The sequence below is a fragment of the Myodes glareolus genome, chromosome 20, assembly GCF_982192425.1.
Source record: "Myodes glareolus chromosome 20, mMyoGla1.1, whole genome shotgun sequence".
NCBI lineage: Eukaryota > Metazoa > Chordata > Mammalia > Rodentia > Cricetidae > Myodes > Myodes glareolus.
The window spans coordinates 18,865,253-20,018,685 of record NC_142045.1 but is presented as its reverse complement, the minus strand read 5'-3'; the positions used below and the strand labels follow the sequence as shown (position 1 = coordinate 20,018,685).

The 1,153,433-nt window shown below is 43.2% G+C and overlaps 6 protein-coding genes, 4 long non-coding RNA genes and 4 pseudogenes across 18 annotated transcripts; 8 read left to right on the top strand and 6 right to left on the bottom strand.

The window, feature by feature from the left end:
• Positions 1-54,367: 54,367 nt before the first annotated feature.
• LOC146890083 (uncharacterized) lies at positions 54,368-57,204 on the bottom strand. Its single transcript, XR_014999359.2, has 2 exons — positions 57,116-57,204; positions 54,368-56,177 (listed from the first exon to the last, which is right to left on the bottom strand). It is a non-coding gene; the product is annotated as an uncharacterized LOC146890083 (long non-coding RNA).
• A 43-nt stretch (positions 57,205-57,247) lies between these two features.
• Mfsd1 (major facilitator superfamily domain containing 1) lies at positions 57,248-80,292 on the top strand. Of its 4 annotated transcripts, XM_048424558.3 has the most exons (16): positions 57,250-57,459; positions 59,140-59,192; positions 60,063-60,175; positions 61,759-61,801; positions 63,543-63,610; positions 65,542-65,650; positions 66,164-66,266; positions 67,820-67,918; positions 68,655-68,766; positions 69,474-69,530; positions 69,853-70,009; positions 71,267-71,364; positions 73,166-73,278; positions 74,304-74,351; positions 74,996-75,053; positions 78,586-80,292. In XM_048424558.3, the coding sequence occupies exons 1-16, from the start codon at positions 57,300-57,302 to the stop codon at positions 78,587-78,589; spliced, it is 1,395 nt and encodes a 464-aa protein (XP_048280515.3). In that variant the 5' UTR covers positions 57,250-57,299; the 3' UTR covers positions 78,590-80,292. The 4 variants fall into 4 exon arrangements, with proteins under 4 accessions (XP_048280518.3, XP_048280515.3, XP_048280516.3 ...); XM_048424559.3 differs by lacking the exon at positions 78,586-80,292 and having other exon boundaries at positions 74,996-75,057; XM_048424561.3 differs by lacking the exons at positions 60,063-60,175; positions 78,586-80,292 and having other exon boundaries at positions 57,248-57,459; positions 59,144-59,192; positions 74,996-75,057.
• Positions 69,397-83,089, bottom strand: LOC125393898 (uncharacterized). The gene is made up of 3 exons (XR_007230001.3): positions 82,861-83,089; positions 71,454-71,558; positions 69,397-70,990 (listed from the first exon to the last, which is right to left on the bottom strand). It is a non-coding gene; the product is annotated as an uncharacterized LOC125393898 (long non-coding RNA).
• A 7,490-nt stretch (positions 83,090-90,579) lies between these two features.
• On the bottom strand, positions 90,580-94,214 carry LOC125394144 (P2Y purinoceptor 3-like). The gene is made up of 3 exons (XM_048424856.3): positions 94,152-94,214; positions 92,978-94,081; positions 90,580-92,538 (listed from the first exon to the last, which is right to left on the bottom strand). The coding sequence occupies exons 1-3, from the start codon at positions 94,212-94,214 to the stop codon at positions 92,443-92,445; spliced, it is 1,263 nt and encodes a 420-aa protein (XP_048280813.2). The 3' UTR covers positions 90,580-92,442.
• A 15,831-nt stretch (positions 94,215-110,045) lies between these two features.
• On the bottom strand, positions 110,046-120,989 carry LOC125394195 (heterogeneous nuclear ribonucleoprotein K pseudogene; annotated as a pseudogene).
• Positions 120,990-312,478: 191,489 nt separating this feature from the next.
• Schip1 (schwannomin interacting protein 1) lies at positions 312,479-1,039,292 on the top strand. Of its 5 annotated transcripts, XM_048424584.3 has the most exons (11): positions 312,479-312,594; positions 459,566-459,630; positions 466,780-466,860; positions 476,374-476,509; positions 901,200-901,883; positions 1,008,864-1,008,982; positions 1,028,997-1,029,114; positions 1,029,988-1,030,185; positions 1,031,002-1,031,125; positions 1,035,414-1,035,507; positions 1,038,651-1,039,292. In XM_048424584.3, exons 1-11 carry the CDS (start codon positions 312,586-312,588, stop codon positions 1,038,700-1,038,702), a joined length of 1,680 nt encoding a protein of 559 aa, XP_048280541.2. In that variant the 5' UTR covers positions 312,479-312,585; the 3' UTR covers positions 1,038,703-1,039,292. The 5 variants fall into 5 exon arrangements, with proteins under 5 accessions (XP_048280541.2, XP_087755588.1, XP_048280542.2 ...); XM_087899462.1 differs by lacking the exons at positions 312,479-312,594; positions 459,566-459,630; positions 466,780-466,860; positions 476,374-476,509 and adding an exon at positions 900,133-900,257; XM_048424585.3 differs by lacking the exons at positions 312,479-312,594; positions 459,566-459,630; positions 466,780-466,860; positions 476,374-476,509 and adding an exon at positions 900,850-900,997.
• Positions 384,378-385,981, top strand: LOC125394179 (glutathione reductase, mitochondrial pseudogene; annotated as a pseudogene).
• Positions 538,225-538,594, top strand: LOC125394178 (large ribosomal subunit protein uL24 pseudogene; annotated as a pseudogene).
• LOC148118783 (large ribosomal subunit protein eL42-like) lies at positions 643,309-643,698 on the top strand. Its single transcript, XM_087899461.1, has one exon. The coding sequence runs from the start codon at positions 643,338-643,340 to the stop codon at positions 643,656-643,658; it is 321 nt and encodes a 106-aa protein (XP_087755587.1). The 5' UTR covers positions 643,309-643,337; the 3' UTR covers positions 643,659-643,698.
• LOC125394177 (thioredoxin-like protein 4A pseudogene) lies at positions 829,076-829,257 on the bottom strand (annotated as a pseudogene).
• Positions 843,070-845,614, top strand: LOC146890084 (uncharacterized). Its single transcript, XR_014999264.2, has 2 exons — positions 843,070-843,287; positions 845,229-845,614. It is a non-coding gene; the product is annotated as an uncharacterized LOC146890084 (long non-coding RNA).
• LOC146890085 (uncharacterized) lies at positions 942,208-944,499 on the top strand. Of its 2 annotated transcripts, none has more exons than XR_014999360.2 (2): positions 942,208-943,190; positions 943,903-944,499. It is a non-coding gene; the product is annotated as an uncharacterized LOC146890085 (long non-coding RNA). The 2 variants fall into 2 exon arrangements; XR_015735722.1 differs by having other exon boundaries at positions 942,248-942,337.
• A 67,196-nt stretch (positions 1,039,293-1,106,488) lies between the features above and the next one.
• Il12a (interleukin 12A) lies at positions 1,106,489-1,111,903 on the top strand. Its single transcript, XM_048424842.3, has 7 exons — positions 1,106,489-1,106,824; positions 1,107,291-1,107,424; positions 1,109,382-1,109,495; positions 1,110,305-1,110,346; positions 1,110,421-1,110,462; positions 1,110,553-1,110,696; positions 1,111,252-1,111,903. Exons 1-7 carry the CDS (start codon positions 1,106,809-1,106,811, stop codon positions 1,111,405-1,111,407), a joined length of 648 nt encoding a protein of 215 aa, XP_048280799.3. The 5' UTR covers positions 1,106,489-1,106,808; the 3' UTR covers positions 1,111,408-1,111,903.
• Positions 1,111,904-1,123,615: 11,712 nt separating this feature from the next.
• Positions 1,123,616-1,123,948, bottom strand: LOC125413787 (large ribosomal subunit protein eL39). The gene has a single exon (XM_048455456.3). The coding sequence runs from the start codon at positions 1,123,908-1,123,910 to the stop codon at positions 1,123,755-1,123,757; it is 156 nt and encodes a 51-aa protein (XP_048311413.3). The 5' UTR covers positions 1,123,911-1,123,948; the 3' UTR covers positions 1,123,616-1,123,754.
• Between the last annotated feature and the right edge of the window lie 29,485 nt (positions 1,123,949-1,153,433).

Here is a 1,153,433-nt window from a genome sequence, read left to right as displayed (position 1 = left end):
TCAGCTGGAGCAGGGCCGGTGACTTCCTGAGGTAAAGGAAAAGTAGAACCCGGAGTTCCGCAATGGAACTGTCTGGCAGACATCTCAAAGGCTTCCATGTGCCCGGGCTGCAAGAGCCGACACAAGGTTAAGTCGATGCTGTGAACATTGAGCTCCAGTTCCAGGGGATCTGATGTCCTCTTCTGGCTTCTAAGGGCCCCTGCACTCATGTGCACCCCGCTTCCCATACTTGAATAAAAAACATTTTAAAAAGAAAGGAAAGGATTGAGAAGCCTGACATACAGAATGAGGCCTGGTTCCAACACAGTTAACCTGACTGGCTTGGCTCTTCTATGCAGAATGATCGATGCAGAGTAGATCACATGATATTTGGAGGGGATGTCAACCTTGAAACCCCTTTATTTAGCCGCAGCTGCTCTTTGAAGAGAGCTTGGTTAAATTGTCTTTTCTTTGGACAAAGTAACATTGCCCATTTTCTGCAAAAAGCTATGTAGCCTCTGGCCACAGGCAGGTACCATCCATTAGTGTCTTATTAGTAAGATATTTTAAGTTTTTAAAACCCCAAACTAAAAACGATCAATAATTTTGATATGTCTATTGTTTAAATTAAATAAAGCTAGAATTTGATAAACTATATGATTTGTTTTTGTTTGTTTGTTTGTTTGTTTTTTTTTGAGACAGGATTTCTCTGTGTATCTCTGGCTGTCCTGAAACTCACTCTGTAGACCAGGCTGGCCTCGAATAGAGATCTGCTGGCCTCTGTCTCTGAGTGCTGGGACCACCACCACCTGACCTTTAAGACTCATTTTAAATTGTGAGAAAACTGATATTGCAGTCCAGATAGGTTAGGTAACTCTGCAATAACACAGTGTCTGTATGTTACGGCCTAATAACAAAGGCCTCATTGTGTATCTTACTATATGTACACGGCAGTTTGGCTGGAGGCATTACTATGTGATTTCTCATTGTCTTAATTTTATGAGGCAGGCTGATGTAGCAGACTTTAGTGGGGCATCGAGCATTGCAAAGAAAGTACGGTAAAGTATAGTTAGACTCTTAATGTTCCTGACCAGTAAAGACTCATATTACTTCTGCTTCCCTTCTATTATTTAGGGTCAGCAATATGGCTCAGTGGGTAAAGGTGTCTGCTGCCAAGCGTGATTATCTGAGTTCACACCACAAGACCCACGATGTTGGCTGCGTGGTGGTGGTGCACGCCTTTAATCCCAGCACTCAGGAGGCAGAGGAAAGTGAATCCCTTTGAGTTCAAGGCCAGCCTGGTCTACAAGAGCTAGTTCCAGGACAGCTAGGACTGTTACACAGGGAAATCCTGTCTTAAAAAACAAAAACAAGAAAAAAAAAACACCTACAAGGTTGAAGCAGAAAAACCTACTCCCTCACATTGTCTTCCGATTGCTACATGTCACATGCATGTGTGCATGTAATAAGTATAAATATAACGTATATAAATTTATACACATAAATATAAAAGTAGTACAAAACCAGGCTTAAGAAAACACTGGGAGATAATACAAAGTAGGCTTAAGATTTCAAAATTTGTCTTTATTTCACACATATTAGTGTTGTGCCTTCACATATGTAAGTTGCGTGACATTCATGTAGTACCTGAGGAGACCAGAAGAAGGTGTCGGGTCCTCTTGAACTGGAGTTGGACTTAGGAAACGGCAGGTGGATACTGGAAACCGAACCCAAGTCCTCTGGAAGAGCAGCAAGTGATCTTAATCACTGAGAGTTTTCTCGAAAGAAAAGCAAAGGAAAGCTTCGAGAACTTGCATGTCATTCATGCAGGAACCATGCATCTCTGTAGCATTCCTATTTTAGCATGCATTGCTGCCAAGGTGGGCACAAAAGTATGATTTTTAAAAGCATGTTTCCTAGTTATGAAGTTGCTAGGTCAGAGCCAGGGCTCAGGCAGTCCGAACAGTCACCTGCCCTCAATCAGCCAGTTAAACAGACAGCAGCGAAAACTGAGAAAGCGGATTAGCAAATGCAAACACATGTGAAGAGGAACAAATAAAGAAATCCAATGACCGCCTAAGTCCATCGTTGAGAGTTCAGATGTGAGACTCAGGTTTAAACGGGTTGAGAGGTATTGATAACTAAGAAGTTCTGATCAAGGTGTGGTCCTGCCCATCATGGTGACCCAACATTATGTCATGTCTGCTCTTGTCTCTCCTGTGAGGGGGTCTCCCAACTTGTCAGAAGTCTCTTCCCAGAGAAGGGTTTCTCCCCTGGCTGACACTAGGCTTTTCAGCCTTTCCTTCTCCCAGCACAGGATCCTCGGGGCTTCCAATTTCTCAGGCACAACGGAGTCGGAGTCGGTACTCTGATTCCAAAGGGCTGGATACAAATGTCTGTCACTGAGACTGCTGACCTCATCCCCAGTCCCCACCGCTGAGCATTTGCGCTACTCAGAATAGTATCAGTTCCCCACCTTCTGGAGGACAATGACATCTGGAGAACTTAGGCACTGTCATAAGCATATTCTAAAGACGACAGAGTAAGAAGGGGGTCAGCAGAGGCCTCCCGGGTACACGGTGATTGTTGAACTAGTGAGCCGGTTAGGCGAGAAACTGCTTTTCACATCCCCTTACGATGCCTTCAGACTTTCCTTTCTCCGGCTCATGTGGTCTTCCTTCTTTCTGAGTGCTCCTTTTCGTTGTAGAGTTTTCAGGAACTCTGAGGAGTGAGCCGAAACATTCTTGCCCTCCTCTCGCAAAGGTTACACACACATGCGGACACGCTGTGGACACACTGCGTCTCCCAGCCTTAGGGGCTCTGCAGTCTCTCCTAGTGCCCCCGCCCGGCTCTGACATGCGCAGTGCTGTATGTGTAGCAGACCGCAGTAAAACCGCATCGTGTCATCTCCCGCTACATCCTCCACGGTGGTTATAAAGAGATGCTATGACTGAGATTAAGAAAGTAATTTAATTGCAGGTGTGAAGATTTCTCTAATTGTCTGACACCCTAAACTCTCTCTAAATAGAACAGATACAACAAAAATTCAGAAATAAATTGGTATACTTGTAAGGGTTTTTCTGGCACAAGGGCATCTTGGCGGTTGGGAGCCGAGGAATATCACAAAGTCATAACAAACCCCACACAAGAGACTTATGAGGGAGAAGAAGAGGATGGTGACTGCCATTGACCGGGAACAGAGACAGGAGAGGGCTGGGTGGAAGGCCAGGTTTGATAGGGTCTTTGGAGCATGCTCAGTGAACTAGTGGAGAAGTAGAGAGTGGTTGGAAGCATTGCTTGGTCATTTGCTCAACATTGTTTGGCTGTTAACTAGTTGGAGAGCAGGCCAAGGGGAGAGGGATTTTATACCCGTTGCCTACCCTACCGTATTTTTGTTTGTTTAATTGATTTTAATATTTCTTTTATGCTCTATGTTTGAAAATCATCGACTGGTTACTTTCATTGAACATTTACAACGTGACACTGATTTCAGCTAGTGCCTCTCGGACTTCGGTGGGCATCAGAATCCTCTGCTGTGCAAAACCCAGACTCCTGAGTCTGTCCCGGAATGGGCATATCAAGTCAGCGGGTCTGGAATGGGCTAACATACTGCATTTTCGGCAAGTCCCCAGGAGATATTAATACTGTTGATCCCAGTGTGGTCACAAGTATTCAAGGAGCTGATGCAGGAAATTGTACGTGAGCTGCTGAGAAACCATCTTCCTAGTTTCCCCAACACTGGGTGTTTGTGGAGTAGGGCATGGGGCAGACGTCACAGCCAACATGGCAAAAGCAAGCATCAAGTCAGAGCTGTGAGCTAGAAGGCGTCCAAGCAGAGGATTATCTTTTCCGCATTTCTTAATTCCTACACATACCATTTAATACCCCTCTCCACAAGGCCTGCTTCCTCTTGGCTCACCTTACAGCTGCTTTGTTCTTGTTTAGAGAACAGAGGGTTTCGGTAGAACATTCTTTTTTAAAATTATGCAAATTAAACTGAAGTCTTGAGGGGGAAAAAAAAATACTTAATCCTTTTTCTGGTTCCAGCATTGCTGAGTCTTGTAAACAAGTCCTGGGGTGAGAGCTAACTGCAGCCACTTCTTTGAAAGTCTTGGAGTTCTTTGCCAAGCACAACACTGTGGCCTCTACCTGACTCCTCTCTTAAAGCTCTTGAGTCCTCTTTGGGGTGGTATAACGGGAGTGATCTCTAGAGTCACAAAGCCCGCACATCTTCAAAAGAATTAGGGGGAGAATTAATAAGGGGAAGCAGATTTACTTACAGTCTTGCCAAACCAGGGGGAAGGACTGCTGGGTTCTTTCTGCCTTTTCTTGTAGTGTGAATTATTGTTGAAATTTTGTAGAAAACGAAATGAACCAAAGATAGGAAATATTCATTTCTGTTTATTATAAACATCCCCCTCTTGTTGGCACCAGGACTTCAGTCTTTCCTTTAGCCCAGCACAGGATTCTAGGGAAATCCTTCCGGGAACATGGGTTTTCTAACCTGCTAGTGAGAGGGAGATACCCAGGCATTTCTCTTCAGACGTCTTTCTTACCATGGCCATGGCATGTTGCTTGCAGACTCTGCCTGGCCACTGTGAAGTCTGTGACAGAAGAGAAGGGGCCGCAGTGTCACGAGAGTGTCCTTACCACCGATGGTGTTGATAAACAGCAGAATCTCATCAGTGTTTACCAGCACTTCATGGGTGACTTCAGGTTGAGCTAGATGCCCAGCCCCTTCACGGGTCAGCCTACAAATGAGGAGCCTAAGGTTTAGAGTTTTGATAGCATGCCTAAGTCTCACAGCTGGAAAGGCGGAGTTAGACTCAAACCTGGGTCTGTCTAACATCTTCCGAGCCCCTGCGTCAGGACTCCTGATTTTCCAGTTTCAGCCCCTGGGCTATCTTCGGTATCCATTATGTCTCAGGAGCGCTGCTGGTGTAGTGGTATCATGCCAGATTCCCATTATGTCTCAGGCTCATGGCCCTGCCTCCACATTGTGTGTGCCCCATCCTGATGCAGAATCCTCTCCGAACTCTTGCATTAGCAGATAAGAATTGTTCTATCAGGGCTGGATTGGGGGACATCCTTTTCTCTACTCTTCAAGAATGTTATGTTGAAACCCAGCTCTCTTCGGTCCACAGTGCCTGTGGCATCAGCCTTTCCCCTTCCACAGATACTGGCAAGCAGCCTCCTGAGACATTGCCAGGGGTCTCAAGCTGATAGATTTCCAGGGGCCAGGGCTTCTTATCTGGGGAAGAGAACCGACAACTCCGTGGGTATGGGTATCTGTACACCATGTTCCCTGATCTCTTCCCTGCTTCTCTCCTGAGTACCAGAGAGCCTCACTGTAGAACAAGCTCCGTCCTCAGAAATGTATAGGGTGAGATTCCCACATCTGCCATGTGGACTCTCTTCAGAGTAGTTAGCATGCTGAACTCCCCTCAGAGCCCCACCATGCTGTTGTCATCTGTTTCTCTATCACGATGCTGATAATTCCTCATATAACTCTATATCCCCAACCATACATCCCAGGGTCCTCCCTGAATCCTTACCCCAAGACCTTTCATACCAGTGCCCCAGTGATCACCTCTCTGGTTACTCCTGGAGGAGGCTGCCTATCGCCTCTTCTTCTTGTTTGCTTCCATACCCTCCTGTCAGGATTGAGGCCAGGCTAAGCTCTGTTCCAGGTTCCCTTGCTGAGAGAATGGCATAGAACCCCGGCAAAACAGGAGAGATATCCTAAATTCTAAAAGGAGCAGCTTGTGCTGTCTACACAAAGAATAGAAGCCTGCTGGGAAGGGAGGCAGAGGAGGCTGGTCTCTGTTTGAGAGGAGAGAATGGGTTCAGTTACCTCACAGCTAAATCTACATGTCTTCTGGCCTTTGTTCATGGTTTTCTATCAGTTGTAAAATAGCCAGATGCACATAGATTTTTTTCCCCTTTGTTTGGATAAACTGTAAATGAATCTACTTTCTTTACCAATTTCTGCTTCCTCGTGACTTTTGGGGTACAGGGAACTAACGTGGTATGGATGGATGGATCTGTGTGCCTGGTAATGTTGTCTCTTAGAATTTGGATTCTTTGGTGTTACAAACATGTTTGACCTCCCCCGCTGCCTTCCCTCTCTGTCTGAAGTCACTTCCCAGAGCTCCAAAGAGTTGTATGCAAAAGGAAGCAGCAAATGGAGCCTATGTGTGGACTAGACAGCTGTCACCTTGCCTTCTATCACCTTGTAAGAACCATTTCGTGTTTATCACTCTAACAGCGATGTGAAGGAAACTCCTGAATGAGACAAGTTAGAAAGACAGGCAAGCTCGGAGTGCCTGGGGAAGGAACTCAGCCGCTCACCCAAGTCTTATCAAAGTCTCTCACCAGCTAAGAAGCAAAATTCCACCATGATTAATATTAGCCATAAACATTGAGCACCCATAGCTAATATTCCTTTCTGTGATGGCTGTTCTTGGTAGTCAACTTGACCACATCTGGAATTAACTAAAACCCGAGTGACTGGGAGCACCTGTGAGGGACCTTTCCTTAATTAAACCACTTGAAGTAGGAAGAGCCATTTTAAATCCCGATCTTTGAGGTGGGAAAATCCACCTTTAATCTGGGCTACTCCTTCAGCAGGCAGCCTGTATAAAGGACAAGGAAGAAGGAAGCTTGCTCTCTCTCTCCCTGGTAGGTCCATCCTTCCACTTTAGAAGGCTTTAGAGCCTACTTCTTCAGGATTCTAAAATATACAGATGGACAGCTGAGCATCCAGCCTCATGGACTGAACAACCACTAGACTCTTGGACCCTCCATTGATGTTGGACTAGCTGGACCACAGCCTAGAAGCCATTCTAACAAATCCCTTTTCTATGTATAAATAGATTCATTCTGTAAGTTGTGCTCCTCTAGAGAACCCTAACAAATACAGATTTTGGTCCCAAGAGTGATTCTAGGGCAACGGAAGTAAAAGGATGAATTCTTAAGTATCTGGAACATGCCTTCCAGTTGCCAACAGCTATAGTGACTGAAGCCTCTCCTGGAAGCTCAGAGTGTGCTAAAGGCCCACGGTATGAACCATTTTACAAACGGAAGGAGCCAAATGCATTTGATTATCCTAATTCACCCATTGTGAAAGATAATGAATTTGGTGACTCTGTATATAAAACTTCTAACAATTTGTGGAAAAATAAGAAAGACGATGATACTGGCTGGTTGCTTTTAGCATCTCTGGATAAACTGACAAAGAAAAAGAAGGAGCTCCATGATAAAATTAACCAACTTCTGGCATCTCAGAAGATGGTGGAGGACACTGAACTCAGCGATAAAATCGACTGGCTCCAGATGCTCACTGTCTGAAGGTTTCTAAGTGTGCCCTGGGAGAGATCACTCTTCAGCACCACAGAGCTCAGGCTGTGGAAAATCAACCCAAAATCCTCATTGTAAGGTGGACGGGATTACGGTGAAAATTGAAATCCCAGTCTCAGAGGGTGTAAGGAAGTTAAAGTAAGAGCCTTAGCTGTTAAAGAATGGGATACTATAACTTGGGATGAGGACCTGTGAGGGGACCCTATTGAGGATGGGAACTTTGGACCCTCAGATTCTCAAGGGTTTATCTCATCCAAGGAAGTAGTCACTCCACCCCCAGCAGAAGATGCCCTCCCACCCCCACCCCCTAAAATACTGCCTTCTCTTTAATCCTTCAGCAATGACTTTCTCAGGGTCCACCAACAGTTGCCTCTAGAACTATAACCAGACTTCAGGCTAAGCAGACTCCTAGAAGGGAGATAGAAAGCGTAGTCCATGAGGAGGGACATTCCAATATTAAAGAGCTTAATGGATTTGCTAATTCATTCAAGCAGAAGTCTGGGGAATATGTGTGGGAATAAATTGTAAAGGTGAGGGGTCATGGGGGAAGGAACAGAAAAAGAATCAGGCTGAATTTGATGTGGGCCCACGGAATGGAGATTCTAGGTTTAATATGGGAGCTCACACAGTTAAAGGGACATTAAATTTTTATTTAAACGACCGGCTGAAGCAGTTTTCAAAAGATGGCCTGCTGAAACGGAGCTGGAGATGCCCCATATATCTGGGCTTGGGGTGGATGAAGAGGTTTTTAGGCTCAAGGAAGCTGAAGTGCTGGAGTGGGTACACTGCAAAACCTAATCCTCCATGCTGGAAAGGCAGAGAAGGCACCCTTCCCTAGTTCTACAGGATGCACAATGGTGAGGGGCACCAGCACATCTAAAGAACTCGGTTGCTGCTTGTCTCTTGAGTCAGACCTTAGAATTAGAGACACTGCTGCTCAGTTGGGTGAATTAAATGCAATGGGTTTAATTGGGTCCCAAAGTAGCAGGTGGCAGCCCTGAGCTGCCAAAGGCAAGGTGATCGTAGTTATCATGATGGGCAGCATGACACACGACAGAGTAATGTTCATAAAGATCTAAATCATGATGGCCAGCACAGGCAGAGCGAACTTCAGGGTGGGACGGCTTTTACGAACCTGTGGTACTGGCTGACCAATCATGGTGTTTCCAGACATGAGACAGAGAAGAAGCCTACTGATTTTTTTTTTTTGAGCGGGGAAAGTGGGAAAATTCTCAAATGAAAGAAAGGCTCCGTTGGATCATGGGCAAAAGGGAATCTTGGCTCATGAACCAATTTCCAGACTTAAGCCAGTCTGTAGACCCAGAATCTCTTGAGTGGAGGGATGGCCAGATTATTCTGAGAAGGGACCTTGATAAAAGACCCAAGAGCTTTATTATAGCTGTCCTCCAGTCCTTCCACAGAAGTACCTTATGGCCTCTTACGAGGGTAACTGGACACTTGGGGAAAGGAAACAATCAGACACTTTCTGGGGTCTACTGGATATCGGTTCTAAATTGACGCTGATTCCGGGAGATCCCAAGAAACATTATGGTCTTCCATTTAAAGTGGGGTCTTATGGAGGTCAGGTGATTAATGGAATTTTGGCTGAAATCCAACTCACAATAGGTCCGGTGGGTCCCTGAACTCAGCCTGTGGTTATTTCCCCAGTCCCAGAATGTATAAATGGGATAGATATACTTAGAAGTTATTAGAATTCTCACATTGGTTCTCTGACCTGTGGTGTGAGGGCTCTTATGGTTGGAAAGGAGGAATGGAGGCCATTAGAAAGGCACTATTTTCTTTCTGCCAAAGAAAATAGTGACCCCCCAAACAGGATCACATCCCTGGAGGAACTGCAGAACTTTGTGCCACCATCAAGGACAGAAAGATGCAGGGTTGGTGGCTCCCACCACACCTCCCTTTAAGTCTCCTCTCTGGCCAGTGCAGAAGACAGGTGGATTGTGGAGAATGACAGTGACTATTGAAAACTCAGTCAGGTAGTCACTCCAACCGCAGCTTCTCTACCAGATGTGGTGTCGTTACTGAAGCAGATCAACAAATGTCCTGGCACATGGTATGTAGCTATTGATCTGAAAAAACACCTTCTTCTCAGTACCTGTTCACAAGGATCACCAGAAGCAATTTACTTTCAATTGGCAAGGCCAGCAGTACACCTTTACAGTTGTCCCTCAAGGATATATTAACTCTCCAGACCTGTGCCATAACTTAGCTAAGGGAACTTGGTTGTCTATCTCTCCCACAAAAAAATTATATTGGTTCACTATATTGGCGACATTATGCTGATTGAAACAAGTGAGGAGGCGGCAACCACTTTGGACTCATTGGTAACACATATAACCCCCACTCTCTACCTCTCTCTGCTCTCCCCCTTCTCCCCTTCCCTTCCATAACCCACTAAATAAATATCCAATCTCACTCTGCATGGTGTGCCTATCCATGTCTCTGTCTCCCACCTACTGTGTGGCTCCCTGCCTGGAATCAGATGCCTTCAGAGACCTGTGGTGTAGTCTCTTGGTGTACCTATCTGTCTCGGTCTCTCACCTACCACGTGATTCCCTGCCTAGGCTCCCTGCCTAGGACCTGCTGGCCCTCATGGCCTGTGGGCCACTCGGGGGCTCCCTGCCTGGGACCCAGCTGTCTTTGTGGCCCTCTGTGGTCTTGTGCCTGCTGCCACCACTTGGGGACGAGACCTGCAGCATTTTATTTAAACCATTACAGATCCCTTAAGAAAACAAGTTAAGAAAGGAATAGCACCATTAGGAGGGGTGATTGGATTCAGATTGCCACGAGGACAATAGCACCATTAGGAGGGGTGATTGGATTCAGATTGCCACGAGGACATTGGACTACTTCTCCACAAGGGAGGTAAGAAAGATTATGTCTGGAGTTCTTCAGATCCTGTAGGGCATCTCTTGGTGCTACCATGCCCTGTGATTAAAGTCAGCAGGGCACTACAACAGCCTCATCCAGGCAGGATGACAAGGGGCACAGACCCTTCAGGAATGAAGGTGTGGGCCACTCCTCCAGAGACAGAGTCAAAACCTGTTGAGGTGCTTGCTGAGGGTGGAGGAAGTACAGAATGGGTAGTAGAGGAAGGAAGGTAGTTATTAACACCAGCTAAGGCCATGTGACCAGTTGTAGAACTGGGAGTTATAATTGCTGTGAGTTTTTCCTCTCATATTTTGTTAAAAATCTGTAAAAATATTTGTATTTTCTTTCCTCTACTTCTTTATTATGTAGTGTAACACCAATTAAAAGAATATCTGTGGTTATTGTATTTGAGGTACTGAAAAAAATGTTCCTCAAGAGACAAGGCCATCAACTCTTAATTTATAATGTGTTTGCAGTTGTACGAGGGGCAGTTATATCATGCTAGGTGGCATTATGACCTGGTTATTGTTTTCATTTGGAAAACAATAGGATTGTTTCCAATCCTATTATGTGTCAAGTTAGTGAGATAGGATTATGTGTCAAGTTAACAAGGAGTGGTCTTGTGATGGCAATTCCTGGTTGTCAACTTGACCACATCTGGAATTAACTGAAACTCTAACGATAGCATACCCGTGAGGGAGTTTCTTTTTTTCCCCCTTATTTCAAACATTTGAAGTGGGAAGGCCCATTTCAAATCTGGATCTTTTGATGTGGGAAGACACAGCCTTAATCCAGATTTTTTGAGGTGGGAAGAGCCACCTTTAATGTGGGCCACATCTTCTGCTGGCAGCCTACATAAAGGACACGGAAGAAGGAAGCTTGCTCTCTTAGCCTGCTTGCTCTGGCTAGCAAGTCCATTCCTTCCTGGCATTGCCGTCTGCATCTTCAGATTCCAGCATACACTGTAGACCAGCTGAGACATCCAGCCTTATGGACTGACCAGCCACTCGATCCTTGGCACTTCTGTTAGTAAACAGCCGTTGTTGGACTGACGATACACTTACATACATAGGTATTTTATGCTAAGGAGCAGTAAACCAGACTTAATACCCGAAAGTGGATGACCTTGAGGAGGGTTTCACCCATTTTCCAGGGCGGTTCAAGACCCTCTAGAAGGCCAGTTGACTTGGTACAGGAAAGGCGTGCTTCCTTCTTGTATCCCTGTGGGTTAGACTTTTACCTTACTGGTTATAATCCTGTCCTCTTCCTTCTGAGAGTCCCTCTTTCTGGGAACATAGAGAATGAGTTCTGCTATTCCTTTTTCTTAAGATCTACCCCCAACACATGTGGAGTGTTTATCTTGAATATTGTGGAAAAATAGTTTTTCCCCAAATAAATTTGTGAGATTTTTCAACATCATTTATTATTCTAAATAGTAAAACCACTTCTGCCATATTGACTTTTCATTTGATAAGAACCCCCTGTAGCTGTGGACCATGGTCTATATGCCTGACTGTTCCATCTATGATGCGATGCCCATTTGACACCATTGGACTTTATAATGGGCCACATTTTCTGGGTGTGATTCCCTTCCTCTCACTCCTCCTGCTTCTCATCAGTGTCTTTTCCTAGCAATTCTTTTCCTTTTTTTTTTTAACTCTTAGTTTGAGGACGAGCTTGGCATGTTCTCTGGAAGAATACCTATATGTTTTGAATGGCATTGTATTGCATTTATTGACTAATTTAAAGAAAATGCATGCCTTTGATATGCTAAGTTCCAGCATTTCTTACCATGTGAATAGATTCACTTGCTACAGTTTTTTCTGTCCTTCATCAGTCTGTCTCATAACGGCCTCTGGATCTTACACCAGTCTTGGTAAAAATCTTTCCTACAAGGTTGGTGATGATTCATATTAACCTTATCTTAGGATGAGAATTTCCTTTCCTGTTGTTATTCAATTTTTGTTGATTCTAGTCTTAATGATTTTTGCCCTTTGTCCATTACCTATTTGGGAGCCTGTTGATTTATCACCTTAGTTATAATAATTTATAATGTATGTCTGTGGATTTTCTATTTTGTGGCAAGCCAGAACAGCACCTAAGATTTCCTTCCTGATATATACATCCTGCATAAACTCTTTTCCTTGAGTGTGTGCGAGACCTGTGTATATTATGGGATAGCCACTCCTTTAATAGCCTAAAGAACTCTGTTCTAACTGTGAAGGAGGAGGTCCCCCTGGTGGTTGTGGGAAGGTAAGCTGGTCAGGGACTGAAGGGTAGCTTCAAGGTCCTGTGGACAACCATGAGGCAACAACAATTTTAAAAGTGGAAACAACTGTCCATCAAAAACAAGCCACCAAACTCTGCCACCACCAAATACACCTGGCCAAAGACAGCTGTTTCTAGTGGAGAAAAGAATCCTAGACCTCCCCCCCCTTTGACTGTGGTCTCTGAGACCTGGGACACAGAACAGGGTTCTGACCTATATTACTGTGAGATAATGAGTGTATGTTATTTTAAGCTATTAAATTCATGATAGCAAGGGACTGGAGAGATGGCTCAGTGGTTGAGAGCACAGACTGCACTTCCAGAGGACCAGGGTTCATTTCCCAGGACTTACCTGGTAACACACAAATTTTCCCTAATGCCAGGCCCAGGGAATCTAGTGCCTTTTTCTGGTTTTCACTGGCACAAAATACACACATGATGCATAGGTATATATGCAGACAGAATAACTACAGACATAGAATGAATAAATTAATTTTAAAAATCCATGTCAGCAAGATGGCTCAGGAAGTAAAGGCCTTTTATACACAAGCCTGAGTTGGATCCCTGGAACCTGCGTAAAAGCAGAACGTGATATCCAACTCCACAAAGTTGCCTTTGGATGTTCACCTTCATGTCGTGGTGTGTGCACCCTTCCTTGTATAACAAACAAACAAACAAACAAAAGCTGTTAAATTGTGACCTTTTAATTCCACAACAGAAAGCTCTACATGTTAAGGCAAATCTCTCCCCTATTAAAAGGAAGATTGGATCTTCTTTTCTAACCTATGGAAAGCCCATCCTGTGTGCTAAGGTTCTAGAAGGAATAAGAAGGAGCAAAGGGGAGAGAGAGTCAAGGGCTAGATTCCTGTTTTTGCTTCTCCTAGTCTACAGAGATGTGAGCAGACAGTTGCCATAGCTCCTGTTATCATAGAGATATAACTAAAGTGCTAGATTAACCAATGGCTTTCATGACATCATGGACTGTATCCCTTAAAACTATGAGACACAAGAAACTTCCTCGTTAGGTTTTCTTGAGTTAGGTGTGGTGGAGCATATGTTTAATCCAAGCACTCACGAGACAGAGGCAGGTGGTCTATGAGGCCTGGTCTACACAGCAAGTTCCAGGCCATCCGGAGCTCCACAGTGAGGCTCCATCACAAAGTAAAACCAGATATGCCTCTCTTCCTTTCAGCTCCTTCACGCCATGTATTTGGTCAAAGAGCAGAGAGCAGTAACTGGCATAGAAAATTGGCACCAATAAGTAGGATGACCGCTGTGATCAACTCTTCATGTAGTTCATAGCTACTTGGACAGGACTGTGGGGACAGTGTGTGAGAATTTGAAGAAATGGGTGAGGGAAACCGTGGAACGCTGTAGGCAGAGCTTGAGGGGCCATTTCAGTGGGAGCTTAGGAGACCAGAATGGCAAGAGACTATGCTTTCTGCTTTCAGAGGGGAGCAAAGGGTTGTTGTTTTCAATGATGAATGGCTCATCCATCTCTTATTCCTACAAGGGATCCGGATGAACCCTGATTGTGCCTTGAAATTTTGAATAGGACTGAATACAATAACGAAAATAAAGGGCTGTTGGGGGGAGGGTGAGGAAATTTCGAGGCAGGATAACTTTTAGGCTGTGGCATGGCTAATGCTTACTGCTACAGGCCAGATTTACAGTCAGACAGAGCAGAAATTTATAAAAACATGCAGCTTGGAAGGAAAGAGTTTGAGTGGGTTTTGGGTTGTGGATGTGCTGGGTACAGAGGAAACATCTAAAAGTGTTAAGGAGATTAGCACCACTGAAGAGAAGCCATTGACTTCTCACTGGGAAATAGGAAAGGTGCTTCAGAAGAGGCAAGACCACATCTGTGAAAAGTTCCAGGTTACAACAGTGAAAATTCATTTGAAAAACTTTCATTTGAAAAGAGAGTGACCAAGGAAAGTCCCCAGCGTGTCCTGCTACAGCAAGGTCACCCATGGAGGTGTTTTCTTGAGGTCCAGTCTGCTTCTCAGGCTTGTAGCTTGACGATGAATGTGCTTTAATTTTGTTAATTAGTTTTTAGTTTCATTGAAGTATATTGTTTTGTCTTTTAGCATGTTTAGCTGGTTACATTTCTGAAGTTGAATGATCATTTTGTTTTTGGAATAAGCCTTATACCGAGTTAATATGGTGTTTCAGTGGGCAAAGCATTTGCCATACAAACCTGACAACCCAGGTAGAAGCTGGACACATGGACTGGACTCATGGACACATGGAGACACAGACAGACACTCAGACACAGATACACACAGACACAGACCAGATACACAGACATACAGACACACACATACACTTAAATACACATACACACACACACACACACACACACAGAGAGAGAGAGAAAGAGACAGAGAGACACAGAGAGAGACACAGAGAGACAGAGAGAGAGCATGACACAGGAGCACATGCCGTTGTAATTGCAGAGTGCTCCCACTGGTGGATAGGAGGAGGCAAAGCTACAGTCGCGGGAAGCTCACAGAGCAGCTAGCTTGCTATGTGCAGCAGTGAACAAGACAGACTCTGTTTTAAACAAGGTGGGAGGTAAGGACTGACACCCATGGTTGTCCTTTGACCTCGACACATCTGCCACACTCTCACACACTCAGGCACACAAGTTAGATGAAACTTTAATACATTGGTGGATTTAGTTGTCTAATTCTTCAGTCAAGATTATTACGACTTCAAAGATTTGGCACTGTTACACGATTACTGTTTTGCCATTGCTTCTCCCACTTTAAACGGAACAGACTCCATTAGGTCAGCTTTAGGGCCCCACTGAGGGGGTACAGCATCTTTGAGTATCCCTTGCACCCTGCATGCACCACTTCCTCTACTACCAACATGCTAAACTGCTGAGGTCTGCTGATTGCCTGAGTCCATACCGGCACATTGTTAACCAAAGTGCACTGACAGCAGTAAATCCACCCTCGGTGCTCGTACGTTTTACAGGTTTGAAGGACATGTGTGGGATTGTAGCTCCACACAGAGCAGCTCTGCCTCCTCAAACGTGAGTTCTGCCACCCCTTTTCCCTTCTCCTCAGCCCTTAGCAACCGCGGAACCTTTTTATGTCCCCACAGCTCCGCCTTCTCCAGACTGTCACGTAGCTGTATCCGGTTTTCAGATGCCCTTCTTTGACTGTGCGGTATGGGTCTGCATTTTCTCCGCATAGTGGCAAGGCATGACTACTCTTTTCTCTTTAGTGGTCAGTAAATTTCCATTATCCGGAAGTGCCGCACTTTATCTGTTTGTTTACCAAAGGTCCTCTTGGGTTCTCAGGGAGTCTGGAAACTGTGAGGAGCAAAGCTACTAAGAACACCCATGCGTGGATTTTTGGGGTGTGAGGTAACTTATGACTCCTTGGAATAATCACCAAGCAGTGTGGGGCTAAACTCTAGGAGGATATTTAGTTTTTATAAGAAATTCCCACTATTGTTTTTGTTCATTGGTGATTTTTCATATTCCTTATTTTTTTGTTTGTTTGTTTGTTTGTTTTTGAGGCAGGGTCTCACCCTGTAACTCTGGCTGGTTGGAACCTGCTCTGTAGACCAGGTTGGCCTTGAACTCACAGAGATCCACCTGCTTCTGTCTACTGAATACTGGATTAAAGGCATCTGCCACCATGCCTGGCTTCCTTATTAACATTTACTCAAGTTATTACTGATTGTTTTTAAATCCTTTTAGGTCTTTAGGTTCTTAAGTCAAGTTGAGTTCTATTCTTTTTCTTTTAGAAAATTGTTTCCATCAGCTTTTATACTTTATAGTGATGCAAGGGGTCTGGGGCCATACCTGGGGCAATGTTGTTGTCTGAGGGCTACCTTGCCATGGGGGCCAGCTGATCTGAGTGGCCTTTACTGTCACCTGGGGCCATGGTGACAATAAGGTCTGGGTTGCTAATGAGAACCAAGTCTGCGCCTGTGTCCCAGAAGCAGCCAGAGTCACAGTTGATGTCCAGGAGAGATGGCCCCACTCCTCACCATGGGCTCGGGAGAGCTGGCCAGGATGATGGTATGCCAGGGACCTTGAAAAAGACCAATGACTCATTGCAATGGACATTTGTGAGTGGGGCTGAATGGACAAAAGGGTTGACACTCTAACACCCAGTGCCACTAGGATGAATGACGAGGGTTGGAAAGATGAAGGAGTGAGGTGTTTTCTAAAATTGATTTTGAGGGGGGTTCCTTTGGGAGAGATGAGGTGGGAGTAGGGGAGGACTTGGAGATGAACAGAATTGGGGTACATGCTGTGAAATTTACAAAGGTTCAATAAAGAATTTTGTTATTTTAAAAATATTTCTGCGCTCCAGTAAAATTGTAAATGTGAACTCTGTCCTCAGAAGTAGGGTAGGCTTGGGGTTGGAGTTCACATTTTAAAAAACCCATCTTCCATCCTCAGCTCTGCAAAACAAACAACAAGCACAGGGTTTATTCTGCTTCATTCAGATCCACAGGCAGATGGCAATCTCCCTGAAACCCATCAGTAGGAGTGAAGCACATTTATGTGCACAGTGCTCTAGCCCCTGTTTATGTGCACAGTGCTCTAGCCCCTGTTTATGTGCACAGCTGTTCTAGCCCCTGTTTATGTGCACAGTTGTTCTAGCCCTGTTTATGTGCACAGTTGTTCTAGCCCCTGTTTATGTGCACAGCTGTTCTAGCCCCTGTTTATGTGCACAGTTGTTCTGGCCCCTGTTTATTTGCACAGCTGTTCTAGCCCCTGTTTATGTGCACAGTTGTTCTAGCCCCTGTTTATATGCACAGTTGTTCTAGCCCCTGTTTATGTGCACAGTTGTTCTAGCCCCTGTTTATGTGCACAGTTGTTCTGGCCCCTGTTTATGTGCACAGTTGTTCTAGCCCCTATTTATGTGCACAGCTGTTATAGCCCCTGTTTATGTGTATAGTTGTTCTAGCCTGTTTATGTGCACAGTTGTTCTAGCCCCTGTTTATGTGCACAGTTGTTCTAGCCCCTGTTTATGTGCACAGTTGTTCTAGCTCCTGTTTATGTGCACAGTTGTTCTAGCTCCTGTTTATGTGCACAGTGCTCTAGCCCCTGTTTATGTGCACAGTTGTTCTAGCCTGTTTATGTGCACAGTTGTTCTAGCCCTGTCTCATGGAGTTCATAGCCTTATGCTACATGTACTAGACAGGCTAATGTCCCATGAATACTTGGTAGGGTCATAGAGACCTGACGGTCACCCTCCCACTCCCACTCCCATACAGGGTTGGATTCTCTCTGTAATTTGAGACTAGTACATTTCAAACATTCTCCTTTTCACTTGACAGAATCATTAATCATATATTTTAAAAATACCACCCAATTGGCTCCACTCATTAACTGGGTTATCCAGAGCTATCTTTGATAATTTATCCTGAACTTGAGAAACTGAAAGGAAATGTTTATCATTAATTTGTATCCACAGAAACAGAGATAGGCTCTAATTAAGATAGATTGGCTGCGAACCAGATAGTCTGAGGATTTGCCTCCTGCTTAGAAAAACAAAGCAAACCAAAACAGACCACATAATCTGTGGAATAGGGACTCGACAGTTTTCTCTACTGTGTCATTACACGTTACACCCCACTGAACAGAATGCAATTTATTTGCCTTCCAGGTATCCTCATAAGTGTTTGGAGACGATAGTAGGTCCTAATTCAGGACTATAATCACTCTGAAACAGGTAACTACAATGTGCTATACTTGGTGGAAGTAGGAATAGGGTGGGGTAATTTTTTTAAAAAAAATATAGTAAGGTACTTCCTTTGACTTCTTGATGGAGGCACACTATTCTGAATGCTTAAGGCTTTGACTTAGTCATCAGTGAGGATTTGTACTTAATTTAGTTTAATCTCCCGTAGCTCTGAACTCCCTTGCCAATGACTCACTTATTTTTCTAAGGATGGGTGGTATCTTTCCCCAGGGTAGGTCAAGGGTGCTCTGTCTCTCTAATCTGCTCCTAGCTCCTCCTTTTCCTGTAACTTGCAACTGCATCTTGCTGCTTTCACCAACATTGTTTCTGTCAATCAAATTAATCCTTAAATGAATGAATGTCAGTTCTCGATCAGCAGGATTTTTCTTTTCTTATCCTGACCTGTGGCTTCAGTCACATACTATCCAGAAGATGAGTACCCCAACAGCTGGTGCGGAGAGTAGTAATACCAGAGAGACCCAACATTTCCCAAGCTTCTCTGGCGGGTGTCAGACTAAGAACAGGAACATAGATAATCCTGGCCATCTCTGTGAGGAGCAAACGCGTCATTTAGCCTGGGTTTGGAGCTTAGCAAGGCCTGGGTTTTACAAGCTTGCTCTGCTACCTCACACCGTGCAAATGGTTTTCCCCCTGTTCAGAATGCTGCTCCTTAACCGTGGCCTGGGAATGGTTAGCAACTCGAGTGCTTTGGGAGGGTCGTGCTCTTTTGCAATGATAGTATTTCTCTTTCCCTTAGTGTACAGAAGAGCTGCTTTCATTGTGGTGTGCGTCTTACGTACCCTGCCACACCCCCCCCCCTTCTCATCCCTTCTTCCCTTCCCAGGTGAGGAAGAACATTCTTTTTTTTTTCTTCTCATGAATCAAATTTATTTCTTTATTTTTCTACTTGTATTAAATTGTTTTTGATAATATGACAAAACATATTTAGTTTTAGTATATTTTTATTATTTCTTTGTGTATATATACATACAATCACACTTCCTACTCTTGTGAATAAAAAACTTCCATGGCCTTCAGAAATTTTTGTTTTTAAGCTATTTATTCAATTTTTATTAAAAAAAAGGTTCAGTACCCCAGATGGCTGACATGATACTTGCTGTGTAGTGGTCTCAAGATTGTTGCTAATTTCAGGCTGGCCTTAAAATTTCAATCCTCCTTTTTGAGAATTTCATACATGAGTACTGTAGTTATATCATTTCTGCTTTTCATCCCCCACCAACTTCTGTCATCCCTCAATTTCATAATTTATTCTTTAATTATTATATAGATACATAGACATACAACATACACGCACGTGTGCATGCACACACATACACACACACACACACACACACACACACTGCCTACTGAGTCCATTTAGTGCCTCTAATGTGTATCTGTCTTTAGGGATGACTATTTGCATTGGATACCCTATCAGGGATGTTCTCATTTCTGGGGAAGATTGACTAGGTCTCTCTCAGAAGCCATTCATTGTTTACACCTAATTTTCTGTGTGTCTAAAGCCAAGTATTTCAAATACGGTTAGAAATTGTGCTGGTTTAGGAAGGTGGCAGTGGTAGGTTCTCCTCTAAAGCCCATTACCTAAGCCATTGGTGGTTGGCTAAAGTTATAGCATCAGGCATGATTTTCGAGGAAGAACGTTCTTGAGGAAGATAAACAGTTTCAAGAAGAATTTTTTCATTTGGATACAACCTCAGAGTGCGCTTTCTCATAGGTTCCGTGCCCAGAAAGGGCAGGCTATGTTTAGATCACTTTCTACCCACATGGCCAAGAAAAAGGAAAGAAAAAGGCAAGCCAGATCTCACGGAAGATGGGGTCATGGAATAAGTGAGCAAACAGCCAGAAGTTCTCTGCCTTGGGCTTCTGAATGTTTGGGGTAGGAAGAGAATTGGAGTTTTAGGGAAATCCCGGTCTGAGATCACATCCATTACTTACTGACCTTGTCGGCCTGTGCGCTGTTTGTGTGTGTGTGTGTGTGTGTGTGTGTGTGTGTGTGTTACATCAGTTTCTGTAACCTTGAGGAGAGGAAGAGCAGAAAAGCAGGAAGTTTTCTTAACTCCACACAGTCTTATCTGATAAGAAGCCCAGGTCAGGACACCACAGGGTAGCACAGCCGAGCCCTACAGAGGGCAGCTCCTTAAAGACACAGACTCCAGTCTTGAGCAGAAAGAAGCTGTGGGTCATTGTGTTCACTCGCTCCCTGCACATAGGCCCTGCCAAGAAGCTGGTCTTCACAAGGAATCAAAACACCTTGATGGGATGAGATTCTCTGTCTCACACAAAGAAAAATCCCAGGATGGAGCTGGAGCAAAACAAGAGTGATTTAAGTGTAGCAAGAATAATAAAAACTCAGAGACATAAATTGGGGTTCACTCTGAAAACCAGAAAAGCAAAGTAGCTGGCTACTAGAGAAGTCTTATCTCTACGGAGGCTTGGTGAATGCAAACCAAACAGACAGCCTCTCTCTCTTCTTATTTTATATTCCCTCTAGTGCTGGAATTAAGAGTGTATGACTCCCTAGTACTGGGATTAAAGATGTAGGCCACCACCACCTGTATTTATTTCTGTATTGATCTTGTGTAGCCCAGGATGGCCTTGAACTCACAGAGAGCCATTCTGCCTCTGTCTCTCAAATCCTGGGATTAAAGGTGTGTGACACCATTGTCTGACCTTTAGTGGCTTTAGCTTTGCCTTGGTCTTCAGGCAAGATTTATTTATCAAAATACAAATAATATAACTGCATTTCAAAACTTGAAGAGCCATGCTGAAAGGGCACAGGAACCGGCTCTGAGAGGCTCCTGATGCATTTGGCTATGAGTATCAAAAAAAAAAAAAAGATGGTTTCAGTTAGACATAGTAAAGCCATCATAGTATTTCAAATAAAGGTTAACATAATGAGCAGATGGAAGCAAGAGCGAGTGCACTGATGTGCATTTAATTTTGCCTTGTTATAAGTATGAAAATGACAGACAGTGGCCTTTATATTTCTTCTTTTGAGCAATATCCACCTACAGACTTTGGATAGAGGTTCTGCTTGTTTCTCCGTGTGTGAGGAGGAAGAGAACAAGGCTGGGTTTGGCACTGAAACTCCTGGGCCCTGTGTCAGTGGGAGGGTGGGGCTCCTGAAGGCAACAGGGTGATGGTGGGCACTCTGGGAGGCTCATGTGTGCCAGGATGCAGCTGTTTGGTAACACCACTGTTATGTTTTAAATATGCTCCAGAAACTTCATGTGCTGGAAATGTGTTGCTTTGATTCCCCAATGCAACAGTGTTGAAAACTGGTTCTAGTGGGTGGTGTTTACATCCTGAGGATTCTCTTCATGAGTAAACTAGGAAGTGAATTTGCTGTATAGGCAAGTATTTGGTCTCCTCTTTTCCACTCTTGCTCTCTCTCACTCATGAGATGCCTTTGTCTATACTATTGTATAACAGCAATAATAATAATACCATATGTGTGTATATGTATGTATGTATGCAAATCTATATATAAATTCATGAATTTATTCAAATGTCTTACTGGTTGTGGTTCAACTAGTCCAACAATGAGTATCTACCAATGGAAACTCAAAGAATCCAGGAGTTGTTCAGTCCATGAGACTGGATGTCTTCAGTATATGTCAGAATCCTGAAGAAGTAGGCTCTAATGCCAGTGAAGGAATGGTCTTGCCAGCAAGAGTGAGGGTGAGCAGCCCACTTGGATTTTAGTTAATACTAGATGTAGTCAAGTTGAGAACCAAGAATAGCCATCACAGGCCCTCATCAGATGTGAGCCTCTACATGCTGGACTTCAGCCCCTACAACTGAGAGACTGATAAACTTCTGCTCATTCTAAATCAGTGTTCCTTTGACATAAAAGCAACCTGTCTTAGTTAGGTTTTCTGTTGCTGAGATGAAACATCATGACCAAAAAGCAAATTGGGGAGGAAAGGGTTTTGGTGTGCGAGGTTCTTCTGTCTATGTGTTGCTTTCATTGGTTAATGAATAAAGAAACTGTTTTGACCTATAGCAAGGCAGAACTTAGGTAGACAGGGAAAACTAAACTGAATGCTTGGAGAAAGAAGGCAGAATTAGTGAGAAGCCATGTAGCCCCACCGGAGACAGATGCCAAAAACTTGCCAGTAAGCAACAGTCATGTGGCTATACACAGATTAACAGAAATAGGTTAAATTAACATGTAAGAGCTAGCTGATAAGAAGCTAGAGCTAATGCACCAAGTAATGATTTAATTAATACAGTTTATGTGTGGTTATTTCAGGGCTGAGCAGCCAGGTACAAACAAGTGGCCTCTTACAACAGGGTTTATTTAGTTTATACTTTCATATTGTTGTTCATCACTGAAGGAAGTCAGGTCAGGACAGGAACCCAAATACAGTAGGATTCTGCAGGTGGGAGCTGATGCAAAGGCCATGGAGAACTGCTCTTTCTCCATGGCTTGCTCAGTCTACTTTCTAATAGAAAGCAGGACCTTTGCTCAGGGGTAGCCCTACCCACAATGGGCTGGGCCCTCCCCCATCAATTCTAATTAAGAAAATACCTACATGCCTGCTCTGACCTGATCTTATGGAGATATTTTTTCATTTGAGACTACCTTCTCTCCATGACTCTAGCCTTTGTCAAGTTGACATAAAACTAGCCATTAAAGAACCCAAACAGTCTTCCTCTTTGCCTTCTACTCTCAGATAGATGGCGGTAGAACCTTCCTTCTGTATTGTTTTCTGCCTAAAAGTAGGGATCAAGGCTCTAGCATGAGAGAAAACTTTAGAAAGCTCAGATATACAAACTGGATCATTCAACATCTGGTCAATGTACAAACTGTGTTGATGTGCAAACCTTTCATACTGTGTCTAAGTCTGTGTTTATTTTTCTTCTATAGAGGACAAATTCATGAATTAAGATATTTAAAATTTATTAATAAATTCTTGTGAGCATGATGCAAGAGAAAAGTGGCTCTGTGTAGGATAGAAATTTGTATTATTATATTCTGTGCTGCAATGAACTCAGATATTTTGTTTTTAAAGGATGGTTTGTCATCGAACCTTTTATTCATGCATCAAGGCTTTACTGAGATGCTATGATGTGCCTGGGCCATTAGGAAATAGCACATCAAGCAAAATAGATAAGAGCCTTGCCCATATAGAAATCAAAGCTTTGTGGGGGAGGATGACATTAGTGAACGATCACATATAATTGCATGTTGTGGTAAGTTCCTGAAGGAAAAGCCATTGGTTCTAGGAAAGGAACTTCTCCAGGACAACAAGGAGTTTACTGATGAGAGCTGAAGCGTGCCCATGAGACTAGGCAAAGGGGCAGGGAAGGAGAGTGTTGCAGATAGAGGAACAGCCTGGCTAGAACTCCCTGCTTGGAAAGTGACCATATAGAGTACTTGAGGAGCTCATAGAAGGCTCATGCGGCAGGAACAGGAAATGGAAGAACAATGGACATGTGGACAAGTGAGAATTACATATGACTAGTCGGAACATTTTGTCAATCACATCCCATTTCCCTCTGATCCTTGTAGTTAGGTGGTTGGGTGGAACTTTCATGAAAGGGATGAGCAGCCTTATAAAAGAGACTGAAGGTAACTTCTTTGCCTGTTAGAGATTAATGAAAATGCGTCTATCCAGAAGGAAGCAGGCCTTCACCAGATGGCCAATCTGCTAACATTCACAGCTGTGTGTAACAAGTTTTTATGTGTAAGTTACCTAAGCCGAGGCAGGTGATTAGAGCTCAATGAATGGACTGACAGACAGAAAGTTCTGTTAGAATGAGTTTCCGTTCTGTTAAGAGTGATGGAGCTGAGATCAGGCTGTGTTTGAAGGCATTGCATGGGCTGTCCTGCAGTGAGCATGTGCCCAGAGGCAGAGGCTGCTGGAGACTCAGTGAGAAGGTGACACTGAGGGCTTTCAGTCAGGTGGGCTCCTTCCTAGCATGGGACAATGGTCTGGTACCCTGTAAAGTTTCGTCAGTTGTATTGGTTTAATAAAACTCTGATTGGCCAGTAGCCAGGCAGGAAGTATAGGCAGGGCGACCAGAACAGGAGAATTCTGGGAAGAGGAAAGGTTCAGTCTACAGTTGTCACCCAGATACAGAGGAGATGAGAATGCCTCACTGATAAAAGGTACCAAGCCACATGGCTAACACAAACAAGGATTATGGGTTAATGTAGGATGTAAGAGTTAATAAGAAGCCTGAGCTAATAGGCCAACCAATTTATAACTGATGAAGACCTCTGTGTGCTTTTTGGGACTGAACAGCTACAGGACCTGGCAGGACAGAAACATCTGTCAACATCTTCCTCCCTATGCTGTTATCAATTTGAGGGCATCAAGTTACATGATATTTGGAGAAGTTATCTTCCTCAGAAACTTGTCCTGGGTTTGTGGAAAGGCTTTTAGGTTCTTCTAAGGCATTCTTCTAATGCCACAAGGGCTAAATATTGTTAGTATTGACTTCTTCAGAAATCACACAGGTGCTAGGTCCTGCAACACCATAAGTGCTCTTCTGGAAGTGTCTTGTTGAAGATTTCTGCACCTCCAACACACTTTGTTTGAGAACAATCCTATAGCCTAAAGGGGGCTCAACTTAAGACCATCTCTCCAAAAATCTTAATACTCTATGAAATCCATTCCCATGTTTCTCTTACTGACCTCCAGATCTTCTAATACCTTTGGAGACTAATTATGAATTTCCTGGAAGCTCCCCCCAAAACTGGTATCTGTCTTTTGTACTTTAATAATGAAAAAATGCAGTTCTTTTATCTAAAGAAATGAAGAGATATTGCTTTTTGTAGTGTTAATTTTTAATCACTATGAGTATGATACCAGCCTTCTAGAAATTAAAGCTTGTTCCAAGGACTTTTTTTTTAAGTCTAAAGAAAATATAAAAATTGTATGTTGTATTCAGCTATCAAGCAGTTGATATAGGGACAAATTATATTAAAAAGCACTTTGCTGTTCAATAATTAAAGAGAGATGCTTGGCCTATCAGAGGACATCACTTTCATTCTTTCCTCCATCTTGGAACTTGTGGACCCCTCCTGGAATAGGACTTGAAGATAAATAGCGAATGTATCTTTAAGCCCAAGGTCTGAGGCCGTTCTTTTCCTGGCTCTAAGTGGGAACTCTGGAAGCAGAGGGGACAGGAGATGGAAGAATAAATGGGCAAATGGCTCTTTTTGAAATGGAAATGAAGCTGAATTTTATCCGGGCAAAACATAAATGTACAGCTACGAAGGAAAACATTGGCTCTCATGGCAGACCAAACAAAACCAGAGTAACTGGAGAAAGGCAAGGGGTGTGGATGGAAAGAGTGATACGGTTCATGCTAAATTCCTAAGCTACTCTCCTGCCAAGGCCATTGGGTGCAAAATCCATGTGTACTGTACTCATCAAAGTCTCCAAGTCACGGAAAAATAAGCAAAATTGTAATTTCCCTGTCTTCTTGGGAAGGTGTCAGATATCTGTGCTAAAAGGAACAAACACAGACCGTAGACCTCTAAGGTCAGGGCATCATACTTAGCTCCTCCTTCTGACCTGTTCTTCAGGTCCTGTGAGGAGCCTGTCCTCAGCATCTGCCCACGCACCACCGGCTCGCTTGCCCAGTGGTTCACGGGTGGCTGCTTTGACCTAAGTGGTCCTTAACTGATATTTCTGGAAGAGGTGAGAGCTATTCTCGGAATGAAAATTGATCAGATGAAAATGCTTAGCAGCTTGGGGTCACGACAGTGAAGTGGGTGCCCAATTTTTTTTTAATAACCATTAAAAGAACTGGGTATCCTTAGGTAACTTGAACCCAACAGGACAGACTGCAGGCATCTTCACGGTCATCTTCACAGCTTTCTCCGAACTTGCTCTTCTGTGAGCTGTTGCTCAGAGAACAGCACCCACATGCTCCTGCTGCTCATTCTAGAAGTGTCTGGGTTGACTGGACACCCTCCTGTCACCTGCCATGTCCTTTCCCATGATCTCATGAAAGCCTCTTGCTTCTGCTGCTGCCAATCTTCTCCACTGCCACACAGCGAAGTCAGCCCTTCTTGGAGGTTTATTGAATGCAATCCATTTTGATTACTTTCTATGTTTAAGTGGCTTCATGATTCTCACGGTAGAAAACCTCCTTAACACAACCCTCTGTGACCTGCCCTCCCTCCCGCGCCTGCCATTTTTCGAAGCTGCTTCCTCCATTTGCCTTCTCTCCTCTAGTTTTACTCTACGTCACTGAGGGTCTGATTCATGCAGCTTTCTACTTGTGTGCTTTGATGATTCTGACTCTCCAGGTTCAGCTTCCATGAGTTGCTCTGTGACAGTCTGGACCACTGGCCTCTCTATGTGTCTCCACAGCACCCTGCAAGACCCAGTTTCTCCACAGGACTGTTTCCTGAAAGCAGAACTGATGTTTGTCAGTTACTTCAATGTGGTCGGAGCAGGGCTTATGGGGACCATTTTGCTGTGATTTATGCCTACACAAAAATGTTCCTGCACATCAGATCATACTATAGAACATGGGTGAATTGTGGAAAATGGCAGCTGGAGTCTCATCCTCTTGCTGAGTACTTCTCAAAGGAAGTCAGAGAGAGCAAACTTCACAACCTCCCGAACCTGAAACTTACACCCCTCTATCAGTACCCAGGACAGGTTCAAGCAAAGTAAGTGGTGTCTACATATGCTAACAAGATGGACAAATTAAATTAGAGCAGAAAAACTCCCCAACACTCTCCTACTGGGTAGGATAAACTTGGGATGGCTAGATGCACGATTTTAAAATGTTCTTCATTCTAAATTACTTCTGATGAGTCTAATGTGTGTCAAGAACCACGTTTAGGATGCATGTACTTAATAAAAAGCATTTCGGCATGCACAATGTGCATGCATGCATGCACACTTATGCACCCCCCTACACACACACACATTTAAGAGTTCAAGAGCCTTGGACAGATTGAGCTGTTCCTGTAGAGTTGTCTTTTCCACCCCAGGGTTCAGATGCCAGCGCCACACCTGCTGAAGGCAGATATTTAAACAATTGAAAAAGCATTGTACCGCCTGACATTTTCGCAAATGTGAAGAAGAGCAAAGTGGCCATAGCCAAAGAAATGAGTTAGGCGAAGGCTCCACAAGAGAAAGTATGAGCAAGGGCCAAGTGAGACCAAGAGTTCTCTTGAAGGACTGAACTGACATGGATTGATGGGCCCAGTATTGAGTCTTGGGGATTCCTGAAGATACAGGGGAGGAGGTGCAACACCCCCAAGCTAGAGCTCACCAAGTAGAGCCAGACAAATGAAAGCTGTCACCGCACGTCCAGGTAATAGTGTAGGCATTATCTTAGTGGGGAGAAATACCCTATCAATATTAGCAAATGCTATGAGAGTAGACAGGATAGTACAGGCAGCCGGCAGGGGACCCTCCCACTGTCCTGCTGGGAAGGAAAGAGAACAGTCACTTCTTGACCTCAGTTAAAGCCCAAAGGTAAATATGAGAAAACTTCCTTCCGGGATGCCAGTCAAATTTGTGCTTTGTTGACTTGTCAACAACAGAGTCCCTTGGTGGAACATCGTGTTCCCACCCTCAGCATGAACATAATCCATGAGAAAGATGCTAGATATTTGAAGCAAGTAGTGGGAAATCTACACCTTCTTTTCCAGTCCCCTCTGAGGAGTTAGGGCAAGGCTCACAGTTAATCCATTCTCTGCACTCATGGCTTGACTGCTTGGTCCTAAGTTTACCTCCTTCACATTTCTCTCAGTGCCATTCGCTTGATATCTTTAAAGATGGAGTGCCCCTTGAGCATTAGGGATGCCCACTTCACATATATCACGATGTACAATAGCTAATTGCATTTCTGAAGGAATCAGAAAGAATGGTTAGTGCCAATGAGTGTGGTTCCTCACCCCAGCGAAGCACTCGCAATGTGGGAAGAATCATAAGGCAGCTGCTTATCCATTCCTGTTTCTTTATTCACACTTGTAGGGAGTTCTCTGTACATGGGGTCAATGGAAAAGCTCACTGTTCATCAGATTGATAGCAAAGTAGATGCAAAGGGCTTGTGGAATTAAGAGAACCAGAACTAATTGGGCTCAGTGGTTTGTTTTTTTTCTCTCAGTCTTTCTGAGTTATGTATGTGTGTGAATCCATCTCTCTACGTAACACAATAATTACAGAAGAAGAGGTTATGAATTTGGAAGGAGTGGGGAGGGACATGGGAAGAGTTAGAGAGAGAAGAGGGAGGGGAAATGATACAAATATGGTGCACTCATGTGCGAAAGCCCAATAAAGTTTAAAAATAGAAGAACAAAGGCTCGTGGAAGAGATCCTTGTATTCATCCCCACTGCAGCATCTCCTTCCTGTCTGTTCTGACACTGTTGAATTAGGGGGGAAAAAAGGGCCATCAGAGTTCGTCTAGAGTTCACTGCCTGGCTGTGAAATCCCTAGGGCCTATGTGTGGCAGTCCTCAAGGGAGGTCTTTGGCTGATCTGGGGGAATCTGAGGGAAAAGAATCATAGACGTGTGGGGTTTGCTGATGGAAAAAACTCCCTGTAGGCTGAAAGATGACCATTGCCCACCCTGCCATTGCCACCAGAGAAGCGAAACTCACTTTCAACAGCTGTGGCTTCTGGCCACGCCATGTGTTCAAATACCCGCCCCCCCCCCCTCTGCCTGGCCCCTGTGGAGATCTTCAGATTTAGTGTGGACTCCTCACCTCCTCCTCTGAACAGTAAGATTCAACACTTTGGTTCCCTCTCTTGGTCCACTATGCAATAATGTCTTTTTGTTGCTGCTGTTGTTGTTAAATGAAACCTTCCAGATGTAAACCTATCATTTACCGGACTGCTGTAAAGATTTTCCCCAGCTAAGGCACAGGGAAAGCTAATGTTTCCTTTGTTAGCGGACACGTTCCTTTTCTCACTGGAGCTAATGAATTAATGCTATGTTTTACTTTATACGCTGATGCCTCACCAGAATCGCTAGAGCCCTTTTCAAGTTCAAGCACACCAGGACACACACTGATTTTAACATATTCCACTAGAGGCCCATGGGCCTGCGACTCCTTCCTTGAATTACCTTTGCTGAGTCCTGTGTTAGCACTCTCCAACTGTGTTCCCACTCATCTTGGGGAGATGTATCTTCTGGTTCCTCCGGTAGAAAGTGTACTTAGGTTCTATAGGGTTTTTTTTTCCTGATATGTCTATCAACACCTATCTGTCTGTCTGTCTGTCTTCTGGTTCTTCTGCTAACAATTATACTTGGGTTCAACAGGTTTTTTTTATATCTCTCTCTATATATAGCTATATCTCTCATCTATCTGTCTGTCCATCTGCCCGTCTATCTACTATCTATCTACTATCTATCTATCTATCTATCTATCTATCTATTTAATGTGAGAAAAGATATTCTGTATTCCAGGCAAGCTACTTACTAGGTAGCCAAGGACGTCTTTGGCTTTCAGATATTCCTGACTCCACCTTCCAAGTGCTGGGATTATAGGCATGTACCAGCAGGCCCCATTTAGGAGATATTGGGGATCCACCCCAGGGCAAGGACTCATCTGTGTTCAGTTTAGGGTTTTAACCAATACACAATGGCCTGGAGGTTTTGTGGTACCTCCATTCCTACACTTGTCAGGGCCCTGTCAGACTAGCCTGAGAGCCCATTTTCTCTGTACCCCACAGTTGTCTCTAAACCACTTACTACTTGCCGCCTGCTGTTCCATTTCCAACATTTTCTTCCTATCTCTTTTTACGCTGGTTGCTTAAGATAAATAAATAAATAAACAACAACCTTTATCTTAGAAGTTGAGTTTTATTTGTTTTAGTTTTGCTTGTCATATAAGTCTCTATGTACTAGTGAGCTTTGGGGGACAGAATGGAGGCAAAAGAAGCTGTCTGTGTTGCTCTATTTTGATGGCGACTCCGTCTTTCTTCAGTGGAAAAAGTACTTGGAATGGGCTGAGGGGAATTTGCCTGCAATTTGAGAATACTACCAGATCCCATGTCCCTGAGTTCATCACCCTCAGTGAGCCTATGCCCATGGCATACATGGTAAGCAATACTGTTCATGGACCACCTGTGGGATATGAGGGGCAGGGAGCGCTGAGAAGCCAGCTGACCCATGTGGAAGGTAGAAGACTCGGAAAACTCTAGACGGTGAGGATGCAGCAGTCTAGGCGACCTTAGAAGCAATGGCTCGTGTTCTGTTTTCAAATTAGTATCACCAGGGAAACTTCCAGGATTACAGATCCCTGGGATTCATGCCCTGTGAACATCTGTAAGAGAGGGTGCACAAAACCATAAAACTGGCTACTCTCGTTGTAGATAGGAGAGAATGGCCAGAGTCATCTGGGGGAGGAGTGGTCCTGTGGATGCCCCAAAATGTGAGCCTATTGCCACCTTATCTGGTAGTCAGAGAATTTGGATGTTGCTCAAAATGGCTGACCAGTATAGCTGCATATCCCGACTCAGGAGGTGATTTTAACGCCCCAGGTCAGATAGAAGCAGTCTAAAGAATATGGGGGTCCTCATCCCCACTTCACCTGTTCCCCCTTTCTAACTCCTCACCTTTTATAAGAAACAAAAGGGAGGAATGCTATTATTTATGCATCTGTACTGACTTGCCCTTAGGGTCCTGAGAGGATACATCCTCAGCTGTAGTCACTAGAGCATCTCCTGTGCACATTTGCTAGGTTCCCTTTTAAAAGGTGGGCAGGCCTGCCCATCTCCTGTCTCTCTCCTCTCTCTCTCTCCTTCTCTCCTCTCTCTCTCTCTCTCTTTCTCTCTTTCCCTCCCTCCCTCTGTCTCCATTCCAATAAACCTCCCATATGAGCCCTGTTGCATGGTGTCACTTCTCTTTGTGAAATTTTAAAAATTACAAAGAAGACCCCAAGGCAGGGGCAGGGCAGCCTTGGACCTCTTAAGAACACCGGCTACCAGTATTCAATTTTGGGTTTCAGGCTTTTGATCTATCCTCTCCAGATTACCCCAGAACCTAGATGGAGAGTCGGCCATATCTGGTGAATTCATAGAGGAAGATTTGGGGATACGTTTAGCACAGGGAAATGATGTGAGGATTGCTAGATTTCTGAGGCATCTCAAAAGAGGGAAAGGCAGAAGAGAGGTGCGTCTGACCTCAGATCTCTTGGTGGACAAACGGCGAGGGGTGTAATCTCTGCCACAAACCTGGTTAAACCTTACTCCCATGTCAGTCTGGGGGTGGGAGCTGGGAGGGATGAGAAGATGCCTATGGAAAAATGTGGCAGCCACCCTTTATAGGAGTGGAAAATGATTGCAGCACATTTCCTCCCATAGTCCCGCCTTTCTGGCCGCAAAAGTCGCTGGGAAATGTAGTCTTTCAACAGGAAGCCAGCAAGGATAAGGAAGGGCATTATGGGAATCTTGGTTGAGCACTACTGTCTGTTCTAGCCTCGGTCTGCTCAGTGACTGTATTGGGAAAGCGCTGCTATCTTCTCTGGGAACATGAGTGGAGCCTGTGTTCTGATATGAGAAGTGCCACCTAGGAGTGGTCTAGGAAACGGAAGGAAGTCAGGTTCTGAGGGAGAGAGAGAGAGAGAGAAGGAAGGGGAGTGAAGAACTGTGTTCAGGACTCAGGCAAGAGGAGCAGCTTTGGGCATTGGAGGAGAGTGGAGCATGCAAGAGACGCATGGTTCCCTGATGTCTGGAGAAGTAACTTAATAAAAGATAAGGCCTTTGACCATAGAGGATATCATGAACGGATGCTGTATTATAGGTTGACGTGGGCTGGACCGGGACTCGGGAGCTTCCAAGGCTGCAGCATGATCTGCAGAAATCACACAGTAGCTAAACCTCTTTAATTTCTGATATTCAAGAGTTGAAGGCTAGGACACGCCTAGGTCCACTGTTCCTCTTGGGTTGCTTGATACCTTAGTGAAGCCCCTGACCGTGAGATTGGCTCGTTTTAATCTTAGGCTCGCTTCTGAAGATACCTGGCTCATCCCTTGCGATGAGGTGCACTTGTGATCCATAGCTGGGGAGGTGAGGATGGGAGACTCACTGGCCTGCCAGACTAGTTTACTTGTTGGATTCCAATTTAGTGAGACCATGTCTCCAAAAAGAGGACAGTCAGAATGGTCAGGATTTAAAAAAAAAAAAAGGCGGGGGGTGGGCGGGGAGAGTTCAGGATGGATATGGGGTAAGGAAAACACTCATCCATTGCTGGTGGGAGTGCAAACTTGGACAGTCATTATAGAAGTCAGTGTAGTGGTTCCCTGGAAAGCTGATAATGGATCTACCTCAAGATCCCGCTATAACACTCTATGGCAGATGCCCAAAGGACTCTACACTCTCCTAACAGAGACACTTGCTTAACCACGCTCATTGCTGCCCTATTCATAATAGCCAGACATTGCAGACAGCCTAGATGTTCATTAGCAGATGAGTGAGTCAGGAAAATGGGGTAAATTACACAATGTGATATTAGTCAGCTGTTGAAAATGAAGTTATGAAATTCACAGGAAAATAGATGGAGCTAGGAAAAAAACATCCCGAGTGAGGCAACCCAGACCCCAAAAGAAAAATATGGTATACCTTCTCTTATATGTGGATGTTAGCTTTTAAGTCTTTAAAAGCATGCTACTATCTGAATATTACAGAGGTTAGGTATAGAGTAAGGAATGAGGAGGGAGGGAAGGGATGCTTAGAAGAGAAGGAATAGAATATAAGACTAGAGAGAGTGTGTGTGGGGGAGACTGCAATGGGGGCATTTAATGGAGATGGGGAGGCAGGAGTTGTAAGGGCATGTGGAGAGGGACGGTTAACACTAGAAACCATTTGAGGGCTCATATGGAAGCCTGCTGCAGTAGAAGCTTCTGTAAATATATACACATATGAAGAGAATATAAAAGCATAGCAGGGCAAAGGTTTCTCTTTCTTGTCTCAGCTGGAACCATCTTTGGTTCAAACTGGAACCATCCCTTTTCCACCCCCACCATGAAAAGTCCCACGGGAAAGCACCCGACCCTGTTCTGGAAACTCAGGGTTGAAATGCCCCCTGCTAACTGTATGTCCTTGGCTCCCTTCATTTGCTTGCTTGCTTCCCACCGCAACTGCCAACCAGGATGTAGTTTTTCTGTGTTTCTTGTCCTTCAAAACTCCCTGTAGTACACATGCTGGTGTTGGTGGAGGCTGCTCATTCGTTCCCCGCTGCTTAGACCTGAAATAGTCACTCAGAAACTATATTATTTGCGATACTGTTTGGCCAATAGCTTAAGCATATTTCTAGCTTCCCCTTACATCCTAAACTAACCCATCTTCATTAATCTGTTCATCGCCCCAAGGTCGTGACCTACCAGCAAAGTTTCGGTGGGCTCCAATGGAGGTGTCTGTCCCCAGCAGTGGCTCCATGGCTTCTCCCTGACTCTGCCTTCTTTCTCCTCCTGTATCTGCTTGGAACTCCGGCCTTGCCCTATTCTGCTAAGTCACTGGCTGATACAGACTCATCCACCAACCAATAAAAGCAACACAGAAACAGAAGAACTTCCCTCACCATTCGTGGCTGCCCTGTGAGAAGTATTTCTTTCCAGGTGGTGCTGGTCAACTCAATACAGACTCCCAATTAGAACTTTGGTTGTGCTGAGTTGTCCCTGGGTCTCCACCTGGAACAAGCGGAGTTGCCGAATAACAGGGGAGATGAAGCCCCAGCTAGACATCCCTTGATGCTAAGTGAAATCTCCGATGCCAAGAATGGGTTTCATCTAATTAAGTTGTTAGCCAGAGGATCCCAATGGGAACCCCTGAAACACTCAAGTGATACCAAGGCCACTGGTTGTTCTCCACAAACTGATGCTAAAGCCCTATTACGGAAGACACTGAAGATGCACTATTACTTTATCTTGCTGAAAACCAAGAAATTGAGCTGGTGCTTAACTAGACCTTTCACCCCTACTTCCTAGTAGTCACGGTACTGGAAAGTACTCTGCATACTACCAGAGGGGAATGGTAGCCCCAGCCCTCCACAGTCCCTGAACTCTGCCACAGTGACGGACCTGCAGGATAACCCAGTGCATCAAAGGCACAAATATGGGAGTAACCAACCAGTAGATGATTGAATTTAGGCCCAGTCCATCTGATGAAACCCATTCCTGCCACTGCTGCAGAAGCCAAGAATCTGAGGCTAGATAGGCCATGGACCCAGGAGAAAACCAAACACTATTGTTCTGTTAAGGGAACGCAGCAATGAAATGACTTAACATGTAGCTACACCCATAGATCAATGTCTTCCTCAACTATTATCAGAGAGGCTTCCTGCTGAAATGGATGGGAATAAATACAACAGGACAGGGTGCAGAGAGTGAGAAACCTTGGAACACTCAGTCCTAAATGTGATGTCTCCACCAAATTTGCCCCCCACCCCCGCCCACCACTTCCAGGGCTCAGGGAAGAAGCTGCAGAAAGATAGTTAAGAGCCAGAGGGAATGGAGGACACCAAAGAAACAAGGCCTAGACACAGCAGGGCTGCCACACACAGGGCCTGCACAGGTCTAACCCAGATGGGTGCCCGCACAAAGACGGAGAACTAGACAGGAGGTCTCATCCCCAACCAAGACGTTATCTCCAATTAACTGTGATCAATCTATATTGCATGAAAATAACTTCATTTTCAATACATAAAATAAAATTGGTCCACCCCTGAGGAACAACATAGGCTCCACATGCGTGTAGACACACAAGCGTGCACGCGAGCATGCTCAAGCATACCCCATCCCATACACACACAAACGAAATGTAGACTCACAAAATGCTGTTTATTGACTCATTAACCCAAGAAAGATGCTTAAAATTTGTATTTTTGGCCTTAGTTCCCAGCATCACCCCTTTCTTACCCACCCAGCTTTGTGTCTTTTATATAGTTTTAAGAAAAAAAGATAAGCAGATACACGTTTCACAATTAGCACGCGCGATCGACTGTACGCTAACACCCTGTTCTTGACAGAGTCCCCCAGCCTCCTGCAGCGTTCTTAGCAACAGTGAGGAAGTTGTAAATGATGTAATCTCACCCCGGGTGTTTTTTTCTTGGGGTACCAATTAGGCTGTGTAGATTGTGGTGCCCGGAGAAGGCCAGAACTGGGTGAGCAGTTTCCTGTCCCCAGAGAAGCGGTCTCTGCTGTGGCGATTCTGCTCAGAGGCTGGTGAGCCGTCCGGAGTGGGCGGAGGCCTGTACCGTGCGTGCATGGACAGCTGAAGGAGCCTCCCGAGACAGTAGCTGTTCAAGCAGAGATTACCCGTGACACCGTGGAGCTGAGTGATGATCTTGCCGGAAGGAACCCGGTGTTATTAAAATACTATCCATATTTATGAGCCTTTGCACACAGTCCTGGAGCCTTCACCGTTCTGTCTGGTGAGGATCCCTGCGTGGCAAGTAGCAAAATGTAGCCATCAAATTGTTTATCCTAAAAAAGAAAGAAAGAAGAAAAAAAAGAAAGAAAGAGAGAGAAAGACAAAGAGAGAAAGAAAGAAGAAATCGACTGCTCTTTATTCTTGAAAATTTCATTTATTTATACAAGCAAATACCATATCCACCCCATTTCCTCCTGCCCCTCCCATCAATCCTTCCTTACATATATCCTCCTCCCAACTTGAGCTTCATGTCCTGCTCCTTTTTCTAACGCCCTAAAGTCAATTAGTGCCTCCCATATGCATATGGGCATAGGGTGTTCCCTGAAGCATGGGAATTTAGAAAAATGGCAGCTGCATGCTCTATCTTAGGGCCTATGACCTCCCAGACTATCTGCCTTTGACTGAGATTACAATACTAGGCTCCAAATTCCCACTCCACTGCTCCCACCCTGCCCGTCATCTCTGGAATGCTACCTCCAGGTATTTTTGGCATTTTTGCGGCTGCCTTTTGGTTTCTCAGAATGATCGTTTTTGTTCTCTATACCCCTCTGAGCTACATTCTGTGTCTTGGTTTGTGTTTGAAAGACCATTTCACTTTCTTCCATTCCTTTAAAAAGAAGAGTCTCTAAAAAGTTTAATTTCGCCAGCTTTATTTTAAGAATCGATGAACATAAGCACAAAATAATTGATTTTTTAATTAAAATCTTTTTTTATTATAAGGCTGGAGAGATAGTTCAGTGGTTAAGAATGCATACTCTTCTTGCAGAGGACCAGAAAAGTTTGGTTCCCAGTAGCCATGTTAGATGGTCTACAACCACCTGCAACTCCAGTCCTAGCGCTTCAATACCCTCTTCTAACTTCTTCAGGCAACCCCTGTGTGTGTGTGCATGTGTATATGCACACGTGTGTGCACACGCTCGCACATGCATGCGTGAACACACGCAGACACACCCATGCACACATGCACATGTGTATACACATACATAGTTAAAAAATAAAATGAATCTTTAAAAATTATTACATCCTCCCCATTTCTTTTTACTTCAGTGCTGGTGATTCATTCCAGGTTCTTGCACATTCTAAGCAAGAATTTTGCCAGTGAGGGACTTCCTCAGCTTCACGCATTTCTTTGTCAACATATTAGCTATGATATTTTCATCTATACATGAGAGGAAATCCAACTTCCAGTGGTTTAAGTAATGCTGCATCCCAAGAGTCCAGACCCAGCATTTTTCTAAGCTATTTAGGATCCAGGTTTTTTCTCTTATTTCGGCTCTGCCATTCTCAATACACTTAATTATCTAAGATCTTCAATTCTCGCGGCTGCAAGATGACTGCGTAACACCAGACATCAACCACGCCACACAATTGTGTTTAAAGGGAGCAAAACAGAATAATTCCTTTTCACAAAAGCCTCTTTGATTGGGAAAGAAAGGCATTTTCAAAACTTCCCTTTTAGGTTTTCTGTGGAGCCATTACCCAGGATTAGGTCATGTGTCTTAGCTGCAAAGGAGCTGGGGAATGAATATGTGTTTTTCAATTCTCCTGCCTGCCAGAGGACAGTATTTTGGAATATGGTTGCCCAGGGGAGGAACACACTGTGTCAACTCCTGTTTGGCTTCTCGTTTTGACTTTGGATTTGTTGTTTGCATTTTGAAATGTTGCACTTGGATGACTGACATACAGGTTTCTCGAATTAGGAAAGTGGTCCTTTCTTGCTGCCCGCTGTCCCTGGCTCTTTTTTGTTCTCTGTCTTAGGGAGATGAACCATCGCTTACATAGATGCTAGGAATGCGGCTGTCATCTGTTCATCTCTTGAGTCCCTGGCCCTCCAACCATCTCTGTCTCCGTTAGACCCTCACACCCCTTCCTCACATCCTAACTGCACCTGTCTTGTCTTGCCCACAAAACCCACAGGGCAGAACCCCAGACAGTCAGTGTACTCGATGAAGGAGACTTAATTTGGCTTGGCGAGACATAGGTATAGAGGAGGGCCATATAAGGCTTACAGTTTTGACCTTGTGGGTCCTGCAGGAGCCTGTCCTCTGTCCTGCGCACTTCTGATGGGAAACTGTGTCTTGGAGGTCACAACTGAAGTCAGTAAAACTCTGGAAGCCAATTGCAATTCCCAAGTGCATTGGCTATCTAGGCTTTCCGGTGGACGTGATGGATCCGAGTAATGCAAAAGAGGGGACCTCCAGCCGCAGGCTTTTATGACAGCCATAAAACACATTTTACAGTTTCTGCTCAATTTTATGCTGTTAGGCTAAACATTTGACATCATATGGCACTTTAAGCACATTGATGTATGGGAAGTCAGCAATTGCATCTGTAATAAAAAGTCCCAAGTATGGGTTTAAAAAGTAATCTACTGTATTTATTATTGACATAAACAGTTACCTGTAGTTCATTTGAACAGCATCTTAGATTTAGCTCATGTATTAAAGATATTATGTTTCCCACTTGCAAGGTCATAGCCAAGGTGAAAACCATATGTGGTTGAAAATGAAAAAGACCTAATATATAATGACAAATATGTAAAAGATGGCATATGTGATTTCATCTCCGTATAGCCTCAATTAATGATATTCTGCTTATTCCCTTTTTTTTTTTTTACCTCCACCCTTGACCCCCAAATCTTCAAGCCGGGGAAACAACCAATCTGTTTTCCATATCTAGAAGTTTGTTCTTTCCAGAGTGACGTATAAATGGAGTCATGGAGTTTGCAGCCTTCGAACTTCGCCTTCTTATTGTTTTAATCTCAGTCTAATTCCCCAGAGCCTTGTTTTGTTCCGCGTAGGTTGTCTCTTAGGCGGTTCAGGATGGTAGTCACAGGCAGGGCAGAATAATTCAACTAACTGAAAATTACTTCGCACCAACCCCAAGAGCTTAAAGTCAAGGTCATCTCACAACCAGGGAATACTATTTACAACCCAGCCCCTGTGGTAAGGAGGGCTTATCTTTAGCCAGCGTTACAGTACGTTTTCACAGGTATGTGTTCAGTTCAGCTGTGAGGTCGCAGGCAGCATGTCTAAATAACACCCATATTCCTAACACTAATTTAAGAGATTCTTTAGTCAAATTTTCTTTAGTTAAACTTTAGAAAAAGGTTTGGAAAAAAGATCGTTCTCAATTTGCACTGCAAAATCTATACATTTACATATATACTGAGGTCATCCAGTTCACCTACAGGAAGTCCAAAATTCCGGAAGGAAGCAAACCTGCATGGACCGGCGCATGCTTTTAAACGGCATTCTGTTGTGTGGGAACACGTTTCTTGCTACAATTCTTGATACATTTGCATGTGGGATTAATTTTCTTCTTAACCATAAAATGAAAGTTGACAAAGAGGATTTTTCTCCCCAAAACCTCAATGGAGGAAGGTCTGAAGTTTGGCATACATTTTCTGGGGTGTCTGTGAGGCAGTGTCCTGGGGACCTAAGGACACCCCAGGGTGTCTCCAGCGGGGGCCATGGAGCCCAGCGTCAGTCACACTTAGGATTGTGAGTTACAGAGATAGGAGCACAGGAATTCCTTGGCTGAGTTATATGGCAGGGATAAGTGAACCAAAAGAGTAGCTAGAGAAGTAAGGAAGACGGGGGGAAGAAAACGCAACCTCAACACCAAACCCCAACAAATAAGAACTTTATTATTTGGAAATATCTTAAAATCTCGCTACCCACGATACTTATTGAGATCTGTGTTGTGGCTTTGAGAGACAGAGGATGACAAGATATTTAAGATACTGCTTAAATTTCGCTTAAGTTTTCATCCTTCTACATTGCTTTCTCTGTGTTTGCGTGTTACTACGGCAGGAACTCGTTACATAGGTCCTGGACTGCATTCGGAAATTAAATAAATCCACACGTGTTAGTTGAATGTAATTGGCCCCATAATCTAATAGGGAGCGGCACTCTCAGGAGGTGAGGTCCTGTTGGAGAAAGTGTGTCACTGTGGGGGCAGGGTTTTTGTTCCAGCTTCGCTCCATGTGACTGTCAGTCGATGTCCCTGTTGCCTGCAAGACGTAGGACTCTCAATCGCTGCTCCAGCACTGTAATGCCTGCCTGTACACCTCCATGCTGCCCGCCGTGGTGATAGTGGACCGAACCTCCGAAGCTGTAAGGGTGCCACCCCAACTAAAGGTTTCGTTTAGAAGATTGCTGTGGACATGGTGTCTCTTCACAGCAGCAGAAATCTTAACTAAGATAGCATGTGTTAGGGATGTGTAACCAAACACTGACAAAACACTTCCATAACTGAGTATAAAACTTGTTCGTTCTCTAATCCCAGTGTTAGCCTAATAGCAAAATCAGACAAAGACGTGGCAAAAAAAGAAGATAGTGGACCAGTATTGTGAACACGGGGGAAGCGAACGTAGCACTGACAACCCACATTCAGCAATGCAGAGAAATCACTGGACACCCGGTACAAGTAGGACTTGGCCCCGCAGTGTAAGATTTGCTTATCGTGTGCATTCAAGTAACACAATACACTGTAATAATAGAATAATTCTTGTTAAATGATTAAATGAAAATCATGTGACCGTTTTTATAGACACACAAGCCCAAACACAGCATTCTTTCAAAATAAAAATATTACCAAGTAGCTAGAAAAAGAAAAGAAAGTTCTTAATACAATAAGGAACCCCAGGGTGAGCGTCATAGGGATGGCAGAACAAGATAAGGCTGCACATTTACTCAGGACTGGGCGGGAGGTGTTAGTCAGAGAAGGCAGGCATGAAGGAAGAACAAGGTATTGGAATGAAAGGAGAAGGCCGGGCTGGTAAAGAGAGCCTGCTGCTCTTGCCGAGGAACAAATGGATTCAGTTCCCAACTCTCCTGCTCACCCCATCTGTAGCTCTGGTTATAGGGCATCTTCCGGCCACCAAGGACCCAGCCATGCACATGGTGCACACACACACACACACACACACACACACATACACACACACACACACACACACGTGGGCGAAACACTCAAAAATAAAATAAAATAAATGCATCTTTAAAAAGTAAAGGAAAAAGAGAAAACAATAATTATTTTAACTTAGTATGATCGTGTGTAGAGAAAATTCTAAGAAAATTTACTAAAACTTGTTTGAACATACAAATGAGTTCTGCAACTGAAGGATACCATATCAGCTTTAATAAAATATTGAGTGTATTTTCACACACTAGTAAGGAACAATCTGAAAATTAAATTACAAAAATAATCTGATCCATAATTTGAATAGAAAACTAGACTATCTGGAAATAAGTTAAAGAAAAGTCTAAATTTTGGAGAATTAATAGCAAAAACATTTTTTTGAGAAATTGAATAAATTGTATTTATAAAATAAAATGAAAATTCTGCTCGTCGAGCAGAAGACTGAAGGGTGTTAAGATGGCTTTACTACCCATGTTGATGTACAGACAGAACAGTCGTTACCCAAAGTTCCAGCTGAATTTTCTTTAAGAAACAGAAATTGGCAAGTTTTTTTTTTAAATCATAAAATTTACAGAAAAAAATGCATGGGACCTGTAATAGCTGAATGTTCTTGGGGAAACAAACAAACAGCAATCAGCACCCTCTGGAGGGATCACAATACTTTACCCTGAAATTCATTACAGAAGCATTGTAGTATTGTTTAAAGAGTAGAAATACCGGGCTGGAGAGATGGCTCAGGGGTTAAGAGCATTGCCTGCTCTTCCAAAGGTCGTGAGTTCAAGTCCCAGCAACCACCATCTTTAATGGGGTCTGGTGCCCTCTTCTGGCCTACAGGCATGCACACAGACAGAATATTGTATACATAATAATAATAAAAAGAATAGAAATACTTATCAGTGAGGTATGATTGACAGACAAGAAACAAACTGTTATGTTTATAGTTTACTGACTTTTGACATGGGTCCCAAGACAACGTCACTGGGGGAAAATAGAGTTCTCCACAAATCGTGCTGGGTAAACTGGATCCGCAGCTCCACAAAATTAAATTGAAATTCTCTTCTTATACGCAGTAACCGACTTAAACTGGGTCACGGCTGGGTCTGGTGGCTCAGTCCTTTAATATCAGCATTAGTTAGGCAGAGGTAGGCATATCGCTGAGTTTGAAGCCAGCTTAATCGGTAAAGTGAATTCCAGGACAGCTGTGAGTGTGTGGGCGGGTGGCAGTGCGGGGCCAGAGAGGGGAGTAGGGCTACAGCTTGGTTTTCTTTTCTTGCTCTGGATCGAACTCAGGCTTGGTGGCAAGTGACCGCTCTTCCTGAGTCATCTTGTGGGCCCCATCTTTACCTTTCTTCTTTATGCATCAATCAACGCTTTTGGAATTGGTCAAAGTCCCGTTTTTTAAAGGTCACCCTAGGAGAAGGGCTGCAACCCCAAGTTGTTTGCCCGTTGTCACTGACTACTGTCCTCTAAGATGGAGGACAGTCCAGTGGAGAGCCGTCTTCGGAGCACAGGTGAAGACGCCCGATGGATTTTCGTGCCTTTATGTATCTTTCATCAAAGGACTAAAATGCCAAGCAGTTCGCAGTACAGATACTGAGTCCGTGGTATCGTTCACACCACCATTTATTTTGCATAATTTAGATAATTTGAGTTACCACCGCAAAGCTACCACACATTTGTGAGAATGTGCTCAAGGGAGCTTCTCTAGCCTTTCAAAGGCTTCCTCCTGTTAAGCTTGGTAGTGTCGGACTTCCCATAACAAACTCGACCCTCAGGAAGTTCTGCCCTTATCCATCCAATGAACACATGAGTTTTATCTAAAAGGATTTTAGATTAAAATATAATTTCCTAATTTTTCCCTTCCCTCCTCCCAGCCCATCCCTGGTAGAAGACGTGGATTTTAAAAAGAGAATGATTATTCTAAAATAAACCAGCCGAGAGGACGTTAAAACAGCCCTAGAGTGACATCCGCTGGCCACGGGGCCTTAGTGACTGAGCGGCAGAGACAGGACTCTGATGAACATCCCAGAGATGCTCCGAAGATCTGAGCGCATCCATCCTGGGCTGAACGGTTTCTGCTTTTAAACAAGTTACGTCTGTAATGATCCTGGTGAAGACAGAGGCTGCTGGCATCCTGGCTTGCCGGCCTTGCCTACGTGGCAAATTTCCAGCCATTAAGGACCCTTATCTATCTATCTATCTATCTATCTATCTATCTATCTATCTATCTATCTATCTATCTATCTATCTATCTATCTATTTTTATAATGTAGATAGAGCCTGAAAAATGTGAAGAAGGTGACACCCAGGTTGTTCTCTGGCCTTCATGTCACATGCATGCCTGTGTATCCATGAATCCAAATGTGCACATAATTTCTTCCCATTATTAGGGACATTCTCTTTATTTCTGGAAATTTATACCATATGTGCACCACAGGCTGGCAAACATTCAAAAGCACCACGTTCTATTGGTTTTAGTTGTGGGAAAACAGAGACTGTCTTTGAACTTTTTGTAAGTGTAGGGTTTTAATTTCGCCCTTTGTGAGTATGTGTAGTAGAGGCTCGAGCAATTTGCATTCCCACCACCAACGTATAAAGGCTTCTTGCCCCACACCCTCCCCAGCATGTGCTGCATTGTTCTCTCCTTTGAAAAAAAATTTATTTTTATTTTCAGTTGTGTGTGTGTGTGTGTGTGTGTGTGTGTGTGTGTGTGTGTGTGCAGGGTGGAGTGGAGTGTTTGCATATGAGTTCAGCATTGTCAGAGGTTGGCACAGGGCATCGGATTCCCTGAAGCTGGAGATACAGGGGTTGTGAGCTGCCAGTCTTGGAACTGGGACACTGAACTTGGGTCCTCTGCAAGAGCAGTACAATGTCTTAGTTTCTGAGCCGTTTCTCCAGCCCCGTTATTGTTTTCTTCATGAAAGTCATTCTGACTGAGCTGTGACAGAGTCTTTAAGTGCCTCCCCACCCACACCGTGTGTATGTGTGTGTGTGTGTGTGTGTGTGTGTGTGTGTGTGTGTAAGTCAGAGGACAGCCTTGGGTGTCCGTCCTCACTTCTCTTGTTTGCCTCAGGCTCTCTCGTTCACCACAATGTGAGCCAGGGCAGCGGCTTGAGAGTTTCTTGGATTCTGTCTCTTGCTCCCTCCCACCTTGCCACAGTTAGTTCTGCAGTTACAGATGTGCACATCACATGGGTGATGTGAGTTCAAACTAAGTTCCCCACGTTGGTGTCACACTCTACCCACTCAGCCGTCTGCATGGAATCTTAATTAATTTTAATTTTACTTTTTCTGATGACTAAAGGTGATGAACTTATTTATTTATTGTTTGTTTGTTTGTTTGTTTTTGAGACAAAGTTTCTCTGTGTAACAGCCCCGACTGTCCCGGAACTCACTCTGTAGACCAGGATGAACTTGAACTCACAGAGATCTGCTTGCCTCTGCCTCCCAAATACTGGGATAAGAGGCCTGTGTCACCACTGCCCTGCTGAACTTTTATTTATTTATTTTTTGGTGTACTTGTTGAACGTTGATATTTGTTTTGAGAAATAACTGCCTGTTCCCTTACTTTCCTCATTTACTGATTTGATGTGTGTGTGTGTGCTTTATTTTTTGAGTTCTTTATATATTCTGGTGTATAATCCTGTGTGGTATAAAAATCTGCAGAGATGGTTTCCTATTCTTAGGCTCTCCGTTATGGTGATTGTTTGCTTTACAGAAGCGTTTTGATGTTCTGCCATCAATCTCATTTGCTATTTTTTAAATTATTTCTTGAGAGAATTGAAGTCCTATTTAAAGTCACTGCTTGTGGGGTTTTCCATCTATGTTCCTCTGGTGGTTCCAAGGTTTGGGGCCTTGAGGTTTCTGGTCTGTTTTGAATGCTTTCCATACAGAGAGGGAGATAGAGATCCGGTTTCAATATTCCGCCTGTGGCTGTCCAGTTTCTCCACCACCTCCTGTTAGCAGAACGGTCTTTTCTCTAACACGTTCTGAGCCCTTTTGTTGAGCTGTAGTTGTGAAGGTGTATTTATGGATTTTCTACTTTATTAGTGTGCCTGCCTGTTTTTGTTCCAGTACCTTGCTAAAATGGTGATTTTTATAATGCAAAATGCTGCAATGCTTCTAATGGGAAATTTGGCAATAATTAACAAAACTCATTTTTACTTTAACCCATGAATCCCATTATAGCCTAAAGTCACCATTCCTTCAGATAATAGAAAAGTAAACGTACCCAAGATTATTGCAAAACACATTTTGTTATAACACAATACTGTAGATATACTTAATGCACTGCAATCCAGGACACATGTCCTTGATGAGGTATTATGGGGTGGAAGAATAATGAAGATCTACGTAAATTGGTAAGAGGGAGGGAAATCTATGTAAAATTCTATAGAATATTTCTCAATATAAGTTAGGTAGACAGTGCTGGCTTTAAACAGCAGACAATGCTGCTTTTTTGAACAGGGATATATATAAAACCCAGCCCTATCTATGTTACCTAAAGCAGGCATCGAGTGTGTTTTAGGTATGAAACTTTGGAGTGAGGAATGGTGGAGGTGGGTACGGACGGTTTTTCTGGCCAAGCGGGTTACCAGGCTGCCTGACACGCTCACCAGAGCAGGTCACTCACTGTGTGGACATGCTGAACCACAGATCAGAGCGATAAGAACAACCTGTGTGGGGTTAGGTGGGGGAGTTGAATCACACACGGCTCTGCTCTGTTGCAGTTCTCCTTCTCCTAGACAAGTCGTGCTGGTGTGTGTGTGTGTGTGTGGGGGGGGGGGCAGCAGGAGATCACGGGGTGGCGAGCCAGGTTTGTCTCGTTAGTTCCTCTTCACTCTGACAAGCTGGGTGATTGGCGCCACTTGGGGACTTTCTCAGCTGTAAACTGCTTCTGAACAGGAGCGCTCCCCGGTGCTGTCATTCCAGGGGCATTTAAAAACCTTCTCATCCCGTACTCTTTTCTCCTTGTGTTCCACAGGTCCCTTTGTGTTAGTCTTTTTTTAATTTTTAATTATGTATATAGACGCGTGCACGCAGGTGTGCGTGTGTGTGTGCGCGTGCGCGCGCGCGCCCACGGGCACATGCAAGCAAAGATCCTGTCGCATTTTCGCTTAGAAGAGCACAGCGTGGTCCTCAAACTCTGCTGGAGCTTCGGAGCCTTTTTGCGGGCGACGGAGGCGGAGCTCCTCCCTCTGGATGTCTTTCCTGCGCCATCTACTGGCGGAGGTGAGCATCGTACCAGTCAGCAAAGGAAAACAATAGTTGACACAGTCAAACAACACCTCACAGAGCCGGGCAGTGGGAGGGGTGATGTTGGCCCCAAAGACCATAAATCCAAAACCCGCGTGGAGTGTGATTAAAGAGACTCTACTTAACTGTTCCTGCTTCAGGCTTGTCTTTCTCTTCAATACGTAATTCACAAATGTATGTGCACCGTTTTCATTGTTTAATTTATGACGATGTGTTTCCTCTACCAATCTAAAGGATTTCTTTAGAAACTTTCCAGGACACTTGCTCAGCTATGTTCATAGCAGCTTTATTTGTCATAGCCAGAACCTGGAAACCACCTAGCTGTCCCTGAACCAAAGAATGAATAAAGGAAATGTGGTACATTTACACAATGGAGTATTAATTGGCTGCTAAAAACAATGACATCAGGAAATTTGAAGGCAAATGAATGGAACTAAGAAAAAAACCCATCCTGGGCGAGGTAACCCAGACCCAGAAAGACAAGCAAGATATGCAATGAGTTCATTTTTGCAATTGACTTTAATACAGACTTCCATGCATCTGGGTAGGGAGACAGCTGATAACCATATCTATGAATATGCCAATGGTCACATGAGAAATAGGAGAGAAAACAAACGCAAGTAGGTGGGAAGGAGACCGTACAGAACATTCATAAAAGTCATTTTTAAACAGATTTATTAAAATTGAATTCTGTAGGACCTAAGTTTAGCCAATGATGCTGGAAACTTAGGGGAATAGTTTATCCTCAGCATGGCGACTATCGGGATTGTGAAAGCCCTCCGCAGGCTGGTCAAACACTTTGTGCATTGTTTGGAGCATCACAGAATGGCTGGGGTGTGTGGCCTAGAAACAGAAGTTAACGACTGGAGAAGACTTTAAAGGTGGTGTCTATTTGGGGTTCCAGATGTTTCTATGGTCCCTTGTTGTTACCGTGAGGAGCTGCTGGTGCCTGTTGAACACGTTCCAGACACCATACCTTCCTCGTCACAGTGGTCTGCATCCCCACACACTGTGAGCCAAAATAAATGTCTCCCCCTTAGCATTCTTCTGTTGGACATTTGGTCACATAGTGAGGGAACTAATTAATACAGTACATGTCTGTGTTCCCAACATGCCAGCCTTTCTGTTCTTCTGGACATAGCAATTGGTTGTCTTCAAGTGGACGTAATTTCTCTCTCTCCCTATTAAAAGTTTTAAAAATTTTATGTATATGAGTGTTGTGCCTACATGTATGTATTGCACCACACACATGCTTGGTGCCTGTGAAGACCAGAAGAGGGCACTGAATCCCTGGACTAGAGTTACGAATGATTGTGAGCCACTGTGTATGTGCTGGGAATGGAACCTAGGTCCTCTGCAAAAGCAGCAAATCTTAAAGGTCTGAGTCACCTCCCCAGCCATCCTTTCCTCCCCAGCTTTTCAAAATAGATCATAGGAAGGCACCACCAGTCTGGAGGTTGCTGCATTAGAAATATGTATTTCACTGTATGAATTACTTCCATGTATGCTCCGCATTTCCGCTGCTTTGAGAAAACCAAATGGTTATAGGAAAAGGTTGTTTTGGTGAATCTTTTAGAAGTTTTCAGTTCGTGGCTGATTTACTTCGTTGCTTTGAGGTCTATGATGAGGGTGAAACATCAGGGTAAGAGGGTGTGGTAGAAGAAAACTACTGATCTTGTGGTGGTCAAGAGTTGGGAGAGTGGGACGGAAGGAGGAGGGAGAGGAGAGCAGAGAAGATAAAGAAAAAAAGACAAGAAGAGGGCAAAGAGTAAAGGGGCCGGGGGCACAAGGGCATGCTCCCAAGTACACACTCCCGCAGGTACAGCCAGTTCCCATTGAATATGTTTCCTGTAAACACCACTATTCCGTTTATCTTTACGACTGAATAGATGGTCATCGTGCGTATGGACCACACTGTATTCACTCACTCACTCTGTTCTAGCCGTCCGGGCTTGTTCCAGGCTGCAGCTACTGTGGACAGCATAACAGTAAACACGACCTTGCAAGCTTCTCTGTGGGGTTAGATTCCGCTAGTACCCAGGAGTGCTATAACTGGACCACGATAATTCTGTTTTTAGCTTACATTTCTTCATATTTATCTCCTCTGTGGCTGTACATATAGTTCCCCTTTCCCCATCACTGGGTTAGCATTTGTTGAGGGTTTTTTTCCCCTTGCTGTTAGTCATCGTGGGAAGTTGAAGCCATTTCCAAACATTTATTGGCCAGTTTCCCTTCTTCTTTTGCAATCTGTCTGTTCATCTCAACGGTCCTTTGATTAACTGGAAGGTTTATGAGAGTATTAAGTTCTTGCAGTTCTTTATATATTTTAGCTATTAAAGCCCTGACTGATGTAGAGTTGACAAACTGTTTTTAAAAATAATTCATAGACTTTCTCTTCACTTGGGATTGTTTCCTGCACTTTTTCACTGAATGTAATCACATCTGTCAGTTCTTGGGGTGTCTTGGGGTGACTTCATAGATCGTTGCAGTCCTTTGCAGGAAGTGCTTGCCTCTGTGAGTACCCTGTATTGTTTCCCTGTTTTCCTTAGTTTTTTGTTTGCTTGTTTGTTTGTTTGTTTGTTTTGGCGTGTGAAAGATATAAATGTAATTCCATTCTTCTGTGTGTGGATATCCACTTTTCCTAGCAACGTCTGTTGAAAAGTCCTCTCCTTTTTGACTTTGCAAGGGGGCTTTGTGTGTCCTAAGGAAACAGTCTACCACTAAACCAAGTCCCCAGCCCTTCCGTGTATGCTTTTGACACCTTCAGAAGAAAAAAAAAAGCAAAGAAGCAGAAGGAGGAGGAGGAGAGGAGAAACAGGTCAGCAAGGACACTTAGGTGCCTATCGCTGTGTGTAGCCATGTGGGTTTCTTTCTGGGTTCTCTGCTCTACCCCACCACTCTGCATGTCAGAGTTTGTGCCAGCACAATGCCTTTTTACTGCCAAGGTTCACTGATTTAGTGAGGCTGGGGTCCAGTGATCTGCCTGTCTTCAGCTCCCAAGCACTGGCGTGATGGATGCAGGCCACACTCAGAGCTGTATGTGGATGCCAAGAACTCTGGTCTCCATGCTTGCATGGCAAGTGTTCTGTCCCCCTCCCCTGCCATGCCAGGCGTCTCTACAGCACCTTCTGTGGTTTTCAAGAGAACTGTCCTTGTCTGTGTGTTCAGAGTCTTTATAAAACAATATAGGGACTTGGTTTTCTGGTCTTGCTTAGCTGGTGTTCTAAAGGCCCCGTTTAGCTGGATGGGCACCTTCTTCCACAGATATAGGGGATTTTCTGCTTTGATTTCTCATTCAGTTTTACTAATTTATCTTTGTTTGTAACTGAGTGTTCCAATTCTGGTATCTTGTCTTCCATTTATGCTATTCTGTTCTTCCTATGGTGAGGCTTCCCACTGAACTCTTACGTGATTTATTGAAAACTTCATTCACAATATTTCAGATTGTCTTCTGGTTCAGCACTTTTATGTCTTTGTTGAATTTCATTTTTGTATCATGCATAAACATCTTTATTTTATTTATTTTCTCTTAGAAGTCATTTAGGAGTTTGAGCCCTCTTTGATTTATTTGAACATGTATAAGACAATTATTTTGATCTTTTGTCTTAAATTTCATCTAATTCACTCTTTTTTCTTTGTTCCTTTTCTTTTCTAATTCACTCTTATTGGGGGCCATTGCTTAGGATGGTTAAATTTCAGAGGATACATCTTATCTTGTTTTTTCATGTCTCATATATGTTTTTTCCATTTGGGACAGAAGAATGTTCTAAAAAGATGGATGCTGTTGTGTCTGGTAACTCTGTCTTGACCTGAGATTTTGAAGGGTAGAACATTATATGAGAACCCTTTATCCTTTGTGCTGTCACCGAGGTTTTTGGGGTTAGATTCAGGTCCCTGGCAGACCTAACAAGATAGGCTCATGCCCCTGGCCTCAATAAGCCAATAAAAGAGACAAGTCAGGGTGAAAAGCAGAGAGAGATTTATTTGGTGTGGCCACATTGAGAAGAGGAACAAAGAGGTCCAGCAAACTCCTCCTCGGCCTACTTTTAGGTTTAAATAGAAGGCTACTGTGCATAACTAAGCAGTCCTGGTCAAGGTGAGATTCAAACCATCATGGACCCATCATTGTCTCTGCTCTCATCTCTTCAGCAAGGTCGTCTGAAATTTAGTCTAAATGATGAAAAATCTCTTTCATGGAGACCAGATCCCCCTCTGGCTGCCACCACACTACACCACCTCTTTCTTTTTCCCAGCATGAGATTCCAGGGGAAATGCCAACTTTTGAGGCACACTGTTGTAACAGTTGTATAGACAAAGAAGTGTCTCTTTAAGGTATCTTCATTCCTGCCATGACTGTTACAGTACTTTCTTGGCCAGAGTTTATTCCTTCTGATTCAGTCAAGCAAACAGCAAGGGCAGTAGTGATGCAGTATGCAAACTGTGTAATGTGTGCAGAGTGTACAGTGTGTGCAGTAGTGATACAGTGTGCAGAGTGTGCAGTAGTGATACAGTGTGCAGTGTGTGCAGTAGTGATACAGTGTGCAGAGTGTGCAGTGTGTGCAGTAGTGATACAGTGTGCAGAGTGTGCAGTGTGTGCAGTAGTGATACAGTGTGCAGAGTGTGCAGTAGTGATACAGTGTGCAGAGTGTGCAGTAGTGATACAGTGTGCAGAGTGTGCAGTGTGTGCAGTAGTGATACAGTGTGCAGTGTGTGCAGTGTGCAGTAGTGACACAGTGTGCAGAGTGTGCAGTAGTGATACAGTGTGCAAAATGTGCAGTGTGTGCAGTAGTGATACAGTGTGCAGTGTGTGCAGTAGTGATACAGTGTGCAGAGTGTGCAGTGTGTGCAGTAGTGATACAGTGTGCAGAGTGTGCAGTAGTTACACAGTATGCAGAGTGTGCAGTGTGTTCAATTTGTGTAAAGTGTGCAGTGTGTGCAGAGTGTGCAGTAGTGACACAGTGTACAGCGTATGCAGTAGTGATACAGTGTGCAGAGTGTGCAGTGTGTGCAGTAGTGATACAGTGTGCAGAGTGTGCAGAGTGTGCAGTAGTGATACAGTGTGCAGTGTGTGCAGTATGATACAGTGTGCAGAGTGTGCAGTGTGTTCAATTTGTGTAAAGTGTGCAGTGTGTGCAGAGTGTGCAGTAGTGACACAGTGTACAGAGTGTGCAGTAGTGATACAGTGTGCAGAGTGTGCAGTGTGTGCAGTAGTGATACAGTGTGCAGAGTGTGCAGTGTGTGCAGTAGTGATACAGTGTGCAGTGTGTGCAGTATGATACAGTGTGCAGAGTGTGCAGTGTGTGCAGTTTGTGTAGAGTGTTCAGTGTGTGCAGAGTGTGCAGTGTGTGCAGCAGAGTATTTTTTAGAAAGAAAAAAAGGAGAAATATTGTGGAATATTGTTTTTAGGTGTGTGACTTTTGCTTATGCTACATTTGTTTAACTCTGTGAAGCTGTGTCGCTGTGCCTGTCTAGAACACCTGATGGTCCTAATAAAGAGATGAATGGCCAATAGCAAGGTAAGAGGAAGGATAGATGGGGGTAGCAGGCAGAGAGTAAAAATAAAAAGAGAAATCTGAAAAAAAGGAGGAGAGGAGGACATCAGGGGCTAGTCACCCAGCCAGCCACAGCGTAAGAAGGAAAGGAAGATAAACAGAATTAGAGAAGATAAAAGCCCAGAGGTAAAAGGATAATATGAGTTAGGAAAAACTGGCAAGAAACAAGCCAAGCAAAGGCTGGGAATTCATTAAGAATTCACTTATAAATTATTTTTATACTTAATTTATATTATTTATAGTTTTAAATAATATACATTTAATAATAAATAATACACATCTATTTTTTTATAAATCCATATGATTTATTTGGGAGCTGGGTGGCAGGCCCCTCAAAAAGCCAAAACCTCACACAATACCTTTTGGGGTCTAATTTTTTGTAAACCTGTTTTCTAGCCTAAATAAATATTAGAATCTCCTCTTTGTATTTGTTTCAGGAGCAATTTGTAATCCCCAACAAGGCAAAATTTTCTTTCCTTCTTTAAACATTCTTTCTAAAGCATCTTTGTTTGAATCAGCTAATATAATGTCGTTCATGTAATGGTAAACTATAGATTGAGATTGTTTATGCATCATTTCCCATGGCTGCTGGACAAAATATTGTTACGGGTGGGAACTATTTATTATTTCTTGTGGGACAATCTTTCATTGATATCTCTTAACAGGCTGACAGTTATTGTATGAAGGCAAATTTTTCTGTCTTTTACTTGTAAAGGTATACTGAGGAAACAATCTGCTAAATCAATACCTGTAAGAGACTATCCTTTATGTAATAGAGAAGGCAAAAGGATGCCAAACTGTAGAAAGCCCATTGTCTGAATCACCTTATTACCAGTACTTAAATCTGATACTGTCCACCATTTTCTAGATTTCTTTTTTATAACAAATATAGAATTCTAGGGATTGGTTGATTTTTCAATATGCTGAGCATTTAGTTGCTCCTGTATCAGCTGTTCTAAAGACGGAAGTTTCTCTGTTGTTAAAGGCCATTGCATGACCCAAACAGGTTTGTCTGTCAACCATTTTAAAGGTAGGGCTGTTGGTGCCTTTGAAAGATCAGCTGCTGTTGTGCCCTGTTCTTGTACAACCTGAATGGTCAGTGATTGTTTTTTATAATACCTTCTAATATTTTTTAAACATATGTTTATTTATGGTTTGTTTCTAAGATTAGGGGAATGTTAATCTGATTATTCCATTGCTATAACAAATTATGTCCCCACAAATTCATTGCTATGTTAGCCACATACAGCTTTAATTTTCTTCTCTGTCTTTCTGGCCCTATACATTTGACCCATCTTGTACTCTGTTTTACCTGAGATAAAGTACCAGTCTCTAAAAGCTGAACAGTTACCTCCTGAAGAGGCCAATTTTGATGTCAATATCCTGGTGAAAATGTCTGCCAGAGCTTCAATGACAGTATCATTTATTTGTACTTTAATTTTGATCTTTGTTCATTTATAGAAGCTAAAATACTCACTTTATGGGCGCTCCTGAATTTCTTGTTCTCTCCTCTGTAGCTGTTCTATTATCCAGAGCAGTATGATTTCTTACAATAGGCATTAGGTTCTTTAATTGTTCTGGAAAGGAGCTTCTGTTACAATGGCAGGAAATGATTGAACCAGATTTGGCATAGGACCTGTGAGCAGCTCCTCATGGAGTTTCCTGATGGCAAAGATTACCTTGAATATCCCTTATTGACCTACATTCATTAGTCCAATGCCCGCCTTTGCTGTACCTTCAACATAATCTGGAAAGGAGGGACATTCTGAATGGATTATCCTTAGAAAAAAAATTGTTTCTTGGAAAATCCTATTTGTAATCCCTTTTAAAGATGAACGTGTTTGCCACAATTATAACACTTGGCATTTTGATTTTCCCCCAGACCTTTAGAAATCACCTCTCCTATCCTAGCATCATTATGTTTATGAGATGCAATATCGATCGTATCTTGGATCCATTTTTCCAAAGGTGCTAACCTTCCCTTAAAAGGTCTAGTTATCCTTTTGCATTGAGAATTAGCATTTTCAAAAGTCAGAGATTCGATTATTATTTGTCCAGCTTCTGAATTTGGTATCATTCTCTTTACTGATAAAATGAATCTTTGTAATAAATTCATGAAGGCTTCCTTTGGGCCCTGAATAACTTTAGTAAATGACTCAATTTTCTTTCCTATTTCTCCAATTCTGTCCCAAGCATTCAAAGCTGCTGCCTGGCATAAATTCAGGGTTTGGTCCTCATATAAAGATTGCCCTTCTATAGTAGCATAATCTCCTTCTCTAAGAAGTTGATCTTGGGAGATTTTCCTACCTCTAGCTTTCCTCCATTGTTCAATAATCTTAACCTCTTCTCTGAACCAGGTACTCCATTGTAATTGTGGACCAGACACTGAAAACATCTTTAACCAAGTATATCCAGTCTTTAGGGATAATTCTATTACAAATTGTTTGTGTCAAAAAAGGGAATGTATGCCATATGAGACTATCACTTCCTGGAAATCTCCTTAAGTCTAACATTGACACAGGAGTCCGATTAGCTCTTACAGAATCTCTATCATTTGGCAATTCCTTTAAAGTTACTGGATATATTAAGTAACATCTCCTATCTAAGCATCAACATGTTCATGAGATTTAATATTGATTGTATCTCAGATCCATTCCTCCAATAGTGTAGGCCTTACTTTTAAAGGCCTAATCATCCTTTTGCATTGGGAATTAGAATTTTAAAAAGTCAGAAATTCAATTATTATTTATCCAGATTCTGAATTTGGTATCATTCTATTTACTGATGAAGTCAATCTTTGTAAGAAATCTGTGAAGGCTTCCTTTGGGCCCTATATAATTGGTCATTTAAAAGAAATTCCACCTCCTTCAACACAATAGAAATAGAAAGTGACTATAGTAGCCATTTCTACTTAGAATTTCAAAGACTTAAACATTTTGTAACAAATTGGATTAGAGATAATAGAACTGGGCTCTTCGCTGTATTGCTGATAGACATGTAAATAGGGATTGCTATGATGAAGAACCATGACCCAAGCAAGTTGGGAAGAAAAGGGTTTATTTGGCTTATACTTCAACAATGTAGTTCATCACGGAAGGAAGCCAGTATAGCAACTCAAGCAGGGCAGGAATCTGGAGGTAGGAGTTGATGCATTGGCCATGGAGGAGTGTTGCTGACTGGCTTGCTCCTCATTGGTCAGCCTGCTTTCTTATAGAACTCAGGACCACAAGTCCAGGGATGGCAACACCCACAATGGGCTGGACCCTCCCACATCAATCACTAATTAGGAAATGCCCTATAGGATTACTCACAATGTAATCTTAAGGAGTTTTTTTTTCTTTTAAAGTATTTTTCTTTCTTAAAAAAACTTTTTATTGGTTCTTTGTGGCTTTCATATTATGTATCCTGATCCCATTCATCTCCTGACTGAAGGGTCCAAGAATAAGAATATAAAAATGTAGATTCCAGAAATAAGATTGTGGAAATAAAGAATTATAAAGTTGTAAGCCTAGGAGAATGAGAACAGACTGTCAGTAGCTTTCTCAGCAGCTTAAGGATTAACATGGGTTACTCCGCTTTACAACTCATAGCTCTATTTAGAAGCTCAAAGCATCTCTCTGCAAACTGAGAGCTAGCCTATGGATAGGAGCTGAGTCAACGTTTAGTAGCTAGATCTATGACCTCTGGGTTACGCAATATCCCTGCTATGTGAAACTGGCAGCATCAAAGGGGAGAGCACAGGGCTTCAGTGAACACCACCTGGAAGAACCAGGGAAATCAACAGATTAGTACATACACTAGTTTAACTGAAAAACTCTGTTAATGAAGATTGTAAAGTAAGGCAATCTATATCTGAGTTTCATCTCAAGATTGTAAAAATTCCTTTGTTCAGACCTAATGCTTGGTGCCCCTACTATAAGAAGGTGGGTTCAGAAACTGGCCTTTGCCACAGCCTTACAAAATCCATCTCTGGCTGTGGTCTCAGCTAGCTGATAAGCTTTTTGTGCCCCCATGGAGAATTTTTATTTTTTTTCTGGAATCAAGTTTGCTTCTGGACCCAACACTGACTCTTTGTATCTGCCCTTGCAACCTCTCCCCAACCCTGCAAAAAAAAAAAAAATGTGTCATGGAAGCTGTAGTGTGGCCCAGTGAGTCACACAGTATACCCTTTAGCCCATAAGCTTTACTTGCAAGTGTTCTTTGCAATGAGTCATTGGTCTGGCTCGATGCCTCTGTCTTCTGTTACACCACCAATACTGGGCCCTCACTGGGACTTCTCCTGGACATCCTGTTGTTGACCTGTGTCATGGAGATCCTGCAGCTTCACGCCCTCCAGCAGATCACAGATGGGGTGGATGCTGGGGTGGTTTCTGGCCTGGGTGGTAGCTGGGTTGGCTGGTCAGCCCGCCAGCTCTCCCTCATCCTCACCCCTAGGGTGGTGAACTCTCCAGCTCTGTCCCAGATCAGACCAATGCAGCAGGCAGCAAGGGGCAGGGCCAGTTCTCCTGCTCTCCTGCCCTGGAGAGCCCGGGCAGGCTCACTCACACCAAGGTCAACTCTCCTGTGTTGCCCACTAGGTGCAGGGCTTACTCTTCTGAGCGCTGCAGCTGGTGCCGGGCAGGGCCAGCCCTCCCATTCCCGTTATTCTGGGGCCAGCTCTTCTGCCTGCGAGAGGTGAGAACTGAAGGCGGTATGGAGGCTTTTTCTTAGTTGAGGTTCCCTCCTCTCAGGTGACTTCAGCTTGTGTTAAGTTGACATAAAAGTAGCCAACATAAGACATTTAGTCAAGTATCTTGTAGGCAGAGTCAGCAGATGTAAATTGATGGTCTAGACCCTCCACTGCAGTACAGCTGTTTAGTGAAAGAATAAGCCCAAGATGGAGTGACCACTGCACTGGAGTTGTTAGCCAGAGGGCCAGGAGGTAGAAAGCAGGTTCTATGTAAATATTCCAAACTGTATCTCTCATCGGACACTCCGCCCCTACTTCCCCGCCCACTCTATTTGGATCTCTTTGGAGGGCCAACCTAGACATCTGGGAGACACTCAAAAGGCCCCCTCTTCTTTCAGATCTCATATGCTATTGTTTAAACACGTCCCTACTTTGTAGGCGGTCTCTGAAACTTTCCTTTGTGCCCATGGACTCTCCAGGGTCAGACTCAAAGTCTCTCACTTTCCGTTCTGCTGCGTGTTTCATAGCTATTTTTAGCACCCAGCCTAACTACATTCCAAATTCTACTGGCAAAGCCACGGGACACCTAGAAAAGTCGGGTAGAAGGCTGCGTTGCCAAATCGAATTTCTCAAAATAAACCTAGTGGTCTTGATTCTCTGCCGGCCATCTTAAAAGGGCTCCTCATTTAGGACGTTACACATTGCTACTCTTGACTTCCTTCTCTTATTCCAGGATCAATATAAACGTGTATAAACTCATAAAACCCAGATGAGACATTTGTGAGGAATGCTCGTTCCTGCTGCAGTCATTCATTCAGCCAGCCACCGCTCCCACCCCCCAATTATTAGCTTCTGTCTGGTTCCCTAAGTAAATTATCTCACCCGTACTCTCGAAGTGAGAGAACTCGTCCCTTTCCCCTACATCAGTGCCAGGCACATCGGAAGGTCTAGGAGCAGCAAGAGTTGGCGAAATGAGGGAGAGAGGGGGCTCAGCTGCAGATGAATTTTGATGTCCCTAGCTGCTCAAATCGAGCCCCCCACTGGGAGTTCTGCACCTGTACACCCTCCAGATCTTAAACCAGACGCTAACGGGAAGCGGGAGGATCCGATCCATCTTACCTCACACCACCCACATCAGTGGACCAGAAAACGCAGTAAACAAATGCCCCGCCACCACGTGAACAGGCATTCACGTGAGCACCGCGGTGCGTGACTCGCGGGAGTCACGTGAGCGCACGCGGTCACGTGAGCGCCGTCTCTCCAGCCTTGCTTTTGCTTCCCACTCGGTTCGGAGCTCAGGCCGATGGAGGAGGAGGATGAGGAGGCGCGGGCGCTGCTTGGGGACCGACCCGAGGGGGACAGCGCGGTCCGGGGCGCCCCGCGCGCTTTGCCCGCGCTCTGCGACCCCAGCCACCTGGCGCACCGGCTCGTGGTGCTCCTGCTGATGTGCTTCCTCGGCTTCGGTGAGCCCGGGAGGGCTAGGGAGGACGATCGAGGGATTCCGGGGTTCGAGTCCCTGGATCCGCTCTGCCGCCCGGGCGTGGGACCCCCCTCTATCCAGTGGTCGCGAGCGAGGGCTGGGGACAGAGCTGGCGACTTCCCAGAGTGCAGCCGTTTCCTCCCTGGGGACGGGGGTGAGCTGGAATCTCAGTTGTTTGCCCCGGAGCACTGTGCCCAGGAGACTTCTGAGCCGTGTTCAAATCCCTCTCCATCCCTTCCCCAGGCGACATCTCCCCACCCCACCGCGCGCGCATATCTTGGTGTTTCTTGAGCTCTCGCACCGGCTTTGGGTTCACTGTACCTTGCTGGCAGCCTAACACTAGGCGTCTTTTCTTACCTTTTCTGTGTGAAGCAGCCCTGCGGGACCCCACTTGTTTAGAGGGTTTTGGTTTCACTTAAGAAATCTGATCCTCGGAAAGCAGTTTCTTAAGATTCTGTTTAAAACATCTTTCCCTCCTGTGTTACAGTTTAAATTTACGCTGCAAGTGTCCGATTCGTAAATAGTCGATTGACTTGAAAGTGTTATTTTAGGGATCAGATTCAGAAATATGGGCTCCTGGTGTATAGCGGATACTTTTGGCTTTGGTTTCTTTGCAGTTTTTACACGCTGTTGACTAGCTTTTGGAACGATGGAACCCATTCCTTTGCTTTAAAACGTGGTGGTACTGAGCCAGGCGTGGTGGTGTACTTCTTTAATCCCGGTCCTGGGAGGCAGAGACAGGTGACTCTCTACTAGTTACAGACGATAGCCAGCGCTAGAGTGAGATCGTGTCTCAACAAACCAACCTTGGTATTGAATCTTACTAAAAACTAAACCAGGAACCAGAAGTTCTAGGTTTAGAATCAGCAACAAAGAAGCAAAGACAAAAACACTTGAAGATTCTGTCCCTACTCAAGCTGACAGCTTATTTTTGGTAGGTAGATTGGGCTAAGGGTTTGAGAAGCCAGAGTCCTTGCCCACCTTGGTACTGGTAACTTTGGGTGTCTGCAGTCAGTGTGGAAACGGGCAGTGTTATCTTGGGGCCTCCTCCACCCTGTCAGTCACAGTTGAGATACTTGTCCCGGTCATGGATAACACCTCTCTCCCTACTCGTGTTTCTAACTCCTCAAGAGACCGTGTTATATTTTCGTTTGATCCATTAGTCTCTCTGTTGTATTTTGTTTCTAGTACCGTATTCACGTCGTCATTGGCTCCTGGGTATTTTGTTTACAGGATCAGAATTTGTTTCGAATACTGGTTTGGTTTGAATAGTGGAAGTTAATTCTGCTTTCAGGAAAAGTGACGGCAGCTAACTTGCAACTGTAAAGAATGTGGAATTTTTAGTGTTTAGGAAAGGAAAATGAAGCTATGTCATGAATATATTAATACAGCAATAAGCATGGGAAGCATGAAGGAAACAGAGTAAAAACAGTGGATGTTAGGTTTCTGTTATTTGCTGGTTATGCACATTGCTCAATTGTGGAAGTTCTTCTGGATGGCAGATGAGGAAGTGTCTAAAAACGTTTCCATGGCGTGAGCAATAGTGTAAGCCTTAAACTCCCCAGCGTAGTTACTAATTAGGACTTGTAATTAGGCCTTGTATCTTGAAACTTCTGTGCAGACTTGATCATTGTGGCTGACACATGCGCTCTTTCTTCCCTAGGTAGCTACTTTTGCTATGACAGCCCTGCTGCCCTCCAGACTCAGGTTAAACGGGTGAGTTGATCTTCCACATTCTGTGCTGCTCTTTGTTTTGGAGCACTGACTTACGGATGCCGAGGTACCACGAGCTCTCGGGGTGCCCCATCGGAAATGGCCGCCTACTTTCCATGCTAGTGTTGTCAGCAAACCCACAAGCTGCAGGCTTTTTGGGATCATATTTGCTTCCCCAAAGAACTTACGGATGACACATATATGGCAGATAGTTTCATTCTTTAAGTGGATAATTGTAAGCTCTGTTCACAGTGTTGCTAAAAATGACAGTTTTTGTTGAGATTTTATACTCCCGCTGCCTACCCCTCTGGGATATGTGATTTCTGGATTGACTTTGTCCTTAGATAAGCTCTGTTATTTACTTTTATAGATGTGGGTACCGTTTGCTGAGTATTGTCCCTATCAGCATCCATAGTCTGGTTTTAAATTGTAAAAGTATATTTGATATTTGTTGTTTCTTGGTTACTTAGACCGTTGTTGTATGCATTTTCCTTTTTTTTAAGCCATTGAGCAGAGGGAAAGGGCACGGGTTGTCCTTCTGTGTTCTAGTAGGTGTTAAAGAGGACAAGGTCCATAAGACTGGGCAAAGATGATTCTTTTCTCTGTGGGAGGAATTCATAATGCAGGCAGAAATGAAGACATAAGGATGTAGGAGATAGAAAGAGACTGAGTTGTGCCCCATACCAGTGACTGGTCTAGGAATCCATGAGGCCCGATCTGTAGTATGTGGAGTTAAGCCGTACCCGCCTGTGACGGTTGTAGCTTCCCTAAAAGTCTCAAGGGACTTACCCTAGACAGCTGTAATCACTGTTTGTTTTGATTTGTTAATTGCTAAACCCGTTTGGAAAAAAGTTTTCTTTTCTTCCCGTATAGGACATGCAAGTGAATACCACGAAATTCATGCTGCTGTATGCCTGGTATTCTTGGCCCAATGTAGTCTTGTGTCTCTTGGGTGGCTTTTTGATAGACCGAATATTTGGAATACGGTAAGCTTGCAGAAAAAGTAATTTGTGGGCAAACTGGTGATTGGGAAAAATGTAGGAATGGGTTGACGTTTTTCTTTGAAGAACTCAATAGACTTGTGAAGTGACCGATGATGGACATGAGGTTTGTGCTCTGTTTTCAAAGATTTGTTTTTTGTCTCTAGACTTCATCCTTGAGGCTTGGTTGGTCAGTTAAGGTCTGGTCGAGTGAGTGCTGCTGATGGAGTAAGGTCATCCGTTTCTGGAAGTTAATTATGCTCTTAATTTGGGTCAGACGAGCCAGGTGTGAGTCATCTCACTGCCATTTGGTCAAAGTCCCTACTGTCCTAAGCTTCGGCTTCCTCATTGATTGCCAAGTAGGGTGACAGTTCCTGCCTGACAAGTGTCTACTGAGATGAAAGGAGAGCTGGAGATGTAAGGTCTTTGCACATAGGTAGAGAGGCATCCCTCAGCTCTGGTAAGACTTACGAATTTCCCGCTCTGTTTCTGCCTTTCGGTGGCCATTGAAGTTTTTATGGCCATGCATGTTAGAGGCTGAAGAGGAATAGTCCTGTCAGCTTTGTCACTTTGTCCCTTTCTCACTGGCTGTGAAGACTTGGTGAACACAGCTGGGAGTTCCCTCGGAAGGCAGAAGTGATGCTGCTCCTGTGGATTCAAATCGTGTCTGAGGGATTGTGTGTTGAAAGCACTCCCGTGTGCTTGGTTTGGGGTTTGCTTTTAAGAATCTTAAATAGTTAAGTACGAAGGAAATATTTTTGCTGGGTCCCAAGGGGTAGAAGTAGCTGAGTTTTCAGGGAAATGAATCCCACTTATTTGGAGGAGGAACTTGCTTTTTCATAGGGGTGATATATAAATCATCTGGGGACATTGAATTTTCCAGTTGTAGAGAACATTCAGCTGGTGGTGTGGTCATTTTACAAGGATTTTGAGTATTTTGATTTTTGTATTTTGAGAAATACAGTTGACTCTGATGACTTTTGAAGATGCTTCTCATTCTGCTATTTTAATTGAGCTGGTGAAATAAATATTGTTACTTAGACTAAAGTTGGACTTGGAACTCCATTACCTTGCCTAAGATTTGTCTTCTGGAAGTAGTATTTAGTTGTCAAGAATTATAGTCACTTAAATTATCTACTGTAGAACTTCCTAGAACCAATTCTAAACTCGTCAAATAGAGATTTATTTTATGCCGCTCGTGTCCAGATCCCCAGGAGCTGGGGGTGCAGGCAGCTGTGAGCTGCCTGACCTTGGGTCCTCTGCCCGAGCGATGTCTGCACTTAGCTGCTAAGCTGTATCACTAGCCCCCAGCTCTAAACCCTGAACAGAAGTTTATTAAAGAATTTCCATTTCTAAATGGCTTGATCCTGGGAGCGTTTTGAAGATTGCAACAATGATGTGTGTGAGCCCGGGCCGTCGCTAACCTCTGCAGTGCCATCAGAATGCTGGGGTTTTGAATTAGTGCCTGGCTTAGGAAAGCTGCAGGCGAGCATTCGTGTAGAGGCAAAGAAACCCGAACAGCTGGCTAGTCTAGGACTCCGTGGTCCCTGACAATAAGATGAAGAAATGACATTTTCTCTCTCACACAGATGGGGCACGGTTATATTCAGCAGCTTTGTTTGCGTCGGACAGGTAAGAAAGGTCAAAATATTTATTCATTCCTTGACAGTGACTTTGAAGTCTAATCTAATTCTCCAAGCAAAATATGTTTAATGAATGACCAGCTTGATTAATCAGGCCCACGAATGGCCACGTGGAATCATTTATTTTAAGCCTTTAATTACATTGTCTTAGTCTCTTACCTCATTGCTGTGACTGGCAGAAGCCACTTAGGAGGGATGAAGGTTTATTCTGGCCCACAGTTTGGGGGAAGGCATGTTGGCGGGAGTATGTAGCAGCTGGCCACACAGCATCTTATTGGGAACCTTAAAGGTTCACCCTCTAAGGATTCCTCAATAAGCTAAAGGAACTAAAATCTGAGGTTAAGATGTCTACTCACAGCACACTCTTTCTATCCATGTCTCTTTATTGTTATTTCTTTCTTGTTCTCCATTGTAATTCTTCTGTCTATAACTTCTCTGTCTCACCTTTAATTCCAACTCCAACTCTCTACTACATTTTCTTCTCTTCTATTTTTCGATCACTACTAATTTCTGGGATGCTTCTGCTCTTTTCTGTTCCAGCTCCTTTCTGTTCCCACTTGTGTTAACTCTCTTTGTTCCTACCCAGTTATAAAGACCCACAAAACCTTGCAGGCGTAGGTAACCAGGCAACCAATATAAACAGACGAGGGAAGTTTATGGCCCTTGGTCCATTAGCGTTTTTGTCAAATGTTAGCAAGCTTCATTGTTAGCAAACTCTTGAGCTTGTGCTTATCAGAGGCGCCAGTGGAGATTTGTCTTCCTCTGCATTGTGTAGATGGTTAATTATTTTTTCTGAGAGTAAGACTCATAGTTAATCTCCTGAACTAAAGTCATCAGTAGGTAGAGGTAAAGGTGAGGAGTTAGGAATCTTTTAATGCAAGGTTAGCTTTAGGTCATCACTTTCCTTGTCTATAAGTGAGGTGAAACCAAGGCATGCTTTTTTTTTTCTGTTTATGTGAGCAGCTGTGAATTATCAGCTTTAGACATGCAGTAATTCTGTGTCCTTGGACATCTGGGAATGCCTTAAATGGAGAGATTTTGCCTGGACCCTAAATGCTGACCAAATGCCTGCCAATAAAAAAAAAAAATACAGGAAGACAGACCTCTATGCTTCCGTAGGAGACAGGAGCAAAGACTTGAAAGTGGGAAGCAGGATTCTAGACTGTGACTGTCTCCAGACGTAGCTCAAATAGTGCTGAACTGTGGGAGACAAACCCCAGATTTGTAACAGAAGGGGGATAGTTACAGTGAGAAATCTTACAGCAAGAAGCAGGCACTTTATTCACAAGGTAATGATTCCAATATGCCCTGCATCTTGGTTTAAACCTCCAGCAAAGCTTTTGGCTCCGATGAGTCGCTTCCTGAACTGCTGGCTGAGTAGTTACTGTATAATGTGGCTTGTAGCCGTGCGTGCCACAGGGAGCAGAAAGTGAGGGAGGGTGCCCGCAGGGTGCCCGCCCAACTTGCTTTCTCCTTTTATGCTGCCCAGCTCATAGAATGGCGCCACCCATGTTTGGGTGGATATTTGCACGTGGGTTAACTTGATCTGGAAGATCCTCCCCGGTTATGCTGGAGGCTTGCCTCCTGGCCAGCATAAGTCCTGCTAAATGCATATTTTAATTTCTCAGATTTTCTAGTCTGGCTAATAAAATTAGTGTGAGAATAAGGGTTTGTTGTGTTACTCATCCCTTTCAAATGTCCTGAATTTATTTTTCTATTACTATTTACAGGTTATTTTTGCTCTGGGTGGAATAGTTAATGCGTTTTGGCTGATGGAGTTTGGGAGGTTTGTGTTTGGGTAAGTTATTCCATAATTTCATGTTATCTCAGCATGTTTATTAAGGATCTTTTTAATGCTAAGGATTAAAGCCAGGGCCTTCCTTATCCCAACCTATCCACTGACCCACACTAACTTGTCCTTTATTGAGGATTTAAAAGAAATACATCATTATCCCTTGTGAGGTATTTACTGCTCTAGAGCCGTGGAACCTGGGAGAATGTAGGCGTAAATGAGGCAGACTAAAGTCTCATGCAATAACTTTTTTCAGAGCATCAGACAGTTTACACTCAGAGGGTTCGGAGGAGTCACCCTCTGAGTAAAGTGTACGATCACAAGAATGAGCTGCAAATGATTGACAAGCCACATGTGGCCAAAACATGTTTTTCCATAGAGGCATCTAAACTAACAATAGCCAGTTGTACTGAAGTAAGCTCTCTCCTATCTGCCATTCCTGGGAGGTGCAGGAAAATAGTTCAAGAACATTTTCGTGTTTTTGAAGAAACTGAGGTCATAGGACTCTTGGTTTTTTGGAGTTTTCTCACAAGCGCTCAGAATTCTCCTCACATGACTCCATTCTTGGACCATGTTCCGACAGCGAGGAATTATTTCACATCCTTGAAATGTAGCTTAAATATGTAAGTGTGTTTCTTGGTTACTTGTTTGAACTGAGGCGCAGTGTTTTGAGTGATCGTGGTTAGCTGTAGAGTTTAGTATTATAAGCTTCTTCAGAAACAATGTTTTTCCTGATTGCATATAAGACAGATTTAATTCTCATTCACAAAAGTATGAACCATCAGTTTCTAGGTCGGTTACTCTGAGCGTCTTACTCTTCCTGAGTGAGTGGCGTATATGTCTTCCTGCTCACTGTTCAGGTGTCTTGAAAGTAGCGCGGTATCTCTAGGCTGACTGCCTCCACGAACACTTCAGTGTCTGCTACACAAACCTGTTCTGAGTCCAGCCTCCAGCTTCCTACCCTGAGGCATACAGTTGACAGAAGGAAGCCTTTTTTCAGAGGCACCAAGGGCACGTGGATAGACACGTGGTTTATCTCTGAAGGAAATAAAATGTATAGAAGGCTTTGAAAGATTCTGGAACAAAAATGTGGCTAAAAATGGCCACATGGGTGAAGTGAGAGTGTGGGAACTTATTGTAGACAAGGAGGAAGATACCTTTGGACTAGGACATAGCCATGGCAAGGCCTGTTTTAGGATGTGGAGGTGACATCTTTGAAATGGGTCTCTAGGGGTAGTGATAAACATGTGGAGCTAAGTGGAAGAACATTATAACTCAAGAAGTAGAAGAATGTTGATTCTGCAAGAGCTTTGCATATTGGTCTGAAAAGTGAGATTTCAGTTTTACAAAATGTGAGCACAGGACACTCTCCCCTCTCAGTGTTTTGTGTAGGACAGATGGTGTAGAGGTCAGGTTCCTTTTGTTGCGTGTCATGATCGGGAACTCAGCTTGTCGCATCATCCCAAAACGCCACAATAGAAGACAGTCATCACATTTTGTTTACAGTTTGTGGCAGGTGGAGTATGTGGGTAGGCTGTCTGTGTCCTAATGTCTGGGATCTCTGCTGCAGAGATTCATTGAAGGCCAGAGGCTGGAATCACCTGGAGCTTGTTGTTTTACATATTGGGTTCCTTTAAAAGCCGTTTGTTTTCAAGTGGTACCTCTTGTGTGGGTTGCTTTCGTGTAGCATGGGAATGGTTACCGTTTGTGCAAAGTAATTTAGGACTCCAGCTGTGAGTGCTGGGCTGAAATGGCCGATGCCATCTTTGGGATGCTTATGACCACACAGTATTCATTCACTGTGTCTTCTTGGCTGGAGCCCCCCAGCCTACCGCCATTCAGGAGGGAGCGGAAGTCCTACTTCCTGGGGGCAGGAGTGTTGAAATTGCTGACTGGGGTTTCTTTCAAAGCTGTGACTTTTCTTCCTCCACATTTAGAATTGGAGGAGAGTCCTTAGCAGTTGCCCAGAATACATACGCCGTGAGTTGGTTTAAAGGCAAAGAATTAAACCTGGTGTTTGGACTCCAACTCAGCATGGCCAGAATTGTAAGTATGGCGCCAGACCTCGTGAGGCCCAATAGGAAGCAGGCTCCAGTCTCCTGTCTCCTCAGAGCTGTGTTATTAGGCATACACGGAAGATAATCTGGATTAGATCGAGGTGGGAAGACACACCTTTAATCCAGATCCTCTGAGGCAGAAGACCCACCTCTAACCTGGGCAACACCTTCTGCTGGAAGTCTATATAAGGACCCGGGAAAAGGAAGCCTTTGCTCTTTGCCCGCTTGCTCACTCCTTGCTTTCAAGCCCATTTCTTCACTGGCATTGGAGCCTACTTCTTTGTAGAGCACTTTTGAGGCAGGGTGCCAAAACCAGTGAAAAATTAGACAAGCTATAATTGGTTACATGGGTGTTGTGATCTGGACTCGATCTAATCCAGGTTATTTTCTGTGTAATGTGGACTCTAGTTACACTTACCTTTACTGAGATACCATAAGTAAATAAGCAAACCTTCCCCCAAGAGTGTAATAATTGAGAATATGTTGTGTTTTCCTTCCTCAGGGAAGCACAGTGAACATGAACCTCATGGGATGGCTGTATACTAAGATTGAGACTTCACTGGGCTCGGCTGGCCACCTGACCCTGGGAGTGACACTCATGATTGGTGAGTGAATCCTTCTGTCCCATGTCTTGTCCTCTGAAGGCCTGCCGTAGGAGATACTGTGCCAAAGGAGAAAGAACTCTAGACTCAGTGCTGACACTGTGGTTATGGGTTGTGATTTTGCCTCCATAGTTTACTAGTTCTTCTGGTTGGAAATAGTCATGTACCTTGTTTCTTCTTTAACTGGCACTTCTGAAGGGGGACCTGATTTTCCCATGTGTACCTCAGTGCTTTTGTTGTATATTGTATGTTCAAAGAGACTGTGTGTGTGAAGTGAGGTCAGCCAGGGAGTATGTCCAGGTGAGCTCACAGTCTTGAACAGCAGGAGGAAGCTGGGATCCTTTCACGCAGGCCCAGCGAGGCCACTAGAGAGAAGTAGCATGGCGTGGTGGGAAGTCCACGTAGTTGAAAGCCGGAAACCTGGGATCATTCTTTGCTGCCATTACTAGTGGTCTTTGTGGGTCTTTGCATACTGGGGGGGTACCTCTTGTCTCTTGGTTCGCTGACCTAGTCCCGCAGTGCCAGTTGCCGAATATGAAGGTCTGTGTGTACCTGTCAGCCTGCTCTGCACAGATCTCAGACTGTGACGAGCCCCGGGTGTCACTGGCTTCCCACAGTGGCTTGTGGAGCAGTGAGGGGCAGCTTGGTTTCGCATGTCTTCTTTTCCTTGTAATTACTTGACGCACACAGCGGTTAAAGAGGTAGTGGGGGCGAGGCTAACGGGAATCTATCTCAAGGCTGCTTTTTCCCACACCCTCCTTCTCAGTTGCTTTGTCTTAGTTAGTTATTTTTACTGTCATTGCTCTTCAGCATTCCATTGAGTTTTCTCCACATGCAGAATTTTAAAGAATTTCAAAGGTAGAAAAGAAATTGGCCGTCATCAAATCAAAGCCTTTCATTTTTTTACCTGAGGAATTGAGCCTTAGAGAGGCCAAGTTTGTGTCCAAAGCCATCACCTTGTCAGTGGGTGGCAGGGGCAGAACCCATGTCTACTGGGTCCCCTTACAACACGTTCTTTGATTTGGAACATACATAGTGTGCTGCTCAGCTGGAAATTCCTCCCCCCTCTTCCTGTGATATATGTATGTGTTCGTGTTGTTCTGTCCACATGTGCATACGGGTGAACATGTTACATGTGTGTGGAGGCCAGAGGTCAGTGGTAGATGTCTTCCACCGTCACTCCCCACCTGAGGTTCTGAGACAAGGTCTCTCACTGAAGTTACTCAGTTAGACTGGCTGCCAGTGAGCTCCGAGGATCTCCTGTCTTCACCTTCCTGTAGCAGCCATCCGCTCTCTCCAGTCTCTGCAAGCCCAGGCTGTTTTGTTCCAGCATTTTCTTTCTAGTTTCCAACCTTCTGTTGAGCCATACTGTGCTAAAAGTGACCCCTGCTTGCCGGCTGTCCTCCGCTCTGTCCCTCTTGTGTGTGTGTTTGGCGTTGGTCTGCTTTTCTTAGCCCTAACTCTATTTCCCCTTCTCAGTGGCCACACTGCTGCTTTGTGTAGGTGTAGCTTTCCCCAGCTTTTGAGCTTTTCTAAAATTTCTCTCCTTTATTTAGGGGGTGTAACGTGCATTCTTTCACTACTCTGTGCCTTGGTCCTTGCCTATTTGGATCGGAGAGCAGAGAAAATCCTTCATAAAGAGCAAGGAAAAACAGGTACGTCAGCCTGGAAGAAGCGTGGGATGGAGGACATGGAAAATAATCCAGATCAGACCAAATCAAACCGAATTAGAAAAAGCCCAGGCTTAATGGATACTAACACTCCCAGGTGACCTTCCAGGCCCTCAGAGAGGAGATGGGAAGGAAGACCTACCGGAAAGGACATGTTTGTTCTGGGGGTGGGGGGAGGCAGTTTAAATACCCTGTGGGAGTGGTCTTGAGCATCTCTGGGGAGGGGTCACTTTTCGGCAGACTTTCTCAGAGGTGGAGTCTGGACTGAGGCAACTCCCAGGGGAGGGGATTTGGGATGGAACCTCCACCTGAACATTGCAGACTCTCTGGATATAGGATGCCGGGGGCTGAGGTGATGCTTCTAACTAACAGGCACCTTTAAAGCATCTTTACAGTGGCATAACCAGAGTACAGTGCTGTGGTGCTGAATGTTTGTATTTTCAGATTCATTTCTGCTTATCTAAATTTTTGTATGTATTCCTCCGTTTAAACGTTTTGACAGACCGTACATTCTTGATTCTGTTTTCATATTAGTAAAATGATTTTTGTTCCCATAGACTGGAACAACTGTACCTTCTGTTTTTTCCTATTACTTGAAAGTTATCTCAGAGATGCTATTTGTGGAATTTTCCAGGAAAATGTTCAATTATGTGAATAAAAATGATGGCCATAGATGAAAGGTCCTGAGGTTTATGAAATAGTATGTCTTCCCTTTCTCAAGGTGAAGTCGTTAAGCTGACTGACATAAAGGACTTCTCCTTGCCCCTGTGGCTGATCTTCCTCATCTGTGTCTGCTACTACGCAGCGGTGTTCCCATTCATCGGCCTGGGCAAGTGAGTACCCTCCAGCCGCCCGCCCGCCCGCCTGTAAGTTATAGCGAGAGCTGAGTCACGTCGACGAATGGGTACTTTCTGTAGTTAGGTTGTCTACTCTGGACACGGTGTATATTTAGACTACTTATGTTCTGGGATACAGTGGGCATTGACGGCTCCCGGCTTAGCTTTGTTTTAATACTTTCATTATTCTCTTGAAGAAATCCTTTAAAATTTTCTTTCGTTCTTGGATCAGGAGGCTGCTTACTATGAATGGAAGTTGTGCCTTGGTGCCTGGCCACTTAGGGTTAATCCTGCCAGACTTAGGATCAGGATTCAAGGCAGGTTCTTGCTTGCTTCGTTTGCTTCTTGCCTCCTTCGTTGGCTGTTGCGGTGTGAGAATGCAAATGTGTTTGCAGGAATTGTGTTTTTATGTCCTTATAACCTTTAAAACCACGTAGTCACAGTGACAAGAACTCTATTGCACAGTAAAGGACTGGGCCGTTCTGCTGTTACTTTGTTGTTCTGAGACGTGTGGGCAGGCATAGCTGAGTCAGGGAAGGAGTCCCATGAGTCCTTGAGCTACCTGACTGATAAAAGATAACAGTGGGAGAATATTATCAGGAAAGGAAAGCCCACTGGACATTAGAGTTATTTTTTAACTTGTCTTTATTTCATGAAGCAAAAGTAGTTCTCCTAATGTGCACACTTTTCTTTTTTAATTTTAGAGTTTTTTTCATAGAGAAATTTGGATTTTCTCCCCAGTCAGCAAGTGCAATTAACAGGTATTTGGTATAATTCCGTACGTTCTTGTTGCATGTGATATTTGGGGTATTCATAAGCAGAGGCTGTGCCTGAGAGGCCAGAAAAGTTGTGTGACCCCAGACCCCCCAACACTGCAGACCCCAGTCCCAGCGACTTGACTTTGCATTAAGGGGCGGGGGGCGGGGGGGGGAACCAAAACAAAAGAATTCTCCTTGGTTTTTCTCTTTCTCTTTTCTGGCGGTCATTTGAGAAGAGTGCTGAATTAACAAGCTGGACTTGCTTAGTCTGCTGGTTGTAGCGATGCTATGTGGCCTTCTGTTAATTCCTGTGCTCTCTGGGCAGTATCGTGTATGTCATATCAGCTCCCATGTCCCCAGTATTCGGACTCCTGGTTGACAAAACTGGGAAGAACATCATCTGGGTCCTGTGTGCAGTAGCTACCACTCTCCTGTCCCACATGATGCTGGCCTTCACCTTCTGGAACCCATGGATCGCTATGGTAATTAGCGGGGGATGGTCAGGGCTTCAGAGCTCAGGGATGCTTGGTGTGCCTGGCAAACCCAACTGGCAGTGCCAAGGGTTGATGATAATTTTGACAAAGTAAATACTTTTATTTTTTATAAAAGGATTATCAATTATTAATGCATATGGGTTTTCATCTGGCTTATTTAGTAGAGAGCCGCCAAAGCTGAAGTAGAATTTGAAACAAAATAGTCAAATGACTAGAAAACTAATTCCATTTATTTTTCTGAGCCACATTAAAATAAGTCATTTCATTAAAAGTGACCAACCTTTTGGCCCAGTAGCCATTCTTCTGCCTCTGATTCTTAGTAGGAATAAAGGTGACAGAAAGTCCATGAAGGTTTTGCCGTCTTCTTGGTGTCCGTTTTCAGAGTACAGGCTGGAGTGCTGTGTGTCTTTCCGTTCTCACTGGAGCACCCTGGGCCTCAGTGGGCAGTTCCACAGAAGTCTCCCACACGGACGTCCAGGTCCTAAGGAGAGGAGCGCTGCCCTGGAGGCTTTGCACAGGGGACGTCTTAGGTTACGATGCTCAGGGACTCCTTCCTCATTTGTAACTGTGCCAGGAATGCACGGATGTGTTCGTTTTCCTTGCTAATGTTGGGTGTCAGCATTATTTTCTTATTTACCAGTTTGATAGGTACATGTAATACTTAATTTAAATTCAAATCATGCTTTTTCTTCTTTTTGAGACATACTCTTGCTCTATATAGCTAAAGTTATCTCCAAATTCACTATGTAGACTCGACCGGCCTTGCACTCAGAGTTCCACATCTGCAGGACTGTTGCCGTCATATTTGACAAATTCCTTTTTTTTTTTTTTAATTGCGGAAAGGGCCTTGTCACATAGCGTCTAACAGATGGTGATGACAGCTGGATCCCTGCTCTGCTTTTCAGTTCAGAATTGGTCTTACATGGGCAGCAGTAGAATAACACCACTCTGCTGCCTTGATTATTTCATCTGTTATTAAGGAAAATCAGGTAAAAATCATGCCAGAAACATGGTTAGGAACTTCTTGGGAATTATCTGTGCTCTTGACTACACAGTGGCCCAGACAGTTTATACATACAATTGAAAATGTTTAAGACAGTGCCGAGCACTGAGAGAGGCCCAAGTGTTTCAAATTTTAGTCTAATTACAGTAAAACATATTTACATTTTCATTTAGCTAGTATGTGACTTTACTCATGTTTATCAAGGAAAATCACACACTGTATCCTTCTGCCCTGCTGTCCAGTGTCTCCTGGGACTCTCCTACTCCTTGCTCGCCTGTGCTCTGTGGCCAATGGTGGCATTCGTAGTTCCGGAACACCAGCTGGGAACTGCGTATGGGTTGTAAGTACTGCATTTTCATTGCCTGTCACACACACTGCCTTCCGCTGTGTCGGTTATCATGATGCTCTGTGTGTCCTAACTATACTTACGCTCAGAGTTCTGGGACAGCGCTGACCTGCGGGTGACTGGAAACGTCAGTTGGTCCGTTGTAAGCAGCTGTTGTGGTGTTTCTGGTCGTTTTCCCTAATCTTGATCTGAGGAAAACAACCCAATAGAGAAGGTTTAGTTTAGTTCCTGGTTTTAGAGGTTTCAATCCATAATTCTTAAACTCCATTGATTCTAGGCTAGTGGTGAGGCAGATCCCTCACGGCAGCCTGTAAGCAGGTGCACACACACACACACACACACACACACACACCCTACACCTATTCTGAGGCCTTTCTTCCTGTATTACTCAGGGCTCTCTAGAGTAACAGAATTCATGGAATACATCTCTCTATGTAGAAAGGGACTTGTGGAGTGGCTTACAGGCAGCAGCCCAGCTAGTTCCAACAATGGCTGACTATGAATGCCAAGTCCAAGAATCCAGTAGCTGTTCAATCCATGAGGCTGGATGTCTCAGCTGGTCTTCAGTGTACTCTGGATTCTGAAGATGTAGGCTTAAATGCCAGTGAAGAAATAGTCTTGCTAGGGAGCCGAGACCAGGCAGGCAAGGAGCGGAAGCTTCCTTCTTCCATGTCCTTCTAGAGGCTTCCAGCAGAAGGCGAGCTCAGATTAGAGGTGGGTCTTTCCACCTCAAAGGTCTGGATTAAAGGTATCTTCCTAACTCAAAGATCCAGGTTAGAGGTGGACCTTACTTCAAATTAGGCAAAATTCCCTCATGGTGTGTCCCTCTGTTTCTGTTTTTTTTTTTTTTTTATTATGTGTACAGCATTCCTTCCATGTATGCTTGCACGCCAGAAGAGGGCACCAGACCTCATTACAGATGGTTGTGAGCCACCATGTGGTTGCTGGGAATTGAACTCAGGACCTGTGGAAGAGCAGTCAGTGCTTTTAACCTCTGAGCCATCTCTCCAGCCCCCCTGTTTCTGGGTTTTATAATTCCAGATGTGGTCAAGCTGACAACCAAGAGTAGCCATCACAGGTCCTTTTATTTTCGTCAGGCCCCCAGCCTATGGGTGGTGCTTACCCATGTCCAGGGTTTCCCACTGAAGTCCTTCCTCCAGACATGACCAACAGACATACCCAGAAGAGTTCTTTTCTGTTGGGTGCTCCTCGGTCCAGGCGGACACAGTTAGTTACACTTGGCCATCCAGCGAGGGAAGCCCCTAGCAAGACAGCTGGCGGAAGCTAAAACCCATAGGAGCCATGGCCACTCCTGTCCATCTGAGCTCTGCTCAGTGGGAGGGTAATCCGTATCCCAGGCCCCCAAAGGCAAAGGGGGGTGCCTGCTCGGTGACTGCTGTGCAGGCAGCTTTCTCCCTTTCCTTCATCAGGTAGGCGTTTCAGACTTCCCTTGCCTTGGAGCCAATGGTTGAATATCAGGAACAGTCCCAGTGAAACCCCAAATCTGCTGGGAGTGGTGGTGCACACCTTTAATCCCAGTGCTCTGGAGTCAGAGCCTGGTGGATCTTTATGAGTTCGGGGCAGGCTTGGTCTGCAGAGTGAGTTCCAGGCCAGCCAGGGCTACTTAGCTGCCTTGTCTCCAAAACCCAAAATCTATCCATGTGCTCCTTGCCTGAGAGTCTTTCGTAACACTTGTAATGTGTGGTCTGTGATACTAATACTAATAATGAAGTTAGTCTGTGTATGAAGACTCTGGAGAATGAAATGATTTTTTTTTTTAATCCCAAAATCCTAGCATGCAATCCATTCAGAACCTCGGGCTGGCCGTCATTTCCATCCTTGCTGGCATGATACTGGATTCTCGGGGATACTTGCTCTTGGAGGTTTTCTTCATTGCCTGTGTTTCTTGTGAGTGTGCCATGTGGCAGCATTTGATTTCTTATGATACAGAGTAAAACGTGCAGATTTTCACAGTTGGGTTTGCCATATCATCTAAAGGAAGGTAAACAGTTTATGTGCCTCAGCAAGTAAGGGCAAGCAGCCAAGCTCCACCGTGGGGGCTCTGAATTGGCTCCGGGTGGGAAGTTAAGGGTGACATTTTCATTTGCTCCTTTGTAAAGGCACATGGTGTCGTCAGATGAGAAATCCCTGCAAGGCCTACTCCTGTGGAGTGACAAACTGGCCAGGAGCTGGCTGGAGTTCTGGGGCGAGAAGTGAGGAAGGAGAGAGAGAGAGAGAAAGAGAGAGAGAGAGAGAGAGAGAGAGAGAGAGAGATAGGGAGAGAGAGGGAGCTCGCACATGTGTGTGCTTGTGTATGTGTGTGTGTGGGTGGGGTGTTGGCTCCCTCCTTCCTGTGAGGTGTCAGCCGTTCACTGGCTGAGTCATCCCTGAGCTAAGAGCAGTGATTCCCTGTAGGGAAAACGCTGCCGCACTTGAGAGCTTTCAGAAACAAAGACCTGTGTTTTTAAAATACCAATTGTCTTAGGGTTTCTGTAGCTGTGAAAAGACACCATGACCATGGCAACCCTTATAAAAGAAAGCATCTAGTTGGGGGTGGCTTACAGTTCAGAGTTTAGTCCATTATCATGGTGGGAAGTATGACCACACGGAGGCAGGGGTGGTGGAGAGGTAGCTGAGAGTTCTACGTCTTGATCCCTGAGCAACAGGAAATGAACTGTCCCACACTGGGCATAACTTGTGCATATATGAGACCTCAAAGCCAACTGCACAATGACACACTTCCACAACAAGGGCACACCCACTCCAACAAGGCCACACCTCCTAATAGTGCCACTCTTTATAGGCCAAGTGTTGAAAAACATGAGTATGTGAAGACCATATAGTCAAACCCCTGCACCCAGGAAGAGAAATTTGGTTTATGCGTTAATTCTGATTACAGACGTGTTGCTTACAAGGTGCCTTGTGTTTTCCAGTGTCACTTTTAGCTGTGGTCGGCCTGTATTTGGTGAACCGTGCCCGAGGTAAGCAGCTCTCGTGATTTCTCCTTCATCTCTGGTGGATCTTCCCAAGGGCTGGGCCTTTACTTAGTGATTTCATGTTTATAATCACACATTCTGAACCTCCCCTCTATCAAAATTGCTGTTATGCCTTTTTGTCTCTAGTAAGATCAGTGTTTCATAATATAAAATCTCAGGTGTATATTAGCAAAAAATCCCTAAACCCCTCATAATCTCATTTCTAAAAATAAAAAGTAAATTAATTTCCACTTTAAGGTTGAGTATTTTTGGTTTAGAATGAGAAATAGCAGATTTTTGACTAGTCCATACTAGTATGCGTTAGTGTATTTTTTATAAGAATTTGATGTCTATTAATCTTTCTAATTGCTTGTCCCTAAAAGGCATGCTATACTTAAGAGAATATAACACAAAAAATTTTAATTTCTTTTAATTTTTCTTAATTTTCAGTGATACTGACATTTAACAGTGTTTCAGTTAAAAAACCTGAAGCAAAATATAACTTCAAGCTTAAATATACAAAGCTAAAATTAAAGTGTGATTATATATTTTTCATTTTGTCTTTCATAACTTTTCATGCAAATATTTATGTGTATGATTACATTTGAATTACTCGTGTTGCTTAAAATGTCTACTCATTTACATTTTAGGTGGGAATCTAAATTATTCTGCAAAACAAAGGGAAGAATTAAAACTTTCTCATACCGAGTGAGTACTGAAAGGGAAACATTGTATCTGGAAAACTTTAGCTGTGAGCATTTCATTTCAAGTTAGGTTTGGACTTTAAAGATATCAGTTGTTTTCTTGATTATTAAGAGCTAACGGGTCTGGAAATAGCAATACAAAATTCTTAGGTATTTCAGAAAATTTAAGATGAATATCAAGGCTTAAATGCGAGAATGAAAAGAAAGTGGGCTTGTGGCCTGCTGTCTGGACTGTGCCCTTACGTTCTCTCAGTCCGCCCCGTTAAAGTAGGTAAGGTAACTTTTGGTCTTGCCCTGTGTCCTACTCCATCCTGTTTCTGGGATAAAATGCTCTGGGCAAGAGCAGCTCGGGGAGGAAACTGTTCATTCCAGGTCACAGTCTCCTCTCATCCATCATCGAGAGAGGTGGGGGCAGGAGCCTGAAGCAGGGTGCTGCCTGCTGGCTCCCTCTCACTGGCTTGTGCTTGCCTGCCTTTCTTGTAACGCCCGTGGCCGCCTGTGTTGGCATGATGCAGTCCCATGGTGCACTGGACTGCGTCAAGTAGCAGTCAAGACAGTGCCCACAGATATGCCCACAGGCCAGTCTTGTCTGGCAGTTCTTCGGTTTAAATAGCATGTGTATTACATTATGTCCCTGGTGACTCTACTATGTCCAGTTGATATCCTAATATCAGTATGCTGTTTGCTTTTTTCAGATTTCTTCTTAACAGATTAAAGACTGTAGTAAGGGGTTATATTATTTTTTATAAATATGTGTTAAAACATGGTAATTCTGTGTCCTGTTATTTTTAAAGATTTTAGCCACTAAACTTATGATTTAAAGATTTATTGCAAATATGCATATCACCTGATGTTCAGTTTTTGTGACTTGAATAGGTTGGAGTCTGGGGTAACAGCCTGTGTCTTTTAGAGCAGGGTGGTGCTCTTGTTTTTCATGTTGAACTGAAGTGAAAGGCTGCAGAGCTGGCTCAGTGACTGAAAGTGTGCACCGTTCTTACAGAGGGCCAGCGGTCAGTTTCCAGGGCCCATGTTTGTAGTGTGTGGGCCAGCTTGTTGGGGTTTCTGTCCCACCCAGTACCCCAACAAGCCAGCAAGTCCCAAGGAAAATCACACGGAGTCTACATCAGGTTATAAACTGATTGGCCCATTAGGTCAGGCTTCTTGTTAACTCTTATAACTTATATTAACCCATTATTCTCATCTATGTTAGCCATAATGGCTCTGTACCTTTCTCAGCTGGGCAAGTTACATGCTGTCTCTTCAGTGATCTGCGCAGGAGTGGCAGAGGAACCTCTCTGCTTCCCAGAATTCTCCTGTTCTCATTGCATCACCTCTACTTCCTGTCTGGTTTTCCCACCTATACTGCCTGCCTGGCCAATCAGCGTTTTATTAAAATATGATTGACAGAATACAGATAATTCTCCTGCACCATTTCCCTCCTTTTCTTTTTTTTTTTTAAACAAAGAAAAATACCCATAGTCCATTTGTTGGGAATGTGGGCGTAGTATTTCAGGCTACTTCCTGCTGGTTGGGGGCGCTGATGATCTTATGGGGACCTAAAGAAAATTTAGAGTCCTGACTGGAGTATCCTGTGAGTCTCGATCATCTCAGGAGACAGTCTTGAATCTGTTTTGGATGTAGAATTTAGACATCTAGGCCATCTGTTCCTGTCAGAGATTTTTCAGGTGGCCTCCCTTGATCAAAACTGATTTTTCTTAATTCAGAATGAATCCATAGCCTCTCATTTTCTGTGGAAACAAAAGCAAAATCTCTTCTCCAAAGTAACATACCTTTTGACTTCAGTTTTGAAGCCAAGGTATTTTCAAAATGTCTATCTTGGGTTAGTTCAGCAGCATTTATAAGCAAATGTCTTTTGGTGACTGTTGCTCCTTCCTCAGCATTCAAACAATTAAAAGAGAGCATAATAACACACAGTATCAAGATTCTCTGTGTATTTTCCATCTTTATGCGGCTTTATTTTACTTCTATTTCTTTTATTTTTACTTTTACTTTTTGAGACAGGCTCTCTGTATATCTTTGTCCTGGAATAACACTGTAGACCAGGCTGTCTTTGAACTCACAGAGATCCTCCTGTCTCTGCCTCCCCAGTGCTGGGATTAAAGGTGTATGCTACCACACCTTGAACTCACAGAGATCTGTCTCTGCCTCCCAGGCATTGGGATTAAAGGCATGTACTACCACACCTTGAGGTCACAGAGGTCAATATGCCTCTGCCTCCCAGGCATTGGGATTAAAGGTGTGTACCACCACACCCAACTACTCTCTTTCTTTCCTTTTAACTTTAAGAACTTTAACTTTTAGCCTGCATATACACACTGTAAACCATTTAGAGGTTTTCTTCCTCTTTGAATCTCTCTTTACTGTATATTTTTCTTTTTCTGACCATATGAGTCTTTAATTTACTAAGCAATATGGAGAGCTGTGGCTTTGACGGCTAGATCCAGCTCATTCCTTAGCTTTTCAGCCTCAAGGCTGAGGTACCAGCCAGAGCTGTGTTCACTGCCACAACTCTATGGCGTTTCAAGGTCCTTGCCAGCAAGCAAGCTGCAGCATTCTGCTCACAGACCACACTCAGTCGGACTGCCTGCCTGAAAGAGTCAGAGTTTGCTCTGGCAGGACAGCCCAGATAGCCGGCATTTTAAAACAGTGCAGCTTTTTTCCTGCTACGGCTGAAAACCGAAAAGCATGCATTCAGCTTTTGATCAACACCGTAAGTGTTTCGTGGCAGGACCTCTTAATGAGCTGCAGGGTTTTGCAGCTAAAGCTGAGTCAGGAAACCTCTCTTAGACGAGAGCATTTGCTTGCCTCTAGCAAGCAGAGTAGACCCGAGAAGTTGCTGCTACCAAGAAAACATGCTTTACTCTATTCTTTCCCAAGCTTTCTCAAGCTTTCTGTGGATTCAGTTATCCACGTGGGCGCCATCTGTAGTGTGTGGGCCAGCTTGTTGGGGTTTCTGTCCCGCCCAGTACCCCAACAAGCCAGCAAGTCCCAAGGAAAATCACACGGAGTCTACATCAGGTTATAAACTGATTGGCCCATTAGGTCAGGCTTCTTGTTAACTCTTATAACTTATATTAACCCATTATTCTCATCTATGTTAGCCATAATGGCTCTGTACCTTTCTCAGCTGGGCAAGTTACATGCTGTCTCTTCAGTGATCTGCGCAGGAGTGGCAGAGGAACCTCTCTGCTTCCCAGAATTCTCCTGTTCTCATTGCATCACCTCTACTTCCTGTCTGGTTTTCCCACCTATACTGCCTGCCTGGCCAATCAGCGTTTTATTAAAATATGATTGACAGAATACAGATAATTCTCCTGCACCACATGTTGGGTATCTCACCAGCTCCAGGGGACCCAGGAGCCTCTTCTGTGGCCATCTGCACACATGTGCACCCCACTCCACCCCAACAGAATGATAATGTTTTACACTCTGTGTCTCACAAAGTTACAATTTTCATTTTGAAAACTGCATGAAGCTTCCTTCTTTTTGGTAATTTCTTGTATTCTGTTTTGCAGATAGCACTCTGAAATGACTGTCTTGAGAACGGGCAGCGTGCATCTCTGATTGGAAACCTTCATGAAGATTTTTTCCTTCTTTTTTTTTTTCTCTTTTTACAAAAGAGTTATTTAGAAAAATAGTAGAGTGGAAAATATATTTATATTTCAAATATACCTACAAAAAGTGTGTTCTTGTAGACCACTTTAGCCTGTGGTTTTTGTAGCATGAGTTACTAAAGAATTCTAATCAAAGGGAACACTTAGAAAATTGGTCTGGAACGTTCAACGAGATTTAAGAAGGACCAGACGTAATGGTCGGTCTGCATATTCTATTGGGGTAGTTTTTAGTACGTGCATTTTCAGGATGAACATTTTCTATGTATTATAAAAGGGAAAAGAAATATGAGGGATGGTAGAGAAGGCTATTACATATAGAATAAATGACATTTTCACAGGTGCTTGCGTCTCATAGAGAATGCTGTGCGATTGCTTCATCTTCTCTACTAGGAAATTGAGTGTCATTAAATGCTGGCTGCTGAGCAGCAAACCTTTGGAGGGTTTTGTTTCTATCAGGGACGTGATTTGTAACACAAACTTTCTGAAGCACCTGCCCCCCCCCCCAAAAAAAAGACAATAAAAGTGTCCTTTTTGTCCTTTGTGATGGCGACCTGCATACATGGGTACATAGAATCAGTGCAAAAATTATTCTTTATGTCTTCCTTATTTTTTTAAAACATTCCAACACTGATTTTACTTTTCCCGGGGAAGATAATCTCCAAAAATCAAAGCTGCAAAAAAAGTGTCCTAGGTACAGTCTCATTGAATGATTACACGTGGTGCGAAGCGTCATATGCTTAACGCTTGGGCACCAAGGGGCTGCGGAGGTGGCGCCTAAGAACGTTCACTGCTCTTCAAGAGGACCCCAGTTCAGTTCCCAGCAGCCACATGGGGCAGCTCACTGTCACCTGTAACTCCAGCTCCAAGGGATCCAGCACATTCTTCTGACCTCCTTGGGCTCTTGCACACGTGAGAGCACACATGTGTGTGAGCACGCACAAATACAATAATAATCTTCTAAAATTGCAGAATCTGAACAGACATTCATTTTCTTTTCGATTTAGCATCTATTATGGCTTTATTCGACTTAGTTTTGAGGCTTTGACTACCTGTGGCTGTTGTAGCACACACCAAGTATGATGTCCCTACTGTGTGTGCTGCCTGGCTCCCACATGCTGGCCTTGCCCTTTCCCCTGTGTCCACACACGAGCTGTAGAAAGCCTTGATGTATTTGTAAACGGGTTGTGCTCCTGCTCCTGCTCCTCTCACAGGCTTCGCCCCTTGCCTAGCGTGTGTTCTCTAGTGCACACTCTAACCTGGTTTCCTCTGATTTAAACAGAAGCCTTAGCTCCTAGCCCAGAACCTTCCTCCGTACAGAAACTCCTCCAGACCACTCAGGCCATATACAATCCGTGATGGCTATGAACTTTGAAAGCCTCCTCCTCTGCCTTTTTAGCTCCCCTCAGTTTGTGAAGAATTGGTGTTGGTGTGGGTTTGGAATGCATGGTTTCCTCCTCAGATTGTCAGCTCCATGAGAGCAGGGACACTGTCTGGTTTGTTAGTGAATGTATCCATCGTGCCTAGCACAGTGTATGTACAAAACTTCCCTTCCTTCCTTCCTTCCTTTTTTTTTTAAATGGTATGTAAAATAAAAAGTAATTGGAATAACCTGTTTGGAGTATAAATGACAGTTCAAATAAAAAGCCCCCCAAAGGGTTGGTGGGCTGCATGCCTTCTGGCTTAGAAATCTTATATTTAATATGTACCCTAAGGAAACCACTGGGCCATCTTTTGGGTTTTATAATGGTCTGACAGGGAGCCATTCACATATGAAAGTTTAAAGGTTGTTTTCATGATATTGAGGAGTGAGCCCAGGCGGGGTCGTGCTTGTGCTAAACTAGTGTGAGGAGTAGTTCCAGGTCCCAAGCTTTGGGAAATACAATCTGTGGAGATTAGAGACAGCTCCGGGGTAGAGTTCATCCCATTATAGTACCGCAAGGACACAGTTCACAAGCTACCCAAGAACTGCTCCAGCCTACCCACCAGCTGGTTGTGACTGCTGGAGGGTGTCATTTAGCCTCTTAACATTGTACCCATCTCACAAGCACAAGTGAGAGTTTTCATGGGAGGTGCGGCACCCATGACTACTCAGCCAGAAGGCGCACCCACTACAGACCAAACCATTGCACCGAAATCCAGCTTGGTCAGCCAATGAGTTGTCCTCCCTCCCTCCCTTCCTCTTGCCTCCCTCCCTCCCTCCCTCCCTCCCTCCCTCCCTCCCTCTTTCCCTACATCACTCCCTCTGTCCTTCTGAGACACAGTTTTGCTACGTAGCCTTGACTAACTTGGAACTTGCTATGTAGACTGTATTGGGCTCTTAGTTCAGATTTCTGCTGGGATTAAAGGTGGGTGCCATCACACCCCAAGAACCAATGGGTATTTTATTGGTACTACAGGTGCAGGAATGACTCAAACGTGGTTGCATCACACATATGAACTCAGGCTGTGGCAACAAATACAGGGCCTGCACAGATTCAAGCCAGAGGAGGGAAAATGTACATCCGCTCCTACCTCGAACCAAGAAGCTGTCTGCAGTTGGTACCTGCTGGCAAAGGAAAAACTAGCTTTCTCTAATGGTGTCTCACTGGGGATATTAGCCACACTTCAGGGTTGGTTAACACAAAATGAACTCATTAGTATTTTTGTAGACTTTTTCTCTGATTTTGTTTTGTTTAGACGTTCTGTAGACTTTTTCTCTGATTTTGTTTTGTTTAGACGTTCTTTGCCTATTATTGGTCTTTTGCTTGTATATTCTTGTTTCTGATTCCCCCCCCCCCCGCCCACCTGTATTCCATTTGTTTGTTTGTTTGTGTGAGGGCCTGTAGTAGGAGGCTGCTAGTTCGTTTTCTGGCTACCGAGACCTGAAATAGTCACAGAAACTATATTAATTACAACACTGCTTGGCCAATGACTTAGACATGTTCCTGACTAACTCTTATATCTTAAATCAAGCCATTTCTATTTATGTATCACTACAAGGCTGTGGCCTACTGGTAAGCATCTCTTTCAGCAGCTACATGATGTCTCTTTGGCTTTGTCTACTTTCCCTCTCTATTTCTGAATTTTCTGCCTGGCTATATTCTGCCCTGCTATAGGCACAAAGTAGTTTCTTTATTAACCAATGGTAATAAAACATATACACAGCATACAGAGGGGAATCCCATATCACCTCTCCCTTTCTGTCTAAATAAAAAGGAAGGTTTTTAACTTTAATATAGTAAACTTACATATAACAAAACAGTTATCAATTACAGTTACAATATTTACATCTACTTTATCTTTTATCAAAACTTAGGAAAACTATAATTATAACTATCTATTCTTCAACTCCATCAAAGACTCCAGAAGGATATATTACCTAAGTAAACAGGAAGTGCATTGTAAGCAACTTTCAAAACTCTAGAATTGACAGAGACATCTCGCTGCCTGGACAGTCACCCAAAGTTCTGTAACATTGGGGCATCCATCTCCAGCCTATAGACCCACAATATCTGGCAGACTTTCCCATGAAGCAGGAAATTTCAAAGACAGTTCAGCCTATATTGGCAGTTTGTCTTCTGTGTCCTGCAGAATGTCTGAAAGACTCACTCTTTCATGTGGCAGGAAGCCTGAAGGACTGCTTCACCTTCTTTAGGCAACTTAAAGGGTACAGTAAAATGACCAAGCTAGAATGCTCTATACATAGGTATCAAGAAAGGTTATTGGACATCAGAGTGCCCAGGCTATCTCTTGGGGACGGGGTGGACAGAAAGAAGCAAAATTTTGGAAAATAAGCGGATTTTAAATGACATCACGGTGAGGATTTTTGAGTGGATACAGGCTGAACTGGGAACTAGGTGCCCTTGCCCAAGGTGGTGGACCCTGGGGCAGGTTAACAGAGGTTCCTGGTGAACAGAAACCTGTCTTAAGAGATTCCTGAGGGGTGCTGAATTTAGGCTTCTATTTACCCAGTCAGAGTCCCTCTGTTCAGGACATTGTCACTGCTGTTTTGGGGTGCCCGATTTGGACCTAACTTTTAAAAAGAGGAAAGGGTCATGGACTTGGTTGGATGGAGTGGTAGGGAAGATATGGGACGAGCTGCGGCAGGGGAAACACGTGGTCAAAATAGATTGCATGAAAAGAGCTTCGAGTGGGCTGCATTATCCAAAGGCCCACCCTACACAGCCAAGGACTTACAAAATTGCTTTCTTGAGATCCTGCACAGCTTCCAGGTAGCTAGCTCCGCAGTCCAGAGAAGTTTGCAGCCCGGAGCTCTGCACAGCCCGCAGAGAGCTCCAAAGTCCAGAGAGGTCTGTACTTGGCGGGTAGTTCTTCTCCTCCAGCAGCTGTTTAACGCTTCAGTAACTTAGGGAGGGGTCTTCTGGTAATTCAGTAAATAAACTCCAGCTCTCTCAGACAGAAGGTCTGCTTTATAAGTCACAGAAATTCCTCTCCTGGAGGGAATGTTTCAAAAGAAACTTATACATAATAACAGCATGCTTAAAGTAGAATTTTAAGTAGCCACTAAGTGCTTTTGTAGGGATCATGCTTGATCGTATTATTTGGATTCTGCCATTACTATAAGTACAAACAAATGCGTGTGGAGGCGTACTACACCAATGTCTCTGGGGGATTGCTTTTCCGGCTCACGTTTTCAAGTTTTATTTATTTATTTTTACAATAAATATGTGAAAAAAAGCTTTAAAACCCACAAAGAACCCAATCACTGTCAAGCTTGAGTCACATTGTTTGAAGAGGGTGACTTTTGCAAAAAAGAACTTTTGGGATTTAGACAGGGCCAAGAGTTAGAATTGCACTGATGGTAAGAAAATTTCATGAGGAAGAATATTCTTGCAGTCTGGATAAGTGTTACCAAGGTAACAGGAAATAATGCATGTATATTGATGGGTAAAGGGGAATGATGCATGCATATAAGATAAAGGGGAATAATGCATGCATATGGGGTAAAGGGAAATAATAATGCATGCATATGGGGTAAAGGGAAATAATGCATGCATATGGGGTAAAGGGAAACAATGCATAGATTTCTTGGTCTTGGTTTGCAGTGGAAGCTACTTGCAAGCTGTTGATGATTCTAGAACGTGTTGCCTGCAGCTGCAGACACCTTAGCATCTTTTAGTGTTCATGATGCTCCACGGGGGGATCTCTAACTTAGGCCCTGAACAGTAATTTTTCTACTGTGCGGCTGAGGAGGAAAGTGCTGGGGTTTTGTAAGTAACACTGGAGTTCTCACCTTGAGCAGACAGCCTAACTTCTCCAGCTTGCTTTTACTCTCTAGAGTACTGGCTGAGCGTCTGGCCAGGCGCTGTGCACACACCTGTGGTTGTTCTTCATCAGTATCATACCTTGGGACCTGCACATCCTTCTCTTTCTGATCCTAGTGTCTACCCTTCTGACCAGTTTTGACAGGAAACAAATTGGTTAATGAGATTCGGTGAAGCAGGACTTTTCATTTGGGACGGCCATGTTGCAGGAGTTTGTCTTTTGAAGTGGGTTTGATGGCTGTCTCCAGGTGGCTCTTTGTGTTTCCGTTTCCTGAAAAATAAAATTGATTTCGTTCCTTGTTGCACCTCCATTTTTGAAGTTTCATTCTGAGTTGAATTTGAGAAGCGGGGCTTTACTGTGTAGCCCCATCTGGCCTGGAACTTCAACAATCTTCTTATCCACCTTACCAAGTGCTGGGGATGTGAACCAGAGCCATCACACCTGACCCATATTTTCTGACACATAAAAAAGTGTCTGTATTTATGTCCATATGATGTTTTGAGGCTTGTATGTTCAAATCAGAACTGTCTTAGGGTTCCCATTGTTGTGGTCAACACCGTGACCCAAAGCAACTCATGGAGGAAAGAGTTTATTCCATGTTACAGCTGGTAGTCACCCATCCAGAGAAGTCAGAAGTCAGAGAAATCAGAGAACTTATGCAGAGGCCATTGAAGAGCTCAGCCTGCTTTCTCTTAGCACCCAGGTCTATCAGCCCAGGGGTGGCACAGACCGAAGTGAATTGGACCCTCCCACATCCATCATTAATCAGGCTTAACCACAGGCCAATCTGTTGGAGCCCCTTTTCTCAACTGAGATTTTTTTTTCTTCCAAAGTGACTAGCTTGTGTCTAATGGACATAAAATTAGCAAATACAAGAGCATAATGTTCTCTTTAATTATAATTTCTTTACAGCTAAAAATACTGAAGATCTTTTTAGCTCACATTTATTCGTTTGTTTATTCATTTATTTAGTTTATTGACGCTGAGTCTCACCTGTAACCCTGGTTGGCCTGGAGCTCACCATTGTAGATCAACCTGACCTCAAACTCACAAAGATTTGCCACCCTCTGCATCCTGAGTGCTGGTATTAAAGGCACACGGCAGCATTGCTGCTTCATTTGAGTTAAAATGCACGACACATTATTGTCACTTATAGTCAGTCACCCTGTCATGCATGGGCTTTTGTGCCTTTGTTCATTCATGGGATCATTGAATAGAAGGCGTGTGGCTACCAAAGTTTCTTCCCTTCTCTCCTGGCGATTAGCAGGGCCATGTGACCTCCGACTTCCCGACTTCCTGGAGACTCTGCACTAGCTCTGGCTTGAGGGGATAACCTAGCTAGAACCTGGTTCTCTTTGTTATGGTGATTCCACTTGTATTCAAGGTCTTAGCAGAGGGCCCACACCTGCCTCCCCTAGCTGACCCTGCCTGAGGGGCCGGGAAGCTTTAATCTTCTCATCCTGCTCCTGGATGGGAGGAGGCTTTGCATTTTCGATTCTTCTAGCCCACTGGTATAAATATCTGACTTGAGTTTAATAAAGTTGCCATTTACTCTTGTAGATGAGCCAGGTCTCTTTTGTCTGTGTCTCTTTTTCAACCCTCAGGACAATCGTCCCTTCTCGTGGGCCCGAATTCAGGAAGCACGCAGCCTGGGTCAGGCGTGGGTATCCATTGGAAGTGCAGACTCTTACAAAGGCGTTTTCCTAGAGCTGGTGATTCAGGGATCTGGAGGACATGGGCTGTCTTGCGGTGAGTGGTGGTCCCAGGCATAGGTCAGCAGTGCAGAGACTGACATTTGATACGTGTTATCACAGAGCATTGTCTTTGGACTAACGGTTTAGAGAGCTTGGAAGCGCTAAGATTTCCAGACCATATGGCCTTTGAGCCCCACTGCATAGGAGGAGTTGGCTGATTCATTTAGGTGGAGAAGGGGCAGAGTTAAGGGTGAGTAGGAGAGGGAGGCTTGGCACTAAGGCTGAGCAATCCTGCTAGGCAGTGAAAATGAGACGCTGTATAGAAAAGTTTGGGTTGAAAGGTTGGTGTAAGACAGAGGGCTGAAGGCCTCTTGTCCATATTCAATAAAGGGTCAGCCGTGAAAAGTTCAATAGAGGCCTCAATACCTGGTCTAAGAAAGACCACAAACTGGGACCACTCAGGCACCACCCAGGAACAAACCGTCTAAGGGGAAAGTGCCTAACGTTCCAAAGGAAAGTCCCAATGTTCCAACCATTGTAGATAGGATCACCTGATCTCACCAGGACACCACTAGACAAATGTCAGCCAATCAGTCCTAAACCTTCAAAATCCCTCATCCAACTTCTGCTATTATAAAATCCCCACCCCAACTGAGCTCAAGGCTCTGTTTGTTTCAATGCATTGAACCCATGGAGAGTCCGAGTTTGAACTTGAATTAGAATAAAGGCTCTTTGCTTTTACATACGGGACTCGGTCTCCTTGTTGGTTTTTCGGGGACTCAGTGAACTTGGCATAACATTCAGCATTGTGGTCTTCAGAGCTCTGGGAAGAATTTTATGCTGGGGATTGCCAAGACTTAATTTTCATTTTAGGACAACTGGAAGCAGTAAGAGGGGAGTGAATCATTGTTAGAGGGAACAAATTTGGAGGCAGGGGCATGGTTAATAGGTTGTGGAGGCAGGGGAATGGTTAATAGGTTGTAGAGGCAGGGGCATGGTTAATAGGTTGTGGAGGCAGGGGAATGGTTAATAGGTTGTAGAGGCAGGGGCATGGTTAATAGGTTGTGGAGACAGAGGCATGGTTAAGAATACTGGACAGATGATAGTTCACGTACTTCAGCAGGGGCAGGATGCAACGGAGAGAGATCCTGGCTATAGCTGGGAGGTCCAGCTGAAGGTCTGGCCATTTGGGGAGGTGAGGTGGGAAAGAAAGGCTCAAATGAAGGTCACCTTCCAGATTTCTAGCTTGAACAGAAGGTGCTGTCCTTTAACCAATGAGACCACAGGATGGAGCTGCAGTTTGGGAGGCAAATGGGTTCAGCACTAGTTTCAGGGAGCTTGCAGTCAGTAGCCAAGTTATCACGTTGAGTGAATATGATGGGCCGGTGTCCAAGGGGGACAAAGTTTATGTTTGGGAACCGACAGGGAGGCAGTGAGCCGATCCAGGCAGAGATCAAGGTAGGTGAAGGGATGGGAAGGTCACAGTCCTAAGGGCAGGAGGTTGGAAAACAGGAAGCAGAACAATTGGTAGAAGCCAAAGAACTAGCTGAAGCGAGTAAGAAGGGAAAAACAGCACAGAAAAGTCAAACATGGGTCGATGGGATTCGTTCATTGTAACTGGCAGGTCATTAGTGTGTAGTTGAAGCAGTTGGGGAATGGGGGGCGGGGACAAGCAGCGGCAGCCAGAGAGAAAGATTTAAATTATGGTATCAGGGTAGAGTTTCGACAGAAAGCGTAGCCTACCCCTGTAAGAAATGAGGCCATAAAAAGGAAGACAGAAGGAGCCTTCAGTGTGGCTGCATTGCTTGGCGGGCTAACGCTTTCTAAAGGTCTTTTGCCTGATGCGTTCTTCTGCTTGCCGAGTGGCGCAGTCTCAGACGCTGCGATCCTTTAATTTCCTGGAAGTGACACTTTTTGCTTCGTGTTTGTGATTTAAGCACCATAAACATGCCCAGCTACAGCTTGCTTTGAGAGCGTAAGTTCTGCTTCTGCGCCTGGGATTCCTCATGAAGCCCTTACCTTTGAAGTAGTTTGGTACTACAAGCCCATAACAACCCCCCATGCTGGGAAATTGAAACCCTTAAGAGATTTGGCTTGTTTATAAGAAAGTAAAAGATGAGAACCCACAAGTTGACAAGCCCAGGCTGTGCTTAATTGCAAGTGATTCTTTTCTCCCAAGAATTTCCTCATTTTGCTGTCTTCGGAATACAGATTACAAAGCAAAACTGAGACTGTGTATCCTAGGTTTTTTAAGAATCGAAACTCTTGGGCATTATTGTTTGAGTCTAAAATACCCCCCCCCCCCAGAAGCTAATGCACTCTTGTGAGTGCTGGCCCCCAGCGGAGGCACTATTTTGAGATGTTTTGGAAACTTTGAGAGGTGGGATCCACCTGCAGAAGTAGGTGTTGGTTGAGGCAGGAGGAGGGGCGTGGCCTTGGGAGACTCTGTTACCCCTTCACTCACTTTTCGTTGCATCCTCTGCTTCCTGGCAGGCTGTGACATGAAGTACCCTGCTCCAGTGTGCCCTCCCCGCCACGAGGGACGGAAACTTCCACAGCCTGAGCCAATAAATGGCACTTCTGAGGAAGGAGTGAAGGAAAGAACAGAAGACCCGGGATAAACTGCAACTCCGGACTGCAAGGCGGGGGTCGGAGTTGCCATTGGATGACACAGCATAGGACTACCACACGCGTGAAGAGTTCGAAGACCGAAGTCGAGGTCGTCATGTGAATCTAGTAAAACAGAACAGGTGTCGGCAAAGAGCTCAGAGCCCTGGTGATGCTGGTTACGTCAGCAGGGCCTCTCCTTTCTTCACCCCTCCCCTCACTTAAGGTGCTCCTCACCCCCTGCCCACTACTAGAGGCATGTGCTATCATTTTAAGGTCACTGGCTGTTCACACAGAGCTGGTTTAAGTCTGAACTCTCCCTCGCAAGCCCAGTCCCGTTCCCTTCTTCCATCTGCCCTCCCTTGGCACTTCAGAGTGTCTGCTTTGTGCTGGCTGTTGCCTGTCTTTTTGTTTCCCCAGAGAGACTCTCAAATCCCAGGTTGGATTTGAACTTATTATACAGCTGAGGATAACCTGGAGGTTCTGATCTTCCTGCCTCTAACTTTTAAGTGCAGGTGCTAGGATTACAAGCACATGCCCAGTTTATGTGGTGCTGGGGAGAGACCCAGGTGGTCACGCAGAGGCGGCAAATAGCCTATCAACTGAGCCACATCTCCGGTAATTCTTGTGATACTTGAAGCTCATAGTCATTTTCCTGTTTCTCTTCCCATGAGGTCAAAGCCACTGTTTTATTTCTTTTTATGCTTTCCAGTGTATTTTAAACATTTTAATTCTGTCCGTGCCACCTTCGTTCTGCCCGTTGTCTGGGCGCTTAGATCCCTGCTATGGCCTCCTGATATTCATCATTTCCATCTTCCTCCTCTGCGTTCTCAGCATCCTCCTTGCTTCCTCTCTGGTCCGGTTGCAATGTTGTGTCCTACGGATTGAAAAGCTGTGTTCTACGGATTGAAAACAGAGTCTTGGGGGGATGGAAAGAGACCCAAGATGAAAAAGATGTGCATCAACTCCAAGGTGGAGTCAGCAGTCAAGAATGCTGTGAGGGCAGCTGGAGGAACTGGAGTCCATCATCTGTGGGAAGGGAAAGCTGTTCTCTCTGGATACAGAGCTAGAGAGCAGGCTCAGGAAAATGGTGGCGGGGGATGGAATTCTCACTTTCAGAGGCACGGTGGAGGTGCGGGTGAAATAGTATATGGGGAAGGCTTGTAGTGGGGCTGGCAGACCAGCCTGGGAGCGCTGGGTATTTCTCTACAGAGCATCTATGGCAGAAATAGGGAAAGGGATGTGTCAAAAGTAATTTCTTTTCTTTGAGGCATTTCTCATGTATTCCTGGCTGGCCTCGAACTTGATGTTAAAGGGGACCTTGAACTCCCAATCCTCCTAGGCCCAATGCCTGGAATTGCAGGCTTGCTCCATGGTGTTCAGTGCGGTGCTGAGGATAAAACTCAGGGTTCCGTACTTATTAGGCAAGCATTATACCAACTGAGCTTTATCTCCAGCTCCCAGATACTTTAAATGTGTGTGTGTGTGTGTGTGTGTGTGTGTGTGTGTGTGTGTGTGTATGCGCGCGCGCGCGGTGCGTGCCTGTGTACGGCACATATGTGTAAATATATCATCATGGTGTGACATGGTGGCATGCAGGCAGACACGGTGCTGGAAAAATATTCATCCCAGTGACTTTCAGGCAACAGGAAATGGTCTGTCTCACTGGGCGTGGCTTGAGTCTCAGTTTTTGGAAATCTGAACTCAGGTCTGCACAACCTGGTCAGAACATGCTTGACCCACTGAGGCGGTTCGGAAGCCCCTTGGAAATACTGTTTTTAAACAAAGCTGCAAGTGCTGGGAGGATGGCTTTGAAGGGAAGAAAAACCAATTTAAGAGACCTGGCAGGACTCTGGCTGTGACTAATTTTCCTCAGATTGCTCTGCTCAGGTGCAGTGGGCAGTTCTGCACACCTTGATATGCCATGCTTCTGTTGACTTTGGAAGTCTCCACTGCCGCACTTCAGCCGGCTCTTCCGGCCACGTCTCTAACTCCCTGTTAGGAGTCAACTGATGATCTTGGACAGACTGGATTTACTCATCAGGATTGCATTTCCTCTTTTCTTTGCTGCTTGGGAGAGTATTTAGACTGAAATCACATTTGACTTTCATCATATGCACAGCCCCTCCTCTCAGCTGGGCTGCTCCCGCCCGCCCCCTGAAAACCTCGGTCACACGGGTCTCTGTTTGGTAATGAACAGCTGACAGGGTTCTCTGTAGTTGCCTCCACGGTTAATTAGAGTTCACACGTTACTTGCATGTTTTTACATTTTATTTCTCCCATGGCTTATCTATCTCCCCCTGAAGGACCGGGGTCATGATCAGCAGTCTTGGTGGCCACGGTCATTTTCATCCATTATAGCTCTAATTATGGTCTTTTCAGCGTGATACTTGCTGACCTTCAATTTTACTTTTAACCTGTTCAAACCACTGGACTGACTGCAGAAGGTGGCAAGGAGCCAAAAGCTAAGGGACTTGAGGGTCCTGGATTTCCCTGCAGAGCCAGGCACACTCAGGAGGGACATTTGACCTTGCTTTCCTTGTGTCAGGGGTTGTCACTAGTCATGAAGGATGTGTAGAACACACCGCTGTGTTAGAGGATTTGCAGCTTCATCACAGTGAGAGCAGACTGATTTGATTCTAGTGTCTGGAGACATGATTCCAGGAAAACCAAGGGTGTGGGGTCAACTAAGACATTTCTCACCGCACAAGTAAGACACATATGGATGTTTGTGCTTTTCTGTTAGGTAGGTAAACAAACTCGGCAGAAACAAAACCAGCTCTACAGATGACAGCAAGCACAAGGGTTAAGCCAGGGCTTCACAGCAGGAAAAACGTTGCCAAGGGGAGTGAACACGCTCTTGAGATGAAGGCAGTGAGTGCTGAGTATCCTAAGGGAGGGTTCTTCCTGCCGATAGGGTTGGAACGACTGTGGGTGTTAGATAGTAGTCTGCTGTGACAGGGGATGGCTCCAGACTTTCATTGGGGCCCTGCTGCTCTAATTCTGCAGGGATGTGGCCATGTGTAAATGTAAGCAGTGAGAACTGGAACTATTAGGTTAGCTGAATCTTCCCTATGTGCTGTGCAAAGAGAGAGAGAACATGTGAAAAGAATAAAGTTTTAAGCTCTCTCCGTTATTATAGAAACATTTGCCCATGGAAAACAGCCTACCCACTAATTAGGAAGCATCCTTGCCTGTTCATTAGACCAATTAACCTGAGAAATTCTTTGAAGCAACACTTAATCTTGAGCTAATTATTGGTGGCCTTGAAAGCAATAAGCTGTACTTTCAGAATGAAACTTCATAATTCAGACATATGCGTGGTCTCCTACAGACATTTCCCGTAATTAGAGTGGCATTGTAAAGGGAGGTTGGTTTTTATGAAAATGATTTTTTCACCCCTTCCTGGAGAGATTGTCATAAATTATTAGTTCAGAAAGGTCTTAGGGGGGTTGTATTGTTTAAAATAAAGTTTCTTTTGTATGTGTGTGTGTCAAAGCTATTTATTTTTACTGTTTAAGACCTTAAATAATTAAAAAAAATTAATTCATAGGCAAGGTTGAGAGAGTAATACATTATATATGTGTGTGAAATTATCAAAGAAGAAAACTAATGTGTTATGTGAACTGTGTAAAAACTAAAAATTAGAAAATGGAGATTGTATGTGAATGTGTGTGTGTATGTGTGTATGTGTTGTCGTGAATGGAAGCCTTATGCTTGAATAAAAATAAGAGACACCTTCTTCAGACAGATCCCGGGCTCCATATCTTCCATCTTATCTGGAGGATCCTTTCCTGAGGGAGCCGCTGTTAAGCAATGTAATGAAAAGCATAGAAGGCAGACTCCATGATCTGTCAATAGCCAACCATGGGAAGGAGCCGGATGACCGTCGGGGACAGACTGTGCTGTTGAACACTTGGACAGTCCTAGGCTTGACATGTAGGCTCACAGGCTTCAAGGGCCCCTGCCTTGCATGCAGCCTTTCTTCAATTATGATCTGGGTGGGTGGTCTCCAGTGGGTGAACTTGCCAAAAACCTAGTGTGTGTGTGTGTGTGTGTGTGTGTGTGTGTGTGTGTGTGTTGGCAAAAAACAGGCCAATAGCATCATTTCTCAGGGCCGCTGAGGCTTAGATGTCCTGCCCGATTACACGGTAAGGGCTTCACTCTCTCCACCCTCCACTCCCTCATTCGCTCAGCCTCTGTCTCCTGAGCAGCCCTCTGTGGGGCTCTGCTGTAGAGACCGGGGCTGGGAGTCAGCAGTAAGACGAGGTCCTTCTTTTGTGGGAACCTGTGAACCAATGGGATAAGACATGTCAGAAATAAGTCAATGAGTGAACAAGTCCAGGTGTTCAGAAATCCTCCCCAGACCATAGGTCAGGGAAGGAAGAGAGTGGTTAGGTTATGGTGAGAGACCAGCGTGAGCTGGGGCGGGGGGATGCAGCAGAGGCTTCTGGGATGCTGACTTTTGAACTGAGACCGCAATGGCAATATATCAATGTCTGGTCTCCTTTGCTTTGGTGGCTTTCTCAATAGTTTTATTTTCAAACCTCTCGCCATTTCTATTAAGCCCTTCCTACCAGCACCCCTGTAGAAAGGTTTCTGCTCCTCTCCCACTAACCAGTTCCATTCTGGGTCCAGCTCTCTCTTTCCAGACTTCATCCTGGCAGTGCCCAGATCTGCCTAGCCCTAGGTGCCCCTTCCACAACACCGGTGGGATGCTCACCCACCTTGTTCTGTCTCAGCTTCTGGAAGAGTTGGGCTCTGTTGTTGCCCCGTGACAGGAAGTACAGGATGGGATTGAGGCAGCTGCTCATGCTGGCCAGGGGTCTGCAGATCTTGTAGGCTAAGCTGGCTGCCGATAGGAGTTCGCAGTCCCGTGAGTTCCGGAACCGGGTGACGAAGTAGAAGAATCGGGCAATGTGATAGGGCACAAAACAGAGGGCGAAGAGGCTGCACACCAGCAGGATGGTCCGAATGGACTTGGCACGGGCCAAGTAGCCTGCCTCTGGGAGATTCTCCACTGGAGAAGTCAGGCTCCTGACCATCAGAGAGTAACACACCAGAATGATCAAGGAGGGGAAGAGGAAGCCAGAGAATGTCAGAACCACGCCGTAGGCGAAGAAGCGATCGAAATTCTCTGGGCTGGTTGTGTCGTAGCAGATCGCCCGGCCATTTACATACTTCGTGCGGGAGTACACCAGTGTGGGGAGGAGTTGGAGGACCACCAGGGTCCAGGTGGCAGCAGCTGTTTGCCAGGCACGCCGGCGAGTCCGGTAAGGCAGCGAGCTCAGCGGGTGGCACACACCTAGGAAGCGGTGCACAGAGATGCAGGTCAGCAGCAGGATGTTGCTGTAGAGGTTGGTGTAAAACAGGAATCGCACTAGCCTGCATAGCATCTCCCCAAATAACCAGGTGTCGCTCATCAAGTAGGTGACGACGAGGAAAGGCAGGCTCAGCAAATAAAGCAGGTCGGCCACCATCAGGTTCATCAGATAGATGGTGGCGCAGCTCCAGGGCTTGGTTTGGCAGCAGGAGAGCCAGACGACAGCCCCATTGAGGACCAGCCCCAGGATGAAGATGAGGCTGTAGGTTATCGGAAGGTAGACTTGCTTGTACCTCTCTGAGACGTAGCAGGCATTCTGCTCCTTTGAGGCGTTCAGGTCTGGCTTCTTAATCTCTAAGGAGGCTTCCTCTGAGTCCGCCTCTAGTTCTCTTTCTTCTGGGAGGAAAGTCCAGTTCAACATCAGGACCTCAGCTGGGTGCTGACCTCCGCTGACCTGGCGTTCAGCTTTGCTCCCAATCGCAGAGCCCTTACTTGAGCAGAACCTGCTCTAGGTGGAAGAAGAATTAAACCCAATCTCAAGCTGAGCTCCAAATGTCTGGGGGCTCAGGGGTCTTTACCTTGCTTCGTCTTGTCTCTGTGTTGGCAGAATTGTACCAGGGGCTGGAAGACAGCACTGTCATTTAAATAGGACCTAGAGAAATGCTAGTTATGTGCCCGCGCCCCCGCCCTCCACTTGCTAGAACCCTTTGCATAGACTCAGTATCTCTCTCGGGGGAGACATTTTCCATCTGAGAGGACGGTGTGCCCAGGGGTGATTTTGTACTGCCCACAATCTGGTGCTAGCCAGGATACCGTGGTGGTGCAGAAAGTGACCCGTGAGGTTTCAGGAGGATTAGGGAAAACAGAGGTTTTGCCTATAGGCTCTATGGGAGGATTTTGATTTGTTTCTCTTTCGGGATTTATTAACTGCCTGTTTGAATACTGAGAATGATTTGCTTACTAGCCATCAACCTCCTGAACATTTGAGAAAACAACTTTGAGCTCTGAAGCCAGGTGCAGTTTCTTCCTTATTGCTATTCAGGCTGACGAAACAGGCCCAAAGGATGGGCCCTGGTGGCAACAGAGACTGTGTGTATGTCTCTCTCTCACTCTATCTCTGTCTCTATCTCTGTCTCTGTCTCTGTCTCTCTCTCTGTGTGTGTGTGTGAGAGAGAGAGAGAGAGAGAGAGGGAGAGAGAGAGAGAGAGAGAGAGAGAGAGAGAGAGAGAGAGCGCCTGTGAGCCTGAAGGTTTCTGTCAGTGTAGGTAAGTCAATGTGTGGTCAGCCAATTAGCATGAAGCCCAGGGGCTTGAAACATGTCTAATCTCAAGCCTTAACAATCAATACTTAATATTAAGAAAGACAGTTGAAATAAGGACTGGGATAGAGCTAGTGTGGCGGTGTATACTTAGGTTCACGCTAGAAGGGAGGCCTAGGCAAGATCAGATGGACCCAAGAGTCTGAGGCCAAACTGGGCAATATGACAAGACAAACAAACCAAACCGCAGTGAAAAGTAAAGCACAGCCCAGCAAGAGAGAAAAGCTTAAGGTGATGGCTCGGTGACTCCATTGACTGCTGACAACTGTACTGTGAAGAGCTTTATTCGCAAAGAAAGCAATAGGATTTAGGCTGAGGAGAGAGCCAAGCGGGTAAGCTCCGGCTATGCAAGCTTGAGGACCTGAATTTGATTCCCACATCCAAACAAAAGTCAGACAAGGTGACACCCACTTACAGTCCCAATGTTGGGGAGGTGGAGACAGGAGGAGGGCCCCTGGGACTGGCAAGCCAGTCTAGCCTACTTGATGTGTTCCTGCCCAGATGGAGATCTCATTTCTGTGAACAAGGTAGAATGTCAAGCCACCTGTGGCACTCAAGTTAACTTCTGGCCTCCGCAAGCATTCGTGCAGGTGTGCATACACACGTGCGCAATCACACACGCACACACGCACGCACGCGCGCGCACACACACACACACACACACACGAAGACACAACCTTTGCTCTCTCCAGGATCTCACACCTTAGTGGGGAAGTTAGAAATAGACACACCTAGAACTGAAAAGTGGTCACCAAGGCTGTGGCAACGTGGTAGGATATAGCTACTGAGGGCACTGAGTGAGGCTTCTTAAAACAGGCAGCATTTGAACTTTCAGAAGAGAAAGAAGCAAGAGCCTGCTCTGCAGAAGGTGAGCAGCATGGGGGCAGGATGAGCTGGCAAGCCCTGTGGGTAGCTTGTGGCCGCAGATGGCAGGGTCTGCCCTGGGGACGATGCGTCTGTGAGGAGGGAGATTTCCAAGCTGCAGCAGTGATGGAGTAAGGCTAGTGATGGCTCATCCTGGGTGTGCACTGACGGGTTAAAGGGCACCCAGAGTGCCCATAGAACACAGTTGGAGTTTTGTCTGAGAAAGCGCTTTCAGATGGAACTGCATTTGAATCGGTGGACCAATTACGGAAGATCCATCACCCAATGTGGCACCATCCAATTGGCTGAGGGACCAGACAGGACAAAAAAGCAGAGACATGGGACATCCACCCTCTTTGCTGGGGTTGGAAGTCTGATCTTCTGCAAACTCTTGGCTCTCTGGCCTCTAGACTCTGGGATGTTTTTCAGGGACCCCCAGTTCTCAGACATTTGTAATTTGCTGCCCCCAGCTTCCAGGCATCACATTTTCGGGTATGAGTCAGCTCCTGTAATACTTCCTAACTGATCTGCATTCTCTCAGTTCTGACTATCTGGAAACCCCTTCTAGTGATGTATTTGAAGAAGATATTAATAACGCCATAGACCTGAGCCTGGAGCAGGCCGGGAGGCCATCCAGGATGGACACAGAGCAGAGAGCTGACAGGAGTCGCACTACTGAGACAGAAGTGCCACACTTGGCACAAGTCTGAGGAGGAGTTGAAACTTTCAAGTTCCTGAGTGTTGGGGATCGGTATGGTGAGGCCTGGGCCTTGGAGGCACAGTGGAGATTGGCTCCCAAGGTGGTGGGAGATGGAGGATCTCTGTGTGTCAGGATGTCAACCTCTTCTCTGTCTGGCTTTAAAATCTTCTGAACAACAAGAAGAAAGCTTTTTGGTTTGGGAGAGGGAAATAAATGTAGTTTTTATTCGTTTCATTCCCTATAATCTCTCATGCTGGGGTGCTGGCAAATGCTTAGTTATTTCCAGCAAAGCTGTCTTCCCAGTTCAGTGTGGGCTCTCAACGGGAAGCTGAGACTCATTGTTGACTCCGGCAGCCTGGGCCTTTCACACACGTGACTAACCTTGTGAATCCAGCATTACCTCTGTCTTGCTGACGAAAATCAGAGAACATTTTAGGGTACATTGTGAGTTTCAATCTGAGGAGCAGCCCTCTGGTTGGGTCAGTGACCTTGGCCCCACACAAGAACTCTTTTTGTTTGTTTGTTTATTTTTGTTTTTGTTTTGTTTTTCAAGACAGAATTTCTCTCCTGGAACTAGCTCTTGTAGACCAGGCTGGCCTCAAACTTACAGAGACCCATCCACCTCTGCCTCCTGAGTGCTGGGATTAAAGACATGCGCCACCACCGCCCAGCCAAGAGACTCTTGAATGCTGTTCATAGTACTCAGAAAGCTGAGGCAAGAAGATTATGAGTTTGAGGCTAACCTAGGCTACATACAGAACAAGAAATAGGCCATTCTCTTTAAAGTACATAACAAGGATCTGTTTCAGATAATAATAATGATGATGATGATGGTGATAATGATAACAATAAGAATAAAAACACCAGAGTCCCACTCACTCTTTTATGTAAAGATACAAATTTAAATCTAAGAACTGATTTCAGAGTTTAGAATTTTACCTGTGTCTGAAAAATATGTTTTCAAGGTGAAAGGGATTGAAGTCAGGCCTCATGCCTGCTAACACCGCTGAGCTACATCTAGTCCCTGGAGACCTCTCTTTAACAAATGAAACTATTTAATGGAGGCTCATGAATATTCCTAGACAGTAATTGTTTATTTCTACAAAGTTTTGTTTTCTAAGAATCGTTGGCAAATACTTACCTGTTTATATATCAATCAATGTTTGTACCTGTTGACACGCTTACATATGTATGTACCATATATACCAATTTAAAATTTATTTACAAGAAGGAACCACTCACATAACAACACAAGTATTTGTTTTATGGTTTCTTTTACATACAGGTATATTTAATTCTATGCTATATTAATGTAGCAAATGTTTTACTTGGAAATAACTTTGTTCGAAAACCACTAGATAATTTGATGCTATTTTGTCAACTGACCACTGGGTGGCAATAAAGACCACAGACAGTTTTCAACCTTCCTCATCGCTTGTAAATGAAAAGCTGAATTGGAGTTGGGCTTCTGTCTGCAGAACAGCAGTTATAGAGAAGGCAATTTACTGAGGACTCCTCCCCACCCCAAGCTCCTGTTAATCAACTTTTCACTTATCACTGCATCCACAGTTACTATGTTGGTTTCATACAAAGAAACAGAGTTAGATTTAGCTGAGAGCAGCCCTTTATCGTGGGTGGCTATTGTGCAGAATACTCTGGGAGGTAAGCAGAGAAGACCTTATTCCCTTCATTGTACAGCCGAGAGTCTAAGGTTCAGAGAGGCTCAGTGGAATCGTGGGGCAATTGATGCAGGGAAAGTTTGGACTTCTTTTTTACAAAGCCAGCTTTCAGGGGAACATTTTCTTATCTCCCTCCCTCCACCACAGGTGCCCATCCCCGGACCCCAAACCAAAAGAGCAAGGCTTGGAAAGGAAGTACATGTCACCCCTCCCCCCAACTGTATGTACTGCCTTCATTATTTAAAACAGAATCTGACTGCACATCAGAAAAATAACTAAAAAGAACATAGTAGTCGTCTTCTATCCTGGACTTTACCTTCTGAGATGACAGTTGTATGAAGTCAGCTACAGTCCAAAAATATTACCTAGAAAACTCCAGCAACACACAGGTTCTAGCTTGTAATTTGTGTGCCACTCAGAGCCCATGGCAGATTCTCTTGATGAATGTTCTGTCCCATGAACCCGCTCTGTCAGGTGTATACACGCTGCATAAGCTACCTGCCTGTTAGTTGCTTGGTAGCCATTTAGGTTGTCAGAGGCATTATCATAGTACTGAAGTTCTCATGCCAAAGTAGCCCTCATTTTACCAAATAATGTCTCCAAAACACACATTTTCATTATATTGTTATAATTGTTTTGTTTTGTTATTCGTTACTGCTGTTATCCCCATCCTGTGCTTCATGTATAAGTTAAACTTCATCCTGATTGTGTGTGAACAGGAAGAAGCATAGTAAATGTAGGTGTCAGTACTAAATGCAGGATTTTCCTCGGGTGTGTGCTTTGGAATGCATGCCCTTCAGACAGAGCGGGGACAACTGTATGCGTGTTTTTCAGAAATGATTAAATAGTAGCAATCCACAACTCGCCTTTAGAGTTTACTTTTAAGACTTAAATACCTATGCTAGCTTTTTAATAATTGTGTATTGTATTTTGCAGTATGGGCTCATGCTTGCTCTGCACCTAGACAATGATTCAACACACGAATTGTTCTGAAATGAGGATATTTATACTTTCTCAACAAAAGCAAATTGCATTCTTAAATACTTTTGAATACTATCCAATGCAGCGACTATTTTATTTCACTAGTCAATTTGGGTAGTAGTTTTAGGGCTTTGTTTCCTGTTGACAAGGATGTGACCTAACTGGCAGTTTCAAGTCAGTGTAGACTTGGGGGTTTATGAGAAATATTGTGTTGTCATAGCAAAGAAGGTTCTGGAACTGCTATTGCTCTGAAAAAAAAAAACAGACATTGTGCTCTTGTTGATGGTGAGTGTTGCCTCTAAACAGAATTCTGAAGTCAGAAATTTTAGTTTCAGTGTAAGATGTAGAGGAAGTGTAAATTTTTGACTGGAAAAATTAATTAATTACTTAAAAAACATAAAAAAACCCAAAAAACCCCAAAATGAAATGGCAATAACAACAACCAACATTGCTACATCACTGTATGGCTGTGGAAGATCCTTCACTGTCTCTAGAATTAGAACCCTAAAAGATGATGTCTAAGAAAGATTTCTCCTTTCCTTTTCCAATATCTTTCTATATACCATGCCTGAGTCTCGTGTGCTAGGTCTGAAGAAATAAAGATTGTTTTGGTGTGGGGCAAGGAGGAAATCGGTTGTAGGGGCTGAGGTAAAGTTACTCAAGGCCTCAGGGCGCCAGAATCCCTTCCTCTATCCATCCTCACTCCAAGGCAGGGAACACCTTCAGTAACTTGCAGTGTAAAAGCTAATAGCATGGATTCACTAAAGCTGTTCAGTTTGAAGACTCACTCAGTGAGGGGGCAAAAGAGCCCTGGCTACAAGTGCTAGCATTTTTCAGAGAAGACAGAGGGAGCCAGTATGAGGATTGAAGATATGTGTTACTGAGGTGGTCCCGACAGAGAACAAGAGAGTGACCAGCTCTATGGCCTGTCCTCTGAGAATCGGAGCCAACATGGGTATCCACGAGCTAGTTCATCTGCTGGTCAGGGACAGGAAGAGAGAAACAGTGGTCTCCACGTTACTGTCCACATCTTACTGGTCAGGCCCATACTTCACAGGGACATCTACCCTGCTTTTTCTTTGGTTTAGAGATGAGAGTTCCTCAGATGGGTCCGTAACAGCCGAGGCAGGGAGTGTCCTACAGATACAGAGGGGCCCTAGGGAGAGGAGACTCTCCAGGAGAAAGAGCTTTTGCTTTTGTCCTGAGCCTTGCTTTACAACCATTTCTTGAGGTGTCGTTCTTCTCTCCTCACACGTTATTTCCACCTGGGAGAGGAAGGGCTTCTTTTTGTACTCCCCGACCTGGATCTTTCAGCATGAAGCTATTGTTCCAGCATATTCTAACTCTTCTTATTCTGTTGCCTGTCTCCTGACTATTGATAAGTCAGTTCTTTATATATTTTAGGTTAAAAATTTCCCAACTATTCGTGTCACATTTCCCCTTATTTCATACCTTATTTTCCTGACTTAATGATTATGAATGTCCATATTTAATTCTTTTGAGAAATAAAAGTTTTTAATTTTGTTTCCTGACAGGATTTTGCTGTATGGCCGTCTGACCTTAGGCTGGCAATCCTCCTGACTCTATGTGAGGTCACAATACTGCCTCATTCTTAGAGTTACTACAGTTCTGTTCATTGTTTCTTCATGCTTTGTGATTTTGGAGGCAGCTTGAGGTTCTGTGTGCGTTGAGTCATTCCTGTGTCAGTGTGTGGAAGCATTTTCCTTTTAGGTGAGTTTGGTTTGGTCCTCCTAATAGGCTGAGTCTCTCTAAACTGGCTGTGCATCTGCCTGTGTGCAGGAGAAGCATGACTCTATGGTAGGACTTGCATTTTGAAAAGTCGCCGCGCTGCTGGTTGAAGGAGAGAGAACGGTTTCATTGAGGTAAGAGGGCCGTTGCACTAGTCTGGGAGAGAGATGAGTGATGGGTGGCTTCCACGAGAAGGTGTAGGTGACAAGTGAGGTTGAATGGGTGATGACCTGAATATGGGATGCGGGAGTTGGAGCAGACTTCTGTCCACACTACAGGTGCCTTACCCTTCTTCCTTTCTCTCCTCCATGTTTCTCTGTTCAGTTTTTGCTTTCTCCTAACCTCCCATCATTCTCCCTACCCCTAGCAGGTGTGCAGCCTATGGCCTCTGGGCTGCAGGCACCCACGAGAGCTATGAATGTGGCCCAACACAAAATTTTAATCTTTCTTTAGAGGGTTTTTTTTTCTTGTAACTCTATTGAGTATTTTTAGAACACAAACTTTTTAGATGTGTTGCAATGTCAAAATGTTGGACAAGCCTGTTAGAGCATCCTTTGACTTCTGTTCTTGTTGGAGGTCTCTCAGTCTCTGCACAGAGCCCAAGAGGTCACCCTAGTACATGGTGACTGGTCCCAGTAGCCAGGCCACGTGCACTATGTGGACTAAGAGTTGTGGACTAACATTCCCATTGTTCGGCTGTGTGGTCCTTCATAGAACCTGGGGCTGGGGTGACGGCACTTAAGGAGTTGGGAGCAGATCACACTTGGTGGAGGAATGTTCAGGCCTTCCTACTGTGGGAACACAGTTCCCTCAGAGGGGGTTTGTAAGCCGCTGGTGTCTGGAGGGTCCTGAGAGGACCGAAAGCCCCTACCAGAGAAGACACATGCAAAAAGCACATTTTCTTTTGCAACCCATTTTTTTCTTTAATCATGTCTAAATGATGGGCTTGGTTTCTGAAACATATGACTGTAAAATAAGATGTGGATGGAAAAATGATCGTTGGAGTCAGTCTCCAGATGCAGGGTTTCATTTATTAAGAGATCTATCAGCCAGAGCTTTGCTCTGAGATGTTTTGTTTAAGCAGACACCATAAATTTGAATTGACATTCCTATTAATGACGGAAGGCAGTTACGGATGTTTATGGTAAAAGACCAAAGTGGAAAACTTTGGGACCGGTTACATAGAAAGCTGATTAAAGACAGTAGTCGTGGAAAATGAAAATGATCCTCGATTCCCAGTTCAGTAAAAACCTGTCAGAGGTGAGGTTTCTGAGAGCCCTAGTGAAATATGAGGGGGAACTGTGGAGTTGCAGGGGGCTCCACTTAAACACACGACTTGTGTATTAATATTCTCACTGATTTATTTTCATACCAATATGTCTTGACATAAATATGGTGATCTATAACGTATCGACCGTAAAAGTCAACATTATTTTTAAAGCTGACTCAGGGAAATAAAAACCTCATTGTTAGTGCTGATATATATGGTACGCTGCCCTGTAGAAAGTTAACCTATCTGTGCCTAGTCCCGACTGAGCCAAAAGAGAGGGGTGCATTTAATGGCGCCCAACCTTTACTGCAAGCTTTGTTTCTCAGGCAGTGTCCAGTGGCCCAGGATAGGAGAAAAAGGAGAGTGTGTGCCCAGGATCTCAGAAAAGACTCAGTAAACTGAGAATGAAGGCAAAAACCTTTATACCTACTGCTCAGAAGGCAGAGGCAGGGGGATTTCTGTATCTTCTAGGCAAGCCTGATCTACATATCAAGTTTCAAGTCAGCCAGGGCTGTACAGTGAGACCCTGACTCAAAGCACAAAACAAAATAAAAAACAAAAGCAAAAACCACAGAAGCAGCAGCAATAACAGCAATAAAGAAAAATCTGCTAAGAAGACAGGTACTTGGCAAACAATCACCTTCTTAGGGTGGAAGGCCCAGGATGCCACGCCCGCTCCCCTGACCAGGATGGACACCACTCTTGTCTTCAGTTGGTAGTGATATGGTGATGAACATGAGCACAGCAGGGCGCTTCAGAATAAAGGACACATGGAAAACCTGTCAGCTGGAGAGACTCAGCCTAGGGGCCGGAGCCAAGGGCTGTACACCACAGCTTTGCCCAAGCTACACACACAGTGATGGAGCCTTCGGTCAAATGATCACTGTGGGATGAAATCGAGCCAAAGAGGATGTGTTTCAGCAGAATGCCAACACACGCTGGGAAGACCTGGGTGGCTGCTCAGTGTCTGAGCAGTGTAAATTGCTGGAAATAGTGAATACTGGGGTGTTTATAGTGGGAGGGTTTCCTGGGCACCAGACAGCTGGAATCACTTGCCAGATACAGACGCTGATAAACCGTCTAAGTTAAGCAAGTGATTTACCCAATGTATACAGCTAGTCAGTGGCTTGGCTGGACCCAGAATGAAGACCTCTGGCTTTCTGTCCAGGGTGCTCCCTTAGTCCAGGTGATGAATTAGAAGCCATAGTGATAACACACGGGCATGGAGAACACGGCGCAGTACCAGAGAATCTTGTTTCCAAGTCACTACTGTGCAGTCATAGAACTTGCCAAATCCTCTGGTGACCTCCAGGGTGTTGAGCTATAATGTGAACTCTGCTGAAACCTTCAATCACCACACACCACAGTTTAGCATGCTGTGATACAGCCCCTTCTCTTGTTTGTCGATTGACAAACGACTTCCTTGCTGGTGAGAAAAACGCATGTCAGAGGTGACCAAGAAACTAATAATTTGTTGACTCTTATAATCCACGTGTCCTGGTGGGGCTGGCTCTAGGTAAGGCCTGCAGCAGGAGCCCATGTCGTGCCAGCAGACCTGCCCTAGCTTTGCTCAGTTCTTGCTCCACTTTCTCCACGTCTTCTCCATGCTAATATGCATTCTGCTTCCCCTTTCTGTGCTATCGACTGAACTCTTCCATCTACTCACGTGAAAATGCAGTGAGAAAGGCCTGGGATTGGTCCCTGTCGGTCCTATTATCTTGTCCCAGGCTTTGTGTCTGTCCTGAAAAAATTCTTGGCCGGTAGGATGGTTTGCATTAGCTGCCAAGGCCTTTGTTGTATGCTCCACCAGTAAGACCCAAGGGAGAAATGACTATGCCCAAATCCTATGTAGAGATAGACAGACAGACAGACAGACAGAGACACAGAAAGAAAGACAGAGAGAGACACAGAGAGACAGAGACACACACACAAGAGAGGCAATTATCTGAAAACATAATAGGGAATATTTTAGCAGAAGATGCGGTATAGCAAACCCAGCCAACACCAGTGACTGCTCTTACAATGTCAGTTCACCCTGTGTCTCTCCTTTCATGCCTTTGTGTTTGTGCTATCACAGCCCCAAATGTGGCCTCTAACAGTGGAGTCCCAGGGCCTAGCTAGCCCCAAGTCTTCCTTCTTTCTAGGTGCGTTCTTACTGTCAAGGTGATCTTGTCCAGGGCATTATGAGGAAGGAAGAGCATCATAGATAGCCTGGGGCACCCCGAGCCAACCTTGGCTAACACTATAGTCAATGTGGGAGGCCAGAAAACTTAATGGGAAATAATAGTATTTGATGAGGAATCTCAAGGGGGAAGAAAGGCTGCTAATATAAGTGTTTTGAGACTGAAAAGCACTTGCTACTCCTCGTCCTTTCCTCCAGCAGCCGGGGGAAGGTTGAAGAATATTTCCAAGTAGTTATCACTGAGGCAGGAAGGATAAAGCGATCTAGCCAGGTGGGCTGTACTCCTGTGAAGAGTTGGAGTCCTCTATACTTGTTCTTCTCATTGTGAAATTGAATTTCTGGCTGATTCGTTTGCTGGAAAAGTAATGAAATCTCCTGAGTGAGATATTTCCGTCTCCTCCACAGAGGTTTACTGTGATCGTGGAATATATACTTTAACCCCAAAGTGCTCTTTACTGCCATGCTTGCTTTGTTTGTTTGTTGTGGAGGACTGCGCTTTTCAGCTTGCATGCTATAAGAAACTGTATGTATTAAGATGTGGAGTAAGAGATTGGAGAGATGCTCCTGAGCTGTCGCGTACCCATCCATCAGCAGCAGTGACATCTTGTGACACCACTCCTCTGCATAAGCCTACACCTCACTGTCTGGAGAGAAACCACCGAGGTCCTGATTAGTTTCCTTATCGTAAGTTTCCTTGAGAGAGTGTGACTCTCAGAGAATCTTTTGTAAACAGGATATGTATTCTTCACACCATCTGTGCCTCGAGAGCCCCTAATTCCTGTCAACAGTTCTCTGTTCTTTCCTTTGGACTCATAACAAACTGGCTGCCCAGAACCACCTGGGGACTTCAGAGATGTCGCCACCCAATGGTCAGCCCTGAGCTCCTAATTTCCTTTCCCACAAAAATCTTCTGTGTGTGCATGTGCTGTGTATGTATATGTGTGTGTATGTGTATCGTGTTTGTGTGTGTGTGTGTGTTTGTGTGTAGTTTGCTGTGCATGCCCCCCTCTGTGTGTATTTTTGTGTGTACCTCTCTCCGTATATGTATGTATATGTGTGTATGAGTATTGTTGTTTGTGTGTATGTTGTGTGTGTATTTTGTGTGTAGTTTGCCTGTGTGTGCCTCTCTTTCTCTCTCTCTCTCTCTCTCTCTCTCTCTCTCTCTCTGTGTGTGTGTGTGCGTGATCGTGTGTATGTGCACACACCTGATGCTAGAGGACACCCTCAGGCTGGCATTCCTCAAGTGTTGTCCATTTTGATAAATTTTTTTTTTCAAATAATATCACATATGTCTTCTCTGCTCACTGACTGCTCTCAACTCCTTGCCACTCCTGTGCATCTTTCCTCCTCTCCACACATCTCTCTCCCACTTGTATCTGTTCACTTTGCTTTGGAACCTACAAGGCTACCCAGGGCCATCAGAGTGACTGTAGATTTTGAAAGTACAGGTTGGCTTAATAGCACACAGCTGAAGACAATGACTGCTTCTCTTCCAGAATCGGTAGCCAGTCATTCACTGTCCAAGGGTATGGCTCTGTGAGTCTCTCTTCCTTCTCTGACCAGTTGTCTTTAGGGCTGGTCTTATGTGGGCCCAATCCAAATAACCACAGTTGCCAACTTTGTTACCGCATCCTCTGGACTCCTAAGTTGTGTGGCTAAGAGCCACGTCAGCTGCCTGCTGAGGGTCACACTACTACAACAGCAACATGGACTTTATTGCTGAATTCAGTACATCAGGTAGACTGTAAGTTAGTGCAGGGTGACACACACATTCAGGCCTATTGGGGAATATTATTTTTTTTCAAAGTTTATTAAATTATAAAAGTTTCCATTTCCGCCCCTCCTCCCAACACCCTCCCACTCCCCCCACTCCCTCTCCTCCTCCCTCTCCATCCCTAAGAGGAGTCAGGGTTTCCTGCCCTGTGGGAAGTTCAAGTTCCTCTCCCCTCCCTCCAGGTCCAGGAAGGTGAGTATCCAAACAGATTGGATCCCCAAAATCCAGTATATGCAGAGGAAACAAGTCCCAGTGTCATTGTCAATGGCTTTTCAGAAAGACTCTGGGCAAGTCGCATTCAGAGAATCCGGCCACATTCAGAGAATCTGGTTGGATCACGTGCTCATTCAGTCCCAGTCCAACTGGCCTTGGTGAACTCTCATTAGATCAGTCCCCTTGTATCAGTGGGTGATCGCACCCCTCGCGGTCCTGATTTCCTTTTTCATGTTCTTCCTCCTTCTGCTCCTCATTTGGACCTTGGGGGGCTCAGTCCGGTGCTCCAATGTGGGTCTCCGTCTGTATCGCCATCCATCGTCGGATGAAGGTTCCCTCTGGTCTTGCCTTCTTTGCTCACATTCTCTTTCCTTCTGCTTCTCGTTTGGACCTAGGGAGTTAAGTCCAGTGTTCCAATGTGGGTCTCTGTCTCTATCTCCATCCATCGCCAGATGAAGGTTCTGGCACTCTTGTCTATTTCCAATCTCCAGGAGGATAAGTACATGATTTTCTTCAGGTTCACCTTCTTATTTAGCTTCTCTAGGATCACGAATAATAGGCTCAAAGACCTTTAATTATGGCTAGAATCCATTTTAAGGTGCGTGTCTTTTGTTTATGTTGCATTTGTTTAACTCTGTGATGCTGTGTGACTGTGCCTGTCTAAAACAACTGATGGCCTAATAAAGAGCCGGATGGCCAATAGTGACGCAGGAGAAAGGATAGGTGGGGCTGGTGGGCAGAGAGGATAAATAGGAGGAGAACCCTGAAAGAAGACAAGGAGGAGCAAGAAGAGGAGAGAGCCTGCTGGGGGTCAACCACACAGCCACACAGTGGTGCAGGAGAATTATCTGTATTCTGTCAATCATATTTTAATAAAACGCTGATTGGCCAGGCAGGCAGTATAGGCGGGAAAGCCAGACAGGAAGTAGAGGTGGAGCAAAGAGACTGGGAGTAATCTGGAAAGCAGGAAGCTCCCTCCCCAGTTCTGCCCAGTCCACCGAAGAGGAAAGATGTAAGCTGCCCAACTGAGAAAGGTACTGAGCCGTGTGGCTAACATAGATAAGGATAATGGGTAGCATAAGTTATAAGAGCTAATAAGTAGCCTGACCTAATGGGCCAATCAGTTTATAACCTTATGGAGTCCTGTGTGTGATTTTCCTTGGATGGGGTACCAGGTGGGACAGAAACCCCAACAAGCCTGCCCTCATGTTACAACACAGCCAGCCACAGAGTAAGAGTGAAAGTCAGATAGACAGAAGTAAGAAAAGGAAGCTCAGAGGCAAAATGTAGATGGGATAATTTAAGTGAAGAAAAGCTGTCTAGAAACAAGCCAAGCTAAGGTCGGGCACTCATAACTAAGATGATCTAGGGGCCTGCCAATGTGCGTGATTTATTTGGGAGCTGCATGGCAGGCCCCCAAAGAGTTCAAAAACTCAAAAGAGTAAAACATCGTATAACACAAGCTTGTGTACATCTTCACGTAGACCTCCTTATGTTATAGCCAAGGTCCAGAAACACATGAGGAAGGCGGGTGGTACAGGAAACAGGAACAGATGCAGTGAATTTTAATAGAGCCTTTCCTTGTCATTAAGTTCCTCATTTGGGTGCCTATCCCAAGCGGGATAGGGCTCTGATGGTTTTAACAGAAGAGGAAGGTTTTTCTTTCTTTTCCCCCTCACATCTTTGGTACATAGGCCTCAATTCGAGATGCAACATTTTTGTATTTTTGTACAGTGTGTATGGTTTTCCTTGCTTAAACTTTGCCCAGTGTCAACAAGGCTGTACTGTCATTGGAGGAAATCAGTTTCTAGGAAAAACATGCCTGTCTCTTACCATCCCATCCCCAGCACATTAGAAACCTTATTTCTCAGCAGTTCTTCTCCTGTGACTTTGATTCAGTCTGAAATATTCTGATACGGAGTTGTTCCTAGGACTCAAGTCACAAGCCCATTTCTTTGAAAGCCAATCTGCTCCGGGAATATGTCATGCTCTTTTGTGCCTCAGAATCTTTGCAACCCCTTCCCCCTGCTTCAAATACACATTCTCAGCTCTCTGTCTTCGTGACTGAATCTGTCTTATCCTTAGGATTTCTACTAAAATGTCATGTACTATGGGGGCTTCTAGCTATCTCAGAGACAATCTGTACTGCAATTTCTGACGTTATCAGCTTATTTACTTTCCACATTTCCCACAGAAATCTGCTTATTTGTATTTTGATTGATTTTCATCTCTTTTCCCAATCAAATTATACATTAAATGAAGTCAGTAACCTAGTCTGTGTTCTTGCAGTATCTTGCACATGTAGACACTCAACAGTTGCCAGCTGCTTTCTCCTTGTCTAATGATAGGGTCTAACCTGTGGCCCATGGGCTGTGTGTACCCCAGGATAGCTACAAAAGTGGACCAACCCAAAATGTAAACTACTTAAAACAATATGAGATTTTATTGCAATGTGTTTTTTTGTAACTTGGTTGTGTGGTTCTTGGCAGGACCATTGTAGATAGCAATGCCATGTTGCGGTGTCAAACACGTAGATATGCCTGCAGGGAACAGAGACTTGTGGCTTGCTCTGTTGAGGGCCACACTGTTTCTCCTATACAGTGGAATGGGCTTTACTGCTGGATTCATTTGTGACAGAGAGAAACCACGTAGCCCCGCTGGAGCCAGATGGAACTCTACCCGGTAAGCCACAGCCACGTGGCGATCCACAGATCACTAGAAATAGGTTAAATTAAGATGTAAGAAAAGCTAGAGCTAATGGGGCAAGCAGTGATTTAATTACTACAGTTTCTGGGTGGTTATTTCTGGGCAGCTGGGAACAGACAAACGGCCTCCTACAACACATTTAGATGATGGCCAGGTGGCCTCTGTGGCTGTGGCTGTTGGTGACTACCATCAGAGTTTAGCATGAAGAGAAGAAGTTGGAACTGAGGATGTAGCTCAGTGGTAGGACATCTGGCTAGTAGGCACCAGGTCCTGGTTTTGATCCCTAACACCTTTTAATAAACAGATAACTAAATAGGCGAATAAGCAGATTTAGAAAAGGAAAAGCAGTTTGAGATTTTACTCCAATTTTGGGTGCTGGAATTCTTTGTTGCTTCAGTTCTTCGCCTTCCTTTCCAAGTAGCAGCTGGAATGGGGCCATCGATGTGGACACAAAATGCCTTCACTTCATACTCACTTTGTATGAAATGTGGGCTCCTGAGAACATTAAGGGGAAGCAGCTGATGCCACAGTGAACTCTCCATCAGCTTCCTGGGAAAGAAGCTCTGTGCAGCGTGGAAGCAAATGCTTCAAAGAAAAAGATTAGTCAGTGAGGTTGATCTCCTTGTTCAGAATTTTAAGAGTAGTTTAATGATGACTGGTTAAAGATCTTTGTTGTTATTGACATTGGCTGTCAAACGTGTCAGTCAGCTTTTACTGGGTCTTGTTAGAATAACAAAGTGTTCCAAACTATTTTTTTAGATTCACTAAATTTATTTTTAAAATCATAAAATGTTTCTTTAAAAAAGAGAATTACATTCTGCACACTGCTCTGAACAAATGCCAGGGACATGTGGACTATTACTTTCCTCCCTGTCCCCCTCCCCACAATGTTACAGTGATCACAAAGCAAGGTGTTCACAATAATTACCCAGGGGAAGTGTTTTAAAACCACCCACAATAAAGAAAAATTAAATTCACCCACTCTGCTGCTGTTTCGAATTTTTAATGTTTATGAATGCCTTCCCCTAACCCTGTAAGTAACTAAAACATTATACATCTTGTCAACACTACACCTTGAATGAAGAACACCTATGAAGCAGAGGAATGTTGGCTTTTTAAACAGAAGCAGATAAGAAAAAAGAAGCAGGACTCCTTCAGTTCTTCACTGGTCTTAGAAGAACTTTCCAGAATACTGCTCCACACTGTTCTGCAGCAAATGCTGTGCATTCTGTATCTGGTCCTGTGTCCTGTGATGGTAATGACCCCATCTTCAGATCCTTCCAAAGGTTCATCAAATTTTATTGATGCTCCTGACGCATGATGGATTTCTTTAATCTGCTGACCACCTTTGCCAATAATAGATTTAGCCAAATCTTTGGGAATAGTTGCTTGTGTGGTAATAATAGGTCTGCCAAGATCACCATAGGAGCCATGACCCCCTGCATAGGAATAATCATATCCAGAACTACCCTGTGGTTCACAAGTCATCTGCCATTCTGATGGACTCCACGTGTCAATTGTAGAGTCCCAAGTTTCATCACACTGAACCCAACCATGCCATCACGGAGGTCTCCAGGCCCTCCTCTTCTGTCAAAAGCCATTAGATCGCCCCCTCTGGGAGGTGGTTGTGGAGAAAGAGGAAGATTCCAAGCTCTGCTCCACCCTGGCCACCGTGACAAGGAGGAGGTGGGGAAGGTCCTTGACGAGGGCTCATATCATCATAATCTCTTCTAGAGGAAAGTATGAAACACCCACCCTGACCAGGAGACATTCTGTCAAAACCACCGCATGGGGAATTTCACAGGATGTCCACAGCAGTCATCAAACATCATTGTAAAACCTCCATAATCATGGGTTTCATTATAAAAGTTGGGATCACAAGGCTGTGCACGTCCTTTGATGGGAGACTCAGATCTAAGGTCAAGGATGATCTTGTGCACTCTACAGACCTATCCGGCTTTCCTCCAATAAGAGCAGCTCTGTCAGTGGAGTGAGGGCAGCATTCCTGGAAAATTCGATTGTTGTCTGAGTGTTTTCTCAAAGCTCTATAATTTTAGCACCTTTGACATCAATAATTCCTTCTGCCAGACTTTGATGAATCAACAGTCTCAACTCGCATTCAAAGTCACCTCCTTTATACTGTTGGTAATTTAAGCATTCCACAGCATCAGATTCAAGCGGGAGCTGGCTGGTTGCAGTGGGTCATGGCAACTGCAGGTCCTCTTCCAAGGTAGGGATGATTTTCTCCAGAATTTCTCCGATTGTTTCAATATCAGCACTGATAGTGTGCTCTCGGAGCCACTGCTGTCTGGGACTAAAACACTGGCATTCCAGTCTGTGTGTGGAGCCTTAATATTCTTACCTCCTTGTCCAATCCTGCCCCAGCATTCTTGCTCTGAAGCAAAATGTGCGGTTCAACCATCTCATCAGTATTTCTAGATATTTTAAAGACTTCCTCCTCTTTCGTATCTTCTTCAGGATGTTTACCAAATTCACTATTGATTTCAGTGTTGGGGAAGGTTTCTTCTGGATGCTCTGTTCAGTCTCCATTTTTTTTTAATACACCAACTTGACAGAAGAAAACTGGGAATTAAGGATTTGATGAGGCTCGAAGTGCGGGTGGATGTAAGAGAGGTTTTGAGACAGTCTATGTAGCCCTGGCTGCCATGGAATTTACTATGCTGAGTTCTAAAATCTTAATGGTTTGCAACACAGTATTATTTCTCACTCACAGCATATCGACTCTGGGTCAGTCTCAGTTCTTTTCTGTTTCTTCTTTGTCTTGAGATCCACGCAGAAGGAACAATCTTTATCTGGGGAATTTAGCTCATAGCAGATGGATGATAAACTTATAGCATAGTCGAGTGTGACTTCAATGGGACAATGTGATGCTCTCAAAGGGATCTACTGAATTCATAATCTATTGAATTTTCTAATGAAGATTGTTGACAGAAGTTTCTGTTCAGCCAGGTCCAGCAGCTGTTCAGTCCCAAAGAAACACACAGAGTTACATTAATCATAAACTGGTTGGCCTGTTAGCTCAGGCTTCTTATTAATGCTTACATCCTGCATTAACCCATAATTGTTGTCTGTGTTAGCCACGTAACTTGGGACCTTTATCAGTGAGGCATTCTCATCCTCTTTCCTCTGTGTCTGGCTTTCTTTGTGGTGACTGCAGACCGACTCTTTCCTCTTCAGAATTCTCCTGTTCTGGTTACTCCACCTCTACTTCTTGCCTGCTCTCCCTGTCTATACTTCCTGCCTGGCTACTGGCCAATCAGCATTTTATTAAAACAATACAATATGAGTGACAGGGTACAAGACCATTTTCCCACAGCAGAAGATAAGGTATTGTTGCTGAAAAGTTGTGTGTAGGCATGTATGTGTGTGTACCTATATATCCATGTGTGTGTATGGCAAGAGTCAATGTCAGATGTCTTTCTCTATTGCTTTTCACATTAGTTTTTTGAATAAGAATTTCTCCCTGACTCTCAGCTCACCAACTCAGTCAGTCTGCTAGCCAGTTTGGCCCTAGAGTTTCCCATCTCTGTCTCTCCAGAACTGGGATTAGAAGTGTATGTGTGCTGTGTCTGGCTTTTTAATGTGGCCATTGAAGATCTGCATTGGCCAAAACATATATCTACATCCAGATATATATTTAATCTATATCTTTATCTATATGAACACATACATATGGTCTCCCTGCGTAGTCAAGAGTGATTTTGAATTTGCAGTGGAGATTATCCTTTCTTAGCATCTGAAATGCTAGGGTTACAGGACTGAGTCACCTTGCCTACTGGCGACTTTTAAAATGAATGACAAGTTTAACAAGAAGTGGTTTTTATGTGGCAGGGATGGAACTCTGGGTTTTGTGTATGGATGGTAGGCAAATGCTCTGTCACTGAGTTATAGACCTAGCCATGGGAAATAAACATTCTAATTTGTCACCGTATGTTTTATTATGTGTAAATGCAGGGCAAAGAACACAAAATAAAGACTTTAGAGACTTTGCACGCTCACAGTTTATTGTGTGAACTTGAATATAATACTTCAATGGGCTTTTTCACCCCCATGCCAAACAAACTTAAGTGGTTTGAAGGAGATACCTACGGTTCCCTGTCAATCAAAGAGAGCCATTTTCTGAACCCACATACATGCTGGGTTGTGAGCCAATGGAGTGACAGCAACTGAGAGCTCAACTCACAGGGTCTTCCAGATGTTACAAAGGATAATTCTTGGATTCCATGGCGGGTGAGATGTAAGGCCTCTGTTCTTCATTGGCTTGGGAAGGATGCATCCTGAATATCATTTCTTCCTGTGGAGCCTTTCTCCCACAGGGGGCTCCTGTCCAGTTTAGGAATCTCCACTCTCACTTCACTTAGCCAAAGGACAGGTTCTGACAAGGTGGCTGCTTGGGTGTCATCACTGAGGAACGGTGAAGGAAGCAGCAGTGCTGGGTGAATGGAAACCAGCCTCAAAGCCTGGCCTGAAATAGTTGGAGACAGAAAAAAATCAGCCTGTGAAGAGCTCCTCCATCTGCAGCTTATGTTGTGTTAGTGATGTTGGAGGCCTTTGGGGTTTTGGAACTTGTTCTATGAAATGTACACCCGAACCTGTCAAGGTGGGTTTTTTTCTTTGCCTCCCTCAGTACATTCATTCTCATTTCCCTTTCTATTTAAGTCTCCTTGACATATATCTTAAATTAGATGCGCTCAACTCTTTCAAGCAGACTTAAAGCTTAGATGAGAGCATGCGGAGTCTCAGCCACTTCAAACTTCAAAACTTCAAGTTCTGGCAACTTCTGTGTACTCTTTATCTCCATCTAGATGATTTTATATCATCTAAATCATAACTTGAAAATGAAACAGCAGTTTCAAACTCTTCTCTGAAACCTGAACACGTCATTGTACTATTTTTATGGTGAGCAAATAGACTGTGGATTCAATTTAATAGGCGGTGTTTCTCCAGTGTCTTAAAAGTTTACATATGTGTCTCTTACACATGTGTATTAGGAGATAAACCTCAGGATGTTCATGGCAGTGTTGTTTCTAATCAGAGAAAAATGGGGGGAAGTTGCTAATATCTACCGGTGTTATCAGCATACAATATTCACAAAGGGCCTAAAATGAATGACCCCACATGTAGAGAATAAGACGCTGTGGAACACTCAGTCCTAAATGGGGCACATGCACCACACCCCTCCACCAAAGGCTCTGGGACCAATACTGATGAGGGCGCAGAGCGACTGTAAGAGTCTGAGGCAGTCGATGACCTCTGTGAACCAGCATTTTCTGGATCCGACAGGGCCATTGCACACCTACAAGACTAAACATTAAGAAAACACACAAACATACAAGACCACACATATGATGCAAACACACAATAAATGTCCATGATATATAAATAGGAATTTGGAGATGTTTGCCTCTTGAGAAAGAGGCAAAAAACAGAGCAGGGTCAATGTCTGTCTATAATGTTTTATTTCCTAAAAGAATTGAGCAAGTAAAAGAGAGAAAGAAATATTGCAGAATATGAATGTTGGCTAAACTTTGGTGGTGGGCATGAGAGTGTTTGCAATGGGTTTCTTCATATGTTTGGTGTGTGGGGAATAGTTAATCCATTCACTGGTCAGCTTTCATCTCTTTGACTCTCCCCTGCTTCACCTGTAACCTCAGAGAGACTCTGTAGCATTGCAGAATCACCTGTAACCCCAGAGAGACTCTGTAGCATTGCAGAATCACCTGTAACCTCAGAGAGACTCTGTAGCATTGCAGAATCACCTGTAACCTCAGAGAGACTCTGTAGCATTGCAGAATCACCTGTAACCTCAGAGAGACTCTGTAGCATTGCAGAATCACCTGTAACCCCAGAGAGACGCTGCAGCATTGCAGAATCACCTTTAACCTCAGAGAGACTCTGTAGCATTGCAGAATCACCTGTAACCTCAGAGAGACTCTGTAGCATTGCAGTAGGCTACTGAGTTCTTTTCATGAGCTTTTGAGAAGGTTACCTTTCCTTTTAATTGCAAAAATCACCTCAAATTCCAATTCAAGATAGATTTTTGAGACGAAGCCAGACTCTCGGGGCTTTTTTTTGTTTATAATGATTTGTTTTGCTATTCCCAAGGCTCCTCTTTTGCTCTGGCCTGTCCCCGTACTTAAAAGCCTCCACTGGCTGCATGCTGTCTTCGGAAGCCCAGGCCTCACTGTGACCAGCAGCTCTGCAGCATCCAGTCCCAGGCTCCTTCCCCAGCAAACTGGCCTTCCTTTCAGGCCACACCATGTTGCCTCTCATGGGGTTCATCTTAGGTCTCTGCCTGCTTCCTACCTGGCTTGCCACAATACCGTTACACGCAGGAGCTCACAGTGGCTGTGGCTCCATGCACAAGACCTGTGTGAGATCAAGCTAGCGGAAGCCCCATTTCCCTTGGGCTCCCAGCTCTAGGTACTTCCCCGAGACAGCCTGCTTTGAGTCACCTGATCTGTGTTGCTGTCCTTACTTCCTGCTGGATCCCTAGTTTTAGGTTGCTTCCAAGGACATACAAACAATGTGTGTTTATGATCTCTCAAGAGCCAGAAATTAGCGTTGTGGAGATTAAAGAGAAGCAGCTCATCACACGGATACTCCTAGGTGTCACCTGTTAGGAGTGGTGACAATGATCCTTCTACTTTCGCTGCATGTAAAATAAAGATAGTTATAAAAAGAATTACCTTACTACAATAATAGAAATCCCTGCCTCGTGTCTTTGGACACGCTGAAATGCAGCATCGCTTTGCATTAACGAGACATAATGTGAAGGACGCGTTGCCTCATGAATTAAGTACTACTGGCTATTTTTAAGTTGGTTACTTATAAAGTAGATTATTTGATCCCCAAGGGTTCCTGCTGAGTACGTTAGTACTGACAGGCATCTCACATAGGAACCACACATTCTAAGAGAGACCCATCTAGAGCAGACTCGTTTCAAGCTAATGAGTTTAAAGTCAGGGGTAATTTTTTGATCGCTTAATTGTGGCAGACTCTTCTGTGGGATGGATTCGTGGGGGTGGTGTTAAAATCAGAATCCTCTAAGCCTAATCATGCAAGTGAAAATTTATGTAGTGTCTCTCTTGCCTTTGTGTAAGAGGCTGGACATCTACAGATCTTGATAGGGTCTATCTAATAACATGTTAATAACACACAAATTGCTGGCTCTGGACTACAGACCTTGAATGAAAGGCCTTCATGAATTATACATGCTGACAAATAGGTGATACATTTTTCAGATCACACAGGCTCTTCAGAAGCAAGAACGCTCTGTGGAGAGAATTAAAGAAAATCGATATGTGTTGATGGATAGGTATTTGACTTGAAAACACATTCTCTATGCTGTCTCAGACAATGGGGCGCCTGAGCTTCAAGACCACTGTTTTCTGAAGACAGGGCAAGGCCGAGGCTTTGTGTGATCTAGGTGTGATGCACAGCTCACTGCAGAAGTTCAGTCCTAGCCTCAGTCCTGCCCTGACCCTCTATCCCCAAATGCTGAGGGCAGCGGATTGGCGTTCTGTCTCTTCCCTTCCCTAGGTTACAGGCTGTGACTCCGGCCCAGTCTCGCAGGACCCTGGGAGGATTAATTCGTCAGTATCCATAGAGCACTGTGAAGATGAGAAGTGTCATGTCCCTTCTAAGCAACATTATTGATTCAGCCTTTTCCTTGTGGTTAATATAAAATTCCCCACATATCAGATAATGGCCCAGAATTGCAGCAATAGCCAAGAATCATTGGCAGGAGAGATGCAGCCTGTGTTTTCTCTCAGGAAAATTGATGTCTATAAAATGCCTCCAGTTTCTTGGGAAAGACATTATTACACAATTTAAATTGATCATTTTGCTATTGTGCTTTTATTTGCTTATTGGAGTATTTTCTTTTAATTGTTTTGGTTTGTTTTTTTTAGTAATTATTGGAAATAAAGTTGAGCCAGTAAACCCTCCATATTCAGAAAGGTCTGGATTGGAATCCATTTTTCTTAGTTACTGTTAGTTGTGTTATCCATAAAATAATAGGAGACTGCATATGTAAACACATATTCATATGTGTACTTATATATGCATAGATGTGTATATGGCACATGTATATGTGAGTTTCATGTAAATATAAAATGTATATTTTCCACAATGCACAATTCTGTTAGCTAAATATCAAGGATGTAAATATATACAATATATACACTGTTATGTTAATATACTTATATGTTATTTATTGTTATATTGAAATTAGTAACTGCTAGTATGACATTCAACCAATTTGGCATTTTTTATTTTTATTTTAAATTTTTTTGGGGGGAGGGCTGGGTTGTTTACAGCCCAGTTGGCCTAAAACTTGCTACAAAGTTTGAGGATATCCTTGAAGTTCTGATCTTCCTGCTCTATGCCCTGAGTGCTGGGAATCCAGGTTTGCACCACCATGCCTGACTTCAGTTCTGGATTGCTGAAAATATTTTAGTAACTGCATTCCTGAAGTTGCTTTCAATAGCAATTTTATGAGTAAGAAAGAAATGTAGAGCAGTCACTTAATCATCATACGTAAAGATTTTATTTTATGTGTATGAATATTTTGCCTGCATGTATGTTTGTGTATCACTTGTGTGCCTGACACCCTTGGAGGCCAGAAGAGGGATTCAGAACCCCTGGAACTGTAGTTCTAGATGGTTGTTGGCTAACATGTGGGTGCTGCAAACTGAATCTAGGACCTTTGGAAGAACAACCAATACTCTTAACTGCTGAGCTATCTTTCCAGCCCCCTCACCATACTTTATCTATCGATATGAGTGTTCTATCTTCATGTACACCTTTATGCAAGAAGAGGGCATCAGATCTCACTATAGATTATTGTGAACCAATACGTGTTTGCTGGGAATTGAACTCGGAACTTCTGGGAGAGCAGACAGTGCTCTTAACCACTGAGCCATCGCTATAGTCCCTCCGTCATCATATTTTTTTTAAAAAAGCCCCAAATTGGTGTAATAGACTTGATTACCTATCTTATTATTCATCAGACTTGGAGCTATAACTTTTTTATATTTCGAAATTCTGGACTGGGGTAGTGTTTACCCAACAAATATAAGGCCCTGGGTTAAACTTCTGTCACTACAACTTAAATATGATAAACACAAACAGACAAAACCCAAATGCCCCAAACTCTCCATTCCATGTTTCTGAATACTAAGCACATCTAGGATTAAACACTGTTGATAATTGTAAAAATGACTGTGCTATGGACTTTTGCATTGAAAGTGAAAATTCTCCTTTGTTCATTTAAAGTATATTTTGTTCAAACAGACACAAACAAACAAAGTTATCAGTATTTGTGCTAACATTGAAAATATTAGTGTTTTCATTATACATACTGGGTCTAATCAATTTTGCAATATCATAGCCACACTTTTTCATAACTCAGCCATGAAAATAGTCTGCATATCCACTAGGTTTTAGTGTATACAAGGTTTTAACAACAGAAACAAAGAATATATGAAAATACCCTAATTAGAGTATGTTGAGGGCTCTGTGTGGTAGAACATTTGACTAACATACACAAAGTCCTAGGTTCAATCCCTGGTAACATCAAAATAAAATTCTCATAACTATCAGTCTGAAGAGGTCACTATGAAATACATTTCTCTGGATACTTACTTTAAAAAATATAACAGAAAATAGGCCAAAAACACCAAAGACTGTACTTGTTTCTTTTGGCGCTCATCAGTTCTTTCCCGCATCATTTGCTGGATGCTTGGCCAGTGCTGGTTGCCATGGAGCACTGCACACAGCAGAATCCAACTCTTGCTCTTGAAAATACTGTAGTCTATTCAAGTCCAAACCCATTGGATACAAAAGCAAGAGACTGATAAGATTATCATGGAAAGAACCTGACATTTGTACCCACCAACTGTCCTCCCTTTCTCTTCAGTAACCGAATTCCCAGTTTCCAGTGGGATGTGTGTCTTCCCTTGCAGCTAGATAGACTTTGCTCAAGTCTGAACAATGCTATAGATGAGCGTTCTGGGAAACTTTTGATAATCACTCTCAAATGTCCGCTAGGCCTCCTGTGACCTTCCATTTTCAAGTCTTCCTTCTGCTCCCTGGATATAGATGTCACCGATGGCGCTGCTCTTGGCACTGTACTGATGCTCGCTTGCGAATGCTAGAGTTGTGGGCAGCAGGAGCTGAGTTCCTTTGTCTGTGGGAATCGCACTACCCTGAGGAGGTTGGCTTCTGGATTTCTATCCATGAAGTAGCAACACACTGCACCCTGTCTCCTGCTGGCAACCAGAGGCGCTTCTGCGGCACATCCAAAAGAGGGCACTTCTGATGTGAAGAGCAGACCTGCAGAGAATGATCAGAATGGGAACCGTTAAGGCCACCTGGAAGAACACACCCACCAACCCCATCCCGGCCTTCTCCCCCTCCTTCCCTCCTCCTCCCCTCCTCCTTCTCTTCCTTCTCCTCTTTCTCCTCCTCCTCCTCCTCTTCTTTCTCTTCTTCCTCTTCCTCTTCTTCTCTTCCTCCTCCTCCTCCTCTCCCCCCTCCTCCCCTTCCTCCTCTTCTTCCTCTTCCTCTTCTTCCCTTCCTCCTTTTCCTCCTCCTCCTCCTCCTTCTTCTTCCACGTGTTTCACCATTTCCTGAACGTGACACTTTGTCTCTTTCTCATCTTTGGTCACACTACTCCTCACCTCTCTCTAGTTATTTTATTTTATGTATAGTTACCTTTATAATTATATTAAATTATGTATTAAATTATGCAAACCACCGATGTACTCAAGACAGCATGCTGCCCTGCTTAGCTTTTGTTGCATGCTCCTGCAATGGCAGTCCAGCACCCAGAGACTAGAATTTATTGTAATTCCCTTCTTTGGGGGATCTTTGGCTTCATACATCCTTTACTTGATGAGGCAAATTCTTGCTTTCTTCTTTGTCCCAAACTTTGTCCCGATGGATGATTATAATACAGACTCATCTGATTCTAAGGAGCAAAGTCCCCCAGCTGAACGGCGACTATTGTTTTAAAAAGTCTTTATAAGCCAGGCGGGGTGGTGCACACCTTTAATCCCAGCACTGGGGAGGCAGAGGCAGGTGGATCTCTGTGAATTCGAGGGCAGCCTGGTCTACAAGAGTTAGTTCCAGAACAGGCTTCAAAGCTACAGAGAAACCCTGTCTCGATAAATAATAATAAAAAAGTCTTCATAAAATGGCTAAGAACTAGCTACTACTTCCTCATCTGATTTTTTCTTGTGTCTCCTAAGGGAGAAGTGTTTGCTAAATAGTAGATCTTGAACAGTTCATAGCCTATGTACCTGTTCCATTTGACTTGCAGAGGACTTGAATTTGGCAATCAATTTCCTAATTAATAAGTAAAAAGTTTTATGTAAACACCAAGACCCCCCAAATGCTGAAGCGTCAATTTCCACCCAGTAGCATTGAACTACGCTTGGAAAAGCATTCTCTCAGCAGCAGAATTTGCTTGCCACCATGGCCCACATTGGTTTCTTTTATTTTATATCTGCTTAGTCCCAGAAAGCATCTGAGTTTGAGACCTTTGATCCAGCTCTCTCCTCCAGCGCCATTCTTCCTCCCTTATGCCATTTCCTGCTGTCCCGGGCTCTCTCCTAGGAAACAGTGAGCCTTTACCTCTGGGGGTTCCTGCTGTAGAACCCTACCCACCAGCTCCCTGCTGTCTCCCGGGAGAAGAGTCACACGTCACTTCCCTGAAGAGGAAGGAGGGCGGTAATGGCATGATGGTGCCCAGGAAAGATGTAGCGATCTCCTGGCAGAACCCAGGCTGCCGGCAGGCAGTGCCGCTTCTGAGCTGCCGCACGTAGGTCTGGCCCTGGAGTCTTCTGCCTGCCCCGTAGGTCCCTGTAGATGAGCTTAATTTCAGTCTCAAAATAGGAGCAATGAGGTAAGAGGGAACCGTTTTTACGTTCACGGAATTATGGGCCTTCTGCATACTAATAGCTACAATTATAGTACAGTTGTTTGATAGTTATTTTTAAATGCCATCACCATAAATCACTCCTTTACTTTCTGCTGAGACTGAACCCAGCATGTGTTATTTGCCCTTGTTTTACAGACAAAGCCCCCAAAGGGACACAGAACACCCACCCAATGCTTCATGGTCTCTTAGCCTATCAGGCTCTCAAATGCCCACAGTGTTCACTTACAAAATTGAATCCGCTGTACTCTATGCCGCGAGGTCACACTTTGAAACCTGACTGTTTCTCTCTGTCTGGAAGATCCCACAGCTGTCGCTTAGCTCTCAAGGACCTCGGGGTGGACAGTTATGTCCACCCTGCCACTGTTATTCAGACACCAAAGAGGCAAAACAGTCAGCCTGTTCAGGCTAAAGAATTTCTCAATTTAAATTTTCCGTAACCTGAAATAATATTAAAAACACCAATTTTTAGTGCCAAAGCGCACTGGCATGTCTAAATAATCAGAATCTCGCAAAACCACGATCATTTTGACTATCGGCATGTGCAGTTATATTCCTAGCATTCTAGAGGATTTATTATGCATTTATTTACGTATATGTGTGTGTCTGAGTGAGTGTATGAGCATGCGTGCTGGTGCCCGTGGAAACCAGAACGGATGTTGGATTCCTTGGAGCTGGAGTTACAGGTGGCTGTAAGCTCTCTAATATGGATGCTAGGAACCAAATTTGGGTCCTCGGTAAGACCAGCAAGTGCTCTTTAGCCCATTCTACTTTATTCTTTATTTAAACATAGTTTTTTTAAATCAAATCTTTGGGAATTTTACAACATGCACCCCAATCCACTCATTTTCTAGTTTCTCTGTATCCCTCAGTCACCCTTGTAACATCCCCCCAAAGGAAAACTCAAACAGATAAACAAGCATAATAGAAAGCAAGCAAGCACACCAAACACTTCGCTCCCCCATCCTTCTTGTCTCTCCAGCTCCTCTTCATTCGTTTTAGGCATTAGGAGCTGCTATGTATCCTGCAGACTACCCTTTGGTCCAAACGGCTTTGCTTGCAAATTTCATTGTGTAATATGGTGTTGATCGGGATCAAGGCCCCTGGCTTCTGGCACACCATCATCGCTGGGCCCTCGCCAGAACTCCTCTTCGATATCCTGCTGTCACCCCGAGTCATGGGGATCCTGTGGCTATAGTTCCACAGGGCCATGGCCTTCACGTGATCCAGCAGGTCTTAGGAGGATAGATACTGAAAAATGCCAACTCGAGACATGAGTGTGTGCCTGGGGGGTAGTTGAGTTGACAGGTCTGGGCTCCTGGGACCATTCTCCTCAGGTGAGGGGCACAGTTAGCTCTCCCATTTCTGTGGTGAGGGGTGGGGCCAGCTTTCCCAAATATACAGGGGTGGGGGGGAGGGGGAGGGAAAGCTCTCCTAGGAGGAGGAAGGCTGGGGGTTGGGGGCATGGTGCAGGCCAGCTCTGCAGTAAGAGGGCTGTCTCTTCTCAGATCAGTGAGGGGCAGGGCAGCCCAGCATGACCCTCATATCATACCTCAACACATGGTTCAACACATGGTTCACATGGGCCCCCATGGTAACACAAGCAGTGGACATACATCAGCACAGACCCCAGCTGCAGCAGGACCATTGGCCCAGATATGGCCAGCAGCAGCAGCTTGGGCCTGGTTTTTACCCTGGACCCAGATGGCAGCACAGTCCACTCAGGTGGGCATGGCCCCAACAGTGGCATGGCACTTAGACACCAACATGGCCGCAGTTGGTGGCCCACAACCCGGGCATTCTTGTCGTTTTTGGTAGCAACACGGGCCTTGGACATCAACAATACAGACCATGGACGTCAACAGAGACCCCAGCTACAGTAGGATTACAGACCCAGATGTGGCCCTAGGCTGTGGCCTATACCATACCATGGCTCAGGATGGTGTGCTCAAATCTATGTGGCCCCAGTAGCAGCATGACTCTCAGGTACCATATGGCCTCCCAGGCATAGGCCCAGACCCTTGGCATCTGCACAGTCTTTGATGGTAACAGGAGCCAAGGACATCAACGCAGATCCTGGCTGCAGTAGGGCTATGGGCCAATCACACGTCTATTCTTAGCACTTTCAATTCAAATATAAATTGACATATGTTTAAAAAATTGATCACATTTAAAATAATAAAATATTGGTTTGATATGCTAGTTGTATATTTGAACACCCATGAAAATAAATATGTAGCTTCTGGTTTTTCTTTTTTTCTCAGTTGTCATTACAAGCACATATGCATTTGTATGTGCATATATGTTCTCATATATAACCTGTTGAGTCCATATACACATGGAAGTTTTCAGGGATGACCATTTGACACCAGACAGAGGACTATTGTGTTCTTCCGTGGGGAAGACCACCCTTCTCTATTCCAGCTTTGCTCAGTTGCCTGTAGTTCTTTGTCCAGGCTGAGGCTTCATGGGCTTTTCATTGCTGTCCTCATTGTTCAGCTCAGACTTGGGCTGTGTTGCTGAGACTTCATGGTTTCTGGGAGACACCACCTTACAGCAAAGACCCTGACTTCCGGTGAAACCAGTGGTTTTGCTTGAAGTTATTATGGAAAGTCATAGGACATGCTCACCCTTTGAGTATCTCTAATCTGATAGGAGAATCATACAATATGCAAGTCTTATTTAGTTTTAAATTAAAATGATTACTTAATCATATTTAAATAAGATACAGATTGATAGTTTGTAGTTATATGTATCTATAAAATACCTATCAATCAAATCAAGAAAGACAGTATTTCATTTGCCGTAAACATGAAAAAAATTCTTGATTAACATGCAATAATTGTACATATTTATGTTTTATAATGTCTGTCCATGAGTACACATACAATGGATCTCTACCAAATTAGAATAATAGTTCCAGCTGCTTGTCAGTTTTTATCCTTGGAGGTTTTGAGAGTTTCCTTTCTCAATATTAGGAACTATGTGTAACAGGCTTTTGTGAACTATATGCCCCTCACCGTACAGTAGAACACTGAATGTGTTCCTTACGCCTCTGTTTTTATGCTCATTATCCAACTTCGAAGTCACTGGGGAGCTTCCCTGACTCTGTTCTGTAATTTATACTACAACACCTCTGGAACAAAACCATTAATGGGGTGATGGGGAGGCGGGACTTGCTAACATCTGCGTTCCTGTCAGTCTGTTGAGCCTTCTTCAGCTTTAAAAAAGCACTTTTTGAGTTTTTATTTACTTATTTTTATGTGAATGAGTGTTTTGCCTGAATGTACACACAACATGCATGCAATGCCCAAAGAGGCCAGAAGAGGGATTTGACTGGATTGGAATTTTACAGACAATTGTGAGCTGCCAAGTGGGTGCTGGGAATTGAACCCTGGGTCTCTGGAAGAGCAGCCAGCATTCCTCACCTCAGGGCTCTCTTTCCAGCCCCTTCCTTGGCTTTTGTGTTCACAGGTAGCGCTGGGGTGTTGGTGAACACAGGGAGACCCAGCACATGTGAAAGCTGGGTGCTTGGCGGGCCAGACTCCTCGGGTGATTCTTCCCTGAGGCTGAGGCATTTCATTCCTCACTTGGATTTGTGACAGATCAAACTTCCCAGCCGGCTAAAGCCTCCATCTCCAGGAACTCACAGTAGGAGCTGCCGGTAACTATAGATTGTCCCCATTTGCGATGCTAGCTTGACTGGTTTCAGAGGTCGTTAGAATACATTTTTCACACCTTGAATATGAATATAAATAAGTTTTAAAGTTATAACTCTAATTCATTTGTTATTATTTTATATGCTTAGATGTTGAGAATTTTGAACTTAAGAAAAATTATGCACATCATAAGATAGCTATTAACTTGAAGAGAAGGTTCTGATTCTTTTTTTTAAAAAAGAAAAATGGATTTCAAGTATTGAAGAACTGAGAAAAAACTAAATATATTCATTTTGAAAAATCTATGTATAAAAGATGTCCCACGCTTCCTCTCGCCTGCAAGAACCACGCGGGACACAGGATTCTTCTGCAGAAAAGCTTTATGTCTCTTGGGAGCTAGAGCATAAGCCACATGGCGGAGACCCAGATAAGATGGAACCCATCCCTTATATAGGAAACAGACCCTGCTTTGGACGTGTCATTCTTGGATTGGTCAACTGCTCCCAGTCCCCGGTGATACCTTGGGAGTAGTGGAAAAATACCAACACGTGTGAGCTTTCTAGCTCACCTGGCAGTGCAGCGCCATCTATGGTGGAGAGTGTGGTTGTGGCCTTCTACATCTCCCCCTAATTTTACTTCTTTGCAGAAAGGCAACTCCCTAGGAAGGTAAAGATAGAGGTCGCACTTCCCAAAATGAAAACATTAAAATGGGCTTACACGGAATCTGCCCCTAGGTTCATGACACCTGGAACTTATCCGGCCTGCCCTCTGCCATTTTTCTGGGAAAGGGAACATACGGCAGGAAACCCTTATGCAGAGCGACTTATCTCTCAGAGAGGGCCATTCTCTGTGCGATGCTTTTCAGCTCCACAACCTTCAGGGCTAGCTAAGCCAAACATTCCACCCTGTGCAATGGACCACAGTCCTAGGGGTGCAGGAGCTGGTTGGCTTAAACCTTACTGCTTTAACATAGATAACCACATATCAGTAGAAGCTCCCTGTTCCAGGGCAGCCAGCGCTGTGCAAAAACCATTTTGTCCCTATGGCTTTGGGATTAGAGTCAGCAGACCATCCAGAGGAGAAACATTATTCCATAGCAGGACCGTTCCAAACATTCCAACCCCCACAAAAAGAAATAACAAAACCAACAGAAGTCCTTGCAGTTAGTGTGTTAGGAACGCATATTACTGGGGCCCTGTTTTTTTTTTTTAGGAACTAAGTCTATTCATGCGGTTCATATTGATAAAGGAAAGTAGGGCCATTTTCTAACATACAGATGTGTGGAATGAAGGGATGGGTGGCGGGAATTCTGTTGGACTTGTTAAAGGGAGACAGAGTCTGGCATATCAACTTGTTCTATGCATCAGCTTGGCCCTTTGATGACCAACACATTGTATAACACTGCTAAGCATGTTTGTTCACAAGCTTTTGAGGTTGTTTGGATATGCCTACCCATTCTAATAACTATAGCAGCATTCAGAAAAATAATTCGTAATTTGAAAGTTATTATATTTTTGAATGTGTGCATTTGGTTCAGAATAGCTCACAGAGGAGATGCTGCATGTATAAATACCAGGCTGCAGACAGGGCTTGGATTAATAGACCACGAAGGACTCTTTTTATGGAGCATTTAAGAGTTTAATATTGTTATTCCTAAATTGTATTAATAATTTCCTACACATGTCCAGCGTGTGTGCAGGGTTTTATTGTTCTGCGGAGTGCCATGACATACATCATCTCATGTGCCCCTCCCAGCATCCCAGCAAGGGAAGCGGGAGGCATTACAGTGTTGACATTGAATTCCTTTGCTTGAGATGAAAATCCCAGGAATGCGAGACAAGAAAGAGATGCCAGGAAAACACAAGCATTCTTTTCAGTGACTGAGTCACAGCCATTCCTAGTGGCTTGGGAAGTGTCAGTCCTTGGGAAGAGACTTCATTTCATCATCTCTTCAAGACAGTGGGAGGAAGAAAGAGGAAAAACTTCAATATTAGAGGAGAACATTACCGTGCTCCACATTTAATCAGAATCTCTTAGAGTCCTCAATGAACATGGTGTTATCTCTATCTTGTTGAAAAAAAGAAAAAAGTATGTCCTTTATACATTGGATATTGCTGACGGAAGTATACTGTTCAGCTATTACAGTTAATCGTGATTAATTTCGTACATATATATGACTCAAGGGACGTTTTGGGCCTTCCTATTTTACCAACACAAGGAAACAGAGACAATGAACTGTGGTAGCCGGCTGATAGCCAGAATGGAGTCATAAACCTAGGACTCCAAAATCCTTTCATCTGTGCTGAAAAATACTTGAATAATTTATTATTACTACTATTTCTACAGGACACAACTCCAGGGTTGGATGGTAATTTTATTTGACTTCCATAAAGGGGAATTATCACTGCAGTTACCTTTAAAGAGCTCCTTGGGTTTTCTGGGAGTATCTGAATTAACAGTAAATTGAGCCCCATTACATATTAATGGGTCAGCTGATTTATGGGTGGTTTATCTGGCAATTAGCCACCCTGCACAGTGTCTTCGGCTGGGGCATTACGTTCTCACTACTGAATGCAAGCTCAGGAATGAACGCCTTGAACCAGGGGGACAGTCTGCCTGTCAACCTAATAGGGCCTTGCATCATCTTAATGGTGAGTTATGGTCTGTCTTGAAGGATATTTGGACACACTTAATATCTTTGCATGACAACCATTGGAAGCATAAATGAAAGTACATGTTGTCATTGAGCCATTAAAATCTTTACTCAGTCACCAGATAGCCATTATGCTGTATGTATTGCTTTGGTTATTTCTTTTATATATATATATATATATATATATATATATATATATATATATATATATATAATAAAATTGTCTTTACTGCTCATGGCACTTACGAAATGAATCTCTATGAGTCAGCTGTAGTACGGGGAGTTATGGCCCACAGTATTTATTTGCAAGAGTCACTTTGGGGCGCCTAATGTGTCCTCAAGAGAGCAAATATATATATTTGCTCAGCCTGCAAAATGTTGTAATACAAATTGGTGACTGATGCTGATTATAAGATGAAGTGGCTAAGCCACAATGGCCAAGCTTATAAATTAATGGAACCCAGAGCTGTGATTGGCCCTGGAAAAAGCTTCAAGTACGAATGTTTTCTAATGATTCAATATATCTCAAGTCTTTATAGTACTGACTTCTGAAGTTCGTTGAAACCTTATTTAAAACATCATTCTACAGTGTGCTTAATACGTTTCTGATACAATTTGGTTTTGCTTATCTAAGCATGCAGTTGAGGAGGAAAATACATTAAAATTTTCTTCTAGGAGGGAAAACTGTTTAAGAGCTGGCGAGGGAATGGGGATTGCTAAAGCCAAGCTAATTGCCTGATCTTTCCATTGGAGAATTAGCTGTTTGGTTGCTCAGGATTAATGTCTCTGTCTTAACAAATTCTTTGAGGACGAGGCTCCTTTCTAAAGGTCTACGGTCTGATATCACTCTTCCTTGTCTTAGAGGACTGAACAGGTGTGGTACCCCTCATTTCCAACCTGGCCAGACTGTGCTTATCCGTCTACTTTTCTGTTTCCCAAGCATGCTTACTTTCCCATTAGGAAGGCTTTACTACACCTTCCAAATGAGCCCCACCCTTCTTAATCAACTCAGAAGTGGTTTCTCTTGCTTGGGGGGAAAACCCACCTCAACCGGGCATCCGTGAACTTATAGGAAATTAGATTTCTTAGTGGGACCGTATTCATTCATCTGTTCAAGTTTTTGTTCATCTGCCACATCTATCATCTACTTGTTGGATATTCGTCTCAACTAGGAAAATCAGCAAATGAGAAAAGAAAAACCAAGTTGGTCTTTTCATGAAGTTAGGATCCTAGGATCCTAATAAAAGGGGATACAGAAAAAAACAAGACAAGTTATATATATATATATTTGTGTGTGTGTGTGTGTGTGTGTGTGTGTGTGTGTATGAAAATATGTGCTATACACACTAGCTAATGTTAAGAACTAGATATGGGGAAAATATGTTCCACATTGGTCCTTTCCTTTTTAGTTCCTTGGGCAGGGAGGATAAGCCTATTTGGTGCTGAACTATAATGAATGTTTGCTGCTGAACAATGGACTACAATGGTTGATGCTGAGACTCTGCTATTCTCTCATACTCTTCAACACATTTCTTTCTTCTTCTTTGATCTCAGAAGTTTATTTTTTTGTTGTTAATTTGCTTTACTTTTAAAAAGAAAACAAACTATCTTTTTTCATTTTACATAACCAATTCCAGTTCCCACTCCCTCTCCTCCTCCCATCCCCTCTACGTACCCCCACCCCCACCCCCTCATCCACTCCTCAGAGAGGGTAAGGCACATTGCTTTGGGGAAGGTCCAAGGCCCTCCCTACTATATTCTTCAACACATTTCTATGTAGCTCTCAAAGGGCTTTCTGCTGGGAGCAGAATTTAGCTTGAGGGACAACCTAGATAAGGCATGATGGGTAGCAACTGGGGGGCGTGCAGAATGGAGGGTTTGAGCTACACGAAAGTGGCAAGGGCTGGGCAGGGACTGTAGTCTTTGAGGGGGTGTCTCACCCTCCCAGGGCCTTGATTAATCTCAGGGAGGTAGCACGGCAACAAGAGGGAGTGAGGAAACTAGGCTAGGACTTGGGTAAATGACTGGAGGGCACAAGCTGATCTCTGGTGAGAAGACAATCCAAGGTAAGAAAGGGAAGAAGCATCATGATGTTGGGGGTAGGTGACCTCTGCTCCAGCCCCATCTGAAGCTTTCCGACAGTTGGTGGGCTTGAGCCTGGGAGGCCACGGAGCTGCAGAGAGTAGGCTGCAAATGGCTATTAATGCAGGAATAGCAAGCACCCACAGGAAAAACCAAACAAAACCAAACCAAATAAAAACACAAAAGAACAAGAACGCAATGATCACACCAAAAATCCATGCTGAGTGAAGCAGCAGGGCATAGCCTGCCGAGCAACCGGGAGCAGACAGAAATGGATGTGCTTCCCCGCAGAGACAGAGACCTGTGAGCCTCATTGTGAACTGCTACCAACATTTGGCTTGCTCAGGTTTCCCCACCAGGTCTGACAGCTTTTCCTTGACTAATCCTTTTTGCCCCCACCTTATTTACATTCCTGCAATCAGCCAGTAGGGGCCCAGCTGGTGCCCTGATACCTCCTTAAAGTCAGGGTGTAAATACAGGGCTGCAGAGCCAGTGTGGCTGCTGGAGCAGTGGAGAGGGAGAAGGGAGGCTTCAGGGTGGCTCCTAGGAGCAAGTCATTAAAATTAAAGAAGACTGCCTTCAAGACCTGCTGGAGAAGGCTTGTTGGAGGCTCCCTGCACCTGATGCTCTGCCTTGGGCAGGGAGATCGCTCAAACCAGCTCCCAGGATCTAGACTGACCCCTGCCTCAGCCTCCAACACTCTGTAATTGGTTGAACTATACATGGAAATTATTTCAGAAGGGGCTTTCAGCTTCAGAGAGCTGGGGCTAAGATCTTCACAGCCTGCTTGGAGTCAGGAGTCCTGCTGATCCTGCTGTTCCCACAGATGACATGAAGAAGCCTTGATCTGCAGGGTACCTGGAAACCCTCTGAGAACTCTGGGGTTGTACTACTTCTCAGAGCTCAATGACTCCTAGTTCTGAGAGTTCAGACCTATTCTGTTCTGATTGTCAAACTCCACACGTCTACAGGTTTAAGGTTTGTTCCTGTTTGAAGGTTGTTAATCCAAACTGACATCCAAGAGCCTCCCATTTGTGTCTCTTGTTGTTTTCTTGCTCTGTTCTTGAAGTGGGTAGGATGGGCAAAGAACCATTCAGGAGGCAGAAGAAAATGCTCTCCCCTGACAGCTTCGATGAGCTTGAGACAGAGCTGGGTAGCAAGTTTCAGAATGATTTAGCCTGGGTACCAGGGATGAGAGTTTGTTTCTTTAACACAGAGAATCTGACAAAATATGAAAATCCAGAGAAGAGATCATATTTCATTGAGAGGAATTAGAATGGAATGGTTGTGATGATTGTAATGTATTCTTCCTGTAATAAGAATCCAATCAAGAATTAATTCTACTCTGATATCTATTCTTCAGGTCAATTGAGAAAGTTTTGTTGAGAGGTCTAGATGGGATTATGCTGAAGGGAGAGAGAGAGAGAGAGAGAGAGAGAGAGAGAGAGAGAGAGAGAGAGAGGAGAGAATGTGTGTGTGTGTGTGTGTGTGTGTGTGTGTGTGGTGTCAGTTCTAGCACATGACAAGTAGAGGATGTGACAGAGGGAAAAGATTGCCCAAGGTAATTTTTACTGTACTGAATGGCCCTTTGGTTGCTGGGTCCTGTGACTGAAGTTAGATGGTGTTTTTCAGAGAGTAGGAACATTAGAATTAATGAAAGGAGAGGAAAGAGGACAATAGAGGACAAGCTGGAGGAACTGTGTGTGATCCTGGTAGCCATGAGGATCTTCGATAGAGCACCAAGCTGGCCTTACTGATACCTATTACAATGTCTACAGGGCTGAGCTTAGATGTAGTTATTCTGCAGTGTGTGTGGATTCCCAGAATTCTGGAGCCATTACTAGGACTGCCCAATTGCTAATGACCTAAATGAGCAAATGGAAGGAGCTAAAGAAAAAAGGAACTCTGATTCTTTCCTTAGGAAAAAAATTATGTATATGGCTATTTCACATTTATGTATGCCCGTGCACCATGTATGTGCCTTGTGCCCACAGATGCAAGAAGGTGGCATCCAATCCTTTAGGCCTGGAGTTACAGATGGTTGTGCTCTGCCATGTGGTTGCTGGGAATTGAACCCAAGGCCTCTGGAGGAGCAACCAGTTCTCTTAGCCACTGAGCTCTCTCTCAGTCCCAAGCTCAGATTCTTATGAAACATACGGCTGGAGAAATGGCTCAGAAACTTAGAGCACTTGCTGTTCTTACAGAGCATCTGGGGTTCAATTCCCAGCTCCAACATGGCATCTCTAACACAGCTGTCTCTACCTCCAACCGTCTCTTCTGACCTCTGAGAGCACCAGGCACACACAGTGTGCGTACATACATGCGGGAATAACACTGACAAACATAGAATAAAAAACGTGTCATGAAAATATTCAAGGAGAGGTATACACAGGGACAGCACTACCAGGGTGGAGTGTGTCTGCAGATTATCATCAAAGCTGAAATGTCAGCCGAATTAGAGCTTAGAGAAATGATGAGGACAAAAATAGATTTCTTCGTAGATCCATTTTCAGAGCAAATAAAAATTAGCATATTATTGATTGTTTAACAAAAATAATCTGATCTCAGTCCACACTCTGATTTTTTTTTTGCATAATGAATATTCTTTCTTTGGATGCCAAAAGATAAGATAGAAAGAGGCAAAAAGTACTGGGAACTGGAGACGGGAGGGGGCATTTCAAGCGGACGTTTGCCTTCTAATTTAGCTACGCATTAGTCACCCGACGAGGAATCACGAAGAAGGAGTCCCAGAGGCCTAGAAGTGGGCACAAGTGTACACACTGTCCAGGACTCAAACAGGGGTCTGTGAAGGGCGAAACCCATAAAACACATGCCTGCTGATCTCAATGCTGACACCGATCGGGAGTGTGGAGTTAGTACAGGTGTGGCAGAGATTAGCGCCTCTCATCTGGAGACCAAAGGAGGAGAAACTCACTTCCTTTTTTTGACTGGATGGATCCTAGACCGACCACCCATGGCAGAAGCACAGTAGTTGTCAACTTGGAATTAGCAAGACATACGACAATGCTCTTTGACAGCTTCTGCACGTGTGTATCTTTGGAAACAGCTATGCGGTCTCACCATGTATGAGGTTGTGGAGGATTCAAAGATGAATGAGATTTCCTGTTGGGGAATTCACAGGATTAGTGAGAGATAATCTATATATAAACGTTCATAACATAAAGCAGGGTTGGCAAACCATGACCCGTGAGCCAAATCTAGCCGGTATCCCATTTTATTAAGTAACTTGTTGTGGGAAATTGTAATTTAAATCTGTTTAACCAGATTATAAAAATATTGAAAAAGTATGCAGTTATGTAGCACCATGTGGTGCTTTGATACATGTAAACATTGTATAATGTTCAAACTAGGGAGCACCCAAATGCGTCATCTGGTATTTGTTACTATTTATGAAAAAAAAACAACAAATCTTTCATTCAATTTTTTTGTATTAATCTGCTACAGTCATTGATCTCTGCGTTGTCCTTGATTTCACACCGACAGGCAAGAGCTCAGTGGTTGCATTAGAGGCTACGGGGTGCCTCCAACTATGGAGAAAGCATTTCAAGACCCCCCTGAGGATGCGTGCAGCTGTAGCTCATACTGAAACATTTGACTTATGTATTGTTCACATTCACTAACTCATCGTGTGCCACCACTGCAACCTTTGCACTGTGAAGCGTGACAGCAAACCTAGCATGCATGACTTTCTCTTTTCTTCTTCACAATTTCACTGGGAGAAAATTCATTCTCACTGCCGACTTTGCCACCTCAGCACTTTTTCCCCATCAGTTCAGAACTTTCACCTTTTCATTTGAGGGAAACATTTTATGGCTCCTCTCTGGCATATGCGAATTGCCAGCATCATGACTCCTGCCCTTTGAAGCCATTATTAAATAAAATAAAATGCTAGATGAACATAAGCACTGCAGTTGTGTGGCATACAGAACAGAGAAGAGATTAAATGATTCTGATGGTGAGAGCGCATCTGTGAAGGCTTCAAAAGGTGGAAATGGTTGATCCAGGCCTCAGAAATACGATAGGTGAGGCTAAGGAGGCGGCTCCGTGCCTAGAGAGCTTGCTGAGTTCAGATTCTTAGCACTCACATACAATCTGGGCATGGTGGCCTGTGTCTTGTAACCCCGGCGCGAAGCATGGAGACAGGCAGAGCTCAGGGACTTGCTGGCTAACCAACCTAGCTGAAAGGACAAATTCCAACCTCAGTGGGAAGCCCTGTCTCAAAAAACAAGGCAGAGAGTGAAGACACCGCCTACGAGTGCGCACACACTGCACACACTGCATGCATCCATCATATATGCATGCATTACTCTCTCTCTCTCTCTCTCTCTCCAGATATAGAAGGACATAACCCTAACTGTTCATGCTCCAGCTTCCTTATTGCTGTTTTCTTTTTTTTTTTTTGCATTTTGTTAAAGTAGCTTTATGTGTGTATGTGTTTGTATGTGTTTGCATGTGTGTAATGCATGCACATGATGATGCATGGAGTGTGTGCAGTGTGTGTGTCTATGTGCATGCCTGGATGCAACATCCCTTGAATTTCAATGAAGCAGCACCAATGGCAATTTCAACCTGGCAAATTTTTATATAGCCTGAGCTCTGACTTTCGCAACACATTTTGTAAGCAGTGGGAAAAGTTCCAATCTTTTACTAAGAGAGAGAGAGCATTTCTTTCCTCCCCAGTCCTTGCCTGATGATACCTGCAGTTTCCAGATAATTTAAACACAACTGTTAGATGTACTCATTAACTACTTCACTGAAGCTCAAACCCATAAACTTGGTTCCGAACACAAACTTTCTATTACAGGGACTGTGTCTTTTGGGAACAAATCCAAACTTAACCAGCAAGTAAATTTCCAAAACAAGTCCAATAGAATTTAAAGCATTCTATAAAGAAAACCACAAAATAGTTTTACTCCTACACGCTCTTTCTTCTCTATTCTATGCACACCTTCTCACCATAAACCGTCAGGGACTGAACCCAAAGAAAGACACAATGATGTGATTTAAGGAAACCTGGGGAAACTAGAGAAGACATTCTAGTTCTCATTTCTGATAAAATACCATTAAAAGGCAACTTGGGGGAGAAGGGGCTTATTTTATCTCACAAATCCAGCTCTAACACAGCAAAACCAAGGCACCAGCAACCCTGCAACTTGAAATGGAAAGTCATATCTCATTCACAATCTGGGAGAGAGAGAAGTGAATGCATGTATGCTTCCCGGTCTAATGGCAACTCATGTCACGCCTACAGTCCAGAGGAGAGGAGAAGTGGACGTGTGTATGCTTCCCAGCTTTAGTTAATTGTCTCCATTCTTATGGATTAGGGTTTACACCCAGGGAATGGTGGCACACACAGTGGGTGGGCTTTTCCTATTAACAATTAACAATTAAGACCGTCTCCCACAGACATGTCTAGTAGCTAGTTAACCTGCTCTGGGTGATCCATCGCTAAGACTGTATTCTCAGGGGACTCTGGATTGTGTCACATTGACAAAATTAACCCTTTCAGTTTCAGTAGGAAAGATTCTGTTGTTCTTCAAAGGCTACTTTTGGAGGTGCCTTAGATTTCAAATGCTCTGATAAAGGCACCATGACGAAAATCAACTTGTGGAGGAAAGTATTTACTTCATCTTATAGATGTTGTCAATACACTTTGAAGGGAAATCAGGGCAGGAACTCAAGGCAGCGACTTAGAGGCAGGAACCGAAGCAGAAACTATGGGGTTGGTTTGCTCACCCTGCTTTCTTCTACACCCAGAACCAACTGCCAGGGGTAACACCACATATGATGGGCTCGACTCTTCCCACAGCAGCCATTAATCAAGAAAAGATGCCACTGGCTTGCCTACAGGCCAGTCTGATGAGGACACTTTTTCAGCTAAGGGTCCCTCTTCTGAATGAACTTAACTTGTATAAAACTGATGAAAATCAAAACCACCAACCTCCCAAAACCTAAACAGCACAGGGGTTTGCTTACTCTATCTGTAACCAGGTCTGTAAGTAAAAGTCTACATGTCTATATCATTTTGGGGGTGGGTTGGTGGAGAGATTCTCTCCCCTTCCTTCCCCTTCCATTCCCTCTCCTCCCCCCTCCCCTCCCTCCCTCCTTTCCTCCTTTTCTCCCTCCCTCCCTCCATACCTCCCTCCCTCCCTTCCTTTCTTTTTATATTTCCCCCTCGTTCTCCCTCCCTTGCCACCGATTTTTTTTTTTTTGAGACAGATCTTACTGTGTAACTCAATGTGGTATGAAAGTTGCCATCCTTTTGATTTGGGTGGCCAACTGCTAGAATTATATGTATTTACCACCATGACTTGAATCATACACAACACACACACACACACACACACACACACACACACACACACACACACCACAAATGTCGTATGATTATGGGAAATATATATGAGTTTAGGACTCAGACCTATAAAAGAAAATAATTTTCTTTTCTCTAAATCACCCAAAGACCGGGCAATAGCACATTTTAATTACAGACACACACCCTTGTCTTTTACTAGCTTACAACAAGAGAGACCAGAGCCACTGGCAAGTTTTTATTTTCTCCTCACCAGAAGAGTTTGTTGCAGAGACAGGTTGGCGTGTCCAGTATTCCTTACAGCTAGGGCTTCCCTAGGCAGAGTGAGGATGTGAAGTGCGGTGGCTGAGATTGTTCATGGTCCTGGTGGACAGACTAGCACACCTCACCTCTGCGTGAAGGACTAGTCAGTGTAATCTGGTAGCTTGGACGGAACAACTGGGACCATTACAGCCTTGGCCTGCGTGATAAACTGAGCGGGTCTTCCTCCGGCCTCATGCATGGTTTCTCCCAATGAGCTAATTGTTCATGGTGATTCATACGTCCTTCTGACAGGATGGCAAATGGAAGATGGGGAATGCAATTAAAATAACTGCGTGCTTTCAATTATGGTAATCTATTGCCCTGAGCTGAGCGCCATGATCAGGGGGGAACCCTTCTGAGAAGGGATGCATTTGGGCATGGAGGATAAATAGTTTCTCGGTTTGTCTTTTACAACAATAATTTAACTCAGGGACATGGACCAAGAAAATGAATATTGAGGTGTGAGTTGACAGTTCTATCTCAGAACTTAAAAATAAGAATTCAGTGCCTCTGGCTATAATCAAATATTGATCAGGAGGGCTATCATTGAATTCATACATGTGTCGTGCATGACAATGCCGGTCTTGACTCTCACTAAAATGAAATAATAAGGCAATTACAGCTATTTCTGTAACCAACCTTCTAAATAAAACTGTGTATCTCTAAGTAACACTTGTTTTTTAACAGAATAAATCTCCAGCACTTAAATATTTGACCCTTTGGAGAGTCTGCAAAGTGTCCTCTGATAAATGTTTGATATTTATTATAAAATACAATAATACGTTTAAGTATTTCATAGACCAGACGCAACTGCAAAGAGAAACCTTTCACATTTTCAGGAGATTGATGTACTCTGACCTTTAAAAATGGGATGTATATTTATATGTCTATTTTTTAAATGCAGTTTTGTGCTCTTTTTGTATCATGAATTTTTAACCATTGCATTTCGTCAACACTCATAGGAAAGCTAGTTTTTATGACTTCATTAAAACTGTTGAAAATGACTAGGCCATATATTCAGCCTTCACCAAGACAATTGGTGTGCTGACTATATTTTTGGTGACTATAAATGTGACTGCCCAATTTCTCCATTTACCTATGAGAGTAGTAATCTCATGTCACGGGCTACTCTCATGACCCTATCTAAACCAAATTTCCTACCCAAGTATACATTTCCAAATATCATTTCAAGGAGTAGGAATTTTTTTCAGAGATGTAGTCACTTTACAGATATAGGATATTTGTATATTTTTTTAACATCTAGATATAGGTCTTATTCCTCAAAATTCTAAGAACTGACACTCAAAAACTATGACATGTGTTCCTATTTGGCTACTTTGGCAAGGTTTGACCCAGAGACCAAAACACAGCACTGTAAACAGGAAACCTTTAATGTAAGAAAGAACTGACTGTATAACCTTTGGTTTGGACTAATGAGAAGAGGCTAATAGGATGGGAATAGAATTCCGAAAAACACAGTCATAGCAGCAATAAGAAGAACCCACGTCTCTAAGTCTAAGATAGAACACCCAAGGAAGCTCCCATCATCTCAGAGATGAGATGCGATCTCCTCAGTGAGGGTGTGGCCATGGTTACTGATTGATGGAGGTGACATGTACCCTGCTTGCAGAATTTGCTGGAAATTGTCCTCTGTGCTGCTGGGGAAAGTATCTACAGGAAGTTGTCACACCTTAGCAGCTGCTCACTGGGAGGCTGGGAGGAGCCATCTACTGGGAGATGCCTTGCCCATGGCATTTCTTATGAAGCCTCTTCATGGGTGCTGGCCAATGGGTGCTGCTGAACCCATGCACTCTAAGAGTGGAATGTGGAAGAAACAAGGGAATGATGCTGGCAAAGCCCCGTGGGCTGAAGGGCTCTCGAGGGAAGAGCAGCCACAGCCCAGAATGGGGTTTTTATTTTTTCTCCATCCGGATACCTTAAGTACCACCAAATCACAAAGATTATCGAGCTGACAAAGTGTTGAGTCCAAGAAAGCAATCAAGAGTAGATCTGATGTTCAAGGGCTATCTGTGGCTAATTGTCATAGTTAAGTCATTAGGCTATTAAGTTTTCATGCACAATCTTCTATACATATTTTAAATTCTGTACCTCAATGAAATAACTCTATGCATATTTGTGTGTGTTGTATGTGTGTGTTTGTGGGTACATGCCTGTGGAGACCAGAGACAGATGTCAAGTGTCTACCTCTATTACCCGCCATCATATGTTTTGAGACAGAGCCTCTCAATGAACTTGGAGGTCACCTATTAGGCTATCTTGTGGGGGTGGTGATCTCTGGGTAACTACCTGCTTCAAATGTCTGCAAGCATGAGTATTATAGACTTGTATTGCTAAGACCAGCTTGTGACCCATTTCTGCAGCCCCACAACTGTATTTATCCCTCACAGGATATAGCCATCCTTCTTACAAGTAAAGAAATCCTTAGCCCATTCCCCAAATGAAACACACAGTTTCCCCATTCATATCTATTAGTAGCTACATTCATTGTTCATCAAATTCTATTAAAAACCGCAAGATAGTTCATTACTGTGTTAATCAGAATCTTCACCACTATGACAAAACCTTAATTTGGACCCATGATTTTAAGGGTTTTAGTCTATGGCCATTTAGCTTCATTGCCTCTGGGTCTGCAGTAGAACATCATGGTGGAAGGGCGGAGTAAAGCTGAGCTGTCCATTTCGTGGTGGCCAGGAAGCAGAGAGCATAGCAGGAAGGGGCCAGGGACGAGACACGTACTTCCATACTTCAGAGACAAGGCTCTCAGGACCTGCTTCCTTTGGCTAGTCTCACCTTCCATGGGCCCATTACTCCCCACTGCATTCAAATTTCAAATTCATCAACATAACAACCTTGGATTAGGTCAAAGTCCTTTGGGTATAACCTCGTCCCCTTTCTCTCTCTCTCTCTCTCTCTCTCTCTCTCACACACACACACACACACACACACACACACACACACACACTCAGAAAGAATTCAGAGATAGAAGAAAATTTCTAGCATGTAAAATTAGGCACATATATGAGAACAAACAAGGAGAAAATATGCAAAGTTCCTAGACCTTATTTTAAATGAATCACAAAGCTGTGATTCATGTGATGACCTCTGTGTTCTAGTATGATTGAACACGTCTTCCTTCTGCTTTCCAGACAGCATTTCGGCTGGTTGGATTCATTACTTGGTATAGAAATTCAATTCTTAGATGTTATACTCCTCGATTGTCCTGCATTTTCCCTTTGGTTGCTATGAGTTTTCATTAATCTTCACCACTTCCAGATGCAGTGATCCATACCTCATTTTTGTAGCCTAATTTCCCCTTAGTGATTAATAACAATTTCTCTAGCCAAAGTTTCAACTGCCATTTCATTTTTATCTGTGGGTTCGCTATCATAGACCTAAAACATCACCACATAACTGTTTCCTTGGGATGAAACCTTTCCTACTGGAGGAAAGGGGAAACTTACAAGATTCAGAGGTTCATGAAACGTACAAGACTCAAAGAGGCCCAGAGGTTACATAATCAGTGGCAAACGAGGGACACATTGCACAGTGGATTGCAATGATACAACTTTTGTGAGTCATCATTCACAACGAAGTGAGGTCTTTGGTTATTCGGGTGCCTGTGTCAGTCATACTCATTGGTTCAGCAAGGGTCCTAGCTAGGGTTTCTGTTGCTGAGAAAAAAAAAACTCCACCATAACCAAAGTAACCTGTGGAGAGTAGGGTTTATCTGGCCTGTGTTTTCGAAACACCACTCATGGGAAAGGAAGTCAAGCAGGACAGGAACCTGGAGCCACGAGCTGATGCAGCAGCCATGGAGAAGTGCTGCTTACTGACTTACTCCCTTGCTTGCTCAGCCAGATTTCTTACAGAAACCACGAACTTACCGGTGGGCTCACCCTCAATGGGCTCACGAATCACTAATTAAGAAAATTCCCTACAGGCTGCCTACAGCTCAATCTTAGGGAGACGTTTTCTCCTCTCAGATGGCTACAGCTTATGTCAATGAAATAAAACTAGCCAGAACAGCAAGCTAGACTTGAGTGGAATAATTTTTTTTTAGTCTATTTCTCCCCCTTTTCCCTGGAGTAAATAGAAACAGGCTCCCAAGGAGAAGTAATGGAACAAACAGTCAAGTTGCAACCTCCTCTTTCAAGTTAGTGTTACCTTTGTTTATTCTGAAAGCATCTCCTAACCAGCAGATCAATATTGCCGCTGCATGGAGCATCGATAATTACATATTATAGGAGGGCCTGTTCTCACCTCTAGTCCTTAACACCTACATCCGTAAAGTTGGATGGAAACAGGAATCTTCACTGTGATACAGCTTGTGATAAGAAGTACACTGAGTTCTGTAAGATAGAGCCCTATTTAGGGTACAAGACTTTAAGTACTATCATAACCAAGGCCTTAGTGAGCAAGTCTGCCTTCCAGTTAGCCACTTGGATGGACTCGAGCCCACTGCTGCACTTCCTCTGTGAAATGAGTTTGTGGATTCTAAGCAGCAGTTTGATAAACGCTGTGATGGTGGACAAAGCAGTTGCTGGTTCTACCAACAATTGTGCTCACAAAAGCATTCCTCTCCCAAACATCATTTGTAGAGAGGCAAATTAATATCCAGAATATGAATCTATTGTAGTGAGGACGACTCTGTGTCCTGCCTGTGTTGCTAACATGCAGAGATTACCTGTAGACATGGCGTTGTGCATGACAGGTGCTGGTCTCAGAGACTGAGAGATTAGGCCCAGTTAGCAAGGGTGCTTTTTATGGAAACTCCATGTTATTTAACCCATGCGCAGTCTTCATCCTCACTTCTGCTCCACCTTTGGGTTTCAGGACATGAGGGTTGACTAATTCCATGAAGCACAAACATTTCATCTTTCTGATTAGTAGAGGTCTTCCCTGCAATGACCTTTCCTTTCCAATATATATTGGAAACTATATGGAAAATGAGCATCTTCCCGGTAGGTACCAGAAAGCCACAGGCATGAACTAAGAGACAGGAGGAATGCAATTAGTTCCAATTGAGAAACAAGAGCAGTCTAGTCTGCCTATGCAATATTGTCCACCTTTCCTACTTCCTCGGTCTTATGTTTTCATGTCTAGTGCTCCAGTACATAACAAGGAACTCAGCTCTCACAGCTACCTGATGGTTCACTGTTCGGGCCAAATTACTGAATTAAGTGGGTGAAAGATAGGCCAGGCTACCCTTGGCCTCTGAAATGGCCCATGTTTCCTCTTCCTGTATTGGTGGCAAAGAAAAGTTCCCGTGGCCTCAACTCTTAGAATTATTCCAGCTTCCAATCATTTCTATTTCATTTCTATTCTCCTTAAGAAACGGGAGTAACTACAGCGTAGGTCCGTGGGCCAACTGGGTCTACTGTAATTAGAACTGACGTTAGATTCCAACCACCGTCGGGCCCTGGTGAACCCCAAGTGCTCACAGTGGCATTTTAGTTCTAGGAATTAGTGTCAATTTAGAGCCTACGTCTCATAATTTCTAAAGCGTTTGGGTTTTAGAGGCGCTCCAGCTGCTGCAGCAGGCTCTTGGGGAGAAGAGCAAGAGGAAGGGTATGAACGTGTGGCTTCCTTTGAAGCAAAACGCTTCACAAATTTAAGCAGCCAAGAAATTCGCAAGGGTTGCAATGGATGCCTATCTGGTGGTAAGTTTTATGGGTTAATTTAGCAAACAGAACAAGGAACATTTCTCCAGAAGACGCAGCACCGGAAAAAAAATCTTGTTTTCACCCGATTTTCCAGCTGGTTAAGGTCTGTGATGTTTTAAGGGCATCGCCACTCAAACCCTATCCCTTTACAGAATAGTCTTTATAATGACCCAGAGCTGATATTGGAAGCAATAAATGTAAGAATGCCAAGAGAATCATTCTCCTTCAGCTCAGAAAGAAGCAGATTATCAGGATGAAGGCCTTTGTAGCCAGTAAAGGTCAGCTTGTCACCCTGGCTCTCGTTGCAAATCCCTTGAAAAAAGTTGCCTTAATAACGTTTTGATTTAGGGCAACTGGCCAAGGGCGCGCTCCCTGACTACCTGAAAATATAAAGCACTGGAGAAGCCTATACATTCTCAGCATGAAACTCGCCCCACTTAGAGCAATCAAGATGCCCTAAAATGTTGCCCAGTTACAAGAAATGTCAGATCTATGGGTTGGTCTTGCCCTGGTTAGCTTTAACTGTTAATTTGTCACGGTCTAGGAGTTATCAGGGGAGGAGAGCCTCAGCTGAGGAATTGCCTGTATTGAATTGGCAGGAGAGCCAATGTAGGTGGTTTGTTTTGATTGCTAATTGATGTAGGAAGGCCCAGCCCAGTGTGGGCAGCACCATCTCTAGGTAGGTGGTCCTGAACTGTGGCAGAAAGCTGGGTACAAATAAGCTGCCCCGTGAGCCAGCTAGCAACCCGTATTCTCTATAGTTCTTGTTGGACTTCTTTGGTTGGGAGGCAAGTTTTAATACGGTGTGGGAGCGTCGTCAGGACTGACTCCATGCTGCTGTTGAGTTCTGCCTTAACTTTCCTAAATGATAGACTATAGCCTGGATTTATAAGTTGAGTAAATCCTTTCTTCCCTTATGCTGCAGGATATTTTATGAAGGCAATAGAAACAAAACGAGGATGGTCCCCAGGTCCAGTTAAAAACTGCAGATTCCTCGTTTACCCCGTTGTGTTTACCAGTTCCACAAATAACGTCTGGACACCTTAGCTTGAGGGCTTCCTTCTCTTTCTGAATGTGTGCTGTTTTTGCTAATGAGCAGAGCGAAGTCAGTGAGAACAAAGTGCGAAATTGAAAACCTGACAAATAATTGATCATCTAAGAGACCATGCAAGCACAGTCCAGAAACCTGGGGCTGCAGGCTGAGACTATTACTTTCCTGGGAGAAAGCATGCCCTCTGAGTTCCATGCTGGAGCCTTCACCATTCAGGTGGACTGACTGTTAAAAGGTTCCACCCATTTAAAATAGCTCATTCTAAGTCTTTGCAGCCAAGACCTTGCCGAGACCTCTCGTAAGATTAATCTCCGTTCTAATATTAGATCATTTTAAAGCCATAAATCCCCCTACTCTAATTTAATTCTAGACATTAATAATTACGAGATATTTTATCTGACGAATGCACAGTTTGGGCTGCTTCCTAAGACTGCTTCCATTTTTTTTTTTTAAATAGTAAACACATTAGTGATGCTGCATTCATGGAATTATTTTCTCCTCTGCTCCACTTTTGACCCCGGTTATTAATTGTAAATTAACAAAACAACAGAAAAAACCAATCTCAGAAAATTAATCCCATGCCATACCATGTATGGATTTTACTCTTCTGCTTGCCAATTCTCCTTTTAAGACAAAAGATCATCTTAGAAATCGTTTGCGGCTTCATCATTACTGTTTTGTTTTGTTCTCAGACAGACTGTCCCTGTGTAGCCCTGCCTGGTTGCAAACTCATAGAGATCTAAGTGTCTCTGCCTCCTTAATGTTGGGTTAAAATGCATGTGCCACCATATCTGGCATATATATTGTGTTTGAAAATGGTAACCATCTAACCATCAAGGAGCTGAGGAGATAGTTTAGCAGTTAAGAATATTTGCTGCTCTTGCAGTAGACTTGAGTTAGGGTCCTAGCACCATGTTGAGCAGCTCACAACTACTGATAATTTAAACTACAGGGGATTCAATGCCTTCTTCTGATATCTGCAGTTACACACACACACACACACACACACACACACACACACAAACACACACTTAAAACCCTTAAAAATGATAACCATCCAAAGAAAATTTCCTATACTTGAAAGATTTTTATTCTCTCAGTTTGCGTTCTGTTTATTGCTTCTATTTCTTCCCATTTTTAGGTCTTGAACTATTTTATTTATTTTCTTCAACTGTTTCCTTGTTTTTACTTGGCTTTCTTTAAGGGATTTATTCGTTTCCTCTAATTTTTTGTTTGTTCTTTCCACTATTTCTTTAAGGGATTTATTCACTCGCTCTTTGAGGAACACTAATATCTTCATGAAGTTGGTTTTAAAGTCTTTTTCTTGTGCTTTAGTTGTGCTGGGATACTCAGGACTTGTAGAAGAGTTGAACTCTGGAATGCCAAAGATCAATAACACAAATGACAACTCGTGCTGGCAAGGATGTGGAGCAAGGAGACCCCTGCTCCATTGCTGGTGGGAGTGCAAACTCTTATAGCCACTGTGGAAATTAATATGGCAGTTCCTCAGAAAATTGGGAATACAGCCATATCACTCTTTAGCATATATCCAAAAGATGCCCCATCCTACCACAATGACAATTGCTCAACTATGTTCATAGCAGCTTTATTCATAGTAGCCAGAAACTGAAAACAGCCTAGATGTCCCTCAACCAAAGAATGGATAAAGAAAATGTGGTGCATTTCCACAATAGAATGTTACTCACTTGTTAGAAAAAAATGATATCATGAAATTTGCGGGCAAATGGATGGAACTAAAAAATAAATAAATCATCCTGAATTGTGCAACCCAGACCCAGAAAGATAAATATGCTATGTACTCCCTTTTAAGTGACTATTGACTGTTAAGTAAAGTAAGGGATAATTATGCTACAATCCATAGGACCAGGGAAGTTGATAAAGAGGAGGGCTATGGGGGTGGGAGGCATGCATGGACCTCCCAGGGAAGGGAAAATAGAATAGATGGGGTGGGTGGACTGGGGGTGAGTGTGGATGGAAGCAAGAGAGATCAAATCGGGGGTACAGGGACAGACGGAGAGAGAATGACTACAACAGGTGGACATTTAGGGGACAATGTGGAAACAGTGTAGTGGAAACTTCCTGGAACCAATGAGGGTGACCTTAGCAAGGGCTCCTAGTAATAGAGGATATGGAACCTGAACCGGCCGTATTATATCACCAGACCAGGCTCCCAATGGTGGGACTGGGGTACCAACCCAGCTACAAAACCTTCTATCCACAACCTGTTCTGCCTGAGAGGTGTGCTGAGGCAATGGTGGCTCAGAGTTTGTGGGACCAGCCAAACAGCAAATAGTCAACCTGAGGTTCAAGTCACAAGACGGAGCCTATGCTTACCACTGCCTAGATGGCTAGGAATGAGAAGTCGAATGGCTTGGAGACTTAGGGTAGAACCAAAGCAGGAAAAAAAAAAAGGAAGTCAATGAATAAGAGAGATTTTTTTCATCAGCTAATGGGAGCAGATACAGAGACCCAGAAGCAAACATTAGGTGGAGCTCTGGGTACTCTCCAGAAGAGGAGAAGGCAGGACTGTAGGAGCCAGAGGGGTTGAGATCACCAGGAGAACGTGATGAACAAAATTAGCTAAGCAGGGCTCATGGGGGCTCTCAGAGGCTGAGGTGGCAATGGTGAAGCCTGCTTGGGTCTGCACTAGGCCCTCTGCATACATACTGTAGTTATTTAGCTTGGGGTTTTATTGAACTCCTACCAGTGGGAGTGGAAGTGTCTCTGACACTTTTGCCTGCTCGTGGGACCCTTTTCTTCCGACTGGGTTGCCTCATCCAGCCTTGCTATAAGGAGTTATGCCTAGTTTTATTGCATCTTGTTATGCTGTGTTTGGTTGGTATCACTGGGAGGCCTGCTCTTTTCTGAAGGGAAGTGGAGAAGCGGTGGATCTCGGAAAGAAGGGAGGTGAGAGTATTGGGAGGAGGGGAAGGAAGAGAGGTTACAGTCAGGATGTATTATATAAGAGAAAGATAAAGGAAAAGAAAGACTTCAATTCTTTGAGCCTTTGTTCGGTGTATTTTGAGTGTATTCACCACCTCTTCCTCCAATCCCTCCCTGATCTATCCCCGGATCTTCTTGTCCCCTCCCAACTTCATGTTCTCTTTTAAACAAAAAAAATAAACAATTCCAATTTGTGCTGACCGTATATTTTGGGGGGATGGTGCCATTTATAGGAGCATGACTAAACTACCAGGAGCCATACTCTTAAAGGAAACCAACTCTCCCTTCCCCAGAAGCCATTAACTGCCCATAGCTCCTCTGCTGATAGTGGACTTGGGAACTTCTCCCCCTCCATCCTAGAATGTTGTCTGTCTTGACCTTGAACATGCAGGTCTTGTGCAGGCAATCACAGATGCTAGGACTTCGTGAGTGCCGTGGTCCTGCTATGTGCAGCAGACAATGTTTGGTTCTGGTCCTCCTTGATCTCTGGTCTTACAATCTTTACACTCCTTCTTCGATGGTCCCTGAACCTTGGGAAAGGAGTGTGATACAGGTTTTCTATGTGTGGCTTAGCAGTTCACTGAAACTTGTGCTCCCCAGTTTTACCAGTTTCTGTGCCAGTCACCATCCACTGTAGAGAGAAATTTCTCCATAATATCTGAAAGATGCCCTAACATATGGTTAAAGGGTATGAATTTAGGAGGCAGTTCGATATTATGTTTTTTAGTAGAATAATAGCAGTAGGTTAATGGCTAGACCATGTAAACTCCATAACCATGCGTTCTTGGCTAGATTTACTGTACCATGCATGTGCTTTCTCCTGTGGAGTGGGTTTTAAATAAAAATAATTGGTTACCCCATAATATCAGTGCCACTATTGCACCAAGGGAACAGTTTGCTATACTAGTCATTATTATAGTTTGTATGATTCACAGCTCTGTAAGACTGCTGATTCCTTCCCTCCCAACATTTTCATGCACCTTCCAGTGCTCTGACAACTAGCCAGCTTCTGGTCTGTAATAGCTTGGTTTTTCCATGTATTGTTAACAGTCTATGTGCTGTCTTCAAGAATAGAGAGGTACCGTCAGGCTCTGGTGGACAACCAAGAACAATCACAAGAGCTTGTGGTGAGTTGGGGGTTTCTTGAACAATGCCAATTAACAACTCAAATGGAGGTGTTCTATACTTGATGCTGAGCGTTCTATTCCTATAGCTAAACGGATGAGTATTATCCCCCAGGGCGGTTTTCATATGATATTTTCCATGGTGTTAGGCGTTCTCCGAATATTTTCCAGGTAAACTCTACACAGTAGAATCCGTGTTTACAGTGCATGACAGTCTTTTCAGATATATATACACATTCATTTTAAATTCAAAAAACGCAACACCTTTACGCCTATTCAGTAATAGTTTTCACCGACTCCTTACAATTCACATTTGTTATTTGAAGGTCACATATAAACCTCCTTTATGCACTTTCTTTCTATTGGGTTATCCATATTATTTGAGATGAAAGAAGACATTTATAATAGTATAAAATATCAGCACACTATTTGCTACTAGAAACACCTTTAGATTCATGCTTATGGAGACACTGAATGACGTCCACCTGGATCTAAGAAAAATGGGGTTTCTTTTAAGAACTCTTGTGTGCACATGAACTAAGAGACCAAAATTCAAGTCATTAGTGGTAAAACACAACACAGTGGAAGGTGAATCCAATACACACAGAGACCTTGAAGAATGTGCTTCTCAACTCTATTGCATGGATCTTGTTCTTTCGGCTCAAGTCTATGGAATCATAAATAAAGAAAGTAGCTACACAGGTGAGCAGTTGGTTAGAAAAAATATGAACAAATACCTTGATTTTTAGAGGCGGACTCTGGGTACAGCATGAAATAACCAGTAGAGATTCTGTAAGCAAAATTCTGTGAATTAAGAAGTGAAATATTCTTAAGAGTTAAGAGTGAGATCAAGACTGAAAGCTCTTTGGGAGAGTTTTTAATGATTCTGATAATGAATGGCTGATTCTGGACCATTTTGGCCTAGGAAAGAGAAAAGCACTTCAAAGATTTCATGAACTAAATAGTGTTTTATCTTCCAGGAAGGATTTAAAAAGCCTTTTGAGTGTGAGATGGTGGGATCTAAGCTACCTTTGCTGTTTCAGCCCCAGAGAATGAGGATGGATACTCACTCAGTGTTACCTTGCCTGAGTGTCTCTCGCTGAGCACCCAAGGGCTCCAGCATTGGCTCCAGCCAGTCCAGTGTTTTCATCAATGCCTTAGGCTGTAAAAGCATACTCATTAAATTCAGAGAAAGTATGAATTAAGGGACATAACTAATGCTGAGTCTAGACTTCAAGTGACATCATTTAACTGAATCTCATGGCTGGAATTCAACAGTGAACTCAGAATGGTGAATCAAGTTTGCTACATCAGATTTGTTTAGCATATCAATCTCTGCTAAGTTCATATCACTTGAAAGGTTATGGGTCCCAGTCCTACAGTAATAATTATGAAGGCTATTGTGCATGCTAATCACAGGATATTATTAGCCCTCCAGTAAGAACAAAATCAGTGAGGGCCCTACCATGGAGTAGGTCGAGGACATATACCAGGACTAAACCACCATCACCCAGAGTAGGAAAGAAAAGGGCCCAAATGTGATTGATTGGTGTGCAAACACTCTAGAGAGGTTTTGGTTGTTAGAACTTTAGAGTCACAGATGCTTTCAGAATGTACAAGGTGTCAGGAACTGTACTAAAATTGTTGATGAAATGTATGTTGTTCAATGAAAAATGATCTATGACATCTTAAGATTGGATACCCAAGCTGAAACCTTAAGCCTTTTGACCCCAGTTCTCAGAACTTTTCAGAGACTTGCAAAGGTGAATTGGGAAGGAGCGAGTGAGAGGGGAATTACATTTTCGAACGTGGGCAAACCAAAGTGTAGACAAGCGGAGCCACAGTGACAAAGGAGGCAGGAATCATTTATTTCTGACGTGTTGATGAAGGAACTGTAGAAAAATCGAACCGGAAGGAGAATATTAACTGTGTGAAAATATTTGAAAGGCTGACAAGAAGACGGGGGAGAGCGCTACTCATTGTTGCTGCATGTAACAGAAGTAACACAAGCCAGTAGAGATTTTGAAAGAGGAAACCTTTAGTTTTGTATAATGATGCATGCCTGTAGAGACTGGTTTTAATTGTCAACTTGACAGAATCAAGAATCACCAGGAGAGAGTTTCAGTGAGGAGTTGTTTCTCTCAGGTTGACCTTGGGCATGTCTATGGAGAGCTGTCTTGGTTATTAAATGAAGTGGGGGGCTGGAGAGATGGCTCAGAGGTTAAGAGCATTGCTTGCTCTTCCAAAGGTCCTGAGTTCAATTCCCAGCAACCACATGGTGGCTCACAACCATCTGTAAAGAGGTCTGGTGCCCTCTTCTGGCCTGCAGGCATGCACACAGACAGAATATTGTATACATAATAAATAAATAAATATTTAAAAAATCAAATGAAGTGGGAAGACTGCTCATTGTGAACAGCACCATTCTTTCGGTTCGGGTCCTGGGTTGTGTAAGTATAGAGACGAATCTGAATACAAGTGAGTATGCATGCATTTCTTTTCTCCCGAATCTTGATTGTGGATGCACCTTGCTTGCCTTGACTTCCCTTTAATGATGGATTATGATCTGGAATTCTAAGATGAATATTTTGTCAGATCTTTTGTCACAATAACAGAAATGAAGCTAGGACCACGTCTCAGATACAGAAGCTCTCCATCAGGGCGATGGAATGATGGAATGGCGCATCCTTGGAGAGAACTGTCAGCTTCTGAGAGTTGAAAAGCAGAGGCTGGCCAATTCTTGACCAGAGACAAGGAGACATTATTCCTACAATGAATTAGAGGTAAGAATTAGTCACTGTTTTATTGCTATGTGGAAACACCATGACCAAGGCAACTTATAGAATTGTGGACTTGCTTACAGTTTCAGAGGGTTGGTCCATATCCACTATGGTGGGGAGCATGGCATCAGACAGGCAGGTGTGATACTGGGGCGGTAGCTGGGAGCTTACATCTGCTCTGTTAATTCCCAGGAGGATCTGATGATCTGCTAGGAAGGGACGGAGGGAGAGGGAGAGGGAGAGAGAGATACACAGAGAGAGTGAGAAACTGGGTCTGGAGTGGGCTTTTGGAGCCTCAAAGTGCACCATAGAGATAGACTTTCTCCAAGAAGGCCGTGCCTCCTTTCCAAACAGTTCCACTAACTGGAGACCAAACATTCAAACAAGGAGCATTTTCATTCAAACCACTGCACCATGGACATGCAGTTCCAATTCCATACTCACAATTCTAGTTTGCAAGTGCTTGGATGGGAAATGATTCATCCAAGCTTCAGCTGGACCAGTCTATGTCAAAGAGGGCAAAACTTCTAGGAAGGATTGAAACTGGGCTCTGGGGCTTTTAGAGCTCATTTAAAGCTGTAACTCCCCCTGGGTTAGGTAGGGTGGACTAAGGAGGGGCAGCTGCACTTCTGATACTGTCAGTCATGGGTGTGAATGAACATGCTGTCTACCAGGACTCTGGGTTGCCACTCCGGGGAACCCCAATTCAAACCTTGTCAAGCTACAAGGAGATTTATTGATTCATGAAACCTGAAAGTCCACAGGTCCATCTAACTTGAGGCAAGGTGAATCCAGATGCCGCAACTGTCTGCTTTGTTTCCCATCCCCCGTTTTGCTTTCCTTTGTGTGGGTCACAGCTCTTATCTAGAGGAATATAAGCGAGGCTGGCTAGGACTGACAGTCACTGATAAACTGTTCGGTTTTCTCTGTCAATCCTCTCTGGCCTCATTGGAGAAGGTTCTCACATTCTCCCACACCCTCTCTAAAGACTGGCATTTGCACCAAGTGCCTAGATTGCAGTCACCAAGTGTTTGCTCTTGTCCTGTCAAGAATGGTTCTTGACCAGCAAAATGAACTGGATTCTAGTTTGTCCTTTTAGAACTGCAACATGCAATATGACTAGATCTGGACTTGCAAATGTTTCATTTAAATATGAGTGTGTGTTGCTTACTTTTCTCACTACCGTGATCGCACTTGGGAGAACTCTTCATGTTGGCTAAGAGAGCCGGAGGTTCACCCTATGCTTGCTTGGCCTCACGTGTGTGGGCAGAAGAGTGGCAGGTACTGCGTGAGTAGTTCTTCATGACATGGTAGACAGACAAGGACAAGACATCCCAGAGGATGCACCCAGTGACCTACTTGCCCTGGTCTCATGTCTGAAAGTTCCTACCACTTTCTGGAATGGTACCACCAGCTTGGGACCAAGCATGCAACACATGAGCATCCAGGGACATTGCATAATTATGCCCTAAGAGTGCTCAGTAGGAACTCTGGACCCATCTATGTTACCAAGGAAAGTTATTTTTTAAACTTTAAAGGTACAACTAAAACAGTAAACTTGAGTATGGGTTTCTCTCATTGTAAATACTTTTCTTGATAAACCTGTCTTTCCACTGAAGGCATTAGTGGTAAATGAAAACACAGCTTTCCCTTCAAACAAGCACAAACTGACTTCCTACTCAATCAGGAAGTGTCTTTCTCCTAACTAACTGGACTTTCACCTTCTGTTTCATTCTCTGTGGCGGCTGTCCTGTGGAGGTCTTGAATAGATTTCCTTAGTTTATGTATCTGATTATTGATTGAAAGTTGAGTATTTTATGCCATTAATTCTCTTAAAAGTTGGACTTTGAATTCTTAGGCATTCTAGCTGTCTTGGTCATTTGGATTTCCATTAAAGGTATGAGGGAGGCTGAGAAAGGGTCCTGCTGCCTTGTCTCACATTGTCTTTCCTTTTGTGTCTGGGCATCAGTGCAACAGAGGATTCTTCCAGTTTCAACTTTCCCCTTGCCCAACAGCATCTGATTATTTGTCCTATGTTTTACTGTGAGTCCTCGTAGGGGGGGACATCTTCGTTAGGAACTTCATTATCCTTATTTTTTACAGGGTAGAGAAGATGTGGTGGTAGCCCTAGTTATTTACCCATAGTCCTGGTTTCGTGTAGTTGTAGAAAATATTTTTGCATTGCACACATGCCCACATGTGATTTCAGAGATGGTGTTACTTGATATTCAACAAGTGTGGAATAGGTGTGATTCATAGGACTTTTGAGAGCAAAGGATATCATGGTTTTAAGTAGTTAACTGAAGAAGGAACAGGGAAAGGAGGAAAGGAGGGGTATGGAATAAGCGAGAAGGAAGGTATGTGGGTTGGAGGTTGGAGAGACAGCGGAAAGACCATTTTGGATGTAGAAATATAGAAGAGAAGAATTTTGTAGTTATGGAAAACTGATTGACAACTACGGAGTTCTGATGGGACAGAATTTAAAATATTGTGGTCTAACAATGTTTGAAATTTCAAGTAGTTATTAAAAGTAACAGATTAGAAACTCAACCAAATGCAACAAAATACAAAGTTAAAAGCATTCAGATTAAAATATTAATTCAAACCATCCATCCATTCAATCAGACTAATCCAAATCAATCAAACCAAATCAAACCAGCCAGCCAACCAACCACGACCAACACAGAAGACAATAACCCTGTTCTGGTCTGCAATCCATACTTGTTTTTCAACAGCCTACAATACTCTCTGAAATTCTAGTAGCTACACACATGATGTTCAGCTGTGGAGACAACGGCTACTGATTCATGGGTGGGGTGGGTGAGGTGATCCTGGCTCTCTTGGATGACAATGGAAGTGGTGGTAGTGTTGAGGTCCTTGTATGTGGGCGGCCTTCCCAGAGTAACAGCCAGTGCTGCGACCTCAGCATGGGCACTGACTTCACAGGTGATGCTCAGGGTTCTGTTTCAGCTTCCTTCATCCAGTTTTGGTCTCCTTATCTTAAAAATCTGAGTCCTCCTGTGAGACTGGACCCTCGTGGTGGGAGGGCTGTGTGTGATGCTGGCAATAGTTCTGAGGAGGGATTTAAGGACATGAAAGGGAACTTTACATGTGGACTCTTTGAAGTCTGGAAGGAGCTGACTTCTCAAATGCTGGAATGTGTCAGTGGTTAAATCTGATAAGGGTAGGAGGGGGAGTCTCCCAATACAAAAGGGGGAAAGACTACCTTTCTAAGTCCGGAGGATGATTCTGCTTCCTCTGAGTTCCCTTTCCTTTGGTTTGCCCTGCCCTCGGAGCGATGTCAGAGAGAACCTCATTCTGCATGACCCCCTCTCCTTTCCAACTCTAATTCCACAAAAAATTGAAATATGCTCATGTTTGATGTAAAATTAATGTTTTTTTTCCAGAGTAATTTATACGGCTTGTTCACTATGTAGTTTTAAACCATGTTCTTCCCACATTGTCATTATAGGATTAGCTCCTGGGGGATGCCATGCATGAGACTTTCAGTGATTAAAAAATATCCTGTAAGACTGACAATTCTGAATAAAAACAGATCTGCCATTATCTTATAGGCAACCAGCTATTAGAGCGCCTGAAAGCCAACAGAGGCTCCGTTGTGTGACTACAACTCCAGCATTTGGAATGAAGAAGGCATTAGACATCGTTCTGCTTAGGTACACATTTATCGTCTGTTCAGTCATGTCTTCCACTGTCAGCATCTCAGGATGGGGACCAGACAGTCCGCTGCTCAAGGCGTGAGAGTGACGTCAGTGCTCTACTGTAGCTGGAACACAAGGCGTTTCTGTGAGACCAGTTCTATTTATATTCTGGTTTTGCATAATGGCCGCAGATGTTACCACCTGTCTTACCTGGTGGAGCAGACGACATACGTGGTGCTAAACGTGTGTATACTTAACTCCCAGAGAGTACTGCATTTTACAGATAGAGAGGGAATTCGCTTCATGGGCCCAAATAATTTTAATTTTCTAAATTATTCATCTAATTGTCTAAAAATATTAGAAGTGCCCGTGCCAAATGAAACGAACCAGGAACATCTGTGGCTGGTGACCCTTGGGGTTTGACAAATCAGCTTCCAGAGTGAGAAATCTGTCCAGGAGCTGAACTGAGGGCATTTTACTTGTTCAAACCTTCCACTTTCCTGCTCGTAGCGTTTTCTAAGTGCTATCAAAAGACACTTTCCACTTGAGGAAATTGTAGCTTAGTACTTTCAGAATCTCTACAAAAACCACTTGGGTATTCAGTTATTTTCTCCAGCTTGGAATTTAAGCTGTAAATGTAATAGGTGGAAAAGGGTAAATGGAACATTTTATAAGCTTGAACATCTTCCTAGAAAACTGGCCTCTTTGAAGGATTTTATTGTAATTCTGAACATTAGGTGTATCACGGAGAATTTTAGTAAACATAAAACAGTCTTTCAAAGCAAGGTTTAATTTAAAAATCAACCATGTATCCATCTTCCTCATCTAGGCTAGGGCCAACATATTACGACCAGAAGCGTCAGCGATATTCCACGAAATTATATGAAACAATGAAATTACAGCCGATATTCTTCAGCATCCCTCTTGCTCAGTAACTTGTATTCACATGTGACTTTCTGATGTCATCCTGAGGGATTTTGCATACTGTGAGTGCCTGTGTATCTTTTGGAAAATAGACTTGCTTTCTGGAAGGTTCTGTCATTGCTGTTATTTTGTACCCAGGGAGATGTTAATGTGTCCCTCTTAGGTTTGCACCCTGTTCAATGTGTGTCCTGGCTACAGAGGGTGATTTATGTTCAAACAGTGGATGGGTCCTGGCAGAGATCACATGACAGCTGTAGGGGACCTTCGTTCAGAGTCATCCCACTGTAGGCTGCCTAGAATTCTAATTTATGGCTTTGATGCTTTGGATTAAAGATTGCTTTTCTTTGGTTAATCTTATTTGAAAACCATAAATCATATCACTAAGTAGGTTTGACGCTGTTGTATGTATTCTACATTGCTAAGAAGACATTTTAATCATGAGACAGTATTCCCAAAAGAACAAAAGGTGAATAGGAGGCAGCTTTGTAGGTCAACTCAGAGCCTTAAATTCAGCTGTGAAACAACAGTCTTGATGGTTAAAAACATCCTTTCAATGGGCATTTTCTGGATTGTTAAAAACATTGAACAATTTAAAAATGTTTCGTAGTTATTTTTATTTCTTTCTTTTGAAAATTCTTTGTTTCAATCCATAGCTCATTTTTTTTTTTAAAAAAAATGGGTCATTTATTGTCTTGATTCTGTTTTTCTTCTTCTTCTTTATATATTCTGGTTATTTATCTTCTGCTGGATGTGTACCTGAAAAATCCCACTCTGCGGGCTCCTTCTTCGTTGGACTAATCATTTTCTTTGCCTTTCAGTTTTATGAGGTTCCATTTGCCAATTTTTGGTCTTAATTCCTGAGAGGATGGGGTCCTGTTCAGAAAGTCCCTCCTTGATCTGTAGCTGGGAGGGCCCGCCCTGTGTTTTTCTGCTAGAGGTTTTCAGCATTTCAGGTTGCACCCTAAGGTATTTGATCATCTGGAGTTGATTTTTGAGCAAGGTGATAGATGCAGGTCTAAGTTCATTCTTCTACTTTTGCAAATCCAATTTTTCCAGTACTGTTTGCTGGAGATGCGGTTTTTCCTCCTGTGAGTGTGTGTGTTTGTGTGTGTGTGTGTGTGTGTGTGTGTGTGTGTGTGTGCATTTTTGTCAAATAGGAGAGGGCAGTAGCTATGCCCTCCATTGGGGACCATTAGTTTTGCTCCACTGGTTTCCATGTCTCTTTTTGTTCCAATGCCGTACTGTTGTTTTTTCCTGCAACTCTGTAATGTAGCTTGAACTATGACGGTAACCCTAACATTGTTTGGTTTCTTCAGATTGTTTTAGCTACCTTGGATTGCTTCTGTGATTTCATGTGAGTTTTAGATTATTTTTCTATATCTGTGAAGAATGTTGTGGTGAGTTTTAATTGGGACCACACTGGAACTGTACGTTTTTTTTCACAGAGTTAGTTTTTCTAACCCATGGGCATGGGAGGTCTTTCCAATTTTCTAGTGTTTTCCTCAATTATTTTCTTCAGAAATTTAAAGTTTTTATTGTAGAGATCTCTCACCTTCCTGGTTGGCTTTATTCCTTTAGATTTTTTCCCACTTTTTTTTTTTTTGAGTTAAGGTTTTATGTAGCCCAGGCTGTTCTCAAACTCTTGATGAAGATTATCATGAACTACTGATCCTCCTGCCTCCACTGCCAGAGTGTTGGGACTGCAGGCATGTGACACCACACTGTTTTATGTGGCACTGGAATTGAACCAAGGGTTTTGTGCAAGCTAGGTAAGCAGTCTACTAATGGAGCTGTAGCCTCGGCCCTGCTTTTATTTTTTGAGACAGCTTCTTACTATGTAGTCTCCTGTTAGGCCTGGTACTCACTATGTAGCTTGAGCTGTCCTCGAACAGATAGAAATCCTTCTGCCTCAACCTCCTAAGTGCTGAGATCATAAAAATAAGCCACCACAACTTGATAGTACTTAAAACTCGGTTTTAAAAGGTTTCTTTTGAGCTCATTATTAATGTTCATCCTGAATTATTACTAAGTTCACTGAATTTATTTTTGAGACAGAGACTTACTCTGTAGTCTAGGCTAGTCTGGAGCTTACTATGTAGTACTGGTTGGCGGCAAATTCCCAGCAATCCTCCTGTCCCAGTTTCCAGATTCTAGATTTACAGGCATGAACCTACATAGCCAGCTAGTCTTTGAATTTGGAAATACAGACAAAAGCATGATTCTCACTTAAACAAGATTCTGCCAGATTTTATACAGACAATTGTATGCATTGATTGTTTTAAATATGTCATTGATAAAGATTTGGTACAGCTTATACGTGCTTTGCTTCTTTCAAAAAATTATTTGTATATCTGAGCTTCTAGTTCCTATTTTTTCTACACAAATATGTGGGATTAAGGTTGCAGTGTTAAACTGCAGGTTTTGGGGGGTATGGTTATGATTTCTATATCTACCACTGGTGGAGAATGCCTGTTTGTCCCGAGTTTGCTGCTATACTCAGGATGGCACAGTTCTGGAAAGTTTGTGCCGATTTGACCTCTGAACCAGAGGCTTACTTTTTCTTTATTTGCTTTTTCTTGAGGCACCCGAGCATCTCTTCCAGGTTTACTGTTTAACTTCGCTCTACAGCTTACCACACAACAGAGCTTTGGACTATTTTTTAAATTGAAATTATCTTTGCACGTTAGTATGTAGAAGCTTTCTATACATTATGAATGATAACATTTTTCTGACCATCCGGATTGCAGTCTTATTCACGGTACATCTTTTGGGTTCACTACACATTATTTAGGTTTATTAATAATACCACTGGCATAACAAAGACCTCTTCTGTATGGCTTAAAGATACCCTGTGTTGCTTGGAAAAGTCTCCAATCCTAGTTTATAAAAACATTTTTCCTATCTTTCTTTGGCTTTTAGATTAAGTCATTACTTCTTTATGTAAACTTGGACTAATTTTGAACTTATTGCTGAAGTGATGAAGGCAAAAATCCACCTGTTTTGCTTGAAGATATATGGACAATTATGCAAGCACTGTTTATAAACAGATAATTTTGCCTATTTGAATTTAATTGGTAGAGGTGATTGAGATATAAGCCTCAGTCGGGTGGTGGTTATGCACGCCTTTAATTCCAGCACTTAGGAGGCAAAGGCAGGTGGATCTATGTCTGCAGAGTGAGTTCCAGGACAGCCAGGAATGTTTCACAGAGAAACCCTGTTTCAAAGAACAAAACAAAATAAGCAAACAAACAAAAAAGAAAAAGAAAAGAAATATAAGTCTAGTAGTATACACTTCATCAATCCTGGTTGCCAGTTCTGTTTAATTGTAAATAAGACCCGTGGTTTTAAACACAACAGACACGTGCAGGTAAAACACAACCTCCAAACACGACAACAGAACCTTCATTTACTGACTGCCTTAAAATGTCCATAATTCCACTGTTCATCCATGTACCTGTTACCAGTTTTCATTCTTGTACCTGCTGAGGTGAGGCTTGACCAGGAGACATATTTGATACTTCAGTTTTTGGGTTTAACGTCCAAGTATTCCTTTAATCATAGATGTTATTGTCACCCGATTACAAGCCTGGGAGCTGGTGTTTATGTCTTCAATTTAGCCTACACCGAATCACCAGATTATTGTACACGCCTGGTTTGCTTTCTATCAACTATTGACTCACGGTATGTATCTGTGGTGGTTCAAGTAGAAGATGCACTGATGGTTTTTCTAGACAGAAATACCTCTAGAAAGTCATGAGATTTTAGGCTAGATAAATGTTCTCTCTTTTAAAATATTTTATTTTTGAGAATGTTATCCATATATACAGTGAAATAATAAAACACAGTCATAGCTACATCCTATTCCATCCCCCAACTCTTGCATCTCCTGCCACACCACACTCTGAACTTCATGTCATTTTTGATAACGCGCTAAGTCCAGTTAGTGCTGCCCATCTGTGTGTGGGTGTGGGCTCATCCACTGGAGGAGGGAATCCTACCAGTGGCCACATCCTGAGCAAAGGATTATTCTCCTTCTCCCAGCATTGGTTAGTAAAACAGCCCCTCAGTACAGAACAGAGCCTGGAGAGCATCTTCCCATCGATAGATAATATAGTAAATAAGATATTTACTTTTCTCTTGTTGTGATAGCCTACTATGACCAAGGCAATTTATAGAAGGAAGAGTTTATTTGGGATGCATTTCCAGGGGGAAAGGAGCCCATCGTTAACATGGCAGGGAGCATGGCGGCAGGCGGGAAAGCACATTGCCTGCAACCGAGAGCTCACATCTCGATTCACAAACAGGAAGCTGAGAGCACACTGGCAATAGCAGCAGGCTTTTGAAAGCTCAAATCCAGCCCCCAGTGACACGCCTTCTCCAACAGAACCACACCCCCTAATCCTTCCCAAACAGTTCCACCAATGGTGGACCAAGTGTTAAAACATAGGAGCCTATCCTATGGGAGTCATTCTCACCAAGTCACCTCACTGTCTACATGGGATTTTGACTGGCTTGATATTTTGTTTAATAGATGGACTTTTATTTGATGGAACACCTTTGACCTCATTTAAGAAGATAAATTGACTTGGTATTAGTATTTATACTGTTACAGTAACTACTTCCTGGATTACTGGAGGTGCTGGATTACAGCACATTTGAACATCACCCATGTGATTAGGCTAGAACCATTGATTAACAGAATAGTTCTAGACATTAAATAGGTAAACATGTTCTGTTTTAATTGCAACTTAAATTATCTAAATTTCTCCACACCCCATATCAATTTGCTAGGTATCTAATATTAGTGAATAAGCTATGCCTGATGACTTAATTAAATACCCAGTTAGTTAGGAGCAGATGAAGTGAATAGAAGGCAGTAGGCTCAGTGTGAACGAGTGAGTGTTGATCCCAGCTCTCCCCGTGACTGGGTGATAATGACGGTTCTGAATATAAAGTAAATCCTGCTTCAGTATCCTAACTATGGTCTTACCTCCACTTGTTGTCAAGTCTAGCTCACCTCCTATTGGACACATTCCTAGGGAACTCCTCATTGACGCCATGGGCTACGTGCTATCACATGTAAGGGTTAGTTTTAATTATTAATTTGTTACAGTTTAGTAATACCTGGGAAGAGTGTCTTAATCTCTCATAAGACTGTCTGACTCAGATTGGCCTATGGCATGTCTGTAGGGAACTGTCTTAATTGAGGTAGAAAAGCCCAGTCTGAAAGTGGATGGCATAATTACTGGTTTGGTGCTATATGACAGCAGAGAAAGCTCGCTATGCACTAAGAATGCATGCATTAGTTCTCTCTCTGCTCTCGACTGGGCATGACATGACCAGAGCTCTCAAGCCCTTGACACTGCGACTTCTCTGTGTGGATGAAATGTAACCTGGGATTGTGAACTAAAACAAGCTGTCTCCCCTACATTGACGCATGCCACGATATTTTATCCTGGTGGAAGAAATGAAATGAGGATGCTGTGTGCCTCGGTTTGGCCAATGACATACAAGAGGAAGTGATATGTTTGCATGTGGGATCAGCATGAGGGAGCTGTGTATGATACCCGTGTCCCTGTTTTCTGTTTGACCAGACTTGCCCCTGATGTTGGAGGTGCTGGCAGTCTGATTCCCAGAGTGAGCGTGACACACAGAAGAACTTCCCCACTAGCTTGTAGTGTCCTATGATATAAATAGAAGTAAGACCTTTGTTGATTGAGAAGTTTTAGGATTTGCATGTGGTTTGCTGTTACACCACAGCCTAGCCTGTCTTTTTGAATGCAGACCTACCGTTAGTAATGGGGAGTGTCGCCAAGGCAATTACTAAAGGTAATGATTGTGTACTTAGGTTCCTTGCGCAGCTGCTGTGCTCTCCATGATTATACAGATACACTCTCGGCCGTCAAACGTCATTTGCCGGCCTTCTGTCTCTTTGGCTGCAGTTTATTGAGTGCCTTACTTAAAGCTAGGGCAGAACAGTCTTTAGCAGGGTTTGGAGTAGGCGTTGAGAGAACTGCAGTCCTAGGTTTGGCTGGATGCAGTGACCATTGACATCTACCTGGGGGCTGATGGACCCTCTCTGCACAGAGAAGCAGGGGGCAGCAGCTGTGCAAGGAGAACCTAGCACACAAACGTGAACAGCAGACCAGGGGCTGCAGACAGAGGAAGGAGAAGATGGTCTAGAGGAGTGGGTTTCTGTAGCACAATGGGAAGCCCCAAGCTAAGGCATCATCCACTCACAATAGGGGCTGCAGCCCAGCTCTGCCAATGTTCCTAGGAGGACTCAGGGCTGCAGTTCCTACTGCCAGAGGTGTGAGTATCTCTTCCATAGGGTCACCTGGTAAGATGCCCTACAAGGCCTGTCACTGATGCACCGAAAGGAAAACAATCTCTCATTTGTTGTAAGGAGCCACTTGTATGTCCCGGCTGCCCAGAACTGAAACTATATTAATTAAATCACTGCTTGGCCCATTAGCTCTAGCTTCTTATTGGCTAACTATTACATATTAATTTAACCCATCTCCATTAATCTGTTTATCGCCACGTGGCTGTGGCTTACTGGGTAAAGTTCCCAGCGTCTGTCTCAGGCAGGCTATATGACTTCTCTCTGACTCCACCCTTCTTTCTCCCAGCATTCTGTTTAGTTTTCCCCACCTACTTCTGTTCTGCTATAGGCTCAAAGCAGTTCTTTATTAATCAGTGGTAATCACAGCATAGAGAGGGGAACCCCACATCAGTCATCCTCTGATTTCCAGGGAGGCAGCAAGTCTCCTGCTGCACAGCAGAGTCTTCAAGAGCTGCCTTGTCTTGTTCCAGCAGCACCTGAGGAAACCAGGGCTCCAGCATCACAAATCAGAGTGTAATTCCAGCACTAATTGTGGAGGACAGCTTCTTATTAGAGGGAAAGCAATGGGCACCACACCCACCACAGAACCCTAGGGAGAGCTCTTTGCTTGTTGGGAATATTTGGGGATCAGGTAGAAAGGCCTTTGGGGCTAATCTCTGTTACGACAGGGAACTGCATGACCATCTAAACTGTGAAGTGAGTAAGAATAGCTACTTATGGGAGAGCCACTAAATCCCAGTTATGTCCTTGATGTCTTCCCAGCACAGGCAAAACCGGGAAGCACTGCCACAGGGTCGCCATGAAACGGCATCCATGCGAAAGTCTCTAGCCACAATGTGTCTTGGGTCCTGTTAATGGCTACTGTTTTAAATTCCAGAGTAAAGCGCCCAATATGGGAAAGGATTGGGTGTGCTGCTGTAGATGAGTGGGGCTTGTTGTTTAGATGTGTTTTTAAGGGGTAGGGGCGGGTGGGCAGTCAGAAGGGTTTTTGGGGGGGGGGTGTATATGATCTAGATAGATTGCTTCCATGAATGAAATGTTCAAACACTAAATAAGAATTATTTTAAATTTTGTGGGACAGAATTCCTGAAATGAGAAACATTTCAACTAGATCTTACATGTGTTCAGTGACTTCCAGATTAAATAATAACTTCTCATTCATGGGACTGGAGAGATGGGTGGTGGTTAAGAGTACAAACTGCTCTTCCAGAGGACTCCGGTTTGAACCCCAGAACCCACATGGTGGTTCACAGCTGTCTGTAACTCTAGTTCCAGGAATCTGACGCCCTCTCCTGGCCTTATCTGGCACTGCACATATGTTGTACATAAATACATGCAGGCAACATACCCATGCACATAAAAATAATAAAAAAGACATGAAAATTTAAAAATTCTCATCCATCCAACCCTTGAACGCATTTTTACTAAGCACATGTTTTTGCGAGATAATGCATATATCCTGGGATTATTTAATGATTCTCTCTCCACAAGTCTTTCTGTCTCAAGTGAATACGTTGGCTATAAAGGTATATAGTATCCTAATAAGAGTTTCGTTCATTGATTCTGTTTCAACGCTGTTCTGAAAGAAATTTAAAGAGGTTCAAATGATTCTAATTAACTTCAGATGTGTTGCCTATGAATTATTTAAGCCCCATTCATCAGAATCGATGCAGATGGCCGTTCTAAGCTCCGGGGCCCATATGCTTGTCCTCTCCTGGCGATGAATAAGGAAAATAGATGAAGAATCTCTACAATTTGCCTTTGCTTTTTCAGATCTGCCTCTCTCCACAGCGCATGGACAGTTCTGCTTCTCTTTCTCTCCTATTTTTCCACCATACCCTTGCTTATCACAATGGCACCCACCTGCCCAGTGCTGCAAGGTGCCGGGCTGTCCCATGGATGCCTTTCACCTGCCTCGAGACACAATTCTTAATGTTTAATCTGTACTAGGTGATAGGAGCGCATGTCACAGAATTCTAAAGAAAGAAAATAGTGTACTATAAATTTCCCCTAGTTACTTGCTCAAAAGCAATCAAGTTATTTTTAAAATTCTTTCCAAGATAATATATGCACCTGATAAACAAGTGTGCATTAATCCTCACATAAATGGCAGCTCGGTTATTTTGCTGCTATTACCTGTTTTAATGTATCTTATAGACTATTCTTTTTCATATATGATGCCAACCCTTTAACAGTTTTTTTTTTAAAGTAATTTTAAACTAAATATACAAAGAAGCAGGTTTCCTTACAGTGTTTTCAAATGTCTGTCATTGTATTTTGTCCTTGGTTAGACACATATTCCCTCTCCATTGCTCACCCCCCTCATGCCTCATTCTGGGTGATCCCCTTCTTTCTCCGGATTAGACCCTCTTCTGCTGTTATGTTGTATGCATCCTATTTCCCTCTTCCATCTTTAAGGTCTGCTCACCCCTGCGCATGACCCCCTTCTAGCTCTCTCTCTCTCTCTCTCTCTCTCTCTCTCTCTCTCTCTCTCTCTCTCACACACACACACACACACACTTTCAAATCCAGGTTTTACATATGAGACAAAATGAAATATTTGTCTCCTCAAGCCTGGCTTATTTTGTTAACATAATGATTTCCAGTTCTCCATATTTTTCTGCAAATGTCATTTCATTTTTTCTTTACACATGAATAAAATTCCAGTGTGTATGTGCACCACGATTTTTAAATCTACGTTGATGGATCTCTAGGCTGGTTTCATTTCTTACGGGTGTGACTAGTGTATCAATGTACAGCTCTCTGGGGTGTGTTGACTCAGTCCTTCAGGTAAAGAGCTAGGATCGGTATAACTGGGCCATATGAGAATTTTATTTGTATATCTAAAGTAACAACTACATACTGATCTCTGTAGGGAATGATACCGTTTTTTAATGCCTTAGAGCATATAACATGCAAATAATCTATGATTTATTTGCCAGTTACCAATGTGTGGCCATTTAGATTGATAGTAATGTTTTCCTTCTGCAAAACAGATGTCAAATATTTTATATACAAACATTTGGAGGTAAATGTACAGAACCAAAGAGTAGGCATAGTTTATCTTTGTGTGTGTGTGCATGCACACGAGCACATGCATACACGTGCCCACATGCACACATGTGCCAACCCATGTCCTCCTCTGCTGTTTTCCCTTTATGTTTGAGACTAGAGTCTTTTCACTGATTGGCTAGACTAGTTGGCCAGTGACTTCTGGGGATCTTCCTGTCTCTGTCTCCACCCCAGCTCTGGAGCTACAGACGTGAGCTTCCATGCTGGCTTTGACGTGTGTGTTGGGGGTCCAAACTCAGGTCTTAGTGCTTGCCCAGCAAACATTTTACTCACTAGTCCCAGAACACATATTTAAAGTTTGATGGTTATTATTATTCACCTTGCCTATACATTGTATCAGTTTGCAGTCTTAGTGGTAAATATGACATTCTCTTTCACATTCTGTGTTGTTAAATATATTGATCTTTAATATCTAGTATATTAAGTGACATTTCAATAGAGTTTTATTTTGTATTAATTTTATTGTAAGTGAAATTGAATATTCTCTTATGTCTAAAAGCAATTCATATTCTTTGCAGTGAGGAACCTACAGTCTGGATTCTTTTCTTTATTGGTTTAATTGGCTTTTCTCCCTATCATATATATGATTTATTTATTTATTAAAGAAATTGTTTTCTGTTTGGAATATGAGTTGTGAATATTTCTTATGTTTTAACTGTTCTGAAATGTTAAAATATCAGTCAGTCTTAATGTTCCTCAATTTCTACTGCTTCTTGATTTTTTTAAAAAAGTAATCTTAGGCCTTTCTGCATCAGATTTTAATCTGGGTTTGGTCTATGGAGTTTTCACCTTTGACTTATCTGCAGCTAATGAGGAGGGGCGAGGTAGTGATGACTCTGTGTCCTTGTTCTGCTCACTGACTGACTGGCTTGCATTTGTACCATGTGACGCTTCTTAAGATGGCTTGGGACGGGGGGGGGGCTTCTCTGGTGCTGTAACAAACAGAAAAACACCTGTAAGGGCCAAGGGAACCCCCACCTGCTTTTGCTTTTATCACTTCTTTCTCTTTCTCTTCCATTTCAATAGTTCCTGATTTTTGATGCTTTAGCTAACTCTTAGGTGTTCCTACCAGGGAGAGTTTACTCCCACCAGAGCAGAGTAAATCAGCCTTCTTGCCTCCTGCTGAAGGAAAGGGGTGGCAGCTACAGAATAGGGACTGGTTTATTCGGGGGAGACTTTGGGGAGTGCCCTGGGGGCAGATAGGGAGGTTGGTGCTACATGCTGTTTGTTGTTGCGACTCCTTTGGGTCTCCGAGTAATGGCTGGCCACCCAAGTTCAGAGCTCCTCTCTGAGATCAAAGACTCCAGCTGGGGTGTGTGACACATGCCTATAATTCTAGTACTTAGGAAAAGTAAGAAGAAAGCAACTTCAAAGCTGATTGTAGCTACAATGGAAAGTCCTGTCTACACACACACACACACACACACACACACAGAGTCACTTCTCTGTTCACTTAAGTTGCTAGTTATTGCAGGGTATTGTTTAGAAGTTTGTGTACTGTAGCCTTAGTAAATATATGTATGTTTATGTGGGTAAATATGTTGTGAATCAATGCAAATACATTTTTTCCCAGTCAGAATTCTGAAAGTTGGAGTTGACCTCTTTCTTCTCCTTCTCTTCCTCCTCCTTTTCCCTCTCTCTCTCTCTCTCTCTCTCTCTCTCTCTCTCTCTCTCTCTCTCTCTGACACGCTAGGTTAGAAGGTGTGTACCGCCATGCCCTGCTGGCCTCACTTCTCTTATGGCAGTGCGAGCTCTCACCTTATAGGGAATAAGATAGTTTATTCTGGAGCCAAATTTGGGTGATCATGATGCAGGAATGAAGATTTAGGTTGCCCCATGTTCCATGTTTCAACATGGAAACAGTTTAAAGATCGAGGCAGTTTCAAAGTACCCTGGTGTATTACAGAGGTATAGGGTAGCTAGGCTGGAGGAATGTCAGCTATTGGCCTCAGATGCTGATAGTATTTTTAGTCCTTGGGCTGGTAAACAATACGGTTTTGCTAAGTGAGTACATTCCAATGTATTCCAGACTTTATTTATCAGAATGTTATGTCTGACCCAGAGAAGGGCAAGGGATGAGTCTTTGCAGGACTCACAATTATCCCAAGAGAAACTGTAGCTGGGCTTGAACCAGCAGTGTTCCAAGATCACACTGAAATATTAATTAGTCTCTGTAGACACAGCTTCCTTTCCGGGATTCTTATTAACAGTGGCAACTTATGAGGAAAACACAGATCATTTTTCTGTGTTATCTAGAGGACAAGGTGACAAAGCATTTTAGGTAGCAAGGGTGACACTGGATCCAGGCTCAGTCCACTGTTATTTGATTTGGCACACTCACTTTTCCCTTCTTGAACCTCATACTTGATCTCTTGTTTGGCTGTCTTTGAAAAATATGATTATTGTATGTGGTGTGTGCATAAGTACACATGTACACGTTTAAGCAAGTGTGTGTGCATGAACGTGGAGGCCGGAGGTTGATGTCAGCTGTTTACCACTTTCTACATTGTTGTTTTTGTTATGAGACATTGAACGCAGAGATTTCAGATTTGGCAAGATCAACTAATGGTCCAGTAGGCATTGGAGCCCCTGCTATACCTGCCTCCACAGTGCTAGGGTTAGAGGTGCCCACTTCCACGCCTGGACTTTTATGTGAGTGTTGAGGGTCCGTTCTCAATCCTCACACTTGTCACAGAAAGTACTTCAATGACAGAACAATGTCCTTAGCCCCTTAGTCACTGTGTTTTTTTCTTATTTGTTTGTTTGTTTGTTTGTTTTGAGACAGGATCTCGTTAGGTATCTCTGGCTGGTCACGACCTTACTACATAGACTGGGTCAGTCTTGAGCACACAGTAATCCCCCTGCCTCTGCCTTCCCAATGCTGGGGTTAAAGATGTGTACCACCATGTCTAAACTCAGCCATCTTTCCGATGCTGTGATGAATACCTGAGAATAATCACGGAGAGGGAAAGGTTTGTTTCTGTCTGTAGTGTCAGAGATTTCTGTCTGTCACTTTTGCCTGAGACAACGCAGACTGTCATGGAGGAGGAGCGTATGGGCAACATAGAACATCACGGAACAGCAGCGTGTGATCCAACATAGGGCATCATGGAACAGGAGCACGTGAGGCAACATAGACCATCATTGTGGAGAAGCACCTGGGAAAGGAGGCTGCTCAACCTGGTACAGCTCTAAACCAGAGAGAGAGAGAGAGAGAGAGAGAGAGAGAGAGAGAGAGAGAGAGAGAGAGGAAGAGAGAGAGAGAGAGAGAGAGAGAGAGAGAGAGAGAGAGAGAGAATGAGAACACGATATGCCCTGGTACTGGGGTTGTTAAGGTCAGAACCTCGTCTGGGTATCTCTCTCAAGATAGGCTGGACCACCCATCTTTATACCTTAATGAAACACATGGTTAACAGTGAGCGGCAGAAAAAAGAGATTTATTTAATGTGGGAACATTGAGAAGAGGCCCAGTGATCTCCCAAGTCCAACATTGGGGTCTTCTCAGGAGATTTAGGTTTAAACGGATGGTAATACATCGGCACAACTAAACAGTCCTGGTCCCTGGTCCAAATGTGTGGCCTACCCATTATGATCTAGGATCTAGGCTCAACTGAAAGATAGCATGACGAATTTCCATACCTGTGAGTCTCTCTACAGGAGGGAAGCTCCCTTTCCGCCAGCTTCCTTCCTGGCCTTTTCCTTCTTTTCACATGAGCTGCCCAGAAAAATTCTCTCTGTAGCAGGGGAGGGAATAGAGGGAGGGAGCAGGGAAGAAGGGGAAAGGCGTTATCTGTTGTTTCAATAGTCTATCCTCAAAGGAAGGGGATAAATGCCTTTCTAGAATGTCTTCATTCCTTATCAATGAGTTTAGTTACGTGGTGATTGGTGATAGCTGACCAACTTCCTCTAACTAGGCCTCACTTAGTAGCCTGCCCAACTATGAATATATTGAAGCTAACACCTTCATTATGCAATCACTTTTTTCTTTAAAGGTAGGTCTCATTTAAGCCAGATAGGCCTCGAGCTTGCTATGTAGCCAACTTTGAACTCCTGATCCTCCTGCACCCACCTTTCAAGAGCTGGGAGCACAAGACTGTACTACCATGCCAATTTATGTGATACTGAGACTGAATCAGGGGCTAAGGGAAGCACACCAATCACCCGTTAATAGCTATCAGACAAGCTCTTCACAGGTGAGCCTTTGAGGTTAACGCTTCATATCCAAATATTAACATTCTGGTTTTGGTCCCCAGTATCTCAAGATCTCAACAAGTTAGAACCTTTCTCAAAGGTTCAAACCTAGAGACTCCCCTGATGCGTTAGCTTACGAGTCTCTCTGCAAAATTAAAAGGAATGCATCCAAAATACAGCGGTGGGGAGGGATATATGTTTCCATTGGGGGAAAAAAAAGTAATAGAAAGATTAGCAAGCAGGAATCGGGTCAGAGGAAGCTTCCCTCCAGGTAAGGCGATGCTGAATCCTGCAGCTCCTTGTCTGGTATCATGGTAGAAGCTGTGTTGGCCTGGGAAGCCCATTCCTATGGCTTTGCCGATTGCATTTCCTGTAGTGTCTTGGGTAGGCTGATGTTTCTTGGATACCATTAAGGTATGGGGGTATCCTCTTGTTGTGATGTTAATAAAAAACAAAGCCTAAGAGTAAAATGAGATGCTGGTAAATACAGGCGTGAGCACCGAAGAAGTTTCTTTAAAAGTCTTCAAAGGCCGTCCAGAGTCAGTTTTCTTTTGAAACAGCAAAAAGGCATAGACTGTTCCCCTTAGAATGGGGTGGTGTTAACTGGGCGACGGGACAGTGAACTTGTGGTGCCTTGCCATGAATTTCTCTGTGAAGCAGGTACACTACACACCAGCCCAGGCCAGCCTTGAGCTACTGTGTTGCTAGCAGTTCCTTAAAGGAGTGCGCTTACTGACTGGCGCTGTAACAGTTTGGTGTGCCTGATCGCAGATATATGGCCTCTGATCGCTTTTCTGGGTCACGGGGCCTTCAGCCACACTCCATCCATCACGGAAGCAGCCAGCTGCGTTGGAAAAAAGGGCAAGCTCTCATTCAGCAGCACGTTTGATAAGTTCAATCTTGTAAGTTCGGAACTAGGTGATGATGTGGTTAGTCTGCGTTCAAAGGAGGGATAATTTATTGTGATTTTTTTTGGCACGCAATTTCACCCCTAGTGATCCAGAAAGTCATTACAAGGTGGAAGTGATTGCTAACGAAGATGTCTGTACTCTGCTTCTTTCCTGATAAGCCTTCCTGTTCCTTCTACTTCTGCCATTTTATCCCGATTTTCAGCTGATATCAGCATGTGGCATGTCTTGTCTGTGAGTAATAAAAAAATCGGGAAAGGTTACATGATATTTTAAAATATTAGGGCCTAGTCGTAAGTCATGTGAAACTATCTTCCTTTATTTTGACTTTCTGATTTCGGTGCTTCTGTAGTGAAAGATGTTTGCATCCGAGGCGCTGGAGAATTAGCCTGACCTGTTACCTGGACCATCATCTTCTTATTGGTCTATAGTAGCTTGGGTGCTATATCACACCTATGCCACAACCATCTACTCCTAAATCCCTGCCCAGGGCAAGTGTCTTAGAACTCGTGGCTTTGGAATCTTGGTAGGAGCCGAGGTGACATTGATGTCCAGAACTGGAGTGTTTCTAGGGCAATGGGAAAATGTGCAGGGGGTGAGATGACTGGGCTGGAGTCTAGAGCAGGCCATATGGGTAAAAGCGGTATCTGTTTTCATTCCTGGTTATCTCGCAAACCATGAGTGTTGAAAACTAAAAATCACCATACGCCATTTGCTTTTGATGTTTGTATTCCGTTCAATGAAGTTAATGGCGGCTAATCCCGATTTCCAGAAAAATAGTATTTATACTTTTATACAGCTTTGAAAATATTACTGCCCTTATTAAGATGTTCTGCGGTTGGTTATTATCCCAGAGTGTGTCTAGTTTTTGCACCTCGCAGGACTTCTTTGGTGTCAATTTGAAGTCTATGTCATAGCAAAGTCTTACAGAACATCAGGATCCCTGAGTGATGAGGGGGTGGATACTTTCTTAATGCATCAGGTTTTAGCCAAAATGTGCTTATGTTTTTAAGAGTTGATTTTCAAGTGCTGACAGAGAAGGTTGCACTTAAAACGTCCTTAAAGGCCTTGTCCTGGTCAGGATGTTTCAATGCAGGCTTCTTTAGAGCAATGAACACAACGACACACGAAATTCCAGCGCATTTAGCATCCAACAGAAACCAAGTTCTGATCGTGGATAGATTTCAAAGTGCCCTGACTTTGTTCGAGTTCCCAATGAGTTTTCATGGCACTATCAAAACGTATCTTAGGATTAAAAGTAGGGGCTGGAGAAATAGCTCGGTGGTTACGAGGGCCTGCTGCTCCTTCAGAGGGACCTGAGTTTGGTTCCCAGCGTTAGCACTGGGCCGCAGCTCACAGCCACTGGCAACGCTGGGTCTAGGGATTAAACACGTCCTCTGGCCTCCATGGGCACTCATGTATGTGTGGCATAGTCTCTTTGTCTCTGTCTCTCTCTGTCTCACACATACAAATGTAAAATAAATATTAAAAACATTGCAAGTAGATGTGAAGCTTCGTCCTCCAGGATAAGAGAATTCTCTGCGGGGCCCACTTGGCCTTTTAGCCCTCCAGGGGGGCAGGAAGTGACTGGGAAGCCCCATTTCACCCATGGGCCGTCTCTCTCTCTACACACAGAAGCCCAGCTTCTGCTTTTGCTGCTTCACATTGAAAGCTGACATCATACCCTGCTCAGGATGTTTCTTTTTTCAAATTAAAATGGTGCTGTCTCCATGATTTGGTTTTGAAGGAAAGAAGTATAGGACATTAAGTCAGATCCATGCCTCTCCGCTTAGGATACCTGGTTCTATGTACCTCTGACTGCCCCTTTCATTGGTTATACACAGTTCCTTCAGATGCTCAAATTTACTTGGACTTTTGGCTCCAATGCCCCTTCCAAAAACAAACAAACAAACAAACAAAACTATTATACTTACTTTCAAAGTTAAAAAGCAAAACCAGACAAAGAAACAACAACCAAAAAAAAAAAAAAAAAGCAAAAGCTCTTGAAATTCTGTGTAATAAAAAAATGGCTGTCACAAAGAGCCAGCTGAAGATTCTTTGAGAGTTTTATTTCGATATCCATAGGAGGACAATTCTACCTCGTTTGACATTTGGCAAAATGTCACTGCATTGATATGGAGGTTGCCAGTGTATGCGGCTATCATGCTAGAAATGAATGGCTAGGGTGACAGATGGCTGGGGCCCTTTACTCAGCTCTGTTATCTCCCCGCTGTGTGTCCGTATTTGAGGATTTCCTTAGAGTTCGGTTGGAAGCTGATTGTTCTGTATGATCCCCAGTTTTACGAATGTGAGAGCTGCAGATCTTTGGACACTTGTCAATCATTGCTGATTTCAGTGTCAATGAGGAAGCTGACCTCCGGTTGACAAGCCACCTTGGTGACCCGTGAAATGGAAGAACACTATCCTATGATTAGACTTCATTTGACCAACACAATATGAGCACAGTGAGACAAGCCGCTTCAGAGCAAAAGCTTCCAAAGCCGCTGCCTGTCCATGACATCACTATTTTATCCCTAACTGATGCGACCCAGACACGGGTGGCGCCCCTGGGGATGAAGAGGCAGGGCTGAAGCTGACCTTGAATTTGTCACATTCGTGAGATGGACACACACTTCTTTAGTCACTGAGGCTTGGGGATGCTTTCCGACTGGCAGCATTACTGAGTTGGAGGTCACTGATCCTTCGATAGGTGGCAGCTTGAAGGGCATTCAGAATCCAACAGGACCCGTCGGAGAGCCTGTGGAATGGGAGTCCCTGGGTCTGACCTATTTGAAAAAGACGTTTTTCCTGTGAAGTTTGTGCGTCCCTCCAATGTTTCCCCAGAAGTAAGACATTGCCTCAAGGCATTGTCTGTGAACACTTGGGGGTAGGGGGACGGGGGCGGGGCGAGGCGGAGGGGGTGCGGGATTATTTCAGCGAGGTCAAGGTCCTCCAAGGCAGAAGGAAAGCAGTTCTGTGTCCGTTCTTTCTGGTGCCCCCAGCTACTTGTGTGGGAGAGAATGAGAGACACAAAGGTTCCTCAGGCCAGAAACAGCTCTTTGAATGGCCGCACAAAGCTCCTAACACCGTAGGTAAGAATGTACTGGAAAATTATGGGATGCAGATTATTTGCGGCGCAAACCCACTACAGATCCATTTTCTAAAATGCTCCCTTAGCCCAGGCCCGACAAGGATGAAGAATAGGTCCGACTACACTGGAGCTCAGAGAAAGGCCACCAAGAAAGGAAACAGATTTCAGAGGTGGCCCATAAACAAAGCACTGCCTTCAGGAAAGTAAAGAAGCCATCCATTACCCACACAAGGTACATAATAATCAGGACAAGCACTCCATCACCCCGTGTGACGGCTAGAGGTCAGATGCTCACAAGGAAAGCACCACACAGCTTCATGCTTCCATCACAAAGGGCCGTGCCTGACTCAGAGGACTGTTCTATCTGGAAGATTCTCAATGACCCCTGGTCTCCTGGTGATTCTTACCTTTAAGCAGTCGTAGTCTTAAATGCTTTTGTTATTGAAACAGGCCTTAACTGCATTCATTATCCTTACTGATTTGAGGTGGAGAACGGGGAGGACTGGGGGACCAAAGATCTACCCTGTAACTTTTTTGCTCAATAGAAAGTTGTCGTAGAAACCTAGTTTATTGCCATGGCCAACTAACACCCTGAGTGGAATAATTCTGCCCTAATCTGAGCACACGTAAGAAAATGTTAGACTTCTTATCGTCATGCTTATAAGATTTTATTTCTTGTTAACTTTATCTGCTTGTTCTGTTACTAAGCAGTCATTTGCGGACTGCCTACTGTGTGCCAGGGGCTATTTCTTGGTGTAGAGGAACCACAAAGATTGCCCTCTCGGTAACTGCATTGTAATAGTGGGTGACAGAAACCAAATATGAACACAGAAGCACCAGGAATATGTAATGTACACGTCCCATGGTGATAAAGACTCAGAAAATGACAGCAGAGTATTTCATTTTGTTTTTATGATTATGTTTGCATGCCTACAGATGCCAGGAGAACATGTAAGAGCCCCTGTGAGCTGCCTAGTTTGGGTACTGGGAACAGAACTCGAGACCTCTAGAAGAGTATGAAGGGGTTTTAACCATCGAGCCATCTCTCTAGCCTGATAGCTTTAATCGCCAGTTTGACATAATCTCTAGAATCTCAATACGATTAAGTTAGCCTGTGGCGGATGTTCTTAATTGAGATGGGAAGGCCCAGACCCACACTGAATGTGGCTGACATCATTTCATGGCTGGACTCTAGACTGAATGAAAAGGAGACATCCATTCACTGGCATGTATGCACTGAGGCATCTTCTATCTGTACTTTACTGTGGATGTGACTAGCTGCTTCAGGTTCTCGCTGCCTTGACTTCTGCAAGATGATGAACTATGACTTGATTTTGCTTTTTTTTCTTTTTGTTCAGAGAGTCTTACTATGCAGCCCTTGGCTGGCTTGCAACTCACTGAGATCCTCCTGTCTGCCTCCGGAGTGCTGGGATTAAAGGTGTGCATCACCACACCTAGCTATAGCCTGGAAGCAGGAGCTAAAATGAACTTTTTCTCCCTTAAATTGCCTTGTCAGGGCATTTCATCACAGCAGAGAAAGGGAGCGAGGACAGAGAAAGGACCGAGAACTATGAGCCAGGATATTACCACTGGGGGTTTCACAGCAGGTAGCGAGCTTGCATTGCCATTGGTAGTTGAGAATGTTGAGATTGCTGCCTTTTGTAGAAAAGCCTTCCTGGTGAAGAAAGAAATATGGTTCCTGGTCCCCTACCCTCTCTCCTGCCTTCCATTTCCTGCTGTCAGAGGTACAGGAGTTGGCAGATCCATTTTCCTAGCATTGCGGCCATTTTCAGGAGGGAGTAGCTTTGCCGTTCGCTCCTGTGAGGGAGCCATGTTTTCTTTTCTGTCCACAGCTTTAGACCACTCATGGGACAGTCTAGATTGGGGCACTGTTCCTGCCGTGTACTGTTCAAGCTTGCTTTTCTTTGCCATGCCTGGAATGGGATTTTGTATGCATTTTCCTTGTTGAGTTAAATGGCAGAGCTGTAACTTTTAGTATGAAAACCACTTGCTTCTTAATGGCAGATTGGTTATTTTTTACAAGCAAAACGCTTCCATCTTTATGTTATAGGTGTACCAGACCAAGCGCTTTACCTTAAAAATGCACACAGTTTATTTATTCGTTTTAAGAAACCTGTATTTTTGTATGTGTATTCTCCAAAAGAATAAATTTGTTTATATTTGGGCCTTGAATTAGGGCTCGATAATATCGTAAGATCAGTAAATTCCCTTTAAATCAAAAGCCAACCAGGTGGTAGAGATTGAAGGATTGGCTTTCCTTCTAATTCTAGGCTGTCTGTCTGTCTATGTGTGTACATGTATGTACATGTATATATGTGTGTGTGTGTGTGTCTATCTGTCTGTCTGTCTATCTTTAGCCGTCCACCTCTCCATCCATTCACTGATCTTTTCACAATGATAGATGTTTGTTTTTTAAAGTGAATTTTCTTCTTGCCCTCCTGACTCTATAATTGTCTATCATAAATCATTAGCAAAAAGCACATGATGAGGGGAGGGGCTGTGTCTGGGAATGTCTAAGGGTAATGGGAAGGAAAGTCAGAGAGTTGGGTGACTACGACCATGATCCATTATAAACACGTATAAAACTGCCAAAGAATAAATAAAAGGTATTTAAAAATAAATGATTACCACCTGAGTGTGTTAAAACAAGCTTTAGTTACTACATAAGCAATGCGTAGATGTAGTTTCTCCTAACTCTAACGCGAAGAATTCTGCAGGTGCAGTGCTGGGAAGACCATATTCTCTCAAAATTTGCTTCCTTCCTTCCTTCCTTCTGCTTCTGGTGTTTTTTGCAATCTTTGATTGTCAGTCTGCCCTTGTCATCATGTGGCATTTGCTGTTTGTCCGTTTTCCACACAGTCTTCTTTAGCCTGTATCTCTGTCCACATTTTCCTCCTCTTATGTGGATGCCAGTATTCACTGGCACAAAGGCCACAGCAATCTAGTACGACTCATCTTAACCTGAATTTCTTTTCCTTTTTTACTAATTTTTGGGTGTGTTACTGTACTTGTGTATGCAGATATGCAGACATGTGTATGTGAGGGCCAGAGGACAGCGTCTGGTGTCTTTCTCAACTGCTCACCATTTAACATGAAAAAAAATTACATATTTAGTGATGTGTGTGAGTGCATTTGCACACATGTGTGTGTTACATGTATGGGTGCATATTCAATGGTGTTTTGGGCTTGACAGCTTAGTAGGGAGTACCTTTACCCAGTGAGTCAGCTCACTGGCCTTCTTTCTAATTTTATAAGCTGGAGTCTTCTAGAACCTGGAACTCAGAGACTGAGCTAGACCAGCTGACCTGCAGGCCTCAGGCTCCACCCATTTCCGCTTCCACAGAGTTAGTATTACAGATGGGCAACGCCCTGTGGGCTTTTATAGAGATGCCAATTACTCAAGCTCAGGTTTCATGTTTTCACAGCACGGGCTTTACTTGTCTGCCCGGTACCTTTTTATGTTCCCCCCCACCCCCCCTCCCCGTAAGTTTTAAACTGCGAACAGATACATTTTGCGGAATGAGCACAACCAAGTAAAACCCCATTTGACTCAAGAACTGAAAAAATTACCAACAATCAAGAGTCTTTCATCTTGTTCCCTTCCCGCCTCTATCACTGTGGGCTAGTTTTGTGTCTTTTTTAATGTGATAGTATAATCTCTGATCTCCAACCCTTTACTAGCTGGCTGAATAATTCCCATGTCTTGGTGTATAGTTAGAAAGCTTTAGTATTTATCTCAGTATTTGTGCTATTGTTTTCTGTGCTATCATTATAGTTGATGAACCTTCACATTTCTTCCAGTTTTTTATAATTATGAACAATACGCTTTATGAATATATGTGTGTATGTGTGTTTGCTGCACACTTAAAATTGTAGGTCATATGGTATATGTCTAATGTTAGTTGATATTCTTAGTTTTCCAAAGTGATTGTATTACTTAACACGCAAATCTGCATTTGCTGATACTCTTATCAACACTTGGATGTTTTTTAAATTTCAGAGTTTTGGGTGAATATGTGATGAGCATTAATCACAGCATTAATTTGCACCTCCTGATGGCTGATAATACTGAATATTACTTACTATATTATTTTGTCACTCAAATGTCTTCTTTTGTGTTGAGTCTTTTAAAATCATTTGCCCTTCATTTTATTATGTTTATTTTTCTTTTATTATTAAGTTATAAAGTATTTTACATCTTCTTGATATGAATTCTTACCTGCTATAAGCAGTTTAGAAATGCATGAAGCTTTGTTTTTACTTTCAAACATTATCATTGGGTGAATATAAGTTCTTATCTAGTCAAGCTAGTTTATCAGTCTTTGTTGGGTCTTTTGTTGCTTGGATATCAGAGTAACAGTGGCCTCATAAAATGAATTGGGCAATGTTCTTTCTGTTTCTATTTTGTGGAATAATTTGATGAGTATTGGCATTAATTCCTCTTTGAAAGTCTGGTGGAATTCTGCACTAAAGCCATCATCTGGCCCTGGGCTTTTATTTGGTTAGGGTACTTTCAATGACTGCTTCTATTTCTCTAGGAGTTATAAGTTCATTTAAATTGTTTATCTGATCTTGATTTAACTGTGATATGTGAAATGCAATGAGAAAATTATCTACTTCTTTTAAGTTTTCCATTTTGGTTGAAAATAGTTTTATGAAGTATGTCCTTATGGTTCTCTGGATTTACTCAATGTCTTCTGCTATGTACCCCTTGTTATTTATAATTCTGTTATTTTGAATCTTCTCTCTCTCTGCCTTTTAGTTAATTTGGGTAAGATTCTGTCAATCTTATTGACTTTGTCAAAGAACCATCTCTTGGTGCTATTGAGTCTTAAAGTTTTTTGTTTGTTTGTTTTCTATCTTACTCACTTCACCCCTGAGTTTGATTATTTCCTTCTGAGTATGATCTCTTCTTTTTGTTCAAGAGATTTCAAGTGTGTAGTTTTTTTCTAGTATGAGATCTTTACAACTTTTTAACGTAGTCATTGAGTACTATGAACTTTCCTTTTAGAATATCTTCTCTCTGTCCCATAAGTTTGGGAATGCTGTGTGTACAGTTTCGTTGGATTTTATAGAATCTTTAGTTGCTTTCTTAATTTCTGTCTTGACTTGATTTTCATTCAGAAAAGAGTGGTTCAGGTACCATGAGTTTGTAAGTTTTCTGATGTTCTTGTTGATTTTAATTTGTGGTGGTCAAATAACTTGTAAGGTATTACTTCAATTTTCTTGTATCTGTTGAGACTTGCTTTGTGTCTGAGTATGAGGTCAATTTGGAGAAAATCCCTTGACATTCATAGAAAGTATATTCTTTCGTCTTTGGGTGAAATATTCTGCAACTCTCTGTTATGTCCATTTGGTTTATAATGTCAGTTATCTCCAGCAGTTCTGTTTTGTTTTGTCTGAATGGCCTGTTTATTAGTGAGAGTGGAGAGTAGCGTTTTGGAGTACCAGTGTGTGCGGATCAGTATGTGACTTAAGCTGTAGTCTTATTTCTATTAAGAACCTGGGTGTTCTTGCATTTGTTGCATAGATGTCAAGAATTGTGGGTTCCTTTTTGTGGATTGTTTTTTTGGATAAGAGTGTAGTACCTTTTCTTATTTCTTCTGATTAGTTTTTGTTTGACATTTGGTCCATTTGCTTGGAATATCTTTTCCCATTCTTTTATCCTGAAGGGATGTTTATCTTTGATGTTGAGGCATTTTTCCTGGATGCAGCAAAATGATGAATTTTGTTCTCACGTCCATTCTGTTAACATGCCTTTTCATTGGGGGAATTGAGTTGATCGATATTGAGAGATATTAATGACCTGTTATTTTGTTGATCCTACAACCACTCCATTACTAAACCAGGATAATCCCTAACAATCTAAACATTTGCCCTTATGCCCACAAATGCTATTATTCTTCATCCCTCATCAAAGTTTTTTTTTTTTTCTTGCAACAGTCAGACACCACTTCAGAAAATCATGGCCAATCACAATGTAGAGTTGTGGAGCCTCATTTCAAAGGATATATCTACACCCCCCCCCACACACACACATATACTTAAAGCTCACCCCCGCCACACACACTTACCTAAAGCTCAGGAAAACGCTGAGAATAGGGGGCAGGAAGGTTGTAAGAGCCAGAGGCTCTGGATGTTTGCTGCTAGATCGCACCTCCTAGTAACACTCCACACTCATGAAGTCTCACCAACATGACTGCCAAAGTGTGAGCTGAGCAGAAATGACACCAGTGGGCATGCCCAAGTGGATAGAGAAGCTCACGAGGCCTCAACCCTACACAAAGAACTAAGGCAACTGAAGAATGGGAGGATTGGTACACACTGGTACTCCCCATTTTCCAATTTGTTAGAATATAGGTTTTCAAAGTGTATCCCGATGATTCCTTAACTTTCATTGATTTTCATTGTTGTTTACTATGATAACCAACCTTTAAAAAGCAACTTTTATTAATGTGACTTAGTGTGAAGGTGTCAGGTCTCCTGGAATTGGAATTTCAGATAGAAAGTTGTGAGCTGCCATGTGGGTGCTGGGAATTGAATCTGGGAACTCTGGAAGAACAGTCAGTGCTCCTAACCATTGAGCCATCTCTCCAGTCCCATCACTTTTAATATTTAATTTATAAAATTTAAATCTTCTCTGTTCTTTCTTCCTTTTTTTCTTTCTCTTAAGACTTAAACTGTCTTGTTTAACTTTTTAAAGAACCAGCTCTTTGCTTATTTGATTTTTCATATTGCTATTTTTGTTCCTATTTCATCGATTTATGTCCTGATCTTTATGTGTCTTTCTACCTGTAATTTTGGGTTTGTCTTGTTTTTGTGTTAGTCTAAGATATTAAGGTATAGAATTGAGTTATTTGTCTCAGATTTCTTTGTTTCATTTTAATAATAAACCTATTTTTGAAAATTTCATACATGTGTACAATGCATTCTGCTTATTCTCTTCCCCAACCACTGTAGTTTCTCTCCCACTCCTGGCATCCCACCTTCTTCCTTACAAATCTGTTTGTCCCACTGGGTTCAGTGAGGTCTGTTTGACTATAGGTTTGGAATTCTGCATTGGAACCTGGTGGCACATTCACCAGTGGGTCCACAGTAGAATGATCCCCCCAAAATATTATTTGCTGATAGGGCAGCAGTAAGTAGTATGGCTCCAGACTCCCAGACCCCCATCCCTATCTCTGCACCATATTGGCTGGGATGGCCTTGTGTGTTGTCTCAGTACCAGTAAGTGCAGCTGCTGTGAGTTGGTGACTGCTATCCCGTGTAGTGCTTAGAAGACAAGAATCTGCAGCCCCTCTTCTGCTCTGTGAATACAGGACTTCATTTATTGCAGTAGGACCGCTTACATTCTCAGACCCACAAACACCTTTTCTGTTTCCAAAGAAAAGGTTCTCAAGAGAGTTACAGTGGGAAAGATAAATACACACTTGAGACAACTTCTGATGTTGCAAAACTGGGCCCCTTAATTAAGCTCAAGCCCGGGGAAGCTGTCGGGCCTTATCGTCCTGCTGCTGTGCTTGGTCCAGCTAACCCAGGCCTCCTGAGGAAGTCCCTCTCACATACCTCTGGCTGTTAGCAAGTCATGGGATAAAAATTTCAGAGAGCTTCCATTTCTGCTCAGGAGGAACATGTCTGTAAAAGAGATAACAGCTCTGCAGATCAATGTGCAGCTGTACATTGCTTTATATGCTCAAAGGAGTATGAAGAAATGTGCCTCCCGGTAAGGTATGTATACATTCCATGTGATTAGGCTTTTTCATATTTATCACTTTTTGAACGGAGTCTAATGTCCATAATTAATAAATAACTAGCATGGCACACACAAATTTAGTAGCTACTCTGAAGTGAAGGAATAACGTATTTCAGCTGGGAATGTATAGCAGATTGGAACCTTGAGATTGCCCGCCTGGGTTGCCAGAATTTACCCTTCATCATTATGGAACATTGTGAATTGAAGAGGAGTCGACACCAGGACTTATTGTACAATACACACCCATAAATTTTTTCAAAGGAACATGTTTGCCGCTCTCCACACGGGGGGAAAAAATCTCAATATCATTAATCATTGAGAAAATAGAAATTAAAAAGCATGTTTAGACAGCTCACATTCACTATCATGGCCATTATCAAATAAATAAAACTACAAATAAACATCTGAGACACCAGTGAGGAAGTGGAGAAATTTGAACACTGGATCAGTTGTAAGCCGAAATGTAAAATACTGCAGCCATCTTGGAGTCCTTAAAATTTAAAAAAAAAGAATAGCCACGCACTTTTTAAAAACTTTCCCTCTGAGCATCAGTTGCACTTGCTTTTCTATAGAGATGGGAGCAAATGGTTTTTCACTCCAGATGGGTCACCAACCATACACCAAAGTAAGGATTCTTTCTGCTTCCTTCCGAGCGGATGAATCAGTGAATGCACTAGCGTGGCTGATGGTTACTTAGGGGAATGTGGGTGGCCTGTGATTAGCTGCACTGCAGCAAAGTCCCACACGTCATGATGCTAGCGTTACAGAAGCTGAATCATCGGGTTCCCCTTTTAGCTAACATTTCACTCCTTATACTCTCTGCCATCTCTTGGGCTTCCTTGTAACTGGGGCAGGGTGGGTAGGTAGGAACAACCCCTAGAACTCCAGAAGGGTTCTGTGACCTCCTACCCTCCTTTACAGGAAGTGTCCCTAGCTTCTTTACGGTCACCATAGACCTATTTATCATTGCACTGCCCTGTTTATTTGGTTGTCATGGCTACCAGGTCGAGGTAGTGTCTACTCCAAGATGGTGATGATTTGATCATGTTATGCCCAGAGGACAACGTGGTATCACTTCACTCCGCATCCATTCCCCAAAGGTTTACTGAGAAACAGTGTGCAACATATTTTGTCACACACATTGGCAGTGGGCAGCACATTTTGCTTTCAATATAACCCTTGATTTCATCAAGTTACCATGCCAAATGATTGTCCCCCACCCTCTGAATTTGTGCAAATATCCTCTTTCATGTTATCCAAGGACCACATCATTTAACAACACATCTTCTAGAATGTGTCCCTGCCATTCATGGACATGTGGCTGAATATACCTATATTACTCTTGGTTAGCTACATAATCATCAAAAATTTTACATTCTTTCTCTGAGACTCCACTGCCTTTTTGTAAAACATTACGGTCGATTTCTTAAGTTAAGCCTGAAGGAAATCTGTTTCTTGAAAGGTGCTGTAGAGAAGTCTACTTTACAAAGTGCTTTGAACTCCTTGTCCTTGCTGCTTCAAGACAGTCATTCTAGCATCGTCTTAATAAAATGCACCCTCTGGAGAATATGACTAGAGTAGAGTAAGGAGTTGAGAAAGAGTGAAGTCCCCAGCTTGGGAATAGTCATCCCTATTAGCTAAATCCTCCCTGTAGACAGAGACCACTCGTTTGTTCCTGGCCACCCAGACTCGAAATAATTGCACAGAAACTGTATTAATTACAACACTGTTTGGCCAATAGCTTATGCCTATTTCTAGCTAACTCTTACATCTTCAATTAACCCCTTCCTATTAATCTGTGTGTCACCACAAGGCTGTCGTCTACTGTGTAAGGTTCTGGAGTTCTATCGTCTGTCTCCTTTGGCAACTACATGGTGTCTCTCTGATTCCTCCTACACTTTCTCTATATCTCGTCCAGCCTGGCTATATTCTACCCTGCTATAGGCCAAAGCCGCTTCTTTATTAACCAATGGTGATAAAGCATATTCATAGCATACAGAGGGGAATCCCACATCACCTCCCATTGGCAAGAGAGACTTTGCTGCTTGTGTTGGCATCTTGCCACCGTCTGGGGACATAGAGATCATTTGGTAAAGGGAAATAACACATCTTCCTGACAAAGTTCCTGCCAGGAGGGAATGCACATAACTCAGCCCCGAGTCTTCTGTGAGCCCTGCCAAGTTATCGGGCAGGTAACAAAACACAGGGAAGGCAGCAATGTCAGCCCAGCCTGGTGACTCTGAACACTGCTTGCTTAATTACTTTGCCTCGTGACAAAAGCCATTTATCAAGCCTGAAATAAAGCGGTTTTAAAGTCAGAAATTTATTTGGCAGCCAGTCAGAGACTGTAATTTTGGTGGCGTTGGTTTAAACAAAAACTAAGACAAAAGCAAATTGCAGAGCCCGCCAGCATTGTGTGTGCACAATGGCACCGTTGGCTCTATTTGTCTTTGTTTTTCTGATTTCCTCAACATACATTTCCACTGTGTCTCTAGTCAGGTCTAACATTTTACCCTAAATAGAAGTCTGCCCTATATCTCAAAGGAAGATGAAGTTTTAATTTTTCTTGCTCATCACGTATTTCTTATACAAATAATTGCAGTGAGAAGGTGTTTGAGGAAGGTCGGAGTGGCTGATTCACACATTCAGCAGATGTTTATTGAGTCCCTACTATGCCAGAGTTTGTCACCTAGGTTGTGAGGAAGTGTGGTGATGAGCTGGCAGAAGGAGCTCTGCTTTCCTGGCATGCACACACATGCGCACGGGAGGAGAGCATAGACATAGTGAGCTGGCATGGGCAGTGGCAAGGGAGAGAGACTGGCCGAGTGTGTTCTGGTTACCTTCTCTGTTCCTTGACAAAACGCTGTCCAAGAGCAGCCTGGAAAGGAAAGGATGTGTTATATCTTACAGTTTGCAGTCCATCATCATCATCATCTGCATCATCATCATCACAGAGGAAGGTACTCTGTGATGTGGACTATGTCCCACACAGAGATCCGTTATATCCATGTTGGATGTTAGTGAAAAGGGTTCCATTGTCAGATGTCTTTTGATGTCACGGGGTTAAGTAACAACTCAATGACCACAGCTAAATGAAAAGCCAGATCCACTTTCCTTTCTTTTAAACCCAAAGTTTCCAAACTTTTTTTTTTTTTTTTTTTTTTTTTTTTGGATAACTGCTTCACAGATAACAATTCTCAGGATGCATTTCAAGCCCTGGCCTTCCAGGTCCTGAGCAGACTCCTCTGAGCACACTCAGTTCTTCAGTCCTGCCTTCTTATTCCCAAGCCCCCATTTGTGATGGAAGGAATGGCTACAGTTGTTTTGAGCTAGATATACCTGCCGAACCTACCTGACTATATTCTCGGAGCTACACACCGGAGTATGTTTCACCCTCTTGACTCTAGAAAATGTTTCCTTCTATGGTTTCACACCAGGCTGATGTTGGAGCAATGTGACTTGGGGAGAGGGGGTGGATATAGGGAACCATGGAGAAAGGGGAATGGTTGAAATTGCTTTAGGTAGGGAGGTTAGAGACTTGAGTCAAGGTACCTTTATTCTCTTGCTTGTCTTCTGTTATGACTTTAACAGGACACTATTGCACTCCGTATTCATGTTAGTTTCTCCGTTAAAGATGCACAACCAGTGTAAGTTACCAACAAGCCTATGCCATAAACCCCAGGCCTGTGTGCCAGACTATCCCCAGCACAGCCCCAACCCCATATCTTACTGTGATCCACACAGTTCACTTCTGAGCACCATGGACTGCCTTCCTTCCGCAGAGGCCAGAGTGGTTCACAAATTACAGCGTAGAACTCAGCAAAGGAACATTATTAACAGATGGCCAAGAACTGAAACATAGACATGGCTGGACCAATGAGTGTTGTTTCACACCAGTACTGCTGGTGGGCAAGGTCCATGTAGTGCAAAAATTCTAGAGTCTACTCTTAGCACACGATGTTATAGACAGGGCAGGAAAACCGCACAAGCACGAGTCTGAGCGTCAGATCGGCCGGTCAACCGGAGCTGACACTTTGCCTTAAGACTGCAATCTGTGACGAATTTCTCCAGCTCTTCTCCAGGGTCAGTTTCCTCCTCGGGGACACCGCCTCTCTGGATTCCTGTGATGGCGAAGACTTCCTAAGAGCAGTTATGGATAGCTATCAAGGGTTTTGCACTTGGCAAGAACTCGGGATTGCAGGAGCGAAAGGTTGTGATGGGTGGGAAGTCCGTAGTCATTCTGTAGGAGGTAGCATGTCTGTCACCGTTAGTGGGAGAGCACAGCTTGCAGGGTCCTCCGTGGAGTGTGTTTCTTTTCAGTCACTCATTAATAAGATTCTTTTATTTTCTTTTTGATTTTTAAATTCTCTCTCTCTTTCTTTTCTGTGGTGTGTGTGTGTGTGTGTGTGTGTGTGTGTATGCAAGTACATATGCTATGGAGCCCTTTGGAGGACACAGAGCCCCTGTGGAGGACTCGGAGCCCCTGTGGAGGACACGAGGACAACCCCAGGTCTCAGTCCTCTTCTTCTACTTTGTTTGAGACAAGGTCTCTTTTTTGCTTTCCTCTGTGTATGCCAGGCTGGGTGCCCCATGATCTGCTCTTCCAGGAGTCCTCCTGTCTCTACTGAGTGTACCCCTATAAGTGCTTTGTTATCACAGACAATTGTGGTACAGCGTCTGGCTTTTGCTTGGGTTCTGGGACTTTGAGCTGGACACTGTGAAACCACCCATGACATTGTGATACACTAAAACTCCGTGCTCCAAAACGAAGGGCACAAGGTCCGAATACGGAATTCTACTAAATTGCACTTAAAATCACCTCTTGGTGGATATTTTTTCATTAGATGCCAATCTCTTCTGTCTGTTAAGTTCTATATCTCTGAGTTACAGCCTCCGCTTTATCTAAATTGCTCCCTTCCCACATTCAAAAGATGCTTAGTAGAGCCCAGGTGTTTTATCCTGAGGATTCTAGACTAGTTGGCTGGTGTAGTTTCACTAGTTCATTATTCTAGAAAGTTCTGTGATTCTGCTTTTGGCAACTGCGCTCTGTGCAATGCGTTTCATCGTTTGCCACCCATCAATCACTTTCTGGGTCTTTTAATGAAAACACAGTGAAGACAACCGTGCTATTTATAATTTTCTTCCTGGAGTCATTTCAATTAAAAGTTAATTAAATGTCTTCACATCATAATTTTCAAGCATTCTTTCTGCAATAGTGAGACAACGTGAGAGCTGTAAATCCCCGAGTCTAGAATAAACCCCGGAAAGTGCCTTTTGAAATGCCACAGTGTGTCCTGACACCTTTGCTTAAACACAATGAATGTTTTCGCAGCTTTATTAATTATATTAATATAGTATTGGAGAGACAAGCTTGGGATTAATGAAGGTTCAGTTATTTTTGATGTATTGAATTTTTGTGGCCTGAACGTCTAGTATTGGATTCTCTAACTTGGGGCAAGTGGCTCACCCATTTGAGGACGGTCACAGTTGCAATGAAAATGAATGTCCCTTAAAGAAGCTACAGGTTGAAAGTTTAGTCCCAGGAGTCCATTCAAAGAGGAGGAGAATGGGTTATATGAACAAGGGCAGGGGGTCAAGATGGCAACAGGGAAGTCTAGAGAAACAGCTGAACATAGTTGTGCAAACTCATGAACTCTAGGCTGACACCCGGGGAGCCTGAACGGGACCAAACTAGGCATGTTGTGTAGCTTGGTCTATTTGAGGGGCCCTTGGCAGTGGGATCAAGATCTAGCCCTGGTGCAGGAGCTGGCATTTTGGAGCCCATCCCCTACGATGGGATGCCTTGATGCAGTAGGGAGGGCCTTGGTCCTGCCTCAGCTTACTGTGCCAGGTTTTGTGAACTCCCTATGGGAGGGTTTACTCTTTCAGAAGAGTGGATGGGGGATGGGCTGGGGAGAGGTGCGGGGGTGCAGGGCGGTGAGGGGAAGTGGGAGGAGGAGTGGGAGAATTGTAGTTGTAGTTGGTCTGTAAATGAGAAAATGATTAAAAAATGATTAAAGAAAGAAAGAAAGAAAAAAGAAACTGCCCATGCGAATGCTTGAGGTCTGGGCCTCCACCTGGGTCCATGTTAGTGACCAAGGGCCACTGCTTATCTGAGTGACCTATGCCGTCTGGAACTGTGCTACTGCTGAGGGCCCTGTCTGGGTCTGTTGGGTTTCTATAGATGGGGTCTGTGTTGATGTCTATAACCAGCGTTACCACCGGGAGCCATAGAAACCATGCAGTGATGCAATCAGAGGGCCATTGTTGAACCCTACCCTTCACTGACCCTGGGGAAGCTGGTCCTTCCCCTCACTGGACACTGCCACAAGAGGGCCAGTCTCAACCCTCATGGGAGAACTGCCTCACTCAGGAGAGATAGCCCCGCCCTTTACCATGGGTTTGGGAGAACCAGCCCTGAATAAAGGAATGTCGGTTCCTATTCTTTAATACCTGTACACATAATGCTGATGGTGTCAGAGCCGGCAGGTGTATCACAGTTACATCTGCTGCGATAGATTCACCAATTAGGGGTACAAATACATCTACAAGGTTGCGTTTCCTTTGTTCTTGAGATTCTGTGAGGCCGTATTTTACATATAGGCAAAAGAACACCTGCAAAAGAGGAATAAAATTTCATCTTATGTGTGAACGATGGCTCAAATACTTCAACTGAAAGCCTCAAGAATTGTTGTCAACTCAAAAGAGAAGGGGAAGTTTACCTCCAGTTTTGTGGGAGCCACTTCAGCACTGAAGAGCGGAGAAAACCACTGTATTTTGTCGTGAGAGGCACTTCTGCGAATGACGCTGATTATGGCTGCATCTCTGTCTGAGCAATCATTCGGGTATAATTGGGCCTTTCTGTAGCTAGAAATTCATACCATATACATACTTAGCCACTGATGGCGCTGCTCCCAATACTAGTTCTGAAAAAGAGACTTGGAAAGGAAGGTAGTGGTCATGAACCACAAACATACCTACTGCAGCTAATTTCAGAGAACGTACTTTCTAGAACGCAATAGATGATGCCAAGGAAATATAAGACTGCACTAAAGCAAACGATGCTACAATGGTTGTAGATTCATGTGCCAGCATCTTCAGACTTTATATGTATTCCAGTAGGAAAATTAGTCATGAATTATGCAAGTTTTGATTTATGCAAAATATTCAGCAATTTATCTCTTACATAAAATGCATTCTTCTATGCTGGGCTTACTCCATACTTGCCCTATGACTGAAGAGTTATGAACAATTAAGATAGGGCTTTGAAGTTTTTTTTAATCTTTCACAATTTATAAACAAGAATTTTAAGTCAGTTGCTTGAAATTCAAGAACATATTTCTCAGTGAAGAGTCCTAGTTAGGAACTCACATTATTGATTTTACACACATACACACACATATACATATGCACACACACATATACACTCACACACATACACACACTCACAATATACACACATGCATACACACTCACACATATATACATACACACACTCACACATATGTATACACACACATAAACACACTCACACACAATATTTTGCATGTTAGTACTATTTTAATTTGGTATTTTCAGCATCTTCAGAGCAATCTCCTTAAATTTGTAAAAGTGATTTCCAGGAAGCACAGAAGTTGAGGTCAAAGACCTTCTTTGAAGGCAACAGTTCAGGATCCAGATATATGACAGACTCGAAGGACCATGTTTTGTTTGAAAGCCCATGGACTCCTGGGAAGTCAATAGATAGGCATTACGATTCAATATTTCTGAAATTTGGTTGGTCCATGTACTCGTTTGGGGGAATGGAAGGCTCATGTTTTCCACCAGACAACCATTCTGTTGACCCTCCCTCCATTCCTTCTGGGGTCATTTGCCCCACAGCCACATCAAGTTTCCCCAGATACAAGTGACTCCTTTCCTCTTACCGTGTATCAACCAGTATGATCAGCACACCTCCCAGCAGAAAACAGCTCTGAAGATGGGTGTTTCTCTCCCCAATGTTTCCTCTTGAGAGTGGGGGTGGAGTAAACTCCATCCAGCCTGGAGGAAATCGTGCTGACCCTCGCGGCACATCTCCTCTAAGTTTCTGAAGCATCACTGCCCTTTTCTTAGCCTAGCACTGAGCATGTGCACAACTGGGTAAGACTTGGGCTCTGTCTCCATCTCCACACCTCCTCTCCTGTCTCTTTCTGTGGTTCTTCTCTTACCCATTGTTGTCTTGAAATGGTTGTGTCCATGCTTAGCTCTCCAAGTTGGAGGCTTGTTGAGAGCTTGGCTTAGGTCCTCCAGAGTGCCAAGCTCATATCCGACAGAAACAAATCCACTTCAGTATCAGAGCCTGAAGCCTTTCTCTGCGGTGTCCCTGATGGCTTGTTATAACAGCTGTTTTCTCCAGATTGTAGCATTCCCTCGTGGAGGGGAAGGAAAGCGTAGTGGCCATGGAAACTGACAAGAAACTTACAGGACTCACCCTCATGTGCCCTTTCTGAGATTACATAAACAGCAACAAAGGGAAGCATCTTTGCTGGAGCTGCTGGGGCTGCATCCAATGATGCAGGGGACTTCAGTAACACTGTCACCAATGGTGCAGGGAACTCCAGGCTCACATGGACTTTTCAGAGACACGGAAGCCTACATAAACTCACTGGTTCACCAAGCTAGGCTGGAGTGGATTTGTTTCTTTGATCTGTTGTTGGTGTCAGATTTGGGGTGAATAGAAGGTTGCTCGCCTCTTTCCAGAAAATGTCTTACAGCATTCATGCTGTGGGCTTCTGTGCCATTGTGGTATGTATGGGTCTGGTTATGCGTGGGAGGTACGGAAGAACAATAGGTCAACTCTGCTCTCATAGGTCAACTCTGCTCCCAGTGTGAAAATCACACAGACAAGGAGCTTGGAGGAAAGAGAATTGTGCTGAGAAAGTAAAGCAGGATCAGTAGAAGGCACAGGGAGAAAACAGGAGCCACCCTGGTGGGGACTCTGTGAGGTGAGACACTAAGGACGTTCCTAAACCATTGTCCCATCCCATACTATCTTGCTCCTGTGCATCCTCTCAAATTCTACTAGTCTTCAAGGCTTCATTCAAAACTATCTGAGCAGTGCTTTCATTTCCTAAGCTTCCAAGGCCATGATCTGGCTTCCTATTGCATGTAAACATGTAGCCAGGCTCTTTCTGATTGACCGCCATGCCCCGTTCAGTTTTTAGTTAATTCATTGCACACGTTCTTTAAGGGAGAAGATAAAATAGAAAAAGAGGACGGTTTAGCAAAGTGATGAGGTTGAGTATTTTATATTAAAAATTAAAACTACAGATCATAGTACTTTCACCAAACAATGACAAAGTACATTAAAAGAAATGTAGAGACTCTCTAGTCTCTAACCCCTAGAGGGAGGGTCATTCTGCACCTCACCCCCACCCAGCAAAGCCCCAGAGACCAGGGAGCAGCCTACCCACACTACGAACCACCCCCTCCTCTGACAGCATCTGTGTGACCACCAGAGCCTTAGCCCTGAATGCATATGTACAGGACTGGGTACTCAGCTGGAGGACCTTACTCTATAGGTCCTAGTCCCTTGAGGCACATGCTGTACCCTACCCTCACACAGGAAAGACCCAGAGATCTGGGAGCAGTCTCCCCACAAACCCAACCATCCCCCATAGCATCTGGACCAGCAGAGCCTTGGCCCCACCTACAGTAGAGAGGCTTCAGTACCTTCTCAGTGTCCACTAGAAGCATGGACCACCTGAACCTAGAAGAAGAAGTGGCTACTGTGGGAAAATGGTCTTGTACCCTGTAAATATTTGTCACTTGAATTGGTTTAATAAAATGCTGATTGGCCAGCTGCCAGGCAGGAAGTATAGGTGGGACAACCAGAATAGGAAAATTCTGCTCAGTCTGCAGTAGTCACCCAGACCCAGAGGAAGCAAGAAGAGAATGCCTTACTGATAAAAGGTACCAAGCCATGTGATTAACACAGACAACAATTATGGGTTAAAGATCTAAGAGTTAGTTGTTAAGAGGTCTGAGCTAATAGGCCAACCAGTTTATAATAAATGTAGGCCTCTGTGTGTTTCTTTGGGACTGAATGGCTGCAGGACAGGGTAGGACAGAAACCACTGTCAACAAGCCACAGGCCCTAGCAGCACCCATTGGAGGAAGAGATGGGCAGGTGGTAGTGTGAGAACACATTCAAGAACATAAAGAGCACTACAGCACCACCAGACTAGTGGTTCTGCATCAGCAAGGCCTGAACATTCCAACACAGATGAAGCAGAAGAAAATGATCTTAAAAATAGCTTTATGAAGATGATAGAGGACCTTGAAGAGGAAATGAAAAATTCCCTTAAAGAAGTGGAGGAAAAGACAAACAAAAAATTGGAAGAAATCGACAAATCCCTTAAAGAAAGGAAAGAAAGTCAAGAAGAAAAAATCAAACAGGTGAAGGCAATGGTTCGAGACTTGAAAACGGAAACAGAGGCAGTAAAGAAAACACAAATCACGGGAATTCTGGAAATGGAAAATCTGGGTAAAATGATGAGGAACTACAGATGGAAGTACAGCCAACAGAATATAAGAGATGGAAGAGAGAATCTCAGGTGGAAGATACAATAGAGGAAATAGATTCATTGGTCAAAGAGAATGTTAAATCCAACAAACTCTTAACACAAAATATCCAGAAAATCTGGGACACCATGAAAAGATCAAACCTAAGAATAGGGATAGAAGGAGAAGTCTAGCTCAAAGGCACAGAAAATATATTTTAAAAAAATCTATTTAAATCATAGAAGAAGACTTTCACAACCTAAAGAAGGACATACTGATGAAAATACAAGAAGCTTACAGAACACCAAATAGATTGGACCACCCCAAAAGAAAGAAATAAAAAGTCTCCTTGCCACATAATAATCAAAACACTAAACACGCAGAATAAAGAAAGAACATTAAGAGCTGCAAAGGAAAAGGTCAAGAAACATATAAAAGCAAATCTATCAGAATTATACCTGACTTCTCAATGGAAAACCCAAAAGTCGGAAGGTCCTGGATAGATGTTCGACAGACACTAATAGATCACAGATGCCAGCCCATATTACTATATCCAGCAAAGCTTTCGGTCAACATAGAGGGAGAAAACAAGATATTCCATGACAAAACCAGATATAAACAATACCTATCCACAAATTCAGCCCTATAGAAAATACTAGAAGGAAAACTTCAACCCCAAAAAACTAGCTCCACCCACAAAAACATAAGTAATAGATAATCCCACACCAGCAAAACCCAAAGAAGGAACACACACACACACACAGTACCACATAGTACTGTCACCACCACCACCACCATCACCACTACCACCAAACCAAAAATAACAGATACTAACAATCACTGGTCATTAACATTTCTTAATATCAACGGTCTCAATTCACCTGGAAAAAAAATCAGACTAACAGAACTGATATAGGTGGGCCTTCTGTCTGTGTTATTTTTCTTGGTTAATAAAGAGACTGCCTTGGCCCTTTGATAGGACAGAAAATTAGGTAGGTGGAGTAAACAGAACAGAATGCTGGGAAGAGGGCAATGAGGCAGATGCCATGGAGCCAGCTACCAGGTCAGACATGCTGAATCTTTCTCGGTAAGCCACCACCTCGTGGTACTACACAGATTATTAGAAATGGGTTAATCACAGATTATTAGAAATGGGTAGATGTGAGAATTAGCCAATAACTAACTCTCTACAGATAATGGGCCAGGCAGTGTTTAAATGAATACAATTTGTGTGTTGTTAACTACGTCCATATTCCCAAATATTGTTTATAAATGTTCTTTTACATTTAAAGGGGGATATGATATAGATATGAATAATTTGCATTGGTATGGATTTTAAGGTCAATTTTGTTATATGTATATATATTTCTGATCTTGATTGAGGTATTTGATTGTGTAGTTCATTTAAAAATGCAATGTATAATTAAGAAATATAAGTTGTTAATGGATAATCATTTATAATCAAGTTTGTAGTCATGTTAGTTAGACTTTCTAGTTGTGCATAGATATATTTCAGATAGGCATTCTTCATATCTTTCAAAGACTACAGAATATGGCATTTAATGTTTTAATAACTTAGGACTTTTCATGACAATGAATGACGTCTGCTCCTGGCAGCACCAATCTACTTCAAGAGGAAGATGGGCATCAAAGAGGCTCCTTATGGAGTTGGTTAGTCATTTTGGGCAAGAAACTGCTTTTGCCTGGACTGTTGCATAGACTGGACACAGAGAACCCACCGAGAGAGGACTGCTGAACTTGCCTAAAGGTGAGATGATCTTTCGGGGTTCCTGATTCATGAAAAAGTCTGTGAGACATTCTGCAGGACACAGAAGATAGTGTCTAAATTGCCTTTGAAATTTCCTGCTTCATGGAAATGTCTCTGAATACTATGGGTCTGTAGGGTGAAGATGGATGCCCCAACAGTACAGAGGAACTTTGGGTAACTGACCAGGCAGCAAGATGTCTCTGTCATTTCTAGAGTTTTGGAAGTTGCTTATTTCTTGTTTACTTAGGCAATATTATATCTTTCTGGAGTGTTTGATGAAGTTGAAGAATGGTTAGTTATGGTTATAGTTTTCCATTATTATAATAAAGATAAAATAGATATAAATATTTTAACTGTAATTCTTACTCAATAACTGTTTTGTTATATGTAATTTTACTATGTTAAAATGAAAGCCTTTCTTTTTGTTTAAATAAAAAAAGGGGAAATGATGTACGTGGGCCTTCTGTCTGTGTTATTTTTCTTGGTTAATAAAGAGACTGCCTTGGCCCTTTGATAGGACAGAAAATTAGGTAGGCGGAGTAAACAGAACAGAATGCTGGGAAGAGGGCAATGAGGCAGACGCCATAGAGTCAGCTACCAGGTCAGACATGCTGAATCTTTCTCGGTAAGCCACCACCTCGTGGTACTACACAGATTATTAGAAATGGGTTAATCAAGATGTGAGAGTTAGTCAATAACTAACTCTCTACAGATAATGGGCCAGGCAGTGTTTAAATGAATACAATTTGTGTGTTGTTATTTCCGGGGCTAAGCTAGCCGTGTGGGAGCCGGGCGGGAAGAAAAGCAGGCCTGCCCGCAGCTCTTCACTACAGAATATAGTTTCTGTGTAATTATTTCGGGTGTAAAGCTAGCCAGGTGGGTGGCAGGAAGTGGCCCGCCACTCCTCCTTCTACAGATGTGCCCACGTGGATAACTGAATCCACAAAAAGCCTGAGAAAGCTTGGGAAAGAATAAAGCATGTTTTCTTGGTGTGGTAGCAGCAATTTCTCAGGTCTGCTCTGCTTGCTAGAGGCAAGCAAGGCTCTCATCTAAGAGAGGTTTCCTGACTCAGCTTTAGCTGCAAAACTTTGTAGCTCATTAAGAGGTCCTGCCACGAAACACTTAAACAGTGTTGGTGAAAAGCTGAACGCATACATTTTGGCTTTCAGCCGTAGCAGGAAAAAAGCTGTGCTGCTGTTTTAAAATGCCAACTTTCTGGGCTGTCCTGATAGGGCAAACTCTGACTCTTTCAGGCAGGCAGTCCGACTGATTGTGGTCTGTGAGCAGAAAGCTGCAGCTTTCTTGCTAGCAGGGACCTTGAAACACTGTAGAGTTGTGACGACAAAAATGGCTCTGATGGTTCCTCTACCATGAGGCTGGAGAGCTAAGGAATGGGCTGGATCTAGCCATTAAAGCCACAGCTCTCCATATTGCTTAGTAAGTTAAAGGCTCATGTGGTCAGAAAAAGAGAGATATACAGTAAAGAGAGAATCAAAGAGGAAGAAAACCTCTAAATGGTTTACAGTATGTTAAAAATATATGCAGGATAAAAGTTAAAGTTCTTAAAGTAAAAAAAAAGAAAGAGAGTAGTTGGGTATGGTGGTATACACCTTTAATCCCAACACTTGGGAGGCAGAGATAAATAAACCTCTGAGACTTCAAGGGGTAGAAGTAGATTGACCTCTATGACTTTAAGGTGTGGTAGTACACACCTTTAATCCCAATGCCTGGGAGGCAGAAACAGACAGATCTCTATGAGTTCAAGGACAGCCTGGTCTACAGAGTTAAAAGATATATAGGACAAAGATATACAGAGAACCTGTCTCAAAAAGTAAAAAAAAAAAAAATAATAAAAATAAAAGAAATAGAGGTTAAAATAAAGCCGCATAAAGATGGAAAATGCACAGAGAATCTTGATACTGTATGCTATTATGCTCTCTTTAAATTGTTTGAATGCTGAGGAAGGAGCAACAGCTGCTAAAGGACTGTTGTTTATAAATGCTGCTGAACTAACCCAATATAGGTATTTTGAAAATACCTTGGCTTCAAAATTGAAGTCAAAAGGTATGTTACTTTGGAAAAGAGATTTTGCTTTTGTTTCCACAGAAAATGAGAGGCTGTGGATTCATTCTGAGTTAAGAAAAATCCAGTTTGATAAAGGAAGACAACCTGAGAAATCTCCAGTAGGAACAGATGGCCAGATGCCTGAGTTCTACATCCAGAACTGATTCAAGACTGCTGCCTGAGATGATCGAGACTCACAGGATACTTCAGTCAGGACTTGATTATAACTCTAAATTTTCTTTAGGTCCCCATGAGATCATCAGAGCCCCCAACCAGCAGGAAGTAGCCTGGAATACTACAACCAAATTCCCAAAAAATGGACTATGGATAGTTTCCTTATGGATATTTGTTGTTTTTTTTTTAAAGAGAGGAAAATGGTGCGGGAGAATTATCTGTATTCTGCCAATCATGTATTTTAATAAAACGCTGATTGGCCAGGCATGAAATATAGGTGGGTCAACCAGACAGGAAGTAGAGGCGGGATGATGAGAACAGGAATATTCTGGGAAGCAGGAAGTTCCCTCCACCATTCCTGCCCAGACCACCAAAGAGGCAACATGTGAGTTGACAGCTAAAAAGGGTACCAAGCCATATGGCTAACATAGATCAAAATAATGGGTTAAGATAAGTCATAAGAACTAATAAGTAGCCTGACCTAATGGGCCAATCAGTTTATAACCTAATGTAGACTCTGTGTGATTTTCTTTGGGATTTGTCGGCTGTGGGGTACCAGGCAGGACGGAAACCCCAACAAGCTGCACGTTACACAGAACGGATACAAAAACAGGATCCATCCTTCTCCTGCATTCAAGAGACACAGCACAGCATCAAAGATAGAAATTACCTCAGAGTAAAGGGTTGGGGAAAGATTTTCCAATCAAATGGACCTAAGAAACAAGCTGGTGTAGTTATCCTAATATTTAACAAAATAGACCTCAAATTAAAAGTAGTCAAAACAGAAGAAGGCATTTCATATTTGTCATAGGAAAAATCTGTCAAGATGAAGTCTCAATTCTACATCTAAGCCCCAAATACAGTGGCACCCACATTTACTAAAGCTTAAATCATACATTAAATCCCACACATTAATAGTGAGAGACTTCAACACCCTGCTCTCACCACTGGACAGTACTGCCAGACAGAAACTTAACAGAGAAACAAGGGAATTAAGAGATGTTATGACTCAAATAGGTTTAAAAGCCATGAATAGAACATTCTACCCAAACACAAAAGAATATATCTTCTTCTCAGCAGCTCATGGAACCTTCTCAAAAAATGACCACATATTCATATTTATTCGGTAATAAAACAAATCTCAACACATACAAAACATTGGAATAGCCTCCTCTTAAAGTTAGAATTCAGCAACAACACTAATTGCAGAAAGCCCACAAACTCATGGAAATTGAACAATGCTCATCTGATCACTCCTGGGTCAGGAAGAAATAAAGAAAGAACTTAAAAACTTCCTAGAATACAATGAAATTGAATACACAACATACCCAAATTTAGGGGATACTTTGAAAGCAGTGCTAAAAGGAAATTTTGCAGCACTAGGTACCTACATAGCGAACCTGGAGAAGCTTACACTAGGGACTTAACAGCACATCTGAAAGCTATAGAGCAAAAAGAAGCAAGCTCACCCGGGAGGAATAGATGCCAGGAAATAATCAAATTGAGGGCTGAAATCAATAAAATAGAAACAAAGAAATCAATACAAAGAATCCATGAGACAAAGAGTTGGTTCTTTGAGAAAATCAACAAGATAGACAAATCTTTATCCAAACTAACGAAAAGGCAGATAGATAGATAGATAGATAGAGAGAGAGAGAGAGAGAGAGAGAGAGAGAATATCCAAATTAACAACATCAAAATGAAAAGGGGAACATAACAACAGACACAGAGGAAATCCAGAGAATCATCAGGTCATACTTCAAAAACCTGTATTCCACAAAATTGGAAATTTAAAGGAAATAGACAATTTTCTGGACAGGTACCACATCCAAAAATTAAATCAAGAACAAGATAAACAATTTAAATAGACATATACTCCCTAAGGAAATCAAAGTACTCATCAAAAATCTCCCAACCAACAAAAGCCCAAGACCAGATAGTTTCAGCAAAGAATTTTACCAGAATTTCAAAGAAGAGCTAATACCAATGCTCCTCAAACCATTCCACACAATAGAAAGACAAAGGACATTACCAAATTCTCTTACAAGGCAAAATTACCCTAGTACCCAAATCACACAATAACTCAACCAAGAGAGTTCCAGACCAATCTCTTTCATGAACATTGATGCAAAAATACTCAACAAAATACTGACAAATCAAATCCAAGACCACATCAAAAAAAAAAATCATCCACCATGATCAAGTAGGCTCCAGTCTAGAGATACAGGGATGTTTCAACATATGAAAATCTGACAATGTAATCCACCATATAAACAATCTGAAAGAAAAACGTCACATGATCATTTCATTAGATGTGGAAAAGTCTTTGACAAAATGCAACACCCTTCCATGATAAAGGTCTTGAAGAGATTAGGGATATAAAGAACATGCCTAAACATAATAAAGGCAATATATAGAGCTAGCCAACAGTCAACATCAAACTAAATGGAGAGAAACTCAAAACAATTCCAGTAAAATGGAACAAGAAAGACTGTTCACTCTTTCCATATCTATTTAATATAGTATTCAAAGTTCTAGCTAGAGCAATAAGACAACAAAAGGAGATCAAGGGGAGACAAATTGGAAAGAAAGAAGTCAAACTTTTTCTATTTGCAAATGATATGATAGTTTACATAAGTAACCCAAAAAATTCTACCGGAGAACTCTTACAGCTGATAAACACCTTCAATAATGTGGCAGGATACAAGATTAACTAAAACAAACAAACAAACAAAAAACCCAGTAGCCCTCCTATATACAGTTGATAAATGGACTGAGAAAGAAATGAGAGAAACATCACCCTTCAAAATAGCCACAAATAGCATAAAATATCTTGGGGTAACTTTAACCAAAGAACTGAAAGATCTGTATAATAAGAACTTTAAGTCTTTAAAGAAAGAAATTGAAGAGGATATCAGAAAATGGAAAGATTTTTTCTTCATTCTCTTGGATAGGTAGAATCAGCATAGTAAAAATGGCAATCTTACCAAAAACAATCTACAGACAGATTCAGTGCAATTCCCATCAAAATCCCTACAAAATTATTCACAGACCTCGAAAGAATACTCAACTTCTTATGGAAAAACAAACAAACAAAAAACCAGGATAGTGAAAACAATTCTATATGATAAAGAAACTTTCAGAGGTATCACCATCCCTGACATCAAGCTCTATTATAGAGCTATAGTAAAGAAATCAGCTTGGTATTGGTATGAAAACAGACAGGTGGAACAATGGAATTGAATCAAAGACCCTGATATTCATCCACATACCTATGAACACATGATTTTTGACAAAGAAACTAAAATTATACAATGGAATAAAGAAAGCATCTTCAACAAATGGTGCTGTCATAACTGGATATCAACATTTAGAAGAATGACAATAGATACATATCTATCGCCATGCACAAAACTAAAGTCCAAATGGATCAAAGGCCTCAACATAAATCCAGCCACACTGAACTCATAGAAGAGAAAGTGGGAAGTAGCCTTGAATGCATTGGCACAAGAGACCACTTCCTGAATATAATACCAGTAGCACAGACACTGAGAGCAACAATTACTAAATGGGCCATCCTGAAACTGAGAAGCTTCTGTAAGGCAAAGGATACGGTTAACAAGATCAAACAGCAGCCTACAGAATAGGAAAAGATCTTCATCAACCCCACATTGGACAGAGGCCTGATCTCCAAAATATACGAAGAACTCTAGAAACTAGATATCAAAATATCAAATAATCCAGTTTAAAAATGGGGTACAGATCTAAACAGAATTCTCAACAGAGGACTCTCAAATGGCCAAAATCAGCTAAGGAAGTGCTCAACATCCTTAGCCATCAGGGAAATGCAAATCAAAACAATTCTGAGATATCATCTTACACCAGTCAGAATGGCTAAGATGGAAAACACTAATGAAAGCTTATGTTGGAAAGGATGTGGAGTAAGGAGAACAATGCTCCATTGCTGGTGGGAGTACAAGCTTATGCAGCCACTTTGGAAGTTTCCCAGAAAATTGGGAATCAGTCTATCTCAAGACCCAGCAATAAACCCAAATGATGTGCACTCGTACTACTGGGACATTTGCTCAATTGTGTTTTATAGCAACATTATTCATAATAGCCAGAACCTGGGAACAACATAGAGGCCCTCAACCAAAAAATGGAAAAAGAAAATGTGGTTCATTTACACAGTGGAGTGTTACTCACCAATAAAAAACAATGGCATCAAGAAATTTACAGGCATAAGGATGGAACTAGAAAACAAAACTACTCTGAGTGAAATAACCCAGACTCAGAAACACAAACATGGTATGTCCTCACTCATAAGTGGATATTAGAAATGAAGCAAAAGGTAACCGCCCTATAGTCCAGAACCCCAGGGAAGATGCAAAGCAAGGAGGACCCTAAGAGAGACATTAAGACATTCCTGGTAAGGGGAAATAGAGAAAATCTTAGTAAATTGTCAGCGGTGGAAGGAGGGAGGGTGGTAGCCGAGAAGGGGAGCAGGGAGAAGAACATGAGAGATCGGGAAGGTTGAGCTTGGTGAAGGACGGAGAGGGAGAACAAGGAAAGAGATACCTTGAAGAGGGATCCATTATGTGGTAAGAGGAAATTTCCCAGGAATCCACAAGGATGACCTCAGCTAAGAATCTAAGCAATAGTGGAGAGGGTACTTTAACTGCCCTTCCCCTGTAATCAGATTGATGACTACCTTAACTGTCATCATAGAACCAACAATTGATGGAAGCAGATGCAGGGAGCCACAGCTAAGCGCTGGGCTGAGCTCCGGGAGTTCAGTCATAGCAAGGGAGAAGGGATATTCTGAGCAAAGGGGACAAGACCGTGTGGGGCCACGAGCAGTGGAGCCAATATTTATCTTTAGGGCATGAATTGGCTTTTTGGAGACCATTCTGTATGGAGAGATACCTTGCTCAGCCTAGATGAAGGGTGGAAGGTATTGGTCCTGCCTCAAGTGATGTGAAAGAGATTGTTGACTCCCTATAGGATGCCTTGTCCTCTCTGAGAAGAGGATGGGGTTAGGGTGGGGAGAAGGTGGGGGGAGCAGGAGGACAGGAGGGAGAGGAAACTGGGATTGACATGAAAAATAATATTGTTTAACAATGAAAAAAAAGAAAAAGAAATGTAGAGGTGTTGGGATATAGGTAGGTATAGTAGCTATAAGGTTGCCTAACATGGGAGGCTCTGGAATCAATCCTTAATGTTACTAAAATTAAACTAAAATTTAAAAATAAAGTAGTTGATTTTCCTTCACTTGATTTTCCCAACTTGCTTTTTCCTTGCTATACCATAGTTAAGCCCTCTAGTCATTAGAATTTTATCATCTTTGCTCAGTAATGTCAGGATCATTCCCTGGATCAAGCCCTACAGAGCTTGGACAAGAGAATATTGCTTGACCACTGTGAGGTCTGACTACGTGGGGGTCACAGAATTTCTTCATTCAGCAGGACCTAAAGAAGTAATTGCTCCTTCAGCCACGCTCCTGAGACTACACAGCTCTCCCTCTCAGGAAGCCATCACTGGCAGCAGATCCGAAGTTCAGATGAGTGAACTCGGAACGGCACAGGAGGAAATCTCTTAAGGCTTCCTTGCCCTCTCCTGACCACACAGAAATTGCCTTTTCCCACGGCTATTCATTTAACCAAGCTCCCGCTGCCCTCATGCCTGCCTTTGCCTTGCCGCTTTTCTGTCTGATAGTCTTCTCTGTCCAAACGCCTGAGCGACGCTTGCCTTTGCTCAGCTCCCACAGCTCTGTCAAATGGAACGCCAGGGGCATCTGAAGTAAAGACAGCATCCTTTATGGCACCATGCAGGTCGTAACTCAGGGCTAGAGAGAGGCTGATGCACCACAGCTGACATCTGTCAAGGGCTGTGTAGCTCTGTATCACTGGCACGTCCCCACAGCCTTTCCAGAAGCGTGTCTAGCATGGATGAACTCTTGTCTTGTTTCCACTCGCTGTGTCTGCCCAGCGCTGGAGGTTGCTGTTCTTGCACCTGCCTTGTCCCTTTGGACCCTTGTGCTTCACTGCTTTTGCCTGACCTCGGCTGACCCACAGTGCCAGCACCCTGGCTAGCCCATCTTTGGCTTCAGTCTTCGGATCTTAGTTGAGACTCTCATTCTTTTTTGACAATCTCCTCGACGGTGCTCAACATCACTGGGTAAAACGCCAAAGACTCGAAGAGGGGAGAGGGAAGGAGCAGGTATCTTATAACTTGGCTCACCTCAGAGCTGATGGAGTATTACTTCTGCGGATGATGTAAATCTCGGGGAAGTCAAACCCCAGGCGACAAGAGACCACTCCATTCCTCTCGTTTTCTGATGATAGTCACACAGGCAAGCGAGTTTGTATCTTCAGGATGCTTTCTGTTTATTAAATGCCTAGCAAATTCTAAGGGTTTTGTGTGTAAATGTCATTCACTCTTCACGACTATACGATAGCTATTTCTATCTGCACTTCACAGGGAGCATCAGCAGCCCATCTGTGGTCGTTTGGGCAAGAATGGCCCCCAAAACTCTGAACACCAGTTGCGGAACTGCTTGGGAAGATTTAGGAGGTTGTGTGACTGGCAGCTTTGAGGTTTTAAAAACCCATCATGCCATTCCCTGCTGGCTCTAGCTACATCATGTTTGCGTCTCAAGATATTAGCTCTCAGTTATTGCCACAGTAGTGTCATGCTGGCTGCCTATGGCCTTTAACTCTTTAAAATTGTCAGTCCCAAATAAACTCTTTCTTCTATAAGCTGCCTTGGATATGGTGTGTTATAATAGCAATAGTGAAGTAACTAACACTATGCAAGCCACCTCCTGTGAAATTTGAACTCAGGGCCTTCTGACTTTCTTCAGTCATGTTTCTCTTTGCCCCAAACTCAGCCTATTTTCAGAGAACATGTAATTAGATAGGCCATGGGAATTTTTGGAAAGACCCTAATATCAGGCATGCTCGAGTATTTGATACTGTGTGTCCCAAAGAGGCCATGGATAAGGAAAATCAACATCTCAAGCTGTATCATTTTGAATATCTGAGATGTGCCTGACTGCAGGAAGGGGAAAGAACTAGGAAACTTGTGTGGGGTGTGTGCAGGTTGGGACAGGAACTTCTTCCACATAAACAAGCTTCATAGATAACATGCTTCATGACGGATGTAGTGCCCAAGCCTACTGTGGTTTGGTGTAAGTATGCAAACGATCTTTAAGCTTGATCTTGAGTCAACTGAGATTCTATGCAAATGCCAAGAGCAGTTCAAAAATAGCTCTGTGTTGTCCATGGACTGCAGTTCTGATTTTCAGGTTCTTTCCTCCACAGTTGGGCTTACAAACTGCCTTTTTGACTCTAGCGGTTTGATGGGAAGACTGTTTGTTTTCTCTCCACGAAAACTGACTTCAGAAAAGTTAATTCAAAACCACCAAAAGGACTGGCTCTTTCCCTTAACAAGTTTATTTCCTGCCTTGTAAATATGATGAGATAATTAATAGGCACGAGCTTAATTTGGTCATTTTTCCTCAACCGGGGCAGGCAGAATTCGCTATAGAGTGTTTCAAGTGAGGACAAGGAGAGCTTCTCCTATTGAGTGCTATGTGGAGTCACCTTCCGTTGTTCCTGGTTCTTTGTAACATTCCTCTTACTTAAAGGCCAGAAGCTCAGATTGGACTCCCTGGAACCTGAGAACTTGGGAACAATACCAAAAATGTAAAAGGAATGCTTAAGCTATTTTCTTGAAGACATCACTTGTTGGAGGAAGACAGCTATAAGATGCACTGACATGTTCTACTGCGAACGACTTCTGAAACCATTAACCATACCTAATTAAGAGACATTTTGACAGAATAAAACCAAAGAGGTTATTTGTGTGTGTGTGTGTGTGTGTGTGTGTGTGTGTGTGTGTGTGTGTGTGCAATGTGAAAGCATTTATGTGTTGATGTAAAAATACAGTTCAAGAGATAACCTGTGTACCCAGCACACCACATCTATGAGGCCAACTCTTCTTTAGAATGGATTTGGCCATTCTGAATCTTTTATGATGCCATTCAGAATGATTCACAACTTTGGCTTAGCATGGGAATTTTTGGAAAGACCCTAATATCAGGCATGCTCGAGATATGTATAATAATAGGAAGTTCTGCTCACTTCAGAGCTGCTCAGGGTGGTGGCATTTGAAAGCTGGAGCTTGGTGTGCGCATATGGAAGCTTCTCAGTCAGGCCTTCCTGGGCAGGCTTTGTTCTGGGATGGTCAAGCACCCGGGTCACAAAGCCAACACTTTGACAACGGTTGTGTAACAGGCAGGGTGTGCAAAAACCCAGGCAAACATGTTTTGTAAAGAGCCTAACCAGACACATGTCTAGATTTACAATCACAAATGCCATGGCTCAGACTTAATCTTGTAGTAGGGTAGAAGCACTCAGAGACAGCACACAAGGAGCAGGCATAGTGGTGATCCAGGAAAACTATACGAGGTGTGGTCTTTGCCTCAACTTAGAAACTAGTGTCTCAATGCAATGGCTTTTAAACTTCTTGCGAATGAGCCCCAGAAAAGAGAATTTCACCTTACAGCCTCTATAACTGAAATAACAGTGTATAAAGCTCCTCTGATTTCCACTCGGCCACTGCACCTTTGACACAATCTTATCCGTTCCCACCTATCTCACTCTGAAACCAAGCTGGCCTGAATTCAAGGCTGTGATCTAATGGCCCAGTAAAAGTCGTGTTTCACAATTTGAAAGACATTGTCTGCACTGTCCAGTCCAGGAGTGGCACATGATAGTCAGCCCATTCTCCACTTGTGTTCCTGGTCTCTCACTACTCTCAGTTAGGATCCTCAGTTCATTTCCTTACGGAGGGAGTGGTCTAAGGAACTGCAAAAAGAGTTAGTTCTTGGCTTTTGACACGCACTGAAATTTAATGTTGATTTTGGAGTCAACAGAGGATCAGAGCCCAGTGCAGATAAGATTGCAAGTTCTCTCTTTAAAATATTAAAAATTCCAAGAAAGCGGGAGTAACACACTGAGCTCGTGCCAGGGCTTTGTAAGTGCCAGGCTCGCTGTGAGTCACGTCCACAAGCCAGCCCTATCTGGAGACAAAGTGATGAGTTAGACACAGCTCTTCACCAAACAGGGAAGAGTTTAAAAAGGACAACGTGGGTGAAAGGAGACAGAAGGGTCTGGGCCTGGACCACATGTGTGCTAGTGTTGCTCCCAATCTCTGACTCTTTCCATGCTCCTTTTGGGCTTCTGTTGAGTAGAGCCTGGGTCACTGTTCTGATGGCTTGTCATCTTCGGGCAAGGCTATGCCGTGATGCTTGTTTTTCACATCGGTGTTATAATATGGCCTGAGATTGGACCTTGGCAGATGGGTATGAACCATAGTGGGTGAGGGACAGAGAATGCCTTGCAGACAGAGCTTGCCTGGGGGGGGGGGTTATTGGGGGAAGGGAAGGGAGAGGGGAGAGAGCAAGGGAGCATAGAGCAGCCTCATGGGGAGAGAGAGAGAGAGAAAGAGAGAGAGAGAAGCAGACCAAAAGAGAGAGGGAGACAGATGCAGAGGGGGAAGAGGAAGAGGCAGAGGAAGAAGAGAGAAGTAGGCAGAGTTCTGCCTTTTAAAGGACAGAGTATGAAGCAGGGGTAACACAGAGGTGGAACCCTCTACCAGGTCCCCAAGGGGAGGGTCCAGGTTGCCTGGATGCTAACCATCAGTGTCAGGTACAGACCCTTCTGCAGTAGCCGTGAAACCTCAGCTGGCTAACCAGAAGAAATGGCCGTGCTGGCTGGACTCTCGTCTCTGTCCTCATTCACCCACTCCGTCCTTGGAACAGTCTGTTCTCTATTCCAGAATTCTTCTACAGCCCCAGATGAAGATGGGGGCCAGTCACCTGGATTGTTGGTGCTCATCTCCTGAAAGGATTAGTTGTCTGATGTGGTATCCATACCAAGATGTCACAGCCTGGTTGGGCTAAGCAACAAAGAATGTATCATCTCAAAGGTCTGGAGCCTAGAAACTCTAGAGCACAGGAAGCTGAGATGAGGAACTTGGTAGAGATGCTTCATTTTTGTCGACCATGGAATGGGGGTGGGAAGGATATAAGGGGACAGATTCCCAGTCCTTGCTCCAGTCCTTGCTCCTAACTTCTGGGGTTTTGTTGGAAATCTCGGGTGCTCTGTGTTTCTTCCCATAGCCTCTGACTCTCCATCTTCTTCTTCTCCTGGTATTCCCCAAGCCTCTGTGTATCTGAGCTCAAATTCCCCCTTTCCATCAGGGCTTCATTCATATTGGGGTCATGGCCCACCTTCTTCTTTATCTTAGCCAATTACACCTGCAATGACCTCATTTCCAAATAAGGGCTCATTCTGAGGGTATACTAATTTTGGCAGAAAGCATCAAACTCACACAGTAGAAAGCAGAGCAGCAACTGTTATCGTTTATAATGACATGGGGGACCGAAGTCAGTCCCACGAGGGGCAGCGGCGGGTCACCCAAGGTCTCTATTAGTCCCGTTCAGGGTTGGGGGGGTTGACCTGGGCAGGTGAGAGACAGACATGCCATGCAGAGAGAATTTGAATATAGAGTGTATTTAGTGGGATGTGGAGGGGAAAGGGAAGGGGCAAGGGGGGAAGGAGAGAGGAAGGGGAGAAGAGAGAGAGGCAAAGAGAGAGAGAGAGAGAGAGAGAGAGAGAGAGAGAGAGAGAGAGGAGAGGGGGAGAGAGAGGCAGTAGTTACCTCCTTTAGAAGAGGAGCGTGGAGAGCAAGCAGGCTAGACAGGAGGTGGGAGATCCCCTTGCCTCCCAGAAGGGGGTGGGTGGGTGGGGCTTGTCTCTTAAAGGGACAGGGTACCCAGGTGACAGACCAGGCCAGAAGATTATAACAAAAACACCACCACCACTGTACGGCTGAAAAACCACAGTCCCAAGGGAGGATAGGATCTTGGCTGCCTAACTTCACAGTGCCGAAATCCCCTTCATTCTTGCCTACATTCCCCTACAGAGTTCTGGGGCATCCAGGGATCCCCCAGTTTCACAGTCGCACTGACCTACTTGGGTAAAGAGAGGCAAACAGCAGTTGTCCCGCGGTGTAAGATTTTTCTCCCAGCTTAAAAGACAGACCAAGGGGAGACACATTGCTGCTCTGGGCATGCTGCTACATGAGATGGTGATGGTCAACTGGTCCAGGTTTTCTGCTCCCATAAGGAAAATGTCGGCAGACCCCAAGAGTCTCATGGCAGGGCTATGGCCTCCTAAGTCCTTTGGTTAATAAGAAAGAACTATCCTATGTGTGGTGTGCCGGTTGTGCGAGGTGCCTAGTTGTCTACGGCGCCTGTGATATTTTGGGTTAGGTATTGCCACTCCCAGCCAAAAGCCTGCCAACAGATAGAGCTGTTCTGTGAAGAAGTGTTACACAGATTAGGAAAATGTTGAAAACGCAGAATATTATAATTTGGCTCTTCAGGAAGTTCTGGTTGTCTTATTGATTCCCGAGTATTTTTAACTATGGAAAGAGTTCTCTCTTACCCTCTTCCTTCCCCCTTTTGAATAATTTTTAGATTTTTATAGAATTCCTTTTAGAAAATGCTAAAAGTCTAGTTTCAGATGTTCTTAAGGTTTTCACTGATGCTTATACCAGCTTTATAAAATGCCTTCTGATGGATCCTTCTTCCAAGAATGGGTGCCTCACGACCCCGCCCTCCCATGGCAGCAGGAGAAGGGATGTGTAGTTTGAGAAGACAGCAGGTCCCCTGAGGTGCTCTTCTCGCCCTAGGTGGCCTCCCTTGACAGAGTAGCGATCTCTGAGCAGCTCCTCTGCCACCTCTGTGTTTCTCTCAGAGACAAGGAGAAAAATGCTGGAGCCAGAGGCCATGCTGGAGCTGTCAACTCAGGAAGAGCCATGGTCTCCCTGGAGCTGGCAGGGACTAAACTCAGAGAGAATGCATGTGCTCCCTCTCTGCACACAGAATGGAGCAGATGGCCTATTAGCCCGAATGGAGTTTCATTAGCATCCGTTCAAATTATGAGGAAGAGACTCTGGGTAAAACCACTTGCAGCTTCTGGGGAAACTGGGCAGGAAAGAAATAATTCTGGGTTATGTTTTAATTCTTCTGGGTGTGAGGCAGAAAGCAAAAACGGGTTTCCATTGCCCTCTATTTGAAGAAATCTCCATGTCTAGAAGGTGATTTTTATCTGCTCTCTGTAGGGACTTCCTTTGCTTTCCCTATATCAGAGAGGATATCTCCCCTTCATCTGCTAAGCCTGGAAGCTTAGGATTTGCATCCAGTGATTTGCTTAGTTCATAGTGGGGGGCACCTCCACAGAATCATGCATTTGAATAACTGCCAGATGGAGCTCAAATCCTTAATAGAGTAAGCCCACACCTAGAGATAGACAGGTATTGCTCCCAGGTCGGGTGTTGAGGCTGTGCTTTACATGTAGCACTCTATTTTAATTTTTAGAAAGTGACTTGCCTTTTCTCAGTCAGGTAATCTTCACCTGTAAAGAGGAAGTGACAGTATCTGTCCCAACCGTTCCATAATGCCACCAGAGAGAGTCTGTCATGAAGCCCGAGTGTCTGGTCAGATCTGCTCCTTTGTCTTCAGCTTTGAGATTGCTCCTTGGTGAATGAGACAAAGTCAGTGACTGGATGCTGAACAAAAGACGAAGAGTGAGGAGTCAGTGCATTCTTTCTTAGGGTACCAGAAAAGCTTACCCTGGCGTACACAAGGTTGGAAAGCATAGGTCCACCTGTATGATTTTGGAAGCTGTTTGATATTTTGATTTGACAACCGCTAGCCTATAAAATAGTATACAATAGTTGCGTTATTTTCTTTGAGCATAATTGCCTAAAATATGGATTGTCAAAACAAATGTAAGAGGTCCTAGCTCTAAGTTTTGGCCAAATGTTGGCCACCCCAGGCCTCCTGTGCCGCCTTTTACGCCTCCTATTTCATACAGATCGAATATGGGGAAGCTGCACTGTGTAGAAGCTACACACCAAGACTCGGCAGATTCTTTCTTTCTTCTTCTTCTTCCTCCTCCTCCTCCTCCTTTTCTTCTTCTTCTTCTTCTTCTTCTTCTTCTTCTTCTTCTTCTTCTTCTTCTTCTTCTTCTTCTTCTTCTTCTCCTTCTCCTTCTCCTTCTCCTTCTCCTTCCCCTTCCCCTTCCCCTTCCTCTTCCTCTTCCTCTTCCTCTTCTTCTTGTAGGAAGAAGGAAAAGACAGTGGGTTTTGTTTGTTTGTTTGTTTTAATTATTTTTAATGGACAAAGGCGGGAGTTCCTACTATTTATGAAGTACGAAGTGAAATTACATGGCGTGAACGAAACAGATCATGAAACACACAACGAACTCACTTTAAGAGTTTATTAAGAGAGAAAAGTCATGTGCACAGGCCTGAGGAAGTTGGTGCAGGGAGAGAGCGTGGAACAGGCGTGTCCAGTACTTCACTCTGTTTTGTAGGAAGCGTTCCCTAGAGTGGCTGAAGAATTGGGCATTTGGGAGTTGGGGAATGAAAGACTCCAGAGATGGACAGGTTACTACTCAAGGGGACGAAGGAAGAGAAACAAAGCTTGTCAGGGACACTAAGAATGACAAACACAGGACATCCTTTCTGAATATCTAGAAACGGATACTCGGAATTGAATACTGTTTTTCTGGTTCAACTTTTCCTATGTTCTAAGCAGCTGTAGGATATATCTATTGGAAAGGGAAATAAAATTTACATTTGTAATCTTCATGTTTTGATTTTTAATGACAAACTTGTCGTTGGCTGCTACCCTGCTCAGTAGCTGCTACACAGAGCTTAAGACAGACAGGAATATATTAACACCAGGCATTCATTCTGCTGCGCTCCGATGAGGGAAGTGTGGGAAATGAGTTGCACATCTAATGAAGAAAATCTACTTGGCATTCCATGACAGAGATGCTGGCTAGATTCCTTAGACTGGGGGACGTAAAGCACAGTGAGAACAGAAATCTATTTATCCTTCCTGAGTATGAAAAGATCATTAAGATTCATTTATATTGGGAATAAATTTTTTTTTCAGTAGAAGGAAAGATTGAAGGCAGAACAAGTATTCAAACTTGCCAGTGGTTTCTTTTTTGATCGCTGTTGAGATGTTTCCAGAATCCACACTTGGAAGCAACAGGCGATTGCTAGTGGGCCCATTCACACGAGGAATGTAGTACTTTTTCCTTGGCCGGGAAAGGAGTTAGTTCTTCAAGTCCTGTGAAGACGTTTGTTGACATGAAAAGGGTGATTTGAGTTCTTTAGGCTTCTAATGGGTAGAGATAAGATACATATTCTTAGGTTCCTCAGGACATCAGAAGAACATAATCATAAATATAAAATCATAAACATAAGTCATCTGATATTCTTCACAGTTGGGGCGAAGTAAATGAGGAATTTAAGGGTTAATAAAAAGGGTCATTTACTTATTGCTTATCTAACTGATAACCCGAATGAAATGACATCAAGCATGTAACTGTTTACACTAGACTGGCAACGAGTTGCCAGTAATTCCAGTGTCAACATATTGTCGATCACACACATAGAAGTATATTATAGCTTGTCTGTTTATAGATTGCATGCCAAAAAAACACATATGTGGAAAAATGTGAGCTTGCAATCTATTCTTCACCTATTATTTATGAAACACAAAAGATAAGCATATCAGAAGGATTTTATTAACTTACTATCTAGCAGAAAAAGTTTTTGAGAATGTCATGCAAATTTAAGGTTTTAAATTATTTAACATATGAAAATCCATCTGTGTTACTGTTCATGTAAGAAAAGACTTTCCAGTGCCTTGGCAGGGGAAATCAGCTTCATTTTCCATGTCAAAACTTAGTAATTATCAAGTATGGTGCATCCATTTAATAAATTCCCTATGAATAACAGAATTGTCTCTGAACAATTTAGTGTTTTTGAAACCTTTCTTTACATAATTGCAACATTTTAGATTTCAAATAGGTCGTTGAAGCAATGGTGAGGTCAGAGAAGGGGGAAAGTCTAGCTATAGGATGTAAGCCAATTCCATGAAGTATGAGTGGCTATCTTTGAAAATAGTAGGTGATATTCATATTTATTTTTATCATTCTAGTATATCACCGGAGCTGTTAGAGCTGGCCATAGAAACAACAGAAACTTCTTCTTTCCCATCTCTTGAGTCTGTAAGTGCTCACCCAAGAGGTTGGAGGTTTGCTTTCTTCCTGAAGACTTCAGGGGAGGATTTCTTCTGGTTTCTTCCAATTTTTGGTGGCTCTGCATATTCCTGGCTTATGACAGCATCATTCCAACCTCTAGCCTCCAGTCCACACACACGAGCACATATGCATATATCCACACACACACATGCACACACACCACATCATACACAATATAATTTTAAAGTAATATTTGAAATTAAGTGACTTAGAGTATCAGTGCAATCAGATTTATAGATGCCGGCTTCCATACGCAGAGTATTAAGATGTTAACCTAAGTCAATTCCCTTTACAAATTAGTACACATCCTCACTCTGAAACAGGCATTGAAAAGAAAAACTCGGGTCGGATCTAATGAGAGTTTACCAAGGCCAGATGGACCGTGACTGAACGAGCATGTGATCCAACCAGATTCTCTGAATGTGGCCGGATTTTCTGAATGTGGCTGGCCTGCAGTCTTTCCGAGAAGCCATTGACAATGACACTGGGACTGGTTTCCTCTGCATATACTGGATTTTTGGGATCCAGTCTGTTTGGATGCTCACCTTCCTGGACCTGGAGTGAGGGGGGAGGAACTTGGACTTCCCACAGGGCAGGAGACCCTGACTTCCCTAGGGGACAAAGAGGGAGGAGGAGAGGGAGGGGGGGAGTGGGAGGGCGTTGGGAGGAGGGGCGTAAATGGAAACTTTTTATAATTTAATAAAATTACAAAAAAAAAAAAAACAAAAAGAAAAGAAAAACTCTTTAATAGCCATCTCCACGTTCACAACCATATCAGTCATATCCTATGAATTATAGAAAGCCCTAATTCTGAGCATCAAAAGCATCTAGGAAAGAAAGCTCAATATGCATGTGAGTAAAATTCCTGACATTTACAACATGTGTTAAAATGCAGAATTAAAGATTAATCAGCCGTAGGAGAAAAATTTGAGGTTCTTTCTTAGTTTTCACCAATGTTATTATCAAACACCTTAAAGCAGCCAGCATGTGAAGCCTCAGCTTGGAGGGAACAAATATGTGAATATTTAAGTAAACTTTAAGCCTGTGGTAGTTTGAATGTAATTGTCCCCCCATAGGCTCATACGGAGAGACACTATTGGGAAGTGTGGTTTGGTTGGAGTAGGTATGGCTTTGTTGGAGGAAGTGTGTCACTGTGGGGGCGGGCTTTGAGGTTTCTTATGCTCAGGATACTGCCCAGTATCTCAGTCCATTTCCTGTGCCTTCCGATCAAGATGTAGCCAGCACCATGTCTGCCTGCCATGATGATAATGGTCTGAACCTCTGGACTGAACTGAAAGCTGCCACCTCAGTTAAGTGTTTTCCACTATAAGAGTTGCTGAGTTTATAGCATTTCTTCACAGCAATAGAAGACTAAAGTTAAGGCCTAAGATTTATGAGTAGGTTGATGGGTAAGTTTATAGGGCTAGAGAGAGAGTTCAGTGGTCACGAGCATGCAATACTTGTTATGATTAAAAAAACACAGTGGGAAGGAGTCATGCATACAACAAGGCTCACATAGGAGGTTATTGGACGAGGAGAGAGAAGGGGCAGAAAAGGGAACAGAGAGGTGGGCAGAAGGGGAGCAGAGTTTGGTCCCTGGGAACAAGAGTGGCAGAAGAAAAAGAGATGGGAGGAGGCCTAGGCTGAACGTAGCAAATGTTCACAGGGGATGCTTTTAGTGCCTGCAGCTGAGGAAGTATCCTGTCAGGACCCTGAGGGCAGGCCGGTACAGATGCCTGAATACTAACACTACTCCTATGGCGGTCCTCAGTTCAGTTCCCAGCAGCCACAAAAGGTGGTTCACAACTATGTGTAACTCCCGGGGACCAAATGTCCTCTTATAGACCCCACTGACACCTGCACTCACGTGTCACCTATCCACAGACATCCACACATACACCTAATTAAAGATAGAAATATTTTAATTGGGGAATGCTGGTCTGTGAGGTAGGGCAGCTGGGGCGGGGCTTGTAGAGAGCAGGAGCTGTGTAAAATATGCTAATATGTTTACCAGCTGGGCTTGACCTTCCCAATAGTTAGAGTCTGATTATTAAGACTCGCAGTAATGCCTGTTCCCGTCCTCTTTCTAAATCAACCTGGATGTTAACAGCATCCTTTAGTCTCACAATAAATCTGGGGTTGTCCTGCCAATAAGGAGCTCCCTTCCTAGACTCTGCGAGCCAGCAAGGGGCTCTTCTTTCAGGAGGGGGTCACAAACTGAGCACGAAGGCTCTGGTTCCCCTGTCTGTCCCGGCTTATCTAGTTAATCAATACCTGTATATCAGCCTGGAGTAGAAAAAATGGAAAGGAAGATAAATTATAGTTGCTGAGTAAGATGGAGCCTTCAGATTCATGGAGGCCTCTGAGGGAGACGCAAGGTCTAATCGGCAATTCTTATCCCCTGGCAGTGGCTCGGGTGATGAATGAGGAAGGACTGATGGACACAGGGTGACAGGCCTGCCACCTCCAGAGTGATGAGCTTGCGGCCAAGCGCACCCCTCGCTTTCCTGGAAAAGGAGAAATCAGCTTCCCTTTCCCTTCTGTTTTCCTGGACCTGCCAAACAATACAAATCCCATTTTACAAAAGGGATTTAAGAGTTGCTATTTATCATTTCAGCGTGGTCAGAAGAGAGATTTAATCCTCCCAAAGTGTTTGGGATTTAAATAAATAATCCATGCAAAAGCCAGCCAGAAGAGGCCCGGTGTGACGGCACACATCTGTGTGTAGAGGTCTGTGGAGACAGGAGGGGCAGAAGTTCAAGGTTATCCTCCACTTTGTAAGGCATTCAAGCCTAACTTGGGCTACATGAGACTCCCCAACTCTGTCTCAGACAAAACAAAACAAAAGTAACAAAACCCAAAAGACAAGTAGAAAAGTTGATCTACCACAAGACAGACATAATCGTTGAAGATCCCCCCTTTCCGCACACACCCTGGGGAGCACTTTACCCTCTCGTGTCTCATCTTATGTACACTTTTTTTCATCCCTAAGTGTCCCAGGTCTTCCCAGAGCTGACCCTGGCTCGTGTGCACCAGGGAGGCTTTTTGTAAATCTCTCCCACTGAGGGGCATCGGCAATGGCTGGAGTGAATTACTATGCCAATGAGATTGGAGATGCATGCTCACTTGGAGGGCATGGACACTGGGAGTTACCCGAGGGCATTTTGAAAATGGTAAGTGGCTGTAACTGTGGTTTTGAACAGGACCTGCAACCTCATTAAAGGCAGCGAGCAGCACATTCCAGTTGCAAACCTAGTACTTGGATTTTTCCTTTAGAGTCCTGCTTAGGAAGGAGAAAACGGACAGCCCTTTCAGACATAGTGTTCTAATGACGAAAGGCCAGTCTTTGAAAACAGGACTAAATTCTTTACCACACACTGTCCCTTGTTGTAGGAAAAGAAGCCATAATCTTCCCACCTGGATCCCCCTGGCACACCTCAGAAGACAAGTCCATCCTTCATCGGTGTGACCTTGCATTCTGGGGCCTGATCCAGTGTCCTCCCTACACACGGGGAGAAGATAGAGTCCTAGAGAAAGGCTTATCTTTTGCACTGTCTCAACTCTCTCTGCTGTGTGGCAAGTGTTGGGCTGACATTTCAACTTCTGCTTAGTGAATACAGTTTCCTCAGAAAGCCCTCGAGATTTTAAACAAAGAAAAGCAAATGATGTGCTTGGTGTCCTGATTGGTTTTAAGTCAACTTGATTTGTGCTAGAATTTGGGCCATTGAGAAAATGCCCCTATAAGAATTGCCGCTAGCCAAAATGTAGGGTATTTTCTTGATTAAGGTTTGATATGGTTAGGCCCAGGTCATTGGGGCTAGTGCCACCCCTGGGCAGGTGTTCACAGGTGGTATAGGTAATAGGCTTAATTTTTCTGTCCTGCCAGCCAGCTCCCAAGTAACCACACATGAACTTACTACTAATTATTAATGCTAAGCCTATAGCTTAAGCTTGTTACTAACTAGATCTTACGACTTAAATTAACCCCTTGTTTCTTAACTACATCCTACCACATGGCTTGGTACCTTCCTTCAACACAGCATGTTCATCTTGCTTCTCCCTGCATCTGCTGGATACTTCTCTGTTTTTCATTTCAGAGATCTCTCCCTGTCCGTAAGCCCTGCCTAACCTCTTCCTGTCTAGCTGTTGGCCATTTAACGCTTTATCAAATCAACGAGAGCAACACATCTTCACAGTGTGCAAAAAGATTATTCCACAACATATAGGAAAGAAGGCAAGCAGCATTTCTTCATGGCTTCTGCATCAGTTCCTGTCTCCAAGTTTTTGACCCGAGTGCCTGCTTTGACTTCCCTCAGTGATGGATTATAATCTGGGAGGGAGAATAAACCTTTCTTTACCCACGATGCTTTTGGTCATGGTATTTTATTACTACAACAGAGCCCTAAATAGTATACTTGGTGTTAGCAAAAGTAATACAAAGTGGTTACATTATAAGGAACAAAGAGACTTGATTTGAGGAATTATTAATTAATAGACAAAATAGAATTTCAGTTCCCTTCCTGAATCTTTGGAGAAGGTATGACACAGATTTCATAAATGGAATTTTAAAAGACTTCAAGTTATTTTGTACTTTTTCTTGCCTGCTAGAGCCCATTTAACCATCTCAGGCAAAAAAAAATCTCTAATTTCTTTAGGAGTGTCTGTGGGTGGGACTGGTTTGGGTCACTTCATCAAAGACAATGGCAAAAAAAAAAATACACATTACCCATAGGCCACTAAGCATATTACCCATAGGCACTAACTGCCTACTGGAGAACTTTCTGGCACCCAGATGTAAAGTGGATCCCAAACACTGACTCTTAGGTAGAGATGGTACTTTGATCCTACCCTAGCCCCTTACCAATGGCCATGCTGTCTTTCATCACACAATATCCAGCCCAGAGCATGGCAGACACAACAGGTTCCCCTGCAGCCTGCCCAAGGAACTGTGAAAACAGCGGCCTCTGTATACACACCTGCTGTCTATAGCTTAGGGTCCATTTGGAAGAATGTCGTTTAAAGGCTCACTTTATCTGTTACTGCAAAATTCAGTACTTCGTAGAGCAAGCCAAGGGGATGGGAAGACAATGATCTAGGGAGACCATCAAGGCATAAAAGGTTGGGGGCCTGTAGTGCTAATGTGTCCTACAGGTACTAAGGAGCATTCCAGAAAGGATGGTGAGTTGAACAGCTGGCATTGTGATTGAGGAAGAAAATAAAACTTTTTATTTTAAAATTAAATGAAAAACAAAGGCCTCTCAAGTGCTAGGAGGTACCACCTTTCCTGATGTTATGATTTCAACCTCCTAAAATAACTTCCTTAATATTTTATGCACAAGCCATATAATTCACACAGTTACAACTTTTGGCTCAGAGGGTTTTGGCATGTATAAAATATGCATATTTTTTAACCATAATCAGTTTTATATTTTTTTATGACTTAAAGAGAAACCCTTTACCCCTTAGGTGTATTTACACATCCCCAGTCACTTTCCCAGTCCTAAGCAACAACTCATTGACATTCTGTCTCTATGGATTTCCCTGTTTTGGATATTTTAGATGAATATAATCATATATAATATTCTTGCCTTAACATAGTGTTTATCTTAACGTTTTTAATGTTTATCTCTGTGGTATCACACATCAAAATGTCATCTCTATTTGTGGTACATAATCTTTCATTGTTCGGAAATGTTCCATTTTCCTTATCCATTCCTCAGTTCATGGACGTTTAGATCCTTTACATTTTTTGACTATCATGACTGTTATTGTCATGAACAATACTATAAAGTTTCTATGTACATATGGTCATTTCTTATGGGCATATACCTGGGACTAGAATGGCTGAGTTGTGCAATAGCTCCTGGTTTGATCTTCTGAGGGGCTGCCAGGTTGCTTTCCCAAATGGCTGCCATGTCTACACCTCTACAAGCAATGCTTGAGAATTGTGACTTCTCCATATGTTCCCCAACATTTGTTATTTTCCACTTAAAATCTATTAGAGCCTTGAGAATGACTTATGTGATTTACCTAATGACTAATACAGTTGGCCATCTTGTGTTTATTCTTAAGGTTCTTTGTAAAATGAGATTGTAATGTGTACTTGTTAATAGGAGTGCAAGAGGTAGAACACACAAGCATCCAGTTCATGTTTAGCTCTGCTTGGTTAGATTCTAATCAATCACTCATCTCAGAGCCTTTTCTTTATTATCTATTATTCTGGGTTTTTTTTTGGTGTGATTTTCCTCTAATTATAATATATAGTAACTACTGTTGTTTAACTCAAATAATGTTCTTTGCTAAATAGTAATGAATAAAATTACTTAATTCCTGGTGTTGACTCGACATCACCTAAGGCATTAATAACAATGGAAGGGAGATCATCCTAGGAATTCTTTTGGGGCCTGTGATGACTATTCTTGGTTGCAAGCTTGACTACATCTAGAGTTAACTAACACCCAATGGGTGAGCTCACCTGTGAAGGACTTTGTTCTTAATAAAGTCATTTTTAGTGCAAAGAACCGTTTCTAATCTGGATGGATCTTTGAGATGGGAAGATCCACCTTTAATCCAGCTCTTTCAAGGTGAAAGATGTACCTTTAATCTATGTTATTCCTTTTGCTGGCAGCCTACGTAAAAGATATGAAAGAAAGAAGTTTCCTTTGTCTACGGCTGCTTGCTCTCCAGCTCACGTAAGGATACCACATTTGGTATAGAAGCTGCACTTGGAGTCACTACTTGCTGGGGAACCTCCTTCAGCCAATGGCCTTTGAGCTGCAGGACCAGGTTGGGTGTGGCCTTGGGTACCAAAAAAACCAAATAAACAACAGCAACAACAACAAAAATGAGAGCGCTCACGCTCCCCCCTCCCCTCCTCTTGCCTGACTACTGGATTTGGTTCTGGTTCTGTGAGTCCCCTCTAAATAAAGAACCCTTCATTATATTTAGTTCTGAGCTAGTGTGGGACTATTATTGGTTTTCTCCTACATCTGTCACCCAACGTGGCCATGAGTCCGCACATACTGGGCTGAACCAAAAGGTTTGCCCCCCACCCCCAATCGTGTTCCCAGGTTTGCCAGTGCCTAGGCCTAGGCCCCCCGACTTTCCCCACCACAGAAGCCGTTTGTTGTCCCCCCGCCCTCCCCACAATGTTCCCAGGAGCATCAAGGCCCTGTTCAAGGCTCAAAGTTGCTGTCAAGTTTTGGGTTCCTAGATATTCTGACCAACTCATTACTATAATTGATTGAGTTTTGAATCAATTGAGTTTTCAACTACTTTATTCCAGTTATCAAGTCCATTTTCTTCACTGGCATTAGGGCCTTCTTCAGAATACTGAAGAGCAGCTGAGACTTCGAGCTTCAGCCACTAAACAATTCCAGGATTCTTGGAACTTCTGGTGGTAGACAGCCTTGCTGGGCTAGCTAGACCATAGCCTATAGCAATTCTAAAACACACACACACACACACACACACACACACACACACACACACTGTCTTAACTGTCTTAGTTAGGGTTTCTATTTCTGTGAGGAGACATATGGTCACAACAATTTTTTAAAAAATATAGTTTAATGTTTTACATTCTTTTTAAAAATATTTTTTCTTTATTATGTATGCAATATTCTGTCTGCATGTATGCCTGCAGGCCAGAAGAGGGCACCAGACCTCATTACAGATGGTTATGAGCCACCATGTGGTTGCTAGAAATTGAACTCAGGACCTTTGGAAGAGCAGGCAATGCTCTTAACCGCTGAGCCATCTCTCTAGCCCCCACAACAGTTCTTAAAAGAAAAAAAAACATTTAATTTGGGTGGCTTACATTTTCAGAGGTTTAGTTCATTATCATCATGGTGGGGTACAGGATGGCTGGGAGTATGGCGGTGTGTAGGCAGACATGGTGGTGAAGAATACTCAGCCTGTGAACCAGTTTCCAGACTTGAGCCAGTTTGGAGACCCAGAGCCCCCTGAATGAAGAGAGGTTCTCCTGAGGAAGCGCCTTGATACATGAATTTTACTGTTAGTCTTTTTCTAGTTTCTGTCAGCCTTTCCCAGAGGGACTGACATCTCTTGACTGTATACTTGGGGAAAGGAAACAATTAGCCTTTCTGAGTTCTATTGGATACTGATTCTTAATTGATGCAGATTCCAGGAGATCCCCAAGAAACATAAAACAGCGTAGCCCTCCAGTTATAGTAGGGGCTCATGGAGCTCAGGTGATTAATGGAGTCTGTTCCCCAACATCCTGTAGCAGCTTGCCTAATATAAAGATGGAATGAATTCAAGACACAATTATAGCACCAATTATATAAAAACAATCTGGAGTGCTGGGGCAGGGTTCTCTAGAAGGAGATATATGCTTTGATCAGTGTCCAATATATGGTATGTTTTCTCCCATAGCCGGGATCCACGGGCCCGGGGATCAACAGGTAGAAATGGGGATCATGACTAGTTATAGAAATAAAGATTGCTATCTCACTGTCACCCCTGTCACACTCACTAGCACCTCTAGTGACCCACTGGGAAAATGTTTGCTTCCTTTTCTCAAGATCTGAAGTTATAGTGGCCTAGATGTTTTGGTTCCAGAGGGAGTAGCACTCCTGCCAGGAATCATAACAAATATTCCACTGACCTGAAATCTCAGACTTCTCCCTGGTCACTGGGTTTCTGACACGCTTAAGCCAACAGGCTAAGCAAACAATAATAGCACTGGGAGTAGTGGTGATTGATCCGGATTACCAAGAGGACATTGGATTGGCTCTCCACAAGGGAGGTAAGAAAGATTGTGTCTGGAGTGCAGGCAATCCTTTAGGGCATCTCTTGCCGCTACCATGCCCTGTGAATAAAGTCAATGGAAAACTCCAACAGCCTCATCCAGGCAGGATGAAAAAGGATAACAGAGGGCGTACCTTCAGGATGAGGGTATGGGTTCCTCTCCAGGTAAAAAGCCATGGCCTGCTGAGGTGTTTGCTGAGAGTAGAAGAAATACTTAATGAATACCAAAGGAAGGTAGTTGTAATTACCAGCCAAAGCCACATGGCTAGTCACGGAAATGAAGACTATAGTTGACATGAGTGTTCATGTTTTCTTAGGAATGTGTTTGTACATTGATTTCTTTATGATGCAATGTAACATCAATTTTAGAGAACAGCAGTGGTTAATATATTTAAGTTTGAGATACTAAAAGAATGTCCCTCAATGGACATTCTACCTACTCTAAATTACAACTCACTTTCAATTGTAGGCAGGATAGTGTTTTAGTTAGGGTACTATTACTGAGAAGAGACGCCATGACCATAGCAACTGTTATTAAGGAAAACATTTAATTGGGTCTGCCTCACAGTCTTAAAGGTTTGGTCCATTATCATCAGGGTGGGAAGCATGGCAGCATGTGGGCAGACATGGTGCTAGAGAAGATGTGAGCTCAACATCTTGATCTGCAGGCAGCAAAAGGAAAACAGTGAACTGGGCATAACTTGAGCATATATGAGACCTCAAAGCCTGCCCGCACAATGACACACTTCCTCCAGCAAGGCCACACCTACCCCAATAAGGCCACACCTACGCCAACAAGGCCAAACCTCCTAATAGTGCCATTCCCCATGGGCCAAGCATTTAAACACATGAGCTTATGAGGCCCTTACCTATTCAGACTGCCACAGATAGTTACATCATATGAGGCATGGTTATGTCTTTGGTATTGTTTTTATTTTGGCACATAAGGAGATATGATTGTGTGCCAAGTTGACAAGGGGTGGACTTGTGATGTCTAGTCTTGATTGTCAACTTGACTATATCTGGAATTAACTAAAACCCAAGCAGCTGGGCACACCTGTGAGGTGTTTTTTTGGTTTTTTTTTTTGTTTGTTTGTTTGTTTTGGCTAAGTCATTTGAAGGGGGAAGAATCACTTCTAATCTGGATAGATCTTTGAGGTGGGCAGATCCACCTTTAATCTGAGCCATCCCTTCTTCTGGTAGCCTTTATTAAGGTCATGGAAGAAGGGCACTTGCTTCCTCTCTTTGTCTGTTTGCTTTTGCTCCTGCTAACAAAAATAGTATTAGGTGGGCACAAGACCTTTACAGCTCACAGAGGATCTTGGTCCTTTATTCTGAGAGCAACAGGAAGTAAATTGGAGGTTGACTGTTGAGGGGGAGATGTAAGTTTGTTCCTTTGACCACAGTGGGGGGTAACAATGTGGAAGGGTTCCGAGAGGACTGGGGTGAGGAAGCAAATCAGAGAGGTTCAAAGTTAATCGTAAGGTTGCTGGCATGAACTGCCTGTGTGAGGTTGGGTATTTGTCTTCTCTGCCATTCTGGGAACTGGTGCCAGGTAACAAGGAAAAGGGGAAATGGATTCCCCAGACACGTGTGCACATGAGAAAAAGACATGACCATGGAAAACGGAGCCCCTCCTGCATGCTGGTCCATTATAAATCATAGGGGCTGAGAGCTGCTACCCTTCATTTCCACTTCCTGCCTGGGCGTCTTGCAGGCCTCAACTCTGCATCTCACTTCTTTCTTGATTCCTTTCCCCACCCGTGGCACGCTCCTCGACCAGCAAGGAAGAACTACCACGAAATCACGGATTCTTCTCTGATCACACTTTATTGGAGTCACTCGGTTGAAGGGAGAGCAGGAGCGAAAGAGAGAAGGAGAAGACAGAGAGAAAAGACAGAGAGAGGGGGAGCAGGCAAGAGAGAGAAAGCGAAAGAGAGAGAAGCCCAAGCAGCAGCTGCTTTTCTAGGGTGGAGAGGCTCGGAAACTGTCCTGATTGGTGAATACCATTCCACTGAAGCCGGGGTCCGGGACAGGCCAGGGAACCAAGGCTCAGTTATGCAAATACAGACCAAGGCCCACTCGGCAACTTCAAAGGATTTGTTTACCTCCAAGCTGCAGGACGCCAGCACCATTTAACAATGGCGATGTTCTGACAGGACCCACCAATCTGCTGCTTTGTCCTCTCCTTTCTGAACTCTTCCTGCATTTTGCTTTGTGGGTTTGCAAGATCAGTGCTTACCACCTTTACTGCAGTTGGGCCTCTCGTTCTTCGCAGGAAGACATAACAGCTGGGCTCTCCACAGGCAAGGCTAACAGCAAGGACGGCTGCAGACAGGTCCATGAAATGTTACCCCAGAGCAGAAGATAGTAGAATCACTCAGAATCATTGAGCAGGCACACTGGCACACATGAATAATGACCGTGTGCAAATAAATAATTCTTATTACTGTTGAGAGAGGGACTATCTTGTTTTGTTCCTTGCTTGCTCTCAATTCTGTTACCGAAACACCTACAAGAGTGCCAGGTGTGATCAATGTTTACTGGATGGATGGATGACTATAGAAGGGTAAGGAGGAAACGAACAAGGAAAGGAAGAACTGGGAATGAGGAGAGGGAGGATGGAAAGAAGTCTTTCCTGCAAGCCAAGTGGCGTTCTAGGTACTTACACTGGATAACTTTATCCCAAACTGAGCTTATTATGATCCCATTAAAGCAGAAATCTGACAGAGAGATATGGGTTGAAGTGTATGGTATTCACATTTCATTCTTCTTTATTCATTTTTTTATTTTATTTTATGTGTACCACATGTGTGCCTGGTGTCTGAGGAGTCCAGATAAGGGTGACGAAACCTCTGAAACTGGAAGGACAGATAGTTGTTAACTACCATATAGCTGCCGGGAACCAAACCCAGGCCCTCTGTGAGAGCAACAAGCGCTGTTAACCACTGAGCCATCTCTTCAGCACTGGGATCTGCATTTTAAAAAAGTAAAAGGAAGGCAAAATTAATCTGTTGGATATTTTACTTAAACTCTCTGAAATGCCACTTTAACAGGTGCATCAATGCGGAACTATTAACAGAATTTAAATACTTACTCTTAGACACCATGGGTGTATTTTATAATTACTGGGCCTCTGCATTCAGAATGGCTGCATCCCCAGTGCGCAACAGCCACATATGGTTATGGCTGCCATGCTCACCGTCTGGGCTGCACCAGGCAATACGCCCGGAGTCTCAAGTTAGCACATGACAGACCTGGATTCAAATTGAAGTCACTTGATTCTCGAATGGTGGGCTAAGGATCAGGCATAGGACCACCTAATGAGCTCCAGATTTAAGAGCACATGGCATGGATAATAAGGTAGCAGACAAGTGTTTGATCATCACCGAGTTCTCGCCACCGTAACTGTGATCCTCTGAGGACCGATGAGGTTTCCTCCAGTTCCTGCAGAACCTTTGCTTGGCATCCCCATCCTCTGGGGCTCGCTGCCTGCTCCAGGACTGCAGGCCAGCTCGCTGTCAAAGTCCTTCCAAGGGGATGCCTCAGGCACGGTTTCTCTCTGTGATAGCTGCAAACGCTACAAACGCCCTGCTCACGTTATTCAAACCGAGAAAAACTGAAGCATGGCCTCTGTGGGGCCGTGCGTGGGGAAACTCCCACAGCGTTCTCCGCTTCTGTGTTGTTTCCAATGCATGCTGATCAAAGAGCTAGAAGGAAAACCCGCAATTCTCCCCTGGGAGTGTCTTCTTCAACAGAGAGACGCCTTCTCCTGTCACTTTGAACCCGGGGTCACGTCATTTCAGCCATCAACAGAATCAATCTTTATCAGCCAGTACATCTTGATCAGTTTTTACAGCCCTGCATGTGCTGGCTATTTTGAACAAAGATTTCTTTTCAAATGGGAGAATTTAATATTTTCCCTGTTACAAATAAAAATGTGTATATCCAGTAATATACAAAGTAATCACCATGTCCATCATTTAACACTCAGGCGTTGTCTGGCTTCTTATTTCTGTGAGACAGACAACCTCAGCATTTGGGGTCTTAAAATGTGCATTTTAATTCATTTGTGATTTGGTAGATCAGGGAAATTTCAAATTGGACTCATCTTTGAAAAATGAGATATAACTGGGGGTTAACTGAGGAAATGCCTGATTCTGGAGTGCAGATGCCTAGTGCCTTGGTATTTCTTCGCTTCTTTTGTTTAATTCTGGCTTCTTCATCCTTCAGGCTTCACCAAGCTCCACTTGGACTTGTGCAGGGTGGGTGTTTTGGGGCCATTATCCTGGCCTCAAACTGACTTCCAAAATGCAAGAAGCAGAAGCTCACAGCCCAGTTAAGGATGGCCCAGGACAGACTGACATTTGAAAAGTTTCGTTGATCAAAGCTGTTAGCTGGCCCGAGTCAATGTCCAGCTCTTAACGACAATGTGTCATACTGCACAACAGCCTGAAGGTTGGGGCAAAGACGGTGATGATCATTTTTGAACAATATAACTCTTTGAGTCTGTGCTATATCAGGTAGTATATTTATTCTCATCTGAGCATATCTTTTTGGTCGATAACATGAACATTTTATGTTTTTTTATCTCTATTTTCTACACTTATTTATTGTGCATGTGTTTGTGTGCACATGGACATATTTGTCAACATGCATGTGTAAGTCAAAGGATAATTTGTGTAAACATGGTTTTCTTTCTTTCATTCATTCATTCATTCATTCATTTATTCTTTCTTTCCTTCTACCACATGGGCTCTGAGAATTGAACTAAGGTTGCCAGACTAGGAGGCAAATTCTTTTACCCATTTAGCCATTTTTTAAAAAAAGATTTATTTATTTATTTATTTATTTATTTATTTTTTATTATTTTTGTTATGTAGTGTTCTGCTTGCACGTATGCCTGCAGGTCAGAAGAGGGCTCCAGATCTCAATAGAGAGGATTGTGAGCCACCATGTTGGTTTCTGGGAATTGAACTCAGGTCCTCTGGAAGAGCAGCCAGTTCTTTATTTGGAACATGGTGTTTCTATGATATTTACTTTTTTGGATTAAAACAATGTATTAATTAATCTATGACATGAAGTCACAAGGTAGAAGTCACTAGAAAAAAACTTTCTTATTACTTTATTGGTAATGATTTCTAACTGGACTTTTGTGCCATTTGGAGATGGTTAAAGGCTACTACAGTGATCTCAATACTCAGATTAAGGCCATTGATAGACATTTGCTTTTTTAATTTTTTTTTTTGAGACAGGGTTTCTCTATGTAACTTTGTGCCTGGATGGACATTTTCTTAAAGATAAGAAAGAAAGCAAAACAAAAACCCTTAGTTTTTATAGCTTTCTTTTGTTTCTGTGATAGCTAATCTTGGTTGTCAACTTGACACCTGAAGAAAGGGAACCTCAGATGAGGAATTTCCTGCATCCTATTGGCCTCTGGTCACATCTGTGAGTCATTCTCTTAATTACCAATCACTGTAGCAGGGCCTAGCACACTGTGGGTGGACCCATCCCTAGGCAGGTGAGTCTGGGTTGTTTGAGAAAGCTGCACAAGCTAGAGGAAGAAAGTCAATGAGTAGCATTTCTCTCCAACTCTGCTTGGGTTCCTGCTTTGGGTGGCTGCCCTGATGTCCCTTGATGGTGGAACCTGAGAGATAAACCCTTTCCTTTCCAGGTTGCCTTTGTCATTTTTTTTTTCTCTCAACAGCAGAAAAGTAAAGAAGGGCCAACATCCACAAACGAAACTCAGTTATCCATTCCTTAAAGCCAGCGATCCAGAGAACTGCATCTGTCTGCCTTCATACACTCGAACTGTGCCGATGAAAGGAGACTCGTGGCCAATTGCTATTACCAAATTTTATCCAGCCAACTACACAGTCGTCCCAATTCCTTTTGGCCTAGATCCATTTTGTTGTGATCATAAATATTTGAGGGCTTCAATAATGTTTGGTCTTTTCTGATATTAGAGAATGATTTGAAATAAATCTAAATTATTAAAAATTCAAGGTATTTGCACATGCGCATGTGGACCGGGAATTAATCATGTGTCCATGGAGAGATAGATCAGGCTGCAAGGCAAAGTCTGTGGACCATTTTAAAGTTAAGAGATGCGTTTATAGCTTTCAAAAGTGTTCGGAAATTAAATGTTTGATTTATTAGGGCTGTGTACACAGAGGTCTCAAATTATTCATGTATCATTTGGGAAATGTAAAATGCTTAATGTTCTGACATTATGTGATAATTGCTATTCTAATATATAGTGTCTACTATATCTTTCTGGGAGCGGGTAAGGGTGGCATTGATATACAGGAGCACACGCTGCATGCGCAAGTAAATCATTCTTCCATTGAATTAAGGCCAAGGAGGGAGCACCGAGTGGGACTTAAAGTGATATTACAGTGTCTGCTGCTGTTCTAATCAAGAAATATATAGCGGCACCAGTGAGAGATGGGCAGAAACACAAAAATCCACTCAGGAGAGAAGGCAATCAGTCTTCCCAGTGGTGACTCTCGCAAAGTTTCCAGGAATCAGGACCATCACTCAGCAGGGCTGCGTTTCACGCCCAATGCCATCTAATTGTCCCCTTTGCAATGGTTTCTCTCTGGTGACATGGAGTAGAAGCATTCGCTGATGGGAGCGCTTACTGTCTCTGGACTAGAAAGAATCCACCCGACTCCATCACTAGCCATCTGGGTGAGTCTGAGCAAGCTGTTGCCTGGCTTGAGCTTCTGTTTGTTTGGAAAGGGGAACAGTAGACACGGTCACCTTCCAGGACTTCTGCGAGTAATAAGATCTCACGTATGGAGCAGCAAAACATGACTTGGCACACAGCACACACCGTGGCTGCAGTTATTATTTACCTTCTGCCAATACCTTCCTACAATTCGAGTGAATCTGGTGCATTATAAAAGGCACTAGAAACATAAGAGGGAGTACAAAATTGGTCCCCAGTTCCCAAAGTACTAATGAACACTAAAAGCATTCTCTACGGAGTCAGAAGGATATAAGAAGCCCAACCAAATCTATGTAAGAACTCTTTGACTAATACCACTTCCTTCTGAGTGGCAAGAAGAGTCTTCAGGTGAGCTTCCAGACTGCTTTGCCTGGCCTGTATCAGAGAATCAATGCTTGACAAAAGCAGGGCCCAGCACTTAGGAGGATGGAGAGAGCTCTTGCCTCTAGTCACATGTCTTCGACAGAAAGCAATGGTCAGATGGGCTATGCATCTCAGTCGGGGAAAGGATATAAAATACATATAGGGCAAGGTGTGAGGGGACAAGTTGGGCTGTCGCTTTGTCAGTCTTAAGATGTTTGATGTGCTGAACACTTTCATACAATTCTATAGTTACCCTCAAGTCCCCAACAGTGGCAAAAATCCCAGTATCCAAGAAGAAAACCAGGCATTTAAAAATATTATTTTTTTATTTTATGTGTATGGGTGTTTTTGCCTCCATGTATGTCTGTGTACCGCATGAATGCCTGGGGCCTGCAGAGATCACAGAAGACAGTTGCTTAGCTAGGACAGATGGTTGTGAGACACTATGTTGGGTGCTAGGAATTGAATCTAGGTTCTTTGGAAGAGCAGCCAGTGTTCTTAACCATTGAGCCATTTCTCCTGTTACCCTTCACTCCACTCGGTAATGTTTCTTGCTTTGGAGAATATTACCATTCTACAAGCTCTTCTGCTGGGTGTTCTAAGGACTTTCTTCAAAGTGAGTCCCTCCTTCTCCCCTCCCTCCAGCCTGTGTGTATGGGAAAATAGCAACTCTAGTTATGGCCTGAATTTTATTTTCATGTTCATTATTCCTTAAATGCTCCTTGGCACTAAGAGTATTGAATTTCGTGTGTCCTATTGGGTCCTAGCTGGTGTTGGAGGGATAGAAGCATCACACAACAACAGAGCTGAAGCTAACAGTAGGTGCCCTAGAGCCGTGACTGCCAACCCTTTTCTTCCTGGGATCCATTTGCACTAAAACATAGAGAAAGGAAGGAAGGAAGGAAGGAAGGAAGGAAGGACGGAAGGAAGGAAGGAAGGAAGGAAGGAAGGGTGTGGATTTGGGTGGGAGGGGAGGAAGGGAAAGTCTAGGAGGATTTGGGGGAGAGGAAACTATAACCAGAAGAAGATGCATAAAAACATTTATTTTCATTTGAAAAAAAAAGGTTCTGGAGAGCTATAGTTTATAGTTTCTGGATCTATTCACTTTTGCCATGTGAGAAATTAAAGCACTTATTTATGACTTGATTTGGGGACCCAAGTTCCATTCCAGTATCGATTATAACTCCAGTTCCAGGGGATTGGATGCCAGTTTCTGGCTTCTGGCCTCCCAGGAATCAGGCACTTACGTGGTGCACAGACGTACATGCAGGATCAGCATCCATGTACATAGAATAATAAAAAAATGAAGCACTTATTACTTAAACATAAAAAGATATTTAAATTTTTTTGTTTATATACATTGGTGCTTTGCCAGCATGTATGTCTGTATGAGGGTGCCAGGTTCCCTAGAACTGGAGTTACAGACAGTTGTGAGCTGCCGTGTGGGTGCTGGGAATTGAACCCTGGTCCTTTGGAAGAGCAGCCAGTGCTCTTAACCACTGAACCATCTCTCCAGCCACAGAAAAGATATTTTTCATGAAAAAGAATTGCTGCTATATTTCAATGTTCATGTTCCCTCTCAAACTCTTGTTGAAACTTAGGTCATCAAGCATAACAATATCAAGAAAAGAATCCTTTAAGAATGGTTCTCAGTTTTACTAATGCTGAGACCCTTTAATACAGTTCTTCATGTTGGGTGACCACCAACCATAAAATTATTTTTGTCATTACTTCATGACTATAATTTTGCTACTACTATAAATCATATCATGAATATCTGTGGGTTTTGATGGTCTTAGGTGACCCCTGTGGAAGGGTTGCTTGACCCCAAGACCCTGTGGAAGATCGTGACCCACAGATTGAAAACCACTGCTTTAGAAGGTGACCAGATAGTGAGCATTCTGGCTCCTGGATTAGATCAGTGCCTGTTGGGAACTGTGAACCCCCCAGATCCTGAATTTTTGGTAAACAACTTGTGATGCTTGCAGCTGCTCTGATCACAAGACCCTCAGGAGTTCCTGATGGCAGGGGAGTGGTTTCTGGTGCGTTTGGCTGGGGCGTGGCTATCAGTTAAGGATCCCTATGTAAGCAGCTCTGGTACACACTAAGGGGGGCATTCTGGCATCAAGGATGACCCATATCTCTGTCTGAGTCTTTGTGTGTTTCAATCTCCACCGCCTTGCCCGGTTCACAAACTGTATGGCAGTGCATAGAGCGCAGATGGGTGTGGTGGGCCACAAGTGCCTTTTTCAAGGGCTGGGGGAAACAGCCAGGTCCATTTCCCTCCCTACACTTTACCTCCTGAGGATGCAGCAATGATGCCCTCTTGGAGGCAGAGAGAGCAACCCTAGCCAGAAACTGAACATGCTGGAGCTCTGACCTTGCACTGCCCAGTCTCTGGGTCTGAGTGAAGTGAATTTCTTTGAACAACAAATCATCTAGTCTTTAGTATTTGTTTGCTTGTTTGTTTTTTCTTTCTTTTCAGCAGTTCTGGCAGACTAAGACAATTATATTTCTAAAACAAGAAAATTAGGAGAGTCACATTGTTTTGTACCTTTTTTTTTTTGCAATTTTCAAAAATATCTTGCTTCATCAAGACAGATGCTCAGACGGACTGGCTTCTGTGTTAAGTGTGCTGTGATCTCTCATGTCAGGAAGACTGCTCCATGCTTATGAAACTGAGTAGAAAAGGCAAACATCATCTTAGTACTGGTGGGAAGTGATTCTTTCAATTTAATTTTTAATTAACTAATTAATTAGTATTGATGTGTGTATGGGGGTGCACATGTGTCACCGCCTTGTGCGGAGGTCAGGGGCGACTTTGAGAAGTCACTTCTATAATGGTCTGTCCTGTCCCTTTAAGAGACAAGCCCCGCCCACTCCCCCTTCCTCCTCTAGTCTGAGAGCTCTTTATTTTTCTCATCTCTCTCTTCAGAAGAGGTGGCTCTTTTCAGAGGAAGGGAGAAGGGGGAGTTCTTGCTGGTTTGGGAACCAGAAAGCTGATAGATTAGAGACAAGGTCATGAGTCTAGAATGAGATCAGGTTCTGCCACTGTGTGACCTGGATGCTGTTTAACAATCATATTATGCTTTGGTCCTTTTGGCTTTATATTGAAGTTTATTCTAGCACCCAGCAGCCACCACCGCTGATGGCAATTATGAATATAAAACGTGGTCAAAGTGACTGGCTTAGATGGGGGCTCAATACCACCCTCTGCTTTCTTGTTTTCTTGTCTGTTGTTGAAGACTTCCATTCATTAGGATCTCCATTTTCCTTGTGTGTCTGATGATACTGTTCTGCGTGGTTCTGGACTCTTGTTCATCTCTAATGTTCTATGGTTTCCTTCCAGGCTCCCCTTTCCCACAGGCCAGATGTGAACGCCTAAAAGATATTTGTGATTCCTGGAGGCACTTGTTTGTTGCTGATGCATTCGGCGATTTCTTGGCGATTAAAAATCAATTTAAAACTTCTGGAGGATTTAAGAATCAAAATGGGTGAAAATACGTTGTTTTCCTCTGTAAAAGTGAAATTTAGCTGTTTCAATTGGAACCAGTATAGAAATCTGAGCAATCAGAACTTAAACATTTATTTCCAGGTCCTGTGTTATTTTTAGGTCAACGCCATAATAGGATTTATTTCATGTCTAAATGTAATTGGAGAGTAAATGAAAATATGGGGAATGATTTTGCTGACTTTTCAGTTTACAGAAATACACAGAGGAGGAAATAGCCTTTTAATGGTGGAGGGAAGTGAGGAGCCTGGACTCACGAACAGGAGTAGAAGAGTCAAGCAATAGCTAAAAGGCAGATTGAGAAGGCAAGTGCTGAACCTACAGCTTGATTGAGGACCCGGATCAAAGGAAATCAATACAAATGCTTCGGTTTATTTTCTCCCTCTCTTTCACTTCAGTGCAAGTCTCTAATGCAATGAAAAGCAGGCACCAAGCTTATTAGGAAGGGAATGAGACAAATGGGTTCCAGGTAATAGGACCCACAGCATGCGTCTCATGTTTCTTAGTCTAAATTTCCCAGGGCCTCCCTCCAGAGGCATGTGCACAGATGGGAGGGGACACGCGGGGAAAATCCTGACCCTGCGACAGCTGAAGCATCCTTCTTTGCCATGGGCTCAAGGACAGTACAAGAATCAGGCTTAATGTTGGCATGGAGACGCTCTGGAGCGCAAATGACTGACACCTGTGTTGACAACAAAGCATAATATGATCAAGGGACATATAATGGAAAAAAAGCTGATGTTTTGCACCTAGAAGTGGCTCCTAAGATGACTGCAATAATGTTTATAGGTAGAATTGTTTACTTGGTATAAGATCGTGTTGGTGATGCTTGCTACTGATGCTCTGAGAGTAATCCTCATGACGCCTTGCCCGTCAGAAGCCATCAGAGAGAACAATGGAAGGCGTGGGATCTGGAGGGCTGAGAGGCAAGTTCAGATTGCGCAGCAAACTCCTAACACAGAGTGAGGGATGCGTCTGTGCTCATTGGAAAGGGACTGTAGCTGTAACCAGACACATTAAGAACTCCAGTACTTGCAGTGATCATTGGAAAAACCTTTTTTTCATCTTTCCCCAAAATCTGTAGATCTGAAGAACTCAAGACCGGGTTGCTACCATTTGAACCCACATTAGCTGTCTCTGGAGCTTCTGCCGAATGAAAATGGAATCCCCCCACTTTCAGCTTGTGTCTTCTGCAAAGCCGGGCTCTACCACCTCTCCCAGAAGTCCTCCCAGGGGACAGTGTCACAAACACACCAGGTCGCCTTCATCTGAGCAGATCTCTTCCTGACCATGTCCTCAAACCTGTCTGCAAGTTGCAGACACCGCAATGCTGGCTGACTCTTTTGAAACACTAGGCAATGTGTCCGTCCGTAGTCCTATGGAGTTATGGCAGACATATGCGCCCTGATGTCTATGGATGTCTATGATCACGTGTCCAGTGAGACACACTAAAATAGCAAGAAGAACACACACTAAGAGGAGCAGGTCAGCGGCTCCCTCAGAGGAGAGTGAGCTCAGCAGAAAGCCTTCTGCTGATGCCTTCAGAAAGTACCCAGCACCCACTGGAGAAACACATTGGGTGCACAAGTGACAGAGGACTGAAAGCCTCAGACAGTACACAGATACCAGCGGCACACAGCTACATAATACGTTCTGCTGATGGTTAGTTAAACTGCAATTGCTTCACGAATAAAAGGATGGCGCTTAGGTTCCGGCACTGCCCGTCTTTGTGATGCCCGGAGCTTCAGCAGAGCTGTCCAAACAGGGAAAGTCTGACCACTGAGGTGCCACATAAGGAACATGCTCCTCTTCTGTGTACTGGCTCCTGAAGCGGGCAGCTCCGCCCTCCCACATGCTCTATGCCGTGACACTGTGCCTCACCATAGGCCCTAAGACAGTGGAGCCAAGCGACCATGGCCTGAAACCTCAGGAACTGTGAACCGAATAGATACTGGTCTTCCTTTTAAGTTGATTATCTCAGAGACTTTGTCACTGTGATGTGAAGCTGGTGGTCACAAATACATGCCGAGCGTACAGCTGCAGCAAAGAGCGAAGCTTTCTCCCTGGCCCATTGTTAGTCTTCACCACACAAAAACTTTTACCTTGGATAATAAGTAGTCTTGGTTCTTGACTTTTCTACTAGTAGAGAATTATCTATTTGTTCTTTGTAAAACAAATTTATTTATGTTATTTTAAATGAATATGTGTTTGCCTGTGTGAGTTTATGAGTACCATGTTTGTGCAAGAGCCCATGGCAGTCAGAAGAGGGTATCAGATCTCAAGAAACTGGGACCATAGGCAATTGTGGGTGCTAGGAACAGAACCCAGGTCCTCTGTAAGAGCAGCAAGTGCTTTTAACCACTGAAAAAAAAAACTCTCTAGCCCCATTTAATCTGTTATTAGACATTTTTTTTCAACACATATACCTCTGGTTCCTTTGCTGAAGTTCATAGCATCACATGATGCCGGGTTGATTAGCAGGTTTCTGGACCTTATTCCTAGACTGCTGGATCTCAGTACGACCTGTGTGAGTTCCCTGATTACAGTGCTAGAGATTGAGCCTGGGTCTTTATGGATACTAGGCAAATGCTTTACCACTCCCAACTCTCTTTAATAGCTTTTTTTTTTTTAAAATTTGTTGCTGTTTTTTGAGACAGGGTTTCTCTGTGTAGCTTTGGTTGTCAAAAACTCACTTTGTAAGATCAGGCTGGCCTCGAACTTACAGATATCCCCCTACCTCGGCATCCCAAGTGCTGGGATTAAAGGCATGTACCACCTTATGCCTGGTGTCTCTTTTTTAATATTTTAAGAGTAATAGTCAGCTTCCTTTTTTGTGACACTGATTCAGAAGGAAAAACAATTTTCCAAAGCTAATGCAAATCCGCAACATGCTATAAAGATTCTAGCAGCTGGAGTGATGTCCGGTGATTGAATATTCTGGCTGCGCAAACATGGCGTCAGAGTTCGGATAGAGGAACTAGGTAAAAGTTGAGCACATGCCCATAACTTTAGCACTCAAATGAGCAGAGACAGGATTGCTGGTTCTTTAAAATTATTTTTTAATTTTTTAATTATGTATATGTATGTGTCTGTGGGGTGCAAGTGCCCGTGGAGGCTAGGAAAGGGCATTGGTTCCCCTGAAGCTAGAGTTACAGGTGACCATGAACTTTCCAATATGGCTCTAGAAAGTGCTCATAACCACTGAGCCATCTTCCCAAGAAGATTTCCGGGCCTTGCTGAAGAACTCGAGTTCTAGATTCAGTGAGAGATTTTGCCTTAAAGCAACAAGGCAGAAAGGATTATATCCAATGCTGTTTTCTGACCTCCATGGGCGCGCATGCGCTCATGCACCCACCCCAGACTCTAGCTATTCTTTCTCAGGCTCTCCTAATTAGACTTGTTTAAACACTTGTAACCAGTTAAAAGCGCCTGGAGTGGCTAATAAGTATAATGGGGACGAAGCTCACTGCTCTATTTTAAGGCTATGTGAAGCAGAGATAAAGTGAGGACCCAACTGGTGATTAATAGACCTGACCGCTTTCTAAATGAGAATCCCAAAGACTGTAAATCATCTGAAAATTGAAATGATGGCCTGGAAAATAAGCCCCAAATTAAGAAATATCCAATAAGAGACAGATTAGAGGAAATAAAAGTAGGATCTTAAAGTAGGGTCCATGGGACAATTTCTTCACAGCTAACCTGGTAGAGTCGGAGGAATAGGAGCTGTCTTGGAGACCAAGTTCACTACCACATGGATAGTTCATCTGGAATCCAGGGTGATTCAACACCTTGCTCGATGCCTACTGTATACAAGGATCACAGTCGTGGTAAGATTTCTAGTGTCCATCACCTTGAAAGAGATGGCTATTTAATCCATTGTCTTCTGTGGATCGGATCAAAAGCAAGTGCTCTTTTGACCCGCTGCCAGATCATTCTACCGAAATCACAAAAAGAATTACTCCTCTATAGTTTGATATAAAGATATTTGGTAAATATAATGGCTTTTATTTTTCCAGATGTCCTTACCTAGCTATTATTTTTTTTCTTCTAGTTACTGTTTTTGAAAGAGCCTCATGTTTGTAGATTTTTGAAATGAGCAGAATTGTACCAATTCCACGAACTCTGCTTTGTATGGGTGGGGTCATTTAGGACTCCTTTCTTTGGCAGGCTATGGCAGTAGATGCCCACGGTAATTGCTGAAAGCAGCTAGGGCAACAGCCAGCAACACAACGTTGCAGACTGTGTGACCCATTAGAATATATGGTGTCTTCATGCTTCAGAAAAGAGGGTCTAGAAAATGGCCAACTGCATATAGCAGGGCGGGGCCGTCCATGGAAACTGGGAGCACAGTCCCACCAGTCTTAAACACTAACTCCAGTGTCGCTAACCACTACTGACATGCTGCTTGCTCTGTCTGTGAGGAATTCCTTTTCCCGGCAAGGCTGTCTTTGTGATCTCTTACACACACATTTTATTTGCCTAAGCCTACAGAGGAGACACAGAGGAAGGGACGATGGCTTTATTTTCTTGGATTTTATGTTGATCATAGACTTCAGCCCTTCACTCTATACCCCACCTTTACTCTTAAGAAGATCAGAGTGTGTGACTATGAAATACACCATTCTCTGGAGGATTATAGAAACCATAGATACGGGATGAGCACTTTGTCCTTCCCTCTACACCTAAAACCAGAAATCCTTCCTGTGAAGCCACCTCACCACAGTCCCCAGCCCAGGAAAGGGACATAAGTGTGGCACTGGAGCCAACACTGAGAAATAGCTCACGTAACCAACTGTGGCTAACTCGCTCTTCCATTGGTTCTTTCCGTATTTGTCTTCCCTCAATTGCTTCAAGGTCAAAGTTCTTTTTACCTCTCTTGCCAGCTCTATTCAAAGTTATTGCTGCTTGCTATGAAGTCATACATGGCCATGTTTAAGCAGTCTTTGAATTACTCGTCATGAAGGTCATTTTCCTCTTTTGAATCGGATTTTCGTCTGTAATTTCAGGAGCCAGTCAAAGAAGACTAGATAGGTAGGGAAAAGGGATGCCCACCCCACTAGCCATATCATATTGCACATGCTTTTATTTTGAGTTTTGACTTATGAAACTTACAAAGAAAACTTGTGTTGCAAAAGATAGCATGAAAAATTGAACTTGCCCATGCAGCAAACATGTGCCCCTGCACACATACATGTGTGTGCAAGCACAAGCACCACATGTTAGAGAGGCAGTGGTACCTGAGTTCAAGAGTGTCTGGAGCTAAGCATGGAAATGATGTTTCTGGCTTATCCACTTATGCCTCGGACCTGTACTCTTGGGCACTGACTCCAATCCCAAGATTCTTTCTGAGAAAAGACTAATACAAAGGCATATGTTCTTTCTTTTAGATTAAACAGGTGAGTAGGGAAATACACACTTTTCTGACGTTGTCTTGGAGCTGCTGCTCTCTGGTACTGTCTGATTGGTCATGGATCATGTCCACCTTTGAACCTGGTTCTGAGAGCATTGAAATGGAAGGCCTTGGCCAGGCCTCGGCTGTAACTCTGGATACAAGGAAAGTCAGGAGATGAGGAACGGAAGTTGTATATCCCCCCAAAGAAAAGAAAACCATTTTCACTGGAAAGGAGGAAATTGAGTTGATGGAAATAAACCTTTTTTTTTTTTTTCAAACGGTGTCCTGTAGCTGCTGTATTGATATCTCAGTTCATGAAAGTGAAGCTTATAGGTTTTATTAGACAGACATGAGAGGTGAAAGCTGCCTTTATTTCATCTTCATTTCTGTCACCAGCCACTTAATGAAGAATGAATAATGTAAAAAGTCACACAATGAAGAAGTCTGGTGCCCAGGAACAATGTCCGTTGTTAAGTCTGTTTTAGAAACCAGGACTGAATCTGCATAGATAGGGTTAATACTGGTATTTTTTTCACTAGTACCACACAGTCTGAAAACCTTCAGAACCTTCATTGTGCCCTCCCATTTCTCCGTAAGAACCAAACTTGTCCATTTTGTCAATGTTAAGTGTATTGCCACACACATGGTTCAGGCATTTATTTATATTTGGTACAAGACGTTTTATTGCTTTTTGTAATGAAAGTGACTAGTTGTCACTCATGTAGATAGGAATCAAAGTTTACCTTGATGTTGTGGCGACTTCACTGGGAATAAAAGTCTGACATTCTGTGCCAGACTCCTTTACATGACCGTGAGTGGCGCAAGTGGGCTCTGGTCCAGTCCCAGCCTCTAACATGATAAGAGGGATTCCTGCTATAATCCTGGCACTGAAGAATCAGGGGCATCTAGATAAGGGGTTTGAGGCTATCCTGGAGTGTATAGTGAGGTCGAAGCTGACCTGGGCTTTATAAAACTTCACCTTGAAAAATATCAAATGAAACAAACTAATAAAAACCACAACCCTATAACTGAGTAAGCAGTACCTCATTTATAAAAACAGAGTAAAAGAACCCTTTTCACAGTGCTTTGGAAGGTTCAGTTAAGACATGTGGCCATCTTTACAACATTGGCTAATGATGTGGTAGTCCCCTCTGTGTGCTGTGCTTAACATTAATGAATAAAGAAATTGCTTTGGGCCTATGGCAGGGAAGAACAGAACTAAGCAGGGAACACTAGGCTGTATGCTGGGAGAAAGAAGGGCAGAGTTAGAGAGAAGCCATAGAGTCACCAGAGGAGAAAGATGCCTGCCAGAGCCTGCCAGAACTCTGCCAATAGGCCACGACCTCATGGTGATGCCCAGATTAATAGAGATAGCTTAATTTAAGATGTAAGAGCTAGAAATATGCATAAGCCATTAGGCCAAGCAGTGTTTTAATTAATACAGTTTCTGTGTGATTATTTTGGGTCTGGGTGGCTAGGAAATGAACAAACAGCCTCCACCGGCAGATACAGGAACACATGAGCAACTGAAGGACACTGATAGACCCTTTCCCGGGTGGGCCCAGTCTCTCCTAATGAATCAAGCTGCTAATTTTACTCTTTTAACCTACAGAGCATTTGTTTCTTCAGGCTTCTGCCACCCACCATATTTGAGTCCAAATTTTAGAGTCTGCCTCTTCAGCTGCTTCTTCCCTCACCTGCTCTTCCCTGGTATTCAGGTAAGTGTAGCCTTGGAGCTATCTGCTCTGTCTCTGGCAGCACCTGGAGCCTTCAGGTAGGAATATTCATAAGAGGAGCCTCTTTGCCAACACAAATAATTCCAATTAAACCAGATTAGACCAAATAAAAGAGGCCTACATTTAATAAATGCCGTGCTCCCCGGCGACTGGGAGAGCATGGCAAGGAGAAGGGAGAAACAGAAGGGGGGACCACGCAAAGCCTGAGACCATATGTTCTTCCCCTCCACTCCTCTGGCAGGAGCTTAAATAGCCTGTGGGAGTGGTCCTGACCCTCCCTGGGAAGGGGTCAGTGCTTGGCGGGTTTCCCAGAGGTGGAGTCCAGACCAAGGCAACTCCCAGGGGTTGGGGCTGGGGTGATGCTTCGAACCAAATATCCCAGGGGAAGGAGCTTAAGATGGATGTCAGGGACTGGGGTGACGCTTCCAATCATCTACTACCACTACAAGAGACACCACCCAATGTGTCAGGCAGCGTCTCTTAACCCATCACATGGGAAGGGATGCCTCTCCTTTCTGATTTGGGATATTTCTTGCTGACAAGTCTCTCTTGGTCCACTTGGGTCTGCTCTGGATGGGATTGAAATTCTTATCAGGATACTAACCTTTCTTTCATCTTTTGCTCTCCCTTCCCACATGCTACCCTTTTCTTGTCTCTTTCATCTCCCTCTTGGTCTGCTCCTACCTCACTCCTCACCTGTCTCTCAGCTGGCTCCTGAAGCTTGCTCACTCCCTCTCCCTTGCCTGCTGGAGATTGAGCTTCATGAGCTTCTAATCTCTTTCCCTCTGCAGACTCAGAGACTTCTTTAAAGTCCCACTGTCTTACTGCAAATGGCTTGGTTTGATGACCAGAGGTGGCTCACGCCCTTTCCAAATCCTCACACATTGTAACAACTTCTGCCACTGCACAAACAAATGATTTCAAGTCTCTTACCTCTAAACTTTCTCTGTTCTCCACATTCAAAATCTCGCAACTATAAAACTTGGCTCTGCTGGGTCTAGTCCCTTCCTCTGATCACTACATTCAATTTTACAGAGATTCCAAAGTCTTTTGTGGATGGGTAATTAAAAATGGTCACGTGGTGTTCTACTTTATTTATTTTTTTAAGCTAACATATGACTCTGACAGGGAGAAGAAGGACAAAGAACAACAGCACAGGAAAATACACCACTTGCTTTGAAACAGCTAAACAGTAAACGGTCCCAGTGGGGATTACTGCTTCTTATCTCACACTCCTTTGCACACTCTTGTTTAACTCTCTACAGACTCCCTTCTCTTATATCTCTAAAACTTTTGCTAATAAACTTTATCTCAAGATTTGTGAGGGCATTGTATAAACTTTCTTTGTCTCAGAATTTGTTAGGTAAAAATCTATAAAATATGCAACAAAAGTTAGCTCAAATCTTGTAACAGAAGCAGCTGGCAGTTAAAAATCTATAGCATACTTGCACATAGCTTGAATTCCACTCTTGTTTAGAAAAATATGTGGGTTTTTATTGTGTGTGTGCATTTCTTTTTCTAAAAGGGCTGTGTGACTTTGGGCTCAATCTGGAGTAAATAGCATGTTGCTAACTTGTCTGATGTTCAGGATGGAAGCAGTCATGCAGCTGACAGCCATCTTTACTAAGGTTAAAGAAAGGACATGCTGCTGGGTATGGTGGTGCACAACTGTAATCCCAGCACTCGGGAGGCAGAGCAGGTGGTTCTCTGAGTGTGTGAGGCCAGTCTGGTCTACAGAGCAAGTTCCAGGAGAGCCAGGGTGGCATAGAGAAACCCTGTCTTGAAGAACAAAACAAAACAGGTGAGAAAAACAAAAACAAGGACTGGAGAGATGGCTCAGAGGTTAAGAGCACTGGCTGTTCTTCCAGAGGTACTGAGTTCAATTCCCAGCAGCCACATGGTGGTTCATAACCATCTATAATAAAATATGGTGCCCTCATCTGACCTGCAGGGATAAATGCAGACAGAACATGTATACATAATAAAATAATAAATTAATTAAAAAAGAAAAACAAAAACAAAAGAAAGAAAAAAAGAAAGAAAGAAAGAGAAAATGCTGCGTGATTTCATTGCCATCTTGGTTAAGTTGACCACATGATACAAAGCACTAACAAAGCACCCATCAAACTTCCTAGTTCTACTGATTTACTTAATATTGTCTCCTTTTTTAGATTAAGGAGGCAACAGTAGACCTCTAAGATATTTTGGATAAGGATGGATTTTTGTATGATGTCTTTTGTCTTGAGAGTTAAGAAAATAACAGATGAAGACAAAACCTTGAACAAGGTTTATGGAAAATAGGACTTAAAAATCACATATGTTTAATGATTAGGGTTTATAAACCCCTAAGGTTATTAAGGTTCACTTGGCTTAATTAAAACCGACTTAGAGATTCATGTTTGAAAAATTGTCTTTTCTGTGTTCAACACTAGGTTCATAAGTTTTTCTCTTTTAGCTAAGAAACAATATATGTTTGTTAAATAAAGTTTATGAATTCCAAGGATGTTTTGGCTAGCAAAGACTGACTTAAAGATAAACTCTAGCCTCTTTGTCTTGGCTCTCTTTGGTAAGCTTTAGCTATTTGAGTTAAACTAAGCCATAACAAAAATAAAATAAAATAAATAGAAAATTATAATAATCTGAAAAGGTACACTATGAAAGGATCAAGAAAAAAAAAGGTTCCAGTCCTTGCCTGAACTTGATTTATGATTTTATGATTTTAAGTTTTGTCTTGATGCTAAAGGATCTTCAGTTAAATCTTTTTCGGTTCAAAATTTTAAGACTCAAATTTAGGGATGAAACAGTAAAATCCTTGCTGCAGGAGTACCTTCTGCTGCTTTAGCCAATAGTCGCTGAAGCACGAGCCCACAGTGCTGCGGGAGCGCCTTCCGCTCTGTCAGCCAATAGCCGCTGAAATACCAGCCCACTGGGGCGTGGTATATTTCTCTTTAAAAGAGGAGTGGCAAGCCTCTGCTCGGCCTCTTGGTTCCGGCACTTGGTTCCGGCTCCTGCTCCCGGCTCCTGCTCCAGCAACTAGGCTCCCTTCCTGACGGTTTATGGTGTATGTAAGTTTTACCCCCCAAAATAAATACCCCTTTAAAACATAACTGGTGTGGGATTGATTCACCATTAAATCCTAATCTTACAAAAGCTACTAACTTGTTGTTGAAAGACTCCCGTGGGCGCCTTCCCTCGGGAGAGACCCCATGCCCAAAGATCAGTCGAAAACACGCAGCCGGATGCAAACTGCAAGAGGTTTATTGGATACGCAGGTACCTGGGGCGACCAAGTCTCTCGGAGGACTTGCGCGCCTGCAGGTTGGGGGTGAGGGGTTTTTATAGGAGAGCAAAAAGCGATGTTTACAGAAGCAAGATGCAGGGTGGTAAATTCTTAACCTAAATAACAATGAGGGGACTACTCAGCGGTTTACTGTTCCTCTTATCCTGCCTCCCCCTTTCCTGGCTGGTGACCAGATGTCTGATTGCACAGCCCCTGACTCGTGACGAGCCCCGCTTTATACGTGACTCAGGCCTCGCAATCCTCTCTTTCTTTGTTTCTATGACCAGTCCATAAATCCCTGTCTTGCAGCCAGATAAGGCTGTCCTTGCTCTAACCTCAGGTATCTTTGCTCAGCATTCCGGAGGCCCTGAATTCCGGAGGCCCTTAATTAAGCCTGTTATTTGCTCAGCATTCCGGAGGTCCTGAGCTAGTTATCTGTGAACCTTTGCAAAACGGTATAACTGTGGTTAAAACGAGGGGTCCTTCATTGTAAGCTGTTAAAAATAAGTAAGACAAACAAGTTCATGATCAGATTATAAATGATCACATTCTTTAATATCTCAGAACTAAGTTTGTAGTCCCGCTAAGTAAAATTGTAACTCATTTACAGGAACAAGCTTCGGTCTTCAGTATTTTTCTTAAAGGATAAACCTGAAACAAGGGACTAAAAATAAGTGAAGCTTGTTTAAAATTAGGTATGCTTAATAGATTAGATGGCCCTTAAGCCCCTCAGAGAGAACTATTGGATACGGCATCTTAAAGTGTTTAATGAAAAAGGGATCCTCTGGTAGACAAAAAAAAAAAAAAATCAGCTTCTGCTAGTAACCGCTGAGGCTATTTCCAAAGAAGATGGTCTACAATGGACTCCATCTGGAGCTTGCTTCAAGTGTGATAGCACTGGGCCGAGAACTGCCCCACGCTCACCCACCACAGGGCCCTGTCCTGACTCTGGACACTGTTAGGTTGACTACTTTGCCCTGGCTCAACAAGGTTGGTCAGTTTTCCCAAGCTTCTCCTCTACAAGAAAATCTTTTAGATCTTCTTCTGGGTCTGGCTACTGAAGGCTGGTGCTGTCCTGTGTGACAGCTGCAGACTGATGTCATCTGCCCCAAGGAAGCCAGAGAGATGTCATCTGCCCCCCCCCCCCCCAGGAAGCCAGAATGATGTCATCTGCCCCTAGGAAGCCAAAGAGACCAGCGTAGGATTCCAGGCTGACTCTCCAGGTAGCGGGGAAGTCTACATCCTTTAATTGATACATAGGTCATTTGGTTGATACTTTCTGCTCAAATTCATCCCTTTCAGATGTCCGAAGGTGTTGGTGGTGAGCCATAGCTCTATCCATTGAGCGGCAGTGAGATGACCTTGGCTAGCTTCTCCAGGCAAAGCTGCAGGTGCCTATCAGTCCATTTCATATGCAAAAATCAGGCCTTATTTTCCTCAGAGCTACAGGTCTCCTACTGAGAAAGGCAAATGCTGACAGGCTGCATACTGAAAAAGATGAATTCACAACACAGGTTTCAATGTAAAAATAAACTCAGGCTACCGTACTGTTGTTACTAACAAAATTTGCTTTTCACGCTTCCTTTATTTGAAAGAACTTACCTGGCAATGACTGCTCTCAGGAATCAAGCACTTTTGGAAAAGATTGGATGTTTCCAGATAAAAGAAAAAAAATTAATGTTTATGAAAGTTATAATGGTCTGAGGAAATGATTTAAGGTGTGTGATGTTAGGTCCAGGGGATGTTGTGCAAAGGCCGGGACAGACCACCAAAGTCTCATAAACCAGAAGCAAACTTTATTCCAGAAACCAGATACCAGGAAAAAATAAAAAAAATAAAATAAAAAATCTCCATGGGGCACAAAAAGCTTATCAACTAGCTGTGACCACAGCCAGAGACAGATTTTGTAAGGCTGTGGCAAAGGCCAGTTTCTGAACCCACCTTTTTATACTAGGGGCACCAAGCATTATGTCTGAACAAAGGAATTTTTACAATCTTGAGGTAAAACTCAGATACAGATTGCCTTACTATACAGTCTTCATTAACAGAGTTTTTCAGTTATTAGGGTTTGTACTTAATCTATTGTCTTCCTTGGTGCTTCTGGGTAGTGATTACTAAAGCCCTGTGCTCCCCTTTGATGCTGACAGTTTCACACAGCAGGGATAATGCATAGCCAAGAGGTCATTGATCTATCTCCTAAAAGCTGACTCAGCTCATATCCACAGGCTAGCTCTCAGCTTGCAGAGATGCTTCGGCCTTGTGAATAGAGCTATGGGTTATAAAGAGGAGTAACCCACTGTTAATAGTTAATTCTTAAGCTGCTGAGAAAGCCGCTGACAGTCCGCTCTCATTCTCCTAGACTTACAACTTCATATTTTTTTATTTCTATATTTTTTATTTTTGGAATCCACATTTTATATTCTTATTCTTGGACACTTCATTTGAAAAATGAGACCTAAAGATCATACATGTGGTTAAGACTTCAAGATTTCTAAAACTTTAACATATCAATCACTGGAGTACTAATAAGCTATTACACTAGCCTTTGCAAATAAACCACTGGCTACTATTTTCACAGTCACAGTCTCAAAAATTTACATTTCCTCTGGTTGTTTGCTAAGTAGAGACTTTAACGTTGCTTCTCCTTATGCTGAAAGCACTTCTCCAGTCTCTATACACACCTGGTCTATAGGAGGATTTCTGGTAGCTAGATAAAAGCCAGCATCCCTTATGAACTTTTGAAGCCAGTTCCCATCTGACAGACAGAGTAATTTCCCTTACCGAGGGCAAAAGGGACATAGAGTTTTCCAATTAGCATATACTTGTGGCACCTATCAGCACACAGGTATATCAAGGTCTGTGCTAACCTCTGCCCATCCCTCAGTTCCTACAAGTACTTGTTACACATTTTAAAGTGCCTGCTAGTCTCCTGGTCCCGTCTCCCTAGCTACTTACCCTCCTAATAGCCCTTGCTATTTTTACAATGCATTCTCTATTCTCTATCTCCTGCCATTCTCCTGCCTCTCTCAAAGATAGCTCTGGGCATGTCCAGCCTACTGGTCATGTTCCTTCTACTTCTTCCTCTCTGTACTCTGGACTCCTCTAGATGCTTCTGGACATTTTCTCTCTCTCTCTCTCTCTCTCTCTCTCTCTCTCTCTCTCTCTCTATTGTGCACATTAAAATTCTTCCCCTTAACTGTACCACAGAACAATCATGTCAGTAGTTTCTTTACTGGGACCCCTCACCAATCTGGCTGAAACCATCACAGACAGATTACAAAATTCTTTTTATTTTTGGCATCTGTAATATAAAAATTATCAGTTGTGAGTGTCTGTGTGTCTGAATACCCATGGACACTTGCCAGAGCTCATCTGTGGGGGTCAGAGGACAGCCTGGGGAAGTCTGCTCTGTCCTTCCATCACGTGGAGTCTGGGTTTCCAACTCAGGTCACCAAGGCTTGGCAGCAAGTGCATCTACCTCCTGAGGTACCTCCATCTCACTAACCCTAAATGTTAAAAAATTGAAGGTACTAAGACTCTACCAGCTGTCATACTGGATAAACAATTACATTGGATAAACATTAGATAAACAATTACATGTGATCATGGGGAGAGAGGGAGGAGAGAACCAGACTGCTCTCTCTGCCTGACTGGATCTATACAGCTGTACTTTCTCCTTTCCAAATTCTGTTCCCAGCTCTCCCAGATTCCTGTGTTTGACTGGATTCCATGGTGCTTCTGCTTTAACTTCATGAAGCAGACCTGCTTTGGAGTCTGATGGGTTCAGCACCTTGGGTATGGGCCCCAAAGTTGGAGTTCCAACCCAACAGGGTTCTAGTAAAGCAAGGCATGTGCATGGTTAGTTCAGTGAGGCAGAAGGAATCTTTCTTAGCACTGAACTAAGCTGAACTTTCTGCTCAGGAGATTGAAAGGTTTTGTTATTTCTACCAAGATACAATTTATGTGACTGACAGACAGGGGAAAGCACTGCTAATTAGGAATTCATCTGGTATCATAATAGAATCCTATCCAATGGGATACTCCTTCAATTGGACTGTGTGTCTAGCCAAATAGGTGCACGTGATGTTTGTGCTTATCTTTTCCTCTATCAAGATTTTGTATTTGAAATTTGTGGAATGGTAACCCTCCCCAGGAGATATTGGTGAAGAAAATTCTATAAGATTAAAAAAAAAAAAACAAAAACAGAAACAAAACACCCACCCCAAAAATTGTTATAAGAAAATGATTACCAATAGATGTAGAGAAGTGCTTCATGATTCAAAACAAAATTTAAAAATTTGTCTAATAGACTAGACTTCAATTATTACCCAGTCTCTCTTGTTTTACTTTAAACTGGCTTTAAAAAAAAAAAGCCTTTAGCCAAGGGAGCGTGACGGCTTACCTACAATCTCAGTGCTTGACAGGTGGAGACAAAATCCCCAGATGAAGCTGGCTAACTAGACCAGCTGGATCCAAGAGATCTGGGTTCCTCTAGAGACCTTGCCTCGGTAAACAGAGTGGAGAACAACATAGGAAGACACACCTGATCTCAGCCTCTGGCCTCTTCACGCATTCATGTGCACGCCCATGCGCCCCTGCACATATGAACAAGAATGAACACAAAACATGTGCACCTGTGTGTACACATACACACTGACATACAACTTCTTTTTAAAAATGCAGAGAAAGCTCTTAAGCTTTCTCATTTTTATTTTTATTTTTTTTAAACTGGTAGAAGTGATCAATGCAAACCATGAGGCTGTTGGACACAGTGGACAAGATCTGCACACAGATGAGAAAGTCTTAACTCTGTAGGAGATCCTGCAGGAAAGGAGGTAAACCAAGAGGAAAGAAACAGAACCACAGTGAATGCTGAGCACCTCCAGCTCCCCAAGAGGGCAAAACAGGCAAGAGAGCTTTTATGAAGATCCAGTGATAAAACTGCAGCTCATGAGACCCATGAAAACACTAAGTGTGATGAAGTTTAACTGTAAAAAGATAAAAATACAGTTAACGTTCTAGTCTGTATTTTTGTCTACGTATCCATTTTATCTTTTTAAAAAGAGGGAAATCCGGAATGCTGTGTCCATGCTTTTCTGAGGACAGAATGATGTGGTCTTACTCCTGGCCACTTGAAATTTGTGAGCCTGCTGAGAACCCCTCAAGCCTCCTTATTCAATTACCTGTTTTCACCCTTTCTAATTTACTAGCACATCCCCCATCTTTCTGCCTGCAGAACATCTGAGTGGAAATGTCCAGGGGGCAGTTGGAGATATGGTCCAGATGCCAGAGGAGGTGCCAAGGTGACGCTAATGATGTGGGAAGTAAGCTTTCAAAGGCTATTCATCCTGCAAACAGTCATTTAGCTCTGAGCTGATTAACCAATCCAATGCACTCCACAGTATTTATTAGGAGCCAACTATGTGCCAAGAACTAAATCAGTAGGAGAAGAGGATTAAAACAATTCTCTAATTGCTCCATTCTTTGTATCCACTGAATGCTTGCCATATGCCTAGCCCTCTAACTTGGAATTTTGCTATTTTTTTTCACTTTTTATTAACTATATATTGAATTGAAATATACTCACATTGGTTTCTCCTTTCCTTTTCCTTCCCTCTATCCTTTGTCTGTACCCCTCACTTACTCTCAAATTCATGGTTTCTTTTTCTCTAATAACTGTAGTGGCATTTTATTTGTATTTTAATAAATAAAGTTTGCCTGAAGATCAGAAAAATAAAATAGCCACACTGACCAGTCTTACAGACCAAGCAACAATGACACACACAATTAATCCCAGTAGCCACAGTGACACACACCTTTAATCCCAGTAGTCTTACTATCTTGCCATAGAAACCAGGAGATAGTTGTGTATGTCCTTAATGCCAGAACTAGAGAGTGATATGGGATGTCTTTCTGTATAAGTATTGCTCTTATTGGTTAATGAATAAAGCTGTTTTGGCCAAAGGCTTAGCAGAGTGAAGCCAGGTAGGAGATAGAGAGAGAGTTGGTAGAGTCAAGGAGATGCCATGCAGCTGCCAAAGCTGAAGAATGCACTGGGACCTTACCTGTACACCACAGTCTCATGGCTAGACACAAATTAATAGAAATGGGTTAATTTAAGATGTAAAAGCTAGCTAGAAATACACCTGAGATATTGGCCAAACAGTGTTGTAATTAATAAAGTTTCTGTGTGACTGACTATTCAGGTATGGGTGGCCAGTACAACTGGCATCTAATGTGGGGACACTAACCCACGACCCTGAGATTAAGAGTCTTATGCATAATGGCATCAACGTGGACCAATTACATCCACAGAAAACCTGAGAAGGCTTGGAAAGAAAATCTAGACACTAAAAACCAAAGTTTAGCTACATTTTTTTTTTTTTTGGATGGGTTCTGCTTGCTGGTGGCATGCTCCAGCTCCTTTAAGAGAGGTCTTCCTGATTCAACAGTAGCAAAAACAAACAAACAAAAAAAAGCAAAAACAAAAAAAAAACAAAAAAACATGCAGTTTCAAAATGGTAGCATCCTGGTTCACCAACACAAATGACTCTGACTCTTTCAGGAGGTGTGGCTACCAAGGATTTAAATGGGGTTTATGAGCAACATGTTACAAACTGCTTAATGGCTCAATAAAGACCTGCTGCATGCTTGGAACTGGGGCGGTGTATGCAGCTTGCTTCCACCATGCTGGACTGGGCAGAGCAAGCAGACAGGGCTCTGTTGTTCCTAGCCATGCCCGCTTAGCACTAAAAAAAGCAGTTCTGATCAGAAAAGAATTACAGATAGCAATAAAGAGGAATCCAGATTGAAAAGACCTCTAAATGGGCCACAGTGTTGGATAAATGTACGTAGGCTTGGGAGAGAGAAGAAAAAGAGTATAAAAAGTTATAAAAATAAGTAAATTTTTTTAAAAAAAAACAAAATGAAATTATCAGAGACACAGAGTGAACTTGTAGAAAAACTAATAGAATAAGAAAAATAAGCCATGTAAAGATGGAATATGCATAGAGAGTCTGAATTATGTATGTTATTGTGTTTTCTTTAAATTAAATTATTGATTAATGAATAAAGCTGTTTTGGCCAATGGTTTAGCAGGGTAAAGCTAAATAGAAACAGAGTGAGTGGAATCAAGGAGATGGCATGTAGTTGCCAAAGCTGAAGGACACGCTGGAACCTTACCAGCATACCACAGCCTCATGGCAATTCACAGATTAATTGAAATGGGTTAATTTGAGATATAAGAGCTAGTTAGAAGTATACCTGAGATATTGGCCAAACAGTGTTGTAATTAATATAGTTTCTGTGTGAGTATTTGGGTCTGGGCGATTGGGAATGAATGAGCAATCTTCATTTACAAGAGATGATTATAACACGGGAGGAGACAGTTCTCAATCTCAGTTTTATTCTGAGATTCCTGGAGACAGATCACCATTTTGTACTGAGGTTCAGGTAAGAGCCTGTGGCTGATTGCTTTGTTTTTCTGGTCTTCAGGTTGAACCCCAATCTCTCTCTCTGAGCTTTTATTAATCATGCTAAAAATTTATATAATTACATATATTGTATAAGTGCAAAAATGTACAAATACAATCTACTGAGTTGATTTAGTGTTATTTATATGTATATAAATTGAAGGGATGATCACTTAGAACTAATTAGGGAGCACAATCTCTGGGGATGACTGATTCTTCCTTTCTCAGTAGTCATGAGTTCCTGAAGTTGTCAGGGGTGGGACTCTGTGAAATTTCACTTTCCTGATAGCATGCTCCTTGATATTGCCATATTAGGTCCTGTTTCGGCCGCCATATTGTTGGGTGTCAAGCAAGTCATCTGAGTTGAAGGGAGGTTTCCCTGGTGGTGAGCTCAAGGACCATCCAGGCTCATAGGTAGGTTGTGTATTTATTTATTTATTTTTTAGCTCAGCATGGACTCTAAACTCTAATGAAACTATTAAGCTTGAAAAACAGTAATTGGTATACAGGTTGTGGGGTGAGATTTGAAATGACTGAGGCCATCTTTAACACATATCGGAAGTCTGCATTTACATGAAAATACCTCCTTCTCCCTATGGGTTCTTAGCAGTCAAGTTAAGGGTTAGTAGAAAGATGAAGAGGCAACTAGAAAATCAAAAGGCTAGGAAAGCCCAGAAAGAGGGGCGCTATACTACTACACTACTTGTAAAATATTTACACCTACTCTTTAAAACATTGCTGGAACTGCTTTCATTGGACATATCAACAAATATTAATAATACTGACATTTCAAGTCTGTTCTAAGGGTAAGGACCCAGCTCCTACTTTTAGACTGAGCAGCTCCCCCCGGAGGATTTGTAGGGATGTTGCTGTAGCATTGTGATGAACTCCTCTATGTAGAAGAAGTGGGCTAGGGGTATAGCTCTGTGGGTAAGTCACATTCTGTACAAGTGTGAGAAATGGAGTGTAGATCCCCAGAAATCATATAAAGCTGGGTGCTGTAGCATTTCTCTGTAACCCTGTGGCCTATGATAAGATGTAGACTAGAGATGGAATTCCTGAAGGCTTTGCACACAGGCCAGCTAGCCTGGGATATGTAACAGGGAACAAGAAGATATCATCTCACAAACAAGACAGCAGTGAGCCCACACTGAAAAGCATGCATGTGCGTGCACACACACACACACACACACACACATATACAAGCACATGCCTGTGAATATAGACACACAGAGTTGGGGTAGGGAGAGAGGAATATACATTTTTTAATTTTTTTAAATTTTATTCATCTATTTATTTGTTTGCTTGTTTTTCAAGACAGGATTTCTCTGTGTAGCCGTGGCTGCCCTGGAACTCACTCTGTAGACCAGACTGGCTTCGCACTCACAGGGATCTGCCTGCCTCGGGATCGAAGGCCTGTGCCTCCTGCACCCGGCTTGATTATATTTTTAATTCGATTTAGTTATCCAGCATGTGTTTACACATCTATCTAATAACTGATTTTGATAGCATTGTTTTTCCAAAGAGACAGAAACGGACATTCAGTTACTTCCATCGTCAGTGGAAGGCTGGGGGCTCCAGCACCTGTTCCGGGTCTGTAGAAATGCTCGCCATAGGGCTGTTTGTTATTCACAGGTGATGATAAAGATTCCCCATCATCATGGTTTTCAGAGCTGGCATGGCCCAGTCCCACACACAATCTCATCTTATCCTCACAGTAGCCCTATGAAGTAAGAATCATCACCACCATCCCTGTCAATGAGGACCCAGAGGGCAGGAACACTTCAGTGATATGCCCAAAGTCACTAGGCAAGCCCTGACGTGGACTAAGCCTCTGGGTACAAGCTAGGTACCCTTTGCATCGTCTTATCTCTCCCAATCCTCCAATTTGCTTTCCTCTGATGTTTTGGTCAGCAGCTACTAACTTGAAAAACCACAGTGACACACCCCTAACACACCTTGCCTGAAGAGGTTGATGGACGCCATCCATGAAGAATTTTAGTTTTTGTTGTAGAAGTAATGAGTCCTCAAAGTGCCCCTTGAGTCGTACATCTGGACCACAGTCCTAAGCCTTTGAAAATCTCAGCAGACCTCCGAATTCAAGTTTCTGCTTGTTTTCTGTCCAGAGAGAAGGTGGGACCTTCTCTCTAACCGTGTGCGTCTCAGAGGTCTTGCCATGGTGGGACCGTGCTGAACAAGGAGAAACTCCAGGTTTGTGCCTTCCATTTGTCCAGGCTGGTGTCTGCAGAGCAGAGCATCATGCCATCTGCTCGACGAGCACCCCACCTCTCTCTGCAGCATCTGCTGAGTGCTCTCCGCTCCCATCTGGCCTCTGGAATCTGATTCCTGTGGCATCTGGTGCCCTTGTCTCCACCCAATGTCACCTAGGTCTGCCGCTGGTCTTTGGTGCCGTTTTTCTTTCCAGAAGAGACAGAGGTCTCGTGGGCCGGAGGTGCTGGTGAGAGGCTGTGAACCTGTGGTGGGGTCGCCATGAGTACCCTTCCAGAATTCCTCTCACTAGCCACACAAGCAGGGGAGTTTCCTGACAAAGGTTTGTGTTCTTCCAGAGCAGAACTGGAAGGGTGTTGTTTTATCTGTTATTTATACACACATACATAACATATACATACACACCATACATAGAGATATACAAACATAACATCCACACATACATACACACACATACTCACCATACTTACATACATACACACACACACATAAATACACAAATACACACATACGATTAATACATATATATATATATATCTGAACCTGAACTTCACTGAGGTAAGCAGTCTGCAGGTTTCCTTCTGGGAATACCTTTGGTTATCTTGTCTTCCCCAAGATCAATTATTGTGTTTTCTTTCTTTCTTTCTTTCTTTCTTTCTTTCTTTCTTTCTTTCTTTCTTTCAGAATTCCATCCAGGGGATCTAATTTAATTGCTACTTAATTAACAATTTTCTTTAAATTTCATACTCCTTTCTTACCCTTCCTTTGTACTTACAGTAAGACGACCATCTTGATTTACGTAAATGTTGCTTGCATATGTTCTTAAATGTAGATTATTTTGGATGTATTTAAGAGAATCAACATTATTCACCTAGCAATGCATGCTAACAAAACACACACACACACACACACACACACACACACACATTTATTTCAATTGCTCGTATGAGAATACTACTCCTCTTCTTTGTTCGTCCTATCCTTGCTGACACAGATGCCAGCCAGGGACTGGTATAAAGTTTTCATTTTCATGGAGACTCTGAAACACCTCCCTTTTTTTCTTACTTGAATAATGTATTCATTTTAAATGACACTGAGTACATCATATTAGGCAGACAGTGGTGCAAAAACAAGCATGATTGCAGCTCAAAGTATCTTCTAGGTTTGACTTCAGTGAGGTCGAGATCCCAATGACCTCTTGTGAGCGAAGTCACATGGTCCATGTCAGCTCTCACTTCAGGGGGTCAGAGGACAGGGCCAAGGAGCCCAGGGTTGAGATGAGATGCCCTCGCTGTAACACTGCCTACAGAATACTACAAATCAGTTCCTGTCAGAGCCTCTGCTGCTGCGGGTAAAGAAGACAGCTAGTTTGGTTTATGTGAAACAAAATATTCCGGGAAACAGCAAGGGAATCAGAAAAGGCAGTGTAGATAAAAAGCCCTCACTACACTCAGTCTGGATACACATGAAGCCTAGACTTGAAAATTGTGCATCTGGGTAAGTATGCTCTTTCTGCAGCTGTGAATGGCACCCGAAACGAAATAGGAACATGAGGTTTGATTTTTCTCTTCTCTTCTTTATTTCCTCTCTCTCTCTCTCTCTCTCTCTCTCTCTCTCTCTCTCTCTCTCTCTCTCTCATATAGGTCCCAGGAACTAAACTCAGGTCATCAGGTGTAGCTGCAATTGGCCTCACCAGCTGAACCATCTTGCTGGCCTGAGTGTGAGAGTTTTGAGCTAATGGATTAAGTTTCCGGCTGCCAATGCCAATGAGTCTCCAGGAGCCTTTCCCTTATCCCTAAGGTGAACTCTCAGCACAGCGGTTACCAGAGAGCTACAGGGCTACAGGGATTGCTGCTGTAACCATCCATGTACAAGAGCTAGAGCGAAACCAAGCTCTGCTCACCAGGTTTGCGTTCCCAGGACACACACGACGGTCCCCACAACCACCTGTAACTCCAGCTCCAGGACCTCAGCTATCCTCTTATGGTCTCTCCCCAGAAGCTAAGGAGTTGATCTTGGCAAGAGGATCTTGATAAAGGGGGATGATGTTGAAAAGAGAGAAAAGAGAGCCTAGAATGCCCGTAGTCTACAGTCAGTCTAGCCTGGACACCTGTCCCTGGAAGGACAGTCACATCTTCCACGTTCCTTCTCTTTGCTCCTGTGGGCACTCCTCCACCACTGACCTTATGTGCTCTCTCCCTAAGGCTTGCAAAGATCAACTGAGTTTTCCTTCCCTCCCAGGAGGTTTTACATTGTTATCCCCGGAAATTAGGATGCAGAGGCCTTCGTCTATGTTAATATGATTTGCATAAAACTCAATCACTTGACATTTCTGAGACATTCTCTGGTAGAAAACCATGCTCTCCTCCTGGAAGTACATAGCGGTTCCTGTAATAAGTTCCCAAATTTCTGGAGAAATTCAATTGTAAGGCCATCTGGTTCAGGGGTTTATGTCCTTGTCAGGAGATAATTGGATTATCTACACATCAGCAGTGTGTCCTATTGAACTGAGTCATTACAATTTCTGAAAATATTTTGATTTGACCCTTTATTTTCGATTAAAGGGCTAGATGTAAATGCCTCTAAGGACATAGAGAAAAGGAGGTTGAATGTAGTATCTCTCAGGTTTAGCTTCTTAAGCAGAGCTGAAGTGGACCTCTTCGGCTTGCTTGTGTCTCCGGCCTCATCCGTAACCCTGAAGAAATTTTTATTATTGATAAAACACAACAGAAAAGCCGGGTAAGACAGTAATTTCTTTATTAATTTATAGATGGGAATACTGATGGGGCAGGCCTGTAAGTGGTGGTGCCTGCCTTTAATCCCAGCACTTGGGAGGCAGAGGCAGGCAGATCTCTGCGAGTTCGAGGCCAGCCTGGTCTACAAGAACTAGTTCCAGGACAGGCTCCATAGCTACAGAAAAACTTTGTCTCAAGCAAGCAAACAAACAAACAAAAAAGTCAAGCGCAGTACGTGATGTCAAAGAATGTCCTCATGTCTCCACTAGCTTTCCATGGTGGACCTGAAATTTTGTAACTGTCCAGACATAGAAAGTTTTAGGCAGTTCTTTTTCTGGGGTTTGCTCTTATTGACAAGCACGCATGCGCAGGCACATAGGCACGCCCCTTCTTTCAGATGCATCTATAAAGGAAAGGAAGCATTCGAATGTCCAATCACCGGAGTGGCACTGACAAGTGACTCTTTCTTAGTCCACAGGGGTCTTTATTTATCTACGTATGCTGCAGATGCGCTGGGAGGAGAATGTAATGGATTCCAGGCATGCAGGGGTATCGCCCAACAAGACAACGGTCTCAAAAGTCAGAGTGTTGGTTCAGGAGAGACCTTTCGGTATCATCCCCTCCCTCCTTCAAAGAGGGATAAAAACTGGAAACTACTCTTCTCTTGCCTTCTTGCCAGTGTCACAGAGCACTGGGCTTCCTTTGCGCCTTCTGTTGTACACGACTCCAGAGACTGGGCTCTGGCGGTAAAGGCGAGTCTGCCCTGAGGTTGCTTCTGTTAGGTGTTTGTCACAGCAACGTGAAGGTGTTAGAGAGGGGAAATGAAATTGATGTTTTCTGTGTTGGGAGGTGGGAGGAAGAAGAGAGAAAAGAGGAGTTATCGGTGGAGCAGAACCGTGTGTTCCAGTTTTCCCAACTGGACAGGCAGTGTTCGGAGGGGAGGACCAGCAGGGAGCAGCGGCTGCGGGTGTGTTCTGTGTTCTAATCTAGAGGCATGTCCTTGGCAGAGGCTGTGAGCCAAGACTCCGCACCTAGCTGAGACCTTGCCACTGCGATAGCAAATGCTCAACTTTATGTGGTTCTGACAAACAGAACAAAAGAAACGGAGGGTTTTGCTATTGTTGTGAGTGGGCAAACGTGTGTGTGTGTGTGTGTGTGTGTGTGTGTGTGTGTGTGCATATTAATAATATGAGTGCAGTTTGGTGTCATTTTATTAGGCACCTTTTATACCTCTACTCCTTCTGTGGAGTCCCCACCACCGCTCAGAAAGAACACAAACATCCTTATCAATTACAGACCACAAGGAAGTTCGCTGTTAGTCAGGGCGAGTGAGGGCAGCTGGATGACAACAGGCACCATGGCACCGTTGGCATTTTTCCTTCCCTTCCTCTACCTCCCCCTCCCCCTTGCATCTAGAGCTTAAGGAATAGGCTTTGTTTGCTGGCTGCAAGTCCCAAGACTCCACTTGCTGTGACTCCCCAGTGGGAGGATTACAGCTGTGTCACTAGGGTATGAAGATCCAAACCAAGTCCTCGTGTTTGCAGGGCAAATGTCCTCTGATGTGAGCTGCCTTCTGGCCCTTCTTTTTTTTTTTTTTTTTTTTTTAAAAAAAAAAAAACAACAAATACCCTTGGTAAAAGGAGGGTGTAATGGCATTGCTCTGACTAAAAGTCTCATGCCCTGTAGTCCATGAAACAGCTTGGACGGCTGACCACTGATGTTGAATGCTAGAATCAGCAAGCCGCCCAATCCTCATTAGTGATCGTTACTGTTATTTACTTACAATGAAAAGTATCATGGAAGAGTTGTTGAGCAGTGAGTCATTTGAGGTATGTAGAGTATAGCCCAGAACCCAGACCTTCTACTCAGTTTGTCTCGAGGAATCCCCAGCCTTGGAAAGGCTCTTCCCCACCCCAGCAGGATGTGTTGACAGCTCGCCATCGGGGGAATGCAGACAAGTGACCACTTAGAACGTCCCAGCTATTTAGAGCATCACCACTCTAAGTAACTAAAAGGCTTACACTTAGAAACCAACAGCAGCTTCTCTTCATTTTTTTTTTTCCTGTTGTGGCTCAACACTCAGGCCAGCAGCTGCTGCTCTCCAAATGCCTGGACCCAGGAGTCTTTCAGAGCTGGGCTCCATGCCCAAAATGTACACGCGAGAGAAATGAAAACACACGCTGAATGAGGCTGGGCAGGAAACAGTCTTGTTTGGAATTAATGAGCCTCAGCAAATAGAGCCTCACCTGATAGAGAAGCATCATGTTTACCAAGTCTGGAGGCTGATTCCATTTGAGAATATAATTCTGATTATATCTTATGGCGAAGGCTTTCAGATATTTTTCATGTTTATGATGGTGCTGAGTCTACTGGGAAAATTCCTTTTTTTCTTATGCTTTTATCAAATTAAAAAAATATTAACCCTCCTCATCTTGAGTTGGATATAAGATTTAATGTGAACAGTCTTTACGTGAAGAATGGTATTGTACTTGTGGGTTTCCGGTGTCTAGATACGTGACCTCAGTGAGCCACTTCACCCCTCTGGGCTTTTGCGGCTCCACCTGGGAAACACAGGAACAGATTTAGCAAGACATCCTCTACAAAGCCACCATCTCAAAAGATAGAGCCATGGTCTATCTTTTGGTGCCTTTGGTGGAACCTCTCAAGTCTTGGGAATACCTTGTTACTTTTCCAGAGACTCGGGTACCCCCTTGATTTCTCTACTAGAATGTAAGCAGCTTCCTTCTCCTCCAGGTGAAATCCATGTTTGGAGCCTGTTTAGACACTGGGCCTCCCATGTGAGTGGGCATTTTTGCTGCCCACTGTCCACTCCCTATGTGACTTCAGTTTTCTGAGGAACCCGGTACATGCCAGAGTGTTGATGACTCACGATGGGGTCAGTACTTTTTATTTCTCTCTCTCTCTCTCTCTCTCTCTCTCTCTCTCTCTCTCTCTCTGTCTGTCTCTGTACATAAGAGTGCCACAACACATGTGTGGAAGCCCAAGGACAGACAACTCAACGGAATTGATTCTCTTCTTCTAGCTCGTGGGTTCCAGGAACTAAAAGCAGGCCATCAGGATTGGTGGCAGGTACCTTTATCCACTGAGCCATATCATCCATCCTGTTTTCTTTCTTTGTTCCTTTAAACATTTATTTTTTATTTATGTTTATGCATTTGTGTGTGTGTGTGTGTGTGTGTGTGTGTGTGCACGTGCGTGCGTGCGTGTGTATGTGTGTGTGTGCCACGTGTGTGCAGGTACCCACAGAAGCCAGGTGAAGGAATCAGATCCTTGGGAGCTAAAGCTACAATCCGCTGTGAGCTACTGGATGTGGTGCTGGGAACTCTAGTCCTTGGAACGAACAGCCCATACTCCTAACCACTGAGCAATCTCTCTTGTCCCCCTTTGGTGCTTTCTTATTTTATCGTATCTAAGTGCAATCTCCATCTTTTACAGTTCCTAAGGACCACCAATGGAGGTTCTCTGGAGGGAGGAGGAAAGCCTCTTCCCTCAGACATGAGCCTCAATGGGCGCTCCCTCACTCTGCATCTCTGGAGCCCCCTCCCCCCCATGTAATTTTCCAGCAAGCATTTATAGGGTCTCAGAGTTACATAAAGGAGAAGCATAGTAACAGCAACACCATTGGGCAGTTCAAATCAACATATGGGGTGGGTCAACATCCGGACAAAAACAAGTCTAGTTTAAGCCAGTTTCAGCCAGTTTCTGCCCCCTTGGTTTCGATACACAAAGGACTGGGTGTTTTTCTCAAGACTGCTCCTGCCGCCCACAGATATCCTGTTTTGCCCCCTTGGCAGGTGCAGCTGGTCTCAAGGTTGCTTCTGTCGCTCACAGATATCCTGTTTTGCCCCCTTGTTGATCATAAAAACATCTTAAATTGGAGACTAGGGTTGGGCTCTTTCACCAAATCCCCAATGACAACTTCAGGCTGGCCTTCTGGAGCAATGCATATGGATTCCTCCAGGCTTCCTAAGACAGCCACCAACTCCCCCTTCCCACTCCTTTAAGTACACCAGGCTGGCCTTAAACTTCCAGATGCCTACTTCCACCTTCTGAATGCCGCCATTAAAGACTTGGCCAGCTAGCTCCCTCTTACTCTTGGCCAGGCATTTTCTCCATTCTTTTCTCTTAGGTTGGGGGCTGGGGACCCAGACCCTGAATTTCCTGTAAATAACTTGTTGTGCTTACAGTTGCTCTGAGCAAAACAACTTGTTTTCCTGTGTTTGCAGCTGCTCTGAGCATGAGACCCTGAGGAGTTCCTGATGGCAGGGGAGTGGTTTCTGGTGGGTTTGGCTGGGGTGTGGCTATCAGTTAAGGATCCCCTATATAAGCTACTCTGATACACAATAAAGTAGGCATTCTTGTTTCAAGGATGACCCGTATCTCTGTCTGTGTGTCTTTGTGTGTTTAAATCTCCAGGCTCTTGCCCAGCTTGCAAATGGTCCTGTAGTGCAGGCTCCACACTATAGGTGTAGTACCATAGTACACGTAGTAGTACGGATGGTACAGTCTTCTTTAATCTTTATGTTCCAATATGCACACTACCTGGTTTGATGTATCCCTAGTTTTCTTCTTTGTCTCTTCTACTAGAATACAAACCTCCTGAGGGCAAGCTCTTTGTCCAGATTCCAGGTTAAATCCTTACACATGGGGACAGTGCCAGTACACTGTGGGCACCCATCAAATGTTCCTCAGTGGAATGAATGAAGCATGACATCTTGCATGTGGCTTGTTCAAATGCCGTGGGCTTATTACCCCGGGCTGTTGCATGTTATCTCAGGCAATAGTTTTCTCCTTGTTCCTAGAAGGGTATTACGTCATATGTTTGTGATTTCCAGGCAGAGCAACAGCTGTGTTCTTGAAGGACGGTTCTCCAATGCAGATAATCTTTACCTTACTTGACTCATTCTCTTTGCCTTTGTGTTTAAATTTTCAGAGTGAGACTGCAGAGAACCAGAGCCTTGAACAGAATATCCCAATTCTTCAGGGCCACCGTGCTTTGTTCATTGGGCAGGAAGGCATGTGTGGTACGCAAGCCTCTCGGGTGGCCAAGAACCATCTGCTCTAATTCAGTCTCATGTTTTGCAAAGCACTTGGGGCTGCTCATAGCCCCAAGCTCAGTACCCTGGTACCTTCTCCACCTGCTGTTGCTGCTGCCTGTGCACTGGCTGCTTTTCCCATTCTTGTGTGCCTTGGGGTGTATGTTTTTGTTGTTCTACAGAACCTCTGAGCTTTCTTATTGTAAATGATGAGGAGAGATTCTGCATTAACACATATTCCTTCCTGTTTTGCCATATAAAGAAGCATCCTATGTTCTTGGGTTAAGAAAGAACACTTCCATACTGCCAAATATTACCCTACTTAATTAAGCCTTACAATTCCTTTAGATTTATTTATTTTATTTTCTGTGTATTTTGCCTGTGCATACGTATGCATACTATGTGAATGTCTGGCACCCTTTAGGTCAGAACTGGAGTTGTAGATGGTTATGAGTCATTTTGTGGATGCTGGGTACTGTACCCGGCTCTTCCACAAGAGCAACAAGTGCTCTTCGCTACTGAGCCATCTCTCCAGCCCCTTGGTATGTCTTCAGGGAAACTATAAGTAGACTTCACGTTTCTCTTATGTACGCTGTTTAGCAGACACAAAGGGAATCGAACTTAACCCAAAGGTGCCATAGTAGTTGGCACACACTGCTCTCCAGATGGTTAAATGTTAGAAATATCAGGGAAAGAAAAGAGAGATTAGACTTTGGAGTGGAAAGTGTGCCTTTCAGCGTTAGTCGATTCTCTGGGTTTTCTTGTGATGTCCTTGATCCCTCTGGCTCCTAGAATCCTTTCTTCCCCTCCTCTGCAGGATTCTTTGAGCTCCACCTAATGTTTGGCTCTGGGTCTGTGCATCTGTTTCCATCAGTTGCCCCTCTGATGATAACTGTGGTAGTCACCAATCTCTGAGGATAGCAGAATATTATTAGGCATCTTTACATTGACATTTTTTTCCCTCCAGTTGTGTTTGGTTCTATCTTAGGTCTCTGGGTAATCCAGCCTGTGGGTCCTGGTGATCCAGGCAGTGTTAGGGCTGCTCTTACTCTCCTGGCAGGGGTTTTGGGCTGGACCAGTCATTGGTAGGCCACACCCCAATAGCTAGGCCCCCACATCCAGTAGTTATCCAGTAGTCTCTTTCAGTACTCTCCTTCGTCCATCCCCAACTTGATTGCCCAAGTTTCCATTCCCACTTGCCCACAGTTCACTCATGAAAGCTCTGCTATTTCCCCTTCCAAGGGAGATATAAGACCCGGTCCTTGAACGAAGGGAAACTTCTTAAGTTGCAGGATGTAACAGTGATGTCAAACAGCTGGGTATTTTAGGTCAGGATGTTTACAAGGAGGTGAAACATTAGGATATTCTATATCACGATAAAACACTCCATCTTGCAGGGAAACTCCTTAAGACAGTAAATAAACAATTCAAAATAGCTCCAGGAAGTCCCTGAAACTGACTAGATTCACTAGGGCCAAGACTATATAAAGAGAAAAGACTGCTGCAAGTCACTCTCAAACAGGTGGAGTTGGAAAGAAGACTTGACAACCCCTGCAGGCTAGAATAGATAAGAGTTCAGCCAAAGTGCCTAGAATAAACAAAGACCGGCTAGAGCAGCTCACAGGAGGTTCAGCCAAAGAGAGTACCAGCAAAGCACACCCTCTAACTGTTGAGCTGTGCAGTGTGCCTCCAGGTTTCCAGATATTGTCACTGTCACCCGTGCTGGTGGGTGGGGGCCTTTTGGTGATGTAGCTGTCTCTGACTCTTTTCTGCTCCTGTCAGTGACCTCTAGCCCATGCTTTAGTAAAACGTGTTTGTTCACCAAACTGGACTTCATCAACGGTATCCATACGTTTGTCCACCATCAGTTCCCTATCGGGAGTGAGCATATATATTTTTTTTATGTCTCGCCAGGAATAGTTTTACACCGCACTGGTTTTCTAGGGTTAAAATTACATTTTGTAGAAAACATTTGTACAGTGCAGTTGATTTTCATTAATGTTTGACGTCGTTAAAATGGGTTATTTTTTAATGATAAGAAGAGCATTAAAATAATGTCTTACTAATACGACATAGATTGGATAAAACTTGGTAACGCCTTTAAAAAACTCCCTCTGAAAAGCTGTTTACTCGCCAGAGCATACGCACAGCTTTCCAGCCATGGATATGCTGTCTTATATGACTCTATTCTAGCCTTCCCCTTCACATTCTGCTACAGCTAATTTAGCAAAATTGCATTTAAATCAGTCCTCAATGAGAGGACCTGGAGCTCCCATGCTTGCTTTTAATAGACACATTAGTCTTCCTACATGGGAAGATTTCATAAATGGCTTCTCATTTTCTTCTGGGAAGATGGCTATTATACATCACTCAGTGCATTTCTGGTCTGTCCTTAGGGAATACGGGGGCTTGCCATTGCTTTGGATCTTGGATTGGTGTTCAAAATTAATTAACCTCTGTGTATATTTTAACAGGGTCCTGCAATGCTTGTATTTGCTGTGCTCATTTGAGTCACCAAGTATTACTTTACTCAGTTACTTGAAGATTGCTTGTGCCTCAGCCCTAGAAGACAGAGGCAGAAGAGAGGAAGCAGAGGCAAGAATGAAGTGACGTCATCCGTAGGAGTGTTCATGTGTTGGCACTGGGTCATGGGGTTGAGTCAGTATTATCTGACCAAGTGCAAAGCTAATATCCTGGCTGTGTTAATTGTTCATCGCTGGGTTGCTGGTTAAAATGTAAGAAAACAAGGTCACGCACAATGCTGCTATTGAGTGGTAACCATTAGCCTTTAGAGTACACACCTTAGACCCTTTTGTCTTTATTTCTCTTAAAAAGCTGAAGGGGAATGAGTCCTCTTAGAGACTGATGGGAGAAAGGCCTAAGCTTTCGTGGCTTCCCTCCTGCTTTAAGCACATCCTTCTCTGAGCATTAGGTGAAGGAAAGGTATTGTTTCTACCCTGTGGCATCTGCTTATGTGGATACTGAAACCAGCCCAGCAGTTGGTCTGAAGGAGCTGGCTCCTAGCTTCCAGCAAACCAAATTCTTCTCTCATACAGCTCAATTCTTTGTACACTACTCTAGTCCCTGCAAGAGGGCAGACACTTCCCTTAGTGGCTTGGCTCTTTTCTGCCAAAGGGGAGTAAACACATTTCCTTTGAAATCTTATCTTGGTATAAATCTTTGCTGCCTGTGACCCTGGCTTCAGTTTCTAACTAACAAAGTGGTGTTCGATTCTAAAAATATATTTGTGATTAATTACTCAGTGGATAATCATTCTTTGTACCTCCTAAAAATGGAGGTTACTGAGAGAGGAAGGTAGGCCTCCAGCTGGATCACACCGGCTCTCGGCTGTCTGGTCAGAGCTGAACGGCTGACTCTGGCTGCCCAAGCCTCAGAGGAGAGTAAAGCCAGGCAAACACTGTTCCTGCAGAGACTTTTGTTCCGTCAAAGCCAACACATAGTGGCAGTCCCAGTCAGAACTGCTAAGATGGGGCGGAGATGCAAAATTTTCATTCATGTATATTAATTATAAACAAGAACAAGCTTCCTTATGACGTTCTCAGAGAAGTGTCTGGTGTAGTTTGAACATCTTACCCTCTATTGCTTTCTTTTCCTCTTACACTCAGATTCCCTTTCTCTTCCCAACAACTTCCCTCTTCCTCTTCCTTCCTTCCCCTCCTCCCTCCAAAGGATTTTGCTAGGATCCTTTACAAGAGTGTGAGAGAAAGGAGGGCGGACATTTCACCAGTAGCTACGCTACTTAAAATGTCTCCTTCCCTAGCAATTCATTCCCAGCGAAAGGTTGGGCCTTCTGGCTCTCTATGATTGAGTATTGACAGGCTCATCTTGTGCAGGTCAGCACTCAGTCTGTGAGTTCAAGGTCACAGCCAAGCTGTGGCAGGAAGAAAGTGGTCCACAGCATTCTGCCCCACCCCGGACTTCACATTCTATCCACCTTCTCTTTTATGCCATTCTCTGGGTTTTGGGGAGGGAAACTGGGATGCTTAACCTAACGATTTAGGCAAACTATTATGTTGGTGAAAATGGTGGGGGTGATAAGATTTATAGTTCCTAACCATCTAGTTGCTATTTGTTCGTAACTGGAAAGGCCTGATGTTTGTAGCCTACAAACAAGCTGGCAATGAACCTGCTATATAAATCCATGGTTATTGGCTAAGGACACAAGACCTCTTGGAGAGAAACAAGCAGCTTTACCTGAAGGCATAGCAAGATGCGTGAGATTTACATTTGAATCATTTTTTTTCCTTGTGTTTCAAGGCCATTTGAGTGGCCTGGGGAAGTCCAGGTGAATGACACCAGCAAAAATGAGACATTTCTTCTGTCTTCCATTTGATGAATCTCTCTTAAATATGAGATGTTGACTTCTTTCTCTGTGTCCTTCACAGACATGTTCCTTCAGCAGAAATTATTTTTGCTCAATGCTGTCGTGTGCTGCCTTTGATAATGACACCCAGAATCCTTGTCATGGATTTTTCCATAAAGATTTGTAGTTTTTCCATTAAAAATATTGCTAAAGTGCAGAATGTGCTTTTTTTTTTTTTTAAAGTAGCCGTCAGAAGGGACAGCTTGCCCCAAAATCTCATGCAAACAATACAGGGGATGCTTGTTCCCATTAAGAAGAGAGAATGTGCTGGTATAAGAGTCTTTGGGGACCTATTTCAGGCCTTAGTTGTGGAGACTCAGTGATTAGGCTTCTATTTAAGAGGATGGTAGATCATTAATTCTCAGAGGAGAGCTTGGTATTTTACATTGCAGGTAAGTGCTCTTCAGATGGTATCTCATTTGGAGAATAAACAATTAGCCTTGAGGCATAACAAGGTGTCCAAACTAACACCTTTGGTATCAGGGTTTCACTTTGCCAGCCTTAGTAAGTTTTAGAAGCCTGAAGGGAAAACCTGTATCTGTTCAGGAAACTCCATTAAGACATCCTATGTTTAGGATTGATTTTCACCCTGTGTATATATATCTTATATACATACATGTACATATATGTATCTATATCTTATACATACACACGCGTGTATATACATCTTATCATACAACATGTACATATATGCACATATATTATACATACGCATGCAAATATATGTACATATTTTATACATACACATGTATGCATATATCATACACATGCATATATACACATCTACACATGTAATATGATTAATATAGTGTGTTACTCCTTGCTTAGAGGGTAGGAGTTTTGATGTTTCTTATTTCACAGCATGCTTTATGACAAAGTTCTGACATACCTGGCAGGTGTGATTTCAGACCCTGGTAAAATCCGTGAGCTTGACTAGATTCCCCTTCCTCCTTGCTGATGGGAGTTTAGACTAACTTGTCCTTCTAGCTCCAGCATGCCCTTCTTTCCCGAATCTGTTAATTACTCCCACCGGAGAATGTGCTCAGCTAGTTTCTGCACTCACCGGGAAGAGTCTGTGCTCTGTTCCCATTTCATGCTGCACCCAGGCCATCTCTTCACGCTCCTGCCTGGGGAGAAACTGAGCCATCCTCCCGTCCAGGCAAGTTCCAATCTCGGACAAACTCTGTCTGATCAGACCATCCTTGAGCGACACCCCCCTTCCCTTTCATATCCAAGGGTACCTGTTATCTTCACCACCTTTTCCACCAGACCACTCATTCCGCAAGTAGGCTGTGTATGTTGTATCCTGGAAACAAGGCAGATGCTAGTCTGATTTTAGGAAGTACAGGCTCTTAAAGGCAGGGCATTTGCCATTTAATTACCATAGCCATACTGTCTAAAGAGAAGAAAAATCTGAACTGTAAGAGGACCTTATTCATTTTGAACTTGTTGAAAAGGTGTTTGTTGAGGGAAGAGCTAGCAAATGGATGAAACCCTGAACTAATCACCAGGAAAATGAGGTCAGCTCACCCTCCTCTTCACTATTCGCATGCAGTAATGCGAATATGCCTTTCAGAGACGGAGGCCGGGACTCAGCAAAGGAAAGGGACCCCCTTTTACTAAGTAATTGATTTTGAACTTAATTATTGATTTTCAGGGCCTGTGGTGCCCATTTGTTTGCTGTTCCTGTAAGTGGATTCTCTAATGCCCCCCAAGAGCAGGCTGTGAAGCTTGGAGACGCGAACTTCGCCTTGTGGCTAGCATGCTGCCTTCCAAATGGGTGACGTAAAGTAAACAATGATGTAACAGTGTGCAGGCACCAGAGGGGTTTGAGGAACATCCCAGGGGACTAATGACCACAAGAAGTATACTATGAAACAATTGTTTTTAAGTTGGATGGTTTTGTTTTCGAGAGGGTAAGTCCCTTAAATCATGAGACCATCAGAGAATGAGTTTATTGTAAGATGCAGCTGTCTAGAGGAGGAGGAAAGCAAGGGCTAAGGGGCAGGAAAAGAGGGACGGAGCAGGTGGCAGAGCAGGGTCTCTGTCGTCAGCGGCCAGGCTGGAGGCACAGCTCCATGGTGTTTGGGGAAGCAACTTGTGCAGCCTCCTTTGGCCATAGGGACCTCGAATCAGACAACCTCAGGATTCTCAGCTTTATCCCAAGAAAGAATTCCAGGGTGAGCCAGTATGGAGCAGAGTTGGGGTTTATTAAAAGAGAGATGTAGATTTTTGAGCATGAGGGTTAAACAGAAAAAGAAAGAAGAAAAAGAAGAGGAAGAAGAGGACGAGGAGAGAAAAGTAAAGATTCTCAGGGGAGAGAAGCCACTCTTGTGCAGGGCATGAGCTTCACAAAGCCCTGCCTTACTGTGCTTGCAATGGCTTTCCACAATCACGTGGAATTTTGAGTTCCATGTCTCAGAGAATGTAATGTAAACAAGGTTTAAAGATTAAAGGATTTCCTTTGTGAACAAAATTGTTGGGTGGATTTATGAGGGGCAATGCCCAGATTTATAAGGGGCAATGTCAAAATTTATGAGGGGGCAATGCTGAGGAATGAAATAGAGTACTAGAAACACGAGACTAAAGATGGTGTTGGCCCGCAGGCAGCACTGTGTTTATTATTCTTGGCATCTCTGTCTGGTTGCCTTCCGGAAAGCAAAGCAAAGCACACCGGCGCTGAAGACCACTTTTCTGTACCAGTGTGTCACGTCAGTACGGCAACTGTAGTTCTTCTGAGTGATGGACGTCAGGATTAACACACAACACAACTTCAGGTTCTGCAGAGAAGCCTTTATTTTACTCTCTCACACAGTATATATAGCCCTCATCAGGCGAGGCCGAGCCAGCAAAAGCAAGAAGCTCATCACCATAGGGGTAAACATCTTTAGAAACATTGCTGAAAACAACAGATTGTTTTGTTCTTGTTTTTGCTCTTGTTTTCGGAACAACCAACCACAAGAGTGCAAAACAGGTCACGTGGGGGTGCGAAGGCCTGTCCTCTAGGGACCCAGTACTAGCGGTGTCTGAGTCCTGGCTTGGCAAGTCTTCCCTAGCTTTTCCTTCCCTATCACCATACTTTCCCATTTGTCTAATCAGCTTTACCTGGATCGACCACTCTAAAGGGCAGCCTCAGTTTCATGACCACAAGGTCCTGTCTTGCCAGGAAGTCACATCTGTTGGATGAAGTTCCTTGGGGTTTGCAAAGCAGGTAGGTCCTATCTAAAAAATTTGCTCTTTGGGGTACTTCAAAAAACTAGACACACGGACGTTTGAGTCTCTAGTTGGCAGGATTTGAGCTAATAATGGGCCCTTATTGAGGTAATATAGAACCCAGAGGCCAATCCACACAGCTATGGTTGGCTCACTGTGGACGGTGACCTTCTCATTCTTCTGAAAGTCAGATGCAGGGTGGCCTGGTGGGCACTTCTGCAGGAAGAGTTCTTCCCTCCGTTGCCTGCTTTACCGGGAGCACTGATGATCGCTGGGTTATAAATCTGAATCGAGGCTTTGGGTAACATGGATTCTGCTGGTTCTGGGCTTTGCTATTCACTAGGGTTCAGAGGAAGGAAGCCACTGCCAATCAGTGCCTGCATGGTCATCACTGTGTAAGATCTTGGAGCATGGTGTGCCGAGGATTAAACAAGATTTGGGTGTAAGATTGATCTTCAGGTTGCTATTTACGTTACTTCTTCGCTTCTGCATAATTTTTGCTTTCAGGAGCCTGGGTCACACAGGCCTGTGAATGTCAAAGTTCAGTCTCCGATCCGGTCAGGTTAATCCTCCCTGGCATTCTTTCTGGAAGGCTGAAGCATTCTGCTTTGACAAATGAGGACTTCAGACATGTTGTTGACAGTACATCCATGTGGTGATTTGAAAGAAAGTGGCTCCCAAAGGGCGTGGCACTCTTGGGAAGTGTGGCTTTGTAAGTGGGCGTGGCCTTGTTGAAGGAAGTGCGTCACTATGGAGGTAGGCTATGAGGTCTCATATATGCTTAAGCCAGGCCCAGTGTGACAGGTTCGCTTCCCATTGCCTGTAAGTCAAGATGTGGGACACGTAGCTGCTTCCCCAGCGCCATGTTTGTCTGCACTTTGGCGCACCATGACGATAATGGACTGAACCTCTGAAAACGTATACCACCCAATTAAATGTTTTTCCTTTATAACAGTTGCTGTGGTCATGGTGTCTTTTCACATCAGTAGGAACCCTAACCAAGGCAATTAAGTCACTGCCCCGATCTTTACCTTGTATTTCTTCTGTGGGACATTAGGACTCAAAGATTTTTTTTTAATAAAATTATTTTATTTAATTAATATTTTTTTCATTTATCTTACATACTGACCACAGTTTCCCCTCCTTCCTTTCCTCCCAGTCTTGCCCCCTCCCCCACCTCCCATCCATTCCTCCTCTGTCTCCATTCACTGCTAGAAACCTTACAAACAGACCAAGATACACAGCTGTCACACACATGCAGGATGGTAATTAACAGCACACAGGGCCCTACCTGTAACATGACGGGGGCCGGCTTGTTGGGGCTTCTGTCCCGCCTGGTACCCCAACAGCTGGCAAATCCCAAAGAGAAATTACACACAGGACTCCATAAGGTTATAAACTGATTGGCCCATTGGGTTAGGCTTCTTATTAGTCCTTGTAACTTATATTAATCCATTATCATTATCTATGTTAGCCATAATGGCTCAGTACCTTTTCCAGCGGGGGCAGCTTACATGTTGCTTCTTCAGTGATCTGCACAGGAGTGGCAGAGGAACCTCCCTGCTTCCCAGAATTCTCCTGTTCTTATTGCATCACCTCTACTTCCTGTCTGGTTTTCCCGCCTATACTGCCTGCCTGGCCAATCAGCGTTTTATTAAAATATGATTGATAGAATACAGACAATTCTCCCACATCACCTACCAGTATAACTCTGTAAACACAGCTACTTGGGAAGCTGGCACAGGAGAACCACAAGCTTAAGGTAGCTTAACAAGACTATTTCAAAATAAAGACCGAGAACAAACGTCCAGGGATATACAGGCAAGGAGCCTGTTTAGCGTGCACAAACCCCAGGTCATATCCCCAGGACAAAGGAATCCATACCTCATTCTTCAGTGTTAAAATTGGAATTGATTCTTCAAGCCAAATATGATTTGAGTGCTGATCATTTTAGTCTTCTCTCTTCATCTAGGGGTTCCCTGGGGTACCTCTAAACCCAAATATCAAAAAAGATAATTTGTGTTCATTTACCAAGCACCTTGTAGACAAACATCATTTCTTCATATTAAGGGCAATGGGTCTAATCCTGTTACTGGGAAAGAAATAAAATGCGCACCCTCTGAAGGTTAATCAATTATTTGTCGTATTGAACTACTAGATCAAGTATTGGTAGCCTTTACTTATATGCCTTTCTTAGGGTGTCAGAGTAATATTTGTTGGGTTTCACCACGTTATTCATTTTGTGCTAGACGAGATTCTTGGGAAAGATCTGTGGTGTGTGATGGGGTTCAGCTGTGGGATTTTGGACAGTCTTTTCCCTCCAATTGATTATCTGTCAGGTCTTTGATCAAATCTAATCTTGTCACACAACCCAACTCTCTCTTTCTGGTCTTTTTTTCCCATTTCTTGTCACTCGTCTTCTATCCACTTATCTGCTGTGTAGAAATTCAAATATCTAATTGTTATGGTTGTAGCTCAACTTCCAAAACAGGGAAATGGTCAATGTTTATCTTATCAATAGATCAAGGTGAAGTGTGTGTGTGTGTGTGTGTGTGTGTATGTGTGTAAAGAGTTACATTTCTTTATTCCTTTATAAATAGGGACTTAGCATTGTAGATAAGAGGAAATCAGAATATCTCACTTTCTCTTTATGACATGATGTATAGATTCTTACAAACCTAGACATTGTGGTGAAGTATGATAACCAAGGACAAGAGGGAAAGAAAAACAAAAGAGAAAATAGTATGTAAGAAGCTCAAGAAACACCAGTAGCTAGGAGAGATAGGGCGGAGGAAATCAACCAAGGAGATGGGAGGAACCATGAGAGTCGTGGTGAGTGAGGACCAATAGCTACTGAGCAGTGAGGCCCGGAGAGCACAGAATGCATGTCTTTGGAGGCTGCTCCCGGTCTCCCTGAACACAGCTCAGAGGTACAACAGGCAGAAGACAGAGTGGGAGGTGCTGCTGATGTAAGTGTGAAACAGGATGCACGGTGTCACCCTTCCTCATGTTTCCATGCCAACCAGTTTTTCCTTCTGAATCAGCACTTAGGTATTTCAGGAGACACCATATGATGTTTCTCCAAACTCCTCCCAACAGACACGTGGAGGATCATGCTGTGACAGATTGCCAGGGCCCATGGCTTTTGTGAGTCCAGCCTAGGCAGAGCCTGTCCCTGTTCCTCCTCAGCTGAGCTCTGCTGTCTGATAGTTGCCCTCTATTCTCTTATGTTTAACATAGGTTCCTCTTTAATTGCGGGTTCAAAGGTCTCCAAGAAGGACAATTCTGTGATGTAGCATTGAAATTGAGCACTAGGTATTTCTTATGAACAGCTTGGAAGTTATGTTAAAGACCATGAAAATGGCCAAATCCCCCATTCTAGATGTCAGGATTCTCAAAGGTACAAGAGACCGGAATGATGATTTAGGAATTTTACATCTATCTTTAAACATATCTGACTGACCTTTAGGGAAACTTCTTAGCATTGCATACAATATATTGTGTAGGATTAACTGAAAACAGAACAATTGTTGGTATTTTGAGACTTATTTTGAACCCAAGTCCTTAGATCTGGAGATTTTGAATGACTTTAGCCATTTTATAACAGTTAACAGTTCGCTATCGAAATATGATAGTATTTGTAAGCTAGCCTCCGATTTTAGCGTCTTTAAAATTTAGGGTGCAATTTTTCGGTCTTACATAAAATGGAAAACTCTGTTGGGTAGCATTTGCTAACTTTTAAAACTTCCAACATTATTTATAAGTGGCACATAGAAGAAGACTCAGTAGGTGTAGAGCTCTAGTTTCTATGCTTATGTCTTGTGTAACCAACACACAGAGCAAGGAGCCATAGGATGGGTGGTCCCTAGCACCTTCTCCCCATATCCACCCATTTGCTCCCCCTCCCTTACAGTACCAGTTGCTCTAGAGTTACCACCACACCTGCAGGGTTCTTGATGAATGGAAAGAACCAAACAGACTGCTGGTCACTATATTTCCACGCCTGTCTTGACCATGTCTACAGCTCAAACTTTTGTTTCCTCTTTATACGGCCTGCTCTAAAGCTTTCCTTCCTCAGCTCTCTTCCCACTCACTCTCCTAAAGGACGCAAGGCTTGGGGAGTTCATACTCTAGAATTTAGGAGGGATGCTGCTTCAGCTGTAGACTTTGCCCTCCGTTTATCTCTTGATGCGTGAAATCCTTCCAGGAAGCTTCCCTGTTTTCAATGGAAGGATTGTTTCTCGTGGCAATGATATTGCTATTAGTGAAAATGTCCTTTGCGTGTTTTCTCTGAAAGATCAGTCAGGCAACAGACATGGAAGGAGAATAGGTCAGAGATAGCTGGGAGCTTGGCAGGGTTGGGAGGCCTGGAAGTAAATTACTTCAGAAAGGGCACAGCAGTTAGAAAGAGAGCTGGACAACAAGAGCTGAGGCTCAGTTGCTCTTCCTCCATGTCAAGTCCCCTTCTTTCATTACTGCTGTTGCTGCCCCCCCCAGAAGTCACCTTCTTTGCCATCTTGGCTCCTTGGCTCTTCTTAGGTACCAAGAAAATATGGGTCCTTCATTCTTGCAATGGCCTCACATGCTCTTATCAGAACTTTCCATATGTAAAGCTGCTGTGCTCTGTTGTTCCTGGCTTGTAATGAACCATTATTCATCCTGAAGACCATGACTGGTGATTCATGATTATGTGGTTTGGGTTTCTATTGCTGTGAAGACACACCATGACCAAGGCAACTCATATAAAGGAGCACATTTAATTGAGATTGACTTACGGTTCAGAGGTTTGCTCTATTATCGTCATGGTGGGTGGTATGCAGGTCAACATGGTGCTAAAGCTGCTGAGAGTTCTACATCTTGGTGTTCAGACAGCAGGAAGTAAACTATCTTCCTTACTGGGCATAGCTTGAGCATAGGGGACTTCAGAGCCTGCCCACACAGTGACACTCTTCTTCCAAGGACACACCTAATCCAACAAGCCATGTCTGTTAATAGTGTCACTCCCCATGGAGTCCATTATCTTTCTAATTACCACACTTTCATTCTCACGACATCTGTCAGAATCACGGGGGTGGGGACATGGTTGCAATGTTTTTGTTCCCAGCAAGGCATGATTTGAGATGAATTCCTTGTTCCTCAGCTGAAGGATTCCATCCTATGTAGAGAGGATGGATTAGTGCTAGTTCTGCCCAGTCTTACCTTCTTGAGCCTGAAGGGAATGCAACCTTTCTGACTTGCATCAGTAGACATTTTGAAGACATTTCACTTGGGGTTATGATTGTCTTTGACAGAATGGAGGACTGAGGAAAATTCAGAACACATTCTTTCTCAATAACATTTCCCTTCTCATGTAGTTACTATGATCAACAATAAGTGGGATCTTATGAAACTGAAAACTTCTGTAGGGCAAAGGACACCATCATTTGGAATAAGCAGCAGCTTACAGAATAGGAAGATTTTTTTTAATCAACTCCACATCCAATAGTGGGCTAATATCCTAAACATATAAGGAACTGAAGAAGGTAGTTATTAAAAATCCAAATAATTCAGTCAAAAATGGGGTACAGAACTAAACAGAATTCTCAGTAGAGGAAACTCAAATGACTGAGAAACACTAAGACATGTTCAATATTTTTAGTCATCAGGGAAATGCAAATCAAAATACAATGTTACAGCTGTCAGAATGGTTAAGATCATTAACACAAGTGACAGCTCATGCTGGTGAGGATGTGGAGCAAGAGGAATACTTATCCTTTGCTGAGTGCAAACTTGATCAGCACTGTGGAAGTCATAAAATATTTCCTCAGAAAGTTGTGAATCAACCTACCTCAAGACCCAGCTATACCACTCTTGGGCATACATTCAAAGGACACTTCATGCTTCATCCTTAAACAGTGGCACTTGCTCAACCATATTCATTGCTGCTCTATAACAGCCAGAAACTGAAAATAACAGCAGAATTGATAAAGAAAATGTGGTGCATTTATACTTAGCTGTTAGGAAAATAAATGACATCATGACATTTACAGGCAAATAGATGAAACTAGAAAAAAAAATCATCTCCTGTGAGGTAACTCAGACTTAGAAAGATAAATACAGTATGTGTTAACTTATATGTGGATATTAGCCATTATCTAATGATAAACAACCTACAAACCCAGAGATGTTAGGTATAGAGGAAGGGACTAATCAGGACATATGGATCTCCCTGGAAGGCTAGAATAGATTTTACAGATGAAGGGGGGGCAGGTGGGGACAGAACAGAAGGATTGGGTAGGGAAGGGGAAGAGAGATAAGGTTGAGGGAGTGAATGTGGAGGGAGGCAAATGGAGCTGATGAACATTTGAGGAATAATATGGAAACCTACTGTGCTGTGGGACAGTTGTCTGTATTCTGTCAATTATATTTCAAAGAAACACTGATTGGTCAGTAGCCAGGCAGGAAGTATAGGTGGGACAACCAGACAGAAAGTAGAGGTGGGTCAAGGAGAACAGGAGAATTCTGGGAAGAGGACACAGTCCTGGCCCAGCCACAGAAGAAGCAAGATGTGTCTGCCTCGCTGAATAAGGTACCAAGCCATGTGGCTAGCGTAGACAAGAATAATGGGTTAATATAAGTTGAAGTCTGAGCTACTAGGTCAATCAGTTTATAACTAATGTAGACTTCTGTATGATTTCTTTGGGACGTAATGATTGCAGGAACTGGGCAGGACAGAAAACTCAGTCAACACCTAGTGCAGTGAAAACTTTCTAAAATATATGAAGGCAATCCTAATGAGATCTCCTCATAATAGGGGACCCAGAGTGCCAACTGGTCATCTCTCGTTATCAAACAAGGCTTTCAGTATCAGGATTATATTGTATCTAACTGGAGTCCCATAAAAATCCTCAAACAACCCAGGCTGTGTTCTTAAGACAATGGGTTGCTCTCTTCAAACCGGCAGAGTGGTCCTACTGCTAACAATATCCACACAGCTCATAGAAGATGGAGAAACAGAACTGGTGCCTAGATATGGCCTTTACCCCTATGCTTTAATGTCTTCTGTGTGGGAAGGTACTCTGTGGGCTACCAAAAGAGAAACATAAACACCAACTCAGCTGCAAACCTTTGACTTACAATCTCTCCTGCCTGCAAGCTAGGCTGGAGCAATACCGGCACAGAATTGTGGGAGTATCCAATCAATGTGTGATTTGTCACTCTACAAGATGGAACCCATACCTAACACTACTTGGGTAACAAAAAACCAGTGACTAGATAGGCCAAGATCCCAGGGTAAAACCAAACACTACTTGTCCTAACCCCCAATAATTAATAAAATGACTCCTGATGATATTCTGCTATACTCATAGATCAGTGTCTTGTTCAGTGATCTTCAGAGAAGCTTCCTCCTGTAGCAGACAGGAACAGATGCAGATACCCATAGCCAGACATTATGTGGCGAGAGAGTTCTAGGAACAGATGCTATAAATTGGATGTATCCATCAAATCCCTCCCCCCAGCTCAGGAAACCTGGTGAAGAGAAGAAAGAGTGTAAGAGCCAGAGGGTATAGAGGACATCAGGAGAACAAAGCCCTCTGAATCAACTAAGCAAGGCTCCTATAAACTCCCAGATGTTGAATCAGGAAGCCCAAGGCCTAGGCAGATCTGCCCCAGGTCCTTTCTCTGTGTGTTTATTCTAGCTATCTTAATGAGCAGGTCTCTGGTTCTTGTGCCTGCTCTTGGGGCTCTTTTCCTTTTACTGTGTTGTCTTGTCCAATCTCAATGTGATCATTTTTGCTTTGTATTATTATATTTTATTTTGTCAAGTTCAGTTACTTTTTCCTTGAAGTTTGTTCTTTTCTAACAAGAGACAGAAAGGGAGTGGATTCCAATGGGAGGAGACGTGGTGGGGATTGGGAGGAGTAGAGCAGGGTGGAAGCTACAACCAAGATATAGTGCATGAGAAAAGAATCCTTTCTTTCGTTTCAATTTTTATTCTTCTCATCTATTACATATTGTAGAGAGCTGCATAGTGCCGTGCCTTAAAGGTGGCGCTGGTTTCTGCCTTCCACCTTCCCGATGGTGAGTGCTTCCAGTTGTGAACAACTCCATATATGGCTAACGCTAAGGATCTGGCTTGCTTCCGTGTTTCTGAACCTATCTGCATTTCCCACGTGCCTTGCTGGGGTTGGCTACCCAGAGGTTATTTAAGCTATGGGCTGGCTTTGCTCGGCATGAGAAGGTGAGAAGATTATTCAAGGGTCCTGAATAAACCACAGTGAGAAGAGTCCTGTGTTGCATCATCCTTGCTGGCGAGGCCGGCGCGACAACATATATTACTGAATTTCCCCTTTGCCCCCTCCCATAGTCTCTCCCTCATAACGCCTTTCTCTAGAACTACCCTGCCTCTGCTTTCCTTCAAAAAAAGCAGACCTCTCAAGAACATCAACCAAACAGGGCATACCACTGTATGCTATAATAAGACAAGGCACATACCATCACATCAAGCCTGGACAATGAGGTAACCCAGTAGGAGGCAAAGGGTACCATGAGCAGGCCAAAGAGTCAGAGACAGCCCTCGCTCTCACTATTAGGAGTACCACAAGGACACCAAACAACTCAGCCATAACACATATGCAGAAGACTTATTGCAGAAAAAAATGAAAGCAAAATAAAACAAAATATCCCCCTTCTATCTATTTTCTCTTAGACTTTTGTCTTTATGAAATCTTGTTAACATTAAAGCTAAATGTAGCCCTGAGGAAAAAGAGAATATACCTCAAAAATGTGTCAAGCAGCCTGGAACTTGCAAGTAAGAGGAAAATGATGAGACCCAGCTGAGTAAATCGAGTGAGTGTAGAAACTTCCTGTCTTGTTCGGTATAGTCAAGTCCTTATTAGTTTTGCCTGGAGCCTGAAAACTCGCCAAAGCTTCATATGACAATGTGAACAGAATTCATATTAGTCTTATTCTAGAGTAGAGAAGAATAAGCGTAGGAGTGGGGAGGTTATTTTGAGACTCACCCTAGTTGTCTGGCACAGGAGAGAAATAAGTCTTGTACTTTATTTGAAAGGAAAATGGAGTCAAAACTCGAAGTGTGGATGTCTTTTGGATGTGGAAGTCCACAGGGATCTCATGGATTGGAGAGTGGGGATGAAGATGGGAAGGAATGAAGTAACGGCAACCCCAGCCTAGGTATTAGGAAACCACCACCACCCCTACTGCTCTGTAGATCCAGTGAAGTACACAAATCCTCATAGACGTCACCTTTCTTTATACAGTGCCGGAATTCGTACATGTTCTCTAATTTCATTATTTGCCTTCACCGTTGAAAATACCGGAAACTGACGTCAGCTCAGGGAGCTTTCAATTAAGCCCAAAGATCCAGTATTTCCAGGACACACGGTGATTTTCTAGTTTTTGGTGCCAGTAATATTAGTTTTGTGAGAATTGTGCTTCCTATATGGAGCATCTGAACTTCCATTTATATATTTTCTACTTATCTTATAGACCAGTAATTAGGCAAAACATTCATGCAGTTGCATAAATTGGCTTACAACTGGTAATAGCCACCATGGAACTGGTTGTAAGTAGGCAGTTCCATCGTGTGTGGATGTAGATGTTTATTACTCTGGCAGAGTATGAAAATATAGAAGCTTGGTGGACAATTATGCATTATCTAATGGCATTCAGAGATAAATATAAAAGATAAGCCCCAACTGTATTTGCTCAGCATTGGGAAGGACCAGTTTCTTCTCACCCACCTCTTTATCCTCTTCCTTCACAGAATGAAGGATCAAGAAAGGCAATTCCCAGTTTCAGCTTCAGGGTTTGAATCTGTAACCACACAGTTCAAAGCATCATCGATTTGAATCAGTTTCCTTTTTTTTTTATCTTGAAAACTGGATATTGGCTAATCAAACACATCACAAATGCCAAGCAACAGACCAGAAAGGCACCAGGCCAGTCCCCAATAGCAGCAGTGTTTGTTCTTGCTCTCACCTACAAGGGAAAAATACCATTGCTCCAGGCTGCTTTCTGCTCCTCTGTTTGAGGGATGGTTTTAAAGCAAATGCCTTGGCTAATGGCTGGGCTTCTCAAGGGTCTGGCCAACTTGTTCTAAAAACAAATCCTTCTTCTTGCGCAAGAGATTACAGAATGTTTTAAAATTCTCCAAGAACTCAACTATCTCAACACTGATTTACCTGCTAATATATATGTGTACATGCTCTGGTATACACACACACACACACACACACACACACACACACACACACACACAGAGAGAGAGAGAGAGAGAGAGAGAGAGAGGTAGACAGAGAGAGATATACACAGGGGCTGCTGCCTCCTGGTGCTTGTCTTCAGAAAGCACAAACTTTATTTTATTTTACAGGTAGCTTGTTTGAAGAAATGGTGCCTTAGCACTCTATATCTATCTATCTATCCATCTATCCATCTGTCTGTCTATCTATCTATCTATCTATCTATCTATCTATCTATCTATCTATCTATCTATCTATCTATCCACCTACCTATCTACCTACTTGAGATAGGGTCTTATGAGTCTGAGGCTGGTCTCAGAGTTGCTATGTAGCCACAGCTGACTCAGAACTTCTGATAGTCCCGTTTAACTCCTGAGTGCTCAGATCACAGGCAGGTGCACCATGTTCTGTTGATGTGGTGTTGGGGATTGGAATCAAGCCTAGGGTTGCAAACAAGCACCCTAGTTACTAGGAGGCCCACCCAACGTCTTGAAAAAGCTCTTGTTTTACATGTTCAAATATGTGTAAGATGTGCATTATAAACCACGATAATAAAGCAAACATTCAAGAATTCACTCCATGCTTATAAAGATTTTTTTAAACACAAAAGCTGTTAAAGCCTCCATCTTCTTTACATTCTTTGTCACCTCTAAGAGAAGAGAGTCACCACTTTCTTGACTGTTGTTGTGCTTTTCATTTCCTTGATTTTTATTTTTAGTATGAAAGTCCTTACGTTCCTAAGTAGTATGTTGTTCAATGTTCAGTCTTCAGCACTACTCTGTACTCAGACTGAATGGAATCTTTGGAACTGCTTTTTCTGCTCAATACTGTGATTCTGAAAAGATTTATTCGTGTTGTTTCATTAGTCAGAACTCATTTATTTCACTGAAAGGTAAGCACCTGTTATAAATATATCATACTTTACCACATATTTTCTTAGCTACAGTTATTTAGACTGCTCCTAGTATTTTGCTTTTGTGAAGCAGATTGTGGAGAACTCTCTACAAAGCCCTAGAAGCACATTTACCGGGATTGCTCTAGACAGTGTTCTAGACAATGCTGTATCTAAGGGTAAGTTTATATGGTCATCTTGATCACTTCATGATTATGTGATTGCATCAATTTGTATTTCTAATGTACAATTTCAACAGCAGGATGCTGAGTCCTAGCAATCACCAGACTGTCAGATTTTTCATTTTTAAGAAATTGATGAGAAACCGATAACCGTGGCTCTCAGTGTTTGCCTCCTTGTTTACGAAAAATAAATCATGTTTAAAATACCTTAGCTTTTCATCCTTCTGGGGTATGTTATTTATCTGGGGTATGTTATGTTATGTTATGTTATGTTATGTTATGTTATGTTGTGTGCTTGTCAAGTTGTTGTTTGTTTAGTATCCCCTTTCTTTGCTTACATTTCCACTGTGCCATGGATGTGTTGCCCAATAACCGAGTTGTAGAATGGACCACCCTTGGGACTCACCTGTTGACTACAGTGTCACTTCCGTTCCTTGTTATTTTTGTAGGTGAGGAAGAATGTGCCCAATGACTAACCTCATCTTCTAAAAGCAAAGCTCTTCCTCAGTGTTGTGGTATTGTCCCCTCCGTGTCACCACAGGACACACGCTGAGAGCTGTCCTTTTCCAAATGATGCCACGATTAATTGGTTGTCACAGCCTGAGTCCTTTCCTTAATCTTACACTAATGATGATTGCAACCTGAATCAACTATTTTGTCTGATATTTAAAAGGGAAATGTGTTTATTTCTATAATTTCTCCACATTTACAACTGCAATATTGGGAAGCTGGAAAATGAAAGGAAAATCATTTTCTCTCTTTGTTACATGTCTGTGTTCATTACAAATTGACAAAAAATCAAGGCTCTTAATTTTTCTTTTCTCCTTTACTTAGAATAAGCCATGCTTAAAATGCCTTAACTTTTCCCCCTGGAAAACATTTATTTCTTTTAGTCTTCTTGTTAAGATTATTGGATATTGACAATAAGATTATTGGATATTGTCAATAAGATTATTTGTTTGCCATCCCCATCTTTCCCTATGTATTTCCCATGTGTTGTTGAGAAACCATGCCATATCTATATACATGTTTCTGTGCAAGAATGCACACATGTGCATGTGTAGGACAGAGGTCAACATCAGTGTCTTTCTCCATTGCACTCCACTTTAGGTTTTGAGACACAGTCTCAAAATGTTTATTCCCGTTACTGAGAATAGTATGCTAACCTAGATATTATGGAAATGATTATGGTAGGAAGAATGAAAAATTCTTTTTTTTTAACTCTTTTTTTTTTAACCTGTTTTCTTTTAAGGAAAACAGTCCTGTGTTCATACTGATGTTGGCAATTAAAACTTAACCTTAGGACAAGTTTTACTTATTTTTTTAATTATGCCTTTCATCTTTTTATTCTGTGTCATTCCTGCATGAGTTTCAACGTGGCAGCTATGATTTGAAGTGTCTACGCCAGCCTTCCTCTCTCTTCTCTCTACTCTGTTCCATTTCTGTACATGTAAGCAGCTGTTGCGGTTTGGGGGCAAATGTCCTCCACAGGCTCATGTATTTGTACAAGAGGTCTTGAACTGGAGACTCTGTTTGGGAATTATGGGTCCTTTGGGGTCTGGAGCCTAGCTAGCAGGCGTAACTCCTGTAGTTACGCCTTGAGTGTTATATTGAACTCTGCTGCCTGATCTACTGAGTTGGGAAGCGGCAGCTGCCGACTTCTGCCATCCCCCCCCCCCCCCCCCCCCCGCCCAGAGCTTCTGTAGTCTTCGGATGCACCGTGTTATGCACTATTTAGGCTCTGCTCACTACGGAGTAGGGGGTACTGGTGAGGTACCATGTGTACTCTTCATTATACATAAGCTTTACATTTCTGCACCTGACTCCTACCCTTCCTAAGCAACTGGTAACCTTTGTCCATCTTCCATCTACTCTTCCCCCGTGTGCTAGTTTTGCCAGCTCTATCAGCTTTATACCGGCAAATTGTACAACATTTTCAAGTTAATTTATGCTATGTTCCCCATTTTAAATATTAATTTTACAGTTAAATACAGTTAGGGCTCAGTTTGTCCTTTATGCCATAGTTTTTCCAACGATGTCTTATTAGTCCCAAGTTCGCTTTCCAGTACAATGCTTCGGAGAGGCTCCCGAATATCCTGGAATTTTCACACAGTTGTATCTGTTTGGTCAAGGCATTTATCACATAAAATTCTCATCCCGTATCCTTTCCTCGACTGTTCCGAGCGTCCCAGTGTTTCCCCCCGTTAAACGCTGCTGTGGAAGTCTGTTCTCAGTTGTTTCCATGTCTGATCTATGACGTGATGTTTCTGTTCAATGCTCAGCTAACAGTTTTCATTTTTCTTCAAGGTTCAATAGTTTCACAAGAGAACATTTTGGATGTAACTCTCACGGGCTGCTTTATCTGGCTGTGCGGTGTGGATTTCTTGCATGAAGATTTGAGTCTTTTGTTTCAGGCATATCTTGAATTATTCAATTTTTATGTTTTATTGATCTCGTTTTCTTTTGGGTACTCAAATTGCATACACGTTGGGCCTCTGTTTTCTTTTTCTCATATCTTTCCGCTGTTTTCTCTACTTTGCTTTACCTTTCTTCACATTTTCTTTTTTATTGGATATTTCACTCCTCAAAACTCCATAGGCATCTTTTACTGTTCCATTTGTTCATCGATTGCTGTTTTATTTCCTGAACTGTAGCAAATTTGCATCTCATTGTCTCGCCATTTTGTTTATGGGCGTATTTACTGCGGCAAAAACGGTTTTCTCTGTTTCTTTCAGATCATGTATATTTTTCTTGTTTAATTGTGTATTGTATTTTGCGGCAAATTTTTATCTCTTTTAGACAATAATTTTGTATAAGGTTATTATGTCATCCTCCAAGTGTGTTTAAATGAGACGGATTTTGTTATCACGGGCTAAATGAGAAGAACATTTCTGAGAAGCTGGTAGATATTTCTCAAAGTAGGTTTCACTGGTTCGCAGCTTGAAGGCTCCCTGCTCTGCAATTATAATGAAGGTCAAAGGTACTGCCTTTCGGGGTAGTTATGATACTTCTACCTCAGAGAAAACTCTAGCTGGTTTTTTCCCTCAAATTCTTTTTCCTAGCACTTTAATGACCTTACCTTAAAAGAAGTACTTTGTTCAGATGTGGTAGTGCACACCTTTAATCCCAGGGCTCAGGAGGCAGAGGCAGTGTGATCATTGAGTTAGAGGCCAACATGGTCTACACAATGTGTTTTAGGACAGCTAGGGATGCAGAGAGCAACCCTTATTCTCCTTTTATTTCCTGAGATTTTTCTTTAGATGGCGTTCTATTTTTTCCTCCCTTACCCCTCTTTCTTTTTTTGTTCAGGACTTGTTTTCACCGTGGAACCCTAGTTGATCTGGAGCTCAGTATGCACACACACCAGGATGACCTCAAACTCAGAGATAGACAACTGCTTCAGTTTCTCAAGTGATGGGACTAAATGTGTGTCTGGGCTTTCTTAAACAAATATCATAATTAAGTGTGAGTGCACATTATGCACACGTGCATGTGTGTGTGTATGTGTGTGTGTGTGTGTGTGTGTGTGTGTGTGTGTGATGAGCACAGGTGGGCATATTTCACAGCACACATGCTGAGGTCAAAGAACAGTTGGGGAGTAAGTCTTCTCGTCCCGCCTTGCTGAGGCTGGGTCTCTCTTGTTCCTTTAAACTGTGTGCTACAAGCCAGTTCTCTTCCAAGCTTCCTGATGATTTCCATATCTCTGTTCCTATCTTTCAGTAGGAATTTTGGGATTACAGGTGTGTGCCTGTAAATCAGCTTTTTCTATGAGTTCCAGGGATCAAGCTAAGGCTGGCAGGCTGGCATGGTAAGTGCTATTACCTGCTGAGCCATACTACCAGCCCCGTTTTTTTTCTCTTTGAAATTGTACCTTAAAATATTTAACAATCCAGTGTTTAAGCTTATTAGTATGTCAATATCTAACAGAAATTAAATACACACATACATACCCTAAGAACACACACATACACCCTAAGAACACACACCCCCTAAGAACACACACATACATATACCCTAAGAGCACACACACATATCCTAAAAACACATACACCCTAAGAACACACACACACAAACATCCTAAGAATACACACACACACACACACACACACACCCTAAGAACACACACGCACACTCCCTAAGAACATACATATACTCTCCCTAAGAAACACACAGACACCCTAAGACATACACACACCCCCTAAGAACACACATCCTAAGAACAAACACACATACCCTAAGAATACACACACCCCAATAACACACATACATACCCTAAGAACATCCCCCTAAGAATATACACACACACCCTCTAATAACATACACACACACCTAAGAATATACATACACACACCCTAAGAACACACCACATATACCCTAAGAGCACACACACACACATAGCCTAAGAACATACACACCGTAAGAACACACACACACACCCTAAGAATATACACACACACACCCTAAGAACATACAAACACATCCTCTAAAAACACATACACACCCTTAAGAATATCCATACACACACACCCTAAGAACACACACATAAACACACACACACACACACACCTTAAGCACCCAGTCTGTATCCTCTCCATCTGAGTGGCTCATAGGCTGACTTTCCCTATCACATGATTCTTTACTCTGATTGTTAAAGTTGAATTTAGTCGTGGGGAGTCTTGCTGCAGTCATATAGGTTTGAGTTACCTTTCTTTATCATTTCTTCTTTTGTTGTAAACCTTCCTTCCTCATTCATTTTTGTATGCAGTAATAGGTGTCTTTTATGATATCGCTATCAGCCCAGGTTGGCAGGAATTCACTGTGTAGTCCAGGGTAGCCTCAAACTCACAGCTGTCTTCTTGTCTCACCATGCCTAGTTTCAAACTGTTTTGAAAATTGGCTCATCATCCTCTTGATTCTCTTCCTCAGAGACTCCAAATTAACTATTAGACTCTATGCTCAACACATTTCTAATAGTTCCAAAGTTCTTGGTGGCTTTAACATAATCCGTTGACTCTTACCCATGAAGGCTTGTTTCATGGCATTTATGTGGTGAGCTTTGATTGTGAGCTCATGAATGACTGGACTTAATTAATTCCGTAGAAACTCTGCGGGCTTGAGTTCTCAAATGAAGGCGTATTGCCAGGTTTTAATGCTTTGCTCCTTTTTAAAGTCCTTGGTTAAGGTGTGAGCATCAGGTTCAGCCATTCTTTTGTCTGTACATGGGCATTTGGTCCAGTACATCTATTGGCTTTGTTTCTCCCTTCATTTGCTTAATTGTACCATGTTCATTATTTATTCCTTCCTCTTGATCTTTTGGTGTCTCTTGAGCCTCAACATGCTGTCTGAACTATGTTCCTTTGTTGATGCCTTCATTTACTTGATAGGGAGCTCCTTCTGTATATCTGATTCTAGGTCACCATGCTGCAGAAGGGGACACCTATCAAGGTCACTCACTGTTGAAGGTAATAATTTATCTTATAAATTGTTCTTGAAATCTATCAAACTCAGAGAGTCACAATAAAGTTCCATTAATAAACAGACCTTAAAATTACACCTTTTCAAAAAAAAAAAACTGAAATAAAGATAAGAAAAGTGTGGCCTTTCCCTCCCCTATCACAGGGTCATGATTGCCATCCTTTTAATAATAGATTAATAAGACAAACATGAAGCAGATTTGTTTAGTCAAAGCTTTAAGGATATCCATAAAGAAAGCCCTGGAGGTATGGGTAATGGCCTAATTTTATATTCAGGTTCAAAAAAGCATGATTCTGACCCGAGGAGAGGTGATTTCGCTAGGCCCATTCAGACTCTTCACAGCAACTCACTGTAAACATCCTTCTTTCTGGGTGGGGGTTGGGATCGCTCTGGAATGAGGGTCCTGTGGTCTATTGTTTAGATAAAGCTATTCAGAGAATTTATTTATGATCAACTTTTACACAAAGGGGTAGGGAAACGTAAGAGTGATTTTTGAGGACTTATGCCTGCCTTTGGGGGAGAACGGGTCTACTTTGAAGGAGAGGGAATTTCAGCTCTTACGGTCTGTCTTGGAGGAAAGAGGGGAGAAAAGCAGAAAGGGCACACGATCTGAAAGCGACCACTTCTGAGGCCCTTTACATGCCCTTCAGTTCAAAGTGCCCAGAAAGCCGAAGCACTTACATAAGAGTAGCTGTTTCCAAAGCCACTCCCAGCTCCTCCTGCACATTCTTTTGTCCCCCGTCTGACATCCCTCCAGAGAGTAAATCTATTAGACTTTTGGGACAGTTCATTCATCAACTAAACATTTTTTTTTTCTTGCAATGAGAGTTAGGGATTTTTCAGAAGAGCAGCTGTCTTAAAAAATATTAAATCTATTCTAAAATTCATCAAAGCAATAAAAGCACAACAAAACCAGGGCAGAGTCTAGCAGATAATTCTGCCTCACTAGCTTTGAAATGGAGCGTCCATAGAACAGGTGTGGCGATGAGATACAAGCTCAGATGCAAGCGTTGCCCCTGCTTCAAGTCAATCAGCTGAGGCAAGAGAGTGGCAACTCGTGAAGCCTGGAGAAAGGAAAATCTAAGGAAGCACAAAGAACCTTCTTCTTGGAACACCGAGACAAAGACTGTCTGGTCGGGAATGTCCATTCCCGAATCCTGTCCAAGGCCTACCAATTTGGGTCTGAGTTTATTTTATCTATTTATTTTTAAAACATTCTTCTCATTTTATATACCAATCCCAGTCCTCACTCCCTACCCTCCTCCTGCTCCCCTCAACGTCCCCCCACCCCACCCTCCATCCACTCCTCAGAGAGGGTAAGGCTTCCCATGGAGAGTCAACACAGTCTGGTACATCACTTTGAGGCAGGGCCAAGGTCCTCCCCTCTGTGTCTAGGCTGAGCATAGGGAATGGGTTCCAAAAAGCCAGTTAAGGTACTAGAGATAAATCCTGGTTCACTGTCAGTGACCCCACAGACTGCCCAAGCCACACAATTGTCACCCACATTCAGAGGGCCTAGTTTGGTCCTATGCAGGTTCTCCAGCTGTCAGTCCAGAGTCAGTGAGCTCCCACTAGCTCAGGTCAGCTGTTTCTGTGGGTATCCCTATCATGGTCTTGACCCATTTGCTCGTATCATCTCTCCTCCCTCTCTCTATGACTGGTCTCCAGGAGTTTGGCCTAGTGCTCAGCTGTCGATCTCCACATCTTCTTCCATCAGCTGCTGGATGTAGGTTCTATGATGACAATTAAGGCAGTCATCAGGGGAAGACCAGTTCAGACCTTCTCTACTATTGCTTACGGTCTTAGCTGGGGTCATCCTTGTGGATCCCTGGGAACTTTGCTAGTGGCATGTTTCTGGCAACCCTATAATGCCTCCCTCAATCAAGATATTTCTTTTTTTGCTCTCCCTCTCTGTCCTTCCCCCATCCTTATCATTCTAGTCACTCATGTTCTCTTTCCTCCTTCTCTTCTCGCTTCCTCCTCCCCTTCTGCCCTCCCTTCTACCCCCATCGTATGTTCCCAATTTACTCAGAGGAAATAGATCTGAATTTTTGAAAAATTCTCTAAGTGAGGAAATGCTCACAGAGCAGTTTAGAACCACAGGGTTAAGAGTTTCCAACAATTTTTTTTTCATGGAGATAATTTAGATGTTGATATCACACTCTTACTAGATGTGCTTTTTTTGTTTTAATTGTGACTCTTTCAAGTTAATATCACTAGATATTACATAGTTCTCATGCTAGATTATAGGTGCCATCATTCTTAAAACATGGATGCAGTCTTAACTTTGTAAGTTCTACAGCAGCCTTATTTAATTTAGTTGAGGTTTATGTTCATTTATTTTTAGTATCCTGTGTGTATGAATGTTTCGTCTGCATGGAAGTATGTGTATCACCTGTGTGCCTGGTGCTCATGGAGGTCAGAAGAAAGCATCAGATCACTAAGGACTGGAGTTCTAGACCCTTGTGAGCCCCCATGTGGGGGCTGGGAATCAAACCCTGATCCTCTACAAGAGCAGCAAGTGCTCTTAACCACTGAGGCATCTCTCCAACCCTTCATTGTCATTTTAATTATGCCAAGATTTTGTTTATTTTTTAATTTTAATTTTTTATTCATTTTACGAACCAACCAGTTTCCCCCTTCTCCTTCTCCCACTCCCCCTACCTCTCCTTCACCCCCATCCACTCCTCATAAAGGATAAGGCTTCCCATGGGAAGTCAAAACCCGGCACAACAAGATGAGACAGGACTAAGGTCCTCTCCCCAGTGCATCAAGGCTAAGCAAGGCATTCTACCATAGGGAATGGGCTTCAAAAAACCAGCTCATGCACCAAGAACAGATGCTGGTTCCACTGCCAGGGGCCCCACAAACAAACCAAACCACACATCTGTCACATGCAGAAGGCCTAGTTCAGTCCCATGCAGACTCCTCAGCTGTTGGTCCTGAGTCCATAAGTTCCCATGAGCTTGAGTTAGCTGTCTCTATGGGTTTCCCAATCATGACCTCGACCTTCCCCACCCCTGCACATAAAATCCCTCCTTTCTCTCTTTGACTAGACTCTCAGAGCTCTGCCCAGTGCTTAACTGTGGATCTCTGCTTCCATCAGTTACTGGATGAAGGTTCTATGATGTCAGGTAGGGTAGTCACCTAAAGTCTGATTACATGAGAAGGCCAGTTCTAGCACCCTCTCCACTATTGCTAGGAGTCTCAGCGGGGGGGGGGGGGTCATCCTTGTGGGTATATATCCAGAAGTGGTAATGCTAGGTCTTGAGGTAGTTTGGTTCCCAATTTTCTGAGATACCGCATACTGATCTCCAAATTGTATGCCGAGATATTAATGCAGGAAATAAATCATGCTTTTATTAGCTATTCCTTCCTTGTAAGTTTATGCCATTTCCAAATTTTGGGATATAATATTGTGATAAAGTTTTGTGTGCATAGACTTTTTCAGTTTTAGTATTACTTCCTTGCACTTACTTAATTTGGAATTACTGTAAAGAAATGTATGAGCATGCTAAGGCCTTCTGATACGGATTGCCAAATTGCTTTTCAAAAAGCTATATCCAAATTGTTGCCAGCAATGTATGAGTGTATTTCAGGGTTCTTCAGCCAGTATCAGGCATTATCATTTGTCTATTAGTCAATTAGTGTTCTTATTGATTTTTAATTCTCTGCTGCTGGAGTCTACTCAATCCCTAATGAGTCATCAAAAAGAGCTGGGCTGAGTGTCAATTGAAAACATGTAGGGTACAGAGCATCTCAATTCTTTGGACATCTGTCATAAAATCTAACCAGCATCTGTTTCCTTTCAGGTTACCAAAGAACAGGTCACTTAGCATCTTTGAACCACGATATCTTTTTTCATAGGTGAAAGGGTTAAGGCTAACCACCTCTGTGGGTGCCATTTGACCTCAGCTTCTCATTCATCCCTTGATGTGATCCTCACATCTCAGGTCTGTGCACATTTTCCCGGTTGTCTTACCAGTGGCAGCAGAAATTTCTGTCTATCATGCATTTTAATTTTCTTCCTTGGAGTCAAGTCTCCATTATAATGCACTTTAAATTTTATTCCTCTTATATGCTCTTCCTTTTGAAAAGTATGATTTAAAAATGCAAATATGGCGCATGAATATTTAATAAGTGATTTGCATTTAACAAATTACACATGATCACATAATTCCCAATGTGCCTTTGGATCAGGAAGAAGTAAGAATATGTATTTTACATTAAAGGCATAACATTTAAATACTTTAATACAAACAAACTGCATTTTAATAGTATTACTCTCTTTCAAAGAGACCTTGCAAGATGCATTGAATATTTAAAACTCTTCCTACAAAGTTTCTTGTATCCTTTCAACATTTTAAGTTTTCTCTCTGCTTTTTCTTTTCTTTCTTTCTTTCTTTTTTTTTAATTTTTGAGACAGTGTTTCTCTGTAGCTTTGGAACCTGTCCTAAAGCTAGCTCTTGTCAACCTGGCTGGCCTCAAACTCACAGAGATCCACCTGCCTCTGCCTCCCTAGTGCTGGGATTAAAGGCGTGCACCTCCACCACCCAGCTTTTCTATTATTTTTAAGTTTGAGGAATCTTACTATTTTTCTGTGCATTTATTGTATGTTTTGAATCTTTGCTTATGAAGCTGTGCCTCGGGGAAGGTGATAAACTGCCAGACAGGCTGAGAATTCTCTTGGGCAGAATTCAGGGTGAGTCCATAGTGCTAAACACAGCAAAGAGGGCCTCCGAGAATGTAAGAAATGGCAGGAAACTGTTCGACACACCATGCTCTGCCTGAAAATGGAAGCGATATAAATGCACACCTTTTTTTTTTTTTGGTAGTAGTGAAGGCTGAAACCAGAGGGTTGTTTTTGTTTGTTTGTTTGGTTTGTTGGTTTTCTTTTGACTTAACCGTTCTACCGCCAGAGCTACATCCTCACCCAGGGCATGGAATCTTTGACTGATCACGACCTTGAAGGTTGCCAGTTAGATTAGCTGCCTAATGCAGGGTCCATCACAGATGCTGAAGACTGCTCAGTCAATTACCTCTTGAATACTTTCTTCATTTGAGTGATACATACTTTATCATACTAGGTCTTTCTAGACTGCAGATGGACAGCCTTAATTTATAAACTTGCAACTTAAGCTCAATGGTCTTATTCTCCCTGAAGCAACTGGTAATTATGTGATTCTCAAAGTGATTTTGTGTAAAATAGTGTTCCGTAGTTTTCTGTTCTTAGTGACCCAAATAAAGTTTTATCAAAAACTAAAGAGTGAATTAAAAAAAAACAAACTGGGAATTATCAGTAGCAACAGCGATATAAACACCGTGATGGCGAGAACAAACCACAGCTATGTGTATCCTCCTGCGTGGGCAGCCAGAGGCTTCCGATGAAAAACATGGATGACCTCATTCCATGCTTGCAATCATCTCAGCCGTGTGCTGTTACATTTTACAGATAAAGAACCTGGAACACAAGCAGGCTGTATCGGTCTGACTGAGCTGGGCATAAGTATATATGATATACCTGTCTAGGAAGCGATTCATCGCAAGGCTCACATGCTTCTAGAGGTTGGCCAGTCCAATAGCCTGCTAACTGCAAGGGAGAACCCCCAAAAGCTGGTGGTGTAGCTCAAATGCCGGGATGCCAGAGATCTTAGGATTTAGAAGACCTGAGGGTTGGGGCCCAGAGAATGGGAGATCCCAGCGTCCACATCCTTTGACTCCACACCTAGATGATGTCTATTTGCACTGGGAGAGACCCCTCCTTCACATGGCCCAGCAGCCCCAGCATTATCATCTTCTGGAAGCATCTTTATATGTAACATGATTAACCAGTTATGTGGATCTGCCAGAGCCAGTTCAATTGACATACAGTATCCATCACTGAGGTTAAATCCCTCCCTCCAGTGATTCCCACGTAACTGGTAAATGATGGTGACTGCCATTAAAGCTGAGACATTGTCCCAGGGTTTGTGTTATAATACATTTTGCTGTCTACAGAGTGACCGTTTGATATCATTCAAACCAAGACACTTTAGAACGTAGAAGTGATACTAGTGATGGTTATTCTTGGTGCCACCCAGCCATCCATTTCTTTAACACTAAAATGTTTATTTTTATTAATTTTTATCTTTATTAATTAAGTTTTTCATTTATTTTACAACTCTATTGGTATTTCCCCTTCCTTCTCACCTCCCTTTCCCTCCCCTCCCCTCCTTTCTGCACCCCCATTTTTTTCTGCGTCTCTTCAGAAAGGGCAGGCCTCCCATGGGTGTCAACAAAGCATGGCGTATCACGTTGAGGTAGGATTAAGCGCCTCTCTTTGTATTAAGGCTGGGCCAGACAACCCAGTATGAAGAATCAGTTCCTGAAAGCCAGCCAAAATGTTAGGGACAGGCTCTGCTCTCACTGCTAGGAGTCCCACAAATAGACCAAGCTACACAACTGTCACACATACATAGAGAGCCTGGGTGGGTCCCATGCAGGCTCCTTAGCTATTGTTCTAGAGTCTGTGAGCTCCTGTGAGCCCAAATTAGTTGTTTCTGTGGGTTCCCTGTGATGACTTTAGCTCCCCTGGCTCGTACAATCCTTCCTCCCTCTATATCACAGGACTCCTGAAGTTGGCCCCAGTACTTAGCTGTGGATCTCTGCATCTGCTTCCATCAGTTACTGGATGAAGGCTCTTTGACGACAATTAGGGTAGTCACCAATACGATTATAGAAGATGGCCAGTTCAGACATCCTCTCCACTATTGCTAGGAGTCTTAGCTGGTCACCTGCCGATGGATGGAGATGGAGGCGGAGAACCACGTTGGAACACGGGACCTAGCTCCCTAGGTCCAAATAAGAGGCAGAAGGAAAGAGAACGTGAGCAAAGAAGGTAAGGGCAGAGGAAACCTTCATCCGACGTTGGATGGCGATACAGATGGAGACCCATATTGGAACACCGAACTGAGCACTCCACGGTCCAAATGAGGAACAGAAAGATGAAGAAAATAAAAAAAGTAACCAGGACTGCGAGGGATGCGAGCACCCACTGATACAAGGGAACTGATATAATGAGAGTTCACCAAGGCCTGTTGGACTGGGACTGAACGAGGTCGTGATCCAGCCAGATTCTCTGAATGTGGCTGGCCTGGAGCCTTTTTGAAAAGCCATTGACAATGGCTCTGGGACTTGCTTCCTCTGCATATACTGGATTTTGGGGATCCAGTCTGTTTGGACTCTCACCTTTCCTGGACCTGGAGGGAGGGGGGAGGAACTTGAACTTCCCACAGGACAGGAAACCCTGACTGCTCTAGGGGATGGAGAGGGAGGAGGAGAGGGAGTGGGGGGAGTGGGAGGGTGTTGGGAGGAGGGGCTGAAATGGAAACTTTTATAATTTAATTAAAAAAAAATAACAAGCTATGAGAAGGACTCAGGGTCACCATGACACGAAGATTGTGGTGTTATGAATACATTAAATCTCATAGTAAATTATTTCTAGGTTGAAAAAAAAATCACAATGAGGTATACAAATATAAGGATCAGAGTCATTCTTTTCTAAGATGTATTTGGGAAAATTTCAGGAAACCATGGGTTTCAACTTGACTTCTTCCCTGCTTGGAATCTTTGACAGCTCGCTGCTTTCTCTGCACATGTGATGCGAATCTAGAGATTTCCCGAGGCTGCATACCAGGTTATCACTGATAAACAGACAGAAGGCAAGTGCTCACTGCAAAACGGCCACTTACTTGTGGTTCTACACGGGTTTCTGAGCTCTCAGAAACGCGAATTAAAAGCTTGTTCGCGTTATCCTGGGCATCATCAAACCCATTCCCGCCTTTCTTTTTGTGCCTGCCCGTCCAGTCCCATCCGTCTTCAATCTCTCTCCCTCCTCTCTGTCTCTCATCTTGATCCTCCCAGGGGCACCAGCGTGGCAACACAGGTTAGAAGAGAAGTAAATCCCATTTCCGGGTTTTGTCGGGGTGCTGGTAAAGAGAGAGCTAATACTGAGAGTTTGACAAAGTGAAGCCGAGAAATAGCTGTAGATTCCCCCCCCCTCCTCCTCCTCCTCCTCCTCCTCTTCCTCCTCCGACACTTTCCTGGGAAGTTTGGAATCCACCGCCCCACTGCCTCTTCTCAGCCCAAGTTGTTCATTACATTCTTGTTTGTCTTTTTTGGATTTTACATCCCCCGGGCAAGAGGCCAGGCGGCTTTATTACAGTTCCCATCGCTCTGTCAACACCGTCTAAATTAAAGCAAACACTCTGCTCATATGGCACCTTGTGATCATGTCTCCCTGGGCCCGACTACTTGGGACTGAGAAACTGGAGTTAGCTATGACACCATTAAAATGGATGGGACCCCAAATGGCGGGGATGTTCTCATTCTGACATGGGCTGTGGAAGACACATGGAAGCTGTAAAGCGCAGCTTGGAAGTGACTAATTTTAGAGCCCGTTTACACAGCTGCTCCACTGAAAAGCCGATTTTCATTGTAATTCTTGGTCTGGGAGGGCTTGCCGCTTATTTAATTAAAAATGATCGGCAGGGCAGGTTTTTGATAGAGCGGGTGCACGGTGAAACGGCAAGGCAACTGTAGTGGCAGCAGCTCCCTGACATTCCGCTTTATTAGATGCCATTTTATAATTAAAAATTTGAGTGGCAGAAGTTTGAGCACCCAGAAAAATGATCCGGAAGACCTTCATTCTTTGCAGCCATCTTCTGGGAACAGACGAGGCTCCCAAACTGAAGGCTGTGTTTGCGTTGCCCATGTGTTTCCGTTGGAAAGATGCAGCAAAGAGAAAACGCTCTAGGGTTTAGGACCAAGGAGAGGAAAATTCTTATTTGAAGTGCCATTGATACCATCCCCTGCTAGATATAACTGCTACGCGTTTGAAACCATAGATATTAGAAGCAAGACGAAAGGAGGCAGACACCCTAGGGGAAGATATCCATCTTGATGATGAAATTAATTAGAAAAAATAAAAGTGCTTGCCCCTTCCAGGCACACTTGTTATTGCTTGCATCGTGATATTCAGTTTATGGGAATAGTGTTTAGAAAGTTCTAGAATTTAATGAAAAATTTGGGACGCTTTTCTGTTTGTCATCACAAATATAACTATTCCCTGGAATTTGAGAATCATTGAACGTTTTATTTTTAATAACGAATTCCCTTTATTGAGTTAGTCACTACCATCAAATTTTTTTCTCATAAAGGCAATTTATATGCCTGAACTTCACACATTTAGAAATTTCTAGAGAACCCCCAGAATGAATTGTTAACCCTATTTGTGAATTATACAATATATTGCTCACACATATTCTACATTAATAGACTCAGGGTGACTTGCAATTTGCTTCGAGGTGGCTACCTTCACAAGTACATTTTAAACATCAGCTATGTTTAATAATAAGAATACCCAAAAGATGCTCAATTGTACCACAAGGACATGTTCTCAACTATGTTTACAGTAGCATTGTTTGTCATAGCCAGAACCTGGAAGCAACCTAAATGCCCCTTGACCAAAGAATGAATAAGGGAAATGTAGTACATTTACACAATGGAGTACTACACAGCAGAGAAACTTAATGACATCTTGAAATCTGCAGACAAATGGATGGAGCTAGAAGACATCATCTTGAGTGAGATAAGACAGACCCAGAAAGACAATTATCATATGTACTCTCTCATAAGTGGTTTTTAAACACAAAGCAAAGAAAATCAGCCCACAAATCACATTGCCAGAGAACTTAGACAACAATGAGGGCCCTAAGAGAGACATACATGGATCTAATGTACATGGGAAGTAGTAAAAGACAAGCTCTTCTGAGTAAATTGGGAGCATGGAGATCATGGGAGAGAGTTGAAGGGGAGGGAGAAGTAGGGAGGGGACCAGAGAAAGGTGTATAGCTCAATAAAATCAATAATTTTTTTTTAAAAAAGAATGCCAACAAAGCGCCCTTGAATTTACTCTACATGGAGGGCATTGGAATGCATCGTAGCACCAGTTAAGGGACTTTATTTTCTTTTGACTCTTCTTTTATTCAGTATTATTCAATATAGTGACCAATGAACTTATATATGAGAAAAAAGTGTAAAGAGAGGTTATACCTTCTCGGTGACAGAAGTCGGGATTGATGGTTTGAAGTCTTTGTGTCTTGTTTTCTAAAAGCCGGTAATTGAAAGCAAGAGAAAATCGCCATTTTCTGTTGTCATCAGAGTAACTGCCTGAACATTTTGAAAACTGATTTGAAAGACAAGTTCAGAAAATACCAAACCATACTAACTTCCAACAACTACAAATTGATATATTTTGAGATTCCTGATGATAAATTCAAATGGGATAGGTGAGCTGATATTTTAAATGAAGCTCACATGGTGGCTCAAGATGGCTTTTATAGCATGCAAGTTCCCTACTAATGAGTTCCCATGAGGAGAGTGAGTTTTTTGGATTTTATTTTATTTTGTTTTAAGTTCAGCTTTAAACATAGTGAGCCACCAGCATTAGCCACCCATCATCAATGAGATAAAGTAGTGTTTAAAGCTTTCGACCTCCTACCACCAAACGTGATAGCATAATACTTAGGAGATCAACTGGCTCGGCCTTATAAAGTGTGCTTCATTAATCTTATGGCTAACGCACCATCTACTTCTTAAGGCTTTCAGAATCCTCATGTAGAAATACACACACACACACACACACACACACATGGTGTGTATCCTATCTATCTATCTATCTATCTATCTATCTATCTATCTATCTATCTATCTATCATCTGTCTGTTTCTAGATCTCAAACTACCACGCACACACATACACAAGGTGTATATCTAATCTATCCATCTATCTATCTATCTATCTATCTATCTATCTATCTATCTATCTATCCATCCATCCATCCATCCATCCATCCATCCATCCATCCATCTATCTATCTATCTATCTATCTATCTATCTATCTATCTATCTATCTATCTATCTATTTGTCTGTCTGTCTCTATATTTCAAACTATCACACACACATACACAAGGTGTATATCTAATCTATCTATCTATCTATCTATCCATACATCCATCCATCCATCTATCTATCTATCTATCTACATATCTATTATCTGTCTCTATATCTCAAACTACCACGCACACACATACACAAGGTGTATATCTAATCTATCTATCTATCTATCTATCTATCTATCTATCTATCTATCTATCTATCTATCATTTGTCTGTCTGTCTCTATATCTCAAACTATCACACACACATACACAAGGTGTATATCTAATCTATCATCTATCTTTCTATTTATCTATCTCTCTCTCTCTCTCTCTCTATTATCTATCTGTCTGTCTGTCTCTATATCTCAAACTAAGTGTAAGTCCAAGTGACAGGGAGCTTTTGAGACTTGAGACCTGGGAGCTAGAGGAGAAAGCTCAGTGAATGCTGTGGAGACTATTCAACACACACACACAAAGCTTTTCAGTCCACTGTTGGAAAACAATGTCCTCATCAAATCCTCCTCCAAATTCCCCACTGAACGAGCCAGTTTGGCTATCTCCCTCTCATCAGGTTAATTAGCAGTGTTGGAAAAATAACGGGCTATGGAAAAAAATTATTTATCGTTTGCAATATGTGTATGAAAGAGTAAACTTGGCTTTAAAACTCTTGTCCTGGAGACCTAATGTCCCATGTTATCCTCCGTTTTCTCTTTGTGCCATTTTTTTTGGAATCATACATGGAGTGTGTTTTTAATCTGTTTTTCAGTTCTATAGCAATTCTCAAACCCCTATTGGGATGGATTATGCCTTTCATCACTTTCTTACAATTTTACTTTCTATTTTTTAAATTTTATGGATACGTATGTGTTGTGGGTTATGTATAGGTGTACCTGTGCAAGCTTAGGCCAGAGGAGGCCACTGGGTCTGTTGCTCCCCACCTCATTTCCTTAAGAAAGTCTCTCACTGAACCCGGAGTTAGGTTGATGAGCACTAAGCCCCAGAGATCCTCCTGCTTCTGTTCCTCAATGCCCTCTGTAGAGGTTGTAGGTGTGCCCCAACCTCCTATGATTAGGTCATAGGTATGGCCTAACCACCCATGCTGAAGTTATAGCTGCACCCCAACTCTCCCTTATTAAGTCAGAGTTGTGCCCTAATTGCCCATGTTGAGGTCATAGGTGCATCCCAACTCTCTCTGATTAGGTCATAGTTGTGCCCTAACTGCCCATGCTGAGGTCATAGGTGCACCCCAACTCCCTATGATTAAGTTATAGGTATGCCCTAACTTCCTGTACTGAAGTCATAGGTTTACCCCAACCCCTCATGCTAAGGTCATAGGTGCACCCCAGCCCCCCATGCTGAGGTCATAGATGCACATGGGGATCATACTTCATACGAGTGCTGAGGCTTTGGACTGAGCTTCCCATGCCTGTGCAGCAAATCCTCTAAGCCGCCGATCCACTTCCCTAGCCCCCAATTCTTTTCATTTCCATGTGTGCATGCTTTAGGGTACCCACTTAAAGGATGCGAGCCGTGGACTGATGGGAGGGAATCATTGCAGCAGCGCTAACTAGCCTATTTGTTCATTCATTCATTCAGTACAAATTTACGAAGTCCTAATGAGTTAAAAATTAGAGGCGGTCAAGTTTCTAGAAACAAGAGTGATTACAGCATAGATCCATTTTAAGGGTACAGTGAGACAGGACAAGACCAACACATAGATAAAGACCTTGCAATGCAGCTCTGTAGCGGTGATAGGTAACGGAGGGCATTTGTCCAGGTGAAGGATTGCTGCAGTCACATGCTTTCACACACCACCCCCAAACTCAGCAACTCATTTGCTTTTTTCTCAACTGACTTGAAGCAAATGTGTTTAAGTAACTCATTCAATGTCATGTAGTCACAAGTAGCTGACTTAGGGGAACAGATCCATGAGTTACCTAGTTTTGCTCTGGGGGACAATGCCTCCGTTTTGAACACTTTGATTTATATAGGTCCTCAAATCTTTCTCTACTTCCTTCCCCAACACATCGAACAAGTTCTTCATTAATCTCACAAGGGAGACATGTACTCTTGTTGTCAGTGTTTGGTGAAACTGTGCCTCACATATCCCAGGTTGGTGGCATATATTCATATATATATATATGCATATATATGCAAATACACACATACAAACACACATACCACACACATACAAACACATATACACACACCATACATACACATACACACACTACACATACAGACACACACCATAATACACAATACACATACACAAACACACACATATATACATACTACACACATACATGCATATACCACACATATATACACAAACATATACACACACAAACCCATACACACACACACACACACACACACACACACACACACACAACTGTGGATGGTCTTGAACATATGATCCTCCTGTCTGCATCTTCTGTGTGCTGAGCCTACAGATGTTAGTCTCCACCCATAACCATAAGTTTATACGATGCCGGGGGTGAAACTCTGGGATTTTTACATGCTAAACAATCTCTCCCAACTGAGCAATGTTTTCAGCCTCAGGTCCTGTGCTCTACAACTATTCTTTCCTGGCCTGGCTTTGGCCAGTTCCGTGTTCCTGACTGTGTAATGCCAACATTGGTCTACAGATGAAAACCTTGTGACGTGGAAGGAAAGTAAGCATGGGATATGTTTTTCCCTCTTAGAAGAAAGAGGGAAGAAAGAAAACATCACTTCAAGTTAAAAGTTTGAAGTTTCAGATGAGCGTTTACAGATATGGGGAGTGTGTGAAAGAGAAAATGACAACAGTCATTTAGTTTTTCAGTTTTCCCAAGGGTTTCAATGCACTTCTAATGTAAATTAGAAAACAGGGAGGCCTTGCTAGCAAGCTAGATTGGACATTAGATTTCATTTTGGACAGAGTATTTCCTGTAGATTAGTTTTATTTATTGAATTATGTTGCCTATTTCCTGAGACCCAAGTCTTCATCTTAATATCTAGGCTCTTTGAAGGCTGACCAGTCTCACTACACAGAGAGGACACTGGATTATCTATTTTCCCATCATCGTGAGCAAATCCTTAACATAAAGTGGCTTAAGGTAGGATAGGTTAATTTTAGTTCACAGTTTGAGAATTTGCTCTCTATGATGCCGCATTATACATGCGGACAGGCCACTCTATGGTTGTGGGAACCTTTGGCAGCAACTTGGTCACACCCCAGCAAAGATGGGATAGAAAGCCGGCCTAAGCTCTAAGCAGGCTCTCAAGGTCTGGCCTCTACGAATTCATTTCCTTCACCTAAGCCCTATGTCTTAAAGGCTCTCCGCCTCCCCAAACAACACCACTAGTTGGGACCGAGTGTTCAAACGCATGAACCTACACAGCTGCAATAACTTCCCTCCATGGCTGAACCAAAGAAGACATTAACTTGGGCAGCTGTTTCCAGCCGGGTAATTTCCAGAGAGTCGCATTTCAAATGAATCTGCATTGCTATATTCCAGAACTCGGGATGAGTGGGGTCTTGCCCTCCTGACACCTGATGTTCCTCACTAACGTTGCTAATGTCTTTAGCAATTGTACTGAATTTGTCTGAACCTACCCTGTCTTCAGATTCAAGGCCGTTTCTTCACCAAACTAAACAGTTCTGTTCACATGTTTAACAGGGTTCATACCCTTTTTCTCAACCAACTGCAATTACACATTTTTCTGCTACACTTTCTGCTGTCTCTCATTGTAAATCTGGGAAAATGTGGACTACAATAGCTATGCCACTGCATGTATATTATACTGTTTTTAGATTTCTCCTGACAAATAATCTAGTCCATTACTTTCGAATTCATCTCCAGTGCAGTCATGTTTTCAGGATAGGGCAGATGTAGCCAGAATCTTTACCAGAATATAAAAGGAATGGACTCTCACTTGGCTCTCAGTAAGGCCTTTCCCTCCGGAACTCCTTGTCCATAGTTTTTCTGTATGCATTTCTGTTGGCATTCTTGCCTTCCACTCTCCTGCCAGAACTGCAGGAATTCCTGATTACAGTATGCTAGGATTTCTCCAGTCCCCCAGCTTCTTAATTATTGGCTCATGATCACATGTATCTGAGCTGTATACATATATACACATATACACATATACACAGAGCTGTATAACTGAATATGGAGGTCATGAAAAAAAACCCGCAATGGTAAAATACTTCTAAATGTGCATCAACGCAAACACAATCAAATGTGTAATCGATCCTAAGGGGTTACATTGTGTGACTGAGCTACAGTCTGGGTCTGAACACACAATAGATACACATCAGACTGCTCATATTGTCATGTCATCTGTTGACTCAGATGTGAGACTCTCACATGCTAGGAATCACAGTGGCTCTGCCAACATTCAAGGCATTCTACTTTTGCGCGACATAAAGGTTGAACTACAGAAAACGCTTTCCATGTTTTCCTGCTTTTGTCTTACTAACTTACTCGCCATGCCATTTGTTTGTTAGATGACCTGATTTTAAAAATTGCGACTTGAATTCTTGATTTGAGCTTCATTAAAAAAAATAGAGTTTTAATATTGAGTTAGAATAGAATTTCCAGTGGTATCTAGAATGGCCCTAAATACACTTGCTTTATTTTTCCCTATGTATTTTTGAAAAGTAGCACTTCAACCTTGAAAACTATAAAACCACAATACCAATTAACTCTAAGAAACACTGAGCCAATTGTGTTGGTGCACACCAGTAGGATTTGCTGAAAGAGGCAGAGGTAGGAGAATCATGAGTTCGAGGCCAGCCTGGGCTATTCATTTTTGCTGGGGGGTGATGGCGCACACCTTTAATTCCAGCACTCGGGAGGCAGAGGCAAGAGGATCTCTGTGAGTTCAAGGCCAGCCTGGTCTATAAGAGCTAGTTCCAGGACAGGCTCCAAAAGCTATCTGTGCAGCAAGCACCTTAGAAGGTGCTGAGACAGCTCTTCAATCCCAAGTCTTTTCACTCTACAGCCATCTTATTTTGTTTGTTTTGCTTTTAAATAAAAACAAGAGCTACCTAATTTAGAGATGCCAAAGTTCTCAGAAACATGTAGCCCTCACCAATTGTCTACAAGTTCATTGTCTGACCTGAGCTGGGCTCATCATTTGATTTATTTTGACTGGAGAAATCAAGAAGAGAGAAACAATGCTGCTATCTTAACTCAAATTGGATTTAAATTTGTATTTGTTTCTGGTCCAGAAACATCCACAGGTAAGAGAAGCAAGAACTCACGTATTCACTCACTGCATTGATGACATGTGCACTTTTTCCTGTTCTTGGGAGATTTACTACTTGTTTTGTGGAAAGAAGAAATGTGTGCATTAGTTCACTAACAGAATTCCAGGAACTGTCTTAATGTTAATAAAATAGATAATGCACCTAAACTGTTGCCCCCGCGATGGAATGTTAAAATGCGAAAGAACACTGCAGGTAATTTAATACATTAGTTCTTTAACTACAAGTCAGCTAGGCCCTGACCTGGAGAAATAGCTCTCATATTTTGCAGCTATTTCCTACTGATATTTATATTTGAATTAGCTTCTTTTTATTTAGGTGAACTATATTATGCCTCAAGTATAAAGAAACTAGCTTTATGTGCTATAAATATAAAACCAAATACAAGAAAGAGAAGGGAATATTTAAATTCTAGCTAGAGACTGTCTTTGGAAGACTCTGGAATTAAACCCTAGCCCTTTCTTTATTGAAAGGAAGATTTGCTGGTATTAGGGAACTGTCAAAGCCAGGCCGGCACCAAGCTTAGACTTTTACCTTGACCTTCACAGAGAAGCTTAAAGGGACGGCTGAAAAGGAAAACGGCTTCCTTGCGGTGAGATTCAACACTGGTTAATACCTATTATCAGCTCGGTTATTACTTCTGCTGATACAGACCCTTAGTTATAGTCTAGAGAACCTATATTTTTCGGAGATCAACATTTGCGCTTGAGAACGCAGAGTCTTGGCTTCTACTCCCTGGCCCTGTCATGGTAACCAGAAGCAGGAAGTTTTTCAGAGCAAACTGTTCATTCAGGGCATGACCAACCCCAGATCTCTCATGAACACTTGTGGGTGAGACCATACACAACTTGCCTCCCTGCTAACTGGGTTTATCACTTATTTGCTTGATTTCCTTATATGTAGTTCAGCACAGTGCATGTGGAATGTAGATCTGGCGGGTTCTTGAAGGTTAAACTTCAGATTAACGATCGCGATGAGTCTGTTCCTCCTCTTCGGCAGCGCCTACCCCACTGCATCAGAAGAAGGGGGAACAGCTGGGGTTTTGCTAGTACCCTGGGAACGGTTCATTTTGTCCTTGTCACAGTCTACCTGCTTGGTATGCTATACGTCTTCTCCTCAGAGAACCGAAGCAAATATTATATCCTGTTCTAAAATGAATGTGACACCAGCGTTCAGGACGATGCCGAAGCAACCCACCAGGGCAGGGCATATCTAAGGTGCACCCTGCTCTCTCGGAGGCAGTTCGTCAGCATATTTTTCTTATGGCATATGGCACTTTACTTCACTGTAAAAGACAAAGGACCACATGGCAACTCAAGAAGGGCAGAGGTAAAATCACACGTGCACCTTTGAGTTGCGGGTCTTCCCTGCCTCTGAAAAGAAGCAGTAGCTTGCGTGGGTCTTCCTGATTTGAGCTTCGTTTCTTTCGATCCCTTGTTTTATTGATGCTGCAAACCAGTCTTCTGTTGTTCGTGTAAAAATGTGAATGGAGATTTGTATTAAATTTTAGTGGTCTGAAGGCTTTGAAAATCTTTCTCTTGGCTTGGATTTTCTATGGTCATTGTGAAAAGTTTCCAGGAGACTGGTTATCTCCCTTTTCTGGAGTTAGAAGTCTGGCACTGTTCTCAGTAGCTCAGCTGATGTGGTCCACCAGGCTATGTTCCTTCTGAAAGCCCTATAGGAGGGGGCTGATTTACTTTGTTCCTTTTGCTTTTGGGTTTCTAGAGGCTCCGGCATTCCTGGGGTCCTGCCCTTCCACCTCCACCTTCAAACCGCCAGTGGCTGGCAGCGTTTCTCATGGGTCATCAGTTTGACCCTAATTCTTTCTTCGTCTCTGTCTTTCAGGGACTGGTGGTGACTGTGGAGCTATCTGAATCATCCGGGTAAATCTACACATTTACCTTAGTCATTAATAAACAGTCTCATCTATGCTCTTAAGTCCCTGGTATCATTTAATATATCATAGTCACAATTTTTGGAGATTAGGAGGTAGCTATCCCTGGGGAGGGTATCAATCTGTCTTATAGAGTCCTTTTTTCAAAGTAATACAGTTTTACAAGTAAAAATACATCTTGAAAAATATAAATTGATCATAAAATGGTTATAGATCCATTAGTTATACAGATATGACATTTTCTAAAAATAGTATATTTGCATTTTAAAAGTATGATTCATTGTAAAATTTTTCCTAGAGAAGACATCATTCAAAGTCTTCTCTTAACAACCACTTGATTTTATCTCTTTTAATTGGTTTTGGTATTTATCTGCACATCAGCTTTCCTGAGATTCTGGCCATTTCGTTGGTAATAGAGCTTGTGAAGTTTGGTTGTGAAATTTTTCTCAGTCCACTGGTCTTTTTTTCTTGTTCTCAAACCCTTCTCTCCAGGCCATCTCTGCAATTTTTTTTTTCTGCTCAAAGCTTTTCAGCAAGGTTATCAAAGCACATCCGCCCCAAGCCTTCCCAGAAAAGTATCTGTGACTCTGTCACAGAGACGAGATTCTGTTTTACCTTGATCTCGAGGAATAGCTGGCATAATAATAATAAAAAAATATCAGATTTGATTTTACTCATCGCACCAACCAGCATTGTAACCTGTCGCCTCCCGTGTGTGAACATGCCTCCAGAGAAGTTAAAACATGCCGTACATGGCTCTCTTCTCAGGAGTAGGGAAATAAAATGCAAAAATTGTGGCAGCCTAAGCATAAAGTTTTAGTACAGATCGGCGCCACAGGCGACACAGGCTCCGTGATTGATTGGCAAATCAGTGGGATAGGAAATTCGAATAATGAGTTCTGAGTAAGGCGACCTCTCTGGGTGTCCATTACTGGCTACAACTTAATTAATTCCGTCAAGCGTGCCTTGAAACCCCTGGCCATTCTTCACACCACCATCAACCTGCCCTTGGATGGCAAAGACCGGGCATTAGTTAAAAGTTAGGTCGGAAAGTTCATGCTGAGATTCGGAAGACTCGAAACTGCTTTGAGATGTCCAGGCTGATGGGTCGTTTCCAAGACATGCACAACAAAGGGCACTGAGAGGGTGTGCCCAACAAATATCTACTGAAATGAGATAAATATGAGTATTAATATTAACTTTAGAGAGTCAATGTTTCTCAAGTTAGCAGTCAATGTCCTAACTTTTCATTGTATGGTGCTCAAATATCTTCACAACTTTATTTTGGCAGAATTCTCTGGTAGTGATCTGTATTACTCATTTTAAATTCAGTAGTAGAATTACTTTACACAGCATTTATTTATTTTTTTATTTGATTTTTTTTTGAGACAGGGTTTCTCTATGTGTAGCTTTTGCTGTCCTGGCACTCACTCTGTAGACCAGGCTGACCTTGAACTCACAGAAATTCAATTATCTCTACCTCCTGAGTGCTAGGATTAAAGGCTTGCCCCACCACCGCCCGGCTTTCTTTATTTTTTATCACTAATGTGTGTTAAGTAAAATTAAGCCTAGCAAGGCTTTAAGTAGTGTTTTCTACCAAAATATATACTTAGATCACTTTTGATTGGTCTCAACTTTATGTTTACCCATGGTATTGAGATCGCTATAGTTTTTTGTATGGGATGAGACCATTTGGCTTTGATGACATAATTTAGCTCCATGATATGAAACTTGAAGCAAAAGTCCCTAGTTTAGGATGTAGGGTCAGGGTTGTCAATCATAGTCATTTTTATTAGTTTACAACTTTGTTCATGGTATTATTTACATTTGATCTACTCTCTACTAATTATGTTTGTCTTTATATATGTATATATATTTAAAGTTTCAATTATATTATTTTTATATCTAAAAGTATTTTCTGTAGAGTTTTCCAGTTCCATTGCCTGAATCGGATTCCTGCCTTCCCCACACTGAGGTTTTGCTGTTGACAAAAAGGGTACAAGGGATAGTTTATTCTGGTACTGAATATGAGTCACCATGGTTCAGCGCAGGTTCAGACTTTAGAAAATACAATGATCCTGCACAGTAATAGCTTAGTGAACATTCTACTGTGATATAGCAGAAATTCATAAATCAAGGCAATTTTCCAATGTAGTAGTGTGGGCAGCGGTGGCACACAACTTTAATCCTAATACTCGGGAAGCAGAGGCAGGTGGACCTGAGTTCCAGGCCAGCCTGGTCTACAGAGCGAGTTCCAGGACAGCAGAGCTACACAGAGAAATCCTGTCTCAAAAAACCAGAAAAGAAGATAAGAAAGAAAAGTTTGAAAGAAAAGAAAAGATAAAAGGAAAAAATGAGCGAGGCTGTATAATCAATAAAAAAACTCACAAATGTGTCAGTGGAAACCCTAGGTAGGCAGATCAGAGCAAAGAAGGACTATTGCTACTCTAGACCTTACAGATTATCTGGTGACGTGCTTAACCTTTGGCTTGATGGAAGATGGGCATTGTGTTTGGAGGTTACAACAAGTGTTTGCCAAGTCATCACAAGGGTGTTAAGGAACACACAGAGCAGGGTAATAGACAGCTATTGAGGGAGACTAGAAATAGGCTAAGATAATTTGGGTCCCTGGTCTGTAACATTTCAGCTTGCCATAGTCAGCCAATCAGTCACGGATGATACTTTATGCAGGTATGCGCCTCACCCCAGGAACTTCATTTCACATTTTCTTTCAGTTTACCCACTGAAGTATAAAATTATTTGTGCATTTTGACTACGAGAAGCTCACCAAGAATTCATTTTCGCCACAGTTAAGAGCGTCAACTATCACTAGGAGGCCAAGCACTTCACAGAGAACACAAAGCAAAGGAAAAAAGCTCAGGGTCAGGAGCAAGGTGGCTTGGCCTGCTGGGGACTGGCTATGTATTTACCAAGTCCTTTTCCCATCTTCCTACTGATCTTGCCAGTCTCTGGGACATGGTGGCCAAGGTACTATGCCAATGAATGTGACCAGGAGTGACATGCCTCTTCTTGTCAGACATAGGAGGTTGGCTCCCAAAGAGACCCTGGAAGGAACATCTTGAAGGTGTGGAAGGATCCAGGGTCTCTGACTCACGACTGAGAGGAGAGGCCCCTGCTGCTCCCGAAAAGCGGTACTGTGCTTTGAGTAGAGTGGCATCCATTTGTTTGAATTTGAGACTTTGTCTTTTTTTGTTGCAGCTAAGGTTTTTCTTCAGGACCCCATTTCCCTTTTTACAAAATGAGGGAATTTACCATGATGGCCTCCTGGCTGTTACCCAGACATGTAAACATGTGAGGCTTCTCCCATGTCATTTGTCTGTCCTAAAAGTTCTTCCTTCAAGACACACAAGCTTCAGTCCTCAGGCCTTAACCTGAAGGGTAGACTTCATTACTGAGACCTCTCCTGGCCACCGGGAGAGAGAATGAAAAGAGTTTCTTCTTTTTCCTCACATCTTCTCTTACATTGCTATAACCATTTTAGTTGCTCTATAAAAAATTAATGCTTATTTGCTTTTTCAAGGAATGCAATCACGGGGTGGGGGTGCAGAACAGATGGCTCAGTTGGTAAACCACTTGCTTTACGAGCATGAGGACCAGGGTTCAAATCCCCAGCACCCACATAGAAAGTCAAGTGCAGTGGCAGAAGCCTATAATCTTAGTGTGGAGAGGTGGAGACAGGAGGATCCTGGGAACTCACTGACCAGCTAGTCTTGTTGGACGGGTGAACTCCAGGACCAGGGAAAAACCTGTCTCAAAAAATGATGTGGAGAGTGACATGGGAATACTTCTAACACTGACCTCCAGACTCCATGAGCACATACATACCTGCATGTGGGCGCACATACATGAACACATGCACACTGATAGCCTCCAATAACCACCAAATAATAGACCTATTTATTTACTTAGCACTCGGGAAAATACCTGTTGAATATTGGACGGACAAAGGGCTCTTTGAAGTTTCAAACAGCTGAAAGATTATGTTCCATAATCCAAAGGTTACAACCTAGGGGGAGAAAAGTTTTTAGAATAAGAAAATGGATCTCAAACTCACAGAGGAGTATGAATTTTCTTAAAATTATGTTGCCAAATATGAAAGGAAGAGAGTTGTTTTCAGTCGTCTTTGGTGACTGGTTAGTATGACACAGCAAAGTTTTCAGAAAGCTTTTTTAGCTGATGCCTGGGTTGTATTTCAGCAGTCTGCAAGTGAGTGACCATCCACACGCTCACAGTCCGAGCACATGCTCAATAGGTTTGTTGAGTAAATCAATGAGCCAATGAATCACTGAACAACATAATCGGTATTGGAATTCTCTGTTTCTGTGCTCAGGACAGACATCACTAATCAATCGTGTCATTCTTGCCCTTTAATCTCAAGTTCAGAAAAAAATTACTATATAACCCTTTATGTTCAAAGTGTGATCCGCTGATAAATAACATCAGCTCAACCTAGGAGTTTATGAGAAATGTAAATTCTCTGACCAACTCAGATCTACTCTAGCAGAATATGGTGTTAACAGGATGCTGGAGATTACATGTATACCAGAGCATGAGGAACAACACTTTAGAAATAGATGCCAATAGGCAGTGAGATTGGCAAATAGGAGCCGCCCTCAGTACCAGTTCCCGTTCTCCATTTCACTGGAGCCTGAGGCCCGGCCTTGGCATCATAACATCCAATAAGTGGGATTTGCTTTTAGTGGAGTCAACACAGAAATGCACCATAGAGGAGACAAGTTTCATGTGTCTCAAAAGGACAAAGAAAATCAGTTTATTGCCAAGGTGGAGCGAAACACTGTGGGCTAGAGAAACTTGAACAAGCATGTCTAAGATCGTGTAAATATCGGAGTAGGTGGCCGTCTGTGTACAAGTCTGGGATGGGGGCTCTGGTTTAGAGCAGAGCTCATCTCCAGAGAACAGATGTAAGTGAAAGGACAGGAAAGTAGTGCTGGTGGAGACAGGGGTAAGAACAAAGTGTTTGTTGGTACAACAAGGCTAATGCAGTCAAAAAAAAGTGCAAAAACAGGCAGACAGATAGATGATGGAGAGGTAGATGATAGATAGATAGATAGATAGATAGATGATAGATAGATAGATAGATAGATAGATAGATTGATTGATGATAGATAGATAGACAATAGGTAGATATAGGAAAATAACGAAAACAAATCCCCCACAATTTTGAAATCTTGCCTTCAATGTGTGTGTGTGTGTGTGTGTGTGTGTGTGTGTGTGAACCTTCAGAGGCCAAAGCAAGATGTTGGCTCTCTCATTTTGTCACACTCTACTTTGGGTCTTTCACTGAACCTCAAACTCACTGTTTTTCTGCTATGGTGGCCAAGGAGCCCCAGTAATCCTTCTGTCTCCAGGGCTGCAGGCACAAGTGACCATTTCTGGCTTTACATATGGGAGTTAGGGAACCAAATTCATGTCTTCATGCTTCTATAGTAAGCTTTTCTACCCACTGAACCATACTTTTGATCTTATTTCTTTATTTTTATTTAATATTTTAAAGCCTGTATTATTTTAGTTTCCGGGTATGTGTGTATGCATTTGTGCAGACCACATGCAGGGGCCTGCAGGGGTCAGAAAGAGAACTGAATTTCTTTGAACTGGAAATATAGGCAGCTGTGAACAATTATGTGGGCGCTGGGAACCATCCTTGGCTCCTCTATAAGAGCATCAAATGCTCTTAGTTGCTGAGCTATCTTGTCAGCCCCAGCCCCTCTTTATCTTTTGACTCAGGGAACCCATTGTGTGCCTCGAACTATCCTTGAACTCACAATGTTCCCAGCTCAGAGTGCTGGGATTAAAGGCACCGTGTTCAGCCTCTGCCCTCTTCTAGAGACTGGTTCCCTAGCCCACTCCACAAGTCCCTTTATGAGTGACCTCAAAGGGGCTTCTGAAGTCTGGGGAGATTTTTGCCCCTCAGCCCACAGCCTTGAGGGTATAACCAAGTGTGAGCATGCACTGCTCCAAGCAGTGGTCACTAGGCTTCTGGTAGTCTGAAGAGAGAAAAGATTTTCTGGGCACGCATGACTTTGAGTCCTCAGACCTCTCTGATCGGAAGCAGAGATGTGAGGAGTGGGGAGCCAGGCTAATGGAGGAGTACAGGTGCACTGGCCTGGCCACTCAAGGACGGCCTTTAATGAGGTTGCTGCCGGTAAGATCCTGTATCGTCCTAAGGGGAGTGACTCCATCACAATTTACAGACTTAATTAATTTTGCTGAAATTTTTAATTGAGGAAGTTGAGTGACGGGCAGCTGAAAGCCATGTATTTACCGCTACTTCAAGCACACACACGGCATCAATATGACATGTCCGATAAATATTTCTATTCCCACCGCAGATGCTGGATTAATCAGAGTGCCCTGTGGAGGGAAGAGATTAGAGTCAGCCCCTGTTTTTAACAAACTTTTGGTTTTAGGAAAGCTTATTTATCTTGAGAGCCGTTCCTAGTATACTAAAATTAGCCCCCATGTGATTATAGGTGATTCTAACATTTACAGCAACACCACACCGTGCCTGACATCGGGGTTTGTCCCTTTGTTGGTTCCTCAACCTTTCCACTCAGTTTTCATGGCCTCAAAGGTTAATCGACATTGAATACTGTTTATATGAGGAATTCCTTCATGAGTCTTAGTGGTGGTCGCTTTGTGAGCCTTCAGTTCAGTTGAGTGAGAACTTTGACCGTCATTCTAGAAGGCTCTCTGGAAGCCTGGCACTTCATTGAAATCAACACTGCCCCTGGCTGGGCCGTTGTCAGGCATGGGGGAAATTTGATGTTTCCCCTCTCTTTTCTTCTTCATATGGCTCAATGTTCCACACGGACTCTCTCTTTGGATTCTCATAAGCAGTTTCCCCTTTTGCTAAGACATTATGCTGATAAAACAAGAGAGACTTATTAGTGATGCCCTGATACCTCGGCTTGAGGTTGGGAAGTGTGGCTGCACCCTGTTTACACACCGTTCTCCTTTCAGTGTTCAAATCGGGTGTGCACAGTGTTTTCCTGCACAGCAGCACTGTGAAATAGCAGGGTGATGCCTTTCACCACGCTGGCCCCTTCACACTGACAAGAGATTGGAGGCTGAATTGCAGCGTTAGGTAATGGGGGGTAACTGAGCCCTTTCTACCTGCGATTCCACCCTACACCAGATGGCTCGTCAGCTTGACTTGGGAAGCTTTGTGCCCTCTGTGCTCTATGCCACTCAAGAATTGGTGACCCTTACAGACTCAGCCTTCATGAGCCAGGTCTTGGAGTCCTGTGGGTGGTGGCTGTACCAGGTTTTCATATCCATTGGTTCATTTCTCAGGACTTGGAAGAGTTTGAACTCGCTGTTGTCACGTAAAGATATATGCGTACGTAATACGAGGAGATTGAACCCATATTGATTGTTACATATTTACTAGGAACAAACAGTAGGCAAGAACTCTATCGCTGAGCTACATCCTGGCTCAAAAATATGCTTGTTCATAGTAAATATGTAACAATAAATATAAAATGATATGCATGAGAGTATATTATACTATCTTGGGATTTTATGGCTGTTGTCACCACCTAGATCTGATACACTAAGCTAAGTTGGGAATAATTTTGCCAAGCTGTTGGCAGCTTGGCAGTGTGCATTTGAGGACTTCAGATCGGTTTTCTCCTAGATAAATAGGACATAGGATGGAGCTTTCTGTCTATTGCTCTCTCCTAAGATTAATTCCTCATCCTTTGTCTCTTGAACCTAAGCAATGACATCCACAGTATCGGGGCATGGAACTCAACAGCACCACCCCAGCCTCCAGTCCACAGATTAGGTTTGGAGGCCAGCCAGTACCTTGGCTGAGGTTTGGGTGGCAGATCCATAACATATAGCAGTCCAACCCTCGGCAGGGAAGAATCTGTGATCGCTGCCTGCACTGCCGTGGTCTCTGGGTATGGGCTGGTAACAGAAGCTGCCGATTTCCGATCCCTTCTGGCTGAGATGGACAGTGCCCAACAGATCATTCATAAACACCCCACGCCCAGCCTCAGAGCATTAAAGCTCTTCCAGAGGGCAAGGGAGGAATAGGAGCGTGCACTGTCTACACTGGCAAAGATGCACACTTTTCGGGCTTGGAAAAAGACCTAGGCAGCCTTGGAGCTCACTTTCTGTAACTACCTTAATGAGTGGGGACTGTCAGGAACTGGCCAAGCAGCTGGAGTTAGCAGAACCACAGGATGCCCAGGCCTGCTAATCTTGCTGTGAGATTGGTGCTTTATGGGAATCTAAATCCACTTGTGATTCAGTACATGTGGCATCCAACTGAAGCATCCCTGGTGGCCACTCTAAGGGTTTAAGTGTGTGGCTGACGTCTGCCAATCGGCACTGGTGGCTGTTCTTCTCCGCTGCTGCTTTCTGTCAGTCTGATAGCCGAGCCTTTTAAATCAGAGAGAGCCATCAGGGAGAACAAAAGGGAATCTCCCCGTTTTGAGAGACGGGCCCTTGTGTTGTTCCATTAAGTGCCTGCCTTAAACATCTGAATGGCTTAAGTAAGTGGAGTGCATTTGTCTCCCTGTCTCTGTCCTCATTAAGCAGGATGAGCCCTGAACACACATAGGAGCATGTGTATGAGTGCACACACACATACACACACCACACACACACACACACACACACACACTGAAGGGCACAGCCTGTGTCACTGTCTGTCATTCAGCACAGTGTATAAGATCTCTGTCATAAGATGTTCTAGGGCTCCAAAACCATATATTGCTTCTTTTTAGGAAATATCCTTGGCTGGGTCCCGGGAACTTTAATTAAAATCTCAGCTGAAAAGAAAAGAAGAAACCTTCCCCATGTTATTGCGTTTTAGAAAGCTCAGATGCAAAACCGCGAGGTCAGGAAGCAGAACATTTTTGTCTGTTGGTGGGCTGCGAGGGACTGTGAGCTCAAAGGTTGCCTGGGCTGCTGTGATGAGGCTCAGGGAATTGTGCTTGGGAGAGATCGCCTGCTTAACGAGGGCCAGCCCATCAGCCTGAGTCTCCAGATTTGAAGATAATTACCCAAAGCACGCACAGATTGTCTTCCTTTTGTGTCCTTGACATTGTCTGGGTCATTAGGAACAAAAACCTAAGAAGATTATCATGAACTAATTAGCACATTCATTTACCTTTTCCAGTTATTCATGGCACTATTTAACTTTCATCCCTGCACTAGGTTGAGAGCCACAGGAGGACATAGACCACCCTTGCTTTCTCTGCTATGTATTCTTGGTGCCCTACCCCAGATTCTGGTACTAGGCAAAAACCAAATTTTGTACAAAGTCTGTAGGGTGCTGTGTTACCTTGGGTATGAGGAATGTGGATGAGACCTTTGTTCCCGCTTTCAAGGAGTCCACCAGCCGATAGGTGTCAGAGGCAAGTGGGAATCTTGTTGGGAATTTCTTTCTTGGGTAACTTAGGATGTATTAGGCTCTTTGAAGCATGAACTTTGTTGCTTATTTGTTTTTGAGACAGGGTCTGCCATATTTTGCTGGGTTGGTCGTAAATTTGCTACTTGAACTTGGATCCACTCATTTCCGTCTCCTGAATGCCAGAACTACAGGCTTACATCACCACTCAGGTTGATGTAGTGCTAGCAAGCAGACCACCAGAGCTTTGCTTGTTCAGGCAAGTGCTCGATCAGCTGAGCTGCATCCCTCGCCTGGGGCTTGCCCCGAGGCACAAGGCAACTACATAGAGAAGCCAGTCTTTTACCACAGCCTGTCTGTCTCTAATATCTGTGCTGAACATTTCTACTTTTTGTTATATCTTTTTGTTTCAAGATTTCCCAGTGTTCTTAAAAGAAAGCAAAAGGAGGCAGAGAACCGTTATTTTTTAATAGTCTTATTACATGAGGAGGTTTGTGTTTCACTCGCTCACACGTCTTTGTCTTCAAGACATCAAGGTTTGTTGGGAGCTGTGAACCCCTCAGATCCTGAATTTCTTGTAAACAACTTGTTTTCCTCTGCTCTGAGACTGCCTGCAGCTGCTCTGAGCACGAGACCCTCAGGAGTTCCTGATGGCAGAGGAGTGGTTTCTGGTGAGTTTGGCTGGGGCATGGCGATCAGTTAAGGATCCCTATATAAGCTGCCCCTGGACACCAAAAAGGGGGCATTCCTGTTTCAAGGATGGCCCGTGTATCTGTCTGTGTGTCTTTGTGTGTTTAAATCTCCAGCCCCTTGCCCGCTTTACAAACTGTATGGTAGCGCATAGAGCACAGACAGGCGTGGTGTGCTGCAAAGGTTGGATTCTTCCCAGGTGAATAAAGTGACGAGGATGAAGGGACTCTCTGCTTTGAATTATCCTCATTCTCACTGCGGAGGTGCTGTGTGTGGGGTGGGGCGGGGTCTGTCTTAAGGGGAGGGGCTGGCAGTCTGGCCGTTGGAGACTGTACGGCAAATTCTCTTCCTTCACCTCGGAGGAACGGCCTGAGTGATCTCTTACCGCCAGCAGTGAGCAGGAGGGTCCAGGGAAGACACACCTGCGAGGATTGAACCCATCTTCCCAGATCCTCGCACTTGCCTGGAGAGGATCTACCGGAGGCGTCATGCGGCAGCTTGACTTCCGGCATTTTGTGTGTCCAGCTGAAGTTCTAAGATCTGCCACTCCTACAATGCTCCCTGTAGTTGGGGCTGAGGGAGCTGCTGAAGCAAAGGACGGTGAGAGTTGACTGATAAATCACTGTTAATAGTGTGGACTCCTCAGTGAGCCCTCAGAGAAGTGAATAGGCCACTCTTCTGAGTGTTGGGACCCTCACTTCTCAGGATCAAGGTTGTCCCCAAACAGAAGGAGTTGTTAGAACCGGGTACAGCTCTGCCACAAATCCCATGTTCTTACTACAGGCTTGCCCTCTCGTGGGCACAAAAGTGGTATATATTGGCTCTGTTGGAGGAATTATTTTGCTAGAATAATTATGGACCTCAAGCCTGTGCTCTTGCTTGACAGGGCAAAGGGGAAGGGGTGAGGGCTGGGTAGAGAGGCTGTGTAAATGAACCATGAGAGTTAAGCTTTATTTTGCCTTCAGTTTTGGCTTCTAAATCTACTCAGAACTTTGAAGATTCAGGCTGTGGGTTTAATTGATTAAGTCTGGGACATCTCCATGGTAGGGTGACCTACAAGGACACAGAAGAATGGTCAGTTCAAGTAATCGCTGATTGAGTCTTGATACTATGGACTTTGCTCCTCTCTCCATGGCTGGTGAGTTTTATCACTGTGATCCTTGGTTGCAGTTACATCTGTGGCAGGTGGGAGAGGCTCTGTTAGAATCATCTGGGGGAACTTTTCAAAGCACACTTGTTGCTCTGTTTATCTCATACCAACACCAAGAGTCACCCCAAGATGGAGGAAGGACTGGCTTCAAGCACCAACACTTCACAAGTAATTCCATGATTTAGGATTCCCCTCTGAATGCTGTGAATATGCTTTATTGCCCTTGGTTAATAAAGAAGCTGCTTTATGCCAGTGGTGGAACAGAGTAAAGCTAGGCAGGAAAACTAAACTGATTGGTGGGAGAAATAAGATGGAGTCAGGAGAAGCCATGTAGCTGCCACAGGAGAATGACGCCTCTGCAGGAACCTGCAGAATCTTTGCCGGTAGGCCATGACCTCATAGTGATGCACAGATTAATGGAGATGGGTTAATTTAAGATATAAGAGCTAGCTAGCAATAAGCTTAAGCTATTGGCCAAACATTATTTTAAGTAATACAGTTTTGTATAATTATTTCGGGTCTGAGCAGTCGGGAATGAACAAGCAACCTCCACCAACAATTCCGATGTCCTCTGCAGAGTTGACGCTGACAGTGGCAAACTCTAAAGGAAGGTCTACCTATCATTCTATTTTGCACAGCACTGGGCATCTAACTCACTAGATATCTGTTGGATGAATGGTTGAAGGAAATGGTAGCAAGAGGAAATTAAAATCTCCTGGACTATAAGGTGCACTGGGCTATGAGGAGGATTAGAAGTGCCCCTAGGCAACGTGTGTTTATTGAACACACTTAAAAGTGAATCTAGCTTTTTTTTTAGCAGTCTGGCCATGGACTCCTCCCTTATTAATAAACATACATGCCAAGCTGCCCTTAATAAATAACTTAATTGGTCACCATTAATTCTACTATAGATTTATTACTGGTAAGTGTGGCCTTGGAGAGAATTAAACCCACATTCAGCTGGGCATTCTATCCCTGAGCCTCTCAAAGATGCTCCTGCAGCAAAACAAATAAGCTCCCACCTGCTCCCTCCCCCTGTGCATCAATAGCATAGTCACTATCGAATCCAGCCAAATGGCCATTTGCAAGGTTGGATGGGTAGTTAAGCCACACAGGCACAATGTAGTATGACAACATTCCTCATGGTAATATCGTCCTCTGCTCATTACATTTGAATATAGATTGCCAGAACATAGTGCCTCCTGACCCTCCTCTCTGTCAGGGGTCGAGTTCTTCAGACAAGGTGAAATCCAGGTGTGTGCCTCAGAAATTATTAGCCTGTCTGGGAGCCTCACAAAATTGTGGCTATTGCCCTGAAGAACTTAATTTGCTGAAGCTCTTTCCTTTCTGCCCTTAATTGTGGCTATATTTATAGGTGCGAGCCACCTGCCTGCCTAGGGCGTGTGCATAGCTGCATCTCTGGTGTGCCCCTCGATGGTGTGGGTCCTGTCTTTATACTCGGTCAGCTACAAACTCTGTGTCTAAATACCACTACTCGGCTGAGCTCCTGAGTGTTAAGAGTTTCTTCTCTACTTCGTGAAAAGCTGTGTATAAGCCTTTTAGCATTTTATCTGTACTAAACAGTCGTGGCTTTTCAGGAGAAATGAGAGCTCTGTAAGTAAACCTCTGCATTTGTATGTGTAGAGTGCATTATAAAAAGAAGCAATGAATCTTTTTCTCTACATAAAAGGAATTAGATTTTCCAGTTTACCTCTGCAGTGGGATTAATAAAATGTGCACCAAATAGCTATGGAACGATCCATTTGAAGTTTGTAAAGGCATCCAGGGAAGCTGACTGGAGTAGCCTTTTAATATTTTTCCCCAACAAGAATTTCTGTTAATGTTTTTATTCAATACTGCTTCCTGAATGACTGTTTCAAATGAGCTCGCTGGTTACCTGCCCATTTCTGCGTGACTGAGCAAATTCGCTGGGAAATCCAAGTTTCTCTTCATTTCCATCAACTATCCATCTCCCAATTACAGAGAATTCATTCCTGCGTTGGAGACGAGCCAGAAGTTTGCCGGCTCGCTGTCTGTGGGCTGCCTTTTCCTTTCTCCTCTTTGAGGCTCTCTGATGCTTACTGTGAGCTCAACTCAAAGGTTTCCAGCTCACACTCGCTCCACATTCCCCCACAGCCACATCGGGCTCTGTGTTTCCAAGGAACACCGCGCGCCAGCCTCTGATTCGGTCTCCTGTTACCTGCAGGTGCTCTAGAAACTTCAAAATGCGACTGGTAACGTATTTGCTTCTCTAACGTGCCACTTTGGAGTGTATTAGATGCAGCTGCTTACCATTTTTTTTTTCTAAAGATCTGTCTTTTGAATAACATGCATGCAAAAGCCTGTGAAAGGGGGCTTATAGAGCAGGGGATTAATTGCAGGTCTTGGTGTGCGTGTGCATGCATGCTTGTTAACGCGGGCATGTGTGTAGAATATGGATAATTTATGTGCACATACGTCTGTCTGAGCAGGCAGATTTCACTAAAGGAGTCTTGTTTAAAGCAGTACTTTTTATGCGCAGCAGCCAGGTCTCCTAATCAGATCTGGAAACATCTTATACATCAGCAGCAAGTACAAGAAAAATGCATTCTTAAACCCATGCAGAGGGCATGTTTTAGATAGCTATTGAAAAGCTTGCTTTCTTTAAAGAAATGAAAGGCGTGTGTGTGTGTGTGTGTGTGTGTGTGTGTGTGTGTGTGTGTGTGTGTAGAGGGAGGAAGCTCTGGGTTTGAAGGAATTGCAGAGAAGAGTTACCTGGGCGGCTGCAGAACATTTCCAGTCCCTGTCACCTGCCTTCTTAAAACTCAGCAGTCGCTAAGGGAAGAGACGTGGCTGTGCTCCGGCATAAGCCCAGGGGGGCATTGAGCTGCAGTGTTCAGCAGGCATTTTAGTTACTCTAACTATTAGTGCTCTGGCGATAAGTAGACAGAGTAGATTGGCTGTAGCTGAATCCGGCCGTGTATTTGGACTTGCAGGAATTGCATGTATGCTGAATACCAGGGTGTGTGCCTGTGGTTGTGAAACTCCCAGGAAGCGGCATGAGTGTGTGGGCTCCATAAATCCCGTTGCTTATTTTCTGGTGTCAGGAGTTAAATTCTAAAATTAAGAAATTACTTGGCAATTAATAATGCACCCGGCAGCCCTTGTCTCATTGGGTGAGATTTACATCCTCGGGACTTGCTCCTCTAGTTAGAGAGAGGAATGATTTAAGGTGCAGGCTTAATTGCTATTTCAAATCCGTGCGCTTGGAAAATGCTCGCACTACTTTATTTTAGGCTTGTTTTCGAGACCATGTGTGTGAGCGTCTAATTGTGTTGGTGAGCTAATTATGACTGTAATGTGCCACTAAAAACTAACTTGTCTTGAGCTTTGCTCACTAAAGTAACAGCAACTTGACTCCCTATCCTTGTTGTTTGGCACGGTCGTCTTGCCCTTGGAGACCAGTATTGACTCATTGTAAAGAGGAGAAAGTAATGCAGCAGGTCAGCACTCACCGAGGAAAGCAGTTTTCTGAGAGATTAAACAATGCATCTTTACGAGGCAATTTCTAAATGCAGAGTGGCTCTGGGTGTTTGGAAGAGGGGGTTTCTTAAATCCTAAATAGGGAGGTGGAAGTCTAGGTTTGTGTTTATGCTGGCTTGTAGTTCTTTGTACACTGTAAGCAAGGTAGTAAATAGCCTCATTATTCTGTATTGACTAATCATTTTTCTTCGTGATCGTGACTATAAAATAAAAATATATTTTATCTGAATTTAAGATGATTGTAAGCTTCAGTAACCCTGCCTATGAACTTGCAACAATAAACACTGATAGTCCTGAAAGTTACTGCGAATAACACTTTTGCTTCTTATTTTTCATGATTTAGTATTTAACAGCTTAGCTGTTGCACTCAATAGAGGACCACATGTGATTTTTAATTATATGACTTTTATTTTTTTTTACCAACCATGTCCAATTAATGATTATTGAAAGTAGTAGTATGATGAATTTCAATATATAGGAGGTTCCTTGAAACAGCACAAATATTAGGAGCCTTTAAAACCAAGTGTGAGATGTTCGATGTTGTGTTCATTTATTGCTCTGTATGGAACTGGTTTTCATTTTAGGTTCTAGTTATTTCCAGCTCTATAAATACACCTGACTGTGTTCTCCATCATGGAAGAATCTTTCCTGTGAATATAAATATCTTAATGATGGCTTCAATCAAATGCCCAGGAAAGTTGAAGAATCCATAGCAAATTTTGCTTGTATTATAAAATATTAATATATATGTATTAAGAATTGTAAAATCAATTTATGCACTCCGTCATATTACCAGACACTTTTGCTCTACTTCTGAAGTGGGCGATTTTGTGTGAAGTCAGTTTTGTGGTAACAAAAGAGGATTCATTTCTCTGAGCTTTGATAGCGTTCTGTGGCAACGGGCTGGCATTCAGCGCTGTCTAGAAGGAAATGTCGTAAGGACTCAATAGTGGAAAGAAAGAAAGCCACATTTGCCATCTGTCCCTGGTTATGATTTCCCACTCACTTCTAGATGCTTGCGAGACCCAGTCTATTTTATAAAACCCATTTCTAGGACTCCCACATGTATGTGGTTAAAAACATATTGTTAACCTATACAATAGTGTCCCCGTCTGGGAATTGGGAGTGTATACCAAATATTTCATTTTTAGATCCCATGTATAATATCTTAAAAAAAATATACCTTGAAGACTGGCCGTGCATCTTCAACTGAAAACTTGAATACATTCAAATCTTAAACCACTTCCTAAGCACCACACCAACAGCCTGTGTCCTGGACTGGGATGAAAGGGTGGACTGCGGAGGGAAGAGCTTTCTTTATATTTTTCTACAGAAATGACAGAGAATTTTTCTCCATAGCAGTGTGTATGGAGGCACAGAAGCCTTCAGCTCAGTCTGAGACTTTTATTAGTTTTCGTTTGTTCTACTTGGTTTCAAAATGATGCAGTCTGTAGGTTTGCCAGTAGAGGAACGGTCGCAGTTGGGATGGGGAGGAACTCCTCGTTAAGTAAAAAAGGAGAAGGGACAGTCACTTGGGGTGGATAAGAAGGGAAGATGGGAGGAGACAAATGTTGGCAGTGGACAAAGAAGGGGGGAATTGTGTGGAAGGGTTGTGTGCAAGTAACAGGGAATGCAATTGAGAAACAAATTGTAAGGATGCTTTCAAATTGTTTTGAATTATCTTCATTTGCCTTAATAGAGTCTATAGAAAATTCGTTGAGGAAGTGAGCAGCTTTCTGAAAAAGATCTAGTGTGTGTACGTGTGTGTGTGTGTGTGTGTGTGCTTGCTCGTGCACACATGGACATACACGTGTGATCTTTCACATTTATTGAGCATGTTCTTCTGTCTGTCAGTCGTGGGACAGGCACTATGCTGACTATCCTATCTTTGATATCTATCTATTTGTTTATTTATTTACTTATTTTATGTATATGTGTACGTACCAGAGTGCATGTATGTGCACTGTGTCCGTGTAATGCAATCAGAGGTCAGAAGAGGGCATCAGAGCCCCCAGAAGTGGAATGACAGGCAGTTGTGAGTCAGCCATGAGGGCGCTAGGAACTGAACCTGGATCTTCTGCAAAAGCAACAAATGCTTTTCACTTTTGAGCCCTCTCTTCAGCCCCTGCGCTAAGTACTTTAGCTGAATTATTCCACATAGCCTCCAGTTCCTGTTATTATTCTCATATTCAGTGTCTATAGATGAGACACTGAGAAGTAAATAGAGTTTGTATCATTTTATAATGGGTAAGTGGAGAAGCCTGGATTTGAACCTGGACTCCAGAGTCAGGTCTTTTGATCACTACATAGCATAAACATTGGAGTGTACCATCTAATCTCTAGCTCCAGTTACCAACTGACATGCATAGTTATTTACTGAATATGTCAGTTTGGTCCTCTGGGAAGAAAGGAGAAGAGTCTTAGTATACTAAGTGGTTCATAAGACAGTAAAGATGAAAGAGAAGAAGCAAAATTGGGCAGAGAATGATTTCCCTCTGTATTATTGGAGTCCCATAATGGGTAGGAATATTCAGGGCTTGTGTGTCTGCTATTCTCTGTCACTGGTTGGCAGTAGTCCCAGGGAAGAGAATGACTTTGGTTTAACAGCTGAGGCATATCTGAATATTCTATATCTAGAGGCTCAGTTAATTGCATTTCTTTATGAACTATATTTTATGTAATTATTAATGTGTGCTAATAGAAAATATTAATGTATTTCAATGTGACATTTTTGTCCATACAAGTTACATGCTTTCCTTGTACTCACTCTCCCACATGTGCACCCACAATTCATGTCCCTCCTTCCTTGTTCCCTTCAATCTCTGTTCCTAGTAATCCCTCTGTCACATGTGTTCTCATGATCCTTGTCCCTCTGTCCTTGTTTCCTTCATTTTCTGTCCCTAGTAATCCCTCTACCACTTTAAAGTTGTTGTTCTAAATCATGCTTATTTCGTCTGAGAGAAAACATGGAGTACCTGCATTTTTTCATCTGATTTATTTTTCTTAACATGACAACCACTAGCTATATCCATTTTCCTGAAAATGATACAGTTTTATTATTTGTTTTGGGTGAATGATGTTCCATTGGGTATGCACATTCTATTTTCTTAATCTATTCATCTAGTGGTGTATGTTAGATGGATTCTATAGCTTGGCTACTGCAAACAGCGTCCCAATAAGCTTGTTCACTATCAGGTATTTCTTATGCATGCATACTTCATTAATTTTAGGTATATTCCCAGAGGTGGTATAGATGGATCTTAAGTTACCTCTACTTTTAGCTCTGTGAGAATTTCCCCAATGGTTTCCATGGTGAATATGATAATGTATACCCACACCATCAATATATCATCTCCACCAGCAGCTGTCTGTTAATGTAATATTCATTCTGGTTGCGATTAGATGGAATTTGGTCTTGAGTTGCATTTCCTGCATCCTAAAGATGCTAAGCACTTTCTACACATTTACTGACTGTTTGTGGTTTTTCTTTTGAGACATGTCTGCTCAAATTATTTTCCCATTTGTTGAATGAATTCTTTGCTCTATGGTTCAGGTTTTTAAAGGTTTTTTTTTGTGTGTTCTTGGATTGAAACCTGGCATAGATCTTCTCCCATTCTGTAGGCTACCTCTTTTTTTTTTGGAAGCAATTGACATAATCTGTGTGATGTGGCCATGGTACAGAGGCAGCAAGGACTGCAGACCAATGGGAAACAGGATCACCTGTTAGAGGATCATTAGTTATGAGAAGGAATGATGTCTTGAAGTAGGTATGGAAAGAATGGGAAAGACAAAAATTACAAAGTATGCCTTTATGTGTGTGTACACATGTGTGTTTGTGTTTGTGTGTGCCTACAACTTTGAGATTAATTGAAGGAAGGAATAGGGAAAAGAAAAATGTGACATTTGTCTTTTGAATAAATATCAAAAGGGACTTAAGCATTTACTTTCCTTTGATAAAACTTTTCAATTTGATGTAGCCCTGTCTTTCAATTCTTGATTCTACTAAATTATCCCTGCTTGCCGATGATATCATTCTGTACATGGAAACCCCCAGAGAATTCAACAAAAGACTCTTAGAATTGAAAAAGTAGTTCTTCAAAGTGACTATTTACAAATTCAATATACAATCTTATTAGATTTGCTATTCAATAATAATTAACTCACCAAGAAAGAAATCAGCAAAACATCCCATGTACGTAGTCTAAAATGTACCTAAAATTCACTCTAGTAAGACAGGCGAAAGACCATGGTGATGAAACTATAAGACACTATGGAACAAGACTGAAGAAGACACTGGAAGATGGGAAGACCTCCATTTTCAGAGATAGAAGAATTAATGTAAACTGTAGATTTGGTGTGAACACCCTTTAATATCAATGATATTCTTCACAGTACTAGGGGAAAATCCTAAATTCATACTGACTAAAAAAAAGATGGAAAAGCAATCCTGGGCGAAAAGAAATCTTAGCGATAATTAGCAATCCTAATACCTAATTTTTAAAAAAGCTATAAAGCCACAGTAACAAAAACATCCCGGGGTTACCATAAACCATACATAGATTGATAGACTAGTATAGAGAACATACACATATGTAACTACACCCAGCTGATTCTTGATAAAGGAGCCATATGAGCACATCAAGCACACCAAAGAAAAGACAGTCTTTTGTTTTGTGGGAGATTTGAGTGATGAAATGTTCTTGGTCGACAAGGTGGCATCTCTATAAAGTCCACCAGACAAATTTAGGGGAAAATGAGCTGAACACTGAAATGGAGGCACCTTGGTGTGTTAGAGATGGTGTCTCCTGAAGCTTGCCATTCTAGGTACCTTGCCTGTCTTACCTAGTTCTTAGACCTTCCAATCCAGTGGTTCTCAAGCTTCCTAATGCTGCCACCCTTTAATTCAGTTCCTTACATTGTGGTGAACTCCAACCATATAATTATTTCATTGCTATTTTGTAACTGTAATTTTGCTACTGTTGTGACTCATGATGTCAATATCTGATATGCAGGATATCATATATGCTGATATATAACCCCCAAAGAGGTCGATACCCACAAATTGAGAACCTCTGCTCCAACTGAACACATCTCAGGCACTGGTATTGATTTCCTCAAACTTTGCTTGGCTTTAAATTTCTGTTATTTAGAGACTTTAAAACATATACTTTCTTATATAAAATATTAAGGCATGGAATCAAGATGATGTTTTTAGACACCAATCATTCTGACAAAGTATACCCTCCCTTTCCAAATTCAACCATAAAAGCACCTTTCTTTGAACCCATACATTCCTAACAGGCAGTGTGAGTAAAATGCTGTCATTAAACTTTATTTTGTACAAAGATGTCTTGGTGTCATACAGACCCAGTTCTAACTAGGAATGTTGGCAAAGGCTAGCCCATCTAACTGAAGGTCTCCATTCACTCTGTGGGATAAGGCTCAACACTGTGGACACAATGTCAGCAACCTTCTCCTAGAGCCACTGCCTAACTAACAAAAAGCCAAAAGTAACTGATCAAATGCAAAGAAGAAAAAGACTGAATGCATTCAAATGGAGATTCACATACCCAACAGAAGAGAGGGGACAGCAAAGATTGGATGCTAAATAAACTGTAAGGACAGAAATGGGGAGTGAGCTTCATAGACTTGCACTGTAATGTGGGGTGCACAGAGCAAATATTTAATTGTCCTTAAAACTGATGGTCAAATTTGCATACTCGCTCAGGCTGTCATGTTTTATTGTATGGCGTAGGACAAATCTTGAAGTAACATTACATCACCATTGGAGTGTACAAGAAGGAAAACTTCTCTGGGTGAGAATGCACCTGAGTGGTAGAGTACTTGTTATTGTTCACGAGACCCTAGGCTCTACCCACAACAGCAGAAAATAATTCAAGTAAAGAAAAGAAAGCATTAAAGTGATAAAACAAATTCACTTTCAAAACCTCCTAAGTAGCCATGCGCACTGACTTGTGCCTAATAAGCTGTGATGATAGACCGTTGGGTGATGTGTCGTTTGCTTGCTAATTGGCTTTGTGAGGATGATAACATAGATCTGATGGCCGTTCATAACCAGGCATGCCTGACACAAAATACAGTACCACCCACCCATAAAATCTTGGAGCTTTCACAAGCCAAGCCTCTTTTTGGGTCTAGATCTAGCTATAGGTTATCATGCTTTTCATTCCTTACCAAAGCAAAAAGGAATAAAACATGAGGCAAGGAGGAACGGCAGATGGGGTGGGGTGACTTTCAGTAGAGAGCTCAAGTGCAGTTATTCTGTGCTTCATCCACAAACTTTAGGGTAGAGGCCTGCGCTAGACTTTAAGAGTCTTCACGAGAGACAGATGACGCTGGTCCTCTAGATTACTACTGGTCTCGTAGATGAGGCTAGAGATGTGAAGTCCACACAGTTGGAGGTGGGGTGGGGGGGTGGCAAAATGAATTGGAACTGTGTTCTGAGCTCTGAGACTGTGAGCCAGCGGAAAATCGGTGGTAAGATGTCTGGTCTGGAAGACTCTCCTCGGAGGCTTTTCTCCCCCCTGCTTCTCTCACGTCTGTTACAGGAGTCACGAGGCTGGAAACTCTAGACTTGGGGATGAGCAGCGCTCTGCTTACTGAGGTTGCTGTTGTACTCCAAAGATACATTCTTCTGTAATGGAGTGAATTTTCCCCCATCAGTGAGCTATGCCTTTCTTTTCAAGGTGGAATTGTTAATATTCAAAATTTGAAGATGTTAATTCTGCCGACACCCGAATACATTGAGTTTCAGTCAACGCTGGACAATTTGAGCTAATATTTGTCTTTTGTCCACAGAGTCCAATTAGTATTGGTCACGGGGTCCCCCTATCAGTGGCTCCCCCTACAAAGGAAAGTGACCCCTCCTCCCCCAGTAGCCTTTGGCTTCCCATAGCCCCTAACAATGGTAGGAGCTCGGTAGCTCTTTCTCTAGTCCTGCTTTTGTTTGTAAACTGGCTTGATCTTGTAAAGACCTTGTATAAGTCACTACAGCTGCTATGAGTTCATGTGTACAACAACCATGTCGCGTCCAGCAGACAGTGGCTCTTAGCACCCCTGCCCCAAGACTAAAGGGACACAGTGACCTTGAACTTCGTGGGAAAATGTAAATTGTCACTATGTGTTATATATGATTGACACATTTGTGATTAAGTAAATGTGATCATGCTGTTGTCTTCGCAGTGTTCTGATGAGGGTGAATACGGGGTTAGAGGGCCACTTTAAATGACTGGGGTGGGAATGGCATTTTGTCCTTTGTGTTCTTGCTGTTATTGGCGCAGACTGGGTTTTTCACAAGCGTGACTAGTGCCTCGTTCGAGAAGAGCGGCGTATTGCACAGTGTGTAATGTACCTGACTCTGAGCCCAGGCTTTCCAGATTGAAACTGAGTTCTGCCTCTCATCAGCTGGGTGACCTTGGCAGACATACCTAAGTCTTTGATGCCTTGTTTTTCTCCTCTGTAACTATAGCGACACCTTCCCTGCAGGGGTGTTGGGAGGAATGGGTGATGACATATGTGGCCAGTGCACTTACTGTCACACGGAAGGCATCCCATGACTGTCAATCTCTTCATGAAATTCAGTTCTCTTCAACACTGTTCCCAACGTGAAACTTGAGGCTTAGGGATCCCCAGTGCACCTGACATCAAGTGTTTACCACTTCTCGTTATCAAAGTCTATTGGTGTTTAATGCAGTGTCCACCGAGTCACTAACATCGTGCACTTCAGTTTAGGACTCCAGCTCTGTGTCCTTTCTAAAGCTACATATAGTGTTCTCACGCTCCTGTGCTTGGGGAAGAACAAATAATGCAACTACTAAAAGAAGGCACTTTGACATATCTGCCAATATTTAAATGCATAGTATCTGGTGCCTTAAGAAAGGACCTCATTTGCTTGCTGACCTGGGACTCACTCTGTAGCATAAGCTGGCCTCAGACCAGCAGATATCTCCCTGCCTCAGTTTCCCATATGCTGCGATCGCAGACGTGAACCACCATGTCTGGCTTGGTGACTTTTCACTACTTCTGAGAAGTTTCCTGCAAAGGGCTGGAGAGATGTTTCAGTGGGTAAGACACTTTCAAGTATGAGACCCTGAAGACCTGATTTGAACCCCCAGAATCCAATAAAAGAGCCAGTCATGGCCACCTATGCTTGTAAGCCCAGCACTGGAGAGAAGATTCAGGCAGTTCCGGAGAGCTGGCCGTCTGTGCAGTCTAACAGAAAAGTCAAGCTTCCGGGTCAGGGAGAAACCCTCTGTCCAGGAGATAAGGTGTTAAGGAAAAGAGTAATAGAGAAAAACATCTGATGTCTTGCTCTGGCCCCCATGTACACTCACAAGGGCCCACGCACCCCTGTACTTACGTGTGTGTAGCAAATGTGCACACATGCACACACGCGCACACACAACACCCCCGACAATTCCTTGATATACTCACATGATCGAATGAAGATGTAGTGAGATTGCCTATAGCACTATTTGTGATACAAAAATCTCTATAAATAGTCCTCTCTCAATGCAGAGAAAAACACGTACATAATTTATGAGATGCTGAGGAGGAAAGTTTAAAATGGTTGCAGCCATGCATATGGACATGAAAATTGTAAGATCAAACTTTCAGGACAAAAAAAATATAAGCATTTCAAAAGTATTCTGCCAGAGTGGTGCTGTGTTAAGATAGATATTTACAGTCACTTGCTTGTGTAATCATAGAGGACATTCAAAGTCCATATGACAAATTGTCAATAAGAAGTGGACGTTATATCGAGAGGTCTCTGCCTTCTGCCCCATATAGACCATTTACATTTTTAAACATGACCATATATCAGTTTTATAACTTAAGCAAATTTTGAAATATAGCCAAGAAAAGTCTCTTGGCTTTCCCCAATCCTAAAATATTAGATTTTTGTGTTGGTTTAAGAGTAGTCTGCTTGCTGTTATAATCCTAAGCCTTGTTATGCTATTCTTGAGTAATTGTGCCAACTCTCACATGAAGTTAAACCAAAGTGCGTAGCAAATCTCCACCAAAGCCCTAATTTGCTCCTAGGGAGCAGAAACCAAAACGAGTAAGGAGATTTTCTCACAGCAACTCACAGGAGAGTCTTAAGTCCCGTGGCAAAGATTCTGTACCTAGCATGGAAACATTAAATCAAAGGCATTAGATGGGAGATGGGAACACTGAGCCAATAGCTTTCCTCAGGACTTAATAAGGATAAACCTAGGGGAAAAGTACCCATGGGACTTCTTCACATTAAAGTTTTTCCCTATTTCTAAGACCCTTCACCCAGTTCTTTTACAAAATGCTGCCTAAAAGTCACATTGCTTGGGTTTGAGGGAAGAAGCAGTTGGCATACCGCTTCTTGACCTTCATATACTGGAACGTGCTTGCATGTACAGTCTCATTTGATTCTCACAGATGAGATATTTAGGACATGTAGTACAATTGTTTTCTATACATGGTTCTGAGGTTGCGGAGACTGAGAGGCAGCCAGCCAGTGTGGAACTGAACACACAGGGCCTTCGGTTATGTCTTAGGCCTCCCTGTCACTCACAGCCAGGATCCTTGACTTGGAGCAAATCATTTCTGTGACTGCGAAGTGGTTTGATATTATTATGATTATTATTATTTTGGAATCATGCGTTCAGAGCTAGGAACACCCAGCAGTGGTCACCTGAACTCTCTCCCCAGAGACAATCATTAAAATAATGGAAATATTATTATTTAGACAACTATATTTAGCAGTGGTTCTCAGCTTTCTTGGTGCTGTGACCCTTTAATACATGTTGTGGTGACCCTCAACCATTAAATTATTTTGCTGCTACTTCATAACCGAATTTTTGCCACTGTTGTGAATTGTAATGTAAATATCTGATATGCAGGCTATGTGACATGTGACCCCCAACAGGGTCTAGACCCACAGGTTGAAAACTGCTGAGTTACAAGATCTCTAAGTTGATCCAAGTAGATCTGGCTTTTCATTTTGACTCTGTCTTACTACCCATATAATCTTGGACAACATTACCCTTCATCTATAAAATGAATAATTGCAGCTTAAATCTTCCAACGTTGTTGTTAAGAGTTTTGGTGAAATATGTTTGGAAGTACTTGACAGAGTAAATAGCAGAGTGTGGGTAAAAACTGGTGACAATAACAATTATGAATATTATAAATACATCTGAATCTAGGTCAGTAGGCAGGGTTCCACTAGAGCCTCCTTGGAAATGCCAGTCAGGAGCTGCTTCCCAGAGTGGATACAAATCAGGTTTTATCCTAGCGAAGGAAGTGACCAAGAAAACACAAAGAACCAACCAAACATAGAGACACAATTTTCCTGAAGCTCTGCCTGTCACCAGTGCAGGATCTAGATAATGACTGACAGACAGACGCTTTGCTGAATATGAACATTAGCATCTGGTTCGTGGTCAGCAGTAGGATGAGCGAGAAGGAAGAGACAGATCACCCAGGTCTTTGAATCTCAGAGGAAGTTTATCCCCCAAGAAAACAGCCGAACACTTTCTTATCCTCAGTTTGTCTGGAGTCCCCTAAGTCAGACCATGGCGGACATCTAAGAAGCTAGAATTGAGATTCAGTGTGCTGGTCAGTTGTTGTCAGCTTAGAGTCATCTGGGAAGAGGGAACCTCCACTGAGAAAACGCCTCCACCAGTTTGACCTATAAACAAGTCTGGGGAGTGTTTTCTGGATTGATGTTGGAGGGTCCAACCCATGGCGGAAGATCCCACCCCTGGGCAGGTCTTCCTGGTTGTATTGAAAGGGGCAAATTGAGCAAGCCCTGACTAGTAAGCCAGTAAGCTGCATTCCTCAGCACCATCTGCCTCTGTTCCTGCCTCCAGGTCCTGCCTCTGTTCCCTCAGTGATAAACCATAATGTGGAAGTGTGAGCCGAACAAAACTTGCCTCCCCAGGTTGCTTTTGCTCAGGATGTTTTTTTCATAATCACAGAAAGCAAACTCAAACAATCTGTGGAATGTACAAAGACAAACTCCTTCTGCTGTTTCAACCTAAAAATATGATTTTTTTATTTTGAGTTTTTAAATATTACTTTTCTTTTCTATACATTTTCTTCTTGCTTACTACAAAAAAATAAACCAAAATGGAAGAAAATAGGATTAGTGTTCATATTTGTTTGGTTTACAATATTGGAAGTTTTATGTATAAATATGTTGATTTAACTAAATTATGATACATGCACATAGAGTATAACCTCTGATCCAGCAACATGTCATGTGAATCTTTGCACGGCAATAAATATCTTCCTTTTGATAATTTAATTTTCAGTAGTTATATTGCATTCCACTGGGTAGACATTCTGAATCTCTTTTTTTTAATCTTTTAAGCTTTAATTACTAGACTGCTTTTTTGTAAAAATATTCTTTAAAAGTCATTGTCAGTGGTGGTGCACGCCCTTAATCCCAGCATTTGGGAGACAGAGGCAGGTGGATCTCTGTGAGTTTGAGGCCAGCCTGGTCTACAGAGTGAGTTCCAGGACAGCCAGGACTGTGACACAGAGAAACCCTGTCTCCAAACAAACAAACAAATCACTATGGAGGCGGGGAGTTAGGAGCACTTGGTGCTCTTGCAGAGGACCCAGGATCAGTTTCCAGCTTCCAGATGGTGATGTTCAGCTATCCTAAGTCCAGTTCCAGAGGACCCAGAACTGAACTGTCACTTGGCCTCTGTGGACTCTAGATACACATGCAGTGTACATGCAAACTCATATATGGAGGCAAAATGCCCATACATATAAAATAAAAAGGAACAATTATTGGATAAACACTCAATTCTTTTGTTAAAATAAATTTCTAGAAGTAAATTCTCTAGGTCAAAGTGTAAATGCATTTTTAAGACTTTTGATATCCAATTATCTTTTTGTTACATTTTAACCAATATTAGCCCCTTTTCGTGTATCATTCAAGCAGATTGGTAACTAAGTAAATATGAATTCTATTCATCATAAAAGTGAGTACCTTCACAATAGCCTATATTTCTTAGATAGTATTAAAAAATGCTTCTTGTAAGCCCTACTTTTCTTCCTATGTCCCAGACACAATATACCCTTAGGCTAGTATGTTAATTAATTATATTCAGGAGGTGGGTGATAATTATCAGGAGATTAGCTTATGGTTCAATGTCACAGAAAGTGTGAAAATAACTCGAAGGGAGAGTTCTTGCATGTTCCCTATAGTCCATTATTTCTACCCACATACCTTTCATCAGGTGTGAAAATACAACAATCAAGGGTGTAGAAATCCTCCGACTGTGGATCCTCACATCAATTTTCTTCAGGGCTGGAAGTAACCCAGCCTGAGCCCTCGGTAGCACATCAGGCTTCAGGGGAGAAGCGTTAAGATTGGGAGATTTTCAGCGGAAATTACTCTTGATGACACAGCCCGGCTGTCAGAGTAATTCCTGCTGGAAAGACAGCATCTGAATTAACGGTCTAATAAACTGAGTTCGTGTTTCATCTTAACAGAGGATTAATTAGGGGAGAAGAAACTAACATTTATTCTGTTTCCTATTTGACAGGCCTTTTATTATTGCATGATTGCGTTTAATACTCTGCACCAACCTAGAGCGTAGGCTTTGCTCTAGGCATTTTACAATAAATGATCTGACATTCTGGCAAACAAAACATCTTGTCCAGGGCTTGGTGAGGTACTGAGGTGAGTTTTGAACCCAGGCCTCCTGTGTCTTATGTCTGTACTTTTTTATTCTTCTTCCTCATGATATGTATAGCAAACCTGGGTGTTTCTCTTCTAGAATATTAAATGAAAGTCTAAAAACACTTTAGGTCAACTAAATTGCAGGTTTCCTGTTTAAAGTCTCTAACAGGCAGAGTCAGTGTGTCAAACTTTATATCATCATGACAAAACTACCTGAGTGGATGACGAGAGAGAGAGAGACAGAGAGACAGAGAGACAGAGAGAGAGAGAGAGAGAGAGAGAGAGAGAGAGAGAGAGAGAGAGAGGAGACACTCAACTCATGGTTTGGAAGGTTTCAGTTCATCATGGTAGGGAGATTGGAGCAGAGCAGTTTACTTCATGGCTGACAAAAGTAGAGAGAAAGACGGGAAAAGTCTAGAGATAAGACAGACATAAGGACCTGTTCCCTGTGATTGCCCCCAATCTCCACAAAGAGCACCCTCATTTGGAGACAAGGCATACAGCACTTGAGTCTGGAGGAGACATTTTATATTCAAACTGTAGCACCAGGAGATCACCCCAAACCAGTGTCCGTCAAGATAGATTTGTAAACTAGAAAAAGAAAATCCATAAAGATGACAGGAGAGGAGGGCCTAGCTGATCTAACAAGATATCTGGAGCTAGAGGTGTTCTCATTTATTTTCAGAGACTGTGACATTTCATTATATACCATTGTCCTTTCAAGTCTTCTGGCCTTCCATCCTGTGTTGGCTTGTGTCATTATGCTTGTGTGATGACTTTAAGAGCTCAGAGCATCCTCATAAAGACCAAGAGTAGAATGACTTCTTTCTCACATGTTTCTTTTAAGAACAAGACAAACTTCTTAGGTGACCCTCTTTCATACCCCATTCATTGCCCAAAACGTGTCATGTGCCTCTCCCTAAACCAGATATTGGCAGTGGGGATGGCTTAGCCAAGATTTACTCCATTGGGCTGGAGATGGTGCATCTTGAAACCAAACCTGGCCTTCTGGCAGCAAGTGGCAAACCCGAATTCTTACATAACAGCTTTTGAGAGATTTTTGGGGTTATTTTTATGTTTTGTTTTCTGTGGCTATATAGTTGTAAAGCTGGGTAGAATAGTGTGGTGTTTTGATACAGATGTGCACTCTATGATAATCGAATCAGACAATTTTCATAACCATCTCTGTAAATATTTATCATTTCTCTGTGGTAAAACACTCTGAATCCTCTCCTGTCTATGTTGAAGTACATGTTCTACTGTGTTAATTATAGACACCCAGCAGAACACCAGAACTTATTCCTCCCACCCAGCTTTAACTTTGTACCCAAACATTTTGAGCTCTCCTTTTGTAGTTAATTACATCTATATTCTGAGACTTCTCAGTGGCATAAAAGATTTGATGCTTTTCTGGAAATTTTTATTTTTATATAACCACTTTCTACAAATGAATTTGCCATCTTTCTTTCAGTGCGGTCTGTCAAACCCTTCCCATTTCCATCAGCCATATCTTCTAGAATTCTAAGTTCTCATTCTTCGCCTCAATATTCAACTAATTCTCTGTCACTCACCCTTCTTACAAACATGTGTGATGGAATGTGAAAATGACCTCAGTAGCATCTGTCTAGTAAGGTTCACATAATATTGGTCTTGTTCTTAATAAAAAGAATATCGTTGTATTGGGGATCTTGAAGAAGCAGAAGAAGATGCAAAGGAAGAAGAAGGAGGAGGAAGAAGATGAGGAGTAAGATGAGGAGAAGGAAGAGGAGAGAAAGCAGCAGCATCCACACTGCTGGTGCCTTACTCTCTTTAAGTAGCATGATTATCCTTCCTTTACATAAGCCTTTTAACTTTCAAAGTTGCAATAACACAAAGCAGTTGAAGAAGAGGGCTATTTATCAATCATCAAAATAATTAGTTCAATTAAACAATCTGTTGACTAGAGGTAGAAATTAATTGCTTGGTTTTTGTTTTGTTTTGTTTGATGGCATAATAATTGAAATTAGACATGCAACTCAGTTCAAACAAATGTTTTTTTCAGAGCCTATGATGCCACACTGCAATGGATAAGTAAGAAAATGTTATGTGATGGGTGAAGAAGGGGAGTAAATAATCAATACAGAACAAACAGCTATAATAAACTATCATCACATGAGATTTGCAAAGACTTTATCACAATTATACATTCAATCGCAATGATTAATACATTGAGAAGTGACAGAAGTCTAGGTTAGCTTTTATTATACTTTACATGTGATTTCATTTAGTTCTTCAAATACTCCAAAAAATAAGTTGTTTTCTATGAGCCCCATTTTGTAGAGGGAAAGTTGGACACAATAGAGAGGACACAAGAATCTCGGGGGCATGCAGAAAGGGGTGCAGATAGCTTTGTCTGAGGAAGAGGAGGAGCAATGTTATGGGGAATGTACAGAGAAACTGACTGTAGATGGAGCCCACTTGTTCATTTCCCAGCTGCCTAGACCCAAAATAATCACACAGAAACTATATTAATTACAACACTGCTTGCACCATTATCTTAGCCTTCTTATTAACTAACTCTTACATATTAAGTTAACCCATTCCTAGTATTTTGCATTTTACCACGAGGCTCGTGGTTTACAGTTAAGGTTCTGGGGTATCTGTCTCCTTCGACAGCTACATGGTGTCTCCCTGACTCCACCTACTCTCTCTCTCTATCCCTTCCAGCCTGGATATATTCTACCCTGCTATAGGCTGAAGCAGCTTCTTTATTAACCCATGTAATAAAACATATTCACAGCATACGGAGGGGAATCCCATATCAGGTGACCTTCTATCTGGGTTGAGAAAAGGGACCAAGAAAATCTAACTTGACAATGGGAATAGCGACACCTGAAAGCCTTAGGTTGTCTTGTGTGGGTAAAGCACTGTGGACGTCAGTGTACGTGAAGTTGAGGAGACCTGTCAGGTTGTCTGGACCCTGTGTGATGAGCTAAAAATCCATGCCCGTCTACTTGCTCACAGGTCTTACAGAAAACCTCTCATTGTGGACTGGAAACTTAAATGTAAACTACAACACTAAGAGTAATTTAGGGAAATGTCTTAGGAGTAAATCTTTGAGACCTAAGGCTGAGTGAAGAGTTCATGCTGAAAAAGCACAATCCACAAAAAGAAGAAAATTAGCAAGCAGGGTTCATCAACACTTACCCTGTGAAAGACTTTGGAAGAAAAGGCAAGCTGCAGGCTGGGATGTAGTGTTTGCAAGTCACATATTTAACAAAGAACTTGTATCTAGAATATATTTAAAATCTTAGAAGCCAACAACGTAAGACTCAAATAATTCAATTGGAAAATAGGGAAAAAAAGACAAGCCTTTCATGTCATTTTTAGGGGAATGTGTGCCTCCAAAATGGAAAGATCCAGAGAACATTGCATTGCTCAACTCAGGGTCATCGAGAGTGGAACAGCCTGATGCTATCTACTCTTTAATGTGTTCCAGGAAGAAGGGAATAGCATCATCTCCATAGTGCACTCGACAAAAATGTCAAACCAGGATGTAGTCATATGTCAATAATCAGATAAACTCAAAATGTCAGACATTTTATGAGACTAGCAACTTACGTCATTCTGGAAATCAAAGCCATGAAACATGATAAGCCAGAGGTAATGATGCTATTTTGGTTGTAGAGGAGCCGGAAAGACAGAAGGGGAGGGGAAAGGGTGGGAAAGACAAAGAGGAGGGCAGCATCAAAATGTACCCCGTGAGTCTTAACTGGACCCCAGATTCTTCCTTTACCTTCACTATGACAAAGACCATAGGAGACAGCCTAGGAGAAATAGGAGATTTAAATCATTCCTTGAATCCGTATGAAATGTTAAGTTAACTGTTTATTTAGCTGGATATCATATTGTGATCATGTAAAGGAATGCCCTTAAACGTAGGAGACACACCCTGAAGTATTTAGAGAACAGGATCATCATCTCTACAATGTACCTCCAAATGATGTTTCGGCAGGTTTACGATGTCACCTAACATCTTTAGTTTATTGTTTGCTTCTTTAGACTTTCCTTATTCCCGAAGATCCAATGACTTATTTTTAAATCCCTCTGTGGCAGTGCAAGTTTCATCTCTTACACTTAACTGCTTCTTGGTTTCTTTTAACAAGCTTCATACCTCCTCCACAATGATGAAGCAAATGCCTGAACTTGAATTAGCCTCTGGCATCCTTCAACATCCTTTATTTACGTCACAATCATAAGTATAGGTTAGAACATAGACCCCCCCCCAAAAAAAAAAACCTTCACGGTCTATTGCCATTGCTCTTGATTACCTTACAGAATTGGGTGATAAGAGCCTATTGCTGAAGATAACATATACTTGAGTCATAAGACACGGAAGAATCAAGCTAGTACTGACCTCGAAGCTTCATGCCTACTAGCTAGTTTTCACAGTACTAGAAGGTGCTCGCACACCACCAGAAGAGAAAAGCAATCTCTATCATATCCAGCTATGAAGCCTGAGAGTTGCAATAATGGCTGTCCTGACAAGATGTGACCACTTGTGCAATAGTGGCACAAATGTTATGGGAATGACTAAACACTTTCTGATTTGGATTTAAAGTTTGCTCCACAACTGGATAAGGATGCAACCCATACCCAGCACAATTATTGGGGCCAAGGATCTGTGGCTAGATAGGTCATATACCCCAGGGAATAACATATTATTGTTTGTTGAGTTGACATAGCATTAAACTAATGACTTGTCGCTATGCCATAGATTCGTGCGTCTTTCAGCCCTCATCAGAGAAGCTCCCCTTCCCCATACCAGTAAGTGGTAATTAACACAGAATCCCACAGCTGGTCAATATGTAGTAAGTAAGAGATTATAAAGTACTTTACCATAAATGGGACATCAGTATCATATTCTTCCCTTCAAGCAAGAGGAATTATTGAGGAATGGAGGGAAAGAAAGATTGTAAGAGGCAAGGTGCCGAATGATTCCAAGGAAACAGTGTTTTTCAGGATACAAAGCGGCAATTGTATTTTAGTCATTGGGACAGTGTGCACAAGACGCTCTAAAACACACGGCCAATAAAATCCCACCACAGATGGAGGTTGCAAGCATGATGTCTCATTTGAAGCTGAGGAGACATTGGTGTATTATAGCTTCTGAGAAAGAGAGAGTCAGTTCTGAGAGGTGGTGTGACCTCTTGTAGGTAGATCATACTATAAGGGAGGGGAATCAGACTATATGAACAATGTAAACTGTATTAGACAGGCTTAAAGAAGAAAAAGAAGACACAAAGTTAGGGAGGTAGAGGTGGGTCTAGGAGGTGTTGGAGTTGGGAGATCAATTTGATCAAAATATATTAAATAAAAACCTCAAAGACTTAATAAAAGTATAATTTTGATGAGGAACAAACAGAGTCTACTTTACATGCTGCTGGTTAATATCCTGGCCGTTACAACCAATGTCTCACAAGAACGATTTAAAGGAGTAAGGGTTTATTTGGGCTCATGGTATACAATTCAATGTGCCTGGAAAGTCACAATGGCAGGAGATTGCGCAAGCTGGTTACTTCACAATCCTCAAGCAGAAGGGATGAACCTGTGCTTAGCTTGCTTTTCCTTTTACACAGGTCAGAGCCTCAGTTCCTGAAATAGTGTTACTCACAGTTAGGGTGAGTCTTTCCATATTATTTATCCTAATGTTGGAATTCCCTTCCAGACATGGCCAGAGACATATAGTCTTGGTAATTCTATATTTTGCTAGGTTAACCATCAGTATTAGTTACATCATGCCTCCCTGGTAATTTTGTTGGTTCTAGAACCAAGTGTAGGCCTCAGGAAAAGCTGAGAGCAGTCATCTGAGCAAAATGTGAGCTTAGTCTTCTTCACGGCTGTTGTGTGTGCACATCTACAAAATGGAGAGAGCCCAATGTGTCATTTCGGGCTGCTATAGTGAGGGACACAGGATGGTAGGAAGCCTCCGCGAGTCCCTTAGAATCCTTGTTAGAACAGAGAGATGAGATTAACACAGTGGAAGACATGGATAACTACTAGATCTGAACTTCATGGAGTTATATTAGGGGAAAACAGAATTTGACTTTGCATGGATCAAATGATACTGTAAAGTGATCTTTGTTATCTATAGTTGGTTGTCATAACTCTATTTTTCCATAATCAAATTAATATGTAACTAGTCTCCACTCATACTAATAATTGTGATATGAAATTATCCCTTGTCACTGGGAATAGCCACTACTTTGAGAGCCCTCAGTTCCACTCTCCCAGTGTCTCCTCTAAAAATAACACTCCCAATATCCATGCCACAAATCTGGATGCTAAGCAGTTGGCACAGTGAGGAAACCATTACATATTTTGAACATCTCCATTTTCCCAAGTATTCTGTCATTCCTAATTTTTTTGCTAATAAATCGCATAATTCTTAAAAAATAATCTTATATCCTAGAACTTGGCACCTTGATATTTAAGGCCACCTTTCAAAACCACAGCATCAAATAAAAGCATGAAATCTTCATATTTTCTACTTAAAATTGTCAAAATGTGTTGTGATAGTTAATATGCTTTATCAGCTTGACTTGATTTAGAATTACCATGGAAACACAATTCTAAAGTGTATCTGTGAGGATATCTACATGAAGTTTAGCTGATGAAGGGCAGTGATCCACCCTCCCGAATATGAGTGGCCCCACTGATAGACTGAGGTTCTGGACTGAATGGAAGATGAAAGTGAGCTGAGTGTAGCAGCGTTCATCTCTCTCTGCTGCCTGACTGCATTGCCACGTAACCAGCTGAGTCCCATTCCCACTGCCATACCTTCCTGCCATGGTGGCTTGCACTCCCTCAAAAATGCCAAAATAAACCATTCTTCTCTTGAGTTATTTTGTCAAATACTTCTGTTATGGCAAGAAAAACAATACATGCATATGAACATAGGTAATTGCTGAGTGCTTGATGCTGCAGGTCCTTGCCTTGGGGGCATAGAGATCATCCGTAAATATGCAAACTTGAAGGGAATCACTTACGGCGAAGTCTGGTGTGCTGGGGTGTTCTGTGCACGTTGTTAGTTGTCCTGCTGAGAGCCATGCTACTCCATTAGGAGGAGGAACTGTTTAAAGAGTGTTGCCTACCAACCTGGATGTTTCTCTGGTTGTTGACTTACTTGGATTTCACCATTGCCAACAGAGCAGCAGCTACGAAGCGAGCACCTGAGACTGACCTTCGCTGACTCCTGTAACACACCCTTGGGCCCCTTGGCCACCACAATACTTGGACCTTCCTTACGGGGTTCCACCAGATGCAGCCCCAAATCTTTTGGGATCCGTATTTTATCAACTCCAAGACTCCTTGTTGCTATTTCATGTTCAGTTGAGCACAGTTTTTCTGAAGCATAGCAAAGGCTCAACCCATTGGACTATTTTGCAGTCGAAGTGAAAATCTCTCTAGTCAAGTCCCCGCGAGAGCTTGCCTCTCTATAGTTTCACTCATTGACAATTTACCCGTTGCCGCTGCGCAGGTTTTAGCTATTGAGGGGTTGATTTGGCTTTAGGGAATGCCTGTCTTAGCAGTAGCCGGCCAGCAGCAAGTTCACCTGGAACGGTTCCTTTCACAAACAAGAAACAAGACTTGGAGTGCTATACATGGGTTTCCAAGCTAATAAGATAATCCGCTTTTCATTTCAAAGCCTGAGCTCTACTCTGGAATCAGAAGTCTCCTCCTCTGCTCCTTGCAGCAGTCCAGGGATAAAGATCCTGTTATCATAACCCTATTAAAAATGTACTCACTTCTGCGGCACGCCTCAACAATAGTATTTATCCTTCTAAGCGTTGGAGGAGAGGAATGATAAAAGCCAAATCTATTCAAAATTTCAAGAAAAAAAACAGTTGTAGGAATTGAGCAGGTATGATAAGGCCTGGGGATGAATAGCAACTAACATGCAAAGCAGGAAAGAATAACCATTAATTCATGAATTAGGCTTCTTTTAGGCTGTGATTGGGGGAGATGATAGATAATTCTTCCACTGAAATACCCTGTCCTGATCACAGGAAAGTGTTGGCTCACCTGAGCGTGGCAGGAAGTACCTCACTCATCTGTGTGATTTCACGCTATGCTTAAGCCGGGCCATAGTCATTGAATTCCCTTTGCTGAAAACACTAGTTTATTTTCAGTTTTTAATTGATATAAATATTATTCTTTCTTCAGTTCATTGTGGAGGAACAAATGAACTTCCTCATGAATTATAAAATCCTTGCCTTCAATGAGGGGCTTCTCCCTCCACCTCTCTCCTTCCCTCCTTCCTCTTCCTCTTCCTTTACACCTCCCTTCCTTAATTTCCCCCCTTCTACTTCCCTCCCTTCCTAACTTCTCCTCTCTCTCCTCCCTCCCTTTGGCAGCAAAGCTGAGTTTCCTATTCCTGACATGACCACCCTGCATTGATCCAACTTCACTTATGGAAAAGCTGCATAGAAATCATTTTTCTATTGCCACAGGATTTTCTCTGCAATTTTGTTCCAAGTCCAAGTCCATTTCCAATCCCTCTAAATCTTAATTCGCTATAGTACCACTCTTTTCATTTATTTTTATACCAGCCATCAGGGTACTATGAATTAATGTCATTTTTGATGTGTTTGTAATTTTCATCATTGAGAAAATCTGTTTTGCTCATGAGTATTCTGGAAGTTACTTACGAGTTAGTCGAAACCTAATGTTTCTTCACGAGTTCAGGAATGAACGAAGGGAAGGGGATGCAGTCAGTGATAGCGCCCTTGACCAGCAGGCACAAGGCTCCAGGTTCAATACCCAGCATTGCAGAAAACACATAAGCAAACAAAATAAAATGTGAACTGGTCTCAGGGGAAAAAAAAAAGCTGTGCAGGACCATTTCCTCTTCTCCTAACATGCCTGGCATATTCTTTCTTCAGGTCCCAGGTTATCAGATCTCAGGCCTTTCTTCCACCTCAACCCATTTAGTTATTCTGTTAATCCTTTTCTGATGTTTAGAACAAAGCAAACCTCCTCCTCAGTTCACTGGACTCTGATCAGCAAACCATGAAGGTCTCTCTCTTATTGTATTAATTTATTTTCCCCTGAGTCCTTGTGAACATGCTCACCCCCTCCTCCCCAAGGCATCTATGTGATTCTTTATGAAACATGTCATTTTGGTGTGTGTTTTAATTGGCAGTTACTATGATTTGACCTTCATTTTCTTGCTCCTTTCACTCAAGGCATTTAAAATATCTACCCAGAGTCCCTCTGGTACAGCTCCATCATGCATTGCAAGGGTAACCTTGCCCCTGAGCTTCTGCCCACCCAGGCCTCTTTCCTCACCATTTCTCTAGGCCGGGGTTCTAGCTCTCTTGCCTTCTTTATTTTACTCCATGGTAGCAGAAAGACTTTGAAATTGCTGTTTGGCCTCCATGCTCACTCACCCAACGACATTTGCTGTGCTCATTCTTTATTGTGTTTCTTTTCTAAATGTTAGAAAATTGGCAATGCTGTGTTGGGTTAGTTACCCTAACTGCCTTTGAGCATGGTTTTTAACACAACAATAGATTCCCTCCATCCACTGTGTGCCCATTGGAATTCTCCTTCTTTTGGTGATGCCAAATCATTATACTGCTATGCCTTTCAACAATCAAGGGTCTAGTTCATGTCTGCTTTCTTCTTTCTTGAGTGGCTGACTTCTCAGCAGTGACTCTAATCTACAATCTAGTAGATTCTTATTTTAAAAATGTGTTGTAGTTGAATGAACATGTGCATGAATGAAATCAAGACTTCAGCACTGAATCCAAGAAAGTTCCCAATGCACCCAAATGGCCCAGCCAGTAAGTAATCACGTGCTCATTTCACTGAGGCTGTAACTGAGACTCAAGAAGATGAAACGACTTGTGAATGTCACACCCAGATGAATTCAAGAAAGGGGTCTTAAAGAAATTTTTGTCACTGTGAGGTAGTATTGTAGAATCAGAAGACTTTGATAATTTAGTCACAGTCATCACTATCATAAGGGTTATTTTTATCTCCCCTCATCTGAAGATGTATGTTGTGGAGGAAGATAACAGATTGAATCATGAAAACATTTTCATTCATGTGCCTACCACATTCTGCATTGTCTTGGAGAATCTGAACACAAACATTGCTGAAGTTTATAGGCAAATCTCTGTTCCGCTGGAGTTAAGATTCTCATGATGAACACAATGAAAATAATAAAGGCATAATTTGTGGTGATGTTAACGGGCTTTGGAATGAGCCTCTGGTGATGGAAGGCAACTCACATTGGTGGACCAGGACATTTGAGCAAAGACGTGAATGAGAAGGAGGAAGCCTTGGGAAAAGCCAAGGAGAACAATCCAGAATCAAAGCTGGGGGTTGGGTAGAGGACAAGCACAGTGACCTGACAAATGACAGGAAGGACCCCCGAGAATGCAGCCTGATGCGGAAATGAGAGTGTTGGAGGAGATGGGGTAGCTGGACAGGTGGTTGACATATTTTGTAGAGCCTTATAGGACATGATGAAGACTTCGGGAATTGCGGATATGACAGGGAGTTATTTGGAAGTTTTAAGCCATAAAGTCATTGACTTGTGTTTTAAAAGATCATTTTGGTTATTATAGTAAAAAAAAAGTGGGAGAAGAGTTACCAGCTAGGAAAGTGTGGAAATACCTCAAGGTAGTAGCCATGGAATGGCGAGAAGTGATTGGGGTAGATATGGTTTAAAAGTAAAGCAAATACAATTTGCATATTGATATATTTGTGTGGTAGAGTGCAGTGGATGAGGTTGGGGAGTGAGAACAAGGAAGATGTGCAGAGCCTAGAAGACCAACACAGCCATTAACTGAGATGAGAAAGACTGAGGGTGGACTCGGTGTCAGGTAGAGAGCCAGAAGGTCTTTCAGGGAGTTAGAATAACAGCCCAAGGCCTAGAGGAAAAGTTAGATATTGGGATATATACTCAAGATAGTCAGCTGTATGTGGATTGTGCTAAAGCCAAGATCCTTGAGGAGCTTGTCCACACATGAAAGGGAAGGGCACAGAATGAAGTTGAGAGAAAAGGGCTTAGACTCAGAGAACTTAATGCTTGTTCCATATAAACCTGACTCTATTCTCACCTTGTAGAGTAAAACATTTTAAAGATGGCAACTACATCAGAAGATATGAATCCTTAAACATGTAATAGTCCTTGTTTATTCGAAGGCCAAGGCAATGTTTTGGCCTCTTAGGTGATGAGTGTCTTCCTCCTGTACAAGCATGCTGAGGGAAGGAAAGGTTGGGATCATTGGGTGCTAACATGGGAAGGTGGAGGCTTGTTTGGAAACTGTTAAACTCTTGATGGCTTAAATAAAGTCTATTTAAAAAAAAAAAAACAAACCAAACTCTCCAGGATTCACATAACTGAACTGCCTAAGAAACTACAGCAATAATTTACTGGGGACTTTCACTCCCTAAGGTGGGGCTCAGCTGTGAAATCCCATCGTCTTTAATAGTTTCATCCACCCACTATTTAGTCACAGGAACATCTAGCTCACGTCTCCAAACATCGAACAATTATGCTGGAAGTATTTCCTCCTTTCTGTTTGTGGGGGCTGCTGTTTGTCTTTAGATAGCCGAAACCACCGCATTAAAAAAACAGCACCGCCTACCACATGTGGTTGAGTTTGGGTGGGACTGAGTAGGGCTCAGTTCATGCTGAGTAGCTTTTGGATCCAGAGCTGTGCAAGACACTGTACAAATGAATGAATTTAATCTTTTCAACAGTTCTGGGATGTTTATTCCAGGCTTTCACATGGGAATCACAGGTCTTGTTAGACTCTGCTTTGAGCTATATAGTAGACCTAGCTTTGGAATTAGGGCCCATTGAGCCTCACACACACAGACCTCATTGATGTTGACAGAAACTATACCCGCCCCCTTGTTTGTGTTAGAATCTGTCCTTTTGTAAACAAGGTGAAAATTTTCAGGAGATACGCATCATCTCCACTTTAGGATTTTAAACAGTAAGCAGACCATTTCTCTACCATCCCTGACTTGAATAAAATAAAGAATCAGCATCACAAGAGTCTCTCACATGTTGGTAGTGTGGCCTGGGAGTGAAGCGGTGTTTCTAACCGAGCCACGTGACTCAGCAGTCACCCATGCAAGAGCTGATGCGATCTTCTAGCAACCAGGTGTGTTTTTCCTCTCTTCCCTTGGCTTCCTGCTTTAGCAATACCTGGCTATTTATAACCTTCTGTGCAGCAGAGCGGAGAGTTGGAAAAGCAGCTGGGAAGCCCTCCCTCCAGCTTTGACCTGAGCCACGCCGCTTGCTTAGCTGTAGGAGCTTGGGCAGATTGATCTCCTTAAGACTCGAGCTTTTTAGCAATCAAACGGGGCAGCTGTGTTGTGAAGCTTACATGGAATAATGCACCAAAGTGACTGTCACCATGCCTAGGACATGTAATTGCTCTCTGACAAATGGCTGTGCTCTTTCTTCTTGTCATCGTTCCATTACACACTTAGGCTTTTGGGCCTTTGCGTGCGTCTCCTCGGCATCTTCTTCCATTCGGTCTTCGTTCTAGGAAACACCCTCCCATATTTTCAAAGAAGGTCACTTTCCTTATATCCAGGCCGGGCACAGCACTCATCCCCCAGAGCCGCCTTCTCCCCTTTCGCTTGATTCCTCTGTGGCATTACCAGACCGTCACCCTGCCTGTTTTCAGGGCAGGCCTTCCGGTGTAGTCTGGCTCGCTCTGCGGAGCTGGCTTGTCTCAGTATTGTGTCTTTCCCCAGCACAGCTCGAGGGAGATAGAGTGTTCTGGAATGGCTTCCTGTTGCATCCGTCTTGCCAGCAAGGATGCCGCCACACCGGACTCTTCTAACTGCGGTTTATTCAGGACCTTTGAACAATCTTCTCACCCTCTCGCCCCGGGGCAAAGTCAGTCTACAGCTTAAATAACCTCTGGGTAGCCAACCCCAGCAAGCCACATGGGAAGCACAGATAGGTTCAGAAACGCAGAAGCAAGCCAGATTGTTAGCCATATATGGAGTTGTACATACCTGAGAGCACTCACCGTTGGGAAGGTGGAAGGAGGAAACCAGCGCCACCTTTAAGGCGTGGCATCCTGCAGCTCTCTACAGCTTCCCACCTGGATTTCTTTCCTTTCTTTCTACTTAAACAGACAGGGTGGTTATTTATTTATTTATTTTATAAAACATACCTGTGTCAGTGATTAAAATCAATATTGGACTTGGTGTGTTAAATTTGCAAAATAATAAAATCTTATTAGTTCAAAACGTCAAGGACTAGAAAAATCTCCGTAGCTTAACTAACTTTAGAACAGCTCATAGTTTTGATCAAGAAAGAGTGGAGCCCGGGCAGCTGAGGAAAAGCAGTTTCATCCGATCAAGCATGATTTTAGATATCCCATGTTGATTTAAGGGGCAGCACCTATTGCACAGGGACCCAGAGGAAGTGGAAGTGTGAATATGGAGGACATCCTTCTCTCCACTATGACATCAACGAACATCTGCCACTGACCAATAGGAAATGCGACGCTGAAATAATTAAAGGAATTTTATGTTGGCACTATACACAATGAAGCTTAAAAGTTACTTTCATTAGAAAGTGACTAGTTCTTTTAGGCATCATAACACACAACTACGCTTACTGATGTGGCTTCCTTGGCTAGTCGCCTCCTAGAGTGCTTTGTGTGGGGTGTGATGCTTTTGAGGTTGCCGTGGAGCTATTGATGTTCTGGACTCCAAGTTGAGGCTCTCATTGGAGGCTTTATGTAACTGCCACCATTGTGACTTACATCTGTCATTCTACTGTTCTCCATTCTAGAGCAAAGCCTGTAAGAATATATATATAATGTGTATCCCCTAATCTCTGACCACCAAATAGAGTCCATTTGTGGTGGAGGTTGGCATATTAAAACCATGCTCTAATTTGTAATGATATAAAATATTCCAAAAGATTTTAGATTATATTGAACATATTTCTATTTGATCTAATTTTCTGTTCTTTGGTTATGGAGTTGCAAATGTCCGGCAATCTAAGCTTTAAGTGATAAATATACTGTTCTCTCAGTCTGGTTTTGGACTATATTCATGGGGCTGTATGTGTATTTTTTGAGGATCTTAAAGGCAAGGGGTTTTGTTTTTGTGATTCTGGTGGTTTGAATGAGAATGGCCCCCGTAGGCTCATATATTTGAATGCGTGGTCCCAGTTGGTGGGTTGCTTATAAGGATTAATGATGTGGCCTTGTTGGAAAAGGTGAGTCACTGGGGGTTAGGCTCTGAGGTTTTAGAATCCCATACCTGGCCAGGTACCTCTCTCTGTCTCCTGCTTGTGGACCAAATGTAAACTCTCAGCTACTGCCCAGGCTCCATGCCTGCCTGTCTACAGCCACACTTCCTTTTATAATGGTTACATACTCATCCTCCAAAGTTATAAACAAGCCCCTAATTAAACGCTTTCTTTTGTAAGAAGTCATAGTGTCTTTGGCCGTGGGTGGTGTCTCTTCACAGCAATAGAATAGACGTCAGTCATCTCCTTCCCGTTCTGAGGAAAAGACCGGATTGGAACAACAGACTGCCCTATTAATTAGTTTTCCTTGTGGCAGTGGAGAGCGGACACTGCAAAGGGATTGGAAGATGGCTTAAGCTGGGGTGCATGATGAGACATTTCCAAAAAATCAATTTAAAAAGTTAAAAAAAAGAAATTGCTTTTGCTATTTAAAAGACAAAAGACAAAGCAAAAATAAACACACAAACAAGCAATCAAAAAAGCCTGCCACATTACACGGCGGGATGGGACTCTTCAGCCCTGTGGAAGTTGGGTCCTAGCACCCAGACCTCATTCATCTCTAGCAGAAGCCTACAGATCTGTCCCATTAAAGTAATGCTATTAATTGGATTGTTTGGGCTTTGTGGTTCTATTTGCATTTAATTTGAAATTTTGATCTGGTTTAATAATCTCTTAAAAGAACAATAGGCATACAGGGTTTAGTTTTACATATATGCATATTTAAATAACTCTAACTTTTAATGTAGCTTTGTATCTTGATTCCCACCCCCACCACCAATTTTCTGGAAGTGAATTATTTAATTAGTACATGTTGTAACAGACTGCAATGAATTATATTTAAAGGGCTAATTTTTCTGGAAAATTCATTCAGTTAGCTTTACATGGTGCCCTGTAAGCAAAAGCCACACAACATGGGCTTGGTGAACTGAGAGAACCCTTGGTTTTGTCTTAATTCTGTGACGGATTTGTGCTAGCTCTCTGACTGAAATAGTGATGGGCTTTAAGCATCCTTCTGCCTCTAACACTGAGTATATAAACTCTAGAGACTTTTGCCATTCATTTAGTTTGGGGCCTCACAGTGTCGCCTAGCCTGACCCGTAAAATTGGATTTTTTTTTTTTTTAAGGTTCTCAGACACTGGCAACTACAATGCCACGTTTGAGTTCATTCAATCAGTTTTCTTGAAACATGGACTCACCTTCCTTGTTGGAAGTTGAAAGCCTTTTCCCTCTTGAAAGAGAAAAAAATAAAATAAAATAAAAGGAAAACACTTAACCTAGACCTTTGGACACATAGGACTAATAAATCCCTTTGGAAAAGGCTTTACTGTCTCCGACAAAGATGGCGGGGGCCTAAGCTGAAGAACAGTGTCAGCCCCTCCCTGCCTCTGATCCCGAGGCATCAGAACTCTTAATTGGTGTGAAATCTCCCCAGAGTGTGACAGACCTGGAAGCTTGCTTTACAGTCTGAAGGCCCTTGCACTGGGAGACACATGCTGTGGCACTTCAATACAACCCCAGGACTGAATGAATGTGTGAGCTTGTTTGAGCAGCCACACTGTGGGCCCAGACTGCGGAGTTTGCTTAGGGCCTGCAGACATGGACAAACATTGAGAAAGAAGAAACACTTCTCTGAACTGGTCAACTAGCCTCAAATAGAGCCCAAATCAACCTAAGAAGCTGCCAAAGATGTGACCCATTTAAGAAAAGTCCCCTGTAATGTATGATTGATTCAGGTTACTTCATGCTAGGCAGCAGATTAGAAAGGGGAATTTACTCTTAAAATAACTTTTTGGTTGACGGTAGGTGAGTTTGACTCGGATCTGAAGCCAAAATTGAAAAAAAAAAATGCCACAAAGAAAAATGTTTATAGTTACCATTTGGTTTAAACAGCCCAAGACACCCAACATCCAACTCTGTTATGAAATACTGTCTTCGAACAAAAATGTTTAATGGTGCTTTTGTAAATTAAAATATAGCTTCTCCTTAAGCTTATGATTTGAAGTCAAATTTCTGACTGAAGTGAGATCATTAACAGGAAGACAGAGGTGAGGGGATGATCGATGTGACCCTCAGCCTTGGCATACAGAAAAGCCCTGGCTGTTTTTCTTCTGCTCGGCGCACTCGGCAGATTTATCATCGGGACAGCAACCATATCCAAGGGGAGGAAAAGAAAGAGAAGTTACATACGATCCCTGTCACAGCATCTGTCACAGAGAAGCAAGCGAATATCCTTACAGGAACATTCTATTGAAAGAATTGCCTTTTATTGTCCTCTGAGTTGCTTTATGTTCATTTAATAAGCAACATTGAGCTTAAAAGATAGCTCTGCCCTTCCAACACTCGCAATAGGAAGTGATATTCTTGGCACCTCGGTACAAAGGGCTGAGACAGTAATTACATCATCGGTACCTGTCAGAAACCAGTTGGGAGAGCAGAGGAGCTGGATGGGGAAGGCACTTAGAGACGGAAGACTCACGGCTCTAATTAGCTGCTGCTTATTCAATGATCTCTGACCATATAAATTGTGCCGACTCTATGGAGCCCGGAGTAGTGAACAAGACAGATGACGCCACGGTAGGGAGAAAGGCACCCAAATATTTCTTTGTATGCCCTGGGAAATGAAGAGGCAGGGGTGGTTTGAGAACAGGGCAAATATTCGATGGCATAAGCTTGCTAGAAACAATAGAAAGTCAAATAATAATTCTAGCTGATTAGCTTTCAGCTCTGTTCTCCCTTGCCAGGGATAATTCTGTTATTTTCTTCTCTCTACCACAAAGAAGAAGATACTTGTCAGGGTGCAGTGCAAAGCAGGTGCTGGTAAAGCTGCTCACCCCATTTTCCAGGGTGAAGGGTGTAGCAGTCAGAACCCACATTTTTTGCGTGTGTGAGGCATGCGGCTAGTCTGTGCGGAAACAGAGCACTGTATTTTGGGGAGTTCTTCAGTGTGTGAGTTTTTCTCTTGTACTTTATACTTATCAGCAACGTGGATTTAATTTCACGCAAGACTTCTTATTTCTAAGAGGTTTAAGTAGTTTCTTTGGCTAACTTCTGAGTTCCTTTAGGCCCTCAACCTTGTGAAAACAGTACAGGGAAGCAAGTGAGGGGGCTCACTGAAGTTTGTTAGCTCTTCCTGTCTGTGTGAGGAGACACCTCACTCCTGAGCTCTTCCTGGTTCTTTCAGAAGCCACACCCTTTTTCTTAACTTTGGCATTTCCATTCTTTCCCTGCCACCAGTCTGAACCCATAACTTAGGTAAAAATGAGGCAAGTCAGCAGCAAAACCAAACAAATTCAAGCGATCGAGTCTCTTGGCCCTCTGCGCCTTGGGGGTTAGTGTGTATATAAAAATAGCCCATACGTGAGCATACTATCAGTCACATATAAGGCCTGCAGATTTTCTATGGCCCTACTGCCTCTGCTGGGAAGCACGTCGTGTGGTTCTGTTCTACTCCTGAATAAAAGAAAAATCTGCTTTCAGCTGCCTTCCGGGGTCAGGATGCTAGCTGACAAGCAACTCCCATAGCGTAGCAGTTTCGAAACAAAAATTATTTCTTGCTGGCTACTGTCTGCTTTGCAGCTGCAACGGGGAGGGGACCTGCTTCCTGTGGGTGTTCTGGAGCGAAGACTCTAGGTCTCATCTTGCCCAGTTAGCAGGAAGACGGCAAAAACAGGGCGAGCACGAAGAACTGCGTGCGTGACTTTGGAGGCAAGGGTTCCGAGCGGATTGTAGAATTTCTGCTCAATTGCCACAGACAACCGTGTCTTGGAGACTCCATCTAACTGCAGGGGAAGATGGGAGATGAGCTGTGAACCCTGGATGAATGTAGACTGTAGTGAACAGGTGACATTTTCCATGCCACAGAGAGTGAAATTTGGCATTTGTCTAGTTCATTCTGATGAGGGGGATTGGGGCAATTGGAAGTCATGGTGGCAAACGCGCACTGTCCTCCTCTGCTCAGTTTAGTGAGGGTTTGCCTTAGGTCTTTTCCAATCCATCCTCCTGTGAGTTACGCTTGTCTAGTGCCATTACTGCATCCATGGATCCTATAAGAAAACATCTTTCAGAGCTTACACTGGGATTCGCTTAGAGAAAGACTGAAGACTCCGCTTTCTCCAACACTGTCTCCCTTTAAAGGTCTACGGGAGAAACAGAACCTGAACACTTCTCCTTAGCGGAGGGCGCACCTTCAGCTCTCTGTTTGAGTGAAGTGTTCCCAGAGAGGATCATTGTTTGCAATTAGCCCTGGGGAAATTGGCCCAGGCAAAGGGTTAGGAGAAACAGGAGGCCCAAATGATTGGAGTTATATGGAAATAAGGGTAGAAGTTGACCACACAAACTCCTTTAGTTAACATTTAACGATTGTTTCTTACTAATCACTTCCAAGTCTGCCCTAGTGTCCATCTATAAAGTTGTTGGAAAGCACAGCCCACGCTTCTGCCTTTCCCTCTTGCTTAGCTTTCATTAAGGATGCACACCTAACCTCAGCCTTCAGTGCGCCCTCAATTGAAGTCCCCACAGGTGTCACTAATGGACCCTAATCACTGAACCCCCTAGGCTTTTTGAAATCTGTAGATGTTTGAACTCCTCTTTTGCTCCATCCATGTTCTACTAAAAGCCATCTCTGCTGCTGAAACTCTTTAAAAGGAAAGCATACAACTGGTCACACGCATACACAGAGAATCTTGGTGTCAGGGAAAGACTGCAAGCATTGACCCAGGACCTGTTCAGTCTTTTATTCCAGGCTCTGTGATTCCCCCACTTATGCCTAATTTTCCCCTCGTGTTCTGCTTAGTTCATTCACTAATTTATTTAACAAACTAAAGATTGAATCTTCTTTCTGTGCAAAGGATACTGTCTACTGAGAACCTGGCAACAGATGGAAGTGGCTAAAGTTTGATGAAGGGAGATTAAAGACTCATGGTACAGAGTAAAGACTCATGGCTCCGCACTAAGGTTTCTCTTTGGGCTGTGAGTTGTACAGCATTAGTAACTTGCTCGGCAGGTCTCCCAACAGACAGTTATTGAGTGTCTGCTATTTGTTATATAACATACTAAGCCCAGAAATACAGAGCCAAGCAAAAGAAATGGCTCTTGTCTTCATAGAAGGCATAGTCTACCAGAGAAGACAGCTGTGAATTATGGGCACTCTAACAACTCATTAATAAACAAAACATGGCAGCTTCATGGTGTCTATAGAATACCCTGGACCATTGCTATCTGCTTGGTATCACTGTAATTATCTGTTCTGTCTCTTTAAGAGACAAGCCACACCCACTCCCCCCATCTACTGAGACAAACTGATCTTCAGCTTCCAGCCTGAGTTCTCTCTTTTTTCCATCTCCTGCTAGGAGAGGCAGCTTCTGTCTCTCCCTTCTCTCCCCCCCTCTCTTTTTATTTCTCTCTCTCTCTCTCTCTCTCTCTCTCTCTCTCTCTCTCTTTCTGCTCTTCTCTCCCTCTCCCCTCCCTTCCATAACCAGTAAATAAATATCTAACCTCACTCTGCATTGTGTGCCTATCCATGTCTCTGTCTCTTACCTGCTGCTGCGTGTCTCCCTGCCCTGGACCAGCCACCGCTCAGGGACCTGCAGCCATCCCTGCCTGTGACTGGCTGCTCTCAGGGCCTGCTGCCTGCTGCCACATACCCCGCTACCACTGCTTGGGGACCTGCAGCATTTCTGCTGCCTGCTGCCACCGGGGATCCTGCACCACTTTTAATTTTTCCATTACAATCACCCACATACATTTTTTTAATTACAATTTTTTTGTTTCTTAAGATTATAACATAATGACATCATTTGCCCTCTCCCTTGCTCTTCCATCCAATCCTCTCATATATCCCCTGCTCTCTTTCAAACTCACGCCCTGTGTTCCTTCAGTTGTTGTTATATGTTTCTCTGTGTGTTCCTAAATAGAAAAATATACTCAGTGCAGTCTGTACACCGTTGCTTGTATGTATGCTTTCGGGGCTGATCACTCGCTATGGGATAACCAGTTGACATCCTCTTCCCTGGGGAAAACTATTCAGCCTACTCTCAGCTTTCCTTAGTTGCTTGTAGATCTTTGTCAAGGCTTGAGACCCCATGAGCGCTCCCTCTTCCACATTACCGTGTCTCTTGGTGTGGTCCTTGCTTGGGTCATGCTTAGCAACCTGTCTTGTGAGACGACATGGATGTAGCTTCCAGGAGACACTAGGATGTCTAGGAGACACAGCCTACAGTTTCTCCGGCTGGGACAAGCTTTCTGTGCCTCTTCCCACAGATCCATGAGCCTTAGGTGCAGGGGTTGTGGTGCAGGTGATCCAATCTGAGCTGGGTTCCATAACTTGCCGTTTTGATCAGTTGTGATTTTCTGTAATGGTCTCTGTCTATTGAAAGGAGAAAATTCCTTGAGGAACACTGAAAACTCTACTAATCTGTAGGCTTAAGGATACATATTTATGCTGAAGTTAGGGAGTTTGCTGGTTTAACACAGTGGTAGTTGGAGGTTCTCCTCCAAGATTCCTGAGTTCACTATCCGCAGGTTGTTGACTAGGCTTCCAGTAATGGGATGGTCTCCCTCTAGCTGAGCAGTTCTTAAATCCAATTAGAGAGCTATTGGTTATTGCCAAGGCAAGCCTGCCACTCTTGCACCCTTAGGGTTATTATGCCATGCTCGTTGCTGCTGTTGTGACTTATAAGTATCATAGTAGGGTAGGATTATAATAGTTTGCTTCCCCTCCTTTGGAAGCTTGCACGGCAACTATTTTCTGACACTAGAAAAGCTAGTCCTGAAGAAGGAGGGTTTCAGGCCGGATTCAGCTCAGGCCCTCTGGGTCCAGTGTCTGAAGTACACGGTATGTTCATTCAGCAACAACAAGGTACCCTTTCGCCTGGAACGGGGGATCACCCAGGAGCAACAGCAATAGTCTATCATGGTTTTGGAGCCTCTTGGTAACCTTTACCAACAAATCAAGAGAGGCTTTCTCATGTCTGGTGTTCGGATATTTTGTTAGGGAGTCTCTAGTTCTTGTGTTGGGGAGCATTGTAGGTCCAGGTGGGCTAATCTCATTTAAACTATGTGTATGTGTATATGAATACTTTCATATATCTTGGGCATTTTTAAGTAGACATTATTATTTTCATATCCATTCTTCTACTCACCATTTATTATTATTCCGGACTGTACCATTTTCTGACAACCTGGCCTTAAGATCCAGACTTAGGTGCGAAGTAGCTTAGTAACAATTCTTTTAAAAGGTAAGGAGCAATGCTATTCACTCGGGATGTATTTATGAACGATGCTTATAAGTGCATCAGTGTCTCCCAAAGCAAAACAAGCTTTCTAAATTGTTAGCGTTATACCAGCAGCATTAAAAAATGAAACTTCGAGGAACTAGAATCAAATGCTGTCAGTGTGGGTTTGAGACAGGGGGATAGAAGCACTGAGAACTGTTAGACGCATTCAAGGCTCCCCGTAGAGGAATAAGACAGATGCATGGTCTCCATGAGAGCAGAAACTGTCCAAGCCCCCAGGAGAACTTGCTCTTCTTTTGGGACTCGATTTCTCATGCTGGGCCGCCTTGCCCAGTCTTAATACATGGGAGATTCTTAGTCTTACAGCAGCTTGCTATGCCATAGTTCATTGATACTCATTACAGACCTGCCCTTTTCTGGATGGAGGAAGAAGAGGAGGGGCTTGGGGGGGAGAGGGGAAGATGGAGAAGAGGGTAGAAATGGGAAGATGGGAGGAGAGGCTGTGACTGAGGTGTAAGATAAGTATATGAATTTTAAAAAAGAAAATATGATGTATATCAGTGGAGTTAACACCAAGAGCCAGGCATTGTGATACTGCACTGTCTGCAAGCCAGTCATTTGTTCAACCCTTTTAATGAAACTGAGATCACACACACATGCGTGCCTGGATTTACAAATTAACTATAGTTTCTTTAAAGTTTAATTTTTGTATGTATATTTTCACTTAATTGACAATGAAAAAAATGCGATGAACAGCCTCTTGACATGAATCTTAACCTTGAAATTCTGGCCTTTGTTGGTTACCACTGTCCTTGAGAAACTGACATGTGACAGAGAAGAGACAAACTGTCTCTCTGTCTTCTGCACTGCACAACATTGAACCCTGAGATTGTTTCGTTCAGAAGAATGTACTTAACACAGCAGTTTCCACAGACTTGCTAGACACGAGGATTATGTCTTTGTCAGAACAGGGCGCTATAACAAATTATCTCAGGCTGGGAGGCTTATAAGCAATAGTTTTATGTTTCTTAGTTTGGGAGGGAGGTCAGAAGTCCAGGGTCTGGGTTCATAACAGGTATGCTTTAATGAGGAATCCCTTTGCATTACAAAGGCGGCTGATTTTGTACGGTGTATTTATACTGTGAAAAGAAAAACAGGTCTCTCCAGATCCCTGTTATGAAGACCTGGATCCTTTCACGAAGGCAAATAACATCACATGGAGGTTAGACTTTCAACACATGAGTTTGCTAAGGATGACTCCCCAAAAAATTCTGAGATATTACAGGTACGGGTAATAATGAAGCAAAAGTTTCCTAATCTCAAACCTCATTTTCTGCAACCGTTGTTTGAGGGGAGATTGGTGACGGGGACACATGGCCCTCTTTTAAGAGCAATGTCTACTTCTTAGTGGGAGTCAAAAAATACATGACCTTCTTCCACCTTTCATTTGTTTTTGTTTCGGATTCTAGGAAACTCGGAGCCAAGTTGCTGCTCCCATGAGTAATGTCTTACTTTGGATTCCTGATAAAATTGTTTTCTATTTTCTCTAAACAGATTTTGATAACTTTTTTCATAGCTTTGCTTTTAACCATCTTGCATAGGCTATGGACTTTTATAGTAAACTGACTTTGGAAATACAGATGAACTAGAACTGACAAATAAATAAGACAAGCATAAAAGAGACAACTCCAGGTTGTTTATTAACGTCTTATTCCACCACAGCCATTTCCTGAGGTGGGAGTAATTTGGGCTGTCAGTTTTGTCTTGAAGTCTTTGGGAGGCCGAGTGGCACTCTCACTTTGGGAGTAAATAAATAAGCTTCACTCTTCAGTCTGTGTGTCTCCTTGCATTTTAACTAGAGCTTAAATCTTGAGAGGGGTTGGCATGAATGGGTGATTACTACCAAGATGAAGGGGCATGATGTTTATTACGGCAACGGTTCTCTATTTGAAATTTCAGAGGAAGGCCATGTTTATCTCAGTCATTCACTGAACTTGGTAAATAAGAACACTAGATTTCCCCCTTCTTCCAAAATCTCACATTTTAAATTTGAAGGGTAGCAAATAAGTCCTGGTCCAGAATGCTAGAGTGTTGTTAGTGGGAGATACAATTAATTAAATAAATATGAAAAGTCCTATTTTTGCGTATTAGTAAATCTTCCTTTTGCCCCATCATACTTCTAGGGACCCTCATCTCACTCAAAGTAGCTGTATGAGCCTCCTGCAGACCTCACTGTAGATGCTTAGGCTCCCGGATGCTTCTTCCTAATCAGCTGTTTAGATCTGTGTTGTGGGGGCAAAGAGGTAGCTGCTTCTTTTGGGTTGAAATAGTGGGTACTTAAGATAGTGGTTGGATGTGCTCAGTTTTCCGTGTCCTTGTACTTAGTCCTTTGGATGGTCCTTAGGAGGAAACAGGATGCCTAAGTAGACCAGGGCTTAGGAGCCTTGAGCTAGGCCTTGCACTTTCTGCTCCTCTGTATTCAAGCACTAAAGCTCTTAAAAGCCCTTGAACTTGACATTTTAACCTTCCAGGGGTAGGCTGTTTAGAGACCTTGAAAGAGCAAAGGAACTAGAGGTTTCCTAAAGAAAGAATTTGCCTGCTGTGGACTAAGAGAGAGCAAGGAACTTAAATACATATGAAATTAGAACACACACCCCCCTGCCCCACAGATTCTTGCTGTGGGCCATGAGAATATTAGGAACAATTTTGCTTAAATCATTCCCCTTCCCAGGTTCTCATGTAGGACGTCCAAGCTCCTTCGCTGCTCTTCCGGGACCTTTACCACCGGGTCCTCAACCACTTTGGCAAGACTCCTGTATTTCACGCCTGTCTTGCGTTGCTGTCCGACTTTTCCTAAATATTGTTGCCTGCAATTTCATGGCCCAGGACAAAAAGCAGCGTGATCTCCCAGGGTTCCAGGTCCCTCGTTTCCTTCACAGCTTGCTCCCAGGTGTTCCAGGCCCCTTTCTGCTCATGTCACCCAGCTGTCTGGAAAAGGCTGCCCTCATCTCCCCAGGGTCACCACAGCAGCTTTGGTCTTTCCATATCTGCTCCTACTCCATCATGATGGCCTGGTAGACAGGGTATTGTCTGTGCTATGGTTCTTCTGGAACCAATTACGGCTTCTTCATTCCATCAGACAGAGAGCATCGGAGGCTTCTGGAAATGGCACGTGTTCTGGCATTCCAGCTCCACGGACCAGTTGTGGAATCTGGACCAGGTTTCTAATCTCTGCCTCCCTTAGGCCTCTGTATATTGTATTGATTGCTATTCACAGTGAACACTCATGGAATGCCCATAAAATCTCCTACCCCAGCTCTGGTACAAAATAAGAGCTCAGGAAACTGAAGTTGTTTTTAATCTTGGCAGTACCTATTCTTTCAGCCGTAAAGCAATCTGTTTGTGTTTCAAGATTGAACTTCCCAGTTGTATGTTATTCTCCGGGCGAACATCAATTTCTCGTGACTTGTGCTTATTAAAGCTCAAGGAAGGGAGAGCTGGATTGTTTCTGAGCACAGGAGGCAAAACACATTTAGCCCCGTGTGTGGAGAAGAGGGTGGGAAGTAGAGAGTTTTATCTCAGCTATTATCAGTAACTGTTAAATGTAGCTTGAGCAATTATCAAAACTTTAAAGGAAAGTCGCATTATTGATAGCATGCTTATTAACTCAGTGGGAAGGACACTTAATTAAAAACCAGTGGGGATGCCTCTGTGTTTCCTGTTAGATGCAGAAGAATTTGCTGCATTGCAGAATTGTAACGAAAGTTACAGATTCCGCTTTAATCCGGGGTTTCTGGAACTTCAGTGTTTATTTAGGTGATAAATGATTGTCATTGATCTTTTGTAAGTTTTTACTGCTGCCAGAGAGAGAGAGGAGAGAGAGAGAGAGAGAGAGAGAGAGAGAGAGAGAGAGAGAGAGACAGACACCCAGGTCACTTTTATTTTATTACTTTTTAATGGTTGTGAAGAAAAAATAAATTCTTGATTCCTGGCTACCGGTTACCATCTCCACAAACCTATACCGCTACTCAGACACTCAGATTTGCTTTCATTTCTTTTTGGTTAAATATACCACAATCTAGAATGATGATTTGGTTTTACTGTCAGACACAGGCTAAAATTCAGGGAACAGTGAGGGAGATTACCAAAGAGCATGTTTATAGAAAAAATTAGAGGGGCAGTTAACTTGAGGGGCGTTTTTAGGACAAAGATCACAATTGTTTGTGAACATGCTTCTATAAGAATCTGCAGAACAGACAGAAATCCAGACATGAAGAACTAATTTCAGACTGGCACTGTATGTGCTTCTCATCTATGTGACAATTCCATACATGAGTGGAATTATGAATACATTGGACTGTTAGTTAGAAATACATTTTCCCTCTCTTGTTATCTGGTCCAGGCCATCAGCCTTCATATATTTCTTTAGAAAGGTCTGTTGGAATTCCCTTCTGAAGTCCCACCTGTGGATTCTAGTCTCTGCAGTGATGTCGCACCGCTCTCCTGCTCTCCGTATCTTGCTCTGCTGTGCGCAGGCCCTGGTGGGAGTGGTTGTCCTCATCTCCCAAATCACACATGTGCCAATCCTTCCTGCCACCAGAGCCAAGCCAGGCTTCCCTGGGGTCTGTGACAAATGCATGGCTTTCCCTTCTTCTACCCAAGCATAGAGAAAATGCCTCTCTCTCTACAGTGCTCATTTGTCTGGTGTGCGTGTATGTGTGCGTGTGTGTGTGTGCGTGTGCACGTGTGTGTGCGTGTGTGTGTGTGTGTGTGTGTGTGTGTGTTCATGGATGTCAGCGTGGGTCCACATGCGTCACAGCACACGTATAGAGGTCAGAGGACAACCTTGGGTGTTTCCTTGCCTTCCATCTTGCTTTGTTTGAAACATTTTGTTGTTATTCTTGCTGTGTTTCCATTGCAAACTCCAGACTAGCTGGCCCCCAGGTTTCTGGGAGTTTTCTGGGAGTCCTGGGATGACAGATGCTTGGCTCCTGGCTTTCCTATGTGTTCTAGGGAATGGAGTGGGTCCTTGGGCTTACGCAGCACCTGTGTTCTATCCATGAACCACATCCCCCACCTTCCCTACAATGCTTAAAAGAAACAAATTTCTCTCCAGTCATGATACAGGCAAACTCAGCATTTTTTCTTGCCTGCCTATGGTACATTTTTTACACACTCCTCGATGTTCTTTCTTAACAAGATAGCTTGTTTCTTAAACATGTCCCTGGCTTTCTGCCTGTGCCTTTGCTCGCCCTGTTGCTATAACCTAGAGCATCCTTTCTGTCCTATCTTCATCTCTAACTATTAAGTTCTACTCATCACTCAAAACAGTCTCATCTAGCAACTCATCATCTGTTTATCAACACGGAAATACGGTTGTTTTATTTTAACTTGAAAAATTGCCATAACAACATTACCAAAGTGGAGGAAACAGGGAAGAAAACTCATGGTCCCTGATGTCATTGTCACCATTCCCAGTTTGTAGCTCCGCGCTTTAGTCATAGGAACAAGGCAAGGCCAGTTTTCTCTGCATAATAGATGGGAAACGGTTCTCAGGAGAAAAACCGAGGGGGAAGGGAGGAGGAGTCAAGAGGGAGAAGGCTCAAAAAAGTGTGGCAGAGAAGCAAATCTCAGAGAGAAAACGTTCAGCACTTAGAGGCACCACTGTTCTTAATTCCAAAACAATTAAAAATGTTGCTTTGTTCTGAGCGAATTTTAGACTTACATAAAATTTGAGCCCCAGGAAACCTTCACTCAGTTTCTCCCAATGACAGCTTCTCGACCAAGCATAATTCACGCTCATGCCAAGTACCGACAGCGACACAACACACTGACTTTGTCCGTATTCTGCCAGGCTTACAGCCACTCTTGTGCATGTGCACACCACGATGTATGTGTCCCTACACATGTGCTTAGCATTACACAAACGCACCTTGTGGATGGGGAGGGCAAGGACTGTCTGTGACGGGAAACAAGGCCTTGGGAGTAGGCAAAAGTATTAGTGAGAGTTTTGACCTTCAAAGGTCACAGAGTGTATCCCCACCAAGCTCCTGACAGACAGGTCTGGTCCACCCACACAGGTGGAGTTCTTACTTGTCTCCTTAACGCTGACATTTTCCCTGGCTGGTAACAGACCTTTACAACTAGTCTCTGAGGTGTCCACTCTCCCTGACTTCCGTCCTTAACCCCCTCTAGATCTCTAGGTTCTACCTAAGGCCTTTTCCTGGAAGCAGCTATCCTGATTATTCCTGCAGAGATCCTCACTGGTGCAGTTGGGAAGGAATTAATTAAATAAAAAGGTTCATTATTTACCCCTGAATCTGGCAAGGAGCAATAAACAGGCTTCTTAGGCTTTCATCTGTCTGCATAGTTTTGTCTTTTGGTGTGTCCAGAGTAAATTCTGTGTGTGTGTGTGTGTGTGTGTGTGTGTGTGTGTGTGTGTGTGTTTTCGCGTGCATGTATGTGTGTATGAGTATGCATGTGTGTGCATGTGCATATATAGTGCATATGTGTGTGCACGTGTGCATGCACTGGCACATGTGTGATTGTGGATGCTGGGCATCCTTCACTCCCCCTCTTCAACTTACTTTTTTGAGACAGTATGTCTCACTGGACCCGGTGTGCACTGACTGACAAGATTGACTGGCCAGGGAACTCTAGGGCTTCACTTGTCTCCATCCTCAGTATTAGAGTTACAGATAGCAGGACTATACTCTGCTTTTTTGTGTGGATGCTGGGGATCTGGACTACAGGCCTCATACTGTGCAACAGGTATTTTAACAACAGAACCATTCCTTCAGCCCCCACGAGAGTAATTTCCTCTTTCTTCTTATATCTTGCTTCAAACCTCTTTCTAGATTTTCCAAGGGCAAATGGGATACGGGTGTGATGGAGGAGGGTCATCTGTCTCTGTGTTACTTTCATTGGTTAATAAAGAAACTGCCTTGGCTTTTTGATAGGGCAGGATTTAGATAGGTGGAGTAGACTGAACAGAATACCATATGACCCTCCTCCATCACGGGTGGCAGTGTATTAGATGGGAGTTGAAGAAGCAGAGTGATCAGGGATGGGAATGCCTCCTGGCCACACCCCTGGTAAGTGGTGTGGGACGTCAGGCTTAGGGGATGAGGATGAGGTGGCACACATGTGCCTCTGGCCTTGAGACACAGCAGCTCCAAGGGTATAGATTTATCTCACCGTTATCTACTGTACGCTGAGAAGAACCAAGGTCAAGTACAGAGGGCCAACAATGGGAGTTCAATCCTCGAAACAACCACTTTCAATTAGTGCAGGATGATTGCAGAGGCAGACAGAAGCTGAAATGGAGTAGTCTAGTCTGATTTACGTCTGCGTGGAAACATATTTTAGTGATCATACTTCTGGTTAATGTTTTTTTTATATAAATGAATTAAAATTATGCCCCTTTTGTTACAAACTGATCGTCTTTTCCATTTTGTGAAATAGCTAAGAAAGCCAGCCCGTGTTCTTGTTGGAACAGAAAAGGAACACCCACCTTTGCCACACAATCTGCTTTACAGGCCATTGTCTTAGAAGCTCGAAACACTTAATTAACCGGATGCTAATTCTTTGTTTATAAGTTCTTAGGGAAAATAAAATTTAGACTAATGATGGAAGATATTTGCAAACTTAATAAGGATTATCATAATAAATACTCGTTAGTGTCTTTCTCATTTAAAAATTTAAATATCATCAAATCCTCGCTTAATCTCTTCTATTCTGCTAACTTAGGTAATAGGCAGACTCCATTCAGCGGATCAGAGTCGTTAATTATCACCTACCTTTTAGAAGAAGAGTGTTAATTACCTTTTTGAGCCTGGGCTGCTTCATCTATAAAACAGAACTAAAATCTAAAGCTCTTACTCCTGCAGGTTATTACCAGGGGAACACTTGGAAGAACTGGTAGACAGCAAAGGGCTGGCAGTCGAGAGGCACAGTGCTGTGGGGCTGGCCTAGAGGATTGAGTATACACTTGGGGTAGAAGCCCTGACTTCAGACCCTTGTGCTGGTTCTGTTACCAAGGAAGGAGCAATTCAATTACGCCTGCTTTCTGTGTCTGTCAAAGTTGCATTCTGGTTGCTCTCCCTTGTTCCTCCATTCCCGCCCTCCCCTCTTTTTGGCTTTCCCTGCAGTCAGATCTTTATGAATGCATCGTTTCACTTTCTGGCCAGCTGGCTACCAGTTGAGATTGGCTATGGGAGGCCCTGAAGCTCAGAAGACAATGGGGAAGAGGAGCTGGGGCCCTTTGCCTTCTTCCTGCCTTGGTGGCTGAATTCTAGCGAGGGTTGTGGCCCGTTCTACACACAGTACGGTGCTCACTTCACTACGTTTCCTGAGGGTTGATAGGAGTAGCCTCTTGCTGGGCTCTGAGCACCTTCGCTGCCCCATACTTCTGCCCAGAAGCCCTCCCTACACCTCTCCATTCTTCCTAGGGTCTTTACTTGGAAGTAGCTGTGTGGTTATTCCTACTCAGATTCCCACTGGTGAAGGTGGGAAGGGATTAATTTAAATATAAACTTACTCCAGGATCTGCCAAACAATAGTAATAAGCAAGAGTCTCCATCTCTCATTTGTCTACATGGCTTTGCTTTCTTTTGGTGGGGAGGGCAACTTCCTTTCATTACCCATGCCTCACATCAAACCCTCTCTCTTTACACTAAGACCATGCACACCCCTAGACAAGCAAACCGTGGTCCCGCTATGCCAGCCATCCAGCCAACACACAGACCTGCCCTTCTGCTTGCAAACTTATATTTTTATATTAAACACCAAAGATCTTGTGCTAATTAACAGTTACTCCAAGAAATTCTAGAGCCTAGTTTTCAGCTGAGTAATCTCTGCAGCCATTTTAAGACTCAGGCCTGTAGCTGGAGGTTGCCTTCAGAACGTGTTCTTTTACTTCACTTTAATACATGATTCAGCCCTTTCAAACCCAAGGCAATTATGGACTATGATTTGGGGACTAGGGACATCGCTCAGCTGGTAAAGTACTTGCCTCCCATGCAAGAAGCTGTAGGAGGTTCAATCCTAGCGCTACGGAAATGGGGCTGTGCTAACGAATGCCTGCAACCTCCGAAGTGGAGGCTGGAGCATCAGAGGGTAAGGGCATCACTGGCACTATGGTGAGGTCTAGGCCATTCTGCGAAACAGGAGATCCTGCCCCCAAGCAAAGCAAAGCCAAGTCGAGCAAAAGGAGAAGTATTTGTAGAGGTGAGATCCATACATGCTCCAGATACCCATACAAGGGTTCAGATGCTGTCATTTCAAGGACCAGGCTAGGCTTTTCTTCTTTTAAATGGTGGAGACAGTAGACCTTTACATCTGCTTTGGGATTCATAAATTATCTTATTGCACAATTTCCATGAGCGAACTCAGGATTATGAAGTTGATGACCAAAGACAAACAACACGATTGAAGGTATTCTGGTCCCTACTTCCTGTGCATGAACACAGGGACTTGAAGGCTTTCAGAGATGAAGGAAGCTTTATTGATCACCCATTCATCACTCCTAATATCAAAGGCTCAAAGTTAGGCACCAATTTGGTTCTTTGGAAGGACACCCACTTTCTCGTTTTTATGGGTGATAATTCAAAAGCGTAAGAATTATTAAAGGTGAGAAAGAGATTTCCACTCACTCTTTTGGAAATAGAAACAAGGCTGAGAAGCCAGCCTGCTACTCGCCTTAGTTTGGAATTAAAAAAATTCAGTGGTCACTATTTTTCCAGGGAAAAGTAGTAAATAATCCTGGTGTGTGTGTGTGTGTGTGTGTGTGTGTGTGTGTGTGTGTGTGTGTGTACACTCATGCGTGCTTGTTTAATTTTAGTTTTTAGTTATATGGCCTTTGGTTTCAGTTTTGTCTGTGCATTCTTTTACCTTTCTTCAAGAGTTTAGCCATCTTTAACCTATGTATGACATTCACTTGTGTAAGGAATTTTTAATTCAGTAAGAAAGGAAAGGAGGCATGTAAAAAAAAAAAAGGCAGGTCTTTTTTATTTATCATATGTCATTGGCGTGGAGCCCAGGACACATGAGGCTCTCAGGAGAAAACAGAGCAGACTGGAGTCTGAATAAGAAATCACTGGTTCCAGAATTCTTAGAGAACTCTTCAGAAGTGAAATTAATAAATATTTAATTACGCATCTCCTAAACTAACATTATGCCAGCTTCATTAGTCGTTCAATTTAGTATTTATGAAAATTTCATGATCTTGGAAAAACATTTGAAGGTTAGAGGCTCGTCTTTCACAGATTCCCAGCTACCATGAAAATTGCCAAGAAATCTTTGACACTCTTGTTAAACCAGGTTTCGAGCCAACTAATTTCCAAGGCAAAACTGTAAATAATGTTTCTCACTTTACTTTCCCTATGGAGAAAATTATACTTAATATGTGATGTGGATACAAATGATGGTCCCTGTGGTATGTGAAATGAGGTCTCTGAAAGCAAACGATATGCAATCTTTGAGGGACATTAAGTTTATCCAGGGTCTAAGGGTACAGCTCATTTGTGGAGTATGCGTACCCTACATGCAAGGATACAGATGCCATGCCAAAAATAAAAAGAAACCGAAAGCAGTCATAAGGATGGCTAGGAAGATGGCATAGTCAGTGGTGGGCTTGGTGCATAAGCAGGAGGACCTGATTCATCCTCAACACTGCCGGAGTACATCTGCACCATAGCGCCAAAACGCTGGAGATAGATAGATCCCAGGGACGTATTATCCAGCCTGTCTAGATGACCCCGTGAGCTGACACGCGGGGTGGGAGGGTCTAGTGTGTAAAGATCCCTGCCACCAAGTCTAGACAATCTTAATCTAATCACCAGGACCCACGTCAGGGAAGAAGGAATCCAGTTCCTGCAGAGTGTCCTCTAACTTCTCCATGCATCTGCAGGTGTGCCCATGCCCCTGCACCCAAATAAATAAATGAATGTACAAAAGAAATAAAAGAAAAGAAGGATAAGAGCAACTAAGAAAGACACCCGATCTCTGCATATATGTCTACACACACGTGTGTGTACTCACTGTCGCACTTAGGGCTTCTGTTAGCGTGTGAGAACACCATGACCACGAACAGCTTAGGGAGTAAAGGGTTGATTTCCCTCGGCAGATTATCTCCTGTATCCATCACCAGGAGAAGTCAGGGCAAAAACTCAGAGCAGGAACCTGGAGACAGGAACTAGAACAGAAACAAGAGAAGTATGCTGCTTACTGGATTTCTCCCTATGGCCTACTCAGCCTGCTTTTTTATAGCATTCAGGACAATCAGCCTAGTGGTGCCACCACCCATAGAGAGTTGAAACACGCATGCACACACACACACACACACACACACACACACACACACACACACCAATGAAGCACCTATCCTTTCTATGGAGTATGCCAGAGAAAGTGCTAGGAATATTTCATAACTCGCCCAAATGTTGTTCAATACCAGCATTACATTCATGGTGCATGAGGGACATAACGAGGTGATATTAGCAGAACAGGAGGCAGTGATGACAGGTGACCCTAGGAGAATCTTCATTGATTATCTATTATGTAACAATCCACCACGTACCTAGAGACTTCAAAGAACAAATTTATTAGCACACACTTTTATGGGTCAAAAACCAAGGCAGCACTTAAATGAGCCCTGTGCTTAGGATCGTCCAGGCTGCAGACTAGGTGTCTACTAGGCTGAATTCTCATCTGGGGCCTTGGCTGGAAGAACACTTGCTTATGAGTACCTTTGATTACAGACAGAATTAACTTTTGTGTGGTTTCACAGTGTGACTAGGGATCTCGCCTCACTCTCTTGCTCTCTTGCCCTTGGCTGTCAGAGGCTGCTGTAGCTCCTTGTCTTGCTGTCCTCCCCATGACGGGTGTTTTTGTCATCAAGTCAGTAGAAAGGGGGGTCTAGAGGACCCTGTTCGCTCAACGGTTGTAGCCACCCAAACGTTATCATCTATACCTGTTGCTGCGTTCTCTAAGGCGAATCCCGTCCACACTCAAGGAGAGACAGCTACATGGCAGCATGAACACTAAGAGGTGTGAGATCACAGAAGAACCACCTCTAAGTAGATCCTGTATTCAGAGCACCCAGGGGCTTGTTCATTTGCTAGATCCATTCCATGTCGACTGCTTTATTGCCTATGGAGCCGTGAAATAAAACCAGGAGTGGACGGAAAACATAGACACAAAAGAGCAGATCACTTCCTTTTAGCGGTCTTTTCTGCCCCTCTAGAACTTTCAGAAGATGATTTGCCAACATCCAGATGGGAACATTTCCCCCAGAACTGACATATCCTGAGCTGCCCTCCTCAGAAACTGTCCGTCAGGAATCCAGGCCTTCCCGTCACCCCAACTTACCCATTCCCTCGCATATAAGTAGGGGGACACTGCTTTTGTAAAGCAGTTCTTGCTCCTCCAGGCTTTCAGGATGGAAAATAACTGCATGTGAGCCCGATATAGAATGCATAGGGCGCCATCCTCCAGTTGGAGGTTGTGAGAAACGTAGGGATTTTAGTCAGCTCGGTCAGACTGCTTAGGAAGGTGTTTGGGCACTTCAAACTAAATGCAAGACCTAGAAAATCACCCATTATAAGAACTCTCTCTCTCTCTCTCTCTCTCTCTCTCTCTCTCTCTCTCTCTCTCTCGGTGTGTGTGTGTGTGTGTGTGTGTGTGTGTGTGTGTGTGTGTGTGTGTGTGTTCACACTGATGGGAAGGGGAATGTGCTGTGGACTATAACTCTAACTATGTAAAAGTGATTGTTTTTGTTAATGCTGTATTTTTCTTAACTGTGTAAAGATGTGTGGCTGTTAGGCACCCGATTGCTCAAATAAAAAACCGAACAGCCAAATAGGTAGGAAGGATACACAGAGCTGGTGGGCAGAGAGAATAAGTAGGAGGAGGGATCTAGGTTGCAGAGAAGAGAATGAGGGGGAAGAAGAGGAAGAGGCCTGGGGCCAGCCAGACAACGGTCAACCAGTCATACACAGGGGAAGCCAGAAAGTATGACACAGAAATGGAATGAAAGAAAGGTAAAAAGCCCCGAAGCAAAATGGAGATGAAGAGGAACAGGTGAAATTAAGTTATAAGAGCTAGTGAGACAAACGTAAGATAAGGTCTGGCGTTCATAATTAATAATAAGTCTCTGTGTCATGATTCGGGGGCTGGTAGTCCAAGAAAGCCTGCTGCAGGAATGCCAGGGAGCACAAGGAAGTTATTGTCAGGAACTTATTCGGAGTCGCCTGGACCAGTATGTGTCCCTGTGCGTTGGGCAGCTGTGCCGACAGCAGCCACCTTACAACTCACGTGTCCCGCGAGAGTCTTGTGTTTATGATTTAAAAGTGACGCTTCACTTCCTGGGAGGCTTTCTTGCACCTGCCTTTGGCTGACCTAGCACTCTGATTTCCTTGCTGTGTGGGCCTTTTCAGAATCACCATGTTCTCCCGGCGTCTAACCTCAGCTCAGCCTAACTGGTGATCACTCTGCCTCCGCTCCAGCACACAGTCCCAGCTGTGAATACTACGGTGTGTGATTAACATGAATTGCTAGCTGCTGTCATGAAGGCGTAGCTTACTGCAGGATTAATTTATTCCTTGATGACACACTAGGCCAGGTCAGGGACTCAGGTCCAGCCTCTATCTCCCGTAGGTACAGCGTACTGGCACTCAAGTTCCTTCCTCTAACCCAGGCTTCCCCTGTCACTCTGTTTATTTGTAGCGAGTGGTTAGGGAAGAAATATGAAAGACTACGAGTAAGATATTGTGCACTCACCTTGGCATGGTACCAACCATTTCTCACCTTTGCCGGACATGCCTGAGCACAAATTAGTTGGGGATACATAGTCTGTGTGGCCAGGAAAGAAGAAAAAACAAAGCTGTCCACTTCTGCCACACAGAAGCTTTGACAGCCATGAAACTGTGTTCATATTCACAGTGAGCCAGCAAACTGGGTGACATCTTTGGGGAGAAAACCAATGTCCAGTGATTTATCCACTAAATATTTGTTAGATCTTTGTGTGTTCCATATGCCACCATGAATCACTGTTGAAATGATAGCTCTGTTAAAGATATATATCCTAAAGAAGTAGGCACTGTTATCTGCATTTATAGATGGGAAACTGAGGCGCACAGTGGTTGAGAAGATTTCTCAAGCTAACAGGACAGCGGGGGCAGGAGGAGGGATTTGAACTCAGACACCCTGATTTCAGAGCCAGTGTCTTCATAACAATTCCAGAACTTCTTAACTCCATGGGACCTGTAACACATCAGAGAAGACATTCTTATCAGTGAGGGAGTTGGGTGTCTTAGCAAGCCTCTACCGAAAAGGGAAGATACCTCCCTTCTCTCTGTGGTGCTGGGGGTTAAACAAAAGTCCCAGGCACACTCACGGAAGCTCTCTCATTGGGCTGCATCCTCAGCCAGGGAAGATGTTGCTATATTTCCTTTGTAGATTACACAGCACCATCTGCAGATATGTGTGCAATGTTCCACCCCACACAACCACAGGTAATTAATCTCTGTGCTCACATAGGGAGATTTACACTTTGAATTAAACTCAGAGCTCTCCACAGCCTTGTGTGGGTTTCATTGGGTGCTTCAAGGGTGTTCCCAGCAGAGCCTATTGTGCTGGTTTATAGGCAAAACTCGGAATGCTTTATCTGAGGCCGAAGACTTGCATATTAGTCAAGCTGAGCCACTGTGACAGCGTGCCACAGACTGGGTGACTTATAAAAAGAATTTCTCAGACTTCTAGAGCGAGTAGAGGTTGAGTGACCACTGGGCATCTGCTGCCTGTGTGACTCTTCTCTGTCTTCATGTGGTACATGTGTGAAAGTTACCTGGGGTCTCTTTTGTAAGGACACCAAACACTCAGAAGAACTCCATCTTCTATTCTCCACAGTCCTACCTCCTCAGACCATCGCTTTACTGGCCAGGAGTTTCATCCACAAACTTTGAAGGAACACAGTAACCATTAAGATGGCATCCCCTTAATCCGAGAATGGCAGGATGAAGCTACCAATGAGATACAGATGTTGTCACCTCAGACCTCCAGCTGTCATGGGCCTCAGGCGTGGCGTGAACTGGCTGCACAGGTTCAAAATGTGTTTCTGTATCAGGTGAAGCCAGCAGCCACCGGAGCCAAGAAATACAGGGCGCTTTAGTAAATCCTTCACACAAGTCAAGCTTACTTATTGTTGGAAAATAATAATACCCAGAGCTATTGATGTGACCTTCACGCTTCTTTATGAAGGGAGTTACAAAGAATATTAAAGATCATTTCCCAGCCAGTGCACTGACCTTTGTGATTCTTGGATCAATGTAGGAAAAATTATATAAGGATCAGTCTTTTTTAATCTTTTGCCTTGGATCTTCAGACCTGCATCAGACTTACCATAGAGCAGGGTCAGGTTTTCTTTAAGAACAAAACAAAAGCAGAACAATATTTCTACAGCTCACTAATTATAGTCATCTAACAGTTCTATAACTTTAGCCCTTCTGCATTTCCAGGTTTATTTAAATTCAACTGTCATTACTCGGTTACTGTGGATTAAATCACAAACTGGCTTGTGCCCATGTAAAAGAGATGTGAGTCTAACATCAGTAACAAATGGCCATGCCTTAAGAAATCTTTTCTCTTTCATCTCTGATGCTCTCAGTAGACAAAGTAAAATAAATCTCTGTAATCAAACAAGGATTTGCTAAACTTGAGATGTTTTAAACAATTCAAAAGCAAAGCACACAAGCATAATATTTTTTAAATATGATTAAAATCATCCCAGCATAACACTTCATCTTGCCATATGATTCCCTTTAGTCTCCCATGTATGATTACAAAAATCATTCGTGATTAGAAAAATCATACATTATAGTGCTGCAGGATTAAGTGATCAATTTCATAAGCATGTCTGAGAGGTGCATGTAGTGAGCATGCTCACTTACCCTCTAAGCACGGTGCTGAATGACATAGGACACACGGAATAGCTGAGACCCAGACTTTTTTTTCAAGAACTGGAGATCTGAGTTTCCCTGCCTCCTCCTGTTGGCCAAAGATTCTTCTGACAATTCTCCTGGAGGTTCCTCAGGGTCAGCAGAAGACTAGAGGACCTTCACGTGTTCCCAGAAATCTGCCGAGTATTTATTCCTTCTCACAGAAAAGCCAAAAGACCTCCATTCCCCTAGCAATTCAGGTTCTTATTTGCTTTATTGGTGCAAAGGCATAAAATTTAGCAAGGTTATAATGTTTCCAAAGGTACATGGGTAGTACCAAGGAGCTGGAATTCAAACCTAGGTTGAAATTGTATGCATTTTCTGTTTATTCAAAGTAAAACTTCTGTTTTAAATGTTTTAAATGTGTGCAGCTCACCTACTGGCTAGCCAAAATACAGGTTTGGGTAAATGAATGAATCTTATACAAACAGACTGTTTTATTTACTTTTTTCCTTTCTGCATCCAAATCCTTGACAGGAGGCAACTTAAGGGAGAAAGGGCTCATTTGGATTGTGGTTTGGGAAGGGTTTTTGCCTTTGTAGGAGGGAAGACAGGGGGTAGGAATTCAAGATGGCTGGTCACATAGCATCCAAGAAGCAGAGAATGGTGGTGCTCAGCTCACCCTCTCCCATTTAGGTCCCTAGCATATGAGATGATGCTGCCCACATTCGAGGTAGTTGAACTTAATTAAACTGTTCTAGGACCTCCCTCATAGACACACCCATATATGCCTTAATGTGATGATTTTACATCCAGACACGGTAACGGTGAGGGTTAAGTACCTCAGTTGGTGTGGGCTATCACAGTCTCTGGTGTGGGTTATCACAGTCTCTGGTGTGGGTTAGGACTGGCCCTATACTTGGGAGAGGCAGACTTGGCCTCACATCTGGTTGTGTATGGTTTGCATGACTGGTGGTGATAGTGTATTTCACTTGAATTCTGTTCTTCCCTGCCTGCATCTGAGCTCACCTGGACGTGCTTAGCACCTTCTTCCCACTTCATTCACTTTGCATAATGATGATTCTCTCAACCTGATGTTTCATGTGTAATTCTGTGCACATATTTACCTACTGAACTTTGATGGGAACCAGTTGTAGGAACCAATTGTAGGCTATGTCTCCAATTGACTTGTAGATGAAAAGCAGTTAATTGCCTCCACTAATGGGCTCCTGGAGATCCTTGTTTTCCCTTGCCCTAGAAGTGAACAATTACATTTTCATCGATGCCTTGGAACAGATGGTTTTATGTTCTTAAGAAGCCAAACCAATATTTAAGTAAGGCTATACATTCCAGTCCATATCTCTATAAAGTGTATTTTCCTGAAGAAGAAAAGGAAGCGACGTAAGACATGTTTTTCTTCCTTGGATTTGCATAATTGGAGTGCTGGGGTTTTGTTTACCTCCATCCACTGACATATTGATGAGAAAATGGCCCAGATCTGTAGTTTTTACTTTATGTTCCCCCCTCACTACAAATGGTCCATAGACACTCCTCTTGTTCTCTGAAGCCTAGAACACTTGTCATTATCCTCAAAGAAGCAGAAACAGAAGCTGAATGACCACTGGACAGTCTTGACAGGCTGGAGAAAGGCCAGGTGGTGAAATGTCACATCAATATTTTTCTCCAAAATCACTAGTCAATAGGTTATTGATTATAAAAACTCTAGCAAGTTCAATTTTAAAAAAAGATTTATTTACTTATTTTGTATACAGTGTTCTGTCTGCATATATACCTGCAGGCAGAAGAGGGCGCCAGATTTCATTATAGATGGTTGTGAGCCACCATGTGGTTGCTGGGAATTGAACTCAGGTCCTTGGGGAAGAACAATCAGTGCTCTTAATCTCTGAGTCCTCTCTCTAGCCCCCAAACCAGTTTTTTACCGGGCTTTTCGGGATTTTACTATATTTGCTTGCTGCAGTTTTGGAAGCAGGGGTTTAAAAGATCAAATTGCGGTAAGGTTGGCTTGGTGTCTGATGAGGTTGACTTTTGCCTTGTATGCTGATCAACTGAAATGTCCCCACCAGGTGAAGGAAACACACAGGCAAAAACTAGCTCCTTGTGCCCGAGCCCTTAGCTGGGCAGTAGTAATCCATTCACAGTGGCTCTGCTACAGGACTTAATCATTTCCCCAAAGCCCTAATTAGTAGATACCAATCTATCGGGAGTTTTCAGTACCATTTTTAGAGGGGACACAAGCATTTGAGCCAAGCAAAGCCCAACAGAAGTCAGAGAGGAAAATGACATCAGAGCAGGTGCCGTTACAAGCTGGGGCACTTGTTCACTGGCAGACCGAGGATGGAATCTAAGCCTCATAATCTCCCCTTTAGCTCATGATCCTTTCCCCGGGTCCTCTAAAGACAGCTCTCCAAGCACACAAGACTTGGTGTTGTCTGAAGGCCCAGGATATGTCGCATACTTCAGCATGCTTTAAGAGTTACCAAGATTTCTGCTATTGATCCTAAGCAGAACAGAGATGATTGACAGAAGTTTTTTTGTTTGTTTGTTTTTTGTTTTGTTTTGTTTTCCTACACAAATCCTCCCAATAATCCTATGAGGCAGGTTCACAGACATGAATAGCCTGTTCTGCTGGCGGAGCGTACAGGATAGGAGATGCAAACATGTGAAGCACCCTTTTCAGATCACATTTTTGTATAAACAATTGAGCTAATTCCTAGACCCCCGATTTCTGGTGTGCTTTTCAATCTTATATCAGAGACACACACACATACAGACACACACACACACACACACACACACACACACAAACACGCACTTGCACAACACATGCACACGCTAGCACACAGAACACATATTTAAAATCACACCGATGAAATGGGTCAGATGTTGTAAGTTCTTGGTACTCTGGGTAGGAAAGACAATCTTAATAACTTCAGAAGAAGACAGACAACTACTTTACAGGGAATTTCCTTAAAGAATCTGCTAAAAAGAGAGAGCTTCATTTCGAATAAAGAAACCTGTGCGCTCTTTTTCTTTGCTTAAATCGTTTCCACATTGCTTCAGGGCTGTCTAGAAGTTTCCTTACAAGAAAATTGTTTGAGTCTCTCTTTCTCTTTCTCACTCTGAGCCAGTAATGATGATGAGATCATCTTCTGCTCCCTTTCATCGATGCTGCCTGGGTTGGCAGGAAATTCGGCTCTCTTCATCTGATAGGAGCTTCAGCTCTTTGCTTTCTTTTGAAATCTGACCCCTGAACAAGGCTGTGCCATCCAGGAAGCAGGAGCCGAATTGATTTATTTCAGATTGTTGCTATGGTGATTTCTCCACCTGTACAGACAGAAAATGGAGATGCGAAAGGAACCTGGTGAGAAGGATGAAGGAGTCAGAACAGGGAAGCGTCTGCGGGATGTGGAAGGCATCCAGGGCCACATGCCTGTGGGTGGAGCTAAGCGTCTTCTGGGCTTTCTAGAAGTTCCTCTGTGGCAATCACAATCAGTCCGTTTTAATTTCAGTAAATAGTATTTTCCTCACAGAAGTAATAAAACATACCACAGATGGCTTTAAAATGTTGAAAGAATTTTTCATTGGGATAGAGAAAATAAATTTTCAAAGATTTTTTATGACCAGAAGCATTTTGATTCTTCAAATACTTTTCTTGATTGTGCTTTACTAAATATATTTTTTGAAAATACTAAGGAAATCACTGCTCTGGAGAAAACCTGTATAATCCACTCATTTTCATGCTGCCTAACATTCTTTATGTTGTCTATCAGTTATTGTTCTTTCTCCTATTTTCCACTCACCCTTTCAACTCAACAAAACCATCAAGCTCTAGATATATAATAATAAATTTAATAAATATTGATAATGTTAGCAAATGCTTATTGAGGCTCACCTGCCTTCAAGGCGGCTTCAGGATCACAGTGGCATGCAGCTCTGAGGACTATGAACAGGAAGAAAGGCTAGACCCACAGCCACCTAGCACAGAGTCGGTGTGACCCATCTTAGTACTCAGAGCCACTGCAAAGCCATTTTTGTATTAGAGAAGGAGACAAAGGAGACGTCGGATACAAATTGGGGTGAGGAGGAATTTGACCCACTCACTAAAATGAGATCAAATAGGACAAGCATGGAGTTGGGAAGAGAAGGAGGTAACATTGGATTACTCGGCTATTGGTGGTGTTTGTAGAAAGGTCGGCTAATTAGTTCCAGCTGAAGTTGTGGCAAGCACTGATGCCATTGGTTCAGGCGGAGGGAAAGGCAGAAAGGAGTTTGTGTGAATCACTTGCTGTGGCTCCGGACCAAAGTGTAAGAGGAAGAGGAAGCAGAGAAATGAGACAAAACATAACGTCATTCGTAGGGGGCAGTCATGGACTCCATTCTTTAGACCTTCTCCTCTGCCTGTGGCCTCTGAAGAAGATACCTTCTACATATTAAGAATTAGAGGAGAGTTGTTCGGCACTTAACCTTCTAATACAGCCTCCCCTTCACCTGCTTCCCCATAGAACTAGTACCTTGGATGGTGAGGGGCAAGAATTAAGGATACTCTTAAACCTCAAGTCTGACCTTCACATTGTTCTGTATTTAATCTCAGCAAAGCATTTAATTTCTAGGGACCTAAGAAGCCTCACCTACTGGGATAATACATATTTAAAGCCAAAGAACTCCATAAAAGCATGAGAGTAGAGTTGAGAAGGACTATAGTGGCTTAAATTTTGTTTTCAAACATGTAAATAAGAACCCCAGGCATGAAGTATGTAATTGCATAGAACGATTTGGACCCTACTGGTTCATGATATGGGGCATTCTTGTGGAGAATGGTGTGCTTCTATCACCTTTTCCAGCTAAGATTAAGTTGTCAATGACTGTCTAGTGGGCTGGGCTTCCTCAGCCTTCATTAATGCTAAAATATACTTTGAGTGATTATCATAAATAATTAAAATCAATGTCAGTTATTAAAAATAATTTTAAAATGTTTTATTCCTGTTTCATATCATGTTTCCCTCATCAGCAAATTCACACTCCGTTCAACTCCAGAATTTAGCCTTGAGAACATTAGAATCATTTTCACATTTGTGCAATTTCTCTTCACTGTGTCTGTGTGAAATTTATACTAATTTTGATGAAGTCAGGCCTTCTTGTCAAAATGAGGTTCGTTTGGAGCTCCTTACAGAAGGAGAGAGAGAGAGAGAAGAGACACTCGTTCAGTGAAAAGGGAAGTGCTGTTTTATATTTTCTCCTGGAGTCTGGACTGAACTTAAAGTCCTGACTTCGTATAAAGGCTTTTGTTCTCGTCAGATTGCAATAACTTGATCAGCCTATGACTTTGCTCCTCTTCTTCCTTAAGCTGTACATCATGGGACAGAATAGTGGTCTATTCTCACATCAAGACAGAAAATATATGGTCCTCAGAGACAAAGTACCAACGTCTCTGCTTTCTCAGAACTTCCTGCTGGGTGCTGACCTTGACCCAGATCCTGAACCATCCCGCAAACTGACCATGGCCTTAGATAAACCTTCAGCTCGTCTTTCTTTTGAGTGCATTGATTGGGGGAGGAAACTGAAGGGGAGGGAGGTAGCATGATGAACTCCATTACAAATAATGACTGCCGTTCAAATCTCAATTATTGCCTCAGCTTATACCAGATGACCAGTCTTTGTTCTTGTCTCGTCTACAGAATTTTTTCAACTGAACCCATCCTGGAAATGGGCAGCTGATGGCACGGTATCATTTCTGAGGATGCTAGCCATAGCAAGAGAACTGTGGAACTGTGTGCTTATTTGTTAGATATTCTGCTGGATCCATTTATGCCGGCAGTTTTCAAAGGCCATCCCTTAGACCAGGAGTATTGATAGTATCTGAGATGCAGCAACTGCAGATTCGGGTCAGAAACATGGGTGAGCAGGTGGAGGCCCTGGCTGCACACACCTGGAAACCTGAGGTTGATTCCGGGAGCCCACAGAAAGGGGGTAGGAGAGAAGTAATTCCACAAAGTTGTCATCCGACTGCCATGGCATGTGCCCATGCATGCACATCATGTGCTTGTGTGCTCATATACACATCGCCATCATCATCATTATCATCAAAATAATAAATACTACTAGTGCTGATGATGATGATAAGTGAAAAGAAGGGGTTGGAGAGCTGGCTCAGCAGTTCAGAGCACTTACTGTTCATCCAGAGGAGCTGAGTTCAGTTCCCAGCACCCATGTGGGTAGCTCATTTGTAACTTCAGCTCCAAGGGATGTAACACCCTCTTCTGGCTGTTTTGGAACCCTGCATACATCTAATACATCTTGGAAACACATATGCACATGCACACATGTGCACACACACACACACACACACACACACACACGCACACACACACCTGCTCGCACATGTGTGCACACTGAATTAAAATTGGAGTAGGAGTAAGATCCCAATGGCCATGTTTTCCCAGTAGGTCTGCCAATGTCTTGAGAAACACCAATTCATGGCATTTATGTACATTAGCTCTTTATCCCCTGAATTAAAATTAGCACCTAGCTTTAGGAAAGTAGATCTCTTGGATACATTATGCATCTTTGTTCACTGTTTATGGTTCCTATGGAGATAGGTTTCCTCTCTTTGTTTTTGACTACTAGGAATCACACAAACAATGAATCTTGGCTCTCCATCTTTCAGCTTTCCTTTCTGGGTCTCTAATTCTTTCTCACCCTTATCTTACTTTTGCTTCCTTCTCTTGCATACAATTATTTTGCCATGGAAAGATGATGCATCAAAAACAACAAATGTGTTCATTGGCTTCAGAAATAAATGAAATCCCTAATACTATTTCCTGGCTCTAGTTCTTCACTTGTTCATTCTGTGTGCAAAGTCAAATTTTCACCTGAGGTGAGATGCTCTCAAGAGAATCTGTAAGACATAAGTTTAAATAACTGAGCTCATTTGGTCTGATAGCAGCCCCATCCTGACATCTTCCTAGCGCAGAGTGATCCGTTAACTTAAATACATTGGAACCAAGAAGTCTTTTTGAGCCTCACACGCAGCCTTTTCCCCTAATTGCACTGAAATTTTCCTCAAGGATTACCTTGCCATCAAAGTCATTCCTTTCGACGTTGCAAAATCATGCTCACCTAGTGGCTTTATCACTACACTGGATGCCAAATGTGATTGCCAGCGATGGATTTTTCTTAAAAGTGCCTTCGCTTAGGGAGGAATGATGCCAAAGGTTACATGCCATTTCAGGGGAAGTCTAGTTCTCAGCATCCACTTAGAAGGTTCTAGTCTCGCTCATCTTGTAGAGATATCTAATGAACAAAGTCAGGATGGAGCCTCCTGCCAGCCCCTTCAGCAGGGCGACTGACAAGGCTCTTTTCATTCCCTTTTAGATGACACCTTTATCACTGCTTAATTGTGCCACATCTGTGCACAGTTATCACATGCATTTAATAAGAGTTGCATGTCCCTGTATGTCTTGCAATGTAGCTTAGGAATCCCCTTAGTAATTAAATAAACAAATGAAGACTAATTTCTTACTCTTAATTTCTGTCCAACCCACAATGGTTAATAAGTTACAAGATACAAATGACTTAAAACTCCAAACGCCTTCTCTGCCTACTCTCATGTGGGTGAGCTAGTGAGCAGACCCCACAGTATTGACTGTTCATTTGTACCAGAAATGACCCCAGAGAAAACAGTGTTCAATGTGAGCTGAGCTTTAATAAAAGGAGCGGCAGACTCTGGAGGGGTTTTTATATTTCCATCTAATCCCAGGATCATTTGTCTGAAGCTGTTTCTGAATTATTCATACCGACCGTAGCGCTCTCGGATATTGGATAGGAGCAGCTCCGATGCTAGGGTCTTTTCTCATGGTGTTTTAAAAATAGAACATTTTTTTTTTCTATCCCAGATAGCTCTTAGGTAGTTCCGGGTGAGTTATATTAGCCAAACATTAAACATTAAGAGGCTGTTGGGGGGCGAATGCTAAGGCTCCTCCAGGTAAGAGAGAAGAGAATGGAGAATGGGGATGGAAATGAACTATTCCTGGGGAAGTGCTTGCGCTTGCTTCTCTTCGGTTTTGGGAAATCTGGGTTGTCTCCCAGTGCATTTAAAAAAGAGGGGAGTCAACACTTATTTTCATTCATTACAATCTTAACGCCAGCAAATTGGATTTAAGGGATTTGCTCTGCAAATCCTATTGTTCTTATGCCCCGTTTGACACCAAGCCTGGCATCTGCCTTTTCAGCTTTCAAGAGAAATGAAAAGCTCTGTAGGGAGGTCTCCAAGGGTAGGAGACAGGTCCCCTTCCTTCCCGCCCTTCCCACAGTCTGCTCTATTCATAGCCCATCCCCTCTAGCCTGAGTCCTTTAGATTCTCTTCTGCACCAGGGAGAGTCTCTCTTGCTTTCCTTGACGCAGATCCCTTTGCCTAACATGCCCAGCAGGGCCAACCTAACAGCACCGGACTCCCTGCTTTTCCTCCATTTCAATGCCTCAAATGAGTTCATGTTCCCACTCCCCAGTGGTTGTGGGTTGGATTGGAGCATCCCTCGCAGCCCAAGAATCATCCTGGAGCTAAGAATGGAGGTAGTTTCTTGAGAGAGACTCCAGGTAGGAAAACAGCATACATGCTAGAGAGGTGCAGCGAACTGATGGGTGTCATGCTATGATTTCTTTACCAGGCAGAACCCTGATGAGAAGTCATGCCCAGTCAGGTCAGCCTGGGAAAAACCAGTCGATTGGAGCGCTGTAGTTCTGTTCATAGCAGAAGGCTGGGCCTACAGGCTGTTTTTGGAGGCACAGAATCAACCTGGGAGCCTGGCCTGAGCTTTGTTTTGAACAGGTGATAGCATAGAACTGCCCATAGGCTCAGCATGGCCCACAGGCATGTGAAACAGCAAGAGCCAAGGAAGATATTTACGGGGCATGAGGAGCACCTGCTGCATTGCACCCCCAACCTCATATATATGTATGTGCAAATACCCTGGATGCTGAGTGTCTCCAAGGCGGGCACTGCTTCTTTGTCCTGATACCCGCTATGCCCTATTGTAGCACCAGGGCACAAGTGCTGCTTTGCCAAAGCAGCAAATGCTTGAATGGCTCTTAGACCCACCTGAACTTGATCTCTGGTCCCTCTCCTAAATGTATCACTAGAGTGACTCCTTCCTTCTTTTTAACCAGCTGTCATGGTTCAGAATCGTGTACATGTTTCTGAATGACGACCCTTGTATTTTTATACTCCTACCCTGAGAGCAATATGGCAGCCTCTCCGATCCGCTTCTCTGCAGGTACCCTTCAGGCAAGCTTTTCAGCTAGAGGAGGTTACAGCATGGGATGTGTGGGCAAGAAGATGCAGAGATGGGAAAGCATTGGTGCATTTTCCTGTTTCCCCTCTATTGTCCTGGGATGATGCATTCAACATCCTCAGAGGTCTGGCTCTCTGGAAGGAGCAGAATATCTCTTCCCCAGGGAATTTACCCAAATCCACAGTGAAGGCAGATGTCTGCTGCCTAGCTTGGTAGTGTGGGAGCCACTGTACTCTCTTAACCAAGCCTCATTTGTGCATATGTCCAGCTTGAATGCCAGCTATCCTGTTATTTGGCGGTCAGGGTACCCTGCCAGGACTCCCTGGATCCAGCCAACTTGGCCAGAGTCTCCTATTTTGACTTGATTGGGTGGATTGTGTCTTGAGAATTGCTGCAGCTTTACTGTCATTTCCTCCCACAACTGTGTTCATCCTGCTTTGTTCCCCATCCTCTCTCTCTCTCTCTCTCTCTCTTTCTCTCTCTCTCTCTCTCTCTCTCTCTGTCATTGATGGCATCATATCTCTCATGATCAGGGTTCTCATAGAGTTCAGCCAAGTCACTTAGCTGCTCTGGTCTCCGTTTCTTTATGAAAACAGAATAAAACAGAAGGAATTTAAACTAAGTGATTGGTAAAACTCCTTCCAACTTTGGTACCAAATTCTGTGACTGTTCCCACCCACTACAGAGAACTCATTTCTAGGTATATCAACTGTCCTGAACATATCAAACTTCACATGGTACGAAATCTTCCCCAGAGCACAGAGGCACACAAGGTGAGCAGCAAGGACACCTACCACCCAGGAGCCACCCTGTGATGTCATGAGTGGTCTGCAAAGACAGTGAGTCAGGTCATGCTGGCCTTAGTGGAGGTTGTGTGGTGCTCAGGAATGAGAGGTAAGCTGCAAATGGTTTCATCTGACAACTGAGGGCGTTCCTTTTTTGGGGGATCCTGGTTTCCACTGTCACACTCTCCAAGGACCACGGAATTACAGGGTGAACATGCTTCTGAAATACCGTTCACTATAGGTAAGTGTGATTCTATACCCAAAGAGAACATTGACCTTAAATCCAGACCAAAGACCTTACTGAGTGTGTGTTGTTATCTTTACTTCTTTTAATCTCACTTCCTTCACTTAAAACAGGATAAAGCCTGCTTTTTAAGAATTACATGGAATTAATCCCATAAATAGTAATTGAGTACTTACCATGGACTAGATTAATGTGTTTGTGGAGAAGGGACACAAAGGAAATCAGATGTAGTCATTGCTTTGCCTTCAACTCAAATTCCAGTAAGGGAGATAGAAATAATCGTGATAATATTCTCTGAAAATGTAACAATAAATAAAATGAATTACTCATTTTCATAGAAAGACTGTGGGCAAATGTCAATAAAATTTATCTTCCATCTCCTTCCTCAGTAGGAAAAAAAAATCTACTGCTGAAAGATGATCTAAGATAGAACATCACAGGCCACTGCCACTGCAGTGCGGTCTGGGCCATTCTGCACGTAAGCTGATGACTCTCATCCTTCACACTTACAGACAGGAATTACTTTGAGTCCCATAATAGTAAGTCATTTCCATAACCTTAGTCATTAAAAAAGGTGAAATGATATTAAAGAAATGAGGAAATAAAGAATATATTTTAGAAAAGTTTTTAATCTCAAAATACTCAGCTAGGACCTTTATATCACATCCTGTCTTTCCAAGGTTCATGGATCATTGCAGACCAGGGCACGGCCATATTGGAAGAGCCAGATGTGGCAGATGACGGCATGCTGACAGTATTTTCAGGACCCAGCAAGGCAGTTGCTCATATGAAGTCATAGCAGTTGTGACAGTATGTTCAACTGCCACACAGACTTAGATGAAATCGCAGTGTGAAATGGGAAGCTGAAATGAGGTTCCGCTGTTAGCTGAGGGGCTGTTAGCAACCGAGAGAGGCTGGGGGAGATGGGGAAGTCAGCTCTCTTTGAGGATGGGCCTCTCTGGTAGGTCAACCAAACTTCAGTGGATAGCCATACACCCAACAGGATAGGAGCATCACAAATTGGATCTGATGGCTTAAAAGGGATGTTGTTTTTGTGGGTAGAAAATGGGAGATCTTGGAGGAATTGACAGAGGGAGTGGAATGACCAAAATGTATTTTATGAAATTCTCCAAGGACTGATAAATTTCTAATATCAAAATATAAATTTCTGAAATAAATTTGTATATATTCTTAAGCATCTTTGATGTAGCTGTGAGAAAGCTGTAGAATCATATCTAAACTTATTTTAAGAAAAATGAGGTAAAGACCCTTACAGATCTGAGTTTGGGTGTAAGTCTGTGGTGGGGTGGTGATAGAACATGTGCAAATGTGTGAAGGCCATGGATAGATTCAATCTTCAGGATAACACACACACACACACACACACATACGAACACACACACACAAATATACACATATAAACACATACACACATGCACTTACACATACAAACACACACACAAACACACACATACACACACACACAAACACACACACAAATATACACATATAAACACATACGCACATGCACTTACACATACAAACACACACAAACACACACATACACACACACAAACACACACACAAATATACACATATAAACACATACACACATGCACTTACACATACAAACACACACATACAAACACACACATACAAGTATACACATATAAGCACATACACACATGTACTCACACACACAAACATACACAGACAAACACACACAGACAAATACACACACACTCACACACAAATATATACATACAAACACACACTCACACACAAATATATACATACAAACACATATACACATGCACTCACACACACACACATACAAACACACACTCACACCCCTTCTATACAAATCGTCTTTTACGTATTACTAACTTTCCCTTTAATAACTATCTCAATTGACCACAAATTCTCCACTATAAAATGATTGACGGATGCCCATGACGTCATGAAAGCCCAAAGTTACTATGTTCCTGAAGACCCACTGCAGCTAATTGAGCTGTGTGCCTACTGAGAATACTGGTTACTGTATCTGTTCTTCACTCTTGTTCAACCAATGTGACTTGACCCTTTAATCCACGGTAGTCGTTGCTTTGGGTACAGAAGATGGGACAGTGACCAACACACATGGCATTTGCTTTTGTAATTATGTAACTTAGATACTTTGTCCAACAACTAAAAAATACAAATGAACACAAAGGGAAAATTGCTGAGCTTTCTGAATATCAAGTGAGAAGGTATGTGGGCTTTTGTGAGGACTCTCTCTCTTTCTGTGTGTGTGTGTGTGTGCCTTAGCATTTGACATGAGAAAACAAATACTGACAGTAAATATCTAGCCATTCACAATAACTTTCAACATTTCAATTTTATTTTGCTTTCCAACAGTTTACTGAGAGAACTCAATACCTGAAGTCTTTGGTATAAATTTTAATTCGAGAAGATAGATACTCTTTCACAAAAATGAAATAATTCTGAAATCTTCGAAAATATGTATTATTCACGCACCCAAACAGCACAGACAGCAGATGGGCACTGGCAAACATTTATTCAGTCATTTGCAGATAATTTTTGGAGTGGTGATAAATTTGGCTCTATCGGCTACTGTTAAAATTGAGGTGTAGTTATAACATACACACCTGGAAAGGATGAAGGAGAGGAACACGCGCCTTCTCATCTCTAAATGCACTCATGTGTCTAGCCCTTTCCACAGCCCCCTGCCTTCCTCTAGTTTCCTCTCTGTTTTTATTTAATATTTCTTAAGTTCTGCTATGTGGCAGATCATAGAAATGAGAGGAATCAGCAAATGAGGTTCTCTTTGGGAGGTATTTCCAATTCTGCTGGGAAGCTGAATGCAGTTTTCGCTTGTTTGTTTAGGAGTAAAATGGGGTGTGGCCTAGGAGGAACTAATTCAGGAGGAAGATCTCCTGAAGGGGGTGGGCCTTGAAGGACGGGACTGTAAAGAGGAGGTGTGGGGGAGTCATGGGCAGGGGAGGGGAGATCTTCAGATGAGCAGAAAGGAGGCATTGTGCAGTGCACTCCAGGAACAATGAACAGACCCCCTTGAAGGCTCATAGATGACCTCGGTAAGTGACCTCTTTCTGGGGAGTCTTGAACACCAGGTAAAGTGGACTAAACTTGATCAATGTTTTTAAAAACAAAATTCTTCTGAGAATGCCAGGGCTCTCGTGAAGTTGGCCCTGGGCCTTTCGTAGCAAGGCAGTGAAGGCAGAAGAAATGAGTTGACAAAATTCTGGGCATTCCACTTTTATTTTACATATTCTTTTTTGTATTTTTGTATTTTTAGAACAATCTTTTCTCATTTTACATACCAATCCCAGTTCCCTCTCCTTTCCCTTCTCCCACTATCCCCACCTTTCCCACACCTCCAACCCCATCAGAGAGGTAAGGTTTCCCATGAGGAGTCAATAAAATTCTGGCACATCACTTTGAGGCAGGACCAAGGCCTTCCTCCCCATATCTTGATTGAGCAAGGTATCCCTACAAAGAGAATAGCCTCCAAAAAGCCAGTTCAAACACTAGGGGTAAATCCTGGTCCCACTGCCAGTGGTCCCACAGATAGCCTAAGCCACACAACTATCACCTGCATTCAGAGGGCCTAGTTTGGTCCTATGTAGGTTTTCCAGCTGTCAGTTTAGGGTCAGTGAGTTTCCACTAGCTCAAGTCAGTTGTTTCTGTGGGTGTCCCCATCATGGTCTTGACCCCTTTGCTCATATTATCGTTCCTCCACCTCTTCGACTGAACTCTGGGACCTTACCCAATGCTTCTCTGTGGATCTATTCATTGCTGGATGAAGGTTCTATGATGACAATTAAGGTAGTCATCAATCTGATTACATGGGAAGACCAGTTCAGGTACCTTCTCCACTATTGCTTAGGGTCTTAGCTGGGGTCATCCTTGTGGATTCTTGGGAATTTCCCTAGTGTCAGGTTTCTGGCTAGCCTCATAATGCCTCCTTCAATCAAGATATCTCTTTCCTTGCTCTTCCTCTCTGTCCTTCCCCTTTCTTGATCATCCTGACACCTCAAGTTCTGCTCCCCCCTCCTCTTATTCCGTCCCCCTCCCTTCTACCCTTCCTCCCACACTTTCAATTTTCTTAGGCCATCTTGTCTATTTCCCCTTCCCAAGGAGATCCATGTCTGTCTCTCTTAGGGTTCTCTTTGTTACTTAACTTCTCTGAGGTCATGGACTATAGGCTGGTTATCTTTTGCTTTATGTTTAACATCCACTTATGAGTGAGAACATACTGTATTTGTCTTTCTGGGTCTGGGTTACCTCACTCAGGATGGTTTTTTTCTAGGTCCACCTATTTGCATGCAAATTTTAAGATGTCATTACTCTTTATCACTGAGTAGTACTCTATTGTGTAAATGTACCACATTTTCTTTATTCATTCTTCAGTTGAGGAGCATCTAGGTTATTTCCAGGTTCTGGCTATTTTAATTAATGCTGTTATGGACACAGTTGAGCAAATGTCTTTGTGGTATGAGTGTGCATTCTTTGCGTATATGCCCAAGAGTGGTATTACTGGGTCTTGAGATAGATTGATTCCCAGTTTTCTGAAAAATCACCATACTGATTTCCAAAGTGGCTGTACAAGTTTGTGCTTCTGCCAGCAATGGAGGAGTGTTCCCCTTACTTAACATCCTCTCCAGCATAAGTTATCATTGGTGTTTTTGATCTTAGCCATTATGATTGGCGTAAGGTAGTATCTTAGAGTTGTTTTGATTTTCATTTCCCTAATGGTTAAGGATGTTGAACAATTCCTTAAGTGTCTTTTGGCCATTTGAGATTCTTTTGTTGGGAATTTTCTGTTTGGATCTGTACCCCATTTTAAAATTGAAATGTTAGGTATTTTGATGTCTAGTTTCTTTTTAAAATTTATTTATAATGAATGCAGTGTTCTACCTGCATGCATGTCTGCACACCAGAAGAGGGCACCAGGTCTCATTACAGGTGGTTGTGAACCATGTGGTTAAAGGGAATTGAACTCAGGACCTCTGGAAGAGCAATCAGTGCTCTTAACCACTGAGCCATCTCTCCAGCCCGATATCTAGTTTCTTGAGTTCTTTATATAGTTTGGAAATCAGTCCTCTGTCAGATGTGGGGTTGGTGAAGATCTTTTCCCATTCTGTAGGTTGTCATCTTGTCTTATTGACTGTATCCTTTGCCTTACAGAAGCTTCTCAATTTAGGAGGTCCCATTTATTAATTGCTGCTCTCAGTATCTGAGCTACTGGTGTCATATTTAGGAAGTGGTCTCCTGTGCTTGTGCATTAAAGGCTATTTCCCACTTCCTCTTCTGTGAGGTCCACTGTGGCTGGTTTATGTTAAGGTCTTTGATCCATTTGGACTTGAGTTTTGTGCATGGGGATAGATATGGATCTGTTTGCATTTTCATATATGTTGACATTCAGTTTGTCAGCACCATTTGCTGAAGACACTTTTTTTAGTCAATTGTATAATTTTAGATTCTACCAGGAAATTCCTACAGTTGATAAACACCTTCAGTAATGTGGCAGAATAAAAGATCAACTCAAAAAAATCAGTAGCTCTCCTATATACAAATGATAAAAGTTTTGAGAAAGAAATCAGAGAAACATCACCCTTTAAAACAGCCACAAACCGCATAAACTATCTTGGGGTAACTCTAATCAAACAAGAACTTTAAGTCTTTGAAGAAAGAAATTGAAGAAGACATCAGAAAATAAAAAGATCTCCCATGTTCTTGGGTAGGTAGGATCAACATAAAAAAATGGCAATCTTACCAAAAGCAATCTACAGATTCAATACAATTCCCATCAAAATCCCAACACAATTCTTCATAGTCCTCAAAAGACCAATTCTCAACTTCATATAGAAAAACAAAAAACCCAGAATAGCCAAAACAATCTTCTACAATAAAGAAACTTCTGGAGGCATCACCATCCCTGACTTCAAACTCTACTCTAGAGCTATAGTAATGAAAACAGTTTGGTATTGATATAAAAACAGACAGGTGAACCTATAGAATTGAATCAAAAGACCCTGATATTAATCCACACACCTATGAACATCTGATTTTTGACAAAGAAGCTAAAATTACACAATGTTTTACAGATTCTTAAGTATGTGCATTGTTTCTTTAAGAAGGCTCCTGGTGCTAAGAATTAAGTGCAGAAACCAGCGCCACAGTCAATAGAAGACCAAGGTTTTCGAGTGCATCCAGGGCATAGTTTCTAAGGATGTGGCTCCCAACTTGGGTACCAGAAGGAAGACAAGCAGGCCTTACTGCTTTTCATGCTCTTAAGTCTTCCTAGCTCACACCTGGATGATTTCACCATGGACTTGGTGCTTCCAACACAGCAGATAACCTCAAAATCATCTATGTTTAACTTTGGGTGGCACTGCCTGGTTCTTCAACTGGTGAATTTACCTTTTGAATTGTGTTTTGCTTAGTCCAACACTGATGTTAATTTGCATCCCCTTAACTGAAGGCTGGTCAGGAGGAGGGGGGAGAAGAGAGTAAGCAGAAGAAATCAAGAGGATGGTCGTTGTCTGGGGAACTGGCTTGGGACACGAAATTAGATGCACATCATTTGCTCTGGGGACAATCCCCTCATAGGTAATTACAATCAGGGTCTAGAAAACTGACTATTCCTTTGACAAACTGCTGTGTTAGGTCTGCTACAAATAAATGTGTTTACAAGTAGCTGCCTTTAAAATCCATGAGTGTAGGATCATATTTCTCACCTCTGTGTTGCAGTTATCCGTTTCTGGACACTGGCTTTTTTTTTGCCTAAAAACAAACAAACAAACAACAACAAAACATATACTGTTTCAGGTCAAAGGAAGCCCTAGGCGATATGGCTTGTTAAGTGGCCGTTCGTCTTTTCATAGTGTAAGTAATGAGCTTATGTTAGCCTATTAGTGTGTGTGAGGTACAGCTATGAAGGCAGTCTAGCAAAGCTATCCTGGCTGAGGCATTATATCATATGGTCTTGGCAGAAATGTGTACCTAAGGTAGAGACAGAGATAGAGCAACATAAAGGGTTTTCTTCCTTTCTTTGTCTAACATCTGCAGGATTCCCAGTGGGCCATCTCCAAGTCTCTAATGCTGTTAGTTTCTCTCTCTCTCTCTCTCTCTCTCTCTCTCTCTCTCTCTCTATCTATCTATCTATCTATATATATATATTTATATATCCCTCACATGAGTGTGCACTGTGCATGTGATGTATGTTCTTCTTCATATAATGTATTGTGAAGACATTTCCACTTCACTCCATAAAGTCTCCTTGTTTTTCTGAAATATCCGAATAGCATGCATGAATGGACTAGTTGTTTTTTTTTTAACCAGCTCCCTGCAAATAGGCCTCTAGACTATCTCTATTTCTTCCCCATTACAGCCAGTGTGAAAGGAATATTTTCGTGACTACTGTAGGCCACCATTTCCCAGGAGAATTGTTAGGACACAGTTGTCTGTTTTAAAACAATGAGTACACACATGTAAGATTTTCTTTCATATCAAATTTTCTTTTTCTTATTATTATATTGACCTTAAATTTGTATGTAGACCAAGATCCATACCAATGCAAACTATTCATCTCTTTATCATACCCCCGTTTAAATGTAAGCAATAATTTATAAACAATATTTGGGAATTTGGGTATTGGTATTTCCAGACTGCTTCCTTCTTTTTGTTGGATGAAGCATTTTCTTTTTGGGGGTTCACAGAGACCTTTCAGGGGGTCTTAGTCCATCAAACCACATTATTCTGGAAGGAATCCACAGGTTCTCATCCTCTGTGGAAATAAAAGCAGAACCTTTTTTCCAAAGCAATATCTCCTTAGACACAATATTGAAATGAAGCTACCTTTAAAGTATATATGTTGGTTTAGCTTAGCAGCCCATTCAATAAAATATCTCTTTGTACTTAGCTCATTCACAATCAAAAAATTCAAAGAAAACACAATATTATGCACAATCCAGATTCTCTGTATATATTTCATCTTTACCTGACTTACATATTTTTTACTCCTTTAATCTATGACTGTCTGTACTGTGTCTGTTTAAAGACTTTACTTTTTCTTTTTAAACCATTTACTTCTTTTTATAACTATTTTTTCTCTGACCCAAGCCCACATACATTTATCTCAACACCATGACCCATTTAGAGATCTTACCCATCTGAACTTGTCTTTATTGCATATCTGTAATTATTTTTTGACCAGGAGCTCTTTAAAAAAATGGTAAGTGGGCATGACTAGGACCAACTCCGTGGCACTGCCTGTTATCTCTGCCCATTCCAACACAACGGAGGCATGTTCATTGCCTCTGAAAGCCATGCACATTGCTCCAGCTATAGGGTCACAGCAGGTCTTGTCACCATTAAGCAATTTGTAACATGCTACTCACAAACCCCGTTTAAGTTCTTGCCCTCCGGAAAGAGGCAAAGCTGTTCTTGCAACTAGCATGAACCAGGAAGCTGCCATTTCAAAACTGCACTCTTTTTTAAATTTTTTTTTTGCTGCTAATGCTGAATCAGGAAGACCCCAATTAAAGGAGCTGCAGCATGCCACCAGTAAACAGAGCCCACCTTCCAAAAAATGCAACTAAGCTTTGTTTTTATTTGTGTGTCTGGAATTCCCTTCCAAGCTCTCTCAGGTTTTGTGTGGATTTAGCTGTCACACAATGACGTGCCAATTTGTAGGCAGAGGCTGTTCGTTCTTTTCCTGGCCACTCAGACCTGAAATAACCACATAGAAACTCTATTAATTAAAACACTGCTTGACCTGTTGTGGCGAACCCCTTGACCAGCAAGGAAGAACGACCACGAATTGAGGATTCTTCTCACATCACACTTTATTGGAGCCTCTTGGTTAAAGGGAGAGCAGGAAGCGAGAAAGAGCAAGAAACGAAAGAGAACAAGAAGAGAGAGAGAAAAAGCAAGAGAGAGCAAGAACCAAGTGGCATCTGTTTAAATAGGGTGAGGGGACTTGGGTACTTCCCTGATTGGTAAATACCAGTCTGCTGATGCCCGGAGCCTCGGGATTGGCCAGTGCAGGCAAAGGACACTCAGCACCCATGCAGCAATACCAAATAAGGACTTGATTACCTCCAAGCTGCAGGAATGCTGGCGCCATCTTGTAATGGTGATGTCTCCAGACGGCTCCTTACAACCTGTTAGCTTATGTATATTTCTAGCTGGCTCTTATATCTTAAATTAATCCATCTATATTAATCTGTGCATCAGCACAAGGTCATGGCCTACTGACAAGGTTCCAGCTAGTGGCTCACATCTTTCTCCTCGGGTGACTACATGGCATCACTCTGACTCCGCCTACTCTCTCCTCCTCTATCTGCCTGGAATTCTGACCTTTCCCCCATTCTGCACTACAATAGGCCCAAAGCAGATTCTTTAAAAACCAATGGTGTTCATAGCATACAGAAAGGAATCCCACATCATGGCTCCATAAGGAAAACTGAGAAAATACAAACAATAGCTCAGTAGTTTAACCCTATCCTAAAAAAAGAGACACAGGAAAGATGAAATCACAACTAGAATTTTAAAATATTTGAATAACCGTACTTCAATCTGACTATCTTCTTTCCTGTTTGATTTTGTTTATTGAAATTGCCTTGTAGTAGAAACTATGGTCTCCACTATGCTGCATTAGTGATTAGCTCTGATGATAGAGACAGAGCCTTTCTTCACTAAATTTGGCTTATGGTCAACAACAGAAAACTTAGGACAGAAGGAAGATGCTGTATATTATACTGGTACCCAGTCCCTCCATCAACATGCCCACATCACCTGTTACCCATGCAGGCTGAAGATACTCACCATAGTTATGATTTATTGAACATTTCCTACATGCCCCAAATACCTATCTGTGCTCTTCATGCATCTTCTCATTAGTTCCTTATGGAAATTTGATGAAGTATGTATAGTTCTCACTCTCATTTCACAGGTAAGCAACAAGGTTTAAAATGTTAACCACCGGGTGCGCGTGCTCACTTGCGCCATGGCGAGTCCTGGCGAGCTGTAGACCCTGGCACCGGCCGCCGCTTCCTTCGACTACCTGGTGATCCGCGGCGGCTCGGGAGGGCTGGCCAGCGCACTGCAGATGGCGGAGCTCGGCGCCAGGGCCACGGTGGTGGAGGGTCACAAGCTGGGTGGCACTTGCGTGAATGTCGGATGTGTCCCCAAAAAGGTATTGTGGAACACAGGTGTCCACTCTGAATTCATTCACGATCATGTGGATTATGGCTTCCAAAGCTGTGAGAATAAATTCAATTGGCATGTTATCAAGGAGAAGCGTGATGCCTATGTGAGCCGCCTGAACACCATCTACAAAAACAATTTAACCAAGTCCCACATAGAAATCATCCACGGCTATGCAACATTTGCAGACGGTCCTCAGCCCACGGTCGAGGTCAACGGGAAGAGGTATACTGCCCCTCACATCCTGATTGCCACAGGTGGTTTGCCCACAGTTCCTCACGAGAGCCAGATCCCAGGTACCAGCTTGGGAATGACCAGTGACGGGTTTTTTTCAGCTGGAGGACTTGCCTAGGCGCAGTGTCATTGTGGGTGCGGGCTACATTGCTGTGGAAATAGCTGGCATCTTCTCTGCCCTGGGCTCCAGGACATCACTTATGATAAGGCATGATAAGGTCCTTAGGAACTTTGACTCGCTCATCAGTTCCAACTGCACCGAGGAGCTGGAGAACGCTGGCGTGGAGGTGTTGAAGTTCTCCCAGGTTAAGGAAGTAAAGAAAACATCATCCGGCTTGGAACTTCATGTGGTTACTGCGGTTCCTGGTAGGAAACCCACTACAACCATGATTTCAGATGTTGACTGCCTGCTCTGGGCCATTGGACAGGACCCAAATTCTCGGGGCCTGAATCTAAATAAAGTGGGGGTTCAGACCAACGACAAAGGCCATATAATCGTAGACGAATTCCAGAATACCAGTGTCAAAGGCATCTGCGCTGTGGGAGATGTGTGTGGGAGAGCTCTTCTCACCCCAGTTGCCATTGCTGCTGGCCGGAAACTGGCTCATAGGCTTTTTGAATGCAAGAAAGATTCCAAATTGGATTATGACAACATCCCTACCGTGGTCTTCAGCCACCCCCCTATCGGGACAGTGGGGCTCACTGAAGATGAAGCCATTCTTAAGTACGAGAAAGAGAATGTGAAAATCTACTCCACCTCCTTCACCCCGATGTACCATGCTGTCACCACGAGGAAGACAAAATGTGTGATGAAAATGGTTTGTGCCACAAAGAGGAAAAGGTGGTTGGGATCCACATGCAGGGGATTGGCTGTGATGAAATGCTTCAGGGCTTCGCTGTGGCAGTGAAAATGGGGGCCACCAAGGCCAACTTTGACAACACGGTTGCCATTCATCCTACCTCTTCAGAAGAGCTGGTCACACTCCGCTGAGAACCCAGGGACTTGTATGGCTGCGGTCAGACCAGTAGACCTCTGAGAAGAACTGACGAACGGATCAAGTTTACTTCCTGCTCCAGCGTTCTACGTTTATTTTAATCAGGATCTTCTGATAGTGTAAATTTTTAGTTTTTTTAAAAAAAGAACTTATTTATCTAATCTGTAATTTGTTTTGTTAATCTGGGGTTGGTTTTCATTTGATAATATTTCACAGTAATTAATATTTTTAATTTTTTATCCCTGCGCTAGTTCTGTTTTTCTTGCTTCAACATCAGTCCAGGTATAAACAAATATGAAGTACAGTGAAGTTAATGCACCTGACGAATGAATATAGCTGGCTTTTTTTTTTTTGAGACAGTGTCTCTATGCAGCCCAGGCAGGGTGGCCTCAGACTTAAGAACCTCTAGTTATGACCTCATGAGTGTTGGAATGTTGGAATTATAGGCGTGCCTGGCCATTCCTGGCGTGCCTTGTTAGTTTATATGATGGTAAGTCTCCATCTATAAATATGCAAGTATACAGAATGTGTGTGGTTTTGAATCTGCTGGTTTTGTTCCTTGTATTGCAAAGTTGCCTCTCGCTAATCTCTTTGTATTTTTTGCTCTGTTTTAAGTGACTTAGAATGGTTTGCATTGTTTTTATGAAATGAAGTTAGGAGGCTGCTAAATCTGTGAGAGAGCCTCGAGCTGATGTGTTTGCAGGAGGGGTAGCCTCAGCCCCTTCAGGAGTCCTTCCTTCTGAGCACTCACGGTTCAGTCAATCATTTCAATATTTCTGTGGGTTTTGTCATTTTAGTTTTTTTATGAGAACTGTTTTAAAAATTTGCCTTATAAAATTTATTATGAACTTTAAAAAAAATGTTAACCACCATAACAAGGCCACACACTGGTGACAGAGCCATGCTGGAGTTGGGGCAGTCTGGTTGCAGAAGCCAGCACTCCTGCGCTGTGCCCGGGGTGTGAGCAGATTAGTCCATCCTTGTGTGGTATAGGGTGAAGGGATTCTTTCATTGCTGTCATATGGTGATTGACAGTCTGTGTGTATAGAACTTTTAAAGCCACATTGAGTACAGATCTAGCAAGCATCTCTCACTGGGTCAAGAAGCTCGAAGCCACATAGCAAAGGGTTCTAGGTGAAGCAGCTGTGGAAATGATGTGATGGTATACTTAAGCTGTGTTCGCTAGTGAGTTATTTGATAAGTTAAACACAGCTGAGTGGCAGCCCCTTTAAACTCACTGTATGTGAACTTGCTCAAGGAGCATAAAACCCAAAAAACAGTGACCGACTGACACCAACGGTTATCTCTCTGATGGAGCAGGAATCACTGGCTAATTTTTACTGCTGACAGAAAGAAGCCTGAGGATTGGGAAAAACAGCTGCTTCTTCACTCAGCTTACACACACACACACACACACACACACACACACACATGCTGTAGGAAGTCTTACAACCAGTGGTTACCCACCCACTGGGGCGTGGCCTCTTACACTATGATGTAGAGTATGTGTCCGCTCTCTTTTTCTGGCTGCAGGATTCAGTTTCTGATCACCATTCAAGCAGAGGATTCTGATTTGTTAGGCTATTTCTCAATTATTTCTCAAAACCATCTATTTCTCAATCCTGAGCTAGTGTGGGATTTCTTTTAAGCATCCTTCTTCACACACATACACTATCAGATGGTTGTTAAGTCAGATGTTTTATATATAGGCTGTGGCTATGTCTCCATTGCTACTGATGTCTACTGATGTTCATATATAATATTCTGTACTATTGTTTGTTGGTTTGTGTTTAAGACATTCTTCCTGTGTAACCTTGACTGGTATAGTACACACTCTGTAGCTTAGGTTGGTCTCAAACTCATGACAATCCTCCTATTTCAGCCCACTGAGTGCTAGAATTACAGGATTTTGTTAAGATTGCCAGGCTGGCCTTGAACTTGAAATCTTCTTGACTTATCGCCTGAGTAGCCGGAATTAGAAACTTATTCCTTGAGGATTGACTTCACTATGATTTTTAAAGTGTTAGGAAAAATATTCTCATTAACTTTCCTGTTGAAATTTTTGTGTGAGCCTGTTACAGTTGAAATAAAGTCTATCTGCATGTTAGTAACCCCCAGTAACATCAAATTTTGTTACATATCACCCACACTTTTTCCTCTGCATGTGCCAGAGCTGTTTTAGAAGGTGCATGATGATAAGGAATCTTCCAGATTGGAGTTCCATTATCCTCACTTTTTGTCCCCAACAGCATGATATAATATGAATATTCAGCACAAACAATCATGATTATTTCAACATGATAGAGGAGGAGAAAGGCACACCCAAAGAGTGCAGTCTGAGTGTTTTTTTGTTGGCACACTACACTTATATTTTTATTTTCATCGGCTCTAGGTCAGTCTGGGTGAGGGATGCTGAATATACCAAACTTAAAATTAGTGGTTGCACTCCTATGCTGTAGGACAAACTGGATGTAAGTATTCATTTACAGTCTTAGCCACAATTACTACTTGGATATCTTAATGATGTCCTTAATGATGGTTGATGACACCACTGGCGTGGCATATCACAAGTTCAGTTGCTTTCAAAGACAAATAAATGCCTTGAACATTATATCCTGGGAATCCAAATATGTAGTGTGACGTTGCCACATACCACAGGGTATTAGAGGGCCAGCCCATCTGGACTGTATATTGTTGCAGTGGCGGCTCGTTTATGCAAAACCTCGACTCAGACAATGCCTGAAAGGGTGATAACACCAGGTTCTCTACATCCTTGTGAGGTATGGGGATGGAGGCTTTGCTTAATCTTTTGAATTCTGTCACTCCGGCAACTGCACATGCTGCTTGAACAGAAGGCTGTTTCCGTATTTTCAATTACAACAGAAACTCTACTGAAACAAGCTTCATTTAGGAATGCCTGGGCCGTTGTCAAAATTTGTTAAGGTGCAGTTTGAAAAATATCAGCGTCTTCTAGGAAAGTAAACACACATATGTCTTTGGAAATCTGGAATCAAGCAAGCAGATCATGCATTCCTTTGAGTTGCTGGCTCATTTTCCTACTTTTTGATTTGCAAAGAAATAATTTTGTTGATGTTTTTCTCGAGCAGGTGGAAGTCATAATAGAACCATGCAAGGCAGGAAAGAGTTGCTAGGCAACTATTCTCAGTGTTTAAAAAAATTCCAAACGTTCCTTTTAAATATCAGAAAGATTGGTGATCTTGAATTTGGCTTTTAGTGAACCTATGCAGTTTATAAAAGTAGCACCACCATTGTCCTGTTTCCTGCTCTGTAATAACCTTCATCAGTGATGGCACATTCTTCAAAGACGGTTTGAGGCCTCGGTCAGGCTAGTTGTGGAATGCAGCAAATAGAGTTAAAATGCTTGATCCTCTTTCAGTTATAGCTGTGTAAGTTTGAGATCTATTGACTTGACGTGACAGGAGGATTCTTAAATGCTATTTATTTTTCTTTCTTTTTTATTTTATTTAACTTTATTTCATGCGCATTGGTATAACGATGTCAGATTCTCTGGAACTGGAGTTACAGACAGCTGCGAGCTGCCTTGTGAGTGCTGGGAATTGAACCCGGGTCCTCTGGAAGAGCAGTCAGCATTCTTAACCACTGAGCCATCTTGCCAGCCCCAATGCTGTTTATTTTCAATGTACTTAGAGTTAAAATTATATCTATGCAAGTCTTGGGTACTTTAGAAGAGTGAAGTTGTTGTTGGCACTGGATTGTAATTTCGCTCCGATAAAAAAAAAAAAACCCTCAACCTCCTACCCCCCACTCTGCAAAAAATAAAGCCAATTGATTTGCCATAAATGAATTCAAAAATTTTGAAACACTGATGGTCATTGCACCAAGGGTAACCATGTGGGACTGGGATCATTTACATGTATTTATCCTCCCTGGTGCTGCCTGAAGCCTGGAGGGTGGTCAGCTTTGGTTACAGTCATATATCATGCAAAGGGAAAGTTGAATGACCTCTTCAAATTGCTCTGTACTTGACCATGATATCCATAGAGGCTCAAAAAAAAAAAAAAAGGCAAAGCAGCTCTTTGGCATGCCTCGTATGTTTCCATCATCGTGACTTTCCACGGGCCATTGGAAATGACATCTGGCAAGCACCTGACACCCGAGGCAGACCTGCTGCTGAAGGGCATGTGCTCCACGCGTGTCCAGATGCTAGAGATGCGGAAGTCATTACCCCCTTCTCACAGCGCCATTGAATTCTGAAAGGGACAACACTGGTGTTTCCAACTCTGACTGGTGATCTTGAACAAAGTGAGGACTGGCAAAGTTTGCCTTTGGACCGGGTTGATTTCTCCTGTGCTGTTCCATTCTGCTGCCATTCTGGCTGTCCCGAAACCCCAGTACAGAATCCCCCTGCCATTTGGATGTGCAGAACAACTGGGCGCATCTCCTGTGAGAATCTCCTGTCTTCCGCCTTCATAGCAGTCTTTCTTTGGGCCACCAATCAACTCCCAAATCATGACATGGAGACTTATTGTTAGTTACAAATGCTCAGCCTTATCTCATGCTTGTCCTACTAGGTCTTACCTCAGATTTAACCTGTTTCTCTTAATTTACATTTTACTTTTCTTTCATTCTCTTTGTCCTACTCTGTGTCTGGTTGACAGGCAGCTGCCTGGCTGACTGGTCCCAGGTGTCCCCTCTCCCATTCTCCTCCTCCTCCTCCTTCTCCTCTTCCTCTTCTCTCTCTCTCTCTTCTTCTCCCTCTCTCTCTTTCTTATTCTCCCACCTACTTATTCTGTCTGCCTGCTAACCCCACCTATTTATTGACTGTTCAGCTTTTTATTAGACCAATCAGATACCTTAGACAGGCAAGGTGAAGGAGCAATACATCTGTACATATTAAACAAATGAAGAATTAACAAATATAACACAGTTTTACATAATAAAAGTAATATTCAACAACTTCCCCTTTTTTTGTCGAAATAAAATTGCCTATCTATAGAACATTCATCTGTTTATTAAGCCAATCAGGTACCTTAGGCAGGCAATACATTGTTACTTTGTTAGACAAATACAGCATAAACAAATGCAAGAGTTAACTTGATATTCCACAGCAACCCCATCAGGGCAGGGCAGAAGGACTTATTCTTGGTCTCTGATAAGGAAGACAGGTCATCTGCAGGTGCAGTTCAGCTATAATCTGAGAACTTCATACCCTCAACAGGGCTGGTTGGACCAAGGTATGATGCACATCTCTCTGCTGTGTCTCTTTGTCAGTGGATTCTGAGAGACTGGCTACTTGGCACTGTACATTGAAATAATCAGAGACAGACATTGCCTTTAACTTTCCTCAGCTACCGAACATCTTTCCCCTGTGATCCTGTAGAGACTGGGTCCTCTGCTCTCGTAACAAGGTAACAAATGGGAGTTGTGGCTTCCTCGCCATTTCCCGCTATCGGAGCAACTCTACCACGGTGACAAACTAGCCAGAAAGCAGAACAAAATGCAAAACCCATAGTATAATTCCATCAGACAGCATCTTCTTTGTGGATAACCATAAAGTTAAAAGTTGTAATTCCAATCAGGATGAGTTAGAGACATAAAAATAAACAGCTAAATTCTTATTGGGTTACCTTGGGTTGTCATTTCTAGGTATTGTTTGGATCTCAGCTATGGAATTCAATGACATATTTAAAAGCAGTCAGGAGATGGATCTCTGGCTGGGATGATGACCCCCGTAAATAAATAATTTGACTAACTTGGATAGTTCTAAAGACTCCAAAAGGCATTTGAATTCAGTTTTTGTCTGCTTTATTATTTTGAAATGAAGATTGTAGCCAATAAGCCCTCCGAGAAGGTCTTGGGTTGTGGAGCACAGGGGCTGTGAGCCTGGACACTTACACTTCCTAAATACAGGTACCTGGTTTCAATGCCTCAGCTCTGGGTTCCTCTCTTGAAGCCCAATTTAAAAAGGGAGAGTGATGTCATCCAGCACTTTAGTCTCATCTAATATTAGCTTTGCAGTCCCGACTGATTAAGGTGCAGTGTTTTCTTTAGTCATTCTCCTGGGTTTGATTAGGTTTAAATAGCTTTTCTGGTGCCTTCTACAATTGTGGAAAGTTTTGTTTCTTGTATTTTCATCTTTATAAGTGACTAATTTCATAACCAGACAGCTGTTTATATTTTTATCAATCATCAAACTTTTACTTTTAAATTCATTATTCTTGAAAATCAGTAGTTGAATAAATATGGACAATGGTTAGTTGAATTAAAAATTAAAAAAGTATAATAAGCCAGTAATAAGGTATGACTAAACATCAATCCCTCAGCTGTCATTTCTCCATATCCAGATCTGTTCATATGTCCAGGTATTTCTCTGTTCATTATATATATGACAAGGTGCATAATACACCTAGATGCCTGCCTCGACCCCTGGTGTCTGTGGATTCCACATCGTTGAATTTAACCAACTGCAGATTGATTGACAATACTTGAGGGGACTGGGAGATGACTTAATCTGCAAAGTGCCTTCTGTGCAAGTGTAAAGAACTGAGTTCATTTCCCCAGGCAAGGAGTCACTCCTACAACCCCAATGCTGGAGGAGTAGATAGGTGCATTCCTGAAACTTGCTGGTCAGCCAAGCAAGGTAGTCTGTGGGCATCAGTTTCTATGAGAGACCCTCTGAAAGTTAAGGTGAAGGGTGTTAGAGAGGACAACCAACTGTTGTCCCTGTTTTGGCTTCCCTATGTTTACCTCCACACATGTGTATGTATATGTGTATATACCACATACACAAGAAAATACCTTTTAAAAGCTGTACATATGTACAGAATATTTATCTTGTCATAATTTCTTAACCAATGCAGCATAATGTCTATTTACATAGCATTTGCATTGTTTGAGTATTATTGATAATTTGAAGATGACTTAAAGTATTCAGTAAAGTAGTTAGCATGCATAAATCCCCGAGTTTGCTAACCAACACAGCATAAATCTATGTTGAGGATGTTTCTATAATCCCAGCAGACAGGAGGATCAAGAAATTCAAGGTCAGCCTTCACTACATAGCAAGTTCAAAACCAGTTTGGGATGCATAAGACCCTGACTCAAAAAAAAAAAAGTTATTTCAGAATTTTAGTATAAGCGATTTGTAAGTGTTGTGCTTTGTTATGTAAAAGGGGAGTATCTGTGACTGTTCGTAACTCACGTGTTTTAGAATCAATCTTCTATGGATGCTGACTGATAATGATAGAAATAAATGATAGATAAATAGATAGATAGATAGACAGATAGAAGATTGAACATTCTAGATGGTTCCCCACAGTGCAATGTTCTGAACTCTTTTCCCCCAGCTGGTGGTGATATTTTGAGAGCCGTGGAACTTCTGGGAGGTAAGAGTAAAGCATTAAAGGAAAGTCTTTGATGTTTTTAGCCTGATCCCAGCCCTGGCTGCTTTCTGATTTATGGTGTGTTCTCTGGTGTGAAGGGTCTTTCCCACATGTTCCTACTACTGTGAACTTCACCGTGCTCTCCTTGCTATGATTGGCTAAAACTTCTGGCATTGAGAGCCCAAATTACTCCTCCCTTAACTGTTCTGCCAGATGTTTTGATCACAGTTGTATGAGGAAAATAGGGCTGGAGGTTACATATATCGCAGCTGTACGGGTATTTATGCTACACAGACACTGTCCTTCTCTAAATAGTCCATCAGACAGATGCACTGTTCTCAAACTTCACTATCTATCAGTTCATTAAACAAAGTTGATTTCTGGATCACTCAGACCCCTAAAAGATTCTGGGAGGGTGCCAGTAGTTTGTACTCTCACAAAGTTCTAGGTGAAACCTCATGCCACAGATGCCAGAATCATGTGCAAACACCAGTCCTGGAGTCTGGTGGGTTCCAGACTGGATATTGGTTCTCATCCTATGAGAAGACACTGATGCCCATATTCTCCAGAGAATTGAATCTGAACTCAGAGAACTGTGCCTAAAACCTCAGGTCATTTGTAGAACTCTAAAGATTTTTGTGTATAGTTGAGGCAGAACCACTGCTGTCAGATCATTATTCTTCAGACTTGGATCAACTTCAAAACCTCCTGGAGGACTTGTCAAATATAGATTTATGCCCCCAGTTAGGGGTCTGATTCAGTACATATGGAGCTGATCACAGAACCTGACAGCCTAGGAATAACACTACAATAATTTGAGAGATTGCCATTATGTTTAGAGCGACTGCCCTAACAGAGGTAGAGCAAGCTGAGTCATAATCCAAGGGCTCTCTCTCTCTCTCTGCCCTTACACACTTTTTTGAAAATATGGTAGCAAATTTATTAAGGTCTATAAACACCTTTGTGATAGTTGATCTAGTAATTCCACTTAGAAAAGTCAACCTAAAGAAATAAACTAGATACAAAAGAATAGCTTTCAGCTTAATGCTTCTGAAACTGGTTTTTATAACGGTCAAAATATGACATAGCTAAAAGTGTCTATAGGTAGATGGTTGGTTTCATAAATCATGATATAGCCCCATAATGGCAAAGTCGTGAAAGTTAGCAACATGGAAATATTGCTTGTTATTTAAATCAAATTTAAAAATATGTAAATGCTGCATTATGACCACAAAACAAGTATACATACTAAAAACACCACAAGGAAATCAACCAGAACAATAAATGCCACCTTACCAAAATAGGACTGTGTATTGTGTCCTTTTCATTTTCAAATCTTCTACAGCTGTTTAAACATATGAAGCATATGCATATATATATATATATATATATATGTGTGTGTGTGTGTGTGTGTGTGTGTGTGTGTGTGTGTTTAGCATCGAGTACTTCTCTCATTTCCTTCAGGTACAGTAGCTTTCTCCTGGATCCGAGTAAAAGCTGTAGAATCTCACCTTTGCTGCAGTTCCTAATTGTCGCTTTTCTTGAATGGCAGCAAGTGTCCTCTGCACCGCAGGGGCTGCTCAGGAATCTTCTGAGTGATGCTAATTACCTCACAGGTGACACAGAAAGAACTTCAAGGTTCCATTTAGACAAGGAACAGTCAAAGGAGAGTAGTGGGACTGTTCATGTTTTCTTTTCATGGGGAGTGATGAGCATACCAATGAAGCTAATCTCCATTCACCATGCCTGCTGTTTCTAAAGAATTTGCAAGGGATGTCAATTATTCCCTCTTTTCTGCCCTGGGTCCCCAAAGGAGTTAGGACTTAGTTCTATATGTTACTGTGTAAGATGTTGTAGTAGATAAATTTCCATGACTGGAAATATTCTATCATAAGACTGCTCATTATAATTGCAGTAAATCTGAGAATCAGATCTCCAGCCTGCTTTGAAGACTTTGTTAAGACTAGACTACCTGCCACAATGCCTCCTTCAACTTTGACCTTCCTATCCTCAGGACTAGACAGAGACTAGCCCTTGAATAGCACACAGAATTTAGACTGAAGAAAATGTATTTGTATTGTCATCTGCACTTGTTCAGTATCTCTGAAGACTAGAGAGTAATAGCAGTTTTCAAAAATTGTACCAACTGGGGCTGGAGAGATGCCTCCTCAGGGGTTAAGAATACTCACCGTTCTTCCAGAGGACCTAGATCAGTATCCAGGACCCATTTGATGGCTCACAACCATCTATAACTTCAGTTTCAGAAATTCCAATGCTATCTTCAGGTCTCTTTAGGTACTGCATACACATGGCACATATATACATGCAGGCAAAACACTCGTGTACGTAAAATAAAAATTAATAAAAAATTATATCAGTCATTTTTATAGTTTATTGTCAAAGCTATTTGTATAAATAGTGTTCTGGTATACTGTCTTTAGAACTCAATATGGGAATTTTTAATATCAGCCAAAGCAGTCATTTCATTCTCTGTATTTTTGGAAGGTATATTTTCTATTGTCATTGTTGTTTATAATAAAAACACATTTATATTTATAAACAAGTCTTACAAATTTCTTTGCTAACTTCTCTTTCTTCTATTCCATTTATTGATACCCCTTCATGGTGATTCCTTGAGCGACCATGAGTAATAATTTTCCCATGCTTCTTTCAACATTTTCACCCTCCTTAGCTAAGATAGAAAACTCGAGATATTCTTCTGAACTCTGAAGGGCTTTCCCATTGTTCTCCACATTTCATTCTGCTGATCAGTTTTCTGCCATCTGCTTGTCATTCTGTGTGGGAAATCCTTCTTGTCCTCACATCATTCTTCCTGAATCTTCCACCATTTGACTTCTGCAAATGAGGACCCATATTAAATTTGTGCATTTGTGGCTTTTTTCACCAAGACTTATGCTTTTTTCTACTTTTAGGAAATTGTAAGTCATCACTCCTGTGAAACATCCCTCCACATGTCTTTGTCTTCTCTCGTAAGTCTCAGGCTTACATTTTATTTATTTATCCATTCTCTAAACACCCCCCACTTAGGTTTTTACTTCATTCTTGTCTTGTTCATTATCACTCAATTTACTGAGGATTTTTTAAAAAATTTCATGATTTTTTTTCCTTTTTTTTGTAACTTTGAGTATTGTTGTTTGGTATCTACTTGATCTAGTTTCACATTTTCTTGTTTTTGTTTTCTATATCATTATGGGAGCTCTTTTCTTGATTTCTTTAAAGGTCTTAACTAAAAGATAAATTTTTCAATGTTCAAATATTTCCCTACCTTGACTATAAAATATCCTCTTGATTGAAATGTATATTTTGTAGTTTATAAAAGCATATTGTAAATCATAAATATTACACTTGTACAACACATTTCACACTATTTTATAGTTATATATATGTATATTATTGGTTTTATTTTATTCTTCACTCTCATAAGAAGTGAGCTGTATCCCTACATTGGCAGTTCCATGCATTATCCATAGTTGTTCATATATGGCATACTGAAATGTACCCCTGAGCTTATTAGTAACAATTTGTTCATTCTCAAAATAAAAAAATATGGAATGCTATGTGTACTGTTTCACAAGTTCTTATCTTGGCGCTTGAGGTTTGTGTGGACACAGGCCACACGTTCCTCTGTCTCTCCCATTCTGTGCATGTCTCCATCTCTCTCAAGAGAATGTGTCCAAGTCGAATTGCCACGTTGCAAAGGTAGAGCAGTGCCAGTTGACTAGATATTGCCAAGCTGCTAGCCAAGAGATCGGTCTGACTCATAGTCCCTTCCCCCAACAGAGCAGCATTCTCATTTTCACATTGAATGGGTACTTACAAGGCTGATTTTGTTCTTTTTTCTCAATGTTTCCATTTGACCATTATTTTTATTAAATTCTTTTAATATAATACATTTTGGTCTTGTTTTTCCCATTCCCCAACTCCTTCCCTCTTCCATACCCACCCAGGTTTGTCCCCCCCTTTCAAAAACAAAAACAAAAATAAGACACACAAAAAAAGCAAGAAACAAGCAAACAAAATCTCATGAAAACCAATAGGCAAAGGACCAATTAAACAAAGAATCCAAACAAAGCAAAACTAAATCAAAGATCTATGAAGTATTGGTGAGTTTGTTATGTGTTGGCCAATTGCTCCTGGCCATGGCACTTGTCCCAGACTGTAGCTTATATACCCATTGACTCTTCTTTGGAGAAAACTGATTTTCCCTTTGTCAGCCGGTATCGATTGCAGATAGTTTCTTGGTTAGGAGTGGGACCTCATCTCCACTTTCCCCTCTTAGTGCTGGGACCCCATCTGTCTTGAACCCGTGCAGATCTTGCCCATGCTGCCACAGGCTCTATAAGCTCATATGTGCCCCATCATCTTGTGTCTAGAAGTTACTGTTTTTTTGGAATTTTCTATCACCTCTGACTCTTGCAGCCTTTTCGCCTCTTCCATCTTGAGGGGAGGGGTTCGATGAAGACATCCCATTTAGGACTTAGTGCTCCAAAGTCTATAACTCTCTGGACATTATACATTATCTAGTTGTGGGTCTATGTGCTAATTAATTCTCATCTACTGCTTGAAGACATTTTTTTTGATGTGGTTTGAAAGGTACTGATCTTTGTCTTAGCCCAGTGTGGTCACTGGAGGTGCCTGGTAGAAAAATGTTTCTTCAGGTAGGAGGCTGACACAAAGGGGTGGGGATGGACTAGAAGAGAATGCTGAGAAGATCCATGGGAAAGAGTCAGGGGGTGACCCTGGTTCTGCAAGAGCTGATTTTCTTCTTAAAAATTCAGTTTTATTGAGACTTAACTTTGTATACAATAAATTTGCCAGGTAAAACTATTTCCCTACCTCATTTACTTTCTTTTTAATGTGGTGTGTGTGTGTTATATGTTTATGTTAATATGTGTATTGTATGTATATATGTGTTTATATGTGCATGTATGCCATGAAACACATGTGGAAGTCTGAGGATGACTTATGACTTTGTAGCAGTCAGTTCTCTCCTACCATGTGGGTGCTTGAATTGAACTTGGGTCATCAGGATTGGTGACAAATGTCTTTAACACCTACACACCTTACTGGTCCCCATATTCGTTAATTTGTATTGTGATTCTATGTGCGCTAACAAACCCAGACCATGATACAGCCCTCATGACAGTCAAGATGGAGAACATTCCAGCTAAGGAGGCAGCGTCACATCAACCAGTGCAATTCTTGAGGGAAGACAAAGATTTCAATTGAATAATCTCCTGCAATGTGCACAACGTGGTGCAAAGCAGTGATAAACCACATGAGAAGCAACTATGCTCCCAGGAAAATAGCAAAAAGCAATTTCAACTTTGAAAAAGAGTTTTCCTGAAGCACAGTTGGATAGTTAATTATAACTTTGTGTTTGTCATACGCTACGGCCTGGATCTTGGGGTCAAAGATCCCCGTGGGGACAGCAACACTTAAATTCTTCTAAAAATTTTTTAACCATTAAACAGAAAGCAGTAGGGGAGATTCTGGGCTAGAAAGTCCACAGCAAGTTTCCTTCCCTGAGCAAAAACCTTTTGTTTAGCCATGTTTTTGCTTAATGATCGGCATCAGTAGGGTTCCGCGAGCATTTTCTTCCTGAGTGTCAATGTCACAAAATGCCCTTGCAAAATAGAAGAATCCAGATACATCCTCGACTTCCTTCGCTCTACTCAATATTCTATGTATTAAAATGTACTGAATGGCCACGTGACTGTTATGAAGGGTGGTGGGAAAATGCAGCTATACAATACCAAGTGCTGACAAGGACGAGGAGTATCTGAGACTCTTAGACATGGCTGGTTGTGAGAGACAATGCTCAGTTGCTCCATGATGCTCAGCGGCTTCTTAAAACAAAGTAAGTTAACAATGTTAATAGGGTTAACCTGTGAGGTATATATTTACCACCCTGCCCAGTACAGGTGAAGTAGACTCATGTTTTTGCTCGCATCTTTTCTAGCCTTGGAGTGGGTCTGAGGCACACAGGAGCTTGTTCCAAGACTAGGCATGTTACTAAGCTATGAGTCTTAATGCAGCCCAACTTTTCATCACCTTTGGTGGTCCAGAGACCTATTCTTCAATGACACAGCAATCCCTGGGCTAGCATCCATATAGATGAGGTTCTTCAGCATCTTACCTAAGCTGTCTTACCTAGTCCTAACTAGGTAAGGACTTGTGCCTCAGTGGAACTGAATCATTTCTTGACCTACATCAACCTAGCTCTAGTGTAGGGTAGGCCTCAGTGCCCACCTGAGAATATACCTCTTTGAGGCTTTAAAACTGGAACCTAACCCATTTGAGGTCATCTTAAGTGGAGAAGGGACTGTCATCATAATACCATTCCAAGACACTCATTATAGTGTGGTGGAAACTCAGTTTGATGGGAGTCAGCACTAAGCATATGGCTTAAATGTTGGAATTTAACTCTGGCCAGATCCTAACACTGTCATGCCCAAGCTGACTTGGGGGTGGAGCCTCTGGAACAGTCCTAACACTGGAGAAGACAAGCCACCACAATCTATGAGACTGCTATGCCAGCAAGTGTCACCTGTGGTCTTAGTTCATAAGTCCACCTCAGCAGTAGGCAATCAATAGCTGTGGGTTAAGTGACGCTGTCACAGGTACTTGGAGTCTGTGTAGGCTCCATTTAGGGCCTGCAAAGGCCCACTGAAGGATTAAATACAAGATAAAATCTTGGTATGTCTGAGTTTATATTGCATCAATCTTTTTAACTTCCTTAAGTTATTAAGGAAAACTAAATTAAGTAAAAATTTGGGGTCTGATTTCTGCTTGTCTTAGTTAGTGTTTCTATTGCTGGGAAGAGACACCATGACCATGGCACCTCTTATAAAGGAAAACATTGAAGTGGCAGCTTATAGTTCAGAGGTACAATCCATTATCATCATGGTGGGGAGCTTGATAGCAGGCAGGCAGACATGGTGCTGGCCACATCTTGAACAGAATGAAACAGGAAGTGGATTGCATCACTGAGCAGAGTCTTGAGTATAGGAAATGTCAAAGCTCACCCCCACAGTGACATACTTCCTCCCACAAAGCCATACCTAGTCCAACAATGCCATGTGTCTCATTAGCAACACACCCTTTGAGTTTATAATGGCCAATTGCATTCAAACTACCACTCTGCTCAAGTACGTGTTAACCGCTTCAGGAACACTCATTTCAAACTGAGAGTTCCTTTAGTCCTTCAAGGTTGACATGGTAAACAACTGATTATAAACTATCAGTTTTATATCTCGTTTTTGATCACCATTATGGCATGTAGAATTTTCCAATCATGATCCAAAACTTGAAAGAGAGCTAAACCCTGCTTTAACTCCGCTGTATCCTTTGGACTCAAAGTCATGATTTTCTGTGGTCACATTAGTTTCCAGAAATATCAATGTAATCAATAAATATCTTGTGAGGAGAGTTGAAACTGTCACAACCCCTGTAGAAGTTAGCTCGATTCAGGAAATAAACAGGTTAGCTAAAAGATAAAGCAATTATATTTTTTATTTATTATAAGGGAAAAACTCATGAAACAGGAGTGAGAAGTCCAAGCTGTGCTGTGAGGGAACCACACACACACACACACACACATACAGAGAGAGAGAGAGAGAGAGAGAGAGCACCTGGGTTGTGCGCCCATTTTTCTCGGGGTCCCAGAAAGCCACACCCTAACTTGGTCCCACCTCTTAAATATAATTTGCTAACAAAGCTTCCCTATCACCTCCCCCTTTTGTCTAAACAAGAGTAATCCAAACCCCATATAAAACTATATACAATGGGAACAGATATCAAGTAAAAAATTACAACCAACATAAACAATATCAAGCAAGGAACACATGATAAATGTTTTAATAAACATTTTATTTCAAAGAGTCTAAGTCTTGCATCAGAAATGGGCTTGGCTAAATCATAAAAGGAAGGTAACTATGACTGTCTAACCTTTAACCCCATCGAAGGCCTGAGAAGGGAGATAATATTACTTGAGTCGAGTGGTATATGATAGAGACAATTGACTACCTGAGCAATCACCCAAAGTCTCATTTGCAATGTTGAAGCAACCAACTTTGGCTAAGGCCTAACATAACTGACAGTCCATTTTCAGAGGCAGAGAATTTTTTAGAACTGCCTTACTCTGTCTTGGCAAGATTTGGCAGTCCTTTCTCTGTGCCCTGCTTATCCAGTCTGGATACCATGTACTTTGCCAGTGGTTGAGGCATGGGCAGTTCCTTGCCCAAAGTCTAATTGTGCCAAGAAGAAAAAAAAAACTCCAAGTGGAGTGTCTTTGGTGCTCAATATTTTCTTGGGAATAGATTGGTGCTATCAGGAGCAATCATGTCTCATGTCAATAGAACCCTAAGTTAAATGTCATGTTCTACAGATCCTTGAAGTGGTTGAAGATTAGCTATCTAGGCAGATATGTATTAAAGAACCCAATTAATCTGACTTTATGTATAACAAACATGAACAACAATTGACCTATAATGTTTAATACCTGTATAATTTAAGGACTAAGACTTCATGTCAGAATACTAAATAATCTGTAAACCAATGTGCAGCAAATGAGGACAATGACCTTAAAATGTAAACAATGTATAAGTATCTTGATCAGAGGTAAGAATAGTATACAATGCAATATGAAAATATATCCTAAAAGTTGTATCAATATCCAAAATGTCCTAAACAGAGGTAGAAACATGCATATATACAATCTGACAGAATAACTTTGCATAGGTGTACAAATATTATAAATAGAAATAACAAATTTAATTTGAGCTTGTATCAATATACAATAAACTATACCAATGTAAATTATCCATAAATAATAGCTCACAAGAATTCACTCTATTATCCACTATTATTATCCCCCCCTTTTTTAATCTTGGAACCTACATAGTTTCCACCCCAACCCTCTACCTAATACAACTAACAATCAACAACCCCTAAATGGTGTCTCCAACCCTGAGGACAAACTTTGTTGGAAGAGGAGCTGTCATCCTCTAGTATTGCTTCCTGCTGTCATGGGGCGATGTTCTCTTTATGTGATCCTACAAAAGTAAAGTGATGGTTACCCATCAAACCCTAACGCAGGCAGCAGCCACTTTCTCCTCTGACTCACAGGATGTTACTTCTGATCCTGAGACAACAGCCAAGCACACCATGACCTGGCTGAGACTGCCGGGTGTGTAAGCCCCAGGCCCTTGTCTTTCTTTCTCCTTTATGCTATAACCTCAGAAGTGTTGCCAGTCATGACACTGCTGGTTTTATCCTCACCTCCTTCTCCCACCCAACTCATTGCTGCCATTTTCTGTCTGATCTTTATGGGTAGATGGCTGGATTTGGTCTGGCAGGATCTCTCAGATGTAATCCTCTGCCCTACAGCTCCGGTAACAGTTCTGTTCTAATGTTGTGCTTTCTTGGCAAGCTGCGGGTTCAGGGTGTGGCCGCACTTGGTTTCATTGGTGGCCATAGATGTAACATAGGATCCTGGCTCTAGCCCATCCACACTTACTCTACCAGAAACTTTAGGCAAAGTTCCATAGTGCCTAACCATGGTGTGTGATTGGTGGTCGCTGTTCCTGGGGGAAGACTTGTAGGGACGGACTACCGGATCTAGGCACATATGGTTTTATCTGAACAACATACACTAGCAGGGCAAACTAGGAACAAACCTACTTTACCATTTTCTATAATTTTTTTCAAAGAAAAGTTGGAAGAGGCTGGGGATGTGTTTTTGTGGTAGAGCACTACCATAGCATACATGTAACCCTGCATTCAATTGCCGGTATTAGAAACACGTCTGGAGAGAACATAGGAATGTATGTGTGTTTGGGGGATGGAGCATAAAATCATCTATAATCTTCCAAAACTGATATAGCCACATTAATACACTATAACATTAGAAGGGTTTCTTTGCAGACTTTTTTGCTAGTTATATATTTTTTGTTTTATTTTGTTTTCGGTCCTGGAGATTGAAGCCAGGGCCTCCCACATGCTACACAAGCACTCTCTCACAGAGATACATCTCCAGCCTTTTAAAATGTTCTGTTTTGAAACAGCAACTCACTGAGCTGGCCAGATTGGCCGTGACCTTTAACTCAGTCCTCGACTTGAGTGCTGAGATTACAGGTCTATATTGTGAGTCCTAGTTATACTTTTAATTCAGATAATTTAGGTCACCAAGCTGTGTATATGTGTCTGCACCTGATGCGTTTTGCTCAGCACACAAATAACAACCTCAATGAAACCAAGGTTCTCCTGGTTCAGTATCCATCTGCTATCCTCTCCTCCTCCCTTCATGGTGACACATCTCCAAAAGTACAGTAGGCAGATCTGTGGCTCTTTCACCCGTTAAAATCTGGCATCATCTTTCCTATTCATGGAATCTGATTGCAATGAAAACCAGCATGGTCCAGCGGTCACGTGATCATCCTCCCTCTGTGCTTTTGCTTCTTTAGATTTTCTTTTTCTGTGACGACCTACTTTCTTTCCTGCTTTTCGTGGTTCCATTTCATAGACTTTACAGACGTCCTATCATTTTTAGCATTTTTTTATTTTTTATTAAAAATTTCCACCTCCTCCCATTTCCCTCTTCCTCCCCTACCTCCCTCCCCCTCCCTCTCCAATCTAAAGAGCAGTCAGAGTTCCCTTTTCTATGGGAAGTCCAAGACCCTCAAGTTTTTGCTCTGAGTTCCCTCTTGGGTAGGAGGTCTTAACCACTGACTTCCATGTATATTCTTGATGATTTCCAAATCTTTCCCTCCAAATCTACTCTGTACTTTGATCTTGCTGGTTCATGGCTGATGAGGATCTCTTCCTGAGATTTCCATAGCCATTTGATATCTAATTCTATTCTATGACTAATTAGACTCTGCATTGTCACATGCTCCTCCACATTCCCATTCTACCCACAACCATTCCTTGAGTTACCCGTCACACAGTTGGCACTATCACCTAACCATGTTTCTGACCTAGAAGCACAGAGTCCTTCAGAACTTTCCATGTCTGACAAAACTAAGTCCTCTGGCCCCCTTAATCCTCTGTATTTGTACTGTCCTGGCTTAGACTTTCATTGACTCTGTCTTGAATTCTTATACAATCTCCACATTGATGTTTCCTCCTCTTGCCTTACACATTATTATGTGGGCCCTGGAGTGAACAACTTAATGGAAATTTGACTCTTTCATTCTTCCCTTTGAACCTCTTAAAAGCCCCCTTATTGTTCCTGTCAAAGTATTGGGTCCTCGTGTGCATTTCAAAGCTTTATGTGACCTCTCCCCTGCCCACTGGACTCAGCTCCCTCCACATGTGATTTCAACTGCCCCTCCAAGATATCTAAGCTTATAGTTTGACAATTATCTTAGCTCACAGCTCCACTGTCAGTATCTATTTTTTTTTAAAGAGGTGTCTTTTCTGGGCTTATGAGATCACCCAGCCTGCCAGATGACCTGTATTCAATTCCCAGGAAACATATGCTAGAAAGAAAGAATCAGCTCTCACAAGCAATACACAGACAGACAGACAGACAGACAAATGCAATCTTAAAATCGTGTGCTGGAGAGATGACTCAGCAGTTGAATGTTTGCTGCCTCTTCAGAGGATCCTAGTTCACTTCCCGGAACACAGGTCTGGCAGTGCACAACTACCTGTTAACTCCAACTCTAGGGACTCTGACACCCTCTTCTGGCCTGCATAGGTATCTGTGTACATGAGTGAACTTATCCACAGAAGCACACACAAATGAGTAATATATATTTTAAAATTAATAATGATCTCTTCTTACTTTTTATTAGGATAATTGTATTTATTTTTTTTCTCAACAGCGCCATTTAAAAAACAACAAGATAACTTCCTTATACTCTCAGTTACAGACATGGCCACAACACTCTGCACCCACAAGGGGAGGCAGAAGTCCTTTGTTTCAAGCCTTGCTCCATCTCCAATAAGAATTCTAAGGAAGCCAGAAAATTTATTTACTTGTGTGTGTGAAGTCTCCACACAGTACTTGGTGAATGCTTACTGAATGAAGTTTTTGGCCAGGGAGAAGTAATGAGGGAACTAAGTGACCGGTACCTAGAGCAAGTCATGAACGTGATGGGACACATAAAGTTCTGAGTCAGGCCAGTGGAAGCACTTGGTCCTTTGGCTTGGCACAGGGTAACTGAGGGGCATAGGTGCTTCAGGGCAAAGATAAAGTCAAGAGAACATGTCAAGGTAGGAGAGATTGAAAAACCCTTTACAAAGAAATGCGATCCTTTTTTCTATTGCATGGGTCAAGCTGTCTTTGTAATTTGCTTTATTTTGAGACTGCCGTAATAATGTGTTTTTGCACGGCTCTTCATACAGATTTTCATATTACATACAGTTGTCTTTTCCTGGCAGGTTCCCCTACATCCTGCTCCAACGTGATGTCATTTATCATCACAGTTCTCCTAGAGTGTCGTGGGACTTATTCTCTAGAGAAGCCCAGGAACCACTCTCTTAAATGTCATGGATTCATTGTTGACTTCTACTTTCATGGCTCCCAACCGGACCTTTCTCCTGCTCCCCAGACTCTGTCAACTGTCAGAGTGGCCAAGTTCCAGTGAAAAATAGGTCCCTCGTTTCCAAGGGACCCTGTAGCGGGTTTTGTTTCTGAATGATGTCCCTCTCCAGTGCTTATTGAGTCTCCTATCATAAGGGATAACTCAGAGATACAAACTTCTTCCGCCTTGTCATTCTGCAGCAGGGTGTGTGAAAGATCGTGTGACCTGTCACGCCGCTGCCATTCAGTTGTTTCATCAGAGTCTAACAGTTATGTTTGATTTGTCCTCACCCATCACATACCCCCAGACTCCTTCCAAAATATGTCTTATGTCTATGAGCTTGTTGTTATCTCTGCTCCTGCTCAAATTGCCATTATTCCTTGGCCATGTTTGTCCAGCATTTTCTTCTTCTTCTTCTTCTTCTTCTTCTTCTTCTTCTTCTTCTTCTTCTTCTTCTTCTTCTTCTTCTTCTTCTTCTTCTTCTTCTTCTTCTTCCTCTTCCTCCTCCTCCTCCTCCTCCTCCTTCTTTTGCTTCTGCTTCTTCTCTCTCTCTCTCTCTCTCTCTCTCTCTCTGTCTCTCTCATCTACTTATTTTACCAGGAAAGCCCTGCCTTCTCTTTAGTACAGTTATCAAGGCCACAGCCTGAGAGCAAAGCCTAAGTCAGGCTGTGACCCACATTTGCTTAAAACAAACTCTTTACTGTGTTCTACAAAAGTTGTCATTAACCTTGGTCTGCTTCTTCAGCTTCACCCAATAGCCTTCTCCCTAGCACTCTTGTCTTCCTTATGCTGTCCAAACAAGGCGGATGAAATCCAAGAGCCCTGCCAGAAAGCCAGCTTATATTAGGAACGATTACTTTTCTATGACAAAGATGTACTTATCAAATTTAGGAGCTCCAACTTCTGCTGGCTTCAGCACCATAGCCCCTTAGAGTGGTATGTGCTTCACCAAATGTGATAAAGGTATAGTCAAGTGTCACTTGATCTACAGTGCTAAAAAGCTGGACTAAGGCTAGAGGAGTCACATACAAAGAGACATTCACATGACCATTTGCCTTTGGTCACTGTTCCTTACCATGGAAGATACTCCACGAAGCTTCTTGATTTTCCTCATGGCATGGTAATCTGATGTTGTCCCTGAGAGCAGGCGTTCCAAGAGAAGCAACCAGGAGACCGTGGGTGTCTTAAGACTTTGATGGAAGTCTTTGCCATTTCTGATGCCTTTCATTTGTGAGACACAAGCAGCTAAACATTCTCTTCTCAAAGGGAGAGAATTATAGACTCCCCCTTTTGGGAGAAGGGTACCAGAGAGTGTATGTGTGAGTGTTTGAAATCACTAGTGAGATTTACCCATCCAGGGTTGACAGGGAAGGGTACTGAAAGGAACTAGCCAGACTGAGATAACGCCGCAGTGAAGAAGGGCAATGCCAGTGAGGACAGAACTTCAGGGTCTGGACCAGCTCTAATGGATCTGCATCAGACGTCTGAGGACCTTGGATGTCCCAGATTCCAGCACATCCTGTGACACATACTCTCAACTCCATTTATCAAGTGAATGATGAGGAAAGGACTGATTGAATAGGAGGAGGAGATTTAAACTATCCCAATTTTAAATATCCTGTACCATAATTAATCCAAGTTTAATGTTGTTTTAAAAATTAATAAAGGGTTGCATGAGGTGGGTCTGCATATTTTACGGTAGGTGGGTCGTTCATTTAACAAGAAGCTAACACACCTGGCAATGGTTTGCAAAACTCAAAACGCCATGGAAAGCAGTTTGAGTTTTTCTGTGTGTCCGTTATTCAGTGTTTGCAAGCAGCAACCATGTGCTCCAGGCAAGAGCAGGTTAAAAGCTCCACCAAGCTCTGATATTATGAGAGAACTGAGCATTGCTCCGGAGCAACAGGAAGGTGCTCAGCTACCTTCAGAGGGAAGGAAAGGTGTCATTATCATTCTATCTTAGCTGCTTTTGTTTTTTTTTTTTTAAACAGGCTGAATCATTGGTTGTTTTGAAAAACTGCTTCCTGTCTAGCAAGATGCAGCTAATGAGAGAAGAGCAATTTCTCACTTGTCAATCTGAGCCAGCAGGTCTGAGCCAGCTCAGCATGGGTTGAACGTGCTGAGGATGAGAGAGAACACGATGTCAGACTGGCCATCTTTGGAAGGCTATCTTCAGTCTCATGGCTCATTTTCTGAAAAAGGCAAGCCTTAGCGTGAGACCACTCAGATGTGCAGACAGGACCCGAGGAATCCTGCATGCTTTGCATCCAGATGCTGATGCGGGGGCGCTTAGTTCTCTGATTTGCCTTGGAGTTTCTGTTCTAAAGACACTGGATCAGACATGCAGTTCTCACTGTTTTTTCTTTTTATTTAGATAATTTATTCTACAGTCGAAGACATTTTGCAGTATTTATTTTATTCAGCACATATTTACAGAGCTCTGATTAAACATTTGTTGGTGTGCTAAGCCCTGGAATAGAAAGGTGAACAGAAGAGCGGCATTTTCTTCCATGGCATTTAAGTCCAGCTGTTTACTCCTGGCTAGAAACTCAATGTGGAATCAAATAAACCTTCCGACCTTTACTGCTGCAAGCCTAGAAATGGAAGACAGGGTGCTTTAGGTAGATGTCCTGCAGTGAAAACTTAGGGCTCTATGGTTTACCTTCTTCATCCTTTTGAGTTACGTCGTGACTCCTTATGCTACAGCCTTGATGTTGTCAAACTAATAAGCAAGCGCCATAAAGACTGTGACAACTGTGTCTCTTTCAGTGACCTTGTCTTTGTCCAAAGGAGACTTCTCTTCCTGCAGGCCCTGGAACGCTTAGTCAGGTGACCACCTGCCTGCCTTGAAGTAGTTACAGAAGTTCAGCTGGAACCTTTTATGACTGTCTCTGATGGCAGTGTCCTCTTTGGCAGGTCCTGCCGGGAATGCACAAAGGGCGACACCAAAGGTTCCTTTCTCCACCTCACCTCCCCTGCGTGTGCTCACAATCATGGTGTCTGAGGCTCTCATTTTCTTTCTTTTTATATAGTCATCTTTTATCTTTGAGATTATAATATAATTAAATCATTTCCCCTTCCCTGTCCTCCCTCCAAACCCTCTCATATGCCCTTCCTTCCTCTCCTTATGGTGACAAGAAGGCTGGAGCCCCAGGCACACCATGTCCTCACATTCCTATCTGGAGGAAGAGGAAAGACTTCAATGGGTGGTAACAAGAACACCTTGGATCCCACTGCTCTGCCTTGTTACAGGCCTTTGGGTCTGTTGTTGGTTTGGTTTGGTTTGGGGGACTAGGGGTTGACCCCGGTGCCTTTGTACATGCCTGGCAAGAGCTCTACCATTACGTCTATCCTATCCTCATTCTTACTCTTGATAGTTTGAGGCAGGGTCTCACTACGCTGCCCAGGCATGTCTTGAACCCACTCTGTAGGCCAGGCCTTCTTTGAGCTTGTGGTCCTCCTGCCTCCATGTCCAGAGAAACTGAGATTACATGCTGGTTGCCACCAGACCTGGCACAAGTTGCCTGGGCAGGGTAGATGGAATGTGCTGTCACCTAAAGCCAGGGAGAGCATTTCACCAAAACTGGGAATGCATCAACCTCCCAAGCTACTGACAGGCTGAGCAAGAAGCCATTTTTTAAAGGAATCTAAGAGGCTCTGAGGAAAAGGAAGGGAGGGACGGTGTGCAGGGTGCTGTGTCCTGCCTTTGGTGCTCCGGGCCGTGTCCTCTTTGCTTTTATAAAATAGGCTTTTTATAGAATATTTTCAGATTGTCAAAAAAATTGATGCAAGATTACGGAGGGAATTCCTATCAACACCTAATTTCCTTATTAATCTCTCATATTACATAAGACTTTTAATACAATTTATGGATCAACATTCGTAAGTAAGGGCCATACCTTATTCTGGTTATCTAAACTTTACTAGCTCTCCCTCTTCTGCTCCTTGGTTCATTCAGAATTCCGCCTCACCCTCGTGTGTTCTTAGATGCCCTTCACTGTGATGAGCTTTTTGTTTTTTCCTTTTATCTTGCTATCCTCTTTTATTTCTTGTGATTTAAATCAAAGGTCACCTCTGCAAAGCCAGTGTGCCCATCAGGTAGTAGAAGTCAAGGAAGTATTTGTTGAATTATTAAAAGCAATTTAAGCATTCTGTTTATTTAACAGGAGGGATTTTTCTCCAGGGTAACGTGCACCTTAAGCTAGAATATGATCCAAGACAGAATAAAAATGACAGGTCCACGGGAATGGGATTGGAAGAAGGAGTATTTCATGCACCTGAGATTTGATGGTGCATCTGATGTTAGATCAGGTCTATGCAAGGTCCCATGCCATGGGGAAGAACTTGAACACAGAGCCAGAGATGGGCTCTTGGGGTGGGGGCACAACTGTTGGAGTGCCTTACTTCATCATATCAAAGGGGAGGTAAGTTTGGAAGTCAAGGCTGAGGCTGAAATACATTACAAGTGGCATTGTTACTTCTGTTGCTTTATTTCTGAGGCTGGGGATTAGGATTGATTGTTCTTGCCAAGGTCAGATGCCTGTAATTAAAAAATCAATGTATAATTTTCAGTTTGCTAGCAGCTAGTTAATGCTGGTCTTGGAACTTTCAAAGTCAGGTTATGCCGGCAAATTTTGACTCTTCCATCCTTTTATACTGTGCAAACCTCAGCCTCCTGTACTAGAGGGGGCTAGTGGCAGGCGACGCTGAAACCAGGGGACTAGTGACTGACAGGTGACGCTGAAGCCGAAAGAAATAGTAAATGAAGCTTTAGAGAGAACTGGATGGATTTTTTTGCCCTAGGCCTGTTCTGGTGACTGGCACACTCCTAACTACAAAGGCTTCTTTATCAAAGCCCATTAGTGTTGAGTTTGGTGGAAGGGTTGAGTTTTCTGAGTCTCTTTCAGGAAGAACCAGGTTTGAGTCATGCAGAAAGGATGACACACTGTCCCTCGTCTGCAGATACACTCCCGGGCCTCTGTGAACATGACCTGGGGCTGAGATTCTCTCTGAGCAGATGGACGAAGTGGGCAAGATCTGGTCCTCTGTAATGGAGTGCTATCCCTCCACGTGCCCTTACCCTGCGTCCTTGTTATTTTGTTCTTATGTATGGGTCTGTGTGGGGTGCTCAGTTACAAGTAGTCATGAGCTGCCTGACATAGGTTCTGGGAACTGAATTCAGTTCCTCTTCAAGAGAAGGGGGTGCTTTGAACCGCTGAGCCATTTCTCCAGCACCTCCAATGCCAGTTTTTAAGGAATGGCCTAGCTAACCTATTTGTATCCAGATAAGAATACATAAAAATTATCAACCTTGGTCAAAGCTTGAACTCTTTTCTTTAATTAATTAATTAATTAATTAAAATTTTATTTTACATTCTAACCACAGTTCTCCTTCCTACCCCTCCTGCCGCACCCCACACACACACTTATCTCCACTCCAGCCCACCTCCCATGCACTCCCCCCAATGGGTAAAGGCTCTCATGGGGAGTCAACAAAGTCTGGCACATTAAGTCGGGGCAGAACCAAGCCCCTCCCCCCTGAATTAAGACTGAGCATGCCACCCCACCACAGGGAATGGGCTCTAACAAGCAAGCTCATGCACCAGGGATAGATCCTGGTCCTACTGCCAGGGACCCCTCAGATAGCCCAAGCTTCACAAGTGTCTCCCGCATGTGGAGGGCCTGGTTCGGTTCCATGGAGGCTCCACAGCTATTGGTCTAGAGTTCATGGAAGCCTGAACTTTTAGTAGAGAAATTTTAAGCATCATAAAAACTGTGGCCATGGTGTGAAGGGTGGTTAGAGTTTTCGTTAGAATCACTCCATCCCGGTGCTTCTGAAGTGCATGGCTCTAAACATTAGGTTCCGGTTTTGCTCTGTGCATGACCAGAGAAGGGATGCTCTACTCAGGTGCATGGAAGAGAAACCTCTTCTGCTTCCATGCAGAACTCTTGGGTCTGTGGCATCATTTGAGCAAGTGGTCCTAATGTTCTCCCAGAAAATTAAGAAAAGAGTTACTTGCTGGGTACTGATGTGCAAGTAAGTCATGGAGTAAATGGTTCCTGGGACCTGCTTCCTCCAAGAGATATGTAAAGATCTGTGGAAGCTCGCGTGGCAGTGCCGGTTTCTGAAGCTTACGTTCACATCAGGGAAGCCAACCCTGAGCAAGCCATTCTGTTGAGAAGCCCGTTAGGAAATGTATTCTTCCCCATAAAGGCCAGGCAAGCAAAGGATAGAAGGAGACTAGGGATAGAGTGACCTGGATCAGCCGCGCTGACAACCACAGTGCCTGGTTGGACTTGACAGGTTTCAGACAGTGTTTTAGTCTGAATGTGAAATCTCTCCCACACACTCAGGTTTTCAATACTTGGTTCCCAGTTGGTGTTGCTATTCTGGGAGGTTGTGACGACCTTTAAGACACGGAGTCTGGCTGGCAGAAGTAGGTAATTAAGGGAAAGCCTTTGAAGATGCTATTTGGCCCTTGGTTTCACATTCCAACCTCTACTTCCTGATCTGTCAGGATGTGAAGGACGGCCATGCACTCCTGCCGCCTTTATCTGAGCTGCTCTTCACACTTTCCTGAACCCCCGGAAACTGTGAGCCAAAGCTAAAATAAACCTTTCCTTCCACAGGGTATACCCTGGCAGATATCGAGGTGACAGAGTCACAGAAGCAGCTACTAGAGGCAGTAAGTTAGCCACAGGTTTGTGACCTGGAGAGGCTGCAGCCTTCGAAGAAAGAGCTAAAACAATGAAACCAGGGAGATGGGTGAACATGGAGTCCTGGGGCTGAGAAATACTTAGCAGTGAGCTCAGAGAGACATGGTCCCAGCTCTGATCTTACTGCCTATTAGTGTGGTAACTTGGGCATTTTGCTGAGTTGTTCTGGGCCTCATCTTCTCATCTATTAGATGAGAATCATTTTAGTAGCTGCCTTGCAGGCTACCATCAGGATTAGGAGTACCCATGGGCTCATTGCTTGGAAAAGCACCTGCTACATCTCGATAGTTCAAATAGCATCCCTGGGTAATTTTGGGTAATGCTACACACTGTTCCCAGTCAATTCCAGTGTTAACACAATTAAAAGTCAGATTTTTTTTTCTCATGTAACATCCTGTACAAATGTTCTTGTTCTCGAAAATTCTTCAAATCACTAGCCCCTGGGATGCCAGAGACTTGATAATTAGTCAGAAGCAGAGAGTAAAGAAAAAAATCAATTTCTCTTAATATTTATCCATACCCAAGAACAATATTTATCTGATGAGAAGAGGTCCCTCAGCCTGACCTTGGCCAGTGAGGAATAAGGAGCCGCGGGCCTGGCTGTGCTCACTGAAGAGTGATATTTGGTGTACTTAGTCATCCTAGCCTCTGCGGAAGAGATGAGGGGGATGAATATTGGATTGTGGAATTCTTGCTTCCCGGGCTGGGTCTCTAAAATGACTTGGCCCCAGAATGTTGAAGGTCAGCAAAGGTTCGTCTTATTGGAGACCCTGTAGCCTTCACTGCCTGGTGTCTCTGCTCCCCAGGGTGATGTTGTGACATTCTCCAGGGTCCTTGGAGAAATCAGTCATCTTGTTTCCCCTGTCACCACTGAGATGAAGTGGACGATGGGATTGATAGCATCTCAGTTGGTTTATTAGAGAGAGTTCACACAGAGGGTTAGCCAAATAGCCCTCCACGTTGAAAAATAATAACACCACAGTTTTATCTCTGCTTTTATCTGAGGAACTACAAAGTACTTCACAAAGCCTGTCAGCAGCCCCTGACGTGACTAATATTACAGCTATTTTTACAGGGAGATTGTATCTCTCTTATGAGCTAGTATAAAGCCATTGTGAAAACACTCAGGCCAAGGTTAAAATTTCTATTCAAAAAACAGAGGGACCCAAATCCCATTTCCCATGGTCCCCATTAGGGACTCTACAGAGACTTATATTTTATCATTATAATGATTTCTTGCCAGCATTACCAGTACCTTTTGGCACATAGGAAACCATCGAGGCCATTGGAGCCCTTTCTCACACTTCAGCAGGAAATGATTTCCCTTAGGAAGCTTGCCTGCTTTCCCAAGGGGGTGACACCATGTCATCTAAGTTAAGGAAGACAAAAAAAAGGGTCTTTTCTTTTAGCTAAATTTACACATTAGTTCATGCCCAGAGATTTAGAGGCGATTGCTATCGAAGGTAGATTCGCACATGGTCTTGTGCTTGGAAGAGCTGGAATCTTGGTCTCCTTAGACTCACTCTGTTGCCTATTTTGAGTTTGGAGCTGGAGATTGAGGCCTGGCCTCCTGCAGGCTAAGTGTGTGTTCTACACTCTCATCATCACTTTGATCGTAGACAGCCTTTTTAGCAGGCAGACACTACGATCAAGGGTGAAACTGAGCTGGGAGAAACGTCTTTTATCCTTTACACTCAAACTTCCTCTTGGGATGCTATGGATATATTCCCTCTGACTTAAAATGGATATTTTCACACCGAGAACTTATGGTGCTGTGATTGTCTAAGACAAATGCCCAAGAAGTAAGAGCAAGAACTGCTCAGAGATACAAGTTGAGCTGTTTAGCTCTCATGCCCAGTCCCACTGAGAACTCTGGAGCTGGGAAGGACCTTCATAGTGGTTTGGACTTGATCAAGAGGGGTATTTAAAAAAAATCCTTTGTCATGATCAGCTATTGGGTGTTGACTGCCCATGTAGGGTGTTATAAACTTGAACAAGGAAGTACTCTTTGGCTAAGAACCATTTCTAGAAGGGGTAATTGTATATGATCAGTGGCTGACCTGCGGCGATGTGGGAATAAGTGTCTTGATACTGACGTGTGATTTTTCAAGGCACATCAAGTGCTCACTGTAGCTCATCCTTTGTGTATGTAGATCTGCTGTCTTCAGATATTAAGTTCGCCCAACCTGGGAACAGGTCCTTAAGAATTATGGTTCCAGAAAAATCTCATCGGCTGAAGGTTTGAAAAAGAATCCCAGTGTCTGTAATGTAGCTGTTCTCGGGGACGAAGCTGCTGCCTGTCTAATTACCTTCAGTCACTTGCCCATCTATGGGCTTCCTGGTAATCTATCCTTAATTTCTTTGTGTTGTATAGACTATACAATACAATGGTTGATGTTGGCAGGTTCAAATGACCCTTAAGCCATGAGGCATCCCAGACTCTCATTCCTGATGGAGTTGAATCCTGGACCACTGACTTTTCTATTTGAGGCACACCTGACCTCCAAATATGGGTAGGAGAGAACTGCAGCCTAAGCCAAAGGGAAATATCCAATCTCTTCAAGTGGAAACATGCAGTCACTTGGAATGACAACAATGCACCCCTCCCACCCATGGTTACAGATCATATCTGTTGTCACACTGTCCTGAAGGGTGCCGTCTCTAAGGTGATGAGAGCTCCCATGAGTCTTAGGATGGCTATCTGAGACCAGAGAATTCTAACCTGCTCCATATATGACAAGTACATGTTTTGGTGTCCCTTGATGCAGAGTGCGTTCTGTGGTTTGGTGTGATGTTACCTATGCAGGAATTCATGCTGCAGGATCAAACGTCATGTGAGCTTTTATACACCAGAAGCAGAAAAGTCAAATCTATATTCAGAACACATGTCAATTTTAATAGTAATGAATCACTAGTCCCTTTCAAATAGAAGGGGTTCAGTGAAATAAACTTGCCACCAAACGAATGTTTAGTCTTCTCAAGAGACCATGCCATATGGAAGATTATTGGTCTTTTCTTTTTAACTGGCATGTGGGACATTTGTCAGTGGCAAGAGCTCAATAAAACTTAGTAGCCGAGACTACCCCTGCTGTCGAACTCGTGTGTACCCTTCATTTCTGCCACCATGGCTACTAGGTTATACAACTGTTCTGCCAAAATCAGTGTAGCCAGTGACAGAGGCCTCCTGAAATAAAGTGGTGAAGTCCTTAAAAGGCTTTGATGTTTGCCTTTCTTCTGTATCTGGAGACTAGATGAATAGTTTTGAGAAAAGACCCTTCTGAGTACGGACTAAGGAAACTACCTTTGCACTTGCTGTGATATATTGGCATTCTTTCTCCTCGCTCACCCTCTCTTTCAGTCAATGTGGTGAAGTTTTAAGAACTTGCTCAAAAATGAAAATTAATGCAAGAAAGTTGCATGTACACACACATGCAAGCACACACACAAACACACATCCCTACTTTGAATCTTCTGGTAATCTATGCTGAATCTCTTTGTGTTGTGTGGACTATGTAGTGCATTGGCTGACTTCTCGTCTGTCTTGTTCCTGGAGATGTATGTTGTGTTAACCATGTCTGTTCTCTATGATAAATGCTTTCTGAAGCCACTCCGATTTGCCACTGTTTCTGATGTTTAAGCATCGTCACTCAATCTCTATCATACAGGGATTTTATCAAATCCATCACTGTAGAGAGTCCAGTTTGTTAGCATCTTCTACATTAGTGCTAAGCTATAATGGTTAGATCTCATCGAGCCTTTTAAAATGTTTATACCCCATCCGCTGCACAGCAACATCCTAGGTGCTGCATATTTTGAGCCGAGTCTATTGGATATAGTAGCTGAATGATGGAAGTTCTAGCCTGAGTCTACCTCTTTCAGCCTACTCTTACCCTCAGATCCTCAATCTTTTCCTTTTGTCTTATGCCATGGCAACAGTTCTATCAGCACATGAACAAATCTTCCAGAATCATCACAAGGACTTTCAATCTTATGACACTCGAGAATAATCCCATATCTAAGTTATCACTTATCGAACCTGAACCAGCACCCGTAGAATACAATTCTACACATTGACAGCTGGGTCCTTTAGCTCTCCCTAGAGATCCCATCCCTTCTTCAGCTACTTATGTTAGAAATGGGCTCTAGTTGTTGGTCTAGTAGCCGAGAGAGGGCATGGGGGTAGCACCATGGAAAACCCAGGTTGCACATTTTTTTTTATGGTCAAGCTATCTGTCACATTATGATCAAGTCTGTGATAGGAAGATAATATGGGTACCTTTGATTACCTAGATGATTCACTGGTGTCTGGAGTTACAAGACTTTTAAGCACTTTAAACCAGATTCCCCTACTCCAAACATCAGGGTCTTATTTCGTCTCACGACCTTAGCTGCAGACAGCAGACTAATAAACTCAAACTTTCTTTGAAATGTCACTTCCAATATTATTCAACTCTGGTCTTCAGATTTCTATCTTTTTTACACTTTACTTCTTTATTCAGGAAAAATACTAATTTTTCTATCTTTCCTGGTATGCCTGGGCCTGGATTCAATTCCTAGTCCCCCGACCCTCCCTAAAAAAATAGGTCTAGCATCAATGAAAAACACTTCTTAAATTAGTAGCCAGTTACCCTTCGTCTTTTTCTAATGCAGTGATCATACATGCCCATTCAACACAGTTGCTCTTACTAATGACACGTTACCAGCATCTGCTAGGTCATTCCCTCTCCCTATTCCCTTTCCCAGCTCACAATTGATGATCATTCACCAACCACATTGAGAGGCTTTACCGGGATTGTTCATTCCTCCTTCTACTAGAGGCAAAATTAGAAAGTCAGACGGCTGAAGATGGACCATCTGAAAAGTTCCACTTAAGAGTCTCTTAGGTTGGGTCACCCATAACTTAGGTTAAATTCCAGAGAACTGAATTTGAGATGAAGAATCTAGTACAGCAATTTATTTGAGTGTGCATTTGAGAATGGTTTCCATCCGAGAGAGTAGAATAGCATTTAAAAAAAAAAAGTCAGCAAAGATGGACCAGTTGATCAATATTGAGAGTTTCGAGTAGTGATGTTCCTCAGAGATGTCTTAACTTTATGTCAGGGAATCAGATTGGTATATCGCTACAGTCACCAGTCATAGGACATTCCCAAGAAAAGGGTGTGATCTTGTGTGGAAAGAGTTCTTTCAACTCAACAGTGTTTCAGAGGAAGAATGACAGCCATGGTCCACGATCACTCAGCAGAAACAAACATCCCTGACGTCAGGGAAATGGGTACCTCGGTGTCTTGAAAGGCCATCCTAGGGATGCACTGCAGCATCCACGATGCTTAGCTGGGCTGGGAACACAAAGGCAAAGCACCCTTCCCCCACTGTGCAGGTGAGTATAGAACTTAACACACAGAGGTCTATCAGACTCTCTCTTGGGTGGAAAAGAGGAAATGAATGTATTTTTACTGGTGGATCTTGGGTAAGAGAAATATAAAATTCCAAGTGGAATTTTAGTTAGTCTTCCTGTTGCTTATAAGTCCATGGTATGGTAGTGTCTGAAAGAGAATACTCAACAATGATGTCAAAGATACAAATGGCGAATCTTTAAGAAGTACTTGCTCAGTACCAATGCTCGTGTCTAAGTCCTTCCCCGTGTTATTCTAAGTCCATTCCATTATGACAGATAGTAATGTAATTCCCATTTTACAGATCAGAAAGATAAAAAATGGACAAGTAACTTCCTCAGGTTTGTGAAGCAAGAGCTAGAGCTGCGATTTTAACCAATTTCAGGGCCCGTGCTCACTGTTGCTGCATTATTTTACTGTAATTGCTAGCAAGTGGTAGCTTCTATGTTTGCTATCTTCCAACAAGCCTTTGACATGCGGCAATTTAACGAGAGAAGGCTCCACAGTATTTACCTTTACATCTACGTTGTGGTGGACAATCTCATTTAAACCCTGGGGGTCCTAGAGCTTGTGTACGTCTTTCAGAAGCGTGGTCTTCCAAATGGGCTGTATGTTGGAATCACCCGAGTAACTTTTAAAACTCCCCAGACTCCGGGCCGCACGCCAGAACAGTTCAATCAGAATCTCCGGGGCCAGGAGACCCAGGCATCAGTAGTTTTGGAATTTCTCCAGGTGATTGCAATATGCAGTCACGTTTGGAAACCGCTGTTCTGGGGCTTATCTGCCGGTTCTGCCTCACTACAGGGCTCTACGCTTGGCATTCTTCCCTCTTCAGTGGGGAGTGTTTTCCCAAGGCCCGCATCTTCATTTTTCTAAACCTGTGGTGGCTCTTCTCTTTCTCAAGTCCCAGTCTATGCCTGCACTGCTTTATGAAGCAGGCAACATTAATAATTGTCATCTCTCAGAGGAAACAAAGACACTGGAAAGTTGGGTGAGCGTGGAAGGATTGGATGCCACACAGCTAAGTAGGAGAGGTAGGCTTCAAACCTAAGCATTCTGAGCCTATAGGCCAAGCAACTGACTATTAAACCACACCACTGATTGCATCCATGACCGTGAGTCTTATTTGCTAAACTGAAATAGACTTTTCTGCGTTCAGCTTTCTTCTACGCCCCAGTCCATTAAGAACACAAAACAACAAAGTGCAGTTTATTTTCCAACATTCTTTTTTGTCTTCTTTTGTTAAAGGTACCTGACTCATCTTCCCACTTGAAATGTAAGGTTTATCTTTAATTCCTGTGCTCCCTTTGCTACATGTATATAAGCAAACCATTTGAGAGAAAAATAGGAGCCATGGAGCTGTTTGAAATGAGAGTGAGAACGTGTGAAATCTGCTCAGTCCTTCCTGGAGGCAGGGACAAGTTAGAAAATGTTAAAATTCACCCAGATATCACTTCTCATTGGTTCTTCCCCCCTCTGAAATGTCTTACCTCTGTCATTTTTCTATGGCGATTGTCTTTGCCCCAGCCCCACCCACCGTTTCTTGGCTTCTAAACCATTGTTCATGTCTTCTGAGTCCTTGCTCCTTCTTTAAAGTGTCTTTGATCCAGATAATGCTGGCATAAAGGCAATCATAGGAGCCTGTCTAGGTCAGTTGAAAAGAGATGCATTATCAAATCTGAACTCAATTTACAAAATATGATTAGAAAACTTAGGAAATGATGTCAATGTGTTCAGCAAGAACCAGAAATATAAAAGTAAAAACTTAAGGTCCGTGGGGTCCATACCCAAAGCCAAAGATCGTTACCTACAAGCAGGGCACGTAGGTATTGTGTGGGTGTACAAGAGTGAAGTGGCTCTCTGACCAAATCCTTGCTTGGTAGCACTGAGGACCCCATGTTAGCTTTTCCTGCCCCCCCCCATTCCAAGCCAGAAATCCCAATGTAGTGTTTTGGTCTTTAAATGGTGGAAACCCATTCCTATTTTTCACTATTGGAATGAAGGTAAACAAACCGTGCGCTGGGTCACTGTGTTCTACGGACTCTGGTTTGTAACCAATAGTCCAAGGAGCTTGTTTTCTCCTCTTTGTCCTCTGACTCTCTGGTTGAGTTGTAAATGCACAAAGACCATGCATCTTAAAAGTAGGTCTTGTAAATTCTGATGAGAAGTGCTCTTCAGCGAGCTCTGATATGAGCATTATCCTATTAAACAATGACTGTGTGGAAGAAGCAGAGATGTTTCCTCAGAGGTTAGAGGCTTACTAGATGGACTGTGAAATTCTAATCAAGCAGCTAAGCATGTGTACAATGTTCTCTCCCGTACTGTCATTGCCTCACATAAGTGAGCTTCTCCGAGTCTCAGCAACTAGAAAGAGGAAAGGAGAGAAAGGCGGCATCTAACACTACTAGGCATCTAATGTATGCAAAGCATGTCCCACGCAAAATGAGCACCCCATTCTCGTTGGCATGGTGGAACTGTTAGTGATGGAGAACTTACTTCCTCTGGGAAAGTTTCCATTTAAGCAATAAACTGACATGACCAGGAGCTGCCAATTTTGCCAGAAAGACATTAGTGATTGTTTCTGAGGTGAATACCTAAAAAAAGAATCCTTTCCTTGAGAAAGTTGTGAGTTCAGGCCGGGGTGTGACTCAGTAGTAGATGGTAGACTTAATGGCCTATCCAGCAGATCTGGGGTTCATTCCCTAGTGGAGAGGTAGGGAGAGGTGATAGAATAGCTCCCCAAAGACTTTGTAGCTAGTTCTAACTAGTAATAAGATTCGAGAACAACCTTGGGGAATGCTAAAATATGTGTCCCTTCCATTGCCAGTATTTCTCTTTCTAGTGAAGGAGGTTGAATGTTGGGCAATGGTAAAATAATTTCAGTGACCCAGAGAAAACATAAATGAAGTTCTGGATTGCAAAGCCTCTAAGTAGAGTTCTAACTCTAGAAGTCTTCTGATTTTCTCACACAGTAGAGCAAGCGGCACCATCAGCTCAGACTTCTGAGTGTTGAGTAGAAAAGCCCATCAGAATCCAGTGTCTCATTTTCTTCAGAAACAAAACTAGGCTGCATTTCTTAGACTGTGTGATGATGTGATTCAATCAGCTGTATGGAAGTGAAACCAGAGGGAGAGATGGAGCTCCTTCCAAGAGAAAGGAAACCCCTCAAGCTGTGGCAGTCTGGACATAAATGGAAATAGTATGCCTACAAGATGGAAAGAGAGCCCAGGCCACTGAATCACTACATAAAAGAAAGGCACTCACTTGATGTAACATGCCCACATTGGCTTGTTACATCAAGAGGACATCAAGAGGACACTTCAGTCTGACCACAGAGAGCAACTCTTCCTCTAAGTGAGTAAAAGTTGATGCCACAGTCAAGCGTGACCATAAATATAAATCCCTCATGTGTTCCTCTGAATTTGCAGCCAGGCAGAAAGGGGATCAGGATTTAAGACTGTCAGGATGGATACTCAGAGGCGGAGCATTAGGCAAAGGCGTTACCTGTAGGATGGAAGGTGCGTGCTTAAAGGTACAGTGTTGAGTACAGTGACTGCAAAGAAACGAAGCCATGCTGTGCATTTGCTGCTCTGCTCTGCCGTACACAAGGCATTCAACCAAAAGTCAATTTGAGATTTAAAACAGGAAGAAATTTAGGGACTTTCAAAAATTTGGGTCTTAAACAGGCTTTAAAAGTCATTTATCTGGGATGATGTAATAAAAAATACAACAAAGAGTGCATTCAACAACAAAGATATAAAGACTCCCAATTGTAATCTTTCCCTTCTTCTGGATGCCTGTCTCTATGTAGCCAGAATGACTAGACTTCAAGAAGCATTACCTTATGGGCCAGGAAGACGGGACACTGGGTAAGCACTGGTTCTGCAAGCATGAGGACCACAGTTGGGATACTCAGCCCCCGCACAGATGCTAAATGAGTATGGCACCCTGAAAAAGACAAGAGGTCCCTGGAGAAAGCCAACTAGCTAGATGAGGTGAATCAGAGAGCTCTGGGTTCAAGTATAAGAGACCTTGCCTCAGTGTATGATGTGGAGAGCCTTTAAAGAATACATTAATGTTTTGTATTCTTGTGAATTGATGTGAGGTCAACCTCTAGACTCCAGATGCATGTGCCCCTGAACACATAGGCACAAAGACTCGGATGCCTATGATCAAAAAAGGAGAGAGAAAGAGAAATATTAACTTCTATTATTCTGAGAGATAAGAAATTTCCCCCCAAAGAATATGGAGATAGATATGTAAAGTGCTTTTCATTATTTTAGGTGATTTAATTATTGTATGTACAGATTGTACAATAGGCATAATAATACTCACCCAAAATGTGTCTATATCTTTATCTCTTGAATGTATGTGTGTCTTAGTTACTTCACTATTGCTACAATGCAGCATATGGCCAAGGCATTAAAAGAAAGCATTTAGTTTTGCTCCCAGTTTCAGATAGAGTCCAGGATGGATGAGGTAAGAGCTCATATCTTGATGTGCAAGTGAGAGACAGAGAAAGTGCTCTCTGGGAATGGTGTGAGTCTTTTGAAGCCCCAAAGTCCACCCTCAGGGATACACATCCTCCAACATGGTCATACCTCCCAATCTTCCCAAACAATTCCACCAACTGGGGACATGGATTCAATCAAATATATGAGTCTGTGGAATACATTCTCATTCAACCTAACACAATATGTAAAAGAAACTTTGTGTGTGATTAAGTTAACAAATTTAAGCTACATATCATATTCCCTTATTTATTTTAGAAATTATCTGTGACCATTGGTCACTTATAACCAACCCTTTTAAAATGGAAACAAACATTTATAAATAATCTTTTTGGGAATTTGGGTAAAGTTTTCTCCAAACTGTCTCCTGCTGTTTGTTGGGCAAAGTATTTTCTTTATATTTATTTATTTATTATGTATACACTATTCTGTCTGTGTGTATGCCTGCAGGCCAGAAGAGGGCACCAGACTCCATTACAGATGATTGTGAGCCACCATGTGGTTGCTGGGAATTGAACTCAGGACCTTTGGAAGAGCAGGCAATGCTCTTAACCTCTGAGCCATCTCTCCAGCCCCTGGGCAAAGTATTTTTAGGGGTTCATGGAGACCTTTTGGGAGGTCTTGTTCCATAAAACCACATTAGCCTGGAAGGAATCCACAGGTTATCATCTTCTGTGGAAACAAAAGCAGAACCTCTTTTCCAAAGTCAAATATCCTTAGACTCAAAATTTGAAAACAAGTTACCTTTAAAATATATATTGGTTTAGCTTAGCAGCCCCCGGAATCAGACATTTCTCTGCAGTCAAAAAAATTAAAGAAAATACAATAATATACATAATCTAGACTCTCTGTGTATATTCCAGCTTTTTTTCCTTTACTCCTTTAATCTATGACTGCCTGTACTTTTTATATTACTTTTGCTGTCTCTTTAAAGACTTTATTTTTAAAACTATTTCTTTTTAGAACTATCTGTACTCTTTTTCTTCTCTCTCCCAAGTCTACATACAATTCTTAGTCACACTGTGACCCTTTCAGAGGTTTATTTTTTCTGAATCTGTCTTTATTGCATATCTGTAATCATTTTTGGACCAGGAGCACTTTAAAAAAAATGTTAAGTGGGCATGGCTAGGACTAACTCAGTGCCCCTGCCCGTTTGCTCCACCCAGTTTGGCATGGCAGAGTTGACTTCTTCTGCAAGCTATGCTCACCCCAGCGTAGCAGTGGGTCTATGTCACCATTAAGCAACTAGTAACATGTTGCTCACAAATATAATTTAAGTGCAGGACCTCCCGAAAGAGCCAGAGGTTGTCCTGCCAGCATGAACCAGGAAGCCAGCTCTTAATGTAGCCATGAAGTTTTTGCTGCTAACGATGAGTCAGGAAGCCTTATCTTAAAGGAATCACACCTCTGCTTGCCTCTAGCAAACAAAGCCCATTCAAGAAAATGCTGCTACCAAGAAAGCATGCTTAACTCTGTTCTTTTGTGTCTAGAATTCACTCCCAAGTTCTATCAGGTTTTACGTGGATGTAATTGACCCACGTTGGCACCACTTTGGAGGTGGAGACTGCTCTTTCATACATAGCTACCCAGACCTGAATAATCACATAGAAACGATATTAATTACAACACTGTATGGTCTATTAACTCAAGCTTATTAACTAACTCTTACATCTTAAATTAGCTCATTCCTATTCATACGTGTATTACCATGAAGCTGTGGCCTACTGGTAAGGTTTCGGTGTGTCCTTCTCCTTCAGCAGCTACGTGGCACCTCTTTGACCCCACCTACTCTCTCTGTATGTCTCTTCCATCCTGGCTATATTCTGCACTGCCATAGGCCAAAGCAGCTTTATTTATTAACTAATAATGGTAACGCATATACAGAAGGACATCACACTGTGTAAGAATAAAGGGAGAAGGAGGAGTGAAAATGGTCTGTGATAATTCTTTTTCCAACCTCTTAGACCACCACCATGCTTCATATAGTTCCCTCTATTTTATGTCATATGTATATGTATATGAGTATATACTCAATTTAGATATACATATGAGAGAAATCATGCGATATTTGTCTTTCTGGATCTGGCTTGTTTTGCTTAATAGCATGATCTCTTGGTTTATCTATTTTCTTATAAATGATAGGATTCCATTCTTCTTTATAGCTCGATAGAGCCCTATATACACATATATGTTCATATGTATACATGTTTATATGAATACATATTAACTTTCCTTTTACTATTCACGCGTGTTGATGGCCATCTACACTTATTCTGCATCTTGAATCTTGTGAACATTGCAGCACCAAGCTTGGAACAGCAAGTATCAATCGCATGCTGACTTAGATTCACTGAGTAAACACAGAGGAGCGATATAGCTGAACCACGTGGTAAATTCAGTTTTTAGTTTTTTTGAGTAACCTCGTATTGATTTCCACCATGTCTGAACCAGTTGACACCCCCACAAACAGTATCAAAAGTCCCTTTCCCCTATATCCTCACCAACTTTTTAGAGAGGGTGGTATAATTGCCCTGTTCAAGATTGAGCAAACGTCATCCCTCAACACCTAAAGCATCCATGAGTTTCTGCATTCCTACTGTCCATTACAAAGAGAAGTCTCTCTGATTAAGGCTGAGAGTAGAATTTGCCTGTGGATATAATCATAAACACTTAGTAGGCAGTTTGGAACCATGTGTTACTCTTCATTGGGGTTCCGTTCTCCTTTCCTGCCCTTCTCAGTGGTCAAGATATACCCTGTGCTCTTCTTCTCTCTGATTGGGATACAGTCTCTGCTTTATTTTCCTGTCTCCTCTTCCTTGCCTTTTGTAATGCTTTGTTCTTTGTTGTGTTTTTAATTTTAATTTTTTCACTTTATTGGATTAAGAAATACCTAGGGCATTAGGAAAGTCCACCTCTGGGTGTGTCTGTGAAGTCTTACCCACAGATTAACAAAAGAAATCCTCCCCTGAGTGCGACTGGACAATCCCTCAGGTTGTGCTGCCAGTCTGAATAGAAAGGACAAAGGAGAAAACCCATCTAAGCAATGGCATCCCTAGTCTCTGCTTCCTGGTCCACAGTGATGCAAACAAGCAGCCTCTCATGTTATGTCCAAGCCAATTCCCTGACCCTGCTGCTGTCACAACTTTCCTGCAATAATAGACTACACCCTTAAGCTATGAACCCAAATAAATCCTTCATCCCAAGTTGCTTCTTGTCAGGTCACAGTAACTAATACATCAGGTCACATAGAGGCAGCTCCTAATCCGCCATCTTACCCAGGCTATAGTGACTTTCCAGCCCTTTGCTTACTTTACAATTCTTCAGCAATGAAGCAAAGAAACAAGTTGCTTGTTCCTTTCTCACACTGATGCTGTGTTCCTTTCTCACACTGATGCTGATTTGATAGCAGGATTTGCCTTTATGGCGTTTATGGGTCAGTTGACTCATGAGAAAAGACCTCCTCACCCAACACATAGAAGGTTGGGTAATGAAATACAATACACTGGGAAACAGAGGATGTGGATGGGTTCTTCCCTGCCCCATTCAAGGTCGTCTGCTGTCCCATAAAGGTCATATTAATTCAGAGGTTATTTGAAATTATATGCAAAGTTCTGTGTGTGTGCCTTTAATTGTAAGATTCCAGTGACTATGTATCTTCTCATCACTTTTAAAATACTACAAGAGAAGAGTAGAATAGTCTGAGAGCTGAAGGCAGGGAGAAATTATTTGGTGGCTTGGTATCATATTCTAAACATGAAAACTAAAGGCCAGGTGTCTTATCAAAGCAGAATCAAATGAAAGAGAGCACGTGATTTTGTAGCAGGTTTCTCTGTTTCTACTCCCTGTGGGGATTTCTTTTCCACACGCCTCCTACAAATGACTTCTCTCTACACCCGAGGGGGCCCTCAGGGTGCAAGTTGGCTCTTTCTAGAAGTGAGGGTAAAATGGTGGCTACTCCTTCCTGGTTTCTTGTGGTCTTCTTGGCGCTCCCTGATCCATACCTTAACTGACACAGCACAGGGAGGCTCCGCAGTGCAAGCTGAGCCAACATTTCAGGCTCAATCACTGCATTTGTTCTGGGGCTAAGTGGCAGCTGAGCTCAGCTGAGCAGATTGCCATGTGGGGCTTCGAGCAGGGAGGGAGCTGCCTCAGTCAGCTTTCTTTTCAGCCCAGTGAGCACAGCTGAGCCCAGACAAGTAACAATTCCTTTTTTCTTCTTATAGAAGGTACAATGGATTTTTAATTGACTCCTACATTTCTAACTGCTTTTGGACCCATACTTGCTAACCGTTGGTGCGTCTAGAATTCTGGGAAATGTCATTAACTAAATCTTTTTCTATGGGCAGTTTATTCTTATAGATGTGTTGTCTGACTTCTGTTAACTTATCTGGACTTTCCCTCTTTTATGCAGAGACTAAGCTCCCAGCATCATTGAGTGAGTTGGCATGGGTATTCCCTGTCTGCACAATCAATCAGCTTAGGTGTACTTCCTGAAGGGACGTGAGGCAGAGGTTTGCGCATGTCAGAAACAGTTAAGGAGAGGGTGGGCTCTGGGGTGATTACACTTTCTTTGAATGACAACCTCAGGGCTCACTGTTAGTGGTAACAAGAACTTCAGTTCACAGCAGTGAAGAGGACGGGCAGTCCAGCTCTCAGATTTTCTGATTTAGTTTGTGTCTTGCAGTCACAATGTGGTCCCAAACATCACAGTAAGCCTTAGTCATTTGTCCCACAGACTAATCCATCCCTGCTCTACCCTAAGATGTCTAAAATCTGTCATTTGTATGTCAATAATATATATATTATATTATATATGTAAATATACACCAAGTATACGTGGTGTCTGAGGAGAAAGACACCCTCCTCTTGTGTGTGTGTGCATGCATGTTACGGGGTGGGGGGGTTTTATTGGCAAATTATTTCTGTGTCTAAGAAGGTAGACTATCCTTGTGTGAGAAAGCAGATTAACAAAATAAGATGATAGAACTCTTATGTATGAGAGTCAGCTCTGTGTGGCTCATGGAAGACACAGGGTCATGGTTCTGTGTATAAGAATGAGCTCTAATAGGTGTGAGGAGGCGGGCGTCCATGGGCGTAAAACATCTGGACCTCCTTGTGTGAATGCCCACTTAGGAGAGAGTGTTAAAACTGTAACTAACTTTCCTAAAACCTGAAACTTCATTTCACAATGTATGACCATTCATTGTGTCTCATGGTTTTGTGGATTTAAGTGCAGGACACAGAAGGAATGCCCATTGTCTGCTCACCCTTTATAATGGTCTTGACTAACATGGTTCAAATGACCACTGATAGGTTGGAATATCTCCAACAGGGCCCTCCAGCTTGTGATTCTCCTCAATTCACCTCTAGATTGCATTTTCAGAAGTTGGAACATATAAGATGCCCCCTTTTCTTACTCTGTGTATGGTTGAGGTTGACCAGCCATCTTTTCAAGTGGTCATCTGAACCTGTTTGATGGCTGGATATTCTTGGACCCGGTGTTCTAAGATACTAGAAGTGGAATCTATTGGTGTCTAGAGCTTTGAGCCCCTAGCTAGCAGAATCACTTCCATTAAATTCAATTGGTTCAAGCAGTCATTAAAGCCCACCCAGATTCAAATAGAGGTGAGATATATTACATTTATCAATGATATGATTGGTAAAATATTTGTAACCATCTTCAATTTGCCATGATTCATGAGTCTATAAATAACAGTAGAGTCCTCAGGTATAGAGAAAGCAAGATTTGTAAGGGTAGAAGAGGACCCTTCCTTCCTCTCTCCTGTTCCTGAGGGAGAGACCTCAGAGACAGAGGACTGGTGTGAATATGTGACTGGAGGTTGGAGAAGTGACAAATCATAGTTTCTGAGTAGGACTGACTAGATACTGTGCTCCCGTGTTCTGTCAGTTAGTTTTTGTTCCTCTTTCTTATGTCCGAGTGACCGAGAGATGCTACACGGGGTGGTAGAAACTGAGGAAAGGTCTTCCTTAGTTTCCGCTCTGAGACTGCTCTAGTGGCTTCACATGTATGTGTCAGGTTGACAAGCAGCAAGACATTTCATAACATGCATCATCGCTGGGATGAATTTGGACGACTTCAAAGATAGAACAAATAGTTTTTAAGACTGCCTTCTTAAATGAACTACAAGTTTGGAGATCACACTAAACTACTCTCAGTTTCAATCATTTCTAACAAGTGTTAGAAAACTCCTAGAAACATCCTACAGTATAAGAAAAGAGTAGGTTAAAGTTGGTCAGAAAAGGAAACTCGTGGGGCTGAGTTGGGAAAGTGCCGTTGCATGGTTCTGGGGCCCTGTTGTGATGTAGGTGTGTCTTTCTATGTGTTACTTTCATTGGTTAATAAAGAGACTGCTTGGCCTGATAGGTCAGAACATAGGTAGGCAGGGAAGACAGAACAGAATGCTGGGAGGAAGAAGGCAGTGAGGTAGATGCTATAGCTCTCCTCTCCAAGATGGACGCAGGTTAAGATCCTTCTCGGTAAGCCACCATCTCGTGGTGACATACAGATTATTAGAAATGAGTTGAATCAATATGCAATCAATAATAAGAGGCTAAATATAATGGGCCAGGCAGTGTTTAAAAGAATACAGTTTCCGTGTAACTATTTCGGGTAAAACTAGCCAGGTGGCGGAAATGTAGCCCGCTCGTTCCTTTTACACTGTTGTGGTCCGGGACTGTTCTTTTCCATGTGTGACAATGTATAGGATATTTTGAGTGAAGAAAGTTTACCCGAACACCCATGTTCAGAGGGTCTACTGAGACTTCGTCATGTTGGAAAATTTGATTACATGTGTTTGCTCACGCTCTCCAGGCCAACTTCAGTGTGCTCTAAAGCCCCCCACCTAAGTAACAATTCTTAGATTTGTCAGCCTTCACTTTTATAAAACTGAGTAATTTGATGAGCTCAAGGTCCCAGGCAAGTAAAACTTACTCCCCAGGAGCTGAGTAGAAAGTTCAAACTTTCTTTTCAGTGAAGTAAATTATTTGTTGCTTAGTCTTATAAAGAGACAACAATGACCTGGGCAGATGGATTTCTGTCATGTGGATATTCTTTGGGACATCCTGGAACAAGGATGCCATTTTGTCAGTATCACAGAAATTCTGATAACTTAAATATTTCTGCTTCCAAATTACCAGCTATTTCAGGTTCTCCCTCATTCCCACCTTCTCCTTCATGCTGTTATCTTCATCCCCACCCCATCCTGAGGTACTAACTCTCTAGAGTCATTGTACAAAACCTGACTCCAATAGCCTAGGTTCAACATACTGCTGTGGGAGAATGCTTTTGTACACTGTAAATATTTGTCACTCACATTGGTTTAATAAAATGCTGATTGGTCAGTAGCCAATCAGGAAGTATAGATGGGGCAACCAGACTAAGAGAATTCTGGAAAGAGGAAAGGCAAGAGATGCAGAGGTAACAAGAAGAGAATGCCTCACTGAGAAAATGTACCAAGTTGTGTGTTTAAACATAGACAAGAATTCTGGGTTAATTTAAGATTTAAGATCCAGTTAATAATAATCCTGAGATAATAGGTCAAAAAGTTTATAATTAATATAAGCCTCTGTATGTTTCTTTGGGATTGAACAGCTGTGGGACTGGGCAGGACAGAAACTTCTGTTTACAAATGGTGCCCAAATGTTTGGCAAGAATTTCCTATAAATCCTGAAAAATCTAAAAAATTTATATAAAAAAAAGATTCTAGAGAGACAAGAACAGAGTCAAGCACGACTTCTTGGTGGTAGCAGCATTGTCTTAGATGGGCTCTGTTTGTTAGAGGCAAGCAGAGGCATGGCTTCTTTAAGAGAGGTTTTCTGACTCAGCATTACTGGCAAAAACCTTGCAGCCCTTTTAAGAGGCTCTGCCACCAAACACTTAAAATGGTGTTTATGAGCAGCTGATGGCAGGCTTCTTGGTGGTAGTAGAATGAACCTTGAAACTCCATAGAGTTGTGGCAATAGACATGACCCTTGTCAGTACCTCCATGAAGCTAGACTCTGAGAAAGCTAAGGAATATGGGGGAGCCAGCCACCACCAAAGCTGCAGCTTTAATTCTACCCATGCTGCTTAGCAGATTAAAGGCTCATGTGCTCAGAAAAAGATAGATGTTTGCAGTGAATACAAATTCAGATGGGGGAAAAGCCTCTAAATGGTTTACAGTGTGCTTAAAATATTCATAGAGAGAAAAGAAAAAGGATAGACAAAGTTTTTTTTAAACAAAAAAGAAAAAGAGTGGCCAGGTTTGGAGGCACATACCTTAATCCCAGCACTTGGAAGGCAGAGTCAGGCAGATATCTGTGAGTTAGAGACCAGTCTGGTCTACAGTTCCAAGACAACCAAAGATACACAGAAAAACCCTGTGTCAAAAAAGCAAAAATTAAAAAATAAAAATAAAAGAAATAAATTAAAAAACAAAAGCCACATAAAGATGGAAAATACACAGTGAGTCTGAATACTATATGTTATTGTGCTGTCTTTGAATTGTTTGACCACTGAGGAAGGAGCAACAGTTGCTAAGAGACATTTGATTATAAATGCTGCTGGATTAATCCAACCTATATATTTTGAAAATGCCTTGACTTCAAAATTTAAGTCAAAGATATGTTACTTTGGAGAAGATGTTTGGCTTTATTTTCACAGGAAATTAGAGGCTGTGGGTTCATTCTGGGTTAAGAAAAATCAGGTTTGATTAAGGAAGACACCCTGAAAAGTCTTCAATAAGAACAGATGGCACAGGTGATCCAACAGTTTAGGGCACCTCTGTTGCAGTTTCCTCTGAGTTCTACATCCAGAACAGCTTCAAGTCTGCTGGTTGAGATGATCCAGGCTCACAGAAGACTACATTCAGCACTTGACTGTGATCCTAAATTTTGGGAAGGTCCCAATGAGATTATCAGCACCTCCAATCAGCAAGAAGTAGCCTAGAAAACTATGCTCATATTTCCAAAAACTGAATTATGGATGTTTGTCTTTGTTTAGTGTTCTTTACAAGTTGTTATGGACAATGGTCAGGAGACAAGCTAAACAAAGGAGATTAGATTTAGGATCTTGTTTTTTAAAGAAAAAAGGGGAAATGCTGTGGGATAATGTTTTTGTATACTATAAATATTTTTCACTATTATTGGTTTAATAAAATGCTGATTGGCCAGTAGTCAGGCAGGAAGTATAGATGGGACAACCAGACTAAGAGAATTCTGGGAAGAGAAAAGGCAAGAAATGCAGTCATCAGCTAGCGGTAGGGGAGGCAAAATGAAAATGCCTCACTAAGAAAAGATACCAAGCCATGTAGCTAAATATAGATAAAAATTATGGGTTAATATAAGTTGTAAGAGCTAGCTAATAATAATCCTGAGCTAATAGGCCACACAGTTCATAATTAATATAAGTCTTTGTATTTCTTTGGGACTGAATGGCTATGGAACTTGGTGAGACAGAAACTTCTGTCTATAACATGCTATTCTAAAAGAAGGAATTTTCATACAGAGTGTATATTCTAGGTTTTTTTCTATTGCTATAAAAAAAAACACTATGACCAAAATGTCAACTTGCTGCTAATTTGATCACCTCAATAGAGGGCTTCAACTGAAAAACTGTCCTGATTGCCTTAAGTGATGTGAGATGAACCATCTCAGTTGTGGGCAGCAGTTTCTGGTAGCAATGCAAATAAAAGGGCAGGGCAGAAGGAAGAGTCACCGTTTGCTCACACACCCCCTTCCTTGCCACCAAGCTGCTTTACCCTGTTGCCATTACTGCTGATTCCTTCACTAACATTAGAGCCAACATGTTCCGACTTCCATTACATACCAACCATCAGTGGCTCTCAGGAATGCTGCAAGTTTCCTGACAAATTGGTACTTCCCAGGTGCCCAACTGTAGACTGAACAACTACTGGGTTGTTGGCCTCCTTAGGGAGTCTCAAGGACTGAGCAGCTACAGAGTTCTCAGCTTTTTGGGTGTGATTCAGCTGTTGTTGCTATTTTAATATAGTCAGGGTTTTCTAAAGAATATATATATATTCTTTATATATATATTCTTTATATATATCCATATATATGTATATATATATATATATATATATATATATCCTATATAATCCACTGTTCTTTTTTTCTTTAGAAAACCCCGGCTAACTCAGGAAGGCAAGAATTTATTTGCCTTAGGCTTTAAGCAAGAACTGAAGCAAAAAACCATGGAAGAATATTGCTTATTGGCTTGCTCCCCTAGATAATTCCTTACAGAGCTATAAATTAGCTATTTCCTTATAGAGCCCAGGACTATCTACCTAGGGATGCCTCCATGCACAGTAGGATAGGCTATCCTACGTCAATTATCAATCAGAACAATTCCTCACAGGCATGACCACTGGTCATTCTGACCCAGGCAATTCTTCAAATGAGGGTCGTTCTTCCCAGTTGAGTCTAGTTTCTTCAAGTTGACAATAAAAACCAGCCAGTTCCATATCTAAATAGATAAATGCCCTTTCTAGTTTTGCACTGTAAAGTCAAAGAATTAACCTCATAGTTAACAGTCGGCATTTTTTTTACCTGCTTCAGAAACTCACTTGTAAAACCCTAGAGATTTAAGCATCCATCTGTGCGCGAGCATGAAACAATACAGACAATAGCTTTTTTTAAAAATTTTTCCATCAGCAAATTTCTTATCAATAATATATGAAAGATAAAAGCTATGGCATTTTGAAATGAAGAGATATCATTCAAGGCTTATCAAGATATCAAAAAAAATCATCAAAGACAAGTAAATGTCCAGTATACTATTTTGATATAAAAAAATAAAAAAGATGACTTTGAGAATCACTTGACTGCTACAATATACGGTTTTCAGAGCTATTTCCGCTCTGGAGTCATGGGGATAAGGCATCATATTCTCATTCATGGAACTTGTAAATAGGATTTCTGATCATTCATCAAACACCGATCAGAAGGGAAGTCCGTGTTTGAGGAATGTAGCAAAACATGTCTGGGAAAATGATTCTGAAACGATCTATCTTTAGGGGGACATTTGTGATAGTTATTAGGATTCTAGCTCCATCTGCTTGGCATGGGGAGAGGTGATAACCAAGTTCCTCTTGACCCTTTGAGACACTTGAGGACTATGCTGTTTCTTTCCTAGGGAGCCTCCTCGGCTGAACAAGCTGAAAACAAATGCGGCCAGATCGGACTTCATTTGTACACTTGCTAAGAAAGCGAATACACAGTGGTTTGGAAGCAATTAGGGCTACGGAGCACTGCACCATTATTTTAAAAATTATCCCTTAGCACAGTTTTGACAAGATAATGAATGTGCCTTTGCTGGTGTGGGAGTGGAGCAACTTAGAGGGGAGGAAAAATGAGCTCATTGAGTCTTCATGGACCATCAAGTCCAGAGACCTTTCCGTGTGAAAGTGCCCTGTGTGGATGCTGCTGGGGAGTTCCTGACAGATGATAGAAAAGGGCCCAGACTATTCCTCAAAGCCATCACCAAAGTAGTTGTGCTATGCTCATTCTAAATAGTCCTGCTGGTGCCTCTGGCTTCTAAGCTGTTCTACCCACTCTTTCTGCCAGAAGAGGCCTCAGCTCATGTGCTTGACAGTTCCCAAATTGTCCCGTGTGCTCTCTGCCTGATGACAAGATCTCCGTGGTATTCTGAACTCCGCTGTTCTCTTTTGAGATAAGGCTAAACAGAAACCTTTCATTTCCACATCTTGCATTCCTTATATTTTTCAATCCTTTCCCGGGGCATTCTTCCCTCACACAGAGCTTTGCTCCCAGGTAACAGTCTTCAATTTACAAAGACCAATTTCACTTTCTCCAAATTTCTATTCACAAGAAGCCCTTGAATTAATTCAAGCGGCCTGAATAATGGCTTTCCTAAAGACATGTCTATGTCCCAACCCCAGCAACATGAAGCTGATATAATTTGGAAAATTAATCTTTGCAGATCTCTATGGGCTTGTGGATCTCTGACTCTGAGATTATCTCAGATTAGATGATGTCGCATCCAACGGAAAGTTTGCTTACAAACAACAAGACAGATATAGGAAAAGAAGTAGAGAAGGGACGAGTGGAGATGGAGGAAGGATTTGGAGTTCTGTAGACAGGCCAAGGAACACCTGGATCTGTCAGCAAAGGCAAGCAAAGATTCTCCACTGAGCCCTGGGAAGAATGCGGCACAGCTGCCACTACTCTGAAGCCAAGAGGTGACATTTTGCCTCCACTTTTGAGGACCCTGGATTCTAGAGATTACATTTTAGATGATATAGTAGGACATAAATAAACCCAAGGACACAATGTGTATCAAAATAAACTGACAAAAATAAGAATTGAGTCTGTGAACAGGAGAAAGGACCAGGCTATGGGCTACTATGGCCTCATGGAGGCTGAGCCCAACCAAGAGTGGACCAAGAGGAGTGGTCACTGCTAGACAATATGGGCACCTCATCTGCATAAAATTCATTAAATTTGTAAGACCAACTAAAAGTCAGTTCGGAAAGATTTATCAAGAGCAAACAATTTAAATGATATCAGTAACAAATAGCTCCTCGCAATGTCCTGTTAGTAATAATTTTATGCAATCTCTATAAAACTGTTAGGTTTAGATGCCGTGTATATAAATCAAAAATAGGCACATTTTTGTTTTTATTACCTTTGTATGTAAAGCATTCTGCACTGGATTGAATTTGAGTTGTGCAATGGGCACTGAAGTATACAGACTCAGCTATGTGCACTTGTTTTGAGAATATATAATCTTCAGAAATTATCTGGTCACCTTGGGTGCTCTTTATGACTCTTTTATTATGTTCATATCAGGATGTATATACAACAGGCTTATATGAAGTATAGATTCTTAAGATGAGTAATGTAATTTTTATGACAGTTCTGTCTTTCTGTGTGACCCCTTGAAGTTTGTATTTGTTACTGTATAATATAATCAAGCAGAAGACAATTACAAGGTAAACTATTTTATTTCAAACCTAAAACATTTCACTGAGCTTTATTATCTTTTTCTAAATTTCTTAAGATTTATTTATTACATATACAGTGTCCTGACTGCATGTATCCCTGCAGGCCAGAATATGGCACCAGACCTCATTACAGGTGGTTGTGAGCCACCATGTGGCTGCTGGAAATTGAACTGAGGACCTCTGGATGAGCAGTTGGTGCTTTTAACCTCTGAGCCATCTCTCCAGTTCAAGCTTTAATATCTTTAAAACTGAGGGAAACATTTTTAAATTATCACTTGAACACCAAAAGTCAAGTTTTCAAGAATAAGAGTCACATGAAGTCACACTTTATGAGTATGACTGACTGTCAAATAGTTATGACAACAATGATGTTATTGTGTCAAGGAGCCTATTAAAATGATTCATTTGGGTTTTAACCATGTGAGACCCACCATGGTGTGGATGAGGAAAAACAGGAAGTGGAAGGTGCGGAATGGTGGTTGCATGTTCATTCCCTCCAAATTCAAATATTTTGCTTAATGTTAGCCTGGTCAACTTAAATACTATCTTACCAGAAGTTTTCAGAGAAAGTAAGGTGGTTGTTGCCCAGCATCACAATTAGAGAAGTCCCTTTTATTGCCAAAAGTGACTCTGTTGTTCACCCTTTAATGAAGGGCAGGTTCTAGCCACACACAACGTTTAGAATCTAAAAACACAGTTTAGTACGCAATACATAGACTTTGAGGCTCGACTATCAAGAAGGACCGCATTACCTATTTCCTTTCAAGTGTGTGTTGTAATAGTGAATAACACTTAATGAGGCATGATTATGAGTCTCTATGGAAGACAACACATTGCAAATCTTTCCATCGGCTGGGCTTGCGCATGAGTGGTTTAGAGAAAAGTGAGGGTCCTGGAGCTTCTATTTCTTTGCTTTACTGTCTCAAAAGAATGGCAGAGATGACACGCAAAAGACAGAAAGGAAGGTGGAGGATGAAATTTGAGAGTTTCTAAAGCATAAGGTAGGTCTGAAAGACTCCAAAACGAGACCATGGGAGGTACTGAGGAAGGCAGAGAAGATCATATGGCAGAGGGTGTTTGTTATGGCTGCAGAAGTTCCTTACACGAGAGACTGTTGAGAAAATGAATCATAATCCAACTTTAAACCGAAAAGCTTAATGTCAATATCAGGTAGGCGGTGTGTCTAAGTCAAGACACTAGAAAGCGGACCATGATATTGGAAAAATAGGTCATAAGAAAGGGCTGGGGAAGGGGAAAATAAGAGTAACAGAATACATGTGACGCAGGAGAAATAATGGAACAGGGCAACTGGAGTTTGGGGGGCGGCAGCAAAGGAAGAAGACCAATAAAAGCAAAGTACGCATGAAAATCCCACATTGGAGGTTGCTACTTTGTGAGATTTTTTTGTTTTGTTTTGTGTTTTAAGCCTAATGATTGAAGAAAGCAGACAGTGCTGTGTGGACTAGAGCAGCTCCCCGTCAGAGCGGGTGCCCAGTGAGTCCTGGCTTCCGGAATGGTGAATGCATCCTTTCTCCAGGGCTCAGATGAGCTGGCTGCTCTTGGAGAAATTGTTATTGTTATGGTAGAGGACTCTGAAGAAGGAATTTACTCAACTGCAGAACTGCAGTTTTGCCTTCCGTGTGTGCCTAGGTCAGAGGCTCGACCTCGTCATTGTAGCTTCCTCATTTGGAGACTGATGGACGCATTTTCAATTTGGTGATTGGGACTTTCCCTTTCCAGGCAGAGTGCCGGCTGCCTTTGCCGTCTTGGGAAACCTCCCTCTTCCTGTTCCAGTCTTCGGCTTTCACCGGTTCTGAGTTCTAGACCTCCCTGCAGGCCCAGACAAAAAGCTGGTCTCTTACCATCTCTACTGCCAGGCTGCCCTGTCTTTTCGTTCTTTCTCCTCCTGTTGTTGAGGGCATTCATTATTCCTGTATTAACAGATTCACTCAAGCATCATAGATGACTCTCCTTTTTCCTGTTCTGGCTGGCCTCCCACAGAGCTCCCGACTCCATCTTGTCTGCTCTGGATCCTCGCTGTCACAGCCTTAGCCCCCCACCTTCGCTCTGTCCCACTTAGACTCTTCAAAACTTTTCTTGTCAGAGTCACACAGAATTCACTCACTTACAGTTTTTCAGGTTATTTCTCTGACTTGAGGTGTTTTGTTGTTATTTTGTTTTTATCTAACTACAGTTTCAAATTCAAGCTTCCAAAATACATTCCAGCCCAGGCTGCATGTTTCCATCTTCCAATGATGACTCTGTTTCTCTATGTGCCAAAGTAGGCGGCTAGAAGACATTTGCCTCCCTGGTTTCACATGTAGGAGAGCTGCCTGCTGGCCTCAGGTCTATGAAAGTAATCCTTTTCAGCCTATTACTGGGCCGCAGACATGTACACTGAGAGGTGGTAGCCCCTGTTTCTCTGGGAACTTGGGGACTCCAGCAATGCCTCCCACTGCGGCTCTTGGCTCTTTTTTCTCCTTTTCTGGAATCTAGGGTTTTTTTCCTTTCTTAGCTTTGAGTTTGGCTGTATGTCTGTAGTTTTTTTTCCAAGTTCATCTGAAAGTCCACAGGTTTGGACCCAGAGAGTTATTGTTATTATGTTACTAAGCTATTAGCTCTCCTCCCTCTGCTGCCCTTCAGGGAAATCTACTGCTTGCTTTAAGACCTTTCCAAAAGAAGACTTTGGGAAGAAAAACATCTTTTTCCTCTAAAATTTCTTCTTTTCTTAAATACATCCAGCACAAAATATTCACAGTACTGGGACTCCAGTTTGTTTGTTTGTTTGTTTGTTTGTTTTTTAAAGACAGTTAATAAAAAAGTATACAAGTTTATTTATTACAAATTTTGTATGACAACGGGCCTTATGGAATGAAGATCTGAATTCGTGGCTAATCCTGGAAGGTGTTTTGCTCAGGATGGATGAAAAGCAGAATGTCATGAAGAAATTCGATCTGAGTTAAGTGTGATAGACCAGCCAGAGGGCTAGCAAGACTGGCTTGAATTCCTCTCAGTGACCTTTATCAGCAGCAATAAAGATGCTCCTTCTCTTGGTATAAGGCCCCTCTCTAGGCAGAGAAGCATGCCGTGGTCCCAGTCACTCAAAGGCCAGAAAGCCCCTCCTCCACAGCGGCTGCGAAAACTTCTTCAGCATAAAAGTCTCAGCATGTCACAGTGCTCGATTTTGGGGGTAAGGTGTCTTGAACTGGTCAAGGGCAAAACCATAGTTCCCATCCATCCAAAAATGTAAAAATTAGTAGAAGCATCCCATTATGATTGGGTCAAACAAAAGGAGATAGAGAGGGAAAGGACAAGGCGGAGGGGCAAGAGGGTACTTAGGTCAGAAATATTGAAATGTGGATCCAGGTGGAGGCAAATTTACCTTCTTCCAGAGTGAGAGGGACGTTGGTTGAACCTGTACTGGAATGGACAGTCTATGTCTTTAGAGAGAAGAATCACTCTATATCACTGTGTGTTTTCTGTGGACTATGGAGCTGCAAAATACCTCAAAGTTGATGAATACCTGGACCAGGTAGCCCCCCAAAATGTGCTGAATATGTCAGCAATGCAGATTCCTGATTGAAGCACAGCCTACCCCTCTACTAAACTGTAACGGTATCGTGGGTCTTGCCCCCACCTGACGAAATTTCTGTCATGAACTAGGCTGGTTCAAGTCACTGGAGATCTCCAGAGCTCTGAGTGGCTGACCACTTGGCTACTCGGGCATGTCTCACTGGTTGCATGGGATTGAACAAACACACCCACCTCTGGTGGGACCTGGAGGGTTTTCTCCCCTCTCCTAAAAAAGGAAGACGTTTCGAAATAATAAATAAATGTGGGGTGTGTGTGTGTGTGTGTGTGTAAAGAACCCTAGAGGTTCTTCTCTCCTTCATTGTTCCCCTTCTGATGCTAACTCCAGGCACACAGAGGGTTTGTCCCCTGGCCCCCGTCACCCATCATCACTCCACCACACTCTTGTTGGTAAACAGCAAATGTAAGACCTTTCCTCTTATACTGCCAGCCGAGTATAATTCTTAAGCCACCCTTGTTGAACTCTCCTTCTCTAGAAAACGGATGCTGCCTTCTCCTCCTGGAATTCAGGTAACGGAGATTCTTAATTACTTCTGTTTCTGCTGCTTCCCCGTCTAAATTGCCTAATGGCTGCTGCCCTTAGGTCCTGCCCTATCAGGGCGATCTTCGAGGCCTTGCCAGTAGCACCATCCGTCAGGTAATTTGCATGAGTAGTTCTTTAATAACCATCCAGCCCCCGCATCCCCATCCCTGCAGGATTCTCATTAGTCAGGAACCTAATTCAAGCTTGAAAGAGCTCCATTACACTGCCCTTTGTTTCCTGGCCATTGCCTAACTTTCTGTTCAGTGGGACACTTTTCTGCAGCCCATGACTTGCTCCTTGGCTGGCACTCATGCACGTCTCTTTTGCAGGATAAATGACTGCACAGCGGCACACTTTTCATCGTCTGTTAATGGTGCGTTCACTTTGTCGGTGCAAATGAGAGGTCGCAGGCACATTATCAAAACAACCCCTCAAGTTATCCTTGAAAATAAAGTAATGTGACGTAAAGACAGAAGTCAATGACCTGGGAGTCTGTGTGAAGGTGAACGCACAACCCAGATTCCAGGCTTGATTTACCCGTTGACAGCGTACCTTCTGTTTTTACCAATTTAACAGCTTGATTGCTTCTTCAAGTTTATGTAACAAGTTTGGGTTGCTTGTTAATAGAAGTTCATAGAGTTAGCTCATTTAATAGAGAAGTTTGGACTCTTCTCAGACTCCTAACACTTTACAGACAACAAGAAGCTTACAGTTTGCACCCCTCTCTGTGTGCTATCATCGCTGATGCTTTGAGTACATCCCATCTATATTACTTTCACTCAATAGGCTTAGGATGGGGCCTAGCAACTTGTGAATTTCCAGAGGTGTCTAGTATGCTTGGTATGTAACCAGAGTTGGCACGTTTCTAGAAATTCTGTTTCCTACCACTCTTGCAACATTTAGTTGTTAGTTTCTTATTATCAAATGACTGAGTTATCTTCCAGATTTCAAAATGTTTCTTGAAGACATTGCCCCTTTAGAAAAACAGAGCTTTGTCTTCCGTGTCTGCTGGGCATTCCTTCATGATTAGTAGCTGGAGTATGGATTCTTCCTTACACATACTATCTAGGAATAATGATCTTGAATTTACATGCACTATTAAAAATAGGATTCTTCTTGCAATGTAAATTAAGGAGATTGGCCTCTTACTTAAGGCATTCTCCCTCCTTCAGTGGACACCCCTTTTTTTAGCCCTCCCCAGTCAGGGCATTCTTGTCCATTTTCCAGGCTGCCTCACAAGCCTCTTCCTCTGACTCATTTAATCTCTCACATTACTAACTTTTCCTACCTCTGTGACCCAATACTGACAAGAAGCAACCAATCTAAGCGAGGAAGGATTGCTTCTGACTCATGGTTTGGGGATGCAGAGAAAGCACGAAGATAGTAGCTTGAGTCTGTGTGTCTTGTTTACGCAGACCAGGTAGCAGAGGAACGGAACAGAAGATGAAGCCAGGCTGTATAAATGCAAGACTTGCCTTGAATAATGCACTTCATTCAGCTGGGACTCCGAAAGGTTTGAGAATATCCCATCTCGGTGTGCCAACTGGAGATCAAGTATTCAATAATGCGAGTCCTGTGGGGCATTTTATATCTAAACTGTAACACCAACCACGTCCTTCTTTCCCAGGTCACAGCTGAAACATTATCTTCTGTAGACTGACTTCCATGCCATGTCCACATACAAGCTTGCAGGGCTGGCTCCTATGTGAAGACGTTCACCAACTCACGTTGACTTTCTTCCTTTCCCAGATCTCCCACGAGAGAAAAGGCGACTTGAAGACAGGGACTATGTTATCTTCATTACCGCAGCTTTGGTGGTGGCAACACACCAGGGTCATGGTGATTAACAGCAATAATAAATAATGATAAAATGTCTGGTGGCTCTCACTACATAGCAGTTACTGCTCTAAGTACTTTTAATTATTGATCCATGCAAGCCTCAACAACAACAACCACATGTGGTCATTCTTGCAATTGTTCCCATTTTAAACTTGACGAAATGAGCATTCATCTCTCCCTCCCCCTAGTTCATTATATTGAATAGTCTAGTTCACAGAGCTATCAGTCAAAGTTGCTGAGATCTGAATCCAAGCATTGTGCCCCAAAGCCCATGGGTTCTTAAATACTGTTGAGCAAAATTGTAAGAAAAACGTAGTCACAGGGCCTAGGGGACATGGCTCTTGCTGAGTGCTGTCCTAGAGATTGTGCTGAAATGTAGGCATAGTGTAGATACAGTTTCCCAATAGAGACTCAAATGTTTTGGGGGTTGATTTAATTTGAGCACAAGGGTGGGTAGGAAGTCATTTGGGGCATACTTGTGATAGGCTTAAATGTCAGACAGGTAGCAGCACTGTATAACTGTGTCAGAAGTTTAACACGTATTTTTATTGTGTCCATATACATATAGTAGGTAACCATGACATATAACCAGTGACAACACCCGCTTGTGACTTAGTTTTGCAATATGGCGCTCCTTGGATAACCTGGTCTGGGCAAATAGATCTGGGAGCTTTGAAGACTTACAGCACCTCCAGTCAAAATGACTAAGAAAAACATCTCTGACAGGTGGCTATCCCCACTTCCTGGGCCAGTTCAAAGAGCACTGTGGAAGACAAAAGCAGACACAGAACCTTTTCTCCAAACTTTGATCTTTGTAAGGAAAGGGCTGCTTAAATAGAGATGTGTTGGATAATAGGGATAAAGGAGTTCTTCCCCAGCCAGGGGAAGAAAAGGAATTTGAACTGTATAGCACGTCTCTATGTGAGACTAGTGTAGGACCCTCTCTAAGCATTGAGTGCTCAGCAGAAGAGACAATCTTTTGACATTAGAAAACACCAGACCATCCAATGCCCAGAAGAAATGGTATAAATAAAACTTTTGGTTGTAATTTGCTAAACATTAAAAAGCCAATTCCAAGATCTCTCAAAAGAACCGCAAGGTTTCAGAGTACATTATTAATAACCTTTCTATTGCTAGAGAGTCTAATGCTTTTCCTTCTGACTCTGTTGTCCTATCTTAGTGATGTGGAAGGATTGGTCTCATTGGGACGGCAGTGTTGGGAATGGCAGGATTCACGTATCCATGAATAAGTCCAGGCCCAGGTTGAAATGACTTTTCATAGTTCCGCCTCATACCCAAACCTGCAATTCTTCCTTGATGGTCAGACCCCAGGTAGGAGAGGGAAAAGGCCTGTCTAATGGGATGCTTTCCTGCATGCCCGGGGGTGTCTCTTGGAAGAAGTTGACAGGTTTCTCTTTGTGGTTTTGAAATTCCTCCTGTTGAGGCATGAAAGCAGCCTCATGGAAGAGAGATGAGCACCCAGGCCGTGTGCTCCATTCTTCCCACAGCACAGGTTTCGACGACCAGCACGCTCTTAAGAGACTTTAATAATCCTCTTCACGCACACTCTGTCGGACTTTAAAAGGCAGCTGCAGCAGCAGGCAAAGGGGAGGGAGCTTATGGGACAGAGTGGAGGCATTGTGTGCCCGGGCATCTGGGAACTGAGCTGTGCTCCCTTCAGGTTCGTAGGCTGAAGTCTTACCCCGGAATTTTACAACGTATTTGGAGATGGAGACTTCAGCTGAGGCCATCAAGATGAAGCTCTAGTCCTGCCAGGCTGGTGTCCTAATAAGCAGAGGGAAAGACAGGACGGAAGTACGCACAGCAAGAGGGTCGTCAGGATACGGCTGCGGAACAATCCTTTGCAAGTCCATGAGAGGCTTCAGAAGAAACTAATCCTGTTGGCACCCCACCTTGGACTTTTAGCTTCCAGCATTATTTAAAATAAATAAATAAATAAATAAATACATCTCTGTATGTTGTCAGAGCAGCCCAGGAAACCAGTGCAATTGCTGGTTTATCTGGCCGTGAAGGATGGAAACTGCTGGCAGCAGGATACTTCATTTCCAGCATCAGTGCAGAGAAACCCAGCAGCCAAGGTGGGTCCATGGTGAGCAAGGACCACAAGCAGACATCAGGCATGTGGTTTTAAAGCACTAAGGCTTCAGGAGTTCCATAGTTTAGCTTTGGACTATCATTTGGTCTCTGTGACTGTATGCTTGCTTATACACATGCATTGGAAGCTAGAGAAGAATGTTAAAAGTCTTCTACTGTAGCATATCTTAGCTCTTTTGAGACAGCATCGCTCACGGGAGCTGAAGCTCGCTGACTGCTAGGCTGGCTGACCAGTGCACTCCAGAGATCTGACCTCTCGCTCTCCATTCTGTTCAATTGGGCTGTGCAGTTTGTTGTGTTGTTGCTTTCAAATGAAAGTAACACAGTTGGTGCACATGGATTGGACCAAGCCCGCCTTCAATAACTGGGCTGCTTTGTGTGACTCTGGGTCAATTTTGTGGTGTTATAATTGCATCTTTGAAACATCACTGACCGACAGAGTTTCTTATACTTTAGAGCCAATTTACTAATATAATAACTATGAAAGCTTGACACCAAGGGCACCACACTCTGTAGACTGCTTTCCCCAATACCGCAGAGGGTTACAGACTTTCAAGGGTTAAGTAATTCTTTTCTGAAAACCTGTTCTTAAAAGGGCCTGCCCTGGCCATAGAATTCTGAAGGGAATGGCCCTGCAGGTGATTGCTCTGGAGTGTTTCCCACAGAGAGCAAAGTCATTATAAATTATAACAATTTCCTCTAAGTAGAGACAAACACCGGTGCTTTGAAGGGCACTAAGGTCCTGCTGCCACTGCAAAGGCTCCATGGAGATGCAGATGGGGCCCACCTGTCGGCTTTTGTGTTGTTCCCACAGTCCTGAGTGTTCTAAGCCACAGACACCCGAAGTCTCAGTCCCTGAAGCAGACCAAAAAAAGGAATGTTTTTTTGAAGCAGCTTTTAAAAATTGTTTCAATTTCATTTACTTGTTTCTGTATTGGAAGGGTTTTCTAAGAGTCCTTATCTCTGCCAAGGAGGTGACAGAACCAAAAAAAAAATTAAAATAGTAGAACTGAATATTAAACTAACAGAAACACAAGACAGAATAAGCACACAGGTAATTCCATAAGAGAAAAGGAAAGTAAAAAATAAGGAATTGCTGAATAATAATAATAATAATAACAACAACAACAACAAGGGATTGGAGAAAAAAAGAGTCTTAGGCAATAGACCAAATATTGAAAATACAAGAAAAGAGCCAAGGAAGTCCCTCCCCAAGGACAAGCAAAAGAAAAGAACATTGGAGTTACAAAGGCAATATCCACTGAGCATAAGTTCCTTTCCCTCTGGAAGGAGCCAGTGCTTCTTGGGAGACAATGGTTGATTCTGGGTTGGTGTCAGTAAATGTGTAGGTCCAGGTGGATCTCTGTGAGTTCGAGGCCAGCCTGGTCTACAGAGCAAGTTCCTGTACGGTCTCCAAAGCTACAGAGAAACCCTGTCTCGAACAACCAAAAATAACAAAAGGAAATGGCGCTATGTGAGAAAAGGTATTCTCAAAGGTTGATGCTGTATTAATTCACTTTTGATATCCTAAAAAGAAGTAATGAAGATGGAAAATAGATGACTAATTGTCAAGAGTCAGGAGATTTCAGATGAGAAGCAGTGTTTGAGGCTCTAAAAGGATATTGTGAAGAACTTTCTGGTGAGGAGGCCCTCTCCAGATGAGATGTCTTCCGGGATCTCCACATCTTTGCCAGGTCCTTGTACCCCACCCCCATTGGTTAGAATTTTTATGTAGGTTCCATTACATACGCACGATTGACTAAACCCTTTATCAGTGATTATTGGATTAGTGCTTATTATTAATAAACAACCAGCCTCATCCTGAAACCATCTAGGGACCCAATTACCAATCATCTCATTTACATATGAAACGCATTGTTATAACTTGGAGATGTCAAAGGTCATAGAAGCCTTTATATCAAGAGGCAGGATTAAGGCCAGTTATTAAAATAAAAGATGCTTCCCAGGTGCAGTGGCACTGGCCTGTTAGCCCAGAACTTGGGAGGCAGAGAGAGGGAAATTGTTGCAGATTTGAGATGAACCCGATCTACACAGCAACACTCTGCCTTACAAACAAACAAACAAACAAACACTTTTACCAACAACAAAGTGCACGTTCCCACTGAACTCTTTTCATAACTTTCTATGAATCTGTAATTATTTCCATATGAAGAGCTTTATGTAGTGGCAATGTAGCTGAGTTGCTGAGTGCTTGCCTCGTTTGCACTAATAGCTGGGTTGGATCCCCAGCGCTACATCGCACTAGGCATAATGGCACATACCTGTGATACCAGCACTGAGGGAGCGGAGGCAAGATAATCAGAAGTTCAAAGTCATCCCGAGCTCTCTAAGGAAGACATAGCAAGAAGAGACAAGGGAACTGTAATCAGGGTGGGACACGTGAGGCAGGGTTTCTTTCCTTGCCTTGGAGAACAATTACAATAATTTACTTGATGATCCACCAGGCTGCCCACGTGTTGCGTACGTGGCATGTGCAATGGCAGACACATCTACTCTGCCTGTGCTTAAGTTTGTGGAGCAGGGTGAACAGGGTGCCGCTGGAGCACACGGAGTGGATTGCTTTCAGCTAATGGAATCGGGAGGCTGGATGACACAGAGTATTGCTCCTAGGTTTATGTCTCTGTATGATGGGAAAACCTTCAAATGATCCAGGTTTAAGTAATAGCATACATTCTAAACTAATAAAATCAGACAGTTGTGGGAACAACGAACATAGCAATTGCCACGTTTCACCTCGAAAATGTGTGTTTCAAAAGGTATTGGGAAATCCATAGGTTTGGCGGTGGTGAATTACAATCTAATGAATTGTCAATTACTATAAATTATTTAGCCACCATAAAATTGTAGCTACTGAATTTCAAGGCTTATTAAAGCTTATAACTTCTCTATTGATATCTTCAAAACCTTCTTGCCCAGAATAAGCATCTTTATTATTCTGTACGTGGCATGGTAGGGCAAAATATCAGATTCTTTCCCTTAAGGGAATGTTCCAGAACGTATTTGACTCTGCTCAATTTACAACTGGGTTAATGCTGGGTAATATAATAGCCTCTAAAAGTGTCATTATGGATTCAGGGACTATTTCTCTTCTTCATAGTTGTTGATAGGCAGGCCCAGAATGCACCTCAACAGACGCTGGCTACCTGGCAACGACCCTATGTGTCAGGGTCTTCTTGCTCATTCTGGCTAGTACATCCCACAGAGAGGATTCTGAAAGATTTCCAAAGAGCAAAGTAGACAGTTGAAGTGAATATGTGCTGTAGTGACTTCATGGAAAAGAAGGAAAGCAGCCTTCCAGGGGTTTCCCACCGCAGAGAGACTGTGATGTTCCTACAAAGCCACAGGGAGGCTTCAGTCAGTGGAGAACTTAGCATGCTAACCATGAGGACGTCACTGATACCAACTGTACAACTTCATGCCAAATGCAGAAGAAGGAAGCCTGGTGAGGAGTAGATGAGGAAGAGAAAGAAGAATACTAACCAAGCTGAAGATGAGAGCTTCCTGGGGCTCTGCCCTGGAACTCGGGTCACACTTAGGGGCTTGGGCAGTGCTGGACAGTGGGGACACCGTTGCATGCTTTTCTCCTGCTGTTCTCTTTCCTTCTTTGTCCTCCATCTTTAGATGACTCACTTTTCCCTGAATATATCTCTACTTGTCTTTTTTTTTAATTGTTTTAGCTAGTTGTGTCAATCTCATGACCACATAGAGATTAATATCTAAACACCCGAAAAGTAGCTGTAATGGCAGGGCGCAACTGAGGCTTGACGTCTTCTTTCCACATATTCCAGACGGCTACCACAGTCTGAAGAAGAAACCATCAGTTCTGGTTTGGCTTGGCTTTAGGATAAAACACTTCTTTGTATCAAAGGGTTTCACCTACTTGTTGTGACGCAGCTTGGGGAATAGCTGGGACTTTGAAGTGTAATGAGCACTAATGTCTCCCATGTGAACAGAATAATACTGGATTGCTGGAAATTTCTTGTTGATTTTCAGTGATGATATTCTGTTTCTGTGGTTCTCCTACCACTCTCTCCTTGTGTGGATTTGTCTATCCAAGAAAATAACCACTCACTTGAGAGTGTATGACTCCAAAGGGCTGTTTTCCCACAAGCTCTGACCTCCAGGTATTAAAAGCCACAATGTGGGACTCAGTGGTTGCTAATCAGTTAAAAAACGCAAAGATAAAGTAGGCATTCTTATTGGCAACGGTGTCATGGCTCATAATAAGGCCCCCTCCGATACAATGTCTTTTGTTCTCTTGTGTGCTTGACTTTTCTTAGTCAAAGCATGTACTCATCATCCCTAATTCCCACCCATAGCAGTCAATGTTTGCACTCTGTGGGCTTTTCCATTGCCCTTTCCACTTTTTGCATGCTGGGACACCCTTCAACTTAGTCAGTGAGGTGCAGCAGCCCCCAGGAGCTCCTGAGCCCACCTTCCGTAGCCCTCTCCAGAATAATGTCTTTCAAGCTCCGTGCTTAGGTCATTGATCTGCACTCTGCTCCTAGCCTCCATATGTATACACCAGTTTTTGAAAATGAGCATTTTCAACAGTTCCTCCAAGCCATCTTTCCTTCTCCACTGATGGTAGACACTTCACCCTGGCAGGAGGACGGCAGGGCTGTGTCCTCTGCCTCCTCCACTGCGGCTGTACACAAGGAGCAGTGCCTGACGCGTGGCTGCGTTTGCTAAATAATGACTGGGTTGATGACCAAATGGCTGAAGGAAAGCTCCTTGACTTCTTGCGTCCCTTCCTTTCCACTGTCTTTCTTAATTTTCATAATTGTTTTCTGGAGATAAACTTGGATGGAGCTTTCAAGGCAGCATGGGTGGGGCTGGGACAGTAGCTAGGTTTATGTGTCTTTTGGACCCTAACATCCACATTCTGAAACTGTCTTCCAGGAAAGCAGGGAGAATTATGGGGACAAAAAGGAGCTATTTGATGAGGATTTATGTATACTACTACACACTGTAGTATGTGCTACTCTTGCTTGTCTATTTAAGGATTCACTTTATCCTTGTTTAACAAGAATATTATTTTAGTGAACTCTCACTGTGTAGCCCCAGCTGGCCCAAAACTCAATGTGTAGACCAGGATGACCTCCAACTCTTTGTTTCCTGTCTACCTACTGAGTGGCGGGGTTAAAGGTGTGTGCCACCATGCCTGGCTAACAAGTTTTATTAAATCACCCGGGGACTGAGACTGATTCATTCCAAGATTCTGAGAGTATGGTCTTACCCTAAGATTCTAAAGCCCTAAGAGGTTTGTATGTGGTGAGGGCAGCAAGGTCAGGGCAAGGGGATGAAGGGGCAGTCTTAGTGGGCACAAAGCCTTTGCTCTGAGTTCCCTGTGAGGCTTAAGGGCTCAGGATCTAGTGATGGAGGGGAAGAAAGGCCCAAGGCAGGCAACTGTCCTAATAATGTTTGTATAAAAAGTTGTTCATGCTGGCCAGCACTGACTTCTCAAATAAGGGCAGTGGGAAATGAATAACATTGAATAGCTAGGAAATAAAGAGAAAGATCTGAATTTAAGCGAGCCAGGAGAAGGTATCTGTGTGCATGCCAATGTTTTAACCAAGTATGTGAGAGATAATAATAGTACAGAATGGAAACAGTAAACTTATCTCTCTAGGTAGTGCAAGACAATGGTTTGCATGACTTTAGAGCATCAACCTTAGCAACGCCTGGAATTAAATACAAATAATATCAATCAATAATGGCATTCAATAGAAGATGCCACTTAGGTTCAGAGGGATCACACAAACAGAAGAGCCTTACAGTGCACCGTAGGAATGATGAATGAAGCATGCCTGCTATCTCCACTGTGAAATTTAAGGACTCTCCCTATGGACGGTCAGCACCAAAGAATACGCAGAGCACTTTTAAATTTGTCATTGTAATCAACCATTCATAAAATGCATGGTAGCCACTGATATCATCCTCCAATGAATGAGGAAGCTGAGACCTAGAGGGGAAGAATCCAGTTACCTAAGATCAGACAGCAAGCAGGGAGGTAACGTGAATGTGCCAGACCGTCAATCTGAGGATATTGCAAATTATTGCAAGGTCTTCTTTATGAGCACCATTCGTGAAGTAATGTCACTGATCACCTCATTCATGGGACTGGAGTGGTAAGGTAGGGTTGGGGTTGTGGAATCGGGCTGCTCAGATTGCCTCTAATTGCATCTTTTGCAGACGTGATTTGGAATGTATATGGGAATGGGTGAATGCTCGCTCAGTTGTGTGCAGCTGTATGTGGGTATGCTCACACCCATGCATTGTGCTTGCATGTATCGATGTTTTGGTGATCAAAGGTCATCTTTGGCTGTCATTTCTCAGGAGTTGCTCAACTTATTGTTAGAGACAGGGATTCTCTGGGAGATCTGGGGCTTCCTGATTAGTATAGGCTGACCAGCCTACAAACTCTAGTGATCTCTCAATGTCACCTCCCCAGTACTGACACTTCAGGCATGTGCACCGTACTGAGCTTTCTATGTGGCTACTATAGACTGGCCTCAGGTCCTCGCGTGTGTGTGATAAACACACACTGACTGAACTTCCAGCCAGTGCCGGCACACATGATTTTTAAAGTTACTTGGTGCAAGTAATAAAATTCATCAGTTAGTTGTATAATAACGGTAGTTCGAAGAAACGAAATGAAATTAGCTGCAGAAGGTAATGCTCATGTATATAAATCACAGTTTGAAAGGAAATTTGAAGGATTTCTGGTGATAAAGGAACAAAACTGTACATTGGGGAGCCCGGGGGAGGGCGGGTTAGTCCTGAAGATTATTTTGATGTAGGCCAACAGTGAGTTTTAAGATCAGAGATTAAATTACTGGAAATAAAGGCAATGTGGCCCTTCTATGAGAGTTCTGTGGATAATATATGTGAATAATGAGGTCCAGAGTGATGGTGGGGGTAGAAGGAAGGGAAGAAGAGTGGGTAGGAGGGAGGGTGTGGTGGTTTCCACACTATTACTCAGTGAGCACGTAAGGAGCACAAACTCACTTTCCAGCTGCACTACGAAAGCTATCTCCTGATAAAGGTGAGCTGCACAAAAAGAAGCACCCCTGAATCAGGTGTAAGCCAGAGGGGGGCCGCATACTGCTCTGATTGCCAGGGCTTTGCTGCGGTCCCGCAGCTCATGGGAAGTGGAGTTGGAACACGGACTCGCTTATCCACATTTGCTATTCCGTCTGCGTTCTGAGAGGTATTTCTGTGTGAGACTGTGTGCTTTTTGAACTATTTGAGTTCTCAGTCTGAAGTGTGGTCTCTGGGATTTTTCCCTCCAGAATGTAAAAATACAGAAAGTGCAAAATACTTAGACCTAGTAGTTCAGGTTCAGCTGATTTCCTTTTTATGGCTATCCTGCTGTTAGACTGAATACACCGTTTGAAAACATTGTGTGTGTGTTCAAGTGTGTGCACACACAGAGAAGCCTGTGTGAGTACCGAGGTATGGGTGTTGAGATTGAGGGACAACTAGTGGGAACCCGTTCTCTCCTTCTACCCTGGGGGCCATGGGGCAACTTTAAAATCATGACTAATAATGTTTAACAGTTTTACATTCTGGATTTATTAGCGTGTGTAAGATTCTTTACAGGTAACGTTTTCATTTTACAGGGATAGCAATAGAATATCAGTGACCTGAAGTTAGCCAAAGCTCACTTGCGAGAGCACGCGCCAGCTCACAAAAGAACAGAGAGGGCTTTTCATTCTGAAGCATCGTTTTCAAAATGCCATGGGGCTGACTCACCCCAGGAGCTTATTCGAATGTGGATGAAGGGCTGGCCCGGATGATATCATTATCAGTGTGCCTGTCTAAAAACACCATATGCTCCAAGATACTCCTAAGGACTGAAGTCATCTCACACCCAGGGACCTAGGACAATGACTCAGAAGTTTAAAATGAATTTTATATAACATGGTCCCTTGGCATTTGTTCAAATGAGTTGGGCTGTTTGACACTCACATTTGGCAGTCAAAATCTAGGGCATCCTGTGCATGTAATATGACTGACCAGTGTAGATAGAGGCTGCTCGTTTGTTTCTCAGCCTCTCAGACCTGAAATAATCACGCAGAAACTATACTAATTCAAACACTGCTTGGCCTATTATCTTAGGCTTCTTATTAACTAACTCTTACATCTTAAATTAACCCTTTTCTATTATTTTATATTTTACCACAAGGCTCATGGTTTATTGGTAAGATTCTGGGTCATTTTACTCCTTTGGTGGCTACATGGCGTCTACCTGACTCTGCCTTCTTTCCTCCTCTATCTGCTTGGAATTCCCTCCTTACTCTATTCTGTCCTGCCATAGGCCAAAGGAGCTTTATTCATTTACCAATAAAAATAATATATATATATATATGTATATATATATATATATATACACAGAAGGACTTCCCACACCATTTCCCCTTTTTCTGTCCAGATAAAAAGGAACGTTTTAACTTTAACATAGTATAATTACATATACAAAATAAACAATTATCAAGCAAGAATTATAGTTACAATATTTAGTCCATTTACATTTAGCAAATTAAGGAAAATATTCTATTATCTATCCTACCTTTGTGAGTCTAAAGTTTTATATCTAATTTATCCTTTATCATAACTAATAAAAACTCTATCTTTTCCTACTCAACTCTTCAAAGACCTCAGAAGAATATAATATTACCTACATTAACAGGAAGCAAATTGTAAGCAACTTTCAAAACTCAATAATTAATAGAGATATCTTGCTGCCTAGACAGTCACCCAAAGTTCTTCTGTAGAGTTGGGGCATCTATCTTCAGTCTGTAGACTCATAATATCTGGAAACTTTTCCATGAAGCAGAAAATTACAAAGATAGTTCCACCTTTGTTGGGAGTTTGTCAGTCACTTTCTTCTGTGTCCTGCACAATATCTGGCAGACTCTTTCATGAAGCAGGAACCCTGAAAGATCGTCTCACCTTTAGGCAAGTTCAGCAGTCAGTCACTTTTCTTTGGGTCCTACATGTCCAGGTTATGCAGTATACTATCAAGCAGTCCAGGTAAGAGCAGTTTCTTGCCCAAATGCCTAGCCTTGTCACATTGAAGGCAAATTTCATAATGAGTTTCTTCAATGCCCATCAACCTCTTTGAAGTAAGAGGTGCTGCCAAAGCAGACATGTCTCCCTATCAAGAAAAGTCTAAGTTCTTAAAATACTTTAAACGACATATTCTATATATCTTTGAAAGATTTGAAGAATACATATCCATCTGAAATATATCGCTGTACACCTAGAAAACCTAAGAAACTTCACTGGAAGCTTGACTATTATAGGTAATTTCTTAATTATATATTACATTTTTAAATGTGCTACACAAACATAATACATTAATCAAAAGCAGAAAAATACATACAACAAAATTGACCTTAAATTTGTATCAACAAACTAAGATCCATACCAATTCAAAGTATTTATCTCTATATCATATCCCCCTTTAAATGTAAACAAATATTGATAAACAATATTTGGAAATTTGGGCATAATTCTATCCAGACTACTTTCTGCATTTTGTTGGGTGAAGTATATTTGGGGATCACAGTCACCTTTCATGGGAGGGGTGTTTTGGTCCATCAAACTATATTAGCCTGGAAGGAATTTATAGGTTCTCATTCTCTGTGGAAACAAAAGCAGAACCTCTTTTCCAAAGCAATATATCCTTAGACCCAAATTTTAGAGTCAAGACACTTTTAAAGAATATGTTTGTTTAACTTAGCAGCCTGCACAGTGAAATGTCTCTCTGTACTTATCTCACTCACAGTCAAAAATTTAAAAAAAACCACAATAATATACATAATCCAGACTCTCTTTGTGTATTTCATCTTTACATGGCTTATTTTCTTATTCTATTACTTTTTCTACAAATTTATTATTTATTTTATTGTCTTTACTCCTTTAATCTATGATTGTCTGTACTCTATTACATGTACTGTTTCTTTACTCTTTTTCCTCTTTCTCCCAAGCCTATGTACATTTTTTAAACACACTGTGTCTTGTTTAGAGGTCTTTTATGTCTGAATCTGTCCTATTGTGTATCTGAAATCCTTTTCTGACAAAGAGCATTTTAAAATGATAAGCAGTGTGGTCCCCCATGGCCATGGATACTGGTTCCACCTCTCTCGGCCTTTTAACATGGCAGAGGTTGTTCACTGCCAGCTCTCGGACCATGGGGAGGGAGCCTTGCTCACCACCTCACCTCTGGGAAGCAGTTGGCCCATGCTGTCACCAAGTAACTTATAACATGCTGCCCACAAACCCCATTCAAGTGCTCTGCTTCCTGAAAGACCCAGAATTCTTGTACCATTTCTTATGCCGAGTCAATAAGCCTTCTCTTAAAGGAACCACGACATACCCACCACCAGCAGACAGAGCCTATCTGAAAATATGTAGCTACAAAGAAGCTGTGCTTAACCCTATTCTTTTGTGTCTAGAATTACTTCCCAAGTCCTCTCGGGTTTTATGTGGATGTAGTTGTGCACGTTGGTGCCAGTTCTGTAGATGGAGGCTGCTTATTCATTTCCTGACTGCCCAGACCCAAAATAATCTCACAGAAACTATATTAATTAAAACACTGCTTGGTCTATTAGCTTAGGCTTCTTATTAACTAGGTCTTACATCTTAAATTAACCCATTTCTATTATTTTATGTTTTACCACAAGGCTCGTGGTTTACCGTAAGTAAGGTTCTGGGGTGTCTGTCTCCTTCGGTGACTCATGGCGTCGTCTCCCTGACTGGCCAGACAGGAAGAGAGAGTGAGCGATGCTATACTTCCTGTTGTGTCTCCAGTGAGTCCCTAAGTTTACTATGGATAGAAACCCTGCTGTGAACAGGCACAGGGAGGCCCACACTCACTCAGTCCCTCACCTGATTGATAGCCATTGGCATAAAGTCACAGTCGCCTTGCAAGCAGAAAGATTGTCAAGCTGTCCTCTGAGTGCTGGAAACAGGAGAGTGTCTTTTAAAGTCTACCACTCACCGATGTGCCCATAACTTACCCGAATGCGCCCCTTAAATGTGCTGTTGATGTCGCATTAGCCATTTTTTTCCTCCCACAGAAATTCATGTTCAGCTGCTAGGTAACTTCCCGGGGTGAGATTTAAAGGTCTGCCAGCCATAAAGATCCCGAATGCATAATACATAAACAAACTGCGTGCTCTTTTTACAGAAAAATGTTAAAAGGAAAACAGCAAAAGAAGAAAAAGAAAACTCCTCTCCCTTCTTCCAAAGGGAGTCTTTCCAAAGCATAAGTCTTGCACTTCTATTTTTGATGGCTTTTTGCCTTTAAATGTATGGGGCGACTATTAATGCCCATATTCACAGCAGGGATGGGGGTAATGGTGGTAAATTGTAAGCACATTTACATTATAACAAGGCCCATGGACGCGTTGTAATTCACACAGTTATTTCAACAGGGGTTGGACTCCCTCCAATTTAATTTTCTGACGTTGCGCTGCACAGCTGGGTCAGCCCTGGTCTAATCTGGGGAATGCATCTCTTAAGGCTGTGGATCAGAACGCCTGCCTCCCAGCTGCCACCAAGGGGCATCATTTACAGCCACTGGGGTTCGAGGGCAAGGCATCAGACTTACTTTATGTGGACACAGCAGCCTAGCTAGCTTCATAAACCCTATTCCAAAGTGCAATAATCAATATTTCATGTTTAATGATGCAGAGCCAAAATTAGTATAGATTTTATGTCTTCTACTTTTTGAAATTATGCAAACATTAGTGGCCCCCTTTTTAGTGTTCTTATTATACTCCCATTTAAAAAAGGAATCTGGCGGGGGGATTGGTGAAGAAACCTATTAATATTTAATTGAATGATTAAGTAGTCAAAAGCATCAAAAGCACATTTGGCTTTTAACTTTTGTTAAATAGTTACCCTTAGGTTAATATGAAATTATTCCCAACACACACACAGAAAAAGCTGATTTATGTGAGTGTCACTGGCTTTGTCACCCATCGCCACAGAATGAACTAAACTGTAGACTGTGCTCACATTTTAGCTTTCCCTAGATGCTCTGGGGCATGCTGGGAATAGTGTAACTTAGAAGAGTTAAGAGGTTGTGTTTAGACATAAGTGCACATTAGAGGAAAAGCAATATTGAAAAGATTTTTGATTTTAAACCCGTCCAAACAACATAGCCTACTTATTTAGAACATAGATGGTATAAAGATAAAGAAAACAAATAGATAAGACTGTTTGATTATTGAGCAGGTCCAGTAGCTGAGCAAAGAGCCACAGAGATGAATTTGCCAGGGTCTCCTGCCTCTGTCCCACTGTGCTTGACAGGACATTTGGCAAGATTAGGGTGGGAGGGGGAGGCCAGATGCAGGAAATCAAATACCCTATCGGCCATTCATTTCAGTATTTCACTCACAAGTTACTTCAGAAAAACTCTCTTGACAGTGGGTAGCATGGTGAGTAGCTGGTCAATTACTTACCATAACAGTGTAGCTTACGCTCCCTTACCTCTCATAACAGATTTCATTTGGAAGAATTTGCAGGGCTGTGTATGTGGGTTGCACTGAATAATTCAACCTGTATTTTGCAGAGGCATTGAGTTTACTATTTTTTGGAGCCAAATAGAGTAGGGTAGGAATTGCCCTATTACTTTTTTGGGGGGGTGGGGGGGAGGGTGAACCTGAAACGTGAAGTGAGTTTGGAGCTTTGGGTTGGGATAGCTTCTCCTACAAGAGACCATCTTTGTGTAGATGTGCTACTCTGTTATTTAATATAACTGATTAATTTTGTTCATTGTGCTTGTTGGGATCGCCATGTAGGACAAACAAAAGCAACGTAGAATTCTCGGCGTTTTAGTTGGGGCCTGGGACTAAAGCAGATAACTGACTTCAGAGGGTGACTTCAAAAGTACAAGGTGGTGAGGGCAGGGTCTAGGTTAATACTCTAGGCTTGGGGAAGAATCTGGAGCTGTCCAGGGATTGTGTGAAAGAAGGAAACAGAAGAGGAGGAGGGGAAGAAAAGGAAGGGAGAGCAAGTAAGGGAAGGGCTGGAGGGAAGGAAAGATGCCGGAGGAGGAAGGAGAGGGAGAAGTAATGAGACTAGGGCTGGGAATGGGATGAGAGAGGCCACTGGGAGCTGCGGCCTTCACCTCTGGTCAAGCTGTGTTCCAGCAAGAGCATAAATCTGCTGACTTCTTCTTGTGATTTGTCTTGGTGACCGCCTCCCAAGAACCGTGAACACAGGGACATAGCTGAGAGAAACCCAAGTCATAAGCTCCCCAGGCCACAGAGGAGAGTGGAAGGCAGTAAAGGAACCACGTGAGAGAGCGGAGGCTGCGAGCCTCGGGCCGTAAAGTGTCTGCATCATTGCCACAAGAGATTCGGTTCATTCACTCAACGTGTGTTTATTAAGCCATAAAGGCTTCGTTCTGGGGGTAGGGATGCCGGGTGACTGAGACAGCAGCCCTGACCCCCAGGAATATCATGCGTGAGGCAGGCAAAGTAAAATAAAAACTGGAATGGCGGCATGTTGCTGGGGAACTGGGGCTGGAGACAAGAACCCTTCTAGAGGATTGGGAAGATCTCCGCGGAGAGGCATGGCGTTAGAGTCTTCCTGAAGGAAGATGGGATTGAACTAATAGAAAGGGGAGAAGACTCAGTCACTGAATGTCTTGGAGGAGAACATGTGGCTTCTGGAACCGTGTGGCCTTTCCCCTGAGCAGGCTTACAGGACTACAGGAAGAGAGGAGGTAAAACAGAGAGAGGCAGGCTGGCTTCTACCGTATGAAGACCTCAGCTATGGGATGGAATCCATCCAACAGCATCAAGGAGCTACTGATGGTTTCTGGGGAAAAAAATAACAACGACATCAAAAAAAACGTTACCAAATACAAAACCAGACGCAGGTAAGACAAATGGGAGAAAGTCATGATGGCAGAGTCTCTCTGTTGATGTGTGTAGTGAGAACACAGAACTTCCTCAAAGACGAAACTCCCCATGGGATTGTTGAGCAAGCCAACTTCCCAATTCGTTTCTGAGAAAATGAGGACCGGCTTTGCGAGTTCCAGGCCGACTGAAGTGGGGTGCTTTGGATCGTTAGCTTAAATAACCAGATGACAAAATCAACCCTCCAAATAGTCAGCTGAGCAGCTGCTCGGAAAGCCTGGGTTAGTCATTGGCCGTATGTTTAATATAATTTCCGAGAACACTGAGAGTCAGATTGAAGGAAGCACCCTGTCACAGCCTGTCCCACCCAGAAGACTCCCAGAACTGAGAAGATGGAGGAAAGTGAGTGGCCCAGAGTGGCAAAGCCTTTCCTTCCTGCTCTCTTCTCTGAGTGCCCCCGGATAGGAGATCAACAGTGCACACCACAGCACACCACGGACAAGAAAGGACGAGGCTGCCAAGCGCTGGCGCTCTTTCTTAATCATAGTGTGAGGGGTAAAAAGAAACGTGTAACACCTACAAATTCACCTCTGGGTTTCGAAGATAATTAAGGACTAACCCACCCCTGGCCCCCGGCCCTCGCCCTCCGCCCCCACCGCCACCTCATATTGATTCTCTGTAAAAGCAGGTCTCAGAACTACCACGCATACAACTTGCATTTGCTGATTCTGGCATTGAAGGCGTGGCGGGACAACAGAGTAAGAGGGAAGGATTAGAGAGAAGAAGACACGTGTAAAGGATAAGTTTATAAAACTGAAGGAGGAATTTTACTGTAAAACCAAAATGCTAAATACAAATTTGAGAAGGATGTTCTATATAGGTTTGTCACCCACCTACCTGTCAATCATCAATCTATTTTTTTTTATCTAAACTGCATGAAATTCCATAAGAAGTTGGGTCAATAGCAGTAAAAATGACAGACAGGGCCAACAAAACCCAGGGTGGGTAGCTGGCATGTTGCGGAGGGACTGAGGTATGGAGGACTTGAGAGAGGCTTGAAGGCATAATCAGGAGTAAGGAGAAAAAATGGTTCCCTCTTCAGGAGACTTCGGGGAGAAGCCATCCTGACAGACTCAGCCAAGGTTGTCATTGGTAAAATCTCCCCTAAATGCTGAAACTCTTTTCTAAACAGTTGATTTTGCTCTCAGAGAACTTAGCTGTTCCCAGAACCGCAAGGCGTGGTTCAGCTAAAACAAGACAATTTAGGGAGTGTTCAAAGGAATTCAAGGAAGAGGCTTCTGGACTGAAGTCGCAAACTGCCCAGTGGAAAGGTTAGAGGGACTGGAGAGAGGTGGGGGAGGGCCAAGTTCTGGAATTGCAGAACCTGCAGTGCTGGTATGATTTCAAGTGTGTGCCAAGAGATGTGTAGGGTATATACAAAGATAGGCAAACATTATGCCACGTCGCATAAGAGGCTTGGGCACCTGGGATACTGGAGTCCTTCAAAATCCTAGACCAATACCCCTCCAACAGGGAGGGATCATTTCAGTTCCGATTGTGCCTTGCTTTGGGGACTGGTCACTTCAGCGCTTTCAGGAAACAGGTTGCATAGCATGGCTGCCTCAGGGAATGGTCTTCTCAGGAACAGAAAACCATAGGCCTGCTTTATATTTCCTCTTCCATGACTTTAAGACCCGCTGGCAGTGCCGTCAAGAACCCATGTCAACTTCTGTACGATCCCTGTAGTTAATGAGATCACAGTGACTGCAGCTATTCAAATGTAGAGGTGTGTGTGTGTGTGTGTGTGTGTGTGTGTGTGTGTATACTAGTGCTCATATGGACTACACAGAAAAGGTTACCAAGAGAAAAGAGAGAAGGTTTGTCATATGGCCAAACACAGCACACATCCATGAGAGCCGAATTCAGCAAACAGCAAACTACTGTGGACTCATTAATTTGGGGCGAGTGTATATATGTAGATTCATAAAAGCATACCCACCCTGGAAAAATAACAGGAAACATTCTCCTTCCTGATGAAAACAATGAGTCCATTTATGCAATAACACTGTATTCGAGTTGAAGCAGGGATTACTTGGTAATGAGTGTTTAAGGACTTAACAATGGCTGCTTCCCCTTTAGACTTAGTGCTGGCTTGTCTCAACGCTGCTAACGGCTGCTCTAGATAATATTACCAAAATTACAAGTTAGCAGTTATTGATTTCTTTTTCTTTTTAACAGGAAGAACTGAAAAGAGTACAGAATCCTTTAGAACAAGTGGACGATGGAAAATACTTGCTTGAGAAGTAAGTAAGAGTTCAAAGGAAGTTAAATTGTTTACAAGCTTGAAAAGATGACACGAAAAATAAATCCTGACCAGGCAAAAGGGAACAAGCAAATTTGACAGTTGCGTGTGGGGTCTTTTGGCTAAGAAGTATGCTATGTTTGAGATAGCTCAGGGTTGGTCCCGCTGCTTAGCTGAACAATGAAATGCATAGACGCCCACTGTACAGGTCCGAGAGCCTGAAGCTTGTCCCATTTTCTGTTTGGTCTTAGTCACAAGAAGCAAGCATAATTTTGGACACAAGGCGAGGACAAGCAAGGCTAATAGAGTGCACATTCAAAATAGCACTTCGCCGTGAAATAAAATTAAAAACAGAAAGATAGAAGTATCTTACAGTTACATTTTGAAATCAAACACTATTTAGAGTGTAAGAGAATTCTATCCTGATTTCAACTTGAGGCCAAAGACTTGCAGGGTTTAACAGACTTTAGCATGGCTTGTAGTTTTGTCAGGATTCTGAAACATTAACATATCCAACTGATAAACAAAGACAGTTCATCAAGACAAAGGAAGAGAAGATAGCCATCCATTGAGGACTTACAATGCAGTCTGAATTACTGAAGCTTAGCAGACGTTTGCTCAACTGACCAGGACTCTGGCCTTTGACATAGGCAGGATTATGATCTTTTCACCAATAAACGAGGCGACTCAGAGAAGGGTCAGTTATAGTCCCGGTATACTCAGCTGGTTACCAGTATACTCAGCTGGTTATCAGTGTATTCAGCTGCTTACCAGTGTATTCAGCTGGTCACCAGTATATTCAGCTGGTTAATTAGTACAGATGAGGATGAAACCTGGCTCTGGAGGCCTCTTTACATCAATCATCAGCTGAGTCCTCACATACAACCGATATGGATGCATGACCTGTGTGGTTCTGGACACTAAAGAAGAATGTTCGTATCCTCGAGAATACAAAAGTAGGTAAATTGCAAACACAAGAGCTCTCAAGTCACATAAGCGACTATGAAGAAGTAAGGGCGAGGGGCTTGGGGAAAAGAAGGAGACTCTCAGCAGGAACACAATGGCTGTTGTTAAACGCTTGCAGGGATGGTCCTTAAAAAGCAGCTAAGTTGCTCTTCTGTTCTAGAAAGTGGAACAACGATTAGGGAACAGGGTTTATGGAAACAGCCGTGTTAGTAACAAGGACAGTGATTTTGAAGTGCCATCTTGTACCACACCAGAACAGACGTTTTCGTTCAAAATTGAGTGACGGGCACAAAGTGTGTCCTATAATAGAGGAATGAAAACACTCAGGGTGTAGAAAAGGCTCCCGTAGGTGCAACACCTCAGGTGTGGTTTCTCTTCCAGCCTATCCTGCCCCTGTGACTCTGGATGCATCATTTAACCACCAGAGCCCCAGGGTCAAGTCCCTTTAAAGAGAAGATGTCATTGCAGGCTGGGAAATCTTCCTGAAGGCATCAAACGAGACAACCCAGGACAATGGGAGCCTCAGCGCCAGCTCCCTGCCCCTTCCATCTGGCTGGATGTTTGGACAGGGACTCTCGGATTTTTCCATTTCTGTGATCTATGGCCTTGCCATCACTGAAGGACAGTTTCTCACTGTTGATTAGATGAAGTTTCTGAGTTGCTTGTACATTTGATTTAGGACATTATTGTAATGCCTGGACTCATAAGATGAGTAAATGAGAATAAAGGAACTTATCCATTATGGAAAACGCTGTGAATGTCCCTCAAACATTAAAAAAGTAGAACTACTTCATGATCTAGAAATTCCATGACTAAATATACATCAAAAGGAATGAGAAGAGTCTACCAGGAGACTCCCACGCCTTCTGCAGCATGGCTTAACACCACCCAGACATGGAGGCAGCCTCAGGGGCAGTAAACAGACAAAGGCAATGTGCTCATAGACAGAATGGAATATCATGCATCCACAACATAAAATCCTGTCATTTGTTATAATATGGATAAGCTTGGGGAGACTCTGTTAAATAAGCGAGCCAGGTGCTGGAAGAACCCTTTACACCACTCAAGGGTAGAATCTAAAAAGTTTCAGCTCATGGGAGTGAAGAATGGAATGAAGTTTCCACAGGCTGGGGGGGGGCAGCCCAGAGGGGTGGAGAAGTGCGTGCTAATGAGCACTTTGGTATATTTCAAAAGACTGCCAGAAGAATTTATAGTAAAAAATTTATCATGAAGAAATGATGATTTAAATACCACACAATGTACGCCTATTTGGAAAACATCACATTAATGCATATGATTTAGAAACTTACTTGTTTGTGGGAGTCTCCATGTATGTGAGTTTACGCACCCATGCATGTGCGTGCTTGCTCCTATATGGGGGCATGGAGTCTAGAAGAAGGCTCTGGGCCTCCTCCGATCTCTCTGTCTATTCCTTTGAGTAGGGTCTCTCCATGGAACTATGGCCGGTGTTTTCTTGACTAGGCTGAAATCCTGAGGACCCCAAAGGTCGTTCTGTCTCTATGTAGCCTGTGGGAGCTGAAGTTCCAGGGCTGTACCAGGCTCTGTGTTTGTCTCAGGAATGCTGGTGTCAGATTCCCAGGCCTCATGACAGCAGGGCAAGTATTTGTACCAGCTGAGCCACCTGCCCACCTTAACATGTCCAAAAGTTACCTATTAGTTGAAAATAAACTTAAATTTAAAACTAGTTAATCCTTCCTTATGAACACGTTCACTAGGTATATGTAAGCAATAATAATGACAATTTTGGCTCATTCTGAAAAGGCTTTTCTTCTATGGAGTCTCAGGTTGCAATGATATGAGCTCTACACCATGCTTCTTCATCTGGATGTTTAGAGTCAGCTTAACAAAAATGTTCTGACTCAAGCCCCACCCCAGACAAATTGAATCTGCAGTTATGGAGACAGCATTTGGCCTCTTCCTTCAAGTAGTTCTGAGGAGGAGTTGGGGAGAGGGCCAGTGGGCAGTTTTTCTTTTCAGTCTGTGCAGTCATTCAGTGAACAACCAGAGCAGCCATGCTCTCTGAGGACGTGCTGCCTCTGTAATGTTCAGCCCATTCATTTATTCAACCTGGCTATGTCTGGCTTTCATCATTGATTTAAATGTAGGAAATGAACTCCAAAAGTTATTTTTTCTTTCCTTGCTAATTGACCACAGCTCCCTATTAAATCTCTCAGTACAACCAACATGAAAATTCCCCAGCTCTCTGCTCTTAGTAAGACATGTGAACATTGGTGAAGTATGTTTGTGTGTGGGGGGGGGAGGGACTTGTTCCCCTGCCCCTCCCTCACCCCAACCAATGCCAGCTTACCTTTTCTCTCGTGCCATCCAAAGACCCAGGAAAGCTAAAAGCTGCTGAGAATGGCCTGACTGTCTTGAAGATTTGTTCTGTTCCCCTGTGAGGATGGAAGATTCTAGGGATGAGAATTGTCCAAGAACACAGACAGGCACACAGGGAAAAGTTTCAAAAGAAAGCATCTCTTTCCAGTTTATCAATTACAGAGAAAAAAAAATTGCAGCGGACACCCAACCCAACATTTACACGGTTTTCTTGCTACATTTGCATAGATTGCTGGAAATTTTTCCTGGTCCGCTTCCAGGCCGCACTGTGCCCTTGATCACTGTCAGTGTTGATTGAAAAACCTCAGGTGCTTCAAGGGAGCAGTCCAGGCGTTTCATTACAGCTGTAGCTGACTTAGGTGTCGATGTAAATCACCTCTGCTATTCAAAATGACCGTAAGTTAAGTGATCATGGTGCCATAGCCGTTGATCGGCTATTCCCCCTTGGAATATTACATCTATTCCAAGCACTCAACAGGGTTTTGTTGTAGACAGTGTGAAGGGCAGGGAGGCTACAGCTCCATACCGTGGAAGGCCAGTTGAGAGCATTTACCTCCACATGCATGCATGTGCGCCCATGCACACATACATACAGACACAAGAGAGCTTGGCTTGTGTCCAAAGATAAAGGCAATTAATTGGTACACTATTAATTAGGAGGCTTCTTGGGAGTTGATGGTTAATGATAATTACTTATTAACTTATGTAAGACCTTAGTCTGGGTACCTTGCTTTTTGTGATTATTGAACCAGGCTCTTTCTCTGGTGGAAGACTTGTGATTGCTTGTTCCACCATTGTACTGATATATAATGACTTGATTAACCATGGGAAACTATTGATAAGATGCTCTAGTACGAGCTAGCTTAAGCCAATAGATGTTTGTCACTTATAGCTTGTTGGTGATGTGTAATTGATATGCCCAAATTAGGCCATATAATTACTTTATGTATAAGTGTAAAAGATTCACTATTGTTGTCTTTGATGATCGCAGGCTATAGTCCCTGTATTGCAGATACTCTTTGCAAATTGGCTAATTTGTAATTAATGGGATGCTTAATAGACTCAAACTTTAAAAGGCCCTGGTTATGAGGCTGCTACCCCTACCAGATCACGTGATTGTGGGGTACATCAATGTATAATCACCTTCCCTGGATGAGGTCCATTCATGCCTTCTTTTTAACAATATCAGTTACACTTACACACAATCATACACACTGCACACATTTATAATACACACCTCCCAGGCTGAAGGAACAGGGACTATGGGTAGTGTTTTCACCGTTTTGACCCCATGCCTTGAATTATTCCTGGGGCACACATGGCTGGATAATAAAGAATTAACAGAAAAATGCTGCAAACCGGTGTCGCAGGGTAAAAGAATGTTTATCTACCGCTCAACCATCAGGCCGTCCCGCAGCAGCACTCTTTTGGGCTCATGGCGCCACCTAGTGGCCATACAGAATTCGCCTGTCTCTTCGCGTTTCCTCACTAGGAGGCTGAAGGAAGACATACCTGTGTGAGGCTAAAGGATTAGCACTAGGACACATTCCTCCTTCCTGCGGTCTCGGTCATGGTTCTCATTCTTTTGAGTAGCCTTCTAGCAAGTTTACCTCCGTTTCCCTGATGGGTCCCCTGCATCAGTCTTGAAGATCTCCTCCAAACTCCCTGCTCTACATCTTTGCTCCCCTGCATTACTGACTTTCATACTGGAGGTCCCCATATACTGGTGGCATTTCACAACTTGGTAAGACACCACTGGCCTTTGAAGGAACCTAGGCGCACAAAAATATCAAAGTAAAGCATTAATTTTGTCAGATACACACACACACACACACACACACACACACACACACACACACCTATTGGGGACCAGCCTCGACAAAAACACCTCTCACCAGGATAGAGGCGTGGAGATTTAGAAATATAGTAAAGAATATGAAGATGCGACTGAAATAATAAAACCAAGAAATATATAGAATAGTATCGGGAGGGAATTCCAGTGAGTAGTGAAAATTCACCCGCACTTAATTTCCAACTGCTTAAAATACCCCTGACCCCAAAAGATAGGAGTAAGAGAAAAAACCCGCTTTAGCATGATATAAGGAACTGAATAGACCAGTTGAAGGTTGTGGGCTACAGCCATAGCCAAACATTCTGTTGCTAGAACAGAACAAGTCATGCTCACACCCTAGAACAAAACCATCTGTAGGCAAACCAATCCCTGGGTGGAATCCAAAGTTATCTCTTCAAGGGAGCAGGACCTTAGTTGGATCCTCAGACTTTTGTCTGAGGTAGGAAGAGGTTTACTTCTCTATTCGTGGAGCACAGGACTGGCTATTAGTCACACCTGTTGGCGATAACCTTGAGAGATGCGAACTCTCTGGTCCACACCTAGGTGGGAATCTTTGAGGTAGACGCACAATAACCTTGAAGGAACTAGAGGTGAGTTCCAACTCTGACCTTTGGTCACTGCGGAGAAACAGGCTCACGTTCTTTGGGGGTGGGGGCTCCACACACCCCTTGCCTGTACTTTACAAAGGATGCAATGGCTTGATTTTCAGTGATAAAGCACTGACTGGAAACACCTTGGGGAGGTAAAGGTTCATCACAACTCCTGGGCAACCGGCTGTCTTTGTGAGAGATCAGCTCAAGGCAAAAACCGGGAGGCAAGGACTGGAGCAGAGACCCTCCGCCTAGAGGAACGCTGTTTCCTGACCTAATTCCTGGCTCATGGTCAGCTACCTCCCATGACCACCTGCCCAGGGGTGGCACTGGAGCGGACACTTTCACATCCATCGATAATCAAGGAAGTGCCCCCACATACTCGCCGACAGGCCAATCTGATAGAGGTTCTTTTTCTGTTGAGGTTCTCTCTTCCCATATGACTCTGTGTGCCCAGTTGACAGACAACTAGCCAGCAGAGAAGACATGGGTCCTGGACAGGGCTGTAGAAAACTATAAAAGACTCAACCTCTCAACTGCATTTGGTTGGAGTAAGCGTCTCAAGCCTGGTATCAGCTCTTCCAGCCAGTGTCTTGCAAGGGATGAGAGGCAAGACAGTGTACGGTTCTCTCAGTGGTGCGAAACACACTTCACCGAACTTTGAGTTTCCCAGCTACATTATGACCGTGACCTATTTGCCTTTCCTGCCTACTCCGTGTCTTGTCTTTCTAGCCTTCCCCTTTGACAACCACTTCTGCTAAATTACCTCCGCTTTATGTTTCCTATTATTTCACTCTCAACTTTGCATCCACTCTGCAAAACCTAGCCAAGGACAGCCTTCAGCCTGACCGGTGAGCAGCCAGTCAGGGGCCACGACATCCTCAAGAAGCTGTGACCGTGGACGCAAAGCTCACGCTCTCCTCAGTGTGAGTGCAGAAACAGCTCATGGGATGAAGGGGGAAGTTCCTTGGCAGTGGCGTCTTTGAGAATGAATAGCGGGTAGAAATAAGAAGAAAGTAAGGGGTTAAACTGAGTTTTCCTACAACTGCCCAGTCATGTCAGGGTGTGTGCTATTCTCTTTCAGTCTAATCCCTCTAGCAAAGGTTCACATTTCCTCCTTGTTTATCCCAAAGAGACCATTTTTCATGCATTAGCTGTGAATGTCTAGTTGAGGAGCAGAGAACGCAGGGTAGAAGAGGAAGCAGAGAAAGGCAATATTTTCTTTCTAGAGTGCGGTCACTTAACACCAGAGTTTAGGATTCTGTTAATAAATCCACATCACCTTTTTTTTAAAAAAAAAAAACAAACATGTAAGTCTGAAGTATTTTCACTGTAAACAACGGCTTCCTGGGTTGAGTTACTGACTAGCTCTTTCTCCTTCTAGTCACCAGCTGACCATGGATGCGGAGAACAACATCGAGAAGTTCCCTCTCAGCCTACAGCCCTTGGAGTCAAAAGTGAAAATGTGAGTCCTTGCAGAGTAACACGAATCAATTCGTTCTACAGGTGTGTGCGCTTGTACCCCTGAACACACTCGGAGCGTTTCGGCACAGAACCACCCTCTTCTTCATTTCTCATTTGCGTGCTACAGGTCCAGCCAGGGCCGAGGCAGAAACCAAGGTGCTTCTAGCCCACACCACCATCTGCTGGGCGATGGTAGGAAGTATTTGATGGAATAGTCGCTCAGTTTGGGGCTTTCCTTCAGGTCTTGTACAGCTCTTTCTATCATGTTTCATCTTGTGATTGAGGCCCCACCTTCCATGCGTGTGAAACCACGGCCCTCTAACATCCTTCTTACTTCCCCATTCCATTCCCACCAGCAGTGTTGGGGGAAAACACATCTTCCCCGCTCTTCCGATGGTGGATGATGCTTTTGCACAGTCTCTCCCAATAAGGACCAGTGTGAGGCCACCTCCTGCTCTGAGTGACGAGAACAATGAAACTGTCCTAACCCCACCGCAGCATCAATACAATGACACTAGCGAGACCCAAAGTGAAGCGAACCCTATTATAAGGTCACGAGGGCTTTTGGGGTGCCAGCCTCAACGCCCTTTCAGGGTCTAAATCGGAAGCTACAAGAAATGAAAGGGACGTTTTCCTCTGGCTGATCTGAGGGCAAATGAACAAGCTCTCGCGAGCTTTTCTGAATCAGTCTCTTTATTCATCTGTGTCTATTCTAATTCTGCTATCCTACTTCTAACTTCTAGTAGCTTCTTCTCCTCTCGTCTTCTCTCTCCAGTCTCAAAACATTCTTTTTTTCCATGAGACTTGAAGAGATGAAGAAAATACAAAAGCTGTCTCTCATTGGTCAAAAGCACATTCCTAGGGCAAGCGATAGGGGGTTGAGCCATTGCCATGGCAACACAAGGGTCTGTGGTTACAGAAGTGAGATCAGCTTTGAGACATTGGTCTTTTGTTAGCAGAGTGGCAAGCCCAGAATTGCCATGCTTTTCTTCTAACCTTGGTTGGACATCTGCAACTCTGACCTTGCGCATAGTTGCAAAGTTCCAGACTTATGATCTATTTACAAAAAGCCTTTAGTTTAGTTTGAACTTGCTCTGAGGTGAAAGTGAGCTAATCGTATGCAGTTAGTCTGAGTCCAAAGGAACAAAGCAGGCTTTTAAGTGTCTACAGTTCTTATGGGACAAATAGATCTACTTATGAAACATGTCCATATATATATATATACACACACATATATATATACATATATATATATTCTATATATCAAAACCATAAAGCTAAATGAAAAGTCATCTTTCTGACCACCCACAGATATATGTGCCCGTAAGGTGGAAATGCAATCATAAGACTACATACACATACTACATATCATATGAGATTACACACTACAGTGATGGTAGTTTGGGAAGACACTAAACTGCTTTAGCAGAATGACCGACAGCTTCCAAAGTTTATGGTCCTGCAGGCCTTGCCAGGACAGGATTAACCTCCATCAGATAAGCATTCCTCTGGTGGGCTGACATTTGAACACTAGGTGCCACCTGCTGTAACTCTCATGGCTCCTGACAATAAGACAAGTTATCAACCTTTTAAAGGCATTTTTAAGTAGAGAAGGAAGCTATCAGAATCTCACTGTGCCACAGAGTATCCCATTCATTGCTAATTTCTGTGCTTCTTCCACGCGCCGAGTCTCACTCAGAGGCACAAATACAGATGCTGGTTGGTACACGCAATCTTCCCTTTCCTGTAAAAACCCCAGAAGTTTAACACCCACAGAGTTTAAACATGTCTGAACTTGAGAACCACAGATCGTTTGCAGAGAAGCCCAAGGAAGTCTCTCTGAAGAAGGGTGTGTGGATTTGAACCGTAAGTCCTTGCAGATGAAGGCATTTAGACAGGAACGGAATGACAGATTTATGGTATCCTGACGAGAGAAGATGGGCATCCACACCGCTGTGAGTCTGCGCCAGCCTTACACATCCTTAAGAAGAGGGCCATCGTGTGAGCATCCAGCCTACGCTTCAGGATCAGCCCAGAGACAGCTTCTGAACCAGGCGGGTGTCCTGCTAGGAAGCTCTGTGCCTCGCTCCCTGAAAGAAGGAATCTGGCTATTGAACATTCTGAAGTGTGAGCACAGATTGTCGGGTTGTTAGGAATCTCTTGAAGATGAGGTCGTTTTAAATGAGAAGGTGCTACAAAGGAGAGCTGCCGTACTTGGTGGGGGGGGGACGTGAAAGATTCATTGGATGATAGAGATAAGTTAGAAAATGTTTTTTAAGTTTTTTTTTAAAGTTTTCATCATCTCCAATATATCAAGGTAGAGGAGTGGGTGCCAAGAGGAGGAAAAAGTAGAGAAAAAAAAAATCAAATCTCTCGGTTTGCGAGTCAGCTGGCTGAGAGAGCTCGGGCCTTGTGAGGCTATGCTTGCTGGTTTGCTGGAGGAGTCTCAGCTCAGTGGAGTATAAATTAATGCTTTTTATCTCTCCTAATAACTCGGAACCCCATTTCCAGTCACTGGAGGGGACTGAAGGGAGAGAGCTTAATCTTGCCCAATAATAGAATTTGAGTCCTATCGGAGAATATACTCCAGCTCAGTGAGTTTTGTCTAATTTGGTTATTAAATTTGTAATTCCCAGGGTAGGTTCCATATCTCCCCTCCCCCCACACACACACAGGTGGGGGGAGGGAGAGGGAGACAGACAGACAGACACACACAGACACACAGAGTGCACATCCAATTGATCACACCTTCACCTCCTCTATGCCCACCTCCCTCCCTTCCCTGTTCCTTCCCTGTTCTCCTTTCTACAGCAGACTGTTCTACCTCCCCTGTGCTAAACCCTTGGGTTTCCTGCCAATGGTGAGCACTCGGGCTCCTAGGCAGCTGTCTCCTTTAAGGTGGTTCCAAGGCTTGGGATCTTGGAGAATGGGACCGCGGCGCCTCCCAGGAGCCCTCACATAGCAGATTTTTACCTGCTCATCGGCTGTGTTTCTTGCTCCTCTGAGCGTATCTTTTGTGACAACCTTCCTCACAAACCTTGGCCTCCTTATAGGGGAGGCATTGGCCGTCCTTGCTTTTCAAGGGACAGGCCTTCAGGCATGAAGAAAACTAATACAAAGGCCTTTGTCTGAGTTCTTCGAGTTGCCCTTCAAAGGCACAGACTTTGTCTTAAAGCTTCTGACTTCTTTTGGTAACGACAATGCAAACATCTCCCTTCTCCCAATGCAAGAGAAGAGGAAGATTATTTTTTCTCACACAATCTTCTGGAGACGTGCCCCTCCTCCTGATGAAGACGTACTGTAGGCTCCAGGGCAGGGTACAACTGACTGATGGTGAGCCCTGAACCGCAAAGGCAGAGAGACACTCGGGTGAGAAGATCACCAAATGTGACAAGCAAGAGGAGAACTTGTTTCAGTGTGGGCAGCTTATCCTGCATGAGCGTGAACCCCAGCATGGATTGTGGGGCGGGACAAGATCCCTTCAGCTGGCTTCTCACACTCCAGACCTTGCCAAAAGGAAAGCATCTGAAAGAAGGGCCAAACAAGTCATGTGGTAGGGCGAAGTCAGAAGAAGGAAGTGGAGGCCTCAATAAGTGACCCAAGGAGACAGAGGAAAAAAGGAGGGAGGGAAGTAGGAAGCGAGGGAGGGAAGTAGGAAGCGAGGGAGGGAAGTAGGAAGCGAGGGAGGGAGAGAGATTAAAGTGTCATCAAAGGGATATTACCTACCTCACACAGCTGTTAAGAGATCATTCTGAGTTTTAGGCTTGGATGATCGATGTACTGTGTCAAGAGGAAAATAATCAGGATCACACAGGATTCATGGAAGGCATTTGGGGGCAGGGAAAGGCAGGTTCCACACAAGGAGAAAGCAAACCTCCATCAGGCAGTCAAGTGAATACACCTGGATGAAGGATGCCGGCACAGCCCGAGGAGTCTGGCTGAGCCTTCTCTGAGTGGAGGCCAGATGGTTTGGCCACGAAAGTATGCACTGAATGAGTATCAGAGCCCTGTGGCAAAAGGAGCCACCCTTCAGACCCCCGGGAGTCATCCTTCATGTCTGGGCCACAGTTCACAGGTTATAGGTGAATATCAAAAAAATCCTCCCGATTTAAACCACTATTTATGCTTTGATAGTATTTTATGATAGAACGACATATTGATATATTGAACATTAATCACTTTTTCATTTGAAAATGTATTTGACAAGTTGCAAGGGGGAAAATGCCTGTTGAGATTTCAGAATTTGTGAGACTATTTCATTTTTAAAAAATGACATTAAGTCTCATTACTTAAGCACAATCTCGGTTTACTTATGCTAGGTGGTTTTTATCAGCGTGACACAAGCCGGAGTCACATGGGAAGAGAGACCCTCAATTGAGGAATCACCTTCATCGAGTGGCCTGTGGGCTTTTGGGGGAGCATTTTCTTGGTTAATGATTGAAGTCAGAGTTTACCATGACCCAGCTGATGGTGGGAGGTGCCATACCTCGGCAGGTGGTCTTAAGTGTTACGAGAAGTCAGGAGAAGTAAGCTCGCAAGCTGCATTCTTCAGTTCTTGCCTCCAGGGTCGGGCCTTGAGTTCCTATTCTGGCTTCTCTTGATGATGGACCCATGCGCTGAAAGAAACTCCATCCTCCCAAAGTTGCTTTTGGTCAGTGTTGTATCACAGCAACTGAAACATGGCTGCAGCCAAAAGCACACTATGCGGAAGTTACGTGAAAAGGGCGGTTGAGAGCGCAAGCTTTGAATTCCAATTCCATCCCAGTTCTCACCTCTCATGAGGCATTGGGAACCCTGGCAGTCTCTGTGCTCCCTGGCACTCTTCCCCTAACAGGATCCTAACGGTTTTCTGGGAGAACAGCAGAGAAAAATGTCCAGACTATTCCAGCTTTCCTATCCAAATGTGTCTTTTCCAAATGTATTTATACGTCCACCTCGTCCTCCAAGAGAAGCCGTGGGTTCTTTGGGAGGCCAGAAGAGCACAGTGATATGGGGCTTACACATCACCTGAAAGCAAGCCTTCGCTGTGCCTTTTGTTTTCTGAAGCAATAATGCTGGCTTACCCAGGCCTGCTCTGTTTGTCAAGTGTGGGGCTCAACGATCTGGATATGTCATCGACTGCCCTCTTGAAAGAGTTAGAAAGAATGCATTATTGTATGTTCCTATTGTGGAAGGGCAAGATGTAGGCCAGACTGTTTAGCATATTGCTAAAGGCCCCAGCTAATGAGAAGTCAAGCCAGTCAGGACCATCTATCATGCTCAACACACTTCCTTGTGAGGTAGAGCTTTTTCTCTGAGCTATTTCTGGGACATGATGCTAGAAAAAACACATTTGTTAATCGCTACTTGCCATTATCCCGGAACTACCTAGACAGTGATGCATATATGTGGGTGGTTGTTGCTCGGGGGAATATAGTCTTGTGGAGAAAATTGGATTTGCTGGGAAAGATACCCATTCTGATAGGCTGTGCTTTCAGTGTTTAATGCCATGTTGGGGAAGCTCTCCTCTGTCCTGGACTCCTGGCTCCTCATTTCAGAAGATCTTTGTCTTCCTAATAAAGAGTGTTACAGAATTAAGACCCAGGCTGTCTAAATCCTAACCTGTGAGGGAGTCGTTTTCACAGTTAGCTTCACCACCGTCCCCTGGCCTTTTTCCTGATAGCTGTCCTCTTTTTCCTTTCTTTTCTGCCCTCTCGGTCCCCCCTCAAACCTAATCCACCCTCTAGATCCCAATTCAAATCCTAAAGCTCCCCAAACCTTCTCTGAGCATCTCCGTCCTCCTATGGAAGCCCTTTCTTCTCTCTCCTGCCGTATTCGGTAGCAATGAGGGTGGTACCCAGTGTCATCCCCCTGCTGCAAGACAGACATAAGTAAACAGACTAGGTCAGAGGCAGCAAACAGCCTGAGAAAAGAGACATAAGACAGCCAAAAAAAAAATGGCCTCAAAAAGTGTTCAGCTTCTATTACGAATGATGCTTGTACTTCAGGATGTTGGACGGAACAAGATATCCTCCCTTATTTCAACCTGTTTTTAAAAGCATTATATTGATAGCATGGTTTAATTTTAAAAATAAAAATGTCAAGGTAGTCTGTAGGCTGCATCCATAAGAGAGATTTGCGAGTTGGGATTATGGTAGCGCTAGCATGGGTGGCTGAGCGGCTTCTACGTTCTCTTTTAATCCCCTCCTCCAGCAGTTGAAGACGGTACTAACAAGGCTTGATTTTAAACACTTTACTGTTTGAAGGTCATGGCAGAGGTAGATGAAGGTGAATAGGTAGTATTGGGCCCAGAGACTAATGATATTGTGACTGCACCATTAAAATATAATAATGTCACAATTTAGTACAGTAGGCTAAAATGACAAAAATCGCTTGCTATTCTTAACCTCTGAAAGAAGGCATTATCCAATCTGCAATGCAGTCTTTAAAACTACAATTATTGAGATCAAGAATAATAGGGTAATATGCTTTCATCTACATAGAATTGTTTCTATGTATGTCCACATTGGCTATAATTTAGGTGTTCAAAAATAATACAAAATGTATTAAAGGATTAAGAGGGCATAGAGATGTTCTAAAACATATTTTAAAATAGTAAATTTATTTTTGTACAATTTAAAAGGCATTAGACATTGTTGCAGTATTTATCAATGAAAGACGCTATCTATCCACTTAGAAGAAATGAATCCTGCTTTCTTAATCTCCGACTTACAGAAAATTGAAATGTCATCCTCTGGATTCCACAAAACTAAAGGAAAGGGGATGATCAACCAAATTCACCTTTGCAAAGCTCTCTCTTTGGGTTGAGCCGACATTTCTTGGGTCACTAAAGAGTTACACCGCCCCCTGGTGTTCAAGATGCTAAAGTGCAGCATCGCTTCAAATTACACATTTGTTTGAATGGTCAAGGCAGGTTTTTTTCTTTGTTTGCTTGCTTGTTTTTTTTTAACAAAGGCTAAGGAAGGATTCTTTGGAGTCTTATAAACTCTTGGATATTATATGGACCGTAAATATATTATTTAACTTTTCATTTCTTTTTACATGGAATTTTTTTTTGACCTTTTTGAGGTCAGTGTTTATCCAAAGTGCCCCTGAAGTATTTGCTAAGCCCTGGAGGACCTCCATAACTTCAGATCTCATGACTCACTGATGGTTTCCAAAAGTTTTTAGCTCTCTAATGAAGACTGTCCCCAAAGACGCTTTGGGATGACTTGCCACCTGTAGGTCTTTACAATTCTGCTTAAAACCTTAAAGCTGGGGAAAAATCAACAAGGGTGCATTTTGTTCAAGCTGTGAGCAATAAGACAGTAAGCAATTATCAGCCATAGCAGAGTCAGAGCTTGCTTTAGGGGGGCTGAACGGCTTATGACGGACCCTTGTCTTAGTTAGGGTTTTACTGCTGCGAAGAGACACTGTGATCACACCAACTCTTATAAAAGAAAGAGTTTCGTTTGAGCTGGCCTACAGCTTCAGAGGTTTAGTCCATTGTCACCTGGTGTGGGAAGTCCTTCTGTCTATGTGTTGCTTTCATTGGTTAATAAGGAAGCTGCTTGCGGCCGATGGCTTAACAGAGTAAAGCCAGGCTGAAAGAGATATAGAGAGAGTAGGGAGAGTCAGAGAGAAGCCATAGAGCTGCCAGAAGAGAAAGACACGAGCTGCCGGTTCAAACCTTGCCCGTAGGCCATAAGCCTTGTGGTAAAATACAAAATAATAGAAATGGGTTAATTTAAGATATAAGAGTAAGCCAGAAATATGCTTGAGCTATTGGCCCAATAGTATTACAAATAATATGGTTTCTGAGTGATTATTTCATCACAGCTGGAACGAATGAGCAGCCTCTAACACCAGTCACCATGGCGGGAAGCGTGGAGGTGTCCAGGCAGACATGGTGCCGAGAGATTCTACATCTGGATCAGCAGGCAGCAAGGGGAGAGAGAAAGAGAGAGAGAATGATAGAGACAGAGAGAGACAGAGAGACAGACAGAGAGACAGACAGAGAGAGAGACAGAGAGAGAGAGAGAGGAAGAGAGAGAAGACAGGGCCTAGCTTGAGCATTTAAAACCTCAAAGCCCACCCCCAGTTACATGCTTTCTCCAACAAGGCCACACCTAGTAATACTGACAGTCCCTGGTGAACAGGAATTCAAATATATAAGCCTATTGGGGCCATTTTTATTGAAACCACCATAGCCATTAAAACTCTTACTTTAGAATTCTACACAAACCACAAGGAACCTAGAAAATAAGGTCCCAGAAGAGTAATCTGATTTCCAAGCATGAGTCCCTTGTGCTTAAAGCTCCATAGCTCAAGATAGGCCTCTGAGACCAAGGCATTGCTTTCATGGTTCCTTCTGGAATTTTCCTTGACTATAGTAACTCATAAAACCTCAATTAATTAGGAAAACAATGCAGTCCAACAATATGATGGCATTTTGTGTTCCTTCTATCCACCGGCTATTGAGAATTGGTGGTATTCAATTCTGCCTGAGGAAGTTTGTTCATAGGTCAATAACTTTAATGACCCAGCTCACGAGGGAGAGAGTAGAAGACCTGGTACATCTAGGCATCTAGCAGAGGCAGTAACAGATACTGACTTATCACTTTAGAAAACCGAGTCTTGGCAGCTGATGTGCACATCCAAATGCCCAGGAAAAGTTCCAGCACCTTCCCTGATGACCCACAAACTCAGACATTTCACTGTCTGAGTGTGGAGCTGGTGATCCACGAAAAATTCCTTAACTGTAACTCAGAAACAGGACAGGCGCCTATTTTTCAGGACGGTCTTTTGTTTGTTTGTGTTTTACTGACATTAACCCCAGGTTAAAAATAATAAACTCCCTAGAGTGAAATATTAAAAAGCTACCTAATGAACAACCTGTTATTTCGTGTCTTCAATAGCATGGGGCACTCAGAGAGTCTTTATTAGCCCACAGTGTGTCAAGTAAATGACTACACTGTTCTTGGGGACTTGTCCCCGTGTCAGGGCCACCAGACCACCGCATCTGGCCATGCATGCCTACTGCCCAGTGTTGTGAACGCCACCTTGAGGTCTGCGTGAGTACAGTCCCAGAAGTGGACTCTGTAGTCTATGTCCAGAGCCTTGCTAAAGCCATGCTGAGAAGGAAACAATGTATCATCCTCAACTATTCGCTTTTCTCTAAGATGAGAACCTGAAATATTTGTTGTACCCTAAATCCAAGATCATTTAGTGCCCAAACTAATTTGACTTTGACTGATACCCTATGGCCCCCATCCCTGACTTAACTGATTTCTTTCAAGCTGAGTTAGCCTCAGTCAAGTCTGAGAAAGACAGTTGGGTTGGTTTTGCTGTGGTTAGTGTTTTTGCTTTTAAGATCCGGCCTTGATGGTCAAAACGCAGCTAAAGCCCAAGTGTTCTTTCTGGAAGCACAATTTATCTTAGAGTTTCTCAATCTCTAAAACCAGTCCCCGCCTCCGTGCCCTTCTGAGTCTGTGGGTGATGACTGGCGGTGACATATTGCCGGGTTTCTCTGCAGCATTCAGCGAGCATGGCGAGAGTACTTGCAGAGGCAAGACCCCCTGGAGAAGAGGAGCCCGTCCCCACCCTCCGTCTCTTCAGACAAGCTGAGCAGCTCTGTCAGCATGAACACCTTCTCCGACAGCAGCACACCCGTGAGTGTCCCTGCCAGCTTGCTTGGACTGGCTTGCGCCGCCGCATATGGATGCTCCCCCCCCCCCCCCCCCCGCGCCGGCTCTTATTCCAAGAAAAGATCTTGAGGTAGTTTGAGATGGGGGTGGGGTGGTGTCTGTGTCGCTTCTATGCCACAAAGGAACCCACAGGGAGGCTCTTGACATCTTAGAACTAAGACAAGATTCCTGAGCCCAGAATGAACTTGACTGTGTCCACAGATTTTGTGAGATCGCGTTTCTCTGTCACTGAGGTGGGCGCTGCCTACCCTCCCTGTTTTTCTTATGACTTGTTTGCTACGATATGTGCCTGTGCGATGCTCGGCTGATTTGAAAGTCAGCTTCAATATTGGGGTTAGAAAGGGAACGTTTGAAAGGAAACATTGAAGGTGATCATAGACTGAAATGGGTTGATAAGGGTTGGGTGTGCCCATGACTAAATGGGTACCACGTACCCCTTCCGAAAGGGGCTCCGGACAGACGTAAAGGAGTACAGCTCTCCAGGAGGAGATGCCAGAAGTCCAGAGTTTTAAGTGATGTTGATTGATAGGGAGACATGGTTTTGTACTCTGAAATTGGCTTGCTGACCACCAGTTATGAACTCTCGGTTAGGGCATAAGGTTATGGAGTGAACGCGTCTGCTCTAAGTCTGTGTTTTAAAAGCGCTAAACGAGGCGGGGAGTTCATCATTAGGCGCGGGCAAACAGGAGGTCAGTGAGTTTCACCATTATGATCGTCTAATTATAAGCAATCAATGAAATGATAAAAAGTTGGGAAGAGGTGATTATGTAAAGCATGTTATTTTCTTTAAATTTTTTTCCTTCGCTACTTTGCTGTCCTGTTTTTTTCAGTCTTGTCATGAGATCAGGCAAAAGTTACTTTCTTGGAAATGTTTTCAGAAGACGGCATGGCTTGGCATGTTATCTGATGGTTTTGTGTGGGTATGAGTTTTTTTAAAAGAAAGAATAAGCTGACTTTACAGCTGTTGAAGTAGAAGAGAGAGATCTGTTTCCATCTGGCCCCAGATTAGGATCTTTGGAGAAACCGGTCGCGCTCACTTTTCTCCAGGTCACTAGAGGGCGCCTGGGAACCACGTTGGAAAATGCGGCGTCTCCAAGTTGGGCAGTGCTCTTGATTTATGAGAAAAAGAGAAAGTGAAAATTGAGTCCTTCGGATGCCTTTGCTGTGAATGCCAATAGAAAATGCAATTAAATGATTTGAAGATTCTGTATAAAGAACGGAAACTCGATTTCAGAAACCATTTTTGGCCGTGAATTAGGGGTTCAGATTTGCCAGCGAGAGCAGTGCTTCTCAACCTGTGGGTCGTGACACCCCCCCCCCCTTCAAAATTATTTCCATTGCGATTCATGACAGTAACAGAATAACCGTAATGAAGTAGCAACGAAAATGTTTTTTTATGGTTTGGGGTGAAATCACTACACATGAGGAACTGTGTTAAGGGTCGCAGCATCAGGAAGGTTGAGAATCCCAGTTCTAAAGCTTCCGATTCAGGGCAATTAGCTTGAGTCTGGCAACCCACTGCTTGTATGTGGAGTTATTGCCTTTTGGAGTTGTTGAGAGCTTAGATTATATCTTAGCCCTGCGTTTTTCACCGATGCAGTGTTTAACCTTTGCACCTCAAGTGTTCTGTGAGTAAACGCTGGTTTGTCTGTACCTGTGGGTCTTCCTGTTTTATTTGCGTCTGCTCATGGCGATGAGTTCTTTAAACCAGCATAGCTCGTGAGTCCCCTGGATCTTTTTTCTAATAGAGGAGCTTGCCTTGTCTAAATGTCTTCTATCAGCTGAATTTTTCATCAGGGGTGTCAATCCAGTGCCATCTTTTAGCTTTGGTTAAGGGACAAAGAAATGTCTAGACATCTACAAAAATAATAGTCAAATAATTTTTTAAAAAAAATCATTATTGTCCTCTGCTATCAGAAAGCAAACAGAGACTGCTAGATTCTGATAGAGGTTATTGATTATAACAGTGACTTCCGGATGTTATCTGACACCGGCTGTACAAAAATAAGGCGCAAAAGATACATACAGAATGTAAGACATAAGCAATACTCGATTTGAACTGCTTCCAAGCCTCCAGGCTGCCAGGAAGGCAAATATCCAAGACTTGGTTGAACTCCTTCAGTGCTGAGCATCAAGCCTATGTGGCTAAAAGTACTGAGCTACATCCCTAGCCCTACAAGGCATTTAACAAATATCTGTGCTTACTGGCTTGAAATCAGTATAGATGGATAAATATTCTCTTCTCTTCCGTGATTGTCACCATGACAGGTTCCTTAACAGGAACATTATCTTTATACCTTTTGGGGGCTTTGCAGCCCACATGGGAACAAAGTAGAAATTGATTTTGATTTACTTGGAGTCACCTGCCAGACACACTGCCCCTATATCCTCAGGAAGGTCACTGGGAGGTTTGGTTTCCTGCCCACTGGGAGTGGAGTGCAAGTTTATATAAGGCATAGGATGGTCCCTGGTCAAACAAGGACTAAGGCTTTTGCAGGGTGGGGAGGCGGTGAAGCAAGGTTTCTCTGTATAACAGCCCTGGCTACCATGGAACTCACTCTGTAGGCCAGGCTGGCCTCAAACTCAGAGAGATCTGCCTGCCTCTGCCTCCTGAGTGCTGGGATTAAAGGCGTGGGCCACCACTGCCTGGTCTAAGGCTGTCTTAAAGACAGGACGTTCAGCAAATATCATTCCGAACTTTGGTGCTTCGAGCAATCAGGTCACATGCAGCCAAGCCATATTATGTTGTGTGGTCTTTACTTCTTCAAATCCTCAGCCAAAGTCAAATACTATTGGAGAATTTCTTGGACCTGACGGGTGCTTCTTCTCTTCCATTTTGCTGAACCTATTGCTGCCTAGACCATTCTCAGTTTTCCTGAGCCTGGTCAACTAACTGCCTGTCTTGTCTCCTGAGCCAGACCAGTTACACTCCACCCCTCCATTGTCACAGCTGCAGTTACTGCCTGTCCCAGCTTCCTGTCCCAGGTACGCATTTCATGGGAAACCAGCTCCGTGATCCTATTGAATCCTCCCCCTGACGAAAGAATGGCATTTCTGAGTACTTCTGCTCATTATTTTGGCAGGGCGTTGCAGGTAATACAGTTCTCAGAATACATCTGCCTTAAAATACAAAACAGCAGCCATATTTAAGCATGAGCTCCCAACTTCAGCTTAAGAAGAGCTCAAGACTTGTGTGCTGAGCTCTCGGCTAAAATTTTCCGTGGGTTCCTCAGCCGGTCCTCTCGAGGACCATGTGAAGGAGGCACAATTATTAACCTCTCTGTCACAGATGACGAAAATGAGACTTAAAACATAAGTAGCCGTCCTTGGATTATGCATCGAGCTGGAGCTCACAGGCTCCGCTTCTTCCCTCATTTAACTGCACTCGAAAGCAAGCCTGCATTTAGGCACGGGCAAGCCAGAGGGGTAGCAATCAGCTAACACATTTGTAAGATGACCCTCCAATTTGATAGCTCTAAACAGTGAATGAAACAATTGGGGAAAAAAAGTCCATCTGATTTTATAAATCGCCTTATTCCATGCTCTTTGATTAAAATCTCAAACCTCAGCTGTTCGACGCCAAATTAAAGAGCAACGGGAGGGAGGATAATATTAAGTTATGTTGGCAATTTGCATATTAAGTGCCCTTATACTGTAGTGTATCATGTGGTAACTGGAAAGTTTTGTTTGAGAAATAAGAAACTTGAATAGGAACTGTCATTGGGAAGTGGAAATTGTGGTTGTCCAAGTGAGAAAGAGTTAACGTTTCGGCCTCAAAAACATGCACTAATTTGCAAGAGCAGCAGAGATTACACTGTGAACTTTTTAGTAGTCAGATCCCTGTGTTAAAATGCACTTAGTTTTCAGCTCTGAATAATTTGTAATTTGATTAATAGAATACAGACTCAGAGACTGATAACCTGTTTAGCATCACTAGAATGTATTCCTGCAAACTCAGAAAGCCCTCCGAGGTGGTTAGGAGATGGTTTTGTACTATTTGACTTGACTTTGTTACCAAAATCCCTCCTGACCTTTGAACCATGCCTACTTCTTCTTATTGGTCTTCTGTTATCTTTCTGGAGTTCACCCACTGTTTCCCTGAGTCCAAGACATCTCTTGAGAAGTACTTCTTCCTCTGCAACTGGAAGTAACACCCACCTTGCAGATGGATTGGTATTGCTAGGAAGATTAAATGGCATGCCATCTGTAAGTCTCAGCAAGGAGCCTGGGCCCCCGGGCTCTCAAAGAAATGTTTGGTTGAATCTGTTCTTGATACCATTCAATGCACTTTTCCCATAGCACTGCAGAAAACTTACACACTACAGAGAGGGAGTTTGTGATTTTGTACTGATTGGGCCCAGGACCTGTTTGAGATTCTCCAAATGAATCTATCAGAATCACCTTGTACTAGAACAAACATATGTGGGTGTATACACATACGTATAAACGTGCACGCACACACATATATGAGATCTATATAATAGAAAGACTACACAATTAAGCATGTATTTTAGTGTTACTCTTACCAAAGACTTTCAATTTCTGGGAATGAAACAGGATTTGAGTGTCTGTGTTAGCATGAGCAGGCATCTCCTGAGAGATTACATTTTACACACAGTTAAGGCATGGCAGATTATTCTCCTCCTTCCAGAGGACTATGAAGACCCTTGCCCACAGGAATGAGGGGTAAGCTCCATTCCCTTAGCTGTAGAAGTCCAGCCCTGAGGGTCACCACAGTCCCAAGGCGGAGGATTATAGTTCTGAGCAAGTGCAAGGACAGAGGTCTGGACCACCTGACCATTCTAGTTAGCCTTAGTCATCCTAGAGAGAAGGGTTGTCAGCCAGTTTGATTTCTGGTGTTGTTTCAGTGGCCTTAGATTTTAGTGAGAGTGTCTAGACATTCACTGATTGGTGGCCGTTAGAGCCACCAAAAGTTTCCAAATATTCTAAAGGCCAGTGATGCCCCTGAAGTCAGATCCACAGCCTGTCTCACATCACCCTCAAGTCTTATTGCTCATTTTGTATCTCTAATATTCAACTTTAAATACACCAGGAGAAATCTGGAGACTAAAGGGGTTGACAATCATGGCGTGCCCACTCAGGGGGAGGGCACACTCGGCACTCAAAGAGGCTTTGCTGTGCCCCTTTCCAGTACAATTTCAAGTGTTGTAATTGCTCAGACTGCAAGCCTTACGATGCTTAATAATTTAATAACCTAAATTTTCCAGGTCAGGGACAAGTTACAGGCTTGTACCCAGCCTGTATGGATTTAGATCCCTTGAGTCTTAGTGTTCCAGGACCCAAATTCCATCTTCCACCTTCTGTCCCAGACCCTCAAATAGCACAGGGAATAGAGGACCATTATGAAACAAAGGAAGAATTCTTGATAGTTACGCAGGAGCAGATGCAGTTCTCGTTAGATCTGAGTCGTTGAAAGTACATTTGCAGTTTCAGAAATTATTTTAATAATATGTAACCATGAATGACAGCGTGTAAAAGATGTTTTTGTATAAAAGTGTCTTCACACATTTCCATCTTACGTCTTTCAATATTCACTGATAATACAGGTTCCTTTCTCCAATATTCCTTAACTTCATTGTTTGAGGATAGCTCCCCCCTGGCAGTTTTTGAAAATGAGCAAGTTGTTTTGGTTTAGGGGTTTATAAAACCTCAAGGATCAGGTAACATTGTGGAATAGTGGGGGTGGGGGAGAGATTATAAGAGTCAGAGGACCAGGAAATCTGCTGTGAGATTGTGTCTCCTAGTTTTATAACAGGGAGGCTTCACCCGTGATACAAGATGGCTGCCTAGACAGGACCTAAGAAATAACAATATTAATAGACATGCTAACGTGGAAGGGGAAATTCTTGTAGGGCTCTAATTAAAGAGTCAAGTAATAACAGCTGAAAAGGGAGAATTAATCTTCCCTAGGGATTAACCAACCTCGACCTGGTAACCCAACACCTCTCGGTCATCCCTGAAGTTGTATAATACAAGCAACACTAAACTGACTTAGCAAGTTGTATTTGTATATTTATGAACATACACACCTACATACCCACACCCCAACACACACCAAGAATAATGAAGGAAAAAGAGGCCATGGATTTGAGAGGGTACAGGAGGAGACCTGGGAGGGACTTGAAGGATGGAAAAAAAGGATGCAATTATATTTTAGTTTTCAGAAATGGTAAAATGATATAAGGTTGGAGGTTGGCATTTTAGACACACAGGGCTGCCCTTCCAAAGGACCTGGGTTTGAGTCTTAGTCCCTACATGGTGGCTCTCAACTACCTGTGACTTCAGGGAATCTAATGCCCTCTTTTTGCTTCCACAGGTACTAGGCATGATTAGATCCATCTTGTTAATTGACCTCACTCTTCTGTAGCCCTCGAGTGCCTATTGTGTGCTAGACCATGGCACTAGGATTCTGGGACACAGCAATCACTGTCAAACCAAGCAAACCTTACAACCTGTGTCCCTGCAGGATCCCCACAATTCCCTACGCATGATTGGCAGCTCCTGTAACAAACATACTGATAGCTTAAGGGAGATACTCAAATTTTGTTTTACTACTTGTGGAGAAACCTGGAATATTTTACTATTAACAAGATCTAACTGCTACAACTTCTTCTAGGAGCATAATTTTCCAGAACCTGGTATGAGAAACAGTCATTTTATAGGACATACAATCAGGTATAGCTTGGAAGGGAGGTGAGATAAACCAGTTTACTCACCCTGGGACTTAGTAGAACTCGGTTGTTTCACAGCAAACTTGAACATGCAAAAAGAGGTTCTTTTCCACATGTTCAAGCTTCTTTCACTGTAAAATACAATATTAATTTTATATTATCAGACAGTTGATCCATGGAACTTAGTTGGAGCAAGATTAAGAAAAATTCCATGCATCGGAATTTATAAAAGGCTCAATAATCAAGTTTATATGAGTTGAACAGTGCATGTATAAGACTTCTAGTTAAGACTTTGGCATCCCCCTTTATAGGACAATATTATAGAGTTGTATTATACAAATGGGCATTCTATTTATTTAGTTTGCATGCGAAACTTCTTACATTACCTGGCTTGTAGCTTGTATACACATCAAGTCTGGCGAACAGAGCGATGCGGTTGGAAGGTGGTTTTCAGAAGTTCGCACATAGCTCTTTTATCCTTCTTTATTTAGAAACTTCTTCCTGGGAGATGAGAGAGGTAGGCAGAGGGAGATCCAAAGCTAAGACTTATTCCTCACAAAAACTGGAACCCTGGGTATAACTCGGACAGAAGCTACACTGAGCTTCTGGAGTCTAGAATCAGAAAATGTTAGCAGCCACAGGTAGCCCTGGAAGCTGCCAGTCTCCTGCACCCGAAGTTCATCCTCACCCACCCAGAGGCTACCTCACGTGCGAGCCGTGAATTGATTTTCTCTTGGAGGCACTGGCTTGATAGGGTTAAGCCTATTGATAGAAGACCAAGTTATTTGCTACAAATAGATTTTCAAGAAAATCATTATGCTAAATACTTAATAGAAGGACTTCATCTACATACGGCCGTAACTGGGACCCACTTTCAAAATGACATCATTGGGTGTCGTGTGCTCTGTATGCATCCCAGCCTCAGGAAGAGACACTCTGTGAGAGGCAGAAGAGTCTACTCTCTGTTGTGAGAAGCTTCAGCAGACAGGAGCCGGGGCTAGGGGGAGGCATGTGCACAGTGCGTATGGAGCCTTGTGAAATTCTCGGCTTTCTTTTCATTTTTTAGCTAATGCAGATGAAGTGAATCAACTGCTTTGGATTAACGGGGGCTTGTTCTCATCATAAAGATCAAGAGTCTGGATCCTGTCTGGAGTCCTCTGCTCTCTGATTCGCCTGGTTGTCTATGGGTTTATGTCCCCCCTCAGTTAGAAGAACGCAGACAAAATCCAGCCAGCTACGTCTATCAGGGGAGGTACTCTTTCTTTCAGTTTTGAAGATTTTTGCTCCAAAATCTGCTTTGAGCTGCCTAAGTTGCTAACCAGAGGGCAGGATCACTTCCCCTGCAGCAGGGCTGTGGGACCTCGCCAGGTAACTTTATTTCTAACAAAGTGGCGCTCTATGGATGGCTTTCCAAATCGGGGTCCCTGAGCACCTCTTCCTCCTCATATGGACCAGGGTAACAGTTCAGCACCATGGAGAGGTCTGAGCGGCGCTTACGGGCAGCGTGGGACTGTGACCCAGACAAGCCACCGGACAGTGTAAGTTTTCCACATCCAATCATCTATTAAGTATTCACCCTATTCTAGACATATGGGGAGAGGTAACCCCCAAAGTCCAAGCAAGTGACTCAAATGGACACTATAAAGATGAGGCCATTCAAGGCAAGAGAGGTTTTTAAGTTTAGAAATAACCACTTACATATTATTTTAGGTAGTGCCCAACCTTCCTAATGCTGACACCCTTTAAAACAGTAGCTAATGTGCTGACCACCAATCATAAAATTGGTTTCGTGGCTACTTCATAGTTGTAATTTTTCTGCTGTTATGAGTCGTAACGTAGTTTTGGAGATACGGTTTTGATGGGGGTCGTGACTGAGAGCCACTATTTACGATGCTAGTTTAAAGAATGTTTTAATTTTGCATCTTTGATATGTAAATGTCTGTACCTTGAATTTCGAGAATGTAAAGACATTAAAAAAATCCAACATCAATTAATTACACTGAAATTAGACAAAAGTTGTCTTGGAAATAGCATTTTATAAACACACACAAATGGTTTTATGTGAGCAGCTTGTTGCCCTTTGTGAACAGAAGGGTCTGGAAAGTGGTTTCTGGTTTGTCGTTATTTCGAAGAACAGTTAAACTCTTTCACCATAGGTCAGAGTTTTGTTTCTGAAAGAGCTCTTATGTGTGTTGTTGCCGAAATAACGGGGAATGACTTAGCGCACTGGCATTAATGTATACAGTTTGTCACAGGTACACAGTGAACACTGGCGGAAGTTAGAAGTGGCTTTGTTATCAATGCTTAGACATGGGCTGCTGAAGTTGCTGTTTTAGCAACATTAGAAAGATTTATTTAGTTTCAAAGTTTTCCAACTTAACTGTGTAAATCAAAATTACAAAAACAAATTTATTCCCCCAAATTATTCTTTAGTCCACTTCCTTCAAGTTCTCAAGATAATTGTATAATGTGACCTCATATAACCAATGGAGAAGGCGCTTTGATTTACTACCAATAATGACCCCAGAAGATATTCAGAGTTGTCTAAGAGAACATAGAGCCATATAAATATGTCTTAAAAATTATCTTTCTACAAGCCAGTTAAACGGAGTTCCAGACATTTACGCTGAGCCTTTTGCTTTGAAGTCTAATAAAGCTCTTTAACGTTATTGTTATATAAGACTTGCTATCTCGACAGTTCTCATGTTTGAGAACCTCAAACTCGTTTAGACATTTCTTTCTATTATTCATAATTTTCAGGTGAATTGCTGTTAATCTTAGCTCGTCAGTAACTTGGCACTTGATTTTTAGATAAACGGTACTTATTCTTGACAGTGTATGGAATGTGTAATTTTAAAAGATGTGACTTGATTTTGTATTAAGGTGATAGTGTGGCCTATATTTTGTCGGCATTGCCTAGTGGATACACAAGTGTTTTCCTAAGTTGATCTCAATATTTCAAAGAACTAAGACTTTTGAAATGTGTGAAAGGCAAATTTATCATCTGGCTCCTTTAGCTTTGTTGCCTTTGATTTTATGATTCTGCATGGATTTTTAGTGGCAATTTTTTTCCATAGTAAGCATACTGTGTAACTTCAAGCTTACATTTCCCCTCTCTCATGCGCTATGTCTATTCCCCAGGGAGGTGGACCTTGGACAAGCCTTTCTGGGTGGTGAGAGTGTCGTCAATAATACACAACGTGGGGTTCATGTCATAACCGGCACCTGCCATATGTTCTAAAACTGGGCATGTGAAGCATGTTGGAGTCAGAGATCTGTTCTCTGTCAATCTTTTTCTCTTTCTCAGCCTCTCAAGGACATGGCACTCTATGATATTGCCAGGAGCGTAACATTTTACATTTGTTCCTCTTTGGAAAACATTTTAGTGATGTATTTATAACCACGGCTACCTAGCTTAGACATTTTGAGATATGGCTGTTTATGTATTTGCTTAAGTAGAAATTGTTGCTACACGACACACCACCAACAGATGCTAGCTACTGTTCTGATAGCCTTTCAATCATTATTGAAAGAGTACAAATCACCCAAACAATAGAGAAGATTCAGAGCTATTTAGACTGTAAGTTATCCCCGTTTCTTTCTTTTTCTTTTTCCTTTTACAGCATTCTGTTGCTAGCAGATGTGTGTGAACAATCTTAAATTTAGTTGACTGACATTTTGTTTCTCTTGCCAATGTGAAAATATGCTCATAGTTTTATGGTCCATGCACCCTGGCAGGGCTCTATAACCTTTGGCTGCAAAAAATGGAGGATGTATGTGCTTAACAAAATCACTGTAGCAAGAATTCTTTGTAGGGATGTTGGCACGGAAGGGGATAATAGGTATGTTTTCACTGATTTTTTTTTAACGTTTTTAAGGCTTTGGAGAAGTTGACTTAGAAATGGTTCTTACAGGCTAGAAATGGTTCTTCCTGTTACATCAGTCTTCATTGAAATTTCTTCCAGGAGTGACCTCTTCAGTTAAATCATGGTAGAGTCCTCCTCACAGGGGAGACCTTGAGAATAAATGGTGGTGAATGGAAGTAGCTGTTTAGAGGGGGACTGGAGCCCTGGGGTTATTTAAATTAGGATGGTGTTTTTGTCCCAGGTGATTTCTAGACTTACATTAAAAAATTTCTGCTAGTATGGATAGCACTGGATGCCAATGGATGTCAGGGTCCTAAGGGCAGAACTCAGATTCCCAAAGAGTAGCTTGGAATTTATGCATCAGCATAGATTCACTTAGTTCTCACATGCTGAGTACCCATTATCTGAAATGCCTAGCATCACAGATTTTGAATTTCAGACTCTATTTTCATATATATACTTCATGTCTATAATCCGAAGACAATCTAAATATTTCAAACAATTTGTGCATTAAATAATTCCATAACATGACATGCTCCTACAACTCAAGTCTTATTTTTTAAAAGAATTTTGGACTTGGAATATTTCAGTTGCAGATTCTCCAGTGAGTTTTGTCTTGGCTACTATATTTTCATGTTGGTCTTTCACCTTTGCAGTTATACACACAGGAAACATTCTAATTCCATCTTACATGCTAGACCTTCATAAAATGTATATAATAAAAATTTAAGATTTATATTAATCATTATTAGAAATAATGGGGTTGTCCGAACTGTTTCAGAGAGTTGAACCCAAAAGAACTTAGAGACTTTCCTTGGAGGTCATCTGTGCTGATAAAAGATGAAAAATGAGACTCAAGAGGCAATGTCTAAATGAATACAATTTGTGTGTTGTTATTTTCGGGGCTAAGCTAGCCGTGCGGGAGCCGGGTGAGGCGAAAAGCAGGCCTGCCCACAGCTCCTTTCTACACTCAAGTCTGGCTACTATCATTTTCTCATTTTAATTATTTGGATTTTACACCCAAGATACTGTAAACAAACCTGGTTTTCTCTCATAAAACAAACAAGCAAACAAAAACAAAACGAAGCAAAAAAAAAAACCTTCCCAAAATACAGAACACACAAACCTAAACCCATGTAGCTAGAGCGTGTCATGGGACCCTACACATACCATGCCTTTCTTACCTGTTGCATTTATCACATGCTTTGAAGTCTCATCTTACTTGGAGGGTTCTTACATTCTCTCATCTGCACTTCTTCATTTAATACACTGCCATTGGCAGCCTGGCTCCTCTAAGAACATCTTTCCTCTGACAGACATCAGAATCCAGCACTCTACCGTGATCTCTGCTGCAGTCGTGTCCAGGACGCCTCTCGGAGTCTTCATCCCTGTAATTTTTCTCACCACAGTGGCAGGGAAAAAATGTTTCTCCACCTAGATTTGTTTCGGGTGCATTGGAATCGACGAGACTGTGCTAGATAGAGCAAGCCTGCTGACACTCTGTGGTGGATCACTTTGACTTTCAAAATGGTCAAAGGTTGGTTGAGGGAAATGACTTGAGAGTAATCCAACAAGGACATAAAACTTCAATACCTTAGAGAAAGCCACACCAGTTTTGTCCATGTTTCATCTGTATTGGGTTTACTAGGAACGTCCATACAGGCGCTGCACCTAAATTTACCTTGATTATTTCATGTCTTTGTGAATGGAATCGTACCTCTAACTGAGCATAGTTTTGGTTAGTTAAATAGTCTTATCAAAGAAGCGTTAAGTAAGGATCTGAGTGATCTGGAATCAAGTCTCTCATGTACATTATGTGTGTACAAGTGTGCCCATGCAATCGCATACATGCTTATGGTCATACATCCATGTACGCAGGCGCATGTGTTGGACTAAATAATCAATCCCTAAGGTCTTCTCAAATTTGAACAAAGAGGGGAGGCAAAGATGTAATGTTTTCTCATTAGAAAGAGAAAGGACTCTTGAGATGGCTCCGAAGTTAAAGAGTTCTTGCTGCTCTTTCAGAGGACCCCGTTTGGTGCCTTGCACCCCATCTTGGGTATCTCACAACTACTGTAACTTCAGCTACAGGGAACCTGATTCTCTCTTCTGGCCTACACAGGTGCGCGCGAACACACACACACACACACACACACACACACACACACACACACACACACACAGACTAAATGAATGAATAATAAATAAAATAGAAAACAAACCTTCATCGGTTCACTGGTCATATACTCAGACCACTCCGCCAGTCTAAGAACTAACATGATTAACTGGCCGTTCCTGAGCCCGCCAAGAAACCAATCATTTAAGAATGACTGAGAAAGAAGCGGTAGACTGAAAACTAAGCTAAAATGAAACTAATGGCTCTGTTTTTAAACCCCGGGAGTTAAGAAACATCCAGGAAGTAGAGTAAGATACATGACTTGGAGCTGTTAGACAAGGAAAACAGTGGAATAAAAGGGAACAAACAAAGCCAGGAATATAACTTACATCTTTGTTATTACGGCGCCACAGTAGTATGATGATGATGTAATGTATGGGAAAGGCAGACAGAACTGTTGATCCCTAACCATCTCTGTGGTTGCACTCCGAGTCTTGTAACCTCCAGTGGATCACTGTGCTCCCTGCCTGCATCCACCCAATCTGTAGACCCTGAGAGTCCCAGCTGTCAGCACTTCTTTTTTATAATTGGAGGAATTCCGAAACTGTGTGCTACCAGTTCAGAAGCTCAACACTGTCAGCTTTGCTCTGAATGTGAATCTCCGTGTGTTTATATTTAAATATATGGGAAAATATGTTTATTTGGGGCTCTTTCACAACAAATAGAACACAAAAAATGTAAAAGCTCAGATAGAAGAGAAATTTGTCTCCTTTTAAAAATATTAACTAATGTATGTGGAGGGGCAGAGAAAGGGGATGGGAAAGGTGGAGAGAGAGAGAGCGCATGCCCAGGTCTGCGCATGCCCTTATTCTCATGGAGGCCAGAGGATAACTTCTGGGGGTCAATTCTGCCCCTCCATCTTGCTGAGGCAGGGTCTCTCTTGTTTTTGCCACTGAACTCCCATGTCTACATCGCTGGCTTGTGAGCTTCTGGTCAACTCTCCTGTCTTCTTCACCCATCTCCTTATTTCTAAATGCGGGGATTACAGATGCACACTCCACATCCATCTTTCTACTAGGGTTTGGGAGCTGGAACTCAGGTCGTCAGTCTTGTGTAGCTAATGTTTCTGTCTGCGGAGCCATCTCCCCGACCCAGAGGTTTATTTCTTAATTAGACGTTCGCACTGGATTGATGAGCCAGCCCGTGGCTCAGCCTTTCCCCCTACAGTTGTTCAAAAAACTCAGAATGTCGTGAGCTCTGCTATCTCTAGAACGAGGCTGTCAGAGCTAACATACGTGAAAACCAGAAGTGGCATCCAGAAAACCAGAAGAGACGACCCAGAAGGGAGAGTGGCCCATGCGGGAGACCTTCGCGAGCCTCTTTGAGAAGGGCACACACCACTGCACCCACGTCACCTCCGACCGAACCCAGACCACATAGCACACCTAACTGCCTGGAAGACTGCAGAAATGAGTTCATTCCCAGAGCAATAAGGAAAGGAAAGGAATTTTAGAGCGTGCAATAATTTCTTCCATACCTTGAGCTCTGTTTTGGGTCTACTTTAGTCTTCTAGCCTTAAACCATGGGAGCTACCAGGGGTTAGTTTCAGACATGAGGTGATGCATTAAAAATACACCAATTGGTAGGATAATGGGGGAAGCTCTGTTAACCAATCATCTTTAAGAAGTGGAGCCTCGTTAAGGTGTGGTTACCTGGAGCTCAGAAAGAAAACTGGGATGAACCAGGTGCAAGCTCTCTCTGGGTGATTCCCGCCGGACACAGAGGAACTCGGACTTCCCATTCTTGTGGCATGAGTTTCCCCTTATAAAAATTAAAAATATAATTGTTAATCTTTAAACTGGCCTGGTTATTTCCTGAATCGAGCTAGAGTCTACACTTGGCACCCAACTTACGCTTGACCCGTTCGTGGGGCGGCTTGATTCTTTGGCGGATCTGTTGAAGTACATTGGACGCAAAGGCCATGGTATTCTGAATTTTTACTTGCTCCTCTGAGAGATGCTTTTTCTGATTGAGGATTTTGAGCTCACCCATCATCCCATCACCTGGGTTAAATTGCTAAAAATGCAGGAAGAGGATGCTACTGTAGTTAGGGTCTAGGGTCCCCTTCCGAAGAGTAACCTCCATAATACGCTTTGTAACCGTAAGAAAGGGGAACTCAGACACCACACACACACACACACACACACACACACACACACACACACCACTACTGTGCCTGGGGCTACAAGAGTCCCCTGATGCCTCATTAGACCTAGTGATGGCCCACGCTGGTTTTCACCCATTCCAGTTGGCCATATGCCCAAACTGCTTTATTGCTGCGCCTAAGACATTGCCTCATTGCCTCTCCCAGGAGTTTCGATCACGTTCACCAGCTGAATATTCCAATCCATCTAACACCCGGTGCGAGTCTGGCTCTGGCCCTTCTTGATGCCAGTTGAGCTTTGCAGATCTTTTTCTACAACACTTGGCCTTGTTTGAGAACTTCATTCAGACCTCTGACATGTGTGATAAGTCTCCTTGGCCATTGCCCAGATATTTGACCTATCTCCTGTGGGGGTTACTTCTTCTGTAGAATGAGTAAGTTAGCTTCATTCCCATTCGTCTCAAAGGGACATCAGGCTTAACGAGATGATGCTTTGAGATATTTGGAACACAGGGTGGCATTATCACTTTATTATATCCACAAGCTGCTAACCTGAAGGGGGGAAAGAAAGAGTGGAGATTTAATGCCAGAGAGGTTATTGGCACTTTGTCAACTCGACATTAGCTTTGAGGGCTTTTGGAATCTTGCCTTCAATTTTCATCACCAAGCAGCTAAAAGCTGTAGGTTTTTTTTTCTGGGTTCCTGATGGTCCTGTCCCCAAGGGATGGCATTCAGCATTTATGAGGGGTGAACAGTGCCAGGCCATCTTCCAGCGCCCACCAGCAGTCACAGGAAAATGACACGCTGTAAATCGTTGCCGGCACCCACTGTTCACGCTTGGCATAGCACCTCTGACTTGTGCCAGTAGGGTAGGGCTGGGGAAGCAGCCATTCACACATTCATGTGTCATGGAAGTTCCCTGTGCCCCGTGGGCTGTTTATGGCTGGGTGGCTTTCGCGTGGTCATGTGGACCCTACTAACAGTCTCAGGAACTCTTTAGACTTTTCAAGTGTTGCCCTTGGCAACTCAAGCACAGAATGGGCTAATTAAAATGTGGCACAGAGATGTTCACCCTTTTGGAACTTCACTTTAATGATTTTGGAAGAGAGAAGGCAGGAAAGCTCGCCTGGTTCAAAGAAGTTGGTTCTAAATGGCTTTTTCCATTTGGATGGGGTTCATTTTCAATTCTTAGGAGTCCATATTTATGCCTAAAACACAAACTTCCTTAGATTTGAGAATAGTGATGTAACATTTATCTATCAGAGTGTAAGGAGTTGGGGAGAATCATTCAGGGCCAAGGACTACACAGCACTGTATAAAATCTACTTGTTCTTTTTGTTTTTTAACTCTGAGAACTTGACACGTGCATACAATACATTTCAATTAGACTCCCTCCCCCACTCCAACTCATCCCATTCCTGACTTCATCCCTCCTATTTTATTGTTTTTAAATTTTATTTATTACATTTTTTGTAAGGGGTATGAGTGTTCTGTCTGTCAGAAGAGAGCATCAGGTCCCATTGTAGATGGTTGTGAGCTACCATGTGGATGCTGAGAATTGAATTCAGGACTTCTGGAAGAGCAGCTCTTAACCACTGGGTCAACTCTGTATCGCCTTTCCTCTTATTTTTTTTTAAACAATCCAACTAGTGTGACCCATAGAACATGGGTGTGGTTCCATCTACTAAAGCATAGTCAGCTCACAAGAAACCACACTCCTTAAAGAAAACTGATTCTCCTTCCTCTTGCAGCCATCAGCTGTCTACAACTCCTCTGCTAGGGTTGGAAGCTCATGTACCCCTCTCCCATCCATGCTGAAATATTGGCTGCTTTAATCTTGTAAATCTTATGTAGGCAATCATCACTGTTGTGAGTTCCTGGGTTCACAGCTTTTCTTGTGTCCAGAAAACGCTCTCTTGCCTCAGTCTTCCTCAACTTTTGGCCCCTCCAGTATTCCCATGCCCTCTCCTTCAGAAGCCTGTTCACTCTTTTAAATAAATTGTGCTTCTTCATGAGGACCAACAGGTGTGAGATTTGTCAACAGAATGTGCTATGTCCCTCAGGTTTACCTAAAGCTTTTAGGAAACGAGACCTCTTTGTAAATATGTAAATAATGGCAAGTTACTTTTCAGTAGCCAGTACATGTTTTTTGACTTTTTTTGACACAGGGTCAACACATTCTGAGGGTTGTTTCTGTACTAAAAATTTCCTGTCACATTTAAATCAGTGTTTCTTCATCTCCAATTATAATATGTATCTATATTCATTTTAGGAAATATGAACAAAGCTGAATAAACTACCGCAACTTCAGTAAAATACAGACCACCATTTTCAGTATTTTAATGGATTTCCATGAAATCAAATAAATAAATTATGGAAAACTGATTATCTATTTTTATGCCCTGGAGGAAGCATTTGCAATATTCTGGACTTTACTTTTTACTCGGTATTTAAGAATTATAGTGTAGGTGGAGACTGCTCATTTGTTCCCAGCTGACAAGACCTGAAATAATCACACAGAAACTGTATTAATTAAAACACTACTTGGCCAAACACTTAGGCATATTGCTAGCTAGCTCTTATATCTTAAATTAACCCGTTTCTATTATTTTATGGTATACATGAGGCTCATGGTTTACAGTTACTGGTGTGTGGACATTTTTCTCCTCCAATGGCTACATGGCATCTCTGACTCTGCCTTCTTTTTCCTCCTCTATCTGCTTAGAATTCCTACCTTGCTCTATTCTGTGCTGCAATATGCCAAAAGCAGTTTCTTTATTAACCAATGGTATTTACAACATACAGAGGGGAATCCCAGATTATTATACAAAGTATATAAATACCAAAACATCACATGTAACATAACATACCTTTGTTTCACTTTGAACTTAATTTTAAAAAGTGAAAGAGATCAAGCTTTCATTTCTGTTGTCAAAATTATATCACAAGATCTCACGAGTATGTTCACTTATCTGAAGAATATATATTGAGGTTCTGTCCCTTACTGGACACTGACTGATGCTAGAAATACAATGCACACCACAGTGGGTGTGGATCCTTTTCTCCTCAGGGTTTTCCCTGTCTTAGCATTCTCTTTCACACTCCTCAGACTTCATTGATACAATTTGGATGATGGAACTCAGATTGTCCCTATGTATTTAAAACTGTTTTAAACGTGGCCTTTTCAAGAACTGTGTTTCGATATTTGTATTCTGTTTTAAAACATCATAATAAGAAGTAACTAGGTTCAATATATATTATTCATTTCATTTAAAATTTATTTTTCTTCTTTGAAATGTTCATGCGTATTTATGATGAATTTTAGTATTTCTTCCTATCAACCTCTTTCTCCTGATGCGTGACCACTGTTTGCACAATTTTACCACTCTTATTTTTATTTGTGTTCTGCCCTAAAATAGTTTTATTACTTGAATTTGAGCGTATTCTTTTTTAAATTTTTATGAATGAATTGCAACAAGGCTAGATATAGGATTATTGAGTCTTGGTATTCTGTAGACATTCTTTGGCTGTCTCTGTCACGAGGAATTTTAAAGAAAAACACATTTTAACTTTTGGACAATTTTGATCAAGAGGGTAAGCTAGATTCCATTTTCAATGACTATTTAGCACACAACTGTGGTGGTAATTTTGCCAGCTGAGGTATACGGAAGACGACCATGCTAAAGCTTTCCTAAGTAAGTGATGTGCACTGGCTCCACCTAATAGCAAACCTCTGGAGTAGACACTATAGACGCTCTGATCTATGCACAGAGACATTAACGTGATCTACTCACGTGGTTGGTAAGAGACAATACCCAAAGGCAGCCTGGCTCAGATTTTCACTGCTTAACTTCTTTGCTCTTGTGCCTAGGCAAAAAATGAACAGATAAATTTTTCTAATTTGGAGTGGGAAAGTAAATGACAATATTCGATGACTTTCTGTCGAGTTTAACACAGGGCCTCATATACAAAGTCAATTTCTGAGGTGCTGTCAGAATATCAGACCGTTGATGAAAGTGGAGCTTCCTAGGCAAGTAGGAAATGAAGGGAAAAGGGAGGAAAAGCAGGGTTCTGTCAGATGTGATGTATGAGTTGGATTTAATCTTCTCAGTATCACATCAAGATACATTACGGGAACTGAAACTATTTAAAGTCATGTCACAGGAGTCCGAGTCCATTATTCCCCCTGCTCTGTGATTCTGAAGTAAGATTCTGCAGACTATAAAGAAAAAAGGAGACGAAGATACAAGCAAACTTGCTGTAATGAATCAAGCCTCCTTTGGCGATGATATCATTTCTTAGAAACTAACTGATAGGATTCCAGAGTAAAATGACTCTTGGGATGCTCTCATCCCTTGTGACTTCACTTATTTTTCATTTAAAAATCCGTGGAGTAACCCTAATAGAAGGCAGAGTTCCCTGCACTGCAAACGTAGACGAGCTATAAACTTTTTGCACTTCTTACTGGATATACATCAACAATAGGATCAAAGAGCTGAAGAATCTCAGCTAGCTAACTAGTTAATTGAGACAAATTAACTAGTGTTGTGAGTGATGTGATCTCTCTCTCTCTCTCTCTCTCTCTCTCTCTCTCTATAGATAGATAGATAGATAGATAGATATATCTTCTTTGTTTTTTTTCAGCCATTCATTATGATACTATCAGGACTATTATGATTTTTAAAGGAAGAGCTAAATAAATGTCAAGAAAGAAAGGAATTGCATTGCTGGGATTTAAGAGGGTAGGAGAACCCAAAGAGTAGAACTAAGCATTGGGTTAGCATATTTTTAGTAGGAAAAAAGTCTCTAGAACTTATGTGTTCCTGTTTCCCAATTGCTTACAGTAGTGTTTAGAATGTAAATACTAGTTAAATAATTAAGATGATTTTCTAATGTTTCAGATTACTTCATTCTGTGTTTTTACATGTTCGTTGGTGTGTTCAGCTAACGCACAGAGCTCTGAGCATTTGCATCAACTTCTATTGAGAAATTTTTGGGAGTCACAGGATGTATACCATTCGCATGAAATCATAAAATGACAAGAGAAGAGAGAGCTATGGAAAGAGGGATGCGAAGGATAGGAAGGTCTTGACGACTGTTTGATCTGGCTAACGGATACACGAGGAAGACTTATCAAAATATTCTCTCCAAATAAGTTAAAAGCAACTCTGATATCACTTTTGAAGTTACTCATTTGAACGCTGCTGTGTCTTCTTAAGTAAAGAATTAACGGTGCTCACGTGCTTTGAAACCTAAAAGGAAGATAGCTACCATTCTGAAAGGCTCTCTGAGGTTTTTTTGTGACTGTAGCTAGGCAACCAAATTTGCTTCATCCCTTCATCTTGATGAGCGCCCATGTTTCTACAGAAGAGGGGTAAAGCGGCGAGGGAAGGCGGGGTGACAGTCAGTTTTGTTTCTGTTCTAACCTGTGGTCTGAAACCCCGCCGCAATTCTGAGACAGCACTGTCAACAATGCAGAGAAGCCGCCTGTCTGAGGAATTAGAAATGATGCAAGGAGCAGGTGGTTAATGTAAAAGGACTCGCAGACAAGTCAGAGGCATGCATCCCTTTCTCCATCCTTCCTTCTGTTTATTGTCCTAATATCAAATTACCTTCTGGAGATTGGCAGCCTATCCTACCCAGGATGTCTTTCAGACTAGTTAATTCAATAGTTGAGATAATGAATAGCCCCCACCCCCACCCCTGCTCTAGTAGGAGGGTATGAAGTGGTCAGAAACATGCCATGAGGAGAAGCTCATTCATTTTCCCAGAATTATTCCCTTTAGAGGAAATTAAAGGAACACAGGAGACTGCCAATTGTCAACAGGTCCTGGAATTAATGGAAGATTCGTGCTTTAAAATTCAGATTAGAAGCCACAGAACAAGCTGGATATGTCCTATATCAAAGTTCCACAGGAGCATGCCTTTGAACCTGTGATCATCCATCCTATGCCTGTCCTATCAAAGCCAGTACTGTACAGGAGCATGCCTCTGGAGCTGTGTGGTCATCCATCCTGAGTGTATCATGTGCTCGTGAAGAGTGCTGACCAAGTTAAGCACTATAGGGGTCGGTTTTGACATTGGTAGAATGAGACAACTAGATTAGTTGCTTCTTACGATCTTTAGGAAGTACCTCTGATGGCTTTGTATACTAAGTCAGGTGGCACATTTCCAAAGGCCACAAACATTTGTTTAAAACAATGAAGAAAATTGTGGACTAGTTTCAGTCTGCCAGCATAAAATGTCTGTGTATTTCTTTTCCCTCATCAACAAGAGTTGGCAAACACTATTATCATGATGCTGGTTTGGGATTTTCCATAAGCTCTTATAAACCAAGACTGCTAATGAGATACTTTTATAATAGCCCCCACCCCCCACCTTGCATGAAAAAGCAACTTCAGAAATTGTAACTTCAGAATATGTGGGCACTTATTTATAGCCCACCTTTTGGCTAAGATTTGAGATGACATTTTTCTTTCAACGACACTCTCTAGTGACACACCGTGATTTATATTTTATCTGTCTGTTGTCTGCGTACGCTGCAGAAAGTTGAAAAATTATTCAAATCCTGCCAAGTATATTTACAGTTATTTTTCAGATTCTCCCCTCAAAACATTTTAAAGTCTTCATACAGACAGAGTCTAGATCCAACTTCTCAAAGAGGGAGAGATGGAATGAGAGAAAACCAGGCCACTGCCTTTATCATAGAAACTAGAGGGAGGTCTTAGGTGCTCATAGAACAAAGGGCTGGGGGGAGGCAATAAAGTCTCCATTTGCAATGGAGACTACGCAATCTCTATAGATACCTTATGCACTGTGTCTGTCTGGTCCATAAGAGTTAGGAGCACATAGTCTAAGAATCTTGTAATAGATCACAAACCAAAACACTACTAGAGGGAGGAAGGAAAGAAGGAGGGGGAAAGGAGGGGACAGGAGAATGGAGGGAGAGTTTCCCTGGTTCCTCACATAACCATGGTTTTATTTTGGCAACTGACTTTCAGTCTTTGGAGATAGGAATGTTACAGAAAGAAATGCAGGCATGATGGTGCATACCTTTAATCCCAGCACTTGGGAGGCAGAGGTAAACAACTCTCTGTGAGTTCAAGACCAGCCTGGTCTACAGAGTAAGTTCCAGGACAGTCAGGGCTACACGGAGAAACATCTTTAAAAAAAACAAAAAGAAAGAAAAAGGAAAGAAAGAAAGAAAGAAAGAAAGAAAGAAAAGGAGAAAGAAAGAAAGAGAAATATAGACACCTACAGCCTATCACCTCAAGTGTCTATCAAGGGAAAACTCCAGCCTTGCATGAAGAGTCCAATAAGAATATTTACAACTGTCCAGTTGCAAAATGGGGTTGTTTTCAAAATGATAGTAAGATTTGCTGTTTCTACTTTCCTACCTCCTGGGAATTCTTCCATGAGATACTCCTTCTTTTATCTCTGTCTTCTATATGGTCCTTTCTCATCCCTGTTGGTTTATTCACCTAAAGAATCCTTCTTTCTCACTTTTATTTATGTCTCTCAGATGTGTATGTGTGTGTGTGTGTGTGTGTGTGTGTGTGTGTGTAGTTTGGTGTACATGTGTGGTGTATGCACATGTGTGGGTACACATGCTTATAGATTATGGAGGACAGAGGAAGATGTCAAACATCTTTCTCTATCATTCTTTGCCTTATTCTCCCGAGATAGGGCCTCTCATTGAACATCGCGCTTGGTTGGCAATTCCTAACCTCAACAATCCTCCTGCCTCCAGCCCTCCCAGCACTGAGGGTTACAGGAGAATGCCTGCACATGCCATGCTTTCTATGAAGGCACTGGGATCAAGACCCAGATCTGCTTAATAGAATAGGTCTTGCTTCCCTCCCATATCCTGCGTTCTGCATGGAAGTGTATGTGTTCATGGTTTTCTTCTGGACTGGGCCTGAAAAGCAGATGTCATATTTGTCTCTCAGAAATTATACAGAACATATATTGTATACATTTTAATGGAACTTGCTTGCATTTAGTTATCCTTAATATGTAATTAATAATGTACCGGTGTATGTCAGTTACTGAAATACTTAAAACGAAGGATAAATATGTGAGGAAAGCAGTAAGACTAGACATCTCGGAGATTACCAATGTTTGGGTTTTGTGCCAGCCTGCACAGCTATATTTCACTGTACTAAATTTCAGTTTTCAATCATAAATGATAATATTCCTGAGTGAGGGAAAGTAGAAAACAAACAAGCTTTAGGGATACAGTTTCTATACTTGGAAGCCTTGGTTCTTTATAGGTAAGAACATGTGAATCAAAATTGTTTCACATAGCAACAAACTATATATACTGAGTATATACATGGGTATAGCCACCCTCCTTTTAACTCAACCTAAGGTTTCATGTACCTTAGATCCTGTAGAGAGGGCTTTGTTTATTTATTTATTTGTTTGTTTATTTATTTATTTTTATTTTTTGTGTGTGTGTGTGAGAGAGAGAGAGAGAGAAGAAGAAGAAGAAGAAGAAGAAGAAGAAGAAGAACACACACACACACACACACAGAGAAATAGAGAGAGAAGGAGAGAGACAGAGAGAGACAGAGAGAGACAGAGAGAGACAGAGAGAGACAGAGAGAGAGAGAGAGAGAGGGAGGGAGAGAGTTTTACCCGTATATATATATCAGTGCACCACATGCATTCAGGATGGTCAAAGCCAAAAGAGGGCATCAGATCCTTCACAACTGGAGCTACAGACAGCTGTGGGCCATCATTGTGGTGCAGGGAACCTGCATAAAGTAGCAAATGCTCTTAGTCACAGAACATTTTGGTTTACAGCATTTGACAAGAAGTTCGTATATATTCAGCATGAAGATTTGATGCACGTACATATTATACTAATTACCATCCTCCAATTGGTTATCATTTCTGGTGTTATCTATAATTATTTTGTCTGCCTGTCTGCATGGTTAGAATGTTTAAGTTATGGACTAGAATGGTTAGTTAGACTTAGGAATGGTTTAGACTTAAGAATGGTTAAGCCTGCCCTTTTATCAAATTTCAAGCAAGCAGCACGTTATTAACCATTATGATTACCATGGCCTACATTAATCACACCCTCAGACTCATAAGGTTATATTCTTCGACCATTTCCCAGTGTTCCTTACTCGGTAGGTCCTGGGAACTACCACTCCACTCTCTGCCTTTCCGAGTCAACCTAGAAAGGAGAGCACGCAGTATTTGTCTGCCCATGTCTGACTGATCTCATTCAGCAACATTGCTGTCCGTCTTTGTTCCCGGTGTCACAGAGGGAAGGGCTTCTTTCCTTTCGATGCTGAGTCATGCTCCGCCGTACTGTATTTTCTTCTGTGTTCTTTTGTTCATTGCTGCTTAGCGTCTGTATCCTGGGTATTGTGAGTGGTACAGCAATGGACCCGGGTGGGGGCAGATCTGCTTTACCCTAAACACAGAAGTGTGATTGCTGGCCCATACACAAGTGCTCCTTTTAATCATTTGGAGAACTGCCATCCTGCTCCCTGTAATGGTTTGCCGTCCACCGTTCCCACTGACGTGTATACTTGTTGCTTTAAGACAGGTGTTGCCACTCTGGCTTTTAAGAGGTGGTTAAGTTGCCAGCTGGGCTTGCCATAGTTGGTAATGGCCCTTCATTACATACATGGACCTCCCAAGAGCTGGTGAATTTAAGGTTTTAAGAGAACTAAAAAGTGACAGACATCTTGCTTCCCAAGACAGCACAAATTTCTTTTATAAGTTGCTCCCATATTCTAAAAATTGTAAATTCTAAAGGATATGTTGGGCTTTTAAAGTCAATGTTCTCACCCTGAAGCTTTTCACTCTTTTTTTTTCCAGAAGTCTCTTTTCTTAGTTTTACCTTCGCCCCTCACTATCCCCAAAGCTCTGCTCAAATGTCAAATGTCATGATGTAGGATTCCCCTCTGTATGCTGTGAATATGCTGTGTTACCATTGGTTAATAAAGAAACTGCTTCAACCTAAGGCAGGCAGAATATAGCAAGGCAGGAAATCCAGGCAAAGATAGAGAAGGAAAGAAGGCAGAGTCGAGCAGACACCTTGTAGCTGCCAAAGGAGACAGACAATAGAACCTTACCAGTAGGCCACAACCTCATGAAGATACATAGATTAATAGAAATGGATTAAGTTAGCAAGGAATATGCCTAAGCTATTGACTAAACAGTGTTGAAATTAAAAAAGTTTCTGTGTGATTATTTGGGTATGGGCAACCGGGAAACAAGCGAGCAGTCTCCCACTACATAATGGTGCCCACCACCTGGGGCATGGATCCACATAAGACTTTAAAAAGCTTTTTTTTCCTTTTAAAGGGGCTTCTAGACACACAAAGAATGGGAACCAAGGGCAGTTTCTTGGTAACTGAATTTTTCCAGATAGATTCTGTTTGCTGGCAGCAAGCAGAGGCACGGCTTCTTTAAGAGACGGCTTCCTAACTCAGTATTAACTGCAAAAACTGCATGGTTTCTTTAAGAGATGACTTCCTGGTTCATGCTGGCAGCACAAATGCCTCTGGCTCTTTTGGGAGGTCCTGCACTTAAATGGGTTTTGTGAGCAGCATGTTACTATTTACTTAACGGTGACATAGACCTGGAGCTGGGGTAGTGAGCATGGCTAGCAGAGGCAGTGAACATACCTCTGCCATGATGGATGGGGTAGTGTCAACAGGCAGGGTCACAAAGTTGGTTCTAGCCACACTAATTTAGCATTAAAAAAAGGTGCTCCTTCTCAGAAAATGATTACAGATATGCAATAAAGACAAATTCAGACAAAAAAAAAGCCTCTGAATGGGTCACAGTGTATTTAAAAACTATATAGAGGCTTGGGAGAGAGAGGAAAAGTAAGTCACATAAAGATGCAAAATACATGTAGAGTCTGAAATATATATATTATTGTGCTTACTTTGAATTTCTTTTAACTGCGAATGAGCTAACTACACAGAGACATTTCATTGTATGGGCTGCTAAGCTAAACTAACATATGTATTTTAAAGGTATCTTGACTTCAAAATTTGAGTCTAAGAATATGTTACTTTAGAAAAGAGGTTCTGCTTTGTTTCCACAGAGGATAAGAACCTGTATATTTCTTCCAGGCTAATGTGGTTTGGTAGAACAAGACTCCCTGGAAGGTCTCTGTGAACCTTAAAAATACTTTGCCCAACAAACAACAGGAAGCAGTTTGGAGAAAACTATGCCCAAATTCCCAAAATGATTGTTTACAAATGTTTGTTTTCATTTAAAGGGGGATATGATATAGAGTTTAATACTTTGGTATAGACTTTGGTTTATTGATACATATTTAAGGCCAATTTTGTTATATGTATATTTCTGCTCTTGTTTAAGGTATTGTGTTTATACAGCTTATTTAAAAATGTAATGTATAATTAAAAATTACAGATTAATAGATATTAATCAAACTTGTATACATGTTAGTTATGTTTTTTTAGTTGTACAGAGATATATCTCAGATGGATAGGTATTATTCAAACCTTTCAAAGACCTACAGAATATGGCATTTAAAATGTTATAAGAACTTAGACTTTTCTCAACAGTGAGACATATCTGCTTTTGGCAGTACCAATTACTTCAGAGGGGTTTATGCGCACTATAGAAACTCATTATGGAATTTGCCTTCAATGTGACAAGGCTGGCTATTTGGGCAAGAAACTGTTCTTGCCTGGACTTCTTGATGGTATGCTGCATAACCTGGACATGCAGGACCCACAGAAAAGTCACTGACTGCTGAACTTGCCTAAAGGTGAGACAGTCCTTCAGGGTTCCTGCTTCATGAAAGAGTCTGTTAGACATTCTGCAGGACACAGAATAAAGTGACTGACAAACTTCCAGTATAGGCAAAACAGTCTTTCAAATTTCCTGCTCCATGGAAATGTCTGCAAGATACTCTGGGCCTGTGGGCTGAAGATGGGTGTCCCAATGTTACAGATGAACTTTGAGTGAGTGCCCAGGCAACAAGATGTCTCTGTCAATTATAGAGTTTTGAAAGTTGCTTATAATGCAACTTCCAAAGTGTTTTCGATCTATCACAAGGCAGAATATAGCAAGGCAGGAAATCCAAGCAGAGATAAAGTGTAAAGAAAACAGAGTCAGGTAGACACCATGTAGCTACCAAAGGAGACAGATGCTGGAAACTTATCAATAGGCCACAGCCTCATGGTGATGCATAGATTAATAGAAATGAGTTAATTTAAGCTATAAGAGTTTAGTAATATGCCTAAGCTATTGCTCAAATGGTGTTGTAATTGATTTTGTTTCTGTGTGATTATTTGGGTCTGGGTGGCCCAGAAATGAAAGAGCAGTCTCCAACTACAATATCATCTACTTAGATCTTTGCTTGACTGCCTTGTAAATTGTCAACTCCACCCCGATCAGTGAAGTCCTATGTCTGCCTCTCATAGTCAGAGAAACCTCCAGAGGATATCGTGTATGTGTGTGTGTGTGTGTGTGTGTGTGTGTGTGTATGCATGTGCTTGTGTGCGTACATATATATGTGAATATAAGTGTATGTGTCTGTGTGTATGCATGTTCATGTGTGTGTGCTTATACATGTATGTGTAAGTGAGTGCATCTGTGTATGCTTGTGTGTGTGCATATGTGTATATGCATGTGTATGTAAGTGTGTGTGCATCTCTGTGTGCATGTGCTTGTATGTGCATCTGTATGTTAGTGTGTGTGTTGCCTATCCTTTGCCCACTAGGAAGACAGAACTCTTCTTCAGTTTATTCACTGATGTCTCCTTTGCACCCAGATTTTCCAGCTGATTAAGACTATAAGAACATATGTGATGAGCAGATGCTAAGACAGTACTAATCTGCAGGTCACTCAGCTGACTCCAAACCAGTGTTCTTGAAAACTTCTTGGAACCTGGAAAGCCTGGAGTCTCTTCCCCGTGTAGTCCAGAAGGTTCCGCCTCTTATTTGATTACTTTCCAAACCATTTCCTACAAGTCTTCCCTTCTTTCTGCCAGGCAACTTTTACCACACTCACCCACACAAGATTTCTTGAACCAAGTCATACATGTGTGTCACGCACAGAACCTCCTGACCTGTTGATCCTGTATGATTCGCCAAAGAACTTAGGAACTCTACAGCAACAGTGCTTCGTTGGAAATCCCTCCCCGTTGCCTAACTTTACTGCTCCAATAGCTTTTGCAGGAAGCGTTTGCCAAGGGTCCAATCACAAATTCTCATTGTGTTTTCTCCTATGCACTTTTCATCCAGTTGGCTGGCCCTAGATAAAATCCGGACAACTATAGGATTTTCTACTTTGATTTCCTCTACAATTTAGGTTGAATTGTGACTGCCCCAAAACATTGAAGTTTTAGCCACTGGTAACAGTGGCTTAGAAGTATAATCCATTTGAATATGAACTATCCCACTGTGACTCAGGAGCTGAAAACTTTGTCCTCACTTAGGAGTACTATGTTAGGATGTTCTGGATGCTTTAGGAGCTGGGCCTAGCTGATGGTAGTAGGCCATTGGGAATGGATTTTGGAGATAAATTTATCACGGTCTCCATTGTAATTCTCACTTTAACTCACGATTGCAGACTGTGGACAAGTTCAGTCCACAGTCCACTGGCTCCATAAATTTGGGAAGAACAGCATAGTGGTAGAAGTCATGTATGTAGTATGTAGTATGTAAACCTCAGACTGTTTACATGTTGGTGCATAGGAACCAAAGTGAGAATTACAGCTGTTATGGCTGTCAGCAATGTCAAAGGAGAAAGATATTGGGCAGAGATAGACTTGTGTACAGGGGGAATTTCACATGGATATGATGTCAAAGGGTCGGATAGGGCTTCTGTAAGCAGAGGAATGCCATGGGTTGCCAACAAACTGCTAGAAGCAAGAGGAGAGCCACAGGCAGATTTTTTTTTTCTCAGAAGTTCCATCCCTGCTGATTAATCTCAGAGTCCTACCATTCTAGTTTGTAGTACTTCACTGGGACAACCCTCGGGAGCTAAATCATTCTTCTTCTATCTTATTATCTTAGTCTCTTCTTAAATTTTCAAATTATGTGAGAAATACAATCTCCTATTAAAAACTGGAATAATACCGGGCCTGCCATTTATAGAAAGCTAAGCTACTGTGGGCGGGAGAGACTCGAAGTGCCTCGCAGAGCGTTTCATTTAGTCCCTAGTGTGACTTGCTTTAATAGTGGTGTCATTTTACAGATGAGAACGTAGAAAGATGAGATAGTAACTCCCCTCTGGCTATATAGATATTATAAGACAGGCGGGGAATCAAAACCCCAGCGTGAATCCAGGGCCTGAGCTCTGAAACACCATGTAATTGTAGTCTGGTCGACGCCCATCCCCAAACCATGGAAGTAACCAGTCGTCTTAGTATCAGCCACACTTTCCCGGATGTATAACTCCCCGATACCTGAGTCTACTGCGCCAGCCATTTCTGTGGTCCAGTAAGAAGTAGGCAACCTCATTTTTCCTGAAAGAATTACATTTCATTATAGCTTGCTTTTTTTCTGCTTATCTTAAATATTTACCCATACACAAAGCTTTTATATACCACTAACTTGTGTCTATACTTTAAAAAACGATATTCTATACTGTGGCTCTTTAAATCGGTCTGCTAAGAGGAAGGAAATTCTGCGCACATCCTTGTAATACCCTGCAAACCGTTGGTTGAACTAGAAAGCTCACATTAGCGAGTGTGGCAGGAGCTGGGGTGGAGGAAGAAGCGGGAAAGAGGGGATGTTACAGCCCCAGATTCAGTGACTTCTGGTGCTTCGACACTGCTGTAATGTTTGGAAGACGAAGACCACAGATCCAGAAACCTAGGTACTCGGGGTCCATACTCAGCTAGTTTCACTGGCTGGGAGTGCGTTTGTTTTGTTTAGAAATGCAGAGATAAGGAAAGATACTGCTCTTATTTCTCCATGGCATAGGATTTCTGGGTGGGGAAGATCAAGTTAAATACAGAAACAGCCCACAAGCACAGTTACTTTTAGGGTTGTTCTCATCTTCGCACTAGATATTGGAAGTTATGTCTTGTAGGGTCCTGGGGATAAAAACCACTCTAAGAAATTGTGTTGTGGGGATGAACTGAGGAGACAAAGGTGGAGAGGTCTGATATGTGGACGTCCCAGGTCCTGGTGAAATTTAGATGCCTTCTGCTTCACACCGTGCCTTGGGGTTGCTATCATCTAACGCTCTATTCAAAGTTCTGCATTTTCCTAATACAAGTTCTCTTCATGGGCAAGAAGCGTGGCAAACCTCCTAACAAAGACGGCACTAAACCACGATTTGCTTTTAAAGCACACAGTTTACAGACCTCAGGACTTAAGAAGGTTCTTCTTGTATGTGAGCACGTACACATGTGTGTTGGTGAGTGTGTGCATAAGTGTGTGAGAGTGTGCATGAACATGTGTGTGAATGTATGAGCGTGTTTGTGAGTGTGTGCATAAATGTGTGTGTGAGTGTGCATGAGCGTGTGTGTGCAGGTACGAATGTGTGTGTGTGTGTGTGTATGTGTGTGTTCACACTGTGCCCTCTCAGAACCAGTCACTGAAGTCTGCACAGAAAGCTTGCCCTTTGTGTTTCAGTCAGCCCAACGCCACTTACCTCTGGCAGTCTGAGCTTCAGCAGAGGCTGCCTTTTCACCCGTGAACATGAACACATGAACAGGAATGTCATGGACTGCTTTGTGTGAATTACAACGAACCCAAATGCTATTCTGTCAGACTAAAGACACAGGTGGCTCTTTAAATATAGCAACTAAACTTCCAGAGATGAGAAGGGTTTGAAAAACGACAGCTAAAAAATGCAGATGCTTCCTCACAGACAGCCACTGTCCCGAGAGGATTCTCTAGATTAGTTACCAAGACCTCAGAAGAAAAAAAAAAAAAGAAAAGAAAAGAAACATGTTTGTCATTCCTGCAACTCTGTAACTTTTATCCAAGCTGTTCAGCGGACATTACATCACTCTCACATGGCACAGTGTGGCCTATACAGTAGGATTCCTTTTGGACTGTCAGGATGGGACACTCCATGTGGGGCAATGGTTACAATGGTGGTCCCGCATGTCTGCAGGTCCCTCCTGATCTTGCACAATATGTTCTGAAATGTCACAAATGACCACAGGCAAGCTCATCTCTGATGCTGCTGTGACTGTTACATGTTACTTGGAGTTACCTCACACACAATGCACCCACCTCAAAAGGGTTGGATTTTTGTTTGTTTGGTTGGTTGATTTTGTTTTGTTTTGTTTTGTTTTGTTTTCAAGACAGCATTTCACTATATATCTCTGGCTGGCCTGGAATTCACCATGTAGACCAAGCTGGCATTGAACTCAGAGATCTGGCTGCATCTTCCTCCTGGGTGCTGGGATCTCAAAGTGCATAGGAAAGGGTGACATTGAAATTTGCAAATCCGTTGTGGAGGCAAGATACCCACACCTTGCTAACTGCCTCGATTGCTTATCTCTTAGGAGGAGGCGAGGGAAGAAGACCTTTGCCTTTCTTCCCCCTTGCAATCTTCTTTTAATCTCAAAATCCTGTCCTTCACCTAAGAAATCCGCATTTTTAAGCAACACGTTAAAAGGTCCTGAAGTTGGTAGCCTGAGAAGAATCTGTGGTTTGCTGAGGAACACTGGCTGACATAATGGAGTCCAGCTCCTCAGCATGGCGTCGCTGGGGTTTGCAGCCCCCTCCTTCCCCGCTCCACAGTTCTTCTCTGTCTCCACACCCAATCTCAACTCCTTGCATTTGTGTTTGGCTAAAACCTCACTGTTAGATCAAACACGTGGAGTTCCAGCAACATTTACTGACTTCAGTGGCTGATTGTCACTTAGGAAAGCCAATGAAGAGCCGCATGTCTGGTGATGACCCTGTCCTCCCTCCTGGCGCTCTGTATTCCCTTTGCCTTCTCCCTCTCCCCAGTCACTTCCAAGTCTTTTCTTCCGACCTGCCGAGGAAGGCCTTTATCATCATTCTCCACAGAAAACCCGACTTGCCTCGTAGTTAGAGTTTTGCCCAATTTCCAAACCACCTCTTTCTTAGTTAGTCATGTGTGTCTTCTTAACTCAACTTAGGACACCCACCACATTCTATCTTAGAAGTTATAAGAGCGCAGTCACCTACAGCACTTGCTATGCCAGGGATTATTTTAAGCAGCACTTCATATAAATTAGCTCACTTGAGCCTCATGCCAACCTTTGGAACTGTCGCTGTTACTCCCCACTTCACTGATGAAGGTGTAAACCTCAGGGGAGTTAAGTACCTTAGCCACTCACACTATTGCTAAGGAGTTAGCCAAATGCAGACCTAGTCTCAATCCGGCTGGAGGCCATGCTCCGGCTCCTCTATATAGTTTCTTGATAGTTACTTGTAGGCTTGAGTGTAATGTGTCTTCTCTCTTGGCAGTCTGCAGCTCTTGGCACATAGAAAGTATTCTCCAAGTGCTTGGGGAGTGAAGTAACCTAGATGGTGTTTTTGGGAGGGGTGTCACCTTCTAAATTTGTAGAGCCATTGGAGATACATCTTCTGGTTTTTCTGAGAGGGGACTTTCTGCCGGTAGTAGAGGGTAATACATGGATTTCTTCTGGAAGTCAGACCGTTCCCTCATACCTAAGTGTTTTTCTTTTTAGTTTGTTTTCTTCAGACATGTTCACACTTATATTTTAAACACTGGAAATGGAAAGATCACTTGCAAATGCCAACTAGGAAGAATGTTTATTTTAAACAATGCCATTCCGGTGTACCAGCTGCGGTTGCTATGCTTGCCGGTCGGTTGCTAGGAGTACCAAGGCGAGTTAAGCTTGTGATGTCAGCATGACAAGTTGCTTCAACCCAACATCCCATCAGCTGATGATTCTCTGGGATGAAGAATCTTTAGGCCTCTGCCATGATAAGGGGCTTGATTTTTAACTTACAGAAATAATTCATACTACAGAATGATTAAATTAAAACCTAGTTGCTTTCTAAGGCTGGGAGGAAATTTGGCACTTTACAAGACACCTGTGAGTTTCAGATTCAGAGTTTAGGACAAAGGGTTTTGTTTTTTGTTTTCTCCTCAAGGAATAATTCAATAATTCTAGGAGATTAATATCCATGTTTCATATATTCCACAATTCTCTTTGTTGCGACATTTTACTGATACTTCTGAAAATTTACTTTCATAAAAGATGAGAGACTGATGTCTTCATGATTGTGTCTAGCCTCCCTCCCCCACAAAGGCTAACTCACACAACTTTCATATCATTTTCAGTAGCCACAGACCTATGAAGGAACAAGCCTTGCTCTTCACATAAATACATGAATAAGTTTGCCTCTTGTGAAGTAACAAAAAGGTGTTTTATTAAATACTGATTTCAATGGAATTTTAATTACTTTGAATTTGTGATTCCATTTCCTTCTTTCTGATTCCCCTAGACACATTTTTAGCTACTCCAAATGTGTATGTTATAATTTATCCATATTCTCCGGTTTTATTTGGCTATATCACCTCTTGTCTTAGAAGACTACTCCTTAGAAAATTAACACTGGCTTAACTAAGACCTTATTAACACACACACACAAACACACACACACACACACACGCACACCTTATAGCTCAAAACTACTGGGCTTCCAGGTAAGACAGCATCCTTGTCTCTGTCACACCCTCACACCCTTATCTTCGTGGTTGTTACTCTTTACACTTACAGACATCTATGGGTTCTGGGTTCATCTTCTGTCTGTAAGTCCTCACAGCAGCTTAGACTCCCCATGATTCTCTCTTATATTGTCATTCCATCCCTGGTCAAGTAGCTCCTTCAACTATCTTGTTTTCTATGGCCCTTGCCTTACAAATACTGGTCCGCAAGTCTGTCTGGCTGGAGGCCTTCTTCTCCTCCACCTGTCTCAAAGTCTTTTTGTCTTGGTAATAAAGAGATACCTTAAAATGGTGGTCTCCAACCCTAGCTATAACCTCGGATTTCTTCCTCATCAATCCTTTGTCTTGGGACCTCCTCAGTTTCCTATGTTCCTTCATTTCCAAACTCTTCATCTCATGGATCTTAAACAACAACTTTTGGTTTGCTATCCTAGAGGAAACAGCCCATTGGGTGTAAACTTACCAACATTCCTGTTCTATATCTGTAAATTTGTCTATATTTAAATCAACTCTTAATTATTTTTCTCTTCTTTCAGAGGAAAGATTGCTCTTCTTGACCAAAGGTGATACTTCCAGATTATCATATAGGTATAACAAACATTTTGATATTATAGAAGGAAGTTGTCATCTACCAACATCACATTAGAAAGTGCACAGGCAAGTTATAAGAGTAAACACACACACACACACACACACACACACTACAGTCTCATAAGGCTTGAAGTAAGTTTATATTTCTTCATTGGGCAGCATCTATACCCAGCTATCCTGGGTATATATAGTATGTTGACCACAGACTGGATGTATCTGTCACCACCCATCATATTCTCCAGAAATCATGTCTCATCACTAAGAAATTCTCTGAGTTTCTTCTTATAACATGAAAGTATATTTAAGACTCTCTTTTCTTAAAAAATAAAGATTTAACAGTATCAAATGCATTCTTTATACTGATTGCTTGAGAACATAGTGCCTTATTTAATCTCCATCCCAATTGTATGTGGTAGTTTTTATTGTTTCCATTTTGGGGCAGATGAGAAAACTGAGATGTAGGAAGGTGAGTGGAATAAAGTAAGCAGCAAATGTCAGTGTCAGGATTGGAACTGGCTTGGTCTAAGGCAAAGATGTGAATGATGCTTCCACTTCAGTGGGGTTTGCTATGTGAATGGTTTCTGCCAATTCACATAAAATGAGTCTTTATGTTGAATACAGTAGCTTCTCACCCAACCAGAGGACACTTGGCCAGGCTATAGTGTGGGAGGGCCTTGCTAATGTTGGTGACTTCTGCTTCCTACACGACTAGACTTCTGCTTCCTACACGACTAGCAGAACTCACCACCCATAGCAACCTTCCCCATAGGGTGGATGAAAATAACCCATGTACAGAAATAGCCATCAGTGGTGTGGTCGTGAATGCTAGTAGCTGCTCTCTGAATGAAAGTTCTTGATGAGTACTCTTGGCTAATTGTGTAGTATAAACACTGCCCTCATGAGGCCTGCCTAAGCACCTCCAGGACACTATTACAATGACTCTGATGGGTACTCTTGGTTGTAAAGTTGACTACATCTGGAATTAACTAAACCCAAATGAACAGTCACAACTATAAGGAACTTTTTTCTTAATTAAATCATTTTAAGTGGGAATACCCACTTCTAATACAGATGTTTGCAGTGGGAAGATCCACTTTTAATCTGGATCATGCCTTGTGCTGGCAACATATATAAGGGATTTGAAAGAAGGAACTTCTTGTTCTTTGCCGGCTTGCTCTGTTTGACTGGTAAATTTGTTCCTTCACTGATGTTAGAGCCTACTTCTTCAGGATTCTGGCATATTCTAAAGACCAGCTGAGACATCCAGCCTCATGGACTGAACAACTACTGGATTCTTGGACCTTCCATTTAGAGTTGGCCTTTGTTGGATTAGCTGGACCACAGATTATAATCCCTTTCTTTATATATAAAGAGATTTAGTCTGTAAATTCGGACCTTCTAGAAAACCCTGACTAATATAACCACTATTGAGCACTTACCAAGTGCTGCACACCATTCAAAGTACTTGATATTACAGCTGCTACAGCACATTCCTACATATTTCACAGAGGAGGGATCAGAGATTCATTAAAGTGCATTGGACATCTAAAGCTGCCACCTTCCTTCCTGAAAAAATTACAAATACCTCACCATGCTAACCTTTGGATTTCTAATAATTTAGAAGGAACTATTTTGAGTTTTGTTAAGTTATAACTCATGGAAAAATGGGAATCAATTAGACAATTTGTATTAACATTCAAATTCTTATATTAATTTTTCAATAGAAAAATTTGTCCCATAAATCATTACATATAAATTTATGGATTTTTGTGGGAACTCCTTCTGCCAATAGCCTTTAAGATACCAGCCCACTTGGGCATGGTCTCTTGCACTATAAATGCAGATGTAAAGCTTGTGTAGCCTCTCTTGGCTGCTGGATTCAGTTCCTGTTATCCACTTGTGCAGAGTACTGTTCATCTGTGAGTCTACCCCCTAAATAAAGAACCCTTTATTATACTCCATTCTGAGCTAGTGTGGTACAACTTTATTGTAGTCACCTACAATGAATAATGTTTTGGCAAAAAGCAAGCTTCTTTATCTTTCCTCTCTCTCTTCCCCTTCAACTGTTGACAACCATTCTCTTCTTCTTCCCACATTTTGCTGTGCAATTTTCAATATTTGACCTAGCTTGTGATTCTACTTGTCATCACAACTCAGGACTATATTAATAAAATATGACTTCTCCTAAGTTACACACATGAGAAGAGAGAGAGAGGGAGAGAGAGAGAAAGAAAAGAAGAGAGGAAGGGAAGTAGGAAAGGAGGGAGGGAGGGAGGGAGAGTTTAATCACAATTATTCCAATCATTTCATGTCACATCTTATCCAACACATAGAGCCCAATTAGAACAAACTTGAAGCCAACTGCAAGACCATGAGAGGAGTTTGTCATGATGTGCTGAATTCTCATTATCTTTTGTGGCATTATCAATTTGGATATAATGCTTTTAGTTACTTTTTTCCTGTATAGATCAGAATAACTTTCTATTAACTAATAGGATAGTGTAATTTTTATTTTCAGAATTTTCAGTATAAATATCCAGAGAACAAAAGGTAAAGTGTCTATTTGATTGGTTGCAATATGAATACTTAGATAATTTTATTTACCTCAGTATAATTACATACCAGAAAGGATGGATTTGATATCTGGTGGGTTTGTAAACCCAGCATCAGCTTATGCCCAGCATACAACAGGAATACATAGGTAATGCTGAAATAATGCACTATAATTCTTATCCTTTTACTAAAAGTGTTATAAAAATTTTATTATATATATGTATATATATAATTAAATGTCTTATGGTTTTATCTCTTGCTAAAGCAAAGAATACAACTTTGGGGGAACTTATCTTTAGCAACAAATTATACACTAAGAAGAAGAAAACAGAGTTATGTAAGAAATATTCACTGCAGTGCTAACTGAATAGGAAGAGCAATGAGATGTACATAAATATCTTGGGAGAGTGAATCCATTAAATTAAGTAATTCTTTCAAGTGACATTTAGTCATCCAGTAGTAGAGATGAGAAGCTGATTTAGCAAGATGTAAAGGCGAAGGCAGGGTATAGGTGATTATTCATGTTCATATCATGTAAGAGAAGAGCTACATTCTAGAACGGCCAAGGATATAGTGGACGTTGTATTCAAACCTACCAGAACCCAGTCTTGGGATCTTTTAATTTGTCAGACAACCTATGGCAATTGCTAAGCTTTCCTAGAGTTTAATTCCCTTCTTCACATGGAAACAACATTCTTGGTGGTAAATGGAGACTTCTCCATCTCACCAATCCAGTCTAGTTTTTCTCTGCCTACCAGTCCCTTCAGTTGCTTATAAGATAACCACTCAGAGGCTTAATATTAATTGTAATTGTTTGGTCAATGACTTGGGCATATTACTGACTAGCTCTCACAATTAAATTAACTCATTTCTACTAAGCTGTGTGTTGCTACATGGCCGTGGCTTACCAGTGATGCCTTGGCATGTTACTCCTTTAACAGCCATATGGCATCTCCCTGACTCTGCCTTCTTTTTCTCTGTATCTTTGTTTGGATTTCCCACCTGTCTCTATTCTGCCCGGTCATTGACCAAAACAGCTTTATTCATCAACCAATGAGAGAAACACGCATTCACAGCACACAGAAGGACATCCCACATCCTACATCACTTGGGTTTTTTGATGTTGTTGCTATTGTTTATTTTTGTGGGAATTTAATAAACAAGTATTTAGAGGGCCACAAGCAAAGCATAGTACATTGATTTGCTACTTACACACAAAATAGGGACCAACAGGGAAAACTGATAAGAAAAACATAATGCTTTGGGGTGGAAGATTTGAGGGTTAAGTTTCAAATGATTTTGTATTATATAACACACGAGCAATAGGTAGAAACCAGCAGAAAGAGAAATCCCTTAAAAGTGTACTATAAATTAGGCTTGTCTGTAATTTAGGTGTGCATCAGTTCAAACAGGTGCAGCCAGCCATTAGAGCACCACCATGATCCCAATGGCGGCCACATGTCCGTCACACTGACGCTTCTCTTCCTGCTGCTTCCAGACTCTTGAAATTCTGCAGCCATTTATTGCTTTGTCCAATTTTCACCCCACCGTTGTGGAATTAGACTTATTTGTAGGGTCAAGTTGTAAATAGAGTAACATCATCTAGTAATGGTGATAAACCTTGGGGTTCCCACTCACACAAGGAGGGTGCCTCTCCATTTGAGCAGGGTTTCCTATTCCCCTCAGGTTACTAGATCATACTCAACGACCTTTCTTCCTCCTTGTCTAATTTTCTTACATAGGGTTAAAATGGGTACAGATGAAGCAAAGGCCCCATTGATATTATCCCTTGATCTGAAAGTGATTAATAATGTTTTCAACACCTAACACATAGATCCAATAAATACAATTTAGCTGAACACCTTGCAAAGTCCACAGTGAAATGTTTGTGTCACAACTTAACTGAAAGCAAAATCACCGGTTGCTTAATATGTCTGATGCCATCATGAGAGAGTTTCGGGTGGAAAAATCAATACTAATTATCTTGACATAAATTATTTTCATTCTGCAGGGCCTCAAGACTCAGAGAAGTTTTTCTGAGTCTTCAGTTCCAAGAAGATATAAAATCCAGAGTTAAGTATAAGCCCAAGGCTTGTTACCACCTGTTCAAATGTGAAAGTTGGTTCTTTAGGCACAGCAAAGCCTGCTTTGCTTCCTCTTATTAGTGGGGACATTTAATTAAACCAAGATAGTTTTTGTGCCTGACCAGGGCATCTACTGATGAGAATAAAATTGATGGGAGAGGAATAGTTAATAGCAGGAGATACATGGGAATGAGAAATAAAAGAACCATAGTCAAACTGAAGAATATTGCCATAGTATATTATATTTGACATTTACTACTGTGTCTAATAATGCATCCCTTACTCTCCAGCGGCCATGCTATTTCATTATTTTAAGTTTGGGAAGCTTTTGTTTTTAAAATGGAACAAAAAATTATCAGCCCACCATTCCTTATAAGAGTGCATGTTTAATTGTGTTCCTTTGTTCATTATATTTGAGCATTGCCATTCAGCCGGAGGAACCCTGACAAAATCACATAAATAGCCATGCCTCGCTTTTTCAAAGTATTTAAAATTCTATTGTTGTTTCCATAAGCCACAGAGGGTGGGTTATTTTTCATGGACAGACAGTGCATTCTTCTCCTGGGGTTTTTATGGACAGACTGTATAAAATGATAACACAATGAATGGGGGACCAGCTCTACTATATCAAGGGCTTAAATCAGCTATTTCAGACAGAAACTCAATGTAGTAGGACACGTTTCAAATAGATCTGCAGGTACAAGCTATAACACAAAATTCCAGTATGTGTTGTGATTAATTCTCCTGAACAGTCAGTGTCATTCTGACACTAAATTTGAGCTAAGGTGAGGGAGATTTCAATAATGTAGGGTCAGGTGGTGACCTGAATAAAATTAATCACATTTACATGTCAGAATTAAAATAGATTGTGCTCTCTCTTCCGAATGGCAAAGATTTGGATTACTGGGGAAGTAGAGGAAAGGTGAACTCACTACTTATGTATTCATAACGTGTGATGATAGTCACGATTCTATAATCACAAAGCTCACTCCCATCTCCACACTGTCTTTTCCTGAAAGAGAAGGGTCTTTGCGGTAATTGTTTAAGAAGAAGCCATTTTAAGGTTAATTTCTGATTAACCCTGAGACCATCATTATCATTAGAGGTTCCATTGTATTGTTACATTTTAAAACTTGTTTTGGAAATAAAAAATAGTTAAAGCGTCTTCTTTAGACTGTCTCTACGGAGTGTGAAGAAATGTCTATTTGCAATTAATGGTGCATAAAATAAGAATTACTCCCTGTTTGCCAATAACATATTCTTTTATCAGTTTGAAATTCCTTTAAATGAAAAAATTCACATGGAATTAATTTTTATGCATTGCCTTTAATGCAAGCCTAAGTTTACGGATAAGCAAGTGGTGCATTTCTATTTTTCACTTGCATTTCTCATGAGAATTCTAAGCCCATGGATAGTTTCTCTTTACCCCAAACCGTTACGTCATATTTTTAAAATTATTATTATTTAATAGCTGAATTTATCACCCCATGATAATAATTATAATGTACCATACAATCTCCACACAGTAAAACAATTTTTAAGCCATTGAAGGAATTTCAATGTGCTATTCTATGAGTCCATCATTTCGTCTTCCTATAATCATTACAACTGCTATACTTATAAAGAAATGGTATTATGCCTGTAATATCTTGGACAGAGAGCACATATTTTGGTTATCTAAAAATAATAGAAGAAATATGCAACTTCCCATACAAAAAAAATATTCTTTGTGATAGATCTATTTTAGTCATTCTTTTTATTATTTATTATTGTTGTTATTATTTTGGTTTTTCAAGACTGAGTTTCTCTATGTAGCTTTGAAGTCTGTCATGGAGCTAGCTCTTGTAGACCAGGCCAGCTTTGAACTCACAGAGATCCACCTGCCTCTGCCTCCTGAGTGCTGGGACTAAAGGCATGCGCCCACTACCACCTGGCTGTTTCAATCATTCTTTAATTTATATCTCAACCACTCCCAAAGAGGAGACAAAATGATTTCTTAGAACTAGAATAACCATACAATTTAATATCTGAAATTTGAGCGTGAAAGGTTCTCGCTAGTCTTCATCTTGGGGCATCCGACAACCTCATTTGTCAAGAGCTCAGGTCCAATACGGTGATAACAGATCAGAAGTCGAAAGGTCAAAGAAGGGACAAGTGCTGGGTAAACACCGAAGCATGTCTCCCTGCCTTTGATCTATCTGCCTACAGTAGGCATCACTTAGCAGCTTAAGAGATGGGATGGTCTTATATCACTGTTCCCTAAATCATAAAGAAAGCTGTTATTCATGGTAGGCCACCAATTGTAACACAGACCTCTCCAACCTCAGTGGCACGAGACAAAGTTGTCTATCTCCTCTCACACCATAGTTCATCTTGTTGGCGAGGGAATGATGGTTAGTATGCCATCGTTCAGAAGCCTCTGCACACAAGGACTTGTTTCTCTGTGACGTGGGACAAGCAAGGGACTTTTGAGGACAAGCATCTGGCACAAAAAGCAGAAGGCAGAGAGCAGACATGTCGCATGACATGCTGCAAAAGACACACATTCCTTCCTCACACATTCCATGGCGAGAACTGAATTCAGGACTCCTCTCTGCAAGTGAGATCTGACGATTCTCCCAGGAGGAAACTTTAAAATGGGGTTTGGGGCAACAGATAGTAAGATCTGTCACTCCTCGCTAGTGAGGCCACCAAGCACATGTTTCATCTCCCTCCTACCCTTACAATAAGGAAATCTGAGTGTGTGCACTGCTTTACATGTGACCCTCTGGTGCTCTACTGACCTATGGACTAGAAAGGCAAATTATCCATTCCTTAGTCCCCGCTATACTTTCAGTGAAACATCATGATTGACATCGTTTGCACAGAGAAGCAGACATTCAATATTCAGGTAGAGTATTTTTTTTCTTCCCTTTGCTCTCACAGAACCTTGCATTATTCTTTTGCCTTGGTGGCAAATGTCATCTTCTTTCTTTGGCTCTTACTCGTCTTGAAAAATTGTCAATGCATTTGTGTCATTTAAAGAACGCAGTAATTTCTTGGCTCTCTTCTAGCCCAGATTAACAACTTTAAAGTCACTTAGCAAAACCCTCTGCAGTCCTTATTATTAAAAGCACATAATAGAGTTAACAAAAAGAGGAGCCTCTTTATCCGTGATTATGAGGATTATGGAAGAAGATTTATGAGCCCAAACAGAGTTGAGAAAATTATTTCTAAAGCAAGATATGCAGTGAAGAAGGGCACTGTGCGTGAACAGAATCGCTTGCTTTTGAATTCTTGGTTCATCTCACAAAACGTGGATGCATGGTGTATTAGTCTGTTATTATGTTTGTTTACTTTGTGGGTAGCAGAGTGACATTCACAAAGGCCACCGTGGTAAATAACTAGGAGAATATGAGTTGGATAGTATCTACAGAATTATTTTCCAACTCAGGACTAAGAATAGCAGAATTTTTAGAATTGTTATTTCAATTTTAATTCAGAAAAATTTTAAATTTAGATTTGTAAGTCTAGGACAGAGAGTTCCTATGCCCTGCGCTTTATTGTTCTTAGCACTCCCAACAAAACCACAGCTCTAGCAAAGAAAAAGTTTCAGTTGCTATAATGGCACCAGCAAGCCTGGTGGGTCCCATTCTGTCTTCTGCTGCTGTCTGCTTTCCACCTCTGCATCTGGCCCAGGGTCCTAGTTGTACTGCCTTCCCCTCTGCCTTCATTCCCACTAATCTGGAACTGTTCTCGGTCATTCCTTAGTCTTCCATCACCTTGCCATCTTTGAAGAACACTGCTTAGCATTTTAAAGATGCCCTATAATTTTGAACCGTCTGCTATTTTATTGGAGTCACATTGAAGACGTGGCTTGGGATGAAGAACAACTTGCAATATAACTTCTGTCTAGTGGCATCACAGGAGGGGTCCCCTGGGCTAACAGTCAGATGTGATCATTGGTGAAGAGCTTCTGCCCTTTCTAGCTTGTAAGGTTACTCCTATGGCTGTCATCCTTGTAATTAACAGATATTTTGAGAGGGAGAGTTCCGTCCAACACTTGCATCTTGTCTTCCTTTGTGGATACTTGATTCTTCCTAGATTGTGGGTCATTGGTTGACCTTCCTTTAGTAGGTAACAGAAAATCTGGAAAGGGGCCGCTTTCTCTCTAATGTTGTTACGTTTGTTTGCAACAAGTCCTGTTTCTACTTCTCAGAAATTCAGTATTTGGAGTTCAAATGTATTCTAGTCACATCAGCTGCTATATTGAGTTGTTCTAGTGGTAAGTGCTCTATGATTCCATTCTAGATGTCACTATTGGCCAAATCACATTGTTCTATTTCTTCTTCCAGTGGTTTCCTTTGGAACAGGTCTGTCGTTGACTTTTAGCTGATGTGATATGAGGTGAAGTTATGAGGTCGTACCCTCTAAAGGAAAAATAATTAGATAACAATTCGTCTTCATAACTTCCATGGGTGTTGTTCCGGTCAACCCTGTGTCCCAAATACAAACTGTGGCAAAAACACATAAAGCAGTTCAGAAGCAGAAACAATACCGTGTCTTCCTGCTATACTTAAAAGTGGCAGAAGAGAAACACAAAAGCTATGTATGTTAAATGAATGAGTTCTTTCTTCTCCATGCTTCTCATCTGTTTATCCTTTGGTGCTCACCAATGTTCTTAAAGATGTGAATTGTTTGTTTTGTAGAACAGAATCTGTGAAAAACGAAACATGACAGCCAATGGCACAAGCACACAAATACTCAACGGAAGAAAGGGCACCCCTCAAAGTACTTGCTCAGCTGGGCTCCTCTCTTATGTGAAGGGTCAGTCGGAATAATTTCCACATTTGATTTTGCAATTTTTTAAAAAACCCAGATATTATTCGTAGTCCATCTCAAGCCCCAAATCCACGTCAGAGATGAAGAGGGCTCCCTGACATTGATGTCACTACCTAGAAGCCCTAGAAAGACCCTGATGCCAGTGTCTCTTTGGGTCACATATAAACGGAGTTTGGTGACAGGAGGTGTGGAACGTTTTCTGGAGAAAAGTAGTAATTTTTCTGCTGTTTTGAACTCAAACCAATAAGCAGTAGTCAAGGTCACCATGACAAACACGGAGACACAAAAGCCCCAGCTGCTTGATTGGAGAAGGAAGAGCCAAACAGGAGACAACTGTTTGGACCTAAAAATTTGGGAAAAGCAAACACAACAAAACCCCGATGTAAACCATTTTTCTCACTGTTTTAAATGCCCACACAAGTCTGCACACTTCCTGAAGGTGTGATCTTAAGACCATGCGCTGCAGCCAAAAATGGGGTCAGATAATTTGCCCAGTCCATTGAAGCCCCATTAAAACGTCAACAGTTAACAACTTTTTCTGGGCATGGATGTTAATATTTAAAGCCTAGTTGAGCAAGCAGATACTTTCTCTAACGTTAAGGCTCAATTCTATTTGATTTACAATTTGCAACTTTTTTCTTGTATAAAGAAGCACGCTCACACGCACATCCACATGCTGTTTTCTGCTTTCCAAGCATAATTAGTGATAAAGAGCCTTGTCTTGGGGTCTTTTATACTCATGACTTACTTTGCATTTGAATCTGTCAAACAGTATTTAATGTTGGCCAATTAAGTGTTGAAGTATTTCACAGGTTTGCTCTGTTGACACTTTCACGGCAACACTTCGTGACACACATAGGGATGAAAGCTGGCTTGGCTTCTGGCGCGATTGCTTAGCACCATTTAAATTTCTATGGAGAGGCCTAATAACCAGTGTGATGTTATTAAGAGGTGAGGAATTTGGGGGGTGTGAATTGGCCAATCGGATAGGGCTCTCACAAATGAATTTAATGTCTTTATCACAGAAAACCTGGAACGCTGCCTTGTCCCTTCCACCATGTGGGACACGGAGAGCAATTGACAGAATGTGCGTGGGCAAGAGAGGCCCCTCTCTGGAACCCAAGCATGCAGACACTTTGATCTCAGACATCCAACCTTCAACACTAAGAAAAATGAGTTCCTGCTGTTTATAAGTCAGCCAGTCTGTGGTATTTAGTTATAGCACCCAGAACAGATGAGTAGCCTTCGCTCCCTGGTTCTGGTGGTTCAGCCCTGAGCATCAGTCAAATGCCAGCCCAGATCTTCTTGGTGTTTTGTCTTTGAGGATTTTTAATCTCAGACATGTTGTGCTGAGTTATAGGATTTCTGTTGGAAATGGTAGAATCCTGGCTGGAGGAATGAAAGACTCTACTGATGAAGTGCAGTTTTGCTCATAAGCTACATCCTTAATTTCTATAATTTGCAAATGTCCGCAAAGGGCGTCAAGGAATGAGTGTGAGCCATAGAACATTGATGCATGATTAATAAAAACCCAGAGACAGACACTGGGGTTCAACCTGAAGGTCAGAAAAGCAAAACAGCCAGCCACTGGCTCTTACCTCTACCTCAGTCCAAAATAGCGACCCTGCCTCCAGGAATCTCAGACTGAAACTAAGAGCTGTCTCCTCCTGTTTTATATTCCTTTCTAGTTCTGGGATTAGGGGCGTTTACCACTACCGCCTGGTTTCTATGGCAAACTAGTGTGTCCACTGGGATTAAAGGTGTGTGTCAATGCTGCCTGGTCTGTAAGGCTGGCCAGTGTGGCTGTTTTACTTTTCTGATCATCAGGCAAGCTTTATTTATTAAAATACAAATGAAATGCCACTACAAACCCCCATAGTTGTGATCCCAGTGACAGTTTCTTTGCTACCAGCAGTTGGCTCCTGGAAACTCCACGAATCTGCTGGGGAAGGCGCTGCAGACTTAGATATAATCGATTTAGAGCACCCAGTACAAAGAGGAAACTCAATATTCTATGCTTATTTTAATTTCAAGGAATATACCTTTTGTTTTTGCACATATTGAGTCTTCATTGCTAAGCCTGCCCAGGTTTCTGTGATGATATGAAGATCTCTTCATCTTAACTGAATAAATAACTGCGAATCTGAGAAATAAAAGCTCCTACCATTTCCAGAGATGCCAGAGCATAAAGATAACATCTTCTTATATGAAGCATATTGTGTTAAGATAGTTAAAGAAATCATGATGGCGATTGATTTATTCTTTAAACATTTTCTTTACACTCATTTATTTATTGTGAATATGTGCATATGTGTGTGTGCATGCATACAAGGCACATATGTGGAGTTCAGAGGGCAACTCACAGCAGGCTGCTCTCTCCTCCTACCACGTGGATCCAGGGGATTGTGCTCAGGTTGACAGGTTTGGCAGGGAGTGCCTTTACCCAATGAGTCTAGGTGGCCCCATCTGTGATTTTATTCTCACAGGAAATAAGTTAATCTGAATAAATTTTAATTTTTCAAAGTTATATTTTTTTGGCATTTAACCTTCCCTCTCAAGAACTGTGTGCTATTTAGATAAGATAAAATTGTCTATTGTGATAAATTTTTAAAAGAACATCTATAAGATTTTCTAGACAAAAATATGCACTTAAACATTAATATTAAATGCAGATTTTAGAATCCTTTCTTTATAGTTATCTGGACTGCAGTGACATGATTTCAACATTATATTCAGTAACCTTAGTGTCAGAAAATATTTTATGAGTTGTTTTTTTCTAAGCAAAATTTTGGACACAGAATATATTCAGATATCTTTTGTTTTCAATTCAGTATATATCCATGCACAAAGCATTATTGTAGGAGCTGCCTTAGGCAATGGTTCATATCACTTTGTCCAGGCAGATGAGGCTAGAGTCAGAGCATCAGATTCGGGCTGGAAAGAGGACCAGAGTTCAGACCTCCAGACTCCCCATAAGTTGTGGAGGCCTACCTATTCCAGCCTTGGTAAGATGGGGTTTCCAGAGCAAGCTTTCTGTCAAACTAGCCAGCTTGATAAGCTTTGATTTTCACTGAGAGACTTCCTTCAAATAATAAGGTGTAAGAGCCATCAAGGGAGGGGCTTGATATCAATCTCAGTACTCATTGCGCATGAGCACACATGCACACACACACACACACAGAGAAAGAGAGAGAGAGAGAGAGAGAGAGAGAGAGAGAGAGAACACACAATATACATAAACACACAACAATAAAGAAAAATGATGAAGCGCTAGATTTGAGTCATTCCTGAATAAGCAAAAGGCTGGTTGGGTTTCCTAACAGTGTCTGTGGGATGCTGGGACTTCTCACCAGTCTGGTTTGTGTTGAACACACACCGTATGGCAGTCTCTAGTTGTTTCTGGGTTTTAATCATTAGGTCACAGTGTGTAATGCCTGAATTCTAGTGTAGGGGCTGTCATTTATATCTATGGTGAGAAGAACCCACTGGAAGCCATGGGACCACACACATCCAATTTGCTGCCTGTCTTGCAGCCCGTCTCTGTTGTTAGGGTCTGGGGACTCAATGTCATTACCAGCCAGATCACTCAGCGTCACTGCTAAATCAAATCCTCATGGGGTGACACCAAGTCTGTGTCCAACTAAAATCCTTCTGAAACTCAACAGAGCTCATGAGTTAGCCTGTCAGAGATGGGAGGTCATGTTTAGTTAGGAGTTCATTGATGATTCAGTGTGTAGTGTGTGCTGTGTTGGGAGTGAGGAATCCTCTTATGTTCTTCATAAAAATTGTCTGGGATGCTTTGGAAGACAGCTGCCAGGCATGATTTATGCTTTTAATGCCCTCTTTCGTCCTCCCTATGCCACAGATACAGAATGTAGTAGGCATCCAAGTGACTTTGAGAAACAGTTTGAACTTTGCTTTCTAGAAATAGAAGAAAGTGACAATGGTGCCGCATAATGATACGGCTGTTACCGAACACATGGGAGCCAGTGGAGATTTGCTCTGAAGGTACACATTGAGACTGTCAGGCATTTCTGTCTGCCACTGTTGGCACCTGAGTGGCCATCAGAGATAACTTAGGGCATACCTCAGCTGTCAACCACACTTCCAACGGCAACCAGGTAGGAGGGAGGCCACTAGTTAGTTCTCGGCCGCTGAGCCCTGAAATAATCACCCAGAAACCATATTAATTAAATCACTGCTTGGCCCATTAGCTCTAGCTTCTTAGTGGCTAACTCTTCCACATTAAGTTAGCTCATCTCCTTTAATCTGTGTTTCGCCATGTGGCTGTGATTTACTGGGTAAAGTTCCCAGGATCTGTCTCTGGTGGCAACTCCAAGGCTTCTCTTAACTCCACCTTCCTCCTCCCATGCTATAGACGAAGCCAGTTTTCTTTATTCATTAACCAATTAAATCAACACATAGACAGAAGGACGTCCCACACCGCAACTACTCTTGAATATTCAAAACATGGCCTCACTGCCCTAGTTTTGGTGCCTTAGTCAAAGACCTAGCATTAAAGTTATTGCAGTGTGTTTGAATGTTTTCCCCCCATTTTTCATTCATTTATTGTGTGTGTGGATACCTGTGCACCTATGTAGCATGCATGCCATGAAGAGATCACAGGGAAATGCACAGAAGTCGGTTCTTTCCTCCCACATTTGGGTTCAGCGAGCTGAACTCACACCCTCAACCTTGACAGCAAGCACTTCTGCCTGCTGATTCGTCTCCCCAGTTCTCTTATATTTTTGATGGTGGAAGTTATTTAGCGATTTAAGAATTTTAGTGAGAAAATGGCCGCTTTATTGTTATGACAGATACTGCAGAGGTTGTTCAAATATCCTGTGGCTCCGTTGCTAAAGTCCTTGTCTACCACATAGAAGCTTTGATTTCGGTCACTAGGCCTGATAATAAATGCCTGTAATTCTAATACTGAGGAGCTATAGGCAGCAGGATCAGCAAGTTCAAGGTCATCCCCAATGACATAGCTAGCATGGGCAATGTAAGACCCCGTCTTAAACATATGGATCATGTTTATTTTTCATGACAGATAACCATACATATAATAAAACTCAAAGAAGAAAGTACATTTGCATCCCCATTTTTACTTCTTATTCTTCCTCCAAAAAACTATTCTTATCAATGTCCTGTGAACTGACTCTGAGATGTTTAGCCTTGTATCGTTACATACAATGCATATTTCCTGGAACACATTTTAAAATGTGTTGATTAAATGATCTGCCTTGGTGAATATCCAGGTACATCCACATTTCTCTTATCTCTTCCTAGTTAATTTGTGTATGCAATTCCATTTCTGAATGGACCACTTTCATAAATGGGGTACTTCTGTAGATGGATGTTTAGTTTTTAGCCCTTTGATATATTAAGTAGTACTGGAGTAGATATTCTAGAATGTAGCTTTCTCACCCTGCAGAAATAAATGAAGATTAACTGAAAAAAGCTAAGTCTATTCCAAGCTGACCATTGCCATTTGTATTTGGCAGGTTGTCAAAATTGGCAGAGGAAAGGGAAGTTTTGAAATGGGGAAAGAGGCAGATCTCTCATACAAAGGCTGGTTAGAGACTGTAGGCCTGGACATGTGGGCTAGCTGGGAGAGGGACAGCCTCTTTGATTGGTTAGGAGTGCAAACTGGGCTTTCTCTGATTGGCTCTAAGTTGGAAGAGGGCACAGAAATTAGGAACACTATTAGATTTTAATCAATAAAAGGTCGTTTGGCAACGATTGCTGCAGAAATTACTGTTTAGCTTCCTGGATTGTTACCAGAGAAAGCAATCTGGCTTCCTGAAAACCTGACTCATAGCAGTCTGTTTATTGGAGAGAAGGGATTAGTTTCCTGATTGTGTTGTCATGGGTTAGAGTCCTATTTTTAAATATGATCTAACTGTTATCTATTGATATATTCAGTCTCTCTGGATATATGTGAGGATATTTATGATACAATTCCTTAAATTAAAATTATTAGCAGAAGTTATCTACCTATTTGTCTATTTACTCACCCATTTTCTTTCTTTCTCTCTTTTTCTCTCTTTCCTTTTTATCATCTATCTATCTACCATCTATCTATCTATCATTTATATATATCTATCTATCATCTGTCTATCTACAGAGAAGAGATGGGGGGAGGGATGGGTTAGAAGAGCATGTGGTGTCCTTATACTTGTGGTGATGCAGCAGGCTATATCACCAGCCCTTTTCCCCCTGTGCTTCTGACAGGTAAAAACAATAATATCTAAGGACAATTTAATTTATTATTGAGGTTAATAATTTTTGTTAAATTGTATATTTTTCTTTGAATATTATATAATGTTCTTGATACATATTGTTTTTAATTTCTCCCAGAGCATATTGATAAAAGAATAACTCCCTGGCATTTAGAATTATTGCCCTAAAAATTCAGCCTAAATCCAAGAAGGGACATGTCTGAAACATGGATATTAGACCATAGGATTTTTTTTTTACCTTATCCCTCATCAGTATCCATCTTAAAAATCTCTTTCTCTCACAGAAAATTGGTAATAGAGAGATAAAAATTTGTTTATGATGCAGGCAGGGCTGAAATTTGGCACTACAATTGAAGCAACTGAGAAAGACAGCTGTTTCACAAGAGCTAGAATCTCACTCATCTCATTGGTGTAAAAATCAATAACAAAAGAAAAGTTTGTCTTAGACACTTCCATTTAACATAATTTGAAATAATCCTGATCAAGTGTTTATTTAATTTTGGAAATAGTTTCTATCTTTACAAGGTAGCTGTGTTATAGCTTGAACCAAGTTCTGACTGGATAGTTTCCAATACATACAATACAAATCAATTCCACATGTTCCATACAGAATGCAACATGCGTACCACTGAGCCCGTCTTTAGAGAGGAATGAATCCTGGTCCAGTCTCTACAAGCCCTCTTAGTTATTGAGATTTAGTTTAGCAGGATTTTACATCAGATGCATTCATTTATCCCAACTTTATCTTGATAATCACAAAGATCTTCCCCCACAATATTGGTTTTAGTAGCTCCAGTTTTTTGGCTAAGGCAACACACTTGTTCTTTGGAAGCTAATCATAACTCATTTACCTTTAGTGTATACTACTGTGTTTGCTGTATGAGGAAAGGCAGACAATGCATGTGCCTGAACCCTCTCATACACATGCATGTGAAGATGTGTTTCCAGAATTCTCCTGAAGCCTAGTTTCGTTAGTCTGGGAAAGTGGGCTTAAGGGACAGAATATGCTTACGAGAACGAAGGCATCTACTCGGTTCAGAGGAGGGCTGATTCTTACGTGGACCGACTTTTGTGTCAATTCTTTATTCATTCATCATCATCACACCTTGAGAATGTCTGGTGTTCCTTTGCTGTTACTTCTCCATAGAACATCTGCACCCCACTGTAGGAATGTTAAATTATTTTTTTTATTAAAAACCAAAAAAATCATATGCTTGCAGTATGTATCGACTTTTTACATTTTTTTCCTTTAATATTTTTAGTTTTGAAAGTAAGTACCATCACCCTCCTGTAGCAGGCTTTCTTGAACTGAAACCAGCTCCCAAATCAAGACACAGAGACTTATTACCAATTATGAATGCTCGGCCTTATGCTATGCTTGTCCCACTAGCTCTTATAACTTAATTTAACCTGTTTCTCTTCATCTATGCTTTGCTTGGGGATTTTTACCTTTCTTTCATTTTGTTTGTATCCCACGTTTCCTGCTTACTCAGTGTCTGACTGGCTAGCAGCTATCTGACTGACAGGCCCCTGGTGTCTTCCTTTCCTTCTCCCTCATTCTTTTCCCTTCAACCTAGATTCCTCTTCCACTTATTCCCTCTGCCCACCAGTCCCACATATCTCTCTACTACCTAGCTATTAACTACTCAGCTTTTTATGAGATCTGTCAGGTGGCTTAGGCAGGCAAGGTGAAACAAATGCAACATGTCTTTATAAAGTTAAACAAATGCAACTGAACAAATGCAACACACCTTTACATAGAGTAATATTTTGTAACATAAAATAACACATCTTTATACAGTTAATATTTCATAAGACCCTCCTAACAATTTTAACAGTAGTAATAGGCTTAATATTGAAAAGCCAAGGATGATTATAGCTACCGACTTTTACATCTGAAATGCTTGCAGTAATTTAACTTTCATGTTTACAGTGAACGATTGGGTTCTTAGAGCGTTTCAAGCATTGCTTTAAGAGGTTTACAAGTACTGCTTCACCCATCCTCATAGCTGTTTCTAGTCAGCACTATTATTCTCTCTGATAGACAGTAGCACTGAAGCAAAGAGATACTAAGTAGCTGCCCAAGGTTGTGAGCAGATGGTGGAACTAGTTCACAAGGACCATTCTTGACTATTATTCTACTTTATATCTTTAATTCACTACTCCTTCTTGTGAATATACAGTTTAATTAGATGAAAACTGTATTTCTCATTTATTCTTCTCTCATACAATGCACTTTGACCGTAGGTTTTCCTCCCTCCACTCCTCCCCATCTCCCCTCTCCACCTCCCTGCTTCCCCAAATCCACTCCATTTTCATTCAGAAAAGACCAGTCCTCCCAGGGTTATCAGCCAAACACAGTATAACAAGATACAAGACTAGACACAGCCCTCATTTCAGGGCTGAGAGAGGCAACTCAGTAGGAGGAAAAGGGTGCCAAGAGCAGAAGAAGGAGTCAGAGATACCCTCATCCCCACTCTTAGGAGTCCCACAAGAATACCAAGCAAATAACCATAACATATAAACAAAGGACCTAATGCAGACCCACGCAGGCCCTGGGCTTGCCACGCCATTCTCTTTGAGCCCTGCTTAGTTGATTTTTGTGGGTATTGTTCTCCTAGTGTCCTCTACCCCTAAGGCTCCTACCATTCTTCCTCCCTCTCTTTCTTGAGTTTTTTCAAGTTCCAAGGGGAGGCACCCGGTGAAGATCTCCGATCTGTGCTCTCTCTCTATCTGCTCCCTCTCAGATGATGATTGCACTGGGCACTGATCTATGGGTATAGCAGAATTTGATGAATCCTATTATCTAGACCTTAGAGAGAGAACCAAAAATTGCCTAATTAATACAGATTCTGGGCTCATTATTCTATATCTCATTCTTTTGCAGATTAAAATACATATACTAAAGGTTTATTGAGCCAATCTTGGCTCCATCACTATGATACTCAATCTTCTCTTATGTAACATTGCTTCAAACATTTTGCTATTACAGTTATGTCTAAACATTATATTGTAGGGTGAAGCTTCTATTTCTCCATCCTTCTGTCCTATCCTTACCAAGAATGCCTCGTTATTAAGTTGAAGTCTTTCACTAATTTAAAAATAATGTGTGCTAATTATGTAAATTATACGTATTAATGATAAAGTGACATTGAAATTATATTTGTTTGATGTTGCAGCAGTCTTGTATGCATAGAATGTTAATTTAGTTCTCATTTAATATAGATCCTGCTGAGGGATTTGGGAACCAAAGGCGACAAGTGGGTACCCAAACTAGTATCTGGCTAAGTTCAGCTTTGTGCTCAATATGTTCATAGCTAGTTTTACTTCCTTCAAAAAGGAAAAAACTTGCTTGAGTTCAGCAAGTGGTAATCCCAGCTGCCAGATGCACTAAGCAAGACCAAGACAGTGTGAGCCTCTTCCAGGGTTCCCCACTACATGATTAGGAAGAGTTTGGAAATGTTACAAAATATGAACCTTAAAGGAAAGAGGAGGGAATTAGGATATAGTTATTTGATGATAAAAAAAAAGTCAAAGATATCTTTAAAAGCCTGATTTATGGTAACATTTTTATATGAAGAGGAAAATGATTGCAATTTAAATTATTGGCTCTGGAGTTTATTAATTGCTGAACTGACTGATAGATTGATGCTTAAGAGAGGCCAAGAGGTTTAGTAGAAAGAACACAGTAGGAAGAAGTTGGAGCTGGGCAGCTCCTATTGTAGGGGGACTGGTAAGGTTTCCTCTTCCTCCTTAGTCAAATGAAAAGATAAACCCCTCTTTGGAATACTCAGAAGTTCCATGGTAGGGATAGAGAATTTTGTTTCTTAACACATTGCCTAGAATGCTGTCAATACCTAATAATTTAGAGTTGTTTGTCCTTCTGGGTATCGAGAGGACTTATCTACCTCAAATTTTGTGCAGTACCCAGATTGTTAGCAAAGACTTCAAGTCAAGTCCCACACAGGAGCCGTGGACCCCAAAGCCTTCTAAGTTGACTGAATTTCTTTAATTACAAAGTCTCAGTAATTCAATGGGCAGGAGGGTGGGAGCTGCAGTGGATATGTGTGGTATAATTTTGTTGCAAATGCAAATTAGTTTTCCTGTCATTTGCTAAGAAGCTCACTGTTTGTAATAACTGTTCATAATGAATCGGCCTGATACTTTGTTTATGCATTTTTCCCTCGAGGCTTGAATGACGCTGCTTCTGTGTTTTATGGTTACATGTTGTGGAAGGGACTCTGAGGGAAATACAATCCTGTTTTATAGTCTCTGTGGAGATGAGGAACAGGGGAGAAACAAGCAGAAGAAACAAACGTGAGGTCTGAAGGGGTTCTGAGACAGAGAGAGATGTTCCATCAGCCAGGCCTGGAGGGCACGGGGCAGAATGAAAGAGAGTTTGGAAATTTCCATCGGTGAAGTGATTGAGAAGAATTTAAAATGGAGCAAAGACTTGAGTTAGGCTAGAGGGAAAACCTAGGTGACCAAACAAAAGGAATCTTGTCCATTTCAGTAAATGCTGTACCTGCTATGTTGATAGCGGACCCTTGATAAGTTCTTAGCTATACTCTTCAATATGGTAGCCCTTAGTCACTTGTATCTATTTGTGTTTAAATTTCTTAAAGAAAATTGATAGTTCAAGTCTTTCAATATATTAACCATATCTTAACCCACAGAAAACATGACAAATGACCATTGTATTGATGAGATGGAGAATATTCCCTTCATTCCAGAAAATTCTATCGGCAGTTGCACCGCTAAAGTATGTCGATGGCTAAGGGCTTACTTCTACTTTTGAGTAAATTCTATTTTTGCAGTTTTATAAGTCATAATGTTGCATTGTACAAGTTGGTCAGCATATTATTGTGGGGATGTTAGAAACCGGGTGAGGAGGTCTATGCAAGATGACTGTCAAAGATAGAAGATGAACAAAGCTATAGCAAGACTAGCTAGATATAGCCCACTAGTTCAGGTCATTGAAAATCTATCATTCACATGTTGTATTTTATCCAGATTTTTAGAGTAGACTTATTAAAGAATATACGGATCAGTAATTCCTTTTGCTATTTCCAGATGTTGCTTTAAAATGAAATTGGATAGATGATATCTTCTAAAACTGTATACTAGCTTAGAAAATATCTGTCAAGAGATACATAAAAAGAATGATGGGCAACTTTAAGTTATATTAAAAAAAAAATACAAGATCTGTTGTGATCCCACAATCCCAGGGCTAACTTTTCTTTGAGTCAAATTAGAATTTTTTCTGTTTCTTTCTTGGGTGTAGTTGAGATATTTTAATAAATATTTGACTTAGAACACTCCACTTAAGCATTTTAATCTTTGTAGATTTATAGTATTGCAATTCCACTGTCAAAATGACAGATACTGATAAGTATTTTAAGGTAATCTTAAATGATTATTTTCAGTGCACTGTATCAATCAAGGCCCTGACAGGCCATAAAATGTTACAGCTCATAAAGAACCAGTAAATACTCAATTTTCAAGGTACAGCAGAGGAACCATAAATTACATTGATTATATAACTATCAAATAATTAGTTCAGTATTTCCAGAAAACTTTGGAAACTTTCCTGACACTGATTATCGTTTGAAAACAAGCAAGAACCTCTTACAGCTATCCAGTTCCCAAATCTCATTGAGATTATTTTTTATTTTCTTTATGGCACAATCCCTCTCCCAGGCTCATTTGCTCAAGGTGAACGCTTTCCTTACTCTGGCTCCCATTGCCTCTTACATGGAGGGAGTTTTAAGCGTATTTCTTCTGCGCAGACGTCTTCTAGCACACAGACCTGGGTGCCTCGTGTCTGCTGTGTGCGCCTGGCGTGGTAGCTCTCTGTAAGCAGGCTCACATGCCGGGGCTTGAAGGAAAGCAGTTAACCGAGGGAGGTGGCTCATATAGTTCCAGTGGGAGCTTGAGGAAGCGACACGGGATGGAGGAAAAGCCATAGGGAAGATTCCTGGGGTGGATTTGAACAGGGAGCTCTGGGAGACAGCATGAATGGCATCTTAGTTTTACTCACATCCCCCATCATTCACGCTCTGCCTGTCCAAGGCTTGCCCCAAAACTTGTTTTAGCTCCACCTGGGGAAGGTGCATCCATGTGCACCTCTGTCCAGGAGGAAGATACTCTCCATTCTCCGTCTCCAACTTCCTCAAATGTCTTACCCATCTTGCCTCCTCTGCAGCTCAAACTTGAACCATTTTTTTTCTCTCTCACCAACACCACTGACGCTATGTTACTTGACCCTCACTATTTTCTCCGCATTTCGTGCACTCACCTCCTGGTTTGTCTCTCCGCCTCGGGCCCTACAGCCATAGTGAGCATACCAAAACACAGCTTGACCACCACCTTCCTCTGATTAAAATCAGAAGTGACAGGGCCGGACACTGCTCCGAGGGCCCTTCCTGCCGTCACCATTCCCATCTCAGGTCAGGTTCCTGGCCTTTCTCTCGGCCACATGTGCAGCTCCAGGGTCTTTGCACAGGCTCTGCTGATCCTTGCCCATCAGTGGAACTACAACAGATTTCGCCTCCTCAAGAGTCTCCTTGACACCTCATCTCTCCCTCCCAAGGTGAAGCTCACGCTATTGTCTTCCTGTTTGTGTGTATCCTCAACTCAGAATAAGTTCCCTGCAGACTGGTTCTCCATGAACCTCAAATTTCAAGGACTTTGCCAATTATTTGTACAGTAGGTGCTCATTAAATTTTTAATTACTTTGCTTATGTAACTTTTATTAATCCTTGAAATAACACTATATAAGCCACCCTTATATTGGTACTAGCAATTCAAACACTTTGCTCAAAAATCATAATTAATAAACTATCAAATGGAATTTGACTTCAAGTTAGTCTCAACAGTCTAATTTCTTTTTCCATTAAATCATGTTGATACACATATCATAAAGTCTGTATTTTCCCTTAAATCATGTTGACATACATACCATAGAACACCAAACACTTCTTCCACTTTGTATTTTGCAACTTGCAATAAAACAGCCTAAATAGGTTTATTCATCACTTTTAGAACTGAATCGAATTTCCTCTAGAAATGATGTGTTCATCTTCCAGGAACATGAGAGCTGCATGATTGGTTGGTATACATTTTGCTGAGAAGGGCTTGGGACTTTGTAGCAGAACTCCTATGGAGTGCTTAGCTCATGAGATACCTCTGAACTTGGGAATTTAAATAATTTTTGGTCCATTGGACAGTGGAGAGGATTTATATGAGGCATGCGGGGGAGGGAGCAGGGTGAGCAGACTTAGAACATGGCAGGAAATTTTTACACATCACTGACTGTAGAAGAGAGATGCTTATCTACCAGTTCCAGAGCAGTTGCGTGGGTGTTTCTGGGGGTTTCTGCATGGTTTATGGACTCGAGTCCCCAGCAGAGTTGGCACCCACCTCAGTCCTAGTTTGCTGGTCATCGTTGTCTTCAGAGTACGTTGACAGTGCAGAGCGGTGCCTGGGTCTAAGCCTAGCGTGTGGCACACGAGGAAGGGCGGTACTGGAGCATGCTACTTCTGAAATGCAGCTCATACCTTGGAAAGTAGAAACAATTTCCCAAGATGAAATTGTGTCAGCCTCAAAGGGGCTTTCTTTTTCTTTTCTATATTGTGCAACAAAATTCATCAGTTCCCTTATTTTCAAACTAAGCAATATTTGCTGAATGGTCTATAAACTTAAAATTGCAAGCATGTTTTCTTTACATCCATTTATGTGCTGGGACAGTTAGATCCCCAAGGAGAGATAGAAGACTTAGAAATTCAAGCTCTATGAGAATTTAGAGGATGAATAATTGAAAATATGAAATAAAACTCATCTTACAGTATCTAGAATAAACAAATGTTTGCTGTGGGTATCACTAATATGATCTTCTTCTTCTGTTATATGGGAAGCAATCGGGGGGAGAGAGTAAAAGAGAAAGAGTTGAGAATAAAATATTCTCCTGTGAGAATAAAATTAAAATTCAGAATTTATCCAGTTATGCTTTCATTTGACAATGTCACAGGAACCATGAATGAAAAATAGAAGGTATCAAAGACTATTGCTATAGATGTGGGCCTCCTTTCAACAATCATTTTAGACACACTAGCTTGAAGCCAATCATTAGACTAAATTCCTGAATTAGCTTCATTTCACCAAAACATAACAGGATCCCTTTATGTCAACATTGGGAAAACTTCATATTACCTTGGAGCTGGGAAATACTTAAAACTTATACTACATAAAAACTTGCATAATTTCTCAAGTAAGCATTGGCATTATGAGGTTATCAATTAGCATTTAGTCATGATGGACTAGTAGCATGCTCTAAGTAGTTATTTCTGAATTCCAAGAATGAAATATTTATATGTATATAGGCATATATATATATATATATATATTCTGTTGAACCAAAATATAATAGGAAAAAAGTCCATAGCTAAACTCATTGCTGTCAGTATTGAAACATGGAAACATAAAGTTTAATGACTTCATCAAACATACTGCCCAAGACCATGCACTGTAGAGAAAATACAATTTTTTTAAAAAAAAAGGTTACACACCTTTACCTCATAAGCCTGCCGCGAATGTATCCTGAGAGAAAGATGGCCCTCGTGTGAGAACGCTGTTTGACAACATCTGCCTGCTGGTTGACCTTCTAGGTCACCCGAGAGTGTGGAAGACATCGCAAGTGAGACTGCTTGCCCTATGATCGTGCATGTGGCCCAGGGGAGGGATGAGTAAGAGGATGTGCAAGGCTCATTCATTCACCAGCAGCACTGGACACAGGATTAAGTGCACATTCCTTCAAATTGCCCAGATCCTGTGCTAAAAGATCCTTCCCTGTCTTCCCTGTTTTTCAATACCTCACATTTATGACATTTTTAATGAAAGGTTTTTGTTTTGCTGAGAAGCCCTGTGAGCTTTAGCACATGCATGCATTCAGGTCACCACTATGGAAAGGATGAAAAACAATGGTTCTTTGATTCTTCAGTCAAGCCAGCCAACATTCCCCAACTCTTAGCAATTGCTAACCTGTTCTCCACCCCATGCCTTCTCTAAATGGCATACAAATGGAGCTATCCACTATGTAAGACTGACCTGCTTCTTCCACCTAGCTGGTTGCCTCCCTAGAGCATCATGTTTTGGCAAATACCAGTAGTTTGAGTCTTTATGTTGACGAATGTTATTCCATTTCCTGGTTGGAATTTTGTTGGCTTAGTCTCCCATTAAATATTTGAGTTGTTTACAGTTTATGTACAATTGGTAACAGTTTATGCATGATGCTGTCATAAATATGCATTTATAGGTCTTGTATGAATGTAGGTTTTTATTTCCCTTGAGTAAAATCACTAGGTGGATTGCTAGGATACATTATTTATATTTGACATTATCAAACTGTCTTCTAGAATGGCTCTACCGTATTGCAGTCACATGAACAATGCCTGAGAGATTCTATAGCATAGTCAGCCCTTCTCGGGTTAGTCAGTTTTATTTTATCACAGCAGTTGCTAATATGATTTTTCCAGTAAACATTGGACCTTAGAAAATTATTAACCAGTACTTACTTAGTCAAGATGGGCTAGAAACATGGGTCACGGTTTCTCTTCTTTGTACGATTAAGAGCCAAGCAACAACTTTGTGCTTCAATCATTGTCAAGAAATCTTGAAACGCGTTCTTTAGTTTGTACTATTTGTTTTGTTTCAATTCAAACAAGTGTATGGTTGCAGGAAACCAGCAAGCATTCTGATACCACTGCCATAACCTCAATATGCCATCTCAAATACTTTTTATTGCTAGTCATAAACACACCCTGCATTATCTAGACGGCATTCATCTTTACTTACACCGGGTCAGCTTAAATGTTGGCATTGAAAAGTGTCAGGCTGGGGCAATAGCTCAGTAAGTAAAGTACTTGTTGTGTAAGCGTGAACACCTGCATTTGCTCTCCAGAACCAAAATGAGAAAAGTGAAACATGTTGGTTGGCATTTCCTTATAATTCTAGGTCTGTGAGGTGGAGACAGGTGTATGCCGATTGCTGGTCAGCCAGTCTGGCCTAGTTGGAGAGGTCCAGATCTCGGTGAAAAAAGACAGATGGTTCCTAAGAAACAACACCATCTGGCCTCCACACCCACGCACATGCACGCACACACATGCATTCACACACACATATGGAAAAGGAAAGTCAAGGAAGGCTCAGTATGTGTTCTTTCCTCATTACCACTTTTGATGAGACAGAAGTTTGGTGACTTTTTTTAACAACCTTACATCAATAAGTATTTGCTGAGTTCTTTGGGCCAGAAATTTTCTGGTTATTGGAAATACAACAGTGATAAAAAAAATAAATATAAATGCTTACCTTCAACTGCAAAAAATAAGAAAAAATAAAGCTGTAAAAAGATATTGGGAAATTATTAAGTTCTGTAATCTTAGATAGGAGAGCTAGGGAAAGCTTCTGTGAAGGTTATGCTTGAGAGAGATGATGGTCAGTCTTGCAGATATCTCTGCTACTGAGGGTAGGCTGAGGAAAGAAGAGGGTGGACTCTAAGACAGCAGCCTACCTAGCAAGGACAAAGAGCAGCCAAGACTCAGGGTGGCTGGCACAGAGGGAAGTAAGAGTGTAGCAGCTGATGAAAGGACAGAGGACATGGTAAATCATAGTGAATGGTACCCTAAAGCCACCGAAGTGACCATTGCAAGTAGAACACAGGCTTGGGTCCAGAAGTGCAAGTAGAAAAACCAGCTTAGAGGCTATTGTTGTAATCCGGGTAAAAGAAAACAGCAGCGTGGATCAGGTTGTTAGCCAAGGGAAACCCAAATCCACTCACCCTGCTGTTTCACTATCTGAATAATCTATTAGGGTATTGGATTCTGTGGCTATTCCTAAGACTTGCTTTCAGCACATTGGAATATCACCAATACTTTTATTTTACCAAATATAAAAGTCTGGGCTTAAAAATGTGTATTAAGTATATTTCAATTCCCAGCCAAAGGTATTCCACTGGAAATCTGAACCCACATAATCTGGAGATAGCTTCTAACTGAGGAAGAAACATGATATTTCATTTTGCTAGCATGGTCCATCTTCAGGGTTGAGAGGTCTTTTCCTGATATAACCAACCAAGTGACTACTCCTTGATTCTGTAGTTATCCACAGTCAGTTTGATGGAACAGTCAAATGAAGGTAGCTCTGAGTCTCTTCTGTTGCATCCACACCCTTTATATCAAAGAATTGCCCAGTTGAGCCCTTCAGAACATACAAAAGTTTCTGGTATCTCAAAATGAAGAATATTATCTTTTCCAAGTATAACATAATTAGAAGGAAAAATCCTTGGCATTTTTGACTAGGATACAGCACTGTGATGTTTGATCACACATCTGTTTTCTTGTTATTTTGATAAAGAAAGAAACTCCTTGTTTTCACACGAGCGAGCACTGTTGTTAATCTCTGTCAATGGGCTTTCAAAAATCCATCCATGGTCACAAGCATCACCTTCCTCAAAACTACTGACTCCTTCAGTAAGCTTCATCAGGAAGTAGGAACAGAATCATGAAGTGCTTCTCCATGGGTAGAAATGATTATGTTTAAAGCAAACATGAAGCTATATTTGAGGCTGTGATTTGGGTTATCTAAGAACAAAGTTCCTTTCCATGATATTGGATAGAGAAGCATGTAGTTCTTTCCTTTTTTTTTTCTCAAAGTAGGGCTACAAAAATATTTTCCAAAGACTGAGAGGGCATGGGTGGAGCTTAATGGACTAAAAGCCACAGAATTCCACCTTTTGTTAAGCATTCTCTATAAGGAATATGTTCCAGAACATTCTTTTGATGATTTTTACTTTCCTTCTCCTTCCATAACTACCGTTCTACTTTTAAAAAATGTGATTGCAGCCACCAAAATGAAGTTTAATCTATTTGTGACTTCTGACCAACGCAAGAACCACAAATAGCATTTCAATGCACTGTCTCCCATTTGGAGGAAGAGCAATCATGTCTTCCCCTCTTTCCAAAGAGCTGAGGCAGGAGTACAATGTTCAATCTATGCCCATTCAAAAGGATGATGAAGTTCAGGTCGTTCGAGGACACTACAAAGGTAAAGTGGTCCAAGTGTACAGTAAGAAACATGCCATCTACATTGAACAAGTACAGCAAGAAAAGGCTAATGGCACAGCTGTTCACGCGGGCATCCACCCCAGCAAGGCGGTTCTCACCAGGCTAAAGCTGGACAAAGACTGGGAAAAGATCCTGGAAAGGAAAGTCAAATCTTGACAAGTAGGAAAGGAGAAGGGCAAACAGCAGGAAGAAACAACCGAGAAGATGCAGGAGCAGGGGTGTCTCATACACAGTTTTCATTAAAGACTGCTCAAATAGAAAAAAAAAAAAGACTAAAAAAATCGTATCCTACATTCATCCCGAATTATGTCCACTGATTTTACCAGCATGTTTATCTCCAATATAAATAAGTGTTTGTGTTGACTTTAAGAAAGACTTAGTCTAATGTGTGCTGACTAGTTTCATGACAACTTGACACAAGCCAGAGTCATCAGAAAGAAGGGAGCCTCAATTAAGAAAATCCCTCCATAAGATCAGGCTGTAGGCAAGTCTATAGGGAATTTTCTTAATTACTGATTGATGGGGGATGGCCCAGCTCTGTGGGAGGTGCCATCACCAGGTTGGTGGTCCTGGGTTCTATGGGAAAGCAGACTGAGTAAGCCATGGGAAGTCAGTCAGTAAGTAGCACTCCTCTACAACGTCCTCATTGGCTCCTGCCTCCAAGTTCCTGGCCTGCTTTAGTTCCTGTCCTAACTTCCTTTGAGGCTGAACTGTGATGGGAAAGTGTGAACTAAATCAACCCTTTCCTCCCCACGTTGCTTTTCTCATGGTGTTTCATCACAGCGATAGAGACCCTAAGACACTAGGCAACAAATAACATTACAAGTCAATTAGTTTCTAATTATTTGTCTTCAATAAAACTGAAGAGAATCCAATATAATCGCCAGTTGTATTATTTGATGACAAATGCTGGTTGTAAGAGTCTAATTTGGATGTTTAGTGACTTGGTCCACAACTAAATTCTTATCCATTCCCATATAGATTTTCAGGCTTATTAAAGATGAAAAGTAGAAGAAGAATCAATGAATAAACCCCATTTTTTGTTAAGAGGTAATTCTTACTCAATAATAGATGATCAAATGGGAACATGATTTGATTCAGCTCACAAATGATAGTATTCCAATAAGAATAATTTGACCTTTAATCATTATGTATCAAATTTGTTGTTTTGATCAAACGCCCATTGCCCACAACAATGATGATAATTAATTAAAATGATAGATAGCAAATGGGATTTTTAAGATCCTGGAATCTTTATAGTCAGGACATGACTTTGAAAATCATTCACACTTTTACAGAGAAGTAGATTGAATAATCAATGATTTCACAGTATAAAATTTGTACTGTCCTTAATAGGAAAATCCAGCTATCAAACTTCTCACCCCCTCATTCTGGTGTCCATCTCTCTGCTAAATCTTTCAGCAAGGTTAATGGAGTTAATTTCACCTCCGGTGGAAACCCCTACCTCTAGGCCAGTTCGGAACCTACTTTTGTTGATTATTTCCTCCCTCCATCATGATTCTTATTTTCTTCTATTTTTTATCGTGCATTGCATTTCATACAAGCGGTCGCTCGAGACTGAAGAAAAGATAGTACCCCCTTGACTTTGAAGCTCACCTGTAGCTCTAAACGGTGTTCGAACAGACCCGGGGCTGTCTGCACCTGTCTCTCCATGCGGTTCAACCCTGACTGCAGACAGCTGAGAGGGACAACCTGAACTCTCTTTTCAACAGAGCTTCATGTCAAAGCCTTGGAAAAGTTTCAGAAGCCTTCCTGGGCTTTTGTGCTCAGCTGCCAACTTCTGGAGCCATTGGCGATACCTCCCTGCTTACAGCCTCCCTGCTTACAGCCTCCCTGCTTACAGCCCAGCTGCTGCTGGCTTTTGGGTCAACTGGGAGCAGCTCTCCTTATCTAGTCCTGCTCTTTGCATTCTGCAGCAGGGACGATGTCTTTAGCCTACCTGCCTGCAGCAATGCTGCGGCTCTCTGCTTGGAAGAGGCCTGGAATGGCCTGGAAGGCACCCTTAGTTATTTTGCTGGCTGCTGGCGTTTGGTAGCTGGAAGCTCTGAGAGCCTCTGATGTATTTCTGTCAGCACAACACTTTCTTGTGTCCCACAACACTTTCCACCTCTCCTGGGAGTTTGGCCTCTGTATCCGTGTACCTCAAAGAGCCATCACCCTCAACTTCCTCCTTTGGTCTCCTTGCTTTGGACATATTACCTTTAGTACTCCCCAAAGACCTGTGAGTGAATATGTGGATAAATGAATATCCTCGGGGATGAGAGGCCTCTTGGGGATGTAATCCATCATGCCAGCCCTCCAGCAGCTGCTCAATATTCATTTCATTTTGACTGGCACCTTCCCACTCCACTTTGTGGAGCAGCTATGGATATCAACTCTCTCATGAGGGACTTGCTATTTTCTGGAGTTTAATTTAGGCATGTTTATACCTTACCGGGCTTTTGTTTTGTTTCAGTAGCCCATATAGACATCTGTTTTAAAATTTTGCTTCTAAGGGTTGGGACCATGATCATTACTGTGAATATCCAAATCAAGAGCCCTTTTCAAACATGGATGAAAGGAAATGCATTAAATCACTGGATATTAGAGTCTGTTAATTCTACTTAAAAGTAATGTTTTAGCTTGACCTTTAAAATTAATATGCACACTCTGTTGAGAATTGTATCTTTTAGAACTGCTAACTTTATGATAAAACTTGCACGGGTTGGAGCTGGAGATATGGCTTAGTGCAGTGGTTAAGTGATGTGGGATTCCCCTCTGTATGCTGTGAATACCATTGGTTAATAAAGAAACTGTCTTGGGCCTGTGCAGGGACTAGAGGTAGGCAGGGAAAACTAAACTGAATGCTGGGAGAAGGAAGACGGAGAGAGAGAAGCCATGTAGCCTTGCTGGACAACAGATTCTGGAACTTTACCCAGTAAGCCACAGCCATGTGGCGTACACAGATTACTAGAAATGAGTTAAATTAGATGTAAGAGTTAGACAATAACAAGTTAGAGCTAATGGGCCAAGCAGTGATTTAAATAATATGGTTTCTACGTGATTATTTTGAGTCTGAGCTGCTGGGTGGCTGGGAAACAAACAAGCAGCCTTTCTCCAATGGTTAAAACTCTTGTGTTGCTTGTGCAGAGGATCTGAGTTCAGTTCCTAACACTCCCACTAATCAGTTCCTAGCACCCTCATTAATCAGGTGTCTCACAACTGCTGGTGACCCAAGCTCCATGGGACCTAAACCTTTGCCTGGCCTCTGAAGCCACCTGAACGTTTTTAGGAAAGGAGATCCTGGTGACATGTGTCAATTGAGAAAAATCAGTCAAAGTTAAAAACGACGTGATTATTACTAAAGTGTGTCTCACCGTCTCACCGTGTCCATTACTGTTTAAACTTTGACCATTTAGAGCGGTTGCCCTGGGACTCCCTTAGGCAGTGGTGGGAGGATTCTAACGCTAATCCTGATGCCATGGAAACTCACTTATCTGACAACATCTCTCAGTCTCCTCTCTATTCTCTGTGTCTCTAACACACAGACACACACATAAAGACACACATACAGACATACACACAGACACACACAGTACGTGTGAGGTGCCATCTGTCCTTCCCGAGGTTTTGTTTTATTTTGTTTTGCTTCTTAATTGTATTTATTCATTTATTTTATATCCACCCACAGTTTCCCCTCCTGTCTTTCCTCCGATTCCTTCCCCCACCTCCCTCTGCACCCTCCTCCCACCGATCTACTCCTCCTCTGTTTCTATTCAGTAAAAGGCAGGTGTTAAGAAACATGGCATATCAGTTTGAGGTAAGACTAAGCTCCTCCCCTGTAACAAGGCTGGGAAAGGCAACCCAGTATGAGGAATAGGTTCCCAAAAGACAGACAAAGCATTAGGGATGGTCCCATTGTTAGGAGTCCTACAAGCAGACCAAGCTACACAACTGTTACATCAATGTTGAGGGTCTATGTCGGTCCCATGCAGACTTGCTGGTTTTTACTTCAAACTCTGAGCTCTTATGAGCCCAGGTTAGTTGTTTCTGTGGGTTTTCTTGTGATGTCTTTGACCCGTTTGGCTCCTATAATCCTTCCCCCCTCTCTTGAGCAAGATTCCCCAAGACTAACCCAGTGCTTGACTGTGGGTCTCCGCAACTGTTTCCATCAGTTACTGGATGAAGGTTCTCTGGTGACAACTGGGGTGGTCACCAATCTTATTACAGGAGATGGCCAGTTCAGACTCCCTATCCCATATTGCTAGGAGTCTTAGGGAGGGTCATCCTTGTAAATTCACGGGAATCCCCCTTGCGCTTGCAATTCCAGTGCTGGGGAGGCAGAAATGAGCAGGTCCCCTCGGCTTGCTGGCTAGACAGCCTAGTTGAATTGACAAGCCCTATGTCCCAGTAAGAAAACCTGACTCCAAAAGCTGTATGAACAGCTCCTGACGAAACACGGAAGCGACTGAACTCTGGCTTCTATATTCACATGTACACATGCATGCACCCCCACACACGCACATGCACACACACACACACACACACACACACACACACACACACACATGCACACTCACACATGCCCCAAGGCCGGACTGGGCAGTAAGGATATGCCTTTGAATATCTATGATCACACACTAGGCTGCTGAGAACATTTGAGAGCTTTTTCCAAACCATTCATGGTGAAGAATGAATGAAAACCCCATTATTTGCATAAAATGAGTAGTAAACATCCTTTTCCTGTTCTTTTTCAGAGCAATGAAACATTTCAGAAAATATCTGCTTGACTTCTGACGTAGCTACAGTGGCTCCCGGTAGCAAACCTCACCTTCTACATGATGGATTTCATTGTTTTCTTGAGAGACAGCATGACATCCCGTTTCTGGTTCATATGTTCTAGAAAAAAAAAATGTAAGCATATTGTCAGTCATGTAATTGATATACAGCACTTCTTGACATGTCTATTTTTAATTAAAACACATTTTAATTAAAAAAGGAGAGAGCAATTTTAAGAAGAGACGCTCTCTGCCAGATGGCGATTCCTAATTTACCTCAAATGTGTCGGGAGCCATGATTCACTTTGCATTAGCTTGGGCTTGTGCGCTGTCGAGAATAGTAATTTTATTATGAAGAATAATCGCTCCCAGCATCCCTTCTAAGAGAGGGAAGTTGGTGTGGTTCCTGGTATGCGTCACTGTACCTTGTAGCGATTCGCCCTAGACTTCTAAGGGCATGAAAGAGTTTTGTGTAAAGGTTTAATGCCTGCATTCCCAGGGAAGAATAGAAGTCTGTTTCTTCATTAATAAATAAAACACCTGAGATCTCAGTTTGGGCTTCGCAAATGTGAGGTGACTTAAAGTGCGAATCCTCAGAACCAGAGCATCCTGCAGGGTAGGGGCCCATTTATGGTGGCAGGCAAGGCTTCTAATAGGGCGGGGGGGGGGGGGGGTTCTGCTGCTCTTCCTTGACGTTTCCCTACCGCTTCACATCCCTCCACCAGAGTTCTTCACAAGCTCTGTCCTCCACAGAGATACCCCATGGGGTCCACATGTATGGATTGCAGAAGCTTGCAACGCAACTTGTTCTGTGTCTGTGGGCTCTGGGGAGAAAGGAGTGGGCAGAAAGCGCCTCCTAGTGAGAGGGAGCAAATGGAACTGACCGTGAAAAATCATGAATCACCGCTCTTGCATGTAGTTATAGCATAGAAAAAAATGATCAGAGTCAGCACATCATACAGGAAACCCGTCTTAGTAGACACTTCACCTCCATCACTCAGTTCTTCGGTGATACAAAGCTACAGGCACACGCCTCCCCGCGAAACTGCAGACTCACGGGTGGTATAATGACCAGTTCTAAATGCAATATGCTTTCTTAACAGTGCAAAATATTTCATTAATAGGTAATCCAGCAACATCTTTCAGTTAGTTCTACCAGATTCAAATATTCTGCTATCTGCAGAAATCCCAGTAGCATTGATGCATTTGTTTTTCTTTAATATCTTTGGGATGGGAGGAGACAGTGGGACAAGGAAAAATACTTTAAAGTATATTTAGGAGATGAAGTAAACCAAACTGGTTGTTTTAATCAAGATTTGGGGTTTATCATTTTAATCATTCACAAAAAAATGTTGTTTTTTTCTTGCCAAGATCCAATCTCTGAGTCATAATTAGTGATAAAATAGCTCAAAAGGGAGAAGATAAATTGAAGTCATTGTCAAGAACAATCATGCCTTTCAAAATTCAATGTCTTTTTTTTTTAATCCTGGAAGACATATATCCCAAAGTGAAAAGAGGAAACAGTACAAGGAACTTGGTGAGAAGACTGAGCTGTTTAACGTTGTTTCACAGGTCTGAGTGTTAAAGTCAAGTTCTGAGCACAGGCTTTAGGAATGCAGGGTTAGAATGTGCTCATGATTCTTACCAGCTCCACAGCGTGGCAGGAAGCCGGACTTAACAAGCTACAGTAAACAGGTATCAGCACTGATGGTCTTTGATAAACACCACGTTACCCCTCTTGGGATTCAAACGTTACACCCAGGCTTTGATGCAACTAAATCCCACAAATCCCACACCACAGGTTTTTACCAGATGAAAATGGGGGTTGAGGGAGAAGGTGTCCTCAGAAGGCAGTGTCCTGGTGCCACAGATCTTGAGGTAAATGTTAACCTTGGAAAACACAGTTCAATTTCTAAATACCAAAGTGTATTTACACAAAGGGTAAGAGAAATGATTCATTACTTTTACCCAAATCTGGTTGATCTGGCATACCTGCCATTTATCTATCTAACACCTACTTTTTATATTAGTTTACTTTACACTGGCATGATTTTGAGGGTTTTTAGATCTTTTAAATTTGCATTTCAAAGTAGCTATAAAATATGTATTCCATGGCAAACCATTAGCATAAAGTGATTCAATATTATACATTCTGTCGGAAATGCCAGAAAGAATTCCACAACTATTGCATTTCCATCTGGCAGCATCTTCCTACACTGAATATTTGCATAAATATTTCAGTAATAAAGTAAAATTATGAAACATAAACTCTTTAGGTTATATTCCAAATTGATAACCTCTTCAAAATTTAATAAGCCAAGGAAGTGTGCAATTGTAAGGAAAGTACGATAGTGTTTCCACCCATTTGTACTGTCCTGGAGGAACAGCTTCTTCTTCAATATGCATCTCATTTGTATCTTACCTTTTCTGTCCCCGAGGAATGACTGGTTGAGAAAAATAAAGCCCTATTCAATATATGCTTGAATGTTTAGCAGTCTGGCTGCCTTTCCTGAAACACTGCTCAGCCTGAATGCAGGAGTTCTGGGCTTGGTCTCTGCAGGTGGTGCAATGGGACTAGCATGTGATTGGGCAGGAACTCTGTATTTTATAATGAATGACTCTGGGGTTTTTTTAGTGCAAAGATAACATTTGTCCTCAGATTTACGATTACCAGGATTGGTGGTGATTGGTATGCTCACCAACTTTCCAGACGGTCGTTTGGCTTCCCCCAGGGATAATGGACAGCATTTACCTCTGCCCTCAAACTCTGAGGTCATGTTCACGGTCTCTGATGTAAGTGGGAATATGCATACGAGAGGGTCTTCATACGCTGCTTCTCTTAATATTATTCTGCAAGCATTATTATACGTTAGGAGATAGCTAAAGATCTCCTAGTGTGTTCAGACAGAACTGGATTAGGAATTTTACTCGACTCCCTATTAATTCTGTGATTGTTGGCAAGTTCCTTAAAACTATTTTAATCCCTTAGGCCAATTCAAAGGACTGGCTGTATAACACCAGCCACTGGAGCTGGTCCGTGAGTGAGGATGACTGTGTGTGTCAGGTACATAGTTAACGGCTCAGTCCTTGGCATGGGGAAAGGTTCAAGAAAGACAAGGTTTTGCTACCGAAAACTGTTCTCGTGTTAGTTATTGCTGCCATTATACCCATGAGTCCAAGCTTGGCTAAATAACTTCTGTCACACACAGCTACATGGTTTAATGGAGAAAGTGTTGGCCTGAGACACCGGCCCTTGAGTCCTGTTCCAGATCCATCACCTGCTAGTGTCTTCTGGCAGGTATCTATGTTCTTGAACTTCAAGGAGAGGCCTGAAGATGATGGGCAAGACCTCCCAGGCCTAACTTTCTACAAGACATTTCTTCAGAAGTAAGCAGTAATTTTGGAGCCCTAACCATTTACCCTCTATCAAAACATTCTGGCCTCCTTCCCGCTGCAATGGTACGAGGGAAATCGGTTTTTGCTGGGCATGATTGAGTTCTATTCTTATCAGTGTGAAGATGATCGGCCCTAAAAAATAAAAGTAATATTCAGTGTGTGGCATATGCAGGTGTTTGGATTATCAAAAAAAAAATACTAGGAATGTTGGGTGACATATCTCTGCATGTAGCACTGGTTATTATAAGTGTTTTTTGCCTTATAATGTAAAGAAAACAGAATTTACAGGGAAGCCATTGACCAGTCAGCTTCCCTGGAAAGTGTGGTTTTGTCAACACACAGACACCAGGAGAGAGCTAATTTTCTGATCCTTCAGGCATATGGGTTAATGGTTTGAAAGTGTTGAATAATTGTAGTTGTCTTTGTCTACATTAGGTTGTCAAAGGAATGCAAAGAGTAGGGCCAAGGAGCAAGGACTTTGGCACAGTGTGAGTCACATTTGTGGTATGAAACCCTAAAACAACTGGTGGGGGGGGGAGTATTCTGTCTGTGAACTGGAGATCTATAATTTTTATTCATTTGATAGCACTATTCTTTCTTCTGGATCCAATATTTTATTTTCTTTATTTTTTAACTGTTTCTGTTTAACTATATATTTTTCTCTGCTCCCCTCCTCTTCTCCCCCTTCCCCTTCTACCCTCTCCTATTGTCCCATGCTCCCAATTTACTCAGGAGATCTTATTTTCTTCTACTTCCCATGTAGATTAGATCCATGTATGTCTCTCTCAGGGGCCTCTTTGTTGTCTAGGTTCTCTGGGATTGTGTATTATAGGCTTTTTTTCCTTTGCGTTGTATCTAAAAGCCACTTATGAGTGAGTACATATGATATTTGTCTTTCTGGGTCTGGGTTACCTCACTCAATATGATGTTTTCTAGATCCATCCATTTGCCTGAAAATTTCAAGATGTCCATTATCTTTTTCTGCTGTGTAGTACTCCATTGTGTAAATGTACCACATCTTCTTTATCCATTCTTTGTTCGAGGGCCTTTTAGGTTGTTTCCAGGTTCTGGCTATGACAAACAATGCTGCTATGAACATAGTTGAGCACTTGACCTTGAGGTATGACTGAGCATCCTTTGGGTATATACCCAAAAGTGATACTGCTGAGTCTTGAGGTAGGTTGTGTCCTAATTTTCTGAGAAATCATGATAGCACTATTCTTATTGTCTGATCATGAAGCAGGCTGTAAGGCAGCAGTATTGACTCCAAAAATTTGTCATTGCCATTCTCTTCTTCCTCTAGTTAACTTTAGGGATTTTTCAGTCAAAGATTTGGATAATTTCTTCATCCAGGGAAGTTCAAACCCTGTTATTGCTATCAGTTATCACTATATATACAAGGTATAGGGGATATTGTTTCCATGTTATTATTAATAATATAATGTTATAAAGGCTGAAAGTTCCTGATTCACAGAAATGCAAGTAGAACATTTTTAAAAATTTATTTCATTTTTTAATTATGTGACTCTATATGTGTGTGTGTGTGTGTGTGTGTGTGTGTGTGTGTGTGTGTGTGTGTGTGCGGGCATGTGAGTATGGAGATATGAATGGAGGTGCCTTAAGATGATGTCAGATCCCCTGAAACTAGAGTCATGGGGGGCTTTGAACCACCTGACTAGGATGTTGGGATCTATACTCTAATACTCTGCAAGACCAGCAAGTTTTCTTAACCACTGAGCATTCTCTCTATCCCCCAAATGGAGATTTTGAAGACTAAACTGAACAGTCTATGAAAATTTGCCTAGAAAGTGTGGGCCAAGGACAGCTTCACAGATGCTATGGTCCAGATTCAGGATTACTATCACAGCTGATTACTAACCCACATTCATGAAGTACTTCCATTGTCCCATGGTCTACATGTGTCTCTGTATTTAATAACATCACACTTTAGTCTCTCAATAATGCTGTAGTTAGGAAGTCAAAATTTGGAGGAACAAGGGAAAGGAAACATTATACTCATCATACTGGTGCAGGTTGATATTCCCAGCTATTTGGGAGGGTGAGGCAGGAGGATTCCAAGACAGAGGACATGATGAGCTATTTAATGAGTCTTATACCACTGACTTCAAGACCCCATTTCAAATGTCAGGGGAAAAGTGGTGGTGTAGCTCAATGGTAGAATTCCTGATGAGCATATACTGGGTCTTATACTAGTACTAATAACACACACACACACCTGTGCACACACAATCACACACATACACTTTAATTAGGGTTTCTATTGCTACAACAAAACACCATGACCAAAAAAACTTGGGAGGCAGGGAAGGAGTTTACTTAGGTTACACTTCCACATCTTCCACATCATAATCCGTCACTGGAAAAAGTCAGAACAGGATCTCAAACAGAGAAGGGTCAAGGAGGCAGGAGCTGATGCGGCGGTCACAAAGGGTGCTGCTTACTGACTTGCTCTCTAAGGCTTGCTCAGTTTGGTATGCTTTCTTATAGAACCTAAGACTACCAGCCAAAGGGTGGCACCACCCACTGTGGGCTGGACCCCCCACATCAGACAGTGAACAGTGTCTCCAAGACTGTCAGCATTGTTCTTTCCTCTACATCTTTCCATCAAGATTTCTGGTGAAATATTTTATGTGTGTGAAAGTTTGGAAATTATACAGTAAAATGGATTTATAAGTGTTTATCCTAAAATGTGAATTTGAAGCTATTAAACTTTGTAATCTGAAAATCATTAGATTTTTTCTCATTTCAAAATAGAAGTGCTTAATATAGGAATTAAAAAGCACAGTCATTATCTTTCAAATTAGCCAGTTATTATTAATATACACTCTCAAAGAGAACTAAGACACCAAGTCTGAGATTTCTTGGGAAAACTGATTAATTATTTCAAAATTCTTTTCATTTATAAAAGAAAAGTAGATAAATACTACTTTATACTCATCTTTTTTTTCCTTATTTATTTATTTAAAGAATTTCCACTTCCTCCCCTCCTCCCAATACCCTCCCGCTCCTGCTCCCCCCACTCCCTCTCCTCCTCCCTCCTCATTCCCAAGAGCAGTCAGGGTTTCCTGCCCTGTGGGAAATCCAAGTTCCTCCCCCCTCCCTCCAGGTCCAGGAAAGTGAGCATCCAAACAGACCAGGAACCCGAAAAGCCAGTCCATGCAAACGAATCAAGACCCAGTGCCATTGTCAATGGCTTCTCAGTCAGCCCCCATTTCAGTCACATTCAGAGAATCCGGTTTGATCACATGCTAGTTCAGTCCAAGTCCAGCTGGCCTTGGTGCGCTCTCATTCGATCAGTCCCCTTGTATCAGTGGGTGAACGCACCCTTAGCAGTCCTTACTTCCTTTTTCATGTTCTCCTTCCTTCTGCTCTTCATTTGGACCTTGGGGGCTCAGTCCAGTGCTCCAATGTGGGTCTCCGTCTCTATCTCCATCCATCGTCGGATGAAGGTTCCCTCTGATTCTGCTTTCCTTGCTCACGATCTCCCTCCCTCTGCTACTCATTTGGACCTAGGAAGTTAAGTCCAGTGTTCCAATATGTGTCTCTGTCTCTATTTCCATCTTTCGCCATATGAAGGTTCTGTGGTGACATGCAAAATATTCATCAGTATGGTTATGGGCCCAGGCCAGTTCAGGTACCCTCTCCTCTGCTGCCCAGGGAACAATCTGGGGACTTTATACTCTTCTTAAATACTATTCATACTATTCTGAAAGTGATTAGGAGCCATGACCTAAATACAAGGCAGAAAACATTTAAGAATAAATATGTACATTACTTGAAAATTGCTTCTCTAGTAAAACTCTCGTGGTGTCTTCTCTTCAGAGACTGGTGGAGAGTCTCAGAATCTGAGGGCGGCCATGATGTGTAGAATCTGATGGGGGCTATGATGGGTCTATCTTGGCTTGAACAGTTTCAGAGACTGTCTTGTTCACATAGTGAAGACCCAGTCCTCCGTCTGTGAATCCGTCTGTGGTGGTCGTGTCTCATTGTATGTGCTTTCCCAGGTATCACTGCGTTTCTCAAGGGCATTCGCTGTGCAGGTGTGAAGGTGTCCATTTTGCATGAGGAAGTCAGTTTTTGGAGAAATCACACCCAAAGTGCTTCTTCCCAAGTGCAATCTTTTCCCAAACACACTGCTTGCTCTTGTAACCATTTCAGTGTTACTTGCATTTTTGTGTCTTCCAAGCATCAGAGGAAAGTAGCCAGCACCCTGTACTGTGCATATCTCACGGAATAGCTACAGAGCTAATGCATGTAGCCATGCATGCTGTTGCAATCTGTGGGATGCAGAAGTGTGTAGGAGATGGGTTTGCAAGAGAACTTTTAGAAAAATAGTTTTTCACTATCTCCCGGTGGGTTAAACCCCAGGTCATTCATTGCACATGAGCACGGAGGAAGATGGGAAGAAAAAGCATAGATCAATGGGCTAAGGAATGCTAACATTTGTCAAACTACTGTCATACAAAAGGAGGGAGCTGATTTTTGACAGGAAGATAATGACTCTGGCTAGCTGGCTTATTTGTGGAGATTAAAACAAAAACACCCATTGGTTTTGTCAATAAGGGGGTTACAGGCCATAAACAGTAGAGTTTTCTATACCATTGAGGTGAACTGTTTTTTGTCTTACTGATCTATTTTGTACGAGTATATTTGGCATGCACTTGTGTATGTGCACATGTGTGCATGCGTGTGGGTGGGTGCATGTGTGTGCATGTGCACATGTGCATGTACGTGCAGGTGTGTGTGCATGCGTGTGTGTGCATGTGTGTGTATGTGTGTGAATGTAGGGGGGCACATGTCATGGTGCATCCATGGAGATCCAAGGACAACTTCAGTCTCTGCCTTGTTTGAGACAGGTTCTATTTGCTGGTTTTCCGCTGCACACACCAGACTAGCTGCCCTGCATGGCAGGAGAATCTCCTCTCTCCACCTCCCATATCTTCAAAGGAGACATTTGAACTACGCACTGAAACTGGCTTTTCATGTGTTTCGGGATTTGAACTCAGGTCCTCACTCTTGCACAAAATGGACTTTTACCACTCATCCATCTCTCCAGCCTCTGATGCATCTGCCTCTTTGTTTCTAATTCTTCCTACTAAAGAATAAAAAGTATTCCCCCCCCACACAGGGTAAGCCATGATCCATATTAGCCTGAGTAGATAGATCCCTTGCTTTGGCGTGGGGTAGGGATGGGGTCACTAAGGAACTTCATGTTACAGAACAAAGAGCAGAGGGCACAGTGAACATAGTTCAAATTATAGCCCTGACCTGTGTTGGGGAAGACTGCAGGAGTCCCAAATCCACACACATCTTGTCTGCTCTAATTCCCAACAGGGTTCACAAGACTTTGTTCATTTTAATAATGACACCAACAGTTCCTTTGCCTCAAGCACATGTGCTTTTCGGTATCAATAAAGTGCCTACAAAGCTTTAGGTCTCAGGCTAAATGTATGATTATCATGTAAAATACAAAATGCCTACCTAGGTGTGGTGACCTGCAATCCTAGTACTGGAAGGAAAGTTAAAGGCAGGGGGACCCTATGTTCTAGGCCAGCCTGGGTACATATCAAGGCCTCTTCTCACAAGCAAACAAATAAAATATGCCTGACCAAACCTGCCTCTCAGATAGACAACAAACATTCATTAAGACAAATGTATCCTAGATACTACTGCAGTGTATACACACACGCACACAAGCACACACATGCACACACACACACACACACAGAGAGAGAGAGAGAGAGAGAAATCAATGTGGTAACTATAAGAAACTCAAATTTAGCCAAGAACCTTATATTTTTTAACTGATTTTTAAAAAATAATTTCAAAGTCACCTGTAGTTATAAAAAAAAACAATACAGAGAACTCTTGTGTACCCCTTACCTAGTTTTCTTCCATTGGAACACCTTTTATTGCTATATCAAAAAACTGACAAAGGCACAGTACACTAACTTTAAGTAATTTCACCTCCTGGAGGAAAAAAAAAAAAAGAAAAAGAAAGAGGAAAACATCTTCATTTAGTTGATTCAGTTTCTTCATATGTAAATCAGTGTGAATGTCCCTGTCAAGACAGAACCACCAAGTGCCTGCTAAACTGCTCTTCAATGCCATTCCTCCCTGCTTGGAAGCCATCAACCTAACCCCATCTTTAATTTACTAAGAGATGAACATTTTAATGACAGTGTTTTCAACCTTAACATGCAAAAAAAAAAAATCTGTCAGAACCATGATTTCAAAGATACCGCTTAGGATCAAAGTAACTCAGTTAGTTAAACTTTTTTTAAGCAGTCAATTTAACTGAACAAGGTAAGTTATTCAGGTGATGTAAAGGCTTGATGGATATGTGATCAGGAAAGTATATATCTCAACTAAGGGAATCATTTTAGGGTTTACAAGAGACTTGTTTATAAAGGGGATCCCAGGTCCAAGGAGAGATCCCCCAGATTGTTCTCTGGACAGAGGAGAGGGTGCCTGAACAGGCCTTGGCCCATAACCATACTGATGAATATTTTGCATATCACCATAGAACCTTCATCTGGCGATGGATGGAGATAGAGACAGAGACCCACATTGGAACAATGGACGTAACTCCCTAGGTCCAAACGAGAATGTGAGCAAAGAAGTCAAGACCAGAGGGAACCTTCATCTGACGATGGATGGAGATTGAGACAGAGACCCACATTGGAGCACTGGACTGAGCCCCCAAGGTCTAAATGAGGAGCAGAAGGAGGGAGAACATGAACAAGAAAGGCAGGACCGTGAGGAGTGCTTTCACCCACTGATACAAGGGGACTGATCTAATGAGAGTTCACCAAGGCCAGTTGGACTGGGACTGAATGAGCACATGATCCAACCAGATTCTCTGAATGTGGCCGGATTCTCTGAATGTAGCTGGCACGGGGTCTTTCTGAAAAGCCATTGACGATGACACTGGGACTTGTTTCCTCTGCATATACTAGATTTTTGGGATCCAGTCTGTTTGGATGCTCACCTTCCTGGACCTGGAGGGAGCGGGGAGGAACTTGAACTTCCCACAGGGCAGGAAATCCTGACTGCTCTTAGGGATGGAGAGGGAGGAGGAGAGGGAGTGGGGGGAGTGGGAGGGTGTTGGGAGGAGGGGCGGAAATGGAAACTTTTATAAATTAATAAATTTTTATAAATTAAAAAAATAAAATAAAATTGTGAGGAGGATAGTTAGGCAGTGTGCTTGGGGGTGGCAAGTACAAGGAGGAAAGATCTATTTGAATGGGGGACCATCTGCTCCCTAATCTTTAAGTTCTAAAAGTCACCCTGAACAGGCTCGTCTCATACTCGACTAGACCCAGGAAGTTAAGTCCAGAAGAGTCTTTGTGTATCCTGCCTGATGGGTTAGGAGAATAGATACTTAGGAGAGAACAGAGTCTCAACGTTTAGAGTTCTTACGAGAAACAGCTTTCCTTTCCACTTAGGATTTGTACTTGTTGAGTTGAAAAGGAAAACAAAGTATAAATTAGAATATTGTGTGGGCTTTAGTCTTCACATAAGGCAATGGGAAGAATAATCTGCTCTCTTTCTCTCTCTCTCTCTCTTTCTCTCTCTCTCTCTCTCTATCTATCTTTCTATATATCTAGTCTGTCTGTCTATTTATATATTTAACATCCATATTATCTGTCCATCTATCTATCATCTATCTGTATGTCTGTCTGTCTATCTATCTATCTACAAAATTATGCCTTTGCTGTATGTGAAAAAGGAAAAATTAGGGTTAAAATTATAGCACTGGGAGTATGAGCTGCCTCTGTGACTTTATTCTCCAATAGACATGGTAAAAAAGAAAATATGAGGTTTTTCACTTTCAAAAGAAAACTTAAGTACCAACGCCTAAATTTTTCTTGATTATGTTTTTCATTTTGTTTATGAAAACCTGTATTTTGATTTATGACAAAAACTGACATTGAGCTGTGAAGTTTACACTTAAACAGGCTGTCCACAGACATCTAACTCATAGCCGAAAAGATTATGTCTAAATGCAGGTCTACACAGTGCCAAGAACTGAGGGCCCCTATGATTCAAGACAGAAATTTGGACATCAGTTGGTCTGGGTAGTTTGTATTCTCAAGTAAATCACTACTCCAATAAGATTTCCTGAGTAAATTGGGAGCATGGGGATCATGGAAGATGGTTGAAGGGGAGGGGAGAAGAAAATAATGTATAGCTCAATAAAATCAATAAAAAAGCATGTTAATCTGAGATCTGACTTGTGGGATCTTTCACCCCTTGAACTAACTCAGTGGAATTTGTCCTGTCAGTAACTGAACCCTGGGACTTGCAGTTTTGGGGTTCAAAGTTAAAAAAGAAGTTTCAAGACTTTGTACGCTAAGAATACAGCTCACCCTCCCTCCAATCTCCCAAACTCCTCTATATTTATTGTATACTATGATATATATGTTACTATATATCAAAAGTCTATATATTTGCTGCCCCTTGAGCAAGTGACTTGGATGGGCAAGCTGACATACACACCTTTATAATCGGAAAGGGTTCTTTTCTGCAGTCTCAGGATTAGAACCTGAAGCAGGGATGCTCTGCCTCATCTGCCCTCCACCAAAAGACTGCCCCTCTTCAGTGTCCATCTGCAAAATGGCAGCTTTGGTAACTCAGGAACTGGCTTTGTCTTCTGGGGGCCACATTGAGCTCAGGTAAGGAACGCCTCGCCTGTAGGTTCAGCACACTCAGCATTTTAACAGTCTCTCACTGCCCTCATTCACTGTGTCAATAGGAAAAAAGTTTAAAGGCAAAAGATTCAGGACAGAGAACCAAATTATCAGTTACCTGTTAATACTATTGTCCCACCAATCTCCAGTCATTCACCAAATGTTAACCAAAATGCTCAGCTCATCTCCCTTCTTCCCTGGCCCTTCCCCCTAATAAACCCCCAAAATATAACAGTAACAGCCTCAAACTACACACATGCTTAGGTGCCCAGGAAATGAATACCAGTCCCATTGAACCCTTCATTCACCAGGGCTGCCTTCAAAGCGAGACTGGTAACTCTGTGGGTTACTTCTTGGATTCATAATCATTTCAATTAGTTGAACAGGGACTCCAAAAGTTACAAATTGTTTTATTTCCCAGGGAAATATAAATTGCATTTGATAAAAACTAAGTTCCACACCCCAGAGCTATAATCTTTGTATCTGTGTTTTCACTTCCCGTGGTGTCCTAAACAGTAACAACTTGAAAGGAAACTTTCGTCACTCCTTGGCTTACAGGACAACCAACCAATTTATTATTTCAGTGATAGTCATCCCATAATTCTATTACTTTCGAAACGAAAATTAGTCAGCTTTCACCGAAAATACACGATGAGAGAACATGCCCCAGTTAGTGCTGTCTTTTACACATCATTCTAATTCTGTCTCCTAATATGAAAGAAAGACTTTGTGTTTGAGAATCTTGCCACGTCCTAATTGGAAAACACCATGTTACTATATATTGAAAGGCTATATCTGCAGTATTTATCGCTGCATTAATTCATAGGAAATTCCTTTTGGGTATTGTGAGAGGTAGTGTGTGCTCTTTCAGAAAGATGTGTTTCGGATTTCTCAATGGTTATTCAGGGATAGAAGAAGTCTTCAAGCTCTGGATTTGTGAAGCCATCTTAGCAGTGTTCTTAGTGGAACTCTGAAGCGTCTGAAGGGATTATTCTCCTGAGGAAAGAGTCGGGGTGAAAATGGCTTCGTGGTGATCTAAAATGTACAAGTAATTCTGACTTCCATATCTGCTAAGTTCAGGTATAGGGAGAGGAAAGTTCTTTAAAGAGACTAGTGGGGTCAGCTTGAACAAACTGCACGATAAATTAATAGATATTTAAATGAAGCTAACTGGCAGCAACTATTTCCATATTGTGACTATAACTTTTAGGTCATAAGGATGTCAGTAACACTGTATTTCTATTCTTCATGGTGGTATTAGCAGGAAGGAAGCATGTGGAGAACTGAGTTCTACTAGAAGGGTCTCCGGCCTTGGGCCATTAAGATGCTACAGGAGAAGCCAAGGAGAGAGTTGAGGTTGATAAAGTACTTGCCATGTGACTTAGGGTTTCTGTTACTGCTACGAAACACCACGACCAAAAGCAAGCTGGGGAGGAAATCGTTTATTTGGTTTATACTTTGGATTATCCACATCATAATCCATTACTGAAAAATGCCAGGACAGGAGCTCAAACAGAGCAGGAACCCAGAGTCAGGACAAGATGCAGAGGCCATGGAGGGGTGCTGCTTCCTGACTTGTTCCTCAAGGCTTGCTCAGTCTGATTTCTCATAGAATCCCAAACTACCCGTCCAGGGATGGTATCGCCCACAGTGGACTGGGCTCTCCTCCAGTGAGCACTGATTAAGAAAATGCCCTACAGCGGGGCAGTTGTGACACACGCCTTTAATGCCAGCACTTGGGAGGCGGAGACAAACCAGTCTCTGTGAGTTCAAGGCCAGCCTGGTCTACAGAGCAATTCCAGGACAAAGTCACACAGAAAAACCCTGTGTCAACAAACAAACAAACAGCAAAAACAATACAATAAAATGAAATGTCCTATAGCCTGGTCTTATGAAGGCATCTTCTCAGTTGAAGTTTCCTCCTTTCAGATAACTCTAGCTTTGGTCAAGTTGACACAAAACCAGTCAGCACAGCATGCAAGACCACACATCTGAGTTCAGTTTCCGGAACCCATGTGAAAACAGAACAGCCCTGCGGGTTTGTTATCCCAGCACCGGGGAGTCAGTGACAGGCAGACCCCAGCTCACCAGTCAGTCAGCTTGGCACACCCATCAAATCCTGGGGTAGTGAGAGCTCGGTCTCAGGGAAACACATTCAAGTGCTCAGTGCCTATGGATGATGACACCTAAGGCTGTTCACATGCATGTGCAATCATTTGTATGTTTACCCTCACACACATGAACATGCATATACATACCTATACATTCACACACAAGCATCCATGCACACAAAAAAATTAAAGAATTGAGATTAAGCAGGTCCACTCCATTTGAACCCCCAGTGTAAACTGAACAAAGCATTTGCCAGGGCTCCTAGAGGGTCTACCAGACTTGTGCCCTGGTTATGGGTGAAGGGAGGCTGAGTCTCATCAGCAACTGCTTGGAGTTCTACCTTGAAGACATTATAGCAATCCAGGTTGGGCTGTATGTGTGTAATGATTTTCACATACACAGACAAAAAGACATCCCTCTATACACACCCCAAATATACTAGAGAAGAGATTTTTAGGATGAAGTGAATCTTCTAAAAGTCTGAAAAGGAACCTAATAATTTGCTCCCCAGAAGACTGTCAAAAGGCACACACCATTGCCACTTTTCTGAATACAGCATCTCTCTTGCATTGAGCCTCCCAACACTGTTACCCGAGTACAAATAAAGAAATGTCAGGGCCAAATAAGGAAATGACTAATCAAACTAGCCAGGGCTGGGAACATTCATCTTAGTCATTAGAGCACAGGAAGGTGACATTACATAAAAGCAGTTAGCTATGAACTCACAGTCTGGAAATCAATTTCCTGAGATGCATGAATAGAGACTGGATAATAATCTATTGCGTGTCTGGTATTCAGTGCTTATCCTGAATCTAAAATTATGCTCCATTTCTTGGAGAGTTTCTTCCTTTAGTGACTCTACCTTCTCCTGGCCCTCCTGTCTGCAATTCTCCAGCCCACCCCTCTTTGTACTCACTCCAAATCTTACTGTATTTTATTTCTCCCGATGAAGGTAAATTCACCCTGTACATGTAAAATAGAATTTTCTTAATGGTTGTTAAATCCCAGTGAGTTAGAATAATACTTCCAACCACCCCTGCTACTCCATAAAGTCTTTTTGTTAAAAAAAAATTCTCTGCTTTGTTTTAGAATTTGAAAGGGATAATTTGATTCAAAACTCTTTAGCGAAAAAGAGTTCTGTCCATAAGAATCCTTCCACTTGGGGCTCAGTTGTGCTGTTCCTTTAAATTTGCTGTGTAGGCCAAGAAAATATTCAGCTTGCCTTGTACACAATGTTCTCCTTTTGGCCATGCTCCTCTGCCTCCTTCCCTAGTTTGGTCCCTCAGGCTCGTCACCCTGTGCGGACTTTGGTGAGCATTTTTGTTTGGGTTTAGGCAGTAGAGTTTCACTATTTAGGGAATTGCTCTTACAGCCCCTTTTAGAGAGCAGTAGACAGAGAAATACAGAGGTTTCTGTCGTTGCTGCTAGAATCTGACCTAGGTATTTTAATTTGGAAAAAGAAAAGTCTGGAGAGATCACCCCCCCACCAGCCGATGAGTCAGACAGCTTTGACAGCAACATTGGGTTTCATCAACCATGAACAAATGGTTTCCCAAAGTGTCTTAGGGTCTGAAAGAGTTAAGCATGAAAAGATGCTTCATTTACTCCCCAGGAGTGGTCTAGGCCCTGGGAGAATTTTGACTCGTTTTAGTTTTAAGTTTCTGTGTGAGGGAGCGTTTCACTCAGAAGCAGACAGACAGAACAGAGCCCTCATTATAGGAGAAATACACATTGTGAGCCCCCTTTATTTCTTGCACAGGCCATGCAGAAGAGGGTACAGCTTTAAATTATACTTCCCACAATGCTTCCCGAAGAGAACATGGCAAATGAATTCAATTCTTTCCAACTAAATTGAATATTTGAAGGAAAATAAATCTGAACAACCAAGTGAGTTTTATACATTCCTTTCCCATAATTTCACGGCACTATTTGAATTGGGTTAGATCGAATTTAAGATTAAAAAAAAAAACACCTTAATACAAATTTGGAAAATGAGCTATTAAAAGATGAAAGGCGTTTCAGGAACGAGAGATGACGTTTTTGTAATTGAATATCACTTTAATTCATAATGTTTCACTGCCCACTCTGCCAGGCTTTGTTAGTAAAACAAAGCTAAGGAACCAGGAGATGAGGAGGTGGACTACAGACACTCCTGGGGTATTACAGGCGCCCAAAGGCGAAGACACAGGACAGAGGAAGGAGAAGTTCTCCATGCAGGTATACTTCAAGATCAATGAGAATTACACATTCTAGAATGATGCATATTTGTCAAATGATGGAATCAACACAGTTAAGCATGTGTGAGTGCGCGCGCGCGCACACACACACACACACACAGAGAGAGAGAGAGAGAGAGAGAGAGAGAGAGAGAGAGAGAGAAGCTGGATAACCAGTCAGATAGACTTTGGTGAGTTTATCAGTGAAAGGACAGAATGCATGCCCTTCTGAACAGATCATCTTGAGGGAGAAATTACCATGTAGACCAGGTGACTCACTAACCAGGGGTCCCGAGTGGACTCTGACAGATGATTTCCTATAACAAGTATTTCATTCACTGTTATAGAGTCGGCATGTCTATTTCATTGTTTTTGTTTCCTCTGCTATATTAGTATGTAAGAATTATAAAATAGTATTTACTTATGATGTCAAAAATACTTATCAGGCCTTTCATAATCATCTGGTAATTTCCTGGATATTGGATGAAAACTCAGACATATATAGTAACCAGTACCCTAGGGATTTCTCATTTGCCAGACAGTGGCTTATGTTAAAGGCGTGGAGTAAGGAGCTGGAAGGATGCTGTGCAGAAGGTGGGACCCAGAGTCAAGTGCAATTGATTCTGTCCCCTCGGGAATGAGGTGGATGGCATCGCTTGAACCACATTTTGAACAATAAAATATCATGCCTAGGGAACAGTCACAGATGAACAGAAACAAGAGGATAAAACTAGAAGAGGTCTGATAGACTCAGATCTCAGGTATGGTCTAGCATGGTCTGCCATGGACACAGACATGTAACCTGAAGAGAATGGAGAGGGGAGAAGGAGGAGCCAAAGGGCCATATGACACATTTCTGTGGGATATACATGTCTGCCACACTGTTTTTATCCCTAGATTTTCTCAGTCATTCCTGAGAATCTTCCTCACCAGGAAAGGAAAAAGTTGAGTCAAAGTGAATTGTTGTTGGATGATGGCAAATGGGTCTTTTTGGCTTCAGTATAAAGCATGTACAAAGTGTATGTTATCGTGGCACTTCCTCTGGGGAAACAACACCTCTGATCGGAGTTGTCTGTATACAGTGTAGGCCTCAGGAGCAAGCAAGGAACCCAGAACCCTAACCCAGTTTCGTCGCATCCTTCCAAAAGCCTTTTGCTGCTGAAGAACCTGCTTTCAAGAGAACTTGATTGGCTTTTAAACTCCCTAACCAAACAGAAACACACCACGTGTGCCCAGAACATCTGCCCACTAATCGCATGGAATTATAGATGGTATGTTATATGGACACACAGTTCCACAATCTGCTAAAGTCTAGAAGTCAGCCTACAAAATTGGTGCAGTTTTGGTGATCAGGGCATTCTACAAGGCTTGCAAAGAGAGCCTCTGGGCAGCATAAATAAAAACGAAAGTGTGGTTTGGTGCTGAAAAGCATGCGGAATTTCATATGGGAATTGGGTCAAATGTCTTTGTTACTTAGCATTCACCCACATTTTAAAGGACAAGGCAGAGAACGTGATTGTATGCTGATAGGTTTCAGAGTGGCACAGGATGGCGTGAGAATTCATTTTTCATAAAAGAAGTGAAGATGACTGATCTCAGACACTTAATGGAATCTAATTCTGGCACTGTTTGGCTGATGGGTCATGTGACCTTGAAAAAGTTACTTAAGCAATTTAGACCTCTGAGTCAGAATTTTAAAATGAAAATGATACTACCTGAATGTCAATTCATTTCTTATTATGAGATGAAAAGACACTGCGCAGGAAAAAAAACCATCTGGCAGACTGTAAGATATACACAAAGCAAGGGATTATCATACTAATAAAGGCAATAACTTTGAAACAAGCAAAATGAGGTTTATTTGAAAATAAATTAATACCACATAATAATTTGGAATTAAAATAGAAGAAAAATGTGAGGTGGGGTAAGTAGAGATTGTAAAAGGCAACGCTCGCGCGTTAAGCAAATATCAAACACAATGCAGCTTCAGGAAACCAGCCCCGTACAAAAGAACCAGTTAATAGAAACCCAAAGTCAGGACGTCTAAAGGCAGATCTAAGTGAGCACATGCCATCACTGAGCACAACAGGCCTGTTGTGAAAACAACAGCCATGCAGATGACGTCCGTATACCTCTTTTATTTGTTAGCAGACAGCACACAGAGAGACGCCCAGCCACCTCTGACAAATGACACTGCAGAGCAAACACATACCCAGAACGTTCCATTGCCAAATAGTGCGTGACTGGACAAATGTAAATATCTGGACCCAGAGGAGTCCTCCTTGATCATCTGAAGATGCTCAATGCAAGCATCATGAGGAGCCCAGGGACCATTAAGCTTCCACTTTCTTTCAAATTTATGAGCGTGTGGCCTCCAGCTCAGATTTTAGCAACGCATCAGCAGTATCTTGTAAACGGGGATGTCATTTTAAACAAATTTACTTGTAGTGGTATTCAACGTTTTTTTCTGGTTCACAGTGCTGAGAAGCTTAATATATGCAGAGACTCTTGTCACAAGCATGCAAAACAGGAAACAGGCCAGTCCTAACACCCCAAAGAGTTTCCTTGAACTGACTGTTAGCCTCTTCTCTTACGCTAACATGTGGCAACTGCTGGTCTATTCTTTGTGTCTATTTTCCTGCTTTTCCCAGGACATCACAGGAATGGAATTAGTCATTGTGCAGTTCTTTGTTGCCTGAGGTTGACTCTTAGGTATGGCACATTATTAGAAATGTGTGCATGACCAGTGCATCCATAGAAAGCTAAGCTCTGATTCAGCTGATAGTTTTGGAAACCATATTTCTCTCTTCGTTCTTTTGCTACATGAAGTTGGCAGGATCTCATAGCCTCATAAGTGTGCTTTGCACTGGGCCTTTCTGATCAAGAACATCACTAATGAAGCCAAGTTTTATCCTGTAATAATTGATCAGTCATTTTTAACATCCAATGTACTACACAGTGCTGGTGATTTGGAGGTGAAAGGCCTTCATGTCTGTGCTTCACCGACCCCTCCCTGGTGCCAGATGTCTGCTATGGAATTCTTGATCTTCCTTATACAACATCTGGCTTATTTTCACCCTCATTTATTCAACACATGAGCATGTATAAAATACTGCCCACCATTCTTGACATTTGGGATGAAACACTGAACAAAATGAACCCAAATCTTCATCCATGTGAAATTTACAGTCCAACTGGTAGAGGCAAATCATAAATCATAAATAACAGCTCAGTAAATCGCATGGCACATTAGAAAGTGAAGAGCTATATGCAAAGAAAAGACCGGAGAGAAACTCCTAAATGATAGTAGTGTCCTACTAAGTGATCGTCAGGGAGAGTTTTACAGGAGGGGCATTTTATCAAAGACCTCATAAGGAGAAGGAGGTTAAGTATGAAGTTCCTTGTGAAAGAGTACACCCACCCTGTGATATAGCCAAAGTGAAAACTGGGGCATGAGAAACAGCCCTTGACTGGAGCAGGGGCTAAAGGGTAGTGAGACTATAGAAGGAACTGAGGATCGGGAATAAGGTCATCTAGGCAGACCATTGTGCAGACAGACCCTAGGACCCGGGTTTACTCTGAGGGAGATGGAAAACATTGCAGGGTTTGATGAAGAAATGTTGCTTAGTGTAGCTTGGGTTTTAGGATAATTTCTTTGACAAATTTTGGGATAATAGACCATAGGACGCAATGAATATAGAGGATTTATTGTAGAAATTTAAGAGAAAGATGATGTTAGTAGAGACAGAACATGGTATAAGCAGAAACTAGGTTCTGGATAGGAATATAGAACGCATGTTGTGACCAGGAACAATATTGAGAAATAACATTATTTTTATGGTGATATATGCCTGTACTATCAACTACTTAGAAGGCTGAGGTAGAAGAAGCGCTTGAGGCCATGAGTTTGAGACCATTCTGGGAAATCTTATTTTTAAAAGAAATCATTTACTTCTGAGCCAGGGATCTGAAAAGCTGAATGCTTTTACAGTTATCAGAAAGAATGTGAATGTAACAGACACAAGGAAAGGCAATATATTATATGTTTATGGTTTTTATTTTTACACTTATTTTACTTTGTGTGTGCATATGAAATCAGAGGACAACTTGGGGAAGTCAATTTTCTCCCTCTACAGAAAATGCCTTTAGCTGCTGAGCCATCTGGAGTGTGTGTGTGTGTGTGTGTGTGTGTGTGTGTGTGTGTGTGTGTGTAAGAGACAGAGAAAGATGTTTTGTTTTGTGTGACAGTTTCATGTATCCAAGGCTAACCTTGAACTCACTATATAGTTAGGATAATATTGAACTTCTGATTATTCTGCAACTATAACCTGAAAGCAGGGATAAGAGGCATGTACCACCACACTTAGTGTATATGTGCTGAGAATCCAACCTAGTGTCTTGTGTATCTGCTGACCTACATCACTAGCTTCAGGTTAACATAGAGAAATGCCAAACATCTAGATTTATTTGGGCTATCTGTGGAATTTGGGAGCTGGATAGCTGGATACACATTTAGAACTATCATGTATAAATGTTATATGCTATCATCAGACCACACTAAATTCTGTAAGATGTGAGAACTGCAGAATAAAAGCCAGGGCCAAAAAAAGCAGGCTTAAAGCTTCCAACATGGGGAGTTAGGAAGAAAGACAGAACTAACTAGAGACACATTGGTGGGGAATATTTGTTTAACTACGCAAAGATGTGTTGCATTTGTTTAACTATGCAAAGATGTGTTGCTATTTTAGCTTTCCTGCCGAAGGCACCTGGTTGTTCTAATAACGAGCTAAATTGCCAATATCGAAAGAAGAGACATAAATGGGACTTCCAAGTAGGGAGAGTAAGTAGGAGGAGGAATTTAGGCTCTAGGGGAGAAAGAAAAAGAGACACCAAGGAAATGCCAGGGGCCAGACAGACAGACAGGGAGGAATAATCAGGAAGGTAAGACATACAGACTGAAAGAAAGGTAAAAAAAACACAAAGTTAAAACAGATGGATAGAAACAAGCTAAATTTAGTTAAAAGAGGTAGTGGGAGAAGCTAAATTAAGACCAGACATTCATAATTAATAATAAGTCTCTGTGTCTTTATTTGGGAGCTGGTTGGTGGCCCAAAGAAAACTCCAAATCAAACACACAGATAGAGGACAGAGAGGGTGGGGGTTGAAATAAAAGATCACATGACTTCTTGGGAGCTGAGGGAGGACATGTATCAAGGAGAAGTATAGGATAAATCATGAGTTTTAATGATGTGAAGGTGGGAGCTGATATCTTTATTAAAAGTGGTTTTGGTGTAATAGTGTAGGCGAAAGCCCAACTGACCGTGTTTAATGAGAAATGGACCAGATCTGCATCTCAGTGGTAAAATAATTTACCCAGAACAAACAAAGTTCTGGTTTTCACCTCCAGAACTGAAAGGGCAGAAAGAATGAAGAAAGGAGAGGAGGAGGGAGGGAAGAAGTGAGAAGGGGAAAGAATGGGAACTGGAGATAGTTAAGAGAGATGACTTGTAAATTCATTACCAAGAAAAGAGCAGTAGCGGAATACTGACCACATTGAATTTTTTCCCATTTGGCTTCCTGTGTGCTTACTGCCTATCCTTGGACTTCCATCCTTGGCAACTAAATCTCCCAAACAAGCCTTTGATGGGTCAATAAAGAGAACTTTACTAAAAAGAAAATAGAAAGGTATCAAAAGAATATGTCAAACAGTTGGGGACATGTTGCAAACTTTAGTGTCAAGGGCCCATAAGTATAAATATTTATAAAATGGGTGAATGGATAGAGAGAGGAGTAGGTAGATGGAAAAGCAGCTGCGAGACGTTTGCCTGATTCTCCTCTTAGGTAATTTATATAATTGTCCCTCTATCCTCTTCCCTACTGCCACACGCACAACATTTTCTGCTTTCCAGATGGCCTTTAGCTGACTGTCTACAGTTGGTACTCTTCTTGTCTTTGCAACACCTAATCTCCATCCTGCTATTATAGGACAGTTGTGTCCTTTCTTCTTCTAAGCCTCATGCCTCCTACCTAAAGACAGCAATATTCTTAGATGCCTCTTTCTGTATCATGAAAATATGCTGTACCACAATGAGCCCATATCCTGGCTAGTTGTGGGGGCAAACATACCTGCTGAACTGGAGTTTTTCTGGAAGCAGTGCTTCTAGGTAGAGCTTGAAAAGTGAATGACTCTTCAGGTTTGGCTACTAACTCCTGAAGACCTGACAGAATTCACCTGGCCTTTAGTAAGCACCTACGCCACTGCAGATACCTTCTATAAGATGGCTTATGAGGCAATTTTGTTAACCACAAGCGTGATCTGTAAGCATATGCTTTGACGAGAACTCTCCTGTGGGTAAGTCTTGTATCCTGCTTCTACAATGTCACCTGAAAACTGATGACATTCTTTTCTGGTTTTGGGTGCTTATGTTTGCTTCTCTCTCAATTCAGAGACCTCCCTTTGTTATGGTTGCTAGTGATGACATCTGATCATCCTTGAGTTGCACAGCTGCCCTGAGTGTAACCCCGAAGCAAGGTGGAGAAGCCAGAGTCCTTTGCATAGCAAATTCTTCCTACAAATTGCCCTGGCTTTTTGTGTGGAGCCCCTCCCTTGCTCCATCTCTGTATCCCTCTCTTCCCCCCTCCCATCTCCCTTCCTTTATTCCTTCCTTCTTGTCTTCCTTCCACTCCCACTGGACCTTCATCTCTATCAGCGCCGCCATCTTCATCCCAGGAGAAGGAAGGGGAGGAGAGGCTTTTGCATACTGCTGAGTTTTAATCATCTCATCCTGTTTCTCCAACTTTTACAATGAAATATTTGTCAGTCACTAAATCTCTGTGAGCACTGATTAATAATGAAGACGATTTTAAATTATTCATATGTCTAAAGAGCCAAGTGAGCAAAAATGAACGTTTCCCCCATTCATTAAATGAACATTTCCACTTCCAATTTTTATTCAGAAGTATGGTACGAAATTTTCTTGTCTTAGCTGGGAAAGAGGAGGCTGCCACTAAGATTTTCTGTTGAGCCTTTCTTGGCACCAGAGTTGCTTGATTGTTTTCATGACACGCTCAAGTTCTCATGTATCTGGATAATTAAAGTTACCCAGTATGACCAAGGTTCTGGAATAAGGCAGAACACTCATAATGTAGAATGCAATATTTATGTTATACCAAGAACTATCTTTGCTTTCCCCAAACCAAACCACCTTGATATGGAAAATGTCCGTGTGTCCATCACCACTTTTCTTCAGCAACTCATAACCCTGGTGGGCTCAGAAACAGTTCACCTCTGGCTATCAGCCAACTCTGAGCATGCCCCCTCAAGTTGGGGGCATGGCGTCCTGTCTGCTGTTCCATTGTCCTTTGCTCTCCCTAAAATTGTTCTTTCCACAAGGCTCCTCATTTTAGGAGAATACTCAGTGGGCTTTGTCTTCTGTGTCACACAAACATTTCCCCTATGACATGAGTGACACACATCCCCCTCTTCTGCTCTGGGCTAACTGGGCCCCTCCATGGAAAGCTACAACCAGAGTCATGGTCTAAAGAGCCTCATGAATACCCACGCGCCATATTGATGCCGCCATTCAGCCTCTCACATTCCATATGCTTAATTATAATTTTGTGCATTAGCTTTCCTGTATTATTCTCATACTCCATAGGTAGAATTAGTTGATGTTGACCAAGGCCTGTTTTCAGAAAGCTAGTCACATGGGGCGATGTTGAAAGTAACATGAGAAAATAAAAGAATTTTTTACAAAAAAACATAGTCGAAGAAGTAAATCACTGTAATAGGTTATTTTACAGTGTATGGAAAAGATGAACAAAGACCAAATATTTAGATATCAAGCAAAATTCCTACATTCACAAAGAGCAGAGAGACATACAGGGAAATAATGAATGGATTGAGCAGCCAATGCATTGGCTTTAAAGTTTGTAACGGGACTTAACTAGCCCAAAGAATGGTGGGCCATTGCAAGTTGTCTAATGATGAAATATTGAATAAATACAATAAACAATGCTCTCCCTACCAGATATATTCAGAACTGTGAAAGTAGCCATCTACCGGAAGGGTTGGTCCTAGAACGTTCATGCCTTGTTAACTCGTGTGTCTTCATGACCCCTAGCAAAACTACCCTACAGCTCAATTGACACCCCAAACCACTACTTTTATGTCTTAACAGGGTGATTACTCTACTCCACAGAGCTTCATGGCTGTTCAACAGCGCCAATCCACTTCCCAGTTTGCTCCTGCATGGGCTGTTGCTGGTGTCTTATTGAAGGTCTTTGCTTACTCTTATTTAGGTCCATTCCACCAAAAAAAATAAACATATAGTTACCGAAAACGATAATAAGTTCTATTTTTACTAGGTGCTATAAAGACATTCTTAAACAAATTAGAACATACCTGAAGCCAAATAAAAAAATTTAGAAATTCTGTAATATTTCTTTTAGTGCAAACTATGAATTTTTTTGGCCATGTTAATCCAGGTAGCCAACCTTGTTCCTTGGTTTCATTCACAAGTCTCATAACTGTGCTCCTTGTTGATTATAATATTACAATAATTTGAAACAGAGTTGGGGACTTCTGTCAAGGAAGAGACATTTTAGTATACCATGTCAATCCCATGTCTTGCTACCATAGCTCTGATGACGTTCTATTGATCTCAGGAGAAGCCCTGCACATTAGCACAGCAGAGGAAGCAGAAATCTAGAGTTTGATACCCACTTCCGAGTGGGCTATAAATTATAATTTATGAGAATACTACTTTTAGGCCACAGTAGACACTCGATGAAAAGACTTGCTGATTTATTAGGTAGGGCTCAGTGCCCACAAAGATGGATTTCCTAGAACCACTGGTACATGAATGAAAGCGGCATCGTGATGGTGAAGCCATTCTTGGCAATTAAATTCAGACTCACAGAGGGAAGAAACGTGTTTCTGTTGTCTGCACTGCAAAGACTGGTGTCTTAAGCCTTTGTGTCTGTCGCATAGGTATTCCATGAGCATTGGTGGAATGGATCTACAGAAGGAAAAAAAATAAAACAAAACGTGTTGATATTCTCTCTGTGGCTTGCCCAGAAAGAATAGAGTCTCTATTGTCAGGGATTTAAAAGAACTTGGTGGTTTTAAACAGAAAGAAGCAGAAAGTTTTGTCAGTCTTGACAACACTGATGAGCGACAACACTAGAGCCGAAAGAGTCAGGAAGGCAATGCAGAAGCGGGTCATGGGTTCAAGCTCCCAAGACATCTTGACCAATTTATCCTTTAATCACACATAAGTTTAGACAACTTTCCCCATCAGGATGGACTAGAACTGAGATAGAGCCTATCAAATTCCTTCTCAGCTGTTTTTATGCCTAATTTCCATTTGCACAGGACCGGAGGGGAAGGTGACTATTCATTCCCATAGTGTCCCTACTTTATTGGTGATGTTTTTTAAAATGTTTCAGTGCAGAATAACATGCATAATGAGCGTTAGAATTCAGGCACCCCCCCCCAGAAATTGGCTTTCGACCACCTCACTTAGTATCTCAGCTAAAACAACCTGGCAGTAGGCTGTGAGCAGCACCCGGTGAACCAAATCCATTCCCGTCTCCACACCCTGAAGAGAGAAAGGTTGAGGTGGTGCCTCAGAGACAGATAGCCTGTCTTCTGCTGTGAAATGAAGTCATATTGGCCAGACTTGATATTTCTCTGTAGACAGATACTCTACTTTTAGAAAAACATAACGGTACTGAATGGCACGGACTATTATATAACATCCTCTGTTATGGGGCAATATGTTGAGATGTACTAGCGCTCTCCTTGAAAAGGAAGTTCAGGGTCAGGGCCTATGATGTATATAACAACAAGCCAACACCTTTGTCTGGTACCATTACCCCCACCACACACACACACACACACACACACACACACACACACACGTGTCTGTCTGTCTTGCTATGTCTGTCTATCTTCCCTCACACACATACAAACACACACACACACACACACACACACACACACACACACACACAACTATGCAGTTTTTCACCATTACTTTTTCTAGAGAATTAGTTTCAGGAGAGCAGGCAGTTAGTCTCCCGCTTCACCAGTGTCTTCCGGTATGTGATTAGCACTGCAAACATTTGCCAAATTAATAAATGTTATTTACTGGGACAGTCCCAAACCTGATCTCCCATTACTTCTGGACATTTCGGTTAATCTTATTTTTTTATTTGGTTGGTCTTATCTTATTCACTGTACTACCTGGGCTACCAGAGTCTGGATTCCTTCTGGTCTAACTTCCAGCCCCATAAAGCCCATAAAGATCTCACCCTCAGCACCTGCGAACTCACGTGACAAAAAGCCATAGCACCTGTGCTTTAGATCTCAAACTGAGTCACCACTGAGTCTTGGATTTAATTTATCTTCCACACTGGCTCTCGGCAAGCATGCCTGGACTTGCTATTTTCAACGGTCATTTTAACACTAATGGAAGCTGGTATACCTCAATGACTAAGACATTCAGCACTAAATTCAAACACATAATAGGTTCAGATCTCCTTGTCAGCTGGTTCCCAGGCAGGAGCCACCCTTTTTTCTATCATTAAGCATCCTCACCTGTAAATGTTAATGGTAGTATCTGGTTCCTTTGTGGCACAGAGTCAACATTCAATGTTCACGGGTTGCCTAATGTTACTAATAATGTCTGCCTCCACATTCCTTTCCGGTTCTCCAGAACTGTTTCTCACAATCCCCACTGGATCTTAAAGTAACCATCATGAGGTAAAAGGCAAGCCACACCATCTCACTGTTACCCATCTATTAGTGTCTAGACCAAAGGAATCTTCTTACATGTTGCCCAGCTCAGCGCAAGTTTACATATAGGAAAAACAGACGTTATTTTGACAATAGTGCTTGTGTCTGGATGTAAATGGTCCTCGATATGTTTTTGTGTTTGAACACTTTGTTCCCAGCTGGAAAAATTGTTTAGGGAGCTTGGAGACATGGGAGTATCTGGCTGTTGTAGCAACATCTAGGTAAGATTTGAGGGTTTGAGACTAGCCTTGCCTTTGGTCCCATTGTCTTTCTCTCTGGTAACTACTTATAGCAGGAAGTTGCCGTAAGCCCCTTCCATACAAATGATCTTTCTATTGATCAGTCCTACCCAGTTAGAAGCTCCAGTCTGCAAGAGACTTGTGACCTGTATGTTTTAACTTGTTCCTTATTTTAGTATATGTTAATCTCTTCTCGCTGCCAGTTGAGTGGTAGACACATGCCTTCAAACTCGATCGCTTGTTTATATGTGAACAGCAAATAGGGAAAAAAAACAAGCTATAGATAGAATTCATCCACACACTTTTAACCACCATGCCTTTCCTGTCACAATGTACTATGTTACCCTCTGAAGTGTGAACCAGAATAAGCAGGCCTGTAAATTGCTTTGTCAGCGGTTTGGCCATAGCATCGTGAAGGCAACTATTATAGAAACACTTCAAATTTTCAGTTCTTTAATAACCATTTCTTCACTAAGAATGTGATGGTGATTCCACCACTCCATGGGCACCGGAGGTCTTTCAGGCTTGCAGTGACTTGCCCCATGACCTTGATTGGCAGATAGTACATTACTTTCTTGAGTTTCCTAAGATATTTCCCATTGCAAAATTCTAGCTCTTGTTTACATTCCTCATCTTAGGAGTCTTTACTTACTTTTTAGAGTGGATTTTTTTGTCTGTTTTTTCTTAGTTTCATACATGGGTCCCTCCCTCTACTCCTTCTAATGCCTCATACAGCTCACCCAAGTCCTCAGATCCATGGCCTTTTATCTTTTAATTAGTATTGATACCTATGCATACACTCTATAAATGCTGAGATAAGAGGAGCTTGTTTGGTGTTGCTCATACACAAACGTGTTTAGAGCTGACTGCTTGGGATTGGTTCACCTATCAGGAGGTACCATTCCTGAAGCAAACTGTATTTTCCTCTCTCTACGGTCATTAATTACCTGAAGCGCTTCACCTAGGTAGGGGTGGGACCTTCTGAGATTTCCCCCATCCATGTTGCATGTCAAATGGTGCTGTCATTTTTCAAGTCTTATCCAGGCAACCATCTCTTTTGAGATTCCATGAATATAGCTTCTTTGTCATATATAGAACTCTCTCTCTCTCTCTCTCTCTCTCTCAGCAGATGGCTCTGGTGATCATTCTGTCTCCTCTTCTGCCATAGTCCTTGAGCCTTTAGTACAGGGACTGTGTGGCTGACATAACAATGGGCTTGGTCATCTCCCTGCCAATGGTTCTCTGTGTTTTGACCAGTTGTGTCTTTCTGTAAGGATCTCTGTCTGCTACATAAAGAAAATCCTTTGATGAGGGGTGGGGGTTGTATCTAAAGTCATTCTAAGAGCCACCTCAAGCACCTCCCTCTGTTCCCATCTTGAGTCCTTGCAACTTACCGATCAAACCTCTCATTCTTATGTGTACCTAAAGCAACTGACATCAAGCCTTTTTGCCATAGCCGTGTACAGCTCTTTTGCGGACTCCTGATATTGACTTCCCTATTGGTCCTCACCTAACTGGCTTTTATAGATGCACTTTCTTGGCTTAAACACTTCTCAAATGAGTCAGGCCTCATCTTTTGGCATTCCCCAGCCTTCCTCCTACCTCCACCACATTTATTCTCGTGTATATAATGATGCTAAATTTTAGAAACTAGCCATCTGATTTTGTAGAGTTAACTCCACTCTCAGCACTGTTCTAGGGCTCAGAAGACCAAGGTTTAAGTTCTCGTGGAAGCAACTTGTCTTAAGACACCGAGGCGATAATGAACACAGAAAAACAGAGATGCCCCAAAATTCATACTATATACAGTTTTATTTCTTGATAAAAATTTTTTAAAATTGAAAACTTGGTGAAGTAGCCTGTACCAGCAACATCGACACAGAATTGTCTTTTGTAATGTCACTAGCTGAGCTCAACCACATACCTGGCAAGCCCAAGAAAGCAGGCATGATGGGAGACACAGGTAAGAAACTATATGGCTCATTGTTTACCAGATAATACTTATCTCTAAATCCAGAACACCTGTGACGGTGGACCTGAAGAGCCAGTGAGTGGTTAAGTGGAGAAAGACAGGTCCAGATACACTGGTTACCGTATTCTTACGGTAGCTGATTATAACCAAACTGAAACATAAGCAAATGAGATGTCACATGGATGACTGTACATTGCAAACTCTGGGCATCCCATCATAAGTCAGAAGATAAAAGGCACTTAACAATATATGTTGAACATACAAATGAATTTGACATGCATCCCCTAAACACACACTGATTTCTAGTGTCGTGGTTGCTGACGACTCCAAGTTGAAAAAATTGTGATCCTAACCCTGCAAATATGAGCCTACCCTTATCAAGATAACTGAGTAGATTTGATGGTTATGAGATCTGTTGGTCACCCAGAAGTCAGAACATCCAACTCTTCTAAGAAAAGACTGGAAACGTTTCTTGGATGAAAGACTGTTCTAGTTCAGCTAGGTGGCATGTCACCAATTGGATGGGGCAGAGAAACGGTCATAGATGAGCCATTTCCCTTGCCACATGGAGCTTTAGAATGAAAATGAAAGGTATATGGAAATTCTGTGAATTGTGGAATGATGAAATATATGGTGTACTGTCATCTTTTCCCTGTGTTAATTTCTATGTCATCAGCATCATCTTTTAAGACACTCCATTATGAAACTTTACAGCAAATGACACTTTTGAATCAAAAGTGACATATTTGAATTTTATTGGAGTAAATGATCAAAATGAATATATTCATGTTGATAAAAGGATATATGAAATATTTACCATGCCTAAGCATTTTAAGTATTTCTCCAGTAATTAGCTGTTACCTCTAATTTCTAAGACTGCGTGCAAATTAAATAGGACATGGAAAGAATTAGTCTATAAGTCATGCCATATTTCCCAAGTGTACAAATGGTTAAATAGAGTTGAGAAGTGAACAGAAGGGGCTTAAAACAGAGACCTTCAATTTCAAATTAATAGAGAAAGTAGACCACACTGTGTTCTGAACTGGCATTAATAAAGAGCTAAGTATTATAGGAGTGAAAATGTGAGCTGAGCACTTCTGAAATATAAATAATTTTGGTATAACTTTTTATGCTTATTAACTGACATGGATATTTTTCTATTTTATTTTGATAGATTTTTAATATTTCAGGATAAAATGCTTTTATTTGTTCATGCATTCATTTGTTGTGGGTGGTTCAGGATCTTCTAAACAGGATTTTAGGTAGCCAGAATTGGCTTTGACCTAACTCACTGTGCACCCAAGAATGGCCTTGAACTCCTGATATCTTATCATCACCTTCCATAGAGGCATAGTGCTGTGCCTCTATGACCAGCTGGGAACAAAACAATCTTAATAAAGGATAGAGGAAGTGATTTTTATATTTGCTTTCCATTGATTTTATAACACGTTCGATTCTAGTAGACTCTGAAACAAATTTCATGGCATTTCTGGTCATTGAGGTTAAAATTTAGCACTGTCTACTGTGAAGAACTAATCTGATCTACATATGCTATACATTGTTCTTCACCTTTCGAAATAGTTTATTTAAAAATTGCCAAAAGAGTGACAGCATTTGTGCTATAAAAGTACTTATAGGAAATTGTGATTTTAGTGTTCATAAATAGCAGAGCCACAGTGGTATGCACACATGCTGTTCGCCTGTTTCTCGGCAGCTCTGAGCAGTGACAACAGAGGCCTGTGGCCACAGTGCTGAGAGTCCTGTTTGTGCCTCCCAGCAAAGGTCGGCTGCCTCCCACTGTAGATCATTAACATCAAAAGGACACAGAAGACACAGAGGCCTTGATTATAATAATAGAACATCTGACAGAAAACAGCAGTTATGAATTATTTATGAACTGCTTATATTTAATTTTATGTTTAAATTAAAACATTTGTGAGTAAGAGATCATGTTTTATTGACCCCTGGGAACAAGACACACTAGACCACAGGAACATGGTCTCTTTAAATAAAAGAAAAGATTCAAAAATATACAAATATTTGGTTATTTTTATACTGAAGCTAAAGTAACCAAAAGACTAAATATCTTCTATCAGTTGTTTAGTTTTCTGAATTATGAATAGATAAATTATAATTGTGATGTTATGATCTAAGAATACAATGTGAAATGATAGAATGGATCTGATGAAGGAGTTCGGCACATCAAATGCTTATCAGTTTTGAGATGAGAGCTTTCTAAACTTCCTCTTGCAGGAATTTCAACATGTCCAGGTCACAGTCATTGCTTTATTTGCCTGCTGGGTGATGTGTCCTGGGGACAAATCTTTCCCCCGTCCAGCCAGGCCTGTGTTCTTTGGTATCATTTCCCTACTGCCCTCTCGATCTTTATGACCACCTTTCTTTTCCCTGTTGCTTGGAGTTTCGTTGTTTTAGATTCCACACATATGAAGAATATTTAAGACTATGAATTGCTCATTTTTGTGTGACTGGTCCATTTTTTTCTTAACACACGAACCACGAACAACCCATTCTCTGTACACACCTGCTACTTGCCTGGTTTCCAGTTGAGACAAGTCGCACAACTTCGATTTGTCCCCAAAGAGAATCCTGCTCTTCCATCACCAAAGAACGGAATGACTAACTCACGTTCTGCCAACACTTTCCTCCTGGCCATGCCCAGGACTCGTCTGTCACCAGTCAAGGCCAAGATGTGCCTGCCTTTTCTATTTTCAGTTAGTTCATGGTAGCCAACAGACCTATGCCCGCAAATGAAGGGAAACAAGAAGGAAAAAACGCCCAGAATCAAAACTTGGTTTCACTTGCTCAGGCAGAAAGGCGGGAAGTGGAAAGCAATGCTGGTCGTTGGATCCCTTCACCGCCATCTGTGATGGCTGCCTCGGCAGAGCCTCTTGGGAAGGTTTACCGTCTTAAAAGTCAGTACCTCTAAAGTCACAGTGGCAATTAATAATGCCCACGTCTCAGTCAGAATTCCTCCTGAGGTCCTTGCTGGTAATCGAAGGGTCTTTCTGCAGCTTTCATAAATTAGTGGATAACTGCATCGCTTTGTTTCTGAGTGAAAGGGTTTTAATTATGCGATCTCAGGCACACCGAGCCCCATCTCCAGGCCGCAGACAATGGAGGCCCCTGATAAAGGCACACGAAACCTTCACTGAGGTTGTTTATACATTTATAAAGGTGGCTGTGGTCGGCTCTGATAGCGAGGGCATTAAATCAAAACCTAGGATGCTCTTTTCATTAGCCAACAGTTTGATAGCCTGTGGCGGTTAAACATTGATGCATAAAATGGAGTGATATCAATTGTAATTACGGCAAAGAGTGAGTTTTAATTTCCCCAAAAGGTCTTCAGGGCTTTCGCAGGAGTCTAAATGTTAGAGTCACACAGTTGCTGTCCTGTTAGTGAGTACAGTCTACCGTGACGTGCCCGGGTAAGCATGAGAGTCTTCTCTGGCTTTTGGCAGGGTTAACCGATTTCTGTAATTCAGAATAGAGCTGGCTACTTTAGTGGCAGTGTGGGTCCCACCCAGCCAAATGACAGAAAGAAAAGCTTCCTGGTCTCCTGGGGAATGGACACATGGAGGAGACAGTCAGAGTGATACGTCTCTGAGAACTGGGGTTCAGCACACCCTGTGAGACAGCAGGAAATTGTATGCTCACCTCCCAGCCCCACTGTGTACAGTGCGTGGAGCCGGCTTTCTTACCTAATCTCTCCCTGCACCAGTGCCAACAGCATCCACCTTGTCGGGTTGGCCAGACCACATCTGTGATGATGCTAGCACCATGGCTACCTCAGTGGGTCAGGTTTTCCATCTGTCCACTGTAACCTCAACCTGAGAGAATTTGGTTTTATTTTTACCTCATCTCTTCCCAGAGAACTGCGTGGAAGGTTGAGAATTCTATGAGCGCCGTCAATTTCCCAAGAACGTCCCTTGGATCTTTTGCTAAAGATCCAAGAAGACACAAACGCTGACATTTCAGAGCTCTGATTTTTGATGCCTAGAATATGGGCTTAATTTACCTTTTATCCCAGTATAATAGTCTCTGTTAGAGAAAAAGACAGTAAGAAGGATTTTTTTTTGCGTAATTTTTTTGACAATTTCGTACAATGTGTTTTGATCGCATATCTTCCCCCTTTCCAAACTCTTCCCAGATCCTCTCCCACTTCCCTACCTACCCAACATTCTGTCCTCTTTTTTGTTTGTTTGTCAGGTAAGCTCCTTGAGGTCAATTTGTGCCGCACCTATGCTTTGGACATGGGGCCTTCCACTGGGGCGTGCTTGATCCACCAGGAAAGAGTCTTAAAGAAAACTGATTCTTCTAGGAAGGGAAGTTTAAAAGCACAACCCCTTTGAAATGCTGAGTCAGGAAGCCTTCAGGGATAAAGGTTTCTGAAATAATGTGTAAAGATGAGAAGTTCTAAAATGTGGGGTGCTTGGTGACACAAATTGCATTTGTGATGGGCCTCTGGCAGACAATCTTCCTCTGTATTCTCATCTGTGCAAGATCACCACATGGGGAAACAGTTGTCAGTTGCCTTGCTTCCCATCAACTGATGATGTCTTTAAGACTGGCATGCTTCTGATTTGTGTGTCTTCTTTCCATCACAGCCCAGAGCAATATACGGGCCACCAAAACTCAAGCCACTGCAGGGCCACGTAGAACTTTCATATTGTATTCTGATAAAAAGTAATTAAATCTGCTTTGAATCTGCTGCATGACATTGTTGTATCGTTGGCCTCTTGACTAAATCATATAGCGAATGTGCTCATATATAAGCATCAACGTTAAAACACAACAATATATAATAGTCACCAACACTTAGATAATTCAGGCTAGAATAGCAACTCTATTGCTGGCCTCTACCAAATTCCTGCCTTTATATATGTAGTTTAAAATCTTCACAAGTTCCACGCAAGTTGAAATTGTTGCCCAAGGCTACAGAAAGGAAGGGGAGGTTTGAAAATTCTTCCACTGCCGGGCAGTTTTAACCCACCAGGCTATTACTCAGTCTCTTCTGACTCCAAATCCCAAGCCCTTTGCTGACTGCATCTCTCAGGAGCAGTGGGCTGTGCTCTAGTTGAAGACATTTTATGTGAGGGATAACAGAATCCAAGATAGTTTGTAACAGTCAGTTAAGTCACTGCTAATGCAGTAAATTTGCCAAATAAGTGTGACTTTCATGTGGGCAAGTTGTAACTACCCCATGAACTGGATTTACAAGGAGGCGCTTAATTTACTACCATTTGTTTATGAGCATTCTTGTGTGAGGCTGGTCGTTTAAGGCAGTTGATGCTGAAAGTTAACCAAGGAGTGCATTAACAAAACACAGACAAGAATTTCAGGAAAATCTCACCTGGTGCGGGAGAATTATCTGTATTCTGTCAATCATATTTTAATAAAACGCTGATTGGCCAGGCAGGCAGTATAGGCGGGAAAGCCCGACAGGAAGTAGGGGTGGAGCAAAGAGACTGGGAGTATTCTGGAAGCAGAAGCTCTCTCTCAGGCACTCCTGTACAGACCACCGAAGAGGCAACATGTAAGCTGTCACAATGAGAAAGGTACGGAGCCATTATGGCTAACATAGATCAGAATAATGGGTTAAGATAAGTTATAAGAACTAATAAGTAGCCTGACCTAATGGGCCAATCAGTTTATAACCTTATGGAGTCTTGTGTGTGATTTTCCTTGGGACTTGCTGGCTTGTTGGGGTACTGAGCGGGACAGAAACCCCAACAAGCCGGCCCTCGTGTTACACTCACCAATTTAATTTGTATCAATAAACCAAGATCTATACCAATGCAAATCTCAATAGCATATTCCCCTTTAAATGTAAACAAACATTTATAAACAATATTTGGGAATATGGGCGTAGTTTTATCCAAACTGCTTCCTGCTGTTTGGGGGCGCTGTTAATCAGGCCTTTCATGGTGTATCCTGTGTGCTAGGTTCATTTCAGTCAGCAGTTGGGCGAAGTAATTTTTTGAAGGTGTTTGTGGCGACCTTTCAGGGGGTTGTTGTCTATCAAGCCCTATTCGTCTGGAAGCAAGCCACAGATTTTCATCCTCTGTGGAAACAAAAGCAGAATCTCCTTTCCAAAGCAACATATCCTTAGACTCAAAATTTGAAGTCAAGAAACCTTTAAGACATATATGTTGGTTTAGCTTAGTAGTCTGTACAATGAAATGTCTCTCTGTACTGAGCTCCTTCACAGTCAAAAACTTGAAAGAAGACACAATAATGTACATAATCCAGACTCTCTGTGTATATTTCATCTTTATGTGGCTTATTTTTCTTTACTCCTTTTAATCTATGATTGTCTGTACTTTGTCTCTTTAAAGACTTTTTGAAAAATAATTTACTTCTTTTCCAACTCTCTGTACTCTTTTTCTTCTCTCTCCCAAGCCTATGTATATTTATGCAACACTGTGACACATTTAGAGTTAGAGTTCTTTTATGTCTGAATCTGTCCTTATTGCATTATCTGTAATTCTCTACTGTCTTGAAGAGCTTTTAAAATGGTAAGCAGCCTGGTTGCAGCTGCTCTGGATGCTGGCTCCACCTCTCTCCATTTTCAAAATGGTGGAGGTACCTTTACTGCTAGGTCTGGGGCTGCTAGGTAGGAGCCACACTCAGCACTCTCACTCTGAGAATGAGAGTGTAGCACATAAACCCTTTTTATCTGAGTAATAGCTAAATCTGCCTTACAGAGCACTGTGCAGCCTGGAAATATCTCTGTGTATGGCGGCAGGAATCCACCATGCTCTCCTACCTGTGCATGCCTTGTAGGCCTGATCCCGCTACCTGACCAGGCAGGGAGCACTGAGCTGTGGTCATGGTCTCAGGTACTTTCTTCCCAACCCTGAGTGGGCACACAAACTCCCGGGCTCACAAATACCATTCAAATGCTCCACAGCTGGAGTTTGCACTGGCAGCAAGGCCTAGGAAGCTGTATTTTAAAATTGCATGGATTTTTTTCTGCTATGGCTGAATCAGGAACACCTCTCTTAAAGGAGCCATGCCTCTGCTTGCTTCTAACAAACAGAGCCCATCCAAGAAAATGCTACTTCCAAACCATGCTTATGCTTAATTCTGTTCTTTTGTGTTTAGGATTACTTTTTAAGCTTTCTCAGGTTTTTATGTGGATGTAGTTACTCATGTTGGTGAGCCAATTGGTTGGAGGAGGGCCAGGCATGTTGTTTCCCAGCTGCCCAGATACCTTAGACCTGAAATAATCACACAGAAACTGTATTAATTAAATCACTGCTTGGCCTATTAGCTTTAGCTTCTTATTGGCTGATTCCTACATATTAATTTAACCCATTTCTATTAATCTGTATATTGTCACGTGGCTGTGGCTTACCAGTTAAAGTTCTGGTGTCTGTCTCTCGTGGGGTGTCTGACTCTGGTGGGGTTACATGACTTCTCTCAGATTCCACCCTTCTTTCTCCCAGCATTCACTTTAGTTTTCCCCGCCTAGCTAAGTTCTGCCTTGCTATAGGTCCAAAGCAGTTTATTTATTAATGGTAATCACAACATAAGGAGGGAAATCCCACATCAATATCTCAAGGAGGCAAAGAAGGCCTGTTACATAGTAGTTGCTCAATAAACATTTGCCACTGTTGAATTGTTAAGAGTGAAGACTCCACAGCAAGGGGAAAGAGGACAATCGCAAGTAGTTTATTCTCCATCTCAACACTTGGCTAGTATTTTGTAAACACGCTGTATGCTGTGCAAGTGAAAGATTTCATTTTAGAGCAAAGTGGCACTTGGCTGACATTTTAGAGTAAGCTGGCATTGCAATCCTTGCCTGGGCTTTGTCACAAATGACTTTCAAAGAATACAATGAATACTGGCTAAGGTAGAGTAGAGAGGGCTTCTCTGTGCAGTGTGCCTGGTAGTTTTCCAACTCTGAAAGATAAGTGATATTCAGCTGAAATGATACTTCAAGACTATATTAAAGTATTTGCTTATTATAAGTAGTTTTGATTTTGAAGGTTGCTATTAACTCTAGCCTCCTGTTCTTATTAAAATCAAAATGAACTTTACTCTGCCCTGAACAAGAGTAAGATTTTACTTCATGATATTGTGACATTCTATTTCGGGACAGGGATGAGGATCATCTATTGTCTGTAAAAACAAAAAGAGCCAGAAAACATCTTCTGGATGTCCTGTGTTGTTTTTTTCTAGACTAAAGATGAAATTTCTGGGAGCAAGAGATTATAGTCACCAACCTGTCAAAGCTGCTTCTTGTGTTTTTCTCTTTGTTTATTTGTTTGTTTTGTCCTGTTCTGCTGTGCTTATTTTTATTATTGCAATTATTATTATCGCTGCTGTTGTTAGAATTATTAGGTGACTGTTTTCTAGTGAGAGAGAAAGGAAGTCTGTGGATTTGGGTGAGTAGGGAGATGGGGAGAAACTGGGAGGGAGTGGGGGAGGACAAACTGCAATCCAAGATATCATATGAGAAAAATATGTTTTCAATAGAAAGACACCAACAAAAAAAATTATCTGAGCAAGCAAGCAACATACCCTTTAGCTCCATAAACATGAATGTATAAGAAGAGCCCTTGAAAGAAAACACCCAACGTCCTCTCCTTTCTTCCTCTTTACCAAGATGGGATGCAGCACAGGTATTTAATTATAACAGAATACAACAGCGCCTGTTGTAACCCAACCTGCCACGTGTCGGCTTCAGGTGCAGGTTATCTGTGGAGGCAAAAGTGGAGGGACCATAGCGTAGACCTTGTCATGTAGCCAGCTCCTTTTGCCACATAAGAAACGCCTGTGAGAGGGGAAGAACAATCAAGGAGCCTAAAGAACAGGAAATTCAGAAAAGGGCGGCCAGCCTTGAGCTCTGCCCAGTGATGCTTGCCCTTCCGGTCACCCAATCTGCTAATCACCTTATGAAACGCCATAATCATCAGAGCCCGAGCTGAAACAGCAAATTCAATTTTTCCCTCTCCTTTAAATGTCTCCCTTTCAGTCCTACAGTATTTTATGAAAAATTGATGTCTTTCTAGCCAACATGATGAATGCTGAGACATGCAGGGAATACTTTAAGGAGTTTGTTTTAACAGTTATGCATTTAAATTGTCCCATTATAGTGGACAAGTTTCTACAGCCGACCAAGAAAAAAATCAGTTCTTAAATGCCTGGTTCTCCTAGACTTTTTGTTGTTGCTGTTGCTGCTCTCAATCATTTTGATAGCAATCCTGATAAATTCATGAGCTGAAATTATTTCATCGAAATGTTAAATTTCAAGGTGGCAGTTAAGGGCCTCTTTTTATTTTATTGCCGGATTTTAATGCATGGTCCTGAAGACATAATGTAAAAATATGGTACGTTTTCTAAGGAAAATTCTGAGCTGTGTGGGCTCGGTGGGGCATTCACCCGGAAGCAATTAAGCTGTGGCGTGTGTGTCTATAGACAAACCATTTCTACAATTCGGTGGGATTTGATTCTAGACCAGTGCCTAGAAAAGGTCCGGGACACAGAGCTGGAGGGCAGTAGATGCCTAATAAGTACTTATTGAACGAGTGGGCAAGTGAAAAGCCTCACCCATTCTTCCGTCCCTGCGGTGACTGGACCTGCTCCTTCCCCTTCGCCCTCCCTTCCTGCTGATGCTCACCCTGTCTACGGTGCCACAGCACGGCTGGAGTTTCAGAGCCCTTGAAGCCGATCTTTACATTTTACAAATGGGACAATGAGGTCTGAGTTTTGAATGACTTCCAGCTCTTAAATGGAAAGGTGACTGACTGTACAGCAAGCCAGATGGCAAGCAAAGCCTTCGAATGATAAGCGCATTAGGCTGGCTCCTGGCTGTTTGCTTATGTTCTTCCGGAAGGTAGACTCTGGAAACCTGGCTAGGACGCTTGGCTTTGTTTCTATTTGGAAGAGAGAGGGAACTCCCTCAGAACCTCTTTCTTCTTTGTTATCCATTCAGTGCCCAAACTTGCACCTCAGGGCTGGTACCCATCTCCTGGTTGTCTTGTCTTGCCTGTGCCAGTTCCTAATGATTAGAGTCATTTCTGAACCCTCACTGCATCAGCCTGAGAGGCAGTGTGAGTGGGTTCCAGCCTTCGGTCCCGTTCCAGTGAAGACCCAAAACACAGCTACATTTTAAGAGAATGCCCTGTCCAGAACTCTTCTAAGTTGGAACAACCAAGCAAAGGCCTTGAGAAGCACCGTGGAGACCCTGCTGGGTTAGCAGTGGTCGTGGGGGAATTTCAATGGAAGGGATGAAAAGTAACTAATTGGATCTGTAACTTGGGGAAGGTGACGGTGCTTGTGGCAGCAAGAAGGACCCAGGATTGTCTGCACAGCCGCTGTGAAGCTGGAGGTCTGTGTTCTGTCCTGACGATCTCAGATACTGAGGGCAAAGAACCAGAGCACCGAGAGATCCTCGGGTAAAGAGGCGGGGCATGGTCACTGACTGAATTTGGTGACGTGGGGATGGGAATGTCAGGAGACTTGAGGTGACTTCAAGCTTCCTGCTTTGGCGGACTGTGTAGATAGAGTCTCATGAAGTATGGAGAGGCGTGGAAGACAGTCAGTCGCAGGTGGAGGGGAGGAGACTGATGTTTCATTTATGGTCACCTAGAGGGAGCTGCCTGTTCTTCCACTGAGTAAAGTACATATTTACACTTCCAGCAATGCTTGACCGGGTGCTTGATGGCAAGAGCGTGAGCAGAAGGGAGTGTGACTAAGTGACAAGGGGCCTGTACTTGACATTTTACACAATATTGAATGACACCTGCTTGTTGGCACCAATGATTATGAATGATCATATTAATGGTTACCATTTTTTTACCTTATACTTGTATGTCTTTGTCATACTGATTTATGTCTGATTATATATCTATATACATGTATATGTATATATACATATATATGTATACACACACACATATATGTTGCATTTCCAACTTTAAACTGTTTTATCTTCCTTTCTGCATGCCTTGTGAGTTAGCTATAGAAACACATCCCAAAATCGCCAAGAATTTATCAGAGTTAGGGGGCCCTCAACCCAAAGATAATGCTGTGTCTAAACTGAGAAGTATTGGAAACTTTCAAAGTGATAAAAAAAAAAAGTTCATTTGCAAGGGTAAAAAAAAAAAAATCCTACAGCCACCGGTCTATCTCTTGTTAGTGGCCAAACAGGCAAACAGGACTTAGAGATAAATAACTGAGAAATGTGTCTGCAGAAGCAAAACCTGGGGAGGGTTAAATGTGTGCCTGTTGCATCAGTGAGAGCATCATTGATACATTCTCATCTGAACCGCAGCACATTCACGAGAGGAGCAGTTAGAAAACGGAAAGGTAAAGACAATAGTGGCGCACCAATATGTACTGAAAGACTGATAATAGCCTGAATAAATAAAAGTCTCTAAAGACAGTGCTAAGAAACTCTAAATTTCTATTTAACCTGAAGCCCATGAATTCCCCTGTCCTTCATTTACAGAAGTATAACTCAACACCTGCCCTTCGGTCTAGTTCTCAGGCCAATGAGAATTGCTGTCTTGTAGCAATGTAAGCACAACTAGAATTGAACTCTATGTTCACATGGCTCAAAAGTCACTTTGTAAAGTTCAAGGTCTTTAACAAGACACTGTTATGAAGTACAGTGCCCAAGACTGATAGGGGAAATTGATTTACTATTAGGGAGAATGAACTATAATAACTGAACCATTCTATTAAAATAAAATTAAAATTTTACAGACCAGATAACTTAAAATAAAACAACAAAATCAGAACCAGAATTAATGGCACTTATCACTTTACAAATATTGGTACATTGTTATTCCTAAAAGCGCTACTTTGGTTTCTTGGCGGGAGACTGTGCTAACTGCCTTGCAGAGCAAGCCGAAGGTCCTTGTTCTTGTCCGCAGTTACAGTTAAGGAACTGGGCTTTAGAAACGGCACGCAACCTCTCCCAAGATCACTTAGCTGAGGAAGAGATGGAGCCGGATTTTCAATCCCAAGTCCACCATCCCATCGCTGCATTTCAGGTTTGACGCTCTATCAAGCTGACATGCGATCAAAGGGAAGACTGGCTTTCTTCATGTAAGTGCTATTGTCCAAACTGAGATTCTTTCGACAGTAAAGGAGGTTTCGTTCATAATTTTGTTGAACATTTCCTAGAATTATGCTAGGCAAAGAGGGTCTATGAGTCTATTCACTATCTTTCAAATCAACATCCAAACAATATCTGTCTGTCGGTCTGTCTAAAGACTTCAAGTATCAGTTTGTAATTCAGTAGGGCATAGAAGCTTAGACAGTATACCACAAACACCTGCAGGGTACCATTGTGATATACAGCAGTACATTAAGGGAGCCCTGGAACACTTAGAGAAAATCTATTTTCCTGGCTTGAAAGGGACCAATCAATTGTAGGGGTTCAAACTGGTGCTTTGGGGTCTCTGCAGAGTCACAGTGCACTGTGAAATTTCAGGAAAGCAAGAACCTTTACACAGGTGATGGAAGGCTGGTACCTAAGTTGCAAAGCCAGGGCCTAATGCCCATCAGTCAGCAGGAAAAGCAGTTCAGTTCTGTCAAAAAGGTGACACACCCAACCATAGCATCCTATCCTATTGCCTGGGTGCAGGACAGACTAGGGATGGATGGAAGGAGAGGAAGGAGAGGCAGAGACAAAGTGTAGAGGAGGACAGGAGAAAATGAAGCAGTCGAAAAACAAGATCCCTTCAGTTGCCATGCAGATTCCCTACAGTTTCAAGTATTCAAACCTTCCTATGAAAACGTATTACATTTATTAACTATAAAAAAGAACAGTTTAAAGTGATAAGCCTATCTAGTCAGTTAGTGTTTTAAACCAACATAAAGCATGCAGAATCTTCAGGGAGCTGAAGACTCTTACGCTTGTTCAACAGGTCTTCCCATCCATACCTGTGCTAGAGGTTAATCCTGGGAATTCACGCATGCGAGGCAGGCACTCTATCTGCCTCACACCTGTATCCTCTGCCCTCTTCTCATTCATGTTTATTTTTATTCAAACGGAGTCTCCAGAAATTGCCTGGCTGACCTGGAATGTTATTTATTATAGCCCCAGAAAGTCTAGACTTTGCAGTACACCTTCCTCTCTCTCCTAAGCAACTGGGACTGTAGGCCACCAGCATCAGGTTCAGCAACTGATCCTTCCTGAAGGATGGAAAGTGTTGCTGAAACGTTCTAGGAGTTATGGGCTCTAGTGAACATAAAAAGTCACCCCCTCTTGTATATCTAAGTGCTCTTACACAAAGCAGCACATTTTAGAAGTTATTTCTATAAGCAACCATTTTCCAAATCATGATGTCCCATGGATGTCCCTCCTCCCCTCCAACCTTCCAGCCTTCTGGTGGTCACCTGCAAAGGTCTCTTCTAACTCTAAAGTCCGATGACTTTGCTGCTGTGTCTCTTATTGAGTCAGCCTTCAGGATGGTGTTTTTCCACAGTTGATCTTAGCCAAAACGCCGAGAAGCCATTGAAAATGCATTATTCCGCTTTTCCCTTCTCAGTATTAAAAGTCTAAATTTACCTCAGTGCATCACATTGGGCATTTTCTGTAGTATACAAATCAAAATGATAACACATAAATCAACTCTGGAGCTGATCTAGAGGTGTGGCTATACAACCACTGTGTAATAAATCAGCCCGGGGGTCTCTTCTGGGGACCTCACAATGGAAGACTGACTGTTGTGTGTGACCCAGCACTCCATGGAAGCCAGTTAGCAGCAGGGAACACTGGCGGAAGGAGAAATTCCATTTTTCTTTCTATTATTATTGCAGCGGAAATGGAGAAATTATTGCCCCTTTACAAAATAAGAAGAAAACCTCATTTCAAGAGACTGGAAACATTCGCCAAGCTAGTGTAAGGAAGGAAAAGTGAACATCCATAGGCCCCGGACTTGTCAGACCTTTGCAGAAGCTTATATACGTTACCTCAAACCTTACAAAAAGTCTGTCTGGTAAACATTGCCTAGAGGAACCTAATTTTGTTCCGAGCACCCATTTCAGCAGTTCACAACCCTAGCTGCAGGGAATCTGATGCCTCTGATCCCCCTGAAGTTAGGTACACATGTGCAAATTCATATACAAGCTCAAAAATGAAACAGATTTCAGAAAAAATAGAAGATGAGGAAATTGATTGAGGAGAAAAGGTAAATTTTATATAACTATATTCTAGGACAGTTACAGTGTGTTGGACTGGCCACCACAATGTTGGCAAGGGAACTGTAGACAATGAATTGATAGACGTTGAAAAGGGAGTAGACAGAAAATAAACAGGGGTATTAGGTCCATTCAAGAGGTAATAGGCTGAGCGACGAATGTGGTCCTTGTAGCGGAAGGCAGTGGAGCTTGGGGTCTCCACTATGAGAAGCCCTACTCGGTTAGGGTTAATTACTTTATGTGTAGTTATCTGGCATAGAATCCTCTAATGTGGGGCAGTCCAGATGAAAGGTGTGTGGTTCTGGGAGCTTATCATGAACCGCATGCCCCTCGCTTCCGCCTGTGCCATCTCTGCCACACAAATCAAAGCAGTCCTGCTTGACCAGGGTTGGGTGCTGGGCAAAGGTTCACGTCATAAAGCATGGGACTGCCATTCTGTGACATCAGGCTGTCGCCCTTGGTGCTTGCAGCTCTGTCCCAGGTGAGGTTTCTGGGCCTGAGACTGCAAGAAGAGGCCTTTGAAAATTCCATGGTGGGGACTCATTCTATCTTGGCGGTCACTTGTCAATGGCCTATCCTCCACAGACGGTTGAGATGCTATCTGAATCCAGAGCCACAGAAAGTTAGCTATCCCCTTTGTGTGGTTACTCCAATCGAAGAACTCCACATTTAATTATAAATTCAAAAAATTTTAAATGCCAGTTTTTGTATTTAGTCTTATAAAATTAAATACTAAAAAATAAATATAAAAATTAAAAGTATAAAGGCACCATATTGTTGTCATATATATTAAAAGCAGCATACTGAAGTGCTGTTGGTATTGGCAGTTTGTTCCCCTAGTGGGTTGTTTGTTTTCTCATGGAAGGATGGTTTTGTTTTTAATCACTTACTGAATACCTGGAACTTCAGTCTCCAGGGTGCTGGGTCTTGTTTCAGGTCTATGGGGAATGTTGTTGCTGTACCTTTAACTGATAACAACACAGAGACACCAGACCTTCTGCTCATATCAGCTTCTATTGCTTCAGTTTCAGCTTTTTAAAAACACTCCCGTCCCTAGTCCCTATGCTACAGAATTGGAAGGGTCTTTGCAAATGTCAACACGCTTCCAAGTACCTGTGGATGCTCACAAATGCCAGCTTCCCTCTTTAAAGGGCCATGCCTGTGCCTTCATCTCTTCACTAAATCCAAGCCAAGGTCAGACCAGCAGCTAGGCTGAGTGAGAATACAGCTGATTTTCATCAACATGTTGAGGAAGTCTGGACCTGGAGACCAAATTATGTATGTCTCAATTTTCATAATATGTATGTCAACTATTTTCAATACTTAATAGTGAATGACTTTGAGTAAATGAGTGTGACCATCTGAGTTCCTGTCTCATGCTCTGTAAGATGGTAAAAATACTATCACAGGTATTGTGAGGACTAAATCATAACAAAGTTGATACTGAAGTTGAAATATATAAATAAATGAGTACAATGGATATATAAAGCAGTTTACTCAGAGTATAGAAACTACTCAATGAATACTTTTATTTTTACCATCCTTTAAGCAAATATATGCTCCAGGAATGAGAATCTATGAAAAGACTAGACTGTCAGTAACACTTCCAGTGTGGGAGCTGTATTAGTGACTTCCTGGGAACTATCACAAGACAACTTCAGGGGTAATTGTTCCTTTTGGCTCCCAGTTTCAGAGGGTTCAATTTCCAGGTGGCAGCCAGGAAGCAGAGAAAAGGCAATGCCATTTCCTCCTGATCCCATTTTGTTCCCACGGGCCTCCAGCATGTAGGTGATGCCATCTGCTTTCAGGTGGGTCTTATCCCTCACTGAATCCTCTGGAAACACCCTCACCCACATACCCAGGCGAGTGTCCTGCTCTCTTGGAGAGTCTAAATTCGATGGAGAACTGACCGCCTTACAGTGCTGGTTTTGTTTTCTTTTCCTTTCATTCTTTCTTTTAGAAAATAATGTTTCCTTTTTATACAATAGAATATGTTCTGATCACAGATTCCACTCTCCCAGCTTCTCCCATATCCTCTCCACCTCTCCTTCCATTCAATTCTGTGCTTTCTTTCTTTTTCTCTCTTTAGAAAACAAAGAGGCAAAAAAAGGAAAACAATCGTGTTCTCATCAATGGACATTGCTGGTGGGATTACAAAGGGCTAAAATCCACTGTATGACAAAGTCGAACTGACAGCCTCCAAGGCTTCCATGATCCATCCCCTCCCACCCTTCTGCTCACTTGACGACTCTTCTGTCCTGCTGGAGTATTTCCAGTGTCTACTTCAAGTCTCCAGTCGCAGGAACATTGTATTTCCCGTGCCTCACTCACAAAATCTCCTCATGGTTGATGAGCTTGGAAGACATGTGACGGGCAACAGGTGTGGTCTTCCTAGACAAGTCTCCTTATTCCCCACCTCAGGTCCTGGCCCATCTCTTCCTCGAGTGTCCATCTTACTACCCTCATTTTCACTCATAGTGTTTATCACCATTGATATTATTGTTTTATTTATCTAGTTCTTTTTTCACATTTATTATCTGTTGTATCCAGTACAGCAGCACCTAACGCTATGAAATGTACACCTTTCCGTTCCTACTGTGATCTCCTCCAAGCCTCGAATAATTCCTGGCACCAACAGGCTAAGCCCTCGGCAGCTCATACTTATTTGGATTCTTTTCTTATTTTTTCTAAAACAATATCCATAAATACCATTTATTCACTTAATTGCTTTTTTTTTTTACTCTCTGGTCTCCCAAATGGTCAATAATTCATCAACCTACTTTAGTAAATTCTAAATCTGGATTGATTTCCCCATTTAAAATCCTGATTTAGTATTGTTAGCATAGAAGAATCCAATGAAAGTAGGAAGGCATTAATTTTTCAGCTTCTCCGCGTCTAACACACACATGTGGTGTGGCTATGTGCAGTAGCCCAGCAGGCATTAAATTATGTAACAATAACAGAATACAGATGGTATAGTAGCAACTCTGTGAGACCTGTTCATGCCGTTAGAACTCCTGCTCTCTTTGGGAGAGAGCAGCCTACGGTGTGAGAGCTAGCCTGGTTCTATGGCGGAAAGCTGCAGCCAGATACCATTACATGTAAAAAATAGAAACTTGGTGATGATTTGGGTCAATGCCAATCTATTATGCAGCTAGAAATGGACAGGGGTTGGGCGTTCAATTTCAGGCCAAGAGAGGTTCCCCTCGCACTGGCTATTATGTATGTCATATTTCAATGCCTTTTGTCCACCTTCCCTGGCAGGATTTGTTTAAGGCAGGTCGGCATGATTTATCCTGCCTGCTAATGAGCTCTTCCTCAGCAGAGCAGTGACTCCTGGGCTGCGAGTTTGGTCATTAGCAGAAGGATCTAAAAGACTGTTTAGAACCTAAGAGACTGAACCAATAGAAGGGATTTGAGATTCAAAGTCAGAGTTGCACAGTCACCCTGGACCTCACGGCCTCAATAACCCAATAAAAAATGAATTAGTTCGTGATAGTCCTGCAAATGACATCAAGCCATAGAGATTCTAAACTTGACTTAAAAGCACATCACACAACACTTTTCCAAACTCACATTCCCAAGAAAAAAAACCTCTCACAAGTTTTCTTGGAAAATATATGTGTGTGTATGTGTGTGTGTGTGTGTGTGTGTACACATATACACACATATATATCATGAATATATATTCATAATAGCTATATATGCCTGTGCACGGACAAATAGACCAACATAGAGCATGGGGAGCCACCAGCGATTGTAGCTGTGGCACCAGATACCCCCTCCATCCTGGCACTTTGCAGGGCTCACCTGCTGTGGGAAGCTGACCTGTACCGTTACTGACCCTGTTGGCACTAGACCCAGCCATGCCTCTTCTATTGGCGAGTAGTGTGGCAGCATAATTCAAAGAGCAGAGATCTAAAGCAAGCTTCTGCACTGTCCACTTCCCGCATCATCTTGCAAGTTTGCCTGATTCACCTTTGAGACACACGGGCAGAGTAAATTACCCAGGCCATGTGAGCCCAAAATGGGCTGGCAGCCTTCAACTCTGTGAGTGGGGCCAAGTCAGTGCTTGTAGCTACCCCGTCCACATGTGACTACCGAGTCTTGGGAGATGATCACTTGCTGGATGGATGTTGGGGTCAGTGGGTTGCTAAGCAACAGTTCGGTGATGGTAGGTAAATGGTGTGCCCTAAAGCTATAGTCACCACCAAAGATCTAATGCATTGAACCAACTGCCAAATTCCAGGTAAAGACTACGATTTAATCCATTCTTTGCCACCAAGAAATCTAAGTTGTTTCCAGATCTTTGCTAGCCAAATAACATTGCCAAGAATACACTCAATAGAGATCTTTGTGCATTTGGCACCCTGCTATAAAGGACATATTCCTAGAGGTAGAATCACTAGGTCAAAGGATGTTTGTCTTTCAGCTTCTGCTAGCTGCTTCCATTAAAAACTTGCTTTGTTTAAATAATAGAAGCGAGTTTAATTGAGTCCTTAAATTCCAGTCGGCCTGCTAACAGGTCCATCTGCTCATTTCCCATTCTTTGCCTCAGTCTTCCCACCCGTGTTCCAGACCCTACTTCATTTCAGGATCTCTACTTCATTCCTTCCCCATATAATAGGTATTTTCTGCTTTTTAAAAAAGCATAATTGTTCCTCCATCTTTCCTACATCTCCCACACTTCTTCATTCGCCTTAGCATGAAGTAATGCTAAGTACATACACGCAATACATAACACAGTACATACACCCTTTGATCCATTCAGTTTTACTTACAAATGTTCATTATAATGAGTTGTTGGTCAGGTTCAAGGCCTCGGTCTTCTGGTATACCATCAATACTGGACCTACACGGACACGCCTCTCTGACATCCTGCTGTTGCCCTGAGTCAAGGAGATCCTGTGCTATGGTTCTGTAGGACCAGTCCCTTCATGTCCTCCAGCAGGTCATAGATGGGGTAGATGTTGGGGTGAGCCAACTCAAAGCCATAGATGTGGGTCTGGTGACTTGGTGGTAGGTGACTTGGTCGGTCTGAGCCACTGGGACCACCCCCTCAGACAAGGGGCAGAGCCATCCCTTCTATACCCATGCCATGGGGGCCATCTTTCCCAAGTGTGGGCCCAGTTCTCCTGAGAGGAGCTGAACCAGCTCTCCCAGGGCCAGCAAATGGCAGTGCCAGTTCAGCATGGCCCTTAGATTTCAACACACATGGTTCCTCTATCCCCCTGTAGTAACATGGGTCATGGAGACCAACACAGACCCCAGCTGCAGCAGGACCACAAACCCAGACATTGGCCCTCAGTAACATCTTGGGCCTGGGCATCACAATGGCCCTGGTGGCAGGCAGCACAGGCTACCTAGATCAGTACAGTCCAGCAGCAGCATGGTCCTCAAATACCAACATGGTCTCAGGTGGCTGACGAGACCTCAGATATCTTCACGGTCCTCAGTACTAACGGGACATCAACTCAGACACTGGCCGGGTTAGGGTTCCAGACCTAGATATGGCCCTTTTTCACAGCAGCTTGGGCCCAGATGTCACCATGGCCCTGGGAGACAGCAAAGCCACTCAGATCGGCATGGCCCTGAGACTCCAACATAGCCACAGGTGGTGGCCCAGACCCTGGGCATCCTTGTGGACTTTGGTGGTATCATGGGCCATGGACATCAACACAGATGCCAGCTACCAGTGGACCATGGACCCAGACATGGTCCTTAGCAGCAGCTTGGGCCCAGATTTCACCATGGACCCAGGTGGCAGCATAGGCCCCCCAGATCAGTATGATCCCAGTGGCACCTCAGACACCAGCACAGTCTCAGGTCACTGACCAGATCCTAGGCAGAGCTATTGGTGGGAATAGGAGCCATGGAATCAACTCAGACCCCGGCTGCTGTAGGGCACATAAAACTTGCATTTAAGTTGTCTACACCAAGTCATTATTTTATTTTAAGGATGGGAGAGCCTTTTAGCGTCCTCTAGCAAAATGCATTTTTGAAAGATATAGAATTTTGACATTTATTTACTTCTAAATTTTTTTGAATTCTAGCTTAAAATGTTTTTCCCTTCAGATTGATCAAATTATTGCCTATAGCAACTATTACTCATGCTCTGGCAGGTTTTTTATGTGTCTGCATTATTAGGTACTTTGTATGTGTGTATATGTGGTGAGTATGCATATGTGTGAGTGTATGTGTGTATGTGTTTGTGTGTGTGTGTGTGTGTGTGTGTGTGTGTGTGTGTACATGTATCCATGAGGAAACAGAGGACAGCTCTTTACTTCACCTTATCCAGAAAGCTGAGAACAAGACATGAAGTGGCCAGGGTACTATACCCCCTCCAATATCCTGCTTCCTCTAACTCTGCCCCATCTGTCTCTTGGTTCTTGAACCTCCCAAATTAGCATCATTATCTGGAAGCCAAGCACTCAAACCCTGAGCCTATGAGGATGGTATATAGTCAAACTATGACAGCAATGGAAAAAAATGAGAGGTCTAGTTCACTAAGACACAGATTTAGCCGGGCAGTGGTTGCACACGCCTTTAATCCCAGCACTTGGGAGGCAGAGGTTGGTGGATCTCTGTGAGTTTGAGGCCAGCCTGGTCTATAAGAGTTAGTTCCAGGACAGCTAGGACTATTACACAGGGAAACCCTGTCTTGAAAAGCATAACAAAACAGAACGGATTTAGTCAAGGTTTTGTCCTCTACACATTGCGTCAGCCTGAGAATGCTCCTAAACAGCCTCAGTTTCCTCGTTTGTACAGGAAAATGATGATTTAATTTGTGAAACTTGCCCACTTCTCAAATCTGTGACTGCTTATGAACACACAAGAGCAGGAAGTAGCTACAGGGAGACTCACACAACTGCGGTAAAGTAGCGTTCCGAACCTGACCTGGCCGGGTCCCAGTACCTCTTCTTGAGGCACCTTGATCAAAAACAGTTAACCCCTCTGTTCATGTTTCTCATCGTCAACAGGCGGGCCTGAGGATTACACGCACTTCTCAAAAGAGACTTAGCTTCAGATAAGGCACGTAGTCGGGTGTCGTGCTTAGTGTAGCTGTTCATGCAGCTGTAGTGACATAAGTGAGCAGGCTGCCATGTCATCTTAACTAAGTGCTGTGTCCTTTGGTGTTCTGTCTCCTTTGGGAGCACATTCTTTCACCCACACTTTAGCATCTTTTAAAATTGCCTCTAGCTTCAAGTCAATATCTTGTATGTAAAATAGCCCGTGGTCATAATGGCGTCACTGTTGACTGGACATCCGAGAACTTGGTGGCAAGACTTAACAACTAGACTCTCTTACACACACAGTCTCCATTCACAGGCAATCAAAGAACTCTTGGGGAAGAATGAGAATCCATTCTTATCGCCTGCAACTGATTCTCCCCACTAATGCCATCTCATTACCATCAGTCAAAACGGTAGCAGGTGAAAGAATCTGGGCTGAGACCCAGAAAGGCAAAGCCCTTGAGGGTCTTTCAGCGTCACCAGGGAACAAGGGCACAGAAATAAAACATAATTAACTTCCAGGGAAGTCTATGGCTGATGCCAAGAAATAGTGCAGACACCATATAAATGCTCAGATGGGGCAAAGAAAAGAGAAATGGCCGGGAGAGCGAGACCTCACCAAAGAAGATAAAACACCACGAAAATTCAAAATGAGGAAAGGAGTCCTGGTCTCCCTGGGGTGAGGGAGAGCTAGAACAAAGACGTAAGTCAAGGAACATAAAGACATAAATAGACTCTGCATGGCTGTATCTTGTTCATCATGTGACAGGAATAGGATGGCGTCTAGGGGAAGAGCGTTAAGTTCAGGCAAGATTATGGATTTAAAGTCCCACTGTGGGCCCCTCCTTATTTTTAATTCACAAGTTAATGATGTGGATGCTCATGGGCAGTTGCTCCTTAGGCTGTGGAGAGTAAGAGGAAAATCTCTTCTCCAGGCGTCATTTGATCTGATTGTTCAGAACTTGAAGAGTTCTCAAAAGACACCTTGTCCTGCTGTTACTGGGAACAATGGTGTAATTATCAGCCACTCAGAAACAAAAAGCGTCATTTCTGGCAGGTGTCCTTTGAGTGTGATCGGCTCCCAAGAAGCAAGTTAGTTTGTTGGTTATTGAGAAGTTTGATTAAAACCTGTCAATGGCTGTGGTAGGCGATTGGGGCCACCTGCTTTGACAATCAAGATAGCCAATATGACTGTATGGCATACACTTGTTTTTTTTAGATGGAACAGTTGTTGGTGGAATTGAGCTTTAGGCAAGCCTGTTTCATGTGAAGAAAGGAAGCGGGGCCAGGATTGTTCAGGGTCCATCAGGGGGCAACTTACCTTGTCAGTGAGACTGAAGATTCTTCCCAGTCTACTGAACATTCCACCTTGCGACCATCCCACCACAAATCTGTAAACACTTTAGCCCTTTTCCTGGTGGCTACTGTGTTCCTGCCCCCAAAGGGTTTTTTGCCTTCTCTTCCATGATATAATATTCTTATTTATTAAGTTCATGGTGTATCATAGTCTTTACTGACATAGGCTGTAGTGAGGTGCTGTGGGCAGGCCTGCTTTTTGTCCCACCCAGTTCCCGCACAGCTAGCATAGCCCCAGAAATAACAACACACAAATTGTGTTCATTTAAACACTGCCTGGCCCATTATCTCTAGAGAGTTAGTTACTGGCTAACTCTCACATCTTGATTAACCCATTTCTAATAATCTGTGTAGCACCACGAGGTGGTGGCTTACAGGAAAAGATTCAGCATGTCTGACCTCATGGCTCCATGGTGTCTGCCTCATTGCCCTCTTCCCAGCATTCTGTTCTGTTTACTCCACCTACCTAATTTTCTGTACTATCAAAGGGCCAAGGCAGTCTCTTTATTGACCAATGAAAATAACACATAGACAGAAGGCTCACCTACATCAATAGGCACTTTGTAATGGCAGGAATGTTGTTCTCCTCTGTGTTTGCATCAAGGGAAGGATCACAAACATCAGACATTTGAATCACGGTTTACTTGCCTTAGCAATCTCAGCCCCATGTAGCCTGAGACTGGGAAGGGGACCCTTGTCCCACTATCCACAGATCAGCTCCACACTATATTCTGTAGTGACCATTTTTTTGCCATTATTTTAAAAATCAATGACTCTATCCAACACAGAAGAAGAAAAATAAGCCAATTGCGGAGTTGGGTACTGAAGACTAAACCCAGGGTCTCACTTATAAAAGATATTCACATTGACCCTGAACTACACTCTTGGACTGACCCAACTTCCAAATTGTCTCGATATTGGTTGAGTGTGTGCACTCAACCAGACACGGGACTATCTGGTGATATCAGGGTAGATCTTACTTGATCAACATCCAGGATAAAGTTTTGGTTTAGAAAAGCCAACAGATGAAGTCATAAGTATATTATTACACCTCTGATTTGCCATCAAAGACTCCACTTACGGCTTTAAACAACGGCAGTTTAGGATTAGATTATGTGTCCTGGAAATAAGTAATCAGATTGGGTACTCAGTTTATCCAGTGAATTTAGTTTTTATAGAGTTCCTTATTTTTCACTCATTCTCAAAATTTTAAGCCCACTGTTACTCTCAAGCCCTTCAGAAAGATGCTCAATCATGCTATAATCATTTAAGTACCACAGTAGTTCAGAAAGAAACCCAAGAGAGAAAGCAGGGTAAATGAGGACTTAGGACAAGCTTTGCCAATGATAAATTTTGAGATTAAATGTGAGATATTTAGGTGAGCATTCCATTATACATTGCTATTTAATTATTGAATTAAATTCTAAGGGTTATCTTTGGAAGTTTTCTGTCAGTCCTGTGTATATAGTGACAGGCCTGGCAGAAATCTGAGGGTGCCTGGTTGCTATGAGATAAAAAGATAAAAATAAATAATTTTTACAAAATTCTTTTTTTGGACTTCACCTGAAATCCCCTAGTTTATGTGGTTTCTGTCACATGTTTCTAGCGTAACCCTCAAATGACACATATGTAGCATAGCCTTCTTATGACATGTATCATGTAGCCCTCATATGACATGTATCATGTAACCCTCATATGACATGTATCAGGACAACCCTCATATGACATGTATCATGTAGCCTTCATATGACATGTATCAGGACAACCCTCATATGACATGTATCAGCATAGCCTTCTCCATATGATTTTATTATAGACATCTGGAAACTCAGGTCACCTAAAGCTAATGAAATAATTAATTTTGTTAATTTTTATTAAATATTTTTGTAGAATTTGAGTTTTTATTTAAATTTTAATTTTTTGAGAATTTTATATAAAAATAGGTATAAGTTCCACCATAATTTCACCGTCAGGCAATAACTATCAACCACACCATACCCACACCAAGAAGCAGAACATTGCCAGCAGTCCTAACCCCTGTGAACCCTTCCCGTCACGAGCCCCAGTCAGAGAGTAATCCCTGGGCTCACTAACAACACCAGAGCTTTATTCTCCCCGTGTTCTGTTCTCTGTATGGATAGAATCACAAAGCGTGTGCTCTTCTGTGTGTCTTCCTTCTGATTTTTATTATGTTTATAAAGTCTATGTTTTGGGTTGGTTTAGTTACAATCATTCGCTTCCACTGCTGTTCTATGCGACTGTACCATTATTTATCCGTCTCTTCAACTCTCAGAGGATGTCTGGACAGTTTCCAGTGGGTGGCAATTTTGAGCAATGCCATCTCAGGCATTCCATGGTTTGAAACAAAGGTGGAGGTGCACAGGCAATTCTGCTAGCCATGTGCCGAGGGGCACAATTTTAGATCCTATATACTCTTCTAAATGTGAACCGGTTGTTTTCCCCAAAGCAAGGAAGAACAAAGTGTGTCTGCTAAGGATGTAATCCACTGAGAGCTGCTCACTCCCGAGGCTTTCACCAAAGCTTTCCTCCAGGTTCCTATTTCTGGGCTCATGAAGGATGCAAATTCTTTATCTTTCTCACAGAAGAGTCAGGCCGGGGAGTAAATATTCCCATCATCACAAAAGAACTTCCCTAAAATCAAAGCAGCTAAGTGATAAATTAGAGTTGCGCTTCTCCTACCAAGACATCAACCCATTTGTTTCTGCCTCCCCAGTCAGCACCAAGGAGAGCAGCGAACCTTAGTGGAAATTCACACTTGCGAATCACTTTCCATCTGCAGAGCACTCCGTAGATATTAACTAATTAATCCTCGGCTCCTCTCCTGCTCTCCCACCAGGAAACAGGTGGCACCGCCGTATTATGTCACTCATTTGCAGGAAGATAAACACAGGAGCGGGTTATGCCACATCTTCAAGGAGGTCCAGGAGTGTAAAATGGATGCTTTGCCGCCTGGGGCCTTTGTGAAAGAAAATTGCCACATGTTTTGAGGCTGAAAATCTAAATTGCATAAATAAAGCCTCTGAAGAACTTGTGCTGCGTGTGATGGGGGAGATGGATTCATCGTCTGGTTTGTTTACTAAACTGTCACATGGCCGCTCATGAATATCAATGATGCTCCAGCCCCTGAGAAAGCCCTGGAAGAGGCAGAAGGGGGGAAAAAAAAGAGTGCTAAGTGTTTTCAGATATGAAATCCAGCAAATACTAAGTGGTTCCACTGAGCTTCCTCCACCCCCAAACCAAGCAATTAAAAATAAATACTTAGACAAGAAAGTGTGCATGAATGACATGGGTTTCTGAATCCAGACAAAATCAAAGAACGGTGTGTGCCTTCATGTTTTCTAAGAACAAAAATGGACAGCTTGCTCTGAATCTCCCAACTTTTATAAAATAGCTGCTCCATAGCAATTCTGATTGTCTATTAATCAGTAAATGCGTTTGGTTTAAAGTGTTATTTCCCAGGGGGAAGGGTTCTGTAGAAAATGTTCACCATTTTATATTTACGATTTGTTAGAATTGAGTCATCTGTTTTAATTTTAGATACAACCTACATCTGTAAAACCAGGAGGCTGAGAAAATAATCAGAACTAGTGATTGTGCCAGATAAGAAGGAACTCTTCCCCAGGCAATGTTCTGCTCTGGTTCTGTGTTGACAGCTTGCTCTGGATTCCCAAGGGTCCTCTGTGAATATTGAGGGCACTGGAGATATCTTAAGTCATTAAACAGGAGACAGAGAAGGCAAAGTGAGTGACAGGAGAAAGTAGGATGTGCTGTGAGTCTCTTTTTCCTGTCCAGCTAGGCCCTGTTGGGGTGAGAACCCCACAAGGGAGCTGCTAAATATTACAACAGAATCACTGCACCCCGAGGCTTTGTAAATGGTGAAAGGATATAAGTCTAGGCTACAAGGTAGACCAAGAGAATCATGCTCTTCAGTAGAGTAACCAAGTTATCAGTAAAATTCTAAATCCCTGTTCCCCATTACAGAAACACACAGCAAGACTTCAGCAAATAAGGGAGACGATGGGGTGCAAGACACAAAGAGGGAAGGCAGAGCTGGAATTGTGGGTGAAACTGAAACCAAAAGCTCTGAGAAAAATAATCTAATTCACAGCCTAAACTTTCAACACCAAACAAGCACACAGTGAATGACTCCTATGAAAAGGAGCGGCTTTGAAAGAGAGCATCTGATCCAGGGAAGGAAAACAAAGCAGACAGCCCCAGAGAGAAGATCCACCAATGGGGAAGCAGAAAAGGCAGGGAGGGCGGTCTGAGAGCATCAATGGGTACAGAGCAGGTACTACTGGGCAAAGAAAGGAGGGAGGGGTAATGGAGGGCTCTCAAAAGTGAGTGTCCTGTCAGGAAGTGGAGGCCAATGACTGGAAGAGGAGCAGGGATTGAGAAGAGAAACAGAAAAGATGAAATAGAATGAACAGAGACTTTTTTGTTTGGTTGAGGATAAAACTGTTCACAGGGATTGAAGGAGGGAGGGGAAGAGGGGAAGGACAGACAGATGAGGGAAAATCAAGAGACGGTGGGGGTCTGGGAGAGGCAAGGGATAGCAAGAGATGCAGCAAAAAACCAAGAGGAAACAGAAAAGACTGGCCACAAAAGTAGGCGCAAGCCTAACATTAGAAAAATATGAGAAATAGTTCACAACGTCTCATTATTTTCAGGTGTTGCAGCTGGTGGCAAATGTGCATCAGGAGAGCTCTCGTGCCACTCTGTTGCAGGCCACTGACCTCTCTACCCCAACATTCTGTTAATTGCCTATTTCACTGAACAGGTGATACTAAAATGTGGTAATTACTAAATCATTCACAAGTTCCCACCAATGCGGGAGGGTGGTTCCGGCTAAAGACCTGTGTGAGCTTCGCTGAGGCGATGTGACAGTCTGGAGCGAACTTAGCTCCATTATGGGTCACTGGACACTTGACAAGTTGGTGCTGGTTGTTGGTAGAAAGCCACGTGAGCCCCAGGGGGACCTCGCCAATGAGCTGCTTGTACCTTTGGAGTGTGGCAGTTGGCTTTCCCTAAAGTAGGTGGTGGCAGGAGTGGGGTGTAGCACAAATGCTTCCGCGTCCCTGCTACCATGTTCTACTCACCAAGAGTCCACATCCCGAGGGACAGCCATCAACCTCTCCTGTAACAGGCCATTTCATTTGGGGGCATCAACTAACTCCCAAATTAAGACAAGAAGACATTATTAGTGAACACTTGGCCTTAGCTTAGGCTTCTTTCTTGTTCCTCATAACTTATTTTAACCTGTTTGTCTCCATCTACATTTTGCCTTGGGGCTTTTTATCTTTTGTTCATTGTGTATCTGTGTATCTTACTTTCCTGTTTCCTCTGTGTCTGTCTGTTTGTCTGACAGCTTCTTGGCTTCTAACCCCAGCCATCTCCTTTCTTCCCCGAGTCTTTCTACTCTCTCATTCCTCTCATTACTTGATTTCACCACCTCTACCTGCCAGCCCCATCTAGCCCTCTACTGCCTAAGCTATTGGCTGGTCTGCTTTTTATTAAACTAATCAGGTGCCTTAGGCAGGCAAGGTGAAACAGCAACACATTTTTATACAATTTAACAAATGCAGCATAAACAAATGTAACACATCTTTACATAGTTAAAGTAATATTCCTCAACTGAAACTAATGTAATACATCTTTGCCTAGTTAAACAAATATTCCACAACACTCTACTTTGTCAATGAAGAAGACAAAAGAATTGCTAGACATAGTTAAATATCTGAAGGCTAAGTATTTTGTGGTGACTATTAAGTGTCCAAAAAAACCTGACGATGTTGCTGGAATACACAGGCAGCTAGACAATATTCATGTGGGTTCAATTAAGAATATATGTACATATAATGAAAATGCCTTGATTTCTCTTGCCATAGGACCAAATAATCCCTCTTTAAGCTTTCTCTCCATAAAAATAATATCAATAGCATAGAATTATATTCTTTTCTTTCTTTGATTTAATTATCCCATGGCCTCACATGCCCATAAGCAGCTAATAGAAAGGCTGTGTTGTAATTAAAAGCCCAGTTGCATCTTCTTTACAAAGGGGTTAGGGGAATCTCCCATTGGGGGTGTGATACACTTCTGAGACTCACTGGGTGTAAACTAACCCACGTCACATCACTCTGCATCCCCATGTCTGGGAGGATGTGCACAATTCTGGGGATGCTATTGCTCCATTGTGTCTATGGTGCATCTGGAACAGAACTGGGGAATGCGGACTCTTCTAATGCAATGGAGAGGGAAAGTGAGCCCATGGCTCTCTGCCTTACCTCTTCTTTGCAGATCTCCGCAAGTGATCTCCGTTGTACTCAGGAAAACAAAGATTCTAGTCTAGTGTCTGTAAGCCCTGACCGCCTCGTCTAGCTGGTAACCTTTGCATTAGTGGAAAGAGACTGCTTTGTGGTGAAGCTGCCCTGACAGACAGTAAAGTGTGACAAGGGCACCCTCCCCCACCATTCTGCCACCATTTCCCTTCAGTGAGCTTGGCGGGAAAGGGAATTAATGAGACTCATTGTATATGCAAGGATAAGCACAGTTTGTGTTGAGCTAAGTCTAGCAGAAGCTGAAAAGGCATATCTGATGTAGATAAGTAATTAGACTTCGCATTTCGCACATTTTGTAAGAGAAAAAAAAAGTGTCTTTAGTGCGAAGTGTCTTTAAACTCATGTTCCACAGGCAGGCAAGACTTTCTCACTCCAGGGTTAGAACTGTGTTGACCATATTTAAGATAAAGGTGGAAATCAGTGAAGCCATGTTCCAGGTTATTGTATGCTCTGTATGAGAGGGGAGACTGCTTTCAGCACCACGCTAGGGCCTGCTTCCTGCTTGGATGAAAGCCCAGAAAAACGTGTTCGGATCAAATGCAAGCAGCATCTACGATCATTCTTCTCAAATGTTTGGAAACACACGGAGAACAGTGAACAAGGCTCCAAACCCTGGTTAAAAGCTGCCCTTCTGGTGCCACACGGCCTGGGTTCAGTTCTGACTCTGTCGCTTCCTAGCTATGTGAGGGGAGGGAGAATTAGCTCAGTCCTCCTCTGTCTCTGTTTCCTCCTGCCTATGCAATGGAAAGAGAGCAGCGCCTCCGTTCTAGCCTGTGGTAAATATCGAAATCACATGGAGGTGAGTCACAGAGCAGTAACAACTGATGCAATCTAAACTCCGTGAGGACGAGATACTGTCATACAGATGGTAGAGGCGGATGGCAGTGGTGTTGTGAGCCAAGGACATGCTGAATAACGCTTGCTGTTGGGACAGTACACTAAGATGGCCGTGTGTGTGTGTGTGTGTGTGTGTGTGTGTGTGTGTGTGTGTATAGAGAGAGAGAGAATATCAAAGTCTGTCGGGCTTCTCTTTTGTCCTTATATGCACTCATTGCCATCATTGGTTTCTCTGCACACACACACACACACACACACACACACACCACTCTCCAGTAACACTTTGCTGTGAGCCTGTGATATGCACTTCCAACATGTCAAAATGGTGTGCATCCTTGGTCACCTCTTCTAACAACACACTTAATAATGGCACTTCTTGTTTACATTTATCTTGTTTACATTTATCTCCATGTCTTATATAAAAAAAGGAGAGCACAGACAATATTTGTGGGAATTAATTCAAATTAATCAGAAAATACTATTAAGCACCTACTGGGTGCTGGCCACTCTACCACCTGCAGGAATGCTCCAGACTAAGATAGCCACTGTCCCTGCTCTAACAGAGCACACAATCCAGAATCCAGGGTCTCTCTGAGATACCAAAAGAGACAGCACTTAGTCAGCAAAGAATCAGGCTTTAATTGGCTCAGCTTCTTCATGACTTTCCTGATACCCAGTTGTAAGGAAGTGTATCAGTAATACCACTTGACTTCCTCTTGGCATCAGGATGGCTACCAAGGCTCCAGATACTCACACTGAAAACTCCAAGAACAGGAATTACGAGTTTTCCCCATGCCTCTCCCCTTGTAGCAATGACACAATATCTTTTCCCAAGCCTCTTCAGAAGGTTGCCCTCCCAGATCATTGTCCAAAATTGTCCATCCTTACTCTCAAGAGGAGGCAGGTGTTTTCTAGTCTATTTGTGGAGTAGGGAGAAAGCGGGTTGAAGACAAGGTGGTTGGGAATGGATGTGTGGCCCGCAAACGAAAGGGTGGGCAGATGGATCAGCAATTAACAACCCTCGCTGCTCTAGCAAAGGGACCCACCGTGAGCAGCTTGCCTCTGCAGGGGATCAGACACCTTCTTCTGCTCCCCACAGGCGTCCACACACAGGTGTTCACACACATCCATAAAAATGAAACAAATTTAAAAAATGAACAAGCCATGCTGTGTAGCATTATCTGGCTGTTCGTTTTTACCCACCGTCCCCCTTCCTGTAAACTTGAAAGAAATACATCCGGGCCCTGGGTGATGCTCTGCTGCCACGCCCTTTCTGTCTTCAAGCTGTGTGATGAGAAGGGAATAGTGCTCACGGGTTCATTCAGCTTTGGTGGTCTAGAGTCCGTTACTCTGTGACTGTGGGTGATGAGACCTGACCGCAGCCACCTTACACATCTGCGCATCAGGGAAAGTGAATGCTTTATTCGCAAGAGCAGAATCTTTGGGATTAGTGTGCGATGGTGCTGGACAGAGCCTTGATAAATCACCTATCTTCTCGAAGCTTCAGAGTTTCTGTTGTGCAAATGATAGTTACACTCAAGAGCAAGGCTGTAGCAAGGCATGATGGCACTGCCTATAATCCCAGCTCTTTGACTGAGGCAGGGGCATGCTGAATTGGAGGTCAACTTGGGCTACACAGTGGGTTTAAGGCAGCAAGCACAATCTAGGGAGATACTATCTCAACAACAAAGAACAAGGTTGCTGTGTGAGCTAAATAAAATACTCGACACAATGTGCAGTTTATTTTTTTATAGACTGCATAGTTTCACAGAATGCTTGGTGTGATGTTCTTTATAAACTTTATAAACTATTATTATCCTGCTTCTTTATGTATTCAGCTATCAAAGCATATCAAAGCAACAGGCAATTCAAAACAAGTTCCAAGTCTTTTCCCCAGATCTAAAGGGACACATGCTAGCTCCCATGCAAAAATTCAGGGCTGTCACTTTTCGAACTTTAGATGCTGCTTTGTGTGTTCTTGCTTTAGCACATCCCCTTGGACTTCTCGGACCTTCAAAGTGATTAAATGTAAACCCAGAAAGGCAGGCGAAGAGCTCGCTGCCTTAGGCTCCTCACAGTTCCAAGGTTCATTCATAAAGAAAGAACCTTCCTTCAGATGGTGTGCATGCAAACGTGGTTTTGATCCTGCTGAACACTTGGTGCATACTAATAAAATAGATGCCACTCCGGGGGATATCACCACCCTAGACCAAATGTGTGATGTTTCCCTCACTAAACGCATGTGACTTTCGCTGCCACCAAGCTCAAATTCCTTGCAGACATTGGAGAGACAATGGGTATAAGGATTTTATGAAACTGACTTCAGCTTCAGAGCCAAGCTTGCCGAATGGTATCACCCGGCGGGAGATGTGGGTCGCCAGAGCAAGTGGCAAAAGAACATCTGTCTGCAGGATAAGAAAGTCCTAAGCACGTGTGTTAACCGATGGGATCTGACATCCCAGGGGAAAGCCTGGGAAATGAGGGTGAACGGAGAGGAGCTAGGAACACTTCACAGGTGTAGCACCCAATGGAACCCTGGAAAAGTTCGAGTGATCTGGTTAACGCTGGTGACCAAGAACCCAGGCTGGAACTTTGCACACATGCGCACAGCCGGGAACACGATAGCTTTACATCCCCTGCCCCCCCCCCAGTCTTTTAAGATAAACTGTGCATGCACAGCAGTAAGCGTAGGTGTTGCTGTCAAGCACGACTGAGCAGGCATCCCATACGCACCTACTCTTGGACCTCTCTTCTCTTTTGGAACCATAGTCCCTTCTCTGTGCCTTGGTTTCTTCATTGGAGAAGTGTGAAGAACTTGCCTCCTGCAGTTTTGAGATCCAAACTCTCGGAAGGCCGAGAGAGAACTCAGCAGACACTGCCCATGGTAGTAGGGTCTTCCGCACCTGTCCTGGTCTCTCCCTGTCTCACCACCTACAGCGATTTTTGACTCTTTGCTTTCTTTGTCATGTTTGCTAACCAAAATGACTAATCTGGGGCAAAGCTTATAAGCATTTCAATAGTATAATTGGGCCTTAAACTTAGAAGGTAAAGTCTCCTTTGACCAAATTATTGAAAACAAAGAATGGTGGGACCCAGGATCAACTTTCTGCAAAGGACCTAAACCTGAGAACAGCAGTGTTTTTATTCTATGAGTGGCCATGGCCTAGGTGCCCTGTAAGGGGAGCCCTGGTAAAAATGAGGGTGTTGCTTGCTGTCTGCTGTGGCGTGGACCAACGGTACATAAACTTCTGAGGTCGGGCGACTCTGAGGAGCTACACTGTAAATACAAAAATCCAAATCTTAGCCTTGGATTACAGATATTCAATTCTGTTGATTCTATTCAAACACTATTTATTTTTTCTATTAGTGTCTCCTACGGGAACGACTACATCCTTTGCTAGAGCCACACTGTACTTCATTGTCTTGAGGGGAAAAAAAAACCCAAATCTTTAGTAGAAGAGATTTCCCCCATCAGGTCCTTACTTTACTTTTGAGCCAGTTGTCCCAATAGCCCTGCTATCTCCTAGCTTTCCCAACATGTCAACTATTTGAAGAATCTCAAGCATATTGTGGTTCCTGTCATTATTGTGCCTTTGAATATGTACCATGAGCCAAAGGAAGCCTTTCTTGATTTGTTAAACCTTCCTGTGCTCATCTATGCTACATCTCCGTTGCCTATGTGCCAAAGTCCTCTGTAAGCACTGTCTAATAGTAAGGGTTCCTCTTCTAGATTCTCTCTTGTCTCTTACTACCAAGGAGCTGATGTTCTTCTTTATTGGTGTGCCGTACTTGCCAATGAATGTCCCAAAGATAAACTCTGTGGCTTATGGACACCGGTTTCAATCAGATCTGAGATATTCAGGGTCAGAAACTACAACACCAGTTCTCTTGTCCCAGCTGAGCTCAGTTTCTGGTCTACGAGAAAGAATCAGGAAATGTGAAAGGAAAGAGAGAGTAGAGAATGAAAATTGATCCCCATTTGTCTTTACAGTGTCTGCTAAGGAAACTAAAAGTCATTCTCTGACCAGTCCTTCGCTGAAAGGTAATAAGCCTAAATTCTTGATCAAAAGAAGCCTTATATTGGAGAATAATTTGTAAATCAAGGTTAATTTTATAAAATAAGGTTTGTATTTAAAGACAAGACCAGGTTGCTAAGGCTGGAGTCCCAGAGTCTTTGAGCAGGAATGACAAGCCATGAGAAGCAGCGTGGTGTAGGTATTATGAACCCGTAATGGAGCCAGATTGTTTTGGTTCGAATCCAGGTTTTATTTTCTACAGGATTTCTTACCTTGGGCAAATTGTTTAACAGTTCAGTGTCTTTAACTGTAAAGTGCGGATAATAACACTGCTTCTCAGGAGTTGTTATAAAAATGGAGCAATTTGATGGATGTTAAAAAAAAGCTTAGGAAAAAAAAGCTCAGTACACAGTAAGCGCTACATGAATGTTTATTTTCATTTTTGATTGTGTAGATTAATATTCCACACCCCGCCTCAAATATTAAGAACCAACCTTAATAGAAGTTCATATATACAGGATAAACTGCAGAACCATGGTGCTATGCAGGTGTCTGGGATGAGATCCAGAGCTTTCTCCTCTCTACTCATAGAAAATTTCTTACAACTCTCAGAACTGTGGGAGACTGGCTGAGAAGTTCTAACCCTCACATGGCCCCTCGCTTCTTAGAAAAATTGACACCAAGCCTTGATCTGATAGTCTAAGGCCCCCAAAGAGAACCCCCACTAAGCCCCAGGGACCCTCCAACCCCAACCACCCAACCCTTAATCCTGATCAGTCTTTTCAAAAACGAAACAAAACTGCCTAACCCTCATCTAGCCAAGCACTCATGAACTCTGAAGAAGGGAGGCTCTCTGTTTTCCTTCTGTCATTTCTGGGTGGCCCCTTGGAGATTTTTGCCTTGTCTTGCTGCCTTTGTTCCACAGAAGCACCGGGGATATAGACTCCAAGCTCTGTGTCTCAAAGTTGGAAGCAATGTGCCCGGCTAGTGAAGTTGTGGGATTCCACCCACAACTAGTTTCTTAGTGAAACTAGAATTCTATTGGTAAATAGCATTACATTTTCTTTCCTTCAATTCTTTCCTGTGTATCTTAGCTTCTTCTCGCACTGCTCTGATAAAATACCCAACATGCAGGAGGGAAGAGTTGTCTAAAAGGAAGCAGAGGGCCTTGCTTTGTTAGGGGAGAGTGGATTCAGGGTAAACTTCAAACTTCCTCCACAGAAGCTATCAGGCATTTAAGACCAGGGTGATCATGTAGTCAGTGCTGCACTTCAAAGAGCAGGGTACTCCATGACAGCGTGGAAGATGGTTTAGAGGGTTCTAGGGGAAGGGCTGTGGTCTCACTGAGAGAGGACCACTTCAGTCCCCTGGTCAGAGCTGCTTAATATTCAGAAGGAGGATTGGTGTGGGAGAACTATCTGTATTCTGTCAATCATGTATTTTAATAAAACGCTGATTGACCAGGCAGAAAGTATAGGTGGGTCAACCAGACAGGAAGTAGAGGCAGGGCAATGAGAACAGGAATATTCTGGGAAGCAGGAAGCTCCCTCCACCATTCCTGCCCAGATCACCGAAGAAGCAACATGTGAGCTGCTACACTGAGAAAGGTACTGAGCTGTGCCGCTAACATAGATAATAATAATGGGTTAATATAAGTTACAAGGGTTAACAAGAAGCCTGAGCTAATGGGTCAATCAGATTATAACCTAATGTGGACTCTGTTATTTTCTTTGGGAATTGCCGGCTATGGGGTACCGGGCAGGACAGAAACCCCAACAAGCCAGCCCTCCATGTTACAGAGGATGTGCAGACGAAGCTGAGGAGACAAAGGCACAGAGTGTTTCCCACTACAGTTAGTCAGAATATTCTCACATGGACAACGTTACATCCATTTGATGAGAATGTTATTGATCTAATGAGGGATTATTCCAAGCCTGGTGATTTTTATAAATGAGAAAATAATGCACAGCCAAGGGAGACTTCGCTGTTATATTAACAATTAATGGGGAAATCTGACAACTCGGGACTTGGAAGTCATGCTTATCATGAATAACACAGAGCTGGGAGAGTTGGTCGGAGCCCAAATACATTCAGTATCATCCTCCATAAACCTGCCACCTCTAGCTCGAAAATATTTCATGTGTGAGACTGTGATTTTCTCTAGCAGGCAGGGATAGGGAGAGGAGGAAGTTGGGAAAGCAAATTGCTCTTTTTGAGTAGCAGAAATGTCATTACTGTTAAGGGTGCGAACCTTTCTGATCAGGCATTCCATCTTCAGGCGCCTGCTGATTCTGTCGTCCTCAGCATTCTGGGCAAGCATGTTTGAGAACTCTTAAATATATGGCAACAAGTTTTGTTTTATTATCTAAACAGTAATAGGGGGATTTTTCAGGTTCGCCAATACGCCTGTCACTTTTCTCGATGCTAAAAACAGGAATGATTTTGAGGTGCAGTCTCGGGGGCGGGGGGGGGACTCTAGCTATAGCCTCAGCAGGCTCTAATGGCTTTGGTGTAACTAATCCACAGCTCTGTTGCCTTCATTGTAGGTAGGACAAGACATACCTATGGTGTCTGAAGAGGACAATGAGCCCAGTCTCTCTCAGTCAAATTCACCATACTCCATATTGCAGTCCTAGGAACATGCAGCAAACGCTTGAATCCAGTTTCCCAAAGAATGTAGGAAAGGGAGAGAATTTGGGCAGTTTTAATCCTTCAACTACAGACCCTGAGGAGAGAATCTAGGAGCACTAAACCTTCTAGGGGAAACAGCGGGACCACTGAAGGGAGAGTAGGAACATGTGGAAGACAGAAAGATCTATCAGTGCACGGAACAACATGGAAACAAGAAATTCAGTGACCCAGCACCTCCAAGGGAACCATGTGAAACTCACTAGGGAGCAGTGTCGCTGACAGGACAGGAAGGCCAAACATTTGTGCATCTCCTCTTTGTGGACAGTTACTCCTGAGGACATAAGGACTTCCAGACAATTCTGCAAGTGTAGAGCAGGACACATCTGTATCAGGCAATCAGAATGCCCTTGAGAAGTCATGTTCCTATGCAAGAACCATCCACGGGGATGCTCCAGGATAAGCCCAGGGGATATGATGGAGTGGAATGAACAAGTGATGCAGAATGAGCTGGGAAAATGAATTGTTCAGTCATTCAAACAGCCAGTGTATTTCTAAAGAAACTTCCATGGCATTAATTGACGTGCGTTGACTCTCGGAGCAAAGCCCTCAGAGTTTACATTCAATCATGCATATTTTGAAAGTGCTTACATTCCTGCATTCTAAGATAGGAATCATGAGGTCTTAATATGAAAAATGAATGAAGAGCAGAGCAAGTCACATGTAGAGTGAAACGAAACAGATGAACTCTAGGCAGGAGATGGAGAACACAAGAGTGATATTTTAGAGAAGGAAGAAATTGGCTTTCACATTCAGAATCAGGAAGGATGAGCATTCCATACAGAGGCAACAGAATCACAGATGCAGAGAACAGAAAACAAACAACATACAGAGACTGGAAAGCAAAGGGCAAAATTTAATCAAAACAACATGATCTTTGGGTGGTGAAGGCAGGGATTTAGAGGTAATATAAAAAAAAATCCTACTGGACAGAAATTGTAAAAAATCTCTTACTAGACTCAGGGTATTGACCTTTGCCCAGCAGACAAGTAGCTTCCAACTGATCTACCAGGCACACAGGTTCTTTCAACTGTGATAAGGGTGCTATCCACCCCTTTCATTTTTGTATCAAAGCAAAAAGAATGTTTTTGCTACAGCAATTGCTTGTATGCGCATACACACACACACAGAGCTAATACTGTTGTGTGGATATCTCCTAATTAAGCCTAGCGGGTCACATGCCTTAGTGTTTTTCAGAACATTCCTTGTGAGGAACAGATAAAGAGTAAAACAGAACAGCAAGACAATATTGACTGTAATATAGGGGGTGCTGCCCTGTGTGTATATAAGCAAACCTAAGCCAGGTGCTGGGAGGCTGCAAGCATGCCTCAACTGTATGCGTGCAACTTGGTTTGTCTACTGTGGTTTGCATCCTGCATTCTTCAGCCCTTCCTTCCTCCCTTCATGCCCACCTCCTTCATTTTCTTCCTTCTCGCTCTCATTCTTCTTTTCCTTCTTCATGAAGTCTTGCTACCTAGTTCAGGCTAGGCTCAAACTCAAAATCCTCCTGCCTCAGTCACCAAGGAACCTGGAGAGCTGCCCCCCACTTTAACATTTAGAAGAGAGCTAAAGAGTTGAAAAGTTCACCTGTTCTGATTTTCAGAGGAAAGTGGCCCGCCTGTGGCTCTGTCGCTAAGAGCTGTACATGAGGAAGAATTTCTGTGATGAAGTACGTGTGCAGGCCTCTGACTGTTGCTTATGTGTGGGACAATGCTGGGAAGAAAGGATAAATAGAGAGGCTTAGAAGTAAAGACCTCGGCTTCCACACGGACATCATCAATATGGTTTTGACATTTATGTGCTGGACTGTGCTCTACACCGGAAGGTTTTTATTTTGTTTTGTTTTAAGCACTGGCGGCAAAAGACATCACTGCATGACTTTGGCAAGATGCTAATCCTGATCTCAGTTTGCTCACCAGTAAAGAAAAAATGAGACCTAGTGAGAAGCTAGGATGACATGGTTTGTTGAAACTCTTAGTCCTGGGCCTGAGACAGCAGTTCAGAGGTCACATTGCTCTGGCAAAGGACTCAGCTTCCGTTCCCAACACCCGCATTGTCTTGTTCTCCACTGCCTGTGACACCAACTCCAGGTTTGACTGGCACCTCCGGCCTCCACGGGCACTCGCACTGTCATGGACACCCCAACATGCATACATGTTATTAAAAAGATAATCTAATAAAACCTCTTGGGCATTGATAGAATCTTCATAAGTGAGAAATCATGGATATTTTAGTAGGTGTCATTAGGAAGAGATCTCAAAAACCGTTCTAGGTAAAAGTCATAGAGATTCTTGGTGAAATCAGAATATCTTTTCAGAAATGCAATAAAGTCTTCTGTACAAAATTCCTGGCACACTACAGTTTGTAGCTGCTAATTTGGGGCTCAGAGTTCAAGGGAAATGGGATATATGTTCTCATAATACTTGGCTAATAATGGAGCATAGTATATCATTTCACATATTTTGATGGTTTAAGTCATTCGTTCCCTAACCATTTGTAAGAATATACTGTAAGCCCTAAATATGAAGGAGGCACCAAAAATATAAACCACTGTATCATGTAATCTATATGTAAAGATAATATATATACATATTAATAGATGTACAAATATGAAATTAATGAATATAATATTGATTTATACAATATACATGTACATTGTGTGAACAGTTAAATAATGTTATCAAATGGTATAAGTTGAAACAATAATTAACTGCATGATGATAAACAAAGATGCTCTTTGACTTAAATGGGTTGTGTCCCAATAAACATATTGTAATTTGAAAAACTATTTGATACATGTGTCATAAGGCAGAATGTTCCAAAGATCCCAGCTTAGCATCCTGGTACACTGGAGAGCATCCATCAGTTACCCTGGTGATAGCAAGGCTGACTGAGAAATGAGGCTCATTGCTGCTGTCCAGTGCGGTGAGGGAATATCACACCGCGTGTCTCCAGCTCAGAAAAGAAAATCTAATTAAAAACCCATTCAATCTCTAGCGCTGCAGAAAATAGATAAATAAATTCAATGTAAGATTTCACTGGAATGTGTATTGTTTTGCATCACATTATAGGAGGAAAATCAAAAGTTGAACCACTGGTTATTAAGGCTCCACCAGTACTATAATTGTTTACCAAGTCTGGGTTGAAATGATTAAGATTTTTTTTTGGAAGCTACAGAGACTAATTCAATTCCTTGAAGAATGGTTGAACAAGCATCACGTAGGGCCTTGCTGCTGGTCTGACCAAACAGGGGAACAAGAGAGTTGTCTAGGAACTAAAGAACCACGAGATGGTACAAAACAAGTTAGGTCGGTGTCAACATACGTTCCAGCAATCTGGCCCACAGTAAGCATCATGAACCTGCATGCCTTCAGCCTTCAGAAGCTTACAGGTTTGTGGACCAATTAACTGGAGGGGTAGAGATGGTGGGGAAATAGATGTTAGAATTCAACAATATCTGAAACACTGGGATTTCCAAACTTACCACGCCTCCAGAGCAGATATTAAGTAGACCATGGATTTGAACCACTTCCCAGACCATTTTTGAGGCTCTCACTGCCACGCCCCCCAGAATCCTCAAGATCACTGTTGGAGCCGTCTGTAGCTTCTCTGACTCTCAGTTTCCTCACTTTTCGGTCAGCATCACCATCCTACCTTTGACCATTCTGCTATTATGGTGTCACCGTGAGGGTGAGATGGCGTCATGAATATGGAAAGGCTTGATGGTCGTTCCAGAGTGCTCAGTCTCGCCTTCTGGCAACAGTTGGGGTGGCAGCATGTGTCTAATGACACCGCTGTGTGTTGACTAAATTGTATCATTTCAGAAGTCACCGCAGAAGCTGTGCGTAGCAATGCCTGTGTCTCATCTGTGCACCAAGGAGACAGGGGCAGGACAATTACACAGTTTGGGGCCTACCAGAGCTCCTGGACAGCCAGGGCTCCACTGGGAGTTTCTTGGTAGTCCCCCCCAAAAAAGGATTTGCTCTTGAAAATTAATTTGATAGGACGCCCAACAAACCAAAAGAGTCACCTTTGCAAGGAAACCTGCTTGTTGTTATTGAAAAAGAGGAATAGAAATAAAGCAGAGAAAAAAAAGACCATTGTTTTACATATCAAGTGTGTCACCCCGTGTGACAGAGAATGGCACTCCATACCACAGCCTCATCTCTTTTGGAAGTAATGTGGTCCTCAGAATGGCATGGAGTGGTGCAGAAGGGGATGATTGTCTCCAAAGAACTACTCCAGACCGTCGGCAAGGGAGCTAGGAAGTGGAGCTAGGTTTTTCAACTTCCTAACAGCCTTGCCAGTGTCCCTCTCCACCTCTGGTAAAACAACAACAACAACAAATTGTTTAACTGAAGAAGTTTCTAACAGGTCTTTGAGATGGGGGAGAACCAAAAGGAAGATTCAAAGCACAACGCGCCTTCGCACAGGTCAGCAAGATGCCCTTGACTCAGTCACACACCGCTTTAATCATCCTGCAGGCCTGGACTCTCCTGCCGCTAACCTGCTGCCCTTCTGCTTTGCCCAAATGTTAGAAGGACGGATTTACAGTTAAATCAATATTTAATCTAATGTACCTCTCTTGACTCCATTTGTAAAATGCTGTGTAGATCTTGGATAAGAACAGAAGCCTGCAAGCTGAACCAAAGCCATTTGCCAGGCAGCAAACTCAAGCAAAAGGTCTGATAAGAAACGGAGAAGAAAAGGGGAGGTTTCCTTGGCAAGGAGCAAAGTTCTGTATCTCTTTGTCCTTCCCTTTTCATTACAGATATAGAAAAAAACAAAGTCAATAGTTGGTTAATTGTGTCTTTGCAAATGAAGCTTGAGATTCCAACAGGCCCAAAGACATTACAATAATGAAGAAAAATACTTTAATAATAGGAGTAAGAATTCTTTTCAGTCCCATATTATAATTCTTCTCAAGATATCTTCAGTACTTGGAAAAGAAACAGTACTCTGCATGGCATTTTTCCATTTAATAAAGTAAGAAATAAGCACATGGAAACTTAAGTAGTTCATTAATTATGTAGATCAAACTGCTCTTGGTTCAAAGGGATTGGTCCGATGCCATGGACGTGTTAGCTTGAAGCAGGAAATGGCCGGGGGTCTTGGTCTGATCCTTCAGAAACTGATCGAGCTTATCAATCTTGGAAGGATGCTGTTGTGTACAGAATGGAGATGGCAAAACAAGTGAGACATGGTAGAAGAAAGAAAGGGAAGAGAAAGGAAAGAGGCGGGAATGTTAGAAAATATCACTGTGGTCAACACAAAACGGGAAACATACAGATGCAGCACGTGGCAATCACTCGCCTCTGCGGCACCGTGAGCGGGGAAGGATGTGTCTCTAGATCAGAGAGAAGCAAAGTTCCTTCGTAGCGAGCTTTCACATCGTTCTCATGGGCAGGAACAGACTTGTTTTTAATGTACAGTTCAGGGTTACCGACTCAATAGATTGCCGGCTTCATTTGCAAGAGTCCTTGCCCTCCCTGTGCTAATAGATGGTCCCACATTCAGTAATGTTCTACATGGCCGTGTTTATGACTGGCAGTCAAAATCACAGCAAGGGATTCCTACCATAAATTCGCAATTCAGTGTCGCTGCGAGGCATGTGGAATGAGCGGTGTCTCATCAGTGGATTCTACTGCCTGAACGTAACTGCCAAAAGTGCCCACACTGTGGGGACCCAGGAGAATCACGCCTTGCGTTGCTGTGTCTTCAGAGTAGCTAAGGTCTTTGGAACCAAGCTGGACTCAGGACAAACGGGAACGTTTTTGTGAGACATATGCTACAGATCACAATTGTTGGTGTGTGGTGGCAGTATGTCTCTGGCTGCAAGATTTCCACTCCTCCACGTCTTGTTAACATTTTGTACTCTAGAGCACTCCGTAGTGATGAACATGGGCTTAGTTAGCTAGGCATTGATGGACACAGGTCCCTACAGCACAGAGCCCTCTTCACCCTGCGCTTCATCTCAGGGTAGCTGTTTCAAGCCCACCTTCTTTCTCCTCTGTTACTCTGTCCCTTGAGTGCCAGGCAGGGCATGATATTTTCAGAGCCTGACAAGTCCAGGCTTCTTCGCCTTGGGTCTGTCACTTCTCGTCTGGACTCTCCCAACTCTCATCTCGTTTCTTCTCATTTCGTTCTTTGAAGATTCAAGCAAGGTAATGATTCTCCTCATTGGCTGGCATTGACACCTTGAGATTTATAATTAAAAACACGAGTGGAAACACAGAGCTCTCGAAGGACTATGATAATAATGGAACCTGGAGAATGGATTACAGGACTTTTTAAAGATGACTTATGGGAATCCGCCGGATGATGAGAGTCAAACTGTGCAGCTGTTCTCAGCCAAGCTGTGTCCTGGGCTAAGGGCAAGGACGGGTATCAACGCGCCTCTCATCTGCCTTAGAAGCGGTCGCTGGCCTCTACAGCAGTGTGTTATCAGTTGTTGAGTCAAATCCTAAGAAAACCCATTCAAAACACATGGACTGAATGGACCAAATCACCAGGTCCCAGGCGATGGATTCAGTAAAGAGAGGACAAGGCAGGCAATCCAGATCTCAGTGTCCCTAAGTACCAATTGCTTATATTTTTTCCTTGGATTTGAGAGGAGAGCAGTGGCCCTGTAGTTAAAGAAAACAATTTCTTTAGAACAAAGTAAGACTTCTATAGACATAAGAGTTACCTTTCAGTGTGTCTCTGTTTGTGTACATATACAAATTTGCACGTTTGGTACCCAAGGTCTCTTTGTTTTTCTCATGTTCAAATAATTTGATCAAGAACCAGAGGTGAAAGCAGAAGGGGCCTGAAAGTCCAAACTTTTCATTTTACACTTGGAGCAATTGAAGCCCAGAGAATTGACGATTTGTCCAAATTCAGTCTGAGAGGTGGAGGCAGAAGACTGGAACACAGGTGCCTGCCACCAACCCCCAGCAAGCATGGAATTGGCTCAGTACCAGCTGCTTCAGCCGCTGAGTCAAGGACTATGCAGAAAGTGTCCTCAGATTGACTGATATGCATAAATTTTTCTGAACATTACAGATTTAAAAACAAAACATCTCCCTCCTTTCTGAAACTGTTAATACCATGCAACACGAAGGGCAGGAGCCCAGCAGGTAAGATCAAGGAGCTTGGCGCTTAATTTGAAGGGGAAGATGGAGAGAACATGGATTTAAGTACTTGGTTTTTTTTCAAGCAGCAGGATATAAATTTTAAATGTCTCATATATGTGTTCTTTAGTTTCTGGAGGAAGGCAGTTTCATAGTTAGAATGCGTTTTGTTTTTTTTTGTTTGTTTGTTTGTTTTGTTTTGTTTTGTTTTGTTTTTTTCCTCTAGCCAGGATACTGGTCCCTCTAAGAACTTACACTATACTAAGATGCTGTTTAGAGAAGTTGGATGTATCTTTGTATATAAACCTTGGGCCAGGACTGATCATTATATTTTCTGTATGCCTGGAAGACTCTGTCTACACAGAGCTGAACCTGACAGATTCTACCTACAGATGGCCAAGAAAGACAGACAGTATTGGAACAATGGTATACAGCATTGTGTTTTATGATTTCTGGAACACTAAGGAATTATAGTCATGCCTCACAAAGGAGCAGAAGTCTAGCCAGAGTCACAGAACAGCTAAGTGACAGAGAAAGGGTCAGTATGGTATGATGGTCCTATGGTTGGCCGAACCCATTTTATAGCTGTTGAAACTGAGTTCAGTCAGTAATACCAAGATATTTGTCCTCGTGATGCAGTAGTGACAATAAGTTAAATCTAATGGCTGTAGCATCTTGAGTCTATCTTACTGTCTGAATGCAAATTCTGTTCAAAGAAATACAGTCAGGGTGGAGAGGTCCAAACACCAGATGCGGCTAACTTTGATTCCCAACTTCATTAAACTGAAAACCGCTTAGGAGTTAAGTAAAGAATCCCTGTCAATGTGTGTCTGTGAGGGCATTTGCAGAGAGGAAATACCAAGTAGGGAACATAGTAAGCTTTCTCACGGGACTGCCAGCCCACATGGGGACTTCTTATTAATTATGCAAGCTAGGCCTTAGTTTAGGATTGTTTTGTTAGCTCTTATAACTTAAATTGACCCATTTATATTAATCTCCATTCTGTCTCATTACCTTTTACCGTCCTCTCATTCTAGATGTCCAACTCCCCCACCCCCACGTCTCCTGGCATCTCCCTGGTACCTAGATTATCTCTACTTCCTCTATCTGCCTAGAAGTACCACCCATCCTCCTCTGCATGGCTCTTGACCATTCAGCTCTTTACAACCCAATCACCGCAATCTATCTTCACACTGTGTACAAATATCCCACAACAGAGGAAGACCCGCCGCTCCCCAGGCCGAGGCAGAGGGACGCAAAGCCGAAAAGTAAGAAAGCAGGCCGTGTGGGCATTCTCTCTTCCACTCCCTGGCCACCGCGTGAACCGTCCTACGCTACTCCATAGCAGTCATGACGAGATGAAATGTGCAAACCTTTGAGCCAAAGAAGCCTCTCTCTCAGTTAATTTCTTAAGCAATGAAAATCTAACACACCAGTGAGAACAATCTCAGAAAGCAGGTTTGGTGAGTTTAATTCTGGGTGTAAGCTGTCCTGGGCTGGTGGGAGGCAGAGGCCTGGGACTGAAGTCGGCTCCCTCAGAAGTAGATATGCCTACAGAGAGGGGTTTCGGTGGTCTGCGTGCCCGGGTTGTACCTGTATTGCACTGAAGATCATCTGAGCCAACCGAGCAGTATTAAGTCTCTCTGAAATGGCCACTCAGATAAAGCTTCAACCTAATAAAATAACTTAATGGAATTTTTCACTCTGACCAGACGGTTTCAGGCCCAGTTTAGGATGACTGATCACATTCGCTCTGTGGGCTCAGTCCTCCTCCCTCCTCGGGAGTTGTGTAGACGAGAGCGACAAGATTTCAGGGCCGTCTCCTCACAGTTTGTGTCTCTGTTTTAGTCAGATGGATACAGTGAGACTCACAGAAACTGTTTAATGTAACGAATAAAAGCGCTCCTGTGTTTTTTTATTCCATGTCGAGAAAATGATAAGAGAGAATAATGGGCTTCATTTTAAAGAAAATCAGATAAATTGATCTTTTCATTTATATGGCTACAAGGAATTTTCACACTTTGATGCGAAAAGATGAGCAAAATTCACAGCTGACTAAATGCCTTATAGTTCAGAGAGTTCCCTCCATGAAAAAAAGATCTTACGAGAAACCGTACACCTCGCCTTGCACACAGAGATATATCACTGTATCGGCATAATTATATGAATTGTTTAGAACGCAGTGGAGACAGAAGAGCCCAGGAAAGAGAAGGTGGGTCAGGAAGGGAGAGTTAAACAGAATGAGTGAAATACTTCACTTCATAAAATAAGTCAAGATCTTGATGGCCCTGTTTCTATACAGAACCACTTAGTCCTAGTTGCGTAGACTCTGACCATAAAAGTAAGAGGAAGAAACTTGAGTGTGTCGATCCCTGGGTGTGTATCTTCACAAAATTAAGCAGAAAACGGTAAAGATTGTAACTTTTATTTAAAAATTGTTGGAAACTAACATGCCAAAAAGAGTTGTGAAAGCTATATGACACAGTCCACATTTGTTAACGTGGCAAAATAAATCATCTATATAATTTTGATTAAAAAAAAAATTAAGAGTTTGTGACAAAAATTTTAAAAAAAACTTGTAGGAACATTTCCTTTTAGATTCATTTTTACATTATTTTTTATAGGAAAAACTGAATATGGCTCCTGATGACCATGCTTATAATTAGCTCAACTTTCTCATTAAGGAATGTTGCTTTAATAATTAGGGAATTTCCTAGAATGATGGCCTATCTAATTGGTGATCATTACCAGCAAATTAGAATGTATCTGTGTTGTGTTAATGATGCGTGGGAACTGTGTAAAGAGATGATTTGGTGAATAAATATGGTGAATATCTTTGTCTTCTACATTCTTAGTAATTTTTATTATAATTCTCTTTTTTTCAGATAGACAGGAGGATGAATGGATGGATGGATGTGTAGGTAGATGGGTGGGTGGATGGATTATGGATGGATAGGTGGGTGGATGATGGATGGATGGGTGGGGGTGGATAGATGGATTGGTGGATGGGTGGGTGGATGGATAAATGGATGGATGGGTGGGTGGGTTGGTGGGTGGATGGATGATGGAAGGATAAATGGATGGATGAATGGGTACATGGATGAAATAATGATGGATGGATGTGGATATATAAGTAAAGGGTGAGGAAGTTGCAAAGTTGTTGCAGCACTTTGGGAACTTTATTGTAAACAGATATGAGTTAAACTGTATAAACAAAAGATCTTAGTTGTAGAGATTTTATTGAAAAGAATGAAGGAGCCTAAAGAGGGAATGGTTAGTTTTACTGATATTTTATTCTAAATGGCATGTATTAGATATTGATTTAGCACTAAAATAAATTACAGCAAAGAAAAAATCTATATATTTTAGTAAATACTACAAAATTTTTTTCTATGTGTGTATACATGCATCTCTCTCTCTCTCTCTCTCTCTCTCTCTCTCTCTCTCTCTCTCTCTCTCTGTGTGTGTGTGTGTGTGTGTGTGTGTGTGTGGTGTACAAATGTATGCATGTGAAGGTCTGGAGTTCATGTCAGGAATAATAATCTCTCTTCCTTTTAACATCTTATGGCAAGGTATCTCAAACTCAGAGCTTGCAAATATGGTTACTTTTGCTGATGAGTGTGCTTTGGGGATCTCCATGTCTGCATTGCTGGGACTCGAATTACAGGCAGGTCACCATGCCCACCAGTATTTATATATATGTTACTGGGGAACCAAACTCCTGTCCTCAAGTTTATGTAAGAATTGCTTTAACTGCTCAGCCATTCCCCAAGCCCCTTAATATACAGTTAATGTCAAAATAGATTGAGCTTCAATACTAACTTAGCAAGTAGTAAAACTTTTAAGGATGTCTTCTACGAAGGGTGTGTAAAAAAATTATTAGCCCGAGGAGACAGCAGAGTCGGTAATACCCTATTGTGCAACCAAGAAGACCTGAGTTCAGTCCATAGAACCCATGTTAAACATGGGCATGGTGATACTTACTTACAACACTGGTAATAGGGAGGCAGAGACATGCAGGTCCGTGAGGCTTGCTGGCCACATGCCCTAGGCTAATCTTTGAGAACCAGGCCCATGAGAGATCCTGTTACAAAGCCCGTGTGGACAAAACCTGAGGAGCAACATTCAAGTTTGTCCTCTCGCCCCATACATGCAAGTGCATACACGTGAACCCACACACATGTGGCATGCCCATGTGTATAAACACATTAAAGCTTTTTCAAAGAGCACTTTCTCTTGCATGCACTTACAAAGTGCTATAGAGTTCGGGAGAAATAACCCGAAAGAAATTTAAAATATTATGACATGAACTCAGGCAGATTTCTGGCAAGTGTATCCATCTGCATGACTGTCCTTTCTCAGGACTGGGTACCAATCCCTCTCTCTCTCTCTCTCTCTCTCTCTCTACCACATCTACCCATCTCTTGAAAAAGACTCACCTCTTCCCAGGATACCCTTCCTGCTCATACACAATGCTTAAGCCACTCATGACAGCAACACCCTCCCCAAGCCTACCTGCATCCAGGAAGACAATCCCAACCAGCAAGCCAGGTATCGGGAGGTTTCAGGGCTCAGCTGCCTTCTGGCTTCTTTGCTTCTTTGACTCCTGAAACAAAGACAGCTGTTGAAAGTTACACATTTAGTTTAACCTCCTAACAGGCAGTTGGCTTTTTTTTTTTAAGTTAATGGTTTGGGATGGTTGTAATAGCTGCGTGTAATCGGTAGTAAAAGAGGTTCTTGGATGAAAGCCAAACTCACCTTCAGTGGAAAGCGCAGAGAGATAATTGCTCAGAGAATTTGTGCATTGAAGAAGAAGAATGGCTCATGACGTCTGAACTTGATAAATGATGGTGAAATGCCTCTAGGGAATTCATCTTTAACCCTTGTGAGTTCAAAAGTTAAGAAAGAAAACTGTTTCAAATGGTGGTTTTTCATCAGGGGGGGGGGAGGTCATTTTCTCTGGGAAGTACAGGAGAACCAAGTACTTTAACATTACCACAGGCATCTGAGATTCTGTGGAGTAACTTCCTGTTTCTGTACACATATTCTTCCTTGTTGTTCTAAACCTTGGCATCTAAAACCACTTTAATAATTTGGAGAAAAGATCATAGTCTCTCTTCTCTTTGGGTTTATTATGCAGCATGTAATGAAGGTGCGTGGTCTCTACAAACATGCCTGCCTCTCTAAGAGTCTCTCTCTGCTTGCCACGGCTCCCGCCTTTGTCTCCTGGGTCTTACAGTGGTGGAATTACACTGAGCTCAGAGCTCAGAGATTCACTTGCAACCAACCATCTTAAGGTTTATGGCCCAGAAACTACTGATCCAGACGTGTAAAATGAAGAATAAAAGGAAATTTACCTTTCTGATTTATTATTATTATCATTATTTATTGTTTTTTATCTATATATTTTTCTCCGCTCCCTTTCCTTCCTCCTCCCTCCCCTTCTACACTCTTCCATGGTCCCCATGCTCCCAATTTACTCAGGAGATTTTGTCTTTTTCTACTTCCCATGTAGATTAGATCCATGTGTGTCTCTCATTGTTGTCTACATTCTCAGTAATTATAAATTGTAGGCTGGTTTTTCTTTGCTTTATGTCTAAAAGCCACTTACGAGTGAATACATATGATATTTGTCTTTCCGGATCTGAGTTACCTCACCCAATATGATGTTTTCTAGATCCACAAATTTCAGGATGTCAGGTTTTTTTCATACATTCTGTGAATGTATCACATTTTCCTTATCCATTGTTCGGTCAAGGGACATTTAGGTTGTTTCCAGATTCATGATGCTGCTACAAACATAATTAAACACATGTCCTTGTGGCACAATTGAGCATCCTTTGGATATATACCCAAAAGTGGTATTGCTGAGTCTTGAGGAAGGTTGTTTTCCTAATTTTCTGAGAAATCGCCACACTGACATTCAAAGGGGTTGTACCAGCAATGCAGAAGTGTTCCCTTTTCCCCACAATCTCTCCAGCGTAAGTTGTCATCACTGTTTTTGATCTTGGGCATTCTTACAGGTGTGAGATGGAATATAAATCAGTTGTCTATGCATTTGACAATTATTGAGACCCTTTCACATAGTGCATTCAGAACCTAAGTGGCTAGAACTAGAGATGAGAGTAACAGCCTTCACCTGGAGAAGTCCATATACAGCCTAGGAGAGAGGGCTGACATCGGAACAAATTATTTTAGTACTATGTGAAAATTGTATTTAACAAATCTGAAAGAACTGTGTGCAGAGGAATGTTTCCATGAAAATGACACTGAGCCAAAATTAAACAGAGGGCAGCCCCCCTCCTCTGCAAAGTTAGTTCATTGGCTTCCACGACTAAACCAGAAATATTTGAGGCTAGGTCCCAGCACAGAGACTACAACTACGCTTAGACAGGTGCTTTTTAGAGGCATAATTAAGTTAAAATCAGATTGTCACTGTGACATAACCCAAGGGCAGGATAACTTTACATGAAGAGATTAGGACAGAGGAGGGTTGCATGAAGACACCTGCTTGTTCACGTTACCATGGCAATCCTAGAAAACCAACTCAGGATATCACATCAGTCTCCCCAGCAGCTCCCCCTGCTGACTCCTGGGGCCACAGTGATGGCTACAAAGCAAGGCTGGCAGTTCTGCACAGACTTTCTCACTCCATCACGATCTGGCCTAAGAGGCAACTTCTAGACCCTTCCTATGTGGTTTAAGAGTCCTCTCCTCTGCCTTTGTCTGGACACCTGCTGTGGCTTGGGGACATGATTCACAAACTGGATTGACTCAACAAGGGCACCTCCCAGAAAAATGACTCTGAAGGCAATCCTGTCCCAGCCACACGAGGTAAAAGTCCCCAAAGGAAAATTGTTATGTTAATCAATGTGGCTGTAGGGATAACCAAAAAGGAAAGATCAAATAAAGCCTACCTAGTAACCCTGAACAGAAGTAGCCCTGAGGGGAGTCTGGGATGGTTCTTGGTGAATAAACAGTTTTCCATGGAGAGGGATTCAAAGGACAACCTAGACAAAGGAGACAATGCATGAGAGACATAAAAGATGCAAGAGAGTGAGCCTGTGGTGTTTGGTAGTGATCGGCCTGTCCCATTGTTACTAGAACCTTCTGGTCTTGTCTACTGGGAACCAAGTGTGTATGTATATGAATATATACACATATCTATTATATAATAAAATATATATTATTAAACCAGCTTATGTTGACATAGTAAAAACAGTTGCCTCATACCTGACAGACTAAGAACCTATAGTTCCTAGGTCCTTTAGGTTGGGTGCCTCAGAATCTGGAGTAGTCCTCACCTGGCTGTCTCACACAAGAGAAGCCAAGAACCCAGTGGTTGCTCAGTACACAAGGCACTGTCCCTCAACAGGCCCAATGTGGCACCAAAAATTTGAAAGGTTCCTGGAAAACCTCTTGTCCTTAGTCCATGGTGGAAGCCTAGAAACCTGGCCCTAATATCAATGAAGGAGTCACCATCATCATCATCACCATTGTCGTCAGCATCAGCATCATTATCATCATCATCACCACTGTTGTCATCATCACCATCATCATCACCATTATCATCATTGTCCTCATCATCATCACCATCATCATCATCACCATCATCATCATCATCATCATTATCCTCATCATAGTCACCATCATCATCATCATCACCATTATCATCACCATCATCATCATCATCACCATCATCATCATCACCATCATCATCATCATCATCATCATCATTATCCTCATCATAGTCACCATCATCCTCATTATCACCATTATCATCACCATCATCATCATCATCACCATCATCATCATCACCATCATCATCATTATCCTCATCATAGTCACCATCATCCTCATCATCACCATTATCATCACCATCACCATTATCCTCATCATCATCACCATCATCATCACCATTATTAGCAGCAGCAGCAGCAGCAACCGGTCAAGTCAACTTAGTGGCCAGAGGGAGACCAAGTGACAGTAGCAAAAGGAGAATGACCTTCCCTCTGCCCTGCCCATTTCATCTGAACTGCTACATGAAGGTGTTGACTATGTTTTGGGTGTGTCTTCACAGGTCAATCTGGCATCTAGAACAAATTCTCAGTTGAGCCCCCTTACTCAGATGATTGGAATTTGTGGCAAGTTGACTTTAAAGTCAACCATCACAGCCCTGGACAAACTCAGGTGGCTGGGTATCCTGTAACTTGGGAGTTAGGAACAAGGTTTACGTAGCAGAATGGCCAGAAATAAAATAGGAAAGGTAGGCTAGAATTAATTGCAAAGGTCTCTCATGATAGCTTGAACTAGACAAAATCTTTCATGTTTCTCTGCTGTATTGAAGAAGCAGTGTAGGGGACATTATTCGGCAGAGGTGGAGCCCACTGTGATTTCAAGCACTCCATGGATATTTGCAGTTTGGCCTGTTGAAAGAAGTTCTGAGGGATTGAGGTTGTATGACATTTGGGATCCACAGCAAGCTCCAGGTCAAACTCCACAAATGCCACAGCAATCTCCTGGCTCAGAATCACACTGATCGTGGGGACCAAAGGTTAACATGTTCCTAGAAGTGACATAAGCTTTGTTTTTGATTAACAGGACCTTTTTAGTAACTTGAATTTCTTCTCCAGTACTAAAGTTTTTTTGTTCCCCAAAGCTTTATTGATCCATCCAGAAAGATGACTTCACAAGAAGATGAGACAAATAGATATAAAGCAGACCACAGATGCATATAGGAAACTTTTGGGTTTAATATAAGTGACATCACTTTGAATATTATTTTTTGAGCTAGTTGTTTACATTTAAAGGCACATGCCTAGGGAAGTAGATGCAGGAGGGAAGGGAGTTCAAAGCCAACCTCAGCAAAATATTATATGTGAGGCCATCCTGAGCTACATGCAATCATGTCTCAAAAAGAAATGGAAGAAAATAAATACTGTCTTCATATCTTTACATATTGATCTTCCTCCATTCATATGTCAACAATTTTATAATACTACATTGTATGAGTGTGCCATAATCATTTAACTGGTTCCCATGGTTACCATTTATGCTGTCTGTAAATTTTACTGTTATAAAAATGGACTTATTTCACCATTGAAATTTCTGAAAGTTTTGCAACAAGGGGAGAATGCAGCCTAGCAACCAGCTGCTGTGTTTCTGCTGCTTCATCTCTCACAGCCTGCATACTTAGGCCAGCATCCACTAACTGATGTTTAGGGAGAAAAAGAAAACAGCGCTGGGTGGTCAATTGTGTCAGTCTGGGGAGCTAAGGCAGCAAGTTGCTATGCCACCTCGGGCAACAAAGGATGACTCTGGAAAGTCCTGTTCCTTCTTCTACAGAGTAATGCCTTCCAACGTCTAATGCCAACAGTCTGCCTTTCCTGTTGTGGAGTCACATGTTGCTATTCTGACATCCTAGACTTTGAAGAATAATATGTGTACCGTAAAGTGTTATCTTGCCACGAAGTTCAAATAGTAGGGTGATAAGACCATATTAAAAACATCTGTAAAACGCCACAGTAAAGAGTTCATTGTGGCCCATTAACTCCTCTCATGCTTTGATTTACTTACTGTAATTCCTGCACGTGGGATTTGCGCCAGGGCCATGTTAACACCATCTCGCTCTCTGCTGCGCTATTATCCACTGAGCTTGAATCAATTGAATGAAAGAGGCCTTTTCAAGCGTATTGATTTTCATTTATCCAAACTCATCTGTTTGCTTTGCTTGGTGCTCAGACATGAGAACAGGGCCGAGTTGGACTTCTCCATGGCATTGCCTCTTTGGCTTACGTACCTAATATTTAAATAGGCTTGTAAGGAGCGCTGGCATAGGGATTCCAGAACTTTCCCTGAATGCAGGTGGTAACATGAGGGCTTGAATCTTCTCGTGTCAAAAACAAAGCTTCCTGAAGGTGTGGGCTTGATCTTCTCTGATCAAAAACAGTGCTCCCCGAAGCAGTACACTGTAGGCACCATAGTTTCCTCCCCACATGAAGATGTTCCCTTCCTCTCCAGTCCCGAGGGATTTTACGGAAGGGATCATGTTCTTCACATCAGGAAACTGGGCTAAAATAGGGAGCCATGGGAGGCTGTCTAGAGAGTAATTTTTCGGTCTGCAGAGGCTTTTCCTCATGCTATGAAGCTACGTATTCTACGTACTCACCTTGGTCTCTCTCCTGTTCTGGGGCCAAAGACGATCTGAACAAAAGGAAGCATGAACTAGAAAGACAAAGGTTTCTTACATTTCTAGGTTTATGTATAGTATAGTGTGTGAATGCACTCATGTGTGCAAGAGTGGTGGGGGTGGTTCATTTTGACACACGGTTAGGATTTTGGAAGGAAGACGCTTCAACAATTGAATTGCAGCCGCGAGGCACTGTGTGAGTACTTGGTAAAGGACTAAATGAGACATCCTAGGCTTCTAGTAAGCAGGTTTGCACTTTTTAGGTAAATACTGAAATTTGTTGACACCAGGAATAAATTCTGGCTAAGGCAAAATCAAGGTCAATATGTACTTTGAACTCATCTAAATATTTCTCTATGCTAAAATAAGATTTGATGTTGAGGCCCTGACTCAGGGTTATACAGTGTCACAAACTAATCTGAAGGCATCTTTCTCTTATGCCTATAGCCGCTGGCTCCGTTAGAACCAGATGGTAGCTGTTGCCATAAAGACTGGTGAATGTCTGCATCCCATTTTGAGATGGGAAACAGGATTCATTCACAAGTTTCAAGTACTTAAATGAAACAAAGATCAGGCAGTATTGATAAAATGAACAACAAATTCTAGCAAGGCTTTAAATATGGCCTGACTAGTGACTGAGTTGACTGCTTCCTGTATGCATTTCCAGCGTACACAGTCTTAGACAATTTATTTTTGTAAGCGAATTTTAGAAAAAAAAATTTCCTTTCAAAAGTGATTATAAAAAGCTTTTTTTTTAAAAAAAAGGTAATTTATTTGGAGTCAAGGAATAATTCAGAAATGAATTCCAAGAAGGTTGTAATTTCTGTAGGCACAAGAGGAGGTCCTAGCAAGCATAGCGCTGTGTGGTGGCTAAGAACAAGGGGTTTGGAATCTCAGTGGGTTTCAGTTCTAGCTGACAAGATTTCCTGAGCCCCGGTTTTCTGATCAGTATAAACAGGATAAAATGGTTGCTCCCAGAGAATGAAAGCCCCAGGAGCTCCGAAAAGTACTAAGGAGAGTTTCCCATAAGCAGCATCTTTAGATGACACAGTGTTTAAGGGACGGATGAAAACACCGTCGAGACAGGAGTCAAAGAGATACAAAGTTACCAGAATCGGAATGAAGCAGAGAGCCAAGCCGCTCTCACAACTCTCTTGCCAGGTCTGTTAATACCTGTAAGAGGGGGTAAGATTTGAACCAGAGATTGGCAGAGGAATAATTTCATTAGCTGTCGAAGAGAGGAATGAGCACACAACTGTCAACAGAACAGTCGTCTCTCCAGCCATGGTCTGAGCTCACCCTCTCTGTTCTCTTCTCTTCTAATGCCTTCTCCAGGTTTTTCTAGTCTTTTCTTCAAGCAGTTATTCTCAATGTTCTTTCAGGGTGCCGCTTTGCTTGGTGTGTGTGTGTGTGTGTGTTTGCCGTTTTGTTATGGTTTTGTTTGTTTTTTTGTATCTCTGAACAAAAAAAATTTACTTTAAATAGCAAACAATATTAAGAATAAAATAATACTGGCCAGTGAGATTGCTAAGCAGATAAAAGGGCTTGCCGCCAAGACTTATGACCTGAATTTCATCCCCTGAATCCACATGGTAGATTGAGAGATCTAGCTTCCTGCAAGTTGTTCTCTTACCTCTATACCTGCATGTGCAACACACTAATAAGTAATATAATAAATAATAAAATAAATGCAATTTAAAATATTTTAAAGGAATAAAATAAAGATAAAACTCGACAGACTCCCTATTCACTGTGACCTTTGGCTGTTGAAGTTTTCACTAGACCTTCTGTGTCTCCGCCTCCACCTCCCTGCAAACCCACAACTGCACACGGGCATGCACCTGTTCATCTAATTTCAATTTTCTTTTTTAACAACTTATTTATCGTGTAAAAAGATTTTTTTGCCTGCATTTCTGCATATGCACCTTGCGCATGCTTGGTGCACCAGGAGTCAGAGGAGGACACCACATTTCCAGGAATGGAGTCATGGATTGGTGTGAGCAGTCATGCCGGTCCTGGGAATCAAGTTCAGATCCTGTGCAAGAGAAACACGTGTTCTAAACCATCTTCCCAGCCCCATTCATCTTAGTTTTCACTCACTAGGAAGAGAGGCGTAAGTGTCTTTCTATGTTGAAAAGCTGCGTTGTCTCTCTGCATTGAAGTTGACTGTATAGGTGTTAGCATAATTGATAAACCCTTCGATGGGCATTTTAATTTCTAGGTTTTGCCTAAAATCAGGCCATTTGCCTATGATGACCATCTTGGCACATTCTTTTGGCTGCTTTTATCATCATCTCAATATTTTCTAGAAGTGGGTTGGATGGCTACTTTCATCCTTGCATTATTGGTGTTTACATACAAAAATGACAAGTTTGGCCACTTGTTTTTCCTAAAAATAATTGAGTAACACAGTCTTAACCTTTATGCACAAATCAGCCTTCTTTTGGAAATTAATTTTGTAAACAACAACTTGAAAACTTTTTCAAGGAATCGTAAAGTTATCCTATTTACGTGATTTGCTACAAAGCGGTAGCTTAACAATAAGACAATTCGTGAACATAGCCAAGTTCACTTCTCTCTAGGAAGTCTCGGCGATTAAAGCAACCAAGCTTTTTAGTTTAGTATCTGACTTCATATCTAAGTGAACTGACTCCCCTGTGCAGGCATTTGACATTGTGGAATTCCTGTGGATTGTCAAGCTGAGCCAGTTTTAAGGCCCCTTCTGAAGAGGTCTTGTAACTAATGCTGGTTTGACTCAGTGAGGTTCTCTCTCATCTCCCAGGAGAATATTGAAAACTGGACCTTCTGCTTGTTGTTGGCTGTCTGGTCACTGTCACATCAAAAGCTCCCTGCTGGTGCGACTTGGTTCGTCAAAATCTGTCTTTTTGATGAGACTCACTTGTCTCCTGGGATGCTTAGGAGCTATCACTTTTGATGAATGAGCAATTTAGATGTGTTTGTCAGGATCTCTATCATTTTTTTAAGTAATTCTTGGCCTTATCTTTGTAGACTGGATTTGGTGGTTTATTTTGTTTTCCGCCCTATAGGTATAAAACCCTCATGGGGCTTAAACCTTAGTTCTTAAACCCTGAAAACATTTTATGTCATTGTTGGAATGTGGGAACTAGAAAAATTTCAGGTCCACAATCACTCCAAGTTTGCCCCTTGAGACACATATATTTTCTGATAATAAAATTATTGGTGGTATCTAGCAAAGGAATATAAATGAACAGGTGAAAGTCAATCCAGGAGACTCTGGAATGAGTAGCAGGCAAGTCTGCTAATGAACACCTTTGAACCGGCATGTACCAAAATCCAGAGATTCAGTTCATGTCCATAGGGTATACAGCAGGGCTACTTGTGGTGCTAGATAGGATGCACAGACAGCCCCGTCTCCTCACTTAGCCAAAAGTTTAAGCAATGCCAATATCTTTTTTAAAAAATATTTTATTGATATGAAAACAAAAAAAAAACACGGTTAGAGAAGTATAGCTTGGTTGGTAGAGTGCTTGTGTCGTGCGCATGAAACCCTGGGTTCATCCTCAGCACCACATAACGAGGATACAAAGACTCACATCTATAATTAATCAATTAACACCTCCCTGGGCTCAAGGGCATCCTCAATCCCTAGCCCCCTCCCCCAAATGAAATAAATTCTTTTAAAATGGCAGCAAACATTATATGGTGAATATTAATTAATTGTCAATAGAGAGATCTTAAGCAATGTCACTAAGAACTATAATTATTAGCAGCCCTGTTCTATGCAGTTATAAGAAAAATATGTTTAGAACCTTTACAGCCCTTGGGAACCAGCTTCACTGGGAAAACACTCACTGCTAACCACACTCCAAAAATGCACAGGGTCCCCTACATAAAGCACAAGCAGAGAGCTGAGGGTGCAGCCGTTAACACCCATGTATGTGGGAGAAACAGTGGAACACAGCACAATGGGGAAAGCAGCCTGGTTTGGATGCCATTGTTGTCGTTACCAGAGGAGCCACACCGGCACTCTAGCTAAGTGTGGTTGCTGGTGGATTCCACGTAGCCCTAAGAAACTCCCTGACCACTATGAGATCCCACTTCATGGGAACACTGAGAGTATCGTTCTCACTGGCAGTTATGAGAAGGTAATTGCTAACTATCAAAATTAGTAATAGTCATCCAATAAGTACTTATTTCCTTTCATGGGGAGAAATGTGTGCAGGAGCAGGCTGTCTTTACAGAAAGGTCCCCAATATCAGAGGGCAACAGGCAGATCAGGGAAAAACAACATCCAGAAAAGTGATCCAGGAGTTTGGTCAAACAAAATGATCTTCCTTAATTCATTCCTCAGAAAGCTTCTGGTCTGGAGAGATGGTTCAGTTCATAACCTGATTGACACACAAGTCTGAGTTCAGATCCCCACGGACCATAAAAGAGACAGGCGTGGCAGCGCGTGACAGTAATCCCAGTCCTAGGATGGTGGACACAAAAGTCTTTCCAGGATTCACAAATCTGTGGGTGCCAGGATCAGTGAAACACTGTCTGAAGAAGAGAAGATTGAGAGGGACCAAGGACTCCCAACATTAACATCTATACACACATACACATACACACACACACTTCTAAATGAGCTTCTAATCAATTTTGCATTTATTCAAATAACTCCATTGTCATAAACTATTTCAGGACAGATTATCTATAAAGTCTGCCCAGTTCAAACTACAAAGCAAAAATAATTGTACAACACAAAGACATATCGCACAAATCCGGGTTTATTCCCTTCCTAATACAAATGTTGAAATGTTATGCTAAATACTATAAATAAATACTATAAATTTATATATATAAATAAATAAATACTAGTTATAAAAATTCAAATATAGCCAAATAATAGCCAAGTAATTTCCATTCTAGTAATGCAATGATAATTTAATATAATGAAATATTTTTATAAAAAGCTAACATATTAGCTTTGAAAATTCACCTGATCAGCAATAGATGAAGCAAATGATTTAATAGAATGTATCTCCATCACCACACAGTAGAAAAGGGTAACAGAAAGCTATTAAAGCCAGCTGCAATGGTGCAAACTTGTAATTCCAGCACTTAAGATATTGAAGTAGAAAGGTCTAAATTCAGTGTCACCTCAGGCTATAGAGCAAGACCCTGGCTCAAAATAAACACACAAACAAACGTCTTTAACTAGAATTCTATTACTACAAATTATAAATATATTTAATTAGGAGTGACCAGCAGGATTTTCACTAAAATCAGAAACAAACAAACAAACAAAAATTAATTATTCTCCTCATTAATCACAGTGAAGAGAATTCCCAAAGTAATGATGCATTATGTCTTTGCAAGAAGCAGTTTGGCAAAGCAACTATTCACACAAGTATTAAATTTAAGATGCATAAACAATTGCTATACTATGTCTTCTAGAGATAACTGCTAAAAGATAGTTGTCTAAAAATTCTGTTCACATTAACAACAGAATTGCAATGTTATCAAATAATAATCCTAGGTAATAGTCTATATCCTATCTGAAGAAAACATCATGCACATATATATAAGAGTTTGGAAAATATAAACCCTTCAAGTTACTTCTCTAGTTGTGAAAAACAAATGCCATAAGCTGTCATTTATTGACCCTAAAAATAGCTATGTAGATACCAACCAATTCTTAACAGGATTTGTTCCGACTGAATAACATTTTTGACAATTCAAGTGGGAAGAAAACAGAAACAATTGCCTACCCAGAACCCAAGGTGCAGCTGTTTACAGTAATCTTATTCCCAGTTTCCAAAGACTATAAATAACCCACAGGTACCTTAGCTGGTGAGTGATAAATCAATTGTGCTATATTCATAAGTGGAATAACTACTCATAAGAATTAGAGATGATGGACTAAGCAAATACATGCCCTAGGCCCTGGGTTCTCAGCCCAGTTCCATAAAGAAGGAGAGAGAGAGAGAGAGACAGAGAGAGAGAGACAGAGAGAGAGAGAGAGAGAGAGAGAGAGAGGGAGAGGGAGAGGGAGAGGGAGAGAGGGAGAGACAGAAGAAAGGAAAGAAGGGAGGCATAATTAGGGTAAAATTTATAATATACACATAAATATAGATGTGTTTCAGAAGTGTTACAATATAATAAAGGAGCTATGCTCAATGCAGTTTTAACCTATGAGTCTATTTGCAAGGCATTTTGGAGAAGACAAAAAATGGGGAAGCAATCAAATAAATAGTTATCTGGCTTGGAGAGGAGAACACATATGAAAGAGTTTCAGTAGAATTTGGAAGGAAGATGATGGTTATGACTATAAATTTTCCTAAATGTACATCATATGAGGTTGGATTTCATTGTCTGTGGATTACATCTTATTTTTAAAAGACACACAAATAAATTTTTAAAATGAAGCTGAGAACTGGGGAGATTGGCCAGTGGTTAAGAGTGCTTACTGCCTAAGCATAAGGGCCTGAGTTCAAATTCCAAGCATCCAAGTAAAAAATTCCAGATAGAACCTGAGTTCAAATCCCAAGCACCCAAGTAAAATATCCAGACATGGTTTTGCATGCTTAAGGCTCTAGCACTGACGCCTAGAGATGGGCAGATCTCAAGAACTCTCTGCCCAGCCCGCCAAAAGCCCAAAATGGCAAGGTTCAGTGAGAGATTCAGTCTCCAGAGAGTAATGCTAAAAGTGCCAGAGGAAGACTAATGTTGGATTCCCCTCTGTATGCTGTGAATATATTTTATTACCATTGGTTAAGAAAGAAGCTGCTTTTGGCCAATGACTTGGCAAAGTAAAACCAGGCAGGAAATATGAAAAGAGATATAGAGAGAAAATAGGTGGAGTCAAGGAGATACCACGTAGTTGCTGAAGGACAAAGACATGCCAGGACCTTAGGAACCTTACCAGAAGGCCACAGCCTCATGACGATACACAGATTGATAGAAATAGTTTAATTTAAGATATAAGAGCTAGCTAGGAATATGCTAGAGTCATTGGCCAAACGGTATTGCAATTAATATAGTTTCTGTGTGATTGTTCATGTCCAGGCAGCTGGGAAACAAACGAGCAGTCTCTGCCTACAGAAGACACCCAGGGTCCTTCTAAGGCCTCTGCATGTGAACACAAACAAAATAGAGAAGGGACAGTTACAAGTCTCTCCTGAAAGGAGCTGGCTGCTCAGATTCTACCAGATGTTCTAATGTATTTCAAAGCCAAAGGGTTGCAGTGGGAGTCCATTGGCAGAAGGACAGAGAGCCCCCTATCCTGGAGACCAGGTAGACCGAAGCAGCTTCTGCCTGCATGGTGACTAGGAACTCTGCTAATGTAGCCTCATTAAAGCAAGGGAAAAAGAGGACATGTCATGGGTGGCACAGGTTCTCCATTTAGGTTCATATCTCAGGTCACACACAAAAATTAATTTCATGTCGATTATTAGGCAATGTTAAATCATTTTCCAGAGCGCTAAGAAATTTAAAATCATTATCAATAAGTTACAGAAGCCAGTCTACTGTCTAATTCTATGCATCTCCCATAGATAAAAATCCAAGGACAAGGGGAGATGATGGCTTTTCAGACAGCCGCAGAAGGGGTGCTGTGTGTTTTTCCTTTAACAGAATATGATTCCTATGAAACATCTAACACCTGCAGTAGATAATTGGGCACCCGGTCACCAGCAACACAAAAGCAAATGTCAACAGCTATGAAATAAATGAATGTGGTAAATATAAATATTGACAGGAAGTGACCGTGGCATTGATGAGCTCTGCTAGTCCCTAATAACAGCTCATACACCCCACTCAGAATAAACACATGTGAAAAGTAAATATAGCCTACCTTTGGTCTTTTTTATTTTTATTGTTTCAAATAAAAGACATTTATTGCAGCAGCATTGATTGCAGAGAAAAAAAATTTTTAAAAATCAACTTGAACATTAGCCCTTGTACAGGAAAGAACATGACAGTCATTCAGAATTCTAGAACTATAAAACACCACGGGAAACAATTGTTAGGCTATCAAATGAAGCAAGTGTGGTAAAGAATTGGATATTTAAAGAGGCAGGCACGGAGAAAATAAGGCAGACATTATCATTTATTCATAGCTGTGAATGTTCACACTGCCAGGCACTATCCCAAGTCTTGCCTTGTAGTAGCCCATGGATGCCTCAAAACATTGTGATTTCCATTACATCAATTAGGAATTTGAGACACAGAGAGACTAAGTAATCTGCCCAGGTTCACACAGCACAATGATGAACATTTCCCAGTCTCTTTAACTATTGTATTCTATGGCCTCAATAGTAAACTCTGATACTTCTTGTAATATTCTTAATTAAATTTGCATATTAACACATTTGAGGGAGAGGCATTTAAAGGTGGAAAATGTGGAGGAGAATAAGGACATTCCACTACCCATCTACTGAAGGGAAGTGCCTTGGGTTACAAAATGAAACTCCCTTAGTCCTCACCGGAGCCCAGGAAGCTGGGGCACAGGCTGTCTGAGAAAGGGGAAGGGGAAGTTGAGAACAGAGATGGTCCTGCTCTTGCCTAGGTCGCCCTGCAAAGCTGAGCATCCTACAGTGACTTGTGATGCAGAGGAGCCAAACGTCTGACCTCTGACTTTCCCTGGCTGACATATACCAACCCTATGGGGTTGAGAAATTCTGAACCACCGGGCCCAGTGTGTGGTCGTGATTTTGACCTGCATAGAAAATGGATGCAGTTCTGTTTTCTCAGTGAATTCAATTAAAAAGTAACATATTGCCCCACCTCAAAAGGAAATAGCTGTAACAATTGTATACATACCTGTGTAGCTAGACAGCTAAGTACTTACGAAAGTCCACTGGCGCAGTATTGACTACAATTGCCTAATCTGTCTCCACTTACTGAAAAGGAGGACACGGTGTCAGTGCTTCAGGCTGCATTTGGAGAGTAATAAGAATTATAAAAATTGCCCCTATTTTTTAAAGTACCATTAGGAAGAAACACATTGGCTCTGTTACCTGTCATCTGAATATAAAGCATGTTTCTTTTTGGCAGAAAAAAGCCAGCAATTCCTATAATAAACGTTACCCTGGAGGATATGTAAGAATAAGCTTGGAAAACAATGAATAAAAGAAATCATCAAGTATTACTTGGAGCTACAGTTGTTGATCACGAGGATTAGGTTTGACAGGAAAATATATCCTTTGGGAAATCCTATTAATTCTTCACAGCAAATTTCACTACGCCCTGTACAATTGTGTACCTGATACTGAAACCTAGCTTTATCAAATTTAGAAAATAGTTTCTAATGTTCTCAAATCTACCCTGCATGAAAGGTGGCCGCAGGATTCCAAATGTGTAGACAAACTCTGGGAGAAAATAAAAAGTCAAAGCCAGCAACGGCACAGAACTTGCTCAAGTTCTCCAGAATGCTGAGAATCAACACATTGGCAACATGAACATGTCAATGTGCAAGCATTTTCCTTCCACTTTGTCTGTAACCTGAACTGCAAAAGGAGATGTTCTAAAACAGGGAGAAGCCATAATGGCTAGTGTGCTAAGTGCTGAATAACTTATAAGACATGATTTGAAAAGATTACTCTGTGACCGATTTGGTTCCCTCCCCTCCTATGCTCATCTTCCAGTCTTCCACAGATCACTCTTGTCTCAAAATGTAGATTCAAGTCACCTCTAACTAAAATGGCTAGTTCCTAATGGACACTGATCCGCTCTGAAAACAAACTCCTTCTTAAGTCTTTATTGTATGCACTGATCTGCTTTGAAGCGTTCTTCGGTGATCTTTATTTCCTACTGTTTGACCTCAAGTCTTCTCTTCACAGAAACAGTAGCAAAGTACCCCAGAAAGACAGAAAGAAAGAAAGAAAGAAAGAAAGAAAGAAAGAAAGAAAGAAAGAAAGAGAGAGAGACAGAGAGACAGAGAGACAGAGAGACAGAAAGACAGAAAGAAAGAAGGGAGAAGAGCAGAGGGGAGGAGAGGAGAGGGGAGGGGAGGGAAGGGGAGAGGAGAGGAGAGGAGAGGAGAGAAGGAGAGAAGAGAAGGGAAGAGAAGAGAAGAGAAGAGAAGAGAAGAGAAGAGAAGAGAAGAGAAGAGAAGAGAAGAGAAGAGAAGAGCTGTTCTGTGGGCAAGCAAGCCTGAAGGTCTTTTTTTAACTCATGGATGTGGGAGGGCCCAACACATTGTGAATGGCAATACTCTGCGTTGGTGGTCCTGGGTTCTACAAGAAAGCAGGTTGAGCAAGCCAATAAGCAGCTCTCCTCCATGGCCTCGGCATCAGCTCCTCCCTCTAGGTTCCTGTCTGTTTTGAGTTTCTGTTGGAACTTCCTTTGGTAGTGTGTGATTCAGGATATTTAAGCCAGATATACCCTTTCCTCCCCAAGTGGCTTTTCCCCATGATGCTTCATCCCAGCAGTAGGAACCCTAACTAAAACACATAGGATGGCTGCGATTTTAAACAATGAGCAAAGTGAGGGGTGATGAAGACAGAGCGAAGCCGGAAGCTCAGATATTGTAGGTGGTGATGTAAGATGCCACAGTCGCCTTGGAAACCAGGCTGACAATTGTTTGGGAAGTTAAAGACAGAGTTACTATGTCATTCAGTAATTCACCAAGACAATGGAAAACATATCTCCATACAAATATGTGGACAATAATGTTCATAGTAGCATAATTCATAGACAAAAAAGACTACAAACATTCACAAATTGATTAACAGGTAAGATATGGTCTTAGCACAATGAAATGAATATACCTTCTTTTCAGCATCTCATGGAACCTTCTCAAAAATTGATTACATAATCAGTAACAAAGCAAACATACACAGATACAAAAAAAATTGTAGTAACTGCCTGTGTACTATCAGATCACCATGGAATAAAGTTAGAATTCAACAACAATTCTATCCCCAGAAAGCCTACAAACTCATGGAAACTGAACAGTCAACTACTGAACCACCCCTGGGTCAAGGAAGAAATAAAGAAAGAAATTAAAGTCTTCCTTGAATTCAACGAAAATAAAGACACAATATACCCAAACCTATGGGACACTATGAAAGCAGTGCTAAGAGGAAAGTTCATAGCACTAAGTGCCCACATAAAGAAAACAGAGAAAGCACACACTGGAGACTTAACAGCACACCTGAAAGCTCTAGGAAAAAAGAAGCAGACTCACCCAGGAGGAGTAGAAGACTGGAAATAATCAAACTGAGGGCTGAAATCAACAAAATAGAAACACAGAAAACAATCCAAATATCAATGAAACAAAAAGCTGGTTCTTGGAGAAAATCAACAAGATTGACAAACTCCTAGCCAAACTAATCAAACAGCAGAGCAAGAACACACAAATTAACAAGATGGGAAATGAAAAGGGGGCCATAACTACATGTTTGTTTTTAAGCCAATACTGTGCCATCTTTTTTAATATCTGTTATTTATTTATTTATTTATCAACGCACAATACAGTCAAAAATATGGAATGCTTCATGAATGTGCATGTCATCAAGTCCTCTTGCTCCCGTACCATCCAGCCAACCCAACCCCCATCCACTTCTCAGAGAGGATAAGACTTACCATGGGGTAGTCTCTGGGGCCACTGACAGTGGGACCAGGATTTATCTTTAGTGCTTGAACTGGTTTTTTGGAGCCCATTCTCTTTAGAGGAATACCTTACTCAGTCTAGATCTAGAGGGGATGGCCTTGATTCTGCCTCAAAGTGATGTGCCAAACTTTATTGACTCCCCATAGGAATCTGTGCAGTTTTATTACTATGGTTCTGGAGTGTGACCTGAGATCAGGACAACACTATCCGTCTTGCTCAGAATTGCTTGGCTATCAGGATGTTTATGCTTTCATATGAATGTTAAGATTTTTTTTCTATTTCTATGTAGAATGTCATAGGGATTTTTATTGAAATTGCATGGTCATTCTTACAATATTAAAACAAATTGTGGCAGTTTGAAGGAAAATGGCCTGCCTCCAAAGGGAGTAGCACTATGAGGAGGTGTAGCCTTGTTGGAGAAGGTATGGCTTTGTTGAGGAACTGTGTCACTATGCAGGCAGGATTTAAGGACTTATATATGCTCAAGCCATGCTCAGTGAGGCAGACCACTTCCTGTTGCGTGCATATCTAGATGTAACCAGCACCATGTCTGGCTGTACACTGCCATGTCCCACCATAATGATAATGGATCGAAAGTCTGAAAATGTAAGCTACCTCAACTAAATAGTTTTCTTTTACAAGAGTTGTGTTGTCTTAGTGGGTCTACACAGCAATAGAACTCTAACTAAGACCCTAATGTTAGCATCTTTTCCCCTTGTTTTCTCTAGTTCATTCAGGGGTTTATTCAGGTCCTCTTTGAGTTCCCTGAACACTTTGAGCATTCTTACAATTGTTCTTTTGTGTTATGTGCCTTGAGTTTCATCTAAGCTGTTTTTGTTGGGGACCCTTCTATTGGACTGATAATCTTTGAGGGGTACAGATTGTCTCAGTTTTTCATATTACCAGATTTGTTTTTTTTTAAATAATTTTATTAAATTATAAAAGTTTCCATTTCTGCCCCTCCTCCCACCACCCTCCCACTCCCCCCACTCCCTCACCTCCTCCCTCTCCAACCCTAAGAGCAGTCAGGGTTTCCTGCCCTGTGGGAAGTTCAAGTTCCTTCCCCCTTCCCTCCAGGTCCCGGAAGGTGAGTGTCCAGACAGACAGGATCCGCAAAATCCAGTATATGCAGAGGAAACAAGTCCCAGTGCCATTGTCAATGGCTTTTCAGAAAGACTCCGGGCCAGCCACATTCAGAGAATCCGGCCACATTCAGAGAATCTGGTTGGATTGCGTCCTCGTTCAGTCCCAGTCCAACTGGCCTTGGTAAACTCTCATTAGATCCGTCCCCTTGTATCAGTGGGTGATCGCATCCCTTGCAGTCCTTATTTCCTTTTTCATTTTCTTCGTCCTTCTGCTCCTCATTTGGACCTTGAGGGGCTCAGTCCGGTGCTCCAATGTGGGTCTCTGTCTGTATCGCCATCCATCGTCGGATGAAGGTTCTCTCTGATCTTGCCTTCTTTGCTCACGTTCTCTTTCCTTCTGCTTCTCGTTTGGACCTAGGGAGTTAAGTCCAGTGTTCCGATGTGGGTCTCTGTTTCTATCTCCATCCATCGCCAGATGAAGATTCTATGGTAATAAGCAAAATATTCATCAGTATGGTTATGGGCCAAGGCCGTTTCAGGCACCCTCTCCTCTGTACAGAGAACAATCTGGGGATCTCTCCTTGGACCTGGGATCCCATTTATAATCAAGTCTCCTGTAAACCCTAAAATGACTCCCTTAGTTGAAATATATTCTTCCCTGATCCCATATCCATCCTTCCTCCCTCCTCCCCATCCCAGTCCACCGAGCTTTCCCCATTCCTCCCCTACTCCCTTCTCTCTAACCCTCTCCCCTTCCAACAACCTTCCCACCCCGCCATGCACCCGAGGTTACCTGGGACTCTTGTCTATTTCCAATCTCCAGGCAGATAGCTACATGATTTTCATCAGGTTCACCTTCTTATTTAGCTTCTCTAGGATCACGAATAATAGGCTCAAAGACCTTTAATTATGGTTAGAATCCACTTATGAGTGAATACATACCGTATTCCTCTTTTTGGGTCTGGCTTACCTCACTCAGTAAAGCGTTTTCTATTTCCATCCATTTGCATGCAAAATTCAAGATGTCATTGTTTTTTACCGCTGAGTAAAACTTTAATGTGTATATGTTCCACACCTTTTTTAACCATTCTTCTATTAAGGGGCACCTAGGTTGTTTCCAGGTTCTGGCTATTACAAATAGTGCTGCTATGAACATAGTTGAACAAATGCTTTTGTAGTATGTTAGGGCATCTCTTGGGTATATTCCCAAGAGTGGAATTGCTGGGTCCTGAGGGAGGTTGACTCCCAGTTTCCTGAGAAACCACCACACTGATTTCCACAGTGGCTGCACAAGTTTGCATTCCCACCAACAATGGATGAGTGTTCCCCTCATTCCACATCCTCTCCAGCATAGGCTATCATTGGTGTTTTTGAGTTTGGCTATTCTGACAGGTGTAAGATGATATCTCAAAGTTGTTTTGATTTGATTTCCCTGATCGCTAAGGAGGTTGAGCATGACCTTAAGTGCCTTTTGACCATTCGAAGTTTATCTGTTGTGAATTCTCTGTTCAGTTCAGTACCCCATTTTTAATTGGGTTAATTAGAGTTTTAGTGTCTAGTTTCTTGAGTTCTTTGTATATTTTGGAGATCAGACCTTTGTCTGATGAGGGGTTGGTGAAGATCTTCTCCCAGTCGGAAAGTAGCCTTTTTGTCTTACTGACAGTGTCCTTTGCTTTGCAGAAGCTTCTCAGTTTCAGTAGGTCCCATTTATTCATTGTTTCTCTTATTGTCTGCGCTCCTGGGGTTCTGCTTAGAAAGTGGTCTCCTGTGCCTATATCCTGTAGACTACTTCCCACTTTCTCTTCTATCAGGTTCAAAGTGGTCGGATTAATGTTGATGTCTTTAATCCATTTGGACCTGAGTTTTGTGCATGGTGATAGATATGGATCTATTTTCATTCTTCTACAGGTTAACATCCAGTTATGCCAGCACCATTTGTTCATGGGACCTACACCTCTGGAGTTAGATTGCTGGCCATGTCTTTTGATAGGAATTTTAAGTCTGCTGAATCATGCCCTGATCAGGGTGGTAGACTCAGCAGTTTAGAGAGTATAGCGAAGAGGGACTCAGAAGGACCGGATCTGTCACCAGTGTTGTATGGGTGGCTCAAGAGAGCCCTGAGGCAGGTCAGAGGACTGGGGACCTGGGAAGAGTCCCAAAGATTCAGAACCAATAGGACTGGGACCAAAAAGAGGATCTGGGTCACTTACCAGATTCCTGATGTATATTCGCTATTAACTCCTTATCAAATGAATGACTACAAACAGTCTTCTGTTCTGTAGACTGTCACATCACTTCATTAATTGTTTCCTTTATTACATTGAATCCTTTTGTGTGAGAACTCTTATTTGTCCCCTTTCTATCTGCTGTAGATGCTTTTAGTTATATTCAAAAGGCGTTATTGCCCAGACCTGTCAAAGAGCTCAACACTTCAGTTTTTTTTTTTTTTAGGAGGTTTCAGTTTCGGGTACTGTATCTAAGCCCTTAGTTGTTTCCCATTGCTCTTTGTATATGAAATATTATACAATACACTGTCTTTCTTCTGCATAAGTATTCAGTCTCTCAAACACCAGCCAGCGAGCAGCTGTCATTTCCCAGTCACTGCACTTTATGTGTCTTGTCATCTTCATCAGTGGTCAATTCTGCATGAACGTGTTGGTCATTTCTGCTCTTTCTATCCTCTCCCGTCAGCCAGTATGTGTTTTTAGTCCAGTGCCAGACAGCTTTACTTGTAATCACCGTATAACAATCTTTAAAATCAGAGCATAGAATCTCTCCAATATTTTTCTTTTTGATTATTTCTGACTTCACCTGATTTACTTTGTCTGTTCTTATAAAAATGATGTTGAAATTTTGAGAGCAATGGTATGAATCTAAAATAACTTTGGGTGATAGTATGGACATTGTCACAGTATCCATTCTTCCCATATCTGAGTATGAAACAGTTTTCTAATCATTCATGTTTTCTTTATGTTCTTTCATCAGAGTCTTAGAGGTTTTGCTTTGTTTGGCTGGTTTTTTGGAATTTTTTTTTTGAGACAGGATTTCTCTGTAGATTTGAAGCCTGCCCTAGAACTAGCTCTTGTAGACCAGACTAGCCTTGAACTCACAGAGATCCGCTTGCCTCTGCCTCCTGAGTGCTGGGATTAAAGGCATGCACCACCACTGCCCAGCTTCTTAGAAATTTTTATAAACAGGTCTTTCACCTTCCTGGTTAAATTATCATGTGTCAGTGTTCTGTGCTGTGAAGAGACACTATGACCAAGGCTGCTCTTATAAAGGAAAGCATTTAATGGGGGCTGGTTTGCAGTTTTGGGGTTTAGTCGATTGTCATCATGAGAAGCACAGCAACTATCAGGCAGACATGGCGCTGGAGGGGAAGCTACATTCAGAACCATAATCAGCAGGAAGAAAGAGGTACTGGACCTGATTTGGGTTTTTGAAACCTCAAAGTCCACCCCCGGTGACACACTTCCTCCAACAAGGCCACACATATTCCAACAGTGCCACTCCCTAGGCCTCCAAACCTACGAGCCTATGGGGGCTGTTCTTATTCAAACCGCCGCAGCCTGTAACTCTTTCATTTTTCATAGTTCTTAGTGCAAATGGGACAGTTTTTCTTCAGTTCCTTTGGGATGATTCATTGGTGGCATATGGGAACGTTGCTGACTTCTGCATGTTGAGTTTGTAACTTGCAACTTTGCTAAATTCATTTTTCAGTTTTGATTTTTTTATATGGGTTTAGAGTTTTGTACATGCCTTACATCATTAGGAAACAGCAGCAAGTTCACACCTTGCTTTCTTATTAAGATGCTTTTTCTCTTGCTTAACATGCAGTAATATTGAAAATAATACTTACAAAGGTTTTCAAATGAATGAGGGAATCCATATAATATTAAACTAGAAAAATAGAATGCCAAAGCCTATACTCCATGTGATAGTAGTGGAATAAAATAGAACAAAATGAAATAAAAATTTGGGGGCTTGCATGACAATTGAGTCAATAAAGTGCCTGCTGTACCAGCATGAGGACCTGATTTTAATGTGTAGTACCACAGAAGAAACAAGTTTGGCAGGGATACCTGTGATCAAAGAGTTAGGAAGGTAGAGATAGGAGATAGGCAGATCCTTGGGCTCATTGGACAGCTTCGCCTACTCAGCAAGCTCCAAGCCTGTGAGAGACTCTGTCTCAAAAAGTAAGGGTTGCTGGCCTTGCCTCTTTCTTTCTGTGCCGAAATCGCACCCGCCAACATGGTGAACGTTCCTAAGACCCGCCAGACATTCTGCAAGAAATGCAGCAAGCACCAACCCCACAAAGTGACACAATACAAGAAGGGCAAAGATTCTTTGTATGCCCAGGGAAAGCGGCGTTATGACAGGAAACAGAGTGGCTATGGTGGGCAGACTAAGCCTATTTTCCGCAAAAAGGCGAAAACTACAAAGAAGATTGTGCTGAGACTGGAATGTGTGGAGCCCAACTGCAGATCTAAGAGGATGCTGGCTATTAAGAGATGCAAGCATTTTGAACTGGGAGGTGATAAGAAGAGAAAGGGCCAAGTGATCCAGTTCTAAGCTGACCTTGTTATGAAGACAATAAAATCATGAGCTTTCACTCAAAAAAAAAAACAAACAAACAAAAAAAAAAACGTAAGGTAGAGGGTGACCAAGGGATGACACCCAAAGCTGGTCACTGTAATATACATACACACAGGTAGACACAGACAGACAGACAGACAGACACACACACACACACACACACACACACACACATCCACCAGAGGGTTCAAATGATTGCTAAGACATTCTTGCATCTTCACTTACTGGGTTTGACAGAGGACATACAAAATGTTTAGTCCTAATAGGATTTCCAATGAATGGAGTGAATTTCTTATTTTAAATGTGCTCTCTCCAGTATTTGGGGGCATTCATATATAGGATATATATATATATATTATCCTGTTTATATGATATTCCAATTTAGCTAGGCACCCTGTATTTGTATCTGTCAAGTCTGGCAACTTGACCACCAGGCTGTTGTTCTGTGAGTCCGGAGAGGTAAGAGTTGCTGCCAGTTTGATGGCACCAGGTGGACTCATGTTTGATTCCGTACTACTGCCCACCAAGCTGGCAAGAGAAAGCCCCATGTAATTCATGTCTTTGCTCTTAATAAGCACTTTGTTGCCTGGTGTGATTTGGGAAAACAGTAATTATTATACTTAACATCACTTATTTAACTGTATCACGACTGAAAAAGAAAATCCCACCCAATCGGTAAAAGAGAATGCAAAACGTCCTACTCACTGATCTTGCCAAAGAATTTCAGAAAATCATTCGGAAAGATAAAGGAGAGTACAGTTTGAGGATGGTGGCTTGCAAAAGAGCCAAAAGAAAACAAGAAAGCTAGAAAGAAGTCTATTTGGCCAAGGGTATGGTGGGCCGGTGAGGGTCCATAAAAGATTAGGAAGCCGGCACTGTGGTCCTGATGTAAGGCTTTGGGCATGATACTTGCATAAGCTAGATGGAAACCTGATGCTTTTTCCACAGCATCCTGGAGAAAGGTATGTTGGCGACAAGGAAGTTAACATTATCCTTTCTGATACTGTATGCACTCTTGTGTGAAGCCATTGACTCTTTTGCCTGCTAAGGTAAAGACATGTACCTGACCTTATTTACTAACTATATCTCTCAAAAACAAAATAAAACAGAACAATAAAAAAATACTTTTAAGAGGAAAGAGCAGTCCTGAAGTACAAGGAGTTAAATGCTGAGGCTGCCTTGAGAAACTGTCTTCTAAACACAAGTCACTGGAGCTGAATGATTCTGCGAGGTGGGGGAGGAGTCAAGAGGGACTCACTGAACACAGCTCATGGATTTAATAATCTTGTTGAGCATCCTGACCTGCAGGTACTAATTATAAGGCACTGTGAAAATTATGGCAAATGACTCGCTTATTAACTATTTTACATAAATATGTATTCCTTAACTGGGAATAGAAATAGCTGTTATTTTCCATTGGTTTTTCTCTGGCATGGACACATTAGCTACTAAGGAGCAAGAGAAGAGACAGAAGCTATCCCATCTTAGCCTACCTTCAAAATGCAAAAGGACTTAAGTGAAGGAATGATGCTTGGCTTCAAGCCAAGCCCGAATGGCCTCTTCCACCCGTAAATCTCCTCACACCTTGCAGCTGGTGTGATAGCGTTGGTCTTTCTAGTGCCTAACGGTGAGCAGTATCTTTCTGTTGACTGACAAATGATCAAGGAGCCAGGTAAGGGGTTGGGAACAGTGAGAGAACAAGAGAGGTGACAAGTGAGAGGCAGTGCAGCCTCAGTGGTCTGGACTCTGTTGCTCCTGTTTAAGAGGAAATAAGAGAGACCACTTACAGCCCATGTCGTCTCTCCACAAACCGTAAGCCATGTATCCAACCCATCTTCAAGGCAGCCTCCTGAGCAATTAGCTTGATTGCAATTTGAGTACCACCGACACAGCTCCCATAGTCTTCACTAGCCATTAACCACGCAGCTGTTTGGGGAATTTTTTTTTTCCTAAATGAATTGAAATTTCAGAAACGCTTTCATAGATGACTCTTGTTATTTCTCTTTTCTTGGTCGAAGATGCCATTTGGTAAGTTCTGGCATAAAGACAAAGAACTGATGTCATACCATCTCCTCTGCTAGGCTGAGGTATAAGACAGCTAACCTGCAGCCAGTAGTGAGAAAGTAGGAACAATCTAAGGGACCAGTAAGTTCATCTGTCCCGTGATATAAATGGATTATCAATCACACATTGTCTCTGCAGGCATGCACGGTTCCTCGTTTCCCAGATGGTCATGTGTGCTATTAAAGCCAAGAGCTGAAAAACGGGCGGAGGGACTCATATCATTCTCAGTCACCAGACAGGACCATGGGGACTCCAAATGCAGCCAAAGACTCCAAGACGTCTTAAAAGTGTGAATTACTGTCAGTCTCTTACATTCCCCATCCCAAAGCACACTGAATTAGAAACAAAATAAGTGAGGAAATTAGTAACATTTTATATTTATATATCACATATTTACTCTCTGCTCGATGACAGATTCAAAGTCCTAACTCTGCATAGCTGTCTAAGGATTCAGGTATGACTATAAATCATGAAAATGTGTGTGTTCATGTCTGTAATGTTCTGTCACATATAGACAGTCTGATCAAGAGTGACCATTATTGTCAATGAGAAGAGCAAAGCCTTGGTGTGACGTGGGAAATGGAGATCAGAAAGTCTGAATGTGGAGTCACTCTGCTGTACAATGGGGAAAAAAAAAAGCAAAAACGTGTTTTCACGGGGTTGACGGTATCATAAATATCCAACAGAATAAAATAACAAGGGGGAAAATGTTTTTTTTTATGGTTGGTGGGATTCTGAGACTGAGTCTCATACTGAAGCCCAGGCTAGCCTGAAACCTATGATGTAGCTCAGGATGGCCTCAAACTTATTTTCAGTCCTCCTACCTCAGTGCATGGGCCACTTCTGAAAAGAGGGTCAAAGTCCTGTGGCCCTTATAATATACAATGGAAACTGAGACAGTTCTAAAAGTAAATACCTTCCTCTCATGTTTAAAAATGGCAATGACAAACTGTATGCGTGGGATGCATCTGTAATTTAGCATTCCCCCAGCAAGATGGGAGGCTGAGACAGAATTGCTCAGAAGCCAGCTGGCCAGCTAACGTGAAATGCACGGCGCAGCAACAGAAACAACAGGGTGGAAGTTGAGAACTGACTCCCAAAAGTTGTTCTCTGAGCTCCATATATGTGCTACAGCATGTGCATGCATGCGCACACACACACACACACACACACACACACACACACACACACACACATTGATGGTGGCAGTGTCCAAGACCAGAGCCCGTCAATTCTATTTTAATACAAGTGAGCACCTGTAATCATTGGTGTTGTATTCTGATTGACCAAGAATCATCGTTCATGCATGCCATGTTGCTGATAAGCCAGATCAGCCTGCTAGCCAGTGCTTTCATTGATCAACCCCATGTAATGCAAATGAAGACATTCGCTATCATTGTCTCTAAAGTATGTCCCAGCTGTGCTCCCGTGGTGAAAATCAATATGACATCATCAAAACCGCATGAGAAGTTTTTAAAAGTAACTAAAGACATGCACACCATCCTCAAGTAATTAGTAGAGCTACAACTACCACAGCACAGGGAATTAGAGCCAGAGTTTAATTTCTCGTGGTGGTTCATATCCTTCAAATAAATGTGAAAAAAATTCTCTGAGATTCAAATGGCAACAGCCAGTTAACATCAAAACATTTTCTAAGCTAGAGTCAGGGCTGAGTGGGCAGGGTTATGTGAGACACAAGGTAATTTGCTCTACACATCGTTGATGCAATTTTAGAACCCAGTTTTTAGTTTCTTAAATACAAGCACTTAGCTTTGAAAAATTTAACGAGGGGCTTTGCTTTCGACCATGTTGCACTTTCTGTGAGAAAAGCAAAGGAACCTGCAGAACAGTTGCTCGGCTGATTAAAACCACGTACTGCGTGTGAATTAGAACTATTGACCATTTAGAGAAACAATTAAAAAGCTCCACAATGCATCAGCACAGAATCCCATCAGCTTTCTGCCTGAGTCCCGGCAAAATGTCTCTATCCATTCCTACAGTCCATTAATTGCCAAGCTGTGTTATTAAGGATGATAACATTTAGTTTTTCATTGTTTTGCTTTCTCCTCTCTCTTTGGTTTTTAAAAAGCAAATGGGCATCTTACATCCTGGACATGGACAGTCATTTCAGGGCTCCCCTAGCGCTAAACAGTGTTTGACCTTGAAGAGCGAGCGTGCCCAGCTTTCTTTCTTGGTCGAATAAAAGCAGAGTTCTCAAAATCAATGATCACTTCCATGATGGTTTCAGGAAATCCATTTTCCCCTGCTCCCTCACAGGTCCTGAAGAGCTAGCATTACCTTCCTTGAGCTCAGTGTGGCTCTTAGAGGCTAGAATTCATGGAAGAAAGAGACAGACTTAGGAGCCCGGTGCCCTGGTGAAATCCCCAGTCATTCATTTCTCTTAGTGATTGAGCAATTGTTACCTTTCAGTGGATTTAATATTTGTTTCTTCTTTAAGTTGTGATGTTTAGATATGTATAGTGAAATTATTTTAGTGATGCAAATCAACACACCCATCTCTTCATATAGCTACCATGAGTGTGTGGCAAGAATAGCTATAAAACACCCTATTAGAAATTTTCAAATATACAACGCTATGGAACAGATCCCTAGAAGATTTCCATGTTTGTCATTGAAACCGTATATTTTTATTGGTATCTCCCTATCTCTTTTAGCCTCCATCCCTGACAGCTACCATTTAATTCTCTGTTTCTAGACATTTGGTTTTTTTAGAGTCCACATGTAAGTAAAATTACCCAGTGTCTTTCTGTATCTCATTTAGCATGATGTCTTTCAGGTCAGTTCACGTTACTGCAAATGGTAGAGTTTTCTTGTTCCTGCAGACTGAATAATAGTGTAGTGTGTGTTTCTCTAAGTAATAACTTCCTTTGCGTTCGTCTCAATGGACTCAAGCTTTTGCGTCTTAGCCGATGCGCGCTGCGCTGCAATTACTACAGCACTGCTATTGTCTCTTTGAGAAACTGATACCATTTCTTTTGGATAAATGGTCATAAGTGGGATTGGTGGGACATGTTAAAATTTATAGCACGGCTATAATTTTATTGGGGAATAATCTCTAAATTGTTTTCCATAACAGCCATAGTAATTTGCATTCCCACCAAAAGATAAGGCTTCCTGTCCCTTGACTTCCTCACCAGAACTTTTGACTTTTGGGAACAGTCAGCCCAACAAGTGGGGGTGGGGTGGGGGTCAGGGAATGGGGGTTGGCACGATGTTGCAGTTTTGCCAGTGTCCTGGTTTGTGATGTGAAGCAGCATTTTAGACACCTGTTGGCCATTTTGTCTGAGAAAGTAACTATTCAAATTCTTTGTCCATTTTTAGTCAGGTTATTTGGTTTTTTTACTACAGTGTTCCTTATACATTTTGGATATAATCGGTCATCAAACATATTAGCAAATATTTTCTTTCATATCATAGCTCATCTCTTCATATTACTTATTAGTTCTTTTCTCTGCTGAAGTCTTTTTGTTTGATGATACATTTTACCTTTTCTTAAACCTATGTTTTGAGACCATATTCAAGAAATTTTTTTTTGTCAAGATCAACGTCAAAGAGCTCGTGCCCTCTACTTTCTTCTAAAAATTTATACCTTCACACTTCATGATGTTTTTTTTAAAAAATTATTCTGATGAGACAGAGTTGCAGAGCGTTCAAGGCTGCTCTAGACTTGGCCAAAGCTGGCCTTGAACTCTTGACCCTCAGGCCTCTATCTCCCAAGTTTTGCAATTTCAGACAAATGTTATTGTCCCCAGTTTTTAGGGGGAAAAATGGACATTGAGTGAGCATTTTGCCTGCATGTATGTATGTGTACCACTTCCACACCTGGTGCCTGCAGAGGGCAGAAGAGGGTGTGAGAGCCCTGGGAGCTACAGATGATTGTGAGCCACCATGCGAGTACTGAGAACTAAACTCAGGTCCTCTGCAAGAACAAGTGCTTTTTACGACTGAACCAGTTCTCCATCCCCAATCTCCAGCTTTCAGAACTCACGATTTCTGAAGTCTCAGGAACACAGCCCCTTCTAGTGCCAAAAAAAAGGCATTATTTCAGAAAAACGGTCTTGTCAAGCATCTGCTTTTCATAGCGAGTATAAACAAACGATCCACGCGCAGGGGTTTATTCTTGTCACATAAAGACGCAGGGAAGGTGAGCTGGAGCCTGCTCATCTTCTATGGCACTGTCGTCATTGGAGAGACAGGATTTTCCTGTCTACCTGCTGATCTTCCCCATCATTTAACCTTTGTTTTTGTGGATTCTGTATCAATAGGGTCCACAGGAAGAATGTGAGCAGCAAGGTCGTTTCTACTGGTGTCCCATAAACCTGATATAGTTCATATACCCACCCTAGCTGCATGAGAGTCTAGAGGAAACGTTTCAGTGGGCATACTCTTTTCTCAAATAAAGCTGTGTTCTAAGAGCAGGGAAGAAGGGAATTGCGCCCTGACCACGCTCAGTGCTCTGAGGGCTACAGTAACGACGATAACCCAAAGATGTCTGCTCAGGTTGCTTGGGGGACAACTTTGCAGAGGGAAATCCAGCAGTTCTGAAATTGAGAGGCTCTCCTCTGTCGAGCAAGCTCACTTTACTTTTTTGTTTTAAGCGGAAGGAATATGGGTGCGCAGTTGAGGGGATAGTTCACCTCTGTGGTTATTGCTCTGTTCCAGTAGTTGAGTTGACTTGAGTTGACTTGAGTTGACTTGAGTTGAGTTGACTTGAGTTGAGTTACACTGTGTTTGGGGCCTACAGTTGGCTCGGGTGTCATCCAGACATTTGTCTCTCTCCTATTGCCTATGGTGACGTCTCTCTCTCCACAAGGTAACTTATGGAAAGTTCCCACCTTAGTCTGGACCCTTTAAAGGTTCTCTGTTGGGGTTTGTAGACTTCTGAACAGTGAGTGGAGCAGACTGCGCAGCTATCGACACCAAACATTTCCTGGTTGGTGCCACTTTCTCCAATGTGTAAGATGCTCTTGGCTCATGCAAATCCTATTCAAACGAGCCTGTCCCAACTCCAACAGGCCATAGGGGTATCTAAAACTCTCTGTGATATGAAGATAAAACATGTTTAAAACTGTAATTGGGCCTGGACATGTATAAAAATGGGTAATGTCCACAATCAAGCTTGTGTGAGTTAAGGTAGCTGAACAAAAGTGAGTTCTTGTTTGCTAGACATAAAACCGCCCCTTGCCACAAAAGAAATGAAAACTGTCCTGTACTGGCTTTGATCCACTTTCTAAATTTCTCTTTAAAGGCTCTGTTAAATTACAGAGTCCATCTAGGGGATGTGATAAATTACTTTTATCTTCCACAATCCTTGACCATCAATAAGTTTATCAAATTACCTCTAGAAAATTCCACCCTGCCAAAATTTTTCTCTCGACAGACATTGTGGTTTTTTCCCTCATCTGCAGGTCTGGTGTAACCCTTGACATAATGCGGATATTGTTGAGTTTTGGCTGCAGATAATGAGAAGCCTGAAGCGTGGGGATGAGGAGGCAGAGAGGAGGAGGCAGATGGCTCTTGGAGGGCACAGGGACAGTCTGGCAACAGAGAGGAGACTAGACATCTGGGGGAAAAAGTCACAGAGAGGCCATGGCTGCCCGTGGGGAATGGGCATTCTACCTTGTGCTCTTGGCAAAGAGTAAAAGAGCCAATTGGCACCACCCAAGGAGCGATCAAGAACCAACTGTTGAATGCCACAGAGAGGAAGCGCCACGGAGAGGATAAATATTTGTCACCAGATCCAGTTCTGATATCCACTTAGATTTGTGTTTAACTAATACAGACCTCATTAAAGTAATTAGCTTAGCTATGAGAATTTAGTCCCTGTTTCTGGAGTTCCCAAAATAATAGAGAACATGTTGAATCAGAAGGCAATTCCTAGACTCCATTTCTCTCTAGGGCCCCTGTTTTGGGTGCATGCCTATTTCCCAAATTCGTAAGTATTGAGCTAGTGCTTGGTTTTAATTGCTCTCGCTTCTCTGTGTGCAGTGATAGGATGTGAGCCCTAACACTGATTCATTTCACATTTTGATTAAATTATAAAAAGGTCCTAACTAATCTTTATTTTAATTATACAATATGGTTATAGTACGTTCTTTTAAATTTGGCTTTAAAATGGGGCACTAATAGTCATATCTTAATGACTGCTAAAATGTTTGCTCTACTCTTTTTCTATTAACTCCCTGTCTCTCATGTCCACTTCTAACTGACACTACTGAGTCTGAAGTTTTTGTGTGTTTAAGGATACTTTTAATGGCACTCAGATATAAAACAGCTGACCTTTCACATCATTATATAAATAACAAGACATTGAATTTATTCAGTCATACTTCTACCTATAGTACCTGATTAGAGTACACATACATACAGTGTAGCATTAAAATAAAGAGATGAAAATCCCTTTTTCTCCCTTAAAGTAAGAACGCCTCACTCTGGGCTTTATGAGACATCGCCGGGAAGAACGTAACCAACGTGAGGAAGCTGGAAAATGCTGGAGATGGAAAACCTGCCCACGCTCAGCGACTGGCAGAATTCATATTACGGGAATTACTATATTAGCAAAGCAGTCTGTAGATTGAAAATTATCCCCCATCAAAATTTCAATGACAGAATTTGACAAAAAAATAATTCTATAAAGTATGTGAAAGTACAAAATACCTCAAATAGCCAAGTCAACCCTAAAGAGAAAGAACATCAGGATATCTAATCTCACATTGGACTACAGAGCCATAGTAATAAAAACAGCATGCTTCTGGAATAGAATAGACGACCCAGAAAAAAAACTCAGATACCTATAGTCACCTTATTTTTGAGAAAGTGTCAAAAACATATATTGGGGCGGGGGGACACTGTTGAACAAATTGTGCTGGGAATACTGGGTATGGGTATATAGAGTAATGAACCTAGATCCTTAGCTTTCTCTACAAATAATAAAAAAAAAAACAATCCAAATGGGTCAAAGATCTTAATGTAAGACCTGAAACTCTATAACTGATAAAACAGAACATGGACAAATACATTAAGAGGCAGAGATAGACAAGGGACCCAACAGCAGAGGAAATAATTCCAAAAATTGGCAAACTACGTTACATGAAATTTAAAATGTACTTTCCAAAAAAAGGAAACAGCCACCAGCCAGGCTACAGAATGGAAGAAAAGGGGATCAATATCCAGAATATTAAAAACAACAAAAAAGAACTTCAAAAATTAAATATCAAAATTCATCCAGTCAATACACAGGCTATCATATTGATTAAACTATAAGAAAAGGCACACATGGAATATATATATACATATATATATATATACACACACACACACACACACACACACACACACACATATAAATTTGAAGCAATTTCAACATGCTTAGTCTTCAGGGAAATCGAAATAAAAACTTCTCTGAGAGTCACCTCAAGCTAGACAGAGTTTGCACATGTTAACATTAAAAAAAAACAAACTGTAGTGGATAGGGAAAGACCATGAGGGATCAATACTACATAAAGAACTACAGGAGACTAAAGATTCCTGAGAGTGGGAGAAATTCCCCTCACCAGCGGAGAGCACAGCAACGTACTGGACAGTGTGTAGACGGGAACAGGCTACATCGGAGTCAGATTATGGGATCCACACACACAGACCTCACAACAAGTATCTGAGGTGAGGTTGGGGCCGGAGCTTATCCCAGGGTAAGATGTATAGCATGCTGTGAAGCCTGCAGAAGTGTGGGAAAAGCTGAGCTGACACAAGCAAGGATACCCAGATGCACAGGGACCAACAACACTTGGCAGAGGTGGGAATAAGGCCTGACAGTACATGTATTACGGTGTTCTGGACTGCAGGGACCTACAACGTATGATGGGGACAACAGAGGCAAGAAATAGGCTAGAGTGACTAGAGTAGGGCACTGGGCACAGGAAGCCACATGCAGGGACAGAAACAGGGAGTGACCGGGGGTCCATTAGTCATGGAGAGTGACTACCAGACAGCGAGTAGCTCATTCTCAGAGCAAGACTGGAGCTAGAGCCCACAGCCTGCACAGCATCACACAGGGAAAACACCCAAACTCTTCTCTGACTTAGTCCTCTCCTGAAGAGTGAGCATGACTCCATGCAAAGAAGAGAGACACCGAGGAGAAGGAAAAGAAAGAAAAGAAGAAAGGGAGGGAGGGAGGGAGGGACGGAGGGAAGGAGGGACGGAGGGACAGGCAGACGGACAGACGGACGGAGAAAAGCAGAGTCAGTCAACAAACTAACACCAATGTACAAGTTCCTGCAAGAAACAAAAACAATATACACACATACATAAATACATACACACACACTCACATACATAGACGCACACATATACAAATACTCAAAAGACAATGTGTTTCTTCCAAAAATAATCGATCCCATGTTAATGACCCCACTGAGAGCCACTTAGAAAAACATTCCCAGAATTCAAAGAAATGACTGTAAATATGTTCACACAACTCAGAGAAGATATGGATACACTCCAAGAAGAGATAGATATGCTCAAAGGAGAGATGGGTACACTCAAAGCAGATATCGACATACCCAAAGGAGACATGGATACACCCAAAGAAAACAGAAGAGCTGGATGAAAGAAGGGGACCATTTCAAGCTGTAAACTCAGACTCCCATAAAAAGATGAATTATTGAGAAACAGACAGGAACTAAATGATGCTGGCAATGAAAAAGCCAGTAATCCAAATACAAAGCTCAGGGAACCTCAGCAAAAATGTCTGGACAATGTGGAGGACAAAACATCAGGGCCTAGAGGCCAGCGAGGGCAACTTTACCTTTCAAGTAAAAGAAAAAAAATTAAAAACATGAACAGACCGTGAAAGAATTTGGGGGCATCATAAAAAAAGACAAGATCTACAAATTATAGGTATAGAAGGCAAAGAACTTGATATTGATAGCATAAAAAAATTCAAATAAAATCGCAGAAGAACATTCTTAAATCTAGAGAAAGTGATTTCTATCCAAGTACAAGAGGGATAAAGACAGAAAAGGAGCATGAGAGGGGAGGGAGAAGAAGCAATAGAGTAATGGGGTGTATACGACCTGAAGCAGAAGGAGCAATTAGGGGAAAAGGTGGGGGCAATAAAAGGGGAAAGGTAAGATTAGAGAAGAAACTATATTGCCATATAAGTATAAAACTGTCACAACAAAACTCATTTCTTCGTATGCTAACCCAAAGAAGTTTTTAAATATATGAAGCATTTTGGGGAAACAAAGCGTGCCACGGTTTTAAGTAGCAGGCTGTGTGTTTCTCGACCGAATGCCCTCTGAGCAATAGTCTGTGCCTGAGAGTCTATTCAACTTACACAGGTGAATAGCTTGAAGCTCCCATCCTACAGTTTGACATAAAAATCAAGAGATAGTTGAGAAGTTAGCCAAAGGCTGCGGAGATGGCTCGGGGTACAGTGCTCACTGGGCAAGAGTCAGGACCCGAGCCCAGATCCTCAGAGCATGCGTGAAGCTGATGCAACCGTGGCTGTCTGCTATCCCAGCACTCCGGTGAGAAGATGGCAGGTGGAGGCTGGAGAAACCCTGGAAGCTTATAGGCCATGCATCCTGGCACACACAGTGGCAAACACTAGACAGCCTGTCTTAACTGAGATTGAAAGTGAGGACATCTGAGATCCTCTGACCCCCACCCATGCCTCACACCCTCCTACCAGTACTCATGCGCATGAACATGCATATAAACATACACTACACACAAAACAAATGTTAATTTTAAAAGAGTCAGTGTTGGAGAGATAATAGAAAGAATTCTAGGACAGACTGAATATGGGCAGATGTCTTTATTTTAAATGTTACATGTCTAATATGTGTAATCTTGTCAGAATGAAATCAGAGGTTGTGAACAGAGTGACTAGGTCTGGCTAATTCTCACTGAGTATGAGACCTGTCGGTGTCCTTAGACAGTTTTATATAAATTGAATATTTCATGATGACATTTTTGTTAGGTCAGTTTTCAGAGCAATTTCAAAGCATTTTAGGGCTTACCTTTGAGGGTTTAAAAATACTGCAGTGTGCCTATGTTTTATTTCCAAAAATAAAAGCATTTGTGAGCAACCATGAATTGACAGGAAAAAATGTAATAAGGGGAGAGAAAATGGGAGTAATTAAGTGAATTTTAAAGTCAGATGTGTTTTCACTGGAGAATACGCATACACACACACACACACACACACACACACACACACACACAGTTGCCCTCCCTTCCATCACTGACATGACTGTTTATCATTTGCCTACAGTGTGTCAGGTGTCACACACACACACACACACAAGCAGTGGAAAATGATAGGGCTGAGAATGAATTGTTCCCATATGGTCTCCCAATGCTTTGAATACAGAACTGAGTCCTTGTGTGGGGGAGGGGGACACTAAGATTTACTGTGCAAACCCCACAAGAGGAAGGTGTGAGCTGTCCTGGGGTGGAGAAAAAGGAATAAGTCTTTAGATTTCTGCCTAAAGAGCAGTTGGCCATTTTGCACAGAGGTGCCGATAAGGAGGAGACACAATTCGCTACTCAATGCGATTGCACCAAGGAGATTGCAGACCCAGTTACCTAGAATATCATTCTTTAAAATACTTGTCTGCTTTACCAAGAAAGATCTTGACTTGAGTTTCAGTTGCCAAGGAGTCATTCTGTAAGTGACATTTGAGCGACCACTTTATGAACTTGTCAAAATTCACAGTAGTTCGGAAGTGGGCACTCTGCAAGTCCCGGGCGGGCGGGAAGAGAGAGGTCGCTGGCACGGAGCCCAGCTGCCGCACTCAAGACTGAGTTCGACTTACAAAAGGAGCAGGTGCTAACTCTGCATTTCAAGTTGACACCATTTTTCATGTTGATACGGGCCTGTTTTATGGCTGTCCTCTTGCATGCTCTTCACAGCCACATCACAGAGTAACAGCTGTCTTTTACGGAGGGTCTGGTGTGTGCCGAGGCCGTGTACTTTTCCTAGGCTGACACGGTCTTGAAAGTCACCTTCAAAGAGTGGATGATTATCATGTGGCGACGCAAGAGACAGGGCCCGAATGGTGAGGCAAAATGCCAGTACCACCATGTTGCAGAATTAGCTTGTCAGACATTTGCCTAATTCTGAAGTCAGAGTGCTGTCTCCTACAAGGAAGAAGGCAGTAAGACCAAGAAAGAAGGGACAGGAAAAAGAGAGAGGCAGAGAAGGAAAGAGGAAAAGAAGAAAGGAGGGAGAAAGAGGGAAGAAGAGAGAGGAGACAGAAGGATTGGGAACATCAGAGATTATTTTACACATTTGTATTTGAGAGCGGCAGGGGGTGGGGGTGGGACAAGTTTGTCAAGGTCACAATTGGTAAGAGACAAAATGTAAAATAAAGTTCACATCCCCTAAGAACCTTCCCACCGTGCCTCGGCCGCCTTTCCAATGTCAGGAAAGAATTAAACCATGATTAAGTCTAACAATTCATTACATACTCATTTTAAATCTGAATATTATTTTCTCTAAACCAATACTGGAAAGGTAGGAAAACTGATTCAAAAATATATTTTTTTAATCTCTGCCTGATAAAAGTAGTTTTTCTCAATCAAGCTATAATGCAGAAGTGAACAAACTATGTATTATACATTCAAATTATGCAGAGCAATAAATAATTCTCAAAGGAAATAAGCAATGATTTCCAAAAATTCAATTGACATCCCAAATTAGATCTACAGAAAAAGACCAGCCAATTAACTCCGCAACAGCTCTTTCTATTTTCTATCCTCGCTTGCATTCTAAAATTTTGTTTATATAATTACCTCAGAACCATGGGGGAAGTAAACTCATTTCTGTGTTTTAGGGAATAATTGTCTTGTTCAAAGGGCAACAGTTCCATCCATGAATATGAAAAGGATGGGAAAGAGAAACAAATGATTCCTTCCACCGTGAGGGAAAATTGCTGCAGGTTGCAAAAGAAAGGGAAGGTTAGGAAAATTAGCTCAAAACAATCTAAACATTTTACTTCGATAAATGTCAGACGAAAAGGAAATGGAGTTGGTCTGTTTTCTGCTTCCTAAAGCAACCACCCAAAGGGCCAAGTGGAGGAAGAGTCTCCCACAGTGGGGCAGTCTTGGTGTTGAAGTTCAGGACTCTCCATCCTTAATTGGGAGAAGGGAAGACTGTCATGTTTCCACCTTCATTTTCCAAAATATTCTTTCATCAGGTACAATCACATTTTCCCTAAAGATACAATGGGTTGCAGAAAAACACTTGGGTTCCAAAGTCCTCAGAGCTAACCATGTATAACAGCCATGACTGGAATTTCTAAGGAAGATGCCATTCAGTGGGTTCTAGTGTAAACATCTGTGGCATTTCCTTGGCTGCAGATGCTGAAGAAGACATTGGTGGTGTGGTGCAATCTTGTTTCATGGGCTCCTGGGAGGGAAATGGCATAGTGGATTAATTGTTTGGCATTTTAATTTACTGACATTGCCATTTGTCTATATAGTTATGTCCTCTTACAATTAAGACTAGGATTTTCATTATCTAACTTTCTAGGGTGTTTTTAGCAGTCTGTCTCTGTAACTGAGCATAGTCACACTTTTCTAACCTACGCCCTCATCTCAGCTCTGCATCCCTAGTGTCTGTGTGGCTGGCTTTTTAATGTCATAGAGAAGCATGTCAGAGTTTTGTCTCCATTTCCAAAGATTATACTCAGGTTTAATTGCGTCATACCACACATTAGGTAGCTTCTCGTCAGAGCAATCTGGAAACTGTTTCTATCTTAGGGTGTGTGTGTGTGTGTGTGTGTGTGTGTGTGTGTGTAGAAGGAGAGACAGAGACGGTCAGACAGATCCATCCAATCTGGAAGTTTTTCAGAGCTGTTTAGTGCCTCGGGTCATTGCAAGGCATGATGGGTCACATCTATGCTATCAACTTTGAAAATACCATGATCCAATCAAAAAATAAATGTTGGCAGTTCTCCTCTGAGCTCCACATACGCACCATAGCACATGCATGTACGCATACACATGATTGTGTGTGTGTGAGAAAGACAGAAATCATGTATGCATCTCTGTGTGCATACTTGGCATGCGCATATGTGTTTACAAAAATAAATAAATAAATGGACATTTTAAAGAACTGAATAAGGTGAAATTCAAATTGTTTTGTATTGCCAAGCTGATTGAGTTAGTCAAATAGAGACAGTTTGTACCATTAGAGTCACAGTCTCAAACAATGACAGCTCGTTCGCCAGGTGTTCCTCAGTCTGCCCCGTGCGTGTTCCTCTGGCCTTTGATTCTTTCATACACCTTAATTTTAAAAACATTTAAATTAAACAAGTGAAGGAATAAAGGCCATCATACTCTCATTCAGCCATTGCAAAGTTACATGGAAAGAGCGTTCAAACCCAAGGACAAGTGCTTCTTTCCTAGCGGATGCAGCTGTGACGTGACATGTCCGTATCTAAAAGCTTTGATGAAGAGGAAACCAGGAGAAGCAACGTGGCTCTCAACGTGGTCCTGGATCAGCCGTATTTGCTTCACCTAGGATTCTGATCAAGACACCCACCTCCAGGTGACCAATGGATTCCCCAAAAGCTTGGGAGCCACTGGGATGCTACGTTTAAAACTTCTAGCATGTAGTGATAATCACAACGACCCATTTCGAAACATCGGCCTGTGGACATTTGGCCAGTTCTGCTTGCTATTCTCTGCACCAGGCAGGGCCCGGTTTTAACAGTGAGTCCGTCAACTATCAGCACCACTATTTTCTCAGTGAGAAAGCTGAAGCTCAGAGCAGGCTTTTGGTTTCCTCCCGGGTTTGCCTTCCAATTGCGGTGTCAACATTCACGCTGTCGCCTGGTCAAGTCTAAGCCTATCAGTCTCCTTGAACTTATCTCCTAATTTTCAAGGTAAAATACGTTTCTCAGAGACACAGTGAACACGTCAAGAGTCAACTAGTTCACAGAGGAGCATAACATGGTGACAGCAGTAAAGCCTCCAGGGTAGGGATATTTTTACATAATTATCTTAGTTGGTGTTGTAGTAGAAGTTTGGCCCCCTGAAAATAAGCACTTCCTTTATGCCCCTGTTAAGAAGAATCAATGATGTTGGCCCTCTACATATCAAAAAGTTGCACGTTTTTGGCAAATTTTTTACTAGTAGAAACTTAATTTGGAACAAAATTGTTAGTCTGCATCTTATGATGTGGTTACATCATCTTTGCATATTGGATTATCAGCAGCAATTCAAACTAGTAACTTATGTAGTGTGATCCAAGTATCCAATCACAAATTACATATTTGATTTCTCTAGCTAATTTCTTTTAAGGGCTGGGGACAAAGCCAGATCAGTCACGTTGCTTGACAAAAATCAAAAGCAAAAATCAATCAATTAATCTGCTAAAGTAATGAATAAATCTGGGATCAGCAGTTATGGCCTTCTAGGTGCCAGGCATCAAAGATGAAGAATCACTCAGGATCCTGCCCTTGGGTGACTCATCCAGATGGAGGTGGCATTGTGGAAACAGACGGCTAGGAGGTGGGGAAGGAGGCGGAGAATAAAGGATAAGCCGCCTTCAAAGTGTAGGCTCCATCTTGGACCACTAGTTGGTCCAAAAAGGATGACTGCTCAGATCCAGGACTGAGGGTAGGGAGGTCAGAGAGGAAGGAAGAAAAGCTAGCAAGAGACCCATGTATTGGAGGGGCAACTGTGGCTCAAATTCAAGTGACAAAAATAAGAAACTCTCACATCCATTGTTCTGAAAACCTGGTACAGGCAAATTAGAAGTAGCATGAAGAAATTACGGAGAATGGCAGACAGAGCTAACTGGAAATTGTCAAAATTCTCCTCCCAGAATATCTTAGATCTTAATAAAATCAACTCTTATCTGCCATGGAATTGGAATTTTTTGTAATTGTGATATATAATAATAATTACTAAAGTGTCTATGGAGTTTTACAGTATGCTTACATTTCAAACAAAACAGCAAAAGTGATCCTAAAACCTATATACATACACTCAAGAGAAAAACTGATTGTAACACTAACTTTTTGTATACTTATCCTCAATACATTAATTCTTCTTTATTATAAGTATTATGTTTACTTATTGTGTATGTGTGTGCATATGCTTGCATGCACGTATTTGTTGCACACACCACAGCATGAATATGAGGATGTCAGAGGCCAATTTGTATGAATTATTTCTTCCCTTTTCCCACGTGAATCCTGGCATTTGAATAATATCTAGTTTTACAAGGCTTTAGTTCACTTGCCGCCCTGATCCATAAGTTCCAACAGTGTACTCTAGGATGATTTATACATACGAGTCTGGTTAGCCACCACACTCTAGGTAATTCCCTACAAGAAAGTTCAATTTTTTTGTGCATCCTAACTGCCCACAAAGCCTGTCTATACACAAGTACTTTCTTTCTAGTAGAGAAACAATATACAAAAGTATATTTGTTGAGTACCAATGAAGGGCCAGGTATTAAGAAGTCATCAGTGCTAGAGAGACCTCCAAGAGCAACACAGAATAATCCCTGTCCTCACTCATCTGAGAATCCCTAGGAAACAGAGAAAACCACTGGACCACTGTAGGAAGCTTATGGTGGTAGAGGCATAAGGACCAATAAGGATGACCACTGCACATCACCCTGCTGAACAAGACGAAGAGGATTCTCAAGAAAGGGAAATATGTGAATAGTGGGAGTTAGTGAGATGAGAGCCAAGAGTTCCCCAAGGAGAAAAAAAAAGAATCTACAAGGATCAGAAAAATTGAGGAAGTAGATAGAATATGTGCTCAGAGAGAAGAGGCTCCTGGCATGGAAATGGAGAGCCAGGTGGGATGTAGAAATAAGGTTGTTTAATAAGTCAGGTCCAGAATAAGATGCTCCCTGTACAATTTTAGCAAAGACTCTGGCATGGGTGAGCATTTAAATTACTATATTAGTGATGTACACCCTATCCTCTCTCTCTAACCAAATTAATGCATTATTTAATGCAACCCAGTGGAAATTTCACAGGATTTTTTCCAAATTTATTTGTCAAGATAATTTGAAAACATATACACAATAGGAAACACACTGCCAAGACCAATTATGAAGGAGAACAGGGTTGGGAGGGTTGCCAAGCTTGCTGATATTCTCAGTCAAGACATTATTAAGCCACGGTAATTTTAACAGTATAATTTCCGATCAAGGATAGTTAAATAGACCATGTGGACATATTTATGTATGGCATATATGTATATGTGTGTGTGTGTGTGTGTGTGCCATATATCAGTGACATGTGTGATATCTTATATCAGTGTTAGGTAAAACTGATTTGCAGATCATAAGAAAGGAAACATAGTTTAATGAATTGTTTAGAGCCAGGCAGTGGTAGCTCACGCCGCTAATCCCAGCACTTGGGTGGCAAAGGTAGGTGGATATCCGAGTTTGATGCCAGCCTGGTCTGCAGAATGAGTTCCGCGATAGCCAGGGCTACATAGAGAAATCTTGTCTTGAAAATCCAAAGTATAAATTAATAGATAGGTTAATAAACAATAATAATAAATTGTATTGAAACTATTGACAATAAGGAAAATAAAATGGTGGCTCATAACTTGTGACATAAACAAGACCAACTATAGATTAATGAAAACCCAAAGCATGAGAAACAAAACTGTAAACCTTTAATTAAATTGTAATTGGATATATTTGTGAACTGAGACTAGAGAAGAATGTCTTAAAGCCCAAAAAGTACAGACTACGAAGAAAGACACTAGTGTGTAGCCATGTTAAAATTTCAATTCAAATGCAGCAAAATCAACACTGGAAAAGTAAAAGCACAGCAACATATTAGCATCTAGAATAAGGAAAGTTTCTCCAAATCAATAGTAAATATGGAACGAAAATGGGGGATGGGAAGATTGGGGTATAGGTGTAAACGGATGTGAATGCACCAGAAAAGGAAATTTGAATGGGCAGGAGGCATTTTGAAAGGCCAACATCACCAACTGGGAAAATGCAGGTTCTGTCATAAAGAGAGAGTGTCTCAAACCACCAATTTGCCAGCAATTTCAAATTTGGACAGTACCAAGTTCAGGCAAAAGTGTAAGGCATCTGAACCTTACTAAGAGCAGCCTGCAGTATTCTATCACTATAAGAGTACTTTGTCAAGGAAAGACAAATTTTCAAATATACATAGGGGTGAGAATGCTTCCCCAAAGAGCATCACTAGAGAAGGACATGTCAAAATAGTGTAACAAGATGTCGTTTGTTTAAATGTAAACGTATGCCATGATGCTGTCTTCTGTTTGTGTTATTTAGAAGTTATAATTAAATAATTGCATTGTAAAATATGTGCCTGGGATGGATACGTGCTAAATTCCCAGTTACTTTTATATGGGGAAGGGACGTTTATATGGTGTAGACACAGACCGTGCCCGTTGTGTTTTGCTTTGTGCTCAAGCTGAGGGGACGCACATTTGCTTACTACACAGCACTCTCTGTGCCCTCCAAATACTTCGTTATTTTTCACTAGATATGACAGGCTTGGCTCAGTACTCTATTTGCACCAGAGAGGCTGCCACAACTATTGGCACTTCACGTTCGCAAGAAACACTTCTTTCCTTTTTACCTTCCTGCTTTCTTTTTCCTAAACGAGGAACCAGGCTGAGACATAAACCAAGTGTCTTTCCTGAACCGACTCATTGAATGACAGAACCAGGACCAGGGCCAGGTGTTTGGCCTTCATGGTGGCTCCCTCCAGCCCAGCTGCCACTCAGTGTTGGGCATGCACTGATGCCGCAGGGCCCCTCTGAAACGGCTTGATTGAAGGGAAAAGGGAACTGCGGTTCTCTCCACAGAGTGCTCAGACACAGCAGAACAACTAGCCTGTTTCCATCACAGATGCGGATGTCAGGGGCTAACACCGCCTGTTGCCCACATGAATGGCTACAGAGATGCTTCTGGCAAGCTGTGGGGAGCTAGTTGCCTCTCTCTCTCTCTTCCCACTTCAAGGCTTGGGTCTAACAGCCTTTGTTAGCAACACTGTCATGTTCCAAATACCCACTGAGACATGAGGAAAGATAAGAGAGACAAGAGAGTTTGTGTGTCACGTATATGTGTGTACAGATGCGTATACTCATGCCTATGGAAGTTAATGGTTGATACTGCACATCTTCCGAAATTCTCTACCTTGTTCACTGAGACAAGGTCGTTCATTTGAACCAAGAACTCTCTGATTCAGCTACTCTAGCCAGCCATCTTGGTCTGGGGATGCTCCCTCTCCATCTCCCAAGCACTGGGGATAAAGGCAGGTCACATGCCTCCCCAGCATTCAGGGACCTAATGTGGCAAGTGCTTTACCAGCTGAGCCATCTTCCCAGTCCACGATTGAATTCTTGGTACAAAATACCGTGTCTGTCTGACGTTAGGATCCCGTTTGAAGACTGGTCTCAATAATGATTCAGGTGGAGGATGTGAAGTGAGCCTGCATCAGCAGAGAGATGTGATGACCAAGTCAGTGTGGTGGGATTAGCTTCTGGGTATCTGGAAAGCTGCCCTTTCTGAGTCCAAGTACTTCCCACAGACGATCCAGCTCCTCCACAGGTCCAGAACACAAGAAACCAGGAAATCACTGAAAACACGGAAAACTGCAGGCATGCATCAGGACAGCCTTTGTGTTGGTGATGTTCTGAATGTTTGTGTTTCTGACACATTTTCCAAACTTATTGAATCAGTTTACTACTTTGGTATTTCTAAATGCAGTTTGAATCTCAACTAAGTTCATGACTTGAAATATAATTAATATGCTCAATCTATCTCCTGAATGCTAGGCTTGGGTACCCAACTACTCAGCATCTCCATTGGGATATTTAATCGCCATCTCTGTCTTCCCATGTCCAATGGAAATCTTCCTGCTCAATTAATAAAAAGCATCATCTCATCACTCAAGTCAACAACCTCAGGGATGTACTAAATTATTCTTCATATTGTATCCATGTATTTCTATAGCCAATGTTTCAAGAAATTTCCCATACCTGTCTTCAGTCCTCAAACACATCGGGAATTTCCTCACACCCTAGCACTTTCAAAGTCATGGTCTGTGACTAGTTTGGTTATCCCTAAATGACCATCATTTCTTCTGCCTTTGATTTCTCTTTAGTTTATTCTTAATATAGTTTTCAAATTGTGCTTTACAAACCAACATGGCAGTGGACAGCCCTTGCAATGGTTTCTGTCACATTAAGCAGTCAAGCCAGATGTGTGTCCCCCTACCAAACTTCACCTGTTTCCACTCCGACTCTTTCTAGTTTTAAATAAATACGGGAACGGATGAGTCAAGGGTTCTACTCTGTGGTATAAAGGATATAAAAGTAAATAAGGGTATAGGTTTGAGTTTAAAATCCAACTCATCCATTTTGCAGTTTCTTTATCCACATGGATTTAACGTAAACGCTTCAGACAAAGCAAATGACACAGAAATACCAATGATTCTTTCCCTGCTTGAAGAATATATAGGAAATACAACCTTTCAAATATTGCATGATATCACAAGTAAATATACAAATTATTGCATAGGTCTTAGTTAGGATTTCTATTATTGCAATAAAATATCATGATCAAAAGCAACTTGTGGAGGAAAGGGTTTATTTCATCTCAGAGTTCGGAGCCCTTCAATGAGAAAGTCAAGCAGACAAGAAAATCAAGGCAGGAACATGGGGGCAGGAACTGAAGCAGAGGCCATGGAGCTGCTTACTGACTTGCTCCCCATCTTCTGCTTTCTTATACCATCCAGGACCTCCTACCCAGGTTTTCGTTTCTGTTTACTTTCAACTTCAGGCTTTGATACTATAGAAGCAGCAGGTGCTGGCAGCTCAGAGACTAAGCTCTGGAGGTGGAAAGGGTGCTCCACAAGTGGAGATAATGGGGTGCTCTTGCTCCCTCATGGCTCCAACACCATGAGGCAAAGTTTAGTCCAAAGTATTATCCAAATGTCCCATGAGTTGCCTTCTTAGAGGCAGGAGGATTTCATTTTTCTTATAAGAACATGAGCAATTATCACAGTTTTTTTTTTATCATTCAAGTTTCATTTTAAAAAAAAGAAATAGAAAGAGAGAGAAACGTTAGCAAATCAAAAGCTGAATTGACATCTTTCCCATTCAAGAAAGATGAGCACTGTATCTGCTCTTCACTATGAGGAAAAATGACTTCCAGACCAGCTATCCTGCAGATACCTTAAAATACAAAATAAATATCCACCTTCAAAGTGAAGTGATATTCGGATCAGATATGAAAAATTAACTGTCCAAGTAAATTTTGCTATGAAGAGAACATTTTAATAGTGTACAAGCATGGGATTTTTTTGATACATGATTTCATTCTGTGAAACAGACTGGCCACAATCCTCCTCCTTCTGCCTCCTGAGTACTGGGATTATAATGTGCACCACTTTGCAGGACTTCATTGATAACAGATGTTATTACTGATACATACTCTGTCATCTGTTAAAATGTCTGATCTTTATGCCCCCAAGCCTTGAAATTAAATTTTCCCACTAGCTTAACATGTTCTAAGTAAACAGTTTTAAGGTTTTTAACTCATTGATGCATATACATCATATATACATATAAATGCGTGTATTTATGCTATATACAGAGATTTGTTTAATTATGTATCCCTGTGTGTGTGTGTGTGTGTGTGTGTGTATACAATGCACACCAAAACCATCTTACTAGTTTATGATATACATTCAGAGAAGGTATGTATTTAGGAAAAGGAGCCAAATTAAAAAAAAAAAAAAACAACTTTAGCACAGTTAGTTGGAGCCATTAATGAGAGACTTAATGCAGGCTTCAGTGTACCTTCTCATTTGGGACCGCACATCTGTGAATAAATGTTCAATGGGATATTATGGTAGTAACAAGGAAAATGAATGGACCCAAATGTTCATCATTTTGAAAATGGAAAGTGAAATGATGGCCTATCAATACCATGCGATGCTATATAACCGCAAAGAAAGAAGCTGGAACTCTGTGTAATATGGATAATGTTCAGAACCAATTTTTGTGAAAAGAAGAGACGCAGGCAACAGAAAGGCTGTACAAAGGTCGAAATCATTTATGCGTCATTTAGGAACATACAAGATAATATGAAATCTTGAGTTCGTTATTTTAGACGCATTCATATGTAATAAAAGTGAAAATACAAGCACAGAAGTGACAGGCACTGGGTTCCAATAATGGCAGCTTCTGGAAAGACGGACTGAAATCCAGGGAGGGCCCCGGAAGGACTTGAGTGGCTATTTCATGTCTGAATACTCACGCTGGGGGCGAATACGTAGGTTTTCCTTTGTTACTCTCTGTACTTCTGTGGACACTATTTTTAAAAAAAAATGGAGATTATTTTCTTTTAAAAATCCCTTTGAAGAAATTATGACAGCAATAACTTTGTAGACTTAAACCCACAGCCAAAGCATTCTGGGATGTTCTATTTATTTTGCAAAGCTGTCATGGAACTGCTGTAGCTTCCTAAAAATACATGCTGCCCCATTTCCCACACATTGAGAAAATTCCCTTGGAGTGTTAAGCATAAAATATTGAAAGTCTGAGCAACACAGAGAGATATTACTTCTAGGCTGGAAAGCAGGTAAAAATGCAGGGGGGGGGCAAGCTGGACAGCATTCTCTTCTTGGGGGCTGTCATCACTATTTTGTACTCTTTCAGCAATTTCTAGAAATGCGATGTCTTCTATAAGCACAAGGAAAACAAAGATAAAGCAATTAGAGAGTGTTGAGTAACTCTCATGACATCCGCCCTATTGCATCTGTTGCACCCATGGACCGACCTCATCGGGCCAGTCATGACTGCAGCTTGCAAGGGTCGCAGCTGGGCAAGTGTGATGATGACCGTTCTCCTCCAGTAGGGCCACAGCATCATACGACACTATGGCAGCTAGCAAGGAGGGACGAAGCAGATCAGCATCAGCTTGATCTCTCCGTGCTCTGTGACACAAGCGTGTGATGTCTTCAGCAATAGGATCTTATCATCAAGTTCCTAAGAGTAATCAAGAGCAATAGTAATCGCCTGGGATGTTGGAGGGTATGTTTGAGTGTGTGTGCAGCGCGCCACACCCGGCTGCGCTTTATGCGCCACCATACAGTTCATGAGCCAGGCAAGGGGCTGGAGATTGAAACACACAAAGACTCACAGACAGAGACACAGGTCATCCTTGATGCCAGAATGCCCCAAGAATGCCCCCTTTATTGTGTCTAGGGGGCAGCTTATATAGGGATATCTACACCCCAGCCAAACGCACCAGAAACCATTCCCCTGCCATCAGGAACTTCTGAGGGTCTCGTGCTCAGAGCAGCTGTAGGCACTCAGATCAGGGGAAAACAAGTTGTTTACAAGAAATTCAGGATCTGGGGGTTCACAACTCCCAACGTGTGTGTGTTGAATATGTATATTACATATGTATATGATATATATTTTAGGAAGCTTCTACAGTAAACTTTAAAATGTATGTGTGTGCGTGTTGTATATGTGTTTTGGGTGTGTATATGATTTATGTTTTAGGAAGCTTCTACAGAAGTTGGTTTCCATGCTTTTCCCAAAAGGTCTTTAGTGTTATTTAGTTCCTCAAGGCCCACTGCATGTAATGGAACCCAGGGCAGGCACCGTTATCAGGACTAGGAACCTGTTTAGGCAGGCCATGGGACCAAGGAAAGTACTGACAACTCTTATTCTACTAAATGAGCATTGTGTTAAACAAACTCCTAACGACTTACTACTTACAAAAGTAGCATAGTGCATCCTTTAGCCTTCAGCAGCAAAGCTTTTGCTTTTTAAAACAGTAGACAATGGTTAGCTCAGAGACTCACAAAAAGAATCTCTGAGTCTTAAATGAAACCTCTGCATCGTACCCATTCTTCCGAAGGCTCAGGGATCATGGCAGAAAAGCAGTAAGAAAGACTGCCTGGCACAGAGACAGGGGGGTAACGACAAGATGGCAGTGTTTTCCACACGCGGCAGGGCAGCTGCACAGAAGAACTCACAGTGGTTGTAACGGCAGGCAGGATCTGTGCGAGATCACATCAGATAAAATCCCAGCATGGAGGGAGGAGATGGGGACACGAAATCTCATTCCTAAACCTGGAGGAACAGGCGATTGATAGCCGGAGAAAGAGAGAACAGCATTTTCTTTAAAAGGGTGTGATCCTGGTAGGTCCATCATGTTTTATTGGAAGGTTTTACATCCAAGAATATGTAGGTTGCACAAACTGGACTAGGTGAATTTCTTTTTAAAAAGACATAAACTTGGGCAGTTAGGAAACGGAAGTGGACCTGGAGGGAGTCAGGGGAGAAGGGCATACGATCAAAATATGTTTTCTGAAATTCTCAAAGAATTAACAAAGAATACTTTAAATAATAAAATAACTTATTAAATTATGTCAAGGTTGATTTTAAAATAGATTGGTTCCTAAAAAGCCAACTAAAATTTCAGTAGAAAATCTATATGTCAAAACCAAGATAACAAATGATTATCTACTTAATAACTTCCAATGATTTCTACTTAATTAACGGTTTCTTTTTCATTTATTTAATAGATGACTTTCATTTACAAAAGCAAGTTTTATAATAATGATAATAAGTTATTTGGAACAAAAAAGTAACATCTAATAAAACAAAATATTCTAAACCTAATAGAGGTCGCTCAAATGTAAGGGCTTATACCTGAACCTCTACCCTAATGAAAATGTTTTTCCAGAGGACCTGGGTTTGTTTCCCAGCACCCACACGACAGTTTCTAATCATTTGTAACTTAGTTCCAGGGCATCCAAAGCTCTTTTGTTATCTTCACAAGCAGAGATATTGAAGGTTGCTGTGACAACCTCTCCCCTGCCACCCTTCCCTACCACTCCCCAAAAAGGAAACTGTCCAGACAGGAAGCCATTGAAGAGAGCTCTTAAGATGGTGACAGTGATGCCCAAGTGGATCTCTCCACAGCTGGTGGCTTCTGGTGGAAGGGTGGGGAAGGACTCCGTTTTCTTTAAGGGCTGGCCATGGAGTTTAGCCATGCTCCAATGAGTACAAGAGTAACACAAATTGGACTTGATGTATTTTTCCCCTCTTCTTTTGGGAGAGGGCACAAGGGTAGGGTGGACCTGAGAGGACTAGGAAGTGAGTGTGATTGGGTGTATTATGTGAAATTCCCAAATAATCAATAAAAAATGTTATGTTGAACAAAAAGGAGAGAAAAGAAATTCAAGTGGTCCCAACAAGAACGAATTGTCCAAATTTCTACTCATCTACAAATTATTGAGATTAACTATCCCAGAAGAGTTACTACCAATTTAAAAAATAATGTAAAGAAAAGAAGGCATTTTTTTCAGAAAAAGTATTTTTGTTGTAGTTATATAATAGCCTATTTTTTAATGCTACCCTTTTCCCTACATTTTAAAATAGAATTGTGAAGGTTTTGGGGGTCCCAAACAAAAAGAAACTTGAGCTTAAAAATACAGTCATTTTTTTCCCACAAAACTCTGCCTGAAGACTGAACAAAACAATGTGCTGGACACTGGGGAGTGGGAATTAGGAGCTGGGGACAGGCATATAATCACTCAGTCAAACAGAGAGCAAGCCCTAAATGTATTTTTAGTAATGGAAAAAAAGACAAATATATGCATGAAATTGAAGGTCACTGAGGTCCAGGTCTACACACAGTTGTGTCTGTGTAGGGGAAGGTGCACAGTGCATTTTCAGCTGATAATTGATAGGGACCTTACTAAGGCAAGTCTGGAATCACTGCTTTCATTGGGGACTAGACATGGCACAATACTGTGTGTGTGTGTGTGTGTGTGTGTGTGTGTGTGTGTGTGTGTGTACATCACAGTTGCCCTGTATGAATGAATGCTCTCGGTGGCATAGAGAAGGCAGAAAACTAACAAGATGAAAAACGGTGAGAGCGAGCACAATGATAAAGGTGGGACAGAGAGACCTGGCTGTGCTTGAGGGAGGGGACTCAGTAAAGGGTTGTGGTGAGATTCGACCATGGTGAACCTGGAAGGAAAGGGAATGGTGCAAGAAGAGGAGGAGGTCAGAAGCTTCTGAGATGAGCAGCAATGACTGAGACCCAAGGACAGCAAATAGTCCGTGTATTTCCTGATGACAGGACCCTGTGAGGGGAGTACTAGGCAGTTCATATGTGAGTGCTCAGAAAGGTAGATCTGACTTTCGCAGCCTCGCAGTAAAGTCCTGACTGTCACGTGCGTTCTATAAGCCTCAGGTTAGCTTTTAATGTCACTCTGGATCATTTTTGTACACATGCATCCGTTCTCCAAGCTTGCTTCTTGTTGATGCTTTATCTGCACGTCCTTGTATTGTGTCAGACTGACAGCCATCAACTAATTCTCTATCCCAGTGAGTTAGGCTTAGAACTTCTTTGTGATATTTTAAAATGTCTTCAAGTTCCTTTCATTCACAATGATGTTTGTGTTTATCTAATAATACACCAACCTTTATATTACACATAAAAAATTATATCACATTTTACTCAATTTACAACCACCACACATTCTGGTTCTTTCAAAATTTGCTACCCCAGATAATAACTGGGACGACCAACCTCATGTTCATACGTCATTTTAAACCTATGTGATCTGACATTAGTAGTTTTCTTACAAATAAATTTATGGAGTATAATGAGAGCGTGAAAGACAGTATATTAAGGTAAAATCTCTTGAACATACTGCTAAATTGCTCTCTGTGAATTGTTTGAGAGTGTGTTCCTGCCATTCTGTAAGCAAAGTGCCATGCCCTACCTTCTCTCCTGTTTTCTATCCACTGGGCTCAGCTGAGCCTCATGTCTTCCCTGGGCACATGAAGGCACAAGGAGCACCTGGGAGGGGGTAGGACATTCTTACCTTAATTAGAAGGAACAGGCAATTACACCAATGGGCTACCACGCTATAGAAATTCCACAGCAGTGTTCAGATGCAAGGTCCTTCTGTGTGGCTTAGTCCAGATCAGCATCACGTCACACAAGGAGCACACGTGATTTATTTGGCCCATATTTCCAAATTAAGAGGTTTAATACAAAAGCCTGGGGTCAATGGCAGCTCTAGAAAACCTGTGTATGTAATGTTGACACAGAAGGTATCACTGACAAGAGCTGAGTGTGTTGCCCTCTAGGTTCACCACATATTCAACCTCACTTATGTTTGCTATTGTCTCACCCCGTCAGTATTTAAGCTGAAGAGTTTGAGCACTCTGAGTACAGCTGGAGTAATAAAGACTCCTAAACAGTATTATAATATGGATTTTAATATAGTGAATGCCAAACCATAGCCTCTTAAAAATAGCAATAATTGTGGTAAGCTTGGCCTCTGAGTCGGCCAGTCCTATCTAATTCTACATTAAAAAGAAATTTTTACCATAAAACACATACACAAATAAATACTAAATATGCATGGGTGAAATATACACAGCTACACATAATATAATTGCTAATCTATTATTAGAAATGTATATAACATTAAATTTCAAACATGAAGAACAAGAATTTTGTGCACATATACTTTCCGATATAATTCAGCCTCAAATTATAATAAGCTCACTTGGAAAATGATAGCCAATTAAAATTTTAAATATCTAGTTCATGATCAGAGGACAGAATTATATTCATTCTGCTAAGTCCAAAAGCATAATTAGGTATATGTCTGTGCATGGTGTCGTAATTCTGCTGGCAGTTAGTTATGCAAGACCATGTGAAATAGGTGTCCTGAAATCTTTCCAATTGCAACATAAATACAGTCCTGCAGAATAAAGATGGCAAAACCCTCAGGAGAAAACTTGCCAGAAGATAGGAATATAAGCACAGTTTTGTCAGAAGCAAGACTCCCAGAGTTTTATTTTAGCAAATCTTAGTTAAACATATCAAGAGGATTTATACTAAAGTTTGCAAGTAATATAGAGTTGCTTTAAAGGATAATGCATGGGCCTTAAGATATCCTTCATTAAGGGATTTATGTGATGGTAAAAAAGAGACCATACTCAAGTGTGTTTTACGTCGATGACTGTTAAGATAAAAACAAATCTTCTGTTCACCCAGGCATCTACTGCCCTGTGAAAATGCAAGAATGGTAAGGATAGGATTAGGTGACCGAAGGCTTATACAGGTATTAGCTGATTTTCTTGCTGTGATAATATACTCTGACAAAAGGGACATATGGAAGGAAGGCCTTATTTGGACTCACAGTTCCAAGGAACAGCTACCATGCTGGGAGTGTCATGGGAGAAGGAGCTTGAGGCAGCGGGTCACATGGTATCCAAGGTCACATGATCTCCACAGTCAGAAACCAGAGGATGAAGAATGCTGGTGACAGTTAAGCTTCTCCTTTCAGTACACTCCTGGACCCATGCCTAGAGAATGGTGCAACTCTCCTTTCAGGTGGGACTTTCTTTCTCTATTAACTGACTCAAGGTAATTTCTCACAAGCATGGCTTGTGGTTAAGAACGCTGCCTGCTTTTCCAAAGGTCCTGTGTTCAATTCCCAGCAGCCCTATAGTGGCTCACAACCATCTATAATAAGATCCTGTGCCCTCTTGAGGAAGAGACCTGGTCAGTCATCCTTATCAACTTAGACCATGAAACCCAATATGGACAAGTGCAATAGAACCGCTACATACAAACTGCACATGCATGCTTCAACATGGCCAGGGCAGAAATTTCCTGGAGAAAAAGCAGCTTTCTTCAATAAATGTGGTAGGAAAACTGGATCCCCACATCTAAAGAGGAATGAAACTGCAGTCCCAACTCTCAGCTTGTACGATGAACAACTCAAAATAGACTTTTAGAAATCTTAATGTAATTAGGGGATAAATGAGGAAAGAAAATCACTCAAGACATAGGTATAGGCACAGATTTTCTGAAAACACCTCCAATAACTCAGCAAATAAAACCAAGAACTGGCAGATGAATTGGGTGAAATTAAAAGGCTTCCGCACAGCAAATGAATAGTTAATTTAGTGAAAAGACAGCCTACAAAACCAGAGAAAAATCTCTGATAGCTGTAGATCTGACAGAGGATTGGTTTTCAGAAAACATTAGGGGCTCAAAGAAACTCAATATTAAAAAATGCCTATCCAAAATGTAAATTAAAACTATATTGGGAAAGATCATTTTAGTGAGGTGACCCAGACTCAGAAAGACCACCATTGCATGTTCTCTCTCATCAGAGGCTCCTAGCTCCAAATTTTCAGATATAAGTACATAGTCTGGAGTAACTGCAAAAATCAAGAAAGTAAGTACAAAAGGGACCATTGCAAGGGTGGGAAGTTGGGGGAAAACAGTAGTGGGGGGAACTAACAAGGTACAAGTAATTTTATCAAGGAAGTGAAGAAGGGGGCTCTAATTAGGTGTGGGGAAGGAGATAAATATAGAAGAATGAGACAGGAGGGTAAAATAAGAGTATGGATGTTTGAAAATGTCATAAGAACTCAAGAGATTAACTGTCTACCTAAAAGAATATAAAAACACATAAATCTGTGTATATAAGTATACATAATATAGTTAAAATGAAATTTTCTCATCTGGAATGTCAGTGATATCCTCACAAGCTAAAGACCTCCTAACAAATACCCACCACCAGGCATGAGAAGGCCACTTTTGAGCTGTTGGTGTGAGTTGTCCAAGAGACTCCCCAAGCATTACAAACTACTATTATTGCCCTTGGTTGACCACAGAGAAGGAAGGCTAGTACCTATTGCTAAAGATACCAGACACTTCAGTTTCAGAACACAGAAGTCCCTAAACTGGAACAAACCTGAATGTTTCTTCCCTAAGGACAAATTTTCATGGTACAGGAGTTACTATGCAAACATCCGAAGGAAAGAAGCAAGAGTTTGAGTCAACAGTGACAACTATAAACCACAGCAATTCAAGAATGGCATGATAACCATAAGAGTCCAGTAGTGTCACACACACCATGGAGTTAACCAAAGCTATCTCACTGGACTTATGATCCTCTCAACAAGAAGTCAGAATGCCTGGTATTAAAACCTGGACATGTCCCAGAGCTAGCAAAGGCCCGGATCTTGGAGGAGATCACCTACAGCTATCACTTTACAAAGCTAGCACAATCCCTAACTACATTCTAAATATGTTTCTTCATACACAGACAAGTATAATCCTCACTTCTTATCAAGGAAACTTCCCTTTGCAACAAGCAGAGACCATTACAGAAAACCATAGTCAATAAAGATGCAGAGGTGTACTCTATGGACACATATACATACATGAATCCAGCTACAAAACAACTCCAGCATCTAAAGCTCAGAGTGCTTGTGGAAGACAGGGTAGAAAGGTTTTAAGAGCCAAAGGATTGGGGAATTTGCTGTGAGACTGTGCCTCCTAGTAGTTTCAGAAGCTACATTCATAGTCTCACCAATGTGACTGCCTAACAAAGGCAACAGTAGAGATGCCAACGTGGATGGCGAAAATTCCAAGAGCCCTAGCTTTGGGCAAATAACTTCAGGTGACTGAGCAATGCTGAGAGTGGAAGAAATAGCCTTTCCCAAGAAAGAGAACAATTGGCTACTCAATAACAAATGGCCAACCTTGACAACATATATGTACAAGAAACATAAAGTCTGAAATAGGTATATTTATATATTTATCATATATATATGTATATATATATTAACAATAAAAAGTGACCATGATTTTAAAAGGGGGATATGAGGATTGTTTTAGAGAGTTTGGAAGGAGAAAAATGTAATTATATTATGATTTAAAAAATAGAAGAAATAATTTAAAAAGCAATAGAAAAAACACAATATATTATGTGAGTAATATCTGAATAAAGGTATTTTAAAGCTTTGGTTACTGATAAAGGGATGAAAGTAGACCAAGTAAAGAGATGTATGTTTCAATCAGAGAACAATAGGGCAATAAGATATTTTTTAAAAGTCAGACATGGTGGTGCATGGTTTTAATACCAGAGCATGGGAGGCAGATGCAGCTGAATCTCTCTGAGTTCAAGGCCAAACTGGCCAACAGAGCAAGTTCCATGACAACTGGAACTGTTACACAAAGAAATCTAAATCTCAAAACGAGAGAGGGAGAGAGAGAGAGAGAGAGAGAGAGAGAGAGAGAGAACCTACATTGCGAGTTCTCTCATCCCAGTCAGAATAGTTATCATCAGGGAAACAGACAGCAAATGCTGGTGAGAAAGGGGAACCCTTGTTCATTGCTGGTGGGCACGTAACTGGTAACGCCACTGATGTGGGATTTCCCCTCTGTATGCTGTGATTATGCTCTGTTACCATTAGTTAGTAAAGAAGTTGCTTCAGCCTATGGCGGGGCAGAATATAGCCAGGCTGAAAGAATGTAGAGAGAGAGTAGGTGGAGTCAGAGAGATGCCATGTAGCTGCCAAAGGAGAAAGACAACACTAGAATTCAAGAACCTTACCAGTAGGACAGAGCCTCATGGTGGTGCACAGATTAATAGAAATGGGTTAATCTAAGGTATAAGAGTTAGCCAGACAAGAATATGCCTAAGCTATTGGCCAAGCAGTGTTGTAATTAATATAGTTTCTGTGTGATTATTTGGGTCTGGGCAGCCAGGAATGAAAGAGCCGTCTCTATTTACAAGTCACTATGAAATTTAGTATGAATTTTTCTTTAAAAATTAAACATAAGCTTCCATAAGACACAAATATATCACTGTTGATATATACTCTATGTATTACAGAGATACTTGCATATCATTTCTTATTCTTGGAATATTCACAATACTCATGTGTGTGTGATCAGCCTAGGATCTGTGATGCTATTCTCAGCTGCTTATGTGACTACATCTGCAACAAAAACCCATACAGGAAGCACACCTGTGAGTGATTTTTCTAATGAGTGGATTCAAAACATGTGGTATACATACACAATGGAGTTTTATTCAGCCACTGGAAGAAGGAAATTATCATTTTTGCATAATAGATACAACTGAAGGCTATCATATTAGCTGAAATAAGCCAGACTTGAAAACACAAATCTCGTGTTTTCTCTCATTTGTCAATCCTAGGTTTTATATAAATACCTAAAGCCACTTATATACATAAGACATTTAAGCAAAAGGGAAATTTTAGTCTGCTAAATGTCTTCCTGAAGCCTCTGCTTAAACATCTACAATGCTCAGATTTTAAAGTCCACCTGTGAGTTTCTGTCTTCCTTGGGCATTCTATCCCACAATGCCCCAGCTGTCTTCTGTAGGAAGTGGTGGAAGTCTAGAGTGGGCCTCTGAAACCTGTCCCCTTAGGCTGAGTCCAAGAGGTAGACTAGGTTTCTGGCCATCCAGTGAGAATGGACAAGTGCAGGGGGCCAATGAGTTCGCCTGTCAAACTTGGTGAACATTTGAAGGGGTATTATTCCTCCACACTCAATATCCAATCAAATACAACTGCAGGGGCTCGCTCTTCGGTGTAGTCTCGGCCTGGAACCACCTGCCTGACCTACATTACACACCTACCACTAGGCACCAACACCGCTCACCTTGATCAACACCACAGCCTTGCTACCTTCCCACCTGAAGTTCATCCCATTCCATCTCCCTCTGCTGGGAAGTTCTTCCCTTTGGCATCCTTGATGCTCATTCTCCATCCTGCAGAACTTGTTCAAATATCACTTTATTCATGATGCCTACCCTGATTCTTCTCTTTAAGAGTGTAACGCACACCCACTCACACCAGCTGCCTGGATGTCATTCCCCTAGTTCATCTGTCTCCACTTTAAAATAAAGCATATTTTTCTCATTTATTTGTTTATTGCTCATCTCTGTACAATGGGAGCTCTACCTGATCAAAGATTTTGCCCATTTTGTCTACTGCTCTATTCCTAGTGTCTAAAAGAGTCCCTGGCATGTAAAAAATGTTTAGTAAATCTTTGCCAAATGAAGGGGTGAGTGAATGGGTAAAGAGATGACCTTTCTCCTAAAGAGCTAAGGAGCCCTCTGTAGAATGCAACACTAGATACAGCTCTTGGCCTCAGGGTGCTGAAACAGCTGTTTAACAACAATACCAGTGACTTCTACAATGTTGTTATTGTATGAAATAACTTGGAAATATTGGTACATATTGGTGGGTTGGGGAGGGGTAGGCTTAACACTGCAAACCCTTAGAGAGCTATGGATACTCAAACATAGGACAATGAGGACATGATGCCAGAGAGGAAGCGCCACAGTTATGTGCCATTTTCAGTTCTCTTGGTTTAGAATAAACATAGCCTGAAGAAATTCCAGAACCTGATAACCATATCCACTGGAAAGGCAACCCAAGTACCCCTTGTGTTTGACTGAAGAGAACGGGGGGACAAATGGGCAGCCTGGCTAAATTAGTAAACTGATTTTTCCTGTATTTTCTTTAATGAGCTTACAGAAAATTATTCTATAGTAATAAAATACATGCTTTTTATTTAAATTAAGACTAAGCTGATTATTCCGTTCTTTGCAATAATACCATTTAAAAACATATTTAGAATCACTTCACTTCAGTTTCCCACCACTCATAACTACAGTCAGTCATCAAATTCACCAAAAATAAGGTTCATTTCTATGAATATGCTCGAAATATATTTAAATTGTCTTTTCTTCTGTCCTTCATGTTGGCAAAATATTTCCTACTCTTCTCTCGTTGACTGTTTAGATGTGTGTGTGTGTTTTAATGAGGGAGCTTCGTGAAGGATGTATTCCAAAGAGTTGATAGTTGAAGAAGAAAGACAGAGACTTGATCCTAGGGGTCCATTTGCATTCTATTTAAGCCGAGTGAAACTTCTGAAGATGGGATGGTAGCTTATAGAACCATAGGTCCAAGTCTGTGTCTCCGACATATGCAGCAAACAGAACCTTAAGTGGAAAAATTCTGACATTTCCTTTTTTTTGTGAGGAGAACAGAATTCTTCTGCTAGTGCTGGACCAGCAAACACTGGAGTGGACTAAAAGTGTGGGAAAAGAACAGATCACAATTAGAGTCCCCGATGCCAGTGATCTGAGAAGACAGACAGTCAGCAGCTCTGCTTTTACCACTGCTGAGCTGCCTACGGAAATGAGAACATTTAAGTATGATGCTCTCAACAATTTCACGTTTTGTTCTAAGCTCAAAATAAAGTTTCCCAGGTGTTCCTCCATAAAGAGGACTGTGTGGATTTCAGCACAACTTCATATTATTCATTGCAACAAAGATAGCAGAGTTTCTTCTCCAGATGTAGCTAATTGAACACTTTGTGAAGTAAGAGCTACTGAGCGAGTTAGCATATCCCCACACATTTTCTTTGAGAAACATACCAGTTTCGACTTGGCAATCACCTCACCGGATGGATATTACTCTGAAAACCAGGGCAATTTACCCACCATCATGTGTTTGTCAGGGGACTGTTCACAAGCTGAGGCTGTTTTTCATCCATGCCTTTGACAATTTAAACAAGCCTCACAATGTAACAGTGATAATCTCATGGCTGAAATATTAAAACCTCATACATAAAGGATTTATTTTTTTTAATCTGATCAATCACACCGGACATTAGTTGCCCTCCCCAGTTAAAATCCACTTTCCTTGCAAGCAACCTATTAGCAAGTTTGGCTACTACAAAGGCAAATTAGCAGTGTGCTAGATTTTTCTGACCCAGTTCAGATGGACCCAGTTCAGATGGACAAGTGCTGGCTACTCCTAAACTACAGCTTTTCTGCTGCAACAAAATTCTGTATTGACATCTGGTTGAGACTAAGCAAAAAGCAAGATTTTGGTCCACAGTTTTATAAAACAGATACACCGAATAACACACAAACACACAAGCTTGCACATAAGACACATGTACATTGAAGCTACATCTCTTGAAATCTCCTCCCAAAGTTCAGTTATCCTCCTATGTTTTGAAGAGTGGTTATGTCCATGGACCATGCTAACCATGGAATGTCCCACACCAGCTACAAGATGTCCCGACAGCCTGGCTGCACACAAGGCAGGAGATTTGGACATCACCTCAAGGAGCAATTATGGTGGGAAAAAGATGGATTGCCATAGAATGTTCCGGAACTTCCTACACAGAACTGTTTAACCTGCAAAATTCAATTCAATCCTGGTCCCAAATAAAAAGAACCCTATAAAAATAAAGCTGAAATAATAGTCTGCCTCTACCAAATAAGTTTGTCACACAGAAGTAACAATGTTTCTACTGCAGGAAGTCAGTAACCAGACTTCAACCAGACACCAGCAACCTGAGTGCCTCAGGTTTCACCAGGACTGCTAATACTCAGAAGCTTTGTTACTGCTCAGTAGTAACAAGTTACAGTAACCACATCTAGGGATATGTCTGTCATGTTTGGAGGGTGTGGATGCTAAGCCCTCTCAGGATTGTATGCGCGCAATATGGGAACACTATAGAGGTCAAAAGAGCCAAGTGACTGAAAACCATGACAACCTCAGGACACACAATAATTCTTCATTATATAATATGATCTTATTGATATGAAATTACTTCCTCTTTTCTTTAAATAAAATTTGAACAAATATACTAATGATAAATTAGAAGCTAGGTTGGAAGTAAGGAGGTGACATTTGGGCTAGGTATAAAACATCACCCACCCACGCTTGTCTGCTTTCACCTACTTTCCTGCTGGTAAGACGCAGTCTCAAGACATTGAGCAAGTTTGCCTCCCCCACTCTCCTTCCACAGCAACTGGGCCAGATGCTTCCAGTTCAGGAACTCCTCTGCTTGCCTGACTCTATCTTCAGCACAGTCCCATCATTCTCCCTATCCCAGCCTTGTATACCTGTCCATCCTATTACCTCTCAGGGGATGGCTGGTCTCTTCCTGATTTCTAATCTTTTTCTCCAGCATCCCTCTAATGCCTAGCAATTCATCTCTGCCCATGCATCCCCAGCATCCCTCTAATGCCTAGCAATTCATCTCTGCCCATGCAGGCTCCCACTTCCCTATGGCACATACGAGCAGATTCACTCTTCTGTGTTGCTCATCCCTTCATTCTGTTTTGGCCTAAGAGGGCTCCGTGAAAGGAGAGAAATGAGTTTGCAGGTTAACAGAATCCCATTTTCTGCTTTCTTAAATGCATCCAGCTCACAGTGGGAGCAGAAACTCACACTGCCCCATTTTGTGTGCACCCTGCTGGAGAGTTCTTTACTGCCCCTTTCTCTGTCCTGTGTAGGCATTGCACAGGCTCTGCTCACGGGAGAGAAAAGGAGACTTAAATCCATGTGCGAAATACCAGGAAACACTCATTGATATTCTCCAGGGAATGATGACCTTCAACGTAACATCACCCAGTAGTTTACCTGTTAAAAGGCCCAAGAAATAAAGCCTCCCTAATCACTCACTGCCTTCATCAAAGCCCTGGGGAAATGGAGGGCAGTGACATTTCAACTATATTTTAACAAATAAAAGTTGCCTAGGAACCAGGGAAGCAAAACAGCCACAATGGTCAGTCTTACAACCAGGCAGTGGTAACACACACCTTTAATTCCAGTTGCCATAGAAACGGGCAGTGCGTGCCTTTAATCCAAGTAGTGCATGCCTTTAATCCCGGCCCTAGAGAAGATTATAAAATGGGGGGAGACATATCTCGGACACAGTCTCATTCTGAGATTCCTGAAGATAGGATGACCATTTCAGACTGAGGTTGAGGTAAGAGCCAGTGACTGGCTGCTTTGCTTTTCGGGTACTCAGGTTGAACCCCAATTTCTCTCTCTGAGTCTTTATTAATCATGCTTTAGTGGAGTCTGTATATTGACTTATAGCACACACACACACACACACACACACACACAGGAGAGAGAGAGAACATAAAAGATTCCAAACTTATCATGAAGGTTGGATACTTTTAATTAATAAAACTTCATGCAATAATTTTTAACTAACTCTTGTGAGAATCAGACACTACCTACAAGGATAAATTATCATTTAAAATGCAAGTATGCAAGCATAGTAGGGAATAACTATATTAATTACTCACTATAACCATTAAAATAATTCTTGGAGATAATTTCACGCAGTTCCTACCACCTGGGAGAGCCATCTGCTTTTTCCTGACAATGTCAGGTCATTATGCCCTGGAAGACCCAACTAAAGTTTCACCTTTTACAAGAAGCTTTCTCCACCCCCTCACAAGCCTACACAGGGATGGGTTTATAATCACATTCTCTGTGTGTGATCATTATCCCTTCTCCTCTTTGCTTTCTTCTGCTTACTTAGTGTGTTCTGCACAGGAAAAAAAAGTGGAGGGGTAACTACCCCACATTAAAGACACTACACCTACAGAAACTGATGGGCCAGTGATGAACAACTGAGGAAAATCCAACTGTCCGTTAGTCAATAGAAAGATACATTTGTTTGACAGTTTGATCCAAAACTGCATGTCCTGGAGCTTAAGTTAGCAAACAAGATTATCACTGCCTGACACTAAAGATTCAAACTTGGAGAAGCGAAACAAAAGTCGAGGCTCCACATGACTATTTAACCAAACATTAGACGATGTATCTTGCAGGTCTTGAAAAGTGTTTTCCTTGTTTTGAGGTTTTTTTTCCCCCTTTTCTTTTAAAGCATACTATGTAATGAAAGGAGAGGCTGGACGGGCAGAAGGCTCACGACTGGCAGGAATGTTCTCAATCATGAGCGCCATCTCAATGAAGAGAGTGGAAGGGACACGGGAAAGTCTGTGCAGTGCACCGGGTCCATCATGAGGGTTTGAAATACACACAGGGAAACAGAACATTGAGCCAAGACAAGTATTGTTTTTCCTTAATATGCAGCACGTTTGTGTTCTCCAGCCTATTATTCTGCAATTCATAGCAAAGCTATCAGTGGCTCTGGGGAGCCCTGCCCATCTCACACGACTGCCTCGCTGTGAAACAGCGTAATCAGATGGAAATGGACAAAAATTCCCGTCAGGGCTTTCTTTCTGTAGGCAAGATGTTGCTTGATTTCTACGTGTCTTCTGGCTGTTGACTGTTTTATAATCATTGGCATAAATATAAAAATGGTAAACAATGTTTATTGTTTGCACACAAGTGAGTTTGAATTGGGGCCTTTTACTGCCAGTCATTGCCGGTGCAATCTCAAGAATGTAATAGGCAATCAGACAGTGATTTATCTGACCCATTATTGAGAAAGAACCAAGAAAAATCTAAACATCATTCCGCTCACTCGTGTGCACATTGAAGATGCAAAACTGAATTATCTGAGCTTTGTTCAGAATATCCAATGTTATACTCATATTTAGTATTTGAAATTTTATTTTTATTGCTGCTTTTAATTTTTTGTTGTTCAATCATAGGAAAAAATATAGAAGTAAAATAAAGATATTCTCCTAAAGAAAAGATATCTAAACCCCAAGGCAACAGATTTACCAGGAATGTAGTTCCCTGGGCTTGCTTGTTGTAACGTGTGTTGTTCTACCATCATGAATGAATTCCACACAGGGTCATTACTTCAGTCTATGCTGCCCATAGGAAACGCTCTTGTGGCCTGAGCTGGCTCTCAGAGTTCTTTGCTCCCTCAAAGACCCTGATGCTTAGGGCTTGGCTAAGCAGCTGTCTGGTGTACAATGCAAGTGAGAATGAAGGGGTAATAAGTATTGAATGAGCTCTTTGTCACCAAACAAACTCAAACCACAAAATCACTTTATGAGCATAGCCAACATTTACAGTGTGCCCATCCCCAGTGACATGCTTTCTCCGTCAAGACCATACCTCCTATTCCTTCTCACGTACTGCCACTCCTTGATAACCAAGCATTCAAATATATGATTTTATGGGAGGACATTCTTTTTTATTGTTTTTATTAAGCTCTACATATCTCTGTTCCCCTCCCTTCCTCCCCTGCCCCTTCTACCCTCTCTTGTGACCCCCATGCTCCCAATTTACTCAGGAGATCTTGTCTTTTTCTACTGCCCATGTTGATTAGATTTATGAATGTCTCTCTTAGGGTTCTCTTTGTTGTCTAGATTCTTTGGGGTTGTGAATTGTAGGCTGGATTTTCTTTGCTTTATGTCTAAACACCACTTATGAGTAAGGAGATATTATATTTATCTTCCTGGGTCTGTGTTACCTCACTCAGTATGTTTTTTTCTAGGTCCATCCTAGGTGCCTGCAAATTTCAAGATGTCCTTATTTTTTTTTACAGCTGAGTAGTACTCCATTGCGTAAATGTTCCACATTTTCTTTATCCATTCTTTGGTTGAGGGGCATCTAGGTTGTTTTCAGGCTCTCCAGCATAAGCTGTCATCGGTGTTTTCAGTCTTAGACATTCTGACAGATATAAGAAGGAATCTCAGAGCTATTTTGATTTGCATTTCTCTGATGGCTAAGGATGTTGAGCATTTCCTTCAGTGTGTTTCAGTCATTTGAGATTCCTCTGTTGAAAGTTCCCTGTTTATGTCTGTACCCCATTTTTATTGGATTATTTATTCTTTTGATGTCAAGGACTGGAGAGATGGCTCCATCATTAAAGGCTAGACTCACAGCCAACAGTATGGGGGGGGGGCATTCTTATTCAGGCCACCACAATGCCCTTCACAGCAGACAGGAAGAAAGACTAATTTCAGCTTTATGTATCTACCCAATCAAAACAGAGACTAGACCATTCCAAAAGCATGAAAAAAAAAACCCAGAATACTATAAAATATAATTGTCCCTCTAAATATTCCATCTCAGGGTAACAGGGAAGGAAAGCAGGTAAATTAGGGAGAGAAGTTCAAGGTGAACAGGAGTCATTTTGTACAGGTGAGCTAAAGCCAATGACATCATCAGGACTTTTATGCGCCCATTGGTAAGCAGTCTTTATTTTAGAGTTAATTATATGAATTTATAATTAATGCCACTTTAAAACTAAAGAGAACGAATACATAAAACTCATCTCTCTAATTGTTTTACTATTGTTTAGATCTTGAGGTTACTGTGCTATCATGTATGTATAGTAGCAATCAATTTTGTTGCCACCCATCTTTGCTCTCACCCACACCATGTTGGTAGGTTGACGTTGAGCACATGTAGTGCTTAGGTAAGACTTTTAAAAAGGGGTTTTAGTGGCCCAGGAAATAATTACAAGGACTGTCAAATGGGAATTCATAAAATTAAAATGTTTCTGCATGGCAATTGAACCAATCAGGGGAATGAAAAGACATCTTACAGGACGGGAGAAAATCTTCGCCTGCTGTGTATTAAACAGGAAATTGATATGTAAAATCTATAAACAATTACAAAAATCAAATACCGTGCAAACAAATCATCCAGTCCATAAGTAGACAAATGGATTAAACAGAAAGTTCTCAAAAGAATAAGTACAAATGATCAGGAGATCTTCCCTTCAGGAAATTAAAAGTCTACTGAGGTTCATCTGACCCAGTCAGAACAGCCATCGTCAGGAAGACCAGCGACAGCAGATGTTGTCAAGGATGTAGGAAAGGGGACCCTTGTTCGCTGCTGATGGGAATGCAAGCTGATATGGCTATTATGGAAATCAATGTTGAGAAAATAGAAGTATCCTAAGATCTAGTTACACTAGATCTAGTTACACTCCTAGAATGTTTACATGCGCAAAGGAAACCAAGTCCTCATTTCATAGACACTTGTACATTCATATTTATTGTAGCACATCTAGCAAAAGAATGAATAAAGAAAGTGTGGTATACTATTCAGCCATAAAGAAGAATTTAGCTGGGTGGTGGTAGTGCACGCCTTTAACCTGGCCCTCAGGAGGCAGGGGCAGGTGGATCTCTGTGAGTTCGAGGCCAGCCTGGTCTACAGAGCGAGTTCCAGGACAGGCTCCACAGCTACACAGAGAACCCTGTCTTGAAAAACCAAAAAGAATTATAGGCAAATAAACAGAACTAAAAATAATTTTAAGAAGAATAAACCAAACTTAGAAAGACAAATATTGTATATTTCTATAAGGAACTTAGATTTTTAAAATGTTATCTCTAAGCACAATACATATATGTCATAAAATAACAGATGACATGCACAAACCTAGATTCAACTACGTATAAACCACGAAGGCAGAAGGACTTGTGCTGGCCCTAGATGGGCAAGAGCCCCACTCAGCTGGACCATGGCTGCCTGGTCATTCTACATTGACCTCGACGGACGGCAAGTCCCACAGTTGCTCTGACTGAGTCTCTTTCTTTTGTTCAGTTGACAAACCACAAACATGGCTTCTCCGGCAGGGTGGCCTGGCCCCCATGTAAAATTTCTGGATGGTATCTAGCAAGAGATTAATTTCTGTGTCTACACTAAAACTTACAAAGTGTAGTTTTGTTAAACTAGAATGACTTCTCCACGGGACCTACAAGAGATGAACTGTTTCCAGTTGTTTGTTGACTTGTTTGTCTTTCCTTGTTTGAAACTGGGTTTCACTGTGCAGCCCAGGGCTGGCTTTCAAGAGCAGATTCCCCTCGCTCAAACTTCCAAACGCTAGAATTTCAGTCTGAAGAATAGTAGCAAATATCATTAATGAATATCCATCCTGTCTGAGAAGCAACAAATGCCCTTAACAAATACACATGCTGTGTTAGAACCAGTCCCTGAAGGACTGACTTGAAGCCAGCGGTCACACACTCATTTAACCCTCAACGCAAGTTGCAAATGTTTTTTTTTCGTAACGCAATCTGGACGCCATCAAGGATCAAGGAAGATTAGCCACCTTGCTGAAACAAAAGACCATATATTCTCATTCTGAGGAAATCCGGAACAGCAGTTTATGGCACGTGACTACATCGATCACAGCACAAGCCCTTACACTTGCAAAAGGTGTAGCACGAGAAGGTAGTTTTAAACAAGGTAATCCAAGTAACGGTTGGGTTATTGAGAAAAGGGAGGGAAATTTGATGGGATAGCCATAAATTATTCACGCTAGAGACGCCAACTATGCTAACAATTAGGTGGGAGGAAGGGAATATCCGACTAAAACTTGAACATCTTTCTCCAGTGTAATATAAGTAATTAACTTAATCCTCTCTTTGTATTTTTTTCACCTAGAAAGTGTTTTTTTTAATTAGCAAAAAATAAAGGCTATTCGTACTGTTTGTAAGGTCCTTTGTACAGAATTTGAATTTGGAAACATTTGGGAAACTATTGCCTTCCTTGTTGCTTTTTGCTAACACCTCTTATGTGATAGCAGCAAAAAATTTACTGTCCATAATTGTCACATTAACCAAGAGGCTGAAGAAACCTTTCTTTGTTTCAGTGTTGATGTAGTGAAAGCAGAGCCAGGAAAAGGATGCAGGGGCGTTATACTGGCTGGAGAGGATGCAGGGGTGTTATACTGGCTGTAGACAATTGTGTTTTATGAAGTACTGGTTGTATGTCTACACATTCGGGCAATGCCATTGCTTTTGAACGTTGCTTTCAACCATACAATGAACCACTTTGTTTAACTGCCCACAATTTTTCATTGACTAGTAAACAGAGTAAACCATTTTATTCTTCCTAGATATCCACTGACCAACTTGGGATGGCTTCCATTGGGCAGGTATTTGTCGTTTCATGCCATAGTCCTTGTTTTAAGGGAATGCAGTATTGACATAACCTCTATACTTTGGTATAAATATGCTGTACCCAATCAAAATCATCCTAGCTACTGTGTTACTTCAGCCCTGTACATTGAAGAACAGTCCTCCATCTAACCTATGCATGTTTACACCACTGGATTCAACCTCCCTGTATTTTTCTATGGTTTCCTGACTCTAAGCATAGCCTTGATTCAGACCTCAGTATAAAAACACTATTCTGTCCCACAATATTGACCTATAAAGATAACATATTTGAATACATAGTACCCACTAAAAATTGCTGTTTGGAGTTGGGCTTATGGCTCTGGGGAAAAAACAACCTAAGTTCTGGTCCAGAGAACTACATAAAAAGCTGATCATGAGGATCACACCTGTACTCCCACATCTGGGAGAAAGAGACAGAAGGATCCCAGGGTCTCCCTGGCCAGCAGGTCCAGCTGGTAGGGGAGCTTCAGGTTCAGTGAGAGTACTTGTGTCAAAAATTAGAATGATGGAGAGAGATACGCAATAAAAGCCCCTAGTCTGTCTCCACAGATATTCATGGGTGTCTGTATCACTCATGTGCACACACATACACACACCACACATACACAAAAGGCTCATGTATTCACATCTGTCTGTACTCCGAATGGATTTTTCCAATGTTTTGACAGTCAGTAACACAAAGCAGTTTTCAAAATCAGCAATTAATTTGTGCTTACAATCTAGCAATCTTTACTTCAAGGCGTATAAAGACACATACAAATCAATAATATTAGAACATTAGTGAAGTGAAAATAAGAAAAAACTAATTAAAAAGAGGAAATGATACATGCGCTATAATTTGATACAACAAAAATCTGTCTACCTTGATTGAACTCTGATTAGAGTTGAAAATAGAGAAAGGTGTGAATGTTTATGCAAAACATTGCAGGTTTTGGGTGTTTCTTTTCTTTTCTTTTTTCTTTTTTTTTTTTTTTTTTTTTTTTTTTTGAGACGGGGTTTCTCTGTGTAACAGACCTAGCTGTCCTGGAACTCACTCTTTAGACCAGGCTGGCCTCAAACTCACTAAGATTCCCCCTGCCTCTGCCTCCCAAGTACAAGAATTACAGGCATGCACCACCACCAACAACATTGCAGTTTTTATTTGGCCCATTTTTCTGACTTTTCTTTGTTTGTGGGAGCCCACATGCGACTCAATTTCCATCTAGCGTCTTTTCTGACTTAAAGAAGTCATTTGAGTTCAAGCTTGCCTGCTCTGCTTTTTCCTATAACCTTGAGGGCTATGAGAGACTTCTGATTTAGCCCATGAGAAAAGAACACTCTATCTAGTAGACAGTACATTGCTGACAACAAACTCCAAAAGCATCAAACTAAAAAGTAAGGCTGCTTCCGAGCAGCAAGCACATGCTGGAGAGGAGGCTGCTCACTCAAAGACAGGAATGGTCTTGTGGTTGGGTACTGACTGGCATTCTGTGCTGTGCTTTGTTCTGCTTTTGTATATAATCAAGCTTTGAAATAAACTCTAGGCTGTTTGACTGCTTCGGCATGACCAGACAGACCTCCTGATTCTATCCTGACTTCTGTTTTTTCTGACTTTTTTTTGTCTCGAGGATCCCCTATCCAGGAATCCTAGCTGAATTTGTAGGAGCAGGCTCCAACATTCATTCAAAAAATCTTATATGAAATGTCCTATTCTGGAGAATACACACACACACATAGTCCTGTGTATCTCTGAAATGCCTACATGTCCTGGTACCATGTGGGACGACTTCTGTAACAATGAACCCCGACTTAGCTTTCTATTTCAATTCAATTTTATTTTACACATTTTCCCCTCTGGTTGCTTTTGCTTTCTTTGAATTCTTCTTGCTTATTCCTAAGTGTGCTAGATTGTAAAAAGGAAGAAACATCCAACCATACTCTGATACCACACACACTGAAACCAACAGAAAACAAAGATAGATGTTTATGTTGCTGGAAATCTCACCTGAGAACTCTGACACTGAAGAGATAATTTCTAGTCGGGAAAAGGGGGCTCCTCGTGACATTCTAAAGCAATGAGCATTTCTCTAAAGAAATCTGTCATCCATCCGTCATCTACTTGTCTTCTTATATCTATTTAAGATATTATATTTTGATATGTATATATATGCCTTATATTCTTATATTAATAGATATGAGATATAGATGGATATGTAGATGGTACATAGAGAGAGAGAGAGATAGATAGATAGATAGATAGATAGATAGATAGATAGATAGATAGATAGATAGATATTCTAGCTTTCTCTCTTTCCTCTTAATTCCTGGAGTATAGAAATTAAACACTATTTCAAAGAAGGAACTCAAAATAGTATCACATTCACCTTTTCCTGGTGTCACCTCTACCTTTTTCTGTCTCTTGACTTTTAATTGGGTCTGCGCTATAAAATAAGGAGTTTTCAAAGGAGCACAGAGCCCCACATCTCTCCTCAGCTGTCAGGGCCTTGGCGAGTTTTCATTCCCATCATTTTAGAAACGAGTGAGACGTCTTCTTACCCACAGGAATTTCTCCACCTGCTGCCAGAAATAAGGTAATTAAGGGTTCGATTCTCCGAGGAGCACATTCAAAGATCTTTAGACGCTGAAAATTAGATTCCCACTTAGTTACTGACTTCACCCCCTTCCTTGTTTGCCCCCTCACAGCCAGCTGTATCCAGTTTATTTCCATGATGTCCTTGAAATACCAGGAAGATCTCAAAACCACATATTCTGAAGGGTCTATGTCCACTTTCAAAATCTGAATAATATTGACCCTAGGTAAACTGGATTGTGGCTAAAAGACAGGAGTGACCTTTGCTGTTTAATCACGGAAAAGACAAACAAGGACCTTAAGGTGGTTATTGATGTCTGGCCTGGTGTGAGTGGCCTGGCCATCAGGTTTATTTAGTACAGAAGCTAGACAGACACATCTGATTGTCTATTGGAGTGTGTGCAACAAACAGACTCTTTCAGGTCTCTGCCACTGTTCCATGATGGCTGGGTAGATCCTCAGAGCTCAGTCTGGAAAAAAACATTATTTAATCTGCTCTTTTCTGTGATACCTTATTTGGGCATGGAGCTGGCTCGGGCCTCTGCAAGCATGAGAGGGTGGGGGTCACAGGACAGCTGTAGAGCTGATTCCTTCCACCCGTGAGTCCTAGGAACTGAACTCAGATCACTGGGCTCAGCAGCCAGCACCTTTTCCCACTGGCCTCTAATCTCTTTGGGAAAGTTGTTGGGAACCACTCTGCAAGTGATTCCAGCTGCTTCTATGTGTATAAAATCATGTCTTCGTTTTAATTCGGTCTGAGAATGCTTTTTCAAATTTAGATTTTCATAGATGCCTTATTTATTTTTGTGCTGCTTGGAGTATGACATACCTTCACACATGAATGATCATGTGTTACCACTGAATATGTCATGAACATGGCCATGTGTTACCACTGAAGACCGAGCCTCATTACAGTGGTGTTCTTAGATGGAAATTAACCCTCCTGCACATACTGTAAAACTCCTTCTAGGCACCAAATTTTTATTAATATATAAAGCAAACCCTGGGTATATGCATATAAAAATATAAGATCCTTAAGTCCAGCCCATGTGTCAAAATGCAATCAGCATAGAGTTGAGCATGTCATACACTTTAAAGACCATTATGGCAGAGTTGAGTTTTGTAAAAACCGCTGTGAACTGAATCTCCTTTGCGGCTTTTATCTGTATACAACAATTGTGTGTATCTATGGGTGTAGTATACCTTGATGCACGCACAACAATGTAACTCCATTGTCAGTCATCTGTGATGGAAGGTTTTAAACTCCCCTCTTCCTCTTTACAAAACATAACAAATTATTATGAAGTACAACCAGCCACCCTACTGGTCAAACTTGCCCTTCCTGTGGCACTGCGTGGTGGTAGCTGTCATACAGTCTGCCTCCATCCTGCTGGCCCCCACCCTCCCTTGTCTCCAGAAACCACTATTCTCCCTGCCTCTGTGGAACCAACCATTTTAAGATTCCGTATATGAGCACATCGTGTGCATTTGTCTTTCTGAGCCTGGCTTGCTTCGCTTCCCATAATCATATTCAGTTCTGTCTACGCTGCCATGCTTCTTAAAAGGACAGGATGACAGTATATCCTTCTATGGATGAATGAGTAGCATTCATATATGCTTTTCTGTATCCATTCATCCATCAGCGGGCACGTTAGTTAATTCATACTCTGGCTATTGTGGATTGTGTGGGAATAAACATGGAATTGTAGGTATCTGTCTGACACACTGATTTTTTTTTTTTTGCGAGGGGAGTATGTAGAGCCAGTGGTAGGGTGGCTCAGTTATATAGTTTTCTATTCTGTTTTTGTATGAACTTTCAACTGCTTTGCTTAATGACTACATCAGCTTCCCTTCAAAACATAAGTACCTGCCATATAGCCTTTCTGTCGAGAATGAGACCATATCTTACTGTGTTCTGATTTTGCATCTTCTTGTGAGTGACGTTGAGCTTTTTCATGTAAATTTTGATCACTTGGACATCCTTTTTTTTTTTTTGGAAAGGTCTTTTCATAAAACTTTTAACTATGCTTTGTTCCTGTTTCCCTTTTCTCTGCTCTCTCTTTCCTGCTTTGCACCTCTTTTCTCCTCCTCTCTCTACATCCCCTCTCTCCGCCCTCTCTCTCCCTCTCCCCTTTAAATCATGAATGATTCAATTGCATTTAGACCCCATGTTCCTTCAGAAAGGCAAACAGACTCAGCATGTGTACAGTGCCAAAGACCTGAGAGCTTAGGAGAAAAAGTTATTTATTCCAAAAAATTCCAACCACCGTGGATGGCTTTGAAATGTTCTTTCTCCCCTTGGATCTGCGAGTTTTCACTGTGGGGAGGTCTATTAGGTGCACTTTCCCAGCAAAGCAGGGAAAAAGAGTCCACTGCATTGTAGCATTTAACCATGGGCCAAATTGGGGGCCCAAACTGGTAATATGATAAATATTTTATCATATATATATATATATATATATATATACACATATATATATGTATATGTTTTCAGCAAATTTGCAGTATACTTACCTGCACACAGGGCCTTTTTACCAAGGGAAGGTAGATTTTTCTTAACTATCTAGCTAATTTTCCGAAAGCACAGACAGAGTTTAAATAATTTAGCAAGACTACCATGGTGCCATGGTGCCTCGGCTGTAGCTCCGACCCAGAAGAGGAGCAATGAGCCCTCCTACAGCCTGACTCACAGAAGGCTGGAAAGAGGTGCAGCCGCCCTTTCTTTTGCTTATGCACAAAGTACAAGTACAGACGACTGCATGGAAAGAAAAGGAAATATAGTTTGGGTAAACATTTACGTTTAATTCTGTCTTAATTTCTTGAGGCCCATTATGCGTTTATCAAGGCGCGGAGCAGCTTTGAGTTAACAATGCAGCAATGCATCGTTAAATGCACACCAGATGTTCCTGTGTTGGCACCTATTGCAGAAAGCCTTCCATGCGCCTGTCAAGGGGATGAGGGGGGAGAGTATGTGCGCTCCTTTAATAACTAACGCTAGCCCATCAAAACACGAAGCAATAACAGAGTCTCTGACACATTGCTTTGATAAAATACTGCCTGGAAACTCATTAGTGTAACAGGCGACCGAGGAAGCAGCGGACCCACTCCACAGCCGCGTTCTGGAGGAGCTGAGTAATAAAGGCACCCAGCAGAAGGTTAAGCCCAAGGATTGAACTGCTGATGCAGTGCGAAGCGATGGGCACGCAGGCTGCCCCTGTGCATCGCAGATACACCGGACTTGGGAGTTAGATGGAATTGACGGCAGAGAGTATCGGCAAGCCCATTCAGAAAACGGGTAATATGTGTTTTGGAGGATCATAAACCAGGATGCTACAAAAAGGAGTTGGAGCAGATGGCCACAGGAGCGTAAACACTCTAAAATGGTTTTTTAAGGGAGCTGTTTATGAGGCATGTACATTTGGATTGTGGAACGAATTAAAAGTGTTCGAATTATGACGAATTCTTTGCTGCTTTCCCTGTCTGATTAATTTACCTCCCAGAGAGCAGTTACTTAAAGGGGCTTTCGTGGATCCACTGTAGCAAATCCAGTGGCAAGATGGCACACTCCCTGGTGGCTGATAGATTTATGGATATCTCTCCAGACCAAATCTCAGCATGGAAAAGCAGGGCGGGGAGCGGGGGCGGGGGGGGGGGGGGGGACGGGGGGGGGGGCGGGGGGGGGATGGAAACAGACGTGCATATGCAACTCATGCCATTCCTTAATCGATCCGAATCCACACCAATCTACTTCACTCTTCCGCAAAGCAGTTCTAACGAATCGTGGATTGCAAACCGTTTAGAAACAAAGTCAAATCAAAGTCTGTCTTAATGCTGGGGTGCTCCATGAGGTTCCCACGCGACGAAGGAAAAGGTCCTCTTTTACCTAAAATAGTACATTGAAAGTTTGTTCAAGGAGAAAAATCAGAAACAATAAAGTTTAAAGGAACTGTGAAATTGCTTTGAAATATGTAGAGCCATATTCTCAAGGTTGGTGCTTTGCCCGTCTTCCATTGATAGATAAAGTAGATAAAGCTGAGATCTGTATGGAGGTTACCAAATGAAAATGACTCTCAGAAAATTTTAGAGGTATGGTGTTCAGGGTTTCATTTCTCTTCTCCAATGCCTCTTTCCTCTCAATTTACCTTACATGTGAAAATAAAAGACATCAGAGCTTTCTTAATATTACGATAGTGAAACTAGACTGTGTTCAGCAACAAAACTCTCTGTTAGGAAACATCCAAAGCCATCCGCGCAGTCTTTCAAAGGACTCTTTAGTTTGCTCCAAGTGACTGCAGGCCTTCTGTTGAAAGGAGCCTAGGAACTGACTCGGCAACAGCGGGCATCATGCCACCCCCAGGTCAGGTGCATAGGGCATGATGGAATGCTTAATGAGAAGTTATATGCTCCCACAAGGCTTTCCTTAACCTGCCATTTGCTGGCTTGGTCATTGAGCCATGATTCCTGTAATTGAGAGAACTGACTTCTGCCGCCCACTGAGTGATATGTTGGGTCTTTCAGTACTGAGATAAAAAATAAAGAAATTAGCATACACTGTACAGATTGTCAAGTGCACTTCCCTCTACAACATTAGGAAAATCAACTGACCCAAGTGTTTAGGGGCCTCTTCCAAATTCTGTTGGTAGGAATACATTAGGAGGGTTGTTTTTCTGAGTGTATATTAGGTGAGTTGTTTTTCTGAGTATAGGAAATGAATAGTAAAAGGGTGGTTTTGAAAAAAATGAATGAATTAGTATGTGACATGTGTTTATGCTTTTTTAAACAGTCATACATAGAGAAAAAACTGAATCACAAGTGAACAGTTTGATGAAGAAAATGACCACAAGTATACAACTAATTAAATCTTGGAAGATGACAGTTCCAATCTTGAAGAAATTCCAATGGGTCACCTCCTAATCATCAATATCAAAATCCACAAACCCTATCTGATTTCTGTCATAAGAGATTAGTTTTATTTTTGAGATATATATATATACATATATATTATATATATATATTATTTTATCTCTGTGCTCATTTATACACAAACTCCTGGTTACATTGTATTTATGAGATTACTCCTTATAATAGTTTTCCATATCCATCACTGTCTCTCCACTGAGTGACTGAATTACAATTTCTTCAGCACCCCAAGTGTTTAAGTTCACTTGACATGCTGAAGGATTATGAACATTGCTTCCAAAGCATTTATGTACCTGTTGGCTCTCTACCTAAGGACAGAATTGCTGAATGACAAGGTGTGCATACGTTCAAGTACCATAGATAAAGTCAGACATTTTTTTCAGTGTGACTTATACCAACCTCCAGTTCCACCATCAGCCATGGGAACTTCCGTTGGGCAACATTACTGTGTCGCTAAGTTGCTGACGTCTTTGCCACCCTGACAGGTGTGCAGTGAGAGCTCGCTGGTCTGTGTTCCCTAAAGACCGATGAAACTAAGCATCATTTCGAGTTTGCTTGAAATCTGAATATTTTCCTTGTTCGTTCTTCTGTAGGTATTTGATTGTGCCATGTTATTCGTGGCATTTTGGTTGTTTAATCTGCCTTTGTTGTCTGTGTGTGAGCACATTGGGCAATCTTGACAAAAATAATATTTTTATTATTTTAGAATTTTTAATGAATTTGGAGATTTTTATGGATTTAGTCTAATCGGACTACAACATCAGTGAATCATGTTAACTGTCAAAAAGAATAAGTATCACCCGGTGAATCTCCATGTGTGCACCCCATGTGTTCAGGACTTCCATGTCTACCCATGATCCTTCCACAGAGAGCTTGAAAAGTCTCTGAAAACACCCATGAGACAGTGTGGAAAGGCTAACAGTGCCCAAAGCATATCGTGTTCAGCTACAATTGTAGATTTAGTCTCTTCCACTTCATGTTTAAATAGAGAAAGTCTACTTTGAAATAAGCCTATTGTTATATTTCTGTTGTATATCTTAGTGAGTTAAAGAAAGCATGTTGAGGCAGACTGTGGTGGTGCACACTTTGAATCCCAGCACTCGGGAGGCAAAGGCAGGGGTATCTCTGTGAGTTCCAGGGCAGCCTGGTCTATAGAGTGAATTCTAGGCTGTTGCACATAGAAACCCTGTCGTCTTGAAAACAAACAAAAAGCAAAAGAAAGGGATAAAGGAAGAATGGAAGAAAGAAAGAAAGAAAGAAAGAAAGAAAGAAAGAAAGAAAGAAAGAAAGAAAGGAGGGAGGGAGGGAGGGAGGGAGGGAGGGAGGGAGGGAGGGAGGGAGGGAGGAAGGAAGGAAGGACCTTGAAATCAGGTATGGTGATGCAAGCCTTTAATCCCAACACTCAAGAGCCAGTGGTAGGCAGAATTCTGTGTTCAAGGCCATTATGAGCTACAGGGTGAGGCCTTGTTCCAAAAAGAGAAAAGAAAACATATTTACACCAGCAATTTCTTTTGATATGTGTCTGTATCTAATCTAAACATCCAAATAAATCCAATTGTTATTTTATTATTTTTACAACAAACAAATTCAACCTTTTTTTTCTTTTTCATACAGTATATCTCAAAGCACAGTTCCCCCCTCCCCTCCTCCCAGTTCTTCTACATCCCCTCTTCCCCAGATCCACTCCTCTTTCTCCATTTCCCTTCAGAAAAGAGCAGGCCTTCCAAGAAAGTCAACCAAACAGAACATAACAAACTACAATAAGACTAGGCACAAATCCTCATATAAAGGCTGGATAAAGTAACTCAGTAGGAAGAAAATGGTCCCCCAAACAGGTAAAGGAGTCAGAGACACCCCCACTCCCAATATTATGAGTCCCACAAATACCCTAGATAAACAACCATATTATTTATTCAGAGGACCTAGTGCAGATTCATGCAGGCTCCGTGGTTGCTGTTTTAGTCTCTGTGAACCCATGTGAGGGCTGCGTAGCTGAGTCTGTGGACTGTGTTCACCTGGTGTCCTCTGGCTCCTAGAATTCTTCCTCTGCCTCTTCTGCAGGGTTCCCCAAACAACAAGGGGAGGGACCCAGTGGAGATCTCCAATTTGAGTTCTCTCTCTGCCTAATGTTTGGCTGTGGATTTCTGCATCTGCTCCCATCAGCGACCAGAGGAAGTCTCTCTGAGGAGAATTGAGCTAGGTACTGATCATGTTTGTCTTTCTGGATTACGTCACTCAGGACAATCTTTTCTAGTTCTATCCATTTGCCAGCAAATTTCATGATGCCATTGGTTTGTTTTTTTTTTTTAACAGCTAATACACCATTGTCTAAATGTACCACATTTTCCTAATCCATTTTTTGGTTGAGGAACATCTAGGTTGTTTCCAGGTTCTGACTGTTACGAATAAGACTGTAGTAAACATAGCTGCGCAAGGGTCTTTGTGGTAAGGTGGAGCATCCTTTGGGTATATGCCCAAGAGTAGTATAACTGGGTCTCATAAATTCAACCTTTAAAACTTCAACAATAGTATAGCTGTCATATATACCTCAAGATACATCATTTGCCAAAACAAGTTTTTTTTTTCTATTTAAAAAGTTTTTATTTAATGTTTATGTTTTCAAAAAGTAAATTATCAAATCCGCCCGTATCCCCCATGTCCCTGTTTCTCCCTTAGCTCCACTCTCACCACTCTTCCCTCTCAACTTCTTTTGCCCTTTTTATAAAAACCCACTGTGTTCACTCAGTACCGCCAGAACGTATATGTGTATAGACCCATCTAAGGGAACGCGGACAGTCTCTCAGGGTTCCACAACACCTTCTCCCAAGGAAACTGATTCTTCTTCCCCTAACAACCATTAACTGGCCAGCGCTCCTATGCTGGGGGTAGAGCTGCATTGCTCTCTCACCACTCACACGTGGGCTTGATCTGGGTTGATTTCACGTCGGTCTTGCTCATGCAGTCACAGCTGCTGTGAGGTAGTATGTGAAACGTCATTTTCTTTCCAAAAAACACTGCTTTGCTTGTGACTACCCACAGCTTCTTTCTGTTCCCTGTGATCTTTCCTTCCCAATTCATCTGTGATTCTTGGGTCTGGGGAGGAATGGGTATGATATGGATGTATCTTAAAGGGGTAAGCGCTTCTGTGAATGTCATGTAGTTGTGGGTCTCTGCATTAATATCTTTTGACTGCAAAAAGAAGCTTCACTGTTGAGGGTGAAGAGACACATGAATCTACAGGTATAAAGAGATGTTCATGGGGGCAGTTTAATACTATGTCCTCTTAACAAATAGTTAAAAGAACCTTTAAAAGAACAGGTAGGTTCCCTGCTAGATTCTATGATCTTTCCAGCTTGGCTCAATTAACAGTACCAGGCATGACTTTTGTCGTGTGGAAGGGGCTGTAGATCTAATCAGAAAATGGCTGACTGGTCCCAGTATTGCACTAGTAGGCATATCTTACTAGAACAGTCATTGTTACAGCTTGTAACCAGGTAAGACTATTACCTTGCACCCCTGTAGTGCACTTTAACCATCACTTAGCACTGTGAAAGCTAGCTGATAGGGACGGAGCTTCAGGTGGGTACCATGTGGATTTCTCCATGTCCTGGGACTCAAGTGTTGGTTGTCATTTTATTTTTGTCACAGAAATTCTGCCTGGGGTCAGGTGGAATTTCAAAGTCATTTTAATTTGCATTTCTATGGTGGCTTAGGCTATTAAACATCTTCAAAAATATTTGTTAATCATTTGTCTGTCTTCTGTTGAGAACTCTCTGTTCAAATCTGTATCCCATTCTAATAAAGTCATTTGTTTTCTTGATGTTTTGTGGTGTGTGTGTGTGTGTGTGTGTGTGTGTGTGTGTGTGTGTGTGACAGAGAAAGAGAGAGAGAGAGAGAGAGAGAGAAAGAGAGAGAGAGAGAGAAAGTTCTTTGTATATTCTGGGCATTAATCCTGTATCAGATGTATAGCTGGCAAAGATTTTCTTCCACTCTGGGAACTTCTTTGCTGAATCATGTGTTTCCTCTGCTACACAGAAGCTTTCTAGCTTCATAAGGTTCCATTTCTCAACTGTTGGTCTTAATGCCTGTACTGTACTGTTGTACTTAATGCCTGCACTGAAGCCCTGGCCGAAAACCCTTTCCTGCCCCTGTGAGTTGAAAGGTGTTCTGTGCTTTCTCCTCTATCAGATGTGGGGTTTCAGGTCTTATATTGAGGTCCGTGACAGATTTAGAGCTGAGTTTTATGCATTCCATGAGACAAGAGTCTAGTTTTGTTCTTTTACAAGCAACAATCCAGTTAGACCGTCTTCATTAGTTGAAGGTGCTTTCTTCAATGTATATTTTTGTTCTGTTGGCCAAAAATGAGGTGGCTGGAGAAGCTTATACATAGATCATCATTTATATTCTATTGGTGAATCTGTCTTTTTATTTTTTGTGATTTTTTTGTTGTTCATTTATTTTTTGCTTTTTGTTTTGCTTTGGCTTTGATTTTTTTGTTTGTTTGGTTGGTTGCATTTTCAAGACAGGGTTTCTCTGGGTAACGTCTCTGACTGTCTTGGAACTTGCTTTGTAAACCAGACTACCCTCCAACTCAGAGAGATCCACCTGCCTCCACCTCCTGAGTGCTCTGCCTGCACCACTCTCACCCAGAAAATGTGTCTACTTTTATACGAGTACCATGCTGGTTTTATTACTATAGTTTTGTGGTATAACTTGAAGTCAAAGACAGTGATCTCCCTGGCAGTGTTTTTGTTTGTTTGATTTTGTTGATGTTGTTTAGGATTGTTTGAGCTGCTCTTAGTTTTTTGTTTTTCCATATGAGTTTTTAGATTATTTTCTCAATTTCTGTGAAAGATTGCATTGGAATTTTTATGGAGATTGCAGTAAATCTGTAGAATGTTTTGGCAGGATGGACACTTTCACAATATTAATCTACTGGTTCATGAGCATAGTAGGTCTCTCCATCTCCTAGTGTCTAGTGATCTCCTAGTATCTACTGGTCCATGAGCATAGTAGGGCTCTCCATCTTCTGGTCTGTTGTCTCCTATTCTCCTAGCATCCATTGGTGTATGAGTATGGTGGGTCTCTTCATGTCCTAGTGTCTCCTGGTCCATGAGCACAGTACATCTCTCCATCTCTCCATCTCCTAGTGTCTACTATTCTCCTAGCATCTACTGGTCCATGAGCATGGTGGATCTCTCTATCTCCCAGTGTCTACATGTCTCTCAGTGTCTTCTGGTCCATGAGCACAGTGGGTCTCTCCATCTCCCAGTGTCTTCTTCAATTCCTATCTTGAGTACTTTAAAGTTTTCATTACACATCTTTCACCTCCTTGGTTAGATTTATTAAATGATGTTTTGAGGCTATTGTGAATGGGATTATTTCCTTGAGTTTATTCTTAGTATGCTTTTTGTTGGTATCTAGGAGGTCTATACATTTGTGCATGTTAATTTGTGTTCTGCTACTTTGTTGATTGTGTGTATCAGCTTCAGGAATTTTCTGGTGGAGTTTTTATGTATAAAACTATATCAGCTACAAATAAGAATATTTTCACTATTTCCTTTCCTATCTATATTCCCTTTATCTCCTCCTCTTGCCTTATTCCTCTAGCGAAGTCTTCAAGTTCTTAGTTAGAGGAAGGGGTGAAGAGAGTAGACATCTGGTCTTATTCTTTATGTAAGTGGAAAAACTTTGAATTTTTCTCCATACAGCATGTTGTTGGCTGTAAGCTTGCTGTATATTGCCTTTATTGTGCAGAGGTCCAGGACTTTTATTGTGAAGAGGTGCTGTATTTTTGTCAAAGGCCTTTTCTGAATCTAATGAGATTATCTCATGGTTTCTCTCCTGGAGTCTATGTGGTGGCTTAAATTTATTTAATTGGCATATGTTGAACCATTCCTATATCTCTGGGATGAATCTAGATTGATTATGGCAAGTAACTCAGTCAGGGTTTTTTGCTCTGAAGAAACACCATGACCATAGCAATTCTTACCAAAGAAAGTCTTTAGTTTAGGTTTTTTGTTTTTTGTTTTTTGTTTTTTTTTTTTACAGCTTCAGTGGTTTAGTCCATTGTCATCACAAGTGGGGGTGGAGGGGCATGGTGGCACACAGGCAGGCATGGTGATGGAGAAGTAGCTGAGCGTTCTACATCCAGATCCACAGGCAACAGGAAGACTCTGGCCTTGGAGTGGACTCTTGAAACCTCAAAGCCCCAGTGCCACAATTCCTCCAACAAGGTCACGCCTATTCTAATGAGGCCACACCCCCTAATCCTTCTCATTTGGTGCAACTCCCTGATGACCAAGCATTTGGATATGTGAGCCTATGAAGAGTATTCCTACTCAAACCACACTATCAGTGTTTGCTTTGTTCTTGAATTTTGGATTGCAAGCATTTCATTGGGGAATGTTTGTGTCTGTATTCATTAGGAAGATACTCTGTCATTGTTTCTGCTATTTTTTTGAGTCTTTATCTGGTTTTGTGACAGGATAATATTGGCTTTATAAAAAAAAGAACTTGGAAATTTTTCTCTACTTTCTATTTTATGGGGTAATTTAAGAAACATTTGACATTAGTTCTTCTTAAAAGGCTTAGGGGAATCTTTGCCTGAATCTGTGTAGCCCTGGGCTTTATTACTAGTAAGATTTTTGGATACTTACTTCTATATTATTGAGTGTTATGGGTCTGTTTAAATTAACTTCATCTTGATTTAACTTTGATAGGTCATGCACATATAGAAACTCATCCATCTTTTATTAGAATTTTCAGGTTAGTGAAATATTACTTTTTAAAGTATGTCCTTGTGATTCTGAGTTTTCTCAGTGCCTGTTATAATATCTTCCTCTTCATCTCAAATTTAATTGACCTAGGTTCTTATTGCTTTTTCTTTCTTTTTTGATAATTTTGGCTAATGGTTTGTCAATCTTGTTAGTACATTCAAAGAACGCTTGTGTCCCAGCAGGTGGTACATTTTAATGAAAGTTCCACAGGGGATCATGATGTTGTGTGTCATCTAAATTGCTTTTTCTCAGGGGCTATTAATATGGAAGTGCCAATTGTTACAGATATATTGGTGTGTGTGTGTGTGTGTGTGTGTGTGTGTGTGTGTGTACTGTTTGTGCTTTTGCAATGGGACTAGGTCACCTGGAGTGAGGTCTTTGGTCATGTCTTTTCTGAATAGCTGCCCCACCTTTGCTGAGTGGGCATTTGGATCTCTGTTTGCTGTTATCATAATTTGCCAGGCTTTGAACCAGCTGAATAATGTTTGAGGTTCAGTCTTAGGATAACTCAGTCCTGATGTGAGACTAAGATTTTGGAAGTGGTCCTAGCTCAGCTAAGGCCAAGTGTGGCTTCTGAGCACAGGGAAAAACCCTATAGAGTTAGCAGGTTCTTGGTAAAGATTCTCCTAGTGTGGAGAAGGAGCACAGGCCTCTGTGAGGTCCTAGGTAGCCTGGCCTGGGTCACAGGGTGGACAGTCCCAAAAGTCACTTTTTAATTTTAATGATAATCTAACACTCATCAGTATTTTGCATATATAACCATGTCAGCTGCAATCATAATATTTTTCTTTCATTTTCAAACAAATACATTTTATTTTTATTATTACATTCTTCTTTCATCAAAAATCTATGATGCATAATTAATTTTTATTATTTGCTAAGGCTTTTTTGAATTACAAATAAGTGTAGAATTTAAGTGCTTCTCTACTATCGATTGAGATATTTATATCATTTTCTCATTTATTTTCCCAAGGGAATGAGTCAGATTGATGATTTATTTTGAATGTTTGAACAGTTTTTATATTTTTTCCATAAACACATCCTTGCCATGAAATAGTATTATTATCCCTTTTCTATATCCTGGAATGTGATTTACTAATATTGCGTTTGAATTTCTTCACGCTTAAATTCATAAATAAGATTGACCAGAAATGACCTGTTTTGTTATTCTTAGAATATGCTTTCCAGTGTTAATATTAAAGTCAAGTTGGCTTCAAAAACAAAGCAAACCGGACAGGGGTCCATGAATTTGTCTGCTCTGAAGAGGTTTTGGCACAGGTGGGTTTGTGTCTTCATTAAATAATTGGAAAAATGTTATGAAAGTCATTAGATTGATGTTTTCTAAGAACTTTAATTTATGTATTAAGCCATTTAATTTCTTCACCAGGTTATAATATATATTTATTCTTCCTTTTAGAGTTAGTTCTGATAAATATTTAAAGAAAGTGTGTGGTTTTTTTCACTTAAAAATTTAAGGTCGTTCATTAAATTCATCGCCACATCTACTCTTGTTTTTAATGATTACAGAATCTACATAAATAATCTGTTTTTAAGCTGACGTTTTCTCTCCCTCTTTCTTTCCCTCCCTCCATCGTTTTATCTTTTCCTCCATTTCTCTCCAGTGAAAGAAAGGCAATCTCATCCCCTCCTCTTGCTACCTTCTGGAACTCCAGCGAAAGCATCCTGCTGTCATCTCACAAACTCTGAGGCCCGTCCGTGTTCCCCCAAGTCTCTTACATCATGGCAGTTCTTCTCTCTCTTGAAGTTCGCTCCCCTTTCACCTGGCATCTCCTTCTCACAATTCCGTTTTAAAACTTTCAGGTTTGTCGTCTTTGGTTCTGTGTTTCCATTTGATTATTTGTAGCTTCCACTTCTCTGCTGAGGTCTTCAAAATCTTTCGGTCCATTGTCAGCATATTTCCTTTTCATCCTTGAGCGTAGGTGCAGTCGCGGCTTTCAAACGATGTGTTGCTGATTTCAGCATCCGAGTCGTCTCAGATTCAGACCCCATTGATTTTCTTTGCTCTTGAGATCGCGTCCATTGTCTACTTTCTTCGTATGTTGAAGGGGAATTGTACCGTGGACATTTGTGGTCATTCTGAGACTCTGGATTCTGATTTGCTCCTTAGAGAGATATGATAATCTAACACTTACAATCATTTAACTAGTGGGACTGAAATCAGAAACTTTTCTTGGGTAGCAGCTCAGAGCTAAGTTCAGCCCTTTTGCACCTTGTTGGAGTCTCTTCCAGAAAGATGTGATCCATTAACTAGAAATTTGAATGAAGATCACTCTTAAATTTGCGTCTTCACATGCAGACATTCTCCCTCCTGTGACCACCTCCTCGATTTCCTGATCTGTAATTTTTCAGGGAAAAGCCTGTTTTCCACTAGAATGATAGCTACCCTATGGTGTGAACCGAATGCTTCACACTTTCCACAATCCCTGTGTTGAAACCCTAAGACCCAGCATGGCTGTGTTTGAGACTAGGCTTCTAAGCGACTTGCTGATGTTGAGTTCATTATGAGGGTTAGGTCTGTCTCAAATAGGATTAGAGTTTTATATATACATAATAAAACCCCTCAGAGCACGCTTGCTTTCTCCATACATGCACTAGTAGAGGTCACATGAATACATAGTGGGTCAGCAGCCACCCTCAGTCCAAGAGGAAAGCCCTCCCAGACACCAGCCCTGCTGACACTTTGCTTTGGGACTTCCAATCTATGAGCCTACTAAGTAAGCATTTCTGGTACTTAAGCTACCTGTTCTGGGATATTGTCATGGATATGCTAAGCCATCCAGCATGTCCATAGGGCCCTGGTGTTACCTAGGTTTTGTTGTTGTTGCTGTTGAAAGCCATAAAACCAGTCAATTCAGGTTATGTCATTCTTTTCGTCCGAGTTTCAGCCTGTCCGCCGAATCTGCCTGGCTCTGTTCACTGTCCAGTAACTTTGAATTCGGGCATGGGGTCCGTTTCTTTTGTGTGTAGTTGTCTACAGTTCATATTTTTGATCTGGTGAGAAGTAAGCACATAGGAGGAGTTTATACCACATTTATTTGTTGTTTTAAAGAGCCATCTTTGTTGTTTCTTTCCATTATATGTTTGTTTTCTCTTGCTGTAATTGCTGTATTTACTTTATGACATTTTACTTTGAGACATTTAAAATAGTTATATTTGTCTTTTTTATGTGTGTGTAGGATGTTTAATTTACTTTTCCCTCCAGCCTGCTGAAATGAACTTAAATCATTGAATTTTTTTTGAGGATTCTTTTTAGCACATTGATGCTATTAATTGCACTTTCCTTATCCTTTGCATTATTCATTAATTTTGACTGATTGTTATTTGCTAAATGAATACTAAATCCTCAGACTCTGCATATGGAAATGCCTACTTTTTTTAGTTCTGCTCTTTAGTTATTTGTTTGGTGGGTGTTTCCTCATATATTTTTGGCCTATATCTCTAGATTTAACTGCATGCTGTCTTTCTTGTTCTGTATTCTGGAACACTGGCATGTTCATGGTGTGCAAGACATCTCCTTATCTCTAACAGTGTCTGTCCATTCAAGACAGTAGTGTTTGGGATTCTGTAGCTGGATTCTCCATCTTCCTGTGTTTCTGCTATCCTGGAGATTTTCTACTCTATTTCCAAGCAGAATCTCTAACTTCTTATATTTAATGGCTTTCATTTGTACCTAATTTTGTTACTTACCTGGCTAACTTTGACTAAGGGTTGTAGTGCTAAGGCACAATCGTGAGCTTAGGGTGAACGTTATTGCGTCACAACTGCCGAGGCGTACCTACCTATTGCAGGAGAAGCGATTTCACTAGGAAATGACACAGTGACAGACGCCACATTGGGCACAAGCGAAAAGCCAAACCTAAGAAGATAATGTAGGCCAGCAACCCATCGTATCAACCCCACATTCAGTGTATCTTTACATCGTATCAACCCCACATACACTGTATCTTTACATATAGCTTTACATTTTGTACAAAAGTATCAGGCTTAAGGGGTTAACTTTATATTTAGTCTTTAAATCATATTCACTTATTCTCAATGGGAATCCTTATTTTGGTCATAATACCCCAAAAGCCCCAGTTAAAGGACCCATAAGAGATGTGCTAAGAGACTCTCCACTATCCCTGAGCAACTTGAAATTTTACATCACACTTTATTTTTCCAAAAATGGGAGTCTAATGTTTTTATCTTTTTCCTAAAAGAACCCTCACAAAATCTACAAACATGGATATCCCGTGAGTACATAAATCCATTGGCCCAAACGAATAAAAGAGAATAGAATTCTCCTACAGATGCCAGTCATGGTAAGGTTTGCTTTCAAGGGGGCATCCAAGACTGTGCAATGGAGCGCAGAGGCTCAGGCACATCTTCTTGCTGGGTGTTAAAAACTTCTGCTCTCCCCTTGTGTTGGCAGCTTGCGAACTTGTGTGTGGGGGAGGGGGGGGGGAATCAATACGCAAAGACTGTGATTATAAAGGAAAAACATTTTCCTTCAGTAAAAGAGAAATCACATGTATAAAAAAAATAGTCTCAGCCCTACAGTGTTCTGTGTAAAAAGTCTGACACATATGTTTTCCAGATATGGAAATTGTTTATGCTTACCCGATGGAAACTTTATAGTTACAGGACCATTAAGTGTTATTTATGATGACCTAGTCCTTCCCATTTAAAAGATTTAACAAATTTGAATAAAATTGACTGAAAGTAATCATGAGGCCCAAGTGATTCCATTAAGTCACCATATGAAGCTGCATTAGAGACTCCAGCACTCCAATCTGATGCAGGATCCCCCACATGTGCTATCTATACGAAGCATCAGTATTATTGGCAAAATTAACGTGTTGCCTAGACACTCCGTGAGACCCGCTGAAGTAGAATGTGGACTCACCTAATTCGTGCCTGCTTTTGACACAGCGGTTCCATTGGAGCAGACAATCCTTCCAGTGATCACGCTACGTCCTAACCGAAACTCCATGTTTGGACGATGACCCCCAACAGCTCGGTCCACCTCGAGCATCTCCATCCTCCCTCCCTGATAACAAGCAAATCAGCAAAAGCGGCCGCTGACATTTTCCGACCTGACTCCCGAAGTGCAGAGACTGCTCTGTTTAACTGCAGGCAATTCAGTGTTAAGGTTGTTCTGCCCAACAGCCAGGGCTCTGAATAGGCACAATATCTGGAAACATCTTTAGCATGTGTTCCTAAGACAAACTCTTGGGCATACGATGATGTACTTAGCACTTCAAAAAAAATTCAATCGATCTCTTTGGGCTTTCAGTTTTCGTAGGAAAATTACCTTCCTAAATATAAACAGACACAGACTAGAAACATATGAGGTGAAATTATTAAACAGCATTAAAATTATACCCGGCAAGGAAGCCTCCAGCCCCTGGGTAACCTTACCATTGATTTGAAGAACTTCCTTTATTACCTGACAAGCTTGCTCATTCTGAACATTTATTTCTATTTTGTTGGGCTTTCAAGCATGCCTATAGTGTTGCTGAGGAGTAAAATATCTTCTATAACCCAAATCATAAATCTTTCTTATAACCATGAGACTATATCTTTACGGCCATACATCATTTTAGCGCCTGTCAAAAAGTGCCATCATATCGTCTCACAGATTAGAAACCCGAAAGACAATGCACGGTTGGCAACACCTATTAAATGCAGGTAAGGAAAATAATTTTCCTTTCCAGCAAGGCAATACTCTCATTGCAAAACTTTCATATGGCTAGAAATTATTGGTGTGTGTGCTCTAGCCAGCAGCTCGTGGCCTAACTGGGTTAATGTCAGGAAACAAAATGGATTTATTTATTTAAAAGAAAATTCTCATTTAAACGTAAAAGATGAAAAGGCGGACATGGAAAAGAAGGAAATTGACGCTTTCGTTTTATGAGACGTGGCAGAAAGAGGTTATATTTTTATTTGATTATCCCACACAAGGATCTGGCGCAGATTCAGGCAGGAGAGGACTTTTCTTCTTAGGAAGAGCTGATCGCTGTTTGGATGTCCCTTGCGTGGCCTTTAATGACATTTTGTAGGCACAGCCATTAGTACTCTGCCTAGGAGGAGAAAGTGACATTTGATAACTGATGGGCTGGAGAGATGACTCAGAGGTGAAGAGCGCTTGCGAATCTTACAGAGGACCTGGGTCTGGGTCCTAGCACCCACACCAGATGGCTTACAACTACCAGGGATCCAGTGTCCTCTTCCGACCTCTATGTGGGCACATGCACACACATGCACACACACACACATTCAGACAAATATTGCACATACATACATACTTAAGCACACATGCAATTTTTTAAGGTTTAGTAATAATAATGAAATTTAATATAAATAAAATTTAGCATCTTCACTCTCCTCGTGTATGTGTGCAGTGTGTGTGTGTGTGTGTGTGTACTATTTGAACTCTGCTTCCTTTCCAGCTTGTGTAACAATTGTGTCTCAATCATCTTCCTTCTTTAGAATTCATCAGGTCTGCTGCACCCTGGCTGTGCTGTTTGAATGAAAGGCGTGTGCCATAAAACGTGTGATGTGCACATACCATGCCTGCCTTTCCTGCTCTATCTGTAAGGAAGAGCTGGTGTGCTGGCCGGGGCTTTGAGTGAGGGTAGTGAGAACAAAAGCAGACCTCAGCGGCGCTTTTGCACTCTGTGTCTTTGCAATGCTGGTTGCATTTCACATCATCCAACACTGCCCTGTTGTGCAACAGGTGAGCTGAAAATATCCCATGAGCTCAGATCCCAGTTTGGTGTGGTTTTCTGAGACAGTGAGGGGCTGGCAGCTTTCAATCCTGCTGTCTCAGTTGCCTGAATGCTAGGATTGCAGATTCTAACCACCTATCTTTAAGAAGGTGGTTTGTCTTGTCCACGGAGGTTTAGTCGGTGAAGGGTGTTGGGAGTAACAGGATGCAATGGATGGGGAGAAGACCTGAGATGCTCAGTGGGCTCAGATGGCCCCCACACTGCTGGGGTTCGAAACACTTAGGTCTTCCTTTGTACGTCTAGCCTTAGGAGTGCTTGTGGCTTCCTGAAGCTCCAGAGCCTCCTCGCCTTCCATGCTTACTCTCTTAGTTCTTGGGAAACATTTTATTTTTATTAACACGCATTAATTGTGCACATCAGAGGGATTTAGTGTGACTCTTGGGTACAAGCTGTCTTAGAGTTCCTATTGCTGCAATCAAACACCAGGACCAATGTTGGAGGAGGCTGCTTGTTGGTTCCCGGTCACCCAGCTAGCTTAGATCCAACATATTCACTTATAAACTCTATTAATTAAAACACTGCTTGGCCCATTAACTCTAGCTTTTTATTGGCTAACTCTTATATTAATTTAACCCATTTCTATTAATCTGTTTATCGCCACGTGGCTGTGGCTTACTGGGTAAAGTTTCCACCATCTATCTCTGGCTGCTCCATGACTTCTTTCTAACTCTGTCTTCCTCCTACCATGCTATAGGCCAAACCAGTTTCCTTACTCATTAACCAATAAAAGCAATACATAGACAGAAGGACTTCCCACACCAAACCAAAATAGCAAGTTAGGGAGGAAAGTGTTTGTTTGGCTTACACTTCCACAGCACTTTTCCTCATCAAAGAAAGTCAGGACAGGAAGTCATACTGGACAGGATCCTGGAAGCAGAAGCTGATGCAGAGGCCATGGAGTAGTGCTGCTTTTTGTCCTGCTCAGCCTTCTTTTTTAGAGAACCCAGACCACTCACTCAAGGACGGCACCACCTACAATGGGCTGGGCCCTCCCCCATCAATCACTAATTCAGAAAATGCCTACACCTGGATCTTACAGAGGCATTTTCTCAGTTGAGGTCCCCTTCTTTCTGATAACTCTAGTCTGTGTCAAGTCGACATAGAACTGGGCAGCACACAAGCATACAGCATGAACTGACCAAATCCAGCTCCTGTTACCCTCTTAACCCCAGCGTCCCAACCTCTGGGAATCACTATTTTAAACTATCATTGATATATGAGAGGAAATGTAGGTATTTGTCTGCTGTGTGTGGTTTATTTTACTTAACACAGTGTCTGTCCATTTGTTTGAAATTGCAGAATTTTACTCTTCTTTACAGCTGAGTAATAATCCATTATGTATATGTGTATACATACATATGTATACATACACATATATTTGTATAATAGTATATATGTGTGTATAATATATACCATAATAGTATATGTGTATACATATGTATCATAATGGTATATTATGTGCCATAAAAGTATATATTTATACATGTATACCATTGATGGGTACCTAGATTGATTCTATTGTGAACTGTCCTGCAATTAACAAGGGCTTGCAAGGTTCAAAAGAAGAAATACACATGTCCAATGAATATGTGAATACCATATTGCCATCTTGCAATCAGAGAAATGCAAATCCAAATTCAATGAGACACCTTATTCCAGTTCAAAAAACTATTAGTGACAAAGACAAAACAAATCCTAGCAAACATCTAGAGGAAAAGATGCCTCCATGAGCAGTCAGTGGAACTACAAATCAGGGCAGCGCGGACATCAGTGTGGAGATTCCTCAGAACTCTCAAAGTAAAAGATGCCAGGTGACCCAACTGTCCCACGTACCCTCCAGCATCTTAGGAAGCCAGGTGTCTCCTGTAGTTCTCCAGTTACCGTGGCAGACACAAGGCTAACCCTTTCTTAAATATGCTCCTGCCTCCAGCTTCTTCATTAAGCTGAAAAGAATTTGCAGTCCTAGGAGAGAACAAGGAACGGATCCAATTTGATGTAGATACACAAAAGTTTTTAGATAAAGGGAGAATACACATAAAAGTTATAATTACTTGTTTAACAGCAACACACACACACACACACAAACACACACACACACACACCCCAATACACTGATTGAATTAAAGAAAAAAGCTTTATCTTCTCTGCTTAATTGATCTTTCCTGGTGCCTACTTAAAGTCAAAGACTAAAATGGGTGAGTTCAGAATGGCATTGAGTCTTCATTTTTCCTGGTAGGTACATAGGAAGGACTTATTCCCCTCACTGGGTATAATATCTGAACTTGAGCCCTCAAGATTTTGGAGCAAATGTTATTAATCACTGGGCCATCTCTCAAGCCCCAGGATGGTTTTCAACTTTTCAATTTTTATCTCTATTGAAGGTCTAGATTGGTCATACTCAATCCTAGTAAGAAGAAAAAAAAGGAGGTACTATCTTTGCTGATTCTAATTAGAAAATCAAGAATATGTTGCTATGAAGGGAGCCTCATGCTTCTATCCATGTAATGGTTGTGTTTTCTGAACCAAGATCTAAGACACGCCAGTTATTGGTATTAGTGGCTGATTTGGGCGTCATTCTACCTAAAGGTTCTACCTTAGTTTTCTTACCTGCCATGGACGGGCTCAGGGGAGCCACGCAGACCGTGAGGGAACAGGATGAAGACTCAGGAGATTTCAGGATACGGCGGGGGAAATGACAGACAGACCACCCTCAATGTATTTGAGAATGCTGCTGCGATTTTACTCTTTTTCAGTGCAGGATTATATATTTTTTACAATCAAAGAACTTGGCAAAGGCATACATCATCAAATCATAGAACAGAAAAGAACAGCATAAAACAGTTTACAAAAAGAATCTTTGAAGATGCTTTGACTTGGGCACAAGGACTTCTGCTCTCTCATATTTTGTAAAATAAACTTTTTTTTCTTGCTTTCAGAGAGACTATTGCCCTTGAGCTAGGCTATCTTTATCAGCTTGTACCAGGTGGCTGGCTGGTTTGAGCTAAGTGACCTTGTGTGCCTGGGTGAGAAAGAAAAAAGCTACTATCTCCCTGGGAAAGCTTTCTGCTAGGAAATTTCTAATACATAGTCTTGAATCTCTCTAAAATTCACTCCATATCACTAACCTCAACTCTCCTCCCTTCTCAATTCTCAGGCTCAGATATTGTCAGCTTAGGTTAGGTCTTTTTCTTCCCACGAGAAAGGTTTCTTAGGCCTTCTGTTTACAATTGCACATACTTCCCAGCAAATGCCTAAGGCTTCTAAGGTTTTTCCTGGTAAAATTAACTCCTTTTGTTCCACATCATCAAGGAATTATCCTAATGATGACCCTGCCAATTCCAAGAACTGGCTACTTCTTTTAGGGCTTTAATGAATAGTGGGGCAGAGCTCAAAAATGTCCTCAGCAGTCTTGTTTGTATCTGCAACTGCCTGGAATAGTCTGATCTGTTAGCAATATGCAAGGATCACAAAGAACACACAGACAAGGGAAAAGACAGACATATGGTGCCAAGGACAATCAGGTCGAGTCAGTGCAGGTAGCAATTACAGGTGGCATCATGACCACAGCTGATTGCCAAGGGACCGTCTGGAATACAGCTCCGAGAAGCACAGATCCCAATCCTCTGGCAACACTTGCAAAGATACGGTTGTAGGGTGGCCATAATAACATTTTGAAACAAAGGCATGGCTGCCGTTCTTGGAACAGGTAATACAGAACCATTTGTAGTTAAGGTTACAAGTGGGGTATACCCCAATCCTTGAGAAACAGAAGTTTAATCACAACCAGGAATGAGCCTACTTTGTCTTTACTGTCAGATGGCTTTTAGGTCTAAGGAGGCAGGCTAAGGTTTATCATAACCCTCTGTGTGAATTGCATCATTTATCTATTGCTGTGTTGTTTTTACAAGTCTACACATTTGCACATTCTTTTAGCTATGGGCAAACTACTGCCTATGCATTTCAAAGTCAAAATACCTACACCGAAATGCTTCAGCACGGAGGTCACTTATTACAGACTCCTGTTTCCAGTTGTTAATGAAAACGCCTGTAGGGTCTCTCTGCTGAGTTTCTTTCATCTCTCAGTTTGGGCAAAGGTGTCTACTATGAGACCCTACTCCTGTTGATTACAGTACTGCATCCAGAGGTCGGGCATTAGCCTTTCCCAGTTTGTCACCGCCCTCAACCTCTGCCAGAGCCAACAGCTCATTTACTACATAAGAACATTTCCATGCTTGCCCAAGAGCTATGCAATAATGTTTTTAGCATGAACCTCTGTGGTCAAACTTTAGGGACCTTGGCTTCAACTCAAGACAAACTGAACCTTTTCCTAAATGCCTGACAGTTGTCTATAGAAATAAGAGAAGACTCCTCATAGTGTAGAAGTCTCCCTCACTGCTTGCTTATGCCTATCGAAAATCTCACTAGGAAACAAAGTACACTTTATCTGATACATCAGCACTTTTCTTTTGTCTCATTGCTGCAGGTCAAGGAAGTTCTTCGGCTTCTAAATACAGCCGCTACTCGACCACTGCTACAATGTTGCCAACAAGTTCTCTTTGTCTAGACAGTTACACTCCCTTGTCCGTAGTAGCTCAGGGTCCTGAAAGAATAAGTAACTATAACAGATACACGTTGATAAATTAATAAGCCGTTGCTGGGTGCAAGTTACAAATCAGGAACTCTTGATTTCTTCTTGCCGGCCAGGAGGAGGCTGAGTGAGGAGTCAACGCAGCGAGCATGGCCCTGTGCCCGGAAATAGCAACTCTTGTCTCGGGGGAGTGAATTCTAATTCTAATAGGGCAGCTGCCTGTGGAAGTAGCTTTTCTGGCCCATTGTTTTACAGTCTCAAAATACAGTTCCTGCCTGGTGACACCTTTACCTCCAACACACGGTCTTGATTCTGCTTTTTGTTTTCGTTTGACCCTGGCAGCCTACAGTCTTCCACATGATCTTTTAAGTCACCGGTCTGTTTCCCTGTACCGAGACCCTCACTGTCTTCCTGCGTCACTTTATCCCCATCACTGAACTGGCTGTTCATGTAAATTTCCATTCCTCCCACTCTTCCCTATTGCTCTCTGGTCACCCCCGTTAGTTTATTGTCCTCAATGTATTTCTTTCCTGCCGTGTAATGGTTCTTCCAGCTGATAAGCTGTGTTCAAAATACTGAGGGGCCACACAGCTCTTCTGGGCAGTTCACTGGGCCCTGAGCAGATGGAGGCAGCAGTCCAGTCATTTTTGTCACAGGATTGCCTTGTGATGTGCGAGCCTCGGAACAGCCCATCAGCTTCGTGGTTAATGGACCCATATGTTTCCAATCTTCCCCATTTTACACTGGAGTTAGATATTTTGTCAAATATATTTCTGCTGCAGCCTTAGTTTGGGTGCCATCTTTTGGAAGCGAAAGTAGCCTCGATCTTTAACCACTCCATCTATCAGAATCAACAGTTCTTTGTTCTGTGCAGCGGGGAGGAGGCGCAGGAATAAAATACTTAACGCGCTAGCGTTCTCGCTAAAACGCATCCTCGTAGGTTGTCCTGTTGGTGTCTAATAACAGCCTCGTTATTGTTTTCAGTTTAAGTCAGAAATATCTGCATATATTACCCTGAGTGAATGACTCGGAATCACTATGTTTAATGTGATCCCAGGAGCTAATCAGGACGTTACCTCTTCCTAGAAAGCTAAGGCAAGCCCATCCTGGTCTTTGCCTGCTGGGTTTCCTCCAAGAGATCAGAAGCTAGAAAACACAGCTACCTGTGAGTTGTCTCATAGGAAGTGGTGTGTCTCAGAGCAGCAGTGGCCAGGAAGGTGCTCTAAGGACTGATCCAACACCAACACAGTCTATGCTGGGATGCTTTATGCTATCAGACACCGCCGTGAATATACAGCCGGTCCACTCTTGACCCAGCAGGTGTGTGTATCTTGAAAACATCGCATGCAGATCAAATTACCATGCCAAGAATTACATTGTAAAACACACCAGGGAAATATGCCACTGAAAGGAATCCTGCAGCTCATCTTTGTGCAAAGAATCCTTTCTTTACACCAGCAGCCATCACGCTCTGTTTGCAAACTTGAGGCTCTAGGTGTGAATCTGAGAGAGACAAAGGCCACATCAATTTTAATGGACTAAGGTATATGGTGGTCCGAGATACACCCTCTGAACTACTCAGAGGGGCTCCTCAAGCATCCAGTGAAACAAAGGGACAAATTGGTCCCTTTGGAACAATGAAACGCTGCCATTATTCTTAATATGCATTGTTGTGAGCAGGGAAGGTCCCTCTCTCTCCCGCTGTGGTTTTGCCTTTCCTGGTAATTGTTTCCTTAGAGTAAATGTGAGCCTTCGGTTCTTTTTAACAAACTGTAGGGGCATCAAATATCCTTGACCTTAACGTGTAAGGGTAGGTGCCTGTTTTCCCGCGTTTCCTGAGCTTGGAGTTCAAGTTTCCTGGATGTCTCTCTGCTGCTCATTATGTAGGCTTTGTGTTTCCTGATTTACATCCTTGCAATCAACGCTAAATCCTGTTAGTCCCAGTTTCCTCCCCCACCTTTTCTTCCCCTTTGAGAATGGAATCGTTTTCATACAGTATATTCTGATCATGGTTTCCTCTCCTCCAACTCTTCCCAGATGCTCCCTACCTCCCCACTCACCCACCTCCACGCCCTTCCTGTTTCTCTCATTAGGAAACAAACAGGCACATTTTTAGTTCATAGACAAATAACCACCCACATTTGATCTTCTTCATTCCACCACGGCAGCACTGGAAAAGAAATATGAAATATGTATACAAATTTATATACAATATATATACAAATATATGCATACGTATGTATATATACAATAGAGATACAAATTTATGCATAAAGAGGTTAGATCAAAATAATAAGCACATCGTTGGTGAGAAAGCTACTTACAGTGTCCCTGAAGGAAGCATGGGGTGGGAAGCGTGGGGTGTGGCCCCAGAGGACTTCAGGAACTGTCCTGTACCCATCACAAGTGAGTGTCCTTCCCAAGAAACCAGCCCAAGAACAGCAGAGCCCTGCTGGGCAAAGGAAGGAAGTACCCTCTGAAGTCCATACGCAAGGCACATTAATGATAGAAGATGGCTAAATTGTCTTGGCAGCTCAGAGCCATGGTACAGTTTATGTGATGAAATTGGTCCAGAAAGAAACTCCTAGACTGTTAGTCAGGTCACAGTGTACCTGGGTCATGCCCATAAAGAGGTTTTATTTTTAAGTTCTTGATTTACAGAAAGTTTACAAGGCTATTTATTCTCAGTTTCTCCTCTATCGAATGCAGTCACACCGAAGATTTATAAAGTATGGCAGGATAGACAAAATCAATGAACTTGATACAACAGCTGGGAAATTTTTACTCCCTACTCCCACATCCTGTATCCTTCTAAAACCTCAACCCGCTATTTGATTTTTTTTAGCTATACCAGAACCCAGATCCTTTATTTGCCATGTTCAATATCTCAAAACCTGTCTTCCAGATCGACAAGCTGTGGTGGAAAACAAGCACACTTCACTATCCCACGGGTACCTTGATTTGGGAAGGGTGGCGGTTGTAATTGGATTGGACCCTTTAGACATGTTCGTCTTAATGCGAATATGATAACCCAATTATCAGGGAAAAAAAAGAAAATTCTTCATCAGCTTGTCCCGCTGCCTGGTGATGCAGACCCTGACAGGAAGCTGGGGTTGACAAGAGTGCCAAACTTGAAGATCTTCTGACCTAAACTCTTTGCTCAAACTTTTCTCATTGTCAATCTCCTTATGATTAACAATGAGTCACAAATTGCATCGTCACAATTTTCAGTAGGAAGCCTTCCACAATGTCTTATCTGGAGAACAGAGTTATAAGTCTTGCTTTTCTCTGTACTTTGTCATTTTCTCTATAAATGGATAGCATGTTACTCATACGACTGGATACATATATATATATATATATATATATATATGTATATGTATATGTATCCACAACTAGACATGCATTTATATAAAAACTAGACATGCATTTATATAAAAATGTAATATGCAAACTATCCACTGACCCACATCCATATGTAAACATGTCTCTCATTACACTTAATTTATACAACACAAGAAGTACATTTTGTTAAGATGTGTGAAATTCTCCATTCACTACTGCCCATCTGCATCTAAATGTTCTTCTCCTTTGTGGCTAATTGTCATCAGATTTCAGACTAAACAAAGGCCTTTCTGGCCTCTGCCCACATATCTTTCCCATCCCTCCTATGAACATTTTAACCTAATAAGCATCCCTAATGTGAACGTTTATTCCTGTCTCCATTTAGCCTCCTCATACTTCCCAGCCTGACCACATGCTCTCCTGACCTCACATTCATTCCCTCTTCCAGCATTCTGCTTTATCAAGCCCATCTCCCAGTTTCCTTTGCTGTACTTCCTTGTTCTGCACCTACTGACACCTGCCCACACACCGTATTGTGGAGCTACCCATGTCACTGACATGCAGTCGCATGAACCGTGAGCACACCGTTAAATGAGTTTCCACAATGGGACATCCAAGTCGCTAGCACCATCAGTGACCCTGAAGCTCTCACCGGGCTTTATTTTGGGTAATTTCTTCCCACCTCCACCCATAAGAATGATCTTGAATTTTAATACTATACATTATTTTGGACTCTTTGAAATCTGCCTCTTTCATTCGATATTGTGATTTTAACACTAAACCTCTGGCATCCTATACAGCAATACTTGGTTCATTTTTACCACTACACAATATTCTATCAAATGATTGTTCCTAACTATGCGAATGTCAATGGGAATGTGGTCTGCGCTCACTCCCAGGCTTCCTAACTAGCGCAGACATTAGTGCACACTTACACACACTGTATGGAGCACACGGCACACTCTTCTCTTGATGTGCACTAGGGAGGGGGTTGTTGGATTGTGCCTGTGCGTATGCTCATCTTTAAGGCGAAGGTTCTACCACTGTTTCTAAGCGTGCTTGAAGAGATCCCTACAGGTGTCATCTAGGGAATCCAACCCCACAAAGAGATAAGGATGAAAACCAGGTGCAGAGCGACTTCGTCAACCTGGGGCAGACTCCAGGGAGTCTAATGCCAGGCGGCTCATTGTCAACATACTTAAAACACAATACAATGTAGGAAAAGGTTTCCAGGCAACTGTCAGTCCAATTCCAGGTGCACAGTAAAGCTTAAGATGTGACTACATAGAAATTCTTTTACAAAGTACATTTGACCATGAGGGTGGGGTCTATAGCTACAAGGCCTAGAATCTAGTGTGGTCTCTGACCAATAGCATAGAGGTCAGCAGGCCATAAAGTACTTGTGATATCTACCCTAAGGATGGGTAATGGTCCAGGGAGGGAAGAGTCTGGGATAACCATTCTGGGGAATTATGGTGAGGTCTAGTCTGTCCCTTCAGTTAGCAGAAAGGTTACCAGGTCGTTAACAGACTCACTCTTAGCTTTCTAGATGAAATGCAGGTATTTGAATTTAATTGAAGGAGACACTCCTGTGTGATTAACATTCCTGGTTTCCTTAGTGCTTCTCCGTGAGTACAAGGACCTTTGTGCCCCCAATACATGCCGTGTTGTCCTATAACATGCTCACTATCTGGAGTTCCCCGGGGCTCGTCATGACTAAGCAACCAAATAGCACCAAGCCTGGGAACAGCCAAGATCACACCTGGCTCTCAGTGCTCGATTTACAGTGTAAGATGCCACCACTCCACACCCTGAGAGCCAGCTGGCATGGCTCTCATGCTCTCGCTGGCCGGAGCTGGTGAGAGCCCAAAGCATTTGTTTTAGTCAATGTGATATACTTAGGTCTGGTCATCCAGCTGGATTTTGGGTTTCTCATCCCTCGCTGCACCCACCTGAGGTTTTGGAGAAATAGCTTGTTAGGCTTGTAATGTGGCCTTCACACCCACCTGAACGTCATCTGGGCCACTGGTACACCTGCTTCCTTTCTGGCCGCTCTTGTTCCTTCCTCCTTCCTCCTTCCTCTCCTGACACCCGGTGTAGATCCTGTATCCTCTCTCGGTGGAGAAGGAGAGATTATTGATGTTGAAATAAACGGAAGTGTTTAAATGTTCCCACACCTGACAAATTTCTTCCATCTTTTTGAAGAGCTGGTCCTGTGCTAGATACTGGGGACATTTCAGAGAGCAAAAGCAGATCAAAGTGGGGGCTTCAGTGAACATACGGTCGACACACAATAAAGTACACGTAACGTTTACGATAGTGCTGGTATTAAAGGTGAGTCAGAAAGGATTTAAAAAAAATCTCAATGGCATATTCAAGTTCAAGTTAAAAACAAAAAGAGCTGTAGGGCAACCAGGAAGAAGGACCAGTCGAGGTCCTGAGGTTGAAGTATGCGCCTGCTGAAACCAGGAAGAAGGAGACTCAGTATGGCTGAGTGGCTGGGGAGACAGGGGGAGGAGGGATGGTGTAAATAGCAGTTAACCAGGATGAGTGTAGGGCTCTACCGCCCTAAGCATGTGTGCTAGGCTCTTTGGCCAGATACACAGGGGCTATGGCTGGTTTGTAGGAGGAGGTTTCTCAGGTGTCTCCCAACTGTCCCTAACTGTATCCTTTGTACTTCTTTCAGCTTCTTACTGGGCTGCTGTCATTCCACACCCTTACAGTTCTTGATATTTCCACTTACCTTGCACTTATTTATCTGTTCTTAACAATACCTGACAGTGAAGCACTCTGCTGGGTGTTTCTCTAGTCTACGAATTTTTATTCATGTGGTCCTAGCTAGGGTCACTATTGCTGTGATGAAACACCGTGACCAAAAGCAAGTTGTGGAGGAAAGGGTTTATTTGGCTTACACTTTCACATCCATGGCCTGAAGGAAATCACGGCAGGAGCTCAAAGAGAGCAGGAAGCTGGAGGCAGGAGCTGATGCAGAAAGCCATGGAGGGGTACTGCTCACTGGCTAGCTCCTCATGGCTTGCCCAGCCTGTTTTCATAAAGAACAGAGGACCACCAGCACAGAGGTGGCTCCACCTGCAATGGGCTCTACCCTCCCCCATCAGACACTTCTCATGTTTGCTTTGTGTTCTGACTTGGGGCTTGGTTTGTCAAAGTCTCACTAGATAGGTCTAGCTGGCGTAGAACTCACAGGTACCATGTTGGCCTGATTCACAGTGACCCTTCAGCCTCTGCTTCCCGAGTGCCGAGATTTAAGGTGTGTACCCCATCACTGTCACATCCTATCGCCACCCTTTGAAAGTTTCCTGGATCCTTGGTGTGTATCAGTGTCCTTCTACTATTGTATGGATGTACTTACAGATAGTGCATATCTTGTCGTGTGATGAGGTCGTTTAAAATGTAACTCAGCATGGCTTTGTAGTGTGCACCACACAATCCATTGGCTTAGCTTGTTAGCTTTATTCTAGGAGATGATTTTGCTTCAGCCATTGCAAACAGTGTTTCCCTTTATATTTTTATGTCTTGTCAACATTTTTTTTGGTAAATAAGGGTAAAGTTTTGTATTGTCAAGCCCAGGGTGCTTACTAAACCCTCCTACTCATTGTAACAATTCTATTTGTAACAATTGCATTTGTTCCTTGAATTCTAGGTAGACAATCATATTATCAGGAAGTAAGAACAATAGTATTTCTGTCTTTGTAATCGGCGGGTACCTGACTTATATCTTGTTTTAATTCACTGGCTTGGCCCGTGACACAATTTTAGAGTAGAAATGAACATGTTTTCTCACCCTTTATTTGTAAAAGGAGTAAGTCTACCATCCCACAAGTATTTACTTACACTAAAGACTTTTGGTTGATGCTTTTTATGGGTTATGAATCTAGGATCCTCCAGAGATTCACCAATCTGACCATAAATAAATGTTAACAAAGAAGGGGCATTATTCAGATACTGGCTCCAGATATTTATGAACTCAGGACTGCAGCCACGTATCTCAAGATGTATTTCTGAATTATATTAGTCAGGGGTTTATAAAGGCAAATCTCACAAGGCTATGTGCTTCCTTCCATCGTGCAATCAAGGGCAAGGACGCATACTGGCAACATCCTGTTTCTGTGTAATCAGGCACACACCCCCGCCTACCTACGGTCAGCACACATCCTGCCTATGTGCCGAAGAGAAAACAAGCAGTTTGTTACCTTACGTGAACAAGAACAGGCAATTACAAGAGCAGCTCCCATCGCTTCAGGAAGTTCTCTGTCCTTGGGCAAGTGGGACTTGCAGGTCAGAGACATTTTTGTCTTAAAACTCTCTTAAGCACAGTCATTTTAAACTTGTCGACATAATGTTCACCGTTACACGTGCATCTAATGACATCCCTTTCTCTTCTGAGTTCACAAGGAATTTTTGTCACAAGATGATACTGACTTTTATTAAATGCCCAGTTTGCTTTTATTATATACCTGACTTGCTGAGTTTCTTAAGATAAATTTCACATCAATGGTCTTAATTGATATGATAGCTTTCTAATAGATCATTGGAACTGATTTCATTAACACATTGAGACTATTTTAACAGAAGCAAAGGGTAAATGTTTTCTATTTGGTATGTATAATCTGTCTGGCATGAGTTGGGGAAGGTGAGCAAACGCCTGTGGGACCGAACAAAGCTGGTAATTGTGGTATTGAGATATCTTCTGTGTCTGCCAGTTACTTAGCATAACACATTGAACTCTTGCAGGACAATTGAGGAAGAGTTTCCAGTGTCTCCTTGTAAGTATGCAAACTTTCTGAATATTTTGTCAGTAAGCCTATGTTAGTTAGAAATATCATCTTTCCAGTCAAGTGAGCATTGTCTCCTTGACTATGAGCTATGGTTCTCCTTAGTTCTGGTAATACTTTTCACTCTAGAAACCACAGGATCTCGTATTTAACACAAACTGCCTTAGAGTTAGTGTTTCAATGATCTTTCCCCTTTTATCCTTCATAAGCCTCTGTGCTATAGGCGCAACCCTTGTAAACAGTGAGTGGATCTCCTCTCATCTGGAGCCAGTGTTTTGTCTATAATAAAGAAAAGTGTTGTGATGTATAGAGTTCTAGTTCTGCCATATTGCTTTGTGGCAGTTATCCTGATATTTTCGGTGCCTTTCCCTCCTTTTTCTTTGTTGTTTATTTACCCATTTTCATCCTGCTCTTCCTTCCTCTTCTCTAATTGCTGGAAAACCACCCACATATTACTGTTTTCTAAGTAACTCGCCTTCCTCCTAACAGTTACCGGTCCTGCTGTCCTCCCCTGTCTGCATGCCAATGATTTCCATTGCTTCCCCACCGTTTTCCTTTATCAGAATGTAGCTGTTAAATGCCATTTTTGTTATTGATTTACACAGTCAGTATTTACTTATATTTAGCTTCATATTCTAATTATATGGTTCATTAGTCGTTTCTATGCCTCAGTCTGCTCTTTTGGGTTGAATTTAATTTTTCAGGAGCATGTCTTATGGGAGTTCATTTAGTGATTGCCTCTGGGCGGTAAACACATAGGTTTTGTGTGGGACTTTTTTATTTTGTTGGGGTTTTTTTGCCATAATGACTATTACTACCATCTTTTTTGAATGATGAGTTGACAGGTGTTCTTTCTTAGCACCTCCCTCGGTACTTTGTGTCTAGTGTGAAAGTTTCACTGTTTTTTATGAAAGTCAAAAGGGTACAAATGAGGAAAGGAAAGGGATCAGCTAGGATGGGAGGAAGACAAAAGTGGGCAGTGGTGGACGCAGGTGATCAAAATACATTATATACATCCTTGGGAATGCTATAATGATACTCATTGCATATGTAATTACTATACACTAATTAAAACTTTAATAACATTCTGCTATCAGTTTAATTGCTATTTCTCTCATTATTATTCTCATTTGATTGCTTTAGTGATGCTGGAGCTTGAATCTAAGGCTCTGTGTATTCTAGGTAAGCAGTTTCCCACTGAGCTATAACCTCAAGCTTTGGAATAATCGATTTTCTCACCCTGGATTTGGTCTTTTCTCCCTTGTGGTTTTGATGTTGTTGTTGTTTTGTTTGTTTCTTTGTCTTTATATTCTGAGTTACCCTGCAGGTCATTGTTTGGTCTTGGATACTAAGTTTGTTTGTGCTTCCTCATTCTGGTAGTGTTGTTCATCGGTTCTGTTAGCAAGCATCTTTCTTAACCTGAACTCTCCCTCATTCTTATTTTCTCTCTCTTCTAAAGGGGTTTTAACCTCTTTTTTTCCTAGAAACTAAATTCTTTAGTCTTCCTTTCCAGAAGAGCATGAATTTACTATTGTGAGGGTCACAACTAAAGACCACCTCCAACTGAAGTGTCTGGACATGGCAAACTTGACACTTGAGCCACAGAGTGTGCTAGGGAAAACACTAGACAGGAATTACACTTGGCTTTTATTCTACCTCGTGTGGTGGCTTTATCTTTGCTCCATTGCCTGAGATCTGACCTCACGATCTCATTCACTTGTCTAGTCTGAAAAGAATTGGCACACAGAAAACAGAAGAAGAAGAAAGGAGTCAATGTACCAAGAAGACTGTCACTATTCCAGACCATCAAATTCCTAGATAGAGCCCTGAGCCTTACTGGAAACAAAGGCTTACAGTGGCGGGGTGGGGAGTGAGGTGGGGTAAAGAGGTAAAACATTTGCATAAAACTTTCACAACATAGAGGAGATAAAAATAATTTCAAATATTTGTCCTAAATACTAGTTTTATTGTATTTGACAGGAAAGACCCATTTTCCATATTTCTTTCCATATTTTTTTCTTTTTATGGATGGTCCCATTTAAAACATCCTGACCACAGCCTTCCCTCCCTCCGCTAGTCCCTGCCCCTTCCCTACACTCTCCCCCAGATCTACTGCTTCTCCGTTTCCCGTTAGAAAAGAGCAGACCTCCCAGGGATATCAACCAAACAAGGCATATCAAGATGCAATGAAACTAGGCACAAACCCTCATATGAGGACTGACAGGGCAACCCAGGAGAAAGAAAGGGTACCATGAGCAGGCAAAATTGTTGGAGACACTCCCATTCCCTCTGTTAGTAGTCTCACAGAAAAACAAAGCAAAACAACAACAAAAAAAACAAACAAACAAAAACTAAAGACTCATAGCATGTATGCAGAGGACCTAGCACAGAGCCATGCAGGCTTCATGATTGTTGCTTCAATTTCTGTGAACTCCTAGAAACCCAGCTTAATTGACTCCATGGGTCACATTCTTCTGGTGTCCTTGACTGCTCTGTCTCCTACAATCCTTCCTCCTTCTTGTTCCAGGGATTCTCTGAGCTCTGCCTAATGTGTGGCTGTGGGTCTGTGCACTTGCTCCTACCAGCTGCTGAATGAAGCCTCGCTAAAGACAATTATGCTAGTCTCTGGTCTACAAATATAGCAGAATATCTTTAGGAATCATTTCATTGACTTTTTTAAAGTCATGTTTAATTCTATCCCAGGTCTCTGGATTCTCCAGCCTCTGGCTGCTGGCCCCTTCAGGAAGTATCAGGTATGGACTCCCACTCATGCCATGGGTCTCAAGTTGGGCCAGTCATTGTTTGGCCACCCCCTGAAGTTCTTTGCCAACTATACCCCCTGCACATTTTACAGGCAGGACAGATTATAGGTTGAAGGGTTTTGTGACTGGGCTGATGTTCTAATCCCTGCACTGGAAACCTTGCCTGGTTATGGAATATAACCTTTTGGGGCTCTGTATCCCCTGTTACTAGGAGTCGTTGCTAGCGTCACCTTTGTAGATTCCAGGGAGTTTCCATTGCACTGTTTCTACTTCAGTCCTGAAATAACCCTGAATTGCAGTAATTCTAGTAATTCACAGTACTCTTTCCCTCCATCCTCCTGTTACCATCCCCACTCATGTTCAGTATACCTGTAAAATCTATTTCCCTTTCCGTGGAGGTCCATGTATCCCCACTTTGAGACCCCCTTCTCTGGGTCTGTGAATTGTAGCCTGACCATCCTTTTGTTATGGTGTTGAAACCCAGGACTTAACACAAAATGTTACCAGGCAAAGAATTATTTGCAACAGGGTTAAACTTTCAGTCTCCCACGGTCGGAGAATGAAGCAGCAGAGACTAAAGCAGAGTTACTCCTTCATAGCAGCCGAGCTGGTGATGACAAAAGTGAAATCATGCAGTTCTTTTTATGATCATGGAAAAGGTACATGTTATGGGTTTATGGTCAGATAGTTATCAGAACATACCATGAAACGTTTTATGGTCAGTCAATTCTTAGAACATATCATGAAGCAATGGAAACAATTTAGGATGTGTAAACCACAAAGTTATAGAGGAAGAACAAGTCAGAAAACAAGTTGACCTTCAGCCTGGGGCAAGGTTAGAGGCTAACATGTTTAACTAGTAAAACGAAGAAGAAATAGAGCCAGCTGGCCCTTCATATTTTACTTTACAACTAATTTCCACTTTAAGCAAGTACATATCATATTTATCTTTCTGGGTCTTGGTTACATCACTCAGGGTGATATTTTTTCTAGTTCTATCCATTTGCCTGCAAATTATATGATGGAATTTTTAACAGCTGAATAATACTCCTTTGTGTAAATGCACCACATTTTCTTTACCCATTCTTCAGTTGAGGGGCATCTAGGTTGTTTTCAGTTTCTGGATGTTATGAGTAAAACCACTGTGAACATAACTGAGCAAGTGTCACTGTGGTAGGATGGGACATCTTGGGGTATAAGCCCAAGAACAGTATAACTGGATCTTGGGGTTGATGGAGTCCCAGTTTCCTGATGAACCACCATACTGATTTCCACAATGACTATACAAGTTTGCACTCCACCAGCAACAGAGGAGTGTTCCCCTTGCTCCACATTCTCACCAGCATGAGTTGTCACTTGTATTATTTATTTTAGCCATTTTGGCAGGTATAAGATGGCATCTCAGAGTCATTTTGATTTGCATTTCTCTGATGGCTAAGGATGTGGAACATTTCTTTAGTGTTTCTCATTAACTTGAGATTACTCTATTGAGATTTCTCTGTTTAGATCTGTACCCCGTTTTTTAACTGGATTATTTGACTTATTGGTGTCTGGTTTCTTGAACTTTTATATATTTTAGATAAATTAAGAATAGATAATCAATTTAAATAAACCTATATCCCCTAAGGAAATAGAGCTGTCATTAAAAGTCTCCCAATTTAAAAAAAAAAAGCCCAGGGTCAGATGGTATTAACATAAAATTGTACCAAACTTTCAAAAAAAGAGTTAATACTTTTAAAATTATTCCATATAATGGAGACAGAAGAACACTGACAAACACATTTTATGATGTGACGGTCACCCAAACCACACAAAGATTCAACAAAGAAAGAGAATTACAGATCAATTTCCCTCATGAACATTGATGCAAAAATACTCAATAAAATACTCACAAACTGAACCCAAGAACATATCAAAAAGTTCATATACCATAATCAAATAGATATCCTCCCAGAGATGCAGGAATAGATCAACATATGAAAATCAGTCAATATAATCCACCATATAAGAAAACTGAAAGAAAAACAAAACAAAGCAAAACACCACATGATCATCTCATTAGACGCCCAAAAATCCTTTAACAAAATCCAATATCCCTGCATGAAAAAAGGCTTGGAGAGATTAGGGATGTAAGGGACATACCTAAATAACACAAAGACAATTTTCAATGAGTTTATAGCCAACATCAAATGAAATGAAGAGAAACTCAAAGCAATTCCACTAAAATTATCTATTCAATATAGTACTTGAAATTTTAGCTAGATCAATAAGACAAATTGATCAAGGGGATACAATTTGGAAAGGAAGAAGTCAAACTATCATTATTTGCAGATGACATGATAGTATACATATATGACCCCAAAAATTCCACCAGGGAACTCCTCTAGCCGATAAATACCTTCATTACGATGGCTGGATACAAGATTAGCTAAAAATAAAAAAAAATCAATAATCCTCCCATAAACTAATGACAAATGAACTGAGAAAGAAATCATAGAAACAATACCCTTTGTAATAGTCACAAACAATAAAAAATATCTTGGGGTCACCATAACCAAGCAAGTGAAAGACTCGTATGACAAAACTTCAAGTCTTTGAAGGAAGAAATTGAAGAAAGTACCAGAAGCTGAAAAATATCTCCCACGCTCATGGATTGGAAGAATTAACAAAAGCAATCTACAGATTCAGCATAATCCCCACCAAAATTCTAATATAATTCTTTACAGACCTCGGAAGGATAGCACTCAATTTCATATGGAAAAACAAAATACCCAGGATAACTAAAACCATCCCATACAATTAAAGAATTGCCATAAACATCATCACCTCTTATTTCAAGCTCTGCTACAGAGCTATAGTAATAAAAACTGTATGGTAATGATATTTAAAAATGGACACATTGACCAATGGAATTGAATAGAAGACCTAGGTTTTGTACACCTGATTTTTTGATAAAGAAATCAGAAATGCACACTGGACAAAAGAAAGTATATTCAACAAGTGAAAGCTGGAAGTGAGAGAGGGGCATCTAGGTTGTTTCCAGGTTCTGTCTGTTTTGAGTAATGCTGCTATGAATATAGTTGAGCAAATGTCCTTGTGGTATGAGTGTGCATCCTTTGGGTAAATACCCAAGAGTGGTATTGCTAGAACTTGAGGTAGATTGATTCCCAATTTTCTGAGAAACCGCCATACTGGTTTCCAAAGTGGCTGTTTCAGTTTGCACCCAATTCTGTATCAAGGAATTCCAGCTAAAACTGAAATGACCTCAGCAAGACTACAATATGGAGGAACCTCTGCATTATCTTGCCCAGTCACGGAATCAGTATATTGCAACCATTAGACGTTTTGCATGGACTATGTGTGCCATTATTGAAAACAGCTGCTTTTGGACATGTTCTCAGGTTTGACAGAGGGTCTACTCAGTGAGTGGTTAACTTTTTGAATAGACTCGTGTCCACTATTATGGGGGAAACTGGGCAAAAGGCCCACACACTGCACTAGGAATATTTCATTATAAAGAACCAAACGTGCAGTATAACTAATCTCTAAGGAAAACACCAAACGTTCCCTACAGTGGTTAAAATTCTGCCAAGAAATCACCAGAAATGCTAATGGTTTGGGAGTGAGACATTTGAAACAAAAGATTCAAGGAGCTTCTATAGGGATGGTGGAAATTGTGACATTCAATAGGCACAGAGATCACTCGGGAGACACGTGCTGTCAATCACTTAAGAGATCAGATGCTGACAGTGAGCCTCACTGAGTGGCAATTAGTGGTATCAAATGGACTGTGATTGAAAGGCCTCTGTCTGGGCTTTCCCATACTATAGCCACCAGCCAGGGACAGCAAAGAAACATTTGAACTGGCTGTGGGGAAAAAAAATGGAATTGTGCTGTGTCAAGTGTACACTGAAATTTTGAGAGCTAATAAGAAAAAAGTATATAAAATTGGATGTTCATTTAAAAATATCAAGATGAATGAGAAGGTGAATATGATCAAAATATGTTACCCACTTGTCTAAAATTCTCAAAACTATAAGAAAATGTTATGTCAAAATAAAACTATGATTAAATATTAAAAGAATATAATTGAATTAAATGAGATACATGATTTAAATGAATTTAACCTGCTATTATGGTTTAATATGACTTGTAGAAAATGTTTGTTTCTATAGGATTTGCAGTATATAGTTAGCCAAAAACTCTGTGACAAATGACTATAAATTAAATGGCTTCAAACTGCATAGGTTCACCCTCTAACAGTACTAGGAGTCAGAAGAAATCGAAGGGAGATTTTTTTTGTAGCTTCTGCAGGTCACCTGTGTTACCTGTTCTGTGGTCTTTGCTTCAATCTTCAGTCACATAGCTAACAGCATAGAGTCTTCAGATCCCTTCCTCTTCCCCTCTACTTCTGTCTCTATTGCGGTATCTCCTTCTCCCCCTGCCCCACCTCCCTCCTTACAAGGAATTTTACAGTTGTATCTTGTTCCTCCAACTAATCCAGCCGGATGTGCCCATCTCAAGAACGTTAACTACACTGACACTAGGGCGTGTGAGATTAGGACATGGATAACTGGGCAGCTCTCGTGCCTCTTACCATATTCATCTGTTCCGGATAACTTGCTTGTGTTTCCTCATGCTCTCGTGACCTCAGCACTGCATCAGTGGATTCGGGAATAATAAACTCAGGATTTGATTATTTCAATATCACAATGCCAAGTATTATATCCAAAACCCAATTCACTTTAAGTGTTTGTTTTGTCTGAGTTTGGGGTTTGATATGAACTCAGGGCTTAATAACCACTCAGGAGCCTTTCTGTCATTAATCTATGTTTCCAAAAGTCCGAAGTCTAATTTTTACATAGATTCAATAGAGTACCAAAGACCCTGTGACTCTGAGCTTCACAAATTGTCAAGAATCCAGGGACTGGTGAGATGGCTCAGTCAGTGTGTAAAGGTGCTTTTTTTCCCAGCTATCCACCTGACTTTAATCCTGGGACCCAGAATAGAGGAGAACTGTTTTGGGCATATTGTTCTCTGACCTTCACATGCACACCGTAAAAGGGAAAAAGAAAAGAAAAATACAGAATCCTGGGCTCTAGTTCAAGGGACATTTCATGACTCTCTGTCAGTTCCCTCCATTTCCTGGTAAATGGGAGTTAGTGGTCAAATGAGGGATAAAATTTGGACAGATGAGTACAGTCCAACTACAGCATAATATAGCTTCAGGACTGGGTATCCTTTGGGAGGCATTGCTTTTTAAAGTATTTATAAATGTATTATACAAATATGTGGCGGGGGGTGGGGAATTCCTATGCCCAAGCCTTTGTGGGAAGACTGGAACCAGTCTGGACTGGAAGAACTCACAGCCTAGTGGAGAAAAAAAATATAAACACCAGTGGCAAACATGTCAGGCAGAAAGTAAAAAAAAACACACTTGGGACCACGAGTTGGGAAGGGGTGACTGTCTGTAAAGGCCCTCTTCCGCCAAAATGACCCAAGACCGAGATCATTCCTTGAAAGAAGGAAAGTACCTAAGTTACCTTCAGATTGTGGTAATGATTATATTACCCTGTTACAAGCAGTTTCAAGGAGAGAGAGCTTATTTTGGTTTATAGTCTTAAAGGGATATAGCCCACCATGGTAGGGGAGACATAGTAGTCGTCAGGGAAAGCCTGGTAGCAAGAGCAGGAGGCTGGCTGGTCACACCGCACTCACACTCAGGGAGCAGGGTATAAGCAGGAGTTAGGATAGGGCTTTAAAGCCTCGAGGCCCACCCCCAGAAAGCTGCTTCCTCTAACAAGGCTCCAGATCCTAATAGTCCCACGACCTTCCCAAATAGTGCCATTAGCTGGGGGCAACATATTCAAATGCATGAGAGTGCGGGGGGGGGGGGGGGGACATTTTACATTCAAACCACAGCAAAGGTGTGAGCCTGGTCTTGAAGACTTAAAATGAATCTTAAGCGCCAAATCTAACAACTGCATTGTCTGGCTTCGATTTCGTTTTAGAGCCACAAATTAAAATGCCAGACCTGAGCTTATTGAATTTTCCTCTTTTTTTCCCTTTTCTTAAGCATTAACCTTGGAGGGTAGATCAATGGAGGAAGCAAAGGACGCAGAAAATGAGGGCAAAGGGGACGAAAGGAATAGAAATTATTGCAGCCTCCACACTTCCTGTCTACAGAACAAAACTTAGATCTGAGAGCCTGTCAAAGTAACAGAAACTGGCCAATTTTCAGGAATATTGGAGGCACATGGTCTAATTTATTATACATTTCAAAACATGTAAGATTCTGTGACGGTCTAAATATACTACCATTGCAGTGCATTTACATATTCATAAATTATACATAGGCACATCCTCCTCCTATCTGTGCATTCATCCTTCTTCTACTAAACAACTCTTTCCTGAGGGTTTTTTACCAGGATTCCGATCGGAGGAATCCGTGGGAAACAGCCCGGAAAACCGTGTCACGATTATTAATTAAGCATCTCTAAGAACAGGCATTCCCAGAGCCTGCAGTAGGCCTTCCTCACACTCTGCCTTGTATTTGGAGCTCACAGATGACTGGACAGCAATTTGTCCCAACTGGCGGGGGGAATGAGCAAGAGCGATCCGTGCGTTGAGCCATGTGGTAAAGGCTGAGCAAGAAAATTGGCGCTCATCAACAATCCAGAATAGAAAAGCGCGTCTCGACTCACAAAGCTACTGGAACGTTTCATGAAATATTTATTGGATAAAGTAGAGAATGTCCCCCAAATGGTATCGAGTGATTTTACAACAAATATAAGGCCAAAGTGAAGGGACTCACTCCTGTGGGTATTCAGCTTGTTTAAGACATAGCTTCGGCGGTACAAAAGGATGTGAATTACCTTTGTATAATTTTCTGGGAGAAATTGGGTTGGGCTACCTTTTCAAGGAACTGAGAGAAGAGTGAAGAGCCCGCGGAGGCCACATGGCTCACGCCAGGACTGGAAGTCAGTGGCCCTCCCAGTAGGAGGACTTACCTCTTCAGAATCACAACTAGTGGCAGAGTCTAAGATGGGACTCCCACCCAGCACTTTCTGTAATCCTGGGGACTTCTGGAGAATGTGGCAAGTATAACATCACTGCCACATGTCACAGAGAGGGGTCACGTCAGTCTGAGAAACTGTGCTTCCGGTCTGAAAACCCTCTCGATTGGTGCCACATTCTCTCCCATCATCTTCACTTCACAAGTTACAACTCACACTAAGCGATGCTGAGAGCATTTTTATGGACAAATATTACAACTCATGAGGATAACTTCTGTTTCTGGATAGACGTGCTGTGTGTGTATATAAAATCCTAGCTATTACCCAGGAAGCAAAGAAGACGGGGTGACTGACCTCTGCATCCACAGAAAGGCTTTCCTTTTTGCCCTATGTATCCCAGACTTAAGGAAAAAAGAAAATGAGAACCCAGAAACACCAGTGGATGCAGGCAAAAGAAATCTCAACCGATGGCTGTTTTCTTTGACCAGTGGGACACGTGTGAGACGGAGAACTTTAGACCACAGGCACATCGCTGCGGCTTCATACTGCAGAGAAACCTGTGCAGGCCTAATCACGCTAGCACAAGCCATGAGTCCAGACCTCCACATTAGAGTGTTGCAGGAAACCAAGTAAGGAACCAGAATGTCCATTCTTGTCAATAATAACCAGTGGGCCATCATCACCGTCACCACCACTGTGGCATCAGACAGCAGTGTACCCCAGCTGTGACATCAGACCTCAGTGTACCCCCACTGTGACATCAGACCTCAGTGTGCCCCACCTATGACATCAGACCTCAGTGTGCCCCACCTATGACATCAGACATCAGTGTACCCCCACTGTGACATCAGACCTCAGTGTACCCCCACTGTAACATCAGACCTCAGTGTACCCCACCTATGACATCAGACATCAGTGTACCCCCCACTGTGACATCAGACCTCAGTGTACCCCACCTATGACATCAGACATCAGTGTACCCCACCTATGACATCAGACATCAGGGTGCCCCACATGTGACATCAGACCTCAGTGTACCCCCACCTGTGACATCAGACCTCAGTGTACCCCACCTGTGACATCAGACAACAGTGTACCCCACCTGTGACATCAGACCTCAGTGTACCCCACCTGTGACACCAGACATCAGGGTGCCCCACCTGTGACATCAAACATCAGTGTATAAAGAGCCGAGACTCCCAGTGTTACCTGGAAGATTATTCTAAAATTCGTAAGGAAAGGGAAAAGAACTCAAATATCTAAAACAGCTTTTAAAGAAAATAAAGTCTGTTCAGGTTTAAGATAGTGTATGGCTAAGTAGTAGAGATGGCTTGAAGCTGACTGGGAGAGACATGTAGACCAAGAAATATAAATCTCCATTTATCTCAAATAAAACATATTTAAATCAGGCTCATTTAATATTATTTCTTTTGTTTGAATTCATGTTTTACAGGAAACATGGAAGTTATGTTTCTTTCTAAACAACTTTCACAAGTTGGAGAAATTATTGTTTTAATCTAAAAGGACCACATTTATATGTTTACATTTTGAAATATTTATCTAGAGAGGGTGTTGTATGTGTACGTGTGTGTGCGTGCATGTGTGTGTACACGTATGTGTGTGTGTGAATGTGTTGTGCACGTGTGTGTGTGCGCGTGTGTGTGTGTGTGTGTGTGTGCGCACGCGCGCGCGCCTGTGAGGGTCAGCAGGCCGCCTCAGGTTTCAGTCCTCGCTTTCCACCTCGATTAGATGGCGTCTCTCTTGGTAACTGCTGCCTACCCAAGGCTGGCTGGTCAATGAGCTTCTAGAAATTCTCCTGTCTCCTTCCATCTCCAGTTAGGGGTACCCTGGGATTAGAGATGCTTGCACTACTAAGTCTGGCTTTTACTTATATTTGAGAATCCAAATTCGGGGTGTCTTGCACAGCCACTGAGCCATTTCCTCAACCCATATTTAAAAATATTTTAAGTATGGCTATAAATCAAAATTCCAGATGCAAAATCAAGATCTGTCTGTGAAAGCTATTTTAGACAGTTTGCGTAATTTATAACAGGACAAAGTAACAATTTGAAAATTCAGGCATGTGAGCTCTATTTACAGTTGTACTCTGAAATGTAACCATGTGTTTTCTGGCAATCCTTAGGACTCAATTGCTTGTGGTGTCAACAAATAACATTTAGATTGTCAAGGCTATGTTTTAAAATATATGTGTGCATGCCATTCCTATGGCCAATACTGTTTTAAGGATCCCATCTTTGCTAAGGTTCTCTACAGCAACAGACCTGATAAAATGGACAAACGAAACAGAAAGAATTCACTGTAGGGCTGGGATAGTCCTACAATGGCTGTCAGCATGATGGAGAAGCAGAGGACCCAGTTGCCCGGCCTGGATCCCCATGAATTTCTAAAGAGGATTTCTAGAGAGCCTCGAATCTTCTGTGCACATGGGAAGACAATAGAATGTGGGTTCCAACTCAGGAAAAGGACAACAACAGCAGTAGCAGTGACGGGGTAGATGCATTCAACATCAAGGAGCAGAGGCAGCCAAGAGAAACAGCCCTGCTTTTCCCTCTTTATATCTGGGTCACTACAGGAAGGTGCCGCCCATTTCAGAGGAGAGCAATAGGAGGTCAGCCTGGGGGTGGGGGGTGTGTTTGAGTTGATCTCAGATCTAATCAACTTACAAACAAAATTAACAAACATACTTTCAAATTGACAGCCATTTGTCGTTTCTTCTCTTTCTCTTTCCTCTTCTTCCTATCCTGCCTTTCCTTTTCTTTCAAGACCGGGTCTTACTATGCAGCTCTGACTGTCCTGGAACTCACTACATAGGCCAGTCTGGCCTTGAACTCACAGAAGCCCACATGTCCCTGCCTCCTACCATACCCAGTAAAGTCATTATTCTTCACTTATGATAACTAGTTTTAACTGAAAGAAGTTTGTTAAATGCAAATTCACGTTAATTAATATGGTTGGCGGTGATTTTCGGACACGGATTATTTGGTTTGACTCGCTGTGATTTGCTATCATCTCCCAGGTGTTTAATTCAGGCTTTACTGTTGATGCACTGTTTTGTCGACGTGCAAACATTCCATTTATTTAAACATTTTCATGCCTTCCAGCAATACTTCTGAAAAAAAATAGAAACTTTTGCTCTTCGAATACTTTTCACACAGGTACTAAACTTTGGCACAGTACTTCAGGATGGGAACACATATTTACAATAAATGCCGTATTTAATCTCTCCACAGCCTCTCAGATAGAATCGCTGGAAAGACTATTGCTGAAATGAAAGTGACTCTCCCTAGGGCACCTACAATAAGGGACAGCAAAGGCTCAAACCAAAGTGACAGAGCTCCGAGTCTGGTGGCTTGTCCTCATTGTAGCATGAGGGGCCGGCTTGTTGGGGTATCTGCTCCCGCCCGGTACCCCACAGCTGGCGAGTCCCAGAGAAAATCAATCACACAGAGATCTCTATAAGTTATAAACTGATTGGCCCATTAGGTCAGGCTACTTATTAGCTCTTATAACTTATATTAACCCATTATTCCTATCTACATTAGACATATGGCTTGGTACCTTTTTCAGCTGGGCAAGTTACATGCTGCCTCTTCGGTGGTCTGCGCAGGAGTGGCAGAGGAAGCTTCCCAGAATACTCCCAGTCTCTTTGCTCCACCTCTACTTCCTGTCTGGCTTTCCTGCCTATACTGCCTGCCTGGCCAATCAGCGTTTTATTAAAATATGATTGACAGAATACAGATAATTCTCCCGCACCACCTCATCACCAAACTTTCTAGTGAGCTATGAGTTTTTAGACCTATAAAGTCGCCCAGCACGTTGAAGGCCATTCCTATGGTACTGTCTTTATGAAGACGCAATAATGACAGCCACCTGCCACTGTTCCTTTGGGTGAGCCCTGCACCAGCTGAGCTTTATAGATGGTACTTCGCTGAGATGCGGGCTTTGCTGAAATGGGTAGTGAGTGGACAGACACTTTGCCATCAACTGCAAAGGGGGAGCAGGTACAAACCCAGAGCAAAACATCAGAGAAAACCGAAGAGAGACATGTGTGTGAGAATGAGTCAGTAATTGCTTCAAGCTATGAGGCGCTGTTTTATAATTTTAAATCCCCACGAGGCTTGGCATTAATCAGTTAGGTGCAGAAGCCCGACTCGCTGAAAACACTATCTAGCTCAGCTTCTCACTGGAACACACAGTACGTATCATAAGGAAATGATTCCATTAGTCTGAGCGTGGTTTCCATCACTGCCAGGTTGTCCTCTGATCATTGGCGCACGCTTGTGTCCTCATTTTTGGCATTCTTGACATGCCAGTTGCCTCTCCATTCTCTGGCTGAGCACCTCTCCTCTGAAGCGTCCGGGTAATGCATAATTGTCCACGCTCAGCCTATAGATCAAACTCCAATCTAATTTGCAAAAGCTAGTAAATACACAGTAGGTTGCACACGCTGCGGACCTCATGTTGCAGTGATTAAGTTATCTGATTCCTACCCTCGAATTCTCCCGGTTCCCACTTAGCATTCTTCACACTCACTCTTCGCAGCAAGCTCTTGCCAGGACACCTCTGGATGTTGAGCACTACTCCAGCGACTCTTGTAAAAGCAGTCACACAGATCTTGTATTATTCAGATGTCTAGGGATTTGTTGCGTCTTTTTCCTCAAGACCCCAGTGCCATCCCGCTGAGGAGGGGCAGCGTGTGACACACCAGGTCCCTCATCTTCCCTTTGGGAAACATGGCAGAGCCAAGTGCTCTGAATGAAGGGAATAAAGCAAGACCAGGTGGCTGAAACTGAGCCTCTGTTGCTGGGGATAAAACACTGATTAAAATCAACTCAGGGAGGAAAGGGTTATTTCATCTCCCAAGTTCATCGTGGAGAGCTGCCAAGACAGGGGCTTGAGGCAGAAGCCATGAAGGAAAGTTTCTTCCTGGCTTGCTTGGTGGGTGGACTACTCTCTTATCATGGTGATTCAACACCGTGACCAAGGACACTTACAGAAGAAAAGGTTTATTTGGAGCTTACAGTTCTGGAGAGTTAGAAGTCCATTGCCATCATGGAGGAGAGCAAGGTGTCAGGCAGGCAGGCAGGCAGGCAGGCAGAAGCAGGAAGCAGAGCTTTGGGAAAGGCACAAGTTTTGAAACTTGAAGCCCATCACCAGCGACACACCTTCTTCAAGAAGATCACACTTCCTAATCCTTTCCAAACAGTTCCAGCCAAGTGGGGACCAAGTATTCAAACATATCACTGTGTGGAGGCCATTCTCATTCAAACAACCAGGTTCCGCTCCCTGGCCATTATAGGCTTGTAGGCTCATGGCCAAATCATAATGCAAAATGCATTTAGTTCAATTTTAAAAGTCCCCATCTCCTTTTACAGTCTCAATGGTGCCTCGATGTACAAAGTACAAGACTCTTCCGAGATTTAAATCCCTACAAAACCAAAAAGCAAATTACATACATCCAACATAGAATGGCACATAATATACATTATCACTCCAAAAGGGAGGAATCGGGGTGCAGTGAAGAAAGACTGGACTACGACAAGATAGAAACCCAGAACTCGTCAAGGAAAACTCGAAATGCTGTAGTACCATGTCCGATACCAAAGGGCTTAGATGGCTCTGCCCTTCCATCTTTGCTGACTGCAACACCCTCCTCTCTTGGCTGGTTCCACTCCTTGAATGCAGTGTTCATTGGCATGTATCTCATGGCTCTGGCATGTCAAACCTCTTAGGGTCTCCAGGGCACTGCAGACATCATTTTTGCAGCTTTTTGCAGTGATCTCTCATGGCATATTGCTCTCTCAGGGCCTTCACCCAGGGCCTGCAGCTTTCTTCCACAGTCTGCTTGGGTTCCTGCCTCCAGGTTCCTGCCTTGATCTCTTGCCCTGACTTGCTTCAGTGGTGGACTGTGATTGGGGGCTACAAGCAAAATGAACCCTTTTGGTTGTGATGTGTATCATAAGAGCAGAAACCTAACTAGAACACAGAATCTTTTCATTGAACTCGACCACCCCAACCCCACGCCAGCAGCCAGCAAACCTGAGTTATCCTCCTGTCTTCTCCCACTGATATTTCAGTGCAGACACATGGAGTCATGCCAACCTTTTTACATGGATGCTGGAGATTCAAATTCAGGTCCTGATGCTTACACAGCAATCTCTCTGACCTACTGAGCCATCTCCTACACAGTGTCAATCATTCCTACATGATTATCCTTGTTAGCATTTAAAATACACAATCTGAGAGGCTGCATCTTCCCCTCTAATTGAAAAAAAAAAATCTTAAAGAGGGTACCTTTTCTTATTCACCATACCTGCTTCTTGTTCAGCATAATGTTACTGGATGCATGCATGGATGGATGGTGGATGGATGGATGGATGGATGGATGGATATATGAGTTTCATGCTGATTATTCTATTTAGCTCTAAGATAACTAGCAAATTCTTTGAAACTCCAGAAACAAATTAAAAGCTTTGCTTTGTTTTGTTTTTCTTCTCAAATTAAATCTGTCAGATAAACCTGGGGTTTTGTAATTGAAAAACGGTGTTGGAGATCAGATAAAGCAACTCAGTGATAAGGATGTTTGTCTCGAGGTACTTTGGGTCACAGGAATGTCTCTTCCTCTAACTATCCCCCTCCCTTTCCCCAGAAAGATAAGGAGCAGTAATTGCAGGGGAAGCATAAACTTGTGGGGCAGCCCTTTTCCCTATGTGAAAGTCTGGAAGAATGAATCCCTTTAGCCTCAGTGCCTAGACTCTAATTACCATAAGTAATCAGGACTCAAAGATAAAGACTAATTGAGAAATCTATGGCAAGAATGGAAGGTGTTAAGTGGACACAGGTTGCTTTAAGGTTAACTATCTCCCTCTGTTCTTCTCTCAATCTATCAAATGCTATAGTGAGAAAACCAGTGTTAATACTGAGACACGCAACCTTATAAATGGACAGCAGCCCTGGAGGTGCTCTGGAGCTTGCCCTCCTCTGTCCTGAGATGATCACGGCACACTGACTCTCTCCCACCTTTATCCTGGGTTGGCTGGAACAGGAATATTTCCATCTTCATGCTGGGCCCAAGGACAGGCCACAACCATCCTCCAAAGATCTATGGGAAAGCTTGGAGTCCTCCCATTTCGAATTCCAAATATGTGCTGGAAACGACTCCAAGGGCTGGGGAGACAGTACAGTTAGTTGTTAAAGTGCTTGCAGTAGAAGTGTGGGACCTGAGTTTGGATCCCCAAACATGTCCGTGTACATCTATAATCCAATCATTTTAGAGGTAGAGACAGGAGGATTCCCTGGAGCTGACTGGCCAGCCAGCCAGTGGAACCAAATCAGTGAGTTCCAGATTCAGTGTCAACGTCTGCTTCAAAAAAGAAATTGAAGAGTGATAAAGAAAGACACCCAATACAATCTCCAGCCTCTGCATGCATGCACACAAGCACATAAGTCTATATGGACATGTGTACACATACATGAACATAACACAAAACACACATTCTCTCTCTCTCTCTCTCTCTCTCTCTCTCTCTCTCTCTCTGTCTGTCTTTCTTTCTATGTGTCTCTGTCTCTGATTGCCTCTCTCTCCCTCCCTCCCTCCCTCTCTCCCTCCCTCCCTCCCTCTCTCTCTCTCTCTCTCTCTCTCTCTCTCTCTCCCCCTCTCTCTCTCTCCTCTCCTTTTGTAAGACTGCTAGTCTAAATAAGCAGAACAGCTCAAAGGAAGGTACCAGCAGCACGTTTAGGAAATTTACTCGGCAGCAGGTAGCACTGGACAGGAGGCTATTCATCCTTGTTAGGACTGTCACACCCCTGTCAGCAGAAAGAGGAGGGCTTTCTTCACACAGAGGGAATCTAAGCTGTTTGTTTCTGGTCTCTACCTCCTGAAGGGCAGTCCAAGGGCAGACACCACTTTGGCTCCAACAGAACCACTTGGGAGACTTTCCAAAAACACTGATTTCTGGGCCCCCAATCGTAAATTCTTATTCACCAGTTAGAGAGGAGACGGGAGACGCGATGTCCAATTTCTAGGGGCTCATTCAGTTACATGGTCTCTGCAGTCATTCAGATATATGGCAAAACTTAGGAAGACTTTCAAAGATGTGAATGATGTTTAATTTCAAAGATCTCAAAGACTTTCTTCTGATAGTATAAGAAGACATTGTTTTGAAAAATGAAATGTTTATTATTTATGGTGAAATATTACATTCTCATGTTAACTCTTAAAAAGTCTAGAAAAACTATTAATAAGAAATGATTGCACCAAATATTAACCAGAGATAATCACTGTTGACATTTAGAGAACATTATCCTAAGAACTTTGTAGGAGACAAGCGTGCACACACAGTTTAATTAGATGCCGGTTTCATTAGATAAACTTTACACATGTGTGGTAACCTTTCTATTAGACAAAAGTATACATTCTAACAAGATGTGGGCAAATTGTAAACTAAAATGAGAACTAACACATAGACCCACCAAGGACTTCCGTCAGAGCGGCTCTGCTCTAAAGATGGTTGGGGAGTTTGTTTTCTAGCTGATGTCTAGCTCACTTCAGGGTAAAAATTGTTAGGTCGATGCTAGGCAAAACGTCAGCAACACAGGCAGAAACCTGCAAAGGTGAACCCAGTAGTCTAGGAACAAAAGCAGCTAAGTGAGCTAAAGAATAGCATTTCCAGATTAAAACAACAACAACAGGATTTTAAACTTGAATTTCGGTTAAACAAATAGTTTTTGAATGTTTGTCCTAATTTATTTAATCTGAAATTCAAGATTAGGTAATCCTAATTTTTATTTGCCCCATATCTCCTCTCTCTAAGCCCCACCCATCAAAGACATCATCATCTCCCAAAATAGCACCACCAGCTGGGCACCAAGTGTTCAAACTTAGGAGCCCATGGGGGACGGTTCACAGTCGAATCACAACACTTTCTACATCTTTGTTTTTCTGAATGGCAAGGGTCCATGAGAGCCTGTGTTTCCCAATGAGTCCTGTTGACCAGACCCTTCCTTTCTCTGCTTTACCTGAGGGGAAAGTATCCTCTCCCAGAGCATCTGCCACCATCCTTTCCCTGCTCTCTATAGACTCAGGCCCTGACCCCATCCATGGAGATACTAACCCGACACTTCTACAATCTCAGAGATAGATAGACAGCTACCCAGCTATTCCCTACTCTATAGCAACGCCAGATCACCTTTCTGTGGGAACACCAGGCCCCTTCCTGCCACCCACACGTTTGCAGACACAATTCTTATGTACAACCCCTCTTTCCCCTGCACCTGGGGGATGTCTGTTCTCCTGTAAGTAAAATGTGGTGATTTTTGTTTTATCTGCCAAAACCTTTCTTGGCTTCCTTAGGTGTTTGTGGCTCCCTGTACTTTATTTACCCAATTCTTTGTCCTGCCTCTCTCATAACACAAGTTGGCTGTCTCCATGTGATGCTCAGTACACACTGGGCTCAATGAACAAAGAAGAGAGATTGACGGATTGGTGGGTGCTCAAGGGCTTATCCAGGGGTGGGTGCTTATCCAAGTGGCACACAGTCTCTGCTGGACCCTCTCCTCTTCTGGGATAGATGACTTGTTTGACCTCAGAAAAGGAAAAATGAACAACGGAAGCAGTTAATAGGTATCTATTCAGTTAAAAGTCTTGCCTTGGGATGGAAGAGAGGCAGAACTTTTTGTTGGGTGCCTTTGAGCAATATTTTCACCTCATAGCTTCTTAAAATGGCCATCTTTCCATACGGCTGTTTTGATGCTAAAGGAGAGCATGTGTGAGGGTCTTTGGAAGAGACCCTGACACACCCTGGAATGTTTAGTCAAGACTAAGAACAGAGAAGTCAGACAAAGTCAGGATTCCAGTTGCCCTGATGACTAATCTGACACAGGCTGACACTCTCTAGGAATCCAAGGTTGCAGCCCAGAATATCCCAGACTGTGGGCAAAAGTGAAGATGTGAAGGAGACAATCTCCATCTTTAATCAGATGAATGAACTTCGGCCTTTGGGTCCCCTCTGTGATGCTCCTCCTGGTAAGAGCTTGGAGAAATGGGAAGTCTCTACTAGACCTTCCTCAATCTATCAGGTGACCCACCCAGTGTAAAGCAAAAATAAGTGAGGGCTCTCCCAGACAGGAAGATCCTCACTTTTTCTTCACCTCTCTGTCTACATGAAGAAATACAAGCCATGAGAAGATGAGGATGGAGCTCAGAAGGATGGGCCTCCATAGCAAGAGGGCAGTTGTACTGGGAAGAGTTTTTATGGATAGCACTTTATATACTTATTTCCTTTATTTTTTTCTTTTCTATTTTTTTATTGTTTTATTGAGCTATATATTTTTCTCTGCTCCCCTGCCTTCTTCTCCCCCCCCTTCTACTCTCTCTCATGGTCCCCATACACCCAATTTACTCAAAAGATCTTGAGTTTTTCTTCTTCCCATGTAGATTAGATAAACGTATATCTCTCTTGGGGTACTCATTGTTGTCTAGGTTCTCTGAGATTGTGGATTGTAGGCTAGGTTTTTTTTTTGCTTTATGTCTAAAAGTCACTGATGAGTGAATACATATGATATTTGTCTTTTTGGTTGTGGGTTACCTTACTCAATATGATATTTTTTAGATCCATCCATTTGTCCGCAAATTTCAATATGACATTATTTTTTCAGCTGTGTAGTACTCCATTGTGTAAATGTACCACATTTTCCTTATCTGTTCTTTGGTTGGAGGGCATCTAGGTTATTTCCAGGTTCTGGCTATAACAAACAATGCTCCTATGAACATAGCTGAGCACATATCCTTGTGGTATGATTGAGCATCTTTTGGGTATATACCCAAAAATAGTATTGCTAGGTCTTGAGGAAGGTTCTTTCCTAATTTTCTGAAAAATCACCATACTGATATTCAAAACAGCTGTACCAGTTTGCACTCCCACCAGCAATGCAGGAGTGTTCCCTTTTCCCCACAACCTCTCCAGCATAAGTTGTCATCAGTGTTTATGATCTCGGCCATTCTTACAGGTGTAATATGGAATCTCAGAGTTATTTTGATTTGCATTTCTCTGATGGCTAAGAATGTTCAATATTTCCTTAAGTGTCTTTCAGCCATTTTAGATTTTTCTGTTGAGAGTTCTCTGTTTAAGTCTGTACAGCATTTTTTTAATTGGATTATTTGTTCTTTTGATGACCAGTTTCTTGAGTTCTTTGTATATTTTAGAGATCAGTCCTCTGTCTGATATGGAGTTGGTAAAGATCTTTTCCCATTCTGTAGGCAGCCATTTTGTCTTGTTAACTATTTCCTTTGCTTTACAGAAGCCTCTCAGTTTCAAAAGGTCCCATTTATTAAATGTTTCTCTCAGAGTCTATACTACTGGGATTATATTTAGAAAGTAGTCTCCTATGCCAATACATTCAAGTGTACTTCCCACTTTCTCTTCTATGACGTTCAGTGTGGTTGGCTCTATGTTGAGGTCTTTGATCCATTTGAACTTGAGTTTTGTGCATGGCAATAGATATGGATCAATTTTCATTATTCTACATGGTGATATCCAGTTATGCTAACACTTTTTGTTGAATATGCTTTCTTTCTTCCATTTTATATATATATATATATATATATATATATATATATATATATTTGCTTCTTTGTCAAAAATCAGGTGTTTGTAGGTGTGTGCATTGATATCCAGGTCTTCAGTTCAATTCCATTGGTCCTCCTGTCTGTTTTTATGCCATACCAGGCTGTCTTTAATACTGTAGCTCTGTAGTAGAGTTTAAAGTCAGGGATTGTGATGCCTCCAGAAGTTCCTTTATTGTACAGGATTGTTTTGGCTATCTCGGGTTTTTGCTTTTCCATATAAACTTAAACATTTTTTTGAGGTCTGTGAAGAATTTTGTTTGGAATTTTATGGGCATTGCATTGAATCTATAGATCGATTTTGGTATGATTGTCATTTTTACTATGTTATTTCTAGCTACCTGTAGTGGGAGGCTGCTGGTTCATTCCAGGCAGCTCAGACACGAAATAATCACACAGAAACTACATTATTTGCAATACTGTTTGGCCAATAGCTTAAGTGTATTTCTAGCTAATTCTTAAGTCTTAAATTAACCCATTTCTGTTATTCTGTGTATTGCCATGTGGCTGTGGCTTACCAGCAAGGTTCCAGCACATCTGTCTGTGGCAGCAGCTACATGACTTCTCACTGATTCCACCTTCTTTCTCCCAGCATTCAGTTTAGTTTTCCCACCTAGCTCCATTGTACCCCATCACAGCCCAAAGCAGTGTCTTTATTCATTAACCAATAAAAGCAACACATATACAGGAGGACTTCCCACACCAGCTACCCATGAGAATGGGAGATCTTTCCATGTTTGATGTCTTCTTCAATTTCTTTCTTCAATATGTAAAGTTCTTGTCATACAGGTTTTCCATTTGTTTGGTTAGAATTACTCTGGGATATATATTTGCTATTTGTGGCTAGCAACACTTTTTTAAAAAATTTGCATATGTGTATGGTTATTTGTGTATGTATGGGTTCATGTGTATATGGACATATGTGTGCATGAATGTGTGTGTGTGCACCACAGGCTGGTGTTCACTAAACTTCTCAGTTGTTTTCCACCATATATTTTGAGGCAATATCTCTCACTAAGCCTAAAGTTCACTGTAGTCAGAGGCCACTTGTTTGTTCCTGGTCACTCAGACCTGAAATAATCACACAGAAACTATTAACTATAACACTGCTTGGTCTATTAGTTCAGGCTTCTTATTGGCTAACTCTTATATCTTGAATTAACCCATTTCTATTAATCTGTGCTTCAACAAGTTTCCAATAGTCTCCTGTGGGTGTCTTTCTCCTTCGACAGCTACATGGTGTCTCTTTGACTCCACCTACTCTCTCTATACATCTCTGTTTGGATTTTCTGCCTGGCTTTACTCTGTTAAACCATTGGCTGAAAGCAGCTTCTTTATTAACCAATGGCAACGAAATACATTCACAGCCTACAGAGGGGAATCCCACATCAGCTTATCATTCAGCTATCCTATTTGGCTAGCTGGTGAGACCCTAGGATCCACCTGTCATCCTAAGAATCTCCCTGGGATCCCAGGCACAAGTCACCAAGCACAGATTTCACAAAGGTGCTAGAGATCCAAAGTCAAGTCGTCATGCTTACACAGCAAGCATCTCACCAACCGGACAGTTCCTCTAGTCCCTGTGGAGCCTGTAGCCCCTGTGGAACCTGTTTCTTTTCCAAATGTTTTTAATACAGAGTAGAACAGAAGCCAGAGGAGTAGTTCCTGCATCCCAGGTCCAGAAAGGCAGACTTGATTCATCTTGGCTGACTACATGGCTGTTTCTCCCATCACCCAGGCTCTCACCTACATGCATAGCCAAACCACAGAAAAAATTCCAGTTATTCAGTGAGTCGCGCTGGGGCCACTCTAGCCGTTGCTCTCTACTGACCCTGGCTGTCTCTTATGAAGGAAGGACCTGGAATATTACCAGAAGACTGAGGCCCCAGCATGCAGCTACCACATCCTTTCTGGGTTATGTGGACATACCAGCACCCTTTGTTTAGAGGACGGTTATACTGGTAACTTGCAGCAAAGGGAAATGGTTGGGCAAAAGCTGAAGGTCCACTTTGATGGCTGGGAAATTAATTAAGAAGAAAAAAAAATTACCAAGTAATTTTTTTCCTGAGCACGTTTGCTTTGTCTTTGAACATGTTTTTCCTCGTGTTGTGTCAGTGGGTTAATTGCCTTCTGACACTGGGTGACAATCAGACGCGTTCACCTGCTAAGATAAAGCGAAGTTAATTGAAGGAAGTTAGTAATGAAAACACTGGACTCGAGCCATTCCAAGTAGCATGCAGCATTTGAAATTATAGCCAGAGTGACTTTTATATGGCCATATATAATGCTTCTGAGAGCTTGGCTTCCAAAAAACCAGCCATCAGTCATCCGAGATTCCGTGTCCATCACAAATGATGCGGGAGTCTATAAAGCACACATCCCAGCCATCGCCGCAGCTCAGAAATCTATGGAGCTAATCTCTGGAAAACTCATTGCCAATGTCTTCAGCATCGAGGGGAGTCAATTGTTTCTATATTTAACCATAATTTCATGTCTGAGTATAAACTCAGATGGCTGAGTGCATTCGTTTCTGAAATATGTTTACCCCAAATACACAAATTGTTCAGTCTGCTAAGTCCTTCCATGATGGAAACACTGCCTGATAAACCGTAAAGCCTGGCTGTTGACTTAATTGGCTGTTGTGTAGTGAGAGCCATACAGATGAAAATAGAGAAGACGCAGGATCTCTAATACAGTGTCCACCCACAGACTAATTCTCCTAAAATATGCTCCCGGGCCTCATTCTCTTAAAATTCCCCCAAATCTACCAATTTCTAAAGAGCCCTTTGGCCCAGCCTCTGTCATCAATTCCAGGGAAGGTTCTACCACCACCCAGTGACAAGGCAAATGAGATTCAATTAGTCGCTGGCTACAGCCAGATTCGCTAGGAGAGAGAACTGTGTGCATGCACAAGCATCCGCACTGCCAGTTCAGAGAGGGGAGGCCCTTTCCTGACGACCAAGGATGCAGCTGCTGGCAGGCACAGAGTGGTCTGCGTGCCCACTGACCTCCCGGTGTGCCAACTGTCTTCTGAATGATGCAGGGGTGGCGAGAGCTGTCAAGGCAGGGAACCGGGGCAGTGGGTGCTCTCTGATCACGGTGAGGGCTGTAGACCGAGCAGATGGCAGCTCAGTGAGTGACTTCAGAGCCCTAGCCAAGGCTTTTCAACTTCAACAGGCTGAGCAACCTGATTTAATTCTTGGGATTTAGACTGGGGGAAGGACAAGGACCACAATGGCAGGCGAGACTGGAAAGGGTGAATTTCCAAAGGAGTCTGGGGAAAGAGATAGCATCATTTTAGAACTCTGGCACATTTTGGGGGATATCTTACATTCTCACATAAGAGATTCTCTTGAACTTTCCAACAGGAATACCTTAGAGACAGAAGCTAGTAATGAAGGAAGACTTTGTGCAGGCATTATTTATAAATATATGGAACAGAATACAGGCAGCTGCAAAATGCACTGTCCCAATTCTAGCAAAAGTGAAAATAATCTCTCCTACTGGAGAAACTCATCAGGGGTGAACAAAACGTGTACAGCTCTTGCAAGATGCTCCAGTGTGCTGGTGATGACTTTCCCGGTCAGTAGAATCAGACTTCCCGTGAAGCTGGAACCTTCAGTTCCAATATCAGAGATAAAGTTTAAAGGGACCAAGGATTAGAAGGCTATGAGGGCTGGGTTCAGGACTCCAAGGAGCACCATGATTTTTACTCAGGTATGTTTCTAGTCTGCCAAATTCAATGATCAGAGCAGTACATGACCAGTCATTAAAGAGCTGGCAAAATTCATGGGCCAGTGAAGTTGCTCAGTAGGTAAAGACTGTCACTACCAAGCTTGATGACCTGAGGGCAGCCCCAGGGACCCACATGGTAGAAGAAGAGAACTGATTCTGAAAGCTGTCTTTACACGTGCACCATCACACACACACACACACACACACACACACACACACACACACACACAATAAGATAAATTTAAATTTCAGAAATTAATTTGTAGGTTTGAAATTGGTTTGAACTCCGTGCATGTGACTTAGGACTAGCATGGACATAGACTTTTGGAGATCTTTCTGACCACATGATCCTCTAAATGAGGACAGTGAGTTTATAGGGAGTGAGAGTTGGGGACTTGGCAATAGCCGGTCTCATACCCAGAGTCTCCACTTGGTGATAACTCAAAGTGCTATTTCATGGCCCTGCTAGTTAAGCTGCCCTGTTTTATCTCCAAGTAGAGACTCTTGATTGAAATTCTCATCGTGCAAGGAAGTCACCTTGAGGTTAAGTTGTAGCTACAAATGCCATCTGCTTCCCTGTGACACCTTAGTGGCTACTCTCCAGGAGACAGACCAAGAACAGTTTTGCCCCAAGTTCCTATGCTGAGTGTGCAGGACATTCAGACCTGGCCTGCTGGGCTCTGCTCCGGAATGCTCCGCCCCTGCGGTCCCAGCCTTCTGCTCTGCTGAATCTCCCCAGCGAAGTCTGTGCAGGAAATGCTGCAGTTTCCGGTCTCTGTGTCTTTCTGCGAGAACTGGTTCTCGAACCCCTTCTCCCAGAGGTCTGTGAGGCATCAACTTCCCAGTTTCAGATTAGTGCATTCAGTTGCAAAAGACTTCAGGACACTAACTATTCCATTCTCCTTTGCCAAGTGAAGACATTCAAAAAAAAAAAAAAAAACCACCCACATGTGGTACAAGAGGAATACGTTTTCCCTTCCTAGTAAGCAGCACGGAAACACAGTGACAAAATGCAATACTCTAAGTTAAGCCAGTTCAGAATGCTCCATGCCCCTTCTTTCTAAATTCACACTGGGCCGGTGAAAGCTTTGCCATGTTTGTCTACAAATGGTCCACAGGCAGGATTTGGAAACCAAGATCTTACTCTATCAAATAATACCCCAACCACCACTAACATCTATCCAAAATGTCTAATTGACTTAGAAGGAAGTAGAGTCCAAGTAAGATAGGTTAAGGGGCTTGGGGCTGGAGAGATGGCTCAGCGGTTAAGAGCACTGGTTGCTCTTCCAAAGGTCCTGAGTTCAATTCCCAGCAACCACATGGTGGCTCACAACCATCTGTAATGAGGTCTGGTGCCCTCTTCTGGCCTGCAGACATACACACAGACAGAATACTGTATACATAATGAATAAATATTTAAAAAAAAAAAAGAAAAAAAAGGAAAACTCCTTAGAGAAGTGTGAACAGAAGGAAGGACACCACTGGATGCTAAGGCAAGCAGAGCAGTCTCAGCGGGAAGCTGTTGCCGCCCTGTCCGTAGGGGCACAGTAGGAACTCAAAGGGAGGTCTGGGGCCACTGACAGTGAGTGAAAACCTTCTCACTCTAAGAGCATCCGCAAGGTAGCAAAGATCAGAAGGAGGAGGAAAGAAAGAAGTCATTATTCCTAAAGAAATAAAAGCACCTATGATCTAGCAAAACACTCATGAAAACAAAAACCACTGATCAGATCAGATGACAAAAAGGTGGCCAAGTATTTCATGATCTAGAACTTCCCCTCCTTGGTTTACAAGGAAGAAACTTAAGCCATTGGCCAAGGGCTATGCATCACAAGCCTGTAGAGACAGAGCAGAAGTGACATTCAGAAGCCAAATGTTTCTTCTCAAGGCAACCTCTTAGTACATCATTTCATGAGCTTCACACACACACACACACACACACACACACACACACACACACACTCACACAAACACACACACACTGGTTCCTTTAATATAACCAGGCTGTAGAAGCCAGGCTTACAATCCCTATCCCCAAGCATGTCAACAGTGTAGTAGTGGACACACTCTTAGCACACAGTTCTGACACCACCCAGCGCCTGCAGACCACAGTGCCTCCTCATCATTGGATTTCTACCATCTAGGATACCAGCTGCTCAGTAAAAGTTTGGGAGATTGTAAGTGACCCAGATGAAAACTATTAGTACTCTGCCAAAGAGTAACACTCTCTAAATATTTCTCACACAAATATTTGATTCTAGCAATTCACCAAAGACGTCCATCAATATGCCAGCAGGGCCCCTGATTCTGCTCCACTGTACCACTAAAACTCCCCATTCCCTTGCCTTTGTCGTTGGCTCCATGAACTCCGTGTATATATTTGAATACTTCTACCCTTCTCTCCCTTCCTTCCTTTACCCCACTCCCCGCCTCTCTCTCTTTCTCTCTTTCTCTCACTGTCTCTCCTTCACTCTCTCTAAAAATAAAACTTCTAAAAAGAAAACATTTTTTCATGAATTAACTAAGAAGTAGCCACAATTTGTAAATCATGTGAAAAATTCATTATAAATTGAATAAAAGTTAATCAGTGGATACCACTATTCTAAAATAAGTGATAAATCTTGTATTGTACAATAGAATGACTATAACTAATAATAACAGTCACTTATTTATGTTTTAAAAAGCCAGAAAAAATGATCTTTTGTGTGTGTTTTATATTTAAAAAGTTCATAGAATTTATTTTGGTCATGTTATGCTCCATCCCCAACTCCTCCACATCTTCCTCACCTCCTACCCATCCAACCTCATGTTTTTCTTTCTCTTTCTTTCTCTCTCTCTCAAATAAAATTTGAATATCAAAACAAACAAATAATAAGACAAAAACAGCAAAACAAAAATCTCAAAACCATGAAGTCCATTTTGTGTTGGTCAGCTACTCCTGAACATGAGCTTGCCCTGGAGAGTGGTTGATATTCCCAAGAAGAAAGTATCTTAAGGATTCTTTCTCAAACACAAATAATATTTGAAGGGACAGATATGAATGGTCTGATTTGAACATTGTACTGTGTCTATAAAAATCAAATCATCACATTGTACTCATCTCCAAAATATATACAGTTATTATATACTCACTTGTAATACTTTTAAAATTCTTTATGAATTATTCTTGACAGAAATGATTAGCATTACTATTAGACTGAAAACTCTACAAGCACTAAAAATATACTGCTAAAATTTACTATCTAAAAACTAGTGAAAATATAAACTATTCTTGAGATGTTTAGTTAGGAAAAAATCTAGTTCAAGGAAACTTCATTTTGCAGAAATAATGACTATAAGAAAAAAATGTATTGTGTCCAAAGCTATAATGATTTTTAAAATAACTTATAAGTGACAAAAATGAATACTGACATAAGATTTAAGTGAAAAGAAATTGATCTTAGTGAAAATAATTTTTAGTAAAATCGAAAAGAAAATGGAAAGAAATTATAAATCATTAAACATACTTCATTGGAAATTAATCAGGAAGTTGAGTTGGCCTAAAGACTGCCATCCAGCAAACACGTTCAGGAGCCAGATCACTTCATGTTGGTGTGATCCTGACTGCCGTGGTTACACTAGACGTGTGCTCAGAGTCAGAACATTGAGGTCAAGACAGTAAATACTAAAATGTCTTTCCCAGAGATATTGAATAGCAGATGAGTATGACTGACTTTCTCTGCCAGCCAAGTCTTTTCTCTGGATCTAAGTTCTCATCTCATTCAGACACATGCATCAGAATTGTTTTCCTTGTGTTTGTTTGGTTCATTAGCAGGTGAGTATTGAATATCCTAACGCTTTACAAACCAAATTCCAAGTCAGTATAATTTTAAACATATCAAAAACAAAAAATATTTTTGGCCAGGCATGAAGACAGCAACAATTAACCACAGAAACGACATTACTAAAGCTATGAAAACGTTCTGTTGCTTTGATGAATAACAAAATAATGAATTTACTTTATAAACTGGAACCAACATCGCCATTTTTCATTTCTGAGATTCTGTAAGACAGGGTGAAAGATACTGTTGGAGGAGTCTATCTGAATAGTGGAAGATATGGTAAAGACCTAGAAATTGGATTTTTTTATACTACTAACTAGAAAAAAACCTTTACGTTATACTTCATGTCAACTACCCAATTCACTCAGAGGAATTACAAATGTCCAAAAGACATGAAGGCAGTTTGAAAACAGTTATTAATTGAATGATCATAAAAATTGAGCGACTAAATAATCAATAGATTTCTGAATTTATTTTGTGTTTTGTGTGTTTTTCTCTAACTTCAACATATGTATGACTATAATATATATATCCTATGTATCTTATATATACTTCTTTCCATATATAAATATATATAATCATAGATATATGATTTTACTTAAAGCATTAAACATTGTTTTATTCCCGCTTTGAGTCATATACATGAACATCCATGTTTTTTGTTGAGGGGATTGACTTGGTCTCCAAGTACCCCTTGAATATCCACCACAAAACACGTAGATTACTGGTTCTGCAGCAACAACCAGAATAAAGCAGCCCACCAAGGCCATTACTGGGAGAACCAGCCTTGGTCTGTAACTGCTGGCCAGCCTTCCTGTTCTCAGACTGGAACAATTATAACTCACTAAAAATGAAGTAAAAAAGAAGAAAATAAGGCAAATAAGAAAGTTGATGATTTGTCCTTTACACATTATATTTTTGAAATGATGATATCACCTTTACCCCATAAATATGTACAGTTATAATTTAATAGCGTGTAATGTTAAAAGAATAAGGAAACATAACCATTCTGATAATTTTTTCAAACCATAAAATATAAAATAAAGCATTAAACATAAAATTGGATTTCATGCAAACTTATTAAAGAGTAATGGCTCAGAGGCCACTGAGACAATGCTCTTGTGCATACTGTTCCCACTGTGGTCTTTAGGTGATGGTGATGATGATGGTGCTGCTGCTGGCAATGGTGACGTTGAAAATGGCAATGGTGCCAACCAACACTGCACTGCTCACCATTCTAAGTACACTGAGCCTAAATCTTGACTGAATCCCCGTGGGAAAGATGCTGTTATTATCTTCATTTCACGGATGAGGAATAATACCCTCAGAGAGATCATATAACGTGCCAAAGTTTACACAGGTATGAAGTATTAGACCTGGGGTTTCCATAAAACCAGTGAGTAGCCGGAGTCTGTGACGCTGAGCATTCTCAGACTCTCATGAGTCCTTAGAGAAAGAGGATTGTATACAAAACATTCATGTTCCCTTTTCACAATAACTGATTGGGAATCTGAGGCAGGATCCTTCTGTTTGGTGTGGAAGGCAGCTCCCCCAGCTGTAACTTTACTGCACGATTTCTTTGACCAGATTACAAATGCCCTTTCCAATGAGGGATTTCATTTTCTCTTATGTAAGTTTTTCTCTCGTAACCAACTTCAATTAAACTGCTGTTCAGAGTGGAGTGTCCCCTAAGAATTCTGAGTGAATATTCTTATCTGGGTTTTGTCATTTTGGGGTCACAGCTGCTTTATCTCTTTAAACGTAATCACAGTTTTGTGGTTTCCCACTTGCATTTTGGGGAGATCAGGTAAGAGAAGCAATATAAAAACACCAGCACCTTCAATTGGGTCTCCCTCACCTCAGCACCTCCCAGGCCAGCGCCTCCCAGCTCAGCGCCTCCCAGGCCAGCGCCTCCCAGGCCAGCCCTTCAGAGTTTGGCCGAGACTTTGAAAACAGCAAGTTCGCCAAGGTTATTGTGTAGTTGAGATTATTGTGCTTCGTTAAAAGTGAAGAGGAAGCCTCAAACTAAAATAGCTCCCATTTCTATTAAACTTCATAGTAGAGCTGTGCATTTAAACTTAAAATCAAGTTGTGATCATTTCACAGATGCTTAAGAGATGGTTACTAACAGTGGGCATTGTGCTTGGTGCAGGGGTGATGTGGGATTTCCCTCTGTATGCTGTGATTTCCACTAATGAATAATAAAGAAACTGTTTTGGACCTACAGCAGACCAGAACTTAGATAGGTGGGGAAAACTATACTGAATGCTGGGAGAAAGAAGGGTGGAGTCAGAGAGAAGCCATGGAGCTGCCAGAGACAGACACTGGGTACTTTACCCGGTAAGCCACTGCCATGTGGCAAGGCACAGATTAAAGGAAATGGGTTAAATTAAGATGTAAGAGTTAGCCAATAAGAAGTTAGAGCTAATGGGCCAAGGAGTGCTTTAAATAATATAGTTTCTGTGTGGTTATTTTGGTTCTGGGCAGTGGGAACCAACAATCGGCTCTCTTCTCCAACACAAGGGACACAGTAAAACAAAAACAGAAGATATTGCCCTCCAGGGCTTCACCAAACAGTTAAGAGACAGACAGGGGGACCAAAGTGAGGATTAGAAGTGTGCTGTGGCTGTAATGGTCAGTGCATCAAGGACACGCAGGTCCAAGTGTCGGTTCCCCTTGTGGGCAGTTAGAGAGCTTCATCAAAGGTGATGCTCTGAGCATCAAGAGGTTCTGAGGCAGCCCAAGGTAAGGTGGATGTTTTAGGTACAGGGCCAATAAACTTTAGACTTTAGACTTCAGAATCAGAGACTTAATCCACAGGGCCAGGCAGCTGAGGAGATGATGGCTCAGCAGGTAAAGAGACTGCACCGGGTGATGGTTACTGTCAGTTGACAAACTGGCACAGTCTAGACTAGTATGGGACTTGGGCCTCTGGTCCTGTCCATGGTAGAGTATCCTTGTCATGTCCACTGTGGTAGGAAGAGTTGTCCAAGGTGGGTAGCACCGTTCACTCCACTCATGAAGCAGGGGATCCTGGCCTGAGGAAGAGTAAAGAAAGAAATTAAAGTCGGTTCTGGCACGCATGCACTGCTCTTGCTTTTCTACCCTGACTGGGGATGTCATATGACCAGCTTCTTCAAGATGCCTTGTCTTCCCCATGTGACGGACTGTACCCTAAAACTGTGAGCTGGAAGAAACCCTTTCGTCCTTCATTGCATACAAAACATTTAAATTCCATTTGTACAATAACCAATTGAGACTCTGAGGCATGATCCTTCTATTTGGTGGGGAAGGCAGCTCCCTCCAGCTGTAACTGATTTCGTCTGAGTATTTTTATCACACCTTGAAAGGAATCTGACATGCCTTGCGCACTTGAGGGTCTGAGTTTGGGTCCACAGTAGCTATGTAAACACTGGGCATGGTGGTATACATTTGTAACAGGGTGCCTGCAGGGCAGAGAGAGGATTTCGAGGCACTCTTGAGCTAGTCTAGATGAATCAGTGAGCTCAGGGTTCAGTGAAAGAGACTGCCTGATCAGACGCTGTGTGATGACAAAGAAGGGATGTAACTAAGGGAGTGGAGTCTCTATCAGATTAGCACTGGCAGATGCTCTCTGTGGCTCAAGGTTGGACAGGAGGAAAAGGAGGCTGTTGCATTTGAGTGGGAAAATTAAAGTGAGGGGGTCGAACTCTCTGACATCTTTATTAAATGGAGGAAAAGCACCCCCCCCAGGCTGTGGATCCCCGTGGACTTGGAAGCAATTGACCCCCCCACACACACCCTTGTTCTCAGCAAGGTGCTTTTGTGCGGGGTGCAAACTGCCCAGCATAACAGCATGAGTGTAGGTGATGCTCAGATGAGCAGGACAGGGTGGACATGGTAGACACGGACGGATATAAACAGCAAGAAGTGAAATTGAAGATGACTTCCAGATTTGACTCAGAGTGAATATGTGGTTTCCCAAGAAGAAAATGTGATAAAAAAATAGATTTGAAAGGACCTAGATTCGCATTGAAAGGAATTCTCATGAGCACATACCTGTGAAACAAGGCACAGCTATCTGCTTGGTGGGGTGTCCTGATGGTCAGGGCACAGTTACTCAGAAATCTCCCCTCTGGTCATACAGCTGCCCCTTAGTTCAGGTCACTGTCGGGACTCGGGTCCCTCCAACCTCATCGGTCCTGCTTCTCTGCTCCAAGCCTTGGTGTTAGGAATAGAGGTAGGAATAGAGCAGAGAGAGCACAGGCAGGGCAGTTACAGTTACAGTCACAGTACCCCTTGGCCAAGAGCTGACCTAGAGCACAAGTCAGGCCTGAGGATCTAAACTCCTAGAATGTTGACCGAGGTTTCTGTACACAGAGGTTTCTGTCCCACCTGGTCCCACAGTTGTTCAGTCCCAAAGAAACACATAGAGATCTACATTAATTACAAATTGATTGGCCTATTAGCTCAGGCTTATTAACTCTTATAACTTATAGTAGCCCATAATTCTTGTCTTTGTTAGCCACGTGGCTTGGTACCTTTTTCTGCGAGACAGTCACATCTTGCTTGCTCTGTGTCTGGCTTCCTCTGTGTCTGAGTAATGACTCCAGACTGAATCTTTCCTCTTCCCAGAATTCTCCTCTTCTTGTCACAACACCTATACTTCCTGCCTGGATACTGACCAATCAGCGTTTTATTAAAAATAATACAAGTGACAGGCTAAAAGACCATTGTCCAACAACCCTAGAATGTGTGGCATTTCTAGTATTTTCTCTTCTTCCAATCAGCAGAGTCCCATTTGGCCTCTAGAAAAGTAGGTTTACCACATCAAGAGGGAGCAAGGAGACCATCAGCTGTAAGAGGGTTGTGGAGGGGAAGCTTTCTTTGGGGAACTCCAGGACTAGACATGGTTCCTTATGGGGAGGTGGTTGGTCTGGAAGTGTTAGTTATTGATTTTTGAAGACAACGGTGGGAACAGCAATCTCTTCCCGTAGCTGTCATAACAGGATAGGACAGGCTACACTGTGAAAAGAAACTAAACCTCAGAGGCTTCGTAGGACACGGCTTTGTTTCTCCTTCATGCTGCATGTCTTTGGCATGATGACTGGAACACTGTCTCCACCACAACGCTGTCCCCACTCCTGGGCTCAGCCTGATAGAGAAGCCACAATTGTTGTGAGGTATCCACCAGAGAAGACCATTCAGACACGGGTTCAGGCCAATAGAAAGTCTGTTAGCCAGCTAGCAACTGTACTGTGCTTTTGGGACCTGAGTGCAGTCCCAAGCCTTTCTCGGGGTGGGCTTTGAAACAAAAAACCACATCCTGACACCCCTCAGTTAGCAGAAACACTTAGCCAGAAGCCAAAAAGCAGGGCTAGTACATTTAAGGACTTTCCCAATCTATGGACTTTGGTGGATTAGGTCTTTGTTCTTGTTTTGGCAGGTTCTACTGCCTACTGCTGGATTCCAAGGGCAGAATGGTACTTCCGCCATGGCATCAGCTGTGCTAAGGTCTGGTGGCCTGTTACACCATCTATATGAAGTTGGGAGGGAGATTTTAAGGAGTATTAGGAGAATTTGAGGAAGGTATTGGATAGATATGATTTAAAAAAAAAGACAACTTAGCATTTTTTTCCAGCATATCGTAAGTTGTGAGTTCAGAATTAACTTCTTAAAAACAACAATTTTGAAGCCTAAAGAGATGGCTCAGAGAGTGAGGTCACTTACTGCCCAGGCATAAGGACACATGTTCAAATCTTCAGCACCCTTGTAAAAGCCAGGTGTGGGTGCATATGCCAGCAATCCAGCCCTGTATAGAGTTATGGAGACGTGAGGTGCACTCAGGTTTTCTGGCTGGCGGGTTCATTCCAGGTGACAGACCCTGCCTCAAGGTGATAAGATGGAGATTGATAAACAGAACTCCCATTTCCTGAGTCTTGCTTGGCTTGAAAGTCCTGGGCATTGCTGTGAGAGGTCTGTTGACACACCCCAAGAGCCTCCTGGGGAAACTGTTCATTCTTTGATTGGTCCTATAAATCACACCCATCTCCTCTCCACCCTCCTGCTTTCTTTCCTTTCTCAGTATTCCTTAGCCAAGCAAACAGTGCCATTTCAGCAGTTTCAAAGGTGCCTTTCAGTAAATCTGCATGGATCTCTACTTCAGGGGTGGTAGGCTGGCCATAAACTGACTTCAGGTCAACCGCGGAAATCACTTCAATTAAAAAAGAAGAAAAAAGAAGATAGAGCAAGCATTTATCTCTTGATTAAAAGCACAGAAACATCTTTTTCAACGGGAACTGACCACCCAAAAAGAGCACCTGGCTGCAGAACCCTCAATAACCTAATTTATCAATGTCTCAAAATGTCTGGAAAGAAAGAAATGGCCCTCCATGCGACCACCTTTGCCTCACTGGGCCCCGGCACTTGGGGATGCTGACTTGCATGGCTGTCCACTTTCACCTCCGGAGCAATTTGAGGCTTTGCCATTGGTTGCTCCCCCTGTGCTGAATAGAGGGGGATTAACAGAGCCTGAGACAGAAGCCAACAGGAGCTGCCAACAGCAGTGGCTCCTAAGCTTTGCCCTCCACCAGGCAGAGTCCTTCCAAGTCTTCATACCCCTCTTTCGAGGAAAACTATCTCTTGTCCCCGTAAATGGATACCCTCTGGCTGTAGCCAAGCAAGGGCTGCAGCTCGCTTTGCCCTTTTTATTTGCCAAGAATTTATTGGAGCCCATAAAACAAATTTCTACAGCTAGGGAAGCTGTGCCCTTCTTGTTTGTCATTATTGTTGTTTTTAATCTAGGCAGCCATCCAGAAGTTTGCGGCATGGGTGAACCGCTAGCCTCTGCTTCCTAGCTTTATTTGGCCTGGAGAAAGCAAACAAACGGCCATGCTTTGTGTGGCATTATACAGTCAAGGTCCCTAGCCTTTGGTGTTTGCTTTATCATCGTCAAAATAAAATCTTAAGAAAGGGAGAGCTAAATACACGAAGCCGGCGTTGTATAAAGCTGTTCTTTGTCAGGCAGTAAAAACATTAATAAAAGTAAATTTATCTTCATAACCACTCTGTGTCTGGGTAAATGGGAGATGTGTTTGTCCCATTTTATGGATGGCTGTGTTGACACAGGTCAGTGCCCATCCTGTTCTGAGATCACACACTGAGACATCACAAATCAGCAAGAAGTGGGTGAACTAGTGGCCCTGTCATAGCGGCAGGCTCCCTACTCTCCACACCTTCTTTCCCTGCCTACAGCATGGTGGGGGACCATTTAATTTTGCTGCGTAACAGTTCACATGAAAGCAACTATTAAAAAGTGTGGCAATGCCTTGTTAATTTTATAACTATTGAAATTTGTCCCAGATGCCATTGTATGTTCCATATTGGCCTGAGATGTTGTCACCCAGGATAGTCCCACTCAGGTGAGAGGACTCCGCCGGTTTCAATCTAGCACAGTTATATAAACAGTGTTTGTGTGCATTAGAGAGACTCACAGTCCAAAGGAAATGGTGTGTGCTTCTGAGGTGTTTTGTGAAATCTGATTGTAGTTTCATCTCATAGAGTAAGATGTCAGGCTTAGAGTAGAATTAAAGTTTGATTTACCCCTAAATCAGAAAGACCATTACAATCACAGTAGTTTTCACAACTGAAGCCCCCCAAAATATTGGCTTATATATGTTTTCCCACCCTTCCCATCCATAATTCCAGAAATGTATTTTGCAAGGAACTAACTCAAATGGTAGCAATATATGCGCAGGACTACCTGTGTGTGTAGATACATGTGATGTGCTATTTGTGCACACACACATTCAAAGATGTTTATTATAGTATTATCTATAAAATTGTCAATGACCTATATTCTCCATTTGAAAAAAATTGTATCATAGTTAACTCTTTTAACTGAATAATCGTTTTTTAAATATTTATTTATTTATTACAAATACAGTGTTCTGCCTGCATGTATGCTTGGAGGCCAGAAGAAGGCACCAGATCTCATGGATGGTTGCAAGCCACCATGTGGTTGCTGGGAATTGAACTCAGGACCTTTGGAAGAGCAGCCAGTCAGTGCTCTTAACCTCTGAGCCATCTCTCCAGCCCTTAACTGAATAATCTTTAAATATTAGAAATAATATACTAAAATTATAGTAGATTTATATACTATATAATCTATAGTAGATTATAGATTTTTTTGAATATTATGTTCCATTTTCATTAGGTATTTTTAAATCATCCTATTAATAATGGGTTTCATTACAGCATTTTCATACATGTATTCATTTTGTATACCTTCACTTCACTACCCCTTACTCCCAGCCCTGCTTCTTCCTGTTCATCCCCTTCCTCCTCCAACTGCTCCCCCTCTTCCTGACGTCACATGGAGTCCACGGCCTTATTTTCCCTCTTCCCCACCCAGACCGCTTTCCAGCCCCTCACAGCCCTCTTTCTAGCTTCAGACTCATGCAACCCCCAATCCACACAGATATATGTACACACATGTAAAAACTGAAATCTATCATCTGCATAGGAGAGAAAACTTGAAATCATTGTTGTTCTGAGTTGCCTTGCTTAATATAATCATTTCCAGTTCCATGCCCTTTTTTGACAAATGTCATAATTTCAGTTTTCTTTATAACTAAATAAAATTCCATGGTATGTATATACCACATTTTTTTAATCCTTTCATTTGATTATAGAAATTAGATTGGTTCTACTTCTTGACTGTGGATATAGTGCGTCAATAGACAGGGATGTGCAAGAGTCTCTGGGGCAGGACTGAAAACCCTGCGTGTACCCACCAGGAAGATTGAGCCTTGTATTGGTTTTATTTTTTTATCTGCTTGTTTTCTGTACAATCCAGAGCATGACTTACGACAGTCACGCTTTTGGTTTTGAATTAGTGTGTTTATTAAATCTATAGCAAGCAAAAGTGAAAGAATGAACATCACGTGGCAGATAAGTCAATAGGTAGATAACACGGTTGGGCACTCCGAACATCCAACAGAAATTAGCTGAGAAAGACCCGCTAAACCAGTCAGCTGGAGTTTTCCATCCCGGGCCCCAGGAAGAGCAGAGTGCCCGCTCAGGTGAGGGTGCCAAGTGAAGGAAAAAATAAGAACAGACTGAGACGCAACAGCGTCAAATTGGGCACACTCCACACGCTATAGAGGAAGCGGGAGAAGTCAGCTGGGGTTCCCTATGAAACTTCCCGTGGCTGACTCTCGGCTTCTTTCCCCTGGAGGCGCTTCCATCCGGAGACAGACAATACTTGATTCTCTGTGGGCGATGCTTTGACCTCTTTTGGAAATGCTTTACTATCTCGCTATTTTCAAAGACATGATGTTTTCACCCTTGCTTTATTATCTTCCCTCCCTGTCACAGAGTTAGGGGAGTCAGTGCCACCTCAGATATAAGGGGCCTTGAAGCACATCTCCTGACACACGCTTGAGTCTGAAACGGGACGCAGGGGTTTCTATAACTTTCTGCTTCTCCAGCCGGCTCCTCGGTGAGCTCAGAGAACTCACGGCCGTTTACAAAGACATTGTACGCTACAGTTGGTATGTTTGGTGATGCTGGAAATGGAACCCAGGCGATTGCTAGGCAAGCACTCCACTTCTGAGCTACAGTCCCAGCCCTATTTTTAGTTCTGGGAAAAGCCTCCATATTGATTTCCGTAGTGGTTGGACCAGTTTGCACTTGCACCAGCAATGAACAAGGATTCCTCTTTCCCACATCCTCGCCAGCTTTTTATGCCATTTGTCTTCTTGATGTTCATCGTTCTGACAGGTGTGATGGGATCCCAGAGCTTTTGATAGTTCTGCTGATGTCTAAGGATGCTGAACACTTAAAATATTGAGTTTCTATTTGAGTTCTCTTGAGAGCTCTGCTTGGTTCATTGACTCATTTATTGATTAGATTTGCTTTTGGGGTGCTTAATTTTTGCATGTCGTTATATTTTCTAAGTATTAAACCCCTGGCAAAGTTTCTCTCCATTCCGTTGTCTAGTCTGTTCTTTCTCATAATAGATGGCTTTGCTGCGTAGAGCTTTTAATTTCACGCAACCCTGTTTGAAACCCTTGGGCTCTTTGCTGTGCTTTTCAGAAAGTTCTGGCCTATGCCTGAGTCTTCAAGGGCTCTCCTCAAACAGCACTTGGGGTTTTAGATTAAGGTCTTTGATCCATGTTGAATTGATTTTTGTGTAAGGTGAGAAATGTGTATCTAATCTCATTCTTACATACATGTGGATATCAGGATTTTCCAGCACCGTTTATTGAAAAACTCTTTGGTCTGGTGTATACTTTTGACACGTCTGTCAAACATTACAGGGGGGATTTATTACTGAGTCCTGTAGTCTATATTTTTTCCTTTTTGCTATTTGACACATTCACACGTGTGTATACTGAGTTTCTCTAGCCCTGCTACCCTCCCTCATTCCTCCTCATCCTCCTGCTGAAACCCATCCTGCCTAGTCGCCTCATACTTTGCTGTCTTTTTTTCCCCATTGAGTTTAACCTGTGGTTGCTTGTACGATCACGAATGGGGTTATTATTTATTAAAACATGGGTGGCTTATCAGTGGGTACACCACTGAAGAAGCTGGCATCCTCTCCACCAGCATCCAATAACTGCCCATTGTCCCTCAGTAAGGGGTGGAACCTCATGATCCCTGACCCATGCCTGATGAAGTGGTGATGGGTCCAACTTAGTGCAGTGAGTTCTTGAGTGCTATGGCCCTATCTTGTCCAAAAACCACCACTCCGCAATACTCCTACCCACTCTCTGATTCTTACATTCCTTCCGTCACCTCTTCCGCAATGTTCCCTGAACCTTGGGGAGGCTGATATAGATTTTGTGACAGAGCTGAGTTCTCTATTCTTTTTCACTGATCTACATATCTGTTTTTGTGCTAGTACCATATTGTCCTTATTACTATGGTTATAATTTGAAGCTAGGTATTGTGATACTTTCAGTACCATTCTTTTCTGTTTATTATTGCTTTGGTTACTTGGAGTTTTTATGTTTCCAAGTGCATTTTAAAATATTTTTTCTCATCTGTGAAGACTATCATGGAAATTTTGATGGTTATTGTGTTGAATCCACAACCCATTGTTGATTATATAGCCATTTTCACAATATTAATTCCGAGTCTTTTCACTTTCCAGTTTTCTCTTAGATTTCTTAAGTATTTTTACCCAGAGTCTTTTTGTTTTGTATTGTATTTGGAGACAGGGTTTTCAGTGTAGCCCCAGGATGGCTTTAACCTCAGAGATGCACCTGCCTCTTCACCACCACATCCGGCTTTCTTCCGTGTCTTAAGGTGTTTAGTGTAGGTTCCTTCCACCTCCTTGGGTATGTTTATTCCTAGCTATTTTTAAGCTCTGATAAGAGAAATATTTTCCTATTTTCTTGACAAGATTTTTTTATTAGGATATGGGGAAGCTACTCAGTTTTGTATGTTGACTTTATACCCTTCCAATTTGCCAGATCTAATACTCTGGTAGAGTAATCAGATTCTTTTTAAGTATTTAGGATCATGTCATCAGCAAATAGAAACAGTTTGAGTTCTTCATAAAATTTTTGTTTCCCTTTTCTTTCTTTCTCTTATCTGGGTGTTCCAGATAAGATTTCAAGCACAGCTGAGTATGAGTGAGAAAAGAGAGAGTAAGCAAAGTATCTCATTCAGGCTTTTGGAAAGGACTCAGTTTCCCCCACACTGTGTAATGGTGGCTGCAAATCTGTCACACGCAGCATTTGTCATTTTGAGATAGTTTCATTTTATCCCTGTTTTCTTCAGGGTTTTTGTTGTTTAGTTTTGTTTTGTTTTGTTTCTCAAGTCAGGGTTTCTCTGTAACTTTGGAGCTTGTCCTGTAACTAACTCTTGTAGACCAGGATGGCCTCAAACTCACAAAGATCCTCCTGTCTCTGCCTCCCAAGTGTTAGAGATTAAAGGCATGCACTACCACCACCTGGCTCTTCAGGACTTTTACTATGTAGGTTATGTTACATTTTATCAAATGTTTTCCTGCTTCTATTGAAATTATCATGTGACTTCTATCCTTACATTTATTTTTATCTTACATTTATATATATTGAACCAAGTTTGCATCTCTGGTATGAAATCAACTCAGCCCTATTATATAATCTTCTTGATCTGTTCTTGAACTCAGCTTGCAAGTATTTTGTTGAGAATTCAGCATTCATTCATAAATTGATCTATAATTTGTCATTATTATGTCCTTACCCTGCTTTGATACAAGGATAATGAGTTTGACCTTGTTCTTTCCTTTCCTACTTTGTAGCAGCATTTAAGGAACACCAGTGATAGGTCTAGAAAGTTTGGTGAGATTTAGCAGCAAATCTATCTTTCCTTTATGAAGAAATACCATTGTTTATTATAGACCTGTCAAAGTTAATTCTTCTTGATTAAATCTGACAGTTCATGTGAGTTTAGAGATTTTTTTCATTTCCAGTTTCTCGAAATATACATTTTTAAAGTTGGAATCTTGCAACAACTTCTTTTTTGCCTGTAATTTTGTTAATTTGAGTTTTCTCTTTCTTTTAGTTTGGCTAAGGCTTTGTCAGTCTTTTTTATCTTTACAAGGAACTAATTCATTGCTTGATTGCTTCTATTTACTATCTTTCATGGTGGTTTGAATATATATGGCCCCCATAGACTCATGTGTTTGAATGCTTGACCCATGGGGAGTGGCACTATTAGGAAGAATAACCTTGAGTGTAACCATGCAGGAGGAAGTGGGTCATTGTGGGGACAAGTTTTGGGGTCTCGTATATGCTCAAGCTACGCCCAGGGCTCAGTGTCCTTCTGCTGCCTATAGCTCAAGATGTAGAACTCAGCTCCTTCTCCAGACCCATGTGCACCTGCATACTGCCATGCTTCTCACCATGACAACAAAGGACAAACCTCTGAAGCTATAAGTCATCCCCAATTAAAAGTTTTTCTTTATAAGAGTTGTCGTGGTCATGGTGTGTCTTCACAGTAATAGAAATCCTAACTAAGACATCCTTTAGGTCTACATTTTATGAATTTCTGCCCTAATCTGCATCACTTCCTGCAGCCTGCTGCATTTGAGTTTGGCTTCTTGTTTTTCTATAACCGTGGAGTGAATCATTGGGCTATTTATTTGAGATTTTTCTGAATTTTTAATATAAACTATACATTTTCCAGTTATTACAGTCTTAGCTTTAGCTTTGTTCCAGAAGTTCTGGTAAGTTTTGATACCATTTTCATTTCATTTGTTCAATCTACAGGTATTTGTGTATCTCATACGGGTTCTCTTGCTGTTGGTGTCCAGTTTATTCCATTGTGATCTGAAAAGAAACAAGGAGTTATTTTTCAGGGTTTTGTTTAATTTGTTTATGTTTTTATGTTTGCTGTGGCTTATTTTGCATCTATAACATGATTGATTTTAGAGAATAGTCCACAGGACAATGAGAAGAATACATATTACTTATCTGTTGGAGGGCACATTCTGTTGATATCCGCTAAGTCCAATTGTTGTGTGGCATAGTTTATCTTTGATATTTCTTTGTCAGTTTTTAGTTGGAATGTCTCTCCATCAATAAGAGTGATGCATCTCTAAATAAGACATCTATACCATCCCCTCTAAGACTGGAGGAACACTGCAGCAAAGAGGGAAGAAAGAATGTAAGAATAGAATATAGTGAGAAGGTTTGAAAATATTGTCTATTCAAGACACAGCCGTTGCAATCATGAGTTCACAGCAGCTATGGATGACTTCCTAGCTGCAGAATAATGGGCCTACTTATAATAAGGCATGAATTAAGGGAGAACTCAGGGACCCCTACTCCTCGCTGCTGAACTATTTGCTACTGTGAGATTCAGGAAGCTAGAATATCCTGGCCTGTACCTGTGTACCTATCACTGATCCCACTGGCCTCCCATGGACACTTCCAATCCAAGGGTCACACAGATGGCCCTAGATAAACTAAATGAATTACAGAACAAACCCTAAAGTCATGAACCTGGTAAAGGTAATGGCAGGGATGAGGAAGAGTTGATAGGGATGGGAGGGGGATTAGAGAAGGCAGGAGGGATCAATAATCAGAATATGATATATATATATACACATATATATGTATGTGTGTGTGTATATATATATATGTATGTATTTATATATTAAGTTATCAAACAACAAAACTAATCAGTTTAACAGTATGTTTTAAAAGACGAGAACAAGGTATTAAAGTCCTTCACTGTTGCTGTATCAGTGTCTATTGGACATTTCTTGCCTTTGAATGTCTGTTTCCTGGTGTTGGAAGCCCCGACCTCTGGAGTATTGTGTATTTATAATAGTCAAATCTTCTGGATGAACTTTTCCCTTTACTAATATATAGTAGTCTTTTTTATTTCCTTTAAGCAGTTTTGGTTTGAAGTATACTCTGTCAGGTAAGAGAGTAGCTACAACAGTGTATTTATAGCTTCCATTTGCATGGTACGTTTGTCTTTAACTCGCTTTAACACTCATCTTTTTTATGTCTTTGTCAGTGAGGTGTGTTTCTTGGAAAAGACAGATGGTTGAGCCATTTTATCAATGTTTAAATATAATATTGTATTAATTCTTTGATAATTTTATACACGCATGCAATGTATTTGGACCATATTCGCCCCCACTTCTCCCACTAACTCCTCCAAAACTTACCGTTCCTCGTACAACCCTTCTCAATTTTGTAATTAAAAAAAAAATTCTAGTGATCCACTGAGTCCACATACTTGTGGGAAGGGGCTATTCGTTGAAAGTCCATCAGTCTTCCAGGAAGATTAAAGAAAATCGGCTCTACCTCCCACAGAAGCCACCGACTGTCAATTGCTCCTTCGCTGGGGGTGGGGACTTATGCACTCCTCCCGGACGTGACAGGATAGTGACTGATGTGACCTTATACAGACAGTCACAGCTGCTCGGAGTTTGTGAGGGCAGAGGTCCCATGTGTCCAGGTGACACTGACTCACTTGGTCTCTTCCTGTAATTCTTATCCACCTCCTCTTCTAAGATGACCTCTGAACCTTCGGAAAAGGCGGGGTGATACAGATGTCTGATGTATAGCTAAGAACCTTGTGGGGAAATCCCCACCTTGGCCTCTCTCTGCTGTCTGCAGTCCTCTCTCTTATGAGAAGAACACACTGCTGCTTCATCTTAGCCGTTGGTCTGGTCACTCAAGTGCAGACTGTCTTCCGCCTCACCCGCAGGTCCCTCACACCCTGTCACAACCTCCGTAAATATCCATGATACAATCAATTTTATAAACAGTTAAATTAAACATTTTATTTTAAAAATAGTGTATCAGATGGGGAAAACCCAAAAGGAAACTCTTTAATGAAATGATAGCAGAAAAACTTTCTCTTGGTCTTAGATAAAGGCATGGACTCCCAAGCCCAAGGAACCTACACATGGACACAACCAGAGAGGAACCTGATTTTCATGTCAAGATGTCAAAAAAAAATGCAAACAAGTGGACAGTGTCTTTACTGGAGAAGAAAACAACACGCAACAAAATACCTCTTTCCTCTAAGTATTTGCTTAATGTTATTTTGAAGGGCATAAATGGGAAAATAAGCCAACTGTTCCTCTCTTTCTATGGTAACTGCCTTTACCATATGTTTAGTGGGAAATGTATATGCCCCTGCGAAATCTGTTGGGTTCTTGTGTAAAACTGGGGGGAGTGGAGTAAAATAAACCTGCAATTAAATATAATACATATTTCCCCCCCAAAAAAAATCAACTAGGCGTGTGTTTAGAGTCTGCCTTGACTTCCAAAGAATCTTGGTTCTCCCCCCACAATTCTTTTTCACACAACACAGGGCAATTTGGCAGTGCCGGGTCAGTAATAAAAGCCTTCCTTCTGCTAACTGTGCAGTTTCAGGAAGGGCAGGCTATTTCTATGACAGAAACATTTAAAGCGTCCAAGATAAGGGGGTCAGCCGACGAGAGAGTAATAGCTGGACATGAAAGGGTGAGTTTAACCAAAATTCCTGGACCATGGACTTAGTCCTTTACAATGTGATACCCAAAGCCATGAAGAAGGCAAACAGACAAACTCACCCAGAGATCCAAGGAGCAGCTGTCAGACAGTGGAAGCCGCGCAGTTCCCAGTGAAAGAGCAGAGCACACAATCTAACTTATTTTAAAAGACAGACTTAAGTCTGTCTTATGTTCAAATCTATTATGACCACAAATGTGTGTTAGGCAAAAGATAAAAAACACAACATCTACTTGATTTACTACCTGACAGGCACGGGTCTAGGCACAGGGCTTCACACAGTCATGACCCTGTAAAAACGATATCATTATAACCCTCATTTTATGGAAAGACAAATGAGGCTCAAAGATGCAAAATAATTGCCCACCAGCTGACAACAGTTTAGTGTTAACTGAGCCAGGATTTGAACTTGGGTCTCTCTGACACACAAACCCAGATCGTTATACTGAGGTGCATTGTGTCCCCTAACTCAGAGTGAACCTGATGACTGTGCATCTCTCTGCATACCACAGTGCATTTTGAGCCGACTTGAAAAGCACTGGCAAGAGGCAAATTCCGTGGTTTTGAAATAAGTCTCTTAAAGATAATAGGATGCTAGACCTTTCTCTCTGCTCCTCTAAGCATACAGGAGCGTAAAGAAACCATCACTTGGGAATATGGCTGTATTAACCCCTTTCTATCACTGTGATGAAACACCAAGGCAACTGTACAAAGGAAGGATTTATTTGGTTTGTGAGTTTAGTGAGATAAGAATCTGTCATAGTGGAGAAGCTTGGAAACAAGTCAAGTGGAGCAGGAAGCTCCGGGAAGTCCCCAAGTCTTATTTGTCTTATTTGCGCACTTCCTTAAATGAGGAAGCATGCTTCTTAGCAGATCTGATGTCTACAGACCAGCAGTCAACTGTGATTTTCAGAATGAAGATGTTTTATTGCCGACAATACTGACAATTGTGCCTTAGACTAGCCACTCCCTTCCCTGATCCTAGGCATCTATCCCTTAAGGACTTGCTGGTTCCTTTCCCAAGGCCACGGAAAAGACAAAACAAGACAAAATATCCGAAAGCCCATGTAGATCACAAAGTCATAAGTGGTTAGTTGTTTGCCGCTGTTTATTGCTGTTTTTGTTCCCTGTGCCCTGTCTTGTAAAGGGGTTACTGGGACGTCAGGCCGGCTATTACTTAAGCAATTTCCCACCTTTAGTTCACTGAACATCCAACACATTTTAAACATCAATACAACATGCACTCAGCACTCAAGAACAACATAGCTTGGAACGAAAGCAATTCGTGTTTGTAAAATAACCAAGAGTGGATAACGGTTGTAAAACCGCCTGAGAAGCATGGAAGGCAAAGGGAGTCACCAGCTGGGTTCTAAAGCTGAGGAAGCGGGTGGGGACTGAAGAGATGGCTCAGCAGTGAAGGTCACTTGCCGTAGAAGAACGAGGGTGAAAGTTCAGGTCCCTCCGGGCAGCTGCTTAAGAAGCCAGGTTTCCCGCTGACACCTGTAACCTTGGCTGCAAGGCAGCCACAGTCTGAATGACTCTGTGGCTCGCTGGCTTCCGTCTTAAGAGAAAAGAGCTCCCAGTTCAGAGAGAGACCATGACTCAAAGGAAAAGCAGAGAGCGATAAAGTTAGACATTCTGCACACATGTGCATGGACACAAACTCACACAGGCAGACTCACTCACACACACACTCACGTGCACAATCTTTTTTTTTTTTTTGGCTACTTTTCCCCCCTTCTTTTTTATTTTTAATTTATTTTATTTTTTAAAAAAAGGAAACAAACTATCTTTTTTCATTTTACATACCCATCACAGTTCCAACTCCCTCCCCTCCTTGCATTCACTAAACCTTCCTCTCCACCCCACCCCCCATCCACTTCTCAGAGGGTAAGGCACATTGCTTTGAGGAAAGACCAAGCCCTCCCTACTATATCTAGGCTGAACAACGTATCCCTCCAAAGAGAATGGGTTCCAAAAAGTCAGTACAAGCAGTAGGAACAAATTCTGGTGCCACTACCAGTGGCTCAGCAGTCTGCCCCAGCCATACAACTGTCACTCACATTGAGAGGGCCTTGTTTGGTCCTATACTGGTTCCTCCCCTGTTCTGCTGGAGTTGGTAAGCTCCCATTAGCTCAGGTAGACTGTATCAGTGGGTGTCCCAATGATGGTCTTGACCTCTTTGCTCATATTCTCACTCCTCCCACTCTTCAAGTGGACTTTGGGAGCTCAGCCCAGTGCTCCAGTGCAGGTCTCTGCCTCTGTTTCCATCAATTGCTGGATGAAGGTTCTCTGGTAACATTTAAGGTATTCATCAATCTAACTACAAGGAAAAGTCAGTTTGGACCCCCTCTCCTCTACTGCTCAGGGTCTTAGCTGGCGTCATCCTTGTGGATTCCTGGGAATTTCTCTAGAGCCAGGTTTCTTGCTAGCCCCATAATGGCTCCCTCAATCAATATCTCTTTCCTTGCTCTCATTCTGTCCTTCCTCCATCTCAACTATCCCATTCTCTCAAGTTCTTCTCCCCCCTCCGCTTCTCGCCTCCTCTTCCCCTTTCACCCTCCCTCCCCTCCACCCACATTCTCCCAATTTTGTCAGGCGATCTTGTCTACCTCCCCTTTCCAGGTGCATCTATATATGTTTTTCTTAGGGTTCACCTTGTTATAATTCTTCTCTAGAGTCGTGACCTATAGGCTTGTTATCCTTTGCTTTATAGCTAGTATCCACTTATGAATGAGTACATACCATGTTCATCTTTCTGGGTCTGGGTTACCTCACTCAGGATGGTTTTATCTAGTTCCATCCATTTGCATGCAAATTTCAAGATGTCGTTGTTTTTTTTACCACTGAGTAGTACTCCAATGTGTAAATGTACCACCTTTTCTTTATCCATTCTTCAGCTGAGGGGTATCTAGGTTACTTCCAGGTTCTGCTTATCACCAATAATGCTGCTATGATATAGTTGAACAAATGTCCTTGTAGTATGATTGAGCATCTTTTGGGTATGTGTGCAAGAGTGGTATTGCTGGATCCTGAGGTAGGTTGGTTCCCAATTTTCTGAGAAACCACCACACTGATTTCCAGAGTGGTTATACAACTTGCATTCTCACCAGCAATGGGTGAGTGTTCCCCTTACTCCATATCCTCTCCATCATAAGCTATCATTGGTGTTTTTGATCGTAGCCATTCTGGCTGTTGTAAGATGGTATCTCAGAGTTGCTTTGATTTGCATTTCCCTGATGCCTAAGGATGTTGAACATTTCCTTAAGTGTCTTTCAGCCATTTGAGATTCTTCTGTTAAGAATTTTGTTTAGTTCTGTACCCCATTTTTTAATTGGATTATTTGGAATTCTGATGTCTAATATCTTGAGTTCTTTAAATATTTTGGAGATCAATCCTCTGTCTGATGTGTGGTTGGTGAAGATCTTTTCCCATTCAGTAGGCTACCTTTTTGTCTTATCGACTGTGTCCTTTGCTTTACAGGAGCTTCTCAGTTTCAGGAGGTCCCATTTATTTATTGTTGCTCTCAGTGTCTGTGCTACTGGTGTTATATTTTAGGAGGTGGTCTCCTGTGCCCATGCATTAGCACCCACAATCTTTAGATAAAAATAGTATAAATCAGGAAAGGAAGGCCAATGGAAAGGGGACTGAATTAGAGCAAAATAGGACATGTGAGTATGAAAATGTTTGATGAAATCAGTTACTATGTAAACTAACAAAATTTTACTTAAAGCATGAAAGGTCTGAAACTCTGGGGTCTGAAGCATAAGCAGGAAATCCCGCAGAGTAGAGGAACAGTACCGATAATGACAGACAGCATTCTCTTTATGCAAAGATCTGGAAGCGTAAAAAAAGTTGATATTTATGAAATTGTCATATTTCGGTTTCCCCTTTGTTAAAACATGAGCTGAACATTGGGAATGTGGAAATGGGGCAGAGTTAATTGTGCTAACTTGACACAAATGAGCCACCAGAGTGGAGGAAGCCACAGTTGAGATAAGGACTCTATAAGATTGGACTGTAAGCGAGCTTATAGAGCATTTTGTTTTTACTAGTGATTGATGTAGGAGTGTCAAGCCCACTGTGGGTGTCTCCGCCTAGGCTGGTGGTCCTCGGTGCAGTAAGAAAGCGGGTTGAGCAAACCATGGGAAGCAAGCCAATAAGCAGCATTCTTCCGCAGCCTCTGCATCAGCTCCTGCCTTCAAGTTCTTGCCCTGTTTGCATTCCTGCCCCAACAACTTTCAATAATGAACTGTTATATGGAAGTGTAAGTGAAATAAACCCCTTCCTCCCCAGCTTGCTTTCAGTCATGGTGTTTTATCAGAGCAATAGAGACACTAACAAAGACAGTGACCTCTGTCACTGCTATCCACTGACCCAATCAAATTGAGAGAAACAAATGTACATAGAGGTAATCTCAATGATTACACAGAACATTATATATTAATATTATCTTAGCCATAGAACTATAAAAAATTAGAGGTGGAAAAATAGCAAATAATAGCTCAATCCAAAATGAGCAAAAGACTTAAATAGATACGTACTTCTAAAACAACATAAAAAATGACCAATAAGCATATGAGAAGTTGCTGAACCTTATTATGAAAATGTAGACAAATGTCACAATGAAACCACACTTCATGGTCATTAGGAAAATTACTTCTTAAAACTAAAAGATATTAACGGGTGTTGTCAGGAATAGGGAGAAACTGGAACCCACTCACACTGTTGAATGGAATAGAGAATGGAGAAGCTCTTGGGAAAATAGTGTTTTCTCAAAAGCAAAACATAGAATTACCATAATACACAATAACTGCAGATAGCCTCAAAGAATGTAAAACAGAAATTTAGACACTTGAAGACCAGAATAAACAGCAACATGACTTACTATAGCAAAATGGTAATAGATAGATAGAAAGATAGGTAGATAGATAGATTAGATAGACAGATAGATAGATAGATACATCTAGCAACTGGTGAGTGGATAAACAAAACACAGAAAATAAATACAGTGGAATACAATCTTGATAGAGGAACTAAATACTGATGTGTGTTTCCATGCAGATTAACTTTGAAAACGTGATGCTGGAGGGAAAGCCAAGCGTTATCTAAATTTGCTGCTCTGAGCTCTGCGGAAGAGTCTGATTCAAAGAAAACAGAGTCAAGGTCATTGGGAGCTGGGGAGCTGGAGGACAGAGGTACTGCATAGGGGTTAGAGAGGCCCTCTGTAAGATTATTAAAATGTCTGCAAGCGGGCAGTAGTAGGGAACACAACAGTGTAGATGCCACTGAACTTTACACTTAAAGATGGTTACAGCAATCAAGTTTATGCCCATGTATGCTTTCTTGAAATAAGAAAAAGAAACAGGAAAATATCTGCAGCTATTAAATGGCTTTCTCCTCTCTCTCTCTCTCTCTCTCTCTCTCTCTCTCTCTCTCTCTGTGTGTGTGTGTGTGTGTGTGTGTGTGTGAGAGAGAGAGAGAGAGAGAGAGAGAGAGAGAGAGAAAGAAAGCAACAGTATCAACCAACACCTAATCAGAACAGCTTTTTCTAAAGATTATGTCAGAGAAATGTGCTAATGCCCTATTTTTCTATGTACAATAAAGGTAAAAGTCATGTCAGTGATACAGAAATTCTACAATGTTTATAAAGCTTCATTCTCACTGCTTATATTTTAATGAGAATTTCAAGTTGAGTCAAAAGCCCAGCAATCTCTTCAAAATTAAAGTGTAGCTTAGAAAACCTCTCTTGTCCAGAATTGGTTGACTATCCTCAGAGATTTAGCTCCGCCCCAGCCTCCCAGTCCTGCACAAGTCAGGAAGCCTATAGCCTCCAACGTCAAAGAGATGATTCTCTGTGGAGACTAGCCACCCAGCTGCTGGAGGACTCTCCAGAAGGAAGAGCCAGCGCAGAAGCCCTCACGGAGGAGAAGGAAGGATGCCAGCACCTGCTGGGTTTTCCTGAGTCCCCATCTCCTTTGAGGGTGTGGGGTGCACAGCCGCTGTGCGGGAGCCAACACTTGGCACCAAGCTTTTCCTCGCTTCAGTTTAGAGAAAGGAAAGAAACTGGTTACCTCATCACTAACTGTCCTTTGCCAGCTGCTGCCAGGACCTCTGTAAGAGAGTAAGCAGAAACAGAGACACCTGGGAGGGTGTCTTAGTTAGGGTTTCTATTGCTGTGATGAAACACCATGATCAAAAGCAAGTTGGGGAGGAATTTGGCTTACACTTCCATATCTGTTCATCACTGAAGGAAGGGAGGACAGGAATTCTAACAGGGCAGGAACCTGGAGGCAGGAACTGATGCAGAGGTCATGGAGGGGTGCTGTTTACTGGCTTGCTCCTCATGGCTTGCTCAGCCCACTTTCTTATAGAACCCAGGACCACCAGTCCAGGTGTGGCAGAGCATACAATGGACAGGGGCCTCCCACATTCAATCACTAATTAACAGAATGTCTTACAGCCTGTCTGCAGCCTGATCTTACGGAGGTATCTTCTTAATTGAGATTCCCACCTCTCAGATGGCTTTTGCCCGTACCAGTTTGACATAAAACTATCCAGTACAGATGGTAAAACACAGAGAAATTCAAGTCAAGAGGGAGTCTTGGATATTGACATACAGTGGTGAGCCTGCAGGAGAGAGCCTGTTTGAAGTGGTAAAGCAGAGGGCTAGGCAATGAATGGTATCCATTTAAAAGAGAGTATGGCAATCAGATTGCCTGATGTCGTTGCAGATCTGGAAAGTGTTAGTCTATAGGCATCTGAAAGTGGGATGGGGAGTTCCATAATGCAAATGTGCACCCACACGTAAAGGGAAGAAAGCAATTAGCTGCTGGGGGAAATCTGTGATCTCAGAATAAGTTATTGATTTACTGGTACATATTATTTAGTGAAAAAAATCAAGGATTATTTAATTTAACCAAATGTTGTGACATGCGAAGAGCATTCACTAGGGAGGAATTTAGGAATGTTTTTAAGAGTCTTGGGAGGGAAGTTGGAGAGCTTAATAAAAGGAAGGAAAGATGTAGCTTCTAAAACTGGAGAAGAAGCAATAGCGACATCAACATGCTAGCTAGAATCGTGCAGAGAGCGCATCCCCCAGAGAAGGGCAGGTGAAAGTGTAAGAGGAGTGGCCTCTGGGAGGCAGATGTGAATTGCCACTAGAGGGTCTTTGGTGCACTATAAATAAGAGAATAAAGGTGAAGGGATGCAAATGTCTCACTCTTTACAAGTCAGGGGCTGGGTAGATGGTCCAGTCAGTAAAACACTTGCCTTCAAGCGCAGTAACCTGAGTTCAATACCAGGAAACACACATTTGGAATCCCAGTACCAGAGAAGTGAAGACAGTCGGATCCCTGGGGCTCGGGCGGGAAGGTCAAGCCTAGGGGGAACTCCAAGCCAATGATGTATGGGTGGAACACCTGAAGCTGACACCCAAGATTGTCCTCCAGCCTCTACACACACACACACTAAACACATACACACATACACATACACACACAAACACACATACACACACAAACACATACACACACAAACACACAGACACACACACACACAATGGGATCACAGATTTACAACCAAAATAATCTACACAGCTAGAGCTCCGCCTCTTCACCGCTTTCAGATTGGTAGCTGGTTTAACAAAGACAAACAAACTAAACGTATCTTCCTTTTGTTATGACTTCCAAACCGATTTTGACAGATTTCCCAGGGTGCCTGTGCTCCACTGCAAATTGATGCTTTCTTGTCTGGCCACAGGAGCGCCAGCACAGCGCTCGGCTGATGGGAATTGTAGGTTCCTCTCAGATTTGTTTGTACAGCACTTCCTCCTTCAGCCAAAGTAGACATTATGTGTGAATGAAGTTCATCACCACTCTGCATAATTACCGCATTTGGAGCCATTCTTCTCGGAGAGTTCTCCCCTGTTCCTTGTGATTTCTGGTGTTTTGCAGCAACCGCCATCCTTTTTTGATGCTGTGGTTTAATAGCGCCTTCAAATGTAAATTTGACAACACAAGCTGGAAATTATGGGTGGCAAACAAAGGAGCTAAACTTCCACTCCGGAGTTTCCACAGCTCCACCTGATCCATAAAAGCCCTGCATACATCTTAGGCTTTTGTACTTAATAAGGAAAGACGGGAATTTCTGGAGACCCTGCAAATGTGAGCTCCGAAATGGAGCCACTGTGTGGTATACAACTCAGACTTCACGGGCAGCTTCATCCAGTGTGCTTCCCAGTGAATCTGTCCCCTTTGTAGCATTTTTCTGAGCGCATTCAATCAAACAGTTCCTTACCAGAATTCCCCAGTAAATGGCCATCCAGACAGCTGCCTAAGGTTGGTGCTCCTGGCCAGGCATGTGTTCTGGTTTTTATTTGCAGGATTATGGGAGAAGGGAGAATGTTCTCCAACCAGGAAGGGAAGGGCAAAAGGAGTGATTTTGGAGGCTTGAAGTGCATCTAAGTGTGGGGACAGCTGGCAGTACCCGATTAGTGGGTACTGGTCTGCGTGGGTCTCCTTGGTCTACAGCAGAGTTACATTGTAATGCAGCCTCTTCTTTCATGGCATCTTGTCTGTTCCTTCCTGAGAGACTCTGGAATGAAGTTCCTCTGTGGGACAGAGAACTTCTGGGTGAGTGTGTGCCCGCATAAATAGACGGCAACCATTCCTGCTTCCCAGTCCCACTTCCTTACTCCCACTGACAAACCTCACTGTGTCAACTGCCTTTCAACTCAGCATTTCAACTTGGTCTGGTTTGAACCCTGCCAGGCTTTAAAGTGGGAAGGGATTTTTAGAAGCACAAATATTGTCTTTTGCGGGGAACCAAGAGACTCAGAAATAAGGAGGCAGAAATTCAACTGTCCTTCTTCCAGAAAATAGCTATCATTGATAATGAATGTTTGGGGGAAATATGGCAATATTTGTTTATTTGTTAGCTTTAGAGTCCACTGTGAAGAGTCTGGAAGAAAGGATTCAGACCCAAATGTTGTCGCTTGAAGAAGATAAAGATGTCAGTGGTGGCTCTAGTTGTCATTTTTCTTGTGGTTGTGACAAAATACTTAACAAAATCAACTTAAGGAAGCAAGGATCTATCCCAGCTTTCAGTTGGGGCATACAGTCTGTGGCTTTCCCTGCGGTGTCCAGGGCCTAAGGACATGCTGCATTTGCATCCAGGAATCAAAGGTGAATGCTGGTGCTTGCCTGGAACCCCGGTTTCCCGGGGATGGTGCACTAGGATGGGTCTTCCATTCTTAGTTAACTATCCGGGTAAATGCCCTCGAAGACACACCCAGAGACATGTTTCCATGGTGATTCTAACCCAATTGAGTTACCAATGAAGATTAACCATCAGCCGGTGTTCTCTCATTTTGCAGTATCTCAGGCTTGAATTAACACAAGATGCTCAATCTATAAGCATCACCCTGGCCACTCTGCTTCCCCTGCCGAAGCTAATTGAAGAACAGAAAAGGAGAGAAATCCATAAATAGCAAGCAGGAAATTAGATTGTTTTTGAAATCAATTCTCAGGACCTAAGCTATCAAGCTCCGAGGGTAAAAGACTGTAAAGGAATATGATTTTTATCTAGGTCATAAAATTTACAGCTGTTTCCCTCCCTTAATTTAGGCGCGGAAGCAATCGGCATGTATAATATGCCAATCCAGCAGGACCTGAAGTGCGACTTCACAGGTTAAAACATTTATATATTTATCCAGAGGAAAATTGGCGTGAAATAAATTTATCAAGGGACTATAGTTTTAAAGCATGTGTTGCATGGCTGCCTGGGACCAGAAGAGAATTCTGCTATATTAAAGTAATAATTCCTTTTGAACTGTGGCTAATAATGTAAAATGATAGAAAGGCTAAAAATAAACAATTGTCCAAAAAGGGACTAAGGCCAAATTTTCTTCCCTTTCTTACACTTTGTCCACTGTAGCTGGAACTATTCATGCTCTCAGATGATAACTACCTAGAATTCTCTGGTTCGTTCTGGGGCTGTGACAGAATTAAATTATTGGTCGCCCCCTACGGTCATGAATCAAACCCAGGGTGTTCAGTTACAGTGTTCAGATCAAAGGTTTCTTGAATGCAAGAGCAGCTGGTGACCTGAAATAAATAGTCAATTACTATGACTAGCCGGCATTAGACTTTGGAATCATTTTAATTGTTCTTTAACAAGATTTTTGCATTTCACTTTTCATTAATAGTGTGTTTCAGGGGATAGAGTACTTCTGGACACTGAGATTGTAGAATGAGGGAAGATGCCATCATTGTTCTTTTGGAGGTCAAAACTTAGAGAACGGATACTAAATGTGAGTGCCTATAACACAGCCTAAGGAATTCCATACAAGCAACAAGCACACACACAACCCCGAGAAAAATAAGAAAATAAGTGCTCGTTTTCTCTCTCTCTCTCTCTCTCTCTCTCTCTCTCTCTCTCTCTCTCTCTCTCTCTCTCCTGAGCATAGGAAGTAAGAGGAATGGGGAGATCTGAGCAAATGTCTACTAGGTTTCAGAACACTGAAACCTTATTCAGATAGGAAGTGCGTTCTAGTCAAGAAGTGTGGAGACTCACTAAATGCATGTGGAATTGGAATTTCAGGAGTGTAAATTCTGCCTAGAATTCCTTTAAGGAAACCTCATAATTAAATGAATGGAATGTACAGGAATGTACAAAGGTTGAAAGATGTCTTTGTAAAAGTCATAGAGAGTAGAATAATTAATATTTTTCTTTGGAGTGTTACCATTGCATTATGTTCTCAGTCAGTTTCCAAAAAGAAAAAAAAAAGGGAAAACTTTCCAAGTACTAGCTATAAAAACACTTGGAAGAGTACCAGCATAGGCCATTATAAGATATTTCTATCATATTTAAAATGGTCTGTCCCTGAGAGAACAAGTAAAATATTAAATGGCTTATGCCTATAGAATTAAGGCCAAGATGTGCTGAATTTAGATATTTTTAGAAGTTACATATTGTTCATCCATGCAACACAGTTCACACTCGCCTGAATTAGGGTTTTTATTGCTGTGATGAATTGTCATGACCACAATCAACTTGGAGAGGAAAGGGCTTATTTCATCCCACAATTCTCAGGTCATACTCCCTCACTGAGGGAAGTCGGGGCAGGAACAGGGAAGCAGGGACTGGAGCAGAAGCCATGGGAGAATGCACTTACTAGTTTGTTCCAGATGGTTCCCTGATCCTACTTTCTTATAGCATTCAGGACCACCCAACCAGGAGTGATACTGCCCCCTAAGGGATGGGTGTACCCACAATCATCATTAATGGAGAAAACGCCCCCAAAGCCTTGTCCACAGATTAATCTAATGGGGAATTTTCTCAGTTGAGGTTCCTCCTTACCAAATGACTCTAATCTGAGTCAGCTTGGAAAATCTACCCTGTCAGAACATGTCTCTCTCTCTCTCTCTCTCTCTCTCTCTCTCTCTCTCTCTCTCTCTCTCTGTCTCTGTCTCTGTCTCTCTCTCTCTCTCTCTCTCTGTCTCTCTGTCTCTCCTCTCTCCTCTCTCCTCTCTCTCTGCCACTCTACACACACATTCTCTCTCTCTCTCTCTTTCTCTCTCTCTCTCTCTCTCTCTCTCTCTCACACACACACACACACACACACACACACACACACACACACTCACAGTCTTCCACACAAAAAGGAAAAGAAAAGCTAACATGTCACGTGGAATTTACATTCCTTCTGACACTGCCTAGGGATACAAGAACAGTTTTGATTAAAGAGTTAAAAGGCAGGAAAAGTTTGAAAATCAAGCAAACCCCAAGTTTATTCAAAGTGGACAATTTTATTAGAGTTTTGAGGAAAATCTCTGGGGTAGGCAAACTGTAAACGTCTACAGCTGCCCGGAGGAGGAGAAAGGAGGAGAGAAGGGGGGAAAGGCACGTCAGTTGAATTCAGCCAGCACAGCAGGCAGTCACACAGAAACTAGCAGCCACGTGACAGAGACGAGCCCTTCAGGAAAAGCATGAGAAGCCCAGAGTCCCTAAAAAGGCATAATTAGGCTCTCTCTCTGGCCGGTGCTGGAAGGAAAGACCGAAAAGAAGAAAAAAGAAACCGTTTTACCTTTTGACCCAGCAAAGTGTCATAGCCGCTCAAGCACAGCACGGGGGTGGGGGATGGGGGGTAGGTGTGGATGGGGGTTCTGGGAAAGAAAAGTGCATGAAAGTATATAAAGGGATAATTATTCTGCCTGTCACTTTATCATGACTTAAGGCAAGCCTGGCTTGCTAGGGATGGACAGTCTACCTTTCGGAAGGATGGTCCCTTGACCAGATAATTGATGGACTAAACTGGATTAACTCATTTATGTTTGGGGTCTCTTAGAAAGTTCCATCCAAGCCAGAGATTGCATCTTCTTAACTAAAGACATAGTTTTCCCTTATTGCCCATTACTATTGTTGCATCACTTATAAAATAGAATATTTTCAGGCTCTAAAGTACCATGTCCGCCGTTTGACCCTGGCTAAGATTTAGGCTGGCTCAGAAAATGCTAGACTATCTTCAATCCTACATTAATGAGATACTCTAATACCAGGTCTCTTGGTTGGCTAACTAAAGGTGAAGATGGACTAGATGATGCTCGAATAATGCTCATGACAGCAGGGTTTCCAGAAACCTCCAGAGGGGTTCCAAGTTCTTATGTACTACAACAGAGAACTGAACAAAGTCACCAGTTTCAGGAGAAGCAAAGACAATTTGATAAGATATACTTCCAAAGGAGGAAGCAGGCCAAAGCAAAAAGAGATAGTTCAGTTGCTCAAAGCATTAGGGCTTTGTGTCACACTGCAAGGTCTTTCTGAATAACTTCCATGGTGTTGGCTTTGGGATTCAGTGGAAGCTCTCTTGGGCACACCATGTAACATGTACTTCTATATACAACTTCATATGTCCTATGTCTCATTGATATCTTAAATCTCAACACAGGGGTATGCTTTAGTATTCTAATGAGTCACAAATCACCCTCAAACCCTCTTGCTTCCCTCTGAACTTACAACAGTGGCCAGATTTAGGCAGCTTCAGTCGAGAGCTTTCTAGCTTCCCTCTATCAACCTTCATCCATTGGCGGCTATAAGACCTTTTAAGATATGGGCCTACAAAATCCACCTCATATCTCACAAATACTGTAAGTGTGGCTACCTGAATATCACTCTAAGCTGCTTCATCTTGTCGTCTCTGTATAGGCTTGGGCACTACTGAGGTAAAAGAATATGAATGATTCCAAAGTAAAACCATCCAAATCACTAAAAAGTCTTCTCTAGACCCCTTATGGTCTATTATAGAAAACAATCAATCACTAAGACTCTGCTGTCGATAGAATTGAGTTGGTCACATTGAGATTACCCCTTCTCTAGAGCCATCCCAGCCTGACTATGCCTGATCTGGAGAGCTAAACTGAGTCAGGCTTGGTTAGTAATCAGATGCGAGCTTCTTCCACTTAGTCTCTCCTGCGTGAGTCTAGAGCATTGCCCCCAAAGAACTGTGATTGCTCACCTTCACAACTATGAGTATGTTAATATTTACATATACACTTTCATCCCTACATTTATGTATTATGTATATACATATATATAATGCCCATTTAATAACAAATGGATAGATTGTGTAGATTATATAATATAAACCCTAACAGTAGCCTTAAAAGCATGAGAACTTAGAAAATGAGTAGAAATGGAAACTGCAGCATCTTCTGAGTTCTTAGGGATAGTCTTGAACTCCTGTGAGATGTTTGATTGAAGTTCCTCTTCTGAATGGCCCAGACACTTACATCATTCCTTGATTAATCCTTTGTATGTACTCATTTGCAATCTCAGCAGTTGAGTTTTCATTTTTAAAATGTTGTGCTTTTTATCAAAAGTGGTCAGTTTTGACTTTTTTCAAAAGGCAAACAACCGAAGGTCAAGTTTACCACACATGGGGGGGGGGGGCTCAGTAACTCTCAGTAAGCCTTTTCACCCATCTGAGCCTTCAGAGCTCAGCTTCATAATCTTCCACCATGTTCACACACTAAACTCACTAAAAAACAAAAAATAAAACAGAGGGGTACTTAGTGGGGAAATGAAGTTCACTGGCAATGAAAGTGGATGAGGGAAGATAGTGGTAAAATGTAGTGTGTGTGAGTACATGAGTGTGTGTGAGTGTGTGCACACGTGTGTGTGAGTGTGTGAGTGAGTGTGTGTATGAGTGTGTATACACGTGTGTGCACACGTGTGTGAATGTGTGTGAGTGAGTGTGTGTATTAGTGTGTATGCACATGTGTGTGAGTGTGTGTGCACATGTGTGCAAGTGTGTGAGTGTGTATGCACATGTGTGTGTGCGCATGTGTGTGAGTGTGTCTGTGTGTGTTAAACTGCCAAGAAATAAATCTGAAATTTAAAACACTTGCCTTTAGCTCATTTTTCTACCACTCAAGTGATTTTTTTATATTTTTATTTATTCATTTATAAATAAATAATCCTTTTAGACATAGGATTTCAGGGAGCCCAGGATGGCCCTCAAGTCACTGTGTAGCTAAGGATGACCTGGAACCCTGATCTACTTGCCTCTGCTTCCCAGCTATTCAGTGGGTATTAAATGCAGTTTCCTTCTTATTGGAACACTCTCTCACATGCATATAAAGTATGACAAGATAGTAAAGCTGACTGGGTAGCTATACATATATATATATACATATACATATACATATATATACATATAACTGAGCATATAATTGCATCTTATTATTTCGTTATCACACTTTATTTTTTTTCTTTTATTAATTTTAACTCTATTTCCCAGCTTGACCAGACAACTCACTCACTGGATTGTGCCATTAACAACTTCTGACAATTTCCAAATCAGACCCAGACAAAAGATGTCTGATTTCATTTTGTTTGAGATTACAGAGCAAACATCCCCTCCTGAGTCTGCTGGACACACTATGTCCTAGAATTGTCACTGTAAACCAAGAAGAACTGACAGCATACTTACCACACTGTATAAATAATTCATGCCTTAAGGAAACCGTATGAACGAAGTTTTTAAATCTATTTTACCTCCTCATAGATTCTCCTCATACATGCCCATCGCTCTTTATAAGCTGGAAGGCCATCAGATTTACATTGCACAGGTCATTTAAAAGGTCTTAAACCAGAGTCCTAATCTTATCTTCAACTTATTAGAAACCATGGTGACATAATTAACCTTGAGCATTGACTCACCTGCCAAGCCCGGTTCTTCTGCACAATAGGACGCCATCCACCTTTTAACCTTGCTATGAAGACCTGATGTTTACAAAGCTGTTTGGACACTGTCAACAAAGAGGAGCAGACACACACTTATAAAATGATAACTATGCTTGCTATTTTCATCCCGCTCGGTAGCAAGCAGCCACCTTAGCTGGAGTTAATGTTCAATATTTTCCATTGACTAATACACATAATCTCTGCCCTTTGATAGTTTTATTGAGCTCCACAGAAGTAACAGATGCTCGGTGCGTCTTGCGTGTTGGAGATGGAAGATAAAATGCTCTGACAGCCATATAACAATAAGCACAAAACCCGCGAGTGCGGTCCTACCTGTTCTAGGATACGGAGCATCAATTCCCAGGGTGTGACGTTATCTGAGACCTGAAGTACAAATGAAAAATTGCCGTGCTCTAATCCCAATCCTACCAGCAACTGTGTGAGATAGATCTGCAAATCCTTTCTCAGGGTCAGCCCCACAATGCAGGTCTCCACGTCTGGGGGGGTCAGCTCTAATCCTCTCCGTTTGGTGATTTGGGTAATCCCCTAGCCTCCATCTTTAGGGATAAACCTTATCTAATTCCTAAAAGGGAAGCAGGGACCGTCGGCTTCTCTAGCCACATGTGGTGGGTGAGATGCTATTCTGTATGAGGTGTGTCTAGACACAAAAGGACAGTGGAAATCGTCAACTCAGTGCAGAGTCTCTGCCTGAGCTTATTAGGAACGAAGGCCAGAATTACTACTGTAAGCTTTCAAACAAGAAGATAGATTTGTCCATAAATTTCACACCAAGAGAAAGTTCAGGCATACAATCAGAAATACAAACAGGACGCCATGCCAAATCTCAATATTCCATCCTGTGGGATGGCCAGAAAGTCTCACACGAGGTGCCCCTGGGGCTGACAGACACAGTGAAAAGATTGTCTTCTCCAGCTACTCACCCATCCCCCCCCCCCCCGTGAAGAGATACACAGAAGGTTAATCAGCTCTGAAGCAGGGGTTGCCAGGGTTGGAAGACAATGATTAAATTCGCATAAACTGTTTGGTAGGTGGCCGGTCGCCGTGAATAGACACTTTTGACTGAGAATCAGATGGCCTGGGCTAGAATTCCTTTTTCCTTTACCATTTATGTGAGCTTGGGGGGGAAAGTCCTAAAACAGGAGCTTTGGGTTTCTTCTATGTGAAATGTGTGAAATGGTGATAATTGGTGATAATTTGGTGGAGAATTGGTTGAGGAGCAATCAAGAGAAAGCCCCTTGCTGTACCTGGCACCTCGCAGCTTTTGCTGGGTCTTCATGGACTTGCATTCAGTACCGACAAGAAGTATCAGTGGGTATTTTTTTCCTGTTTGTGTCTTATCTCTCCAGACTGGAATCTGACAGAAAAATTCTCTTTGAAAAGCAGTTGTCATTGACTTGGATTGTGTCCAATCAATTATTCAGCATTAATGATTTTTATCGTATCAAGGTTATATTCCAAAGATTTGCCTCTGTACAGATTTTAATCATTTCAACCTTTGCTCATATTTGCATAGAACCATATTCTTTCAACACTTCCCCGTTTTCTCATCTGTCTAAGAGTTAGCACAGTTGTGCCCTTAAAATTGAACATCAGTTTCAAGGAGGTGGTTTTGAAATGGGCTTTTGTGACTGGATATGAATGGGGCTTTTTATTCTCAAATCTGTGTTTGAGAGCTGCGACCACATCCTAGAACTAGTGAGGAAAGACACTTGAATGAAGTAGTAGTCCACAGGAAACCCATGAAAACTGCAAGTGTGGATTGCCAAGCAAGCGCCTGACATTTGCCTTGGCTCTTCGTGAGTGTAATTCACCCAAAGGGGTGGCACGTGTGCCCTTTGCAGTGTGCTGGGAAGCCCATAGGTCCACTCTCGACGTTGGGTAGCCTGCCAAGAATGGAAACAAATGCCAGACTCTAAAGAATAAGATATTGGTGCTAAATTATTTGTGGACATTTTAGTGAAATGCCAAGGAAATCTGCGTTAAGGCGGAAGAAGGAAATGGTTTGCTTAAGCTTTTGCATGAGATGACTTTTATCACTTTGATCTCAACTTGAGTTGGATCTCCATGCAGCTCCTTTTTGCAAATTTACTGTGTGTGAAGAGCAGCCATGGGGGAATGGGGAGGGAGGCATTGGCTTCGAATCCTACTTCTGCCACTCATTGACTCTGTGCTCAGTGTTTGACTTTGTGGTGTTTTCACTTCCCTGTATGTAGAATGACTAAGCACAATGAAAAGGGCCTCACTGTTTACTTGGGGGGGTTACAGAAGATAAAACAGAAATAGCCCTGAGTCGACTACAGGGAGTCAACCTGCATGGTAGCGCAAAACTGTTATGATAAATAGAGCTGGCGGTAATGCTGACCCCCAAATCCCCTGCCCTGCTCTACAGGATATAACAGAAACCAGTCTTGTTGCTGTATAGAAACCCACCTCTCCAGAAAACCTGACTGCATAGACATGCACATAGAGACCCAGGGAGAACATCACTATCCTTCTCAATCACACTCGGCCATATTCCCTTGAGACAGGGTCTCTGACTGAGCCTGGAACTAGGGTGATGGCTATCAGCACCAAGCCACCTTCCTGTCTTTGTCTCCCACAATACCAGGTTACAGGATCCCACACAGCCACATCCAGCTTTTTATGTGGGTTTTGAGGATTTGAGTTCAGGCCCTCCTGCTCGCTCAGTTGGCAATCGTAAGCTAAGTTATAATTCCTACTAAGCGATATTCCTAGCCTCCAGCTTTTTGATTTCTAAAGCTGGGCTCTGTGAGCACAGCAAGTGAACAACTGACCCTTCAGGGAAGGTTCTTATTAGCCAAGCTCAAGGGTGCAGAGCCAAGAGGCTCAGTTATGATGGGAGCCGTTACTATCACATATCCCAGAGTCCTCAGACAGTTCAACCAACCCATTATCTCCATGTAAGCAAGCCCACAAAGGAAGTAAGCTTGCAACAAATTTGGTTAGTAAACATAGAGTTATGGGATCAGAAAAGAGACAGTTTGGGCACCTAATGGCACTGAGGTATCAGAACAGGAATATCTTTGTCCATCTGCAAAACTCTGTAGCTTCAGGTATTTTCCTCCTTGAACTGAGCCTAACTGGGCATGATGGATAATTCTCTCTATGGCGCTTTTTTTCCCGTGTTCCACCTCTATAATTGATGTTTTCTTCCGTATTCACTTAGTGAATATTTAACCTAGCATAGAATCTCTCTCAACATGCAGTATGTTCTGGATTTGACGTTTTGATTCTAAGAGTTCATCTTCTTTCCCAAATGTCAGAGGCAGAAGTTGCTGGACAGGGCAGAGGGCACTGTCGCCATCATTACTATTTTCTCAGAGTGGTTACAGTGCATTTAAACACAATCTTTCCTTTCCCAGCTAAATGCAAAACCATCTAGCAATTGTCAGTTACCTGCGGTATGAGGACACCTAGCTTAATGGTAGAGCCCTTGCCTAACATTTGTGCAGCTCAGGGCTCTATCCTGGTGAGGCATGGTCAAAGTCATTCCAGAAATCATTTGAGGACCTCTATAAAACTGCAATATGACCACCCTCTTTTCTCAGTGTTCTTTTTCTGATAATACATGCTGAGCTCAAACCTAAGGCAGAAGGTATTTTCTCAGTAGTTGTGGTGCACTGCTAATTTCATACTGAGCTTTAAATAAACCAAGCATATGAAATTGCCTTGTAAGTTTAACTGCATCTCCCTGGCTTTTGAGGGACTTTCACCTTTACCTAAAGCAAGGGATGCTACCTACAATCATTTCCAAGTCCTAGGACTTCTGTTAGCCAAAGAATACCCATCACACTGGTCTCTGCAGAAGCAGTGGACTGGTTCCTCCTTAGACCTCTCCAATCAAGAGACAACTGAAAAAGTTCTTCCCGGGACGAAGTAGTGGATTACTCTAAAAGCAAATCCCATTTCACACTCAAGGACAGAAAGCCAGCTTGTCACCTCCACAATGAGCACATTAGTCTTGCAATGATTTATGGGTTCTGCCTTCTCCAGACACTAACTGCGTGCTTAGCTCACTTGGGCTGTGCTATGGAGAATGGTTTGGGTAAGGAGTCCCCAGAGGGGTTCACTAGCACAAAAATGGCCAGGAAGAATCTATAGAACAGGAAGGTGTTTGATGGGGAACCAATGGCCTTTGAGGGGCTGGACCAGGTTGAGCATGGCATTGGGTACCAAAAAGGTATATGCACACTTGCTCTCTCTCTCTCTCTCTCTCTCTCTCTCTCTCTCTCTCTCTCTCTCTCCTCTCTCACACCTGGATGCTGGATTCCATTCCTGTTTTCCACTCATACAGAGGATTGTGATCTGTGAGTTCCCCCCCTTTAAATAAAGAATCCCATAGTATACCCAGTTCAGAGCTAGTGTGGGATGACTTTATTCACGTTCCCCTTCAGGCATTTTTGTTCCATTTCTGTTATGATAGAAGCAACTTAGGGAGAAACTGTTTCTTTGTCCTGGTTATAGTCCAGCATTGAGCGCAAGTTGAGGGAGAAATTCAAGCATCTGGTTCCATCATACCCATGTGAAGGGCAGAGAGAAAATAAATGCATGGATCCTCACCTGTTTGTTTTCTCAGTTGCTTCTACCCAGCTTCCTCACTCTAAATACAGCTCAGGACCTAGCCTGTGAAATGATGCTGCCGACAAGAGGCTGGGTCTTCCTACACATCCACAACAGACATGTCTTCTCATTTGAGGTTCTCTTGACAATTGACTCACCAAGTTGACATTTAAGACTAATCATGACAGAAGAATTGCCCGAGAAACTTCTAAAGAAACATTGGCAACAGTCTCGCTAGGTAATCCAGGCTGAGCTCCTGATTGGGTGAGATTACAGGCTTGGCCCGGCATACCCAGCTAGATCTGAGAAAATGTAATAAGTGAAACCAGTTTTTATCATAACTAGGTGTATAAAGTAGAGATAGGCAGAGATGAAGGATGTGTGCCGATGTCAGGCCTGAGTAACTGGGTGAATGAAGGTTCAGCTTGCTGTGAACAATGAGAACTCTAAGTGAAAAGATCAATGTGGCCTTTGGGGCTTTAGGGATTGACCTTACTATGGCATCAGGGTGTAAAGAAATGACAGACACTCACACAGAAAAGCCGAGATCCGGTGAGTCTTGTACTCAGGTGACAATGTACCAACAGCGATCCTGGAATTCGGTCTTTTATTGCATTATATTGTATATTATTATAGACAGAAGAATGAGGAAGAACAAGAGAACAGATCCCAATAGGAGTGTCTATAGGGAAACAGTCTCGGGTTGTGTTATCCAGGAAGAGGAAACTGCAGGCTGTACTTTGTATGCTTACTAATTTCAGCTAAATGTCAACCTTTCCTAAACATACTTGAACCAGAGAAAGGTTTTGCCATTCATCTGGGTCTGACTGAGGACAGCCTTGCCATTCCCGTGGGCCTGGGGCACTGGCCATCCTTTATATGGCTGTGCCCTTGTCAACCATAAAGATTCACTTGGGACTCCATCTACTCCCCCACAAAATATGATTGTGTTCAGTTTTCATGCAGTCATAAAGTTTCTGAAGACATGATAGATTTGTCTGTCTTCGATTAGGTTGTCTGAATTCACCTGCAGCTGACTAAGAAACGGTGGAGAACAGTAAGGGTGTGGGGAAGCTGGGTGAGGAGGGGGCAGAGATCAGACAAGGATGTGATCTCAGGCAAATATTGCGGAGTATAAGCGTTAGCCTGGGCCCTGGAGAACTCTGATGGGAAAAAAAAATGTATTACCACTTACCCTTGTAGAGCCACAAAAGTGAGCATTTCAGGTCTCTCTCCTGGATTCTTCTAGAGGTGTGTTAAGCTGAGAACTGTTAGCTCCTGATGCTCTCAGCACCAACTTCTAGCTGAACGCATACACTGCCCAGGCAGCCTCTCGCTAACAACTGTACACATATAGGGTGACATGACTCATTTTGAGCCTTCTCTACGAGCAATCTCTACCTTGGAACCCCACGTTAGACTTGCCAGAACGTTCTCAGAGTCAGACAGGCTCTGTCTGAGACCAATCTGCTCAGTCCTCCTCCTTCCTTTTTCATCACGGGAGTAAGAACAACCTCCGGCTCCATGAATTTTCTCTGTCTACTTTCTTCCTCCCCTTTATCCTCAGGTCCATTGTGCCCAGTTATGGAATATTCCGATAGCCTCTAACTCCATCTTGGACGCGACCTCCTGCAGCCTTGGTGTGCTACACCTTGCAAGGAAGGAGTCTTTCACAATCTATACCCAATGGTCACTGTAATGATGGGACAGGAAGGGAAATGGAGGACACACGAACACCCAAGAGGTTGCAACTTTCAATGCATTCAGGCAAAGAAGTACCAGGAACCCAAAGACAGCCCTCTGGGAAGCAACCATGACGGTAGGCCCTGGAGTACAGAGGACGGTTGTGCCATACAGAAATTCTAGAAAGGGACCTGAGGGAGTCTAAGCAGGGTGTGAACATCATGAGCTCCATCCAGCAAGGAAGCCACTGTGCATGGGACTGGAACACAGGACTGCAGTGTGTGCTAGAGACTGGAAAGAGATGAGCGTCGAGCAGAAAGTGCAGCAAGACCAGAAGTCATCAATGCTCCTTGAAGAATTTTGTCAATGAATTAAAGGAGAGGGACAGAACTCTGGGGAAGAGACTGTGGGTCTCTTTCAAGATCTTTGGGATTAGTAGGATGCTGTGTGCTGGTGAGAATTCTCAACAGTGACAGTGACCTTCATATTGATATCCATGCCTCACCACAGCGTTCATCCATGAAGGACTCATGTGACTGATGACATACAGGTTAGCAAAAGATTTTACAACAATGGCAACTGCTCTTGGCTATTTCCATCCTGTGTTAGCTACTCTGTGACCAGATTTACAGGAACCCAATGAACAGCCTCTGGTGGCACCTGAGAGCAGATGGCCAACAGCCATCGGCTTCCTGATTTTAGAGGACTCTTTGGGATACAGGCTGCTACAGAGGAAACTACCCTGGCCCTGATTCCTGGTGAACTCCATTATGTATGTCCTTCCACATCTGTTGTCCCTGTGATAGCCAACACAATACCAGCCAGTTCTCCTTTTCCCACTGGGCTATACATAAAACGTGGCTTCTGAATACAGCCCAATAATCAATACAGATTGTCACAGGCCAAGTCTCAAGAGCTCTTATTACCAAGAATGCTCTTTGCTCTGCTCAATGGCTACGTTTCCTTCTTTCTTCAGCCACACGGTGTCTGTGTTCATTTATACGTATACATCTGTTCATTTCTGCTTGCTGCTTCTGTGCATACCATCCATGCACCAAGAATCTACAGGGATGAGTAGTATCTGTCTATCACCTTATCTAGCTTAGCTATTGGTTCAACTATTGGAGGGGGAGCTCAGTGGTTTAAAGTGGTCTGGTCCCAGGACAGTCTGTGTGTCATTGACAAGAGGGCTTACAGGTACCACGCCGCAATCCTGTAGATACAAAAACCACCTTGTAGAGTTTGATTCTGTCACCCCAGAAGGTGATGCCCCTAAAGGGCCTTCAATCTAATTCTTAATCAAATACTTTGGGGGAGGGTTGTTTGGGGTTATTTCGCTGTTGCTGAGGTGAGGCCAGAGATGGATCCCAACTATTGTAGTGCTTCGTACACAGACAGCAATTGCTGTTCTAGCCCCGTACAATGAGCTCCTGCCCTTTTCCATGACTAAAGCCAAAATCCTATTAGACCATTCCCTTCGGTTGCTTTTTGCCATAAACCTCACCAACAGTCTCTGAGCTTCTGGTAATTCTAACACAAAGGAACACTGGGATAACGGGGGCACATTTCTGTTTAGCTTGCCCACAAAGATCTTAGTCTGAACAAAAGCATTTTAACCTTTTTTTAATCTCAATCCCATATGATATCCCTCCTTATCAAGTTATATGGAGGATGAGCACCTGGGGTGAGTTAGGGTATAAAATCCATCAATGTTCCGGGAACCACAAAGGTACTATGGATCATTTACATTTTCAGACACAGGTTGTTCTAAAACTTTTGCAGAAACTTTGATAGACCTAATGCGCATGGTCCCAGACCATCCATCACACATACACAAATCTTACAACGGTATTTGGACCTTCCATGCCGTATAGCTAGCTCCGTCCTCATTCTTTGGGTGCACCTTTGTCTATTTTGGGTGCTTTTCTAAATCTGTAAAGCTCGCAGGGGTTTTATTATGTCGTCTGTATAATGACAATGTCTTTCCATAGTCTGAGCAGGAGAACACAGCAAGATCTCAGACCACCATCCCAGGATGATCAGCAAGACTGTAAAGGTAAACTTGAGGGGGTGCTCTGAAGGTCCCCTAGTGGTAAGCCTTCCACGTGAATGCAAGCTGGTCTTCAGGACCAGAAGCTCAGGGAATACTAAAAAATTCATTGGCAAAGTCTAACGCAGCGCAGGAAGACCCCATCATTTGTATCAGCTGTCAAGTTAAAGGAGCAGTGTGGGGCACCACAGAGCGTATGGAGACGACTGACTTATTTAGCTCTCCATAATCCACAGTCATTTTCCAGGACCCATATGTCCTCTTCACAGGCATTCGGGGTTGTTCAAAGAGTTTTAGGCTGAGCAAATCACCTCCACCTCTTTTAATTCCTTGATGATTTCTGTAACTTCATCATAGTTCCCAGGCAGTCTATACTGGTTGATATTCACTACCCTACTCCGGGTAGGCAACATTATAGGTTCCCAATTCATCCAGTCATACATAATGTCCTTCACAGTGGGCCCCTGAGGCAAAGTTCTAGAATGGTGGTTTGCAGGGTGTGCCCCATCGATACATATGCCCCCAGAATGTTCTCCTGAAGTGAAGAAATACACGCATATCCACTTGGGAAGGACAGTTGTCCATAGCTAGGACAAGCTTGGCCCTTTTACCTATTCTGTTTTAGTCCCAATCCATCCATGCTATCTATGTACCTGTATATAGTGTTTTTGGGTGCGCCATGGATTACGGTATACACTCAGCTTCAGTACTTACCAGAGTCCAAGGGTTTTGCACGTTAATAGTGGACCAATGAGGTTGACATGTATGGCCCTCACTTGAATGAATCTTCATCACCCATCAGAGGAGTTGCTTAGATGGTTTCTACCTCAGGACACCTCCTTCTGCCATAACAAGGGGTGAGTGGGGACAACCTACGTCCCTGTCTTCCATTCCTTTTCAACCCTTTGGTAACTGCTGGCCAAACGTTAAAGCCTTCCAAACACTCACAGACACAGCGTTTGGTCCTTTATCATTTTTCCCTAGGAGTTCACCACAATACAAATTTTAACACCTTCATTTTCATGTAATTTTGACAGAACCCACTCTCTGTTTCCTCTGTCATTTCCTGCGTGTTTTAACACCTGACTCAGTTAAGATTTCTATGGCTGTGATAAACACCATGGCCCAAAGCAACTTGGGGAGGGAAGGGTTTATTTCATCCCATGATTCTCAGGTCATACATTCTAATTGGCACAGCCCCTATCAATCATTAATCAAGAAAACATCTGACAACCTTGCCCACAGGCCAATCTTGTGGAGGTACTTTCTCCACTGAGAGTCCCTCTTCCCAGCTGACTCTAGCTTGTGCCATACTGGCATAAAACTAACCAAAACTTCAGCACACAAATTAAATTTCCGTGATCGTCTAGATCACATAGGCTTTGAAAGCCCCTTCTTCCACATCAAGTTTACATACCACATAGGACTCAGCAGAGCAGCACAAGCCCCACACCAGCCTCACAGGCCCAGCTGAATTAACTTCTTTCTTAACTCTCCTGGGAGCACAGTCCTAGCTGATCTTAGGCCGCAAATGCTGCCTCTTCCCCGTCCCTCAGGAATATATCCTCTGCTGTACTTCACTCCATGATGTTCATGGGGACCTCAGCTTGTGGTAAACAAGTATGCTGATTGATATAAGCCAGTCCGTGGCAGACAAATTCCTCTTACATTTTCTCAAGTTATCCAGCCTTTCTTGGTCTTAAGTAGGGATGGGTGGTTACACTACATAGTTCTTCTGCCTCCAAACACTTACCTTGCTCTCATCTGTCACACAGATTCACAAGTGGACTTTCGCTGCTGGCTAGAAAGTCTTTCCCAGTTCCAGCAGTTCAGGTGTGGAGTATTCTTCAGTTATCACAGTTTCTTGTACTGGACCATTGCTAAAGCCAGGTCTGCATGTTGAATCATGGATTGTCCTTCTCCTCTATTAAAGGAGAGACCTGATGAATCTCTTCTGTTACTTTTATCTTGACCTCTTCCTCCTCACTCGCTAATTCTGCCTGTGGTTTTCAAGTTGTTTGAATCCCTGGAAGGACCGTTTAGCATACATAGACTCATTGATCTAAGTGTGTCGTCCCCTGTCATATGATATGACAAGCCAGCACAACTGTATCATCCTTCCTTTTATCCCATTTACTCATGAACCAGAGGCCAACATAGAGAATGACATCCAGGTCTACTTTTTCCATTATGATTTCTCCTTTACCCAAATAGGAACCCTCTGAGTAGTCGTTGCAGACCCAGATATATTTCTTATTAAACATAGCCGTGGTCAAGCAAACTCTGCAGCAGTTTATAATACTCTCATTCCTTTTATGTTATTCTCAGGGACTACAGGATTCACTATAAGCTTTAAATCATTCTCCAGGCATCTCCAGACTGGTACAGTGAACCCCACTCGTTCCAGCAGGCATGCCACACTATACTACAGAGAGGAATATTGCCATCCGTGGGCATCCCACCACAAACACTCCACTTCCTGTTGCTTAGCTTTGGTTACACGTCTCCTTGCTCATAGCAAGACACACGAGACCACCATCATACCAGGGACGCTTATAGTCACATATATTGCAGAGAATGACTACATTGAAACTCCCTCCACAGACTCTCCGATTGTTCAGGCTTCATCGCAAGGCCTTGCTGCCCATAGCTAGGGCTAGGCAATAACTCCTCCTAAAGTCGCCTTTTGTTCTATCTGTCCGTGTTCAGGAACCAAGCATGCTCTGTGCTCTCTTGCTGGAGAGAAAAGGGTGATTTAGACATCTGCACTTACTTTAGCAGCCATGAGATAGGAGGCTTGGTTTCTGTCATCTCAGCTCCCAGGCCTTTGCCTCCATTGGTCAATACCTGCAAATGCTTGGGATCTCACAAAAGCCTTCCTCTGTGTCAGTAGTAGCTCCTTAACCTCTGCCTCGCTTGAGTGCCTCCCTCTATTGCTTGCTTGAGCACAGTGTTATCATGGATGACCTGGGCAATGCATGAAAACTCAGTTCAAATTCATAACAGTGAATGCTGATTACTGAAAAAAAAATCAATGTTAAAATTGACAATGGCTAAAGAGGGATACCATGGAATTAGAATGGAAAACAATCTCTCTCTCTCTCTCTCTCTCTCTCTCTCTCTCTCTCTCTCTCACACACACACACACACACACACACACACACATACACACACACCGTGAGAAAACTCAGACTTGCAAAAGTAGACTTTAGAATTGAATGGGGAAACAACAACTATAAAAGATAGCAGTTAGAATTAGTATAATTTAGATAAGATAGTTAGCTGATGGACTAAATCTATAGGGTTCGAATAGACAGTAATTAGACCCCAAGCTGGAGATATAAATCAGTGATAGAGCACATATCTAGCTTGAGTAAAGGCCTAGGTTTTATCCCCAAAACTGGTGGGTGGGTGTCTAAGTCACTGTTCTGCTGCGGTGAAGAGACGCCATGAGCATAGCAACTTTTATAAAAGAAAGCATTTAATTTGGGGTTTGCACACAGTTTCAGAAGCTTAGTCCATTATCATCTTGGGAGGAAATGTGGAGACAGACAGGCATGGTGCTGGAAATATAGCTGATAGTTGCATCATGATCCACAGTCAGAGAGAGAGAGACAGAGAGACGGAGACAGAGAGACAGAGAGACAGAGACAGAGAGGCAGGGACAGAGAGTCAGAGACAGAGAGAAAGAGATGGGGCCTGATTTGGAATTTTGAAACCCCAAAGCCTATTCTCAGTGGCACACTTCCTCCAACATGGCCACACCTACTCCAAGAAGGCCACACCTACTCCAAGGCCACACCTACTCCAACAAGGCCATGCCTCCTAACCCTGTCAAACAGTTCCAGTCACTGGTAACTAAGTATTCAAATAGATGGACCTATGGGGGGCATTCTTTTTCAGACAACCACAGTGGGGGAACAAATGTAAATCATTGTACAGAAAAACATGTCATCATGCAAGAAATAAGCCAAACATTCAAAAGAGATACTGCATCTTCTCATTTTTGAGCTCTTGCAATGCTGGTTTTGTGGATGATAACAACAGAATCTGAGTATGGTAGGGCATGGTGCAGCAGTTGAGACATGGAGGCCGGAGGATTAGGAATCCAAGTCTGTCTATGGGTACTTAGTGAGAAAAGTTGAGATCGTAACTCAAAAATTAAAAAAAAAAAAAAACAATGACTCAATGGGTAAAAGCAGTTGCTCCAAAAACTTGAAGACCTGAGTTTGATCCCCCAGGACCCATGTAAAGGTGGAAGAAGAGAGTGAACTCTAAGATGTCCTCTGACCCCCATATGGAATGCTATGCTGTATGTACATCCACATACAGCACACACATAAGTACATACACACATTGATAGGAAATAAAATTTGTTAAAGTAGATTGTAAAATATTGTCCACTAAAGACTCAGAACTAGAGATAAGATGGAGAAAATAAGGTTAGTTACTAAAATAACAGTGGACAGTTGAGGGGAGAGCGGATTCTCTGAGGCACAGTAGGAAGACCACAGGTGACAATGTCAGCTGTACTTTCGTGGAGAACTGGAGAGAGAGACACTGGGAACCTCTCAACACAAAGAAACGCTAGCTGTGTAGGGAACAATATGGTGACTGCGGAGTGGATGTGTGTATCCATGCGTGACCAGACGGTGCTTCACGCATGTGTCCATTCAAAAGGTGAAAGAAACTTGGAAACAGGTAAAAAGCAAAACACAATGAAGTTCACATTGGATAGAACAAATTTCAAAACTATGAAAAATAGATCAAAGGATTTATATCCACTTTATGAAGTCTATCACTGTTTCTCAATGAATATCCATCAATGTCTCATTTGATATGCCTGTTTAATGTGTCTTTTGAGTTGAAATGGTAGCATCAGTGCGGAAGGACTCAGGCATGCTGTGCCCACTGCGGCAACCAAGCTGGACCACCTCCAGACAGTTCCCACTGCTGCTGTTTCCAGAGATTTTATTTCCCAAGACCCAGAGGACACAGTGCTTGTTTTAATAGATTAGCTGGGTCTTTTTTTAAGAGACCTGCACATTCCCTATAAAACTACATGCCAGCATCCTGCAGTTTGTAGCTTGACTTCTTTTAAATTTATATTCCCAAGAATTGGTGAGCTGGCATCGACTTTGGAAAAATCATCTGGCACAAACCTGCCTGGGACAGATGGTGGTCTGTCCCTTCCTGGTCCCCTGGAGCATGAGAGAGGTGGACACGCATGAATAGCAAAAAAATGACAAAATAGAAAAAAATGAATATGGTTGCCAGGGACAAACAAATCTCAAAACTGGAAAAATTCCAACTTCTGTTGTTGTTGTTTTGATTTGTTTTATTGGTTTTTTTTTTCAAGACAGAGTTTCTCTGTGTAGCCATGACTGTTCTAGAACTCACTCTGTAGATTAGCCTGGCCTTGAACTCTGTCTTTGACCCCGGGAGGGCTGAGTTTAAAGGCTTTCACCACCACACCCAGCAAATTCCAAACTTTTAATGCCACCCTTTAATTATTTTTGTTTCATGTACTTAAGCATTTTATGGTTAGTCCACAAACATTGTCTTGGAAATAAAATAAAATGGCAAAATCTACAAAATGTCAGCCATTAGAAAATGATATGTTCACAAAAGTACTTCCATTTTTTTAAGTAATTCATTCACTTATCTGTGTGCACACGTAGACACGGGTGCACACCTGCGTGTGCGCAGACGCATGAGTGAGCAAGCACGTGCCACAGGACACGCATGGAAGTCAGAGCACAACCCACAGGGTCAGTCCTTTCATTTTACCACGTGACTCTTGGTAGAAACCCAGGTCATCGGGCTTGGTAGCAAGCACCTGTACCTGCTGAACCATCCTGCTGGCCCCATAAAATACCTTTACTCCAAAGACTACACAGCAAGCGCCTGAGGGTGAGTACAGCGAATAGGTACCTCCGTCCCCTCCTGTCACAACTGCAAATTCCCACATCTCGGGGAGCTGATGGAAACATTAATTGGGATCTAAAAATGTTCATATTCTTTGACTCCCCCTGTCCCAAAAGCCCTGTTCTGAATAAGACTGAAAGTGCCAGTTCCTGGACAGCGTGGTGTTAAAACAATCTCTATGCTCACCGCCGACTGGAGGCAGAATAGCCATCCACAGGATTTTCTTGACCAGGCTCTATCACACCAGAAAGAGAGTGGTGATACTGCCAGGTGTGTGACAAGGTCCTCAGACAGATGATGGACAATCCTCTCCTGTAAATGAGCCAGAAACATTGAACATGAGAGACCACAGAACTTAGCAATTAGGACTACCTGCACCTGACTGTCCGGTCTGCTCTTCAGGAGTTGTGTGACATTTGACAAATTAATTGACCTCTCTGTGTCTCAGCTTCCTAATCTACAAAATAAAATGAATAAATGAATACTTCTTTCATAGCGTCATGTGAATAATATAATACAATATCTCTCTAGTCCTTTAAAAAACCGCTAGATGTGGCCTAAGTGTTATTTGCCATCGATTTTATTATTATTATTATTATACTTGACGTTTATGCTTGCAAGCAAAAGAGAAATATAGAACTTATAGCCAAAGTAGCTACAGGTCGAATCAGAAAACAATGACTACAAATTTCACAGAGATATTTTGAACTATTGTGTCAGGGTGTATCACTTTTATACTTTTGATAACTGAAAACATTAGAAGAATAATAGGAAGAGATGTGTTTCAAAGGCTAATAGGTCAATCTGGAAAGAAATGCTAGCTTGAATCTTCATTAAGTGAACAGCGCAGGCACCCAAACTCCCAGCGGCACTTGGAGCAAAGATGGAGTCCATTGTCTGTAAGAGCCATCTTTTAAGCTGCCGCCACCACGGCTGCTTATGCAGTGCGCCTTTGGTGATTGCCTCAACTATGTTAAAATACTCTTTTGTTTCCAAAAGTGCTCTAAAGATCTGACAATTTCCATTAGCACCTCTGCAGAGAAGTGGCAAAATAAAAGGGAAAATCATATAATAATTGCGAAAGCATTCGACCAATTTTTCTTGTCATTTTTCTATTACTTTTAGCTCAGTAAACTTTCTTTTTACTAAGAAAAAAAAAGGCACAGAGTACATGCGAAAACAGTGTATTGTCGCACTTTTCAATGCAGCATGAAGACAGCAAAGCTGTTTACATCACGTGGAACGCACAAAGGAAAGCACAGTGCACTCGGGCTGTGCCTTTGTGCACGTGGGCCCCACTGGCTGGCTACGGGCAGTTTCTTAATCGTCCAGTCTCCTGCCTTCCTTAGGACCCGTTACAGCCTCAAGATACTGTTACTATCAGGAGAGATTGCTCTCATTATTTTGCGAGTATGTATTTGCTGCATTTATTTTCTTCACTGATGTTGTAGTTAGTGCAACAGCCATGGCCCCTGATACGTACATAAAGAGGGATAAAAGCAACAAGTCCCTGCTAACGTTGAGGAGCCTTCCCTGAACTGGCAGGTAAACCCCCGTGTGGTCTGCTCCCTGCTAGGATTTGCTTTTACCAAATGGCAGCCCAGGATCCAGAGAGCAAATGCATTCATTACACCTGTCACCGTCAGCACGGGTGCTGTGAAGGACGGGCCAGAGGCAGCATAAAGGGAAGTGAAGGCCACAGGATCGTGACAGGTGTCTAGGACCACTGTCAGGGAGAAACTTCAGAGGAAATTATATCTAAAGTATAACCCATCCGTGTGCATCCTAGGTGTCTATGATGTGGAGACCCAGGAAATGGAGTCATGGGCAGCATGCATGTGTATGCCTCTCTGTGGCGTGCATGTGCGTGTGTACTGAGAAATAAAGATCCACATGGAGCCTCAGTGTGGACAGGATGGAGTTGAGTGTCATCCAATGTCAGTTTCTAGTTTTTTGAGAAATAAAGCACCTTCCCAATACAGGTTATGACTTTAAGTAACAAAATCATGCAAAGGCAATCTGCGTGCATTCGAAGCAGCGTCTTGGTTTCTCACCAAGCAATTGACAGTGAGCAGTGATGACCAGCGTCACTAGGACCGGCTACCTCCCAGGCCCTTTGTGTCACCTTCCCTTGCCTGGGCTTCCAGTCACCTACAGATTCTCTCAGGAAAGTGCTGTGAAGCCATCAAGGGCATGCAATCTATGTGTGCCTCCTGACCAAAACCTCGGTTTTGTTCTGTGAACGTAAGCAAGTCTCTTGAACCCTCCGGGCCGCATTTATGAAAGGGAAAATGAAGCATCTAGCACGCAGTAACTGTCTCATTAGTGGGATTGGCTACTGGGGAGGTGACTAGACTTTGGTGTAAATTAGCTTCATTTGCATCTCTAAGTGTGGGGGTAAAGGCTATGAATGACTTTCAGATGTCAATCTTTTCGGAATAGAGAATCCTGGAGCAGGTGACTGGGAAAAGGGCAGCGACAGTGTTAAAGGGACACCAAGCACTTACCCACAACCAACTCGTTCCCCCTCACACAGAACGATGTATAAGTCCCGAGTTCCTCTTTGCACACAATCCTCTCTCGCAGCAAGAGGTAAAAATGCCACCCAGGGAGAGAAGGTCCAAAGAGACACTGAGGCATGGAGTGGCTGTCATAGCCAGGGCATGGTGGACTGGGTCCTGAAGGGTGAACAAGAGTCTTCCAAAAAGAAAGAAGAGGAGGTGTGTTCCCAGCACAGTGGTCAGCGGGTGTGAAGCAGAGGCTGGGAGTAGTTAGACTGTCCGAGGATGGGTCAGAGGTCTAACTGTGCAGCCAGCGACCGAGGCAGGGCACAGATTTGGTGTGATGAGTTTGTACACTAAGCAATGGGAAAGGGGTGTGTCACAGGTGACCTCACCGAACTCTGAATAGCCATGAGGATTTGTCATGATCTCTCGTGTACAGTACCAATTGGATCCAACAGAGCCCCAGTGGCCTGGACCACATAGCCCATCAGCACAGTCATCAGACCACTGATGTTTCTGACTCCTGAGTACTGCTACCCACAGCTGCCCCCTGGACCCCAGAGAGGTACTGAGGGAGGGAAGGCCCTTCGGGCTCACCTTGCTCTTCCCAGGCTCCTGCACTTCCCAGGTGAAAATTAATAGCTTTGTCACCATGCCACCTATACCAACTCTTTCAGTATACAATACAACAGCAGGGTGTTCGGAAGCTACAAAGCACTTTGGGTTGGTGAGCTTGGAAAAGTCACTCAGCGCCCTCAGTGCCTTGGTTTTCTCGCCTGAATTACATGAAGTCCACCTCCAAGGGTCTCCCTGAGGAAAACCAAATCTCATAGGAAATAGCCTTCCACAGTGCGTGTGCTCAAAATCCTGACAAACTCATTTGCTCATCGTGAAGTTGCTGCGACCTTTCTTGCTCCTTCACACTGCGTGAATAAAATCCTGTGTGCAGTTCCCAGACAAGAAACCAGCTCAGAAGGCTCCCAACAGCAGCTGCACAGTGAGAGATGGAATCCCAAGCCCGGTCCTCGGGGCTCCCTCCCTCCCACACCACCTCTTCCACATCCACAAAACAGCCTCCTTTTTGCAAGTGACATCTTGGAGCCTTTAAGGACCCCTGATTGTATCACTACCCTGAAACAGGCATGATAACTGGGTAGGCATCATCTCTTGGAGGACACTTCCTCTCAAAGCACACAGTAGAGAAATGCATAGAAACGTCATGGGTTTGCCCTGCACACCACACTCTCTCATTAGAAGCCTATACACATAAAGAGCCAAAAACATTGTGTCCATTATTTTGAATGAAATAAGCTTCAAACCAACACCGAATCACTAGGAAATAGATGAAAGTGACTCTCTTCCAACAGAGACACAGGCCAGGGGCCCAACTTCACCTGGAAGTCCAGGTCAAACACCAAAGCACATCTACAACCTCCTCTGGACCCATGCAGCAGCCGCTGGTGTGCCCAATTCCTCTAGTCTTTGCATAATTAGCCTACAGATATTATTGGGTGGTGATAATGTCGGGGCACATCACGCTCCGTTTACAGGCTTGTAGTTAAGGCTGTTAGTCACGCTCCATGTGACTACAACCAAATCTGTCACACGGTCTAAACTGACCAATAAATCCATGTCAAGTGGAGAGAATAATTTAAGTGATAATAAAAGGCACCCAGTTTAAATTTTGATTTTATTGGCAGAAGTTTCCTGCTGCCAGAATGTCATTTAACTCTCCGGGGAGCAGTGATAAGAACCCAGAAGCTCCTGGGCTTAGGTGCAACAGTGGGACTCAAGAGCGATATTAGCATCCTGAAGACAAGCTAATTGTTAGATCTGATGTTGAATTAATAAGTGCCATCCATGGGGAAGAAGCAACTGGAAGGATCTGAGGGGCACTCAGTTGTGCATTACATGAATGTGGTTGCTATGGTGATAGGTTTGTTCTCCAGGAGACAGGAGCTGGAACACAGGATGCTTGGAACCAAGGATGCCATTGTCTGCATAAAGCCCTTTGCCTTGACTTACAGCCACGAAGCTTCTGAGGTCACACCAAAGGTTGTTTGGGAGTCCAGCATTGTTCTGGCAGAGCCAGAGGCTTGTGGGCTAATGCCATGAAGTTTGGCTAACGTTTCAACAGCAGAGTCTGACTCACTTCCTCACACTAGACATGGCTGTGAGTTGCCTGCCAAGGCGAGCAGGGGGTGAGCAGGAGCCCTGATGTCAGAAAGGGAGCTGCAGATCCAGTTCCTCCTAGGATACAGAACTAATTCAGCTCCATCACCCAGCCCTTCTGTGACCGTGATAGACAAGAGCCCAGGCTGTGGAGTCATTTCCAAATCTCTCTCTCTCTCTCTCTCTCTCTCTCTCTCTCTCTCTCTCTCTCTCTCTCTCCTCTCTTACACACACACACACACACACACACACACACACACACACACAAATACTGGTTGAATAGTCTTTGGGGTGCTTGGATCGTGTTAAACTGCAAATCTCATATAGCATTTCACACATGGGTGGAGGAGAGAGAGAGAGAGAGAGAGAGAGAGAGAGAGAGAGAGAGAGAGATTCCAGTGTATGTAAGTCTGAGACAGCAGAGAGGAGAGGATGACTGCTCTGCTCCATGCTCCCACAACCCTCTGCTCCTACTCCTCCTCTCCCAGCCTCCTAGAGGCTGAGCTGTCCTGAGCTCTGCTCCCAGCTGTCCTCACCTGACTCCTTCCTTGGGAGACCTAGTCCAGCCTCTCAGCTTTAACTCCACCCACCTCCAACCAGAGGTCTTGAGAGCAACTCCAGATCCAGCTACCTAACTTCTTCTCGGGTGTTCACCTGGCCTATTGTAAGACCTGGTCTTCTCTCTGACTAGTCCCATTGCACCTCCATAGCCCCGACATTGGGGTTTCTCTCATCAGATACCATTGAACAAACCAACAGTCTACAACCTTAGGTCTAGGCCCTCTAACTCAATAGATTGCAAATGCAGTCCTGTCTTGTGGTATAGAAGGCATTAGATTATACTTGTGAAAGGCGTGTGGTACCTGGCATATACTATGTATGAAGTAAGTTTTAACTGGAGTTGGAATGTGAGTTTTGTTTGATCAGACTTCAGACATACTAATTTTTGATTTTCTTTTTTTATTTATTCTGTGTATATGTATGTGTGTGCATTCATGTATGTATGTGTGCTTGTGAGCGCGTGTAATGATATATGCACCTGTATGTTAGTGTATGTATGTGTGCTTGTGAGCGTGTGTAATGATATATGCACCTATATGTTAGTGTATACATGTGTGCTTGTGTGCATGTATAATGATATATGCACCTGTATGTTAGTGTATATATGTGTGCTTGTGAGTATGTGTAATGATGTATGCACCCGTATGTTAGTGTATATATGTGTGCTTGTGTGCATGTATAATGATATATGCACCTGTATGTTAGTGTATATATGTGTGCTTGTGAGTATGTGTAATGATGTATGCACCTGTGTGTGGAAGTCAGAGGTTGATGTTGGGTGTCTTCCTCCATAGCCCTCCACATTATTTTTTAGACAAGATTCTTCAGTGAACCTGGATCTCACTGACAGATAAATGAGCCCCAGAGATCTGCCTGTCTCTTCAGGGATCCGCCAGAGCTGGGGTTTCAGACATGCAGAACAGTCCCTAGCTCTTTATGTGGATACTGGAGAAGACGGTCGGTCCTTAAGCTTGACTGGCAAGCACTTTTGTTACTGAGTCATCTCCCCAAGCCCAGGCAGGCTTTATCAGTAAGTTACCAAGAAGCCGCCGTCGTTGCTGCTCTGCCCTGGTGTATTCGTGAACTTGGTGTAGAGATCCAAATGCTGCGGTGATCCAGTTCTTGAGATGAAAGCATGAGGCCAGACCAAACAAGCCTGCCACCCTGTTGGTGCCAGTTCCAACCTGGTCTGAAGTCTTTTCGAGTGTCGCCAGGATGGTGCTCAGACTAGTCTATCCAAAGGATGTGCCTTTACTGTCACATTATTTATGTTTACAGACATGCAGGGTGAGCTACTTACCGTCACGTCACTCCTTCACGAGCTGTCAAACTGCACACCTTCATTGCCAGCTGCTACCCTGAAGCTGCTAACACCGTTCACAACAGCCTGCTGAAGGGGGAGAGTCTTTAGTATCTGCTCCCTCAAACATTCAGTACTCCTAAACCTGTGTTAGTAATGCTGAGAAGAATATACTAAAAATCTAAAAAATAATACCTATACTAATGAGTCATAATGCCCTTTGTGGTGCTGTATTGTTTTGAAAAAAAAAAACAAAAACGTGTGAGTCAACCAGAGGAACCAAAGTCATGTCATATTAATGATTGCACATGTGTGCTGAGCTAGAATTGGCAGAACAGAAAGGGACATGAATAATTCACACAAGACATCAATGGTTTTTCCTTCACGTAAAAGGGTAAACTGTAAAAATGGGGGCGGGGAACATGCAGAAAAATGGGCTTATGTATTACTTGTCCTGCACTCTCCTTGCAGCTGAGGGTTAATACAAGCTCAAGCGCCAGTCACTCTCAAGTCAGTTCAAGGGGATGATACTGAAATCTCTTGACGCCACACTGAGTTCTTTCTCACTCTGGCAGCTGTTGGAGAGAGTTAAGACTCTATATTTGATGGCCGGTAAGTTCGAGTCTATTTTTGAGCCCAGATCGCCAAATCCTGAAGGAATGATTCCCAGGAAGAAAGGAAAGGGGAAGCAGCAGTGAGGGTTTGGGGCTCAATTCATTCTCTGCTTATCTCCACCATGCCAGCAACCTCACCAGAGAGTGGGGGGCTGGATCAGAAAGGACGCCCTAGGTGAATACAGCTATGGACTGGTCAGTGATACAAACCCGTAGGGCCACCTCTTCGCTTTCATGTGATCCCTTTTGGCCTTTTCCCCTTAAGCTGCTTTTGAAAGCAAAACTGTAGCCTATCAGAGAAAGTAGAACTTCAGCCAGATGTGGTGTGCACAGCTGTAACCCCAGCACATGGGACGCTTAGGCTGAAGACTACAAATGTGAGGACAGTCGGAGCTGCACAGTGAGATTCTGTCACAATAAATTAATTAACTAATTAACTGTCTACTTTACCGTATATGGGTTGTCATAGTAAACATATGCAAACTCAAATTTTTACCAGATCTACATGATGTATTTATGTTATGTAGGTAGAGGACACTGTAGTACGTATAAAATTTTCAAGAAAATTGATTTAAAAATAGAAAAGAAGACCAGAACTGGAGAGACGGCTCAGTGGTTAAGAGCAGTGGCTATTCCACCATGAGAAATGGAGTTCAGATCCCTAGCACCCACATCAGGCAACTCGTGGCCATCTGTAACTCAAGATCCAGACATTCCAAAGCCCTCCTCTGGCCTCTGTAGGCACCTACGCACACGTACGCACACATTCACATGTCACATGGCCTCTGTAGGCACCTGCGCACATATATGCAAACGTTGAAAAACAGACACACACACCTTAAAAATAAGAAATAAGAATAAACCTTTTAAAAATCATTTCTGCTGAATTCACATGACAAATTTTCTCTTAACAAGCTGCCAGGCCTCAAATGCATCATCTACCTCCAGGTGTTTCAATTTCCTGTGTGGCATGAAGATAATAAAAGTATCCTCCTCACAGGAAGTGTAAATCAAGTGATATATGTGTGTATGTGTATATGTGTGTGTATGTGTGTATCACACCTAAAACAAAGATTAGGTTGCTATATAGTAGCTATTTTCCTTGTTTAGATGTTTCCTCTAGTAGAGATAGATATATATGAACACAAATATTTTCTTTCTATTAATATGTGATATTATACATTTATTTATAATATATAAGCTTTTATTTATGTGTGTATGTGTATTTCTCTATGACATATATGTATATTTATGTATTTACCTATAACATATAGATACCATAGCTAAAAATATAACAGATGGTATAGATGATAAATGCTTTAATCATAATTTCTCACTCACAAAAAAATCAAAGTTATCCATTTCGACAATGTAGAGTGATATGTAACATGTAAAATAGAATTCCTTCAGACCTCAGTTTGACAGACCTGACACATTCTCCCTACTTCTAAAATCACCAACTCATAGTGAAGGAGCAAAAGTTAAAGTGGACAATATCACTGATTCCATCATTTGGATTCATCTGCATTTGTTTCCTTGTTCGTTTGTTTGGTTGATTTTTTTGGTTTGGTCCTTTTGCTGGAATTTGATGGAAGCAGGGGAGCCTTGCCCAGCAACCTGCAGGAGAGAAGGATGCTCCACTCTTCCCTCCCACTCAACCCAGCATGCCCTTCTCCTGAGGCAATATCATCACCACCACAAAAGGGAAGGGGCTGTGGCCAGTGCAGGCAGAGGACAGAGACCCTGGACCTAGTGCGTCTATACTCACCCAATGTCACGTTTGTGTTTCTACTGTTAATTATACAACAATTCAACTCTCCCATTGAGTCCTTACAAATTATGGTCTGAAAAGGCTCAGAGTGACGTAAAATGTATTAAAAACTCCTCTGGTGCTTTTTCACAAGAGGACAATCATAGCTCATTTTGGATGCACTTCCATGTGGGGCTGAAAACCTTGTTTAATGAAAAACAGCATGTTGCAAAAGTATGTATATTAACATCAACAAATTCAATACAATTTTCCTAATTTATGGTGATTGGAGGAAACCTAGTGCCAATTACAGGAGGGAAATGGCATTCTGGAGTCTTTTGAGGGTAGCGGTTTGTTGCCTTAGCCACTTAAAATGGCACTGCAGGGAAAGGTACATTCAGAGACCCACCTGCAGGGCAGAGCAAGCACACTGAGACTTTGGGTGGGAGGAAGAGAGAGGGAGAAAAGTTGACGGGCAAGAGCTGAGACTAGAGAGAACCTGACTCTTGATGGGTGCCATTTGGGTGTACAAATGACCTCTGGGATACGGCTTGGAACCAGGAGCAGAGGCCAGGAACTTGTGAGCAACCTAAATCCTCCATTCCATCCCTAATCTAGTGACTAATGGCTCTGGGGTGAGCTTGGCAGTGTCTTTCACAAGAGCACCCAAAGATTCGGATGCTTCAGTTCTAGTGTGCTAAGAACCAGCTGTGAAGAGCATGCTCAAAGGTACTGTAAAAGCTTAGCAGGTTAGCCCAGCTAAGCAACTAACTTCAACTGTAAGTACTGGCAGCTGAGAGTCACCCAAACCGACTAAGTTGGTGAGTGAGACACACACATTCATGTTTTCTGAAAGCCCACCAGGTCACTTTAATGTGGGGCCACTTTTGAAAATGTCTTGCTTAGACAATGGGTTTGTAACAACGCTACACACTGATCACGGAGAGAGAGAGAGTTACATGGCGAAGAACTTCTTTCTATTTTCAGCCTGATAACGTTAGTCGGTTACAAACACCGTCTTCTAATGGCCAATACCAGTGGCCCGTGAACTTGGTAACTGCTCCGTGACTGTTGATATCAGAAAATTCTTCTTTTCTAAGTAGCAGGAGGTCCACTTCTGTTCACACAGACTAAGTCATCAATTATCCAGGTGGAAAGGTATTTCCAAAGTACGAAATTTGAAAAGTTAAAGCCGTTCTTTGAGTATGGGGGTGGGGAGTGGACAGCTACGAAACCAAATGAAATATTTGCATTTTCTCTTATGAATTTAAAATCAGAGAGAGGAAAATAAGTAGTGACCCCTCCCCCCACTGAACCTCAATTCAATGTCATCTTCATTCGTCATACAGTCTTAGACACGTGTTAACTGGAGGACCGAATACTGATGCAATGCTGTGCTCAGGGCCCTATCTCAGAAGTAGGGACCCCAGCTGGCTTATCACAGTTCGAGAATTGCCCTCGACCATACTTCAGTGCCTGGGCCAGGAGACCACATAAAAACCAAGCCCCCCAAAGTCAGTTGCCCACCACAGGGGACTAACTTGCCCACCCCATCTCGCTCCTTCCCTCCTTCCCACTCTTGCTCATCAATGGATGCTGTGTGTGGTGTCTCTCGACAGACACTCACAAGTACTTCAGATCCTCATATCCGTGAAACTCCATCACATCCCACAGTGCAGGAGTCAGTGCCATGGTGGTCGTCGTTTTCCCAAGGCACCCAGACTGGAGCATGGCAGTTGTAACACAGCTCTATCGCCATCCCAATGCCTCACTACGCCAGCTCCTGTTCTAGCATTACCTCCTATACGATTAGTCCCCATCTCTCCAAGGCTGAGTTGAAATCAAATCCCCTGTATCTTCCCTCTTGGCATACATCCCCCAAGCCACACTGTCTTCGCACACCTCTTTAAGAGGCTGTATTCCTCCTTTCTATGGACAAGCATGCAATGAGAGTATAAGGCTGTGTTTGTAACATGAGGGGCTGGCTTGTTGGGGTATCTGTTCCTGCCCAGTACCCCACAGCCGGCAAGTCCCAGAGAAAATCAATCACACAGAGATCTCTATAGGTTATAAAGCTGATTGGTCCATTAAGTCAGGCTTCTTATTAGTCCTTGTAAATTATGTTACCCCATTATCCTTATCTACATTAGCCACATGGCTCAGTACCTTTTCCAGTGGGGCAGCTTACATCTTTCCTCTCCAGTGGTCTGGGCAGAACTGCGGAGGGAGCTTCCTGCTTTCCAGAATACTTCCAGTCTCTTCGCCCCGCCTCTACTTCCTGTCTGGTTGACCTGCCTATACTTCCTGCCTGGCCAATCAGCGTTTTATTAAAATACACAATTGACAGAATACAGACAATTCTCCCACACCATGTGTTTATATGCATCTTTTGAGGCCGTACGCCTGGCACACTTTTGGTCTCTAGAGAGTGAACACTCTGTGCAGGGGACCATCCTTACAGCTGATAGACAATGCGTAAGAGCACCCCAAAGACATAAAGGCCTGGGGGTACCGACCAGTTCTGTCTCTCATTGATGTTAAAAAATGCCTGGTACAAATAGCTTCTGGAAGCAGGAATTGATTTAGCTCCACGGCAGGGAAGGCATGGTGACAAGAACATGAGGCAGCTGACCACACTGCATCCAATCAGGAAGCAAATAGCAACAGATGCTGCTGCTCAGCTCACTTGCTCCTTTCGTTCAGCACAAGGCTCCAGCCTGAAGAATGGTGGCACCCTCATGCATGGTGACTTTTTCCACATCAGTTAACTCTGTATTGAAAATCCTTCTCAGACACGCCCAAGAGCTTGTCCCCGAGGTGGTTCTAAGTTCTTAATAGTTGACATTATTAACCTTCACGTGCCCATGTTCTGAAAAGGCAGTCAGTCCCTCCTTTCTCAGCATCTCCAGACTAGGCTGGAATCTTTTTTCCTATCTCGGAATGAAACAGACTCTGAAGGGGCAGGCCTTTCACTCAGGAGGGGTTCTGGGGTGACGAGCGGTCCGCTCAGATTAGCATCTCCTTGGCTCCCCAATCCCTCTCCAACTGTCACTGCTCAGCCTCCTTGCAATTCTGCAAAGAAAGTGGGGGGCACATCCTCCTCACCAACACTTTCTGGGACTCTGTGGGTGAACACAAGGAATCATGCTGCCTACAGAGAGAGACGGGAGCCATGGCATACTTCCCTGTTCTCCAGCCACAGCTCCTTCAAAGAGCTCCGACTCCAGTCAGTTAACAGACGGAAAGCAGAAAACCGCGAGAAGCCCAGGGAAGCCATTGAGCTGCTTCACAGCAGACGCCACACTGAGTTAGCCCACAGATGACAAAGTGAACGTCACCCCTTGAAGTCGCACAGCATGTAATTCACACGCTCGTATGTGGCAGTCCTGCTCACTGTCCTTGAGACTTCACCACACCAAATAGAAAGCGTAGTGCTATACACACACTGTTTCCAAGGCAAAGCAGTTGTTGAAGACTCTGCTCTACAGAATTTTCTAAAATGATGTTATCAAGCCTTTTTTTTTCTTTTTTAATTCTTCTTTAAAATTCACATTGTCATCTGTTCAAGAAATGTCTTCCGAAGGGTTGGAGAGATTGCTCAGCAAATTAAGAGCACACGCTGCTCATACAGAGATCCAGGTTCAGTTCCCAGCATCCATGACAGGCAGTTGTGACATGCTTATAGCTCACGCAGTTGTGACATGCTTATAGCTGCAGCTTCAGGATTTCTGACTCCCTCTTCAGACTTCCAAGGCACCCACATGAACATGCACAAACATACAAGCAGACCCACACGTCACTAAAAATGAAACAAAGTATTTTTTAGAATTATCTTTATAAAATAATAAATCCTCGTTCATTTTCTTGGTTGTACAAACTTGTGAGAGTTGACAGTTATATATGGGTTTCTATGAATAGAATTGACAGACTGTGAAAAGCGTAACAACTCTCCATAATGTTTCCTGAGTCAGACCTACATGAATGACTAGGGCACTCAGTGATCCCACCAGAGCGCAGCCCCAGGGTTGAGACCTAGGTCTGTGACGTATGGCTGGAAGAAGCTGGTCAGGCTGACGTGGGTGGTGAGAGTGTGCATACAGCAACAGAAAGTCAGTAAGCCTCCATCAGGAAGACAGACGGTTTAAGATGCTGGGTCCAGAGCCAGAAAGACTCGCAAGGAGAGAGTCTGTAGTGGGGTCTCACTAGAAACACAGAAGAGCTAAGACCACAGGGGTAAGAGGAACTCAGCGGGATTTTCAGCTTCTCCAATCATGGCTCCCAGAGAGCCTTGGAATTTACATCACACACACACACACACACTTGCATATAAGCATGTGGATCTGCATATGTGGCACATACATGAACACATGGGACACATAATACATATATGGGAACACATAATACATATATGCATGTGTACTTGTATGTGTGTGCACATGCACTCATGTATGCACACCTAAGCATACATACATGCATAGACATACAAGTAGAATAGATAGATAGATAGATAGATAGATAGATAGATAGATAGATAGAGATAGATAGAGATGAATGTGCACAAATTTTCACATGTGCACACACAGGTACTTGCATACAAACATGTGGACATGCACACATGGCACACGCATGAATACATTGGAATACATACATGAATACATGCGTGCATGTGTGCTTGTATGTATGTGCACATGTATGCACACCTAGGCATACATACATGTGAGCATGTATATATAGATGCACATGAACAAAAGTGTATTCATGTAGACACACACACAAAACAACCACCACAATACAGTGGAAGTATCTCAAATTGCTTCTCACCCCACCGTGGATGCTGCACTCTGGTGGTAGGTATCATGGCCCTCCTAGTTCTTTCGTTGACTACTGCTGTGTTTTAGTTTCAATAACATGACTATGGAAAGAAGTAGAGCGGAGTCTTGGCATGGGAGCTGGACCTAGGTCTAAGCCAGTAAGAAGTTTTGCTGAAAGAGAAGTTTGGTGGTGGCCAAGCACCTGGCTCAGCAGAAGACTGTATCAGTGGCCCCCTACTCTGGGTTTCTGTGAAGCTCTTGTGCCGGTACAGACGAGGCCCTTGAGAAAGTTATTTTAGCAAAACGAACGGTCTTAACTCAACTCATTTTGAAGGGGAACTAGTTGACTCAAATCCTCAGGCCTCTGGTATCCTGACTTAATCGTCGAAACAGAACTTGTATCCTCACTGTAGTGCTATTTCGCTTGTGTTTTAATAAATGAAGCTCGCCTGAAGGTCAGAGAGTAAAACAGCCCCACTGGTCAGCCTTACAGACCAGGCAGTGGTGACACACACCTTTAAGCCCAGTAGCCACACTAGTTTGCCGTAGAAACCAGATGGTAATGGTGCACACCTTTAATCCCAGCACTAGAGAGAAATCTAAGATGGGAGGAGACAGTTCTCAATCACAGTCTCATTCTGAGATTCCTAGAGGCAGGATCGCCATTTCAGACTGAGGTAGAGGTAAGAGCCAGTGGCTGGCTTGCTTTTCCGACCCTCAGGTTGAAACCCAGTATCCTGTCTCTGGGTTTTTATTAGACATGCTACACCTTACCTGTTCTTACAATAAAAGCCTTTACAGAAGAGAGCTGAAGGTTACACACTTCATAGCACCAGAGCACAAGGCTTCTCCCACGGAATTCTTCCTAGGGAGTTAGTGTCTGGGTTGACATCAGCGGGAAAGGCAAGAGTGCTTCCTGAAAATAGCTTAGGCTATTACATAGATATTTTAGAAGTGCTGTTCAGTCCACTCTGTCAGCTCCTTCTCTCTTTCTTGTCCTGTAGTATAGAACTGGTTTTATTTTCTCCTCCTCACTTGGTACCATCAGACTTTTGAAATTAGAATGTCACAGCACCTTTACTAGCAACTGAGCACTTCACTCGTTTCAGAATTCTGACGCTGAACTCAAAGGGAAAAACTTAAGAGTAGCTCTACCTAGGAGTGGCAATGCCCTTTTCATAGAACTTGGTTGGGGATCTCCCCCTTGGCCCTTTGCCTCGGTGCTCCTGGAGGACCTGGACTCACACTCTAGGTGCGGACTGTAGTGAGACATAGGAGAACCGACTGTTCCTGATCTCTAGTCCCACCCCTAGGGCAAGCTGCTTTATGTTCTGACCTTCCCCTCCTTCAGGAAGACTGGAATAATAATAAACACCTTGCAGTAGTGTTCTAAAGGTCAGAAGCAACATATGTAAAACAGGAAAGACCTTGGCTTTCAGCGTGTAGCAGTACTGGAAAGGATCACCGACACACTTGGCATTCTCATTTCCACTGTCAAAGATTGATTGACAGTGAACTAGGAAATGAATAGTAACTATAGTCACCATGATTCAACGTGTATGTGGTGCCTCCTGTCCACCTCAGTTCATAAACAATATTGGGCCCAGGGGCCACAAGCTAGGAAAGTTCCCAGGATGGACAAGATGCATTTGAAGGGGTAGCACTCACGTCTCAATGTGAGATGAGCAGTTTTAAAAGAAGAGGGGCTGGACAACTGGCTTCACCACCGCTGATCACGTGCACAGAGACACCCCCTCCCAACCCTGAGGTCATGGACATGGTTGAATCCCCTCCAAACGCTTCCCAAGCCCTCACTTCGCTCTGTCTCATGCACAAAGAGATGCTTGTCAGTGCCTTGCCTGGTGGGATCGAACAATCCTGCAACTCTGAATTTGATGCCCAGGTTAAGTTTTAGAGGTTTCTTGATGGTTGGGGTAAAAACCAACCAGAGGCACTTTGCAAAGCTGCTGGGCTCTATCTGCAAGCCCAAGGAGAAGGGTGTTAATGCTCTGTGAGTCTGGTAGTAAGGGATACCCGGGGGAGATGCTCCTGCAGCTAGGGCAGGAGCCATGACTCAGTGTCTCCATTGGCCCATGAACTTCATGGTAAGGGGCTCTTTGGAAAGAGAGCTGCATCAGTCTGTGAATTCTGCACAGATAAGAAACATTCACTTTGAGGGAAGATGTCAACCAAAACTCAGAAAATGAGCTCCTATGAGCCAACTTTGCTCTGCTTCAAAGTCAAATCCTGATGATATAAATTCTGTTATCTTTAGATTAGCCTGTTTGTGCTATTAAGTCAAGACTGACTGAAGATAAGCAGAATAAAAGAACTCAACACAAGGAAAAGATCCAGTGGCTTCCCAGCCACTAAGCTTCACTCCTGTTCTTAGCGTTTCCAGACAGGGGCTCGTGTAACACAGACTGACCTCCAACTTGCTCTATAAACTGAAGATAACCTTGAACTCCCAATTCTCTATCCTCTACCTCCGGACTGTGGAATTACAGGTGTGCGTCATCATACCTGGTTTATATGGCGCTGGAGACGGAAAACAGGGCTTTGTGCCTGACAGGCCAACACTCTACCAAATAAGCCACACTCGGAGTCGTTGTCTTTCAATCAGTCTGAGGAGAAGAGCTCCTCCATGACTCTCAGTGTTTCCCAGTGTTAAGCTGGATTCAAAGAATCCAGAAAATTCTCTATACTTTAGAGAAGTTAGTCAGGGCAAGATGAACGCCTTCCGCTGCTGCTCAGGATTCGAGGGCTGTGGATGACGGGCTGCCTTTCCACCAGTCTGACACCCTTCTCCTTTGGTTACACAGTGTCGGATTTCCTTAAGTCTGTGCAGGTTGGATGATTTATATGAACAAGTATGTTTATTTTTCTATAAAAAGAACTTTCCTCTAAGCCTGTGCAGTGTCATATTTCATGAGATGTTAAGATTAAAGGGACTGAGTATGTTGTGGTGTACTCCTAAGACTTCCACTGCTATGCTTGCAGACAGCACTTGCGCTGCTGCTGAGCCTCGCCTTGGCGAAACTCCTCCTCCCTGGGGTCCAGGAGTGAGGGCAATGACAACTGGCACGTGGCACAGGTGCGTTAAGGAAGAGCTTCAAAGACAGTGGGGAAAACAATCAACCAGTTTCCCTTGTTCCAACCATTAGTAATTCCAACGCTCTAGCAGCTTGGCGTTCCACACGCGTGGGACATACGCTCACAGTCACGTGTATGTGCCGAAAGAGCTGAGTGTGTTGAGACTTGAACACCATACCAGGCTCGTATTCACAGGAAGCCCTCCCCTACAGATAAACCAGCCTCTCTCCACTGGTGTCTCCAGCTCCATCTCGCTGTTCTTGCTCAGTCTGTTAATACTGCATCTACTCAGTTAGTCGTTCGGACTGGGAGAGGGATGGGTGGGTGCCAGAGGACGTGGTGACACCTCAGGATCCCTTCTGTGTGAGTATGGAAAGCTATAGCTTCCTTCTAAGCCCTGGCCATTTAGACTGCTTCCCCTTGTTGGTTCGTTTCTGGTCTCTTGGGTCCCTGCTTGTTACGGTTCCGGTATGTTCTGTTACTTACATGTAGCATTCATGCCTCTCTCATATTCTTCTTTCTTCCCGCTCCTTATTCAAATCACTGTGGTTCATAAGCGAACCCCAACAAGATTCCCAGGAAAGGGGTTTTAGTGTGATTACTGACCTGAAGTCAACGGTAATGTAATTCTGTTCATTCTCAAGTTATTAGACTAATATCTGAGCAGATTTCCCTTTATATGGAGCATGGTGTCCATGCCCAATGTCTCCTACTACCTTGACTTTAACTGTTGCTCCTTGAAATGATCACCCCAGCTATTGGCTTAGCCCAAAGAGGTGTCAATCGCGTGCTTTTTCTGGAACTAGAATTTTGATTTAGAAAATATTTTCAAGGGAGTTGCACAGCTGGCTCAGTAGTGAAGAGCACGGGGACCCAGTTTTGATTCTCAGCATCCACATGACAGCTCACAACCATCAGTAACTCAAGTCCCAAGGGAGCCAACACCCTCTTCTGGCCTCCTTAAACCCCAAATATACACGTGACACACATACATACATGCAAACAAAGCACTCATATACAGAAAATGAATGAATAATTTTTAATAAATAAAATAATTTTCAAACCAATGGCCTTCTGGGATAGACAGTTTTGGAGAGCCAAGAGTCAGAAAAGCAAAGCCCAGTTTTATGCTGGTCCCATTTTCCCAGCAGGCCCACACACATACTTTCCAGGGAACCAATTACACAACCATAGAGCACTTGGTACCAAAAGGGACTGTATGATCACATCAACTAATTGGTTGACTAGGTAGCAATTATTCAAAACAATATCCCTTTGGCAGCTCGAGCTTGGGCCAGATATACCCTATAGTTGGGACTAATTAGATCCTCAGGTGTCACCAAAACCCAGTCACACAGACTACAGAACTGAACTTTGAAGGTCATTATAGCTGCTCACCAACATTATCTCTTCACAGTTGGCTTTACTGTGTGGCGAGGCTGCCGGCATGTCATTTCTCACAAGGCTTTACAGATGATAAGTGTGTGTCAAGAGCGAGGCACAGTCATTGAGACAGAGTAAGCCCTCAATAATATTAGCAATTGTTATCGTCTCCTTTATTCTGAAGTGACATCCATTGCCGGGACAACTGGAGTAGAGCAGGTCACTCTGAAGCTACACGAGGCCAGGTGTTCACATGGCTACAACTGTTCTTACGTCACTTTACTCCTCAGTGGATGAGGGCTGGTTGGGAAGGAAGCAGGCTCAGCTTGCAGTCTGACTCAGACACTTGTTCTGGGAGCGAGATTCTTAACTAGTGTCAGTGTTGCCTCCCGCCCCCAAACCAGGATATTTGGCAAGATCCAGAAGCATTTTTCTTTGTTACAATCAGTATGGCTCTACTAGCACCCAAAGCATAGAGGCCATCCCATAATGCAGAGCTCATCTCCTTAGTCTCATGTCATCACACGCACCACATTGAGAGAGTCCACTCCAGGAAATAGGATGGAGTCTTGGACCTCTCTGGGACTCAGCTCCCTTGTCTACCAAGAAAATGTGCAGCTCCAGCCTTGCGGGGCTCTTATAGGCAAAAGTAAGTAAATATGAGAAGCAGGCAGCAGATTCCTTGCCACATAGCCAAGCACACTAATGCCGGTGTTGACACAAGGGTGGCAAAAGGTGAGGCCACAGGCCCCAGTCACAAACAGGGAAGAGAAACACTCACAGGCCATGGAGAATTTTTGCCCTGCAGAAAAGAATTGGACTCCAAGGGCTTCCCTCTTACCCTTTCCACCCTTCTCTAGTGCCCAGCGCATGCTTTGAAAACAAATTCTGCTCTTTTAGCTACTCGGTTACTGATACACCATCTTCCGGCCTTGATTAAGGTAATACCCTCACAGGAAACAGGACAAGTTTGAGCTTGTGTGTTTAAGCACAAGAAGGTACAGGCAACTCAGCAGGTGGAAGACCATGGTACCACACAAGAGCAGTCTGCTTGATTCCTCCACAGTCACTCTGCCAGCACCCCAAAAACAAGTGCAAGTTACTCCCCATGCTACCGACCTCCCAACCCTGTTCTCTACAACTCCTCAGATGTGCGGACATCAGAATTACTTTGTGCTTGATTGTATTTATCAGAAGGTGGAACCAAGGCTGACTTAACAAGTGATCGTGGGGGCACTTGAGCAGACCCAGGAGATGTAAACTTCCTCTGGAAGATAAGTGAAATCCTTCCTCCCCAAGGGAAACATCTTTAGAAATGCACAGGTCTACTTGCTGCTTACCAGAGGGAAGACACAAGGAAGATGGCTTGCTGATGTAGGAGGGCCTTCTGTCTATGTGTTATTTTCATTGGTTAATAAAGAGACTGGGTTGGCCCTTTGATAGGACAGAAAATTAGGTAGGCAGAGTAAACAGAACAGAATGCTGGGAAGAAGGGAAGTGAGGCAGACGCCATGGAGCCAGCCACCAGGTCAGACATGCTGAATCTTTCCCGGTAAGCCACCAACTCGTGGTGCTACACAGATTATTAGAAATGGGTTAATCAAGATGTGAGAGTTAGCCAATAACTAACTCTCTAGAGATAATGGGCCGGGCAGTGTTTAAATGAATACAATTTGTGTTATTATTTCCGGGGCTAAGCTAGCCGTGCGGGAGCCATTCAGGATGAAAAGCAGGCCTGCCCGCAACTCCTCACTACAGCTTACGCTTGCATGTGCTATTCTCACCAGGAAAAAGCTAAATATAAAGGACTCCATGCGGAGGTTTCATTCAGTGAAAAGGAAATAAGTGTTGGGTGTGGTGGTGCATACCTTCAATCCCAGCACTCAGGAAGCAGAAGCAAGAGGTTTTCTGTGAGTCTGAGGACAACCTGGTCTACACAGTGAGCTCCAGAACAACCAGGACTATGTAGAGAGACCCTGTCTCCAAAGATAAAATAAATACATCTCAAATCCTGTTTCTACTCAGACACTGTGCTGGGCCTAAAGACAACGATGAGCCATTCACCATCCTCTTCTCAGGACCTTCACTGTGCAGCCCTCTCCTACTCCCTGGGGGTGTGAGATCAGCTTCTCAATCATTTCCAGAGCTGCCTAAAACAACCTACCTAAAACAACCTTTCTGTCTGTCAAGGATGTTTCCTTACTCCATCAAAGTCAGTCCCAACTCTAAACCATCAGCAAAGCCTCTGCCAGCTAACACAAATGTTCCATTCATGTGGCAAATTCACTCTCTCCCCACTTCCATTCACTTTCTATATGCAAAAAATATAATTTTCAAATGTCTATAAGTCAGACACGCTTACGTTATGACCTAGCATGAGGCATAATCACTGATCTCAGTCTGGGGAGGGAAGGGTCGGGGAGGGACACTAAGCTAAGTTGCTCTCATTGGATGGAGAGAACCTTGGAAGCACATCCCAGGTACAGAAGTGCTCTAAAGGGTACTCACTGCCCTTGTCTGTGCCTGGCACATCCAGCAGGGAACTAGACCCCAAAGTTTGGAATGCAAACGTTTTTTTGAAAATTCAAGTCCAAACACTTAGTACTTACTTAGTAAAAGACTGGTCCACATAAGGCAAGAAAGACCTTGATCTGTTGTGTTAGGTATGGACCCAAGATCCATGCATCCATCAAGCACTCAGAAGATCTAAGCCCCGCAAAAAGAAATGAGTTTGATTTGAGAATAGGCGAAAGAGGGAAGCATAGATTATATAACAAATTCGCTGATCAGTACATTAGAACCAAGAAAAATACAGACCCAAGGACTAAGCCACTTCCTATTATGATATGTAGCTGGAGTACCTGTGTCCAAGGGACAAACCTCTTGAACATATGGGCCTAGCTCTAACCAGTAATGATTCATGAAGAAATAGCGGGTACAAGAGAGGAAGACAGCAAAGAACCCTACCAAGGCAGCAGGGCCCACAGAGCTCAAGCTGGGCACACTTCTGTTTCAACATCTGGAAGAGAGAAGAGAACACTATCAGTGGTCATCCTGCATCAGACCAGAGGGCCCAAGAACAGAGTGCAGGACACAGGCATGAACTTGTGCTCAGAGGGTGGGAAGCAGGGCTTTCAGGTCTAGAAAGGCAGCTGTTGTGTATCTTTAGAGAAACCAGGGCAGACACGCAGACCTTCAGCTCCGACACATTTGCGCCTTTCCCGACAAAGACTGGAAGACTGAAGACTGCAGGGCAAGCTTCTTTCTGCTCTGCAAAATCCCATGTTTGCCGTGGCTAACAATAAGAAGAGGACAAAGGCATACATAAATAACGCTCTCCACGGAGGAACAAAAGCTCAGCTGTGCACACGTGCCCATGCGTCCCGAAACACTCATGACGCTGCCAGCATGCCATCCCCGAAGGAGACAATGAGACGATTAGCTCAAGCGTGAGTCAAATTATGCTCTTTGCTTCTCGCACTCTAAGAACAGTTATTGTGCACAGGAGACGCACAGCGTGCGTCACCACACAATCTTCCGGGACTGCACTAGGCAAAGCCAGGGATCTGCTCTCTGGGCCTGCGTAAACGGGTTTTGCCGCCATAAACGGGCAAGACGAGATGTTTTCTCGGCTCTGGTGAGGACAACTCAGAAACCGGCACAAACGTCCTCCCTGGAACAGCAGGAAGAAAAGTCCTTCCTACCCGGCGATCAAACCCTGTCCGCAGAGCTGTGGAGGCTGCCCGCCTTTACCCATGTCAGAAAGCTTGTAGCTGTGGCTAGGCAAAGAGCAGTATGCTGATGTTTATGATGGAATGAAAGTTTTTCTTTGCTGTGGAAGGTTCTAGAAGAACTGATCCGCTACAGTTTTTCTCCTGAAAAAAAATTTTTTTTCCTAAGAATGTTCTGCCTAAGCTCCCTCTGTTTGCATCAGTAGTCAAGAACACACTATTACTCATTACTAAATTATTCTGCCTATAAACAGGCCTGTTCTGCTCTTGTCTTTAAATATCTCCTATTCAAGTCATAGCTAATTATTATTTAGCACATTCATCACGCACTTCAGAATGTCTGCGTCATTGTTACAATGGATGTTTAAGCAATTCCCCATTGTGGGGCTATTTCTCAACATAGGTTATTAGCACCCTGGCCCAAACAGAGAAACTTTTTGTTTTCTTCTGATCTCATGAACAAACAGTAAAGTTTCTCTGAAATGCCTAGTCTTCAGATGAATATCCCTTCAGCAGGTAGACGTCCCCATTATTGCCAAGTTGATTGGATTTAGAAACACGTCAGAGACGGAGCTCTGGGTGTGTCTAGGAGTAAGTGTCTGCCTATGGGTAGGTGAGGAGGGGGACACCCTGGATGTGGGCAGGACTCTCACGGGGTGGGGGTGGGGGCTGGATTACAGACAGGGAGTTGAACACCAGCATCCACCTCTCTCTTCCTAGCTGCAGATGCAATGTGACCAGCTGCTTCATGAGTTTCCTACCATGCCTCCCCACCGTGGCAGATGGCACCCCCAAACTGCGAGCCCGAACAAGCCCTTCCTTGTTCACCTTGCTTGTGTTGAGTGTTTTGCCATGAGAAAAGCACCACAGGTGTACTTAAACACATTGTCACTACCTCTAGGTGTGGGTTGTGTCTCCACAGTAAGGAGTGCGTCATAACCATGTGGGAGAGGTCCGTCTCTAGCCATATCCCAAGCTGCGTGCTCCCCCTCTGTATCAAGGGGTCAGTGGATTTCGTCAATCTGAGTTCCCCTGGCTGCTGATCTAGGTGATAATCCAGATACTTGTGTAGGAGGAGAGGCCACTTGGTTCCCTAGCCTAGCCCCGAAATAATCACACAGAACTTAAGTTAATTAAATCACTGCTTGGCCCATTAGCTCTAGCTTCTTGTTGGTTAGCTCTTATGTTAATTTAACCCATCTCCATTAATCCGTGTATCACCACATGACAGTGGTTTACCGGCAAAGTTTTGGCATGTCTGACTCTGGTGGCGGCTCCATGGCTTCTCTCTGACTCTGCCCTCCTTTCTCCCAGCATACAGCCTAGCTTTTCCTGCCTAAGTTCTGACTTGCGACAGGTGCAAAGCAATTTCTTTATTCATTAACAGGAATCACAGCACACAGAGGGGACTCCCACATCACACTTGAACCCTAGGATTCTCTCTACTCAGTGACCTCAGCCTAATTTCCTAGCTCACAAGGGCCCCTTTGTGAGCCCCACCAGTTTTCTCCAAAGTCAGAGTCTGACACCAGTATGCACACTCAGAAGCCTAAGAGAGTAATCTAGACAGAATTTGCACATATAGTAGGGGATTGAGGATGTCTCTGTGTATGCTCATACAACCCTGGGGTGCAGAAGTGAGGAGAAAAAGAGCAGTCTACAAGGTGAATGGAGCTAGATCTTCCTCCCAGCTGCACCATGCTCTGGGGGAAATCCAAGGAGTGTTAGAATTTTAAATCTGAGCCTAATCTCCCAGGTACTTATATGCATTCGAATATATTGCTTAGGATAAATAGTTTTTGTATCCCAGGCTAGCTCCAAATTCACTGTGTAGCTAAGGATGATCTAGAACTCTTGAACCTCCTGCCTCCATGCCCCAAGAATGTAGACATCAACCATCAATAGATGGCCTAATTGACAACTTCTAAATACTTCTGCAGGCTTCACCTGTCCTGGAGCTCCCCAGTGTTAGAGAAATGGGGTGGCCAGAGGACTCTCCACACCAGGAACCTGCTCCGCTGTGCTGTGGACATGCCTCCAGCCACCTCTTCTGAGCAGAGTTCTTACTGTCCCATCTGTCTCTGCATAAAAAAACTCAGCTTTCAGCGGACTTTTCTAGACACCTATTTCTTTTTCTAGCTATTTCACAAAACCTTGAGCGCTCTAGGAATTGGGGTGGAGACATTTGGAAGAATCTTATCAGTCTTTAACATATATCTCATCTCTTTGAGCACGTGACTTACATATGCCGTTTCCTGTTACCCAGTGATTTGACTTCACAACAGCATCTGCTCCCACACCTGAACTCTCTTAACCTGTCCTCATCTTCCCCTTGATACACAACCCTGTCACAAAGTCCCATTTCCACACTGAAAATTATGTCTTCCAAATGGAAGAAAAGCAATCTACGGAGTCCGATTCACACTAAAGTATGGATGATTGGCAATCACCTTCTTCATTTCAAGGACAACTGACCTTTTTATAGAGTTCTGATTGGCCAGGCATGGTGGCTCATACTTGCAGTTCCAACACTTGGGAGGCTGAGGCTGGGGGTCACAAGTTCAAGAACAGCCTAAGATATATAATGAGACTGTCTCAAAAAAAAAAAAAAACTCTGATTAAATAATTTCTGAAGGCAGCTATATATATTATGCATATATATTGGGAGCAAGATGGGTAAAAATATTTGATATTGAGGGAAAAAATATAGCTACAATTTATTTACATTTAAGACCAACATGGAAAAATGTCCCAATAAAAGAGTACAAGCTAATTATAAACTTAACTGGCTATTTTATTAAGCCAGGGATACGAGCTGACAAAATGCAGGAGACACTTGCACGGTAGTCAGTGCTGCCCAGAAGATGCTTTTGGTGAGCTGTTTCCTCTAATCCCCTGGCTAATTCTCAGCGTACCCGTGTAGGAAGCCGTAATTAAATTTACATTACAACCCTCTCCATTCTTCAAGCCTGTGGGAAGGTGATTTTATCCCTAGAGAATTACTTTTGAACTTGAGAGCATTTGTTGGCAAATATGTGATGTGAAGAGGGGAGGGATTTGATTCCCCAGGAGGGTTACTAATACAGCCAATACTTCTGCAAAGGCCTAAGCAGATGGAAGAAGATAATTGATTTCAGCCTCCCTACACAACAGGGAGAGCCATCCAGATCTGAAGACAGTGGGAGGTATCAGAGTGGGCTTTCCCTGGCTTCAAAGGGAAGACAGACAAGATGCAAATGTTGTGACTTCACAGTTGGCCTTATTTGTCCTTAATAACAGAGCAGTTTGCCTGTAACTAGGTAGTTGGGAGAGAGGAGACAAACAGTTCACCTTCATTCTACTTTTTACCTATCATCTACCTATCTGTCTGTCTGTCTGTCTATCTATCTACCTATCTATCATCTATCTTTATCTCTCTCCATACACACACACACACACACACACACACACACTCAACACACATAAATTTAATTTTTTAAGATGGAATCTCAAGTAGCCCAGGCTGGCTTTGAACTTGCTGTATAGCTGAAGCTGGTCTAGAAATCTTGACTCTTTTACCTGCAGCTTCCAAGTGTGAGAATAAAGGTGTGTGCCATGCCTGGGCATCAACCAACCGTTTCTGAGACATATCAGAGGAATTGAAGGAGCCTGGTCTGATGTCACCATAGGTGAGCCAAAGGGTCAACAGGGAGTGCTACCTAAGCCATCTAGAGAAGGCTGACTCTTTCTAGTCTTGTTTTCCAGAAGTCAAAAGGAAGAGTGTTGCTTCCCTGTCTGTTTTCCAGAAAAGTGGGCTGGGGGACTCAGGATCCTGGAGAAAGCGTGTGCGGTGTCCCTATCCCTAGACCTCAAAGGCAGCATCTTTCTCATCCTCTTCCTGGCACCTGGCTCTTCCGGCATCATGCTCGGACCTCAGGGCCTTTGCACCTGCTACTGATTTCCTAGGAATGCCCCCCCGAAGCCTCTTCCAGCCCCCCATTTTCATACAGCCTGTCAAATTTCACCTTTTCCAAGAGCTTTTTTTTTCCCACCAATCTCCCTTCTATGCTTTAGTTTGTCCTTAACAATCCCAACACAAGTATACATTATGTATTTCCCATTTAACCAGTTTCTTACACAACTCACCATTAGAATGTAAACTCTACCTGGCTCTTAGTAGGTCTGCAATAACGCTTTTAGAAAAAAAAGCCCATAGCGTTGACACCATTGTTAGAGATGCTTACTACAGTAACTGTTGCTTTTTGCAGTTTTACACAGAAATTTATGAACAGCAAGATCTAAGGAACTGTGTTCCTCGTTCTTTTCTGAATGCTCAGTCTAAAATACACATATTAAAGTATCGTCATTTCTATTTAATATCAATATGACTAAGAAATCACGTTGCTGCACATATTTCAGGTATTAGCTGCTAGAAGGAAGGACTTGCAATCCACTCACTCTTAATTTACCTGAGAGAAGGTAGCAAAGAATCGTGCATCAGGAAGAGTCAACTGATTCCTCAGTGATGGTTCTCGAAGCTGGTCCCTCGGTTCTGGCCCCTTGGCGATGGTTTCTTGGTACTTGGGCACGTAAGTGCAGCTGTCCTTTCTGTAGTGTGTGGGGTTATATGAGTTATTCAGACATCCTTTGCTCTGAGGACACTGAGGAAAATGAGCAAAATGACATTCTACTGAACTCAGAGGAGAAGGAGAGAATATTTTCTTCTTTTAATGAAAATAGTTTTTTCTCTGTCATACACAAAAACCTTGTCTTGAAAACAAAACAATATCAGAAATAATTTTTAAATATAGTATATCCTAATTGTTGTTTTCCCCCTACTCCTCCTAGCTCCTCTCTACTCCCCTCCAATTCAGATTCATCCCTTCTGTCTCTCATTAGAAAAAAAAACAGACTTCTATGGAATAATAATAAAATAACGTAATATAAGACATCTGAATAGGACAAAACAAATAGAAGGAAAAGAGCTCACATAGACAAAACGACCTATATTTTTCACACTCAGGAATCCCATAAATACACAAATTCAGAAGTCATGATATATACATGGTTTCTCAAGAAATTGGGCATTGTTCTACCTCCAGACCATACCACTCCTGGGCATATACCCACAGAACACTCCGTCCTACTGCAAGGACACTTGCTCAAGCTTGTTCATAGAAGTTTTATAATAGTCAGAAGCTGGAAACAACCTAGATGACCCTCAATTGAAGAACTGATAAAGAAAATGTGGTAGATTTATACAACAAAATATTTCTGAACTTTTAAAAAATAATAATAACATCATGAGATTTATAGGCAAACATATAGAACTGGAAAAAATTATCCTGAGTGAGACAGCCCAGATCCAGAGACAAACATGGTATATATTCATTTGTAAATGGATATTAGATGTAAAATAAAGATTAATGATGCTATAATCCACAGACCCAGAGAGGCTAGGTAACTAAGAGGGCTCAACAGGGGGCACCTGAATCTCCCTGAGAAGGTAAATAGAAGAGATACCTTGGATGGACTGGGAGCGGGTGGGGATGAGAACAGCGGAATCAGGTTGGCGGAAGATGGAGGGAGCGAGTACTGGGAGAGACAACTGGAACTGAGAGTGCGCTCTACCTCTTACTCATCTCTCCAGGCCCAGAGGTCCCATTTATGAATTGTTGTTCTTAGTGCATGTGCTATTGGTGTTCTGTTCAGAAACACTTTTCCTGTGCTAAGGAGGTCAAGAATATTCTCCACTTTCTTGACTATCATGTTCAACATATTCAGTTTTATGTGGGGTCTTTGGTTCATTTGGAGCTGAGTTTTGTATCTGATGATAAATATGGATCCATTTGGATTCTTCTACATGAAGTCATACAGTCTGACAAGCAACGTTTATTAAAGATGCTTTCCCTTTTCCATTGCATATTTCTGCCTTTTTTAAATCAAAAATCAGGTGTCTTTGGTGTATGAGTATATGCCCGGATCTTCAATTTGATTCCATTGATCAATGTCTCTGTTTTGTGCCAATGCCATGTTGTTATTGTTATTATAGCTCTGATCACTTTGTAGCACAATTTGACGTCAGGGATGATGGTGATACCTCCAGCAGTTCTTTTATTATTCAGGATTTTTTTCCCTTTTTTTTCTATCCTGGGCTTTTATATTTTCCTATTAATCTACAATTTTTCTTTCATGAGCTCTGGAGAATTACGTTGGAATTTTGACAGATATTGCATTAAATTTTTAGATTGCTTTCAGTAGAGCATTCATTTTCACTATATTAATCCTACCGATCCATGAGCATAGGAGGTCTTATCATCTTTCTCAGTTTATTTCTTCTGAACTGTTTTACCATACAAGTCTTTCACTTGCTTGATTAGAGTTAGCCCAAGAAATTTTCTATTTCTTTCTCAGCCCATTTGTCACTCGTACATAAGAAGGCTACTGATTTTGTGAGTCAATTTTGTATCCAATCACATTGCTGACGGTGCTTATCAGCTGTAGGAGTTTCCCAGTAGAATTTTTACATCACTTATGTATACTATTTTATTAGCTACAAATGAAGATATTTTTGACTTCTTCCTTTCCGATTTTTATCCCCTTGGTCTTCTTTAGGTGTCTTAATGCTATAGCTAGACTAAAGTCTCTATTGAATAGATATGGAAAGAGTGGACAGCCTTGTCTTGTTCCTGATTTTAGAGTGGAATTGCTTTGAGTTTCTCTCCATTTAAGTTTTTCTCCATTAATGTTGACTAATGCACTTGCTGTAAACTGCCTTTATTATGTTGAGATACGTCCCTTGTATCCCTAACCTCTCTAGGACCTTTATTATGAAGGGATAGTGTATTTTGTCAAGGGCCTTTTTTATATCTGATGAGATAATTGTTTAGTTCTTGTCTTTCACTTTCTTTATATGGTGGATTATGTTTATCAATTTAGGTATAGTGAACCATTTCTGAATGTCTGGAATGAAACCTATTTGATCATAGAAGATGGTATTTTTCATGTGTTCTTGGTTTTAGTTTGAAAGTATTTTATTAAGATTTTGCATCTGTGTTTATGGTAGTTTGAAAGAAAATGGCCCTCAAAGGAAATGGCACTATGAGGAGGTGTGGCCTTGTTGGGGGAGGTATGGTCTTGTTGGAAGAAGTATGTCACTTTGGGGGCAGCCTTTGAGGTATCTTTTTCTCAAGCTCCCCTCAGTGTGACAGTCAGCTGACTTCCTGTCACCTCTGAGTCAAGATGGAGCACTCAGCACCAGCACCACTTCTGCTGCATGACACCATGCTCCCCATCATGAAGACAATAGACTGAACCTCTGACACTGTAAGCGAGCCACCCCAACTATATATTTTCTTTTTAAAAGTTACCATGGTCATGGTATCTCTTCACAGCAATAGTAAACCCTAAGAGAGTGTTCAAAAGGGAAATTGGTCTGTAATTCTCTTTCTTTGTTGGGTCTTTATTTACCACTGGAACCTGGGAAAATACAACCTAAGAATGACTCAGACTACAGTCTTATGCAATAGCTGACTTTATTCAGAGCATCAGACAATTTATACTCTGAGAGTTAAGAAACATCATATGAGTAAAGTTCTCACGAGTTCAAGCTGTATCTAATCACAAGGACAAGTTGTATATGGCAAAATCATGTCTTTACACAGAGGCATATAAACAAATAATGATCACCAGTAACAATGAATAAAGTAAACTCTCTCTTATCCACTAAACCTGTGAGGGGCAAAAACCCACATCCCAAGGACAATTCTATATTCTGAAGTTTGTAACTGAGGTCAGAAGACTCTTGTCTTCTTAGAGTTTTCTCACAAGAACTCAGAAACCTCCTGACACAAGACCCCATTCTCACAGCTCCTCATGTGGTTTGGGAACCAGTGTATTGTGAATTGGTCAATGTTCTTTCTCTTTCTAGTGTGTGAAATATTTTGAGTGCTGGTTTTAACGCTTCTTTAAAAGTTTGGTAAAATTCTGCACTAAAACCATCTGGCCCTTAGCTTTTTGTTGTTGTTGTTGTTAGAAAACTTTTAATGATTGTTATAGATCTGTTTAAATTGCTTGTCTTGATTTAACTTTGGTTGGTGGTATATATTAAGAAAACTATTAATTTCTTTTAGATTCTCCAATTGGGGGAGTACATGTTCTTAAAATATGTCTTTATGATTCTCTGACTTTCCTCAGTGTTTATTGTTACATCTCTCCTTTCACATCTAATCTTGGTTTTGATCTCTTCACCTTTTAGCTAATTTCTATAAAAATTTGTCAATGTTACTGATCTTCTCAAAGAAACAAATCTTTGTTTCATTGATTCTTTATATTCCATTTGTTTGGTTGATTTTTTGTTTGTTTGTTTCTATTTTATTTATTTCAGCCCTGAAATTAATTGTTTCTTGACATCTACTCCTTTTGAGTGTGGTTTCTTCCTTTTGTTCTAGAGCTTTTATGTGTGCTGCTAAGGTACTAGTATGAGATCTCTTCAACTTTTTTATGTAGTCAGATGAAGAGGGAGCAGGAGATAAATGTTCCATGCTAATAAAGGTATCACTATATGGCAAAGCATAAATAAGAAATATGGGTTAACTTAAAATGTAAGAGCTAGTTAGAAATAAGCCTGAACTATTGGCCAAGCAATTATAATCTATATTAGGCTTCTGTGTCGTAATTTGGTAAGCAGCTGCTGGGTGCTAGGGAACAGGCAGTTGGGGTAAGAAATATCCGATTACAGTTTCTTCTCCTTTCTCTTCCTATTATTCTTAAATTTTGTCTTTTCATAGTGTCCCAGATTTCCGGGATGTTTTATACTTGGAGGTTTTTTTATTTTATATTTTTTTTTTAGTTTTAACATTTTCTTTGATCAATGTATCTATTTCTTCTATCGTGACTTCAATACTTGAGATTCTCTCTTCAATCTCTTGCACTCTATTGGTGAAGCTTGCCTTTGAGGTTGCTGTTCAAGTTTCTAAATTTTTCATTTCCAGGTTTGGGATTTCCCTAAGTTTGGGATTTTTTTATTGACTCTATTTCCATTTTCAGGCTTTTAAGTGTTTTATTTATTTCCTTCGACTGCTTGCTTGTATTTTCATAGATTTCTTTAATGGATTTGTGCCATGGTCATTGTTCTTTTGCCGCAAAGAGACACCATAAATACAGCAACTCTTATAAAACACAGCATTTAATTAGATTTTTCTTGCAGTTTCAGAGGTTTAGTTCATTACCTGCTGGAGACGGGAGCAGGGAGGAAGGATAGGCCTCAGCAGGTGGGGTTGCAGAGCTGAGGTGAGACTGGAGGTTGGATTTGGAAGATATGAGGTGAAGATATGCAATTAGCCTACCTACTTCCCTAGCCTCTGTGGCCTGCAGGTTCCAAGGGAATGCCTACTGAAGATGGGGGTTAGGAAGAGAGAAGGGGTATGAAAAGCTAAAAGAGAAAAACTGTGTGATCTGCTGGAGATGGGGGCAGGGAAACCACTGCAGGTAGTCTACCTGGAGCTGGAGGTAAGACTGGTGGAGAGGGTGGATTTAGAGAAGAAGAGGGAGAAGTGAAAATCTACTGTTAGCCTACCTGTTTCCCTGGCTGATGTAGCCTATAGGTTCCCAGGGAACAAGAAAATGTTTTTAATGAAGAGGAAAGGGTAATCAAATCAGATGGCATTTCTTTATTTACTTTATTTTGAAAAATAACATCATAAGTAGTAGAATTTTTAACAGCCTTCAGAAGGTTCACCACTTTTTCCCCCTTTTGTACATTTTTAGTTTCTCAGAGTAGAGATTACAATTTAATTTCTGCTTGTCCTTTTCCTTAAGATCTACAAATTCTGCTTGTATAAAAGTCTAATATCTATAACTTTCACTGAGAAAGGAAACATTCTTCTTCAAAAAGAGGGAGAACAGGCCATGGGCCTGTCAGAGAAACTTTCACCAGACAGGAGGGGAGGGGGAGCATGAAGACTAACCCAACAGTCCTGACGACTCCAAGAATAAAACCCAGAAAGATAACGGCTGAGAGCTGGGAAGCATCCTGAGTGGTCCCCACTTCCTATTTGGAGGACGCACATAATTAGTGCAGGACAACTGCAAACAGAATGCAACACAGCATGGTAGCAATGAAAGGAGGTGCCGCCTTGGCAGTCCTTACACTTCTTTAGCCCCTGCACAGCTGGTTCCAAGTGCATGTGTGCCGTCATGACCACAACAGGTTATCTGGGAGGTTCCTGTTGAGCCTTGAGAATGAGAAGCCATTCAGGTCATTCTGAGATGACCCAGAACCAGTCGGTACTACAGAACACAGTCAGAGTTCAGAAGAAAAAAAATGTGGCCAAAATACAAGGACCTGTAATGTTCAAGCAGGCTGTAGAAGGTAGAAGCCAAGTCCTGGGAGCCATCTTGGACATCAGTGTGATCTTTGTTGTCATTGCCATTAGCATCTCCAATTAGGTTGCTGGGGACCACTGGACCCTGAAGTTCTTGTGAATAACTTGTTTTCCTCTGCTCTGAGCAGCCTGCAGCTGCTCTGAGCACGAGACCCTGATGGGTCTGGAGCTGAAAGATCCCGAGAGCTGGGCCGTGACCAGAGCCTTACATAAGCTGCCCCTGAGCACAATAAAGTGAGCATTCTTGGCATTCTTGTCTCAAGGATGTCCCTGTGGCCCCATCTGTCTGTCTGTCTGTCTGTCTGTGTGTGTGTTTTTTAAATCTTAAGCCTAGTTCCCGTAGAGCGTAGCGAGTAGAGTGCAGAACAGAACCAGTGTAGTTTTACATTAGGTTCCCCTGCTGACGAGCTTGTCCGTGTTGTGGGATATTGCTTTAACTATGTAAAGAAATGTTACATCTGCTTCTGTTGCAGAATATGACTTTAACTATGTAAAGGTATGTTGTATCTGTTTGGGCTGCATTTGTTTAATTGTGTAAAGATTTTATCCATTTTATCTTGCCTGCCTAAGACACCTGATTGGTCTAATAAAAAACTGGCCAACAGCTAGAACGTAGAGGGATAGGCAGGCCTGGCAGCCCAAGAGAATACACAGGAGGAGGATTCTAGGCTAGAGAAAAAATAGAAGAGAACAAGGGAGAAAAAGAAGGTGAGTAGTCCTCCCCCCCCCGCCCCCTCCCCGCCATGCCCTGGAGCCAGCCATCAAGGCAGCTGCTAGACAGACAGACAAAGAAGAAGCAGTTAAAGTAGAACATACAGAACGAAAGATTAAAAACCTCACGGCAAAAATAAATGAAGAGAAACAGGTTAAATTAAGAGATAGTGAGAAAGGAGCCTAAGCTAAGGTTTAGGATGCTGATATGTCAACAGTATCCGCTTCCATTTTGGTCAGAGTGTAACCCGTAATCTTACCATCCCCATCCTCAGCAGTGTAGGAGAGCTGGGGGCAAGAGAGGCCATGATAGAAACAGTGTTTCATCTGGCAGTTCTCAGGAAAGCAAAGTAGATTGCAGTACAGCAGTTCATCGGGTCAGCTGACCAAGCGCAGCAGATGTTCAGGCAGAAGCAGATGCTGCAAGGAGAAGCCTGTCAGACTGAGGACCAGAAAGGGGGCCATAGAGAACAAATGATACCAGCATGGGTTTTCTTTAGAACAACTGCAGTATCCAAGCAGGGCTCACACAAGATGAGGAAGATCTCCCACTACCTTCCAGTTCTTTTTGGCAACAATGTACAGAGCCTTATCCATCTTCGTGTAGATGAGGTCTCAATCATGTCCAAACTAATGATGGCCAAATAATCCTCCTCCCATAAGATAGTCCAGTCAGTCCATCAGCCATTGTTCAGATGCGGGAGCATGTAAGACCTTGAGTGGGACTGCATGGCCAGATGCTGCGGGCTGCCTTGTGTGAGTCCACATACCAAAGTCCAAGTTCGCCACTTAACAAACATCTAGTTTCTTTTTCTGCATGCTCCCTTTCACTTCCAATTTATTTGAATACCTATTTTCGTGTAGTTACAATTAGAGCATAGATAATAATTTCAAGTTTTAGGATTTTTTTTCCTCTTTCGTGAGTCATTAAAAATGTTATCCACATTATTTCAACATTTTCCAACTCATCATTTTTGCTCCTGAGTAACAATTCTGACTGGCAGGCCTCCGTTCGCCAGTTCAGGAAAAGGTGCCCTTCTCCTCTGCCCGCCTTCTCCTAGCTTCCCTTCACTGGACTTGTCGGGGCTTGGACTGGGACAAACTATTCCAGTTTAGTTGGCGTAACTTGACCTCATCTCAGCCCCATTCCTCAAATCTTTTCACACGAGTCTGTAGCAGGTGGACTGTACAGGGGTAGTGAACAGGTCAGAGGGAAGCCCAGTTAATGTGTTTATCTTATTCTTGTGTTCTGAGGCTCTTTCCTCGTCTTTCCTCCAGATGGCATAACAAGCTCTGGGTTTTGGGTATAGCTCAGCTCGTAGTAGTGATTGACTAGCATAAAACCCTGAGTTTGATCCCCAGAACCACACAAACAAGATAGAAGAGATGGAGTCAAACCTAAGTTAGCTTGAGATTGTGAGACCAGACCCTGTCTCTAAATAAATTAAGTGTATTTTTTTAACTCGGCTCAGCTAAAAGTAAAGGCCTATGATATCAACTTGAAAATATAAATGAAATTTAAAGCATGATTCAAAGGTCTAGCCCAAGGAAAGAACTCAAGAAGTATTGGTTTCCTCCTTTTTCCTTTCCTATGGTAAGTGAATAGCAAGTGTCTAAGGAAGATACCTTCTTGGGTTCAGTAACAGCTCCTAGTAAAGTCAGAGGATGGGTGGCTCCTGGGGGAGGTGGGGCCTTGGACCAGGGTATTGAATGGCCTGCTCCTCCAGGTGGGCTGCAGTGCTTGCATTATGTCACTTCCTATGAGCTGCAGTGCTTGCATTATGTTACTTCCTGTGAGCCGCATTGCTTGCATTATGTCACTTCCTGTGAGCCGCATTGCTTGCATTATGTCACTTCCTGTGAGCTGCATTGTTTGCATTATGTCACTTCCTGTAAACTGCATTGCTTGCATTATGTCACTTCCTGTGAGCTGCAGTGCTTGCATTATGTCCCTTCCGGTGAGGCCGCCATGAAGTTGTTAAGAACTACAAGTTTAAATGGTGGATAATAAATTCACAGAAGAGAGTGGTTAGTGCAGGTGCTAAATCTCTGAGAACTCAGAATCTTAGAGAAAATGGAGTTTGGGTCATAATTCTGGATGACAGGATCCCAAACACCATAATCCTAAATGTTAAAACCTCAAAAGATCAAAATCCCAAAAATACAATAATAGAAAAAAAACTTCATTTTTTCTTCTTCTGTTGTGTGTGTGTATGTAGTATTGTTTATGTGTATGGTATCTGTACACGTTTGTATGGGTGTATGCACAGAGGCATGCAGGTGTGTGAGGGCCTGAGGCAGACAGCTGGAATCTTCCTCAATTGCTCGCCATCTTATTTTTTGAGCACGGTCTCTCCCTGAGCCCGGAGTTCTCTATTTCAGCAAGACTGGTTGCCCAGACAGCAGGAATCTGCCTGTTTCCTCTTCCTTCTCAGCTCTGATGTTGCGGGCGCAGACCTCTGCATCCAGCTTTTCATGTGGCCTCTAGGGATCCAAATTCAGGTCCTCAAGCTTACACCACGAGCAGCATAGGGACCAAGCCTTCTCCCCAACCCCACTTTCGTTTATGTTTATTTTTGAAATATCATAAAAATGACAAAAAGGAATTTATTGCCAAGAAACACAAAAGAAAAAAGAAAAAGAAAAAAAGAATTTATTGCCACTTGTACACACAAACCCAGACGCAGGCAGACACTGTGCACAACTTTTACAAATAAAATACAGGATTTGTAAATGGATGAGAATGCCGTCATTAGTCAATGTGAAGAATGTGCTTTTTTAGTTAATTTGATTTTTCTGATACAATGCAGCTTTTTGCTGTTTCGTCTCAAGGCAAACAGCACTCTATGTATGATGGAGTGAAGGTGTGGAATTATCACAACTGAATAACCATAGTGACAACTGTCCTGCATACAGCCAAAAAAATGCATTAACCCTGCCCACAATTAGCTTTTATATCTCCCTTGTATAACATTTTCCCATAGTGAGAACTCCAGTCAAAACTACAAAAGTCTTAAATTAATCTAAGTGTCAGGGTTTCAACATTTGGGGTTTTAATTATCCAGAATTAAGATATTTTTTTTATGACATCTCCAAGGGTTCTCATCTTTCAAGGGTTCACCTTTGGGGGTTGTAGCTTTTTAGGATTAAATCTATGCAGAGGGAAACTATGTTCTTTTACCTAGAAACCCTTTGAGCATGTTACCATAAGCATGTCTGGAATCAATGTCATGAGGACTCTAACAAAGGATTGACATCTTTGCCTGACCCTCTTGATCTAGGTCTAGGTCCAGAAACTACGGTTTCTTCTGCTAATGCGTTACCAAAAAAAAAAAAAAGTTCATCTACCAAGTTTCAAACCAAGGTTTTATTTGTATAATCCTCTGGTGTCTTCGATCATCAATCTGACTCAAGCAGCAGATTGAGAATGCTACCCTTAACATCACAGGGTTTCCTATTTCAATAGGAAATTTCCTATTTCCTATTGGTAGTTCCCTGAGTACCAATGGAGAGATGCTATCCTTAATTAATGCCAGAGGGATGGAGAGGTGGCTCAGTGGTTAAGGGAACTAGTGCTCTGGTAGAGGACCCAGGTTTGGTCTCCAACATTACATGGTGTCTCACAATCATCCATAAGTCCAGCTCCAGGGACTCTTATACCCTCGTCTGACCTCCAAGAGCCCCAAAGATACATATAGTACACATGCATGCATCCAGACAAACTACACATGTACATTAAGTAAAATAAATAAATCTTTTGAAAACTTGATGTCCTAAATTGACAATATAAAAATAGCTCTAATCGTCCACTGAAATACTACAGTTTCTGGTAGTCTAAAAAGCCCTCTGCGCTTCTTTGGAGGAGAAATTTTGCTACAGAACAGTGGGAATTTTAAGACCTCTTTCTCCTTCGAATGTAAAAGCTACACATAAAGAGAGGGCTGGGGAAATCTTCCAACTTTACATTTGGAAAGAAATTGAGAGAGCAATTTCCTGCCAGCAGTACTGGATATAGACCAAGTAGATACAATTTCCAAAAATGGTTAATTGAATCTTGACCTTCACATAATTGAGCTGTAGCTTGGGTACCTGGTTCTTCCTGTTCCAGGTGAGTGCACAGTACCTTTCCAGCTAGCATTGAAATGCCTCAAAGACAAACTGAGGAGAGCATTAGGAATAAGTGGAAATGCTCATGATTCTGTGGGCACGTTCCAGATACGCCAATAGGCAAAGTCCACATCAGTCCTGCCGAACCAGCATTTATTTTTCACGCCTGCACCTCCTGTTGCTGTGGGGATTTAAGGTTCACCTAGTAGTGAGCATCACAAAAATAGGACTACAGAGTCTTTCTCTTTCTTACGGTTTCAGTTAATAGGTTTTAGATATTGTTTTGGAAGTGAATCCACCCATTACTAAGTCATTTACGGAACGTGATAGCTGAGGGCAGGTATATGGTGATTCATGTTAGATTTCCAAAGCAGCGGCCACGGTCTGCTTCCGCCTTCACTTTGGGCCTTACTCTGCCTGGGCCAGTAACCCCAGTCCCTGGTGAACACACACACACTCCACTGTGGACAAGGCATTCTTTAGAGCAGAGGTTTCCTTTCATCATGTCAGGATCTACTCAACCTTAGAACACATGGGGCCTTTTCCAGAACTGTCAAACCGCATGCAGAGTAACACAATATTTTTATAGTTAAAATTACGAACAACAAAAAAGCAAATGATCGCACAGTAAAAATTACCTGAACCCCCTAGCCTTACAACAAATCCTGTCATTGGTTCAAATATAAAAGTCCCCCCTTGGCCCACGGTTAATTCCAGAAACTGTGCTGATAGGATAAATGGATATTTCAGCTCAATTTGCCTTGAAACCTGGTCTGTGGGGTTCACGCAGCAGCCTTCAATCCCTCCCAACTGAGCTTCTCAATTGCTTTCTGATTCCTGACAAATTGGTTGAACAAGCTCAATGTGTCCGTCACACCAGGTCCTGGTGCTGGGCTGATTGCTATGTAGTACAATTAGCTGGGTGGTTTACTTAGAAAGCTGGTCCCCACCGTAAATGACAAGCTCCATCCCAATGGCCTGTTCTCCTGTTTCTATGGCAAGTTTTCCTTCCAAATAAAATTGCTCTTTGCAACTTTGGAGTTGATTAGCATATCCAACATTTATAGAATGCTTGCCGTGTCAAGGAGGGAGCTTTGGGGGCCCTGTACTGACCCTGTAACTTAGCAGCTCCAACGGGAATCTGATGCACATAGCACAAAGAATAGTAACAGAGGAAGTTCCTACTCACGCCAGGGCAGTCCTTAAGATGGCTTTAAAACGGTCACTGCTATGCAGTCCTCTCCCTCTATAATATTCTTATTACATTCCAGTGTCCTATCTTCAAAGGCTTCCTTATTCGCATGCATTCCTCTTACCCCCCAAAAATGCCAGTTTGCACCACAAACACACACACACACACACAGAGAAGAACAAAAGTACTAAAAATAGCATTTATGAGTCAGCAATGACACAGTAGGGAAAAGCCCTTGTAGCCAAGCCTGAAGATCTAAGTTTGATTCCCAGGAGCCACAAGTCAAAGGAGACAACCTGCTTCTGAAAGTTGTCCTTTGACCCCCACACTCAAGCTGTGACACTCACGCCCACACACATATGCACGTAAATTGATCAATGTAACTTTTAAATCAAAAAGCATTTACTTAGTTAATCTCATGCATGTATTCAAACCGTCTTTTCAGCTGCGTCTTACAAGAGTGAGCAGCTTAGGTGGACTCTCTATCCTCTTATACCAGGGGGCTGGTAGAAAAAGACTCCTGAGAAATGACAAACGTGATGGCTGATTCCAAAGGTCGACTTGATCATATTAAAAAATGTCCACCAGGTGTAGCGGTGCATGCCTTTAACCCCAACTCTTGGGAGGCAGAAGCAGATGGATCTCTGACTTCAAGGCCAGCCTGGCCTACAGAGCTAATTCTAATGCAGCCAACACTACACAGAGAAACTGTCTTGAAAAAAAAAAAAAACAACGAAGGGAGGGAGGAAAAGAGAGAGGGAGGGAGGGAGGGAGAGAGAGAGACAGAGAGAGACAGAGAGAGAGAAAGGAAGGCCTGGTAGAGGCATTAGTAAGGCATTCCTCTTAGGGTATGTCTGCAAAGGCTTTTCTAACAAGGCTTACTGGAGGGAGGAAGACCTAACTGAATATGGATGGCATCATCCCAGGTGAATGAAAATGGAAAGGGAGCCGGCCAACTGGACACTGGCCTTTTCTCTGTTTCCTGACCCACTGAGATGTAAGCAAACCGTCTTAGAGATGCCTGCCACTGCGCCTTCCCCTGCGACAGGTTCCAATTGCAAGCCAAAATAACTATTTTGCTCTAAAGTTACTTTTGTCAAGCTTTTGGTCACAGGAATGAGAAAAGCAGATGATACTATGATTCAGTATTACAAGAGACAAAATAAAAGTCTTCGTGTATTTGGGGGCACTTAATGCAACTCTGAAGGTCAGCGAAGGCTTCCCATTCCCAAAGGAGGGGAGCCATCCTTTAGGTGAGCGCCAAGGGCATTTCAGGAAAGGAAAGTATCCCATGAAGGGCCTAGATACAAAGGTACACTGGTAGAGGTCCATCTCCTGGGTGAGAGAAGCTCACTGCAAAGGGAGAAAGGCAGGAAATTGGCAAGACATTAGTAGGATGGAGAGGTAGGGATGTTGAGTGGTGAATTCTGCAGAAGATTTGGCTAAGGAAATTAGATCTTTAGCCCTTAAGTAGTGAGAAGGCTTGTGTGGTTTTAGGATGAGCGTGACATGACATTTCCAAGAGGTCCCCCCTGTAGTTGCCCTTGAGAGAAAAAGAAAACAGTTAGGACCCACCTAGAACCAAGCGCAGGATGGTAGTGGGCTGGATCGTTTGGCTCCTGGAGAACTGAAGAACTGTGGGACTTTTCTTTACTGCTCACAAGAATTTTACTGACTTGTGGGGGGAAGGAGCGCTTGGGAGTAAGCAGTGACAGAGAACTCCAATCCAGATGGCTAGATTCTGATAGCTGTAAGCACTATTTTTATAACTGGAATGTTCGATGGATGAAGACCCACTATGTGACGATGGATGAAGACCCACTATGTGACAAAGATGACAACCTCAGGTCAGATGTGCTCATGTGAAGAGCCTTTAAAACAGGAGAGCTGTCTAATATGGTTTTGAACAAGCATGGATCTTGAAGTTGAAAAAGGAGAGAGAAGTAAGCCTGGAAAGTTGTTGACTATTATTAAATAGATCGCAATTAATGCCAAGAAGATGAATATGATCTCATTAGACTCTAGGTCTACTGAGGTAAGGACAGGAGTTATTCACCTCTGTATTTCCAATACTCGGGATCTACTACTGTATCTAGAATACAGTAGATTCTTTGGGAATTTTGTTGAAATAATGAAATCTGACAAACCATTGGCTTAAATTATAAAGCATTTTGAGTAGAAGATACTGAAAAACAGAATGTGTTATTGTAGTGGTATGAATCCACAAAACTTTTAGGAAAACTTACTGGAATGAAAAATCTAAATGAGAGGGGAAAAAAAAGTTGGGTGGAATAATAACTTCTTTGAAGACAAATAAAACGCATTTCACTTGTACAAATTAAGGCACTGCTACAGCCCAAAATTACCAAAGCAGATTGCAAACGCTGCTTTATTGTGATCATTTGTACAGAGTCAGTGACGGCGCAATTAAAATTTGATAATCGTATTTGTCTGTGTATAATAATTAGCAAGAGACAAAGAGAGTAAAGGGATAAAAAGAAACAAAAAATCTAGCAACCAATAAGTCCTACACTTGGCGCCTCCACCCAAGCCTGCCTTCATCAAAGGTCTGTCATGGAGGCTTGCTCGCCATCCTCCATGGTTTCCCTCACAGAGTTTAAACGTGGCAAGACAACATAACTCCTCTGTGTATTATGATGGTAATTTTGCAATTATTTTCAAAGGGAACTCATTGTATCTTTTTGTTCTCTTATTGAAATTATGAATCCGTTCTCTGGGACCAATGTCTGCCACAATAGTAACAGATATTGGCTCCAGCATTCCATGAACAGGTAAGTCCCAAGTTTTTAACCATGTCTCCTTTCCCTTCTCCTGTTTCTGAGGGTGTGGGGGGTGCACACACGTGCGTGCATGTGTGTGTGCACATGTGTGCATGTGTGTGTGCATGTATGTGTGTAGTATGTTGTATGTGTATGAGCATTTGGAAGGGAGGCTTGTACCCAAAGTATAGAGGCCAGATGATAATATCAGCCACCCTCGTCTGTCATTCCCAGCCTGTTTTCCTGAATTAGGCTGTCTCACTAGATCTGGAGCTACGCTGGCCGTCAAAACGCCAACAATCTTTCAATCTCTGCTTCCCATGGAGCGAGGGGTATAGGCATATTCAGTCATACCTGGCTTCTTACGTGGGTTCTGAGGATTTGAACTCATGTTCTTGAGTTTGTTCAAGAAGCTTTACCTAATGAGTCATCTCCCTAATCCCACTCCCTTAATTAAATTGTTATTTATTCTTTCCATCTATTAGAAGGCATTACTGGGAGTTTTCTTTGAGATTCTGTATATAATCCCATCACCCATGTGAGACTGACAGACAGACCTCAAGCCAATCTTAAGTGAATCTGCATCCGATTCATGTAGCAATGGGCTGTGGCGGGGAGAAAAGTGTTGGGGAGTGATCTGGCAGCTTGTCTGGGCCTCTCTTGTCTTGACTCTAAACTGAGAGATTAAGTTGTCTCCTTCTAAACTCCCTTCTCGCTCTGTAATTTTACAATTCTAACCCCAGGAACATTTTATTGTCTTAAACTATCTCAGTTTTATTAAATTTGACTTTACATCATTATTTTATTATAGTTGCTCTCCGTTAAATGCCAACAGTTGATAACACTATGCCTCCATGCCCAGTGGAGTTAAAGGCCTAGAGACATAACATCAGTCTTTATGATCTAAGATGGCCTAGCTAATGATAGTGCTCCCATTCTCCGAGCATTTGCCATGATTCAAGCATCTGCATAGGGATTTACTCTGTCTCATCTTCACAAGAAGCCTCTGTAGTGAATATTAACAGTGTTACGAAGGATGAAATTAAGCCAGGTGGTAGTGACACATACTTTAACCCCAGCACTCAGGAGGCAGAGGCAGGCAGTCTCTGAGTTCCAGGCTGGCCTGGTCTTCAGAGCTAGTTCAAGGACAGCCAGGACTATACAGAGAAACCCTGTCAAGAAACAAATAACAAAAAGAAACAAAACTGATATTTGTTTAACAGCTGGACAACACCTTGGCTGGGTTTTTACCCCGGGTCTCCCTGCTTGCAGGGCCTGATTTCTTGACTGCAATGTTCTTATATATCTGATTTCTTGACAGGGTCCTGCTCCGAGGGTGGACATGAACCCAGTGCGGGGAATGTTGAGTGAAGCCATCAGAGAACTTTATACACAAAATGGAAACTTTAGGAGTACGCAAAAAAGGGAGAACCAAAGTTGTGCTGCAGGACTGCTCGGGCTGGGGAGTAAGGCTGCACACAGTGTCATAACCAAGAGTGAAGGGAAAAGTGTGGGGAGCGGAGTGGCACGGTAGTACAATCTAGCAGAAGCCTCTATGTGTCTGTACAAACAAAGCAAGGCAGGCCCTGCAGGTCTGTGTGGAAATTCCCCCAAATATCACCTCATAAGGAAAGGGGTGAGTACAAGGCAGGCCCTGAAGGTCTGTGTGGAAATTCCCCCAAATATCACCTCATAAGGAAACGGGTGTGTACAGCTAAGTCAGGAAAGCAGTGGAATCGGCCCCAGCTGGCAAGGGGTTTGTGATGGAATGTCTCTGCAGGGCTCAGCATTAGACAGAAGGAAGTGAGATGTAGAGGTGATCTCTGGAACCTGAAGCCGACCACCAGGAAGACAAGTGCAGCTGCTGTGTTCATGAGGTCAGGCCGTCCACTTCACCCGGTGTAGTCACCAGAGGTAACCAGGGACCCACATCATATGCACAATACGTTATGTTACACAAGCACATGCTACACAAACACATGTTACCCAAATGGAGAGAGAAGGGAAGGAGAGAGGGAGAAAAGAAGGGAAGGAAGGGGAAATGAAGGAAAAAGAGAAGGAAGAAAGGAGGAAAAGAAGGAGGAAGAAATGAAGGAAGGAGAGAAAGGGAAGAAAAGAAGGTAGGAAGGAAGGGGAGGGAGAGAGGGAAAGGTGAGAGGGAGAGAAAGTAGGAGGGGAGGCAATTCTTGAACTTGAGTCAAGGATGATAGTACACTTAAAATCCTAGCACTTGAAAGGCAAAGGCAAGATGGTTTAAGACCAGTCTCGGCTACTAAGCTTGTTGGAGGCCAGCCAAATCCTATTTGCTTTAGGACAAGTCATGTGGTTTCTCCAACCAAAATGACTCAAATTTCTCCAGCAAACTAATGCTATGAAATAATAAGAAATGGAGTAAAATATTTAAAATTAGCTATATCATAGTACAATTTTTATTTTAAAAATCAATGCATTTTATTCTGTGATAACTTAGTACATAAATCTCCGTCATCTTCAGACTCCCCCAACTCCTCCTGAATCCACACCTCCACCTTACCATGTTTCCTCCCAACTTCAAAGCTTCATTTTTTTTTAATTTATTTTTTTCTAATCCACTGAGTCAAACTAATGTTGCTCATACACATGACTGTGGGGCTGTCCACTGGGGTGTGGTCACCTGCTGGGACCATACCTCCACAGATAACTGACTCTTCCTGTCTTAGCAGCCATCAGCCGTCAATAGCCTCTCACCTAGAAGGGAGAGCTCACGAGCTCCTCTCCCTCCATGCTGGATTGCTGAGTGGCCTCACTGCCTGTTGGCAACCACAACTGCTGTGATTTCATAGCTGCGATGGTCTGTCACATCCAGAAGACACTGTTCTGTCCTGGTCTTTGGCTCCGTCTGACCTCTATAACCTGAAACCCCTTCTTCTTCAGTGTCTGCTGAGCCTTGCAGGGAGAGCTATGATACAGATGTCCCATGAATAGCTCAGCACTTCACAGATGCTTAGTTGTAGACAGATGTTTCTGTTCTGCTGACTCCTGCAGCTATTCAGTCCCATCTAAACACACAGAGGCTTGTATTAATTATAAACTATTAATTATAAACTGACCTATTAGCTCAGACTTATTACTAACTAGCTCTTACAACTTAAATTAACCCATAATTCTTGTCTATGTTTAAGCATGTGGCTTGATACCTTTTCTCAGTGAGGCAGTCTCATCTTGCTTCCTCTGTGTCTGATTGGTGCCTGACTCTCTGCCTTTCCTCTTCCCAGAATTTTCTTAATCTGGCTGCCCCACTTAGACTTCCTGCCTGGCTACTGATCAATCAGTGTTTTTTTTTTTTAAACCAATATGAGTGACAAATCTTTACAGTGTACAAAAGCATTCTCCCACAGCCTTTAGTCTCTGTGCTTTGACCAGTCATGTGTTTCTGAGTTAACCACCGTCCAGGGGATAGTGCACATTTTGACATTTCTCCTAAACATATTTCTGGACAAGACAGTGTAGTTGTGCATGGGTGTGTTCATCGCCTCATTATTTGCAGAGGTAGAAATACTCTTCATGCATTGGAAAAGGTGTTACTAAGACCTAAGTTAAGACTAAGCAAGGGCACAAATTACAGACCACAGTATGATTCAACATGGTACTGTAATCAGAATGTAAAGGCCACATCCTACTATTAGATCTGGGGTAAATTAGCTTGAGACTTTTCCTCATCTACAAACGAAGATAATTATTATTTACATCTCCTGCTATGAAATTAAATGTTAAGCACAAGGCCTGGCAGTGTAAACATTCAGCATATCCTGCGGGAGTGCCTACACAGCTTCCTAGACTGATCGCCCCTCTCCAGAAAGGAGACTGTGGGAGGATTTTACCCACTCTCTTTTAAATAGCCTGCCGTCATCATTCAGGTCTAAAACCGTCAGTTTCAAACGAGAGTGTTCTCTGTTGTGTACCTTCAACCAGCACCTTTTAAGACTCAAGGGAAAACAAAATCTAAAAAAAATGACAGGCAGAGAGAAAGAGCCTACGCATATGTATCATCTTCTTCCCAGACTTTATTTGTAGAACAGTTTCATCTGCACAGCATCGCTAGCCAACAGTGCAGAGTTCCCCCACGTCCCAGCCACATGCGTCAACCCCACATCAGCAACACTGTACCCTCTTGAAACTGAGTTGTGTAGGTGGAATCTTTAAATAGCCAAAGAAATGGATCCTTTTGCCATGAATATAATGGTCAATTGCAAACCCATCAGAAAAGTGTATGTTTACAAATTTCATCTTTGAAGAATTTCTATTTGGGGCTGGTAGCCTAGTAGCAAAGTACCTGTCTAGCACACAACTGGGTCCTAGGTTTGTTCCTCAGCACTGAAAAAGAAAATATTTATATTTTCATTTCATGTGTCTGCTAACAATGTCAACTAATTGTAGACTATATAATCTGTATGCTTTACAGTCCTTGTTAATTTGTTGCCTATATAATCTACATAGGTGTACACATGTGTATTATGTATGTAGGTGTGTGTAGCAAAGTACCTGAATACACATGTGGAGGTCAATGGTCATTGTTAAGTGTCTTCTTCTCCACCTTTTGCTTTTAGACAGTGAACCTGTAACTCTTCAATTTGACTGTCCTGTGTGGCCTGTGAGCCCATGGGAAAAAAAATTGGGCAAGGCCTGAGCCAAACTTAAAGGAACCCTAAACTGTGTAACAAACAAAACATGTAAGTTTATACTCATGACTGAAAATAGGTAGCTCACAAACAGCCCACATAATATATTTATTTTAATATTAGTAATATCATTTTAATTTATTTTAATTAATTTGATCTTATTTATTTTAAAATGCTTTTATGAGTTTGAGGGTTCTCTGGAAGAAGCTATAAATGTAGAAATACAGACTTATGCACCCCTATTCCTGCAATCAGTGCTAACGAGAAGGTTCTGGTCTCCATTCCTGAGTCTGCACCAGCCTGCCCGTCTCACTCCTTGGGTTATCTTCCTGGTCGTCCCGTCCCACACCGAACAGTCACACACAAGCTGGTTTTCTGAATAAGCAGTGTTCACCTATGTAGCACTTCCTGGCCGTGTCTTATTGTTGAGATTTATTTTATGTCTGTGAAGGTCTTGACTATTGTTCTTTTTAAAATAATGATGACGGGATGGCCACACGACTCGCAGAGTCCGGCAAGGATGGCCGTGAGTCCCTGCAGCGCCATGCGGCCGGGGAGTCAAAAAGGCTCATAGGACATAGTATCATTTAAAGAAGAGGGAGACATTTATTGCTTAAAGGAGAGAAAACAGAGAGAAAACAAAGACACACGTACACACGAGACGAGACAAATACACATACACACACACACACACACACACACACACACACACACACCAGAGAGAGAGAGAGAGAGAGAGAGAGAGAGAGAGAGAGAGAGATGGCGGCGAGGGAGGGCCGAAGTGGCTGAGGTGGGCATGGTTAGTTCTTAAAGTGATAGCAAAGAATAACATTGACTGTATGTACACGTGTGTGCTATGTGCATGTCATATACCCACAGAAGTCAGAAGAGGGTGTCAGATCCCCTGGAATGGAGTTATCCTCAGTTGTGAGTCACCATTTGTGTGCTGAGAATCCAGCCCAGGTCCTCTACAAGAGCAAGTCCTCTGAACCATCTCTCTAGCTGCCCTTATATCTTTAAGGTTTATTTTTATTTTATGTGTATGACTGTTTTGCTTTCATGTATGTATGTGCACACTGTGCATGCCTGGGGCCCAAGGATGCCAGAAGAGGGTGTTGGGTTGTTAGAACTACAGTGCCTGATGGCTGTGACCTACCATTCGGTCACTGCAGGGAACTGAACCCAAACTGGTCTTCTGCAAGAGCATCAAGTGCTCGTAACTCCTGAGCCAGTTCTTCAGCCCTGTGGGCTGTATCGTGGTGGTCCTTTCAGATATGTAAATGCAAGATTCCAGAAAAAAAAAATGGGTTTTCAACAAGGTCTTATGTAGTCCAGGCTAGTCTTGAATTTCTGATCCTCCTGCCTCCGCCTCCTGAATGCTGGGATTACAGATGTAGAACCATCCATTTTATGTTATACAGGCCTGGGAATAGGTTCATGCCTGCTAAGCAAATGAACTTACTTTAATCAGCAGAGAAACCAATGCAGCCTTACACAACAGGAGATCCTAGACAAGAAACAACCTTGAGACCCCTTAGTTTTGAGCATATGAAACTGTCCATAGTGAGTCAGACCGGTTTACTCTTTCAAAACGCACTTCCCGGGTTAATATTGATTCCCAATGGCAAACCTACACATTAATCCTTTTGTCTCCCTCTCGGCAAATAGTCTGTGAATGTACATGGGAAGAAAGAGAATTGCGGTCACTAGGAAACATCTGTGAAGTCATTGCCCATCACGTCACACCCTCACGTCGGGTGCCTGGTGCCGAACTCTCTGTATCTAAAAACATCAGCCCACAAGAGGAAGACGCTGAAAGTTAAAAAAAAATAAAAGGCACTCTGAAAAACATTGCCCGCATTCCCTGGAGCAGGTGAATTTCAAAGCCCATGTTAGTCCTGGCTGAAGTTTTCAGAAAATGAGAACTCATTTAAAACCGAAAGTGCCGTTGCATTCATGAACTTCATTTTCCAGGCTTCAGCTGCGCCAAGGATCACATGGTTTGTACATTTGAGACCTTATCGATATATATTATTGTTCAGTTCAGTGTAAGTGTTATTTTCAAAACCAAAGCACGGCCAGAGTCAGTGGTGCTAACTTTAGAAGCCAGTAGATTTGCCCATTAAAAAGCCACCCTGCCATCTTCACTTTCGTTCATAGACATGACAAAGCCTCCTTAAATAACTGTAATTGCCAGTGTCAGCACATTCACTCCGTACGTCTCATCCTCTCCATAACTGAGGTTGTAAAGGAGGGGACTACTGTTGGAACCTTCGACTGATGCGTGATTTTGATTTGAGTTCAACGCAGTGACTAGAATCCAGTGTGATACTGCAGCGTTAGATCGTTTAATCTTAACCAACAAAAGCCAGGAGTCAGATATGGGGGGGGGAGGGGGAGTGTTACAGAATGGCGCCCACGTGGATAACTGCATCCACAGAAAGCCTGAGAAAGCTTGGGAAAGACAAGAGTAAAGCTGCGTTGTTTTAAAATGCCGGCTTTCTGGGTTCTGCCAGGGAAAAACACTGACTCTTTCAAGCAGGCAGTCCCGACTATGGAAACACTGTTGCAGCTTGCTTCCTGGCAAGGACCTTGAAACGCCTTAAGAGCTTTTGAATATTGTCTTCTCCATATTCCTTAGCAAATTAAAGACCCATGTGGTCAGAAAAAGAGAGATATACAGTAAAGAGAGATTCAAAGAGTAAAAAAACCTCTAAATGGTTTACAGTGTGTTAAAAATATATACAGGCTTTAAAAAAAATGTTTAAAGCCTTAAAATAAAAAAGAAAGAAAGAGACTAGTTGGGTGTGGTGGTACACACCTTTAATCCCAGCACTGGGGAGGCAGAGACAGACAGATCTCTGGGAGTTCAAAGATAGCCTGGTTTACAGAGGGAGTTCCAGGACAAAGATATGCAGAGAACCTGTCTCAAAAAGCCAAAAGTTAAAAGTAAAAATAAAAGAAAATAGAGGTTAAAATAAAGCCACATAAAGATGGAAAATACACAGAGAATCTTGATACTGTATGCTATTATGCTCTCTTTGAATTGTTTAAATGCTGAGGAAGGAGCAACAGCTGCTAAAAGATATTTGCTTATAAATGCTGCAGAATTAATCCAAGATAGGTATTTTGAAAATACCTTGGCTTCAAAATTGAAGTCAAAAGGTATGTTACTTTGGAGAAGAGATTTTGCTTTTGTTTCCACAGAAAATGAGAGGCTCTGGATTTATTCAGTGTTAAGAAAAATCATCTTTGACCAAGGGAGACCGCCTGAACAATCTCCAGTAGGAACAGATAGCCCAGATGTCTGAGTTCTTCATCTAGAATAGACTCAAGACTGCTGCCTGAGATGATCAAGACTCACAAGATACTTCAGTCAGGACTTCATCATAACTCTAAATTTTCTTTAGGTCTCCATGAGATTATCAGTGCCCCCAACCAGCAGGAAGTAGCCTGGAATACTATGCCCACATTCCCAAAAAATGGACTATGGATATTTTCCTTTTTTTAAAAAAAAAAAAAAAGAGGGGGAAGTGGTATGGGAGAATTGTCTATATTCTGTCAATCCTGTTTTAAATAAATGCTGATTGGCCAGGCAGGAGGTGTAGGTGGGAAAACCAGACAGGAAGTAGAAATGATGCAAGGAGAGCAGGAGAATTCTGGGGAGGAGGAAGTTGATTCCTCCCACTGCTGCCCAGACCACTGAAGCAGCAGGATGTGAGCTACCCCACTGGAAAAGATACTGAGCCACATGGCTAACATAGATCAGAAAATTGGGTTAATCAGGATGTAAGAGTTAGCTAATAAGAAGCCTGACCTAACGGGCCAATCAGCATTATAACTTACAGAGATCTTGTGTGAATTTACTTTGGGACTAAACAGCTGGGGGAACAGGGCAGGACAAGAACCCCAACAAACAAACAGTCCTTTTCATGTTACAGGGGAGGACCTGGAAGGTCAGAGGACCAGGAGCAGCCACCAATTGCTTCCTACCTGTCTCGTTCCTGCATCCAAGCAAGACGAGATCCTGCTTCCACCCTGCCTTATCACTTCCTGTCTCCACCTCTGGGGTGCTGGAATTAAAAGTGGGAGCCACCACTGCCTGGTTTCTATGGTTGATTAGCGACCAACTCCGCCCTCTGCTCTCCAGGCAAGCTTTATTTGTCAGAACACAAGCAAAATATCACACAATGCGATACTTTCCTGCTTGGACCGAAGTAGAAAAGAAAAATCAAACATAAGCAAAAGATTTGAGAATCTGACTCAATGCAATGCAAAACACGGTTCCAGGGAATTTGGTTGAGTGAATAAAAAGCCTACCTCATGAGGGACTGGAAATGCAGCTCACTTGTTAAATGGCTTGCTTAGCACCCACAGTGCCCAGCTTTCTAACCCCAAGTCCATGTAACCTAGGTACGGTAGGGCACCTGTAATTATAGCCCTCAAGAGTTAGGGTAGGAGGAGCAGAAGTTTGAGGTCATCTTTGTCTATAGAATGAGTTTCAGGTCAGCCTGGGCTATATGGGAACCAACTTAAGCACACGTGATAAAGGAAAAGTTGAGTTGATGCTTGCCAGAAAGAAAATGTACCAAGATAGACTGAAATGGATTTTCACTCCAGATTTGTAGCAAACCCGCCATAGAAATTAGGGTACATTGTGTTACGCATATGCTGTAGAGCTGAAACTGAGGTCCCTTAGCAGAACATATCACAAGACATTAGCAAAAGTGGGTCCCCAAACCATCTCGATAGTGGAGCCTACCCCTAAGGCATGCACCTCTGCTTTCTCATACCCTGACACATTTCTGAAAGTCGGCTGCCTCCTGGCGTTATTCAGTTCAACCACACAGCAAGCACTGGGTGACACCCGCTTACCCAGTCAAGCTTCTATGGGCAGGGGAGAGAAGGAACAGGACTTTCAGAGAATGTTCTCTCCTATGTTGAACTACATTTCAGCAAAGGTCTTTCAACTTGGCTATACTCCATGCCGTTTGCTGTTCTCCAAATATAGTCTTTATTCTCTTGCCTCTGCGTGTTGCAGTCTCTAGGGTCTCTACCCTGCATTTCTTCACTTGGCAAATTCTCACTCATTTCAGCAGTTAAAGCCCAAACCTTACCTGCTCTGGGAAGCCTTTTCTGACTTCCCTTCCGGTGGCATCCTTTGTAGCAAATAACCCAAGTATGATGAGAGTACTTACTATGTTATCTGCCCACGTTCATGCTCTTTGCCTTCCCAGCTGTGTGCCAGAAGTTGAGCTGAGACTAAGAAAACATGCTCAGTGAATAAATGAGTGAATTTTTTCACCCCAAAATTGTACTAGAATGTGAGCTTATTAGGAGGAGCTAAACAGAATATCGATTTCTGTGGTTCCCAGGTACATCATTTTTTTAATAAAGAAAGTAGAAGAGCAAATCATCTGGCACCTATCAGTAATATCATAAATATTTCATTAGTGAATGATTTTTTTGAATGAAAAACTATTACTTGTATTAGGCAGTTCTGTCAGCAATTAAAGTCAGAATTCCCTTAAAAGAAAGTAATATTTTCAGGACTGGAGAGATGACTCATAGGTTAAGAGCACTGATTGTTCTTCGAGAGGTTCTGAGTTCAATTCTCAGTAACCACGTGGTGACTCCTAACCATCTGTAGTAAGATCTAGTGCCCGCTTCTGGCCTGCAAGGACACATGCAGGCAGAATGCTATATAGATAATTAATAAATAAATCTTTTTTAAAAAAACAAAAATAACATTTTCAACAGGAAAAAGATCTATCCAGAATTATTTAGATCCTGTTCAGAGGCTTAAAAAATCAATAGCACAAGCACACACAAAACTTGCCAATCATACAACTCTAAAAAGATGGTATGTTTAAAAGTTCGTCTTGTGGCTTTCCTTTTTTAACTTTCTTTTATATGGCTACATTGCCTCAAAAAAAGTAGGCTTGAGGAGAAGTAAAAAATGAAAGATTTATCTTTTTTTTTTGACTCTGAAGCAGTCTTTTGAAGTCTCACATCTTGAGGAGGTTTCAGAAAAATTAAAAGACATTAGATAAGGCTCAATCCACCAGCATCTGTCTTTCCCAAGGAGGACCAGAAGATACAGAGATGCTCACTCAATGGCTCCAATAAGAGAATGGGAAGGAGATGATCTGAGATAGGGTAGCGCAGTAAAGAAGCTTGGTGTAGGTGAAGATTTTAATGTCAATGACCACCTAGGTTGCTGAGTTTAGTATGCTGAGAAAGAGAAGATCATTAGTTATCGCTTGAAAAGGCTTACTGCACAGTGTGTGGAGGTGGAGATGCTTTTTGTGGTGGCTCTTATCAACAGGTTCTCTACCTGGGGCTCTCCCAGCTTAAGTACATTTCCTTGTACCCCAAGACTTCTGAACCACACTTCCATGGCCCCTTATAGCTCATTTATTCAAGATAACCTTACGTTTCTTACCGGTCTCTCTTAAACAGAGAGAGTAAGTCCTTGATTTCCAGGGGCGGCAATTCAGTGGCAGAATGCCTGCCAAGCGTGTGTGAGGTCCTGGGTTCAATCTCCAGTGCTGAAAGAAAAAAAAACAAACAAATCTTTGGCTGCCAGTGTAGCACAGGGGAGAGAATGATATGACAGAGAGGGGCCAAGCACAGGTACGTAACAAGCATTCAGTAATGATCAAATCCCCATTATGCATTTTCAATTGAAGTTGGATTGTCTGAAAACTCAATGTGAATCAGTAGCAAGAAGTTAATATAATCTCTGTTCAAAATATAACAAATCTGCACAGAATGTATCCAAAGTCCAAGTGTATTAGGAACACATGTTCAGAGAATGTAGACAAGATGATCACATGAGGACAGGCTAAGATACAAGGTACTCAGAGCCTGAAGAAACGATATAGGTTAAAAAGAAACTTAGATAGGAAGTGAAGAAGACGGGAGAGCAATAGAGATCCTTAGAGCATTCTCCCAGCAATCCTGGTCCAATCCGTCTCTGGTCCAAAGACAAGGTTCAAGATTGTACATGGCTAACCAGTTGACTCTAATGATGCCAGAGAACCTTTGATTAGTTGAGTGACCTCTGACTGTGAGAGTCTAAAACTCTATACCATAAAGAAAAAGAAATCATTCAATTGTCCAACAACTGCTAATCTTTCATTATGTGTCAACCCATGTGATCAAGCAAAACAAAGCGTAGCCTCTACCATAAGCTTGTAGTCTACAGGAAAGGAAACAGGGACTAGCCAGGGAATCACACAAGCAAACACAAACTGTAGTGATGGTAAGTGTTCCATAAAGAACCACTTGTAATTCCAGTATCCCTAAGACCGGCAGGAAGACTGTTGCAAGTTCAAGGCTAGCCCAGTTTACATAGAGAGTACAACTCATCCTAGTTATAGAGTGTGACCTCTCCTCCAGGAAATAAACAAATAGCAACAAAAAGAGCTACCTCACACTATAGAAACTTTTGTGAGGGGCTATAGGAATAGGCTATCTTAGTCACTGTTGTATTGCTGTGAAGAAACACCATGACCAAGGCAACTCTTACAAAAACGAAACATTTAATTGGGGGCTTGCTTGCAATAACAGAGGTTTCCTACATTATCATCATGGCAGGAAACATGAGATGTGCAAGAGCGGTGGATGGAGAGCTACATCCTGATCTGCAGGCAAAGAGACTGGGCCTGACGTGGGCTTTTGAAACCTCAAAACCCATCCCTAGTGGCACATGTCCTCCAACAAGGCCACACCTCCTAATCCTTATAATCCTTTGAAATAGCGCCTCTCCATGATGACTATGCACTCAAATATATGAGCGTTTGGAGGTCATTTTTAGAGAAATTTCCACAGTGGCTTCCTTGGGATATTTGACTCTTGATCAAAGATGCAACATATTTAAAGAACAATTTGAGAGAATGAAAAAAACAGTCAAGGTTATGAGGAGGTGCCTTTCTCTCTTTCGATTTCTAGGTTAAAAATAATATACCTCATTGAAAAACAAAACGTCATACTCTTTAAAATGATAGAAAAGAATTTCATACATTCTTTTATTAGATGTATAAACTTGGAAACGTTAAAAGTTCATTAAGTCTAAGAATTCTTATCTGTAAAATCAAGAAAATGTCACTGCTTGTTGAATAAAATAAATGAGGACATGGATATAAAGTGACTAACCTAAGTCAAATATAGACTGTTCGTTAAACTTTGGCTCTAACACATAAATGGACATGTCGTGAAATTGAAGTAGAATATAAACAGACAGAAGAACCTGGGAAGCTGAATGTGTCAGCAGTGAGGCTGGCATACCAAGTTACCAAAGGTGGGAGCACAAACTTGATGTGAAGTTTAATGATTTCACTTTTCTTTAAATCTAATTAAATGTTACTTTTACATAGATCAAGAAATTTTTTTTCCTAGATCAAAGAATTATTCTTTATCAGGAAATCCAACTTTAATTATTATTGAATTTCTGAATCCTCTCTCATCTTCAGTCTATCAATCTTCACTGATTAATTCATATTCCAAAATCGCTTTGTCACTTGATGGTAAGAACTCGTTTGGCCAGAGTCTCTGTGTTTTTCATCTAGGTCATTCTGTCCTCTCTAATATTCCTCTTCCTCTCCCTCTTCTTTCTCTTCCTCCTCCTCCTCTTCCTCCCATTTTCTTTATCTTGTCTCTTCCGTCTCATCCCTTCCTCCTTCTCAAAGTAGCTCCCCTAATGCCAGAACACAAAGCTAGTGTCCTTGATGGTTCAGACTAGAACCCTACCATACTCAAAGTGGATCTGGATTTACCAACACAGAGTCAGAGAACACAAAGGACATGGAGATACGAAAGTTCAAAGAAAAAAGTGCATGATGGTGATTCAACAAATAAGCTATGTACTCATTCCAAATGTCGGTGAGTATAGAAAAACAAATACTTCTCACACACAGGATGAATCTTCAGGAAGAACTTGATCTTTTCGTTCAGGAATAAGGAAAGAAAGTAGCTAGATTAAAAAACTAAATTGGAAATCTTCCTGGTGCAAATCTCAAATTACCTAAAGGAAGTATTTGGAATTTTGTTACTGGTCAAGAAGAGAAGATTTCAAATGACAGGCAGAAAAAGAATAGAGAGGATAAACACAAATAAATATTTGCATAGATGGGTGGAAATATGACAAATAAAATTTAGAGCTCTTAAAAGCTTCAAGCCAGGAGAATAGGGAGGTAATTTTCATATCGGTTCTAAAAGTCACTTCATCAGTGAGGGCCTAGCAAAGAAAGATGGACACTCAAATAGTTTGATTGATGAAGGTTTCATGAAACTCTCAACATTTACAAAGCAGTGACAGAAAAGGAAAGGAAAATTAAGGAAAGGAAAGGAAAGGAAAGGAAAGGAAAGGAAAGGAAAGGAAAGGAAAGGAAAGGAAAGATGAGATACTCATGAGTAACCAAGACCAGGGAGCAGTCATCATCCCTAAGACTGAAGTGAACCTGAACAGTTGCAAGCACAGAAGTAGGCTCTATCTAGTTAAGAAAAAGAAAGAAAGAAAGAAAGAAAGAAAGAAAGAAAGAAAGAAAGAAAGAAAGAAAGAAAGAAGAAGAGAGAGGAAGGAAGGAAGGAAGGAAGGAAGGAAGGAAGGAAGGAAGGAAGGAAGGAAGGACGGACTAGCTAGGTAGCCAACATTAGAGCCATGATGAGGAACTGTATTAGGGAAATACACAGGAGAACAAATTATCAAATATCCCTCTTCTCCCACCCTCCCTCTCCCTCCTTCTTGGGCTAGTGTCTATAGAGTTGAGCCCAGTCGGAAGTCAGAGAACAAGATAGCCTAAGTAATGTGGTCCCCAGAGGCCAGCCTCCTGAGTAGCAGAGAAGCTGAAAAGGCGGAGATAATGGGTTAAAGTGGGAAGAGAGTGGGGGCAGACATACTGGAGTCATCTGTGATGATCACTACCGCTATCAAAAATACTTAGCTCATTCTTGAAGTTGAAAAAGGTTAAGGTTATTTTCAAGGGGACAAAAAAGTGACCACCACAGAGGAAAGAAGGGACAGTAGAGGAATCAAGGTAGAAATATTCTTTATCTTGATCGTAGCAGTCTTGACACACTAGATCTGGGTTTTAGCTGTGCAATATCCGCCATGGGCCCAAATGTTTGAATGCTCAGTCCCCAGCCGGTTTGGGAGGTGATGCTTTGGGAGGTTGTAAAATCTTTAGGGGACAGAATTTGCTGGAGGAAGTATGTCACTGGAAATGGACCTTGAGGTTTAATAGCCTGGCTCTACTTCCTATCTGCTCTCGGCCACCCTGACTACCGTGCAATGTGATGAGCTGCATCAAGCTCCTGACATCATAATGGGTTAGATACCTAATTGAACCAGGAACTAAAACCAACTCTTCCTTCCTTGAGTTGCTTCCATCACACGTCTTGTTACAACGAGGGATCACTAATGCATGTGTTACAGCACTTAAATACTGTTTTTTGCATGTACCACCTTTGGGTAAATAATACAAGATCCCTCATATTATTCTTTAAGCTGTATAGATCGCATCAAATTAAAATGTTTAAAAAGGAAAAACAGTTAGCAAAGAGCATAGGCAGGATGTTTCTCCTGAGAACTGTTTTGCTCCTCAGAACACAGTGGTTTCCATTTATTCAGACAAAACTCTGTAGCTTCTGGGATCTTTATTCAACACTGGTCATGGAAAAAATTAGTTTCCCTGAATGTCTCACACACTTCAACTTTACCACATCTTTTTTTTAACATTTATTTTATTATATTTTTTGAGAATTTTGTACATGAATGCTGTATTTACATTTCACCCTGCACCCCTCCCCAACTTCTCCCTGTACCTGACACCCCACAACTTTATGCCCTTTTCTGTAGTCAGACTTTCCTTTGGGCTACCAGCTCATAAATAACAACACAAAGACTTACTATTGATTATGAAAGTTTGGCCTTAGCCTAGACTTTTCCCCAAAGAGCTCTTGCAATTTAAATTAACTTCCTTATATGCATCTACACTCTGCCACGTGGCTGTTACCTCTCCGTATGTCCAACTTCTTCAGTGTGGGTCGTGAGTATCTCTCACATGCCTAGATCCATCCCAAGTTCCTCTCTCTGCCTGGAAGTCCCGCCTAATCTCTCCTGCCTAGCTATTGGCCATTCAGCTCTTTGTTAAACCAATCAATCACAATGACACATCTTCACACAGTGCAAACAAATATTCCACAATATTCTTCTTTGATTATTATTGTTACATATACATATAAATGGGAGAATACATCTTACTGGGTCCATTTAAGTGTTGCTTATATATGTCCAGGTGTTTAGGAACCATTTGGGATTAAATAACCTCTTAGGACCTCTTTCTCAAAGAATACTGGCTTTCTCTCTCCACAGCCAGGCACCTGTAGCTTTTATGTGGAGGTAAAGCCTTGTGAGAATTCCCATAGCCATATTAAAAATTAACAGGTGTTGTCAATGTACAGGTAGGCGACCATATTGTTCACCTTTTCATGGATATAAAACTCCCATCTTTAGAATATTGTTGGATCAAAAAATTCCAAGCACAGTTAGGAACTACACTGGTCTTATGAGTCATAGGAGGAAATCCCTGCCTGAGGACTGGGAGGCAGAGACACTGAGGACGTATGTGCTTCTGACGTGATCACAGAATACTACAGGGGATGTGGGGGCAGTTAATTTAAATACGAACCTGCTATCCATCTTGTTACAATGGGGCAGGCATGCAGTCCAATAATCAGCTCACACCTGTTAGGAAGTTTTATCAAAAACAAAGGAAAAAGGTGTAGGGGGAACTAGAATTGGCCAAGATATAAAGAAAAGGGAACCCTTTTACATTGTTGTGAAGAATATAAATTAGTATAACCATTTGGGGAAACAAGGTGGAGGTTCCACAGGGAAATTAAAAATAGAACTACCCTACAATGAAGCCTTCCCACTTCTTGGTTTATATCCAGAGAATAGAAAGTCCGTCTGCTGAAGGGATGTGTGTGCCCTCGTGTTCATTGCAGAATTATTCGCAATGGCTAAAGCATGAAACTGACCTAAGTGTCCATCAACAGGTGAGAGGATTTTTAAAAAAAAAAATGGTATATACACACATTAGAGTAGTATTAAACTACTGAAAAAAGTAAAACCCTGTGATTTGCCCCACCATAATTTAATGCAGAGGGTATTACACTAAGTAAAATCAGTCCTTACAGAAAGGCAAGTATAGAATCTATACATTTGGGGCTACAGAAATAGAGAGAGTAGAACATTTGGGAGAAGGGACCATTAGCAGAGAAAAGACAAACATTGGTAAAGGTCACTGAAAAGCTTCTGCACCCCGATAAGCCTCTCCACTAACACAATAATCCAAATCAGACCAAATCAAACCAAATTAGAAAAAGTCCATTTTTAATGGATACAATCACTGCCAGGTGACTTTCCAGCCCCCAGAGAGGAGACAGGAAAGGAAGACTGGAAAACCATGCGTTGTTCTCTGGGTGGGGGGCAGTTTAAATGCCCTGTGGGAGTGGTCTTGAGCATCTCTGGAGAGGGGTCATCGTTTGGCAGACTTTCTCGGGGGCAGAGACTGGACTGAGGCAATTCGAGTGGAGGGGACTTGGGGTGGATCCTCCACCTGAACATTCCAGGTTCTTTGGGTACATGGATGCCAGGGGCTGGAGTGACGCTTCTGCTCTAACAGTTACAATGTGTCAAGCAGGAAGAATAAGGTCTGGTGTCACACTACAGAACAAGGAGACTGTAGTTAAAAATAATAAATTGTTTATTTCAAAAATTGCTAAAAAAAAAATAGACTTTAAATATTCTTACCATAAAGGGAGAAGTGATAAGTATGTTAATTAGCCTAATTTTCTTATTCTACAATTTAAGTGTATTGGAACTTTATATTATCCCCCATACACATGTGTAATATTCATTTTGTTAATTAAAAATAAAAAGAGCTGGGCAGCGGTGGTGCCCACCTTTAATCCCAGCCCTCGAGGGGTAGAGTTAGGCGGATCTTTGTGAGTTCAAGGCCTGCTTAGTCTACAGAGTGAGTTCCAGGACAGCCAGGGCTATAAAAAGAACCCCTGTCTTTCAAAACTAAAAATAAAGAAAGGAGGGAGGGAGGGAGGGAGGGAGGGACAGACGGACGGACGGACGGACGGACGGAGGGTTGGAGGAGGACAAGATGGACTAGAGACAGTTCAATAGCAGATGACTTTTCTAACACATACAAATACACGAATCCTTTTGTTTGATTCCTAGCACTGAATAAGCTTAGAATGGACCATGCACATCTGGAATGTCATCACTTGGGAGGTGGAGGCAGAAGGGTCAGGAAGGAGTTCAAGGTCATCCTTGTCTACGTAGAGAGTTTGATGCCAACCTGAGCTCCATGAGGTCCTATGTCAGAAATAAAATAGAACTTAATTTTAAGTTTTTTAAAAAATAACTCAAGATCAATTAAAGACTTCAGTGTGAAAATGTGTAACTATAAGACTAAACAATAACAACAACAGAAAGTTCTGGGCTGGAGAAATGGCTCAGCAGTTAAGAGCACTGGTTGCTCTTCCAGAGGACCTGAGTTCAGTTCTCGGCACCCACATGGCAGATCCCAGCTGTCTGTAACTCTCTTCCAGGAATCTCATGCCCTTGCATAGACAGATGCAGACAAAACACTAAAATAAAAAATAAAGTTAAAAAAGAAAAAGAAGAAAAAACTGAAAACTTTTTTAAAAGTGCAATAAAATTTCCTAAAACTGTGTGAGTTGATCCAAGGGAGGTAACAGCAGGGTAGGAAGTAGTACCAAGAGGAAGTTTCGAGGGAGGTTGATGTCCTTAACAGGTGTGAAGCCCGCGACTGTAGCCTCTGGTCTGTCCTCTCCAACAGCAAAGCATTGAACAAAGGATTGAACATCTGAGACAAAACTTGACGTGAGATGAGCTCCCTGCGTGTCCTCGTGGAAGAGGCATTGCACTGTGCTCAGTGACATCACCACCACGAGCAAACCTAAGTTCATATTTTGGTAGAAATATCAGAGAGTCAGCCAATGCCATGCAGGCGTACAGCTTTCTGGCTTTCAGTTGGGGCGACTTGAGAGAATGCTCAAAATGGGAGAATCATTTTTTTCAAGAAATCAAAAATAGTTTTTAAGGTGTATTTTATTGGTTGTTGTTGATGTTGTTTGCTTTTTGGTTTTTTAAGACAGGGTTTCTCTGCAGCTTTTTAACCTGTCCTGGAACTCACTCTGTAGACCAGGCTGGCCTCGAACTCACAGAGACCTGCCTGTCTCTGCCTCCCAAGTGCTGGGATTAAAGGTGTGCACCACCACCACCTGACTGTATTTTACTTTTAAAGTGTGGTGTGTGTGTGTGTGTGTGTGTGTGTGTGTGTGTGTGTGTGCACATGAGTGTGGTGTGGGTACCTGTGGCGGTCAGAAGCTTCAGAAAATTCTTAGAGCTGGAGTTACAAGAAATTACCAACTGCCTGAAGTGGGTGCTGGGAACTGTAGTGGAATTTTTTTGTGAAAACTGCCTGGTCCCAAATAAACACAGAGAAGCTTATATGAATTATAAATGTTTGGTCAATAGCTCAGGCTTATTACTAACTAGCTCTTACATATTAAGTTAACCCATATTCCTTATTTATAGTCTTTTGGGTGGTGGTATACCTGAAATTATCTTGGCACATATATCTCCTGCTCCCTCTGTGTCTGGCTATTGACCCCTGACATTGTCCTTCTTCTTGCCATCATCCTTAGCTAGGTCACCCTGCCTACAGTTCCTGCCTGGCTACTGGTCAATCAATGTTTTATTAAACCAATTCAAGTGACAAATCTTTACAGTGTACAAGAGGATTGTTCCACAGCACTGAACTCTTCTAGAAAAGCAGTAAGTGTTCTTAACTCTTGAGTTGTCTTTCTAACCCTGGAAATAAAAAGTAAAATAAACGTTATTTTCAACCAAGTTTGGATAAGAACCAGTGAGAACTCAAATCACTGTAGGGCATGAAGGCAAAATAATTAAGAGAAATCAGATGTCTGTCAGAACAAACTCTTAAAGCACAATGAGCCAAGTGGCAGCCGACAAATAGCCTCTATTTTGGAAGCACTGTAAGGTACAGGGGAGACTGCCAGCCAAGAGTCCCCCGCTCCTCCCCAGACACTGTCTTCACAACCAAAGCAGGCACCAGATGTTCCCAGCTCTCATCTGTCTCCTGTGGATTACGGTCCTGTTACAGATGACAGGACTCACTCTATTTTAAGCACAAAGGGCAAAGCACTTCAGCGCGGGAAATGAGGCACTTAAAATGAACTGAGACTGCGCTGCCAGAAGAGCAAGGAGGAACCAGCCAGGGAAGCTCGGAGCCATGCCTCCCTTCAGGCTGATGGGAAATCAGAAAGACCTCAACCCACGGCAGCTCAGAAGGAACACGGAGGATTGGGAAGCGCTGCTGCAGACTCTGTTGACCCCCAGAGCTGCTCCCCGCCAGTCATGCCCACATAGCTGCGAGAGCTAAAAGATGCCACTGACCCCCAGCCCTACCCCCTGACCCCACAAAGCTCGTGGCAAGAATGTTGCTATAAAAATCCCAGCGCGTCGGTGACAAGCGCGTTCTGTGTGGCAAGACACATAAAGCACTACCTGAAAATTTCACTTCGGTGCATATGACTAAGGAACTAAAAGTAAACGTAAATCAAATCTGCATGTTTACCTCAGAACAAACAACTTTAAATGCCCAATACCTGGAAGCATGGTGGTAGGCAGAATGTAGATAGGATAGAAAACCCTTTTATTATACAAAACTCATTTGTGTAATAAAAATCTTTAATGCTGGCTCTCTTAGTCCATTTCTGTTCCTAATAACATGGTGTTACTGATCAGGAAGCCTACATACAAACACACACAAAAAGATTATTTTGGTTCATAGTTCTGCCCCAAGGTCAAGGGGCCACATCTGGTGATGGCTTTCTTGTTTGCAGAGTCCTGGGAGGTTGTGGAGGGAGTTCATGACCTAGGCTAACTAATGTTTATGTAAGACTCACTTTGGAAACAAGCTCATTGACCTATTAATCCATTAATCAGCTAAGAGTACAGACATTCTCCTTCCTTCAGGGCTCCTTCTGATCCTCTCGTAATTTTTCATAATGGGGATTAAGTTTTAATATACATTTCGGAGTGGATATATTCAAATCAAAGCACCAGCAGTACAATCCACTTGAAGGATAATTTGTGGGTCAGCAAAAAAGTGGAAGTTGAGAAGTGCAACCATCGCTGGTAGAGTGTGCTTCATTCAGGGCAAGAAGCGAGAGGGCCTCAAGCCAGACCCCAGCCTTGTGTGAACACGTCCATAGAGTACCACTAAGGGATCGAAGCAGTTACGGCTGCATTATGTATTACAAAGGCAGGAAGTGCTAGGTGAAATGCCGTGGATAGAACACAGGAAGTAAAACAGTGGTTGGTTTTCCCCACTCACAGCCCACTGCTGTTCCCTAGATGCCTGCCACGCCATGTGAAAGAACTCAGTTGGACTTCCTAGGGTTTGAAACGGGAGAGGGGGTCTTTGAGAAGCATCCTTTGTTTCCGGGATTCCAGCTAAAGAAAGATAAACACAAAGAGACACCTGCAGTAAATATGGAGGAGGTTTGATTCTACTGGGTGGGTCAACAACCACAAGGTGGGTTGACCCTCCAGAATGCAGAGAAGCAGACACAACTTCTTAGAGTGAGAAAACAAATACCATTTGCTGCATAATGAATGTATTTCATGAGTTTCGTGGTAATCTCAGATTCTGTGGTTAATGCTCACATCTATTGCTAAAATTTGAATATCTTAAAGATGTCTCCATGAATATTAAAAGAAAAGAGCTACAATTTATTATATTCTAAAACGCTGTCGGCAAATGATTGAATTTGAATAAGACCTTTGTTTCCATGGCTTGTCTCTCAGCAACATTTCTTGTTTATGGGGCTCCTATTTTCATCAGAAATACATATTCTGTAACCTTTTCTTTCTTACCTTGGAGATGACTCATAATGAACACTTCTCAAAGCTTTTAGGTCTGCCAGACTTCTTCAGAATCCCAAGAAGTCCAGCGATCTACAACAGCACTGAAAATAAGCCAAAGCCAAATCAAAAGTTTAGGTTTAGGCTTCTAGTTTTAATGATGTAAGAGGTGTGTGTGTGTGTGTGTGTGTGTGTTCATATACACATATATATGTCTATATATATTTGTGACATTTGTAATATATGTATTTTGTAACTAGCTAAGTTAGATGGATAGATAGATGGGGGAGATACATACTGTGTATATGTTTGCAATTTGTACAGCCATAAAAAGAAGCAAATTATCTCCATCTTACTCTGGCCCAAAGAGGCTTATGGCTTCATTAAGACGCTGTGAGCCTGATTTGGGTCCTGTGTGACTAGATCCCATACTCGTTTCCTTACTCCACACGGCTTCACACAGCATTCATAAGTATAGCCGAAGGGCTCGAAAGTTGTCAGAGGAAAGTGGCGAGCATAAGAGAAGCTGGGTGGCTGTGCCTGCCTGCTCACAGCACTCAGTAGCTTGCCTACCACTGTGGCCAAGTCCGCCGTGTGCTCTCTGCCCCGGAACAGTGGCAAGGGTTTGCAGCCTCTTGCTTGAGTCCCTGGCAAGCATCTCCCCACCAAGAATTGGGCTCTACTTTGTTTCCAGTCCTTTGAAAGCCAAACAAACTCACAAACTTTTTTCTTGTGAAAATGCTTTCAAATGTTACTAGTAATTAATTTAGGAAGAAACAGTTTCATAAGGACTAGAAGTTTAAAATAAACATTTATCCCTTCACCCAGACACTTGTATCGCTAGCATTTCCTATATGACATTTCTTTCTTTGAGAGCGCGTTAAAAATGTGAAAGTCAATTTTCTGTTCTCTTTTGCAGTTCTCTCTCCTCAGCCCAGGTCTACTTCCGCATCCTTAGTCTGCCAGAAGCACATTTTTAGGCCTGGCATTGTGTCATACACCTTTAACCTTGCAATCAGGAGCCAGAGGCAGGTGGATCTCTGTGAGTTCTAGACCAGCCTGGTCTACAGTGTGAGTTCCAGGACAGCCAGAGCTACATAGTAAGACTGTGTCTGGGAAAGAAAAAAGAAAAGGAAAGGAAAGGAAGGGAAAGGAAAGGAAAGGAAAGGAAAGGAAAGGAAAGGAAAGGAAAGGAAAGGAAAGGAAAGGAAAGGAAAGGAAAGGAAAGGAAAAAGAAAAAAAGACTGTCTCATTGCTCATTGCATGGTGCAATGATATCACAGATTGGATTTTTTTTTCCTTCCAAGACAGGGTTTCTCTTTGTAACCCTGACTGTCCTGAACTCACTCTGTAGACAAATCTGGCCTTGAATTTGGAGAGCCACCTGCTTCTGGCTCCCAAATCCTGGGATTAAAGACATGCACCACCAGTCCAACTTGGACTTTTAAATCAGTTCCGTTCTTGATCACTATAGATATGTTAGCCTATCTCGCTTCCTTTCTTTTGCAGAAAAATTAACCCTAATTCCACATGTGAACTCTGAAAAGTATAACATCCCCATCAGATCTCATTCCCCTTCTCAGATAAACAACGGCAAGCAATCAACTGGCACATAAGTCGTTAGTTTAAACTGATTAAGAATCATAGCCAAGCGAGCCAAGAAAATGCAAGAGAGGAGGCGTTTCAAACATCCTTGCACCAAAGGAAACCTGACTTGAATTCACACTGTCGTAAGATCCGATACTGAATCTTGCACACTTGTGTTTACTTCTTTAGAAGAATTACGAGGCTTGAGTTGCCCGTTCCAGTCTGCATTTCCCGAGGTTTTGATGTGCATTGTCTAATCACCCCCTATGTTCACTGAAACATTTGTTCTCCATCTAACCACCACTTAATGTGAATTCTTCTAGTTTGACTTTCCAAATGTTATTTGTTGTCTTAAATGATATCTCCATGATCCCAGCGTAATTCTTAACATTATCTGGGGGATTGGCCTATTGAAGCTCTTCTCTGGGTAATTGACCCAGCTCTTTCTGGCAGAGTCGTCACAGTTTTCTCATTGACTTAAAAGGACTTCTTATATATTGCAAATTTTGATCTTGATCATGAGCCTGTTTTCTGTGAGCTAATGAGAGTCAGAGGAAAGAACAGGAAAAGATTGGCCAAGGATTTCTGGAAGGATCTAAGGCCAAGTATTTCAGGAAAAATCTACAATCCAAACAGGATGGCTCCACCTCTTGACTCTTGACCCCTCTTCCGTAGACCAGTGTCCCTATTGGGGGTATAATTATTCTGGGCATCCACTAATCCATAGAGACTTTCGAAGATCAATAGACACACATAGTTTAAAGTGAATTAAAGTCCAGATATCATGTAATACATACTATCTTTAAAAACCCTTTTCTGACAGCATACCTGCAGCATCTTGTGATGATGATTCATACTGGTGCTCAACATACACTGAGATCCAAGTCAGAAATAAATAAATAAACAAGGATAATATGAAACATTAATTTATAAGGTTGGTAAGGATATTTAAAAAATGAATGCCTTTAATGTCTTGGTAACAAATTCCTGTGCAAATCAAGACGTTGCTAAATCTTTGCCTTCAATAAAATTGAAATGGGATTCAATTCAGTTGACAGTTGATAGATTGTTTTAAAATGCTATTGTAGATCACTGCATACATGTAACTCTATGAGAGCTGGGTGACGTAACCAGAACTGTCTTTATTTCTGTTTTCATGAACAAGATTTCTGCTTTCATTGAGTACCCTTTTAAATTTTTTAAAGTTATTTATTTCTACTATACTTATCAGAAGTTATAATGTGCCCACAGAGCTTTGGTAAATTGTGATGGGTACCATCCTCAAGATGATGGTCAACATCCTTACGATTGCCAACACACCATAGCAGGGATTCGTTCTGTTTTTTATTTATAGATATAATTATTCTTATTTATTATCTGCTTTTGTTCTATTTTTATTTATTAATAGTAGTGATACTATGTTGATATTTCGAGACTCTGTCTCGTGTAGCCCAGACTGAAACTTCAACTGACTCCAGAGCCAAGGATGACCTTGAACTCCTAATCTTCCTGCCTTCACTTCTCTAGATCTGAAGATAATAAGCACACGCCACCATACCCTGCTAGAAACTACGTGTACTGCACACCACTGACCCACAAAGCCGAAAGCACGAAGATGAGATAGGCCACTACCTTCAACCTCCTGTCCCCTTAGATTCAAAGAACAAAGTGAGTGGGTATAGATCCATCCAGAGGAGAGCAATTATCCTAGAAGGTGAGGGCTACACGCTGAGGCACCTCAAAAGGAACAGGATTGGTCCCACCTGAAAGGACTAGAAGAAAGAAAATGATGGGAGTGATCACAGCCTGAGCAGGGATTCCTTAATTATGCACTTCCCTTCCCCTCGCCCCCTGTTCCAAGCCTTCCTCTATGGAGAACTAATGCTCAACTTAGAACCCCAAGGACTGATTCAGGTTCTTCAGGGCCCTTTCATTGCTTCCTCTTTCCAAAGTGTTGATGAAATCTCTATCCTCTAGGTTTTTTTTTTTTTTCACTACTACTTATGCCTTTCATCAGCGCTCTGGATGGTTACCTTAGCCTAGTTTACTGGGACTGCTGGAGATGGAACTTCCACCCTAAAACTCTACGCACAAACTTAAAAGTTTAACTGCTCTTTCGGTGAAATTTACTGCTCAGTCGTTTCTTGCCCGGATGTGGAGCCTCCAAAGGCTCCAACTAGTCCTGCCTGCATTTCATCTCTTTTGTCTCAAAGTTCAACCAACGAGAGAGAGAGAGAGAGAGAGAGAGAGAGAGAGAGAGAGAGAGAAGAAAGAAGAGAGAGAGGAGAGAAATGGGTTTGGCTTGAGGGAGAGAGAGAAAAAGAAACCCAACCCAGCCTTTGTAGTTAGGATGGGAAATAGTTCTTAGCCCTGACCAGATGCAAAGACTTCCGGAGTCCAGACAGAGAGTAGAATGTGAGCGAGAAGCCTTGCCTCTGCTGTGTTACTAACCACTGAGATCCAACTCACCACTGAGGAACTGCTGTCGAGCAGAACCTGTGGCCACAAGAAAGGGAAAGATGTCAATTTTCACGTTAGTATCATTGTGTATTTATTATGCTAAGGTAAATAAATATTCTCGAACATAAAAGTACATTTTTGTGGTGCGATAAAATTCTTCAAATTAATGGAAATATAGATTCAAAGGGAATAAAAAGGTTTATGCAAAGTTTCTAACTCTTAGCTAGTTTATAATGGTGAAAGATGTTACTTTGATTTTCATTTACTATTACAAATACTACACTCCACTAGATATATCATGCCTATTTGAATATCATTATTCCTTTTAAGAGGCAGTATTTACAACAGATCACATGTCATGTTATATCCTTTAGGTTTCTGATCACTTTTTAAGATTTCACTGTAGAATTGGAAAAGCATGTAAGTTTCCAAATTTTCTTGAATGAAATGGAGAGATGGTTCGGTGGGTAGAACACTGTTGTCCTGAGTTTGGCTCCCAGAACATACATACAGCAGTTTACGATCACCTGTGACTCCAGCACCAGGAGATCTGATGGCCTCTTCTGGACTCCATGGGCACCTGCACACATATGACATACACTCATATAGACACACTTGCGCACACACACACACACACTTGCACACACACACACACACACACATATAATTAAATCTCCAAAATTTCTTTAGGAAATAGTAAACACAACTGCATTTAAACAAGTCCTCACCCAGTGTTATTTCATTGTTAACTATCTAAATGTGAGGAGAAGGCTGAGAAGATGACCCAGCAGCTAAGAGCACACACTGCTCTTAGAGAAGACCTAAGCTCAGTTCCAAGAACCCATGTCAGATGGTTCACAGCTGCCTGTAATTACAGCTCCAGGGGTAGCTGATGGCCTGGACTTTCTCTGGCACCTGCACATATGTGCACATAACCACACATACACATAATTAAATATAAAACAAAACTCTTTTTTTAAAAAAACTATCAGACTGGAAATAGAGTTCAGCTGTCAGAGTGCCTGCCTAGCATCCTGAAGTCCTGGGTTCAGTCCCCTGTGCTGAGTAAACTGGGAGTCATAGTGGAATTCTATAATTCTGGCAAAAAGATAAAGTAACTGTTAGCGGGCCCACCCTACTATGGCAGACTTTGCCTCTCCAGTGTCTTCAACACACAGGTGTTTGGAACATCAGCTTCCTGGGAATCTAGGAATAGATAGTTCCAGGCATAGAAATGGTACCTCTTCTGGTTCACATATCAAGACAACAACCAGAGCCATAGTCGGCTACACCACAGCTTTGTGTTCAAGGTCAAGCTTCTGTAAGTCTTCAGAATTCTGCACCGACGTCAGTGAAGTTTCTTATAGCCTTGGCCATCAGCTGGCCAGACTGAACCACTCTCCGAGCTAAATAAACAACCCACCTCTTTCCAGAAAAGCCTGTCATTTTGACTGCTGCAGACGGCAGTTTGAGACAGGGGTCCAGCTCCCCTCCCTAAAAAGGTCCATTGCCCTTTATTGCAAGTGAAATAGCTTATGGGAACAGTAAATGGCTAACCTTACTGTACTATAAAACAGGGCTCCCTGTAGCCTTTCTCTGCTCAGCTCCGCTGAGAGCCCTGGTAATAGCGCTCCTCATAAAAGCCTGTGCCATTGCCCAGGTGCAAACCTTTACAGAAATACAACCGGAGCTTCCAAAATTGCTTGAAGAGAAAATAGTCAAAGGATATTGGCAACTATTTAGCAGGTGTTCCTTGGCCGAAATTTGAGATCACTATTTTTGCATTTCTGCTTTGTTTCTGAAGTAGGTGTCAACTGACAAGATTCCAGAAGCAGGAGAGGCGCTTAGGTTAAAGCCGCACTGATAGCTCCACCTGACCTGGTCATCAAAAAGAAATCAGACTCCGAACCACAGAAACTAAAAGCCACAAAGAAAGAAACAGCAAATAGTCTTCCAAAAGTATTTTTAAAATAAAAAATAAGTGTATTGAAGCTAAACAATTATGATATCCTTAAGGATAATATTAAGTACAAACATAAAAAAATAACATAAATCACACTTTTAATCCCAGCACTCAGGAAGCAGAGGCAGGCAGATCTCTATATGAGTTCGAGGCTAGTGTGATCTACAGAGTGAGTTCCAGAATAGTAAGAGCTACATAGTAAGGCCCTGTCTTGAAAAAACAAAAATCAAATAAGTAAATCACACATAAAATACCTGTTAGGAATAGTTCTCACCATAAAAGCCAAAAAAATGTATCCATCAAAGGACTAATAAACATGTGACTCACATTGATGTTTAGATCATTCCTTAATATATATATATATATGTGTGTGTGTGTGTGTGTACATATATATATATATATATATATATATATATATATATATTTAAAATGTCCCTATACCATGACTGTATTGATTACTTTTCTCATTGCTATGACAAACTGCCTAACAGAAGCAACTTAAACGGGGAAGGGCTCATTTTGGTTCAGAGGGTACTTTCCATCACCGTGGGGAAGGTGTGATGTTTTCATGATCATGAGAACACGTGATGTAGCTCCCTCCAATCTCCTCAGATCAGGAATTAGAAAGAGAGAGAGAGAGCTCTCAGGCCAGAGGTGAGGCTGGACTAGACACCCCCTAAAGTGACCCATGGATTCAAGCTAGGCCCTACCCCATAAAGCTTCCAAACACCAGCAACAGCTAGGGAGTAAGCATTCAAATGCATACTCAAACTATAATGTCTCACTCCTGGTCCTCATATGAGATTATGGCTATCTCATAATTTCAAGCATACAAATAGTTCAACTTTGAAGGCCCAATAGCCTCGCAGTTCAACTCAAGGCAACCTTTTAACTGTGAGCACCTGTAAAATAAAATTTAAAAACAAAGAAGTCACACACTTCCAGTCTGCCAGAACACAGTCCCATTCCAAGGAAGAAACATGATAAGTAGGTTGTGGCAAGGGAAAGTTGACCAAAACAAAACCCAAATCCAGCAGGGCAAACACCAAACCCTGTAGTTCCATGTCCAGTATTCATGACACATGATGTCATTATCATCTGGGCTCCAACCAGCCTGGGTAGTCCGCTTCACACTGCTCTGGTGACTGCAGCAACGGACTCTCTTCGGGGTTGACTCCACTGGGTGCCAGCTGTTTCCAAGGGAAGATACCCGATATTTCTAGCACCTAAGAGTGATATATCCAGCCAATAAGCATATTAGAAATACATTAAGCCAACCTATATTTTTATTAAGTAAACTGTAGTTTGTATTATTACCATTTTAACAGAAAAACCTTTATCTGTTTACCATTTTTCTAGGATCACATAGTTTTCTTTCTCTTTCTTCTCTCCCCTGGGAAGATAGAAAAAAAATCTCTGAGCTAATCACAGTGCAATGCCTCTCCTGTGCATCACTACATATGATGCCTGATTCTGCTTTTAAGATTTGCTTATTTTTTATTTTGTGCATTATAAGTGGCTTTTTCGTTTTTTGAGACTATGATACAATTATGTCATTTACCCCCTCCCTGTCCTCCCACCAAACCTTCTCATATACCACACCCACCCTTGTTCTCTTTCCAATTTAGAGCTCCTTTTTCTTTAATTGTTGTTTTACACACACACACACACACACACACACTCCCTGATATAAAAATATAACCTGCTTTTGTCACTTCTATTTATGCTTTCAGGGCTGACCGTGTGGTTAGTATTGGATAACTGATCTGTGTGCTTTTCCCTGGAGAAGACTCTGTCTTCTTCTCTCAGCTTTTCTTACTTCCCAATAGTTCTTTGTCTAGCAACATGTCTCTTGGTATGCTTTGAGTATTTTGTCTTTGCGTTTGTATGAGCATCATGTGTGTACAGAAGCCTGTAGAGGCCAGAAGAGGGTGCCGGATCACCTGGAGCTAGAGTTACAGGGGCTGTGAGCCACCACATGGGTGCTGGGAATCAAACCCCGGTCTTGTCACAAGAGCGGTCAGTACTCTCAACTGCTGAATGCCTCTGCAGCCCCACACTTTAAACTGTTATATTTATTTATGTGAATGTGTAGTATGTGTATGGGTACATGCTTGCCACAGCACACACGTAGAGGACAGAGGGCAACTTTCAGGAGTTAATTCTCTCTCTCCATTATGTGACGCTCCGGGTACTAATCTCAGTCTTTAGGTTTGGCAGTAAATGTGTTACCTACTGTGCCATCTCACACAAGTGGCCTAATATCTTATTCTCACAGAGGTGAGGAAAAGATGAACATGTCTCTTTGACCTGGTCTTCTGACTGCTTTTAAAGGTTGTCACTTCAGTGCCCTACATGATGTGCTTGGACTGGACAGCCCCTTGATGGTGCCTGTTATGATCTGGATGTGAATCAGCTCAGAGAGAATGAGTTGCACTGCTTTGACACAGTGCACATGTGTGCTGTGTGACACAGGAAGGTCCCAATCACTGTGAATGACATCGTTAGCAGAGAGCCACACTAACAAGGTTGCAACTGACCTCCAGTGTTGGCTTCTTTGCTCGTAACTGACTGAAGCCACTTAACAGGTAAAATATTTACACTGGTTCATGGCTCGGGCCCCATCATAGAGAGGAAGTCATTCCGGACGTCAGTCTGGCAGCTACTAACCAAATGACATTTGACAGAGGCAGTGTGGCAAGAGCAAAATTCTTGATTTGGCCACAGAAAACAATTTAAGACAAGTCACTAAGTGTTGGGGTCAATAGAGAGGCATTTAGCAAAAGGGGAACACTCACACAAGCATGGGTCACTTTTAACACTCACGGTTTGGTTAGTTTCTGAAGTGCCATCTGAAAGAAACTTACATGACATTATGGGGTGAGACCTAGTGTGCCTTTATTACAACTGGGAAGTAAAACTCTAGTTCCCAAGGGTTGTGCCTGAGCTAGCATATGTTCTTATTTGAAACAGAATTTATGGTCTTGTTTATGAGATTTCCCGAAGCATAATTAATAAAAACTCAGAGACAGATATTGGCATTCAACCTGAAGGTCGGGAAAGCAAAACAGCCAGCCACTGGCTCTTATCTTTATCTCAGTCCAAAAATGGCAGTCCTGCCTCCAGGAATCTGAGAATGAGACTGTGACTGTGAGCTGTCTCCTCCCGTTTATAAGCCTCTCTAGGGCTGGGATTAAAGGCACTCACCACTAGGATTAAAGGCATGCACCACCCAGTTTCTATGGCAACTAGTGTGCCTACTGGGATTAAAGGTGTGAGTTACCACTTCATGATCTGCGAGGCTGTTTTACTCTCTGATCTTCAGGCAAGCTTTATTTATTAAAATTCAATTGAAATACCCTACATTTCCCCTTTTGTCTTAAATAAAAAAGAAGGCTATAACTAACATAAGAAAAATTATATACAATAAGTATAACTGTATACAATATATACAGGCAATAAATATGTCAACAATATCTAATCCACTTGCATTTGACAAATTCAGAGAAAATACTCCATACCTACCCTATCTTGGTGAGTCCAAACTCTTGTAGCTAATTTATGTTCTAACACAATTTGCATTACCTTCCAAAACTATCTTTTGATATCTCTCAACCTTTTGCATTTTCTTTAGTGAATTTTTTTTCTGAGTCTCATAAACAAGGGAGACTATAACTACAACTATCTAGTCTTCAACTACCTCAGAGACCCAAGAAGGAAATAATATTAACTGAGTAAGCAGAAAGTGCAAGCAAATGACTTCAAAAAAATGTGAGTAATGACAGAAACAGTTGGCTGCCTGGAGAGTCACCCAAAGTTCCTCTACAATGCTGGGGCATCCATCTTAAGCCTTCAGGCCTAGTACACCCAACAGACTTTCTTATGAATCAGAGAATTCTGAAGGACTGTCCTTCCTTGTCTTGACAATGTTTGGCAGTCACTTTATTTTGTGTCCTGCTTGTCCAATTAGTACAGCATAGTGTCTGATGTCAAGGCAAGAGCATTTTCTTACCCAGTGGCCTACTTTTGCCACAAAGAAAGTAAATTTCATGTAAAGTTTCTTCAATGCCCATTATCTAATCTGAAGTAGATTGGTGTTGCCAGGAGCAGACATGTTTCATTGTCATAAAAAAGAAAAATCTAGGTTATTAAAATATCCTAAATGCCATATTCTGTAGATCTCTGAAGTGTTTGAAGATGACCTGTCTATCAGAGAAATTCAATAATCTACTTTTTTATCCTATCATACCTATAATATCCATAATCCATTGAATGACTGAAAACCACCCACCCTACCTCTTGGAAAAGTGGGTGTTGTATTCTTAAATTTATTTCCTGCTGTCTGGGGGTGATGGTACCTTCAGGGAATTCTGGAAGAAAAAATTTTGGTTAATTGTCAAGTCCTGGGAGAGGTAGCTGTATCAATTTTTATACTGTCTATGTATAATGGGAAAGTGCAGGGCTTGTCTCAAGTCCTGACTAGAGTAGTCTGTGATGCTGGATCATCTCAGCTGGCCACCTCAAAATTGTTCTGAGCAGTTTGTAGTCCAAAGCCAATTTTTAAGCAGTACTATGAGCTGAATGGCATCATATGAACCAGGTGGAATCTTTGTTGTGGGGTTCCATCTTCTTCCTGGAGACTACAAAAATTACTGTAGGAGGATTTATTGTTCACTATGGAAAACTTAAACATTATTTTTATCAATATGGTAAGTTTGCAATTCAATAGACATATATTCAAAGAAAGGAACCATAGAGATGAAAATAGGTATGGGGTGAAGTAGAATTTTTGAAAGCAGAGTTTTGATAACCTTGGTCCTTAGATTTTATCTTCCTTCTGTCCCACACCAGGTGGCTCCTGATATGAGACAGAAACTTTAAACTTTTCTTTTAACAGCATGCTTGGATTTAGAGAAAGAGAACCACCTTTCAACTCCAAAGCCAGCTTTGATTTTTAAATGACTACCATTGCACTGGGAATTAGGAAAAAACATATATTAGATAGTGAGATTTTACCCTGAAGAGAATATTGGCATCATAAGTCAGATTTATTTTGTTTGGTGATTCTTTCTGGATAGCTATCTTTTCTTCTTTAGGCACCTAGATGCCCAAGGTCTCTTGACGTTTTAAAGATGGATATTTTCCTGCAAAGACAAGAACAGAACCCTGTCCCAGACCTTATGAGGTTGCCTTACAACCTGTAGAATTGTCACTTCTGTGGGCGAGCTGACATTTCTCTTTATCAAAAGGTTTCTCCTTTTCAAACTGTTTTGACTAATTTTGATGGTATCCATAGCTTTTCTTGTCTCATGGAAACAAAAGCAAAATCTCTTCCCCAATGTAACTTATCTCCTGGTTTCCATTCTGAGGTGAACACATCCTTGAAATATACTGGCTGATTTAATTTAGAAGTTTTTTTCTACTATCCAATGTCTCTCTGCAGCCATTGTTCCTTTCTCATTAGCATTAAGAAAATTCAGGATTAATACAACATTATGCAATCTATTTCTGGGAGTCTTTTTCATCCCTATCTGTTTAACATATCCTTTATAGTTTGATTTGATCTTTCTATAACTACCTGACCTAACTGTAAGATTATGTGGCATACTTGTAATATGCTTTATATTATAATAAGCAAAAAGTTTCATGTTTTTCAAGACATATACTGGAGCATTGTCTGTCTTTATTTGTGCAGGTATACCCATGATGGCCATAACATATAGTAAATGTGTGATTACTGAAACAGCCTTTTCCAAACTCAAAGCAGTTTCCCATTGAAACAGGAATAGGAATGAATGATGTGGTGTAAATATTTTAGTTTTCCAAATTCTACAAAATGGAACACATTCATCTGCCAGATTTCAATCCTTTGAGTACCTTTTGGATTACGTCCTGCAGGTGGTAGTATTTAGTTGAATAAATAACAAGTAGGGACATCTCCTTATAATTTCTTTGGCTTATTGTCATGTAATGGAAAAGTCTTTTTTTAAAAATGCCTTTACTATTGACATGATATTTTTGTGAAATTCTGAGCCCTTCAGCACATTTCCAATCAATAATTGATCAATTTCTGCATTAGGTAATGCTAGAGGACCTGGCAAACCTGTATGAGATCAGATGTGTGTTATGTATATGGGATGAAGCCTATTCCTGATTATATCTTGAACCTGAATAAATAGTAAAGTCAGTTCTGTGTCATCTGGTATAAATTCATCAGTTTCAATATGCAAAACAACTTTCTGCATATTGGGAATTGGTAACTATGTTGAGAGTTTTTTTTTAAATCCCTTAGCACTATGAGAATAGCATATAATTCTGACTTTTGGAAAGAATCATAAGAGCTTTGTTTCACTTTACTTAAATCTTCTTATTTGTAAACTGCCTTTCCTGATTTACATCAGTACAGAATGTAGGGAATCCAATTAGCTCTCTTTATAAGTCAAATTCTCTCACTTTTGAGACAGTTCTTATTAATCTCTTCCAAAAAATTAGTACAAATTCTTTGCCAGGATTCACTGTCTACATGTTATTAATTTCTTCATTAGTAAAAGGTACTATTTTACTATAGCAGGTCTATTCCTGCTAATTGATAAAGTCTCAATTTTCTTTTTATAATTAATCATTTTCACATAAGTTTTTAATTTTTAACTCAGTTTATATGGTAAAAAGATTCATTCTAAGATAATATCTTCCCTCTGCATTAAAATACCTATAGAGGAATATTTGGAGGGTAATATGACCAGAATGCAATTAAGATTCAGATCCACATGATCCACATGCGCCTTCTGTAATTCTCTTCTATCAAAGTCAGTTCTCTCTCAGCTTCAGCTGATAACCCTCTGTGACTATTTAAGTCTTTGTCACCATGTAAGACTTTGTTTGAATGAATTATTTGATCAGGTTTTATCCCAGTATTGGTCCATAGATTGGAAATGTCTCTTGGCAATCTTTGGAAGTCATTAAGAGTACAAAATCTATCTCCTCTAATCTGAACTTTTTGTGTTCTAATTTTCTGTAAACCTATTTTATAATCTAGGTAATTGATAGAATCTCCTCTTTATATTTTTTAATATTTATTTATTTATTTATTTATTTATTTATTTATTTATTATGTATACAATATTCTGTCTACATGTATGCCTGCTGGCCAGAAGAGGGCACCAGACCTCATTACAGATGGTTGTGAGCCACCATGTGGTTGCTGGGAATTGAACTCGGGACCTTTGGAAGAGCAGGCAATGCTCTTAACTGCTGAGCCATCTCTCCAGCCCCCTCTCTTTATATTTTTTTTCCAGAGACAATTTGTAATCCCCAAATGAGGCAAAACTTTCTTTACTTCTTTAAACATTCTTTCTAAAGTATTTACATTTGAATCTGATAATAAAGTGCCATCTATGTAATGGCAAGCTATAGATTCAGGAAATTGCTTGCATATCACTTCCAATGACTAACTTATGAAATATTGGCACAAGGTGGGACTATTTGGCCTTCCATATAGGAGAACCTTCCATCGATATCTTTTAGCAGACTGAGAATTATTCTAGGTAGACACTGTGAAGGCAAATTTTCCCTCTCCTTTTCTTGTAAAGGTATAGTAAAGAAAGAGTCTTTTAAATTAATAACTGTAAGAGATCAATCTGTAGGCAATAGGGAAGGCAAAGGAATTCTAGATTGTAGAGGGCACATTGGTTGAATCACCTTATCAACAGCTCTTAGATCTGTCATTATTCTTCATTTTCCAAACTTCTTTTTAACAACAAATACAGGAGAATTCCAAGGCTGGTTGATTCTTCAATATGTGAGCATCTACATGTATCTGCTGTCCTAAAGCCTGCAGTTTCTCTACTGTTAAAGGTCACTGCTTAACCCATACAGGTTTTTCTCTCAGCTATTTTAAAGGTAGGGCCGTTGATACCTCTGAGAGTTTTTGTACAGCCTGGATAATCAGTGTCTGCTTTTTATAGTGCTTTATAATATCCTTCCCAGAAACATGAGTTGGTTTATGGTCTGGGTATTTATCTGGGTATTCCATTATTGTAACAGATCGAGACCCCATAGATTCACTGTCATACTAGCCACATATGGCCTCACACTTCTTCTATTTCCTTCTGGCCCTTTCATTCAACCCATCTTGCACTTTGTTTTGCCTGGGATAGGGTTCCAATCCTAAGAATTGAACATCTAACTCCTAAAGAGGCCAATTCAGATGCCATGATTCTGGAGTAATAATAGTCACATCTGTACCTGTGTCTAATAATCCTTCATTATAATGTTATTTATTCAAACTCTTAACTTTAGTCTTTGAATATTTATAGAAGTCTACCAAAATACATGCTTTCTAGTTTCTGTTGGAATTTTTGATGCATCCTCAATGATTGTTCCATCATTCAGAGCAATATGCTTTTTTATAACAGACATTGGATTTTCTAATTATCCTGGGGAGGCGTGTCCTCCACAGTGACTGGGAATGACTGGGCCACATTCAACCTGGGGGTCTGCAAGAGGCTCAAGGAGTTTCCAGATGATAAGGGTTGCCTTATTTCTCTCTTTTTGCTCTACATTCATTGGTCCAGTGTTGGCCTTTGCTGCATCTTCTGCATAACCCAGAAAGCTGGGGCCTTCTATTTGGGTGATTCCCCAAAGAAGCATTGTTTATAGGATATAATATAGTATAAATAATTTCTCCTCCCATCTTATATTTCACTCTAGTGCTGGGATTAAAGGTGTGCACCATTAGCAAAGGCATGCACTGCCCAGTTTCTATGGCAACTAGTATGGTTACCAGAATTAACAGTATGTGTTACCACTACCTGGTCTATAAAGCTGATCAGTGGGCCTGTTTTACTCTCTGATCTTTAGGCTAGCTTTACTTATTAAAATATGAATGAAATACCACTAAAATTCCTAAAAGATTAAATTTGGCTAACAACTGGGGAAAGAGTAAGGCCATATTCCAACGCTGTATGTTCTGAGGCCTTGTAACATTCTTATTTAAAAATATATCTATGTAAAAAGGATATTATCTCTGTGTAGGCAACTTTTGAAGTAAATGTTAATTTGCCTAGAATTATTTTACTAAAATATAATTACATTATTCCCCTCTTCCTGTTCCTCGCTCCCTTTCAAATTGATATCCTATTTTTCTTTGTTATTGTTACACACACTCATGCACACACAGCATGTATGTGTTTATATATTACATATTATATATAATATGTATATAAACATAGATATAATATATATGATTGTATTAATACAAAAATACACCTGCTCAGTTCATTTGGTATTGTTTGAATATATATGATTTCAGGGTTAATGGCTTGGTACTGGAAGCCAATTAGGAGTCTCACCCTTGGGGAAAACCAATTTTTCTGTGCTCAGCATTCCCTGGTTGCCTATAGTTACTTGATTGGGGGTGGAGCCTTGTGGGATTACCCCCTTCCTGTTTAGGATATCTATTGGTATTGTCTTCCTTCTGGTTGTATTTATGCTTGGCTTGAATTATTCACTTTGCTTGGGAGAAACTTCAACTAGACTCCAAAGTAAGGAACTCCTTTCCCTTCCAACTTGACCTTAATGTTTTCTGTCCTCCTATCCTGCTTGCTATGGATCAGGAAATAGACAGCTGGGACCAAAACAGAGTCAGGGTATAACCCTAAAGGCCCAAGACTCATGTCCTTTAGCTAGGATCCACTTAAAGGTTCCTCAGATACCCCAGACAATGCCACCAGCTAGGGACCAAGTGTTCAAACACTCGAACCTGTAGGGAACATTTCACACCTAACCATAACAGGCACCATGAAGAGCTACTCCTATTACTCTGGAATCTTGCCCTAGCACCACACATTGGGTGCTGGAACAAGGCCCCCACCTGGAAGCAGTAAGAAGACTAGTCCAAGTTTTGTAATCTTTCAATGGAAATTCCTTTTAAAGAGGGATCCTATGAACATAGGGATCACGAGAATGATGGGGAAAACCACAGAGACAGCTGACCTGAGCTAGTGGGAGCTCATGGGCTATGGACTGACCATTGGGGAACCTGCATGGGACTGAACTAGACCGTCTGAACCTGGGTGACAGTTATGTGGCTTGATCTGTTGACTGGGCCCCTGGCAGTGGCACCAGGATCTATCCCAGGGGCATGAACTTGTGGAGGGCTGCAACCACATTCTCCATTACTTGAAGGGGCAGAGGTAGTTGACCTCTGTGACTTCAGGGTGTGGCAGTACACACCTTTAATCCCAATACCTGGGAGGCAGAGACAGATCTCTGTGAGTTCAAGGTGTTGTAGCACACGCCTTTAATCCCAGCATTGGGGAGGCAGAGACAGTGGGACTATAATGCGCATGTGCTTGGTAACTTTCCACTGCTGCATCCCAGCCTACTCCCGAGGCATCATCTGGGTTGATGGGTAGTGGATCAATCCAAGAGTGACACGTCCGAAGCGAGGACTGTTTCCTATATAAGGGATGGGTTCCCCTCATTCTGGGTCTCTGCTTTGGAAGCTTATGCTCTCTCTCTCAAGACGCATTAAAGCTTTTCTGCAGAAGGATCCTAAGTGTGCCGCGTCATTCTTGCTGGCGAGACGGTAGCGCGGGACATGAACTGGTTTTTTGGAACCCATTTTCTATGGTGGAACTCCTTGCTCAGCCTTGATGTGAAGGGGAGAAGCTTGGTCCTGCCTCAAGTTGGTATGCCAGAACTTGTTGACTCCCCAAGGAAGGCCTTATCCCCTCTGAGGAGTGCATGGGGGATGGAAATGGGGAAGGGGGACAGGAGAAGAGGAAGAAGAGGGAACTCCTAACCATTACACAGAAAGCAGAGTCCTCTCTGTAATGATTTCAGCCACAATAAAGCTAATACTTCCGAGTTCTAGTAGTCATGCATGTGCAGACAAGCCCTCAGGCAGAAGTGCCTAATGGCCCCCAGGGATGTTACAGGGCCCCTGCATGACCCACATGTGGAATGGATTACATCACCCGTGTATGACTTAGCTAAGCCATTGCACGCATGCGTGAGCCCCATCATCTATGTATGACGTAGCCACGTCAACCCCCTGTGCATATGCACTATGCAGCTTTTAAAAGCTGGATGCACCATCTCCTCTCTCTCTCTCTCTCTCTCTCTCTCTCTCTCTCTCTCTCTCTCTCTGCTCACTGACTATCCCAGGCCTGTACACACTCCCTCTAATAAACTCCTAAGCGGGTTTGTTACATGTTCCGTGTTTTCTTATCGCTTGCGCCAGGTAATTTCACTCTCTGCATTGTCAATCTGCTTATCCCTAGTGCCTATCATGATGCTCAATGCAGAATGAAAATACCTTAATTCGAATACCAAGGCAGGAGTTGTTCCATCTCCCTGCCTCCATTTTATGGCCTAGGAAGAAGTATGATGGCCATCCCATTTGAGGCTTGTCCTGAGCGTTGAGCTGTCTCTGGGCAGGTCATAGAATAGTGTATGGCACTGAAGGAGCAATCATCAAACAAGAGCTGTTATTACTGGTGCACGCAGTGTCCTTGGAGCCTAAGTCTCTTCCTATGTCCTTCATTACAAATAGCAAAATAAGGAACACCTTCGCATAATGTGTTGTTTCTGATTGGTTATTTCCTCAAAATCGGATTATTGGATCAAATAGACATTAGAAGTGTAAGGGACCACCCTCAACAAAAATAAGTCTTGCCAGGGTAGGGATCAGAAATATAAGAGTATGAAAATGCAAAAATAATAAAACAGAAAGCATAGACTATAGTACCGGGAACGAGTTCCAGTGAATACTGAAATCACCTGCATTCAATTTTCCATACACTTTTATACCCTAATACAAAAGGGGGAAGAAGGCAACAAAAGACTTCTTTAACACGATACATTGTACAACTAGAACAGTTCACTGTTTCAACACTTTGAGACATCAAGTCACTTACATTCTGTTGTTTAGGCAGTGAAGCCACCCTAGACCAAGTATCCTGAAAGCATCCCTTCCCCAGGTTAAACCTCCAGTTACAAAAGAAGGAGCTTACATATCCTGACCATCTGTCAGGGTGGAGTGGATCTACCTCTATGTGCCGTCTGAGTGTCAAAAGAACCAAGTAAGCAAATGTGTACAGATTCAGGATGTGTAGCTCTGATTGCTGTTAGCAAAACTGAGCTCCTCTAACTCTCTGACCTTCAGACTAGGTGGAAATAGGCTCACATTTTTGGGCCTCCACACAGAAGGAAAACTTTTTAAAGCATTGCCTTTGCTCTCTGCCCTTGAGGAAAACTTAATGGTGTGGAAAAGAAACACTAACTGAGCTACAAAGAAACAATGAGGCAGAGAGACCCGTGCCTATTTGACAACAACCACAATAATTTAGCAAAAATTCACTTTCTTCACAAAACAGTGGACACCAAACAGCAACCCTAGGGTCTCCTTGGTTGTTTCCTGGCCTGTCCTATGCCTGTTCCATGCTGGATGTAACCGGAATACAGAAGAAAACCAAGTGCTCTTTGTCCTTAAACACACACTCACAAATCTGTGTAAGAAGGTAATGCAAGACTCTCTAAGCAGGCGCCAAATTCCATTCTTAAAGAATCCCAGATCCACAGAGCGGGCAAATTAGCTAAGTGTAGAGTGGGTGCTAGCTAGAGCTACCTGGCAGACTTAAAAGCGTTTTCAAAGGAGCAGAGCCAGTTGGCTGCAAAGGAAGAAGCATGGTACCACCCAAGCGATGACTAAATTAAACTTCACTCTCTTCTTAGCATCTAGCCTTTTATAATTGCCTTTAATCCACCCCCAAATGAACAGGACAGCTTTGCATTTAAATATCAGCAGCAGGTAATGCTTTCTCTGGCTGAAACACATTCCCCTGACGCTGCTGGAAGAAGACAGCTGCCAGCTTCAGCTGGAGGCGAAGTCCGGGAGGAGCTCTCATCAGTGGTGGCCCCAAAGCAAAGACTGGAGGCTCTGGGGCAGGACGGTGTGCATCTATCTGTTCCGGAAGAAGCCAAATAAACAGCACTTGTTTTCAGGGTGTGTTGCAGTAGATATAGGGATTGACGGGCACCCGGTGGGATTTCTAGATTCCTACATCCCAGAACAAGAAATTAGACACAGACCTGTGGATGGTTGATTCGTTAAGGGAAAATAAAAATAAAAAAATAAAAACTTTTGACAGTAGAAGAGCTAGAGATGGAAAAGGGTCCATGGCTCAATTGCTCCAGGTCCAGAACCATGGAAGCTTTCCTGAATGCCATGGAAGGGTTTCTGCCCTCTTCGCGGGTAATTTTCATACTCCTTGATTTTTGTTTAGCTTTCTGTCCGTGTTTTATTTTGTTACCTGTAGGCCAGAGCCTGGGGCTACCAGCCTTTCTCTCAGCCACTGGTGGCTCTCATACGCTGACCCTAATTTTGCTCAGACCTCACTCTGTCTTCTTTTTCTGCCTCCAGTATAAACCTCACCAACCTCCAGTGCCCTACACCTCCTTATCAGGAGGAGGGAGATGTAATCTGCCTTGCCTGGCTGAGGAGAGCAGGGCCACTCACTTCCAGAAAGCCAAAGATGAACGAGAAGTAGAAACCCTGTCATGGCATTCAGGGAAACTTCCAAGTTGCCAGAAACTCCCTTTATAGGAAGATAAGTCCCTAGAAAGGTCCTTTAAAATGCCCAGCCAAGCATTATTCTTAGGTCATATCAAGGCTCAATTAACCTGCCTCAGGAACTGACAGGCTCCAGATGCCCCCAGAAGGTTTAAACCTCCTCTACACAGAGAGACCAGCTGCTTTGCCCCAGTGGCTGACAAGCAAAGCTGTCTTCCTTATATGGTGAAAAGTGCCCTGCCCCTTTAAGGCCAAGATACTTGGCTGCAGACAGTCCCTGGGGAAGTTTGCAGGCAGCCCCATCCAGTGTGTGATCCTTGCTGCCGTGCAGGTGAGTCCCAAACCTTCTCTCCCCATCTGTACCCCCCTCCCACAATTGTCCCCAAGATGGGTTGAAAATGCTTTTTATGAAAGGCTAGAGAACGTGAGGGTCAGCAGCAGGGGGGGGGGGGGGCTGTTTGCAGAAGTTTGAGCTGAAGGAAACAGCAAGGTTACTAGAGAAATGTGTAAGAACGCAGCAAGCTAGGAGGCAGTCAGCTAGGATGCGGCTAACTTCACCAGCTTGGGAGCAGTCAGGTTCCAGAGGCCGGAGGCATGGAGACCTTCACACAGGAAAAGTGATAGCACATTCTAGGCAACGGCAAGGCCATGAGGGGTAAATTCAAACTCTCGAGCTATATAATCTGGTGAGCTACAAGTTTAAAGCCACCGGGGATAGCGGGGGGGGGGGGGGGGGGGGGAGATAAGGCTTTTGCCAGTGCTGATGGCTTTGTAGAAGCTGGAGACCAGGGCTGTCTGCAGAGGAGAAAGTACAGTCTGCTGTTCGCAGCAGTGAGGGCACCAATGGCTGCAGACTTAACCCTTTGTCCGGAGAGCAGTGAGGCTTGGCTGTCACAGACTCGAGGTGGGATTGGAGAGGGTTACTCGTGAGAAGACTCGGGGTTGTGCGAGAGTGTCCCTGTTGTCTCCCGAGTTCCACGTGAAAGAAAGCGCTCGGGAATCCCGTCCTCCGCCCCGCACAAGGCTGGAAGGCTTAGCCACACTTAAGCTGCTTATGTCTCCATCATTTACTAATTCAGCTTCCAGATGTTTCTTCCCACGGTCTATAGCCTCTTAAGTTACCACCCCGAAAGCCAACTAACAGAACTTTTGAAGACCTAAATACTTGCTAGCCAAGTGTGTGTCTAGGAAAAGCTAAGGTGCATTCATCCATCTGGGGCCGGGATGTTATTGATAGCCTCAGGAGAAGTGGGTGTGGCCGAGGCGGAAAATACTTGATGGTCATTTCATCTCCTGTCCCAGACCTTTTAAGCAAGCCCACTTGTCATCTACTGCCGGAAAAGTCCGCCCAGGAATTTAAAAAGAGATGTTGCAGGGTGCGGGGTCGCCTCTCCTCCTTGCTCAGACAGGGGCTATTCATCACTCTGAGGCCGGTTTCTGCGCAGAGCTTGGTGGTAGGAAGGTTTAAAATTGGATTAAAATTCCTTACATATTCCACGTCTTGTAAAAATATTCATATATCTGAGTAGTCACTGAAGAATCTTTTATTAAGTAATGAGTGCCCCGTGCACTCGTCAGAGCTTCCTAGAGACTCCTTGGAGAAGATTCTGTTTTTATCAACAGGGCCTCCTCCATCCAAGGGCTTCTCCTCATGCCTGACTCCTGATGGGTGAGCAAGGTCTGACCCTGGCTTGCTACGATGAGCTCTGGATTCCAAAAGGACCCTGTTTAGGAATACTGGTATCCAAGCAGGAAAGTTCATAGTCACATCGGCGAGATCTGCGCTGATGGGCCCTGCTCTGCTTCATTCTGTATCACGCTGCTACCGAAAGGTGTGTCAGACACACTGAGGCCGGATGATTTGAATTCAATCCCTGGACCTCACAAGTTGGCAGGAGAGAAGTGATTGCTGAGGGTTGTCCAGTGACTTCCACAGATACCATGGTATAAGTCTGCACACCCACACACACACACACACAAACATGCATAGGTACATGTGTGTATGCCGCTTTCAATATGCATGCAGCCAAGAAAAGCAAAATCCCATCCGCCAGAGCTGGGCAGTCTCTACGGGGCAGACACTGTGATCTTCTGTAAACTAAATCAAAGCATTTTAAAAGCACGGCTTCTCAAACATCTCACGCAGTGACCTTCAGTCACATACCAACTGCGTGACTTCACAAGGCCATTTATTGGAAGCACGCTTCAGTTTTCTCACTACAAACACGTGGATTGGAAGGGACTTTCCAACGACATGGGAAGAGCGATTAGAACTGAGCAAGCAGGTCTGGGATCCATGTCCAGGCTTTTCCCCCATTCTGTGACGGCAGACTCGTCCCTAACTAGCATGCACCTCAGGGTCCTTGTTTGCAAAGTTAATGAGTAACTCATTATTTTCTCTCCCTGCGACCTGGAGAAATACATCATCCCTGGAGGAGGAGACGAGGCTCGGAAGAGGAAACCATCTCTCTAGCCCAAGTTCAGAACCACTTTGTGTTTATTTTCCTCCTCCTAGCCCCCTTTAAACAAGGACACCCACCTCCCTGGGAAATCCATCCCTAGCCATTAACCAGGCTTATTGAGGGTACTCTTAAAGCAAACTCACTTCCGCATATTTTGTGTTCCGAGACAAAGGAGAGTTGACGCTTTCCTTTGATATAAAACCATGTACTTGGCGAGCAACCATAAACCATCTGAGCATCTCTATAGAAGTAGTTCACCCCGATAAAAAGCATTTTGAGGGAACCTTTTTGTTAGTACACATGTGCTTCAATAACAGCAATTGCTGTCATTCTATACAATCTCGTAACACATCCACCACCATTCTAAAGAATGCGCCCCTTGTTCCCGCATGGTCTCCGTTGTTCAGGCCGCTTTGAGAGCAGGAGTTTTGTACTCTAACAGGGATGTGTATGACATGACATGCTTCTGTACGGAAGGCAGGAGTGCTTTTACTGTAATAGAGATGTGTATGACATGACATACTTCTATACGGAAGGCAATCTCTCTGCCATCTTTGGGAGGCAGAGAGACATTTCAGCAGCAGAAATGCTCCAAGTACACAGCACAGCACATTCACCAGCGGGGGAAGCAGAATGATCACACACACACAACAACAACAACAACAACAACAACAACAACAGCCAAGCTCCAGTTCTGGGCTAACACCTCTTCCATCAAGAGACTGGATTGAGAGTTTAAATTAGATGTGATATTCTGGGCTTCTTCCTGTGTGCGTCTAAGTCTCAGCTCATGAGCATCAAAAATGATAATGGTACCTGAGCACACAGCTGGGAAGAGTTGAAAACATGGCCAGTGCAGGTGGCCCCGTCTGCCGCATTCCAATGTCTAACAGTTCCTAACAGAATTGTTGTAGCTCATTCATAAAACAGTGGTTCTGGGGGCTTGGCTGGCAAGAATGCTCTTGTTGTGAAGTCAAAAGAACCTGAGTGCAATACCCAAATCTATCTTCCCAATATTGATACTGAAAGGCAGAGACAGGCAGATCCCAGGATGTAGCTGGCCAGCTTCTGGTTCAGTGGGAGATCCTGTCATCAAAAAATAAGGTGGAAAGCAATTGAGCCAGACACCCAATGTCTTTCTCTGACTTCTGCATGCACACACGTCTGAAAACATACATGCTCATACATCACACACACACACACACACACACACACACACACACACACACTATGTATGCATGAAAATGAAGTTTTAAGGCTATGACTAGCCCTGGATCTTCTGACCCTTCAAACTATTTACAAGTATAGGTATATTTCTAAGGATACATAAATGAAATTTGAATTTTTTAAAATTTCATTTTATGTGTATGAATGTTTTGCCTGCTTGTATGTGTGTGTACTGAATACATGTTTGGAGATCAGGAGAGAATGTCGGATCTCCAGAAACAGAAGTTACATATGGTTGCCAACAACCACGTGGGTCCTGAGAGTCAAACCTTAGGTCCTCTGCAAGAGCAACAAGTGCTTAGAATAATGGAGACATCTCTCTAGCCCCCTTAGGCTTATTTTTAATAATAATAATTAATAATAATAATGGAAGTATGTGCTTAAGTAGGACTGAAAAAGTCGTGGGGATGGTGGTAGATCTGTGAATGTGGCTTCAGCTGCTGGATCTCATGGGGTTTTAGACTGTGTTCTTTAATGCCTTTAGCCCCAAGGCTACAAGTAGAAAGCCTTGGAATGAGGAACAGGAAGTGGCTCTACACTAGGCGGGTGAACTGGAGACTTGGGTGAAGCTGATCTGAATCTCCTGAAACATCTTCAACTATTTGTTTTGACATCTGCCGATGACTTCATTCATTCCTGAAGCAGCCATGACGGGGAAACCTGGGGAACTGTCTTGACTCAGGTCTCGCCTTCAGCTAAAGCTGCACTTGGAGCAGTCAAGAATAACGGCACCACCCACAGGGAAAGGGACAGTGGCCGGCTGTTGCCTACCTGCCTTGGGGCTGCCTTCAATATGCTTTCTCCCTACCTAATCGTGTCAATCAGGCACACCCTTGTCTAGTATGCTCTGGGTCTGTGCTTTCTGCTTGTGGCGAGCGGATATCTGCCAGTGGGAAACTGTCACTAGAGGGAGGCACATGGATCTTGCCAGAGATGTGTGCTTGGCAGGACTTCCTGGCTTTCTCTCTATTAAGTATCACGGGGGTGGGGGTGGGGGGGAGCAGACATTCTTCTTCCCATTTCATCGCATCCACCCCCGCCTACTCTGACTTCCCTCTCTCTACTGCAATAACTCCCAAACTAGAAAGAGTGTAAAACATTCCTTAAGGTCAGATGGTGGCCGCATCCCTTGTGTTACTATAGGCAGATCTGGCCTGGGACCAGAATATCCGCAATTTCCTGTCGTTGCTGACCGTCTGGGACCCCCACTTTGGGAACAGGTCCTCTAACCCCACAGTAAATTTCAGCTCCAGTGCTCACAGGCCCTGTGCGTCTTCTATTCTGGTGTGTGTGTGTGTGTGTGTGTGTGTGTGTGCGTGTTGTTAAAAACAAAGAATAAAGAATAATCTTGGTATTGCACAAGGAACCCAGAACAAAGTGAGAGAAGCCAGCAAGGCAATTCCTTTTGTAAAAAGACTATGACAGCATCTCATCCCATTGGCGGGAGCTCAACTTCACAATCTGACCGCATCAGTTAATGGGCAAAAAGATAAAGGGAGAAAGTTCAGGAAATAAGAGTCCCTTTCTCACATCCTCACCAAATACTTAGCATTGTGTAATTGAACTCTAATCATACAAGCATTGTGTCTTACCTGATCTGAAATTCTCCCAACAGCCCAATGTGCTTGATATCCTAAAGCAAACTGAAAGAGATTAAATAGACAAGCTCTCACTAGTAGCAAAAGGGCGATACGATCCTCCAATCAGACGTGCACAGGTTTCCTCTTTCGACTTGTCTTGGTCTAGAAAGTTAACTTGTCAACTCCATTTCCTTGGTAGTAGAGGCCTAGGTGCTGGGTTAGGAGTCACGGGTGGGCTCAGTGGCTGTGGGGAGCTCTAGACTGGCAAGTCACACCTGTGAAGGCTCAGGAACAGAGCCCAGCTGTGTGCCCTTCCACATTTGAAGTTGCCATGTTGTGGCTCACTTCTGCTACACCTCAGACCCACGTAGGAAACCAGAGCTCTTTTCTTTATATTTTGATGGCTGCTCAATGAAGAACAACAGCCAGGGATACACAGAGAAACCCTGTCTCGAAAAACCAATATATGTATATATGTTGAGTCAGACATGGTGGCTCCTACCTTTAATCCCTGCAGTCAGGAGGTAGGCAGATCTCGGTGAGCTTGAGGCCTTGTCTACATAATAGGTTCCAGGACAACTAGGGATACATGGTAAGACCATCTCTCAAAGAAAAAACAAATAGTTTGGAAGCTCTTACCTGTGATCCCAGTACTCAGGAGACTGAGAGAGGAGGAAGCCTATGCTGGGTTTTCAGTCAGCTCAGGGCAACAAACTACTTTCTGAGTTCTAGGAGAGCCAAGAGCACAGTGTGAGACCCCTGTCTGAAATGAGCAAATATGACTAATGAATGAATATGGCTAATGAATATGGTTAATGAATGAACATGGTTAATGAATAAATATGGGGTTTTGGCTGGGAAGTGAAAGGAGAATTGGAAGAGCCTAGAAATCAGAACACAATTCAATGGGAAGTCGTTCCCGCAGGCCACTACAGAGAGGATTGTGATCTGGATGAGGCTCACGGTGGGAAGGGTTTATTCTGGAAGAGCCTGCATTCCAAAGGAAGGCTGTTGTCAGGCCCGATATCACAGGTCTATAATCCCAGCACTGTTGAAGCAGAGGCAGATGGATCTCTGTAAGTTCCAGGTCAGCCAGGGCTATAGAGTAAGATCCTTTCTCAAACAAAAGAAATCTACTTTGTAAATATAAACTGTTTCTCATGACACCCTGAAGTTACCTCTTTTTCTGAGAGACTTTTCCATTTTAAAGTTAGTTGCTTTCCCTGTACATTAAGGAGTATTTGTGGTACCAAATTCTAGAACTTAATGTTTCCGGTGTAAGCCAGATCCCCTGCCATCCACCTGCGTTTCAAGATGTCCTTTCCTCTGAGAGAGAAGCAATTTGCTTCTAGCTCCTAGGGAGAGGTGAAGTCACACATGCCCCCTTGAACAATAATCTGTAATTTCCTGCCTCGAAGGGTCCACAGGAATGAGCCTTCTTGCTTCATTTTACAAAACCTGGGTCTAGTCCCATGAATATCAGGTACTGGGTTTGCTTTATTCCGCTGAAAGGGTGACATCAAAATGTCTTGACGAGATGGCAGGCATTTTAGCGCTAATTTCACTACCGTTTTAAAGCCTTGCAAATAGCTTCCAGGTGCATCAACTCCGGCTCCCAACCCAGGCAGTTCAGCTTCCAGGGCTTTAGAGGATCCACTCCTACCTCTCAGCATAGCTATATCTTCTGCATCCCTAAGCAAGTCGCCTTCAGACTTCCCCAGACTATCTTATCTCTACGCGAAGAGATCTAAGGAGCGATGGGAACCTGTTGATTCCCCTTCAGAGGGCCCATTTCTCTCCAGCCCTGTCCACTGGCTGAGCCCACAGTGCTGATAAAAAGAGCGAGTGAGAGAGTCTTACCTTGTAGCTAATCACACAAAATTTGGATAAGGTCACCTTAGTTTTCAGAAACCAGGCACTAAGGGAGGGAGGGCTCCTTTAAGGTTGAGATGCCCGAGGCTGGTGTAAGCCTCCCCATCAGACTCCGAGGCTTCTTGCACACTGGATCAAACCAAACCAAAGGAGTTACACTTCCCTTGCCACTCCCTAGCATGACCAGGCTTCCTCTTTCCTGGTGCCTCTCTTCCTCTACCAATACCCAAGGGTCGGGAATGGAGCGAATCCATAGACTCTTGTTTGAATTCCCAACATTTCGCTGTGTCCCTGAAACTGAGTCAATGTTCTGTAGATGTTCGCTGTTGAGTGAAGGGAAGGGGAGAATGTGAAGCTAGAGAATACGCCCAGCCAATGCAAAGCTGTAAGAGCTTTTTGTTGTTGGTGGGGTTTTTTTTTCTTAAAATCGTGTATTCCTTCCATCTGAACTCCTTAGAATGAGAAAGCAAGCGAGAGAGAAGAGATTTTGATATGATAATAGTAATTTTTCAGATACCACAGTTTTAATACCCATGTCTTCAGGTGCACGTTCACAGAGATGTTAGAAATAGTAGGCGCATGCCTTTAATCCCAGCACTCAGGAGGTAGAGGCAGGCTATTTGAACTCTGTGAGTTCAAGGCCAGCCTGGTCTACAGCGTGAGTTCCAGGACAGGCTCCAAAGCTACACAGAGAAATCCTGTCTCAAAAAAATAAAAGAAAAGAAAAAGAAATAGTAGCCTTACCTAGCCTTCATGGAATATATATATATATATATGTATATATATATATAAAGCTTATAATATATAGCTTATATATATATAATATAATATATTATATTAAGCTTATAATATATAGCTTATATATAATATATATAGCTATATATATTATATATAAGCTTATATATATAGCTTATATATATTAAGCTAACTAATAAAAATTTCCAGATTGCTTACTTAACTTTATGCCTCTCCGAGCTCTTCCTAGTTGGAATAAACAAAACCAAAACCAAATTCTAAATTAGAGAGTATAAAATGGCCTGCCTCTTAGCATAAGCTTGGAGCCTTTCATTCATTGAAATGCAGAACTACCAAGACTCACCATTAGAATTACTAAAGAATGCAGTTCAAATGCCTGGCCTGCCCACTGAAATTGCCTAAAATGGTAAGGCATGGTTGGTGTGGGAGCCAGAAACAAGGGGGCAAACCCACATCTGGGTGGGTTCTAGCAGCGTGGATTTAACTCTGGAATAGGATCCGTGACTGAACTCTGTGTCTTAGAACAGTGATGCCTTCCACCAGTGTTGGGCTTCAGGGAAGGGTCCAATGCAGCCATCGGTGCCGCTCTTGCACAGAAAGGCCCTCTGCTGGGGATGCTGCCACCCCAGGATTACAGCAGGAGCACTGCCCTTCAGAGTGTGGCATCTCTAGCCATGTTCCCACAGGACACCGCATGGATATTTCCTGGAACATGTTGTTGAACTTGAGGCAGAAGAGTGGCGTCTACATCATCTTGGTGTGCTGTGGAGGACTCATCCTTCCGTTTTCTAAGTCCTGTTGGCAACGTGGGTGGCAAAGGTTTCGAACTCAAGTATTTTTATTTTCCTGCTCAATTTGTAAGAAGGAAGTTCCCTGGACACTTACAAATTCTGTGCTGGAAGGGAACCGTGATCCAGATGGAGGTTGGATGGTGTGCTGGCTGAATCTGTGTCAACTTGACACTGGCTGGAGTTCCCTGAAAGGAGGGAACCTCAATTGAGATGCCTCCATAAGATCTGGCTGTAGGCCATTTTCTTAACCAGTGATTGATGAGGGAGGCCCAGTCCATTGTGAGTCAGGCCATCCCTGGGTTGGAGGTCCCGGGTTCTCTAAGAAAGCAGACCTAGCAAGTCAGAGGGAGCAAGTCAGTAAATAGTACCCCTCCATGGCCTCCGCTTCAGCTCTTGACTCTAGGTTCCTGCCGTACTTGAGTTCCTGTCCCGGCTTCCTTCAGTGATGGAATATAGTGTGGAGTGTAAGCCAGATAAACCCTCTCCTCCCCAGCTCGCATTGGTCACGGTGTTTCATCACAGCAATAGGAACCCTGGCTAAGACAAATGGCAATGATAAACCTTATTCTGGATCATTTTGGACATATTCTTTTTCAGTGAGTATGTATGTTTGGTACAGGATATTTGACCCAGGGACTTGGGCGACCTGAACAAGTGTTCTGCCATGAGCTATATCTCCAACCATGTGAGTGGGTTTTTTGTTTTGTTTTGTTTTGTTTTTGAGACAAGGTCTCATGTAACCCGTGTTGGTCTGAAACTCATTATGTAGCTAAGGCTAGCCTTGAAATTCTGATCCTCCTGTCTCCGCCTCCCAGATGCTAGGATTATCACCATGTGTCTGTCTCTGTCTCTCACACGCACATATTACATGATGGCTGGAAGACATGTTGTGGGAGTGGAAAGCATAATTGTATTTAAGGAACAATACTCTCCTCGATCACCCTGCTTGCTAGGGAGACACAGCACACACTCTGTCCCAGGGTGGGAAGGTCCAAGGACCACCTCCCTTCCCTAGAAGCTGGTCCTCTGGTACAAGGCAGCCCTTGGGTGTAAGCCTGGAGAAGGTCCGAGCGTGTAGGATGTGACTGTGGTACCAGCTGGCACTGGTGAGCACTGTGCGCTTGGCTGCCCTGCCTGGTGTAGCTCTGTGGTCACACTGAGCATTATTCTCAGTGTGCCAGCTCAATATTTCCTTGTGTCACTCTTTGAATGCCTCAGATAGCTCTTTTTTTTTTTTCCCCTGAGTCCGGGCTTAGCCAAGCTCCCTGCATTCGGTTTTCTCTGATATTTCTGCTAAAATCAATCCCTTCTAATTATCTTCCGTCCCATTTCTTTGAACCCCTTCCAATCGCTTCCATCCTCAGGTGTCTAATACAGAATCTGGGTGAGGTTCAGGCGGAGTCAGGTAGAGGCAGCTGCTCACCTCTTTAAAGGAGCTAAGATGGCTTGCCAAAGCATCCCCTCCCACCCCTGCTGGAGAGCCAAGTGGGCCTGGCGCACAGGTGGCACACAGCAAGTACTACCAATGGGAGGAATCTATTACGACGGCTCCTAAGTGGCTGGCATGCTCCAGCTGGCATTTAATGCACTTCCCACCCCCCACCCCCAGCCCTGGACTCTTTCTGTTCTTAGTTTTTTCCCCCTAGTTTAATAGTTATTTCAATGATCATTTCTTTGATAGGGTAGTTTGTGCATTAGAAAATTGAAATTCCTTTGATTTTTCCCCATATAGTTAATTAGTTTAATTCCTGTGATAGGAATTTGTTAGATTAACATTATTTATGAATTATTCTGCTTTATCCCTTGCCAGAAATGACTCCTAGTCATATCGATATTCTCTTATTTCTGAATTCTATTAGAGAGCAGAATTGGCCTCAGTGTTTGTTAATTTTCAGTTAATGACCTACGAAGCAAGATTCGTGCGGCTTCGACTGTGACAGTTCGGGCTGAGGAGATGGAAAACTGGTTATCTGGAACTCACTTTCAAATAACCCAGTGGGGTGAGGAAGGTGAGAGGCTCTGGGGAGTGAGATTGTGCGGGAGTTGCCTGGTCCCACAGCCGTTCAGTCCCAAAGAAACACACAGAGGTCTACATTAATCATAAACCGGTTGGCCTAGGAGCTCAGGCTTCTTATTAACTCTTATAACTTATATTAGCCCATAATTCCTGTCTGTTTAGTCACGTGGCTTGGCTAACTTTTATCAGTGAGGCCTTCACATCTTGCTCGCTCTGTGTCTGGCTTCCTCTGTGTCTACTGCAGACTGACTCTTTCCTCCTCCCAGAATTCTCCTGTTCTTGTCGCCCATCTCTACTTCCTGACTGGTTATCCCGCCTGTACTTCCTGCCTGGCTACTGGACAATCATCGTTTTATTAAAATAACACAAGAGACAAGATAAAAATCCCGCAGCATTGCTGCAGTCAGGAGCACTGCTTGAGACTCTTCAATTATTCGAGCGCTACAAGTGTTTCCATATTCAAAGCGGGCTTTAAAAAGGAATTTTGTTTTGGTTTGTTTTTTTACTTTGGGGTTGGGAGGTTGAGGGAGGGTTTCTCTGTGTAGCCCTGGCTGTCCTGAAACTTGCTTTGTAGACCAGGCTGGCCTGGAACTCAGAGATCTGACTGCCTCTGCCTCTTGAATGCTGGGACTAAAGGCGTGGGCCACCACATCCAGTGTGGGATTGTTTTTAAGGAGCAGAAAAAGGATATAAACAGGCTGAAATCAGACTTTACCCACAGGGAAGTCTTCTGCCCTCCTCAACCTGGTCACTGATACTCTGAAGGACTTCAGCAACTTTTATTTCAAGATTTTGTTTGTTTCAAGCATCTCTTCCTGAGGGGTTTCCTAAGAGAGTTTAATCTCTCATTGTCATCTTTTGCATAACACTCTTCAATAATGCATCCTCTGAGATTCAGAACCCCAGTTGCAATTTCTGGCTTTCTTTTTCCTTCCTGGTTCCTGAGCTCTTTGGCCTTTTTTCTTTCTCTTCTTTCTTTCTTTCTTTCTTTCTTTCTTTCTTTCTTTCTTTCTTTCTTTCTTTCTTTCTTTCTTTCTTTCTCTCTCTCTCTCTCTCTCTCTCTCTCTCTCTCTCTCTCTCTCTTTCTTTCTCTTTCTTTCTTCCTTGCTTTGTTTTTTTGAGACAGGATTTCTCTGTGTAGCTTTGGAGACTGCCCTAGAACTAGCTCGTGTAGATCAAGCTGGCCTCGAACTCACAGAGATCCCCCTGCCACTGCCTCCCGAGTGCTGGGATTAAAGGCATGCGCCACCACCATCAGGCTCTTTGGTCTTTTTCAATTCTTTCTCCAGAACCCGGTGCCTGACACCTAGATATATGAATAAATAACCAAATAAGCAGGAAGCATGCAAGAATGTATGCTGCGTTAGCTCCTCGAGACAGCAGCTCCACCCGTATGCAGGGACTTTCTGCAGCCTCACCATCCCCAGCCTTTTAGCATCCCTCTGCAGCCACCTGAGGACCCAGCTATCAACCTGTTGTCCCTGTCTCTGCTAAACCCTTCCCATTCGGTGTGCCAGCCAGATGATCTTGTTCTACAGTGTGACATACACTTATTTTTTGATGCTACTCAGATACATGTGTTTTGACAGTCTTCTATTTACATTCCTACACTGGGAAGAGGAATTAGTCATCAAACCTGTGATTTTACAGAGAATGCTGTTGAAGAGAACGTGAACGTAGGTAGTGCTGTGTTAATCAACCTTATCCAGCCTCACAAATCAGGCACAAAATGCTCGGGGGTAGTCATAGATGTCTCAAGCCCCCTATAACTGAACTCTTGGCCATGCCTGTTAGAAGCTGACAGCAGGATCACAGACACATTGAAATGTCACTTTCTGGAACTACAAAGTATAAACACATACGCTTTTTTTCTCTTGAGACAGCATCTCATATAGGCCAGGTTACCTTACCTTGAACTCACTATGTAGCCGAACCAGGCCTTGAACTCATCTCCCTGCTTCCGTCTCCCAATGGCTGGGACCTCAGGCTTGTGCTACTATATCCAACTCTACATGTAAATCGAATTACAAGAGATGAAATGGCTAGCAAACCTTTAGAGCTGTCCACCCACATCCTCACACAAGCTCAAAGTTAGCCTGGGTGAAACTAAAAGCTGGCAGATGGTGTCACTGATGTGAATTCTTATCTTGGTCAGTAATAAGCCAGCAGGAGAGCCGGTGTTGATCCATCTCTTTAATTTATTGTGTTCTCAAGTGTTTGCTTGTCTGTTTATAAAAATCTAATGATGCCCCTTATATAAAATTCACTATATTTCATCAAGTTTGATGTGTTACTAATATATAAAAATGCATCATCATTTTAGAGGTTGCTAACAACAGGAATGGGACTGGAGCGGTGGCTTGGTGGTAAAGAACATGCCCTGCTCTTTCCAGGGACCTCAGCTCAGATCCCAGCACCCCACTGAGCAGCTCAGGACTGCCTGTAATTCCAGCCTGGGGGGGGGGGGATCCAGTGCCAACAATCTGCGACCCCTGTGGGCACCGGCACTCACACACACTACCCACCCCATACGCCACCCCCACAATCACACAGTTTTTTTTAAAAGAACAGAAACGGTCTGGGGTTGTGTGTGTATGAGGCCATAGGTTTAATCCCCAGAACTGACCCACACATTTCTGTTACTGATCATAATAGCAAGGGGTGTGGCTCGGTAGCAGATCCGATTCTCGCACTGCAGTAAGCACGACTGCGAGATGCCGCCGATGGCCAGAGGCCTCCTAACTTCTGAAGTGTGACTTCAAATTGGCGGGATACAGAATACACACACGGCTGCTACTTTAGCAAAGGGATGGCTGTGCTCTATTGACATCAGTGATGCCATGTTTTCCCTTCGAGTGAGTTTAATTTTAAAACGAGCCAATTTAAAGAAAACTTTAGTATGGACTTGGATACGGCAGGACCCCAGAAGTGGTACCCAGGTCTTGGCCTAACTGCTGTTTCGCTCCATCTGCTGCAGAACACCGACCGCTCCATGCAGCATGAGAGAAAGGCTTGGGTCTGCGTCATAGAGGAACGCAGCGACACAAAGAAAGGACTAGAAGGTAGACTCATTGCATGGTCTAGAGCAATCCAGACTTGCTTCTCCTTACATAAAAACACACTCAGAGATTTGCTTTGTTTTGAATCCAGTTCTCTAACAAAGAGGGGGGACATGTTGCTGGTTTTTTAAAAATTAATTATTTATTAAAGAAAATTGGCCAACAAAACATTATAATCTCTGGGGATTATAAAAACAAATCATGGTCTACTCCCCTTTTCGATAATAGATTTGCCATTGAGATTATGAGGAACGTCTATCAAAACACATTTCACTGGGAAAGTGCAAGACATGGATGAATTCCTATTTCTGGAATTAGAAAAGCGAGCGAAGAATGGCTTTAGTGGTGTTTAGGGAAACCGCAGTTTCTGTTAGGACTCCCTCGCTGGTACACGGCTTTGAGCTTCTCAGCCTCGTCGCTCCTATCCGGTACTCAGCCGGGCCTCCAACTGCTGTGCACAGGGGCAGCATTTCCCAAAGAGCTAAACAAAATCCCTTCTTTTCACCTGCACTATTCCTGAAGGTTACGGTGAGTCACTCGCCCCAGTGCAGGAGGTCACAAGGCATACCGGCTCCACCGCATGCACATAACCAGTGAACTTTGCTCACGGTGAAGGTTCTGATGTGGGTAGAACTGAGAGAGATGTGGAGCACAGCTCCATATCCTAATGAAGACATTCTCTGTAGTCAGCGAGTATTCGTACAGTGCTGTGCTCAGTGAGCCGGTTACATTAGGATAAAATTGGAAGGTCCTAGGAAATCACACAGAGGCCATGGGCCAGTAGTGTAATTTTACTATATAATCAGTAACAATTAACAAAGCTGATAATGTGTCTGCAGTGGTTCCTGCTCCTCGGTACTAATGGTACTAGAAATAGCTCTAAATAGTCACGACAGGTCAACCCTGTCTCCTCTAAGTCCTTCGTCTTCATGGATTCTCTCATGGAAGAACTTTGTAAGGAATTATTTCCTGATATTTTTAAAAAGTCATCAGCATCAGATACTAAATTTTAAAAGTTAGATGCAGAAAAATAAATTTATAAGAATATCTAAGTCAGCCGGGCCGGTGGAGGCGCACACCTTTAATCCCAGCACGCGGGAAGCAGAGGCAGGCGGATCTCTGTGAGTTCAGGGACAGCCTGGTCTACAGAGCGAGTTCCCGGACAGCCTGCCTTCCCAGTGCTGGGAAGGCGTGTGCCACCACCATGCCACCACCATGCCAGGCCTTTGTCTTAGTGTCTCAGGGTCAGGCACTCAAGGATTTGGGCACAGGTGGTTTGCTGAGAAACAGTAAGGGTATATAATCAAAAAGTCCACTCTCGGCCTGATGGAGGCATAGAATAAATTCCATCCTGGAGGAGAGCTGGGAGTCCTGTGGCCAAGTGCAGCAGCTGGGGAGTAGCCATCCAGGCCTACTTGGAACAACGGTAGCTCAGATTCCATGGTGGTGTGATTGGAGGGAGGGAGACAGCGTGGCTTCGATGTTTGCACCGTGAACCACTGAGCTCAGAACATTATACGAAAGTGTATAGGATTCCCTCTCATGACCCCCCAAACTTAAACATTATAGAGGAAAGCATAAAAGATTTTCTCTTAATTTTTTTTCTTTACCTTTTCCTTTAGGTTTTAGCCCAGAAAGTTAAAATGCCAACTCCTTGGCAAATTTACATAGAATCAATTTCCCATTAAAAGCACATAAGCTTTTAAATTATTGCTCTTTTGACCTTTCTCACTTAGTCTGCTTCCTGTGGAAAACAGACGAGCTCCGTCACCCTCGACTGTCTCTTTTTTTTCTTTTTGTAGTGGGGAACAAACCCAGACACAGGTAGCTGTGTGCCTCACTGACACCACCACTCTGCCCTGGCCCTCCCTGTTGCCCTAGCGCTCACTTCATGTGTTTGCCTGGTTCTTGCAGGCATCTGAGTCACTGCCGGTGAAGCTCCAGTAGCTCCTAAGCTTAGACAGTTTTCACAGGCTGCCATTGGGCCAGAGAACTGCAGGGACGGCCGTGTCTGCAAATGCAGGGCTGTTCAAAGCCAGTGCTAATGCTCTTGGCGAAGTTCCTTCCTGCTCTCCAAGCTGCAGTCCACTGTCTATGGCGTCCACAATGCCAGCAGCCAAGTCTTTCCTGAAGTGACAAGAACGGTGTTCTCACCTCCCTGAGTCTCCTGCCGAGATGCTCTTTGGTGAGCATCAGACAGAGAAACCCAAGGCACAAGGCCTCTGGGGCAGCTTATCCCAGCGCCTACTGGTCTACTGCGTGGGATGCTACCGTGAGCCCTTGGAGGAAGCGCACCTACAACTTTCCTCAGGTGGTCCTAAATTACACCTCCCAAGGAAGCTCCAAAAATTAGCTCAGGGTTGCTTCCAGACTTAGCTCTTCAACGGCTGAGGGAGATGATGGCAGAAAAGTTCTGCAAAATGAAGTTTAAGCAGTGACTTGTTCTTTCCTTTATTAGAAGTATAGCAAGCTCCCGGCTCCTGTTCTTCTCAAACTTCCTACTAATGGAATCCCAGCAGGGCCCCTGGATACTGTTGTGCATACTGCACAATGCACATTCACCAGGGGTGCCGACCACATTGACATCCATGTGAACAGTGCCAAAGGGTTCCACTGATAGGGACCTGTGATGCGGATGAGGATCTGATGGACATCTTTATATGACTTTTCTCTATAAAGACACTGTCTTTGCTGAGCCTCGGTCTTTCTCTTCACTAATGCCTACCAACCATGCAGGGTAGTCTTCGTCATAAACACACACTCTCCCCATTTCTGTAAGATCAAAACCGTCAGCCTAGGGCTCCTGGGGTCAGATTTGGAAAACACGTCACTGAATTCTATTTTGCAAATACTATTTGGTCTGGCTGTAGTCACTGAAGAGTGTATAATGTGCAATTGCATCATTTAATGGAAAACCAAAACCTTTAAGAGGTATATTTTTTTAAAATTATGATTTATTTATCTTTATTTTATGTGCATTGGTGTGAAGGTGTCAGGTCCCCTGGAACCAGATTTTCAGACAGTTATGAGCTGCCATGTGGGTGCTGGGAATTGAACCCGGGTCCTCTGGAAGAACAGTCAGTGCTCTTAACCACTGAGCTATTTCTCCAGCCCCGAGGTGTATTTTTTTTTAGCTTATTTTATTTATTATAATTTGTGTGTGGTGTGTGGGGGTATGTGGTGTGTAGTATGTGTGGAAGTCAGAGGACGGCTTTAGGGGATAGCTTCTCTCTCCTTCCACCACTACATGTGTTTCAGGAGCAAACACACATTGTCAGGTTTCTGTAGCCAGTTTCTCTGTCTGCTGAGCTATCTTGTGCTGGCCCCAGAGGTGAGTTTTAAATGATTTTTTTGTTGTTGTTAAAGTATAGCACTGTCAATGGGGGGGGGGATATAATCTTAGATATACTGAGGCCCCATCTCCAAAATGTATACACAGATAGGATATCAAGTGAAAACTGACTCCCTGTGGACGTTCCGCACACCCAAGAGGCTCTGCCTGCTGAGCAGACGTAGACTTTGGTTTTAGATTAGTGCTGGAAATGAACGTGGCGTTCTTTGATAAGTAAGGTGATAAAAAGACTGTGAGACATTTCTGCGTTCCGTTTCCCATCTTTTCTAGATGAAATCCATAGGGTCTTTTCTAGATGAAATCTATAGGGTCTTTTCTAGATGAAATCCATGGGGTCTTTTCTAGATGAAATCTATAGGGTCTTTTCTAGATGAAATCCATGGGGTCTTTTCTAGATGAAATCTATAGGGTTTTTTTTTCAGACTGGAAGAGGAGTATTTACTTCCAGCGAACCAATCCCTGCTTTTGTCAGATGCGTGTCCACCCTCTTTCATCTGCAAACCGCAGTCATAAAGTTGTTGAGAGACTGGGCTGGAAGCAAGGCCCAGATGTTCTACATCTCGGACACTCTGCCCTACAGGGCTGTTTACTGTCCCCACGGCGACACACAGGTGATGAAACAGAGGAACATCTGCGTCCTGCGTGTGACTCGCATGGAATTCACGCAGTAAAGATGAAACACAGACCCTTTGCGAACCACCTCGTCATCGCTAGACACACCACAATGTAAAGAAGGTTCCGTGTCAGGGCTAATCATTTCAGAGTCAGCGTGGAGGTTTTACAGACAATTCTTTTCCTCCCTACTCGTGCTCCAAACGACTCATATCAATCATATCGTTGCTTAGATGCTGACCACAAATTAAAATCCCGGAAACAGGACTAACTCTGAGGGGCGTGGCCATCCCAGTTCCACCAATGGGGTACGAATCCAGTTTCGCATCCCTGACAACGAATACCGGAAGCTGACCTTGGGTGCCTTCCTCCTTAAAGGATCTGTTTAGGAGAAGGGAGGAATTTCGCGTCCATAGCCAACAGCAACATGGTATTTCCTTTTCCGAAGTGTCTACACGCTTCCTTAAAAACATTTATTTATTCGTATGAGTGTTTTGCCTGCATGTATGTGCGTGTTCCTTGAGCATGCTATGCTCTTGGAGGCCAGAGTGGGTGTCTGGAGTTAAGGAGACTGTGAGCAACCATGTGGATCCTGGAAAGGGAATCCAGGGTTTCTACAAGACCAGAAAATACTCTTAACCACTGAGCCATCCCTCCAGCCCCTACACTCCTCCTTTTACAACTCAATCTTATAATTTGCTGAACATCGCTGAGTTTAGCAGAGGCCAAGAACTGCGCCTGCCAACTGCCTTAGACACCGAAACAAACACTGACCTCCGAGCCTTTCCAAGTAGGAAGGCGAGAACTAGACTGAGGTTGCTACAAGGCAATCCTATCCTTTCTGAGATTTTTTTTTTTCCCTAGTAAACTGATCCACATGGGACCAAGAGTTTGTAGATTAGGGAATAAGAATTGTAAACCCAAACTAACCAGGGTCAAGTTCTGGTTCAGCCACCTACGTCACCAGTCTGTGACTTCGGGCAAATTACAAACCACTGCCCTTAGCTGGGCGGTGGTAGCACACGCCTTTAATCCCAGCACTCGGGAGGCAGAGGCAGGCGGATCTCTGTGAGCTCAAGGCCAGCCTGGTCTACAAGAGCTAGTTCCAGGACAGGCTTCAAAAGCTACAGAGTAACCCTGTCTCGAAAAACCAAAATAAAAAATAAAATAAAATAAAAAACAAATCACTGTCCTTCATCTCGTCACATGCAAATGAGTGGGAAAATAGTTTCCTCATGGAAATTCTGAGGATCAAACGAGTTAGAAAGTGTTAACAATAACTCCAACAACAAACATCTCTTAAGCTTTTATTCTTTTCATAGCCTGTCTGTGGGGTTCAGAGTATTCTCTTGGCCACACTGGAACCATCTCCCACTTAAGGATCTTAAAGTCACTATACCACGGTACAAAGATATAACTAGAACAAGATTGTTGAGACTGGGCCTAAAATTTGGAACCGGAGTGGTTGAGGCCAGGGATGATCTTAAAGGCCTGAAACTCCGGCTTCTATCTGAGCCTCAGTCTCTGTCTCCACCACTCCATTTCAGGTGTTCTTGGGAATCGAACTCAGGGCATCTGGGATGCTAGATCAGCCTTCTAACCACTGAGCTACACCTCCAGCCTCCTCGAATAGGATTTTCACCAAGTAGGAGTTCATGAAACTTACACTTGTTTTTATACAGATGTGTGACCTGAGTTTTGACATTATATGTGATTCTTACTGTGAGGCCAGAGGAGCGAAGTCAGCAACATTGACCGTGTGTGTCCTGCAGTGAACGCCCTGGGCTCAGGAGAATGTCCTCTGACCCAGGTGAAGAGGAAGAACCAGTCAAACTGTCCAGGAAGTGACATGCTGGCTTAGACTCACCATGAGTAAAGATTGTCAAAAGAAGTTAGAAGCGATGATAAAGCAGATTCGGTTCCGTTGTTGAGTTTTGATGGTCAGAGAGGGATCTTAGAAAGGTTACTCTTCTTTTGCTTTTCAAGACCGGGGTCCTCTGTGTAGCTTTGGAGTTTGTCCTGGAACTCACTCTGTAAACCAGGCAGACCTTGAACTGCCTCTGCCTCCCAAGTGCTGGGATTAAAGGCGTGCGCCACCAGCACCCAGCTAGGAAGGCTCCTCTCGGCTGCATCCTTGGGGTGAGGGTAGTGGGGGTGAAGGGGGACTGACTCTTCATTTGCAGACCTGACAACATCAGCATTGGTGGGGAAGGTTCTAGAAGTAGGGTTCTCTCTCTTGACCTACATCTCTGATGTCTGAGAAAGGCTCCCTAAAGAGGAAGACAAGACTTTTCAACCACCTTGCAAATCATTTCTCCATCTTGCTGGACCTAGCTGCTAACTACTGCAGCCTTGAAGTTGGCAGGCCTTCCTGTTCCAAAGCAGGAAGGTTCTTGGCAGGAGGCGGCAGGCTGGAAACATAACGGTAACTGGGTTGGCCAAGCACCTTCCATGTCGACTGGAGGAAAAGGAAACTGGGTACTTCCCATCTGATCCAGATTATCTGGTCAGAAAATAATATGAAAGTACGGCTAATTCCCAGATGTTTACAGTTGTCTTTGACATGCCATGCATTCTTGGCCGTGCAGTTCCCTTGCCAAATGTCTCATTTAGGTTTTATTTTACATTTCCTGATCGCAGACCATCTGAGCAGTCGGGGAGTAAGTGCGCCAGCTGTGTGGGTGGGTGGCTCCTGAGGATTAAAGCCTGGACTGTCACTCTAATGCGCCTGTCACCCCAAGTGATCAATATTTGTCCGCTTGCATCTGCCACGGATGATACATACGTGTGTGGTGTCTGCATGTGTGTACACACGTACACGCAGGCGTACCTGCCTGTGTAGGAATGTGTGAGGTCAGAGGTTGACATCAGGATGACTTTCTCAGTTACTTCACCCTATTTGTTTATTATTTAGTTAGTGGGTTATTTTGAGACAGGGTCTCTCCCTGAGCCTAGGGCTTGCAGTTTGGGGTAGCCTGGTTCTCAGTATCAGGGATCTGCATGTCTCCACCCCCCAGCCAACCCCAGAATGCTGGGGTTCCAGACAGCACCCAGATCCTGGCTTTTACAGAAAGCACTTTACTCACTGAGCCATTTCTCCAGCCCTCTAGGTAGCTTTTCTGACCTCAGCTCTGTCATGTCCCGTGATCTTCCCATGCACCCGTGCATGTCACAGAATACGGAACCTCCTCCATACTCCTCAGTGGCAGCCAACACTCCACTGCAACCTCACAGCAAACCATATTTGGGGCACCAAGCAGGCTGTTTACAGATGTTAATGTGAATTGTATTTTTTGTTTGTTTTTTTTTTTTTTTTTGAGACAGAATTTCTCTGTAGCTTTGGAGCCTGTCCTGGACCTAGCTCTTGTAGACCAGGCTGGCCTCGAACTCACAGAGATCCACCTGCCTCTGCTTCCTGAGTGCTGGGATTAAAGGCAAGTGCCACCACTGCCCAGCATGAACTGTATTTTAAGTCATAGCCAGTCCCTCTTGAGTGGACCAGATGAGAAGGCCTCTTTTCCTGTTATTCACAGGATGGCTGCTTCCAGACAAGTTAAAAGGTTTGCTTACATTTCCTGGCCAGGGTCTTACCTGTGGAGAGGAAATCACTGAGACAAAGGGTCTCAGCACCAAGTCCCCGCAAGAGCCTTGGCGGCCAGGGTGGCAGCCACTCCCAAACAAAGAATTTCAAGCATGCTTCTGCTCCGTTTAGAAGGTGCCAAGCAAGGGTGGGGGTTGGTCCAGACTAGCCCTGCTGGAATAAATTAGTTACAGGCCTAAATCTGGAAGTTCAGGGAAACTGGTCTTCTCCAGTCCATCGTAGAGTTAAGCATTCTTCCCGCCTCTCTGCTGAGGAGGGCATTTCCTAACTCACTTCTTACAGGGCAAGGCTGTTCAGAGGAAATTTTTAATCCTTAAAAGGTACTCTGCAGTCCACCTACGTTTTCCAAGCAAATATTTTCACATCAACCCTCTTCCTAAAAAGAAGGGTTGGCAAATTCAGGTATCCCCTGTGTGGTTCTGGAAAATTCCCTATAGATTTTCTTTGATTCAATTTCTTGAAGGGGGAAAAAAAAATCAAGGAAGCAAAGCCAGCCAATGTGCCGGGGGCACCACCACTTAAGACCGCCCTTCCTTCTCCTTTTCGGTCCTCTGGATCCCTTAGGTCGGAAGGGATGTTTGGCCCCCGCCTTCAGGACAGATCTCCACCCCACTTCCCGACCCCCAGGGCAGAGAACAGCCCCCCCACCCCCCTCCCGTCCCTGTAGTCACACACACACACACACACACACACACACACACACACACACACACACACACACCTCGCTGAGGTCATCCTTAGTGTCGCTGGGAAGGGGAAGGAAACGTGAGCAAAAGCAACAGGTTCCACCCACTGCCTGAACTTGGAAGTGGATACCAGGGGCGGTGAAGGGAGAGGAAGCAGCAAGGGGGAGGAAGGTGGAAAGGAAATGATGGGCTTGATCGCTGGGCACCGGTCACTTGAGCTCCCAAACGGTTTGTGGTTTTGCTTGTGAGGGTGACAGGAGGGCCTTTGCAGGGTCACTTGGGGACTTCCGCGTGAACTGGGAAGCATCGGACCCGCGCGGCCCTCCAGGAGGTTTCGGTTGGGTAAAGAACCCAGCGAAGAGGCCTTGAGGTGCGTTCAGGCACACAGCACCCTCCCCAGGGCGCGGCCCTCACACTCGGCGAGGTCTGTAAGCCCCGTAGTCCCCGTCCGCCGCCCTCCGGCCTTTCCGAGCTCTCCTAGCGGGCCTCCAGCTCCAGCCTCCGGCGGGGAAAACCGGGCGAGCGGACTGCGCCGCACCCCGCCGCCTCTGGGCATGCTCCGTGGCGGGACCGGCTCAGCCGCCGCCGCCGGGAGGGCGCGTCCTCCCTCCCCCAGGGCGGCGGCGCCTGCAGCGACTATCGCGGCACCCCGGCCCCGCACACCTTTGGCGGTAGCTGAGGGGTGCCATCCCGCCGGGCGTGGGCCGAGAGCGCCCCCCGTGCCCATCCTTCCCGAGAGGGACAGGGCGAGGAGGCGCGCAGACAGGATGCGCCCTGCGACTACTGCGGTGCCTTAGAAAGTAAAGCTGAGCTCGCCCGGCGCGAGGCTGCCAGCCGGTGCCGGGAGGGGGCGGGGCGGGGCGGGGCGGGGCCAGGTGGGGGGTGGTCCCAGTGCCCCGGCGAGGTGCGAAATCAGTTTCTACCTCCCTTTTCTCGGGTCCCGCCCCCGGGGAATCAGAATTCAGTGGGAAAGTGTCTGGGAGAATCCTTGTGGCGGAGTGCTAGGGCGCTCTTGGCGCAAAATGGTTAACATCAAGTCCGCGCGCGCTCCTGGGCTATGAGGGTGAAAAGTGCGCGCCCGTGGCTGCGCACCCCTTTGCTAATTTGCGGGTTAGTTACCCGGAGGAAGTCAACTTGTGTGGGGAGGGGTGGGGGCAGCTCAGGCTGCTGCTGACTCCCGCCCAGGCCTTTTAGGGCGCTCGCACCTCGCGGCAGGCGGGAGCCGCGCGCGGGGAGGTCGGGGCGGGCAGCGGGCGGCCGGAGCAGGCTAGACCGGGCCACTCACTCTCTCTCTCTGCCTCCCCCCCACCAGGATTACCGAGAGGATGGGATGGATCTAGGCAGTGACGCCGGCAGCAGCAGCAGCAGCCGCGCCAGCTCACAATCCAACTCCACCAAAGTGACCCCTTGCTCCGAGTGCAAATCCTCATCGTCGCCGGGGGGCAGCCTGGACTTGGTGTCTGCTCTGGAGGACTATGAAGAGCCCTTCCCGGTCTACCAGAAGAAGGTGATTGATGAGTGGGCTCCGGAGGAGGACGGGGAGGAGGAGGAAGAGGAGGACGATCGAGGGTATCGGGATGACCGCTGTCCGGCCCGGGAGCCCGGGGACGTGAGCGCCAGGATCTGCAGCAGCGGAGGCGGGAGCAAGAGCGCCACCACCACCATGCCGTCCCAGATGCCTAACGACAACCTCCACCCTCACGACCCCCAAGACCTCAGGCACAATGGCAACGTGGTTGTGGCTGGCCGGCCGAGCGCCTCCCGGGCTCCCCGCCGAGCCATCCAGAAGACCCAACCTCCCGGGAGCCGGCGCGGAGGCCGAGGCCGGGCAACTGGGGGGCTCTGCGTTCAGCCTCCGGACGGCGGGACGTGCGTCCCAGAAGAGCCCCCGGTGCCTCCGATGGACTGGGAGGCGTTGGAGAAGCATCTGGCCGGGCTGCAGTTCCGGGAGCAGGAGGTGCGAAACCAGGGTCAGGCGAGGACCAACTCCACCTCTGTAAGTTGGCCAGGGTGCGTGCCCACGCGCGCACACCCGCGTACACACCTCGCGCGCTGCCCACACGCCCCTTCTCCGCGCTCCCGCCGGTGGTGGCCCCATTCATCCTTTCCCAAGGGTGGGGACTGGACCGGAGAGCCTGCCTCCTGTTCCCCTGGGGTACGCTTGCTGTCTGTGAGCTGTCTGGGTTTACAGGATGGGCGGAGAAAAGGGAGGGGCAGCCAGAGGGCAGCGGAAAGTCGGGCTAGAGGAACCCGCGACTCATTTTTGATGAACTACTTATGGAGACTAGGTTGTGAGTCACTTGCCTGAAAATAAATCTAGGGAGATTTCCTCGCCGAAGAAAAGTCCCTGCGGGGGCTATTTCACACTGTAATAGTTGTGGCTTTGTCCATCCTGGTGGGTCTTCCTGCGTTGCCACTCACGTCTCGCCCTTAGCCAGGCTATGCCTGTGCACGCCTGTGCACATGCACGCACTCGCCTGCCCACACCTCAGATCTGGCAACCGGGTGTGTTCCATGCCGACTCCTGGATTTAGATGGATTATAGGTCTTCCTGACTTTCTTCCCTGAAACCTGAGCGATTGCTGACCTGGAGGAACCGGGTGAATTGAACTGCCAGAATGAGGGAGGGGGTCGTTGCCTCGTTGCCTGACTCACTCCCTGTCGGCGAATCCCTTCTTGTTTTGATAAAAGAACCACTTACAGTTCCTTACCGGAGGCTACTGCCTCAATTCAGGAAAAGCCAGACAGGGAGGAGGGGTGCCGGCGTGGATGGGAAGGAGGGAGAGAAGGAGGGCTGCATCTATAATAAGCTCAGGCAGGTTTGTACTTGTCTCAACATTTTTTTTTCTTTGCCCCTGAGAGGAGAGCAGATAAATGACTCAAAAGGAGAACATCACGAATGTAGCTCCCCCTTTTATCACTGTTTGAGATAAAGCAACAGTTGTAATTTGAAGTCATTAGTGATATCCCTAAATAGGGCTGAAGGGCACAGTTTAAATGAGCTGCTTTCTGTGTGTGACAGCTATGTGGCAGTGCAGGCAAATGCTTGCCTCGCAGGTGTAATTTGGCTACTCGGAGTCTCCGGGGCTTCTGGAAATTGGGTGCATGCACTTTTGACTTCAGGGGTGAGGGTGGTAACAGGGGTTTCACAGAGCAATTGGCACAGTTTCTGTCAGTCAGAGCACTTGGTTGACAGAGCCCATCGGTTAGTGTCCCTCGAGAGATTACCTATTAAATTAATAATCGCCGCTCTTTGTACGTTCACCACGTCTCAGTAACAGACGTGGAATCTTTCCATTACAGACACTGCTGTTTCTTGTCCTGGCACTGGGAAACATCCTTTCCCCATTACACTCTCAGTGAGTGCAGATAAGCAGTTCCACAGCCGTGACTGGGCTGAGATTCTGAAGATACGTGAGATACGGAAGACTGTCTGCCCTCTAGGAACGTGACATTTGAAGGCTTACCTGACAGGTTCTCATCGCAGGGCTCGCACATTCTCCTGTCTTGTGGCTTCGTTATTGGCCATCTTTAAGACCCAACCTATGCTCTCACTCTATCAACAGTTTCGAGTTTCTTCCCCCTAATTCCTCAGATGCCCAGGCCCCCGACTCTCCTAAAAATGTAGGCTCTTGGTAATTTTAGGAGTTAAATCATTTTTGTTTTTATTTTTAAAGAAGTTCCCCCATATATTTTATGTATTATACATTATCTATATTATATATAATATATCCCCATATATACATACATACATGTGTGCCACAGTTCACATGCAAAGATCAGAGGAAAACCTTTGAGAGTCTGTTCTCTCTCCATGTGGACCCTGAGGATTAAGTGCTGGACATAAGACTTGGTGATGTCTGAACCCGCCGAGCCTTCTCACAGTCTGGTTTTGGTTATGGCTGAATAAAGTTATTACTGCATGTTTGCTTAGAATGGCACTTTCAAACTACGTTATCCAGGAAATCACCTCAGTGCTTAGAAGTGTTGTATGCAGATATACACAACCACAGAAAACTCGGTGGTTTCTGTGACTTGTGTGTGCACTGTGTGATGAGCTAATGTTTGTTACTGTGGGTCCTCGTTACAAGGGTTTTTAAAACACCACTTACAGCCTGTTTAGCAGTGCCTGGAAAAAGCAACCATAAGTGTAGGAAACTAAGAACAGCAAATAATTGGTGTAGAAGGCCTACCTTGAAGGAGACGATTTAATGGCAAATCTCTAAGCAGGAGGCAGAGGGAGCTAACGTGAAATGCAGGGATCTTTTGAAGTCTTTTCTAGCGACACCCTTACTTTGGCCAAGGCTATACCTCCTGATCCTCTCTAAACAGGTACCGTCTAGGAAGCAACTACCCAAGACTTATGGGGGGCATCTCATTCAAACGACCACAGCCATCATGTGGGTGCTGGGGACGGAACCCAGGTCCTCTGGATTTTTGAATTAGGCTGTTAGGTAGCCCAGGCCTGTTGCGCGCGAGGTTCCTTGAGTAACAGAAACTGGCCTTGATCTCATGTTGCTCTTGAGTCTGGTTTCCTGGTGATCACAGGTGTGTACCTGCTGTGCCGTGGTGCCTGGGACAGTGCCTGGGATGTTTGAGGTTCTCATCTAGCCAGCGAAAAACATTATTTATTTATTTATTTTGGTTTTTGAAGACAGGGTTTGTCTGTAGCTTTGGAGCCTGTCCTGGAACTAGCTCTTGTAGACCAGGCTGGCCTCGAACTCATATAGAGATCCACCTGCCCCTGCCTCCTGAGTGCTGGGATTAAAGGCATGCGCCAACACCACCCGGCCCCGAAAAAAGTATTTATAGCAACCGTAAATCCCAGATTTTAACCAAAGCCCTCACCTTGCAGTTGAGGCCCTGAGTGCCCGAGGTTCCCGTGAGAAAAAAAAAGTTTTTCTTTTTTTTTTTTTTTTTTAATCTTTCCTTCACACACAGGAGCAACACTCTCCCACCCCCTTTACATAAAATACTTTGAAATTGGAAGGATGGAGTGTCTCCTTTCCCTGAAATAGTTTAAAGGAGTTCTTAGTGACGAGACCTCGCTTGTGTTTCTTCAGCAGTAACAGAAGTAAGCTGAGACTAACCAAGCCCTCTACTTTTAAGTCTCCTCTCACAGGTGGGGTTTGGTTTGGTTTTCTGACACAGTGTTGGGCTCTTTTCCAAACTACATAGTAATGGAATCCCCGGATCCCCTCTCCCGGTCTCATGTTTCTTCTGCTTCCTTCAGCACCAAAGGAAGACTGAGGTCGCAGAAGCGGCTCGAATTTTACTTTTAGATTTCCCTAACACTAGGAAGAGTTAGGGCCAGGTTTAATACAAAACATGTTCATCTGGAATGTAAGACCCAAAACTGACGTTTATTTGTAAAGCCCCGGACACTCACCCCTTCCCTGATGCTGACGGAAGGCTGTGAGCCAGGCTGCCATAGAGCCTCTGGGGCCCTAACTGGAGAAGCCCTGAGTCACTCTGATGGATACAGACTTATGACCGACTCCTACTACCTTCTTAGATGGAGACTCCTTCGCAGATCTCCATCGTCTCTGGTGGTCCAACCCCAGCAGCAAGTTTAAAGTATCCTGTAGCCATATCTCCTTCAGTGGCTCACCTTGTGCTTGTTGTACCTGAGGAATCCCAGGAGGCCCACCTCGCAGTCACACCTACTGTGACAGCGCTGGCCCTACCTGCACTGGACCTGCCGTAGACCTGTCTTCCCTCCAGGATGAAATAGTTCTTGACGAACTTGAACGGAGGGCCAGCTGCAGGCTAAAGATAGTTCTGGACATTAGTGGTTGAACCTTAATATTGGAAGTTCATGTTTGTCTTAAATTTTTATCCCCCTGCCTGTGTTTATTCTGGAGAACTGCTGCAGACAGTCCTGAGGGAAACAGAAACTTCATCTTTCCTCTCCTGGCAGCCTTTTCCATGCAATGGGCATGCAGGTCTCTTCTTGCGTCTGTCTCTGAACTTTAGTACCGCCCCCTGATGGCCTTATTTCCTAGACCCTTTACTAGATGAGCTAGTGGAAGGGCCCACTGCCTCAATGTCTCCTTTCCAAATGGAAAATACTTTCCTTTGCTTTCTTCAGAGTTTTGTCATGAAGATATTCATCCTTTGGTGTATGTGACCTTTCATGTGTAGCCTGTCTCTAGAAGCTTTGCTGCTCCCCCCCCCCCCCCCACCATCATCTTGTGTATTCTTCTCTAACAACAGACATGTTAGGCTGGACATTCGGCTCAGTAAAACCAGATAGGTAGTTCCTGCATGTAATCTCGGCATTCCCACAGTGGGACAGGAGGCAGAGCCAGGAGAACGGTGGGAAGCATGTAGGCCAATGTAGGCCAACTAGCATGGAACACATAGCCGCGGACAAGAGAGAGCCCGTCTCAAACAAGGCTGGAAGTGAAGACCGACACTGAGATTATCTTTTGGCTGCTTCCTCCACACCATCACGTGGGCCCATACTCACTCACACACCCATCACCCTTGCCCCATACGCATAGCAGCCTGGCCCATGGATCAAATCAATTACATGTGTTTATAATGTAATGTGATGTTCTCTATAGTACTTGCGTGACTTTTGACCCAGTGATGAAACCACCATCAAAATGAAGGTGTTGAGTCCATCACCCCCAAGAGTTGCTTTGTGTCCCTTTGCATTTTCCCCAGTCTTCTCCCTTGGTAATCCCTGGCTTGATTTTTGTACTGTAAATTGACTTACATTTTCAGATATGCCTGTTCCTTAGTCATCCGGTGATGGGCTCTTGGATCGGTTTTAGGTTTTAGCTGTTGTATGTACATTTGCTATGGCCAGTTGCCCATAAATCTCAATGTGAACCTGCGTTCCATTTCCTCTGGATACAAATGCGAGAGTTAAGACTGGATCATACGGTAGGCCTTGTGTTCAACTTCTTGAGAAGTTGCCTTCCAGGACAGTCCCGTTTCAGAAGGCAACTGCCTTGACTCTAAAATATTTTGCATTTTATTTATTTATTTATTTATTCTCTCTCCCTCTCTACCCCCCCGTCTCCCTCTTTCTTTCTACGTACACATGCACATGTCTGGGTGTGTATGTACCACCATATAGTACTAAAGGTTGAAGTCAGGTCATCAGGCTTGGTGGCAAGTGCTCTTCCCTACAGAGCCATCTCCTCGAGCCACTGGCTAGAGCTTTGGCTCCCCTTCCTAGCAGCAAGTCTCTATCATTTGAATTCTTGGGGTTCCCAGGACATCTCTGTTCAGGTTACTGGTGGCAAAGACATCCGTTACATCTAACCAACTCATTCCATTATTGTTCCAAAGAAGGGAGGTGTCAGGTTTAAATTAGATCCAGCTGAGACCTCTCCTTTTTGTTTGTTTGTTTTGTTTTTTGTTTATTTGTTTCTCGAGACAGGGTTTCTCTGAGTATTCCTGGCTGTCCTGGAATTCACCCTGTAGACCAGGCTAGCCTCGAACTCGCAGAGATCTGCCTGCCAGAGTTCTTGGATTGAAGGCGCATGCCACCACGACTGGTGACCCATCCTTTTAAAGTGCAGTTTTATATAATTTAGTGCCCTCGTCAGGTGTATTTTCCTCACTTAATGAGAAGTTAAGAATTATGTTAATTGTCACATTAATTGAAAGTGAACTCTCTGATGAGGTTACTTCTAAAGTACTTAGAAATAATTTGTCTTTTTATTTGTTTGTACTACTAGCTAGTAGCAAACTTTAAATTACCTACATCTCTCCCTAGAATAGTGCTAATTACCAGTTATAGTCAACGTATTGTTCTGTAAGAATTACAACCTAGTTATTCTGCACAGTGCTACAGAAGTCATTGAATGGCTGAGTAGTTCTTCTCTTACTTACTTGGGCTACGGTTAAACTGCATGAATTCCTGTTTTGTAGGCTGAATTAAAATCCCGTATTAGTCCTACAAAATATAAGAAGGTTTAGATGTAAAGTTAGCTGATTCTGCAGTCTGGAGCTTAATAACATTGGAAACTTACAAGTATCGTTTCTATCAGAGAACACACCATGTAACAATGGTGGTAAAGGTTGGTTTGTTTTTTCATTCTGTTAGAAACTATGAGGGCTAATTGTATTCTATGGCTAAACAATTTACCCTGAAATATCTAGTACCACAGTCAAGCTTTCTTTGCCTGCTTGGCTGATGTGTGCTAATTCTTAAGAGCGCAGAGACTGATCTCTGTGTCAGCATAAACTAATATTTCAGAGGAACTGGTGGCTCAGTGGAAAGGGTGCTTGCTGCCAAGCCTGGTGACCTGAATTTGACCTCCTGGAAGGAGAGAACCCATGACCCACATAACGCATCCAACATACACATCATATACACACATGCCCACATATAACAATAGTAACAAAAAGAAAATATGTATGTACGGATATACTCTCTTAAACAGCCCTGGCTGTCCTAGAACTCACTATTTAGACCAAGCTGGCCTCAAACTTGGAGATGCTCCTGCCTCTGCATCCAGAGTGCTAGCATCAAAGGTGTGTGGTGCCACACACAGCTTGGAAAAAAATGTTTTTTTAAGACTTGGAAGAAAAATGTTTTGGCTTTAAACATATCAGCTTGGCAGAAGTGAAGCTGCAGCTCTGTTGTAGGGCCCTACTCAAGGCCTTGAGTTCGATACCTAACGTTAGTTGTAGGGTCCTTGTCTACTAGTGCTTGAGGCTCTGGGTTTGGTACCTATCAGTGAAATAAAGTAGCAGATTTAAGGAATACCCAAAGTGAGTAACTTTTTTTAATAAGAGAATTTTATTAGTTCTTTGAGAATTTTGTACAATGTATTTTGATCATATTCACATACACCCTAGTTTTGCGATTTATTTATTCATACACACACACACACACACACACACACATAACCATTGAGTCTAATTTGGAGCATCCACTGGAACATGGTCCACCTACAAGGGTGGGTCTCACCCTTAAAGAAAACTCATCCTCCCTTCCTCAGAAGCCCTTACCTGCCCAGAGTCCTCAGTTAGGTGTGTGACTACTGAGTTCCATGCTGAAATTCTGACTGGCTTCATTCTGGGTGCTGTGGGCCTGTGGCAGCCACCAGAGCTGCTGCGAGCTCACGAATGTAGCACACTAGTCCCGGCCAAAGGACACCATCTCTCTCTGGCCCTTCCCAGCCTCTGACTTTTACCATCTTCCTGGCCCCTCTTTCTCTGTGATCCCTGAGCCTTTGGAGGGGCTGGAATACAGGTGTCTCACGTGTGGCTGCACACCCCCCCCCCGACACTATGCACTTTGTCCAGTTGCGAGTTTCTATATTAACCGCAGTGCATGCTATTAATATAATAGGTGAACAATTATTAAAAAATTGAAAAATATATCGTCAACTCTCAGTGTGTGTACAGTGTGTGTGTGTGTGTGTGTGTGCGCGCGTGTGTGCGTGCATGTGTGTGTGTATGTTGCAGAAGGGCCCTTTGAACTGTTGTAACTGGATTAATAGGTTTGGGTGTAACAGTCTTTAAAACCTCCGAAGGAAAATGTTTGTGTGAAATCCGGATGCAGATGTCTGCTATCATAGCCATCTGATTGAGCTCTTAGCAGCTCACTGCTGGCAGACTGTCACCGTCCCTGCCTGGCTCTGCCCTCCATACCTCTTCTAACTGCAGCTCTTCCCTGGGGTTCCTTACTGGACATGCTTGGGAAGCCTCAGTCCGGGAGGCATTTGCTTACTCAGTGGCAAGTCCACAGGTTCACACCAGCCTCCAACAGGGCTCTTTGAAATCCAACCCACCTTTGCCTGGCCAGCTGAGCTCTGAGCAGCCCCTCCCTCTCCCCCTGGACTTGTATGCCACCTAGGTACCATTCACCGAGCCGTAACGGGCTTCCAGGTTTTTATTTTCATATGTGATTCCATGCCAAATCCCCAAACTGGACAAATTCAGGGTTCCCACTTTAAGAGATGAAAAGGGAGGGTCGGAGTAAAAGGCCATCCTTAAACTTAGAGGCCAACTTAGGCTCCAGTAAGGTCCCTGAACTTGGCAGAAGCCTTGTGACTGACCATGCTCAGATCAGACCTCCTTAGGCGCTGCCTCTGGTCCCCAGCTTTCAGTGACAACCTAACCACTGTTGTCTTCTGTCTGTGGTTGTGGCTGGCTGTTACCTTCCTACAGGTGTGTCTCTTATCTAGTCAAGTGTTCTGGTCCACCCCACCCCACCCTTGTAAACACACAAAGCAGGGGGGTCTCAGAATTCCCCAGAGAGCAGATGTCTAGTGCTCCCTGGCTATCTAGTTGGTTAATTAGTGTATTTGGTACCATACTTGTGTCTCGCTTCTTTAATTTTCTCAAAGCTGAAAGATACCATGAACTCTCTTATTAGTACTAATAGCCATAATTCCGTTATTATTCCTTAAAACCTTGCTCAAATTGTGTGCTATTGCATTTGCATATTAAAATAGAAGTTTGCACTCCTGGGTCTTGGCCCCTGAGGACTTGTGTGATTTCGCTTGCTGAAATTTGAAATTCAGACCTAGGTAACTTAAGAGATGCTTCGGCAGCTGCTGGGCCTCAGGACTGTGATTCTGGAGCCCCTCGGACTAGGACATTCTTGATTCTTGGCTACTGCGAGTCTGTTGGAGGCCTGACTTTTGGGGCGATTCAAGCGCCAGTTGTAAGTTTGAGCCTTCTTAATAGGAAAGTAAGATTTTTGCGGGAGAACCTGAGCGGCCCCCTCAGCAACTCTCTCTCTCTTTCTGAAGGTGGAAGCGGACAGTGTTCACCACAGCCTGGTCCAGGCCTGACCACCCTCCAGACACCCCATCCCACTCAAGTGGATAAAGCCATGCCTAGGCGGAGAACCCGAAGGGAGTGATCTCTGTGGCTCCTTCTGTAAGTGGAGCCGGTTTGTTCCAACTAGATCAGAGGTTCTCAATCTACCTAATGCTACGGCCCTCTAATATAGGGCCCCATATTGTGGTGACCACCAACCATGAAATTACTTCATTGCTACTTTGTTACTGTAACTTTGCTACTGTTATGAGTTGTAATGAAAACATCTGATATGCAGGATATCTGATGTGCAAGCCCCTCCTAAAGGGGTCGTGACCCACAGACCGAGATCTATTGATTTGGTTTCTTTAAATTTTTTTATTGCTTTTGTTGAGCTATACATTTTTTTCTGCTCCCCTCTTTTCCTCCCCTACCCCTTCCACCCTCTCCCATGATCCCCACCCTCCCAATTTACTCAGAAAGTTTTGTCTTTCTCTACTTCTCATGTAGATTAGATCCATGTTTGTCTCTCTTAGGGTCCTCATTGTTATCTAGGTTCTTTGGGATTGTGATTTATAGGCTGGTTTTCTTTGCTTTTTGTCTAAAAGCCACTTATGAGTGAGTAATATGATATTTGCCTTTCTGGGTCTGGGTTACCTCACTCAATATGATATTTTCAAGATCCATCAATTGCCCACAAATTTCAAGATGCCATTATTTTTTTCTGCTGTGTAGTAGTCCATGGTGTAAATGTTCCACATTTTCCTTATCCATTCTTCGGTCAAGGGGCATTTAGGTTGTTTCCAGGTTCTGACTACGACAAACAATGCTACTATGAACGTAGCTGAGTATATGTCCTTGTGGTACTATTGAGCATCCTTTGGGTATATACCCCAAAGTGGTTATTGCTGGGTCTTGAGGAAGGTTGTTTCCTGATTTTCTGAGAAATTGCCATACTGATATCCGAAGGGACTGTACCAATTTGTACTCCCACCAGCAGTACAGAAGTGTTCCCTTTATCCCACATCCTCTCCAGTATAAGTTGTCATCGGTGTTTTTGATCTTGACCATTCTTATAGGTATAAAATGGAATCTCACTGTTGTTTTGATTTGCATTTCTCTGATGGCTAAGGATGTTGAGCATTTCCTTAAGTGTTTTTCAGCCATTTTACATTCCTCTGTTGAGAGTTCTCTATTTAGGTCTGTACTCCATTTTTTAAAAACGATTGATTGACTGATTGATTGATTGATTTATACAGTATCCTGCCTGTAGTCCAGAAGAGGGCATCAGATCTCATTATAGATGGTTGTGAACCACCATGTGGTTGCTGGGAATTGAACTCAGGACCTCTGGAAGAGCAATCAGTGCTCTTAACCGCTGAGCCATCTCTCTGGCCCCTGTACTCCATTTTTTTAAAATTGGATTATTTGTTCTTTTGATGACCAGTTTCTTAAGTTCTTTGTATATTTTGGAGATCTGTCTGATGTGAGGTTGGTAAAGATCTGTTCCCATTCTGTAGGATGCCATTTTATCTTGTTGACCATGTCTTTTGCTTTACAGAAGCTTTTTAGTTTCAGAAGGTCCCACTTATTAATTGTTTCTCTCAGTGTCTGTGCTACTGGGGTTCTATGTAGGAAGTGATCTTGATCTCCTGTGCCAATGTGTTCAAGTGTACTTCCCACTTTCTCTTCTCTGAGGTTCAGTGTGATTGACTTTATGTTGAGGTCTTTGATCCGTTTGGACTTGAGTTTTGTGCATGATGATAGATATGGATCTATTTTCATTCTTCTACATGTTGATATCCATTTATGCCAGCACCACTTGTTAAATATGCTTTCTTTTTTCCATTTTATATTTTTTTGCTCCTTTGTCAAAAATCAGGTGTTCATAGGTGTGTGGATTAATATCTGGGTCTTCGATTTCCTCCTGTTTGTTTTTATGCCAATACCAGGCTGTTTTCAGTACTGTAGCTCTGTAGTAGAGTTTGAAGTCAGGGATTGTGATGCCTCCCGAAGCTCCTTTATTGTTCAGGATTGTTTTGACTATCCTGGCTCAAATTGTCCCACACAATAGAAACAGAAGGAACATTGCCAAACTCTTTTTATGAGACTATACTTACCCTGTTACCCAAACCACATAAAGACATTACTAAGAAAGAGGATTACAGACCAGTCTCACTCATGAATACTGATGCAAAAATACTCAATAACATGCTGGCAAATCGAATCCAAGAACACATCAGAAATATCATCTGCCATGATCAAGTTGGCTTTATTCCAGAGATGGTTCAACATATGAAAATCTGTCAATGTAATTCACCATATAAACAAACTGAAAAGTAAAAATTACATGATTATCTCATCAGATGTTGAAAAAGGCTTTGACAAAATACAGCATCTCTTCATGATAAAGGTCTTGGAGAGAGCGGGGATACAAGGAACATACCTAAACATGATAAAGGCAATATACAGCAAGCCAACAGTCAACATCAAGCTAAATGGAGAGAAAGTCACAGATATCCCACTGAAATCAGAACAAGACAAGGTTGTCCACTCTCTCTGTATTGATTCTTGAAGTCCTAGCTAGAGCAGTAAGACAACAAAAGGAGATCAAGGGGATATAAATCAGAAAAGAAGTCAAACTCTCACTATTTGCTGATATGATAGTTTACATAAGTGACCCCAAAAATTCTACCAGGGAACTTCTACAACTCATAAATACTTTCAGTAATGTAGCAGGATAACTAAAAAAAAAAAAAAAAAGAATCAGTAGCCCTCCTTTACACAGATGATAAATGGGCTGAGAAAGAAGTCAGAGAAACATTACCCTTCATAACAGCCACAAATAGCATAAAATATCTTGGAGTAACTCTAACCAAACAAGTGGAAGACTTGTATGGCAAGAACTTTAAATCTCTGAAGAAAGAAATTGAAGAAGAAACCAGAAAGTGGAAAGATCTCCCATGCTCTTGGGTAGATAGAATTAACATAGAAAAATGGCAATCTTGCCAAAAGCAATCTGCAGATTCAGTGCAATGCCCATCAAAATCCCTGTACAAGCCCCCAAGGTCCAAATGAGGAGCAGGAGGGAGATCATGAAAAAGGATGTCAGGACCGTGAGGAGTGTGTTCACCCACTGATACATGAACATCTAATGAGAACTCACCAAGGCCAGCTGGACTGGGACTGAACGAGCATGTGATCAAACCGGGTTCTGTGAATGTGCCTGACATGGGAGCTGACTGAGAAGCCATCGACAATGACACTGGGTCTTGTTTCGTCTGCATGTACTGGCTTTTTGGGATCCTAGTCTGTTTGGATGCTCACGTTCCTAGACCTGGAGGGAGAGCTGAGGACCTTGAACTTCCCACAGGGCAGGAAACCCTGACTGCTCTTAGGACTGGAGAGGGAGGAGAAGAGGGAGTGGGAGGAATGGGGGGGGGGCATTGGGAGGAGGGGAGAAAGTGGAAATTTTTATAAATAAATAAATAAATAGAAAATCCCAGTACAATTCTTCACAGACCTCGAAACAATGGTTCTCAGCTTCATATGATTTAGTTGCTTTAAGTGGATATTTTGTTATGAACAAAAACACAAAACAAACGAAAAGTACGTACACAAAGAAAAGGTTTTCTATTAGAAAAAAAAATTTGGAAATTTGGAAGCCTAGTGTGGCTTGCAACCTGAAATCCCACCAGTTGGGAGTTTGAGGCATATGGATCACTCAAGTTTGAGGTCAGCCCACCTGGGCGTCCCTAAAGTCAAGGCAAATCCCAAGTCCCTTTGAAAGGGATTCAGCAGAGGCTGCAGGCTGGCTGAAAACTGAGGGAACTTGGGGAATGCTGGGGACCTGCAGCAAAAGGCCCTGAGTTGAAACAGGCCAGAAGGGCTGCCCTTGAGCAGCACCCTGCAAAGGGGAGGAGTCAAGGAGGCTGCAGCGCTGAGAGACCCAAGGTCAGAGGCCCTTCCTCCAGTGCAGATTTGGCGGCCTGGATAACTTCCTAGCCTTTGTGTGACATCAGGCCAGGAATCCAGGAAAGCTACGACATGAACGATTAGAAATGTCCAATGTGAAAGTTGGCAGTGGAGACACCAGTGCGGACCAGGGAGCCACCCTGAAGCTTGACTTCTGTCCTTCTGAAAGGCATTAAATTATGGTTCTGTGTTGTAGTAGGTATGCCGCTGTAAGGGGCTGGAGAGATGGCTCAGAGGTTAAGAGCGCTGGCTTCTCTTCTAGAGGTCCCAGGTTCAATTCCCGGAGCCCCCGTGGTAGCTCACAACTGTTTGTAATTCTAGTTCCAGGGCATCCAACAGCCTTACATAGACATACATGAAGGCAAGACACCAGTGCACGTAAACTAAATAAATTAATTAATTTAAGAAAACTGACATAAGAGTCGTAATGAACCCTTCATACAGACTTACCACTGAAAGGTCCTCTTTATCCTGTGTCTTAGAAATACAATCAGTATTTGTTGTCTGTTTTTCATGTTCTCAAAGGCAACACGCGTCCATATTGACTTTGGTTTTTGGTCTAGTAGGTAACCAGGCAGTTATTTGAAGAAAGAAGGATAGACTTATTCTCAAAGACTTTATCTATGAATAAGCAGTGAGCAGTGTTTTGTAACTCTATGAAGCGTCAGCCAGCCTTGCTGGTCTGTTCTGGTTAGTGAATGCCAACACACTTGCTCAGGCTGCCTTTAGTGTATAGAAATCCAAATTACTAGATGACGGGACTCAAGAGCTTGTTATATGTCAATTGGTCTACCGGTAATTACATAGAAGTAAAATTTGCTCGTGCATTAACAAAAAGGATTTGTGATTAGTGAGGTCCATGAAATAGTCTAAATCGGAACACTTGGCTTAGAATATGGGTGAGAGCAAGGAATAAAAAAGCGGGCATAAGGAGAGGGAGGCACGTGTGAGGTTTCTGCTTCCTGTATGGTGTTTCTGCATTTTCCAATGGATTATTTTAACTTTTAATTAGTTTGCTTTGTACCACTACAAAGATTTCTCAAACATATTTCAACTATAAAACAGTCATACTTTCAGAGTTTAAGTGTAACTTTAATCTTCTCATCCTTTATATCCTTGACTTGTTTTGTTTCACTTTTATGTGGCTTGGCTTTTCATTAGTTTAAAAGTTAGCATCTAAAGGAATGTGTTCCGTTACAAAGTCTTCATGCAGCTTTGTCCTCCTCGACCCTCCTTTCCCACCTCCCTGCTCCTCCTGCCCAGTCCTTGCCTCTCCCCACTGCTCCCTTTCTGCCTCCCTGTCACAGGGACTCCATCACCCTTCTTCTTTTCTCCTCTGTTTAAGGTCTTCCTTTCTACTTTCACGGCTTAGCTTCCTACACACACACACACACACACACACACACACACACACACACACACACTAACTCTGAGAGGTCTTGGCATTTGTCCCTCTGACTTCCTTATATGGCTCATCACACTTCCATCCATTTCCCTGAGAATGTCGTGGTTCTCATTTGCTTTGTGACTGAATGAGATTCCATCATGTGGTCCGTACAGCACTTGGTCTATCATGTATTGATGGACACCTAGACGATTTCCACTTCTCAGCTACCGTGATATGCCCAGCATGGTTCTGTTTGCTTAGGACTGCTTTTGCTATGGGGTCTTTTGTGTTTCCACATGAACTTTAGGACTGTTTTCCCTAATTCGGTGAGGAATGTCACTGGGGTTTTGGTGGAGATTGTGTTGCATCTGCACGCTGTTTTCAGCGTGGCAGATATTTTCACAACGCCCGTTCTGCCAGTCAGTGAGCGTGGAAGGTCTTTTTGTTTTCTAGTATTTCCTTCTGTTTCTTTATGTCTTCAATGGCATTAGTTAGCAGCTGACTTCTGCAGAATTACCAGTTCAAAGACCTTGATTTCTTGTGTCAGAAGAGAGGTGTTTGATCCCACAAAGCGCCAATGTATAGAAATGTCTTAACTCTTTGTGTGATTGTTTTTTTTATTCTTGTTTTGTTTTGTTGTTTCACAAAATATTACAAAAAAGTTTTTTTTTTTTTTTTTATCAAGAAGGTGTGTGTTGGGATGAGTGGTGGCTTAGTGGTTAAGAGTACAGTTTGCTCAGGACCTGGGTTTGATTCCCAGCATCCAGATAGAGCTAACAACAGTCTGTACTCTAATTCCAGGGGATCCCATGCTCTCTTCTCTCTGCCTTGGGCACTGCATGTATGTGGTGCACAGATGCAGACAAAACAACCATACATGTGAATGTAAAAGAAAAACATAAAGTGTACAGGTTAGGCTTTTGGGGGGCACATAGGCAAAGGATGTAACATAGGTGGATGATGCTGGTTTTTGGGATACATGGCAAAGGACAGAAACTTGGTGTCATCTATTGCTATGGCCTAGCAGCCAGGCCTCTCTCTGGACAGTGGCCTGCCCAGCAGTGTCCTCCCAGGCACACAGCAATAGTGTCCATTGCTTCCTCCACAAGCATCCTTCCGCTGTGGTCTTCTGCCTTCCTGTTTGTCCCTTCTACCCTTTGGCAAGTTACCTCTCTGTGCTGAGAACCAATCCAAAGTCACTGAGGAAATGATTTGCCTACCGTGGGGCACCCCTGGTGGCTAGTACCCTTTGTCGGGTCTCCTGATGTTCTGCTACAGAATGGGAAGAAAGGCCACCGTTCTCCCTGGCCAGCACTTATGGCCAGGATCTGCCAGCTAACAAGTTGGGTTACAGGGGACAACAACAGCAAAATATTAAGTTGTTACAGAACCTGACCTGGGTGACTTGATTCTGTTTCCCTCTTCTTTTGCCACAAATGGAAAGAGCTTAGTTTTCTAAAAAAGTTGAAAAGGAATGAGGTAATTTATTGACAATTCCTAAAATCCCTGGCAGCGGTATAAATTTAGATTTGAAGTTAGGTTATTTTAAAAAAAAAAAAAAATTAAAAACAATGTCAGGAAAGCAGCTGTGTTATGGAATGTTGGCGGTTTTGATGTCAAGTTCAAGCACTGCAATATCCCTTGCTCCTCTCTCCCACCCAAAGAGAGCGCAGTGTTCAGTTATATCCAGAGTAAGGGGCTGAACCTCTGGGAGCCTGCCACCGTGCCTTAGACCTTAAGGCTAACCTTCCCTTCGCTAGAAATAACAGGTTCATAAATAGCTCCAAGATCAATTTAGCTCTCTGTGTTTTTTCTTGTGGCCCCAGTAGCTAAGTATTATCCCAGTTATGGAAATTGCAGATTTTTTTGCCCTTATGCAATCTTACCAATTTTTGGCTTATTCTGACCTGGTCTGCCCGCTTATTATGGGTAGCTTCATTTTATGTGCTCTTGTCCACTCTGTTTCAGCTCCACAATTGGTTCCATACGGAGCAAAGGAGCAGACCCTCGGGATTTTATTTTTGAACACTTAGATTATGTAACGGTGATCTATGTTTTTATCCAGCCTTCAGAGGCTCCATAGTCTGACCCAAATAGCCCTTAAAATAAGACCTTGTTCTGGAAGGAATGAGTAAGAAAGACACAGTAAGGAAAAAAAAAATTACTGATTTACTATGGAATATAGCGATTTAATTTTTAGATCCCCATTTCCGGTGTGGCATACAAAAATCCTTAAGAAGACAGGTGTACGGTACTGTTTGTGCTAGGACATGAATAAAACCTCTCCAGAAGTTCCACTGTGCTTGAAGCTGCGTTGAGTCATGTCTTTTGAAAGCAGTCACACTCAGAGCAAGAGTGGTCCATTCTAACGCTTCCAGACAAGTACCCCATGCAAGAGTGGTCCATTCGAACACTTCCAGACAGGTACCTCATGCAAGAGTGGTCCATTTGGATGCTTCCAGACCAGTACCCCATACAAGAGTGGTCCATTCGAACACTTCCAGACAAGTCAAGCACATGGATGCTATCTTCCACGTGAGCAGACCGCGGTACGCTGCAGAATGTGTTCCTAAGATGAAGGGGAGGCTATTCTTCCTTGCTGGCTACTTAATTACACATCATAATGTAGTCTTGGCATTCTGACACATCAGGAGAAGCCAAACGCAGATTTCTATAAGAAATATCTTCACTACCAATGAAACAAATCCAAGGATAAAAGAGCCCGTGGCCAAGCCTGACCACCTGGCTTGGGTTTCCAGAACCCACGTGGTAAAAGGAAACAAAACAAGTTGTCTCCTGACCTGCACACATGCTCTGTCAGACATGTGTCCCCCCAGTGTAGTTAATAAAATAAACACCTTGACTATCAGATACTAGAGAGGAACCATAAATACACATCTATCTGTGTGTCTTAACAACTGACTGAGGGGCAGAATATGACTTCAGACTGCCAGTTTCTCCCCCCACCCCCCACTTCAGCTGCCTGAGGTTACAGCTGAGAAAACTGGGGCCCGAGCAGGTGACATGCTGTACCTGAAGTGGGGTGCGTTGGGGCAAGAGGGGCGTTTTATGGAGAAGTCTCCTAGAGCTTCTAGGCATGGAGATTTCAAAGAGAACCCATGCGCGAAGCTGTTCTGATTTAATGAAGGAGGTTTGGGGTTCCTTCTCTCTTTTCAGGGGTGACAAGAGTTAGAAAGGTTGATAGCACAAGGAAATACGACCCATCTCACTCTATGTTCTTGAGGTGTCAGGGCGTCTAGTTTCTCTCCTCTTCAGAGCACTTCCCGCAGTGATTTGCTGTTTAGAGTCAGGGAGATGCGTCGGTGTTCAATCTTTCATTGTTATGAATAACAAAAGACGAGAGGTAAAAGAACGCATCGTGGGCTGAGCAATCGTAGTCCCAGTTCTGGTGTCTGTTGGAAGGTCACCTGAGGCCATTTCATTCCAAGGGTCAGCGGTGGTGAGAGCTGAAAAAATTTCTCTTTTTATTTTGAAGGGGGCTATCGGAGGTTGAGCTTAGGACCTCCTCACACATGCCAGCCCGCTGCTCTGCCACCGAGTTCTCTCCCTAGCCCTCACTATTTATTTTGGCGCAGTAAGTATTTATTTTGGCGCAGTAAGTTGTTCCGACAGCCCTTGAACTCAGTAGTCCAGTGGTGCGGGAGAATTATCTGTATTCTGTCAATCATGTATTTTAATAAAACGCTGATTGGCCAGGCAGGAAGTATAGGCGGGTCAACCAGACAGGAAGTAGAGGCAGAGTAATGAGAATAGGATAAGGCTAGGGAGGAGAGAAGTTCCTCAGCCACTCCTGCACAGACCACTGAAGAGGCAGCATGTAACTTGCCCAGCTGAGAAAGGTACGGAGCCATTATGGCTAACATAGATGAGAATAATGGGTTAATATAAGTTATAAGAGTTAACAAGAAGCCTGACCTAATGAGCCAATCAGCTTTATAGCTTATAGAGATCTCTGTGTGATTGATTTTCCTTGGGGCTTGCTGGCTTGTTGGGGTACCGGGCGGGACAAAAACCCCAACAAGCCGGCCCCCACATGTTACATATGGCGCCCAACATGGGGCGCCATTTGTAGCCCCGCCTCTACTCCGGCCCTCATGCTACAGTCCAGGAAGGCCTTGAATTTGGGAGTCTCCTACTTCAGCCTTTCCCCTCTTTCCTCCTTTTTCCTCCTCCTTCTTTCTTCTTTGAACTTGCTGTGTGGGAAGCCAAAGGTGGCCATCCCTAGTTTGTATGGTGCTGGGGATTGATCTCAGGGCTTTGTGCTAGCTGGACAGTACTCTACCATCCCTAACCCCTCTACTGTTTATTTATTGGCTTTGACAAAATTAAAGTCTTGAACCACCAAGCTTACTAAAATCCATTCCACAATCTAGTGAAACGTCAACATTGCTGAGTGGTATTAAGATTTTACTTAACGCGGTTTTCCTTCTTAATATGAAGAAGGAGTTGTTGAACATACAACCATTTGGATCTTTTTTGTTTAGCACTTCTGGCTTTAAGTAGAGTCAATACAGTCAACAAAGTAGACAAGTTTGAGTTATTCTTTTACTGTTTTCAAAAAATAGGGAACATTAATATAAAATTTCTTTCAAAACTCATGCTGGAATGATTGTGAAATTATAGAAAAGTAGCAAAGATTGTACCGAAAGTTCTGAGTATTGCTTGCTTGCTTCTTCTAATGTTACCACTTAAGTAACCGTAGGACGTCGGTCACAACCAAGAAGTGAGCAATGGTCTATACCACGGCCGGAATTACAAATTCTATTTGGATTTGTAGTGACTTTAGACATGTTGAAGTCATATTAAAACTGTATGTCAAAACTAATGAACAACAGCCGATGTAACGCCTGAAGTCTTTATGTAAGTACAAGTTAACACTACTGGATAGGACTTGCTTTGTAACGGCATTTGGAAGATGGGGCTTCTGGTCTTTCTTCCAGCCAGCTGTTTTCCCTAAGCTCCTCTGGCAGGGAGCCCTGCAGCTGCTTCTGTGGAGGAGGCCAGTGCGAGAGAGGGGCAGAAAGAAAGAGCAAGCCATGTATCAGCTGCGAGCTTGGAGGCGGAGGTGGAAGGGTGGTTTGATCCCAAAGCATTGAGAAAAACCTGGGCAACGTTGGAGGACTTGTCTAAAAAACCAAGCAAAACAGGTAATAAGAAAGACCGAGAAACCCGTGAGCAGGACAGGCGGTGAGCCCCTCTCGCCCAGTGCAGGGCGTGAGGGGTGTCGGAAAGAGTCCCTAAGCACAGAGGCACCCCTCATGCCTGCCCGCAGTGCGTTTTCTCAATCAGTGTGTACAGCCACAAGCTCTCGCTGTTCTTTGGCTCTGGAACCGCAGAACCATGTGCGAGTGTAGACTTCAAAACTGAGTCAGAACGGGGTAAAGAGTGACAGGGGTTGAGTGACAGTTTTAACAGCTAGGTGGAAGTGGCCTGTGGCTAAGAGGCCCCAATTAGTGACAAGGCCCACGTCTGGGAGATTTCACAGACTGGAGATGGTATGGAAAGAATGTTGGGACCCCTGCAGGCATGGAAAGGGGAGGAGAAATTGGCAAATTAGGACGTTCAACGTTTGTTGACTGACCTGATGATCAGAGTTTTTAAAGTTAAACCCTGAATGGGTGCTAGGTGTAGTGTGTCACCAGTAGAAGATTGTCCCCGTGACTCAGTGTAGTCTCATAAAAATGGGTTTCCTGTTTACTCAGTCTTTGTCTTTGGCTGACAGGATCGGCGAATTCTTCCCTAGGGCTTGCTACAATTCTTTTCCTAATTATGTTTGATGTATTGTAGGTTATGATATCACAAACCCAACATTTCTTTCAGCTGAACTGTTTCCCCAACCAAACTGTTTTGAATGACTGCTTCGGTTTCTGTGCTTTTTTTCAATTCATTAGCAACTGTCCTGGGGCGGAAAGCCCTAATCTTCAGCTCACCCTCCTGGAGAGGATGCTGACTGTGAAGGCCAGCGGGGGTTCCCTTCCCAAAGCTCTGCAGTTTCCTTTGTGGGGGTGTGTGTGACCTCTTTCCTTTGTGTGGTGTGTGCTTCTGGTTAGTGAGGATTACAAGTGGCTGACTCACGCTCTGGGAGCTTCTACCTCAGCTCTTCCCCCTCCAGCTCTGCCACGGGCAGACGGGAGAGCTCCTGGGTTCACAGTTCTGGCTGTGAGTCAGTCCCCTGAGCTGACTGTCATGGGACCGGCCTGGGTCCTGAAGGAAATGTGGCTGTGGCTTCTTCCCAGGGAGCCCTTCCTTCTCCTCAACTCCTGCTTATGTCCAGCATGCTGCCCTGCACCCACCTCCTGTCCATTCTGGACTTTAATATCAGCGCGACTGGCTTCATTTACAAGATAGGAACCATGCTGAAAACAGCAGATCCTTTCTTTCTTTCTTCCTTCCTTCCTTCCTTCCTTCCTTCCTTCCTTCCTTCCTTCCTTCCTTCCTTCCTTCCTTTCTTTCTTTCTTTTTTGTTGTTGGGAGGGTTGGTTTTCAAGACAGGGTTTCTCTGTGTAGTTTTAGAGCCTGTCCTGGAACTCGCTCTGTAGACCAGGCTGGTCTCGAGCTCACCGAGATCCACCTGCCTCTGCCTCTTGAGTGCTGGGATTAAAGGCGTGCGCCACCCCTGCCGGGCAGCAGACAGTCTTTTGACATCAAACTCAGATTGTGACACCTGTAGGCCTGCTTTAACTTAAACAGATGACGTTAACAAAATCATGGAACTTTGAATCTTTGATGGGCCTCCAGGCCCACCTGGCCCAGTGCCTTTCATGCTGCAGGCGGGGAAGTGACCACACCAAGTGCAAGAAATCCTGAAGCTGTCGTAAACTAGGCACGATCCATGAATGCTTACACAGACCACAGGGCTCATCTACCTGGGGGCATCTGCCGACACACCCTCGCCTTCCTCTACTGCGCACCATCATGACATTTATGCAGTGACAGCAGCGACTTGCTGGGAGTGATTGGCACAGGAGATTCAGCCTGCTGTGTTAGTAGCATCATTCAGACGTGGGGGCAGAGTTTGCACATTGTAGGAGTACGTGTCCTCTGTGATTTCGACCCAGACGGGCCCTTAATGCAGATGGTCTTCCCATAAGGAAAGGGTTATTAGCCTGCCCTGGAGCCAGACAGCAGCCTCCTTACGCTTATGGGGGGTGACACCAGGTAATAATACAGACTAGATCTCATTTTAAATCTTAGTTAAAAACCACTTTCCAGCCCTTCCTTGTTTTGCGAACTGTGTTTTGGCATGTGTTCTAAGACTCAAGCTTCCGAGATCTGAAGGAATTAGCGTGCTCAGTCCGTTTTGAATTGAGGTGAGGGTTTGAAGCTGTGTCCGGGAAGCAGGAAAGCGTGCAGGTAGGTAGCTGATGGAGCGACGGCTGTCAAGCATTTCCTTGCTAGATGCCGTTCCGTTTTCTTCATGACTGCATCCAATCTGGAAATCCATGTGCTGTGTTAGGTGCGGAGGACAGAGGGGAGCAGAAGTTGACTTGGGACTGATTCATCTCGGAGCTTCTAGTCCACAGCACAGATTGCTAGAGGCTGAGGGGACCGATGTCGTGAGAAGTGGGGAGGCAGTTATTAAATCTCACTGAAAAGCCGTTTTTATCCTTTCCTGAGACAGGTGTGTGTGTGTGTTTGTGTAGGTGTAGGTGTGTGTGTATGTGCTTCTCACAGGCCTGTCTACCCTTTGACACACTTCCTTTCCTTTTTTGTTTTGTTCTGGGTTTTTTTGGGGGGGGGAGTTGAGGCAGGGTTTCTCTGTGTACCCCTGGACATCCTGGAACTCACTCTGTAGCCCAGGCTGACCTCGAACTCAGAGATCCACCTGCCTCTGCCTACTGAGTGCTGGGATTAAAGGTGTGTGCCACCACAGCCCGGTGACACTCTTCCTTCTAGAAACTGAAAATGTTGGCAGAAATTATAGAAGAGCAAGCATGTCCCCTCTGTGTAATGTCTAATTGTAATAGCAGTAGCTGTGTTGGCCAATCTTGATTGTCAACTTGAAATCTTGGAAAGAGGGAACCCTTTCCATCGATTAGCCTGTGAAACCTTTTCCTGTTTACTAACTGAGGTCAGAGGGCCCACCCTACTGTGGGCAGCACCACCTGACCTGGGCCCTCTGACATCAAGGCAGTTGGGGCTGGGCTGTATAGGAAAGGTAGCTGAAGTTAAGCCTAGGAGCAGGCCAGCAAGCAATGTTCCTCTGTTGGTTTTTGGTTCGAGTTCCTGCCCTGCGTTACCTTGGCTTCTTTGGATGCTGGCTTGCCACCTGTGAGGTGAAATAAATCCTGTCCTTGCCAAGTCGCTTTTGGTCGTAGAATTTATGACAGCCACAGAAAGCAAACTACAACAAAGCCTGGTTTAGTGAGTGACCTTTATGACCAGGGACTCATCCAGCCGCTTTGAGGTTGTTGTGGCTAAGGCTCACACTGGGGCAGGTGGGTCATGTTGCTGTCTTTTCCCAGACAAGCAGCTATAGAGCTGCAGAGACACCCGGTACCCGTCCCGTTGTCTACAAAGGCTACATAGGCTCCATTTTCAGGTAGGTCTGCTCCAGCTGATGTTTGGAAGCCAGCCACTTAGACCCCCATCACATGATAACTCATCTCCTGCCTTCTACCTTCGTTTTGAGACACGGCTTCACTGTGTTGCTCCAGATAGTCTTGATCCCAAGATCCTCCTGCCTCAGCCTCGCAGATGCTGACATATAAGGCAGGTACCACTTAGGTAGCTTGTTTTTCTTTGCCTGCAGCATGGCTACATCTGAAATTCCATAATCTCTTGAGACTTTCTTAGGCCTAGTTTTCTTCTATTAAGAATTTTTCATAAATGAAAACCTAATTAGCTAAAATTTTATTTGAACATAGCTATATATATGACATGTTGGTGTGGGAGAATTGTCTGTATTCTGTCAATCATATTTTAAATAAATGCTGATTGGCCAAGCAGGAAGTATAGGCGGGAAAACCAGACAGGAAGTAAGGTGATGCAATGAGAACAGGAGAATTCTGGGAGGCAGGAAGCTCCCTCTGCCACTCCTGCGCAGACCACCGAAGAGGCAACATGTAAGCTGTCACACTGAGAAAGGTACTGAGCCGTGTGGCTAACATAGATCAGAATAATGGGTTAATATAAGTTACAAGGGCTAATAAGAAGCCTGACCTAATGGACCAATCAGCTTTATAATCTTATGGAGTCCTGTGTGTGATTTTCTTTGGGATTTGCTGGTTGTGGGGTACCGGGCGGGATAGAAACCCCAACAAGCCGGCCCTCATGTTACAACATGTCTTGTGATCTCTACCCCTTTGCTTATTTCCAGTAAACCATATGTCCTTAGGTGCTAAAAACACACCCTATAAAACCGCAATGATGCGTAGATGATACACAGTGACTGAAGCCCAGCGCTCTTGAGTCCTGTTCCTGAACTAGCTGTTTCCAGTAAACCCTTTGGTATTCAGAATAGACTACAGGTCCTGGATACTACAGGCAGCCTGGAGATTATGGGACCCCTCTGGGAGCTCTTGCTACTTGGAGGGTGTCACCTAAAGAGCTCCCTCTCCTCCTCCCAGGAATTCTGAAACTACATTCATCAATGGCTTCGTCTCTAGCTGCGTGTCTAACAAAGAGCCTTTTGCCTGCTGGGCCGTGACTGGAGGGCGAGGGATGAGGTTTGAGGTATACACTGCAGCTGAACTCACGCCCTCCCATTTGTTTACTTTAGTCAGTTAATGCTAGGTACTAGGGAGATGGGCGGCTAATTCTCTCTACCCATATGGCATTTATTCTGGGAGCGGGAGACGGGCACTCAACAGAGGCACTGAACAAATTCTCGGTCATTCCGCATCTGTGAAGGAAGTGTTTGAAGGGTGAGGGATTCAGGAGGAGGTCAGAGGTTTGCTGGGCTGTGTGCGGAGGCTTGAGTGAGGAGACCTGGGAGAAGAGGGACCCGAGTCAGAGGGATTTCACGCAGGTTTGTGAAAACGGAAGCCAGGAGGATCCTGATGCACATCATCACTAGCAGACACAGCCCGGCGCTGAAGCCTGTGACTCATACACAGAACTCTCCGCTGCCCCCTAAACAGGCACAACAGAATAGCCTCGCCGTTTCCCTAGGGTTGCTTTAAATGTTTTCATGCCTCGAAAAGTTTACCAAGAGCTTAGGAGGCGGCTCAGAGGTGAAGCCCTTGCTGCACAGACCTGAAGAGTGGAATTCCGATGTCCACATTATCCATGGGAAAATCACATGGGCTTGCCAGCTTCCCTGTATGTAATTCCAGTGTGCCTGTGGAAGCCGAGACAGGGAACCCCCTAGCAATAGCTAAACTAACAAGCTTCAAGTTGACCAAGAGACCCTGCCTCAGTATATGAAGTGGAGAGTGACTGAGGAAGACATCTAATATCAGCTTCCACATGCACATGCCTGTGCACACACATGTGCATGCACATACGAGAACACACTATATACACATATGTATGCAAAAGGTTTACTGATATGGCTGAGGATATAAGTAGAATAGACTACAGGTCCTTGGTGCTACAGGCAGCCTGGAGATGATGAGGCCTCTCTGGGAGCCCTTGCTACTTGGGTGGGGGGGTTGTCACCTAAAGCGCTCACTCTCCTGCTAGGAATCCTGAAACTGCATTCAGCAGTGGCGTCATCTGTAGCAGCATGTCTAACGACGGTGGTAGAATGCACACCTGCATGCAAGAAGCAGACGAGAAACCCTGGGCTCTTACCCCAGGACCATCAAAACTGAGCTTACTGGCACATTCCTCTATCTCCCACACTAAAAAGGTAGGGGCGGGAAGGTCAAGAATCTAAGGTCATAGCAAGTCTGAGGCCAGCCTGGGCTTCATGAGATCCTGTCTCCTGACGAAACAACCCACACCCCTGTTCTCTTTACTAGCCACCTGTCTTGAAGTGTCATTTCTTTGTGCTTAGTTAGGTGTGGTGGGGAATGGCGCCTTGGGGGACTAAGTGGGAAGTAATCGTTTTAATTTAGTTGTGACTTCATGCTTAATTTTCAACCCTCATGAGCTTCTTGAGTATTCTGATTTAAGGAGATGGGCATATTTGTGGGGGTTTCTGCGGATCTCCCAGATGCTGTGAGATGGCACCATGTTCACACAGAAGTCCTGGCCTTTTCCCTCGTGTGTTACTGCAGATTCATTTGACAGTTGGACCAGTAAGTCATGGGGTAGAGATGTTAATCGTTGACCACAGGTTGGGACACTCGCAATGTGAGCTCTTCCCACCCATTCTTTCTGGAACACACAGTGTGCTGCAGGAGAAGCAGGAGAGGCCCTCCCTTCCCCAACCCAACCACTGGGTTTGCCATGATTGGATTTTGGAGCCTGGGTTTGGAGGGAAGGGCACTCACTCTGTCAGAGCATGACTAGTGAATCGTAGCAATCTTCGCGAAAGGAGAAGCCTCCTTCTCCCCACCTGCTGTGGAATGTCAAATCTGGTTTGTAACACGAAAGTGAAACTGTTTCCCTCCACAAGTCAGCTAGTGCGACAAGGTCACACCTGTTCACTCAGCCCTTGGTTGGTGGGAAGAATGAGCGGGAGAAACTGTGCCTTGGAGTCAAGGCATTTCAAGGCATGTCATCAGGTTCCCTGGCCAGCTTTCTGTCTCTGCGGTGCCCCTCCCATCTTGGCTCCAAGTAATGCAGACACGCTCCCCATGGAGCCTGTGATAACTCCTTGACACGGCAGAGCCTCTCCTGCCCAGTTGACCTCTAATCAGAGGAGCTGCCGGCTACACTGGAAACAGGAAAGTTTGGTTGGACAGAGGCGAAGGATTCCTTGGACGGTGAGCATCTCCCACCATTATTTCTGTTGCCACGTTCCTTTACCCAGTGGTTCATGTTCGTTTTGTTAGCTTGCCGAAGGAACAGGATAGTGAATGGCTTCATAGAGTTGTGCTTGGCTGGAGAAAATGGTTTGCGGATCAGTCAAGAGCAAAACTTTAGGCCGAGAAGATGGCTTCGCAAGCAAAGGGCTTGCTGCGTAGACATTAAGATTCAAGTTCCAGTCCCTAGTGCCCAGAGGAAAGGTTGGGAGGGTGTGGCAGCCTGCCTACACTCTGGTGAGCTGGGAAGTAGAGAGCTGGCCAGACTAGCCAAAATGATGGGTTCAGTGAGAGACCTTGGCTCAGAACGTGAAAGGTCAAAGAAGACAATGGGCATAAGGGCACACGCCAAACACACACACACACACACACACACACACACACACACACACACGCGCGTACCGAAAGGGGAGAATAAGAAGAGCAATGGACTTTAACCTCAAGTAAAGGTGAGAAACAACTCGACCTTTGACCTTGATATGGGTCCCCGCTCTGTAACCTCATGACTGGGCCTAGCTGAGTGCTAAGAACTAGGTGAGGGGGGGCGATTTCTACAAACTTCCTTCTCCACCCATAAAATTAAAAAAAATGAAAAGCTTTAGAGAGAACCCCACACTCAATAATACTTTTTAAAAAAAATCACATTAAGTATGACTCATTGTACACACGTACCAGTTACTGCTTCAAACGCTGCAGCAACGGGGCACTCTACAGACCCTCAGTTTGATCACTTCGCCAAAAGGCAGAGCCATGCTTCTACAGACAAATGAGAGCTTCTTTCTTTTTTTTTTTTCATATTAAAAGCCACGTTATTGGGGCATGGAAGGCTTCCCTTTCCCTGCATAACCGCACAGTGATTAAATATTGACTAAGAGCCAGCATTTGACAGCCAGCAGCCTCACCCTGGTAAATGCTGATGTGTGCGGCTGAGTGTAAACACAGTCATCCCCGCAGGGCCAGCCTTTTTTTCCTGGGAAGTGGGCAAGCCCTGAGTTATGCATGAGGTGTCAGGTTCAACTGCTCCAATAGAAGGGTGTAATGTGAAACAAGTAATTCCTTAGAAAGCAACCCAGTTCTGTCAAAAGAAAATATATTTTCCTAATCAATTTGAATAATAAAGAGGATGTCGATGAGGTTTAGCCGAACATCCAGGGTGCCCACTGAATGCCCCTGTTTGTGGGAACAAAAGAGTTCTCCATCACAGGGACTGCTCTTACTTTCAAAGACTCTGTTTGGTTACTGTGAAACAAACTGATTAAAATCATCAGATTTACCTCCGGGCCATGAATATTTGATTGGGAAGTTTCAATTTATCTTTCTACTTCGTGTTTATTGTCTGTGTCCTGTCTTGTTACTGTTGTACGTAGGTTGGCCATTTAAATCATGGAATTCTTTTTCCCCCTTTATGGGAGACAATGAGATGTTTAGCTTGGTTTCTAAAGGAAAATAAGGTTGTTGTTGTTTCTTTAAATTTCTTACTTTTTTTTTTACATGATAAAACATTTTATATATTATAGGTGAAAAACTAGTTATCCCTAGAACCTACCTACATTCATACTCAAGTAACTTGTTATAGCTTAACGGAGTGTGAGCAAGCAAGATTTTTTTCAGTCAGTTTTGTTTTGTTTTTGAGATAAGACTGGCAATTCTACTGGCTGACTGGTTAGCAAGCTCCAAGATCCTTTTCCCATGGGTTCTAAAGAACCCTGCTTGCACAGTTTACAGACCAAGCCGCCTCGTCAGTCTTGGCAATAAGCACCGGGAAGAGTAACTCCACAGTGGTTCCTGCATGTTTGTGAAACTGTTGACTCCTTAGCACGCTTTAAGCACAGGTCTCCTCAGGAAGTACAGTCATCTAAATGTCTGCACGCGACTCCAGCAAGCTTTCCTCTGCGCTGCCTGGCCCGCCTGTGTGGTGACTGTTATCTGAGCATCAGCATCACCCCGTCTTCAAGGTCTCCTGAACTTAACAAGAGCCTGGTGGAAGCATTGCATTACTTAGCTAGGCGAGGTATTCACAACTGTAAAAACAGCACCTGGGATGCAGAGGCCGGAGGATCAATGGTATGAAGCCATCCTGAGCTACACAGGAAGACCTTGTCTCCAAAAATCAAAGATGCCACTCAGCAGCTCAGTGATAGAGTGTTGCCCTGTGTATACCAATCAGGTCTTGGGGCTGATTCCCAGAACCACGATATTTTTTTTTTTAATTGTGTCTCTCAAATGATTCTATTTATGTTATGTGATGTTTTATCCTTTTAACTTTTTGAGGACCCTATATCACCCAGCTCCCAGATAAATCACGCATGGAGGCTTATTCTTAGTTATGAATACCTGGCCTTAGCCTGGCTTGTTTCTGGCCAGTTTGTTTTATCTTAAATTATCCCTTCTCCCCTTTGCCTCTGGGCTTTTATCTTCCTTGATTTCTGTATACCTTAATTTACTTCTTTCTCGGTGGCTTGCTGTGCAGCTGGGTGGTTGCCCCCTAGAGTCTCCCTCTCCATGTTCTCTTGTTCCTCGTTCCTCTCTTCCCAGATTTCTCCTCCTGTTTATACTCTGCCTGCCAGCCCCTCCGATCCTTGTTCCTGCCTCGCTATTGGCCATTCAGCTTTTGATTAAGACCATCAGGTGTTTTAGACAGGCAAAGAATCACAGCGTCACGGAGTTAAACAAATGCAGCATGAACAAAAGCCACACACCTCAAAATAATGTTGCCCAATACATTTAGCCAAGATGGGCTTGTGCGCATTTGAGGGGTTTAAAAAGCAGGGTACCTTAGAGGAGCACATGCGCATTCAAAAATTTATTTTTCTTTAATATTGATGATTCCATGCTCCTTTGGAATTTACTGAGGCATGTACTTAGAATGAAAGTTGCAGGAGGAGAGCGGAGCAGCCATAAGTGTGGTATGGTTTGCCCTCATTCAGAAGCTCAGAAACGAGTCCCACAGAAACCAGTCAGTGTATGTGTTGTGGGACCGAGAAGTTTACAGGCACAACGTCCCACAGCGAGGTCAGCCACATAGTAGCCCTTCTCTTTTCAATGACCCCTTTGTCCTTTATGAAAACAGAAGGTTTTGTGAGAAATAGATTAATGTTGGCATTAATGACTGTTTTTTTTAAGTTTTTAGTTTTTGAGCGAGTATAATTACATCATCCCCTGTCTTTCTTTCCTCCCCCTGGCCCCGCCCATGTCCATCCCTTGATCTCTTTCAAATTCATGGCCTCTTTTTCTTTAATAGGGGTGTGTGTGTGTGTGTGTGTGTGTGTGTGTGTGTGTGTGTGTGTATTCCTAAATAATAAATACAACCTGCTCAGTCAGTAAAATGTTACTAGGGTGTGTGTTTTCAGGGCCAGCCACTTGGTACTGGATGACCATTTGGAGTCCTCTTCCCCGTGGAAGGCTGTTTTCCCACTTTCAGAATTCCTGAGTTGCTTGTCGTTCTTGACGTGAACGAGGATGCCACTAATAAACATGCTATTGCGGAAGAAAGCTCGTGGGGGTCATGTCAAAGACCACAGAGAACTCCCAGAGAGACAGTATGGCAAGGGAGCTGGAGCGAGCATAGGTGCATGGTCAGTCAACCTTGGTACTGATGAATGTGAGAAGGTCTGCCTTTGGATCTGATTGTGTGTACATTTTTAGTAAAATGATGTGGAGATAAGACCAATGAAGATGCAGTAGCTTCCACAAAGACAGCAGGTACTTAAGGTGACAATGCCACATCTGAAGTGATTTGTCTTTAAATTTATTTTAAAGCGGTCCCTGCATGAGTTGGCTTGTAAACAGAGGCTGTGCATTGGTTCCTGACTGCCCAGATGAGAATAGTCACACAGAAACTATATTAATTACAACACTGTTTGGCCAGTGGCTTAGGAGTAATCCTAGCTAGCTCTTACATCTTAGATTAACCCATTTCTATTAGTCTGTGTATCATCACAAGAATATGGCTTACTGGTAATGTTCTGGCATCTTTCTCCTTCAGTGGCTATGTGGCATCTCCTCAACCCCACCTATTCTCTCCCTCTCTCTCTGGATTTCCCGCCTGACTTTACTCTGCTCAGCCACTGACCGAAACAGCTTTCCTCATCAACCAATAAAAGCAGCACATATACAGAAGGACATCCCACATCACGACTGGAGAATCTTTGCATCTGCCTAGTCTCCAACCTGTGTATGGCCCTGCGTTTGGTTTCTGTAAATGCTAAAAGCTGCCAAGCTACCTTCTCTACATCTCTAGGTACTCAGTATCGACTCAGGCCTTTGTGTTCTTTCTTTGAACCTTGGTTGATCCTTAGCCAGGCCTCAGCTGCTTAAGAGTCTCAGGACAGCTGTGTAACACTAGGTGAATTGAATGGACGTGTAGCATAATAAGGAATCCTCTTCTCATTTTCATAGTATTTTTTTTTTTATGTGGGACTGAAAAACAGATTCAACAAAATAATTCATAGTGGTTTTAAAACCCCCGCCTCTCCCTACCAAGGGAACACATTTGAGCTTGAACAAGGTTCTCAGAGATTCAGCCTAAGGACTAGTGGTGTTTTGGTGGCATAGGTGCAGTCTCACGTGCTCCCTCGGGCCAGCTGCCTTCTTCTGCCCACCACACTGGGCCTAGGTCTTCGCAGCTGGGTCTGAACATGATCAGCCAGCACCGAGAACCTGGCATGGCTTCAGAGAAACTTGATTTAGGCTTAAGTAGAAGGAATGAAGGAAATGAACCAAGGTATGCGTTTACTCCTTTCTAATCATATATGATAGATAAAATTACCATCCTGGAGGTGCGTAATTACTTCGTCAAGATGACTTTCCGTCTGCTGAAAACAGTCTTCAAAGCCTGGACAGCCCTGGGTTTTTTGTTTGTTTTTATAGCCCCTTGCTCCCCAGAAACGTGCAAAGTGGAAGTCGTGGATTCGGTTCTCTTGGCAGGAAACTACATTCTTTACATGGCATCTTGTGGAAGGCGATAAAATACACAACACTTTAAGGCTGGATTTTTCACTATCGCTCTGGAAGAGCAACGCACTGGTATGAACCAAACCTAAATGCTCTTTCTGGATGTTAAGCCTGGTGGAAGTGACGAGATTCAGCCACTATACCAGTGCACTTAAAACAGCGGGGCCGGCGGCTGCAAACACAACTTAAGAAGGGCCTGCTGGGTGCCAAGTGTTCCTCCACTCGTGAGAAATTAAACACGGGCACACTCAACATGCCCCTCGATGTGACTTCCTGTTGGCTCACAGTACAGTCTAGAAGATTCCTGAGGAGAGGTTTATTGTCCACGGAAATTGAGTGGAGGGGTCTTCAGGGTTGGCTCTATTCCAGGAGGCTCCTCTCAGGGCCAAATTATCGATTGCCCTTTCTCGGTGAGTTTACCAAAAATATATGGGAGTTTACTAATGGTTGAACATATGGTGCCGGGGGAAAAAAGGAAAAGAAGAGAATAAATTCTTACTCTTAATATAGGTTCCTTTAAATCCGTGGCATTCCCCTCCAGCCCCAAGTCAATCATGGTCCACCAAAGAAACACAGTCAAGGTGTGCGTGTGTGTGTGTGTGTGTGTGTGTGTGTGTGTGTGTGTGTGTGTGTGTAAGGGGGGAAGAACGGGAGAGATGGATTTTAAGGAGTTGGTTGATGGAACTGTTCAGGCCAGCAGCAAGAGTTGATGTTGTATGGTGGTGTCCAAAGCTGAGAAGGGAGTCTCCTCTTGTGGAACCTGTGTTGTCTCCTTTCCAGTTGAATGGGTGAGGCTGGCTACTGAATGGTGAGAAGCTTCTGTACTGATGGTCAGCTAATTTAAATGTTGGTCCCATCTAAATGTTGGACCAAACAGTGAGGACACTTTGGCCAAGTAAAGTTGGCACATCGAGTTTCTCATCACTCCCGACCTCCCTCCCCTCCTGCACCTGCCTCCTAATAACGACGCCATTTCATTTAATGACTCTTCAACTTGAGCACGCATTAAGTATCCCCTGATGACCTGTGGGAGACAGGTCCAGGAACTCGTGCCCAGATGAGGCTGATACTGCTTGCCCGGGAACCGCACTTTGGGACCCTGCTGGTGATCTCTAATCCAGGATCTGCACTTTAGCTTCACGGCTCAGAAACTGACATCGTGATGGGAGGAAAGTTAGGTTTCTCCCTCAAGGATGGGCCCAGGTAAATCAAGATTACACTGCTAATGCATAAAACATGTACGCCAAGTTGCTGGTCTGCGGGAAGAAATGAATGCCTGATAGAAACAACGGCAAGCAGTGGCGGAGGTGTCAGTCCAGGGCCCTTGGTGACATCATAGCGGCCGGGGCATGTGGAGGAGACAGCTAGCCCCATGCTGGACAGGAAGCAGAGTAAGGAGGTGTGACCTTCAGTGATCTACATCCTCCAGTTTAGGTCCCACCTCCTGAAGTCTTCAGAGCCTCCCAAAACAGCACCAGTATCTGAAGATCAAGCATCCAGTGCTAACTGTGAGGACGTTTCCTGTCCACACCATAACAAAGACAAAATAATCCCACCAGCATGAGGCGGGGGGGGGGGGGGGGCAGAGCCAGTCTGTAGAGGCAGCCCTGAAGAAGGCTGAGGAGTTAGGGAGCCAGAGCCCAGGAACAGTCAGGATTTGAGAGTTTGCCACAGCCACATCCACCACTGGGAGGGAGGAAGACACTCTCCACGCTCAGTGAGTAGACACCTCAGGTTTTATCGCTGTGAAGTGGGTGTTCTTTTCTGCTCTGGAAACTCCACTCAGCAGTGGGGCTCAGAGGGCCGAGATGAAGAATGCTTCTGTTGCATCATTAAGATACTATTTTTTTACAACAACGTGTGTGTTTGTGCGTGTTCATGTGCATGCATGTGCACAGGATGCATGTGGAGGCCAGAGGGCAGTGTTAGCTGTCACCCGCCAGTCATCCTCAGTCCCTCTCCTCAGCCCTTCAGGTTGGTCTTCCGCTAACCTGCAGCTGGTGAGCGTCAGAATTGGCTAGCCAGCGAGCTCTAAGGATGGTCCCGTCTCCACCTCCAGTGCTGGGACTTACAGGCTCAGGTCGCCATTCCCAGCTTCTACACGGGTGCTGGCATCTGAATTCTAGCCCCACACTTTCACAGCAAGTACTTGACTGACCGAGCCACCTCCCTGCCCCCCCCCTCCCGAAGCTGTTTGTGACAGATGTCACACACTGTTTTTATGTCTTTACTACAGTTCCCTTCTTCAGCTCTGGAGATGCTGAAGTTGGGACTGCTGGTGCTCTCCTGTCTCATATCCGAGTCTTCTCGGGAAGCCTTTGTTTCGGTCTGTCAAACGCTAGACTGTACCTCAGAGACGAGGAGCCAAAGGGACCAGGCGGAGCCCATATGGCTTAGGCCTTGAGTTCCGGCAGTGGCCCATATATAATCCTTAACCTTTGTGCCCTATATGCCGTGAGGGCAAATGTTAGTACACAGGGTTGCTAAGGCATGGATTGTGATGGAGCCAACATCAATGTGGACCACAGTAATGCTCTGTAGTAGTATTTTGTTGTTATTGTTGGGACCACCAGCCCACAAATCACAACCTAGAAACTTATGAATTCTCAAAGTTTGGCCTTTAGCTTAGGCTTGTCCTCAATTAGCTCTTCTCAATCAAATTAAACTTTTATTAATCTGTGTTCTGCCACGTGACTCGGTTACCTCTCCTCTGTACTGTATGTCACACTTCTTCAGAGTCTCGTTGGTGTCTCCCCACCTCTCTTCTTCCCAGAGTTCTCATGTGGAAATCCCATCTACCCTCTTTCTGTCTAGTTATTGTCCATTCAGCTCTTCACTACACCAACCACGGCAGAGCATCTTCACACGCTGTACAAATATCCCACAACGATGTTCCACCAGTGGTAATGTGTTATAATTTCGATAACTATTCACAGTTTTGGTCCAGATATTTCACTCACTATTCAATCTGGTAGAATGTTCATTTGCTAGGACTTTTGCCTTTTAACCCCACAACCGACATTTTAGTTTGGGAAGGTTTGTTTTGAATTGGTAGCTTCGGACTTGTTGCCCTGTAGAAAGGAGCTGAAGCGATTTCATTTGCTTTGGCTGAGGGTTTGGTACTGACTTACAGGCTGATGGTTTGCTCATCAGAGTAGAGATGTGCTGTGTGATTGGGTGGGCACAGTCTGCCACCGACTGCAGTACTGACTTGAAAGTTAAGCAAGATTCTGGTTATAATCACATAGAAGCTTTTTATAACCTTAGGTAAACCGTTTCTCCTCTCTGTTTTCAATGTATGTCTGTCACCTTCTTAATTCGCTAATTAATGAGACTGTTTACAAATGTGCCTATCCCCAGCATTGGGAGACAGAGACAGGCAATCTCAGGAGTTTACCAGCCAGCCAGATAGTCTAACTGAAATAGTGACCTTTTGACTGAGGGCGATAGAGATACGCATCCAGTTTCCTTGGGCCATTGCACACGCATGTGCAAATTTTTCAAAGTGAAAATTAGATAAATCTACCTTGGCTATAAAGGTTATAACCCATCCTAGCTTTGTCTGTATGAGGCAGGGCTCTTAGCTGTTCCTTTAACATGTTCTTGTCCAAAGTATTATGCACCCCACCATAGATTCTGCTCCATTTGGGGCCCCAACATTAGTATGTCTGTGGTGTAAACTATTTGTCAGAATCTGCTCACCTCTCTGTATATCTGTCTATTGCAGCTTCTCAGATGGCTCTAACAAGCACTCAGGGTCAAAAATACTGGCATAACATATGAACAAAAGATGAAATTATGTGCTTGGCTCTTGCTCATTGTTTGTGTGTGTTGCCATTTTGTTGTTTATGGAAGGGCAGATGCATTTGTGTTTTTTTTTTATGACTGCTGTAACAAATCGCCACAAACAAGCTGTTAATGAGTTCTGAAGTCAGAAGTCTGAAATGATTGTACAAGGTCAAAGGCAATCTTTCTGCAGGATCTCGAGATTCTCTGGCCCTTTCCAGCTTTTAGACAGTGTCTACATACACTGGAGTATTCCCTGCATTACTACATGCATTGGAGTATCCCCCTGCATTGCTGCATGCATTGGAGTATCCCCCTGCATTACTGCATGCATTGGAGTATCCCCCTACATAACTCTCACATCAGCTTCAGCTGTTACATCCCTCCCACCTCTCCTGCATCCCTGTTATACAGACACTTGTAATTATGTCAGGACCATCCAGATTATCCAGGCTAATCTTATCTCATGATTTAATTTACCCATATCTGTGAAGTCTGCTCTGCTGTGCAAGAAAACATGAAGACATAATCATGGGGTCTGAGGATTTAGACTTAGACATGCTGGGGCGGGCAGTACTCTGCTTAGCTAAGCAGGAAGGCAATCACATGCCCCCCCAACTGTTCTCTCCTGCGTAGAGAACCTCTGAGTCAGACTCCAAGTCCCCGCTTCCCTTCCCTCTAGCATCTGACGGCAATACGGGAACAAACACCCTGCGAAGACTAGAAGTGATAACACCGTGTTCAGAATTTTAATTTTATTGATTTTCTAAAAGGCTACCAGTTTTAAAATGTTCAGATGTCTTAAGAGTTTGTTCTCGAAATAGATTTGTAACATTCGAATCTCATGAGCTCTGGTGCCTTGCTGGTTGCTCTCCGATGGGATGCTTCTCAACTGTCAGACCTAAGGTTCTCAGCCTGAAGTGGATGCGACTCGTTGTGGAACTTACTCTTGCAGCGTTATCCAGAGTACCAACTGTGTGTTGGCCTCCTAGACAGAAAAAATGATGAATGAACAGGCAGGCTTTCAAGGTCGGGGCAGAGAAGTGGCTGCCAGTGGTCAATGGTTCAGTGCAACTGGCTCTCTTTGTAAACCTGCTTTTGCTTCATTAGGATTTGTTTTTGTTGTTATTGTTCTTTGTTTTGTTTCAATGTTTACACGTAAAAAGGACCTCCTGAAAAGAGAGCCTTTGTGGCATTAAAAACTTCCATGAGAAGCCAACAAATAGGCTTTTAATAAAATGGTAGAACATAGCGAAGGATATGTATTTCCCGGAAATATAGGAAGCGGGTCCCCAGGGGAAGAGGCTTCAACACTGACTACTGACTCAAGCTACTTATTGGAACTGTGGGAAGAAGGGAGTGTTGCCCCTTTAAAAACTCCTGGTTCCTGGAACCTTCTCTTAGCTGTTTAATTTAATTAAGAGAGGGCTTAGCATCTCACAGAAGTAATGATGTTGACTTTGGTTTTTTATAAGCAAAACAATGAAAAACCTAAGAAAGCTCGTCAGAGAGAGCTCAAGGACTCAATAAGGAGTCGTAAATGTTTCCTGTGTGCATACACATGCTCAGTACAAGTTCTGCCCATCCTGGTTCTTCCCCACTTCTATCAGACTGTGTGATGAAGACTCTGACCTTTGGGTAGGAGAGAATCAAACTCAGATCCTACAATTCACTAGCGCCTGTTCCTTTAGCTGGTTTCCTAACTGGGGAGATAGGTCTTAAGGAGTTTAGGCCGTTGCTATAAACTTAAAATCCCAGTTTCTACTGGGATTTCCAAAGCATGTGATCTTCGGAAAGTTACTTAATCTCTGCCTTGGTTTCCTCACTGGTGACAGGAATGTGTGGAAGATATTCCAGGCAGAGGGACTAGCGTATGTTAAATTATGAGTGAGGATGGGCGGGCTAGGGAGAGTCCTGCCTCTGTAATTAGGCATAGATTCTGAGCCTTTTCCCAGGCATAATGGATCAGAAATCTAACTGAGGTTAGAACCTGGGACTAGGCACTTTAGTTTTTAATTTTTAAAAAAAGATTTTAAAATTGTGTGCGTGTGCGTGTGTGTGTGCATGTGGCTGTGCTCGCATGTGCATGTGGCTGGGTGAGGGGTGCCCAGAGAGGACAGAAGAAGGTATTTGGACACCTTAGAGCTGAAGTTATGTCATATTGGGAGCCTTCCAATATAAGTGCTGGGAACTGAACTCCGCTCCTCCGAATGAACAGTAACTGTTCTTAACTTCAGTCATCTCTCCAGCCCTGAACTCTGCATTTTAAACAAGCAAACCACTTGAATGTCAGAAGACTGACGTGTGGTGAACACAAACGGGGGTTTAGGCAAGAGTTACATCACCTAGGACCTTGTCATGGAGGAGTGGAGCCCTTGCAGGTCAGATTGGGTCTTCAGAAATCTCCCCCTCCACAAGTGTGGGAGACCCGTGAAAGGGACTTGTGGAGCGGTGAGTCTGTTCCAGCAGGGAGACCACAGTCCTCAGTGAAAATTCCAGAACTAGGAGAAGCAGTAGCAGTAGACAGGAGAGCAGAAAAAAAGTCCATATAAAACAGACAGGACCATCATAGCTTGGTGACAGACGAGACAGCCTGGGGGACACCAAGGAACCAGACAGAAGTCTGGGTTTGGGAGGGTAATTGACATTGTACTGGCTGATTTTGTGTGCCAACCTGACAGAAGCTAGAGTCCTCAGAGCCATCAGGAGGAGCCTCAGGCAATGAAAGGCCAACTGTAAGGCATTTTCTCAATTGGTGGTCAATGAGGGAGGGCCCAGCCCATGGTGGGTGCTGCCATCCCTGGGCTGGTGGTCCTGAGTTCTCTAAGAAAGCAGGCTGAGCAAGCCACGGAAAGCAAACCACTAAGCAGCTCCCCTCCATGGCCTCTGCATCAGCTCCGGCCTCAGGGATCCTGCCCTGCTCGAGTTCCTGTCCTGACTTCCTTTAGTGATGAACAGCAATGCTGAAGTCTAAGCCAGATAAACCCTTTCCTTCTTAACTTGCTTTTTGGTCATGGTGTTTCGTCACAGCAGTAGAAACCCTAAGACAGACAGACCCAAAGGTTGGAATATGTAGTATTACTTCTTGCAAGGGAGACTTACTGCTTCCCAGAGTCTCTAGAGAAAAGCAAGAGGTAAACACATTTTGACTCCAGCAAGCACACCTGTGGATAATGGGGGCAAACAAGGCCCTTACGGTCCAGTACTTGTTAGGTGATAATACAGAGAGAAAAAAGAGTCAGAGTTTTGGTTTGGGACCTAAGTTGCAGTGGGGCCACATCCTGCTGAAACAAAGTCCTACATTACCAATACTTTGTAACAAGCTCAGCACAGACGGTGGAGAAACAAAGTGGTAACTTAAGGGAGCACCAGGGCAGACAACCACAGATGGAGACAAAGATTAAAGCCGTTCATTCTGTATGCCAGGGAGGGAAACAATTGGAAGTTTCTGGACAAACTCTGCAGTGTCCTTCTCCAGATGATGTCATGGCATTAGAACAAGGACTCTAAGGGCTAGCCACTGAATTAGTCTGTGTTTCCATGACTAACCAACCGACTTTGACACTGTTGTCCTTGGGCCCCTTGTTGCCAAAGAGATTGGCGTCTACTTCTTCAACCTCAAACCCTTCGAAGCTGTTCCTAACAACTCTGTCGTGTGGTTCTGTTCCCGGGAAGGAGTGAATAAATGTCTACTCGCCCCAATTGGGGAACAGATGACAGACTAATCCAGCTTGATGAGCCAATGAGTTTCACCGGGCTACTTGCAGAAATAGGAGTATTATTTATCAGGAGCAGGAATGACTCAACGACAGCTGTATCACCAAACCTACCCCGGCATGGGTGACAGCTCACCAAAGCTGGAGCCCACTGCACGGACTCAGAAAGCTCAACAGGTTGGAGAGTATCCATCCTTCCCAGGTAGATGAGGTGGTCTGAGCCTCTTTGAAGCAGCTCAGCTTGTGGTAAAGTCTCTTAGGAATTCTGAAAGCTTATTTCACTTGGATACAGATGAGCCTAGGTGAATCTAGTCAGTTTCGGGGACTTCTTGAAGCCATTCTGAGTTGTTTACTTCCAGAACCTAGCAAACTTCCTTGCAGGATGGAATGTTTGACCTCTCCTTAGACCATCTCGTGTTTTAACACACTTTTCCTTTAGACTATCCTGTTGTTTGAACTTACCTTTAATATAGTGTGTCTTTATGAGCCTCCTTCCAAGATGGAAGGTTTTAATCTTTGAAGAAGCTGACACACAGCCTCCTTTCAGCTTGTGAGGTGACTGGCACCATTCATTCCCACGGCTTTCTATTGACAGTTTGTCACATGCCCTTGACCTCTTTGAATATGAACTCTTTGTATGTTAATAATAGTATCCTGCAGATCACTCTAAAACTTAATTTTATTAGCAGTCTGGGTTTCAAATGTGGGATTTCTACAGTCATTGATACTTTCCTAGATCTTGTCCTCAGATTCTTCTAACAAGGCATTTTTCTTTCATCTTTTCCATTTTTACTTTGAAAGGATCAAGCAGAATATCAACATTGTGAAGTTTCCTTCTGAAAACAGCATGTTGATAAGATACAGATTTTTATTGAAATGTTGTCAGACATTGTTAAAGTTTAAATTGGTTCTTTTGGGAAAATATAAACCTAAAATGATTTATTTGTATCACTATTCATTGTTGCCATTATACAAACTAGAAAGTTGAAGGAGTGGGGGAGCAGGCTTGGAAAAAAAAAAAAACAAAAACAAAAAACAGGCTTGGAACCAGACAGACAGAGTTGAACTCTTTGTGTAAGAGTGTGTGTGTGTGTGTGTGTGTGTGTGTGTCTATCTCCCTGTGTATGTGTGTGTGTGTGCATGCATGTGTGTTTACATGTTTGTATGTGTTTGTCTGGGATGCATGTAGAAACCCAAGACTGACATCAGGTTCTTCCTCAATTGCCTTCCACCTTATTTATTTTTTTAAGATCTCTCCCTCAACCTGGAGCTCACTTCCTAGCCAGGAACCCCCAGGATCCTCTTGTCTCTGTCTCTCCAGAGCAGGGACTCCAGGGGTGCACTGCCATGCCCACCTTTTCGTGTGGGTGCTGGAGACCAAGTCTTAGGTGCTCACTCTTGCGAGGCAGACACTTTACTGATAAGCTCTCTTCCCTTTAGCTGTCCAGTCTCGAACAGAGTTCCTTGGACTCTCTTTGCCCTGATTTCTGCATCTGTGGGGGTGGGGCTATTAATAGCAGACTTGAGATGTACCTGGTCCATAACTAACCTTAGCCAATTTTTCTTGTCTTTATAATCGTTATCTGTCCCTCGTCTCCCGTGCCCAGGACCCTTGCCTGTCAATCAAGCCCTGTACCACCGAGCTGTATCTTAGCCCTATTCCGCACTTACAGTGGCCAAACAAGACTGCCTTTTGCAGACCCTTGCCGTAGTTTCTGGACCTGGTCGGCCACTCACAAGTCGATGACCGTGAAATTTTAAATGAGAATGAGCATGAACTGAAACCGAGGACTTGAAAACTCTTGCTTTTAATGATGGTCACCAAGCTGGAATTTTCCATCTGATGATTTTTAGATTGTGACCTCACGTATGCAAATGATGAAAGTTAGGCAGCCGCTAGAGAGACTGGGCAGGGCAGTTATTTGACCTACATTCCTTCACGCTGCTGTCCTGGAGGCTTTGCTCTTGTTTGAACCACCAGCAGCAAATTCCTTCTCCCCAGGCATTCCTTCTTTGTGAGGTAAAGGGGACCAGCGCTGTGCAGGGCAGTGGGGCTCAGGTATGCAGCTTTTGCTACCCTCCTGTTAACGGAAGGCGAAATGCTGCCAAGTGATGGAAAGAAAGCCAAGTTTCGGCCCTAGGAATCTTAGCCCCGTGCCAATGGCTTAACCTTTCAAAGCCTCGCTTTCTCCTCCATGAAGTCATAGAGTGGGGTTGAAATTGGCACAGAATCAAATATGTTTATCCAGCAAGAGTTTTGCCAAGCTGCTTCCTGCAGGCAAAGGCCAGGGACACACGACCAAGGTCACAGAAAAGCAGGATAGAGTTAACGGGACACCTGACAGACAGCCCATTGGGTTGCAAAGAAACACTGCAGGGGCAATGGGAGGGGTTAAAAGGTGCCAAATGTGGAAGGTGGCACTGAGACCCCGTGGCTGAGCTAGGAGTTCACCACACAACTTCCGGGAAGATGGGGAGGAGGGCTGGGCTTCGAGAAATTGATCAGGAATTCTGCCATGGGTGGGAGGGACCTGTTCAGGCCGGATTCTTCTTGACATCCTCAGGAACGATGAAGACTTCTTAGGCATTTTTAGAAAAGCGAAGCAGCGGGTTTGGAGTCTGGAACAATAACTCAGGGCAGAGATTGGGTTGGGTGGGGAAGCTGCAGCAAAGTCCACTTGAGCTAGAATGTCTGAGTTGAAGTCTTCTGAGGGGGAAGAGGCTTGGGCCTGGGAAGGTTTCCAGGAAGGAAAGCTTTGCTTTCACACACGCACTTACCCTCCGCACGTGACTGGAACGTCTGCCGGGGGCCACATACTCACCTGCAAAACAGTGCCACCACCTCAGAGGAGCTACAGTCACAAGATAATGATGTAAGTGACCACGTATCACAGTGTTGTTGTGACCCTGTTGCTAATCCATCTTCAAGGTCTCTACCATAAAATGAGAAGTCAGGCGTAGGTAAGCCAGTGTGTCACCTCCCCAGAGCCCTGCAGAGCCCACCGAGTCCCGAGATCCAGAGACTTTGATCGGTTCTGAGCCTCCCCTGAATCTGCCCTTTCCTACCAACGGATGCAGGGCGGGAACGGACTCAAAGCTGCTTGAAAGGAGCGTTTGCTGTGTCAGTCACAGCTTCAAGGATTGGCCTCCTGGGGCTTCAAGGGAACGAAGGAAAGACTAACGTGGATGGATACCCAGAAAAGCTGGGACTGGGCGGACTGGGCTCTCCGATGAAGGAGTCACAGCATCCCAGAAGTCCGGTCTGTCCATTATACAGTGGAACAGGGAGACGGGGTCATTACACACAGATAAACAACACACAGATGAGCCAGGAGGCGGGGTTAGCAGTCTCAGTAAGCAGTCTGAAAGCTGTAAACATCTGGGGAGATATAAAAAAAAAACCTGGGGGAAAAGCTGTGGTGGGCATTTTCTGCACACAGTCAGTCCCGAGGAAGGCTCTGCTCTCCCTCTGAGCCACTCGCGTGGGGCTGAAATATTGGTCCTTGACACGGTCGTGGCGCCCGCATAAACAATACACATTCCCTCAGGGCTTCACTTACTTGGGGCCTCCCTTGCTTCTCACAGGGGTCCCAACTGTAGCCCGCTATGAGGACTGGAAGTCATTATCAGTTCCTGTAACACAGATGGCATCGTCTAGCAGACCTCGGGTTTAAGAAGCACCAAGCACCGACGTCAGTAGCGCTTGTACTGTCTGCTGAGCACTTGGCTGGGCGGGTCTTGGTGACAGACAAGGAGCTGAGCCGCGGCAGATCCTTTCTTCGGTTTCCGCGGGCCCTTGACCCACGGTTGCGGTTCCTTCTGTGTTCTTCCAGGGAAGAGGGACGTGCCCGCTCAGAGCTCACAGGGAAGAGGGACCTGCCGGCTCAGCGAAGAGGGTCCTGCCAGCTCAGAGAAGAGGGACCTGCCAGCTCAGAGGCCTTCTGCTCATAGGCACGGGTTCACACCCTTTCAATACAGACCAAGCAGATGTTGGAAAAGGAAGTTGCTCTCCATGGAGGGCAGCGTTCATGCTCAGTGTTCTGGCTGTGCTACAAATGCAGAGTGCATGCTTTTTACCGAAAAAAATTCCCATTTTAGAAGCTGGGCATTTTCTTCCCCTTCATTTTCCAGCCCTAGAGTTTGTAGTCCCCTTTGTATGTAGTAAAGATGAATGACAATTCTCCTATTTTTTTTTCCTCTTGCATTTATGGGACAGTTAAGTACACACACACACATATATGGGGGAACTTTCAGCTGGGGGTGATAGTGGTTAAGTAAGATGTTGTTATGAATGTTTTTTCTCTAAGGGGAGAAATTTTAGAATTTCAGTCAACTTAAACATTCTTCTGGAACATATGCAATTATTCATAAGTAAAGTAGAAAAAACCATATATATCTATATACAGCACATGTCAGTCATATTTTATTGTTTGCTCCAAATTATGTGTATGTCTTGTGACTGTATATGAATGTGTATGTGACAGCAGCTGCCTATGAAGACCAGAAGAGGGCCCTGAGTCCCCCTGAAGCTGGTGTTTCAGGCAATAAGTGTGCTGGGAACAGGACCTCTGGAAGAACAGCAGTGTTCTCAACCATGGAGTCATCTGTCCAGTACCATTTTTTCTTAAGAATTGTCTGATACTTTTTTTTTTTTTTGCTGGATCAGGTGATGAGGATAATTCAAAATGAAGAGAAAGGGCATCCAATATGTTCTTCATATGCATTTTAACATCTTTTCTATAGTAAGCAATTTCACACATTTTTTGTTAGTATGTTGTCTGAAGTCTTTAAAGAAAACAGACCCCCCCCCCTTAAAGTTTAAATCTTTTGGGGTCTCTTTCTGTCCCGCGCTACCGTCTTGCCAGCAAGAACGACGCGGTACACTTAGGATCCTTCTGCAGAAAAGCTTTAATGCGTCTTGAGAGAGAGAGCATAAGCTTCCAAAGTGGAGACCCAGAATGAGGGGAACCCATCCCTTATATAGGAAACAGTCCTCGCTTCGGATGTGTCACTCTTGGATTGGTCCGCTGCTCATCAACCCAGATGACTCCTCGGAAGTAGACAGGAAGTAGGCAGGGAAGTAGGCAGCAGTGGAAAGTTACCAAGCACATGCGCATTATAGTCCCACTGTCTCTGCCTCCCCCAATGCTGGGATTAAAGGCATGTACTACCACACCTTGAGGTCACAGAGGTCAATTTGCCTCTGCCTCCCAGGCATTGGGATTAAAGGTGTGTACTACCGTCAATCTCTACCTCTGTCCCTTAAAGTAATGGAGAATGTGGTTGCGGCCCTCCACATCTTTCCCCTAAAAGAAGTTAGCTATTCAATCAGTAATAATTACACACTTGTGTGTATCTTGTCATCAACGTGTAGTCTTGACTGGCTTTGAACATTCACTATGGAAAGCAGGCTGGCCTCAAACTCAGATACCTACCAGCTTCTGCCTCCCGAGTGCAAAGATTAAAGGCATGCACCACCACCTGCCATGACTGACTTCAAATTTTTTTTTATATATTTTTTATGTCTGTACATTTCTTCATTTTTATTCCCATTCCTCAAAACATCTCTAGAGGAAGGAGAGGGGAAAAAATAGATTTTAATGCAATAATGAAAAGAAAGGACTTGGCACGGCGCCTAATATCGGATAATCACACATGTTAACAATTTTTATGATTACAATTAATCGTATCCTAGCTGTTGTCACAACTCTGATTGAAGAAACCGAATCTTCAGTGATTAGGGCACCATGATTATAAAACTCATGCATAAAAATGTGATTCTCCAAATTTACAGTTGTCTCTCCCTTCTGCCAATTAAAAACCAAAAGAACAAACAAACACACGCTCGGCTGAGTTAGGGTTTTCTGCCGCTGTGATGGAACACCAAGACCAAAAGCAACTCAGGGAGGAAAGGGTTGATTTCTGCTGGCATGTTCTGATCACAGTCCTTCAAGAACTGGAGGCAGGAGCTGATGCAGAGGTCACGGAGGAGGGCTGCCTCCTGGCTTGCTTCCCCGATGCCATGGCTTGCTCAGGGGTGGCACCATCCACATGAAATGCCTCCCCTCTCCCCATTAATCATCAGTCAAGAAAATGTACCACAGACTTGCCAATAGGCCAGTCTAGTTAGGGGCATTTTCTCAGTTGCGGTTCCCTTAAATGACTAAGTTGAATCAAGCTGACATAAAATTAGCCGGAACACTACTAAAACACCTTTTAAATACTGGGAGGCCTGCACATATTATTAGTTCATTTAATCATTTAATTTAATTTTCTGCAAGTATGATTTGAGCTTTTTTTTTTTTGGTAGGTGAAGAAAGTGGAAATAAGAGTCTATATCACTTATTTGTAGCAGGAATTTAAGAAGTGTCCCTGCTGCAGCCGGAGAACAGTTTCTTGACTCCATAAAACCGCCAGTCGCGGTAGGCAAGCGCTGAGGTCTTGAGTAGATTAGTTTCCTCCAAAATAGGAGGTTTCATGCCCAACTTTTTTTTTTTTTTTTTTAAAGTCCCAATTCCTTTCCACTTCCGAGAGACAACCTTTCCGGTATAATGTATAGATGGATGCATCCCGTGGCCTGTGAGTTAGGTTCTAGAGGTCTGATGCCAATGACTGGTGGCCCGGAACCCCGTTTACAAGGGATTCGCCGTATTAAGTCAGTGTGGCTCTGGTACCACAGCTGAGCGAGGAAGCATACACAGCAGACTTGGCAGTCTCCGTTCAGATGATTATTGTTAGCTGTGAGTGACTGATGCTCCAAACGCCAAAACTTTAATGATGTAGGGCAGCTTTAAGTCGGCCCGTGTCTCTCTGCTTTAGAGTTAGCTGTAGAGGCAGCATGTCTTCCGCCCACCCTCAGTTTACCGCTTCCTGCCTCATGGTTCACACCGATGGCTTAAGCACCTGCTCACATGCCTTCCAGCTGTTAGGAAGAAAGCACTTTGTACAGATGTGGAAAGCTAGTAGCTTTGCGAAAGAGAGAGAGAGAGAGAGAGCGCGCGTTAGCCATGCAGCGTGGAGAGATCACTTCCTTTGCTGCTTCTCTCCCAGGACACCCCGGCGTCTGCCACCTTGAACAGGAATCCTGGAATGGCTGTGTATATATGGGGCCTAAACTTTTCCTCCTCCAGGCGCCTGATTTTGAATGAATGACTAAAGTCCTTAGAAACCTGTATGTTTATTTTATTTTATTTTTTAAAAAAAGGACAGCAGGGGCTGAGCAGTAAATACCTTGCCTTTTAGACTCAACTTCATCTGAAGATGAGATTCATCCTCAGAACCCACATAGAAGTGCCAGACCTGATGGCCTTGGTCTTAGGATCCCAGTACTGGGGAGGTAGAGACAGGAGGATCTTGGGCTCACTGGCCAGCCACTCTAACCTAATTGGTGACCTCCAGGCCTACAAGAGACCTAGCCTCAAAGAAAGGGGATGGCATTCTTGAGGATGATGCCCCAGATTGCAGCGTCCACACCCGGGCGCACACAGCTGCACACACAGACACAGACACAGCAGAGGAGTTACCACGAGCGCCATGACCTTAAGTTCTCAGTGGCTCCTTTGGGTCTGCTGTTGGGACTCACCTAAGGAGCTGGATTGTTCCCAAATCAAAGCATTAGCCCTGTGATTGCTCTCAGAATCTGCGCCTTATCTTAAGATTGCCGTCAGAGACGCAGGCCCCGTGTGAGGGCGCTGCAGTTTGAAGTTCTTGCAGCCGACTTTCATCAGTGCATGCCTGGGGAATCTGTCACAGGTGGAGATCAACACAGACAGTGGGAATCCATCGAGAGAGCCGAGAGCTGGCTGCTTCTCCGACTTTGCGGGTTGCAGCATGCCTTTTTCCTAAGGAATATGGAGATTAGAGTCCTGGTGACTATGGTTTTTTTAATGTGAAAATCGTTACCTGTGTTGTGCCGTGTAAACCTGAGGGTGACCTGAAGGACGGGCTTCATCCATCACCCGTTTACTGATGGAGATGAAGTCACCCAGTTCCAAGGGAGTTGCCAAGATTTGAACTCAGGTGATGAACTCTGGCATCTATACCCTTTGCAGATGTAACTTTCCCTCCTCAAAAGCACACGGAAGCATAGGACCTTTGCCATGTTTCGCAGTATGTAATAGACTAAGGAAACTCGAGAGGTGGAGTCCGTTTTGCCTGTTCTCTGGAGTCCTGTCTCATCCCTCGGTGTCCTCGGGGGACTATTCCAAGACTCCCCATGGTTACCAAGATGCACAGGTGCTCATTCCCCAAGAACTGTTTATACGCAGCCCGTTATATATGGCCTCCCAAATGCCCAGTCCTTGGTCGGTTGCTTATAATCACAGATACACAGCAAACATGCCGCAAAGGATCTTTATACCGAGCTCTTTAGAGAATAATCACAAGATTGAAGTCTGTCCATGGTCAGCACAGACACAACTTCAAAGTGATTGCCTTTATTTCTTTGTCTGTGCCACAGCCCATGTGTGGAGGTCAAAGACAGTTGTAAGAGGGAATTTTCTCTATTGATGAAGTGGGTCCCGGGGATTGATTGATAGGTCATCAGGCTTGGCAGCAAGCACCTGCTGTAGTCCATGAACGATCTCAGCAGTCCTAAGTGGTTTTTTGTTTGTTTGTTTTTAAGATTTATTTATGTGTATGAATGTTTTGATTTCATTATGCATGTGCACCCTGTTACCAGGGGCCGAAGGAGGTCAGAAAAGTGTGTTGGAACTGGCTGGTGTTAAGACTAGTTGTAAAAAACTGAATAGGTTCTGGGAACCACACCCTGGTCCCCGACGAACAGCCAGTGCTCTTAGCCACTGAACCTACTCTCCAGTCCTCTTAGAAACATTCATCTGCAATTGATCCGTAGAGCTGACTTTGGTGTCCCTTCTTTTCTTACTGCTTCTCACATGAGTCCCAAATAAAACCATTTTCGAACATGAAGGAAATGCCTCGGCTTTTGAACTCTGAGGACACAGAAACCACTTAGGGCTGAGCAGGGGATGAACATCAGCAGACAGCAGGAGTGGAGGCCCGTTCCCTCTCCCTCTCCACTCTGCTTTTCAGTGGCCTGGCAGCAGCCTCCCATTGGTTTGTTTGGTTTTTGAGACAAGGTTTCTCTGTAGCTTTGGAGCCTGTCCTGGAACTCACTCTGTAGACCAGGCTGGCCTTGAACTCACAGAGATCCGCCTGCCTTTGCCTCCCGAGTGCTGGGGTTAAAGGCCTGCGCACCCACTGCTCGATTAACCTCCTGTTCTTGTCAGACAAGAGAATATAATTCTGACTGGCACATCTCCAAAAAAGTTTCTTCTACTGTTAAACACTGGGGAAGGAAAAGGAATCAGTAGTGAAAATGATCACAGCCACTGGAAAGAAAGAAGCGAGGCCTTGAGCATGTAACGCCCTCTTCCCCGGTCATGGGCTCTGGGACCATGGCCTCTTAGTCACCATGCGGGGCTTTGGTGTCACAGCATGGGTAGGGCTGGCATGAAACTCGGAAAGTTTGAACGTGCTTGTCACTTGCGCTCAGATTTCCGGGTTTAAAATACTTTGCCCCCTCCGTGTGTATGTAAGACGCCACCAAATGCCACTTTAGCTTTACAGTGATGAGATTTAGATTTTAAGCAGCTAGAAGGTTCTTTAGAAAACACTTCTGGAAACGTGGCTGAAGCTCAAGGGAAGGACGCTCCTAATCAAAGCTCTGGGTTCTATTTCCAGCACAGGTGGGACACATACACACACACACACACGCACATACACACACACATACACACACACACACGCACGCACACACGCACACACACACACGCACATACGCGCGCACGCGCACACACACACACACACACACACACACACACACACACACTGAGTGATGATTTAGAATGTTTCCTTCTTTCACTCCGTTGGATTTTACCTGGAACTTGCTTTGTGTTATTAACGCCTCTGCTGTGTTTCTTGCAGTCAGCTTCATTTCCTAAGTGTCCCTCGTTGCCACACCCCCTTTTGTTGCCTGACTGTCAATCATATGTCTCCAGGGTTTTTGGGTTTCTCATCACAATGAGAAGAAGAGAGGGGTAGGGGGAGAGGCTTCCAGGAACTGTCAGAAGAGCCGGGTGTCCTTAGCAAATTTCTCCTCTACCTCCCCATTTAATCTTTCCCTAATTTTAATTATTTAATTGTGTGTGCCTGTACTCAAATGTGTGGGTGCAGGTGCCTTTGGGGTCCAGAAGAAAGTGTTAGATCCCTGGCTCTGTACAGGCAGCTGGAACCTCATGAGGGGGGTGCTAGTGAGTGCTGGGAACTGAACACCCCTCCTTGATCAGAGCAGCGCTGGCCTTTAGTTTAACTGCTGAGCCATCTCTTCTGGCCCCACCCCTACCCTCATTCCCACCTCCATCCCTATTTGATCTTAAACAAAAGTCCCAGAAGCAGTCTCTTGGAATTCGTCGCCCAAATAAGGTCATATTTCTTGGTACTGGCAGGCACGGTCGGAGCTGTGGGAGGGTATGATGCAAATCAGTTAGCTTGGGCTGGGCCACAAACCCTACCACCGGATCAGCGTCTCCGCGTGTCCAGGGTTTGCAGGAGGACTTCAGTGTGCCCAAGTAAAGGTTAAAACTACTGTCAAGCCGGGTTAGAAAGCAGCTAAGGTGCTGGTTGGATGCTTCCTGTGGTGGGCATCTCTCCAGCAACGCCCTGGGCACTGGGACGCCTGATCTCGCTCACCACTCTTGGGAATCTGCTGACCCCTAGTGTCTTCAGTACAGCATTGGATCTGAAATCTAGAGTCCTACTTCCCACCACACCCTCACAGAAGCCTCAGAGCTTTGCCCCATTCCCATAAGAGGAGGTTGTGAGCGAGATAAAACCTGTAGAGCTTCAATCAGCCGTGAATTTAAAGAGGAGCCCTCCAGGACCCTTTAAGACACCAGCACGTGGAGTCCAGGGCAGTGACTTTACCTGTCAATCTCAGCATTTAGTGGGCGAAGGCAGGATTTCTGTGAGTTCCAGGCCAGCCTGGTATACAGAGTGAGATCCCAATCTCAAAAACAAAAGGATGAGTGTATACTTATGGGCCTTCCTCATCATCATGAAAGAACTTTCTGCAATCCTAGTCACTCCTGTCAGTCATGCATACGTGGGTCTCTTCCCTAGAGGCAGGGTATGCTTTTAAAGATGAGCACCTCCATTCTTAGTGCAGGTTGCCTGGAAAGATGAAGCCCCTCCCCCCTACTATTTTCCCAGCATCGAAAATGCAGAGGCAGGAAGGTCTCAAGTAAGAATCCAGCCTGGGTCACAGAAGAGCAAGTTTCCCACCAGTCGGGACTATGTAGAGTTACTTTAAATAAAGATACATAAATAACCAACCAACAAGAGTGCAGGTGTTATTCAGCTATGGCGTTGCCCATTAGTGGCAGGTCTATCGGCACACAAAGTAACACACAAAGTAACACACAAAGTAACAGTCAGCAGTCAGTTGTGTTTGTGAACTGTGCTATACAGAGAGTTCCAACAACCCAGAAGGCACCCCTGAGCAGCTGTTCTGTGCTGTGGGCTGGCTCCAAGTGTGGCAGCGCCACAAGCAGCGCCAGTGCTCCCTGTGTAAGGCTTTTATTCCACCGAATCAGCTTGTACTGCTGCAGGAAGCTGGACCTGAGCCGTAGGTGAAGATGTGTTACACGCCGCCTTCCTCCAGGCTGTGCACTTTAACTTTTAACTGCTTCTCCTGGTTTGGGTTGTAGGGGAAAAAAAGGAAAGGTGGAGACCTGGTAATTAGACAAATTGATGCCCAAGAAAAGGGAAGACTGTGTCTTTGATTTGTTTCACATGTAACTGACTTCTAACTCAAGTGTGAAACGAGGCAGCTCTCCAGCTAGGAGGAGTGTTGCGCAAAGCGAGGATTAGAAATTAGCTGCTATTAGCTGCGGTGGGCACTGAAGGACACGTAGGATTTCTGGATCTGGGGTCTGAGGGACGTTCTGGGAAACAGGGGCGGGTGTTTGACAGCTGTTGGCTTTAGCAAGCAGAGCCACTGCCGAAGTAGCCCATTCAGCTACTTCGGAGGTGGCCCTGTCCACAGGGGAGGAGAGCATCGCAGGCGAGCCGTGGTCACGAGGCTGTGGGAAGAAGCAAAGCTGCTGGTTCAGTGACTGGAAAAGCCAAGCTGGCCTCAGTGTGGTTTGTGCCTGTCACTGTAGGCCCACCAAGCGGGTTTACCAGGGTGACATCTTTGATACTTTGTAAACAGTAAATCGGCATATTGAATATTTATTCTATCTTTTCATTGATAACTTTGGAGTTTACCTTGGTGAGGCTTAGCTTTCTTGCTGAAATGGGAGCTGAGGCTGTATTCAGTAAGTGTTCACTGAGGGCTGGGAAAAGATGCTACGGTTGCAACCACTTGAAAGTTGTAGGCTTAGCTTGTCAGTTTGAATAGGATCTTTTTTTTTGTTGTTGTTCTTTTGCATTTACCTCCTTAGTGTGCGTGTGCGAGAGAGAGAGAGAGAGAGAGAGAGAGAGAGAGAGAGAGAGAGAGAGAGAGAGAGAGAGAATGAGAACTAAGAGAGCGAACACATGTGGAAAATCAGGCCTTTGGAATTCAGTTCTCGTTTTCCATGAGTGGATCTTGAAGATCAAACTCCGGTTCTTACTCTTGGCAGCAAGTGCCTTTACCTGCTAAACTGTCTTACTAGATTAGATCTTTTTATAGGCTCGTAGTCATATCCTCTCTCTCTCTCTCTCTCTCTCTCACACTCTCTTTCTCTCTCTCTCTCTCTCACACACACACACACACATGCTGTCTTTCCCGCTCCCTCCCTCCGTCCCTTTCCTCCTTTTATGGATGACCTGAGTTTGGATCTGATGACCTGCCCGTCCGCTTCCACAAGCACCCTACCCAGTGTCTACCTTCTGTCGTGTGCCCAGTACGTGGACAGATCAGCATGTTCTTCCAAGTGCTGTCTATGAGTTTGTGAGAGAATCGACCATTAGGAAGGCTAGAACACTTTGGGTTTTTGGTTTTTTAATTATTTTTAGAATTTTGTTCTTTGTAGCTTTTATCGTTATTGTTGTTTTTCTGGATTTTTGTTTTATTTTGTTTTCGTTTTTCTTTAACGTTGAGGGTTTTTTTCCCCTCCCCTTTTCCAAATTAGTGTGTGTTTGTGTCTACATTGAATGGCTGATCTCTAATTAGGAATTCCCTTGAGGAGCATAATCAGCCTGGGAAATGGAGAGAAAGTGTGGCAGGAAAGCTGTTTAATTTTGGCAAGAAAAGTAGTGAGTCCTCACCCTTCCTGGCTGCGGGAGGCAGCCCTGCCACTCTGCTGTGTGAGCCTGCAGGGAGGCCGCTAAGCACCAAGGCAAGGGCTTGGCTCCGTCTGTGAATTCCTCCGCACGCCCACGAGGCAACGGCCACAGTCCCTTTGGACAGAGGAAGAAACTAAGGCCGAGCTACACTGACACTTGCCCAAGGCGTAGTTACTTAGAGACATCCCCAAGTTTCAAAGCGCAGGCCTTGCTAACTTGAGAATCCTGTTTTTCTACGTACCAAATGTCCCAGCCTTCAGGTTTTTGTCTTGCAGCTAAAAATATGAAGAACAGTGAACATTTGTTCAATTAGCAGACAGCTTCTTTAGAGACCTTCTGTTTTTGCTAAGGATTTGTTTAGCTTTCATTTTAATTAACAGCCATGAATAATAAGCACTTCCGGGTTCATGGCCTGGTGACCAGGCACCACTGTCGTGTGACAGTGCTGGTCCAGTTTGTGTTTAGAGTGATAGCAAGGATGTTTCTCAGCACTGAGACGGGGCGCTGTTCTTCCATTCCTTCTTGCTAAGGGAACCTTAGGTGACTGCCAGCAGCAATGTCATGTCGTGCTTTTCCTGCAGTTAAGAATGGTTGCTGGGCAGTGGTGGCGGCCCAACACTCAGAGGCAGAAGCAGAGACGGGTGGATCTCTTAGTTCAAGGCCAGCCTGCCCTACGGAGTGAGTTCCAGGATAGCCAGGGTTAGACAGAGAAACCCTGTCTCCGAAAACAAAAACAGCAACGAAAAGAATGCTAGTAAGTGGGACCAGCACAGTGGTTCTCAACCTTCCTTTGATACAGTTCCCAATGTTATGGTGACCCCCCCCCACCCATAACATTATTTTGTTGTTACTTCATAACTGTAATTTTGTTACTATTACGAATGGTAATGTAACTATCTGATCTGCAGGGTATCTGAGATGCAGCCCGAAAGGGTTGAGAACCAATGGACTAGAGAGCTAGCTCGGTTTAGAGCACTGCCATGTTGGATGGCTCACAAGTACCTGTCATTCTATCTCCAGATGCCATCTTCTGGCATCTTTGGGCTCCTGCATGTCACACATACATGCACACACACACACACACACACACAGAGAGAGAGAGAGAGAGAGAGAGAGAGAGAGAGAGAGAGAGAGAACGAATCACAGGGTGTGATGGCACACACCTTAATCTCAGCACTCAGAAGGCAGAGGCAGGCAGATCTCGATGAAGTTGAGGCTAGCCTGGTCTATGTAGTGTGTTCCAGGTTACCTAACACTACATAGTGAGACAGACCCAGTTTCAAGTAAATAAATAAAAGTCTTTTAAAATCATCCTATGACATGTTCTGGCTGATGATTGGAGTTTCTCTGAGATACCTATTAAAGTGGCTGGCTTAGCTGGCCGGTATCTTTTTTGGTTTGTTTGTCTTAATTCTACTAGGGAGGAATACTATTTCTCAAAGTACTGTAATACCAGAATTATGTGTGGAGTCTCCCTCCATGCCCCCAAAATCATCTTTAATGATTGTCATGATGCATGAGGAAGTAGGCTGGTGAAAACAGATACCACAGTCGGTCTCATCCAGAAGGCTAAGAAGCAGTGACCAGTGTCTAGTTTCTTCTCCTTTGTAGCTGGTAAAGAAATTGGTGTGTAACTATGAAGGCAAGAGCACAGAGGAGACACAGGTACAGATAGCCTCAGACACAGGTAGAAAGCATCCCTAGTGGTGATCAAACACCATCATACCAGCCCGGACTAGCCTGCCCTCACTGGGTGGGCAAACAAGCTCTCTAATTTTTAGCAGTTTTACTGAGCTGTGATTATGCCACACCATTGACCTGTTTAGGAAATGACCGATTTCGGTAAATGCATAGGGTTACTCAGACACCACAGAACCCAAACTTAGCATTTCTGTCACCCTGAAGTATCACTTCTACCCATTGGCTGTCACACTCTATTCCACTCCCAGTTCAGGCAACCACTTATGTGCCTTCCGGCTCTGTGGATTTGTGTCTTCTGGGCGTTTCGTTTAAATAGAATTATAGAGTGTGTCATCTGTACTGTGACAGATGTCTGTTGCTGCTTTCACCTACCCGATGTCTGTTTCCTGTAGTCACTTGTGTTGTAGCATGTAGCATGCATCCGTTTTCTTCTTAATCCTTAAATAATATGTCATTCTATGTCTGCAGCACAGTTACTCTATTCATTGGTAAGTGTTCATGTTATCTTCGCTTTCTAGACATTATAAATAATGGTACCGCAAGGACTAATCTTGGCTGCCAACCTGACCCAGCTGGGAGGAGGGAACCCCAGTGGAGAAGTTACTATCAGATGATGGTGGGCTTGTCTGTTGGGCATTTCTTAATAGTTGATTGAGGTGGAGAACCCAGCCCCATATGGGCTGTACCACCCCTTGGCAGGTGATCCTGAGTGACTTAAGGAAAGCAACTAAACATGAGCCTGGGAACAAGTCAGCAAGTGCGTAAATCTGTGGTCTGTGCCTCTGTTCCTGCCTTGAGTTCCTGCCCTGAATTCCCCTGGGCTGGGACTGGTACCTGACAGTTGTCAGAGGAGATAAACTTTTCCTGCCGACATTGCTTTTGGTCATAGTATTTATCAAAGCAGCAGAAACCAAAGAAAGATAGTTGCACAGTGTGTGTGTGTGTGTGTGTGTGTGTGTGTGTGTGTGGATACGTATAAGTTTCCCAGTTAGTAAATTTGATTAATTTTGTAAAAAAAGAAACTGAAAAAGTGTCCCAAAACTGCTGTGCTTCTCACAGTTCCACCAGGGATGAAGAGGCCCCAGTCTTCCATACCCTTACCCACAGCTACTTGCTTTTGACTCTACTCTTTAGAGCATGAAGTGGGCCTCACTTTGATTTCTTTTATGACTAACGATTATTAGCACCTTTTAGCCACTCCAGTTTCTTATTTGGTGAATATTGATGCCATTGTTGCTCGTTCTTAATTGATTCATTATTAACCAGTAAGAAATCTTGAAGATTATAAATATAAATCTTTCCTAAGATGGAATACCATGTACGTGTGTATGTGTGTGCATGTGTATATAAAATATGTGTGTGTGTATGTACACACACAGAGAGATATACACATACACATATGTGCATATATATTCAGGTTGTGGCTGTCTTTTAATTTTCTTCCTGATATATTTGAAGACTATTTTTGATTTTGCCTAACCCAAGGTTGTAAATATCTTCTGTGTTTTCTTCTTCATTTTTGAAAACCAACTTTGTGTTCTGATTTATTTTGATCTCATTTTAGAATAGTCTGGTAATTTCTTAAAGTACATTTAACAAATTTATCGTGCAAGCTTCCATTCCTCCCCTGAAAGTTTATCCCTGGAGCCCAGCTCTTTGCATTCTGCTGGCCCATGTCCCGTGTGCTAGGAAGGCTACCCTCTCTCTGTCTTGTTGCCATGGTACTTTCGCCTCAACTCAGTGGACTCTGACAGCAAAGGCTTGCTTCTAGAATCGCAGTTCTGCCGCACAGATCCATATGCCCACCCCATGCCAGCACTGCGGTATCTGAATTATGGTAGCTTAATGGTAAATTTTAAAATGAGAAGTGTATAGGTTTTCTCCTTTCTGCCTTCGAAGTTCATTTTGGCCTTGTTTTGTTTTGTTTTGATTGTTCATATTTCATTTGTATTTTAGAATCAGTTCCATCCATTTCTGTTCAAAACACTTGGAATTTTAAAAACTTTTGTTGGGTTCATGGATACTTGAGGAGAATTTATGTTTTAATAATATTGACTCTTCTACCCTACTTCTTGAGAAATATTTATAGATATAACAAGTTAGAAGTATCTATTTCTCGCCCATCAGCCTGGCATTTTCCCCTTGCATGGCGGTGTACTTATTTTCTAGCCGTGTGAAACACTAGTTTTAGCATTTTTCTTTTCAGAAGCACTTTGAATTTATCACCAACTATAGCTCACTTTCATTCCTGTGATAAGCCCCATGACCAAAGCGATGTGGGAGAGAGCGTGTGTTTCCTCCTGCAGCCTCCTGCCTGTTATGAAAGAGTCAAGGCAGGGGGCACCCAGAGCCAGGAGCAAAGCAGAGGCCGTGGAGAAACCTTGCTAACGGCTCTCTCTCTCTCCAAGGCTTCCTGAGCTTACTTTTCAAACACCAGGGCCGCTTGCTCAGAAGCGGCACCTCAGTGGGCTAGGACATCCCACATCCATCGCTAATCAAGAAGATGCCCCACCGCCTTGCCTACGCACCAGTCTGATGGAGGCCTTTTCTCAGTGGAGGTTCCTCTTCCCAGATGACTCCAGCTTGTGTCGAGTTGACAAAGAACTAAGCTCTACGCCATCTCAGGGTCTTCACAGCCATCCTGGAGCTTGTATAAACTAAGATTGGTTTTAATTATTCTCTAAATGGTGAGATGAGATTCACAGAACCAAGTGGCGTATGCAGTTAGGTACATCTGTAAGAGGCTGTTTAGTTTCCAAACCGTTGCTCTTGCCTCTGGATGCATTTTGTCTTAGAGCCACTATTGCTTTGATGAAACGCCATAACCCAAAGAAATTTGGGGAGTGAAGGGTTTAAAAGGCTTACATATCCTGGATTGCAGCCCGGGAGGGAAACCAAGGCTAGATCTCAAACCAAGTAAGAACCTGAAAGCAAGAACTGGTGGCAAAGACTGTGAAAGATTCTCCTTGCTGGCTTATTCCTCATGGATGGCTCAGCCGGCTTTCTTACAGAACCAAGGTCCAGCAGCCCAGGGGTGACCCTACCATCAATGGCCTGAGCTCTCCCCCATTAATCACTAATTAAGAAAATGCCTGATAGCTGGAACTTATGAAGGCATTTTCTCAGCTGAAGTTCCCTCCTTTCAGATTGCTGTAGGTTGTGTCATGATGACATTCAACTAGCCAACACAGATATTGATTATTAATCTCTGTAGACCCTGCAAGGATACAAGTGTAAAACTTCTAGAGACTCTGAAGTCGGAAAAGAGAGATACATCTAATTCCACAAGACACACTGAAGCTAGAGTCTATATGAGAGAGCCCCAAACACAGCCCCTAAGTTCTGTTTGATGGGAGGCAGACTGAGTAACGAAGGGGAAAGAACCACCTAACAATGTAGACAATGGGACTGGATAGATGCCCTGTATTCATGACACTCTGCCCTCCCCTGTCAGGAGTGCAGTCCGCCTTCAGCTGCCAGGAATGTTGGCAGCTGACAGCTCTCCGTTGAGACCCTCTTTGGGGCTGAATGGAACTGTTTTGCCTCCTTCTCCAGATAAGGCCATATCTAGTGACTCGTTGATACCAGGAAACAAAAGTCTGCCCTCTTTCTCCAGGGCTGGAACAACTTAGAAGGGCCAGCCTAGCTCTGCCCGCCCCCCTCGCTGCTTCAGTGAGCCTCTTGTTTACAGACGCCCTAGAGTTCAGACCTTTACTCTGTCTTACTGCTTCCTTCCTTCTCAACTGTTGATTTATATAGGACATTCTTCAGCCTACTTCTTCCCTGAGATTCTGCTCCCCACACCTGAAGACCCATTTCTAAGTACAAAGGGCTAGAGCCAGAATTCCTCTCATGGATATAGGGATCGATGTTTTATAGAGGCCAGAGAATAAGGGACCAGTAATAGGGGACTTTGAAAGGCAAAGGAAATTGTTCTCAGTGGAGAACATTCCAGAAAGCCTTAGCTGGCCCACATGGGTATATATTGCCAAGTAAAACACTGGAGATGACCTGTTATGGTTTAGATGTAGATGTTCCTCACAGCCTCGTGTGTTTTAATACTTATTCCTAAGTTGATGGTGCTGCTTTGGAAGGTAGCAGCCTAGTTTGCCTCTCTATTGCTGTGAGTCAAAAAACACTTTGACCCAAAACAGCTTGGCAGATGCCTTACTTAAGGTTTCTATTGCTGTGAAAAGACACCATGACCTTGGCAACTCTTACGAAGAAAACATTTAAATGGGGGTACGTGATTACAGCTTTAGAGGTTCAGTCCGTTACCATCACGGCAGCACACAGGCAAACGGGGTACTGGAGCAGAAGCTGAGAGTCCTACATCCTGTAGGCAACAGGAAGTTGACTATCACACTGGAAGGTGTCCTGAGCATAAGAAACCTTGAAGCCCATCCCCATAGTGGCACACTTTCCTCAACAAGACCATACCCACTCCAACAAAGTCACTGCTTCCAACAGTGCCACTCCCTATGAGATTATGGGGCCAATCCCGTAGGTACCACAGGAGGAAAGGGTTTATTTCATTTTATGCCTCCAGGCATGCCGCAGTTCATTGCTGAGGAGAAAGGGGGTGGAAACTCCCGCAGGAGCTCAGGCAGAATCAGTGCTGCTCAATGGCTTGCCCTCGGACTCAGGGCAACCTTTTTTTACACAGCCCAGATCCCCCTGCCTAACGATGGTGCCTCAGGTAGTGAGCACTCTGGGCCTCCCTACACCAACCATCAAGACAATCTTTCATAGTCATGGCCACAGTATATTCTGATCTTCAGGGCAGTTCTTCAGGTGAAGTTTGCTTTTCCCAAGTGACTCTAGGTTGTGTCAAGTGGACAATAATAGCTAACCAGGAGAATTGTGGAATCTTCTCGAAGTGGAGTCTTGCCAGAAGAAGTCCATAGATGAGATATCCGTCTTAGGGGCCATATCCTGACCTGGTTCTGTTCCAGTTGTCCTCTGGATGTGAGCCACCCAGACGTAAGCAAACCGCATCATCCACCCACTACGTTTGAGTGCTCCACTGTCATACTCCCCCCACCCCACCCTCACCCCACCCATGATGAAGTATTTAGCTTCAAACCATAACTCCAAGTCCTTTCTTCCGTCAGGTGCTTCTTGTCACGCACTGGGTTACAGTGTCATGAAATGGTACCAGCACAGACCCTGACAGTTCCTTTGTGAAGTGGCTGTGATTTCCCCATCTTTAGTGTTCACTCTGCCCACCCCCACCTATGATCCCATGAAAAGGCCCTGAATCTGGGAAGGGAAGACATGGGTTTAGGTCTCTCTTGCCAACTTTCCAGGCTCCATGGTCTTAGAGCTTCCATTTCCCATTGAAAAAATAAAGAAAAATGGATAAGTTTTTGTTTTATTTTGTTTTAACACTGCACTGATCCCTATTTCAGATCTACACTGGTGTAAAGTTTGAACAGGAGGCTTCTTTGGACAAATGACTCTGGTTGACATCAAAGTCCACTTGATATAATCCAAATCATCTCATGTTGGTCCCTCAGGCAGGTTTACTCCAGGCTTGACTCCTTCAGGGACCATCTAATGATGTGTCCTGATGGAGTCGTATTCAGAAAACCTCATCCTGAAAAATTCTGTTGGCTACCTTTGACCACTGGGCAAAGGGTTCTTAATAATTCATACCCAAAATAATTATACGTCTTTACTTATTCTAAATTCGGTGAGGTACAGTTTACTTCAAAGATAAAAAGATGAAACTCATTGTGTATGATGTATATTTTGTTTTATCTTTTTTATTGTTTAATAATGATTTTTTAAAAATTCGAGCCTGGGTCTCACTATATAGACCGACTGCCCCTCAGATTCATGGTAATCCTCCTGCCACAGTGTGTGGAGAACTAGATTACAAGCATGAACCCACCACACCTGCTTTGACTTCTATCCAGCTCTGATGGTACAGTGATGTTGCCTATTAACAATATCTGCCACCTTTATTTCAGATTGTAGTGAAATTGACCCATATACTCTTAACCTTTGAAGACAGCAAGAGAATAAGCAGTTCATGCAAATTGTGCTAATGCACTGACTGTACTCAAGACCCAATTCATCACTGTGCCTTCTAACACATCTAATTCATCGCTGTCTCTTCTAACACATCTACGCCAGTATCATCCAGTTCTGACAGTAGCAGTGGCCTCCAGCCATTGGAGAAAGACATTTCATTCATCCTTCAGTAGTACCGAGGCAGGCTCCCTCGTGATGCCTTTGTGATCCTCATTTCCCATCAACGATTCTCCTTTTAAGTGATCTCGAGTCATCTCCTCCCCATCACAGATGCCGCCACATCTGCAGATTTCTCATTTCAACCACTTTTCCTGCCTTATCTCCTTGACCCTTGGTTCCTCGCCTTTCAATTTACCCCTTCCTGCCCATCCCCCTCTCAAGCACATTAATCACCTCTTGATGGTAAAGCCTAAATTCTTAAACGGTACCAGAGGTTTCCCGTATTGGACCCTACTGACCTTTGGTTTAGTATCTCACCACTTTCTTGGGCTTTAATGTAACCATTCCTCTGAATCACCGAACTTACGCTGCCCCACCGAACTTACTGGCATCTTCTGCCTGAATTGCTTTCTTCACCCTGTCTCCTGCCTACCTAGTTAGCTCACCACTGAAGTGCAACTCAGCAGACCGCTCCTCCAGAACGCCTTCTTGACCCTACCACTCAGGCCTTGATCAGATGCCCTAACCAGTGACTGGTGTCACAGGTTTTCATGAGACAGGAACTGGGAGGTAGCTCAGTTGGTAAAGATCTTGAGCTTGTCCCCTGTGAGAAAAGCCAGCTGTGTGGTGGCCCACACGTGCAATTGCAGTACTGGGGTGTGGAGCTGGGCAGGTTCCTGGACAGTACTGGGGTGTGGAGCTGGGCAGGTTCCTGGGTTGTGCTAACTAGCTGGCCTAGCTGACTTCGCAGGTTCTAGGCCAGTGAAGATGCCTCGTCTCAGCAGCAAAACAGTTTCCAAAGTATAACACCAAGGCTGTTGACTTTCACATGCACATGCGTGCACATCTGCACATGCAAAATGCATGCACAAGATGTAATACGTAGAACAATCATTTATGTATCTCTATATCTAGTGTGGACATGGGTTTTATTTCATATCTATATTCCTGACCCCATTAACATGCCTACATTAACTTAAGCCTCCATCCAATTAGCTGTGTAATTCAGATGTGGGAATTAACTATCAATGGTGGATAAAGTTAGGTTAAGAGTAGGCCAGGTGTACTCATGGGGAGCAAGCCGCAGCTGGAGCTTTCAAGCATGCTCAGATGATGCTTAGTGAAGAAGGCCCTTTTCTTCTTCATAGTCCCATCAAATACCCCCAATTAGAGAGCTATGAATTCAAGTTCAAGGGAGAGAAAAAAAAATCACTGAAGAGCTGCATACGTTGTTGGATTTACTTTGAAATGGGAACAACATCCTTCTTAAGGTGCAACACTAACAGGAAAGTGTGTGCAAATAGTGTAAAGCCTTTGGTCACTTACATACCTCCTGGCAATGCTGTCAGCCCCCACCCACTCTTATTCAATACCCTTGGGTACGCATCTTCACCAGGAAGGGCCAGCGTGCATCCATGGCTGAGCACCCTGGGATTCCACAGAACCAATGGACCAGCAGCCAGCCGCAGAGTCTCCGCAGGACCGTGGAAAGCCTGGAGCAAGAGAGTCATTCTTAAAACCACCAGCACTGCTATCAATGCCAGACCTCTGATAAGGGCTCGCCATTCCTAGTCTGGTGAAACCTCTGTACCTCACCCTGAGCAGGCTGTGCTGCAGATGGGGGTCACCTGGGATCCCCGTGGAGGCCCCTCCTCCAGCGCACAACCACACAGTATCCTCTTCGTGTTCGCAGAGTTCTCTGTTCCAGGTTATCGAAAATGAAAAGGCTTGACTGTGTGATCCTTATTCTATGGCCTAGTTACCTGTTGCTTTAAAAGTTTACCTCAGCAGAGCCTCACAGACTCTTATCTCCCAGGTCCTGACCCAGAGCCCAGGATGACTCAGACTGCAGTCATCTGAAGGCTTGACTGGGGGAGGAGGGACATGTGTCTAAAAGGCTGGTGACTAGAAGCCTCAGTTCCTCCTTCATGGCCTTCTCCACAAGTTGTTTGTTCCTATGACATGGTGCGAGTTCCCTTTGAAGAGCAATCTGTTGTGTCTCTTTTCATCTCATCCCTAAAGCAGCTGGTGTGTTCTGCTTTGGGTGTCTGTTCTGTAGAACAGTCTCAAAGTCCAGCCCAGACTCAGGAGGAAGAGAATTCGATCCCATGTCTTCATAAAAAGGCATCAAGGGGTTTATGGTCTTTTGCATACTTTTACTATGGCAAATACACAAAGCAGCGAGCAGCGAGCACCAGTAAATCCCACTGTTTTCTCTCTGCTCCGCTGCTACTGCCATGCACTGCTCACCAGCAACTCCAGTTGGAAAGGTGCTTCCCCCACCCCTGTTCTGCTTCCTAATGGAAATGTTTGCCAGGTAGGGAAATTCATACCCTTCAGAGGAATCTAGAGGGACTGGGGTAGTGTAGATGTAATCATGGCTCATCTTGAAGGAGTCCTGAAGGACCAGGGAGTACCTCTTGAACCTGATTTCAGCTCTCCTCCTTGCCAGTGGCCTAAGGGAACCAGCAAGTGACAGAACCAGTGCCAACAAAACACCAGAAACTGCTAGGTGTGTTTTCCCAGAGCCAGTATGAGATGGGGGTGGGGCTTATGCCCTGGTTTTCCCTCCCTCGATGCAGGTAGGTGAAGGCTCAGGGAATCAGTCTTCCTTCCTTCCTTCCTTCCTTCCTTCCTTCCTTCCTTCCTTCCTTCCTTCCTTCCTTTCTTTCTTGCCTTCTCTTCTTCCTCCTCCTCTTCTTCGTCTTCTTCGTCTTCTTCCCTTCTCCTTCCTCCTTCCTCTTCTTCCTCCTTCTTTCCTTCTCCTTTCCTTCCTCCTCCTTCTTCTTCCTCCTCCTTTCTCTTTTCTTCTTTTTCTTCCTCCTTCCTCTTCTTCTTCCTTCTTTCTCCTCCTTCTTCTTCCCTTCTTTTTCCTCCTCCTTCTGCTTCTACTTCTGCTTCTTCTTCCTCTTTCTCCACCTCCTCCTTCTTTTGATTTTTCAAGACAGAGTTTCTGTGTGTAACCCTGGATGTCCTGGAATTCGCTCTGTAGGCCAGGCTGCCCTTGCACTCACAGAGGATCTCCCTGCCTCTGTCTCCCGGGTTTTGGGGTTAAAGACATATTACCTGGCTGGGAATCAGTTTTTTGGTGGCCGCCATCTCTCTCTGACTCACGTGGTCTTGGTTGGGCCTGGTCGGGTCTTCCAGGAGGCCACCACACAGGTTTGAATGAAGCAGTCCTAGTGACAGGGTTGTGCACATGACAACCTGGAGAACACGGGTGTTGTTGGCCATTCCCAGCTCTGTACCAAACTCCAGATGGACGCCGTGTAAAAGACTTTTGTTGTCCCCAGGGACAGCCCAAAGTTTCCTGTAAAGTTGCAGAACCAGCTGGAGAGTCAAGGTGTTTCTCCCACCCACAATATCCACCTTAGTCAGAATACGTACTAGGAACTCCCTTCCAAAGAGAATTCAGACACCAGGACCAAGCGCTCGGAATTATAGCTTCCTGAGAGAAGGAATGATTAAAACCCCAAAAAATAATAATTACAGATGATAAGTTCTTCTTCAGGGAAAATTATATGCATAGTCAAGTCGGTAGATTATAGAAAAATTTCAAATCTGTAATTTTCCTTCAGTCTCACATTAAATGAACCTTACACATGAGGATGAGAAGTGGTTGTAGGAACTAAGTATCTGAACCTGAGCAGGAACAGCAAAGGCATCTGGGCACCTCTCTGTCCGTCATGCTCGGTCAGAGACCCCGTATGGAAGTGATATCCCGGTGTTGTACAATGTCTGGATGCTCGAAACAACTGAGCACAGGGATTGTCTGCTGACATCTTGAGGCCTCTGGACGCTGGGAGTTGAGCCAGAAATAGCCAAGCACTAGTGTTACGCATCACATGAAGTCAATGTGGAGATAAGACCTGGGGAGGATGGGGTAGGAAGGGATATCCAGGAAAGGTGGTTACTGTATGCAGGGTTGTCAGAGGAGACCACTCTACTCAGGCAGCATTTGTGGGAGCGTACAGAAGCCACCCCAAGGCTACCCGGCAGTCTGAGTTGAAGGAAAATGAGAGCCCATGGGTGCTGGGAGGCAGGAGACACAGGCTCATCCCACCTGAACCTTAAGAGATGGTAGCTATGGGAAAAATTTGAAGAGAAGTGATAGAATCAGACTGTCTTGTTCTGGTTATTTTTCTGAGACTAGGCCAAGGTGAGGGAGGCCGGGAGGGCAGAATCAGGGAGCCTGGGAGGAAAACTGAGGCAATAATCTAGGGAAAGATGGTGGGGCCAAATAATTCCAAGTGCTTCTGAAGGGGCAGTTGAAGAAGTTTGGCTCCTAGATTGTGGGAAGAGCGGCAAGGAAGAGTCCAGAATGATTCTCAGACAACACTAGAAATTTTCTCATAGGGAAAGACTATGAGGCAGGAGTTTGAGGGGTCAGAGGTCAGGAAAGGCCGGGAGCTTGGTTTAAGCTTCATAGGCCCAAGACTGCGAGTGGAATGGTATAGGCAGTAGGGTAAAGGATTCTGGAGTTCAGAGAAATGTCCAGGAGAGAGACAGGAGTGTGGAAGTCCCCAGGGAAGAGAGGAAAGGTGCTTCCGAAAGGGAATGCACGCGCGCATGCGAGCACACACACAAGTTAATCCTGTGAGTAAACCTCAGACAGTCTAGTATACCTATGTCCTGTAGAGCACACAGTGATAAACAGAAATGTTCTTTATATTGCCCAGGTGCCCAGCCCCTAGAGCCACGTAGCTCCAGAACACTTAAAACACTTAAAACCATGTGTGCAGCCAAAGAACGCAATGGTTAACTTGATTTAACCTAAATAGGCACACATAGCTGGTGGCTGCCATATTGGACAGGGAATTCTTTCACACTGAGAGGGAAAGAAATGAGGAGGGGCCAACAGAGAGGAGGCCTTTAAATCAGGAGAGAACCAGAGGAAGATGGAAGTCTCAGAAGCTGTCTGAGTTGAGGCCTGCTGGAGGGTCCGACCCGAGGAAGACTGTGGTGTGGGGCTTCGGAAGGTGTGTGGCAGTTGCTTGATCAGAGGAAAATAAAGGGCAGAGAGGAGTTGCCGACTCTGCTCTTTCAGAGACTTGTGTGGTTGTCTAGGAGATCAGAGAGTGAATGGGCTCGGAAAATATACCTGAGGGCGACCTGGAAGGCAGCAGCCATGAATCGAAAGAGAGAGGAGCTAATGTGACTGCGTATTTTTCTCTAGCCGGCTGTCGGCCTGATTAGCTGGTAGAGAGTTGTCAGGGTCCAACCCCAACATAAATTATCTCTCTGGACCTGCGTGGAGGCGCGGGAATAATAATTGGGACACAGTTCACCCAGCAGTATCGCAAGGGAGTCTCAGGTCCATTCAAATCCTGAAGATCACCCCCGTTTATTCTCAAAACAGCTTTTATATCCAAAGGTAAACTGAGGGGGTAGCGGGAGTAAAGTCACACCCGCAACTATGGCTGCTCTGTTATGCAGCTTGGATTAGCAGCTCTTCCCAGGCGATCTCCATAATTGCAAAGAAGGGAGCAGAGCAACGTTAGCATATCCTGACCGGGACGACAGCCTGTCTGTTAGTGCTAGGTGACCACCTCAGGTGCGACCTATGGCTCGGGAGCCTGGCCGCCATACAGTGTAGAAAAATATGTGGCCTATATAACATTGCTCCCCACAGAGTGCCTGGTGGGATTTAACCCAGTGAGTAGGAAGTGAGCGGGGCAGGTGAGTGGAAGTGAGGGGTTGCAGGGATGGGTGGTAGAATCTAGAATGGGGAGATGTGCCAATATTAGAGCAAGGGAAAACGTGGTGGTGACACAAGGCCAGCTTGATACGCAGCAGCTGGCCAACGGGAGGTTCTTGGTAGAGGCTGGCTCCATGCTAACCTCAGTCCCCCTCTTGGGTTTCATTTGCCCTGAGGGACGTTCTTTCTTTGCATGCGTGCCAAGAATCAGGATTCATTTTCTTTTCAACTGTGGTTGCTTAATCAAATGACTGCTGATTGGACAGGGTCTAGAGTCACCTGGAAATGACTGGAAACCTCTGGATGTAGCAGTTTCTAGATGAGTTAAATGGAGACAGGAAGAACCACCCTAAGTGTGAGAACCCCATTCCATGGGCTAGCATCCCGGATGAATCCAAAGAAGAAAGGGAGCAGAGCAACAATCATCTTTCCTTTTCTGACGGCTCACCAATCATGTTCCAGCCACCGTACCATCCCCATTATGGCTTCATGTAGCCTCCGACTGTGAGTCAGAATGTACCCTTCCTTTCTTAAGCTGCTTTGGTGGAGTATTTTGTCACTCCAATGAGTGAAGTAATTAATACACCACCCAATCTAAATGACTGCATTGGGTTGGTTCCCTTCTCTTTGCCTATCTTGGGTGGGTGACCTCTGCTGCCTTCCAGGAGTCCTGTCCTTTGCTTAATGCTCAACTGTGGTCATCCTAATCTCCCTTCCTGTCCTCACCCTAGGGTCCAAACCCAAGGCCTCACACATTCTTGGCAAGTATTTACCACTGAGCTAAACTACCACCTCATCCTGAAATTCATACTGAATTTTTAGCGACGAGTCCAAAGTTACCTTTTGCTCAGGACCCTAAGACGTATTTCAGTGCCTAAAAGGTAGAACTGGGACTTGAGAGATGGCTCAACAGTTAAGAGCACTTGGTGCACTTACAGAAGACCTGGGTTCAGTTCCCAACACTCACACATGCTAGCTCACAGTCACCTGTAACTCCAGTTCCAGAGAGTCCAACACCCTCTTCTTGCCTCTAAGAGCCTGGACACATATGGTTTACAGACAGGCAGGCGCGCAAGCACACACACACACACACACACACACACACACACACATGAATAATAAATAAATAAAATTTTAAGACCGACAAAAGTGACAATACATGATAATGGAACAATCAGATGATCCCACTGATCATTTCATTCATATGGCAACATTTTAGTGTTGTAAGGTACCGTGGCTTGAATGACAATGGCCCCCATAGGCTCATATATTTGACTCCTTGGTCCCCAGTTGTTTAGGAAGAATTTGGAGGTATGGCCTTGTTGGAGCTGTGTTACTGTGGATGGGCTTTGAGGTTTCAGAAGCTGACACCATTTCCTCCACATAAAGCCTGTGTCTTAGGCGTAAGCTCCTAGGTACTGCTCCTGCACCATACCTGCCGCCATGCTCCCCTCCATGATGATCCTGGACTTACTCTCTGGAACTGTGAACCCCCAAATTAGATGTTTTCACTTGTTAGCTGCCTTGGCCATGGTGTCTCTTCACAGCAACAGAAACATAACTAAGACAAAGGGTATTTTAAGAATAACGAAAAGCACCATCACGGTGTCATTTGTAAATAAGAAAATAATCGAGTGCATACTAAATCTTATATATCATTTAGTCAGTTTTTTATAATGAAGAACTATAGTGTCTTTCAGAAAGATTTGTTATCATTTCTCCTATGTACTAGTAAGTTGAAAATCTGAAAGTTATTCTTCACTAAAAGCAAAGCGTGACTGTCCTGCCTGTCACCGCAGAGCACCAGATCCTTCCTCCGGAGCATTTCTTGCCTGGATTCGGGAGCTCTCCTGTTTGCGCAAGCAACATCGATTTCCTGTAGTGTGTTATCTCAAGAAGATAAGAGGGCCAGAGTTGTGCAGGGGTGCATACCAGACTATCCTCATTTCGACAGATAGACGGGATTCTAACCTACTTAACCATCCGGGAAAAGCCCATGTCCCTCCCCAGGTGTAACCATCACACTGAGTTCGTGGGGACTGAGGGTCACAAAGAGTTCACAAAGCCTTTAGGCAGTCTGGCCAGGTCTGCATTCACTGAACCAAACCCAGACCCATGTCTAAATTGTCCCCATATCCTGGAGGAGGAGGAGAAGGAGGCCCCCTCCATGTGATCCCTCTCTGGTGGTGCCGTCGTGAGGACACAAACCATTCTCTACAGAGGGAATGTAGTGGGTAAGGAGACGGCTCAGAGGATCAGGTCACACAAGCATAAGGACCTGGGTCTGACCCTCTAAAACCCAGGTTTAAAAAACCATGCACACCCACCAGTGTGCTCTTAGAATTCACGCCCCACGGAGGTGGAGACAGCCTGGTTCCTGGGGCTTGCTGGCCAGTCGGTCTAGCTGAATCAGCAAGCCTCAAGTTCAGTGGGAGCCACTGTCCCAAAGATTACGGCGGAGAATGATTAAGGAAGGTACTTGACATGAACATCTGTCTTACACACACACACACACACACACACACACACCAAGAAAACAAAGAGAATGAATATGGGTCAGAGAGACAAAGCCCTACTCACTATCTCTAGAACGCATTAGAATATTTTGTGGAAAGCCACAGCTGAGCCTGTAGGTTTTACCTGGTGTCAACAATTCGTTTGCTCTCTTTCTGTATCATTTTCGTCTCCTTTTTAATGTTCCCTAAACCCCCGTAGTCGGCAGGCCAAAGGGTCCATCTTTCACAAGCCCAGGTTGTCTTCAGACTGGTCTCTTAGCATCCTATTCTCTTGATTACAAAGTCATTGAGGGTACTTTATCATTCTTCAAGGTGAGAATCGACTTTATTTATCGGTATGCTTTGGGAGGGTGTGCAAGTTGGCGATAGTAAGTCAGTTGCTTTTTTTTAAACCAGGTTATTCCCTGGAACCAAAATCCATCCCACAAGACGGAAAACCAGGGAGAGGAACGGGACGGGGGGGCGGGGACTCTGTAACTCGTCTCGTTTCACTTACTATTTTGATATTGGATTGGAATAGTCAGCTACAGAAGTTTAGTAATTGCTAACCGTGCTTGAAGTCCTGTACACAGTTAGTTGCCCTTTGGTCCAACAGATGTAGTCGGCCTTGGCCCTGTGGTAGGTAGATCTATAAAGTTAGGGAGTGCCCCAAAGCCTGCCATCATCACAGCTCAAAGTGAAGAGGAATCGTGGCCAAAATGCCTCCCAGGCTTAGTTCCAAGCTGGCAGTCGGCCACTTGGCTCCCAGGTGAGCCTTGACTGACTTCAGACAGACAAGTAGCCACTTGGACAGCTTGGCTCCATTGCAGTACTAACAGCTGGCAACGAGCACGTCCCTTCCCTCAAGTGAGAGACTTCCTGGGATTTGCGTTCATTAGCTCATTCAGATATTCACTGATACCTGCTCTATATCCGGTACTGCTGGACACTGGATATAGGAAGATAGATACGAGCAGTAGGACTCTGACTGTCTCGTGGAGCAGTTCAACACTAAACATCTCCAAAGCGACTGACTAGTTACGTGTCGTTCTAAGGTTTGGAGAAAAAACCCAGGAGAATCTTATTTCAAACAGGGGCTAGGGAAAGATGTCCCGCGCTACCGTCTCGCCAGCAAGAACGACACGACGCGGCACACTTAGGATCCTTCTGCAGGAAAGCTTTAATGCGTCTTGAGAGAGAGAGCATAAGCTTCCAAAGCAGAGACCCAGAATGAGGGGAACCCATCCCTTATATAGGAAACAGTCCTCGCTTCAGACGTGTCACTCTTGGATTGGTCCCCTGCCCATCAACCCAGATGACGCCTCGGGAGTAGGCTGGGACGCAGCAGTGGAAAGTTACCAAGCAAGCACATGCGCATTATAGTCCCACTGTCTCTGCCTCCCCAATGCTGGGATTAAAGGCGTGTGCTACAACACCTTGAACTCACAGAGATCTGTCTCTGCCTCCCAGGCATTGGGATTAAAGGTGTGTACTGCCACACCCTGAAGTCACAGAGGTCAACTACCTCTGCCCCTTAAAGTAATGGAGAATGTGGTTGCGGCCCTTCACAGAAAGACTTCTATCTTAGGCAGTAAAAGTGGCTTGTGTGGTGGGGGCTTGTGTCCTGGGTGAGAAGCCGCGTGTGTGAGGACTGTGAGCAGGCACAAGCCTGGCTTTTCCTGGGCATCCAAAGGCCATGAGTGGCCTATGGCTCAGTGAGTATGTTCACTATGTGTCACTCTGAGAAAGCGCCTGAGGAAATCAGCGTATAAAAGGGAGAGGTTTACTTTTCCTCCCATTTTCAGAGTTTTCAGCATATGGTTGCTGGGCCCTGGGGCAGCAAAGAAAAGGAGGCCTGTTCACCTCGTGGTGCCCAGGATGCAAAAGGGAAAGACCCAGGAAGGAACCAGGGTCCTAATACCCCCTTCAAGGGCTGTCTCCCAAGGACCTAATTTCTTTCCATTAGGTGCTAAAGGATCCATCAGTTTCAAAGAGCTGCAAACTGGTACCCAACCCCTTAAGGCTTTGTCGGATGTTTGAGATCTAAGCTGCAGGAGTGAGCGCGATTTTGAGACGTAAAGAGGAAGTCTGGAGGTGAACTCAGGGTCGGTGCTAGGTTTTAGGAGGTGATCTTAAGTGTTGTAGGCAGTGACTGTGGGTTTAAACCAAGACGTGTCATCATCTGTTATGGTTTGAGAAGTATATTTAATTTGAAAGGGTAAGGCTGCCAGCCCTTCATGTTTTATAACACGGGGAACTAAACCAAGAAGCAAGAAATTATCAAGTCAGGGAACAAGGTGAGGAGTAGTGGGTTTAATTTCTTTACAAATTTTTTTTTATAAATTTATGCCATCAAAAATAGGCTAAAGGTCTGATTGCCGCACTAGTAGTGACAGCTCTCTGAAGGAAATCTCTTCTGTGCTCTGGAAAAGGCTTCTGGTTGTGAGAATTTTGGGCAGCATTACACTCTCATCAGCGGGTTCCCCCTGATGTCTGTAAAGCAGATGCCTTCAGCTGCTCACTGTGTATGGTCACAACCGATGACAGCAACAAGAGGAAGAGGAAGGTGGGGTAGGTGTTGGCACAGTGGATCATGGTTCTTTTTCTAGTGTCCCCTCTCATTGATTGATGTCAAGAGTGAAAACAGGCTGGAGATATGGCTCAGGTGGCTAAGTGAATGCCATACATTCAGTCCTCAGCATTCTCCGGCAGATGGGGAGGGATTAGAAACCTGGATGCAGAAGTCCCAGTGCTGCAGAAGACAAGACGGGAGGACCACAGGTTTATCCCCCTGGTCAGCCTGTCCGGTGACAGTCGAGTTTTATGGGAGACCCTGACTCAAAACCATCAAGTGGGAAACAGTTGAGGAAGGTAGTCACCTCTGTCCCACATATGCTGGTCCAGTACACACAACGGGTACACACACACGCACACATGTATATAGAGAATAAAAACAACCCTACTTCCTCCCCTAGTGTCAGCTCATGAGGAGAGGGGAGACACAGAATCAAGCAGGGTTATCCACAGAACACTCAACTTCAAAACGGCTGCTAATTTCTGCCTTGGCAGAGCTGGTAAATGATGAAGAAGCCCGGACAGTTTCTACAAGTGAGCATGCTAGGGGCCCAGGTTGTGTGTCTGAAGGAGTCTGTCTTTGCCGTCCTCAGAGGAGAACTGACTTAAATATGAGTTTTGGAGAAGTTGGAATTAACGTTTCGATTCGCTTGAATGCTTCCGAACTGTCCATGAGTGATGTCAGCCCTTCTGAGCTCACCTTCCAGATCTGTTCCCAGCACACCATTCACTAGCCAGCCCTCTCACATTCCCGGAGGATAAGCCTCTACGTCGGGAGGGGCATCTTTGTTTGGTTGCTTTAAGTGAAGCAACTTAATTAGATCATTAAATATGTTTCAGGCAATTTTGCTACACAACAGAAAACTTTTCAGACTAGAGCGTGCTCTAAGCTAAAATCAGGCATGGCCAGGAGACCACGAAGGACCGCGAGTCTTCCGTGTTGTTGCCTAATGGGCCCTAGAAAAGCTGACAGAGAATGTACCTGAAGAAACTCTTAGGCACCATCCTATTGTAAATAATAGCATTTCAACAGTACTCCTGCATTTAAAAATGTATATTTAAGGACCGTTGATGAGTTTTAATAGTTCCTCACGGATTATATTAACAGTTTAATCATATATTATTATGTTCCACACTGGTGGAACTGAAGCTGAAGGCTGGGATGGCTCAGCCGTGGGCAAAGCATTTGCCGTGGAAATGTGAGGGTCTATGTTCAGATCCCTGCGACCCATGGAAAAGCTGGTCTTGGTAATTTGTGAGTGTAATCTTGGAGCTCCTACAGCAGGATGAGAAGGGCAGGCTGGAGAACCTCGGGAGCCTGGTGTACACCAGGAGAACAGGAAAGAAGAGACCCCGTTTCAAACAAGGTGGAAGCCAAGGCCCAAGGTTGTAACCTGACTTCTACATGACTGCCATGACAGATGCGCCTGCAGTTACACACATGACTGCATGCACACATACAATTCACCGACACACAAATATAGTAGCTGATTTTACCTGAATGAAATTTACCTTCACTTGAGGTCCAGTGGGGTTTCTTATCCTGATTCATCCAATGCTATACAGAAAACATAGATTGTGATACGAATTTTGTATTGCTAATTTGGAAAACTCAGGATATAAAATCAACCTGACTTTAAAATACAGTCATCTCACAGCCCCCAAAAGGGAGAGGACAGTTCAGCCTGTTTAATACATAAGGACATAGAGGGCCTTGGATATGAAACAGTTGACCAAGGGAAGATAAATATAGTCAAGCGTAGAAACAGTTCTTGTTTTGTTTGTAGCAGGGTCTCACGGAGCCCAGGCTCCCTAAGTACCATGTGGCCAAAAATGACTATGAGCACCAAATACTCCTTTGAGTCCTGGTCCAAGGCTGGGTCAGCTGTGACAGGTCCAGAGTACCCTGAGTGGTAGCTTTGGGCATCTCAACAGTGTTGTAAACTTTCCAGTTCTTTAGTAACACGACTGAAGACTTCTGTGTTCATCTTATTGTTGTTTCTTAAAGATATCACTGAGATGTCACTTAGATTTATATCTTACCTTTGAGAGTCTTTTTGTTTTGGGATCATATTCATAGTTGAAACCAATGAAATAAACACAATTGTCCACTAGAGGTCACCTTTCAAGCTGGTTTTAGTCAACTACCTCCACTTAAGAGGAGTAAATTATAGTCTTTTCTCTTTTTTTATTTTTTTTTCTTTTTCTCTTCCTTTCTTTTTGGTTTTCAGAGATTCTATCTAGTCCTTTAGCTAAATGTTGATAGACAAGATTATCAGGGCTACTCAAAGACCTAGAGGGCAGAGGGGAAGCATGCCATTTCTCCCATCCACCCCTTGAATCTATGTACACGTGCACACACAGAGACACACACACACACACAAACACACACTTTGTGCTACTCTGGCCTTCTCTTGAAAACCCTGTTCGATTTTATTTGGAAATTTCGAAAGCCTCATTAGTTTCCCTGCACCCCCTGGAGTGGAGGTAAGACCATCATTATATAAACACTTGAAGAAGAAACCAGACATCACACTGTGTACCTGTGTATCAGCTGCTAATTTCCTGCAGCATGCAAATTTCATCTTGCCTTGGGCAGAAAACACACTGGGGAGAAGCCTAAGACTGTGCAGTAAACAGGCACCTTGGCAGTTCCTGTGGAAACAGAACCGGCTCATTATTCTGCAGGGAGGGTGCTGCTGCCACACTACCTAGTTTCAAACGGTGTCTATAGAAACCCAGGCCAGCAGCAGGTATTTTTAGAGACTAATTTACACCTATTATAATGATCTGCTAAACACCTCATCTTCAAGTCCCCAAAAACATACAACTGAAAATTAGAGTCCTAAAATATAAAAATAATCCATAATCCATGTAAAAATGAGGTTGTCTGTAGGACTTGGTAGAAAAGTTGTCAATGAAGTTATGGTAAGAAGAATATAACATTTCAGTCCATACCATGGAGAGTGTTTCTTTCTTTTTTTGTTTCCACCTCCATCTTTGGCATCAGCAGATTGAGTTTTCCATGGTTGAACTAGTCGATATGCTTTTGACTGTGTAAGTGCCAGCTCTATGCCAGCTTTTCTGAAAACTTTATCCTTGCAAACCTCTAGGCAGGAAGAGTGATCTCAGTTGCCTAAGAAACCAGGCTTGGTTCAGTGCCAGGTTAAGGTCAGGCTAATCTGTTGACTGAAGTTTTTGTCCTGTCTGGTTCCGCAGCCGTTCAGTCTCAAAAAAACACACAGAGCCCTACATTAATTATAAACTGGTTGGCCTATTAGCTCAGGATTCTTAGTAATTAACTCTTACATCTTACATTAGTCCATAATTCTCTGAAACGTTATATTCTTCTTACCATAACTTCATTGGCAATTTTTCTACCAAGTCCTACAGACAACCTCATTTTTATATGGATTATAGATTATTTTTAGAGTTTAGGACTCTAATTTTCAGTTTCATGTTTTTGGGGACTTGAAGATGAGATGTTTAGCAGATCATTATAAAAGCTGTAAATTAGTCTCTAAAAATACCTGCTGCTGACCTGGGTTTCTATAGACACCATTTGAAACTAGGTAGTGTGGCAGCAGCACCTTCCCTGCAGAATACTTGGTACCTTTTATCAGTGAGGCATTCTCATCTTGAGTCTCCTGCGTCTGGGTGATGACTGCAGACTGAACCTTTCCTCTTCCCAGAATTCTCCTGTTCTAGTCACCCCATGCCTACACTTCCTGCCTGGCTGCTGGCCAATCAGCGTTTTATTAAACCAATAAAAGTGACAAATCTTTACAGGGTACAAGACCTTTGTCCCATAGTCCTCATCTGCTTGATAAAGCTTGCACAATAACAAGGGAATGCCCAACCTACCAAATAAGGAGGTTTTGTTACAGATTGATATCTTGTTGCAAATATTCTGTCTTTCATTGCCATGTTTATAAGAAATGTGAGCAATTGCTATCCATCGTCCCTAAATCACCTGTGAGTACGACTCTCACTTTTTGCCATGCTTCTGCATATGCTCTGCTCCAAGAGGAGTTAGCCAGAGGCTCTAGCATACACCATTACAGAGACCTGGTTCCACTACAGCTCCTTGCTGCTGTGGAATGGGATTCTTTAGATGAGGCACAGAAGAGCAGCCTGCAAAAAGAATGTCAGGCTCCGGTTGGAATAAGCGTGTAATAGACATCTTTAATGCTCCACCTTCGGATGTCAGTGTGTAAGAAGAGCTGCTGTGTGTTTTCCTCAAGTGAAGTGCAAGCCTGAGCTCAAGTTAATTTTATCCTCATAAAAACATTATCATTTTTATCTGCACCGCTGATTCATAGTAGTGATTTTCGGAGGAAGCTACTTTTTCACTGTAGCTTAAAATAATAAGTGTTAAGCCGGAGTCAGAATAGTCAGACATCCAAACAAATTATCTTATGTTATTTATGAGTCTCGGGTTTCTTGTTTGTCGTTACAAGGATAAAAAATATAATGTATCTCATTTGTATCTTCCACTAAGTTCCCATTCTGGTCTTCCAAATGTTGCTGGGGGAAATAAGTGTACAGTTATCCTAATGCCAGGGTCTTTTGGGACTCTTGCCCTTCTCTGTAACACGGAGAATGACTTTGATCCGTAGTAGCCTACAAGCGACCTATGAGGGTCCCCATCTGGGAAGTCACAACCCCAGTAAAGATGCTCATTGACAAGCTAGTTAAAACACAAAGCAAAAGCAAGAAGGAGATGTGGGGGGGCACTGACATACCAAGAAGTTGAGGGCTGGGGAGGGCTGTGCTGCCCACACGTGTGCCCAACCTCTCACCCAGCAGATGGTAGATGATGAAACTGTGCTCTAAGAGTCGAGGTTTCGAAGATGATTCTCAATTAAACTGCCAGTGACACATACTCCCTTCATCAGAGAGAGGGGCAGCTTCCACTGACATTTTGACTTCACCTCTCATCCAGAGGACAAACGGGGCAAGAACAGGAGTGACCGGTGGGCAGTCCTTGAGTCACCAGGTGCCCCAAATGCACCAGGTTGGGCAGTGTGTGAACGGCAAGTGGTCCTTGAGCCTTCCCCATCCCTTTCTGTGCTCAGCGCTCACACGTGGTTTAATCCTGAACGTATTCTGTGAAATCTGACGGTGTCTACTTGCCTAACCGTTGTCCAATTCTCCCATGTATACTGCTTTTCATCTAGTCCGCTCCTGCGTGTCCGCTACCTTTGCTTCGCGTGTCTTAGGAGTTTCAACTCTCCTGTCTGTTTTTGTTGTTCTTCTGAACTAGCGCTCTCAAGGAACACAGCAGAACCCCTAGGGAATCTTCGGAAAAGTTTCCCCTACAATCGTCCTGCCTCTCGAATCTCCCTCAAGTCTTAGCCTCCAGCTGCCGGTGAAGGCCGTTCTGCCATCTGTATCCCAAACCCACCAGAACATCCTCCCTGGTGCGCATTCCTCTGTAACCTGGCATTCATGAGTTCCTTTCCAAAATGGAGTGAATGCACACCAGGTGTGCCTCATCAACTCCTCTACTATGTGGCTTTTCAGCTACTTCCAGCCATGGCCCTCACACTGCTGTGGGAACACATTCTGCTCCTTCAGCCAATAGCCTTTAAGATACCAGCCCACTGGGGCGTGGTCCCTTATACTTTAAAATGCAGCGGGAACCTTGCGCCTGCTCTCTCTTGCTTCCTGCTCCCATTCAGGCTGCCAGAGTCTGTTCCTGTTTGAGCTCAGAGGACTATTGTTTAGGATGGTGATCTGTAAGTTTCCCCTTAAATAAATAACCCTTTTATTATCCTAATTCTGAACTGGTGTGGGATTGTTTTACCATGTCATCACACTATCCCTCCTGGTTGATTCCTTCCCTGGTGCCTGCCTCCCATGTGGCTCTCCACTCTCTTTTTTTAAACCGTTATTTTTATTTTTATATATGTATAGGTGTTTTGCCTGCGTGTCTGTGTGTGCTTGGTGCCTGTGGAGATCAGGAGAGGAGGTCGGATCCCCTGGCACTAGAGTTACAGACAGTTGTTAACCACCATGTGGGTTCTGGGAATCTAACCAAGGTCCTCTAGAAGAGAAGCCAGTGCTCTGAACCACCGACCCTTCTCTCCAGCCCCTGGTCCTCCACTCATAAACACCAGCAGGGTTCTGTAATACGTTCCTGAAACCACCCTGGTACTCTGAATGTTTAACAAGATGGTTTACAAATTGCCCTCTTAGCTTCTTAACCACAGCTGCAGGGCTTTCCGCCCTAACACTAGTCTGCTCACCAGTTCAGAGGAATAACTTACAACTTCCTCTTTGTCAAAGCACACGGCTCTGGCTGACTCTGTCCTCCTGTCCTGATGTCTGCCAGTTCCTGCCTCTCTCTCCTGTACCCTTGACTGGTGCTTCACCTTCTTCTCGCTTTGCTGACCACATCCCAATGGCCTCTTGCCATGGAACTGTGGACTTTCACCCAAAGACTAGCCTTAGGTGTATGCAATTGTAAATCACCCCAAGTCAGCTTCAGTCAACACAAGTATGTGCATTTATTGTATTACAGTTATGGACTTTAAAACTCTAACGGGATTCTGACTTGGCAAAAATCAGGATGCTAATTGAACTGTGCTCCTTTGGGAGGTTCTGGAGAAAATTCACCTCCTGCTTCTGAGCAGCTGGTCATCCTTTGCTTGTGCGTCTTCCTCTGTCTTCAAAGCTGACCTCACCAGGCAAACCTTTCACATACGGAAAGAAAAACAACCTAGGTATTGTTTGGTATTTTTTGGTGTGCATGCATGCATGTGTGAGTGCGTGCGTGCATGTGTGCATGCGTGTATGAGCATGTGTGTGTGTGCGGGTGTTATGTATTTGTTGCTAGTTTCTGAGATAAAGACTCGCTGGATATCCCAGGCTACCTCCAGTCTCTTCAGTGTCAGGATTCCAGTCATTTACCAATGTGTCTGTTGAGACTGAAGCTCTAAGAAAATTTAAATCACTCTGAGAAAAATGAAAATTTAAGCAGCACTTTTGCAGTCTCGTGTTCACCCTCACTGAGGGTTCTCGCCCTTGTCTCAATTCCTACTGAGCACACACAGAATCTCTTCAGAAGCCTTCGGTTTGCTCCTGGTTACTACAGTTACTACGGACTGTAATCCTACCAAACCCCGAGGGCAGACCGCCTGCTTTGAATTGTACCTACTAGGAATTTATTTTTATTACAAGGTTGTAAGAATCAAGGGAGCTGTTGGGAAAAGTCCTTGTGGGACTGTGAAACATCTTCAAAGGATTCGTGACACATGGACACCAGGATTGGTGACAACACAGAGAACCCTCCCCCCTTCTTTAGACTGGACATTCAAGGCCTCTGATGGCCATAGGATTAATTTTACTCCTAACCTCTCTTCCTTTATCATCCTAAAATGTCACATACCTTAAAGCTGCAGGACACCCAGTGACCGGCTTCCCATTGTTGCAGAAGACAGTTACTGCCTTCCCGGCCAGCCGGCCTTGTTACTTTCTTTCCAACCCCTGACATTTCACTGGGAATATTTTGAAGTAGAGATTTCTGTCATGTACTAATTTATGTATTAGTTTCTTTTTCAGAGCCCAGGACTCTTCACCCTTTTACAAATAACGGTTTATCTCCCACTTAAGAGTCTGAAATTGATGTTTTGCTAAACACGCCTTGTCAGAGCTTTCCATTGGCGTGGCCCTCTGCTCATCCATCAGTTCATTGCATTTATTTGATTCATCTCAGTGTGAGTTTCATGTATCAAGAAGTGTCCCTGTAAATACTTTAGCCTGTATATACTTCTCTGGAGAAAAAAAAAATGTGTAACTTTTTTGATCCTTTGAGGTAAGTACTATATATAATAAAGTGCACAAATCTTAAATAAACTCAATGAAGGATGACAAATGCATACACCCAGGGAAGCAAACAGTTCGCTTTTGTAGCCTCTGCCAGAAAGCCTCCCATGCCCCTGCACGTCAGTCTCTGACCCAAGTTCACCTCTGAACTGGTGCTGAAATGACCTCTGGATGTGACTTTTCAATCCTACAGTTACCATTCAGAACAGTTTTCTGGGGCTAGGAAGATGGCTCAGAAGTTAAGAGCACTTGCTGCTCTTCCAGAGGACCCAGGTTCCAGTCCCAGCACTCACAGACTGTTCATAACTAACTGCAACTCTCCTGGCCTCCGTGGGCTCAGAATGCATGTGGTGCACAGACATACATGAAAGTAAACACCTATACACATAAAATAAACAATAAATGTGTTGGTGGAGGTCGCTCAGACCCAAAATAATCACATAGAAACTATTATTTGCAATGCGGTTTTGCCAATAGCTTAAGCGTATTTCTAGCCAGCTCTTATATCCTAAACTAACCCATCTCCATTAATCTGGGCATCACCACAAGGTCGCGGCCTACTGGCAAAGTTTTGGCAGGCTGTGGCTCAGGCATCTGTCTCCTATGGCAACTACATGGCTTCTCTCTGACTCCGCCTATTCTCTCTATGTATCTTTTCCAGCCTGGCTATATTCTGTTAAACCATTGGCCAAAACAGCTTTATTCATTAACCAATGAAAGCAACGCATAAACAGAAGGACTTCCCACACCATAAATGTAAGAGAAAAGTTATTAAAAATCAATTCTGCATTGTGTTTCTCCTATTTACCACAAAAGAAAAAAACAGTTTTTTTTTTAGATTAAAAACCCAGCTGTTTTACAGTGGCATCAACATGAATGTTAATTGAGAAATTCTCTAACTTTTTTCCCTTGCACACATACCTTAAATCAGATTTAAATGAAACCACACTGATTTTGGTTTGTACCTGCTTTGGCCTAGTCCAGGTGAGTTGGTTTCTGCCATGCCCTACTGAATGTATCTCTTATTCTATCTAGGACATTCAGGGACTTTTAAACAATAGAAATTTATTGTTGTCCTTCTGGAGGCTTGGTGGTAATCCCTGACCAAATCCCTGCAGGGTCGGTGTCTAGTGAGGTCCTGCTTGCTGTCGCAGACAGCCAGTTCTCACTGTAATCTAATGTAGAGGTGTGAGGCTAACCCTAAGCCTGGACCGTCTTTTGAGAGGGCACAGATCCCGTTCCTGGGGGCTGCCTCTCGTGATCTCCCAGCAGCCCCATCTCCTGGTATCTTCACATTGCAGATAAACTGTCCGTTTATCAGGAAAGCAGCCTCATTGGGCATAGAGGCCACTCTGTTGATAGGAACCTAGAAAACAGAATTCCTTTCTTGCTTTTCCTGCCTGGAATACTCTTTGGTAGTAGACATTTTTAACAGCATGCTTTGGACTCAGTTTACATATCTGCAAGGCAACCTTTTGGATGAAATAGTTTCTGGAGGTCCCGTCTAAATATGAAATATCAATAGTTTAGGATTTTTTTTTTTTGGCCTTTGTTTGTTTTTCAATTTCATTGTGTAGGCCAGGCTGTCCTCAAACTTAATCCTCATACCTCAGCTTTTTCTATACTGAATCACAGATGCACAGCACAGTGTTTGCTACTCAACTTCACACTTAAATTTTTTAAAGTGTGTGTGTGTGTGTGTGTGTGTGTGTGCGCGCGCGCGTGCACGTACACAGTGTATGTAGATCAACAGACAACTTTGTGGAGTCTGTTCTCGTCTACCTTTATGTGGGTGGGTTCCAGCAATCAAACTGAGGTCGGACTTCCCTACCAAGAGCATCCGCACACTGAGACAGCCTAGTTGTCCTTCAGCTCAAATGGTTTCAGTGGGAAGTGAAACTAAAAGATTTGAAACAAAGAATCAGTGTTCTATAGACTGCACTTAAAACGGAAAGGTTGTCAGTCTTTTTAGACAAAAGTAACAAATATTAATGTCCTTTGCTGGCTTGTTTCAGCTTACATGTTCTTGGGGCAGCTGGTTTTTGTTTAAAACTTTTTTTTTCTTGCTTTCTTTTTCCCGTACCGGCAAATTATAATTGAAATCATAACATAAAGTCCTTTCCGATGGATAGTTACTCGGGCGAGCCTGCTAAATCCATCCCTTTTTGGCTTGTTTATACTTTTTGGGAGGGGTGTGATTTGACAGCATTTGGGATGCAAGGGTCAGAAATCTGTTCTCTCCAAAGCCCTCTGAGTCACTTCCACTGTCTTCTGGAACAGCAACTGTGAAGAATGCGATCTTGTTTAGACTTTAAAAAAGGAAAAAACACAACACTTGACAAATGTCTCCAGGAGCTTACGTAATAATATATCCCAGAACCCCCAGTTTTTTTTAGAGAAGAGAGTCCAGAATGTGATTTTTTTTTTCCAGCTCTGTGTGGAAGTCTATTCCTGTGTCATAGATTCCTTTCCAGGTCTTAGACTCGGGAACCTGAGTCAGGAGATCAATGGCCTTTGCAGTGAGCGGCCCTGTCTTGGACAGCAGGGTGCGAGCCACACACCTACTCCCTGCAGTCCCCGTATGGCTCTCTGCTCTGTGCGGACAGCAGGGAAGGCTACGGCTTGGGCAGCCTGAGTGACTTGGTTTGCTTTCCTGTAGCCTTTGTCTTTCCTCCATCTTGTGTGTGAGCAGACTTGTTACCATCCCCAGAAGACTCTGCCTTTACTAGTGCCTACTCCTTGTCCAGCATGGCCACCTCTCTTTGTACTGGAGGGAAATGAGGCATGGGATTCCGCAGGACACATATCCACAGTGTCTCTTCCTGGACCCCACTGCTCTCATTTAGAGTCTGTGAGAACACAGGGGTTGGGCCTCTCCTATCGCTATTTATTATTGATTCTGCTAGTGAGATAAGAGACCTGACATGGGTGTACACGTGGGTGACCGTAAAGCTAAATCAAAAAGTGGCTTAAAATGTTAGCCTCGAGAACTTTCTCCTTTAAGGTATGATGGCTTGAAGCTAGTCATGTCTGTTCTGAGGACCAATTACGTCAACAAGGGTCAGAAAGATACATAGTTTGTTGAGTAAATGTGCTTGTCACCACGGCTGATGACCTGGGTTTTATCCTTGGAACCCATACGGTAGAGGGGGAAAAACTGACCTACCCACCTCCCACACCCCAGAGCATGTATGTGCACACCCATCCTACAGGGAGACACAACAATATGAATTGTTCGGGGGTAACCAAGGAATATAAATAAGGAAATTTTATTGGTTTTGCCTTTAATTTTATATAATCAGATTGAAGAATTTGCAGGCCTCCTAGGTACCCTAGAGTCCTCGAGTGGCACTTGAGATTATTCCGATTGGCCCCGGTTTTCTCCCAGATCCAGCTGGTATTTCATTTGATGATGATCTGTCCCAGGGCTCATCTATGCTATCTATGTTGGGATGTCTGTCTATTCAAGTCATAGTACTGGGTCATGGACACATGCAAGGCCCTACCTTAAAGGGGGAAAAAAAAGACCTGCAAATTAGAGTTCAGTTTCCATGCAAAGAGAAGATATTATTTTAGAATGAATCTTTTTACCACATAAACCAAGTAAAAAATTAAAAACTTATGTGGAGAAAGTCTCTGAATTAATTATAAAAGAAAAGTTGAGACTTCATCAACTAGCAGGTATAGAGACCCAGCAGAAATTATAGTGCCTTTCACTACTGTTGAAATAAAAAAGTTATGGGAAGACAATGAACCATGGCAAAGAGCTTGTGCTAATTTTGGGGGAGAAATTAATAGCAACTATCCCAAAAGCGATAGACTTAACCTTATAAGGAGAACTTCTTGGATTCTTCCATTATACCGATTCTAACATTTTAATGAGTTTACCCCAAAATTATAGAAATAATGGTTGCATTGTATTTTTGTTTGTCTTAAAACAGTTAAGAAAAAATAAATGAGATATCATTTTTTAAACTACAAAACAATTCTTACTTTAAAGAAAGCCCGTTTTTTAGTTAGAAAGTTGATAAGATGCTGTAAAAATGAGTCTTTGAAGCATGAATACAAACCTTGCATGTTAGTATACCCTTTAGCACGATAGAAGTTCTGAACGGATCTTTAAGGCTTGGCTTTCATAAGCACAAACCAAGCAGCATTAGTGGGCAGGAAGGATGCTGCCTCAGGTTAGGAATGTCCAACTACAGCATTGATTTGTGTCTGTCTCCTCTCTCTCTCTCTTCCTCGCTGGCCTTTTCTCTTTAATGAGTACTAGAATGTTTCCACATCAGTTAACTGCCTTCATAAAGCACCAGAAGGTCACACCAGCCCCAGACAGATCCTTTTCTTTGTGCCTATAATATAATTGGCTGATTGTGCGGGTGATGCGCCCGCCCCCTCCCCCAGGCAGGTCCCAGCTCGGCTCAGCAGCCTGCCTCCCGGTTCCGGAGGAGCAGAGCAGCCCAGACGCTGCTGCCGAACGAGCTCGCTCGGTGGCTGCGCGCTTCCCAGCACAGGCAGTGCCACTGCGCAGGTTGCTCAGCGGAACAGCATCCATTTTAATCTGCGGGGAGCCCCTGCCTAACCAGGGCGTTCTCCCTCCCGCGCCTGTGGATGCTCGGCGCTTCCCCTGCGCAGCCTCGCCCAGCAGTTCAGTTTTAGGGTCCGCGCCCTAGGATGCTCTGAGATGGTACATCAGGAGAACTGCTCGTACCAGGTAAGGTTGGAAAAGCCTGATTTTGAGGCCCTCGCCCTATGGGAGAGGCCTTCCTCTTCTAGGGCAGCAGGTTGCCTCTTGCTGGATTTTCAGGGGATTTTGCCATCCTGGGCTCCACTCCCGGCCTTCATTGCATACAGTATCTGAATTCTAATGAGGCTTTCTGGGGAGTAATGGGGCAGAAACACTGTTTCTTTGGCCTTTAAAGCGTTTGTGGAGCATACGGAGGTAAGGCATGCACACTGTAGGTCTGTGCAGATGAGAAACTGCTCTGAACTGTAATTGAATTTAAAGGGTTCATAGGTCCAACACTGAAAAACGGGATCATTGCTCATTGCATAAGAGGTAAATTAGTTAGCATCCAGTTTTTAAGACTGTCTGTGAGAAAATTATGTATGTCAAGGGTCCTAATTGATAATCTTAGAATTTTTCATAAACCAGTCAGCAGGCATTTGGGATTTCAAGTTGTACTCGTATGCTTTTAATGAACATGTTTTTACCAGCATGCTCTTTTAAATGGTTAATAGGTAAGCTAATAGGTAAGCATGACAGTGCCTGTGTGGATAAAAACTTCATATAGAAAAAAATTAATAACACATGCTCATCTCTTTAATGTGCCAGTTGGCTTTCTGGAGCTAGGAATTAAACACTTCAGACAATTTCCAAAAGCCCCCTTCTAGAATGTTTCCTAACTCCTCCCTCCGGCTTGTACTGTGGAGACAACACTGTAAACAGCAAGAGCCGTTCTCAGAGAAATCGCTCTGAGCTGTGGCAGGCATGATTGGCTCGCGTCCTGGGTGGCTGGTCTTGGGGTCTTACTCACCTGATGGAGTTTCTCAGAGACCAGCACTCGAACCCAACAATGCCTCTTCCTCATGAGCAACAGGGCTACTTGAGACAGGTTACCTTGAACAGGTGTTTCTCTGAGGGTCAGGTTTCACAGGGTGCATGTCTGCAGGCAGAATGGTGCATTTTACAGGGCTTCAGGCAGCTGTTGCTAGCTAAGAGTCGCATGCCTGTAAGAGATGTCTGTATGCTATTTTTTTTTGTGCTTAATAATTGGAATTTTATAATCAGGGACCTGTTTTATAGTGTTTTCATCTTATGGGGCATTTAGTTACATGTGTGGATCCTTAAGTATCAAGATTTGTTCTTCACAGGAATTCTTTCAGAGAGAGAGAGAGAGAGAGAGAGAGAGAGAGAGAGAGATGAGAAAAGAGTCACATATTTAGGGTGGGGAACGCCAGGCATCCATGGAGAGTCTAGTGTGTGGGTGGCTCCATATGGCTGCAGGAGATTAAATTATCGTCATAATTAAAATAGTTTTTCATCTCTCTTTTCAGAGAAGCTCTGTAATTTATGTTGAAGGGCGGATTACTAGAGGATCACCCCCTATATTTTCCCATTAGGTCGAACATGAAGTCATTGTTTTTGGGGAGGTGAAAAATTGGTCAACATCAGCAATTTCATCTGGAGAGGGAGGGGCCGTGTTAGCCAAATGTCTCTTCCAAAGGAAGATGGATAGCTAGGACTTGATAGGAACTCAATATTTAACAGTGCCGCCGTGTATTTAATAGTCTTGAGGTCTCTGTTGCTTATTTCCACAGTAAGATGATGTGTGATAGGCTGATAATGGTAGCTAATAGACAACGTATCAACAATGGAGGTTGGAAGCAGAGGCCTGTGTGTAGACTCTTGAAATGCTTTCCTTCAGAGCTAACTAACAAAAATAGGAGCGTCAGCCTTGGAGCCAAGTCTCAGTCGTGCTTAGAAACCTGAGTTTTAGAACCCATCTGGCATCCCGTATGACTGGGTTTAGAAAAAGTGATTTCTCTACGGTCTTAGCTTGATGTGGTCTTAAGTAACTGGTGATATCAACAAACTGATATTTTTTCCAGAAACTTCCCCGCCCCCCTCCCTTTTTTAAATTAAGGCCTATTTATTTGTTAGACATGATAATGCAGAGTGGTTGTGGCATATTGCTTAGGTTAGTGGGTTTTGGGTTTTGTTTTAGTTTTTTTTTGTTTGTATTTTTGTTTTGTTTTTTAAACAGAATCTCACTATGTCGCCCTGGCTAATATGAAACTCACTACGTATACAAGGCTGGCTTTGAACTCATAGAGATCATCCTACTCCTGTGCAAACTGCTCCCAGCAGGCTAGCATTTTTAATGAGTTAACAGAATTTCATTGGAGGATTGATTACTTTCTCCCATCGGTCCTTTCTAAAACTGAGATTTCTAGATAACATTCTAGTGTAGTGGCCATGAGTGGGAGTTCAGACTCCAGTCTCCTGAATTTTATGTACATGTTTTGCTACATACACATATACATATACATACATACATACATTCACACACACATACATACATGCATACATATATACACACATATACATACTCATATACATACACACATATACATACTCATATACATACACACGTACATACACACATATACACACATACATACACACATATACATACTCATATATATACACACATACATACATACATACACACACACACACACACACACACACACACACATGGGGGGGTAGATTTGGACCACTACCGTTGCTGTCACCCTCCTATGGCAATGACGTCCTTTTCAATACTCCCTTGTTCAGTACTTACTCTTCTATCAACCACAGCGTGTTTGCAGCACAGTATCCAGATGAAGTTGTTAAAATGGAAGTCTGAGCATGTACCATGTCTCCAGTTTTTTATGAAAGTTTCTCATCCTACTTAGAAGAGGCACCCAGTGGTTCACAGGGCCTGGACTTACACCAGTGTCTCCTGCACCCCCGCCCCATTTCCTTCTTGTTCTACTTGCCTTTACTTCTGCTCTATCAGCCCCTCTGGTCTACCTGGCACACACACACACATAAATGCGTGCGCACATGCGCGCGCACGCGCACACACACACACACACACCACCCTTACGCCGTCTGTAGGGTTGTCCTGTTTAGCATTGGGTACACACATGTACTAAAACACTGTTCACCCTTTGTCTGAAATTCACAATGCTCTGAGCAGTCATGGAGGGCACCAGGCAATCTTCCCTGACACCCTGCTCTCTTTCTTCTGGACTTTTCTGAGTGTCACGTCTTTGGGTGGTTTCTGTACACTTCACTCCACAAGCGTCAAGCTTTCCGAGTTCTGTTCCCACATTTTGATTGCAGTTCCCAAATTTGTTTTTCTACTGAGCGTTTATCACCATTGATCGGTGTAGATTTGACCTAACTGTTTGTCCGTAGTCTGTTTCCGTTGCTGTATGAAAATGGGTTCTTTTCTAAGTCCTCAGGTACCACAGGTAGATGTGTCTGACCAAGTGGAAAAGGCGTTGTACACACTCATCCCCTTCCCTCGGTGGACTCAGCTGTTATTCTGAGACAAAAGCAGGTCCCCCTCTTATCCCGTATGTTAATTTTCTCATCACTAAAATGGGGTTTTTGCCTGTTGATACCACATGAGAGTTGTTTGGTCACCTTCTAGAGGCCACCCTGCTGCACAAACCGGTCATCCCTCATTAATCCAGAGCCACCTTGCCTGTCCAACTGTTTCTTCTGTAGTTTTGGACCCTCATCAAGCCATGAGCCACTTCGGTTTCAACTGTTTCAGGCTGATAGAATCAATTCTCCTCTATTGATGATTGCGCTGCCCAGAAGTTTGTGTGCCTCTGCCAAAGCAAGTGTCTTCTGTCCTCCAAGCAACTGAAACCCAGGGCGAGCGGGCAGAGGAATCCTGCTGCAGAATTTTTCATGATAGTTTCAGGTCACCCTGTTTTTGTCATGCCCCTCCCAGAGACATGTGTTGACATTTTCGGTCTTCACCCTGTTGGAAGAAAGAGCTGTCGACTTCCATTTTTCCAGTCTTGGGAGGAAGCCAATCTCTTCATGAAAGAATCTTGCCCACTGCTTCAGGCCTGGAAGCCTTCAGAAGGCCCAAATTCTTCTAAAGACTTTTTGATAGACAGCTTAGAAATATTGTTAACTTGGAAGCACACATTTAGGCCAAGGGGTCCACTGAGCTTAAAAACTCCCAAATATTTTTTTTTCTCTTTTCTCCTGCAGTTTTGTTTTGGGGGTAAGTGTACAATGCGAAAACAACGGCAGGCTTTCATCCCTCCCTTGCTGTCGCTTAAATGACGGGCTCTGATCCAGATCACACCCTTGAATTCCGAGCTACTGTGGGAATGGAGAAAAGATAAAATAACCTGTGACCAGCCCTCTTCTGCCTCCTCCCCAGCATAGAGTCGCTCCTTCTGGTGTGAGCACGAATCCTTAACGTTTCTCCGTTCCCGTCAGAGTTTGCAGACCCTTTGCCTGGCATTCCAGGCCTGGCAGAGATCCAAACCCTGGACAAAGTGCTCCTCCCTTCTTCCCTCCCTCCTTTCCTCCCTCCCTCCCTCCCTCTCTCCCTCCCTCCCCCCAGATCTGATGTTCTCCGCACATTTTCTCCCTGCTGCGCTGCCTCCAGCCAGGATGCCTTCCACCCACACACCACCTGCCCACACCTTGTGCCAGCAACTTTCAAGGCGCAAATGCCACCGCCACCTCCCGCAGAAAGCTTCCTCCTCCCCGTGAAAATGTCTTCCCAGCACTCTTCCCTCTATTAGGACCTCTGTACAATGCTTGACCATGGATCTTCCTCTCCGACTAGAGACAAGCCCCTGTATCAATTTTTAGAAGGCTCTGTCTTACACAGAGTGCATGTGTCTGTTAAATGCCTGCTGGACTGAACTGCATTTGCTGCTGCTGGTTTGTTCAGAGCTCCAAGCATTGGAGAGCTATGCATATCTCTCCTTTGCAGCAGGGAACCAGCAAAGCTGACCCCAGCACTACACAGAGCAGCTACCAGGCTTCTGAGTTTTTGTCACTAATGCTATAGACATCCTGTATGCCAGAACAAGACAGAGGGCAGTGTGCAGCTAATGAGTAAAGGAGATGCACACACACCCAAGCCCACCAAGGGATAATGCATGAAGCGCCTGCTGATTTCACCCCAGGATTTTGCCAGGGTGAAACCCGTGCTCTACTCTCAGACACTTTTGTACTTTTTCTATAAAGTTTATTATTATGTAAAAACCTACGCAAATAAATAAAAATATCACGCACCAAGATTAACCAGGCCCAGAGTCTGCACAAACTTAATGAACTTTTGTACAACTAGAATTGACATTCAAAACAGAAACGGTGGAGCTTCACATGAAATTTTACACTTTCAGTGTTGAATATGTTTTATTTATTTTATGCGCCTATCCGCCACCCAGTCAAACAAACGGGCAAACAAACCCGTTTCTAGCTCTATTAGAGCTAGAAAAACAATGAGTTCTGCATTCTCTTTCCTAACTCATTGCCTGCCTCAGTGCTCTCAGCCCTCCCCATCCCTCCCTACGCTTAGCTTTCCTAGCTCACCTCAAGGATTTTGCCAAGGCAAAGCTCCTGGCCTCTCTACAGGCACTTCCACACTTACTCAGAAATACCCGTCTCCCCCTCACCCTCCTGTCTCCCCCTCACCCTCCTGTCTCCCCCTCACCCCCTCTCCCTACCTACACTGCTGCTCAGGACCCAAGCTGGGGCCTCCTGGGTACAAGGTTGCTGCCCTTCCGCCGAGCTGTATCATCTATCCCCAGTCTTTTTTAGTCTTGACTTTGAAACACTGCAGCCCAGTGATCCTGGTGCCTTAGCCTCCCAAGTCGCTGAAATGATAGGCTCGCCCTACCAAGCTCAGCTGCTGCTTCTGCTAATGCATGAAGTTTCCTAAAGTTTTGCGTTTCTGTATTTATCTGTTTTCTTGTGGGAGATAGGTGGAGGGCCTGGTGCACGATTTACGGGGTGTTATTTCCCCCCACCATCTTGCGAACTTGATGAACTTAGGTCATCAGACTTGACAGCAAACACTTTTCCCTGCTGAGCCCTCTCTACTAGCCCCCCTCCCCCCACACCGGCATTTTACTGCATCCCTTTACAATAAAGAGGGGTAAGTAATTTCACTGCCTCCTGAGCACTTGGTTTTCTGGAGCAAAATGTTGTGGAAGTGGCATGCCCAGCTCCCAAAACAAAAGATCCCCTATCTTGGTCTCAGATGCTAAACCTAAGGAGCCTAGCCGTGTAAGTAGTTCATCAAGATACCCTCAGACTCACAGTAGAGAAAGCAGTAAACAGTCGTACACGCTCAGATTCCAGTGGATTGTGTTATGGTTGACAGAAGCAGAGAAATCCATCTGTCCCCGTTGGCACCAGTTCCTTTCCTTCTTCCTTCCTGAGAATGAGAGAACAGGGTGTCAAGATGAAGTTCACGCTAGGGTCCCGGGATAAGCCTGAGTTCATCTGCACAGGGGAGGAGAACAACACTTTGGGCTTTTTAATGCTCGGTTTTGATGCCATGTTTTAAATACAAGTTCGGTGAAGTCATTTTCTTGATGAGTCTGTAGATTTTACCCTAGCTGGAAAGTGTCTGTTTCCATGGCAGACAGAGCTGAGATGCTTCATCTTGGTCTTTTTGCCTGGCTAGAGAAGAGATGTGTTCTGCCTGTTGAGATACAGTTTCCTTTCTAAGAAGGTGGTAACAGTAACAATAAGAAAGTAATTCAGTGTATAAATACCTCTATGTTTGTTTTTAGCCAAGATGTCTGAAAAAGTCTAATTCTGGGCTCCCTCACAAAACTGCTGGCAAGTGGCAGGTGCTGGGGAGATGGCAAAGGGTCAGCTGGGCTTCCACTGTGAACTTCATCGGACACAGACAGATAGCACAGGGCATTCTTGTTGGGGCTCCGTCTTCATGAGTCAGACGTCACCATCTAAAGAAGTAAAGTTTTAAAGCTCATTCTAATCCAAAGATCAGTTATTTTCTCTTGGAAGGGATAGTGGTGATGGTGGGTGGGGGGAGGAAATGGGACATTCTGAGGTACATAGTCACCGTACCAGAGCTTTTTGGAGAGTAGAAACCCCACATTCATTCACGCGTGCGCGCGCGCACACACACACACACACATATATACACACACAAATGTATATATATATACATTTGTAACATGGGGGAATTCATATATACACATAGATGTGTGTATATAGAGAGATATAGATATATCGATATGCATATATATGGATGCATATAGAAGTATATAATCTTGGATGAGCACTCACAGTCTCACAAACAGAAGGAAGCATTAATAGAGCTATATACCAACTGAGCCATTTTCCATTAGATATTTATATTCTCTCTACCGGGGAAAATTTGAAACTCTGATGCACACTGTATGGCAGCATCAGAAACCACTAAGGCTCCAGAAATAGAAAGTAATTTGACAAAACTGCTGGCATTCAACAGAAAGCAGCCCTGGGGAAGCCTAGTGGCACTCAGTGGAGGAGAGCCATTATGGGGCGGGACACAGAGAGAAACGTAATGAGGGGCATTAGTGGTCCTGCCTGGAAGCTGGGCTATGGGGCTGGCAGAAGAAGTGCAGGGGTGTTTCCGGTACACAGGATTTTAGCCTGGCAGGAAGATTTATGAACGTGGTCCTCGCTCTTTGAATGTGGAAACACATTTGACATCCAACACTTCCAGTATTGCTTCCAGTACTGCCTCCCCCTCTTCACGCCTCCCAATGTCACTGTTTTAATGTTTTTAACCTACATTTTAAAAGCACTGCCATTTTCCGCGGACTTTCTAGCCATAAGAGTATCTTTGTTGAAAATCCAACCAAATTCAAATGAGCTTTCCATTAAAAAAATTTTATCTGGAAGGAGATTATAACGCTGAAGGTAGAACGGGATGTTAAAAGGTGGGTCTGGAAGGCTGAAGGGTTAAAGACAATTAACTGGAGTTTCCACCTTTGAACAGGAGAGGCTTTTGACAGTCCGTAAGTGATTTCCCAGTAATGTACTCAGGGTTCTCAGAGTCAATAATTTCCACCAATGGCTGATAATGATTCTTTAAAAGCATTAGATGGCGTGAGAAATACGCCTTGCTGCTCAGAGCGTGGCTTGGCGGTCTTGGATTTCAGGGTAGGGAGAGATTCTGAGAGGCCATGAGCACATTTTCTAAGAGAGAGCATTTGGATCTGGGCCTCGCTTCTTTCCGGATAATTCACTTTAGGCCATTCTCTGCAAGAAGGACATGCAGTGTTGGCCTTAGCTTGCATAGCGACTTCAAAACCACCCATGTATGTTCAGTTCCTGTCTGCCAAAGTGGTGACTGGTTTTGTTTCATCCACTTCTGTGTGCGTTAGGACCCCTTTTTGCGAATGAAATTTATTACAGTGTTCATCTCAGGCAACAAAAGCAGAGTCTTGCCAGCCTGTTTGGAAGGCAGTCTGAAGCAGAAGAAAGACAGCTAGTGGTGAGTTCTTTTTCCTACGCTCCCCAGCAGTACTCCAGAAATGGAAGATGCGTTTAGAAATCGCAGGGCTCTCTCTTCAGACGTGCAGCCTCTGATGTGGGGGGCCTCCAGCGGAACCTGAGAGTTTGTGTTCTAGAGGCCTCTATGCTTTGTCGATGTTCTGCTCCAAGAGCGACCTAGAGTAAGAAAGCTCTAGAACGCATCCAAGATCGCTGTTGTCACGCATGACAGGACACTGTCAGGTCCCCCGGAAGGGTTTGGGCAGTGAGCCTGTGTGCTGAGAACTCATCTAGGGAGTTGTAGAGTAGTGGCCCTGCTTCTGGAGACTCCTGCAAGCTTCCGCGTCCCTGCTTCGGGCAGTGTCATAGGGCTGCTTGTCAAAGCACAGCACTTACGTGCGATGAGAAAGGAGCGGTGGACCAGGAAGGTCCTTCGTGTGTTCCCACCCCTCATCCTCATGGCAGGGTGGATTCAAGGGTCCTGTTTCTAAAAGAGAAAACATTGTTGACATAGGTGTTTCTATGTTTGTATGCCTGTATACAGTTAACGCACTGTTAAGACTACATTTTGTATTATATACGTGCAATAATACAAATGTGTATTATTTGTAGAATTCGCATGTATAATTAAAGCTTAGTTCTCCTGATTTCAACTGTGTACCCGGTTGAAATGAAGGTAAAAAGGTGTTGTTAGAACTTTGTGTGTTTTAATGTCCACTCGGATCTAAATGTTTATCGCTTTGGTCGCGTTTGTTATTGGTTGTGGGTTGCTTAGTGATGGGATTGGAACTTGAATAAGAGACTAAAATTGAACCTCAGATGGGGGAGGGGGATCTAGAAGTGAGTCCAGCTGTGGTACCATTGTCTCTGCTAAGAAGAAGCCAGTTCTAGGCTCTACCTTGTAGGGTGTGTACAGTCTTCCTGACAGAGCTACCCTGCAGGCTGAGGTAATGGCTGGGATAAACATCCTCCAGGCAAGCGGCCGTCCTCCTTCCACCGGCCAGACTCACGTGGGTCCCACAGTGGGTTGAAAAACACTAATGTCAGCTGTGGCTGCTTCTCACTGCTCACATATGTGTCAACTCTGTGCTGACCACTTAGCATGTGCAAGGCCGTGTCCCAGACACTGTGGGATGACTCAGATGAGCAAGCGCAAATCCCTGCCTGGAGAAAAAAGCCTAAAATGGTAAAAGCTGCCTGGAAGGGGTCACTGTGACTCTGAGCGTGCCATGGTGAAGCAGAGAGGAAGATTTACCAGACTGTGTGCCAGGTCATGAGGGCAGCAGCTTTCCTTGTATTTCCTGAGGCAACAGCAGGAGGAGGTGTGTGGCAGAGCTTGCTGGGGGTTCCAGATGTATGATTTCGAAAACAACTCAGCATCTGACATGGCTACCGGGGAGTGCTGCTGGATTTCTCTTCAGTGCACCCTAATTTCTTAAAAAATACGCTATCATCATGCTTGTTTATTGCTTCCTGGGGCGGCCAATAGGGGGCTGTAGCACACCCATTTACAAGGCAGAGGACCTAGGTTCAAATTCCTGCCTGACTGCTGCCTAGCTACCATGCCTTGTGAGTCATTTAACATCTGTGTGCCTCCCACTCCAGCTATAAAATGGAGCTCACAATAATCCATACTCTATGGGGTTAATGAAATGATGAAAGATTGTAACAGGCACAGGTAAGGTACCTGGCCCCAGTAAATGACAGCTATTGTCATATGGTCGCATGCCGTGTAAGAAGATGTATGCTTCCTGCTTCCTTCATTTCAGCCCGCCTCCTCTGTCCAGGCATAGGAGACAGAGGACCATTCAAAAGCAGAGCATCACTTTAACTCCATAGCCTTGATCTCTGTGACTGCTCTGCACTGTGACCGCCAGCCCTAGCCAGCACTCAGGGGTCACCATTGTCGCACAATCCAGGACACTTCCAGCCTGCAAAGAGGGGATCCCATCCGGAATGAGGGTCCTTGGGTTTGGACCTGCCTAAGACAGGGAGACCTCAGGAAAGGAGGAAGCCCGTGCAAGTGTGGCCCACAAGATGAAACTTGTCTGTCTCCGTGGTACCTGACAAAAGGGCTATTCATCCCCTTGGGAGGGGAGAGGGTTGGCTGGGAGGAGGATGGAATAAAAGGATTTAGATTTGGATCTGGGCTGCAAGAGGAAAATATTCGCTTGATAGAAGCAGTGCTACCATAAAGCACACGGAGACATGTTTATAGCCCAAGTCCAACACAAATTGAATTTAAAAATATTTGTGGAGGGAAATCGGTAAACAACTAAAGGTGAGCCTGTCAGAAGAGGTTAAGACGCCAAGCAAGGTCATATCGGATGGCATTTTGCTTCAGAACTGTTCTTAACAATGTTGCAGTTGCTAGGGAATGTGTATTGGGGAATTGACTGACTGGTACATTTGCAGTCTTCTGTGTGAGCATGTCAGAAGGTGAGGCCTGTTGCTAAGTGGAGGCTTGGCCTTTGCGTTCCTCTGTGGCTGGCTTTTCCTGCAAACTGTTGTTTTGAAGTAATGGTATATATGTTTTCTAGTCTGTAGAAGTATTAATTTGATGTGTGTGTCTATGCTCAAGCGTGCGCCTGTGAACTTCTGTTTGTCTGCTCCTTTGAGCCAAACATCCTCCAGCTGTGGTCCTTTCCCTGGCTGCATGCGAAACCCATAAACAAAACCAGAAGCCATGGGAAAAGGGTAAAGAGGGCAGAAGAAAAGACAGCGAGAAAGCGAGCTTCTGTGGAAGAGCCGGCCACTGGCTGAATCTTAAAGAAAAGTTGATGGATCCCTTTCTCTTGCCTATATTACTAGAACAAAGCCGTCCTCCTGGGGCAAAGAAGGCTTTCTCTGGATAGGAATCAGCTTGGACTAGTGCTCAGTCCAGATGATAAAACTTTTACTCTCACTTTAAGAATGATTTTGGGGGTGGGGGGAGAAAGAAAGAAATGAAGTGGTTCCTGGTGGCTATGGGAAAAGGAAAAATGGTGAACATCTGTCTCACGGGTCACTTTAAATGACAGTTTTTATTCTGCGTGGGGCAGCCGACTCGGCTCACAGTGGGATCTCTCGGGCTGCAAGTTTTTTTTGCGGCTATTTTTATCCCACGGTCTACGGGCTGCAGGGTAGGTTCCTGGCCTCCCCAGGCTCCAGCTCCCACTGGGTCCTGAACTGGACTCGGGTCAGCTGGCTGGAGCTCGGTGTCTCTCTTTTCCCTTTATGGGAGCAGGAAAGGTGCTGTGGAGAAGAATCTGGGCCAGACCATTCAGGGAAGGTGTCAGCAGATGGTGGGAAGGCTGGAGTCTCAACAAACCGATTGTCAGGGACCGAGAGAGCCTGAGAGCAGGCAGCTGCCCAGCGCCCTGGAGAAAGAAGCCAGGCAAGCCGGGCGGGCGGGGCAGCGTCTGAGGCAGAAGGGGGCAAGGACACTACCACCAGGCACAGGCCAGGCGCTTAGCTGGCTCTCCATGCCAGCATGAGCGGTAACCAAGGTGCTGGGCAGTTGGCACTTGAGCCCGTCAGAATTCATGGGACGTTATTTCTTAAGTGAAATTCTAAAGAGTTCAAGGATGAATTTGGACAGTGATGGAATGGATGACATCATCAGCCAAGAATCCCCATTGGATTTGGAGGGGAATTACAAAAAGGTAAGGGGGGGGGGCTCTTTTGTTTATAAACAATTGGACCATTTTTCTAAGTGGGAGGAAAGTTGCCAAATTCCATCCACACACGGTAAAGAAAACTAAATGCACAGAATTAACCACAGTAAGCTCTGAGAGTTCCCCATTTTCCCAGCCTATAGTCTTTACTATAACAACAGCTAAGCCATACATGTTACTGTTCGGAAGTTGAGAGAAATTCTACTATTACTTCATTGCTAAGCAGCATTTTGTGCAAAGGAATTCCTTTTTAATTATTGATATTTTAACAGTTCAGTGCGTGGTAGGTTCATTACGTGGTAGGGCTAACTGATCTAAGTTTGTTATTGTTAACAATGAAAAAACAAGAAAGTTTTACAGAGAAGTTTGGGATCTTAAAACAGTCAATACAAGGTGAATTTTCTGCTCGCCTTTTCTTTTGAAAGTCAGTAAATATATTTTGGGAATGTTTTATGTGGTGATTGTCTAGTAATAACAGGCCCAAGTAAAAATAGCTTTAGTTATATGGGTGAGGTCATGAAATCAAGCTACAAATATATACTTGTCTGTCCACAGAAACCCAAACACACACTGCCCTTCTGTTATTATTTGACAAAAGTCAAGTGTAGTTCATAGCTGGACAACATGAAGAATAGGAACCTCCATTGTGGATCTGGAAACAAAGATTTTATTTTCCTTCAGAAGTAAATTTTGATGACTACAGTCTGGCAGAACAGTAAAATTTGCTGATCTTTTTTTTTTTAAAAAAAAAATCCATCAAAGATGTCATTAGTGTTTTCCTCCAGAGTGAGAATTAGGAAGAAGGTTCTAGTATGTTCATTCCTCAATACAGTCAGCTGTGACATCTCCATCTTAAACCCAAGACTGTGCGTGAGAATGGCGGCTCTTCCAGGGATTTACTTTCTTTCTTGTTATTTCATAATTGTATTATTTTTCCAGTGGGTAAAACTTACATATGCAGGAGGTCTCTGACCGGGCCATGTTACCCCGTGGGGTTTTCAGCCCTTCTGATCTCCACCAAGGGGCTGAGTGCTCAAGTGTGTTGAGCTGGTGTCCTGAAACCCCAGCTGCCCACCCTTCCCCCACTTGGCGGAAGCTGGGCCACAAAAGACACTTGGGAGCCTCTGCCATCAGTCAGATCGTTTACCCGGCCCTGCAGAGGAAGGGTGTCGTCTCTTGTGCCCTGTTTTCAGTGCCAAAGAACGGGTCACAGTTTTCTTTGTCAATTCTTTTCTTTCAGATTAAAAAAAAAAAAAAAAAGTCAAGTGCACACTAAGGGAAAATGAAAGGTATACTGTTGCTAATTCGCTAACAATAAAATCCTGAGCACTGTCCTTGGGTCCTCCCCAGAAACAGCCAGGGAACCAGATGCCCAGACTAAGTGCCACACTAGCAACCTGAGACAGGGCTGGCCCAAGCAGCAGACATGGAGGGCCCAAGGAGCTCTGGGGTACCACCTCCAACGAAATATAGTATCGCCCACCATGAAGCAGAGGCAAAGAAAGCCGTGTGCGATTTCAGGAGAAATAGTACCTAACAGGTTACTTCAAAACAAACAGCCTATCCGGTGAAACTTGTAGACAAGCGGTGTGCTCCGAGGTAGGCGCCGCGTACAGGACCCTAAACGTGAGTTGCCTACTCGCCACATCGACTTCTTAGTTCGTCCCTTAGGCAAATGCCTTCACGTTCGTGCAGTGTTATTTATGCTCGTGGTCACGGTGAAGGCTTCATTACGCTTAGAGGGAAAAGCGTAACTTCACTAAGAGCTTCCAGTGAAGTAGAGTGGCATAGGCCTTTTTTCAAAGTGCAAAGATGAGAAAAACCGTTATTATAAAAATCACTTTACCTAGAATGTTCCCTTTCAAAGTTTTTTTTTACTATTTTCTTTTTATTTATTTATTAAAAATTTCCATCTCCTCCCATTTTCCTCCCCCTCCCCCTTCCCGTCCCTCCTCCCCTCCCCCTCCAGTCCTAAGAGAGGGCAGGGTTTCCTGCCTTATGGGAAGTCCAAGGTTCTCCCCCCTCCGTCCAGGTCTAGGAAGGTGAGCATCCAAACAGACCAGGCTCCCACAAAGTCAGTCCATGCAATAGAATCAAACCCAGTGCCATTGTCCTTGGCTTCTCAGTCAGCCCTCATTGTTAGCCACATTCAGAGAGTCCGGTTTGATCACATGCTCCATCATTCTCAGTCCAGCTGGCCTTGGTGAGCTCCCATTAGATCAGTCCCCACCGTCTCAGTGGGTGGACGCACCCCTCGCGGTCCTGACTTCCTTGCTCATGTTCTCCCTCCTTCTGCTCTTCATTTGGATCTTGGGAGCTTAGTCCAGTGCTCCAATGTGGGTCTCTGTCTCTCTCTCCATCCATCGCCAGATGAAGGTTCAGTCTGGATGGAACTCCTCAGCACAGAAATAGGGGTACCTGGTAGTCCAAGGAACCCACAGGCAAAAAGGCCTTACAAAGTTTTTTCTCTCTAATATTTTTGGTCTTTGGTTGACTAATGAAAAAAAAAACCCATAGAAAGGTACACTACACGTATTTTGACCTTGCATCCATCAGTTAAATGTATTGGGGCCTGGGCCTCAAGTATACGTTTTTTTATTCCAAAATTACATTAATTTACCATTGCAAATATAAATGTCTGAAATATACACGCAGAGAGAATAAAATGCTTATAAATAAAAACAAAAGTCCTAATGAGACCTTCTTTCCTTTTCTATGACCTCATCCCTTATTGAAGTCGATCAGCAAAACAGGCAGACAATCAGTATTTGCTGCCCAGGTGCCTTACAATTCCCTGAGGGGTCACATTAATAAATACCGCACGCATATAGGGCTTGTTTCACAGAGCTGTTTTAAAGCAGACAAAGATCCTTCGGGGGAAAGGTCACTTTTCCGATGACTAAAATTAGATTCACCAAGGCAGAGGGCGGAAAAGCGCACACATCTGTCTCTTCTCCTTGGGGAAGGCCCTGCTTGTAGGAAAGAGGCTTCATTAAGAACCTGGTTTATTCAATAAGGAGAGTCAAGCCACACCCAATAGAGAGCAGAGCCTACTGCTTGGGAGGAAACAGGGCGATCTTAGCCGTGTGGAGGGCATGTGCTTAGCCCACTAGCCCACCACTTCCTACTGCGCTGCGACCACTTCCAAGTCGCTGCCCAAGAATCCCACGGGAGCTAGAGCGATGGCACATGGGGTTCACGCACAGGACCCAGGTGTGGCTCCCAGCACCCACATGGCAGCTCACAGTGACCTGTAAGGCCAGTTCCCAGGGATCTGACACTCCCTTCTGGCCTCCTCAGATACCAGGCTCACATGTGTACAGGTAAATGCTCATACTCATAAAAAAAAAATATTAATAACTCTTAAAAAGAGGAAGAACCACACAGCTTGTGTTGGGACCAGGAGACCTTCGGCGTATGGTCACCAACCTCATTCACCCTCCTCCATCATCGCCAACAGCCTTCTTCATGGCTTCTACAGTGCACCAGGGTCTTGGAAGGGAACCGAGTCTTTCCCCTGGCAGCTTAGGATCCAAGTGGGCAGGCATAGACAAATATGCTACATGAATAAGTGTTGCCTAAAAGAATATAAACAGCCAGCAAGGACCTCCAAAATTTTTACCCGAGGCTGTGCCGAGGTGAGGGATATCTCAGTGAACATTAGCGGACAGGCGAGAGGAAGTCACGAGAATGGTTCAGCACCGCCTAAAACTGGCTCCGGCTGGGAGAAGCTGGGTTTTGCCTTCTGTTCCCAGGCCACTGTGCACACAATAAGGGAACAAGCGCCTTCCCAGGACCTGGCAGGCTCAGCTTTGTCCTACGGAGATGTTGTCCCTCGTGTCTTACATCTAATTACAGTGAAAGATTAGGGAGGAGCCCGTGGAAAAAAAAAATGAAAAGGCTGGAAGGGAAAATATTTAAAGTGAAACCACAGCTGGGCCTCATGTTTTTTTCAAAGGTGAATGGAAATGACTGCCTCAGATAAACTGCAATAAACAGGGACAGGAATGCCAGCTGCCATTCCCGACAAGCTCTGCCCTCCCCACACAATTACTGAGGAAAAGCAGCCGCCGCCGACCTCCATTAACCCTCACGGCTCCCTGTCTCAGAGGCATGAATGCGCTTGAAGAACCGTGTTACTCACCCGAGGCCTGCGCCCTGCCTTGCCCTTGGCCACCTGGGGAAAAATCTCCTCCAGTTTGGGGGGGCCAGGATCTCCTTTTCTTCAGAGCGAGGGATCCAGTGTTCTTAATATGAAGTCCTCAGCTCATGATTCGGGGTCTTGTTCAGCAAACCATACGCAGCCCTTTCCTGATGTGGCCTCCTTCCTTCTCCTCTACTTCTCTTCTCAGGAATTTCTTTAGGCCTCTAGCTCTTTTCTTTTGGGGGGGGGGTCAACATAGTATTTTTATTAAAACTGAAATATAAATCTGGGCGGTGGTTGTATACGCCTTTAATCCCAGCACTCAAGAGTCAGAGGCAGGTGGATCTCCGTGAGTTCAAGACCAACCTGGTCTACAAAGCGGGTTTCAGGCCAGCCAGGGCTGTTACACAGAGAAGCTCTGTCTCAGACAAACAAACAAACAAACAAAAAATATATAGCACATGCCTTTAATATCAGCACTTGGGAGACAGAGGCAGGCAGATCTCTGTGAGTTCAAGTTTAAGGCCAGCCTGATCAACATAGCAAGTTCCAGGCCAGCCAAGGCTACACACTGAGACACTGTCTCAAAATAAAACACTTCTTTATTTTTAGTATACTCACAAGCTGGTGCAAACTACTATCAAGTTCAAGGACATTTTGTTTCCCTTCAAAGAAACCTGGAGCCATTAGAAGCCAGTCCACATTCCTTTGTCCAATTAGCCTTTGACAGACATTTTCTGTCTTTATGGATATACTTGTTACACATCTTTCTAGCATTTTAATTTTTTGTCCTTTTCTATACGCCCCGTCTTGCCCGCTCTTCCTTAAATGTCAGTATCAAGCACCATAATAAACTGTTGGCTACCATTTTCTCTGTGCACCAGACATGTCAAGCCCTTTCCAGATGTCTTTTAGTGGTTTAAACAACCTGAGAAATAGAAATTATCTCCTTAAAAAATGGAAAGGAGCCTGAGCCTCAAAGAGTTTCTGTAACCTGAAGTAGTATCCTCTGGCCTAGTTCCTATCCTACCCTCTTGCAGGTCATCCACCTGTCCCCACTCTCCCAGATCCCAAGTCCATCCTGCCCATGGGTTGAAGATACCAGCTTCCTGGCAATTGACCAGGGCCGTTTCATAACCGGGCAGTGTTTGGGACTGTTGTGTTCCTGAGGCTGATCTTAAAGACTGTGATAGGCTTACAGGCTTCTAAAATGGCACCTATTAAAAATAGAGTTGCCAGATAACACTGTCCTGTGTGTAGAAGTCATCTCTGCAAGCCCCCGTTTGGGAACTAGAAATGTGTGCAGGCTGTTCCCAACAGCTTCTGTTTGGAAGACGCTGCTCAGAGGGTGGGGAGCAAGCTGCACCCCATTAGGGTTTGGCTTAAACACTAGCTAGCAGTCAGATTTGATGGTTGCACATCACCAAAGTTGCCATTCTTAAGTAACTACCGAACTAACAATGATAGATCTTTGTTAAATACCCTTGCTCCGGTCCTTAGCCGTCAGAATGTCCCAGTGTCAGGGCCCTTGTATCGCAGCGCTTGCCTCCCCGTAGCTTGAGAAGGCAGACAGTCAGCAACATTGCTCAACACTGCTGCACAGTCACACTAATGTAAACTTACCTGGTCCTATAAACCAATAGCCCAGCACTTTTGATGTCAGCCATTCTCGGGCAAAACAGATGAACTTGTCCCCATGGTTCCCCTTTTGGATAACAGATATTGAAGATCAGCTTTTCCCAATAGTGGCCCTGAAATTTCAAAGGCAATCCAGGAAACCTGTAGCTGGCATTTCATGGTGACCTTTTGTAAAATGTTTAGGGAAAGTGAGGGAGATGGAAAATGTCAGAAATACTAAATGGAAAAGAAGCTGTCCAGGCTTAATATCCATGCGGCTGCACGGTGGAAAGAACGGTGTCATTTTAACTACTGTATCCACTCATAATTTAAAAGTGCTTCCCAATAAATCCAATAAAGTGAATCCAATAAAGTGCAAGAATTTGAAATAACCGCCACCATACGAGTATTTATGCACTTTGGTATTCAAAAGTATTTCATTTCTTATAGAATGCTATTTTCCTATTTAGATCTTGTTACAAATCCATGGTTTATCTCAGCAAAAAAAAATAAGAAGTATCAGCCATTTGGCCATATACCCAAGTTTTCTCTTTTCTGTTTAACTTAAAAGAAAGTCACCGAAGTTTGCCACTAAACAAATACGCCATGTACTTCTGCTCCCTGATCTTTCAAAGCCTCAGCCTCGCCTACCCTGGAGAGCTGCCTCCAGTTATTACAGCCCAGCTGTCTTCCAGGCAGAGGAGAGAAACAAGTGACCGCCATTTCCTAAAGGAAGAGCGCTTTTCCACGGGGACCTTCAGAATTCCAGTTAGGTTCCCTGGTGGATGCTGCTAATGGTGATGAACCAGGTACCACAAGGTGAAAGATGGCACTCAGGCAAGAAGAACCTTAATGGCTTCAAAACAGGTGTCTTCACAGGGCCTTGGGGGAAGCCAGCCTGCTGTAGATCACATGGTCCTAGCTACAGAGGCTGGACATGCTGCATGGAACAGATGTGGGCATGGGGGAAGGGGAATCAACACGGCGCCTAGAACAGCAGCATCTGGAAGCTTCTTAGGCGTGTACCGTCTCAGCTCCAGCCCAGGACTGAAACAGAAGCGAAGCCTGTGCTTTCACAAGCCCTCTGGGTGACTGCCACACACATTCGAGTTAGGGAACTACTGACTCAGAGAAATGTGTCACCTACAGAGAACGCTTGTGTGTGTGCACACATGCGGCGTCTCCACTCAGCATACTGACGTCTCAGCAGCTCCTGGAACCCTGACTCCCACTGGACGAGGGAGACCAGGGGCTCCTGAGATGACGCAGCCTGTGTTATTGCTTAGGAAGTTCTTCCTCTGTGAATACCACTGTCCTTGCTAGCCTTGTCATAAGTATCCGTAGGGCATTGCTTCTAATACCCCCACACTCATACACAGAGAGTAAACTCAAGTTCACATCTCCAATATAAAATAATACAGGGTTTGCATAGAGTCTCATATTCTTTATTTGTCATACTTAGTACAATATGTCCCCCTCCTCCCAACCCTTGATTGTTGAATCTCAGACACGGTGGAAGGAGTTGATAGGAAGTTGATAGGAAGGTGAAGGAGTTGATAGGAAAAGCCGCCTGATTTACTGCATTGCTTTGGCAAGAGATTCTTTCCGTTTGTAGCAGCATAGGAGATGGGGAAAGGGCGGTCAAGGCTCACGGGCCGTCAGGACTCTTAGCACTGAGTCCCTCTCTAGCACCGGCAGCATCATTCCTCAGCATTTCTGTGCGGCTCCTACCCATTAGTCCCTGGGATTTTTAGGCAGAGGTTGTGCGTATATAACAAAGAATACATATAAGGAAGAACCTAGGAGAGAATGCAGGAATGATGTAGTTGTGTTACTATAAGGGATGGGTTCACGCTGTGCCCTGAAAACAGCGTAGAAAAGATCTGGAGACAGCTGGGTTTCGAGTAGATAACGTCTACCCTAGCAGAAGGTTCTGTTATTTCCTTTAGGAAATGCTCTTCCTACCACATTTAGGGAATTGCAGTAAATCTATTTCACACTGAGAAAGGAGTCTAAGTGCCCAGTGAGACCCCTGTAGCTTGCAAGACACGCGTGAAGGCCATTGTAAGTCTTCCCTGCCCAGACACAGTGTGTGGCGGTAAGGAATGAAGTCACAGCCGGGGACAAAACTGCCTGAGGCTGATGAAGGGTTAACATATAAGGACAGTTTCACTTCCATCTTGGTTTTGAACAGCTTTTCTATCTTGTGGTCACGAGTCACTGTTCCTCAGTTGCTCTTTGGCTTCTTGCTAACAAGATCCATTTTAGACATTTAAATGTTTGATGAGGGTGTTTCCCAAGGCTTTTTAGTAGTGGGCATGGCCCTGCTGGCCATAGTGCATGCAGACAGTGTCATTTTGTGTTAGCTTCTCCCGTTCTCTGATGGCTTCAACCTGGGGCTTCTCCGGTCTCTGGGAGCTGTGAGATACAACTGGGCTATGGATAGAATTCCTCAGAGGATAGAAGATTCTGGCTTTGCTGGTAAGTGGTGTTGGAGTACTTGAAACACTTGAAATCAGATGTTCCAGAAAGAGCCGACCTGTGGTGGTGAGGAGGAGTGGCTGGGAAGGCATTTGTAAACATCTCTGTTTACAGTTGGTTTGTGGTAATAGATGCCCTGCAATGCAGTGTTCTGTGCATTTCTGGGAAGGCATCACATCCAGGTCAGAGAAGAAATTAATCTATTCAACTCTAGTCTCCCCGTGTGTCTTCACCACAGTGCCCACTACTACCATTAGCCCACACACTTTTCTTTCCATGTAGAAGAGAAGAAAGATCTGGAACCAGGAAGCATATATTCAAACCCTAGATCTTCTCCCTAATTGTTACCTGCAGTTTCTTGTAACATGAGGGCCCAGCTTGTTGGGGTATCTGTTCCCACCCAGTACCCCGCAGCCGGCAAGTCCCAGAGAAAATCAATCAAGCTGATTGGCCCATTAGCTCAGGTTTCTTGTTAACTCTTATAGCTTATATTAACCCATTATTCTCATCTATGTTAGCCATATGGCTTGGTACCTTTTTCAGCTGTCAGCTTACATGTTGCCTCTTCGGTGGTCTGAGCAGGAGTGGCAGAGGGAGCTTCCTGCTTCCCAGAATACTCCCATTCTCTTTGTTCCACCTCTACTTCCTGTCTGGTTTCCCCCCCCTATACTTCCTGCCTGGCCAATCAGCGTTTTATTAAAATATGATTGACAGAATACAGACAATTCTCCCACATCACTTTCTTATCTTCTAAACGGAAGTTATTGGAGGATTAACCATTACATTACTATGTATACTATGTATCGGGGGCCACCTTGCCACCAGCCAGCTGCTGAGAACTCTTCAGTTAACTCCCCGCCATCCACGGAGGTTATTTTCCAGGCTGAATGAGAAGAACCTTCCATGCACAAAAGCCACCAGCAATGTGACAGAGGAAGCAAACTATTGACTTAACCGCAAATCACAGCTAAAAGTCAAAAGGACAAATTTCCGTAATACAGCAAATTTTAAATGCTCAGATCACTGTAGAAAAAAAACAAATCTAGGAATAAGCAATCCAGAGGAAAGAAAATACAGTCACACAAACACTTAAACGTTTATTCTCACTGATAAATGGAAGAAATTGAAGCAAACAGGATGCCAGTGCCTATCAAACTAAAAGCAACGGCAAGCGTTCCACGCTAGCCCGCACGCAACAGAAGCCCGCTTTGCATTGCTGGTGGGCATGTGAACTGGAGCAGCTTTTCTTTGGAGCAGTGTGGCAAGATGTGTCAGGAGCTTCAACAAATGTTCACACACAGCTGATCTGGCAGTCCCACTTCCAGGGACTTATCCCTGGGAAATCATCAGCCATGTGGGCAGGGATTTATGGAAAGATGTTATTTTTAATTTGACACAACCCCAAGTGGCTAACTGTAGAGGGAAACTCCATAGAGGGGGGGGGTGAGCAATCATTTGAAAGTGTGTTTTCAAAGAGCATGGGGTGCTATATAGGAAATCTTCAGTGTACACACAAAAATTTTTAAAGACGAGAAGGAAATATACCAACTGTTGGCAATGATCTCTCTAAGTAACACATTATCGTTAACATTTATATTCCCTCTGTTTGCCTTATTTTGTTCAGTGGGATCCAGGAAGGGAAACAGGAGGAATATGTTTTTGTGCCCCCTCCCCCTCCAATGGCAATATCTGTAGCATTGTGTATTCCAGAAAGGACAGACAGGAAAGCAAGGGTGCATTCACACAGTACAGTGGCAGTAGGTGTTGCCTTTCCTCAATACCTGTTCCAGATCTAGACTGATTTTGGACCAGTAAGGTGTTGACCATCAGTCACAAACACTTACGATACCTCTTGGTTTTTGTTTCGATTTTCAACTCTTCTTAATAGTTTCCTGGCTGCTGAGGATTCGTGGTTGAGACACAGGCTCACTGACTTGAGCTAAATTTTACTAAATGCAGATGGCTGGTCTGTATTTGAGAAGGCAGTAGGCCTTCATGGGGGTGCCAGATCTACAGTTGTGAGTGGCTATCAAATAAAAGGCATTCCCGCTTCCCTTGACGGGCTCATGGTGACTTTCTCAGCACTCAGTGTTGGAGCAGGGCAACAAGCAGAATGAAGTCAGCCTCTCCCTTGTAAGAAATACCTGTATGGAAACACTTTGTGGCTGTGTTGTGTGTGCATGCACAAGCATTGCGCGCGCGCACATGCGCACACATACACAAGCTCCTGGTGTTACATAATATCCTTAGTATGTGCCAAAATGGGGGGGGGGGACGGGGCTGGTGCATAGATAGATGGCTTTGCTGAGTGTTGGTTAGAGGAATGCTTTGGGGGTTCAAGAATTAAAGTGTTGGAGAACAGGAGAGGAGAGGTGAGCTCTCTTTGGATTACAGGTTTTCAAACCTTCTGAAATTAAGTGTCTGGATCCAGCCCCCCAGGATGTGTCTTTTAAAAGCCCTAGTTTGTTCTAACATAGCTGGTTGAAGCCAGAATGTGGGAACCGCTACAGAATACCTTGCTGCCACATTTTATTGTGCTGTGCACTTTGAGATCCAGTACTCATCCCGATGGCTTTTGAGCTCCTGAAATGAGGCCAGATTGACTGAGGAGCTGAATTTAAATTTTAATTAACCAATTGTTAGATTGAAATGCAGACAGCCGCACGTGACCTGCGTGTGCCGTGAGACAGAGCGACCCTAACTGCCTTCTGCCTCTCACGTGGGAATGAAGTGAGTCATTTGTCAGCCCATCCTTCCACCTGGATGTCCAGCTCATCTCTCTGACACAGGGGTGCACAGATAGGACTCTAGAACCATCTCTTGGAAGAACACTGGCACCCCCAAGTCCTGTAACCAGCAGGGGTGGGAGCAGTGTTTAGCACCTGACTCATGGTCTCGCTCCTCACCTTTTCATCCCGCAAAACAGAAACCCCCAAATCTTCTCAGCCCAGGTTTCCTGGTTGTTTTTGTAGTAGTTCTATTTTTTAACTAAGGAAATTATTTCTAATCTTCTCCCCCGTTGTTTAAAGGGCTTAAAAGTTCAGCATGGCGAGTTTTTATGGGGCTTTTAATAGGAAGCCGAGTATTGTAAACATACCCAAATGATCACGGTAGCGATTGCTCAAGTCTTTTTACTAGGCATGCTTCGGATCAAAAGGATGAGACCGATGAGGCCAATTACAGCTCTCCAGCTATCACAGGCATTACATCTGTGCTCATACATATTCTGGTAACAGGAGGCAACCTCCTAGACAGAAACAGTTATACCCAGCAAAACCGTAAGCCCAAGCCAGGCAGATGTGGCATTAGTCTTGTTTGTAGGCTCTGTGCCGGATCAGCTGTGACATCAGCCAGTTCACAGAACCCAGTGTGCATGGCTGGATGAGTTATTATTCTTGTGATCGAGGGTGTGGGCTAAAGGGGCATACAAGGGACAGAGAAGGAACAAGCTGGGGACAAGCTTCACTGGGACCAGGGTGATTGAATTTAGGAGAAATTGTTGGTCAGCCCTGACTAGAAAGTAACTAAGGTGGTGGTTACAAACCAACTCCAGCTAGCCTGAGAAGATGGATGGGCGCCACAGTGATCACCTAACCTAGAGATCAAAAGAGACACCAAAGAACTGGACTTGGAGCCAGGAGAGACGGGTTTCATTTCAGCTTTTAAGAATTGAAACCTCTCCGGACTGCAGCCCATTTATTTCTTGTCCAATGTTACAGTTTAAGAAATTTCTCAAGGTGGACGGCCTATACTTGTGATGTGTCTGCCTACTGATCAGTAATATTTTTTTTTCTTGAAATTTTAGGCACAAAAAAATGAGAGAGAGTCTATCAGACAGAAGTTGGCACTCGGGAGCTTCTTCGACGATGGCCCGGGAATCTACACCAGCTGCAGTAAGAGCGGGAAGCCAAGCCTTTCCTCGAGGTGAGTGCACTGGGGAGTTGATTCTCTGGCGTGTGCCATGTGGTGCCGGCATGTCCAATAAACGGCAGCCTTATGTCCTTGCGTGGTTAGTGCAGGCTTTCAGGCAGACCCTTTCCTGCCTATGCAGTGGCTCATTTTCAGGAGTGGTTGTTGCTATGGCCCATTGCCCAGTTACATGAGGTCACATTTTTATATTTCATTTTTCTTTGAAGAGAACACGGATAGCACGGTGTTGGGGGATGCATGATCAGGTAACAGGCCTCAGCAACTGATGCCTTATGCCTGTGACAGACCACTAGATTTCCCCTTAAGCAGCCCCAAGTTACCCAGAGTCTCCCCCCACCACACACACAATGTGTTTGATTGCAGTGAATACTATTACGTCAGAAATATAATTCTCACTTTGATCACTCAGTGTTTATTGCCGTTCTTACCTTGCCTCCCAGGTGATTTTTCTTGATCCTTATTTTAGGATATCATAACTCATGTATCATTACTTCTTTCAAGATGTGATTGGTGATTTGCCTAGCTTTCCTTTCCAGATAAAATATGATGAGGTTACAATTTTGCCAGGAAAACAGAAAAGGCTTCTGAACCTTTAGCATGTTTATGTGTTGCCGGGGAATTAAAGTGGAGGCTCGAATTCCATGTTTCTCGACTGAGCTTGAAACCCCTAATCTCTGTGCCACTCTTAGCTGATCACCGTGCCACCATTTGGTGGGCTACTCTGATTAGCGCAAGTCTGGATCATTTTCATAAGTACTACATTCCAAGTGATCGATGAAAGCATGTAGAACATGGTTTGCATGAAGAGGGTAGTAACTAAAGACCCATCAACACGTCTTGATCCCCTCCACCGCCACCATGTCTGTTTCCCCGTCTTTTGAGCCTAAAGCAAACATGCCCTATGTAAATACGGCATATATTCACAACGTTAATCTCATTGCTGGTAACGAATGATAACGCCGTGCATTCATCCAATCCAAGGACTACTGCTGTATCTCTGCTTCATGCAAGGCCCAGAATTAGGCAATTCGATATTCACCTAATCCTGCCCCGTCTGATTTTAATAAGCCTTGTCTGGTCCTTAGAGAGCTGTGTAAACCAGCGGAGATCGGAGAGTAGACACCATGCTCACACGAGTGCTTGTTTTCCGACCAGTACAGGGAGGTGGGTGCATCCTAGGCTCGCTCGAGTTTGCCCACGGAATGTTAAGGCATCTCTCTCTTCCTTAGCTGGGTACCAGCCTGCTGTGGCAGGATTGCCCTCAGGAACCAGAAAGTTAGTCCACCCCCTGGCCTTTCACTTCCTAGGGGCTGTGGCAGAAAGCCTTGTGGCCTGGAGACCTGCAGGTTTGTCTTAATCTACTTTGCATTATGAGGATAATAGCTCATTTCGTTTTATTCGTCCTTATTTTTCTGAGTCTGAAATGAGGAGGTTTGGCATTGTGCATGGCCTTACAGATTTTGCTATTGCTCTGCTACACCCCCAGGGGGCTAGAATGACTTTTCTAGAAGCCCCATCTGTCTACTTAGCTGTGTCTCATCCATCTGGTACAAATGGGGAGACTGTCTTTGTAAATTTGTACCTGTTTACTGTCACCCAATGTATTTAATATATTTGTGATACATGTCATGTATTTCGGTATAATGTATTTGTCCATTAATCAAATATGTGTTTGCATATATTCATGGAAGCGTCAGTGGCCGTATTCCTCATTCCCTGACACCCCACATACACACACCCTGCTCTATTATAATGTACGAAACTATATATTGTGATGTGTGTACCGCACGTGCCTTTGTCTTGCTCCACTCTGGAAGCAGTCGCTCTAGCTCCTTGGTCGCTACTTCAGGTGTTGACATACATATCTCTAAATAAAATGCTTGTATGTTCTTGGGTTTTATTTCAAATAACCATCTGTAGTTTCAACTATAAAAAATTGGGATTTATCAGACCAGGTGGTGGAGGCACATTCCTTTAGTCCCAGCTCTTGGGAGGCAGAGGCGGGTGGTTCTCTATCCTTTGAGTTTGAGGCCACCCTGGTGTGCAGGGTGAGTTCCAGGACAGCCTGGGCTACGCAGAGAAGTCCTGCCTAAGAGAAAAAGAAGGAAGGAAGAACATTGGGATATGTATCTTTATCACACTCTGCCCATAAATATGCCCACATTCTTCCCTTCATTCTCTCTATGTAGTTACAGCATGATTTAGGATCAGTTAACTATCTCATGTGTGTTCTTGAGATCAGACACGATTCCGCCTGACCCATATAGGGTGTTTCAGTGACTTGAGACGTGTTACTGTTTGACACTAATGGGAACTGACTCGTTTGTACCCTCTGCCCGTGCTTGTGTGGTTTTGAATTCCACTGTATACTAAGCAAATGCAGTAGCTCGTATAGACACATCTGTCACAGTGGACATCGGGATGTTCCTGGAACGCTTGCCTTTGTTCCGCTGCTGTTCACAAACCCTTGCCCATGTCTTCTGCCTGGTTGGAGAATTTCTCTTTGGTGTGCACACGAGGGTGGACTTGTGAGGCTAATGCACGTGGGTTCACACTCATGAGACAATGACAGTCATTTTCCACCATGGTTGTCACAGGATACTCCCCCCAGCAGCAGTTTTTCAGGGACCCCGTGGCTCTGAGAACTTCCAGCATTTCATAATGCCGTTAAAAACCTATTTGTTAGTTAAACAGAGATATAGCAGCATATCCCTGTGTTTATTAAGTAGTTGTGTTTCCTCTTCTGTGAAATGTCTGTGTCGTATTTCATATTTCTGATTTTCTTTCCTCTTCCTCCTCCTTCTTCTGCATGCTTTTCCTTATCAAGCTTAGTTCATCATATTATTCATATTATGAACTGTGAATCCTAAATATACATTGTAAATATCTTTTCTCTGCTTCTTTTTCACTTCCTTATGTGTTTGGTGACAGTAAGATCTGATTTTAATGCCGGTAATTTTTATTTTTACAGTGTTGCCTGTAATTTTGTTTAAGAGTCTTCCTCAGCTGGGCCTGGTGCACAGGGAGTATGGGCAGAAGGGTCAAGTGCTCAAGGCCCACCTGATTAGGCAACAAGTTAAAGGAAAACCCGTGTTACATGAAACCCTGTCTCTAAAAACAGACAAACTTTTCTCTTCCCATGGCGTAATAGATATTTGCTAGTTTTACCAAAAGTTGAAAGTGCTGGTTTTTAGACGGCTGTCATCAGTCAATTGATTTCTTCATAAGGTATGTGAGCGAAGGCTGCTTTCTTCTTTCCCCTTATAGCAACCATTTTATTACTTTTAAATTAAAGAGAAATTCTCCAGCCTGTGCCGATGACATGAACAAGAGGATTTATGAGCAGCAATGTGACAATCCCAAAGCTCATCATTACAAAAGTGGCTGTGTAAACTGCTGCATTGAACATTACACATAATAAAATTAATTAGTTAATTAATGAATTGCCTCCTTCACTCCCTGACCTTGCAGATCGCTCCTTCCCCTGCTTTACAATCATGGGAATATTTATTTTACTTGTTCATTTCTTGTTTCTTCCCTTGCTCCAAACTATTACTATAGCTTCAAAATACATTCCAGTGTTTGGACAGTCAAGTCTCCCCAAATCTTTTCAGTCAGACAAAAAGAAAGTTAATGCTTTTATTAAAATGAGGAATAGATCTAGTTTTTTTTATTCCTGTATATAAATTTGTCATATTATCAAGTTCAGCAAAATAATTTAATCAATTTTTATTTTCTTAAGAATCTCATTGAATTCATGTACAGACCAATTTAGGAAGAAGTGCATTCACAGTATGAAATATTCTTATCCATGAACAGGGTCTGTCTTTCCATTTATTAATCCCTTTTAAAAATCAAGGATTTGTGGTTTTCCCCTTAGAGATACTGCACCTGTTTTGTTAGACTTATTTTTAGAGGCTTAGAGACTTCCTGTTCTGACTCCTTAAATTCTTTCTAATAAAGCTTTCTTGTTGCTTGCTGCCAAAGAGAAAGAAATGCAATTAACTCCTTAAGCTAGCCAACTCCCCTTTAACCCCTTTACTGTGGGGGAGAGGGTCAAATCCAGTCCTGTGGATGCTAGACAGTGCTCCCCCACTGTGCTCCATCACCGGTGGGTCTTACACCGCTTTACTACTGCTGGTATATATATCCTTCTGTGGTCTCTAAGAGTTGTCTATGGGCTACAAAGATTCTTTGGGGATTTTTAAACAATAACATCTTTTACAAAGTATAGTGGCTCAGTTGATTTCTCGCCAGTCCCTGGCCTCTGATTTCTTCCTCTGTTTCTTTTTTACTTGACAAGTATTTGAATACAGTGAGGATTAGAGACCACAGTGGTCAGAATCATTAGCTCCTTCCTCGTATTGAAAAGGCTATTTCTACAGTTTCCCTGTTTGGAGTGACGTTAAATAAATGTCACATCTAATTATTCTCTTTATATAATTAGTAATGTTTTAATAATTTAATATTATCACATGACTTTTTCTTCATTGCTGAAATAGCTTTGTCATTTTATTTTGATCTGTTAATGAATTGGTCAAGTACATCATGTATTTTCAGAACACTGAACCATCCTTGTATATCCAATATGAACCTAAGCTGATTGGGGTAAATAAATTATCTTTTTTATATTCTTTATCTTTAATATCTTGCTTAAGATTATAACATTTATGTTTATGGTCGATATGGTCTTTCATATGCTTTTCTTAAAATGTTTTGTCTGAGTTCAGAATTATACTGGCTTAAAAATGGTCTGGGACTTAGGTTTCTTTGCTATTGTTCCCAAAAATGTCTACATAAAATTGTAATGGTCTGCTTCTGTGAAGTCAGTAGAGCTCACCTGCATTGATCTGGTGTTTGTGTGTCTGGTCAACAAGTGCTTCCATTCCTTAGGAGATACTTGATTGTACCTACTTTTCACTTTCTCCTTCCTTTCTTCCTTCTCCCTTCCTTCCTTCCCCCTTCCTTCCTTTTCCTCTCCTTTCCTTTCTTTGTTATTTACTCTTTGTGTCTTTCACATCATGAATCCTGATCCCATGGGTCTCTTGGTCCCATGCGTCTGCCCTCGGCCTCTGCAACCTCCCTGACGTCAATAAAACATAATAAAATTTAAGATAAAAAAAAGGAGGAAAACAAGAAAAAAAGGAAGAAAGGGAATCTCATGGAAGCTGCAGTGTGGCACAGTGAGTCACGCAGTAAACCCTTTATCCATACATCTTTGCAAGCAGATGCTCATTGCAAAGAATTATTGGTTTGGTTCAAGGCCCCTGGTCTCTGCTACCCTATTGACACTGCACTCACTGGGACTCTTCTTGGACATCCTGTTGTTGCCCTGCTGAGTACATAGTGTTTTTTTTAAAGTTTGTTTATTTATTATGTAGACAGTGTTCCACCAGATCTCATTATAGATGGTTGTGAGCTGCCATGTGCTTGCTGGGAATTGAACCTGGGTCCTCTGGCAGAGTAGCCAGTGCTCTTAGCCTTGGAGTCATCTCTCCAGCCCTCTTGAGTCACTTCTAATGAGATGTATTTTTCTAGGTAATTGTTAGCATGGTTTATTTCACTGAAACTTTTTAAGTTTTGGTTTGACTGTCCTAAATAGTTGTAAATGAATTTTATATTGCCTACGATTTTTTTTCTTAAGTTTCTTTATTTTCCTTTCCATCTGATAATAATTAAATATAGGATAATAAAGACTATCTTACTGTCTTACATTGTGAGTTGAAATTTTTTTTTAACATATACCATCTCCTCAGAAAGACCTTCCCTGGCCACCTTATTAAGAATAAACACACATGTTCTTACTGTTTTCTCTTTCATCCTCTTTACCTACTTTCCTTGATTTGGTTTTCTCCGTAGCCCTTGTTACTCGTATTAGACATTATGTAATATATTTAAATCTCTTCTGCATCACTGCCATCGCTCAGGTATAAATTACTGGTAAACAAGTCTTTGTTGTATTTGTTTCCAAGACAACCACGTGAAGTAATGCAGACTTCCTGAGTGCTGTTGAACAAGTGAATGGGGATCCTCACTGTGAAACTGGCCAAACTGGGGCACTCTCAACTGATTGAAAGCAAAAGTCGCTACTGGTCTTTTTCCTCGGCCTGTGAATTGCCATAGCAAAGAAGCTTCCAACTGTCTGGTGAGGGGCTGTGAGCCTGTCCGGCAGTGTCTGATGACCCAGGAGGGCGTTGTTTGGAAGTGTAGCATGTATCTAGGTGCCCCAGTCCAGAAAACTTCTGGTTTGACAAGAAACTTCCTGATTGTTCCAGGCCAGAGATTAGCCAGGCAGAGAGCTGGCTTAAATGGCCTGAGTCCTGAGTCTGTGCGGAACTGTGAGTCCCTGCTCCCTGATACTGCAGGCTTCTGTGTGGTCGATTGATAGCATGCCATTTGTGTGGTCCCTGCCCTACCAGCCAGTCTGAAGGCAGCTGAAGTAGCACTTAGGTTGCTCTCTGTGTTCCGTTCCATTTATATTCTATAGTTGTCATGCTCCTGTGCTGTTGCTTCCCTTCCTTTGAGTCTTTCTTCCCTTGACAGATATTAGTTTAATAGGATTTCAGAAGAACAGGCAGTTAGTGGTATTCCCTATGCTGTGGTTAGGTCTCATGGAGGTTTTCAATATTTGTCTTGTTTTGGTTTGGGTTTTTTTGTTTGTTTATTTGTTTGTAAGATAGGACCTCACTATGTCCCTTTGGCTGGCCTTGAACTCACAAAGAGCATCCTGCCTCTGCCTCTTAGTGCTGGGACCAAACTTCAGCAGAAATATCTTTTCAAATAAAATTCTATGAAGAAACTCCATATGTTTAAAAAAAAAAATGTTCCTTCTCTGATGGAGGAGTACGGAACGTCGGGAACTGGGGAGCCTGGAATACTGTTGTCCAGAGGATGCTGCCTCCGTTCCTTCCTCTTCTGCCCTCCCCACCCTTTGGTGCCTCTCTCCCTCCCCTCCCTAGAATTCCCAGAGCCACTCGAGACTTACAGCAGAGCCAAACTGGAAAAGCACCGGCTCCTCTTCCCCCTGGAGACAGCGCTGCAAACACAAATGTGCTTCACGGTAGCACATAACAAACTGCACTTGTTGGCGTGCCGTGGGGAGATTATTTATAGCCTGTTCCTTCAGATGGGCTCGTCTCTGTTCTCAGATGAGCTCATCCGCCGTGAGAACAGGATGGCTTTTCTAGTTTCCCCTCAAGATGATATTTAATAAGGATCCTAAATGTTTCTAAGAAACATCTCTGTTATCTTGTCAATAGAAAGTCTGCTCTGGTTGACCATCGTCACCGTCATCAGCCATCATGTGGGCAGACTCCAGGAAAGCTCAGTCGCTATTATATAATGTGATCATTTAGGCTATTGGGATGTTTTTTTTCTAAGGGTTTTTATTGATTACTTTTGTTCCTTGTTAATTCCATACATGTTTATAATGCATTCTGGTTACTATCTCCCAACACCTTCTCTGTTCCCCTCCCACGCCCACCAAACCCTACCCCAATCCTTACCAGTCATTCCCAAAGCTTTTTACTGGGCTGCAAACACCTTGCCTCTTGCAGAACTATTTGAGGGTGTCAGCTCCGCAGGACAGTACTCAAATGTGCCAGAGCATATGCGTTAGACTAGTTGAACAACCAGAACCAGGGAGACCTGTCGTGAATCTGCTGCCCTGAAGAGCTCAGTCCTCAGCATGAAATGGAATGCCGGATTTAAGGTTAATTGGCAGAGCCAGGCACGGGAGCACAGGCCCAGCACAGGGAAGATGGGGGGCAGAAAGATTAGAGTGAGTGTGAGGCCGATATAGTAAGTACCAGGCAAACTGGGGCCACCAAGTGAGACCCTCTCCAAAACACCCCAAGTATTGGACTCCGAAGTTTTTAGGCAGGGTCTATAGACGCAAATGGGATCTCTGGAAAACATATCTGCTTCCTGTTCATGCTTTTTAAAGGGTGGATACCAGTTTACCTGCAAAAAAATTGTCATATTCAGTACGCGAGAGTTTCTGAAGGGGTGTGCAAATCTGCGTGTGTCAGGCCTCGGCATGAGCCCTGTGCTTTCGAGTTCATATTTGCAATGGTCCCCTAGGTTTCAGCAGTGCTGGATTTTTCTAGACGGTGTCAGCTCACTTAATGCAGTTTTTTTAAAAGTGCCAAGCGGTTAAGTGTAAGCTAGGCTTACAATAATCCCATAAAGACATTTTATGCCTAGTATTATAGCCAGAGAACGTTGGATATTGCTGCGTAGCACAGCTCATTAGACCTGAGTAGTACTGAGTGTGGCTTACATGGAGTGTCACATTTTCCTTCAAAATTTGCTAATCCACTGATAATCACCTTCTTAAACTGAGACTGTCTGATCTTTTATCGTTTTGAAAAAGGTCTTAACTGCTTAATAGGAAATAAGAAAAGTGGATTACCTTTTTTTTTATAATAAGATTTCCAAGAAATAGCAGGTTTCATAATTTTCTTGGGGGACAGGGAAAGGTCTTGCTATAAGGCCCAAGACTGGCCTTCACCTCCCCATCCTCCTACCGCAATCCCCTACGTGCCGGGAGTATAGACCCGCCTTCCTTTCCAGCTTTTCCTGTACTGCTAGTATAATGCTCCCCTGTAGGACTTTTCACTGGCCATATTAACGATGAGTTACTATTCCGTGTCTGCATTTGAGCTTGCATAGCTTAGTGTTGTGGGGATGGGAACAGGCCTGGCTGCTTTAGGACATAAGTTGGAAGGAACCAATAGGTATCGAGGAGAGCTATCATTTTCAAACATGACAACCCAACCTGCCATGGCAAAGAAAACTTCCCCCTTCTCTCCCTTCTCCTTTCCTCTCAGTAGCCATGGAAAAGTCTGAGTTTTCACTCCCTTCTTTCCTGAACTCAAGGTGGGTTTTCCTTAACATACATCAGTATAAAGACATCCTAAACAATCATCTTCTTTCTCGCGCTTGCAGAGCGATGGAGCGGTATCCCTCCCTCCAGGCTGTGTCATAAAAACAAACTCCCCAGAGTGTCTTTGAGCAGCCGGTTTGAATAATGATTACTGTTTACTTATCTCGACCATCCCAACATCCCCCCAAATCAAAATTCATTTTTTCCTCGGTGAATGTTTATTGGTGAATGGCAGAAGCAAGGCCAATAGCAGACACCTGGTTCCTCCTCCATGTTTGTTTTGGGCCGGAGGGCAGGAAGCAAGGCCAGTTCGGCTAAACCTGTGAGAGTGAACCCAGGAGGCTTTAAAGAAAAGTGATTTACGTGCGTGCGTGCATGTGAGTGCGTGTGCATAGCACTGAGCCAGCATCATTTGCCAAGAAAATGAATCACGGTCTTGCATCTAACAGTAATAATTTTTGCATAATTTCCTAGAAGTAAGCAGAGTGGTTTGTGTCAGTCCAGATGGAGAGAAAGGCTGACCTGTCTACACGCGGTGAGATTCACTCTGCAGCATCTTCCATGAGATAAGAAGTGCCTACTAAAGGGACTTATTTGTCATGTGTGGTGTATCGTTTAGACTTCACGTGAATCTCATGCACATGCTATTCATTTGTTTTTCTGTTTTTGTTTTTTAATCTCGACGTTGGTGGCACCAGCGCCACAGTGCGCACTGTGGCGCGGCATCTGCTTTTATTTCTTTCTGTCCACTCACCTGACACTCTACCGAAAACCTGTCTTTTTCTGAACACCTTGCTTCAAGGAGACCGCTGGTATTCTCAACTATTGTACAACTCCAAAAGGGAGCCAGGATTTAAAGTGCATCTTTTGAGAAGTAATAAGATTAAAATAGCAAAACAAATTTAATTATGTAAGCAATTCCTCTCTTTCACAAATCTGAAAGAAAAGCAAATTGGTATTTGTGACGTTTTCTTTGTCTAATAAATAGCCTTGCTTTACAATAATGCCTGTGACCCCAGATTAATTAGGTGCAATTAATTTTGTGCTGGCTGAATTTGACATCTTGCTAAAGGCATATCCAGCTGTACCCTGTCTTATGAATTTTTTTTTATCAACAATGAGAATTCAATTGCTTGAGCTGTTGCAAAAAGGGCTGGGATGGGCATAGGGTTACATGTTATATTAAAAGTTGGCTTCGGTGGACAGCTGAATGCTTAATTAAAAGAACTTCTAGGAGTTAGCTTTTGTTTTGCATGATCTTTGGCAGGTTCTCCTCATACCATCAGTGAAATTTGCACTCCCTTTATACAGTGGCCATGCGCATGCGTTGGGCCTTGGGTGTGCAGATGCTGCTAGACGAGAAGCCCACTGCTGGTCGTCTAGAGGTCTAAGAGCATCTTGTCTCCTCTTTCACTGCTGGTGACTGAGCTCAGAGTCTCGTACTTATTTGTCATGTGCTCAGTCGAGTAGCTCCAGCGAGCTACACCCCATGCAACGCCATTCTTTAATTCAATCTTATAAAACTTCCCTGTGCCCTCCAGATTGTTCTTGTGCAGATTAACACATGCCTGAAACCCATGGAAGATGTTTCTACTGAGAACACAAGCCCTTGCATGTGGCTATTTAAACAGATTATGGGACGGGCTATCTGGTGGCCATAATCTGTTGCGTCTTTTCAGATGTATAACAGACCTGTAGTTAAATAGAAAGTATCAGTAAAAACGCCATTTAAAAGAAAAGACTCCAACTTTCCATCCTAGTACCCCATTCTTCCAGGCGCTGGTGCCTCTCATCAACTGCTCCCAGATTCATCGTCTCCCACAAGGCATTCGGAGGACAAAGCAATGCAGTCCCACCACCGCCCCACAGCACTGTCTGGATCAGTACTAGGAAGCAAGCCTGGTGGGGTCTTAAGGGCTCGAGGACCTGACGGGAACCCTGACAGCCACTGGGTAGCACTTGCTGATGACTTCTTCGGTGCCTCAGCCTCCTTGTCTGTAAAATGGGGCCATAACTGCGCCTTCTTCCTCAGGCTCTTGTGAGAAGGAGAGCGCCCGGATTCTGCTCTCTCGGGGTTTGCTGTTCTTATTTCTGTTGCATTTTTATTTGCTTCCACACGCTGCTGATTTATAGCAAATGAAAATTAAAAAAAAAAAACAAATTCACAGCCAATTAAATGCCCTTGCAACACTTGGAATTTTGACTTTAATTACGGACTCATTTTAGGCTTGTTTGGACATACACTTTTTATATTCTGTTATCAATTTTTTTAAGAGTTTCGCACAAATTATTTTGATCGTACTCATCCCCTGCTTCTACTCCTAACTTTCCAGAACTGCTCCTCTCCTCTCGCCCCATCCCATCTTTGTGTTTGTTGTTGTTTTAATAAATAATCCACAGAGTCCAGCGTAGTTGTCCATAGATGCTCGTGGGTCAGGGGGCAGCCACTGAAGTATAGTCAACCTCCCAGGGGCCATACCTGTAACAAAAACCAACTGTCCCTCCCTCAGAAGCTACATCGCCTGTTAGCTTCTCAGTTGAGGGTAGGGACTCACGCACCCCCTTCTCTCCTCCGTGCTAAAATGCTGACCTGCATGATCATATCCAGGTCATGTGTAAGCAACAATAAGGCTCTGAGCTTATGAGCACAGCAGTCCCATCCTGGACAGACGCTTTAGCATCTGATGAAGGTCGTATCAGAGTTGAACTCTCCATGAACCTACATCATGTGTGGCACCAGGGCCTTGCTTGCCTCCACAGTGACACCCTTGCTGGGTGGGTGCTGGGAACAGAACGTAGGACCTCTGCAAGAAAAGGGGCCCTTAACCACTGAGTCCTCTCCTCAGCCTCCAGTCTTGAAAGGGATGTTTTTTTAAGGTAAAGCTTACTACAGAGCCAAGCCTAAGCAACAACTGCTAAATGTGTCTTGGTGTGATCGTCAGCGAGGAGAAAGCTGTGTTTCCACCTTGAAGAGTATAAGATGACGCGAGACATTACAGGGTAGAGTGGAACTTGAGCTTGGTGTGAGGTGAGGCTCCCGGTCCAGCCCATCACCAAAACAAACAAACAAACAAACAAATCCGACTAATCCAGTCAATGTCAAAAGTCACCAGACACTGACCCTTCTCTGCCGTGTTTTGCAGGAGCTACGTAGACACTCGATAAAGGAAAGCTCGCATCTTGACCCTGCGCGGCTCTAGCACGCAGTGCGTGGATGTCATAGAGAAACGCGGTTCCATTGCTGCTAGTTACCTAGGGGCTATGGTTTCCTGCAGGCACAGGGAGAGGAGGTTGGGAGGGGCAGCTTGGGCGAGTGATAGAGGCTGTCCACACAGATGTTCACTTACAAGGAAGCGGGTTCCCGGCTGCCCACGTAGCATCTCCCACTCTCCACAGCAGCTGCCAAAATCAGAGTCGGGGCTGACTCATGTGTGAGTCACAGCCCCTGCTTCAGTGTGGTCTGAGTCAGTCTGCAGCTGTCAAACGTTGGGCCCCACTCACCTTTCCTCCAACACAGAGGCCCCGCCGCCAACTCTCCTGGTCGCTCCTTTTCCTTTTTTAATCCTTGTTAACAGCCCACACATGACAACTCAGAGGCATTCAAAAGAGACAAGCTCATGTCAACTTAATGTCTTCCGTCAAAAAGAACTTACGTAGGATCGCCTTCCATTTTGCATACGCTTAAGAAAATACTACTTTGTATTTTCTCTGTGTGTTTGTGGGGTGCGGAACACAGGTGTGCGTGGCACTTGTGTGGAGCTGAAAGCTTGCGGGAGTCAGTTCCTTCCATTGTGGTGAGTCCTGGGGACCGAATCATACTCAGCAGGAGGTGACTTTTGCCAAAGAGCTACCCCATTGACCTTTACCTATGCATTCTTATTTATAAAATTGAAATCACTCTAGGTACTGTTTATGGCCCTCCCCCCCCCCACTTAAGACGATATCAGGATGTTTCAGCCACTTTCACAGCTATTACATTCTGTGTGTGTGTGTGTGTGTGTGTGTGTGTGTGTGTGCGCGCGTGCGCGCACGTGCGCATGTGTGTGTTTGTGCACGTGTATTTGGTAGCTGAACAATAGCTCCTATTTCATCTTTTATTCTTAGCCTTTTCAGTTTCCAGCTTTTTGTTTCATGTTTGGTTTTATTTTGCTTCCTTTTTAAATCTTTCCTTTTTTTTTAATCATTTATGAATTTATTCTACCCTTCTTAAAGTGCCCTAACCCCTCATGAGGGAGGATGCGTACCATGGTGACCTTGTGCGGTGTGCTCGTCTGGGACTTGGTTTTTCATATGTAAAGCAAGGCCCCCACCTCATGCTTCCCCTCTGAGTGGGGTAGGTAAAGTGCCTGGCATATAATAGATGCTCGCAAATGGCAACTTTTTATTTCATAAATAGGCTGCTTGGAAATCATCTGAACTCAATTAAGATGAAAATAGAGCACATTTGACATCTGGGAGAGACGGCTATTTTATGCCTAGTATCCTAAGAGGCCCCATTCTGGCCTTCCATTCATACTGGCAAGTCTTTCTCTTGAAAATACATTTCCCTGACATTAAAATCCTGTAATTCCAAATTCAATTACATGGAAGTGGTCATTAGCGGAGGAAATTGACACTGATGTGGAGGGAGAACCAGCAGCTGCCCGAGGAAGGCAAAGTATTTACAGCTCTCTGGAGCCCAGGTTAGGGAACAGGCCAATGCTTCTCCAAAGGAAAGCTAGTGGATGGAGGTCCCTATTCTAGCTGCTTAAGCCGCTGCGAAGATTCTGTGACCATGAGGTCCTAGCAGCCTGTTAGCTATACAAACAAAAGGCTTGGGAACCAGACTTAGAGGTAGAAGCAGAAACGGGGGAAGTGTAGGGAGTGGATTCTAAGGGTCTGTCACACATCCACTGCCTTTAGAGTTATTGCCTTTTCTTTTAAGATGCCAGGTCAGGACAAGACATAAAATGGCACGTTCCCCCCATCAAATTACCCATTCTTTGGCACATAGTTAGAGATACCCGTTAGCGTCTCTGGTCCTCCTGGCGCTCTCCTGGGTTCTTCCCTCTGCCAGCCTTACTTGCTTTCACCTGAAGCTCTCTACTCTAACATTCCTGGCTAACACCTTACTTTATTAATGTCCAGGGAGCAAAAGTATTTGCTTTCACATGTACAGCATGTCCACCAAGTGTCTCTGCGTTTCCTTTCGATGTGTGTTTCCACACACCTTGACTGATTGACTGAGTCTGATTGATGATGATTGATTGATGAGCACTTGCTGCCTGTCGAAAGACCTAGGTTTTACTCCTTACTTAACTGCCATGCCTCCACTGATAGAGTCAAGAATCATCACATGCCTGGAGGGCCCAACAAGAAACTGGAATGAGTGAAGTAAGCCAAATAAAAACCAATGGAGTGTAGTAGGACTGTAGCAAGTTGGAAAGTGTATGCCCTGTCCTAAAGGGGACAGCAGTGCTCAACACCAGGATGCTGATGCTATGGAGCTTCTGGAGCTTTTGTCTGATCCACACATGTGTGAATGGATGGATGTGTCAATGAATGGATGGATGATGGATGGATGGATGGATGGGTGGGTGGGTGGATGGATGGACGTGTGGATGGGTGGGTGGGTAAGTGGATGGATGGATGGATGGATGGATGGATGGATGGATGGATGGATGAGTAGGTAGGTGAGTGGGTGGATGGATGATGGATGGATGAGTAGGTAGGTGAGTGGGTGGGTGGATGGATGGATGGATGGGTGACGGGAGGGTGGATGGATGGATGAGTAGATGGATCAATAGATGGGTGGGTGGGTGTGTGGTTGGATGGATGGATGGATGATGGGAGGGTGGATGGATGAGTAGATGGATCAATAGGTGGATGGATGGATGAATGGATGGATAATCAGTCAATTTTTTTCTCTACACACATGCTTAAGAAAATCATTTACGATGCTTTTGTGTGATGATGCCATATGTTTAACCAGCAATGTATGTAGCTGGTACAGAGACAGCATGATTTTTAAAAGCTCAATAGAGTGTTCCCTGTTTCTCAACCATACCTCAAAGCAAGAGGACGTTTACACAATCCTACTAGAATAAAATAAGACATAGCATTGTATTTTCCTGACAAATGTGGAAAAGTAGAAACCACGTTCCTTTTCCACCATTTTTTTAAAGCATCAGTAGGCATTGCTGTAGTTCTCAAAGTAAATGTCTACAAGACACAGCGGATGGGGAGAGAAAGAGACAGACTTTGGGGGATGGAGAAGGATTTTACAGTTCCTTATGAAGCAGTGGTACCGCCTCTGATCCGCCGCCATCCCACATAGAGTGTAGCTAAAGATCACCCACAACTCTGCTGTTCTCGCTTTCATTGTGACGTAGTCCCAGAAAAATGAAATGCATTTATGCATCCCCTTGGGTAGTTATAATCCATATTTTATGCTCCATCCCCTTTGAAATCAATATGAAACAGAAAAATGGCATGAAAAGTATGGATGATTATTCATTATGTATAAAACCTTTGAATAATGCATCAAAGATCCATTCAGATAAATGGAAATAATGTATTCTAACAGCTTGGCCACAAACTAGTTGGAGATGTTGAGTTATGAATGGCCCAGCATGCCTATGACTCATAAGCCACCCTGGCTGTAGACAGTTAATAAGCAATGCAAGCTTGAAACCCATAGGCACACGGAAGTTCTCTCTTGCTGTTTCCCGAGTGAAGCCATACAATTCCCTTGAAATTGTGGCCAACGCTAGGCGGCCTGAGCCCTGTAAAATTATGCTCCCGGACACAGGCAGGAGCTAGTAAATTAAAACCCTTGATTAAGAGTAGCATGGAGGAAATGCCGCTGGATTAAAAAGCCGGAAGTCCAACAGGTGATCTCAGGCTCTGCAGCCTTGAGACATTTACCCATGGCCACAACGATGGTGCCATTGTCACAGTGATGATGTCATTGCCACAATGATGATGTGTTATGACATGCTCTGCCCTCAGGAGCACACGAGGTAAGCGTGTAGTTCTGCACGGGAGCCCGCCAGTAACTGGGCACTTCTGCCCATCTGAGTTGGACTTAAGCGTCTTCATTCAGTTAGAGGCCGCTAGGGTCCCTTTACTGCTCTCACCAGAGTTCTTGTGTGTGCCTGGTGCTTTGGTTCTGAGCTCTGAGATGAATTCCCACATCCACCAGCCAGAGCGTCCATCCAGAGAGTGATGGCAGAGTTGAGGCACAAGAACAGACTGGAAAATCTTCGGAGGATCATAAAAATGGGTCAAGGCGATGGCTCGGGGTGAGGATGGTAGCTGTGCGCGCATCAGAGCCCGAGTTCAAATCCCCGGCGCCCACACGAAAGCAACTGGCCAGCCAGCCTCGTCAAAACTTCAGGTGCGGTGAAAGACCCTGGCTCAAAAGAATAAAATGGATAGAGATAGAGGAAAACCTCCTCTGATTGCCACACATCACACATGCTCTCTCTCTCTCTCTCTCTCTCTCTCTCTCTCTCTCTCTCTCTCTCTTATGCTTACACACAGAATCTTATATTTTTGTGTATTATTGCTGCCTCAGATTCTCATTTCTAGAACCAGAAAATAAGGAGGACCCCTGGGCTTCAGAGCCACCCTCAGACAAGCCCTTAATCACCCCGGCCTAAGACCCAGGACAAGAACCTGCTTGACGGTCTTTTCTGCCCCTCTGGAAGTTACCAAGAAAGTGTAGAACCATGAGGTTGTTTCTCTCTGGAGAACACGAGTCTTGTCTCTGTGTTTTTAAAAGACCACCCCACCCACAGCACCAACGATCAGACCTAGGGCCTTGCATGTCCTAGGCAAGTGTTCTCCCACTGAGCCCTATGCCAGTTCCTTTGCTTTAGGAGACAGAACTCCTCATGCAGGCCTGGATGATGTCAGCTCTCAGTCATCCCGCTTCCGCTGCCCTGCTAGGATTACAGGGGTGTATCACTGTGCCTAAAGAGCTGTTTGGAGGGGAGGGTTGAGTTTTGTTATTGTTTACCCAATTGTCTACCACTGAGTGTGTTTTTGAGATCTCCTATGGCAGCAGAGAACTTTCTGTCTGCTCTCCCAGTCCCATGTACGTTTGAATAATTTTCCTCTTGAAGTCAGCGCTGCCCTTGTCTGTCTGAGAGCCGATTTTCTTGCTGGAAGCCACAACTGCTGAGTCTCCCCCGTGCAATGCCCCTCCCACTCCAGCGGTCAGCCAGCAAGACAGACTGCCGGCGGTGTTTTATAGTCTGCTAAATACCACTCAGAACATCAATTCGGGACTTAGAGGCAGCTCAGACCAGAGTTAGATCCAAGCACCCATTTCTGGTGGCTGTCAGATGCCTGCAGCTCCATCTCTACGGCATCTGGCTCCCTCTTCTGGCATCCAGGGGCCCTCATACTAGAGTGTGCTTACACTCATGTAGACACAAACACACCAATAAATCCCTTTAAGACATCAAATGACCCTGAATGGGATATGTTGAAATGTTTTCACTTAGCACTGTGCTCGAGAGATCAAGGAAGTGATGGTCCGGAATGAACTGTCCAGTTCTTCCAAGTGAGGGAGCATGAGGCTGGAGACCCCAGGAGGTGCAGTTTTCAGAAGTCAGCCTTCCAGACAGCTGCATGTCTCGCTGCCAGGCTGCAAGGCTGGGGTGGGGATTATCGCTGTGGCACAGAGGCCTTCAGAAGACCTAGTGCCCCCATCACCCCACAGCCAGGCCTCTACTTAGGGGGTGTGGTTGAGCTGACCCGGAGCTGTCTTCCTCCTTAAATGCGATTAAAGGCTAACGGCAAACAAATTCCTCTGGAAACGGGAGCCCATTTAAGATAGCTTTCCTAAAACCTTCTCTGGATCGGCTATGATATCACATCATTCCTGCGAGTGATGTCCTTGGTGATTACCACTGTAAGGAATTACCAGGCACCCCCAACACCCCCCCCAAGTTCCCTTCAGCCTTCAGTTTCCCACGGGTCTACTGTACTACTAAGGGTTGTGTTTTTTTTTTTTAATTTGTACCTGAGGTGTTCCTCCACTTCCCACAGATGCTAAGTCTTTCCTTATACCCCTCCTGCTCTGAAAATGCTTATGGACGCTCCTTGTGGGTGGGTGACCTTGTGGGCTTGAGGCCGAGCTGCAGAGGTGCAATCACATTTTCATCAGAATGAAGATATTTGTCCTTGGGCGTCTCTAACTTGGTTTTGTGATTCCGTTGCTGGTTGTTTTATAGTTTTACAATCATCTCCAGCAGCCTTACGCATATCTAGGAAATGCTACGTAATCCCAGGTTCAGGTGAGATTGACTTTTAAGATCTGTCCCTTCTCTCTGTCTTTGCGGTCACCCTCCAAACCATAGATTTTGATTTTATTGTTAGAAATTGCTTGATTCCTACTTTTTAGACAAACTGCAGCGACCACGGATTTGTTAAATCCGATTTGTCTGGATTAAAGGGAAACCCGAACATACCGGATGGAGATAGTTTGAGGGAAGCATGTCCAGGCACAACCGGAGGGCCAGCTACTTTCTGAGCAGTCTCTCAGAGGGCGGACAGCACCAGGGGTCGCTGTGAATAGGTGAGCAGTGTTAGCGGAAAGGCCTCGGGAGGGTCCTTTAGAAAGCCATTTTGGCCCCAAGAGCCTCCCGGCCCTTTGCCCAGATTGCACAAAGTGGAGAAGGGAAAGTAGCTCATGCACGGAGCCCTTGCTCCTTGCCACGCTCTGAACAAACCCAGGACTAGGGGCCACTATAAGCCAGGCATCTCAGAACCTGTGGCTTGCTTCCCTCAGCCCTGGGCCTGGGATCCTTGGCTGTGTTGAGAGGATTGGGAGAGGATAATACCTGACTTACTGGGGAGAGCGGCTGCCTTTTCCTGAAGGGAAAAATTAGTAAGCTTGAGCTTGTGTAATTACAGAATTTAACAGTAGGTGGCAGTACATACCCACCTTAATTGCAGTGCGGGGGGGGCAGTTACATGGATTTCCGTGTTTTCAATGAAATAAACATTTTTAAAATCAGTCATATCAGCAATGCCTGCAACGTTTTTCTGTCTATTTAGGATAAAGAAAAGCATACATAAACATCAGATATTAGTTCCCTGTGGCAGTAATGACACCAGAGTAAATTTGATGTCCTCTGCCCCAAAGCTGGCTTAGACTGGCTCACTGTGGCCCCTTCTGCCACAAGAGTCTCCCCCTCTGTGAGGCTTGCTTCTCCACAAGACTGGCATATTAGAGATGCTGAGACTCATCAAATAGTACAGAAATGTGGTTCATCTTCGAAAACTGGTCAGGACTTAGAGCCGAACCCAGGGTCTGGCCATATTCATCACCGGTGCTTGCCCTTCCTGATTCCGTTGCCACGAGCATCCTTACTGGAGTTCCAGAATCCTGGTGTGATGAGCTCTCGAGAGTGAATGTCCTTGAACTACTGGGTGTCGGAAGTACTGTGCAAAAGCACATGCGTTTAAGACTGAACATGTTGGGGTTTCCTTACGTTTCTTGGCGTGGACAAACCTGCAGTGTTTTTGTCTTTGTGTGACATAACTGTGCTTTCTCTGTTGGCTTTGGACACCAGCTTTCGAGGTTTCCATCACGTGATCTGGTCTTGCTGGAGGGGAAGGGAACTTACTGCAGAGAGCTGTAGTCCTGGCATCCAGGCTCCAGCGAGCTCCTTTGGGGTGTCCTTTTAAACAGAATCCTAAGTAACATCACACAGCGTTAGTAACTGAAGTCCGGTCATCTTGATTGACAGAATTGTAAACACAAAGCACCCTTGTATGTGTGTGCACGCGCGCCAGCTGCATGTTTGCTCTTCACGGGGTACTATAACATATACCTTTAAACCGCAAACTGATGTGGTCAGAAGAATGGAATCCTGGGAGGTCCTCTAGTAAGAGTTCCATTTCTAGGAGACAGTAGGCTGAGGCAGGATTGCCAGCCTGGGCTACAGCAGCAAAACCCTGTCTCAACAATTACAACCGAAAAGGAAATGTAGGATGCTTTGGGTCACTTATTTCTCAACATGAAGAACACATGCAGCGCTTTTCTGTTAGTAAACTCAGCTTGAGTCTCCACGGCCAGGTCACAAGTAGCTGCTTAGAATTCGTGGCCTGTCTGTTTCTGCCCAGGTTGCAGAGTGGGATGAACCTCCAGATATGTTTCGTCAACGACAGCAGCAGTGACAAGGACAGCGATGCCGACGACAGCAAGACTGAAACCAGCCTGGACACCCCCTTGTCTCCCATGGTAAGTCCACACGGCCACCGGCTAAGCCATCGCCTTCCTCTCTTTCCTGGCTGTTGGGCTTGTACTCATTGGGGCCCTGGAGCAGCCATTCCCGGGGAGGAAAAGGAAGCATCCTTGGGATCGTGTGCTTCAGGAATTTGACCGTGACTGACTGCAAAATCAAAGTCGTGACACAGCAGGGGTAAATAAGGTTTATTAAAGTTATTGACTTTATGAGGGAAATCGCCTAATGCTTTTAGAGAGTATAGAAGGAGGGTGAGCATGGTGGTATGTGCTTAGGGGGCTGCGGCAGGAGGATCACAAATTCAAAGTCAGCCGAGGCCGCATAGTGAGTTCAAAGCTGACCGGGTCTCAACAGAAAACTCTGCTCCTCATTAATATACGTATGAACGAATCCTTCCCTGCTGGATTTAGAACTAGGAGCTCAGTCCTTTCTCACACGTTCTAGAAGTTACGAATAATCACAAATGCTAGCAGCTAGGATGTTTCCCCCTCGGTGTTGTTCCTTTGTACCCATGGCCAGCAAGTGTGTGTTGGCCCCTGAGCATGGCGCAGATGCCGTCAGATGTCTGCTCCCTGAAGACCATCTCTGGCCCTGGCTCTGGGTTCCGTAATTAAACATGACCCCGTGATAACGTCTGCCTCTCTTTCTGCTTGTACTCAAAACAGAACCATTCTAAACTGGGTTCTTTTTAAGGTATCGCATGACTGACTGGCCACAGTGAGGTCAAGTGGGTAGTGGGATTGCTTCCAGGACAGACACACACACTCACACACCCCAGCCATGCTGAGAGAGGACCTAGTTGCTAGTCTCCTTCTCGGAGCGCTGGGCAACTGAAGTGCAATTTGAAGCTGCTCTTTCTCCCCTCGCAGAGCAAGCAGAGTTCGTCCTATTCCGATAGAGACACGACCGAGGAGGATTCTGAATCCCTGGACGACATGGACTTCCTCACGCGGCAAAAGAAGCTACAAGCCGAAGCCAAAATGGCCCTCGCCATGGCCAAACCCATGGCCAAAATGCAAGTAGAAGTGGAAAAACAGAACAGGAAAAAGTCTCCCGTCGCTGACCTTGTAAGCAGCGCAGGCTGGCATGCCAAGCGAGCGTTCGGGGCCAAAGATGGGTTCTTTCCAAGTTATGCAAACTTGGGTTTCTCTGAGGCAGTTTGTCAGAAGCACTGGCAATTGAGAAAGAACACAGTCTGTTTCTTTTTCCTTTCTACTGTCACACCAAAAAAACACACGGGGCAGCATTTCACAGAAGGAAACTCTGCCCTCGGTCCAGATCGCCTGTGCTCCCGTGTTAATACCACAGCGCACTCTTGCTAGCAAGTCTCGCCCCTGCCTTTTGAGGGAGGCGATGTGATGTAACGAATCAGTGCCCTGGGCTTAGCAGTCGCCGTAGGCCCTGCCTCTGACCTGCTGCAGGGGTCTGACACGTGACTCACGTGTGTGTTTTCTCGCGTGTGGTGTGGATAGCAGCCGCCTAGGTGACGGTGTGATTGTTGAAGCCGCATTGAGAAAAGTGTTCAGAGTATATCGTACAGGAACGGTGGCAGGGTATCACGTGTTAAATAGCAGCCGATTTTGTTCACTTTACCCATTGCCATTCCTGTTACTTACCTTCCCCATACCTCGTGTGTGTCAGAGACCAACCAGGAAGCCTGCGATGCAGGCGGTGTATCATCTGGGATGCACAAGGCGTCGTAGTAAGAAATGGATGTGGGAAACGGGTCCACCCCTGGGGCGCTCAGAGGCTGGGAAAGCGTGTAGGCTGCAAACCTGGAGAGAAGCGGGTGGATGAGGGTGGGTCTCCTAAGAGCAGACAGGGTCTTTTCTGGAATCTTTGCGACTCTGCTCAGACCCCCGCTGCCCCTTTTGTGTCTGCAGCTCCCACACATGCCTCACATAAGCGAATGTCTGATGAAGAGAAGCCTGAAGCCCACGGACCTGAGAGACATGACTATTGGGCAGCTTCAAGTCATTGTCAATGACCTCCACTCCCAGATTGAAAGTAAGTGGGCTACCTGGCCCGGAACGGAAAACGTTGAGGGGCGAGGCTGCTTGGTGGGGTTCAGTCCTTCTGGGGGGTGTCTTCCCTGGGCTGACTTGGCGTGCGCACAATCGAGACAACCACAGGACTCTTTCTGTTGGCTCCTTTCTAGCTATACAATGCCGGGCACTTTCAGACTTGTCCAAGGTTCACCGTGGTTACGGGGCCTTTTTAAATGACTAGCTCCTAGCACAGGGCATGTATTTAACATGCCTCTGTTTCCGGAATAAACTTCTACAGCTGTGATCTTTACACCGTCACCCCTCTACTTTACCCGTGTGCCCATTTGTTTGCTCGTATCAGATGACACTTCTATTTTAGGCGGTGACTGAATGTATATTTACATATATGGGAAAATTGCAAAGTATCAGGTTTCCCCCTCAGTATAAAGGGCCTCAGTAGAAGCATCCAGGGAGGGTGGCAAGTTGGTGGGGGTGGCATTCACTGGAGAGGGCAGGCAGTGGTTGGCCCCACGAGGCAGCATGGTCAGCCGGATGATGTTCCCATCCCTCCAGCCCCTGGAATATGACTGTATAATCCTATGGATTTACAAGATTGAAAGGAAATCCAGGAGAGAAGAGAAATACCATCAGATGCATTCAAACAGACATATTATTGCTATTGTTATTATTGTAGGTTTGCTAAAGGCGTGGGAATCTTATGAGCCTTAGAAGCTCTTTCTTTTAGAGACGCACATTTACAAACAAGACCGTATGTTTCTGTAATTGCTGTAAAATGCTCGTGGAGACTCAGGAGAGCGATGATTCAAGCTGGTCTTTGTTGACGCCTAATGGAGTCTGTGGGGATTCGTTAAACAGTTTTCCCTGCCGTTACGTTAGTTTGAAATTTTTTATAATAGAAAGTTTGAAGCTTAATACAGGGCTGGGGTGGGCGCAAAAGAAATCTCCCGTGCACTAAGGGTTCTAATGTGCAGGCACTCTGTTGGGTGGTGGTGGAGAAGGCCGCCCAGGAGCAGCTGAGAAAGATATTTTTTTCCCCCCGCTAGATCCAAATAAAAACTGAGATGCCTAGGAAGTATTGTTGTACAATCCAGAGGATTTAGGATTTTTACATTTTTGTTGTGTTTTGTTGTTTGTTTTACAAAACAGGGTTTCTTTGTGTAGCCCTGGCTGTCCTAGAACTCGCTCTGTAGACCAGGCTGGCCTTGAACTCAGAGATCTGCCTGCCTCTGCCTCTGCCAAGATTAAAGGTGTGTGCTACCACCATCTGGCTTTTTAGGGCTTTAATTTTGAAACCCTAGATTCACAGATGTAAATTAACTTTAATTTTGTCTGATCACTCATCAAGGGCTGAAAGGACGTGCAGGATTTTACCACCCAAACAGCTCTCTCTAGACTTTTCAGTAACAAAGTTGCTGTCTGCTGCTTTTTAGGAGCACGTAGAGTTTTTAGAGCTCTATGTGTGATTTTTTTTTCCCCTACAAGATTTGATCTCTTCTAAACTGAAGACACAGAGGGCTCATTTGAAGGCAGAGTCTCTGAAAACACGTGCAAGGGGCCCATCACAACAAACCCACTCCCTCCCTTTGTCTCTTAGCTCACAGGTCTCTTCAGTGGGTGTTTTCCCGTGTGTATGGACCTAGCAGCTATAACTCTCCGCCTCTCTAAGTATGAACTCTTTGCTTTTTCCTGAGCCATGTTGACCCAGCCCACTAATGTCAGGTGGGAGCTAGAAATGTTTCCATATTCATACGCTTATGGCCCATAAGGGCCAGGGCACGGGAATATTCTACTAGACTGTCTTCCGGATGTCTTTCTTCACATCTTACACATCCTGCTATACCAGAAATTTAACTTTCCAGTATTTCAGACAATGTTCCCAGAGCAACACCCTTCCCTAGAGCCTTGTGAAGGCTCTGGGCATTCTGGATGTGCCCTCCTCTCCCCGCTAGGTGTCACATATAGTACCACTAGAGAGTGGGAAGCTCCTAAAGATGAAGGGTGCGTAAATTAATATCACCTAAGACCTGCTCTCCACACTTCCTCAAAGCCCTGACTTTTCTTTGAAAGACATCTATTAAGCACATAGTTTTTAATTTTGTTTTGATCGCATCTGTATGACTGTTCTACCCGCATGTATGTCTGCACACTGCATACGTGCAGTCCCTGTAGAGAACAGAATAGGGTATCGGGTCTCCTGGCACTGGACTTGCATGTGGTTGTAAGCTGCCAGGTAGATGCTGGGAACAGAACCCGGGTCCTCTGCAAGAGCAACAATTGTTCCTAATCACTGGGCCGTCTCTCCAGCCTCCAAAGCCCTGCTTTTCCTAGCAAACTGTTCTTCTAGTGGCTAGCGGTTTCTCTTCTGACTGTATTATGAAGGAACTGGAAATACAGGTTGGGTACTTCTAAATCTAAAATGCTGTGAAATAGCCAAAGAGTTTGATATTTTGGTCTAAGGGCGCTTAATTGATCAAATCTTTTATATTATATAATCATCTAAATAATTGTGTAAATACTCCAAGACTCCAAAAACATAGCGAGAAGAGGCATTTCCGGTCCTGAACATTGCGGGTAGAAGATACTCAGCCCGTGGTTTATTCTCCTCTTTGGCGCCTCTTTAATTTTACAGACAGGTCGTGTTGCTCCAATGGGTGTTTCATCTGCACATATAAGAAGCTAATATAAGAGTCCACTGGAATTCAGATCCCCAGAAACCTGTGTGGTTGCTGGGTGGGTCCAATGCCACCCGTAATCCCACCTCAGAAGGTAGAGACAGCAGATTCCTAGAGTGAACTGGCTGGCAGGACTAACTGTGTGAGTGAGCTTGGGTTTGATTACAAGGCCTTATTTTCAAGGTGGAAGAGCAATTGATAATCTTTCCCGACATAAATTTTGGGCCTTCACATGGGTGGCTGTGCACCTACCTCTACATGCAAAATTATACATATACAAACATGCAAATCACATATGTACACATACACATAAAAAATGAAAAAGATTCTTTCCTACGATGTTTAATTCTAATACACATACACACTCACTTGTGTCTGTGAACATGCATAATGGGCCATACATAATTGCATGTTCTGATTTGGGTGTGGCTTGATCTTTTTTTTTTTTATTAGTTTTATTGAGCTCTACATTTTTCTCTGTTCCCCTCCCTGCCTCTCCCCTCCTTTTCAACCCTCTCCCATGGTCCCCATGCTCCCAATTTACTCAAGAGATCTTGTTTGTTTTCTACTTCTCATGAAGATTAGATTCATGTAAGTCTCTATTAGGGTCCTCATTGTTGTCTAAGTTCTCTGGGATTGTGATTTGTAGGCTTGATGTTTAAAAACCACTTATGAGTGAGTACATGTGATAATTGTCTTTCTGTGTCTGGGATACCTCACTTAATATAGCTTTCTAGGTCCATCCATTTGCCTGCAAATTTCAAGATACTATTTTTTTCTGATCTGTAGTACTTCATTGTGTAAATGTACCACAATTTTCTTAATCCATTCTTCAGTCGAGGGGCATTTAGGTTGTTTCCAGGTTCTGGCTATGACAAACAATGCTGCTTTGAACATAGTGGAGCACATGTCCTTGAGGCACGATTGAGCATCCTTTGGATATATACCCAAAAGTGGTGTTACTGGTCCTTGAGGAAGGTTGTTTCCTAATTATCTGAGAAATTGCCACACTGATAGCCAAAGGGGCTGTACCAGCTTGCACTCCCACCAGCAGTACAGGAGTGTTCCCTCTTCCCCACAACCTCTCCATCAGTGTTTTTGATCTTGGCTATTCTCACAGGTGTAAGATGGAATCTCAGAGTTGTTTTGATTTGCATTTCTCTGATAACTAAGGATGTTGAGCATTTCCTTAAGTGTCTTTCAGCCATTTTAGATTCCTCTGTTGAGAGTTCTCTGTTTAGGTCTGTACCCCCCTTTTTTTTATTGGATTATTTGTTCTTTTACTGGATATTTGTTCTTGAGTTCTTTGTATATTTTGGAGATCAGACTTCTGTCTGATGTGGGGTTGGTGAAGATCTTTTCCCAATCTGTAGGCTGCCTTTTTGTCTTGCTGACCATGTCCTTTGCTCTACAGAAGCTTCTCAGTTTCGGGAGGTCCCATTCATTAATTGTTTCTCTCAGTGTCTGGGCTACTGGGGTTCTATTTAGGAGATGGTCTCCTGTGCCACACGTTCAAGTGTACTTGCCACGTTCTCTTCTCTGAGGTTCAGTGTGGCTGGCTTTATGTTGAGGCCTTTGTTGATCTGGTTTTTAACGTTCCCTCTCTTGGCCCAGGTTTGAATGAAGAGTTGGTCCAGCTGCTCCTCATCCGAGATGAGCTGCACACAGAACAAGATGCCATGCTGGTGGACATAGAAGACTTAACCAGGTCAGTCTAGGCAAACGAAGTTGAACTGAAGTTGTCACAGAAGGCAAGAATTAGCTTAATGGGGGCTTAATTCCTTACTTTTGTACCTAACTCACCAAACAGCTGTTGGCATTTGCCATTTAGAAGAGAGGAAGAGGCCCAAGGTCCCATTTAGGAAACGCATTATTTGTGTGGTTGGGGCGTGGAATGCCTATGCTCCACCATGCATGTAGAGGTCAAAGGACAACCTTGAGTGTCTGCCCTTGTCTTCCTCTTTGTTGGAGACAGGATCTCTTGTTCTCTGTTGGGCTTCCAGAAATTCCCCTATCTCCAGCTCCCATCTCATGGGAACAGTCCTGGGGCTGCACAACATGCTACCATGTCCAGCTTTCTGTGACATTCTAGTTTCTATTGTTTCTGTTGCTACAACAATTGCTATGACCAAGGCAACTTAGGGGAGGAGAGAGTTTATATCATCTTACAGATTGTAGTCCATCATTGAAGGAAGTCAGGGCAAGAACTCTAAGGCAGAAACTATGAAGGAACGCTGTTTGCTGGCTCATTCACTGTCCAGCTCACTCAGGTTCAGGCTGGGCTCGCTTCGTCGTATGGTCCTGGACCACTTGCCTAGGGAATGACACCACCCACAGTAGGCTGGGCCCTCCTGCATCAATTAACAATGGGGACATCTCCCACCCATCTGATCTTGGCAATTCCTCCGCCAAAGCTTTCTTCTCAGATAACTCCAGGCTGTGTTAGGTCAATAGTGAAAGGTAACAAGGCCCATGGGTTCGAAACTCCAGTCCTTACACTCTCGAAATGAACCCTGTACTCACTGAGCCCTCTCCAAGGCCAGGAATGTTGACAGTTGTCACTCCGCGAGGACTTGTTGCACATTCCTCTAAACCAGGGCAACAATTCTAGCCTAGAAGGACTTCATCCTGCAAAACTGTGCCCCCCAAGGCAGCTGACCCTCATCCACTCCATTCTGTTGTTCCTAGTACAGGAATGGCCACGTGGTGGGCGCCGCCACGTGGTGGGTGCCACAAAGAGACACCAGCTGTTATGTGGCCCAGCTCTTGCTCATGACTAGGAATTGGGCTTAAAAGTTTCCAGGTAATTTGAAAATCACTTACGTCTCTATTTAAGTTCTCTCTGCCCCTCTCCACAAGAGCTTACTGCTTGGTAGTTATTGTCTTCTTGTGCTGACTACCAGGACACCCTACACCACCACCTAACTCTGGTCAACTGTTGTGACCTTGGAGTGCTTGTGACCATCCCCGGAGACAGGCCTCATGCTGCCGTGTTTCTCACACACGAGCCCATGATGGGTGTTTATAGAGTGGCACCAGCTGTCAGGATGCCAAGACCAGCTTGTGTCTCTCCTCTGTGTCCTGGCCACTGCCCACCCTCCCTGTGAGTATTGTCACGCTGTTATAGTGGTCTGCCATTTCTCCCCAGATGACGATAAATTCTCTGCCCTGAAAGCAGAGATGATAATATCTGAATTCTTTATTGTGTCTCCAGAGCCTAGCACCGGGCCTGCCATGCTTGTAGTATGTCCTCCGTAATGGTTGCTTGTAAAAAAGAAGTTTTTGCAAGGCTCAGATGATGCACATCTTGTAAAGGGCTAAAGTGTAAAAATGATTAATGAAGGAGTTTATTGAAATCCTTTCCCTCCTAAAACTTTAATGAAATCCTTCCTATATATGTCCCAAAAGAACACATAGCACGTATTATTTTCTGAAGCCGTTCGCTGCTCCTTTTTCTTCCCTTTGCAGAAAGTCTCCTGAGATGTGCACCTGTGCACGCAAGCGTGTAGATGTGTGTTAAAACCAGAACTGTGATTCAATTAGCTGGAGTGAATCTTCCATCACAGAACACCAGAATGTTTCTCGAATTGAATTTGCCCGAGATGCACACAGACTGCACTATGAAAATGATCCATAGCTCTTCATACCCAGCAACAGGGCCATGGCCTTCTTTGTGAGGGGAGGGAAAGCCAAACACAAAACACAGCCTTTCCCTGGGCTCCTTGATTGCTAAATGTGCCTTGCCGCTTGTTCCTGAGTTTCTGCGTGTGGCAAGGATGCTGTTGTCACTGCCCCAGGTTTTGAAACTGCATGTGGTTTGTCTTCTCCGCACCACAGATAGGAGGCATTCTGTGTGAAACCAGGGCTTTAGGCGTGGCGTCACCGGCTCCCCACGTCCAGACAGCACACATGTTGTCCTCAAACCTTGATGACAGCTAGAAACCACGGCCTTCATCTCTCACAATTTGTCATTTCTTAAAATCCTTCTTCAAAACTTTTCACTTTTGCAGCCTACAGATCCTACAGTTCTTTGGGCTGTGTCTGCTCAGGGGTCGCCAAGAACCTGGCCATCCCTCCCCTTGGGTCCGCATGGCCCACCTTCTGGGTTGGCCAAGTTTCACATTGCACCCTCTTTGGCCCTGTTTTATTGTCGTAACTATGCTCTTTGGATTAGCTGGGGATGGGGCGTTTATGCTAACACGGGAAATACATCTACAGAGAGCTTTACAGCACGTATTTGACGTAAGCGTTCATAAGAACAAGTTAGATAGCTGGCTCCAGGTTCCTGTCAGCCTCAGTTAATGCCTCAAATCTATGTGCGTTTAAATGGTTGCTCAGCTAACACCCAGCCACTCAATTGCAGCACCTGGTTTTGACTTGTTTTACCTTTTTATTTTCTGGAGTAACCTGCTGGGACATCCTCCTGCTCCTGTCAAGCTGCGGTGCCACCTTTAATGTCCGGTTTCTCTCTGTTCTTTCTTCCTTCACCATGGGTTCCCTTCCTGACTGTCTTCACTCTCCAAAGACCCCACAACCTTCCTCAGCCCCGGGGGCAATGCCTGGCGTGTAGGAAACACAGATTCAGTATTTATCGATGCAAGGATCCCAGATGCTCGCCTCTTGACATCTTTTAACAGTAAAGGTGGAACAGGACTCATGCCTGTGAGCCGCTTCTAACTAGGCTTGAAGAGGGTGTTCTTCCCGGGCTCACGTGTGTTTCACGCGAGTGGGTTGAGCTTGAAGGAAGTGCTCTGCCCAGGCTTGTGTGTGTTTCACGCGAATATGTTGTAACTGTTGGTTGAAAAGCAGTCTAGATCTTCGTGCTGAGTAATCGTATTCTTGATTTTGCAGACATGCTGAGAGTCAGCAGAAGCACCTGGCAGAGAAAATGCCCGCGAAGTGAAAGGGGTCATCCTCCAGAGGACGAGCTAGAATTTATTTTGCTTCTGTGGTTGTGAAAAAAAAAAAAAAACCGCTGTTGCTAAAGGCGGCTCGAAAACAGACATCAGTGTTAGTCATTGGTAACGTCCGAGCTTACTGTCCCGTGACTGGCCTTCGCTTCTTAATTTATTTTAATTTTCTTACTCGTACCACTTAATATCAGGCCTTTTAATAAACTGTTGTTACAAGAAATGTACAGTACTTACACCACCAACAACCGTGGATAAGGAGAGAGCAGTTAAACTTTATTTTATTGTTTAGAGACTTTAAGTTGGAGCAGTATTTTACCATTGACTCCTTTCATTCTCCACCGTAGTTTTGAAGCGGAACTGTAAATGACGGTGCTATACAAGTCAAAATACATGCCTGCCTCGTAGTGAAGTCATAGCTCTCCATATTACGTATATTTTAATCAGTTCTCAACATTTCGTGAATGTTGGACTACCGGAGGTTCATTCTTAGACGTGCTATTAACATTCTGTTGGATCCACGTGGTTCCTTGAAAGTTTTATGTATAAATATGTAAAATAAAAATTAAAAGTTTGTTTCATATGATACGTCCTTTGACTCACTAACAAAAACTGGCCGGGCCTCTTGACCCCTGTCCCTTTGCAGCTGGATCCCCACCAGAAATCTCCCGTCAGTGAAAGCCGCCAGTTGTTGCAAAGGCGGCAAGGCAGGAGAGAGAACAGAACGTGGGGGATGTCAGAACCGGCATTTCCGGGGTCGACTAAGCTGCCCACTTGGAACGTGGCCACCTCTTTAATGACTGCTCATTTTGTTGGGGCCTAGGCAATCCGAGGCGATCAAAACATTTACCAGTTTACCACATAGACAAACTGACAAATGTTGGCAGTTTTTTTGTGGAACTCCGGGCCTGTGATTCCCTGCACAAGACTGGGCCCTTTGGCATTCTCTCCTGAAGGTCGGGGGGGGGGGGGCTCACTGAGCACGCCCCTCTGCCTGGGGATGTATGAACACATAGTAGTTGCTGGGCATTGGCAGGACTGTCGTTGGGGATGTAGCTATCTGCAAATGGCCCCTCTAATTCAACTCCCTGGTTCATCAGGTTAGACACAGGTAGGATCATTTTGCTGGTCTGTTGTTGGTGCCCTATCTGAAGTAAAGGCAGGCATTTGTCCAGGCTCCACGGGAAAACCCATGCAACGTGATGACTGTGTTTCTAAGGCTGCTTCTTGCTGCTTATCATTCTTGAAGCATTTTCACTGATCTCAAAGTTTATGAGCTCTAAAGGAGGTTGTAGGCTGTTTTCTGGTAAGGAGAGAGTCAGAGTGTACCCTTCATTAGCTAGTGTGTACAGGCAGATTAAAAAAAAACCATCAGGTGAAGCCCAGCTTCACCCCTCGGTCACCTGGTTTCTCTGTGAAGTCCACAATATAAGGCAAGATGTAGCATGGATTCTAATTGGTTTTAAGAATAAAAACTTGGAGTCAGCTAGCAGGGGTGAAAACTGGAGGATCAGAGAAGCTGAGTGGCCAGCTACTAGAGAGTTCTTACCTCTGCCAATCCTCAGACCAAAGGGCAATCCTATCCTCAGACTGCCTCCTCAGACTGCACTGAGCTTCTGTCTCCTCCTGCCTTATATTCCTCTCGCTGCCCAGCCATATCATTCCTGTCTCCAACTCCCCAGTGCTGAGATTCAAGGCCTGTGACTCCCAAGTGCTGGGATCACCTCTGTGTGAGCTGTTTCTCTTTTAGACTGGATCCATTTCAAGTAGCCCAGGGTGGCCTTGAACTAACAGAGATAACGTGTGTGCCCCAAGTCTGAGGTTAAAGGTCTGTGCCACCGCTGCCTGGCCTCTAGTGGGCTTAGCTCTGCACGCTGATATTCAGGCAAGCTTTATTTGTTAAAGCGCAAACAAAATATCACTACAACAAGACTTTAGATACCATAATCCCATCCCCTTTTCTCAGAAGGAATCAAGCATCGGAAGTCACAGAAGGCATCACCGCGGTTCATGTTTAGCAAAATGGACCATCTTAGGTTGTAACACTCATCACTTTGTACGGTCTTAGTCAACACTTCCATTCCAAATAGAAAAAAGCATGCATCCCTAACTGTGGCCCAGTGTGGCCAGGCCTGATTGCTGCTGACTATTGAACTCTACCGAATTCTCTCTGCCATGTTATCAAGCCCACAGCAGAAGTCAGCGATCTGCTGGCCCTTTGCTGCTCCCACGGGGCAGGCCTATGGCTCTCACATGCAGCTGTGTACACTGGTCTTACTACAGCCTCGCCCTCTCTAGTAGTATAACACTGATTGATGGGGGTGAGTGGGCAGGCGCTGCAGTGCATGGATGGGAATCGGGACAACTTTCAGGAGCTGATTCTTCCCTTTCCACTCTGACTTCCAGGCATTGAGCTGAGGTCACCAGGCTTGGCAGCAAGTGCCTTTGCCCACTGAGCCATCTCAGCAGCCCCGTGGAACCTGCTGAAGGTCCCCAAGTGTTGGAGGAGGGGAGCTACTTGTTGGTTCCTGGCCGCTTAGCCCCAACATAATCACACAGAGACTGTATTAATTAAATCACTGCTTGGCCCGTTAGCTCTAGCTTCTTATTGGCTAACTCTTACATATTAACCCATTTCTATTCATCTGTGTGTGGCCATGTGGCTGTGGCTTACAGGCTAAAGTTCCTGCGTCTGTCTCTGGCAGGGCTACATGGTGTCTCTCTGACTCCGCCCTTCTTTCTCCCAGCATACAGCTTAGTTTTCCCCACCTAGCTCTGTTCCTCTATAGCTCTGCTGTAGGCCCAAAGCAGTTCCTTTATTTATCAATGGTAATCACATACATACAGAGGGATATCCCACATCACCCAAGTGCTCATGTTGAGGAACACCCCCCCCCCATCATGGAATTTATTTTCTTGCTTTTGTTAAACCACGTTTTTTTGGTGTCAAGTGACTATGTTTTTCAGGCTATTATTTTGCGCCTTTGGGAGAGTATGAACTTAGAAAAAGCATAAAAAATGCCTCTGCCCAAGCAAGAAAGAGTAGTTCGGCTGTCTAAGCCTCCCGCTCCAACTCCCGCAGCTGGAGCTGACACCGAAGCTCACTTGCCCAGAAAGACAGTCTTAACTTTTAAAACCCTTGCCAGAATTAACCGACTCCAATAAACTTGAGGAAGGTCTTCTGTCTTAAGCTATGCACTCCCCGTAGCTACACCTACACAATTGAAGAAATCCACAGCCTCTTCAGCCACCCCCCCAGCCCATAGCTATCACTGAAGAACCCAACTCAGGAAGGAAAAAGACGTGAGACTACACCAAAAGAGGTTTCTCAAGACACTCCCCGGTCAGTCTTGCTAACATGAAAGTGGTTCTCAACACCCCTGAGAATTTCAAAGGTAAGCCTGTGCTCTTCAGTTTCAAGCCATTTCCTTGCCCCAGGAGACACGCCTCCGATGATAGTCTTTCAAGGTCTTCTCGGTCCTTCTGCTGAGGTGTGCCAACGAAGACTGGGTTAATCTCAGCAGCATCCTTACCCACACTAGGTCACCCTTCCCACATGAACTAGGATGCTTGCAAGTTAAGCCAGCTGGGTGAACTGAGTCAAAGATAATTCACCGCCTCTCTTTCCCATATGAAGAGTGGGAGGGGGCACTCAAGAGTACCCAGGCCCTAAGAAATGCTCCACAGCCTCCTATGGGTGTAATCTCAAGAGAGCTACTGAGGTTCTGTGTCTTGTCATCTGCTAATGCTATCTCTGGAACCACTGCCAAGACTGGACAGAACAACCATATCCATAAAAGCACCCGGCACTCATCAGAAGCACGATGAGAACCATTGAATGTACAAAGTGCAGATGCTCAAGGAAAACATTAATCCAGACATATCCATATTCAGTCTTCCTCCCAAATATCCGTGCCAGGCCATGGGGTGTACTTGGATAACCCTTCTTCTGTGCTTGCATAAACAGATACAGGCTTTGTGTTCCGATTCCTTCCTACAAAGTAGGGTTCCATAGAACAGCACTTTGCGACTTGCTTTGACCCTGGAAGTGCACACGCATTAAATACAGGAATGCGGTGTTTGCTTCTGAGTCTGCACTGTTTTGCTCTACGTGGTAATTTCCATTTCCGTCTATTTCTGCCAACGTTCAGGCACTCTTTTTTTAACTGTGCGTCCCCGCCATTTAACCATGGGTCCAAGCTATTGTTTTTCAGCTGTGTAAAATCCCTGCGCCGCTGGCACGGGCTTTACTCGGCCTCTCCCTTTCCTTGGGCTAGCTTTCCAGAATCCTGCCACTACGTCATATGTTTTGCCTTTTAGTCTGTACTGCCCCATTGCCCCTTGTGTCGGGTTCCACCTCAGAGTACAGGGAACTAGCACAGGGAAGGCCACTGCAGAGACGTTCGATGCTTTGCGACAGCGTTAGACCTCCGTCTGACAAACACACAGCTCAGTTCATCATTAAACACCGAGCCTGAATGAAACTTTCACACCTACCTCCGTAGTCTACAAGAGGTCTGTCAGGCTTTTCCGTTTCTCATTGAAGAGCAGAGGCAATCCTGCACCACTTGAGTAACTGCAGCTCTCAGCAAAGAACCGAGCTGACAACTGTCCTCACTTGAAGACGCTTGGATTAACTGACCCCTCTCCCCTCTTCCTAATGGGCAGTGCCTCTTAGCTAAGGGATGTGCCCTGTAGACTGGCTTTCGCTTGGGTTACTTTCGCGGGTGTCAGGCTTAATTACAGTGATTGGTTCATTTTTCTCCCTTAAGTACTTGGCCTTAAACCAATATCTGTTGATTTCTTCTACTGAATCTGTCATCTCTAATAAGTATGCCCATCCCAAATATAGCTATCCATCTACTAAAATCCATGCCTCTCTATGTCCATCGTTGCAGAATTGTCCCTAGGTTATGGCTCATCAGACAGAGACTTTCCCAGCTCCCTATCTAAGGTGACTGACTCCATGATTAATTGATTTTTTTTTCACTATAAATTGTGAGTGAGTGGTTGTGATGTGTCTTAGCTGCAGCTTAGGCACTGAAGAGGATCGGCCCCAGCATCTTGCTCCTCACACCAGCTGCAACCCCAAGGCCCTAGAAGATGTCAGAGCCACAAGATGGAAGGAGCGTGGAACCCTGATTCGCGGCCTGCTGTTCTAGTAGACTTCCCCTTCGGGTGTTACAGGAGTGAGGAAGAGAAAATGGCATCGGAACTAACATACTCTTAGTTGGATCTGTTTTTTGTTTTTGTTTTTGTTTTTAGTGAGTGCTACCCCAGCAAATATAGGCCCTCAGTAAGGGCAACCATACTGAAGAAAGACCTAGAAAACCAGTTCTGGCCTCTGAGAACAAACTGTTAACCAATATACCACAGTGTTTCATCTTTCTGGGAAATGAGTCACGCTTTCTATCCACTAACCTCCCCGCCTTTGTTTAAATCCCATTTCCCATTCTGTCTTCTGCCCCTGGGGCAGAAACCAAAAGAAGATGAAGGCAAGATTTATGAACAAACAATCCTTCCTAGAAATAAGGATCCAGATTGTATAATGATGTTATGACTGCAGGAGGTGTCTGATAGCCATCGTGGAAAGCCTAGATCCCTCTAGTCTTTGCGACCACACTGATTATTTCGGTCCCAGCTGAATTCTGAGCACTACAAAAATGCCATTTGCACTGACGCTCACTCATTTCGTCCACACCACAACATGGCGCGTTCATTCTGACATAGGTTGGGGTGATGAGTTTTTCCGGATATTTTAGTGGAAGCTTTGAGTCGGTTGTCAGTATGAAATAATATCAGCAATTTATGAATTAATCAACTGACTGGATAAAATGAAAATAAGAAGCCAAAGAGCGTTCCCGTCTGCAGCTTTGGTTTACAAAGAATTGCCAAGAGTGGTCAGTTGCAGAACACACTTCTTTGTACGTTTCTCTTCCAGGTTCCCGTTCGGCTCCAGCCATTGCGCAGGTCCTTGCTTTAAAGGTTAGGAAATCCATTTCCCTGCACGAGGCTAAAGCACAAAGTAGACAGGGGATAGTTATGGGGAAAGTGATTCTGGTTTCACAGTCCGGACTCAACTTTAGTTCTCATTATTTACAAGATTCCTTCATCCTTTATATTTAATCAATACTTTGTTTTCTGGCTTTTTAGAAACTAGACGTATGTGTTCTGACCACAGTAAGGCACAGTGAGGGTAGAAATGGGTCCCTTAATTTTCTGCTTCATAAAGTTACCTCCTTCCTGATGTCAGTTCTTAGAGGAAATCACAGCCAGTAGTGACACACCATCTCACCTTATGTGTGGGCTCTTTTGGTTCCTGAGCATTGCTGTGTGTTACGCGTGGCATTTTAATGGACCTAGCACCCATCACCTCTCAAACAGTTTACAGAGAAGACAGTAAGGATGCTATCAGGAGACGGGGCTTTTCTGTTTATCACGAAACATCCATTTCCTTTTTCCCGTGAACTAAAAGACGCCCCCAATGATCAGACAGTTTATTTTAAAGTATGTCACTATCTCAGATACAGGTCAGACCGAGGACGGAGCACCAGGCAGCTCTGTCAGACTGAGCAACTTCTTCAGTACCATTTTCTAGACTATAATTATATAATTTCTCTCATTCTCTTTCTTCCTTCCAAGCCCTCCTGTTTATCCATCCTCTTTCTTTCTCAAATTTTTGGCCTCTTTTTCACTATACACACACACATGTATATATACATGTGTATATACATATATATACATATATACATGTATATATGTGTGTATATATGTATGTATGTGTGTGTATGTGTATATATGCACATGCATGTATAGCTATACATATATGTATTCCTATTTACATAAACACAGTCTGTACAATGTCGCCTGTATATTCACAATCTCAAGGAAGATTGCATGGTCTTAGATAACCAGTTGAGAGGGGAGGTTCTTCCCTGGAAAAAACATTTCTCCATGCTCAGCATTCTCCAGTTGGCCACAGTTCTTTGCCTATGAGGTCCCCTACTAAACAACTCTTTAAGGGAAGTAATGAGTGCTTTAGAAAAATCACTGGAGGTGGGGATGTTTGTAAGTCAGCCCATGAGAGTCATAAACCCACTTCCGGCTAAACCAAGAGGGGGCCTTTCTGGAGTTCCCAAGCAGAGTGTTACACAATGCAAGGTAGAGTCTGGGGTTTGTATGGAAACACAGCTTCAACGGTCAGGTCTCCCCCAAGAGCAGAAGAAGGAACCTAGCCAAGCATACGGACTCGGGAGAATGGAAGTGTAACTCAATGCAAGGCCTGGGCACCCAGTGGCACCTCTAGGCCATGTCAGCTTCATCTGGGGCCTCGCCACAGCAGTTTCCTCTAAACACACCTTGGTACACTGAACCGTCAGGCCAAGCAACCTATTGCTGGATGAAACCTGTTGGTGAGAGAGCCGGAAGATGAAAGCCTACCTTTCATCAGTCTGCAGATGCCAAGGAAACAGTCTCTAGTCAGCACAGTGGTACCCACTGACCTGAGCCCACCCAGTTCCAGGATCCAGAAGGCATTTGTCAACATGGTTGGTTGATTGTGCATATTGTAGGCGGCATATAAGCAACCAGAAGCCTCTTTTGCTGAGGCTTGACTATAGCCCAGTGGGGAGAACTTGCCTAGCATACAGAGGTGTAGTGAAAAGTCTTGAATGCTCCCTCCCCAAGCTGATCTTGGGGCCTGTCTCCTCCCAAACACTGACGCAAACATCATTTGAGAAATATAAATCAATGTAATTTGGAAAAAAGAGACAAAACCAGTAATAAAAAAGAGAACACTAAGGGGCTGATTAATGCCGTATTTTGGCCACACTTCAAGCTTAGTGTTCATTTGCATCGTATATAAAAGAGCCCTAGGCAAACCATCTTCCTTTTGATTCTAAATTCTTGGCCTTGCTTTTTGTTTTTCTTGTTTCCTTTCTAATCAGCTTAGTCCCCTGATTTGCATAGATGATGTGTCAATAATGTAGTAAGACTGTCCCTGCTAAGCCATTAAAAAAAAAAACCCACTTCCTTTTTTTAGTATGCATATATGTATCATTTCCTCAATCGTGTTTTTTGTGTAGGACTCGGGGCTACAGAATCATAGAAGCCTTGGTTTGTGTCTTTACGCTATTGACTACTCCTGTCAAACATCACAAATGCCTTAACGCCGCGTGCCGGGACCCTCTGGACGGACAAGCTGAGTCCAGATGGACACCCTGCTCAGAATTTTGAAACTGAAGGGAAGATGCTCATATACAAACACAGACAGCTGCCTTTCTTCCAACGAAGCAGACCAGTAGCATTGCTTTCCCAGCGCACCAGAAAATGAAAGGCAGACCTCAGGACTTCTTCAGAGTTCTAAGACCAGTACTCACTGCCATTCCCAACTCAGATTTGCCCCAAGCTAAAGACGGAAAGGGTTTTCGGTGGGAATTCCTTGGGCTTCGGTTTCCAGGCCAGTTACGCGTGGCATCACAAATAGGGACAGTTCTCAACCCACTGCAGATAAGGAAGCATTAGGAAAACAATGGCTTCGCCCCACAGAGCTTGCGGCCAAGATCAGAAAGAGGGTGAACTATGTGAGGACCTCATCCTCCAAAATTCTGTACGAGAACAGAAGATAGGTTTAATGAGACTAGTATTAGAGACATCTGCAAAGAAGGGAAGAGGACATCAAAGTGATTCTGTGTGTTCATAGTATATAACGTGAAAGCTTGGAATACCGTGATTACACACATCATGCCAGGGGTCACGAAAGCATGTAGGGACCAGGCCGATAAAAGTAATCAAACGGATGAAGCAAGTTAATGGTAAGGCCATGGGGAGGATAAGGATTCCTTACACAGACCGAGGGGATTCATAGCCAAGCAAATGTTAGCTTCGTCTGTGTGCTGAGCTGACCTGATTTCTGCCACACTCCTTCTAAGACTTCAAAATAGTCTTGATTCATCCATGGATGGTGGTACACACCTACAGCTCCAAAAGTTGGGAGTCAGAGGAGTGTCAAGTGTCTGAAAGTTGCCTGGGCTATAGAGGGCTTCAGACCAGCCACGGATACATAATGAGAACCTGGCTTAAAAAAAAATCAATAGTTCTAGGGAATTCTGATAGGGAGCTTGTCCAGCATTCACAAGGTCCTGGCCTCACCCCCAGGGTCACATAAAAAGAGACATGTTAGCAAGCACTTGGGAGGTAGAGGAAGGGTGCTCAGGGGTCCAAAGTCATGGTAAAGTGCACAGGGAGTTTGGAGCTGCCCTTGGACACATGAGGCCCTGTCGCAGAAGAAATTTAATTCATTAATTATATGAAAATAAATCTAGATTCTGAGAAGAACACATTTCTCCTACCAATCAATGCTTGGCGAGACAGCATTAATCACTGAAACTCTCTTTAAGTCCAGACAGAACTCACATTTACTAATATTTGTCGTGTTATCCAATGACAGCTTTAGGAGCACAAGACAGATGCATCTTTGTGACGTCGGTACCAGGAATACTCGGCTCTCCCTGATGCTCTTTGATAAAGCTGCAGTCACGGCACGCGCTTCCAGGAAGCAATGAGTAAGACTTGCAGTCTGTCTCGGACACACCAAGTAAAGGCTCCAGGTAACAGTCTTGACTCTGTTGCATTATTATTCTAAGTTGCTTCAAGTTATTTTTCGGACACCAAGAGAGTTGCTCAAGTAAATCAATCTGTCTTTGACTTGTCTGTTTTTAACTCACGTATTTATGTATTAACTCAGGCCTGGCAGGCTACTAGCATTCAGAATCTTCTCCCAGGGAGGCATCCGGGGCAGGAAGCTGCCAGAGGTGAAAGTCTCTTTTTAAGACCTTGGGAATAAGATTCATGTCCTGCTATCAATTACACCTCTGCAAGCATCTGTGTCATGTTTCCTGCGTACATACAATAAAACATGTCATATACATATATCATTATATATGTATGACATTTCTCCCCTACAGACTCCTCAATATAGTCCCCTCCTAATTTGGTTTGTTTTCTTCCTTCCTTCCTCCCTCCCTTCCTTCCCTCCTTCCTTCCTCCCTTCTTTCCTTCCTTCCTTCCTCTCTTCCCTCCCTCCCGCCCTTCCTCCCTCCCTCTCTGGCTTAGTCCCCTCTGCTTCCACTGTCTTCCTCTTTCAGTAATTGCTCCTTCATTGTCTAGGTTTTCCAGGGAACATCCTTTGTCTTTGCTTTTTTGTTTCCATTCCAGCAAGTGACACTTATCTAGATAAATATAAAATTTACAGGACGGAATGAATGAATGGATGCCCTGGATTATCCTGCTGGGAAATCCTACTGCTCACCTCTCAGTTTCCTTGCATCATTCCTTCCATAAGTTCTGAGGCAAACACACCTGCTTAAAATTTATATATGCTTTAAAATTACTCTTTTTTAAATGTGTGTGTGTGTGTGTGTGTGTGTGTGTGTATACCCACACGTTCCAAGGTTGGTGGGTCCTGGGGGTTAAACTCAGATTATCAGGCTTGACAGAAGGCACCTTTACCCCCTAAGCCATCTTACTGGCCCCCACACTTCACGTCTTCTCAGATGAAGGCATTCCCAAGCCTCTGTAAGGCAGTCAATCTTTTCATAAGATCTTGAACAAAACTTAGTTCTAAAGTACATTAGACATACTAAGTATCAGAACCTAGCGTGCTTTATCAATGAGTTACAAATTTTTAGGCATTTTTTTAAAGAGGAAATGCATCACGTATTGTGAACTAACTCTCCTCAGGTATCCAAACATACACGAGAGTGACAATACCCAGAACTTCATCAATGGTTTTGAGTGTAGGTGGCTGAGCTTTTGCAGGCCATCTGAGAAGAGGGTTTCAACTTCCTGGCTGTCTTGTGTACATTTTTGGTTGTTCCTGTTGATCATCAGGGTGAGACTTTGGATTTTGCCTCGACAGACAGTGGATTCCCCCTGCAGAAGCGTGTCTTCTCCTGGGGCTTTAGGTTGCTTTTCAGTGTTCAAATGGCCAAACTGATCCTGGGACAGGTGGGGAGTCAGTCCAGAACACAGGTAGAAATAAGGTGATCTTTCATTTACCTCTTTTGGGGAACTAACTGGTATTCTTACAGCCCAAAAAGTTATTGAAACTTCCCAGAGATGTTCATCTCACCCCCAGGAAACACTTCAGGTCTTTTCACAACACTTCATTATCTCATGATTACAGAATTTTCCTAAGAACAAGGAAAGGCAAGCTGGTGTGATCTTTATTTTGCAGAAAGGGAAATATATCTAGGGGGTAAGAAGGGCATTTCCCAAAGCCTCACAGTAACCGTAGGATCAGTATTTGATGGCCACGTGTGTACATTTGTGCCACTGGGCCGCTTCTGAAGCTCTTTGCAAAACCCCCTTCCCCGAAACAAAACGACATATTCCCTCCTCATGTTTAAGCCGGCCTCAAATTTTCTGCCCTAAGTTTAAAGAATTGCAAATAACATTATTTCCACAATTTCCTAAATGTAAAAAGAATTAAATGTATCTCACATTGCCAACTGTGTGTGTTCTCTAGATGCGTACAGTGAGATGCAGATGCTAGAACCATTGGATCATGGGATCCATTTTGAAAAGCGGACTGAATGTGTGATTGGGAGTAGAGCAGTTGCCTAGCCTGCCTGAGGCTCCAGGTTCTGCCTCCTACAGACTTTAAGGAAAATATGTTTGTGTGTGTATATAAACATACATACATTGCAAATATATATACATCTATATGATTTCTTGTCTAATCAGAGAGAAAGAACATTTATTTGTTAGAAGACAAAACTTTTTGTTTCCTATTCTACTTTCTCCTCATAGTTCAGTCCTGATTGTCTCCGTGTTTCTTTTTTAGAAATGTTTTATTTCTCTGTCAAACTTTTAAAAGTGCCTCCACTTACTGAACTGTCTCCCTGGCCCCGTTTCTCCTTTTCTTGAAGTGGCCAGTAAAGGACGTCTGGCCCAGTAAGGTGACTTTCTTTTTAAGTTCCTTTGAATCGCAGGAAAATAACTAGGTCATTCAGAATGACTGCATCCTCACCCCAGAATGTGGTTTCTTGTTTTCAGTCTGAACAGCTGTAAATGGGATGTTTCATGAATGGGAGGCATCCACGGTTTCATAGTGATTTTCACACCTGGAGTCTGGACCGGAGAGGCTAAATTTCCCATCAGGGATTAGCAAGGATGACAGTCAGGAAGGTTCCTGTGTTCTGAGGTCTTAGGGTCTTCCTTCTCCTCCAGAGGGAAATCCCTGCGGTCAGATAAGGAGGTTCCTCGGAAGAAAAAAATAAAACAAAGTCGTTTAGCTACGTTGGCACAAATGGAAACTGAAGACCCAAACAAAGAAAGTGTTTCTAAGAAGGGAGTTTGCTTTGGTTTTCATGCCTGTCCCGTGGTTTCACTTTTCATTTCTGTGGCATTTGGGTGAGGAGACACTGCCTGAATAGTTTCTGCTGATGGCATTCTAGCAAGAATCCCTGGAAACACTGTGGAGAAGAGGCTGCACTCACTCCAAAGAGGAGGTCAGCTTAGAGCTGGCCTTCAGGCTGCGGGGAGCTCTCCCAGATTCTTGGCTCTATGGCTGGCTAACCTCCCTTGAATCCTGGGCCGGGGATTCCCACTTGCTTGTAGAGGTCTTGGCTTCAGAGGTCCAAAGTCCTTTCAAGCCTGTTCCCACCGCCATCGCCCCTACAGCGTCCCATCCTCCGTTTCTTCCTGCTAAGTGAGTAGCCCCACTTTCCATGGAGGAATCCAAGCCTAAAACTTGGGGCTGATGTTGGACATGATGTTGGCTGTCATCAGTTCCATTGCGGTCATCGCCAGGTTCTGCTGCTGCTACTGCTGCTGCTGCTTCTGAATGAATCCCATACTTTCCTCCTGAGCAGGCTGAGGACCAAAGCCTTCTGGGCATTGTCAGTTCTCACCAGGGCTGCTATAAAGCCTCCCCGAAGTGCCATTCTCGGTATGAGTCACCTTTCATCCATCCTTGCCAATGTCCCTTGTGATCTTTCCAAATGGAAAACACAAATACTCACCCTTCCGCTCCTGCGGTAGCTATGGCAACCGGGCCAGCTACAGAACACAAGGGCAGGGCCTGGTTAAGTCTTCGAACCTGACTTGGCATTTCAACCCTGCTACAGTCTTTGGCAATGGGATAGGAAATCTGTATCAACCTTCATTTTCTTTTCAAAGAAGGATCCCCCCAAAGCATATGTGAAATATAATATATACGAGAGCAATTCACGCTCTTCCCTGGCAAGCCGTCTCTCCAGACACCGCCATATGTATTTCTCACTGCTGTTTCTTTTGTCCCATTGAGCTCATTTTGCCTGTCATCAAATCGCTGAGTGGTGTTCAGCCACCTCGTTTCCAGGTCTGGCACAGTGGCACTGAGCGCCCACCCTCCCTACTAGGAAATCTTAGGAGAATGCTCTGAAAATCAAGGATCAAAGCTGGTACTTAGTTAGTGTTTCTATAGCTGCGACGAAACACCATGACCAAAAGGTTAGCTGGGGAGGAAAGGGTTTATTTGGCTGACACTTCAACATTGCTGTTCATCACTGAAGGAAGTCGGGACAGGAACTCAAACAGGGCAGGATCCCTGAGGCAGGAGGTGATGCAGAGACTGTGGAGGGCAGCTGCTTATTGGCTTGCTTTCCTTGGCTTGCTCAGCCCATGTTGAAGAAGGCCGCTTGGTCGTTACGGCCATTTAGACCCAAAATAATCACACAGAAACCATATTATTTAAATTGCTGCTTGATCCATTAACTCTGGCTTCCTATTGGCTAACTCTTACATCTTAATTTAACCTATTTCCAGTATTTTATATTTTACTACAAGACTCGTGGCCTACCAGCAAAACTGCAGCGTGTCTGTCTCTGGCAGCAGCTTCATGGCTTCTCTCTGACTCCACCCTTCTTTCTCCCACCATTCTGTTTAGTTTTCCCCACCTAACTCTGTTCCCCTATAGCTCTGCCATAGGCCCAACGCAGTTTCTTTATTCATTAATGGTAATCACAGCATACAGAGGGAACTCCCACAGCAAGCCCACCTTCGTTTTAGAACCTGGGACCAGCAGCCCAGGGAGGGATGGCACCACTTACCATGGGCTGGGCCTTCCCCTATTAATCACGAAATGAGAAAATGCCTGACAGCTGGATCTCAGGGAGGCATTTCCTCAGCTGAGGCTCCTTCCTCTGATGACTCTTGCTAGGTCAACTTGACGTGCAAAGCCACTCAGTACACCGAGAAGCTGAACAAAGGAGAGTTACTTATTATGAAACCTAGATTGCAGACATCCACTGGGGTGGACCAAGTTGGTGCATCATCTCTCTAGAACACAATGACAAAGCCAGACAATAGAGTCACTAAGGATTTCAGGGCTCGCCCCTGGAAGTTGACCAGGAGCAGACTAGAAACTGAGAAGCAGTTCCTTGCCCGTGAGGAACTGCTATAGTTGGTCAGAGGCTAACTTATTTGAGTGTTCACCGGGCAAAGCCACTTCCTCCCATCTTGTCAGGGGACGTCTGACCTCGGTGGTAAGTGCCAAGGGAAGGCCAGTGCTTCGGTAACTTGGTGGAGCCCTTGTTGGGGAACGTCACAGAAGAGGACAACTGACAATTCCAACAAGGAGTTAGTGGATGGGGCTTATAAAGTCCCCCATATATGCAGCCATCTGAATAATACAGAACAGAAAAGATCTCCCTGGCCTAAGGTTGGGGCTTTGCAAAGGAGATTCAAGGGGTAGGTGGAGCACCCGTGCGCCCATGAAGGGAAGAATGCTGTTCTTGGCAATGCACCTCACCTCCCAGCTCAGGTTGACTTGGCTGCTCATACAATTATTAGTCGGTAACATCATCTACTGTAAAGTTCCCCTGAAAGAAAACTCAATACAGTCAAATGACTGATGTGTATTCTTTGCTCTGAGAATTTCATCTCTGGGATGTTTGTAGAAATGAATGTTCACGAGAGATGAGTTAAATGAAACATCATCTCTCAAACGGAATATAATACAGCTATAAAGAGGTGGCCCGTCTGAATGATCTACAAGAATATCTTCAGATTGTGTGTGTGTGTGTGTGTGTGTGTGTGTGTGTGTGTGTGTGTAACTCCTGCCTCTGGAAGAGTTGCTTCCATTGCTTCTGGTCTCTGTGGACACTGCATTCGCATACACACCCATACACATAATGCTAAAGTAGTAAAAATAAATATTTTTTTTAAATGTGAATGGGATATTTATAAGGTAGTTAATAACCTCTCCTGGTAGATCAAAAGCTAAAACCTAATTCTTGTCCATTCCCAACAGAATCTTGACATGGAGGCCTTCCGAAGGAAGACAGCTGCTTATGGAACTGTATACAGTTGGAATCCTGAGACAGAACTGAAAGATCAACAAGACTTTGTTGTTGGAGACACTGGCATACTGTATTCGAAACAATGTAGCAAATCCAGTGTTTCTCTTATATCCAGAGAGAAGGAGTTCTTAATGAATATACTAAAATAGCAGCATAAGAAAAAACACATATTAGCTTGGTGCCCGGGATCTGGAGCCAAATTCCTTCAGATTGAACCCTTGCCCCCAAGCACACCCTTTCTCTGTGTTATCTGAACTCTTGGGCAGCTTTCATAGCTGCTTTCGCTTTGCCTGCAACAGGTGCGCAATGAGGAACAGGGTGTGGCTAATAAAAACTTTCCCTAGAGGGTTTGCTTCGTGTGGCAGTGCTTCAAATTGTGCCTGACCCATAATATCAGTTTAATAAATGTTAGTTCTTATTAATATCTGTAATCATCACTATTTATAGGGTTCCTCAGTGTATCCCTGGTAAGAAGCCGTTGGCCAGAAGAATCTTCTGGCCAGCCCTGGACCTCAGCAGGGAAACAGAAGCAGCAGACTAGAACTGTTTTCAGATGCAGCCAGGCACCCCATGAAGTTCGAGTGAATTCATTGCAAATGGTCCTTCCCATTCTACTCAGAGATGTGCTTGAAGGAGCCATCTCACCTCTTCCGGGATCCCTTCCCCCAAGCCATCCATCTCCTTTGTTCCTGGATCTCAGGCCCCTAACCACCTGTCACTCCTTCCAGCTAAGCATCCAAGAATCACAGGTCTCCTGGCTTAGGTGTGTCCAGCCTTTCAATTCAGGTCCTGTAGCCACACCCCGCCCACACAGCTCAGCGGGTTTGTTGGCTTGCCAAAGCTCACATGACTCTGGTAGCTAGATGAGTGCCTGCTTGAATTTGGAAAACTGGTAATGGCCAGTGCTCACTGAGATAACACTTGGGAGCCTCCGAATCTTACCAAGACCTCACAAATTTGCCTTTCTAATCATCTGAGCTAACCTGTCAAAGCTCAGTTGAAAGCAAAAAGCCCATGTGTTCCCATACTTTTCATACGAAGAAAAATTACGATTACTAATTGACTATAGTTCTTGCTTAGGGGTGCATTACCTACTACATGATATTTGAAACAACTCTCCATCATTTAGAAATACATGCCAATCCCTTCTGAGAGACTGAAACATACAAGATATATTAACAGCACTTATCACACTGGATCTCGTGTTCATATAATAGGACATAAATGTAGATCTATGTCCTATATATATTTACTTGATAAAACCAAGGTTTAGGTCTAGTGGCTCAGTGGGTAAGATTTTGCTCTGCAAACATGTGGACCTGAGTTGCAACCCATAATCCCGAGGTAAAAAAGTCAAACATGCCTGCCACCCAAGCACTGAGGGGTGGAGACAAGAGCTTGTTGTCAGCCAGCCTAACCAAAAATGGAGAGCTTCCCTTTTAGTGACAGGCTGTTTCAAGGCAGTTAGGTGGAGAGTAAGAGAGGGAGGCCTTGGAACACCGTTCTGGCCTTTGCACAGGTATGCAGGATGCAGGGGTACATGCACCAGCATACTCTCGTGTACATACAGCACACACAAACACACACACACACGCACACACACACACGCACACACACACACACACACACACACACACAAGATTAAGGCACCAAAGCAAATAACAGCAGTGCAGTAGGAAAGCAATGTGTGAGGTGATCTACGGTTCAGCCAGTGAGCACAGGATACAAATGTCTTTATCTACCAGGCAGCTGTGTGAATCAAAGCTCCAAGCCTGCTCTTCCATCTGGAGAGCAGGGTTAACAGTAATGTCTGTCTCCTGCAGTAGTTTTAGGAAGTGAAAGGCGTGTGTGTGACATCCTTAGAACAGTGCTCCCCACATCTCTGATGCTTCTGATCTTCAGCTATGGCTTCTCTCATTATTTACACATCAGGGCCACCGTGTTCCTTCTGCCGAGGCACAGAACTCAAATTGGCCATGAGAACTTAACACTAAACGGCTTTCATCTTTAAGATGCAAACCCACGTTAATTTTAATCAAGAAGGTAAACTACAGGGCTGTCAGTGGTTTCAATACAATTTGTCCTTTCACTAACAAAAGAAAAGAACGGATTTTCAAATATGTGACTTCGATCCAAATAAATGTTGAAGAAGAGCAGGGCTCCCTCCTTTCAGACGACTCCAGCTTGTGTCAAGTTGACATAGAACTCGCCAGGACAATGAGTAACTGACTATTGAGAGAGGAAAAAGATAAAACTTAAGGGGTAAACTGATGTTTCCCCCTCATTTCCTCCCTTTAAAAAAAATCAGAGACAAGTTAACCAACAGTCTTGTTCTTGGGGATTAAATGGCACCCTTTTATTCAATAATTCAGTCACCAAGCACTTCCTCAAGCTCGCACAGCGTGTGTTAGGATGTGGTAGAGTAGGGAAGTGCAGGCGCGCTCACATTCTCCCAGGACAGGCATCTTAGTAAGAAAAATAAACTAAATACTCTACACCACACATCCACACAAACACCACACCCACACCACACACATCCGCACACACACATCCGCACACACACACACTACTCCACACCATACATACACACAAACACCACATCCACACCACACACATACACACACATCCACTCACACATACACACACACACATACATACACACACACATACATACATACACACACTACTCCACATCATACATACACACAATCACCACATCCACACCACACACATCCGCACACACACACAGACACCACACACACATCCATAAACAGAGAGAGAGAGAGAGAGAGAGAGAGAGAGAGAGAGATTATTGAGAATCTGCCACAGTGCCACCTGAAATTGGCATTTAAGCTGGAAGTGGAGAAGCAGCATGTGGACACTGCTCACTGCACTCGTGGCAAGCCTATAAGACTAGGGTAGGAAGAGTTTAGCAATCCCTAGAAACCCTTGGAAGACCAGGGTCTGCTGACGAGGGTGAGCACTCTGAGCTCCAGATGGCTGATGAGGATGTATGACTCCCCTGGCCACCCTGAGGACTTGGGATGCTAGTTCAAGGGTCACTGAGAGCTCTCAACATGAGCAAGAATGTTGAGGCAGGAGACTGGCATAATCTGGTTGTTTTCAAAGATTCCTCCAGTTTCTAGCAGACATTTACGGGCAGGAGGAAGCTAAGCAGGAGGAACGCACAATTATCCAGGCTATGGATGCAGAAGATCTCTCAGAGAACACCCCAATGGATTGGATGCAGGTTGTGCAGGAAAGCAAGGAACTGAGGCTGACTCCTGCATTTTTATTGATTATTTTTAGTTAAAAATTTCTTATATGTATATAATTTATTCACTCCACACCCTCTCTTATGTCCTTCCCATCCTTGTCAATACTCCTCACCCCTCAGTTCCTTTCCCAGATTCACGACTTTGGGTTTTGTGACTAATTTAATTTAACCAATGAATCTGTGTAACAACTTGATTGGTGCTATCTATTGGAACCTAATGGTGCCCCCCCACACACACACACACACTTCTAACCTGAGACACAGGTATTTTTATCGTTTGCTTCACTGAGGAAGGCTAGAACAGTGGGCTCACAGATGAAAAATTAATCATGGTAGTAAACAATGAGGATGCCTATGAAACACTGTCCAGGGGACCCCTAACTGCAGGGAGCACGTCACTGTTCCTTCTTCCAGCCTTGCCTGAAACACATCCGTCACTTCACAGTGCCACTGAGACAAAACACAAAAGGCTCAGTGTGGAATTCAAAGTGCTCCCTAGTTTGGGGCTGACTGTGATCCCCGGCCAAATCTGTTTCTGACAGTCAGCCCATCTTCCGTATCAGTACTGTCAGCTTCTCGCTCCCGAGCATTGACTTCCTTGAGTATCCTTTATCCACTTGTACTCTTGGGTTTTTAAATGCATTTCTTTCTCTGTAACGTCTTTCCTTCGCCAGGCACCTGCTGAACTTGGTATAACACAGTGTGACGGGTACCACCTCTCAGAAACCTGCCTGCCTGCTTTTCTTCCTTCTTCCCCCATCCCTGCTTCCACCTCTGCCTCCAGATACACTTTACTATTATTATTAATATTAATATTGTTGTTGTTTTAATAAATAAAGCTTACCTGAAGATAAGCGTGCAAAATAGTCACACTGGTCAGCCATACAAGCCAGGCAGTGATGGCACACACCTCTAATCTCAGCAGCCACGCTAGTTTAGCTATAGAGGCTGGGCGGTGGTGCTGTATGCCTTTGATACCTACACTAGAGAGGCATATAAGACAGGAGGAGACAGGTCTTAAATTCAGTCCCAGTTTGAGGATTCATCGAGGCTTGATTGTCCATTTTGGTCTGAGGTAGAGGTAAGAGCCAGTGGATAGTCGGCCGTTTTGCTTTTCTGATCTTCAGCTTGAATCTCAGTATCTGTCTCTGGGTCTTTGGGGGATATGCTTTCTAATTGAGGCAGGAGTATATTCATTTGGAGTAAACACCATTGCCAGCGTTCAAAGTTTCCACGTCAGGTAGTAGCTGGGAGGTTTTCAAGGTTGAGAAAACCTCAGTCTCTGTGTCTTATTATTTAGATATGTGTTATCTTCAGAAAGTCTTAACAGCGATTTCTGGGGTGTAAACAAGAACAGTGGCAGTAGCATGCAACATCTGGGGAGATTCATGAATCCCCTACTACCCACCAACTCAGAAAGTCCATACCTGTGACTCAACTATTTATCTGACTGCTGTTGATGGTTGGGGGAGGTGTTCTATTCCCTCCCCCTCCATTCTCCACATCCATTTGGAGTCATTCCATTTACCCCACCCTTTTACATGTGTAGATATTTTAGGAAGTTTCTACTGTGTCAGACACAAAACCTCAACTTTTAAAGAACAAATGCCACACCTAATGTGAAGGGCAGAGCAGCAAGGGCCTTCAAAGGAAGGACAAACTCCGTAAATTAGCAGTGTTGGTTGATCTGCACTGTGACTGGTAAGTTGTGACATCTGACTGGGCTCTGTCTAAGGAAACCCAGCAGGGCTCACTGAAGCGCAACTCTGGGAAAAGGAAGGGAGAGACTCCTCACTCAAGCCAACCCTGAGGACAGGTGCATCCGGCTCACTTTCTGTACCAAACAGCAAAGGCAGGTCTGACCGGGCGGTGGTGGTGCACACCTTTAATCCCAGCACTCTGGAGGCAGAGGCAGGCAGACCTCTGTGAGTCCAAGGCCATCCGGGTCTACAGAACTAGTTCTGGGACAGCTAGAGCTGTTATACAGAGTAACTCTGTCTTGAAAAAGAAAGAAAGAACGAACGAACAAAAGAAAGAAAGGAAGGAAGGAAGAAAGGAAGAAAGGAAGAAAGGAAGGACGAACAAGGAAGAAGTCTGAGGAGAGCACGGATGTTTCGCAAAAGAGAATTAACGTGTTCCCACTTCCGTTTGGTGGCTGGGAAGGTTTGAACAGCTCCGAAGCTTGGGGCCACTCCACCAGCAAAAGCATCGCATCGTTATTTCCACAAACCACCCCGAAAGCCTCATTTTTCAAAGCCAGTGGTCTAGAAACCCCAGAAGACTTGACAGAGTGGTGAGCCATCGGGAGGCAGATTTGTGGGCGAGCCCCTGAGGAGACGCTGCTCCTGAAGTCCAGGGGCTGCACTCACTGTAGATGCCAAAGAGAGGAAGAGGCGCCAGCTGAGGTCGGGTGGAAGAAAACTGGCTACCTCACAAAGGGAAAACTAAAAACCCACAAACGTGAACCTTGGGTCTGTGAATGGAGTCAGGGGAGTGGAGTTCTCTCTGCTACTCAAAAACTGGGGTTCATGTGGCAGGTCTCTGGACAGACAGAACCACAGAGTGGCTGCAGTGGGTTCTGGCCTCTGTTCCCTCTTCAGAGAGAAAAGAGAACTTGATGTTTGGAAGTTCACTCTAGGCCTTTCAGAGACAAGATAGATAGATAGAAATCACATCCAAAGTCTTACTGACAGTGTTAATTCCATCAGGCAAGGATAAGACCACTACCACAGTTTCTGAGCTAAATTTGAAACAAGCTTTATTAAACACTGGCCAGGACAATGGACACTAGCCAGGTTCATACCAGGGATTCCCAGAATATGGCCACATATTGCATTAGTCAGAAGTTTATAAAGGTAAAACCCACAAGGCTTAGTACTTCCAGTCTTCATTCAATCAGGGCAAGAAAGGGCCATACTTCCTGCCTATTTGTGATCAGGTACATCCTTTGCAGTTGGGACAACCAAGCTTGTACACAGAAGCAAAAACGTGTGGCTTGTTATCTTACAAAAACAACAGCCCCCCATATTCCAGGAAGTTATCTGTCCTTGGGCAAGTGGGGCTTACAGGTTAGAGGCATTTTTGTTTTATAGATCTCTTAAGCACAGTAATTTAAACTTAAAACATAACTTTAGCCCTCATAACAAGCATAAGGAGCCATTCTCAAACAAGAAACAAGCAGTTGTTTTGCAGATGTGTGTTGAACTAAAATCCTGGATCTTTTTTCAGCCATTACAGATGGCAACCAGAAAGAACTATCCACCACCAGCAGAAATAGGTAGCAGCTGGAAAAATATAGAATTCTGGCTTAGCATGTGCAAAGCCCTGGGTTTGAATTCCAGAAAGAAGTAAAATCAAATATGGTAGCAGGCATGTCTGTTGTTTCTGCACTGGGGAAGGTAGAGGCAGGAGGATCAGAAATTCAAAGCCAACCTTAGCTGCTTGCCAATTCAAGGTCAGCTTGGACTACCTGAGACCCTACGTGAGAGCCAAAGTTACATTTAAGTTTTAATTACTATGCCTTAGAGATTCACAAGACAAAAATGCCTCTGATCTGAGTTCCTAAAATGTTTGAGGCCGTTGTTTATGGGAGATAACAAGCCATGTGTTTTCAAGTATGTTTGACCCATCTGCACCGAATGTGCTTGATCACATATGTGCAGGAGATTCACAAGCAGGAAATAATGTCAGGATGTATACTTGGGCCTGATTGGCTATAGGCTGGAAGTACTTCACGATGTATGCTTGTCCCTGATTGGACCTGATGGAAAATACTTAAGCTGCTACAAATCTTGATTCAGGGCTATTCCCCACCCACCGGAAACCAGAGATGAACCTGGCCAGAGCCCATCCACCTGACCAGTATTTAATTAAAGTTTGCTTCAAGTTTGGCTTTAAATTGAGGTAGTGGTCTTATCCTAGACTGTGGGATTAGTGTGGATTGCGAAGAAGTAAAAGAACTTGAGGTGGCCTTATGATTAAAACTGAGATATCTCTCCTCTTCTTTTAGCATAATAATAAAAATGAGACTTATCCCACTGAGGCATGTCCTCTTATTTCTGAGAATCAACACTGAAGGAGTTTGCAGCTCCCTGATACCAAGCCTTGACAGCATTTATTGGCGCAGGGGACAGCAGCATGGGCATTCTTGCTGAAGTCTAGATTCTAAAAATAAGTTTGTAAGCCAAGGATTTCTGGACAATCAATGAAAACAAAGAATAGACTGAATGAATCAATGAAAAAATAAATGAAAGAAATGAATAATGAAGAACCTTGGCCATTTTTCAGGAAGAATATAGAAGCTGAATTCATTTTTCAGTCTGTAGAAGTTGAGGAAGAAGAATCCATGGAAGTTGTCAGTTCTCAGAGAAGGAGAGCACCTGAGACTCACCATTAAAGTATGGAAAACAATGGATAGAAGACCATAGCGTGATCACTTAAAATCCACAGTAGCTCATTGAGTGCCTCCCTTCCCCCAACCACAAAAAACAGCCTCCTACAACATCCAGGCAAGCTTTATTTGTTAGATCACAAACAAAATATCACTACAGAGTCCCCCAATTCTCACAAAGGAAGGGGACACCGGCCTTGGATGAGGCATTCCCTAGATATCCTGACTGATTGGCAGGATCCCAAATAACAAGGATTTGGGGCAATTGCTGTGTCCTTTCTGCCCCAAATACCTGATTCACATAAGAATAGTTACACAGAACTTTTTAGTATGTAAGGTTTTCCTGTAGCTGTGTTGCTGTGAGAGACGGCTATTTTGGAAGATCAAGAGTCTGATGACATTTAGCACATCTGTTCCTTGGTATCCAAAGCATCCCCTGAGATTCATACCAGCTCTAGATGCCAAGAAAATATAACATATATAAATGAATCTAAAGTTGGTTGTGGTGACTTCTTTGCCCCATACAAATGCATATTCCTTAGAATATTTTTATGTTTACTTACTCTCTTGTGTGTACTGGGGCAGGGGGCAGTGAATGTGCCCTGGTGTACAGTTGGGAGTCGGCTTCTTCCTTCCATTCTGTAGGTCCCGGGACCAAGCTTAAGTCATTGGGCCTGGTGGCGAGCACCTCAGCCTGCTGAGGCATCTAACTGACCCTGCAAGCTCACTTATAATAATGTCACATCTATCCAGAAATAATGTCTCAGCAAGGGGAAAGAATAGCAGATTGAAGCCTAGATCTGGCAGCCTGGACCTATAATCTCTCACTTGGAAAGCGGAAACAGGACGACCAGAAGTTCAAGGTCACCCTTGTGTGTATATTGAGTTTAAGGTCAGCCTAGGCTATATCATATACTGTCTCAAAAATATGCCCTCCCCACTCACAGAAAAGAATAATTTAAACTAAACTGATATTCAAATGATCAAAAGAGATATTTCAGTTTATATCCTGAAATTGATACGCCTTGCTCATTGCTATGTTCCTGCCTCCTGCCCACTCTTAGTGTCAGTTTTATTCTTCCACCACACATAATCTTAGTTAAGGACTTGTTTAAAAGTTTAAGAGCAAATTTGAAAATCTAATTATTAACAAAATGCAACATCCTGGGCCTCTTAAGCATTCTGGACAAATGTCCCATGGTGATGAGCTTCTAGCCCTGTGGTGTTGGGACCCTTTGATCTACCTTGGGGAGAACAGGTTGGGGAGATGCTCTTTCCAACGCCCTTTGGGTTCTCGAGGGTCTGGTGTTCTAACTCGGCATCTGACCACGGAAGCCCAGCCTCAGATCACACTTGGCAAACACAGCCCTATCTTGTACCAACCCTGTCTCCTGTGCAGCAAATTTGGGGCCAGCCTTCCCTTGAAAGCTTGAGAGCTGATGTGAACTCTCCCCACCCCACCCCTTTTCTGTGTGTGATGACTATGCCTTTCAAAACTAAAATTCAGGACACTAAAATCTAACAGCAGAGCCTTTCCTGACTTCCGGGTCACATTTAAGTGGTGTACTTAAACCATTTGGTTGAAGCAAAATTCTCGTGAAAAAAAATAGATTTAACTGTATTTAAATTCAGATATAATCAGCTTTGGGATTTGTAAATACTATAGATTAAAATTTTTTCTTAAAAGTATGTCCTGTGACAACCTACATTTATGTTATAGCCCATGTGTTTATCAGGAGACATGTTTGCTTGTTGATTTAGCTTTATTTCCCTGTACTATTGGGATATCTTTGCATACAAATTTTGTTCAAGCTGTTTGGTTTCTATGGCAGTAGGGGGAAGAATTAAGCCAGTTTTCTCTAGAAAAAAAAGCAAGCCTGACCCATTTCTCCGCCTAGGAGAACTTGCATTTCCCTTTAGGGAATGGAACTGTGGCTTCCTGGCCAAATCCAACAGGTTGGTCCAGCTCAGAAGCCTTTTATAGCCTGGAGGTCTGGACTGCACTAGGCTCATTTGTAAAAACGGAGCACAGAACAACGCTGGCATCCATTTCTGAGAGATAAGCATTGCAGGCAAGCTTCGAGACAGATAAAATAAGCCTGCCTGACCAGCGGGGTTCGATCCCAGCTACGCATTGTGGTGTAAGAGTTGTCCACAGTTTTAAAATAATATCCTTATTAGAACATTTTCATCAGGAACATGATAGAAATGAATCTAGATGAAAATCTTTAGCGGAGCAAACACAATTATTTTAGACAACAGTATACATTTTACTTTATATGGCGTTTAAATTTCTAAACAGTTAAGAATTGTCAGTCTTATACTTGTTGTACCACCCAAATTCTTAGAAATTAGCTTAACATCTTTACAGGCTATAAGTTGATTTGACTGTTTTCAGTTGCTGTTTCTTTTTTTTTTTTTTCCAACTTCATTCCGACTCAATGGACGAGAAAAGGCTTCAGCATGTACCATCTTGACTGTAAACCTTAAAAAAGAGAGAGAGAGAGAGAGAGAGAGAGAGAGAGAGAGAGAGAGAGAGAAGTCATTAGGAAATAACAGTATTTGTTAAAATTGGGAGAGAAATAGATTGAACTAAATAAAAGAAGCTAACTTCTGGTCAAAATAAAATATTGCTTTTCGTTTAAAAAAAAAAAAAGAGTTGTCCATGGTGAGAGGGAAGGACTCCCCATCAACACCCGAATCCCAGGCCTGCCAACACCTTCCAGTGACAGGCAGTCCTGACAGAATGGAAAGGGACCTGTCCTTTTCTGCTTCTGGTCTGAGAACCCTGTCTACCTGACCACCCTGAGGAAGAAAGGTAAAGGAAGAGATGGCCACAAAGAATGGCAGTGTGCCTGAAGTTGGCTCCCTTAATATAAGCATTTGGTAAGTCTGGGAACAGTCCACCACCTTGGTGAGTGGGGTAGGCTGAGGACTCCTATAAATAAATACATATAGTTTATATATAATTGGGGGGAGTATGTATATCATTTACATGCAGCATTCTTTGATCATATCATAGTATTTCTGCACAGATGTCAAGTCAGGTCTCTCATTTTTATTTTTCTTTTGCTTCTGTGGTTCCTTTGAAGAAGTCCTTTCATTGATGGACTATCCAAGGATTGTTACAAGGAGAGGAGCCCTTTGTTTATCCCGGCTGCCCGGCTAGCTTAACCTGAAATAACCACACAGAAACTGGATTAATTAAATTACTGCTTGGCCCATTAGGTTATTGGCTAACTCTCACCTCTTGATTTAACCCATTTCTATTAATCTGTATATCACCACGAGGTCACGGCTTACCGGGAAAGATTTAGCATGTCTGACCTGGTGGCTCCATGGTGTCTCTCTCTCACTCTGCTTCTTTCTCCCAGAATTCAGTTCTGTCTTCTCCACCTACCTAAGTTCTGTCCTATCAACTAGGCCAAGGCAGTTTCTTTATTCATTATCCTATGAAAGCAACACACAAACAGAAGGAACTCCTACATCATTTTCCCTTTTTTGTTTAAACAAAAATTATGTTTAACTTTAACATAGTAAAATTACGTATAACAAAACAGGTATTAAATAAAAACTACCATTACCATATTTATATCTACTTTATCTTTTATCATAATTAAGGAAAACTATAACTATAAATTCTTCAACTCCATCAAAGACTCCAGAAGGATATAATATTACCTAAGCAAACAGGAAGTTCATTGTAAGTAACTTTCAAAACTCTAGAATTGATAGACACATCTCGCTGCCTGGACATTGACTCAAAGTTCTTCTGTACCATAGGGACATCCATCTTCAGCCTACAGGCCCAGAGTATCCAGCAGACTTTTTCATGAAGCAGGAAATTTCAAAGACAGTTCAGTCACTTTCTGCTGTGTCCTGCAGAATGTCTTGCAGACTCTTTCATGAATCAGGAACCCCAAAGGATCATCTCACCTTTTGGCAAGTTCAGCAGTCATCTCTCTGTTGGTTCTTCATGTCCAATTTATGCATCAGTCTAGGCAAGAGCAGTTTCTTGTCCAAATGGGTAACCAACTCCATAAGGAACCTATTCAATGCCCATCTTCCTCAGGAAGTAGCTTGGTGCTGCCAGGAGCACACATGTCTCGTTGTCATGAAAAGTTCTAAGTTATTAAAACATTTTAAATGCCATATTTTGTAGTCTTTGAAAGATACAAAGAATGCCTATTTGAAATATATCTATGTACATCTAGAAAATCTAACTAACATGACTACAAACTTGACTATTATAGATGATTACCTATTAACCTATATTTCTTAATTATACATTACATTTTTAAATGAACTATACAATCACAGTACCTTAATCAAGATCAGAAAAACATATACATGTAACAAAATTGACCTTAAATTTGTATCAATAAAGCAAGATCCATACCAATGCAAATTAATCATCTCTATATCATATCCCCCTTTAAATGTAAAAGAACATTTACAAACAATATTTGGGAACGTGAGCGTAGTTTTTTTCTCTCCAAACTGCTTCATGCTGTATGGGGGTGCTGTTAATCAGGTCTATCATGGTGTATCCTGTATGCTAGATTCATCTCAGTCGACAGTTGAGCAAAGAAAGTTTGTGAGGGTGTTCACAGAAACCTTTCAAAAGGGTGTGGTCTATCAACCCGTATTTGCCTGGAAGCAATCCACAGATTCCCATCTTCTGTGAAAACAAAAGAAGAACCCAAATTCTGAAGTCATAATACCCTCATAATGAAACCCTAACCCATTTTTTGACAGGCCAATGTCCGTGGAAGGGAAACCGTATCATGCAGCAACTCTTCCCTCCCCCCCCCCGTTGTAAAAATTCTTTTGTTCATGCCTAGTGCGTGCTTCTTGCTATAAAAAGGGGAGTTCTGGAACCGCTCATTGCCTCAGCTTTAGAAGTCCAAACTCTGGTTGTGGTCATAGCTATAGTTGATAAGCTTCGTGCCCCATGAAGATTTTTTTTTTGGAATAAAGTTTGCTTCTGGCTTAATAGACTTGGGTGGTCTGGTCCCCACCCATTATTGCACGACCTCTGGACCCAATAGCCAGTTCTTGCTAGTCCAAGTCTGTCTTTTGTGGTACTGAGCAATAGACACACAAAAAAATGTTTGTAAAAACTGATCTCTAAATTTCTAATATTCTTTGGACTACCATCTCTCATTTACACACACACACACACACACACACACACACACATACACACACACACACTAGATCTTTAGTTTCATTCTTTAATCCAAGTTCAGCCAGAATCAATTCTTCTTCCCTCAATATTTCTTACTCAGGGTCAAGCCTTTGGGAACATCTCCAAGAAAATTCAAACACAGACATTCATGGGGACTTTGAACCTGTCACCTTTGCTGGCCTGTCTTCTTGAAGGGCAGGAAACTCTCCCTTCCTTGTTAGTGTGTGGTTCTCTCTCATTATTCAACAAATGAAGGCAGGTAGTCTGGGAAAGGAACCGAGAAGATCAAGAGGAAGTTTCAAATAGCAATAGTCAACAGAATCCTGTGTTCAGAGCCAAAGACATGGCCTGTAGACCCAACCACAATGTACAAGAAGGTGATTGTGAAATCAGGCAGTACAAAGACCATAAGCCTCTGTAGCCACTGAGTGCCTGGACAACTGAGGACATTAAGGGGTGCAGATTTTAAGGGGTGTGAAAGCCTGGTTTCAAAGCTTGTTAGCTTCATTGTGTCACACGGTGGGGGTTGTCTACCAATTCTTCATTATTTTAATGATTTGATTTATATGCATTGGTGTTTTTGCCTGCATATGTGTCTATGTGAGGGTGTCAGAGGGAGCTGGAGTTATAGAAAGTGCTGAGTTGCCATGAACGTAGGGGCTAGGAATCCTCTGGAAGAGCAGCCATGCTCTTTAACTGCTCAGTCATCTTTCCAGCCCCCTTTCTGCCAGTTCTTGAAGCTCACCCCCAGAAAGAAAATTCCATAGAGCGTGACCTGAGTATTCTTCATGACCATAAACTGATTTTAGTATCAATGTTCCTTAAATGGATCCAAGTACATGTTAAAGTAATATCAAGTATTTGAGTTCAATGTGTTCTAAAAAGCTTTGAAAATTGCAGAATAAGGTTTTTTTTTGTTTGTTTGTTTTTTTGAGTCAATAAAACCTATTGCTTGTTTTGGTCAACAGCCTCCTCAACCATAGGCAGAAAATTTAATTCATTAAGTTGAACAGAGCATAGAAGCACTATAGAAAAACTGAACGGATCCTTCTGTGGCCTGACCTTGACTTTGGGCTCTAAGTATCCCTGTTATGGATTTGATTGGATTGACAGGACTCACTCCAGTGATGAAATAGCAATCCACTGTGTATCACTCAACTGTTGGAAGACAGGATTATCATTTCAGGAACACTTTAGGCTCAATATTTTAGAGCCCTGTTTTTAAAATTCAAACTTACCTATTAGGTTAGTTCAAGCATGACAGAAAGAGAGAAAAGGAGAAGAAGAAGGGAGAAGGAAAGAAAATATGAATCATGCTGTTTATGTCAAAGGTCGTCCGTCATAAATCCCCCCCACCTTGTAAAACTTTTGTTTAAGAAAAGGCCTCGCTGGTTCTGGAACTTGACAGCCTGGAGACCCTCCTTTCCCCCATTCCTTTGTTTCTTTTGCACAGATGATTTTAGAACCAGTCAATCTTGCAAGACCATGAGGTCAGACCCCAGCCAATAGAGATGAGACACAGTCTCCACCTGTATCATCGTAAAACCAAGGGAACTTCCTGCCCCAGGTGCTCAGACTTCGACGGCGGCAGTTGCTCATATGTTCCCTTGTGCTAAATCAAGATTATTCTTTATTTTTAACAGAAGGAAAAAAAAGGAGAAAGCAGTAGAGAAAATAGACACATTCCATTCAGCTTTAACAAAGAAGTGTTTTGCAAACAAGTTTTCAATTGAAGTATTTTTCAAATAATTAAAAATAATTTTTAAAAAACATTTACTAAGAGTGATGTAAAAACAAGTAGTAGTTTCATGAGACTTTTAAAGAAACAAAGTAAAGAAAGCATAAATTAAGGCTTTTAAATTTTTTATTTTATTTCCTCATTGAAATACAATTACATTATGACCCTCCCCAGCTTCTGCCACGCCCACCACTCCTCTCACATTACTGGACTCTTCTTCTTTATTTATTGTGACAGATGTGTGCACGAATAAATGAATAGCTATACAAATACACCCTACTGAGTCCATTTAGCGTTGTTTGGATGTGTATATTTTCAGGAATGACCACTTGGTACTGGGCAGCCAAATGGGAAGACTGATTCTCTATCTCCCAATAGTCATTAATTACCTGTACCCCCTTCATAGGGGCGGAGCCCTCTGCCATTTCCCCCGTCCACATAGGCATGACAACTGGTCTTCAGGTCTTGTTCAGGCAGCTGTATTGTTGAGATTTCATGGTGGTTGTTATTCCTTTGGGACACTTTAAGAATTAACCACGCCCACCCCAGCCACTTTGGACCTCCCTCGCCGCCATCTTTTCTCTCTCTCTCTCTCTCTCTCTCTCTCTCATGTGTGTGTGTGCGCGCGCGCGTGTGTGTGTGTGTGTGTGTGTGTGTGTGTGTTTGTTTTGTGTCATGTGTACGTGTGTCTTTGTTCTCTCTATGTTTGTCTATGTCTCCCTTTCTTTAAGTAATAAATGTCTAGCTTTATGTATAGCCTTATGTTCATTTACTCTGCCGTCCACCGCATCCAGCCACCTGACTCTGCCGCTCGCCCGGGGACCCTGTACTGCTCTGGTGGCAGCCTCTGCCTGGCTGCAAGTTGCCCGGGCCATCCCATCATCTTATTATTTTTAAAAAGAACAATAGTGGTAGCCTCCCTATCATATTTAAAAAAAAATCCTGCAGCAGACTTTCTGGTTCTTTACGATCCTCCTGCCCACACCTCTGTGATATTCTCTGAGCCTTGGTTGCAGAAGATACATTGTAAATGTACCTGTTGGGGTTCGGCACCCCACAGTCGGTCACTCACCACATTTTGACCAGTTGTAGTTTTCTGTAATGGTCTCCATCTGATGCAAAGAGAAGTTTCTCTGATGATTGGTGAGCAGTACATTTAGCTGTGGGTGTAAGGACTACTATTTAAAGTGCAGTTGGAAATGATGCTGGTCTAGAGAAATGGTAGTAGTAGGCTATCCTCTAAGATCTATGACTTCAGTAACGACAGGAGGTTGGCTAAGCTGATAATACCAGGCATGACTCTCCTCCTGTTGAGTGAGTCTTGAATCCAGTCAGACAGTTGCCGATCACCCAAGCTGTAAGAGTCACTATTGAACCTTTAGGGACATCTTGCTCTGGGGGTTATTGTGGCTCATAGGTGTCACAGCTGGGGAGGGCTCCTAGATGTTTTCCTCCCTTGGCAACTTGCACAGCACCTTTTGAAATACATTGATCAAAACATCCAAGAGTTGGGGTGCAGCCAGGCAGAGTATCTCAGTTATTAGAGTTGGGGTACAGCCAGGCAGAGTGTCTCAGCTGTAGGACTCAGGTGCTATCTGATAACACTCTTAGCCCTTTGGTTGGTGGAAAGCTAGGGTTTTTGTTAAGTTTATGCATTCCAAAAAGGGTTTTATCCTTTAGGAAGTAAGGTCCAGCTTTTTCTGTTAATGTCAGGGTGTTGGGGCACAGGTGATGACAATTTGGGAGCTAAAGAAAACCCAAGATAAATAGTAATTGGGCTCTAGACCGGCAACATTCCAATCTCTCCACATCCCTAAGATCCTAATTAGTCAATCAACTTCTTCCCGGGAATTCTCAGTCTTTGGAGGCAGGTCTTCCTCCTAAACCTAGAGTTTAATCCCTCGGCTAGTCTAAAACACCTGCTGGCTCTGGGGATCACGTCTCTGCTCCACCAGCTCTTGGATTACAGACAGGCCTCCATGTTCACCTGGCACTTACGCGGGTGAGCAAGGGATCTGAACCCAGGTCCTTAGACTTGTGCACCAAGCACTTTACCCGCTGTGCCATCTCCCAAGACCGACCCCTCCGCGCTAATTCAGGATTTGGAACGCCAGCCGGAAGAGACATCTCCTTTCAGTCCGTACATTAGGAGCTTTTCCCATGCAAGGCTCCTAAAGGCAGCCTTGGGGGAGGAAATATTGGCAGAAAGAGCTGGGGTTCGGATCTTCCAGCAGGAGACAAAGAATGGAACTACCGTCAACCTCAGAAATACCCTAAAAGGCACCAGGGAGTGCTGAGTCCCGGAAAGTGAGGAAAGGAGAATCCTGAGGGGCTTCCGTCCAGATTATGGGGAAGCCACTCAAACCTAAATTTAGCTTTGGTTCCCATGACCACAATAGGTATCAAGCAAACTTTGATACCTTGTTTTGTTTTGTTCGTTTAACCTTTCACAGCCGATCTGCTACCCAATGCTGTGGAAAACCCTGCTGCGTAAATCAGCCCTTTTCCAGAGAATCAAAGTATCTGTCAACCCAACCCGGGGAGTTCATTCATGCTGAGGAAACGGGTTCATGAGTCAGAGCCTGTGAGCCTAATCTCATTATTAAAGAGGGTTCCTGTCCTAGGAGGAAGTAGAGACGGGGATGGTGTCTCTTTCTGCCTCTTCTAGTTTTAGGATCTGAGACTGGAAGGTGCGAAGCACATTACTCTATGAAGCCACAGAAATCCCTTCTGAAATCACAGCCGAGCAACGCGCTTCTGTCTCTATTCTGTCACCACGTTCTCTAACAACTGGTAAGAAAATATTCAGGAATTTTTACACTTGGTGTAACTGTTGGAACAACTCACACGGAGCAATGCTGCTACTCACTTGGGGCTTCTAGAGAGAACTTTCAACTTCTCGCACTAGCTGTTTCTCTTTTTTTTCTTTCGAATTAAAAATAATTCTATTACTATTAATTGTTGTATATGAATGGGATTGGGGAGCTGCCATGGTATGTGTGGGTTCTGGGGTTCAAACTCAGGTTGCTAGGAGTTGACACAAAGACACAGCTCTCATTTCCAAAGGAGCAAAGATAGTTTATTCTAGAGCCAAAACTGAGGAACCACGGCCTGGAAACACAAGTTTAGGTGACCCCAAATTCCATGCTCCAATGTGGAAGAAGATTCACGGAGTTTTTATAGTAACCAAACAAAGAATAGTAGCCCCTTCTTTGGTGCTGAATTGGGCTGCCCTCAGGGCACGGCAGCTGTTCCAAACACTTGAGGGCCACTCTACGGAAATGCCTCTCCACTTGGAAGAGCCTCTGCAACCACAGTTGTGGATGAGGCCAGGACTTGCTTTGGGCAACTTGTTCCAGTTTTGGAAGACTCTACCGCGGGTGACCTAAGTCCCAAGTAAACCGTAAATTTTTCGCCTCACCTTGCCGCTTGTTCCACTCAGTAGGGAAGAGGGCATCTCCTCACTGACTAGGCCGAAAGTCCATGAGTGATACAAGGTACCACTTCTGATTGACTTCAAGAGAGGCCCGTGGTTAATAGAACCGGAAGCCGTGCACATGCCTACAGGACTGTGACTGGTGGGACTGTAATCCAAACACATGAGTCACAGACTTCCCTATCATATAAACAGGCTGGCCTTCAGGGAGTGCACCTAGGATTACCACATTGAGCCCCAACTGAGTTTTTCCCGAAAGCCCTTTTATTGCTGTATTGCAAGGTAAGCTGCTAACTCCGAACAGGGGAGACCCTGGACTTCAAACCCAGGTACCAGACAGCAACAGCTAGAAACTGCTTGGAGAGGGGCTCCAGAGGCTATAAAGCCCCAGCAACCCTGTAAGCCCTCGGCTTCCTCCACACTTACGTGGTGGCATAAGAGTTCCAGAGTGGTTTTTGTTGTGAGCCGAGCCTTTAACAGCTGAGCCATCTCTCCAGCAGTTGGCAGTTTCTCAGAAAATTAGGAAACAACCTACCTTAAGATCCAGCAATGCCACTTTGGAGTATATACCCAAAGGATGCTCAATTGTACCACAAGGACATGTGCTCCACTATGTTCATAGCAGCTTTGTTTGTAAAAGCCAGAACCTGGAAACAACCTAAATGCCCCTTGACCGAAGAAGAATGGATAAAGAAGATGTGATACATTTACACAATGGAGTATTACACCACAGGAAAAAAAAATAATGACATCTTGAAATTTGTGGACAAATGGGTAGAGCTATAAAACATCATATTGAGTGAAGTAACCCAGATCCAGAAATACAAATGTAATATGTACTCACTCATAAGTGGCTTTTAGACATTAAAAGAAAAAGAAAAAGAAAAAGAAACAGACAACAACAAGGACCCTAGGAGAGACATACATGGATCTAATCTACATGGAAAGTAGAAAAAGACAAGATCTCCTGAGTAAACTGGGGGCATGGAGATCATGAGAGTGGGCAGGAGAGGGAGGGAAGAGGATGGGAGTGGAGCCGAGAAAAATATACAGGTCAATAAAAACAATAAAAAAGGACAGAAGAACCCTGTTTTAAATATAGATTCTGAAGTTTAGGTCAGTGTCTTCAACCTGAGCAAAACAACGTCCCTCTCACAAAACAGAGGAAAAGTCTTAGGCCTGCCACAGCCCTGAGGCCTGAAATCCTTTCCAGCGGAGGAAGTGGCTGCTTCCCTTGAACAGTAACGCCTTTCCTACAGATGTATTCTTTCTGACATAACAGAATCCTTCACCTGGTATTCGTTGCCATGGAGTTATTTGGAGGTTGAAAACTAGAAGAAGAAAAACATCTCCAAGGACAGTCACCACGGCAGTTATAAACCTGAAAATAATTCCCCAAGATGAAAACCGTCCATGGGGATCAGCAGCAACAGGGAGTCGACTGACTGTCCCACAGACACCGTGGCATCATGAGAGACGGCCATTTAGCTCAGCCAGAAGCCACACGCAGCACCAAGGTGATAAGCGGGTCGAAAGTCAAAACTGTCCCACAAAATATGTAATCGTAAGATAAATGGTATAAAATAAATAAATAAATATAAAAGAGTCCCAGAGTGGCTGGGAGACAGTGGTTACAGAGACTACGAAGGGTTACAGAGGCCCTAGGAAGATAAACCATGAGCCCTGCTTCCTGCAGGAGTTTCAACAGCTGCCAGGAGTTAAGAGCAGCTGGTCCCAACTCTCCAGACTCAGAGCCCACACTACCAGCGGCTGGGTGCAGGGCTGCTTGCTGGCTTTGAAGGTTCAGATATTGCTTTGACCTGAGTGCCTGACCCCCAGCACTTTGGAGCATGGGGCTGCCAACACTAAGGAAGCTGCTCCTTGCCTCCTTGTGATTTCTATCTAAATAGACGCCAAGCCAGTTCTGGGTATGTAACAAAAGCATTCCATATGACATGAATGGGTGGCATTGGGTATTATGTCCACACAGTGTGCAATGGCATTCTTGGGTGGCAATGATGTCAGCATAAGCTCAACGATGGCAGCAGACATATGGCTGCAGTGTAGGATACAGATAAAGGGGAGACTGTGTATCGGGAGATGTAGAGGGCGCATGGGATGTTTCTGTGCTTCCCACTCAGTTTTGCTGTGAACCGAAACTGTCCTTTTTAAAGTGTACAAAAACATAAGACTGCACTTAGTGGCAAACCATTGTCAAGGAGAAGGCTCCTCTAGACACATACACTGTCTCAAGTAGAGACAGAGTGAGTAGGGGAGTCGATGGATTTTAGGAAGGATCTAAATCTAGCGTCACAGTACGGCCACCGGGCAGCGAGAACCCCAGCAGAGTCTTATCCAGAGCCGCCTACTTCTTGGCTCCACGTTTCTCAGTTTTGAGCTCGATGCTGCAGATGGTGGGAGCACAGTCCCCGCAGATGTAAGGAGCAGTGTGATCACAGAAGGAGGAGGAGCGGGAACAACCAGTGCCACTGAGGATGAAAATGCCAGAATGTGAGGAGGGTGGGGGGGGTGGGCGTGTGGCCAGTGCAGGGTGGGGGAGGAGGAGACTAAGAAGACAAGCAGTTGACCAGTCGAGGAAGATGCAGTGCGCTGAAGACAACCTATAGTGAAGGATGCGGAAGTGGGTGGTGGAGACTCAAGTAAGCAACGCCGAAAGAAGCTGCGGTCCACTGATGTTCTGTTGTTTGTTTGTTTTTTTGAGACAGGGTTTCTCTGTGTAGCCGTGACTGTCCTGGAACTCACTCTGTAGACCAGGATGGCCTTGAACTCACAGAGATCCACCTGCCTCTGCCTCCTGAGTGCTGGGATTAAAGACATGCACCACCCCCTGGACCCAAGTGATCTTCTAAACACAGATTTTCAGGGATGTAATTGTACTATATATAGATGGACTCCCAAATGGGGAGGAACTTACAGATGACGAAAATGGACCATCACTGTGCTTCTCATGCCCCTAAGTGGCTACACACTTGGCATTGAGTGCCCGCTGTAGCAAGAGGATGGGGCTTCCACCTAACCATTTGCTCTATTTCCATAGCCTTTCAAACCAGTTGACTGACCCTACGCAAGGGTTTGAGACATAAAGGGAGAATGGTAAGGCCATGAGTTTGGAGCCCTGGCCACTCAGACAAAGGTCCGATTAATAGTTAGACCCTACAGTGGAAATGGAGGGGTCAGAGTGAGGGGCAATGAAGAAGGAGGCAAACTGGGAAACTGGAGGAGACCCCGTGAGATGAGAAACCCAAGAATTAAAGCATTGTTCTTCAGGGTGGAGAGGAGAGTTCCGGTGCAGGTCTTCAACTGTGTCTTGCTACATATAGTTCCTAAAAGTGTTAACTTGGGGTACCAGCGGTATCTGCACCGCCATAGGCCTTCTGTGAGGATTAGGAAAATCCATGCATGCATAAGCACTTGCAAAGCAGCTTGGCACCAGCTCAAAAAGATTAGCTTTTGTTGCTATTGTTTCTAGACGGGAAGAGCAGCTGCACAGGTCCTAGAAAGGAGGTCGCCCAAAGCACTCAAAACCACTCAAATATGCAGCGTGGACTGCGCAGCTCGCGCCCAGTGAAGCTCATTGCCTTTGCTCTACATTCCAGCCAGGCCAGAGAATCCTGACAGCCGAGTCTCACCACGGAGTGGCTAGAAAGCCCCAGAAGGCTGCCCAGGCCTAGGGTCCTCTGTTCTGTCGCAGTTTGGACCTGAGAACCACTGCCCAGTTGCATTGCCTGGTGCTTTCTTCTTGCAAAGGCAGCTGTGACAAAGGCAAGCTGTTGTCTTGACACAGGCACGTGGGGGACCCACACCAATCCCCTGGGTTTAATAAAGGAGCAGCTTCTGGTCTTACCTTTAGAGTCTACACCCCGGATGTCCAAGCAAGGAGAAGGTTTTGCTGATTAGCCGTACTCAATTCTCCATGGTCACAAGTGCAGGAGCCCGAGCCTGTGGGTAGTGAGGAAATATGTGCCTGTAGAAAGTAGGCAGACCTGAGAGCCCAGGCATTTCCAGTTTCTCCCCTGGAAGCCGCTCTCCTGCCTTCACGTGTATTTATGTGGCTGGGGATAAAATAATTAGAATTTCGGGGGTCCCATTTCTATGTCAGTAAGAACTTGTCTCTCTCCAGTTATTTTTATGCAAGATGCTCTTTCTCAGCCTGGTTCATTTCTGGACTCGAAAACATTTAGAAATCTTGTTCATTTGCTCAGAAATATTTGCCAAGGACCTGACATACACTGGATGCTGGGCTCAAACCTATATAAACTGTCTGCTCTCGGAGGTGCCTGCCACCAGACGGGAGTACAAATGTTAAAAAAATAAAATGAAGGGGCTGGAGAGATGGCTCAGTGGTTAAGAGCATTGCCTGCTCTTCCAAAGGTCCTGAGTTCAATTCCCGGCAACCACATGGTGGCTCACAACCATCTGTAATGAGGTCTGGTGCCCTCTTCTGGCCTTCAGACATACACACAGACAGAATATTGTATACATAATAAATAAATATTAAAAAAAAAATAAAATGAAAACAAGATGTAAGCTCTGCTTTATAAGGGTTACAGGGTTCTACAAGAATATACATGAGGATCTATAACTTACCAGCTGATGAGTTTCCCAGGCATGTTCACCCGTGGCCTACAAGATGCATGTCCACCTGTGGTCTGCAGGATGCATGTCTACCTGTGGTTTATAGGATGCATGTCTACCTGTGGTCTGCAGGATTCATGTCCATCTGTGGTCTACAGGAGGCATGTTCACCTGTGGTTTATAGGATGCATGTCTACCTGTGATCGACAGGATGAATGCCCACCGCTGGTCTACAGGATGCATGCTTCTCAGGACAGCCTTGAGTAGAGGCCAACTTAAAATCAACTGACTCAAAACGCTCTGGGAACTTTGGTGACTTCTTTTTCTGAAACAGGATTCTAGATAGTGAACTTCGCTGATGACAACATTGTATCACAGTATCAAAAGATTGCGCACACCTGTCGGTTTTCCTCTGCACAGGAAACTTGTGCTTTGAAAAGAGTACTAAAAGGTAGGAAGGCTTTCAAAATGAAGTAGAATTTATCTCTGTGGTCAAAACTCTCATAAGAGTGAATCAGAGGCAGAAATTTTCTTTGTTCTTTTCGAGCACTCTTTTTTTAAAAAATTCTTTTATTTAAAAGGTTTTTTTTTTTATTTTATATGCTAACCACAATTTCCCCTCCCTCCTCTCCTCCCACTTCCCCTCATTTCCCCCCACTCAATTCCCATCCACTCCTCAGAAAGGGTAAGGCCTCCCATGAGGAGTCTACAGAGTCTGGCATAACAAGTTGAGGCAGGACCACGCCCCTCCCTGCTGCTCCATGGCTGAGCAAGGCATCCCTCCACAGGGAATGTGCTCCAAAAAGCCAGTTCATGCACTAGGGATAAATCCTGGTCCCACTGTCAGTGGCCACACAGGCTACCCAAGTCACACAACTGTCACCCACACTCAGCAGGCATCGTTTGGTCCTATGCAGAGTTCCCAGCTGTCAGTCCAGAGTCAGTGAGCTCCCACTAGCTTGGCTCAGCTGTCTCTGTGGGCACTCTTCTTAAGGAAGCAGTACAAGGACCCATGCTTGTCCCTCAAAAGTCACCATTCCTTTGAGTGTCTTAGCCAAAGTCCCCCAAAGTGACATCTTTCTCCACAGGTTAGGGAATTCAGAAAAGTGAGACTTTTACCATGTCTCTACACTAAGGGCAAGATTTCTTCCAAAATTCGAGCCACTTTCCAAGGGAAGATGATGTCAGGGTACCGTGCTAACAGATCATCATTTATCTGGTAGAGGGTGTTAAATGGTTTCCTGGGTATGAAGGAAGGTGGTCTCGGGTCTCTTTGGTAGCCTCTGCTAAAATTAGGCATAATCTCAGCCGTCAGAATCACCCTCTTTTGCGGGGGGGAAATCTTTGCTGAAAGGCAAAGGGTTCTGGTTCTTGCATTTTGACAGCCCATTTCTGGCTAAAAGTGACTTCACAGGATGATCGAAACCTCAAACAAAAGGGGAAGCCCTCTTCCTGCTCGGGGCGTCCTGGAAAGAGACTTGAGCTCTCCCGGTGCCACTGAGCATAACCAAGATTAGGGTCCTGTCTTCCCGGGACCAAGGTCCTGCTGAGAGCAGGCACTCATTTTTACAAGAAACCAAATGAGAAACAACAGCAAAACGGTGTTAGTTGTGTAGGCCAAGGGTATGTGCAAAGACAAATGCTGTGTGAAAGCCCAGGCCACAGCCTAGAAGAGATGAAAGACACAGATCTCTACCGTGTGCTCAAGGAGGTAGTAACCTCACTGTCAACACAGCTCCAGCCTCAGCCCCTGCACAGCCACCCCCGTCCAGGGAATTAGGAGCCACTAGTACAATAAATGCAACACAAGGGACAAGGAAGGTGAGCAGGACAGTCCTGTGGGGTGAAGGGTCACAGAAGACATGGGGCCTGGGATGAGTCCTTAGAGCCCAGAAAGGAGAGAGTTCCAGGATGAACAATCGCAACTCAGGTGACCTTTTCTGGGACCTGAGCCAGGAATTTGAACTGAACACGAAAGGAGTACAGCACATTAATCTGCTGAAGTTTGAGACAGCTCGCCTATCCATTATTATTGAACTATGAGTGGGCGTTAACTGGGAAATTCTTGTTTTTATGAAATGAATGAAGTAATTCAAGTGGAAATAAGCCAATATTTTTTTTTAACATGACTGAGCCAAATGAAAATAAAGGTATGTATTCATTTGACAAACACTGTGTCTGTCCATGACAGGCAATGCTGTAACACTGAGACACAGTGGGAAAGACGGTATATAACATTCCAGCCTGCGTGGCAAACAAGGTGTTAGATAGAACAGAAAATGAAGGAAGGAAGGAAGGAAGGAAGGAAGGAAGGAAGGAAGGAAGAAAGGAAGGAAGGAAGAAGGGAGGGAGGGAGGGAGGGAGGAAGAAGGGAGGGAAAGATGGACGAATTAACAAAGGAAATTTGGCAGAAAAAAAGAAGAAAAAAACCCTAAGTTATGCACTGACTCCTAACTCAGACTGGGCTGTCAAGGAAAGGACCTCAGGGGAAGTGACATTTAATAAGAAATGAGTGTAGGGTGTGAGGGCACAGGCCTTTAATCCCAGCACTTCAGAGCAGAGACAGGCAGGTTTCTGTGAGTTCCAGACCAGTCTGGTCTACCCAGTGAGTTCCAGCCCGGTCAGGACTACAAAGTGAGACCCTGTCTGAAAAAAAAAAAAAAGAAATGAAACAGTTTTAAAAATTTAAAAAAAAAGTGGAAATGACTAGAGGCACACAAAGCAAAGATAGGGTGATGATGGGGTAGCTCTGGACAAAAGGAGGATAGGGTGGCTCTGGACAAAAGGAGGATGGGGTAGCTCTGGACAAAAGGAGGATGGGGTAGCTCTGGACAAAAGGAGGATGGGGTAGCTCTGGACAAAAGGATAGGGTAGCTCTGAACTAAAGGAGGATAGGGTAGCTCTGGACAAAAGGAGGATGGGGTAGCTCTGGACAAAAGGATAGGGTAGCTCTGAACTAAAGGAGGATGGGGTAGCTCTGGACAAAAGGAGGATGGGGTAGCTCTGGACAAAAGGAGGATGGGGTAGCTCTGGACAAAAGGAGGATAGGGTAGCTCTGGACAAGAGGAGGATGGGGTAGCTCTGGACAAGAGGAGGATGGGGTAGCTCTGGACAAAAGGAGGATGGGGTAGCTCTGGACAAAAGGAGGATGGGGTAGCTCTGGACAAAAGGAGGATGGGGTAGCTCTGGACAAAAGGAGGATGGGGTAGCTCTGGACAAGAGGAGGATGGGGTAGCTCTGGACAAAAGGAGGATGGGGTAGCTCTGGACAAAAGGATAGGGTAGCTCTAGACAAAAGGAGAAAGCATAACGGACCTTAAGTAGATGCAGGCCCTGCGTCATGGCTCTTTCTGCCACTGTGATAAAAAACAAGCAAACAAAATCACCCTGACAAAATCCACTTAGTGTGAAGGAGGACTGTTTGGACCCACAATCTGAGGGGGCATCATGGCAGGGAAGTCTCGGCAGCAGGTGCTCGCAGAGCCTGGTCTCAGTACCCCATAATGAGGAAGCAGAGGGGAGTAAATGCTGACAGGTTATCTTCCCCCCAGGGAATGCAGCACCTTCCTTTAGAGTGAGGGGTTTTTTTTGTTTTTTTTTTTTTTCCTCGCTTCTGTTAGATTTCTCTGGAATTGTGCTCACAGAGATATTTAGAGATTGTCTCCTTGGTGACTCTCAGTTGATTTCCATCAGCAGAATAATAAAGATTAGCATCCCAGGGCCAGCTGGAAAGCTCAGCTGGATGATCTGAGTTCCATTCCTGGGACCTGCACAGTGCACGGTGGACAGAGAGAACTGACTCACTCAAGCTGCTCCCTGACCTCCACACGTGTGCTGTGACGCATGCACAGCCACGCTTGTGATTGCTCACACACACACACACACACACACACACATGCACGCATGCGCACACACACACATGCACGCATGCACACACAGATCACTAGGATGTAATAAAAGATCAAAATCACTATTGCACAGATAATTGGCAAAATATTGTTTATGGGGGTATTATGAGGTTGTTTCTGAAAGAGGCGAGTATTCACATCAACAGATTGTGTGTAAAGCTAGCTGACCTCACCCCTGCAGCCTGGCACCATCCAATTCTTTGGGCGTTTGAACAAAGGACAGAGGAAGGAGGAGTTTCTTCTGTCTGGCCTGGGACATCTGTCTTTTGCTATCCACTCAGTGCAGAGCCATCTCAGCACCTCCGGTCCCCAGGCGTGATGTTCACCACACTCCCAGCCACCCCCTGCTTGTGCTATTTCTCCCGGACTCCTGAACTAGTCCAGTCATGGGTCCCTCAGGGTCCCTCCGAGCGCCTCAACAAATTATGCACCAATCTAAAATTCGTTTTCCTTAGCGAAATGGGCAAAGGCGGGATCCTCTTTCACAAGTCACCCAATGTACAGAACATTATGCAAGATATTGTGAGTTTTAAGAGGCGTTAGTATAATTATTAGCCAGATGTCAGCTGCATTTAAAAGCTTTATTTTCTTAGTTAGCTGTCTCCCTTTTGTAAATTGGTTCAAACCAGTCGTTCAAACTCTATTTTTGTGCCAGAAAACGGCTATGGCTGTGCTAGTGAGCCTTGCGTGGAACTGTTTATAAAAGAATAATAGAGCCAGGGTTGGGTTGTAATGTCTATTTTATATGCATGGCTTGAGTTGAGTCCTTTATACATAATTCATGTGGTCATTTACAGGCTTTTACATGACTTCTCCATTAAGAGTTAACTAATGAAGAGCATGTTTATCAACCGTGTAGCCAGGATACTGTGCAAATCTTTCAGTCTCTAAGCCAACCCCAAGGGTGTGTGCTGATTAATTTAAAACACGGGGGCACTCACATCACTCTTGGTGTTGCTTGTCACTTACTAATATAGCTAACTGAAAGTAACTTTGAAGGATAAATGTGTTTGCACATTACCTTTGGGTATGAAAGTACAGCCTCATCCTGACAGCAAGCCCATGGATGAGTGAAAAGTACTTCTCCTTCTGAAAGGAAGAATGAACTGCTGGGCACTGGTAGTTTGAACAAAAATGGCCTCTTAGGCTCATAGGGACTGGCGCTATTGGGAGGTGTGGGCTTGTTAAGGGGGCATGTCACTAGAGGCAGGCTTAGAGGTCTCAGAAGCTCAAGCCAGGCCTAGGAGGCTCACAGTCTCTTCCCACTGCCTGTGGATCCAGATGTAGAACTCTCAGCTCCTCTCCGGCACCATGCCTGCCTGTGTGCGGCCATGCTTCCCACCATGAGGATAAGGGACACAACCTCTGAATTATAATCCAGCCCCAATGAAATGTTTTCCTTTATAAGAGTTGTCATGGTCATGGTGTCTCTTCACAGCAATAAAACCCTAACTAAGACAGATGTAGTACCAGGTAACATCAAAACACCCTCTCCTTCTCTTTGGTTTGGGTCTTGCTACGTAGCCCTGGCTTCCCTGGTACTTTCTATGTAGTTCTGGATGACATTGAAGACATGAAAATGCTCTTGCTGTATTTCCCAAGTACACAAATACATCTGGATACCTTTATCTCAGTTTATTAACAAATCAATTAACTTCTTAGAATACCAACTTGTTTGTGTAGATAATGGTCATGGATCTGAGAGACATAGAGCCAATTGCACCAACTGTGTGCAAGGGCACTCATACATGCGTGTGCATGCACACACACACACTGCTGCTTTTATTGGAAATGGCTCATGTGACTGTGGATGCCAAGAAGTCCCACGATCTTCCATCTGCAATTTTGAGACCCAGGAGAGTTGACCATGCCGTTCAGCCGGAATCCAGAGGCTGGGGGGCGGACAGAAAAGGATGTGGGTAGGACCGTGGCCTAATTCCTCAGATCTAAGCATCTCAGGAAAAAAAAAAGTTTCTCTGATGTTTGAGGGGCAGGAAACAATGGAGGCCTCAGATCAAGAAGTGAGAAAGAAGCAAAGCACAGTGATGCACACCCAACATCCCAATCCCAACACTATGGAGGCCCAGGGAGAACGCTGACCATCCATCCTTTTTATGTTACCAGAATTGAGGTCATTTCCTCACAGCTGTTTAGTCTGCATCCTGGTTAAATCCCCACCACACAAAACTTAAACGGGCAGCTGGAATTAGTTCACAAGGAGCCCCGAAGACAAGATTTCAAAGGAGCAAGCAAACCAGTAATGATTTTTGGATACAGAATTAGCAGTGTTCAGTCGATACAGCAGGTGGTGGAGATCACGGTGTGGGGAGACCGGAGTCAAGGAAACAGTCCTGGGGACCACACTGCCCAAATGTAAACAATGATATGGGAGTTGGGAAAAAGAACAGATGGGAGGGAATTGGAGGAGGAACTCAAGGACTTGAGTGGTTAGGGCTGTGGGGTAAGGTCACGTGGAAGAGACACAACCTGGGGCTAGCTGTCTGGGGAATCTGAGATACTATGAGCTCCTTCAGTCACAGGTCTATCTTAACTATCTGGGGGGAAATAATTTTCTCATAGGATAGCCCATGATGGAAATCGCAAGCCATGAGACACGGGCAGTGAAAAGAGCTTTGTCTGAGGCCGCACTAAGCCTAGATGGTCCCATCAGCCTTACCTCACTTACCAGCTGTTTTCAAAACAGAACGGCTTTTTATCAATCACGCCAAAGGTGGATGCAGTTACTTCTTAACATGTCCGGGTTACACTGACCCTTCTTCCTCAGCTCTCCTGACATATCCGTTGTCAGCCTCCTCCAGGTCGACAGCATCCTCTTTGCTCCTTTGATCACTCTACTTTGTTCTTCTGTCCTGTATGTCTGTCTGTGGGACGAGTCTGAATCCGTGCCTGCCTGAAGGCTGGCTTGGGAATCTGTTCCTGTGTCTAAGAGTGTCTGTGTGAATGTGTCCGCCCACGCCTGTCCCCTAACAAAGGGCTTTACTCTCTCTTTTATTGAACACCATAGAAAGCATCCATGGGGAGTGGATGGGCTGCTTTACAGAACTCTTTAGCAGAGTTTACAAGGGATTAAGTCCCTGACCCCAACTGACCCAGACAGCAAACAGTACTGCAAACATCATCGTTTGTCAAGCAATATCCATACATTGTGTTCAACTTTATGGTGTATACTCATTTTATAAGACTGCTTCCCATCTCTGTTTTTGCTATCTTCAGGAAATGATTATTATAATACACCTGCAAATATCTATGCATTGGCGCCAACGTGGATAACTGAATCCACAGAAAGCGTGAGAAAGCTTGGGAACGAATAGAGTAAAGCATGTTTTGTTGGTAGCAGCAATTTCTCAGGTCTGCTCTGTTTGCTAGAGCAAGCAAGTGCTCTCGTCTAAGGGAGGCTTCCTGACTCAGCTTTAGCTGCAAAACTTTGTAGCTCATTAAGAGGTCCTGCCACGAAACACTTAAACTGTGTTGATGAAAAGCTGAATGCATGCTTTTCGGTTTTCAGCAGTAGCAGGAAAAAAGCTGCGCTGTTTTAAAATGTTGGCTTTCTGGACTGTCCTGCCAGAGCAAACTCTAACTCTTTCAGGCAGGCAGTCCGACTGAGTGTGGTCTGTGAGCAGAATGCTGCAGCTTGCTTGCTAGCAGGGACCTTGAAATGCCACAGAGCTGTGGCAATAAAAATGGCTTCAGCAGTACCTCTACCATGAGACTGGAAAGCTAAGAAATGGCCTAGATCCAGCTGTCAAAGCCATGGTTTTAGGCTCATGTGGTCAGAAAAAAGGAGAGATATACAGTAAAGAGAGATTCAAAGACAAAAAAAAAAACCTCTAAATGGTTTATAGTGTGTTACAAATAAATGCAGGATAAAAGTTAAAGTTCTTAAAGTAAAAAGAGAGTAGTTATGTGTGGTGGTACACACCTTTAATCCCAATGCCCGGAAGGTAGAGGCATATTGACTTCTGTGACTTCAAGGGGTAGAGGCAGATTGACCTGTGACTTCAAGGTGTGGTAGCACACACCTTTAATCCCAATGCCTGGGAGGTAGAGACAGAAGGATCTCTGAGTTCAAGGTGTGGTAGCACACGCCTTTAATCCCAGCACTGGGGAGCAGAGACAGACAGATCTCTGTGAGTTCAAGGACAGCCTGGTCTACAGAGTTATTCCAGGACAAAGATATACAGAGAACCTGTGTCAAAAAGTAAAAGTAAAAATAAAAGAAATAGAGGTTAAAAATAAAGCTGCATAAAGATGGAAAATACACAGAGAATCTTGATACTGTATGCTATTATGCTCTCTTTGAATTGTTTGAATGCTGAGGAAAGAGCAACAGCTGCTAAAAGATATTTGTTTATAAATGCTGCTGAACTAATCCAAGATAGATATGTTCAAAATACCTTGACTTCTGAATTTGGATCTAAGGATATGATACTTTGGAAAGGAGGTTCTTCTTTTGTTTTCACAGAGGATGAGACCCTGTGGATTGCTTCTATCCCAATATGGTATGATAGACCACGTCCTCCTGAAAGGTTGCTGTGAACACCCTCAAGAAATTACTTCACTCAACTACCAACTGAGATGAACCTGGCAGACAGGTTTTACCATGAAAGACCTGATTAACAGCGCCCCTATACAGCAGGAAGAAGTTTGGAGAGAAATAACTACGTCCATATTCCCAGATATTGTTTATAAATGTTCTTTTACATTTAAAGGGGGATATGATATAGATATGAATAATTTCATTGGTATGGATTTTAAGGTCAATTTTGTTATATGTATATATATTTCTGATCTTGATTGATGTATTGTGATTGTATAGTTCATTTAAAAATGCAATGTATAATTAAAAATATAGGTTGTTAATGGGTAATCATCGATAATAGTCAAGCTTATAGTAATATTAGTTTGATTTTCTAGATGTGCATAGATATATTTCAGAGAGACATTCTTCATATCTTTCAAAGACTACAGAACATAGCATTTAATGTTTTAATAACTTAGGACAATGAGACAAGTCTGCTCCTGGCAGCACCAATCTACTTCAAGAGGAAGTTGGGCATCGAAGAGGCTCCTTATGGAGTTGGTTAGCCATTTGGGCAAGAAACTGCTCTTGCCTGGACTGTTATATAAACTGGACACAGAGAACCTGCAGAGAGAGGACTGCTGAACTTGCCTAAAGGTGAGATGATCTTTCGGGGTTCCTGATTCATGAAAGAGTCTGCAAGACATTCTTCAGGACACAGCAGATAGTGACTGAACTGCCTTTGAAATTTCCTGCTTCATGAAAATGTCTGCTGGATATTATGGGCCTAAAGGCCGAAAATGAATGCCCCAATGATACAGAGGAACTTTGGGTGACTGTCCAGGCAGCGAGATGTCTCTGTCATTTCTAGAGTTTTGGAAGTTGCTTACTTCTTGTTTACTTAGGTAATATATCCTTCTGGAGTCTTTGATGGAGTTGAAGAATGGATAGTCATAGTTATAGTTTTCCATTATTATGATAAAGATATAGTTATAAATATTGTGACTATAATTCTTGCTTGATAACTGTTTTGTTATATGTAATTTTACTATGTTAAAATGAAAGCCTTTCTTTTTTGTTTAAACAGAAAAAGGGGAAATGATGGAGGAGGGTTATCTGCCTATTGTGTTATTTTCATTGGTCAATAAAGAAACTGCCTTGGCCCTTTGATAGGACAGAAAATTAGGTAGGCGGGGTAAACAGAACAGAATGCTGGGAAGAGGGCAATGAGGCAGACGCCATGGAGCCAGCCATCAGGTCAGACATGCTGAATCTTTCCCGGTAAGCCACACCTCGTGGTGTGATACAGATTATTAGAAATGGGTTAATATCAAGATATGAGAGTTAGTCAGTAACTAACTCTCTAGAGATAATGGGCCAGGCAGTGCTTAAATGAATACAATTTGTGTGTTGTTATTTCTGGGACTAAGCTAGCCGTGCGGGAGCCGGGTGAGGCGAAAAGCAGGCCTGCCCTCAGCTCCTCACTACAATGCATTGCTCTTGGGTCAGGGGCAAGAAAGAGCTCATAACTTAAGACTATAGCTACACATTAGCTTAGGTTGGAAAAGTTGACTATATGGGGAATTCAAGACAAGTGAGGCTGATTGTTACATTGTCCTTGTAAAACTGAGTTAAACAAATTGACTGAGTATACAGAGACCGTAAGTGTATTACTAACCTGGCGGTGAGGTCCAGCAACAGTTCAAGTCTCTCAGAACATAAGGGTTATCTGCATAGGACTGTAGCATCACACTGCTGCACACTACTTTTTAGATCAGCACATAATTGTATGTTTGATGTAAGGTGTGACATATATGATGTAAGACAATCAGATCAGAATAATAGTCATGTTTATTACCTCAGTCTATTATTCCTTTACATTGGGACCGTCCTCGTTAGAACTTCAGAAGTCCCACAGCCTCAATAAAATAAATCCCGACACATTAAAAGTAATGTCCTTTAAAATATCCAGTCTTTTAAAAAAAAATCCAAATCTCTTTTAGAAGTTCAAACTCTTTCAACTGAGGGCTCCCGTAAAAATCAAAATTTAGTTAAATGCTTTCTTACTTCAGGAGGGAAGAACCAGGACACAGTCACGATCAGATCAAAGCCAAAGCGAGCTCTGATAGTGTAAATAATGCAATGTCCAACGTCTTGGATCCACTGACTATCTTCTGAGCCCTCCAAAGGGCTTGGTCATTTCTCTGGCTCTGCCCTCTGCAGCATACACAGTTTATATTCTGGGCTCTGACTAGCTAGCTCCACTCCACGGCTGCTCCTGTTGGTGGTGGGCATCCCACAGTACTGGCATCTCCAAAATGCTGGCGTCTCCTGCTGCAACTCAGTTGAATCTTCACCAATAGCCTCTTCCTGGGCTCGCTCCGGGAACTCCAGCCCTGCTACAGGGTCAAGCCTCGGCTTCTCCGTACGACTCCTTCGTGCCTTCAAAGCCAGCCCACAGGGATGGCTCTCACACTGCTTAAGTGTGGCTGCCAGCATGGCACTTCTGAAGCACGGCTTGTGGGTTCTGACACCGAGGAAACGCTTCCCAGAAGACTTTGCCTCAATGATCTGGTCTCTTCTTAATCACCACTAATTTCTCAGCTCCAGCTGACCAGCATTGATTACCCCAGCAAAGTAAAAGTTCCACTTTAGTGATGTTTGTCTCTCGTTACTCACGGTTAGTTCTTCAGTTCCAGCTGACCAAACACATACATTCTTCACCCAAAAGGCCCAGCAGAGGTTTTGCTTTGATCTGAAGCATCACAACCCAGGCTCCACCATCTATACCTGCTCTCAACTTTCTTAACAAGCTCCTACAGAACGGCCTGCCAAGCTTTGAATAGTTAATGGCTTTTCCAAGGCCTTCCACGGTCCTCCCCAAACCAACATGGTCAGTTACGTCTGTCACAGCAATACCCAATTCCTGGTACCAGATTCTGTCCTATTTGGGCATCTTAATCACTGTTCTATTTCTATGAAGAGAAGCCATGACCAAAGAAACTCTTATAAAAGGAAGCTTTTAACTGGGAGCTTGCCTACAGTTTCAGAGGCTTAGTCCGTCATTATAATGCAGAGGTTGGACAGGCATGGTGCTCGGAGTAACTAAGATCTGCATCCTGATCTATAGGCAGCGTGTGACCCTGAGCCAGACACGGGCTTTGAAACCTTGAAGCCCAACCCCAGTGACACACTTCTTCCAACAAGGCCACACCTCCTAGCCCTTCAAATCCTATCAAAGAGTTCCATTCCCTGGTGACTAAGGATTCAAATATATGAGTCTGCGGGGCCATGTTGTTCATGTCCTTAGGTGGCTGTTGCTGCAATGAAGTGCCCTGGCCAAAACCAGCAATTATAGAGGAAGGTTTATTTGGCTTACTCTTCCACATCACAGTTCATCGTGGGAGAAAGGCAGAACAGGAGGACCTCAAACAGATCAGGAACCTGAAGGCAGGAACTGATGGAAAGGACAAGGAGGGGATCTGCTTACTGGCTTGTTCCCCATGGTTTGTTCAGCCTGCTTTCTTAAAGAACCCAGGCGTGTTAGCCGGGTGACACCACCCGCAATGGGCTGAGAGCATAGATACCTCCTTCTCTATGTCTAGCATTTAGTGTCTAGTATGTGCTAGTCTGAAATGATGGTGAATTGCATTCTAGTTCTGTATTATTGGTGATCTTTGCATTATTCTAATTTAGATATAGGATACAGTACCCGTTTCTTATCCCAAATAACCTCCATTTTTATTATACAAATGATATGTATTTATAAATAAGTTTTTCTGCTTTTTCGTTAGCACACATTAATTATATATAACAGTGGGCTTCAATGTAACATTTTTATATGTATATAATGTATTTTGATTATAATCAACTTCATTCCCCTTTCCTGTGTTCCTCCCATCCCCACAGATCACCTTCCTTTTCCTGTAGTCCCCTTCCTCCATGCCTTTAAAAAATGACCCAATGAGAGTTGTTAGGGCTGCGTATAGCACTACATAGAGACCTCACAGGGAAGAAAATGTCTCTCCCTCCTGTAGCCACCATTAGCTTTATATAAGTTCTGAAGGAGGGGTAGGGACAGTATGTTGAGGGATCCCAATCTTGTGCAGCTCTTGGGCAGGTAATTATAACAGCTGTGAGGTCCACAGGGTAACACAGCAACATGCACTCCATGCTGGAAGGCCGGCTTTGTATAACACTCCCTCCCTCCCTTCCTCTGAACACTGCTACATCGTTTCTTGCCCTAAGCTTCAGAGGTGATACAAATATCCCGCAGGGTGGGCATTCTACAGCCTACTTGTTACGTGGAGCATTTCCAAGTTTCTCCGAAACTCCACTGATGAACTCTGATATTAATCTATTGGCAGGAGTATTGTTATTTAGACCATTCGACAAAATATCAAGGTCATTTAGTTAAAGCATAATAGCTTCCCCACTTGTGCTTACCGTCTCCATCCATGAACTCAGGACCTCGTCTACAGTACCAGATGAGAATTCCCTCCTAAGATACGAGCCTCAGTCCAATCAGAAAGCAGTGGGTCACCCCGTAGCGGACTGGCCACTATTGCCTTGTGGACACACCTTGCCTGGATGGTCAGTAGTGTAGTTTGTAGGGTCCACAGCTGAGGAAGAAAGCTGATGACAGCACCTTCCAGTACTCAGGGTCCTACCCAGCAGGGAGAGCACTTCCTGCCTACTTCAGTTTTATTTCTTATACCTACTATACCAGACAAGCCTCAACAGTAAGGTTTTAATAGCTCACTCTGGCAGATAACCACAAAGAGGGACAAATGCTTATATTTTAGGGGAGCTCAGTAGTCCTCTTGACCAGCACCTCATAGGAGGTAGCCTACCCCCATCACTGGGATTTTCATTGAATAATTTATAGATTATGGAAGCAACTTTATCAACACACACAGGGTAACTCTATTCCAATTATTCTGTTGGTAGTGGTGGTTATATATTCTGTTTTTTTTTTTTTTTTTTTTTTTTTTAGAAAGGGTCTCTCTATGTAGCTCTAGATGACTTGGAACTCACTATGTAGACTAGGTTGGCCTTTGAACTTATAGAGATCAGCCTGCCTCTGCACCCCAAGTGCTGAGATTAAAGATGTGTATCGCCATGCTCAGACTCAACTCTTTTTTAAAAAAAAATATTAATTTTGTTTTAAAATATTACGGGTTTTAGTGGGGCCCCTCTTACAACCTTCCATTTCCGATGTCTTTGCCTCCCCACTTTAAACTTTTCCATCCAAAAGACAAATTCCTTTTCAAATTTGATGTGTTTTCTTAGAGACTTTTTAATATATCTTTGGATATATCCACAATTGTAACATTAAATATTGTCTTTTGTCTCTTAGGAACAATGTTATAATTGGAGCTGCCATCTGTTTTAGATTTCAGGGTTTTGTTTTATCTATATATATGAGACACTGTTACCAAGGAAAAACCAAAGCAAACCCCTTGCCTTCACTTGCCTTGTTGACCTAAAACCACTAACTTTGGAGCTCACACAGCTGAGCAATACTTTACTAGGCTCCCGCCAGCTTTGCTGTGGCTGTGCTCAGACGTGTGGATCATGGCGTTAACTGTGGCCCAGGTTACATTCCCAGGACTTGAGAGCCACTTAGCAGAAAATCCTGACTCCTGGCTTAGCCCCGCAGGTGTCTGACATGGTGACTAGAACATCTCTAGCTACAAACTGTGTCTCCTTTGTGGCCTCAGCCGGTGGGCTAAATATACCTCCCAGCTACCACGGCCAGAAACATGGTGTCCTGAAAGGGGTGGCACCCTAGTTCCTGAAAGATCCTCCCTTCCTCCCTCCCTCCCTCCCTCCCTCCCTCCCTCCCTCCCTCCCTCCCTCCCTCCCTCTCTCCCTCCCTCCCAGAAAAGACAAGAACTCTCCTCCCTTTTACTAGCCTTCCTCGCCCCCTCACATCATCCTCCCCCATATCTGTAGCTCCTCAGTTCCTCAGATGGAGAAGCTGGTTTGTAGGCAGGGCTTCCCTCACCTGCATTTCTTGGCCACTGGATGACCTTTGTCCTCTCCTGCCACTCTGGCATCATCCTTGGCTTTATGGAGCTACCACGGGACCAACAAGCCCTCTTCTGGGTTTCACAGCCACGGACGATAAAAACTCTTCTACAGCCGCGAACTTGTCCAGCCGTTAAAAGTATAAATCAACCGCTCCGTCCTTTAAAGGAAGAAGCTGCTTCTGCTAACGGCACCCAGAATCCCAGAGAAGACAACAAAGCATCAGAGCCTTAGAGCACCCAGCAAATGCCTTCCGAAGGGAGCCTTAGGGAACTAGAATTGCTCCCCAAGCCTCCAGGCCGGGGACTCTCCAGGACAACTCGGACAACACTTCCTTGCTGCTTCACTGGCTTCCCAGGAGCCCCAGGGTCACGGCCCCGTCTCCGAGGCTGACTAAACTTCCGTCTCTGGACTTGGCGAAGGCAGAGTCCATCTAACAGTATAGTCCCTCATATTCTCTATTTAGTTTTTCTTTATGTGTATTGATGTTTTGCCTGTCTGTATTTATATGTCCCACGTGCTTATCTAGTGCCAGCGGAGGTCAGAAGAGAGCAAAGAAAGCAGCACGTGTTTAAATCTAAACCAGCACTGGAGGAAAAAGAATCACGTCTCAGCCAGGCATAGCGGCACAAGCCTCTAGTTGCAGCACATGGCAGAGGCAGGCGAATCATCCTGCTAGTCTGAGCTCAGTCTGATCTAGGTAGCAAGCCTCCAGGCCAGCCAAGGTCCCTTCTAAGCAATAAAAAACAAATTATCACGTCTTGGCGCGTTAAAATATAGAGAATTATCAGTAGAGCTGTATGTAGTTCAGCAGGCAGAGTGCTTGCCTTGCTTGTATGAGGATGAGGCCTGTTCATAACCCGGCCCCTGAAGTCCTTCTTAAAATGATTTAGTTTCTTAGAAAACACAAAAGAAATAACAGGCTCGTTATTTAAAAAAAAAAAAGACAAGGAAATTTCTTATTCTTTTAAGGAAAGAGAAAGGCGCAAAAACTCAGAACGTGCCTGTTTGTGTGACCCTGTAAGTCCAGGCTCCTCCCCGTAGGATGAGAGCTGTACTTCTCAGGATGGACCTGTCCCCAGCACCATGAGAGGGTGACCCATGCAGGCGAGCTTTCAGACAGCAGGGCAGTTCACTAAGCGGGTCCTTGCAGGGCAGGAGAAAGGCCTCTAGCCGCAGTTCAGAGGTCTCGGATCTCTTCTGGGCCCTGACATAAATCGCCAGTTTGACTTTAGCAGGTTACCTCCTCCCTCTGGGTCATGTTATCACCTCCACTGACCAGCGTTTTTGGGACCGAAGGCCTTTAAGGTTCCTTTCAACAGGGACTTTTGTGATTACCTTGAAAGTGCAGTTTAGAAAGCTAGTCTTAGACACAGCCTCTGCACTTGGAGCCATTTGCAGCATCAGAGCAAACGGCTCGACAGGACCAATACTTCACAAGGCCCACTGTATTAGTGCACAGCCCTCTTGGCAGATATCACGGATAAATATAACAGATATATTTTTAAACAGCAGCTCTTAGGGTGGACAGCATTTCTCCATTTCTGCTTTCCATGCACCTCTGACACCTCCGTTTCCATTCCTGAACGCCACGGAAATGGCTTGCTTCACTTCACATGTCGGGGTTTATCAGCACCAAGGCAGAGGACGCTCATCTGAACTGGCAGAGATGAAATCATTGAGACAGACGTAAAAGCTTTTTATACTTTTTATGCTAGTGTTCTTACATGTCATCTAGGGACAATCTAATTCGGTTTAATGCTTCCCTGGCCCATTTTGGGGCTCACAGACACATGCCAGGACCCTGTTCACCAGCCTACCTTTTTAAAAAAAGATTCTTTGGCAAGCAAATGAAATATCCTTGAAAGGGAGCAGTCAGCGTCTCCCTATCAGCAACATTCCGACTCGGGTTCTGTACTTGACGTAGGAGGGATGTGAATGCTGAACACGAACTTAGTCCTTTGAACGAGCAGCCAGTGCTCTCAGTTGCTGAGCCATCTCTCCAGCCCCTATCTCGGAGTTGTTCTTTTGTTTGCTAAATTTTTAGTCCTACCTTGCCAAACTTTTTTGAAACTGCTGAGCTAATAAGCAAAATATATTTGTTTAAAAAACTTTCCTTCTCTTTTTTTGGTATTTACTCCGTGGGGGTGTATTTTCAAGCCTTCCTACTTTATCCCAGGTAGTCCATAACCTTTTGCCTTTTTTGCCCACTGTATTCCCGCCCTTTCTATCAGGACTGTACTTAAGCCAGCACTGGGGGGGGGGGGGTGAACTGAGTAAATAGTCCTTTGACTTTTATTTGCTTTTTAAAATTTTGTTTGTTGTCTTCTTAGACCAACTAGCCTAGAACTTGAAATCTTTCTGTCTCAGCCTCCCGAGCTGGAATCGCTGACACGCTCCAGGGTCCCCAAGCTGGAATTGCTGGCACGCACCAGGGTGCCCACGCTAGAATCACTAGCATGCACCAGGGTGCCCGAGCTAGAATCACTGTCGTGGACCAGGGAGCCCAGCAGTCACCAGCCATTTCAAAGGTAAACAAGTTAGATACAAATAAAGAAAAGAGGCAGTCAGCAGTAGTGAGTTTTCTGATGTTTACCCTCTCTGACTCCACCCCTCCCCCACTCAATGCATTTCACGTGGATGGGTGTTATCATCCGATAAAGTTGCAATCACCATATTTGGCACAATTCTACATTTGCTTATGCTATTAATTTGCTGGGTACCAGTTACAAGAACATATCCAGGGGCTTTGTGTGCACTAGGTAAGCGCCCTGCCACTCAGACACACCCTCAGTCCTCGAAAAAAGGCAGCTTTTGGCACATGTGCCAAGCAATTACTATTTTGTAACTAGTTCATTGGGCATTTCTCTCTTACTTTTTGCTGTGCCCACTCAGCGCTTGGTCAGAGATCAAAGCAGGAAAAGGACTGCCAACACCTTTTATACATATTTTATACATGTTTTTATACACATTATCAGAAATAATCCAAATAACTCAGAAATGGTTAAGGGAGGAAAAGGGTTTAAAATAAATACGTGCAGCTTGGGGCTTTTCCTACACACAAGCCTATGGAGCTTGTTATGAAGTCTGTTTCCCCTTGCCAGCCATCCCCAGGGGTAGCACTTTGTGTTATATTTGCTCCTGATACACTCCCAGGTGCCAGTGAGCCAGTGCCTGGTACACAGCTCACAGTACATGTTTAATGACTTTCTGTTGAACAACTGATAGCTCAGACAAGCATCCCCAGATGCCATCAATACCCTGACTTCCGCCCACTTCCCTCCGCCCGGTTCCAAACTTGAATTTACCCAACATTCATGTCTGTCAGCCTCTGACGTACTAGCTTCTGCTGTTTGCAGGCTGCTGAGAGATGTAGGGAAAACCACAGACATCTGCCAGCTGGACCCTAAGCGAAACCATACAGCCAAACCTTACATAGGCCCCCGGGGGCTGGAGCAGCCATGTCTTAGTCTTCCGTTGCCTCCACAGGAAGTTCCTTCCGGTGGTGTTCAAACTCAGCTGCGGCCAAAGTTGTGACACCAACAGATATCATAGGCAACTTAGGCCACATATTCTTCCGCTTCCTATCCTGGCCCAATCCGTCTTCTCGGTTCCTCTATTGCTTCAGGTTTAGGCGATCTTGCTGCACGTGAAGGCTTCTCCCAAACCGCCTTTTCAGTTCTTAAAATATAGGACCGATTTCCTTCTGTTTTGTTTTTTTTTTTAATGCTCTAGGTCATTTTGACAAAGCTCTTTGTAAACTTAATTGTGAGGCTGTATAATATTCTGTAATATTTAAGTTTCTCTAATGTCAGACCTACGCATATTTTTGCATTTATTTCATTATACAAACTTTGCTTTTGCATTTCTGATATAGCTTGTCTTTGGCATTTCTGAAATTCCTTAGGGTAGATTCCTGACTTTATTGAGGGCAAAAGCTACAAAAATTTTAAGATTCCTGATAAATGTTGTCAAATTTATATTCAGAAGCAGTCTCACTATGAATTCATCAAGACTAGGGATTCTCCTTTTACAGTCTTCAACTTGAAAGAATTTATTCCATTTAGCTGTATTTAATTATCGTTATTGTACATTCATTAACCTTTATAACTTTCTTCAGTGAATTGTCTATTACTGATTTTTCTCATTCATCTACTGAGGTATTCATTTTCTTGATTGTTTCATCTGTTATTGATAAATTTCACTCGGTAATTTTGTGCGGCGAACATTCCAGTTCGGTAGTTATGGCTTCGTAATTCTCCTGCCCCAGTGCAGGGATTGCGGTGAGTGCCTCCCAACTGCCTCACCTTTAATCTCAGGTCACCTCTTGTGCCATTTCAAATGAAAGCTGGTTTTTAGATATTGGCATATGTTCAGTTATGATATAATTTCCCCATTTTCCCAGGGAATTATTCTACTTTTGGAGGCTTTTTCATATTTTTATTAATTCTTTGAGAATTTCACCCATTATAATTTGGTTACACCCACTCTCCACTTCTACCAGATGCACCCTTCCCTCCCTCCCCTACTCTACTCTATCTTTTTTATTGTTTTTATTGAGTTATATATTTTTCTTTACTCCCCTGACATCCTCTGCCCTCCCCTTCTACCCTCTCTCATGGTCCCCATGCTTCCAATTTACTCAGGAGATCTTGTCTTTTTCTACTTCACATGTATATTAGATCCATGTATGTCTCTCTCAGGGTCCTCATTGTTGTCTAGGTTCTCTGGGGTTGTGATTTGTAGGCTGATTTTCTTTGTTTTATGTCTAAAAGCCACTTCTTGGTGACATATGATATTTGTCTTTCTGGGTCTGGGTTACCTCACTCAATATGATATTTTCTAGGTCCATCCATTTGCCTGCAAATTTTAAAACGTCATTTTTTTCTACTGTATAGTACTCCATTGTGTAAATGTACCACATTTTCCTTATCCATTCTTTGGTTGAGGGGTATTTAGGTTGATTCCAGGTTCTGGCTATGACAAACAATGCTTCTATGAACATAGTTGAGTACATGTCTTTGTAGTACGATTGAGCATCCTTTGAATATACACCCCAAAGTGGTATTGTTGGGTCTTGAGGTTGGTTGTTTCCTAATTTTCTGAGAAATCGCCGTACTGATATCCAAAGGGGTTGAACCAGCTTGCACTCTCACCAGCAATGCAGAAGTGTTCCCTTTTCCCCACAACCTCTCCAGCATAAATTGCCATCAGTGTTTTTGATCTTGGCCATTCTTACAGGTATAAGATGTGTTGTAAGGAGCGCGGGACCCTTTGTTCCGTCCCGCCCAGCTAGCTCAATCATTAGAGCATGAGACTCTTAATCTCAAGGTCATGGGTTAGAGCCCCATGTTGGGTGCCAATCTGTTGTAGGAGGTACAGGCCGTGGCCCGCCGCCTGGCTAGCCTAGTCCCAAAATAACCACACAGAAATTGTATTAATTAAATTACTGCTTGGCCCATAAACTCTAGCCTCTTATTGGCTAACTCTCACATCTTGATTAACCCATTTCTATTAAATCTGTGTATCACCACGTGACTGTGGCTTACCAGCAAGATTCTAACCTATGTCCATCTCAGGCTGGAGATTCATGGCATCTGCCACACTTCCCTTCATCCCAGCATTCTGTTCTGTCTTCTCTGCCTATCTAAGTTCTGCCCTATTGGGCCAAGCAGTTTCTTTATTGATTAACCAATGAAAGCAATACAAATACAGAAGAACCTCCTATATTAAAGATGGAATCTCATAGTTGTTTTGTTTTGCATTTCTCTGATGGCTAAGGATATTGAGCATTTCCTTAAGTCTCTTTCAGCCATCTTAGATTCCTCTGTTGAGAGTTCTGTACCCCATTTTTTTTTACTGGATTATATATTCTTTTGATGAGCAATTTCTTGAGTTCTTTGTATATTTTGGAGATCAGTCCTCTGTCCAATATGGGGTTGGAAAAGATCTTTTCCCATTCTATAGGCTGCCATTTTGTCTTCTTGATCATGTCCTTTGCTTTACAGAAGCTTCTCAGTTTCAGGAGGTCCCAATTATTAATTGTTTCTCTCACTGTCTGTGCTACTGGGGTTATATTTAGGAAGTGGTCTCCTTGCCAATGTGTTCAAGTGTACTTCCTACTTTTTCTTCTATGAGGTTCAGTGTGGTTGCCTTTATGTTTAGGTCTTTGATCCATTTGGACATGAGTTTTATGCATGGCGATAGATATGGATCTATTTTCATTCTTCTGCATGTTGATATTCAGTTATGCCAGCACCATTTATTGAATATGCTTTCTTTTTTTATTTTATATTTTTTGCTTTTTTGTTAAAAATCAGGTGTTTGTAAATGTATGGATTTATATCCGGGTCTTCTATTCAGTTCCATTGATCCTCCTGTTTGTTTTTATGCCAATACCAGACTGTCTTTAATACTGTAGCTCTGTAGTAAAGTTTGAAGTCAGGGATTGTGATGCCTCCAGAAGTTTCTTTATTGTACAGAATTGTTTTGGCTATCCTATGTTTTTTGCTTTCCATATGAAGTTGAATATTGTTCTTTTGAGGTCTGTGAAAAATTTTGCTGGGATTTTGATGGGCATTGCATTGAATCTGTAAATTGTTTTTCTACCCTGTCCTTTTTTTTAAAAAACCTGTTGAGTTCAGTTTATGTAGCCCAACCACCTGTGGGTGTGGCCTGCTTGTTGACATACTAAGGCCACACCCTTAAAGAAAGCAGACCCTCCCTCTCCTGTCAGTTGTCAAAGGCCTCACATCTTTAGTTAGTGCTGGGACTTTGTACCCACAGCCCCCATCTCTGTGCTTGGATTTTGTAATCAGCCTGTTTCTTCCTGAGTCAAATAATACTTTGAAAGCATATTTCTTCAATCATCATCAAGTCCTTAAAGTACAAAATGAAATCTGAAGAAAGTCAAGGAGACCAGATATAGGTGAGGGACTTGCATGTTGGTGGCTTCGACTTTAGTACATCCACACTGCTCTCCTCTGCCCATGCTACCTTGTCCATTGTAACCTCCCCAGGCCACAGTGACCCAAGCTATGGGTCCTACTCTACTCGAATAGACCACACCCACATGGCTCCACGATAGCCCCTCCTCCTGCTGTTGGTTTGTGATATTCCCAGTGGCTGTCTCAGCAATGCTATAAGTGGGCCACAAAGTCCTCTGATATCATTTTGTCTGCTTCTGAGGGTCTCTCTCCAGCTTTAAATAACGGAGCCATCCCCTCTGGTGTAGCCAGGAGTCATACTGGCCATCTTCAGCGTCAAACTGAGTATGGCATGTCAGAACCCAATGCACATCAATACTGCTTGATGTAAATGCTTCTTAGTGATAGTAACTCCCACTGTGTGTTCGCAGGATATAATTTGAGGAAGAAAGAACCATTTGCCTCCTGCAGCATGTACAACTGCTCTTCCAACCATCTCTAAGTTAGGAACTGCTAAGGAGGCTGCATGACAGAGACTCTAGCAGCCTTAACTGGCTTGGTAGTGAACATCCCTCTGTCTTAAGTCTTGCTAACCAGTCAGCTATATTTTCTACTGCTTTGTTTCTCTGATTATGCACAGTGACTATTCATTCTACTTTCTTCTCTCTCTCTCTCTCTCTCTCTCTCTCTCTCTCTCTCTCTCTCTCTCTCTTGGACAGGGAAGTTATTGTTTTACTTGGTGAAAGCCTCATGATGTAGCCAAGGCTGGCTCAACCCAAGATGCTCCTGCCTCAGCCTCCAGAATGCTAAGATTATAATCTTAGACCACATTAATCTCTTCAGCCCCCTTCTGTCCACAAAGCTAACTTCCTCTGTTCATTTCATTAGAACCCCTCTATTTCATGAATGAAATACTCCCCAACCCTCGAATAAAAAACAAAGACCAGACCGTTAAACTCAATTGTTCCATTTTTGCCTTTTGCCCAAATACTGTCTTATCAGCTGGGACTGCAGAGGAAAATAAGATGAACCATGTTCCTGTGTCCTGGGGTGTATGTAGTAGTGCAAGGTGACTGCGGGTGAACAACTGCACCAGCTACACACAAACAATGATTCATAACAGATATTATTAGCTAAGTGTATTTACATTTGTGTTGAGTATTAGAGTAGAGGAAAAGTAGTCACCTTGCTTCCCTCCTTTATGTGTTTATACAGTAAAGTCTTAGGATGATGACAATGATGTCCTTGTATATAATCACTGTCTAAATTTCTGACTAATGTTGTTCACCAGGGCCTTAGAGGTACACTTATTTGGTTTTTGCATCTTAAAGCCGTTTTAAAAGGCTTTTACTTGGGTACTCCAAAAACATTTGTCAAAAAAAAAAAAAGGCTGTATTTGCACAATACTCTCCTCTCAGCACACTGTATTTTAAGAGAGCAGCAGCAGTGTGCTGGGTTCAGATCCCACCTCCCATGCTACCTCAGGAGATTACGGGGAGCTCTCCGGTGACGGCAATGAAACAATGCACACAGTGTTTGAGAGGACTGAACAAAATGATCACGGAAAATGGCCTGGGACTGTCCCTGGCCACAGCGTGCACTAAATAAATGTCAGCATCTGCCACCGGCAAGCAGGAATGACACCCACTCTGCCTTGGATCACTCTCACCTAGAATCATTTTGGGGTGAAAAAAATCCCCTAAACACGAGTGGGAAAAGTACCAAGCTTCCCTGAAGAGCAGCTCTGCTCAGCGACTAAAGACTCCCAACCATTTTATTTACATGACAGAACCAGGCATTAATGATCTAGCTACTTGTTGGTTTCTACTGGAGAACACGGGGTCTTTCTGAAAGGCATTGTCTCCATTCTACGTGTTATCTTAACGATGGTATATTTTTCTTTATTGTTCCCAAGACAACAGTCGTTGGTTTTGTTGTTGTTATTGTTGTTTTGAGGGAAATAGCTCCGGATCCAATTTAGAAAACACGCTTTTTCAGAAAGGCATGGGATTCATGTAAACGGTCTCACAGTATAACCCTGGAGCTATCTCTCTGCCCCATCTTCCCAAAGAGACCCAAGTTATGAGGCTTTAAAAAAATAAAAATAAAAAATTCCTTAGGCAATTTTGGTCAAGAAAAAGCATTCCTATTAATCTGAAAGTCTTCGTGGAATTTTGTGTACAACTCGGTTTTTTTTTTGACATATTCCCAATTTTTGGTTCAGACAACAATTTGTAGAATCCATTTTTGAGGATTTGTAGAGACCATTTGTCCAATGGCTGCCCCGAAACAATAGCAGGAAATTAGTTTAGCCCCGTTTAAATACAAAATAGATCATTTTCTATTGAATTACAAGAATGTGTCTGCTTAATCTCTTTATAGAGCTATGCATTTTCTGGATGTGGGGATATTACTATCCAGTTTCTAGAGAGAAATCAGTCAATGCCATTCCACACCTGTTACAAAAAGGATGTTACCAGCAGGGGGAAATACGTAGAATGTGTTTGATGATATTTGGAGTTCTTTGACATAAGGTAAATTCGTATAGTTACTCAGGAAAGAAACACTGGGGCATTTCACACAGTAAAAACAACAGAGGAAATGAAATTGTGGGATGCCGGAAAGGTCTCCTCCTGCAACTTCCGCTCTGGAAATCAACTAGCTACAAAGCCTTGTTCCACCACAAATGGAAGCATTTAGTACAGAAAGCTAATCCGACTCTTTCCTCTGAAGCACAAGTTGGCCCAGTGTTTTCCTGTCCTGATCTCCTTCTCCTTTCTTTGAAACCAATGTCATCATTCCCTGTAAATTCCCAAGCAGCAGGTCACTGGGTAAACAGAGGTGTCTAACAATAAACCACAGGTTCAGACTGTCGTCCCGACACAGTGAGGTCGATCAGAGAGTCACTATAACCAGTACCCAGAGAAAGGCACATCGTCCACCCTGCAGTAAGGAACACAGCCTGGTCCAGACTTTGCCCTGGACTACACAAACATAACTCTCATTTTCTTTTCAATTTTTTTTTATTTTTATTCCCTTTCCTCCCTCCAAACCTTCATATGTCCCATCCCACCTTACCCACTCTCAGATTAATGGTGTCTTTTTCTTTAGTTGCTACTCTTACATTTTATATATATATATATATATATATATATATATATATATATATATAATGAATAAATATATAAACACAGCCCGCTGCATCCACTAAATGTTGCTTGTGTGCATATGACTTCAGGGATGACCAGTTGGCACTGGGTAGCGAATTAAAGGGCTCATCCCTGGGGAAGATTAACTCTCTCAATCCCAGCTCTCCTTAGCTGCCTGTAGTTCTTTGTCTAGGAGTAAAGCCCCATAAACATTTTCCCCTCCACGAAAATTTTTATTTTGAATTATGTGTCTAGATATGTATGTGTGTGGATATGTGCACATGGGTGAAGGTGCCCTCCAGAGGCCAGAAGACGGCCTTGATTCCCCTAAGGATGGAGTTACAGGCAGTTATGAGCCAAACCTTCCTAGTCCAAGGTAAGTACTGGGACCTGAACTCAGTTCCTCGAGAGCAGTCTTAACCACTGAGCCACCACCCCAGTCCCACTAAGCTTCACCTTCACGAGTATTTTCAGTAGTAATACAAGAAAAGTCACACGGACAAATGGTAAAATACAACTTTAGGCTTGGGTTCCCTTGCAGGTCCAAATGTTTTCCGGCTTATGTCTGTTGTCTACAGACGTCAGGTGTAAAAAGGAAGACTTCACCGCATGGATTCAAATCTTAGCACTGCCGCTCGCACCAGCTCAGACTCCCTGTGCCTCAGCTGCTTCTTGTAAAAATGAGAACTGAATCAGTTATTTTTGTCAGACTGTGACCAAAATATCTGACCGGAAGGATTGAAGGGAAGAAGTACCTGCTTTGGCTGGTTGCGGAGCACACAGTCCATGGTCCGTGACTGTGTTTCTGACAGGACCATGTGATTGACAGACGTGAAGTAAGAAAAAGACACAAAGAGCCAGATAAGACATAATCCCATAATTCCACCCCATCCCAAGCCCCACCTCCAGTGACCTCTGCTCCTGTCAGTCCTTCACCTTTTGCCACCTCCCAATAAGGCTGTCCCACGAGCCACTCAGCAAGGGATCAACCTATTGATTAAGCCAGAACTCCCGTGACACAGTTGTCTCTGAAGCATCATTACATATATATTCAAGGAGGACAGCACTAATCCCTTAGCCATTTCTTAATCCAACCAGGCAGACAGTCAAAATTAGTAATCCCAGGTGTAATAACAACAATATTGATTCGTGTTGTTATTATCTCCATCTATTAGAGACCTTCTAGTGCTGAGAATATTAGGAATAGTATTTTTTATTAAAGAACATGGACATTTTTGAATCTTCAACTTTGGAACTTGGGGCATACTTCATATTCACAGTCACTTCTATTTGCATGGGTTGGGAGAGTATCTCAGTGGTTGAGGTTTACAAAGCCTTGGGGTCTCTCCCTACCCATCTCTTCCAGGCATTTCTGCCTTCAGCTTGCTGGAGGACTATTCTTTCATAAAAACAACAAGAAGAATTGTTTTCCTTTTCTTTTTTTTTCTTCTGTTCCAAATGCATTGATGAACTGTCCATGTGGCCAGGGCCTTGGAAAGCCAAGATCCTTGAAAAATGGGAAACTCACTGGAAAAGCCCAGTGCGTTGGCAATGCCTCTCTCCAGAGGCCTTTGCCAAGTCACAAACACAGAGGGTAGGAGTGGAAAACCGAGAAGCTGAGCAGATAATGAATGACTCCTGGCAGGAAAGAGAGTCAAGCTTGGGGGTGCTGGGCGGAGAAGGGTTGAAACTCAGAGTCACCAAGTTAAGCGGAACTTCAGACGAGATCCTGAAGGGAGAATGCACAGAGGAGACTCATGTGTAGAAAGAGCTGCCCCTTTGCCCCTGGGTATTGTCCCAGCAGCAAGCAGAGCTGGGCAAGAGTTAGACAGAACAGAAGTGACTGAGAAATTCCGCAAAAGTAATCACGGTCCTGTGGAGATGAACTAGAAAACACTGGGTTCAGAGCCCAGCTGAGCAGAGCCGCCTTGGGATTACTCCCTGCTTTCAGTGGGAGCTCCTGGGGCTGCCCTCTGGAAATGAGAGCAAATACAGCAAGAGTAGTCTTCAGAAATGAAGCCTGCAGGCAGGTTGATTCCCGCCGGATTCAAGGGCGTCTGTTCGTAGTGTGACTGCTAACCCCGCAGGCCTCTTCAGTTTCTCAAGTCTATCATTATACTATCAAATAAAAAATTATTAGCCATGGAGGGATGGGATCCAGAGGAGAAATGGACATCGGGATCACAAGCAACCGATCCAGATACTGGAATGGTCAGATGCAGAACACGCCTGTAGACATGCTATAGAAAATGGATGACAAGATGCGGGATTGCATCGAGGATCTGAAATCTAGATATTGCTCAAAACCAAGTAGAGATTCTTACACCAGAAAAAGACGGTAATTGAAATTAACCTTCAGCAGGTGAATCTGACAACTGTTGAAACATTAAAGGAAGAAAGCATTAGTGACCTAGAAGTCTGAACTGCTAGGAAACACGGGGATGGAAACACCCAGACCCCACTTCCTGGAAATGAGGAGGAAATTCCCAAAAGCCTCATAAAGCGTGTAGAACATTTCAAAGGTTGGTTAGCACTGTGTCTGAGTGGAATCCTAGGATGCTCTAGACTGAAACCCAAAATGAGATCAAGTTGAAAACAACAGGCATTATTTGAACTGAGAACTTTCCAAGGCCGATTTAATCTAACTTCAGATTCACTGAGAGGAAGCTCAACCTGGAACTCCAGCTGAGCGCCTCAACTTCCCCAGTCAGCTTCAACTGCCTGTTCATCATAAGGCCTTCCTTGGTTTCATCCACTCTCCTGGGCAGGCTCCTCCAGGCCTCTCCGCTGGATGCTACAAATTCCTGAGTTGATGATGTATTCCTACCTCCTTCCTGTCTCTACTGTCACTTGCTACTTATTCTTTTATTTTTACTTGCTATAAGCATAACGAACTCACACAAAACTAAAACTCTGACCATTATAAATAATTCCCTGAACTGTTAGAAATAGTAACTTACTCAGGAATAAACGGCAATCCTCAGCACCACGTGCAAAGTTGCCCTACTAAATAAATGTCCTGCTGCTGAGATTACAGGCCTGTACCACCAGCTCAACTTAAATCAAATTATGTTAAAACGATGGTCTTGTCTTTTTATTTCCAGCATGAAATTCTTTCATTTTTTTCTTTCCTTATAGCATTGGCCGATATTTCCAATACAGTTAGTGCTAGCACTAACAGGAAAGATATCTATATATAGATATAAATAGATATATGAAAGTAAAGATATATAATATATATATATATATTAATATAGAAGAAAGTGAAGTAAAAACACCATAAAAAGTTTGACCAAAGTATGCGGAGAATAAGTACCCATGGAACACTCATCCTTGAATGGGACACTGTATCACAGCCTTTACCACAAACCTTAATTAGGGACCATCAAGGAAGAGAGAGTGGAAAATTGTGAAAGGCAGAGGCCAGGGAAGGCTGCGGAGAAACGGTGTCTTCTGGACACTCCAGGACTGCTAAGGAAGCTGTGATTTACCTTCTCAAGGCCTTTGTAGAATCACCCCAGTCAACAATCCAACATGGAGCCGGCAGGGTCTCAGGGGCCCCCACCCCTAGCTGAGGGGCTGTGACAGTTGATAACTTCTTCAGAAGGGGAGATTCAGTTGTATTTTTTTTTCTTAAAGGACATGGCCTCTGGTTAGTTAACTATGCTTCTGTGGATGGCCACACACTTATGTGAGTATAAATAGCACAAATTAAACTCAGAAGGTTATTTTAAAAAAAAAATAAGTTAGGACATGATCATTAGGAGGGAGCTGAGGGTAGGTAGTGGATCTAGAAGTTAAAGGGAGGCGTGGGGGATGAATATAACAAAATATATTGTATGCGTGCATGAATTCTACCAGAAATTTTTAAAAGTTGTATTTAAAAAGCATGGGTCAGGAACTGGGTATCTGGTGGCCGAGAACCCACACTGAACAGAGGCTGTGGGCTCACCTGAGTAGGGGGAGTTACTCTTTCCTAAGAGGTGTGCCATCTTGGAAAGGAACGGCTCCATTGGGATGAACTTGACTTCATTTCCATTTTCAGAGTCCTTAACGTCACCGTAACCTTCTAGACACAAAGCACAGAGTCACATAAACTATTACAACCCCTTTGGTTCTGGCCACTGATTGTGCCTTGTCCCCAGTTCACAGCCACAGGGACCTTACAGATCCTAGCTGCTATGGTTTTCTTCCTATTGGCCTTGTTATCCCCTTTTAGGGGGCCCGCCCTGCTGAGCGCTTACAGCCTGGCGGCTGACAACGAGCTCCTCTGTCCAGGTTTCAGTGGACCTCAGAAGGAAGAAACGCACATCCTTCTCTCCTTGGGCTCTCAGTGGCTTCTTACTGTTGGTTGCCTCTAAAGAAGGTGGACGCTGATAGCTCTTGCCCTAGGGGTGGGGGCAGTCAGACACGTGACCGCCTCCGGTGACCAAGCAGGCCTCCTCTCTCTGCACTCCCAGTGAGACTCACTTGGGGTAGAAATGAGTGGAGTCCCAAGGGGACCTCCTACCAAAAACCTCCAAAATACTTGTCATTGCAAGCTCCAAACTCACACCCCTGCTAGGGTGTTATCCAAACACACTCATGCAGCCTGTTACCCTGCTGGGAATCCCTTTCTGCTCACCTTGGTTCTCCATCTTGAACCGGGCCATCGTGTGGTCCTAGCCTGCAATCTACTCCATTGGATCTGAGTTGGGCCCTACATTGCTGCTGAAGGAATCTTCCCATCATGCAAATCCAAGGTTATCTATCTCTCTGCTAAAATTCTAGAAAGGCAAAGGATGCCATCCCCAACCTGAGCCTATCTCCACCCAGATCACAACTGGCAGCATTCTCTGTTCACATCTCCCCTTTTGGCCTATTGTGTTGATTCCCGTTTCCAGGACTAGCTCAGAATACATCCCAGTACATCCCATGTCAGTCATGGAGAAGCCTTCCTGCAGATCCTGGAGGCTACAGAAGCCCTTGCCGCCTCCTAGGCTCCCGCAGAGCGCGCTAGGCTTGCTCTCTCTCTGGGCCTTTTCTCCCAGGACGCTGTGTAGTAAGCTGCCAGAACTGAGTTCTAAGCGGTATATAGCCACATCGGTTTTGTCACTTTTTATGTTTAAGGCAGGACACTTTTGCAAAACAAATCGAGTCAGACTCAGTGTCCACGGCGGAGACAAGTGAGTGGCGCTTGCTTCTTCCGAGGGGGCGCTGGGCAGCGTGCTGTGCAGGGCATCTAGACTAAGGGGGTTGTGGGGCGGGACAGACCTGCTGCAGAACAAGAGCAGCGACTCACTCGCGGGCCCGATTTCGCTTTCGCTCTGAGTGCGGTGGGGTGGGCGGCGGTCCCGGAACCTAGCAGACGGGCACTCCGAGAGTTAATTCGAAAGCGCCACCCGCCCCCTGGGGACGATCTACGCACGTGTCCTTGAGAAGCTCATGTAGAGACAGAGAGAGAAAGCAAGAGACACCGTCCTGGGAAAGTCCTGCTGGGTCTCCAGATAATTATAAAAATGTGTCCTCCGGGGTTAGCTTTCCAACAGCCTCACCTCCAGCATCCAGCTGCCTCGCTCACTGCCAGCCCAGCATGTGTCCTTCGCGCTGTAAGTAGCCCAGGGCCGGGAACCTTGGTGATAGGAACTGGGAAGGTGACCTGGGAAAGAGCAGGCAGGAGCCCTGGGTCCGCTAAAGGAGACTAAAGGACAGTTAGCAATTGCAGGCCAGGGGAAAGAAGACGGGAAGGAGGGCTTTGCTAGATCTCTGCAGCACTTGGCATGGTCTCTTCATTACAAAACAGGCCGGGCCCGTTATGCCCATTTCACGGAAGAAAACTAAGGCCCAGTCTTGGAATTAGAGTAAGGAAAATGCAGATCTCATCCAGTCCCCAAACAAGATTTGGGTAGTCTTGCTGGCTCTGACAGCCCCGAGGAAGGGGTTAAAACATAAGTGGAGGGAGGCGAATACCCAGAAGAAATGATTGGAAGAGATAGCCAGAATGGTGGAAGACAGAGGCAGACCAAACCTGGCTGACAAGCTCCATCTACTCCCCCGCCCCAATTTCCCTTTCAGGTCTCCTGTTTTTGGCTACCCTTCTCCTCCTAATCCACCTCAGCTTGGCCAGGGCCACACCTGTCTCCCCACCTGCCAAGTGTCTTGACCACTCCCAAAACCTGCTGAGGACCACCAACCACATGCTGGAGAAGGTGAGTTTCTTGAGTCCTCCTAGCTTTGAGGCTCCCTCATGGAAAAGATTTCTAACCCATCTGGTATCTGCTGGGAACCCGCAGTCCATGGGTAGCCGGCAGGAGTAGAGCGGTAGAGGAAACTTCCAGCCTCCCAGATAGCATCTAGCAGAAACTGTGTCTCCAGAGGAAGAAAGGATGCTAATAAATTGTAACAGCATCAGTTTGGACTGTGTCTTTACAGAGGAAAGTGGCTACTCACCATGCCCCTCCGAGCCTGCCTGGGTGTATGGCATTGGGTCGGGTGCTCCCTGCTTCTGCCTCACTGCAGGTTGAACAGGGAGACTAGGTGCAATCTCAGCTTCACGAGCTTTAAAGGTGAATCAGATCTCCTAATTAGACTGCTCACCCAACACAGGGATGAGCTCCTTGTTGGATGCACACATCTCAGGAAGGACTGTGGCATCTGGTCTTGTGTCGACCTTTGTTTTTCTGGGGCAAGTGTGATCCAGTCTTATTTCTAGCTCTGTTTGTTTTTCTCAGGTTTCATATTTGAATGCACCGTATTCTTTTCTGTTGTAAATTCGCTGCCGCTTTCTCTCACTGTTGCTTACAGCAAACGATAATGTGTTTGGGACATTCTGGAGCTACTAAGGCTATGGCTTGGTGGTAGAGTTCTTACTTAATTACGGGTGAGGACCCATGTTTCAAACCCAGCAGGGCGTTCACTCATAAACACATAGGAATGGAGGAGGGAGGGCGGGGAGAGAGAAAGAAAGAGGGAGGGAGACCCCTTCCTTCTTTCTGCTGTGTTTTAAAATCTCGAGGAACTTCTAGCTTGTTACCTTATGACTTGCCAAGATGAGCTGCATTCTACAAAGCCTTTTTGAAGAATTCTTTCCTTCTCTCTGGTCTTTCATGTGCTGCCAATTGTCCCTCACCGCCCAAACAATCGTAATTCCATGGGGTATTCCAGGCAGGAAAGAGGGCTCAGTGGTTAAGAGTGCTGACTGCTCTTCCAGATGGACCCGAGTTCAATTCCTGCCATTCCCATGGTGGCTCACAACCATCTGTAACTCTAGTCCTATGGAATCTGTCATTTTCTGGGTCTCTGTGGGCACTGTACATACAGGCAGAACACTTGAACACATAAGATTTTAAGATGAAGGAAAAATCTTAAGGGAGGCTCCCTCAGGAAGGCCTGCCGAGATGAGTGACTGTTTTCCTCAGGTGAGGTTTGGCGTGGAGAAGTTCAAAGTCGATTAGACGCTCCCTGAAAAAGCCCACTAGTCCCAGACAACCATGCTGCCCGTCAAGACATTGCAGAATTCAGTCTTGTCTCAGTTTGGGTTACTATTGCTACCAAGTCAAACTTGGACTCCAGTCGGGCGATCACTATCCCTTCTTTCTCACTTCCCGAGTTCTGTAGTTGAGTGGGAAGATTATCTCAGCCTTCAGTCAGAAAGCTGTTGACGTCTTAATCTATTGTGTAATTCTGTTCCTCGAAGTTTCCCAACCCACCAGGGGGGTAAGACAAGGTCCCTGCATACTGTAAATTAAAACTCAACTAGTCCTTAGGGCTTGCAAGTTTGTTACAGCCATCAAGCTGTGACTTTAACAGTTCCCCTTTAGAAGTTAGCCTTGAAAAAGATAAGCGTACAGCTCTACTGCTTGGCAAAAGGAAAAACAACAGGATTCACCGGAAGCAAGCCTCACAGTGTGGTGCTGAGGCTGATTAGCACAGCCGGCTACAGTGTTCACTGGGTGGAAATCATATCCTGCTGGCAGACAGCCTAGGCAAAGGGGGAGGGGAGGGAGAGGATGTACGTGGCCTGTTTCTTTTCATCTTATGAAATGTATCAATTTCCTACAGTTCAAAGAGATGAAGATTCAGGGTGGCCAGCTCAGGTCCTTCTGGTACCCTGGGATGCTATCTTGCTCATAGTATCTCCTCAGCTTCTCTTTATGGTTTCCACAGGCCAGAGAAACTTTGAAAGATTACCCCTGCTCTGCTGAAGACATTGATCATGAAGACATCACAGCAGACCAAACCAGCACACTGCAGGCGTGTTTACCACTGGAACTTGCCAAGGTACGGAGAGATCTTTCCCGCAGAAATCATGCAACACAATTAAGAATTGTGCATCAAATGTAAGCAGTCTCCAAACATTAACACATAGCTACCAAAAGTGAGGTTTTTGACAAAGAAAAGTCACAATAATATGAAGGCTTCAACAAGCTGAAGTATATACTCAGTAGCTATGAGTTGGGTGTGGTGGTATATACCTTTAATTCCTGCATCTAATGGGTAGAGCAGGCCAATCTGTGATAAATTAGAGGCCAGTCTGGTGTACATAGTGAGCTCAGGTCAGCCAGGGCTACACAATAAGATCTTGAAAGAAAAAAAAAATGGGGCTGATGACGCTGTTAGTAAAGTGCTCACTGCATAGGAGCAAGGACCTAAATTCAGATCCCCAGCACCATGTAAAAGCTGGGTGTGATGGTTCCACATGGCTTCAGTGCCAGGGTAGGCAGGGAGAGACAGGGCTGATGGGCCAGCAAGTCTGGCTGAATTGTGAGTTTCAGGTTCAGTGTGAGACCCTGTATCAGAAAAAAATAAGATGGAAAAATCACTGAGAAAGATGCCCGTGCACCGAGAAAGATGTGCATGCTTCCACATGCACACACACTTCCACACAACTGCGTACACACCTGCACACACATGCTTGCACACACACATACCTGTGCACACATGAATTCCTACACATTGTCGCACAAAATCATTATGATGCTGAATTTTGTTATGCTTCTTGCTGGAATGAAAAGTTAATTTGAGATAAAATTATCAGAGAGTTTTATACTAAAAATTAATATCCTCGGTGTATATTTTTTCCCCTCTAGAACGAGAGTTGTCTGGCTTCTAGAGAGACTTCTTCCATAACAGTAAGTAAGCAAACTAAAGGTTCCTTCCCCACAACTGATTCATAATACTAATGCTGGCTTATTCTTTCCTCTAGAGAGGGAGCTGCCTGCCCCCCCAGAACACTTCTCTGATGATGGTAAGATACAGCACTGTCCTCAAAGGCAGCAGCGGGATGCAGTTCTAACCCATTCCAATGGTTTCCTTCCCATTTGGTCCCTTCACCTAGACCCTGTGCCTCAGTGGCATCTATGAGGACTTGAAGATGTACTGGGCAGAGTTCAAGGCCATCAATGCGGAGCTTTTGGACCACAATCAGAAGCAGATCGTTCTGGATAAGAACATGCTGATAGCCATGGATAAGCTGATGCAGGTAAGACCTCCTCTTCTCAGCGCTGGCTCATCCTCATGTTGAAGACAGGTCCTTGATGAGATGCAATAAAATCAGCTCCTCTTGGGTCGGGAGAGACCTGGACATGCCCCTTCCCCCATGAAAAGCCTTGCAAGGTTACATCTAAGACCCTCTACAGTCAGGACAAATGCAAGCAACCTTCTACTTGTTGATCTCAGTACTACCCCCAGCTACCTCTTCTCAAAGGACTGGAATTCTTAACACAACCGAAAAAAATGTAGCTACTGCTGCAGAGGCCACCTTACACATAGACTCTTACCTTCTCTGAGACAAGCCCTAAAAATGACTTTCCTGAGCCCTTTAGGGGTCTTTTAAAGACCTTGGTGTGCTTGCAAGAGAGCATTTCCACCCTCTGTCCCTGCAGGAGCATCTAACAGGGGTAGATGTAGGGTGGGTCTAAGAGTATATGCAGGACCAGGCTACAGGCTCTGGACTGCATTGGCTTCATCTGTTTTGGCAGACGAAGGTTTCCATTTTTGAAATTGTAGATATATGACACTTGGTATTTCTTTGTAGTCTCTGAATCTCAATGATGAGCGTCCGACCCAGACGCCTTCCCCGAAAGGAGCAGACCCATACAGGGTGAAGATGAAGCTCTGCATTCTCCTCCACGCTTTCCGCATCCGCGCTGTGACCATCAGCAGAGTGATGAGCTATCTGAATTCCTCCTGAAGAGCGCAAGCCCCTCCCCCGCTTCATGCCCTTCTTACAGACATATGAACCGATGAAATTTTAATAAGAGGCAGGTTAAGAACCAGGAAGTCTTGGCCTCACTGAATGTAAGCTCCTGTTGTAGTCTCTCATAGCCCTGTGGAGATGGCACAGCTACCTCCGCATGGCTCCCTCAGTCACGTCTCTCCTGCTTACTATGCACATTGTTCATACGTGCTCATGAAAATCTTGTTAAGGAGAGGAAAATGTCCTCTCTGAATAGTCAGCAGTAGAGCAAGAACTGATAAGCTATTATTTTTTTTTTAACCCAAGTGTTTATGAGAACACTCATCACCACTTATTTAAAAATATTTATTATTATATTTTATGTTCATGAAAGTCTATGAGCTTATTTATATTTATTTATGTCCTATTTATTATAATATTTCTTGTCAAATGAATTTGAGGTGTTTAGTTATTATGTGGTTCCAATAAAGTGATGCAAGCATTTAACACATGTCCTTGGAGTGTTTATTTATTTATTTAAACAGAATCTCACTGTGTAGACTAGGCTGACCTCCAATTCACGGAGGTCAGACAGCCTCCGCCTTCTGGATGCTGGGGCCAAGCCTGCCCACCACTATGTCTATCTAACTGGAGTAATTAAATGTTCCAAGATACATTGCAGGAAAACTGTTAGTTTGTTCTCTGTTGCTGTGAGAAGTAACAGCCACAACTAAGAGCAACCTGAGGGGAGGGGCTATTCCATCTTACAGCTTACAGTCCAGAACTGAGGGCAGGAACCCAGAGGCAGGGACTGATCCAGAGAGAATGGAAGGGTGCTGCTTACCGGCTTGCTCTCCTTGGCTTGCTCAGCCTGCTTTCCTATACAACCCAGAACCACCAGTCCAGCTTTGGCACCGCCCACAGAGTGCCGTGCCCCCTCTCTCAATCACTAATTAAGAAAGCACCCCACCGACTTCCCGGCAGGCCAATTTGGTGGAGACATTTTCTCAGTTCAGGTTCCTTCTTTCCGGAAGTCACTAGTTTGTGTCAAGTTGAAAACAAAAACAAAACAAACAAACAAACAAAAACTAACCAGTGCAAAGATTCTGACGAAATTCGAGCAAAATAACCTTACACAGATGGCCACAACTGGGCTGGGGAGTTGGCTCAGAGAGTAAAGTGTTCCTCTCACATGTGTGACAGCCAAGGTCTGATCCCCAGCACTCAGGTAAATGCTGCGAGGCCCTGACAGTCCACCTGTAATCCCAGCGCTCGGAGACAGGAGCAGCAGAGCTAGCTGGATGCCTGACTAGCCAAACCGTAAGCTCTAGGTACTGTGAGAGACTACGGCTCAGTGTGTACGGTGGAGAGTGGCCAAGGAAGACCCAACTTCTGGCCTCCTCACCATGTGCATCCACACACATCTGAACACATGGCACAGACACATACCACAGATACATACATGGGAAAAATGGCCATAATTCCCCCCCCCAAGAAGGCAACCAAGGGCAAAAACAATAGCTTGTAATACTTTGAAAGTATCTTCATTACTAATTTTTAAAAAATACTGATTATCCATGTTGGAGAGAATGTGAGTACAGACACACTCTTTTCCTTTGCTAGTACGAGTGAATCGTACTTTGTCACTATCTTTCATGAATGAAATTTGACAATACTTACTCAGGATCTTAAAGTGTTTGTTTAGACCTGTGACCCTCCTCAGTCCTCAGGAATCATTAGTTAGCTGTATAGATTACGTACGAATGTGTTTAATGCAGGATGTCTGGTAGCGAATTGCCTGAAAATGAACGAACTTTCACAAAACCGGATGGATTAGGTAGTAAACTCCAAGTTCTCCATTGCTGTGTGTGGCTCACGCTGTCTACTTGCCAGGCCTAGGCTCACCTAGGACGCAAGCCTGTTGTCATTCCTGTAATGAATTATCTAGATCACATTGTCTCCTGGGCCTGTGTGTGAGGGGACTGGCTGGATTAAGTTCTCCTTTGGCCATATCTCTGAAACATTATCTAGTTTAAGCTAATTAAAGGAGGAAGATCCATCCTGAGTACACGATTCGCCGCTCCAGGGGCTGGGGTCCCAGGACTCGCCCCAAAGGGGACGGTCAGCCATGTCTAAGCTTTCATCCTGTGTTCCTCCTGACCTGGGACACAGGGTGACCTACCGCTTCAAGCTTCCATTGTTCTGGCTTCCCATAATGAGGCCATGTACCCTCCCTCAGACTGTGAACCCAGATGAACCTCTACTCAAGAGGTAAAGTAGTTTATTGTAGCCATCAGAAATGCAACTCAGAAAGTACGTAACAAACTCTAAGAAAAAGAAAAAGAAAGAAAGAAAAAGAAAAAATGGCCATAGTATTCTGACTCATTTCCCAGTCCCCTTAATCTTGTTTTCCCAGGAAAATGGGGCAGGCCTCAATACTCAAGTGCTTGTGTGAATTATGGTTTTTAAGAATTACTTTACTATTTTTGTTCAACATTTGAGGCTCAAAGTAAAACACACGAAAATGTTCTCCTTGACAACCACAGGCCACGACCTGCTGTGAATTAAACAAATACATTATCGTACTCTTCAACTTGGAAAAAAACGTACCTTGGGGCTCTCTAAATTATTCTAATTCTTGCGACCCTTTGGGCTCTCAGAGGGACGTCCTTTTTAAATTACAAACAGAAGAGCTCTCTACTTGCCTAAATTATACAGCATGCTTTCCCGGGCCCCACATGTAATTGCCTTCCTTTGGCTTAAGACATGTCTTCCTTCTGGTCTCAGTATTAGTTCTGTCTTTTAAGCCATGTGAATTTGCAGAGTCCCACAGCAGAATCCCACATCATCCAGTCCTGGGATAACCAAGCTCCTTCTTAGCAGGAAAAGGCTCCCAGATCTTTCTTTAGAGAGGGGCCTTTTCTATTTCTTCCCACCAGGTCCCCCACTCATCTCCAGGGGTCCAGAGGGAAACAAGTGTGGCCTCTCCTCTGCGACAAACTCACTGTCCCAGGTCTCACTCTCTGTCCATTATCAGACAAAAATCAATGGAGGCCAGGTCCACTAAGGGGCTGGGTAACTACAGGCTCCTCCCAGGCAACTCCTCCCAGACACGGGCTCCTTCCAGGCAGGGGCTCCTCCCAGGCAGAAGCTCCTCCCAGGCAGAAGCTCCTTCCAGGCAGGGGCTCTTCCCAGGCAGAGGCTCCTCCCAGGCAGAGGCTTCTCCCAGACAGGGACTCCTTCCTTTGAGCTGTGCCGGTCAGAGTCAGTGCTTTAACCTAAGAAGACTCTCAAGGGTGTGTATGGAGCCTCCGACAACCATTCCTGGATAGACGGAGCCTGAGGCGAGAAGTTCTCACGGTGAGAAGGTGAAGAATTAGTTCCAGTGAACCCAAGCACTGGTCTCCAAAATACCTTTCTCTCCCCATTTTAAAGACACAGCTAGTCAAGGGAACACGTGCACACACACAACCATGCAGTCACCACGGTGACCAAGGCCTCTGTTCTGCTTCGCTTCCCGGGAGAAACTTGGCATAGAAGGTGTCACATTACTTATATTTGTGGGCCTCTAGTAGCTGGCACTTGAAGACAGGAGCCAGATACAAACGTTCCAGGGTCTTCTGCGTGTTTCTCGTTTCTTTTTTCTAAACAAAGTGTAGTCCACACAGTCTTTGTTCCTCATAAATTATTTCCAATTACCAAAAGCAAAGGTCAACATTAAAAATGCATATGTTTGCTTCCTTTGAAATAACTATGCATGCTATAGCACCCAAGGTGCAGAAGTAGGCCTCCTGATTAAGTCAAAATAATTTAAATATCTGGTTTGGGGTTAAGTGGTTACCAGATTTTAAAAATACTTCTCTGCTAGCAGAGTCTACCACACGGGTAAATGTGGTTTCCTTTCTGTTAGGCTGTAGGAGGTTTAGAAACACACCCTGGGTTGGGCTGGAAGTTCAGTTGGTGAAGTATTTGTCTAGCATTCATGAGGCCATGAAATCTCCAGCAGTCTTAGAGGTTTCAGGGAATTGGCTCCATTGCTCGTGAACCCCTTTATAGGGGGGCAGAACCATGGCCTGGAGCAGAGGTGGAGCAAAGTGGGGTTCCTCACAGTGAGCCAGAAGCATAAGCCTCGGGAACAAGTGTCTGTGATCTCTGTCTTCCAACTGTGCTCCCAAAAAATGTCACCAGCAGGTAACCAAGCCTGAGCACATGGCTTCAGATCTGAATCGTAACACCAAGTCGACATTGGATGCTCTGCTTTCCACACTTCTCCTCTCAGAGGCAGCTCCGGGTCCCAAAGGACTCCTGGTACTCACCCCCACCCCCACCTCAGTGACCACCTGCACAGCAACTCCACGTCTGAGTGTTTTTTCAGTACATGTTCCAGGCAGGTCTGATTTTCGATCATGTTTTAAATGCAAGATGCACCCACAAAAGCTTGGATGTTTGATGGTCCCCAACTATTGGCACTGTCTTGAAAGAGTTGTGGACATTTTAAGAGATGAGGTCTGGTTGGCAGAAACAGGTCACTGGGTGTAGGCTTTTTGGATTATAGTTCAGCCAGCTGCCAGCTCTATATCCTGTCTGCAGCCACGATGCAACCAGCGGCATCACATGCCACGGTCACCGCCATGGCTGCTACAGCCTTCCCAGCCATGCTGGACTGGATCCCCTCCAATGATGAGCCATATATCCCTCCTCTCTTGAGTTGCTTTGTCAGGTGTCCTATAACAGACCAGAAGAGGAACTAATACTCTCGCTCAAATAGGTTTCGAAACCAAGACAAACTGAAAATCTCACTGAATTCGTTCAAGCGTCCCATGGACTAATTGCTGTAAGTCTCAGAACCTTTAGCTTTCCCCCTTCCTTCCTTCCTTCCTTCCTTCCTTCCTTCCTTCCTTCCTTCCTTCCTTCTTTTCTTTCTTCCTTCCTTCCTTTCCTTCTTTCTTTCTTTCTTTCTTTCTTTCTTTCTTTCTTTCTTTCTTTCTTTCTGCTTTCCAAGTTTGCCTGTGAAGAAAATGCGGCTATAAATGCAAGAAGCATCCTTTCACCTGGAAATCAAACTTGTTGCTAATGTGTGTGGCCCTTCCAAGACAGGAGCCAACAGAGAACGGGATGGAGGTAGGTGGCAGGTTCAAGGGGCTCTGACCAAGGATGTCCATCAACACAGGGCCAAATGGACATAACTCCATCTAAGGACCCCAGGACACAGCCTCAGCCAGAATCTCAGATACCATCACCCAGAATTCATAGGACCTCCCACTAAACCAATGGAAAGTCATCGTCAGAACCCCGCAGACCAGGCAGTGTGTTGGGGAGACCTGGAAACGCTGACTAAAAACCCCTATCCCAACCCTGTATCCCTGGTCCCCTAGCCCAAGGTCAGGCAGGAACCAACTGGTCTACCCCAAGAAGAACTGCAGACCATGGACAAATGTCCAGTCCCATCTGATAGAAACCATCATTCTCATGGGGACTCAGACAGCAAACAGGAGTCCTCAGAGAATGGCTTCCACATGAAAATTCATAGGAGGAAACTTCCCGAAAAACCAGTGCCCCAATCTAATCCAGTGCGCCAAGATACAGAACAGTCCCCCCCCCACCACCTTCCTCTTCTGCTCAGGAATTAGTAGGAAAATATTTGGTTTTAAATTAAAACATCCTGGAAATGGAGAGGTTGTGGTCACACTCACAGTAGAGGAACAAGCTGTCCCACACCAATGAGAATACCTGTGTGAGATACTTTATCTGGATTGCATCCACAGTTCAAGCGCCAGAGAGCTGAGTTCAAAACCGTCTGCTGTCAGCAGAACCGAGGTGACAACAATGTCAGAATAGGACATTTAAAAAGTGGTTTGTGGAGCTGGACACAGTGGTTAAGACACTCAGTGGTTAAGACACTCAGTGGTTAAGACACTCAGTGGTTAAGAGCCCATGACCCAAGTTTGGGTCCCAGCACCCACATCAGGTGACTCACAATTACCTGTAACTCATAATAGCTCCAGGCGATCTGACACCCTCTGCTGGCTTCCATGGACTCTGCAAACACATACACACACACACACACACACACACACACACACACACACACACTGAAAAATAAATAATGAATAAGTGGCTCACTGAGTTGGGAGTGAAACTCCACAATAGAGCATGTAAGTAGCAAATGCATGACCCTGGGTTTGATCTAAGTTCCCCCAACCCATATTAACTTGTAAATCAATAGCAGAATAAAGAAAACATGAGCAGCTGCTAACGGGTGGTTTTCCTTCTCTTCATCTACAATTTGTGAATTCTTTTTAAAATAGTTGAATGAACATAGCTACCATGCTATTGGTCGTTAACAGAATCCCCGGAGGCAGCGACTTTCACCACTCGCCCCCAAAACATCTTTCAAACTCCAAGAGTCAGTGTGGTCCATTATTTTCTTGGGAAGGTCCTTTCATGATACAGCAGGTGCTTGAGATACTTGCTGGATCCCTAGGAGGCAGGGGCTGGCAGAGATAGAGACAGTGAACAGGAAACACACACTTTTCTCTTCGTTCTAGTTTGGCTGAAGGTATTTCTCCTACACATTCATCCCTTCTTCCTAAACAGTAAATGACCTTGAATTGAGAGTCAAGTCATGCAGAATTTAACCTTGTGGTTTTATGGGGGACGGGGGCATGAAACTTGAAGGTCCTCTCATGAGACGCTTGAATTTCTCCAGAGAGACCAGCACACTCCAGCTCTTTGGCACAAGGGAATTAGAGAATTCCAGCAGCTCAGACTGGTTGAAGCTTCTATATGCAAACACCAGAGGGCAGCAGACCTTGGCTGCTGTTCTGGAAAAGAACTTGGCTTTTCAGGAAGACGACCAGTCAGTCACCCTGTCTGAAAACAAGTCCCTTGACTTGTTTGTTTCTTGTTTTCTTTTCCCTGTTGCGGGAGGATGGCTGAAGGCTTCCAACATGCTAGGCAATTGTTCCACCATGAAACTTGGAATCAGCTTCAGGATACAGGGCTACAGTCTGTAATGGTTAGGACAGCATGCGCGGCATGACAGTGTGAGCAGTTCTAAGCCTTGCATGGTCAGCAATAAGGGACCTGATAGATGGAGGCCAGGACATAGGCCTTGCCTTTTCCCATTTTTATTCAGCCCATGAGATGGTGCTGTCCACATTCAGAGTGTGTCTTCCTTCCTCTCTCAAACCTCTGTGGAAGCACCTCCGCGGACACAGCCGGAGGTGTGTCTCCTAGGTGATTCTAAATGCCGTCACTTCAAAAATCTAACCACACATGACTGAAACGTGCTTTGACTTCTAGTGTAACCGAGTGGCACATTTAGACACTTTTGCCTTTTTAGGATAGAAAAAGTGCAAGTGGCGTTCCAATAAGAGTCTCTGGCCAAGAGAGTCTGAGAAGAAACTCAGTGTTTCTTAATCATATAAGCAGTAAGTAAGTAAAGGTTTGAAGTGGTTTGAGCTCAGGATAGCATTATGACACACACATACAGAGGAGAGAGAGAGAAGGAGGGAGAGATGGGGGAGAGGGAGAGAGGGCAGCTTAAAAACAAAGGAAGGAACTCTGTGGTCTGGATTGAATCCAGAACAATTGCGGTCCTTACTGGTTTTCTGGGCTGGGTAAGGCGTTGGTCGAGCTTCACTGGAGTCACCCCGTGACCTCCCCAAGCCCTGCTTCAGTGCCTGGAGATCAGAAGGCTTGGAGTCTATACTACCTGGTCTATATTAACTGGGTCTATACTAGCTGGGTCTCAACTGCCCCCATCTACCCTTTACTGAGAGTTCTTGCCTGCCTAGAATTTGGCAAGCATCTGCTTCTGTCACTCTCAACAGAGGGCAAAGGGGATTTTGCGCTCCTGGGGCAGACAGGGACAGAGACTTTGAAGCCAAATAAGCCCTTGCTGAGGTCACCTGGACTGGAATTCCAGCCATTCCTCTAACTGCATGCCTGAGTCACCTTTATTGACCGTGATAGGCACGGTGGCAGCCCTGCGCTTACCAAGGCATTTGCATAATTCTCTGAACTCAGGCTCGTGAGCCAGCTACCAACACTTTCCATATTAGAAAGTGGCTGTTCCCTCAGATGCACCTTGATTCCGAGTAAGCGATTAATTCAGATCATTTCCTGCTCACTTTCCAGGGCACAGATGGCGTCTTTCAAGCAGTTATCAGAAGGTTGGGCAGGACCAGCACACTGCTCCTTACCTGGCCTCAAATTCCGTGTCCTCAATGAACATATTATAACGTCTTGTGACTTCTGTCCAGTGCTCCGGCGAGATGGTCATTTTTATCCACTCTCTGCAGCCTCCCAGCAGGGACACTAACTACATATCTGCTCACGTGTTTATTCTGCGTAAGAATGAATGAGGATTTTCCTAGTTCCTCTCACTTATAACAAAGTAAATTCTCCCTATTTAAGAAGTACACGTTAGTCACCTTTAAGCTAAACCTACATATCCAAAAGCCCGTTGCCTCGTGACAGTTTTGAAAGACTGAATGCCATGTCCCTTCATGCGATATACTAGTTAGGAAAGTGTGCTGGCTAGTTTATGTCAACTTGATATCAGCTTGAGTTGTCAGAGAGGAGGGAGCCTCCCTTGAGAAAATGCTGTCATAAGACTGAGCTGTAGACAAGTCTCTCGGGCATATTCTTAAATAATGATTGCTGCGGGAGAGTCCAACCCATTGTGGGTGGGGCCATCCCGAGCTAGTGGTCCTGGGTTCTTTTAAAAACAAGCAGGCTGCCTGAGTAGTGGTGGCACACGCCTCACGGGAGGCAGAGGCAGGCGGATCTCTGTGAGTTTGAGGCCAGCCTGGTCTACAAGAGCTAGTTCCAGGACAGGCTCCAAAGCTACAAAGAAACCCTGTCTTGGAAAACAAACAAACAAACAAAAAGCAAGCCGAACAAGTCATAAGGAGCAAGCCAATAAGCAGCACCGCTCCACGGCCTCTTCATCGGCTTCTGACTCCAGGTTCCTGCCCTGCTTGAGTTCCTTCCTTTCTTTAAAGGGCTGTAATTCAGGATACATAAACCAAATAAACCCTTTCCTCCCCAACCTGCTTTTGGTCATAGTGTTTCATCACAGCAATAGAAACCCTAACTAAAACAGGTATAATGTTCACAGAAAAAAAAGTCAGTTTAAACTGTTTTACAAATAAAATTAAATGGAAATAAAAAATCCAGGCAGTCAAAGTACTTTATGGGGCTCAATGCAGAAGTACTCAGCTTCGCCGTGCCCAGCTCCATGTACCTTTGTGAACTCCAGCCTAAGGCAGAGGTCAGTCCTGTGCTCACAATGAGGACAGAACAAACTCTGGTCCCTGCTGTGCCGTTTCCCAGCACTGGGGAAGAACATACTCATCAGAAACCTCCGGGATGGTTAAGAGCTGTTTGCATCTCATTCGCGGTATCCAGGGATCTCCCGGAAACAGCAGCATGTTCTTGGAAGAACCTGCATCTGCCAGTGCAAACCGTTGGTCCATAGTAAATAGGGCCCTCTTACTACCCTTTGCTTGTGTGATCTTGCTGAACACGGTACTGGAAAGCCTCTTGCGGCAAAGGTTAAGTAAAGCACCCCGAATCTTCGTAAGCATCACTGATGGCGGATCCCATCACCATATTCCATCGTAAGCCAACAATTTTTTAACAGACCCCTAACATCTGAGGTGGAGTCTTCGACCAGCTTCCCCCTTAATCTGCTCTAAGAGCTGGAGTCTAGACTGAAGAATGACGCTAGTGATGCCACCTAGTGGCTTCCTGGTGTATGGCTAGTCAGCCTTCTAACTTGAAATGTTCATTTTTTTTTTTTAAAACAAATTCAAGTTTTCCTGGAGTCTCTTAAGGGCATAAGTACTCGGGCCATCTAAGGCCTCGCATGTCAGATCCTAAATGATTAACAAGGTCTCAGTGTGATCCTGTTAATAGTGAAGCGTGGCTCTGCTTCTCAGCTCTCTGCAGTGCTGTGCTGAGTTTGAAATTACCGGAGTATTGACCAGATATCTCAACGATGTTCTTAAAAACACCTCAATAACAAATAGTACAAGCCGTGACTATTGGAGCCTAGAAAGACAGAACGGGGTAGGGGAGGCATAAGGTGCCTGCCCTGAAATAAGTAAGATGGTGGGAATGATTTCTAGTGTTCTATACCAAGGCAGTGTGGCAAGAGTTGGCAAGAATCTCTTACATGTCTGTTGAGGAACAACATGGAAAGAGTTCAAAGGCCCCAAACTTGAAGAAATAAAATTGGGGGTGTATCTCAGAGGCAGGAGGATGACGGCTACCACTTGCCAGATGAGACAGAGGTCATTAAAATAAAGATGATTTCAATTCTCTACCTGCACAGCCGAGGATGGAAGAGTTGTAGGAAGCTTTGCCTTTGGTGGCGTTATCATCCTCCACACTGAAAGGCAATGTGCTGCAAAGGGCTCTCTGGATACTTGCATGGGTTTTAACAGCACTTTCTTTGTTTGAATCTAGCCTCTCTTTGACCAGATGTCTGTGTTTAGCGCAGCTTTGCACATCTCTTGAAGGAAGAGTCCAAAACCATGATGAGTAACATCAACTGGCCATTCATTGTCTTAGCCCAGAAAGGGGCAGAAGACACAAACATCTCGTAACGCAGGACCTCACTTCAAATGTTTCTACAAAGTTAAACTGTTGGTGGCACACCAAGTCCTAGCCCTTGGTCTACTGAGGAAGGGTAGCCACGAGTTCAAGGCCATCTCAGGCTATGCCGTGAGATCCCGTCTTAAAAAACGATTAAATCAGGCCAGAGTATGGCTCAGCTTACACGTGCTTGCAAGTGGGAGAACCTGAGTTCAAATCCCCCCGCACCCTTGTGAAAGACAGGTATGGCCACAAGTGCCTGTAACCCCTGCATTGTGGAGCAGATATGGATGGTAACTAGGCCACTAGTCAGCAAGTCCCAGCGATCCTCCTGCCTCCACCCCTTACAGTGCTGAGGTTACAAGTGCGTGTGACCACATTGAGCTTTTGATGTGAGTTCTAGGGACTCACACTCAAGCCACGCTTGGGCAGCTCTCTTGCCTGTGACAGCGCTCCAGCCCCCAGACTGGTTTCTTGAACGGAAAGGTGTCGCTGGTTTTTCTAACTGGCACTTGTTGTCTTCTGGCAGGCGACTGGGTTCATGGTGAACAGAACGGGGCCATTTGGAAATGCATTAGTAGTAGCTGCCAGGCACAGGCAGGGCAAGGGCACTTTGAGGCAGAGGTTTTGAGAGCTAGGAGCTCTAGGAGTCATAAATCTAAAAACCACTAGATGGCGTGAGTCACCCTTTCGAGCTCCCGTTTTAACCGGGCTTGAATAAAGTTGCTTTAACTGCACAGAATTATGGTGCACTCTGTAATAATCTGAAAGGTACATACAATTCAAAAAGGAGAATTAACATTTCCGTCTTGCTAAACTTGTCATTTTTTTTTTTGATTAACACAACAGCTGTGAATATTTGTGGGGCATGTTGCTGCGAGCTAGCTACGTCGGTAACATAGATGAATGCTCTCACCTCTTCCCGTACCAGGCTTCTTTAAAAGTAGTGAATCCATAGCCTATGCCCAGGCTTTAACTGGGAGTTGCATTCCCATGGTGCTAGTGGCCACTGAAAACATGGGGTCTGTATTCCCACCGGTCTTAATTACCAGCATTAACTCTCAGATCACACATCATGTTCACACGGTGACACACAGGTCACAGAATGGCTTTAAAGAAAGGTTACGAGGCTGGAGAGATGGCTCAGAGGTTAAGAGCATTGCCTGCTCTTCCAAAGGTCCTGAGTTCAATTCCCAGCAACCACATGGTGGCTCACAACCATCTGTAATGTGGTTTGGCGCCCTCTTCTGGCCTGCAGGCACACACACAGACAGACCATTGTATACATATTATATATATATATAATATGTAATATTATATATATTATATATATAAAGGTTACGGTGGTTGGTGGGAGCTGGGATAGAAAACACCTTGCTGAAACACGGACAGACAGACACCACAGAGAGCCAGCCACTGGAGGTGGGGAGAGGACATAGCGGAACAATGCCTGCTCTCTTAAAATTAGCTTTCAAAAAAGGTGTTAAGGAACCCACACTCGGAGCTGGCCAGGGTCAGTGCTGCCTAAGGAGCCAGCTGGCTGAAGACACAGAAACTGACTGCTCAATCTCCAGAACAGCTTTTCTTTTTTTCTTTTTTTTTTTTTCTTTAGCAGTTTGAAAGGCTCTACAATTTATTACTGGAGAACCCACTCCCAACTTAAACATGATCAGGGTTGAAAATGTTGAACTCCATCTGATAACACTCATCCAGGACCACGATTTAGCATTAACTGTCTTGCCATTGTTGACTCCTTACAGACCCAGCTTCGTTCTCCTCCAGTGTCTTCTCTTGGAGTTGTACCTGATTTTGTTGCCAGTTTTCATCCGAATCCACTGAGGAATAGGACGATTTTGCTTTTGTTTCTTGGCCAAGAATCGCTTGATTCTGAAAGTCTTGTGAGAAGACATGGCAAGAAGGCGAGGGGGGCAGACAGCGCACGATGGCGGAGGAAAGGCGAAGAGGCATTTCTTAAGATGCGCCCTGAGGACCAGAGTGGAAACTGTGTCCTTGGGTCTTGTGAAGACCATTCCTGGGCTCACTGAGTCCGACTCTCTGAGGGATGTGGGAAGAGATGGGAAAATACAGTGTTTGAACTTAGGGGCATTTACAAGCTTCACGTTCAAGTCTACGAGGGCCAGTTTACCAAGGCAGAGACCTGGGCTCAGAAAAGTTAATTAACTACCTCATGATCACACAACTTGGAAACGAATCAGAAGCATTTCCCCAGAAGCTAACAGATCCTGTCCTGTTCGCTCTTTATCCCCGTCACTCCAACCCTGGTAGCTTGGTTCAGTCCCATTCCAGAGGAACTTGTTACACAGACCCCTCCACACACTATTTCTCAAGAGTCGTGGTTCTAGAAAATGCATTTCGTCTCTAGGTCCTCTGGCTCTTTAATCCTGTTCAAAGGTGTAGTTCAAAGGTGTAGAGGGCGTTTGAGCCTGAAACTGGGAAATGCTTCAAAATCAAAGACTCACACAGTCTCAGTGAAAAACAACCCAGTCGCTGCAACGTTTGCCTCCTGTGATATAGTTACCACACTTGTTAATTTTGTTAAACCAATTATATGAGTGTAGCGCCCGCCTGTACTACGTGACAGTACGGTACTACTGCTGTATTGCGGCGCCTGCACTACCAGACCATTCGTGAGCAAGGGCCTGGAGACTGAAACAGACAAAGATACCCAGAGACAGCACAGAGACACACACCTCTAGTCACTGGTAAAGAAATCCTTTATTGAATAGAACCATGGAGGCTTATATACCCAACACAGTCAGGTGGGCCAGCAGGTGAAAAACCTCATCCCCTGATCCTCAATGAAGGACAAGGCAGAGCTGGACACAGCTTTCAGTAGCTCAAATGAGAAGGCCAAGTAAAGGTCACTAGCAGGGGGAGCAACTGGAGGCCAGGACTCCAAATGGTCCCAACATGTGAGTATGCAGTTAGCCAACCAATCTTATACCAAAGATGTCCACTTAAAACCCATAAGGAAAAAAAGAGGTAGATTAAACTAGTGATTCCCTAAATTGATAGTAAATTTAGCCACTCAGCGAGGTCCAAAAGTCTATAAACCTAAACTGGGCATAGTGGTGCACGCCCTTAATCCCAACATTTAGGTGGCAGAGGCAGGCAAATCTCTGTGAGTTCAAAGTCAGCCTGTTCTTATAGTGAGTTCCAAGACAGCCAGAGCTATGTAGAGGGACCCTGACTTGAAAAAAAACCAATGTCGGTAACAACAAAATTTCTGTAAGCCTTAAACGGTGCTCAGATGTTAGTGTTTTTACAAGTATCCAGGTGGTTCCAGTGAGGAGGGAGAATGGGCGTGGCCGGCAGGCTGGCTTAGGCTTCTGGCGGGGTGGGGGGAGGGGCTCACTGTGCTCAGATGGCTTCGCCACATCTTTCGGTGTATCGCTGGACTATCTTTTCTGTGAGGTGGTGGGTGCCCCAGCTTCTGGCCTCAGTCTAGGGCACACTGAACTTTTGCTGCAGGAAGCAGGCCAAAACCAGAGTCCTGGATGGGTGTCCCCACTTCAGGGACCCTTACTGCTGTTTCTTTGCTACTCTGCGATCTAAAGTCCCTGGTCTCATGAAAACAGCTCTACATGAAAAGTCAAGTCGGTGGTGGGGGATGAGTGGGGATGGAGCTTCCAGTTGCAGCCTGGCAGACGTCTGTCTGTCCCTTAGATTTCTGCTCCAGAACACTGAGTTGACCAGGTAGCTCAAAGTCTAAACTAGCGATGTGGATGAGCACAGAGAGGTTTACCTAACATGACTGACAAGACTCTGGCTTCACTAACTCCCAGTTGACTGAAAAACCTGGGGCCCAGTGTGATCGAGCATGTCTGTAATCCCAGGGCCCTAACACAGGAAGATCATGAGTTCTAGGGATGCTTGGGACACACACTGAAACTCTTGCTCGAAATTGCGAATTTGGAGGCCCATGAGATGGTTTACTGGGTAAAAGGGATTTGCCAACAAGATTGACAACCTCAGCTTCATCCCTGGGGCCACATGGCGGGAAGAGAGAACTGACCTCTACAAACTGACCTCTGACCTTTACACTTGTACAAGGCTATATGCAAACACGTGTACACACGATAGATAGATTGATACGCGTACACACGATAGATAGACAGATAGGTGGATAAATAAATAAATAAAATGTAAGAAGTGACTAATTTTGACAACTGGACGATGCATTACAAGCCTCCCAGATTTTGTAGATTGCACGTTTATGGACTGTTCTAACAGCTGCTTAGATGATTTCTCATGAACCTACTTTTGGTGAAAATGGATGCAGTGTGCATTTGGGGCAACAGACATTCAGTAGAGTGACCGGAATAAGGTGAAAAGGCTTAACCCCTCCAGCTTCAGTGTGTCAGTCCCCTCTGGTCTTAGGATAGCCTCCAGGTCTGTGACTAGATACAGCAGACCATGAAAGGAATGAGGGGTGATATCTTAGATCCTTAATTAACCCACCCCTTGCCCCAGAAAACACAGGGATATCTCTCCCTCTTATTAGCCCGTCACTCAGCCATAATTCCCATTCCACAGCTGTAACTTCCCAGCTCTCTGGAGTGGAGAAATTTGTGAGTAAAGATCTCACTTCTCTCCAGGACAGCCAGGGCTACACAAAGAAAATCTGTCTCAAAGAACCAAAAAAAAAAAAAAAAAAAAAAAAAAAAAACACCCAAAAAAACAAAACAAAACTAAGCTCCTTTTTCCTGTCACTCTGTCTCTCAAGTCTTTGGCATTATAAATGCAAAACCAAACCAAACAAACAAAGACCAGAATGCATTTGGCACACCTGAGCTATATAACATCACAGTCTAGCAGCCAAGTATACAGTGGGGTAAGGGTTGTTTTCCCCGCTGGTCTGATGGCTGCCTGGAGGTTGTGATGATTTTTGCTATTGTCCAGGATCAAAAGAAGTTCCTGTATTGCCAGTCTGTGGAAAATGATCAAGTTCAAAATGTTAAGCGCAATCTCTATTTAAGGAGAATCATTTTCCACCACTGGTAAGTTTTAACAAGCGGTTCTTTGAACCTTCCTAAGTTGATAACTATCTGTATTTAAAAGTTACAAATAAGGCCAAAAGTGAAACAAAATCAGACCCCCCCCCCACCAGTCCAACGCTGTGGAAAATCAGGGCCAGTCAGTCACCCCACAGAGCCTAAGTGGTGACCACCACACTTGCATGTGCAGAGTCCTCCCGCACACCTGTAAACAATGCCTTGTGGTCTTCCTTAAGAATAAATACTTGGAAAGATAATAAACACTTGTTTCAAATGATCACCAATTTTTATCCGTTAGACCCAGTAAGCAAATAAATTGATAAACTGTTTAGATTTGAAAATAAACAAAATCTGCCTTTTCTAAATGGGACCCTCTCTCTTCACAGCTTCTCCAGTCTACGGACTCGGCTTCATTTTTAACAGCGCTTTTCTTTACTAACCTTCAGATAAATTATTTAGCCCCTGAAGATGTTTTAAACAAGAACCCAGCAAAAGCTAATGTAAGTAAACCCTGAGGAATTCATAACACAAAATTAAACACCCCTTCCCCCCTTTAAACAAGGCTGCAGACATGTCAGGGAAGAAAATAACCCCAAGTTTCAGTTTCCAAGGAGAAGACATGAGTACAAGATAAACCAGGGCAGATAGTGCCTTCTGCAGGCGACAAGCAGATAGCCAGTGTGTGGCTACCGTGAGGGTGTTCACTAGCGTGTGAGCACTGTTACACAGAAGAACCCAAGGCGTGCTGGCTCAGAGCAGGACATGTGGCAACAGGCGACACGGAGTGTTGAGACTGTGCTGGCATGGAGGGTTTAGTTGAGGAGCTTTAGAAAGTAAGATGTGTCAGCTGGCATAGATTACACACACACACACACACACACACACACACACTGCCCCCCCCACAGAGTCACATATACATACACTCACACACACACAAACTCAGATACACACACAGTCACATACATCACACACAGAGTCATATACACTCACACACACTGACCCCACCACAGAGTCACATACACATACACTTGCTCACACGCTCACACACACACACACACTCAGATATACACACAGTCACATACACACACATACACTTGCACACACAGTGACATACACTCGCTTACACACATACACACACATGCTCAGATACGCACACAGTCACATACACATACACTCGCTTACACACACACACACACACACATGCTCAGATACGCACACAGTCACATACACACACATTATAGTCACATACACATATACTCGCTTACACACACACACACACATGCTCAGATATGCACACAGTCACACAAACACACATCTTTTTCAGTTTTCAGTTTGTTGCAGGGCTAGGCATTGAGCCAGCGTCTTATGCAGCAGACTAGGCAAGGACCAGACTACTCAGTTACATTCCTTGCTACAGAAAGAAATTTTATTTTATGCCAATGACAGACAGGGGAAAACTAGCTGGAATTTTTCAAGCTCATGAAACAAGAATGAAAATTTTGAACCTTTTGTTCTGGGGATGGAGGCCTCTCTGACAAAGGGGTCCTGGGGATCCGGGAGGGAACCCATGGATGTGTAGAAACTCTGTTAGAGGGCAGACTACACACTTGGCCAGTTGCTCTTGAATGCAAAAAAGCAAGAAAGGAAAGAATAGCAGAGCCTGGGAGAAACCGCAGAGTATCACAGGTGTAAGTGTGCAAAGCCACGAACTGGGCTCTACCTGCACGAAATGGTGTTAAATCCGAGACTTCAGCAAAACCAAGGCTCCGGACACTAGGAGGCAGGGTCCTCTGTGGCACTTTCTCTGGAATCAGGCTACAGAAGGCACTGTTGGCTGAGAGTGAGGACTGGCATTGTTTCCTGTGGATGCCCAGTTCTGGATGATGTGGGAGCTGGGATCTAACTCCTCTGCTCTGTCTTACCATTGAGAAAAGTAAGGCCCGGGAAAACTTTTGTTCCATTTCATCTTTCTCGCTTCTAGTTTCCACAAAACCTCTACCTTGTCACCCCTAAGTGCCTTTCACTGCGGCTGGGACATGTACTAGAGTCTTCACTGTCTCTGTGATTTTGGTCAGCAGAATCCTTAGATAAAATAAAGATTTCCAGTCAATTTCATGCTCTATTTTTTTTATAGCCATCTCTGACTCTACTCCTGCATTTTCAGGAGCCATAGTGGAGATTTTCCCCAGCTCAAATGATGGGAACTGAAAGCAACTAGGCTCCCCATTTTCCATCTCTATAGAAAAGCCTTGGGTGACCCCAGATATAGACCTGATGTTTAGTCAATGAGGGGGTCACATACTCTGTTTTCATCAGCTTCCCTGGGTCACGGGGCCTCCTCACTGGAATCAAAAGAACACTAGGGCCACTTCACACTTACAGCACGCTTCTTAGAAAAGAGCATTGCTGTATGTTCACTCTTAGAATTTGTTGGCTGTCCCGCCGTCCTGCCCACTTCTAGAGAAAGATATCTTATCAAAACTCAGCTCCAGCACTACTGTCAAAACCACAGGCTGGGGCAGGGGCTCAGTTGGAAAAGTGCTTGTCATGAAAACGGGGGGAGGGGGGTGAGTCGGAATTCTGAGCACTCACATTATTAACACTGGGCAAACTGGCGAGCTTCAAGCTTAATGAGGGATGCTGTGGAGAGTGACTCACACACTGGGCAGTATCCTGAACATAGGAAACCTCAAAGCCCGCCCCTACAGTGACACACTTCCTCCAACAAGGCCACACCCACCCTAACAAAGTCACGCCTCCTCATAGTGCCACTCTCTATGATATTATGAGGGGGGCAATTAACATTCCAACTACCACAGTGACCTAAAGGCACTCAATGATGATCTTTGCGTCTACGCATGTCCATACGCATGTATGTGAGCAGGTTCACACATACATAAAACACACACTCAAGAGTAAAACAGCCGTAGGTTCAATATTGCTAGAATTGTTCCTTGAACCTTATACCTCACTAGTTTAGGCTCCTCTGCTTCCCAAAATGTTCCCTGTAAGTTCTTGGAATATCTCCCCAACCCCCACTCTCTCTCACCTCTCTACAGTTTGCAATCTTCAATTTTTTTCCTTTCAAAACCTCTAACTCCTTTCCCCGGTGCTTGGAATAGCCTCTCAAACCCAAAGAGGACCACAACCTCTTATTCCTACATTTTTTTGTCACTGGCCCTCTCTGCCTCTATGTTTCCCCTTACAATATGCTCAAGTTCTAGTCTGAAGCACCTATGGCACTGACCAGTTGGTGTAAGACCTTCGGTTCATCAACAGGGCTATGGTACGAGCCCCTATACCCTCTTGAGAGATGCCCATGGGGACTTTGTGCTTACAATTCCAGACCTAAATGAAGCTTCTTTGGGTATCTCAGTACTTCCCTGGCCTCCAGTTCCTGTCTGCCTTTGAGTAATGAGACCCCCAACTCGCAAACTCTCAAGTTACTCAGTAACTGACCCAGACTATCCTGCTCTGGGGGCTCTGAGACAGACCCCATCTATTTGGCCCACACTCAGGATCATTCAACTTTACAGCTTCTTGTCAGGAGCGTCTTCCTTCAGTGGGTAAGCCATCTGCTCATCTGTGGGCCAGACAAGAAAACCTCTAACCTAATTACCGTATGAGTGTCACAGAGACTGACTTCCTATGGCTACAAAGGCTCCTCATCTAAGGTTAAATATCTTCCTGCAAAGCACAATTCTTGGGACAGACATTAATTCCAGAGACGAACACCCAGACACTGCAAGTTCTTAGGCATGGGTACCTCTGCCAATAAACATTCCTTTCTGGGAGTGATGGGGCACGGTTGCATCTGCACCCCCACATTTGGAAACTGCCTCTTCACATGAGGTTTGACTTGACTCCGAAGATAAGCCTCTAGGTTGATTTCTGAGGTACAAAAGGCCCTATAACCCTCAGACATGCCCTAACTACTGCCCCTACCTTGGCTTTACCAGACCTAAGAAAACCTTTCTCCCCCCTTTCCTGCTCAGAAATAGCATTGACTTGGGGATTCGTCATTCACCCAGTAGCTTGCCTGTTAAAATCTTTAGACCCAGTAGCTCAGGATGACCCCCATGTCTTCATCTTTGGCTTCAGTTGCCCTGTTGAGCAAAGACGCCTCCAAGCCAATTCTGGACAAGCGATCGCTGTATGTAAATCACACTGGGTGTTAAATACATTTAACTTGATAGCTTCTCTAACATCGGTAACCACAAACAACAGATCCTCCTCACAGAAGCCCAAACTCAACTTCTGGCTTCATCAAATTCTAAACCTTGCTGCCTTGCCGGCAGGCCCAAGTTCCTCTTTCTCACTCCAACAATCCCGCCTAAAGTTCGTCGGGAAGTGTCAGACCAGATCTTTGTGACATTCATCTCCCTGGTCCTGAGGCTACTTGGTTCACTGACAGCAGAGGATACATCATGGATGAAGTCTAGCTGTCTAAGCAATTGTCAGCCGTATGGAGGCTACCAGATCTGGCCACCTGCCAGACAACACCACCATATCAGCACAGGAAGCTGGAGTGTCTACCTCACCCATGGCCTTCAGCTAGGGCCAGATGTGAGGCTTACAGTCCTACACTGACAGTCTCTGCTTCCCACACGCCTCGTGCCCATGCTTCCACTTAGAATGACTGCTAATGACACAAAGGCCACTCTCAAATATGCCCCTGGAATCATAACTTTGCTGGAGGCTATCAAACTTGCAAACTTGCTTTGCAAGGTTTACCAAAACCAAGAAGACCAGTGATGCTTGAGGAATGGACGCACCATGGAATCTGGGTGGCTCGAGTGGATGACTGGCCCTGGACTAAGTGAGAGACGGTCTTAGCACCAGCATGCATGTATCAGCTCACTGTGCTCTGATCGGGTTGTGGGTGAGATGCGTCCCTCACTCCTGCCTCTATGACTTAACCTATGACGGACTATATCCTCAACTATGAGTCAAACTTAAGTAGACTTTCTTGAGGTATTTAAGCACAACAACAGAAAAGAAATTAGGACACTTTTATGCCAGGACACTAGGAGAAGGTTCAGGGTGATTTAGCCAAAGTTTACTCACAACCCTGAAGGTTGGTTAAGAAGACCAAATAATCTATCCTTACTGTACCAAAACAGCCCACACCAGCATAGACGCCAGAGAGCTAGGTGCTCCTGTCAGAGAGGAGATGTACGTTCACATACCAAAAATTCAGCTAAGAGATGACTCAGGTGGTAAAGTGCATGCTGGGAAAGAATGAGCATCCAATGCAGGTCTCCAGAACCACATTTTTAAAAGAGGGGTGTGGTGGTGCACACTTGCATCATAGTGCTGGGAAGCAGAAGCAGAGATCACTGGAGCTCACGGAACTGCTAGTCTGTCATAATAGTCAGCTCATTTCAGATAGATAGATAGATAGATAGATAGATAGATAGATAGATAATAGATAATAGATAGATATATAGATAATAGATAGATAGATGATACATAGACAGATGATAGATGATAGATAGATAGATAGATAGATAGATAGATAGATAATAGATAATAGATAGATATATAGATAATAGATAGATAGATGATACATAGACAGATGATAGATGATAGATAGATAGATAGATAGATAGATAGATAGATAGATAGATAATAGATAGATATATAGATAATAGATAGATAGATGATACATAGACAGATGATAGATGATAGATAGATAGATAGATAGATAGATAGATAGATAGATAGATAGAGAGAGATGATAGATAGACAGACAGACAGATGATAGATAGATAGATAGATAGATAGATAGATAGATAGATAGATGATAGATAGATGATACATAGACAGATGATAGATAGATAGACAGACAGACAGATAGATAGATAGAGATGATAGATAGACAGATGATAGATAGATAGATAGATAGATAGATAGATAGATAGATAGATAGATAGAAAAAGAGGAAGGAGTAAGTTCCATGGAATGTGGATTACTGACATCAACCTCTTACCTATGCACATAAATACACACAAGCTCACTCAGCCCCACAAACATGTTCACATGCATATAGTGCGTGTGCACAACACACACACATACTCACACACGAGTGAAGATGAGGGGGCCTGCAATAGACAAACATGTTTCCATATTTTTTCACCCACTATATGAAGAAACTATTTTCACATAAGTCAGTTTCTTTCTAGAAGGTTCCCATTTCCGCTTATTTTGAGAGGTGCTGCTTTGGTCTAGGCTAGCTTCCCACTCACCAATTACCATTATAGTGCCATTTCCTCAGAAGTCAGTTCACGTCGTGCTTTCCACCCCGATGGCTTTTGTTTTTCAGAAGGTGACATGTTTTTGGCTGTCTTCCCAGATTCTCAACCGTCTGAGCTTTTAATCACAACCTGTAGAAAAATGTAATTCTGGTAGTAAGGCACGGCACAAGGAAAAATGGAATCTGCGAGCGAGAGTCTTCTCCAGTCACAGTAGCTAGCTGGGAGCCAAGAAAATTCAACACCCCCATTTTGATAACGGCTCATCTTGAAAAGCCATTTCTCTTTAGTTTCTTACACTAATTGCTGCTGTGGTAAAAGGGAAATTCTGAGAGGTCCTTAATTTGATGAGAAAGGTCTAAGATGGAGGGAGGAAGGTCCAGAAGGTTAACTCTGCAGGTCACTTCATGCTCTTCAGCCCGTGTGAAAAACCTTCTCTCCAATCCCTTGCACAGCATCCTGCTTATAACTCCAGGCCAGCCAGGATCAAAAATGACCTCACGCCCCATCCCTTCCCAAAGTTCTACTCCCATTGCCTGCAAGCTCCCCTTCTCTATGGTGAATGTAGGCTAAGCAATTATTCCTCTCTGCAAATCTTTGCCCAGTAAGCCTTCTACTTCTGAGCGCGTTTTGGTCTCTAGAGTTTTCTTCAACAATATGGTGACAGCTGCAGAACCTAGGATCTGGTCGTTGAAGACGTAGACACAGACATGGTGCTGCGGGGGCTAAGTACAGCAATATTGTGTCTCTCAGGTTCATCAGACCTGGCCAAGCATCGCCTCTCTCACCCACAGCTCACAGGCATCTCCACAGGCATCTCAATCTGGTCTGCTGGGTCATCTGTTTCTGGTCACCTTTAAGTGGCTGCCCTTGGCTCCTGTGGCATAGACACCAATCTGGAAAACCAGTGAGTGATGGAGCTGATGTTTTCCAGTAGGGCAAAGAGAATCCCGTGGATTGATGTATTTGTGAGGGAGAATCACTTGAGTTTAAAAGTGCATGTTTAGGTTGGTTTGGGGTGTACTGTCTAAAAATAGCTTCGATTCATAGTGACATCTAGTGGCAATTTGATGCAACCACAATTTGAATTAAAAGAAATTTAACAACGGGGCTTGGGCAACTGAAACCAACTCTTCTTTTTTTTTTCATTTTATATTTTTATTTGTTTATTTTTTAGTGTTCACTTTTTATTGTTTTTTATTGAGCTCTACATTTTTCTCTGCTCCCCTCCCTGCTTCTCCCCTCCCCTTCAACCCTCTCCCAAGGTCCCCATGCTCCCAATTTACTCAGGAGATCTTGTCTTTTTCTACTTCCCGAAAACAACTCTTCTAATTGTGGTGAGTTAAGGATGAAAACTTCCCCAACTCCCCCTTTCAGGAACACCATCAGGTGCTATATATAAGAAGTACGGGGCCGACTTGTGCACAATTTTATCGAAATTTTTTCTAAAGTCTGTAACAGAGTTGGGCTACTACTCCCTAAAGAGAAGCTGCACCTAAATTACTAAGATATTAGATGTAGTATAACTTTTCTCCAGCCTGGAGAGATGGTTCAGCAGTTAGCACTGACTGTTTTTCCAAAAGACCCAAGTTCGAGTCCCAGTACCCATATGGTAGCTCATAACTATCTGTAACTCCAGTTCGAAGGGATCCAGCATCCTCTTCTGGCCTCTGCACAAATTAAATGTGAATGGCGCATAGACATACGTACAGATGAAATACCCATATGTATATACACTTTTAAGTTTAAATTTTTAAAAGAAAACCAACATTTTTAAAGACAAGATATTAAATATTCTCTAGATTGACTGAATGCAGACACACCAGTACCACGAGTCACTTAGAGCTAACACCCTGATACGGGATGCTCGTCCACGTTTGTTCCTTCTGTGTATTGAGTGACACAAACACAAGAAATCCTGTGATTTTTAACTTGCAGAAAAGTAGCATTCTTGTTACTCATCCCAGGAGGTCAAGGTTAGCTGCAACATTGGGAAGAGCGGACAGACAGCTCCCAATGCTAGCACGCCTAGCATGTACCTTCCGACTCGGCCCCTGCCCTTCCCTCCCCGTCTTGGATGGACTCTTGGTACCTTTGAGTTTCCAGAGACAGAGCTTTGAGGACAGCATTCTGCTTCATTGTCCAGGGTGGAAACCTTGGAGCAGAACTGATTTTCTGAGACTGACTTCTGAGAAGTAAGCAGTCAGACCTGGGCCGTGTTTGCTAACAGTTTCCTCCAAGATTGAAACATTCCACTCTGTGCTGGAGCTCTTGAAGCAGGAAGGTAAACAATTCCAAGGAGCTTCAGGAAGTCCCTGAAACTGACTAGATTCACTAGGTCCCTCCCTGTCACAGTAAGCAATAAAAGCCTGAGTAACTCTCAGACAAGCCAGACTGTGAAGAAGAGTCTAAGATGAGACGAGGTGCCGGGAAGAAGCAGAAACCGGCCTAGTAGCCTGGAAAAGGGTTAGAACAACGGAAGCATCTGGAAAGCATGCTCTGAGACCTGCAGCTTGCAGGCTGTGCAGTGTGTTCCTTGGGAGCTGTTAGTTGTGCTGGGGCGGACTTTAATGATGGAGCTGTCTTTGAGTCATTTCTGCTTCCATAAGTAACTCCTCACCCGTTTTCCTGTAAGTAACTGAAATGGAATTTCCCTCTGTATGCTGTGATTACCATTAATGAATAAAGAAACTGCTTTGGACCTATAGCAGGGCAGAACTTAGGTAGGCAGGGAAGACTAAACTGAATGCTGGGAGAATGAAGGATGGAGTCAGAGAGAAGCCACGGAGCTGCCGGAGACAGCTTTTTACTGGTAAGCCACAGCCACGTGACAATATACAGATCAATAGAAATGGGTTAAAATAATATAAGTTAGCCAATAAGAAGCTGAAACTAATGGGCCAAGCAGTGATTTAATTAGTACAGTTTCTGTGTGACTATTTTGAGTCTAAGCTAGCCCAGCAGCTGGGAACCAACAAGAGGCCCTTCTCCAACAAGTAACCTCAATAAAACTCTTAGTTCACTAAGTTGAACTTTAGTGGTATCTGCACTTCAGTCTGTCTGGGTTCCCCATTAATCGTGACTAGGCACATGTGCTGTATCTCCTTCCCCAGGACAAGTTTTGTCACACCAAATAATCGGCACCTAAACAAGGACCCAACTGAACCAAACTGGGGAGGAACGAGTGCATGGTCCTCGCTGAAGGGACTTTCTCCAGTCCGAGGGTGGCAGGCATAGGTAGAAAAGGCCATTCCCAGAGGCCGTAAGATTATTAAATGAAAATACCAGTTCCAGGAATGGGCTACCCACCCCGCCCCCCGCCAGGAGTTGGTGGAAGTGCTTGAGTCCCCACAAACCATACAGGCTACTGACTGCTGTTGGTTGTGTGCTAGAACTGGAGGTAAGACTCTATTGCTGAAGGAGCCACATGTGCATGCTTTGACTGTAGGACATGGAGAAATCAAGGTGGATTTGAACTGGAAACTCCCACCTTGCTGGTTGGCTCTCATATTGCCAAAAGTGGCTCTGCAGACTTCCAAGGGAGAACTGTCCTTAAAATTTCTGCTGGGCTATAGACCCTGTGTGCTAAAACATCGACAGGCCAGGCAGGATGCACCCGCTCAGACAGTAGTGGCTCGGCTGTTGTGGGTTGTAGGATCACCAGCTTTCCCCCTGAATTTAAGCAGGATGGAAGACAGGGTAGGGACGTCCAAGGAACCTTTTCTCTGAGGCCTTTCAATGCCCTCTGTCCAAAGTGATCATTGGGCTATGACATCTTTCTGTGGGGTGCTGGGGCCCCAGTTCTGACAGCAGCTGTTACCTGTGACTGAGGAAGAGATGTGTGGAGAAATTAAAGTTTATCCCATTTCTGGTCATCCACAATTTGACTTTGTCATTATTATGAATAAGAGAAGAGGCAGCTTGGTAAGTGAGTTAAAAAACAGTTGTTGTTTAGAATTGATCAGTCTTGCTCCTTAAATGTCTCTCTCTCTCTCTCTCTCTCTCTCTCTCTCTCTCTCTCTCTCTATCTCTCCCCCTCTCTCTTTCTCTCTTCTTTTTTTTCATCTTTGTCTCTCTTGAGGTCTCAACTGTCATTTTAGATTCTGCACCAGAAGGAGACAACAGCTTAAAAAAATAAATCAGCCAACCGTCTTGAGAGTGAGTGTAAAAGCTTTCTTTTCTAAACGAGTGAACTGGAGTAGAACCCATAAGCTTGCCTGATGCTTCCTTAGAATTGCAAATTGCATTAGAGAAGCGGCCCAGAATGTCAGAGCCAAAAAAAAAAAAAAAATGATGCTCGCATTTTCCTATTAATAGAAGAGGAGATTGGGCCCAGGCTGTGCAGTAAGTAACCAGAGCAGCTGTAGTTACAGATTGCTGGCTTCCAACTTGGGCTAGGAAGCTTACCAGCTGGGTGACCGTCAGGATTCACTTAGTCCCTCTGTCATGGATCTCCCCTTATAACATAGAATACCTGCTGGGCCGACCCCTCTCATGCTGAAGGGATTAAGCGATATCTGTGGGCTGTACCTGGAAGACATCTCCACTGCAGGAAGAAAATGACTGAGCACCGGCTTGCATATGTGTGTGTATGCAATATATGTGTGTGCATGTATGAGAGTGTGTGTGGGGAGGCCAGAAGTTGATGTCGCATGACTCCCTGGATCTCTCTTTGCCACCATAGACTGAAGAAGGGTTTCTCACCGAACCAGCTTGCTTTGGGAATTTTATCTTCATCTCCAGAAGCTAGGATGTACCAGCAGGCTGTCACAGCCACCTGGCTTTTTCTGTGGTCTGGGGACCTGAGCTCCAGCCTCCACGGCTGCTAGGCAAGTGCCTTCCCCCCTGAGCCATTTCCCCAGCCAGTCCCGGCTTCCGCTTTCAGAGGGAATTTTATTTGCCATAATGAAGTCATTACTTAGCATATTAACTTTATTTTTTTATTAAAAGTACTTCAGACTTCACTTGAAAGTCTAATTTCTCACTTTCTCAGGAAATTATGCAGCTCCCTTCCATACCATGATGTGGGGATGCCCCTCTGTATTGGTTAATAAAGAAACTGGCTTGGCCTGATAGTGTAGAACAGAGCTAACGGGGAAAACTAAACTGAATGCTGGGAGAAGGAAGGCAGAGTTAAGGGAGAAGCCATGGAACTGCCGCCAGAGAAAGACACGTTGGAACCTTGCAGGTAGACCATGAGCCTCATGGTAAAATACAAAATAATGGAGAAGGGCTAATTCTAGAGTAAGAGCTAGCTAGCAATATGCTTAAGTAATTGGCCAAGCAGTGATTTAATTAATACAGTTTCTGTGTGGTTATTTTGGGGCTGAGCAGCCGGGAACAAAGTGGCCTCCTACAACACCTGGCCCATCCTCCCAGAAACAGCACCCCAGGTTTCAGCCAAGAGGTCCTCCACTGAACAACACCTGACAGCGTCCCTGAAGAGCGTGGTAGAGAGAGAGGGGAAGCACTGTCAGGAAAGCAAAGGCAGCAGAATGAAAGACTTCTTTTTAAAAAAGGTTTTCTTTTTCAATAATGTAGACATGAAGTGTGAACTTGCATATAGTTCCTGTGAGGCCAGCAGAGGGCAGCAGAGTCTGCAGAACTGGAGTTACATGTGTCTATGAGACGGATTTGAGTGTTGAGAACCAGACTGTGGTCCTCTGCTAGAGAAGTACTGGTTCTTAACTACTGGGCCATCTCTCCAGCTTCTCCCACCCCAGGCTAACTAAGGGAGAGTAAGTATCGAGTACTAAATCAATGGGAGGTGTTAGCCAGGACCACACCATTTTGCAAAGCTCCTCCATTTTGGTTGAGCTGTGACAATTTCTCAAAGTACAGTCATTGGGTTTCCAAACGAAGCTGTTTTTCTAGTCTTGTCCTGCCCCAACTCACAACTGACTCCGAGACAGCCAGACTGAAGGCATATACTATGGGTCAATCACCAGTCACATGGCATGGGATGAAACTGCCCTGCTTACTCTGAGCTCTGTAAGGAACCCCACTCTGCCACGTGGGCCTGAACTCTCCTCAGAAGCCCAGCCTTCCTGCTGCCTGCCTGTCTGTCTGTGACATCAATAACTCTTCTAACAATCTCTTACCCAAGGCGACAGTCCGAATCAGAGTCCCTCTTGAGCCCCAAAGCGGAAACCTTTCAGTAGAAACTTAGAAGCGTGGCTGGACCACTGCTAAGACCTTCGATAACCATGAGACAAAACTGACTGAGCTCTGGCAAGATTATGCATTACAGTTGTGGATCAGCATTACAGAGGGGAAAGGGGCGTGAACGGCAGCCCTGGGTGAGGAACTCCAGAGCTGAGAAAACGAAGCATAAGAAAACGTAAGGGTATCAGACGTGGAAGGAAAAAATGTCTGAACTATTCTTGGCTGTGAACTAGCCTTTCCAGGGTAGCAGGCTGATGACCTTGGAACTCAGCATTCTGGGTATTAGCATCCCTCTCTCCGGCCAAGGATGATTGGATGACTTAGGGCCTGTGGATCTCTAGGTTTTGCACTGCCCAGTCTCCAGAGTAAACTTCAGAAATCACCTCTCTTCCAAAATCCATGATCCATAACTGTCAATCAAAGGGCCCTGCCTCCAGTTCACGAAGACGCTACCACACAACAGAACCGTTATGAGAACAGGAAATGCGGTAGTTCACTTATCTTCATGACAGGCGAGGCAATTGCACGTCACAGTTGCAAATGGAGGTATCTTGAACTTTCCAAGGACACGCAGATCGTAGAAGGCAAAACTGAACTTGAACCCTGGAGTTTTGGTTCCAGGCAGCTGCAAGAACTGGAAGAAGAGGTTCAGTCTTCCCAGTCTTTACTTTAGAGGCAAGGAAGAAAAATTGGGAGCTGGTGACTGAGTCACCAAAGGCCTGCCAAAACTCCCTGGCCAGCTTTCCGGTCCTCCGCTGTTAGCTGTTCCCGCCTGTCTGCCATGCGCACGTGTGAGTCCACAGCTCTCCAGCGTCACTCTCGCTGCCTTGTGTGAGCTACACTGTACAGGAAACTCACAATCGCACTTTGCTGTGGGTTTCATGTGGGCTTCACCGTCACGCCTATCCCCAGAGAATGACAGATGCCATTATAGAATGTGACAGGTGATGAAAGATTGGGCCAAGAGTGTGATTGATAGTTGGTATTGATTCCCGTGTGCCTGGGAAGGGATTGTTCAGCATGTATTGATTTCGACAAATGGCCAGCACGGGAGTGTATCTCTGGAAGAGACACAGTTGTGCATCACATAATAGCACTCAGGTTATTGGTGGGTAGCGTAGGTCATGGTAGTCTTATGCAGTGATAGTGGAGTTGAAAATTAATATGTGGGGGGAGGGATAGGAGGGAGGGGAGATGGGGAGGGGTGAGGAGAACTTGAGGGGATGGGATGGTCGAGATGGAGGAAGGACAGAGATATTTTGGTTGAAGGAGCTACTATGGGGGTAGCAAGAAACCTGACACTAGAGAAATTCCCAGGAATCACAAGGATGACCCCAGTGGAGACCCAAAGTGAGAGAGGAGAGGTGTCCCACGCTATCCTCGCCAGCAAGAACCACGCGAGACACAGGATCCTTCTGCAGAAATAGCTTTTATGTCTCTTGGGAACTAGAGCATAAGCCACATGGTGGAGACCCAGATATGAAGGAAGCCATCCCTTATATATGAAACAGACCCTGCTCTGGGACGTGTCACTCTTGGATTGGTCCGCTGCTCCCAGTCCCAGGTGATGCCTCGGGAGTAGTGGAAAGTTACCAACACGTGTGCGCGTTCTATCTCACCTGGCGGTGCAGTGCCATCATATGGTGGAGAGTGTGGCTGCGGCCCTCTACAGAGAGGGGGCCCAAACTAGTCTTGCTGTGTTCTCAGATGGATGAATGTCTTAGATCGCACCATAGAACCTTCATCCCGCAACTGATGGAAACAGAGGCAGAGACCTGCACCGGAGCACTGAGCTGAGCTCCCAAAGTCCAGCTGAAGAGTGGGAGGAATGAGACTATGAGCAAAGAGGTCAAGGCCATGATGGGGACACCCACTGAAACAGTCTACCTGAGCTAATGGGAGCTCACCAACTCTGGTTGGACAGGGAATGAACCAGCATAGGTCCAAACTAGACCCTCTAAATGTGGGTGACAGCTGTCTGGCTGGGGCAGACTGCGGGGCCACTGGCAGTGGCACCAGAATTTATCCCTACTGCTTGTACTGGCTTTTTGGGAACCCATTTTCTTTGGATGGATACATTTTCTTTGGATGCTCAGCCTAGATCTAGTAGGGAGGACCTTGGACCTTCCCCAGCACCCACATGGCAGCTCATAACCATCTGTAAGTCTAGTCCCAGGGAGTCCGGTGCCTTTTTCTGACCTCTGCAGCCACCACATATGTAGTACAAAATGAACATACAGAGAACACATCCATACATATAAAATAAATTTTAAAATTAAATCAAGAATAAGATAAGTAAAAGTTGTCTTCTGTTTTCCACAAGCACTCATGGCACACATGCACACACAAACACACACATGTGCACACACACACACGCATGCACACACAAACACACACATGTGCACACACAAACACACACATGTGCACACACGCAAACACACACATGTGCACACATGCAAACACACACATGTGCACACACACATGAATGAGTAAGTGTAATAAAAGTATTACATACAAGTGAGCTTTAAAAACAGCAATAGCTACTTTAAGAGGCAGGAAATATTTTTCTTCTCAGAAGATGAGTCATAAAGCTGAGTGTGGTGGCCCATGTCTCTAATCCCAGCACTTGGGAGGCTGAAGCAGGAGGATCACAGTTCTTAGGCCAGCCTGGGCTATGAAGTGAGACTGACGGGGGCAGAAGAACCCTGAAGAAGTTCTCAGCCATTCAGGCTCCGTCTGCCTTGAATGGGAGCAAATGGGAAGCGGCCAGACTGTGTGGGTTTTCTTCTGCTACGTCACCGGCATCAGCCACTCTCGGACTTCGTTTTCTTCGCAGGCAAACAGACAAACCCTCTTCAGTTTGAACTAGTGCTTCCATCCCGAGCCTCATGCCATAATAGTCTACACTGAGAAAGGTGGAAGCAGGGCACTCAAGTGGTTCCAATACCCCTCTCAATTTGGGAGCAGTCTACAAAGCTGCAACGGAACCGAGGGGCCCATGAGCCACGCCTCGGCCCTCTTCCCTCGGGCAGCCTGATCACCCCAACCCTGTCGGTGCCCTGGGCTGACCTCACATGTGAAGCGCTGGGCCTGGCATTTCATATGAATCACCTCATTTGATTCCCTATAGCAATTGCATATGGCAGGTGTTGATTGGTCTATTCTACCGATGACACAGAAAGTTCTGTCTCGTGGATTTAAACGGATGCATAAATGATACCTGAATACGAGAACTGGGATTTACACCTGGCCTTCTGACTCCAGACAGATGTTGTTAATGAGCCCCCTTCTTCACATTGGTCCTCGGGACTTCATGGTTGCTCAGTTAAAGTGTCGTCCGTTTTTGTTTAATACGATGCAGAATCATGTATGTTGATTTCAGCATACATACGTGACCATCACTCATGCTTTGGCTTCTACGGAAGGAGGGAAGCTGGCCAAGGGAAGGACACTGCATGTTTCACAAAGACCTCCATGGCCAAGATGCTCATCAGGTCTGGTTCTGGGCGGGAACCCCATGTGGGATATTTGCCAGGCCTCTACGGGCCATGCCGTTATAAAGGCCTCAACTGGAAGGCCTCCTGTGACTGGGATCCCCAACATCACTTGAGAGACTCCACCTCACAATGCTTTCCCAGGCTTTGGCATTCACACTGCAGGTGTACCACCCAGGAGTCTGCGGGCACTTTCCCACCTGGAAGTTAGCATTGCTAAGTGGAGGTATCTGTTGTCTGGCTGGTGTCAGCTGGGGACAGCTCTGGGAATGTTACATGAGGATCCACCATGCCCTCTGCCTGTTCCAAGAAGACAGAAATGCCTGTATGGGCGTATGTAATGAACGTATAGGCGACATACTGGGACAATGGCCAACAGACTTGATTGACATTTTAGGCAAGGCGTGGATACGGTCATCACTCTGGCTAGGTAAGAAACCCCTGGTGGATCTCTCTCCAGAAGAACACTCTTTTAAGGGATAGAAAGGGATTTAGGGCTAGAATTGGCATCCAGACCACTGAACTTGGGATTTCTTATTCTCCCGTACACGCTGTATATGATGGGTGAAGATGCTTAAAACTAAATCCCACATGACATCCAGGGCTGGCATTTCCTCAAGTACAACCCTTCTTTCTGGCTTGGTATGTGGCTAGGACAGTTGATAAACAAAAGCTCTCTTTATTTCTGGAGTCTGGAGCCAAAGACACCTGCTCTTGACCTGCCTGCGCTCCCTGTTTCAGATGGCACAAAGCTCCTGACCTAACAACTTCCGATGGCCGGTTGACAAACTCTTCAAAGAATCCACCCAAGACGCCCTGCCAGCTTCCACTGCACCTTCACTTGTCCAGGTAAAACTCCTACCCACCGATCACTCAGCCTTTCCTCCTGTTCTGGAGAGAAGAAAGGAAGAAAGAATCCAGCTTCTGGGACCCAAGACCAGAGGGAAAGAGTCTCTTTGCCTATCCACGCAGAAGCGGGGAGGGGGGAGGGGGGGCACACGACACCATCGAGAGCAGAGATCCTGAAGAGTGATGGGATCGGAGGTTCAGGTGGAGGGATGCGGGACCGGAAGATGCAGGAGCTCAAAGTACCAAGGTGCAGACAAATATCAGGGTGTAAGCCTCTGCAGAGGCACATTTAGGGGTGCTTTAGACGTCTTTCCCCTTCTACCCCCACTCGGCCCGAGTTCAAGCTGGAGACTGAAACCTCCTCACAGAACACGGTGAGTGTACGGGAAAGACGGTCCCGTCTACCACATTCTCCTGCCAGACGCGAGCTCACGACTCTGATCCACAGAGCTTCTTCCCCTTGAGGATTCCAGCTACTCTGACCCTTCCAGAAACTGTGTAAGCTCATGAGGTTCCGGCAAGCCGTTCAGGGAACAAGTTCTTTGTCTGAGTGGAGAAGAATGGGTATGGTTTTCCATGGGAGAAAGCCTTAGATAGTTGTGTGCCATTTTCAATTTCAATTTTTTAACCTATCTAGTGTGCATGTTATTATGTGCATTCATATAATTCTCCCTCTCCCGCTCCCCCACCCTGTGTGTGTGTGTGTGGGGGGGGGGAATAGGCCAGAGGTCAGTCAGCCTTGGATGATCTCAATCACGCTCCACATTTTTGTGACAGACTCTTTTGTTTCTGTTTCTTTTGTCATAACATAAAAAATAGAAAATAAAGGAAGAGGGTGATAACACTGTCGCTTCACAAGTATTCAGTCTCAAACACACATGCAAATTTATCCAAGTTTGTATTGAGATTCTCCCTGTTCCAATACAGTCTCAATTAAAATCCCAGGATTCTGGTTTCTGGATTATGGTGAGCTTTTTAATTCATTCCCCCACTAACCAAAAATCTCCATCTGTTTGAAATTTAATAATTATCCTTATAGTGTTCTTTCATTGGCGTGTCCTTCATAAGCCTAGATCACTTGCTAGAGGGGAAAAGGAAGTATTAGATCAAGCTATCCTGTGTGGGGTCTCGAACTGGCATTGAACTGATTGTAAGGGCCATAGCAACTAATAAATCATACGACGCAAATAATCTTACATTGAACTCATGGCCTGTGGATGCTTGTCACCTGAGACATGGCTCTTGTGATTTTCATTGCAAATTTCCAGCATGTGGAGCCTTGTGTTAGGAATTCTCCATGGACCAATTCCTCTAGGCAATTGAGCTCCTTTCACCAAAAAAAAAAAAGCGACTCCTATACTGTTTAACGGGATATATATTCAATTAGTCAATAAGGGACGGAAGACTGTACTAGAGAACACACTCAAGATAACAGAATTAAGCAATTTGCTTCAGCCTGATACGAGTTTTCCTTCTGGAACACTGTGCACATCACAGGAAACTCTAGATTCTTTTAGTCTTCACAATCCTCTCTAATTTTTCTGCACCTGAAAAAAAAATAGCTTTTCTTGAGTTATTAGGTGACCAAATGTGATTTTTTTTTTCTCAACCCAGAAGAGACTATCACGACCATAGCAGCTCGTTTGTCTCAGCCCCTGCCCAGCAGAGAACACCTTTCCGAATGCTGTCATCAAAGGCCAGTTTATTGGTCAAGGTGACCCAAAGTCAATGCCCAATAAATGAGCTTTCATGGTATAACGGAACCTTTATAAAACGTACAAGGTCAAATAAGCAATAACATTTTCATGAATCACCACAAAGCGGGAGGGAGGAGAAGTCATGAAAACACACACACACACACACACACACACACAGCCTCACACACACTTTAAATCAACGAGCACTGAGCAATTAATTGAGTCACTTATTTGAAATGGGAACTGCATGAACGGTCCACATACAGATGGCCTCTTGTCGGAGTTTCAAAATACACAGCTTCAGCATGGGTTCTGGAGGGCCAGCTTTGAAAATACCACAGAATAAAGGCTTTATCCATCAAAAACACTTGTGATAAAATACTTAAAATGCATAGCTATTCAAAGATCATGCTACCTAGATTTCCTCTGAGAAATTTCCTAGCCTTGGCATTGGATGAACATCATCAACACAACTAAATGACAAAGATACTTAGGCCTGGGCCTGATTTTCCTCTGCATCTTCGCCCTAGCCCCCAAGATTATGTATCACCAACTATAACTTGCTATTAGGTTTTGTCCTGAAAGCGCCATTTTCCTTACTGTGATTTTGGCCCACCATACGTTCCCACCATGGTGTGAAACTTCTCAGAGGGTAGGCCCAAATAACCCTCTTCTTTTTAGAGTTGATTATCTCGAGTATTTTGTGATAGGCAAGAAACCTGACTAACAAGGTAACTTTGCAAATTGCTACTTTCAGTCCATTTAGTTCCAAGGACAATTTGTTTTCCTTCTTTCTGAGTATGGCAAGGGAGTGACACCCAGTTCACAATGTCCTCCATGTAGTATGAAATGAAAGGCAGGAAAGAATTCCTGAAGATTGTGCATTATCAGGAAACTGTGCTATTCTAGGAAGGTACCTTTCAAGGTCAGACATTGACCTGATGGAGAAGAGACAGGAGGTATACCAGATGGCGCTGGCATCAATATGGGATGTTAGGCATGTACCTGGTGCTATTTGAATGGAAGCAAGGCTGTATATGTATCTATCTTCTTTGTTCATTTGTGGGGTAGAGATTCTGTCTTTTTTATCAAAAGTGTCTAATGCCTGTCAGCACACACTACTTGTTAATTAAATATCTGAGAATATCAGCAATCAAAGAAACCAGAGTATAGGACTAATCTTGAGGAGTAGTCTCTTGTTGGGAAGTCCTGAACCATTGGAGAGAAGAGTCATTCGTGCTAGAATCATGAGATGTGGCTTGTGTGATCCAATGTGCAACCCAGAGAGAACCAATTCATCTCTCACAATTCAGTTTTCATGATAGCCATTAAATATTTAATTGTTTGATAACTCTATCTCAGAGAAAAGAGTGACTAGATTAGTTCAACTTCCATGCAATCCTGTTCTGACATGCACTTATAAGCCTTTGATAAATCAGATGTTATAAGCTATTTTTTCCAGTTGGGATGGCAGGAAGTCCCAAGAGACAACCTTGACCCTGAAGATAACCTGGTGACCATTCGTGGAAACCAAGGGTTCTTTGGGACAGAAGGCCTAGGATTTTCACCATGGAAACTCACAAACACTATCAGTCATTCCAGCCTCCAGACTCCATCTTTTTCCTCAGTAACCTCATAAGTTCAATTCCCAGACAGATGCTATATATAGGCAGATGCTATAAGTTTGCATGAGGATTTGAGAATTAATCATTACACAACTGAGTACTCTCTCTGTGTGTATTAGCTTGCTTTTCACTGCTGTGACGAAACACCATGACCAAAAGCAACTTGGGGAGAAAAGTGTTCATTTGACCTACTCTTCCACATCACAGTCACTGAGGGAAGCCAGAACGGGCACTTGAGGAAGGAACCTGGAGGCAGGAACTGAAGCAGAGACCACGAGGGAGCACAATTTACTGGCTTGTTTAACTTGCTTTCTTTTCCAACCCAGGACCACATGCCCAGGGTGGCACTGCCTTAGTGATCTGGACACTCCCACATCAATCATTAAGCAAGAAAATTTGCCCAACACGCCAATCTAGTGAGGACGTCTTATTTAAGGCTCCCTCTTCCCAGAATAGTCAACTGTAGCTTGCATGAGTTGACAGAAATCTAACACGTGCCTCTGCCTGGGAGCCCACATTAACGAGATGAGGCAAACTGTAAGTGTACAAAGTCAATGTCTTCTGTCTTCTGTGGATATGAAGGAAAACTAGGAACAAACAAGTTAACCTATGAAGCTGTTTCCCCGACCCTCTGGTGCACTTGGCAACTCGAGTCCCATGGTCCACTTCTGCCCTCTAGTCTGCCTTCCTCCCTTAGTTCTGTAAGATCTCCTCCTTCAGAAGGCAAAGAAAAGAGGGCCTCTAAAAGAATTTTCTTGTCTGAATTGGGTGCTGTATCTGTACTTTGTAGTTTGGTGAGCTTGTAAGTGGCACATTCTCTGATCAGCTGAAGGGAGAAAAGCAAAGAAAGAGTTTGAGGAGGGAGTAATAGTAATTTCCTACTCAAATTAAGGTGCAGCTTACACTGTGTCTTCTCCCAAGACTGATTAGCTGATTAGAACTTCAGAGAACGTAGAGGTCTGGAACATTGCAGATCCAGAGCCAAGTTATCCTGGGCTGTCTTGAACCGCCCCAACATCCCCTGTCTGCCCGTGTGTCCGTCTTCACATTCTGTGGCTGTCACAGAAAATCATATGGGACGTGATAACTGAGCACATCGCTAGCATCTACCAACCTGAATGCTAAGAATGTCATCGGATGTATCTGAGGCCTGCTGGGCAAGATTACTTTACATAGAGATGCAGTCCAGCTGCTTATGTTGTGGAATATTGCTTTAACTATGTGAAGACGTGTTGCATTTCTTTGATTATGTAAAAATATGTTGCTGTTTTATCTTGCCTGATAAGGCACCTGATTGGTCTAATAAAAAGCTAAATAGCCACTAGCTAGGTAGAAGAGGGAGAGGTGGGGTTGGCAGGTAGAGAGAATAAGTAGGAGGAGAAATCTAGAGGAGAGAGAGAGAGAGAGAGAGAGAGAGAGAGAGAGAGAGAGAGCGAGCGCTCATGGGAAGCTTCCCCACCCAATTCTTAAAATATTTAATTAAAAAATAATTACATACTCTTTCATTCTCTCTCTAGCCCTTCCCATGTTCCCTGCTTCAAGTTCATAATCTCTTATTCACTAATCACTATTGTCACCTCTCTGTGTGCGAGTGTGCACACGCGCGTGCATGAGCAAGTGTGTATGAAGAAATGCGTAGCTACAATCTGCTGTGCTGAGTTCGCTGGTGTTGCTTGTCTGTGTACTTTTAGGACTCACTACTTGGGGATAACCATTTAGGGGGGCCTTCCGGGGGGGAAGACTGGGTCCCCCTCTCAGCAGTCTTTAATTGCCAGTAGCTCTCTATCTGGAGGTGGGGCCCCATTAGCCCAGGAAGCGTGGGGGACACTGAAACCCTGCCCAAACCATGGTAGGCACCAATTCTGTTCCCCAGATCTATCCTCTGGCCTAATCGTCTCCTCTTGCCATCAAACTGGGGGATTTCACAGTAGAAAATGGGAAGCAGGTAAACAATCTACGTTGTCTTTCCCACCAGCCTCCAGCTGCGTCCGTGTACACGGGGCCCTCGGTTGTCTGGAAGGCACAAATTAGAGAGGGCTTAAAGCCTCGTGGCGGCCTTGAAATAACCCAGGAGGAAACCATTATCTTTCAGGCTGACTCCTTTTAACTATGCCCACGGGGAGGCGCTGTGTCTGTGTCTAGTGCTGGGGAGGGCTCAGGCGGAACTGAAAGAGAAAGGCGACTTTGTGGGGCACCCTCACTCCGTAGAATTCCAGCTCCGTAGCACCGCTGCAAAGGCTGCCAACAGTACATTGCTTTCCTATAGAAATGTTTCCATATAAGGATGTTTAAACAGCAGCAAAACTAAGGCACGAAGGAATCAGACCTCAGGTACGGCCTTACTCCTCTATCAGTTATTCCCGGAGAATTAAGCTAAGACTTCGGTCTACTGTCAAAACATCCCTCCTTGTTTCACTCCCGGGACCTCAATTTTAACTCACCAAACTATAATTCAGTCCAGGGCAAATCAAGAGCCCACCCTGTCTTAAAGTCATTAACAACCCTCTAAAAGAACTCACATACAAGTCTACATATGGCTAGTGTCACTTGATGAAAAGCCACGGTCCTTTGAGAAGCCCACACCCACACTTGGATATGTCTTATCCTGTCTGTGTGTCCTGCCAACCCCCCACATACTTAACCTCCTCCACCACCTACCTCCCCAGCGCCTCTTTTTCTATTGACCCCTAAAATGCTGTGTCCTTTAAGAGCTGGAGAGATGGCTCTCTGGGTAAAGTGTTTGCTGCATGACCCGGAGGACCAATGTGGATGTCCATCCAGCATCCTTGAAAATGCTGCGTGGGCGTGGCAAACCACCTGTAATCTCAGGGGACCTGGGGAGCAAGCAGGCTCTCTAGACTAGCAGAACTGGGGTGCTCCAGGTTTGAGTGACAGACTTTGCCTCCATAGAGAGTGATGGAGGAAGGTGTCCCGTGTCACCCTCTGGCTTTCACACAGATTGTGCGCTCACACACACGCACGTCCACACACGTGAAAACGCGAATATACATGGTAACAGAAACAGCACCTTCTGATGAATTCCAGCTCTACCTCATGATGGCTCATCCTCAAATTCCCTTCTATGGTGTCAAGTATCTGACTTTATCTGAGTCAAAAAGGCCCAGGCCGCTCAGTGTCTCCATTCCGAGCTCACTGCTGCTGAGAGCAGCACCGTGTGGCTCTCTGGTCAGATCCCACAGGCCTGGTCAGCAGATGCTAGGTTTTCTACAGATCAGCCTTTCCACATTTCAGGTGGGGAGTGGCTGAGGCCTGACGGTGAGGCAGCTTTGCGCTCTTGCCGCCCTAGGCAGGATTTCCTTCTCTGAGTCTGCTGAACAGCCCACACCACAGACCCCACATCTAATCTCTCCCCACTCCAACCCCACCCCACCCCCCAACCTCTGGGAGCCTTCACGGGGCTCTCAGATTTAACTCCAAGCCTAAGGTGCCCCCATCATCTCTTGCCTCCTCCCCTCCCCCCCCCCCCCCGTGACACTCAGGTCTCTGCCAGCGTGCGTTCAGGCTGCTTCTTTAATGATTTCCATGTTACAGTAAGGAAACTCTTTGAAATTATAGATAAAAATTGATTAAAAAGTTATATGATCTACTTATTGCCTTTCACAATGAAGCAGAATTGTAAGTGCTTTTGTTTCTTTTTTATCTTTTTTACTAATTAATTTAATTTTTAAAAAATAAGCTTTTTTCATTTTACATACCAATCCCAGTTCTTACCCCACACACACACTCACTCCCTTCACCTTCCCCCCCCATCCACTCCTCAGAGAGGGTAAGACTTCCCATGGGGAGTCAACAAAGTCTAACACATCACTTTAAGGAAGGACCGAGACCCTCCCCACTACATCTAGGCTGAGCAAGGTATCCCTCCAGAGAGAATGGGCCACAAAAAGCCAGAACAAGGAGTAGGGATAAATCCTGGTCCCACTGCCCCACAGAGGGCCCCAGCCATACAACTGTCACCTACATTCAAAGGGCCTAGTTTGGTCCTGTGCTGGTTCCTTTACTGTCAGTCCAGAGCCAGTGAGCTCCCACTAGCTCAGGTCAGCTGTTTCTGTGGGTGTCCCCATCATGGTCTTGACCCATTTGTTCATATTATTCCTCCTCTCTCTCTTTGACTGGACTTTGAGCTCTTAGGGAGCTCAGCGCAGTGCTTCTCTGTGGATCTCTGCTTCCATCAGTTGCTGGATGAAGGTTCTATGATGACAATCAAAGTCACCATCAAACTGATTACAGGGGGTGCTACAAACTGTGTCTACATTTGTCAGAATCAGGATCTTACTATATAGTCCAAGCTGCTGTGTACTTCATGAACCTCCTTCCTCAACCACCCAAGTGCTGGGATTACAGGTGTAAACCACCAATCCCTACAGAATGATATTTTTGTTGCTGGAGGGAGTGTCCTTTTGTTTTAAAGAGAGAAAGCAAAGCGGGGAGGTTTGTCCTGATAGAACCAGATCTCAGCAAAACATGACAGTCCTACCTCCCACTGCCCCTGCCCACCTGTCCCAGACACGTATGGCTCACCTGCTTCCTCCCACTTCCTCCCTCTTTCTCTCATCTGCCATGCTGATACACAGTTGAGAGGGCAAGGAGTCCAAGGACGAAACAACTTAATAAGGACGGAAGAGTTGGAGGAGAGATACCTACAGGCCCGGGTGATGTCTTGAATGTATTACACCAATGGGGGGAAGAAAAGAAAAAGAAAGCCCTAAAGCCAAGTATGTGGGAGAAGTCTTGCTGAAGGCAGCGTAAGAGGTTTTCTGTATCTTGCTTCCAAGCATATGCCTAACTGACAACCTATTGATCTCCTGCCCATCCTAACCCTTGAGCTGGTTGATCTCATCTGATACCCCAAATGACCCGGGAGCACCCTAGATCAGTCATGTCGAGGCAGCCGCCAGCAGCCACCAGTTTAGAAAACCCTGCGAGCAAGAGGTTTGTGTCCTGCTGTATTTGGGGAGACTGGCCACATTCTATCCGGAGCACGCTGATGGGAAAACTTATTCACGCTTATGAATAAATCATCCGCACGTCTTGCTCTTTGATGCCCTCTCCGGTGCTTCCTGAGGAGATGTTCGGGCCGGGCTTGCTTGCGTGGAACCCTGCATTGCTAAGCTTAGGGTTTCTACTGTCACCATGTCACAGGTGTTTTGTTGTTAAGTAACGCCACCGACAGAGAGGAAATGAAAGCAAACCTATTAATTCCGCTAGCGAAACGGCGAATTATTTAACTGAAGTGCTTTCGCCTTAATTATGGGCCATTATTCAATTATGTCCCTTTTGACTACCCATAACTTTGGTTCAAGAGCACTTCCTATACAGACATCCCTAATCAAGCACAAAGCACTTTAAAAATACATACTTAACCCAATAAATGGAAGTACAGCCAGGATGCTTAACAATCTCCACGGTGAGTGGGAAAGAAAAATTGAGCTAATACAATTGATTTTGACTGAGAAATCAGTATCAATTAGGGTGCCATGGGGGAGGGAAGTGTGGGAACGACACCTAAATTTTATGTGCTCTTCAGAGCCCACAGAATATCTTAGAGCCATCCTTGCACCTGAATGGTGGGACTGGAATACACTTGATTTTATCTCTAGATAACCGGCAGAAAAATAGCAAAGCGTTGTTTGACGGGAGCCCAGGATCTGCTCCTTCACTTCTGTAGGCCACATGTCAGACACTGAGCCTCCTTCAGCAGCAGAAGACTCTGTTGCTGCGATCCCAAATCGCTAGTTAAGTGGGATACAGGAACAAAGCAGAAGGTACAAAGGTCCTGGCAAGGTCAAGATGAGCCCCGGGGACAGACGAGACGGGAATTTGTGTTCTTTAAGGGGGCACGGAGATGGCAGGGAACTCACCGGAGGTTTTACACAGTGGTACCTGCGGCAGTTTGGTCTATGTGGCCACCTTTGGGACAGCAAAGTGGAGGCTGAGTGGGGATCAAGCAATTGGACCAGCAGTCCCTTTGGCAAGAGGAAAGGAGATGCAGGAGAGGCGGGCAGAGGGGTGGAGATTTAGGTGTCTGGGAAGCTGGTCAGTGGTCAGACTAGAAAGGACATGCTGAGCTATGGTACAGCGCTAGAATGTCTGGGAGCCCCTGAGTCTGAGGGTGCCCAGGAAACTAAATGTCTACAAAAATCACAAACTGAGAATTTTGAGGATGGTTTTGTTTCACCTCTTCACCCTGTGATGGAGGAACTAGAGACCTCAACCTGGCAAGCTACGGCCCTTAGTCTGGAAGTCTCTCGGCACTTCCTGCTTGGCTGTTGGATTTTGCCCTCGTTGTCCCCTTTCCAGTGAGGCTCTG

Coding starts and splice junctions, on each gene's coding strand:
- LOC148118783 (XM_087899461.1), top strand. CDS start 643,338: ATGGTGAACGTTCCTAAGACCCGCCAGACATTCTGCAAGAAATGCAGC.
- LOC125413787 (XM_048455456.3), bottom strand. CDS start 1,123,910: ATGTCTTCTCACAAGACTTTCAGAATCAAGCGATTCTTGGCCAAGAAA.
- Il12a (XM_048424842.3), top strand. Junction 1,107,425..1,109,381: donor CCAACCACATGCTGGAGAAG/GTGAGTTTCTTG, acceptor TGGTTTCCACAG/GCCAGAGAAACTTTGAAAGA. Junction 1,110,463..1,110,552: donor AGAACACTTCTCTGATGATG/GTAAGATACAGC, acceptor CCCTTCACCTAG/ACCCTGTGCCTCAGTGGCAT.
- LOC125394144 (XM_048424856.3), bottom strand. CDS start 94,214: ATGACAGTGCTGTCTTCCAGCCCCTGGTACAATTCTGCCAACACAGAG. Junction 94,082..94,151: donor CAGAGACAAGACGAAGCAAG/GTAAAGACCCCT, acceptor TCTTCCACCTAG/AGCAGGTTCTGCTCAAGTAA. Junction 92,539..92,977: donor AGAAGCTGAGACAGAACAAG/GTGGGTGAGCAT, acceptor ATTGGTTCACAG/GTTCCCACAAAAGAAGGACC.
- Mfsd1 (XM_048424558.3), top strand. CDS start 57,300: ATGGAGGAGGAGGATGAGGAGGCGCGGGCGCTGCTTGGGGACCGACCC. Junction 66,267..67,819: donor GGGAGTGACACTCATGATTG/GTGAGTGAATCC, acceptor TCCTTTATTTAG/GGGGTGTAACGTGCATTCTT. Junction 71,365..73,165: donor CTGGGAACTGCGTATGGGTT/GTAAGTACTGCA, acceptor CCAAAATCCTAG/CATGCAATCCATTCAGAACC.
- Schip1 (XM_048424584.3), top strand. Junction 466,861..476,373: donor TTGGAGTCAAAAGTGAAAAT/GTGAGTCCTTGC, acceptor GTTTCTCTGCAG/CATTCAGCGAGCATGGCGAG. Junction 901,884..1,008,863: donor CGAGGACCAACTCCACCTCT/GTAAGTTGGCCA, acceptor TTGAAATTTTAG/GCACAAAAAAATGAGAGAGA.